We start from the raw sequence: 973,413 nt of genomic DNA on the forward strand, positions 1-973,413 counted from the left end.
CTTGCAGCGTCCCACTCAAGTAACTGTGGGCCCCGCAAACGTGTTTTTATCATGTATTAATGTCATGTGATATGCCTGTATTTTATCTCCTGTCATATTCTCCATGTCACAATGTGATTTTACATGCAAATATCCTTTAGACAGGCCTAGTCAGCGTGCACTACACTCGATTCTCCACAGGATGGAGCAGTGTCAGTGTGTATAAATAGCTTAGCTCAGACCTAAGTGAGGCTGTGCACAGTGCAGTGCAGTCATGTGTCCTGCGCCGTTGTGTGCTGTGCAGAGTTGTTCAGTTCTTAGTTTAGGTGAGTCCAAACCAGTGCAGATGAGCTCAGGTAAATCCAAGTGAGACTTCAGTTGAATGCAGTTCTCTCATGAGCCTTCAAGAAAGCAACAGCGATGTAGCTGAATATCTGGAGGGAGGCCCCTTCCTTGCCTCTCTACTCTGTCCCTGTCGGTTCCATAGCCCAGGGTTAAGGCCTGCAAGTATTCTTCCTAGAGGTGAGCAATCCACTACTATAGATTGCTCTTCCAGGGTGACCAATGTCTGAACTATATACAGCCGAGTATTTGAGAAATTATCACGTTTATGCAAGACAAAGGATTAGCAAGATTACCTGAGGACTTATTAAAGGATAACTGTCACATTTAGACCCTAATTTCAATTTTCATATATGTAGTTACTAACATGATATTCCAGAATCAGTTACTATTAGACTGACTTACCCCATATTTAATAAGATTCAGCCCTTAGCAACCAGTCTGCATAAAACTGCAATCTCACTATTCGGTTAAGATGGCCGCCACTGGCCTCACCCTGAGGCTAATCCTGCCTGCCCTCACTAGCCAGTAACAATAGCCCCCAAAAGTGTCAGTAACCAGAGCCCTTACCCTAAAGCAGGGATGTCAAACTCGTGGCCCTCCAGCTGTTGCAAAACTACAACTCCCATCATGCCTGGGCATACTACAGCTATCAGGGAATGATGGGAGTTGTAGTTTTGCAACATCTGGAGGGCCATGAGTTTGACATCCATGCCCTAAAGGGTTCATCTCCTGCAGCACAAAGGGGTCCTCTTACCACATGTTGCTTTCATTTATGCACTGAGCAGATCTCCCTTCCCTGGTCTGTGCTGCTTCAACTCTACTTCTCCAGCTCTGCTGAGTGAGGGAGCGTCTGCCAAGCGCAGGGACAGGGAGAAGTGCACACAGCCCAGGCACTTATCAGCTGCAGGGGAGGACCTGGTTTAATCATTTACTTACTGTCCCTGGCTGTCAGGATTGTGACCTTGCACACTGCGTGCTTCTGCCTCCTCCGTCCTTCAACACATAGACGGACCCTGCATAGCAACCTGATTTTAAGTAAAGGTAAAAAATAGGCAGTAGATATTAATCGCCACAATCCAATACTCCCAAAAGAAAATATGACAGTTATACTTTAACCACCTCAGCTCCTCTAGCTTAAACCCCCTTAATGACCAGACCATTTTTTACAATTCTGCACTACACTACTTTCACGGTTTATTGCTCGGTCATACAACTTACCACCCAAATGAATTTTACCTTCTTTTGTTCTCACTAATAGAGCTTTCATTTGGTGGTATTTCATTGCTGCTGACATTTTTACTTTTTTTAATATTAATCGAAATTTACCGAAATTTTTGCTTAAAAATTAAATTTTTCACTTTCGGTTGTAAATTTTTTTTAAAAAAAAATAAATTTCTATATAAATTTTTCTCTAAATGTAGTGTTCTACATGACTGATAAAAAAAAAAAGCAATAAGTGTATATTTATTGGTTTGGGCAAAAGTTATAGCGTTTACAAACTATGGTACAAAAATGTGAATTTCCGCAATTTGAAGCATTTTTTGTCACAAGTTAGCGGGAAATTATTTATTTTTTATTTTTCTTACAAAGTCTCATATTCCACTAACTTGTGACAAAAAAATAAAATTTTACATGAACTCAAGATACCCCTCACAGAATACCTTGGGGTGTCTTCTTTCCAAAATGGGGTCACTTGTGGGGTAGTTATACTACCCTGGCATTTTAGGGGCCCTTAAGCGTGAGAAGTAGTTTGGAATCCAAATGAGTAAAAAATGCCCTGTGAAATCGTAAAGATACTCTTTAGAATTTGGGCCCCTTTGTGCACATAGGCTGCAAAAAAGTGTCACACATGTGGTATCGCCGTACTCAGGAGAAGTAGGGCAATGTGTTTTGGGGTGTATTTATACATATACCCATGCTGGGCGAGCTTGTCCCATTTTTTTTTTTATACAAAGTTGTCATTTGACAGAGATATTTCTCTCAGCCAGCATGGGTATATGTAAAAATGCACCACAAAACACATTGCCCTACTTCTCCCGAGTACGGCGATACCACATGTTTGACACTTTTTTGCAGCCTAGGTGGGCAAAGGGGCCCAAATTCCAATGAGTACCTTTTAGGAGGGCATTTTTAGGCATTTGGATTCGAGACTTCTTCTCACGCTTTAGGGCCCCTAAAATGCCAGGGCAGTATAAATACCCCACATGTGACCCCATTTTGGAAAGAAGACATCCCAAGGTATTCCGTGAGGGGCATGGCGACTTCCTAGAATATTTTTTTTTTTGGCACAAGTTAGCGGAAAATATATATATTTTTTTTTCTCTTACAAAATCAATAATTTTCTGCTAACTTGTGGCCAAAAAATATATATTCTAGGAACTCGCCATGCCTTGGGGTGTCTTCTTTCCAAAATTGGGTCACTTGTGGGGTATTTATACTGCCCTGGCATTTTAGGGGCCCTAAAGCATGAGAAGAAATCTGGAATATAAATGTCTAAAAATTTTTACGCATTTGGATTCCGTGAGGGGTATGGTGAGTTCATGTGAAATTTTATTTTTTGTTACAAGTTAGTGGAATATGAGACTTTGTAAGAAAAAACAAAAAATAAAAATCAATTTCCGCTAACTTGTGCCAAAAAAAAAAAATCTTCTATGAACTCGCCATGCCCCTCAAAAGTGATCTTTTTATAGCGCCGCAGCGATTTTACGGTGTTTTTGCAGTGATCAGAAAAAAAAAAATTCTGTCACTGCTGTGGGGCGGACTGAACGCAAGTGTGCGCACAAGATTAGGCCTGATCGGGCGAACACTGCGTTTTTTGTAGAGCCTATAGAACATGTCCTATTCTTGTCTGCAATTGCGGACAAGAAAAGGCATTTTCTATATAGTTCTGGCAATGTGCGGATCCGCAAAATGCGGAAAGCACATTGCCGATGTCCGTGTTTTGCAGATCCATGGTGTCCATGTTTTGCGGATCCGCGAAACACATACGGACATCTGAATGGAGCCTTACAGGGGGGTGATCAATGACGGGGATGATCAGGGAGTCTATATGGGGTGATCACCCCCCTGTCATTGAGCACCCGCCTGTAAGGTTCCATTCAGACGTCCGTATGTGTTTTGCGGATCCGTGGATCCGCAAAACGCATACGAACGTCTGAATGGAGCCTTACAGGGGGGTGATCAATGACAGGGGGGTGATCAGGGAGTCTATATGGGCTTATATAAGTGACAGGGGGGTGTAGTGTAGTTGTGTTTGGTGCTACTTACAGAGCTACCTGTCCCCTCTGGTGGTTGATCCAAGCAAAAGGGACCACCAGAGGACCAGGTAGCCGGTATATCAGACGCTGTTAACAAAACAGCGTCTGAAATACCTTTCAAGGGTATAAAAAAAATATATAAAAAATCGCATCTACAGCCTGCCAGCGAATGATCGCCGCTGGCAGGCTGTAGATGAACTAGTTTACCTCTTGTTCCTGTGAACGCGCGCTCCTGTGTGCGCGCGTTCACAGGAAATCTCGTGTCTCGCGACATGACGCGCCAGCGCGTCAAGGAGGATTGAATCGACCGCCTCTGGACCGCAATCCTGCGTTAGGCAGGCCGGAGGCGGTTAAGCACCTTTGTATTTGGTGTAGGAGATGGCTTGAAGCATCTACATCTCCAGTTTAAATCCTGAGGACAGTCAGGCCAACTGTCATAAATGCATTGGAATAGAAGTTTCAGGATTCAGAAAAGCACCTTTTTATTCAAGGATTAGAATCAGGCCGGAGTTGTTACCAGTGTAGGACTTTCATTATTACCAGCCTAGTCTGAGCAGTAGTTTTCTTATGTGTTACAAGAGCCTGCACTTCATTGAGGACTTGCATTTCCTTTTCCCCATATGCATGGGAGATTGTGCTTAATGCCAGATTGCATCAAGAGACTGTTTAATGCCTATGGATGTATTGTAGTCAAGAGTCTTCTTCAGTAAAGTGCCATTTGGAGTTTCACCCTGCTTGCCTCAGACCCAGTTCATCTATTAACACTATAGTAAATGGTTGAACCTCCAAAATAAAAAGGTACTGGCATCACGATTACCAGGGACATTGCCACTGGCACATTAATACAGACCACCAAGGGCTCCTCAAACCCACATCTGGCCAGTGTCCCTTACACGAGAGTGTTCCCCAGAGAATCCTTGTGCCATTCTGCTTTTCACTTATGCGAGCCTGCTCAGGGACGACATAACCGCGAGTAACCAAAACTGTATTTACCTCGGCCCACCTATTGCTCACACCGTGACCTCACACAATTCCCCTGCAAGGTCTGGCATACCGCACGCTGCAAGCAGCGTTTTGGTGTCTGCCTCCAGAGCGGAATGGAGGCTGAACGGAGGCAAACTGAACGGATCCTTATCCATTCAGAATGCATTGGGGCTAAACTGATCTGTTTTGGGCTGCTTGTGAGAGCCCTGAAATGGATCTCACAAGCGGACCCAGGAACGCCAGTATGAAAGTAGCCTTAGCTGAGCAGCCTATCATTTTCTGCCCTTCATTATATGTTTTCCCCTCTCCAATCAACTTTTTAATCAAGGTACACTGTTCTCAACAATGTCTGGAACCACCCATTTCCTCAGAATTTTAGAGAGAAATGCACTGCAACCAGCATTTACAACATTTGCTGCCTTCCTTCCTTAAATAAGGGCAATAATTGCCACCTGTTTTTCAAAGAATGAATGACCTCACTAATTGAACTCCACACTGCTATTATTTTGAACATGCCCCTTTCAATGAGTGATTCAATTACACATAATCAGCAGCATGCATGTGATGACCATTACTCTACTACACCTGCTAGTAAATTATTTGCCATGTAGAAATACAATTTCTACCAAAAACAATGATTGATCAGGTTAGTTATGTCTGACTGCTGTTATTTTGAACTATATGTCCACTCCAATTCTTAAAGGCCATGAAGAATTAATGTGCATTACTCAACTGTAGTGTTCCATTAGGGTACCTGCACACGATGTGGATCCCCATGTAGAAAAAAAAACATTGCATAATACAGTATCAAAGTGTATGAGAACTGTGGCTTTGTTCTGCACAGAAATTGACCTTCCATGCAGCATTCCATATTTTGGGAGTTTACTGGAAACCCTTGTCTTGATCACAAACCTCAACATCATGACCCGTGTGAGAATTTTACAACTTTGTTTATTGCTAATAAACTAACAATCCTGGCTCATTTGCTGTAAGAGAAAGGAATAATTCACTGTTTGGATTCTCAAGAAAAAACCTGCATTGCAAATTCAAGGCTTTCATAGTTGTGTTTGTTATGTTAAAACAATGATGGACAAACAACCTATTTATGTCAGCTGTAAAGTAGGTTACATTTTTAAAATAATGGCCTAAAAATGTTTTCCAACCTCTAAATATTCTGGTACACTTCATATTTAATAAATGTTTATTGGATTCTTGTGACTGTAGGATGTAATCTGTAAAGAGGGTGTTTTCCTTTATGAACAGCAGGCAATTGTGCATGCTGAATTTTTTTTTTACAGTTACCTGGTCTTCCAGTCCCCGGGTTCATGTGTGCCACTGCAGCCAATGGCTGGCCTCAGCAATGGCGTGCCCTCATATCACTTAAACCAACGAGTACCAAATAATAGCAAATAAAGGGCCTAGTAATATAGCTCAAGAAGACTCCTATGAATATAAACTCCAATCCAGACTGAAATAAACAGAAATATATAAAATATCAAAATATTTTATTGAAACATAATTACACAGAATATAATAAAAGTTGAAAAACAGGAGACAGAATGTAAAAGCGCCCCCCCCCCCCCCCCTGTACCCCTGCAGAGCGGAAACTGCACAGGTTTATAGGCCCCACATAGTTAACATAAAGAGTAATACATATAAGGCTAGTCAGCCACACTACCCTACTTATAGTTAGCTCAGTTATATATAAAGTCTAAATGCCACCTGGCATACCAAGCAGAGCACAAATATATAGCCCCCTTGATATGTAATAATGTTGGAGTATCAGTAGCATCACCACTGAGGCCAATCATTGGAAGCAGCAGCGCATGTGACCTTGTACTCCTGAAAGTTTACTGATCGGGAGCCGGAAGACTATTGAAGGAAACCAGAACGGATCAGTGGTGAGGAGATTAGTACAATTTTTCAATAGATACAACATGCTTTTAAAAAAGTAAAAAAAAAACATTCCCATTAAGGGTAAAAAACCCTTTAACTACCTTAAATGGGTTTCCAGTAATGATTTTTAAGCTCCTGTCCTCAGCCTGCCTCCAAAAATAGAAGATTCATACTTACCTGCACCACGTTGCTCCAGTCCTTCGCACTGCCTCTGCACTTTTACATCCTGTGGTGCTGTCACGGCGGACGTACACCCAGTATCAAAGACAACACACCAACCAGGCTCTGTACGAGACACAGGGGAAGGGTCACCTCCTAGCTTATCCCTGACCTCTTTCCCTGCACTGCTCAGCCCACAGTATACCTTGAAGTTAGGTGTACTAGTGTCCTCCAGCCTGGGCTAACAAAAACCCTGAACTCCCTAAGATGGTGAAGTGGGGAGATAGGAGCAGTCTGCTCGCACAGAACCTGGATGGACAAGAAGACACAAACAACCTAACAAGCAATGACACTTCTCTCAGAGAGCAGGAACAGACAGCCAACCTTCTCTCCAAACTTCCCAGACATAATGAACAGTATAATCCGCTCAGGGCACTGGGCAGTGTGCTATTTAACCTAAAGACCCCACCCAGTGCACCTGAGAGAGGCAGATCCAGCACGGCTCCAAAGCAATCACTAAACTCATGCTGCTCTCCTGGCTGACCTCCACACATGGTCAGAGTGGGGCATGACAGGTGCATGAGCATGGTCACATTGCTCCTCTACAGCCAACTGGCTTTAGCATTGATCTGGCCACAAGCAGCATGTCAGCACTGGAGCCAGTTATAGTCTGCAATGGAACAAATGACCATGTCCATATAAACATTATGGGGACTGGAAGATAGAGACAGGGATAGCAGTGGGGGTAACTGGAGTAACATGCTGCAGATAATAGCAACTGAGGTGTTAGACAGAGGGAGAGGACTCCATCTATCAGCTCACTGGGGTCCTGCATAATGATTGTGAGGAATATATGATTAACTATGGCAACCCAAGGGTCTAACAATGTCCCCCAGGTGTGCAATGAGCATTTTCCTGTTAGGTCATGTCAGAGGCATGGTCATAGTCAGGTCACAAAAAGAGTTAACCTATTGTTATTGAGTGAAATGCTGAGATTTTCCGTTAAAGCATTTATATTTCTATGCACCGTGTTTATGTAAATAGAAACATATGGACAAAATATAAGGTTAACTTTGACAGACTGGTTAGGTTTCCAGGGTGATGGTCCTGGTTAGTTAGTTGAGGAGTCTAGTCTGAGCAAAGCAAGGAAGACCTACATGTGCAAGCTCCTGAGACCTAGGCCCAAGTCCAGAGAGTGTTTCTCTCTGAGGCTGCAGCTGCCAGAGAAATTGTTTTAACCATCTGAGTAAGGACTGATGCACACAAATGTATTTCGATGGGTCTGAAAAATGGAAGTTACTCCGTGTGCATTCCGTTTCCGTATGTCCGTTTTGAAAAAATATTGAACATGTCCCATTATTGTCCACATCACAGACAAGGATAAGACTGTTCTTTTAGTGGCCCGCTGTTCCGTTCCGTTCCGCAAAATACGGAATGCATACAGACGTCATCCGTATTTTTTACGGATCAGTGTTCTGCAAAATACATATGGTCGTGTGCATGAGCCCTAACCCTGAGAGGAAGAGACCATAGATCTTAGAAGATCCAGAACCAACCAGGTCAAGTAAGCTTCAGATAGCAAGGTATTTGCTTGTTTATGGCATTGAGCCTTTGCTTCTATGGAAGGAATATATTGCTTTGACGCCTACCACATTCTGAAATGGACTGACCATCCAGATCTAAATGCTAAACCCCACAGTGAGCAATGCAGAAAGGTTAACAAGAACAGAGTAGCATGCCTGTGGTTGTTTGGAGAGACTACAGTGTCCTTAGAAGGGCAGGGACTACTACTACTACTACCACCATTGTTGTTGCCCATACACAGCTATTGGGAGAAGATACTATTAAATACTTGGGAATAGATAGAGATAGCTGCCCTAGCACACCCAGCCCTGCTACATCTATACACATGACAGCTGACCCAGCTCTGCTACATCTATACACATGACAGCTGCCCCAGCACACTCAGCTCTGCTATATAGCTATCTACTTTATAGTAATACTTAGAGATATATAGATATAGTAGAGCTGAGTGTGCAGTATCATAGTGCCATAGCACACTCAGCTCTACTATATCTCTATATATGACAGCTGCCCCAGCACACCCAGCTCTGCTACATCTATACACATGACAGCTGTTCCTACACACTCAGCTCTACATATCTATCTACTGTATAGCAATACTTAGAGATATATAGATGTAGCAGTGCTGAGTGTGCAGGGGCAGCTGTCATGTGTATAGATGTAGCAGAGCTGGGTGTGCTGGGGCAGCTGTCATATATAGCTATATAGTAGAGCTGTGTGTGCTATGGGACCATGATACTGCACACTCAGCTGTGCTATATCTATATATCTCTAAGTATTACTATACAGTAGATATATATAGCAGAGCTGGGTGTGCTGGGGCAGCTGTCATGCGAGAGGCACTTAATACTGGAACATTGGGGGGTGGCACTATGATACTGGCACATAAGGGGGGCACTGGCACATGATTAAGGGGCATCTATGGGGGCACTCTGGCTACTGGCACATGCTTAAGGGGCATCTATGGGGGCACTCTGGCTACTGGCACATGCTTAAGGGGCATCTATGGGGGCACTCTGGCTACTGGCACATGCTTAACCCCTTCACGTCCGCAATCTGTCTATATACGTGATAACTACACAAGCCCCTACAGTTATCAAGTATATAGACGTTGGGACCTTTAATAAGAGGAAGCGCTGCTTCACTGCTCTATGCAGCGCTTCCCCGCAATGAAATCTGCTTCCGGATTCTGCCCAGAGATAACCGAGCCTTTAGCTTCGGTTTCTGGGCAGAATATTTTCTGTTGACCACCACGATTTTTGTCAAATATCGTCATATGGCTTACATGAACCGGCGCTCCCCTTCAGCTTCAGCCTGGCCCCGACTCCTCCTCCCCCTCTGGACATCAAAAATTAAAAGACATGCCTCGATCTTCTGCCCAGGGATAACCAAGTTTCTGGGCAGAATATATTCTGTTGACCACCACGATTGTCCAATCGTGGTGGTCAAATGTTTACATGACACAGCACTCCTGTCCGTATTTCAGCCCCCCTTCTCAGCGATCCAGTGAAGGAGGACTGAAGACACAGTGTGACACTTCTCTCTGTATCTTTATACATAGTATATAGATCTCCATATTATCTATCATTTGCCCCAACCAGATTAGTCAGGTAGGAAAAAAAAAAAAAGATATTTCTATAAGGGTTTATACAGACACACATACATATACACATACACGTAACATCCAGGTAAATTGAAAAAAAGTGGTGTCCTTTAGTGATGTTTCAGTTCTTTTACTGGAAATAATCCGCTTAGCCCCAGTAAGAGAACTGAAACATCACCACTTGGGTGAATAACAGACACCACTTTTTTTTTTTTTTACTTCATAGGCAGATATGGAAAAAAAAAGTGACAGACAGAGTGACAGCAGTTTAGGTGGGATCAACCATCTGACAGTTAAGTCTCATTCACACATCCGTGTCCGTGTTCAAATCCGTGAAAATGTGGTCAGTGATGCATCCATAAAGGATCAGTCTTAGTTTTTTCGTTCTAATGATCCACGAAACACGGATGGCATCCTGCACACTTGCATGGAACACTGATGTGTGAATGAGGCTTTAGAGAAGAAAAAAAAGCCGCACAATATCCAATTTCAGTGAAAAGAGTAGTGTCCATTATTCACCCATAAAGTTGAATATGCTGCGGCTCATGCACGTGACCGCATGAATTATGCAGTCCGCAAATTTTTTTATATCTGCATGACACCTTTATATCTGCAGCACCCCAAGTTTTGCAACTGTTATGTCCAGACAGCGATATGAAATACTCCTCAAGTTCTTCCATTTCAATGGCAAAAGTCAGTGCCCCTCAAATTCTTCTCCGGATTACGACCGGTTATAAAAAATTAGGCCGCTTCTAGATTATCTGTCAGAAAAATGTTTAACGGTTTATACCCCCTCTGAAAATGTCTCAGTTGATGAGTCACTTGTAAAATTTAAAGGAAGGTTACATTTCAAGCAATTCCTTCCATCCAAGCGGGCCAGATATGGCATCAAACTTTACAAGTTGTGTGAAAGCACAACAGGTTACACTTCTGCATTTCAAGTGTACCAAGGGAGGGACAGCGAATTAAACCCCCAAGGATGCCCAGCTGGTTTAGGAACAAATGGAAAAGTTGTCTGGGAACTAATGGGTCCTCTGTTACAAAAGGGATACAAATTATTTATAGACAATTATTACACAAGCATTCCCCTTTTCCAGAGCCTGGCACATTCAGAAGAAATCGCAGAGGTTTTCCACAATCCCTGCTGGCAAAAAAACTACAAAGAGGACAATCTGATGCCCTTCGTAGTGGCAACCTGCTGGCACTACGCTACAAGGACAGAAAATATGTACTTATGCTAAGTACGATTCACACAGAAGCCACAGTGCCAGTAAGAGAAAGGGGGTCAACCACTGATAAACATAAACCGACTTGCATACTAGAGTACAATAAGTACATGGGGGCACTGACCTGTCTGATCAGGTACTTAAACCATACGAGGTAATGCGCAAGTCCTATGTATGGTATAAAAAGTTATCTATTTGCTACAGATGGCAATGTACAACTCCTATGTGCTGTACAAAAAGTCTGGTGGAACACAAACATTTCTTTGCCATCAAGAAATTGTTATTGAGAAATTAATGTACCCCATTAGAGGCCCCACCCTACCACTGGAAGCAGAAGAAATCAGGAGATTTTACATTTTCTTAATGAAGAAAAAAAAATAATAATAATATATATATAATGCTGTTCTCTTTTGGTATTTTTGGTACATAAAGTACTTATACTAGTATTTATTTATTTTTGTAGTTTGCTAAAATCAGCAGCATAGTGAAAAAATGCAGTTTTGTTACATGTTCCAACAAAAGGTGTACCTCTTGTTGAATACTTTGTATTGTCTTTTTTACCCAGTAGTGTCCTTTTTGGGTGATTTTTTTATGTTTTGGCTGCATAGGGCCACTGCAAAGACAACATGCTGCTATCTGATGGCCTATGGAAAAATTGGAACTTTAAAGCTGAAGGGTATGCCTTTACTTCTGGGCGCCATAAAGTGCCCTGGGAATGGGCGACGTACACAATTAGGGTGTCATTTTGTGCAGGAGAGTTTCCTGCATTGATATTGCGGTGCGTTTTCCTGATAGCTTGCAGCATGTTTGCAGTAATTTGGGCTAAATTAGCAGCAAAGTGAAAAAATGCTATTTATTTTTTGTTCCATTTTCCAACAAAAAGTGGAAAAAAATGGAAAATTGCATTTTTATAATAAACCGCTCGTTGAATACTTTAAGATGTCTATTTTACCCAGTAGTGTCCTTTTTGGGTGATTTTTAATGTTTTGGCTGCATAGGGCCACTGCAAAGACAACATGCTGCTATCTGATGGCCTATGGAAAAAATGGCACTTTAAAGCTGAAAGGTATGCCTTTACTTCTAGGCGCCATAAAGTGCCCTGGGAATGGCCGACGTACACAATTCAGATATTCTATATGTCCTGATCAGTAAGTTAATATATTTTGGTATCAATATTTGCGTTTGTACTACTAATCAAGGGAGTGTAGAGCCAAATTAACAAAAAAAAAAGTTAAAAAAAATGACTTTTCACTATTTCTCTGCTCATAATAATAATAAAAAAACATGTAATTTATTAAATCAGTCAATCAAATATTTACCCTATGTGTCTTGGAAAAAATAAAGTCAAAACAGTTATGATATGCAAAGCACTTGTAAAGATATTATTTAAAACAGTGCATACCAGAACTGTAAATTATGACCTGGACATTGGGGCATCAATGACCCTTGGTCATGAAAGGGTTAAGGGGCATCTATGGGGGCACATCTTACTGGCACATGATTAGGGGGCATCTATGGGGGCACATCTTACTGGCACATCTTACTGGCACATGATTGGGGGGCAGCTATTGAGGCACTTATTACTTGAACATTATTGGGTGGCACTATAGGGGCATCTACTGAGGCTAAAAAGAAGGGGTATTTTATATGGGGGGCTCTGTATAGGGGCATTTTATACTGGGACACATTATGGTGGGTACTATGGGGAAGGGGGAGAGGAGCACTATGGGGTTATCTACGGGGGCACTGAGAAGGGGTATTTTATATTGGCACATTGTAGGAACATTAGCTCAACTGGGGGCATTACAAGGGGGTATGTTTTGCACATAAGGAGAATTATTTCTGCTGGGGGGGGCATTATAATGGGCTTCATTACTCCCCCATGGTATGACCCCCTAGTAGCAGCACCAGCCTCTCCCTGCTATGCTATCCCTCAGCCCCTCCAAATCCTTATTATGAAATCTTTCTCATTAGGATAAAGCACAACATCAGCTCCACAGAGCCCCCGGCCAAAGTGTTGAAGTGGTGTCCAAGATCCCCAAGGGCCAAGCAATAGTAGGTTTTCATGTGGAGTATGTTTGTTACACATATAGCATACACTGTGCAACACAATATACAGTATACCTCTACACTGTGTAGGGGTTATACTGTTTATTGTACAGCATGGCACAGAGGTTATATTGTCCGGCATCATGTAACCTCCATACATTTTATGTACAGTATACAGTAATCCGCCTTGCCATCTATGCTTTGAATCTGGTTTTATGTTACTTGGTTTTTGTACATTTACTTGCGTGTGCTAGTTGAGACCTGCTGTGATTGGGTTTTAGTTAGTTATTAAATGCTAACATGACAGTTTTTGGGTTTTGCACATTATTGATGATTGTATTTCATGACTACTCTTCTAAGGGTATTGCCTTCCTTTATACTGCAGTTCTCCTGTACCACTCTGCCTGCGACTTTTAGCAGTTTAAAAGTCTAACCATATAAATATATGGTTAGACGGTTGCAAGTACTCTTCTGATAAGATTTCATTAATATTTCATCGAGCAGTTTTTGATGGGGGGTTGACACTCGCCCTAAGAGAAATTTTACCTAGAAACTGCACTGGCCCCAAACATCCTCAAAGCCAGCTTCCTGACAGAAGTGTGTTAGGGGAGACCCTTGGACAGAGGTATAGCCATCCCCTCCCATAGAGAACCTGTCTATAGCAGGATTAATGACAATTAAAATCCCTGATCACTAATGAAGGACATTCGGGCCATCGATCCATAAAAGTTAACAAGGAGTTAAGCACATAAAGGGAAAAAGGAGGTAGAATATAAACAGAAGCTAAAATCCATAATTCCCCCACAAGTCTACAGTATAAAAAAAAAAACTAATCTCCCCTGCTCATCAACAGAGGATGCCTCGCAGACTAAATCAAATCACACTATGAATAAAGAATATTACTCCTATAGAATGACTATTAAAAGTGGAATGGTACGCCTGCGCAGCCCATCCTCTGGCGATCCGCAGGGAAGTCTCCGCAGACAAATTGGTTTCCACTAAACAATCGCTGGTAGATGTCTCCGCACAAGATCAAAGACTAACATTTTGTTAAAGAACAAAGCTCCCTACCTATGGACATTTTTAACAAGCCCTTCCTTGTAAACGTTATTTAACCGCAGTAAAAGAGCTTCTCCTTTCTTGAATTTCTTTGGAAAAGTCCTGAAAAAAAAAAGCCAATCTGTACTCTGTATATAGTAGGAGGACACTTTCTTGCCCTTCTTAATAACATATCTCTATCCCGCGAGACTAGTATCTTAACCAGCAGTGTCCGTGGCTGCCTCCCAAGGATTGGTTTACCTCCAGGGACCTGGCGTGCCCTTTCCACTAAAAAGAATGGAGAAAAAGGCTCTCTTCCAAACTTGCAAAAAGATTGAGGAGGATATTTATCCTCAGTGCCCTCGGGTAGGCCCAGTATTCTCACATTGCTTCTTCTTGACCTGTCCTCCAGGTCCACCACTTTTTTCCTAAGGGTGTTAAGATCTATTTTTAAGGTAGAAGAGATCTCAGTTTTTGATATTTTAAATTCATTATGCAGAGCACCCAGGGAGTTCTCCATAATATTTCTCGGATCTTTGATAGGTCATCCCTTATCAGCGTTATACCAGTCTGAATTGATTTCAACCCAGTTAGGATATCCTGTATTAATTCCTCATTTTGTTTTACTGCCAGCAATATTTCTTTTAATGGGGAAGAATCACCAAAATTTTCCTACCTCCGCCTTCTCCGTCCCCTGGGGTTGAGTGAATTCTTTCATTACTTTATCTTCCATATCCGCAGCATTATTATTTCCTTTAGAGGTAATGTCCTGCAGCCCTTTTTGTCCCGCTCTCGTAGTAATCTTTGGCAATTTCAAAAACTGGTCTATTTTTGCCACTTCAGAAGATCTCGGGGCTGATTTTACCCCTGAGAAATCCGTTGATTGCCTATTTTGCTTAGGGCCCTTCCTCTCCTTTCTTTCTTCCCTCCTGAACAAGCTGTGTTTTTATGTATCATTCAATTAACTTGTAGTAAACAGGGGGAAACTCATTATCAAAAATTGAGAGGAGACAAAAACTCAAGGAAAGGCAGCCAGGGAGAGGAAAGGCAAAGAGATAGCTAAAGGAACCCACATAAGCGGGAACCGCAACTAAAAAGCGGTCATATTAAATAGCCTAGTTGTATTTTTAAACTGGTATTTTGTTATTAGTTTATAGAAAGCAGAAGCGGCAGCCGCAAGTAGTAAGCGGACATATTAAATAGGGCACTTGTAAAGTGTTAGTTTGTTATAAGTTCATAAGTAAGAGGAACAGAAAAAAAGAAACTGAGTAAGAGAAAACAGAGTGCGGAGGAGAGAAGCCGGTAGAATAGTGGGCCGCAAGCGGGACCAGGAAGACCGCAATCATAATGCAAACAGCATTCGGCTCAGCCGGGTAGGCATCCTCGGTAACAGGCTTCCAGAGTCAAGCGAAGCGCCGCCACATTGGAGAAAGGATTCGGTGCGGGACCAGGCAACTCAGAGGCTCAGGAGCCGCTCCCAGCGACGGTATCAAGCAGAGCAGGAGACAAGGTGGAGTGAGGCAGGAGGAGAGGGGGAAGGCGTGACGTGGCCAGACTTCAAATCATCACGCCATTCATGAGTGTCGTACCCTCTAATAAAGGTTTTTGACTGAGATGAATGTTTCTGATTCTTTCCATTATTTAGGCATGACTATATCCCCTAAGACTGAGGACTTTGTACAGCTTAAATTGATTCCATTGGTAACTAAATTGAGGTCCAAAATTGGGATATGGCTTCAGCTTCCATTATCCAGAGCTGATATATTATTCCTGGTTAAGATGGAGGTTTTACCCCAATTACTTTATATTCTTTGGAATTCACAGATATGGATAGAGGACAAGTTTTTTAAACTTATGGAGAGAATTATTGGAATATTTGTATAAACCATTGGAACTTGAATCTCCCCTACTTCAAGGGTTATTTTATTGCTGGTCAGTTATGGTGGTATTGTGAAAGGCTATTTCCGGGCTGCAGAGAGCCTTTATAATGGTGTAGAACACTGTCTGCTTTGGTAGTGAAATAATACTGCGAGTCCGTATGACATGCAGATGACAGGCATTGCTCTTAGAATGACTGCACACTTCACTTATTTGGGCAGTCACGAGGCCAAAACGGACAAATAATTCAAGTATGAACTCAGCCTTAAAAGGTCGATGTTAGCTCCAAGAAGAAGCGCACTCCTTTTACACAGTTGTCAGTTGGGATCAACCGATTACCGGAAGTACAGATATTATCGGCCGATATTCAGGATTTTGTACATTATCAGCATCTAACCAATAATACTTATAAAAGCGAATACTAAAAAGCGCTTTCATTAGGTGTCGGGAGCGGGGAAGAAGCCCAGCAAGCGCTTCCGATACTCACCCTCCCAGGTCTTCTTTGATGGGGCCCGCGCTGCACTGTCCTGACCCCGTACAGCGATAGGACGTAGTGCGCGCAGGTGACAGTGCAGCACAGGCCGGAGTACACAGGGGTGCAAGACGCCAAACATGGAGATGAAGAGCCGTGGTGCAGGAAAGGTGAGAAGTTTTTTATTTTATTCATCTGAGGTCTGATAAGGGTTAATAAAGTCAGTGAGGAGGGGGGATGGTGTGGAAATTGGCATTTGGCACTAGTATATTATAAATGTAAATTATAAATTGACTACCAACTAAGGGCTTTATTAATTTATAATTTACATTTATAATATACTAGTGCCAAATGAAAATTTCCACCACTTTCTACCAACTAATATAAAAAAAACTGAGTAAGAGAAAACAGAGAGACATAAAAAAAACAGAAAAAAAAACAGGAGTTGATCCAAAAGAGAGATGACACATGAACTGAATATATGCAAGTATTCTGTGTTTTGTGCCCACTCCTGCTTTTGGCTAACAAATCACAAGCCAATTCTGATGGGACCATACAGGCCTTACAGCTGCTACACAGACAGGATCCATTGTGTGTCTCATTTTACCTTCCTTCTGACAGATCAGAGGAAGGGTGAAATAAATGATGTCAGCCAAACCAAAAAGGCTAAATAGTGGCCCAGCAATGAAGTAAGAAGGGTGGGAACAGCACGAGAAGTCCACAAAGTGGCCCTATGACATTGTGGTGTGGTGAAAGCAGAATTTGTGGTGAATTATTCGGATATTGCGAATTTCCGGGTCCCACAATGGGAAATGAAACGGGTTCTACCCGAAGTATGAAAGATCAAAAAGACGGGGAATAGGACCATCAGAATTAATACATACATCAAAAAAATATATGTATGTACTTATTCAAATTGGACAATGAATCAATAAATAGATGAATCAACAAATAGAGGGTTAATGGTTTTAATTAGGCAATAAATAAAATGAGCACTCACCACCTGGTATACTGTCAATAGTTTATCTCTACAAAATTTTGTTAAAATTATATTAGTAACATATATAACATTAAAACATAATTGCACAAATATTGGTAAATATATCTGATGGATATAACTGATGATTCTAGCTATTAGCTAAAGTTAATCAATCTCGCTGATCTCTTAATGTCTGGAATAACCTGCCTCAGGTATATCTAATACATTATCAAAATATATATAAGAAAAAATGTGTAAGAATGTCAAAAGGTCAAAATATCAGAAGATGATTCAAAAAGTGTCCATAGTGTGGATGAACTAGTTAGATAAGTTCCAAAAATTAGTGTCAAAGTAAAAATACTGAAGCAAAGTGTCAAAGTATTGTTCAATGTGATAAGAATCCTCGTGCGGTAAAAATATCCGGACAAGCAGATTGAAGACTTAGGATAGATCTTTGAATCTCCCAATATCTGTCAGTATTTCCAATATTGGCAGTCAATATAGCATGGAGGTTAAATATTAGTAGTTGGGGTTAGGTATTAGTATATAGGGATTGCGTCTGGGGCGTCCCCCTGATGCTCACCCTCTTACCTTCCCCTGCGTGATGTTCACTGCTTTTGGGTGGTCAGCTTCGGTGCGACTCGCTGTATATCGCCGCTGGATATGCTGAAGACGATGTTTGCTTTCAGCGTTGTTTGTTAGTCTCGTGGCCTTCCTCTGACGTCATCAAACCTCGTCTGGTTTGCGTGTCATTCACCCAGCAACTCTCGTGTTCGCTCCCGATAGATTCAAGACCTCCTTCTGATTGTGGATAAGTGTCTGTGTCGATCCGTATAGGGAACGATTTCCTCAGATACACTTTCTTTAGATTTTCTCCTAGGTCTAGATGGGTAGTTGGTCCTCTCCAAATCAGGCCAGACGCGTTTCGAGGGTTAATCCTCTTCCTCAGTGGCTATAATGTGGGATCCAACTACCTCCTCCTTATATAGTCTATGGCTCCCAACCACCCACCTAAAACCTGGCCCGGATTTATATTACACATATATCCATTTTCATACTATTCGATATTACTCTAAAAACCCCATGTATTTCAGTTCATATATCATGTTCAAAAACTATTCAAAGACTATACAATAAAATCTTTTTAATAAAAGGCTTTATCTATATGTTATGTAATCCATAACTTTCATCCCCTTATTTCATTTCATTCCGTTAAACCATCTCTCCACTTTTTGGTTGTTTCTCAGTGAGATTTTTATTTTTATTCTTTATTATTTATTATTATTTTTATTCAACGGAGAAATGAAATGGTATCTTTCTACTCAGACATCCTAATCAGTATTCTATATGTCTATCTATTCTTATTGTTTTTCATTAACTTCTTTGTAGTAGTATCTTCTTTACCATACACATATCACTTTATAACAGAAAACGCATGCTATTCCCCAAAAAACGCACCTGCGTTTCCTGTGCGTTTTTTCCAGAAATCACCCAGAAATCATTCCTAAGGTCTTTCACTTGGGTGGCACCCTCTCAATATGCTCCCCAATGGATTTGGATATCAACATTTTTCAGTATGTTTTTATTAATTTGTTTTATTTTATTTTGAACTTGTTTTCCATTTTTATAGTTGAGGGCACAGAGATTTTATCCTTTATTAATCCCATAACTCCCCACCTGCTGTTTATTGGGGTACTCATAATATTCTGACTCATTCTACCATTGTATGGTGTATCCCAATGGAATAAATTACAGAAATCCAAACAACTCGAAATCAGAGTTTAGACCATGGGGAAGAAGTGTTTCGAATTCAAAAATCCGTCTGGATTCTTGTCTCGACATCCTGGCGATATGGTCTCCCCCTCTCCAGTTTATATCTACTTTCTCAAAGGCTGCGAAGACCATACCTCCAGGATTTTTGTTGTGATGTTGTTTATAATGTAATGAGAGGGAGTGCTTTTCATACCCATTTTTGATGTTGGTGATATGTTCGCTCAATCTTTTCTTAAGGGACCGTTTCGTTCTCCCCACATATTGCTTCTTGCACTGACACTCAATTATATACAGGATGTTCTTTGAACTACAGGTAAGGAAGTCTTTTATTTTCCATTTAAAGGAATTGACCCTTGATTGGATTTCTATAGTTTTTTTGGGGAATGATGTCAATTTACATATACCACAACTTCCACACCTATAGAAGCCTTGCAAGTTTAACCAATTGTGTATCATTCGATTATCTGTTTTATGTTTAACTGTTGGAGCTACTTTTAAAGATAAGTTCTGGGCCCTTGTATACGTTATCAAGGGACCCTTACTTACCATGGGACCTATAAGTTTGTCACCCAATAGATGGTGCCAGTGTTTCTTCACAATTGCTTCCACTTTCTTGTGTTGTTTATTAAAGGGCAGAATTATTCTCAAATTCTCCTCCTTTTCCTTCTTTACTTCTGCCCTATTTTGTGTGGTATTTTCCCCAAAAAAGGACTCTCTTTGCATGTTTTTTACCTTTGTCAGTGCTTTTTCTAGTATGTTAGTGGGATATTCTTTCTCTAGAAATTGTTCTTTCATGATCCTAGATTCCCTTTCGAACTCTTCCTCCTCTGTGCAATTTCTTTTTATACGCTTGAATTGTCCCGTAGGGACTTCAAGCAGCCACCTAGGTAGATGGCAGCTTGAGAAGATAATATAACTATTACGAGAGACTTCTTTCTGGTATGTACTACAAACCAATTGGTCATTCTTTACTTTAATTTGTAGATCTAAGAATTCAATCTTCTCTGTGCTCACATTCGCTGAGAATTTCAAATTATATATGTTAGTATTAATGTCCTCCAAGAATATGTTAAGATCTTCTCTCGTACTTCTCCAGATGAACAGGATGTCATCAATGAACCTATGCCAGAGTACCAGGCCTGCGCCCAGCATGGGTAAGATCTTCTCACATTCCCATTGTGCCATAAATAAGTTGGCATAGCTGGGCGCAAACCTGGTACCCATGGCGGTTCCTCTGATCTGGAGATAGTAATCAAGATTATATATGAAATAATTGTGGGTTAAGATGAATTTTACCCCTTCTGCTATAAATTCCACTTGGTCTTCAGGGAAACTACTAATGGTTTTAGCCCTTTATGTAGTTAAAATCCATTCAAGAAACAGACTAAAGCGGGAATGAATGGCAGTGTGGAGGAGTCATGTCAGTACTGGTTACCCATTCTTCCGCCCCCTTTCCCTTCGTCCTATTTTTCCTCCTTTCCCCCTTTCTTTACCATTCCCTTCCTCTTTATAACAATAAAATCATGTTGGAAATGATGGTGGAAGAATTAGGTTTGTAATTAACATCATATTGATCATGTAGATAATGGCAAAGGAGATGCGATTGTGAATTAGATTGGTATATTTTTGGGTCTACAGAGTTGATAGCACATGTCTCTTCCATCTGGCTGATAGTATTATGTGGATGTCTGGTTGAAAAATTAATTTTGTTTCTTTTTCATTTAATAGTGACTATATTCCAAAGTTTCGTTCAGACCAAATGGGGCGAGGGTGTTGAACCTATAAATCCAATACATTTCTCTTTTCCAAAGCTGGGAATAGGATTGGGGGGACTGAATCTATGGGAGTCAGTTTTAGGCCCAAAAAGTTGCCCCCATGTACTTCGGAAAAATGCTTTGACACTCCATGTTTCAAATATGCTCGCTGGATGTTGGAACGATGTTGGTTAAGTCTCTCCCTCACTATTTGGGTGGTATGACCAATATAGTGACCCACAGGGGCACTCCAACATATAGACAATGTACCTGGAGTTGCAATTCATGTTATGTTTAAGTGGATTGGATTCACCCGTGTTGGAAACCATCACTGTATCTACATGGTCTGAGATACTAAAACACCACATGCAACGTCTGGAACCACACCGAAATGAGCCCTTAGGTGATGTGCTAGGATCACCATTAGAGGATCCCAGTTTACAGCCAGTAAATTTAGGGCAAGAGGGTGTTAATACATTTTCAAAGTATGGGCCCATCTATAAGTAATGCCAGGTTTGCTGGGTAGTGTTTTACCAGTGACCGGATCTTGAAGGATGGACCAATTTTTCTGAAGAATCAGTTTGATAGCATTATGAAGAGTTGTACCTAGTAAAGAAATTGTACTGTACATCTGGTGGTTCTATTTTAGGGATGGTTGACCGGGGTTTGAGGCAATCATCCTGACTCTTTCAAAATACAAGATCTAGAGTCTCGTATTAGGTCTTTGGGGTACCCCTTATGTCTGAATCTCTTCTGTAGTACTGCTAGTTGTTTAGCTAGGACATTGTTATGCAAGCAGTTCCTCCGGACCCGTTTCATTTGTCCAGTGGGAATGTTCTTTTTCAATTTGTGAAAATGACAGCTACTAAAATCCAAGTAGCTGTTCACATCCATTTCTTTAAAATGCGTGCTTGTTATGATTTTGCCTTGTTGGGCCTGAAGGTGAAGATCCAAGAAGACTATAGAATTTCGGTCTGAATGGGCAGTGAATAATAGGTTACAATCATTTATGGATAAGTGCAGACAGGGTGGAGGGCTCCCCCCTCCAGATGAAGATATCGTCGATAAATGTTTTGTAAAAGATGATAACGTCATGGTCTAAAAGACCCTCCCTACATGCAAAAGCCCCCATAAACAGATTAGCATATGACAGGGAAAACTTAGTACCCATAGCTGTTCCACATTTTTGGAGAGAAAACAACACTTTCTATTGAAAATAGTTATGCATCAATATAAAGTGGATGGAATCTAAGATAAATGTTTTTTTGACTAGGTGGTACAAACATGTCCTCAAAGAAACTTTCAACTGCTCAGATTCCTAGATGGTATTGATTACTATATAGGGCTGATACATCAAGCGTAACCTAAAGCATCCCTGGTTCCCAATTGATATCTCGGAGGAGTGTGATCAGATGACTAGAATCCCTCAAGACAGACAGTAGGTGTTTAAAATATCTCTGTAGGGTCGGATCTACCTAAATTTACTGGCCGTAATCTTGGGTCCTCCAATGGTGATCCTAGCACATCACCTAAGGGCTCATTTCGGTGTGGTTCCGGCCGTTGCATGTGTTGTCTTAGTATCTTGGACCATGTAGATACCAGGTACATTGTCTATATGTTGGAGTGCCCCTGCGGGTTACAATATATTGCAAGTGCACTGCTGAGAAGCAAATATATATTTTACTTTTGCCACTAATACACAACAAAAAGGGCTGCAATTTTCGCACTTCACCACACAATGGCTAATAAACCTTTTTCTCCCCACTATTAAAAGCCCAAAAATGCTTTAGAACATATAACTGCACCGCACTAGGACAAATAAAATGTAGAAATATTTCCTTGTAATAACCCCTGTTAATGGCTATATCAAACAGCACTTTCACCCTAATAAGAACGGTTTGCTGGAATTACAGAGCTGTATAATGGCAGTTTGTATCGCCAGTCAGTGCAGCAAAGTGTAATCTGATTGTTTCTATTAACCAGGCTGTCACCTCCCCCACTGAACCCTGTTCAACATAAATGATGTGGATTGATTCCTCGCTATCCTTTCCCTACACATTGAATAATCTTTCCCTGCACTTGTAAATAGTTTTTGTTTTAGCGTAATTACTATTTTTCTATCACTGTCCCTAGCGCCTGCAGACAAGTCTCTCCCTGCACTAAGTACGCTGGTGAATTGCAGAATCTAAGATAGCTGCTGTATTTATACGGCTGTGACATCACAGGGCTGGCTGGCTGCATGCATGTCAGGATGGGTGATCCTGCCTTCTCAGACTTCCTTTCTCCATGTTCTCACACGTGCAGCTGCCATTTTAGGAAAAAAGTGATTCGTTACTACAAAGCGCGAGGAAATTCGCATTGGGTGCGAATCATTTTTCCTGAAATTCGTAACGAATTCCACTTCGTCAGCTTCGATTTGCTCATCTCTAATAACATTTACCCTACTTGAATCTGGCAAATTGATTAATCGGGAACAGGATTATAGAGAGGCTAAAAATGTACTATCCAAGTACTGGACCACCATTAGATTATGGTTGTGGGTAAAGGGATCACTTCAATGCACCCCTCTTTGGTATAACTCTTATCTGCATGTTTTAGGTGGAATAGCAGGGGATCAGTTTGGGCAAAAGAGTGGTATTTTATATCTTACACAGGTGGTGAAGAATAGAGAGATATTGCCGTTTTTAGATTTAGCACAAAGGGTGGATAACTTGTCATGGTTTAGATATTTTGAGTTGTGATCGTCACTTTCTAGTTTAAAGGATTAATCACTTTTAGAGATAGATACTTCCACCTTCTTAAATGAGTTGTTAGGGAATTTAGAGCTGAATTTGAAGATTTCACATATTTATTAATTATTTCTTAAGGCATGATTTACTAAAATACAATAACCAGGACAAAGGGCCTGGGAAGTTGATTGTCCTAGTATTCAGATAAAGGGATGGGGAAATAGTTTCATTAATTTAAGCTTATCGCCTCACAATTTTAACCACATTTTGGTACAATTTAATACCCTTCGTAGATTATAACTGTGGCGAAACCAACCTCGCCACTGGGTTTTGGAGAGGCCTGTTTGCTAGCCTCTTGCCCCAGGATTATGGGCACTCTCATCAGCCAGGCTTCCTTTGTTCATAAAGGACTTGTACCAACTTGAACCCCTGGTCTAATTCATGCAATTTTGGGATGTTAAATGTCTATGTGTATTGTAAAGGGTGGGACATTGTATACGTTGAGTAGTGAGGTCTGTTCCATTGTCTCTGTGTATTGGCGATGTCCCTTTGTCCTGAGAGATAATTGTGTATTCGCCAGCCTGTGATGATTATGTTAACAATGGTATCATGTACCATGATTATATCACAGGCAGAGGGGAGGATTCTATGTGGGTTGTAGCCTTTGTGTTATTGGTAATTGCATTTTGTTGATTGCGTCTCAGACAATTCTCATTGTATTTTGTTGATTGCATCACAGGCAGAGGGGAGGATTTTGTGTGGGAGTGTCTGAGTGTATTGTACATGGTTATTGTCTGTTTTTACAAAACCCTGTGGGTGGTAACCTTGTTGGAAGATGTGTATAAATCAATGCTGTGTGTTCAAATAAAGAGTTCCTGTTTTACCCTTTACCATGTTGAGGCTGGTGTTTGGGTAACTGATCGACACTGGGGGATTGCTATACGCTGAAAATTTGCTATACTCCCCTGGCATAACTACTAGCTCTTGTAAGAGCTGTTCCTGCTCTCGGGAATTAGGAGAGGTTCACCCACTGGAGCCTTGTCGTAGGTCCAGGATGAGTAGGAGACGGCGAGACCTCAACCAAGCTTCGGCGGTTCGTGGGGTCTGCAGTGCGTACGGTGTCAAGTGGAGTGCTTGGAGTCCTCGTAAAGCACTAGGAGTATCTATCGACGGAGGTACCCGGTCAGGGTGCCAGGAGATCAGTTACAATAACTCATGCCTTTATGGCTTAATAAATGTAGGTTAAAGGAATAGTTCTAGATGTCCCCGTGTGATTTACCAGACGCCGATCACCTACACATGTTTTGGTCCTGCCCAGAATTAAATCACTACTGGAATGGTATTAATAATTTTCTCATTTATAAGTTGAAGCTACAGATTCCCTTTAGGATAGAATGTTTTATATTGAGTGATTTTTCTAAGTTAAGTAGCCATAAATATACAAAGAACTTTTTAGGTAGATTATTTCTGGCCAGACTCCTGATTATTAGGGTCTGGTTTTCACGATATACCCCAGATGTGAACACATGGATAAATTTGGTCAACAAGGTTAAAAACTGAGAATATTCTATCTAAGCAAAGAAATGCTCAAGAGAAATAGACCAAGATATGGGAGGCTTGGACTCTCTAAATTTAATGATATATTTGGTTTGATTGTTTTCTTTTTTCATGTACCTTCCATTTTTCTGCTTTTTATTCTCTCCTGTTTTCTCTCTTTTGAGTGATAGGGAGACGCATCACAAGGGTGGGGGGAATTGGTGGTTTACGGGGAAAGAAAAGTAGAAAAAGGTCCTGCACTTTGTTTGCATCATTTGTAAATTGCATTTTAGGATGTTAGAAGGCTTAGCATTTTAGAAAATGTCCAAAATACACTTTTTAAAAGGACCAGTTCAGTTATGTACAAACCGGATTCCAAAAAAGTTGGGACACTAAACAAATCGTGAATAAAAACTGAATGCAATGATGTGGAGGTGCCAACTTCTAATATTTTACTCAGAATAGAACATAAATCACGGAACAAAAGTTTAAACTGAGAAAATGTACCATTTTAAAGGGAAAAAATATGTTGAATCAGAATATCATAGTGTCAACAAATCCCCAAAAAGTTGGGACAAGGCCATTTTCACCACTGTGTGGCATCTCCCCTTCTTTATACAACACTCAGACGTCTGGGGACCGAGGAGACCAGTTTCTCAAGTTTAGAAATAGGAATGCTCTCCCATTCTTGTCTAATGCAGGCCTCTAACTGTTTAATCGTCTTGGGCCTTCTTTGTTGGACCTTCCTCTTTATGATGCGCCAAATGTTCTCTATAGGTGAAAGATCTGGACTGCAGACTGGCCATTTCAGTACCCAGATGCTTCTCCTACGCAGCCATGATGTTGTGATTGATGCAGAATGTAGTCTGGCATTATCTTGCTGAAAAATGCAGGGTCTTCCCTGAAAGAGATGACATCTGGATGGGAGCATATGTTGTTCTAGAACCTGAATATATTTTTCTGCATTGATGGTGCCTTTCCAGACATGCAAGCTGCCCATGCCACACGCACTCATGCACCCCCATACCATCAGAGATGCAGGCTTCTGAACTGAGCATTGATAACAACTTGGGTTGTCCTTGTCCTCTTTGGTCCGGATGACATGGCGTCCCAGATTTCCAAAAAGAACTTCGAATCGTGACTCGTCTGACCACAGAACAGTCTTCCATTTTGCCACACTCCATTTTAAATGATCCCTGGCCCAGTGAAAACGCCTGAGCTTGTGGATCTTGCTTAGAAATGGCTTCTACTTTGCACTGTAGAGTTTCAGCTGGCAATGGCGGATGGCACGGTGTATTGTGTTCACTGACAATGGTTTCTGGAAGTATTCCTGAGCCCATTCTGTGATTTCCTTTACAGTAGCATTCCTGTTTGTGGTGCAGTGTCGTTTAAGGGCCCGGAGATCACGGGCATCCAGTATGGTTTTACGGCCTTGACCCTTACGCACAGAGATTGTTCTAGATTCTCTGAATCTTCGGATGATGTTATGCACAGTTGATGATGATAGATGCAAAGTCTTTGCAATTTTTCGCTGGGTAACACCTTTCTGATATTGCGCCACTATCTTTCTGCGCAACATTGTGGGAATTGGTGATCCTCTACCCATCTTGGCTTCTGAGAGACACTGCCACTCTGAGAAGCTCTTTTTATACCCAATCATGTTGCCAATTGACCTAATTAGTGTTAATTGGTCTTCCAGCTCTTCATTATGCTCAAATTTACTTTTTCCAGCCTCTTATTGCTACGTGTCCCAACTTTTTGGGGATTTGTTGACACCGTGAAAATTTGAATCAACGTATTTTTCCTTTAAAATGATACATTTACTCAGATTAAACGTTTGATCTGTCATCTACGTTCTATTACAAATAAAATATTGACATTTGCCATCTCCACATCATTGCATTCAGTTTTTATTCACAATTTGTTTAGTGTCCCAACTTTTTTGGAATCCGGTTTGTAGTCACTTTGTTACATAGTAGAAACCACCCACAAATGAGGCTATTTTTCCTTCAGATTTTCTATTTTAATCTATTCAGCATTCACCTGAGGGAGTGGACCATGTGATATTTTTATAGAGCTGGTCATTACTTTATTTAGGAGATTATATATATATATATATATATATATATATATATATATATATATTTTTTTTTTTTTTTTTTTTTTTTTTTCATTTTTATTTTATTTTTTAAAGAGGACCTTTCATGGGTCCAGACATGTAGCCTGGCTTGGATGTTTTTCTTTGTAAGAAAAGGCTTTAGTCTTGCCACTCTACCTCATAGCCCAGACAAATGAAGAATACGGGAGATCGTTGTCACATGTACCACACAGCCAGTACTTGCCAGATATTCCTGCAGGCCTCTTGGTAGCTTCCCAGACCAGTTTTCTTCTCATCTTTTCATCAATTTAGGAGGGACGTCCAGTTCTTGGTATCGTCACTGTTGTGCCATATTTTCTCCACTTGATGATGACTGTGTTCCATGGTGTATCTAATGTCTTGGAAATTCTTTAGTACCCTTTTCCTGACTGATACCTTTTCACAATGAGATCCCTCTGATGCTTTGGGATGTGACTAAGAAAATGTCAGGAAAGACCAACTAGAGTAGCAGAACTTTATTTGGGGTTAATCAGAGGCACTTTAAATGATGGCAGGTGCATGCTGACTCCCATTTAACATGATTTTGAATGCGATTGCTTAATTCTGAACACAGCTACACTTATGCAACCACATTATTTTTGTTTTTTTCCCTCCTCCTAAAAGATTTCAGTTTGTTTTTCAATTGAGTGGTACAGTTTATAGGTCACATTAAAAGGTGGAAAAAGTTCTGAAATGATTTATCTTTGTCTAATTTTTTAACATTGCAGAAACCTGACATTTTAACAGGGATGCCATACCATCTTATGCTCTAAACAAAATGATTGTTCACATTGTAAATAATTAGATCTCCCCAAAAGTACAACCCAAACTTTTTTTTTAGACCTTTGCTTGGAGGATAAACAAAATAACATTTTATATCCAGCACATATAGAAAGCCCACTGCAGGCAATACTATTCTGCATGCCCGTACGATTGACCCAATGTATACTCTTAAAGCAATCCCAGTAGGAGAGAACATAAGGGCCAACCGTAATTGCAGCAAAAACTGTGTATGAAAGAGTTAAAACAGATTAACACTAGATTGTCTAGCAGAGGTTACCCAGGCTGAATATGCTATGGATAAAGGTGCTCTGTCTTTGTGACTGACCCCGTCAATCTTAAGTAGTTATATTCTAAATATAGACAGGCACACTACACTTACAAAAACCTAGAACAAAAAGTTAGTGATATCCTTGTATTCATTTATTGGTCAATAAAATATTAAAAACTAGAAAAATATATAACACATGTGCATGAATATTTAAAACATGGAATGTATAATTGTAGTTCCCTCTCTGTTTGCTATATATGGGGTGGATTTCTAAGATCATCTTCACCTCCCATAAAGCAATCAGTAGGGAAATTCCACATATAATCCCTATCTAATGCATATGTTTCTTGTGATCTAATTGGATCCAATTTTGTAGCCCAGTATTATACTGATGTTGAAATATTGTCTCTGTAGTTTAAAAATAGAACTTACATAATAATAGTGTCTCCTTTCCAGGGTAATAAGAAACTTAACGTCACTGTGTAAACAAATAGTCACTTCCTATAGACACTTTGTATTGCTATGCAAGTATATCGTTAGTATGCAGATTTTTGGATCTCCTTTATGTTAATATCCATGTATATACAATAGTAATCGAGAGTCTTTACTCACTATTTCGGAGTAGTGTGCTGCTATCCACCATGGCATCCCAATGGTAGCTGCAGAGCTCACCTTAGGTTTGGCGTCTCTCACAATAGTGTCTCCAGGACAGGTAGCGATACCCGTTTTGTAACAACTGAATCCTGGCGTCCCACGTGGTAACCAGCGCGCTGTTTCCTGACTTCCCGGACTTCAGTTATACAGGATGTACACATGCTGTCCGTGGAATGCTCCACACTTTATTTGCTCTTATTCCAAAGTCTGGATTTTTCATCAATAGATCAGTGGGTTGTTTTAGTGGGTCTTGGATTTTTTTTCAAGTTATTGCAAATATTAACAGACGCGTTTCGGAGTTATGCTGACTACTTAGTTTTTAGTATTTTATTGACCAATAAATGAATACAAGGATATCACTACACTTAGAACAACGTAGAACAAAAAGTTAGCATCTGCCTATATTTAGAGTATAGGATCTACTATTCAACACCAAAAAAGATGAGGGAAAGCAATTCCTCTTTACCCGTTTTAGTTTTACAATATAGCCCACTGTACAATAAAATTAAAGCATTAACACACAAATCTCCCAATTTTATTTGAGGAGAGTAAACTACAAAATACTGTCCCAGGGGTATAAAATAATCTAACATGAGAAGAAGACAGGAATGAAGTTGCGGCACTCACCGAAGTATGTAACAATCTCTTTATTGTAGCTTCCTCGAAGGGTAGCTGAAGGATCCAGGGGCGGACACAAAGTTGCGAGCGGCGACGGCCGTTTCGCGCGAGACCGCGCTTCCTCAGGCCACTCAGTCGCCGCTCGCAACTTTGTGTCCGCCCCTGGATCCTTCAGCTACCCTTCGAGGAAGCTACAATAAAGAGATTGTTACATACTTCGGTGAGTGACGCAACTTCATTCCTGTCTTCTTCTCATGTTGCAACTTCCTGCTTACAGTATCTTTCTCGCTGAGCACCACATTGAGAAGTATATGTTTTACTGCATCACGGTCTGGTTTATCACGGCATCACCAGTGTACGCAGTGCCGCCTGACTACCATTCTTTCGTCTCCCTGCACCAGTTATAAAATAATCTATATTTTAAAAAAAAGCGCCCAAAGAAAATTGCTCCCAGTGCACTGCAAGATTCATATAAAAGTAAAACCTGGCTACACTGTACTGGCTTTTATTTTATTTTTTTGGCTACGTCAACGCCATTTAAAGTCTGCACATTTGCAAGGCCAACAAAAACCTTTACCAAGCATGATCATTTCAATGCATATAACATCAGTCATTATTTTAACTATGACCATGTTATATATGTTTTTCTATGCACCTTATGTGACAAATTTTTTGTTGGCAGTACAATCAGAAAGCTCAAAGTACGTATATTGGAACACAAATACCCGTAATATGTCTGGTATTTTAAAGCATTTTAGTGAATTTCATGGAAGTAAAAGAGCTTCTCTATAAATTTTTGGCATAAAACCCTCCTTTTGGGCAAGGAATGTGGAAAGAATATTACATGAAAGAGAAGCATACTGGATATTAACGCTCAATAGTGCTTTCCCACAGGACTAAACTTCCGTAGAGATCTTCTAACTTCTAACTAAGTTCATTATTTATCCATTATATTGGATATAGGAAGAAAAAAAAACCGTTTCATAACTTGATAACTGCCTACTATTCAAAATAAATTGCAATGCCACTCCCCATGTCTGCGTGCTACACCTGATGCACTTTCTGTAATTTGTTGCAATTATGGATCACTGATAACAGCTGACAAATTGTCTATATATTCCATGCTTGTATTTTATTCATTTATGTCTAATGAGTGAGACCATTGTTACAGTTCAAATGCATCAGACAATATTATGATGTGAATTTTTTTATGCAAAGTTGTCAATAATTAAATTTTACTTACTGGATCCACCTCCTTCTCTTCCAATGTTATGTACTACCCTGTGTTTTGGTGTGGTAATCATGTATATATGGCTGGTTTGAATATAATCAACCACAATTCCTCCCCCCATCAAAATAAAAAAAATAAAAAAGGATTAAAAACGTGTGGACACAGAAATAAAGGAAAACTGATTTAGGCCAACATTTGTTATCACTCACAAATAACTTTGTGCACAACCCTGTGTGTTGTTCTAGTAATGATATATATATGTTGGTTTAATTAAATTGAACAAAACCCCCAAAAATTTTATTCCAACTGTGTGGATATGGAATAGACAATATAGAATACACAGAAAACAGGAAATTGTGGCCTAATGCTCAAATACACTCACAGGTAAATTTCTGCCCTGGGTTGTGTATTGTTGTAGTAATCAAATACAGTGGGGAAAAGAAGTATTTAATACACTGGCGATTTCGCAAGTTTTCCTACCTACAAAGAATGGAGAAGTCTGTAATTTGTATTGTAGATCACTACAACTGTAAGACAGAAACTAAAAAATAAAAATACAGAAAATCATTGTATGATTTTTTAAGAATTTACATTTTATTGCATGAAATAAGCACTTAATCACCTACCAACTAGCAATAATTCTGGCTCTCACAGACCTGTTTGTTTTTCTTTAAGAAGCCCTCCTACTCTGCACTCATTACCTGTATTTAATTAACCTGTCCGCACACCAAATCAATCACACACCAACCTCTCCACCATGGCCAAAACCCAAGAGCTGTCTAAGGATACCAGGGACAAAATTGTAGACCAGCACAAGACTGGAATGGGCTACAGGACAATAGGCGAGCAGCTTGGTGAGAATGCAACAACTGTTGGCGCAATTATGATAAAATAGAAGAAACACAAGATGACTGTCAATCTTTCTCGGTCTGGGGCTTCATGCAAGATTTCGGTTCGTGGGGCAAGGATGATTCTGAGAAAGGTCAGGAATCAGCCCAGAACTACACAGGAGGACCTGGTCAATCACCTGAAGAGAGCTGGAACTACAGTCTCAAAGATCACCATTAGTAACACTAGGCAGTCATTGATTAAAATCTTGGAGGGCACGCAAGGTCCCCCTGTTCACACCAGCACATGTCAAGGCCCATTTGAAGTTCGCCATAGACCATCTGGATGATCCAGAGGAGGCATGGGAGAAGGTTGTGTGGTCAGACGAGACCAAAATAGAAGAAGCATTTCAAGGTCCTGGAGTGGCCTAGCCAGTCTCCAGACCTGAATCCAATTGAAAATCTTGGGAGGGAGCTGAAACTCAACTGTAGCCCAGCGACAGCCCTGAAACCTGAAAGATCTGGAGAAGATCTGTATGGAGGAGTGGGCCAAAACCCCTGATACAGTGTGTGCAAACTTGGTCAAGAACTACAGGAACAGTCTGGCCTCTGTAACTGCAAACCAAGGTTTCTGTACCAAATACTAATTTCTGTTTTTCTATTGTATCAAATATTTAGTTCTTGCAACAAAATGCAATTTAATTTAAAAACCATACAATGTGATTTTCAGATTTTTTTTTAGATTCTGTCTCACAGTTGAAGTGTACCTACAATAAAAATTACAGACCTCTCGGTTCTTTGTTGGTGGGTAAACTTGCAAAATCGCTAGTGTATCAAATACATATTTTCCCCACTGTATAAATGCTGGTTTATTTAAATTGAACAATCCTGCAAACAATTTCAACTTCGTGGAAATGAACAATTGAGGCCTAATGCTCAAATTCATGTTAACACTAACAGATAGGTTGCTGCACTAACCCGTGTATTGCTGTAGTAATCACGAATATATGCTTGTTTCAATAAATTTAACAAGTTCCCCAAAAATTTAATTATATATAATAATTTCAGCCATGTGGAAACTGAATATACGGAAATGGAGAATTGAGACCTGACCCTTAATATCGTGTTAACACTCACAGGAAAATTGTTACTCTAGTGTATACTGGTGTACTGATCTCCTTGCAAGTACTGTAGCTGCTTTTGAGGTTTTCATCAGCTGCAGTTCTGCTAGGAAGCACAGCAGCCACAGCTCTTCTCACTCTGGCTGACAGCTTCCTTGCCTCCTTATTCTGCACACACAATTCGTTGTCTTCCTTGTAATTTTAACCTTTCCCTTCACTCTCCCTGGCAATAGAATACAAGCTTGATTGATTTCTGACTGTCCCTGACTCCCTAATATTGTTTCTGGCAGACACTGTAAGACCCAACCACCCTCATTCACAGTCCAGCACAGAATTAGGTTCTGCTAGGACACCTCCCTGCCTACTACAGCAATGACTGGCTCATCCAGGCTCAGGAAAGAAGATGGAGGCAGCACGTCCGGTATAAAAACACTTTAATGGGAACCGCCAAGTGAACAAGCGTGCAACAGGTTGTGACGTTTCGGCTGATCCATAGCCTTCATCAAACACAATGTGAAATCTAAGAGTACCTGTTTAAATACATTAAAACACACCCACTCACACAGGAGTGGCCAATAACACAGTGAATAAAGTGCTGATGTCATCAAAGATGCGTCCTCCAGTGCTCCTACATAGTGTCTCAGTATACACCCACCATAGGTATAAGATCCATTGTCCCACATACCTTCAGGGCACACGTGTTCCTCGGCGTTCCTAGACCGCCTGCGCGCATGTCAGGGAAGGAGGAGTTACGTCACTACCCGACTAACCCGAGATCACCTGATCGCGAGCGACTCCGTGGCGATCATCGCGTCATCGCTAACATCCCTATGTCATGTGCGCCGTTGCCAGGGACGCCTATGAGCCGGTCCGCCCACCTCCACGTGATGAGAGCGATCACCTCACATCCCCACGTCATCAGCGGTCGGATCAAGCGGTGCGGTAGTCACAACTGTCCGGAGAGGTGCGGGCAGAGTCTCCCAACCTCCATGTCTCCAGCCGAAACCCGGCCTAGGTGACGTCATGGCCCCGCCTCTCTATCGTCCAACCAGCCCCATGTTGCCAGAGACGCATCCAGGATCCAACACCGCCCACATCAGTGACGTGTAGCGGGAGACACCCACATTCACAGCAGGGGTGCAGGCAGGAGCGAGCCCCATAATCTATCAGTGTGCCATGATCCAGTGTGGTTGGAAACTAGTGTAAATGTGAATTAAAAAAAAACAAAGTACAATTAAAAAACACTATACAGAGAACCAGTTCAAAGGTCACTCGGAGCAATTACACATTTTCACAGAGAAGTCTATATTCATTCCAAATGGCTGGAGTGCTCTCATCTCAAAGATCCATTTAAGCTCTTTTTTACGTAGAATCCGATCCTTGTCCCCCCCACGTCTCAGAGGGCCGACAGAATCAATGATTCTAAACCTGAGTTGGTTGACAGAGTGTCCACGTTCCAGGAAGTGCTTCGCCACCGGCTTGTCAATCTGGGCCCTGCGAATATTGCTCTTATGGGAATTAATATGCTCCCTGGCTTCCATTGTGGTTTCCCCTATGTAAATAAGGCCACACAGGCACGTGATCATGTATATCACGTCCCGTGATCAACATGTAAATACATTTTTAATCTTATAGGGCTTGCCACTAAAGGGATGGGCAAAGGTGTCTCCCTTTAACATGTTGCCGCAGTTGCAACAACCAAGGCAGGGAAAGCATCCCAACTTCCTTGGTGCCAGATACCTTTGCCCATCCCCATGTGGCTCACCAACCTCGGTTCTCACCAATTTATCACGAAGGTTGGCCCCTCTCTTGTATGCCATTATAGGGAAGCCCACAAATTCGTCTATCATGGGTAACCCTTTCTGCAAAATGTGCCATTCTTTGCGTATAATACGCGCTATGTCACCACTGTTGGTTCCATACGTTGAAACAAACTCAGTGCTCCAGACTAAAAAAAATACCTGGTAGCCATTGGCTACTGAACTGAAAAATTTAGGAGCCAAATCAAATTTTTAGTCGCCAAATCGAAACCGAATCAAAATTTTGGTATCGTGACAACGCTACTCCGATCAGATCGGCATAGGGTTGTTTTGATACCAAAATTTTGATTCGCTTTCGTCCCCATAAAGTATTGCGATACTCAATACTGCGCAAAAAAAAAAAAAACAACCACCAAAAAAAGCCGCGTGCATTTTATGAAATGTTCGGCCCATAATAGAACAGTCCTATCCTATTTTTTGGGGTGACAAGGTGACAAAAAAATGGTGAATGCTCACCGCATAGGAGATATTTTTTAATAATTTAATAGTTTGGACAGCGCTATGTAATATGTTTATTTATTCTTTATATATTTTATATGTAAAATTGGGAAAGGGGGGATTTAAACTTAATATTTTAGGGTACTTTCACACTAGTGTTTTTCTTTTCCGGCATAGAGTTCCATCCTAGGGGCTCAATATCGGAAAAGAACTGATCAGGCATATCCCCATGCATTCTGAATGGAGAGTAATCCGTTCAGGATGCATCAGGAGGTCTTCAGTTCAGTCGTTTTGACTGATCAGGCAAAAGAGAAAACTGCAGCATGCTACGGTTATATCTCCGGCGAAAAAACCCTGAAGATTTGCCTGAATGCCGGGTCCAGCATTTTTTCCCATAGGAATGTATTAGTGCCGGATCTGGCATTCAAAATACCGGAATGCACCCGCACTAAATCCGGACCCATTCACTTCTATGGGGCCGTGCACATGAGGGGTGATTTTCACACATAACTTGTGCGTTGCGTGAAAATCGCAGCATGCTCTATGTTGTGCGTTTTTCACGCAACGCAGGCCCCATAGAAGCTAATGGGGCTGCGTGAAAATCGCAAGCAAGTGCGGATGCGGTGCGATTTTCACTCATGGTTGCTAGGATGAAAAGTCTATTCACTGTATTATTTTCCCTTATAACATGGTTCTAAGGGAAAATAATAGCATTCTTTAATACAGAATGCATAGTAAAAGGTCAATATAATAAACATTGGTGGCGCAGTGCCGCCCCCCCAACACCCCAGTTTGATAAACATTGGTGGCGCAGTGTGCCCCCTTAATATAATAAACATTGGTGGCGCAGTGCGCACCCCCCAACACCCCAGTATAATAAACATTGGGGGGCGCAGTATGCCCCCCTCAATATAATAAACATTGGTGGCGCAGTGTGCACCCCCCCCCCCAACACCCCAGTATAATAAACATTGGTGGTGCAGTGTGCCCCCCCTCAATATAATGAACATTGGTGGCGCAGTGGGCAGTGCCAATGAGGGTTAAAAAAATATATATAATTAACTCACCTCCTCCAATTGATCGTCTCCTGTTCTTTCTTCAGGACCTGTGGTGACATCACTGTGCTCATCACATGATACATCACATTATTCATCGCCATGGTAATGGACCATGTGATGAGCTCAGTGACATCACCACAGGTCCTGAAGAAAGAACAGGAGACCGGCAGCTACGCGATCAACTGGAGGAGGCGAGTTAATTTTTTAAAATTATTTTTTAACCCTCATTGGCACTTCCCACCAATGTTTCTTATACTGTGGGGGGGGGGGGGGGGGGGGGTTGGCACACTGTGCCACCAATGTTTCTTATACTGGGGTGTTGGGGGGGCACACTGTGCCACCAATGTTTCTTATACTGGGGTGTTGGGGGGGCACACTGTACAGGGAGTCTAAGAAAGAATCGAATGAGTCGAATAAGTCGGATCTTTAGTTCTTTTCACCTGTGACTCATTCGATTCTTTCTCCCTGTACTTGTCAGTGACTCACAGCTGCTAGTGTTCACCTTGCCTTGCCTCAGCTCTGATTGGTTGGTGGGCGGGGAGGGGCTGGCAGAAGCAGCTTCCACTCTAGGATCAGATTACACTCCTCCCGAGCCCCTCCCCTCCCTGCTGCCAGCGTCTCTGCTGTTGTGTGCTGTGACTCACTGACTGAGAAGAACATCGTCGTCGGCGGGGCAGAGAACTATCAGCTCCTGTGCCCGTCGCTGTTCTACTGCAGAGCTGCCGCGGAGGGTCTAGTCGCAAATGGCGACAAGACTAAAAAGTCTTGTCGCCATTTGTAAATTCTAAGTCGCATTGGCGACCATTTTGGTCGCCATCTGGAGCCCTGAAACTGGATCCGTTTATGGTCCCTCTCCTCCTTTCCCTGGAACGTGGACTCCCAGTCAACCTCCCCCACCTTTTGAGAGATCCTCTCCACCAATCGTCGCTGATATCCCCTCTCTAGGAACGTCCTCCCCATTTCATCCACCCTTGTCCCAAATAGCTCGTCCCCTGATAGCACCCGTCTCACCCTCAGCATCTGACTCCAGGGCAATGACTCCACCATCCGTCGTGGGTGGTTACTCCTAAACTCTAATAAATTGTTTCTGTCTGTCGGTTTGTGGAAGATGTCTGTTTCAATGTTCCCCTCCCTGAGGTGTACCATCACGTCCAAAAATTGTAGAGAGACTGTCGACGCTGTCATGGTGAACCCCAACCCGGCCACCATGCTATTAAGGAACTCAAAGAACTGTTCACCATGAGAGCCTCCCCACACCACAAAAATGTCGTCGATGTAGCGCCACCAGTAACGGGCTCTCCCAAAAAGGGCAGATCTGTAAATGAGTCGGTCCTCCACCTCCGCCATGAACATATTGGCATACGTGGGCGCCACGTTAGAGCCCATGGCCACTCCACATAATTGTTGGTAATAGGTGTCCCCAAAGCGGAAATAATTCTGCCTTAGGATATGATAGGATTCTGATATGCTAATTGTAGGGTCAAAATGCTCATTACGCCTCTTGATAAATTCTGTAAGGTGTGTGGTTTCTAAAATGGGGACACTTCGTTTTTTGTTTTCATTTTTTTTAAATATAACCTGCCCCCTAAAAACCATATGGTGCGCCTTCCTTTCTGAATCCTGCTGTGAGCACATACAGTTTATTATGGCCATAATATATTTTTTTTAAATGGTAGAATCAGGGAAATAAATATTGAGGTTTGTTTTGCTGTTAGCCCTTGCTGTGTTACAGGAAAAAAAAATAAAAAATTGGATTACAATTGAAATTCTGCAAAAAAATTAAACTAATTCACCATCATGTGTTCCTGTGGACCCATTTATATTATGTAAGCACCTCAAAGTCAATCCAGAACTGAATTACTCTTAAAAAAAAGTTTGTTTTGGAAAAAAAATTGAAACTTTAAAGAATTGTTTCTAAAATTCTAAGCCTCATTAATACAGGTCCTTCTAAAAAAATGTTCATATTGTGATAAAGTTCATTATTTTCTGTAATGTACTGATAAACATTAGACTTTCATATATTTTAGATTCATTACACACCAACTGAAGTAGTTCAAGCCTTTTATTGTTTTAATATTGATGATTTTGGCATACAGCTCATGAAAACCCAAATTTACTATCTCAAAAACTTAGCATATTTCATCCTACCAATAAAAGAAAAGTGTTTTTAATACAAAAAAAGTCAACCTTCAAATAATTATGTTCAGTTATGCACTCAATACTTGGTCGGGAATCCTTTTGCAGAAATGACTGCTTCAATGCGGTGTGGCATGAAGGCAATCAGCCTGTGGCACTGCTGAGGTGTTATGGAGGCCCAGATGCTTCGATAGCGGCCTTAAGCTCATCCAGAGTGTTGGGTCTTGCGTCTCTCAACTTTCTCTTCCCAATATCCCACAGATTCTCTATGGGGTTCAGGTCAGGAGAGTTGGCAGGCCAATTGAGCACAGTAATACCATGGTCAGTAAACCATTTACCAGTGGTTTTGGCACTGCGAGCAGGTGCCAGGTCGTGCTGAAAAATGAAATCTTCATCTCCATAAAGTTTTTCAGCAGATGGAAGCATGAAGTGCTCCAAAATCTCCTGATAGCTAGCTGCATTGACCCTGCCCTTGATAAAACACAGTGGACCAACACCAGCAGCTGACATGGCACCCCAGACCATAACTGACTGTGGGTACTTGACACTGGACTTCAGGCATTTTGGCATTTCCCTCTCCCCAGTCTTCCTCCAGACTCTGGCACCTTGATTTCCGAATGACAGGCAACAGTCCAGTGCTGCTTCTCTGTAGCCCAGGTCAGGCGCTTCTGCCGCTGTTTGTGGTTCAAAAGTGGCTTGACCTGGGGAATGCGGCACCTGTAGCCCATTTCCTGCACACGCCTGTACACGGTGGCTCTGGATGTTTCTACTGCAGACTCAGTCCACTGTATCCGCAGGTCCCCCAAGGTCTGGAATCTGTCCTTCTCCACAATCTTCCTCAGGGTCCGGTCACCTCTTCTTGTTGTGCAGCGTTTTCTGACACTTTTTCCTTCCCACAGACTTCCCACTGAGGTGCCTTGATACAGCACTCTGGGAACAGAATTGTTCAGAAATGTCTTTCTGTGTCTTACCCTCTTGCTTGAGGGTGTCAATGATGGCCTTCTGGACAGCAGTCAGGTTGGCAGTCTTACCCATGATTGCCGTTTTGAGTAATGAACCAGGCTGGGAGTTTTTAAAAGCCTCAGGAATCTTTTGCAGGTGTTTAGAGTTAATTAGTTGATTCAGATGATTAGGTTAATAACTCGTTTAGAGAACCTTTTCATGATATGCTAATTTTTTTAGATAGGAATTTTGGGTTTTCATGAGCTGTATGCCAAAATCATCAATATTAAAACAATAAAAGGCTTGAACTACTTCAGTTGGTGTGTAATGAATCTAAAATATATGAAAGTCTAATGTTTATCAGTACATTACAGAAAATAATGAACTTTATCACAATATGAACATTTTTTTTAGAAGGACCTGTATATTAAAAAATGTTGCCAACTTTCAGTCCCCCTAGCTGAAACCCCCTTAATGACCAGGCCACTTTTTACACTTCTGCACTACACTACTTTCACCGTTTATTGCTCGGTCATGCAACTTACCACCCAAATAAATTTTACCTCCTTTTCTTCTCACTAATAGAGCTTTCATTTGGTGGTATTTCATTTCTGCTGACATTATTACTTTTGTTATTAATCGAAATTTAACTAAATTTTTGCCCAAAAATTACATTTTTCACTTTCAGTTGTAATTTTTTTTTTTTAAAACTACATCCATATATACATTTTTCGCTAAATTTATTGTTCTACATGTCTTTGATAAAAAAAAATAAAAAATGTGGGTAAAAGTTATAGCATTTACAAACTATGGTATAAAAATGTGAATTTCCGCTTTTTGAAGCAGCTCTGACTTTCTTAGCACCTGTCATGTTTCCTGAGGTTCTACAATGCCCAGACAGTAGAAAAGTCCCACAAATGCCCCCTAAGGTATTCGCTGATGGGCATAGTGAGTTCATAGAACTTTTTATTTTTGGTCACAAGTTAGCGGAAGATGATTATTTTTATTTTTTCCTTACAAAGTCTCATATTCCACTAAGCAAGATGCCTGAGCGGATCCGTTCAGACTTTCAATGTAAAGTCAATGGGGAACGGATCCGCTTGAAGATTGAGCCATATGGTGTCATCTTCAAGCGGATCCGTTCCCATTGACTTACATTGTAAGTCTGAACGGATCCGCTCGCCTCCGCACGGCCAGGCGGACAGCTGAACGCTGCAAGCAGCGTTCAGCTGTCCGCCTGGAGGTGAGCGGAACGGAGGCTGAACGCCGCCAGACTGATGCAGTCTGAGCGGATCCGCTCCATTCAAACTGCATCAGGGCTGGACGGAGGCGTTCGGGTCCGCTCGTGAGCTCCTTCAAACGGAGCTCACGAGCGGACCGACGAACGCTAGTGTGAAAGGAGCCTAACTTGTGACAAAAAATAAAAACTTCCATGAACTCACTATGCCCATCATGAAATACCTTGGGGTGTCTTCTTTCCAAAATGGGGTCACTTGTGGGGTAGTTATACTGCCCTGGCATTTTAGGGGCCCAAATGCGTGAGAAGTAGTTCGCAATCAAAATCTGCAAAAAATGGCCTGTGAAATCCGAAAGGTGCTCTTTGGAATATGGGCCCCTTTGCCCACCTAGGCGGCAAAAAAGTGTCACACATGTGGTATCGCCGTACTCATGCGGGGTGAGAGAAATATCTCGGTAAAAGACAACTTTTCCAATTTTTTTTATACAAAGTTGGCACTTGACCAAGATATTTATCTCACCCAGCATGGGTATATGTAAAGTGACGCCCCAAAACACATTCCCCAACTTCTCCTGAGTACGGCGATACCACATGTGTGACACTTTTTTTGCAGCCTAGATGCGCCGCAAAGGTGCCTAAATTCCTTTTAGGAGGGCATTTTTAGACATTTGGATCCCAGACTTCTTCTCACGCTTTAGGGCCCCTAAAAAGCCAGGGCAGAATAAATACCCCACATTTTGGAAAGAAGACACCCCAAGGTATTCAATGAGGGACCTGGCGAGTTCATAGAATTTTTATTTATTTTTTTGGCATAAGTTAGCGGAAATCTATTTATTATATTTTTTTTTTTAAAGTCTCACTTTCCGCTAACTTGGGACAAAAATTTCAATCTTTCATGGACTCAATATGCCCCTCAGCGAATACCTTGGGGTGTCTTCTTTCCAAAATGGGGTCATTTGTCGGGTGTTTGTACTGCCCTGGCATTTGAGGGTCTCCGCAATCATTACATGTATGGCCAGCATTAGGAGTTTCTACTATTCTCCTTATATTGAGCATACAGGTAATTAAATATATATTTTTTCCGTTCAGCCTCTGGGCTGAAAGAAAAAACATGAACGGCACAGATTTCTTCATTCACATCGATCAATGTGGATGAAAAAATCTCTGCCCAAAAAAAAAAAAAAAAAAAAAAAACGGGAGGGGAAAGGCGTCTGCCAGGACATAGGAGCTCCGCCCAACATCCTTACCAACTTAGCTCTTATGCCCTGGCAAACCCGATTTCTCCATTCACATCAATCGATGTGGATGAATAAATCATTGCCGGGATTTTTATTTTTTTTATATATACAAAGTGTTTGCCAAAGCATATTAACACCGCCGCCTCCTCAGCTCATATGCCTCGGCAAACGTATCTTTTACTGCAGAGGAGAAAACTCGTCTTGCAGCGCCGCATACACCGACTTTTGTGTAATCTGACAGCAGCGCAATGCTTCTGTCAGAATGCACATCAGTGCTGCAGCTAGTCGATCGCTTGGTCCACCTGGAAGGTAAAAAAAAAGAAAAGAAAAAACCAGGCCGCAACGCAATAAATTTTATTAACCTTTGAACAGAACATATAAACTTTATTTAACTTTTGGAACTGAACGTTAACTTTTTTTGCTTACTGTTTTTTTTTTTTTTTTTTTTTTTACCTTTATAGGACAAACCTCTCCTTCCCCATGGGACAATGTGCAAAGCGCAAGTCGCCCAAAGATGTGGCGAAGTGCATTATGCACTTTGTCCCAGGTGAAAGGAGAGGTTTGCAGCAGCTGTGTGTGAATGGGCCCTAATAGCCCTGTGTACCTGTCCTGTGAGATGTGATCCCTATGCTAAGTGTACCTGTGTGGTACTTCCGGAAACACTCCCCTAAGCATAGGACAGGGTGGTCAGGGCAGTCAGGACAGAAATAGCGGGTGTCACGCCTTATTCCACTCCTGCTACAGACACAACATCTTTTTCGGGGTGACTGTTGGGTTGAGGTACCAGCAACGACATTGGGGAAATGTCGCTCGTGTAGACGGCTAACTACACTGGTGGATGGGGCCACGGAACCTCCTGGATACAGGAGGTTCTCGATGATCTCTTCCTGAAATTTGAGGAAGGATCCTGTTCTCCCATCCTTACTGTAGAGAACAAAACTATTATATGCAGCCAATTGAATCAAATATACAGACACCTTCTTATACCAACGTCTGGTGCATCGGAAAACTAAATACGGAGCCAACATCTGGTCATTGAAGTCCACCCCTCCCATGTGAAGGTTATAGTCGTGGACTGAGAGGGGCTTTTCAATGACACTGGTTGCTCGCTCAATTTGGATCGTCGTGTCTGCGTGAATGGAGGAGAGCATGTAAACGTCACGCTTGTCTCTCCATTTCACCGCGCGCAGTTCTTGGTTACACAAGGCAGCCCTCTCCCCCCTTGCAAGACGGGTGGTAACGAGCCGTTGGGGGAAGCCCGCGGGACTAGTTTGCGCTGTGCCACAGCAGCCAATCTGTTCTAGGAACAAATGCCTGAAGAGGGCCACACTTGTGTAGAAATTGTCCACATAAAGATGGTACCCCTTGCCAAATAAGGGTGACGCCCACTGCTGCCCAGGTAGTCAGGTTAACCGACCGGCTCCAGGGTCTGATCTTTACCCTCATAGATCCGAAATTTGTGGGTATAGCCTGTGGCCCTTTCACAGAGCTTATACAATTTGACCCCATACCGGGCGCGCTTGCTTGGGATGTATTGTTTGAAGCCAAGGCGCCCGGTAAAATGTATTAGGGACTCGTCTACGCAGATGTTTTGCTCAGGGGTATACAAATCTGCAAATTTCCGGTTGAAGTGGTCAATGAGGGGCCAAATTTTGTGGAGCCGGTCAAAAGCTGGGTGGCCTCTGGGATGGGAAGTGGTGTTGTCGCTAAAGTGCAGGAAACGCAGGATGGTCTCAAATCGTGTCCTGGACATAGCAGCAGAGAACATGGGCATGTGATGAATTGGGTTTGTGGACCAATATGACCGCAATTCATGCTTTTTGGTTAGACCCATGTTGAGGAGAAGGCCCAGAAAAATTTTAATTTCGGAAACTTGGACTGGTTTCCACCGGAAAGGCTGGGCATAAAAGCTTCCCGGGTTGGCGGATATAAAATTGAGTGGCATACCGATTTGTTTCTGCCACAACCAAGTCCAAGAGCTCCGCAGTCAAGAACAGCTCAAAAAATCCCAGGGCCGAACCGATCTGAGCTGTCTCAACCCGAACTCCAGACTGGGCGGTGAAAGGGGAAACTACAGGTGCGGCTAAAGTTGGGGACTGCCAATCAGGGTTTGCCAGCACCTCAGGGATGCTAGGGGCTCTACGGGCCTGTCTGTGCTGTGGCTGCGACTGGGTAACTACTGCACGTGCCACCGTACCAGCTTCAACTGCCCTTCTGGTGCTAGCCACTTCACCATGTTGTACGGCAGTGCTGGTACTAGGTCCAGGATGGGCTGCGCTGCTGGTGTATGCCTCACCACGTAATCCGACAGCGCCAGCCCTTGAAGCGGATCCTGCGCAACCTGTGGTCTAGCGACACGGGGCCGGGTACGCCTGGTCCGAACTTTGGGTCAGACTGCCACTGCTTTCTACAGGTTCATATTCTGACCCGCTAGATTAAGATGAGGGTTCCCATTCCTCATCCGACTGGGTCAGAAGCCTGTAGGCCTCTTTAGAAGAATACCCCCTGTTTGACATTTGGACTACTAAATTTAGGGGGTATTCCCCGAGACTACCCAAGAATAAAAGCAAGCCTGTATTACAAATGGGAGGCTAGCGAAGTACCGGAGGCCGCTGTGGTTGATAAAAAAAATATGAAAACTGATTTTTTTATCGCCGCACCGCTTGTAAAGTGATTGTGCAGTGATCAAAAAAATAAAAACATTTTGTCACTGCGGCGGGGCGGGCGTGGGTGAACGCACGTGTGGGCGACCGATCAGGCCTGATCAGGCAAACACTGCGTTTTGGGTGGAGTGCGAACTAAGGTGACACTAATACTATTATAGATCTGACTGTGATCAGTTTTGATCACTTACAGATACTATAAAAGAACAAAAGCTGATTAGCGATACGCTAATAAGCGAATAAGTGACTGCGATGGGCTGGGCACTAAACGATCGCTAAACTACCTAGCCAAGGGGCCTAAACTATCCCTAAAACCTAACAGTCAATACCAGTGGAAAAAAAAAAAAAAAAAGACAGTTTACACTGATCACTTTTTTCCCTTTCACTAGTGATTGACAGGGGCAAGAAGGGGTGATCAAGGGGTTAATTGAGTGCTGGGGGGTGATCTGGGGCTAAGGTGTAGTGTTTGGTGCTACTCACTGTGATGCCTGCTCCTCTGCTGAGACCAACCGACGAAAAGGACCAGCAGAGGAGCAGGGAAGCCATTTAACACATCATATTTACAAATATAATGTGTTAACTGGCTTCTGAATGGAGATTTTAAAAAATCGCCAGCCTGCCAGTAACGATCATTGGCTGGCAGGCTGGTGACGAAATAGTGCTTGAACTTTTGCCGGCCCGCGATGCGCATGCCGGCTCAGACCGAAATCTCGCGTCTCGCGAGATGACGCACGGATGCGTCTAGGAGGAATGAATCGACCGCCTCCAGGACGGAGGTTAAAGACAAATTCAAATTTAGAAAATTAATATAGATTTTTTAAAGTTTTCTGTATTATTATTTTTTAAATGAGAGTAAAACATAACCAAAATTTACCACCAACGTGAGGTACAATGTGTCACGTGAAAAACGTTAAAAGCAACTAGGGATGAGCGAATCGACTTCGGATGAAACATCCAAAGTCGATATGCATAAAACTTTGGTCCAATACTGTACGGAGTGAGCGCTCCATACAGTATTAGAATGTATTGGCTCAGATGAGCTGAAGTTATTACTTCGAAGTTTCGCGTAATAACTTAATAGATTAATTGGAACTGAACCAGAGTTCAGGAAATGTTTTTTTTTTTTTTTTTACAGTTAAAATCAATTTATGAAGTTATTACGCGAAGTCACACGAGACTTCACGAAGTAATAACTTCGGCTCCTCTGAGCCAACACATTCTAATACTGTATGGAGCTCCTACTCTGTACAGCATTGGACCGAAGTTTTATGCGAATCTACTTAGGATATTTCATTCAAAGTAATTTGAAAACTTAGGCTGGATCCTAAAGGTGAAAACTGTCTGGGACATGAAGGGGTTAAAGTAGCAAAATAAAAAATGAAATGAATAGTTAAATATACCATCTTTGGGGGACCATAATAACTTACAGTATATTTTACGGACATCTGAGGACGTCACAGTATGGACACTGCACAAATGACATTATCAGAAGTTTATCTCTAGAACCTGAAAACAATTCAACCATTATCAGTTACGATACAAAGCTTTGCTAGTCACATCCTTTTCTTTTATATCATGTGAACACAACCTGACAGGGGGAAAAAAAAAAAAAAAAAAGTCCAGAAAGAAAGTTTATTGTTCCTAAATTACCCATTTTTAAGCTGGACATTTCCATCGGCTATTTATAGTCAATTTACCAGTATTTTTCTTGTATATCCAATAATAAATACACACAATCTCTGCAAGTCCAGCTTGCCAATTTCACCCTATAAAAATATTTCTGTATTTACAATGTTTAACAAACACAAAATGCTAATCTGAAATGTAATTCAACTTTAAATGCATATACAAAAATGTGACAGCAAAACCAGATAGTAAAGTATTTAGGCTAGTTTCACAATAGCTCTAGTCAGATCCGGCACACTGTTCCGGCAGCGATATTTGTCCGTCTGGATCTCCACAAGTACCCATTATAGTTAATGGGGCTGGATAGAGCTTCCTGCAATGCGGGATACAGAGAGATCCAGCAGGCTGTTCCCAGCGGAACTGATAACGCTACTGTGAACCTAGCCTTAACAGATCAAATTGTCTTGATATGGCAAAGGACGTTACTGGTTGGTGTGAACAATGGTGCCATTCTACATACTAATTTATTGTTTGATACAAATGCTTGCCATGATTACTTATGTAAGGTATGTGCCAATGTACATGCTCACATCAGAACCTAATTTTACAGTTTGATGCATAAATAAAAATAAACATATTGGGGGAGATTTATCAAAACTGGTGTAGAGGAAAACTAGCTTAGTTGCCCATAGCAACCAGATCCTTTCATTTTCCAAAGTAGCTCTGGAAAATGAAAGGCAGAATCAGGTTGTTAAGGGCAGCATAGCAGGTCTTCTTTTACACCAGTTTTGATAAATCTCCTTGAAAGTTTTTTTCTATTTTAAGTGCCGTAAATTGCACTATTACAAACTGATGTTTGATTGCATCATAGCCCTGGAGTTGCAATCAGAATTTAGTTAGTTGCTATTTGAGTACATCAAATTACACATTAACCAGCAATGTATGCAGAGATTTATGCTCAAAAGGCTGAAGTACTGTGAACGCAGCGTTTGACTAGAAATTCTAGAATTCAGGACATGGGAAGATAAGTAAAAAGAAGGTTACACAGTTAGGCTCCCTTCACACGTCCGCAATTCTGTTCCGCATTTTGCGGAACGGCATTGTGGACCCATTAATTTCTATGGGGCCGCACTATGTGCTGCCCGGATTCGGAATTGCAGATCCACACTTCCGGGTCCGCAATTCCGTTCCCGGAAAAAATAGAACATGTCCTATTCTTGTCCGCAATTGCGGACAAGATTAGGCATTTTCTATTAAGTCAGCAAAATGCAGAACGCACATTGCCGGTGTCTGTGTTTCGCGCAAAAACACACCGACGTGTGAAAGGACCCTTAATCACATACATTTGATTCAATTTGGATCAAAATAATTCAATCATAACATTTTCTTCACATGCATGTCCACTGTAGGTATGTTTTTGTAAAGGTACAGTTTGCTGAAATTTTGTCTATAAAATCCTACAAATACACACAGTTACCCAAGGACAGAAGTAATCTATGTACAGGCTGGACCTCTCACTATTAACTTATAACAAACAATAGTGACAATTTATAATAGGCAGTTCTTGCACATTCTTAGAGATGATCCCCAGAATAGGTAATTAATATTAGATTCTTGGGAGTCCAACACCCTGTACACCTGCCTATCTAAGCTGTCCAGGAGTAGCTCTGGCGCCATCCACTATATAAGGGATCATCCAGGCAACCTCTGACACTAACTGTTCAGAAACTACAACTCCCAGAGTGCATTATTCACTTCTATAGGAGTTACAATATCAGCCAAGCATGTGTGCATGCTGGGAGTTGTGGTTTCACAGCAGCTGGAGTGCGAAAGGCTGCTGATCCGTGGACTATACAGTGGACAAACTGTGTGGCTCTGGTGCTGATCCACGGGGATGTGGGGTGTAGGAACTTTGTTGTTCGGCCATTATCTATCAATCCTACGCAGAGGTCATCAGTTGTTAAGTTCCAGAGACCCCTTTAAGGTCTCGCTACTTGTTCATTCTCTCCCATATATATTCTTTGTTTGGTGGAAGAAAAACCTTATTTAAAGAGGAAAACCTGCCACCAATAGATGAATGAAATAATAATAGTAATAAAAATAATAATAATAATAATAATAATCAGCTGTCTTGAGCAGTGAAGGGCTGGCCCCGCTGCTCAAGGGACTCCTTCATCCTCTTGATTGACAAGGCAAGACATCTCACCTGGTCCTGGCAATTTTGCACCTGTGCTGTTGCATCAAGTAGTGGTGCAAGCACTGATGCAGACTTTTCATGCACCGCTATGATTGTTAGTAACAAACAATTTTTTGTGTCACATAAAATATGTCATGACGGACAAATGAGTGTGATCGGTGACACATTTAGAAGGGTCAGTGATCAGGAATGAGTATTTGTATGAACGCTCATCCCTGATAATTGCCCTGATCCTAGGCCCATGTAAAAGGGCCTTTGGTGTAGGGCCTATATTATGTAAAGGGTTTATGACAGGCATGTCCAAACTGCAGCCCTCCAGCTGTTGCTAAACTACAACTCCCAGCATGCCCTAATAGCTGTAAGCTATCCAGGCATGCTGGGAGTTGTAGTTTAGCAGCAGCTGGAGGGCAGCAGTTTGGACATCCCTGGTTTATGGTATCAATACAATCAGTACTATGCTTTGAGATTTCAGTTGCTGCTAATTAAAAATGATTATGCTGTACTTCTCTCCAGCGTACAAAACGTTGATATAGTTTCACTTCACCAATGGTGTCCCTTGTATCACTGTCCTGAGCGTATGTCTGGTGGCCTCAGCTGTCTCTCTCCTTCAGCCAGGAAAATCTGCATCGCTTTAAAAAGTATGTGCACTCCAAGACGCTGTTGGCGTGTGGATGACCAGTTTTGGGCTTGACCATAGTATATCCCTCTCTTTTGATTGGTTAGCATTTTTAAACCTTTAAAAAAAAAAAAATTAAAATTTAATAAAATAACGGGACACAAATCAGAACTACAATGCAAACATGAAGCATATTGAAGTTTTTCACACTGTTTAAAATAGGTAAATGCAAATCTCTCAAATAATTCTGGAGCATATTTTCTTATAACTGTTGTGCCGTTCCTCTATTACTCTTCCTGAAAATACATAAATAAGTATGTATGTATGTATGTATGCATGCATGCATGAGTAAATTGAAAAGTGTGAGTTAGCATTTTTTCCCCCCTCATCAAATCGGCTATGCCCCTACACAGTCAATACAAAATTTGACAATGCTAACATGTGCAGGAACATATTCCCAATAGTTAACACTCGGTTGTCAATCATCGTCCACCGTCAGGCCAGATTTATCCCTCTTATAGAGCTGGTGCACGCTGTGGGCTTTGGCAGGTCAGCTCTCTAATAGAACTGAATGCCATCACAGTAGTGGCAGGAGTTTTAAAGAGTACCATGAAATGCAATGCAATCTGCAAGAAGAATGTTATGGAGGAGAAGTGACTATATGTAACACTTACACAGAGAATGCTATCAATTACATTTAACATGTCCCCTGTGTACAACTAGCAGTGATCGACAGCTATCTATGTATAGACACTTACACAGAGAATGCTATCAATTACATTTAACATGTCCCCTGTGTACAACTAGCAGTGATCGACAGCTATCTATGTATAGACACTTACACAGAGAATGCTATCAATAACTGATAATACCGCCCCTGTGTACAACTATCAGTGACTGACCGCTATCTATGTATACACACTTACACAGAGAATGCTATCAATCACTGATAACAGCTCCCCCGTGTACAACTGAGATCAGAAATTTAGATTTAAAATGAATAAATTCCAGGTTTTACGAAATCTGCACAGCTGCCCCTGCTCTGTATCCTGCAGATCACACTGCAGTTTGGGTGACGAGTTTTCTTTAAGTTTACATTTCCTCGATTCACTCCTTCGATCGAATCCCTCCATCTACTTCCTCAAATTCCTTCATTTACTCCCTTGATAATTTTTCGAGATTTTCTCGATATTTTGGAGTTGTCGAGAATAATCCATCATGTATAAAAGTCTCTCGAGGAATGAGGGTATACGATTGTTTTATATCGAGGACCTTTTATGAGATGACTATGCGATTATTCCCTCATATACCCTACAAGATGTGTGTGTTAGAAGTTATGGACACTGGTATCGCATGCGTTTTCATATGATATGACCTTGAGCAGATATTGTTGCGTGATTGGCGCTATATTCATAGATTCCGAATATATATTTATAATTTTAACAATAGTATAATTTTATTAAGGTAAAGATTTTATGTGGTATTATATATGACAGACGTAGGATTATAGCTATGTCCATATATATTTTATATATAGGCTTTTTTGTTTTGTTTTAAAGTTAGTGAATAGTTACATTTATTTAGGCATTCCACTCCATCCTGGAGTTACAACATTGCTTAGGAAAGTGGAGCATTATAGGAACACCAGCCCCTTTAAAAGAACATGGAAGTGCTCACTCAGTGGGCCACTGAGGAAGAGGTACAGCACCTCGAAACGCGTCTGGCGTAAGGAGAGAGCGTATGTCTCAGCAATTAAGGAGAGACAATATCACTTAAGAAAAATCTAAAGAATTGAAAAATTTGAGAAAGACGGAAAACAACATTGCTTACCGGTAATCTTTTTTCTCTATACCCATGACGGCACCCTGTGCCGTCATGGGTTGTTTTCCCCTCACCGATTACGGCACCCTGTGCGAGATAAACTATAAGTAGAACCTGGGGGGGGGGGGCACAGCCTGAAGAACTTTTTCCCCAAAAAAGGCATCAGAATGGAGCTGCAATCTGTAATGTTTGAGAAAGGTATGGGGGGGGGGGGGGGGGGAGCTCCAGGTAGCCGCCCTGCAAATCTGAGCTAAAGACACATCAGCTCTTTCAGCCCACGAAGTAGACACTGCCCTAGTAGAATGGGCCCGAAACCTGAAGGAGGGGGGGGGGGGGGGGGGGGGGGAGACCCAAGGAAATATAAGCCCTAGCTATGGCCTTCTTCACCCATCTAGCAATAACCCTGCAGGATGCTTTTTTTCCCCCTATTCCCTCCTAAATACTGGACCAGAAGGTTCTAGTCTTTTCTCCAAGGAGCCGTAACATCTAGATAAACCAACAAGCATCTCTTAACATCCAGGCAATGAAACCTTTCTTCCGTGCTATTGGAGGGGTTAGGAAAAAAGGAAGGTAACACAATGTCCTGGCTCCTGTGAAAATCAGAGACAACCTTGGGAAGGAAAGAAGGCAGGGGCCTGATAACTATTTGGTTATCCTGGATGACAGTATAAGGTGGATATGCAGAGAAGGCCTGGATCTCCGAGATCCTCCTAGCAGAGGTAATAGCCAGGAGGAAAGCCATTTTAATAGACAAGATGACAATTGGGATCTCCAATAAGGGCTCAAAGGATTTATCGGTTAGGGCCGTCAATACCTTGTTCAGGTCCCAAGGAGGGGAAAGAGGTCTTACAGAAGGACGGATTCTGGCAGCGGCAGAAAGGAAACGTTTGACCCACGGGTGAATTGCTAATTGGAAGTCAAAAAAGTAGCTCAAAGCCGACACCTGTACTTTTAAGGTGGAGGCCTTAAGTCACTTGTCTAAACCTGCTTGTAAAAAGTCTAAAACCTTGGGGATTTCTGGAGGACTAAACGGATCAGGGCTAGAACCTAGAAAGGAAGAAAAGACATTCCAAACCCTATTATACTTCCTGGCTGTTGTCGTTTTTTTTTACTGCCTAGAAGGGCGGAAACAACTTTGCTAGAAAGTCCTCTCCTCAACCAGATATCCCTGTCAATCTCCATACTGCCAATTGAAGAATCCCCGGATTGTGATGCCATACGGGCCCCTGGGTAAGGAGATCCTCCCTTGGAGGGATCACCCAGGGGGGCTTCTGGCTAGACTTATGAGGGTGGAGTACCAGACTCCCTTGGGCCACTTTGGGGCTACCATGATTATGGTGGCTCCTTCCCTCTGTACTTTCTTCAGTACCTGTGGAATTAGGGAAATAGGTGGGAAGGCATAGCCGAGTTCCTGGCTCTAATCCTGAGCCAGACTGTCTACCGCTGTAGGATTCTCTGTGTAGTTTAGGGAGAAGAATCTCTCTGTCTTCCTGTTTTTTCGAGTGGCAAAGAGGTCTATAGTTGGGGTCCCAAACTTTTTCACAATTTGGGAAAAAAATCTCCTCGTTCAGACTCTGCCTGACTGAGTTCTACTCGGCTTAGAAAGTCGGCCACAGTGTTCTCTTTCCCCTTCAGATGTATTGCGGACAAGACCAGGTTTCTGTCTTCTGCTATTTTGAAAATCTCCTGGCAGAGGAAGATTAGGGATGGTACCTTTGTTCCGCCCTGATGATTTATATAGGCCACTGTTGTTGAATTGTCCGAGTAAAAGACCAACTTTCTGTTCGAGACATCTGGAACTGCCACCTTTAGGACTCTTTCTACTGCTTTGAGCTCCTTGTAATTTGACGTGCAGGCCCGGGTTCTTAAATCCCATCTTCCCTGACAGTATTTTCCATCTGAGCTCCCCAACCCCACGGACTGGCGTCTGTCGTTATCAGTATGGGCTCTATGAAGGACCAAGGCATTCCTGCCGAAAGGTTCTTCTCGGACGTCCACCACAGGAGAGAATACCTTGCTCTGGAGGAGAGATGACATTTTTCCTCTAGTGTTTGTGGGAGACCATTCCAATTCTTTAAGATATCCGACTGCAACGGTCTTGTGTGGATCTGCGCAAATGGTACGGCGGGAATTGTAGCCGTCAGGTGCCCAGTACCAAGGACCGGAAAAGGATCCAAACATGTTCTATTGTTGAAAGCACTTTCTTCTGAGGGAGGAATGTCTTCTGAGCTGTGGAATCTAGCTGCATTCCTAAAAAGGTGCAAATTTGAGAAGGGGTTAGACAAGACTTCTCCCGATTCATCTTCCACCCCAGATCCTTCAACAGAGAGCACACCAGGACAAGCTCTGTCTGTAACTGCTCCCTTGTCTGGGCTACGAACAAAAAATCGTCCAGATAGGGTACTAATACTACCCCAGACAATCAAAGGAATGCCACCATCTCCGACACAACCTTGGTGAAAATTCTCGGGGCTCGAGAGACCCCAAACGGGAGGGCCCTGTATTGCAGGTGCAGAAGTTGGCCCCTTACTTGAAGAGCCGTTCTTAAATACTTTTGGGAAGAAGAGTGAATTGGGATGTGATAATAGGCATCCTCTAGGTCTATACTTGCCATCCAGCAATCTTTGTATAACAGGTCTATAGTTGTCTTTATAGTTTCCATCCGGAACTTCTTGTATCTCAAGAACTTGTTCAGACGCTTCAGGTTCAGAATCTTCCGAAAGGACCCGTTGGTTTTTTTTTTATTAAAAAGAGTGGAGAGTAAAACCCCTTGCCCTCCTCCTTCTTTGGAACTTGGCAAACAACGCCTTTGTCCAATAATAACTGAACCTCTGCCTCTAAGACAGTGGACTTTAGAGGATCTTTCGGAGTTGAAGTGCGGATGAAAAAAACTTGGGGATAGGAGCGGAACTCTAACCTGAATCCCTCTGCTATCCCTCCCAAAACCCACTTGTTTTGGGTGGCGTTCGACCAAGGCGGGAGAAAAGCAGATAGTCTTCCCCCAACCTGGAGATTGGCGTCATTGCTTGTCCTTTGGTTTATTATCCTGGGATTTAAAAAGGAAACCTATCCCTCTCTTTCCCATCGTATGGCTAGCCCCTCTGTCTTCTAAAACCCTGCTGGGGTTTATGAAAAAAGGGATTCTTCTGAGGGACAGGAAATCCTCTTTTCTTGTCGGATGCCTTCTCCAAGATGTCATCTAGAGAGGACCCAAACAACCTATCGCCCTCACACGGAAGGACACAGAGTCTGGCCTTAGACCCGTGGTCACCCTTCCATGATCTAAGCCAAATGGCTCTTCTTGCCGCATTAGTCATGGCTGAGGATTTGGCGGCAAAGCGCATAACATCCGTAGATGCATCAGTTAAAAAATCCACCGCTTTTGCGAAGGTGGGAAGAGAAGCTAAGATTTCTTCTCTAGGATTTTTCTCTAAGTTGTGCCTCTAGCTGTTCAATCCATAGTCTCAGGGACCGGGATACCCAAGTGGCTGCAACTGCGGGTCTAATACAAGTAGCAGAAGTTTCCCACGCCCGTTTTAGATATATGTCTGCTTTTTATAACGGGTCCGAAAGACAACCCAGATCATCAAAGGGGAGGGCAGATCTCTTTGCTATCTTAGCGACTGGAGCATCTATCGTAGGGGTCCTATCCCAGCTGGAGGAGACTTTTTCCTCATAAGGATATTTCCTTTTCACCGAGGAGGGTAAGAAGAATTTCCTGTCAGGATTTTTCCACTCTTAATAATCGCCTGCATGTTTTCATGGATAGGAAAAACCCTATGCTTTTTAGGGCCTAATGCCTGGAAGGCCTGGTCCGCAACTGATCTGGTCTGCTTAATGTCTTCCAACTGCATAGTTGCTCTGACCGCTTTTAGTAACGGCTGCGTATCCTCAGGGGAAAAGAAGGATCTTCCTGAATAATCTTCGTCCGAGGAGTCCGAATTACTAGCAAACAACTGTCCGGATTCTCAGTCATCGTCGGATGAGTCCATCTCTATACTGTCGTACTCTGTGTCTCTCCCTGGTTTATCTAGGGACCTGGCACGACTTTTACTGAATGCCTTGAAGGATGCCTTGATTATAGACTTCATGGATCTAGTAAGGGTCTGGGATTGCTCCTCTACCAGTTTATCTATACACGCTGAGCATAACGATTTCTGATAAGATGCAGATAGGGACGTTTTACATTCCGCACACTCTGTGTTTTGTCTTGGAAGACGACTTTTTAGGTGGCTTAGGGATCTAAAATCAATCATATGAAACACCACATTAGTAAATAAAAGGAAAGCTCTCACCCATAATGAAAGTTTTTCCTTTTCCCCGTCGTCAGGACCAGTACCGGACTTGCAGGCCTCAAGGGTTCCTGGGGTTCAGCGCGTCCATCTGTAGGCTCCGACATGCTTGTGAGCAGGATCACTACACCAGCACATCCAAAAATGTGCCCCCGCTGGCTGCCTGAACTTGCCGCCGCATTTATAGTTTAAAGGACGCGCCCTGGCACTCTACTTCCGGATCCTGCACGTCGGGAGAAGCCCCCCCGATGTCATCTCTGAAAGACGGCCCCGCGCATGCGCATATGCGCACGGACGCCATCTTGGAATTGAGTAGAGCGTGGGGAGCCGTCTGAACACGGCCACAGCGGCTCCCCGCAGGACCGGAGAGAGTGCAGGCGCAGGCAGACTTGTGGGGAGCGGCTTCCGGCACGGCCACAGAACTACCGCTCCCCAGGGATAGGTCTTCCTACAGCTCTAGCCACAGACCTCCCCCAGCTCTGGTGCTTATTTTGAGGTATGTCTTCTGCAGCGAGCAGCGCTGCTTCTCAGGATCTCCCATCCGGAGGACAGGAAACCTGAACTGGTGTTAGGTGGAGGTGTGTCCTTTTTATCTTCTCAGGTTTCCTGTCCTGATGGGAGGTCCTGAGTCGCACAGGGTGCAGTCATGGGTGAGGGGAAAATTTAAAGACATTCGATCTGGAAAATCGTCACTTACCAGTGACGTCATTTTAGCTCCATTCGATCTTTGGAGCAACCAGGTCACGTGGGACGCCGCTGGTGTGCGGCCGCCTGGAACCAGCGCTGCTACAACGCAGTGAAGAAGGGTAAGACCCAGCTCCTATTTAGGAGTGCTGCCGTTTATTTTGTGCACTTGCTGGCACAGCTGCTGTAGCAGCCTCTAAGGTACCAGTGACTGTTTATGCATTTGATTCAAGTATGTACTGGATTGCACCTGGACTTTGAATGTAATGATGATCATTTGACCCCCCCATATCGGCGATCGCAGAAAACCGCAGGTCAATTCAGACCTGCGGTTTTCTGCGTTTCCGGTCCATTCGGGTGTCCTGTGACCCGATGAACTGGAAAAAGACTGCGATCGGTGGCGTAATTATACACCACCAATCGCAGTACGAAGATTTGGAGAGGCGGTGCTGGCCCTGGTGCTGATTGGTGCAGGGGAGAGAGGCGCGAGATTCAAACTTCCTGCGCTCCTCTCTCCCCTCCTCTTCCTGTTCTCCACGAGCACCCGGCAGCATCGTCCAGCACCAGCTCCAGCTCCTGTGTCCCCCTAATCGCCATCCATCACCCTCCTGCACCCATCGCCACCCAGCTAGGTTAGGGTCAGTGAGGGAGAGGCACCGTTAGGCAGGGAAAGAAGGGAAAAGTTTAGGGGAAAAAAAAGAAAGCACTTTTATTCCAAACTTTCTTTGATCCATCTATCAGACCCCCGCCCCTCCCCCTGCCACTTCACCACCAGCCCCCTTACCACCACTTTTTTTTTTTCTGCGTGCACTGACTGGTCGGCACTTTTTAGCATCCGTCCACTGTTAGCGCCCCACCACCCCACCGCTGATCAGCGTAGTACCGCTGATCAGCAAGTTTGAACTTTTTTTTCCCTAACACTTGCCCTTTTTTTCTTGCCTTTTTTAGTACGCGAACACCCGTTGCCCACACACACACGCACATATAATAAAGTTTGTAACACACGCACACACACCCATGGCCCGCCGGGTGTTCTCGGCCAAGGAGGCATATGCCCAGATTGCCTCCGACTCTGAGAGTCCCAGTGAGGATGAGGATGACACCACATTCCTTTCATCATCCGCATCCTCCTCATCATCATCGGATGACGATGAGCCACCAAGGCGGCGGAGCCGCCGCCAGGCGGAGCCAGGAACCCCACATGCTAGGGATCCTGTGGCCCACCCTAGTACGAGCCGCCCTGGGGTTCGTACTGGTTTCCCGGCCCACCAAATAAGTTCACCGGAGCCCCCTGCCGATTAACTTAGCTGGTGTCCCCCAGTGGACTTTGAGCCTGAGATTCCGGATTTTGCTGGGGTTTACTGAAATTGACTATTTTAGTTTTTTTATTTCAGTAACCCACTGGTGAATCTGATGGTGGAGCAGACGAATCTGTACGCCCAACAGTTCGTCGCTCAAAACCCAGGCTCATTTTTGGCTGGACGCCGGTCAGTGCAGCCGAGATGAGGACATTTTGGGGCCTCGTGCTGCACATGGGTCTAGTCCCAAAACCCAGTGTCAGGCAATACTGGAGTGGGGACGTCCTATACCAGACCCCACTGTACAGTATGGTCATGAAACGTCCCCGGTTTGAAGCCAACCGGAAATGTCTGCATTATTCCGATAATGCAGCATGTCCACCCCGAGGTGATCCTGCCTATGACCGGCTGTATAAGATACGGACGGTCATCGATCACTTTGGGGCCAAATTTCAGCAGGCCTACGTACCTGGAAGGGAGGTCGCGGTTGATGAGTCTCTCGTTGCGTTCAAGGGGAGACTTAGTTTCCGCCAATATATTCCCACAAAGCGGGCGAGGTATGGCGTGAAGCTATACAAAATTTGTGAGTGTACCTCAGGGTACACTTACAAATTTCGTGTGCACGAGGGGCGAGATTCGCGTATTCAAGCCCCAGAATGTCCCCCCACTCTGGGTGTTAGCGGGAAACTCGTGTGGGACCTTATGTACCCACTGCTGGATAACGGTTACCACTTGTACGTGGATAACTTTTATACCAGCATTCCCTTGTTCAGGTCCCTTGCCGCCAGATCCACGTTCGCTTGTGGGACCGTGCGGAAAAATCAATGCGGCCTCCCTGCCTACCCCCTCCAGGTACCTATCCCCAGGGGTGAGACCCGTGCACTTACCAGTGGAAACCTGTTGCTGGTCAGGTATAAAGAAAAGAGGGATGTCCTTATGCTGTCCACAATCCACGGTAACAGCACCACCCCAGTCTCTGTGCGAGGTACCACGGCAACGGTCCTCAAGCCCGATTGTATCGTTGACTACAATCGGTATATGGGAGGAGTTGATCTCTCTGATCAAGTCCTCAAGCCATATAACGCCATGCGCAAAACCCGGGCATGGTACAAAAAAGTTGCGGTCTATTTGGTACAGGTTGCCATGTACAACTCTTTTGTACTATCCCGAAGCGCTGGCAGCACAGGGACATTCCTCCAGTTCTACGAGGCAGTCCTCAAGGCCCTGATCTTTTCGGACCGGGAAAGAGCAGGCCGGAGTACCTCGGGAATTGGAGGTGCCCGGATCCTCCCTGGCCAACACTTTCCAGGTGTGGTTCCCCATACTGGAAAGAAGGGACGAACCCCAAAAAAGTGCAGAGTGTGTCGCAGGAGGGGGATACGGAAGGACACCACCACTCAGTGAGACACGTGCCCCGATCATCCGGGCCTCTGAGTTATCGATTGCTTCAGGGAGTATCACACTTCCATGGAGTACTACATTTTTATAATCCCCAACAGTCCACTAGAGAACATAAAAAAACTATGGCTCTCAGCCTTTGGAGACACGAAAACAATTTTTTTTTCCCCCCAAAAATATTAGTTTTAGTGCAGGCATCCTCAAACTGCGGCCCTCCAGATGTTGTAAAACTATAACTCCCAGCATGCCCAGACAACCTACAGCCATTAGCCATTATCAAGTGACGCCGCAGGTAACGCGACTACATCACGCGATCGGACGCCATAGGTCACATGATATCACCACGTGATCGGAGCAAACCGACCCAGAGTTGCAAACAAGCCGCACCCCCCAAACACATGCGTGCCAAAGTGGGGGCAGTTAAGTATATAGTCAGGGGGCGGGCTGTGTCTGTAGCCATCTAGATGCCACAGGCTAGCGAGCCGGGCGTCATGGGTGGCAGTTGGGGCATGTAGTATAACAAAGCCCCTAATAACTAAATTAAAATAATCATGATGCAGAGCTATTAATAGCTGGCTAGGAAGACACCAGCCTCAATCAGAAAACTAGTTGGCTGGAATGCATTATGAGGACCAGATCAACAAAGAAAGGGGGGGGGGGGGGGAGAGAGGAGAAAACTAGCAATACATATGTAGAAAAAAGGAGACTCAAATATAACTAAAATTAAATTGTTCTTTCAAGCCTAATGGAGCATATGTTTTCAAATAGTAAATCCAACGAAGCTTGCGTTGGAGAATGGCACGGTCCCAATCCCCCCCACGTCATGGTGGGAAAACACGATCTATGCCCATTACTGTTATGCAGGCTTTCCCATTATGATAACTGTGAATGTGATTGGCCACAGGTGTATCTTTGGCCTTAGAAATGTCACTTAAATGTACGCTGACTTCTACAGAGCTCATGGTTTTGCCCACATACCCCTTGCCTTATTCGCAAGTCAGGAGATATATCACCCCACGGGTGCGACAATTGATAAAATGATGAATAGAATATTCCTTGCCGGTGACAGTGCTGCGAAACGTCTTCCTGGTACACAAATGAGTGCAGGCAATGCAGCCACTACACCTATAGCAACCCTAGACATTAGATTTTAGACATGTAGGATCAGTCGGGGTGGGCGGAATAAATTCACTGGAGACTAACCTGTCGCGGAGACTCCGCCCACGACAGTAAGTGAGGTGTGGGTATTCTCCCACCACCTCTCTCAAGTCAGGATCCAGTAAAAGAATTCCCCAATTTTTCCGAAAGATCTCGCGAATCTCACCTGCAGCCCTATCAAATGTAGTAATTGGGCGAATTTCCTTAGTTGTCTGCACTTGATTGGATTTAGGAGTAAGGAGAGTCATTCTATTCTCATGAAGTGCCGATCTAAAGGCTCTCCTCAAGACTTTCCTGAGCCGGAGGTACTGTCCCTTAGGGATACCTCGCTTAAGCGGGAGAGGGTGGCTACTCTCCCACCTAAGAAAAGTATTGGTGGATGTAGGTTTTCTATAAATGGACGTTTCGAGCTCACAGTCATCTGTTCTTGAAACAAGGACATCCAGGAACGGCAACCGTTTACAGTCTGCCTCACAGGTGAAATACAAACCAATATTGTTATCATTGAACGAATCCGCGTTACCGTTCTATATGATGATGATGATGATGTCATCAATGTACCGCACCCACTGCCCCACCTGGTCCATAAGTGTAGATTGTTCGTCTCTAAAGACCAAAGTCTCCTCCCACCAGGCCAGGAACAGGTTAGCATACGACGGGGCACAAGAACTCCTCATCGCCGTGCCCCATAGCTGGTGGTAGACCCTGCCGTTAAAAGAAAACATTACAGGTCAGCGTGAATTCTAATAAGGAGAGAACAAAAAGGCTGTGGGCTCGGTATTGACATCCACGGGTACTCAAAAAGTGTTCAACTGCTCTGATGCCCAAGGAATGTGGAATACTGGAGTACAATGCATCAACATGAAAGCTAGCTAACATACTTCCATCATCAATGTGAATCCCTTCTTGCTGTTTTAACAAATGCGTGGTATCTCGAGTATATGAGGGGAGTGCGGCAACAACCCGATGAACGTAAATCCCTTCATTCTGGCAGAGGTTCCCTACTCCAGACACAATGGGACGCCCCTTGAGTGGGTGCGTCCTCTTATGTAGTTTTGGAAGACAGTAGAAGGTTGCTATACGCTGATGGCTGGGTAACAAAAACTTATATTCATCGTCTGTAATAATCCGTGACAGTCTAGCATCATCCAGAATAATCTTAAATTGCATTCTATACTCTTCAGAGGGATCACGAAAGTCTTATGGGGCAAATACTAATGAGCCCTTCCACTGTGGAAGCCCTCATTAGTACCGGAGGACTGGAAAGCGGTGAGGGCTTTGTACTCACCGCTTCCTGGTACTCGTCAGTCGGCTGTGCAGCGGATGCGCCCAGCGTGAGGGAGCTCTGTGACCTCACACTGTGCGCATCAGTTCACAGCACAGCCGACAGCAGGAGGAAGATCGCGGGTGGAGAAGAGCGGCGGCATCCAAGAGCAGGAATGGTAAGTGTTTTTTTTTTATTTTATAAAACTTGACGCTAAACTGAGACCATGGGGGTGAGGAGAGGCATCATGGATGATAATGGGGGCATAGCTCTTATCTGAGGTCTGATTGGGGGGTCATTTACATTGGGGTCTACGCTGACGTCTGATCTGAGGTCTTATGAACATTGGGGGTCTGATTGGTGTATTGAAATTTTTTCTCTTATTGTCCTCCTCTAAAACCTAGGTGCGTCTTACTGGCCGATGCGTTTTATAGGGCAAAAAATATAAATATATAAATTATATTACACACATATACATACATACATACATATACACTCCCCTAAAGAATTATTAGGAACACCTGTTCTATTTCTCATTAATGCGATTATCTAGTCAACCAATCACATGGCAGTTGCGTCAATGCATGTAGGGTCCTGGTCCTGGTCAAGACAATCTTCTGAACACCAAACTGAATGTCAGAATGGGAAAAAAAGGTGATTTAAGCAATTTTGAGGGTGGCATGGTTGTTGATGCCAGACGGGCCGGTCTGAGTATTTCACAATCTGCTCAGTTACTGGGATTTTCTCACACAACCATTTCTACGGTTTACAAAGAATGGTGTGAAAAGGGAAAAACATCCAGTATGCGGCAGTCCTGTGGGTGAAAATGCCTTGTTGATGCTAGAGGTCAGAGGAGAATGAGCTCGTTACAACAGAGGTATGCAGCAAAGCATTTGTGAAGCCACAACACGCACAACCTTGAGGCGGATAGGCTACAACAGCAGAAGACCCCACCGGGTACCACTCATCTCCACTACAAATAGGAAAGAGGCTACAATTTGCACAAGCTCACCAAAATTGGACTGTTGAAGACTGGAAAAATGTTGCCTGGTCTGAGAAGTCTCGATTTCTGTTGAGACCTTCAAATGGTAGAGTCCGAATTTGGCGTAAACAGAATGAGAACATGTATCCATCATGCCTTGTTACCACTGTGCAGGCTGGTGGTGGTGGTGTAATGGTGTGGGGGATGTTTTCTGGAAACACTTTAGGCCCCTTAGTGCCAATTGGCCATCGTTTAAACGCCATGGGCTACCTGAGCATTGATTCTGACCATGTCCATTACTTCATAACTACCATGTACCCATCCTCTGATGGCTACTTCCAGCAGGATAATGCACCATGTCACAAAGCTCGAATCATTTCAAATTGGTTTTTTGTACATGACAATGAGTTCACTGTACTAAAATGGCCCCCACAGTCACCAGATCTCAACCCAATAGAGCATCTTTGGGATGTGGTGGAACGGGAGCTTCGTGCCCTGGATGTGCATCCCTCAAATCTCCATCAACCGCAAGATGCTATCCTATCAATATGGGCCAACGTTTCTAAAGAATGCTAGCACCTTGTTGAATCAATACCACATAGAATTAAGGCAGTTCTGAAGGCAAAAAGAACTGTCTTATTAGTATGGTGTTCCAAATAATTCTTTAGGTGAGTGTATATACAGTACAGACCAAAAGTTTGGACACACCTTCTCATTCAAAGAGTTTTCTTTATTTTCATGACTATGAAAATTGTAGATTCGTGGGGCGTGGCCTGAGCATGCAGCAGTAAGCACGCACGTTACAGAGCTCCCGGACCCTGGGCCCTTATAACAGCGATATTGAGCAACGAATTTGCTGCTACTGGCCTGGAAATCATGGTCAGACGTTCGGGCCGCCGTGGGTCAACTTTTATGTCCTCGGATCCTAACATTGAGAGATATTTTACGGCCACGCCGACTCCCGCGCCAGTTCCCGCCAAGATGGCGCTGATGGAGGAAGGAACAGCGCTACAGTCCTCTCCCTTGTTGCCGGGAGATGGCGGTTCCTTGCTGATACAAGCGGACCCCTCGCCACCGCTCTCACCGTCCTCGGACTGGCCAGCTGTCTCTCCCACGCCCGTGAACCATACATACGGGCCGGGCAGGAAGTCATATGTCCAAGCAGCCTCATGGCCTAAGATGGCGACGGATGATCCAAGAGAGATGGAGGTGCATGTATTGCCGGTAGGCTCACCGGAACTTATCACACAAGCTCCACAGCAGAGGGTCCACTTACCTCCCGCCGCGTCTGGAGACGATCCTTATATGCCGCCTCCTGCACCTGCTCCCGGACTTAAGGACTCTGGCGGGACCTCCGTTCTAACTCCGGTGAGTGCGATATGTCGTGACTTCACGCCTGGGCTGCCAGTGAAGGCCTTACCGGCCCAAAAGTACCCTGTCGGTCACCCAGGAACTCCTGTCCCACAGACGGGGGAACCCACTACCATGCTAGGGGCCCCGTTACATGCTCCTGATTTGCAGGCCCCAAGTGGTGCGCAGACAGTGTTTGGAGGTGGCAGGCATGCCCAGGCTCAATCGCCTGACCCCCCCTCTACTCCGGCTATTTTCCACCCGTCAGCTGCTCCTGATTCATCGGGGGAATCGTCATCTGCCTCATCTTTTCAGGGCAAACCTGCTAAACGTCCTAAACTGAGGGACATTTGGTCATTGCTGAGCGCACTCCCAACTAAGGCAGACCTTGAGGTGATAATACAGAGGGTCGAGGCCAAACATGCTCAGGCTATTGCTGAGGTCAAGGGGGACTTATCATCTATCTCCGCCAAAGTGACTTTGCAAGCTCAGATATCGTCGGAACTACATGCCCGCCTATCTAATGTGGAAAAGATGGTCTCATCACAACAGGTTTTAAACAGACACCTGTTGCTGCAGATGGATGACCATGAAAACAGAGGCAGGCGTAATAATATTAAAATCCGCGGGATCCCGGAGGAGGTCCCGTCTGCTGATTTGAGGAAGGTGGTGTCAGCGGTGTTTAACTCGCTTCTGGACAAACCGGAGGAATCGGTGATTGAACTTGACAGGGTTCATAGGGTTCTGGGCCCTAGACGTTCTGAGAACTCCGCTCCTCGTGACGTCCTGTGCAGAGTTCACTTCTTCAGGGAGAAGGAGGACCTTTTGCAACGGGCCTGGAGACAGGGTCCTATCCCTTTCAGAGGATGCCAGATCCAACTTCTGCCTGACGTGTCAAGGAGAACTTTGTTTATGAGACGTACACTCAAACCCCTTCTGCAGATTGTCATAGATGCAGGGGCCACGTACCGCTGGGGCCACCCCTTTCACCTAATCATCCGCAAGAATGGTGTCTCCTTTGCTCTACACTCCCCAGACAAGGCGGGGGAGCTCAGTCAGTTCCTGGACTGCCCTCTCATCTCCCTACCGGACTGGCTAGATGTTCCAGTTCTTTCAACCCCGGCGGGGGGGGCCTCCCTCGCGTCTGCCTGATGGTCCCAGTCATGCTCGTCCTTCAGTCCCACACTCACCGGGATAGTGGACTTCTTCGGTTCAAATAGCTCTAGTTTGTAGGGGCTGATTATAACCCCTGCTCTTCGATCACAATACCTGCTGTGGTGCCAGTGTGGGGGGCGGGAAGCTGCCTAGACGTTTTTTGCCGTTTGTACCCTGTAATTCTGGGGCGGCGCCCCGCTCCTTGTACCCCCTCCTGTACTCAGTATTGTTGTTGCTTTAATTGCTGGGCCGGGGGAAAGGGCAGCTTACCTGAGTGCTCTTCTTCACCCCCCACTAGGTCCGCGAGTCTTGGTTGGCTCTCTTTTCTGGGCTACCCAAGAGTCGCATAGTGGATTGCTTTCTCCACTTATTGATTTGTTGAGTTTGGATTCTCATCTGAACCGGAATAGCTGGTTCTGATACTTCGCCTTACAGGCGTGTTTGCATTTGTCTGTCTACCCTCTAGTGGTGTTCACCCATCCTTGTGTTTGTCCCTCCCTCTCCCTCCTCTCTCCCTCCCCTACCCCCCCCCACCCCCGCTTTCTGTTTTTTTTTTTTTTTTTTTTTTTTTTTTTTTTTTTACAGACCCGGACCATGTCGGAGATCACTTTTTCATCCATTAACGCCAACGGGATGAACACCCCAGAGAAGCGTTCCTCCATTCTCCGGCTCCTATGGTGCAAAAAGGTACAGATCGCCTTCATTCAGGAGACTCACTTCCGTAGGGATACTATGCCGAAATTTAGCTCCCCCCGCTACCCTGACGCTTATCATAGCTGCTATAGTGATTCTAAATCCAGAGGTGTGAGTATCCTCATTGCTAGATCCACCCCCTGGGAGTTTCTAGACTCTAGCGCTGACGATACTGGTAGGTATTTGTTTGTTAAGGGTAAAATAGGGGGCCAGTTGTATACCCTGGCCAATGTGTATTTGCCCAACACAAAGCAATTGAGAGCCCTTACGGGAATCCTGTCCAAATTGGATAGTTTTGCTGAGGGCACGCTTCTGGTCGGGGGGGGGGATCTTAATGTGGCCCTGGACCCATTGGTGGATGTATCCAAGGGCTCCTCTCACCTACCTTACTCTTACACTCGTCGTATCAGGAGCCTCCTTCATTCTCATCAGTTAGTGGATGTGTGGCGAGTGGTTAACCCCGATGTCAAGGACTTCACATTTTATTCCAATCCTAGGGATGTATACTCCAGATTGGACTATTTCTTGCTTAGACACTCGGCAGTACCCCTCATTGCCGCCTCCTCTCTTGACCCAATCACCTTTTCGGATCACGCCATGCTGCATGTCTCTCTGAAATCCCCTCTGCCTTCGCCCCGATCCTGGAGATGGCGTCTTAATGAGTCCTTACTTCAGGATCTGGAAGTGGCGCAGGGTATTGACTCGGCCCTTTCGCACTACTTTGAGGAAAACTTGGTAGATGATGCCTCCCCCCTCATGGTATGGGCTGCACATAAGTGCGTGATTAGAGGGGAGTTCATCAGACATGGAGCACGGCGTAAACGGGAGAGGGCTTTGGAGATTTCCCAGATTTTGAAGGACATTTCCGATCTGGAGCAGGTCCATAAACGCTCCCATGCACAGGCGGTTCGAGCTGAGCTCACACAGGCGAGGTGCAAGCTTAAAGATAAACTAGATACTCGTACGAGATACCTCCTTTCGCAGGGCAGGAGACACTTTTTTTGAATTTGGCAATAAGTGTGGTAGACTCCTGGCCAGATCCTTGCGCGAACAAAGGGCTAGGAACTAAGTCCCGCGCATTACTCCACCACGGGGACCGGTATTACACAATCCTGACTATCACAGAAGCTTTTTCCCACTTATCAGGACCTGTACAATCTTCCTCAGTCCAATCAAGCGAGTCAGGCCTTGGACTCGGCCATGGGCTCTTATTTGGCCAGGTCGGGCTTACCAAAACTGCCGAGTGAGGCCCTTGAGGGTTTGAACAGTCCGTTTACCACTGATGAGATTGAGGAGGCTCTGAAATCGATGCAACCTAGTAAGGCTCCAGGGCCCGACGGCCTGCCGGCCTCCTATTATAAGAGATTCCTCCCCCTCCTGCGTACTCCCCTTACCAATGCCTTGAATAAATTGAGCTCCGGAGTCCCTCTTCCTAAAGATATGTCGCATGCACACATTACTGTTATCCACAAGGAAGGTAAGGACCCGACCGCTTGTGCCAGTTACCGGCCCATATCTCTACTTAATGTAGACATTAAGCTTTTCGCAAAAAAGTCTTGGCCACCCGCCTGACTCCCTTCCTGGCGGACCTTATACATTTGGATCAGGTTGGCTTCGTTCCCTCAAGGGAGGCGAGAGAGAACACCACAAAAGTTTTGAACTTGGTCCATCTTGCCAAGATTCAACGTTCCAACTTATGTCTCCTTTCCACAGATGCCGAAAAGGCTTTTGACAGGGTGGGATGGCCATGGTTATTTGCAGTATTAAACCATGTGGGTGTGGAGGGTTCTCTATTGACATGGATCCGCTCCTTATATTCTTCTCCCTCGGCAGCCACAAAGGTTAATGGTGTCCTCTCGCCTCTCTTTGAGATTAGGAATGGTACGCGCCAGGGTTGTCCTTTATCTCCTCTAATCTTTATCCTCACTCTTGAACCACTCCTGAGGACTAAGGAAAAACCCTGACATCTCTGGTCTGAAGGTAGGAGAAAAGGAGTTTAAGATAGCGGCCTATGCAGATGACCTGATATTTAGGATTACCAAACCTCGGGTCACCTTCCCTAACTTAATTGAGGAATTCAAAGTATTCCATAACTTGTCCAATTTGAAAATTTATTTACAGAAGTCTGAAGCGCTTAATGTCTCCATTCCATCCACTCTCGAAGCCGGACTGGCGGGGTCCTTGCCTTTCCGCTGGACGACGGGCGCCATTAAATATTTGGGCACGATGATCCCAAAAGACTTGCGTGAGCTATTCCCGAGGAATTTTACCCCCCTCCTGAGTCGGATCAAAGACGGCCTCAAGAGGTGGTCCAAAGGCCTATATACGTGGTTCGGCAGGTGTGCCATCTTTAAGATGAATGTCCTTCCACGCCCATTGTATTTGTTTCAAACCCTCCCCATTCATATTCCGCCCAGTTTTTTCTCTGTTGTGCATCGTGTCCTCTTTAAATTTCTGTGGGCTGGGAAGGGTTCGAGATTGTCTAGATCCTTATTGCATGTGCCTGAAGGATTGGGGAGGGGGCCTAGGGATTCCTGACCTGAGGAAGTATTATGCTGCCTCTATGTTTCAACGCGTGGTAGATTGGTCCCGACATACTCAGTTCAAACAGTGGATTTCCATTGAGCAATGCACATCCCGGACTCCTTTGGCCCTTCTGCCATGGACAGATAGGAAGGTTCCTAGTGACCTCTCCTCTCATAGGCCCTACCCTGGCTCAATTCCGTAAGTACCAACAGATCTCTACAATCTCCCCCACGCCCTCCCCAATGTTCCCTGTCTTGGGACATCCGGACTTCCCGGCAGGTAGCTCAGGGGGTCCATTTGCTCAGTGGAGATCGAGTGGTAAGTGTCGGCGCCATTCTTTAGAACATCTGGTAGGTGGCTTACTTACTCTGAACTATTAGGACTGACGGATCCCTGCCCTCTAGGTCCCTGGCGATCGAGACAGCTTCATCACTTCCTTTCCTCGATCCCTTCCATTCAGGGGTCTGATAGGGCACTCACTCCTTTTGAAAAGACGTGTATTGGCTCCGGCCTTTATCGGCACTCTCTTTCAGAATTATACATGGCATTGGTAACGCCGGGTTCGGACTATCTCCCCTCTTACTCAGCCAAATGGGCCCAGGACTTGCAGAAGGATATCTCCTCCGACCAGTGGCTTAGGATTTTCCGATTTGCCCATAAATCTTCCATTGCCAGTAGATATCAGGAGGCCAGTTACAAAGTGCTGTCGAGATGGTACTATGTCCCAACCCGTCTCCAGAGGATGTTCCCGTCGGCATCTCCTCTATGCTGGCGATGTGACTCCCAACAAGGCTCCCTCCTACATGTCTTCTGGCATTGTGACAAAATCAAACCTTTCTAGGACTCGGTTCACGAGACCCTGGCCTCCATTTTTCCCTTTTCAATTACTAACACACCGGAGTTTTTCTTGCTCTTTCTCTCGGATTTGCCGTTGATCCTGTTTCGGCGGTCCTGTCTACGTCACCTGGTTATAGCAGCTAGGTCTTGTATCCCTGCGAGGTGGAAGTCTGCTTCTCCTCCCTCCATGGGAATGTGGATTCAGAGGGTTGAAGAGATACGGAGAATGGAAGAACTCACAGCATCTTTGCACGGTGGTAACAGAGCTTTTCTTGCTATGTGGTCCCCTTGGTTCACTTTTCAGGACTCTTCGGAGTACCGGAATTTGCTGGCTTGAGACACTCCTGTATACTTCTTTTATCCCCCCCCCCCCCCTCTGCATCCTTAACCCGTTGTCCCTTAATGCCTCCCTTGTGTCCCTGTCACGGTGCTTTAGTGTCACCATAGGCTGCATATCGAACACTGACTTGTGTGCTGTTATTGTTTGTGCATTGTTGGATTATGCTTAAGGATGTCAGTCGGCATAGGCCCGACTACTATTTTCTGATGTATGTGATTCAGCATGCCATGATTTTGTTCCTTTTGCGAAATAGAAATAAAGAATTTCAAAAAAAAAAAAAAAAAAAAAAAAAAAAAAAAGAAAATTGTAGATTCACACTGAAGGCATCATAACTATGAATTAACACACGTGGAATTATATGCATAACAAAAAAGTGTGAAACAACTGAAAATATGGCATTCTAGGTTCTTCAAAGTAGCCACCTTTTGCTTTGATTACTGCTTTGCACACTCTTGGCATTCTCTTGATGAGCTTCAATAGGTAGTCACCTGAAATGGTTTTCACTTCACAGGTGTGCCCTGTCAGGTTTAATAAGTGGGATTTCTTGCCTTATAAATGGGGTTGGGACCATCAGTTGCGTTGTGGAGAAGTCAGGTGGATACATAGCCGATAGTCCTACTGAATAAACAGAATTTGTATTATGGCAAGAAAAAAGCAGCTAAGTAAAGAAAAACGAGTGGCCATCATTACTTTAAGAAATGAAGGTCAGTCAGTCCGAAAAATTGGGAAAACTTTGAAAGTGTCCCCAAGTGCAGTCACAAAAACCATCAAGCGCTACAAAGAAACTGGCCCACATGCGGACCGCCCCAGGAAAGGAAGACCAAGAGTCACCTCTGCTGCGGAGGATAAGTTCATCCGAGTCACCAGCCTCAGAAATCGCAGGTTAACAGCAGCTCAGATTTTAGAGACCAGGTCAATGCCACACAGAGTTCTAGCAGCAGACACATCTCTAGAACAACTGTTAAGAGGAGACTGTGTGAATCAGGCCTTCATGGTAGAATATCTGCTAGGAAACCACTGCTAAGGACAGGCAACAAGCAGAAGAGACTTGTTTGGGCTAAAGAACACAAGGAATGGACATTAGACCAGTGGAAATCTGTGCTTTGGTCTGATGAGTCCAAATTTTAGATCTTTGGTTCCAACCACCGTGTCTTTGTGCGACGCAGAAAAGGTGAACGGATGGACTCTACATGCCTGGTTCCCACTGTGAAGCATGGAGGAGGAGGTGTGGTGGTGCTTTGCTGGTGACACTGTTGGGGATTTATTCAAAAATCAAGGCATACTGAACCAGCATGGCTACCACAGCATCTTGCAGCGGCATGCTATTCCATCCGGTTTGAGTTTAGTTGGACCATCATTTATTTTTCAACAGGACAATGACCCCAAACACACCTCCAGGCTGTGTAAGGGCTATTTGACCATGAAGGAGAGTGATGGGGTGCTGCACCAGATGACCTGGCCTCCACAGTCACCGGACCTGAACCCAATCGAGATGGTTTGGGGTGAGCTGGACCGCAGAGTGAAGGCAAAAGGGCCAACAAGTGCTAATCATCTCTGGGAACTCCTTCAAGACTGTTGGAAGACCATTTCAGGTGACTACCTCTTGAAGCTCATCAAGAGAATGCCAAGAGTGTGCAAAGCAGTAATCAAAGCAATTTGAAGAACCTAGAATATGATATATTTTCAGTTGTTTCACACTTTTTTGTTATGCATATAATTCCACATGTGTTAATTCATAGTTTTGATGCCTTCAGTGTGAATCTACAATTTTCATAGTCATGAAAATAAAGAAAACTCTTTGAATGAGAAGGCGTGTCCAAACTTTTGGTCTGTACTGTATATATATTTTTTTTTTGGGAGGTGACCAAAAGATTAAGAATTGTGTTTTATTTCTTTCCGTTAAGACGTTCACCACAATGTAAAAGTATTTTTATATTTTAATAGTTCAGACATTTCTACTGCTGTGATGCCCATTACGTTTATTTTTTATGGTTAATTTTTTTACATAAAATTGGGAGGGGGGAGATATTTTAATTTTTTATATTAGATTTTTTTTATTTTTGTAATGTTTTGTAAGTGCTTTTACTTTTTACACAAACTTTTAGCCTCCTTAGGGGGATAGAACCTGTGATCTTCTGATCGCTTGTCCCACATAATAGAGAATTACAGTCGTGGCCAAAAGTTTTGAGAATTGCATAAAAATATTGAAAATTGGAAAAGTTGATGCTTAAGTTTTTATAATAGCAATTTGCATATACTCCAGAATGTTATGAAGAGTGATCAGATGAATTGCATAGTCCTTCTTTGCCATGAAAATTAACTTAATCCCCAAAAACTTTTCCACTGCATTTCATTGCTGTCATTAAAGGACCTGCTGAGATCATTTCAGTAATCGTCTTGTTAACTCAGGTGAGAATGTTGACGAGCACAAGGCTGGAGATCATTATGTCAGGCTGATTGGGTTAAAATGGCAGACTTGACCTGTTAAAATGAGGGTGATGCTTGAAATCATTGTTCTTCCATTGTTAACCATGGTGACCTGCAAAGAAACGCCTGCAGCCATCATTGCGTTGCATAAAAATGGCTTCACAGGCAAGGATATTGTGGCTACTAAGATTGCACCTCAATCAACAATTTATAGGATCATCAAGAACTTCAAGGAAAGAGGTTCAATTCTTGTTAAGGCGGCTACAGGGCATCCAAGAAAGTCCAGCAAGCGCCAGGATAGTCTCCTAGAGAGGATTCAGCTGCGGGATCGGAGTGCCACCAGTGCAGAGCTTGCTCAGGAATGGCAGCAGGCAGGTGTTCGCCTCACTGTGCGTGCAGATGCGCTAAGACTTTTGGAAGATGGCCTGGTGTCAAGAAGGGCAGCAAAGAAGCCACTTCTCTCCAAAAAAAAAAACACATCAGGGACAGATTGATCTTCTGCAGAAAATATGGTGAATGGACTGATGAGGACTGGGGCAAAGTCATATTCTCCGATGAAGCCTCTTTCCAATTGTTTGCGGCATCAGGAAAAGGCTTGTCCGGAGAAGAAAAGGTGAGCGCTACCATCAGTCCTGTTTAATGCCAACAGTAAAGCATCCTGAGACCATTTATGTGTGGGGTTGCTTCTCATCAAAGGGAGTGGGCTCACTCACAATTTTGCCCCAAAACACAGCCATGAATAAAAGAATGGTACCAAAACACCCTCCAACAGCAACTTCTTCCAACAATCCAACAACAGTTTGGTGAAGAACAATGCATTTTCCAGCACGATGGAGCACCGTGCCATAAGGCAAAAGTGATAACCAAGTGGCTCGGGGACCAAAACGTTGACATTTTGGGTCCATGGCCTGGAAACTCCCCAGATCTTAATCCCATTGAGAACTTGTGGTCAATCCTCAAGAGGCGGGTGGACAAACAAAAACCCACTAATTCTGACAAACTCCAAGAAGTGATTATGAAAGAATGGGTTGCTATCAGTCAGGAATTGGCCCAGAAGTTGATTGAGAGCATGCCCAGTCGAATTGCAGAGGTCCTGAAAAAGAAGGGCCAACACTGCAAATACTGACTCTTTGCATAAATGTCATGTAATTGTTTATAAAAGCCTTTGAAACGTATGAAGTGCGTGTAATTATATTTCACTACATCACAGAAACAACTGAAAAAAAAAAGATCTAAAAGCTGTTTAGCAGCAAACTTTGTGAAAACTAATATTTGTCTCATTCTCAAAACTTTTGGCCATAACTGTAGTATGGCCTATGGGATTTTGACACTGCCTGCTGAGATGTGCCTCGTGCACAGCTTTTCAGGCAGTTAACCATGATATCCCTGATAGAACCTTCAGAAGGTCCAGGGCTGTTCTTGGAACTCAGATGCGATTTCGCTGCAGGGGCTCCGATCCATGTACAGAGTGGGCTCAGCGCAGTATGCTGCATACAACCCTTACACATAACATACACGATTATGTGTGAAGGGGATAATGTAAAAATGCCAATACATATTTATTAATCAAATATTTTACATATTAAAAAACAGAGGTTGCAATAATGTCTGTACAAGCAATTTTACACTTTGAAAAAAGGCTCAAGCATATTCCCTGGCTTTCCCTGCACCAAATGAGCACACTGTTCGCTTTGTATGGCATGGGCAGTACAGCAATACTGCTGTCTGAAATATCCAATGACAAAGCTCCACACTTGTCGGCTTAGGGTAAACAGCATGTAAGGCGCTTTGTTATTAGAGAGGGAGGCTGACGATTTTTCAGTTTAGGCCAGAAACAGCTCAATGCCGTGAAATTCTGATACCGGTGTGAAGAGGGGACGCTCGCACGTTTGGAAACATCTCAATCTTTAGCACTACCAGACTTCATGAATTTGCTTGTGGTAAGCAGCCTCTTACAGTGCTATTATTAAACAGGAAAAAAGGGCATATAGAAGAATCTATTTTTGGCTATTACTGTAGCCTGAATTCCCCTCCCCCCTTTCTCTTTTTCACATTTTACAAGCGGCACAGGCTGTGGTTTTTATATTGGGCAATGGATATCAATTTTACTGAAGTCCAGTACAAATACAGGTCAAATACATATGTTTAAAAGAACAAAAAATATTAAATTGGATTAAAAACATGGCTAACGAAATCCCCCCCTCTTGAAAAACAACCTAATGATAATAGTTGAAACACGTGGTCGTCACAGGTGTTGAATTCCTCTAAAGCCCAAAACATTAGGCATTCAACGGACAGAAAAGGCCTTTTATACTGCACACCCAGTAGTTCAGGGGTTCCTTGCTTCTCAGAGCGTCCACATCGGCCGTTAACCTAATGTAGTCAGACACCTGTCGGTCTAGCATTCCCTGAGGCTGGATCCGGAGGGCGGCCGTCGATGGGTTGGCTGCAAGAAAGATCTCATATCCGAAGTGACCAACATCTTCAAACCGCCCTCTTCTTGCATGCGCTGTTGGATTGGTACCCGCAACTGTTTCTCTGTGAGTGGAAATTCCTCTGCCAGTGCCCGCAAAAGCAGAATGCAGCATTTCTCGAAGCAAGGCCTGGAAGTGCTGCATTCTGACAGCCCTCTATGATGCTGGTAACATGTCCGCCATTTTGTGTTTGTACCGGGGGTCTAAGTACTCCTTGGGCTGATCTGGGTACTGTGTCAGACTGCTGGGTGGCGACCGTTTATACCTCCTCTTCCTGATCCGATGCCAAGAATGGCTGCGCATCAGTAAGATCTTGGAATGGATGGGAAAATGATTCCTCTGACTCGAGCGGAGGGGATATCGTGGTGGTGTTGTCTTCGGGGGTGCACACAGCAGAGAGTAAAGAGGGTGCAGAAGCAGAAGGCTGAGAGAGCCACTCAACCAAGTCTGGTGCATCCTTTGACGTAATCGCATGCACCTTCTGCAACTTCCCACTTGGGCTCCGGCCTGGTGCACCTGCCAGACCCCTACGGAATGGCCTGCCTCTGCCTGTAATTTTCAAAATGACCCTGTGACAAAAGTCCCTATAGAAGAGCAGTATTTGTGGAAGGCAGCAATCACACCCCTGCTTCAATAAATTTTTTTTGGGGGGGTAGGGGCAACTGGTATATCACACCAGTAGAATTTTTTTGTTCCAATGGCGTTTGTCAATCTGTGTAACTGCAGTATCACAGCAGAACCACACACAACTTCTGCACAATACAAATGCACTATACTATACTTTCTATGTTAGAAAGTAGGGATCGACCGATTATCGGTTTGGCCGATATTAATCGGCCGATATTCATGTTTTTGCAAGTTATCAGTATCGAAATCTAAACTGCCAATACCACCGATAATGCTTACGCCGCCTGCCGCATGTGCCTGCCCGAAGTCTGAGTCCGGCCATGTCTTTCGGCTGCCACTGCCAACTATCACGGGAGTACAGGAGAGACTACGCTTGTGGGCGTGCCTGCCTGCAACGTGCCGAACGGAACTCCATAGCAGACGCTGACATCATTGGAAGCGGTCACAGTGTTGGGCAGAGGCGAGAACCAGAGTGCCTGCGGCTGCCACCATTACAGTCTAGTCTAGACTCTATACAGTTGTGCCATGGTAAAATAAATACGTGCGCCGTCATAGTTTGTTACCTACAATCTGAATCACATTATAATAAATATAAATATATATATATATATATATATATTTATTACACACACACACTCCTCAGGCTCATACTATTATACAGTGTATTATATCATGTATTCTATACCTCGACCGTGCTACATCATACACAGTGCCACATTATATAGTATGTAATTGTATTGTAATGTGTGTCGTATGAGGTATATATAATACATATAACACACTGTATATGTGTTATATGAGGTATATAACAGTATATGATGGTATACTATTATCAGGTATAAGAGGACTCTAAGGAGTGTATGATAATAGTATGAAAGAGGTATATGATATATAACACTGTATATGTGTAATATAATGAGGTTTATATAAGGACTCCTATACCTCATTATATTACACACATACAGTGTAGGGCTGCAGCTAACGATTATTTGAATAATCGATTAGTTGCCGATTAATTTCTACGATTAATCGATTAATCGGAAAAAACGACAAAATTACAAAACAGAGAGGTTTATATGATCTTACTTGAAAAATGATGTTCAAAGGCCATATTAAAACAAATTGTGGACGACACTCATGGGGGATCTGTGGACGACACTCATGGGGGATCTGTGGACGACACTCATGGGGGATCTGTGGACGACACTCATGGGGGATCTGTGGACGACACTCATGGGGGATCTGTGGACGACACTCATGGGGGATCTGTGGACGACACTCATGGGGGATCTGTGGACGACACTCATGGGGGATCTGTGGACGACACTCATGGGGGATCTGTGGACGACACTCATGGGGGATCTGTGGACGACACTCATGGGGGATCTGTGGACGACACTCATGGGGGATCTGTGGACGACACTCATGGGGGATCTGTGGACGACACTCATGGGGGATCTGTGGACGACACTCATGGGGGATCTGTGGACGACACTCATGGGGGATCTGTGGACGACACTCATGGGGGATCTGTGGACGACACTCATGGGGGATCTGTGGACGACACTCATGGGGGATCTGTGGACGACACTCATGGGGGATCTGTGGACGACACTCATGGGGGATCTGTGGACGACACTCATGGGGGATCTGTGGACGACACTCATGGGGGATCTGTGGACGACACTCATGGGGGATCTGTGGACGACACTCATGGGGGATCTGTGGACGACACTATTATGGGGGATCTGTGGACGACACTATTATGGGGGATCTGTGGACGACACTATTATGGGGGATCTGTGGACGACACTATTATGGGGGATCTGTGGACGGCGTAGTTATGGAGAGGGGGGTCTGTGGACGGCGTAGTTATGGAGAGGGGGATCTGTGGACTGTTATGGGCATAACAGTGCACAGATCCCTTTCCTCATAACAGTGCACAGACCCCCCTCCCCATAGCAGTGCCATAGACAGATCCTCCCCCCTCCCCATAGCAGTGCTATACACAGACCCCCCCCTTCCCATAGCAGTGCCATAGACAGATCCCCCCCTCCCCCTTCCCCCTAACAGCCCCGGCCCCGATGCTTGCATCTTTATTTTACCTTTTTACAATGACGCTCCCGCTCCTGTAACAGCCAGGCAGAGCGGACGGCGGCGTAACGTCACTCAATCACGTGACGCGCCTGCTCCGCCCACTTCATGAATGAAGGAGGCGGAGCAGGCGTGTCACGTGAGTGAGTGACGTTACGCCGCCGTCCGCTCTGCCTGGCTGTTACAGGAGCGGGAGCGTCATTGTAAAAAGGTAAAATAAAGATGCAGCGACCGCCCGCCCGAATAGCAACGAATCGGCGATTATTCGATAACTGGATTCGTCGACAACGAATCCAGTTATCGAATATAATCGATTACATCGATTAATCGTTGCAGCCCTAATACAGTGTGTTATATTATATCATATACCTCGCTCATACTACATCATACACTCCTTAGAGTCTTTCTATACCTAATAATAGTATACCTATACATAACATATACTGTTATATATACACACCTCATGCTATTATATATAAATATACAGTGTGTTATATATTATATTATATACCTCATACTACATCATACACACATTACAATTACATACTATAATGTGTGTATGATGTAGTATGAATATGAGGTATATAATACACATGGTATATGTATAATAGTATGACTATATGAGGTATATAACACACATATTATGTATACTATTATCAGGTATATAAGGACTTTAAGGAGCGTATGATGTAGTTATGAGCGAGGTATTATACACTGTATATGTGTAATATGAGGCATGTATAAGGCCTCATGTACACGACCTTGGTGTGTTTTGCGGTCCACAAATTGCGTATCCACAAAACACGGATGGCGTCCGTGCACGTTCCGCAATTTACGGAACGGCACGGACACTCAGCCTTTAATATAACTGCCTATTCTTGTCAGCAAAGCGCAGACAATAGGACAGGTTATATATTTTTTCGCGGGGCCATGGAACGTAGCAACGGATGCGGACAGCACACGGAGTGCTGTCTGCATCTTTTGCGGCCCCATTGAAGTTAATGGGTATGCATCTGAGCTGCCAAATATGCGGCTTGGATGCGGACCAAAACAGCTGTGTGTGCATGCCATGAAGCCTAAGAAGTGTATGATGTAGTATGAGGTTTAACACACTGTATATGTGAGGTATATATTTATAACATACCTTATTATATTATACATATACAGTTACAGTGTGAATATATATATATATATATATATATATATATATATATATATATCTATATATCTATCTATCTATATATATATACATACACACACACACACACACCTCAGCTCATACTACATCATACACTCCACCTCACAAGCTTTTAATAATATATATATATATTTTACTCCCCCCTCAATTCCACATATTTCTTGCACAGTTGCGCACTGTTCCTTAATCTGTACTGTTCCTAAAAGGCTAATAGCACTAGTAGTCATGTTACCCTCTTCTTTCAATGCAGGTGGATGCACAACGAAAAAATAAAGGTATAGTCTGGGACTATTTTAGTCAACCCAATGTGCAACACATGCAAAATCAATGTGAGCATGGGATCGGCAACTGCAAAAACAAAGAATACATCAAATCTTTGGACCCATCTAAGAATTAATCATGTTGAATTATTTAATGACGCAGAAAAAGAAAGACAATCATCTCAAATACCAACTTTACTCCAGCCAAAAAATAAAAGACCTATTTCAGAAACACACAAAGTGGCAAAATTCAGATGAAATATCCCAACTTCTGGACAGAGCAATCACAGAGATGATGGTTACGGATAACCAGCCATTTACAATGGTGTCCGACTCTGGCTTTAAGTGCTTGATGTCCATAGTTGAGCCAAGGTACACACTGAAAAATGAAAAGTTTTACAGAACGGAAATGCTGCCAAAGATTCGTCACAAGGTGGTTCAGAAAGTGAAAACAATGTTACAACCAGAGATCGCTGGCAATTCACTCTCATTCACTACTGACTGCTGGTCTGGATCAACAGAATCACTAATGAGTCTTACGTGTCACTTCATTGATAATGGGTGGACAAAAGGCAGTTGGTGTTGAACACAAAGGTGATGCAAGGATCCCACACTGGCGAGTACATTAAAGAAATGTTTCTAGGCATGCTTGATGACTGGGGAATAACCAAAGATAGAGTGCTGCTTGTGCTTCGAGACAGTGGAGCAAACACGGTGAAAGAAATGAAGCTTGCTGAAGTGTCAGATCTCAGCTGCATGGCACACACCCTGCAACTTGTAGTAAATGATGGTCTGTCAAGCCAGAGAGCTGTGATCTACATAATTGCCATGCTAAAGAAGTGCGCAAGTCATTTCCACCATTCATTCATTGCCAAGCACCGACTGAGGTGCATTCAGTCAGATCTTGGCCTGCCCCAAAACAGCCTGATTCCGGCTGTTCCAACACTGTGGAACTCCACACTCCATATGCTACAAAGAATGCTGGAACAAAAAAGCGAGCTCTTAGCATCTACCCTGGTGAACATGGAGGATATTCTTGCCCCAATGCTGATCAGTGGGAGATTGTAGCAAATCTGATTCAGACCCTCCTCCCAAAAGTGACCCTAGAGGTTAGCCATAACGACACTGTCATCCGTCATTCCATGTGTGAGAATGCTGAAGATGCTTCTTCAAGAGAATGAAGGGCCCACTACATGAGGCATTAAAACGCTTAGGGAGGTCATGAAGGAAAGCCTCAAACGTTTTTTGAAGTATGAAGAGAATATAAACGTAGTGTTGGCATGTCTTTTAGATCCTCGATTCAAACATCATGCTTTCTCTTCTGATAACGTATTGAGCAAGGCAAAATAATGGCTGACAGAAGATATGCAAAAGATCCTGATGTTACTAGTCTGGAAGAGCCTACTACTAGTACTACTAGTCTGGAAGAGCAGGATGATGATGCCACAGAAACATACAAATTCCCAAAAAGGAAACACATGGAAAAAAGGCTTAAACATGGCCAAATTGATGCCAAGTTCAGCGTTTTATTGGGGCCTCATGTAGAGGATTCTCCAACTATACCAAAAGTCTGCCTTGATGATGAGCTTCATCTTTATTTGAAAGAACCAGTGATCAATAGAAAGGACAATCCACTTGAGTGGTGGAAAGAAAATGAGGCACGCTTTAAAACCCTTGCTTCTTATGCCATAAGATACCTTTGCTCTCCACCCTCCTCTGTACCTAGTGAGCGTGTTTTTAGTGAAGTGTCAGCAATCTACAAAAGGAACAGAAGCTTTCTGCACTACAATGTACTCCTTCTGAACTGAAAGTATTGAAGAAATTCTAAATAATCTCTCATTGTGTACCAAGGCGGGCTCTCGGCACATAAAAGTGAAAGGATAAATTCCAGCACTGGATAAATTTACCGTTGCACTTGCATTGTATTTATTTTTAATTTCATATCACAGGTTTCATCTTGTGGACATCACCTCCCACCATAACAGGTTGACATGTTTCGAATGTCCAGGAGGTTACAACTAAGGGTACTTTCACACTTTAGTTTTTCTTTTCCGGCATAGAGTTCCATCACAGGGGCTCTATATCAGAAAAGAACTGATCAGTTTTATCCTAATGCATTCTGAATTGAGAGCAATCCATTCAGGATGCATCAGGATGTCTTGACTCTTCAGTTCAGTCTTTTTGACTGATCAGGACAGAGATAAAACCGCAGCATGCTACGGTTTTATCTCTGGCCCAAAAAACTGGCGACGGAACTGCCTACCGGATTTCTCTGCCGCAAGTGTGAAAGTAGCCTAAGAACGCTACAGTTTGAAACATGTCAACCTGTGGTGGTGGGAGGTGAATCAGGTGAAGTCCACATTTGAACATTGTTGCTCTTTCTTGTTAGTTGTTACCTTTTGACTGATATAAAAAAAAAATATGAAAAAGAAGAAGTGGTACAATTTGTTGTATTTGACTCATATCACCAATGAAAAAGAAAGATTTACAAAAAAATCTAAATGTTGTTAACAATAAACATGTTAAACAGCAGATTTGTGTAGGATTTTTTTTTTCTAAAAACAGAATATCAGTATAAATTATCGGCTATCGTCCTGAAAGTTCACAGATTATCGGTATCGGTCCTAAAAAATTAATATCGGTCGATCCCTATTAGAAAGTATACTATAAGTACTATTACACCCGTCAGTAAATCACACCTATCGATAGCACACCTATACCAGTCCTTAATAGGACTTTTGTGGCCCTATTAGCTAGCATCTAGTGTCCTTGACAGTCTGTCCCTGCTCCACACAGCAACCTCTCCCTACACTGGTAAAAGACTGAATGTAAAATGGCAGCCAGATCAGGTTTTATCATAAGGTAGGGGGTATGTCCTTGTGCTGAAATGATGGGAACATGGAGGTATGCGGCCAAAGGAAGGTCTACGGCCAAAAGGAATTCCCCCCGTTCTAGAGAAGCAATTACAGAACAAAGGGATTCCATCCGAAACCGCTGGAGACAGAGAAACCTGTTCAACAGTTTGCGGTTCAGGATTGGGCGCATGGAGCCCTCCTTTTTGGGCAGCACAAAAAGGTTCGAGAAGAACCCCTTGAACCTCTCTGCTGGGGGAACAGGAGAGATGACTCTGAGGTCCAAAAGTGGCCTGGGAGAAGGCAGCCGCCCGCAGTCCCGTGGAGGACAGGATTGAAAAATAACCTGTCTGGGGGAAGGGACGAGAACGCGATTGCGAGGATACAATCTCGAGTGCCCAAGCGTCGGAGACGTTGGTCCGCCAGACATCTTAGAAGAGGAGACGGCTGCCCGCCACCCTGTTGGGTGGGGGCGCACCTTCAGGCTGAGGATTGCTGAGCCGCAGAGGGTCAAGCGGCCATGAGGCCTGGTACGCCAGGATGGCGGTGTCCGAAAGGACGGCTTTTTATGCAGATCCTGGGCAGTAAACACGGTCCCCCTGCGGAAGAGCTCACAGCAGTGCGGGAACTAGCGATTCGACGAAAGGGCCTACCACGTGAGGAACCTGACCTAGCGCGAGAGGCACGCTTCGCTCTAGGTTGTGGGAGATGGGTGCACTTTGGCATCGGAAATTATTTAGTCCAGCCGGGTACCAAAGAGATAGGCGCCGGCGAAGGAAAGTCCGGTTAGAGAATGCTTGGAAGTCTCATCCGCTGCCCACACCTTCAGCCAGAGCTTGCGGCATAAGGTGACTACAAGCGCTGAAGAGCGCGCAATAAGAGCTCCTGCGTCCAAGGACGCTTCGCAGAGGAACTTCCCCGTCTTGGTGATCAGCTGTGCCAAGGATTGGAGATCCTGAGCAGGGACTTCAGATACCAAGTCCTGGTCCAGCTGGCTGCCCCACTCAGAGATTGCCTTTGCCAGCCACGCGGAGGTGAACACGGGCCTAAGGGCTGACCCTGAAGCTGCAAAGAGGGACTTAGTCAAGCATTCCATCCGACGGTCTCCAGGGGTCTGAAGGGAGGATCTATCGGCTACAGGAATAGCCGTATTTTTGGCTAGCCGTGAGACTGGTGGGTCGACCTTAGGAGGGGATGCCCACGTGGATACACAATCTGCTGGGAATGGATATAGAACATCCAGCTTTTTAGGGGCGTAAAAACGTATGTCTGGATGATCCCAAGCCTTAGAAACCACAGCTGAAAAACCAGTATGGCAAGGAAACACCTTCGAGGCCTGTTTTAGACAGAAAAAGGATACCCCCTGTTGGTGGGGGGGTGGATCATACTGTACCTGGAAGGTGTCCCAGATGGCAGCAGAGAGGCTATCTACGGTGGAGGCCAGCTTGGAAGGCTGCTCCGTATCCATGTCCAAATCAGAATTCTCTATCTCTCCTTCGGACGGCACGTCCCCAGGAGAAGAAAAACCTGAGTGAGATCTTACACAGGGTGGAGAGGGGGATGCGTCAGTGGGACGCTTCTGTGATTTCCTTGGGGGGGGGGGGGGGGGGGGGGGGGACACCCGAGCAAGAAGCCTTGGAGGGTGCATCCGAGGGAGGTGCAGCCTGTGCTGGTGGCGGATTCTCAACCAAGCGACCCACTATAGCTATGGTAGATTTGGAGATGATTTTAGAGAGGTTTTCTACCGCCTGATAGAGGGTTCTGGCCCACTCCGGCAACTCAGATGCCAAAGAGGGAGGCAGCAGCAGTACTGGCTGAAGGGGGGGGGGGGGGGCCTGCCTGGGCGCCAGACAAGCAGTGCAGACAATCTGGTTGCCCGCAAGGGAATTTTGCCTGACATATAGAGCAGGCATAATGGACAGCTATTGGCAGCTTAGGATGAGCACCCGTGGGATCAGACATGATGGTTACCCAGGGAAGGACACACCTGAGGCTGGAGAGGGTACAGTGACCTGAGGAGAGGAGACAAAAGATCCTACCAGAGACCGGAGCAGCGCCGCCGAGGAGGATGTCCTGTGAGGAGAGCTTCCTGAACGCTGTGGCAGGAAGAGAAGGCCCCACCCCCTCAGGTCCCACGAACTCCCGCTCAGCCTCTGCTGCGGCGGTGCGTGCGCCGAATTAACCCCCACAGCACCTGTAGTGATTAGGACGGCGCTCCGCCAGCAGAATGCCGCTCGTCTGAAGCGGGAGAGAAGGAAAGCTATGTGCCACTGGCGGGTGCCGCTTTGTCTCCTAGCGTCCCGGATCGAGCGCCGAGATAGGTCCAGTCCCCTCCCGACCTCTCTGTTCGCCGGGAATCTAGTGTCCCTGAACTTTGCCTGTCATGTCTAATAAAAAGTCACCCCCCCCCCCCGCAGGTCGAGTCACGTAGGAGACTGGCGTGCCTCTTCAGAAAGAGGGGGGGGGGGGGGGGGGTCGAAGGCCAGGAGCAGGCATTACTTATCTGTCCTGCCGCCATCTTTAACCTTCCTCTTCTCCAGCAGGGTCACCCCTTCAGCTATTGGCACCATAGTGGCAGGATGCTGAAAGAGGGACTTGGATGGGTGACCCTTCGGCTGGCGGGATGCAGGAGAGCGAGGCTGTCCTGGTCCACCTTCCCTTCTTATGCAGAGGAGGCAGCGTGGCGGGCCAACGCTGGCATGCTCCCCCGGGAGAACAGGGAGGCTAGGCGACCACTGTTTCCCAGCTGAAAAAGAAGGAAAAACATTAAATAAAAAACCTGCAGAGCTACCCTCTTGCCTCCTATTGACACTAGAAAAAAACTAAAGCTCTCTCTCCAAGCTGGAGGGAGTATAGCTGCCAGGGGAGGAGCTAACAGCTTTCACCTAGTGTCAACGCCTCCTAGAGGACATAGCTATACCCACGGTTCCTGTGTTCCCCAATGAATATGGGCGAGAAAACTCTAGTTTCTTTGTATTTTAGTCCAAGGTCGCAACATTCAAAACGTGAAAAAAAGTGAAAGGGTCAAAAAGTTCAGAATGTACTGTAGTTCATCAATACCACAATCTGTAAAAACCCACTTTACAAAAATGTATGCACAATCCTTATCAAATATACAAGTGTGGATGAGCAGTAATGAAAAAGCTGAATGCAGAAAACTCAAACTCATACATATGCTGACTGTGGTCAGCAGAGTTTGAGCATGTTTCTTAATGTATATCAGGGAATTTGGAGTTTCAGATCAGGAAAATGAAACTCCGACCACTATGAAGATTTCACTGAGAAATTAATCGGAATAGATTGCTAGACCTAAAAATTACATTATGAAGGTGAATATTAGTTTTATAGAGTTCAGAACTGTATATAAATAGAATGTATGTTTATAGCTTAGACAACTGAACAGATAAATGAATAAGTGTTACCAATGGCATCCACCATGCAGGCTTCTCTTGTGTAAGCTTCCACTGGGATGGTGTTCTGGAAACAGTGCAGAGACAGCACACCCTGGCCACTCTTCCAGATATCTACAATGTGCTGAACTTTAGAACAAGGCTGAAAAACAAAAACAAAAAAACAGAATTAACAATTCTTGCTTTCTTGGCAGTTTGTCAAAAATAAAAAAAATCTGTTACGTTTATCCACTATTGTGAATAGCGACATGGAAGGAGTTGAAATCTTTGAATGTAGAAATTCAAACAATCTTGCCTTCCATGGCAAAAAATAAAATGTATCATTGCATTGGTTATCCCCAGGCTATATAAGCATACATATTACACCCTGTACTCCCTTTCATATCCTGTTCTAATGAGATTTGAAAAATCTCATAACAGCTCGACTTCTCCCTGGCTGTGAAGCGGTCTTCAGCGATTGGACAGCATCACAGCCAGGGAGAAGGAGACGCCCACTAAGAAGAGCAGAGGTTTCCTCCTCCCTGTACCGATGCTTGTGATTAACATATTGAAACAAAAAAATACATAAAACTAGGGAGTAATGTGTTTTTTCTTCGGTTCCACCCTATTTGGAATTTTTTTTCCAGCTTCCCACTACATCACATCACATCACATGCAATATAAAAAGTGTGCCATTAGAAAGTACAACTTGTCCTGCATAAAACAAGCCCTCATATAGTTATGTGAACTGAAAAATAAAAACTGGAGCAAAAAATAAATAAAAAATCTCTGCATCAGGAAAGGGTTCATTATAAATGTCGAGCACTAATGAATGATTTTTTGCAATAACAATTAGGTAAATGCTCAAATGCAGCATGATCAATCAATATTTGTTGTTCATTTTGTGCATTTGCTTAATGGGGTATTCCAGTTGTAGCAAGCTACAGTATGTCCTTGGAGTGTGGGGGGAAACCGGAGTACCCAGAGGAAACCCACACTTTTTGGTCAGTTGCTATGGCAGCCTTTGGCCTTCTGAAGGCTCTGAGACCTGTTATAGTGGGGTTTCTATCAGGCCTGGTCTGTGAATGGGGCATATTGTACTCTATGCCAGTGTACCATCAAGTAGTCAGTGCATTTTGAGAAATTAACACTTCAGGGGAAAACATGGCTGCTGAAAGATCAGGAGCTGAAGGAGACATTTGTCTGGGCAGGCTTTTTTTTTTTTCTGTTATACTGCCAAACTGGGAAATGGCCAGGATTCTTATGTAATTTTTTATTTGAGAAACTGTAGGCACAATATTGTTAATTTCTTGCTTTCAGTCAAGGTGCTTTTGGCTACATCTGTAAATATAAAAAAGTTAAAGGGGACAGAATGTGGCGATGCAATGAAAAATGTAAAAATATTATAACACAAGAAAAACTACAGAAATGTCTTATCGCTGTAATCATACTGACCCAGAGAATCAAGGTAACAGAACAGTTTTACCACCTAGGGGACACCATAAACCAGTTTCCCCCCCCCCAATTCCATCCTACTTGAAATTTTTTCCAGCTTCTCGCTACATTGTATGCAATATAAAATGAAGCCAATTAGAAAAAAAAAAGGTCCTTAACCCCTTAGGGACTTAGGGCGTACCGCTATGCCCTCTTTCCTGAGTCCTTAAGGACCCAGGGCGTACCGGTAAGTCCTGTGTAGTTTTGATCACTGCCGGCCGGTTATTAGCGCTTATGCAAGTTTCTGATCCCTGCGGTGCCTATATTTCTATGTTAACCCCCCCTGCAGCCCTCTGTGTCTTTGTGCCTGCATGCGCAGCGGGTGGGGGGGGGAGAATGCGGGAGGCAGGCGTGCGATCTTCCACCCGCCACCTGTTTATTTTCAGGATGGCCGAGCGGTTGAATCACAGTGTCAGCTCATTGCTGACATCTGTGCAAATGTCCGCCGTTTTAACCCCTTCCATGCCGCGGTCCATATGGACCGCTGTATGTAAGAGGTGAAGAGGGAGGGAGCTCCCTCCCTCTCCCATCGGGGGGCTGCTGTGCCTTTGCAGCCTCTGGACAGGATGGGGTCACAGAGGGAGGGAGCCCTCCTCCCTCCCCGTCTTCTCAGTTGTGGCAGACTGGGAAGGTTCCCATGGCAACAGGACGCCTTCTCAGGCATCCTGCTGTCCATGGTGCTGAACAGATCTGTGCTAAAGGCATAGATCTGTTCAGACAAAGTGTGAATGAAATACAGTGCAGTACACTATCGTGTACTGTACTATACAGATATTAGACCCACTGGATCTTCAAGAACCAAGTGGGTCTGGGTAAAAAAAAAGTAAAAAAAAAGTGAGAAAAAGTAAAAAAAATAAAAATAATTGAGATCCCTGATTAAGAATAAAAAAAAAATAAAAAAAAAAAAAATCCCTACACATGTTATATATCGCTGCGTCCGTAACGACCCGATCTATAAAAAAGTCTTGTTACATTTCCCGCACGGTGAACGCCATAAAAAATAAAAACTATGATGAAATTGAATGGCCCCAAAAAAAAAAAAAAAAAAAAAAAAAAAGGCTCTCAGACTATGGAGACACAAATTATTATTTTTTGGTTTAAAAAAGGAGTGTAAAACCTTAATAAAAATTTACACATATTAGGCATTGCCGTGTCCGTAAGAACCTGCTCTATAAAAATATCACATGATCTAACCCCTCAGATGAACAACGTAAAAAATAAAAATGGTGTAAAAAAAGCTATAATTGTCACCTTACTTCCAAAAAAAGGTACTAAAAGTGATCAAAAAAGTCATATGTACACCAAAATAGTACCATTCAAACCGTCATCTCAGCCTGCAAAAAATGAGACCCTAAGATAATCGCCCAAAAAATATGGACACTAAAATGATTTTTTTTTGCTTCAAAAATGATATCGTGTAAAACTTAAATTTATAAAAGTAAACATATTAGGTACCACTGCGTCCGTAACAACCTGATCTATAAAAATAGTACAGGATCTAATCTGTCAGATGAACCCCAATAAAAACGATGCCAAAACAGGCATTTTTGGGCAAATTTTCAATTTTTTAAATATTTTTTCCTGCAACAAAGCAAGGGTTAACAGCCAAACAAAACTCAATATTTATGGCTCTGATTCTGTAGTTTACAGAAACACCCCATATGTGGTTGTAAACTGCTGTACGGGCACACAGCAGGGCGCAGAAGGAAAGGAATGCCATATGGATTTTGGAAGGCAGTTTTTGCTGGACTTGTTTTTTGACACCATGTCCCATTTGGAGTTTCTACTTTAGGGGTGCCCTAGAGTAGAAACTCCAAAAAGTGACCCCATTTAAGAAAACTACACACCTCAAGGTATTCAAAACTGATTTTACAAACTGTGTTAACCCTTTAAGTGTTCCACAAGAGTCAATGGCAAATGGAGATGGAATTTCAGAATTTCTATTTTTTGTTACTTTGCTTCACAAAAAGTGTAATAGAGCAACCAAAAATCATATGTACCCTAAAATAGCACCAAAAAAAAGCTGCCACCTTATCCCGTAGTTTCCAAAATGGGGTCACGTTTTTGGAGTTTCTACTCTAGGTGTGCATCAGGGGGCTTCAAATGGGACATGGTATAAATAAACCACACGGCGTTCCTTTCCCTCTACGCCCTATCCTTTGAATAGATCATCAGCATCTGATCGGTGGGGGTCCAGCTCCTGGGACCCCCGCCGATCAGCTGTTTGAGAAGGCAGCAGATAGCGCACTGGCCTTTTTGCAGTTTACCTCAGGCGAGTGACGTCGCTACTACCATCACTGGCCTGGGCCTGGCTCAGCTCCATTAAAATGAACGGGGCTCAGCCGTGCCCAGGCAAGTGATAGTAGTCGTGAACATCATTGGCATGTGGGGAAACAGCAAGAAGGCCAGGGCGCTACTGCCAGCGCTTCTGCCTTCTCAAACAACTGATTGTCGGGGTCCTGAGTGTCAGACCCCCATCAATCAGATGCTGATAATCTAACCAATCAAAAAGGATAGATCAGAGGAAAAAAAAAAAAAGCTACAGACGCCCCTTTAAGTGGTTAATCATTATGCAAAAATGCATTTAATAATCCTGCTTCCTCCATCAGACCCTCCCTCTCCTTAACCACTACAGGAGCGCCGTACAAAGGATCGCGTCCTGGCGACGGCCCTGTTATTCCTCCAGGACGTGCCGGCGCGTCCTCTCGCGAGACGCGAGATTTCGGGCAGAGGCGGCCCTCGCATGCGCATTGCGGGGCTGCAAAAGTTAAAGGAGTATTTCGTCACCAGCCTGCCAGGCAATGAGCATCTCTGGCAGGCTGGCGATTTTCAAAAAACCGAATCAGAAGCCATTTAACACCTTATATTTATAAATATAAGGTGTTAAATGGCTTCTGTGCTCCTCCTCTGCCGGTCCTTTTTGTCGGTTGGTCCCAGCAGAGAAGCACACCTCACAGTGAGTACACCAAACAGTACACTTAGCCCCCAGCTCACCCCAATAAACCCCTTGGTCGCCCCTGCCAATCACCTAGTGAAAGGGAAAAAAGTGATCAGTGTAAACTGTCACTTTTTTTTTTCACTAGTATTGACAGCTAGGTTTTAGGGTAGTTTAGGCCCCTTTGTTAGGAAGCCCAGCCCACCGCACCGCAGACACTGATTCGCTGATTAGCGTATCGCTAATCAGCATTTGTACTTTTATAGAATCTGTAAGTGATCAGAACTGATCAAAGTCAGATCTATAATAGTATTAGTGTCACCTTAGTTCGCCCTCCACCCAAAACGCAGTGTTTGCCCGATCAGGCCTGATCGGTCGCCCACACGTGTGTTCACCCACGCCCGCCCCAGTGACAATTTTTTTTTTTTATCACTGCACAATCACTTTACAAGCGCTGCGGCGATATAAAAAAAAAAAAAAATTATACGTTTTGATATTTTTTATCGCAGCGGCCTCCGGTACTTCGCTAGCCTCCCATTTGTAAGACAGGCTTGCTTTTTTTCTTGGGTAGTCTCAGGGAATACCCCCTAAATTTAGTTGTCCAAATGTCAAAACAGGGGGTATTCTTCTGAAGAGGCCTACAGGCTTCTGACCCAGTCGGATGAGGAATGGGAACCCTCATCTGACTAATCCAGTGGGTCAGAATACGAACCTGTAGAAACCAGTGGCAGTCTGACCCAAAGTTCAGACGAGGAGGTTGAGGTCACTGATACCACCAGGCGTACCCGGCCCAGTGTTGCTAGACCACAGGTTGCGCAGGATCCGCTTCAAGGTCAGCAGAGTGGGGCTGGCGCTGTCGGATTACGTGGTGAGGCATACACCAGCAGCGCAGCCCATCCTGGACCTAGTACCAGCACTGCCGTACAACATGGTGAAGTTGCGAGCACCAGAAGGGCAGTTGAAGCTGGTACAGTGGCATGTGCATTAGTTCCCCCGTCGCAGCCACAGCACAGACAGGCCCGTAGAGCCCCTAGAGTCACTCAATTTATAGCCACCAACCCGGGAAGCTTTTATGCCCAGTCTTTCCGGTGGAAACACGTCCAAGTTTCCGAAATTAAAACTTTTCTGGGCCTTCTCCTCAACATGGGCCTAACAAAAAAGCATGAATTGCGGTCATATTGGTCCACGAACCCAATTCATCACATGCCCATGTTCCCTGCTGCCATGTCCAGGACACGATTTGAGACCATCCTGCGTTTCCTGCACTTTAGTGACAACAGCACCTCTCGTCCCAGAGGCCACCCAGCTTTTGACCGGCTCCACAGAATTCAGCCCCTCATAGACCACCTTAACCCCTGAGCAAAACATCTGCATAGACTAGTCCCTTATACATTTTACCAGGCGCCTTGGCTTCAAACAATACATCCCAAGCAAGCGCACCTGGTATGGGGTCAAATTGTATAAGCTCTATGAAAGGGCCACAGGCTATACGCACAAATTTCGTGTCTATGAGGGTAAAGATCAGACCCTGGAGCCGGTTAGGTGCCCTGACTACCTGGGGAGCAGTGGGAAGACAGTCTGGGACTTTGTGTCACCCTTATTTGGCGGGGTACCATCTTTATGTGGACAATTTTTACACAAGTGTGCCCCTCTTCAGGCATTTGTTTCTAGAACAGATTGGCTGCTGTGGCACCGCGCGAACTAGTCACCGGGGCTTCCCCAACGGCTCGTTACCATCCGTCTTGCAAGGGGGGAGAGGGCTGCCTTGTGTAACCAAGAACTGCTTGCGGTGAAATGGAGAGACAAGCGTGATGTTTACATGCTCTCCTCCATTCACGCAGACACGACAATCTAAATTGAACGAGAAACCTGTGTCATTGAAAAGCCCCTCTGTGTCCACGACTATAATTCGCTCATGGGAGGGGTGGACTTCAATGACCAGATGTTGGCTCCCTATTTACTTTCCCGCAAAACCAGACGCTGGTATAAGAAGGTGTCTGTATATTTGATCCAATTGGCTCTGTATAATAGTTTTGTTCTCTACAATAAGGCTGAGAGAACAAGATCCTTCCTTAAATTTCAGGAAGAGATCATCGAGAACCTCCTGTATCTAGGAGGTTCCGTGGCCCCAACCACCAGTGTAGCGAGCCGTTTACACGAGCGACATTTCCCCAGTGTCGTTGCTGGTACCTCAAACCAACCGCCACACCGAAAAAAAATGATGTGTCTGTGGCAGGAGTGGAATAAGGCGTGAAGCCCGCTATATCTGTCCTGACCACCCTGCCCTATGCTTAGGGGAGTGTTTCCGGAAGTACCACACACAGGTACACTTAACATAGGGATTGCATCTCACAGGACAGGCACACAGGGCTCTTAGGGCCATTTCACTCACAGCTGCTGAAAACCTCTCCTTTCACCTGGGACAAAGTGCATAATGTACTTCGCCACATCTCTGGGCGATTTGTGCTTTGCACATTGTCCCATGAGGAAGGAGAGGTTTGTCCTATAAAAAAGTAAAAAAAAGCAAAAAAATAAAAATAAAATCACCGGTAACCAAAAAAGTTAATGTTCTGTTCAAATGTTATTATAAAGTTCATGTTAATACATTTATTGCGTTGTGGCCTGTTTTTTGTTTTGTTTTTTACCTTCTAGGTGGACCAACCGATGAACCAGCTGCAGCACTGATGTGCATTCTGACAGATGCATTGCGCTGCTGTCAGATTACACAAAAGTCGGTGTATGCGGCGCTGCAAGACGAGATTTCTCCTCTGCACTAAAAAAAAGATATGTTTGCCGAGGCTTATGAGCTGAGGTGCGGTGGTGTTCATATGCAAACACTTTGTATATATAAAAAAAAAAAAAAAAAAAAAAAAAAAAAAACATGCTGGGTGAGCGAAATATCTCTCTAAGGCTCCTTTCACACCTGCGTTCAGGTGTCCGCTCGTGAGCTCCGTTTGAAGGGGCTCACGAGCGGCCCTGAACGCAGCCGTCTGGCCCTAATGCATTCTCAGTGGAGGCGGATCCACTGAGAATGCATCCGTATGCCAGCGCTCAGCCTCCGCTCCGCTCAGCGAGCGGTTACCTGAACACTGCAAGCAGCGTTCGGGTGTCCGCCTGGCCGTGCGGAGGCGAGCGGATCCGTTCCGACTTACAATGTAAGTCAATGGGGACGGATCCGCTTGAAGATGACACCATATGGCTCAATCTTCAAGCGGATCCGTCCCCCATTGACTTTCAATGTAAAGTCGGAACGGATCCGCTCAGGCTACTTTCAGACTTTCAAAAATTTTCTAAGTTCTAATGCAGACGGATCCGTTCTGAACGGAGCCACCGTCTGCATTAATATGAGCGGATCCGTTCAGAACGGATCCGATCGAACGCAAGTGTGAAAGTAGCCTAAAATGACAACTTTGTATTAAAAAAAAATAAAAAAAAAGGTGAAAAGTTGACTTTTAGAGAGATATTTCTCTCACCCAGCATGGGTTTATGTAAAAAGACACCCCAAAACACATTGCCCAACTTCTCCGGAGTACGGCGACACCACATGTGTGACACTTTTGCAGCCTAGGTGGGCAAAGGGGCACAAATTCTAAAGAGCACCTTTAGGATTTCACAGGGCATTTTTTTTACACATTTGGATTTCAAACTACTTCTCACGCATTAGGGCCCCTAAAATGCCAAGGCAGTATAACTACCCCACAAGTGACCCCATTTTGGAAAGAAGTCACCCTAAGGTATTTGCTGATGGGCATAGTGAGTTCATAGAAGTTTTTATTTTTTGTCACAAGTTAGCGGAAAATGATTTTTTTTTTTTTATTTATTTAATTTTTGTTCTTATAAAGTCTCATATTCCACTAACTTGTGATAAACTTGTGATAAATAAAAACTTCCATGAACTCACTATGTCACAAAATACCTTGGGGTGTCTTCTTTCCAAAATGGGGTCACTTGTGGGGTAGTTATACTGCCCTGGCATTTTAGGGGCCCTAATGCGTGAGAAGTAGTTTGAAATCCAAATGTGTAAAAAATGCCCTGTGAAATCCTAAAGGTGATCTTTAGAATTTGTACCCCTTTGCCCACCTAGGCTGCAAAAAAAGTGTCACACATGTGGTATCACCGTACTCAGAAGTAGTAGGGCAACGTGTTTTGGGGTGTCTTTTTACATATACCCCTGCTGGGTGAGAGAAATATCTCTAAAAGTCAACTTTTCACATTTTATTATACAAAGTTGGCATTTTAGAGAGATATTTCTCTCACCCAGCATGGGTATATGTAAAAAGACACCCCAAAACCCATTGCCCAACTTCTCCTGAGTACAGCGATACCACATGTGTGACACTTTTTTTCAGGCTAGGTGGGCAAAGGGGCACAAATTCTAAAAAGAGCACCTTTAGGATTTCACAGGGCATTTTATACACATTTGGATTTCAAACTAAAAGTTTATTTTTTGTCACAAGTTAGTGGAATATGATACTTTGTAAGAAAAAAACAAAAAAAAAAAAACCCCCATCATTTTCCGCTAACTTGTGACAAAAAATAAAAACTTCTATGAACTCACTATGCCCATCAGCGAATACCTTAGGGTGTCTACTTTCCGAAATGGGGTCATTTGTGGGGTGTTTCTACTGTCTTGGCATTGTAGAACCTCAGGAAACATGACAGGTGCTCAGAAAGTCAGAGCTGCTTCAAAATGCGGAAATTCACATTTTTGTACCCTAGTTTGTAAACGCTATAACTTTTGCGCAAACCAATATACACTTACTGCATTCTTTTTATCAAAGACATGTAGAACAGTAAATTTAGAGAAAAATGTATATAGAAATGTAGTTTTATTTGAAAAAATTTACAACTGAAAGTGAAAGTCATTTTTTTTGCAAAGAAACCTGTAAATGTCAATTAACAAAAAAAGTAAAAATGTCAGCAGCAATGAAATACCACCAAATGAAAGCTCTGTTAGTGAGAAGAAAAGGAGGTAAAATTAATTTGGGTGTTAAGTTGTATGACCAAGCAATAAACCGTGAAAGTAATGTAGTGCAGAATTGTAAAAAGTGGTCTGGTCATTACGGGCGTTTAAGCTAGGGGGGCTGAGGTGGTTAATTGACAAGTCCATGTTCCTGCATAGTCATCTTGTCTGGCCCTGTCAAAGATTGGAGAAGGTCTGACAAAGGAAGCAGGATGAACAAGGGTGCAAGTGACTACTTATTTGTAGTCATTCATTTGTATCAGGCATCCTCAAACTGCGGCCCTCCAGATGTTGTAAAACTACAACTCCCACAATGCCCTGCTGTAGGCTGATACCTGTAGGCTGTTCGGGCATGCTGGGAGTTGTAGTTTTGCAACAGCTGGAGGGCCGCAGTTTGAGGATGCCTGATTTGTATTCCCTTCCAACCCACTTCTGCCTCTGGCTCAAAAAAGTCCAGTAAACTGCTACATAAAGCTGTGTGACACCACCTTAAAATGGTTTGTTCTATACTAAGGCCTCTTTCAAACAAGTGAGTTTTTGGTCCAGATTCGTAGTGTGCAGCAAATGCATAGCATCCGGACTGTATCCTGACCCATTCATTTCAATGAGTTTGTGCACATCATCTTTGTGTTCAGGAAAAATCTCAGCCTGTTCTATATTTTGTGTTTTTCAGGGAAGGCATCAGGATGGCGCTACTCTTAAAGGCTCAGCCACTGCCGTGCCAACAGTACTTTGACATATCCGAGCAGTTTAAACGTGAGCACACCTGGCTCCGACTTCTCCTAAAGCCTCGCAGGAGAGAGGCTCGCAGTACAGTAGAGCAAGCTTCTTTCCTGTATTGCTCCTGATTCTGAAGTGCAGAAAGTAGTGGGAGACTACTTTTCTCAGCAATGCAGGCACATATGAACTTGGGACCAACACAGATGCCTACTGCTGCCAAGCGCACATGCAAGAGGTCAGCCAGTTTCATAGGTACTGTAAGGGGTTACACTCTCAGGTAGGGCGGCGATGACAGATTCTCTTGCAGACCGCAGGGTTAAAGTCCAAATGTTGCTTTATTGCTCACACTCCGGCAATACAGGCAACCCCAGTTATAATTCACTGGGTAAGCTGAAGGTCCAGCACCACAAAACATAGACCAAAACAAACACCTGCTGTTAAGGGAAATATGGCTTTCAGCCAGAACCTCATCCTGATGACCACACAAATATGCCCAATAATTGGACCCAGTGCTATTCACCCGTTCAGTATGGCCAGTAGCATTGTGTCCCTTGTTAGCATATCTAAGGCAGTTGAACAACATCCTCTTGACCAAGAGATGGGGGGAGATATTTGGGTGGTCACAGGGTGGAGTCTATGGTGGGGGGCTGGGACACAGCAAGATATAGGTGAAAGTTGGGAGTGAGGCTGGTTCTCTCTTCCTGCCAGCCACTGGAACAACAGCACTTCAGGAGCAAGCTAAGTTATATGTGTGCGTATGTGGGTATGTATATAAGTATAATATCCCAGTAGACTGTATATGTGTACATATAGATATTTGTAGTCGGCAATTGCATTACCAGTTAGATTATATATGCTGTTTATGCAGGAGTCTCTATATGTACATGTACTAATGGTCAGGTACTGGATGTGAAGAATAGATCCAGTAGACTGTATATTGGTGGACTCTGGATATACTTCATATACATACACATTATTAGCCACGTTTGCTTAGCATCCAGGTTGCGCAGGAACTGAGGTGGCTGTGTGTGGGGGTGTCCTCTATGTATTGTGCCATCTGTATCTCTATGTATAATGTCCATTGCTTTGTCATCTTTATGTTATCAGTAAACTATTTTTATATATAAGTATCTGTGAGGGTTGTGTGTTGCTCTTGGGGTATATGAAGGACTGGAAGAGGTGTAATTATACACAGGATATTCGGGTTGTATGGGAAACAAGTGCAACTTGCTAGGAATAGAATAGAAGGGATGGAAAACGGAGATGTACATAAATCTCCATTTTCCAAGAAGCAAAAATCCCCTCTTCACCTGCCTGTCTGGGCTCTGGCTATTACACTGAAGTTCCTAACTCACCTATTGAGCACAGTTCACACAGAGAACTCTGCTTCTCTAGCCAGCAGGGCAGCCATCTTCCCAGAATTTCTCCAGGCCTCACTCTCCTAGACTGACAAGCCTGTACTATGCTTCATTTCCTCTTGATGATCCCAGCTGGCTTCAGCTAGGGATCCCTCAGGCTAGGGGAAAACCTGTCCCGGAATGGGGTGGACTGGGGAGGTCCCTCTACCAATCCTACCTTCTCCCAGTCCAATAAAATCCAGCCCATAAACTTAACAAAACTCTCAGCAACCTACACATTGCTGAGACCATTTTAACCTTCTGGATTTTATTTACCTCACCCAGTTGAGGAAGCTGGGTGGGATATACACCCCTTCCAGGACTCCACAATACACTTTTCTGTTCACCTTACCACAGTACAAATCTGCTGACAGATGTCCTTTAAAAATTGCACACTGTAAACAACACACATTCAGATCCCTAGACATATACCTGTTTGGAGGTCTGGCCAACATTCTGCTGTTCTCCCAATGTGGATCCCTCACTGATCTAATTGGCATACAATTATTTTATCCCTGTTCTATTTGAATGAATGCATGTCAAATTATTTTCACCCCCATTACCTTCCCTGCTCCGCTCCCAAACCCTTATTTGCATTATATTTTATCTGTATTATGACATTACTGGTGATTTTCCTCCTATGATACATTATACATTAGGTTTGATAGTAGTTTCTACCCTTGCCTCTAGGTCTTATTTTATTTTGTTTAGATTCCCTAGAGTCATTTTATTCTGACCTTGGTTCATAGTACACTAACTTCTTTCCTTTTTGTCCTTCAGTGGCACTGCAGATTAAAAGGTCTGGGTGAACGGAAACATCCAGATATATAAAGCTGCCATCTCGCATATATTTCTACACAGCTTGAACCTATAACAAGACTATGCATCAATAATATACAACATTACAGTCACATATATTATGGTAGATATGATCGACACTATATTCATATGACTCAATAGTGTCGATAAATTCAACAATATACATCACACCAAAAAACTTCAAGTATATGCTGTTATTTGGGAAGAGGGGGTATTATCTTCTAGCACTCTATCCCAATTTGGAAAACTGAATGTCACTGAAAATGTTGTAGGTGTATTCACTGAGAGCGCAACATGTTCATAAAGTGTCCACAGGAATCCTGATAATGTGAAAGGTCTCTTATAGCATATCCTTTTAAAGTCGATATGAGCTTTGAATTGAAGAAAATGTTAAAATCGATATTTGGCTTACCGTCTAGCGTCTGCTGTCTCCCTATTGCTTCAATGGAGCTTTAAATATTTGCCAGCTTATTCAGTCGCTCCATACAGCAAGCTGGTTTAAATTTCGTGGGAGTTCCAAAGATCGCAGGAGTTGCCACAATGTTCCGCAATTTCCTTTGGTGCAGCTTTCGACGATAAGAATAGTTGATCCTTTACTGTAGAAATTTTCTTCTGTATGGCCATACAGTATTATCGGAGGCTTTTCAATGCAGGTACATCACTTGTTTCACCATACGCGTTACGGGTAGATTCACTCTCCCTTCCTTTTCACATTATCAGGATTTATCGACACTATTGAGTCATATGAATATAGTGTCGATCATATCTACCATAATATATGTGACTGTAATGTTGTATATTATTGCTACATTGTTCTTATAAATTTTATTACTTGTATTTTATGGGGATTTAATAAATATTTTCTGCACATGTCAATCTGGTTGCCAAGTGTATGAGTGCTCGCTCATTACTACATTTGCCTTTTAAGAGAGGGTGGGGTGATTCCCTCTATATGAGCTTGCAGCACCATACCTTAACTACTTGCTAGTGAGCCACCACAACCTACCACTATTTTTTGTAAGACTATGTATGCACTGACTTTGGCAATAAAACAAGTTTTTTTCCACATTTGCATCAATTTGGGAGAGTGCCGATTTTCTTTTTACTATTGAATGTCCTTTTTTGTCATTTTTGTAACCTGTAGCATCGTAATTTGTTCCTTGAGCGCTGTGTGTCTAACTGTTGTGTGTGGTTCAGTGGACGTGTCTGGGAAAATGCTTCTCTCCTTGGTAGCCTAACACATTAGGCAAGTGTGAAAATGAGGGTGGAAGCAGAGTTTATTCTTACAGTCACATTCAGGGTCATGGGTGCAGTGAATTTCCCTCATGGCCTGTCCTGTTGCATATGGGCACGATCGTGACACCAAGAAATAGTAATGGCTGATATAAGCATAATATTTTCTGACTGCATATCTTATTTTCTTTTTGTGATTTTAAGGCAGGCATATTGCATGAGCTGCTCCTCAGAAGTTTAAAATATTTGATTTACTGCAGACAGAATGTCACAAAATGACTTACTGAAAATCTAACGGTAGAATGTTACAGTAACATCGATTTGTGTACTCTGCCTCACAATTGTTAAAAAATAAAGGTGTTACCTTAAAGAGGACCTTTCACCTGGATATCTATAATCCAATTATTATACTACCTTATAGTGCGTCCTCCAGTGAGGTCTTGGCAATTTTAATTATAAAAAGAACCCCTCGTTCGTCCGCTGTGGTCGTATCTTTTGGCGCCTTATATGCTAACCGTGCCCAGGAGAACTTCAAGTCCACGCCTAGTATAAACAAGTCACCTCATTAGCATATGAGGCGTCAAAAGATACGTGAACCACAGCAAACGAACAGGGGGTTCTTTAGATTTTTTTTTTTTTTACCAAGACATCACTGGGGGACACACTATAAGGTAGTATAATAATTAGATGATAGAAATGCTGCAAACACTCGTTCCTGACAATCTGCCGAGTCTAAACGTGCACCCTGTCGTTATTGCAGACACACCAATTTCTGGGGAGCAGATCAGACTGGATTGGCGATCAGAATAGCGATCCCTTGATATCATTCTGAGGAGAACACTACATGTAAATGCAGTGGTCTCCTTAACTAAACAAGCAGCCGTCTAAACCTGCCTTTACAATGTAATCCTGCCCTGTAGTTATATGACTTTTGAAAAGTGATCTCAAAAGAAAAAAAACTGCCAGTATTCACTAAACGGAGTCAAAACTGGAGTATTTGAAGATTTTGTTAATGGGGTTATTCCACAATATTAAAAATTTTTTGTTTGTTTTACTTACTTAGGACTCAGAGACACAGTTCTATGGCTGTGGTGCCTGTATTGAGGACCACAAACAGCATAAATTTGACTGAAAACCACATTAGATTTTCACAAAAGTTCTAACAGAAGATAAAGATAACAATATCAAACAAAGGAGCTAAAATGATTAGACTTGGTTGTTTATTTATTGAGGAGGCGGCAAATCATAATGAAGTTGTTATGGGGGACTTCAACTACCCAGATATAAAAAAGGAAACTGAAACCTGTACATCTCAAAGGAAACAGGTTCTTAAGAATAACCAAAGACAATTACCTTTACCAACTGGTTCAGGACCAGACTAGAGGGACAGACATATTAGACTTAATATTAACTAATAGACCTGATAGAACAACAGATGTGCAGGTTGGGGGACACCTGTGAAATAGTGTCCATAAAGTAATAACCTTCCAATTGTCATTCAAAAGAGTGTTTCTTCAGGGAACAACAAAAATGCCAAACTTAGCCAACTAAGAAAGTCCAAAGGCCTAACTAACTGGGACAAAGTCTTCGAAAATAAAAATACAGCCACAAAATGGGATATTTTTAAAATAATCCTGAAATCTAATTGTGAGAAGTACATACCTTATGGGAATAAAAGGTTAAGAAAAAAGAAAAAAAAAAATATGGATAAATACAAACTGTAAAGAAATAAAGCATTTAAAAATCACAAAAAAAAAAAAGGTAAAAAAGTATCAATCTAAATGTGTCGGCCCTCTACAGAGTAATGAGGGGGGAGTTGCAGAGAGCGATGAGAAGAAAGCAAAGCTATTAAATATTTTTTTCTCCACTGTATTTACTGAAGAAAATAAACTGTCAGATGAAATGTAGAATGTAAAAGTAAATTCCCATTAAAAGTGCCCCGTCTGAACCAAGAAGAAGTACAGCAGCGTCTTAAAAAGATTAAAATAGACAAATCGCCAGGACCAGATGGCAGAAACCTCCGTATCCTAAAAGAATTAAGTAATGTCATAGCCAGATCCTTAATTCTGATATTTACAGACTCTATACTGACAGGGAGTGTTCCACAGGATTGGTGCATAGCAAATGTAGTGCCAATATTCAAAAAAGGGTCCAAAAACAGAGATTGGCAAACTACAGACCGGTAAGTTTAACATCTGTCATGGGCAAACTGTTTGAAGATTTTCTAAGAGGTGCTATCTTGGAGTACCTCAAGGAAAATAAGAAAATAACGCCATATCAGCATGGCTTCATGAGGGATCGGTCATGTCAAACCAATTTAATCAGTTTCTATGAGGTGGTAAGTTCTAGACTTGACAGCGGCGAATCAATGGTTGTTGTATATCTGGACTTCTCCAAAGTATTCGACACTGTACCGCATAAAAGGTTAGAATATAAAATGAGAATGCTTGGAATGGGAGAAAATGTCTGTATGTGGGTAAGTAACTGGCTCAGTGCTAGAAAACAGAGGGTGGTTATTAACGGTACACACTCAGATTGGGTCACTGTCATTAGTGGAGCACCTCAGGGGTCAGTATTGGTCCCTATTCTCTTCAATATATTTATTATATTGTAGAAGGCTTGCACAATAAAACTATACATTTTTGCAGCTGACAGTAAACTGTGTAAAGTAATTGACACGGAAGAGGACAGTATACTGATACAGAGAGATCTGGATAGAGTGGAGGCTTGGGCAGTTAAGTGGCAGATTAGGTCTAACTTTGACAAATGGAAGGTTATGCACATGGGAAGGAATAATGCAAGTTACCAGTACATACTATATGGTAAAACACTGGGTAACACTGACATGGAAAAAGACCTAGGAATTTTATTAAAACAGCAAACTTAACTGTAGAAACTAGTGTCCAGGCAGCTGCTGCCAAGGCTAATAAGATAATGGGTTGCATTAACCGCCTCCGGACTGCCTAACGCAGGATTGCGTTGCGGAGGCGGTCAATTCATTCCTCCTCGGCGCTTCATCTCGCGAGATTACGCGCACAGCCGGCCCGCAGGCCTGCAAAAGTTAAAGGAGGAGTTTGTCACCAGCCTGCCAGCCAATGATCATCGCTGGCAGGCTGGTGATTTTCAAAAATAAAATCGAAATCACAAGACAGTTAACACATTATATTTATAAATATAATGTGTTAAATGGCTTCTGTGCTCCTCTGCTGGTCCTTTTCGTCAGTTGGTCCCAGCAGAGGAGCACACATCACAACGAGTACACCAAACACTACACTTAACCCCCAGATCACCCCCTCATCACCCCAATTAATGCCTTGATCACCCCTGTCAATCACTAGTGAAAGGGAAAAAAGTGATCAGTGTAAACTGTCACTTTTTTTTCCACTAGTATTGACGGTTAGGTTTTAGGTTAGTTTAGGCACCTTTGTTAGGTAGTTAGCGTCTGTTAGCGCCCAGCCCACCGCACCGCAGTCACTGATTCGCGTATCGCTAATCAGCATTGGTACTTTTATAGTATCTGTAAGTGATCAGAACTGATCACAGTCAGATCTATAATAGTGTTAGTGTCACCTTAGTTCACCCTCCACTCAAAACGCTGTGTTTGCCCGATCAGGCCCCCCAGTGACAACATTTTTTTTTTTTTTTAATCACTGCACAATCACTTTACAAGCGCTGCGGCGATAAAAAAAAAAATAAATGTGATATTTTTTATCAATCGTAGCGGCTTCCGGTACTTCGCTAGCCTCCCATTTGTAAGACAGGCTTGCTTTTTTTCTTGGGTAGTTTCAGGGAATACCCCCTAAATTTAGTTGATCAAATGGCAAGTAAGGGGTATTCTTCTGAAGAGGCCTACAGGCTTCTGACCCAGTCGGATGAGGAATGGGAACCCTCATCTGACAAATCCAGCGGGTCAGAATACGAACCTGTAGAAAGCAGTGGCAGTCTGACCCAAAGTTCGTACGAGGAGGTTGAGGTCCCTGATACCACAAGGCGTACCCAGCCCCGTGTTGCTAGACCACAGGTTGTGCAGGATCCGCTTCAAGTGCAGCAGAGTGGGGCTGGCGCTGTCGGATTATGTGGTGAGGCATACACCAACAGCGCAGCCCATCCTGGACCTAGTACCAGCACTGCCGTGGAACATGGTGAAGTGGTGAGCACCAGAAGGGCAGTTGAAGCTGGTACGGTGGCACGTGCATTAGTTCCCCCGTCGCAGCCACCGCACAGACAGGCCCGTAGAGCCTCTAGAGTCCCTGAGGTGCTGGCAAACCCTGATTGGCAGCCCCCAACTTCAGCTGCACCAGTAGTTCCCCCTTTCACCGCCCAGTCTGGAGTTCAGGAGACAGCTCAAATCGGCTTCGGATTTTTTTGAGCTGTTCTTGACTGAGCAGCTCTTGGACGCCAACCTGGGAAGCTTTTATGCCAGTCTTTCCGTTGGAAACCCGTCCAAGTTTCCGAATTTAAAACTTTTCTGGGCCTTCTCCTCAATATGGGCCTGACAAAAAAGCATGAATTGCGGCCATATTGGTCCATGAACCCAATTCATCACATGCCCATGTTCTCTGCTGCCATGTCCAGGACACGATTTGAGACCATCCTGCGTTTCCTGCACTTTAGTGACAACAGCACCTCTCGTCCCAGAGGCCACCCAGCTTTTGACCGGCTCCACAAAATTCGGCCCCTCATTGACCACCGTAACCCCTGAGCAAAACATCTGCATAGACGAGTCCCTTATACATTTTACCGGGCGCCTTGGCTTCAAACATTACATCCCAAGCAGGCGCGCCCGGTATGGGGTCAAATTGTATAAGCTCTGTGAAAGGGCCACAGGCTATACGCACAAATTTTGAGTCTATGAGGGTAAAGATCAGACCCTGGAGCCGGTCGGTTGCCTTGACTACCTGGGGAGCAGTGGGAAGACAGTCTGGGACTTGGTGTCACCCTTATTTGGCAAGGGGTACCATCTTTATGTGGACAATTTCTACACAAGTGTGCCCCTCTTCAGGCATTTGTTTCTAGAACAGATTGGCTGCTGTGGCACCGTGCGACCTAGTCGCCGGGGCTTACCCCAACGGCTTGTTACCATCCGTCTTGCAAGGGGGGAGAGGGCTGCCTTGTGTAACGAAGAACTGCTCGCAGAGAAATGGAGAGACAAGCGTGATGTTTACATGCTCTCCTCCATTCACGCAGACACGACAATACAAATTGAACTAGCAACCAGTGTCATTGAAAAGCCCCTCTCGGTCAACGACTATAATTTGCTCATGGGAGGGGTGGACTTCAATGACCAGATGTTGGCTCCTTATTAACTGTCCCACTGCACGAGACGCTGGTATAAGAAGGTGTCTATATATTTAATTCAATTGGCTATGTACAATAGTTTTGTTCTCTACTGTAAGGCTGGGAGAACAGGATCCTTCCTCAAATTTCAGGAAGAGATCATGGAGAACCTCCTGTATCCAGGAGGTTCCGTGGCCCCATCCACCAGTGTAGTGAGCCGTCTACACGAGCGACATTTCCCCAATGACGTTGCTGGTACCTCAACCCAAGCGCCACCCCGAAAAAGATGATGTGTCTGTAGCATGAGTGGAATAAGGCGTGACACCCGCTATTTCTGTCCTGACCATCCTGCCCAGGGAGTGTTTCCGGAAGTACCACAGACAGGTACACTATTAGCATAGGGATTGCGTGACACAGGACAGGCACACAGGGCTCTTAGGGCCCTTTCACTCACAGCTGCTGAAAACCTCTCCTTTCACCTGGGACAAAGTGCATAATGTACTTCGCCACATCTCTGGGCGATTTGCGCTTTGCACATTGTCCCATGGGGAAGGAGAGGTTAAAAAAAAAAAAAAACAAACACAGTAAAGCAAAAAAGTTAAATGTTCTGTTCCAAAAGTTCAATAAAGTTTATAAAAGTTAATGTTTTGTTCAAATGTTATATAAAGTTAATGTTAATAAATTTATTGCGTTGCGGCCTGTTTTTTTTTTTTTTTTTTTTACCTTCTAGGTGGACCAACCGATGAACCAGCTGCAGCACTGATGTGCATTGACAGAAGCATTGCGCTGCTGTCAGATTACACAAAAGTCGGTGTATGCGGCGCTGCAAGACGAGATTTATCCTCTGCAGTAAAAAAGATACGTTTGCCGAGGCTTATGAGCTGAGGGGCGGTGTTCATATGCTTTGGCAAACACTTTGTATATAAAAAAAATTTTTAAAAAAATTTAAAAAAAATCCCGGCAATGATTTATTCATCCACATCGATTGATGTGAATGGAGAAATCGGGTTTGCCAGGGCATACGAGCTGAGTGGGTATGGCTGTTGGGCGGAGCTCCTATGCCCTGGCAGACGCCTTTCCCCTCTTTTTTTGGCAGAGATTTTTTCATCCACATTGATCGATGCGAATGAAGAAATGTGTGCCGTTCATTTTTTTCTTTCAGCCCAGAGGCTGAACGGAAAAAATAATAAATAAATATTTCTCTCTCTCATTATCCGTATGCTGGCCATACATGTAATGATTGTGGAGACCCTCAAATGCCAGGGCAGTACAAACACCCCACAAATGACCCCATTTTGGAAAGAAGACACCCCAAGGTATTCGCTGAGGGGCATATTGAGTCCATGAAAGATTGAACTTTTTGTTTCAAGTTAGCGGAAAGGGAGACTCCGAGAAAAAATAAAAAAAAATAAAAAGAAAATTCCGCTAACTTGTGCCAGAAAATAAATCTAAGAACTCGCCATGGCCCTTATGGAATACCTTGGGGTGTCTTCTTTCCAAAATAGGGTCACATGTGGGGTATTTATACTGCTCTGGCATTTTAGGGGCCCTAAAGCGTGAGAAGAAGTCTGGAATGCAAATGTCTAAAAAAAAAGCCCTCTTAAAAGGAATTTGGGCCCCTTTGCGCACCTAGGCTGCAAAAAAGTGTCACACATGTGGTATTGCCGTACTCAGGAGAAGTTGGGCAATGTGTTTTGGGGTGTCTTTACATATACCCATGCTGGGTGAGAGATCTCTCTAAAATGACATTTGTATTAAAAAAAAAAAAAAAAAAAAAAAAAAATATATGAATACCAATGAAATACCACCAAATGAAAGCTCTATTAGTGAGAAGAAAAGGAGGTAAAATTCATTTGGGTGGTAAGTTGTATGACCGAGCAATAAACCGTGAAAGTGTAGTGCAGAATTGTAAAAAGTGGTCTGGTCATTAAGGGGGTTTAAGCTAGGGGAGCTGTGGTTAAAAGGGGCATAGATGCCTGTGATGAGAACATAGTCCTACCACTTTACAAAATCACTAGTCCGACCACACATTGAGTACTGTGTACAGTTCTGGGCTCCTGTGAACAAGGCAGACATAGCAGACAGAGCTGGATAGGGTACAAAGGAGGGCAACTAAAGTAATAATTGGAATGGGTGGACTACTGTACCCTGAAAGATTATCAACATTTGGGTTATTCACTTTAGAAAAAAAAAAGACGACTGAGGGAAGATCTAATAACTATGTATAAATATATCAGGGGTTAGTACAGAGATCTCTCCCATCATCTATTTATCCCCAGGACTGTGACAAGGTGAAATCCTCTGCATCTGGAGGATAGAAGGTTTGTACACAAACATACAGTAGAAGAGGATTCTTTACGGTAAGAGCAGTGAGACTTTGGAACTCTCTGCCTAAGAAGGTGGTGATGGTTAGATTTCAGGAGTGTAATAATATTACAGGCTATACACGCTAGAGAGGGGTCATTGATCCAGGGAGTTTTTCTAATTGCCTGATTGGAGTCGGGAAGGATTTTTTTTCCCTTAAGTGGGGCAAATTAGCTTCTACCTCTATTTTTTTTTTGCTTTCCTCTGGATAAACTTGCAGGATAACAGACCAAACTAAATGGACAGATGTCTTGTTTTGGCCTTATAAAAACTATGTAAATGATCCAATACCACTTATGTGAATGGCAAAAGTATGTGTACCTTTACAAGGAGATTTCTGAGGACCTCAGAAGAAAAAAAGTTGACACTCAAGTTGGAAAAGGTTACAAAACCATCTCTAAAGAGTGTAGACTCCACCAATCTAACAGATTGTGTAAAAATGGAGGAAATTCAAGACCATTTATTACCCACCCCAGGAGTGGTTGATCAACATTACACCAAGAGCGAGGTGTGTAATCGATCACAAGGTCACAAAGGAACTGTAGATAACCTCTAAACAACTAAAGGCCTTTCTCAGAAAACTTTTTATTCTTGCTTGGTTTAAATGAGAAGTATGATGCTTGAAGAAAAGAAAACACTGCACTCCAGCATACAAAATATAATCTTATATGTAAAACATGGTGGTGGTAGTATCATGGTTTGCTACATCTTTGCCAGAACAAATTGCTGACGTGGATGGAACAATGTATTCTAAATCATAGCAACGAAGGGAAGAAAAATATGTCAGGACATCTGTTTGTGAGCTGAATCCCAAGAAAATGTGGGTCATGGAGCAAGAACACAAGCTTAAGCACACAAGTCATTCTACCAAAGAATGGTTAAAGAAGAATAAGGTTAAAGTTTTGGAATGGTCAAGTCAAAGTCCTGACCTTAATCCAACAGAAATGTTGAGGACGGTCCTCAAGCAAACAGTTCATAGGAGGAAACCCACCAACATAAGAGTTGAAGATGCTGTATGGAGAAATGGGCTGAAATCCCTCCAAACCAAATGTGCAGGACTTAAGTTATTGCTGCACAAGGAAGTCACACCAGATATTGAAAGCAAAGGTTTACATACTTTTGCCACTCACAGAGATGGCATTGCACAATTTACCTCAATAAATAAAAGACCAAGTTTAAAATGTTTGACTCACTTGTTTGGTAATAGTTATCTACCTTTAGGACTTGTGTGAAAATATGATTTAGTTTTAAAGGGGTTGTGTCACCTAAAAAATTGGGAGCATATCGCTTGATCCTAGGTACTGATGGGAGAAACTTTCAGAAGGCCAACCATCAATGCAGCACTCCACACATCTGGGCTTTATGGCCAGAAAGACGCCTCTCCGTAAAATATGAAAGTTTGCAAAAAATAAATAAAGGCTTCCAGTTTGCTCAATTACAGATGCACCCTTTTCAGGCTACTTTTACACTGGCGTTTTGGCTTTCCGTTTGAGATCAGTCATGAACTCTCAGAAGTGGTCCAAAACGCATCAGTTTTGCCCTAATGCATTCAGAATGGAAAAGGATCCGCTCAGAATGCATCATTTTGCTTCCATTCAGTCTCCATTCCGCTCAGGAGGTAGGCACCAAAACGTTTTGGTGTCCGCCCGATGAAGCGGAGCCAAACAGATCCATCCCGACACACAATGGAAGTCAATGGGAACAGATCCGTATGTAATGGCTCCATCTGAGGCGGATCTGTTTCAAATAGTTTTGATCAACTGAGCATGCTCTATAAGAAAGTTCGATCTTTTCTCCTTTCTTTCTGTATCTCTTTCCATCATCTATCTAGCTATCCCACTGGCTAGTGCTGATGGACCTGGGGTGGGGGGAGTGATGGCATGGATTGGGGGCTCATGGCATCTTCCCTAACAAAAAAAACTGTGGTGGTCAAGCCCAAAGCTTATCTTCTCGAAATAGATATTTTATAAATGTGATATCTGTCAATGTTGGTCTAAACATGTTCAGCGTGTTTAAACTACATTGGCTCTTGGATTATGTCTCGTACAGGAGTCCGAAATATCAGAATCCGATACCAGAAGGCGCCGTAGAATTCAAGAAGCAGTAAGTATAACAAGCGACAATTGGATTTTGTAATACAATTAGATTCATTGCATTAATCAGTATGTTTTATATTCTAGTCTTCATCATCAACCAGCTCACAAGCTGGAGCCCGCTCACCTGGGGCCTCAGCGTCAACAGGGGGAGATTGACAAAGCAGGAACCAGGCCTGGCAGGAAGTATATTTATATATATATATATATTCCGTTTAAAAAAAAAAAAAAAAAAAATTTATATATTTATGTTTTAACTTGTATATTTTTTTTTAAAATTGGTTTTAGGCACCTTAAACCTAGAAACGCCAGGCAGAATACCCCAGTCTCCTCCAGAGTTCGCAGGAGAGCCCGTGGCGGTCGGGTACGTGTAAGTATCGAATACATAGTTCTAATTTGCACTTGTTATTTGTACTTTCTATACATTTTCTCTTTCTTCCAGAGTCGCCACAGTCCTTCACATCGACAACGAACTCCTTATCCAACTGGTGAAGGCGCTTCCCGCTTTATGGGACCACACCGACCGCCACCATGCCAACCATCATCTCACCCGGCGGTTCTGGAGGGAGATCAGCGAGTCCTTATTCACTAGCTGGGGGGATCTCACTGTGGTGGCTTAGAAACAATGTGGTAAGTACAGCAATATGTATTTTTAAAACATGTATAATGTTAACCTAACAGAATGCTAATATTTTTATATATATTTTTTTTGTTCACAGTTGACAAGGTTGTCAGTGGCGGTCAATCCAGGACAACAAGGAGGTTCAGGCCCCGAGTGGATCCGGAGCAACCTCAAGGCCGCCATATATGTAGAGTGCTGCCTTGGGGTTCCTACGACAGACGCTGGCATTAAGGATTTATTTTATTTTCTAAAATAAATAGAAAACGCTTTTGCTTTCTTTTCCCTCTGAGTGCACAAGAGGCTGTCTGAGACAGATGAGTGTTTGGCCCCTCTGTCTCGGGCAGCCCCCTACGGTCGGAGGTAGCCATAGCATAGAACCTAGATGCAGTATTTAGATGTCAAATTTTTTATTTTTTTTTAATGCAGAAGTTCCAGCCAGTGCCTGAACCACCTCTTGAGGCGGACCCAGAACCGACCACCACCCCCAGCCCTCCTGTCCGTCATGCACCTGTTCAGGACAGTCCCGGTCCCCAACTGGGTCCCTCTGCTCAACAGAGGCTCTTGAGTTTCAGACCACATTTGAGAGCCCTGTTGAGCAGCCAGAGATCTGGTAGAAGCAGTCACAGAGACTATGTGAACCTTGTAGAGGTCGTGTCTGACACTCTAGAACAGTGATGGCGAACCTATGGTACGGGTGCCAGAGGCGGCACTTAGAGCTCTCTTTGTGGGCACCCGCACCCTGGAAAATGTCTATGGTGTACCAATATACTCTGGACTTTACCATTCATCAGCGCTGGGCACACTATGAATAGCACAGACAGCACATTGAATGTAGGCTGGTCATTATACTTAAATGATAAAGTACATGGAAAATATACTATACTGGACTGTAGTATTCAGGATAAATTGCCGTGTTGGCATTTTGTGATAAATAAGTGGGTTTTGGGCTGCAGTTTGGGCACCCGGTCTCTAACAGGTTCGCCATCACTGCTCTAGAAGGTTTTGCAGAAGAAATAAAGGTAGGAATGGAGGACTTGATATGCCGCTGGGAGGGGGTGGAGTCTGCATGTCAACTCAACCCCAACTACCATTATGCGCTAACATTAGTCCCTGTGATGGACCAAATGTCGCCCGAACAGGTGCATGACTTCAAGGTAATGGTTGAGAACGTGTCGTGGGAAATTTTGCACCACCACCTAGCCCAACATCCCACACCTGCCCCCCATCCCACTTCCAGCAACCTTCTCATTCCCACCCCCCAGGCATGTGTTCCCTTCTGCCTCTTTCTTCTTCTCCTCCACACTATTTTCCTCCCACTTCTTTCCAAACGCCACACATGCTCGGGAACACTCTAGTTCTGACCGTTCCTCACCAGACCCCACAAATCCACCCTGCATCCTTTCCTGAGGCCCGTCATTTTTATTCAGCCTACACGGAGGACGGGGGGCCAACATTGCCAGCCCGAAGAAAGGCCACACTCAGAGAGAGAGATAGATAGATAGAGAGAGAGATAGATAGATAGAGATAGATAGAGAGAGAGATAGAGAGATAGAGATAGATAGAGATAGAGATAGAGAGATAGAGATAGATAGAGAGAGAGATAGATAGAGAGAGAGATAGAGAGAGAGAGATAGAGAGAGATAGATAGAGATAGATAGAGATAGATAGAGAGAGAGATAGAGAGAGATAGAGAGAGATAGAGAGAGATAGAGAGAGATAGAGAGAGATAGAGAGAGATAGAGAGAGATAGATAGATAGAGATAGATAGATAGAGATAGATAGAGAGAGATAGATAGAGAGAGATAGATAGAGAGAGAGATAGATAGATAGAGATAGATAGAGATAGATAGAGATATAGATAGATAGATAGAGATAGATAGAGATATAGATAGATAGATAGAGAGAGAGAGAGAGAGAGATAGAGAGAGAGGAGAGAGATAGAGAGAGATAGAGAGAGAGATAGAGAGAGATAGAGAGAGAGATAGAGAGAGAGATAGAGAGAGATAGAGAGAGAGATATAGAGAGATATAGATAGAGAGATAGAGAGAGATAGAGAGATAGAGAGAGATAGAGAGAGATAGAGAGATAGAGAGAGATAGAGAGAGAGAGAGAGAGAGGGAGAGAGAGGAGGAGAGGAGACGAGATAGAGAGGGAGATGAGAGAGGATAGAGAGAGATAGAGAGAGATAGAGAGAGATAGAGAGAGATAGAGATGAGATAGAGAGAGATAGAGAGAGAGAGAGAGATAGAGATGGAGAGAGACGAGACTAGAGTAGAGAGAGAGAGAGAGAGAGAGAGGGGAGAGAGAGATAGAGAGAGGAGAGAGAGTAGATTAGAGAGAGTGAGAGGAGATACGAGAGAGATTTGAGAGAGATAGAGAGAGATAGAGAGGAGATAGAGAGAGATAGAGAGAGATAGAGGGAGAGAGATAGAGAGAGATAGAGAGAGATAGGAGAGATAGAGAGAAGAGAGAGATAGAGAGAGAGAGAGAGATAGGATGAGGAGAGAGAGATAGAGATAGAGAGAGAGAGGATAGAGAGAGAGAGATAGAGAGAGAGAGAGAGAGAGAGAGAGATAGAGAGAGGAGAGAGGAAGAGAGATAGATAGATAGAGATAGAGAGAGGAGAGAGAGAGAGGAGAGAGATAGAGATAGAGAGGAGGATAGGAGAGAGAGTAGAGAGATAGAGAGAGGGAGATATAGATAGGAGAGGAGCAGAGAATAGCTAGAGAGGAGAGATATATAGAGAGAGAGATAGTAGAGAGAGAGTAGATAGAGAGAGGATAGAGATAGAGAGAGAGAGAGAGAGATATAATAGCGAGAGAGATATAGTAGAGAGAGATAGCGATAGATAGAGAGAGAGAGAGGAGATAGAGAATAGAGATAGGAGAGGAGAGATAGAGTATAGATGACGAGAGATAGAGAGAGGAGATAGATAGAGAGAGAGATAGATAGAGAGAGAGTAGATAGAGAGGAGAGAGAGATAGATAGAGAGAGAGTAGATTAGGATAGGAGGAGAGAGATAGATAATATGAGCTAGATAGAGAGGATCGAGAGAGATGAGAGAGAGAGAGATAGAGAGAGAGATAGATAGAGAGATAGATAGAGAGAGAGAGAGATAGATAGAGAGAGATAGATAGAGAGAGATAGAGAGAGAGATAGAGATATATATATATATATATATATATATATATATATATATATATATATATATATATGTATATATATATACACACACACACACACACACACACACACACACACCCCACCCTATAAGACGCACTGGCCCATAAGATGCACCTAGGATTTAGAGGAGGACAATAAGAAAAAAATATTTTTCATTAGAGCTCAGATCAGATCAGCAATCTGACCCCCAATATTAATCAGACCTCAGCTCACGGCAGGAATCAGACCACAGATCAAAGCCCAATATAAAGACGACCCCCCCAATCAGACTTCAGATGAGACCCCATGCCTCATATCAAACCCCTGCTATATCTCATAACCACCAGCCATATTTCTTTGCCCCAACCATGTTTGATCAGCCCCTAGCCATGTTTCAGCAGCCCCCAGCCTCAGATCACAAAATAAATTAAACCACTTGCCTCTCCTGCTCCTGGACGTTCCTCACTGCCTTCACTCTGTCTTCCGCCTCTGTCGGCTGTGCTATGAACTGGCATGCAAAGCACGAGGTCACAGATCGCCTTTACGCTGTGCGCAGTGGACGACCAGGAAGCGGCGAGTACAGAGCCTTCACAGAGTTCCTGGTCCTCCGGTACTAATGAGCGCTTCCATAATGGAAGCGCTCATTAGTATTCAACCCATTAGATGCAGGGGCGGAGGGGTTGTGTGCGTCTTGTGGGGGGAAAAATACGCTATACAGCTGTACAATAAAAAAATAAAAAAACACACATTAGGACAATCCTTAACTTATTGTCACCATTAGCCACTCTGCAGGAGAAATTGCCCTTCTGTAGCGGGTATCTTGTCTTTCGATGTGTGTCCAAATGCGCTGCAGTAGCTGTTCATAACTCTTGACAGACATGCACATACAATTGAAAACATTTTCGTGATGACCCAAATCCGGCGTCATCTTCTTTCCTGGGCACGTCTTCTCCATCTTCCTTTCAGGATTAGTAACCTCAATCGCAGATGTATGTGGGCAGGCAACGTGGTCCCAAAACACAAAGAGCCTGATTGGAGGTTTCCCTGCTTAAATACTCTGTAAAAGTGGGTGGACACTTTGAGCCACTCCTCCTCCTTGAAAAGAGGATCCACTAAACGGAAGTGAAAATGGAAACAAACATGACAAATGGATCTGCTTTGCAGACTGATGTGTTTGAACCGATCAGTCTTAATGGGTTCAGTTCGCCTCAGTTTTGTCATTTGTGTGACGGATCAGTTTCCAATGGATCCGTGAAACTCGAGTGTGAAATTCTACCATAATCAGGAGTAACAATAATAAATCTGTGGCTAATGAAATTAGATCTTTGTCTACTGTGATAAATATCTTAATAGTTACTTTCAGATGTCCAATGTAAAATAAATAAAACAGACAAATTAAAACATATAAACAAAATTTTAATTCAGTCCACATCTCATCAACTACCCTCCCCCCTTAGACTTGGCATGTTTTATATCAGTCAAAGTAAATGTTGGTCAATTTTTCCACATTTCAACATTTAACTTCCTTACTAAAAAGGCACAGTATGATCCTTACCTTCTTGCAGCTGCCCTTGTAGTAAGTAAGTGCCTCATATAGATGACAGTATGGTCGAGATCGCTTTCCTTTTCCCACGTAAAAAACAGAGCTGACAAAAGTACGAAAGCAATCATGTGGAGATATATCACGACATCGAGATGGCAGATTTCGAGTGACCCTAGGAAGAAATTTCAGACTTGATCAAAAATTCAATTTAACCCTTTTGCTGCCATGGGAGGCTTAGACATTTTGCAACTTTGGTACCCAGGACAATTATGTTTTGCTACCTACAAATAAATCACAATTTATGAATAAAAAAAAAATATCATACTAATGCCTTCATACCTAGTGTGTGTGTGTGTGTGTGAATAGAAATTTATAATATATATTAAATATAGATCTATTAGAGAAATTCCTTTGACACACACACAGGATATGTTAAATGTCAGGTTTCTGTGATGTAAAAAAAATGAAGGATAAATAATTTCAGAACTTTTTCCACTTTTAAGGTGACAAACTGTACCACTCAATTGAAAAACAAAATGAAATATTTTAGGTGGAGGGAAGAAAAAATAAATAAAAATAAAATTTATTACAGCACTCAATCTTTTTGGGTATGAGTCTATCAGCATGGCACATTTAGACTTGGCAAGATTTGCCCACTCTTAGCAAAAACACTCCAAATCTGTCAGATTGTGAGGGCATCTCCTGTGCACAGCCCTCAGATCACAGGTTTTCAAACGGATTCAGGTCTGGACTCTGGCTGGGCCATTCCAAACCTTTAATCTTCTTCTGGTGAAGCCATTCCTTTGTTGATTTGGATGTATGCTTTGGGTCGTTTTCATGCTGAAAGTTGAAGTTCCTCTTCATGTTCAGCTTTCTAGCAGAAGCCTGAAGGTTTTGTGCCACTATTGACTGGTATTTGGAACTGTTCATAATTCCCTCTAGCTAAAAGTATAACTCATTTTTTGGGGGGAGTATTCGATTGTGGTGATTAATATCTCCTTGGTGGCCCCATTTCAACTTTTCACTGAGTATTCAATTACCCCTTAATTCCACAGTTTAGTTCCCTGTACTGCCTGCTTTTACCTGTGCTTAAAATCAGGTTGCTAGGCATGGTCCGTCTATGTGTTGAAGGACAGCAGAAGCATGCAGCGTTCAAGGTCAGATTACAGACAGCCAGGGACTGTAAGTAAATGATTAAAGCCAGGTCCTCCCCAGCAGCTGATAACAGTGCCTGGGCTGTGTGCACTTCTCCCTGTCCCTGCGCTTGGCAGACGCTCCCTCACTTAGCAGAGCTGGAGAAGTAGAGTCGAAGCAGTGCAGAGCAGGGAAGGGAGATCTGCCATCTGCTCAGTGTATAAATGAAAGCAACATGTGGTAAGAGGACACCTTTGTGCTGCAGGAGATTAACCCTTTAGGGGGGCTATTGTTACTGGCTAGTGAGGGCGGGCGGGATTAGCCTCAGGGTGAGGGCAGTGGCGGCCATCTTAACTGAATAGTGAAATTGCAGTTTTATGCAGACTGGTTGGTAAGGGCTGAATCTTATATGGGGTAAGTCAGTCTAATAGTAAATCTGCAACAAAAAAAAGGGGCACGCTGCCATGGCAAAGACCTAGAGGAAAGAAAGACAATGCAGCAGCACTCTGCAAATCAGACAAAGTACAACAATGCTTACAAAAATTATGGTGCTAATACTACGCTTATTTATAAAAGCGAGATGCTTGGACAATGCATTTTGTACAAAACCATCTAAGCCCGTCTGCCGAACGTCAAGGCGATCTCTGTTAGACGGGTCCTAACACTAAATACTACCTGTTATGCGCCATAATGACCGCCATAAAATTCAGGGAGTGTTGGACCCACATGCATGTTGGATCCACTCTGCCTTTTTCCATTTTTTGTGCCAAAATGGCCTCCATTACAAGGGATGCAGGTACCAACATGCATGCTGAGCCCACTCTATACCCTTCCTGGTGCTAGACAGCTTCCAATGAATGTAGTGAGAGCAGGCTACAGCTTTATACTGAAAGTAATTAAAATCAGCCTACAACAGGTTTTTTTTTAATGGTGTTTAACGGACGGGGTCCATCATGTGATATATTTAGAGAGACGGTCGTTACGGACGTGGTGATACATAATGTGTATTTATTTTTTCATTTTTTTTATAGGAAAAGGCAATTCATTTTTTTAATATACATTTTTATTTATTTATTTTTACTTTTATTATTTTCCCTTTTTTTTTTTTTTTTTTAAATCAAGTCCCTCTTGGATCTTGAAGATCCAGTGGGGCTGATGGCTGCACTATACTTTGCAATGTTCTGATAGTATTATACTTTGCAATGCAAGATGTCCTGTAGGTGGCAACACCAGACGCCTTTGCATGCCAAAAACAGCCACGCGCTGGCTTTTTCAGTCAGCTCCATAAAAGTGAATGGAGCAGTGGCCACACTTGTGCAGTGTGCTTTCCATTCATTTCAATGGGACTTCCCAAAAAAATAGCCAAGTGCGCCACTCTGCTAATTTCAGCAGACCCAAAGAAATGAATGGAGGGCGGCTGCGCATGCACAGTGCGCCCTCCATTCATTTCCCCACTCCTTTCTCATTGTCGGTGCGGGTCCCAGAGGGACCTATCAGACATTGGAGGCATATCCTAGTAATATGGCTGCAATGTTTAAGATAGGAATACCCATTTAAAGTACTAAAACAAAAGTATTGACACAGCCCATGTTAGCAAAACCAAATAAAAATAAATTATATATATTCTCTCAATTTAGGAGACCCAAACATATATCAGCTGGACTATGAAGTCAAAGATCTCACCTTGGATCCAACAATAAGTAATTAAAACTAGATTTTAAGACTCCCTCTCTCCATTTTCGCGTTTTATCTGGTTGGTCAAATTCTCGCGAAATCTCTGCCTCATCTTTGCTGCAGTCTGAAATGTTAAATGTGTGTAGGGCTAAAGAGAGTTCTGGGCTATACTTAATGGACAAACCTATAACACAAAAGAAACACAGAAATCAAATTGATAGTAATTATATTTAGCAAATTAAAATTTATGGTTTTAGACAGTATGGTAATAACTAGACTTAATTTCTGCAAATATCTATAGCTTTCACACAATACAAATACTTGAATAAAGAGTTTATAAAAGCCATGGACTCATTTGCTGATTTTTTTCATTGTTCATGCAAAATCAATTACCGTATTTTTCGCCGTATAAGACGCACCGGCGTATAAGACGCACCTAGGTTTTTGGGGAGGAAAATAAGAAAAAAAATATTTTGAACTAATTGTGGTCTGTGGGTGATGCACTGTTATGGGGATCTGTGGATGACGCACTGTTATGGGGGATCTGTGGATGACACTTATAGGGGATCCTCTCTGGATGGCGCTGTTATGAGGATCTGTGTATGACAGTTATGGGGGGGATCTGTGGATGACACATATATAGCATCTTATGCTATGTGTCATCCACAGATCCCCTCCATAAGTGTGGGGGTCGCATTTGCTTTTATAATGGGGGTGGGGGTCGCATCTGCATTTATAATGACAGCGGGGCCCGTGCAGTGACTGTATTCTACTACACGGGCCCCGCTTACTGTACAATCATATCCCTAATACCGTAGTTAATTGTTGTGTGCACTGCATGTAAAAGCATAATGAGCGATGATGAGCGCTATTACTTACAATTAGAAGCGCTTGCCGTTCGGAGCAGGGAGGAGGGAGGAGGCAGGAGGCAGGCCGGGAGGACGGGCGCTGGCAGTGTGAGTCATCCGTCATGCGCCCACGCCGCCTGCTTCATTCATGAAGCAGGCGGCGCAGGCGCGTGACGTATGACTCAGTAAGCGGGGCCCGTGTAGTAGAATACAGTCACTGCACGGGCCCCGCTGTCATTATAAATGCAGATGCCGCCCCCAGCCCCTCCTCCCTCACAGCTGATATACCCGCCGCACGGCATCGCGGCGGGTGTATCATTGAAAACCAAGCAAAATCGGCTACATTCGCCGTATAAGACGCACTGCTATTTCCCCCCCACTTTTGGGGGGGAAAAAGTGCGTCTTATACGGCGAAAAATACGGTAGTTTTCTAACTGGCTTTCATAAAAAAAAAAAAAAAAAAAAAAAAAAAAAAAAAAAAAAAAAAAAAAAAAAACTATTTATTGCTATAAAGCTTTATTTATCTATAAAGATGAAAGCACCTATGGCAGAATCTGCAGTAGAGGGAGAGATCTCGCATATGCAGGAAGCGCCAAAGACTGCAATAGTGGAAAGGAGATCACAAAGGGGCTGAATCAGAAGAGGAAAGAAGTACAATGAGACTATTAGTGTCTTACCCATTGGTCTATTTGAAGTCTGTTCTTTTAAACATTTGTCTAATAATAAGATACACGTCTTCCGATTCTGGCTGGTTACTTGTCCGGGGTCTTCCCCAAATCCCCGCAATCTGCTGGCAATATCATCATTAGATAATCTGTAGAGTTCCACAGCCACTCGATTAGGTGAACTTACAGAAGAGGCCTTGTTTATGGTTATTGTATTAATCTTATAGTTTCTCCAGTCATATACTATAGTATTTTCTGAAGTTTCTGCAGCATCTGTCTTGAAATGGTCTATAGATGGCATATGTTTTTCGATGAGTACATGTCCTTTTTCATTATCCTTATAGACATATTCCACTGGCTCTACTTGGCTTACATTTACAGGGCGTCCACCAGGTGATAATGGCATTTCCTGACTGGCAGAATCATAGAGTGTTCTTAGACAAGACACAGTACTTCCATCAACTCGTGGGATTAAAGAAATTCTACTAAAGCTGTAACGTGGAGGTTTGCAACTATTCACAACTGTGTCTTCTAATAATGTACTATGAAAAAAAGATCTATTCGATAAAGATGCAGGTAACGATTTCTCCTCTGTGGTAGAACAAACGTTCCTCTTTTTATGAGCAGCAACTCCACTAATCTCAGATTCCCCATCTTCTGTTAGCCATGCACTGTCAGAAAACCCACCATCACCACCATGATTGCTATTGGCTTGCTTTAAAGGCAGGCAAGATTTTTCTTCTGTCTCTGAAGAAAGGTCATCTGTAAGAAAGTTGGTGATACTGATGGTAGCTTCTGCTTCAGAAAGGTTTTCTCCATGATACTGTGGAATTTTTTTGGTCAAGGTCAACTCTGGTGAATCTTTTGCATGATCACATGTATCTGCCTGTTTAATCGGATCATATGTCACACTAGGGGAGTATGAACTCGTTCTAGGCAGAAATTCATCTGGTGGAAGATTGTGTGTGGGAGATGCCAGGCCACCTGGACTCCTTACCCGCCTGCCTCGTTTCGGCATTTCCATAGAGTCATCGAAGAGTGAAGAACTATTCTGATGAACTTTGAAAGTGCGGAGTCTGCTTTTAGAACGTGGGGTAAAGAAGGGGCTTTTGTCCTCATTCGCTATGGCTGGTGAAAGAGAGTTCTTAGTTGCAAGCATCATTTTTTTAAGGTCTTGCTGCAGATCAGAATCTCCTGTTTCGTTTACACGTCCTTCATGGTATTCTACAAAACAATTACCTTCAGAGATAGTAGAAGAGGAGGAGTAACTGGCATCTTTCTGGTTTGGTGATCTTGTTTCACCACTTACTGGAATAATAGTGTTAGCACATACTGCTTGTGACCCAGTCTTATGGCAAGCTTTGGTAGACAATAATAAGTCCCTTAAATGAATCTGCAAATCCTGGCCATCATGTTCACTAGTGTTTTCAATAGGCACAGTGGAAGATTGTGAAGTGAACTGCACTTCTGAGGTTCTTATGGTTTTATTTGTACACTCTACTGTATGTGTTCTGTTGCATTGACTATTTACTATTTGTGTGCTAGCACCTGTTAACCTTTCATTTTCCACTGCTTGCAAATCTTCTTTAGCTACAAGTCCCGAACTATGTGCATTCATGGTTTTACAATCATATCTATTAGAAAGTACTGTTGCATCCCCTGAATCGTAGATGCTGTCCATTCCATTCGAGCCCCACCTTCTATGACCACTATCCCACAGGCTTGTGTTACAGTCACTATAATTACTCCTACAACAGGTTTCCTTTGCTGCCAAGATTTTACATTCAGATACATTACTAACCAAAATCAAAGTCTTTTCCATGTTCTCCTTGCTGTGTTCTTTGTTGTAGGTGTAAACATGGTCAGGAGAGGTCACATCTAATGCTTCCAGTTTCTCACAAACCATGTCTACTTCTCTATGACTTTTAAAATGTTGCTGTACTGCTGAATCGATATCCAGAGATACTGAATGACTTACTGTATTTCTAGTATTTTCCCAGTTATAATCAACTAAAGTGTGAGTCTTTTTACTTATAGATGAGTTATCTAAGGTCAAGTCAGATCCCACCTGAGTAGAAAAGTATTCAGTACAGTGACCACTTTGTGATAAACTTCTGCCAGGAACTGCTTCTTTTGCTTCCGCTGGGTTTAACTCACATTCATCACTAATGCTTTTGAAGCTACACCCTAATTCTCGTTTTCTGGATTCATTTTTTGTATGCAAGTATGGCATTTCTGCTTGACTTGATATTACTGCATCATCCATGTGGCTCAGTGGATTTAAAGTTTTAGGAAAAATCAACATAGGAGAGATTTTGGTACTGCTTAGTGGAGAGTTTTCATAGGTCGGCTCAAGAAGTAGAGAGATGCAGCTCATTTCTGTGATATCATCAGGTGCAGTGGAATAATTCTTGTGACTATCTGTGAAGAAAATGAGATTTCACAAAATAAAGTTATAAAAATTATATTTTAACAAAATATCGGCATGGCAGTAATGTGGGCACATTTTCGCATTCATATTATGGCCACAATTCCCACTCCACCCAGTTTTATGACCCAAACTTACAGCATTATACTGTATATGCCTATGACGCTGAAAGTTCAGGTCATGAGAATCAGGTGCAGTATTTCCTATTTTTCTTTTTTCTTTTTTGATCCATAAATGTATCATGTTTAAGTAAAGAATCACAAAGCAAAGCTATTTTGACCACTTGGACAAGCTACCATTAACCTATAACTCATTATGAATTTTAAGACGTTTTAACTATTTTTGTATAATGGAGTAGGGTGTCATTTCACACCATGCGGTTTTTGGATCCGGTATGCTTGACCAGGGGAGGCGCTGTTCCTTATGTGTCAGCAAGTATATATTCCTCTCTCTGTGATATTTGGATGGATTCTGCTGCATGCATGCTTTGGTGAAATGTATTTTCGTATTCAACATTTAAATGTGGGTGAAGTTGGTGAATTTGAATATGACAAGTGGTCTATGGTGTGCAGTCCGGCCTAGGGGGTGTTGTCGTCGCTCCTGCTGGTCCCCCTCATGGCCCTATGTGTCCCCTCATGTGTCCTAAACTGCGCACATAAAATACTTTGTGTGTAAAGTATTTTACTAGTGTGTAAAACAAGCTCTCTCCTATTGATGGATTCAGGAAGCAGGAGCGTTACTAAGTGACGTCAGTCACGCGCCTGCCGGCCAGCTTGCTGCAGTGCATTCATCGTGACAGTGAGTACAGAGGCCGGACCTGTTATCAATAGGAGAGAGCTTGTTTTACACACTAGTAAAATACTTTACACACAAAGCCAGTTATGTGAGCGGGGCCCCTTTATATATAATCGCGGCATTTTCGGGTCGGCCAAATCGAGACTCGAGTATAAGACGAGGGGGCTTTTTTTAGCACAAAAATGTGTGTCAAAAAACTTGTCTTATACTCGAGTATATACGGTACGTCCCCCAATGCCTCATTCGTACGTCAGTTTTGGTCAGTGATATCCATCAGGTGCAGATCTTTCCATTATACCTTATATCTGTGGAGGCTTTAATCCTGGTTTTGGCTCACAATCACTGATGGAAATCACTGAAGTGTGAATGAGGCTTAAGAGGTTATAGCATTCAATTAAGAAAATAACCCAACACACTGCAAATTTCATATAGTAACATCATGTAAAAATAAATGGAAAAATAAAATAAACAACGATAGGTGGAACGTGGGGCAGTAAACGCCAAAATAGAATTTCACCCACCATGGAAAAGATTTCTGACACTAAAAGGGTTAAATGTTCTTATCTGCCACACTATTTGCATTATTCCCTAGAGATGACTGGGCGATTGGCCGATAATAAATAAAATTACCACATATTTCACCTGCGCATCCACCAGGGATCCTTTCTTTGAATTCCTGAAGAGCAACAACACACCTCCTGTTATTCTCCATTAAGGCCAGGTCTAATGCTGTATTCCCATCCTACGACACATAATGGAAAAGGCTATCAACAGAAATGGAAATCAAGACAGAAAAATATACTTTATATTGGTAAAAGAAAGTAACCTGATCCTGAATAGAAGGATCACCCCCTTTCCGCAGTAAGAAGAGAAGAGCCTTACAACATCCCCATGAAGCTGCCACATGTACTGGGGTTAGATCGTCTGTAGATCTTAAAAAAAAAAAAAAAAAAAAGAAGTGAAGTCATTAGAAATATACAAACAATAGCCAACGTTATCTTGGCATAGGTCCATATAAATTGTCTTACAGTTTTTGTCCAACCCTTTACTAGTGATGACCTATCCTCAAAATAGGTCATCTCTATCTGATTGATAGGATTGCGAGATGTCAGGTCTGTGCCAATCAGCTGCTATGCAGTAGCTCCAGATCGGTGGATGGAGATGGTTACTGCAGTGCTGCTCTTCCACTACACCATGGAAGGAGCGGTGTAGTCAAGCCGCAGAAGATACTACAGAGCAGTTAATCAGCGGGGGTACAGTGTGTTGTACCCTTGCACATCAGATAGTGATCGGCTTTCCTGAGAATAGGCCATTGCTTGCAAAGGGTGAGGCAACCCTTTTAAAGTGGTTCTCTGGGTCTGTATGTAAAAGTCTTTCAGCTAAACTGTGGACAGAAGACACTTTAAGGCTACATGCATGCAAACATTTTGTTTCAGTGTCAGTTCCATTTTTTTTACCATTGGGATGTGGACCCATTCATTTCTATGGAGCTGTTAAAAGAAAAAAATATGTGGATAGTCAAATGTTTTCCGTGTCCTTTGTCCGAGGTTCCATTCCTCAAAACAAAAATAAATAAAATAAATAGATCATGTCCTATTCTTGTCCATTTTGCGGACAAGAATAGGCATATACAATAGATATGCAAAAAAATATATAATAAATAAAATAACCGATGCCATACGGACATCATCAGTTAGTTTTTTGGGGGCAGATCCGCAATTTGCGGACCACCAAACACATACCGTCGTGTGCATGTAGCCTAAACCAGAGTTCCTCAACTCCATTCCTCAGGGAACATCTGCCGGTCATGATTTCAGATTATCCCACAGAATGACTACCTGTGTTAAGTCCTCATGAATAGACACTAATTATATCACCTGCCCTATACTACGAAAATTCGGAAAACATGACCGGCTGGTGGTGCCTGAGGACTGGGGTTGAGCAACACTGCCAGTTTAACAAACCCAGCTAGGATGATGTGACCAGCCGACTGGCTGCAGGCCTAATGTTGTGACCTGATGTGCTCCGGCTGCATAATGTCAATGTGGCTGAACAGGGGGGTTACACTTTTTTTTTACTGGCCAAGAGAAGAGAAACTACCTTATTTAATAATCTTCTTTTAGGCTAGATTCACACTAGTGTTAAAAAGAGATCCATCAGACTATTCCAGTAGGGAACAGCCTGCCGGAGCTCTCTGGATCTGGCATTGTAGAATGCTATCCGATTCCTACTGGCCCCATTAACTATGGTGGGAACTGGCAAAGATGTGGCTGTAACCCGGCAAACGTGGAGAGAATCGTCCGGAAATAAAACGCTGCTTGCAGTGGCATTTGTCCAGCCAATTCTCACCAATTTTCCAGGCCGAATCTCCGCTGGTTCACATTATAGTTAACCCCTTAGTGACCACCAATACACTCTTCAAAAGGTGGTCACTAAGGGGCCATCGCCTTTTTATGATGGCCAAGTCTAAAAGCTGCATTGGTCTCCCATGCAGCGGAAACCAGGCTCTCGACTGATATGACAGTCAGGCTCATGCTCGAACAGCCTCGATGGTCAGAAGCACTGACCAGGGCCGTTTTACCCCTTAGGTCTGGAATACTCCCTCTGTCTCCCATCGGCACCCACAAATGAGATCATTGGGGGGCTGATACCTGTGCACCAAAGTTTTTCCCCACTCAATTAATGGGAAAAATTGCAAAAATAAAACCCTCTCCATATACTTGGTATAGCTGCATCCGTAACGACCCACATAACACAATTATCACAATAAGGGATCATTCAGATATTTCTGGGTCTGCATGCCTTCCGCAATTTTGCGGTACAGCTGCAGACCCATTCATTTCAAAAGAGTTCGAAAAAGAAGCGGACAGCACACTGTGTACTGTCCGCATCTGCAGTTCCGTTCCGCAGCCCCGCAAAAAATATAGAGCAGGTCCTATTCTTTTCCAAAATAGCAGATAAGAAATAGCATTTCTAAATGGATACTGGCCGTGTGTGTGTTCTGTGTTTTGTTAGGTGGAAAAAATTACATATTAGGCATCGCCACATCCGTAACAAGCCATTTTTGTCACATTATATCGCAAAAATTGCAACAGCAAGTGATCAAAAAGGCGTATGCCCCCCAAAATAGTACCAATCAGACCATCACCTTATCCCGCAAAAAATGAGACCCTACCTGCTATTATTGTGTAAAACTTAAATAAGAAAAAGTAGACATATTTTTCTACTTGTCAGTTGTTTCCTGTCCCTCAGAAGGTCGGGATCTCGAGCACCAGCATTAGTCAGTCAGTAACCTAGTACACAAAGATAGATGCAACAATTCAAATTTAATGAAGTAAATAATATCAATAACAATATCATTCAACATACAAGCGTAATAGAAATGAAAATGTCAAATATTCAAAATTATCCCCCTTTTTTTTTGGGGGGGGGGGATTCCTCGTGCCGTTGTGGAGGCTAAAGGAAAAGCCAATTACCGGTAAGAGTAATAATTATTTTTTCCTGACGCCTCCACAACGGCACTACGTGGAGGAATAATATAGAAGACATGATCAGGGTGGGACAACTGCCGACAGGACCTTGCGTCCAAAGGACAAGTCTCTATTTGTAGAGATTTCCAATCTGTAATGTTTAAAAAAGGTGCCAGGATTGGACCATGTGGCTGCCCGGCATATTTCTTCTATCGAGGGCGAGGCCCCTTCAGCCCAGGATGTGGCCAATGCCCTGGTGGAGTGGGCTCTCAACAAGGGTGGAGGAGCTAGCCCTTCTGTTTCATAGGCTAGGACAATGTAGGCCTTGATCCATCTTGAGAAGGAAGTCTTGCTAGCTGCCTGTCCACGATGTAGACCCAGATATTGCACAAGTAGCTGGTTTGATTTCCTTAGATCCTATGTGGCCTCCATATATTGTAGGATGCATCTCCTAACTTCTAGGTTATGAAATAATATTTCCATCTCCGAGGACGCCTGGGAACAGAAGGAGGGAAGAGTAACTTCCTGTTGACAGTGGAACTTTGTTACAACTTTAGGCAGAAATTCAGGAGCATGTTTCAATATGATTCTATCCTCTAGAATACTAAGATAAGGAGGTAGGATGGAAAAGGCCTGAATCTCCCCTACTCTTCTTGCTGTGGTGATGGATAACAAAAAAACTGTCTTAAGGGGCAATGTTCTCAAGGGGATTTCAGCTATAGGTTAAAGAGGGTGGATAAATTAATCTGGATAATACCAGATTTAAATCCCAGGGCGGGACTGAAGATCTTAATTTTGGGTGGATTCTACTTGCCCCCTTAAGGAACCTTTTTATAACATTTATGTCTGATATCTTGGTATTTAAAAACGCACTTAAAGCTGCTACCTGGACCTTTAGGGTACTGTTAAAACCACCCTAAATTAGGGTTAATATCCACGCGTGGCTGAGAGACTGAACACTGACACAGAAGTTGGTCAAAGCAATCTTTAACTTTATTACATGGGCTAAGCGTATATGAATCTTCAGAAGAGGGCAGTCCTCTCTGAGGCTAAAACATTGTTTCATTTGTCAAAAAGGAAAAAGTGATAAGAGAAACAGAGATAACACTTCAACATCTGCGCAGTGAGTACCACTTTGGAATGTGAACTAATGTAAACATCTGGTTACCATCGCCATTTTGTAATTGAGTTTATTCTAACAAGAATACTGCGTCATAGGTGACACTTCAAAGAGGTGCTTCTCTATAGGCAGTGAATAATATATACATATCATCAAGCCATATGACACGCATTCCACCACACTCTATTGGACACCTGTAGAAAGATGAGAAATCAGACACTTCCCACAGCACAGCTCTTTGCCCCCCTCTCTCTCCTCTAGTCTTGAAACAAAGAGGGGGGTGGGTGGGCACTTGGAAGTAGAAAAAGTTAACTCATTACAATCCTAGATATACAAAATATAGAATAAAATTCACACATTTTTTTTTTAACTCGCTTTATTGAAAAGTAACAAGCAAGAAATACAATAAAGCATTCACATTTAAGTACAATGAGTTACGCATCATTATTCATAGGAGCATTACAGTAGTAAAGGGTCGCCCTCTTCAGGACCTTGAAAGTCAAGACGTATCAACATTATAATTTAGCAGTAAACATTCAGTCAAAGGAAAATAATGTCCCATGCTTAGTTCTCTACCGTGAACCTTAATTCGAATTACTGTAGCAGTTAATGACCATAATGAAAAAATGAAAATAAAATAAAGTTAGACTATGGAGTGCAGATGAGCTGTCGTGGCAGTCAAAGGAGAATCACACCAGGGTCCCCATATCTTTTGGTGCTTCTGAGGGCATCCTCTACGGGAATACATAATCTTCTCAAAGGGAATTATGTTGTTGACAAGGGTCTTCCATTGACTGACTGTAGGGGGCCTGTCCGCCATCCACCTAAGAGCAATAGCTTTCCTTGCTAAGAATAGGACCTCCCTAATAAAGGTGAGTGTGTAGCGCGGTCTTGAGTCCTCTTCTATTATTCCCAAAACGCATATCTTTGGACAAGCCTCCAAAGTATCCGGGATCAGGGAAGAAATAAGCTCCACCACCCCTCTCCAAAATGATTGGATGTAGCTACAGTCCCACACCAGGTGCCAAAAATCCGCGCCCAACTGAGCACATCTATGGCATCCGGTGTGTGATCTTCTCCCCATTTTATATAGCCTAGTAGGGGTGAGATAACACCTATGCAAAATAAATACTTGTATCAATCTGTTAGTAAGAGATGGGGACACAGTCACTGGGGCTTCAAGGGCCTCGCTCCATTCCCCATCCGTCAACGTGGGTATATTCCCTCTCCATTTACATTCCGCCCCCAATGGAGAAGCTGAGATTTTAAGGTTAAGCAAATGCGTATATAAAGCGGATATCAGTCCCCTCGGTCCTTGTGTCCTAAAGACCCCAATAAGTGGATATAAAGATACCCGTTTCTTAAGAACTCTGATCTGGGCCTGAAAGGCATGTCTCAGCTGTAGGTACCTAAAGAAATGTGGCCGTAAGACTCCCGCTTTGGTTTGTAACTGAGTGAAGGCAAACAGGATGCCGTTCTCATAAAGATCTTTCAAACAGCAGATACCGTACCCTCTCCATATCCTCTCTCCTTCACACTATAACAAATGTGGAAATAATGGATTGTTCCATAGTGGCATATCATCTGGTAGATCACTGTATTGCTGCATCTTTGCAGCCCTCCACACCTGATGCGCCAGCTTGTGAATTGGTAGAAGTGAACCTGATAGAGATGTCAGGCCCTCTAAAACCGGCCATAGAGTGGAGAGGTGCAAATACTCCTGTAAGTAATATTCTGAGCTAGGAAGCACATCCCGGGTCACCCATGGCACCAAGTATCGCAACTGGCCGGCAAGGAAATACAAAAACAGATCCGGCAGGGCCGCACCGCCCTCATCCCAACTCCTCTGTAGGGACCTCACAGCTAATTTTCGTCTATTCTTACCCCATATAAATGCCGCCATAAGGGAATGAAGTTTATCAAAGAATTTACGTGGTATGGGTACGCATGCATGTTCCAATAAATACAAAGCCTTGGGCTGGAGTACCATTTTGATTAGATTTATGCGTCCCATGATGGACAACGGTAAGGTATTCCAAGACTTAAATTTATCTACAAAGTGTGACACCAGGGGACTCGTATTCAGATCGTGTGAGGTGGCTGGATCCTTAGTGATATTTACTCCTAAGTATTTGAATTGATCAACGACCATCAAATTTTGATATACTGGTGGCCACTCTGAGGCCCACAGCGGCATGATGGCCGATTTCGCCCAGTTTATGCATAGACCAGAGAAGACCCCAAACTGTTCAATCAATGTGATTGCTCTGAGCAAAGTAACCTCAGCTGAGTCCATGTACAAAATGAGGTCATCAGCATATAGACCTAGTCTGTCTTCCCTATTCCCCATAGCTATGCCCTTAAAAATGCTATCTTGCCTGATTCGTAATGCTAAATGCTCAATAGCTATCGCAAATAAAAGGGGCGATAAGGGGCATCCCTGCCTGGTTCCTCTGTATAGCTTAAAAGTTGACGATAGAGATCCATTGATCATAATATTTGCGGACGGGGAGTCATAGATGATATTGACCCACCTGATAAACACAGGACCAAAACCAAAACATTTGAGGACATGCTTCAAATAAGGCCATTCTACAGAGTCAAACGCCTTGGCCATGTCCAGCGCGGCCAATGCCCACTGTCTCCGGTCCGCCCAACCCAGCTGAGCAATAACCTGCGCCCTGCGTATATTGCTAGAGGTAGATCTACCAGGGATAAAGCCAGATTGATTTTCATGTATAATGGATGAAATTACTCTGTTCAACCTGTTTGCTAATAATTTAGTGAGGATTTTATAATCTAGATTTAATAACGATATAGGGCGGTACGACCCACACTCTGTCGGATCCTTGTCAGGTTTCAACAAGACTACAATAGAGGCCTCGTACAGCGATTCTGGAAGACCGTCAGTATCCAAGGACGCCTTATACATGCGCAATAGCTGCGGCCCCAGAATGTCCTTATATTTAGAATACACCTCCAATGGGATCCCGTCCGGTCCAGGGGCTTTGCCTAAATTAAGTCCCGAGATCGCCTCCTCTACCTACTCCAGAGTGACTTCCCCGTCCAGCAAATCCCTATCTAAGTCAGACAATTGTGGGTGGGAAACCTCCTGAAGGTAGTCCTCTAGTGCCTGAATGATATACTGAGCATGAGAGCAATACAGGTCCTGGTAGAAATCTTTGAACCGGTCCAGAATACCCGCAGGCTCAGACACCACCTCCCCGTCCCCGTCACTAATGCGTAGTATCGGCGGAGACATGTTATTCCTCCTCACTACCTGTGCCAGCACCTTGCCCACTCTGCTGCCCTGTTCAAAGGTCTGTTGCTTCATGAAAAGCAGTTTGCGGTCACTTTTTTCCTGCAAATGATTCATGTACTGTCTACCCTTCAGCATCCAGTCCCTCCTGTTCACCTCAGTGGGGTCTGAGACATATACGGATTCCGCATTCCTGCACTGCATGCCCAAGTCCTCCTCCTTTCTGCGAGTGAATTTCTTAATGTAAGAGATGGAAGACTTTAGGCAGCCACGCAGGAAGGCTTTCAAAGTCTCCCAAAGCAGAGCCGGACGAGTGTCAACTGAGTTAACAGCAAGAAATGAATGCAACTGGTCAGGTACCCTATCATTTAGGGACATTAACGATAGCCAAAATGGATGTATACGCTGTTTGGGTACTTGGGCAGCGGAATAGGGATCAGTGATGGCGGCCATTATAGGTGCATGGTCAGATTGACCCTGGGACCCGTACCGTACCTCTCGAGTAGCCATGAAGGTGCCAGGGGTGCCCAGGAGGTAGTCAATCCTAGATAATGCTCCTCTAGAGGGAGTGAAGCAAGAAAATTCAATCCTGTCAGGGTACCTTTCCCGCCATATGTCTATCCACCCAAGTTCCTCCAGCAGGCGTGCCAGGGCAGTTTTACCCGAAGTCCGCCTATAGGAGTCACCGGACGGATTGCGAAACCTGTCTTTCAAATCGTCCAGGACCAGGTTGAGATCCCCCATGCCCAATATCCCGGCTGACGGGAATTGTGCTGCAAATCCTGCCGCAGCCTGCAACAAAAAAAGATTGGGGGGGGGGGGGGGGGGGGGGGGTTGTACATATTCAGAATCACAAAAGGCATACCATTAATGTGGGCATATACAAAAACATACTTCCCCTCGGGGTCAACAGTAGTGTGATGGGGCTCCCATCTGACCGCCCGGTGGATCAATAATGACACCCCTTTAGAATACGAGTTACCATATGCACTTTCCACCCATTGAGCCCACGGTTTCCTAACTCTCCCTCCAGTGTCTACGGTGAGGTGCGTCTCCTGCAGTCCCAGAATATGCGGCGCGAAACTGCGAATATGGGCAAACACGGCCATTCGTTTCCTAGGTCCACCCAAACCTCTGACATTCCAGGACATCACTCTTAAACCCGCCATGGTAAATACCAGTAAATGACATAAGGATAATAACCCCTCTCCTGGGGTCCACCATGGCGAGAATAATGTTCACTGTGCATAACTCTCACATCTTGCTTGTTAGACATTGCAGAAATAGCGTAAAACATTGTAAATACACTAAACCACCCCAACAGGGGGTGAACATAATCACATCCATATGAACAAGTGGCCATGTGTTTGGGGGACCTGCACGGTGTATATATATATAAAACCCGATGCAGGTGGAGTAGCCGACTCCCCCCATATGGAGTGAAATTTGCCTGGTTACATGAATACATCGCATGAGGAGCTGCCCGCAATTAACCCTCAATGGTCCGGAGGCTAACTAGCAACATGAGGCATTACATTACCCAGCTCAGACTCGTATCAATGCTGAAGAACAAAGGCATAGGGAAAAGAATAAATCAAAAGTCACGGAAAGAAATAGAGGTTAAACAAAATGCAGTCCTCACGGCAGCTTCTTCATCCCCCTCAGGCATATCCATGCAGAGCTTCAGAAATAAGCCGCTTCACCTGGTAGGGGAACGTCGGTGTCTCCCAGATAACCAGTCCTCCGCTTCAGCAGGATTGGAGAAGAAAAGTGACTTGTCGCCATCTACCACTCTCAGGCGAGCAGGATACGCCATGGAATACTTGAGGTTCATCTCCCGGAGGCGTCTTTTGATAGAGACAAAGGTAGCACGTTTCTTCTGAAGGTCAGCAGAGAAATCCGGATACAAAGAAATGTTCGCAGAGCCTAGTGATATCTTCTGTGCGACCCTGGCTTGCGCCAAAATTAGATCCCTGTCCCGCCAGTTTAACATGCGAGCTAGCAGAGGTCTTGGGGGGGCACCAGGAGGCAGTGGTCTGGCAGGCACCCGGTGTGCCCGTTCCACCGTATATGCAGATGAAAAAGCAGCATTGGGGAATATCTCTTTAAACCATCCCTCCAGGAAAGCTGCTGGGTCTGGGCCCTCGGCTCGCTCAGGCATGCCAATAATGCGCACGTTATTGCGCCGTGCGCGGTTCTCAAGATAATCACATTTTTGGCGGAATAGCTCCACAGATGCCTCCACCGCAGTGATCCTTGCTGGTAAGGGGATGGTTAAATCCTCCAGGTCTGATACCCTGGTTTCAGTCACTCGGACCCGCTCACGCAGCTGCTGCACATCCTGGCGCAGTAGGCCCAAATCCACCCTCACCTCGTCTATCTTCCCCGTCAGGGATACCTGGCACCCAGTAATAGCCGCCATAAGTTGCTGGTGGGAGGTTTGCAGGGTGAATTCAGGTTCAGTCTCCGCCTCAGTAAGCGGCTGTTGCGAAGACTGGCTTCTGGTGCTGGTTGCACGAGTCGGAGAAGGAGCCGCGGCGCCATGTTGGGAGTCCTGCCTGGCGAACTCCTTCAGTCGCTCCGCCGCCATCTGTGCCTTGCTGGGGCTCATGATAAAGATCAAGCGCTTGCTGCTGGTGTAGGTAAGCTGATTGGGGCAAACTTCAGCAAATGTGGGCATCAGGATGGCTCAGGATAGTTGGCGGGAGCCGGAGCTTCGCTCAGATGCGTCCGGCCATTACGGCAGTTGGCCCAAATTCACACATCTTTAACAATACTTACAGATAGTCCCTTATCTAGTCCTGCTTGAAGGAAGTCCAGGATTAGTGCCACCTGAAGAAGTTCTCCGGAAGGGTCATAATTACAGCCACTAAACCTCAGAAAGGCTTCCCAGGCTCTCAGATATATTCTTGATTTAACAGGTTTTCTACTTTGCAAAAGGGTGGAAATTACTGCCTCTGAAAATACTTTCCCTCTTAGTATACTCCTTTCAGCCTCCAGGCTGTTAACTGAAGCTGGGTGACTCTGGGATGAACAACTGGGCCCTGAGACAATAGATCCCCTTCCCCTGCCAGGTTCTTTAGGACTGGGAACCACAATCTTCTGGGCCAGAACAGAGTCATCAGTATCATCTGGGCATTTTCCTCCATGATCTTGCCTAATACCCTTTGTATCAGGGGAAGGCATAGAGTAGTTGCTGGGGCCAAGGTGTTGACAAGGCGTCCAAACTCAAGGGGCAATCTAGGACTGAGAGGGAGAAAAAAAAAATCCCTGACCTGTCTGTTTTTCCTTGTGGTAAACAGGTCGACACTTGGAGTGCCCCATCGGGAACAGATCTGCTTGAAGACCTGTTTGTTCAGAGTCCATTCTCCTGCCCTTAGTCGGGTCTTTGCTGAGGAAGTCCGCCACTTGATTTTCTTTTCCCCTCACATGGGTTGCGGATAGAGACAGTTGTTTTCTGACCATCTTAGGATTTTCCCTTTCACCAAGGAAAGGGAGCGACTCCTTGTTCCCCCCTGCTTGTTCAGGTAGGCTACAGTTGTTGAATTGTCTGATAGGATCTTTAAATTCTTCAGGAGGATAAAAGGGGCAAAGGCTTTTAGGGCTTCCCATACTGCGGTCAGCTCTCTCAAGTTTGACAAGGCTTGTTGTAGGCGAGATTCCCATAGACCCTGCTGCAACTCTTCCCATGTGGGTTCCCCACCCGTGTTGGCTGGCATCCGTAGTGATGACGACTTGATTTATCGGTTTCCAGGCCACGCCTCGGGAAAGATTTGTTTGATTCATCCACCAAGACAAGGATGTTTTTTCAAGAGATGGAATTTTTATTCTTTTTGTTTAAGGAAGTTAGTTTTTTGTCCCAGCTCTCCAAAAGAAAGGACTGGAGCTCTCTTGTATGGTGCTGGGCCCACTTTACCGATGAAATTGTTGAGGTCATAAGACCCAGGATTATCATTTTCCGGAGGGAAATCTACCACGTCTCTGGGAACGAAAGGAACGTCTTTTGTAGAAAAATTTTGATTCAGTGGGAAATCCCTTTTTCCAAGAGGTCATCCAGAACCGTGCCAAAAACTCTGTCTCCCTCACACGGTAGAGAACAAAGCTTATTCTTTGACGCCCTATCACCTGACCAGGTACGCAACCAAATAGCTCAACGTGAAACGTTTGATAGGGCGGCTGTTCTGGACGATCATTTTACTATATCTGCCGAGGCATCAGTGATAAAATTGGCAGCCTGCTTCAGTATAGGGATTGAAGCAAGGAAGTCTTCTCTAGGTGTGCCGGATTCAATATGTTCCTCTAATTGTCCCAACCACAGAGACAGGGTTCTGGCGGTGTAGGTTGCAGAAATACTTGGTCTCAATACCGCGGTGGAGGATTCCCATGTCTTTTTTAGAAGACTCACTTTTTATCCGTGGGATCCTTAAGAAGCCCCAGGTCTTCAAAGGGTAGGGCATATTTTTAGAAATTCTTGCCACGGGGGCATACACCTTAGGCGTTTTATCCCAAGTGACCGAGTCCTCTTCCCTAAATGGAAATTTTCTCTTGAAAATTTTAGAGGCAGATTGTCTCTTTTCAGGGTCTTTCCATTCGTTTTGGATTAAGGACTTAATATTAGTGTGGACAGGAAAAACACGTTTTTTTCTTGTCTCCTAGAGCTGCGAACATCTGATCTTGCACAGATAGTGGCTCTTTTGCTTCTTCCAAATTAATAGTAGATCTGATATTTTCTAACAAGGCTTCTGTCTCTTCTACAGAACACAGGGGTCGACCATAGGTGTCTTCCGAAATATCAGAGTCTGGACCGGATGAAATTTCCCCTTCATCCAGATCAGAATCTTGCTCCATAATGGGGGTGCTAGAGGTAGAAGGTCTGGGCTGTATGGCAGATCGCTTTGCTTCTACCGCTGACCCTACTTCTTCTTTAATGATATTTCTCAGAGTCTCCACCAAGGAAGGGGTTTCTTCTGAGACCACTTTGTCGCAGCATTTTTGGCATAAAGATTTTTTTATGAGAGCCAGACAGCGTTTTCTTTTTTTTTTAACCACCAGCAGAAGAAAACCAGGTGCAAGTACATATAAGTGCTTTGACAAATAAACACCCCTCATTGGAGTAGGGAGGAGGCTTACCGGGCTAGAAGGCCTGGAGGAATCTGTGGGCTTTTTGGGAGAGTCATTTTCAGCTTGCATCGTCGTTCGTGAAGCACTTTGAGCGCTGCAGGACCAAAAAATCTGGGTAGAACGCCGACTGCCCGTACTTCCGCCTTATGTATGAAGCTCCACCCCCTCCCATGCGGCAAGCCGGCCCCTTCTGATGACGCGATCCTCCGCGTCACGGAGGTAAGCGCCGCAGCTATGGGAGGAATATGGGGGCATTCCCAGGCCCAGGAACGCCCCCTCAAGCCTCACAGAGACACCGGTTCCCATGGAACGTGAAGAACAGCCCGGGGTGACTAGCGCAGCTGGCGTTTCACCAAGGGAGGGAAGGACCAAACTGCCGGGTCCTACGATCCTCTCCCCTGCGATGACCTTCCGGCAGCGCCGGGACAACAAACCAAAGGCCGCGCGGAATAATGCTGGTGCTCGAGATTCCGACCTTCTGAGGGACAGGAAACAGGCCCTTTATTGGCTGGGCTCGAAAACAGTTTCCTGTCCCTGAAGGCGGCGGGGCAATCCTCCAGGTAGTGCCGTTGGGGGATGCTTTAGGAAAAACTTAATATAGAGCAATAAAAATAAAAAATCTGATGTACCCCAAAATAGTACCAATAAAACTGGCACCTTATCCCGTAGTTTCCAAAATGTGGTCACTTTTTTGAGTTTCTACTGTAGGGGTGCATCAGGGAGGCTTCAAATGGGACATGGCATCTAAAAACCAGTTCAGCTAAATTTGCCTTCCAAAAACCATACGGCGTTACTTTCCTTCTGCGCCCTGCCTTGTGCCCGTACAGCAGTTTACAATCACACGTGGGGTGTTTCTGTAAAGCGCAATATCAGGGTAATAAATATTGTTTTATTTGGCTGTTAACCTTTGCTTTGCTACTGGAAAAAATGGATTAAAATGTAAAATCTGCCAAAAATGTGAAACTCTGAAATGTCATCTCCATTTTCCATCAATTCTTGTGGAACACTTAAAGGGTTAACAACGTTTGTAAAATCAGTTTTGTATACCTTGAGGGGTGTAGTTTTTTAAATGGGGTAATTTTTGGGTGGTTTCTATTATGTAAGTCTCACAAAGTGACTTCAGACCTGAACTGGTCCTGAAAAAGTGGGTTTTGGAAATTTTCCGAAAAATTTCAAAATTTGCTTCCATACTTCTAAGCCTTCTAACGTCGTCATCGGGGGTGGGCAGGGAGGCTGTGTTGATTTTTCCGCACAGTCCCACAAGCAAACGTGGATCTCACGGCAAGGGACCTGAACAAGGGAATGCTAGTATAAAAAGTTATCCACGTAAAGGTGGTAACCCTTATCTAGCAGTGGGTACATAAGGTCCCACACGAGTTTCCCGCTAACACCCAGAGTGGGGGGACATTCTGGGGGTTGAATACAGGAATCTCGCCACTCGTACACACAACATTTCTAAGTGTACCCTGAGGTACTCTCACAAATTTTGTATAGCTTCACGCCATACCTCGCCCGCTTTGTGGGACTGTATTGGTGGAAACAGAGTCTCCCCTTGAACGCAACGAGAGACTCATCAACCACGCCCTCCCTTCCAGGTACGTAGGCCTGCTCAAATTTGGCCCTGAAGTGATCGATGACCGGCCCCATCTTACACAGACAGTCATGGCCAGGATCACCTCGGGGGGAGGGGGACATGCTGAATTATCGGGCTGCAGCCAAAAGGTAAGGCCAAAGTAGGGAGGGGGTGAGAGTTAGAGATTAGAGATATATCTATCTCTATCTACTTTATATATCAATCAATCTCCCTACGGGCTATACAGACCTATAATATAATTGAACGAGAAAAAAAATACTGTATATCCATAAAAATCCATACAGATCACATATAAAAGGCAGATAAATAGCCTATAATGGATGAATAAACATGTGTTAAGAAAGAGGGGGGGGGATGTGGTAAAAGGACATAAAAAAAAAAAAAAGTAAATACACATTAGACACTAAAATCATTAATACATTGTTCGAAAAATTCAATGAGCAATAAGATAAAACAATATATAAAAAATACAGAAAACAAGGTCCACCTTCGTTCCATCCCATATTTAGATATTTTATTATGTTATTAATTTAGTAATGGCTGTGTTCTAAGGTCTCATTTAAACTGAAAGGAGAAAGGGTGTTGAACCTATAGATCCAGTACATTTCACTTCTGCAGAGATGGGAGTAGGACTGGGACAATATCAATGGGGGTCAGTTTCAAACCCGCAAAAATGCCACCATGCATTTCCGAAAAGTGTTTAGAGCGGTGTTGATTCAATAGTTCTCTAACTGTCTGAATGGTATGGCCAATGTATTGAAAGCCACAAGGGCACTCCAACATTTATATCACGTACCTTGTATTGCAATTCATGAGGTTGAAGCTCAATGGATTTACCTGTGTTGCACATGGTGATTATATTGACAGAATTTGAAATACTGCGACAGCACATGCAACGTTTTGAGCCGCGGAGGAAAGAACCCTTTGGTGGTGTGATAACATTCCAGTTAGAGTAGCAGTGGTTGATAGGTGGTGAATTTGGGACAAGACTGGGCTATCATACTTTTCAGAGTGTGTGCCTGTCTGAAAGTGATATTTGGTTTAGTGGGGAGGACTCTTCCCATGCTCGGGTCCCGGTGGAGGATAGACCAATGCCTCTGGAGAATTGATTTAATTGAACTATGGAGGGAACTATATCTAGTGAAAAAGTTCAGTTGTATAATCGGGCGATTTTGTTTTGGGGGTAGTTATATGGGGCTTTAGGCATTCTGCCTGACTTTCCTTGAGGGTCTTTAATCTAGAATCTTGTATGAGATGTTATGGATAACTCTTGTCTTTGAACCTTTTCTGTAGTATTTCCAATTGACTGGTCAGAATCTTATCTGAGCAGTTCCTACGGACCTGCTTCATTTGCCCGTAGGGGATATTCTTTTTCCATTGATGAAAGTGGCAGCTGGAAAAATCTAAATAGCTATTAGCATCCACTTCTTTGAAGTGGGTGCTCGTCGTAATGCTGCCCTCCTGGATTTGAAGATGAATGTCTAGGAATAGCACAGAATTAGGTTCTCTATGGGCTGTGACTTCGCTGTATTCTGGGGAGCCCACCTCAGTACACGGCTTACAGATAGCCGGATCCCTGCTGCATGCGCCAGCATCAGTGAAATCACCGATGCCGTCGCATTAACCCTTGATGTGCCGCGATAAACACGGATTGTGGCACGTGCGATGTCAGGTGAGGATCCGAGCTGCCATTGGGTACCCGTGCTGCTGTGACCGGGACCCGATGGCATAACCAACAGGGCTGCCTTCCGGGGGAGAGCCTGCGAGATCCAGCCCCCTGGGTCTCACAGGCAGGAGGCTGTATGTGTAATACACACTATTACACATACAGCCAATGCATCCCAATACAAAAGTATTGAAATGCATTGTAAAGGGGATCAGACCCCCAAAAGTTGAAGTCCCAAAGTCAGACATAAAATAAAGCAAAAAAATAAATAAAAATAATAATATATAGGGGGAAAAAAAAGAAAAGTAGACATATTTAGATATAAACCTATCACATGACCTAACCCCCCCAGATTAACACAAAAAATAAAATTAAAAACTGCTAAATAAACCATTTTTTGTCACCTTATATCACAAAGTACAACACCAAGCGATCAAAAAGGTGTATACCCGCCAAAAATAGTACCAATCTAACAGTCACCTCATACCACAAAAAAAATTTGCCCCAAGACAATCGCCCAATAAATAAAAAATAACTAGGGCTCAGAATATAAAGACACTAAAACAATTTGTTTTTTTGTTTTAAAAATACTGTTATTGTGTAAAATTTAAAAGGAACCTGTCTCCGGGATTTTGTGTAAAGAGCTGAGGACATGGGTTGCTAGATGGCCACTAGCACATCCGCAATACCCAGTCCCCATAGCTCTGTGTGCTTTTATTGTGTAGTAAAAAAAAAATATATAAAAAAAAAATATAAAAAAAAAAAAAAGATTTGATACACATACAAATTAACCTGAGATGAGCCAGAGCTTGAAAATATGACTCTTCTCTGGTCACACAAGTAAGATATGACTCTGATGTTAATTTGCATATGTATCAAATCGTTTTTTTGACACAATAAAAGCACACAGAGCTATGGGGACTGGATAATACGGATGTGCTAGCGGCCATCAAGCAACCCCCCGTGTCCTCAGCTCTATACACAAAATCCCGGTGACAGGTTCCCTTTAAGTAAATACGAAGTATAAATATTAGTTATTGCCACGTCCATAAGAAAACTAAAAAAAAAAAAAAAAAGCTGTTTTTTGGTCACCTTACATGACAAAAAGTGTAATAGCAAGAAATCAAGTCATATGCACCCCAAAAAAGTGCCAAACAGTTCTCATCCTGCAAAAATGGTAACCTACCTAGAGATAATCGCCCAAAAACTAAAAAATAAATAAAAATATGGCTCTCAGACTATGGAGAGACAAAAATGAAATCAGTGTAAGACTTACATAAATAAAATAAAGTAGAGATATATGGTATCGTCGCGTCCATAATAACCTTTAATAATATATGACCAAACCCATCTGGTGAATACCGCAAAAAATAAAAACTGTGTGAAACAAATGCTTTACGTTAACTGTCGCTACATTTAAACATGTACACAATAATGGATCACACAATAAGTTGAGACAGACATTGGGTTTGCCACATGCTTGCTTATATAAGGAATTGTATATTTACGCTTGCTAACCGAAATGGACACTTACCCAATTGTGACCTTTAACCCCTTAGGGACACAGCCTTATTTCACCTTAAGGACCAGGCCATTTTTTGCAAATCTGACCAGTGTCACTTTAAGTGCTGATAACTTTGAAACGCTTTGACTTATACAGGCCGTTCTGAGATAAAAAAAAAAATTAAATTTTTTTTTACCAAAGATTTGAAAAAAATTGCTAATTTCCAAGTTTCAATTTCTCTACTTCTATAATACATAGTAATACGTCCAAACATAGTTATTACTTTACATTCCCCATATGTCTACTTCATGTTTGCATCATTTTGGGAATGATATTTTATATTTTGGGGATGTTACAAGGCTTAGAAGTTTGGACGCAAATCTTGAAATTTTTCAGAAATTTTCAAAAACCCAATTTTAGGGACCAGTTCAGGTCTGAAGTCACTTTGTGAGGCTTATACAATAGAAACCACCCAAAAATGACCCCATTCTAGAAACTACACTCAAGGTATTCAAAACCGATTTTACAAACCTTGTTAACCCTTTAGGTGTTCCACAAGAATTAATGGAAAATAGAGATATTTCAAAATTTCACTTTTTTGGCAGATTTTCAATTTTATCAATTTTTTTCCAGTTACAAAGCAAGGGTTAACAGCCAAACCAGACTCAATATTTATGGCCCTGACTCTGTAGTTTACAGAAACACCCCATATGTGGTGGTAAACCGCTGTACGGGCACACGGCAGGGCGCAGAAGGAAAGCAATGCCATACGGTTTCTGGAAGGCAGGTTTTGCTGGACTGGTTTTTTTGACACCATGTCCCATTTGAAGCCCCCCTAGAGTAGAAACTCCATAAAAGTGACCCCATCTAAGAAACGACACCTCTCAAGCTATTCAAAACTGATTTTACAAACTGTGTTAACCCTTTAGGTGTTCCACAATAATTAATGGAAAATAGAGATACAATTTGAAAATTTCACATTTTTGGCAGATTTTCCATTTTAATCATTTTTTTTCCAGTTACAAAGCAAGGTTTAACAGCAAAACAAAAGTCAATATTTATGTCCCTGATTCTGTAGTTTACAGAAACACCCCATATGTGGTCGTAAACTGCTGTACGGGCACACGGCAGGGCGCAGAAGATGGTTGCTCTATATTACACTTTTTGTGAGGCAAGATAACAAGAAATAGCTGTTTTGGCACAGTTTTTATTTTTTGTTATTTACAACATTCATCTGACAGGTTAGATCATGTGGTATTTTTATAGACCAGGTTGTCACGGACACAGCGATACCCAATATGTATACTTTTTTTTAATTTATGCAAGTTTTACACAATGATTTCTTTTTTGAAGCCAAAAAAAAATAATCATGTTTCAGGGTTTCCATAGTCAGAGAGCCATAATTTTTTCAGTTTTTGGGCGATTACCTTGCGTAGAGTACGATTTTTGCGGGATGAGATGACGGTTTTATTGGCACTATTTTGAGGTGCGTGTGACTTTTTGATCGCTTGCTATTACACTTTTTGTGATGTAAGGAGACAAAAAAAAAATGTTTATTTAGCACAGTTTATTTTAAATTTTTTACGGTGTTCATCTGAGGGGTTAGGTCATGTGATATGTTTATAGAGGCGGTCGATACGAACGCAGCGATACCCAATATGTATACTTCACACACCCCCCCCCCTTATTTTTTACCAATTTTCGTTTACTTTATTTGTGGAAAATGAAATTTTTGTTTATTTTTACTTGAAACTTAATTTTTGGGGCGGGGGGAAACTATTTTTTGTCCCACTTTCGGACTTGTACTTTAGGAGTTCTAATCATTTGCAATGCATTCCAATACTTCTGTATCGGAATGCATTGGCTGTATGAGTAATACTGTGTATTACTCATACAGATTCCGGGGCCTATGAGATCCAGGGGGCTGGATCTCACAGGCTCGTCACCGGAAGGCAGCGCTATGCCTTCCTTAGACATCGCGCTGCCTTCCCTGCCATCAAGCTTGAGGAAGGCTCTTGTGAGCCGAAACGTCGCAAGACCTGCCATATTATGGGTGAATAAACCACTGCTATTTTACCACAATTGGAGTGCAGTCCTACTTCTTCGCTTTGTATATATATATAAAAACCGTGTGAAAAAAGCTTTTTTGTCACCTTACATCACAAAATTTGTAATAGCAAGCGATCAAAAAGTCATATGCACCCTATAATAGTACCAATCAAACAGTCAACTGATCCCGAAAAAAAAAAAAAAAAAAAATGAGCCCCTACACAAGACAGTCGCCCAAAAAATAAATAAAAAACTACAGATTTCAGAATGTGGAGACAAAAAAAATCTTTCAAAAATGCTTTGTTATGTAAAAACTGAAAAATAACCATATTTGGTATTGTGACAACCTGCTTTATAAAAAATACCACGATTTAACCTGTCACATTAATGTTGTAAGAAAAAAAAAAAAAAAGCCATAACAGCTATTTCTTGTTACCTTGCCTCACAAAAAGTGTAATATAGAGCAACCAAAAATCATATGTACCCTAAAATAGTACCAACAAAACTGCCACCTTATCCTGTAGTTTTCAAAATGGGGTCATTTTTTCGAGTTTCTACTCTAGGGGTGCTTCAGATGGGACATGGTGTCAAAAAACTAGTCCAGCAAAATCTGCCTTCTAAAAACCGTATGGCGTTCCTTTCCTTCTGCGCAATGCCGTGTGCCCGTACAGCAGTTTATGACCACATATGGAGTGTTTCTGTAAACTACAGAATTACGGCAATAAATATAGATTTTTGTTTGGCTGTTAACCCTTGCTTTGTAACTGGAAAAAAAAAAGGATTAATCTGCCAAAAAAAGTGAAATTTTATCTCTATTTTCCATTAATTCTTGTGGAACACCTAAAAGGGTTAACACAGTTTGTAAAATCAGTTTTGAATACCTTGAGGGGAGTAGTATCTAAAATGGGGTCATTTTTAGGTGGTTTCTATTATGTAAGTCTCAAAGACTTTAGCCCTGAACTGGTCCTGAAAAAGTGGGTTTTAGAAATTCTGAAAAATTTCAAGATTTGCTTCTAAACTTCTAGTCCTAACGTCCCCATAAAATAAAATGGCATTCCCAAAATGATCCAAACATAAAGTAGACAGAAGGGGAATGTACAGTAATAGTAATATCTCCAAAAATAGTTATTATAAAAATAGAGAAATTGAAATTTAGAAATGTGCAAATTTTTCATAAATTTTTTTTATAAAAAAAAATAAAAAATTGGACTCAATTTTACCACTGTAATGAAGTACAATATGTGATGATAAAACAAACTCAGAATGGCCTGGATAAGTAAAAGCGTTTTAAAGTTATCACCACATAAGTGACATGGCAGATTTGCAAAAATGGCAGGGTCCTGAAGGGGGTTAATAACATAATAAAAATATCTGAATATGGGGTAGAATGAAGGTAAACTATTGTCTTATGAAAACGGAAATACATATATCCTGCCTGGTTCTACCCAAATCCACATTAACTTCTGCAGTTTAGGTGGACCTTGTATTCTGTATTTTATTGCTCATTGAATGTCTGACAATTTATTAATAATTTGTGTCTATTAGGTTTAGATAAATGTATGTCCTTTTACCACATCCCCCCCCTCCTGTTTCTTAACACATGTATTTATTCATCCATTATAATCTATTTTTCTGCTTGGCTGCAGCCCGGCTATGAGGCGCTCCACGAATGGAACGCACTCGTAACTTCCGGTATCACGTGACCGGGAGCTACAACTTTGATATTAGATATAATATACCCTTCTATTCAGAGGGCACGCCTACATATCCCCTATTCAGTAATCAAAACAGTTTTGGCGAAACTCTGCTATCAGTGCGTTCCACAAGTGTAACACATGCCCGAAAATGTGACCGAAAGACACTACTCATTACGCCACCCTCATTTTAATGATTTTGCTTTTGGTTTAGGATAATACCCCTTTTATTTACTGTTCATAGTCAACTCCCACCTTTTCTCTTCTCTACATTTAGATTTCTGCCACATATAGCCTGTATTCCATATGCGTTCCAAGATTGAAACGCACTTCCTGTTCTGGAGTCATGTGACCGGAAGTACACGTCTCACCACGTTATCCCTTTAATGTGTGTAGTGTATATATACCCTTGTAAATGCCTGTTACTCCTATGACTTGCTCCTGATGAAGGTGTGACTAATACCCTGAAATGCGTTGAGCTTATCCTAATAAAATAACTACATTTCTTCATATTGAGAGACCACCGGGTCATCCATTTAGAGGACGTCAAGGAGTTTACCATTCTACATGCGACCTCGGCAAAAGAGGATGGGGGGGGGGGGGCTGTCGTTAAGTGTCTTGAGCTTATCTTGCGCCACACTCCGTAGTGAAGTAAGTAACACACAGTGTATGTATATATCCCAATGTGATCCAATCTCAGATACCTTTTGATTTTATGGTTAGTAATTTTATTTTTATTTGCTTTTTTCTTAATTTCTTAAGACAAATTCTCTTGTTTATCTACCCTCTCGGACTACTCTGGTATCCACCCTCTGGAAACACCTTTTATAGTGGGTTTTCAACAACTTGTTAACCCCAAACCTCGGGATTCCATGGTCCCTATCCTGACACTATACAGCTAGTCTCCTGATCTAGCTTTTGTCTTCTTACTTTCCTGTATTTTGTCTTGGCAAACCATCTTCTTTTTTTCCTTCCAAGTCTTGTCCACTTTGGCCTGCTAGTCAGACCGTTGCCTGGTGTGAGCAGCCTCATTACTTTATTCTTTGACTTTTTGACTTTTGTTTTGACATTCTCTGGCCCCCTCCCCACCCAAAAAAACCCAACCAACCTGTCCCCACCCTCCTATCCCTCCCAATCCTTTTTTCTGCCGGTTTTTGTTTCACACTCCCCTTTTTTCTTTATCTTTTGAAATGTCACAGGCAAGTTGGGCTGGCTGACTTCCTGGAATTCAGACCTTTCCTCTATCCATCCTAACATTATCCGACACCTGAAGTGGCACTGGCGCCTTTTTCCTACGCGTGCCTAAAAGATACATTCATGTCAGCAGCCATGTTGAAACTGAAAACCAAAAGTTCTCACTGCAGAGACTGCAAAAACTTGCACTTGACCAAAGCTATCTGGCACAGCCACAGCAACTTCCAGCAGAGAAATTAAGGGAACTGAGATAAGAGTGGAGGAATTGTTAGGATTCAGTGGTAGTGGCTTCAACAAGACTTATGCCCCAATGGGATAGGTCCTCTTACCATTAAGAAAACTTACAAGCAGGTGTAAAGTGGCTAAGTGGCTCTCTTCCACTTAGCAGAAGCTCCCTTAAGAAATCTTGTCCGTCCGGAGGACAGGAAACCAGAACTGATGTGGGAATGAATCTTTCTTTCTCAGGATCCCTGTACTGGGATGTCTCCTTGCAAGGGTGTGGTCATGGGAAAATAGTTATAATTCTAGGTTATGACAACAGTGTTCAGAAGTGAAAATCAGAAGGATTGAGTTCTATTGGTCATATCGAAATGAACCTCTGCCTTCTCAGTTATAAAAATGTGCACAGAAGTGAGTTACAATTATATATCTTTACTAGGGATGAGCGAATAGACTTCAGATGCTTTATCCAAAGTAGATATGCATAAAACTTTGTTTGAATACTGTATGGAGTGAGCGCTCCATACAGTATTAGAAGGTATTGGCTCCAATCACTCGAAGTTAATACTTAGGGTAATAACTTTTGTAAATTAATTTCTACTGGAAAAATGATAATTACACTTACCGGTAATTTGATTTTCAGGAGTCCATGACAGCACCATGAGAGAGTCCGCCTCACAGGAGATTATATAATATATACACACACACACAAAAAAAAAAAAAAAAAACACAAACACACACACAAAAACACACACACACACACACACTTCAGAGACGAGAAGACCCCCATAATCAAAAACCTCCAACTTTTCCAGTTGGAAAAACCCAGGGTGGGACCGCTGCCTGGAGAACCTTACGACCAAAGCACAAGTCAGAAAAAGACGAAAGATCCAACCTTTAGTGCTTAAAGAAGGTCAAAGGAGATGACTAAGTTTCAGCGTTGCAGATGTCTTGGATTGAAGCTTGTGCTCTCTGCCCAAGAGGTTGCCACCGCTCTGTTTGAGTGAGCCAACCATCCCCGGGGAACTGGCTTCTGTAGGGAAACATAAGCTAAAACAGATAGCCTGCCTTATCCACCTAGCTAATTAACTTTTGCTAGATGATTTTCCTCTAGTAGGGCCTGCAAAATGTATAAACAAAGAGGTTGTCTTCCTCCATCCCTTGGTAGCCTCTAAAAAAAGCCAGCACACATCTCCTAAGATCCAAATGATATAGAGCTCAGCTTCCTTAGGGTGATCACAAAAGGAAGGGAGAAATACTTCCTAGCCCTTGTGAAAATCCCAGACTACCTTGGGGAGAAATGCTGGATCGGGGCGAAGAGTAATCCTATCCTCCTGAATGGATATATAAGGAGAGTTGATGGAAAGAGTTAGCATTTCACCTAATCTCCTGGCCAGTGTGATGGCCACTAAAAATACATTTTAAAGGTTAGAATCTTAATGGAGGCTTCAGAGAGGGGTTCAAAAGGGAGCCTTAACCAAAGCCTTAAGGGCCATGCCAAGGTCCCAAGGAGGGACCCTTGCGATCCTAGCCAAGGTGTTCCTAGCAACGGCCTTACAAAATCTAACAATCAGAGGATGAGCAGCTAGACTTGAATCAAACAAAACACTTGGGGCCGAAATCTGAACCTTTAAGATGCTTAAGGCCAATCCTTTATCTAATCCCCTCTGGAGAAATTCTTGTCAGTTTAGCATCCCTAAGATTTTAGAAGTTGAAGGAGATCTCTAAAAACTTCCTTCCTACTCTTTAATGAGGTAGAGACTACAGACCCAGAAAGCCCCTTTTTTATCATGCTCTACGGGGCCAAAAGGAGCCCATCAAGATCACAGCTGTCTTCCCTTATTTTGTTCAACACCCTGGGAATCAATTGTAATGGAGGGAAAGCATACAGAAGACCCCTGCCCCAGGGCTGAAGGAAGGTATCTACTGCTGTGGGAGAATCCCCTGGAGAAAGGGAAAATAACTTTCACCTTCCTGTTGCTTCCTGTAGCAAAGAGGTCTCTGCCTGTCAACCCCCACATGCTTACTATCTTTGCAAATATGACTTGATTCAAGGACCATTCCCTCTGGTCTAGTCTGGTTTTTCGACTTAGGTAGTCTGCTGTCCAGTTGTCTATACCCCTGATATGCAGGACTGATAGTCACAAAACCCTCCCTTTCAACAAAGGGGAACATTTGATTCGGAATTCCCATCAACTCCTTGGATCGGGTTCCCCGATGATTTAAGTAGGCCACCACGGAACCATTGTCGGACAAAACTTTTAAAATGCCGGTTCTGAAGCCAAGGCAGGATCTTCTGCAGAGTCTTCAGAACCGCTGTCAAATCCTTTGCATTGGAAGAAATCTCCCTATCTGCATTCTCCCTGAAAAACTCTGTCCAGAACATGGGCGCCACACCCAGACAGACTGGCGTCTGTAGTGACTACTAAAGAGTTTTCCACTTTCCACAGGATCCCCTGATCTAGATTCTCCCGTATAATCCACCATTCAAGTGACCGACCGATCTTCCTGGAGATTAGACTCTTGCTGTTTAGCTCCTCTGGTCTCCCTGACCATTCCTGGAGAATCTCCCACTGGAGATCCCTGAAAAGGAGTTTGAGCCCACAGAACTGCTGGAATGCAAGATGACAAGGTACCGAGGATTGACATGGCTTTCCTGACTGAAACGTAAAGGAATAGAATCAGATCAGCAACCACTGACCTTACTTTGTTCACTTTATCCAAGGTCAGAAAGGATCTCTGGGAAGTCGAGTTGAGCAAAATTCCCAGGAACCTCTGCGACTGTAGGGGGATCAATCTGGATTTCTCCATGTTCACTATCCAACCCAATGATTCAAGGATCTGAATTACTCGGTCTGCCTGTAAAAGACAACTCTTGGATTGGTCTATTATCCTGTAATCCCAGTTTAGCCTCTTCACTAGAAAGAGATTGGAATAACCTAAACCCTCTTCTCCAGGAGGGCAAGGAATAATAACGCCTTTTCTAAACAACGTGTCCACCTCTGTTTCTAGCACCCCTAGCGAATTCTGACCCATTTCTGAGGGGAAATAAATAATATATTTATATATAAATTAGCATATTCTGATAAAGTTCATTTTTTTCTGTAATGTACTGATAAACATTAGACTTTCATATATTTTAGATTCATTACACACAACTGAAGTAGTTCAAGCCTTTTATTGCTTTAATATTGATGATTTTGGCATACAGCTCATGAAAACCCAAAATTCCCATCTAAAAAAAATTAGCATTTTTCATCCGACCAATAAAAGAAAAGTGTTTTTAATACAAAAAAAGTCAACCTTCAAATAATTATGTTCAGTTATGCACTCAATACTTGGTCGGGAATCCTTTTGCAGAAATGACTGCTTCAATGCGGCGTGGCACGGAGGCAATCAGCCTGTGGCACTGCTGAGGTGTTATGGAGGCTCAGGATGCTTCGATAGCGGCCTTAAGCTCATCCAGAGTGTTGGGTCTTGAGTCTCAACTTTCTCTTCCCAATATCCCACAGATTCTCTATGGGGTTCAGGTGAGGAGAGTTGGCAGGCCAATTGAGCACAGTAATACCATGGTCAGTAAACCATTTACCAGTGGTTTTGGCACTGAGCAGGTGCCAGGTCGTGCTGAAAAATTAAATCTTCATCTGCATAAAGCTTTTCAGCAGATGGAAGCATGAAGTGCTCCAAAATCTCCTGATAGCTAAGCTGCATTGACCCTGCCCTTGATAAAACACAGTGGACCAACACCAGCAGCTGACATGGCACCCCAGACCATCACTGACTGTGGGTACACTGGACTTCAGGCATTTTGGCATTTCCCTCTCCCCAGTCTTCCTCCAGACTCTGGCACCTTGATTTCCAAAATGACATGCAAAATTTGCTTTCATCCGAAAAAAAGTACTTTGGACCACTGAGCAACAGTCCAGTGCTGCTTCTCTGTAGCCCAGGTCAGGAGCTTCTGCCGCTGTTTCTGGTTCAAAAGTGGCTTGACCTGGGGAATGCGGCACCTGTAGCCCATTTCGTGCACACGCCTGTACACGGTGGCTCTGGATGTTTCTACTCCAGACTCAGTCCACTGCTTCCACAGGTCCCCCCAAAGGTCTGGAATCGGTCCTTCTCCACAATCTTCCTCAGGGTCCGGTCACCTCTTCTCGTTGTGCAGCGTTTTCTGCCACACTTTTTTCTTCCCACAGACTTCCCACTGAGGTGCCTTGATACAGCACTCTGGGAACAGCCTATTCGTTCAGAAATTTCTTTCTGTGTCTTACCCTCTTGCTTGAGGGTGTCAATGATGGCCTTCTGGACAGCAGTCAGGTCGGCAGTCTTACCCACGATTGCGGTTTTGAGTAATGAACCAGGCTGGGAGTTTTTAAAAGCCTCAGGAATCTTTTGCAGGTGTTTAGAGTTAATTAGTTAATTCAGATGATTAGGTTAATAGCTCGTTTAGAGAACCTTTTCATGATATCCTAATTTTTTTAGATAGGAATTTTGGGTTTTCATGAGCTGTATGCCAAAATCATCAATATTTAAACAATAAAAGGCTTGAACTACTTCAGTTGTGTGTAATGAATCTAAAATATATGAAAGTCTAATGTTTATCTGTACATTACAGAAAATAATGAACTTTATCACAATATGCTAATATTTTTTAGAAGGACCTGTACATATACATATATTCATATTCTGGCACAGAAAAGCTGAACTCCAACTTGAACGCCTCTTTTAGAGAGGTTAAGATCCAATTGCGGTTTTAAATTCTGGTCCAGGCAGGGAGGACGTGTGACAATCTTCCTCCCACTCCAGTGTCATTGTGTATTATCCTTCTTGAGGGCAGAGCCCTGACCTCTGAACATGAAGCTCTTTGATTTAGAAGAGGAGAATTTCCATCTGTTATCCTTTCTACCTGAGTTCCAATCTTTAATCGGGAAATCTTTTATTCTCACAAAAGGAATTATATTGTCTGCAGAAACCAGAGGGGAAGCCCTTCTTCCCATCACCAGCTTCTTTTTTTATATGTCATCTAAGGTGGAGCCATATATTAAAGATTACACTCACCGGCAATCACTTTTCCATGAGCCCATGACAGCACCCTTGAGAGACTGCCTCCATCCAGGACAAAAAACAGAACAGGTCCTAAAATACACCTTCACACAAAAAAAAATAAAAAAAAATAATTATATATATATATATATATATATATATATATATATATATATATATATATATATATATATATATATATATATATATATATATATATATATATATATATATACACACACACACACATATACACACACACTGCCTGTCCCCAAAAAAATAAAGAGATTCTCAATGGTGTTATTGTGTGAAAATTATGTCTCATGCTCCCTAAACTACTCTTTCACAAAATTGAGCCCGATAAATCCCTGCATTATCTTGGAATATGCCCGTGCCATCAGGGAAGAAACAAATCCATTGATGGAATAATCTGGTCATTCTGTATGTTTAGGTAGTAAGCTGACCTCATTCTTGGAGTGCATACTGTTGCGGAACCTAGACCTGACTAACTGTAGCAACCCCAGATCATAGCACTGCCCCCACAGGCTTGTACAGTAGGCACTAGTGCATCACTTCATCTGCCTTTCTTACCCTGATACGCCCATCACTCTGGAACAGGGTAAATCTTGACTCAGACCACATGACCTCCTTCCATTGCTTCAGAGTCCAATCTTTATGCTCCCTAGCAAATTTAGGCCTTTTTTTCTGGTTTGCCTCAATGATTAGTGGTTTTCTTACGGCTACACAGCTGTTCAGTGCCAATCCCTTGAGTTCCCTTCACATTGTGCAGGTGGAAATGGTCTTACTTTCACTATTAAACATAGCTCTGAGTTCTACTGTTTTTCTTCGATTTGAATTAACCAAACATTTAAGTGATCGCCGATCACTATCATTGAGGATTTTTTCCCCAGCCACATTTCGTCCTCGAATACGATGGGTCCCCACTATCCTTCCAGTTTTTAATAAATGAGTTGGACAGTTCTTAACCCAATTTTTGTAGTTTCTGCACTCTTAGATGTTTTCTCTGCTTGATGCATGCCAATAATTTGACCCTTCTCAAACCAGTTGGGGTTAAATAACTTGTTGCCAGCTGAAAGATAATCGCCCATGCAGTAATTATCCAATAGGAGGATCATAACTATTTGCTTAGTTAAATCCAGGTGGCGGGACAGGCAGTATATAATTTTTTAATTATTTTTTTTTTTAATAGGGCGGGAATATATCCCGGGTGCTGTCATGGGCTAACGGAAAAGTGATTACCGGCGAGTGTAATCTTAAAAAATTTCCCTTATGCCCATGACAGCACCCTTGAGAGACGACTAGAATAGTAATCAGCACGACTACTGCCTGAAGGACCTTTCTACCAAAGACTAGCTGATCTATGGAGCCTAGATCTAATCTGTAACCCTGGGTTCACACCTGAGCGTTCCTCAAACGCGCGTTTTACGCGCGTTTTTTGTAATAGTAAACGCGCGTTTGACGCGCGTTTGTGTCATTGACTGCAGTGTCCTATGGCCACAAACGCGCGTCAAAACGCCCCAAAGAAGCTCAAGTACTTGTTTGAGCGTCGGGCGTTTTACAGCGCGTTCGTACGCGCTGTAAAACGCCAAGGTGTGAACCCTTCCCATAGGGAAGCATTGGTTTTCATGTCTTAAGCGTTTTACAGCGCGTTTGAACGCGCTGTAAAACGCTCAGGTGTGAACCCAGGGTAATGGAGACAAAAAAAATATACACGGAGACTGCCAGGTGGCTGCTCTACAAATCTGGGGAAGCATTAGCTCTCTCTGCCGATGAAGTGGAAACTGATCTGGAGGAATGTGCACCAAATCCCGCAGGAGGAGATTTTCCCACTGAGGAATAGGCCAACTTAATGGCCCCCACAATCCATCTGAATAGTGTTTTAGGAGAGGCTGAGTGACCCTGGTTTCCTCCATTGACTTGTGACTTTTAGGTAATGAGATCTTTTCACATCTAAACAATGAAGTTTCTTCTCCTTCCTTGGACTCTGGCACAGAGATGGAAGGACAATGTCTTGGGTTCTATGGAATATGGATACTACTTATGGAAGAAAAGAGGGATCTGTCTGATAAGCACTCTGTCATGGGCTTAGATGTGTTTTGATCAAAATATATTGACTAAGTGTCTCAGACATTATCATATCAGAGTGAGGACTTAGTCCATATATAGTGCTTGCATCTGCTTTAATAAGTGCATTATTATCTTATTTTTGTGGTTTTCTTCAATAATATGGCCAGGGACATCCGCAAATTTGTATCATATCGTGCAGGATGTTTTTATCTTAGTTTTTTCAGTGATTTTTTTGTTTATGTAGTGTTTGCTTGAGGGAGTGGCACCTTCAAGTGTGAATGCGCACCTAGTATCTTGGGAGTAGCATTCCTCTGCACTTTTGCCCCCCTCCCCTATCCAATGAGCGCCTTAATTAGGTGGTACATATGGCTGTGCTTGCTCCTCCTCCCATTGGTTGCTTGATGCACATGGAGGTTACTAGGAGCAGCACACCATATGTGCGGCGTCTGCGCTCCTGAACATAGAAGCCCAACGGCTTAGGTAGGTTTAGCGTAGGACCCGCCTGACCTGAGACCACCTTGACGTTCGGTAGGCGGGCTTAGATGTGTTTTGATCAAAATATATTGACTAAGTGTCTCAGACATTATAATATCAGAGTGAGGACTTAGTCCATATATAGTGCTTGCATCTGCTTTAATAAGTGCATTATTATCTTATTTTTGTGGTTTTCTTTGATAAGCACTCTGTCATCCAAGATGTTAGTATAAGGCGGAGATGTTGAGAAGGCTAAAATTCCCCCCACACGTCTGGCTGAGGTAATTGCTACCAGGAAGGTAGTTTCAAAAGAGAGAAGTTTCATAGATATGTCCTGTAAGGCTGAGTTCACACGAGCGTGACAGATTTGGTCCGGATGCGTTCAGTTAAACTCGCACCATTTTGCAAGCAAGTTCAGTCAGTTTTGACTGCAATTGCGTTTAGTTGTTCAGTTTTTTCCACGCGGGTGCAATGCGTTTTGATGCTTTTTTCACGCGCGTGATAAAAAACTGAAGGTTTACAAACAACATCTCCTAGCAACCATCAGTGAAAAACGCATTGCATCCGCACTTGCTTGCAGATGCAATGCGTTATTAACGCAGCCCCATTCACTTCTATGGGGCCAGGGCTGCGTGAAAAACGCAGAATATAGAACATGCTGCGATTTTAAAGCATTGCAGAAGTGATGCATGAAAAAAAATGCTCATGTGCACAGCCCCATTGAAATGAATGGGTCAGGATTCAGTGCAGGTGCAATGCGTTCACCTACTGCATTGCACCCGCGCGGAAATCTCACCCGTGTGAACTCAGCCTAAAGGTTCAAAAGGAGGTTCCATCAAACTGGTCAGACCTAGGTTAAGGTCTCAGGGGAAAACCGAGGGTCTAACTACCGGTTTGATTCTACTGACTGCTTTAAAGAATCTCCTAACCCAGGGATGGTTTGCAATCGGAAAGTCAAAAAAAGGCACTGAGGGCAGATACTTGTACCTTGAGAGTGCTAGAACTTAGGTTCTATTCTAGACCACTTTGTAAAAAAAAAAAATCTAGGATGGCGTACAGGAGTTGGTCTGGCCAAAGGAGGGAGAAGGCATCTATCCCTGTTGGTGAGTCTTTTGACTTTAGGGAAAAGAATATAGTTTGCATTTCCTGTTCTTCCTGGATGCAAATTGGTCCAGTTGAGGACGGCCCCAGAGGAGAGAGTTATTTGGTTGAAGCTTTCTTGATTTAGACACCATTCTTCCTGGTCCAAAATATTTCTGCTTAAGTAGTCTGCTAATTTGTTTTCTGTTAGATGCACCGCCTTGATAAATGGAACGAAAGGTATGATCAGGGAAATAATTTCTGCAGTCAAGGACATAATACCCTCTGATCTGGTCCCTCCTTGTCGGTTTATAAGGGATACGACCGTGCCGTTGTCTGAGAAAATTGCTATTAGGGATCGACCGATTATCAGTTTTACCGATATTATCGGCCGATATTCAGGATTTTGACCGCTATCGGCATCTATTTTGCCGATATTCCGATAGCTTATGGGGAACACAGATCGCGCTGCTGACAGCGCTCTGTGTTCCCTCAGCAGCACAGGGGACAAGTAAGCAGTGTCTCCCTCCCCCCTGGGCTGCTGCTGCCGCCAATGAGAGGAGGGAGTACAAGAGAAGGGGAGGGGCTGTGGCCACTGCGCCAATGAAGAAAAATCTCTCATTTATTCTAATTGAACAGGAGGCCGGAGCTGGCTGCAGAATCACATAGCCGGCTCCCGACCTCTATGAGCAATAGCTGCGATCTCTGGTAGTTAACCCCTCAGGTGCCGCGGATCGCAGCTACCGCTCATAGAGGTGGGGAGCCGGCTATGTGATTCTGCAGCCAGCTCCCGCCTCCTGTATATGAATAAATGAGAGATTTCTCTTCATTGGTGGCGCAGAGCGCCCCCCACCCCAGTATTAAAAACATTAATGGCGCAGTGCGCCCCCCAAGCACCCCCAGCAGATTTGTGTAGGAATTTATTTATTTTTTTCAAAAATGAAAATTCCCAGAATATCGGTATAAATTATCGGCTATCGGCCTGAAAGTTCACAAATTATCGGCCCTAAAAAAAAAAAAAAAAAAAAAATCAATATCGGTCGATCCCTAATTGCTATACCTTTCCCCCCAAAATAATGGTAGGAATTCTCTTAGGGCAAAAATAACTGCTCTGAGTTTTCTCATGTTTTGACTCTCCACTGTTCTCCATACCCCCTGTTGAAAATGGACAATAGGCACCCCAGCCGAATGGACTTGCGTCTGTGGTGATGACTACTAACTCCTGCGGATTCCAAGGGAGACCTTGAGACAGATTTAAAGGGTTCAGCCACCAGTGTAAGGATTGAATTACCTGAGGGGTGAGCGGGAATGGTGCGTCCAGCGGGGAAAGAGCACCCTGCCATTCCTTCAAGATCTGCCATTGAAGGGGTCTGGAGAGAAACTGGCTCCAATTGACTGCAGGTATCCTAGAAGTCATTCTGCCCAAAACAGCCATTCCCTGCCCGATAGCAGCAAAAAAACGAACCATCAGGTATTGTACATAACTCTCCTGTTAGTCTGTCTATCATGTTCAGGGGAAGTATACAACGTAATCTTACCGAGTCCAGGATCATCCCTAGAAATACACATTCCTGGGAAGCTATCAGATGCGATTTCCCCCAGTTTATCTGCCATCCGAGCAATTCTAGTATTTGCACTTCTTTGAGATGCACGTCCAGAAGTTAGTTTTTTTAATCTGCTACCACAAAAAAATTGTTTAAATAAATATCGAATCGATAAAATGTCTCTTTCTTATGTGGGCCATTACTTCTGCAGTTATTTTTGTGAAGAGTCTGGGAGCCTGAGAGATTCCGAGCGTAAATGATGTATATTGTAAATGATGAATCTGATTTTCCATTGAAACCGCCACTCTGAGATATTTTATGTGAAATCGCACGCAGGCGCAGTACCACAGACTACCTGTGCGATGGAAATCAGGGAGTTCTAAGCAAAGCTAATTCCTTTGCTTAGAACATGGAAGACTTAGCAATTAAGATTTTTCACAAAGTCACAAAGTTAGACTGGTACTCTTGGTGGGGGGGTAAGGGGGATCTTTTCCCAGTCTTTTCTTTTTAATAGAAAGGTGGGGGGAAAAAAAAGTGCATATATACTTACAGTGCATATATATTTACAGAAAAATGACTATTCAAGACAGTAATTCATGACAGGTAAAATAATCAGGATAACGGATGAAAAGTATACTTAAGTTTCTCTGGTTCAGTCCTTGAAGTCGTTGTACAATATCAGTGGACCCTGATCACTGACATTCAGAATGCAATAATTCCAGGTGGTAAGGCAGGGCCCTAACAATATCCTTCCAGCATCTTTTAGCAGTTCTCAAAACGGGGTGTGCCAGCAATTCTGCAGGGCAGAGGAGGTGTCATCAAGGTTGATGACCCAGCTAGGGCCAGCCCAGAATGTCATTATTCTGGTGGAGCCCACAACTCAGCGGAACCATTAAAACACATATGGAATTCAGGTATTAATGACCATTATGATTTTACAAGTCTAACAAGACCAAACTTGACACTGCTGGGACTTAAGGTTCCCCAGGACAGCTTAAAGCTGGCTTTTTAGCCTTTCAAAGGCACAGGGATGTACTGTTCGGTACCTCCGTGACTGCAATGGTCCACCGGGGCCGAATCCGGCCTTAATCAGTGCAGATTATGCATGCAACCCGAGATATGAAAAATGACAATGTTTGAGTTCCTAAAAGGTCGACGGGAGGTCACTTTCACATCTCTCCCTGGTATCCTGCTGGGACTGTAGTCAGAAGGTCTGACTCGTGATATTGCAGGATCTAATATTTTACAATGAACCTTGGCAGGAGGCTTTTAAAGCTCATGTCCTTATCTTTATGACCAGGAAGTGTCGTTTTCAATTAACTAGGAAGCAGCTCCAGCGAGAGGATATTTCTCTTTTTAAACAAAGGGGACCTCTAGATCTGAGAGCGTGTGTGTTTAAAGAGGGGCTCTACTTGGGATACCATCGTCACAGAAATAACTTATTTTATTGGTCTTCAATGTTCATGGTCGCTCTTATTGCTTTTGAAAGCTGATCCGTATCCGGAATAGGGAACAGGGGTTTACCACACCTGTTCCCTTTAGATGAAGAATCCAAGCCCAGCTCCCTGCTTCTAACAAAAAAAAATAAAAATAATAATCTTCTTATGAACTAGAGATATCGGAAAAAAAACGGAGATTTATCTTGAGACTTATGAGGAACCTTTCTGGATTTATGCGCGTGCCCACTTCCTCTCTAATTAACTTCTTCATGCATTTCATCATGGAAGGAGATTCTTCCGCAATTGTAGACTCAATACAAGGGCGTTGAAGTAGCTTAGTATAAGCAGTAGCTAACTTTGCTTGACACAATCCACATTCTTTTTATTTTGTTTTTGAGGATGCCTTTTTAGGTTTATACTGAAAAACAACAAGACTGCCATAAGCCTGTATTCATAAAGCAGCACATACCACCGTACATACCCTCCATCCATACCACAGGAGGAGGGGTAGACGGCTCCTTCTGGTCACCAGTACTCTTTATGACCTTCCAATAGCCTGGATCCAGACCTTCCCGACAAGGATCCCAGGGTTCTAGCTGGGTCTGAATTTAACTTAGGCTTTTTTCCCTTCACTTCCTGGTGCAGGGACAGAATCTCGTGGGAGTTACTGAAGTCACGCACTCTACGCGCACGTGGCTCATCGGGCTAGTACTCTTTTTAGCCCTGATGTAGACCCGCCCCATTCCCGGGTTTGGGGTGCGCATGGGAGCCTGCTCCGCTGCCACAGCCGGCGGTAATAGAGGGGAACTGCTACCTTCTTGGACTGGCGTCAATAAGGAAGGGACGACATTACAGGGGCAGGAGAAGGAAGGAACGCACAGATGCACAGCGCTCAGTGTTCATGGTTAGTAACCCAGCTGACCGATACACTCAGTATAGCGCTCATGCAGTAACGTTCTCCTCCTTTACATCTTGTGGGGGAGGAAACCACTGAGGAAGAGGGGCGCTCCTCCTTTTTTATACCAGTGGGTTTCCTGTCCTGGGAGGTGGACCTTGTCTCATGGTGCAGTCATGGACGATAGGCAAACAAACCTTTGTACCGAACCCGGGTTCGGTTCCAAGGTACCACATGAAACTGAACCAGAGTTCGGTACAAAGATTTTTTACAGTAGAAATGAATTTACAAAGTTATTACCCGAAGTCTCGCGAGACTTTGCAAAGCAATAACTTTGGCTCACAGTATTGGACCAAAATTTTATGCGAATCGACTTCAGATAAAGTATTAGAAGTAGATTCGCTCATCCTTAATCTTTACCTAAGCATACCTGACATTAGGATTTCCACCATGTTGCAAAATCAGCGTCAAACATCTCAGGGCACACTCACTCTCCTTTCCTGAAGCAAGGTGAATAGCTGCAATACCATTGGGAAGAACTAGATTTGGGTCTGCTCCACATTGCAAGAGATCTTCAACCTCTCTGAGTAAAGACAAAAACGTAACCACAAAGCATGTTAAAGATTAGTTATGAGTGGGAAAGGGTTGGGATTTTTTATACATTTACAAAACAAAATAAAAACTATGGGGTCATTTATTAAACTGGTGTAAAGTAGAACTAGCTTAGATGCCCATAGCAACTGTAGGAAGGCGCAAAGGACCGTCGTTGATGGTAGATATGAGCCACCGAGGTTCCTGGCCTTGGTGGAGTAAGAGCCAGTTTTCAGGTGTCAGCAGCAGTTGCCGTTTAACCTTGCTTTTTAGTATAGCTGCAATAGCTGATCCGAGACGGCTCTTACTAGGAGTAGTCAAAGTGTTGGGTGGGTGACTACTCCCCACGTTCTTGACGGGAGGGTGGGTGTGTATAAATAATAACAATATTATTATTATTAATCACACACAAAAAAAAAAAAAAAAAAGCCAGCATTGTCAGCTGGTGGTAATTACTTTTCTCTCTGACAGAGGAGCTCTGGCAATCGCTGGATTGGGATCCGAGAATTGTGTTAAGCTGGGGGCCCGAGTTTGGGAGGTCTGCTCTGTCCTGAGCAATGCCGATCGGATGTTTATTAACACCTAGGATAACAGGTGACTCTTGCTGTATTAACTGTCTAAGTGTGAACGAACACCAAAACTGCAAATGGACTGTCGTAAAGTTTTGTTGCCATAAGTGTGAATAAAGCACTGAAGTTTCTGAGTTAAACTGGTCTTTGGCTCTATACTGCATCCGCTTGTCCTGTCTACCAGAGCGAATCCCCATAATTGGTGGAGGATGCGGGTAAGGGCTTTTTCACACTTGCGTTCTTTTCTTCCGGCATAGAGTTCTGTCGTCGGGGCTCTATGCCAGAAGAATCCTGATCAGTTTTATCCTAATGCATTCTGAAAGGAGTGTAATCCGTTCAGGATGCATCAGGATGTCTTCAGTTCCGGAACGGAACGTTTTTTGGCCGGAGAAAATACCGCAGCGTGCTGCGCTTTTTGCTCCGGCCAAAAATCCTGAAGACTTGCCGCAAGGCCGGATCCGGAATTAATGCCCATTGAAAGGCATTGATCCGGATGCGGCCTTAAGCTAAACGTCGTTTCGGCACATTGCCGGATCCGACGTTTAGCTTTTTCTGAATGGTTACCACGGCTGCCAAGACGCTAAAGTCCTGGCAGCCATGGTAAAGTGTAGTGGGGAGCAGCATACTTACCATCCGTGCGGCTCCCGGGGCGCTCCAGAGTGACGTCAGGGCGCCCCAAGCGCATGGATCACGTGATCGCATGGCACGTCATCCATGCGCATGGGGCGCTCTGACGTCATTCTGGAGCGCTCCGGGAGCCGCACAGACTAAGTATACCGCTCCCCCGCTCCTACTATGGCAACCAGGACTTTAATAGCGTCCTGGCTGCCATAGTAACACTGAACGCATTTTGAAGACTGATCCGTCTTCAAATGCTTTCAGTACACTTGCGTTTTTCCGGATCCGGCGTGTAATTCCGGCAAGTGGAGTACACGCCGGATCCGGACAACGCAAGTGTGAAAGAGGCCTAAGAGCAGTGACGCTGGGGTGAACGCCAAAATATTTTTTGGTTTGCATTTTTGGGCACGGTTGTATGTCATACATCAAACAAACAGTATTACAACCCGTGTCCCACGACAAAATGGAGGTTGTTGTGAAGGCCCTCATGGAGGCTAATCTGCAGCAGCGATAGACAAACCTGCAAGAGCGGAAGACTAACTAGCAGCAGCAAGATGACTTTGCAGACAGCAGGAGCAATCCTGAAGGTCCACGATGCCCGGAAGGCAGTCCGTGCAGTGATTCCTAAGATGATAACCGCAGACTACATTGAAACCTACCTGGCGATGTTCGAGAAAGTGACCATAAGGGACAAGCTACCCCAAGACCAGTGGGCTGAAGTCGTCGCTCAGTTTCTGGCATTCGATTCCCAGCGGGTATATTTCAACTTGCCGGACGATCAAGTGGCCGACTACCACAAAGTAAAGGGTGAGATTTTGGCAAGACTGGGGGTGAATGTGTCAGTCCAGGCCCAGCAGGTACATCAGTGGGGGTTTAAGCCGGCTGATCCTGCGAGACCCCAGTATTATGACTTACTACTCCACCTTTTGCAAAAGTGGCTACAGCCTGAGGTGCTGAATCCCATGGCTATGCTGGATAGAATATTGGCCGATATGTTCTGGAAGGCTTTGTTGCAGGTATCGAAATTTCCAATCGCAGTCTAGTATCACAAAACCTAAGCGCGCTGCTTTCAGCATGCTTATGTTCCGTCAGAAGCACAGGGAAGAAGGAAGCAGTCTCTCCCTCCCCTGTGCCGCTGCCACCAATGAGGAGAGAGGGGCGGGCGCCGCTCTATGTAGCCTGATAACTTAAGTCCGAACCCACAAAAGGTTGTCTTTAACTTTTAATACAGGAGGCAGGTGCCGGCAGCAGAATCACGTTGCCAACACCCTGCCTCCGACAGGGAGCTACAATCAGCAGCAGTTAACCTCTCAGGTACGGAACCTGAGGGGTTAACTGCTGCCGATTTGCTGCCAGCACCTGCTCCTGTATTAAAAGTTAATTATCATTGGTGGCACAGTGCGCCTGCGCCCTCCCCCCCTCAACCCCCACAGTATTAAAAATCATTGGTAGCAGTGGCCACGGCGTCCCCTAACCTCCGCTCATTTGTGGTGCTGAGGCAGCTTCTGATCGGAGCCCCAGCAGTGTAACCCTGGGGCTCCGATAGGTTACCATGGCAGCCAGGCCGCTACTGAAGCCATGACAACATCCCTGCTGCTGTGTGCACAGAGCACAGGGCAGCAGGGAGAGTGTAAGATCCTATTCACCCTGATAGAGATCTATCAGGGTGAATAGGACAAGGGATGAAAAAAAATCCCAGGTTCTATCCCATAAGGGGGGGGGGGTGGGAAATAGTAAAAAAAAAATAATCTATCCTGTGAACACCGGAACCAAAAAATAAAATAAATGCGTGATTAACCATTTTTTTTTTTTTTTTTATGCAGACTGCACATTGCTTTTTTGGTTTATTTATTTTTTCTGCGTGGTATTGAGTATTGCAATACTTTATGGTATCGAAATCTAAATCAAAAATTTGGTATCGCAACAACTAATTCAAATCTCGTAAATCTCCACCCCAGACCTGGCGACTTGTGCCAACCAAACCAGCCCGGGATGTACCCCCTGGGGATCAGCTACTAGCGGTATCGGGAGCCTGGCCATGTACGAGCCGACTGTCCACATCTGGTGGAAGGAACCCATGGACAAGAATTATGGCTTCCATTAGTCGTTATATGCCAGGAAGCTGTGTGCAGCGGGTACCACAGAAACTCTAAATCACTTGTGCCAGGTGGAAGTGGGAGACACTCCAGCAGAGGCCCTGCTGGACTCAGGGAGTCTGGTGTCCCTAGTAAGGGCTCCCCTGGTATGGTCCGCGGATTATACTGGCCAGGGACTTAAGACTATCCCACAGTCCTGGTGTCTAACCACGGGGGCCGGCAGGTGGACTCAAGAAGTGGCAGTTGCCACAAACTTACACTACGAACTTATAATTGGGAGAGACTTCCCCGGTTTCCTGGCACTGTGGCCTGCTACAAAAGTGACTGATACCCTTGAGAGACAGGGGTAACCCCAGCAGAGTGGCCTTGCTCCAGGGGAAGGCCCAAACCCTGGGAACCCGAGGCCGAAGGTGACCGCCACTTCGGTGGAAGAGGGGGAGACCACCCCACTGAGTGTAATGATGGGAGACGTGGAGGACTTGCCTCTGGGACCTGAGCTGGCCGACCTCAATGTCTCTGGGGATAATTTTGGTACTGCACAACACCTGGACCCAACCCTATCCCAAGTCTGGGAAAATGTATTAACAGTAGATGGTGGACCACAACAAGCTGGGACAGAGTCAATGCTCCCCCGTTTTGTGGTTCATCAGGATATGTTGTATCGGGTAAACCAGCTGCGGGGTGAACAGATTAAACAGTTGGTGGTACCCCAGGCTTATCACAATTATTAGAGTTAGCCCACCAACATGTTCTCGGGGTCATCTGGGAATGCAGAAAACACAGCACCAGATACTACAACGCTTTTACTGACCCAGTGTGTTTAGGGAGGTGGACGAATTCTTTAAGTCTTGCCCGACCTGCCAGGCAATTAGCCCCCAGCACCTTGTCCGCAGTCCCTTGTTACCTCTCCCGATCATAGAGGTACTGTTTGAGTGAATCGCTATGGAAGAAGGCCCAGTACCGAAGTCTGCTAGAGGACACCAACACATCTTGGTCGCCCTAGACTGCGCTACTCGGTAACCGGAGGTGGTGCCACTGCGACATACACCGGCTAAATTTATAGCCAAGGAGCTAATGGAGATGTTCTCCTGAGTGGGGCTACCTAAAGAGGTTCTGACTGACCAGGGAACCCCTTTTATGTCCAAGGTCATGAGGGAACTCTAAGTTGCTGTATATCAAACAGTTACGAACGTCTGTGTACCATCCGCAAACAGGCGGTCTGGTTGAAAGTTTAACACAACACTAAAAAACCAAGTTAAAAGGATTGGTGTCTAAAGATGGGAAGGACTGGGACCTTCTTCTGCCCTCTCTCATGTTCGCTGTGCGAGAGGTATCCCAGGCCTCTACTGGGTTATCGCCCTTCGAATTGCTATATAGAGTAGGAAGTTCTGATCAGGCACAAATCACTGGTAGAGTTGGTCTTTATATTGATAAATCTTCTTTATATGCATAAATACCAAGAATGTATACATAGAACACGTTTCAGGGCTCCAAATGTCCCCTTCATCAGGTCAATAGGTAATAATTTAACAGATAGCAGTCAGATGATATTTATATGGTTAGAAAAAAACTGCCAAAAAACAGCATACCTGGAGACTGCCCACACATAGGAGGGGCTAGTGCCAGGTGTGCTGGTATTACATTAAAAAAAAACACACAATTTTACACAAAGTGAAGGATCTTGTTGCCCCACTAGTTTAATACATTCATCCCTTAGTAGAAACAATTAATATGTGTGTATAATAAGTATTTCTAGATTGTAAGAGGGGTCACATGACCACCTCTCTGTAGACATGTGATAGGGGCGGGCAGGCTCAGAGTGTCCCTGGCGATGGAGCGCTGACTACTCCCCACATTCCAGGGCAGGTCTTGACTGGCCTATATAAAAAAAACAGCCAGCAGTGTCAGCTGATGGTAATTATTACCTCTGACAGAGGAGCTCTGGCAATCGCTGGATTGGGATCTGAGCCGTGTGCTAGGCTGCAGGGCCTGAGTTTGGGAGGTATGCTCTGTCCTGAGCAATGGCGATCGGGTGCAAACACCTAGGATAACAGGTGACTATTTTGCTGTGTGAACAAACACCAAAACTGCAAATGGACTGTCATACTGTTTTGTTGCCATAAGTGTGAATAAAACACTGAACTTTTTGCATTACAAACTGGTCTTTGCCTCTATACTGCGTCCAATTGTCCTGTCTACCACACAACCAGATTCCACCTTTCAATCTTGACAGCTCCTTTGGAAAAAATGAAAAAGGTGGAAAATCTGATTGCAACTAAGCCAGTTCTAACGCATCTATGGTCTATTCAGACCCTAAATTACCTGTAGGGGTCCCTAACTGAAAATAAAAATATTTCTTTATTGGTTATTATTTTAAAATAGATGAACCAAACAACTATAGAAAACTATTAAAATTATCAGTGTCTGATTGAGGGTACAATTGGAGTGTATAAATGTATTTGTCTTTGTCACATGTAGCCACTATGGAGTGCAGTGCCTCCCATTCATTTATATGGGGTATAGCTGCACTTACAAGCCTCTGCTGTTACTTTGTTTGTGCATTCATACAATGTGATGGCAGATTGGGCGCTCCTATTAAGATCCTTTTATCATTCGGCCTTTATATTCAGGCTGGACAACAGTGAAACAATGTTGCTAGGTTTATGTGTACTTTTGAAGCTGCCACTAGTCTGCTCAATTAACTTGTCTCTAGGCTACACTCTACACTTTTGTGCTACTGACTACTCTATTTCATCCATAGAAGTCACTGTTCGCGCTAAACCGCTCATGTGGCATGCTCAATTCCACTCCTCAATGTCTGGTGCTGTCTCTGCAGCGTACTCTTATTACTAGTCCCTAACATTTCAGGCACTGTTTAAAATACAGGACGTCATACCACCCCTCCCGACATGTTTCGCCACACTCGGTGGCTTCGTCAGGGGATGTGGGGTATGTGGCCAGTTCGATAAATCTCCCCCTATCGGTCTAAAATGAGGCAGTCCAGAAAACTTTGTACCAAGATTTTGTCAACTTGTCATTCATAGAAAGGTCTAGGACTGTACTCGCCCATTATAGTCCTACTTAAAAAGGTTACCTGTGTTAAAGGGCATATTTGTACCTATGAGACTGAATGACCTGTTGCCTTTAGCTGACAAGCGCAAATGTATCTGTGTTTGTCCCATGGTATATATGCAAATGAGTTGTCATTACACCTAGAGGCTTTCCTCTCTCTACAACTGTTGCCCCTTCTCCACTTTAAAGGGTCCATTTACACGTCTGCAAATTGCGGATCCGCAAAACACTGACATCGGCTATGTGCGTTCTGCATTTTGCGGACTGCACATGGCTGGCACTATAACGGAAATGCCTTTTCTTGTCCGTATCAGCGGACAAGAATAGGACATGTTTTATTTTTTTGCGGGGCCGTGGAACGGAAGTGCGGATGCGGACAGCACACTGAGTGCTGTCCACATCTTTTGCGGCACCATTGAAAATGAAGGGGTCTGCACACGTTCCGCAAAATTGCGGAACACATGCGGACCCATTTTGCAGATGTGTGAATGGACCCTAACTGACGGGGCCAGGCAGTGAAAACATCAACACACCTGACCCTGTCAAGGTGCAGAGAGCATGGCAGTTGCAGAGAGAGCAGAGCCTCAAGGAGTAACGCCAACACCCCCTTTGCTTCTAGAGGCTTAACTGCATAGATAAAACTTCATTTTTCTACAGGCACATATAAACATGGGCAAAGGGCAGAACCCAACCCCTTCCAAAAATATTGATCAAATGATTCAAAAAACGTAATTAGTCTTACAGGTAATTCCGTTTCCTTGAATCCACCATGACTGCCACAATGAGATTGACCCTTGACCTCTGTAGGGGCAGGAACACAGTTTAAATTCCCCCCCTCCCCTCCAGTGTTTAACAAATTACCATGGTAGGTGGACAGAAAAAATAAAAATAAAAAAAAAATAGGATATTATTTTTTTTTATATCTACACAAATTTTGGGGATGGGGTTAGTATCGGCCGTCATGGCGGATTCACAGAAACGGAATTTCTGGTAAGACTAATTACGGGTTTTCCACCTCATCCACCATGACGGCCACAATGAGAACTAACAAATAACTAACCTGGGTGGGATATCGCCTGTAGAACCTTCCGGCCAAACTGAATTTCTGTAGAATCAGGGAGACTAAGGTGATAGTGTCAAACAAAATTATTTACACTAGACCAAGTTGCGTCCTTACAGATCTGATCTAGGGATACTCCACCTTTTTCTGCCCAAGACGAGGCGGTGGCTCTAGTAGAATAAGCCCTAACCACCCCCGGGCAGGACTTATTTTGGATGGCATAACAGCACTCAATAGTGGATCTAATCTACCTGGCTAAAGAGGATCTAGTAAGATTCTTCCCTGAGAATTGGACCAGCAAGTTATCGTCCTTCCTGAATTCTCTGCTGACTTCTAGATACTGAATAACCGTATCTCTAACGTCTAGGAGTATCATCTTGTCTTCCACCTCCTTCTCATGGTGATTGGAAATGGAAGGCAAGAAAATCTCCTGGTCTCGGTGAAAGAGACCACTTTTGGCAAGAACCCTGGATCTAATCTCAGACGAATATGGTCCTCCAGAATCTGAAGATATGGCTCTCTGCAAAAGAGGGCCTGTAACTCCCTAATACACCTAGCTGAAGTAATAGCTATTAAAAAAGGCCCTCTTTAGGGATGGTCATCACGAGCCAAGAACAAAACTTTTTCCAAACCCTGAGGTAAATGAAAGAAGTAACCTTCTTCCTACTAGCTTTGAGTGTGAGGATCACTTTTTCAGAAAGGCCCCTTCTCCTCAATGTTTTGCTCTCAGGATCCATACAGCTAACCTGAATATCTGGGGATCTGGATGAATTAGAGGGCCCTGGACAAGCATATCCTTCTGGAAAGGAATCTCCCATGGATCCTCCAGTGCTAGTTGTTTTAAAATGGGAAACCAGCTTCTCTTGGCCCATAGAGGGGTTACCAGGATTACCGTAGCAGTCTCTCTTTGGATCTTCTTGATGACCCAGGGTATAAGGGGTATTGGAGGGAACACATATACCAGTCTCCAATTCCAGCTTATTGAAAGGGCGTCTACCGCCCAAGGCTTGTCCCTTGGATCTAGGGAACAAAAGAGATCTACCTGAGCATTTTCTTTTGAGGAAAATAGATCTCTCTCTGGGCGACCCCATTTGGAGAATATGTCCTGGAAGATGTCCCTGTTTAGAGACCATTCTACTGCATCTATTCTTCTTCTGCTTAAGTAGTCTGCCTCTATGTTTTCCGAACCCTTCAAGTGGATTGCAGATAACGATGGAGAATTTTCTTCTGCCCAAGTGAAATGTACACTGAATAAAAAAAAATAAAATATATATTATTATAATAATAATAATAATAATAATAATATAATATGATCTCCGATTTTTGCGCCCCAGCCTGAGGCGCTGGCGTCCGTCATCATCTGAATCTATCGCCGATTTAACCAACTTATTCCCTGAAGGAGGGTTTCTTCTGAGCTTACACCAACCGAGATCGGTCTTCACCCATTGTGGTATCAGGATCTTCCTGTCCAAATCAGTCTGATTTCCATTCCATTCTTTCAGGATCCAACTCTTTGTTATTTTTGAGTGGGCCTGGATCCAAGGAACTGAAATCAAACAGGCAGTTAGATTCCCCAACAGACTCATAGCCTCTCGTATTTGTGAGATCTTTGGAACCCTGAAATCTTCTGTATAAGACACTCCGCTTTGTCCTGCGGTAGGAAGGTCTTTTGAGAGTCCGAATCTAATTGTACTCCTAGGAATCTTATCTTTTTTGATGGATTGAGAGAAGATTTCTTTAGGGTTATAATCCATCCTAACCCTGCAAGGACGTTTAAGAATCTTTGGGTTGCCTCTATATTCTCTTCCTTTGACTTGGCGACAATCAGGAAGCCGTCGAGGTAGGGGATAATGATTAATCCTTCCCTGCGAAAGTAAGCAACCATTTCCACCACTAGCTTTGCGAATATTCTGGGTGCGGAAGAGATGCCGAATGGAAGTGCAATGTACTGGAAGTGGTGTAGGGTACCTATCGGATCTTTTATTGTAAAGCGTATAAATTTCCGTGAGAGTTAGTGGATGGGAATGTGATAATAGGCATTTTTGAGGTCTATGGAGGACATGAATGCCCCTTTTGGTTTAAGCGGGATTGTGGATCTGATGGATTTCATCTTGAATTTTCTGTACAGAATGGATCCATTTAGCGGTTTTAGATTTACAAAATGGTATAAAAAGACTGGCCAGGGTTCTTTACTAGGAATAGGTCTGAGTAGAAACCCTTCCCTTTTTTTTTGAATTTGGGACCCTGTGGATTACACCTGATCTTAAAATTCCCTGAACCCCCTTCCATATCTTGAGTAATTCTGACCTGTTTTGTGACGAGTTTAGGAATCTTTTGGGGGGGAACTGAAGAGAATTTTATCCTGTACCCCTGAGAAAGCCGGAATTAGTACTTACCGGTAATTCATTTTCCATGAGATCACCACGACGGCCATACAAGGAGATTGACCCCTGACCTCTGTAGGGGCAGGAAGCAGAGAAAGGTTTAAATGCTCCCCTCCCACCACCAAACACCAGTGCTTCCAAAATATCAGAGTAAAGGGTGGTGGATACACACGTGAAAGAATAAGCAAACAGGAGAAGATATTACATCATATCAACCCCCGGATAAACAACAGCGAGGGAAATACGGGCCGTCGTGGTGATCTCATGGAAAATGAATTACCGGTAAGTACTAATTCCGGCTTTCCATATCATCACCACGACGGCCATACAAGGAGGTATATCAAATATGAATCTATGGGTGGGACACAGACTGAAGGACTTTTTGTCCGAATGCCATATCAGTCTTTTTAAAGAGGTCCAACCTATAATGTTTGGCAAAGGTATGGATACTGGACCACGTGGCAGCCTTACAGATCTCCTCTAGGGAGACACCCGCTCTTTCTGCCTGAGAAGAAGACATTGCCCTGGTAGAGTGGGCTTTGATATTGCCCGGGCCCGAAAGATTCTGTAAGGAATAACAGGAAGTGATGGTAGCTTTGATCCATCTGGCAATGGAGGACTTGGAAACTTTCTGACCCTTGTTTCTTCCTCCAAACTGGATAAAGAGGTAATCTGATTTCCTAAAGTCTTTAGTGGTCTCTAAATAATCCAGTACTGCCCGTCTGACATCAAGTGAATGAAGGGTAGATTCCCAATCATTAGATGGGTTGTCAAATAGGGAAGGAAGGGTGATTTCCTGGTCCTTATGAAATTTCGAGACTACCTTTGGTAGAAAACACGGGTCTAGTTTTAGGACTATCCTGTCATCCAGGACCTGTAAGTAAGGCTCTCTAATTGAAAGAGCCTGTAATTCACTTATCCTTCTGGCTGAGGTGATGGCAACCAGGAATGCAGTCTTGTAGGATTTGTGCTTCAAGGAGCACTCAGGAGGTTCAAACAGAGGATGAGATAGTCCCCTAAGGACGATGTCCAGATCCCAGGAGGGTACATGAGGTCTTGGGGTCGGACGTAGCCTTGTTGTTGCCTTCATGAAGCGTTTTATCCACCTATGGCCTGCCAGCTCTGTGCCGTAAAAGCAACTAAGAGCTGATATTTGTACTCTGAGTGTGGACGGTCTTAATCCCATGTCGAAACCTCTTTGTAGAAAATCCAGAATCATTTGGATGTTTGGGGCCGAGGTATTTGGTGAAGGCGAACCTGACCATGAGCAGAAACGCTTCCAGATTTTTAGGTAAATTGAAAAGGTCACCTTCTTCTTGGAAGCCTTTAGGGTTGAGATTACTGCATCTGATAAACCCTGACGCTTTAGGATCTGGGTCTCAGGATCCAGGCTGCTAGGTTGAGGAAGTCCAGGTCCGGGTGTAGGATCGGACCTTGGTGCAGTATGTCTAGTCTCTTTGGCAGGATCCAAGGGTCTTCGCTGGCAAGGTTCCACAGGATTGGGAACCAGCTCCTCTTTGGCCAGTAGGGTGTCACCAGTATGACTGAAGTACTGTCTTGTACGATCTTCTGTACCACCTTCGGTATTAAGGGAAGAGGAGGGAAAGCATAAAGGAGACCTCGGTTCCATCTGAAAGAGAAGGCGTCCAGAAACCTCGGGCTGTCTCTGGGGTGTAGGGAACAAAAAACTGGCAACTTTGAGTTTACTCGAGTGGCAAAAAGATCTATTGTAGGACTCCCCCACTTGCCCACTATCATCCGGAAGACGACCTCGTTTAAGGACCATTCCGAGTGATCTATTCTCGCCCGGCTTAGGTAGTCTGCCTCCACATTTAGAGACCCCTTCAGGTGGACTGCAAATACTGACTGGACGCGAATATTTTTGTCGACAATTCCAGTAGGCTGCCCGAACCTGTGCCCCCCTGATGGTTTAAATATCTTATCACTGTCGTATTGTCTGACAGGACTCTTACGTGATGGCCCTGAAGATGAATCTTTGCCTGCTTTAGAGTTTTCCAGACTGCCATCAATTCTCGGAGATTTGATGACTGAAGGCTGAAAGATTTGGACCAGACTCCCTGGTAATAAGCTTCTCCGACCTTTGCTCCCCAACCGTACTGGCTTGCGTCTGTGGTGATCTGGACATAGGGATTCCTTGACCACTGCACCCCCTTGGAGCTTGTCCTTCCACCAAAGAAGGGAGGTCTTTACTCTTTGAGGGATGATCACCTTTTGGTCTAAGGAAGATTCTCTTCTGTCCCAAACCCTGAGGATCCACATCTGTAGGGTTCGAAAGTGGATCTGACACCACTGAACGGACGGAATGCAGGATGTGAGGATCCCCAGTAGACTCATTGAGTCTCTGATGGAATAGAGATTCCTTGAGTTGAAGATGGAGATCTTCCTCTGGATGTCCTGTATCTTGCTCTGAGGTAAGCAGGTTATCTGTTTCTGGGAATCCAGAATAACCCCCAGGAACTGGATCTTTGTTGTCGGATCTAACTGAGATTTTTTTATGTTGATCAACCAACCCAGACCCTCTAGGGTTTGACGGAAGAAACTTAGATCTTTCAGCAGGAGATGAGCGGAGCTGTTTGAAATCAGGAAGTCGTCTAAGTACGGAAAAACCGCCAGACCTTTCTTTCTTAGATAAGCCACTACCTCGATCATTAGCTTTGTAAAAACTCGAGGGGCTGAAGATATGCAGAAGGGGAGAGAGGTAAATTGGTAATGAAGAATCTTGCCCTGATGGTCTCTGACCGCGAACCTTAAGAACCGCTGAGAGCTGGGATGTATTGGTACATGATAGTAGGCGTCTGTCAGATCGACCGAGCACATTACTGAGTTGCTCTGGAGCAAAGGGACTATAGATATTAGGGTCTCCATCCTGAATTTCTGGTAGGTGATGTATCTGTTCAGGCGCTTTAAGTTTATTATGGTGCGGTAGGAACCCTCCTTCACTAGGAAGAGGTTTGAGTAGAAACCCCCTCCACTTTCGGATTGAGGTACTTCCGACACTACCCCTTTTGCGAGTAATTCCCGGATGTCCACGTACATGGGATGATTGGAGTCTGGGATTGCCACCTTGGTGACTAGAAACCTCTTTCGGGGAGGATCCGAGAACTGTATTCTGTAACCCGACCTTACAATCCTCAGAGCCCAGGAATTTGAGGATATTTCCTCCCAGCGGGGAAAAAACATCCTCAATCTCCCCCCCACCCCAATGTCATTGGTTTCCATTTCCTTTTTAGGGGACAGAAGTGGGAGCCCTACCTCTCCCCCCCTTGGGGTAACTGAAACGGCCCGACTTGCCTTTACCAGTGTATTGACTACCCTGGTTGGAAGGGGCACGAAAGGGATACTTCCTTTTATAGATCTTTTCCTCCGGAAAACCCTCCTTTTTATCGGAGGCCCTTTCTAGGATTTTCTCTAGTTCAGGTCCGAAGATATACTCTCCAGAAAAAGGGATACCACATAGTCTGGACTTTGATACTTTGTCCCCCGACCAGCACTTCACCCACAAGGCACGGCGAGCTGCATTGGACAGACCCGCATCCTTTGCTGAAAACCGTACCGACTCCGCGGAGGCGTCTGCCAAAAAAGCTGTAGCGGATTTTAACAGGGGAATGGCGCTCACAAACTCATTTGTTGAGGGATCACTGGAGGCCCTATTCTCTAACTCAGAGAGCCAGATGAACATAGTTCTAGCGACTTATGTGGCTGCTATGTTTGATTTAAGCGTGAACATAGCCGCTTCCCAGGATCTTCTCAGCAGGCCGTCGGCCTTTCTATCCAGAGGTAATAGAAAGAAATCCCAGCAGACGTGTCTTCAATGCTTGTGAAATTTATTTTGCAAGTAGCAATATGTCCATGAATAGGACGCGTTTCGGCTCAATAGCCTTTCTCAACATCTCAACAGACTTGCAAAGTATTTTCTTATAAATTTTCATGGAGTTTCTTAGAGCAGGCATTGCACTTTAGTATCTTTATCTTTGATCTAGAGTCTTTTGTGCCCTGGAATCAAAGTAACAACCAAATATACACCCAGTTAGCTAATAGAGCTGGTACACTTGCATAATATAAAAAAAATATATGTGGTGTCTAGCACACAAACCCCTGCAGGGGACTTACAGAACTGGCACTTGCAGAGGGATTCGGGACCTTCTGACGAGGAGTAGGCGTCTCAGACATCGCGGAATGAACTGCAGGCAAACGCTGAGTGAAGTCCCGCGGTTCATTCAAATTCCGGCGTCTTGAGTCATCAAGCTGCGCCGCAGGCTGTCAGCTTGTTCATGCGCCACACAGCCCCTTAACTCCCGCGCCTCACCTACTCCCCTGCCGGTCACCTGGTCAGTACAAGAGGACGCTGGATTCATGCGCGTACCTCTCAGTGAATCCGGCGCAGCTGACTGCTTCCCCAAGAGGAAGGAGGTCTGCTGTATGTGAAGGACCGTAGGCTCCAGCATAAGCCAGAACGAGGGTCCTTGATGCTCCTGCTGCCCAGCCTTAGCCGCAGGAGGAGAGCTGGAGATCCGGTAACACCATAGTTTCTTCCTTCTTTCCTCCCTCCATAAGGAGGTCTCTCTCCACGTGTTAACCCCATAGGAGCAGGAAACCACTGAGGGGGTGGAGGGGAATTTAAACTCTGTGTGTTCCTGCCCCTACAGAGGTCAAGTGTCAATCTCATTGTGGCAGTCATAAAAAGTACCAAAAATGACATGCATAATCCATACATTAATCACATGTGCAAATAACTGATGCAGGCTTAGGTGCACATTAATGACGTGATACCGGATGTATATTAAAGGGATTCTGTCACCTCCCCTCAGCCAAAAAACGATTTAAAAGCAGCCATGCAGCACAGCTTACCTGGATTAAGCTGTGCTCTTTTATCTTGAAATCCGTCCAGCAGTTAGTGCAAAAAACGACTTTGATCGATATGTAAATGTGTCCTGAAGGTGCCCAGAGGGGCGTTTTTTTCTTCTTAGTGAGCCCAGTACCGCCCCTCTTTCAGTGCCCAGCCCGCCTTCCTTGCACTTTCTAACCGCCGCCCCCAGCCTGCCACAGCCTCCCCTCCCTCTCCTCCCCCTCCCTCACGCCGAACGAAGTCTCGCACAGGCGCAGTACCCACTGAGGGCTGCGCCTGTGCGATCATCAGGAGACTGAGGGCGGCAGCTTCATCTTCGTCACTGGGCATGCGCCGAGCCCAGTGACGTCCGATGTTAGCTCTTTCCCTCAGTCAGCCTGGTAGGAAGCGCAGAGGATTGCCGATCGGCTGCTGCACCCTGCGCTTTCTCCAGTCTGCCTGCCACAGTGAAGACGGCCAGCGATTTCTTTCCCCACCCTCCCTTCAGGAAAGAAATAAGTATTTGTTGGGGCGAATTAGGTATTATATTAAGTAAAAGGCAGGCAGACTGGAGAAAGCGCAGGGTGCAGCAGCCGATCGGCAATCCTCTGCGCTTCCTACCAGGCTGACTGAGGGAAAGAGCTAACATCGGACGTCACTGGGCTCGGCGCATGCCCAGTGACGAAGATGAAGCTGCCGCCCTCAGTCTCCTGATGATCGCACAGGCGCAGCCCTCAGTGGGTACTGCGCCTGTGCGAGACTTCGTTCGGCGTGAGGGAGGGGGAGGAGAGGGAGGGGAGGCTGTGGCAGGCTGGGGGCGGCGGTTAGAAAGTGCAAGGAAGGCGGGCTGGGCACTGAAAGAGGGGCGGTACTGGGCTCACTAAGAAGAAAAAAACGCCCCTCTGGGCACCTTCAGGACACATTTACATATCGATCAAAGTCGTTTTTTGCACTAACTGCTGGACGGATTTCAAGATAAAAGAGCACAGCTTAATCCAGGTAAGCTGTGCTGCATGGCTGCTTTTAAATCGTTTTTTGGCTGAGGGGAGGTGACAGAAACCCTTTAATATGGAGGCTGTGGTAACTAGAATGGATGCCATAGTTTACAGTAGTTGTCCTTGAAATTTGTACAGTCACAAGGATTTCTCCAGGTCGTAATGGAGCGTCAAGTAGTGTAATGAAGGCTGTGGACCTCGAATGGTCCCTCTGTCATAATAGCTGTTCTTATAGGTAATACTTCATACAGGGTGACGATTGGCTATAGCTATATGTATAATAAATGCGTGCGCTGCAGGGTTGTTCACCGGATCGTGGCCGTGTTCTCTTAATCAGGCTGGCATGTTTCTTGGTGTCTGTGGATATTCACTGCACATGCGGCCACTGAAGAAGGAGCCTAGGTGTCTGACACATCTGGCCAGCAGTGCCATACCACAAACTACAGAGGAGGGGCATTGTCCTATAATCTAACTAAGCTGGCTACACGACTTAACGCTCATTATTGTGACCACACCGCCCACTGACCCACTTGTTTCTCTGCCAAAACCTGCATGTGCAGTAAATATCGGCAGACGCCGGGGAACAGGGCATACCAAAGAGGAACACACTGGTTTGTCTAACAAAGGAAACAGGGCCACAATCCGGTGAACAGCGCTGCAGCGCACGCACCTTTTATACATATAGCTATTGCCAATCTCCACCCTGTATGAAGTGTTAACTATAAGGACAGCTATTATCACGGAGGGGCCATTCAAGGTCCATAACCTTCATTACACTACATGCCGCTCCATTAGGCCCCTTGCAGACTAGCGTGAGCGGATCAGGTCCGGATGCGTTCAGTGAAAAATGCACAATTTCGCAAGTAAGTTCATTCAGTTTTGCCTGCGATTGCGTTCAGTTTTTTTAATCGCGTATTGATGCGTTTTTCTTACGCGTGACAAAAAAAAAAAAACGACGGTTTACAAACAACATCTCTTAGCAACCATCTGTACTTGCTTGCAGATGTGATTTTCACACAGCCCCATTCACTTCAATGGGCCTGCTTTGCGTGAAAAACGCAGAAAATAGAACATGCTGCGATTTTCACGCTATGCACAAATGGTACGTGAAAACCAACGCTCATGTACACAGACACATTGAAATAAATGGGTCCGGATTCAGTGCGGGCGCAATGTGTTCGCATCACACATAACAACCATGCGGAATACTTGCCCGTGTGAAAAGGACCTTACTCCTAACAGCCTCGGCCTGAAGAAATCATTGTGACTTATCAAGGACAACTAAACTATCACATCCATTCTAGTTACTTTAACGTCCTCCATGTAATACAAGTATCATTTTCGGCCATCTTTGGTATTATAAACATTGTAATATTTTATACATTTATTTACTCATCACTTGGTTACAGTCAGTTTTAGATCAAAAGTAATTGGTGTAAGAAATAACAAAAGATTAAAGGAAAAAAGACAAAAGGAGACAGGAGGCCGCTCCTCGTGTGTGTAGCTGTATTACAGTCTGGATGCACTTCATACAAGATGCGCTTACCGTGTGATGTTGTGTGGAGCCACAACAACTTTATAAAACTTGTGCCGGTATTCTCCCGTCCAGCATGCGGGTTCCTGTACTGCTGCCAAAGGTTCCTTTTCTCTGCCCCAGTTGTGGCAAGAGAGGTAAATATTCGAGATAAAAAAGGAAATTTTTCTGAACCTTTTTCTGGCGCTGAACACAGGAGGCGTAGATGCTTCTTTTTTTAAAAAGAAAGTTGTTTTTTTTTAATTATATTTTCAACGCGTTTCAAGAGTGTACAGCCCTCTTCATCAGGACAATAAAAAGTGTTGCAGGCCAGTGTTTTTTTTTTTTTTTTGGGGGGGGGGGGGGAATCTGGTAATTATGACGCTACCCGTGATGTCAGGTCGACACACCCCCTATCTATTTGGTTGTCATCGGGAATACAGCGCTGCTTGTTGTGTGATGACTAATTGTTATGCATCTAATTTATCTATTAGCAGGGTTTTATTTACTGGGTATCAGAGAGAATTTTTGTATTATTATCTCCTTTTCGTGTATTTTACTGCTGCCAGCACGGTAAAGCAGTGAGGTTGGGTCAGGCTTTGGTATCACTGAAGGATGCTGCAGATAGTACGCTGCGATTTGATGGCCGCGTTCTAGATATCGATCTTCTTGTTATTTCTTTACAGGTCAGTAAATGGCGGGGGGAGGGGGGTCATCACAGATCACAATGCCGCAAACCTTTGTGATGGTTTGTAGAAGCTGCTGTTTGATTGGAGCAGCGGTTGCGGTGGTTAAATTTTAGTAGGGATTTTTTTATTCTGCTCTGTAATACAGTGTCCGTCCGTACACTTTTTCTTTTGCTAGGTCCTGGCGCTGGGGGTCCCACACCAAATGTCTGGCAATGAACGCCTCTGCTATTCCCCTCATTTTTAAAGGTCCGGTGATGACTAGCAGTCAGGGGAAGCGCAGCGCTGGGTATAGACGTGACGATGTGTAAAAACCCTTCTGTCCAGCAGCAAAATAAGGCAAAACCAAAATAAAACAACACGGCCTTTAGACCACAGGCCAATTACCTGCCGTTCTAAAGCCGAAATGGTGGTGATAGAGTCGTCCCCCTGTGGATCCCTCCGATATTATGTCCTTTAGTGCCGCTGTGACATCGTCACGTCTATACCCAGCGCTGCGCTTCCCCTGACTGCTAGTCATCACCAGACCTTTAAAAATGAGGGGAATAGCAGAGGCGTTCATTGCCAGACATTTGGTGTGGGACCCCCAGCGCCAGGACCTAGCAAAAGAAAAAGTGTACGGACGGACACTGTATTACAGAGCAGAATAAAAAAATCCCTACTAAAATTTAACCACCGCAACCGCTGCTCCAATCAAACAGCAGCTTCTACAAACCATCACAAAGGTTTGCGGCATTGTGACCTGTGATGACCCCCCTCCCCCCGCCATTTACTGACCTGTAAAGAAATAACAAGAAGATCGATATCTAGAACGCGGCCAGCAAATCGCAGCGTACTATCTGCAGCATCCTTCAGTGATACCAAAGCCTGACCCAAGCTCACTGCTTTACCGTGCTGGCAGCAGTAAAATACACGAAAAGGAGATAATACAAAAATTCTCTCTGATACCCAGTAAATAAAACCCTGCTAATAGATAAATTAGATGCATAACAATTAGTCATCACACAACAAGCAGCGCTGTATTCCCGGTGACAACCAAATAGATAGGGGGTGTGTCGACCTGACATCACGGGTAGCGTCATAATTACCAGATTACCCCCTCCCCCCCCCCCCCCAAAAAAAAAAAAAAAAAAAAACACACCACTGGCCTGCGCGCCAAAATACTGTTTAAAAGACGATGTTCTGTTATCTCTCAGCATACACTTTATTGTCCTGATGAAGAGGGTTGTACGCTCTTGAAACGCGTTGACAAATAAAAAAAACTACTTTCTTTTTTAAAAAGAAGCATCTACGCCTTTTGTGTTCAGCGCCAGAAAAAGGTTCAGAAAAATTTCCTTTTTATCTCAAATAACAAAAGATGTCACCTTCCTAGGTCCTCCCCCAAAACCTGCACACACAGTGAACATCCACCTGTTTGCTTTCCTGGCTGCAGCAGTGACGTCTCATGTATCCCAAGTCAGCGCTGCAGCCAACCACTCGCCTCAGCAGTCAATTCCTGTATAATTATAGATCTGAAGTCGATTTGTTGACAAATCGACTTCAGATCTATAATCCGAAGCTCGATTTGCTCAAGCCTACTGACCACTGAAGTCTATGGGTCCGTGTTTTAGTAGAAGATGCTCTGGAAATTCATTTTCTTCTAAGCAGTGTAGGGAATACAGATGACACACTAAGGACAAGGAAGGGACACAAAGACCACACAAGGATTATTTACAGTTAAAGGGGTATTCCCATCTCGCATATCGCTAGGATACACCACCATTGTCTGATAGGTGCGGGTCAAGAACGAAGCGGGGAGAACTGTGGCTGGAGGACCCCAGATTTCCCAGGGTCCATCCACCACCAAGCGCTGCTCCCATAGAAGTGAATGGGAGCGCACCCGCAGTTCTTGCTCCCATTCATTTCTATGGGGCAGACGATAATAGCCAAGCTAATGCTCGGCTATTTTCGACGGCCCCATAGAAATGAATGGAGGGTGGCTGCGCATGCGCCCTCCATTAATTTCTCTGCTCCGTTCTCATTGTAGGTTCTGTTCCCACCTCTGGGACCTGCACCTATCAGACAATGGGGGCATATCCTAGAAATATGCCCCCATTGTTTGAGATGGCAAAACCCCTTAAATCAGAAGCCAACTGATCTGTATGGTGGGTGCCGTGATTCTACAAGTCTATCAATCTGGGGCACAGAATAATTCTGCAAAAAGTTTAAGCCCAATTATTGTGCGTTTCTCAGTGAAAAGCTGCAGGTTTACCAGACATGGACATACCCCATTGCATCAGGACAATGCTCTTGCAGATCTTCTGGCACATTTTAGACCCATCTCCTGTAATCACAGGTCAGATTACCATGGGCAAATCCAAGACATGACCATACCTGGCACTTGGCAGAAGAATCCACAAGTGGACTTCACCTTATGTCCGGGCAGAACAGGCAGCAGGAGGACCTCAGTGGTCACTAGGAGGCATGCCCAGAATATATACTGTATGCGCAGTATCCTCCAAACTTCTGGAGAACGAAAGAACTTTGCTGTGCCCCTCATTTTGGAGGGGGCTGTACCTCCCTATTTGTGTGGTCTGGGGCCCTGGACATTGCTTTTCTTCTGGGTTATTATATACAGCGACACACATACTGTACACGTTACTCACTTGGCGTCTTCATTCTCCACTGCTTCACACAACCTTCCAGCCAAATCCTCCATCCTGCAGGAAGACGCCGGGCGATGACAGAATGGAGGCGACTGGAGAGGTTCAAGGTGCAGGCAGCTCCATAGCACTTCCTGCGGTGACACAGACAGACCAGCGCCGCCGCTTCAAACTTCCCGCCGAGGCTCTCGCCCACCGCTGACCCCGCCCACTCCGGCGGTAGCACCTCCCACCAGCCGTCTCCGTGAGGCGCGGCTGGGGTGCAATGACCTACCTCACGCGTGTATTCCTATGCTTTGTCCGCCTTCCGGAAGTGCTGCCCATAGCGACCTTTTCACACTGCTAGGGTTTCCTAATGTTTGTAGTTCGCAGGGACCTGTAGGCAGCCAGTGAATGCGAATTGAACCTGTTCCTGTGATGTGTGAGTACATCCATACTGTATGCCTGCTGCTCTATAGGTCAGGCTCATACTCACTGCAGGAGGAAGGTGTATCTGGCAGCTTCTACTTCCAGACGAACCATACGAATTCTCCCAAAATTTAGCAGTTTTGTCTGCAATTGCGTTCAGTTTTTTTCCCGCGCGGGTGCAAACAGTTTAGATGCGTTTTTCACGCGTGTGTAAAAAAAAAACGGATGACTTGGAGTGGTTTCAAACTTGCGTTAAAGAATACCAGAAGTTTTATCCTAATACATTCTGACTGGAGAGCATTCCGCTCAGGATGCATCAGTTCAGTCCCTCTTACCGTTTTTTGGCCGGAGAAAATACCGCAGCATGCTGCAGTTTTCTCTCCAGCCAAAAACCCTGAACACTTGCCGCATCCGGCATTCATTTCCATTGAAATTAATTAATGCCGGATCCGGCCCCAAGTGTTATGGCATAACAGATCCATTCTTTCCGTCCGCGCATGCGCTGACCATTAAATCAGTGAAAAATATATATACCGGATCCGTTTTTCTGGGTGACAACCAGGAAGACGGATCCGGATGCATCTAACAAATGCATTGCAATACCGGATCAGTCTTCCTGGTTGTCATCCGAAAAAACGGATCCGGTATATATCTATTTCACAGATTTAATGGTCTGCGCGTGCGCGGACGGAAAGAACAGATCAGTTATGCCATAACAATTGCGTCCGGATCCGGCAGTAATGCATTTCAATGGAAATTAATGCCTCACAAATGCATCCGTTTGCGTCCAGGCTGCTGTTTCCGGTGAAGGAACTGCCTGCCAGAATCTTCTGCTGCAAGTGTGAAAGTACTCTTATGTATTCTGAATGGAGAGTATTCCGTTCAGTATGTATCAGGATGACTTCAGTTCAGTCACTCTTGCGGTATTTTCTCTGTCCACAATTCCGGAACACTTCTCAGAACGCCAGCTCCAGCATTATTTTCCATTGAAATGCATTTCATCTGACACCAAGTGTTCCAGAAAAACGGATCCGGTTTTCCGGTCTGCGCAGACCTTTAAAATGGCAAAAATAAATACCGGATCCGTTTTTTCCGGATGACACTGGAGAGACGGATCTGGTGTTTCAATGCATTTGTTAGACTCATCCGTCTACAAATGCTATCCGTTTGTATACGGATTTCCGGATGTGGCAGGCAGTTCCGGCGATCTTCACAACGCAAGTGTGAAAGTACCCTTACAAACAACATCTCCTAGCAACCATCAGTGAAAAACACATTATTTCCGGATGCAATCTGTTTTTCACTGAAGCCCCTTTCACTTCTTTGGGGCCAGTGCTGCGTGAAAAACGCAGAATAAGGCCTCATGCACACGACCGTTGTGTGCATCCGTGGGCGTTGTGCCGTTTTCCGTTTTTTTTCGCGGACCCATTGACTTTCAATGGGTCCGTGGAAAAATCGGAAAATGCACCGTTTTGCAGCCGAGGCCGTGATACGTGTATCCTGTCCGTCAAAAAAATATGACCTGTCCTATTTTTTTGACGGACAACGGTTCACGGACCCATTCAAGTCAATGGGTCCGTGAAAGAACACGGATGCACACAAGATTGGCATCCGTGTCCGTGATCCGTGGCCGTAGGTTGCTTTCATACAGACGGATCCGAAGATCCGTCTGCATAAAAGCTTTTTCTGATCTAAGTTTTCACTTCGTGAAAACTCATTTCCGACAGTATATTCTAACACAGAAGCGTTCCCATGGTGATGGGGACGCTTCTAGTTAGAATACACTGCAAACTTTGTACAAGACTGCCCCCTGCTCCCTGGCAGCACCCGATCTCTTACAGGGGGATATGATAGCACAATTAACCCCTTCAGGTGCGGCACCTAAAGGGGTTAATTGTACTATCATATTCCCCTGTAAGAGATCAGGGCTGCCCGGCAGCAGGGGGCAGACCCCCGCCCCCTCCCCAGTTTGAATATCGTTGGTGGCACAGTGTGCGCCCACCATCCCCCCCCCCCCTTCCTCCCTCTATAGTTAAAAATCGTTGGTGGCACAGTGTGCGCCCACCATCGCCCCCCCCTTCCTCCCTCTATAGTTAAAAATCGTTGGTGGCACAGTGTGCGCCCACCATCGCCCCCCCCTTCCTCCCTGTATAGTTAAAAATCGTTGGTGGCACAGTGTGCGCCCACAATCGGCCCCCCCTCTCCCTATAGTAGTAACAACCATTGGTGGCAGTGTGCGGCCTCCCATTCCCCCCCCCCCCCCACCACAGTAGAAGATTCATACTTACCTGCTTGCTGCTGCGATGTCTGTGACCGGCCGGGAGCTCCTCCTACTGGTAAGTGACAGTTCTTTAGCAATGCGCCGCACAGACCTTTCACTTACCAGTAGGTGGAGCTCCCGACGGTCACAGACATCGCAGCAGCAAGCAGGTAAGTATGAATCTTCTACAATTGTACTATTGCTAAGTAACCATGGCAACCAGGGATGCAGTAGCTTCCTGGTTGCCATGGTTACCGATCGGAGCCCCAGCGATTAAACTGGGACTCCGATCGGAACTCCGCTGCCACCAATGATGGGGGGGGGGGGGGAATGGGAGGCCGCACACTGCCACCAATGGTTGTTACTACTATAGGGAGAGGGGGGGCCGATTGTGGGCGCACACTGTGCCACCAACGATTTTTAACTATACAGGGAGGAAGGGGGGGCGATGGTGGGTGCACACTGTGCCACCAACGATTTTTAACTATAGAGGGAGGAAGGGGGGGGCGATGGTGGGCGCACACTGTGCCACCAACGATTTGTAACTATAGAGGGAGGAAGGGGGGGGCCCGATGGTGGGCGCACACTGTGCCACCAACGATATTCAAACTGGGGAGGGGGGGGGGGGCTGCCCCCTGCTGCCTGGCAGCCCTGATCTCTTACAGTGCGGCACCTGAGGAGTTAATTGTGCTGATCACGGCCCCCTGTAAGAGATCGGGTGCTGCCAGGCAGCAGGGGGCAGTCATGTACACAGTTTTTCAGTGTATTCTAACCTGAAGCGTCCCCATCACCATGGGAACGCCTCTGTGTTAGAATATACTGTCGGAAATGAGTTTCACGATGTAGCTCATATCCGACAGTATATTCTAACATAGAGGAGTTCCCATGGTGATGGGGACGCTTCAAGTTATGTTCGGGTGTCCGCCTGGCCGTGCGGAGGCCAGCGGATCCGTCCAGACTTATAATGTAAGTCAATGGGGACGGATCCGTTTGAAGATGACACACTGTGGCTCAATCGTTTGCAATTGCACCATATTGTGTCAACGTCAAACGGATCCGTCCCCATTGACTTGCATTGTAATTCAGGACGGATCCGTTTGGCTCCGCACGGCCAGGCGGACGCCAAAACGACTTTTTTTTCATGTCCGTGGATCCTCCAAAAATCAAGGAAGACCCACGGACGAAAAAACGGTCACGGATCACGGACCCACAGACCCCGTTTTTGCGGGCCGTGAAAAAAAACTGTCGTGTGCATGAGGCCTATAGAACATGCTGTGTTTTTTACGCAACGTAAAACTGATGCGTGAAAAAAAACGCTCATGTACACAGACCCATTGAAGTGAATGGGTCAGAATTCAGTGCAGGTGCAATGCGTTCATGTCACGCATTGCACCCGGATGGAAAATTCACTTGTGTGAGAGGGGCCGTGTCACTTCATCAAATGGCTTTTATCATGTAGAGAAAGTTAATGCAAGGCACTTACTAATGTATTGTGATTGTCCATATTGTCTCCTTCGCATGGATTGATTAGTTTTTCCATCACATTATACACTGCTTGTATCCAGGAGTTACGACCACCTTGCAATCCAGCAGAGATGGACACCCACTTCTGACACCCAGGACCTCTGCCAATCAGCTGTTTGAGAAGGCACAGGCACTCCTTGCAGCTCACCCAGCACAGCACCATACATTGTATAGAGGCCGTGCTTGGTATCGCACTTAGTCCCATTCACTTGAATGCCGCTGAGCTGCAGCTATGCAACGTGACAGGTGAATGCGTCATCACTCGGCCTAGGAAAAGCAGAAAGATGGAGGGCTGCTGCCTTCTCAAACAACTGATCGGCGGGGGCCACGGGTGACAGACCTCACTGATCAAATATTGATGACCTATCCAGAGGATAGGTCATCAGTAAGAGAATCTCGGAAAACTTTTAACTTTAACCCTTTTAACTTTCTTTACATAATAAATGTCATTTGCTGATGTGAGACAACCCCTTTAATTCCACACTTATATTCTATCGATTCTTATGGAATCTATCGGAATGTAACTTCTCTATCCTACTGCATAAAACTGGAATCAAGGAGAGGTATAATAAAGGCCTCAGGTACCTCTTATGGCAGAAGAAAAGGTGCACCACATATTACACCAGTGCACATCCTCATCAAGGCTTGCATTGGATCCCATTTACTTTCACATAATCTTTCAGGTTTCTCTCAGACTGCTCAATTATACCTCTTAAACACAACGGAAGCTAGCCGATCAGAAGCCCATTAAAATCAACGGTGATAGTAAAGGACTGTTCCAATTATAACAAGTTATTTCCAGTCTTCAGGATAAGGGATAACTATTAGATTGTGTGATATGCGAGCAGCATATAGAGATGGATGGGGGTCTCACCTCTCAGACCTCCACCAATAAAAACTTTTTATATGCCTCTATGACACATCAAAAGTTTAGTGACCCTTTAATAATCTCCATCCAGCACTAGAAATCCTGGGACTTGTAGTTCCACACATTTGTCACGGACGGTGTACGGGAAACAAGACAATGCAACATGCATATATGACTCACTGGATCCAAAGCTAAGGAACCAAGGGGAGACCCCTGCACAAGACCTAGAACTTTCCCTGGCTGCTCAGCCTATGCAAAGATCCCAGAGGTGGATGGTTGCATATCCACGTACCTCGACTATATAACCCCTGAACACCCTACAATAGTGAGGGGACACGACCACCGGCTCCCTACACCAGACACGGAGGGAGTCAGGGTCACCTGGGATCCAGCAAACAGAAAATAACAGATAAATGTACAGCACTTAACTTTGTAGCAGACAGGAAAACAGGATAAGCATGCACACACACTCCAGGAAGAAGTATAAGCCGCCCAGTAATGCATTATGGGGAGGAATTTAAAGGGAAGCAATCAGTCCAACCACACGACAGCTGAGAGAGAGTAACAAGATGAGGAACTGAACAGCACAACAAAGAAACTCAAGGAGGAGGTTCTGAAAGGCTTCTGTTAGAGCTTCTCAGCTGTCTGGTTGTGACAACATTCCAGTAGTATAAAGATGCATTTGCATCTGTGTGTCTGTCCAATTCCTGGCCGTCTAATCACATTTAACGTCCCTTTGTCATCTGTTTTGCATCTGATTTTAACCCCTTTAACCTCTTCAGGACATAAGGCGTACAGGTACGCCCTTATGTCCTGGTACTAAAGGACACAGGGCGTATATGTACGCCCAGTGTATTTTCGATCACTGCCGTGCGGCTGGCGGTGACCCCAACCCGGTGCCTGCTCAAATCATTGAGCAGGCACCTGGGGAAAATGCGCCCCATGTCAGCGATCGCAGCAAACCGCAGGTCAATTCAGACCTGCAGTTTGCAGCGCTTGTTGCAGTTTCTGATCCCCGCGGGAAACTTTTGTATTCCTAAAATATATATTTATCCCCCCCGCACCCCTGAGTGAGGGGGAGGGTTGCGGGCGGTGCGGGAGGCCTCCCCTTGAATAATCGTTGGTGTGCAGTGGGTGTGGCATCTGTGATACGATGTACGGACCGCGGTATGGAAAAGGTTAACAGTAAGAGGGGGCTCCCTCCCTCTCCCATCGGGGGGCTGCTGTGCCTTTGCAGCCCCCCGATGGGAGAGAGCCCCCAGACAGATACCCTCCTTACCCTTCCCCGTCTGCGAAGTTGTGGCAGACTGGGAAGGTTCCCATGGCAACAGGACGCCTTCCCAGGCATCCTGCTGTCCATGGTGCTTAACAGATCTGTGCTAAAGGCATAGATATTAAAGAAATTAAAGAAAAGGGACCCGCTCACCGATATCTCCTCAGGGTAGGTGCTCTAGCTCAAAAATTGAGTCACCCCTCAAATTGAAAGTTAAATATGTAGAAAATTGAGCTGGCACTCATACATGGAATATAAACATGGTTTATTATAGTAGGGATAAAAACACCTGTCACATATGGATCTTCATTAAAATACAATAAAGTAAAAAATATGAAATAAAAAATGAAAAATAAAAAATAACAACACCGATAAATATATCAATTCAATAGTACAGAAGCCGGCAGCGCCAAATGTCCATGAACCTATAATAGGTCCTTTGTGAAATAATATAGACAATCGTGCTGTCGGTCTCTGCGGCTGCAAATGGTAATTACTTATACATATAATCAAATAGATTCCATAGGTCACCTATATGTTAAAAAATATTCCGAATCAACAAAATAAAATATGCCACATCAACAGAAGACTATGTTCTCTATACGGTGACTTTCAGTAGAGATATGTCTATATCTACTCCGGCTGTTATACTGTTGCAAACAGATGCCTGTAAGTGAATTTCAAATACGTAATTGTTTGCTCTGTCGCCACTTTCAGACCAAGATGATATGTCTATATTTGCAATAATATGCTGATGGTCTTTTATTTGAAATTGTCGGCCAAGTAAGTCCGTGGTAAAAGAATGTCAGTTGAATCATCTATGATCCCCAAAATACCCATAAGAAGTACTTGAATAGAAACCTTTCCATAATAGGAGAAAGAGAGATTAGTTCTGACAATAGATGTCATCTAAAGTTCTAAAATACAGTTATAGTGATGTATGTGATCAGGATATTATAAACATCTGACCCGTATTTTAACTATTTATATTTTTAACAAGTATCCTTTTATATTTATTTATATTTATTTGATATACAGGGAGTGCAGAATTATTAGGCAAGTTGTATTTTTGAGGATTAATTTTATTATTGAACAACAAACATGTTCTCAATGAACCCAAAAAACTCATTAATATCAAAGCTGAATATTTTTGGAAGTAGTTTTTAGTGTGTTTTTAGTTTTAGCTATTTTAGGGGGATATCTGTGTGTGCAGGTGACTATTACTGTACATAATTATTAGGCAACTTAACAAAAAACAAATATATACCCATTTCAATTATTTATTTTTACCAGTGAAACCAATATAACATCTCAACATTCACAAATATACATTTCTGACATTCAAAAACAAAACAAAAACAAATCAGTGACCAATATAGCCACCTTGCTTTGCAAGGACGCTCAAAAGCCTGCCATCCATGGATTCTTTCAGTGTTTTGATCTGTTCACCATCAACATTGCGTGCAGCAGCAACCACAGCCTCCCAGACACTGTTCAGAGAGGTGTACTGTTTTCCCTCCTTGTAAATCTCACATTTGATGATGGACCACAGGTTCTCAATGGGGTTCAGATCAGGTGAACATGGAGGCCATGTCATTAGATTTTCTTCTTTTATACCCTTTCTTGCCAGCCACGTTGTGGAGTACTTGGACGCGTGTGATGGAGCATTGTCCTGCATGAAAATCATGTTTTTCTTACCTTGCAGACTTCTTCCTGTACCACTGCTTGAAGAAGGTGTCTTCCAGAAACTGGCAGTAGGACTGGGAGTTGAGCTTGACTCCATCCTCAACCCGAAAAGGCCCCACAAGCTCATCTTTGATGATACCAGCCCAAACCAGTACTCCACCTTCCACCTTGCTGGCGTCTGAGTCGGACTGGAGCTCTCTGCCCTTTACCAATCCAGCCACGGGCCCATCCATCTGGCCCATCAAGACTCACTCTCATTTCATCAGTCCATAAAACCTTAGAAAAATCAGTCTTGAGATATTTCTTGGCCCAGTCTTGACGTTTCAGCTTGTGTGTCTTGTTCAGTGGTGGTCGTCTTTCAGCCTTTCTTACCTTGGCCATGTCTCTGAGTATTGCACACCTTGTGCTTTTGGGCACTCCAGTGATGTTGCAGCTCTGAAATATGGCCAAACTGGTGGCAAGTGGCATCTTGGCAGCTGCACGCTTGACTTTTCTCAGTTCATGGGCAGTTATTTTGCGCCTTGGTTTTTCCACACGCTTCTTGCTGACCCTGTTGACTATTTTGAATGAAACGCTTGATTGTTCGATGATCACGCTTCAGAAGCTTTGCAATTTTAAGAGTGCTGCATCCCTCTACAAGATATCTCACTATTTTTGACTTTTCTGAGCCTGTCAAGTCCTTCTTTTGACCCATTTTGCCAAAGGAAAGGAAGTTGCCTAATAATTATGCACACCTGATATAGGGTGTTGATGTCATTAGACCACACCCCTTCTCATTACAGAGATGCACATCACCTAATATGCTTAATTGGTAGTAGGCTTTCGAGCCTATACAGCTTGGAGTAAGACAACATGCATAAAGAGGATGATGTGGTCAAAATACTCATTTGCCTAATAATTCTGCACGTAGTGTATATATGTTTCGACACCGGGCAATTTATTCCTTGTCATGTGGAGATTGTTTAATGTTATTTATAATGTATGATGTATTGGCATGGGATTGATTCAAATATAATGAGATGGTAACAATGTATCTTAATTTGCTGTCTTATATATAGCAATATTACGTATGAAACGAAAAATGAATTGCAGTATATATATAATTACAAAGAAACGCATCATAATCGCAAGGGAAAAATATGTATGTTTAGTAATCTGGACCGGTTTTTAGGTATGAGCAGGATCCAGTACGGTCTTTCAAGAGTACCGAGGACGAGTATATAATCAGCAGAGAATGGAGCCGGGGTAATACCACTGAGGAAGGGGACAGCGTCTCCCCGAAACGCGTTTGGTGAGAATCTTGACAGCAATCTTGGACTAGACACCCCGAATCCCATTTGGAATATAAGTGCACTTTGTACCAAGGAAAGGATCCCATTTATATACACCGGAAGAGGATCAGGTGTATTACTCCGTCAGCGCTCGGAAACAAGTGGCCGCCTACCTCACATGAGAACACCACGTGAGGAGTAGCGGCGAAAGACACGAGGGACGCTAACACCGCAGCCGGGACGCCGGCATTCCAAGCGGGGAAAAGACTACTATTACAGTCCCACCGAGCGCAGAGGGAGGTAAGCCCACAGTTGTGGGAAATTGTATAGGAGATCTCCTCTATAAAAAGTAAAACGGACTTGGGCTATTTAAGTTGCAGTCATATAATGAATAAATGGAGCCATTGAATAGCATCCATATGGCAACACATTCTGTGCGCAACTAACCAATTGCGATTCAACTGACATTCTTTTACCACGGACTCACTTGGCCGACAATTTCAAATAAAAGACCATCAGCATATTATTGCAAATATAGACATATTATCTTGCTCTGAAAGTGGCGATAGAGCAAACATTTACGTATTTGAAATTCACTTACAGGCATCTGTTTGCAACAGTATAACAGCCGGAGTAGATATAGACATATCTCTACTGAAAGTTACCGTATAGAGAACATAGTCTTCTGTTGATGTGGCATATTTTATTTTGTTGATTCGGAATATTTTTAACATATAGGTGACCTATGGAATCTATTTGATTATATGTATAAGTAATTACTATTTGCAGCCGCAGAGACCGACAGCACGATTGTCTATATTATTTCACAAAGGACCTATTATAGGTTCATGGACATTTGGCGCTGCCGGCTTCTGTACTATTGAATTGATATATTTATCGGTGTTGTTATTTTTTATTTTTCATTTTTTATTTCATATTTTTTACTTTATTGTATTTTAATGAAGATCCATATGTGACAGGTGTTTTTATCCCTACTATAATAAACCATGTTTATATTCCATGTATGAGTGCCAGCTCAATTTTCTACAAAGGCATAGATATGTTCAAAGTGTAAGTAAAATGCAGTACAGTACACTATATAGTGTACTGTACTGTATTATACAGACATCAGAACCACTGGATCTTCAAGAACTAAGTGGGTCTGGGTAAAAAAAAAATTAAAAATCAAAAAACACATTTATCACTGATTAAAAATGAAAAAAATAAAATTCCCTACACATGTTATATATCAGCTGCGTCCATAACGACCTGATCTATAAAACGGTCATGTTACTTTACCCGAACGGTGAACGCCATAAAAAAAAAGAAAAAAAAAAAACTATGATGAAATTGAAATTTTGCCCACCCTACTTCCCAAAAAAGGTAATAAAAGTGATCAAAAAAGTTGTCTGTATGCAAAAATAGTACCAATCAAACCGTCACCTCATCCCGCAAAAAATGAGACCCTACCTAAGATAATCGCCCAAAAACTGAAAAAACTATGGCTCTCAGAATATGGAGACACTAAAACTAGATTTTTTTGGTTTAAAAAATGAAATAATTGTGTGAAACTTACATAAATAAAAATAAAAGTATACATATTAGGTATTGCCGCGTCCGTAATGACCTGCTCTATAAAAATATCACATGACCTAACCCCTCAGGTGAATACCGTAAAAAAAAAAAGTCATACGCACCTCAAAATAGTGCCAATCAAACCGTCATCTCATCCCGCAAAAGCATACCCTACCCAAGATAATCGACCAAAAACTGAAAAAACTATGGCTCTCAGAATATGGAGACACTAAAACTTGTTTTTTTTTTGTTTCAAAAATGAAATCATTGTGTAAAACTTACATAAATAAATAAAAAAAATTGTATACATATTAGGTATCGCCGCGTCCGTGACAACCTGCTCTATAAAAATATTACATGATCTAACCTGTCAGATGAATGTTGAAAATAACAAAAAATAAAAACGGTGCCAAAACAGCTATTTCTTGTTACCTTGCCTCACAAAAAGTGTAATATAGAGCAACCAAAAATCATATGTACCCTAAACTAGTACCAACAATACTGCCACCCTATCCCGTAGTTTCTAAAATGGGGTCAATTTTTGGGAGTGTCTACTCTAGGGGTGCATCAGGGGGGCTTCACATGGGACATTGTGTAAAAAAAGGTCCAGCAAAATCTGCCTTCCAAAACCGTATGGCATTCCTTTCCTTCTGCACCCTGCCATGTGCCCGTACAGCGGTTTACGACCACATATCGGGTGTTTCTGTAAACGACAGAATCAAAGCCATAAATAATGAGTTTTGTTTCGCCGTTAACCCTTGCTTTGTAACTGGAAAAAAAATATTAAAATGGAAAATCTGCCAAAAAAGTGAAATTTTGAAATTGTATCTCTATTTTCATTAAATCTTGTGGAACACCTAAAGGGTTAACAAAGTTTGTAAAATCAGTTTTGAATACCTTGAGGGGTGTAGTTTCTTAGATGGGGTCACTTTTATGGAGTTTCTATTCTAGGGGTGCATCAGGGGGGCTTCAAATGGGACATAGGTGTCAAAAATAAACAGTCCAGCAAAATCTTCCTTCCAAAACCATACGGCGCACCTTTCTCTCTACGCCCTACTGTGTGCCCGGACAGTAGTTTACAGCCACATCAGTTTTGAATACCTTGAGGGGTGTAGGTTATAGAATGGGGTCATTTTTGGGTGGTTTCTATTATGTAAGCCTCGCAAAGTGACTTCAAACCTGTAGTGGTCCCTAAAAATTGGGTTTTTGTAAATTTCTGAAAAATTTAAAGATTTGCTTCTAAACTTCTAAGCCTTGTAACATCCCCAAAAAATAAAATATCATTACCAAAATAATTCAAACATGAAGTAGACATATGGGGGATGTAAAGTCATCACAATTTTTGGGGGTATTACTATGTATTACAGAAGTAATATTTTTGGTAAATTAGGTATTTTTTTATGCAAAAAAATAAACTTTTTTGACCCAATTTTAGCAGTGTCATGAAGTACAATATGTGATGAAAAAAACAATCTCAGAACGGCCTGGGTAAGTCAAAGCGTTTTAAAGTTATCAGCACTTAAAGTGACACTGGTCAGATTTGCAAAAAATGGCCTGGTCCTAAGGTGAAATAAGGCTGTGTCCTTAAGGGGTTAAGACTCAGCCATTTTTTACTTTAAGGCCTCATGCACACAACCGTTGTGTGCATCCGTGGCCGTTGTGCCGATTTTTTTTCGCGGACCCATTGACTTTCAATGGGTCCGTGGAAAAATCTGAAAATGCACCGTTTTGCAGCCGCATCCGTGATCCGTGTATCCTGTCCGTCAAAAAAATAGGACCTGTCCTATTTTTTTGACGGACAATGGTTCACGGACCCATTCAAGTCAATGGGTCCGTGAAAAAACACGGATGCACACAAGATTGGCATCCGTGTCCGTGATCCGTGGCCGTAGGTTACTTTCATACAGACGGATCCGAAGATCCGTCTGCATAAAAGCTTTTTCAGAGCTGAGTTTTCACTTGTGAAAACTCAGATCCGACAGTATATTCTAACACAGAGGCGTTCCCATAGTGATGGGGACGCTTCTAGTTAGAATATACTACGAACTGTGTACATGACTGCCCCCTGCTGCCTGGCAGCACCTGATCTCTTACAGGGGGCTGTGATCCGTACAATTAACCCCTCAGGTGCCGCACCTGAAGTGGTTAATTGTGCGTATCATAGCCCCCTGTAAGAGATCCGGGGCTGCCAGGCAGCAGGGGGCAGACCCCCCTCCCTCCCCAGTTTCAATTTCATTGGTGGCCCCTCCCTCCCTCTATTGTATTTAACTCATTGGTGGCACAGTGTGTGGCCCCCCTCCCTCCCTCTATTGTATTTAACTCATTGGTGGCACAGTGTGCAGCCCCCCTCCCTCCCTCTATTGTATTTAACTTATTGGTGGCACAGTGTGCGGCCTCCCCCCCCCCCCCCCATCATTGGTGGCAGCGGAGAAGCATCATACTTACCTGCTGGCTGCTGCGATGTCTGTGACCGGCCGAGAGCTCCTCCTACTGGTAAGTGACAGATCATTAAGCAATGCGCCGCACAGACCTGTCACTTACCAGTAGGAGGAGCTCCCGGCCGGTCACAGACATCGCAACAACCAGCAGGTAAGTATGATGCTTCTAATATTGCTAAGTAACCATGGCAACCAGGACTGCAGTAGCGTCCTGGTTGCCATGGTTACCGATCGGAGCCCCAGCGATTAAACTGGGACTCCGATCAGAACTCTCCGATTCCACCAATGATCGGGGGAGGCCGCACACTGTGCTACCAATGAGTTAAATACAATAGAGGGAGGGGGGCCGCACACTGTGTCACCAATGATAGTAATACAATAGAGGGAGGGAGGGGGGGGGCGCACACTGTGCCACTAATGAGTTAAATACAATAGAGGGAGGGGGGGGGGCCGCACTGGCTACCAATGAATTTCAAACTGGGGAGGGAGGGGGGTCTGCCCCCTGCTGCCTGGCAGCCCCTGATCTCTTACAGGGGATATGATACGCACAATTAACCCCTTCAGGTGCGGCACCTGAGGAGTTAATTGTGCGTATCATAGCCCCCTGTAAGAGATCGGGTGCTGCCAGGCAGCAGGGGGCAGACATGTACACAGTTTGTAGTTTATTCTAACTAGAAGCGTCCCCATCACCATGGGAATGCCTCTGTGTTAGAATATACTGTCGGATATGAGTTTTCACGATGTAACTCAAATCGGATGGTATATTCTAACATAGAGGCGTTCCCATGGTGATGGGGACGCTTCAAGTTAAAATATACCATCGGATTGGAGAAAATTCAGATCCAATGGTATAAAAGGGACTCCTGACTTTACATTGAAAGTCAATGGGGACGGATCCATTTGCAATTGCACCATATTGTGTCAACGTCAAACACATCCGTCCCCATTGACTTGCATTGTAATTCAGGACGGATCCGTTTGGCTCCGCACGGCCAGACGGACACCAAAACAACTTTTTTTTCATGTCCGTGGATCCTCCAAAAATCAAGGAAGACCCACGGACGAAAAAACGGTCACGGACCAACGGAACCCCGTTTTGCGGACCGTGAAAAAAATACTGTCGTGTGCATGGGGCCTAAAGGGGTTGTCTGGGCTTCTACTATTGATGACCAGACTGCAGCAGACAGGAAGGGAGACGGCACGGTGCACGCCTTCCCTTCATAAAGCTGATCTGCGGGGGTGCCGGGTCTCGGACCCCATCGATCTGATATTGATGACCTATCCTGAGGACAGGATAGTAAAGGATAGTAAAAAAAAAACAAAAAAAAAAAACGAGAACCTCTTTAATCTACTGATCCTCTAAGGGCTCGTGCACACTACCGTATGTATTTTGTGGTCTGCAAAAAAACGGATCCACAAAAAATACGGATGATGTCCTTAAGCATTTCGTATTTTGCAGAATTTTAAAAGTTATCAAAAATTCATATGCACCCCAAAATGCTAACACCGAAGACTACAGCTCACCCTGAAAAAAATGAGCCCTCACATAGTTCTGTGGATATAAATATAAAAGCGTTATAGGGGTCAGAATATGGAAAAGAAAATATTCCCAAAGTTTTTATTTTTTTAAGTATTAATATTATACAAATGTGGTATGACTAATTGTACTAACCCTAGAGAATGAAGGTCATTGTGGGTGCCATCACTCACCTCATTTGGCTGTCAAGGCAGAAGATTGTGCTATCAGCCACGTAGCAGCCCAGGGCTTAATTAGCTATCCTATCTCCAGATTGGGAAATCAGTGTGCACAGTCAGCCAAGTTCAGGAAAGGAACTGCCAGCCTATCCAGAGGAATTTACAGACCAACAAGAGGAACTAAAATGCTCATCAGAAGTTACTGGGGCTATAACCTAGCAGTAGTAAAGGCTGCCGCCATCTTGGAAATAGGTTTGTGGAATTGCTACATTGATCCTGCACGTCAAGACTCAGAAATTGAATGTCAATGCCCACCATTACCATGCTTCTGCAGTAGCTCTTACTGGACCAGGTAACCCTTATCCTGCCGTTGCCAATAGCAGTGAACCCAGAAAGTACACAGTTGCCTCCAATACCCTGCCACATCCTGCAAGGTGAAGCTGGACAATCTACTTTTTTCCCTATTTCTCAGCCTTGGTTCCTGTTCTGTGTCCATGCTCCTCGGTGGTGTATAGTGAGGTGAGCTCCAACTTGGTGTTTTTACACTTATGCAGTTACCACCATTGACCTGCATACCAAATTTGTGGTTCGCGTATATTTCAGAGCAAAGCCCACTGCAGCACAATTGAGACAAGGCTTACTATTACCCTACGGGTTTCCAGATAAAATTCTCACAGATAAAGGCTCAGCATTTGAATCTCAATGGTTCCAAGATCTTTGTGCCTTTTATAGCTGCCCAAAAATTTGAACAACTGCCCTGAAGGTAATGTCCTATGCAAGAAAATTCAGATCTTGATCACAGTGCTGAAAGCCATACCACCCCACAAGAGAAGTGACTTTGGTATACTAGAGTTGGTATCAATTTACAATAACACCACTTATTGCTCCACCGGGTATACCCCTAACTATCTAATGTTTGGACATCAGGGAAAACTAACTGCTGACATAGCTCTTGATGTAGCCATGCCAGACACTGAAAATTCACTACCTCAGACAGAGAGGGTCAAAGAACATCAATAATGTCTGGAAAATGCAAGAGAAATAGTTAACTCCAGAATGGAAATAGTCCATCAAAAACAGAAACATAATTATAGTCAGTATGATAATGCTCAGCTACTTGAAATAGGAGATCAAGTCTGGCTCATAAACAAGCATCCTACTAGGAAATTAGACATTAAATAGAAAACAGAACCCTACCTCATCACTGTGATCCGTATCCAGATGTCTATGAAATCACAGAGAAGTAAAAGGAAAGTTAACTATTCTTCACAATAGGCTCAAGAAACGCCTACAAGAACCTGTTCCAGACCAACTAAGGGAAGTGGAAAAGTGACCCGGGCTGTCAACCTCAGCAGTTCCAAAGTCGGAAGAAGAACAAGCCTCTGTACCTAAGCAATTACAATGTTTCTGCGGCATCTATAAACCAACCCATCCAAATCTGAGCCGCAAAAGTCAAAAAGTAGTCTTTCCCTTCTGAATCCTGAAGCGTACACAAACAACAATTTATGACCAAATGTATGACATTTCAGTACCCAGTAGAATCTGCCTATCAATTCAAGTAGTGTGATGTGAGTTTCAGATGGCACCAGCTGGGCTCAACTTATTGGGAACTGAAAAGGCATATCTGTGAAATACTTGCAATTTTCACTCTTCACCATCTTCTGTGAATTAATTTTTTCAAAACATCTGTGAGGTCAAAATGCTCACGGCACCCCTTTATATGATGTGATGGGCGTGGTTTCTATAATGCAGTAAGTTATTGGGGGTTTCTTATTTTTTACCTCAGAGCTGTCGTCAGCCAGTGCTGTATAAATCACCAAACTAGGCCTCATCCCTTCTGAGCCCTGCTGTGTTCCCATACAGCACTTTACGCCCACAAACCTCCCTGGCTGTGACACTCAGCGCTGCCATTGGATAACACTACAGCCAGGGAGAAGAGACGCCCAGAGAGAGAGACTGCGTCTCGTCCCCATTGCTCCAATTAGAATACTAAGCACAAAATTTGCAGGGGGCGCTATTAAAAAAAAAAAAAAAACAGGCAGGGTGACAGCAAAGTGGGGGTTACCCTGCAGGTACAGATATTTATTTCACTTACTACAAACCCATGAAAGGTCCTCTTTAACACTTTAACGACCCAGGACGAGAATGCTCGTCCTCAAACGCCGGCACTTAGCGCTCAAGTCCTGCAGTCGTTCCTCCCCCCGCGTGCGGTCCCCACGGTCAGCAGCAGAGATCCGCCGGTTACTGACCACCGGATCCCTGCTGCATCCACCAGCATCGGCAATAACGCCGATGCCGGTGGATTAACCCCCCATATGCTGCAGTCAGCGGCATATGAGGGGTTAATGGAAAATCTGCCCAAAAAGTGAAATTTTGAAATTGTATCTATTTTCCATTAATTCTTGTGGAACACCTAAAGGGTTAACAACGTTTGTAAAATCAGTTTTGACTACCTTGAGGGGTGTAGTTTCTAGAATGGGGTCATTTGTGGTTTCTATCATGTAAGCTTCACAAAGTGTCTTCAGACCTGAACTGGTCCTTAAAAAGTTGGTTTTTGAAAATTTCTGAGAAATTTCAAGATTTACTTCTAAACTTCTAATCCTTGTAACATCCGCAAAAAATAAAATATCATTCCCAAAATGATCCAAACATGAAGTAGACATTTGGGAAATGTAAAGTAATAACTATTTTTGGAGGTATTGCTATGTATTATAGAAGTAGAGAAATTGAAACTTAAAAATTTGCAAATTTTTCAAAATTTGGGGTAAATTTGGTATTCTTAAAAAAATAAAAATGATTTATTTTTTTAACTCCATTTTACCAGTCTCATGAAGTACAGTATGTGACGAAAAAACAATCTCAGAATGGCCTGGATAAGTCAAAGCGTTTTAAAGTTATCGCCTCATAAAGTGACACTGGTCAGATTTGCAAAAAATGGCCTGGTCCTCAAGGTGAAAATGAGCCCGGTCCTTAAGGGGTTAAAAGAGAAGGCAGAACGTTTCCTATCCCTTTTCCCATTGCTGTCTGTACCCACGTTCAAGTGGAGCTTCTCTTCTTCTCTTGGGAGAGACCTGACACTTTTCTCATAGCCTCATCCAAAATCTCCTCCGGATAGCCCCTTGCAAACTCCCTCCCCTCAACTCTAGGGCTTGAGTTGTATAACCTTCTGTATCATTAATTTTCCTGAGTCTCACAAACTATCCATAAGGAACTAACCTCTGTGAGGGATTAGCTCTATGGGGGTTTCGGTCACAGATATCTCGCTTAAACCATGTTGCAGTCCAAACAGTGCATTTATTTTGGCACACCAGCAATACCAGAACAATAATAAACACCTGCCCGGCTGGGCTCTAACTAAATATACGATACAATCCCTGACTCACCTATACAGTGCTGTTCAGATACAGTGTCAGATCCGGCTTCCCCAGCCAAGCGTATACCAGCCCCTAGGCTGTAACAAAGTTAGTCCAGGCTATTTCCCAGCCTCGTGGTTTCTCAGCCATGCCCGGCTGAAACCAAACATCCAGAGCCTCATCTGGCCTCTGGTTGTAACCACACTCCCAACTGACAGTCTGGGATGGGCTTTTACTCCACAGTAATGGTTGTGGAACCTGGTGCTGCCTCAGACCTGCTGATTGAAGGGGAAGAGATGGAAAAACCTGCCATACACCTCCCCTAATAGCCATGAGGCCTGTCACTGCCGCACACCTCTTAACACTATTCGGGTGGAAGCTGTTGTAGTGTAGCAAGGAATTGGTTGCCGTGGGATTCCTATATCCCCTGGTGACCAGTCTCTCACCTACCACCGCAACAATAACATCTGGAAATTCTATAGTAGATCTACCATACTTATATGTGAACCTCATGTTTATCTCGTTCACCTCATTAAGATTAGTTATAAACTCTTGACACTGTGATTCTGTATCTGACCACACTATAAAAATATAATCAATGTATCATAGAAAAATCTGACTGTAGGGTAAAAAGGTATTATTTGCTGAGAAAAAATATTTATCTTCAAACCTCACCAGGTAGATATTTGAGAAAGTTCAAGACGGTGCGTTAGAGTTCAGGAAAATTCGGTAAAGATACTTACCAGATGGTATCGCACACCGGACTTCCTACACAGAATTAACTTGATTCCTTCTAATAAGTGTTGGAGATGTTCTAATGGGGTGGGCAACATCTCTCACATTTGGTGGTTCTGCCCGGCTCTGAGGCACTTCTGGCATAAGGTTGAAACAGCCATTAATAAGGTTTGCCGCTCCCAAATTAAACTCACAGGCCCCCTGATTTTTTTGTGACACCCCGAGAAGGATTTCAGGCTAAATAGAACTTCTCTTGCCACACATATGATCAGCGCTGCAAAAATCCTTATTCCAATTAAAGGGTTCTGTCACCCCACTAAACCGTTTTTTTTTTTTTGGCTTACTTATAATTCCTACACTGCGATTTATGCCTACATAATCTAATTAATCAGTTTGGTCCAGTAGATTTTGTTTAAATCATGCTTTTAAAATATGCAAATTACCTTGCTTCCAGCACGTAGGGCGGCTACTTGCTGGTAGCAGCCGCATCCTCCGATCCTAAAGACGCCCCCTCCGCATATTGAGTGACAGGGCCAGGGAACGGAATCGTTCTCTGCTGGCCCTGCCTGTTTGCATTCAAAATCTGGCGCCTGCGCCGCGGCCGTACCTGTCTTCAATCGGCGCAGGCGCACTGAGAGGCGGCCGCTCCATCCTCAATGCGCCTGCGCCGATGACGTCACATCTACACCTGGTGCAGGTGCATTGAGGATGGAGCGGCCGCCTCTCAGTGCGCCTGCGCCGATTGAAGACAGGTACGGCCGCGGCGCAGGCGCCAGATTTTGAATGCAAGCAGGCTGGGCCAACAGAGAACGATTCTATTCCCTGGCCCTGTCAATCAACATGCGAAGGGGGCGTCTTTAGGATCGGAGGATGCGGCTGCTACCAGCAAGTAGCCGCCCTACTTGCTGGTAGCAAGGTAATTTGCATATTTTAAAAGCATGTTTTAAACAAAATCTACTGGACCAAAATGATTAATTAGATTATGTAGGCATAAATCGCAGTGTAGGGATTATAAGTAAGCAAAAAAAAAAGGTTTAGTGGGGTGACAGAAGCCCTTTAAATGGAGGGAAATGGATCCACCCACTTTGGCCATGTGGTATGAAAAATCAAACTTCCTATGTCAAATGGTGGAATTGGCGGGGTGGGAGAACAACAAAAGGAGTGAGTTTCTAAAAATATGGCAACCTTGGCTCTCACACATGGAAGAGAGGTATGCTTCAGTTAAAGTGTAGACCCATCAGATAGGCCCTTTCCACAACATTGATAACTTAGGCATTATCATCCTTAACAGTTCACATGAACTAGAGGTTTATTTTATGCAAGTAATATGTATCTGCTTAAATGGTTGAGATCCTGACTGACCTGTATTTATGAATCTTAATTTATTTTTGGTTGTTTCGTACCCTGGCAGCAGAGGTGGGCTGGAATAATGAGGCTCTGGTCGCTGCTTTCTCTCATGGTCTCTCGGATGCCTTGAAGGATGAGGTTGCAGCTAAGGACCTACCAGTGGAGCTCGAGTCTCTTATTTCTTTCCTGATTTTGATTGACACCAGACTCAGGGAGAGACCTTCCTTTAAGGAGAGCCTGCGGAGGCCTTCTAACAGATTGGCGCCTACGTTTGCTGTCCCACCCGTGCCTCCCTCTCCTCCCACGCCTCCTGGGGATGACTTGTCTGGGGGTGAACCCATGCAGCTGGGGTTTGCTCGCCTGTCCGAGGGGGAGAGGGTACTCCGGAGACGCGAGGGCCGATGCATGTACTGTGGTCTCGGTGGGCATTTTCGGTTGGCATGTCCGAACCGTCCGGGAAACGCTCGCACCTGAGATCCTGTCGGGGGCAGATCTTGGGTGGAGTCTCCTCGTCCCCGGTTTCCCGTGTTGACAAACCACTGATCACTGTTGTCCTCTCCTGGGTCGGGGGCTCGGTGACGACCCAGGCGTTGGTGGACTCTGGTGCTGGTGGTTTGTTCATTGATAGTGTGTTCGCTGCCGCCAATTCCATTCCTCTGCAGCCTCGAGGTTCCCCACTGGCTCTTGAGGCGATAGACGGCAGACCCCTTCTGCCGCCACACGTGACTCATGAGACCCTTCCAGTGGGGATAGCCATTGGTGCCGTTCACAGAGAGTCGGTCTGTCTCCAGGTGATTTCGTCTCCACACTACTCGGTGGTCTTGGGGTACCCCTGGCTCCAGAAGCATAATCCGACTTTCGATTGGAGATCGGCCGAGATCCTCTCGTGGTCACCGCAGTGTGGGGCTAGTTGCATCCATGGGCCTGTCAAGTTGCTGTGTACTTCCTCGGACTCTCTGTTGCCTCCTGAATACGAAGAGTACCGGGATGTATTCGATAAGGTGCGCGCGGTTGCCCTACCTCCGCACCGCCCATACGATTGTGCCATAGAGTTACAATCTGGTGCCGTTCCTCCTCGTGGCAAAGTCTATCCACTGTCGGTAGCGGAGAATGAGGCCATGGAGGAGTACGTGAGGGAGGCGCTTTCACGCGGACACATTCGCAAATCCTCGTCCCCGGCAGGGGCTAGATTTTTCTTTGTGAAAAAGAAGGGCGGTGAGTTGAGGCCTTGCATCGATTACAGGGGTCTCAATCGCATCACGATCAAGAACGCTTACCCGATACCCTTGATTTCCGAGCTGTTCGATCGCCTCAAAGGGGCCACGGTCTTTACCAAACTCGACCTGAGGGCGGCATATAACCTGGTAAGGATCAAGGCGGGCGATGAGTGGAAGACCGCGTTTAACACCAGGACCGGTCATTATGAATCCTTGGTTATGCCCTTTGGGTTGTGCAATGCGCCCGCAGTCTTCCAGGAATTCATCAACGATGTTTTCCGTGACCTGTTGCAGCAGTGTGTGGTGGTCTATTTGGATGACATCTTGGTATATTCTGAATCCATGGAGGCCCACATTATGGATGTCAGACGAGTGTTGCAACGGTTACGAGAGAACAGGCTGTTCGGTAAGCTTGAGAAATGCGAATTTCACCGATCCCAGGTAACCTTCTTAGGTTACATCATTTCCGCTGAGGGGTTCTCCATGGATCCTGAGAAGGTTTCGGCTGTCTTACAGTGGCCCCAGCCCAGTGGTCTCCGTGCCCTGCAGCGCTTTTTGGGCTTCGCCAATTATTATCGGAAGTTCATCAGGGACTTTTCTATGCTAGCCAAGCCTCTCATGGATCTGACCAGGAAGGGCAGTAATTTCCAGGTCTGGCCGCCCGAGGCCATCCGAGCTTTTGAGGCTCTAAAGTCCGCCTTTGTGTCGGCTCCGATTCTGTCGCATCCCAACCCTGGGTTGCCCTTTGTCCTCGAGGAGGACGCGTCTGAGACGGGAGTAGGCGCCCTTCTGTCTCAGCGTAGAACACCAGAGGGTCCTCTGCTTCCTTGTGGGTTTTACTCCCGGAAACTGTCTTCCGCGGAGTGCAACTATCAGATTGGTGACAGGGAGTTATTGGCCATCGTGCAGGCCCTTAAAGAATGGAGGCACTTGCTCGAGGGTTCGGTGGTTCCGGTTCTCATCCTGACGGACCACAAGAATCTGACCTACCTTTCTGAGGCCAAGAGATTGACACCACGTCAGGCCAGATGGGCTCTGTTCTTGTCACGTTTTAATTACGTGGTCTCCTACCTACCCGGTTCCAAGAACATCAGAGCGGATGCCTTATCACGGCAGTACTCCGAGCTGTCCGGGGAGGAGTCGATTCCGACTTCGGTCATACCTCCGAATCAGATCCTGGCCGCCATTCGCACCAGCCTGACCTCTCCCCTGGGTGAGCAGATTTTGGCGGCTCAATCTGGTGCTCCCTCTGGGAGACCCAACGGCAGATGTTTTGTGCCTGAGGAGTTGCGCACTCGGTTGTTGCGAACCTACCATAACTCCAAGGCCGCGGGGCATCCTGGAAAGAATCAGCTGTCCTGGGCTGTTTCACGTCTGTTCTGGTGGCCTTCTCTACGTTCCGACATCGCCGCATATGTAGCGGCATGCTCCGTTTGTGCCCAGAGTAAGTCCCCTCGGCACCTTCCGTTGGGCCTTTTGCAACCCATAGCCACCGGGGAGCGCCCATGGTCACACCTGGGGATGGATTTCATTGTGGACCTCCCTGCATCCCGAGGCCATACGGTCATTCTCATGAATGTGGATCGGTTTTCCAAAATGTGCCACTGTGTTCCTCTCAAGAAGTTACCCTCTGCACAAGAGTTGGCCACGATTTTCGCCAGGGAGGTCTTCCGGTTGCACGGTTTGCCCAAGTTGATTGTTTCGGATCGTGGGGAGTCAGTTTGTGTCCAGGTTGTGGCGCGCCTTTTGCTCCCAGTTGGGGATTCATCTCTCTTTCTCCTCGGCCTACCACCCTCAGTCCAATGGGGCCGCAGAACGATCCAATCAGGCCTTGGAGCAATTCCTTCGTTGCTATGTCTCCGATCACCAAGACAATTGGGTTGATCTCCTGCCTTGGGCTGAGTTTGCCAGGAACACGGCGGTGAACTCTTCCTCTGGGACGTCTCCCTTCATGGCCAATTATGGGTTCCAACCTGCCGTGTTACCGGAGGTATTCTCTCCCCAGGATATTCCGGCTGTGGAGGATCACCTTTCCGTCCTACGTGCTTCTTGGGTACAGATCCAGAGGTCCCTTGAGGTCTCTGCGCAGCGCCAGAGACTCCAGGCTGATCGCAGACGAGCGCCCGCTCCTTCCTACCAGGTCGGAGACCGTGTATGGTTGTCCACCCGCAACCTCAACCTTCGAGTGCCCACTCCCAAGCTGGCGCCTCGCTTTGTTGGTCCCTTCCGAGTGCTTCGCAGGGTAAACCCGGTAGCCTATGCCCTTGCGCTTCCTCCTGGCATGCGGATCTCCAACGTGTTTCATGTCTCCCTGTTGAAGCCATTGGTGTGTAATCGTTTCTATGAGGTGAGCAATATCCTGGACTCACGCCTGGTCCGCGGTCGGTTGCAGTTTTTGGTCCATTGGCGTGGTTATGGTCCAGAGGAGCGTTCCTGGGTTCCCTCCGCAGATGTCCATGCTCCTGCTTTGCTCCGAGCCTTCCACGCACGCTTCCCTCAGAAACCGTTCCTTACTCCGCGGAGGAGGGGCCCTTGAGGGGGAGGTACTGTCATGGTCTTACCTTCTTGCTGTTCTCCTTCGTTTGACATGTGCTGGCGGCCATCTTGGTTTCTGGGTTTCTTGTAGCCTCCCACCCTGCGGCTTCTCCTTCCCACTGGGAGGAGCTGGATACCTAGCTCATATATATAGGAGGTCTGTGGCTTCAGTTCCTTGCTTGGTCCTCCTGTGTTCACATGCTTCTAAGACTGCTGCTGCTTCTGGTTCCTGATCCTGGCCTCGTCTGACTACCCCGCTGGTTCCTGATCCTGGCTTCGTCTGACTACCCTTCTGGTTCCTGACCTCTGGCTACGCAAGACCCTGCTTCGGTTTAGCCATCCGTTTGGACTTTTGCTTACAGCTTGATTTTCAATAAAGCCTTCTTATTTCCACTTATCTCTTGTTGTACGTCTGGTTCATGGTTCCATGACACTGAGACAGCTTTCTGTATCCTTCCCCTAAACCATGATGGTGAACAATCTTTGTCTTCAGGTCATTTAAGAGTTGTTTTGAGACACCCATGTTGCTACTCTTCAGAAAAAATTTAAAGAGGGGGGAATCGTACAATTGACCCCCTTAAATACTCTTTCTCATAATTGGATTCACCTGTGTATGTAGGTCAGGGGTCACTGAGGTCACTGAGCTTACCAAGCCAATTTGAGTTCCAATAATTAGTTCTAAAGGTTTTGGAATCAATAAAATGACAACAGTGCCCAAATTTATGCACCTGCCTAATTTTGTTTCGGCAATTATAGCACACTTTCTGTAAATCCAATAAACTTCATTTTACTTCTCAAATATCACTGTGTGTGTCTCCTATATGATATATTTAACTGACATTTTTTATCGTAACAACCAACGATTTATACAGGAAAATCATGATGATTAATAAGGTTGCACAAAAACTTTCGCATCCCACTGTATTTGCGAAGCAGGCTTCTCAAATGAGTTTGAATCCTCACCTTAGGGTCTACTGGCAAGGTCTCATATGTATCAATATTCCCTAGCTGACAGAGGGCCTCAACTACAAAATATTATTTTGTCATCAAAACCACATTGCCCCTCTTGTCCGCTTGTTTCACTCTATATCTTTGTGTGGCTGCCTTTAGAGGCATTCCATCATAATAGAAGTCTATGGGCTGCAAAACGGATCCGTCCCATTTCCGTTATACAGGAGAGGACTCCCCTGCAATATATGAAATTCGCTCATCTCTAGCTCTGTCCTCTCCTATACTGATATTACTGTGGGTAACTGGAAAAAACAGTGCCTTCATTTTCGTTTATACTTGATAGTAATCAGTTTCGTTTATACTTGATAGTAAAAAATGTCAATGCTACTCCCAGTGGGCATGGGGGGACAAAAGTGGACCTGATGCGTCCCCTAAACTCTTCCTCCCATATCTCGTCCACCTCACCATCTTCAATGCATATATCTGCTAGAAACTCAATACATGATATTTCTGTCTTATCATACTTAGTGGTTATACTAAAACCCAATGGGCCAATCTTAGTATGTACTTCACCCTCTCTTTTTTCCCTCACTGATTGGGGTGCATTCTTAAATAGCCAGTGTAAGTTCAAGTTGCGTATAGCTTTAAATAAATCAACCTCGAACATAGCCGGGTCGAACTGTTCCACCAGACTGTAGTTGAGTCTCTTATTGAGGACAGAGATACAGTCCGGTGTCAGTTCATAACCCGACAAGTTGAAATTTTTCTCTTTTAAGATAGTCCCAGTACACCTATCTATTGTCTCTACGACACTTGCTCCTTTCTTCGGACAGACTTTCTTTAACAGACTTGATTGATTTTTTTTCTCCAACCCCTTCTGGTAACTGTGCCTAAAGGGGACGTGCTATCATCCAACACCGAGGCTCCAGTAGGGCGAACACTCAAATCATCTGAAGCACTTGAGTTTGAGTCTATTATCCAGTAGTCAGTCTTCGTGCGGCGTGGATGTAGTTTCTTCTGCTGTCTCCTTTTATAGGACATGTTCTATCTTTTTGCAGAACGAAAGTACGAGACAAAACCCCACTGCTTCCGTAGGATTCCGTTTCGTGGTTCCGTTCCGCACCATTCCGCATCTCCAGATTTGCGGACAATCTGCGCAGTCTCTTACAAGCGCTCCCAAGTTGCAGTATCTAACTTCACAACTACTTTGTACACTATCCTTCACACAATATTGCTTGCAAGATGGTCTCTGACCTATCTTTTTTACAGGCCCTGGCTGTTTTTAGGATGCACAGATTAGGTGGCTTTTTACTCCAACGTGGTATTCAGTTTCTTTTGCTCGAGCAACTTCATGAGAGGTGGTAGTCTTCTTTTCTGTAGCAATCATCTCTGCTTGTTCTCACAGACATAACACTAGATCTGTCCACCACCAGCTCACTCTTGGGGTATGATCACATGGCACGTTCGTGTGGTGTTTGGGACGTGAATGCTCTGCGACCAAGAATTGCGTGGCCACACCAGGCTGTAAACTAAACTAATGAGACCACACTGTTTAGCCGCTCTGCATTGTTAATCGCCATGTGGCCACTGCAATACCACACGGCTATTAATGATGCAGACAGGCTAAACAGTGCAGTCTATTTAGTTTCATTAGCGCCCGATGTGGCCTCTGCATCCTGAACGCCACATTACCACACTGGTCATACCCTTGCATGTCCTGTCTAACACTGACTGAGAACATGGCATGCAGTCTCAGTCATGAGTCTTTAATTCAAGCTCTGGAACCTGCCAGGGATCAGCCAGTCCAGATCTTCAGCACTATAATCTTTGCTAATTAGGTCAGCCAATCAGAAGCTATTGCATTATCCCCTGTATTATCAAGCTGTGATAATACAATTGCAATGCTCAATAGATGTGCAGACAATACATGGTAAATCACAGATCACACATCATGGCATATCACATTGGTGCAAGTTCTGGGAGATATATAGCCTACATCAACATAAAATTATAATTAGGGATCAGCGAATCGACTTTGGATGAAACATCCGAAGTTGATTCGCATAAAACTTTGTTCCAATACTGTACGGAGCAGGAGGTCCGTACAGTATTAGAATGTATTGGCTCCGATGAGCCAAAGTTATTGCTTCGTTGGGTAATAACTTCATAAATTAATTTGTACTGTCGAAAAACAATTGCCAAACTCTAGTTCAGTTCCAGGTGGTACCTCCGTACAGTATTGGAACAAAGTTTTATGCAAATCGACTTCAGATGGTTTCTATTTACGACATTCGATGTACAATAAAACTGACCATTAACTTTAATTCTACAGGTCAGTGCGAATTTGGCGATACCTTTTATCTATAGTTTTTCTTACGTTTTAATAGTGATAAAATAATAAAAAAGTTAGAAAAAATCTGTTTTGTTTTGACCCCTATAACTTTTTATTAATTATGTGTACAGACCTGTATGGGGGCTACTTTTTTGCGGGGCGATCTGATCTTTTCATTGATCCCTTTCTGGGGTGTGTATGACTTTTTGATCACTCTTTAATTTTTTGGTAGAAAATGAAGCGACCAAAAATGGCGAAACTGCCATTTTGATGTTTTTTGCAGTTTCGCTGTTTCCCGTATGGGGTAGATAGTTTAATATTTTTATACTGTGGCCATATTCGCACATGACAATACCCATGATGGTTTTTTTTTTATATTGGGGAGATGGGGTGATTAAAATTTTAATGTTTTTTTATTTACTTTATTTTTAAAAACTTTTTTTATAGTTCCCATAGTGGTGGGTGGAAAAATGCCATACTCGCCAGTGTGGGAATTTTTCATCAGGTTCCCGGAGGACATCAGCGTGCCCATTTGTAGAACCTGTGGGCAGAAGGTGAAGCGTGGCCATGTTGCCAATGTTGTGACCACGGCCCTGCATCAACGCATGCAGCGTCACCATAAAGTGGCCTGGGAAAACAATGGCGCTAATGTGGTACAGCCTGAGGCATCTTGTAGTGGCCCGCACCCCTTTTCCAGAAGTCAAGGCTCCACCACCTCAGCAGAAGGGAACTGTGTTTCCTTCCCATCATCTACTGGTACGGATGCTCCTGCTACATCTACTCCTTGTCACTCATTTCATCAGCAATCAATCTCCGAGGCGATTGTAAAAAGTCAACAGTATGCATGCACAGTATCCAACGGTGCAGAAGCTGAATGTGATCCTGGCCAAGTTGCTGGTACTACAATCCCTCCTTTTCCATTTGGTGGACTCTGCACCTTTTACAGAACTGATACTTGTGTCGAGCCAAGGTGGAGAGTCCCAAGCCATCATTACTTCTCCAAAAAGGCTGTAGCTTGAGCCTGTCAGTGTCTGCTAAAGTTCAAGGCAGCGCCGACGCATGGAGCTGTAGCTGCAGTCAAGGACAATATATGTCCTTTATGGCCCACTGGGTAATGTGGTTCTTGCCCAGCCACACCAGCAACTTCGCCAGGTGAAGGCCGCCTCCTCGTTCTCAAGCTGTGAATCGTGCGCCAATGTCCTCCTCTGCCTTCTCATCCTCAACCTTATCCTCGGCCTCCACTTCAGGCACAATTTGGAGTGCTTCTCCAAAATACCACCTATGCAGAGCACAGCGGTGTCATACAGGGGAGAAACTGCTCCACGTCCTTTAACCCCTTAGGCTGGGCCGCCACGTTTTTACGGCGGCCCAGTCTAAGCGCTGCACGGCTCCCCCGTGTAGCGGGGAGCGTGGACCTGGCTCTCACATGAGAGTTGGGGTCCTGCTCTAACAGCCCTGACCGGCAGAAGTGCTGATACGGGCTGTTTAACCCTTTACTTGTCGGGCACAATGGCGCCCGCTGCATGTAAAGTGGTGACAGAGGGAGCGGACTCCCTCTGTCTCCCATCAGCACCCCAAAAATGTGATTGCGGGGTGCTGATGTGTTGTGAAGCTTACCTCGCTTCAGATCAGGGCCCCGAGCCTGTCTTCCGTTCTCTCCAGCAGGCTGTGCCTCTCTGGCGCAGCCTGCTGGTCAATCTTTGAATAGCATTGCTATTGAAATGTAATGCATTATAGAGATAATGCATTACATTTTAAAAGCAATTAAAATACTGTATATTATAGTCCCCTTGTGAGACTTTTAAGTAGTAAAAAAAATTGAAAAAAAATACACTTTTATTAAATAAAAAAATTCCATAAAATAAAAAAATATGCATTTTTTTCCATTGAAAATACGCTTTTCAATGAAAAAAATTGCAAAAAGAAAATATCCCCATATGTTTGGTATTGCCGCGTCCGTAACGACCCGGACTACATAAATATTACATAAATTATCCCCTATGGTGAATGCCGTAAAAATAATTAAAAATACAGAATTTCTCATTTATTCTTAGTTTCCACCGAAAAAAACGTGATAGCAAGCAATCAAAAAGCGGCATTTACTCCAAAATGATACCAATGAAAAATACAAGTTGTCCCTCAAAAATCAAGCCCTCACACAACTCCATAGAAAAAAAAAAAAGTTATGGCTCTTGTGAAGTGGCAATGCAAAATAATTTTTGGGGTTAATAAGGGGTTTTATTGGAAAAAAAAAGTAGTATCACTGTAATCGTACTGACCCAGAGAATAAAGATATTATGTTATTTGTACCGAAAAATGAACGCCGTAAAATTTATAATGTAAAAACGCAGTGGCAGTATTGCTATTTTTCCCCATCTCCCTCCCAGAAAGAGTTAATAAAAGTCAATCAGAAAGTTATGTGTACCCCAAAATGGTGCCATTAAAAACTTGTCCTGTAAAAAAACAAGCCCTCATAAAGCTATATAGACGAAAAAATAAAAAAGTTATAGCTCTTGGAACGAGACCATGAAAAAAGGAAGAAAAACGCTTGGTCATAAAGGCCCAAACAGGCTTGGTCACTAAGGGGTTAAGAGGAAATCGATTCCTGGCTGTTTCCTCACCAACTGAAGATTGGAGCCATGGTCAACAATAACGGGTAGCACATCATGTCGGCAATGCGTCAAGGAGGGCTGACCCATGCGCCTTGCATGGCACACATCGTTAACCTGTTTGTAATGCGGTTCCTAAAGTCTTCCACCCAACTGCAAGACATCCTGAAAATAGCCAGGAAACTGTGAATGCACTTCAGCCACTCTGACCCTGCAAAACACACCCTCCTTGAGCTACAAAGGCAGAATAACGTTCCCCAACATCGCCTGATATGCAAAGTTTTCACCCGTTGGAACACCACCCTCCACATGTTGGCCCTACTATTTGAGCAGAGGAAGGACGTGAGCAATTTCTCGATGATGCATGCAGACAGGAGCACTCCCCTATTTAACTTAAACATTAGCCAGTGGCACATAATGCATGACACCTGCTGTTTGCTCAAACCCTTTGAGGAGACCATTTTGTCAGTCGCCAGAAATACTGGACAAACTACGTAATTCCACTCCTTCACATTGTGGAGCAAATGCTGATAAATCTGGCTGGCGCCTACATCTCATGGCCACCTGAGCAGGCTGAACTGGCGGAGGAGGACATTCACGCACAAGCAATGTATACAGAAATAAGTTGTTTATCTGCACAAGGGACAGGAGAGGAGCTTGAGGGCGATGAGGAAGGCCAGGCAGATAACCCCAACACACTGTGGCAGTATGCAGTGGAGATGGAGGCAGAAAGTTCCTTTGAATCCCTTGCGCAAATGACCAGATGCATTCTGAGTTGCTTGTGAAGTTGTGTAGTAACAGTTGTAGTATCACCATTTGGCAGAGGGATGACTACTGGCACCATGTTCGACCCTCTCCACCAGTCTAAAATGTGAATCTTTTTTCCACCTGCTGAGAGGGAGGATAAACTCAACTACTATTGAGACATCCTATGTAGAAAGTTGGCCGCTGCCTATGTGCGCCATTGGCCACCCTCACGAAGGTCTGACTGGGGAGGTCCCTCTGTGCTCACGCTCACTGACATGACTGCTGGAGGGGTCGGGGGGGACAGGAGCAGCACCAGCTCCATCAGCAGCAACTTAAGTCTGGAGTCTCTAATGAGCTCTTTTCTTCACCCGCCTATTGAAGAAACCACCCACCAGCAGCAGCAGGACATGGAGCAGAACCTGAACCAGTAGATGGTGGCATACTTGGGCTGCATTTTGCCACCCCACATCTAAGATCCCCTGGACTACTGGGCAAGCCAAACTTGATTTGTGGCCACAACTGGCTAAGTTTGTCCTGGACAAGCTTTCCTGCCCAGCCAGTAGTGTGGCATCAGAGTGGTTGTTTAGTGCAGGGGGTGCATAGTTACCCCAAGGAGAACTTACTGTTCCACCAAAAATATTGAGAGACTAACCTTTGTAAAGATGAATCAGGTGTGGATGAGTCAGGACTGGGACACTGTATTGATTCCTCATGTGGTTGCCACCCTCACGACTCTGTGACTGGGCCACTGTGTTGACTCCTCATGCGGTTGCCACCCTCACCATTCTGTGACGGGGCAACTATGTTGACTCCTCATGTGGTTGCTACCTTCCCCACTGTGTGGCGGGGCCACTAGTGTCCCTGTTTGGCCTTGTTGACATCACAATTTATTTTACCCTTCTTCTGATCTGTCTGAAGGATGGAAAAAAGAAAAACAAAACGGGTCCTCTCTTTGAAGCATCCATAAGACTTCTATCACATGGTCCCTATTTTGCATCAGGATATGCTCATGATTCGGAAGCAAAAAGCAGGAGTGGTTACAAAACACAGAAGACATGCAAATATTCCAATCAAATCTCTGTTTTGGATCCACTCCATTTTTTTTTAGCGCCAGTAATTGTTGGTTGTGGATTAAAGAAGACACTAGTATATTGTGATGAGACAGAACTTGGTTTACTTGTGTGGATTAAGTTCCAAACAAATAAGACATTTCAGAAAACTGTAAAAGCATCCATCTTGGTATATATAGAGAGAGAAATAACCAACAAGTTTTTTTTTTTTACAGATATACACTGGTAAACTGGTAACCTTAACATACAGTGCCATCTACTGGTCAAGTGATAATAATACACAATACTGTATATGATACATGCTGTTGCATTCCCAACACCCCTTCTCAACAGCATGTGCATAATTATACAACATTCAGTCTCTTTTGTAGAAAACAATGACGTTCCCTTGGCAAAGGTTTGGTGAGTGCGCCTGCAGTCATCTCCTCTGATGGACAGTACTGGATGTCGATAACTCCTTGTTCTTGCATGTCCCTGAGCAGATGATATTTTACATCAATGTGCTTGATTCTTGGGTTAATCTTCTCAGAGTGTGTAAGTTTTATGCATGTCTGATTGTCTTCAATCAGGGTGTGGGTTGTGACATATTCAGTCCCATGTCTAGTAGAAGTTGACGAATCCAAAAGGCTTCTTGATATGCATTTGCTGCTGCTATGTATTCCACTTCAGTTGAAGAGAGTGCAACAGTCACTTGTTTCTGACTAGACCAGCTTATTGTTCCTTGTCCATACTGGAAGATGTAACCACTTATAGATTTGCAGTCAGTGGTGTCTCCAGCCCAATTGGCGTCCACATATCCAATTAGTTTTGGGTTTGACGATGCTGGAAGTCGCAGCTTCATCCGATTTGTTCCCTTTAGGTACTGCATTATCCTCTCTACTGCATTCTTTAGTCACGTTGACACAGTGTTGCGACTTTCCTGCAAAGTATTCCCACTGCTACAGCGATGTCTGGTCTTGTCACGGTGGCCATGTATAGCAATTTTCCGATTGCCCTGCAGTAATAATCATTGTTAGGTAACAAGTTTTCTGTTCCATTGTTTTTTGGATAATCTGTTTCCATTGGTGTTCTCGCTTCCTTTGCATCTTGCATGTGAAACTGTTGTTATATTTCTGTAATTTTCTGAGGTTGGTTAAGAAGATAGCTTCCATCCTCTTCCCGCTATATTTAAATTCCTAGGTAGTCAGTAATGTTCCCCAACTCTTTAATAAAAAAATATAAATTCAGCTTCTGAACTATTTGGTCATAGTCCCCTTTTTGTTCAAAACACGTCAAGATGTCATCAACGTAAATTAGGATGCATGTCCATTTGATCTCTTGATTCTTTGAATACAGACATGGATCTGCTTTACTTCTTGAGAATCCTTCTTTTGTGAGTATTTCGTTCACTTTTTCATTCCACACTCTTGTCGCTTGCTTGAGCCCATAGATGCTCTTTTGTAGTTTGCATACAAGGTTCTTTTCCTTCTCAAATCCTGGTGGCTGTTCCAAGTATAGATCCTCCTCGATGTCTCCATACAGAAAAGCAGTTTTGACATCTAGGTGCTTCACTTGCTTCCCTTTCCGGCAGCAATGCTAAGGAGTGTTCTTATGGTGGAATGTTTCACAACTGGAGCAAATGTCTCATCATGATCTTCTCCAAATTTCTTGGAGTATCCCTTGGCAACTAATCTTGCTTTGTATCTATAGATGTTTTCGTTTGCATCGTATTTCACTTTAAAATTCCATTTGCTTCCGATTTTTTTTTTCCGACAGTTTTGCGACCAGGAGAGAGTTCTGTTAGTGACCAAGTTTTATTTATATTTATAGGCTTCCCTTCTCTGCAAAGTTTCTATGTCTTCCCAGCATGTTGGCCCCCTGTGTTTGGTGTGTTTTAGCAGCGTATGATAACCTGCGGGGTGGTATCCCTTTTGTCATCCGAGAGGATCTTCTGATTTCTTATTGTTCAGTGGCATCTTCTGGCTCGTTTATTGTAAGTTCTACTTCTTGTTCTGGCTCTTGTCCTAGGTCGCATAGGTCAGCGTTTCTTGCTTATTCAGCGTGCAAATCCTCTCCACATTTTGTCAAGAATTGCATTATCTGGTGGTTCGCTTTCATCAAAATAAACACTGCGGTTTACTGTGACCTTGTTGGTCTTTGAACAAAGGATTCTATATCCCTTACTCTGCTCACTGTAGCCCACCAGAATGCCTTCTATGGCTTTGTTCTCCAACTTAGAGCGTTTCTCACTTGGAATGTAGGCATATGCTTTACAGCCAAACACTCTGATGTGCCCTACATTAGGTTTTGATCCATTCCACATTTCACATGGTGTACTTTCAATAGCTTTTGATGGGAGCCTGTTTTGTAGGTATGTTGCAGTCATTATCGCTTCTCCCCAGTATTTGTTAGGTAATGCAGCGTCTGAAATCATACATCTGGTAATTTCTACAAGAGTGCGATTCTTTCTTTCTGCTACGCCGTTTTGCTCAGGAGTGTATGGTATAATTGGTGTATAATACCTTGTTTCTTTAGGTATGATTCCATCTCTGTACTCATATATTCCCCTCCGTTGTCAGTGCGTATTATTCCAGGTTTCCTTTGAAACTTGTTGCATGTCATAGCTACAAATTCTTGAAGTTTTTCTATAGTCTCACTTTTGTGCTTCATTAGATACGTTATTGTGTACCTAGAATAATAGTCGATGAAAGTCAGTAAATATCTGTTCCCGCCAGGTGTGGTGGTTTTCATTGGTCCGCACACATCACTGTGTATTGGTTCCATGGGTTTAGTAGTTTTTCTCTGACTGGTCTGTGTAAGAGAAGTTCGGGTGACCTTTGCTTTGATGCAACGCGTGCACTTGCTGAATGTGTGGCAAGGCAATATTTTACCTCTCTTTGCAAAGTCCTATTATAGCTTCTCGGTTTCGATGCCCCAATCTTCTATGCCACAGGTGGATGCACTTGTCATGTGGGTTATGAGTTGCCGCTTTAGCCTTCTCACTTTCAGTGCTGAGTTTGTACAGATGTTCATTTAACCTTCCTCTTGCTAGAATTTGCTTTCCATTTAGAATTGTGCATTCATGACCTCTGACCTGGACAGTGAGTCCATTGCTTGCAAGTGTTTTAACTGATAGGAGGTTTCCTTCTAGACTTGGAACATACATAACTTTCTTTACAAGAATGCTCTGCTTGCCCCCTGATGCCGTTTTGCAGTTCAGAAACCCCTGACCATTACCTTCCGCTGTAATACTTTTTCCATTTGCTAGGAAGACTTTGACTTTTACACTAAAATCAATTTCTGTGAAGAATGTCTCGTCGCTTGTCATGTGACTTGTTGCCCCTGAATCAATGTACCATCCGTGCAGGGGCGTAGCTAAAAGCTCATGGGCCCTGGTGCAAGAGTTCAGCTTGGGCCCCCATCCCTCAGTGCTTGTTGGCAAGGGAGCACATAGCCTTCCTGCTGCCTGGGGCAAACATTGAAAGTGAACCCCCTCATGCCAAATTCTTAACCTAACCCCTTCTATCCAGCCAGAGGTGTAAATTGACCAGTATGCACTTTCTATAATGCCAGTGTCTTATGTGGCACAAGGGTCTTTGGGCCCCCTCAGGCTCCTGGGCCCGGTAGCGACTGCTACCTCTGCACCCCCTATAGCTACGCCCCTGCATCCGAGTGAGGTACTATTCTGAGTCACTTTAAAAGTACCACTCCATGATGAACTTTCATTTTCTTTCATGACTTCTTTAGCTCTTTCTCCTGTGGTTAGCTCCCGCTTTCGCTGATCAGCTTTCAAGTTTGAACAGTTCGTTTTCAGATGACCGGCCTTTTTGCAGCGAAAACATACCCTGGTTTCTTTGCTTCGTTGTCTTATGCCTTCATGCACATTCAGACATGTCTCTGATCTCTCGTTCTCTTCACTATGCAGATTTTCCTTTCTTCTGCTGTATTCATCAATTAATTTTCCCTTAACATATTCTAGTGTCAGTTCAGTTTCCGGTCTAGTTTCTAGTTCCCTTTTATAAGGGCACTGTATGATTCTGGAAGCTGCAAAACAGTAATGCTACTAAATGATTGTCTTTCATTTCTTCACCTATTGCTCCCAGCTGGTCCACAATCTCTAGCATAGCCTTTATATGTTCACCCATTTCCTGCCCTTTTTCCAGCCTGATCTTATACAGTTTGCGCAGAAGATAAAGTTTAGTGTTTAGGCTTGCACGTTCATGCAGTTTTTGTAATGCAGTCCACATGGCAGAAAGAGTTGAGGTTTTTATTGGTTCCATTTTTGGGTACATAGGATTTTTTGATCATTCATCATTATTTCACTTTATGTGGCAAGGTGACCAAAAAATTGGTAGTTTTGGAACTGTTTTTATTTATTTATTTTTACAGCGTTCACCTGAGGGGTTAGGTCATGTGAAATTTTTATAGAACAGATTGTTACGGTTGTGGCAATACCTAATATGTATACTTTTTCTTATTTATTTAAGTTTTACACAATAATAGCATTTTTGAAACCAAACAAATGATAATTAAGAGTCTCCATAGTCTGAGAGCCATAGCTTTTTTTATTTTTTGACCAATTGTCTTAGGTAGGGGCTCATTTTTTGCGGGATGAAGTGACGGTTTTATTTGTAATATTTTGGGGGGCATACAACTTTTTTATCGCTTGATTGCAATTTTGTGATGTAAGGTGACAAAAATTGCTTTTTGGCACTGTTTTTATTATTATTATTATTATTTTTTACCGTGTTCACCTGAGGGGTTAGGCCATGTGATATTTTTATAGAGCAGTTTGTACAGACGCGGAGATACCTTATACAACCTCATACTCAATACCACAAAAACAAAGGAGCTAATTCTGGATTTTAGGAAGAAGAAATGAAATGGACACCATCCCATTATCATTAATGGTGTAAACGTGGGGATAGTTCAAAGTTTCAGATTCTTGGGAGTTCATATTAGTCAGGACCTGTCATGGATAAAAAACACAACAGAAATTACCAAAAAAGGCCTTCAGAGGCTTTATTTTCTGAGGAGTCTGAAGAAAGCACAACTCCCAAAACAGCTGCTAGTCAATTTTTACAGGTGCACCATAGAATCTGCTCTTCTGAGGACAAGAAGGCCCTCAAGCGCATCATCAGAATGTCTGGCAGAATCACTGGTACTCAGTTACCATCACTGGATGACATCTTCACTGCTCGCTGCAGCAACAGGGCAAAAAGTATCTGCGGGGATCCAACTCACCCCGGCCACAGCCTTTTCATTCCCCTACCCTCTGGTAGGCGTCTTAGAGCCCTACATGCCTGCACCACTAGGCTGAAGAACAGATTTTACCCCAAAACAATCAGTCTCCTAAATGCTCTGAGATTATTGCCCCTTCCTAGGATAGAAACTACCACAGACTGAAAGTGACTGCTGCATTCATGAACCCATGATGATCTCTTGTCTGCAGTGGTGTCTGAATCAGTGTGTATATATACTCATAAGCCCTTCCTACTTTGCTCTATATATATATGCTGTGAACTGTGAATAGTAATGCTTTCTAGTGCAATGTTTTTTTTGTTTTGTTTTTCTAGTGTAATGCTTTAGTTTAAATGTCAGTTCTTGTTCCTCTGTCCATGGCATCTAGGATTGCTCCAAACAACATTTCATTGTATTGTACATTGTATTACATTGTATTGTACAGTGACAATAAAGGCATCTTATCTTATCTTATATGTATACTTTTTATTTATTTATTTCACTTTAACACAATAATAGCATATTTGAAATAAATAAATTATGTTTTAGTGTCGCCATGTTCTGTGAGCTATACACTCACCTAAAGAATTATTAGGAACACCTGTTCTATTTCTCATTAATGCGATTATCTAGTCAACCAATCACATGGCAGTTGCTTCAATGCATGTAGGGTTGTGGTCCTGGTCAAGACAATCTCATGAACTCCAAACTGAATGTCACAATGGGAAAGAAAGGTGATTTAAGCAATTTTGAGTGTGGCATGGTTGTTGGTGCCAGACGGGCCGCTCTGAGTATTTAACAATCTGCTCAGTTACTGGGATTTTCACGCACAACCATTTCTAGGGTTTACAAAGAATGGTGTGAAAAGGGAAAAACATACAGTATGCGGCAGTCCTGTGGGCAAAAATGCCTTGTTGATGCTAGAGGTCAGAGGAGAATTGTCACGGCGGGCATGCACTCAGACTCACAGATAAACCACCAACCAGGCTCTAGGCGAGAGGCAGGGGAATAGTCACCTCCTAGCTAATCCCTGACCTCTCTCCCTGCACTGCTCAGCCCACATGCAAACCTTGGTGGTAGGTATGATGTGTCCCCGTGCCTGGGCTGGAACACCCTAAATTCCCTGAGATGGTGAAGAGGGGAAATAGGAGCAGCCTGCTCGCACAGAACCTGGATGGGAGAGATGACACAAAACAACCAAGACAGTAAACGACAAAACTAGAAACCACACTTATCTTTCTGAGCTGGAACAGACAACCTTCCTTCCTAGCTTGTAAGAACCAGCACGGCTCCAAAACAAAACACTAAACTCGTGCTGCTATTCTAGCCGACCTCCGCACATAGTCAGAGCGGGGCATGACAATACAACCCCTTTCTACGGATGACCTCCGGACACCCCGGACCAACCTTATCCGGATGGGACCTATGAAAAGCTCTCACCAGTAGGCTGGCGTTGACATCCAGCGCCGGAACCCACATCCTCTCCTCAGGGCCGTATCCCCTCCAGTGCACCAGGTACTGAAGGGAACCCCCGAAGAATTCTAGAGTCGAGAATCCTGGAGATCTCGAACTCCAAGTTTCCCTTGACTAGAACAGGAGGAGGAGGCAATGGCAATGGTTCCACCGGTTTCACGTATTTTTTTAGTAAAGACCTGTGGAACACATCATGGATCATCCAAGTCTGCAGAAGATCCAGCCGAAACGCTACAGGATTGATCACCGCAGAAATTTTATACGGACCAATAAATCTTGGACCCAGTTTCCAGGATGGCACTTTCAATTTGATATTTTTAGTGGACAACCACACCAGATCACCCACACACAGGTCCGGACCAGTAACACGTCTCTTGTCAGCCATTCGTTTATACCTCTCACCCATCTTCTCCAAATTCCCTTGAATCCTCCGCCAGATGGGGGATAAGGCAGAAGAGAATCTCTCCTCCTCTGGCATCCCAGAGGAACCAGTCCCAGAAAAGGTACCAAACTGAGGATGAAAACCGTATGCGTCAAAAAATGGCGACTTACCCGTGGACTCCTGCCTACGGTTATTCAACGCAAATTCTGCTAAGGACAAGAATGATGACCAGTCCTCCTGATTCTCAGCCACAAAGCACCTCAAGTAGGTCTCCAGGTTTTGATTAGTACGCTCCGTCTGACCATTCGACTGCGGATGAAAAGCCGAAGAGAATGAAAGTTGAATGCCAAGCCGAGAGCAGAACGCCCTCCAAAACCTGGAGACAAACTGCGTGCCCCTATCAGAGACCACATCCGAAGGAATACCATGCAATTTCACAATATTATCCACAAAAATCTGCGCAAGCGTCTTAGTGTTAGGCAGACTAGTTAGTGAAATAAAGTGAACCATTTTACTGAAATGGTCAACTACCACCAAAATCACTGTTCTCCCGGAGGAACTCGGTAGATTCGTAATAAAGTCCATAGACAAGTGCATCCAAGGACGAGACGGAATAGACAATAGAAGAAGTGAACCAGCCGGTCGAGTATGAGCAACCTTTGACCGAGCGTAGGTTTCACAAGCTGTCACGTAATTCTCAATGCTCTTATGTAACCCTGGCCACCAGATCACAGGTGGACTTACCACCAGGATGTCCAGCAAGGACAGTATCGTGCAATAAAAAGATAGAGTCTCTGAAAAATACACTAGTCTCCTCAAGCGCTGCAAATCTGAAGACAATGTGGGAAAAGTCTATTACTTGACGAAAATGTATAGAAAAAGACTGCGCTGCAAAAGGAAAATCTTCTCTGTGTATAAAGTTCACTTTTGAAATCTTCAACTAGTAGGATCACTGGGGCGTTGATTGGTAATTGCATACCGCTGTGTTTTAAATAGACAGGGAACCTCCCCTGGATCACATCATAGGCTCTTCCAAAAATACCAGTTAAAACAAATCATACACACAAAGTAAAACTAATACATTAAAAGGACTGGGACCGAACCGGACAGCTAGCGGCGAATATATTAAAATAAACAAGTATTGATGTCACATTCAATATTCAAACCTTGCGGTTGAATGGTGCCCATACGAAACATCCATTCAACCTCTTTTTTGTTAATTGAGGCAACAAAATCCCCCCCTCGAATAGGGGTATGCACTAATTCTAAACCAGTAAAACGGAGACCCTTCGGATTTTTGTCATGGTGAGTCTTAAAATGTAACGAAACACTATGGGTCTCAAGACCTTTTTTAATATTTCGAATGTGTTCCTGCACCCGAGTCTTAAGGCTCCGTGTAGTCCTGCCTACATATTGGAGGCCACAAGGGCACTCCAAAAGATAAATCACTCCAACATTATTACAGGAAAATTGTCCCTTAATTTTAAAAAGGGTCTCTTTTGTCTTTTTGGATATGATATGATCTACACACCTTTCTCGTTGTTTCAGGGTACGGTTTTTGCAAGGTAAGCAAAAGCCGCACCATGTAAACCTACCCTTAATAGTGTTGGTGCGTTTTTTGTTGGTAGCAAGACTAGCACTACGGACCAATTTATTAGAGAGATTATCTGCTCTTTTGAATACTACAGGAGGCCTTAGCGGTAAATCTTTACTAAGTACAGGATCATTCTGAAGAATGTGCCAATTTTTTTGGATCATATTTTTAATACAGCCTATTTTACTATTGTACTGGGTCAGAAAAGTGTACCTAAAATCTTTTTTTTGTTGCCTTTTTATCATTATTAATCTGGGGCTTATTTTCAATACGTTTCTGTTCTATTTCATCTTTACAATGGTCTAAAAAGCCTTTTTCATAGCCTTTTTCTAAAAATCTATGTTTGACCATCTGCCCCTGTTCTCTGTAGTCCTCTAGTTTGGTACAATTTTTTGAGATACGTTGAAATTGGCTTTTGGGTATGTTTTTAAGCCAAGAGGGATGATGACAACTATTAAGCTCTATATACGTGTTCACATCTACTGCTTTGAAGAAAGTCTTGGTTTTGAGTCTATCATCCTCAAAAAAAAATGACCAAATCGAGGAAATCTACAGAGATAGCGCTAATATAATGAGTGAATTTGAGATTAAAACTGTTGACATTAATATCCGCTAAAAAACTTTCTAGACCCTCCCTCTCACCTAACCAGATGAGAAGGCAGTCGTCTATATATCTTCGCCATACAAAAAGCTGCCCCTTTCCTAGATCTTTTCTAAGGATCTGATCAATATTTTCCCTCTCCCACATCGTCATAAAAAGATTGGCGAGGCTTGGGGCGAATTTCTCCCCCATCACCACGCCAGAATGCTGGAGATAAAAGGTGTCCCTATATAAAAAGTAGTTGTGGGTGAGGCAAAAGTCTACACATTCCAAAATAAAATTCTTTTGGTCAGCCCCCATTTCTAAATCATTGTTGAGGGCTTCTCTAACCCCTTTCATCTCCAAATGCTGGGGAATGCAGGTGTATAGAGACGACACATCAACCGTGGCTAACCACAGGGATCCAGGCACTTCGCCAATTTCTTCAATGAGGTCAATCACACTAGAAGAGTTTTTTAGGTAAGAGGGGGCCACAGTCACATACTTCTGTAAAAAGGAATCAATGTATTCGGAGACTCTACTGTTCAGGGAATCAATCCCCGACACAATAGGTCTCCCTGGTGGATTAACAGGATCCTTGTGGATCTTCGGCAAAAAATATATAACCGGGGTAACCGGGCATTTCAAAAGGAGGTAATCATACTCTTTTTTATCTAAAACTTCCTTTTCCAAGCCTCTCTTTAAAATATTCTCCAGCTGCCCTTTAAACAAAATAAGTGGATTGTTTTTTAGAACTAAATAGGTATCTCTGTCCAAAAGCAGTCTATCCATTTCCCTAGAATATTGTTCAACATCCATAATAACAACTCCGCCCCCCCCCCCCCCTTGTCAGCAGGTTTAATCACTATCCTGTCTTTTTTTTCCAACTGCTTTAGTGCCTCTTTCCCCCCCCTAGAAAGATTTTGCTTTCTTGGTTTGGAATCCATTTTTTCTAGTCCATTTAGGAGGCTCCTTTTAAAGGCGTCAATACACTCATTATTTTTGTTTTTGGGGCAAAAATTGGATCTATTACGAAGGTCTGTATGTAAGACCCCCTTAGTGTTCACAGTGTTGACAGGTGGGGATGGAGTGATATTCATATAATATTTCGCTATGTTGAGTTTCCTAATATACCTATGTATGTCGAGGAATAGGTTGAATTTATTAATATCATTACTGGGTGCATATTTCAATCCTTTTTGTAGGACCAATTTTTCTTCTTTGGACAGTGGATATTCGCTCAAGTTAAAGATACCTATTTGTTCCCCTTGCTTTTCTTCCCCCCCGGGATTTGGTTTCCGTCCCCCACCTCTATGACCTCGGTATAACTTCTTTTTTGGGGCGTTCTTATTGTCTCTTTGAATGTCTGTGGGGGGTCCCTCTGTACCCCCCGCATACTCTGATGGGGAAAATTTTGACTCAGATCACTCACAGATATGTCCTTTATATCCAAAACTCTATCTTGATCGGTATCTGTCCTTACATGTTCAATAATCGTCTGCTGTACAATTCTATCTTCCCTAATAGATTTAGGAGGAATGACAGAGTCTGTTTTAATAATGTTTCCTCCACTATTCTTCTTAATGTTTATAGGACTCCTACAATTGTTCAACCTCAATTGATCCCTAGTGGGATATGTGGGGACATACCCAGATCTCGATGGATGGTGCTGTTCTGTATTGTAATATGGACGTTGTCTAAATCTTTTATTATAATTGTTAAAATTATTGCCCTGATCATAATATGGTATACAATTTTCTCTACGTCCATTGGGTATATAATGTTGATTGTCCCTATAATCATAAGGAATATAATGTTGGTCAGGATATTCCTCAAAATTTCTTCGGTCATTGTAAGGGTCCCTATTCTCATAAGGTTGTAGTGGATATCGTGAACTTCTTCCAATATTACCTGTAGACACCTGTTCTCTATTCATTGCCTGTACAACAGATATATCCACACTCTTATCCATCAGTCCCTTGTGATCCATACTAGTTGGTGATTTCCATTTATATACTTTATTTTTCTGATAATCCTCGCAGACCTTTATGAACTTTTTACACTTTTTTGTCTTGACTTCCGCTTCAACTTTCATAATATTAGTTTGGCATAGTTTAGAAAATTCTTTATATTCAGTGGTATCCTTATGTGGTGCTAACAAAGCCTGTAGTTTCTCAATATTGGCATTAATCTTCTTGAGTTTTTGTTTTCTTTTACATATAATGAACGTCATAGCTCTAAAGCTGCATTCATTCATTACACACTCCCACTCCTCTTTGTCCTCCTTGGCCTCAGAGTTTAATGGTAATTGCCACCTCAAACCTTCTGGAATCATTTTTTCTGAAAGAAATTTCTCCAAGGAGACCACATCCCACATGGTTCTGAACTCCCTAGTAAAATCCCTCTCTAAATCCGAAAAAAGGCTCTCCAAGGCAATTTTTTGGTTAATGACACCCTCACTGGGAAAAACTGCATCAATATCACATACTGGTATTTTTGGAAGAGCCTATGATGTGATCCAGGGGAGGTTCCCTGTCTATTTAAAACACAGCGGTATGCAATTACCAATCAACGCCCCAGACGAAGCATCAACGCGAAACCCGGGTCGGGCAATACTCCTGATTTTATATGTTTTTAGTTGTAAATTTTACCTATATTAAATTGTTTTCTATCTGACCTCTGGTGCGCACGACTTCTCTTGTGATTTTTTCTCCTGAGAGTTTTTGGACATCGAGTTTGGTTGTAATCCAGGATCTGAGCGACCTATAGAAGATCTTATATACGCACCTGACAAGTGAAGTCCTGTAAGTATAATCTGTTTGCAGGCAGATCAAGTGTTGTGATATACTACGCTATAGTCCTCTTTTTCAACAGAGTTCTATTTCGACACCATCGATATCTTTACACGCCTTCACTTACAAGGAATCTTGTGAGTATAAACTTGTTCACATGGAGCGTTAGATGCTTGGAACCTGCTACACCATAGTGCGTTTTCTCATTATCCGCAGGTTTGCACACTAATGTTGGATTGCGAGGTGGCAAGTGATCCTACTAGTTGAAGATTTCAAAAGTGAACTTTATACACAGAGAAGATTTTCCTTTTGCAGCGCAGTCTTTTTCTATACATTTTCGTCAAGTAATAGACTTTTCCCACATTGTCTTCAGATTTGCAGCGCTTGAGGAGACTAGTGTATTTTTCAGAGACTCTATCTTTTTATTGCTTGAATTGTTGTTGTGGGTTGTCTCTGTTTTTATACTACATTATGGATATTTTTGACTTCCGTGCTAATTTGGTATGTGATATTGATGCAGTTTTTCCCAGTGAGGGTGTCATTAACCAAAAAATTGCCTTGGAGAGCCTTTTTTCGGATTTAGAGAGGGATTTTACTAGGGAGATCAGAACCATGTGGGATGTGGTCTCCTTGGAGAAATTTCTTTCAGAAAAAATGATTCCAGAAGGTTTGAGGTGGCAATTACCATTAAACTCTGAGGCCAAGGAGGACAAAGAGGAGTGGGAGTGTGTAATGAATGAATGCAGCTTTAGAGCTATGATGTTCATTATATGTAAAAGAAAACAAAAACTCAAGAAGATTAATGCCAATATTGAGAAACTACAGGCTTTGTTAGCACCACATAAGGATACCACTGAATATAAAGAATTTTCTAAACTATGCCAAACTAATATTATGAAAGTTGAAGCGGAAGTCAAGACAAAAAAGTGTAAAAAGTTCATAAAGGTCTGCGAGGATTATCAGAAAAATAAAGTATATAAATGGAAATCACCAACTAGTATGGATCACAAGGGACTGATGGATAAGAGTGTGGATATATCTGTTGTACAGGCAATGAATAGAGAACAGGTGTCTACAGGTAATATTGGAAGAAGTTCACGATATCCACTACAACCTTATGAGAATAGGGACCCTTACAATGACCGAAGAAATTTTGAGGAATATCCTGACCAACATTATATTCCTTATGATTATAGGGACAATCAACATTATATACCCAATGGACGTAGAGAAAATGTTATACCATATTATGATCAGGGCAATAATTTTAACAATTATAAGAATAAAAGATTTAGACAACGTCCATATTACAATACAGAACAGCACCATCCATCGAGATCTGGGTATGTCCCCACATATCCCACTAGGGATCAATTGAGGTTGAACAATTGTAGGAGTCCTATAAACATTAAGAAGAATAGTGGAGGAAACATTATTAAAACATACTCTGTCATTCCTCCTAAATCTATTAGGGAAGATAGAATTGTACAGCAGACGATTATTGAACATGTAACGACAGATACCGATCAAGATAGAGTTTTGGATATAACGGACATATCTGTGAGTGATCTGAGTCAAAATTTTCCCCATCAGAGTATGCGGGGGGTACAGAGGGACCCCCCACAGACATTCAAAGAGACGATAAGAACGCCCCAAAAAAGAAGTTATACTGAGGTCATAGAGGTGGGGGACGGAAACCAAATCCCGGGGGGGGGAAGAAAAGCAAGGGGAACAAATAGGTATCTTTAACTTGAGCGAATATCCACTGTCCAAAGAAGAAAAATTGGGCCTTAAAAAAAGGATTGAAATATGCACCCAGTAATGATATTAATAAATTCAACCTATTCCTCGACATACATAGGTATATTAGGAAACTCAACATAGCGAAATATTATATGAATATCACTCCATCCCCACCTGTCAACACTGTGAACACTAAGGGGGTCTTACATACAGACCTTCGTAATAGATCCAATTTTTGCCCCAAAAACAAAAATAATTAGTGTATTGACGCCTTTAAAAGGAGCCTCCTAAATGGACTAGAAAAAATGGATTCCAAACCAAGAAAGCAAAATCTTTCTAGGGGGGAGAAAGAGGCACTAAAGCAGTTGGAAAAAAATGACAGGATAGTGATTAAACCTGCTGACAAGGGGGGGGGGGGGGGAGTTGTTATTATGGATGTTGAACAATATTCTAGGGAAATGGATAGACTGCTTTTGGACAGAGATACCTATTTAGTTCTAAAAAACAATCCACTTATTTTGTTTAAAGGGCAGCTGGAGAATATTTTAAAGAGAGGCTTGGAAAAGGAAGTTTTTAGATAAAAAAGAGTATGATTACCTCCTTTTGAAATGCCCGGTTACCCCGGTTATATATTTTTTGCCGAAGATCCACAAGGATCCTGTTAATCCACCAGGGAGACCTATTGTGTCGGGGATTGATTCCCTGAACAGTAGAGTCTCCGAATACATTGATTCCTTTTTACAGAAGTATGTGACTGTGGCCCCCTCTTACCTAAAAAACTCCTCTAGTGTGAGTGACCTCATTGAAGAAATTGGCAAAGTGCCTGGATCCCTGTGGTTAGCCACGGTTGATGTGTCGTCTCTATACACCTGCATTCCCCAGCATTTGGGGATGAAAGGGGTTAGAGAAGCCCTCAACAATGATTTAGAAATGGGGGCTGACCAAAATAATTTTATTTTGGAATGTGTAGACTTTTGCCTCACCCACAACTACTTTTTATATAGGGACACCTTTTATCTCCAGCATTCTGGCGTGGCGATGGGGGCAAAATTCGCCCCAAGCCTCGCCAATCTTTTTATGACGATGTGGGAGAGGGAAAATATTGATCAGATCCTTAGAAAAGATCTAGGAAAGGGGCAGCTTTTTGTATGGCGAAGATATATAGACGACTGCCTTCTCATCTGGTTAGGTGAGAGGGAGGGTCTAGAAAGTTTTTTAGCGGATATTAATGTCAACAGTTTTAATCTCAAATTCACTCATTATATTAGCGCTATCTCTGTAGATTTCCTCGATTTGGTCATTTTTTTAGAGGATGATAGACTCAAAACCAAGACTTTCTTCAAAGCAGTAGATGTGAACACGTATATAAAGCTTAATAGTTGTCATCATCCCTCTTGGCTTAAAAACATACCCAAAAGCCAATTTCAACGTATCTCAAAAAATTGTACCAAACTAGAGGACTACAGAGAACAGGGGCAGATGGTCAAACATAGATTTTTAGAAAAAGGCTATGAAAAAGGCGTTTTAGACCATTGTAAAGATGAAATAGAACAGAAACGTATTGAAAATAAGCCCCAGATTAATAATGATAAAAAGGCAACAAAAAAAGATTTTAGGTACACTTTTCTGACCCAGTACAATAGTAAAATAGGCTGTATTACAAATATGATCCAAAAAAATTGGCACATTCTTCAGAATGATCCTGTACTTAGTAAAGATTTACCGCTAAGGCCTCCTGTAGTATTCAAAAGAGCAGATAATCTCTCTAATAAATTGGTCCGTAGTGCTAGTCTTGCTACCAACAAAAAACGCACCAACACTATTAAGGGTAGGTTTACATGGTGCGGCTTTTGCTTACCTTGCAAAAACTGTACCCTGAAACAACGAGAAAGGTGTGTAGATCATATCATATCCAAAAAGACAAAAGAGACCCTTTTTAAAATTAAGGGACAATTTTCCTGTAATAATGTTGGAGTGATTTATCTTTTGGAGTGCCATTGTGGCCTCCAATATGTAGGCAGGACTACACGGAGCCTTAAGACTCGGGTGCAGGAACACATTCGAAATATTAAAAAAGGTCTCCGTTTTACTGGTTTAGAATTAGTGCATACCCCTATTCGAGGGGGGGATTTTGTTGCCTTAATAAACAAAAAAGAGTTTGAATGGATGTTTCGTATGGGCACCATTCAACCGCAAGGTTTGAATATTGAATGTGACATCAATACTTGTTTATTTTAATATATTCGCCGCTAGCTGTCCGGTTCGGTCCCAGTCCTTTTAATGTATTAGTTTTACTTTGTGTGTATGATTTGTTTTAACTGGTATTTTTGGAAGAGCCTATGATGTGATCCAGGGGAGGTTCCCTGTCTATTTAAAACACGGCGGTATGCAATTACCAATCAACGCCCCAGACGAAGCATCAACGCGAAACCCGGGTCGGGCAATACTCCTGATTTTATATGTTTTTAGTTGTAATTTTTACCTATATAAAATTGTTTTCTATCTGACCTCTGGTGCGCACGACTTCTCTTGTGATTTTTTTCTCCTGAGAGTTTTTGGACATCGAGTTTGGTTGTAATCCAGGATCTGAGCGACCTATAGAAGATCTTATATACGCACCTGACAAGTGAAGTCCTGTAAGTATAATCTGTTTGCAGGCAGATCAAGTGTTGTGATATACTACGCTATAGTCCTCTTTTTCAACAGAGTTCTATTTCGACACCATCGATATCTTTACACGCCTTCACTTACAAGGAATCTTGTGAGTATAAACTTGTTCACATGGAGCGTTAGATGCTTGGAACCTGCTACACCATAGTGCGTTTTCTCATTATCCGCAGGTTTGCACACTAATGTTGGATTGCGAGGTGGCAAGTGATCCTACTAGTTGAAGATTTCAAAAGTGAACTTTATACACAGAGAAGATTTTCCTTTTGCAGCGCAGTCTTTTTCTATACATTTTCGTCAAGGACAGTATCGTAATGTTCCTTGAACACCTTGTATCGCAGGCCCTCAGGAACAAACAACCTCCCTGGGGGACAAGAACCAGGAGCCCCCTCCTGGGCTCTCAACACCTCCATCTCCAATTCAGAGTACAAAGCGGAGACCACCACCCCATCCGCTAAAATCGGCGCAGGATCCTCTGAATCACCTCCCCCAGGAAAGCTGCGAGACAAGGCATCTGCCTTGACGTTCTTGACCCCTGGGCGAAAGGTAACCACAAAATTGAACCTGGTAAAAAACAGTGACCATCTGGCCTGCCTTGGGTTCAGACGCTTGGCAGATTGCAGGTAAGCCAAATTCTTATAGTCTGTATATACCGTAATGGGGTGAGACGCCCCCTCCAACCAGTGACGCCATTCCTCAAAGGCCAACTTGATAGCCAACAACTCTCTATCTCCAACATCATAATTCCTCTCGGCGATCAAGAGCTTCTTGGAGAAAAAGGCACACGGGACCCACTTGCCAGGGGATGAACCCTGTGACAGCACCACTCCAACCCCCACCTCTGATGCATCAACTTCCACTACGAATGGCTGAGACACATCCGGCTGCACCAGAATGGGAGCAGACGCAAAACGCTCCTTAATAGCCGAAAAAGGCCTGCAATGCCTCATCCGACCAGACAGAGATGTCGGGACCCTTCTTGGTCATATCAGTAAGAGGTTTTACTAATAGTTCGAAATAAATTTTCTATAATAATGCGTAAACCCCAAGAACCGCATCAAGGCTTTCTGATTCTCTGGTTGGTCCCACTCCAGAACCGCCCGGACCTTTTCGGGGTCCATACGAAAACCAAAATCAGAAAACATGTATCCCAAGAACGGAAGCTCTTGCACCGCAAACAAACATTTCTCCAATTTGGCATATAATTTATTCTCCCAAAGGATCGTCAAAACCTGTCTCACATGATCCTGATGGGTCCTTAGATCAGGAGAATAAATTAAAATGTCATCCAGGTAAACTACTACGAACCTCCCCACCAAATGACGAAAGATGTCATTGATGAATCGCTGAAATACTGCTGGCGCGTTCGTCAACCCAAAAGGCATAACCAGGTTCTCAAAATGACCCTCGTGCGTATTGAAGGCCGTTTTCCACTCATCCCCCTCCTTGATTCTGATCAGATTGTAGGCCCCTCTCAAATCCAACTTGGAGAACACCTTGGCTCGAACAAACTGATTAAAAAGTTTAGAGATCAAAGGCAGGGGATATGGATCCCGGACTGTAATACGGTTCAATTCCCGGAAATCCAAACACGGTCTCAGTGATCCATCCTTTTTCTTCACAAAGAACAAACCTACTGCCACTGGAGACTTAGATGGTCTAATATGACCTTTTGTCAAACTATCGGAGACATACTTTCGCATGGCTTCTCTTTCGGGTTGAGAGAGGTTGTAAAGCTGAGACTTTGGCAATTTAGCCCCCGGAATGAGATTAACTGGACAATCATAGTCTCGATGAGGGGGCAATTCCTGAGCCCCACCCTCCGAAAAGACATCCGCAAAATCTGAGAGATACTGAGGTAAAGCCGTAATGGACACACCATAGATAGATCCGAACAAAACTCACTCCAACCAATGATTTGTCTCGCTTGCCAGTCTATAATTGGGTTATGTTTAGTCAACCATGGCAACCCCAAAACTATAGGAGCTGGCAAATCCTTCATGACAAAACAAGAAATAATTTTAACATGTGAATTACCCACCCTTAAGTGAATACCATGAACAATGTGAGTAAGGCTCCTTTGAGGAAGAGGGGAAGAATCAATTGCAAAAACTACTATCAGAATGGCAAGAAACCTGACCCAACTGCATGAGTTCTTCCGCTACCCCAGAGTTACCTGTAACATCACCCGGGGAGGCAGTAGAGACGAAACCACTCACAGAAGGGATCCCTTGCGTGAAGGGAGCCCTACACCTCTCTCTGATATGTCTATCTAGCCGTACTGCTAAAGACATGGCGTTCTCCAAAGAGTCTGGGTATTCATGAAAAGCAAGGGCATCCTTCAATCTTTCCGATAACCCCTGACAAAACTGACTACGTAACGCGGGATCATTCCACTCTGGTTCAGTAGCCCATCTCCTAAACTCAACACAGTAAGCCTCTGCAGTATGTTCCCCCTGAAACAAATTACGTAATCTCGACTCTGCCATCGAGACCCGATCTGGGTCATCGTAGATTAATCCCAGAGCCTTAAAAAATTCCTCCACCGACCGGAGGGCCCGAGAACCAGGTGGCAGAGAAAAGGCCCAGGATTGCGCGTCCCCTTTAAGCAGAGAAATAATTATACCTATCCTCTGACTCTCATCACCTGATGACGATGGACGCAGCTGAAAGTACAATTTGCAGGACTCTCTAAAACGGATAAAGTCATCCGTACCCCCTGAAAATCGATCAGGAAGAGCCACTTTAGGCTGCACACAAATTTGACCTGCACCAGATGCCAGAGCATTCTGACACTGTGTGACCGAACCACGTAGCTCTGCAACCTCTAGGCATAGCCTCTGCATGCGGTCAACTAACGCTTTAATTGACGTCATCACAAAACCGCTGAGCAATGACAGTCAAAGTTAGGGCGGATTATAATGTCACGGCGGGCGTGCACTCAGACTCACAGATAAACCACCAACCAGGCTCTAGGCGAGAGGCAGGGGAAGGGTCACCTCCCAGCTAATCTCTGACCTCTCTCCCTGCACTGCTCAGCCTACATGCAAACCTTGGTGATAGTTATGATGTGTCCCCGTGCCTGGGCTGGAACACCCTAAATTCCCTGAGATGGTGAAGAGGGGAAATAGGAGCAGCCTGCTCGCAGAGAACCTGGATGGGAGAGATGACACAAAACAACCCAGACAGTAAACAACAAAACTAGAAACCACACTTATCTTTCTGAGCTGGAACAGACAACCTTCCTTCCTAGCTTCTAAGACCAAAGTGATTCCTATAATCTGCTCAGAGCACTGGGATGGAGTGCTATTTAAACTAATGACCCCACCCAGTGCACCTGATGAGAGGCGGATCCAGCACGGCTCCAAAACAAAACACTAAACTTGTGCTGCTATTCTAGCCGACCTCCGCACATAGTCAGAGCGGGGCATGACAAGAATGGGCCGACTGATTCAAGCTGATAGAAGAGCAACGTTGACTGAAATAACCACTCGTTACAACCGAGGTATGCAGCAAAGCATTTGTGAAGCCACAACACGCACAACCTTGAGGCGGATGGGCTACAACAGCAGAAGACCCCACCGGGTACCACTCATCTCCACTAAAAATAGGAAAAAGAGGCTACAATTTGCACAAGCTCACCAAAATTGGACTGTTGAAGACTGGAAAAATGTTGCCTGGTCTGATGAGTCTACATGCAGATCAGAACCTGAAACAGGCACTTTTACACTGCCGCAATCCGATTGATTAGTCTGCACGGACTAACTAATCGGGTCGATCTCAGGCAAAGGACTACTCTGATTGGTCCCTTGCCGGCATTAGTGCACTGTACGCTGTCCATGACAGCAGCAGTCCATGAACAGAAGTTTCAATCCAAGCGTTTTGCAGTGCTTGGATTAAAGTTCTGCCATGACGTCTGTCTATACACGTGCAGCTAGCATGTATATAGCCGTATGCCAGTTGTCAAGGGGTTAACATACAGTGCCATCTACTGGTCAAGTGTTATTAATACACAATACTCTATATGGTACATGCTGTTGCATCCCTAATAGTAATACTGATCGATTACTGACCAAATGCTGACTGTGTGAAGGTGGATGCTCAAAAGACAGAAAACTTTATAAATGTTAACAGTGACGTCAATACAAACTTACTGCTGACACCCTCTCCATTCTGTCATGGCGCAACTACTTGTATCAGCGTACAACAGAACAGGTTCTGTAGAAATCTATGTGGAATCAGCCAATGGTGTAAACAGAGTGTGCTCTTTCACTCTATAGTACAATCTTGGGCCACTGACGCTAACACTGACCTATAAGATTAAGTTCACACTTGAGTTATTTGGTCAGTTTTGGCCCTGTAACTTACCAAATAAGTGAAGTGTGAACTGATTCTAAGAGTGACGCTTGTCAACTGCCTGTCATACGTACAGTCACTACCACAGTGGACTAGCTATGCATGTTTCTGCAATGCACAGTGTTGTACCCCGATATACAGGTTCTCTGCAGCCGGGAAATAGCTGACTTTTAATACGCTTTGTCGCAAATAAATTCAGATCAAATTGTTTTGGAAAATTTGTCGAAGCTTACAAATCGAATTTTTTAAACCTTCACTCATCTCTAGGCATATTATCTTAATTTTATCATTTTATTTTGCATAGTTCAAATTTATGGAGGTATATTTGTGTTAATATTATCCTTTTAATGATTTATTAAAACCTACTCTTAATGATTTATTAAAAACTACATCTACATTTTACATAGGGATAATAATTATTGTGATTTTAATAGACTGTCCTGTGAGTAAGTACATCCAACATACAGTGATTTACTTAATAAATAGCTATGGAAATTAGATGAGACGAGCAATGAGAAATCCTTGCCAATATAATAAGTATAATGAGATTACTTTGATTCTGTTATTTTTGTATGTTACTCTTTGTATCTGGGCAGTCGGTAGTTAAATATTTCTCTTTTGTCTAGGAATTACACAGCAGCCAGAACAGACTCTTATAGGATGTACCTCCCCCCTGCAGTCAGCCCCTAATTTGGAGCTCTAATGGGAATCCTGGGCTGTTTTGGTCCTGATGGTTCACATTGAGCCTGACGTCTGCAGGCACACAGTTGGTTTAAATGTCTCTTTGAAACAGCAGCTAGTTCTCAAAATGTCTGACTCCGTTTTGAACAACTCTTGGCCTTCTTTCTCTAAATTGTGGATGAAGAGATGGTCGTTTAAAAGAGGTAAATGTTAACAAAAAAGTGTATGCGTGTTGGGGGTCTGTCATTGAGCAAAAGTGCAGAAGGATTTGACTAATTGTATGAAACAGGTGGCAATGACAAAAGACATGCACAGATAATCTCAACGGCAGAAAGTAAAATAATATGAGAGAATAAAGTTTATACAAATAATAATATTTAGACATTGTGCATAGCTTAATATTATAAAACAGTGATATTAATGACTTCTGTTCTTGTATTAATGTAATTATTTGCATATTATTTCAGTTATTATTTTATTACCTATTTTTATCTGTTGTGTGTACGGAGTTATTTATTTTTGTGTGGTCAGCATATTCTGCAACTTAACAAAACTTAAGTTGCTGATGGTATGCAACTTTAAGAACCCCCTACATGTACTTAATTTTATTGGGGTGGGGGTCTTTATAGACCAGCATTTTACACCGGTCTTTGATATCCCTGTGTGCTGCTGGAGGATGCGCCTAATTTATGACGATTCATAAATTTATCTAGGTCATAGAAAAAGTAATAATTTATGAGAAGGCTCATCCTCTGGCAGCCTGCGCGCCTAAAGCTCGGAGCTGCCGTAGATTCCAGTCTTCTTTTGCATCAGAAAAGAAGATAAATATGCTGGGCTAGGTGCTCACCCTCACCATGCCCCCTTTCATGAAAGTGGATTTTTGCTAACACAAGGTTTGCAACTTTTTTATGCCAGAAAACTGGCATGGAGGGAAATATAAATTCCCCCCTGTTTTAATGCTACAGTGTGTTGTGTCTAGACTTTCGGAGCTAGAGTATAACTTGTACAGACCTTGTGAAGTGACATTATATGAGCATATTTGTCGCTAACATACGGTTGGCACATGAAAACATTTTCTGCTCTTCTTAAGACATATATAAATCTGAAAGTCATAACTCTTATGCTGCTTATTTTGGACTGCACTGTCCTGTTATTTCCTATGACCTTGGAGAATCAGCTGCCTTTGACAGTCTGTACAGTACATAAGTGTTTCCTCTATTCTGTGAGCAGGCTTCCTCTTACTATGCCTGGACTTGTGGAGCAAAAGCAAAGCAACTATAGTATACCACACTGAGGCTCTATTGCTGTCTGATTTTTCGACTTTAACGTATTTGATATTACACCACATTACATTTTTTTTAATAAAATGAATTTAATACCCCAATCTACTTTAGATTGCAGCACTTACAAGAGGACCAGTCGGCTTTTTTGATATGCTTCTTTTAGTAAATAATTATATCTCCCATGATATAATTCTTAAGCATCTTTTCTTGTAACTGACAACCTGGTGTTACCAATTGAGGAAGTGTCCCAATATGACTGACACTATAAAATCAGTTCTGACAGCATTACAGTGTGTAGGAGCATACCTCCTTGACAAGTAGAAATTGTAACACCTTTTTCATGAATTTCAAAGGAGAAATAAGGGCAGAGTGCAGAAACTATACTACAGAATTGTTAGTTTATGGGGAAGAAAGTTTTACTAAAACAAATGTGTTAGGCCTATTGGCCTATTGAAAAGAAAGTTGATCCCAGTCTATATGTTTTAAAGATTTTTGTTCACCTCCACCCCACCAAACCTGTGGAGGGAGGCATACTTTCTTTTACCCCACCGCTCGGCTCCGGCTACTTTGGTCCACTGCTGCGTTTGCTGTGCTCTGATCCCCGCTTCTCAGAATGTTTGGGATCACATGTTCTGCTGCAGCCAAAAACCGTCTGTAGAGGTGACATGTCCCCTAAGTGGCAAGTCACTGGGTCACATGCCACTTGTATCACTGTAAACAGACTTTGACTGCAGTGGTGTGTCTTATAGTCCGGAAAATATTGTATATATGCAGTAATCCAGACCTGGGGGATCTGCAATTGTTTAATGTTTCATATGCAATGTTATGTAATGTAATGTGATACTATACTATTCTAGCAGAAGTAATGGTTGGCTTGAGCTGGGCTATAGGGGCTCCCCTCTTGATAGGAGTGGGCTGGTCCTGCTTCCTACCAGGAGGGGAGTTTCATTCTAGCTAAAGAAAGGAGAAGAGAGTGGCGTTCTTGTTCGGATATTGGGGGAATGATATATTATCTTCCTGTGGGAACAACTTAATCCTGCAAGACAAGACAGCAGAGTGGAGTGATCAGCAAAATGCAGGTTTACAGACACTGCTTCAAAGGGAGGCAATACAGCTCAGACACTATCACCTACCTTAACTATCCCTAGTCCAGACTAACATTAAAGGGGTTTTCTGAGATTTTCTATACTGATGGACTATCCTCAGGAAAGGTCATTAGTATCTGATTGGTGGGGGACAGACATCTGGGACACCCGGCGATCAGCGGTTTGAGAAGACAGTGGCACTCCTGTAAGTGCCATGGCCTTCTTACACCTTTCCATTGGCCAGTAAAGATACATTCAAGTGAATAGGGCTGAGCTGTGATCCCAAGCACAGCCGCTATGCGATATACGGTGCTGTGCTTGGTAAGCTGCAAGAAGAGAGCGGCGGTCATAGGAGCACTGGTGCCTTCTCAAGACAGCTGATCAGTAGGCATACTGGGTGTCGGACTTCCACCTATCAGATACCGATGACCTATATTGAGGAAAGGTCATCAGTATCAAAATCTCAGAAAACCCTTTTAAACCTATACCACAATGGACACCTTTATCCACATATGCTTGCTAGTACCAGCCTATTGCCATCCAACCTGCTATCATACCTCCTCACCTGGTGCCAGAGAAACTGCAATTTGTATTTATTGCTGCTGGATGTGCCACAAGTTATATTTTGCAATGAGAGATTGTAATACATTCACTACTTGATTCTTTAAACAAAATCTTCATTGCACCGAACCCCAGGGACTGACTGCCTGAGGGAGTGCACTGGGACAATACCCATTCTTTGCAACGGCTCTTCAGGGGCTCACTCTATAAAGGGGGATATGACACCTTATTATCCTCCATGTATAGTGGAGAGTGGTTCCTGCTACATTCACAGTCAGCACCCACTTTAAAGTGCTGTACGGGAATGTACAGTGTGATGTGGGCAGTACCAAGTGGGGGGGGGGCGAGAGAAGGAACTCATCAGCGTAGCGGAGAGTGGCACCCTCTACACTAACCTGCACATTTGGCTGACCTTCTTAATGCTTCTTCAACACCTACATAGAAGGACTTTACAGGGATGATATGAGTGACATCAAGCTGGAGAAGGGGAGGGGCGGTGCTTACCGGCTTCTGTGCACAGCATCTCCTGCTGCATTCACCGCCCACTTCGTAGCGCTGTGCAGGAATGTGTACAGGGTCACGTGGGCGCTAGCAAGCACAAGGTGGTCCATGTTTGGCAGTTCCTGTACTACAAGTGTTGTTGCCCTCTTTTCTATTAAATTAAATGGGGTTATACACAAACAGCTAAGAAGCCTTATGGTAGTTGTAGTCATATTTTAACTACAGCTGTTATAGCCCGCTTTTAGTTGAGGATATTAGGTGGAGTTACAAAGAGAGCCAAGAACTTTTAGGGTATCTGTACTGATTTTAGGACTACAAGTCTTGTAGCATATAATAAAGTATTACAGCTTATAATGGTCCGCAGTTGCCATGTTTGTTCTTAACACTTTCATCACTCAGTCTTACAGTGTAAATAAGCTTTTAATAAAGTGTTACACAATATAATACGCACAAGGTGCCGGGTTTGCACTTTCAGCTCTGTTTATGTTACTCACTGTTAGAGGGTTAATAAACTGTTATAGAATATAATAGTTAGCAGGTGCCATGTTTGCACTTTCTAACACCCTCTACCGATACTGAATTCAATTTCAGTTGGGATTACACATTTTCGATATAAGCAAAACAGGTGAACTGTACGTGGATGTTCTGCTGAGAGTAATAAAGTCTGCAGGTACAATGCCCGTATGTAATTACATAATGTATCTCAGTCGCTCTAATGTGACACTGCCTTTCTGAATCAAACACACAAGCTTTAACATCCACAATCACCATTTCACAAAGTATCAACATCTTTATTTAGCAACATTAAAACTTTGATCCAATAAAATCAGTGGACATCATCAAACATGTAATAGCAAAGGGGACCACCGAGCTGTGAAAGCAGAGAGAATGAGACTATAAAGTGTCAGTTAAAGTGAAGAACGGTTAGATACAAGGCTGCAGCAAGAAAATGAGCAACGAGCTGCAAGACAAGACAAATAAATTTAGAATGAAACTAAATAGCATGAAGCTGCTAGACTTTCACACTAGCGTTTTTCTTTTCCGGCACTGAAAAAGGCTCAATGCCGGAAAAGAAATAGCATAAGGATGTCTTCAGTTCAGTCATTTTGACTGATCAGACAAAAGATAAAACCGCAGCATGCTACAGTTTTATCTCCGGCCCAAAAAACGAAAGACTTGCCTGAATGCCGAATCCGGCATTTTTTCCATAGGAATGTATTAGTGCCAGATTCAGCATTCAAAATACCGGAATGCCGGATCCGGTTAAAAGTTTATATTCCGGATCCATTTTGCCGGATGACACCGGAAAGACGGATCCGGCATTTCAATTAATTTTTCTGACTGATCAGGCATTTTTATGACTGATCAGGATCCTGATCAGTCTTACAAATGCCATCAGTTGCCAGATTCGACAGGCAATTCCGGCGACGGAACTGCTCGCCGGATCACTCTGCCGCAAGTATGAAAGTACCCTTAGGCAGAATGTGCACGTTACCAGAACAAAACTCAACACCAAGGGGTAGCAAAGCTGCAACAAAGGGCTGAAAGAAGGCAAAATGTTTGACAAAGTGAAACAATACAGCAACAAATTTATAGATTTCAAGAAAACCTAATGGAACCTCTGAATTTTGTAATTCTGGAAACTTTCAGACAGAAATGTCCACAAATAAATTTTCTTTACTGAATGTCAAGCAATATTTTCCTGAGCTACTACAAAAGCTAATGACAAATAATCAGCGGTACAGTAAAAACTTTATGGAAAACATATGGGCAATAAATAGCTCTTTTGCATTTATATCAATGGTTCTGATATTGCAACTCCTTCGGGATATAGGCCCTTTCAGAATCCATGGTCAAATATATCATATAATAGATGCAAGAAAATATGCACAGTTGTATATTCTGGGGACAGCACAGGCAACTCATGAGAGACTTTCAATACATGAAAACTGTAGTTGCAACAAGCAACTTTTGAATGAAATAGAAGTTTTATTAAATCAAATAAACGGCTCTTATAGAATTGTTGTATGAAGTAGAACCAGAAGCATGTGAAGAAGCAATCCATAATGGGACTCACATGAGGAAATTTAATGGTGATTAAACATGAATGCTCTCAAGAACAGCAACGATATAGTAATCCAAGGGTCAGTGAGGTTGCTATCATGTTTGAAAGTAATAATGGAGAACCTTCATTTCAGAGGAATATATTAGTTCATTTATGACCCAATCAGGCAAGGCCTGGAGCCATCACGACAAAACAAGTTAATATACTTTACAACATTCTTGATTTTATGGTGTAGCCAATGTTTTTTCCCCATGCACAGACCTGTATCAGCCTAATACAGCTAACTGATAAATGATATCAGATGTAGGAAGGCTCAACGGGACCGTCTTTGAAGGAAGGTATGTGTCACCGAGGTTCCTGGCCTCGGTGAAGTAAGAGCTAGTTTTCAGCAGTTGCAGTTTGACACTTTGCTATTTAGTATAGCTGTAATAGCTGATCCAGGATGGGTCTTACTGGGAGTAGTCAAAGTGCTGGGTGGGTGACTACTCCCCAAGTTCCAGGCAGGTTCTTGACTGGCCTATATAAAAAACAGTGTCAGCTGGTGGTAATTACCTCTCTCTCTGACAGAGGAGCTCTGGAAATTGCTGGATTGGGATCTGAGCCATGTGCTAGGCTGGAGGCCTGAGTTTGGGAGGTCTGCTCTGTCCTGAGCAATTCCAATCGGGTGTGAATTAACACCTAGGATAACCGGTGACTCTTTTGCTGTGTGAACTGTCTAAAGTAGGTGTGAACGAACACAAAAACTGAAAATGGACTGTTGTGAAGTTTTGTTGCCAAAAGTGTGAATAAAACACTGAAGTTTTTGAGTTACAAACTGGTCTTTGCCTCTATACTGCGTCCACTTGTCCTGTCTACCAGAGCGAATCCCCACACAGAATAAATAAAATCTTTAGAGTTGAAAAATATAGCGGTCAAATGGATCATCTACATTCCAAAGCTGCAGAACAAGGCGTAGCGGCTACCCCGGAGCGTAGAGGGGTCTCCACCGCTGGAGGGTATCCTTTTCCCGATCATTGAGGAGTCTGCTCAGCATCTAGTAGTGATCCAAGTGAAGATGCTCTTCCAAGCGCTAGTGTGATGGCTGTATATTTGTTACCCCCAATAAGAGACAAGACTCTAGATTGCGGGTGGAGAAGAACTCACTTTATTGATGGCCACAGCTCAGCCTTTTATGCAGGAACACAAACTACAGCAACCAATCAATATACAGTAAAAGATAACGCACTCACAAACAGGGGCTTGGTCACAAAGCTTACAAGTAGACACTGTGTCTTTACCCAGACAATAGACCAGATTGTTATCTTGTGTATTGTAATTAAGTAGGTCAGTCTTGTGGTTAGAGTAGACTGAATGTCTAGAAGTGTGTCTACACCTATGTCCCTGATACACATAGATGTCTCCATCCATTGTTAAGAGTAGGGGGATCTGTTACACAAGGCATATTGCCAGGAGAAATTGTAATTTTGCCCACTTCATTTGAAGCTGCATTGATATCAAGATGTAATGGCTATCATCACAAAGTTTGGCAAGCCAGATGTATTTACAACAATGGCATGTAATCCAAAATGGAGAGAGATTGTTCAACATTTAGACAAGTGGCAAAAAAATGCATTTGGTACTGTTGTAGCACAAGTGCATGTCATTGAGTTTCAGAAACGTGGCCTACCTCATGCCCACATATAAGTCATACTCAGATCTTTGTCAAAACATAGAACAGATGAAGATATTAATACTATTGTATGTGCTGAAATTTCTGATAAAAAAACCTTCTTATTAGTTCATTAAATTGTCACCAGAAATATGATTCATAATCAGTGTGAGAATGTTTATCCGAATACTCCATGCTTAAAACGGCAGGTGTTCAAGACATTTCCTCACTAATTAACACAAAAAACTATACAAAATGTAGATGGGTGCCGAACCAAAACTTCAGCTGAAATTAATGGCCAAGTGATTGATAATTCTTGGATTGTCCCAAATAATCCTTATTTGCTGCGAAAATACAACTGCCATATAAACGTAGAGGTATGCTGAGGCTTGTTGGAGAATATTAGCATTTGCAATGCATATGCAGTCGCATGCAATAATAAGATTAGCTGTCAGTTTACCAGATGAACAGAGCATATTTTTTTATGCAGAAGACTTGTAAGACCTTGCTCAAAGGGCACAGAGAAAGTCTACCATAAAGGACATCTGTCAGCAGATTTGTACCAACGAAGCTGGCTGACCTGTTGCATGTGCGCTTGGCAGCTGAAGGCATCTGTGGTGGTCCCATGTTCATATGTGCCCGCATTGCTGAGAAAAATGATGTTTTAACTTATGAAAATGAGCCTTTAGGAACAACGAGGGTGTTGTCATTACACCCGCAGCCTCTGCACTTTGATTGACAGGGCCAGGTATGCTGAGATAAGATAATTGGGAGCATGTACTCTGTTAATATTAGAGAACAAGAACAATACTTCTTAAGATTGCTCTGATTACATGTGATGGGAGCCGTCAGTTTTGAGGATCCTAAGACCAGGCTTGGACTGGCACACAGGGGTGTAGGTGAATAACCTGGTGGGCCCCGACCAAGCTGAGCCCCTAGTTCCACACCCCTGCACAGATGGCACATGGCACAGTAGAGTGACTTCACTACATATACAGTAGATAGGCAGCATACAGCATCTCAACCAGCCTATGTCCATATAAAAACTTGATAGATTATTTAACAGTTTATTATTATTAGAGATGAGCGAATCAACTTCGGATGAAACATCCGAAGTCGATTTGCATAAAACTTCGTTCCAATACTGTACGAAGCAGGAGCTCCGTACAGTATTAGAATATATTGGCTCCGATAAGCCAAAGTTTTTGCTTCAGAAATCAATTTGTACTGTAAAAAAACATTTCCCGAACTCTGATTTTGTTCCAAGTGGTACCTTGGAACCGAACCCGAGTTCGGGAAATGTTTTTTTATTCGCAAAGCAATAACTTTGGCTCATCTGAGCCAATACATTCTAATACTGTACAGTATTGGAACAAAGTTTTTTTAATATAAATTCTTAGGTTTTCCATTATTTTATACAGTAATCAAAAATATCATGTATGGGATGCAGCCCAACAATAATACCAGGTATATTGCAAACAAAAAGGCACTGACAAAAAATACCTATTGCTTAATATGTAGGATGAAGTTATTAATCAAATACATGAATATTGGTTGGAGAATATGGAGTCTAACGAGAGGTGGGAAGGGTAGGAAAAAGAGAAAAAAACTAACAAACCCCCAATTATGTTGTCAACAACAGTTTAAATTCTTGAGAGCTTTGAAATGTTATCCAGTGTCGCCAGGTTTTATAGAATTTAGTATCTATACCTCTCAAAGATGCTGTCAGGTCCTCCATTCTCATGACCTCCTGTATTTTGTTAATCCACATTGTTATCGTGGGAGCAGATGTTTGCCTCCACATGCAAGGGATACATGCTCTTGCTGCATTGCCCATATGTTGTATCACCGACCTCCTGTATGTAAAGACTGGAATCTCGCTATGATGGAGCAGGAAGAATGCCGGTGTCTTAGGAAGAGCATAGGAGGTAAATTTACATGATATGATGCACCATAACTCACACCAAAAGCCGGCTAGCACGGGGCACTCCCAAAAATCATGCGACATCGACCCTCTAGTTCTCCCACAGCGCTAACATAGTGGGGAGACTGTAGGGAAAAGGGAATGCAGCTTGGAATGTACCCTGTACCACCTGGAGAGGACCTTAAACCCTGTTTTCTGGATATTGCTGGCTATGGAGGTCTTATGTGTAACTGTGCATATACGTTCTTTCTGTTTCGGTTAAAAAGGTAAGACCCAGGTCTCTTTCCCAATTGAGTATGTAGGTAGGAGAAGGTTGGTTAGATGGTGAGATGAGTAGGCCATATAGTCGAGACAGCGCATGTCTAATTATCCCCCTCACCTCACAGATTTGTTCAAAATTTGTTCTGTCTAGTTTGTACGTAGCGGCTGGAGGTAGCGATGCGAAAAAGTGTTGTAAGTTTTGGGATTTCCAACTCGACAGACCTAATAGGTCTGAGGTGTCAGTGAGTGACTGAGAAGAGGGCCAGGAGTTGGAGGTAATAAAGTGATGTGCTCTAAACCTATTGACCTTCATCAGCCTCCGGAACAAACCTTGCTCTAACCTCGGAGGGAACATGGGGTTACCCAAAATCAGTAACATTGGTGAGGGAGACTGATAGATGTCCGGTAGTTCAAGGATAGATGAAACTGACCGAAATGTCGGTCCTATGGTGGGGTGAGTGCGTGACGCCAATGATATTTGGAATCCCAACCAGGGCGTTGTAGCCAGCGGAGTAGGTAAAAAGGATTGCTCTACTGCTATCCATTGTTTATTTGACTGATCACGGCACCAATCTACAACTCTACAACCAATCTACAACTCTAAGTAGGTGTGTGGCTTGGTAATAGAAAATTAAATCCGGCAAACCTAGGCCTCCACGAAGTTTGGGTCAGAATAGAACAGAACGGGCTACTCGTGGGGTTTTCCCTGTCCATATAAAACATGTAAGGATGGATAATAAAGTATGAAAAAATCATCTGGGAATATGTATGGGCATAGCTTGCAAGAAATATATAATATTCTGGGGGGAATATTCATTTTAAAAATGGAGATCCGTCCGAACCAGGTGAAGATACCTTTGTTCCAGCGGTCTAAGTCTGTTTTTAATGCCTGTATAAGGGAAGGGGGGGGGGGGGTAGTTTGCTGAGTATAGGTCGGATAGGTTTGTGGTTAATTGTATACCTAAGTATTTAAGTTTAGTGCTTTCGATTTTTGGAAGTTTATCTTCAAATTAGATAAATTCGAATAGTGTTTAAATTCTTTCAAAAGATTTGGTAGTGATATGCGGGGGCTAGTAAGGAAAAAAAAGGAGATAATCTGCATATGTTGCTACTTTATGTTAGATTTCCTGAATCTGTTATGTCGTGATTAGCTCTTATGTGACCTAGAAGTTGTCCTAGACAATGAAAAAATATCAAGAGGGCTAGGAGGTACCCACGTTTCTTATCGAGCTAGGCTGAAAACTGGCCATTCACCTTGACTGATGCTGTGGCGTTCGAATATAGGTTGTGAATATGGGCCATCATTGCCTCCCCCAACCCTATATTCCCCAGTGTTTCAAACATGAAGGCCCAACCCAACACTGTCAAATGCTTTGTTGGCATCGGTAGAAAGAAGAAACATAGGAATTTTAGATGTTATCGCATGGTATATTAGATTTATAGCCAGGGGCGTACATAGAAATCACTGGGCCCCATAGCAAGAGTCTGAATTGGGCCCCCTAACCCTGCCCACTAACCACCCCTGGCTCATCCCATCTCCTGTTCTGGCATCTCCCCTGCCACACTTCCATTTGCCAATAAAGAAATGTGTACATACGTTCGTACGTATTCATACTGAGCCAGAGAATGATGGGCACAGGCCAGTTTTGCGGCAAAGAGAATGCTGTAGGAACAAAACCCTGTGGTATCTGAATCTATGGATATTCCATAAAAGTTTTATCTGCAGTCCTATGTAACACTACAAATAACACAGTAATAACTCTCTGAGTACAGATAATGTAGTAGATGTCATCTGTAGTCCTATGTAACACCACAAATAACAAAGTGATGGCTCTATGATTACCGAAAATATTGAAGTTACCTGCAGTCCTATGTAAAAACACAGATAACACTAGTGCTGATCATGTGGTAGTGTTACCTGCAGTCCTATGTAAAACCACAGATAACACTAGTGCTGATCATGTGGTAGTGTTACCTGCAGTCCTATGTAAAACCACAGATAACACTAGTATAAATCATGTGGTAGTGTTACCTACGTTCTAAGTGTGCCTCCCTGTGTCTCTCTCATGGACTCCATGCCGGTGGCGCTGCCTCCTCTTCCCTCTCCTTCTTCTTGCCCCACACAGAATATCCTGATGCAGCTGCGTCAAGACATAGGAACACTGTGGGCATGGTGATGGTGACGCACACATACAGGGACACACATACATACAATAAATATGATCACCAACATATTTCCTCAAATTTTTATTATATATATATGTGTGTTTCTATATGCATGCATGCATATATGTCTAGATTTATCTGTACATGCATGTATGTATAGATGGATATATATATATATATATATATATATATATACGTGTGTGTCTATGTATCTGTATGAATGTATGTTTATATGTGTGTCTATTATATATATATATATACATATGTCTATATATAGCTACAGTATGTATGCCTGTGTGTGTATGAATAAATAAATATATATATATATATATATATATATATATATACAGTACAGACCAAAAGTTTGGACACACCTTCTCATTCAAAGCGTTTTCTTTATTTTCATGACTATGAAAATTGTAGATTCACACTGAAGGCATCAAAACTATGAATTAACACATGTGGAATTATATACATGACAAAAAAGTGTGAAACAACTGAAAATATGTCATATTCTAGGTTCTTCAAAGTAGCCACCTTTTGCTTTGATTACTGCTTTGCACACTCTTGGCATTCTCTTGATGAGCTTCAAGAGGTAGTCACCTAAAAATGGTCTTCCAACAGTCTTGAAGGAGTTCCCAGAGATGCTTAGCACTTGTTGGCCCTTTTTCCTTCACTCTGCGGTCCAGCTCACCCCAAACCATCTCGATTGGTTTCAGGTCCGGTGACTGTGGAGGCCAGGTCATCTGGCAAAGCACCCCATCACTCTCCTTCATGGTCAAATAGCCCTTACACAGCCTGGAGGTGTGTTTTGGGTCATTGTCCTGTTGAAAAATAAATGATGGTCCAACTAAACGCAAACCGGATGGAATAGCATGCCGCTGCAAGATGCTGTGGTAGCCATGCTGGTTCAGTATGCCTTCAATTTTGAATAAATCCCCAACAGTGTCACCAGCAAAGCACCCCCACACCATCACACCTCCTCCTCCATGCTTTACGGTGGGAACCTGGCATGTAGAGTCCATCCGTTCACCTTTTCTGCGTCACACAAAGACACGATGGTTGGAACCAAAGATCTCAAATTTGGACTCATCAGACCAAAGCACAGATTTCCACTGGTCTAATGTCCATTCCTTGTGTTCTTTAGCCCAAACAAGTCTCTTCTGCTTGTTGCCTGTCCTTAGCAGTGGTTTCCTAGCAGATATTCTAACATGAAGGCCTGATTTAACAGTTGTTCTAGAGATGTGTCTGCTGCTAGAACTCTGTGTGGCATTTACCTGGTGTCTAATCTGAGCTACTGTTAACCTGCGCTTTCTGAGGCTGGTGACTCGGATGAACTTATCCTCCGCAACAGAGGTGACTCTTGGTCTTCCTTTCCTGGGGCGGTCCGCATGTGAGCCAGTTTCTTTGTAGCGCTTGATGGTTTTTGTGACTGCACTTGGGGACACTTTCAAAGATGCCCAATTTTTCGGACTGACTGACCTTCATTTCTTAAAGTAATGATTCTTTACTTAGCTGCTTTTTTCTTGCCATAATACAAAATCTAACAGTCTATTCAGTAGGACTATCAGCTGTGTATCCACCTGACTTCTCCACAACGCAACTGATGGTCCCAACCCCATTTATAAGGCAAGAAATCCCACTTATTAAACCTGACAGGGCACACCTGTGAAGTGAAAACCATTTCAGGTGACTACCTCTTGAAGCTCATCAAGAGAATGCCAAGAGTGTGCAAAGCAGTAATCAAAGCAAAAGGTGGCTACTTTGAAGAACCTAGAATATGACATATTTTCAGTTGTTTCACACTTTTTTGTTTTGTATATAATTCCACATGTGTTAATATGTGTTAATTAATAGTTTTGATGCCTTTAGTGTGAATCTACAATTTTCATAGTCATGAAAATAAAGAAAACTCTTTGAATGAGAAGGTGTGTCCAAACTTTTGGTCTGTACTGTATATATATATATATATATATATATATATTTATTTATTCATACACACACAGGCATACATACTGTAGCTATATATAGACATATGTATATATATATATATATATATATATATATATATAATAGACACACATATAAACATACATTCATACAGATACATAGACACACACGTATATATATATATATATATATATATATATATATCCATCTATACATACATGCATGCACAGATAAATATAGACATATATGCATGCATGCATATAGAAACACACATATATATATATATATATATATATATACACACATACACAACCATACATAGATATATAGACACATATATACATGCATACATACAGCCAGGTCCATAAATATTGGGACATCAACACAATTCTAGCATTTTTGGCTTTATACACCACCACAATGGATTTGAAATGAAACGAACAAGATGTGCTTTAACTGCAGACTGTCAGCTTTAATTTGAGGGTATTTACATCCAAATCAGGTGAACGGTGTAGGAATTATAACAGTTTGCATATGTGCCTCCCACTTGTTAAGGGACCAAAAGTAATGGGACAGAATAATAATCATAAATCAAACTTTCACTTTGTAATACTTGGCTGCAAATCCTTTGCAGTCAATTACAGCCTGAAGTCTGGAACGCATAGACATCCCAGGTGATGCTTTGCTAGGCCTCTACTGCAACTGTCTTCAGTTCCTTCTTGTTCTTGGGGCATTTTCCCTTTAGTTTTGTCTTCAGCAAGTGAAATGCATGCTCAATCGGATTCAGGTCAGGTGATTGTCTTGGCCATTGCATAACATGCTACTTCTTTCTCTTAAATAACTCTGGTTGTTTTTGCAGTATGCTTTGGGTCATTGTCCATCTACACTGTGAAGCGCTGTCCAATGAGTTTTGAAGCATTTGGCTGAAAATGAGCAGATAATATTGCCTGAAACACTTCAGAATTCATACTGCTGCTTTTGTCAGCAGTCACATCATCAATAAATACAAGAGAAGCAGTTCCATTGGCAGCCATACATGCCCACGCCATGACACTACCACCACCATTCTTCACTGATGAGTTGGTATGCTTAGGATCATGAGCAGTTCCTTTCCTTCTCCATACTCTTCTCTTCCCTTCACTCTGGTACAAGTTGATCTTGGTCTCATCTGTCCATGGTATGTTGTTCCAGAACTGTGAAGGCTTTTTTAGATGTCGTTTGGCAAACTCTAATCTGGCCTTCCTGTTTTTGAGGCTCACCAATGGTTTACATCTTGTGGTGAACCCTCTGTATTCACTCTGGTGAAGTCTTCTCTTGATTGTTGACTTTGACACATATCCACTTACCTCCTGGAGAGTGTTTTTGATCTGGCCAACTGTTGTAAAGGGTGTTTTCTTCCCCAGAGAAATAATTATTTGGTCATCCACCACAGTTCTGTGGTCTTCCTGGTCTTTTGGTGTTGCTGAGCTCACCACGCGTTCCTTCTTTTAAAGAATGTCCCAAACAGTTGTTTTGGCCACGCCTAATGTTTTTGCTATCTATCTAATGATGGCTAGCTTCACTGATAATGACAGCTCTTTGGATGTCATCTTGAGAGTTGACAGCAACAGATTCCAAATGCAAATAGCACACTTGAAATTAACTCTGGACCTTTTATCTGCTCGTTGTAATTGGGATAAAGAGAAAATAACACACACCTGGCCATGAAACAGCTGAGAAGCCAATTGTCCCATTACTTTTGGTCCCTTAACAAGTGGGAGGCACATATGCAAACTGTTGTAATTCCTACACCATTTGCCTGATTTGGATGTAAATACCCTCAAATTAAAGCTCACGGTCTGCAGATAAAGCACATCTTGTTCGTTTCATTTCAAATCCATTGTGGTGGTGTATAGAGCCAACAATGCTAGAATTGTGTTGATGTCCCAATATTTATGGACCTGACTGTGTGTGTATATATATATATATATATATATATATAAAGAGAGTTGGGCAGCACAGCAATCTCTGTAGTATAGGCGGAGTGCCAGCGGCTGAGGAGGCGATCCCCCTCCAAACAAATAAACTGAAAAAAATCCAAGGCACATCCAAGGCGTAAAAATCAATGTAAAGGCTTTATTCACTAGACACGCAACGTTTTGATCCGCTTCCTGTGATCTTTCTCACTGCTTGATCGAAACGTTGCGTGTCTGGTGAAGAAAGCCTTTACATTGATTTTTACGCCTTGGATGTGCAATGGATTTTCTTCAGTTTATATATATATATATATATATATATATAGTGCTGCCCATAATTATTCATACCCCTGGCAAATTTTGACTTAAAGTTACTTTTATTCCACCAGCAAGTAATTTTTTGATGGAAAAATGACATAGGTGTCTCCCAAAAGATAATAAGACGATGTACAAGAGGTATTATTGTGGAGAAAAAACATTTCTCAGCTTTTATTTACATTTGAGCAAAAAGTCTCCAGTCCAAAATTATTCATACCCTTCTCAATAATCAGAAGAACAGCCTTTATTGGCTATTACAGCAATCAAAAGCTTCCTATAATTGCAGACCAGCTTTTTGCATGTCTCCACAGGTATTTTTGCCCATTCATCTTCAGCAATGAGCTCCAAATCTTTCAGGTTGGAGGGTCTTCTTGCCATCACCCTGATATTTAGCTCCCTCCACAGATTCTCAATTGGATTCAAGTCTGGACTCTGGCTGGGCCACTCCAAAACGTCAATGTTGTTGTCTGCTAACCATTTCTTCACCACTTTTGCTGTGTATTTTGGGTCATTGTCATGCTGAAATGTCCACTTGTGCCCAAGGCCAAGTTTCTCTGCAGACTGCCTGATGTTGTCGTTGAGAATCCTCATGTATTGCTCTTTTTTCATGTTTGACAATGAGGATGATGTTCTTTGGGTTGAAGGCTTCTCCTTTTTTACGCCAAATGAAGGAAATATCATTGTGACCAAACAATTCAATTTTTGTTTCATCTGACCATAACACAGAAGACCAGACGTCTTCTTCTTTGTCCAGATGAGCTTTTGCAAAGGCCAAGTGAGCTTTTGTGTGCCTTATCTGGAGAAGTGGCGTCCTCCTTGGTCTGCATTGTGCAGTGTCCGTTGGATTGTCTGCCTTGAGACATTGCCACTAGCAGAGCCCAGATTCACCAGGATGGCCTTTGTGGTGATCCTTGGATTCTTTTTCACCTCTCTAACTATCCTCTTGGCCAGCACAGGTGTAACTTTTGGCTTCCGACAATGTTCTCTGAGATTTTCAACAGTGCAGAACATCTTGTATTTTATGCTCAAATGTAAATAAAAGCTAAGAAATGTTTTGTTTTTTTCCCACAATAATGACTCTTCTACATCATCTTATTATCTTTTGAAAGACACCTATGTCATTTCCTGTCAAAAAATTACTTGCTGGTTGAATAAAAGTAACTCTAAGTCAAAATTTGCCAGGGGTATAAATAATTATGGGCAGCACTGTATATATACATATATATATATATATATATATATATTCCAAATAAATGTAACGCAGCACTCCTTAGATAAAAAGTGAAAAAATACAAAATATATTCAACACATGTTGATACAGGCAATGTTTCAGCTCTCTCACAGAGCCATTATCAAGCCAAGTGATCGTCATTATCACCTCTCGGATTTAGGGCCTGAAGTAGCGGTGGTAGTGTCCAGTCTGGTATTGGAATCTGTGGGATGTTCAAGAAACGGAAAGCTTCAGGAAGGTCCTCCAGAGTGTGAATAGTCATGAAAAGTCCTTACTTGCTTGCATAGGATAATGTGGAAGGGGTGGCCCCAGCTGTATGAGGCCTCTGCTTATTTTATTGCTTCCAGCAATGGGCAAACTTGCCTACGCAGATAGAGGGTTAGACGGGAGACATCTGGTAGAATGGTGATTGACATGCCCCCATAAAGAATCTCTCCTTTCTCCCAGGCTCCACAGAATATATCCTTTTAACTTGTAGAAGTGTACCTTGCAGATTACATCACAAGGTTTTTCTGAGTCACAGTTCCTTGGGCCCACCATTCTGTGTACTCTGTCTAATTCTATCTCAGTTCCCGACAGTCTGTCCAGTACCTTGTTGAAGATAGTTGCTACTGTGTTATACAATTAGTCATTAGTGACTGATTCTGGAATATTTAGAATTTTACGGCATCCCTTATTTTCCACATCATCAAGGTGGAGAGAAAAATCCTTGAGTTGAGTAGTATGAGTGTCTATGGTGGTAGAAAAAGAGGACATTGTAGAGTATTGCTGTTTCAGTGTGGTAACTCTAACATTCAGGGACTGTACGGTCTCATGTACTGCCTGTAGGGCCTGGGCCTGTTTAGTTTCTATACGTGTCACTTGTGATTCCAGGTCCAATCTGGTGAGCAACACCCTCACCATCTCCCAGAGTTCTGCCAGTGTGCGGTCCAGGGAAGCTGGGGGGAGAGCCTCTATGTATATTATCATGTATCATGTGGCTGTGAGGGTGTAACAAATATGGCTGGTGTGCCCTGGCGGAGTGATGGTGTTTCAGCCACCACCAAGAGGGAGGCTGGTACCTGTGGTGTGGTCTGAGCTACCAACCTGGAATTCCTCTGTTGGTCACTACTGGGTCTAGGCATCCTGGAAGCTAGAGTAAGCCGCCGTCCCCAAGCCTGTCTGGGTGGTCTCCTCCTGATAGAGAGGTAGAGACTGATGGTGGAGGTAGGTGAGTCTCAGCGTTATGCTAGGAGGCTCCATGGCGCCCAAGCACTAGTGTAAAAGGCGCGGTGGGGAGCGCAGTGGTGCTGCTAGGGCCGCCATTACTAAGGCCTCTGAGTAAGCCGGCTCCACCGTTCCGGAGCGCAGGTATCTGCCTATTGATTGTTAAGGAGGGGCTACTGACTGACTCCTGGACCTCCTTCCCTTTGACATGGCCCATCGGATAAGGTGAGATAGAGTTCCCTGGCAGTTTATCTGGTGTTGGTCCCGGAGCCCCAAGTGCGTGCGACTTCACCCCGCCATGCCGAAATCACACCTCCCTGGAACTAAGTTTTATGCAAATAGACTTCGGATTCACTCATTCCTAATTATTATAGATGCATCTGGTGGCTGAAATGACTTCTAGACACCGAGGCTTCTTGAGGTCGGTGCAGGGAGCCATATAGTTAATCACCTTGTAGTGTCTTGCTGCTGTCTGTCGCTGTGTGATGGGTAATATTTGCATGTATCTGTGTAATGAACCCCCAGAGTAAATGTTACTGGTGGCACCCCAGTTCGACATTGATTGTAGTCCTTTCATACCCCCTCCCTGAAATGCCTTCTGATAGCCTATAATAAAGACCTGGCCATGATGGGATTTGAATTTTTCTTGTCCTCAACCTCATTCTTGTAATATCCTCTAAAATCATATAACAGCCTTGACATGCTGGGAGTTGTAGTTCCCTCCTCTTGTACCCCCTCCCTGTAATGTCCTCTGATATCATGTTATATCAGCCTCAACATGCTGGGAGCTGTAGTTCTCTCCTCTATTACCCCCTCCCTTCCTCTGATATCCCATAATAACAACCTGCACCATGCTGATATTTCCTCTGATATCCCATAACAAGTTTGGCATGTTGGGAGTTGTAGTTCTCTCTGCTTATACCTCCCTGTAATCTTTCTTGACGCTGTTATATAGATTATGCTTTCTGTGTGTTGTATTGTCACCCACTGTCCCGGGTATGTGTCCTCCTTTTGAAGGTTACGAAAGTGGTCACCCTAACCTATTATATAATGGACGATCTACATGTAAGGCTGCCACTTTTCCCAGCAGATTATACTAATACTGGCTAGGCCAGTGGTTTACCAGGCGGATGGCAACCCTAGTGGGGACCTTGCACCCCACCGATTAGCTGTTTTCAGGAGCCTAGATTCAAAACAGTGGATGGAGCCAAAAGCAAAAGGCTGAATCCACTCTGCAGTGGCCTTGAATTTGCTACCATACTGCAGCCTGTAATGGGGTGGTGCTGCCCCTTTAAATTATTTCATCCATGCTTTCAGTGTAAGAGCCCTGTCCCTGAGAGTGCAGAGGTAGCCCAGCAGTCATGTATGATGTCTGCTCTCTTTACTTGTCTTCTTGTATCTGATGTGTGAAGGGGCCCAGCACCAATCAGGGATGTGGCTGATGATCAGATGTCTAGGATCAGTCAAGGAGACAGCAAGACAGCAAGAGGCAGTTGAGGAGAAGATGACATATGGGAGGAGAGAAGAGCGTGTCTAATGGCCTCCATAGCGTGGCCCCGACAAGACAGCCCTGATCCACGTGTCCAACCACATCTCATTAGTGTCAGTTGTCAGAAATTACAACAGAGTGCTCTCAGGGTGAGATTTGTAACTATAGGGCCATGTGCCTCAGTGGAAGACTGACACCATCAAGCTGTTTACCTGATAGACTGTTCAGTTGACCATAGCAACTACCAAGCTTATAATAACAATGTAACCATGAAGCTTTGTGCCCAATGGTGACTGTGCCTCCTGCTTGGGTAAAGTCAAGATGCAAGTGTCTGTTTCATGGCTGCGCCATACTTAAGTGCGGTTGCAGGATAGGCTCGAGGGTCACATATAAAACTTACCACACCATGCTGTTAGTCTGTTCATTTACATGGTGCAGTCTGGAAGGGTTTAAGCTAGAGCCAATGGTCCCGGTACTCAGTGTAAGCACCTAGACCAATGGCTGTCAGTAACAGAACAAAAATGCTCCCCCGAAGGATGAAACCCTGCGATCGTCAGGGGACCAAAAATATATGGCAGTCATCTAAACTGGAGTATATTAACAAAGTGCTGTCAGGAAGGGGTTAAGGACCTCTGCAGTAAGGCACATTGACAGTCACTAAAGGGTTAACCCTTCAAAACACTGCCACCAACACTAATCATAGACACCTATAACATAACAAGCACATGTGTCATAAGGGAAGAACCCTTGTAAAAGGCGGGCGAGCAGCCATACTTGGTGCCATACTTGATGGCCTGAGGACCTTGAGCTTGACTACCCCGCCCAACGCACCTTGACGAAATTTGGAGGTTCTAGCAGGAAGCCCATTGCCCCATGGGAGGAAAGGGACATCCGCCTAGCCAACCAGATCAGCCCGACTGCTGCACCTCCCCCCCCTTACTATTTATGTGGTAGCCACATAGTGGCATTACCCTCTAAGCCCAAGGGAAGGGCGGCCCTCCAGCCATGGTTCCCTAGAGGTTTTCTCCACAGGGGTTTTTCCTCTCCTGAGTGCTGGAGGGTGACTCTCTGTGAGTCGGGGGTTTGCCATTTTTAATATTTTAAATGAACAATTTGGCCATTTATTCCACAATTAATGAGTTCTGTGTCTTTATTTTGGGTTCTTTGGTTTCAGGGGTGTATGCATTATTTTCTCAGAGAGGAGGTAAAATATATATTGATAGGATGTGCCATAAATGTCTGATAGGTGCGAGTCCCACCTTTGGGACCTGTTCATATGTCCAGAACAGGGGTCTGAAGTAAAAGGAGAGCACATTGCACATGTGTGGCGCCTTCTCCATTCATTGCTATGGGAGTTCCAAAAATAATGAATGCACTCGCCTGTTTTTGGACATCCCATAGGGGAGAATGGAGAACAAGCAGCACAAGCGCAGCCACCTCTTCATTCACTACTATGGGACTCTGAAAATAGCCAAACCATAGCTCAGCTATTTTCTGAAGTTCTATAGCAGTGAATGAAAGGTATCTGCAAGAAAAAGGGGGTTAGTCAGCACCTCCCAGTTCGCAGGTGCATGCCGCCATGGCAAAGACCTAGAGGAAAAAAAGGAGACAATGCAGCAGCACCCTGCAAATCAGATAAAGTACAATAATGCCAAAAATTATAGTGCTAATGCTACGCTTATTTATAAAGTGAGATGCTTGGCCAATGCATTTTGTACTAAACCATCTGAGCCCGTCTGCCGTATGTCAAGGCGATCTCTGTTAGATGGGTCCTAACACTAAATACTACATTTTATGTGCCATAATGGCCGCCATAAGGTTCAGGGAGTGTTGGCTCCACATGTATGCTGGATCCACTCTGCTTTTTACCATTGTTGGTGCCATAATGGCTTCCATTACAAGGGATGCAGGTACCAACATGCATTCCGAGCCCACTCTATACCTTTCCTTGTGCCAGACAGCTTCCAGTGAATGTAGTGAGAGCAGGCTACAGCTTTATACTGAAATTAAAATCAACCTATGGGGCAGACAGGCTAATCAGGAGTGCACGACTCGCTGGAGTGCCACAGTGACTGAAGGGTAGCCGCACATGCGCGACTTACTGTCTTTACATGCAGGGGGCATTCTATGGATATGTCATAAATGTCCCAAATGTGAATACCCCTTAAAATGAAATTCATTATGAGCATTGGTAGGACTCTTAGCAGTGTTAGGAGTCCGAGCACCATTGCACTGAATGACAACAGTCGCTAGTGACGCCGAAGGTAAACAACTGTTTCGGTGAACGCTGTGGGGTGAATTGATCAGTCTTCTACACCTGTCTTATGGCGTTGTAAAGTTGCAAATTTAGCCACTTGTCTTATTTTGTACCTACATTGGAACAATGCCTGGTCTAAATGTATAAATGTGTATTGTATATGTAATATTAGAGGATTACATACAATAAATAATAACATAAGCACGCCTCCCCTTGAGAAATGGTCCCTCATATATCAAAGCTATCTATCAGGAAGACTGTCTTCATTGCCCATAGCAACCAATCAGAAAACTTTCAACTGCCAACCATAGTTAGTGCCATCCTCACCATTCCTACAGTTTTTACAATTGTGGGCCCCTTGTGTTATCCACAGTGTCCCCATTAGAGATAGATATTGAGCGACAACGCCATATAAGTGCCAACCAGTGCCCCCAAAAGTTTAATCTGCTGTCTCCGTAACTGGAAACCATAGGTCCCAAAGAAATCCCAGCAATACTGACCCCCACAGGGGGTTATGCCCCATAACTGCTAGCCACTGTACCTCCATAATTAAAAGCCACAGTACCCCCAAACTGCCTGCCACTGAGTCTCCATAAGTGAAATCCACACTGCCCCTATGATATTGCTAACATAGGAGCTATCCACACTGATGCCAAAGGTTACTACTAGAGATGAGCGAATCAAAGCTGACGAAGTGGAATTCAATCCGAATTTCAGGAAAAATTTGATTTGCAAAGAATGCGAATTTCCTCGCGCTTCATGGAAACGAATCACGATTTTTCCTAAAATGGCGGCTACACATTTAAGGACATGGGGCAAGGAACTCTGGTAAGGCGGGATGACACATAATGCCATGTATGCAGCCAGCCAGCCCTGTGATGTTACAGCCCTATAAATATGGTGGCCATCTTGGATTCAGACATTTTCCACGTTCGGAGTGCAGGGACAGACATGAGAAAGCGCTAGGGACAGCAGTGGGAAAAACTTCATTGTGACAAAAAAAAAAAAAAGAAAAAACGATTTATAATTGCAGGGAAAGGATAGGGAGGATTAATTTCACAGCATCTTAGTGCAGGGAGAGATGTCAGAAGGCGCTAGGGACAGTGCTAGAAAAGTTACAAGTGCAGGAAAAGATTATTTGGGGATCCAAATAGCCTTTATATAGCTCTGTCATTCCAGCAATTTGTTCTTGGGATGCAAGTGCTATGTTGAAAAACATTTAGTGGCTTATATCTGTGGAAAAAGATAAATATATACGCAGTTCATGTCTGCAGTTATATGTGGTGAAAGCGTTTAGTGGCGTATTTCAGTACAAAGATATAAATATATATGCAGTTCACTTCTGCAGCTATATGTGGTGAAAGCGTTTAGTAGCCTATTTCAGTACAATAAGAAAAATATATTCTCAGTTCACTTCTGCAGCTATATGTGGTGAAAACGTTTAGTGACGTATTGCAGTACAAAAATAAAAATATATACGCAGTTCACTGTTGCAGTTATTTGCGATAAAAGCTTTTAGTGACGTATTTCAGTACAAAAAGAAAAATATATACGCAGTTCACTGTTTGAGGTATTTGTGGTGAAAGCGTTTAGTGGCCTATTTCAGTACAAATATAAAAATATATTCTCAGTTCACTTCTGCAGTTATATGTGTTGAAAGCATTTAGTCGCGTATTTCAGTACAAAAAGAAAAATATATAGAGTTTTTTTTGCCCTATAAGACGCTCCAGCCCATAAGACGCATGTTATGCAAGCGGGTGTGGACCCACTGCGCCACTGACTGGGTATACTCCGGATTGGCGTAACTAAGCAGCTACCTGGTATTCACTAGAGTCCCTGATGGTGGGGATAGGCTTGGGCCGTAGGGTAGCTGCCAGGTGCCACTCCAGAGTAGTCCCCAAGTCAGTGGCAGCTGACCAGGGGGTCAGAGTGCTCAGTGCAAGCATCGAGGGGATGAGCGTGGCCAGGAGGATCCGGGTCAGAACAGGCAGCGATCCAGCAATGTCAGTAAGCGAAGTCCTAGGTCATAGGCAGGCGGAAAACAAAGTCCATAAACGAGATCCGAGGTCAGAGGCAGGCAGCAAACAGGCAAAGTCCAGGAGTTCAATAGGATTCGGTACACAGGAAGGCAGACAAGATAAACACCTTTGCACAGGGACTAGACAAGCTAGACACTGAGGTTGTTCAGGCAACTTCCTGTAGTAGGAAGTGCCTTTAAATATATGCTGAAATCTGGCTATTGGCTGCTGAGACAGAGGGCGTGTATGTGTTGCCACATAGGAAAGAAAGACACACCCACGCAAGCTTCAGCACCAGTGCAAGTTTCCAGCAGCAAGGAAACACTGGCATGGATCACATGTAGCAGAGTTAAGTTAGTTGCTGCCCGTGTTTGTCAGCTGGGCGGCAAGAGGGAAAAGAGGGAGCACGGTGCCCGTGCCTGCTGATAGGGGCAGCGGCACCGACACAGGCCGCTGGGCTAGCATCTCACCTAGGTTTTTGAGGAGGAAAATAAGAAAAGGTGTGCTTTTAGTGGGCTTTGAACTAATGGTAGCCTGTGAATGACACTATTATGGGGGTCTGTTGATGGCACTGTTATGGGGGACTGTGGATAGCACTGTTATTTCGGGTCTGTGACTGACACTGCTATGGGGGCGTCTGTGGTTGACAGATAAATAGCATCTTATGCTATTTGACATCCACAGATCCCCCCCATAACAGTGGCAGCCACTGTGAATGACCCCCAATACAGGGGGTGGGGGCTGGCATCTACACTAGTTTTTAAATGGCAGCGGGGGCCCAGTGCAGTCATTGTATTCCATTGCACCGGGCCCCGCTCACTGTACTTATGCTATCTACTGTAACTGCAGGCAGGCAATGGTTAACTATGGATATGTTCGATCCAGCACTGAGCAGCCTGTACTTACGATCATAGCAGGCTGGAGGCAGGGCAGGCGGGCGGGCACTGGCAGCGTAACATTCTATGTCATGTGCCTATGCCGCCTGCTTCATTCATAAAGTGGGCGGAGCAGGCACGTGACATAGGAAGTTATGCTGCCAGTGCCCGCCTGCCCACCCTGCATTCAGCCAGCTATGATCGTAAGTACAGGCTGCTCAGTGCTGGATCGAACATATCTATAGTTAACCATTGCCTGCCTGCAGTTACAGTAGATAGCATTAGTACAGTGAGCGGACCCGGTGCAAAAGAATACAGTGACTGCACCGGGCCCCTCTGCCATTACAAAACTAAGGGCCCCTCCTCCCTCCTCGCTGATACACACTGACGGCCACGCTGTGCAGCTTGCAGTTGGCGGTGTATCAGTGTAAAAATGGCAGCCTTCGCCCCATAAGACACACTGCCATTTGCTATATGTGGTGAAAGCATTTAGTGATGTATTTCATTACAAAAAGAAAAATATATTCTCATTTTGCTTTTGCAGCTATATGTGGTGAAAGTATTTAGTGGTTTATTTCAGTAGAAAAATAAAAATATATACGCAGTTCACTTCTGCAGCTATATGTGGTGAAAGTGTTTAGTGGCGTATTTCATTACAAAAAGAAAATATATACACAGTTCACTTCTGCAGCTATATGTGGTGAAAGCGTTTAGTGGCAATTTCAGTAACAAAAAGAAAAATATATCCTCAGTTCACTGTTGCAATTATTTGCGGTAGAAAGCGTTTAGTGGCCTATTTCAGTACAAAAATAAAAATATATTCTCAGTACACGTCTGCAGTTATATGGGTTGAAAGCGTTTAGTGGCCTATTTCAGTAAAAAAAGAAAATTATATTCTCAGTTCACTTCTGCAGTTATTTGTGTTGAAAGTGTTTAATGGCCTATTTCAGTACAAAAAGAAAATATATATGCACTCCACTTTTGCAGTTATTTGTGTTGAAAGCAATTATGTCACGGATGGTGTTGCAGAAAACTAGAAGACAACAAATGAAGATCCGACTGACTTGATCCCAAACTAAGGAACATAAGGGTGAGCCCTGTAAAAGTCCTCGCGCTCTCCCTGACTTCTCAGCCCATGCAAAGATCTCTATGATAGATAATTGCATGCCCTCATGCCTCGACTGTATGACACCTGAACACCCTATAATAGTAAGGGGACACGACCACCAGCTCCCTACACTTAATACGGAGGGAGTCAGGGTCACCTAGGATCAAGCCAACAGGAAAACACAAATAAAGGAACAGACTTATCTGTAGAAGCATCAGTTGCAGCAACCAGCATGAGCACACTCCAGGAAGTTGTATAAACCGCAAAGTGATGCAGTATGGGAGGGGATTTAAACGGATGCAATCAGTGCCACTAGATGACAGCTGAGAGAGGGAAACGAGATGACAAAACAAAAGCAAAACAAAAGAACCTCAAGCAGGAGGTTCTGAAGAATGTCTGTCAGAGCTTCTCAGATATCTGGCGTTGACAATTTAGTGGCCTATTTCAGTACAAAAAGAAAAATATATATGCAATTCACTTCTGCAGTTTTATGTGGTTAAAGCGTTTAGTGACATATTTCAGTACAAAAAAAATATATATATACGCAGTTCACAGTTGCAGTTATTTGTGGTAAAAGCATTTAGTGACGTATTTCAGTACCAAAAGAAAAATATATGCGCAGTTCACTGTTGCAGTTATTTGTGGTAAAAGCGTTTAGTGGCCTATTTCAGTACAAAACGAAAAATATATTCTAAGTTCACTTCTGCAGCTATATGTGTTGAAAGCGTTTAGTTGTGTATTTCAGTACAAAAATGAAAAGTATATACGCAGTTCACTTCTGAAGTTATATGTGGTGAAAGCATTAAGTGGCCGATTTCAGTACAAAAAGAAAAATATATATGCATTTTACTGTTGGACTTATTTGTGGTGAAAACGTTTAGTGGCGTATTTCAGTACAAAAATAAAAAATATATTCTCAGTTCACTTCTGCAGTTATATGTGTTGAAAGCATTAAGTGGCGTATTTCAGTCGAATAAGAAAAATATATAAGCGGTTCACTTCTGCAGCTATATGTGGTAAAAGCGTTTAGTGACGTATTTCAGTACTAAAAGAAAAATATATATACGCAGTTCACTGTTGCAGTTATTTGCGGTAAAAGAGTTTAGTGGCCAATTTCAGTACTAAAAGAAAAATATATACGCACTTCACTGTTGCAGTTATTTGTGGGAAAGCATTTAGTGGCGTATTTCAGTACAAAAAGAAAAATATATACTCAGTTTACTTCTGCAGTTATTTGTGGTGAAAGCGTTTAGTGGCCTATTTCAGTACAAAAGCAAATTGTATTTGTCGCTTTTAGGGGTGTTTTAATTTGCTTTTAATTTATTTAATTCAGCTAAAAGTATGTCAGACAGAAAAGTGCCAGGCCATGCACAAAATAGTGGCAGAGTCCTAAATGTTTCTGGTGCAGGCAGAGGTCGCAGCAGAGTAAGGGGGTGTGGCAGCAGAAGTCGCAGCGAGAGGTCTGAGCTCCCAGTGTCATCTAGCGGTCATGTCTTGACCAGCAACCCAGCGGTTCTTGATTGGTTAACTCGGTCATCCACTTCACCCCAAGTAACATCAGACACCCCAGCCAACAGTCGTGGATTCGTCAGACACAATCCTTAGTTGGCATGGCCCTGGAGCAGGCCCTGTGCCCTCACCTGTCCTCAACCTGCCTCTGTCCTTTTCTGTTCCCTCAGCCAGAGAAGTTATGTATGCTGTGGGCTCAGCTCCACTATACAGTGAGGACGAGCTACTAGAGGACAGTCAGCAGCTACTGCCCAGCCAAGATCTGGAGGAGACATCCATCGCTTCCTCTGCTAGGCGGGCAAGTAGTGATGAATAGAGTGCGTGGGAAGTGGTGTTGCGAGCGGTCAGGCTCCTGACCCAGAGACCGTTGAGGAGGACATAGTGACGGGCAAACACTACTTGATGATGATGAAGCTGATGGCACTTGGTAGCCGGGTGCAGAAGGGGCTTTATCATCATCAGGAGAAGAGGGTGGCAGCTTGCCTGTGAGGCAGCGGCTGAGCCAGCAAGGTGGTAGCATGGCTGGGAGTCAGCAGGGCGGTAGCAGTGGCAGGTCGGGAGCCAAACGTGCCTGAGGTAGATCGCCTGCTTCACAGCAGCGTACCTGCCCGGGAAGTAGTGATGCAGGGGTTCATGGAGGCGGTAGCAGTCAATCAGTGCGGACTGTTAGGGGGGAAATCACCTACTTGGCGTTGTGGCAGTTTTTTGTTAAGCCGCCGGAGGAGGTTATCACGGCTATATGTAGAATATGTGGGTAGAAGGTGAAGTGTGGCCAGGGTGCCAATGTTGGCACCATGGCCCTGCGTCAAGATATGCAGCGTCACCATAAAGTTGCCTGGGAGAACCGTGGCTCTGATGTGGTGGTCCAGCCTGCCACAACAACCGCTGCATCACCCAGTGGCACCCGTTTTCAGCTAGTCAAGGCTCCACCAGCTCATCCTAATGGAGCTGTCTGTCATTCCCATCTTCTACTGGTCCAGATGCTCTTCTTCCTCCTACTCCTCGTCAGTCGTTCCATCAGCAATCGATCACCGAAGCGATTGCCAAGAGACAGCAGTACGCGTGCACGCATCCAACGGCGCAGAAGCTGAATGTGATCCTTTCCAAGTTGCTGCAGTCCTTCCCTTTCCAAGTGGTGGACTCTGCACCTTTCAGGGCACTGATGGCTTGAGCCGATTCGAGGTGGAGAGTCCCAAGCCATCATTACTTTGCGAAAAAGGCCCTGCACAAATATGTAGAACAGAAGATGGGCCATTCCTTGAGCCTGTCGGTGTGTACCAAAGTGCCAATGTTTGGAGCTGTAACTACGGTCAGGGACAGTAAATGTCCTTTACGGCCCACTGGGTGAATGTGGTTCATGCACAGCCACACCAGCAACTTGGCCAGGTCACGCCGCTTCCGCCTCCACGTTGTCACGCCATTGGTCCTGAGACAATGTCTGCCTCTGCCTCCTCATCCTCCACCATGTTCTCAGCCTCCACTGCAGGGAAAATTCACAGTGCCCCTGCAGCATACCACATGTGCAGGGCACCGCGGTGCCATGCTGTTCTGCACCTGGTTTGCCTTGGTTAACAGAGTCACACAGGAGAGGAACTGCTCTGTGTGATTCATCAATAAATAGAATCCTGTCTTTCTCCGCGACAACTGAAAATCGGAACCATGGTGACCGACAACAGGAAGAACATAGTGTCTGCGCTGCGTCAAGGAAGGCTGAGCCATGTGCCCTGCATGGCACACGTGTTCAATCGGTTTCTGAAGTCTTCCACCCATCTGCAAGACATCCTAAAAATGGGCAACTTTGCATGCATTTCAGCCTCGTACACCGCAAAGCACACCCTCCTTGAGCTGCAGCGGCAGAACGGCATCCCCCAACATAGGCTGATATACGAAGTTTCCACCTGTTGGAATTCCACCCTCCATATGTTGGACAGACTATACGAACAGAGAAAGGCCATTAACGATTTCTTGATGATGCAAGCGGATAGGAGTACTCCCCTGCGAAACTTAGGTGTCAGCCAGTGACAGCTCATGCGTGACACCTGCCATTTGCTCAGGCCCTTTGAGGACGCCACGTTATTTGTCAGTCGCCAGGACTACGGGATGAACTATGTCATTCCACTGCTTCACTTCATGTCCTGGAACAGATAGTGGCCGGTCAGGGGACTGGAGACGTGGCACCTAGATCTCACGGCCACATGGGCCCTGTGGGGGATGAACTGGAAGAGGAGGAGGAGGGGGAGTAGGAACTTGGAGCACAGGCAATGTGTAACCAAATGGGTGGTTTTTCTACTCAGGTGACAGGAGAGGAGGAGCAGGAGCAGCCAGATGAGCTACAGGGCGATGAAGAAGGTGAGACAGAGGACCCAGACACACTGTGGCAGTATGCAGTGGAGATGGAGGTAGGGAGTCCCTCAGAGTCACTTGCACAAATGGGCCGATGCATGCTCACTTGCTTGCGTAGTTACAGCCGAATTGTCACCATTCGGCAGAGGGATGTCTTCTGGCTCTCCACCTTGTTGGACCCTTGCTACTGGTCCAGAATGGGGGCCTTTCTTACACCCACTAGGAGGGAGGACCCACTGACCGGGGGTGCTCTCTGTGCTCACGTTCCACTGCCATGTCTGCTGGGGAGGAGTGGTGTGGCAGGAACAGTACCAGCTCCATCAGCAGCAGCCAGAGTCTACAGTCGCTGATGAGTAGCTTTCTTCACTCGCATAGTGAAGAAACTACTCACCAGCAGCAGCAGGTAGACCTGGAGCAGGACCTGAACTAGCAGGTGGTGGCATACTTGGACAGCACCCTGCCAACCTACATCGATGATCCACTGAACTACTGGGCAGCCAAACTGGATTTGTGGCCGCAACTAGCAGAGTTTGCCCTGGAAAAGCTGTCCTGCCCGGCCAGTAGTGTGGCATCAGAGAGGGTGTTTAGTGCAGCGGGGGTCATAGTGACCCCAATGAGAACTTGCCTGTCCACTCAAAATGAGAGACTGACCTTTGTCAAAATGAATCCGGCGTGGATCTGCCAGGATTTCCACCCTCCAATGCCTGATGTATCTGATTAGATCATCCATGCTGCCTCACCCAAACTTTGAAAAATGAGACAGTTTCTTCTGGCTACCTGCCTCAGCTACTACTCTGATGCTGCCACCTGCCTGATGCCACACATCTGATGCCAAGTGTTCCTTCTTTTACCAACCTTCGTCAGCGGGTACTGGTATTGCCACCCACCTCCCCACTCTGTCACCGGGTCACTTTGTGGTCTCCTGATGCTGCTGCTGCCATCTCCACACTATGTCACCTTCACACTCTGTGGTCTCCTGATGTTGCTGCTGCCATCTCAACACTATGTCACCTTGCCACTCTGTGGTATCCTGATGCTTCTGCCATCTCCACAGTATGTCACCTTGCCACTCTGTGGAATCCTGATGCTGCTGTCAACTCCACACTAAGTCACTCTGCCACTCTGTCGTATCCTCCTGATGCTGCTGCTGTTGCCACCTCCAGATTCAGTCATTGTGCCACTCAGTGGTCTTCTCCTGATGCTGCCAACTCCAGACTGTGTTATTGTGCCACTCAGTGACCTCCTCATACTGATTCCAACTCCAGACTCTGTCATTGCCACCCGGTGGCCTTCTCCTGATGCTGCTGCTGCCACCAACTCCAGACTGTGTCATTGTGCCACTCGGTGGCCTCCTCATACTGCTGCCAACTCCAGACTCTGTCATTGTGAGACTAGGTGGCCTTCTCCTCATGCTGCCAACTCCAGACTCTGTCATTGTGCCACTCAGTGAACCTCTCTTGATGCTGCTGCTGCCTCCTCAAGACTCTGTTATTGTGCCTCTCGGTGGTCTCCTCATACTACTGCTTTGTGCTACTCGGTGACCTCCTCATACTGCTACCACCTCGTGACGCCGTCATTGTGCCACTCGGTGGCCTTCTCCTGATGCTGCTGCTGCAACCACCTCCAGACTCTGCCATTGTGCCACTCGTGGTCTTCTCCTGATGCTTCTGCTGTCGCCACCTCCAGACTCTGTCATTGTGTCACTCACTGGCCTTCTGATGCTGCTGCCACTTCCAGACTCTGTCATTGTGCCACTCAATGGCCTCCTCATACTGCTGCCAACTCCATACTCTGTTATTTTGCCACTCGTGGCCTTCTCCTGATGCTGCTGCTAAGCCACCTCCAGACTCTGTCATTGTGCCATTCGGTTGTATTTTTCTGATGCTGCTGCTGCCACCTCCAGACTCTGTCATTGTGTTACTCGGTAGCCTTCTCTTGATGCTGCTAACTCCAGACTCTGTCATTGTGCCACTCAGTGGCCTCCTCATACTGCTGCCAACTCCATACTCTGTCATTGTACTACTCAGTGGCCTTCTCCTGATGCTGCCAACTCCAGACTCTGTCATTGTGCCACTCGGTGGCTTTCTGATGCTGCTGCCACCTCCAGACTCTGTCATTGTGCCACTCAGTGGCCTCCTCATACTGCTGCCAACTCCATATTCTGTCATTGTACTACTCATTGGCCTTCTCCTGATGCTGCCAACTCCAGACTCTGTCATTGTTCCACTCGGTGGTCTTCTCCAGATGCTGCTGCTGCCGCCACCTCAAGACTCTGTCATTGTGCCACTCGGTGGCCTCCTCATACTGCTGCCACCTCCAGACTCTGTCATTGTGCCACTCAGTAGCCTCCTCATACTGCTGCCAACTCCATATTCTGTCATTGTACTACTCATTGGCCTTCTCCTGATGCTGCCAACTCCAGACTCTGTCATTGTTCCACTCGGTGGTCTTCTCCTGATGCTGCTGCTGCCGCCACCTCAAGACTCTGTCATTGTGTCACTCACTGGCCTTCTGATGCTGCTGCCACTTCCAGACTCTGTCATTGTGCCACTCAATGGCCTCCTCATACTGCTGCCAACTCCATACTCTGTTATTTTGCCACTCGTGGCCTTCTCCTGATGCTGCTGCTAAGCCACCTCCAGACTCTGTCATTGTGCCATTCGGTTGTATTTTTCTGATGCTGCTGCTGCCACCTCCAGACTCTGTCATTGTGTTACTCGGTAGCCTTCTCTTGATGCTGCTAACTCCAGACTCTGTCATTGTGCCACTCAGTGGCCTCCTCATACTGCTGCCAACTCCATACTCTGTCATTGTACTACTCAGTGGCCTTCTCCTGATGCTGCCAACTCCAGACTCTGTCATTGTTCCACTCGGTGGTCTTCTCCTGATGCTGCTGCTGCCGCCACCTCAAGACTCTGTCATTGTGCCACTCGGTGGCCTCCTCATACTGCTGCCACCTCCAGACTCTGTCATTGTGCCACTCAGTGGCCTCATACTGCTGCCAACTCCATATTCTGTCATTGTACTACTCATTGGCCTTCTCCTGATGCTGCCAACTCCAGACTCTGTCATTGTTCCACTCGGTGGTCTTCTCCTGATGCTGCTGCTGCCGCCACCTCAAGACTCTGTCATTGTGCCACTCGGTGGCCTCCTCATACTGCTGCCACCTCCAGACTCTGTCATTGTGTCACTCAGTGGCCTTCTCTTGATGTTGCCAACTCCAGACTCTGTCATTGTGCCACTCAGTGGCCTTCTCCTGATGCTGCTAATTTCAGACTCTGTCATTCTGCCACTCGGTGGCCTTCTCCTGATGCTGCTGCCGCCACCTCCAGACTCTGTCATTGTGCCACTCGGTGGCCTCCTTATACTGCTGCCCCCTCCTGACTCTGTCATTGTGCCACTCGGTGGCCTTCTCCTGATGCTGCCAACTCCAGACTGTGTCATTGTGCCACTCGATGGCCTTCTCCTGATGCTGCCACCTCCAGACTCTGTCATTGTGCTACTCGGTGCCCTCCTTATACTGCTTCCACTTCCAGACCCTGTCATTGGGCCACTCTTTGATCTCCTCATGCTGCTTCCACCTCACCACTATGTCATAGGTCCACTCTGTGAACTTCTCATGCTGTTCCCACCCTCCCCACTACATAACTGGTCCACTATTTTGGCTTTCGGCCTGGCTGACATCATCATTTGTTTGACCTTTCTACTGATCTGTCAGAAGGAAGGAAAAATGAGACACACAAGACACAGAAGACATGCAAATATTCCATTCACGTGTCATGTCGGTTTTAGATCCACTCCCTTTTTTTTGGCATTAGCAATACTGATGGATTATTGAGCAAATGCTGACCGGCGTATGCTCCACAGACAGGATCTTTTTTTGTGGGTTATTGTACTGATGGATTAGAGGAAGGGCAAATTAATCAGTGACATCAACACAAACTTACTGCTGACACCCTCTCCAATCTGTCAGGGGGGGATCTAGTGGTACAAGCGTTTAATAGAACAGGTTCTGTTGACATCTATGTGGAATCGGCTGACGACGGTATAAAAGGAGTGCGCCTCGCTAACATCAACCTTTAAGGCTGATTTCATATTTTAGTTATTTGGTCAGTTTTGGCCCTGTGACTGCCCAAATAAGTGAAGTATGCAGTGATTTCTTCCGTATGAGGAATGTTCTTGGGCACATTTTTGTATTATGCGTACCTCTTTTTCTGAAAATGTAATATAAAAAGTATTCAAAAAAGAAAAACAATATGGCAAGACAATAACTACAAACAGGTCCCAAAACTTTTTGTTTGACCATGCAACCCATTAAGGTAATTAAAGCAATATTTCTTAATATAAAAGCTAAATACATTGAGGGAGATTTCTCATGAGTCTGCATTGCCATAATTTAGACCAAGTTTATCAAATGTTGCACATGTTGCACATTGTTAAATTTGGTACATCATTAACATCTTGAGATGTAATTAAACTTTCTATACCACCTCTTTAGTATAGAAAGACTGCAACAGTTTTCTAAAAAGCAGTGGATGAATTTGTCAAACTCAGCAGGCTAAACATACCTGTTTAACCTTTTCAAAATTGGAGCGAGTGATGTAAAAAAATAAAAATACAACATTTTTGCCCAAATAAACCCAAAAAGTGACACATTTTGCAACTTTATGAAACCAGAACTGTGGAATAAAGGGATTGAAAATTCACCCATTGTACTAAAAGCTACATAGCATGTTATAGTCATAATTAGAGATAAGTAAATTTCTTGAAATGTGTTTTGAGTCTGATTCTAACAGATTAGTTGGCAGATTCAATTTGGGTATGAAAAGATTTGATCCAAATGGAAAGTGCTCAGTTGCCCTCAAAACTTATGTATGACAATCTGAGGTCTCCTATGACTGTATTAGTAAAAGTGATAGTGACATATATGGCTGTGGGTAAATGCATGGTAGCTGGTGGTAACACACATCTTATTTAAAAACACGCTGCACTTTTAACACTTTTTTAAAATATAAAAATGGTCCAAAAATGATTCCTCCTGGTGGGAATGTCTCCTGGTGTTTATACACATAGTGGTACTGGAAGATACAATGGCTTGTTTAGAACAAAAGGTCTAAAAATTATCTTTTTTTTTTTTTTTGCCACTGCAGCAGACATACTAGGTGCCCGGGACAATCTGCTATGCCACTGTCTTGGTCACTCAAGAGTCCAGTGCTTTTTCTTATATTGTGTAGGCATGAGGTGACCACTTCTGGACTGCAGTGGTGGTCATACCCCTGGAAATGAGCAGTGTATAAAGCAATTGAAAAATGAATCAAGCCAGCAAAGGAGACAATATGGATAATCTCAATATATTAGTAAGTGCCTTGTATTAACTTTCTCTACATGATGATAAATGTTCTTTGCTGAAGTGAGACAGTACCTTTAACGTTATGTTCCTCTGTGGTGTAAATCAGTCATTGGGGATTTGGGTGTGGCAAATCTGCAGCATTGTACAATTTGGTGTGGGCTTAGCCACTGTGGATTTTAGCCAGATCTGTTGAATATCTTCCGCTATGGACATGTGGAAACATGCCCTAAAGGGGTATCTCAGAGAATAATCAGCCTCTTATGCACTCCCAGTGCCACAGCTCTGGTCCTTGTTCGTTGCAGTGTTTGTGTAAAAAGGCAGTGGTAACGTGGAGGTATATGGAACGTGGCCGCTGCACTGGCCTCATCAGCACAGTAGTATACGGCACAAGACTGCTGCTAAGTCCAGTGAATGACTACTTCACATTTATTTGATTTTATAGGTTGTGTTAACTAACATTTGTTTACCTGTATATTTTAGGACTGCGAAAGGGTCCGTCATTGACGGAAGGTACGTGTCACCGAGGTTCCTGGCCTCGGTGAGATAAGAACCGGTAATTTTGTGTGTCAGCGGCAGACACTGTTTTACTCAGTGTGGCTGTAAAGCCAATCCGGGCCGGTTCTTATTGGGAGCAGCCAAAGAGCAGGGTGGGTGGCTGTTCCCCACTTCCAGGCCAGGTTTTGGGCTGGGGTTTAAAAACCCAGACAGCAGCTCAGTTGGGCGTGGTATGATCCTCCAGGTGATAGTGGAGATGTGTAAGCTCTGTGTTTTTGAGAACTGAGGAGATCCGCATGACAGCCGCCTGCTGGGAGTCAGGCGCCCTAACGCCTGTTGTGGTATGCCAGGTGATTTATGTTATTTTGGGAACTCTTGCTATGTGAACACCAGGACCCTGTAAAGCATTGTTTTTCTTTTCTGTGTGAATAAACACTGGACTTTTGTTTTTTCAACCGTGGTCTTGCCTCTGTATTGCGTCCGCTTACCCTGCCTACCAGAGCAAATCCCTACAATATACAGACGTGGACAAAATTGTTGGTACCCTTTGGTCAATGAAAGAAAAAGTCACAATGGTCACAGAAATAACTTTAATCTGACAAAAGTAATAATAAATTAAAATTCTATAAATGTTAACCAATGAAAGTCAGACATTGTTTTTCAACCATGCTTCAACAGAATTATGTAAAAAAATAAACTCATGAAACAGGCATGGACAAAAATGATGGTACCCCTAACTTAATATTTTGTTGCGCAACCTTTTGAGGCAATCACTGCAATCAAACGCTTCCTGTAACTGTCAATGAGACATCTGCACCTCTCAGCAGGTATTTTGGCCCACTCCTCATGAGCAAACTGCTCCAGTTGTGTCCGGTTTGAAGGGTGCCTTTTCCAGACTGCATGTTTCAGCTCCTTCCAAAGATGCTCAATAGGATTGAGGTCAGGGCTCATAGAAGGCCACTTTAGAATAGTCCAATTTTTTCCTCTTAGCCATTCTTGGGTGTTTTTAGCGGTGTGTTTTGGGTCATTGTCCTGTTGCAAGACCCATGACCTGCGACTGAGACCAAGCTTTCTGACACTGGCTAGTACATTTCTCTCTAGAATTCCTTGATAGTCTTGAGATTTCATTGTACCCTGCACAGATTCAAGACACCCTGTGCCAGACGCAGCAAAGCAGCCCCAGAACATAACAGAGCCTCCTCCATGTTTCACAGTAGGGACAGTGTTCTTTTCTTGATATGCTTCATTTTTTCGTCTGTGAACATACAGCTGATGTGCCTTGGCAAAAACTTCGATTTTTGTCTCATCTGTCCACAGGACATTCTCCCAGAAGCTTTGTGGCTTGTCAACATGTAGTTTGGCATATTCCAGTCTTGCTTTTTTATGATTCGTTTTCAACAATGGTGTCCTCCTTGGTCGTCTCCCATGTAGTCCACTTTGGCTCAAACAACGACGGATGGTGCGATCTGACACTGATGTTCCTTGAGCATGAAGTTCACCTTGAATCTCTTTAGAAGTCTTTCTAGGCTCTTTTGTTACCATTCGGATTATCCGTCTCTTAGATTTGTCATCAATTTTCCTCCTGCGGCCACGTCCAGGGAGGTTGGCTACAGTCCCATGGATCTTAAACTTATGAATAATATGTGCAACTGTACTCACAGGAACATCTAGTTGCTTGGAGATGGTCTTATAGCCTTTACCTTTAACATGCTTGTCTATAATTTTCTTTCTGATCTCTTGAGACAGCTCTTTCCTTTGCTTCCTCTGGTCCATGTCGAGTGTGGTACACACCATATCACCAAACAACACAGTGATTACCTGGAGCCATATATATAGGCCCAATGGCTGATTACAAGGTTGTAGACACCTGTGATGCTAATTAGTGGACACACCTTGAATTAACATGTCCCTTTGGTCACATTATGTTCTGTGTTTTCTAGGGGTACCATCATTTTTGTCCATGCCTGTTTCATGAGTTTATTTTTTTACATAATTCTGTTGAAGCATGGTTGAAAAACAATGTCTGACTTTCATTGGTTAACATTTATAGAATTTTAATTTATTATTACTTTTGTCAGATTAAAGTTATTTCTGTGACCATTGTGACTTTTTCTTTCATTGACCAAAGGGTACCAACAATTTTGTCCACGTCTGTATATACATTGGTAGTAATATGGTGTAATATGACCGTCTAAAGCGAATCAGAGGGCTTCAGATTTGTTCCTGTTCCTTTAGAATCGATTTGCTCATCCTTAGGTAGAATAATTTTGATTCCAAAAATATATTTAGCACACTTGTTATATAGACTCCATGTATATTAAGTATAAAATCTATTAAATATACTAAAGCACTGAACATTAATAAATATACACTGTATATGTACATTTATAGTCATATATATTTCTATTCGTAAATGCAGGGCTGTGATATATTTAGCACACTTCATACAGTATGCAGTACGAAGTTTATATTTATATTATAAAGTCTGCAAAATATATCCCAGGTCTACACATTAAATATCTTTATGCATCGTTTTATAGTCATACACATTTCTGTACTAATAGGTGACAGTGTTTTATTGGTATTGCATATTATTTTTTAGCCTATTTTTGTCTTTTGCAAAAAATATCACTCATTTGTCAATACTTTGATTAAAATAATGCCTAAATCTTCCAAGCCCTTACACTCTGTAAGACATCCATAAAGAAATGTTGCAATATCTGGACAACTTAAGTATTACATAAAATGTTCAGCAACCTGACATAGCACTTCATAATAACACATGCTCACTGTTCTGTCCACAAGCTGATGAAAAACAGTACCAGCTCGGCACGAATACAGGCTAGTACATTCTCTGGGGATCAGTGAAGACAGTAGTGAAAGAGATTAGCGTGCTCCATATGACCTCATTCTGCTGTCTTGCAGGATACAGACTCCTCACATTTATGTTTCAACCATTCAAGCAATGTACCAGTATTGTCGTCATAGGATTTAAATTCTAGATTTTATTTAGTGATGCTACTGAAGTCTATCTTCATTAAAATTGAAGGCCCCATAGAAGAACATATCTCTTGAATTTTCCACATGATTTATTTAGTTAGGTTTCCTCCTTTCAGGACCTGACTAAACTGCCATTGCACTAGGGATTTCAGTTGAATGACTTGTCTTTCATGGTTGGTCTGTAAAGGTTATCATCTTGTATGTGTCACGGCCTTTGGTGTGCGCTGTGAAACTTATGCCACACTTGCTGTTGCCTGTGGCAACATGTTGCTGTTTCAGCATGCGGGGGCAGTGTCATGGCCTTTGTGGTGTGTGCCGTGACACGGTTGCCTTGCATGTTGTTGCCTGCGGCAACATGTATCTTTTTATGCTGGTGTGTGCACTTCCCCTTTCTGTTGTTTCCTTCTCTGTCCGGTGCTGGAGGGGTTAACCACCTTGTTGGGCGTGGTCACTAGGTGCTTAATCTTACCTGTGGCTAGAGGCCAGGAGTCAGTGTTACTCCAGCCATGGTGTGTGTTGGAGTTATGCTCCTGGTCTTCATGTTTCCATCTCCCAGAGTGAAGGCCTCCTAGTGGGACATCGAGGTCTCCAGCGATGTCTTCCCTCCCTTACATGTGTTGTATGTTTGGTGTGGGGTTATGATTTGGTGTGTTGTAATGTCTAGCTTGGTGTTCCTTGTCTGGTATGTTTGGTGATATCTTCCAGAAAGGTTGCTTGTCTTCCAAGCCTGTATGCAGTGCCGCCTGGGGCTGCCATGCACCTTGCGGCATGGGGGTCCTGGTAGAGTCTGGTGTGCTGGATACCTGTGTGAGTTGCTGGTACGGTGTCCTGTTTGGTGTTAGGGCTCCGGTACATATTCACGGGTTCCAGTCGTGCGGCAGGTGAGTGTGTTGTCTTATTTTCTTACCTGACGTTTCTCTTGCTGCATATTGTCTTTTCCTTTCCCTGCTTCTAGGCCTTTTGAGACTCCTGTTCTTCCGTGTCCTGGAAGAACAGGGGACGCTCTCCTTTAGTTCCTTTGTGAGGGATTCTCAGGGCGACTCAGGGCCTTAGGTATTCAGGGTATAAGCCGTCCTACCATCCAGGTCCGCTCATACAGTGAGGAGTTAGGGCTAGGTATAGGGATGCATTAGGAGGTGACCTGCTCCCTTATCCTTGTGTTCAGGCCTAGTTGCTTTCCTTATCCCCCAGTCATCGTACGGTGGGGGGTATGGTGCCATAAGTTAAAAATAGAAAAAAAATCACTGCTCAATATTTTACATGATCTGTGGCCAAGTCTAGACTTCTATTGACAGGATGCAAATCTACCAGCCCCTGTGATGTCACAGCCATATAAAAAGTATACTCCTGCCCAGTCTCCACCATTTTACAGTGAAGTTAGTGAAGGGAGAGATGTTACAGGCACTAGGGACAGTGTTTAGGAAATACTTTATTCACAAAAAAATAAATAAAAATGATTTAGCTGTTCAGGGAAAGATTATTAAAAGTGTAGGGAAAGGATAGGAAGGCATTATCCACATTGTAGGGACAGAGCAGAGACCTATAGGAGAGTGTAAAACCTGGGTAATAGGAGCTATTCTATTACACCTTGCTGCACTAATTGGGGTTACTAAAAGTGAAATATTACTACAGATTTTAGGTTGTTTGAATTTTTTAAAACATTATAATTCCAGTAATCCTAGCTTGTGTTATTGGGTTGAAAGTGCTGTTTGATACAGCCAGTTTTGGGGTGTATTTAATTGATTTATAACTACTTCCATTCATCCTTGCTTCTGTATTAAAAGTTTGGTCTGATACTACCAGTTTTGGGGTGTATTTTGTTAATATATAACTACTTCCATTCACCCTTGCTTCTATACTGAATGTTTGCTCTGATGCAACCAGTTTTTGGGTGTATTTATTTTAAATATATAAAATTACTTCCATTTACCCTTTTTTTCGGGGGTGAAATTGCAGTTTGAAACAGCCAGTTTTGGGTGTATTTATTTCATATATATAAGTACTTCCATTCACCCTTGCTTCTGGGGTAAATTTGCGGCCTGATACAGTTTTGGGGTTTATTTATTTCATATATAAAGTACTTCCATTTAACCTTGCTTCTGGGGTGAAATTGCAGTTTGAAACAACCAGTTTTGGTGTGTATTTAGTTGATATATAACTACTTTCGTTCACCCTTGCTTCTGGGCCACTCTATCACTGGGCCACTGTGTTGACTACTCATGCTGTTACCCCCTCGCCAGTCTGTGACTGGGACACTGTGTTGACTCCTCATGCTGTTGCCACCTCACCAGTCTGTGACTGGGTTACTGTGGTGACTCCTCATGCTGTTGCCATCTCACCACTCTGACTTGGCCACTGTGTTGACTGCTCATGCTGTTGACACCTCACCCCTCTGTGACTGGGCCATTGTTTTGATTGCTCATGCTGTTGCCACCATCCCCACTCTGTGACTGGGCCACTGTGTTGACTTCTCATGATGTTGCCACCTTACCAGTCTGTGACTGGGCCACTGTATTGACTCCTCATGCTGTTGCCACCTCACAACTCTGTGACTGGGCCACTGTGTTGACTCCTCATGCTGTTGCTATCCTCCTTCTCTATGACGGGGCCACTAGTGTCCCTGTTTGGCCTTGTTGAGATCACCATTTATTTTACCCTTCTGATCTGTCAGAAGGGTGGAAAAATTAGAAACACGACAGATCCTGTCTTTGAAGCATTCCTAAGGCCTGTAGCAAGATATTGTAGAAGGATATGCTCATGATTTGGAAGCCAAAAGCAGAAGTGGGTACAAAAAACACAGAAGACATGCAAACTTTCTAATCATGTGCCATCTGTTTTGGACCCTCTCTTGTTTTTTTTTATTTCTTCTGGCATTAGCAATGCTGATAGATTATTGAGCAAATGCTGACAATGTGAAGGGGGATGCTCAAAAGACAGGATCTGTTTTTTTGGGTTGTTATTATGACTGATCATAAGAAGAGCAAAATAAACAGTGACGTCAACACAAACTTATTGCTGACACTCTACCCATCTAAAAAGTACATGCGGTTTTTGCAACAATATATCTATGTTTATACGGCATGTTCTTCCGGCATAGAAAAAAACCTGAATGCCATACAGCAAAACTTAATTACTGTACATTAATTATAAAATGTTGTTACATTATTGTAATTCAAGTTTGCATGTACATGCTTTTACTGTGTAATACTTAGAGTGTAACTGTCTTTTTTTCTTTGTAATGTGTAGGGGCAGTGATACTGACCATTTTTGTGATAAACCTTAATTACTGAAATCATACATTTCTATTAGAAAAATATCTGTAAAGTGGCCCATTTTAGCCTTAGCAATGCTCCTCTGTCTTCTGCTTACATGACAGTGGAGACCTGCTCAACACTGACTGTGTAAACAGAAGACAGAGGACCATTAAGGCTTAAAACGGGCCACTTTACAGCAATTTTTTTAATAGAAATTTACAATTTCAGTAATTAAAGTATATTACAAAAATGTTCAGTATCACTGCCCCTATACATTACATAGTAACATAGTAGATAAGGCCGAAAAAAGACATTTGTCCATCCAGTTCGGCCTGTCATCCTGCAAGTTGATCCAGAGGAAGGCAAAAAGAAAAAAAACTGTGAGGTAGAAGCCAATTTTCCCCACTTTAGGGGAATAAAAAATTCCTTCCCGACACCAATCAGGCAATCAGAATAACTCCCTGGATCAACGACCCCTCTCTAGTAGCTATAGTCTGTAATATTATTACGCTCCAGAAATACACCCAGGCCCCTCTTGAATTCCTTTACTGTACTTACCATCACCACCTCCTCAGGCAGAGAGTTCCATAGTCTCACTGCTCTTACCGTAAAGAATCCTTTTCTATGTTTGTGTACAAACCTTCTTTCCTCCAGACGCAGAGGATGTCACCTCGTCACAGTCACAGTCCTGGGGATAAATGGATGATGGGATAGATCTCTGTACTTACCCCTGATATATTTATACATATTAATTAGATCTCCCCTCAGTCGTCTTTTTCTAAACTAAATAACTCTAATTTTGATAATCCTTTAGGGTACTGTAGTTGCCCCATTCCAGTTATTTTAGTTGCCCTCCTCTGGACCTTCTTCAGCTCTGCTATGTCTGTCTTGTTTACAGGAGCCCAGAACTGTACACAGTACTCCGTGTGGTCTGACTAGCGATTTGTAAAGTGGTAGGACTATGTTCTTATCATGGGCATCTATGCCCCTTCTGATGCAACCCATTTTCTTATTGGCCTTGGCAGCAGCTGCCTGACACTGGTTTTTGCAGCTGTTTATTAAAATTCCTAGATCCTTTTCCATGTCAGTGTTACCGAGTGTTTCATCATTTAGTATGTACGGGTGACTTGCATTATTCCTTCCCATGTGCATAACTTTACATTTGTCAGTGTTAAACCTCATCTGCCACTTATCTGCCCAAGCCTCCAATCTATCCAGATCCCTCTGTAGTAGTATACTGTCCTCTTCAGTGTAAATTACTTTACACAGTTTAGTGTCATCTGCGAAAATTGATACTTTACTATGCAAGCTTTTTACAAGATCATTAATAAATATATTGAAGAGAATATGACCCAATACTGACCCCTGAGGTACCCCACTAGTGACAGTGACCCAATCTGAGTGTGTACCATTAATAACCACCCTCTGTTTTCTATCATTGAGCCAGTTACTTACCCACATACAGACGTTTTCTCCCAGTCCGAGCATTCTCATTTTATATACTAACCTTTTATGTGGTACAGTGTCAAATGCTTTGGAGAAGTCCAGATATACGACATCCATTGATTCGCCGTTGTCAAGTCTAGAACTTACCTCCTCATAGAAACTGATTAAATTAGTTTGGCATGACCGATCCCTCACGAAGCCATGCTGATATGGCTTTATTTGCTTATTTCCGATGAGATGCTCTAAGATAGCATCTCTCAGAAAACCTTTAAACAGTTTACCCACATCAGATGTTAAACTTACTGGCCTATAGTTTCCAGGCTCTGTTTTTGGACCCTCTTTGAATATTGGCACCACATTTGCCATGCGCCAATCCTGTGGGACATTCCCTGTCAGTATAGAGTCCGCAAATATCAGAAATAAGGGGCTGGCTATGACATTACTTAATTCCCTTAGGATACGGGGGTGTATGCCATCCGGTCCTGGAGATTTGTCCATTTTAATCTTAAATCTTAATAAGTCGATGATGTACTTCTTCCTGGGTCAGACAGGACACTTTTAATAGGGAATTAATTTTTACATTCTGCATGTCATCTGACAGTTTATTTTCCTCAGTGAATACATTGGAGAAAAAAATATTTAACAGCTTTGCTTTCTCCTCGTCACTCTCTGCGACTCCCCCCTCATTACTCTTTAAAGGGCCGACACCTTCAGATTTATACTTTTTAACATTTATATAATTGAAGAACATTTTAGGGTTAGTTTTACACTCTTGGGCAATTAATCTCTCGGTCTCTAGTTTGGCCGCTTTTATTTGTTTTTTACATGTTCTATTTTTTTCCTTTATAGTTTTTCAGTGCTTCCGTGCTACCCTCCTGTTTTAGTGTTTTATACGCTTTCTTTTTGTCATTTATTGCTTTCTTTACAGTTCTGTTTATCCACATTGGTTTCTTTTTGTTCCTTAACTTTTTATTCCTATACAGTATGTACCTCTCACAATGAGATATTAGGATGCTTTTAAAGATATCCCATTTTGTGGCTGTATTTTTATTTTTTTGAGGACTTTGTCCCAGTTAGTTAAGCCTAAATTTAGCTTTTTTGAAGTTTGGTATTTTTGTTCCTCCCTGTAGAAACGCTCTTTTGAATGATAATTGGAAGGTTATTACTTTATGGTCACTATTTGCCAGGTGTCCCCCAACCTGCACGTCTGTTGTTCTCTCAGGCCTATTGGTTTATACTAAGTCCAGTATGGCCGTCCCTCTAGTCGGGTCCTGAACCAGTTGGGAGAGGTAATTGTCTTTGGTTATTGCCAAGAACCTGTTTCCTTTTATGAGATATACAAGTTTCAGTTTCCCAGTCTATATCTGAGTAGTTGAAGTCCCCCATAATAACCACCTCATTATGATTTGCCGCCTTGTCTATCTCATTTAGTAGTAGATTTTCTGTGGACTCTGGTATATTAGGTGGTTTATAGTAAACTCCTATTAGTAATGTATTATTGTTTTTAGTTCCATGTATCTCTACCCACAGTGACTCCACATGTTCATTTTCCTCACTTATATCTTCACGGAGTGTGGGCTTTAGACAGGACTTTACATAAAGGCAGACCCCTCCCCCTCTCCGGTTTTGACGATCCTTTCTAAACAGACTGTAACCTTAATCAAATTTCTTTTTATTGTAAGAAAAGCACACAGTCATGTGAAAAGTCATACATCTTATGTACCAGACGCAGCTGGAGACATGCTTAATCAGCAGGCACAACATATCAAGAAGGTTGCTACACAACTTAAAGAGCACAATTACACGTCCATACAAATTAACGGAGGGCGAGGGGGACGAGACACGGGTGGGAGGGGGAACAAGATGTCAGTCGCATAGGTTAGACAGGTCTAGAATCCGCGATATTGCTTCCAGGGGGACCGTGTCTTGACAAACAACGCTCTGGAGTGCGTTTCCCAATGAGCAAGCTCTTCGAACCTGTATATTTGATCGGCTTTCTACATCCACATTAATAGGGATGGGGGTGAATCATTCCTCCACAGCAGAGGTATCAGCAGGCGAGCTGCCGTAATAAGCATGGTCGGGAGGTTCGGCTTTGAGGGAGCAAGCGTGCTGTTAGGGCACCAAAGTAACAGAAGTTTTGCGTCTAATGTAATACGGGTGTTACAGGCCTTGTTTATAGCTGCTACCACATCTACCCAGAAAGGCTGAATTTTCTCACAACTCCACCAAATATGGGAGAGAGAGCCGGGACCTCCTCCGCACCTCCAGCAACTATCTGGGATATCAGGGTTGAGCTTATGGAGATCTTCTGAGGGTCTAGGAATATTACTAAGAAGCGCTAGGTCCTTTTTAAAAGCCATAACCGCCAGGAAAGAGGCCGCCTGTACCCTCGGAAGTGCGAAAATGTTGCTCCAGTCTAAGGCACCTGAAACAGACACAATGTCCTGTAGCTTGAGGCTGGACAACATGGCCCAGATCCCAGTTGCCTCAGTAGTGGTAGGATGAATGTAGGACTGAAGCAGATGTAAGGGAAGACTCGGGCTAGGAAACTGAAGGACCGAGGCCCGGTATAATTTGGACCATTCCAGTAGTAAGCCCTTCCATAAAGGCGAGGTATACTTGTTATTAGCAGTGCATTTGCGTAAGCCCCATAGAGCCAGCTTGTCCCCATAGGGGAGCATATCACACTCCAGTTGGGAGACAAGGTTGAGAGGGCGCCAGCAGAGGAGGCACAAAGCTCTGTTTAGCATAGAGGCCTTATAGTAAAGGTATATGTCGGGTAGGCCGAAGCCTCCCAACCTTCTCTCCCGAGTAAGGGTGGTATATGCTATTCTGGGGGACCCACCAGACCATACAAAAACTGAGAAGATTCTGCGGACCTCCACAAAGAAGGAATGGGGTAGCCAAATGGGGAGTGTTTGGATGAGGTAAAGTAGTCTGGGGACAATAAAAGCTTTGATATAATTCTTCCTTCCAATCCACGATATGAACGGGAGTTTTAGGGAGTGTAAATGTGATCTAATGGACCTAAGTAGGGGGGCTTGATTAAGCTCAAAAAGTTCCTCTGGCTTCGCTGAGATATGAGTGGAATGGGATTGGTTTGGGGGCCCATGAAAAAGCGGTGGAACTTTTGAGCATATCGATGGTAGAAGATGGACAAGAAATATTCAGGGCTTGTGACTTAGTGTAATTAATCTTAACATTAGAGACCAATCCATATTCCTCAAAAAGGGCTTGAAGTCTGAGAAATGAGGTCAGGGGGTTGGACGTGATGACCAGGAGGTTGTCTGCAAAAGAAGCTGTCAAATGGGTATGTGACCCTAGAGTGATCCCCTGTATGTCCGGATCATGCCGAATTTTGGCCAGCAGGGTCTCCATGACAATAACAAAAAGGGCATGCGACAAAGGACAACCTTGCCTTGTCCCATTAGTAATGGGAAAGGCTGGAGAGAGCGTGCCGTTGAGAAGATGGATTGGATGAACTGGTCTGGAAGGCCAAATTTTGACAGTGCCCGAGACATAAATTGCCAACTGTGAAAAAGTGAGGAACCGCACTCTATTGAGGCACTCAGTCTGGAAGTTATGCAAATTAAGTGTATTTTATTTTTTCATTTTTCTGTACCATCCATTGGCCCGTTTTATATTAAAGAATGACAGATTATTATCTGACCAGACATTTCGGTCACGGTGGACCTTCATCAGTGGTCAGAAATACAGGGGCATGGTCGGACAGGGTGATATTCCCTATAAAGGATTGAGTGGCCCTATTAGCGTGGGTTTTAGACAGAAATAGATAATCAAGCCTATGGTAGGAAGATTTAGCTGCTGAGTAGAAGGTGTAATCCTTACTAGAGGGGTTTGTGGTGCGCCAAATATCTATTACACCAAGCCTATGTAAGGCGAGTTTGAGGCGTCGTAACTTCCTATGTGTGACCGCTGATTTCCCATTAGAGGAATCTATGGAAGGTTCCAGTGTTACATTAAAGTCGCCACCTAAAATCACCATTCCTTCCTTAAAGGAAGATAATAAGCCAAGGGTCTGAACGAGCCAAGCAACCTGCCCACTGTTAGGAGCATAGATGTTCGCTAGGGTAACAGGTGTGTCAGCATTAGCGCCTTTAACAAACAGATAGCGACCCTCAGGGTCCGACGAGACAGCAGAATGCTTGAAGGGCAACTGCTTGTGGACCATTGGGAAAACCTTTTAGGGGGCAGTTTGGGGATCTTACCCTCTCGGAAATGCGTCTCCTGAAAAAATGTTATAGACACCTTATCTCTCTGTAGGAGAGCAAGGACTTGGGACCGCTTGCATGGCTCGTTCATTCCCCGGGCGTTCAAGGAGGATATCACAATAGACGACATACTTAGAAACATAGAAACATAGAATGTGTCGGCAGATAAGAACCATTTGGCCCATCTAGTCTGCCCAATATATCTGAATCCTATGAATAGTCCCTGGCCCTATCTTATATGAAGGATAGCCTTATGCCTATTCCATGCATGCTTAAACTCCTTCACTGTATTTGCAGCTACCACTTCTGCAGGAAGGCTATTCCATGCATCCACTACTCTCTCAGTAAAGTAATACTTCCTTATATTACTTTTAAACCTTTGCCCCTCTAATTTAAAACTGTGTCCTCTTGTGGTAGTTTTTCTTCTTTTAAATATGCTCTCCTCCTTTACCGAGTTGATTCCCTTTATGTATTTAAAAGTTTCTATCATATCCCCTCTGTCTCTTCTTTCTTCCAAGCTATACATATTAAGGTCTTTTAACCTTTCCTGGTAAGTTTTATCCTGCAATCCATGTACTAGTTTAGTAGCTCTTCTCTGAACTCTCTCTAGAGTATCTATATTCTTCTGGAGATATGGCCTCCAGTACTGCGCACAATACTCCAAGTGAGGTCTCACCAGTGTTCTGTACAGCGGCATAAGCACTTCACTCTTTCTACTGCTTATACCTCTCCCTATACATCCAAGCATTCTGCTGGCATTTCGTGCTGCTTTATTACATTGTCTTCCCACCTTTAAGTCTTCTGAAATAATTACTCCTAAATCCCTTTCCTCAGATACTGAGGTCAGGACTGTGTCAAATATTCTATATTCTGCCCTTGGGTTTTTACGCCCCAGGTGCATTATCTTGCACTTATCCACATTAAATTTCAGTTGCCAGAGTTCTGACCATTCTTCTAGTTTTCCTAAATCCTTTTCCATTTGGCGTTTCCCTCCAGGAACATCAACCCTGTTACATATCTTTGTGTCATCAGCAAAAAGACAAACCTTACCATCGAGGCCTTTTGCAATATCACTTATGAAGATATTAAACAAAATTGGTCCCAGTACAGATCCCTGTGGAATCCCACTGGTAACATGACCTTGTTTTGAATGTTCTCCATTGACTACAACCCTCTGTTGTCTGTCACTCAGCCACTGCCTAATCCACTCAACAATATGGGAGTCCATGCTCAATGACTGCAGTTTATTGATAAGTCTTCTATGTGGGACAGTGTCAAAAGCCTTACTAAAATCTAGATATGCGATGTCTACTGCACCTCCACCGTCTATTATTTTAGTCACCCAGTCAAAAAAATCGATAAGATTTGTTTGACATGATCTCCCTGAAGTAAACCCATGTTGTTTTTCATCTTGCAATCCATGGGATTTTAGATGTTCCACAATCCTATCCTTTAGTAGGGTTTCCATTAATTTGCCTACTATTGATGTCAGACTCACTGGTCTATAGTTGCTCGATTCCTCCCTACTACCTTTCTTGTGAATGGGCACGACATTTGCCAATTTCCAATCTTCCGGGACGACTCCTGTTACTAATGATTGGTTAAATAAATCTGTTAACGGTTTTGCCAGCTCACCACTAAGCTCTTTTAATAATTTTGGGTGTATCTCATCAGGCCCCTGTGACTTATTTGTCTTCACTTTAGACAGCAAACTTAGAACATCTTCCTCTGTAAAGACACATGCATCAAACGATTTAATAGTCATACTTTCTAGTGGAGGTCCTTCTCCTTTTTCTTTTGTAAAAACTGAACAGAAGTATTCATTAAGGCAGTCGGCTAGCCCTTTATTCTCTTCTACATACCTTCCGTCCTTTGTTTTTAATTTAGTTATTCCTTGTTTTAATTTCCTTTTTTCATTTATATATCTGAAGAATGTCTTATCCCCTTTTTTCATAGACTGAGCTAGTTTTTCTTCTGCCTGAGCTTTAGAAGTTCTTATAACTTGCTTGGCCTCTTTCTGCCTAATCTTGTAGATTTCCTTATCTTCATTGCTCTGGTTTTTTTTATAATTACAAAATGCTAGCTTTTTATTTTTAATGATTTGGGCCACTTCTGCTGAGTACCACAGTGGTCTCTTCCTTTTTTTGCTTTTACTGACAAGTCTAATGCAATTTTCTGTTGCCTTCAATAATGCACCTTTTAAGTAGTCCCATTTCTCCTGGACTCCATGTAATCCGTTCCAGTCTGATAAGGACTCATTTATGACTAATTTCATTTTTGAAAAGTCTGTTTTTCTAAAATCTAAAACTTTTGTTTTTGTGTGGTGGGTCTCTTTCACAGTTCTTATATTAAACCACACTGACTGGTGATCACTAGATCCCAAGGTTTCGCCTACAATGACATCATATACCGAATCCCCATTTGTGAATATCAAATCCAAAATGGCCTCCCTCCGGGTTGGCTCCTCAACGATTTGTTGTAGGGATAACCCCAGTAGGGAATTTAGAATATCTGTACTCCTGGTAGAACTTGCTATTTTGGTTTTCCAGTTTATATCTGGAAGATTGAAATCTCCCATAATGATAACTTCTCCTTTCATTGTCATTTTAGCTATTTCTTCAACTAGTAGATCATCTAGTTCTTTAACTTGATCAGGTGGTCTATATATCACACATACTGTAAATGAAAGAAGATACTCAGTGACTAAATACATACTATACAACATCTGTTGGGAGAGGAGTGGATGAGAGACAAGAGGGAAGGAGGGGAGACAAACAGGTGGGGAACATAACAACAGTGCAAACAAAGCTTGCAATAGAAGCTCTACTGAGCACCTGACTGTAGGGCGACCCTTTCTCATCACGGCTACCAGCCGGGGTCTGTCAGGTGGGGGGTCTCGCAGAGGTAGAGATGGCCAGTGACTAGCCATCAAGAGGGAAAAAAGGGTAACCTTCGGGTAAAGCTGGGTTAACCCCTGCAAACTAGGGTGAAGGCAGAGAGTGGGAAAGGTTAATACCTTAGAAAGACTCATAGAAGCCTGGAAATGAGGGGGGACCAGACTAAACATTAAACAGCTACTTCATAACTGATGGGAGCAGCCTAGAGTCAGACATAGTACCCGGTGGGTACACAAGGCTTCGGGCCTTCCCGCCAAAAGGCACTCAGTCCCGGATAATCAGAATGAAGCAGGAACAAAATGCAAAAACATTACTGATGATCCTGTACTCAGGTTGGAGCATAAGTAGATTTTTCAGCCCTGGTTCTGGGCCCTTTTCGCACGGGAACGGGGTGCCAGTCGGCCGTCTGAGGAGGCGGTATAGGTGGATCCTCTAGGTCTGCTGGCATCCATGAAGAGATCTCTAGAGAGGACATCCCCAGCTGGGACCAACTTGCTTGGAGGTCTGCTGGCGAGCCAATAGTGATCTGGCGACCATTCTTTAGGATCGCTATGCCAAACGGGTAAAGCCAGCGGAATGGAGTGGCTGTCTCTTTAAGAGCATCCAGGAGCGGCCGAAGGATGCGCCTTTTAGCCAAGGGGGACGGTGCTAGGTCATGAAAGAACAGAACAGGCGTACCTTCATGCTGGATGTGTTCCGCTTCTCTGCTGGCTCTCATAATTGCGGCCGTATCAACAAAGCTGAGAAGGCCGCAAACCACATCACGAGGTGGGTCTGTGGCTTTAGGCTTCGGCCTTAGTGCGCGGTGTATGCACTCAATTACGATCTGCTGCGATCTTTCAGGCCCAAGAAGACCCGCAAATATTTAGTGCGCCACCTTATTAAGTGCTTCATTCGCGATCGATTCCGGCAGACCCCCTATGCCAAGAAGCGCGACGTTCAATAAATCGAAATGGGAGCGAATCGCATTGTACGATTTTTCTTCTCTCTTAATGGCCGCCTCATGCAAATTTTCCAGGTCCGATGCCCGATACTGCGGAGGTCCTCCTTTATATTGGAGAGGTCCTTTTTTATAGGAGCCAGTGCCGAGTTAAGCACTTCAAGAAGCGCAGCTTTAGTAAAGGTTCTCCCTTGTTTGTGGGACTTACACGTCGAGGTGTCAGAGGCGCTGCCGGCATCCGAATCTTCCTCTGCATCAGATAGCTGAGCTGGGGCCGCCGCCATCTTAGAGGTTTCAGCTGCTCTAAGCTTCGTCTGCTTTTTCAGGTACTGGTCCATCTCAGGCTGTCTGGACCGAGCAGGAGTGTGGTCAGCTTGATCCTTGGTTCTATCCTTTCCCACTTTGCCCATCTGTGCAACTTTTTAAGCTGATTTTAGGGGCTAAATCACCGGCAAGGTAGATGAGCCCTGCAACTAACAGCCATTCAGCTACACAGCCAGGCTCCGCCCCCTAAACAGACTGTAACCTTGTACATTAACTGCCCAGTCATAGCTATCATCCAACCATGTCTCAGTTATTCCCACTATGTCATAGTTCTCCTCACACATCACTAATTACAGCTCCCCAGTTCCTTCTGAACTGTTCTAGTCCCTCCTTCCATTCCTCCCCCAGTCCCACTACCTTGCCCCCGGTCTCTATCTGCACTATCTTCCCCTCCTATAGTGTAATCCCCCCCCCCCAGTCCCTGGTTTAAACACTCCTCCAACCTTCTAGCCATCTTTCTCCCCAGCACAGCTGCCCTTTCCCCATTGAGGTGCAGCCCGTCCCTAAGATAGAGCCTGTAGCCGATAGAGAAGTCGGCCCAGTTCTCCAGGAACCCAAACCCCTCCTTCCTACACCAGTTCTTGAGCCACTTGTTAATCTCCATAATCTCCCACTGCCTTTCTTGTGTGGCTCGTGATACAGGCAGTATTTCGGAAAATACTACCTTTGAGGTCCTTGCCCTAAGCTTTTGACCTAAATCCCTGAAATCATTTTTAAGGACTTTCCACCTACCTCTAACTTTGTCATTGGTTCCGATATGGACCATGACTGCTGGATCTTCTCCAGCCCCTCCCAGTAATCTGTCAACCCTATCCACGATGTGTCGAACTCTAGCGCCAGGAAGACAGCACACTGTTCGGCAATCATGGTCTTTGTGACAGATTTCCCTATCTGTTCCCCTAATAATGGAGCCTCCCACTACCAGCACCTGTCTGGCCTGCCCTGCTCTCCTGGTTCCCTGCTTACTGGAGCTGACATTCCCCTGACTGGCAGAGGAAGTGTCCGGCTGCAGCAGTGCCGTCCCTGGACTGACATCCCCCTCATCTGCCAAACGTGCAAACTTGTTGGGGTGTGTTAGATCAGGGCTAGCCTCCCTGGCACTCTTCCCTCTACCCCGCTTTCTAACTGTTACCCAGCTAGCTACCTCACTTTCCTCAGCCTCCTCTCTGCCACCCTCCCCCTCATCTACCCCAAAGAGTGCTTGCTCGGTGAGAAGCAAACTTTTTTGCAACTTGTCAATGCCTCTCAGTTTAGAGACTCGATTTGCGATTCCAAACGGGTAATTTGCTCACATCTTGAACAAAGATATACACCCTGGAACGGCAGTTCCAGGACTGCATACATCTTGCAAGATGTGCACTGGACTGCGTTGTCAATTATGCAACACATACTAAATGGGGATTACAACAGTAAAAAAGTTAAACAGTAAATATGATTTAGAATTAGACCCTGTCTGCTGTAGTTGAAGGACTACCTAGAATTAAGCCAACCACACACAAGTAAATTATATCCAAACTTAGTTTCTTAAACTCCTTTTTTAACTCCACTTAATAAGAAGCCCGCTTAGTAGAGCAAGCCTCAGGAAGAGCAAGCTCTAGAGAGTCTAGTGGTTCAATTTATAGCACCTGGTTGCCCAGGCCACTCCCCTTAATCAAGCACAGAAAAAAAATGGGTTTAATTAAATGGCAACACCCAGCAGAGGAAAAAAAAAAGTTTTAAATGGCAGTACTAAAATGCAAAAACGTAACTTTCAAGGATCTCTGCTTCAAACCACACTCAGCCACCTGCAATCACTCCCACAAAATCACACTCAGCACTAGAACTGCTTTTTTTTTTTACTCCACTTAATAAGAAGCCCACTTAATAGAGCAAGCCTCAGGAAGAGCAAGCTCTAGAGAGTCTAGTGGTTCAATTTATAGCACCTGGTTGCCCGGGCCACTCCCCTTAATCAAGCAGAGAAATAAAAAATGGGTTTAAATGGCAACACCCTGCAGAGGAAAAAAAAAAAGTTTTAAATGGCAGTACTAAAATGCAAAAACTTAACTTTCATTACAAAAAATAAAAAAAGAAAGTTACACTTTAAAAATAAAAAAAGGAATATTAGGTATTGCTGTGTCCTTAACAACCTTCTCTATAAAAATGTCACATGATATACCCCCGTGAATTCTGTAAAAAAATAAATACTGTGCCAAAAATAAAAACTGGTCACCTTGCCTCACAAAAAGTGTAATACTAAGCGATCAAAAAGTCTTATGTACCCCAAAATGGTACCAATCAAACCAATAAAAATATCACATTATCCACCCCTTTAGGTGAATGCCATAAAAAAAAAAACTCAATAAAAACTGTGCCAGAACATTTTATGGTCACCTTGCCTCACAATAAGTGTAACACTAAGTAATCAAAAAGTCATATGTAGCCCAAAATGCTATAAATCAAACCGTCATCTCATTCCACAAAGAATAAGAAAAACCTAAAAGAATTGCCCTAAAAATGTAAAAATAAAAATGGATCTCAGAAAAGGAACGCTGTAAAAATACATTAATAGAAACAGTGTCAGAACAGTCAGTTTTTTGGTCACCTCACCTTACAAAATGCGTAATATCGAGTGATCAGAATGTCATATGTACCCCAGAATGTGTGATTTTGTATCACGTAAGCCCCTTAAAATCACTTTTTAACTGAACTGGCATTTAAAAATGTATTTGGGAATTTTCTTGAAATATTTTAAAATTGCTTCTAAAATTCTAAGACTTTTAACATCCTAAAAATGTCCTTTACAAAATGATCCCAAATGTTTGATACATTTTGGATTTTGTTTTATAAATAAAGGTAAAATATTTTGACTGAAATTTACCACTGTCATGAAGTACAATCTCAGAATGGCTTGGATAAGTAAGTGTCCCAAAGTTATTACCACATACAGTGAAACATGTCAGCTGTTGGTGGGCGATTCCATCATAAGAGGTGTGAAGTTTGAGGAGAATGGTGTTGTGAGATGTCTCCCTGGTGCTGCCGCTAGCAGGGATAGACGACGGATCCTTAATATTGTTAGGCAAGCAAAGCAGGAAAGGGAAGTGGATGTTATTCTCCATCTTGGGACAAACAATCTGGCTTGCAATGAGGTTTCAAAGGTGAAAGAAGCTTTTGACACACTTGGAAAGGATATACAGGAGGTTGCATTAACTGTTTCATTCTCTGCAGTTTTGCCTGTGCATAACCTTCAGCGTGACAGGAAAATGTGCATTAAGGAATTCAATGTATGGCTTGGTGAATGGTGTCTGAACCAAGGGTTTGGCTTTGTGTCTCATGTTAGCTCTTGTTGGAATGGAAAAGAACTGTACAAGAAAGATGGTTTGCATCTTTCTCTCAAGGGAACGAATGTCCTTGGTGAACAGTTCCAAGTATTTGCTAAGAAGCATTTAAACTAGGAAAGGGGAGCAAAAGAGTGATAATCCAGCAGTCAAACTGCCCCCCCCCCCCCCGGAACAATGCCAGAAGAGGCCAGTAGCACAAAGGTTAAGAAATTACAATCTCAGAGTCTTGTCTACAAATGCTCGCAGTCTAGGGAATAAGATCAATAAACTTGAGGCTATAATGGCATCTAAGAATATAGATGTAGTGGCTGTTACTGAGACGTGGTTCAAGGAGAGTAATGACTAGAATATATCAATACCAGGGTTCTCTCTATACAGAAAAGACAGAGAAGGCAAGAAGGGGGGAGGGGTGGCCCTGTATGTAAAAGATAGCATAAAATCGAATTTGATACAAGTTAGCGAGAACAATTTAGAGTCAGTTTGGGTTACCTTGCAGCTTGATAATCATAAGGTAACTCGTGTAGGTGTGATATATACACCACCTAGCCAAGTCAAAGAATTAGATGATCTACTAGTTGAGGAAATAGCTAAAATGACATTGAAGGGGGAAGTTATCATTATGGGAGACTTCAATCTTCCAGATGTAAACTGGAAAACCAAAATAGCTAGTTCTGCCAGGAGTACAGATATTCTAAATTCCCTACTGGGATTATCTCTACAGCAAGTAGTGGAGCCAACCCGGAAGGAGGCCATTTTAGATTTAGTATTCACAAATGGGAATTTGGTATCTGATATTACTGTAGGGGAAAGCTTGGGATCTAGTGATCACCAGTCAGTGTGGTTTACTATAAGTACAGTGACTGAGTCACACCACACAAAAACAAAAGTTTTAGATTTTAGAAAAACTGACTTTTCTAAAATTAAATTAGTGGTATACGAGTCCCTATCAGACTGGAACAGTTTCATTGGAGTCCACGAGAAATGGGACTACTTAAAAGTGGCACTATTGAAGGCAACGAAGGCAACAGAAAATTGCATTAGGCTTGTCAGTAAAGGCAAAAAAAGGAAGAGACCACTGTGGTACTCAGCAGAAGTGGCCAAAATCATTAAAAACAAAAAGATAGCATTTAGGAATTATAAAAAAAAAAAAAAACGAGGATGACAGACAAATGTATAAGATTAGGCAGAGAGAGGCCAAACCCGTTATAAGAGCTTCTAAAGCACAAGCAGAAGAGAAATTAGCTCAGTTAGGATAAAAAGGCGATAAGGCATTCTTCAGATACATAAATGAAAAAAGGAAACTAAAACAAGGAATTACCAAATTAAAAACAAAAGAAGGAAGGTATATGGAAGAAGATAAAGAACTAGCTGACTGCCTCAATGAATACTTCTGTTCAGTTTTTACAAAGGAAAATGAAGGAGAAGGACCTCAGTTAGGAAAGAAGACTAATGAATCTTTTGATGCATGTGTCTTTACAGAGGAAGAGGTTCTAAGTCAACTGTCTAAAATTAATACAAATAAGTCACAGGGGCCTGATGGGATACACCCAAAGCTATTAAAAGAGCTCAGCGGTGAACTAGCAAAACCATTAACAGATTTATTTAACCAATCACTGGCAACAGGAGTCGTCCCAGAAGATTGGAAATTAGCAAATGTTGTGCCCATTCACAAGAAAGGTAGTAGGGAGTAATCGGGCAACTATAGGCCAGTAAGCCTGACATCAATAGTGGGGAAATTAATGGAAACCATACTTAAGGAGAGGATTGTTGAACATCTAAAATCCCATGGATTGAAAGATGAAAAACAGCATGGGTTTACTTCAGGGAGATCATGTCAAACTAATCTTATTGATTTTTTTGATTGGGTGACTAAAATAATAGATAGAGGAGGTGCAGTAGACATCGCTTATCTAGACTTTAGTAAGGCTTTTGATACTGTCCCACATAGAAGGCTTATCAATAAAGTGCAGTCTTTGGGCTTGGATTTCCATATTGTTGAATGGATTAGGCAGTGGCTGAGGGACAGGCAACAGAGGGTTGTAGTCAATGGAGTATATTCAGACCAAGGTCTTGTTACCAGTGGGGTACCCCAGGGATCTGTTCTGGGACCCATATTGTTTAATATCTTTATACGCAAAATTGCAGAAGGCCTCAATGGTAAGGTGTGTCTTTTTGCTGATGACACAAAGATTTGTAACAGTGTTGATGTTCCTGGAGGGATACACCAAATGGAAAAGGACTTAGGAAAACTAGAGGAATGGTCAAAAATCTGGCAACTAAAATTTAATGTTGATAAGTGCAAGATAATGCACCTGGGACGTAAAAACCCAAGAGCAGAATATAAAATCAGTGATACAGTCCTAACCTCAGTATCTGAGGAAAGGGATTTAGGAATCATTATTTCAGAAGACTTAAAGGTAGGCAGACAATGTCATAGAGCAGCAGGAAATGCTAGCAGAATGCTTGGGTGTTTAGGGAGAGGAATTACCAGTAGAAAGAGGGAGGTGCTCATGCCGCTCTACAGAGCACTAGTGAGACCTCATTTGAAGTATTGTGCTCAGTACTGTAGACCATATCTCCAGAAGGATATTGATACTTTGGAGAGAGTTCAGAGAAGAGCTACTAAACTGGTACATGGATTGCAGGATAAAACTTACCAGGAAAGATTAAAGGACCTTAACATGTATAGCTTGGAAGGAAGACGAGACAGAGGAGATATGATAGAAACTTTTAAATACATAAAGGGAATCAACAAGGTAAAAGAGGAGAGAATATTTAAAAGAAAAACTGCTACAAGAGGACATCGTTTTAAATTAGAGGGGCAAAGGTTTAAAAGTAATATCAGGAAGTATTACTTTACTGAGAGAGTAGTGGATGCATGGAACAGCCTTCCTGCAGAAGTGGTAGCTGCAAATACAGTGGAGGAGTTTAAGCATGCATGGGATAGGCATAAGGCCATCCTTCACATAAAATAGGGCCAGGGGCTATCCATAGTATTTAGTATATTGGGCAGACTAGATGGGCCAAATGGTTCTTATCTACCGACACATTCTATGTTTCTATGTCAGATTTGCAAAAAATGGCCCGGGCAGGAAGTTAAAAATAAACGGCCTGGGGTAGAAGGGGTTAAAAACACTGTGCAGGTGTATGTGTTCTACTTTTTCATATTCCAAAGCTTTCAAAAAATTTCCCTCATCAGGGGCAGATGATGTTTAAACACACAGGGTGTTATGGGATATAAAAAATAAAAAAGTGGCTTGGGGGACCAAGTGTCCAAAAATTATGCCTTGACAAAGTCGTAATGCCTGACCGTATGACACACACCAGTGTTGATTGTCAGAAGAAAAAGTGGCTTATTGTGAATAAGCGTAAAACATTTTCCCTTCTAGTTTGGAGCAGCAGCAGTGCAGTGTGGATGTGGAAAAGTTAGGGTACAGATATAGTGGCATGCAGCTGCAATAGTGGCATGGAACATACAAGGCTGTCGATGGGTAGTAGTACTAGTAGTTATAGTGGCGGCAGATGCTTTGCGTTAATGATGGTGGTAGTAGGGGATTAACAGCGAGGAGCAGCAGCCAAACGGTACATGTTGGCAGGCAGCAACAGCCTTACGGAAGATGATGGTCAGCAGGTTGCTCAATTTCACCTTAATACACGCAGGTAGATTGCTGCCACACCTTGGATATTGCTGCAGTAATCACATATATATGCAGCTTAATTAAACTAAAACCCACAAAAAAAATAGATTTCTGTGAAACTGGGGGGGGCGGGGGGGGGGGGAATATGTAAGTATTTGCTTGCTGGTAGCTGCTTTTGAGGTCTGCAGTGCAGCACCTGCCCTTCTGAAAGCAGGCACAGCCAGCCACAGCTCCTATCTTCTCTTTCCCTGTTTGTCAGCTGCTCTGCTTGTACCTATTCTACATAACACACACAATTCTTCTTTGGAATCCTAGCCTTTCTCTTCACTCTCCTTGGCAATAAGCTTGATTGATTTCTGACTGTCCCTGATTGATTTCCAACTCTCCCTGAATCCCTAAGATAATTTTCCTAGCAGATACTGTAACACCCAACCACTATGATTCACAGCTCAGCACCGAATGGCGTTCTGCTCATCCTGCTAGGCCCCTGCTACAGCACTGATTGGCTCATTCAGGCTGTCTGTCAGCCTAGGAGCCAATGCGGGCAAGCCCTTCGCCCCACTTCCTCTCAGGGTTATGTGAGAACCCTTCTTCTTCCTCTCTAGTGCGTTTTTTTCCTGCCGGCATGTGCACTAAAGTGGCGCTACCTGCCGTTTTAGTGGATTCATCCAAAATGAACCTGAAAATATTTGAGTTCATCTGTCGTCCGAAAAATAGCAAAGTTCCAACCGAACTTGGTTTGGTACAAACTGGTTCGTTTACAGCATAACCGTGCTGCATTAGGTTTTTTTTATTAAAATTTTTCCTGCCTCATTTTTTTAACACAGATTTTGGTGCGGCTTTGGCAAGCCGCACCATAATGGGAATTCTGGATTAGGAATTTGCATCAAGAATGAACAGGACAAGCAGAAAAAAAAAGCATTTTTGAATTAACATGCGCATACCATTTGAAATCAGTGGGGAAGATCTACATACTTTTCGGTGCCAAAAATCTGTTGTGTGAACATACCCTTTAGGCCTCCTGCACACGAACGTGTGCTGTCCATTGCCGTATTGCGAACCGCATTTGCGAGTCCGAAATACACGGGGCGCCGTTCCGTGGGCATTTCGCATCACTGATGCGGACCCATTCAATTCAATGGGCCTGCACGGATATGTGGAATGGTGTGGAATGGAGTGCTTCCGTAGGGTTTCGTCCCGTACTTCCATTCCAAAAAGGATAGAACATGTCCAATCTTTTTGTTGAACGAGCGGATCGCAGACCCATTAAAGTGAATAGGTCCGCAATCCGCTGCGGCTGCCCCGCGGTCAGTGTTCGTGCATTGCGGCCCAGCACGGCCACGGGGTGCACACATTCGTGTGCAGGAGGCCTAAGCCTCATTCATACGTCATTGTTTTGGTCAGTGATTGTGAGCCAAAACCAGGATTGAAGCCTCCACAGACATAAGGTATAAAGGAAAAAGGGGGTATTCAAGACGGATCCGTCTTGACTAGGTTAAAGATATTACAAACTGATCCGTTCTGAACAGATGCAGATGTTTGTATTATCTGAACAGATCCGTCTGTGCAGATCCATGACTGAGTCTCACCAAATGCGAGTGTGAAAGTAGCCTAACTTTGCCCAAAACATAACTAAACACCTAATACCACCCAGTCCCCTAAATGCCCCCACATAATTATTCCCCCTTTATGCCACTACACAGTAGTTATGCCCAGATATGTGCCCCCTCACAGTACTGATGCCCAGCTATGTGCCCCCTCACAGTAATATGGCCAGCTATGTGCCCCCTCACAGTAATATGGCCAGCTATGTGCCCCCTCACAGTAATATGGCCAGCTATGTGCCCCCTCACAGTAATATGGCCAGCTATGTGCCCCCTCACAGTAATATGGCCAGCTATGTGCCCCCTCACAGTAATATGGCCAGCTATGTGCCCCCTCACAGTAATATGGCCAGCTATGTGCCCCCTCACAGTAAAATGGCCAGCTATGTGCCCCCTCACAGTAATATGGCCAGCTATGTGCCCCCTCACAGTGATATGCCCAGCTGTGCCCCCTCACAGTAATATGCCCAGCTGTGCGCCCCCTCACAGAAATATGCCCAGTTATGTGCCCCCTCACAGAAATATGCCCAGTTATGTGCCCCCTCACAGAAATATGCCCAGTTATGTGCCCCCTCACAGTAATGTAATATCCCCAGCGATAACCCCTTTAATAAATATATCTAAGCAAAAGCCATAGTGTGAGTGGGATTATCACTACTCATTTCACACCAGCGAACACCTGTGCAGAATGAATAGTATAGCGGGAGCTATGCTAGATAGCGATCACAATAAGAAAAAATAGGATAATTCTGCAGCAAAGCTTTACCACCGTATGCATTCAGCAATAGCACTGTCAATCAATACACTGAGTGCGCATCCAGCAGAGCAGCTAACAATCACATGAAAGAAAGAATCCACTCTTAATCCAGATTCAGCAACTGTGATGTGATTTGTATATCTGTGTTATTTTTCAGGTTTGTATGTAAATGAAATTAGTTATCATTATACTGTTATCTCTGCGATGGGGTGGTTTGCCACGAATATGCCCTGTGAAGATAATGGACAAACCTCATAAAGCATGAAGGTAATTGGACCCGAGGAAGGGGCCAATGCAGCTCTAAAGCATGCAGTCTGTTTTTCATGTTGTTTTAAAAAAAAAAAAAATATTATATATGTTTTAATGTAATAAGCATTTACAATAAAATAAAATCTACTGCACCCTCCAGGTTGTGTTCATTATGACCACAGCACTATAGGGTTACTGAAACCAGTTCTTTCACAGCATCCTTAGTGGGCACCATTTTGCAGGTTTAACCTGGTACAAGCATGATACATAGTAAGACACTATCTTCTGGCACCTTTCCTGAGAAATCTTAACTAGGGATGAGCGAACCCGAGCTGTATAGGTCGGGTTCGTACCGAATTTTGGGGTGTCCATGACACGGACCCGAACATTTTCGTAAAAGTTCGGGTTCGGTGTTCGTCACTTTCTTGGCGCTTTTTGAAAGGCTGCAAAGCAGCCAATCAACAAGCGTCATACTACTTGCCCCAAGAGGCCGTCACAGCCATGCCTACTATTGGCATGGCTGTGATTGGCCAGTGCAGCATGTGACCCAGCCTCTATTTAAGCTGGAGTCACGTAGCGCCGCACGTCACTCTGCTCTGATCAGTGTAGGGAGAGGTTGCAGCTGCGACGTTAGGGCGAGATTAGGCAGTGATTTAACTCCTCCAAAATACTTAATTCAGTGATTGATCTACAGCTGTGGATCATTGAACTGCTGCTATTCAATTGCTCACTGTTTTTAGGCTGCCCAGAGCGTTTTTCAGTCACTTTTTTCTGGGGTGATCGGCGGCCTTTTTGTGTCTTGTGGTGCGCCAGCACAATCTGCGATTTAACCATCAATAGTGTGGTTATTTTTTGGCTATATCCTACATCAGGGGCAAGCTGTCACCAAGTGCATTTAACTATCAATAGTGTGGTTATTTTTTGGCTATATCCTACATCAGGGGCTTGGCTGTGCTTGCTATTTTATTGAGGGGTGAAATACAATTGCCAAAATAGCAGTACCCTAAATCTGGTGTTTCAGCTGTGGCCAGCCAATTGTAATACTGTCTGCTGTCTGGCAAAGGATATATTTTTGTTCAGGGTTGAAATACAATTCCCAATTTAGCAATTTCCTAAATTAGTGGTTTCTGCTGTTTCTGCTGCAATTCCAAGTCTAATTCTGTCTGTAAACGTATACCTGTCACCCAGCGCCTAAATAATAGGCCTCAAATTTATATTCATCTAAATCAGTGGTTATTGCTGTGGCTGGTCAAGTTATTTAGTGTCCGTCAAAGCACAGTTTTTGTTCTGGGTTGAAATACAATTCCCAATTTAGCAATTCTCTAAATTAGTGGTTTCTGCTGTATCAGGCCTACTTTAAATCTATCCCGACAAGGGTATATTAGATTCAAGGTGCAGATAGGGTCATTCTCAATAACTTCACACACACGCTACTGTGCAATTCCAAGTCTAATTCTGTGTGTAAACGTATACCTGTCACCCAGCGCCTAAATACTAGGCCTCAAATTTATATTCAGCTAAATCTGTCGTTACTGCTGTGCCTTTATTAGTGTAATACGGTACCTAAATAGATAGCCAGATAGTGTTAGGTGTCTGTAAAAAAAAAAGGCCTGAATTTGAATTCAATACATTGGGCCAAATAATATTTTTCTTATTGTGGTGATCGGTAACAATGAGGAAAACATCTAGTAAGGGACGGGAACGCGGACATGGTCGTGGTGGTGTTAGTGGACCCTCTGGTGCTGGGAGAGGACGTGGCCGTTCTGCCACAGCCACACATCCTAGTGTACCAACTACCTCAGGTCCCAGTAGCCGCCATAATTTACAGCGATATTTGGTGGGGGCCCAATGCCGTTCTAAGGATGGTAAGGCCTGAGCAGGTACAGGCATTAGTCAATTGGGTGGCCGACAGTGGATCCAGCACGTTCACATTATCTCCCACCCAGTCTTCTGCAGAAAGCGCACAGATGGCGCCTGAAAACCAAGCCCATCAGTCTGTCACATCACCCCCATGCATACCAGGGAAACTGTCTGAGCCGCAAGTTATGCAGCAGTCTCTTATGCTGTCCAGCGGTGGAAGACATAGAATGCACTGACGCACAACCACTTATGTTTCCTGATGATGAGGACATGGGAATACCACCTCAGCACGTCTCTGATGATGACGAAACACAGGTGCCAACTGCTGCGTCTTTCTGCAGTGTGCAGACTGAACAGGAGGTCAGGGATCAAGACTGGGTGGAAGACGATGCAGGGGACGATGAGGTCCTAGACCCCACATGGAATAAAGGTCGTGCCACTGACTTTCACAGTTCGGAGGAAGAGGCAGTGGTGAGACCGAGCCAACAGCGTAGCAAAAGAGGGAGCAGTGGGCAAAAGCAAAACACCCGCCGCCAAGAGACTCTGCCTGCTACTGACCGCCGCCATCTGGGACCGAGCACCCCAAAGGCAGCTTCAAGGAGTTCTCTGGCATGGCACTTCTTCAAACAATGTGCCGACGACAAGACCCGAGTGGTTTGCATGCTGTGCCATCAGAGCCTGAAGCGAGGCATTAACGTTCTGAACCTTAGCACAACCTGCATGACCAGGCACCTGCATGCAAAGCATGAACTGCAGTGGAGTAAACACCTTAAAAACAAGGAAGTCACTCAGGCTCCCCCTGCTACCTCTCCTGCTGCTGCCGCCTCGGCCTCTTCTGCTGCTGCCACCTCGGCCTCTTCCTCTGCCTCTGGAGGAACGTTGGCACCTGCCGCCCAGCAAACAGGGGATGTACCACCAACACCACCACCTCCGTCACCAAGCATCTCAACCATGTCACACGGCAGCGTTCAGCTCTCCATCTCACAAACATTTGAGAGAAAGCGTAAATTCCCACCTAGCCACCCTCGATCCCTGGCCCTGAATGCCAGCATTTCTAAACTACTGGCCTATGAAATGCTGTCATTTAGGCTGGTGGACACAGACAGCTTCAAACAGCTCATGTCGCTTGCTGTCCCACAGTATGTTGTTCCCAGCCGGCACTACTTCTCCAAGAGAGCCGTGCCTTCCCTGCACAACCAAGTATCCACAGATACGTGGACCAGTAAGCACGGCCAGGGACGCTATATCTCCCTAACTGCACACTGGGTAAATGTAGTGGCGGCTGGGCCCCAGGAGGAGAGCTGTTTGACGCACGTCCTTCCGCCGCCAAGGAACGCAGGGCAACATTCTTTGCCTCCTGTTGCCTCCTCCTCCTACTCGGCTTCCTCCTCCTCTTCTTCCACCTGCTCATCCAGTCAGCCACACACCTTCACCACCAACTTAAGCACAGCCCGGGGTAAATGTCAGCAGGCCATTCTGAAACTCATATGTTTGGGGGACAGGCCCCACACCGCACAGGAGTTATGGCGGGGTATAGAACAACAGACCGACGAGTGGTTGCTGCCGGTGAGCCTCAAGCCCGGCCTGGTGGTGTGCGATAATGGGCGAAATCTCGTTGCAGCTCTGGGACTAGCCGGTTTGACGCACATCCCTTGCCTGGCGCATGTGCTGAATTTGGTGGTGCAGAAGTTCATTCACAACTACCCCGACATGTCAGAGCTGCTGCATAAAGTGCGGGCCGTCTGTTCACGCTTCCGGCGTTCACATCCTGCCGCTGCTCGCCTGTCGGCGCTACAGCGTAACTTCGGCCTTCCCGCTCACCGCCTCATATGCGACGTGCCCACCAGGTGGAACTCCACCTTGCACATGCTGGACAGACTGTGCGAGCAGCAGCAGGCCATAGTGAAGTTTCAGCTGCAGCACGCACGGGTCAGTCGCAATGCGGAACAGCACCACTTCACCACCAATGACTGGGCCTCCATGCGAGACCTGTGTGCCCTGTTGCGCTGTTTCGAGTACTTCACCAACATGGCCAGTGGCGATGACGCCGTTATCAGCGTTACAATACCACTTCTATGTCTCCTTGAGAAAACACTTAGGGCGATGATGGAAGAGGAGGTGGCCCAGGAGGAGGAGGAGGAGGAAGAGGGGTAATTTTTAGCACTTTCAGGTCAGTCTCTTCGAAGTGACTCCGAGGGAGGTTTTTTGCAACAGCAGAGGCCAGGTACAAATGTGGCCAGCCAGGGCCCACTACTGGAGGACGAGGAGGACGAGGAGGACGAGGAGGAGGTGGAGGAGGGTGAGGATGAAGCATGGTCACAGCGGGGTGGCACCCAATGCAGCTCGGGCCCATCACTGGTGCGTGGCTGTGGGGAAACACAGGACGATGACGATACGCCTCCCACAGAGGACAGCTAGTCCTTACCTCTGGGCAGCCTGGCACACATGAGCGACTACATGCTGCAGTGCCTGCGCAACGACAGCAGAGTTGCCCACATTTTAACGTGTGCGGACTACTGGGTTGCCACCCTGCTGGATCCACGGTACAAAGACAATGTGCCCACCTTACTTCCTGCACTGGAGCGTGATAGGAAGATGCGCGAGTACAAGCGCACGTTGGTGGACGCGCTACTGAGAGCATTCCCAAATGTCACAGGGGAACAAGTGGAAGCCCAAGGCCAAGGCAGAGGAGGAGCAAGAGGTCGCCAAGGCAGCTGTGTCACGGCCAGCTCCTCTGAGGGCAGGGTTAGCATGGCAGAGATGTGGAAAAGTTTTGTCAACACGCCACAGCTAACTGCACCACCACCTGATACGCAACGTGTTAGCAGGAGGCAACATTTCACTAACATGGTGGAACAGTACATGTGCACACCCCTCCACGTACTGACTGATGGTTCGGCCCCATTCAACTTCTGGGTCTCTAAATTGTCCACGTGGCCAGAGCTAGCCTTTTATGCCTTGGAGGTGCTGGCCTGCCCGGCGGCCAGCGTTTTGTCTGAACGTGTATTCAGCACGGCAGGGGGCGTCATTACCGACAAACGCAGCCGCCTGTCTACAGCCAATGTGGACAAGCTGACGTTCATAAAAATGAACCAGGCATGGATCCCACAGGACCTGTCCATCCCTTGTGCAGATTAGACATTAAATACCTCCCCTTAACCATATATTATTGTACTCCAGGGCACTTCCTCATTCAATCCTATTTTTATTTTCATTTTACCATTATATTGCGGGGCAACCCAAAGTTGAATGAACCTCTCCTCTGTCTGGGTGCCAGGGCCTAAATATATGACAATGGACTGTTCCAGTGTTGGGTGACGTAAAGCATGATTCTCTGCTATGACATGAAGCCAGATTCTCTGCTATGGGACCTCTCTCCTCTGCCTGGGTGCCTGGGCCTAAATATCTGACAATGGACTGTTCCAGTGTTGGGTGACGTAAAGCATGATTCTCTGCTATGACATGAAGACTGATTCTCTGCTGACATGAAGCCAGATTCTCTGTTACGGGACCTCTCTCCTCTGTCTGGGTGCCTGGGTCTAAATATCTGACAATGGACTGTTCCAGTGTTGGGTGACGTGAAGCCTGATTCTCTGCTATGACATGAAGCCTGAATCTCTGTTACAGGACCTCTCTCCTCTGCCTGGGCCTAAATATCTGACAATGGACTGTTCCAGTGTTTGGTGACGTGAAGCATGATTCTCTGCTATGACATGAAGACTGATTCTCTGCTGACATGAAGCCATATTCTCTGTTATGGGACCTCTCTCCTCTGTCTGGGTGCCTGGGCCTAAATATATGACAATGGACTGTGCCAGTGTTGGGTGACGTAAAGCATGATTCTCTGCTATGACATGAAGACTGATTCTCTGCTGACATGAAGCCAGATTCTCTGTTATGGGACCTCTCTCCTCTGCCTGGGCCTAAATATCTGACAATGGACTGTTCCAGTGTTGGGTGACGTGAAGCCAGATTCTCTGCTATGGGACCTCTCTCCAATTGATATTGGTTAATTTTTATTTATTTTATTTTAATTTTAATTCATTTCCCTATCCACATTTGTTTGCAGGGGATTTACCTACATGTTGCTGCCTTATGCAGCCCTCTAGCCTTTTCCTGGGCTGTTTTACAGCCTTTTTAGTGCCTAAAAGTTCGGGTCCCCATTGCCTTCAATGGAGTTCGGGTTCGGGACGAAGTTCGGGTCGGGTTCGGATCCCGAACCCGAACATTTCCGGGAAGTTCGGCCGAACTTCTCGAACCCGAACATCCAGGTGTTCGCTTAACTCTAATCTTAACCCATTCCTTATGGGTAATGGCCTGTAGTTCACTAATACTGTTGGGATTGCGTGCTGGAACTGCTTTCTTTAAATCGCACCAAAATCTTCTATGGGGTTTAATTCACTGTTTAAGTTACTGTGACTGTCAGTCCAGAATCTTCCTGGACATCTTCTGAAACCAAGCCTTGGTGGGCTTTGATGTGTGCTTGGGATCATTGGCCTGTTGGAAGTTCCAATGATGCCCAAACTTAAGCTTCCTTACAGAAGGCATACAAATTTCTCCTAGTATTTTTTTGATACTGATTGAATCCATCTTGCCCTCCACACACTGCAGGTTTCCAGTGCTAGAGGAAGCAAAGCAGCCCCAGAGGCGAGCCACCGTCATGCTTCACTGAAGACATGATGTTCTTTTCAGCATATGCTTTATTCTTCCTCCTCCAGACATACCACTTTTCCATAGACCTGAAAAGTTCCACATCCAAGCTACCAAATCTTCCTCCTAAGTATCAACCACTATGTCATTGAATCAACACAACAACTGTATCGTGAATATAGAACTAAAGTTCAATACATATGTCATTCAAACAATGAATAAGCATGATGAATACATAGGCTAGAGATAAAATAATTCTTATGAAGACTGCATCAAAAACTTGTATATCTACTGAATGCATTGTATTTTGCCAAAGATATATGTATCTTATGAACAAACTATGCTCCTGCAGATATAAACACTCATAGGCACAGAGCATGAATTAAGAGGGGCTCTTTTGGCAAACTATGAAAGCGTCTTCCATGAAGAGACCTGGTTCATATTCCCTGTATATATATTGCATTATAAACAGAAGTGGTCTAGCAAAGAAGCAGGTGGATAAGAATCCCATAGATTTTGCAAGGCAGGATATAACAATTGCGGGCCGCAGCACGACCATGGAGTGCACACGTTCATGTGCAGGAGGCCTAGGTGTTTTATATCAGAATTCCACATGTTCATTGTTTACATGGCTCTGAACTATGGGGCCCTGCGCTTGTAGTGGATCTGCTGAAGTTATGAAGAGGCACAGACAGGGGTGTAGCTATAGGGGGTGCAGAGGTAGCGCTATGGTGGTGCTGGCATAATAGTATACCAGTGCAACCATAGCCCTCCTTACCTTATGAACTGTCAGAACCTCCTAATGCATACCTCAGCTGCTGCAGAACATAAAAAGCTTCGTTCACATCTGTGTTGGGGCCTCATTCGTGGATCAAGTCATAAATGCTAGACACAATTTTATAGCCTGGAAGATGGAAACCTGACAGATCTCATCATAGTCAGCGGGATCCGTCGGGTGTTGTCGTCCATGAAGCGCCAGATCCGGAACTGCAGTGATTTTCATTGATTTGCTCCTATGACGGCAGAACAGCGAACGTCACCAGCACAGATGTGAACAAAGCCTAATACTCACCTCAGCTGCTGCAGAACATTATAATAGTGACAAGGGAACTACAAGTCTCATCATCACCAGATTATTATTGGAAATTAGGGAGCAACACAGGGAGAGGTGAAATTGGAGAGAACTACAATTTCCAGCATGTCCAGGCTGTTAAGATCAGATACAAGCAGACATTACACAGAGTATTAGGCCGGGTTCATATCACCATTTAGTTTTCAGTTCTTCTGATCCGTCAGATGAACAGAAAAATAAAGAAAAAAAATGATCCTGTATTTCAAGCATCAGTTCTGCACATTTGGCATCCGTTTATGCCATTTCTGTTGGAGATCCGTTATTTTAGACAGAAAAAAGTCCTGCATGCAAAACGGAAAACTAAACTGTGATGAGAATCCAGCCTAAGAAAAGAGAACTACAACTCTCAACATGTCCAGATTATAGGACATCATCTAGTTGTACCAGGTAAGAGCTTTAAAAAGAAATAACTATAACCCCCAGTATGGCCAGACTTATTATGGGGCATCAGTATACATTTAAAAGAGGGGGTATAGGAGGAGAGAACTACAACTCCCAGCATTACCAGCCTGTACTAGGGCATACGTTTAAATTACATTGAGAAACATATAATATGACAAAACTACAACTCCCAGCTTTTCTAGGATGTTATGGGTTATCCCAGAACACCACTAACCTCTCCTCCAGGCACCACACAGAAGCTCCGCCCCCTCACAGTGATATGCCACAGGTCTTTCACCAGTCCTCTGCACTGGTCACATGATGATGACATCACCAAAGGTCCTTTAGACTTCTGCTGCTCTACTATTTATTGGCTTTCTGCACTGGTCACATGGTTGATGACATCACCATAGGTCCTTTAGATTTCTGCTGCTCTGCTATTCATTGGCTTCCTGCACTGGTCACATGGTTGATGACATCACCAAAGGTCCTTCTCCACCTCTTACTTTCTCAGGTAGCCATACAAGTGTAATTAGTGGGCGGGGCCTATCCTCCACTGCGGGCCCCCTTCCCCCAGGGGCCCCATAGCAGCTGCGTGGTCTGCCTCTATTGGAGGTACGCCACTGCTCCTGGGCACAGGCCTCTTCATAACTTTAGACGATCCACCGCTGCTTCTAAATGTAAGACAGCTTCTTAACAGTCTGGAGCGAGACATATTGTGAATACAATGAGGGGAGCCATGATATCATGACACCTGTCATTGTATATTTAATATTCAGTAAATTTATATACACTTACCTGTTATAAAGGATGAGGTGGTACGCTCCAGGGAACTGTAGTAATTGGCAGGTGGTAATTCAAAGCATCTGGATTGGTGGAAAATATTTAACGGCTTTTCTGATCCTATAAAAGAAGAGGTCCAACGGTTTATGCGCATTCACGTAAGTATATTGATCAAATTACCCTCCCTCCCTCCCTTAAAAAATATATAAAAAATTGTCGCTTTGCTTATTGATGAGGGGTTAAGTCACTCCGTTGAGTGGACTTTGTGATTACTTGGTTATATTTACAAGATTGAATTATTATATGGATTTGAGATTTAATAAAATGTATTATTAGTTTATCATAATAAGCATTGCGGCCTAAAATTCCCAACAAAGTTAATGTTCAAGTTATTCAATAAAATGAATTTGATTTACAAATTATGATGTTTGTTGTTATTAATTTAAGTGTATCGTGGTGTATATGATATCATTACATTTACAATTTTCTACGCCTAAATCCGCAAAGCATCCATGAATGAGATCCCTTGCGCCTCCATTTCTCAGTTATTAATATGATAGCGTTCTAAGCTGTTGGCTTTGTCTCTGCAGAATTTTGCTCAATGTAATGAGTATGCATAGCAGTGATCTGATAGTGGGATGATACAGTATTTGTGCAGTGACATACATGTGCAATTCATTGCTGTGTCAAATGTGTGTACAATATACATTTCTCACAAAAAGTTAGGTATATTTGGCTTTCAGGTGAAATTTATGTAAAAAAATATTATAATATCACTGTAGCGTGAATGTATTATCTTGAAAGTAGGGCTTTTAAAGGGGTTCTGCACTTTGTTTTAACTGATGATCTATCCTCTGGATAGATCATCAGCTTCTGATCGGCGGCGCAGCCTTCTCACTGTTTACTGTCGACCCAGTGACGTCACGACTAGTATCAACTAGCGTGGGTGGGGCTAAGCTCCATTCAAGTGAACAGAGCTTAGCCCCGCCTACGCTAGTTGATACTAGACGTGACGTCACTGGGCCAGTGGTAACAGTGAGAAGGCCATGGCGCTCCTGGAGTGCTGCTGCCTTCTCAAACAGCTGATCGATGGGGGTCCCGGGGGTCGGACCCCCGCCGTTCAGATGCTGATGATCTATCCAGAGGATAGTCCAAAGAAAGAAGATGGAGGCAGCATGACCGGTAAAACATCCCTTTATTAGGGGAACCGCCAAGTGAACAGCGTGCAGGGGTTGTGACGTTTCGGCTGCTTCACAGCCTTTATCAAACACAAAATGCCATTAACAAGTGCCTGTTTAAATATCTTAAAACACACCCACTCATAAGAGAGTGGCCAATGATAGTGTGACTAAAGTGCTGAGGTCATCACAGATGCGTCCTCAGGTGCTCCTACTACATGTGTCAAACAATCATACATATTAGATCCTTATCGCCCACATACCTGACAGGCACACATGTGCCTCGGCGTTCACAAGCGCCAGGCGCGCATGACAGGAAAGAGAGGGTCACGTCACTGCCTGTTTCCTTAGGATCAGCTGCTCGCAGTGCGACTCCGCCCACCCGATCTCACGTCATCCTATCTCCCCCGTCGTGCGCGCCGTTGTCAGGGACGCCTCCGGGCTGGTCCGCCCCTACCCCACAAGACGGGTGCGATAACTCCACCCCACCGCATCCGCAGTATCCACGATCCAAACCTAGATCGGATTAGGCTGCAATGCTGTTCTGCATTCCCTTCACAGCTTAAGGCAACGATGGGGGACGTCCACAAAGGAGGCGGTGTCATCACGTCATCAGCCGAAACCCGGCCCTGATGACATCACAGTCCCGCCTCTCCAGTGTCCGATCCACCCCGCATTGCCGAAGCTGCAACCTCGGTCTAGCCCCATCCTTTGCTGCGGTGCGTGAAGGGAGAAATCCACACTCATCTAGGGGTCACGGATTGGACCCAAGCCTTAGTTCTATGGCATGCCGTACTCCATGTGGGCTAGGAAAAAGTGAGAAACGTGCCTTAATAAAAAACAAACTACAGTTAAAAACATTACACAGAGAACCAGTTCAAAGGTCACTCAGGCTCATTACACATTCGTTATCGGAAAATCTATGTTCATCCCATAAGGTTGGAGGGCTCTCATTTCAAAAATCCACCTAAGTTCTTTCTTCTGTAGAATCCGATCCTTGTCCCCCCCACGTCTCAGAGGGCCAACCGAATCAATGATTCTGAATCGGAGTTGGTTGACCGAGTGCCCACGCTCCAGGAAATGTTTTGCCACCGGCTTGTCAATCTGGGCCCTACGGATGTTACTCTTGTGGGAATTGATGCGTTCCCTGGCTTCCATAGTGGTCTCCCCAATGTAGATGAGGCCACATGGGCACGTGATCATGTATATCACGTCCCGTGACCTGCATGTGAAAAAGTTTTTGATCTTATAAGGCTTGCCGCTATAGGGATGGGCAAAGGTATCACCCTTCAGCATATTGCCACAGTTGCAACACCCAAGGCAGGGAAAACATCCCAACTTCCTTGGTGCCAGATACCTTTGCCCATCCCCATGCGGCTCCCCAACCTCGGTCTTCACCAATCTGTCACGCAGGTTGGTCCCTCTCTTGTATGCCATCATGGGGAAACCCACAAATTCCTCTACCATGGGCAAACCTTTTTGTAAAATGTGCCATTCTTTGCGTATAATACGCGCTATATCACCACTTTTGGATCCATATGTCGAGACAAACGGAATCCGTTTAGAATCCCTCTCCTTCTTCTTTCCCTGGAACGTGGACTCCCGGTCAACCTCCCCCACTTTTTGTGAGATCTTCTCTACCAACCGTCGTGGGTACCCCCTCTCAAGGAATTTCTTCCCCATCTCCTCCACCCTTATCCCAAATTGCTCTTCCCCCGATACCACCCGTCTCACCCTCAACATCTGACTCCACGGTAACGACTCAACCATCCGTCGTGGATGACTGCTCCTAAAATCTAACAAATTATTCCTATCTGTAGGTTTGTGGAAAATGTCAGTCTCGATACCCCCATCCCTGACATATACCATCACATCGAGAAATTGCAAAGATACTGTGGACATTGTCATGGTGAACCCGAGCCCGAGCCCGATATTTAAACAGGCACTTGTTAATGGCATTTTGTGTTTGATAAAGGCTGTGAAGCAGCCGAAACGTCACAACCCCTGCACGCTGTTCACTTGGCGGTTCCCCTAATAAAGGGATGTTTTACCGGTCATGCTGCCTCCATCTTCTTTCTTTGGACTGTTCATGAAGGAGCCCTGATGAATCTTGGACTCCAGGTAGGCTGCTGCATACCGGATGACCTCAAGCTCTGGTGAGTGCGATTCCAATACTAATTTTTCTGTTACTGTTTGGATTCCGGGAGTCAGCACCGAGGTGTTATCCTCCAAAATGGAAGGAACCCCAGGATCTAACAAGGTCAGTGAAACCGCCAATGTGAACACGTGCTTATACACAGATGAACAAATACATAGACTCATTCATGGGGATAGTGGGGATGTGGCTTTTTTAAGCACCCCCTCTATGGACCTGCTCAAACGCAAATATGAGCAAGAGTCGAAAAAATTGGTCACACTGGATTTACACCTGAATACGCTTAGAGAGTATTACCGCACACAACGGATACCTCGGGGTTTAAGATCCCATCTCAGATCGACCCTTCTCCCCAACAATGAGGAGTTTTGTAAAAAATTTGAGTTGATTAACAACAAACATGCGTTTGAACTGATGCTGCTAAACATTGACTTTCTCGGCCAAGAGATCGAGGGGGTGAAAGTGTCCATGACAGCCTTAGAGTCACAGATCCAGAATTTACTGAGTAGTGACGAGGCCATAACGTTCTTTGAAAAAATCAAGAGCTACACGCTTCGACATAAAACAGAAGTTGAGAAAATCAAAAGGGACAAATGGCATCGTGATCTGGATGATTACCAGACGGGCCAGGTGTATAATTGGCAGCAACAGACGCAGAGCAAACCACGCAGAAAGAAGGGGAGAAGGTTTGAGCAGAGTCGATTCGGCTTCACGACGGGCGAGTCTGACTCTTCGGATGACACAGGCAAATTGGCTTTTTTAGGCCCCCCACCACACGGCCAAAACGGAGGTGCCGTAGGGGGGGAAGAAACCATCACAGATCCCAGAAAAACCTTACCTCCACCGTTTCAAAAACACAAGAATGCACGGGGACGGACGACGAGACGCAACCAGATTTAACATCAAAACTGGTTGTCAACATTTCTACAAAACCACTATCCACTGAACAACATCGTGTTTTGGGACGTGGACTGTCCTTTTGCCCTGGATATGACAGGGACTGGTTTGAGTTGGAACTTGACATCCATCGCTTTTACCGTACATAGAGATTGAAGGCTTTCTTTGTTCATCCCATAAGGTTGGAGGGCTCTCATTTCAAAAATCCACCTAAGTTCTTTCTTCTGTAGAATCCGATCCTTGTCCCCCCCACGTCTCAGAGGGCCAACCGAATCAATGATTCTGAATCGGAGTTGGTTGACCGAGTGCCCACGCTCCAGGAAATGTTTTGCCACCGGCTTGTCAATCTGGGCCCTACGGATGTTACTCTTGTGGGAATTGATGCGTTCCCTGGCTTCCATAGTGGTCTCCCCAATGTAGATGAGGCCACATGGGCACGTGATCATGTATATCACGTCCCGTGACCTGCATGTGAAAAAGTTTTTGATCTTATAAGGCTTGCCGCTATAGGGATGGGCAAAGGTATCACCCTTCAGCATATTGCCACAGTTGCAACACCCAAGGCAGGGAAAACATCCCAACTTCCTTGGTGCCAGATACCTTTGCCCATCCCCATGCGGCTCCCCAACCTCGGTCTTCACCAATCTGTCACGCAGGTTGGTCCCTCTCTTGTATGCCATCATGGGGAAACCCACAAATTCCTCTACCATGGGCAAACCTTTTTGTAAAATGTGCCATTCTTTGCGTATAATACGCGCTATATCACCACTTTTGGATCCATATGTCGAGACAAACGGAATCCGTTTAGAATCCCTCTCCTTCTTCTTTCCCTGGAACGTGGACTCCCGGTCAACCTCCCCCACTTTTTGTGAGATCTTCTCTACCAACCGTCGTGGGTACCCCCTCTCAAGGAATTTCTTCCCCATCTCCTCCACCCTTATCCCAAATTGCTCTTCCCCCGATACCACCCGTCTCACCCTCAACATCTGACTCCACGGTAACGACTCAACCATCCGTCGTGGATGACTGCTCCTAAAATCTAACAAATTATTCCTATCTGTAGGTTTGTGGAAAATGTCAGTCTCGATACCCCCATCCCTGACATATACCATCACATCGAGAAATTGCAAAGATACTGTGGACATTGTCATGGTGAACCCGAGCCCGGGCACCATACCATTGAGATACCCAAAAAAGTGCTCTAATTCACCTTGAGAGCCTCCCCACACCACGAAAATGTCGTCGATGTAGCGCCACCAGCACCGGGCTTTCCCGAACAGAGCCGCTTGGTAAATGAGTCTGTCCTCCACCTCCGCCATAAACATGTTGGCATACATGGGCGCCACGTTCGAACCCATGGCCACTCCGCGCAATTGTTGATAATAGGTGCTCCCGAAACGGAAGTAGTTCCGCCTCAGGACCACCTCTAGGAGATGGAGGACAAAGTCACGGCCGCCCAGGGAGAGCCCGGTGCTGGCCAGGGCCACACCGACGACATTCAACCCGTAAGTGTGCTCTATGGAGGTATATAGAGAGACTACATCGAAACTGACAAGGATGGGATCGGCAGGTAAACTCAGTTCTCTGAGTTTCAACAAAAAATGACTCGTATCCCTGATATAGGAAGGGGCGCTGGTGGCATGGATTCGCAAAACCCTGTCAAGGAATATGGCTATATTGCTAAAAATCGAATCCCTGCCCGACACAATCGGCCGACCAGGGGGGTCGACCAAGCTTTTATGTATCTTGGGAAGTACATAGAACAGGGGAGTGACCGGGTGTGTGACCAGGAGAAAGTCCCTGACATCCTTATCGATGATACCCTCCACCAGGGCTTCACCGATAATTGTTTCTAAGTCACGTTTGATGTCCCATTTGGGATCATTCTGAAGCTCAATATATACCTCCCGGTCACCCAGCTGTCTATGTACCTCCCGTTCGTAGCTTGTTGTGTCCATCACCACCACCGCCCCTCCCTTATCAGCAGATTTAATCGTCAGGGATTTGTCACCTGTCAGTTGTCTAAGTGCCTCTTTCTCCCCCCTTGTCAGGTTCGATGTAGCCCTCCTCTCCTTATGTTCTCTCAATGTCTCAATCTGTTTAGAAACAATATCAATATATGCCTCCACAACGTGGTTATTACGCGGTGGAGAAAAAACACTTTTGTTTCTCAAATCAAATGTCTTCAAAATAAAATCAGCATTCCCAGCTCCCTCAGAAGCTGATACTGCCTTCCTTTCCTCCTTAACAAGAAAGAAGGCCTTCAATCTCAATGTACGGTAAAAGCGATGGAGGTCAAGTTCCAACTCAAACCAGTCCCTGTCATATCCAGGGCAAAAGGACAGTCCACGTCCCAAAACACGATGTTGTTCAGTGGATAGTGGTTTTGTAGAAATGTTGACAACCAGTTTTGATGTTAAATCTGGTTGCGTCTCGTCGTCCGTCCCCGTGCATTCTTGTGTTTTTGAAACGGTGGAGGTAAGGTTTTTCTGGGATCTGTGATGGTTTCTTCCCCCCCTACGGCACCTCCGTTTTGGCCGTGTGGTGGGGGGCCTAAAAAAGCCAATTTGCCTGTGTCATCCGAAGAGTCAGACTCGCCCGTCGTGAAGCCGAATCGACTCTGCTCAAACCTTCTCCCCTTCTTTCTGCGTGGTTTGCTCTGCGTCTGTTGCTGCCAATTATACACCTGGCCCGTCTGGTAATCATCCAGATCACGATGCCATTTGTCCCTTTTGATTTTCTCAACTTCTGTTTTATGTCGAAGCGTGTAGCTCTTGATTTTTTCAAAGAACGTTATGGCCTCGTCACTACTCAGTAAATTCTGGATCTGTGACTCTAAGGCTGTCATGGACACTTTCACCCCCTCGATCTCTTGGCCGAGAAAGTCAATGTTTAGCAGCATCAGTTCAAACGCATGTTTGTTGTTAATCAACTCAAATTTTTTACAAAACTCCTCATTGTTGGGGAGAAGGGTCGGTCTGAGATGGGATCTTAAACCCCGAGGTATCCGTTGTGTGCGGTAATACTCTCTAAGCGTATTCAGGTGTAAGTCCAGTGTGACCAATTTTTTCGACTCTTGCTCATATTTGCGTTTGAGCAGGTCCATAGAGGGGGTGCTTAAAAAAGCCACATCCCCACTATCCCCATGAATGAGTCTATGTATTTGTTCATCTGTGTATAAGCACGTGTTCACATTGGCGGTTTCACTGACCTTGTTAGATCCTGGGGTTCCTTCCATTTTGGAGGATAACACCCCGGTGCTGACTCCCGGAATCCAAACAGTAACAGAAAAATTAGTATTGGAATCGCACTCACCAGAGCTTGAGGTCATCCGGTATGCAGCAGCCTACCTGGAGTCCAAGATTCATCAGGGCTCCTTCATGAACAGTCCAAAGAAAGAAGATGGAGGCAGCATGACCGGTAAAACATCCCTTTATTAGGGGAACCGCCAAGTGAACAGCGTGCAGGGGTTGTGACGTTTCGGCTGCTTCACAGCCTTTATCAAACACAAAATGCCATTAACAAGTGCCTGTTTAAATATCTTAAAACACACCCACTCATAAGAGAGTGGCCAATGATAGTGTGACTAAAGTGCTGAGGTCATCACAGATGCGTCCTCAGGTGCTCCTACTACATGTGTCAAACAATCATACATATTAGATCCTTATCGCCCACATACCTGACAGGCACACATGTGCCTCGGCGTTCACAAGCGCCAGGCGCGCATGACAGGAAAGAGAGGGTCACGTCACTGCCTGTTTCCTTAGGATCAGCTGCTCGCAGTGCGACTCCGCCCACCCGATCTCACGTCATCCTATCTCCCCCGTCGTGCGCGCCGTTGTCAGGGACGCCTCCGGGCTGGTCCGCCCCTACCCCACAAGACGGGTGCGATAACTCCACCCCACCGCATCCGCAGTATCCACGATCCAAACCTAGATCGGATTAGGCTGCAATGCTGTTCTGCATTCCCTTCACAGCTTAAGGCAACGATGGGGGACGTCCACAAAGGAGGCGGTGTCATCACGTCATCAGCCGAAACCCGGCCCTGATGACATCACAGTCCCGCCTCTCCAGTGTCCGATCCACCCTGCATTGCCGAAGCTGCAACCTCGGTCTAGCCCCATCCTTTGCTGCGGTGCGTGAAGGGAGAAATCCACACTCATCTAGGGGTCACGGATTGGACCCAAGCCTTAGTTCTATGGCATGCCGTACTCCATGTGGGCTAGGAAAAAGTGAGAAACGTGCCTTAATAAAAAACAAACTACAGTTAAAAACATTACACAGAGAACCAGTTCAAAGGTCACTCAGGCTCATTACACATTCGTTATCGGAAAATCTATGTTCATCCCATAAGGTTGGAGGGCTCTCATTTCAAAAATCCACCTAAGTTCTTTCTTCTGTAGAATCCGATCCTTGTCCCCCCCACGTCTCAGAGGGCCAACCGAATCAATGATTCTGAATCGGAGTTGGTTGACCGAGTGCCCACGCTCCAGGAAATGTTTTGCCACCGGCTTGTCAATCTGGGCCCTACGGATGTTACTCTTGTGGGAATTGATGCGTTCCCTGGCTTCCATAGTGGTCTCCCCAATGTAGATGAGGCCACATGGGCACGTGATCATGTATATCACGTCCCGTGACCTGCATGTGAAAAAGTTTTTGATCTTATAAGGCTTGCCGCTATAGGGATGGGCAAAGGTATCACCCTTCAGCATATTGCCACAGTTGCAACACCCAAGGCAGGGAAAACATCCCAACTTCCTTGGTGCCAGATACCTTTGCCCATCCCCATGCGGCTCCCCAACCTCGGTCTTCACCAATCTGTCACGCAGGTTGGTCCCTCTCTTGTATGCCATCATGGGGAAACCCACAAATTCCTCTACCATGGGCAAACCTTTTTGTAAAATGTGCCATTCTTTGCGTATAATACGCGCTATATCACCACTTTTGGATCCATATGTCGAGACAAACGGAATCCGTTTAGAATCCCTCTCCTTCTTCTTTCCCTGGAACGTGGACTCCCGGTCAACCTCCCCCACTTTTTGTGAGATCTTCTCTACCAACCGTCGTGGGTACCCCCTCTCAAGGAATTTCTTCCCCATCTCCTCCACCCTTATCCCAAATTGCTCTTCCCCCGATACCACCCGTCTCACCCTCAACATCTGACTCCACGGTAACGACTCAACCATCCGTCGTGGATGACTGCTCCTAAAATCTAACAAATTATTCCTATCTGTAGGTTTGTGGAAAATGTCAGTCTCGATACCCCCATCCCTGACATATACCATCACATCGAGAAATTGCAAAGATACTGTGGACATTGTCATGGTGAACCCGAGCCCGAGCCCGATATTTAAACAGGCACTTGTTAATGGCATTTTGTGTTTGATAAAGGCTGTGAAGCAGCCGAAACGTCACAACCCCTGCACGCTGTTCACTTGGCGGTTCCCCTAATAAAGGGATGTTTTACCGGTCATGCTGCCTCCATCTTCTTTCTTTGGACTGTTCACGAAGGAGCCCTGATGAATCTTGGACTCCAGGTAGGCTGCTGCATACCGGATGACCTCAAGCTCTGGTGAGTGCGATTCCAATACTAATTTTTCTGTTACTGTTTGGATTCCGGGAGTCAGCACCGGGGTGTTATCCTCCAAAATGGAAGGAACCCCAGGATCTAACAAGGTCAGTGAAACCGCCAATGTGAACACGTGCTTATACACAGATGAACAAATACATAGACTCATTCATGGGGATAGTGGGGATGTGGCTTTTTTAAGCACCCCCTCTATGGACCTGCTCAAACGCAAATATGAGCAAGAGTCGAAAAAATTGGTCACACTGGATTTACACCTGAATACGCTTAGAGAGTATTACCGCACACAACGGATACCTCGGGGTTTAAGATCCCATCTCAGATCGACCCTTCTCCCCAACAATGAGGAGTTTTGTAAAAAATTTGAGTTGATTAACAACAAACATGCGTTTGAACTGATGCTGCTAAACATTGACTTTCTCGGCCAAGAGATCGAGGGGGTGAAAGTGTCCATGACAGCCTTAGAGTCACAGATCCAGAATTTACTGAGTAGTGACGAGGCCATAACGTTCTTTGAAAAAATCAAGAGCTACACGCTTCGACATAAAACAGAAGTTGAGAAAATCAAAAGGGACAAATGGCATTGTGATCTGGATGATTACCAGACGGGCCAGGTGTATAATTGGCAGCAACAGACGCAGAGCAAACCACGCAGAAAGAAGGGGAGAAGGTTTGAGCAGAGTCGATTCGGCTTCACGACGGGCGAGTCTGACTCTTCGGATGACACAGGCAAATTGGCTTTTTTAGGCCCCCCACCACACGGCCAAAACGGAGGTGCCGTAGGGGGGGAAGAAACCATCACAGATCCCAGAAAAACCTTACCTCCACCGTTTCAAAAACACAAGAATGCACGGGGACGGACGACGAGACGCAACCAGATTTAACATCAAAACTGGTTGTCAACATTTCTACAAAACCACTATCCACTGAACAACATCGTGTTTTGGGACGTGGACTGTCCTTTTGCCCTGGATATGACAGGGACTGGTTTGAGTTGGAACTTGACATCCATCGCTTTTACCGTACATAGAGATTGAAGGCTTTCTTTGTTCATCCCATAAGGTTGGAGGGCTCTCATTTCAAAAATCCACCTAAGTTCTTTCTTCTGTAGAATCCGATCCTTGTCCCCCCCACGTCTCAGAGGGCCAACCGAATCAATGATTCTGAATCGGAGTTGGTTGACCGAGTGCCCACGCTCCAGGAAATGTTTTGCCACCGGCTTGTCAATCTGGGCCCTACGGATGTTACTCTTGTGGGAATTGATGCGTTCCCTGGCTTCCATAGTGGTCTCCCCAATGTAGATGAGGCCACATGGGCACGTGATCATGTATATCACGTCCCGTGACCTGCATGTGAAAAAGTTTTTGATCTTATAAGGCTTGCCGCTATAGGGATGGGCAAAGGTATCACCCTTCAGCATATTGCCACAGTTGCAACACCCAAGGCAGGGAAAACATCCCAACTTCCTTGGTGCCAGATACCTTTGCCCATCCCCATGCGGCTCCCCAACCTCGGTCTTCACCAATCTGTCACGCAGGTTGGTCCCTCTCTTGTATGCCATCATGGGGAAACCCACAAATTCCTCTACCATGGGCAAACCTTTTTGTAAAATGTGCCATTCTTTGCGTATAATACGCGCTATATCACCACTTTTGGATCCATATGTCGAGACAAACGGAATCCGTTTAGAATCCCTCTCCTTCTTCTTTCCCTGGAACGTGGACTCCCGGTCAACCTCCCCCACTTTTTGTGAGATCTTCTCTACCAACCGTCGTGGGTACCCCCTCTCAAGGAATTTCTTCCCCATCTCCTCCACCCTTATCCCAAATTGCTCTTCCCCCGATACCACCCGTCTCACCCTCAACATCTGACTCCACGGTAACGACTCAACCATCCGTCGTGGATGACTGCTCCTAAAATCTAACAAATTATTCCTATCTGTAGGTTTGTGGAAAATGTCAGTCTCGATACCCCCATCCCTGACATATACCATCACATCGAGAAATTGCAAAGATACTGTGGACATTGTCATGGTGAACCCGAGCCCGGGCACCATACCATTGAGATACCCAAAAAAGTGCTCTAATTCACCTTGAGAGCCTCCCCACACCACGAAAATGTCGTCGATGTAGCGCCACCAGCACCGGGCTTTCCCGAACAGAGCCGCTTGGTAAATGAGTCTGTCCTCCACCTCCGCCATAAACATGTTGGCATACATGGGCGCCACGTTCGAACCCATGGCCACTCCGCGCAATTGTTGATAATAGGTGCTCCCGAAACGGAAGTAGTTCCGCCTCAGGACCACCTCTAGGAGATGGAGGACAAAGTCACGGCCGCCCAGGGAGAGCCCGGTGCTGGCCAGGGCCACACCGACGACATTCAACCCGTAAGTGTGCTCTATGGAGGTATATAGAGAGACTACATCGAAACTGACAAGGATGGGATCGGCAGGTAAACTCAGTTCTCTGAGTTTCAACAAAAAATGACTCGTATCCCTGATATAGGAAGGGGCGCTGGTGGCATGGATTCGCAAAACCCTGTCAAGGAATATGGCTATATTGCTAAAAATCGAATCCCTGCCCGACACAATCGGCCGACCAGGGGGGTCGACCAAGCTTTTATGTATCTTGGGAAGTACATAGAACAGGGGAGTGACCGGGTGTGTGACCAGGAGAAAGTCCCTGACATCCTTATCGATGATACCCTCCACCAGGGCTTCACCGATAATTGTTTCTAAGTCACGTTTGATGTCCCATTTGGGATCATTCTGAAGCTCAATATATACCTCCCGGTCACCCAGCTGTCTATGTACCTCCCGTTCGTAGCTTGTTGTGTCCATCACCACCACCGCCCCTCCCTTATCAGCAGATTTAATCGTCAGGGATTTGTCACCTGTCAGTTGTCTAAGTGCCTCTTTCTCCCCCCTTGTCAGGTTCGATGTAGCCCTCCTCTCCTTATGTTCTCTCAATGTCTCAATCTGTTTAGAAACAATATCAATATATGCCTCCACAACGTGGTTATTACGCGGTGGAGAAAAAACACTTTTGTTTCTCAAATCAAATGTCTTCAAAATAAAGTCTGCATTCCCAGCTCCCTCAGAAGCTGATACTGCCTTCCTTTCCTCCTTAACAAGAAAGAAAGCCTTCAATCTCTATGTACGGTAAAAGCGATGGATGTCAAGTTCCAACTCAAACCAGTCCCTGTCATATCCAGGGCAAAAGGACAGTCCACGTCCCAAAACACGATGTTGTTCAGTGGATAGTGGTTTTGTAGAAATGTTGACAACCAGTTTTGATGTTAAATCTGGTTGCGTCTCGTCGTCCGTCCCCGTGCATTCTTGTGTTTTTGAAACGGTGGAGGTAAGGTTTTTCTGGGATCTGTGATGGTTTCTTCCCCCCCTACGGCACCTCCGTTTTGGCCGTGTGGTGGGGGGCCTAAAAAAGCCAATTTGCCTGTGTCATCCGAAGAGTCAGACTCGCCCGTCGTGAAGCCGAATCGACTCTGCTCAAACCTTCTCCCCTTCTTTCTGCGTGGTTTGCTCTGCGTCTGTTGCTGCCAATTATACACCTGGCCCGTCTGGTAATCATCCAGATCACGATGCCATTTGTCCCTTTTGATTTTCTCAACTTCTGTTTTATGTCGAAGCGTGTAGCTCTTGATTTTTTCAAAGAACGTTATGGCCTCGTCACTACTCAGTAAATTCTGGATCTGTGACTCTAAGGCTGTCATGGACACTTTCACCCCCTCGATCTCTTGGCCGAGAAAGTCAATGTTTAGCAGCATCAGTTCAAACGCATGTTTGTTGTTAATCAACTCAAATTTTTTACAAAACTCCTCATTGTTGGGGAGAAGGGTCGGTCTGAGATGGGATCTTAAACCCCGAGGTATCCGTTGTGTGCGGTAATACTCTCTAAGCGTATTCAGGTGTAAGTCCAGTGTGACCAATTTTTTCGACTCTTGCTCATATTTGCGTTTGAGCAGGTCCATAGAGGGGGTGCTTAAAAAAGCCACATCCCCACTATCCCCATGAATGAGTCTATGTATTTGTTCATCTGTGTATAAGCACGTGTTCACATTGGCGGTTTCACTGACCTTGTTAGATCCTGGGGTTCCTTCCATTTTGGAGGATAACACCCCGGTGCTGACTCCCGGAATCCAAACAGTAACAGAAAAATTAGTATTGGAATCGCACTCACCAGAGCTTGAGGTCATCCGGTATGCAGCAGCCTACCTGGAGTCCAAGATTCATCAGGGCTCCTTCATGAACAGTCCAAAGAAAGAAGATGGAGGCAGCATGACCGGTAAAACATCCCTTTATTAGGGGAACCGCCAAGTGAACAGCGTGCAGGGGTTGTGACGTTTCGGCTGCTTCACAGCCTTTATCAAACACAAAATGCCATTAACAAGTGCCTGTTTAAATATCGGGCTCGGGCTCGGGTTCACCATGACAATGTCCACAGTATCTTTGCAATTTCTCGATGTGATGGTATATGTCAGGGATGGGGGTATCGAGACTGACATTTTCCACAAACCTACAGATAGGAATAATTTGTTAGATTTTAGGAGCAGTCATCCACGACGGATGGTTGAGTCGTTACCGTGGAGTCAGATGTTGAGGGTGAGACGGGTGGTATCGGGGGAAGAGCAATTTGGGATAAGGGTGGAGGAGATGGGGAAGAAATTCCTTGAGAGGGGGTACCCACGACGGTTGGTAGAGAAGATCTCACAAAAAGTGGGGGAGGTTGACCGGGAGTCCACGTTCCAGGGAAAGAAGAAGGAGAGGGATTCTAAACGGATTCCGTTTGTCTCGACATATGGATCCAAAAGTGGTGATATAGCGCGTATTATACGCAAAGAATGGCACATTTTACAAAAAGGTTTGCCCATGGTAGAGGAATTTGTGGGTTTCCCCATGATGGCATACAAGAGAGGGACCAACCTGCGTGACAGATTGGTGAAGACCGAGGTTGGGGAGCCGCATGGGGATGGGCAAAGGTATCTGGCACCAAGGAAGTTGGGATGTTTTCCCTGCCTTGGGTGTTGCAACTGTGGCAATATGCTGAAGGGTGATACCTTTGCCCATCCCTATAGCGGCAAGCCTTATAAGATCAAAAACTTTTTCACATGCAGGTCACGGGACGTGATATACATGATCACGTGCCCATGTGGCCTCATCTACATTGGGGAGACCACTATGGAAGCCAGGGAACGCATCAATTCCCACAAGAGTAACATCCGTAGGGCCCAGATTGACAAGCCGGTGGCAAAACATTTCCTGGAGCGTGGGCACTCGGTCAACCAACTCCGATTCAGAATCATTGATTCGGTTGGCCCTCTGAGACGTGGGGGGGACAAGGATCGGATTCTACAGAAGAAAGAACTTAGGTGGATTTTTGAAATGAGAGCCCTCCAACCTTATGGGATGAACATAGATTTTCCGATAACGAATGTGTAATGAGCCTGAGTGACCTTTGAACTGGTTCTCTGTGTAATGTTTTTAACTGTAGTTTGTTTTTTATTAAGGCACGTTTCTCACTTTTTCCTAGCCCACATGGAGTACGGCATGCCATAGAACTAAGGCTTGGGTCCAATCCGTGACCCCTAGATGAGTGTGGATTTCTCCCTTCACGCACCGCAGCAAAGGATGGGGCTAGACCGAGGTTGCAGCTTCGGCAATGCGGGGTGGATCGGACACTGGAGAGGCGGGACTGTGATGTCATCAGGGCCGGGTTTCGGCTGATGACGTGATGACACCGCCTCCTTTGTGGACGTCCCCCATCGTTGCCTTAAGCTGTGAAGGGAATGCAGAACAGCATTGCAGCCTAATCCGATCTAGGTTTGGATCGTGAATACTGCGGATGCGGTGGGGTGGAGTTATCGCACCCGTCTTGTGGGGTAGGGGCGGACCAGCCCGGAGGCGTCCCTGACAACGGCGCGCACGACGGGGGAGATAGGATGACGTGAGATCGGGTGGGCGGAGCCGCACTGCGAGCAGCTGATCCTAAGGAAACAGGCAGTGACGTGACCCTCTCTTTCCTGTCATGCGCGCCTGGCGCTTGTGAACGCCGAGGCACATGTGTGCCTGTCAGGTATGTGGGCGATAAGGATCTAATATGTATGATTGTTTGACACATGTAGTAGGAGCACCTGAGGACGCATCTGTGATGACCTCAGCACTTAGTCACACTATCATTGGCCACTCTCTTATGAGTGGGTGTGTTTTAAGATATTTAAACAGGCACTTGTTAATGGCATTTTGTGTTTGATAAAGGCTGTGAAGCAGCCGAAACGTCACAACCCCTGCACGCTGTTCACTTGGCGGTTCCCCTAATAAAGGGATGTTTTACCGGTCATGCTGCCTCCATCTTCTTTCTTTGGACTGTTCATGAAGGAGCCCTGATGAATCTTGGACTCCAGGTAGGCTGCTGCATACCGGATGACCTCAAGCTCTGGTGAGTGCGATTCCAATACTAATTTTTCTGTTACTGTTTGGATTCCGGGAGTCAGCACCGGGGTGTTATCCTCCAAAATGGAAGGAACCCCAGGATCTAACAAGGTCAGTGAAACCGCCAATGTGAACACGTGCTTATACACAGATGAACAAATACATAGACTCATTCATGGGGATAGTGGGGATGTGGCTTTTTTAAGCACCCCCTCTATGGACCTGCTCAAACGCAAATATGAGCAAGAGTCGAAAAAATTGGTCACACTGGACTTACACCTGAATACGCTTAGAGAGTATTACCGCACACAACGGATACCTCGGGGTTTAAGATCCCATCTCAGACCGACCCTTCTCCCCAACAATGAGGAGTTTTGTAAAAAATTTGAGTTGATTAACAACAAACATGCGTTTGAACTGATGCTGCTAAACATTGACTTTCTCGGCCAAGAGATCGAGGGGGTGAAAGTGTCCATGACAGCCTTAGAGTCACAGATCCAGAATTTACTGAGTAGTGACGAGGCCATAACGTTCTTTGAAAAAATCAAGAACTACACGCTTCGACATAAAACAGAAGTTGAGAAAATCAAAAGGGACAAATGGCATCGTGATCTGGATGATTACCAGACGGGCCAGGTGTATAATTGGCAGCAACAGACGCAGAGCAAACCACGCAGAAAGAAGGGGAGAAGGTTTGAGCAGAGTCGATTCGGCTTCACGACGGGCGAGTCTGACTCTTCGGATGACACAGGCAAATTGGCTTTTTTAGGCCCCCCACCACACGGCCAAAACGGAGGTGCCGTAGGGGGGGAAGAAACCATCACAGATCCCAGAAAAACCTTACCTCCACCGTTTCAAAAACACAAGAATGCACGGGGACGGACGACGAGACGCAACCAGATTTAACATCAAAACTGGTTGTCAACATTTCTACAAAACCACTATCCACTGAACAACATCGTGTTTTGGGACGTGGACTGTCCTTTTGCCCTGGATATGACAGGGACTGGTTTGAGTTGGAACTTGACCTCCATCGCTTTTACCGTACATTGAGATTGAAGGCCTTCTTTCTTGATAAGGAGGAAAGGAAGGCAGTATCAGCTTCTGAGGGAGCTGGGAATGCTGACTTTATTTTGAAGACATTTGATTTGAGAAACAAAAGTGTTTTTTCTCCACCGCGTAATAACCACGTTGTGGAGGCATATATTGATATTGTTTCTAAACAGATTGAGACATTGAGAGAACATAAGGAGAGGAGGGCTACATCGAACCTGACAAGGGGGGAGAAAGAGGCACTTAGACAACTGACAGGTGACAAATCCCTGACGATTAAATCTGCTGATAAGGGAGGGGCGGTGGTGGTGATGGACACAACAAGCTACGAACGGGAGGTACATAGACAGCTGGGTGACCGGGAGGTATATATTGAGCTTCAGAATGATCCCAAATGGGACATCAAACGTGACTTAGAAACAATTATCGGTGAAGCCCTGGTGGAGGGTATCATCGATAAGGATGTCAGGGACTTTCTCCTGGTCACACACCCGGTCACTCCCCTGTTCTATGTACTTCCCAAGATACATAAAAGCTTGGTCGACCCCCCTGGTCGGCCGATTGTGTCGGGCAGGGATTCGATTTTTAGCAATATAGCCATATTCCTTGACAGGGTTTTGCGAATCCATGCCACCAGCGCCCCTTCCTATATCAGGGATACGAGTCATTTTTTGTTGAAACTCAGAGAACTGAGTTTACCTGCCGATCCCATCCTTGTCAGTTTCGATGTAGTCTCTCTATATACCTCCATAGAGCACACTTACGGGTTGAATGTCGTCGATGTGGCCCTGGCCAGCACCGGGCTCTCCCTGGGCGGCCGTGACTTTGTCCTCCATCTCCTAGAGGTGGTCCTGAGGCGGAACTACTTCCGTTTCGGGAGCACCTATTATCAACAATTGCGCGGAGTGGCCATGGGTTCGAACGTGGCGCCCATGTATGCCAACATGTTTATGGCGGAGGTGGAGGACAGACTCATTTACCAAGCGGCTCTGTTCGGGAAAGCCCGGTGCTGGTGGCGCTACATCGACGACATTTTCGTGGTGTGGGGAGGCTCTCAAGGTGAATTAGAGCACTTTTTTGGGTATCTCAATGGTATGGTGCCCGGGCTCGGGTTCACCATGACAATGTCCACAGTATCTTTGCAATTTCTCGATGTGATGGTATATGTCAGGGATGGGGGTATCGAGACTGACATTTTCCACAAACCTACAGATAGGAATAATTTGTTAGATTTTAGGAGCAGTCATCCACGACGGATGGTTGAGTCGTTACCGTGGAGTCAGATGTTGAGGGTGAGACGGGTGGTATCGGGGGAAGAGCAATTTGGGATAAGGGTGGAGGAGATGGGGAAGAAATTCCTTGAGAGGGGGTACCCACGACGGTTGGTAGAGAAGATCTCACAAAAAGTGGGGGAGGTTGACCGGGAGTCCACGTTCCAGGGAAAGAAGAAGGAGAGGGATTCTAAACGGATTCCGTTTGTCTCGACATATGGATCCAAAAGTGGTGATATAGCGCGTATTATACGCAAAGAATGGCACATTTTACAAAAAGGTTTGCCCATGGTAGAGGAATTTGTGGGTTTCCCCATGATGGCATACAAGAGAGGGACCAACCTGCGTGACAGATTGGTGAAGACCGAGGTTGGGGAGCCGCATGGGGATGGGCAAAGGTATCTGGCACCAAGGAAGTTGGGATGTTTTCCCTGCCTTGGGTGTTGCAACTGTGGCAATATGCTGAAGGGTGATACCTTTGCCCATCCCTATAGCGGCAAGCCTTATAAGATCAAAAACTTTTTCACATGCAGGTCACGGGACGTGATATACATGATCACGTGCCCATGTGGCCTCATCTACATTGGGGAGACCACTATGGAAGCCAGGGAACGCATCAATTCCCACAAGAGTAACATCCGTAGGGCCCAGATTGACAAGCCGGTGGCAAAACATTTCCTGGAGCGTGGGCACTCGGTCAACCAACTCCGATTCAGAATCATTGATTCGGTTGGCCCTCTGAGACGTGGGGGGGACAAGGATCGGATTCTACAGAAGAAAGAACTTAGGTGGATTTTTGAAATGAGAGCCCTCCAACCTTATGGGATGAACATAGATTTTCCGATAACGAATGTGTAATGAGCCTGAGTGACCTTTGAACTGGTTCTCTGTGTAATGTTTTTAACTGTAGTTTGTTTTTTATTAAGGCACGTTTCTCACTTTTTCCTAGCCCACATGGAGTACGGCATGCCATAGAACTAAGGCTTGGGTCCAATCCGTGACCCCTAGATGAGTGTGGATTTCTCCCTTCACGCACCGCAGCAAAGGATGGGGCTAGACCGAGGTTGCAGCTTCGGCAATGCGGGGTGGATCGGACACTGGAGAGGCGGGACTGTGATGTCATCAGGGCCGGGTTTCGGCTGATGACGTGATGACACCGCCTCCTTTGTGGACGTCCCCCATCGTTGCCTTAAGCTGTGAAGGGAATGCAGAACAGCATTGCAGCCTAATCCGATCTAGGTTTGGATCGTGGATACTGCGGATGCGGTGGGGTGGAGTTATCGCACCCGTCTTGTGGGGTAGGGGCGGACCAGCCCGGAGGCGTCCCTGACAACGGCGCGCACGACGGGGGAGATAGGATGACGTGAGATCGGGTGGGCGGAGTCGCACTGCGAGCAGCTGATCCTAAGGAAACAGGCAGTGACGTGACCCTCTCTTTCCTGTCATGCGCGCCTGGCGCTTGTGAACGCCGAGGCACATGTGTGCCTGTCAGGTATGTGGGCGATAAGGATCTAATATGTATGATTGTTTGACACATGTAGTAGGAGCACCTGAGGACGCATCTGTGATGACCTCAGCACTTTAGTCACACTATCATTGGCCACTCTCTTATGAGTGGGTGTGTTTTAAGATATTTAAACAGGCACTTGTTAATGGCATTTTGTGTTTGATAAAGGCTGTGAAGCAGCCGAAACGTCACAACCCCTGCACGCTGTTCACTTGGCGGTTCCCCTAATAAAGGGATGTTTTACCGGTCATGCTGCCTCCATCTTCTTTCTTTGGACTGTTCATGAAGGAGCCCTGATGAATCTTGGACTCCAGGTAGGCTGCTGCATACCGGATGACCTCAAGCTCTGGTGAGTGCGATTCCAATACTAATTTTTCTGTTACTATCCAGAGGATAGATCATCAGTTAAAACGAAGTGCAGAACCCCTTTAAGTAGAAGCATGCAATGGTGATTTCCTGCAACCTGCTGATAACACACTCGAAGCTCAGTGGCCACTTCTGTCTGAGGACATCCTGCTTGAAGCCTCGCAATGGCGAGGTGCTGTTGAGCAATTGTTAGGTGTCCTCTCTTGATGTCAAAATGTGATCAACATGATGTGGAGGACTGTTTAAATATCAATTTTAATTGAACCAGGAAATGTATTGGGCAAATCATGGATCACACACCAATAATGCAGTTAAGCTCCTTGTTACAGAATAGCACTAATCTGATGTGTGTGCTGTGTTTGGCATGTGTGCTCATGTCTAATATGTATACAATATGTATTGTTGTATAGAGTGTGTCACCTGTCAGCAGTTTTGACCTTGCAAAACAGATGAAAGTGCTAGGTAGGGGGTGGGGAGAATAGTACAATCATGCTTTATTATCAGGAGTAGTGTGAATATGCTTTTAAGGTCTCATGCACACGACAGTTGTTTTTCTCGTTCCGCAAAATGGGGTTCCGTTGTTCCGTGATCAGTGTTTTTTTTTTGTTTTTTTTTTGAGGATCTCCAGACATGAAGGAAAGTAAAAAAAAAAATTTAAGTCAAGTTTGCCATGCAAATGATAGGAAAAAAACGGATGCGGACGACAATCTTGTGTGCCTCCGCGTTTTTTAACGGATCCATTGACTTGAATGGGTCCGCAAACAGTTTTCCGTGAAAAAAATAGGACAGGTCATATTTTTTTCACGGACTGGAAACACAGATCACGGACCCGGATGACAAACGGTGCATTAGCCGAGTTTTCCACGGACCCATTGAATCACAGAAAACTGAACAACGGACATGGGACAAAACAACGGTCGTGTGCATGAGGCCTTACCCTAATGCATTCTGAATGGAAAATGATACGCTCAGAATGCATCAGTTTGCCTCTGTTCAGTCACCATTCCGCTCTGGAGGCTGACACGAAAACGCTGCCTGCAGCGTTTTGCTGTCCGCCTGACAAAGCGTAGCTAAACGGATCAGTCCTGGCACACAATGTAAGTAAATGGGGATGGATCTATTTGCTCTGACAGAATCTGGCACAATAAAAAATGTATCTGTCCCCCATTGAGTTTCAGTGGTGTTTAAGACGGATCCGTCATGGCTATAGAAGACATAATACAACCGGATCCGTCCATGATGGATGCATGCGGTTGTTATATTGTAACAGAAGCATTTTTGCAGATCCATGACGGATCTGCAAAAAACGCTAGTGTGAAAGTAGCCTAATTCTGACATGCTCTGCTCCTGCAAGTATCATGAAGGAGGTACTTAACTGTGAAGTGCTCTCTACATTGAGCTGCTTCCCAACCTCTCACTCTCTGTGAATAACAGTTGTAGCAATCTCACCAGGACGGCTATCATTCAGAGCAGAGAGGGCTGTGAAGTACAGTAGCTCAATGCAGAGCACTTCACACTGGGATACAGGCAGTCAGTGGTATAAAATAAGCATTACCTATCTGTTTAATTGCTTACTGCTTTAGTTCCACCATTCTCATCCTCCTCGCCAGTTTTTGTTTACAGTGCTGCAGCACTTACATCAAGTAAACAACACACAGCCGCTGCAGCCATTCGTTGGCCTTAACCGTATAAAGCCGCTTTCACACAAGGTCCTTTTACATGGGAAGACACAGCAGCAGATTGTGTGAAAGAAACAGTTTCTTCCCGACAATCGCTTGATCATTAGCAGAGGAAACCGCTGCATTTGAATGCAGTGATCTCCTCCACAGTATAGTCGGGAGTAGTCGCTAATGCCTTCGCTCTTTCCAACACATACTCATTGTTTGCCGGCAGCATATCGTGTTTACACTGCACGATCTGCTGTCAGTAAATGATAATTTTTTGTGTCCACACAAACAATTCAATTACCGGATGAACAAGTGGTTTGCTTGTTCATTGAGTAATCTGTGGTACATTTACACCACCAGATGCGGTGCGATTCTCACGCATAGTTGCTAGGAGACGATCGGGATGGAGACCCGATCATTATTATTAATAATAGCATTCTTAATACAGAATGCTTAGTAAAATAGGGATGGAGGGGTTAAAAATAAAATAAAAAATAATAATTTAACTCACCTCATCCACTTGTTCGCGCAGCCGGACTTCTCTGTCTTCTTCTTTGATGCCCAGGAGGAAAAGGACCTGTGGTGACATCACTGCGCTCATCACATGACCTGTCACATGATCCATCACCATGGTGATGGATCATGTGATGAGCGCAGTGACGTCACCACAGGTCCTTTACCCAGGTCCTGAAGAAAGAAGAGGAGATCCGCTATGCGACCAAGTGCATGGGGTGAGTTACATTTGTTTATTATTTTTAACCCCTCAATGGACATTTTACTTAGAATTCTGTATTAAGAATGCTATTATTTTCCCTTATAACCATGTAAAATCTACACTACACCTAACCCAAACCTAAACTTCTGTGAAGAAGTCCGGTTTCAGGTCTGAGTACCAAACATGCCATTTTTCTCACGGGCGTGCAAAACGCATTATAACACTTTGCACTCTTGATGAGCTTCAAGAGGTAGTCACCTGAAATGGTTTTCACTTCACAGATGTGCCCTGTCAGGTTTAATAAGTGGGATTTCTTGCCTTATAAATGGGGTTGGGACCATCAGTTGCGTTGTGGAGAAGTCAGGTGGATACACAGCTGATAGTCCTACTGAATAGACTGTTAGAATTTGTATTATGGCAAGAAAAAAGCAGCTAAGTAAAGAAAAACTAGTGGCCATCATTACTTTAAGAAATGAAGGTCAGTCAGTCCAAAAAATTGGGAAAACTTTGAAACTGTCCCCAAGTGCAGTCACAAAAACCATCAAGCGCTAGAAAGAAACTGGCTCACATGCGGACCGCCCCAGGAAAAGAGCTAGAACAACTGTTAAGAGGAGACTGTGTGAATCAGGTCTTCATGGTAGAATATCTGCTAGGAAACCACTGCTAAGGACAGGCAACAAGCAGAAGAGACTTGTTTGGGCTAAAGAACACAAGGAATGAACATTAGACCAGTGGAAATCTGTGCTTTGGTCTGATGAGTCCAAATTTGAGATCTTTGGTTCCAACCACCGTGTCTTTGTGCGACGCAGAAAAGGTGAACGGATGGACTCTACATGCCTGGTTCCCACTGTGAAGCATGGAGGAGGAGGTGTGATGGTGTGGGGGTGCTTTGCTGGTGACACTGTTAGGGATTTATTCAAAATTGAAGGCATACTGAACCAGCAGGGCTACCACAGCATCTTGCAGCGGCATGCTATTCCATCCGGTTTGCGTTTAGTTGGACCATCATTTATTTTTCAACAGGACAATGACCCCAAACACACCTCCAGGCTGTGTAAGGGCTATTTGACAGTGAAGGAGAGTGATGGGGTGCTGCGCCAGATGACCTGGCCTCCACAGTCACCGGACCTGAACCCAATCGAGATGGTTTGGGGTGAGCTGGACCGCAGAGTGAAGGCATAAGGGCCAACAAGTGATAAGCATCTCTGGGAACTACTTGAAGACTTTTGGAAGACCATTTCAGGTGAATACCTCTTGAAGCTCATCAAGAGAATGCCAAGAGTGTGCAAAGCAGTAATCAAAGCAAAAGGTGGCTACTTTGAAGAACCTAGAATATGACATATTTTCAGTTGTTTCACACTTTTTTGTTATGAATATAATTCCACATGTGTTAATTCATAGTTGTGATGCCTTCAGTGTGAATCTACAATTTTCCTAGTCATGAAAATAAAGAAAACTCTTTGAATGAGAAGGTGTGTCCAAACTTTTGGTCTCTACTGTATATATATATCTATCTATAATGTAGATAAGTGACAAGGCAGCACTCCGGAAAGTGAATCCCTTTATTACACCAAATGCAACGTTTCAGCTTTCTCAATGGAGCCTTTGTCAAGCAGTGATAACAGTACTCAATGTGAATTTAAATAGGCGGTCCCCTTCAGATGTAGACAAGATGAGCTTTGGCTTAGAGTCTCTTGCTCACTTTGGCGCTATATCTCGAGCGCATTATATGCATCGTTTATGGGTTTGTTTACCGTGTTGCCATGACTACTCGCGGGGCGGACGGGATTCCGCTTCAACATGCGCAGTGGACATTTTGAATGTGGCAAACTTTACCATTCTCTGCACAGGGACACAACGTTGACAGTATATAAAACCCCACAGAATTAGTATACACTTAAGGTGAAGGTGAGTTACATCAGCCTCTGCAACAATGTTGGCTAAGCGTCTAAATCAAAATCATATCTCACACATACGTTGTTTTGTACTAAGAATGTTCTTTGTTGCCTATAGCAAACAATCAGAGCTCATATTAATGACCTGTAGCAAAATAGAAGCTTAGCTGTGATTGGTTGCTATATGCAACCTGATGAATATCCAGGCTAACTGCCACAACAGACAATGGCTCCTGTAGTTTGGCGGTTAGGTAACTAAGCGTATTTTTATTGTAAAGTGCGGGGTGAAAATTTCCACTCAAAACATAGTTTGTAAATGCGACGATGCAGATTCCTTTAGCGGACATACATACATACAGTCAGCTTTACATACATACATACATACAGTCAGTTTGTGTGTGTCTATATTGGCACTACTGTAGGCACTACAGATGGAAGAGCATTGTATATACTACTACCATTACAGGGGGAATTAAACTGAAGGGACACTACAGGGGGTGAGTATTATATACTATCACTATAGGGGGCATTATACTACAGTGGGACTATACTGGCACTACATGGGGGAGGGGGCATAATACAGGCTGAAGCACTACTGGGGGCATTGTAATACAGGCAGGAGCACTACAGAGGGTATTCTAGTACAGCCCACAGCACTAAAGGGGTTATAAAACAGGAAACATTATAATACAGGCAGGAGCACTACAGGGGGCATTATACAGACGGGCACTACAGGAGGTGCATTATACATGCTGGCACTGCAGGGGGATTAAATTACAGAGGACATTACAGCAGGGATATATAGATTTGTCATGTCAGTAACATAGTACATAAGGCCGAAAAAAGACATTTGTCCATCCAGTTCAGCCTGTCATCCTGCAAGTTGATCCAGAGGAAGACCAAAAAAAAAAAAAACTGTGAGGTAGAAGCCAATTTTCCCCACTTTAGGGAAATAAAAAATTCCTTCCTGACAACTTTATCTCACTGTGATTTCATAGTAAAGAGGTTACAGAGAGCATGTTAATGCTCCGTGCCTCTGCATCGGGTTTTGGCTGTCATTCACGGAGCGGATGTCACGCACGGCATCCGCTCGTGTGAAACAGCCCTAACTCCCTGGATCAACGACCCCTCTCTAGTAGCTATAGCCTGTAATATTATTTCACTCCAGAAATACATCCAGGCCCCTCTTGAATTCCTTTATTGTACTCACCATCACCACCTCCTCAGGCAGAGAGTTCCATAGTCTCACTGCTCTTACCGTAAAGAATCCTCTTCTACAAACCGGATTCCAAAAAAGTTGGGACACTATACAAATCGTGAATAAAAAATGATGTGGAGATGGCAAATGTCCATTTTTTATTTGTAATAGAACGTAGATGACAGATCAAACGTTTAGTCCGAGTAAATGTATCATTTTAAAAGAAAAATACGTTGATTCAAAATTTCATTGTGTCAACAAATCCCCAAAAAGTTGGGACAAGTAGCAATAAGAGGCTGGAAAAAGTAAATTTGAGCATAACGAAGAGCTGGAAGACCAATTAACACTAATTAGGTCAATTGGCAACATGATTGGGTATAAAAAGAGCTTCTCAGAGTGGCAGTGTCTTCCCGCAATATTGTGGGAATTGGATCACCAATTCCCACAATGTTGCACAGAAAGATAGTGGAGAAATATCAGAAAGGTGTTACCCAGCGAAAAATTGCAAAGACTTTGATCTTGTAGAAGGCTTGCATAGTAAAGTATCAATTTTCGCAGATGACACTAAACTGTGTAAAGTAATTTACACTGATGAGGACAGTATACTACTACAGAGGGATCTGGATAGATTGGAGGCTTGGGCAGATAAGTGGCAGATGAGGTTTAACACTGATAAATGTAAAGTTATGCACATGGGAAGGAAAAATGCAAGTCACCCGTACATACTAAATGGTAAAACACTCGGTAACACTGACATGGAAAAGGACCTAGGAATTTTAATAAACAGCAAACTAAGCTGCAAAAACCAGTGTCAGGCAGCTGCTGCCAAGGCCAACAAGATAATGGGTTGCATCAGAAGGGGCATAGATTCCCGTGATAAGAACATAGTCCTACCACTTTACAAATCGCTAGTCAGACCACACATGGAGTACTGTGTACAGTTCTGGGCTCCTGTAAACAAGGCAGACATAGCAGAGCTAGAGAAGGTCCAGAGGAGGGCAACTAAAGTAATAACTGGAATGGGGCAACTACAGTACCCTGAAAGATTATCAAAATTAGGGTTATTCACTTTAGAAAAAAGACGACTGAGGGGAGATCTAATTAATATGTATAAATATATCAGGGGTCAGTACAGAAATCTATCCCATCATCTATTCATTCCCAGGACGGTGACTGTGACGAGGGGACATCCTCTGCGTCTGGAGGAAAGAAGGTTTGTACACAAACATAGAAAAGGATTCTTTACGGTAAGAGCAGTGAGACTATGGAACTCTCTGCCTGAGGAGGTGGTGATGGTGAGTACAATAAAGGAATTCAAGAGGGGCCTTGACGTATTTCTGGAGCTTAATAATATTACAGGCTATAGCTACTAGAGAGGGGTCGTTGATCCAGGGAGTTATTCTGATTGCCTGATTGGAGTCGGGAAGGAAGTTTATATTCCCCTAAAGTGGAGAAAATTGGCTTCTACCTCACAGTTTTTTTTTTTTTTTTTGCCTTCCTCTGGATCAACTTGCAGGATAACAGGCCGAACTGGATGGACAAATGTCTTTTTTCGGCCTTATGTACTATGTTACTATGTTACTTTGCATCTATCATCATCAACTGTGCATAACATCATCCGAAGATTCAGAGAATCTGGAACAATCTCTGTGCGTAAGGGTCAAGGCCGTAAAACCATACTGGATGCCTGTGATCTCCGGGCCCTTAAACGAAAATCACAGAATGGGCTCAGGAATACTTCCAGAAACCATTGTCAGTGAACACAATCCATCGTGCCATCCGCCGTTGCCAGTGGAAAACTCTACAGTGCAAAGAAGAAGCCATTTCTAAGCAAGATCCACAAGCTCAGGCGTTTTCACTGGGCCAGGGATCATTTAAAATGGAGTGTGGCAAAATGGAAGACTGTTCTGTGGTCAGACGAGTCACGATTCGAAGTTCTCTTTGGAAATCTGGGACGCCATGTCATCTGGACCAAAGAGGACAAGGACAACCCAAGTTGTTATCAACGCTCAGTTCAGAAGCCTGCATCTATGATGGTATGGGGTTGCATGAGTGCGTGTGGCATGGGCAGCTTGCATGTCTGGAAAGGCACCATCAATGCAGAAAAATATATTCAGGTTCTAGAACAACATATGCTCCCATCCAGACGTCATCTCTTTCAGGGAAGACCCTGCATTTTTCAACAAGATAATGCCAGACCACATTTTGCATCAATCACAACATCATGGCTGCGTAGGAGAAGGATCTAGGTACTGAAATGGCCAGTCTGCAGTCCAGATCTTTCACCTATAGAGAACATTTGGCGCATCATAAAGAGGAAGGTGCAACAAAGAAGGCCCAAGAGGATTGAACAGTTAGAGGCCTGTATTAGACAAGAATAGGAGAGCATTCCTATTTCTAAACTTGAGAAACTGGTCTCCTCGGTCCCCAGACGTCTGTTGAGTGTTGTAAGAAGAAGGGGAGATGCCACACAGTGGTGGAAATGGCCTTGTCCCAACTTTTTGGGGATTTGTTGACACCGTGAAATTCTGATTCAACATATTTTTCCCTTAAAATGGTAGATTTTCTCAGTTTAAACTTTTGTTCCGTGATTTATGTTCTATTCTGAATAAAATATTAGAAGTTGGCACCTCCACATCATTGCATTCAGTATTTATTCACGATTTGTATAGTGTCCCAACTTTTTTGGAATCCGGTTAGTATGTTTGTGTACAAACCTTCTTTCCTCCAGACGCAGAGGATGTCCCCTCGTCACAGTCACAGTCCTGGGGATAAATAAATGATGGGATAGATCTCTGTACTGACCCCTGATATATTTATACATAGTAATTAGATCTCCCCTCAGTCGTCTTTTTTCTAAAGTGAATAACCCTAATTTTGATAATCTTTCAGGGTACTGTAGTTGCTCTCCAGTTATTACTTTAGTTGCCCTCCTCTGGACCCTCTCCAGCTCTGCTATGTCTGCCTTGTTTACAGGAGCCCAGAACTGTACACAGTACTCCATGTGTGGTCTGACTAGTGATTTGTAAAGTGGTAGGACTATGTTCTTATCACGGGCATCTATGCCCCTTCTGATGCAACCCATTATCTTATTGGCCGTGGCAGCAGCTGCCTGACACTGGTTTTTGCAGCTTAGTTTGCTGTTTATTAAAATTCCTAGATCCTTTTCCATGTCAGTGTTACCGAGTGTTTTATCATTTAGTATGTACGGGTGACTTGCATTATTCCTTCCCATGTGCATTACTTTACATTTGTCAGTGTTAAACCTCATCTGCCACTTATCTGCCCAAGCCTCCAATCTATCCAGGTCCCTCTGTAGTAGTATACTGTCCTCTTCAGTGTAAATTACTTTACACAGTTTAGTGTCATCTGCGAAAATTGATACTTTACTATGCAAGCCTTCTACAAGATCATTAATAAATATATTGAAGAGAATAGGGCCCAATACTGACCCCCGAGGTACTCCACTAGTGACAGTGACCCAATCTGAGTGTGTACCACTAATAACCACCCTCTGTTTTCTGTCCCTCAGCCAGTCACTTACCCACATACAGACGTATTCTCCTTTTAAATACTAACCTTTTATGTGGAACAGTGTCAAATGCTTTGGAGAAGTCCAGATATATGACATCCATTGATTCGCCGTTGTCAAGTGTAGAACTTACTTCCTCATAGAAACTGATTAAATTAGTTTGGCATGACCGATCCCTCATGAAACCATGCTGATATGACGTTATTTGCTTATTTCCGTTGAGATGCTCTAACATAGCATCTCTCAGAAAACCTTCAAACAGTTTACCCACAACAGATGTTAAACTTACCGGCCTATAGTTTCCAGGCTCTGTTTTTGGACACTTTTTGAATATTGGCACCACATTTGCTATGCGCCAATCCTGTGGGACATTCCCTGTCAGTATAGAGTCTGCAAACATTCGAAATAATGGTCTAGCTATGACATTATTTAATTCCCTTAGCATACGGGGGTGTATGCCATCCGGTCCTGGCGATTTGTCTATTTTAATCTTTTTAAGTCGCTGTTGTACTTCTTCCTGGGTCAGACAGGACACTTTTAATGGGGAATTTATTTTTACATTCAGCATTTCATCTGACAGTTTATTTTCCTCAGTGAATACATTGGAGGAAAAACTATTTAACAGCTTTGCTTTCTCCTCGTCGCTCTCTGCGACTCCCCCCTCATTACTCTTTAAAGGGCCGACACCTTCAGATTTATGCTTTTTAACATTTATATAATTGAAGAACATTTTAGGGTTAGTTTTACTCTCTTTGGCAATTAATCTCTCGGTCTCTAGTTTTGCCGCTTTTATTTGTTTTTTACACGTTGTATTTTTTTTCCTTATAGTTTTTCAGTGCTTCCGTGCTACCCTCCTATTTAAGTGTTTTATATGCTTTCTTTTTGTCATTTATTGCTTTCTTTACAGTTCTGTTTATCCACATTGGTTTCTTTTTGTTCCTTAACTTTTTATTCCTATACAGTATGTACCTCTCACAATGAGATATTAGGATGCTTTTAAAGATATCCCATTTTGTGGCTGTATTTTATTTTTTTGAGGACTTTGTCCCAGTTAGTTAAGCCTAAATTTAGCTTTTGTGAAGTTTGGGATTTTTGTTCCTCCCTGTAGAAACGCTCTTTTGAATGATAATTGGAAGGTTATTACTTTATGGTCACTATTTCCCAGGTGTCCCCCAACCTGCACGTCTGTTGTTCTCTCAGGCCTATTGGTTTATACTAAGTCCAGTATGGCCGTCCCTCTAGTCGGGTCCTGAACCAGTTGGGAGAGGTAATTGTCTTTGGTTATTGCCAAGAACCTGTTTCCTTTTATGAGATATACAAGTTTCAGTTTCCCAGTCTATATCTGGGTAGTTGAAGTCCCCAATAATAACCACCTCATTATGATTTGCCGCCTTGTCTATCTCATTTAGTAGTAGATTTTCTGTGGACTCTGGTATATTTGGTGGTTTATAGTAAACTCCTATTAGTAATTTATTGTTGTTTTTAGCTCCATGTATCTCTACCCACAGTGACTCCACATGTTCATTTCCCTCACTTATATCTTCACGGAGTGTGGGCTTTAGACAGGACTTTACATAAAGGCAGACCCCTCCCCCTCTGCGGTTTTGACGATCCGTTCTAAACAGACTGTAACCTTGTACATTAACTGCCCAGTCATAGCTATCATCCAGCCATGTCTCAGTTATTCCCACTATGTCATAATCCTCCTCACACAATCCTAATTCCAGTTCCCCATTTTTATTTGTCAGTCTTCTGGCATTAGTATACATACATTTGAGAGGTTTATGTATATTTTTTTACCCTACACCTTTCCTTCTGAACTGTTCTAGTCCCTCCTTCCATTCATCCCCCAGTCCCACTACCTTGCCCCCGGTCTCTATCTGCACTATCTTCCCCTCCTATAATGTAATTTCCCCCCCCCCCCAGTCCCTAGTTTAAACACTTCTCCAACCTTCTAGCCATCTTCTTCCCCAACACAGCTTCCCTTTCCCCATTAAGGTGCAGCCTGTCCCTACGATAGAGCGTGTAGCCGATAGAGAAGTCGGCCCAGTTCTCCAGGAACCCAAACCCCTCCTTCCTACACCAGTTCTTGAGCCACTTGTTAATCTCCCTAATCTCCTTCTGCCTTTCTTGTGTGGCCCGTGGTACAGGTAGTATTTCGGAAAATACTACCTTTGAGGTCCTTGCCCTAAGCTTTTGACCTAAATCCCTGAAATCATTTTTAATGACTCTCCACCTACCCCTAACTTTGTCATTGGTTCCGATATGGACCATGACCGCTGGATCTTCTCCAGCCCCTCCCAGTAATCTGTAAGCCCTATCCGCGATGTGTCGAATTCTAGCGCCAGTAAGACAGCACAGTGTTCTGCGATCACAGTCTTTGTGACAGATTTCCCTATCTGTTCCCCTAATAATGGGGTCTTCCAGAGACTCCCAGTAGAGCAGATATGAACAAGCACAGTGAGACCCTGGACTGTAACCCACCCACTCTGCTTACCTTCTTGCAGTACAAGTCCTAGATGGCTAGACTACAACTTGTTGACGGTCCCTATGCTACTTAAAGAGCACCTTTCATGGGTCTATAGTAATGGAGATAAATATCTGTACCTGCTGATGCTGCCACCCTGCCTAGTTTTTTAAAATAGCTCCCCTGAGCCCCGTTATGGCCCCCTGCAAATTTTTCACTCAGTATGCTAATACTGGGCATCGGAGCAATTGGGAGGAGACAGTCTTTCTCTGTGGGCGTCTCCTTCTCCCCTGGCTGTAGCACGTCACAGCCAGGGAGAAAAAACCTGCCTCCTTGACTTGGCTAGTGATGTGGCCTCGTCACCAGGGGGTATGCTTCTATCCCGACATGGCCAATGAGTGAGTTAACTTCATTGGTGGCAGTGGCCACAGCCCCTCCCCTCCTCTTCCCCTCTGTGTTCTCATCGGTGGCAGCGGTAGCAATAGCACAGGGGGGAGGGGGGGGACTGCATCCTTCTCCCCTGTGCTGCTGATATTTCAATATCTGCTACATCCCTAGTACAGGAATAGCTGGCCCGCTCCCCTGCGAGCCGCATATGTAGAGGAGAGCTCGATTCTCTGTGAGCCGCAAATGAAGGTGTGAGGAGCCGCATGCGGCTCACAAGCTGTGGGTTGGCCACCCCTGACAGACACTGTGGCTACTACAGAAGGCATTTAAAATACATGAAGCTACTACAGGGGCATTATTACTACCGGGGACATCAAAAGTGCTAGATTACTACTATAGATACATAGAATGTGTCGGCAGATAAGAACTATTTGGCCCATCTAGTCTGCCCAATATACTAAATACTATGGATAGCCCCTGGCCCTATCTTATATGAAGGATGGCCTTATGCCTATCCCATGCATGCTTAAATTCCTCCACTGTATTTGCAGCTACCACTTCTGCGGGAAGGCTACTATGGGCTCTATAAGAGTGCCATATACTACTTGGGACTCTAAAGGCATGTCTTATAGAGGGACCTTGTTTCTAATGTGGGGTCTATGCGGGCATTATTAATATTGGCGTTACTGTGGGAGCATTATCATTATTGGTCACAATCTGGAGCGAATTACTACTAATGGGGCCACTCTTTGGGAGCATTCTTGCTCTGTAGGGAGAACTATTACTATTAATGTCTGTCTCAGAGAGATGTTACTATGGAGTAACTATTTATATGGCACTGTTATTTCACAATGTGCACAATATTGCAGATTGCAGAAGAATAACAATGTTGGGGCACCAGAAGATAGGAGGATAATGGAAAAGTATGGAATTTAAGATGTCTGTTTAGCAAAGTCTGAAGAGAGCAGACGCAGCTAAACAAAGTCATCAAGGTGGTCTGATGCCCGAAAGGAGATAAGGAAAGAAAACGTCTACATCTGGATGTAAAAGCTTACTATGGCTGTGGACATACTGTGCCAACCAACTGGAGTGGTTAGCTGCTGACCCAAGGGGATCAGGGACACCAGAGAAAAGCACCAAGGGATCGAGTTATACACATAGTCAGGAAACAGGCTGATGTCATGGCAGGTGGCTCAAGATCAGCATGATGAACAGACACAGGTCAAGTCAGGTGGCAGAAAATTAAAGTTCCGGAAACAAGCAGCAGTCAGTACACAGGAAGACAAAGAGATTATAGCTCTTTAGCAAGGTCTGGCAGAACCTAATAAAACCTATTAATCATGCAAGGAACCAAGAGCCTAGTATATAAAGGAGGCCAATAAGCTTATTAGTTGTGCAGGTTCAATAAATTCAAGTCCTAATACACACAAGGTACCAATGCCCTGGCCAGCTTCCAGAGTGCTGGAGTTAGATTAGAGTAGCACTATTTTTAGGGGTACACCATGTGGCCAGCACTGTTATGAAGCAATATTACTTAAAGGGGTTTCTCATTAACATTTATTACCTATCTACAGGGACCCCCAGCAACCATGAGAACAGGGGTCCATGAGTCCCCTGTGTGAATGAAGCAGTGGTGTGCATTTGCGAGCACTGCTCCATTCACTGTCTGTGTGACTGACGAATACAGTGCTTGGCTAGCTTCAGCAGTCCTACTAAAGTGAAAGGAGTGGTGGTCACGCATGTCAACCAGTACTCCATTCACACAGTGAACCCCCGTTCTTGTCACCACTGGGGATACCAGCGTTGGATCCCCAGCAATCTTTTATCACTGACTAGCAGAATTACCCAGCTTTGTCTGTTTCTATTCTGTTCTACACGGAATGCTGTCCGCATCTTTTGCGGCCCCATTGAAGTGAATGGGTCCGCACCCGAGCCGCAAAAACTGCGGCTCGGATGCGCACCAGAACCATGGTCGTGTGCATCTGGCCTAAAATTGTGTGGGGCTAAGAAAGAAGGAGCTGAGATCTTCTATTGACAAATAAGGCCAATCATTTTTCAATTGCTTTATACAGTGCTGTGGATGTTATTGTTATGAGGGCGCTGTGGTGGCCAGATCCGTGGGAGCACACAAAGGCATGCATAAGTAGCAGCTCCCGTCCCGGCAACAGTGGCCTTAATCCCTGGGTATGATCAGTGTGTAATGTGATGGAAAAATGTATCCAGCCAGTAAAGGAAGCAATATGGACAATCACAATACATTAGTAAGTGCCTTGTATTAACTTTCTCTACATGATAAATGCCATTTGCTGAAATGAGACAACACCTTTGTGTTATGCCTAGTGCTGTCCATGACTGGTATTTTCTGCTCTGAATGCCTATTTCACGTTTCATCCCTTCAGATCTTCCATTATGTAAAACACAGTGTATCCATTTTTAGCTAGATCACTCCTTTAACCCCTTAAGGACCAGAATTTTTGCAAATCTGACATGTGTCACTTTATGTGGTGATAACTTTAAAACGCTTTTACTTATCCAAGCCATTCTTATGTTTTCTCGTCACATATTGTACTTCATGACAGTGGTAAATTTGAATCAAAATATTTCATTTAACAAAAATTTTGAAAAATTTGCAACGTTCCAAATTTCAATTTCTCTGCTTTTAAAACAGATAGTGATACCTGATATAATAGTTATTACTTTACATTTCCCATATGTATACTTCATGTTTGGATTATTTTGTGAATGCCATTTTATTTTTGGGGGACGTTAGAAGGCTTATAAGTTTAGAAGCGAATCTTGAAATTTTTCTGAAAATTTCCAAAACCCACTTTTTAAGAACCAATTCAGGTCTGAAGGCCCTTTTAATAGAAACCACCCAAAAATTACCCAATTTTAGAAACAACACCCCTCAAGGTATTAAAAACTGATTTTTTACAAACGTTGTTAACCCTTTAGGTGTTCCACAAGAATTACTGGAAAATGGAGATGAGATTTCAGAATTTAACTTTTTTGGAAGATTTTCCATTTAAATCATTTTTTTTCAAGCAAAGCAAAGGTTAACAGCCAAGCAAAACTTAATATTTATTACCCTGAATCTGTAGTTTACAGAAACACCCCATATGTGGTCGTAAACTGCTGTATGGCCACACGGCAGGGAGCAGAAGGAAAGGAATGCCATATTGTTTTTGAAAGGCAGATTTTGATGGACTGGTTTTTTGACACCATGTCCCATTTGATGCCCCCCTGATGCACCCTTAGAGTAGAAACTCCCAAAAAGTGACCCTATTTTAGAAACTACACCCCTCAAGGTATTCAAAAATGATTTTACAAACTTTGTTAACCCTTAAGGTATTCCACAAGAATTAGTTGAAAATGGATATGAAATGTCAGAATTTTACTTTTTTGGGCAGATTTTCCATTTTAATCATTTTTTTCCACTAACAAAACCAGTATTAACAGCCAAACTAAACTCAATATTTATTTCCCTGATTCTGTAGTTTATGGAAACACCCCATATGTGGTCGTAAACTGCTGTACGGGCACACCGCAGGGCGCAGAAAGAAAGGAACTTCATATGGTTTTTGAAGAGCAGATTTCACTAGGATAATTTTAACTTGCCATGTCACATTTGAAGACCCCCTGATGCACCCCTAGAGTAGAAACTACAAAAAAAAGTGACCCCATTTTGGAAACTACGGGATAAGGTGAAAGTTTTGTTGCTACTTTGACATCATTATTTATTTAATTTTTTTATAGAGAAGGTTGTTACAGACGTGGCGATACCTAATATTTATCCTTTTTTTATTTATTTGAGTTTTATACACTAATATCATTTTTGAAATACTATTAAAAAAAAATCGTTTTAGTGTCACCATAGTCTGAGAGCCATATTTTTTTTTAAATTGTTTGGCGATGCTCTTAGGTACGGTATCATTTTTGCGGAATGAGATGACGGTTTGATTGGTACAATTTTGGGGTGCATATGACTTTTTGATCGCTTGCTATTACACTTTTTGTGTTCACCTGAGGGGTTAGGTCATGTGGTATTTTTATAGAGCAAGTTGTTACGGACGCGGCAATACCTAATATGTATACTTTTTTTGTAATTTTTATTACATTTCACACAATGAAAGCATTTTTGAAACAAAAAAATCATGTTTTAGTGTCTCCATAGTCAGAGCCATAGTTTTTTTTATTTATTTTTTGGGGCAATTGGCCTATGTAGGGGCTCATTTTTTGTGGGATGTGGTGACAGATTGGTACTATTTTTGGGGGCATACGCCTTTTTGATCGCTTTTAGTGAAGTAAGGTGACAAAAATTGGCTTTTCTTTTCGACGGGGTGGATCATGTGATATATTTATAGAGCCGGTCGTTACGGATGTGGTGATACTGTCACGGACGGTGTACAGGAAACAAGACAAAGCAACATGCATATATGAGTCACTGGATCCAAAGCTAAGGAACCAAAAGGGAGACCCCTGCACAAGACCTGAGACTTTCCCTGGCTGCTCAGCCTATGCAAAGATCCCAGAGGTGGATGGTTGCATATCCACGTACCTCGACTATATAACCCCTGAACACCCTACAATAGTGAGGTGACACGACCACCGGCTCCCTACACCAGACACGGAGGGAGTCAGAGGCTAACGAGATGAGGAACTGAACATCACAACAAAGAAACTCAAGGAGGAGGTTCCGAAAGGCTTTTGTCAGAGCTTCTCAGCTGTCTGGTTGTGACAGATACCTAATATCTGCGTTTTTTTTTCTTTAATTTTTTATTATAAAATCAGGGGAAAGGGGCGTTTTTTTTCTTTCTTTTTTTTTACTTGAAACTTTATTTAATTTATTCAAAACACAAATAGTTGAAGCCCCGTGGGACAAAACTTTATTTAATTTATTCAAAAAAAAAATCGTTTTAGTGTCACCATAGTCTGAGAGCCATATTTTTTTTTTAATTGTTTGGCGATTCTCTTAGGTACCACGGGGCTTCAACTTTTGGGGTCTGATCACCTCTGCAATGCATTACAATACTTCTGTATTGTAATGCATTGCCTGTTAGTGTATGACACTGAGTCATACACTAACAGGTTGCTGGATCTCCTCGGCACCCGTAGAAGGCAGGTTTTTATGCCGTGCAATGCATTGGGCAGCCTCTGCATGGCATCGGGCTGCCTTCTGACGCATCGAGTCCCTGCCACAGCAGTGCGGGGACTTTATGCACTCCCTCACCCGCCGGAAACAACTTCTTTGTTCGGGTCAGCGCAGACCGTGGCATAGAAGGGGTTAATCCGCCGGCATCGCTGTAAACAATAATGTCGGCGGATACAGCAGGGGCCCAGCTACCAGGGACTGCCAGACCCTTGCAGTGATCAGGCGCGCACCGCTCCGGTGCCTACCTGATCAGCCCGCCGTGCATGTACGACGGAATGCATTATGGCAATGCATCCCCTGCCATACATGCACGGTGTTTTGCATTACGGGGTTAAAGGGGCATTTCCTATGAGTGCCAAACATGGGAGCAGGTGTATAACTCATTCATATAAAACATTCTTCCATTTAGTGAGTGTTATACTTCTGGGACTCCCACCTATCAGATATTTATGACATATACTTTTGATATACCATAGGCTGCAGGCTTGAAAATGTGGCCAAATGAGCAAAGCAGCCAAATTTTTCTAGGGCAATTGCCAGTTCCCCAGTATGCTAATAGGGATGAGCAAACTTGTGTTTTCAAGTTCGGCGTACAGGTTCGGGTTATCTAAGAATTCTGTAATGGACTACGGACCATAACGAAATTCAATCACTGAATGCACCACGGAAGTCTAAAAGAGACCTTCTATATTGCATTCCATTATATGCTGACCAAAGACTTGTATTATGATGGAATGCAGTACGGAATGCCTCTTATAAGCTTCCGTGGTGCATGCCGTCATAGAATTCCATTATGGTCCGTGGTAGTGGAATCCATAACAGGATTCTTAGATATCCCGGACCTGTACGCCGAACTTGAAAACACAAGTTTACTCATCCCTATTTGCTACTATCTAGTTTCTTGCCCTGTAAACATTTATTCATTGTCTAGCTAAAAGACAGGTTTTTTTTTTAGTCTTAAAGAGAGCAATTAGATGTAAGAATACATGTCATGTAGGAGCATTGTGCACAAGGGGAGTTCTTTCACCTCTGGTGGTTTCTGCATATTAGGCCTCGTAGACACGACCACTTCCACATTGCTGTCCACAAATTGCAGATCCGCAAAGTACAGATACTGTCTGTGTTCCGTCCACATTTTTTAAGGACCCGTTGACTTCAATGGATGTGTGGTCCACATTTTGCAGATTAGAATAGGATATTGTCTACAATGTCTGGAATGGACATTTGTAGTACCCCAGACATGGGAGTACTACAAATTATTTAATATGTATTATGGATTTTACTGTTTGCTTCTGGGCATAGTTCTGTCACGGTCCCTCCCATGACAGAGGTGAGAAGATCGGAGAGACTGATTACACGTGAGGGTATCTGACAGTCTCTGTTTTCTCCTTGCAGTGTTGTTGTTCGGTAATGACCATACTTGTTAGAAGGTGCAGCTTGTAGTCATTACTGAGGCTCTATTTAGTCCTGAATCACACTGCTTACCATGTGGTTGATATTTCCTGCTGGAGTTGGTTGAACTGGTTTGTTATTCCTTTGGATCTCCTGCTCCTCCGTTCTGCTTTAAGCTAAGTGCATTTTGTCTTTCATTTTGTTGTTTGATATTGTGTATTGTTGATGAGTATTTCCACCTTTAGGCAAGAGTCAGGGAGAGGTCTAGGGATTCCTAGGAGGTCACCATCCCTCTACCTTAGCTTTGAGCCCTAGACTCTGGTCTATTCCCTTTGTGTGTCATTTGGTGTTATCCCCTCCCAATTACTTGTGACAAGTTCCCAGCAAGGAATGGATGGCAAAGGTTGGCAAGGAACAGGGCTGATCACACTTTTCCTCCCCTCTTGGTAAGAGTAAGATACTCCTGTACCTGCTAAGAGGGAAAGGGGGAGGGGTTCCTGTCTAGAGACAGAGGGCAGAGTAAGCAACCTACAGAGCCCCTGCTTCTGTTACCAATTTCTCCAGAGGGAACTACCTCAATTGTCCTCAAGTGAAGCCTTTATGGCAAAAACGGGAAACGCACTCATAGGGTAGTACGTACTTAAAAAGATAAGTTAGAAAGTACAAATGGTTATGCTCACCTTTCAGTGTTGTGCGTACACAGGCACAACACTCGTGAGGGCAAGTGGTTGGTGCTGCCGATATCTTTCAGTCCTCATTAGTGGAGTTGCCAGTTGTCCAGAGGAGTGATATGGTATGGAATACAATAAAGAGATGTGTACAATAAAAGTAAACAAAATTCAATACCTCCTGGCGCAAAAACACAACCTCAGTGAATAGAAGATGAATCCTTTTTGTTGAATTGTAGGTGACAACCCGTTTCGGAGTAGGTACAATCCTTTCTCAAGTCTAAAACATGATAATCAAAGTTCACATGATCAATAAAATCAAAACGTAAAAACCTAAGATACAATTTAGTGATCCACATGATTCATGTATAATACATAATTCATAGTACATATTAAATAAATAGAATCTTATATTAAAATGGTAGAAATTCATGGGTTTAAGGTTGACAGATTTAATATTATGAAAAAATAATAAAATTATAGATAGATAAATAAATAATAAAGTTGAACACAGTGAATTGTCAGGAATAAGGACTGCCTTATCCTTAGTTATTAATTATAATGTTTGAAGTGATATTATTATATGTGTTATGGTTATATGTCATAGTGTAACATATTCCAGTGTGATTTACATATATATATATATATATATATGTGTGTATTTATGTATTTGTATTTTCTGTATTACAAGGCCATCAGCCATGTTGGGGGAAATTAATTTATGAATTGGTTTAAGGCTGCATAGAGAGAGTCGAGCTGTCTGCCTCGTACCTGGGAAACAGCCAAACTGCTCCCCGGAGATAGTTAGCACAGACATGCTAACGAGGATGGGCCGTTTGCTGATCACACTTCAGGACAGGGGACTGCAGACTCTCTGGCCCCTTTTGTCAGCAGGGGATTCCTAACCAGAGAATGAACAATTGTAATTTGTAGTCCTTCATAACTTGTTCAGGAGTGGGCGGATGTCTCCAGAATCTAGCTCATCTTCCTAAAAGAAGGATTTCACCTTCCGAGGGTCCTGGACGTGTCTCGTTTGATATGCTAGGACTCAGAACGATGAGATATAAATTATGAAGAAGGGCTGGGGCCTGTATCTTCACTAGGGCAACTGGGAAAATATTGTTTGGATATTTTCACACCTGTTCCCTAGATTGCCAGGGGGCAGGCTGCATGTGTAATGAAGCGCAGCCCAGAGGGGCTGAGTCAGAGGTGTGAGGGAGAATGCCCCCTCAGGCCTGCCCCTTTGAGGAAAGACATAAAAATGTAATTCCTGGGATATTTGGGTGTCACAAAGTGGGAGATCCAATCGAATTGGTTTGTGCACCATTGCTCTGCCCAAATCTCCTGGGAGGAACGGACTTTTACCACGGAACTGCTAAGTTTCAAAACTTTCTATGTTTTCTCCTTTTTATTTTACAATTGTTTGCCATTTATGTATGTCTCTTGTTAATTATTTTTTGTAACCAAGTGCTGTCCATTTTTTATACATTAAACCTAAAAGTTTGATGGTTTGTCTTGTAAACTTAAGAACCTGTTAGCTCCACGAAGAGTGTGTGTGCATTCTAAGGCTGTATGTTGTTTTTCCGTGAGGCTAACTTTGGAAATTTTCTTAAAAATATTAAAAATTGCTTCGAAAATTCTAAACCTTCTAATTTCCTAAAAAAAAAAAAATATAAAAAAAAAAATTACATTACCAAAATGATGCCCACATAAAGTAGATATATGGGGAATGTTAATTAATGAATATTTTATGTTGCATAACTATCTGTCTAAATTTAGACAACAGTGAATTTTTTCAAATTTTCGTTAACTTTAGGATCTTTTTTTATAAATATTGACTCAAATTTACTATTAACATAAAGTACAGTGTGTCACGAGAAAACACTCCCAGAATGGCTTGGATAAGTAAAAGCGTTCCAAAGTTATTACCACATAAAGTGACAAAATTAGGCCTGGTCAGGAAGGGGGTAAATGGCTCGGTCTGGAAGTGATTAATATTATGAAAAAAAATATAATAATAAATAAATAAATAAATAATAAAGTTGAACAAGGTGGATGATTAGGAATACTAGATAAATAAAGGAAAAGAGGATTCAGGTGACCAATGTGTATTGTGATGATGATTTATCATCACATTATTCTTTCAAATTACTTTATTCATCCTACCGTTTCACATCCGCAGTCCTCTCCCATCTACTTTTGCAATATCATCCAGTCACCCCCTTTCCCCTTGTACCCCTGTTCCACATCTGAATAAATCATCGACCAGTTTCTGAATCCCATTATTATCATCATTATCACAATACACATTGGTCGCCTGAATCCTCTTTTCCTTTATTTATCTAGTATTCCTAATCATCCACTTTGTTCAACTTCATAAATTCTTTATTTATCAATTATTTTATTATCTTTTCATAATATTAACCACTTCCAGACCGAGCCATTTACCCCCTTCCTGACCAGGCCTAATTTTGTTACTTTATGTGGTAATAACTTTGGAACGCTTTTACTTATCCAAGCCATTCTGAGAGTGTTTTCTCGTGACACACTGTACTTCATGTTAATAGTAAATTTTAGTCAATATGGTTTACCTTTAAAAGTTAAAGAAAATTTGAAAAAAAATCACTGTTTTCAAAATTTAGACAGATAGTTTTGCCTCATAAAATATTCATTAATTAACATTCCCCATATATCTACTTTATGTAGGCATCATTTTGGCAATGTAATTTTTTTTTTTTTTTTTTAGGACATTAGAAGGTTTAGAATTTTTTAAGCAATTTCTTTTATTTTTAAGAACATTTCCAAAGTCAACTTTTTTAAGGACCATTTCATTTCTGAAGTCACTTTGTGGGGCTTAAATAGTGGAAACCCCCCATAGATGACACTATTGTAAAAACTACACCCCTCAAGTTACTCAAAACTGATTTTTACAAACTTTGTTAAACCTTTAGGTGTTGCACAAGAATTAAAGGAAAATGGAGATTAAATTTCAAAATTTCACTTTTTGGGCAGATTTTCCATTTTTTAATCCATTTTTTTTCTTTAGCACAGCCAAACAAAACTTAATATTTATTACCCTGATTCTGCAGTTTTCATGAACACCCCACATGTGGTCGTAAACTGGTGTAAGGGCACACGGCGGGCGCAGAATAAAAGGAGCGCCATGTGGTTTTTGGAAGGCAGATTTTGCTGAACTGGTTTTTAGATGCCATGTCCCATTTGAAGCCACCCTGATGCACCCTTACAGTAGAAACTCCCCAAAAGTTTTGGGAAACTAGGGGATAAGGTGCCAGTTTTATTGGTACTATTTTGGGTTACATCTGATTTTTAATTGTTCTATATTACGTTTTTTGTGATGCAAGGTAACAAAAAAATGGCTGTTTTGGCACTGTTTTTTTATTTTTAATTGTTTACAACATTCATGACAGGGTAGATCATGTGATATTTTTATAGAGTAGGTTGTTACGGATGCAATGATATCAAATATGTCTACTTTCTTTGTTTGTTTCAGTTTTACATAGTAAACCATTTTCTGAACGCCATATTTTTTTTATTTTTCAGCCGATCGTCTTGTGCGGGGGCTTGTTTTTTGAAGGAAGAGTTGACATTTTTATTGGCACCATTTTTAGGTGCATATGATTTTTTTTATCACTTATTATTACACTTTATGGGGCAATGTGACCCAAAAATTAGTTGTTTTAGCACAGTTTTTATTTATTTATTTTTACACCGTTCACCTGAGGGGCTAGATCATGTGACATTGTTATAGAGCAGATCATTATGGACACGGCAATATCTTATATGTATACTTTTTCTTATTTATTAAAGTTTTACACAATAATAGCATTTTTTTAAAGCCAAAAAATTATGTTTTAGTGTCTCCACAGTCTGAGATCTGCAAAGAAAAGGGGGTTAGTCAGCACTTCTTAATGTGCAGGTGCACGCTGCCATGGCTGAAAACATAGAGAAAAAAAGACAATGCAACAGCACCCTGCAAACCAGATAAAGTACAGCGAGTCGTGCACTCCTGATTAGCCTGTCTGCCCCATAGGCTGATTTTAATTAGTTTCAGTGTAAAGCTGTGGCCTGCTTTCACTACATTTATTGGAAGCTGTCTGGCACAAGGAAAGGTATCGAGTGGGCTCGGTATGCATGTTGATACCTGCATTCCTTGTAAGTAATGGAGGCCATTTTGGCACCAAAAATGGTAAAAGGCAGAGCGGACCGAGCATCCATGTGGATCCAACACTTCCTGAACTTTATGGCGGTCATTATGGCGCAAACAGGAATTATTTAGTGTTAGGACCCGTCTTATAGAGATCACCTTGACGTTCGGCAGACGGGCTCAAATGGTTTAGTAGAAAATGCATTTGCCAAGCATCTCACTTTATAAAAAGGTGTAGCATTAGCACTATAATATTTTTTTGGACTATGGCATTATTGTACTTTATCTGGTTTGCAGGGTGCTGTTGCATTGTCTTTTTTTCTCCAGCCTGAGAGCCATAGCTTTTTTTATTTTTTGACTGATTGTCTTAGTTGAGGTCTAATTATTTTGTGGGATGAGGTGATGATTTTATTGGTACCATTTTGTGGGACATACGTCTTTTTGATCACTAAGTGTTGTACTTTTTGTGATGTAAGGTGACAAAAATGGCTTTTTTGACACCGTTTTATATTTTAATTTTTTATGGTGTTTATCGGACAGGGTGGATCATGTGATATTTATAGAGCTGGCAATCACGGACACGGCAATACCAAATCTGTCTATTTTATTTATATTTTTTACTATTTTAAAAAAATTAATTACTTAATTGGAGATTTTTTTTTTGTTTACATGTGAAACCTTAATTTTTTTTTATAAAACCCTTTTTTTTTTACAGCCTCAGTGTCTGTGGAAGACCCGACAGCTCCTGCACTCTCCCGGCCCTGGCGGTCACATGACCACCAGGCTGGGACAGGAAGCGGCATACAACATCATACCTGATCGTATACACACACTGGATGTTAGGATTGTTAGGTGATTTATGCCCTTTATGGATTAAAACTCTGCGTCAACTATGTAATTTTCCATGGGAGTTTTGCCATGGATCCCCCTCCGGCATGCCACAGTCCAGGTGTTAGTCCCCTTGAAACAACTTTTCCATCACTACTGTGGCTAGAAAGAGTCCCTGTGGGTTTTAAAATTCGCCTGCCTACTGGAGTCAATGGCGGTTCGCCCGGTTCGCCCGTTCGCGAACATTTGCAGAAATTTGCGTTCGCCGATCGCGAACAGAAAATTTTATGTTCGACATCTCTATACAGGATATATTGTAATACATTGCAGAGGGGATCAGACCACAGAAAGTGAAGTCCCATGGTGGGACAAAAAAAAAATTTTCAAGTAAAAAAAAAAATTTTCAAGTAAAAAAATTAATAAATATGTAAGTTCCCAAAATAAAACACAGAAAACTGTAAAAAAAAAAAATTTAAAAAAAAGGAAACCAGGCATATTGGGTATTGCCACGTCCATAACGACTGGCTTTATATAAATATCACATGATCCACCTCCTCATCTTAATGCTGTAGTAAAAATAAACTAAAAACTGTGCTGAAACAATACATTTTTGTCACCTTACATTACAAAAAGTGCAACACCAAGCGATCAAAAAGATGTTTGCCCCCAAAAATAGTACCAATCAAACAGTCACCTCATCCCACAAAAAAATAGCCCCTACATAAAACAAATCGAGCAAAAATTTTTAAAAAACTATGGCTCTTAGAATATGGAGACTAGAGTTCAATTTTCAGGGAAAAATTTGGTTGGATCCGAATATATTCGCGGCGAATCACGTTACAAAACGGCCATTTCCTCGCTGCTGAGAGCCTATATAGTGGTGTAGAACACTGTGCCTTGTTGTAACAGGCATAGGGAGTCTGTTGTGGTAGTGAAATAATACTGTGAGTCATTAGAATCACTGCACACTTCACTTAGTAGGGCAGTCACGGGGCCAAAACTGACCAAATAACTAAAGTATGAAATCAGCCTTACAGGTCGATGTTAGCGTCAAGAAGAAGTGCACTCCTTTTACACAGTCGCCAGCTAGATGTCTACAGAATGTGGGATTTTGCTCTGGTAGACAGGCTAGCGGATACAGTATACAGTACAGAGGCAATCACAAAGTCTTTAACTTAAATTGTTCGGTGTTTATTCACACATAAGGAAAAACTAAAATGACCGTTCACATTCCTTGGTGTCTGTTCACACCATGCAATGTTCATAGAACAAAATCTTAACCTGGTAAGCAGTTTTCCACCCACAGTCCAAAGCAGACTTTAGGGGCCTGTTTCCCGGCATGTGGTTCTCAGCCCTTTAGTATGGCACAAATTCACAGTTCCCAAAATACAGAGACTCCCCAGCTTCTCTGTCAGATGGAGGATAAACCACACCCAGCTGAGACTGCTGGCTGGGTTTTATATAGGCCAAAAAAGACCCGGCTTGGAGCGTGGGGGAGAAGCCACCCACCCACCCAGCCGGCCCGGATTGGCTATACAGCCATACTAGCAACAAACAGTGCCAGTCAGCACTAGCTGCCGCTGACACTTAAAACTACCAGCTCTTACCTCACAGAGGCCAGATATCTCGGTCACACATACCTTCCTTTAATGACAGCCCCTTGCACCTTCCTACAAGAACCTGTTCTATTAAATGCTTATACAAGTAGAGCCCCCCCGGACAGAGTGGAGAGGGTGTCAGCAGTAAGTTTGTGTTGACGTCACTGATTAATTTTCCCTTCCTCTGATCTGTCAGAACAATAACCCACAAAAAACGGATCCTGTCTGTGGAGCATACGGACCTATGACATATTGATGAGGTGGAAGCAGCATCAGGATACCACAGAGTGGCAATGTGACAGTGTGGATATGGCAGCAGCATCAGGAGACCACAGAGTGGCAAGGTGACATAGTGTGGAGATGGCAGCAGCAGCAGAAGGATACCACCGAGTGGTAAGGTGACATAGTGTGAAGATGGCAGCAGAAGCAGGATACCACAGAGTGGCAAGGTGACATAATTTGGAGATGGCGGCAGCATCAGGAGACCACAAAGTGACCCGGTGACAGAGTGGGCCGGTGGGTGGCAATACCAGATCCGCTGATGAAGGTGGCTGAAAGAAGTGTGGCATCAGGCGGGTGGCAGCAAAAGAGTAGTAGCTTAGGCAGGTAGTCAGAAGAAACAGGTCTCTATGAACTATGAAAGTGTTGGTGTGGCACAATGGATGATCTAGTCTGATTCATCAGGTATTGGTGGGTGGAAATCCTGGCTGATCCACGCCTGATTCATTTTGACAAAGGTCAGTCTCTCCACATTTTGGGTGGACAGGCGAGTTCTTCTTGGGGTAATTATGGTCCCCGCCGCACTAAACACCTGCTCTGATGCCAAACTACCGGCCAGACAGGACACCTTTTCCAGGGAAAACTCTGCTAGTTGAGGCCACAAATACAGTTTGGCTGCCCAGTAGTCCAGAGGATCTTCAATGTGGGTTGGCGGGGTGCTGTCCAAGTATGCCACCACCTGCTGGTTCAGGTCCTGCTCCAGGTCTGCCTACTGCTGGTGAGTAGTTTCTTCCCTATGCGGGTGAAGAAAGCTACTCATCAGTGACTGTAGACTCAGGCTGCTGCTGATGGAGCTGGTACTGCTCCTGCCACCCCACCCCTCCCCAGCAGCCATGGCAGTGGAATGTGAGCGCAGAGACATTGTCGCAGGACCAACAGCGTGACAACATGGTGGCGGAAGCGCCATGACCTGGCCAAGTTGCTGGTGTGGCTGTGCAGGAACCACATTCCCCCAGTGGGCCGTAAAGGACATGTACTGTCCCTGACTGTAGTTACAGCTCCACATGTTGGCGCTGCCTTGCACTTTGGCAGACACTGACAGGCTCAAGGACTGGCCCACCTTCTGTTCTACATATTTGTGCAGGGCTGGTACTGCCTTTTTCGCAAAGTAATGATGGCTTGGGACTTTCCACCTCTGCTCGGCACAAGTCATCAGTTCTCTGAAAGGTGCAGAGTCCACTACTTGGAAAGGAAGGGACTGCAGCACCAGTAACTTTGACAGGAGCACGTTCAGCTTCTGCACCGTTGGATGCGTACACGCATACTGCTGTCTCTTGGCAATCGCTTTGGTGATCGATTGCTGACGGAATGACTGATGAGGAATAGGAGCAGGAGCATCTGGAGCAGCAGAAGATGGAAATGACAGACAGCTCCCTTCTGGCGATGCTGCATATGTTGACGCAGGGCCGTAGTGCCAACATTGGCACACTGGCCACGCTTAACCTTCTGCCCACATATTCTACATATGGCCACGTTTACCTTCTCTGGGAGCTTAAAAAAAACTGCCACACCACTGAGTAGGTGATTTTCCCCCCAACACTCCGCACTGACTGACTGTTACCGCCGCTGCCTCCGTGAACCCCTGCACCACTACTTCCCGGGCAGGTATGCTGCTGCTAAGCTGGAGGTCTACCACGGGTACGTTTGGCTCCCGCCCTCTCACTGCTGCCACCCTGCTGACTCCCAGCCATGCTACCACCTTGCATGCTCAGCCGCTGCCTCACGGGCAAGCTGCCACCCTCTTCTCCTGATGATGATAAAGCCCCTTCTGCACCCGTCTACCAAGTGCGATCGGCTTCATCATCATCAAGTAGTGTCTGCACTTCACGTCACTTGCCCTCCTCAACAGTCTCTGGGTCAGGAGCCTGACCGTTCGCAACACCACCTCCCACGCCACTCTCCTCATCACTACTTGCCCACCTAGCGGAGGAAGCGGCGGATGTCTCCTCCAGATCTTGGCTGGGCAGTAGCTGCTAACTGTCCTCTAGTAGCTCTTCCTCGCTGAGACCACAGCATACCTAACTTCTCTGGCTAAGGGAACAGAAAAGGACAGAGGCAGGTTGAGGACAGGTGAGGGCACAGGGCCTGCTCCCGGGCTATGCCAACTAAGGGTTGTCTGATGAACCTACCGACTGTTGGCTGGGGGTGTCTGATGTCACTTTGGATGAAGTGGATGACCGAGTTAACCAATCAAGAACTGCTGGGTTGCTGATCAAGGCATGCCCGCTAGATGACACCGGGAGTTCAGGCCTCTTGCTGCGACTCCTGCTGCCATGCTCCCTTACGATGCTGCGACCTTTGCCTGCACCAGAAACATTTAGGTCTCTTCCCCTCCTCTGTGCATGGCCTGGCACCTCTCTGTCTGACATACTTTTAGCAGAACTAAATGCATTAAAAGCAAATTAAAACACCCATAAAATCGACTAATATTTTTTTCTTTCTGTATTGAAATAGGCCACTGAATGCTTTCGTCACAAATAACTGCAACAGTGAAGTGCGTGTATATTTTTCTTTCTGTACTAAAATAGGCCACTAAATGCTTTTGCCACAAATAAGTGCACCAGTGAAGTTTGTATATGTTTTTTTTTTTCTATACTGAAATAGGCCAGTAAATGCTTTCAACAGATATAACTGCAAAAGTGAACTGAGAATATATTTTTCTTTTTGTACTGAAATAGGCCACTAAATGCTTTTAGCAGAAATAAATGCACCAGTGAAGTGCGTATATATTTTTCTTTCTGTACTGACAGAGGCCAGTTAAAACTTTCAACACATATAACTGCAGAAGTGAACTGAGAATATATTTTTCTTTTTGTACTGAAATAGGCCAGTAAACTCTTTTATGAGGACAAAATAGCTACAAGGTTGTTGAAGAACAAAATAATAAAGTTTTATTTCATATTTATAATGCTCATAAGACGTACATAAGAGGTGTGTGACCTAAAAACATATAGTGAGCACAGGAGTATACATCACATGAGGCAGACATGGACGTGGTGACAAAGGTGGCATGGGAGTTTTTTTTAGGCAATACTCCCCCCTGTCACCCAGTACATGCTCAGATATTTTTTTTTACCTCGGCTCAGTCGAGTTCTGGTTCCCCATGTGGATATTTGATTATAATCTAACTAATTATATACAGTCATTAACTACTAAAAAGTACCTTAGATGTATTTACTTACTGGTTTGACAGATGGTTACCTCATAATATACACACAAAGAGGCCGCATGCCTCGTGCTAATGGGCTGATTTGAGTCCAGCGTGATTTCATGGAGTCCAGCATATATTCAGAGCTATAGCCACTCCCCTGCCCACCTGCTGCTGAGTCATATGGAAAATAGCTGTAATTCAGCAGCAGGTGGGCGGAGAGAGTCAGGAGCTCATGAATATTCAGGAGTCATCATTATCAGCTGGAGGTTTTCAATGCAAGATGTTGGCAGATTGACTGGGTCAATTAAAGAAAGTGACCTAGCATTTTGCTAAGAGAATCAGTCACTTATTTATGTTGCCCTTAGTTAGGACACCATAAAACTGGTGACAAGTTCCCTTTTAAAGCCTTTTCTAGTATTAAAGAGAGTTTTTCTTCCGCTCCCATTTTGGTACAACCTGATGTCTCTCTACCTTTTATTGTTGAGGTGGATGCTTCTGAAGTGGGTGTCGGTGCGGTCTTATGTCAGGGTCCCTCTCCTGCCAAATGGCGACCGTGTGCCTTTTTATCAAGGAAACTATTCTCTGCAGAGAGAAATTACGATGTGGGAGATAGGGAGTTGTTGGCCATCAAATTAGCTTTTAAGGAATGGTGCCATTGGTTAGAGGGAGCTAGACACCCTATTACCGTGTTTACCGACCATAAGAATCTGGCCTACTTGGAATCGGCCAAACATTTGAACCCGAGACAGGCCAGATGGTCTTTGTTCTTTTCTAAAATGTGAAGGCGGATGCCCTGTCACGTTGTTTTCCGGGAGGGGGGGAACTTTGAAGACCCAGATCCCATTTTGGCTGGTCGTCTCTGCTCTTTATCCTGATTTGGAGGCAGAGGTTCAGGCAGCCCAGGCAGAGGCGCCTGATCTTCGTCCTCCTGGGAGGTTTTTTGTGCCTCTAGCTTTACGACACAAGGTTTTTAAGGAGCACTACGATACTGTCCTTGCTGAGCACCTGGGGAGTAGAGCCACAGTGGATCTCATTGCTAGGAGATTCTGGTCGCCGGCTCTTCGCAAGACGGTTGAGGGTTTTGTGGCAGCCTGCGAGACCTGCGCTCGTGCCAAGGTCCCTCATTCACGGCCATCGGGTTCTCTCCTCCCGTTACCCATTCCTTCCCGTCCTTGGATGCATCTGTCCATGGACTTCATTACGGACCTGCCTCGTTCCTCGGGGAAGACTGTGATTCTGGTGGTAGTGGACCGTTTTAGCAAAATAGCACATTTCATTCCCTTTCCTGGATAACCTAATGCTAAGACGCTGGCGCAAGTGTTTGTTGATCATATTGTAAAATTTCATGGCATTCCTTCCGACATAGTTTCTGATAGGGGCACGCAATTTGTTTCCAGATTCTGGAAGGCCTTCTGTTCTAGCTTGGGGGTTCAGTTGTCGTTCTCTTCTGCTTTTCACCCCCAGTCGAATGGTCAGACCGAACGCGTCAATCAGAATCTGGAGACATATCTGCGCTGTTTTTTGGCAGAGAATCAGTGGGATTGGTATTCTTTTTTGTCCCTTGCTGAGTTTGCTTTAAATAACCGTCGTCAGGAGTCCTCTGATAAGTCACCGTTTTTTGGTGCATATGGGTTTCATCCGCAGTTTGGGACATTGTCTGGAGAGGGGTCTTCTGGTTTACCTGATGAGGAGAGATTTTCCTCGACTTTGTAATTTATTTGGCAAAAGATTCAGGGTAATCTGAAAAGGATGAGTGAGAGATTGTCACAACCAGACAGCTGAGAAGCTCTGACAGAGGCCTTTCAGAACCTCCTCCTTGAGTTCTCTTTGTTGTGCTGTTCAGTTCCTCATCTCGTTAGCCTCTCTCAGCTGTCATGGAGTTGGACTGATTGCATCCCTTTAAATTCCGCCCCATAATGCATTACTGGGCGGCTTATACTACTTCCTGGAGTGTGTGTGCATGCTGATCTTGTTTTCCAGTCTGCTAAAAAGTTAAGTGCTGAACATTTATCTGTTATTTTCTGTTTGCTGGATCCCAGGTGACCCTGACTCCCTCCGTGTCTGGTGTAGGGAGCCGGTGGTCGTGTACCCTCACTATTGTAGGGTGTTCAGGGGTTATATAGTCGAGGTACGTGGATATGCAACCTTCCACCTTTCGGATCTTTGCATAGGCTGAGCAGCCAGGGAAAGTCTCAGGTCTTGTGCAGGGGTCTCCCTTTTGGTTCCTTAGCTTTGGATCCACTCAGTCATATATGCATGTTGCTTTGTCTTGTTTCCTGTACACCGTCCGTGACAGAGATATAAACGTGTGGCGGATAAGAGACGTGTGCCTGGTTCGGACCTGAATGTTGGTGATCTGGTGTGGTTGTCTACAAAGAATATCAAACTGAAGGTTCCCTCCTGGAAGTTGGGTCCTAAGTTTATTGGGCCTTACAAGATCTTGTCCATCATCAATCCCGTTGCCTTCCGTCTTGATCTTCCTCAGACTTGGAAGATCCATAATGTTTTTCACAAATCCCTATTAAAACCTTATGTCCAACCCACTGTACCCTCCTCTTTGCCTCCTCCTCCGATTATTGTTGATGGTAATCTTGGATTTCAGGTCTGTAGGATTGTGGATTCTCGCATTATCCGCGGTTCTCTTTAGTACCTCATTCATTGGGAGGGTTATGGTCTTTGGTCTTTGGATCCACTCAGTCATATATGCATGTTGCTTTGTCTTGTTTCCTGTACACCGTCCGTGACATTATAAGCTGCCAAAAACCGTCTCAAGCATGGATCCGGTTTCACTTTTGGCTGAACGCTTCCAGGGTCTTTCATTGGAGGTAGCTGATCTTCGTAAGACTTTTTCTCAGCTTCAAGTGACCGGTTCAGCTTGCGTTCATGGAGTTTGTTCTGAGCCTAAGATCTCGCTCCCGGATACGTTCTCCGGGGTTAGTGAGAATTTTGTGCGTTTTAGAGAGGCTTGCAAACTCCATTTTCTCCCCTCTTCCCCATTCCTCTGGTGATGAGGAACGGAGGGTGGGGATCATTATATCGCTGCTCAGGGGTAACGCTCAGTCCTGGGCCTTTTCGCTGCCGGAGGGGGCACGGCCTCTCCGTTCAGTGGATGAATTATTTTTAGCCCTGGGTCAGATATATGATGATCCGGATCGTATTGCTCTGGCTGAGTCTAGACTACGTCTATTATGCCAGGGTAAACAATCCGCAGAAATATACTGCTCAGAATTTCGGAGATGGGCAGTTGATACTGGTTGGAATGATGCTGCACTCCGAAGTCAATTTTGCCATGGTCTTTCAGAGGGATTGAAAGATGCATTTGCCTTTCATGAGAGGCCTATTTCTTTGGACTCTGCTATGTCTCAGGCCGTTCGTATTGACAGGCGTCTTAGAGAGAGAGGAGAGATGTCCCCTTCCTGTCATACTCAGTCCCAGGACAGTGCAGCGGTCCCATTCTGTCCGCAGGGGTCTCAGTTGCTGTCAGCCCCTTCTGAGCAGGAGCCCATGCAGCTGGGGTTGATTGCTTCTGACAATAGAAGATTCAGCTCGAATGGGAGGGTTTGTTTTTGTTGTGGAGGTATAAATCATTTGGCAAATATTTGTCCCTCTAGGAGATTCAGGCAGTTTTCTGGGAGTAATAAAGAAACAAACAGGAAAAAATCTTTTAAAAATGTTCCGTCTGTTACTATTGGCAGGGTTGAGGCGGAAATTGAAGGTTTTCCGTTTGCTTGTAGTTCCCGTTTTGTCCTGCCAGCTAGGGTGGCGCTAGAGAGCAAGAAATTTTTTTGTGCGATTTTTGTGGATAGTGGAGCAGCGGTCAATCTCATTGATAATCAATTTGCGATAACTCATGGTTTCCAGGTGCGCACTTTGGGAAAGGATATTCCGGTTTTTGCTATTGATTCCGCTCCACTTTCTCAGAAATCCATTAAAGGGCATAGTTCACAATATCCGTTTAATTGTGAGTGATGCTCATGTTGAGGATGTGTCATGTTTCGTCCTTAGCGGTTTGCCTACTCCTCTAGTGTTGGGGCTACCCTGGCTCACTAAACATAACCCCACCATGGTTGGAGTGACTTTTGCAGAGAGAATTGCCTCACGACATCTGTTTCTGAGGTTGCTACTAAGACTGTACCATCTTTTCTCTCTGAATTTTCGGATGTCTTCTCTGAGAGTGGAGTTCAGGATTTGCCCCCGCACAGGGAGTACGATTGCCCTATTAATCTCATCCCAGGCGCCAAACTGCCTAAATCTCGTTTATACAATCTTTCCCAACCTGAGAGGATCGCTATGCGTGCTTATATCTCTGAGAGTCTGAGAAAAGGACACATACGTGTCATGGTCTTACCTTCTTGCTGCTCTCCTTCGTTTGACATGTGCTGGCGGCCATCTTGGTTTCTGGGTTTCTTGTAGCCTTCCACCCTGCGGCTCTCCCTCCCACTGGGAGGAGCTGGATGCCTAGCTCATATATATAGGAGGTCTGTGACTTCAGTTCCTTGCTTGGTCCTCCTGTGTTCACATGCTTCTAAGACTGCTGCTGCTTCTGGTTCCTGATCCTGGCTTCGTCTGACTACCCTGCTGGTTCCTGATCCAGGCTTCGTCTGACTACCCTGCTGGTTCCTGATCCAGGCTTCGTCTGACTACCCTTCTGGTTCCTGACCTCTGGCTTCGCAAGACCCTGCTTCGGTTTAGCCATCCGTTTGGACTTTTGCCTTACAGCTTGATTTTCAATAAAGCCTTCTTATTTCCACTTATCTCTTGTTGTACGTCTGGTTCATGGTTCCATGACAATACGACCCTCGAAGTCACCTGTTGCCGCTGGTTTTTTCTTTGTTAAGAAAAAAGATGGTTCTTTAAGACCTTGTCTGGATTTCAGGGAGCTGAACAGTATCACTATTCGTGACCCTTATCCGCTTCCTCTGATCCCGGACCTGTTTAACCAGGTTGTTGGGGCTAAAGTCTTTTCCAAATTAGATCTAAGAGGGGCATACAACCTGGTCAGGGTCAGAGAAGGAGACGAATGGAAGACGCCTTCAATACCCCTGAGGGCAATTTTGAGAATTTGTTTATGTCTTTTGGTTTGATGAATGCCCCGGCCGTTTTTCAGCATTTGGTGAACAGCATTTTTTATCATTTGATGGGAAAATTTGTATTAGTGTATTTGGATGACATTTTGATTTTTTCTCCTGATTTCAAAACTCATAAGGAACATTTACGTCAAGTCTTGCTCATCCTGCGGGAGAATAAATTACATGCGAAACTGGAAAAATGTGTGTTTGCGGTTCCAGAAATGCAATTTCTGGGGTTCCTTCTCTCCGCTTCTGGTTTTCGCATGGACCCCGAGAAGGTCCGCGCTGTGCTTGAGTGGGAGCTTCCTCAGAATCAGAAGGCTCTGATGCGGTTTTTGGGCTTTGCCAATTATTACAGGAAGTTTATTTTGAATTATTCCTCTATTGTTAAACCACTCACTGATATGACCAGAAAGGGGGTAGATTTTTCTTCTTGGTCAGTAGAGGCGCGTAAGGCTTTTTCTAATATCAAGGAGAGTTTTGCTTCCGCTCCCATCTTGGTGCAACCTGATATTTCTTTACCCTTCATAGTTGAGGTTGATGCTTCTGAGGTGGGTGTGGGGGCGGTCTTGTCTCAGGGTTCCTCTCCTGCCAAATGGCGACCGTGTGCCTTTTTCTCAAAAAAAAAACTCTCCTCCGCAGAGAGAAATTACGATGTGGGAGATAGGGAATTGTTGGCCATCAAGTTGGCTTTTGAGGAATGGCGCCATTGGCTAGAGGGAGCCAGACACCCTATTACCGTATTTACTGACCATAAAAATCTGGCCTACTTGGAGTCAGCCAAGCGTCTGAACCCGAGACAGGCCAGATGGTTTTTGTTCTTTTCTAGGTTTAATTTTGTGGTCACGTTCCGCCCTGGAGTTAAGAATGTGAAGGCAGATGCCCTGTCACGTTGTTTTCTGGGAGGCGGGAATTTTGAAGACCCGGGTCCCATTTTGGCTGAAGGTGTGGTGGTCTCTGCTCTTTTTTCTGAATTGGAGGCAGAGGTGCAGGCAGCCCAGTCAGAGGCTCCTGATCTTTGTCCTCCTGGGAGGTTGTTTGTGCCTCTCGCTTTAAGACACAAGATTTTTAAGGAACACCACGATACGGTCATTGCTGGGCACCCGGGGGCAAGAGCCACACTGGATCTCATCGCTCGGAGATTCTGGTGGCCTGCGCTTCGTAAGTCGGTTGAGGGTTTTGTGGCAGCCTGCGAGACTTGCGCTCGTGCCAAAACAGCGCAAATATGTCTCCAGATTCTGATTGAGGCACTCAGTCTGACCATTCGACTGCGGGTGAAAAGCAGAAGAGAAGGACAGCCGAACCCCCAGGCGAGAACAGAAAGCCTTCCAGAACCTGGACACAAACTGCGTGCCTCTATCGGAAACAATCTCAGAGGGAATGCCGTGCAATTTAACAATATGATCGACAAAAGCTTGCGCCAACGTTTTAGCATTGGGTAAACCAGGGAAAGGAATGAAATGAGCCATCTTGCTAAAACGGTCCACGACCACCAGGATCACCGACTTCCCCGAGGAACGAGGAAGATCGGTGATAAAGTCCATGGACAGGTGTGTCCAAGGACGGGAAGGTATGGGTAACGGGAGAAGGGAACCTGAAGGTCGTGAACGAGGGACCTTAGCGCGAGCGCACGTCTCACAAGCCGCCACAAAACCCTCCACAGGCTTACGAAGAGCCGGCCACCAAAATCTCCGAGCAATGAGATCTACCGTGGCTCTACTCCCGGGGTGACCAGCAAGAACTGTATCATGATGTTCCTTAAAGAGTTTGTGACGTAGCTCAGGAGGCACGAACAACTTCCCGGAGGGACAACGGGCAGGTGCCTCAGACTGGGCAGCCTGGACCTCGGCCTCCAAATCGGAATATAGAGCAGAAACAACTACCCCCTCCGCCAAAATGGGACCCGGGTCCTCGGAGTTTCCTCCTCCCGGAAAACAGCGAGAGAGAGCATCAGCCTTCACATTCTTGATCCCAGGGCGGAAAGTAACAACAAAATTGAATCTGGAGAAGAACAGAGACCATCTGGCCTGTCTCGGATTCATACGCCTGGCCGACTCCAAGTACGCCAGATTCTTATGGTCGGTAAAAACGGTGATAGGGTGCCTGGCCCCCTCCAACCAATGGCGCCATTCCTCGAAAGCCAACTTGATGGCCAACAACTCCCTATCTCCCACATCATAGTTTCTCTCTGCCGGGGAGAGTTTTCTAGAGAAAAAGGCACAAGGTCGCCATTTGGCAGGAGAGGGGCCCTGGGACAAAACTGCACCCACACCCACCTCGGAAGCATCCACCTCAACAATAAAAGGTAAGGAAACATCGGGATGCACCAAGATGGGAGCAGACGCAAAACTCTCTTTAATCTTAGAAAAGGCTGCAAGCGCCTCCTCCGACCAAGAGGAAAAATCCGTCCCCTTTTTTGTCATGTCAGTAAGGGGTTTGACAATAGAGGAATAATTCAAAATGAACTTTCTGTAGTAGTTAGCAAAACCCAGAAAGCGCATCAAAGCCTTCTGATTTTCAGGAAGCTCCCACTCCAGCACAGCACGGACCTTCTCCGGATCCATGCGAAAACCAGAAGCAGAGAGGAGAAAACCCAGAAATTGAATCTCTGATACCATAAAAAGACATTTCTCCAGCTTGGCATACAGTTTATTTTCCCGCAGTATCTGCAGGACCTTAAAAAGATGATCCTGATGAGTCTGAACATCAGGGGAAAAAATCAAAATATCATCAAGATACACCAATACAAATTTCCCCATTAAATGATAGAAAATACTATTAACAAAATGCTGAAAGACGGCCGGAGCATTCATCAGGCCGAAAGGCATAACGAGATTCTCGAAATGCCCGTTAGGGGTATTAAAGGCCGTTTTCCATTCATCCCCCTCTCTGACCCTGACCAGGTTGTACGCGCCTCTCAGATCCAATTTGGAAAACACCTTGGCCCCAACAATTTGGTTGAAGAGGTCCGGGATCAGAGGAAGGGGATAGGGATCGCGAATCGTGATACGGTTCAGCTCCCTAAAATCTAAGCAAGGTCTCAGAGAGCCATCTTTTTTTTTAACAAAAAAAAAACCCGCGGCAACAGGCGACTTTGAGGGACGAATATGCCCCTTCTCGAGACTCTCGGAGATATAGGTTCGCATTGCGAGTCTTTCCGGTTGTGAGAGATTGTAGAGGCGTGCCTTTGGCAGCTTGGCGCCGGGAATGAGGTTAATGGGACAGTCAAACTCCCAGTGAGGAGGTAGCTCCTGAACACCGCTCTCGGAAAACACATCCGAGAAATCAGAGAGAAATGATGGCAGAGTTTTAGTAGACACCTCTGCAAGAGTGGCTGTGAGACAATTCTCTCTACAAAAGTCACTCCACTCATTTATTTGCCTTCCTTGCCAATCAATAGTGGGGTTATGTCTAGTGAGCCAGGGTAGCCCCAAAACTAGAGGAGAAGGCAATCCGTTAAGGACAAAACAAGATATCTCCTCCACATGAGTGTCACCTACAGCTAGCCGGATATTGTGAACAATGCCTTTCAGAGATCTCTGCGAGAGTGGGGCAGAGTCAATAGCAAAAACAGGTATATCCTTTTCTAATGTACAAACCTGAAAACCATGCAAGGCTACAAATTGAGTGTCAATAAGATTGACGGCCGCTCCACTATCGACAAAAATCTCACAAGGAATGACTTTGCTCTCTAGCGCCACCCTGGCAGACAGGAGAAAACGGGAACTGCAGGTCAGAGGAAAAGCATCAATTCCCACATCAACTTTGCCCAAAGTAGCAGATGAAGCAGAACTTGATGATCTACCTCTTGAGGTTTTTCTCTTATTATCGCTCTTAGTACAGTTCAGGAATCTCCTAGACGGACAAACATTTGCCAAATGACCTATGCCCCCACAACAAAAACACACCATATTCTGAGGACTAAATCCTCTTTTATCAGGGGCAAGTCGGCCTAGCTGCATGGGCTCCTCCTCAGAGGGGAGCGAGACAGGATGAGACCCCTGCATACTGAATGAGTCCGCACCATTGCCCCTAGACTGACAATGGCTGGACGGAGAGGTCTTGTTTCTTTCCCTTAGACGCCTGTCAAGGCGTACCGCCAATGACATGGCAGACTCTAAGGATGTTGGTCTCTCATGGAAAGCAAAGGCATCTTTCAAATCCTCTGAGAGACCATGACAGAACTGACTTCGGAGTGCAGCATCATTCCAGCCTGAATCAGCTGCCCATCTCCGAAATTCAGAACAATAAAGCTCCGCAGACAGTTTGTTCTGGCATAGAACACGTAAGTTCGATTCTGCCAGAGCAACACGATCCGGGTCATCATATATCTGCCCCAGGGCCACAAAAAACCTTTCCACGGATCGCAGGGAAGGATCCCCTGATGGCAGCGAAAAAGCCCAAGTCTGAGCATTATCTCTGAGCAGGGAGATGACAATCCTCACCCTCTGTTCCTCATTACCAGAGGAGTGGGGACACAAACAAAAATGGAGTTTACATGCCTCTCTGAAGCGAACAAAATTCTCACTGCCCCCGGAGAACGTTTCCGGAAGTGAGACCTTTGGCTCGCAACAGACTCCATGAGCCGGAGCAGAGCTCAATGCTTGTAGCTGAGTCAGAGATTGACGGAGATCTGCTACTTCCAAAGAAAGACCCTGCATGCGGTCAACCAGGTCAGAAAGCGGATCCATGTCAACAAGGACGATTTTGGTGGATTATAATGTCACGGCTGTTTAAGGGTAACAAGAGCATACACAGTAAAAAGAGCTACTGACCGGACCCCAAACTAGGGAAGAGAAAGGGTGACCCCTGTCAGACCCTCAACACTCTCCCTATGCTGCTAAAGCACATGCCCGGATCCAAATGGTGGAACGAGGCATGCCCGCGTACCTTAGACTGATGAGCCCTGTAATCCCTACAATAGTGGAAGGGGCACGGCCACCGATGCCCTGCTCAGAATATGGAGGGAACCGGGGCCACCTCAGATCCAGTCAGGAAATCACCAGGTACACAACAAAGTCTGCACACTTAGCTGATGGAGCTGCAGCCGCAGAGAAGACGGATCCTAGTGCCGCTGGCAATATCCGGAGTGCTTGCAGCAGCAGAACACAGGTCCAGAGAACTAGTAGCTAAAGAAGTAAAGATACTCAAGGCAGAGCTACAACTGAAAAGAGAAATATAATCCACGCCCTGCAATAGGAGGAGGGGTGATTTAAAGGCAGAGAAATCAAACGCAGGAGAGACAGCTGGGAGTAAAGACCTCATCACAGGGGCGGAGAAACAGAACAGTGAGAACACCTCCAACCCTAAGTGACATCATCACAGGGGTGGAGACACAGAGCTGTGAGAACGTCTCAAAGCTCTGGTAGTGACAGCCGGTGATCGTGTTCCCTCACTATTATAGGGTTTTCAGGTGTCACACAGTCTTAGGTACGTGGGAATGCAATCATCTACCATACAGACCCTTGCATGTGCATAGCAGTCAGGGAGAGCTCTTAGGGTTTTATAGGGCTCACCTATAAGCTCCTTAGTTTGGGATCAAGCTGGTCGCTAGTTTATTTATATGTTCCAGCTATCTGCTAAATTCATCCGTGACATTATGGCCTCTACTTTCGCGGGTTCAGGGCGCTGTTTCCCAGACCCTACTCTATGCCCCAGGTATTGGACCTCTGCCATGCCCACATGGCATTTCTCGGTTTTCAGGGTGAGACCGGCTTCTAGTAACCTCCCAAATATCGTCGCCAAGTGCATTCCCTCCAGAAGTCGGTCCGCCATTCATTTAAATGTACCTGGGGCATTCTTCATCCCAAAAGGCATAACTCGAAATTGGTATAGCCCGAAAGGGGTGAAGAATGCCGACTTAGGTATGGCATGGAATTTGCCAATACCCTTTGCACAGGTCCAGGGTAGTTAGGGAGTGCCCACTGGCCATGCGATCTAGCAATTTGTCGATTTGTGGCATGGGGTATGCATCAGTGATCGTCTGGTCGTTCAGTTTCCGGTAATCAATACAGAAACGACTCGTACCGTCTCGCTTCGGTACTGGAACCACCGGGGACGCCCAGGGACTTTGGGAAGCCTCAATAACCCCTAACTCCAACATTTCTTGGATTTATTTCCACATGCTGGTCCGTACGGCTGCCGGGATACGGCACGGTTGTTGCCATAATGGGGTCTCCCCCTGTGCCTCCACCCGGTGTACTGTGGCGGAGCTGTACCCGGGTAGGACCGACAACAACCCACCGTACTCCCTCCAGCAGTTGTTTTGCGTCTGCCTGCTGTGTGGGATCTAATTTCTCCCCCAACCAGACCTGCTCTAGGGTACCTTGGTTAGCTGCCAGTAGGTCGGGTAAGGGGAGTCCCTCACTATCATCAGTGGATGGGGCACAGATAGCGGCCACGTTCTTGGAGCGCTCGAAGTACGGTTTCAACATGTTCACATGAAAGGCTCGTCTGATCCTTTCATTCGAACATTTGGCCACAATATAGGTGGTGTTGCTAATTCGTTCCACCACTTTAAATTGCCCCTGCCATGCTGCCTGTAGCTTGTCCTTTTTGGATGGTCTGAGGGCTAATACCTTTTTCCCTACTTCCAGGTTCCTATCTCGTGCTCCCCGGTCATACTATTGTTTCTGTTGTTTCTGGGCCGCCGGCAGGTTCTCCCGAACTGATTCGGTCAGTGCCCGCAGGAGGTCCCGGAACTCCAGCACGTATGGCAACATGGGGATACCTTCCTCTCCTATGCTGCCCTCCCAGTGCTCCCATATGAGGTCCAGGGGTCCCCGGACTGTTCTCCCGTATAGGAGTTCGAAGGGGGAGAACCCGGTCGACGCCTGGGGCACTTCCCAGTAGGCAAACAGGAGATGGGGTAGAAATTTCTCCCATTGACCGTAGGACTCTGTGAACGCTGTGAGTATCTGCTTAAGCATGCTGTTGAATCGTTCACTGGGGCTGTTGGTCTGGGGGTGGTAGGGGGAGCTAAATAACGGTTTACCCGGCAGCTCTGCCATAACTGTTGAGTGACAGTTGCCGTGAACTGTGTTCCCTGATCGGAGAGTATTTCCCGGGGGAATCCTACTCGGGAAATGATCCTGACTAGAGCCTCTGCTACCGTCTCCGCCTCAATGTTGGAGAGCGCCACAGCCTCAGGGTACCTGGGTTTGTTGAGGGGCCCTATCAGGTCTGCTGCCACTCTGTAGAATGGTTCCTCTATTATAGGTAGGGACCGTAACTTGGCCTTGGGGTGGTCCCCCCGTTTCCCTATCCTTTGACATGTGTCACATGTCCTGCAGTACGTCTGCAAGCCTTTTGATATCCCTGGCCAGAAGAACGTCTGGGTAAGGCGGTCCTTAGTTTTCTTGATACCCAGATGTCCGGCTAGCAGGATATCATGGCTGAGCTTTAGAAGCTCTGCACTGTATTTGCGGGGTACAACTAGCTGCCTTTTTACAACTTGGGCTGCCCCACTTCCCACTCCCCCTGTGACCCTATATAGCAGTCCCTTGTCCCAGTGGAAGTTCTCTTGGGCATTACCTTCCTTAGGGGTACCTACAGCCTTCCTGTAACCTGCTAAGGTGGGGTCTGACTGCTGGGCTTGGCCAAAGTCTTGGGGAGTGCCCAAGAAGGGAATAGGGTTAGGGCATACTACGGGGAGTTCGGTTCCTACCTGTGGTTCCTCAGAGTGTGTCTGTCCAGCTCGGCGGGCTTGCGCCCTGGTAGTCACAGGGCAGGTACCAGCGGGATCTGGGGTAACCAGCTGTGAAGTTAGGCACTGCCTGGTGGTAGTTGGGATGCCCTTGTTTTTTTTTTGGTGTGGGTGCTAGGCAAAAGATGTTGGTGCTGTGGCCAGCAAATGCTGTTTGCAGTCATTAACCAAGCCAGATGCAGGCACCTGTAGAACCTACCATTCCCTGCCTGTACATGGACGAGTGGTTCCAAGAGTAGGAGAAGTAGACAGACACTTATTGCTTTAATCCAGTGCTGTTGCTGAGCACCTCCCCTGCTCTATAGGGAAGCGCTTATTGGTTAAACAACATGCCAGTCACACAGGCAGCTGCTCTAGCCAATCAGAGGCTTTAGTGCAGGGGAACTGCCTGGGGCCCACTTTCTGCTCTGCATGTCTATCCACTTCTCTGGACTAAAGACACATGAACTCTGTCTTCTCAGGGGTCTGGGTTTATGGATGGCAAGTGTGTGCAGTGTATTCCCCGCACCAGTCGTCCTCCTTTTAATAAGGCATACCTCCCAACCATCCTGCATCCGGTGGGACAGTCCCAGATTTCAGTGGCTGTCCCGGAGTCCAGGAATGCCTGTCACACTGTCAGCTATCTCTGTTAGGCTAGTTTCACACTAGCGTTCGGCTGTCCGCTCGTGAGCTCCGTTTGAAGGGGCTCACAAGCGGACCCGAACGCTTCCGTCCAGCCCTGATGCAGTCTGAATGGATGCGTATCTGCTCAGACTGCATCAGTCTGGCGGCGTTCAGCCTCCGCTCCGCTCAGCAGGCGGACACCTGAACGCTGCTTGCAGCGTTCGGGTGTCCGCCTGGCCGTGCGGAGGAGTGCGGATCCGTCCAGACTTACAATGTAAGTCAATGGGGACGGATCCGTTTGAAGATGCCACAATATGGCTCAATCTTCAAACGGATCCGTCCCCCATTGACTTTCAATGTAAAAGTCTGGACGGATCCGCTCAGGCTAATTTCACACTTAGCCATTTTTTGCCAATATAATGCAGACGGATCCGTACTGAACGGAGCCTCCGTCTGCATTAATATGAGCGGATCCGTTCAGAACGGATCCGATCGAATGCTAGTGTGAAAGTAGCCTTAGCCATCTGCTCCCCACTTCACCATTCAGCTGCCAGCGCTCTCCAGCAGCAGCACAATGCCCTTACACATCACGCTGCAGGTCTGTGTAGGAGCAGCAAGCAGCGCAATGTGTGACAGTATCCTGCTGGGTAGCATCGGCCACTGAGCTGTTAAGAGGGCACAGTGTGAGCATTACTAATGTGTGCTGGCACAAAGGGGTAATAGTTGCTATGTGGGGGCATTAAGGGGACTGGGTCTATATAGCTATTTTCTGGGCAGAGTTAGAGGTGCAGTGGCCGGGTTGGGGGTGGCCCCAACGCTATGCTGTACACCGTCGAGGTGTTACAATGTTGCTTTTTTGTGGTGCACCCCAATGGGAAACAAGACTCGTGCCAAAACACATCACATTTAATTTTATCTATATGACAAAAAAATAAATGTTTTACTATCAAGTGAGTGCCGATCCTTCTCTCAAAGATGTTCTAAGGATAGGTCATTAACCCTTAGAGGACCTTGCAATTTTCCATTTTTACGTTTTTGTTTTTTCACTCCTCACCTTCCCAGAGTCATAACTTTTTTCCATTCACATATCCTTATGAGGGCTTGTTTTTTGAAGTTGTATTTTCTAATTGCACCATTTACGGTTGCATACAATGTATTGGGGTGGAATTGGAAACAAAACACAATTCTGTCACAATTCAGTTTGAAAGTTTTTATTTTTACGGCGTTCACGATGCGGCAAAATTGACCTGTTCTCCAGGTCAGTACGATTACAACAAGCATGTCAAACTCAAAGGCTAACATGGGCCAAAAAATTCAAAATTTTAGTTTATGTGGGCCGCATCAAAAAAAATAAAAAATTTTTTTACAATATAATGCAGACGGATCCGTTCTGAACGGATCCACCGTCTGCATTATATGAGCGGATCCGTCTCAGACGGATCCGCTCTGAACGTAAGTGTGAAAGTAGCCTTAGGGGCGAGAACCTGGGATCTTTCATCCCTTGTCCTATTCAGCTCTATCAGGGTGAATAGGACTTCACACTGTCCCTGCTGCTCTGTGCCTTGTGCACACAGCATCAGGGATGTTACCATGGCAACCAGGGCTTCTGTAGCGTCCTGGCTGCCATGGTAACTGATCGGAGCCCCAGGCTTACACAGCTGGGGCTCCGATCAGAAGCTGCCACTGCACCACCAATGAGGGGGAGGGGAGAGGTCCCTGTGGCCACTGCCACCAATGATTTTAATACTGGGGGGGTTGAGAGGGGCTGGCGCACTGTGCCACCAATGATTTTAATGGGATGGGGGGTTGAGGGGGGGGGGGCACACTGCACCACCAATGATAAATGACCCCTTTATACAGGAGGTTGGTACTGGCAGATCAGCAGTTAACCCCTCAGGTGCGGCACCTAAGGGGTTAACTGCCTCTGATCGCAGCTCCCTGCAGCGGCAGGGTGCCGGCAATGCGATTCTACTGCCGGCACCCGCCTCCTGTATTGTGTTAAAGACTGACTTTCACTATCAGGCCACACAGAGCGGCGCCCAGCAATGTCTCAGCACTCACCATTAGTCCTGGGCGCCGCTCCGTTCGCCTGCAGTGCTCCATTACGGTCTCCTCTCCTGCTCCACATGCTGCTGATTACTATCGGAGCGATGGGAGGAGACATCAGCTTCACTAGTGGGCGTTCCTTCTTCCTGGCTGTAGCGCTGTCCAATCGCAGCGCAGGGAGAAGGAACGCCCACTAGTGAAGCTGATGTCTCCTCCCATCGCTCCGATAGTAATCAGCAGCATGTGGAGCAGGAGAGGAGACAGTAATGGGGCACTGCGGCGCCCAGGACTAATGGTGAGTGCTGAGACATTGCTGGGCGCCGCTCTTTGTGGGAAATGGGAATAGTCCCATCATTGGTGCCTCAGTGCGCCCGCCCCTCCTCCGCCCCTCTCTCCTCATTGGTGGCGCAGTGCGCCCGCCCCTCCTCCCCCCCTCTCTTCTCACTGGCGGCAGCGGCAGCAGCACAGGGGGAGGGAGGACAGCTTCCTTCTCCCTGTGCTGCTGAGAGAACATGAGTGCGCCGATAGCAGCGCGCTCATGTTCAGAGATACTAGACTGCCGGGCCGCAAAGATATTCATTGCGGGCCGCATGTTTGACACCCATGGATTACAACAATACCACACTTGTATAGTTTTTCTTGCGTTTTAATACTGAAAAAAAGCCCTTTTTTCCATCACTATATTCTGACCCCTATAACCTTTTTGTAGCTATATATATAGAGCTGTATGAGGGCTCATTTTTTGTGAGGCGATCTGTACTTTTCAGTGATACCATTTTAAAGTGTGTGACTTTTTGATCACTTTTTATAAAAAAATAATAATTGGGGAGTTGACGTGACAAAAAATCCGGAATTGCTTTTATTTATTCTTTGTTACGCCATTTACAGTATGGTATAAATATTGTTATATTTTAATAGAACAAGCGTTTTCGCACATGGCAATGCCCATGATGTGTGTTTTTTTTATTTTATTTATTGGTTATGCACTTTTATTTTGGGGAAAAGAGGGTGATTTGAACTTTTATATATTTTTATTTTATTGTATTTTTAACATTTTTTTTTAAGTCATCCTGACTATAACTAGCCATCATTGTATTGCCCATTGTGTTCTGTGACAGCTATATAGCCATCATTGAACACTTCATTTCAATATACCAATACAGTGCTGCCACGTGGTGGCCTGTATTGGTTTATTTTAGTAATAGCTGTCGAACCCTGATTGAGACTTCTGGCTATTACTATAATGTAACAGCTTCCCCAATCCCAGCCAGAGAATGCTGTTACAGAAGTGGGACTGTGCCGCTTCCGGACCGCTATCGGAGCGATGGGAGGAGACATCAGCTTCACTAGTGGGCGTTCCTTCTTCCTGGCTGTAGCGCTGTCCAATCGCAGCGCAGGGAGAAGGAACGCCCACTAGTGAAGCTGATGTCTCCTCCCATCGCTCCGATAGTAATCAGCAGCATGTGGAGCAGGAGAGGAGACAGTAATGGGGCACTGCGGGCGAACGGAGCGGCGCCCAGGACTAATGGTGAGTGCTGAGACATTGCTGGGCGCCGCTCTTTGTGGGAAATGGGAATAGTCCCATCATTGGTGCCTCAGTGCACCCGCCCCTCCTCCGCCCCTCTCTCCTCATTGGTGGCGCAGTGCGCCCGCCCCTCCTCCCCCCCTCTCTTCTCACTGGTGGCAGCGGCAGCAGCACAGGGGGAGGGAGGACAGCTTCCTTCTCCCTGTGCTGCTGAGAGAACATGAGTGCGCCGATAGCAGCGCGCTCATGTTCAGAGATACTAGACTGCCGGGCCGCAAAGATATTCATTGCGGGCCGCATGTTTGACACCCATGGATTACAACAATACCACACTTGTATAGTTTTTCTTGCGTTTTAATACTGAAAAAAAGCCCTTTTTTCCATCACTATATTCTGACCCCTATAACCTTTTTGTAGCTATATATATAGAGCTGTATGAGGGCTCATTTTTTGTGAGGCGATCTGTACTTTTCAGTGATACCATTTTAAAGTGTGTGTGACTTTTTGATCACTTTTTATAAAAAAATAATAATTGGGGAGTTGACGTGACAAAAAATCCGGAATTGCTTTTATTTATTCTTTGTTACGCCATTTACAGTATGGTATAAATATTGTTATATTTTAATAGAACAAGCGTTTTCGCACATGGCAATGCCCATGATGTGTGTTTTTTTTATTTTATTTATTGGTTATGCACTTTTATTTTGGGGAAAAGAGGGTGATTTGAACTTTTATATATTTTTATTTTATTGTATTTTTAACATTTTTTTTAAGTCATCCTGACTATAACTAGCCATCATTGTATTGCCCATTGTGTTCTGTGACAGCTATATAGCCATCATTGAACACTTCATTTCAATATACCAATACAGTGCTGCCACGTGGTGGCCTGTATTGGTTTATTTTAGTAATAGCTGTCGAACCCTGATTGAGACTTCTGGCTATTACTATAATGTAACAGCTTCCCCAATCCCAGCCAGAGAATGCTGTTACAGAAGTGGGACTGTGCCGCTTCCGGACCGCTCAGATGTTGTTAAAGGGATTGTCCAGGTCAATATCAGATTGGGAGGGGTCGGACACCCCTGCCAATCTGCTGTACGAGGAGATGGCACGCGCAGTGCGCACGTGCCGTCTCCCGTCTCTCTTCCTGCTCACCTCTGCTGTCTGTGGCAAAGCAGCAGAAGAGCAGGAAGAGAAAAAGGAGATGGCATGTCCACACTACGTGTGCTGTCCCCCCATAAAGCTGATCGGCGGGGGTGCCGCATGTTGGACTCCCACCGATCTGATATTTATGACCTATCCTGAGGTCATCAATATTTAAAAAAAGCCCCAACAACACCTTTAAATGTATGCAATCATCCTTATGGCTGATTGCATACAATTAAACTACTGCAAGTTAGTAATAGTGAGATAATCTAGTTGGATAGCGTATCAGGTTTGACTTTAACCCCTTAAGGACACGGCCATATTTCACCTTAAGGGCCAGGCCATTTTTTGCAATTCTGACCAGTGTCATTTTATGTGTGAATAACTTTAAAATGCTTTTACTTATCCAGGCCATTCTGAGATTGTTTTTTCATCACGTATTGTAGTTTATGACACTGGTAAAATGGAGTCAAAAACATTTTTTATTAAAACATACCAAATTTACCAAAAATTTAGAAAAATTAGCAAATTTCAATTTCTCAACTTTTATAATAGATAGCAATACCTAAAAAAAGGTATTTTACATTCCCCATATGTCTACTTCATGTTTGGATTATTTCGGGAATGCCATTTTACAAGGCTTAGAAGTTTAGAAGAAAATCTAAAACCTACTTTTTCAGACCCAGTTCAGGTCTGAAGTCACTTTGTGAGGCTCACATAATAGAAACCACCAAAACTTACCCCATTTTACAAGTTACACCCCTCAAGGTATTCAAAACTGATTTTTCTAACTTTGTTTACCCTTTAGGTATTCCACAAGAATTAATGCAAAATAGAGAACATTTTAAAATTTCACTTTTTTGGCAGATTTTCCATTTGAATCCATTTTTTCAGTTAAAAATCAAGGGTTAACAGCCAAACAAAACTCAATATTTATGGCCCTGATTCTATAGTTTACAGAAACACCCCATATGTGGTCGTGAACTGCTGTACAGGCACACGGCAGGGCGCAGAAGGAAAGGAATGCTATACGGTTTTTGGAAGGCAGATTTTGCTGGACTGTTTTTTTGACACCATGTCCCATTTGAAGCCCCTGATGCATCCCACAAAAAGTGTGTCTCCATATTCTGAGCCATTTTTATTTTTATTTTTTGGGGCGATTGGCTTAGGTAGGGGCTAATTTTTTGCTTATGAGGTGACCGTTAGATTGATACTATTTTGGGGGGAATATGCCATTTTGATCATTTTGATGGTGTTGCACTTTTTGTGATGTAAGGGGACAAAAATTGCATTTTTTTTTTACACCGTTTTTTTTATGGTATTTATCGGACAGGGTGGATCATGTCATTACGGACGCGTCGATATCTAATATGTGTGGGTTATTGTTTTTTCAGTTTTTTTATTATAAATTAAGGGGAAAGGGGAGTTTTTTTTTTATTCTTTTTTTTACTTTACTAATTTTATTAACTTTTTTTTTCTTTACTTTATTTCTGATGTTCACTTTTGAGGGTCTGATCCCCTCTGCAATGCATTACAATACATCTGTATTGTAATGCATTGCCTGTTCGTGTACTACAGTGAGTAGTACTCAAACAGGTTGCCTAGGAGACCCAGCCTGAGGCTGGATCTCCTCGGCTCCCGTAGAAGGCAGTTCCCGATGCAATGCAAGGCATTGGGCAGCCTCTGCACGGCATTGGGCAGCCTCTGCACGGCATTGAGCTGCCTTCTGAGACATCGAGTCCCCACCACAGCAGCGCGGGGACTTAATGGGCTCCCTCAAACACAAATCCCTTCTATGCCGCGGTAGCATCTCTTACTGTGTGTGTATTAGAGTTTATTCATTGAACTTCACCATGCAGTACTGCAAGGGTTAAAATGGATTTTTATATTGATGACCTATCCTCATGATCAGTCATTAGTATCTGATTAGTGGGAGTCTAACACTCGGGACCCCCATCAATCAGCTCTTTTGAGAGGGCACCAGCACTCCTGTGGGCGCTACTGCCTACTCAAAGTATACCAAGCATAACACCGTACATTGTATAGAGGGCGTACTTGGTATCGCGCTTAGCCCCATTCACTTAAATGTGGCTGAGCTGCTCCTAGGCCACGAGAGGTGTTGTCACTCCACCTCGTAAAAGCAGAGAGAAGGCCATGTCGCTCACAGGAGTGCTGCTGCCTTCTCAAACAGCTGATCAGCGGGGTCCTGGGTGTCGGACCCCCACTGATCACATATTTATGACATATCCAGAGGTTAGGTCATCAGTATGAAAATCTCTTAAAACCCCTTTAATTCCCCATTTTGCTCTGTGTGCAGCTGCTTGACTAATGAGCTAATCAGCTCCCCAATGTATGCTGGGCTGTTTGTTCCACCCCTTGCCTAAGCAATCCCTTAGGTTTCTCTGGCTTACTATACCCCTCAATAGAGCTATTATCCATCTGCCTGTGTACCGACTTCTGCCTGATTCCTGCATTCTGACTCTCTACTGTCTGACCTGAACCATGCCTGTTTTCTGGTCTGAACCTGTACTGCCTTTACTCGCTGATCCGATGGTGCTTTTCACTGGTGTCTCTGACCCTGTGAGACTGCAGCCAACCAGACCGGATCAATTAAAAGAGGTAGCAGCCTGGTGGCTTCCCTACAGAGAAAGCCAGATCCCTGTAAAGTGGTTAAAGGGTAAAAACCAGGGAAAAACAAGGACATCACCCTCAGGACTAGTCAAAAGTCAAACTGGTTAAAATTGGCACAGCTTTATTTTTTAGAATGACAAGTGGCATTAATATTCAGCTGTTGCAAAGCTCATTCTTACAGTACCAATTAATAGTGCTTACAAGATCCATCCCTGGAGCCAAGTGTTAAAGTGTTGGTGCCCCCTCCATGGGTGTTAATAGAAAGTTGTAGGCTCCATGCCAAAATTTTAAAAAGGAACCGTAATACCTTGACATTACTGCTCAACCCTCTGGAAAATTTGGATACTATCACTGCTCCAGCTATCATTGACTCATTTTACCTCAATACAGCTGGGACTGCCAAGGCACCAATACTGCTTTACAGAACAATTTTCTGCCTTACGGCTCCACCTGTCGCTGTTACCTCTACCTCATTTCTCCACCAACCCTCCAGAAAATATGATAATAAAGAGCCCCTGCTCTGACAGCACAGGATCTCAGTGACACTTAACTTCTGTTACATAGCACAACACGTTCAGCTGACTGCAGGGGATTGATGCTCCCTTGTTGCATTAGAGACACACACTATATCTTGCCTGCTGTGTTACCTGCATGAGACAACTGTTGACCATGCCAGCCACAATGAGAATGATCTGAATTGACAGTGAGTGAGTACATACATTATCACATGCAGTGCTTACAAATTGTTGACACTGGCTGGGGTCAGGACCTTGTGTGCTGGGTTCTGAAGGACCTGGTATTGCAAAGGGTACTGTGAACTTCCTGGGCTATGGAACTCAGACACAACTGTGACCCATATAGTTATGCCTCTGATGTGTTCTGCCATTTAATTCCCTGAATATAGGAACTCCATGTACAATGATTTTGTGCATGTGAGCCCAACTGAAAATGAAGAAAAAAAAATGTTTTACTAAAGCAATAGTAACACATTTTGGGATGGAACCCATCTTATGATGCTTAGGAAGCTAGGTGCCGGAGAGATATAACATGTCACTGTGCAATGGGATGTATATACAGGATTAGGTCAGCAAACAACCCTGTGTGAGCAACAGTCTCACTTTGAGAAGGGGAGGTTGCCAGTTTACCTATAACCTCTCTCAGCAGACAGGCTAGAGTCACATAACTATGTTTCTGAAGACTACAAGGTGAAGAGCTTAGGCTTTCCTGAGTGAGTACCCCAGCTGGAGAATGAGTAGTAGAGCGAAGCATAAAGGCCAAAACATGACCTTAGATTTGACAGAATTGCCTCACTATGAGCTTCTCTTTGCTGCCTTTGCTCCTCAAGGATTGCAGCTGTCCTAGTTATGGTGTAGTGTGGCCAGTATTTCCATGAAATATTGCTGGTTCAGGGGGAGAAGTTTCCTCGGAGTATACAATAATGGGATCACACATTCCTGTGCTGCTTAGCATCAGGACCTTGTATGCACTGTGGCACACAACATCCTGACACTGGCCAGCATCAGGTCCGTGAGCCCTGTGCCCTGAAAGCCTTAATGTGGCAATGTGTCCTGAGGAACCCCTGGACATACCTCTCATAAGTGCCCACTAATAGCCTTTCAGTTGTAAGTTAAAACAGTCTCAGAATCTCTTTTATGTTTAGTGGTTTTATGAATTATGGGCTAGCACCATTTATGCAAAGCATTACATGCTGTAGTAAACTGGTCCCACTCAATGAGCAAGTCCTGTGTTTCATTTTGAAATCAGATGTTCATTTTATTATGTATCAAAACATTATGTTACCTTTAAATAAGACGCAGCGGGCATTCCAGTATAACAAGATCACAATAAAAACAATTTTTATTCATTTGGCCAAAGTCATTTTCTTTTATATCCTCTTTTTCATGCGGTTTTTGCTTGCAACTAAATCACTCCATAAATGGTGTTTGCACTGGATATACAAACCATTCCCTATTACAGAGAATCAGGTAAATTTCCAAAGAGTTTGCATGGATAGACTTCTTGCAAATCATAATATGTCACTGCATGAGGAAGTGGTCAACTACAGTGAAACTCACATTATACTCCAAAAGAAACTCTAGCTATATATTTTTACAAACTTGACATTTACTCAGTTTGCAGAAAACACAACAAATGTAATGACAATTTAATGTCAAGATTTTTTGAACATTAGATTTTTATTGTCAGATAAGGGAAAAAAATCCAACATTTTACAATATAGTTCTGACACACAGGTCAGGTAAATAGCATAAAGAAAAACATACGGTCTTGGTACATCTTAATGCCAGTTAGCAAATAATATCTCACAAGCATAGCCCATATCGTTACACTAGTTGTTTAGCTCTATGTGCAGGAAGACATAACAGAACAATGATAGAATAGTGTAGAGATGTACATTCATATCAATTGCCATTCCGAGCAGAGGTGCCAGGTCTCTGTAGCTCGACCAGGGAAGCCACCTTTCAGACAAACCAGCCCAGTGTTTGGCAGATTTTGCCATAATGCACTCATATGTCCTGTGCAGGTCCACCCTAATTTTAACTTCACCTAGTGTAGGGGGTTCAGGGGATTTTCACTTTGTAGCTATACACATTCTAGCGGCCATAAGTATCTGCGCTAATGACCATCTAACATGGTGGGGAAGATCAAATAGTCCTATATGTAGCAGACCCAACGCTGGGTCTAGAGTTAGTTGGCTATGAGATGTGTGAGAGGGTAATTGAAAAACTTCCCTCCAGAAAGGGAGAATACTGGGGCACATCCACCAAGCATGAAGTAAGGTTCCAATACCTGAGCAATTTTTCCAACATGTGTTTGAGTAGCCGGCTATACAATGGGCTAACCTATCTGGGGTGAGGTACCAAAGCAACTACACCTTCTTAATTTGCTCTATATGATTCACACAGAGAGAGGTGCAGACGGACCACTTACAGGCCTGTCTCCATTGCTCTAGTGTAAAGGTAGCTTGGAGGTCTTGCTCCCATTTTAACATAAATAGGAATTTCTCATCCTCATGTGGTGGGTTCATAAAGCGATACAACAAAGAGAGGCCTTGGTAAGCACGATCCAACATAAAAAAGGCTTTATATAGTGTCTGACCTGAGGTAGCCAAACGTTTAACAGAGTTGGTAGTCAGAAAGTGCCTAACCTGCAAATTTATAGAGGGCAGCCCTGCCTTGTGCCATTATTTATTCAAAAGGGGAGGACAAAAACCCCGGAGGCAAGTACTCTAGCTGAGGGATTGGAGTATAAAGCCAAAATAGACTGTAATATAGGGCCTATAAAATTAAATTTGTTAAGCACAGCCTCCAGAAACCCCCAGTGTACCCTATAAAAAGCTTTTTCAGCATCTAGAGGGGTCCTGGAGATCTGCATAACCTGTAAGAGATTCAAAATCCATCTTGTGCCATCCCTAGTCTGCCTGCCAGCTACAAAGCCCACTTGGTCTGCATTCACAACTTGTCAGTTACAATTTGTTGAAGACGAGAGGCTAGCAACTTGGCGTATATCTTGGTCACAATTTAACAAGGCTATAGGTCTAAAAAATTTTGGGCTTAGTGGCAGGTTTAGCAGGTTTTGTGGCAAGGTAATTATTGTCGCGGAGAGGTGGTTTGAGTCAATAGTACCAGCCATCTGCCATGCCTGAAACAAACGTAACAGATATAGGGTTAGCTGAGAGGAGAACAGTGTATAATAATCACTAGGGGGGCTTTAAGCGGAGGGGATGTTCTGACTAATTTCTTGGCTAGTGAATGGGGCATTTAACGCAGATAGTTTCTCCTCTGACAGTTTGGGAAGTGTGAGGGGTTAGCTTTTCTCCGGGGGTCATTCACACCGATACGACTTCAGGACACCAGGTTTCAGGTCCAAACAGTGCATTTATTGTGATACACCAGCACAAGCAAAATGACAAAAATAATAAACACTCGCCCGTCCAGGCTCTAACTAAACATAATATTCCTGACTCGCCTAAGTCCCTGTTCACACTGTAATGACCGGCAACACGCACAGGGAGGAAAACAGGGAAAGCCCTGCCCAAGGGAGAGGGAAAGGTGGTGACCCCTAACTCACCTTGCAGCTGGCACCTGACTGCCCTGACGTCCCTAGACGGGTTCCTCACCCGTGCGGCGATCACGTGCCTAAACCCTGGCTTTCCCTGAAATGAGCCCTAGATAATGAACGGGCCGGTGGGATCGCTAGTCCTCACCACTGCACTAAGAGGGAAACACCAGGGAGAGGACAGACAAACACAGACAAACACAAACACCCAGGTGGACGGCAACAATTGTCCACAAAGGTCCAACAGGGATCCGGAGGGTAGCGTTCTAAGGCAACACTCAGAGAACGCAGCAACACAGCTCCAGTGGGTCAGAATAGATGTCCAGGCAGGAAGCTCTATATCTGGCAACCAGAGAAGTGTGAGAGGGGAATATAAGGAGGATTGGGAGTGCTGGACAAGGAACAGCTGAGAGAAGGAGCTACGGATCCCTGAGTGAGCCAAAAGGGTTTGTAAAGCAAACCCAGAAAGCTACAATAAGGAAACTTCCCTATCTGACATAGAGCGTGCAGCCAACCGCTGCGACCTCCTGACCCCGGGTACAACGGAGTCAGGCGTGGCTCTTGACACCCTCGTGACAGTACCCCCCTCTCTACGAGGGGCCTCCGGACACTCAGGACCAGGTCTCTCAGGATGAGAGGCATGAAAAATCTGAACTAGCCTGTCGGCGTTTACCTCAGACGCAGGAACCCACATTCTTTCCTCGGGACCGTAACCTCTCCAGTGCACCAGATATTGGAGAGAGCGGCGGACCCGACGAGAATCAATAATTTTGGATATCTGAAATTCCAAACTACCATCCACGGCAACAGGAGGGGGTGGCAGCGGTGACGGTTCTAGAGGTGGAACATATTTTTTGAGTAACGACTTATGAAAGACATTATGGATTTTAAAAGTCTGAGGTAACTCCAGGCGAAAAGCCACGGGGTTGATGATGGCTACAATCTTGTAAGGACCAATAAACCTAGGACCCAGTTTCCAAGAGGGAACCTTCAACTTGATATTCCTAGTAGACAACCACACATAGTCATTCACTCCTAGGTCCGGACCTGGCGACCGTCTCTTATCAGCCATGCATTTGTATTTACCTCCCATATTTTTCAAGTTAGCTTGCACCTTCTGCCATACTGATGAAAGAGATGACGAAAACCGTTCCTCTTCGGGAACCCCAGAAGACCCCCCCTCTTTGAAAGTACAGAATTGGGGATGAAAACCATATGCACCAAGAAATGGTGACTTGCCAGTGGATTCCTGACGGCGATTATTTATGGCAAACTCAGCTAACGGTAAATATGACGACCACAACTCTTGGTTTTCAGACACAAAACATCTTAGATATGTCTCCAGGTTTTGGTTGGTACGCTCAGTCTGTCCATTCGACTGAGGATGGAAAGCTGAGGAAAAGGACAAGTGAACCCCCAAACGGGAACAAAAAGCTTTCCAAAATTTAGAAATAAACTGGGTTCCCCGATCCGAAACAACATCGGAGGGGACCCCGTGAAGCTTGACGATCTCACTGACGAATACCTGAGCAAGAGTTTTAGCATTAGGTAGTGCGGGTAACGCAATAAAGTGTGCCATTTTGCTAAACCTGTCCACTACTACCAAAATCACTGTTTTACCCGCAGACAAAGGTAAGTCAGTGATAAAATCCATAGACAGATGTGTCCATGGTCTATTGGGAATGACGAGTGGTAATAGAGACCCTGCAGGACGTGTATGTGAAACTTTTGCGCGCGCACAGGTAGAACAAGAAGACACAAAATCCAATACATCCTGACGCAACCTTGGCCATCAAAAACGACGAGACAATAGCTCTAAGGTTGCTTTACTACCCGGGTGCCCAGCAAGTGCCGAATTATGATGTTCCTTTAATAATTCGAGACGTAGGTTCAACGGTACAAACAATTTCTCTGAGGGGCAAGAGACCGGGGCGTCCCCCTGGGCCTCTAACACCTTCCCCTCCAAAGCAGAGTGTACCGCAGAGACAACCACTCCTCTTTGTAGAATGGGTACCGGATCACTCACATTACCCCCTCCAGGGAAACAACGAGATAGTGCATCAGCCTTGGTGTTCTTTGCCCCCGGACGATAGGTAATCACAAAGTTAAACCTGGTAAAAAATAGCGACCACCTAGCCTGTCTAGGGGTGAGACGCTTAGCTGATTCGAGGTACAGCAGATTTTTGTGGTCCGTAAACACAGTGACGGGGTGGACTGCCCCCTCTAAAAAGTGATGCCACTCCTCAAACGCAAGTTTAATAGCTAACAGTTCCCTATTGCCAATATCGTAGTTCTGTTCTGCTGCAGATAGTTTTTTAGAAAAGAAAGCACAAGGACGCCATTTGCCAGGAGACGGACCCTGAGACAGTACAGCCCCCACTCCCACCTCTGATGCATCGACTTCAACAATAAAAGGCTGAGAGACATCAGGTTGGACTAGTACAGGTGCTGAGGTAAACCTCTCTTTTAGAGAGGAAAAAGCAACTTTAGCGGCGTCAGACCATTTAGAAAAATCAGTCCCCTTCCTAGTCATGTCAGTAAGGGGTTTTACGATCACCGAATAATTTTTAATGAATTTCCTATAGAAATTTGCGAAGCCCAAGAACCGTTGTAGTGCTCTGAGGTTCTCAGGAAGATCCCAATCCAAAATTGCCTGGACCTTCCTAGGATCCATACGGAAACCTGACGCAGATAAATAATAACCTAGGAATTGTATCTCCTGAACGGCAAAAACACATTTTTCAATTTTAGCATATAATTCATTCGTCCGTAGGACCTGTAGTAATTGTCTGACATGCTCCTCATGTGTTCTCAGATCAGACGAATAAATTAAGATATCATCTAGGTATATTACCACAAACCTGCCGATTAGATGACTAAAAATGTCATTAACGAAATGTTGAAAGACGGCAGGAGCATTGGTCAGGCCGAAAGGCATAACTAGATTTTCATAATGCCCCTCAGGGGTGTTAAAAGCTGTTTTCCACTCATCCCCCTCTTTAATACGAATCAGATTGTAGGCCCCCCTAAGATCGAGTTTGGAGAACCACCTAGCACCCGCAATCTGGTTAAACAGGTCAGGAATGAGAGGAAGAGGGTATGGGTCTCGGATGGTTATCCGATTTAATTCACGAAAATCTAGGCAAGGACGCAGGCCCCCATCTTTCTTTTTAACAAAGAAAAACCCTGCAGCCACGGGTGAAGAAGAGGGTCTGATGTGTCCCTTATCCAAACTCTCGGAGATATAATCCTTCATGGCTTGTCTCTCTGGACCTGAAAGATTATATAACCTGGTCTTGGGTAATTTTGCGCCGGGAATAAGGTTAACCGGGCAATCATAAGGACGATGAGGTGGTAACTTCTGACAACCCTTTTCAGAAAAAACGTCCTCAAAGTCCGAAACAAATGTAGGTAGGGTAGTTATGGAGGCGACTAAGCAATTGCTATTTAAGCAATTTTCTCTGCACGGCTCACTCCACTCCAATATCTCCCTGGCCTGCCAATCCACCACTGGATTGTGCGCTACCAACCAGGGAAGACCCAGCACTACCGGAGCGGGAAGCCCCTCCAGAACAAAACATGAGAGCATCTCGTTATGGTGTTCCCCTACCCGAAGGTGTAAATTATGAACGATGTGGGTGAGGTTTCTCTGAGACAGAGGAGCAGAATCTATAGCAAATATGGGAATAGGTCTCTGTAGTGTACAGAGAGACAAACCCATAGTGCGGGCAAAATGGGCATCTATCAAATTTACCCCTGCTCCACTGTCTAGAAAGAAAGAAATAGTCTCTGTCTTATCACCAAAAACAATAACCGCTGGCAACACAAATTGCGATGTACGTATGGAGGAAACGTATACCCCCCGGCTGACATCCTCCACACAGCCTGGGGTTAGTAGTTTTCCGACGGTTTTTTTGTTTCTGAGGAAAGAAGGACAGACATTAATGAAATGACCCCTCTCCCCACAAAAAAAACAACCCCCACGCCTACGGCGAACCTCAGGAGGACGGACCTGACGATTAGTTCCTCCTAGCTGCATAGGCTCGTCCAAGTCCGTACAGACTAACTGCTGCTTGGGAGGGGTTACCAATGGCTCCGGTTTTTTCAACCTGTCCCTAAGGCGTCTATCTATACGGATAGAAAGGGACATAACTGCATCAAGGGAAAAGGGGGTCTCATACAATGCAAGCGCATCCTTAACCCTTTCGGATAACCCAGAGCAGAACTGACTCCTGAGAGCCGGGTCGTTCCATTGGGTATCCGTAGCCCACCTACGGAAGTCAGAGCAATACTCCTCTACCGGCCGCTCTCCTTGTAGGAGTCTCCGTAATTTTGATTCAGCCAGTGCTACTCGGTCAGGGTCGTCATATATGAGACCCAAGGCCCCGAAAAACTCATCCACTGACCGAAGAGCCTGGGAATCAGTAGGTAAAGAGAACGCCCAGGACTGCGGGTCCCCCTGCAGCAGGGAAATAACAACACCCACCCGCTGTTCTTCATTACCAGAGGAGTAAGGACGCAGTTTAAAGTATAGTTTACAGGCCTCACGAAAAGTCAAAAACTTGTCCCTTCCCCCAGAAAATCTGTCAGGGAGAGGGACCTTGGGTTCCGCAACAACCTGGTTACCAGTAGCAACCGCTGGGCTTGCGGTCTGTTGTAATTGCTGCTGTTGCTGGAGGACCGACGCCTTCAATCCTGCCACCTCCAAAGACAGGCCATGAAATTGTTCTGACAGAGCAGCAATTGGATCCATACTGGATTCTAAGTAGATAAAAAAAAAATAATTTTTTTTTTTTTTTTACCTACACAAAAATAAGGGCCAGATATAATGTAATGACCGGCAACACGCACAGGGAGGAAAACAGGGAAAGCCCTGCCCAAGGGAGAGGGAAAGGTGGTGACCCCTAACTCACCTTGCAGCTGGCACCTGACTGCCCTGACGTCCCTAGACGGGTTCCTCACCCGTGCAGCGATCACGTGCCTAAACCCTGGCTTTCCCTGAAATGAGCCCTAGATAATGAACGGGCCGGTGGGATCGCTAGTCCTCACCACTGCACTAAGAGGGAAACACCAGGGAGAGGACAGACAAACACAGACAAACACAAACACCCAGGTGGACGGCAACAATTGTTCACAAAGGTCCAACAGGGATCCGGAGGGTAGCGTTCTAAGGCAACACTCAGAGAACGCAGCAACACAGCTCCAGTGGGTCAGAATAGATGTCCAGGCAGGAAGCTCTATATCTGGCAACCAGAGAAGTGTGAGAGGGGAATATAAGGAGGATTGGGAGTGCTGGACAAGGAACAGCTGAGAGAAGGAGCTACGGATCCCTGAGTGAGCCAAAAGGGTTTGTAAAGCAAACCCAGAAAGCTACAATAAGGAAACTTCCCTATCTGACATAGAGCGTGCAGCCAACCGCTGCGACCTCCTGACCCCGGGTACAACGGAGTCAGGCGTGGCTCTTGACACCCTCGTGACACACACCCTGTGAACACATGCGCCTTTCTCAGCCCATGTCCCACAGCCTCCTGGCTGTACAGAGCACAGTACACCCACTGTCTCCAGTCCAGTGTCTCTTGGGGAATAGTGGTCTCTCAGCCCTCCTGGCTTGGACCACACAGAGCCTCCAGGCCTCTTTCCACAGGCAATACACTCCATCAAAGTTCAGGCTATCACCTAGCCTTGTGGCCCCTCAGCCCACCCAGCTGAGACCACTCACACAGAGCCTCACGAGGACTCTGCTTCACCAAACACTCTAGAGTGAGCCACACCCAAGATACAGTAGCAGAATTAAATTGGATCCCTGGACATGAGCATGCCATAAGTCCCGGACTGAAGCATGGGGAACAGGCACCCACCCAACACATTGCCTGTTCCCAATAAAAGACCGCCCTGAAATAGCTAAACCAGCTACACTATCTATATGGTGTCCCCCAACTACTTTAGTGGACACCTGAACTAGGGATTTTACTCGACTAAGGTCGGGCCCCTTGGTGACACACTCCCGGTGCACACAACACCCCTTTTATCCTGCTTCCCCGTGACTTTACTGCACACCTCAATGTTCGCATTGCCACAGAAGGTGTATTTCAGCCAAAAAGGAAGCAATAGAATCCCTTGTGGATTGAATCACCGTGGTATCATCCATTAAGTTATATAATTTAGAATAATATGCCGCAAATGCCACAGCAATATCCCTAGGATCTGAGATCCCCTCACCCGAGTTTCTTTCTAAATATGCAATTTTTGTCTTGGCCACCATTTGACTCTACAGGACAACAACGTGCTAGCTCTATCACCCATAGCATAATATTTAGCCCTACAACGGGTTAGGTCATCCTCATAATTATAGAGTAAAAGAGTGCGGAGTTGATTTCTTGCCAGAAGGAGTTGGAATGAGATCATATTAGTTGGGTGTGTTTTGTTTGCGGTCTCCAAGTCTCTGATGCGATTCATTGCCTCCTTAATCTTTCTCTCTTTTACGCTTAGCTACAGAAGCAGCTTGAAGAAACAGACCTCTAACAAACACCTTGTGTGCGTCCCATAGGGTGACATCTGAGACCTCTAAATTGTCATTAATTGAAAAATACCACTGCAAAGCATCAGAAATCTTATCAACCACTTCTTGAGATTTCCACAGGAAAGGGCTGAGGCGCCAGGGTGAGAGCGGAGCACAGGGATTCCGATCATCTAGCACAAGAGTGACCGGGGTATGATCTGACCATGTTATGAGGCCGATGGAGGATTGTTTACAAGAAGGGAGACTAAGACTATCAGCTAAGAAGTAATCAATGTGAGAGTAAGAATGGAATCTAGGAGAGAAATATGAGAAATCTTTCTCATTTGCATGCTGATATCTCCAAATATCATGGAGATCCTCCTCTAGTAATAGTGTATGTAGGTCATCCCTTTGTACAGCAGCCTCTGAAGAGCAGTCTAGATGTTTGGAGACAGGAGTATTAAAGTCCCCGCACACCAACACCCCCCCTTTGCCATCAGCGCCTCCCTCCGCAGTACAGAGCGGACAAACGCGCATGGTGAGCGATTTGGTGCATAAATGTTAACCGAAGTAAACAAAAAAATCATTAACAGTGCAAACTAAAATATTAAATCTCCCTCCTGGATGTACCTGCTCAGAAATAACTGAAAGACCCAATGAGTTTTTGATGAGGATGCAAACTCCGGCTTTCTTAGTTACAGCCGTAGCATGCTTCATGTATGGGAAGTCTCTGTGATAATCGTGAACAGTCCATTGGGAGCAAGTGGGTTTCCTGGATACAAGCAATATCACACAGAGACTTAACCAGCTCTCTCCAGAGCATGGAACTTTTATATGGAGGAGTTCAAGCCCCTAACATTACGGACACAATCTTCACTACCATTGTAAAGCATATAAGGCAATAGAGAGACATAGTTCAATAGGAGGGCATAGATACTGATCCAATGAAATTAAGATATGACCATAAAAGTACCAAGAACTGGAGTACAATGACAAAAAGAAAAACTAGGGTTAAACAACAAAAAATAAGGCCAGTGAACTCACTAGCGATATCTGGGGGAATGTGCGCAGCGGAAAACACTGCGAGCATTGGAAGAACTTGGACAATCGTCCTAGTGGAGCAACATGAGGAACCTGGAAAGCCGACCGGAGTCAGGCCACAGACCAATCTTTTAGAATCTTCTCCGGCGGTCGATTGCAGAGGATCTGGGACCTCAGACAAAAGACGCCATTTCTGCAGCAAGGCTTCTGCTTGGGTAGGAGTAATGCATGTCAAAGTGGATCCATCCTTAGTAATAACAAGCTTCATCGGGAATCCCCATTTGTAAGGGATAGCCTGGTTTCTCAGGACTTGGGTGACAGATGCAAACTCCCTCCTCTTTGCCAGGATAGCTGCCGACAGATCCATGTATACCGCTACCTCCTTGTATGCGTCTGACATAGCCAGTTTGTGACATAGCTGAGAAAGAAAGGCCTCCTTGGTTCTGTAGAAATGAAGCCTAGCTAACGTGTCACGCAGTAATGCAGGATTGAGCTGCTTGGGCTTTGGCACAAGGTGGATTCTTTCTATTAGGAAGTCCATTTCTGGGACATCAGGCAAAACATCCTTGAGAAAACCCATAAAACAGTACATTATTTCTCCTAGACCTGTCCTCGAGGTCATATAGCTTGGTTTTCATACAGGCGACATCTTCCTCTAGCTCATAATGAGCATCTATAAAGGCATTATGAGAGGTGGCATACTCCGCCATCTTGGATTCAATGTGCACAGTGCGCTCACCCAAGTCTGATATTTCCCGCTTCAGGTCGTTTAACATGGAGTTAAAGTCCCCCAAAGAGATGTGCGGAGGGCGTTTAGCATAGATTGCATACTCTGCCTAGTAAGCGCGCACTCTGATATCTCACCCTCCGGAGTCTCAGAGAGGTGTTCTGCGTGGTCTCCACGCGAGGAGGGAGGGGAGGATGCTTGCTCATGCAGTGATCAGCTTCCCGAGTCTTTAGCCCCTTTCCAGTCCAGGTTGTCGCTTTGAGACGCTTAGTTAGCATTCCTCAGACGGAGCTCCCTCTTCACACAGCCGGTGCCATCGCCCCAATTTAATGTCAAGATTTAACACCTTCAGTACCAAGCCACTTTTCACCTTAAATCCCAGGCAAATCTGTTATGTGTCACTTTATGTGGTAACTTTGGAACGTTTTTTCTTATCCAAGCTATTCTGAGAATGTTTTCTCAAGACACATTGTACTTCATGTTAGTGATAATTTTGAGTCAATATGTTTTACCTTTATTTATAAAAAAAAATCAAAAAATTTGAGATTTTTTTTTAAAAATCACTATTTTCTAAATATGAATTTCTCTGCTTTTATGGCAGATCGTTATACCTCACAAAATAGTTATTACTTTACATTTTCCATATGTCTTGTTTATGTTGGCATCATTTTGTAAATGTCCTTTAATTTTTTTAGGACATTAGAAGGCTTAGAGTTTTAGAATCAATTTTCAAAATTTTAAACTAAAATTCCCAAACTATTTTTTTAAGCACCAATTCAGTTATAAAGTGTTTTTGAGGGGCTTATGTAATGGAAACCACTGATAAATGACCCCATTTTAGAAACTACACCTCTCAAATTATTGAAAACTTGATGTTACAAACTTTGTTAACCCTTAAAGTGTTCCACAAGAACTAAAGGAAAATGGGGGCGAAATTTCAAAATGTCATTTTTTTAATATTTTTTGTTAATCAAATTTTCTTGCAACACAGCAAGGGTTAACAGCAAAATAAACCTCAATATACATTACTCTGATTCTGAAGTTTACAGAAATACCCCATATATGGTAGTAAACTGCTGTCAGAGCACATGGCAGTGGTCAGAAGGATAGTAGTTCCGTATGGTTTTTGGAGGCAGATTTTGCTAGAATGGTTTTTGGGCACCATTTTGTATTTGAAGAGACCCTGACGTACCCCTACAGTGGAAACCCTCAAAATCTTGTTTTTCTGTTGCCATGTTCTGAGAGCCATATTCTTTTTTATTTTTCTGGCGATTTGTCTTTTTTGCAGGATGAGATCATGGTTTGATTGGTAACTATTGGGTACATACGACTTTTTGATCACTTTGTGAGGCAAGGTGACAAAAAATGGCACAGTTTCTTTTCTTGTTTTTTTTTTTTTACAGCGTTCACTTGACAGGGTATATCATGTAATATTTTTATAGAGCAGGTTGTTACAGACAAGGCAATACCTAATATTTTTATTATTTTTGTTAAGTTTTACACAGTAAAAGCATTTTTGAACAGAATAAAATCTTGTTTTTTTCTGAGAGCCATATTGTTTTATTTTCAGGGGTGTAGAATTCCTATCGCCCGACGCCCGGGACATGCAGTTCCGGGCGCCGGGCAGGTAGTTTGTGCAGGCAGCTTAGCCCTGCGGGAAAGTAGAAGGGCTAGGGTTGCGCCGTGTTTTCCTCTAATACACAGCCCGGTGCAGCAAGTCCGGGCTGCTTACCGCAGTGTTTACAGACAATGCAGACAGAGACGCTCACCTCATGCTGGCAGCAGGGAGCCTGAGGGAGGGACGGGGAGGAGTGTAATATGATCTTAGAGTAGAAGCTGGCTTCTGCCAGCCCCACCCCCCCCCGCCCACCAACCAATCAGCGACCAGAGCTGAGGGGGCAAGGCAAGCACAGCACACAGCACCCTCACACAAGTGCAGGGAGTCTAAGGATAGAAATGAATCGAATGAGTCGCAAGTTAAAAGAATCTAAAGATCTGACTTAGTTTGTGACTCATTCCATTCATTGAGTTAAAAGAGCCGTGAGTCAGGCTGTAGAACACTGAGGCTGAGGCTGATGCTTTTGTTGCAGCAGTGATAAGATTAAGGGACAGGAGCAGAGAGATAAGAGAAGGGACAGATGACACAGAGTTTAGATTACAGGTTGAATTAAATTAACCCTTTAGAATCAAATTGGCTTCTCAGGAGATATATATGTTAAAGGCATCTCATTCAGTAGCTATATAACCAAGGGTGGGTTCACATCACCTTTATGGATTCCGTTATGGCTTTCCATTATAAAAGGGTTATAACAGAAAATAACGTAATCCATAAAATGGAATGCAAAACGGAAACCTTTAAGAGGCATTCCGTTTTGCTTTCCGTCATCGTAAAAGTCTATGGAAATCATAACGGATCCGTCTGGGTCCTGTCGTGTCGACATGACTTAGTTTTCTGTCTTGCATAACGGGACCCAGACGGATCCATTTTGATTTGCATAGACTTCTATTAGGATGGAAAGCAAATGGAACGCCTTTTAAAGCCTTCCATTTTGCTTTACGCCATAATACAAGTCTATTGTCCTCCTGTCCGGCGTCAGCCTCAGCTTCCCTTTACTATAATAAATCACTCTTCCTGACTCACTCAATACTAATCAGAGTTCAGAGAGCTGAAGAGCCGACTGCACTGAGTCAGCAGCAGCAAGTGAATCGAATGTGTATAGCATCTGCGCATGCACACCGTCACCTAGAGTCTTCGGTTCACTTGCGAGTCAGCTCAGCAGTCTGACTCACCAAGTGAACCGAAGATCCGATTCACGAATCGGTTCATTTGAATGAGCTGATTCAAATGAACCGATTCACCTAAAAGATCCGAACTTCCCATCACTAGTTATCAGCGCTCCTGTGCAGGCCGGAAGTCGGGCGCCACGGGCCGGAAGTCAGCTCCCAGCGGAGGCACACGTTAGTCAGCGGCTGTAGTAGGAGCTCCTGACATGGTGGCAGCCCGTGCCGTGATAGATAGCCCAGCAGGTAGTGTGTGTGGTGACTGCTCTGGGTCAGCTATGCTCTGCTGTCAGGCTGCCGCTCTGCTTCTTCTCCCTGGCATTGAAGTGTCAATAGGAGTGCTGCCAGGTTCCAACTTCCAGCCACTCACCCTCCATGAATAGGGGGGGGGGGGGGACTTCCCCATACTGGCATGTACATCAAGGGGATTCACTGCCCCAGTATGGCATGTACATTAAAGTGATTCACTTAAATATGGTTTTGATTTAAAATTACTTTTTGTATCAGGACAAGTAGATTGTCATGAGGGACAAGTAGATTGAGACCCTGCTTTAGTCCTTCAAGTAGTTTTTTTTTAAATTTCCACACCCCTGATTTTTCGGGCGATTGTCTTACGGACGCGCGATACCTAATGTCTACTTTTCTTTTTTCCTGTTTTTTTTCCAATTTTTTATAACTTCATTTTGGGAAAAGGACCTTTTTTTTTTTTACACGAAACTTAAATTTTATTATGTAAAACAATTTTTAGCTTTTTTTATACTTTATTTTTTTGCCCCACTCTGGGACTTCAACTTTTGGGGGTCTGATCCCCTGCACAATGCATTACAATACATCTGTATTGTAATACATTGGCTGTATTTCGCAGTGTAATGCACTTATACATGTGGCCTGCTTGCCTGTGAGATCCAGGGGGCTGGGTCTCATAAGCTTACATGGAAGGCAACTACGATGCCTAAGGAAGGCATCGGGCTGCCTTCCCAACCATTGGATTCCCGTCACCGCAGTGCGAGGACCCGATGGGCATCTACAAACATCAGAACTGACCGCGGCACAGCCAGTGTTAATGCTGCGGCATTGGTGTGTTCACCGATGCTGGAGCATACAGCAGGGACACAGCTAACGGGAACAGCCTGCCCCTGCCAGACCAGCACGCCATAGCTGAATGGCTCTGGAATTTAAGGCACTGTCCGCAGTGCCGTACAGCTACGGCCCTGGTATCCTATGGGTTGAAGAGGTTGTCTCACTTCAGCAAATGGCATTTATTATGTAGACAAAGTTAAAATAAGGCACTTACTAATGTACTGTGATATTGCCGCCCCCTTGCTGGCTTGATTCATTTGTTCATCGCATTATACGAAGTCGGCTTTGGTACTTACTGGTACCTCGGTACCGAAGCCGACTTCGGATTCCTGTTTTAAAATGTTTTTAAAATTGTAGAATCGAAGCCCGAAATCATTCACTGAAGTCTCGTGCGACTTTGGATTTAACGAATATTGTCTCACCGCAGCACATATATTTTAATGCTGTACGACAGGTCTCTGTACAGCATTAAAATTAAGTTTAGGAACAAATAGACTGGAAAAAAATGCAAAAATAAAATCCTGGTATTCCCTGGTATCACTCCTGAAAAATAATATTCCAGCTTCCTTAAAGAGGTTATCCAATTCAAAAAATGCTCCCCACAATTCCTGGGCCCCTACTATAGATCATACTTACTCCGCTACTCGGCACCCGTGTCACTCCGGATCCCTACACGGCCACCATTGCATCTTCCGGTCGTACAAATCCAAACATCCGGTAACGGAGGTGGGGGGGGGGGGTGCAGCCAATAGCAGGCCGCGATGGTGACCAGCCTCCCTAGCATCAAGGGTGATGTCATTCGTGATGCAAGGGGTCTGGTAGCCATCTGTCTGCTTTATAGCTAATAGGTTTTGTACTGTAATAGCTTTGGTCTAACACCACCCCACTCAAAAAAAGCTTAGTAGGAACATTGACCAACACCCTTTATATGTGTGAAGATATTGATTAGAAAAGTTATATTACTCTTCCTTGTTTGATTCATATGTACAGTGCCATGAAATAAAATCGCACTACAATGATAAATAATAGCAACAGCTTTGATTTAATAATAACAGGGTCACTACATTTACAAATTGTCTACAATGAAATGTATACAGCAAATAATCTTAAAAAAAATTTTCACAGCAAAGTTTTCCTAATACTTAAAGGGAACCTGTCACCTCCTAAAAACATCCCAAGCTGGCAGCAGAACCTGAGAGTAGCCAGCAGCGTGTTTGTAACGATCATTTTCTTCCTGCAGGTAGTTAAGCAGAAGCTGTAAAAACTATCTTTAATCCCCTGCCCGCCGCGCTTCTCTAGTCAAGCTTGAAGTCACGGAGGCAGCGGTAACCACGCCCGCTTGCCTGCCCCTTCGCTGTGACTGCCAGCCGCAGTTTGGCAAAGCCAGCCGAACTGTATTGCATAAGCGCTGTCAATCACAGCGAAGGGGCAGGGAAGGGGGCAAGGTTACCGTGACTTGAAGCAAGGAGGTCTCTGCCTCCATGACTTCAAGCCTGACTAGAAAAGCTCGCCGGCAGGGGATTAAAGAACGTTTTTACAGCTTCTGCTTAACTACCTGCAGGAAGAAAAGGATTGTTACAAACATGCTGCTGGCTACTCTAAGGTACTGCTGCCAGCTTGGGATGTTTTAACAGGTGACAGGTTCCCTTTAACACTGTTTCTTATTACGGTTTCTGAGTACAGTTGTTGGGCTAGATTTTCACCCTAACTATTCATATGGCCTTCCTCCTCCCCAAGCTTAAAGAGTACCAGGTTAGCATGCAATGGAAACATCTCATATCAACATTAAATTCATGTGTACCTTGTCCCGAAAGGAAAGTATGTGAGCTTCAGACACATCCATCCTGGTGCAGCAATACAAAATGTATCACCCTCTAGATATTTATCGCAGGAAATACTTAACTTCTTCATGAAGAAGTGTCTTCTATATTTCTATATATACAGTTGCTTTGTGAATAATCTTGCTCCAGATAAATATAGAGTAGTCTGTGTTATGCGAGTTTCTCTCCTGCATCTGACATGCAACCAGATTTTTTTTTTAAAGGATAAGTAAAAAACGGCACTCTACATCTAGCAGTGATACTAAAGGAGCAATGTACACAGGTATGGTAATAAAAATGCGTATTTATTTTTATGAGAATACGATAAAAATGAGGGATAAAGGGTAAAGAATATTTAAAAAAAATGAAAATTGTAATTTGCGGTGGTGCGGATGCACAATGGAAAAAAGTGTGCAAAGGTGGATGCAGGGGTGGGACAGTACAATGGTTGTCCGGTAGTGGTTTTCACCTTCAGTAGGTTCGATAGTTCAGTAATTCATTGTGTCCATTTATGTACAGTTCATAAAAAAATATATATATAAAAATATATAGAGTCTTGTGTAATATCGAATATATAGAGGTATATAAGGGGTATATTGCAGAGGAGAAGATACGGTGTTGCCCTGTTTGGGGCTAGCTGGCCGGACACTGATGTTGGTCACAGTAGGAAAAAATTCAGTGATAACAGGATAAAAAGATATGGGTAATGTGTCAGTCGGATACTGCACCTGGTGTGGCGTCCCACACACTAGGGAGGGCTGTATCCTGACTGATTACCTTCTTTGTGAAGTGTAGGTGTCCCGGCTGTTGGAGCGTCCTAGCTGCGCTCTGAGATGGCTGTTTCCCGGTCTTTTGCGTTCCACGTGGGTGTGACGTCACTTATCTGGTGTCTCACGTGTCTTTGCCGATCTTAGTTTTCCAACATTTGCGGTCTTTTTACGAACCAGAAAATTCGGATGTAATCGATTATTTGGAAGCACTTCCAGGATATAATTTTTTGCAGGTTTAGAGGGGAGTCACCAGACGCGTTTCGAAGGTCTGAGCTGCCTTCTTCATCAGTGGACCACTTCCGAGGACAAATGGTCACCCGAAAGTTAAATACACAACTATAGATATGGTGGAAACTTATAGAGTGCTTTGGATGAAATTTATAGGACCCCTATCTGTTATGGGGGAACTGTGACTGGCATTTGTAGTAAGGAGTGGCTGGCTCTTGTGGAGGAACAAAGAAACTATGGCAAGCAGTTATAGAAGCAGTGGATGAAATGTTTTGGGGCATTGACTGGCACTAATATGGCACTGTCAATAGCTGTCTCTTATGGTAGCACTGTGGTTGCTGTTAGATGGGCATAGTGGCTAGCACATATAAGGGCACTGTAGATGGCATTTGTAGGGGAACCATGGCAACAGTGTGGATAGCTCCTATGTTAGCAATATTGCTGGGAGTGGTAGGGGCAGTGTGCATTTCAGTGGCAGGCAGTTTGGGGGTAATGTGTCTTTTAATTATGGAGGTACAGTGGCAGGCAATTATGGGGGCATATGGGTTAGCAGTTATGGGCACACTGGGGCTATCACCCATGGCATAACTGTGGATAACACCTGTGGGGGTCAGTATTGCTGGTTTTTCTTAAGGAACTATGGTTTCCAGTTACGAAGACAGCAGATGAAATATGGGGCATTGGTTGGCATTTATATGGCGTTGTTGCTTACTATCTCTAATAGGGACACTGTGGATAACACAAGGGGCCCACAATTGTAAGATCTGTAGGAATGATGTGGCTGGAACTATGAGGGCAATCCAAGACACTTGACTAAATGTATGAGGGCTCAGTCTGGCACTTATGGTAATGAGGGCACTGGCACTGCTGTACTGTGATGATACTGACATGAGAAAAATCTGTTCCAATGTACATCTTAGGCCTCATTTACCAAGGACTGTCTTTGTTGCCCCTAGCGACCAATCTGAGCTCTGCTTCGATTTCTTTAACTGCTCTGGAAAAATAAAATCTGCTTTCTGATTGGGTGCTATGAGCAATGAAGACAGTCTTACTGCTAGATAGCTTTGATATAGGAGTACCCATTCCTCAAGGGGAGGTGCACCTATGTTATTTATTGTATGTAATCCCCTAATATACAGTACAGACCAAAAGTTTGGACACACCTTCTCATTCAAAGAGTTTTCTTTATTTTCATGACTATGAAAATTGTAGATTCACACTGAAGGCATCAAAACTATGAATTAACACATGTGCAATTATATACATAACAAAAAAGTGTGAAACAACTGAAAATATGTCATATTCTAGGTTCTTCAAAGTAGCCACCTTTTGCTTTGATTACTGCTTTGCACACTCTTGGCATTCTCTTGATGAGCTTCAAGAGGTAGTCACCTGAAATGGTCTTCCAACAGTCTTAAATGAGTTCCCAGAGATGCTTAGCACTTGTTGTCCCTTTTGCCTTCACTCAGCGGTCCAGCTTACCCCAAACCATCTCGATTGGGTTCAGGTCCGGTGACTGTGGAGGCCAGGTCATCTGGCGCAGCACCCCATCACTCTCCTTCATGGTCAAATAGCCCTTACACAGCTTGGAGGTGTGTTTGGGGTCATTGTCCTGTTGAAAAATAAATTATGGTCCAACTAAACGCAAACCAGATGGAATAGCATGCCGCTGCAAGATGCTGTGGTAGCCATGCTGGTTCAGTATGCCTTCAATTTTGAATAAATCCCCAACAGTGTCACCAGCAAAGCACTCTTGGTCTTCCTTTCCTGGGGCGGTCCGCATGTGAGCCAGTTTCTTTGTAGCGCTTGATGATTTTTGTGACTGCACTTGGGGACACTTTCAAAGTTTTCCCAATTTTTCGGACTGACTGACCTTCATTTCTTAAAGTAATGATGGCCACTCATTTTTCTTTACTTAGCTGCTTTTTTCTTGCCATAATACAAATTCTAACAGTTTATTCAGTAGGACTATCAGCTGTGTATCCACCTGACTTCTCCATAATGCAACTGATGGTCCCAACCCCATTTATAAGGCAAGAAATCCCACTTATTAAACCTGACAGGGCACACCTGTGAAGTGAAAACCATTTCAGGTGACTACCTCTTGAAGCTCATCAAGAGAATGCCAAGAGTGTGCAAAGCAGTAATCAAAGCAAAAAGGTGACTACTTTGAAGAACCTAGAATATGACAATATTTTCAGTTTCATACTTTTTTGTTATGTATATAATTTCACATGTGTTAATTCATAGTTTTGATGCCTTCAGTGTGAATCTACAATTTTGATAGTCATGAAAATAAAGAAAACTCTTTGAATGAGAAGGTGTGTCCCAACTTTTGGTCTGTACTGTACATATATAATACACATTTATACATTTAGGCCAGGCATTGTTTCAATGTAGGTACAAAATGGGACATGTTGCTAAATTTGCAACTTTCTAACTCCGCAAGACTGATCCATTCATCCACAGCGTTCACCTGAACAGTCATTAGCCCTCTGTGTCACCAGCGACTGTTCTCATTCGGTTCAATGGTGCTGGGACTCCTAACACTGCTAAGAGTCCTAGCAATGGTCTGCTAACTTGGTATTTCCATTTATGACATATCCATAGGAGATTGTGCAGACAGCAAGTCAAGCATGTGCAGCCACCCTTCATTTACTGCTATGGAACTTCAGAAAATAGCTAAGCTCTGGTTTGGCTATTTTCAGGAGTCCCATAGTAGTGAATGGAGAGGTGGCTGTGCTTGTGCTGCTTGTTCTCCATTCGCCCATATGGGATTTCCAAAATCAGGCGAGTGCGTTCACTATTTTTGGAACTCCCATAGCAATGAATGGAGAGGACGCCACGCATGTGCAATGTGCTCTCCTTTTACTTCAGACACCTGTTCTGGACATATGAACAAGTCCCAAAGGTGGAACTTGCACTTATCAGACATTTATGGCACATCCTTAACTATCTATATACCATATATGTCCCAGATGGGAATACCCCTTTAAAGGGCTTCTGTCACCCCACAAAAGTCATTTTTTTTTTTTTTTGGGCTAGTTACATTCCTTATAGCGCGATATATGAGAATATAATGTTGTCACTTACTTTCATGCGGCCGTTTCTTGAGAAAACGAAGTTTTATAATATGCAAATCCGGTCTCTACCAGCAAGTAGGGAGTCTACTTGCTGGTAGCCGCCGCAGAAAACCGCCCCCTAGTCGTGTTGATTGACAGGGCCAGCCGTGATCTCCTCCTCTGGCCGGCCCTGTCAGTATTTCAAAAATCGCGCGCCTCTGTTCATTCGGCGCAGGTGCTCTGAGATAAGGAGACTCGTCTCCTCAGAACTCCCTCAGTGCGCCTGCGCCGATGACATCACCGAAAGAGAAGACGTCATCGGCGCAGGCGCACTGAGGGAGTTCTGAGGAGACGAGCCTCCTCATCTCAGAGCGCCTGCGCCGAATGAACAGAGGCGCGCGATTTTTGAAATAGACCGGATTTGCATATTATAAAACTTCGTTTTCTCAAGAAACGGCCGCATGAAAGTAAGTGACAACATTATATTCTCATATATCGCGCTATAAGGAATGTAACTAGCCCAAAAAAAAAAAAAAAGACTTTTGTGGGGTGACAGAAGCCCTTTAACCTCCTCCCTGACAAAATCATGCATACACCCCTGAAACCAAAGAACACAAAATAAAGTCACAGAACACATTAATTGGGGAATAAATGGCCAAATTGTTTATTTAAAATGTTAAAAATGGCACACCCCCGACTCGCAGAAAGTCACCCTCCAGCACTCAAGTGAGGAAAAACTCCTGTGGAGGAAACCTCTATAGAACCATGGCCGGAGGGCTGCCCTTCCCTTAGGCTTAGAGGGTAATGCCACTATGTGGCTGCCACATAAATAGTAAGGGGGTAGGTGCAACAGCCGGGCTGATCTGGTTGTCTAGGCAGATGTTCCTTTCTTCCCATTAGGCATTGGGCTTCCTGCTAGAACCTCCAAATTTCGTCAAGGTGCGGTGGGCGGGGGTAGTCAAGCTCAAGTTCCTCAGGCCATTAAGTAAGTCATCAAATATGGCTGCTCGCCCGCTTTTTCCAGGGGTTCTTCCCTTATGACATGTGCTTGTGATGTCACAGGTGTCTATGATTAATGTTGGTGGCAGTGTTTTGAAGGGTTAACCCTTTAGTGACTGTTAATCTGCCTTACTGCAGAGGTCCTTAACCCCTTCCTATCAGCCCTTTGTCAATATACTCCAGTCGTGATAACTGCCATATATTTATGGTCCCCTGACGATCGCAGGGTTTCATCCTTTGGAGGGAGCATGTTCTATTACAGACAGCCACTGGTCAAGGTGCTGACACCGAGTACCTAGACCATTGGCTCTTGCTTAACTTCTTCCAGACTGCACCATGTAAGTGAACAGGCTAACCGCATTGTGTGGTCAGTTTTATATGTGACTCTCGATCCTATCCTGGGACCACACTTAAGTATGGCGCAGCCATGAAACAGATACTTGTATTTTTACTTTACCCAAGCAGGAGGCACAGTGACCATAGGGCACAAAGTTTAATGGTTACATTGTTATTATAAGCTTGGCGGTTGCTATGGGCAACTGAACAGTCTATCAAGTAAACAGCTTGATGGTGTCAGTCTTTCACTGAGGCACATGGCCCTATGGTTACAAATCTCGCCCTGAGAGCACTCTGTTGCAGTTTCTGACAACTCACACTAGCAAGATGTGGGACACGTGGATCAGTGCTGTCTTGTCAGGGCCACGCTATGGAGGCCATTAGACACTCTCTATCCTCCTCCCAACTGTGATCTTCTCCTCAACTGCCTCTTGCTGTCTTGCTCTCTCCTTGACTGAGCCTAGACATCTGATCATCAGCCACATCCCTGATTGAAGCTGGGCCTCTTCACACATCAGACACAAGAAGAACACTAAAGCAGGCAGACATCATACATGACTGCTGGGCTACCTCTGCACTCTCAGGGACACCAGCTCTTACACGGAAAGCATGGATGAAATAATTTAAAGCGGCAGCACCACCCTTTTACAAGCTGCAGTATGGTCGCAACTTCAAGGCCACAGCACAGTGGATTGAGCCTTTTGCTTTTGGCTCCCTGCACTGTTCAGCACTCCAGGCTGCTGAAAACAGCGAATCTCTGGGGTCTCCTCTAGGGTTTCCACCTGCCTGGTAAACCACTAGCCTAGGCGGTATTACCAGTAATCTGCTGTGAAAAGTGGCAACCCTATATGTTGTTCATCCATTATATAATAGGTTAGGGTGACCACTTTCATAACCCTCAAAAGGTGGACACAATACCCGGGACAGGGGGATGACAATACAACTTATCTTACCCTATAAGACGCACCGGCCCATAAGACGCACCTAGGTTTTTGGTTTTTGGGGAGGAAAATAAGAAAAAAAATATTTTTAACCAAAAGGTGTGCTGTGTGTTTGGTGGGTTTGGAACTAATGGTGGTCTGTGGATGGCACTATTACTGGGGATCTGTGGATGGCTGACACTGTTATGTGGGGGATCTGTGGATGACGGACACTGTTATGTGGGGGATCTGTGGATGACGGACACTGTTATGTGGGGGATCTGTGGATGACGGACACTGTTATGTGGGGGATCTGTGGATGACGGACACTGTTATGTGGGGGATCTGTGGATGGCGGACACTGTTATGTGGGGGATCTGTGGATGACGGACACTGTTATTGGGGGGATATGTGGATGACGGACACTGTTATTGGGGGGATATGTGGATGACGGACACTGTTATGGGGGGGATCTGTGGATGACGGACACTGTTATGGGGGGGGATCTGTGGATGACGAACACTGTTATGGGGGGGATCTGTGGATGACGGACACTGTTATGGGGGGGATCTGTGGATGACGGACACTGTTATGGGGGGGGGGATCTTTGGCTTGCACTGTTACAGGGGGATCTGTGGATGGCACTGTTACAGGGGGGGATCTGTGGATGGCACTGTTACAGGGGGGGATCTGTGGATGGCACTGTTACAGGGGGATCTGTGGATGGCACTGTTACAGGGGGATCTGTGGATGGCACTGTTACAGGGGGATCTGTGGATGGCACTGTTACAGGGGGATCTGTGGATGGCACTGTTACAGGGGGGGGAATCTGTGGATGGCACTGTTATGGGCTGGGGGGGATCTGTGGGTGGCACTGTTATATATGTGCCATCCACAGACCCCCCTAGCCCATAACTGTGCCATCCACAGATCGCCGCCGCCAGTATACTAAAATAAGATGTCATATTCAAGTAATACTTATTAAACATGCCCCCTCAGTCCTATTACTACCTTACATCCTAATCGCTTGTGTAGAATTCAGGCAGGCAGGCCGGGCGGCCGGCGCGTCTCTAACTGACGTCACTTGCCTGCGCCGCCTGCTTCATTCATAAAGTAGGCGGCGCAGGCACGTGACAAGAGTTACGCTGCCGCCCGCCCGCCTGGCCTGAATTCTACAGCAGCGATTAGGATGTAAGGTAGTAAAAGGGCTGAGGGGGCATGTTTAATAAGTATTACTTGGATATGACATCTTATTTTAGTATACCGGAACTGGCGGGGCGGGGATACTACACTGACTGCACCGCCCCGCCGCTATTGCCAGCCCCCAGATCCTCCTCCCAGTCCCTCCCCGAGTCCCCGCTCACTCCTACATCGCAGCTTGCGATGTAAAATGGCAAGCATTCCGCCCCATAAGACGCAGGGGCATTTCTCCCCCATTTTGGGGGAAGAAAAAGTGCGTCTTATGGGGCGAAAAATACGGTAATTTACATAACATCATCAAGAAAGATTACAGGGAGGTTATTAAGAGAAATATGGCTTTCAGCCAGAACCTCATCCTGATGACCACACAAATATGCCTAATAATTGGACCCAGAGGTATTATGGCCAGTAGCATTGTGTCCCTTGTTACCATATCTAAGGCAGGAAGACGCATTGTAAAAGCAGTTGAACAATATTCTCCGGTCCAAGAGATGGGGGAAGATAATTAGGGGGTCACAGGATGGAGTCTATGGGGGGGGGGAGGGGGCTGGGACACAGGAACATATCGGTGAAATTTGGGAGTTGGGCTCTCTCTTCTCTTCCTGGACACCCATGGATGAACAGCACTTCAGGAGCAAGCTAAGTTATATGTGTGCTTGTGTGGGTATGTATATAGGTATAAAATCCCAGTAGACTTTATATGTGTACATATGGATATTTGTAGTCATGAGTCTCTATGTACATGTACTAATGGTCAGGTACTGGATGTGAGTTGGTTAAAAGAGTAGATCCAGTAGACTGTAAATTGGTGGACTCTGGATATACTGTATATACATACACATTATAAGCCACATTTGCTTAGCATCCAGGGTGGGCAGGAACAGAGGTGGCTGCGTGTGGTGGTGTCCTCTATGTATTGTGTTATCTTTATTTTTATGTATAATGTCCATTGCTTTGTCATCTCTGTTATCAGTAAACTATTTTTATATATAAGTATCTGCGACGGTTGTGTGTTGCTCCTGCGGTGTATGAAGGACTGGAAGAGGTGTAATAATACACAGAATAATCGGGTTATATGGGAAACAAGGGCAACATGCTAGGAGGAAAAAGGAGATATGCATAAATCTCCAATTTCCAGTAAACAAAATTCCCCTCATCAGAGGTATAAGAGGAGAGGGCAACAACTCTCAGCATGCCCAGGTCGTTATTACGGGATATCAGAGGAAGGAGGGGTATAAGAGGAGAGAACTACAGTTCCCAGGATGTTAAGGCTGATATAATGTGATATCAGAGGACATTACAGAGAGGGGGTACAAGAGGAGATTACTACAACTCCAAGCATGTCCAGGCTGTTATATGATATCAGAGGATATTACAAGAATGAGGTTGAGGAGAAGAGAACTACATATCCCATCATGTCCATGTCAACGAGAGGTATAAGAGGAGAGGATTACAACTCCCATCTTGTCCCTCCCAAAAATAGGATAGGACTGTTCGATTATGTGCTGGACGTTCCATACAATGCAGAATGCACGCAGCTTTTTTGGTGTTTTATTTTTTTTGCATGGTATCGAATGGTATCGAGTATCGCAATACTTTTTTATGGTATCAAAACCAAATCCAAATTTTGGTATCTCAACAGCCCTACTTTGTAGTAGTAATGCCCTCCTCTCTGTGCCCCCTTTGTAGTAGTAACGCCCTCTCTGGGTAAAAAACAAACAAACAAAGTAAACACAGTAACTACTCACCTTGTCCTGTTCCTGAAGCTAACAGTCCTCTCTCCCCTGGAGACACAGATCTGTGCCTGCAGGCTGAATGGTGGAGCAGGGAGAAGTCTCCTTGCTTCACCATTCTGTGCGCGGCCAGCCTGAACGAGGAAAGGAGCACGGGGAGCTTAGTGGTCAGTGAGTAACAGGACCGCAGCTGCCGGCGTTCCAGCAATGAGCGCTTCCATCTGTATTGATGGAAGCACTCATTGCTTCTGACACCTCCTTGACAGCGGGCACTCGGTGCAGACCGCACCCGCCCTCCCTTCTTAGCACGTCACACTAGTCTATATAAATTTTCCTGACCACATGACAACATCTGATCTTTGTAAATTATTCTGTGCTGTATTCAAATATCAGGTTTATTCTGGTCAGGTCCAGTTCTCCCACAAGTTGCTGATACTATTTTTGATAACTGGACAGTTCATCATCCATCAATTTAGCATGTATAAAGTATCAGCATAAATGACATAATATATACATATGTATTTGTATACAGTATACATTATACAAATGAGCTGAAATCTAAAGGCTGAATCACACAGATAACTATGCATGGTCCTTTTAAGAGCTGTTACTAATAAATAATATTAAACTCTTTCATGAGTCCATCAGATCAAAGTAGGAGGTAATACATCGATCCTAGTGCAGTATGATTACTTCATTAGGTAATTAATCATGTGAAAGAAGTTAAGAGGCAAGTCTTCAAATAAACCAGACAATATAAATAGGTCCACCAGGTAGAAGCCTGTACATACAAGTCATAGTCTGCACCACTATAGACCACTGAAGAAAAAGTCAGAATACTAACAGACTTCGAAACACGTCTGGGAGGAACTTTGGCTTCACAACATTTATACCTAGCATATGTTGGATAGAAAAAGGATATTAAGCCACTATACAATCAGCTGTTTACTTGTTGGAATGGACATTTACTTGTTGGAATGGACATTTAACATTTGAAATCCCCGCTTAACCAGCAAGCAGGGTAAGAGAGCCTTTCAACTGGCTGATCTTTACCACGTGATCTATTGGAGGAGGGGTCTGTAACATGAGGGACGCCGAACTTCGACTGAACACAAGATCGCTCACACAAAAACAGAGGTAATATATAACAAAACTAGGTTGGAAGCGGAGGTAAAAAATGTGGAAACATTATCGAATATATACCACGCGAAGACCGACCTAACAGTGAGTACCTCTGTAACACAAAAGTAAAGTCGTGTGGTATCAATCAACAGCAGTCATGCATATGCTATAGACGTATAACGGCTGTCACTATATCTCATTTTTACCTCATCGGAAATAACATATATACTAAAGAGCTAAATGTGATTTACCTATAAAAGAAAAAACTAAAAAACAAAAAGGATTGATACAACTATACAAGGTACATAAAGCAGAACTCCCATTTACAACAACGCATATATGCCCTATTATTGGATTGACTATAGAAACACTGAAAAATGTAGGATCTTCGTATAATAACCGATTTAGCAAGGTTTATTTCAGGGAACATTAACTTTTGATTATCCTTTGCATTGTATAAAATATTTTTACTATTCTCTATTGATTTTAAGGGTGTATTATTTATTTATATATTTTGCACTTTAGGATTTTTGGACCCTGGACCCGAACATTTCTGTAAAAGTTCGGTGTTCGGCGCTTTCTTGCTGTTTTTTGAAAGGCTGTGCCAATCAACAAGCATTTCACTGTGTGACCTTAGAAGCCATCACAGCCATGCCTACTAATGGCATGGCTGTGATTGGCCAGTGCAGCATGTGACCCAGCCTCTATATAAGCTGGAGTCACGTAGCGCTGCACGTCACTCTGCTGTGCTTAGTGTAGGGAGAGGACGCTGCTGCTGTGAGGGAGAAAATAGGACAGAATCTGTGCACAATCTTTTTACCCTGCCCTGAGACCAGTGACAGAGAAAAATACATTTTATCCATCTGTTAGTTAGGTGGGAGGCGGCGGCCATTTTATGCAAACTCAGTGCACCATCTATGCTTTTGTGACATTCAAATCTAAGCTTGAAATACTGCAATAATAATCTGGCTTTGAAAAAACACCAAATGATTGGCAATATCCAACATCTGGTACCTTTGCAGGATTAGTCAGTGTGTAATTTAAGCATAAATGCATATTCTGTTAGTAAAAAAACCACCCATTTTTTGCAAAATACTTAATATTGCAGCCCTTGCTGCATCTGTGATTGTTAAAAACAAGTTTTAAAAACTTCAATAATTTTCTGGCTTTGAAAAAACACCAATTTTTTGCAATATCCAACATCTAGTGCCTTTGCATGATTAGTCAGTGTGCAATTTAAGCTAGAAATACAGCTACAGTTTAAAAAAACACCCCTTTTGGGCAAAATACACTATTTTACAGCCCTTGCTGCATATGTCATTGTGAGATACACACTTTAGATACTGTAGTTCTATTCTGTTATTTGAAAAACAACCATTTTGGGCAAAAAAACGTTAATTGCGGCCTAGTCTGGATCTGTACGTGTGAGATATACACTTTAGATACTGTGGTTATATTCTGCTATTAATAAGACCCCCTTTTTGGGCAAAATACACAATTTTACAGCCTTTTCTGCATCAGCACGTGTGTAATTCAAGGGTTATATACTGCTGTCACATTCTGTCACATTCTTTTATTAAACAAACACCCATTTTGGGCAAAAAACTTGAATTGCGGGCTAGTCTACATCTGTACGAGTGAGATACACCCTTTACATACTGTGGTTCTATTCTGTTATTTGAAAAACACCCATTTAGGGCAAGACTCTAAATTTGAGAAATAAGGGACATGGCCCAGGTCGTGGTGCTGCTGGTGGAGCTCCTGTTGCAGGGAGAGGATGTGGTCGATCTGTGCCAGCTACTCACACAAGTGAAACCCCTTCCTCAGTTGCAAATAGGCGACAGAACCTGCAGCGGTATTTGGTAGGGCCGAATGCGGCTCTACGAATGGTGAAGCCAGAACAAGTACAGGCGATAGTAGATTGGGTTGCTGACAGTGCCTCCAGTTCCTTCACATTGTCTCCCACCCAGTCTCCTACTGAAAGATCAGAGTTGGCACCTGCAACCGATGTCCATCAGTCTGTCACCTCACCCCCTTGCAAATCAGCCCAGAAGTCTGAGCCCCAAGTCATGCAGCAGTCTCTTCTGCTTTTTGATGACTGTTAGCAGGGTTTCCCAGGGCCATCCACCTAGCCCTGCCCAGAAGTGGAAGAGATTGTGTACCGATGCCCAACCACTTATGTTTCAAGATGATTACATGGGAGGACCATTGCAGCACGTCTCGGATGATGACGAAACACAGGTGCCAACTTCTGGGGCTTTCGAAAGTGTGCAGACTGACAAGGAGGGCAGGGGTGAAGACTGGGTGGAAGATGATGTGGAGGACGATGAGGTCCTCGAACCCAACATGGAATCAAGGTCATGCGAGTAACCTGTGTAGTTCGGAGGAAGAGCCACCAGCACAGCAAAAGAGGGAGTAGGGTGCAAAAGCGGAGTGACCGTCCCCTAGACAGTATGCCTGCTACTGCCCACCGCAGCAAGGGACCGAGCACACCAAAGCCAGCCTCAAGGAGTTCCCTGGGGTGGCAGTTCTTCAGACAGACAATTTGCTGATGGCAAGACACGAGTGGTTTGCACGCTGTGCAATCAGAGCCTGAAGCGAGACAAACGTTCTCAACCTGAACACAACCTGCATGACCAGGTCTCTGGCTCCTCTTGTTTCCTCTTCTGTTGCAGTCTCGGCCTCTTCATCAACCTCTGGAGTGACACTGGCACCTGCCACCCCGCAAACAGAGGATCTGCCAGCAACACCACAATCTGGGTCACCAAGCATCTCCACAATGTCCCACGGAAGCGTTCAGCTCTCCATCTCCCAAACACTGGAGCGGAAGAGGAAGTACCCCCCATACCCTTTCTGCGATCCCTGGCTCTGAATGCCAGCATGTCAAAATTACTGGCCTTTGAAATTCTGTCATTCCATCTGGTGGAGACAGAGAGTTTTAAAAGCCTTATGGCAGTGGCTGTCCGACAGTACTTCGTGCCCAGCCGCCACTATTTTTCCAGGTGTGCCATCCCTTCCCTGCACAACTAAGTGGCGGAAAAAATAAGGTGTGCACTGCGCAATGCCATCTGTGGCAAGGTGCACCTCACTATGGATACGTGGACCAGTAAGCACGGTCAGGGCCGTTATATCTCCATAACAGCACACTGGGTAAATGCTGTGGCGGCTGGGCCTGAGGCGGATAGCAGTTTGGCGCATGTCCTTCCACCACCGAGGATTGCAGGGCGCTTCAGTTTGTCTCCTGTTGTTTCCTCCTCCTATTCCGCTTCTTCATCCTCTACCGGCCAGCTTAACACCTTCACCAGCAACTTCAGCACAGCCAGGGGTAAACGACAGCAGGCAGTTTTAAAACGTATTTGTTTGAAGGGGCAAACCCCACACCATGCAGGAGCTGTGGTCGGGCCTTGAACAACAGACTGATGAGTGGTTGGTGCCAGTGAGCCTCAAGCCCGGCCTGGTGGTGTGAGATAATGGGCGAAATCTCGGAGCAGCTCTGGGACTAGCCGGTTTGACAGGCTGTCTGTGCGCGCTTTCAGCGTTCTCACCCTGTTGCTGCTTGCCCTGTCAGCGCTGCAGAGTAACTTCTTCCCGCTCACCGCCTTATATGCGATGTGCCCACAAGGTGGAACTCCACCTTGCACATGCTGGCCAGACTGTGTGAGCAGCAGCAGGCGATAGAGTTTCACGCACTGGTGAGTCGCTCTGCGGAACAGCACCACTTCACCACCAATGACTGGGCCTCCATGCGAGACCTGTGTTCCTTGTTGAGCTGTTTCGAGTACTCCATGAACATGGCCAGTGCCTATAACGCCGTTCTCAGCGTTACTATCCCACTTCTATGCCTCCTTGAAAAAACGCTGCTGGCGATGATGGAAGGGGATGTGGCAAAGAAGGAGGAGGAAGAGGGATCATTTCATAGGGTTTCTGGCCAGTCATTCACAAGTGGCTCAGAGGGTGGGTTCCTTCACCCACAAACGCCAGGTACACAATTGTCCAGCCAGTGCACAGTTCTAGAGGATGACAAGGTGGAGGATAAAGAGGAGGTGGAGATGAAGGAGGAAGAACCTTGTTCACAACAGGGTGGCACCCAGACCAGCTCATGCCCATCACTGGTGCGTGGCTGGGGGGATACAGAGGACACAGACGATACACCTCCCACAGAGAACCGCTTTTCATTGCCTCTGGGCAGCCTGGCTCACATGAGCGATTACATGCTGCAGTGTCTCCACAACGACAGCCGAGTTGTCCCCATTCTAACTTGTGCTGATTACTGGGTGGACACGTTGCTGGATCCCCGTTACAAGGATAACGTACCGTCCTTAATTCCCTCACTGGAGCGTGATCGTAAGATGTGTGAGTACAAGCACGCGCTGGTAGATGCGCTGCTGGTGGCATTCCCACCTGACACCGGGGGCACAGTGAAAGCACAAGGCAAAAGCAGAAGTGGAGAAAGAGGTCGCCAACACCAGCACCTAAGAAGGCAGGGTTAGCATTGCCGAAATGTGGAAAAGCTTTGTCAGCACGCCACAACAACCAGCACTACCAGCTGATATGGAACGTCTTAGCAGGAGGCAGCATTTCACCAACATAGTGGAGCAGTATTTGTGCACATGCCTACACGTACTGAATGACTGGTCTGCCCCCTTCAACTTCTAGGTCTCCAAATTGGGCACATGGCCTGAGCTTGCCCTTTACGCCTTGGAGGTGCTGGCCTGCCCTGCAGCCAGTGTATTATCTGAACGTGTATTTAGCACGGCAGGGGGCACTATCACAGACAAGCGCAGCCGCCTGTCCACAGCCAATGTGGACAAGCTCACGTTCATTAAAATAAACCAGGCATGGATCCCACAGGACTTATCTGTACCTTGGGCAGAATAGACATGTATACTGGCCTTAACTAGCCATTTTTATACTGCAGCGCAATTGCTCATTCCTGTATTTTGGATATTTCACACTCTTTTGGAGTGTACCTTAATAAAAAATAAAAAATATTTAAAACCAAAAACCAGTGTTGGCTACCTCATTCTCCTCCAACGCTGCTTCCACCTACATCACTACGTCCACCGCCTCCTCAAACTCCTACTCCATATGGAACTCCACCTCATAAATCAAATATATATTTTTTGATTTGTACGTATTTTATTTTATGTAATTTCACTACTTTGTCTGTTACATTTTTCGGGTGAGATTTACCAATTTTTTTGTGTGATGTACCACTGCTATACGTACGTAGTAGACAGGTTAAAAAAATTCACTAAATTTGTGTGTTACATTTTCAGGTGAAATTCACAAATTTTTGGGTGTAATATACCCCTCCTCTACCTAGTTGACAGCTTAATAAATGTAACTAATTTTTCTTTTACATTTTTGGGTGACATTAAACAATTTTTTTCTGTCATAAACCCCTGCTCTACCAAGTAGACAGGTTAATACATTTAACTAATTTTTCTGTTACATTCATGGGTTGACATTTTAAAATTTTGGACCTGAATAATCCCTTGCTCTGCATAGGTGACAGGGAATACAATTTCTGAAATTCTTCTTTAATTGATGCGCGCCACCTCCTTTCATTCAATGCTTAAACTTAACAATTTGTCCCACATTTGCGCTTTAATAATTTGTCCCACATTTGTGCTTCAATAACTTTTCCCATATTTCCGCTCTATCAAAATAAAATTTAATTCATTTATCTCCCTTGGATGTGGTCTGTCTCACGCTCCCTCTCCGGCATGGAGCCCTGATTCGCCGATAACGGTAATCAACATGGTAGGCTCAGAAAAGAACATCGAAAGTTGATAGAGAAGATATCCAAATAGATGGTGGACGTCACGGGGGCACCTCTGCATAGGTGACAGGAACATAAATTTCAAAAAATCCTGCATTGTTATTTATTGTCCCTACCTCCCTGAGTCGGGAGTGGGTAATTGCCGCGCGCCCCCTCCTTTCCTTCAATTCTTCCATTTTAATAGCTTCTCCCACATTTCCGCTCGATCACAATAACATTTCACGCATTGATCTCCCTTGGATGTGGTCTCTTTCTCACGCTCTCTCTCCGGGGTGGAACCCTGAGTCGCTGATAACCGTGATCAACATGGTAGGTGCAGAAAAGAACATCGAAAGTTGATAGAGCAGATATCCAATTGGATCGTGAACATCACGGGCACGTGCGACATGGTGGGGCAGTATGTTTTGCACACGCCTACATGAACTGACTGATGGTTCTGCCCCCTGCAACTTCTGGGTCTCTAAATTAGGCACATGGCCTGAGCTTGCCCTTTACGTCTTGGAGGTGCTGGACTGCCCTGCATCCAGTGTATTGTCTGAACGTGTATTTAGCACGACTGTCGGGGGTTATCACAGGTTATATTTCCCAATATTTTGGGGTGTACCCCAATTTAAAAAAATGTAAAAGCAAAAAGCAGTGTAGGCTACCTCCTCCTCCATCGCCACTTCCACCTACACCGCCACATCCATCGCTTCCTCAACCTCCTACTCCTTATGGACCTCATCCTCCTAGATCAAGATTATTTTTAATTTTTACGTATTTTATGTTATTTGAAGTCATTTCCCTATCCACATTTGTTTGCAGAGCAATTGCCATGCTCTTAACCACATTTTGCTGGCATTTGCAGCCCTCTAGCCCTTTCCGTGACATTTTTAGAGCCATTTTAGTGCTCAAAAGTTCGGGTCCCCATTGACTTCAATGGGGTTTGGGTTCGGGGTCAAGTTCGGGTCCCGAACGCAAACTTTTTTGTGAAGTTCGGCTGAACCCATCGAACCCGAACATCCAGGTGTCCGCTCAACTTTACTGACGAGCTCACCCAATACAAAGTTTGGACCCAAAAACTGTTTCCTAATAGCTTGTTTACATTGGCTGCCTTGAGCTTTTTTCAGGTTCTTGTGAGCCGGAACCCAAACTATGCACAGATTGTCAATCACAGCATCCATTGTAGTGTGGCTAAACTTAAAAGCTGCCAGTTAGGGGACTTTTTGTGAGAGAGGGTGGTGGTGATGGAAGGAGAGTTTGTGGAGAGGGGCAACCAGCTGTCTTTATTGGAGCAGAAGGCATACAACTTCCATGTTGTAGAAATGGCCTGCACAAAACAATAGTTTCAGCATCAGAAATACTATGAGAAGATGGAAAGGACGGGCCATCTGTTGTCCCTTTATTTTTAGGGCCCAATTTGGTTCTACATCTATTAGTTTCCTGAAGGATGTAGATGGGATGGAGATCTTTGATACGCAATTAATCTTACCCATATTCCTCTCCTTCTACTCTGAGCTGTATCGGTCACGTCTCACACATACCCAGAAGAATATTTCTTCTTATTTACAAGAGGTATTATTGCCAGTATTGGCAGATGCAGATAGAGTGTATCTGAATAGCTCATTCCAATTGATAAAGATTGAGGAGGCAGTGTCTTCTAGGGCAAATAATACATCGTCATGGACCAATGGGATACAGGTGGAGATTTATAAGGAGGCTTTGGAATGCAGAAAGCTAGTATTGTTGTTCTTCCCAAACCGGGGAAGGACCCACTCCTCTCGTACTGGCCCATTTCCCTGCTTCCCATGCATATTAAGATCTTGGCCAAGTTGCTAGCCATACGACTCTACAGAGTTATCAGCCCCTTTATACACACTGACCAGTCCAGATTCATGCCGGCCAAATAAACGGTGGCTAAAATGAGATGACTTTATCTCAATATGCAGCTTCCAGTAGATAGCCCTGGATAGGGTCATTTTTTCCTTGGAAGTTGCCAAGTCTTTTGACAGTGAGTGGGAGTTTCTCTGGAAAGTCTTGGGGAAGTTTGGGTGGGATCGCAGGAAAAAAATAGTGTTGTACGCAGACAATGCTTTATTGTTTTTGGTCAATGCTAGAGATTCCTTACCTATTGTCATGGATGTGATCAGTACTTTTGGGCAATACTCCTGTTTACTTATTAATTGGACTCGATCAGTTCTTCTATCTTTAGATATAGTGGATGACTCTGGGGACCATGCCTAGGCAGGACTTCAAGTGGTTAGTGAGTTTAAGTATTCGGGGGTGGTTGTATCACATCGACTCACGAACTATGAAAATCTAAATCTGTCCCCTCTCATTGGTAGATTCAAACAGAATCTGCATGTATGATCTAAGCTACCACTGTCCAAGGTGGGAAGGATCAATCTTATTAAGATTATCAGTTGCTTTATGTTCTGCATAATTCCCCCTGTGGATATCCCCCAGGTATTTCCACTCAATAAATAGGATCTTTAGAGAGTTCATATGGCAGGGAGGCTCGGCGCTTCTGAGGCTGGAGACCCTTCAGAAGGGTAAGACAGATGGGGGACTAGCCCTTCCAAAGCCCTGGGTATACTTCTTATCAGCACAGCTTCAGCATGTTCAGGGCTGGGAGGAGGAGGGGGGGATCCCCAAAGTTATTTGCTACGTAGCTTCCTGAAAGCGGCCATTTTGTATTATAAAAAGTTTGGTGTTAAGTGAGCGAATTGCAAGGTGTAAAAGGGTTCACACAGTATACCCCAATATGGGATACTTCTTGGTTACCGTATTTGTGCTCTCTGCAGGGTATGGGGGGTTGGTGACGAAGCGAGTCTTACTAGAGTCCATCAGCTTCTTGATAGCACAGTACTGAAACCCTTTGAGCAGCTTCAGATAGATTATGGTTTGTCTACTTGTGATTTTTATAGGTATCTGCAGCTGTGCAAGCTGACCACAATGGTGGCATTCCTCATCTGGGGTTATTACCCTACTTAATTGGTCTACATGGGATCAGGTACTGAAAGACTAGACAGTGCGAAGTAGGGGAGTGGTGGGAGGCAGAGGTGGGGCCCCTAGAGGAGAATCAATGGCAGGAGATATTTGAGAGCACACTCAGTTCCTATTTGACATAGGACTCTCTTGGATTCTAGATGTCCCTGGGGTGAGAGGGAGGGGGCATCATATACTTCCATTCTGAACTCCTCCTCCTCCTCTTTCTCATCAAGGTTGGAGGTTCTGGGGACACCGGGATCTTCACCAGACTCATCATCTTCTGGCAATTTCTCTGGAGACTCACCCAGGACACTGTTCTCCTTTTGGGGAGGAGTCAGGAGAGCTAGCCCATCGTAATAGCCAGGGTAAAAAAACTGATTGTTCCCCTCCTTGTACTTCTTCCCCAGCAGGCTGCTGGCTATTTGGAAGCCTTGTAGGCAGAGGGGACGTCTTCCAGGCCCAGGCTACACTCTACCACGGGTCTGTGGTCTTCGGCATCCACATCAGCCCCATAAACTGGTTCAGCAGAAGCATCTTCCATCTTCTCTGCCTCAGCCAGCACCGCAGTACCACCATCTCCAGACTCATTCTTAATAGGCTCTAACTTAAACTTCTCCAACTCAGACGTTCTTCCCGACGTCATCCTTTGAGCTCAGAAGATCCTCTATCTCTGCTCTGAGTTGCTTGTTCAGCCTCTCACATTCAGCCTGCTCCTCAAGCGCTTCTTTAAGGGCTCTAGCCAAGGAGAGGGCCTTGGTCTCCTTCTCCGAAGCATCAGTCTCCGCTCGGTCACGTTTTTCGTCATATCGAGCCGAAATGTATTTCTCTTCAGCCAGGAGCCAAACTTCTTCCGTTTCTTCTCTAGGTTAGACCTAATTTACCGTAAACACTGGAACTCTTGAGAGCCGCACCGCTCTCCATCTCACTCTCTTCCCGTCGGCACACCTCTTGGCCTCGAGGTCACTGTCCAGTTCCTCAACACAACTGTTACCGTGGGAAACGCCTTAAGATAGGACTTCTCTTTGTCTGTCCAATGCTACTGTTGCCACTTTACTTGCTCTTATTTAGCCTCCTCCCTGAGCTTTTCATGCTCCAGATTGGCTTGCACCAGCTGCTCGTGCGATCCTCTATCCACCCCATAGCAACAGACTTTCTCAGCAAATAAGTCCACTTTAATTTGAGACCACAGTCTCCAGGTGTGTCTCTTTTACTGGGCCTCTGGCTCTTTAAATCTCCACACAGCAACTTCTTGCAAACACAGTAGAAGTGTCCAGATTAGCAGCACCTGCTGTCTTGTCGTTGCACCTAGCAATCGGCTGTTGCTGCCTTTTTTCCTGGACAACTTGCCCGCATCCAACACCATATGTAAGGGATCGTATTTTTATTCGGGGGTCATTCTCACAGACTTCTTCCAGACAAAGGCTTTAGTGTCCAAACAGTGCATTTATTTTGCAGTCTTAATGCACAACCAGCAACCAAAACATAAATTAAAACAAATACTCGGCCGTCTGGAGACTGACTAAGCAGTATAGTTCCTTTCTAGCAGGATCCGGGTCTACCACCCAGCTTACACCACAGTGCTTACCCCACACAGGGTCCCAGCTCCCACAGGCTTTAACACAGCCTACTCCTTCCTCAGACTGAGAGCCCCACCCAAGTCCAGAAACAGGATTAAATAGCATCCCTGGACCTGGGCATATTCTTAAATCCCAGAGTGGAGCATTGGGAACAGTCACCCACCCAACACATTGCCTGTTACCAGTAAAAGCCCGCCCTGGACTAGCTTAGTGGTCACCTATATCTAGGGACTTTACTCCACCAAGGCCGGGCCCCTTGGTGACACACTCCTGGTGCAAACACCCCCTTTCCATGCTTTGCCAGGACTTTTCTGTTCTCACCCATGCTCCTCTGGGTGAGATACACCCTTTCAATGGCTGTCATATAGCCCTCTGGCAACTCCACTGCCACAATAGTCACATACACTAGATTTGGCGACCGGACATTTCGGCCTATTAAGGCCTTCCTCAGTGGTCTATTATCTTAGTGTGACTTCTTGTATTTGATGGAGCTGTTATTGAGGTGGCAATCTTTATTTAAACCAATGATGTGATTGCATCAAGATTGGTGTTTGGCAGTTCTCTAATAGGCTCTCTATTGATAGTTTGCCTATTAGGGAGATGCACTGGGCCGTGTTCTTAATCCACGGAGGTTACAAATGTGAACATGGATTGTAATTTTATTGTATCTGAAGAGGGGTGGGTGGGAGACAGACATGCAAAAATTATTGCTGTATGTAGTGATGATATTACTATACTGAACTGAGGCAGAGGGAGAGCATCATTTGGACACTGTCAGGGGGGTGGGAAGGGTTATGTGGGGGGGTTTCTTTGTTATGCTACTATGTCAAAAGGTTAATAAAAAGAATGAAGATAGCATCCACTGCAGGATTCACATTCACAAAGACAGAAGAAAAATGTAGATTAAAGCCATAATTTTAAAAAAGTGAGATACCACTAGAGGAGCTGACATGGTTGTTAATTGCGAACTCCGCTAGAGGCAAAAACCTTTTCCACCCATTATGGCAGTCAGAAACAATACACCGTAAAAACTGCTCCAAGGCCTGGTTGAATCTTTCAGTTTGTCCATTTGTCTCAGGATAAGACGCAAATGAGAAGGAGAATTTAATCCCCAGATGTTTCTAAACTCTTTCCAGAATCTTGAGACAAATTGGACACGTCTATCTGAGATAATGGACTCAGTTATGCCATGCATTCTCAGGATGTTGTCCACAAACAAATCAGCCAATTCTTTTGCGTTAGGAAGTTTCTTTACTGGCACCAGATGACACATTTTGGAGAACCTATCTTTGACCACACAGACAAATGACCTACCCCAGGAGGGCAAAAGGTCCTTAATGAAGTCCATAGAAATGTGGGTGCAAGGTCTCTGTGGAATGGTAAAGGGACAAAGTAAACCTGCAGGATGTCTCCTGTGTACCTTGGCCCTTACTAGGAGCGGCAACAACAATACCAGGGGACAGAATGTTACCAGGTTCAGTATCATTGGACTCCCCAATACCAAAACTACTTGATAAGGCATCAGCCTTCACATTACCATACCCAGGCTGATAAGTGACAACAAAGTTAAACCAGGTAAAGAACAAGGCCTATCATGCTTGCCCAAGATTTAAACGTTTAGCAGTATCTAAATAAATCAGGTTTTTGTATCCGTAAACATTGTGATCTGGTGTTGAGCCCCTTCTAAGAAGTTGATGGTTGCCGATATAATTCCTCTCGTACCTCAGAGGCATCCAATGTAACAACAAAAGGTTTGGTTACATCTGGCTGAATGAGTCTAAGTGCCTGAACAAAACTTCCTTTCAAAGTATGAAATGCGGACAAGGCCTCAGGAGAATAGAGAAGATTTGCCCATTTCTGGTTATGTCTGTCAAAGGTTTGGCAATGAAAGAAAAACTTTAAATGAATTTCCTATAATAATTCTCTTCAGAATAACAGTAGCAGTGATGAACTGAATAGGTCTGGGCAGGGGTTGTCCATTTACAATAGTTACCACCAGAGGCTTCACCAGACGAGTGGTGGATAACTGGCACTTGGTCACCAGGGATTGATTAACAAAATTTCCGGCTGCGCCAGAATCCAGGAAGGCAGGTACAGATATACTGGTTTTCCCAGAGGACAAGACAACAGGAACAAGAAGTTTGGGAGAATTGTCTATTTCACCTAGGTTCACTTCTCCCATAGAGCCTAGGCGCAGAAGTTTTTCCGCCTTCTGGGGACAGGTACGAACAACGTGACCCTTTCTGCCACAGTAGAGGCACAAGTCTTCTGCTAATCGCCGCTGACGCTCCTGGTCAGAGAGCTTCAGCAACCTTATTTGAACTTTATCCTGTTGTCTGCACAAGAATCTGTCATTGCCGTCCTGCTTGAGAGAGCAACCCCTGACAATAGTCATAGCCATCTGTCAATCTAAAAACAAATGCAGATAATATGCAGCAATAGTAATCTGTAAAGCCAAATGCACATGAGCTAAGTTATGCATTAGGTTTTAAAGAAATTTGGTACTGTTCCCTGAGTTTCTATTAGTGGTGTGAACTTCAGGCACATCACTTTGTATACAGTTATACTAGTGGCAGAGACTGCATCACTGTACTAGTACAGTCAAGCAGAGATTTGTTAAATGGAGCATCATTCATGAAAGAACAGTGGAGCGGAAATGAGTGGGCTGATTGAGTTTCACTCTGAAGTGATAGCTGACAGAGTGTGGTAATAAACTCTAGGACCTTTATTGAATAATAGCAGAAGGACCCGGCTTCCCATGGGTATATTTCATCTATTTAATTTTATGTTTCTGTGTGTCGTAAAAAGAAATCAACAGTTTCCACCATAACAGTGACCTCTACAGTACCCGCTCCTTTAACAATGACCTCCACAGTGCCCGCCCTTTAGCAATGACCTTCACAGTGCCTGCCCCTTTAACAGTGCCTGCCCCTTTAACAGTGTCCTCCACAGTGCCCGGCACTTTAACAGTGACCGCCCCTTTAGCATTGACCACTCCTTTAACGGTGACCTTCATAGTGGCCGCCCCTTTAACATTGACTTTCACAGTGACCGCCCCTTTAACAGTGGCCGCCCCTTTAACTGTGACTTTCACAGTGGCAACCCCTTTAACCGTGACTTTCACAGTGACTGCCCCTTTAACAGGGACCTTCATAGAGCCCTCCCCTTTAATAACAGTGACCTCCACTGTGCCCACCCCTTTAAAAATAGTGACCTCCATATTGCCCGCCCCTTTAAGCAGTAAAGAAAAATGGCTGGGTTGTTATGAAAACCTGGAGTAAAACTGTGTTTATAGCAGTTGGGATTTGAAGACAAAGACTTGCAGGCTTGTATTGGGGGGCTCATTTTTTGGGAATATCTCAGGAACGGTACATCCTAGAGAACTGAGACCTGGTCTAAAACCTTCCCGGACATCTGATGTACCTGTGTGCCAAATTTGGTGAAGGCCGGTGCAGTCGTTTGGTCGCGCATAAAGAACATCCAGACGTCTAGACAGACAGACTCATATATATATATATATATATATATATATATATATATATATATATGAGATTTCACATGGATCAGTGGGACAGATTTACTAAGGGTACTTTCACACTAGTGTTTTTCTTTTCCAGCATAGAGTTCCGTCACAGGGGCTCTATACCGGAAAAGAACTGATCAGTTTTATCCCCATGCATTCTGAATGGAGAGAAATCCGTTCAGTTTGCATCAGGATGTCTTCAGTTCAGTCGTTTTGACTGATCAGGCAAAAGAGAAAACCGTAGCATGCTACGGTTTTCTCTCCGGCGAAAAAAACTGAAGACATGCCTGAATGCCGGATCCGGCATTTTTTCCCATAGGAATGTATTAGCGCCGGATCCGGCATTCAGAATACCGGAATGCCGGATCAGTCGTTCCGGTATGCGCATGCGCTGATCGGTAAAAATGAGAAAAATGTACAAGACGGATCCTTCGGTCCTCATGACAAGCGGAGAGACGGATCCGTCCTTGCAATGCATTTATGAGACGGATCCGCATCCGGATCCGTCTCACAAATGCTTTCAGTCAGCAGCAGATCGGCGGATACGGCGGCCAGTTCCGACGACGGAACTGCCCGCCGGATCGCACTGCCGCAAGTGTGAAAGTAGCCTAAGACTGGAGTTTCATATGCAGTCTTTGTAAACAGTCTGCTGGAGTAAGGTGCACCAAAGTTATTAAGAGGCACAGTCTATTTAATAAATTTGGCAGATCTTCTGACTGTCCTTTCGCTGGCATAAATTTCAGCTAAAGTTTATGCAAATTGCTAGAATAAATTTATAGCAAGTCTGTTGGGCTGTAGTAGGCCATGCCATACTCCAATTTTGTGGCGTGAAACCATTAGTAAATATGGCTAAATGTTCTATCGAGCTTTTAATGCACATGATTTTTAATTCCACTTTTGTGGTGTGAAACCATTATTAAAGCTAGCCAAGTGTTCTATTGGGTTTTTAATTCACATTCTTTTACTATATACCAAGAAAAGTTATGCATTATAATAAGCACAACTGAAAGTTAGTAATGTGGAAATTTTTATCTATTTTTATCTATTAACCACTTCAGCCCCCCTAGCTTAAACCCCCTTAAAGAGGACCTTTCACCTATTATGACACTGTGAACTAACTATACAGACATGGAGAGCGGTGCCCAGGGATCTCACTGCACTTACTATTATCCCTGGGCTCCGCTCCGTTCTCCCGCTATGCCCTCCGGTATCTTCGCTCACTAAGTTATAGTAGGCAGAGATTTCAGTCACTAAGTTATGGTAGGCGAAGTCTGCCCTTGTTCTGCTGTAGCGCTGGCCAATCGCATTGCAGAGCTCACAGCCTGGGAGAAAATAACCTCCCAGGCTGTGAGCTCTGCGCTGCGATTGGTCAGCGCTACAGCAAAACAAGGGCAGACTCCGCCTACCATAACTTTGTGACCGAAGATACCGGAGGGCATAGCGGGAGAACGGAGCGGCGCGCAGGGATAATAGTAAGTGCAGTGAGATCCCCGGGTGCCGCTCTCAATGTCTGTATAGTTAGTTCACATTGTCATAATTGGTGAAAGGTCCTCTTTAATGACCAGACCACTTTTTACAATTCTGCACTACATTACTTTCACGGTTTATTGCTCGGTCATACAACTTACCACCCAAATTAATTTTACCTCCTTTTCTTCTCACTAATAGAGCTTTCATTTGGTGGTATTTCATTGCTGCTTACATTTTAACTTTTTTTGATATTAATCAAAATTGACTGCAATTTTGGCAAGAAAAACAAAATTTTTCACTTTCTGTTGTAAAATTTTTCTATTAAAACTACATTTCTATATAAATTTTTCTCTAAATTTATTGTTCTACATATCTTTGAAAAAAAAAATGCAATAAGTGTATATTTATTGGTTTGGGTAAGTTATAGCGTTTACAAACTATGGTGCAAAAATGTGAATTTCCGCACTTTGACTTTCGGAGCACCTGTGATGTTTCCTGAGGTTCTACAATGCCCAGACAGTAGAAACACCCCACAAATGACCCCATTTCAGAAAGTAGATACCCTAAGGTATTCGCTGATGGGCATAGTGAGTTCATGGAAGTTTTTATTTTTTGTCACAAGTTAGCGGAAAATGATATATATATTTTTTTTCCTTACAAAATCTCATTTTCCATTAACTTGTGACAAAAAATACAATTTTACATGAACTCACCATACCCCTCACGGAATACCTTGGGGTGTCTTCTTTCCAAAATGGGGTCACTTGTGAGGTATTTATACTGCCCTGGCATTTTAGGGGACCTAAAGCGTGAGAAGTAGTTTGGAATCCAGTTGTGAAATCCTAAAAGGTGCTCTTTAGAATTTGGGCCCCTCTGCGCACCTAGGCTGCAAAAAAGTGTCACACATGTGGTATGGCCGTACTCAGAAGAAGTAGGGCAATGTGTTTTGAGGTGTATTTTTACATATACCCATGCTGGGTGAGAGAAATATCTCTTTAAAATGACAACTTTTCAATTTTTTTTATACAAAGTTGTCATTTTACTGAGATATTTATCTCACCCAGCATGGGTATATGTAAAAATACACCCAAAACACATTGCCCTACTTCTCCTGAGTACAGCGATACCACATGTATGACACTTTTTTGCAGCCTAGGTGCGCAAAAGTGCCCAAATTCCAATGAGTATCTTTTAGGTCGTCATTTTTAGGCATTTGGATTCCAGACTTCTTCTCACGCTTTAGGGCCCCTAAAATGCCAGGGCAGTATAAATACCCCACATGTGACCCCATTTTGGAAAGAAGACTCCCCAAGGTATTCCGTGAGGGGCATGGCGAGTTCCTAGAATAATTTTTTTTGGCACAAGTTAGCGGAAAATGATTTTGTAAGAGAAAAAAAAAAACATTTTCCGCTAACTTGTGCCCAAAAAAAAAAAAAAGTTCTAGGAACTCACCAAGCCCCTCATGGAATACCTTGTGTTGGCTGCTTTCCAAAATGGGGTCACTTATGCGGTATTTATACTGCCCTGGCATTTTAGGGGCCCTAAAGCGTGAGAAGAAGTCTGGAATATAAATGTCTAAAAAAATTTACGCATTTGGATTCCGTGAGGGGTATAGTGAGTTCATGTGAGATTTTATTTATTGTCACAAGTTAGTGGAATGAGACTTTGTAAGAAAAAAAATATAATAATTTCCGCTAACTTGTGCCAAAAATAAAATATCTTCTATGAACTCGCCATGCCCCTCAAAAGTGCTCTATATAGCGCCGCAGCGATTTTACTGTGTCACTGCGGTGGGGCTGACTGAACGCAAGTGTGCGCACAAGATCAGGCCTGATGGGGCGAACACTGCGTTTCTTGTAGAGCCTATAGAACATGTCCTATTCTTGTCCGCAATTGCGGACAATAAAAGGCATTTTCTATATAGTTCTGGCAATGTGCGGATACGCAAAATGCGGAAAGCACATTGCCGGTGTCCGTGTTTTGTAGATCCGCGGATCCGCAAAACACATACGGACGTCTGAATGGAGCCTTACGGGGGGTGATTAATGACAGGGGGGTGATCAATGACAGGGGGGTGATCAGGGGTTAATAAAGGGTTAATAAGTGACGGGGGGGTGTAGTGTAGTGCTTGGTGCTACTTATTACGGAGCTGCCTGTGTCCTCTGGTAGTCGATCCAAGCAAAAGGGACCACCAGAGGACCAGGTAGCCGGTATATCAGACGCTGTTAACAAAACAGCGTCTGATATACCTTTCAAGGGTAAAAAAAAATAGGCATCTACAGCCTGCCTGCAAATGATCGCCGCTGGCAGGCTGTAGATGAACTTGTTTACCTCCGGCTCTTGTGTGTGCGCTTTCATAGAAAATCTCACCTCTCGCGAAATGATGCGCCGGCGCGTCTAGGAGGAACAACAGGGCCGCCGCCCTGCGTTCGGCGGTCCTGAGGTGGTTAATAAACTGGTTGAATATAACCTGGGCACATGTTTAAATATTCACACAATCTGCTTAGTATTAGTCAGGGAGAGCTGGAGAGCAGAAGGGAGAGATAGTGTAGGCATTGAAATAGCAATATTTTAGTTTTTATACTTGTTATAGACCCAAAAGTCCTTTTAAGGACTATAGTTGTATCTGGCAGCAATATATATTTATAGCGCAACCTGCGCTAAATAGCTTGCAATTGTTTGGCTGCTGCAGACAGCGACATTATTTGCACTACATCTGTCTAACATGTGCGCTGCCTAAAAATATCTGACATCCAGTGTACTTTTTCCGTAGACTGTGTCCGCTGCGGACAGTTACATTACCTGCGCTACATCTCCTGTATAACGTTTGCGTATCCGAAATATCACTGATATTCAGTCTAATTTTTTTGCTGCTGGTGGCAGCGACATTACCTGCGCTACATCTCCAGTATAACATTAGCACATCTGAAATATCAGTGACATTCAGTGTCATTTTTTTCGCCACTGGTGACAGAGACATTATCTGCGCTACATCTCCTGTGTAACGTGTGCATAGCCTAAAAATATCTGTAACATCTGTGTACTTTTTCCGTAGACAGTGTCTGCTGCGGACAATTACATTACCTGTCACAGGTTAAGGGGAAGGGAAAAACACCAAATACACACCACAACGAATAGACAACAATCTAGGCCTCAAAAGCTAAGGAAGAGGGATGGTGACCTCAGAGTGATCCCTATGCCTTTCCCTAAGTCCTGCCAGTATGAGCAGATCCTGATGGTGGAAATACTCATACACCGGATACCTAAAGCCCTGCTAAAACTGACGAGCCCTAGGATAGGTAGCAGGTGATGAGACAGCTGGTTCCTTCCAGAATGAAGGAACCTGCATCTCCCTGAGGTCTAGAAACAACACACTCCAGATAATAAGAAACAGTGAAGGCAACAAGTACTTAGCTTAGAGATATATGGAGAAGCAGGAGATCCAAGACAAACTAGCACTAGCAATTCCATGCACAAACTATCAACCGCATGGTCAGCAGTGTGAGGCGGATCTAAATAGAGCCTCATGACTGATAACGAGAGGCACCCGAGGAGAGGTGAGATCCTGCCAAACAACAACATACATAGAAGAAAACAGAGACACCTGTCAGATAGCCTCACGTGCAGCAAGTCTATACGATCTTCTCACCTCTCTTACAGGAGGGACCGTGACAGTACCCCCCCTTCTATGGGTGGCCTCTGGATGCGCCCGGTGAAAGACCCTCACACATTCTTGTGGTACAAACAGCAAAATAAATAGCCTTTACATTTCTGGCTAAAACTGCAAAACAAAAACCTGCTTGTCTGAGCACTAACTGAGGGTACTTTCACACTTGCAGCAGAGTCGCCGGAACTGCCTGCCGGAGCCATCAAAAAGTAAGCCAACTGATGGCATTTGTAGGATCCTGATCCATCTTACAAATGCATTGAAATACCAGATCCGTTTTCCGGTGCCATTTATTTTTCTCACCTTTTATTTGGTCTGCGTATTCCAGTATTTTGATATATTCCTTTAAAAAAAAATGCATTCAGGCAAGTATTCCGTTTTTTGGGCCACCGGAGATAAAATCGTAGCATGCTGCAGTTTTATCTCTGCCCTGAGAACTGAAGACATCCTGATGCATCCAGAACGGATTGCTCTCCATTCAGAATGCATGGGGATAAAACTGATCAGTTATTTTCCGGTATAGAGCCCCTAGGACGGAACTCTATGCCGGTAAAGAAAAACACTAGTGTGAAAGTACCCTAATACAGGTCAGTATCTGGCTCACCTATTAAACACAGGTCACACTGAGCATCAGGCTTTTCTTAGTCAGGATGGCAGCCAGCCTCCTGGACTTGTATCCAGACATCAGTCCCCAGACTGACACTCCCTGGGACGTGTTTTATTTCCCCTTAACAATACTAGATGACTATAGCTGGAGATCCCCCAGGCTAGGGGAAAACATGCCCTGGAATGGGTTGGACTGGGGAGGTCCCACTACCAAGCCTATCTTCCCCAGTCCAATAAAATTCAGCCCATGAATTACTAAAGAAAATGAATACAATAGGGCTTGACCACTGGCTGGTAAATTCCTCAATGACCCCCAGAGGATACCGCTTTTTTGCATGCTTCTGGTATCCTGCAGGGCTTCAGATTCACCTTACTGTGGGGCTCAGTTCTTACGTAATGTTTTATTGGGTGGGTACGGCCAGGTAGGTCAGAAAACCTCCTTCTATTTTTCTGAAGGAACTCTTTTACTTCCTGTTTCTGGTGCACTAACAGTGCCTCACTGTGGTGCGACACCTCCTAGATCATGGTCTTTGTGGCCACCAATGTTTCCTAATCTTTCCAACGCTTGATCAGATTTACATGGTAAATCTGGAAAGGTTTTATCCTTCATGGTTGGTGCACCTTATAATTCACCTTACCTACTTTTCTCGTAGGGACCCTGCTACTTTGCCAGAAATTAACTTTCTACAGTGAGAACTAAAATCAAGACCCTGTCCGCGGAATTAAAGCCCCTTACTCTGGCTGGCCTGTTATAGATTTTGCTTTAGGCTGTCTGAGTTTTTTGCAGATGTTCTTTAACTGGGCATCACTGTCTCTATCCGATCTTGCATTTTAGCCACATGTTCGATGACGCTTTTATAGTGAGTAACTTCTGCGTACCGCGTGGCATAGTCCAACACAACCAAGATATATTGGTGTCCCCTAGCCGACTTAACAATGGGACCCACCAAATCCATGGCAATTCTTTGAAAAGGTACCTGAATGATGGGAAGAGGCACCAAGGGACTACGAAAATTTGAGGTCGGGGCACTTATCTGTACACTCAATGCCAGTAAAAACTTTGTAGCACCCTCTCCTGTGTTTAGCTGCTACCCAAATGACCCCCAAGTAAGTGGTTACGTGTGAGGTCTAGTAACATACGTCGATAGGATTTAGGCACCAGAAGCTGATCCACAATTTCATTGTTGCATTTGGTAACTCGATACAGTAGGTTTCCATTCATGGTGAAATGCGAAAATTTGTGGTACAGTACACCATCTACCATGGTAACATTTCCATGAGCACTCATGAGAGTGGGGTCTCTCAATTGCTCCTTAAAGTCACACTACTAGGTCCAAGAAATTTTCCCCAGATGGGGAAGCTTCTTCTTCCCCAGCTAACACCTGCAACGGAAAAGTGTCATCATCAGGCACGTCACATAACCCCACATTTTCAATATGCATTTTATCGAGCTTGACATGTTAACTTTGTTTCATATCAGTACAATGGTTTCCAAGGACACTTTACTTATACCAGGGAGTTCAAAATGCACCTCACTGGCTGCAGAAGACTTTTTTTCTCCCATAACTTCCAAAACAATGGTAAGTCCCGGCCCAATATCACATCATGCATGAGGTTTTTTACTACCCTGGCTTCAGAGGTTACAGTCCCAGCTGGAGTCACCAGCTTAACTCAAGCCACCGGATAAGATTTTGCATCCCCATGGACGCACAGCAGTTATGTTTTTGTCTGGCACATAATTCCCAGCCACAAAGCTGGCATACACTAAAGGTGACCAGACTACCGGAGTCCAACAGAGCCTTGACGGAGCAGTCATTTATCACCAGGGCACACATCTGCGGCTCAGTCTCTAGTCCCGGTGAGGCCGCACACACGCACCACATACAGTGACTGTCTCCGGCTAACTGCACACTCCACGGGCTCTAAGGTAAGATGGCAATGGGCAGAAATGTGTCCCCACTCACGGCTCTTCCAGCGCTGGAGTATCCCAGGTCTCCTCGGTGGGAAGACCTCTCCGGGACCATACTACCAGTGGGACTCAGTCTTAGGTCCACGCCCAAACTCCAGAGCCTTGTTCCCTCTTGCGCCCTTTCAAACACACCCCACAGCTAGAATTCTCTTATGCACAGATGACATGGATCAGGTACTCCGGGGAGGCGTTGGTGCTGCAGGGACATCACGGAGGTAGTCGTCAGGAAACTTTCCACCAGGTTGACAAGCTAATCCGCTGATTTGGGGTCTCCATGTCCGACCCACCGTTGTAGCTCCGCAGGGAGGGCTCTGAAGTAATAATCCACCACTTCCTTCTCCACAATCTGGGCCGGCATAGAAGACTCAGGTTCCAGCCAGTTCCGTACGAGATGGGGGAGGTCAAACATCTGAGATAGGGCAGGCTTGTCCATGGTGTAGCGCCACATGTGGACCCTCTGGACACGAATGGCCAGCGTAACGCCCAGGCGAGCAAGGACCTCCAGTTTCAATTTGGCTTATTCCTGGATATCCTGCTCCCTTAGATCATAGTAGTTTTTTTGTGGTTCACCGGACAAAAAGGGCGCAAGGACCTCTGCCCATTCGGCTACTGGCAGTCTCTTTTACTCCACCACTTGCTCAAACACAGTCAGGTAGGCCTCGATGTCGTCATCGGGCATCAGTTTTTTTACAAGGTCCGTTGCACAGCCCTCCTCACATTAAAAGTCTCTGGGGGGCTTACCTCCACTCGCTGGGCTGGTGCTACAACAGTCTCTCTCAATACAGCAACCTGCTCCAACAGTAAGCTGTTGGTTTCCTGCTGCTGGGCCATGGCCTGTTCATGCCTCAGTTGTTGCTGTGCATTAATCTGCAAAAACATCTTCATCATTTTCTCCATGGTATCCGATGAACTTTGCACAGCTGCAGCAGCTTTCACCCAGGACATTAAAGCACCAACTGCCATGCCGTTGCCCTTAGCAACTTGCTCTCGCCCGCATCCTCCACCAATTGTCAGAGGTTGCTCTCTCAAGCAGGGCCGCCATGACAGATTCTTGTGCAGGCAACAGGATAAAGTTAAAATAAGGTTCCACTTTTTTGTGGTACAAACAGCAAAATAAATAGCCGTTATATATTTGGCAAAAACTGAAAAACTAAATCCTGCTCATCTGTGCACTAACTAATACAGGTCAGTATCTGGCTCACCTATTAAACACAGGTCACACTGGGCATCAGGCTTTTCTTAGTCAGGATGGCAGCCAGCCTCCTGGACTTGTCTCCAGACATCACTCCGCAGATGGACAGCCTTGGACGTATTTTATTTCCCCTTAACGATCCCAGATGACTACAGCTGGAGATCCCCCCAGGCTAGGGGAAAACACGCCCTGGAATGGGTTGGACTGGGGAGGTCCCACTACCAAACCTACCTTCCCCAGTCCAATAAAATCCAGCCCATGAATTACTAAAGAAAATAGCTTCAGCAACTATGTTTGCTGAAGCCAGCACCATCCTGCATCTTACTTACCTCACCCAGTTGAGGAACCGGGGTGAGATATACACCCCTTCCAGGACTTTACCATATATTCTTCTGTTCACATTACCACACTATATAAAAATAACTGTAGATATTACCACTCTCTGCAGATATGGGTCTGCTTGTAACAATGACCAATATACTGTATCTGTAAGATTTTAATAATGTCAATGCAGTGTGTATCATTAGTACCAATGATACACCAGTACAGTACATCTTGTAAATTTTCAGTAACTTCAGGTTTGGTCTTTAAAAAGTCTTACATTTAGACGCCCTGGATCTGGTATAAGCTCTATGTAAGATATTCTCTTGCTTGAAATTTTCTGCATAATAGGAAAGTTGAATCATCAGAACATTTTCTTTTTGCCCTCAAGTAGTGACCCACTGGGATTCCTCTTTTGAGAGTAGAGGGATGCCAGTTTTCCGAGTGAAGAAAACTATTAGTGGACATAGTTTTATATAGGATATCTGTGAAGACATGGCCACCAGGTCCTAAAAAGATTTTCAACAGCTGCACGAGTGTACTATTGCAATCAAACAGAGATTTGTTATATGGTACATCATTAGCTAGCAAATGGTGTTCAATCATGTTTTTATTTGATTGCTTCTTTTATTTCACTAATGAAAGTTAGGTATTATGATTTATCACAATTAAAAGTAAAGGCAAAGTGGATATTGGGCTAAAGTTTTGGTCTATTGACAAACTTAAATTCTAATAATTATGGTCATTGTCTAGTTTAGAGAGGAACAAACTTTAAGAAATTCGTTTCATGTCCAATTCATCTAATAAAAATAAAAAAAATTGATTTGTGTCTGAATCTATTCTACATGAAACAAATATGATTCAATTGGCCCAAAAAAAAAGGTATATGTCATGCTGACATCCTAACGATTATTTTTTATTTTTTTTTACTGGGCAAATGCATGGCTGATGGTGTTCACAAACAGCATGTTTATAAACACTGTGCCATCAAATTTTTTATGCTTTTTCATATTAGCGTCCTTCTAAAAATTTTACAAAAAAAAAAAAAAAAGTGGCTTGTTGGGACCAGATCCCTGTCCCTTTTTATACACATCTGCATGTTAATGTTAAAAGGAAGAGTTCTCTACAAGCCTCCATATATTATGCCTTAATGCTTGAGATGTCTGTCCCTGCAGCAGCAGTACAGTGTGGATGTAGAAATTAAGGTCTATGGTGTGTAAGGGTAATAGTGGAATGTGGCAGCAATAATACCAGCAGCAGTAGCAGCAAGGCATGGAACAGACAAGGCAGTAGATGTGTGTGCAGCTGTGTTGGGGTAGTAGAGTAGTTGTGGCTTTGTAGGGGTGATGGTAATGGCAGCAGGGGTAATGGAAGTGGCAGTAGGAGGATTAGCAGCAGGGAGTAGCAGGTGCGGTGTTCACTCTCCTGGCAATCTGAAACTCAAGATTACCATCCACCATGACAGGAGGTGGTGGCAGGGAGGACGGTTCAGCAGATTCAACATATCTTTTCAGCAATGACTTGTGAAACACATTATGAATCTTCAAAGCCTGCTTCAAAGCTCAAGACGGAAAGCAACCGGATTAATAATGGCAGAGATAATGTATAATAAACCTTGGCCCCAACTTCCAAGAGGGTACTTTCAACTGTAGACAGCCACACGGAATCACCCACTCAGGTCCGGACAACTCACACATCTCGTCAGCCATACGTTTTGCCCATTTTATTTAAATTGTGTTGAATCTTCCACCAAATAGATGACAACGAAGATGAGAATTTTTCCTCTTCAGGTATACCAGACGTCTCAGTATCAGAAAATGTGCCAAACTGCGGATGGAACCCATGTGCACCAAAAAACGGCTACTTATCAGTGGACTCCTGTCTACGGTTATTTATAGCAAACTCGGCAAACAAAAAAATGAAGACTAAACATCTTGAATAAGTCTCCAGATTCTGGTTAGTGCACTCAGTCTGCCCTTTCGACTGAGGATGAAAGGCTGAAGAGAAGGACAATTGGACCCCCAGATGAGTACAGAACGCCTTCCAAAATCTGGAAACAAATTGAGTCCCTCTATCAGACACCACATCAGAGGGAATGCCATGTAGTTTCACGATGTTATCGACAAACAGAGTTTGGCATTAGGCAAACCTGATAATGGTATAAAGTGCGCCATCTTGCTGAAGCGGTCAACAACCACCGGAATCACAGTTTTCCCAGAATAATTAGACAAATCTGTGATAAAGATCATGGACAAATGAGTCCAGGGTCGGAATGGGATAGACAAGGGAAGTAGAGATCCTGAAGGCCGAGTATGAGCCACCTTAGCACGTGCACAAATCTCACAAGCTGCCACATAGCCCTCAACACATTTACATAACCCTGGCCACCAGAATCTTCGAGGAATTAGATCCACAGTGGATCTGCTCCCAGGGTGTCTCATAAGAACAGTATCATGATGTTCCTTAAACGCCGTGTGTCTTAGTTACGGAGGGACAAACAACTTCCCTGGAGGACAGGAATCGGGTGTGTCTCTAACACCTCTGCTTCAAGTTCAGGATAAAGGGCAGGTACAACCACCCCATGAGCCAATATCGGATCAGGATCCTCCGAATGACCCCCACCCCACCCCGGGAAAGCTACGCGACAAGGCATTCACCTTGAAATTTTTTATCCCAGGATGATAAGTGACAATAAAATTTAAATCTAGTAAAAAACAACGACCATCTGGCCTGCCTTTGGTTCAGACGTTTAGCCGAGTGCAGGTAGGCCAGATTTTTGTGATCAGTAATTACCGTAACGGGATGAATCGCTCCTTCCAAATCAATGACGCCACTCTTTAAAAGCCAATTTAATGGCCAATAACTCTCTATTACCTACATCATCATTTCTTTAGGCAGAAGAGAGTTTTTTAGAGATAAATGCACAAGGGCGCCATTTGCTAGAAGACAAACCCTATGACAAGACTACTCCAACCCCTACCTCTGATGCGTCAACTTCCACAATAAATGGTTGTGACACATCCGGTTGCACCAGAATAGAAGCAGAAGCAAAACATTCCTTTATTGCTGAAAAAGCAGGCAATGCTTCTTCAGACCAGACTGAGAAATCCGCGTCTTTCTTAGTCATATCAGTTAATAGTTTAACAACAGTTGAGTAATTCAAGATATATTTATGGTAGCAGTTGGTGAACCCCAAAAATCGCATGAGTGCCTTCAGATCTTCGGGTCGATCCCAGTCCAACACAGCACAGACTTTTTCCGGATCCATACGAAAACTTGAAGATGAGAGTAGGTACCCCAGGAATTGTACTTCAGTGAGTTCAAATATACACTTCTCCATTTTTGCATACAATTTATTCTCTCTTAGGATCTGTAAGACCTGTCTCACGTGATCCTCATGCGTCTCCATATCAGGGGAATTAAAATATCACCCAGATGAACCACCACAAACATGCCCACCAGATGATGAAAGATGTCTTGATGAAGTGTTGAAAAACCGCAGGAGCACTGGACAAACCAAAAGGCATGACCAGATTCTCAAAATGACCCTCAGGAGTATTAAAGGCCGTTTTCCATTTGTCCGCTTCCTTTACTCTTATCAGATTATATGTCCCCCTCAAATCCTACTTAGAGAACATCTTAGCGCCGACAATCTGATTGAATAAATCTGGGATCAAAGGAAGGGGATAGGGGTCACGGATAGTGATGCGATTAAGCTCACGGAAGTCCAAACATGGCCTAAGAGTTCTATCTTTTTTTTTTTAACAAAGAAGAACCCCACTGCCATTGGTGATTTGGATGGTCTAACGTGACCTTTAGCCAAACTCTTGGTGGTATACTCTCGCTTGGCTACTCTTTTGGGTTCAGAAAGATTATACAACTGAGACTTTGGCAATCTAGCTCCGGGAATAAGGTTGACGGGGCAATCATACTCCCGATGAGGAGGCAACTCCTGGTTTCCATCCTTAGAGAATACATCAGAAAGGAAAGGAGGTAACATTTTAGTAGTTACAACAGAAAGCGACGTGCTAAGACAGTTGTCAAGGCAGAAATCACTCCAATCGAGAATCTTTCTCTCTTGCCAATCGATAGTAGGGTTATGTTTGGTTAACTATGGTAAACCTAACACCAGAGGAGCAGGCAAACCCTCCAGCACAAAACATGAAAGGGATTCAATATGAGATTCTTTCACCTTTAGGCGAATGTCCTGCACCATTTAATACGGATAAACTGGCCCTCCACTAAGTTAACCCCTGCCCCACTGTCAGTAAATACTTCAATTTTTGGAATCTAGCGCCACCTTAGCAGGCAGGAGCAATCGGGTACTCCCGGTAAAAGACAAAAGTACATTCTCAACTTCCCCATCCAGACTACCAAGAGTGAGAAGAGGACTAGACACATTAGGACTTTTTTTTCCCCTTTTCACCTTGATGTTTAACATAAGGACATACGTTAACAAAATGTCCTCCTTGACCACAGGAAAAGCAAAGTCTTTTCTTAACCCTAAAGGTCTTATCACATGGTCCAGGTTTGACCTGGCCCTATTGCATTGGCTCATCACCAGACACGAGCTCAAGTGTCTCTTTACCCAGAGTGTCGGAAGAGACCGCTTCCCTGTATGATAATATGTCCCGAGCAAGAGGAACTTTAGATCTCTCCCTCAGGCGTCTATCAATTCGCACCGCCAGAAACATGGCCGCCTCCAATGACTCTGGATTTGCGTGAAATGCCAAGGCGTCCTTCAGGTTCTCAGACAGTCCTTGACAAAATTGACTACGGAGAGATGAGTCATTCCACTCCGTATCAGTTGCCCACCTCCTAAATTCAGAGAAATAGGACTCTCCCTGCCGTCAAGCAACGCAACTTAGATTCGGCCAGGGAAACCCTATCTGGGTCATTGTAGATAAGTCCCAGAGCTCTGAAAAATGTATCTACTGACCAGAGGGATTGTGAACCAGTAGGCAAAGAGAAAGCCCATGACTGAACATCACCTTTCATCAGCAAAATAATAATCCACACTCTCCGACTCTAGTCCCCAGAAGAGCTAGGACACAGTCTGAAATATAATTTGCACGATTCCCTGAACCAATCAAAGTTGTCACTTCCCCCGGAAAACCTATCCGGGAGAGCAACCTTCGGTTCAGGGCAGGACTTGTTCCCACTGCCGGAACCCACTGCCTGTGGTCTCTGAAACTGTGCAATGGCCGTGCGGAGGTCAGCCACCTCCAAGACAGCCCCTGCATACGATTGACCAGTGCAGAAACAGTATCCATAGCTGCACTGATAAAACAAAGGATAACGGTTTTGGGCAGTTTATAATGTCACAGGTTAAGGGGAAGGGAAAGGGGAAAAACACCAAATACACACCACAACGAATAGACAACAATATAGGCCTCAAAAGCTAAGGAATAGGGATGGTGACCTCCTAGTAATCCCTAGGCCTTTCCCTAACTCCTGCCAGTATGAGCAGATCCTGATGGTGGAAATACTCATACACCGGATACCTAAAGCCCTGCTAAAACTGACGAGCCCTAGGATAGGTAGCAGGTGATGAGACAGCTGGTTCCTTCCAGAATGAAGGAACCTGTGTCTCCCTGAGGCCTAGAAACAATACACTCCAGATAATTAGAAACAGCAAAGGCAACAAGTACTTAGCTTAGAGATGTATGGAGAAGCAGGAGATCCAAGACAAACCAGCACTAGCAACTCCAAGCAGAAATTATCAACCGCATGGTCAGCAGTGTGAGGCGGATCTAAATAGAGCCTCATCACTGATAACGAGCGGCACCTGAGGAGAAGTGAGATCCTGCCAAACAACAACATACATAGAGGAAAATGGAGAGACCTGTCAGATAGCCTCACGTGCAGCAAGTCTATTCGATCTTCTCATCTCTCTCACAGGAGGGACTGTGACATTACCTGCGCTACATCTCCAGCATAACGTTAGCGTTTCCAAAATATTTTTTCGCTGCTGATGACAGCGACATTAACTGTGCTACATCTCCTGTGTAATGTGTGCTCAGCCTAAAAATATCTGACATTAATTCAGTGTAATTTTTTATTAGCCACTGATGACAGTGACATTACTTGTGCTATACCTCCTGTTTAACTAGTGTGCATCCTAAATATCAATGACATTGATTTAATGTAATTTTTTATTATGCGGTGGTGACAGCGACATTACTTGCTCTATACCTCCTTTTTAACGTGTGCGCATCCTAAAAATATCTGACATTCTGTGTACTTTTTCCGTAGACGGTGTCTGCTGCGGACATACACTTACAAAACCTGCGCTACTGTACGTGTGACATACTTGCAAGCATATATACCATTTATTTTTGTGCAAAGTGAGCAGTAAGGAACAAGGAAGTGGCCGTACTGCTGATCGTGCACGCAGGGGCCGTGGCCCAGGGCGCGGTGCCTGATACCAGAGCACAAGAAACACACTCATCCACGATACCTAGCTTAATGTCCCAGTTTGCAGGGCGGCGCAGGACACCATTCTCTAAATCAGACCAGTGCAACCAGGTGGTCGGTTGGTTTGCAGCAGATAATGCTTCCAGCCGGTTAAACACCACCCTGTCTTCCACAAAGTCCAGTCTCAGTAGCCAAGAGTCTGGTCAACAGAATCCTCACCTTGATACTCCTTCCACCCACCATTGAGAGTCTTGGCAAACAAGTGATCCGACACTCGGATATTCCAAGGAGCTTTTTTCATCTCCATTGCTTAATTTGGGCCTCTTGCCAAGCCCCTTGAAGAGGGACATGAGGAGATCTTGTGCCCTGATTCTCAAACTCTGGAGCATCCACAGTCAGAAGATGATGATGGTGGGGAACGGCAATTAGTGTTTTACGAGGTGGATGATGATGATGATGATGATGATGATGATGATGATGAGACACAGTTGCCAATAAGTCAACCGCAATTAGGGTCTCGAGGTTCATGATGAGGATGAGACACAGTTGTCAATAACTGAGGTCAAGTTAGGTGTTTGCCAATAACTCTTGTGCAACACCTAAAGGGTCAACGAAGTTTGTAAAATCAGTTTTGAATACCTTGAGGGGTGTAGTTTATAGAATGGGGTCATTTTTGGGCAGTTTCTATTATGTAAGCCTCGCAAAGTAACTTCAGAGCTGTAGTGGTCCCTAAAAATTGGGTTTTTGTAAATTTCAGAAAAATTTCAAGATTTGTTTCTAAACTTCTAAGCCTTGTAACATCCCCAAAAAATAAAATATCATTCCCAAAATAATTCAAACATGAAGTAGACATATGGGAAATGTGAAGTCATCACAATTTTTGGGGGTATTACTATGTATTACAGAAGTAGAGAAACTGAAACTTGCTAATTTTTCCAAATTTTGGGTAAATTAGGTATTTTATTATGCAAAAAAAATATTTTTTTTGACTTTATTTTACCAGTGTCATGAAGTACAATATGTGACGAAAAAACAATCTCAGAATGGCCTGGATAAGTCAAAGTGTTTTAAAGTTATCAGCACTTAAAGTGACACTGGTCAGATTTGCAAAAAATGGCCTGGTCCTTAAGGTGAAAATGAGCCTGGTCCTTAAGGGGTTAAGGGGTTAAATCACCCCCCTTTCCATATAATTAAAAAATAAATACCTAAATAACAATAAATATAAACATCATGGGTATCACCATGACCAAAAACGCCCATACTATTACAATAAAAAAAAAGTTATCCAATACGGTAAATTGCGTAACGGTAAAAAGGGTCAAAATGGCCAATTTGCAATGTTTTTTACCCCCCAAAATTAAATGTGATCAAAAAGTCACGCACACTCGTCACGCAATTAGCCCCTAAATAGCACAGTAGACATAAGTATAAAAAAGTTATAGGGGTCAGAATATGATGATGTAAAATAAAAAAAATATATATCAAAGTTAAAATACATTTTTACCCTATTTCCTTTTCAAATTATTTTTATTAATTTTCAAGAAAAAAGGGTGTGGGTGTTACAAATCATAATAGCAGATCAAAGTTACAGTTTAAAGGAATATTGTTCCTCCTGCCTCTGTTATCTTGATCTTCTATGTAGTCATGAAGATGATTGATGTGCTGTTGGTACTTTGAGAAAACATCAGATGCTTGTTTAGTATTGTAACGGAACTCCTGGCACCCCGACCGGGTACCTCTGTCGATAGATGCTCCTAGTGCTTTCTGCAGACCCCACGAACCGCCGAAGCGTGGTTGAGGTCTCACCGTCTCCTACCCACCCTGGACCTACAACAAGGCTCCAGGCTCCAGTGGGTGAACCTCTCCTAAATCCCGAGAGCAGGAACAGCTCTTACAAGAGCTAGTAGTTATGCCAGGGGAGTATAGCAAATCTCCAGCATATAGCAATCCCCCAGTGTCGATCAGTTATCCAAACACCAGCCTCAACATGATGAAGGGTAAAACAGGAACTCTTTATTGAGGGCTACCCGCCCGTATTTATGCAGGTCCCCATCTGGTGGAAACGCCCCTAGGGGACCAGAAGGAAGACTGTGACACAGGACAGATATGCAGCAATTCAGAATACACAGACACAATACATCTCCACAATGCATCATGGCTTCCTCCTATCTGCCCTGGAGACAACCGAGGAGCAATTCAATTATCTCTCAGGACAAAGGGAAATCGCCAATACACATGTGGAGACAACAGGATAGAAATCGCCATTTAAACATACAATGTCACAACCCTTACAGTAAACGCAGACATTTAACATATCCCCAGATAGCTCAAGTCTGAGTGCATATTATTAGGTGAATGGCACTCAGACTACACGAATACACTAAAATTAGCTATCTGGGTACCCTCACATAACATACAATACAATTCCAAAGACAGAAAAATACATGAACTTATATAACTATGCCGCTATTGCATAAAACCGGTGCATACAACATGGGACCGTAATCACATTGTAAGAGGCTGGCAAGTAGTCATCTCCAAGCACTCGTGGCAACCTCAAAAGAGGGGAGGTGTCACAAGTATAATTAGTAATGGCTGTTTGGGTGGTTTCAAGAGTTTCAACTCTGCTGCCGATCTGTCTCATTTCTCTTTTAATCTACGACAGTTCCTCCAATACAGGATTCATTGCGTCTGATAAGGCTCTGGAAATGAAGGATCTGAATAATGTTAGTTCCGCCATAGCTTCTGTGACATCGTCATTGTCGCTTTGTCCCTCTTGTGGACATGTTGTTTTCGGTACAGCTCCTTTAGGAGTAGAGACTTACTCACCTGTGGAAGCATATGATTTCTTCATAATGAATTTATCCAGACCTGTTTGAGACAGATGACGAGGTTTTGTGGGGTTATTGTATTCTTGGCTGATGCCTCTGTATCTTCCTACTTTTACCATAAGTGTTCTGTGTCTGAAACCACTTTGTAAAGTTTTGTCACCTGTGTAACATGTAGTGGGTAACGGTTTAGTGCATAGTTGAACCTTCACTGGTTAGCGGATTTTAAAGTCAGTGGGTAACTGGAATGTACCCTCTAGGTCGTATCTTATCCACTTATGGGTGTAATGGTGTTGAAGAGCTTAGTAGATAGCTGTTTTAACTTACAAGAGTTGTAATTTGCGTTGCTGTCTACATATAAAAATTGGGTCGCTGGCCCTTTAAAAGCAGTTATGAGATTGATCTTCGTTTGAAAATCCCAAAAATTGTAGATGACCTACAATGGAGGTCTAAAGTTAAGGATTGTGCGTGAATGGGGTAGCATGGACAGGAATGTAGGAGGGGGCAAAGGATAGTGAAAAATATTCTTGTAAAGTCTGGATGATGAACTTACAACTTGTGCAGATTCACTCAGATTTCTTTGAGGTGAAGCGCTTAGGGAGAAATATGGAAGTGTGTTTGCTCTGACCACTGCCGTGTCGCATCTATCTCTGGGCTCGGGCTGTGTTGCGATTAATTGGCAGTAAGTGCTTGCCTCACCCGTTTGGTTGAGGTCGGGCGATAATCAGGGCTATCGGGTGTTGCCCGGTCCCCAGCTGGGATAGTAACAGTTTCAGCCCTGAGGTTTTCTGGCTAGCCGATTGCAAGCTTGATGTAGGATGAATATCTCTAGGGCTAGCTGGACAAGGAGAGGGCAAGTCTCCCTTACCGGTATACCGTTCTCCTCTGTTTTCGGCGTGTACCTCGTTGCAGTTGGCCTTGATGTAAGTTTAGTGCCGGCGTTGACTGCAATTGAGCTTGAGAATCCACACTCTGTTTAGGCCGCAGATGGAATAACGGTCGTCTGTACCGCAGAGGACCAAGAAAGGACTTAAAATGATCCAGTAGTGGTAGTCTAGCAAGGCAGGTTGTGGTGTCCTATAACCTTTGCAAATGTCAGGATGATTTGCGATAGACCTTAGATCGCAGGAGCTCTGTGTAGATGCTTCCTCCCTGTTTGGCTGTTGGCCTGTCCCCCCTATTTTTACACTATTTAGACATAAAGAACCTATACATATGGGGTATCGTTGTAATCGTACTGACCCAGAGAATGAAGGGCATGGGTCAGTTTTGCCATAAACAAAAACCTGTAAAACGGTGGAGAAATTGCATATTTTTATTCCAATTCCACCCCATTTGGATTTGTTTTACCGCTTCCCACTACATTGTATGCCATAATTAATGGTGGCATTAGAAAGTACAACCTGTGCTGCAAAATTGAAGTCCTCATACAGCTATGTGACCGGAAATATAAAAAAAGTTATGGCTCAAGGAAAATAGGGAAGAAAAATGAAAACGCAAAAACTAAAAAACCTCCGGTATCCTAAGGGTTAAAAAGAGGAGACACACCTCCAAACTATTCTTCCTACTACTACATTCAATGCTGGTAACACCTGATTATTAACCCCTTGTGATCCCGGATTCTGTCTGGTGTATTCTAGTATACATTTAATAAAAATACTATATGTCAGTATCTAAATTAAATCAATTAGGTGACCAGGTGTCTAATTTAAGTATCCAGTGGAATTCTCTCACCTGGACTTTATATGTCCAGTTTCCACCCCTCCTCAGTTTAGCCACCCGTTCACAAGTCTCCATTATGTTGATCCCTAAAGTGGCGTGAAATTACTGTGGCGTGACATATTCCTAGTTCTTGTCCCTAATGCGCCATTAATATGTTCTGAAATACTTTTTGAAACTGTCCACTGTTCCTGCTGTGACCACGTCCTGAGGAAGTTCTATTCTACAGATTCACAGTTCTTACAGTAAAGAAGCTTTGACGCTTCTGGAGACTGAACTTTTTCTTCTTCAGTCGGAGGCAATGCCCCCTTGTCTTTTGAGCACATTTTACATGGAACAGCTTTTCGCTGTATTTTTTGTATGGCCCATTTATATACTTGTATAGGTTAATCATGTCCCCCCTTAGACGTCTCTTCTCAAGACTAAATAAATTCAATAATTTTTATCTTTCTTCATAACTAAGACCCTCCATGCCCCTTATTATTTTAGTCGCTCTGCTCTGTACTTTTCCAGCTGCAGTGCATCCTTTCTTTATACTGGTGCTCAGAACTGGACTGCATATTCCAGATGAGTCCTGCCCCGCGAGTCCATGCCTCATTTACTGCATGACAATATCCTGGTGGCCTTAGAAGCAGCTGATTGATATTGCATGCTGTAATTTACTCTACCATCCACAAGGACACCCAACTCCTTCTCTATAAGTGACTCTCCCAGTGCTACATCACCTAGGACATATGAAGCACAGAGATTATTACTACCAAGATGCATAACCTCACATTTGTCCACATTAAACCTCATTTGCCAAGTTGATGCCCAATCACTCAGAGTGTTCAAGTCAGCTTGTAGTTTGTGGACATCTTCCATAGACCGTACAGTTCTACACAGCTTAGTGTCATCTGCAAAAATAGATATGGTGCTATTAATCCCAATATCATTAATAAATAAAATAATAAAGGGCTCAGCACTTAACATTGGTGTACACCACTTATAACACGGGACCATTCTGAATAGGAATAATTTACCACAACTCTCTGAACACGGTCCTTCAGCCAGTTTTCAATCCAATTACAAACTATACTTTCCAAGCCTATAGACCTTACTTTACTTATTAAGCGTCTGAGGGACAGTATCGAAAGCCTTTGCAAAATCCAGAAATGCTACATCCACAGCCACCTCTGTCCAGGTTACTACTCACCTCCTCATAAAAACAAATCGGGTTAGTATGACAACTTCTGTCCTTGGTAAACCTATGCTGGTTATCACTTATAATATATTTCATAGTCACATACTCCTGTATATAGTCCCTTAAGATTCCTTCAAACATTTTTCCCACAACAGAAGTTAAACTAACTGGTCTGTAATTACCTGTGGAGGACCTTGATCCTTTTTTGAATATGGACACCACGTTTCCCTTGCACCAATCACTTGGCACTTTACCAGTCCCTAGAGAATCCTTGAAAATTATAAACAGGGGCACAGCAATGACTAAACAGAGCTCTTTAAGCACTCTTGGGTGTAATCCATCTGCACCCGGAGTTTTGTTCACATTTACCCTATTTAACTTCTGTCGGACCATATCTACAGTTAGCCAATTGAGTATATCACTGGATGTACTAACAGCCCCGGCGCCACATATATAAGCTCCTTTCTCGTCTTTTGTATATACAGAGCTAAAAAAAGATTTAGGAACTCTGCCTTTTCTTTATCTTCAGTGACTACCCCCCTTTACCATTATTTAAGGGGCCTACCTGCTCAGACCTTGGTTTTTTAGCATTTATATATTTAAAAAACTTTTGGGGATTTGTTTTGCTTTCTTTTGCTACCTGCTGTTCGCTTTTTATCTTTGCTAAATTAATCTTATTTTTGCAGATTTTATTAAACCCTTTGTAATCTTCAAATGCTACAGCTGACCCTCAGATTTTTATTTTTTAAATGCACTCTTTTTGTCTTTTTGTCACGGTCACGTACACATACACACGCAGTACTGTAAAGAGTTCTGAACCTTCCTGACATCAATAACCTTAGAGATGACAAATTCGTCTTGGCCTTCTACTTCCACAGGAGAAGGAGGTCCTTGTGAAGGAACCACGGGTGAAATGTATCTCTTGTGATTTGTGAAATACACTGTGGATGCGAAGGGAGTCAGGTAGTTTCAATCTAAAAGACACGGGATTAATAATATCAATAATCTCATAGGGTCTAATGAAACGCAGCACAAACTTTCTGGAAACCCCTTTCAAGGAAATATTCTTGGTGGACAGCCACACCTTGTCACTGACATCAAAATTAACTCCTTTGGAGCATCTCATATCAGCTTGCTCCCTCTAACTCTCCTGGGCCTTTTCCAGGTTTGTTAGAACCTGGGCCCAGACTGTGCACAGTTCTGAAATAAAACTATCTGCCTCCGGGTTGGGTGAAGACACTGAAGGACTGGAACTAAAACTAGGATGGAAGCCCAGGTTACAGAAAAATGGAGACACCCCCATGGATGAGTTCACCCGATTGTTGATGGCAAACTCCACGAACGGAAAGTATCTCACCCACTGATGCTGATTATCAGACACATAACATCTCATGGTCAGTAAGAACCGTGACAGTGTTTAGCCCCTTCTAAAAATGTCTCCATTCCTCAAACACCCATTGTCACGTCTGTAAGTGAGCAACACACAGTGAATAGCGACTGACCGGACCCAAACTAGGGAGGATAAAGGGTGACCCCTGTCAGACCCTAAAAGCTCTCCCTAAGCTGCTATGCACATGTCCGGATCCATATGGTGGATCGAGACATGCCCGCGTACCTTAGGCTGATGACCACTGAAACCCCTACAATAGTGGAAGGGGCACGGCCACTGATGCCCTGCTCAGTATATGGACGGAACCGGGGTCGCCTCGGATCCAGTCAGCAAAGAAACAAAAACACACAATGTCTGAACATTTAACTGAAAGAGTTGCGGCTGCAGTGAAAACAGATCCGAAGTCAGCAGACAATATCCGAAGTACTTGCTTCAGCAGAACACAGATCCAATGAAAAGTATAATCCGCACCTCTACAAAGGAGGAGGGGTGATTTAAAGGCAGCGAAATCAAACACAGGAGAGACAGCTGGGAGGAAGGAAACAGAAAATAAAGACCTCATCACAGGGGCGGAGAAACAGGGCAGAGGGAACTCCTCCAAGCTCTAGTAGTGACATCATCACAGGGGTGGAGAAACAGAGCTGTGAGAACGTCTCAAAGCTCTGGTAGTGACACCCATTTGATGGCCAGAAGTTTGTGGTTCCCAACATCATAATTCCTCTCCGTGGGAGAGAATTTACGTGAAAAGAATGTGCACGGTCTTAAATTAGTGAGGTTGGAAGATCCCTGAGAAAGAATAGCCCCCACCCCATCCTCAGATACGTCCACCTCTACTACAAAGGGTTCCTCTGGATACGGCTTAATCAAGACTGGGGCATTCTTCAGGTGGCCAGTTAAGAAGATCCGCCCCCTTTCACCCACTCATGCATGGATCCTTCTGAAAATCATACATCGTCTCTACTATACACCAGCATTACTCCATATTATTTATAAAGATAGGAAACAGAACTGCTACAAATGTGGTAAAGATGGAGGAGATTATAAACATCTGCTGTGGGAATGCCCAGGGATAAATGAATACTGGATCCGAATATTTCGGAAACTGCAGGATAGCTCATCTATGGAGGTACCAAGCTTGCATCGACTTTGCTATCCTGGGTGCATTCCCAGAGACAGATAAAAATAAAACTGAGCAGAGACTTTGGCTTCGGGGCACCGCACTGGCCAAAATAATAATCGTTAAACACTGGGGCACCATAAAACACCCCAATTTTCAGGAGTGGATGGAACGGATGAATAGGGTTAGGCAGTATGAATATATTTTAGCCCAAACCGCTGGAAAAAAGGCAGCCTGGCTGCGGATTTGGGGCAACTGGAAACAATGATAGCTGGTGTAGATACAGTGACTCTGCGGAAAGAAACGGGGGGTGGAGGGAGGGATAGGGGGGGGGGGGGATTTAAGTATAAAATGAGATGATTCTATTATTGTATTTATATTCTGTTGTCGGGTGATATTGAAATGGAAGATTGTTGATACTTATTTATCTTTTTGAAAATAAAACACATTTATATATATATATAAAAAAAAAATTTGAAGATCCGCCCCCTTCTTGGTTAGGTCAGTCAAAGGTTTTGATAAACTTACGATAGAGAATCCTAAAAAGTGTTGTAATGCTTTTAGGGAGGATGGTCTCACCCAGTCTTGAATTGCCTGAACTTCCTTAGGATCAATTTTAAATGAGTGTGGAGTAAGGATATACCCTAGATATAAAATCTCCTATACTCCAAACACGCATTTTTCTAATTTGACCAACAATTGATTTTCCTGGAGGATTCCAAGCACAAGTCTGAGATGAGAGACATGAGACTACCAGTCCGAATAAAAAAAATCTAAATGTCGTCCAGATATACGATCATAAATCTGCCGGTAAACTCCCTGAAGATGTCATTCATAAAATTCAGAAAAACTGCTGGAACATTACTGAGTCCAAATGGCATGACTAAATACTCAAAGTGCCCCTCTGGGGTGTTGAAGGCAGTTTTCCACTCATCCCCTTCTTTAATATGTATCAGGTTATAAGCCCCTCTCCAATCAAGTTTGGAAATACCAGGATGCTCCTGAAACCTGGTTGAACAAGTCAGGAATCAACGGGATAGAATATTAATTCCCAATGGTAATCTTGTTCAACCTTCTATAGTCGATACAGGGTCTGAGACCACAGTCCTTTAAAAAAAAAAAAAAAAAAAAAAAAAAAAAAAAAAAAAAAGAACCCTGCACCCATGGGGGAGGTGGAGGGCCGAATATGTCCCTTTTTAAGGCTCTCCCTAATATACAAATACAGGACTCACATTCTCTCTGGTGTGGGCTGTTGACGCGTTTCGAAAATTCTTATTCGTAACAGTGGTGTGCGTCTGATGTTTGCAGGTATAAGTAGGAGACTGGGTGTATGAAATTAACGTTAAAGTCACTCCCACTTCCCAATTGTGGGGAGTGGGGGAAGGGAATGGAGAAAATGGGTTGTGTCCATTCCTTTGCACAGCATTAGTCTCTAATACCTATCACCTGCAATACCAGATTCCTTTCCAATCGAGTATCTAGCTTCCAGAGATTTTTACATAATGTTAACTTAAAATCATGTAATTTTATACATACATGTATATTTCTAACATGGTAAAAACTTATGTATAGCATACAGATAAAACAAAAGGAACAAAAAATCATGAAAACTCTGCTTTTTGGTTTACTACATATGATAGGTACCTGTTCACATTTGTGATGCGTTTATTTCAAATCTGACATATACTATTGAGTAGCAATATGCTCTATTATATTAGGTTTGGTTATAAGCTATACATACCGATACACTTGTATCTACAGGCATCGGGATGTATATGCTGAAATACATAATGACCCTAATAAAAGTGCATGATTTCCTTTCTCATGTTTAGACCATTGGGATGTCTAGTTTCTAATTTAAATATCCAAAAGGCCTCTCTTAGATTAACTTGATGTTTAATATCTCCTCCTCTAACAGGAGTTTTTACATGTTCAATGGCATATGTTTTGAAATACTTGGGGCTACGATTATGTTTTTCGATAAAATGTCTGGCCACATTTGATATGTTAGTATAAGAAGGATTGTCTATGTAATTTAGATGTTCCAGAATTCTGTTTTTGAATTTTCTTATAGTGCATCCTATATACATTTTATCGCATTGTTCACATCTGATCACATAGACTACTGCTCTTGTATTGCAGTTAATATAGGACTTAATATTATAAGTTTGTGTGTGATCTGTATTTGTAAACGTCTTGGTGTTTTGCACATAGTTGCATGTACGGCATCGCTGACTACCGCAGCGTGTGAACCCTTTGTAGGTCAACCAAGTATCAGTTTGCAAGCTGTTTTCTCGTACAAACATGGAAGGAGACAGGGAATTGCCTATTGGAGGTCTTTTTGAGACTATCCTGCAGCCTTCCTTCAATACCGTATTTAGTATGTTATCTTCATATAGTACCGGAAGGTATTTTTTAATTATGCCTTGAATTGTATTGTATTGTCGGCTGTAGGTCAGTACCAAAGTTGGTTGTATTGCTTTAGTTTTATTTTTATTGTCCTTCATAGTGACCTGTTTTATACTTTTTTGTTGTTGTTCTTTATTTTTATTTGTAATAGCATAATTAGGATATTTATTTGTCTTTACATTTTCTAAGTTATGTCTTTTGTTATTATTGAACAGCAGGGATTCTCTAGTTCTATTTTTTGCTATTCGTAGGCCTCTTAGAATCATCCATTCTGGGTATTTTCTTTTCAGGAGGCGCTCCCCTATTGTGCAACACTCTTTCTTGAATGCTTCAGTAGTATTACAGTTTCTTCTGGCCCTTATAAATTCCCCCACTGGAATGGATTTAATAGTGTGGTATGAATGATGGCTATCTGCCCGTAGGATGGTATTACCCGCAATCTCTTTTCTGTATGTTTCCGTTTGGATAATTTTATCTGGAATACCTGTGAGTTTTAAATCCAGAAAATTTATCTCAGTAGAGTTCTGGCTATAGGTAAATTTGAGATTGTAAGGGTTATTTTGTAGATACTGTATGAACTGTTGTACGGCAGGCACATCGTCGCTCCAAATTATGAGCAAATCGTCGATGTACCTGCCGTACCAGCTCAGGCTATGGGCAAAATGATTGTCAACGCTATATATGTATTTTTGCTCCCAATAGATCATAGTTAAATTAGCTAGGGCTGGGGAATATTTCGCCCCCATTGAGACTCCCTATATTATCAAATGAAAAGTAATTATGTGACATGAGGAAACGGGTTACATCAAGGACATAGTCTATAAAATCATCCCCATATCCACTGTGCTTATGGAGATGATACTCCAAAGCTTCTAGTGCAATGGAATGTGGGATTGAGGGATATAACGCTACTACATCCACCGTAAGCCATCTATATTGGGATTCCCATTTTTTGTTGTAAAATGACCTGAGGATTTCTGTTGTGTCCCTGATGTAACCCGGTGTCCTCTTGTCAGAGATAATTGCTCCTGAAATTCCATGCCTACAAATTGGTTGTGCATGGCTGGAGTATCTGACACATTAGGAGGATCTTCAGGGGGAGAAAGAACAAGTATCAACACATTCAACCGTACAAAATTTTAAAACATCTAACCCCTATTTCTATCCACTCATGTCTCACACTCCAAACATGGATGTGTTTCAGGATCTGGTTGAAAAGGAACTAAAACAGGTGCATGATACTCTCAAGGACGCCAGCATATCCCACAATATCTCCAAAAAACAGAAAGAAGCTCTCAAAGAACTATCAGATAACAAAAAAATAATTATAAAAATGGCAGATAAAGGGGGATCTGTTGTCGTCCTTGATAGAGAAATATATCAAGACCAAGTGATGAATATTTTGGGAGATCCAAATACTTATATTAAACTACCAGGTAATCCCATTGCAAAATATCAAGTAAAATACAGACATATTTTAACAATGGGTTTAAATCATGCGTTTATAACACAAAAACAATATGACTACATGAATGTAGATTATCCAATTACCCCGATCATGCATGCAGTCCCCAAAACTCACAAAAATCTTAACCCACCACCTCTACGCCCAATCGTCAGTGGCATAGGGTCCCTAACGGAAAGACTCGGCAATTGGCTTGATTGTATCATTCAACCTATGGTCAAGAGGACACCGGGTTACATCAGGGACACAACAGAAATCCTCAGGTCATTTTACAACAAAAAATGGGAATCCCAATATAGATGGCTTACGGTGGATGTAGTAGCGTTATATCCCTCAATCCCACATTCCATTGCACTAGAAGCTTTGGAGTATCATCTCCATAAGCACAGTGGATATGGGGATGATTTTATAGACTATGTCCTTGATGTAACCCGTTTCCTCATGTCACATAATTACTTTTCATTTGATAATATGTTTTTTCTTCAAATACAGGGAGTCTCAATGGGGACGAAATATTCCCCAGCCCTAGCTAATTTAACTATGATCTATTGGGAGCAAAAATACATATATAGCGTTGACAATCCTTTTGCCCATAGCCTGAGCTGGTACGGCAGGTACATCGACGATTTGCTCATAATTTGGAGCGACGATGTGCCTGCCGTACAACAGTTCATACAGTATCTACAAAATAACCCTTACAATCTCAAATTTACCTATAGCCAGAACTCTACTGAGATAAATTTTCTGGATTTAAAACTCACACGTATTCCAGATAAAATTATCCAAACGGAAACATACAGAAAAGAGATTGCGGGTAATACCATCTTACGGGCAGATAGCCATCATTCATACCACACTATTAAATCCATTCCAGTGGGGGAATTTATAAGGGCCAGAAGAAACTGTAATACTACTGAAGCATTCAAGAAAGAGTGTTGCACAATAGGGGAGCGCCTCCTGAAAAGAAAATACCCAGAATGGATGATTCTAAGAGGCCTACGAATAGCAAAAAATAGAACTAGAGAATCCCTGCTGTTCAATAATAACAAAAGACATAACTTAGAAAATGTAAAGACAAATAAATATCCTAATTATGCTATTACAAATAAAAATAAAGAACAACAACAACAAAAAAGTATAAAACAGGTCACTATGAAGGACAATAAATATAAAACTAAAGCAATACAACCAACTTTGGTACTGACCTACAGCCGACAATACAATACAATTCAAGGCATAATTAAAAAATACCTTCCGGTACTATATGAAGATAACATACTAAATACGGTATTGAAGGAAGGCTGCAGGATAGTCTCAAAAAGACCTCCAACAATAGGCAATTCCCTGTCTCCTTCCATGTTTGTACGAGAAAACAGCTTGCAAACTGATACTTGGTTGACCTACAAAGGGTTCACACGCTGCGGTAGTCAGCGATGCCGTACATGCAATTATGTGCAAAACACCAAGACGTTTACAAATACAGATCACACACAAACTTATAATATTAAGTCCTATATTAACTGCAATACAAGAGCAGTAGTCTATGTGATCAGATGTGAACAATGCGATAAAATGTATATAGGATGCACTATAAGAAAATTCAAAAACAGAATTCTGGAACATCTAAATTACATAGACAATCCTTCTTATACTAACATATCAAATGTGGCCAGACATTTTATCGAAAAACATAATCGTAGCCCCAAGTATTTCAAAACATATGCCATTGAACATGTAAAAACTCCTGTTAGAGGAGGAGATATTAAACATCAAGTTAATCTAAGAGAGGCCTTTTGGATATTTAAATTAGAAACTAGACATCCCAATGGTCTAAACATGAGAAAGGAAATCATGCACTTTTATTAGGGTCATTATGTATTTCAGCATATACATCCCGATGCCTGTAGATACAAGTGTATCGGTATGTATAGCTTATAACCAAACCTAATATAATATACTATTGAGTAGCAATATGCTCTATGTCAGATTTGAAATAAACGCATCACAAATGTGAACAGGTACCTATCATATGTAGTAAACCAAAAAGCAGAGTTTTCATGATTTTTTGTTCCTTTTGTTTTATCTGTATGCTATACATAAGTTTTTACCATGTTAGAAATATACATGTATGTATAAAATTACATGATTTTAAGTTAACATTATGTAAAAATCTCTGGAAGCTAGATACTCGATTGGAAAGGAATCTGGTATTGCAGGTGATAGGTATTAGAGACTAATGCTGTGCAAAGGAATGGACACAACCCATTTTCTCCATTCCCTTCCCCCACTCCCCACAATTGGGAAGTGGGAGTGACTTTAACGTTAAATTTCATACACCCAGTCTCCTACTTATACCTGCAAACATCAGACGCACACCACTGTTACGAATAAGAATTTTCGAAACGCGTCAACAGCCCACACCAGAGAGAATGTGAGTCCTGTATTTGTCTATGCACAATTGTTCAATAAAGATGGAGAACTTGACACTTCAACAAGTGAGTGCTGGAGCCTGAAATTCTTTAAAGTTAATGATATACCTGAACAAGGAGGTTGAAAAAAACCAAGGCACCGAGCACGCGGATACATCTTCACCACAGAAATAGTGAGCCGGTATTTTTACTTTATATCTCCCTAATATACTCTATAATAGCGCTGTGCTCTGGACCACATAGGTTGTAAATACATCCCTTAGTAAATTTAGACCCTGGCACTAAATCTATAGCGCAGTCATAGGGTCTATGGGGAGGAAGAGTCTCAAACTCAAATGTAGAAAAAACATCTAGGAACATTTAAATATACGGATGGACCGCCATGGAATTGGAGGAAACCCCTGCCTTGACAAAGGTCAAACAGGAGTTACAATTGGTTCCCCATTTTTCTAACTCACCCATGGTCCAGTTAATGAACGGGTTGTGTAGCTGAAGCCAAGGCATCCCCAAGACCACTTCTACGGGCAGATTTTCGAGAATAAAAAACAAACACCTCTCTGAGTGACACACCCCTACTGACAAAGTTATTTCAGGAGTACAGAGCTTGACAGTTCCTTCCAGCAGGGGAGTGGAGTCAATGGCGACAATATAGAAAGGAGTCGACAGATTCAACACGGGAATTCCCACCTGTACTGCAAACGTGGCCTGGACGTGGGGAACAGCCACCCACCCTGCTCTTTGGCTGCTCCCAATAAGAACCAGCCCACATTGCCTTTACAGCCACACTAAGTAACCCAGTGTCAGCGAGCACTAGCTGCCGCTGACACAGAAAATTACTGGTTCTTATTTCACCTAGGCCAGGAACCTCAGTGACACGTACCTTCCCCTTATTCTGCCAGACCCACTCCAGCAGATCTTGGTTTATCACCAAAACCAACATCTTGCCTAACAGAAACTGCCTAACGACCTCATGTGCCCATCTCATGGTTAGATAATCTTTTTCTACTCTTTCCCGAGTGATAATGATGCACTGTCGTATATTTTGATCTCTCTCTCTTTTTAGATCCTCTGGCTCCTGTACATGCGCCTCATGTCCTTTCTTGGACTGCTGCAACTCTTGACTGAACTGTTCCCAGTCATGGTCATGTCCCGGCACTTTCTCCTTTGCTGTGAAGGGCTCCTTCAGCAGAGCATGCTTGCCCCAGCTTGTTTCTTTTACGTGCATCTGGGTCACTTCTTCCTTCTTTCCAGCAGTAGTTATGCCAGCTACGGTGGCAGTTTCAGAGACCTCTGCTTCTTTAGTGGCTTTTTCCACTTCGGCCGCGGCTCCCTTTGGCTTAACTTTGGTCTCTGTAGCACCTGGGGACTTCACGTAAACCAACACATCAGCCTTAACTTTTTCAGCCTTTGTCTTCTCAAAGTCTCCAGTCTCTTTGACCGCCTTCTCATCCTTCTTGGACATGGTACTATACACTTTCTCTGTTAACCCCTCCCCCTCTTTCTCATTGAGGCAGGAGGCACCAGGGTCTTCAGCAGACTCCTCGTCTTCTGTCAGTTTCTCCAGAGGCTCACCCAGGACACTGTTCTCCTTTTGTGGAGGAGTCAGGAGATACAGCCCATCGTAATAGCCCCGATCCAAAAACTGATCGTTAACCTCCTCATACTTTTCCCCCAGAAGGCTGCTGGCTATTTGGAAGGCCTTGTATGCAGAGGGGACTTCTTCCAGGCCTGGGCTACATGCTACCACAGGTCTGTGGTCTTCGGCATCCACATCAGCCCCATCAACTGGTTCAGCAGAAGCATCTTCCATCTTCTCTGCCACAGCCAGCACCACAGTGCCACCATCTCCAGTCCCATTTTTAACAGGCTCTGGCTTCTTGACGCCTTCCAGAGAACTCTCCTCTTCAGGTTTCTCACCTTCCACTCGAGAGCACACTTAGATTTATCCAACTTATCTTTTAAGCTCATGATATTTTCCATCTCTGTTCTGGGTTGCTTGTTCAGCCTCTTCAATTCAGCACGCTCCTCAAGCGCTTCTTCAAGTGGTCTAGCCAAGCAACAGTCTCTGCTTGGTCACGTTTTTCATCATATCGAGCCGAGATGTATTTCTCTTCAGTTAGGAGCCAGTCAAACTTCTCCTGTTTCTTCGCTAGATTAGACATAATTTGCTTCTGGTGGTCCAGGTCCACCATCAGATCATCCATTTCTCGCTGAAGTTTGTTCTTGGGTTTTCTCCACCTTTTTGTATGTCACACCCTGTTTCTCCAGGCGCTTAACCACCTACTCCATGTTTTTCAGCAGTTTATTTTCAGCTTTTTGCACAAGCTTGTGGGAAGTGCCCCGCTTTTGGGCCTCCGGTTCCAACTACTCCTTGCTTGGCTCTGCTGCAGCAGATGTAGGAGTATCACCATTCTCTTTCTGGCTCTCCTTCTTTGCCCTTTATGAAACCTTCTTCAGTTGCTCTGTGAAGACAGCTAGTCCCGTCTCTAACGTTTCTAGGGAGCGTGAGGGGAGAGAGATCATCCTCCTGTTTGTAGCTGTACTGTCGTGTGAGGTCATCTACAACTGTCTGGATTTGGGCTTCAGACCCTAGGCTGACATCACCCGACTTAATTCTCATCTCGTCGGATATAGCTGTCTGGTCACTACTAGTAACCATCTTTATTTCGCAGGACCTTGACATGGTAGCTTCACTCTCTGGGTTGCTATCGGTCACAGCACATACGTCACCTATACCGCTTGTGTCATTATTAATTCTGACCTCTAGGGGCACCGATGAGCTAATCTCCACCTGGGACACTTCCTTAGTAACCAACCAACATTGTGGAGACTGCATTTCCACCTCTGGTACGTGTGGTACACCCCATCATATTTTCCTGCACCTTCAAACACTGAGCTGGAGCTGGGCTTTGCACCAAACTACTTATATGCATGTCTTCAAACCTTTTGATTAAGTCATATAGCGCTTCATGAAGCATAGCAGATGCAGAAAATAAAGTTTCATCATCATTTACATTTTTACCACCAGGGGGCGCTTCTCCCCTGACCACAACCTGCAACAGAAAAGATATAACACTGTCACCACATATTTGATATGACATCACATTTTTCTTATGCATTTCCGCTCTTTTGTCACCATCACTTTGCACTTGACCAGCACCATTGTTTCCAATGGTCAATATTCTTTCCTCATGCAGGTCAAAGTGCAGCTTCTTTAGATCCTTAAAGGGACAGGTACAGGTTCTGCAGGAGTTTTGTCACTATCTGCAGAAGTGTCTACCTTACCCCACAGCAACAAACCGATATCACAGCCCAATACTCCCTCATGCATGAGCGTATCTGTAACATCAAATTCATAAATCCATGTTCTCATTGGAGTCTCACGCTCAGTGAAAATCAGCGGATAGTCCGTATCCGCACGACTGTCCAGCACCTTTATTATTTTTCCAGTCTCAGGTTTCAATATTGTGCTACCTCTTACCCAGGCTAGCATGGGATCCCGGATCCTTGTCTTCCCAAAACTAGCTTTGGTCATTGTCAACTGAGGTAACACAGAAACCTTCTCCTCTGTAGATTTCTGCGAGGGAGCAATCCCAACAGGCTTATCTGCCTTTTCAGACAGTTTTTTTTTCTGGGTGGCTTATTACCTACCAGCCCAGCGGGTATCAACTGCCGCCGGGTCACTGTCACTAGGTCTGCCACATAGTTAATAACAGGAACAGTCTTACCCTTCGTTGTCATGGGTACAGCAGTCTCGAGACAAGGACATCCCATGGACATCTCTACCAAGACCATCCTCCAAAATCCAGCCTCTGGAGACCTGCCCTTGATTCCTGGTACCATGATCACGTGCAGACTCCAGCACTTTTACTTATCAGCAGGGACACCTGCCCACATCCGACACCAATTGTGGGGGGTTAGCTCTTCTCCGGGGGTCATTCTCACAGGTACGACTTTAGGACACCAAGTTTCAGGTCCAAACAGTGCATTAATTTTACACACTCCAACCAATACAGGTCATCATGAAGTCGCAGCTTCACCTAACACATGTGACATCCACATTAAATAATAAACACTTGCCCGGCTAGGCTCTAACTAACACAGAGCTTTTCTGACTCACCTAGGTCACAGTTCACACCCTGTGAACTTGTGCGGCTTTGTCAGCCAATGTCCCACAGCCTCCTGGCTGTACAGAGCACAGTACGCCCACTGTCTCTAGTTCACTGTTTCTTGTGGGGGATTGGGGTTCAGTAGTCTGCCTGACTATGGCCCTGCGACCCTCCCAGGCATCGTTGCATCCCCCAACTCCAGGCTATCTACCAGCCTTGTGGTCCCTCAGCCTTGCCCAGCTAAGACCACACAGACAGAGTCTCCAGGCCTCTGTCTTCTACAGGTAACACACTTCCCCCCTTCTGACACCCTGGGAGGTGCTTTATGCCAGCCTGACTACATCCAGCTTGTCTCACCTGTGGTGGAACAGGGGTGTGGACCGCACTATCCACCCCTTCCTTGCCACTGTCTCACACCCTCTATAGCAGGGATGGCCAACCCATGTTTTTTTCCTCTAAAACTGCACCAGAAAACCTGAATGTGGAAATCCAGCCTCAGAGTCCTTGTACATGGAGCAATGCAATTATTGAGAATGAACCTTATGTTCATTTACATGCAACATTCATCCCCTCTGTAGGGAGATGAATAACTGCTTCTGAGATGACACATCCCAATGGATTCAAAAAGACATTTGTCCATCCAGTTTAGCCTGTTATCCTGCAAGTTGATCCAGAGGAAGGCTAAAATACCCCTGTGAGGTTGAAACCAATTTTCTCCACTGAAAGGGTTTCTGTCAACTGAAAAATGGGTATTAAACTGGCTGACATTAGCGATGTGCTAATGTCAGCAGAACATAACTATATTAGTCCCATGTCATTATGTGCCGCCCATTATTCAGAGAAACAAACTTTTATAATATGCTAATTAGCCTCTAGGAGCAGGGGGGCATTGCACCTGTTCCTAGAGGCTCCGTTTGCCCACCTCTTATCACGCCCTTCTTCTCTTGATTGGCAGGGCCTGTGCAACACGGCTCTCCTCCCACCGGCTGTGTCTACTAAGAAAATCTTGCGCCGTTCAGTGAGAGAAGGACGCTCGACGGCTGCTGGCTTCCTCACTGCGCCTGTGCCGAATACTGAATGGTGCGAGATTTACATTGCAGACACGGCTGCTGGGAGGAGAGCTGCGCTGCCCTGGCCCTGTCAATCAAGAGAAGAAAGGCGTGAAAAGAGGTGGACAAACAGAGCCTGTAGAAGCAGCTGCAATGCCCCCCCCCCCTCCCCCCTGCTCCTAGAGGCTAATTAGCATAGTATATAAGTTCATTTTTCTCAATAAAGGCTTTAGGCAGTGAGATGGCCACCAATGAGTTAACTACAGGGGGGAGGGGGGGTGGCCGCACTGGCCACTAATGAGTTAAAAACAGGGGAGGGGTCTGCCCCCTGCTGCCTGGCAGCACCTGGGGGCAGTCATGTACACAGTTCTTTTAGTATATTCTAACCTGAAGCGTCCCCATCACCATGGGAACTCCTCTGTGTTAGAATATACTGTCGGATCTGAGTTTTCACGAAGTGAAAACTCAGCTCTGAAAAAGCTTTTATGCAGACGGATCTGCGGATCCGTCTGTATAAAAGTAGCCTACGGCCACGGGCCACGGACCACGGACGCGGATGCCAATCTTGTGTGCATCCGTGTTCTTTCACGGACCCATTGACTTGAATGGGTCCGTGAACCGTTGTCCGTCAAAAAAATAGGACAGGTCATATTTTTTTGACGGACAGGATACACGGATCACGGTCTCGGCTGCAAAATGGTGCATTTTCCGATTTTTCCACGGACCCATTGAGAGTCAATGGGTCCGCGAAAAAAAATGGAAAACGGCACAACGGCCACGGATGCACACAACGGTCGTGTGCATGAGGCCTAAGGCTACTTTCACACTTGCGTTCGGAGCGGATCCGTCTGGTATCTGCACAGACGGATCCGCACCTATAATGCAAACGCTTAGATCCGTTTAGAACGGATCCGTTTGCATTACCATGAAAAAATTAATAAATAAAATATATATATATTTTTTTTTGGTTCATGATAATGCAAACGGATCTGTTTTGACTTTACATTGAAAGTCAAGGGGGACGGATCCGTTTGAAAAAAGCCATATTGTGTCAACTAAACTTCAAACGGATCCGTCCCCATTGACTTACATTGTAAGTCTGGACGGATCCGTTTGCCTCCGCACAGCCAGGCAGACACCCAAACACTGCAAGCAGCGTTCGGGTGTCTGCCTGCTGAGCGGAGCGGAGGACAAACGGTGCCAGACTGATGCATTCTGGGCAGATCCGCATCCACTCAGAATGCATTAGGGCTGGACGGATCCGTTCGGGGCCGCTTGTGAGAACCTTCAAACGGAACTCACAAGCGGAGCCCCGAACGCAAGTGTGAAAGTAGCCTAATCCTGGGGCTCTGATCGGTTACCATGGCAGCCAGGATGCTACTGAAGCCCTGGATGCCATGGTCAGCTCCCTGCTGCTGTGTGTACTATGCACAGGGCAGCAGGGAGAGTGTGAAGTCCTATTCACCCTAATAGAGATCAATTAGGGTGAATAGGACAAGGGATCAAAATATCCCAGGTTCTAGCCCCTAAGGGGAGAAATAGTTATTAAGTAAACTGTAAAAATAAATAAAATGTTAACCCCTTAACGACCCAGAACGAGAATGCTCGTCCTCAATCGCCGGCACTAAGTGCTCGAGGACGAGTGTTCTCGCCCTGCAGTTTTTCGCGCCCCCCCCCCCGCGTGCCGGTCCCCCCGATCAAGAGCAGAGATACGGCGGTTACTGACAGCCGGATCCCTGCTGCATCCACCAGAATTGTCGATAACGCTGATGCCGGTGGATTAACCCCTCATATGCCGCAGCCACCTCATGCATCGGGTCCCCGCGTTGCTGTGGCATGGACTCGATGGTTGCCATGGCAGGCCCATGCCATTCCAAGGCTTGGGGCCTGTCATGTACGGAAGCCTAAGAGGCCCAGCCCCCAGACACTAACAGTTAAATACAGAACAGTACAGATGTATTGTGCTGTATTGAAACAAGGATCAGACCCTGTCCCATAGTGGGACAAAAAATAAAGTGAAAAAAAAGTTTATAAAATTAAAGTTTTACTTTTTTTTTTGTTTCAAGTAAAAAAAAAGCATCCTTTTCCAAAAATAAAGTTTAAAAAAATGCGACAAAGTGGTCTCAGAAGAAACCCCTTCCTTAGTGGAGACTCTGAGAAACATGATTAAAGAAGAAGTAGGGGCAGTGGTAGAAGTAAAGCTATCTTCCATACTGCCCAGACCTTCCACTTCTAGCACCCCATTATGGATCAAGATTCTGACCTGGATGAAGGCGTTTCATCCGGTTCAGACTCTGATATTTCGGAAGACGCCAATGGTCGACCCCTGTGTTCAGTCGAAGAGACGGAATCCTTGTTAAAAAATATCAGAGCTACCATTAATATGGAAGAAGCGAAAGAGCCACTATCTTTGCAAGATCAGATGTTCGCAGCTCTAGGAGACAAGAAAAAACTTGTTTTTCCTGTCCATGCTAATATTAAGTCCTTAATTCAAAATTGGAAAGAGCCTGAAAAGAGACAATCCGCTGCTAAGGTATTCAAGAGAAAATATCCGTTTGGAGAAGAAGACTCAGCCACTTGGAATAAGACGCCTAAAGTGGATGCCCCCGTTGCAAGAATTTCAAACAAATCTGCCTGAGACTTCTTAAGGATCCCATGGAAAAGAAATGTGAAAAGTCTCCTAAAAAAGACATGGGAATCATCCACCGGTATATTGAGACCAGGTATCTCGGCAACCTACACCGCCAGAACCCTGTCTCTGTGGTTGGGACAGCTAGAGGAGCATATAGAGTCGGCATGCCTAGAGAAGACTTCCTTGCTTCAATCCCTATATTGAAGCAAGCTGCCAATTTTATGGATGATGCTTCTGCAGATATAGTAAGACTATCTGCCAGAACAGCCGCCCTCTCAAACGCTTCACGAAGCCTGGAAGCTGACAAATCAGGTCGTCATCACTACGGATGCCAGCCAACACGGGTGGGGAGCCCACATGGAAAAACGGTGGCAGCAGGGTCTATGGAAATCGCACCTACAACAAGCCTCGTCAAACTTGAGAGAAGTGACTGCAATATGGGAAGCCCTGAAAGCCTTTGCCCCTTTCATCCTCCTGAAGAATGTAAAAATCCTATCAGACAATTCAACGACTGTGGCCTACCTGAACAAGCAGGGAGGAACAAGGAGTCGCTCCCTTTCCTTGGTGACAGGGAAAATTCTAAGATGGTCAGAGAAAAATCTACTGTCTCTGTCCGCAACCCATGTGAGGGGAAAAGAAAATCAAGTGGCGGACTTCCTCAGCAGAGACCGACTAAGGGCAGGAGAATGGACTCTGAACCAACAGGTCTTCAAATGAATTTGTTCCAAATGGGGCACTCCAAGTGTCGACCTGTTTGCCACAAGAAAAAACACACAGGTCAGTTTTTTCTCCCTCTCAGCCCTAGATTGTCCCCTTAGTGTGGATGCCTTGTCAACACCTTGACCCCAGCAGCTGCTCCCTTTCCCCTGATACAAGATCATAGAGGAGAATGCCCAGGTCATTCTGATAACTCTGTTCTGTCCAAAAGATCATGGTTCCCAGTCCTAAAAAACCTTGCAGGGAAAGACTTTTGGATCCTCCCTCCCCGACTGGATCTATTGTTTCAGGGCCCAGTTGTTCATCCAAGAGTCACCCAGCTTCACTTAACAGCCTGTAGGCTGAAAGGAGTATACTAAGAGGGAAAAGTTTTTCAGAGGCAGTTATATGCAAAGTAGAAAACCTGTTACATCAAGAATATATCTCAGAGCCTGGGAATCCTTTCTGTGATTTAGCGGCAGCAAATATGATCCTTCCAGAGAACTTCAGGTGGCGCTAATCCTGGACTTCCTTCAGGCGGGTGTCATGGAACCATGAACCAGACGTACAACAAGAGATAAGTGGAAATAAGAAGGCTTTATTGAAAATCAAGCTGTAAGCAAAAGTCCAAACGGATGGCTAAACCGAAGCAGGGTCTTGCGTAGCCAGAGGTCAGGAACCAGAAAGGTAGTCAGACGAAGCCTGGATCAGGAACCAGCAGGGTAGTCAGACGAAGCCAGGATCAGGAACCAGCGGGGTAGTCAGACGAGGCCAGGATCAGGAACCAGAAGCAGCAGCAGTCTTAGAAGCATGTGAACACAGGAGGACCAAGCAAGGAACTGAAGCCACAGACCTCCTATATATATGAGCTAGGCATCCAGCTCCTCCCAGTGGGAAGGAGAAGCCGCAGGGTGGGAGGCTACAAGAAACCCAGAAACCAAGATGGCCGCCAGCACATGTCAAACGAAGGAGAACAGCAAGAAGGTAAGACCATGACAGTACCTCCCCCTCAAGGGCCCCTCCTCCGCGGAGTAAGGAACGGTTTCTGAGGGAAGCGTGCGTGGAAGGCTCGGAGCAAAGCAGGAGCATGGACATCTGCGGAGGGAACCCAGGAACGCTCCTCTGGACCATAACCACGCCAATGGACCAAAAACTGCAACCGACCGCGGACCAGGCGTGAGTCCAGGATATTGCTCACCTCATATTCCTCACGATTGCCCACTTGGACCGGACGGGGCCGAGGAACCGAGGAAGTGAAACGATTACACACCAATGGCTTCAACAGGGAGACATGAAACACGTTGGAGATCCGCATGCCAGGAGGAAGCGCAAGGGCATAGGCTACCGGGTTTACCCTGCGAAGCACTCGGAAGGGACCAACAAAGCGAGGCGCCAGCTTGGGAGTGGGCACTCGAAGGTTGAGGTTGCGGGTGGACAACCATACACGGTCTCCGACCTGGTAGGAAGGAGCGGGCGCTCGTCTGCGATCAGCCTGGAGTCTCTGGCGCTGCGCAGAGACCTCAAGGGACCTCTGGATCTGTACCCAAGAAGCACGTAGGACTGGAAAGGTGATCCTCCACAGCCGGAATATCCTGGGGAGAGAATACCTCCGGTAACACGGCAGGTTGGAACCCATAATTGGCCATGAAGGGAGACGTCCCAGAGGAAGAGTTCACCGCCGTGTTCCTGGCAAACTCAGCCCAAGGCAGGAGGTCAACCCAATTGTCTTGGTGATCGGAGACATAGCAACGAAGGAATTGCTCCAAGGCCTGATTGGATCGTTCTGCTGGCCCCATTGGACTGAGGGTGGTAGGCCGAGGAGAAAGAGAGATGAATCCCCAACTGGGAGCAAAAGGCGCGCCAGAACCTGGACACAAACTGACTCCCCCGATCCGACACAATCTCCTTGGGCAAACCGTGCAACCGGAAGACCTCCCTGGCGAAAATCGTGGCCAACTCTTGTGCAGAGGGTAACTTCTTGAGAGGAACACAGTGGCACATTTTGGAAAACCGATCCACAATCATGAGAATGACCGTATGGCCTCGGGATGCAGGGAGGTCCACAATGAAATCCATCCCCAGGTGTGACCATGGGCGCTCCCCGGTGGCTATGGGTTGCAAAAGGCCCAACGGAAGGTGCCGAGGGGACTTACTCTGGGCACAAACGGAGCATGCCGCTACATATGCGGCGATGTCGGAACGTAGAGAAGGCCACCAGAACAGACGTGAAACAGCCCAGGACAGCTGATTCTTTCCAGGATGCCCCGCGGCCTTGGAGTTATGGTAGGTTCGCAACAACCGAGTGCGCAACTCCTCAGGCACAAAACATCTGCCGTTGGGTCTCCCAGAGGGAGCACCAGATTGAGCCGCCAAAATCTGCTCACCCAGGGGAGAGGTCAGGCTGGTGCGAATGGCGGCCAGGATCTGATTCGGAGGTATGACCGAAGTCGGAATCGACTCCTCCCCGGACAGCTCGGAGTACTGCCGTGATAAGGCATCCGCTCTGATGTTCTTGGAACCAGGGTAGGTAGGAGACCACGTAATTAAAACGTGACAAGAACAGAGCCCATCTGGCCTGACGTGGTGTCAATCTCTTGGCCTCAGAAAGGTAGGTCAGATTCTTGTGGTCCGTCAGGATGAGAACCGGAACCACCGAACCCTCGAGCAAGTGCCTCCTATTCTTTAAGGGCCTGCACGATGGCCAATAACTCCCTGTCACCAATCTGATAGTTGCACTCCGCGGAAGACAGTTTCCGGGAGTAAAACCCACAAGGAAGCAGAGGACCCTCTGGTGTTCTACGCTGAGACAGAAGGGCGCCTACTCCCATCTCAGACGCGTCCACCTCGAGGACAAAGGGCAACCCAGGGTTGGGATGCGACAGAATCGGAGCCGACACAAAGGCGGACTTTAGAGCCTCAAAAGCTCGGATGGCCTCGAGCGGCCAGACCTGGAAATTACTGCCCTTCCTGGTCAGATCCGTGAGAGGCTTGGCTAGCATAGAAAAGTCCCTGATGAACTTCCGATAATAATTGGCGAAGCCCAAAAAGCGCTGCAGGGCACGGAGACCACTGGGCTGGGGCCACTGTAAGACAGCCGAAACCTTCTCAGGATCCATGGAGAACCCCTCAGCGGAAATGATGTAACCTAAGAAGGTTACCTGGGATCGGTGAAATTCGCATTTCTCAAGCTTACCGAACAGCCTGTTCTCTCGTAACCGTTGCAACACTCGTCTGACATCCATAATGTGGGCCTCCATGGATTCAGAATATACCAAGATGTCATCCAAATAGACCACCACACACTGCTGCAACAGGTCACGGAAAACATCGTTGATGAATTCCTGGAAGACTGCGGGCGCATTGCACAACCCAAAGGGCATAACCAAGGATTCATAATGACCGGTCCTGGTGTTAAACGCGGTCTTCCACTCATCGCCCGCCTTGATCCTTACCAGGTTATATGCCGCCCTCAGGTCGAGTTTGGTAAAGACCGTGGCCCCTTTGAGGCGATCGAACAGCTCGGAAATCAAGGGTATCGGGTAAGCGTTCTTGATCGTGATGCGATTGAGACCCCTGTAATCGATGCAAGGCCTCAACTCACCGCCCTTCTTTTTCACAAAGAAAAATCCAGCCCCTGCCGGGGACGAGGATTTGCGAATGTGTCCGCGTGAAAGCGCCTCCCTCACGTACTCCTCCATGGCCTCATTCTCCGCTACCGACAGTGGATAGACTTTGCCACGAGGAGGAACGGCACCAGATTGTAACTCTATGGCACAATCGTATGGGCGGTGCAGGAGGTAGGGCAACCGCGCGCACCTTATCGAATACATCCCGGTACTCTTCGTATTCAGGAGGCAACAGAGAGTCCGAGGAAGTACACAGCAACTTGACAGGCCCATGGATGCAACTAGCCCCACACTGCGGTGACCACGAGAGGATCTCGGCCGATCTCCAATCGAAAGTCGGATTATGCTTCTGGAGCCAGGGGTACCCCAAGACCACCGAGTAGTGTGGAGACGAAATCACCTGGAGACAGACCGACTCTCTGTGAACGGCACCAATGGCTATCCCCACTGGAAGGGTCTCATGAGTCACGTGTGGCGGCAGAAGGGGTCTGCCGTCTATCGCCTCAAGAGCCAGTGGGGAACCTCGAGGCTGCAGAGGAATGGAATTGGCGGCAGCGAACACACTATCAATGAACAAACCACCAGCACCAGAGTCCACCAACGCCTGGGTCGTCACCGAGCCCCCGACCCAGGAGAGGACAACAGTAATCAGTGGTTTGTCAACACGGGAAACCGGGGACGAGGAGACTCCACCCAAGATCTGCCCCCGACAGGATCTCAGGTGCGAGCGTTTCCCGGACGGTTCGGACATGCCAACCGAAAATGCCCACCGAGACCACAGTACATGCATCGGCCCTCGCGTCTCCGGAGTACCCTCTCCCCCTCGGACAGGCGAGCAAACCCCAGCTGCATGGGTTCACCCCCAGACCAGTCATCCCCAGGAGGCGTGGGAGGAGAGGGAGGCACGGGTGGGACAGCAAACGTAGGCGCCAATCTGTTAGAAGACCTCCGCAGGCTCTCCTTAAAGGAAGGTCTCTCCCTGAGTCTGGTGTCAATCAAAATCAGGAAAGAAATAAGAGACTCGAGCTCCACTGGTAGGTCCTTAGCTGCAACCTCATCCTTCAAGGCATCCGAGAGACCATGAGAGAAAGCAGCGACCAGAGCCTCATTATTCCAGCCCACCTCTGCTGCCAGGGTACGAAACTCAATGGCGTATTCAGCTACGGATCGTGAACCCTGTCTGATGGACATAAGGAGCTTCGCAGCAGAGGCAGCACGAGCCGGCACATCGAATACCTTCCGAAGAGAAGCAACAAAACCGGAAAACTCACCGGATTGTTGTTCTCCCATAAAGGGCTGGCCCAGGCCAAGGCCTTGTCCGAGAGCAGCGAGATCAAGAAGCCCACCTTTGATCTCTCAGTAGGAAAGGCATGTGGCAGCAACTCGAAATAAATGCCCACCTGGTTAAGGAAACCTCGGCACTGAGTTGGCTCTCCCCCAAAGCGCTGTGGAAGGGGGGCAGAACCGGTCATACCCCGAGACACCGCAGGCGCAGCAACAGGTGTCGGGGTAGACTCTGGCGCAACAACCGGAGCGGCAGTAGGAGCGGGCCCAGGAGCGACAACCGACCCATCGGCAACGGAAGCGAAATGAGCCGTGCGTTCAAGCAGGGTTTGCAACGCCACAGCGAACAGACCCAACAGGTGATCCTGCTGATCAAGTCTGGCAACCAGCGTAGGTAGCGAGGATGGCCCTGTACCGTCAGAATTCATGGCTTGGTCGTAATGTCATGGAACCATGAACCAGACGTACAACAAGAGATAAGTGGAAATAAGAAGGCTTTATTGAAAATCAAGCTGTAAGCAAAAGTCCAAACGGATGGCTAAACCGAAGCAGGGTCTTGCGTAGCCAGAGGTCAGGAACCAGAAGGGTAGTCAGACGAAGCCTGGATCAGGAACCAGCAGGGTAGTCAGACGAAGCCAGGATCAGGAACCAGCGGGGTAGTCAGACGAGGCCAGGATCAGGAACCAGAAGCAGCAGCAGTCTTAGAAGCATGTGAACACAGGAGGACCAAGCAAGGAACTGAAGCCACAGACCTCCTATATATATGAGCTAGGCATCCAGCTCCTCCCAGTGGGAAGGAGAAGCCGCAGGGTGGGAGGCTACAAGAAACCCAGAAACCAAGATGGCCGCCAGCACATGTCAAACGAAGGAGAACAGCAAGAAGGTAAGACCATGACAGCGGGACTAGATAAAGGACTATCTGTGAGTACCTTAAAAGTCCAGGTAGCAGCTTTAAGTGCATTTTTAAACAGCAAGCTATCGGACATAAATGTTATCAAAAGGTTCCTTAGGGGGGCAAGTAGAATCTGCCCAAAATTAAGATCTTCAGTTCCGCCCTGGGATTTAAATCTGGTGCTATCCAGATTAATGTATCCGCCCTTTGAACCTATAGCAGAAATCCCCTTAAGAACATTGACCCTCAAGTTTTTTTGTTAGCCATCACTACAGCAAGAAGACTAGGGGAGATTCAGGCCTTTTCCATCCTTTTCTGGAGGATAGAATCATATTGAAACATGCTCCTGAATTTCTTCCTAAAGTTGTAACAAAGTTTCACTGTCAACAGGAAGTTACTCTTCCCTCCTTCTGTTCCCAGGCGACCTCGGAGATGGAAAAACTATTTCATAACCTAGACGTTAGGACAGGCAGCTAGCAAGACTTCCATCTCTAGATGGATCAAGGCCTGCATTGTCCTAGCCTAGGAAACGGAAGGGATTGCTCCTCCACCTTTGTTGAGAGACCACTCTACCAGTGCACTGGCCACATCCTGGGCTGAAGGGGCCCCTGCCTCAATAGAAGAAATATGTCGGGCAGCCACATGGTCCAATCCTGGCACCTTTTTTAAATATTACAAATTTGACGTCTCTACAAATAGAGACTTATCCTTTGGACACAAAGTCCTGTCGGCAGTTGTCCCACCCTGATCATGTCTCCTATGTTATTCCTCCACGTAGTGCCGTTGTGGAGGCATCAGGAAAAAATTAAAATTGCTGCTCTTACCGGTAATTGGATTTTTCTTTAGCCTCCACAACGGCATGAGGAAAAAAGTGAAATTTTGAAATTGTATCTCTATTTTCCATTAATTCTTGTGGAACACCTAAAGGGTTAACAACGTTTGTAAAATCAGTTTTGAATACCTTGAGGGTGTAGTTTCTAGAATGGGGTTATTTTTGGGTGGTTTCTATCATGTAAGCTTCACAAAGTGACTTGAGACCTGAACTAGTCCTTAAATAGTTGGTTTTTGAAAAGTTCTGAGAAATTTCAAGATATACTTCTAAACTTCTAAGCCTTGTAACGTCCCCCAAAAATAAAATGTCATTCCCAAAATCCTCCAGAAGTAGAGAAATTGAAACTTGAAAATTTGCACATTTTTCAAAATTTTTGGCAAATTTGGTATTTTTTTTATAAATAAAAATGAATTTTTTGACTCCATTTTACCAGTGTCATGAAGTACAATATGTGACAAAAAAAACTATCTCAGAATGGCCTGGATAAGTCAAAGCGTTTTAAAGTTATCACCACATAAAGTGACACTGGTCAGATTTGCAAAAGATAGCCTGGTCCTAAAGTTGAAAATGAGCCCAGTCCTTAAGGGGTTAAAAGCAAACACACCAAGTATAAATCACCCCCTTTCCCAATTTTACATATAAAATATATAAACAATAAATAAATAAACATATCACATATCGCCTATTACCAAAAAGTCCAAACTATTAAAATATTTGAAAAAATCTATGCGGTGAACGCCGGGACAGAAAAATAATAAATAAAAACTGTGCGATTCGCCATTTTTTAAAATGCGGAATGCACGTGGCTTTTTTGTTTGCGCGGTATCAAATGGTATCGAGTATCATAATACTTTTTTATGGTATCGAAATTGAATCAAAAATCTGGTATCGCAACAACTCTAGATTAGATCTCGTCTTTATTCTAATGTTGATAATCTTTCAGGGTACTGTAGTCCCCCCATTCTAGTTATTACTTTAGTTGCCCTCCGTTGTACCCTCTCCTGCTCTGCTATGTCTGTCTTGTTCACAGGAGCCTAGAACTGTACACATTACTCCACGTGTGTAAGGCCTCATGCAGACGACCGTTGTGTGCATCCGTGGCCGTTGTGCCGTTTTCCGTTTTTTTTCGTGGGCCCATTGACAGCCGAGGCCGTGATCCGTGTATCCTGTCCGTCAAAAAAATATGACCTGTCCTATTTTTTTGACGGACAACGGTTCACGGACTCATTCAAGTCAATGGGTCCGTGAAAGAACACGGATGCACACAAGATTGGCATCCGTGTCCGTGATCCGTGGCCGTAGGTTGCTTTCATACAGACGGATCCGAAGATCCATCTGCATAAAAGCTTTTTCAGATCTAAGTTTTCACTTCGTGAAAACTCATATCCGACAGTATATTCTAACACAGAGGCGTTCCCATGGTGATGGGGACGCTTCTAGTTAGAATACACTACAAACTGTGTACAAGACTGCCCCCTGCTGCCTGGCAGCACCCGATCTCTTACAGGGGGCCGTGATCAGCACAATTAAGGGGTTAATTGTACTATCATATCCCCCTGTAAGAGATCAGGGCTGCCAGGCAGCAGGGGGCAGACCCCCCCCCCCTCCCCAGTTTGAATATCATTGGTGGCCAGTGCAGCCCCCCCTCCCTCTATTGTAATAATAGCTTGGTGGCCAGTGTGCGCCCCCCATCGGGCCCCCCCCTTCCTCCCTCTATTGTAATAAATCGTTGGTGGCACAGTGTGCGCCCCCCATCGGCCCCCCCTCCCTTTATAGCAGTAACAACATTGGTGGCCAGTGTGCGGCCTCCCATCTCCCCTCCCCCCATCATTGGTGGCAGCGTAGTTCCGATCGGAGTCCCAGTTTCATCGCTGGGGCTCCGATCGGTAACCATGGCAACCAGGACGCTACTGCAGTCCTGGTTGCCATGGTTACTTAGCAATAGTACAATAGTAGAAGATTCATAGTTACCTGCTTGCTGCTGCGATGTTCGTGTCCGGCCGGGAGCTCCACCTACTGGTAAGTGACAGGTCTGTGCGGCGCATTGCTAAATGAACTGTCACTTACCAGTAGGAGGAGCTCCCGGCCGGTCACAGACATCGCAGCAGCAAGCAGGTAAGTATGAATCTTCTACTATTGTACTATTGCTAAGTAACCATGGCAACCAGGGCTGCAGTAGCTTCCTGGTTGCCATGGTTACCGATCGGAGCCCCAGCGATTAAACTGGGACTCCGATCGGAACTGCGCTGCCACCAATGATCGGGGGGGGGGGAGATGGGAGGCCGCACACTGGCCACCAATGTTGTTACTGCTATAGAGAGAGGGGGGGCCGATGGGGGGCGCACACTGTGCCACCAATGATTTATTACAATAGAGGGAGGGAGGGGGGGCGCACACTGTGCCACCAACGATTTATTACAATAGAGGGAGGGGGGGCGATGGGGGGCGCACACTGTGCCACCAACGATTTATTACAATAGAGGGAGGGAGGGGGGGCGATGGGGGGCGCACACTGTGCCACCAACGATTTATTACAATAGAGGGAGGGAGGGGGGGCCGCACTGGCCACCAATGATATTCAAACTGGGGAGGGGGGGGGGGTCTGCCCCCTGCTGCCTGGCAGCCCTGATCTCTTACAGGGGGATATAATAGTACAATTAACCCCTTCAGGTGCGGCACCTGAGGAGTTAATTGTGCTGATCACGGCCCCCTGTAAGAGATCGGGTGCTGCCAGGCAGCAGGGGGCAGTCATGTACACAGTTTGTAGTATATTCTAACCTGAAGCGTCCCCATCACCATGGGAACGCCTCTGTGTTAGAATATACTGTCGGATCTGAGTTTCACGATGTAGCTCATATCCGACAGTATATTCTAACATAGAGGCGTTCCCATGGTGATGGGGACGCTTCAAGTTAAAATATACCATCGGATTGGTGAAAACTCCAATCCGATGGTATAAAAGAACTCCAGACTTTACATTGAAAGTCAATGGGGACGGATCCGTTTGAAATGGCACCATATTGTGTCAACGTCAAACGGATCCGTCCCCATTGACTTGCATTGTAATTCAGGACGGATCCGTTTGGCTCCGCACGGCCAGGCGGACACCAAAATGACTTTTTTTTCATGTCCGTGGATCCTCCAAAAATCAAGGAAGACCCACGGACGAAAAAACGGTCACGGATCACGGAACTACGGACCCCGTTTTTGCGGACCGTGAAAATAAACTGTCGTGTGCATGAGGCCTAAAGTTGTAGGACTATGTTCTCATCACGGGCATCTATGCCCCTTTTTTCGCAACCCATTATCGCAGGACACAGGACAATTACAACATATGCCGTGTGTAGCCCCAGTATATTTGTGTTGAGGTCTGCGAGTGGTATAATATGGCCTAGTGTAGTGTTCTTGTGTCACAGTGGTCCTACCTCAGGCCGTCGCTCCCTGGGGATTGTTTGCTACAATAATTGAGTTGAAGTAGACAAAGAACTCCAGATTTGGAAATTTTGAATATTGTTTACAGAATGAACTTGGTAATACAAAAATGTTTCTTTACTTGGTTGAAATTCACTCCATTTGGTACCAGCAGGGTGCAAGGTGACAGCAGTTGGTTTAAATGCTTCTCTTGGTTCCTATCTGGCTTAAGTCTGTTATCTGTTCAATGATCAGAGTGTATCTTCGATTTTCCCTGAAATGGCTATAAAATTTTAAAAAAATTATACTTATCTCATCCATTTGAGTGCAAAGAGGCAACTATGAAATCTCATGCATAATGGCATAATGACGTATGACGTCACCACAGCAGTTGTCCTGATGATGTCATCATATACCACGCAAGATTTGTGCTGGATCTTCAAGCAAGATGGCCACGGTGGCCTCTTCGCATTTAAATGGATGAGTTAAGTATGATTTTATTTTATTTTTTTGTTGATCAACCCCTGAAAGGCATTAATATTATCTCAGATGCTGCGATCAGTGATTGATGGATTCAATGACTGGTGCCGATGCAATAGTTTTAATTATCATGGATAAACATATCTATGAACACTGATTCCCAAAAATTATCGTCTAAAGGTGCCATTGATTACCCAATGAATAAGCTGACATGTTTATTGGGTAAACATTTCCTTCATGCTAAACAAGCAGGAGGACCAAATCAGCAGTGCAGAGAACAGCTCTGGAGATAGAGGTAAGTATAGTATTATTTTATTATTTATTTTCATACAATCAGTATCATGAGGGTGTCACGATCTATCGCTGACTCTATTGTGCCTGGCGTCACAAGGTTGCAGCGGGTGGCTACTCATTCTGTTTCAAGATATCGCTCCATAAGCTAGTGGTGGGAATGGATTCCGGACCATGTTTTCCTGCTTAGGTTTGAAATCCTTTTTGTTCGATTTGTTGCCAGATATAGACATTCTATTCTGACCTGGAGTTGGAGTTGCTTTGGAGGTATTGGAACTGGAGCTGTTGGATCTCCGGTTCACTCCTGTTGTTGTCTCCTGTTTGTTTTCTCCCTTTGGGGATTGTTTGTGGTGTTTGTATCGTTTGTCCTTTTCATGTTGTTACCCTAGGTGTCAGTGATGAAGACTAGTGCTCCCACCGCTCTATTCACTACCTAGGGCTTATTTCAGGGTAAGCCAGGGACGAGGCACACGATCTGCGTATGGGTTAGCAGCCTGTCTAGGGACGTCAGGGCAGCCAGGTGCCTGTGCTAGGTGAGTTAGGGGTCACCACTCCTCCCTCTCCTTAGTGAAAAGGATACTCCTCTTCCCTCCCCTCTGCGCTGCACGTCTGTTACCTGCTATATCAGATGTGATAATCAGGGGTTTGTCCAAGATTTTCAATTATCTTGGACAACCCAAGATAACGGCAGGCCCCAAGCCCCTCACTGGAAATGTGATATGTATCTTGGTAATATTGGTTATTATTATTATAGCTAAAGTCATTGCACACATACTTCAAAAGACTGGATATTTCTCTATGGAAATTTTGGAAATGTTTATGATGGCATTCCCATAGAAGTGAATGGAGCAGTGGTCACACATGCACTCCATTCTCATTGAGCAGTCCAGTGCCTCCATTCTTGTGATTGCTTGAGATTCCAGCAGCAGGGCCCTAAGCAGACAATTATTCCCTATCCTGTGGATAAGGGATAAATCATTTTATTGGTAAAACCCTTTGAGATTCCAAGAGAATACCTTTAAGTAAGGGAAATATCTTATTGAGCTCTCTCCAGGGGTTATTTAAGAAGAAAATGTGGCATAATCTGAATATATTGGTAGGCTACTTTCAGAAATGAAAATAAAGGCAATGTTGGGTACAAATATAGAACACAGCATTTTTTCTGAAGTGTCTGTGGGCAGTGCCTTACTATCTACTGACTGCTACATTATATTATAGGATAAAAATAAAAAAAAAGGTCAGGGTTAGCTACAAGCACAGGATACGGTACAGTTTTTAAAGTGACCGTTTTTAAAGTGTCTGTGGATAGTACTTATTTAGAAATGTCTTTGACCTTGAATGAGGAAGTTGTGAACTAGCAGGAAATCAATTACATAAACGACACCAACAGCTCAACATTTATTATTTATTACTTGGGAGTAAAAAAAACAAACACCAAAAACATAACTACAGCTACTAAGTAACAACCTTGTGTAAATTCTCATGTCTGTGAGCAGCTTGTCCTATAAAAGCACATGTCAGTTTGTGGAGCACACAAAACAAAAAGAATGTCCCCATTTCTGCAAAAGAGCAAGGAATGCAAAAAAGATATATTATTAATACTGAGAGGAGGACACTTCCCCATGACACATGACTATGCTTTCCAGTATTGCAATAAGCACATTGAAAATGTATTTTTTTTTTCCTGTATTTTGACTTTCAGCATCAGAATGTAAACCGTGCCCTGAATTTGCTGCTATACCAGACTCACGAAGTGTAACCCCAGATGCTGAACCAAGTCCCCCCACTGCGGACACAGGGGAAATGTTCTTCTTGCCAGAAGAAAAGGTAAATAATTGTTCACTTTTAACGTTGCATCCACTGAATGTAAGTGATGTGAGGATAAAACGGGAAAAAAAAGGTCACCATTTACTCATTTTGATTGCATAAATTTCTTACTTTTGGAGAATAACATTATTTTTATTCCTTGTGATCTACACTCACATTTGAAGTTTTTTCCCACCAAATACATTTATCCACTAAGTACTGGTTTAAAGTTTTCATGGTAGGACCCCCATGAGCACTAGAATTGTGATTCGAAATCCTCAGTTCCTTAACTTACCGTCATGACTGGGCTAAGAATGAGTTTGAATGGAGCAGCAGATGAGTTAGAGCTGTCACTCCATTCAAACTCTAAAGGAATGACAAGAGAAAAATACTGCATTATTGTGGATTGGGCGAGAGAATTTTGAAATTGAGGGAAACAATGTTCTAAGCTGTAACATATTAAATAACTATCCAGAGTGATATGCTCAGTGGATAAATACATATGCAGGATTGTTAATATAGATGCCATAGTAATAAACACTCATTTTTATTTAAATTGCTGTGGTATTGCCAATGCAGTTATTACAGGTGAAACAAATGATTAAACTTGTGTCACCAGTAAATCGAAAATGCAATCATGGTTAAAAAAAAAAGCTGGTGTTTTACAATGTGCTTTTGTTGCGATTGAAAAAACAGGGCGTACATAAAAATGTAAAGTTCTGAACATTTCATTTATATAATCATCATAATGGTAAGTTATTGATATACCTCTAAGGCCCATTTCACACGAGCGAATTTTCCACGCGGGCGCAATGCGTGATGCGAACACATTGCGTCTGCACTGAATCCGGACCCATTCATTTTAATGTGTCTGTGTACATGAGCGTTCTTTTTCACGCATCACTTGTGCGTTGCGTGAGAATCGCAGCATGTTCTATATTCTGCATCTTTCACGCAGCCCTGGCCCCATAGAAGTGAATGGGGCTGCATGAAAAACGCATCGCATCAGCAAGCAAGTGCGGATGCGATGCGTTTTTCACTGATGGTTGCTAAGAGTTGTTGTTTGTAAACCTTTGTTTTTTATCACATGAGTGAAAAACGCATCAAAACGCATTGCACCCACAAAAAAAAAAAACGGAACCACTGAACGCAATCGCAGCCAAAATGACTGAACTTGCTTTCGAAATGGTACAAGTTTCACTGAACTTAATCCGCTTTGTTCGTGTGCAAGAAGCCTAATCTAGATCCATCTGTATCAGTGTATTGTCATCTTTTGTCTTAAAAAGGTTGTCTGGATTTTTTATATTGATGATCTATCCTCAGGATAGGTCATCAATATCAGATCAGTGGGGGTCCGACACCCCCATCAATGAGCCGTCTCTCTTCCTGTTCACCGCTGCTGTCACCTTTAATTACTTTTTACAGTTTAGTGTCATCTGCAAAATTTGATTATTTTAGTGTGCAAGCCTTCTACAAGATCATTAATACATACATTGAGAATAGGGGACAATACTGACCCCTGAGGTACCCCACTAGTGACAGTGACCCAATCTGAGTGTGTACTGTTAATAACCACCCTCTGTTTTTTTTTATCACTGAGCCAGTTACTTACCTGCATAGACATATGTCCAAGCATTCTCATTTTGTGCACCAACCTTTGACCCACCCTGGTCCAGTCTACAACTTAGCGGGATCTGACAGGGATCTGATCTGAAGCTGAGACCTATTGGAGGTCTGATCTGAGACTGGGGGGTCTGATAGTGGTTTGATCTGAGGCTGGTGGGGCTATTGGGGGTCTGATCTGAGGCTGGGGGTTTGATGGGGTCTGATCTGAGGCTGGGGGGTGTGATGAGGGTCTAATCTGCGGATGGGGAGGGTCTGATGGGGCTCTGATCTGAGGTGGGGAGGTCTGATGGGGGTGTGATCTGAGGCTGGGGGTCTGATGGGGCCTGATCTAAGGCTGGGGAGGGTCTGATGAGGGTCTGATCTGAGGCTGATGTAGGATGGGGGGTCTTATAGGAGGCTGATTTGAGGCTGATGGAGGTGGGGGGCAGCTCTGAGACTGAGAAAGGGACAAAGGCAGGGACAGTTGCAAAGAAAGAAGTAGGGACAGTGGCAGATAGAGTGAAAGCTGAGTGAACCCCTCTCTGGACCCCTCTGGGTTTAGCTTGGCTGCCATTAATGCCAAATAAAGAACTAAATATATAACATTCTCAACTTAAAAATTAGACTGCTATATGTGGTCAAAATATGTGTACTATTTGTAATATATAGTGCAGGCGCCATTTTGTGCTGCAAAAATACAGTGCTCTGATATTTGAGTGATGCCCAACCCATCTCTTTACCTTTTTTACATAAAATGATGTTATTGTGTAAAACATAAATAAATAAAAAAGTATACATATTAGGTATTGCCACGTCCGTAAGAACCTGCTGTATAAAAATATCACATGACCTAAACTCTCAAGTGAACACAATAAAAAAGAATCACAAAAAGTGTAATACCAAGCGATCAAAAAGTCATATGCGCCCTAAAATAGTACCAATTAGTCATCTCATACCAAAACAAAAAAGAGCCCCTACATAAGACAGTCGCTCCCCAAAAAAAGAAAAAAAAAATCTGGCTTTCAGAATATAGAGACACTAAATTTTTTTTTTCAAAAAAAGCTTTATTATGTAAAACTGAAACAAACAACCAAAAAAAGTAGTTATGTTAGCTATTGTTGTGTCCGTAACAACCTGCTCTATAATAATACCACATGATCTAACCTGTCAGATGAACATTGTAAATAGCCAAAAAATAAAAACTGAGTCAAAACAGCTATTTTTTGTTACCTTGCCTCACAAAAAAAACTAAAATCATATGTACCCTAAAATAGTACCAACAAAACTGCCTCCTTATCCCGTAGTTTCCAAAATGGGGTCTTTTTTGGGAGTTTCTACTCTAGAGGTGCATCAGGGGGTCTTCAAATGTGACAAGGCAGTTTAAAATTATCCCAGTGAAATCTGCCTTCCAAAAACCATATGGAGTTCCTTTCCTTCTGTCGTGTGCCCATACAGCAGTTTATGACCACATATAGGGTGATTGTGTAAACTACAGAATCAGGGCAATAAATATTGAGTTTTGTTTGGCTCTTAACCTACGCTTTGTTACTGGAAAAAGTGGAAAATCTGCCCAAAAAGTGAAATTCTGAAATTTCATCTCCATTTTCCATTAATTCTTGTGGAACACTTAAAGGGTTAACAAAGTTTGTAAAATCAGTTTTGAATATCTTGAGGGGTGTAGTTTCTAAAATGAGGTCATTTTTGGGTGGTTTCTGTTATGTAAGCCTCACAAAGTGACTTCAGACCTTAACTAGTCCTTAAAAAGTGGGTTTTTGAAATTTTCTGAAGAATTTCAAGATTTGCTTCTAAACTTCTAAGCCTTCTAACGTCCCCAAAAAATAAAATAGCATTAGCAAAATTATACAAACATAAACTAGACATATGGAGAATGTAAAGTAATAACTACTTTTGGAGGTATTACTGTCTATTATAAAAGTAGAGAAACTGAAATTTGGAAATTTTTCCACATTTTTGGCAAATTTGTTATTATTTTATAAATAAAAATGACATTTTTTTACTCAATTTTCCACTATCATGAAGTACAATATGTGACGAGAAAACAATCTCAGAATAGCCTGGATAGGTAAAAGCGTTTTAAAGTTATTTCCACATAAAGTGACACATGTCAGATTGGCTGTCATGGATGGTGTTACAGAAAACTAGAAGACACAAATGAAGATCCGACTGACTTGATCCAAAACTAAGGAACAGGAGGGTAAGCCCTGTAAGAGCCCTAGCTCTCTCCCTTACTGCTCAGCCTATGCAAAAATCTCAATGGTAGAAAATTGCATATCCTCGTTCCTCGACTGTATGCACCTGAACACCCTATAATAGTGAGGGGACACGACCACCGGCTCCCTACACTTAATACGGAGGGAGTCAGGGTCACCTGGGATCAAGCCTACAGGCAAACAGAAATAAAGAAAACAGACTTATCTTGTGGATGCAGTAACAGCTTCTAGCATCAGCACACTCCAGGAAGTTGTATAAACCGCAAAGTGATGCAGTATGGGAAGGGATTTAAAGGGATGCAATCAGTGCAACTACATGACAGCTGAGAGAGGCTAACGAGATGAGAAAACGAAAACAAAACAAAAGGAACCTCAAGCAGGAGGTTCTGAAGAACATCTGTCAGAGCTTCTCAGATGTCTGGTGGTGACATTGGCCTGGTCCTTAAGAAATAAAATAGCAGGGCCCTTAACCTCTTCAGGACACATGACGTACCGGTACGGCATGTTGTCCCGGTACTTAAGGACACATGACGTACCGGTACGTCATGTGTATTTCCGATCACTGCTGCCCGGCAGGCGGTGATCGGAACAAGGTGCCTGCTCACATCATTGAGCAGGCACCTTGGCTCAATGCCTAGGGGGGTCCTGCGACCCCCCCGTGTCTGCGATCGCCGTAAACCGCAGGTCTGAATTGCGGCTTTTTATGTTGCAGCTTCGGCGGGCTGCGGTGCCATCTGGTCCCCGTGGGGCTGTATGGGGGACCAAATGGCATGGATGCTAGAGTGACGAGCCTGTGAGATCCAGCCCCCTGAATCTCACAGGCCGGAATCTGTATGAGTAATATTCACTGTATTACTCATACAGCCAATGCATTCCAATACAGAAATATTGGAATGCATTGTAAAGGATTAGACCCCCCAAAAGTTGAAGTCCCAAAGTGGGACAAAAGATAAAGTGAAAAAAAGTTTACAAAAATAGTTTTCCCCCAAATTTTTTAGTGTCAAGTAAAAATAAACAACAACATTTTCCCCAAATAAAGTTAAAGAAAATTGGTAAAAAATATAGACATATTAGGTATTGCCCCGTCCATATCAACCAGCTCTATAAATATATCACATGACCTAACCCTTCAGATGAAGACCGTAAAAAATAAAAACTGTGCTAAATAAAACATTTTTTGTCACCTTACATCACAAAAAGTACAACAGCAAGAGATCAAAAAGGCATCTGCAAACCCAAATAGTACCAATCTAACCGTCACCTCATCCCGCCAAAAATGAGCCCCTAACTGAGACAATCGCCAAAACAATTAAAAAACTATGACTCCGAATATGGAGACACTAAAACATATTTTTTTTGTTTTAAAAAAGCTGTTATTGTGTAAAACTTACATAAATAAATAAAAAGTATACATATTGGGTATCGCCCCGTCCGTATCGAACGGCTCTATAAAAATATCACATGACCTAACCCCTCAGGTGAATACCGTAAAAAAATAAAAACAGTGTAAAAAAAGCCATTTTTTTTTCATATTACATCACAAAAAGTGTAATAGCAAGTGATCAAAAAGTCACACGCACCCCAAAATATTGCCAATCAAACCATCATCGCATCCCCGCAAAAATCATACCCTACCCAAGATAACCACCCAAAAACTTTAAAAACTATGGCTCTCAGACTATGGAAACACTAAAACATGATTTTTTTTGTTTAAAAAAATGAAATCATTGTGTAAAACTTACCTTATATGTATACTTTTTTTTATTTATGTATCGCCGCGTCCGTGACAACCTGGTCTATAAAAATACTACATGATCTAACCTGTCAGATGAATGTTGTAAATAATAATAAAAAAAAAATAGTACCAACAAAACTGCCACCCTATCCTGTAGTTTCTAAAATGGGGTCACTTTTTTGGAGTTTCTACTCTAAGGGGGCATCAGGGGGCTTCAAATGGGACATGGTGTCAAAAAAACAGTCCAGCAAACTCTGCCTTCCAAAAACCATATGGCATTCCTTTCCTTCTGCGCCCTGCCGTGTGCCCATACAGCGGTTTACAACCATATTTGGAGTGCTTCTGTAAACTACAGAATCAGAGCCATAAATATTGAGTTTACTTTGGCTGTTATCCCTTGCTTTGTAACTGGAAAAAAAAATAAAATGGAAAATCTGCCAAAAAAGTGAAATTTTGAAATTGTATCTCTATTTTCCATTAATTCTTGTGGAACACCTAAAGGGTTAACAAGGTTTGTAAAATCAGTTTTGAATGCCTTGAGGGGCGTAGTCTCTAAAATTGGGTCATTTTTGGGTGGTTTCTATTGTGTAAGCCTCACAATTTGACTTCAGACTTGAACTGGTCCTTGAAAAGTGGGTTTTTGAAAATTTCGGAAAAATTTTAAGATTTGCTTCTAAGCATTGTAACATCCCCAAAAAATAAAATGTCATTCCCAAAATGATCCAAACATATGGGGAATGTAAAGTAATAACTATTTTTGTAGGTATTACTATGTATTATAGAAGTAGAGAAATTGAGACTTGGAAATTTGCAAATTTTTCCAAATGTTTGGCAAATTTGGTATTTTTTTTTATAAATAAACATGATTATTTTTTTTACTCCATTTTACCAGTCTCATGAAGTACAATATGTGATGAAAAAACTATCTCAGAATGGCCTGGATAAGTCAAAGCATTTTAAAGTTATCACCACTTAAATTGACACTGGTCAGATTTGCAAAAAAATGGCCTGGTCCTTAAGGTGAAATATGGCTGTGTCCTTAAGGAGTTAAGGGGTTAAAGTGCATTTGCAAACAAGCAGGCTTTTTGTTTTACAGTGACTCTGTCACAGAACAGCTCTGACATCTCCATGTGTAGCCCTTAGTTCTGAACTCTTGCCAGCTCATGAACACACACTATAGCTAAACTCTTAACAGTTTGATAATTGTACTTGTTCTCTGTGTTTAGGATGACCAGTCGCTTGATCTGGAAAACTGCTGCAGTGATACAGTGAGCAGCAATGAAGATTTACATTCTCTAGACTCTGCACTTCATGGGACTGAATATTACAAGGATCTTATAATGATGGAGGATAAGAATGTTGATCAAGAAACCACCAAACCTGCAACTGCTGCATTTTGTGTTGCTAGTGGGCCCAATATTAGCTTTGACAATGGAGAAGTTGTAATCACATACACTAAGCCTTTCCTCTGTCCAATGACTTTAGAAACTGGAACCACCTCAGTGTCTCCAGCAAATAAGGAGGATGGGTCTCAGGAAGAACTGGTAAGGGCACAGGAAGCTATCCCTATTTTAGTGAGGTCACTTTCAACATCTAGGCGCCATAGCTGGGATGATGCAGTTTCACCCACAGATACTATTCGCAGGTAAGAGACAGAATGAGACGTTATTTACCAAACTAACAGCTCTATAATCTCAGATTTACATTTGTGTCTTAGTTTTTTCTAATATTGCATGATTCTGTTTTTCAGGAGCACAGTATTAACCTGTTAATCTGTATTTATTTATTTCCATTGCATATATTTATAGGGCAAACATATTCCAAGAAATGTATAGCGATTTTCATTATTCACAACAGTCCATGTCCATGCAGGGGCCCACAATCCAATTTTTCTATCTTTAACACACCTATGGTCAATTTAGTGGGAAGCCATTTACCCCATCAGTACAGTTTTTGGGTGCAATAGGAAAATTAAGTACCCAGATAAGAACCATGCAAACATAGTGAAAATAAACAAACTCCATGCAGATGGTTTCCTTGGTTGAATCCAAACCCTGGACAAGTGCTGCAAAGTAGCAATGCTAACCACTGAGACACCATGATGCCCCAAGGTTCAAGACTATATTAACCTTCACCTCCGCAGACAGTTATGGCCATAAAGAGCACCTTTCACCCCATGTCTGTTTTAATAGCTTCATGCATTCCCCATGTAATAGCAATTCTGGAACATCTATTCTTATGGCTCTGTTTTGCTATTCCTTTATTATTTCTACTGGAAGTTATGAATGAATTGCTAGCAGTCTGCAGTAAGGGTACAGAGGGGAGGTAACCAGTTGGGGTTGTGTACCTGCACAGTCTGAAAATGGTAGCACTGATTGATAGAGTGAGTCTGTGCAGGTACACGCCCCCAACTGGTTGCCAACTTGCTACCCCTCTGTACGCTTACTGCAGATTGCCAGCAATGTATTCAAAACTTCTAGTAGAAATAATAAAGAAATAGCACAACATAGATCCATAAGAATAGATGCTTCAGAATTATTGTATTACAATTCTCTTCAATATATGGGCCCTTTTCTCTTCATTATATTTATTAGTGATCTTGGAGAAGTTGCACAGTAAAATATACATTTTTGTAGATGACACTAAATTGTGTAAAGTAATTAACACGAAAGAGGACAGTATACTACTACAGAGGGATCTGGATAGACTGGAGGCTTGGGCAGATAAGTGGCAGATGAGATTTAATACTGACAAATGTAAGGTTATGCACATGGGAAGGAATAATGCAAGTCACCTGTACATACTAAATGGTAAATCACTGGGTAAGACTGACATGGAAAAGGACCTAGGGATTTTAGTGAACAGCAAACTAAGCTGTAGAAACCAGTGTCAGGCAGCTGCTGCCAAGGCCAATATGATAATGGGTTGCATCAAAAGGGCATATATGCCAGTGATGAGAACCTAGTCCTGACACTTTACAAATCACTAGTCAGACCACACATGGAGTACTGTGTACAGTTCTGGGCTCCTGTAAACAAGACAGATATAGCAGAGCTGGAGAGGGTTCAGAGGAGGGCAAATAAAGTAATAACTGGGATGGGGGGACTACAGTATTCAGAAAGATTATCAAAATTAGGGTTATTCAATTTAGAAAAAAGACGACTGAGGGGAGATCTAATAACTATGTATAAATATATCAGGGGTCAGTGCAGAGATCTCTCCCATCATCTATTTATCCCCAGGACTGTGACCAGGGCCGGCTCCAGGATCATGTGGGCCATTGGGTGATAAAGTCTCAGTGGGCCCCCTTACACAGTGATAACTCTCTGAGTACAGATAATACAGTAGATATCACCTGCAGTCCTATGTAACAGCATAGATAACACAGTCATGGCTATCTGAGTACAGAAAATGTAGTAGTGTTACCTGCAGTCCTATGTAAAACCACAGATAACACTAGTGTAGATCATGTAGTAGTGTTACCTGCGTCCTTAGTGTGCCTCTACCACGGACTCCATGCTGGTGGTGCTGCCTCCTCTTCCATCTTCATCTTGCCCCGCACAGAATGTCCTGATGCAGCTGCGTCAAGACAAAGGGAACACTCTAGGCATGGTGATGGTGACACAAACATGGGGACAGACACACACACAGGGACAGACACACGGGGACAGACACACACAAACACACGGGGACAGACACCTGTGCGATCATCAACCAACTTCTATCTAATGTGTGGCCACCTTTAGGGGACATTAAAAGGGAATTCCACCTTTAGTTATGCTCCAACCTTTTGTTACCTTCTAATATGATTCCCACTGATTCCCAGTACTAAGGAGACATGGACTGAGGTTTAAAAGGGAATTATCAACATGTACCAGAAGGTGGTCTAAACCATAACCCATTAGGCACTGGCTAGACTGTGGGATGGAGTCTAAGCAATGCCTCAGGCCTTATGCACACTGCCGTTATGCGTCCGTTCCGTGCATTGGGGACCACAATTTGTGGTCCCCAATGCACTGGCAACGTCCGTGCGGCGGCCGGGACAGATTGAGACCCATTCAACCTGAATGGGTTCATGATCCGTCCGCACAAAAAAATAGAACATGTTCTATTTTTTTGCGGTGCGGAGGCATGGACGGAAACACCATGGAAGCACTACAGAGTGCTTCCCATTGAGCGATTGCGGACCCCTTCAAGTGAATAGGTCCGCATCCGTGATGCACACGGCCGGTGTGCATGAGGCCATAGACACAGAAAGGGGCACACACACAGGGACAGACGGACTGGCGCACACACACACAGGGACAGAAGGACTGGCGCACACACACACAGGGACAGAAGGACTGGCGCACACACACACAGGGACAGACGGACTGGCGCACACACACACAGGGACAGACGGACTGGCGCACACACACACAGGGACAGACGGACTGGCGCACACACACACAGGGACAGACGGACTGGCGCACACACACACGGGGACAGACGGACTGGCGCACACACACACGGGGACAGACGGACTGGCGCACACACACAAGGGAACAGACGGACTGGCGCACACACACACAGGGACAGACGGACTGACGCGCACACAAACAGGGACAGACGGACTGACGTACATACACAGGGACAGACGGACTGACGCACACACACAGGGACAGACGGACTGGCGCGCACACACACAGGGACAGACAGACTGGCGCACACACACAGGGACAGACGGACTGGCACACACACACACAGGGACAGACGGACTGGTGCACACACACACAGGGACAGATGGACTGGCGTGCACACACACACAGGGACAGACGGACTGGCGTGCACACACACACAGGGACAGACGGACTGGCGCGCACACACACACAGGGACAGACGGACTGGCGCACACACAGGGACAGACAGACTGGGGCACACACACACAGGGACAGACAGACTGGGGCACACACACACACAGGGACAGACAGACTGGGGCACACACACACAGGGACAGAAAGACTGGCACACACACAGGGACAGACAGACTGGCACACACACAGGGACAGACAGACTGACACACACACACACACACAGGGACAGACAGACACACATCATGGCCCTCAGAATACACCTGGATCTGTATGATATCCTCCCTTAATTGCACCAGATTCCACTCCACTTGAAACCCACTGCCCCTGAGTGCTCCACCTGCCCCCTCATATATGAGCTCCATATGCTTCCCCTCACAAGTTCTATGTTCTCCAGCAGCACATCCTACCTCACTCTACAGCATCTTGCAGGCACACAGCCCCTCCTCCTTCCACAAGCTGCTGCTGCCGTCAGGGTCTGTCATGTGACCATGAAGGAGCATGTGACCAGTGATGTCACAGACCTCCTTCTAGCAACTACATTCTAGCATAGGATCGATCATCTACCGAAACAACTCCATCTACCCTGTTCTGAGTCCTGGGGCCGCTTACCCCAGCAGTGCACATGGCGAAAATTGTCTGCATTGCTGGGGTAAGCAGCCCTAGAATTCAAAACAGGCAGGACACAGCTGCAGGAGTGAGCGGGCACAGTGGGCCCCCCCAGGAGCAGGGACAGACAGACACTTGCCGGCCCTGACTGTGACTGTGATGAGGGGACATCCTCTGCGTCTGGAGGAAATAAGGTTTGTACACAAACATAGAAGAGGATTCTTTACGGTAAGAGCAGTGAGACTATGGAACTCTCTGCCTGAGGAGATGGTCATGGTGAATTTACTAAAAGAATTACAGGCTATAGTTACTAGAGATGGTTTGTTGATCCAGGGAGTTATTCTGATTGCCTGATTGGAGTAGGGAAGGAATTATTTCCCCCTTAAGTGGGGAAAATTGGTTTCTACCTCAGTGTTTTTCTTGCCTTCCTCTGGATCAACTGGCAGGATAACAGGCTGAACTGGATGGACAGATGTCTTTTTTCGTCCTTATAAACTATGTTACTATGTTATTGCACAGGGAATGCATGAAGCTATTAAAACAAGCATGTCAGGAGTGGTGAAAGGTCCTCTTTAACCACTTCAGCCCCCCTAGCTGAAACACCCTTAATGACCAGACCACTTTTTACAATTCTGCACGGCACTACTTTCACCGTTTATTGCTCGGTCATGCAACTTACCACCCAAATGAATTTTACCTCCTTTTCTTCTCACTAATTTCTCACCAGCTTTCATTTGGTGGTATTTCATTGCTGCTGACATTTTTACTTTTTTTGTTATTAATCGAAGTTTAACGAAATTTTTGCCAAAAAATGACATTTTTCACTTTCAGTTGTTAAATTTTTCAAAAAAAACGACATCTATATATGAATTTCCGCTTTTTGAAGCAGCTCTGACTTTCTGAGCACCTGTCATGTTTCCTGAAGTTCTACAATGCCCAGACAGTAGAAACACCCCACAAATAACCCCATTTCGGAAATTAGACACCCTAAGGTATTCGCTGATGGGCATAGTGAGTTCACTTTTTGTCACAAGTTAGCGGAAAATGACCAAGAAATATCTTGGTCAAATGCCAACTTTGTATAAAAAATTGGAAAAGTTGTCTTTTGCCGAGATATTTCTCTCACCCAGCATGGGTATATGTAAAATGACACCCGAAAACATATTCCCCAACTTCTCCTGAGTACGGCGATACCACATGTGTGACACTTTTTTGCAGCCTAGGTGGGCAAAGGGGCCCACATTCCAAAGAGCACCTTTCGGATTTCACCGGCCATTTTTTACAGATTTTGATTTCAAACTACTTTGCACGCATTTGGGCCCCTAAAATGCCAGGGCAGTATAACTACCCCACAAGTGACCCCATTTTGGAAAGAAGACACCCCAAGGTATTTCGTGATGGGCATAGTAAGTTCATGGAAGTTTTTATTTTTTGTCACAAGTTAGTGGAATATGAGACTTTGTAAGAAAAAAAGAAAAAAGAAAAAATCTGCATTTTCTGCTAACTTGTGACACTACCATATGTGTGACACTTTTTTGCAGCCTAGATGCGCAAAGGGGCCCAAATTCCTTTTAGGAGGGCATTTTTAGACATTTGGATCCCAGACTTCTTCTCACGCTTTAGGGCCCCTAAAATGCCAGGGCAGTATAAATACCCCACATGTGACCCTATTTTGGAAAGAAGACACCCCAAGGTATTCAATGAGGGGCATGGCCAGTTCATAGAATTTATATTTTTTTTGGCACAAGTTAGCGGAAATTGATTTTTTTTTAGTTTTTTCTCACAAAGTCTCCCTTTCCGCTAACTTGGGACAAAAATTTAAATCTTTCATGGACTCAATATGCCCCTCACGCAATACCTTTATTTTTTTACACAAGTTAGTGGAATATGAGACTTTGTAAGAAAAAAAAAAATACGCTAACTTGTGCCAAAAAAATGTCTGAATGGAGCCTTACAGGGGGATGATCAATGACAGGGGGTTGATCAGGGAGTGTATATGGGGTGATCACCCCCCTATAAGGCTCCATTCAGACGTCCGTATGTGTTTTGCGGATCCGATCCATAGATGCGTGGATCCGTAAAACACATACGGATGTCTGAATGGAGCCTTACAGGGGGGTGATCATCCCATATAGACTCCCTGATCACCCCCCTGTAAGGCTCCATTAAGACGTCCGTATGTGTTTTACGGATCCACGCATCTATGGATCGGATCCGCAAAACACATACGGACGTCTGAATTGAGCCTTACAGGGGGGTGATCAATGACAGGGGGGTGATCAGGGAGTGTATATGGGATGATCACCCCCCTTTAAGGCTCCATTCAGACGTCCGTATGTGTTTTGCGGATCCGATCCATGGATGCGTGGATCCGCAAAACACATACGGGCCTCTGAATTGAGCCTTACAGGGGGGTGATCAATGACAGGGAAGTGATCAGGGAGTCTATATGGGCTGATCACCCCCCTGTCACTGATCACCCCCCTGTAAGGCTCCATTCAGACGTCCGTATGTGTTTTGCGGATCCGATCCATAGATGCGTGGATACGTAAAACACATACGGACGTCTGAAAGGAGCCTTACAGGGGGGTGATCCTCCCATATAGACTCCCTGATCACCCCCCTGTAAGGCTCCATTCAGACGTCCGTATGTATTTTGTGGATCCGATCCATGGATGCGTGGATCCGTAAAACACATACGGGCATCTGAATGGAGCCTTACAGGGGGGTGATCAATGACAGGGGGGTGATAAATGACAGGGGGTGATCAGGGAGTCTATATGGGGTGATCAGGGGTTTATAAGGGGTTAATAAGTGACGGGGGGAGGTGTAGTGTAGTGTAGTGGTGGTTGGTGCTACTTTACAGAGCTACCTGTGTCCTCTGGTGGTCGATCCAAGCAAAAGGGACCACCAGAGGACCAGGTAGCAGGTATATTAGACGCTGTTATCAAAACAGCGTCTAATATACCTGTTAGGGGTTAAAAAAATCACATCTACAGCCTGCCAGCGAACGATCGCCGCTGGCAGGCTGTAGATCCAGTCTCTTACCTTCCGATCCTGTGAACGTGCGCGCCTGTGTGCGTGCGTTCACAGGAAATCTCGCCTCTCGCGAGATGATGCACAGATGCGTCCAGGAGGAATAAATCGACTGCCTCCAGGACGCATCCGTGCGTTAGGCGGTCCTGGAGCGGTTAATGACCAAGCCCTATTTTTCAAATCTGACATGTCTCACTTTATGTGGTAATAACTTTAGAATGCTTTTTACTTATCCATGCATTTCTCAGATTGTTTTCTTGTGACACATAGCACTTCATGTTAGTAGTGAATTTGAGTTGATAGAAATCGTTTTTCAAAAATTGATTCGGACAATTTACCGAATTTTCCAAAAAGATTTGATTCAATCCGAATTTATTTGTGATGAATCGAGAAAAAAACTGTTATTTCCCAGCTGCCGAGAGCCTTTATATTGGTGAAGAACACTGTGCATCACAGAAACATGCATAGGTAGTCCGCTGTGGTAGTCAAACAGTTACTTTGTAACAGGCAGTTGAGAAGCGTCACTCTTAGAATCGCTTCATACTTTACTTATTTATTCAGTTACGGGGCCAAATCTCACTGACTAACTCAAGTGTGAATATAACCTTATAAGTCAATGTTAGCGTCAGGTATAAAGATATAAAAGATAGAAAATGGTCCAAGATTGTACTATAGAGTGAAAGAGCACATTCCTTTTACACTGTTGTCAGCTGATTCCACATAGATTTCTACAGAACCTGTTCTGTTACACACTGAAACAAGTAGTTGCCCCATGACAGAATGGAGAGGGTTTCAGCAATAAGTTTGTGTTGACGTCACTGTTTCTTTTGTTGTTCTTCTCATCCGTCATAAGAGCAACCGAAAAAAATGGATCCTATCTTTGGAGCATCCACCTTCACATGCTCAGCATTTGGTCAGTAATCCATCAGTATTGCTAAGGCCAAAAAAAACAGGAATGGATCCAAAACAGAGATGACACATGACTGGAAAGTTTGCATGTATTCTGTGTTTTGAACTTACTCCTGCTTTTGGCTTCCAAATCATGAGTGTATCCTGATGCAAAATAGGGACCGTGTGATACATGGACAGGATCCGTTGTGTTTCTAATTTTTACATCCTTCTGACCGATCAGAAAAATTGGTAAAATAAATAGTGATGTTAACATGGTCAAACAGGGACAGTAGTGGCCCCGTCATAGAGTGTGGAGGGTGGCAACCGCACGAGGAGTCAACACAGTGGTCGAGTTACATTATGGGGAGGGTGGAAACCATATGAGTAGTCAACACAATGGCCCAGTCACAGAGTGGTGAGACAGCAATCGCATGAGGAGTCAACATAGTGGTCAGTCACAGAGTGGTGAGGGTGGCAAACGCATAAGGAGTCAACACAGTGACCCAGTCACAGAGTGGTGAGGTGGCAATTGCATGAGGAGTCAACATAGTGGTCAGTCACAGAATGGTGACGGTGGCAAGTGCATGAGGAGTTAACACAGTGGGCCAGTCACAGGGTGGGGGACAACAGCAGTGGCAGTAGCAGCACAAAATGGTGGGTGGCAGTAGGAGAACATGTCAGCAGATGAAGCAGGTTTGTGGCATCAGGCAGGTGGCAGCATCAGAATAGTGGGTAAAGCAGGTGGCCAGAGGAAATGGGTCCCTTTTCACAAAGTTTGAGTGCGGCACCCAGAATGATCTAGTCTGATGCATCAGGCACTGGCATGTGGAACCCTGGCTGATCAACTCCTGATTCATCTTCACAACGGTTGGTCTCTCCACATTTTGAGTGGAAAGGCGTGTTCTCCTTGGGGTAACTATGCTTCCAGCCGCACCAAACACCCACTCTGATGCCACAGTACTGGCCGGGCAGGAAAGCTTGTCCAGGGAAAACTCTGCCTGTTGCTGCCACAAATCAAGTTTGGCTGCCCAGTATTCCAAGGGATCTTGGATGTGGGGTGGCAGGGGGCAGTCCAAGTATGCCACCACCTGCTGGTTCAGGTTCTTCTCCATGTCTTACTGCTGCTGGTGGGTTGTTTCTTCAGTAGGTGGGTGAAGAAAAGTGCTCATTAGAGACTCCAGACTTAAGTTGCTGCTGATGAAGTTGGTGCCTCTCCTGCCCCCCCCCCCCCACCTCCAGCAGCCATGGCAGTGAAATGTGAGTGCAGAGCGCACCACCGCTCAGATCTTCATGAGGATAGGCAATGGTGCACATAGGCAGCGACCAACTCACTGCATAGGAGTGCTCGATAGTAGTTAAGTTTATCCTCCCTTTCAGCGAGAGGAAAAAAGGCCCCGATTTTGGAGTGATAGCAAGGGTCTAACATGGTGGAGAGACAGTAGTCATCGCTCTGCCGAATGGTGATAATACAGCTGTCACTACGCAAGCAACTTGGAATGCATCTGGCCATTTGCGTAAGGGACTCGGATGGACTCCCTTCTTCCATCTTCACTGCATACTGCCACTGTGTGTCAGGTTAATCTGCCTGGTCTTCCTCGTTGCCCTGTTGCTCCTCCTGCTTCTCTCCTTTCACTTGTGCAGAAAACACACCCATTTCTGTATACATTGCTTGTGCGGGAATTTCCTCCTCCTCCTTCTCCTCCAGTTCAGCCCCCACAGGGCTCAGGTGGCCATGAAATTTAAGCGCCACGTCTCCTGTCCCCTGTCCAGACAGATTTATCAGCATCTTCTCCACGACATGAACTAGTGGAATAACGTTGATCATCACGTAGTCTTGGCAAATGACTAATAAAGTAGCCTCCTCAAACGGCCTGAGCGAATGGCAGGTGTTACGCATGAGCTGCCACTGGCTAACGTGGAAGTTACACAGGGGAGTCCTACTGTCTGCCTGCATCATCAAGAAATTGTTAACGGCCTTTCTTTGCTCATATAGTCGGTACAGCATCAAAAAACACAATGGATTGCAACGGGCTCTGTCAAAGGTTATTCTAAGCTGAATGTACCTGCACTCGTCAGATTGCAGAAGATAAGCAGCTTAAGACTGGGCAAGTACCAGCTTGTAGACTGGTTGGGAATCCCTGGTTAGGTTGACTTTTTTTCTTACTATTATTTTTCATCAAAAAAGCACAATTGATTGCAAAGGGCTCAGTCAACGGTTATTTTAAGCTTAATGTTTCTGCACTCATCAGATTGCAAAAAAGTAAGCAGCTTAAGGCTGGGTAAGTACCAGCTTGGGAGACTAGTTTGGAATGCCTGGTTCTGTTGACTTTTTTTCTTACTATTATTTTTCATCTAAAAAGTACAGTTGATTGCAAGGTCTTCTGTTAATGGTTATTCTAAGCTGAATGTTCCTGCACTTGTCAGATCGCATAAGATAAGCAGCTTAAGGCTGGGCTAGTACCAGCTTAGGAGACTGGTTGGGAATGCCTGGTTCCGTTGACTTTTTTTCTTACTATTATTTTTCATCAAAAAAGCACAATTGATTGCAAAGGGCTCAGTCAACGGTTATTTTAAGCTGAATGTTTCTGCACTCATCAGATTGCAAAAAAGTAAGCAGCTTAAGGCTGGGTAAGTACCAGCTTGGGAGACTGGTTTGGAATGCCTGGTTCCGTTGACTTTTTTTCTTACTATTATTTTTCAACTAAAATGCACAGTGGATTGCAAGGTTTTCTGATAACTGTTGTTCTAAGCTGAATGTACCTGCACTTGTCAGATCGCAGACAATAAGCATCTTAAGGCTTGGCAAGTACCAGCTTAGGAGACTGGTTGAGAATCCCTGGTTCGGTTGACTTTTTTTCTTATTATTATTTATCATTAAAAAAGCACAATGGATTGCAAAGGGCTCTATCAACGGTTATTCTAAGATTTATGTACCTGCACTCGTCAGATCACAGAAAGTAAGCAGCTTAAGGCTGGGTAAGTACCTGGTTGGGAATACCTGGTTCCGTTCACCTTTTTGGTTATTGTAAGCTGAATGTACCTGCACTTGTCAGATCGCAGAAAGTAAGCAGCTTAAGGCTGGGCAATTACCAGCTTGGGAGACTGGTTGGGAATCCCTGGTTCCGTAAACTTTTTTTCTTACTATTATTTTTCAACTAAAAGCACAGTGGCTTGCAAGGTTTTCTGTTAACGGTTGTTCTAAGCTGAATGTACCTGCACTTGCCAGATCACATAAGATAAGTAGCTTAAAGGGGTTCTGCACTTTCATTTAACTGATGATCTATCCTCTGGATTTTTTCGGTCTACTAGGTATAGGAGTGGTACATCACACCCAAAATTGTTGAATTTCACCAGAATATATAACTAACAATTATATATTTTTTGTTTACCGTAACCTGTTTGCTAGGTATAGCAGTGGTACTATACACCCCAAAATTGGTAAATTTCACCCTAAAATGTAAATGACAATTATTATTTTTTAACCTGTCTACTAGGTATAGCAGTGGTACTATACACCCAAAAATTGGTGAATTTCACCCGAAAATGTAACTGACAATTTTTATTTTTTTATTTTACCGGTCTACTAGGTATAGCAGTGGTACTATACACCCCAAAATTGGTGAATTTCACCCGAAAATCAAAATGACAAAGTAGTGAAATGATATAAAATATAATACGTACAAATAAAAAAATTTTTTTATGAGATGGAGTTCCATATGGAGTAGGAGTTTGAGGAGGCGGTGGACGTAGCGGTGTAGGTGGAAGCGGCGGTGGAGGAGGACGAGGTAGCCAACACAGGTTTTTGGTTTTAATTTTATTGTTTAAAATTAGGATACACTCTAAAAGAGTGTGAAATATCCAAAATACAAGAATGAGCAATTGCACTGCAGTATAACAATGGCTGGTTAGTGCCGGTATACAGGTCTATTCTGCACAAAGTACGGACAAGTCCTGAGGGATTCATGCCTGGTTCTTTTTAATGAACGTGAGCTTGTCCACATTGGCTGTGGACAGGCAGCTGCGCTTGTCTGTGATGACGCCCCCTGCCGTGCTAAACACACTTTCAGATAATACACTGGCTGCAGGGCAGGCCAGCACCTCCAAGGCGTTAAGGGCAAGCTTAGGCCATGTGCCCAATTTGGAGACCCAGAAGTTGAAGGGGGCAGACCCATCATTCAGTACGTGTAGGCGTGTGCACACATAGTGCTTCACCATGTTGGTGAAATGCTGCCTCCTGCTAAGACGTTCCATATCAGCTGATGGTGCTGGTTGTTGTGGCGTGTTGACAAAGCTTTTCCACATTTCGGCCATGCTAACCCTGCCTTCTGAGGTGCTGGCGGTGCCCCAGGTGCGTTGGCGACCTCTTCCTCTGCCTGCCTTCGCCTTGTGCTTCCACTGTGCCCCCCGTTGTCAGGTGGGAATTCAACCAGCAGCACGTCTACCAGCGTGCGCTTGTACTCGCTCATCTTACGATTGCGCTCCAGTGACCGAATTAAGGACGGTACATTGTCCTTGTAACGGGGATCTAGCAGCGTGGCCACCCAGTAATCAGTACAAGTTAGAATGTGGGCAACTCGGCAGTCGTTTCGGAGACACTGCAGCAGGTAATCGCTCATGTGTGCCAGGCTGCCCAGAGGCAACGAAAAGCTGTCCTCTGTTGGAGGTATATCGTCTGTGTCCTATGTATTCCCCCATCCACGCACCAGTGATGGACATGAGCGGGGTCTGGGTGCCACCCTGCTGTGAACATGGTTCCTCCTCCTCCATCTCCTCCTCCTCATCCTCCACCTTGTCATCCTCCAGAACTGTGCCCTGGCTGGACAATTGTGTAGCTTGGGTTTGTGGGTGCAGGTACCCACCCTCGGAGCCACTTGGGAATGACTGGCCGGAAACCCTACAAAATGATCCCTCTTCCTCCTCCTGTGCCACATCCTCTTCCATCATCACCAGGAGCATTTTTTCAAGGAAGCATAGAAGGGGGATAGTAACGCTGAGAACGGCGTTATCAGCACTGGCCATTTTGGTGGAGTACTCGAAACAGCGCAACAAGGAACACAGGTCTCGCATGGAGGCACAGTCATTGGTGGTGAAGTGGTGCTGTTCTGCCGAGCGACTCACCCGTGCGTGCTGCAGCTGAAACTCCACTATCGCCTGCTGCTGCTCACACAGTCTGGCCAGCATGTGCTCCATCGAGTTCCACCTTGTGCTCACGTTGCATATGAGGCGGTGAGCAGGAAGGCCGAAGTTACGCTGCAGCGTTGACAGGCGAGCAGCAGCAGGTTGAGAACGCCGAAAGCGCGCACAGACGACCCGCACTTTATGCAGCAGCTCTGACATATCAGGGTAATTTTTAAGGAATCTCTGCACCACCAAATTCAGCACATGCGCCAGGCAAGGGATGTGCGTCAAACCTGCTAGTCCCAGAGTTGCTACGAGATTACGCCCATTATCTCACACCACCAGGCCGGGCTTGAGGCTGACTGGCACAAACCACTCATCGGTCTGTTGTTCAAGGCCCGTCCACAGCTCCTGCGCGGTGTAGGGTTTGTCCCCCAAACAGATAAGTTTTAAAACTGCCTGCTGTCATTTACCCCTGGCTGTGCTGAAGTTGGTGGTGAAGGTGTTACGCTGACCAGATGAGGAGCTGGTAGAGGATGAGGAAGCAGAGTAGAAGGAGGAAGCAACAGGAGGCAAACTGAAGCGCCCTGCAATCCTCGGTGGTGGAAGGACATGCACCAAACTGCTATCCGCCTCAGGCCCAGCCGCCACTGCATTTACCCAGTGTGCTGTTATGGAGATATAACGGCCCTGACCGTGCTTACTGGTCCACGTATCCGTAGTCAGGTGCACCTTGCCACAGATGGCGTTGCGCAGTGCACACCTAATTTTGTCCCTTACTTGGTTGTGCAGGGAAGGGATGGCTTGCCTTGAAAAGTAGTGGCGGCTGGGCACGACATACTGTGGGACAGCCACCGCCATAATGCCTTTAAAACTATCCGTTTCCACCAGACGGAATGCCAGCATTTCAAAGGCCAGTAATTTAGAAATGCTGGCATTCAGGGTAGGCCTGAATTAAAGATTTCTTTGCCAAAAATGGCTGTATTTCAAATGGCTGTATTTCCAATGCCTGAATCAAACCCCTGTATGTAGAGGGTGTATCTCACACGGCCTGAACCAATGTAGGCCTGAATTCAATATTGGTGGACCAAATGGCGGTATTTCAAATGCCTGAATCAAACCCCTGTATGAAGAGGGTGTATCTCAAACGGCCTGAACCAGTGTAGGCCTGAATTAAAGATTTCTTTGCCCAAAATGGCTGTATTTCAAATGCCTGAATCAAACCCCTGTATGTAGAGGGTGTATCTCACACAGCCTGAATCAGTGTAGGCCTGAATTAAAGATTTCTTTGCCCAAAATGGCTGTATTTCAAATGCCTGAATCAACCCCCTGTATGTAGAGGGTGTTTCTCACACGGCCTCAATCAGTGTAGGCCTGAATTAAAGATTTCTTTGCCCAAAATGGCTGTATTTCAAATGTCTGAATCAAACCCCTGTATGTAGAGGGTGTATCTCACACTGCCTGAATCAGTGTAGGCCTGAATTAAACATTTATTTGCCCAAAATGGCTGTATTTCAAATGCCTGAATAAAACCCTTGTATGTAGAGGGCGTATCTCACACAGCCTAAACCAGTGTAGGCCTGAATTCAAGATTTCTTTGCCCAAAATGTCTGTATTTCAAATGGCTGTATTTTAAATGCCTGAATCAAACCCCTGTATGTAGAGGGTGTATCTCACACGGCCTGAATCAGTGTAGGCCTGAAATAAATATTTCTTTGCGCAAAATCGCTGTATTTCTAATGGTGGTATTTCAAATGTCTGAATTAAACCCCTGTATGTATAGGGTGTATCTCACACAGCCTGAATCAGTGAAGGCCCGAATTAAAGATTTCTTTGCCCAAAATGGCTGTATTTCAAATGGCTGTATTTCAAATGCCTGAATCAAACCCCTGTATGTAGAGGGTGTATCTCAAACGGCCTGAATCAGTGTAGGCCTGAATTAAAGATTTATTTGCCAAAAATGGCTGTATTTCAAATGCCTGAATAAAACCCCAGTATGTAGAGGGTGTATATCACACAGCCTAAATTCAATATTGGTGCACCAAATGGCGGTATTTCAAATGCCTGCAACACCCTCTAGATACAGGGGTTTGATTCAGGCATTTGAAATACCGCCATTTGGTGCACTAATATTGAATTCAGGCTGTGTGAGCTACACCCTCTACATACAGGGGTTTGATTGAGGCATTTGAAATACAGCCATTTGGTGCACCATTATTGAATTCAGGCAGTGTGAGATAAACCCTCTAGATACAGGGGTTTGAATCTCACACAGCCTGAACCAGTGTAGGCCTGAATTCAATATTGGTGCACCAAATGGTTGTATTTCAAATGCCTGAATCAAACCCCTGTATGTAGAGGGTGTATCTCATACGGCCTGAATCAGTGTAGGCCTGAATTAAAGATTTATTTTCCCAAAATGGCTGTATTTCAAATGGCTGTATTTCTAATGCCTGAATCAAACCTAAAGGAACAGCCTGTCAGATCCCCTTACCGCATATGTTAAACTAGCCTTAGTAACATAGTATATACCGTAAGGCCTAAAGTGCATGCACAGTTTCCTAGTGATTTTCAGAATGTCTTGCAATTGGTTGGAATACTTTAGGAACCGCCTTACAACCAGATTAAACACATGCGCCATGTAGGGTGCATGGGTCAGCCCCCCTTGCTGCAGCGTATGTTCTTCCCGTTGTCTTTGATCATAGTTACAATTTTAAGTTGGTGAGCAGACAGTCAGGGTTCGATTTCCTCTTGAAGGATGTGTAGCAGTTGCTCTGAAAAGGTGGTATGCTGAAGTAGCACACTGAATTGTTCTGCAGTGGAGGCTGTGGACAAGGTGGAGGATGAGTAGGCAGAGGAGGAAAACTCTCACACTGCCGAGTAGGACGTTTCCCCCACCACCACTCCGTGCTGACTGCCTGCTGCTGCCTCCGCACCCATGCACCAATAGATCTTTCGGGAAAGGTAGGCTTCTGCGTAGCAGGTGCTCTACCCCGGGTACATATGGCTCCAGACCTCACACTGCTGCCACCCTGCTGACTCACTGCCATGCTACCAACCTGCTGCCTCAGTCGCAAGCTTACACCCTCTTCTCAATCATTGGTTAAGTTGTGACATAATAGGTTTATATATATCTTTACTTAAAGGGGTTGTCCGGGTTCAGAGTTAAACCTGGACATACCTCCATTTTCACCCCTTCAGCCCCCTGACATGAGCATCGGGGCAGTTCATGCTCCAATGCTCTCTTTTGCCCTGCGCTAAATTGCGCAGGGCAAAGGCATTTTTTTCAGGTCCGGTGACGTGCCGGGGCTCTCCATGGGGCTACCAGGAATCCTGGTGATGTCACCGGCACTGATGGGCAGGATTTAGCGCTGCCCTAGCCAGTAAAACGGCTAGGCAGCGCTAAAGCCCGTCCATCAGAGCCGGTGATATCACCGAACACACTGCCGGGCGGAAGCTTCCGCTCGGCCATGTGTTATTGAAAACAAAAGAGCCCGTGCCCTGCACGATGTAGCGCAGGGCAAGGGAACGCATCGGAGCATGAGATGCTCTGATGCTAGCCTCAAGGGGGCTGCCTGGGTGACAAAAAGGGTATGCCCGGGTTCAGCTCTGAACCCGCACAACCCTTTTAATGGATTCAGTAAAGAAGCAATAGAATTCAACCTTGTGAATTAGTAACTATTCAGAAGATCTTATCAATTATATGTTAAATGTCACACATTTTCTAATGGAGAATAATGTTTTTTGTTTTGATGATATTTATTATACGCTCCATCTTTAGCAAATTTAGCAATTTAGCCATGGCATTCTGGAAAATAAAGTTTATTTATGGTGTTGACAATCCCTATAATGAGAACATCAGATGGTATAGCAGATACATCAATGACCTGCTGTTTATATGGCAGGGAGATGTGTCTGCTATACCATCCATGGTCTCCTATTTTAATGACAATGGTTTTGGTTTGAAGTTCACCCATTCAATGCATGTGGAGGAGATGGGAGTTGATAATCAGACAATAATTACTAAAACATATAGGAAGCCTACCTCAGAAAATGCCATCTTGCAAGCTAGTTATCTTGCATCCTAGTTATTGCTTTAGCCCCAACTTTTTCATTTTCACAAAGGGTAACAAGAGAAATGCACCACACAATTTGTTATGCATTTTTTTTATATATGACAACACCTTCATATGTGGTTGTAAACGACTGTTTGGGGACGTGGCAGCTTTCAGGGAAGGAGCGGCACCTTGATTTTGTAATATGAAATTTGCTTTAATTATATTCAGGGCCATAACTTTTTGTTATTTTGACTGAGCTGTGTGGCGGCTTGTTTTTTGCTGGACAAGATGTAATTTTTATTAGTACCATTGTGAGTACATATGACTTTTTGATAGCTTTTTTCTCAATTTTCTTGGGAGCTGAGGTGTGCAAAAAATTGCAATTCTCTCAGTGTTTTTTTTTTTTATGGGGTTCTCCATGTGGTATATATGATAGGATAACTTTATTCTGTGGGTCAATACAATTATGGCAATACCAAATTTATATATTTTTTTATGTTTTACTACTTTTGGATCATGAAATAATTTTTTTATTAAATCTAAATTATATTTTACATGGACATAGTCCAAGCTGCGTCTTTGCTTCCTGACAACGATACACAGGTAAGCGCTGCATCATTGGATTTGTAATTACATTTGACATATACTAACCGTATCTGTAACTATTTTATTTTTCTGCCAATGTAACTGTCCGATGGCTTTTTTTAACGTTTGTATTAGCACTATTTTTGGGGTACATATTATTTTATATTTTTTTTTATACAATTTTTTTTAGAGATGAGGTGACAAAACAGCAATTCCGTCAATGTTTAATTTTTTTTTTTGCAGCCGTTATGGATGCTGCGATATCAATTATGTGTAGTTTGTTTCATTTTTTATCCTATTATAAATGAAGGGATATGTGATTTATTTATTTTATAATTACCGTATTTTTCGCTTTATAAGACGCACCCCAGATTTTAGAGTAGAAAAATAAGAAAAAATATTTTTCATCAGACCTCATATTAGCCCACTCAGAGCCTTATAAGACCTCAGTATAGCCCATCAGTACCCCCAATCAGACCTCAGAATAGCCCATCAGTACTCCTAGACCTCAGATTAGCCCATCAGTATCCCAGACCTCAGATTAGCCCATCAGTACCCCCAGACCTCAGAATAGCCCATCAGTACCCCCAGAACTCAGAATAGCCCATCAGACCTCAGATCAGACTAAAATAAAAAATCATCTTACCTGTCCTGCTCCGCGGCTCCTCTTCAGCTGTCGCGCTCCCATCTGAACATGAAGTCACATGACTGCGTGCAGCGTCAGGTTATAGTGTGCGCACTACGTCCTGACGCTGTACGGGGTCAGGACAGTGCAGCGCAGGCCAGAAAGATGGGAGCGCGACAGCTGAAGAGGAGCCGTGGCGCAGACCAGGGAGGGTAAATATTACCTGCGCTTGCGGCGCTTTGTTCCACGTTCCTAATACATACTAGTGAGCGCTTCCATAATGGAAGCACTCACTAGTATTCGTTTTATAAGACGCAGACATTTTCCCCCGACTTTTGGGGGGGGAAAGTGCCTCTTATAAAGCGAAAAAAAATTTTTTTGGACCAAGTCTCCCTAGGTTTTTTAACATTCAGAAGGTCTGATTTCTGTACTGCAATACACTGTTTTGTTCATTTTACACTGACTTAGATGCATGGTAAGACTGGCAGACTTCGATGCATGGTAAGCCTGGAGGCTTTTGTAAGGCCTCTAGACACAAATTAAGTTTCTGTGTGATACCAGGAATAAATGAGCAGCAGTCCCAAAAAGTCAGAGTGAGTCCCTTCTCCAATAAAATCCAAAAGAGTACTTACATATGGGTCCGCACTAAACTTGAATGGGGAGTGTTTCACAAACAGGAAGTCTTCACTGAGGTTTCGCAGCTTCACAGATGCATCCCCGGTATACGGTCTTGATACCAACCAGCAAAGCGACTTTAATAAAACACGCATAAAGCATGTAAAGCCTTCGTCTGGGGCGTCACAATCAAATCCACCCAAACTCTGATCTCATGAGCTTAGAGTACTATGTCATTTCCATTTTCCAGAATAAAAGTTAGTACAAAATCTCATAATGTTCTCATATATATTCAAACACTTACAGCGATAAATGCAGAAATCACTCTGTCACTAGCACAAAACACACTGGCATCGCGTGGCATATACACATGCCCTAAGGCGACAGCATGATTGTAGATCCGCCAGTTGGTGCCCTGTACCTAGAGTGCATACCAATCTTCAGGTTCGGGCGGTGGGCAGTACAATGACTTGCCCTGTGTGAATATTAAAATATATATATGAAGGAAATGGAAATCTAAAACCCCTACAGCTACCTAAAAGCACCTAATATATCCCCATTACCTTATACCATCTATTATCCCACCCTCTACCATTCAAGGAAGAAGCCTATGAGTACTATACTGGTAATCTAATAGAATGTTGTTACATTAATCCATACTGACAGCTTTCATGTCCCATTCAATATGAAGGTCTTTGGGATATAGCGTATTTAATTCATAAATCTACTGTGCTTCCCTCTTATTTATTTGTTTCACCACATCCCCACCTCTCCAGTTCTTGTGTTACATGTTCAACCCCCACAAATCTCGGTCCTGCAGGATTTTTTTAGGTAAACTTTTTTTAAATGTGCAGATACACTATGGGTTTCAAGACCTCTTCTTATGTTTCCAATATGTTTACTAATTCTAATTTTAAGTTTCCTTAGGGTTCTACCCACATATTGTAACCTGCAGGGGCACTCTAGCACATAAATTACCCCTGCAGACTCACAAGATAGATGTCCTCTCACTTTCATTTGTTTTTGGCTGGAACACGAAAATAATACATTTTGTGTCCTGCATTTCTTATCTGCCATCGATCTATTTTTGCAGCCGGAACAAAAACTTCACCACACAAAATTATTCTTGGTGGTAGCCTTAGTCTCTTTCTTCAAACTCCCCTGTACTATTTTAGTGCGTACTGTAGGGGGCCCTTCTGAATATAAACGGTGGTTTCTCCGGAATCATTGTGCCAATGACCGCATCATTTTTCAGGACGAAGCAAAGGCGAAACCCGGGTCGGGCAAGTTTACACGCTATATGCAAGTTGTTTTATTGAAGTCGCTTTGCTGGTTGGTATCGAGACCATATATCGGTGATGCATCTGTGAAGCTGCTAAATCTCTGTGAAGACTTCCTGTTTGTGAAACACTCCCCATTCAAGTTTAGCGCGGACCCATATGTATGTACTCTTTTGTAAGGCCTCTGGCTGCCATGGCAACCATCGGGACGCTGTGATCACAGCATGATAGCATGGTGGCCCTATGGGGGAGAGAGGTAGCTCTGTCACTCTGTTAACTCCATGGATCCCGCGGTGGCTACTCACCGTGACCTTTAAGGGCCTAACCGGCTGGGATCAGTGCCAGCACTAATCTCTGCCTTTGCAGCAGAGTGGCAGTTGTAACAGCTGCCATCTCGATCATTGGGGGCAGCAAGGCACCCCCAAAAGGGACCACAATGAAGGCACAGAAAAGGCACAGAGGGGGCAGGCATTACCTTTATTTAGGCTCTGATCTCCACTGTCACAAAAGCTGGAGATCGGAGCCTGAAATATATATTTTAATAGTTCAGGCATTTTTTTTATTGTTATTTTTATTTTGGGGATAGGAGTTGATTTGAATTTTAATATTTGTATATATTCCATAGTCTCACTGCTCTTACTGTATGGAATACTCTTCTATGTTTGTGTACAAACCTTCTTTCCTCCATACACAGAGGATGTCCCCTTGTCACAATCACATTCCCGGGGATAAATAGATGATGGGAGAGATCTCTGTACTGACTCTTGATATACAGGTGAAACTCGAAAGATTAGAATATCATGCAAAAGTCCATTTATTTCAGTAATGCAAATTAAAAGTAATTGCATTAATGCAGCTTAAAATTCGAATTTTGTGAAAAGTTTCAATATTCTAGGCTCAAAGTGTCACACTCTAGTCAGTTAATTAATCCATACCCCCTGAGCAAAGGGTACCTCAAAATTGAGAATTTGGGGTTTCATAAGCTGTAAACCGTAATCATCCAAATTATAACAAATAAAGGCTTGAAATATCTCACTTTGCATGTACTGAGTCTATCTCAGTGATGGCTAACCTTGGCACTCCAGCTGTGGTGAAACTAAGACTCCCAGCATGCTCCATTTATTTCTATAGAGTTCTGGGAGCAGCCAAGCAAGGAGGGCATCTTGGGAGTTTTTACCACAGCTGGAGTGCCAAGGTTAGCCATCACTGGTCTATCTCATATGTTAGTTTCACCTTTTAAGTTGCATTACTGAAATAAATGAACTTTGCACGTTATTCAAATTTTTCGAGTTTCACCTGTATCTATACATAGCTATTAGATCTTTAGTCTTTTTTCTAAACTGAATAACCTTAATATTTCTGGGTACTGTAGTCCACCCAGTTACTACTTTAATTGTCCTCCTCTGAACCCTCTCCAGCTCTGCTAGGCCTGTCTTGTGCACACGAGACCAGAACTGTACACAGTACTCCATGTGTGGTCTGACTAGTGATATGTAAAGTGGTAGAACTATGTTCTCATCGCGTTCATCTATGCCCCTTTTGGTGCTACCCGTTATCTTATTGGCCTTGGCAGCAGCTGCCTGACACTGGTTTCTACAGTTAAGTTTGCTGTACACTAAAATTCCTAAGTCCTTTTCCATGTCAGTGTTACCCAGTGTTTTAGCATTTAGTATGTAGGGTAACTTGCATTATTTCTTCCAGTGTACATAACCTTAAATTTTTTAGTGTTAAACCTCAATACTGACCACTGTGGTACCCCACTAGTGACAGTGACCCAATTTGAGTATGTATCATTAATAACCAACCTCTGTTTTCTAGCACTGAGCCAGTTATTTCTGTACATAAACACATTTTCCCCAGTCCAAGCATTCTTATTTTTGGTATTAACCTTCTGTGTGGCACAGTATCAAGATATATGACATCTATTGACTCACCATGGTCAAGTCTAGAACATCCCTCCTCATTGAAATTGAATAAATTAGTTTTACAGGAACTATCCCTCATGAAGCCGTGCTGATACTGTTTTACTCACTTATTTTCATTGAGATATTCCAGAATAATATCTCAAACAGTTTACCTATAACAGTTTCCTATAGTTTTTGACCCCTTATTAAATACTGGCACCACATTTGCTAATCACCAATCCTGTGGAATACTGCTTGTCAATATAGAGTCCTTAAATATCAGAAATATGGTCTGTCTCTTACACTACTTAATTATCTTAGTATACGGGGGTGTATATGCCATCTGGACCTGGTGATTTGTGTATTTAAATCATTTTAAGATGCTGCTGCACTTCCTCCTGGTTCAGACAGGCCACTTTTAATGGAGAGTTTATTCTGACACTCTGGATTTTATCTTTATTTTAGTTCATATTCCTCACTGAATACAGTGGATAAAATGTATTATAACAGCTACGCTATCTCCTCATCGCTCTCTACAACTCCTTTCTCATCACTCCTTAAGGGACCAACACTTTCAGGTTTAAACTCTTTACCCTTTATATAAATGAAGAACATTTTAGCATTAGGTTTACTCTCTTTGGCAATTGGTCTCTCTGTCTCCAGCTTGACTGCTTTTATCTGTCTTTTACAAATTTTATTTTTTTCTTATAGTTTTTCAATGCTTCCTCACTACCTTCCCGTTTTATCGATTTAAATGCTTTTGTGTTTTTGTGCCTCTTTTGAATGACAATAGGAACGTTATTATTTTATAGTCACTATTTCCCAGGTGTCCCCCAACCTGCACATGTTGCCCTGTCAGATTTATTGGTTAGTAATAAGTCCAGTATGGATGTCCCTCTAGTTGGATCCTGAACCATCTGGGAAAGGTGATTTGGTTATTGCCAAGAACCTCTTTCCTTTATGAGATCTACAAGTTTAATTTGTCCAGTCTACATCTGTCCAGTTGAAGCTCCCCATAATAAAGACCTCATTATGATTTGCCACCTCATCTATTTCCCTTAGTAGTAGAATTTCTGTGGACTCTGGTATATTAGGTGGCTTATATTTTATTATTGTTTTTGCCTCTATTTATTTCTATCCATGGTAACTCCATATGTTCATTTACCTCACTTATAGATTCCCAGAGTGTGGGCTTTAGACAGGAATTTACATATAGTCAAACCCCTCCCCCTCTCCGGCTTTTACGATCCTTTCTAAACAGAATGTAACCCTTACGTTAATCGGCCAGTCATAGCTATCATCCAGTCATGTCTCAGTTATTCCCACTATGTCATAGTCCTCCTCACACATCACTAATTCCAGTTCCCCAGTTTTATTAGTCAGGCTTCTGGCATTAGTATACATACAATTGAGAGGTTTATGTATATTTTTTTCACCCTACACCTTTCCTTATGAACTGTTCTAGTTCATCCCTTCAATCCACCCCCATTACCTCGACCCAGGTTACTATCCACACTATCTTACTGTCACAACTATGGTATTGGTCGTGACTCTTTGGGTCGCATGCAGTTGTCAGCGGTCTGCTTGTTGTCTTCCGCAGGTGAGGGCAGTTAGTATGTTGTCTCACGTGTGGTTGCCGCTGGCAACATGATGTTGCTGGCAGTGTAGCAGCCTGAACTGGTTGCCAGGCGGCTCGCTGTCAAAGCATGCGGTTTGCATCTAGCAACGTGTGTTGGTATGTGTTCACTTTCTATGTTTGGTTTGCATGGGATTTAGTTGTGTGTGCATTTCCCCTTTAAGTGACACTTACCTTGTCTGGTGTTGGAAGGGTTAACTCCTTTCCTAGTATGTGTGTGTGGGTGTGGCTGCTTGGGCTATTTAGCTTCTGCTGGATGTCAGTAGCTGAGGAGTACTCCAGCCATGCTTTATGCTGGAGTCATCCTCCTGGTCTCATATGGCATCTATCCAGTGAGGGCCACCCTTGTGGTCATAAAAATATATGTATGATGTTAAGAAGATGTTTTTATGCTCTTTATATTTATTGCAGCTATGGGTGTCCTGGGTACCTGTGTGATTTGTGGTGTGTGCTGTGTCCTTAGTGTTTGTGTGGACATCAGTACTTGTGCACGGGTTCCAGTCAGCGTGTCTGTGGCAGGTAGGTGTAGTACTGGTTTAACTCACCTGCCATATCCATATGCTGTATATGTTTCCCCTCTCCTTGCCCAGTGGAGACTCCTGTTCGTCCGTGTCTAGGAGGAACAGGTCGTCTTACCCTGCTCCTAGTCCAGGGATTTCCTGAGGGCTAGTAGGGACCCTAGGTTACGAAGTATGAGCCCTCCTACCATCTGGGTTGGCTCATACGGTTAGGAGCCAGGGTCAGAATTTGGGACGCGCTAGGAGGTGTCCTGCTCCCTGATCCTGTCGTCCTGGCCTAGCAGCTACCCTTATCCTATTGACATTGCACGGTTGAGGGTTTCCCCCATTCTCAGCCGTGACACTTACTCTCCTATAATATGATTACCCCCCCCCCCAGTTCCTAGTTTAAACAATCCTCCAACATTCCCGCCATCCTCTCCCCCAACACGGCTTCCCCATTGAGGTGCAGCCAACCCCAAAATAGAGCCTGTAGCCGACAGAGAAGTCATCCTAGTACTCCATAAACCCCAAACCCTCCTTCCTACACCAGTTCTTGAGCCACTGGTTAACCTCCTAAATCGCTTGCTGTCTTTCTGGCGTGGCTCATGGTACTGGTAATGTTTCAGGTGCTGGGGTGTCAGGCATTCTAGACTATAAAATTATCACTGAAAAACAAACTTGAAGCCCCCATGAATAAAATGTTAATATAAAATATCTATTATCACTTTATTTCTTATGGACCTAATGACTAATTTTCCTTGCACAATCTTTTTCTTCTTAATTAGTCCAGATTACATTGTATTTTTAGGCAGGACAGGTGCCAACCTTTGACAGGACCACCCAGCTTGAGACAGATCATCAAAATTGTCCTAGTGAGCATTTGCTTATATTGTAACATTCATTGGGGTGATGAATAAATGTCCATTACATGATTTTTAACATGTTTAATTTAAAAACAAAAACAAGACAGATGTTACTACTTCTGGCTCAAGTGTATCTTCTTTGTTCTTGTTTATGCCATTTCCTTCCACTCATTTTCTTCCACAATAAAAGTATAATAATATTATTATGTTACAGTATAATTAGTTTCTGTCTATGTGTGGATGTGATCCCAGCCTGCTCATACCCAAGGAATGTATCCCAGTAGTTAGATTTCTATCAGTATATATTTGACACAACTCTGTATTGATCTGGGCTATTTTTATCAGCCCCCTCCTTTTAAGGTGTGCTCTGGTTCTCTCCACAGTCAGCCTTGTCACATTCAGGCCCCTGAACTGCAACAGAGGCTGTAAAAAAATCAGAAATAAGCCAGGCCTCGACAAAGGGGGATGTTTGGGTAGAGGAGAGCAAGAAGGAACACAGAGTGAAGTCTTAAGGGAATCCCTGGCAGACATTTAAAGATGTGACAGTGACAGCATTAAAGTGTCAGTAACTTAAAAACAACTCTGCTAATGAAAGTGACATGTTTATACAGTTGGTCCCACCTAGAAATGACACATAACATGTACTAAACAGAGGGAGCATTCATTCCCTGAGTATAGAGAGATGTAAATGTTATATATCACCTCTAACCATAAAAAAATAAACAGTTAAATTACAATGTTCTATTGTCCCACAATTAAAGATTACATTTATCTGTTAGATTTAAAAAAAACAAGTTCAATCATTTAACCCTTTCCCACACTTCTGCATTATAGTATGATGTGGGAAGAGGATAGTTAAAATAAGCCATACTGTTAAAACAAGGGAGTGGCAGCGGGTCAGGATTGGATGGTATTGGACCTACCTGTAGTAAGACAAAGACAGGCAATAACACACTGCAATGCAGAAGTATTGCTATGTATTATTCTAAACGATCAAAGGGTAGGAGGGCATAGGAGAAAAAAAATAATAGATATGTAAAACTAAGTCCAAATAAAAAATATTAAAATTCCTAAATAAGTACTTTTTCCATAGATAATGAACAGAATCATTATACACTATGATGCTGTGTACTATCGTGCACACGATCAATACCACTACAGGACATATGGCCCGCTCACGGACTGTATATCTCTGGGGGCATACAGTCGTGTGCAAGAGGCCTTAAAGGGTTTTTCTCATCTTAGACAATGGGGGCATACCACTAGGATATACCCACATTGTCTTATAGGTGCGGGTCCCACCGCTGGTACCCTCACATATATTGAGAACGGAGCCAAGAAAGTGGATGAGGGCGCACTGTGCCGCCGCCCTCCATTAATTTCTATGGGAGAGGCGGGGATTAGCGCTTGGTGGTGGACGTACCATGGGAAATTTGTTGTCCTCCAGCAACAGTGCTTCCCGCTCCGTTCTCGATATAGGTGCGGGTCCTACCAATGTTACCCACACCTATCAGACAATGGGGGCATATTCAAGTGAAATCCCCCCATTGTCTATGTGAATACCCCTTTAACCACTTCAACCCCGCTAGCTGAAACCCCTTAATGACCAGGCCACTTTTTACACTTCTGCACTACACTACTTTCACCGTTTATTGCTCGGTCATGCAACTTACCACCCAAATGAATTTTACCTCCTTTTCTTCTCACTAATAGAGCTTGCATTTGGTGGTATTTCATTGCTGCTGACATTTTTACTTTTTTTGTTATTAATCGAAATTTTATGATTTTTTGCAAACAAATGACATTTTTCACTTTCAGTTGTAAAATTTTGCAAAAAAAACGACATCCATATATAAATTTTTCGCTAAATTTATTGTTCTACATGTCTTTGATAAAAAAAAATGTTTGGGTAAAAAAAAATGGTTTGGGTAAAAGTTATAGCGTTTACAAACTATGGTACAAAAATGTGAATTTCTGCTTTTTGAAGCAGCTCTGACTTTCTGAGCACCTATCATGTTTCCTGAGGTTCTACAATGCCCAGACAGTACAAACACCCCACAAATGACCCCATTTCGGAAAGTAGACACCCTAAGGTATTCACTGATGGGCATAGTGAGTTCATAGAACTTTTTTTTTGTCACAAGTTAGCAGAAAATGATGATTTTTTTTTTTTCCTTACAAAGTCTCATATTCCACTAACTTGTGACAAAAAATAAAAACTTCCATGAACTCAATATGCCCATCACAAAATACCTTGGGGTGTCTTCTTTCCAAAATGGGGTCACTTGTGGGGTAGTTATACTGCCCTGGCATTCTAGGGGCCCTAATGTGTAGTAAGTAGTTTGAAATCAAAATGTGTAAAAAATGACCTGTAAAATCCTAAAGGTGCTCTTTGGAATGTGTGCCTCTTTGCCCACCTAGGCGGCAAAAAAGTGTCACACATGTGGTATCGCCGTACTCATCAGAAGTTGGGGAATGTGTTTTGGGGTGTCATTTTACATATACCCATGCTGGGTGAGAGAAATATCTTGGCAAAAGACGACTTTTCCCATTTTTTTATACAAAGTTGGCATTTGACCAAGATATTTATCTCACCCAGCATGGGTATATGTAAAATGACACCCCAAAACACATTCCCCAACTTCTCCTGAGTACGGCGATACCACATGTGTGACACTTTTTTGCAGCCTAGATGCGCAAAGGGGCCCAAATTCCTTTTAGGGGGGCATTTTTAGACATTTGGATCCCAGACTTCTTCTCACGCTTTAGGGCCCCTAAAAAGCCAGGGCAGTATAAATACCCCACATGTGACCCCATTTTGGATAGAAGACACCCCAAGGTATTCAATGAGGGGCATGGTGAGTTCATAGAATCTTTTTTTTTGGGGCACAAGTTAGCAGAAATAGATTTTTTTTTTTTTATTTTTTTGTTTTTTTGTCACAAGTCTCCCGTTCTGCTAACTTGGGACAAAAATTTAAATCTTTCATGGACTCAATATTCCCCTCACGGAATACCTTGGGGTGTCTTCTTTCCGAAATGGGGTCACATGTGGGGTATTTATACTGCCCTGGCATTTTAGGGGCCCTAAAGCGTGAGAAGAAGTCTGGAATATAAATGTCTAAAAAAATGTTACGCATTTGGATTCCGTGAGGGGTATGGTGAGTTCATGTGAGATTTTATTTTTTGACACAAGTTAGTGGAATATGAGACTTTGTAAGAAAAAAAAAAAAAAAAAAACAATTTCCGCTAACTTGGACCAAAAAAATGTCTGAATGGAGCCTTACAGGGGGGTGATCACCCATATAGACTCCCTGATCACCCCCTTGTCATTGATCACCCCCCTGTAAGGCTCCATTCAGATGTCCGTATTATTTTTACGGATCCACGAATACATGGATCGGATCCGCAAAACACATACGGACGTCTGAATGGAGCCTTACAGGGGGGTGATCAATGAAAGAGGGGTGATCACCCATATAGACTCCCTGATCACCCCCGTCATTGATCACCCCCCTGTAAGGCTCCATTCAGACGTCCGTATGTGTTTTGCGGATCCGATCCATGTATCAGTGGATCCGTAAAAATCAATGACAGGGGGGTGATCAGGAAGTCTATATGCATGATCACCCCCTTGTCATTGATCACTCCCCGATCTCACTCCCCGCTGGCAGGCTGGAGATCCACTCGCTTACCTTCCGTTCCTGTGAGCGCGCGCGCCTGTGTTCACAGGAAATCTCGGCTATCGCGAGATGAGGCACGGATGCGTCCAGGAGGAGTAAATCAACCACCTCCCGGACGCATCCGTGCGTTAGGCGGTCGGGAGGTGGTTAAAAACTGTATGTCCCTTGCGGTAATCACATCAGATATATTAGCGTCATCGGGAAATCATTAAACGTTAAAATCACAATTTATTAATGAATTCCTGATGATGCTGATGGACCGTGACTCCCACAAGGGCACATATGAAAGGGCACAAGATTGAACAATGTGCCAATCATAGGGTCTACGATCAATAAGGAGCCAAAAGATAGCTCATTATTGATGGTCATGTTTTAATGGATCTTACAACATTGGCACTAATGCTGTTTTGAAATAAAAACTACCAAGGGTGTTACAAGAAATGCACAGTAGTGAGACAAGGGTAGTTTTAATTTCAACGCAGCTGTAGTGGCCAAGGTTACCCTGTACAGGACAATAAAAACACAGACATAGTGAAGTAAACTATAATTTATTTTTATTTTTTCTAACCCCTTAGGGCCTTATTTCACCTTAAAGGGTTTCTATCACCTCGTTTTGACATAATTAGCTATCAGACACTAGCGATCCGCTAGTGTCTGCTCTACCAAACAATGCTATTATAATACCTTTGTGTGCAGCCGTTTGCCTAAAAAACGATTGATATGCTAATGAGCCTCTAGGTGCTATGGGGCGTCTTTTCAGCACCTAGAGGCTCGGTCTACTCACACAAAATGCCGCCCAGCGCTATGGGGGCGTCTTTTCAGCACCAAGAGGCTCGGTCTACTCACACAAAATGCCGCCCAGCGCGTCCCTCCAGCCCGCCCATCTCCTCTGGAATGCGATCCTCCCTCTGAGCCAGCGGACGAATTCTCGCGCCTGCGCCGTGCGTGTCTGTATTCAGTGCAGGCGCAGTGACTGTCTGAACGCTCCCTGCGCCGGCACCTCCACTGCGCCTGCGCCATCTGTTCCTTGGAGCACTCTGACGTAATCGGCGCAGGCGCAGTGGAGATGTCTGTGCAGGGACATTCACTGCCGAATACAGACGCGCACGGCGCAGGCGCGAGAATTCGTCCACTGGCTCAGAGGGAGGATCGCATTCCAGAGGAGATGGGCGGGCTGGAGGGACGCGCTGGGCGGCATTTTGTGTGAGTAGACTGAGCCTCTAGGTGCTGAAAAGACGCCCCCATAGCACCTAGAGGCTCATTAGCATATCAATAAAAGTTTGTTTTTTAGGCAAACGGCTGCACACAAAGGTATTATAATAGCATTGTTTGGTAGATCAGACACTAGCGGATCGCTAGTGTCTGATAGCTAACTATGTCAAAACGAGGTGATAGAAACCCTTTAACCCCTTAAGGACTCAGCCCTATTTCACCTTAAGGACTTGGCCATTTTTTGCAAATCTGACCAGTGTCACTTTAAGTGCTCATAACTTTAAAACGCTTTGACTTACCCAGGCAGTTCTGAGATTGTTTTTTCGTCACATATTGTACTTCATGACACTGCTAAAATTGGGTCCAAAAAGTTAATTTTTTGCATAAAAAATACCATATTTACCAGAAATTTTGAAAAATTTGCAAATTTTAAAGTTTGTTTCTCTACTTCTGTAATACATAGTAATGCCCCCCAAAATTGTAATGACTTTACATTGCCCATATGTCTACTTCATGTTTGTAGCATTTTGGGAATGATATTTAATTTTTTGGGGATGTTACAGGGCTTAGAAGTTTAGAAGCAAATCTTGAAATTTTTCTGAAATCTTCAAAATCCCACTTTTTATGGACCAGTTCAGGTTTGAAGTCATAGGCTTAGATAATAGAAACCTCCCAAAAATGACCCCATTCTAGAAACTACACCCCTCAAGGTATTCAAAACTGTTGTTTTTCAAACTTTATTAACCCTTTAGGTCTTCCACAAGAGTTAATGGCAGATTGAGAAACAATTTCGAAATTTCTATTTTTTTGGAAAATTTTCCAATATAATCAAATTTTTCCAGGAATAAAACAAGGGTTAACTGCCAAACAAAACTCAAAATGGGTTGCCCTGATTCTGTAGTTTGCAGAAACACCCCATATGTGGTCGTAAACTACTGTTTGGCCGAACGGGAGGACATAGAAGGAGGGGAACACCATATGGGTTTTTGGAAGGCAGATTTTGCAGGACTGGTTTTGTTTATACCATGTCCCATTTGAAGACCCCCTGTTGCACCCCTAGAATAGAAATTTCAAAAAAGTGACTCCATCTAAGAAAATACACCCCTCAAGGTATTCAAAACTGGGATTACAAACTTTGTTAACCCTTTAGGTGTTCCACAAGAGTTAATGGCAGATAGAGAAACAATTTAGAAATTTCTATTTTTTTGGAAATTTTCCAATATAATAAAAAAAATTCCAGGAGTAAAACAAGGGTTTTGTCACGAGGGTGGCAAGAACCACGCCTGACTCCGTTATACCCGGGGTCAGGAAGTTGCAGCGGTTGGCTGCTCGCTCTATGTAGAAAGATAGGGCTGTTTCTTTATGGTAGCTTTCTGGGTTTGCTTTGACAAAGCAGCAATTGGATCCATACTGGATTCTGAGTAGGTAAAAAAAAAGTTTTTTTCTTTTTTACCTACACAAAATAAGGGCCAGATATAATGTAATGACCGGCCTCACGCAAAGGGAGGGAAAAGGGAAGGCCCTGCCCAAGGGAAAGGGAAAGGTGGTGACCCCTGACTCACCTTGCGGCTGGCACCTGACTGCCCTGACGTCCCTAGACGGGTTCCTCACCCATACGCCGATCACGTGCCTAAACCCTGGCTTTCCCTAAGATGAGCCCTAGATAGTGAACGGGGCGGTGGGATCACTAGTCCGCACCACTGACCCTAAGAGGAAAACACCAAGGAGAGGACAGACAAACATATAATCCCAGGTGGGCGACGACAGCAGACCACAAATGCCCAACAGGGATCCGAAGGGTAACGTTCTGGAACAACAACCAGGGAACGCAGCAACACAGCTCCAGTGGGTCAGTATAGAAGTCCAGGCAGGAAGCTCTATATCTGGCAACCAGAGAAGTGGGAGAGGGGAATATAAGGAGGTTGGGAGTGCTGGACAAGGAACAGCTGAGGAGAAGAAGCTACGGATCCCTGATTGAGCCAAAAAGGGTTGCAAAGCAAACCCAGAAAGCTACCATAAAGAAACAGCCCTATCTTTCTACATAGAGCGTGCAGCCAACCGCTGCGACTTCCTGACCCCGGGTATAACGGAGTCAGGCGTGGTTCTTGACACCCTCGTGACAGGTTAACTGCCTAACAAAACTCAATATGGGTTGCCCTGATTCTGTAGTTTGCAAAAACACCCCATATGTGGTTGTAAACTACTGTTTGGCCAAACGGGAGGACATAGGAGGGGAACATCATATGGGTTTTGGAAGGCAGATTTTGCAGGACTGGTTTTGTTTATACCATGTCCCATTTGAAGCCCCCTGTTGCACCCCTAGAATAGAAATTTCAAAAAAGTGACTCCATCTAAGAAAGTACACCCCTCAAGGTATTCAAAACTGGGTTTACAAACTTTGTTAACCCTTTAGGTGTTCCACAAGAGTTAATGGCAGATGGAGAAACAATTTTGGAATTTCAATTTTTGGGAAAATTTTCCATTTTAACCCTTACTTTATTACTGGAAAAAATGGGTTAACAGCCAAACAACAATCAAAATGGGTTGCCCTGATTCTGTAGTTTGCAGAAACACCCCATATGTGGTCGTAAACTACTATTTGGCTAAACGGCAGGACATAGAAGAAGGGGAACGTCATATGGTTTTTGGAAGGCAGATTTTGCTGGACTGGTTTATTTACACCATGTACCCTTTCAAGCCCCCTGATGCACCCCTAGAGTAGAAACTCCATAAAAGTGACCCCATCTAGGAAACTACAGGATAAGGTGGTTGTTGTTTTGGGACTATTTTAGGGGTAAATATGATTTTTGGTTGCTCTGTATTACTCTTTTTTGAGGCAATGTAACAAAAAAATTTAATTCTAAAATTGTTTCTACATTCGCTATTTAGTTTTGTGGAACACCTAAAGGGTTAACATAGTTTGTAAAGTAACTTTTGAATACCTTGAGGGGTGTAGTTTCTTATATGGGGTCACTTTTTTGGAGTTTCTAGTCTAGGCTACATCAGGGGGGGCTTCTAATGGGACATGGTGTGAAAAAAAAAACTGTCCATCAAAATCTGCCTTCCAGAAACCGTATGGAGTTCCCTTCGTTCGATGCCCTGCCGTGCGGCTATATAGCCATTTACGACCACATATGGGGTGTTTCTGCAAATTACAGAATCGGGGCAATAAATATTTAGTTTTGTTTGGCTGTTAACCCTTGCTTTATTACTGGAAAAAAGGATTCAAATGGAAATTTTGTCCAAAAATGGGTGTTTTGGCACCGTTTTTATTTTATATTTTTAACACCGTTCATCCAAGGCGTTTGGTCAAAAATTATTTTTATAGCGACAACTTTTATGCACGCGACAATGCCCAATATGTATGGTTCTCAGACTTTGGAGACACTAAGCAGGCATCCTAAAACTGCGGCCCTCCAGATGTTGTAAAACTACAATTCCCACCATGCCCTGCTGATGGCTGTAGGTTGTCTGGGCATGCTGGGAGTTATAGTTTTACAACATCTGGAGGGCCGCAGTTTGAGGATGCCTGCACTAAAACTAATATTTTTTTGGGGAAAAAAAATTGTTTCTGTGTCTCCAAAGTCTGAGAGCCATAGTTTTTTATGTTCTCTAGTGGACTGTTGGGGATTCTAAAAATTTAGTACTCCATGGAAGTGTGATACTCCCTGAAGCAATCGATAACGCAGAGGCCCGGATGATCGGGGCACGTGTCGCACTGAATGGTGGTGTCCTTCCGTATCCCCCTCCTGCGACACACTCTGCACTTTTTTGGGGTTCGTCCCTTCTTTCCAGTATGGGGGACCATACCTGGAAAGTGTTGGCCAGGCGCCTCCAGTTCCCGAGGTACTCCGGCCTGCTCTTTCCCGGTCCGAAAAGATCAGGGCCTCGAGGACTGTCTCATAGAATTGGAGGAATGTCCCTGTGCTGCCAGCGCTTCGGGATAGTACAAAAGAGTTGTACATGGCAACCTGCACCAAGTAGACCCAACTTTTTTGTACCATGCCCGGGTTTTGCGCATGGCGTTATATGGCTTGAGGACTTGATCAGAGAGATCAACTCCTCCCATATACCGATTGTAGTCGACAGTACAATCGGGCTTGAGGACCGTTGCCCGGTACCTCGCACAGAGATGGGGGTGGTGCTGTTACCGTGGATTGTGGACAGCATAAGGACATCCCTCTTGTCCTTATACCTGACCAGCAACAGGTTTCCACTGGTAAGTGCACGGGTCTCACCCCTGGGGATAGGTACCTGGAGGGGGTAGGCAGGGAGGCCGCGTTGATTTTTCCGCACGGTCCCACAAGCGAACGTGGATCTGGCGGCAAGGGACCTGAACAAGGGAATGCTGGTATAAAAGTTATCCACGTACAAGTGGTAACCGTTATCCAGCAGTGGGTACATAAGGTCCCACACGAGTTTCCCGTTAACACCCAGAGTGGGGGGACATTCTGGGAGTTGAATGCGGGAATCTCGCCCCTCGTACACACAAAATTTGTAAGTGTACCCTAAGTTAATCTCACAAATTTTGTATAGCTTCACGCCATACCTCGCCCGCTTTGTGGGAATATATTGGCGGAAACTGAGTCTCCCCTTGAACGCAACGAGAGACTCATCAACCGCGACCTCCCTTCCAGGTATGTAGGCCTCCATGAATTTGGCCCCAAAGTGATCGATGACCGGCCGTATCTTATACAGACGGTCATAGGCAGGATCACCTCGGGGGGGACATGCTGCATTATCGGAATAATGCAGACATTTCTGGATGGCCTCAAACTGGGGACGTGTCATGACCATACTGTACTGTGAGGCAGGGGATCTGAGAGAAAGATTTAGATAAAAGTTATTATTATTTTTTTTCCTAACTAACTTTTTCTCTTCTTTTCCTGCCTAACGGTGCCTCTCCCTCACTGACCCTAACCTACCTGGATGGCGATGGGTGCAGGAGGGTGATGGATGCCGATTTTAGGGGGACGCAGGAGCTGGTGCTGGACGATGCTGCACGGTGAGGGTGCTGGACAGGAAGAGGAGGGGAGAGAGGAGCGCAGGAAGTTTGAATCTCGCGCATCTCTCCCCTGCACCAATCAGCACCCTGGACAGCAGTGTTCAGCACCAAGGCCAGCACCGCCTCTCCAAATCTTCGTACTAAGATTGGTGGTGTGTAATCACGCCACCGATCGCAGTCTTTTTCCGGTTCATCGGGTCACAGGACACCCGAATGGACTGGAAACGCAGAAAACCTGAAATGACCTGCGGTTTTCTGCGATCGCCGATACGGGGGGGGGGGGGGGCAAATGACCCCCCCGCGTTGTTACGGGATGCCGGCTGAATGATTTCAGCCAGCATCCTGTTCCGATTAACCCCCGTGGCGGGCGCCGTAATCCCGATTTAAAGTTAGGATGTACCGGTACGCCCTGAGTCCTTAAGGGGTTAAGAAGCAGGCAATTTTTTGCAAATCTGACCAGTGTCACTTTAAGTGGTGATAACTTTAAAACGCTTTGACTTATCCAGGCCATTCTGAGATCGTTTTTTTCGTCACATGTTGTACTTCATGAGAATGGTAAAATGAAGTCCCCCCAAAAAATTTTTGGGCATAAAAAAATACCTCATTTACCAAAAATTTTAAAAAATTTGCAAATTTCAAAGTTTCAGTTTCTCTACTTCTGTAATACATAGTAATACCCCCAAAAGTTGTTATGACTTTACATTCTCCATATGTCTATTTGATGTTTGAATTATTTTAGGAATTATATTTTATTTTTTGGGGATGTTACAAGGCTTAGAAGTTTAGAAGCAAATCTTGAAATGTTTCAGAAATTTACAAAAACCCAATTTTTAGGGACCACTACAGGTCTGAAGTCACTTTGCAAGGCTTACATAATAGAAACCACCCAAAAATGACCCCATTCTAGAAACTACACCCCTTAAGGTATTTAAAACTGATTTTACAAACTTTGTTAACCGTTTAGGTGTTGCGCAAGAGCTATTGGCAAATGGGAATGAAATTTGAGAATTTAATTTTTTTGCCTAATTTTCAATTTTAACCCATTTTTTCCACTAACAAAGCAAGGGTTAACAGCCAAACAAGACTGTATCTTTATTGCCCTGACTCTGCCGTTTACAGAAACACTCCATATGTGGCCGAAAACTACTGTACAGCCACACAGCGGGGCGTAGAGTGAAAGGTGCGCCGTTTGGTTTTTGGAAGGCAGATTTTGCTGGACTGGTTTATTTACACCATGTCCCATTTGAAGCCCCCCTGATGCACCCCTAGAGTAGAAACTCCATATAAGTGACCCCATCTAAGAAACTACACCCCTCAAGGTATTCAAAACTGATTTTTACAAACTTTGTTAACCCTTTAGGTGTTGCACAAGATTTAATGGAAAATAGAGATACAATTTCAAAATGTCACTTTTTTGGCAGATTTTCCATTTCAATATTTTTTTTTCCAGTTACAAAGCAAGGGTTAACAGCCAAACAAAACTCAATATTTATGGCCCTGATTCTGTCGTTTACAGAAACACCCCATATGTGGTCGTAAACTGCTGTACGGGCACACGGCAGGGCGCAGAAGGAAAGGAATGCCATATGGTTTTTGGAAGGCAGATTTTGCTGGACTGGTTTTTTTGACACCATGTCCCATTTGAAGCCCCCCTGATGCACCCCTAGAGTAGAAACTCCAAAAAAGTGACCCCATTTTAGAAACTACGGGATAGGGTGGCAGTTTTGTTGGTACTAGTTTAGGGTACATATGATTTTTGGTTGCTCTATATTATACTTTTTGTGCCACAAGGTAACAAGAAATAGCTTTTTTGGCACCGTTTTTTTTGTTATTTACAAGATTCATCTGACAGGTTAGATCATGTGGTAATTTTATAGAGAAGGTTGTCACAGACGCGGTGACACCTAATATGTATACAATTTTTTTTATTTATGTAAGTTTTACACAATGATTTCATTTTTAAAACAAAAAAAATCAGGTTTTAGTGTCTCCATAGTCTAAGAGCCATAGTTTTTTCAGTTTTTGGGCGATTATCTTAAGTAGGGTCTAATTTTTTGCGGGATTAGATGAAAGTTTGATAGGCATTATTTTGGGTGCATATGACTTTTTGATCGCTTGCTATTACACTTTTTGTGACATAAGATGACAAAAAATGGCTTTCTTTACACCGTTTTTATTTTTATTTTTTTACGGTGGTCACCTGAGGGGTTAGGTCATGCGATATTTTTATATAGCCGGTCGATACAGATGCGGCGATACCTAATTTTGGCGTACATGCGACTTTTTTGATCACTTTTATTACCTTTTCTGGGAAGTAAGGTGGGTAAAATTTCAATTTCATCATAGTTTTTTATTTTTATGGTGTTCACCATTCGGGTAAAGTAACATGACCGTTTTATAGATCAGGTCGTTACGGATGCGGCGATACCAAACATGTGTAGGGAATTTTTTTTTTTTTTTCATTTTTAATCAGTGATAAATGTGGTTTTCTGATTTTTACTTTTTTTTCACTTTTTTTTTTTTAACCCAGACCCACTTGGTTCTTGAAGATCCAGTGGGTCTGATGTCTGTATAATACAGTACAGTACAGTACACTACAGGGAGTGCAGAATTATTAGGCAAGTTGTATTTTTGAGGATTAATTTTATTATTGAACAACAACCATGTTCTCAATGAACCCAAAAAACTCATTAATATCAAAGCTGAATATTTTTGGAAGTAGTTTTTAGTTTGTTTTTAGTTTTAGCTATTTTAGGGGGATATCTGTGTGTGCAGGTGACTATTACTGTGCATAATTATTAGGCAACTTAACAAAAAACAAATATATACCCATTTCAATTATTTATTTTTACCAGTGAACCAATATAACATCTCAACATTCACAAATATACATTTCTGACATTCAAAAACAAAACAAAAACAAATCAGTGACCAATATAGCCATCTCAATTCATTGTCCTTGGAGGAGACAGGGTTTGTTCATGATAACCTGTGTCCACATTTCTCCATTCCAGGAAAAAAATAATTAATTTGTGTGTTCCACTGAGACAGATTCTAAACATGACAGAGGAGTTTATACCTCATTTCTAATCTTACAATTGAATATATCTATGAGGACTATACTCTTATATATATACTATATATTCAGCATACCTATTAAAATTGATTATATAAAATCAATCTACTCCTATATTGATTAATATAAAAACCACAAAGAAAGATTAGAGTCTTTCTATTCACTAAAATCATCAAAACTCAAATACATTGTTTTATCTAGGCCATCACATTTCATTAGACCTTGGGATATCTCCTTCTCACAAAACAGACTTAGGTAAACACTTTGGTATATATCGTAAACCTTAGGTTAGCAATTTCAGAGTAAAAAAAAAATCCTGAATTCACTCTGCCTTAAAATAAGACAAAATGGTTGTCCCTTAGGCTCATGTCCATACACTTATATAGGCCTTATAATTATGGACTTTATTCATACTCAATAGTTCTGACAAATCCCCCCCCTTCTTCCCATGTTAGTCAAGGATCCCCTTAAGACCTAACTGGGAGAAGGTCGGAAGAATTTTCATGTTCATCAATATTGTATCTGAGTCTTTTATTGCATCATAACGTCAATCCTGGAAAAGTATATTATCACAGAGATTCTGTGTCCAATGGTTTTAGCATGTGAGAAAAATGCAAAACTTGGCACCAATCATGCCATTATTGCTGTGACTTTGTTCTCATGCATAATGTACCAATTTGGTTCCTTTCCCAAGCTAAAATGGTGATATCCGGTATCTTCATCCAATGAATGTCCTTGGATCCAGTTTCGCAAAGATTCTTGAAATATAATCTTCTTAGCCATCATTCACAATCCTGGGACATCTGAAACACGACTGTAGATTCGGGTTGATGATTAGTTCCGTCTTTAATTGGACCTCTTGAATCAACACCATCTGCACGATATCTGTATCTTTGTTGTCATCATCATCGCCAGGAATCACGTCTGGTTCCACCCGTCCTTTTTCTATAAAGGAAAATGAAAGTATGAATACAGTATATATATATATATTTATTTATTTTTTCTTTTGAGATATACAGTTTCCCTATCGTTGCTATGTAAAATGCTTTATATGGAAACCCCAGAATTGGAACATCTGTGAACTGAGAGAAATCAGATTAACGCATCCTTATTCATTCTCTTATTCAGCGTCATCTTCTATGATTCTCAGTTCTGATCTTGGATGACATACTCGCAATTGATTTACATGGACCCATTTCTCGATGAAACCATCTTTGGTATTAATTTTCACCTTATAAACTACAGGTGATATTTTATCAATTACATCATACGGACCTTTCCATGATGGTAGAAATTTTCTTTCTTTTACCCGATCCCGGGCAAAGTTATAGAGATACACTCTATCTCCTACCTCATATTCCTTTTTGGTAGTTTTCAAATCATAATAAGTTTTGTTACTTACGGCGGCTTTCTCAAGATTCTTCTGCGCGAAAGCAAACGCCTGTTGAAGATACTTACGAAGGTCTTCCACATACTGATGTGTCGTGGCTGCATTGATCAGGTTATGAACTGATGTGCGATACAACAGATGTTGAGGAAGTACCATTCTTCTTCCTGTCATCAGCTCAAAAGGTGACATCTGGGTAGCCGTACTTGGAGTAGCTCTAATGGCCATGAGTACTAATGGTAACCTTATATCCCAGTCTTTACCCGACTCCTTAACATATTTCTTAAGGATGTTGACAATAGACTGGTTATAGCGCTCAACGGATCCGCTAGATGTTGGACGATAAGCAATGTGTAATTTTCTCTTCACACCCAACATCTTCCACATCTTCGCCATTACCTCACTTACAAAGTGTGATCCACGATCTGAATCAATCCTTAATGGTAACCCAAATCTGGAAAATACATGGTTAATCAACAAAAATGCACAGGTCTCGGCTGTGTTATTGCGGGCCGGTAGACACTCTACCCATTTTGTAAACACACAAGTGACGGTTAACATGTATTTATTTCCTCGGGATGACCGGGTAACAGGACCAATAAAATCGATTTGGATGTCAGACCATGGTAATGAAAAACCTTTCTTCTGAAGTGGAGCCCGATGTTTAGGACCTTGCGGTTGAAATTGCGCACATACCAAACAACCTTGACAATAACTCTGGACATCCTTTAACATATGAGGCCAGTAGGCATAATCACGTAGTGACTCATATGTAATCTTTTCTCCACGATGACCAGCTGTAGGTGCATCATGGGCATGCTGTAACATTAAACCTCTAAATGTAGTAGGAACTACCCACTGCTGAATACCATTTTTAGAGGTTCTCATTAATAACCCATCCTGAATACTAAATTGGGATTTGGATTTCATAAGTAATCGGAGGTCTTCTTTTTGGGTAAAATTATCCTCCGATATGGGATTATTATTAGGATCCTCAATATATTTATAGAAGATTCCCAATATAACATCTTCCTTCTGGCTTTTGATCAGATCCTCACTAGAAGATTCTTGGCTCCATTGAACTATACTATTTTCAGTTTGGGCCTTAGCTTGTTGTCTAGTGATAGCGTCAATGGGAATCATCTCTAGTAGATGATCTATATTCACATGATCACCATTTATGGCTCCTTGTTTGGCTAGTCTGTCAGCTAGGTCATTACCCTCTTTATCTTTATTTTGGGTTTTGGAATGACCTTTAGTCTTTTTCCAATAAATGGTTAGATCATTATGTCGGACTAGCTCATCTATGGCACAAAACAACTTGGCGTGTTTCACTGGTTTGTTATTGGACCGTAACATATGACTCCTCTTCCATGTGGGCATATATTCTACAAAGCTGTTCCGCACATAATTTGAATCAGTAACAATGACGAATTCCTTTATATTGTGCTCTATAGCAATTTTAACGGTTTGGTAGACAGCTGCTAATTCGGCTACCTGGCTACTCTTAGCACCAATACTATAACCTATTGAAATACTCGGGCACCCATCTATCCATGTGATACCAATTCCTGCCACTAGTTTTCTTTCGTCCCCTACAATGGTGTGGTAAGCACAACCATCTATGTACGCACAAGGGAGTAGAGAGCAATAGTCGTCTTCATACGCTTTGTAAGGGGAAGATTTTTGTTCCTCTAGAAAATCATCTATCAGTTCTTCCGTTTGAGAATTAGCAGCGCAATTATGCAGTTCAGCAAGTCCTTGGGCTACTGGACACTTTTTATTTTGCTTATACTGAACTTCCAACGGCCATCCTTGCAAAGACAAGGTCCAAGCAGTGATCCTGCTGTTAGACAAGTTACCATCCCTAATTTTATCACTCTGTAGATATTGTAGGGGTTGATGGGCCGTTTCAACAATGATTTTCTCACCCTGCACAAAACTTCTAAAGTTTTGAAGCGCCCAGACTGTGGCTAGTAAAGCTTTTTCACAGTTGCTAAACTTTATTTCTACTGGGGACAGTGATTTACTTGCATAAGCTATAACTTTATGCAATTTATCTTGTTTTTGGCATAGGACAGCACTAATACTAAGATTTGTAAAACCAGTTTCCAGATAAAAGGGTTTACCCCCCTCGGGATAAGCTAGACATGGGGCTTGGGTGAGTCTCCTTTTAAGCTCAGACATAGCTTGTTCCTGATCCTCCCCCCATGTCCAGGGTACACCTTTCTTTAACAATGTCAGCAATGGTTTACTAATCTCAGCATAGTTATCAATGAATTTACGGGAATAATTCATCATACCCAGAAATGATCTTAATTCACTAATGTTGGTAGGCGTTTTAGATTTCATAACAGCCTCTACCTTTTTCTTCTGGGGATTCAGGCCTTCACAGGTAACCTCATGTCCAAGGAAATTTACCTTAGTTCGACACCACTTGATGATGTAAAGAAATTTTCACACCTGCCTCTTTCAACTGATTCAGTACATGCCTAATTTCTTGAATATGCTGGTCAAATGAAGTACTTTTCATCAAAATGTCATCTACATAAGTTAAATTTCCTCTTTCTGTGGCATCAGGCATAGCCTTATGTAAAAATACAGCAAATTCATGACCTGAATTTATGTACCCAAACGGTAGTCTAGTCCAGGCAAACTGTTCTTTACCAAAAGTAAAGGCTAATTTGTATTGATCTTCAGGGCTTACTTTGATGGTCCAATATCCCTGAGCGCAATCTAAGGTGGTAAAGATCCTAGCGCCTTGCATTTGTACCAAGCATTGGTCTATATACGGCACGGGCCAGCCGGACATATATACACGTTTATTTAGCTGACGAAGATCAGCACATAAACGCCATTGACCATTCGGTTTAAGAATTCCAAGAATAGGATTGTTATAAGAACTGTGCACTGGTCTTATAATACCTCTCTCCTTGAGATTTTGGATTATTTCCGCTAGCGAGTCGTAACAAGCTAGTGGAAGACGATATTGCTTGATATAAACGGGAGGTGCCTCAGGATCAGTCTGGATCCTGGCAATGTGTATGTCAGTCAGACCACAATCAAAGGAATCTTTAGCAAAGATATCCTTGAATTCTAAGAGAACTTCCTTTAGTTGTTGTCGCTCTGGGTCATTGGAGCATCCATTAGCTAATGAGATTTGTTGCTGGACCATTTCCATAAATCCTGGAAAAACTTCTGGTTGACCTATTTCATAGGTTTCCTCCAATCTGTCAGTGAGGTCATGATTTGACTTACCTGCTTTTTCAGCAAACTCATGATATTCCTGGGCTTCCTGCTCATTGATTGTATGATCAAAGGTAAGAGAGGATTCCTCTACCTTACAGGTACCCTCTTCAAGATTAAAAGGATATACTGAACTAATGGTGAACAATCCTTCAGGAGAAGAATAAAATGTTTGTTCAACCAATTGTTCTTCTGTTAGATACGATTCAGGTATTAGGCCAATAATTATATTCTGAAACCCAAAAGTATAATAATCTGAATCTAATGCCATACCAATGATAGTGTCTTTAGACAAATGAACTTCATTTGGCATTCCATTGTTCACAATTATTTGGGTTTTAAAGGTTTGTAAATTCACCATAGGGGTATGATTTACTGAAATACCTAATTGTTGCATTCTGTTTGATAGGCATATCAATGCATCACCATTCTTTAATTTTTGGCCTTTTGATACCTGAATGGGTAACAGGAAATTATTAGTACCTGGAGGGATGATTATATCTCGTGGCACTAATACACTGACTGCATAAGGCAGTATCTGGGATGACTTGAGTGCTTCATGTTCATCCATAAAACCTTCAGGATTCCCTTTTAATCTTGTCCACAATGTGGAATTCACTATATCCACATGGATAGCAAAACGATGTAAAATATCGTTGCCAATGTACATAGGATATCTGGGTTCATCAAGCACCAGGAATAAATGAGTAGACGATTTTCCTGCAATAGAAATGGTTAATATACATTTTGCAATTATATTATGATCATCAGAATCATTATCTAAGTCATGTATCCAATTATCTTGTGGATTTGGATATCGAATCACTTTAGAATTGGCCACTTGATTTAGTATATCCCTACTAATATAACTGTTTTCATGGCGCAAATCCAATTTAGCCCTCTTAGTTCTTCCTAAGTCATTCACCTGTACTGGGAAGAACATCTCATCATCCACCTTTTCCATTCCCACTAGGAATTGTTCGTGACCATTAAACCTAATAGGGTCAGTAGTTTCTGGGTGTAGGTGGATTGTAAGAACATCCCCTTCCAAACATACATCTTTTACTCGTTCAGGAGACACACATATGGTGTTATCTTCCTGTTCACCTATAGTGGAATTTGGAGTGATTTGCAGGAAAGAGACATCAGGGACTTGGCTATTTCGGAAATGTACCTCAATGGAATCCGGCCTTTCCTCTATCACATGGCAGTTACGCCTATTGTGATAGGATTGTGATTGTTCATAATTAATGGGCATCCTCACTTGAGACCATATCACCTTATTAACAAAATCAATAACTGGACTTAATCTTTTCAGGAAATCGATGCCAATAATTAATCTATCAATGGGCATATCCACGATCAATGTAGGATGGCTAATTATTTTGTTTCCTACTTTAAAATCCAGCCAAGCTTTACCTAAAACCTTGAGGGCATTGCCTGAGACACTTACCAGGTTAGCATTAAAACTTTTTAACTTATACCTGTTAGAAGATACATCCTGCAATTGTTGGAAGTATTTTACAGATAATAAAGTTGCTTGGCTACCTGTATCTATCAAGGCTATTATTGGCGAGAAATTATCAAATAATTCAACTTTCATATAATATCTATTATCTATTTCCTGTATGGAACAAAGATATTTGGAATGATTATTGAAATGGTTTTCCTGCTCAGCATTTAGACTTGTCCTCAACTCCTCCTCCTTCCTTTTATGAGCAGGATCGCATGTCTTCTTCTGTGCAGCTGAAGACTTTGTGTGCTGTAAGACAGAACAAACAGTTTTCCCCTCCCCCTTGCCATGTGGCTTTGTAAGGGTTAAATTCTTTTTAAAGGGAAAGACAATTATATTAGATTGCTCCACTTTACATACATTTAAGTCATCAACCTCTGCAACATTTGACATACTTACCTGCTTCTCCCCCTTTATATTTGGGGAGGATTCTCTACAGGAGGGGTTACCCCTAAAAAAGGATTTTTAGGGTTAGCAGTGATTGTTTTAGACAATTCCTCCATCCGTTGCATTAACATACCAAACTGATCTTGGATTTGATCCATTCGATCATATAGGTTACTTCTCTTTCTCCCATAATCTTTGGGAGATTGATTTTGGTACCGATATGATCGTGATCTCCCAGAACCATCTGACTCAGAACCACTTTGAGCCCTTTCTGGCCTACGTTGATATCCCCTATAATAATTATTCTGATATCTTTGAAAAGGAGGGAACCGTCTATTTCTATACTCCTTCTGGTGGTTTGGGTTCTTTTCAGCAACATTTGGACCCTTATTCCCATCTGGCCTAGGCTGAATTTTATTTGGCTCGGAAGGTCTAGGAGTTTTTAACACATCAGCATAACTTCTTTTAGGGCTTTCAAATTTTCCCTGATCTCTTTTTATGTGAGTTTCTGCTATTTCCTCACTCGCTCTTTTAAATTTTCTGTCAGGAGACTCATCACAATTTTGTATTGCAGCGTACAGAGTTGTACTCTCAGTGAGTAACCAATCCAGAGTCTTTCTGGGATGGTAATCCCTGGCCAAAATAAATTTTATTTTATTGGGCAAAGAGTCATAAAATAACTGGATAAATTCACTACCTTCAAAATTGGGATCTTTTTCAGATAAACTATAGGCATTTTTGAGGACTGACAAAAATTCCCTGGGACTTTGATTATGTCTACATTTCAGGGTAAATAAGGCCCTCCTTGCAGCAGTAGCGGACTTATAGGGACCAAATTCAGTTTTTATTTCTGCAACCACATCTGACCAAGAATCCCTACCCATATCTCTAAGGGAATTAAAGAAATACCGGTGTTTTGGTTCGAATACCCAGGTAATAAATTCAAGTTTCTGTATGTCCTTTTCTAAATGTAAAGTTTTCATGGCCTCCTCATATATTTCCAAATGACTTATTATGGAGGGTGAACCCTTTTTTGCAAATTGACCCACAGTTTCCTTGAGAAATTTGATCACTTTAGTAGTGTCTATCATGGGTTGATAAGATCTCTGTACTGAACTTTTAGAGGACCTAGGAGGTGAAATCGGTCTTAATTTAGGAAGAGAATGTTCTCTCAGAGCCATTAATTCTTCTCCATTAAAGGGGTTGTCATATTTACTTTCTGCATCTGATTCCCCCCTGGAATATTTTACCTGCACTCTATTAGAATCCTTAGGCTGTCTGAATTGAAGAGGGTCAAGATCCCGGTTATCTAACTCTGTTTGTAAATTTCTATTGTCCTTATACAACTTTTTACATTCCTCATCTAGATCCACCATAGACAATTGACATTTAGACAATTCATTAGTAGCCTGACTTAATTTCCATTCCAGAGTCCTAATAACTTCTTGCTGTTGACTGTCTCTGTCATTATATTCTGATAATTTAGCAGACCATTGTGCCAATTCACCAGAAACCATGGCCGCCTTATTTTCCATTTCAGATAAATCTTTTTGAAATTTATCAATTTCATATGCCTGTTCAACATTTTTATATTTTGCTTTTTCTAATTGCTTTGCTATTTCAATAACTAAATATACAAATTCAGGCCAAGATTGAAGGATTAATGAATCCTTATCTTTCTTATGTTTAGCTTGGGAAATGTGACAGAGATAATCAGCAAACCGGGATTTATCAGACCAGACATCATCTGCATATTCTACAGCTCTCTTTTCCAATTCAAACCTCCAATCCTTTAACTCTCTCTTAATATCCAACCTGTCATGCATATGACCCAACACAATATATTCAATTAATTCTTGAGTCTTTCTATCATGCATATCAGTCTTTACCACTGCAGCAGCAGCCTGCATGCCTTGGCTAGCCTCGCCATTGTTATCAGACATTTTTTTACTTGTTGCACTACAAGTACCACAATAACTTTATCAAATATATATTTTGCACCCCAAAATTTTGTTTCTATTACAAGCAGATCTCGGTGGGACCTCCAATTTAATGTCGGAATATTTATGCTGTCTCCGATTGACAGTCTATATGATTTATGTGAATAAATTAAAATCGGTAATAAAGGAGATTCTAACTTATTATCATAAATATCAAGCTAAAACAAGCTCGTGATCTGCGTTGAATTGAAGACAAAACCCAGTTATAGACAAAATATATATGTAATTTATTAATACAATTTATAGTGCAAAATAATATATATAACAAAATTGGTGGTAATAAAATTCAATCAATGATATGCAAAATAGTGGTAAAGACAAAAATAATTGAGAACATATATCTATATATACACAATTATGCCTTCTTATAATAATACCCCTCACTTATATTAAAAGTCAATTTAATACTTGATTTCTCTCAGCCGACTAATGTCCGATTAAACCCAAATCTGGTTTATCTTTTATCTATATAAATATATATATATTATCAACCATACTGGTCTAGAACTGAATTCAGTTCCTTGGAGATAATACCGTGTTTTCACTAGTATATTTTTAATCTCCCTGTATTGGATTGATTTTCAGGATGATGCTGCAGGTACACCCCAATCTTATTCCAAAACAGATACTATACACAAAGTATGGTTAATTCAATATATCTATAGATATGTATTATATTAATTTATTATCCTATAAAATATAGGTAAGGTTATACTATACCAAAATGTCAGCTAGCAGAAATCAGTTTCAATGGTTCTAAGATGGCTGCCTCCAATGACTGGCAAGATGGTCAAGATGATGTTCAGAGAGAGAGTCAGATCCACCTTTTTATCCTATCTTAGAAAGGGCTTGGCCAAGTTTTATCATTAACTAGTGACCTCACTTTATAATTAATAGAACCTCCCTCTAGGGAAAAAATATACCCTAGATCTTTGTTACCCTAACACTAGATGGCACTAGTATTCCATACAAAATCGAAGCATTCATTTATTTCTCTTATGCATATACTAGCAATAAAATGTAATCTAAGGTTTCAGACGAAACCTTGAGAAGATCTTGAAGAGACAATGAGTTTTATACTTGGTCAACTAACTTGTGTATCCTTAAGTCTTTTGACCAGACTTGATTAAATCAAGATAAATATGGCTATCTCAATTCATTGTCCTTGGAGGAGACAGGGTTTGTTCATGATAACCTGTGTCCACATTTCTCCATTCCAGGAAAAAAATAATTAATTTGTGTGTTCCACTGAGACAGATTCTAAACATGACAGAGGAGTTTATACCTCATTTCTAATCTTACAATTGAATATATCTATGAGGACTATACTCTTATATATATACTATATATTCAGCATACCTATTAAAATTGATTATATAAAATCAATCTACTCCTATATTGATTAATATAAAAACCACAAAGAAAGATTAGAGTCTTTCTATTCACTAAAATCATCAAAACTCAAATACATTGTTTTATCTAGGCCATCACATTTCATTAGACCTTGGGATATCTCCTTCTCACAAAACAGACTTAGGTAAACACTTTGGTATATATCGTAAACCTTAGGTTAGCAATTTCAGAGTAAAAAAAAAATCCTGAATTCACTCTGCCTTAAAATAAGACAAAATGGTTGTCCCTTAGGCTCATGTCCATACACTTATATAGGCCTTATAATTATGGACTTTATTCATACTCAATAGTTCTGACACACTCTCATTTCATCAGTCCATAAAACCTTAGAAAAATCAGTCTTGAGATATTTCTTGGCCCAGTCTTGACGTTTCAGCTTGTGTGTGTTGTTCAGTGGTGGTCGTCTTTCAGCCTTTCTTACCTTGGCCATGTCTCTGAGTATTGCACACCTTGTGCTTTTGGGCACTCCAGTGATGTTGCAGCTCTGAAATATGGCCAAACTGGTGGCAAGTGGCATCTTGGCAGCTGCACGCTTGACTTTTCTCAGTTCATGGGCAGTTATTTTGCGCCTTGGTTTTTCCACACGCTTCTTGCGACCCTGTTGACTATTTTGAATGAAACGCTTGATTGTTCGATGATCACGCTTCAGAAGCTTTGCAATTTTAAGAGTGCTGCATCCCTCTGCAAGATATCTCACTATTTTTGACTTTTCGGAGCCTGTCAAGTCCTTCTTTTGACCCATTTTGCCAAAGGAAAGGAAGTTGCCTAATAATTATGCACACCTGATATAGGGTGTTGATGTCATTAGACCACACCCCTTCTCATTACAGAGATGCACATCACCTAATATGCTTAATTGGTAGTAGGCTTTCGAGCCTATACAGCTTGGAGTAAGACAACATGCATAAAGAGGATGATGTGGTCAAAATACATTTGCCTAATAATTCTGCACTCCCTGTATATAGTGTTTTGTACTGTATTTTATTTACACTTTGTCTGAACAAATGCATGATTTCCCATGACCCGTTCTCTAGCATGATCTTAAACTCATGCAACTGCTCGGGCGTCATTGAGTCCATCAAACTGATTATATTTAGCCCATAATGGTAGTTTGGGCTGCGTTGAATCCCTGACTCCGCCCCCTCCCAGCGGTGAATCAAGTCAGCACTAAACTTCTTCTGATGTTAGGCAAAATCTTCTAGAGCATCGGAAAAGACCTCTACAAGGTTCACATAATCATTTCGATTTGGCCTACCTGATCTCTGCCCGCTCACCAGGGCTCTCAAATTTTGCCAAAAACCGAAGAGCCTCTGTTGAGGGGGACACGGATTGTCCTGAGCCGATGCATGAGGGACAGGAGGGCTGGCGCTGGTTCCGCCTCAGGAGGTTGTTCAGGCTCCCGAGTGCTGCAGGCACTTCTGTAGGAAAAAAAAAGAAGGAAAGTAATGACTTGTCCTTTAAATAAAACATCCATGTATGTTCTATGCTATGTCTACCGTATACCATAGGGTGCTTGCCAAAACAGGGGAGCAAAACGCTCCACTGTCTCAGACAGCCCCTTACACTCAAAAGGAGAGAACTGTTGTCCCTCTGACTGTAGGGGGCTGGCCAAAACAGGGGAGCCAAACGCTACCCTGTCTCAGACAGCCCCTTTCCATTTTTTTTTTTACAGTTGTTAAAAATATTTACCTTCTTGGTGCCATTGCCTTTCGTAGGAACCCCAGGGCCGCCGTATGGATGTATGTGGTCCCTGAGGTTCCTCCAGAGCCACTCGGGGCCTGAACCTCCTTGTTAAAATCCCTCCTGAAGCGGTCCCAGATAGATCGCCAACGCGTTGTAACCAGTTTGACTATAGAAAAAAAACCCATAAAAAATACAATTAGCATGATGTAAAGAAAAGAACAATATTAATGTATTAAAATACATATTGTTTTACATACCATATTTCTCCTGAGCCGCTGCATTTAGATCCCCCCAGGTCTCATAAATTTCTGCACAGATGTCCCTCCAGAGCCGCTGGGTCAGATGATGATCAGCGTGGTGGCAGTCGGCGTGGTCCCATAATGATGGACGCACCTTCACCAGTTGGATGAGGAGCAGGTTATCTATGGTAGGGACCCCGAACTCCTCATCTTCCCTGGTGGAGCCTCTGGAGCCCTGAAAAAAGGAAATACTAAATTAAATGTAAATCCTAATACAAAATGCTAATTAAAACTACTTAATTCAAGACTTACATGTCTACGACTGCCACACTCATTCCCGCGGACTCTGGAGGTGACTGGGGGATCCTCGCTGGCGGCTCTAGGTGCAGATTGCTGAAACAATTTTTTATTTATTTTTTAAAGAATGTATTTAAATAAAAAAATAAATTAGATATCTATATATACAGTACTGACCAAAAGTTTGGACACACCTTCTCATTCAAAGAGTTTTCTTTATTTTCATAACTATGAAAATTGTAGATTCACACTAAAGGCATCAAAACGATTAATTAACACATGTGGAATGATATACATAACAAAAAAGTGAAACAACTGGAAATATGTCATATTCTAGGTTCTTTAAAGTAGCCACCTTTTGCTTTGATTACTGCTTTGCACACTCTTAGCATTCTCTTGATGAGCTTCAAGAGGTAGTCACCTGAAATGGTCTTTCAACAGTCTTGAAGGAGTTCCAAGGAGATGCTTAGCACTTGTTGGCCCTTTTGCCTTCACTCTGCGGTCCAGCTCACCCCAAACCATCTCGATTGGGGGCAGGTCCGGTGACTGTGGAGGCCAAATCATCTGGCGCAGCACCCCATCACTCTCCTTCATGGTCAAATAGCCCTTACACAGCCTGGAGGTGTGTTTGGGGTCATTGTCCCGTTGAAAAATAAATGATGGTCCAACTAAACGCAAACCGGATGGAATAGCATGCCGCTGCAAGATGCTGTGGTAGCCATGCTGGTTCAGTATGCCTTCAATTTTGAATAAATCCCCAACAGTGTCACCAGCAAAGCACCCCCACACCATCACACCTCCTCCTCCATGCATCACGGTGGGAACCAGACATGTAGAGTCGGTCTGTTCACCTTTTCTGCGTCGCACAAAGACACGGTGGTTGGAACCAAAGATCTCAAATTTGGATTCATCAGACCAAAGCACAGATTTCCACTGGTCTAATGTCCATTCCTTGTATTCTTTAGCCCAAACAAGTCTCTTCTGCTTGTTGCCTGTCCTTAGCAGTAGTTTCCTAGCAGATATTCTACCATGAAGGCCTGATTCACACAGTCTCCTCTTAACAGTTGTTCTAGAGATGTGTCTGCTGCTAGAACTCTGTGTGGCATTGACCTGGTCTCTAATCTGAGCTGCTGTTAACCTGCGATTTCTGAGGCTGGTGACTCGGATGAACTTATCCTCCGCAGCAGAGGTGACTCTTGGTCTTCCTTTCCTGGGGCGGTCCGCATGTGAGACAGTTTCTTTGTAGCGCTTGATGGTTTGTGTGACTGCATTTGGGGACACTTTCAAAGTTTTCCCAATTTTTCGGGCTGACTGACCTTCATTTCTTAAAGTAATGATGACCACTCGTTTTTCTTTACTTAGCTGCTTTTTTCTTGCCATAATACAAATTCTAACAGTCTATTCAGTAGGACTATCAGCTGTGTATCCACCTGACTTCTCCACAACGCAACTGATGGTCCCAACCCCATTTATAAGGCAAAAAATCCTACTTAAAGGGGTTGTCCAGGTTCAGAGCTGAACCTGGACATCCCTCCATTTTCACCCCGGCAGCCCCCCTGACATGAGCATCGGAGCAGTTCATGCTCCGATGCTCTCCTTTGCCCTGCGCTAAATCGCGCAGGGCAAAGGCATTTTTCTGAGTTCCGGTGACATACCGGGCTCTCTATGGGGCTGACAGGCAGCCCGGTGACGTCACCGGCACTGATGGGCGGGATTTGGCTCTGCCCTAGCCAGTAAAACGGCTAGGGCAGAGCTAAAGCCCGCCCCTCAGAGCCGGTGACGTCACCGAACACACTGCTGGGCGGAAGTTACCGCCCGGCAGTGTGTTATTGAAAACACAAGAGCCTGTGCCCTGCGCGATCTAGCTCAGGGCACGGGAGCGCATCGGAGCATGAGATGCTCCGATGCCAGGCTCAGGAGGGCTGCCGAGGTGAAAATAAGGGTATGTCCGGGTTCAGCTCTGAACCCGGACAACCCCTTTAATAAACCTGACAGGGCACACCTGTGAAGTGAAAACCATTTCAGGTGACTACCTCTTGAAGCTTATCAAGAGAATGCCAGGAGTGTGCAAAGCAGTAATCAAAGCAAAAGGTGGCTACTTTGAAGAACCTAGAATATGATATATTTTCAGTTATTTCACACTTTTTTGTTATGTATATAATTCCACATGTGTTAATTCATAGTTTTGATGCCTTCAGTGTGAATCTAAAATTTTCATAGTCATGAAAATAAAGAAAACTCTTTAAATGAGAAGGTGTGTCCAAACTTTTGGTCTGTACTGTATATACTTACTTCTTGACAGCCCCGGTCCGGGCTTGGTCCACCTCCACTGGATGCTGGCGATTCCAGCACTGGTGAGCGAGCCCCGGCAGAGCCGACAACATCCGGAGAGCCCGCCGATGATGATGAAGAAATCTATAATAAGAGCACATACTGATTAATGCAACGAATCAAACAGTACAAACTCCAAGTGTTGATTTTATACTTACCGGCCACTGAATATGCCTGCACCTTCTGGGTAGGTTTTTCCAATCAATCGATGTCTTCTTTGATGACATCTGTATGCAACATAATACCAGACAAAATGCAGATAACGTTAAAGGAACTTGTTTAGAGCACTATTTCCACATATAGCAACAATTTATTTTATTTTATTTTTTTAATACTTACTTTTTAAAATATAGATTGGTGTCATGGTCTTACCTCCTTGCTGTTCTCCTTCGTTTGACATGTGCTGGCGGCCATCTTGGTTTCTGGGTTTCTTGTAGCCTCCCACCCTGCGGCTCCTCCTTCCCACTGGGAGGAGCTGGATGCCTAGCTCATATATATAGGAGGTCTGTGGCTTCAGTTCCCTGCTTGGTCCTCCTGTGCTCACATGCTTCTAAGACTGCTGCTGCTTCTGGTTCCTGATCCTGGCTTCGTCTGACTACCCTGCTGATTCCTGATCCTGGCTTCGTCTGACTACCCTGTTGGTTCCTGATCCTGGCTTCATCTGACTACCGTTCTGGTTCCTGATCTCTGGTTTCGCAAGACCCTGCTTCGGTTTAGCCATCCGTTTGGACTTTTGCCTTACAGCTTTATTTTCAATAAAGCCTTCTTATTTCCACTCATCTCTTGTTGTACGTCTGGTTCATGGTTCCATGACATTAGGACCAAGCCATGAATTCTGACGGTACAGGGCCATCCTCGCTACCTACGCTGGTTGCCAGACTTGATCAGCAGGATCACCTGTTGGGTCGGTTCGCTGTGGCGTTGCAAACCCTGCTTGAACGCACGGCTCATTTAGCTTCCGTTGCCGATGGGTCGGTTGTCGCTCCTGGGCCCGCTCCTACTGCCGCTCCGGTTGTTGCGCCAGAGTCTACCCCGACACCTGTTGCTGCGCCTGCGGTATTTCGGGGTATGATCGGTTCTGCCCCCCTTCCACAGCGCTTTGGGGGAGAGCCAACTCAGTGCCGAGGTTTCCTTAACCAGGTGGGCATTTACTTTGAGTTGCTGCCACATGCCTTTCCTACTGAGAGATCAAAGGTGGGCTTCTTGATCTCGCTGCTCTCGGACAAGGCCTTGGCCTGGGCCAGCCCTTTATGGGAGAACAACAATCCGGTGGTTGCCGAGTTTTCCGGTTTTGTTGCTTCTCTTCGGAAGGTATTCGATGTGCCGGCTCGTGCTGCCTCTGCTGCGAAGCTCCTTATGTCCATCAGACAGGGTTCACGATCCGTAGCTGAATACGCCATTGAGTTTCGTACCCTGGCAGCAGAGGTGGGCTGGAATAATGAGGCTCTGGTCGCTGCTTTCTCTCATGGTCTCTCGGATGCCTTGAAGGATGAGGTTGCAGCTAAGGACCTACCTGTGGAGCTCGAGTCTCTTATTTCTTTCCTGATTTTGATTGACACCAGACTCAGGGAGAGACCTTCCTTTCAGGAGAGCCTGCGGAGGCCTTCTAACAGATTGGCGCCTACGTTTGCTGTCCCACCCGTGCCTCCCTCTCCTCCCACGCCTCCTGGGGATGACTTGTCTGGGGGTGAACCCATGCAGCTGGGGTTTGCTCGCCTGTCCGAGGGGGAGAGGGTACTCCGGAGACGCGAGGGCCGATGCATGTACTGTGGTCTCAGTGGGCATTTTCGGTTGGCATGCCCGAACCGTCCGGGAAACGCTCGCACCTGAGATCCTGTCGGGGGCAGATCTTGGGTGGAGTCTCCTCGTCCCCGGTTTCCCGTGTTGACAAACCACTGATTACTGTTGTCCTCTCCTGGGTCGGGGGCTCGGTGACGACCCAGGCGTTGGTGGACTCTGGTGCTGGTGGTTTGTTCATTGATAGTGTGTTCGCTGCCGCCAATTCCATTCCTCTGCAGCCTCGAGGTTCCCCACTGGCTCTTGAGGCGATAGACGGCAGACCCCTTCTGCCGCCACACGTGACTCATGAGACCCTTCCAGTGGGGATGGCCATTGGTGCCGTTCACAGAGAGTCGGTCTGTCTCCAGGTTATTTCGTCTCCACACTACTCGGTGGTCTTGGGGTACCCCTGGCTCCAGAAGCATAATCCGACTTTCGATTGGAAATCGGCCGAGATCCTCTCGTGGTCACCGCAGTGTGGGGCTAGTTGCATCCATGGGCCTGTCAAGTTGCTGTGTACTTCCTCGGACTCTCTGTTGCCTCCTGAATACGAGGAGTACCGGGATGTATTCGATAAGGTGCGTGCGGTTGCCCTACCTCCGCACCGCCCATACGATTGTGCCATAGAGTTACAATCTGGTGCCGTTCCTCCTCGTGGCAAAGTCTATCCACTGTCGGTAGCGGAGAATGAGGCCATGGAGGAGTACGTGAGGGAGGCGCTTTCACGCGGACACATTCGCAAATCCTCGTCCCCGGCAGGGGCTGGATTTTTCTTTGTGAAAAAGAAGGGCGGTGAGTTGAGGCCTTGCATCGATTACAGGGGTCTCAATCGCATCACGATCAAGAACGCTTACCCGATACCCTTGATTTCCGAGCTGTTCGATCGCCTCAAAGGGGCCACGGTCTTTACCAAACTCGACCTGAGGGCGGCATATAACCTGGTAAGGATCAAGGCGGGCGATGAGTGGAAGACCGCGTTTAACACCAGGACCGGTCATTATGAATCCTTGGTTATGCCCTTTGGGTTGTGCAATGCGCCCGCAGTCTTCCAGGAATTCATCAACGATGTTTTCCGTGACCTGTTGCAGCAGTGTGTGGTGGTCTATTTGGATGACATCTTGGTATATTCTGAATCCATGGAGGCCCACATTCTGGATGTCAGACGAGTGTTGCAACGGTTACGAGAGAACAAGCTGTTCGGTAAGCTTGAGAAATGCGAATTTCACCGATCCCAGGTAACCTTCTTAGGTTACATCATTTCCGCTGAGGGGTTCTCCATGGATCCTGAGAAGGTTTCGGCTGTCTTACAGTGGCCCCAGCCCAGTGGTCTTCGTGCCCTGCAGCGCTTTTTGGGCTTCGCCAATTATTATCGGAAGTTCATCAGGGACTTTTCCATGCTAGCCAAGCCTCTCACGGATCTGACCAGGAAGGGCAGTAATCCCCAGGTCTGGCCGCCCGAGGCCATCCGAGCTTTTGAGGCTCTAAAGTCCGCCTTTGTGTCGGCTCCGATTCTGTCGCATCCCAACCCTGGGTTGCCGTTTGTCCTCGAGGTGGACGCGTCTGAGACGGGAGTAGGCGCCCTCCTGTCTCAGCGTAGAACACCAGAGGGTCCTCTGCTTCCTTGTGGGTTTTACTCCCGGAAACTGTCTTCCGCGGAGTGCAACTATCAGATTGGTGACAGGGAGTTATTGGCCATCGTGCAGGCCCTTAAAGAATGGAGGCACTTGCTCGAGGGCTCGGTGGTTCCGGTTCTCATCCTGACGGACCACAAGAATCTGACCTACCTCTCTGAGGCCAAGAGATTGACACCACGTCAGGCCAGATGGGCTCTGTTCTTGTCACGTTTTAATTACGTGGTCTCCTACCTACCCGGTTCCAAGAACATCAGAGCGGATGCCTTATCACGGCAGTACTCCGAGCTGTCCGGGGAGGAGTCGATTCCGACTTCGGTCATACCTCCGAATCAGATCCTGGCCGCCATTCGCACCAGCCTGACCTCTCCCCTGGGTGAGCAGATTTTGGCGGCTCAATCTGGTGCTCCCTCTGGGAGACCCAACGGCAGGTGTTTTGTGCCTGAGGAGTTGCGCACTCGGTTGTTGCGAACCTACCATAACTCCAAGGCCGCGGGGCATCCTGGAAAGAATCAGCTGTCCTGGGCTGTTTCACGTCTGTTCTGGTGGCCTTCTCTACGTTCCGACATCGCCGCATATGTAGCGGCATGCTCCGTTTGTGCCCAGAGTAAGTCCCCTCGGCACCTTCCGTTGGGCCTTTTGCAACCCATAGCCACCGGGGAGCGTCCATGGTCACACCTGGGGATGGATTTCATTGTGGACCTCCCTGCATCCCGAGGCCATACGGTCATTCTCATGATAGTGGATCGGTTTTCCAAGATGTGCCACTGTGTACCTCTCAAGAAGTTACCCTCTGCACAAGAGTTGGCCTCGATTTTTGCCAGGGAGGTCTTCCGGTTGCACGGTTTGCCCAAGGAGATTGTGTCGGATCGGGGGAGTCAGTTTGTGTCCAGGTTCTGGCGCGCCTTTTGCTCCCAGTTGGGGATTCATCTCTCTTTCTCATCGGCCTACCACCCTCAGTCCAATGGGGCCGCAGAACGATCCAATCAGGCCTTGGAGCAATTCCTTCGTTGCTATGTCTCCGATCACCAAGACAATTGGGTTGACCTCCTGCCTTGGGCTGAGTTTGCCAGGAACACGGCGGTGAACTCTTCCTCTGGGACGTCTCCCTTCATGGCCAATTATGGGTTCCAACCTGCCGTGTTACCGGAGGTATTCTCTCCCCAGGATATTCCGGCTGTGGAGGATCACCTTTCCGTCCTACGTGCTTCTTGGGTACAGATCCAGAGGTCCCTTGAGGTCTCTGCGCAGCGCCAGAGACTCCAGGCTGATCGCAGACGAGCGCCCGCTCCTTCCTACCAGGTCGGAGACTGCGTATGGTTGTCCACCCGCAACCTCAACCTTCGAGTGCCCACTCCCAAGCTGGCGCCTCGCTTTGTTGGTCCCTTCCGAGTGCTTCGCAGGGTAAACCCGGTAGCCTATGCCCTTGCGCTTCCTCCTGGCATGCGGATCTCCAACGTGTTTCATGTCTCCCTCTTGAAGCCACTGGTGTGTAATAGTTTCACTTCCTCGATTCCTCGGCCTCGTCCGGGCCAAGTGGGCAATCGTGAGGAGTATGAGGTGAGCAATATCCTGGACTCACGCCTGGTCCGCGGCCGGGTGCAGTTTTTGGTCCATTGGCGTGGTTATGGTCCAGAGGAGCGTTCCTGGGTTCCCTCCGCAGATGTCCATGCTCCTGCCTTGCTCCGAGCCTTCCACGCACGCTTCCCTCAGAAACCGTTCCTTACTCCGCGGAGGAGGGGCCCTTGAGGGGGAGGTACTGTCATGGTCTTACCTCCTTGCTGTTCTCCTTCGTTTGACATGTGCTGGCGGCCATCTTGGTTTCTGGGTTTCTTGTAGCCTCCCACCCTGCGGCTCCTCCTTCCCACTGGGAGGAGCTGGATGCCTAGCTCATATATATAGGAGGTCTGTGGCTTCAGTTCCCTGCTTGGTCCTCCTGTGCTCACATGCTTCTAAGACTGCTGCTGCTTCTGGTTCCTGATCCTGGCTTCGTCTGACTACCCTGCTGATTCCTGATCCTGGCTTCGTCTGACTACCCTGTTGGTTCCTGATCCTGGCTTCATCTGACTACCGTTCTGGTTCCTGATCTCTGGTTTCGCAAGACCCTGCTTCGGTTTAGCCATCCGTTTGGACTTTTGCCTTACAGCTTTATTTTCAATAAAGCCTTCTTATTTCCACTCATCTCTTGTTGTACGTCTGGTTCATGGTTCCATGACAATTGGTGCTTGCCCACCTCAGAACTTTCTAGAAAATGCTAATAATAAAATGATTAAAAAAATGTATCCGACAGGAGCCATAATCCCCCCAAGTGCCATAATCACCCCCAGAGACAGCAGCCCTGCATAGTGCCTGCAGCCCCCCATAGTGCCAGCAGCCCCCACAGTGACCTCAGCCGCACAGTTCCAAATAACCTTTCCACAGTGCCCTCAGCCCCCCCAATGCCAGCAGCCCCCACAGTTCCAGCTAAACCCCCCCTCGCAGTGCCAGCAGACCCCAAAGTTCCAGCCACAAAAAACCCTGCAGTGTCAGAAGCACCGCACAGTTCCAGCCACAAAACCCCCTGCAGTGCCAGAAGCACCCCACAGTTCCAGCCACAAAAACTCCTGCAGTGCCAGAAGCACCGCACAGTTCCAGCCACAAAAACCCCTGCAGTGCCAGAAGCACCGCACAGTTCCAGCCACAAAATGTCACCACCAGACATCTGAGAAGCTCTGTCAGACGTTCTTCAAAACCTCCTGCTTGAGGTTCCTTTTGTTTTGCTTTCATTTTCTCATCTCGTTAGCCTCTCTCAGCTGTCATGTAGTTGCACTGATTGCATCCCTTTCAATCCCTTCACATACTGCATCACTTTGCGGTTTATACAACTTCCTGGAGTGTGTGCATGCTGGATGCTACTACTGAGTCTTCTACAGATACATTTTATTCATTCATTTGTGTTTTCCTGTTTGCTGGATCCCAGGTGACCCTGACTCCCTCTGTATCAATTGTAGGGAGCCGGTGGTCGTGTCCCCTCACTATGATAGGGTGTTCAGGTGTTATACAGTCGAGGAACGAGGATATGCGATCATCTACCATTGAGAGTTTTGCATAGGCTGAGCAGTTAGGGAGAGAGCCAGGTCTGTTGCAGGACTTTCCCTTTTGGTTCCTTAGTTTTGGATCCAGTCAGTCAGATCTTCATTTTGTGTCTTCTAGTTTTCTGTACACCTTCCGTGACATTATAAACCGCCAAAACCGTCTTAAGCATGAATCCGGTTTCAACCTTGATTTACCGCATGCAGGGTCTTTCACTGGAGGTAGCAGATCTCCGGAAAACTGTCTCTCAATTTGAGGTGACCGTTTCTGCTTGCGTTCATGGAATTTGTTCTGAGCCTAAAATCTCGCCTCCGGATACGTTCTCCGGGGGTAGTGAGAATTTTGTTCGTTTTAGAGAGGCTTGCAAACTCCATTTTCGCCTACTTCCCCATTCCTCTGGTGATGAGAAGCGGAGGGTGGGGATCATCATCTCACTGCTCAGGGATAACGCTCAGTCCTGGGCCCCTCTGTTCAGTGGATGATTTTTTTTTAGCCCTGGGTAAGATATATGATGATTCGGATCGTATTGCTCTGGCTGAGTCTAGACTACGTCTTTTATGCCAGGGTAAGTCCGCAGAGATATACTGTTCAGAATTTCGGAGATGGGCAGCTGATACTGGTTGGAATGATGCTGCACTCCGAAGTCAATTTTGCAATGGTCTTTCAGAGGGATTGAAAGATGCATTTGCCTTTCATGAGAGACCTACCTCCTTGGACTCTGCCATGTCTCAGGCCGTTCGTATTGACAGGTGTCTTACAGAGAGAGGAGAGATCACTCCTTCCTGTCATACTCAGTCCAAGGACAGTGCGGCGGTCTCATTCAGTGCACAGGGGTCTCAGTCGCTCTCAGTCCCTTCTAAGCAGGAGCCCATGCAGATGGGTTTGCTTGCCTCTGACAATAGAAGATTCAGCTCTCATAGGGTTTGTTTCTGTTGTGGAGGTATAAATCATTTGGCAAATGTTTGTCCCTCTAGGAGATTCAGGCAGTTTTTTGAGAGTAATAAAGAAACAAAAATAAAAAAATCCTCTAAAAACATTCCATCTGTTACTATTGGCAAGGTTGATGCGGAAATTGAAGGTTTTCCGTTTGCTTGTAGTTCCCATTTTGTCCTACCTGCCAGGGTGGCGCTAGAGAGCAAGAACATTTTTTTTGTGAGATTTTTGTAGATAGTGGAGCAGCTGTCAATCTCATTGGGAAAGGATGGTTTCCAGGTATGCATTTTGGGAAAGGATATACCTGTTTTTGCTATTGATTTCATTCCACTTTCTCAGAAATCGTTAAAGGGCATAGTTCACAATATCCGTTTGATTGTGAGGGATACTCATGTTGAGGATGTGTCATGTTTCGACCTTAGCGGGTTGCCTACTGCTCTAGTGTTGGGGCTACCCTGGCTCACTAAACATAACACCACCATTGATTGGCAAGCGAGGGAAATAAATGGTTGGAGTGACTTTTGCAGAGAGAATTGCCTCAGGACATCTGTTTCTGAGGTTTCTACTAGGACTGTACCATCTTTTCTCTCTGAATTTTCGGATGTGTTTTCTGAGAGTGGTGTTCAGGAATTGCCCCCTCACAGGGAGTACGTGTCACGGCCATGGTTATGGTCGTGACTCCTTAACCGCAGGCTGTTGGTTGTTCAACCACAGGTGAGGGCTGCTAGTGTGTTGCCTCACTTGTGGTTGCCGCAGGCAACAAGTGGTTGGAGATTGTCGCAGATAGCAGCTTGAGCTGGTGCTAGGCAGCTTGCGGCATCTTCATGCGGTTACACCTAGCTACCTCTTTGTTAGGTGTGTGTGTATGTGTGCACTAGGTTTTATGTTATTGTGTGCACTTCCCCTTTTAGTGGTGTTTTCCCTTCCCTGGTGATGGAAGGGTTAACTCCCTTTCTGTGTGTGTGAGACACTGGGTGTGTCTTTGTGGGTGTGGCCACTTAGGCCTATAAAGCCTCTGTGTTTGGCATGGCTCAGTGGGTTGCTTCAGCCATGTTTAGCTGGAGCAGCCTCCTGTGAATACCATCTTCCAGTAAGGGCCACCCTTCCGGTCATACTGTCACGGCTGAGGATGGGGAAAACCCTCAGCCGTGCGATTCTCAGAAATGTCCAGTCGCTCCTTAGTTCAGGGCCATCCTGAGGGCTTGCAGGGACTATTAGGTTCCAGAGTATGAGCCCTCCTACCACCAGGGTCGGCTCATACGGACAGGAGACAAGGTCAGCGTTAGGGACGCAATAGGAGGTGACCTGCTCCCTAATTCTGTTGCCCTGACCGAGTAGCGACTGGACATTTCTGAGCATCGCACAGCTGAGGGTTTTCCCCATCCTCAGCCGTGACAGTACGATTGCCCTATTAATCTCACCCCAGGCGCCAAGCTGCCTAAATCTCGTTTATACAATCTCTCCCAACCTGAAAGGGTCGCTATGAGTGCTTATATCTCTGAGAGTCTGAGAAAGGGACACATACGACCCTCGAAGTCACCTGTTGCCGCTGGTTTTTTCTTTGTTAAGAAAAAAGATGGTTCTTTAAGACCATGTCTGGATTTCAGGGAGCTGAACAGTATCACAATTCGTGACCCTTATCTGCTTCCTCTGATCCCGGACCTGTTTAACCAGATTGTTGGGGCTAAAGTTTTTTCCAAGTTGGATCTAAGAGGGGCATACAACCTGGTCAGGGTCAGAGAAGGAGACGAATGGAAGACGGCCTTCAATACCCCTGAGGGCCATTTTGAGAATTTGGTTATGCCTTTTGGTTTGATGAATGCTCCAGCCGTCTTTCAGCATTTTGTAAACAGCATTTTTTATCATTTAATGGGGAAATTTGTATTAGTGTATCTAGATGACATTTAGATTTTTTCTCCTGATTTCAAAACTCATAAGGAACACTTACGTCAGGTCTTGCTCATCCTGCGGGAGAATAAATTGTACGCTAAACTGGAAAAATGTGTGTTTGCGGTTACAGAAATTCAATTTCTTGGGTTTCTTCTCTCCGCTTCTGGTTTTCGCATGGACCCCGAGAAGGTCCGCGCTGTGCTTGAGTGGGAGCTTCCTGAGAATCAGAAGGCGCTGATGCGTTTTTTGGGTTTTGCCAATTATTACAGGAAGTTTATTTTGAATTATTCCTCTGTTGTTAAACCACTCACTGATAAGACTAGAAAGGGGGTAGATTTTTCCTCCTGGTCGGTAGAGGTGCGTTAGGCCTTTTCTAGTATCAAGGAGAGTTTTGCTTCCGCTCCCATCTTGGTACAACCTGATATTTCTCTGTCCTTCATAGTTGAGGTGGACGCTACTGAGGTGGGTGTGGGTGCGGTCTTGTCTCAGGGTCCCTCTCCTGCCAAATGGCGACCGTGTGCCTTTTTCTCAAAGAAACTCTGCTCCGCAGAGAGAAATTATGATGTGGGAGATAGGGAGTTGTTGGCCATCAAGTTAGCTTTTGAGGAATGGCGCCATTGGCTAGAGGGAGCCAGACACCCTATTACCGTGTTTACTGACCATAAGAATCTGGCCTACTTGGAGTCAGCCAAGCGTCTGAACCCGAGACAGGCCAGATGGTCTTTGTTCCTTTCAAGGTTTAATTTTGTTGTTACGTTCCGCCCTGGGGTTAAGAATGTGAAGGCGGATGCCCTGTCACGTTGTTTTCCGGGAGGTGGGAATTTTGAAGACCCGGGTCCCATTTTGGCTGAAGGGGTGGTGGTCTCTGCTCTTTATCCTGAATTGGAGGCAGAGGTTCAGGTAGCCCAGTCAGAGGCTCCTGATCTTTGTCCTCCTGGGAGGTTGTTTGTGCCTCTCGCTTTAAGACACAAGATTTTAAAGGAGCACCACGATACTGTCCTTGCTGGGCACCTGGGGGCAAGAGCCACAGTGGATCTCATCGCTCGGAGATTCTAGTGGCCGACGCTTCTTAAGTCAGTTGAGGGTTTTGTGGCAGCCTGCGAGACCTGCGCTCATGCCAAGGTCCCTCATTCACGGCCATCCGGTCCTCTCCTTCCGTTACCCATTCCTTCCCGTCCTTGGACACATCTGTCCATGGACTTCATTACGGACCTGCCTCGTTCCTCGGGGAAGACTGTGATTCTGGTGGTGGTGGACCGTTTTAGCAAAATGGTGCATTTCATTCCTTTTCCTGGCTTGCCCAATGCTAAGACGCTGGCGCAGGCATTTATTGATCACATTGTCAAATTGCATGGTATTCCTTCAGACATAGTCTCTGATAGGGGCACGCAGTTTGTTTCCAGATTCTGGAAGGCTTTCTGTTCTCGCTTGGGGGTTCGGTTGTCATTCTCTTCTGCTTTCCACCCGCAGTCGAATGGCCAGACAGAGCGCGTAAATCAGAATCTGGAGACATATCTGCGCTGTTTTGTGGCGGAGAATCAGGAGGATTGGTTTTCTTTTTTGTCCCTTGCTGAGTTTGCTTTAAATAACTGTCGTCAGGAGTCCTCTGATAAGTCACCATTTTTTGGTGCATATGGGTTTCATCCGCAGTTTGGGACATTCTCTGTAGAGGGGTCTTCTGGTTTACCTGATGAGGACAGATTCTCCTCGTCTTTGTCATCTATTTGGCAAAAGATTCAGGATAATCTAAAGAGCATGAGTGAGAGATATAAGTGTGTGGCGGAAAAGAGATGTGTGCCTGGTCCGGACCTGAATGTTGGTGATCTGGTGTGGTTGTCTACTAAGAATATCAAATTGAAGGTTCCCTCCTGGAAGTTGGGTCCTAAGTTTATTGGGCCTTACAAAATCTTGTCCGTCATCAATCCTGTTGCCTACCGTCTTGATCTTCCTCAGACTTGGAAGATCCATAATGTTTTTCATAAGTCCTTATTAAAACCTTATGTCCAACCCATTGTACCCTCGTCTTTGCCTCCTCCTCCGATTGTGGTTGATGGTAATCTTGAATTTCAGGTCTCTAGGATTGTGGATTCTCGTGTTGTCCGCAGTTCTCTCCAGTACCTCGTTCATTGGGAGGGTTATAGTCCTGAGGAGAGGATGTGGGTCCCAGTGACGGACATTAAGGCCACTTGTCTCATCAGGGCTTTCCATAGGTCCCATACTGAGAAGGTGGGCTCTGAGTGTCCGGAGTCCACTCGTAGAAGGAGGGGTACTGTCACCACCAGACATCTGAGAAGCTCTGTCAGATGTTCTTTAGAACCTCCTGCTTGAGGTTCCTTTTGTTTTGCTTTCGTTTTCTCATCTCGTTAGCCTCTCTCAGCTGTCATGTAGTTGCACTGATTGCATCCCTTTAAATCCCTTCCCATACTGCATCACTTTGCGGTTTATACAACTTTCTGGAGTGTGTGCATGCTGGATGCTACTACTGAGTCTTCTACAGATAAGTTTTGTTCATTCATTTGTGTTTTACAGTTTGCTGGATCCCAGGTGACCTTGACTCCCTCCGTATCAAGTGTAGGGAGCCGGTGGTCGTGTCCCCTCACTATGATAGGGTGTTCAGGTGTTATACAGTCGAGGAACGTGGATATGCGATCTACCATTGAGATTTTTGCATAGGCTGAGCAGTTAGGGAGAGAGCCAGGTCTGTTGCAGGGCTTTCCCTTTGGTTCCTTAGTTTTGGATCCAGTCAGTCGGATCTTCATTTTGTGTCTTCTAGTTTTCTGTACACCTTCCGTGACACAAAAACCCCTGCAGTGACAGAAGCACCGCACAGTTCCAGCCACAAACACCCCCGCAGTGCCAGCAGACCCCCCCAATTCCAGCCACACACATCCCCGCAGTGCCTGCAGCACCCACAGTTCCAGCCACCCCCACCAGTGCCAGCAGCCCCCGCACCCCAGTGCCAGCAGCCACCCCCAGAGCCAATAGCCCCCCCATAAAGGCAGCCCCCACCACCAGTGCCAGCAGCCCCCACTGTTCCAGACACACACACCCCTTCCCAAGTGCCAGCAGACCCCCCCAGAGATAGATAGATAAATAGATAGAAAAAAAAAAGAAAGATAGACAAACAGACAAAACTTCATATACTTACCAGTCTTCATAAAGTCGATAATCCAAAATGGCCGACGATGAGGGGAGGGACAGGAAGTTACTGGGCATGCGCAGAGACGTGAACGTGAACGGATCCGTGTCAAAGCGGAGCCAGGACAAATGGATCTGTCCCCATTGACTTCAATTGTGAGTCCGGACGGATCCGTTTGGCTCCGCATCATCAGGTGGACACCAAAACGCTGCAAGCAGCGTTTTGGTGTCCGCCTCAAAAGCGGAACGGAGACCATATGCAGCCGAACTGTATCACGTGACCACACTGCGGGAGTGAAGTGCTTGCTATTACTCCCTTTCCGTGGTCTCCCTATGGCCCGCAATGCGCTCCAAATACTCACCTTCTTGGAATTACAAGGAAGTGGGCGGGTTATTGGTGGCTGTATGCCGCTGTTTGGGTGCGGCTTGTGAAAGAGTGATAAGTCATGGGCGGGTCACTGTGGAATGGGAACATGCGTGTTGTGGCCGGGCCTCCTTGAAAGTGATAGACTGTGGAGAGGGCCAATCAGAGTCACCTCTGCGAGAAATGGGCGGGATCATGAGGCGGATTGACAGTGACAGATCGCACCGATGGAGGTGACCAGGGCAGTGAAAGCCGGGTCTGGCTCCAGAAGTACCAGCAAAGGGAGCGAAAATGAAGGGGAGTCGCCAGCCTGAGCCCCGGGTGCCTGGTACTGACTGGATGTGGTAACAGCTCCCCTCCCTGCCCGGAGGGCCAGCAGCAGTACAATTTGGATGACTTTGAAACTGTGGCTACTGTGGGTGAGTTGTCAAGATGTGTCCTAGTGAGGTAGAATTGTCGGGGGTCCCCTCAGGTTTCTAGTTCATTTATCTTTTATATATGAAGGTGGAATCCTGTGAAATCTAGGACCATTCTCACTGCAATGGAGATGGGGACCATTGAAGTCAGTGGAACTGACTGGTGCTGAGATTAGTGGCATATAAGTTACATTGCGGGAGGCATTGCAATGCACCAGGCTGTGCGCCGGACAGGGGTTTGGGCTAATATGTAGCTAAGGGATCAGCTGTCATGTCCAAGGATGGCGGTATAGCAGTGCTGGAGTGGAAGTGAATGGGTCGCACGGCCCTAAAATCTGGAGTTTCTGGTGTCGTGGTTGCACTGCGACCCCATTCATTTCTGTGCTAGCACTGCAAGAGATGATGGCACAAGGGGGGAGAGACAAGGGGGAGTGGAGCTGATGGCACCGGGGTGGGGAGAGCTGAAGGCACCGGGGTGGGGGAGAGCTGATGGCACTGGGGTGGGGGAGAGCTGAAGGCACTGGGGGAACAGAGCTGATGATGGCACGGGGGGAAGCTGATGGCACTGGGGGAACGGAGCTGATGGCATTCGGGGGAACTGATGCACTTGGGCTGATAGCACAGGGGGGAACGACGGGTGTTGGGGACTGATGGCAGGGGGTCTGAGTTTTTATAAAGGAAAACAGTCTATTAATTCATTTTCTTCTTATTAGAGTGCTCGATTAATCGTAAAAATAATTGGTAGAATACTCTATTGCTAAAATAATCGCTTACTGCATGCCCTAACGGCAGCCTCTTTGCACTCAAATGGATGAGGTAAGTATGTATTATTTTTTTTTATGCCATTTCAGGGAAATTTACTTTTTTTACCATGAACCACGAGGAAATTGCAGCAAATTAAATCTTAGTCCACTTTGGATACTTTGATTTGCTCAACCTTATCCCCCAAAGTCAGTATAGTCCTCCCTCCCAGTTATAAATAATGCCCCCTCCCCATAGTGGCCCAACTGCATGCTGCAAATGAACAATAATAAACACAAATACCTTCACATGGTTGTCAGAATACGGTGTAGGAGACAGGCCTCTTCCGGTCTGTGCCCTGAGCTATATGCAGTCCAGCTCGGGCAGCACAATGATGATGACGAAATTGCACTGCCTGTGCCGGCTTTTGATATTTTGCAGGCACTAGGCCTAAAGCCAGCACTAGGCCTAAAGCCAATTATAGAGAATGTCAGGGTAGTAAAACATTGCTTCTGTGCCCTGCTGCAACATTAAACTGTATCACCATCCTGAGGACGCTGATACAGTTAAATATGGAGAGAAGAGCGCTTCCACAATGGAAGTGCTCAGTTGCTCATGGCACTACCGCTGCCCTCACTTGTCGTCACCTTGACTAATTGGATGCCTTAGTGACCCCCTTTTGTAAACTACACCCCTCAAGGAACTTATTGAGGGGGTGTACTGACTGCTTTAACCCCACAGACATTTCATTGAATTTGGAAAAACTTGGCTGTGAAAAGGAAAAATGTCATTTCCTCCAATAAAATATCCACAATTGTTCAATTTCCAATTTCAACCGAATATGGCAACACCCCACATGTGGTCATAAACTGCTGTATGTGTATGCCACAGGACTTAGAAGAGAAGGAGCGCCATATGGCTGTTGGAGACCAGATTTTGCTAGAATGGGTTTCGGGAGCCATTTCACATTGGAAGAGGTGCGCCTACCGTGGAAACTTCTAAAAAGGACCCAATTTTGGAAACTATGCCTGCTCCCCCCCCCCCCGAGGAATTTTTCATGGGGTATAGTGAGCACTTTAACATTACATAGAATTTTAGAAACACTTGGCTGTGAAAATAAAAACTTACATTTTTTACATGAAAATTGTGCTTTAAGCCTAACTTTTTCATTTTCACAAGGGGTAACAGGATAAAAAGGATCCTGCAATTTGTTACCCATTCCTTCCTGAATATGGCAATATATGTTGTAAACTGGTGTGTTTAGGCACACTGCAGGATTCAGAAGGGAAAGACCACCACATGCATTTTTAAGCCACAGATATTTTGTAGAAATGAATGTCCCGGGGGCCGTGCAAACTGAAAAGGAAAGTTTTCAACAGATATGGCACTTCAGTGCCCAATATGCCATGCCCAGCTGAAACTCACATCATACTACCTGAATTGATAGGCAGATACTTCTAGGTACTAAAATGCAATAAATGGACATAAGTTGCTTTATGGGCACATGGTAGGGCTCTGAAGGGAAGTACCGTCATTAGGCTTTTGGAGCATAGATTTTGCTGCAATGGGTTTCAGGTGCTACAACACATTTGCAGATCCCCTGAGGTACCTGTACTTTGGAAACTCCACATAAGTGACTCCTGAAGTTATTTATTATGGAGGAGAGTAATCATTTTGACATCACAGGTGTTTTGCAGAAATTAATGAGCAGGGGAAGTTTTCCAGAGATATGGCATTTTACTGCCCAGTATGCTCTGTCCAGCTGGTGCCATTCAAGAAACCCCACAACCTTTACATTGTTAGGTGGGTTGTGCTGGATACTGAAATGCTATAAATGTAGACGTAAACTGCAGATTTTTTACACTGCAGGTTTCACAAAGGAAAGACCACCTTTTGGCTTTTGCAGCACAAATTGAGATGGATTGGTTTATGGGCGCCATATTACTTTTGCCCAGCCTCTGGGGTACCAGTAAAGACATTTTCTGACAACTATACCTTCTTTTAAGTTTTTTTCCCCATGGAGCTGTGTGAGGACTTATATTTTGAGGGATGAGTTGCCACCATCGGTTCCATGTTTGGGTACTTTTTGATCATTTTTTCATTTAGCTTTTTGGGAAGCAGGATAAAGAAAAGGCAGCAAACAGTTCTTCCATTGCTTTTTGAGTTTTGTTTCTACACAGTACACTGTGCAGGAAATTTGCCATGTTATCTTTATTGTACTGGTCAGTACTATTACAGAGATACAAATTTATATTTTGCCGGACGAGGTGACATTTTCATGGGTACCATTTGGGGGTACATAGTACTTTTTGATATTGATATTACACTTTTTGTGAGACAAGGTGACCAAAATATGGCTATTTCGTCATAGTTTTTTTTTTGTTCCGGTGGTCACATGAGGGGGTAGATCATGTGATATTTTTAGAGACGGTCATTATGCCCCCTTACAATGGCTGGATCTTAACAAGGTTCCAAGTAGAGCTTCACCATGCAACAAGAAGAAATGGGAGTGAGACAAAACATTTTTTGAGCATTCAATTTCATGAAAACAATGAATAAACTGAAATAGGCTGTTTTTCAGCTGATCAAAAGTTTAAGACCACAACTCTAAAAAAAAAACTAAATTCCCCCAAAACAGAAATCCAACTTCCAAACATGAACTCAGTAATGAGTAGCTCCGCCGTTATTGTTTATCACTTCCAAAATTTGTTTCGGCATGCTTGATGCAAGCGTTTCCATGAGGGGAGTGGGAACATTTCTCCAAGTGGTGAAGACGGCCGCACGAAGGCCATCTACTGTCTGGAACTGTTGTCCATTTTTGTAAATTTCCCTTGCCATCCATCCCCAAAGGTTCTCAATTGGCTTTAGATCAGGGGAGCTCCCAGGATGGGCCAAAAGAGTGATGTTATTCTCCTGGAAGAAGTCCCTTGTCCTGCAGATATTGTGTACTGTAGCGTTGTCCTGTTGAAAAACCCAGTTGTTACCACACAGACGAGGGCCCTCAGTCATGAGGAATGCTCTCTGCAACATCTAGACACAGCCAACGGCCATTTGACGCCCCTGCACTTCCTGAAGCTCCATTGTTCCACTGAAGGAAAAAGCACCCCAGACCATTAATGTGCCCTCTCCACTGTGGCGCGTAGAAAACATCTCAGGTGGGATCTGCTTGTCATGCCAGTAACGATGGAAACCATCAGGACCATCAAGGTAAAAAAAAAAAATCTCAGCAGAGAATAAAACTTTCTTCCACCTTGAATGTCCCATGTTTGGTGCTCTCTTGCAAAGTCCAAACGAGCAGTTCTGTGGCGTTCAAGGAGACAAGGTTTTTTAAGACGTTTTTTGTTTTTGAAGCTCTTCAGTCTCAGATGCCATCTGATGGTTATGGGGCTGCAGTCAGCACCAGTAAGGGCCTTAATTTGGGTCGAGGATCGTCCAGTGTCTTGACGGACAGCCAATTGGATCCTCCGGCTCAGTGCTGATTAAATTTATTTGGGTCTTCCACTTGACTTTTTTGTTCCATAACCCTCAGGATCATTTAAGATGGCGATGGCGCACTGTGAGAGACCCTGCTTATGCAGTTCAACAACCCGACCATGTTAAAAAAGGGAGAGTTTTTTTGCCTTTGCCATCACAACGTGTGACTACCTGACAGAAAGTGACAATGAATCCACATCTTTGCACAGATTTAGCCTTTTAAAGGCATGTGGTCCTAAAATTTTGATCAGCTGAAAAACAGCCTGTTTCAGTTTAATCGTTATTTTCAATTAATTGAATGCTCAAAAAATTTTTGGTCTCACTCTCATTTCTTCTTGTTGCATATTGAAGCTCTATTTGGAACCTTGATAAGATCCAACAATGTAAAATATTATTTTTTTGCCATTTTTCAAGTGGTCTTAAACTTTTGATCAGGACTGTATGTGGGAAGTACTACTAGAAAATTCAAAACCAGGATATTGGAACATTTTAATTATATAGAAAATCCTTCATTACTTTTTTAACATTTCCAATGCAGCCAGACACTTCATTTAGATTCATGCACGTGTCTGGCTGTGCGTTTTTTTTCACTGCATATGCTATTGAGAGAATCAGGATTCCACCCGGGAAGGAAGTGTTAAACACTTAGGCCCCTTTCACACGGGCAAGTATTCCGCGCGGATGCGATGTGTGAGTTGAACGCATTGCACCCGCACTGAATACCGACCCATTCATTTCTATGGGGCTGTTCACATCAGCAGTGATTTTCACGCATCACTTGTGCGTTGCGTGAAAATCGCAGCATGCTCTATATTCTCCGTGTTTTTCACGTAACGCAGGCCCCATAGAAATGAATGCGGTTGCGTGAAAATCGCAAGCATCCGCAAGCATGTGCGGATGCGGTGCGATTTTCACGCACGGTTTCTAGGAGACGATCGGGATGGAGACCCGATCATTATTATTTTCCTTTATAACATGGTTATAAGGGAAAATAATAGCATTCTGAATACAGAATGCATAGTAAAATAGCGCTGGAGGGGTAAAAAATAATAATAAATAATTTACCTCACCTTAGTCCACTTGCTCGCGCAGCCCAGCATCTCCTTCTGTCTTCATCTTAGCTCTCTGTAGCAACAAGGACCTTTGGTTATGTCACAGTCATCACATGATCCATCACATGATCTTTTACCATGGTGATGGATCATGTGATGACTGTGACGTCACCACAGGTCCTTGTTGCTACACAAAGCTAAGATGAAGACAGAAGGAGATGCCGGCTACGCGAGCAAGTGGACTAAGGTGAGTTAAAAAAAAATTAAAAAATTTTTTAACCCCTCCAGCGATATTTAACTATGCATTCTGTATTCAGGATGCTATTATTTTCCCTTATAACCATGTTATAAGGGAAAATAATACAATCAACAGAACACCGATCCCAAGCCTGAACTTCTGTGAAGAAGTTCAGATTTGGGTACCAAACATGCGCGATTTTTCTCACGCGAGTTCCAAACGCATGACAATTTGCACAGTTTTGCACTTGCGCGGAAAAATCGCAGGTGTTCCCGCAACGCACCCGCACATTTTCCGCAACGGCCGTGTGAAAGAGGCCTTAGTGCTGAAAAAGGAGGCTTTTTGGATTTTTCGTCTTAACACTAGGTATCCTGATGGCTTAAATCTCCGGAAAGAGCTCATGTATCAATATTATTAATAATGTTTAATTTCAGTTATAGTTGCTATTGTGATGTACATTGTAAAAGGGCATATAAGAATGTAAGCTATTCATGTTATTTATTATTTGGCCTATTTACATGATGCACATTCGTTGATCATTGCTTTTAAATTATTTATGCAAGGTTTTAACCCCTTAAGGATCTTGCCATTTTTCACCTTATGGACCAGGCCATTTTTTGCAAATCTGACATGTGTCACTTTATGTGGTGATAACGTTAAAACGCTTTTACTAATTCAAGTTAGGCCGAATGCACACAGCCGTTGTTCACGGCCGTGAGCGGTCCGTGGAACCACGGCCTGGATTCCTGCTGAGTGCAGGAGCGCACGGCGTCATGGGTTGCTATGACGCCATGCGCTCCCTGCTGCCGCCACAGTACAGTAATACACTGGTATGATCTATACCAGTGCATTACTGCATTGCGGCGGCAGCAGGGAGCGCACGGCGTCATAGCAACCCATGACGCCGTGCGCTCCTGCACTCAGCAGGAATCCAGGCCGCAGTTCCACGGACCGCTCACGGCCGTGAACAACGACCGTGTGCATTCGGCCTTATTCTGAGACAGTTTTCTCGTTACATATTGTACTTCATGACAGTGGTAAATTTGAGTCAAAATATATCATTTTTATTTATAAAAAATACCAAAGTAAAAAAAAATTATAATAATTTGCAATTTTTCCAATTTCAATTTCTCTGCTTTTAAAACAGATAGTGATACCTCCTAAAATAGTTATTACTTTACATTTCCCAAACGTCTACTTCATGTTTGGATCATTTTGTAAATTACATTTTCTTTTTTGGGGGACATTAGAAGGCTTAGAAGTTTGGACCCAAATCTTGAAATTTTTCAGAAAATTTCCAAAACCCACTTTTTAAGAACCAGTTCAGGTCTGAAGTCACTTTGTACAGCTTACATAATAGAATCCACCCATAAATGGCCCCATTTTAGAAACTACACCCCTCATGGTATTCAAAACTGATTTTACAAACTTTGTTAGGCCCCTTTCACATGAGCAAGTTTTCTGCGCGGGTTCAATGCGTGCGTGAATCCAGACCCATTCATATCTATGGGGCTGTGCACACGAGCTGTGATTTTCACGCATCACTTGTGCGTTGCGTGAAAATTGCAGCATGTTATATATTCAGCGTTTTTCACGCGATGCAGGCCCCATAGAGGTGCATGGGGCTGCGTGAAAATCGCATAGCATCCGCAAGCAAGTGCGGATGCGGTGCGATTTTCACGCACGGTTGCTAGGAGACGATCGGGATGTGGACCCGATCATTATTATTTTCCCTTATAACATGGTTATAAGGGAAAATAATAACATTCTTAATACAGAATGCATAGTACAATAGGGTTGGAGGGGTTAAAAATAAATAAAAAATAATATAACTCACCTTAATCCACTTGATCGTGCAGCCCGGCTTCTCTTCTGTCTTCTTCTTTGCTGTGCACAGGAAAAGGACCTTTGATGACGTCACTGCGCTCATCACATGGTCCGTCACATGATCCATCACCATGGTAAAAGATCATGTGATGGACCATGTGGTGAGCGCAGTGACGTCATCAAAGGTCCTATTCCTCAAAGAAGAAGACAGAAGAGAAGCCGGGCTGCGCGATCAAGTCGATTAAGGTGAGTTAAATAATTTTTAATTTTTTTTTAACCCCTTCAGCCCTATTGTACTATGCATTCTGTATTAAGAATGCTATTATTTTCCCTTATAACCATGTTATAAGGGAAAACAATAAAATCTACACAACACCTAACCCAAACCCGAACTTCTGTGAAGAAGTCCGGGTTCGGGTCTGGGTACCAAACATGCCAAACAACGCATTACAATGTTTTGCGCCCGCGCGGAAAAAACGCAAATATGGAACGCAATCGCAGTGAAAACTGACTTGTTTTAGTGTCAAAATCGCACACTTTTCCCTGAAGGCATCCGGCCCCAATCCGCAACGCCCGTGTGAAAGGGGTCTTAACCCTTTAGGTGTTCCACAAGAATTAAAGGAAATGGCAGATTTTCCATTTTAATCAATTTTTTTCCAGTAACCAAGCAAGGGTTAACAGCCAAACAAAACTCAATATTTGATACCCTGATTCTTTAGTTTACAGAAACACCCCACATGTGGTGGTAAACCGCTGCACGGGCACACATCAGGGCGGAGAAGGAAAGAAATGCCATTTGGTTTTTGGAAGGCAGATTTCACTGGGATCATTTTAAGTTGCCATGTCACATTTGAAGACCCCCTGATGTACCCCTAGAGTAGAAACTCCAAAAAAACAACCCCATTATGGAAACTACAGGATAAGGGCTCATTCACACGAACGTGTGCTGCCCGTTGACGTATTTCGGACTGTATTTGCGGATCCGCAATACATGGGCACCGTTACGTGTGCATTCTGCATCACGGATGCGGACCCATTCACTTCAATGGGTCCGCAAATCCAGAGATGTGGAACGGAAGCACAGAACGGAACACTACGGAGTGCTTTCTGGGGTTCCATTCCGTGCCTCTGCACTGCAAAAAGATAGAGCAAGTTCTATCTTTTTGCGGAATGGACGGATCGCGGACCCAAGTGAATGGGTCTGCGATCCCCATGCGGCTGCCCCATGGACGGTGCCCGTGCATTGCAGACCGCAATTTGCCCTAAGGTGGCTATTTTATTGGTACTATTTTAGGGTATATATGATTTTTTGGTTGCTCTATATTACACTTTTTGTGAGGCAAGATAACAAAAAAAATTGCTGTTTTGGCACCGTTTTTATTTTTGTTATTTACAATGATTATCTAAAAGGTTAGATTATGTGGTATTTTTATAGAGCAGGTTGTTACAGATGAGACAATACCAAATATGACTTTTTTTGGTTGTTTGTTTCAGTTTTACATAAAGTATTTTTGAATTTTTTTTATTTATTTTTTGTGTCTCAATATTCTGAGAGCCATAGTGTTTTTATTTTTTTAGTGACTGTCTTATGTAGGGTCTCATTTTTTTTTCGGTATGAGATGACGGTTTGATTGGTACTATTTTAGGGTGCATATGACTTTTTGATCACTTGGCATTACACTTTTTGTGATGTAAGGTGACAAAAAATAGCTTTTTTTACACACCTTTTATTTTTTTATTTTTTACGGTGTTCACCTAAGGGCTTAGGTTATGTGGTATTTTTATATAGCAGGGTGTTACAGATGCGACAATACCAAATATGATTTGGTTGTTTGTTTTAGCTTTACATAATAAAGCATTTAAAAAAAAACAACATTTTTTTGTGTCTCCATATTCTGAGAGCCATATTTTTTTTTGGGGGGGGCGATTGTCTTAGGTAGAGTCTTATTTTTTGCGGGATGAGATGACAGTTTGATTGGTATGATTTTGGGGTGCATATGACTTTTTGATCGCTTGGTATTACACTTTTTGTGTTGTAAGGTGACAAAAAATGGCTTTTTTTTAGCACAGTTTTTATTCATTTTCTTTTACGGTGTTGACCAGATGGGGTGGATCATGTTTTTTATGTATTTTTTTATTTATTTTTTAATTTTATATGTCTCTCTTTATGGGAAAGTTTTTTTTTTTTTATTGAAACGTAATTTTTTTTATTGTTAAAGACACATTTTTTCCCACTTTTATTATTTTTAATTTTTGTCCCACTATTGGATTTCAACATTACAGGATCTGATCCCTGTTTCAATGCAGCACAATACATCTGTATTGTACTGCATTGACTATCAGTGTATTACTCATAGGCCTCCGTACATGCCGGGCCCCAAGGCCTTTGAATGGCTTGGGCTGCCATGGCAACCATCAGGTCCCCCTCCACCGCAGTGCTGGCCGCGGCATATGAGGGGTTAATCCACTGGCATCAGGCGCTATTACCGATGCCGGTGTATGCAGCCGGATCTCTGCCGCTGATCGCGGCACCACACGTGGAGATGAGGAAGGACCGCAGGATGAGAATACTCGTTCTGGGGCGCAAAGTACTGTCTTGTCCTGAGTCTTTAAGGCCTCTTTCACACTTGCGTTGTTAGGATCCGGCGTGCACTTCCGTTGCCGGAAGTGCCCGCCGGATCCGTAACACCGCAAGTGAACTGAAAGCATTTGAAGACTGATCAGTCTTTAAAATGCGTTCAGTGTTACTATGGCAGCCAGGACGCTATTAAAGTCCTGGTTGCCATAGTAGTAGTGGGGAGCGGGGGAGCAGTATACTTACCCCCCGTGCGGCTCCCAGGGCGCTCCAGAATGACGTCAGAGCGCCCCATGCGCATGGATGATGTGATCCATGCGATCACGTCATCCATGCGCGTGGGGCGTCCTGACGTCACTCTGAAGCGCCCCGGGAGCCGCACGGGGGGTAAGTACACTGCTCCCCACTACACTTTACCATGGCAAACAAGACTTTAGCGTCCTGGCAGCCATGGTAACCATTCAGAAAAAGCTAAACGTTGTATCCGGTAATGCGCCGAAACGACGTTTAGCTTAAGGCCGGATCCAGATTAATGCCTTTCAATGGGCATTAATTCCGGATCCGGTCTTGCGGCAAGTGTTCAGGATTTTTGGCCGGAGCAAAAAGCGCAGCATACTGCGGTATTTTCTCCAGCCAAAAAACGTTCCGGTCCTGAACTGAAGACATCCTGATGCATCCTGAACGGATTTCTCTCCATTCAGAATGCATTGGGATAATGACGGAACTCTATGCCAGAAAAGAAATACGCAAGTGTGAAAGAGCCCTAAGGCGTTAAATCACTCGGTGCGATGTGTACTGAAATATTCAGGTGTAGCTGTTTTTTTTAAACAACCCTGGTTAACCACCTCCCAATTCAGTGGAAGGTGTGGCATGTTAGTCTATCACATTTAGGCCTCTTTCACACTACCGTTTTTTTTTTCCGTTTTGCGGTCCGTTTTTTGCGTTCCGTATACGGTCCGTATACGGAACCATTCATTTCAATGGTTCCGCAAAAAAAACTGAATGTGTTCCGTATGCATTCCGTTTCCGTATTTCCGTTTTTCCGTTCCGTTGAAAGATAGAACATGTCCTATATTTGTCCGCAAATCACGGTCCGTGGCTCCATTCAAGTCAATGGGTCCGCAAAAAAAACGGAACACATACGGAAATGCATCCGTATGTCTTCCGTATCCGTTCAGTTTTTTGCGGAACCATCTATTGAAAATTTTATGCCCAGCCCAATTTTTTCTATGTAATTACTGTATACTGTATATGCCATACGGAAAAACGGAACGGAACAACGGAACCACAACGGAAGCAAAAAACGGAACAACGGATCCGTGAAAAACGGACCTCAAAACACTGAAATGGACATACTGTAGTGTGAAAGAGGCCTTATATTGAGTTCACATCTTACTATTCTCTGGTTATGACTAAGGCCCCTTTCACACAGGCGTTCCGGATTTGCTGCAGATGCGTCGCGTGTACATTGCAGAAAACCGCGCGAGTAGGCACGCAATTGCAGTCAGTCCACTCAAGTGCAATACAATTTGCACGCGCTTGAGAAAAAACTGAATGTGGTACCCAGACCTGAACCTGGACTTCTTCACTGAAGTTCAGGTTTGGGTTAGGTGTTCTATTCATTTTATTATTTTCCCTTATAACATGGTTGATTTTACATTTGTTGTAATTTTTATTGGTGTCATTTTTGGGCACATCATTTTAGAGCTTGTCTGTTGAGGTGGGGAATCGTATACATAAAAATGTAATTCTATTCTATGGTTCATTACAATTGTGGCAGTACCAAACATGTATTTCTATTTAATGGTGAATATTTTTTTTTTTATAGATGTTTAACCCTTCGGCATTGAGGCCTATTTTCATTTTTGCATTTTGGATTTTTCCTCCCCACGTTCCAATAACCTAACTTTTTTATTTTTTATGTTCACATAGCTATATGAGGGCTTATTTTTTGCGGGGCAAGATGCATTTTTTTGTGCCACCATTAAATTTACCATATCTCGTATTGGAAAACTGGAAAAAATTATTTGTGTTTGTCACTGTGCGCTAAAAAGACCTCCTTATTCGTCAGGTCAATACAAATGTGGCCATACCAAACTTTTATATTTTTTTGTTTTTGTTTTACTACTTTGAAAAAATAAATAAAAAATCTTTCCATTTCCATAATCTACAGAGCTGTTTGAGGGCTTCTTTTTTGCATAACGAACTGTAATTTTTATTCGTACCATTTTTGTGGTATGTATGTCTTTTTTATCATTGTTATTAACAAGATGACAAAAAATGGTGAATTGCATGGTTTTTCTTTTTTCCTGATATGGCGTTCACCATACAAGAATTTTTTTCATATATTTTAATAGTTCAGACACTTTTGGACGTGGCGATACCTAATATGTTTTTTTTATATATATATATATATACAGTCATGTGAAAAAATTAGGACACCCTTTGAAAGCATGTGGTTTTTTGTAACATTTTTAATAAACGGTTATTTCATCTCCGTTTCAACAATACAGAGAGATTAAAGTAATCCAACTAAACAAAGAAAACTGAAGAAAAGTCTTTTCAAGATCTTCTGTAAATGTCATTCTACAAAAATGCCTATTCTAACTGAGGAAAAAGGTAGGACACCCTTGCCCCTAATAGCGAGTGTTACCTCCTTTGGCTGAAATAACTGCAGTGAGACGGTTCTTGTAGCCATCTACCAGTCTTCGACATCGGTCTGAGGAAATTTTACCCCACTCCTCAATGCAGAACTTTTTCAGCTGTGAGATGTTTGAGGGGTTTCTTGCACGTACAGCCCTTTTCAAGTCACCCCACAGCATCTCAATGGGATTCAAATCTGGACTTTGACTTGGCCATTCCAGGACTCTCCATTTCTTCTTTTTCAGCCAATCTTTGGTTGATTTACTAGTATGTTTTGGGTCATTGTCATGTTGCATGGTCCAGTTCCGCTTCAGCTTTAATTTTCTAACTGATGGTCTCACATGTTCTTCAAGCACCTTCTGATACACAGTAGAATTCATCGTGGATTCTATGATGGTGAGCTGACCAGGTCCTGCTGCAGCAAAGCAGCCCCAAACCATGACACTTCCACCTCCATGCTTCACAGTTGGTATGAGGTTCTTTTCTTGGAATGCTGTGTTTGGTTTACGCCAAACATGTCCTCTGCTGTTGTGTCCAAATAATTCAATTTTGGACTCATCTGTCCAAAGAACATTATTCCAGAAGTCCTGGTCTTTGTCAACTTTATCTCTGGCAAATGTCAGTCTGGCCTCGATGTTTCTCTTGGAAAGCAAAGGTTTCCTCCTTGCACACCTCCCATGCAAGTTAAACTTGTACAGTCTCTTTCTGATTGTAGAGGCATGTACTTCTACATCAACAGTAGCCAGAGCCTGCTGTAGTTCTCGAGATGACACTTTAGGGTTTTTGGAGACCTCTTTTAGCATCTTGCGGTCTGCTCTTGGGGTGAACTTGCTGGGGCGACCAGTCCTGGGCATGTTGGCAGTTGTTTTGAAAGCCCTCCACTTGTAGACTATCTTCCGGACAGTGGAATGGCTGATTTCAAAATCTTTTGAGATCTTTTTAAATCCCTTCCCAGACTCATAGGCTGCTACAATCTTTTTTCTGAAGTCCTCTGACAGCTCTTTTGCTCTCACCATGGTGCTCACTCTCACTTCAACAGTCAGGAGCACACCAAACTAAATGTCTGAGGTTTAAATAGGGCAAGCCTCATTCAACATGCAGAGTAACGATCTACTAATTATGTGCACCTGTTGTGATATACCTGTGTGAGATCTGAGCCAATTTAAGAGGGAATACATGTGAGGGTGTCCTATCTTTTTCCTCAGTTAGAATAGGCATTTTTGTAGAATGACATTTACAGAAGATCTTGAAAATACTTTTCTTCAGTTTTCTTTGTTTAGTTGGATTACTTTAATCTCTCTGTATTGTTGAAACGGAGATGAAATAACCTTTTATTAAAAATGTTACAAAAAACCACATGCTTTCAAAGGGTGTCCTAATTTTTTCACATGACTGTATATATATATATATAGTGGGAAAGGGGGATGATTTAGGGTACTTTCACACTTGCGGCAGGACGGATCCGGCAGGCTGTTCACCCTGTCGGATCTGTTATTCCGCTGTTTCGCCGTGCCGCCGGACCGCCGCCAGTATGGCAGTTCGCGGTCAGAGGCCACTGGACTAAAAAGTCGGACATGCAGGACTTTTAGTCCGGCGGCCTTTCGCCGTGCACTGCTGTACTGCGCCGGAGCGCCCCCCTCGTCCCCATTATAGTTAATGGGGATGGAGCGGCGGTCCGGCGGCATGGCGAAACAGCGGAAGGACGGATCCGACAGAGTGAACAGCCTGCCGGACCCGTCCTGCCGCAAGTGTGAAAGTACCCTTAAACTTTTAAAATCTTGGTGTTTTTTTTTTATCACTTTTATTTTTAAAACAATTAGCCCCCTTAGGCCCCTTTCACACGGGCGAGTTTTCCGTGCGGGTGCGATCCGTGCGGCGAACGTATAGCACCCGCACTAAGTCCTGACCCATTCATTTCTATGGGGCTGTGCACATGAGCGTTGTTTTTCACGCATCACTTGTGCGTTCAGTGAAAATCGCAGCATGCTATATATTGGCCGATTTTGACGTGACGCAGGCCCCATAGAAGTGAATGGGGTGCGTGAAAATCGCATTGCATCCGCAAGCAAGTACGGATGCGGTGCGATTTTCACGCACGGTTGCTAGGAGACGATCGGGATGGAGACCCGATCATTATTATTTTCCCTTATAACATGGTTATAAGGGAAAATAATAGCATTCTGAATACAGAATGCATAGTAAAACAGCGCTAGAGGGGTTAAAATAAAATAAAAAATAATTTAACTCACCTTAGTCCACTTGATCACGAAGCCCCGCATCTCCTTGTGTCTCCTCTGCGCTAAACAGGACCTGGGGTGAGCTGCTCCATGAAATACCGGTTAAGGACTTTCGATGACGTCACTCCGGTCATCACATGGTCTTTTACCATGGTGAATCACCATGGTAAAAGATCATGTGACGTACCATGTGATGACCGGAGTGACGTCATCGCAGGTCCTTAACCGGTATTTAATGGAGCAGCTCACCCCAGGTCCTGTTCAGCGCAGAGGAGACACAAGGAGATGCCGGGCTTCGTGATCAAGTGGACTAAGGTGAGTTAAATTATTTTTTATTTTTTATTTTTATTTTTTTTTAACCCCTCTAGCGCTGTTTTACTATGCATTCTGTATTCAGAATGCTATTATTTTCCCTTATAACCATGTTATAAGGGAAAATAATACAATCTTCAGAACATCAATCCCAAGCCCGAACTTCTGTGAAGAAGTTCGGGTTTGGGTACCAAACATGCGCGATTTTTCTCACGCGAGTGCAGCGCATGACAATGTTTTGCACTCGCGCGGGAAAATCGTGCATTTTCCCGCAACGCACCCGGCTCTTATCCGGGCAAAAAAACTGACGCCCGTGTGAAAGAGGCCTTAGGGGCCTGGTACATGGGATCTTTTGATGCCCTCTCCTATTCACCCTACAAGATCTCTATTAGGGTGAATAGGATTTTTACAGTCTCCATACTGAACTATGCCTCGTGCATAGCTCAGTATGGAGAAAGTCATGGCAGACCTGGAGCGCTTCCAACCGATCGGAGTCATGCAATTTCACTGTTGGGGTTCCGATGGGAAGGCAGAGGGAGCTGCATCCTCTGCCTTCATTCAGAGGTGCCGTGATCAACACTGAGGGGTTAAATGACAGGGGCGGCGCGATCGTCACTTCCTGTCAGTGCAGGCAAGTTTCGGCTGTATGATACAGCTGGCACCTGCTATGTATGGAGCGGGCCCGTTGCAGAGGCCCGCTCCATACATCCCCTGTTGGCATTATGACATAACTGTATGTCATAATGTTCTAAGGGGTTAAAAAAGTCTTGGCCTTTCTAGGCCACCTGCACAGGTCCGCATGAATTTCTGTGCTGATTTATGTGTGTTTCTGCAGCATATCTGCACTTAAATCTGCAATGTCCAATTACAGAATTTACATGCTGTTTATTTTGAAATCTGCGAGGCAGGTCAATTTCCGCACAGAAAAACAAAAAACAAAGTGTACATGAGATTTGTGTAATCTCATATAGTTTGGTGGCAGTGTAATACACTGCGTTTTTTCTGCATGGGAATCTGCAAGGAAAAGCTGAAAAAAGTAAAAACCAGAGGACTTCCGGGATAACGCCCTTAGAACTAGCCCAAGTCCAAATCTCTTGCTTGACAGAGTGGTTCACCACTTACTGGCATATCAGTAATAATATGGGAACGACTAAATAGCCACACCATGATCTTACTTCCATGTAACATCTGCAAGTGTACATTATGCCAAAGAGGCGTGAATGTGAGTTAACCCTTTATCTTCAACCATGTTCTAGTAGTAGCCCAGACTCTCAAAAGTAGTTTTATAGTCTCTCTATAACCCCGCTCTTGGCTACTCAATAACCCGGATTCTAAAAGGGTAAATATATTATTATGTACATAACTCCCTACTAAGCTCCCTAGAAGTGCACTATTTTTTGATTCATAACACATCAGTAGCTGGGCAGCAATAAAATACCCTTTAAGATAGGGGAGATTTAGACCCCCACACTCCAATGGTTTATATAGATGTTCCAATTTTATCCGAACTCGTTTTCTTCCCCACACTAAATCATTAATTATTCTTTCCATGAGTTTAAAGTATTTATCTTCTATCCAGATAGGTATATTCCTAAGCACGTAAAGAAATTGTGGTAGTATCACCATTTTGACCAGTGAAACTCGGTCAGCTCTGGATAGGGGAAGTCTCAACCAAATCCCTATTTTTGCTCTGGCTTTCGCTATTAGGGGGGTTAAGATTAAGTTGGACAAAATTTTCAACCCTGGGTAATATAATCAAGCCAAAGTATTGGAAAGTATCAACGATGTCTAGCTGAGTCACAAGAGCCTCCTTCTGTGGTAACGGGTCTATTGGCATCAAACTGGTCTTAGACCAGTTTATAAGAAGACCAGACACCTCACTAAATGCCTTAACCATTTGTATAGTTCTGGGGAGAGTTGTTTCCGTATGGTCTATAAAAAAAAAAAACATCGTCCGCATATAACGAAATACGGTCTTGCCCTCCTAGTGTTCCAAATCCTTTAACCTGCTCATCCTGCCTAATAGCCAAAGCCAGGGGCTCAATGTAAATATCAAATAACAATGGGGACAATGGGCAGCCCTGCCGCGTGCCTCTATTTAAATCAAAATTAGTGGTCAAGATACCATTAAGGTTCAATTTTGCCGTGGGGGATTTATACAATAATTTAAGGATATTTATAAATTTTTCCCCAAAGCCCATCCTTGTCAGAACCATCCAGAGGAAGCGCCACTCCACCCACCCAGGGTCTTTGATAATACCTGGTTATGGCATACCAAAATGCATGCACTGGCATATAGGAATATGCCAGTTCATTATAACTAAATTACAAAATATGAATCTCCCTAATGTGTTAAAAGTTGAAACAACAAATTCTTTTTAGAAAAAAGGTTACAAAAAAAATACAGTGAAAACTCTACCACCTCTATGAGGAGACCATCATATTATTCAGACCAGATATCCTGTGACAGACTTTCAGGTCCACCATTTACTGTATGATGCATATTGGTTATCTTCCTTGAGAAGACTACATCCCTAGAAGACCAATCTAGGGTGGCTGTGTGAAAGTCTGACTATATTATTAACAGCTTCCTAATGGACTTCTCCCACTTAGTACTTTCCTTATACTATATACTCCATAAACCTTTTGAGGACTACACATTTCCAGTATAGCTTTTAAAACCTTAAAGTCAACTCTTATAAATTTGTATATATTCCAATATTCTTGTGGCCTAGATACTAGGACCTTTCAGTGGTGGAAATCGACCTGTATTTTCAAGTTGCACCATTGATGGTTTTAGGAAAAAATCTTTCTAATGCCACAGGAGATGTTTCATATTGACACAGAATTTAGAGGGGATATGATTTTTCTGCATATATATTTCCTCAAAAAAATTATAGATGTGTCACACTCAACCACACTTATCCAATGACTAATGTAAAAAATAAAAATCAGACATCATATAGTACACGGCAAGCTCTTTCTAACAAAGCTAGAACCAGCCATGTACCTCACATGGATCTAGAGATCTCCCCAATCATTGCTCTGCTAGATTTATATCAAGCTGACAGCTCAAGGGGAGTGTCTTTTCTGCTGCAGATAAGGGGGCGTGTCTCAGCTCTCCCTATCACAACTCAGGAGGCAGTTGGAGGATGAAACTGAGCATATGCGGACTTCTCAGTGAGCAGGACAAAGAAATAAGAAAAAAACAAACAGTAGGTGGCGCTACACAGATACATTTTATTGGATGACTCATTGACTATACTACATTTTTTATTACATGCAATTACAAAAAGTATTCAGATCCAGGTTCTGGTTTCAAAATTATAGCATATTTTTCCATTCATTTGTTTTTAAAGATTTAGTCTTGATGCTTCAGAAATGGAAAGTGATCTAGAGAGGGAACTTGAAGCAACCAACAGTGTCACAACTCAAGAGATTAGTCCATTATCTCGATCATGGACCACAAAAGCTAACCTAAGAATAGAGGCCGACATTGGAGCACTTGATCTTACAACTGTGGAAACAGAAAACAAGGTACAAACATAATATTTTTAAGCTTTCTGAAAATGAAATAAATTATAATGTATTCAAATTTTTGAGTGAACTGTTATGAAGTCATTCAACCAAAAGATAGATAGCAGAAGATAATATTGGTGGTTTCCCGACCTGTGTAGTTTATACAGAGACTAAAGACCCCTTTACACTAACAGATATGGCTACCGAGCAAATTTTGGCTAACGAGTGTTTGTACAAATGCTTGTTAGCGATAATCTGCCCAAACATCGGGCAAAGGGGCCTGCAATCTCTTTAGCTCCATTTACATTGAAACTGGTGGTGCTTTCTTTAAAATGTTGTATCAGGGATCTCTGAGCATTGAAACCTCTGAGCAGTGCCAAAGGCGTTTGGAGTTTGCGCATTCTATAAAGTGGCAACTGGTGGTGGTTCAAGTACTCTACCAATCTGATCTTGTCACTTCAAAAAGGCTGATCTATAACAGGTCAGGGGATAGTTTTGGCTAAATTCCAACTTCTTTGCCCCCCCCCCCCATACTATTTGATGATGTCTAATTCCTAACTTTGGAAGGGTGAAGACAACTCTGGCAAGAGATTGCGTTCAAAATCTATGCCTTCCACACTTGATAAGATCTCAACTCCAAGGATTTCTCACAGTCTGGAATCATCATGTCCTGTCATTGAAGGTAAATGCGGAAAAAACGGTATAACTTAACTGTAAATCAAACTGTGACATTAATCTATGCTATACACATAATAAAATATTTTGAATTTAGATTTTTTATGGAAACACCCACATTCAGCCACATTTAGATAGTTCTGCTACATAATATCACTAAAAAATGACACTCTCTCAATATGTGCAAGGTCAAATTATAGTAAAGACAAATTCAGATATTGTCTGTCCCATTCATCTAAATTGGGCTTGCAGAAATCCATATGCTTGCCTCCAAATAATACCATTCAGATGAATGGAACTTATTTTCAGTGACAGACATTTATGCAACATATGTACAACTGTGTTTGGCACAATAGTGGCTTGCAACCACACATGCTTTTGGCCAGGAGCTTCCACCATCTGGTCCTATGAAAGAGTTCTTGTGATATTAGAGGTATTTTGCAGTCAGATGCTAAGTTTAAGCTGTCAGGATCTCCGCAATAGTGAACTTATGCTTATCCATGCAACCAAATGGATGCATTTAAAATTAGTCATTAGACAATAGTACACTGGTATGGTGGTTCTGTGGCAATGAGAAGGCAAATGGAGATGTTTAGTCATATGAAGGCTCCTACACGCTATTATGTACAGTGGTATTCCTAGAGAGTGATTTCTGGACAGTTCGCATACCTAAATTTCAAAGATTCATATTAACACCTGGAAAGTCCTGAAAATTTTAAGTGTATTATGGACCAGGGCTTAATTACTTTCAGTAATATAGAATTACCTAACCGTTTGTTTTCAAGCTTAGGTGATGCAGTAACCTGTAGAATATACCAATAAAGTACAAGCTTGTTTCCAGTTATGTTTGTGCATTAGTTTACACATTTGTTCTAGATGCAATTATTGTTTGTCAGATATTATGCCCTTCCTTATCTGAATTCCTTTTGTATTTATGCCTACATCCCTCTATGTTCTTTACTTCTCCATCCCTCTTTCAAAGAGGTACACATTCTTATTCAATCATTCGCTTTTCAGAAATTAACAGTTTGTCTATAAACTGTTTTCCTGCACAACAAAAATTGGTGGTAGTGTGCTTAGGATACCTTAAAAACATGATAGACCCCGGCAGCTTCGGAACAACAAGGTCCTCCCTAGTGTTAGGGATTCTGTTATGGCTTTCTGTTATAACGGAAAATAACAGAACGCCCAGACAGAATGCAAAACGGAAGCCTTTAAAAGGTATTCCGTTTGCTTTCCGTCCTAATAAAAGTCTATGGGAAAGCATAACAGATCCGTTTGGGTCCCATTATGCAAGACGGAAAACAAAGTTCTGCTCTGCTCCTCTTTTTTTCTATAACATGCTACATGCTGCCCACAGTTAGGACTGCATGTATAATGTGACGGGTTCCCTTAACACAAACCATTTAATTCTAAAATAATAAATAATTGTAAATAAATGTATAATTCTTTGAAAGAGAGATGGAGAAATGGATACCTAGAGAAGAATATAGAAAAATACATACCTTCTGTTTTTGATTCATGGACTACAAATGTGCCATTTTTTAGCCCTGTAAGATTTCAAATCCTACACTATGTCACATAACATACTTTGTTGTATAAAGGTGATCGCCCTCTGACATTTTCTGATATAAAGCAGTGCCATCTGGCTGTTACAAACATAAATGAAACAAAAATAAATCCAGGGCTTAACAAACTGAGCAAATGTCTGATACACAAACCTGCAGTGGTAATATATTACTTCTTCAGTACCAATTATCCTGCAACATAAAAACAGGAGACACATCTACTGATGTACAGACCACAGTATATAATGTTAGTTTCCCATCATGCACAAAAATTATATTTCTAAATGCGTAAAAACAGTTAAAAGCTTGAACCTTCTCTACCACAATTCAATTCTTGCAGGATAGACTTAAAGGGGTTTAGTCACTTCAGCAAATGGCATTTATTATGTAGAGAAAAATTAATACAAGGCACTTACTAATGTATTGTGATTGTCCATATTGCTTCCTTTGCTGGCTAGATTCATTTTTCCATCACATTATACAATGTTCATTTCCATGGTTACGACCACTCTAATCCAGCAGCTGTGGTCGTGCTTGCACACTGTAGGAAAAAGTGCAGGCCTCTCTGGTGGCCAGGACCGTGGGAGCTCACATAGGCTGGTGCTTTTTCCTATAGAGTGCAAGCATGGCCACCACTGCTGGATTGCGGGGTGGTCGTAACCATGAAAATTAGCAGAGTATAATGTGATGGAAAAATGAATCCAGCCAGCAAAGGAAGCAATATAGGCAATAACAAATATATTAGTAAGACCCCTTTCACACGAGCAAGTTTTCCGCACGGGCGCAATTCGTGATGTGAACGCATTGCGTCCGCACTGAATCCTGACCCATTTATTTCAATGGGTCTGTGTACATGAGCGTTGTTTTTCACGCATCACTTGTGTGTTGTATAAAAATCGGAGCATGTTCTATACTCTGGCATAGAAGTGAATGGGGCTGCATGAAAAATGCATCATGGTTTGTTTGTAAACATTCAGTTTTCTATCACACGCGTGAAATACGCATCAATGTGCATTTCACCCGCGTGATAAAAACTGAACGCAATCGCAGACAGAACTGACTGAACTTGCTTGCGAAATAGTGTGCGTTTTCCTGAACGCACCCTGAATGCATCTGGACCTAATCCGTATTGTTCATGTGCAAGAGGCCCAAGTGACTTATATTAACTTTACCTACATAATAAATGCTATTTGTAGAAGTGACAAAACCCCTTTAAGCACAGAGTGTGAAGAACCCCCTTGTCTCCACCAGTACCCACTACAAGGATTATAAGGCTACACAATAGTCAGGTCCAGGACATCACAATCACTTGTGATCAATATACAGTGGATATAAAAAGTCTACACACCCCTGTTAAAATGTCAGGTTTCTGTGCTGTAAAAAAATGAGACAATGGCTACATGCATATTAACGTTATTTGTTTCCGTTCAGTTTTTTTTTTGTTTTTTTTTTTGCTGATAGGATTCCTTTCAATGGGTCCGCAAAAAAACAAACGGATGCCATATGGAGCATCATCCCTTTTTTTTTGTTGACCGCAAAACACATACGGTCGTGTGCATGTAGCCAAAGATAAATCATTTCATAACTTTTTCAACCTTTAATGCGACCTATGAACTGTACCACTCAATTGAAAAACAAACTGAAATATTTTAGGTGGAGGGAAGAAAACAAAAAAAAACTAAAATAATGTTGTGGATGTAGCTGTTTCAATCACATTCAAAATCATGTTAAATAGAAGTCAGCATACACCTGCCATCATTTAAAGTGCCTCTGATTAACCCCAAATAAAGTTCAGCTGCTCTAGTTGGTCTTTCCTGAAATTTTCTTAGGGTACTTTCACACTTGCGGCAGGACGGATCCGACAGGCTGTTCACCCTGTCGGATCAGTCCTTCCGCTATTTCGCTGTGCCGCCGGACCGCCGCTCTGTCCCCATTGACTGGGCGGAGCTCCGGTGCAGTACGGCAGTTCGCGGTGAGAGGCCGCCGGACTAAAGTCGGACATACAGGACTTTTAGTCCGGCGGCCTTTCGCCGTGCTGGGCCGGAGCTCCGCCCCCATCCCCATTATAGTCAATGGGGACGGAGTGGCGGTCAGGCGGCACGGCAAAATAGCGGAAGGATGGATCCGACAGGGTGAACAACCTGTCGGATCTGTCTTGCTGCAGGTGTGAAAGTACCCTTAGTCGCATCCCACAGCAAAAGCCATGGTCCACAGAGAGCTTCCAAAGCATCAGAGGGATCTCATTGTTAAAAGGTATCAGTCAGGAGAAGGGTACCAAAGAATTTCCAAGGCATTAGATATACCATGAAACACAGTGAAGACAGTCATCATCAAGTGGAGAAAATATGGCACAAGTGACATTACCAAGAACTCCAAAATTGATGAAAAGACGAGAAGAAAACTGGTCTGGGAGGCTACCAAGAGGCCTACAGCAACATTAAAGGTGCTGCAGGAATATCTGGCAAATACTGGCTTGTGTGATACATGTGATAACAATCTCCCGTATTCTTCATATGTCTGGGCTATGGGGTAGAGTGGCAAGACGAAAGCTTTTTCTAACGAAGAAAAACATCCAAGCCAGGCTACATTTGGCAAAAACACTTCTGAAGTCTCCCAAAAGCATGTGGGAAAAGGTGTTTGGTCTGATGAAACCAAGGTTGAACTTTTTGGCCATAATTCCAAAAGATATATTTGGCGCAAAAACAACACTGCACATCACCAAAAGAACACCATACCCACAGTAAAGCATGGTAGTGGCAGCATCATGCTTTGGGGCTGTTTTTCTTCAGCTGGAACTGGAAATATGGATGGCCAGTCATAATGTGAAAAAAAGAAGAAACAACTTACCTGGTCTGGTTGTTCTGGTTTCTCCGGCATAGCTCCCGTCCCGACTACTTCTGATTCCCACCTTGCCAGATTACTCATGTGCCATTTACATGCCTTTTAGTGCTGTTGGCCAAGACCAGTTGTTTTTTTATTTATTTTTTAGACCATACCTGGCCATCCCCATTTCTTTCAAGTCGTGGACAATCCCTGATACCCTGCAGATTTGTCATTTTGGATTTCTGTGCAGCCGTTCTGCAGTGTTGTACAGCAACAGTGCAGTAAATGAGTTTTTAGAGAATCTCATCCATAGGCCTTATGCACAAGACCGTGCTGTTTTTTGCGGTCACCGCCCGTGTGCCTTCCGCAATTTGCGGAACGAAATGGGCGGCCCATTGGAGAAAATGCCTTTTCTTGTCCGCAAAAAGAATAGGACATGCTATATTTTATTTTTTTTGCGGAGCCACGGAACGGAGCAACGGATGCAGACAGCTGTCCGCATCTTTTGCGGCCCCATTGAAGTGAATGGGTCTGCATCCGAGCCGCCAAAACTGCGGCTCGGATGCGGACCAAAACAACGGCCATGTGCATGAGGCCATATGCTGTGAAAAACATCTGCTGCGGAAATTGATCTTTTAAATCTGCAGCATGTCAATTTAAACTGCAGAATTTCATTGTGGATATCACCCTTTGTAATGGAAAGCGTCATTTTTGCAACACAATCTGCAACAAAAACAGCACCATTTGGTGTGAACTTTTTTTTTCTTCTGCAGATATCCAGCCACTTGTGGACGTACCCTTGAAAGATTGTAGCAATCTGAGACATTTAGGCCATAGCAGTTACTTTACCACTAAAATGGAATGCTGAATCCAGATGGGATTACCTTTGAGGGAACTATCTGGGTATGGGCTCATGCACAGGACTGGGTCTGCATCTGATTCCCTTTTTTTGCAGATTGCATGAAGCCCCATTAAATTCTATGGGGCCACAAAAAGTATGAGCAGCACACGGATTTCATCCATGTGCTGTCTGTGTCCATGTGGTAATTCTGCAGAATATTTTTTAAATATATATATTTTTAAAGGGCAGTGATGTAGTAACATCACGTCCAACCTATCATCCTACTTTGTTTATCCAAATGAAGGCAAAATATGCCTATAAGGGCTCATGCACATAACCGCTCTAGCTGCGGACCGCAAATAGCGGCTTGCAATGCACAGGCACCGGCCGCGTACACTCCGTATTGCGTTGCGGACCTAATGACTTGAATGGGTCCACTATTCACAAGATACAACCAAAGCTACAACATGTTTTATCTTTTTGCGGTGCGGAGGCGCGGACCTGAAAGCCCATCTTCGTCCTATCTTCGGTCGTATCTTGCGGACTGCGGACCCATTCAAGTCAATTGGTCCGCATCCACAGCAGTGCACACGGCCCATTCCTGTGTATTCTGGACCGGCCATTTACAGTCCACAATATGGGAACTGAGCCCTTATGCTCATTTGCAGTTAACACATTTTGTACCTGATATGAAGGATAAAAAAACCTTCTTCTCTACTTAAAGAGGACCTTTCACCGATCCTGACATTGTCAACTAAGTATACAGACATGGAGAGCGGAGCCCGGGGATCTCACCGCACTTACTATTATCCCTGGGTGCCGCTCCGTTCTCCCGCTATGCCCTCCGGTATCTCCGGTCACTAAGTTATAGTAGGCGGAGTCTTCCCTTGTTCTGCTGTAGCGCTGGCCAATCGCAGTGCAGAGCTCACAGCCTGGGAGGTTATTTTCTCCCAGGCTGTGAGCTCTGCGATGCGATTGACCAGCGCTACAGCAGAACAAGGGCAGACTCTGCCTACTATAACTTAGTGACCAGAGATACCGGAGGGCATAGCGGGAGAACGGAGCGGCACCCAGAAATAATAGTAAGTGCAGTGAGATCCCCGGGCGCCGCTCTCCATGTCTGTATACTTAGTTCACAATGTCAGGATCGGTGAAAGGTCCTCTTTAATATGTCAGTTAGAATAAATCCCTTGACGAATAAACCTTCTCAGCAATCTACTACCCATAACCTTAGACATACTGAATGCAGTAATTGGTTACCATACTGTACACAAAGGCTCAGTACATGCGATATACACATACGTAATGCATTGTATTTGCAGATTTATTCCTCTCCCAATATAGATATCTAAACTATAAAATGAGCTACAATAAAAAGTATGTACAAAGCATTCATAAGCATGAAAATGCAGCACACACAAGAACTACTATAGAAAAAGAAGAGGAGCCTAAAAGCAAACCTCTGTACTGTATTTTGTAACGCTGTATATTTATCATCTAGTAATCCAACCACCTCTGATGGAAGTCATTGAGAAGGACCATGTGGAACCAACTCACGTGTATGTAATAAAATAACCTTTTCTCATTTTGTGTCACTAATTACCGATAGATGCTTAAAATGGTACTTAAAGGGGTTGTTCGGGTTCAGAGCTGAACTCGGACATATCCCCATTTCTTACCCTGGCAGCCCCCCTGACTTGAGCATCGAAGCAGTTCATGCTCCGATGCTCTCCTTTGTCCTGCACTAAATCGCGCAGGGCAAAGGCATTTTTAGGCGTTCCGGTGACGAACCGGGCTCTCCATGGGGCTGCCAGGAAGCCCGGTCACATTACCGGCACTGATGGGCGGGCTTTAGCGCTGCCCTAGCCAGTAAAACAGCTAGGGCAGCGCTAAAGCCCGCCCATCAGAGCTGGTGACGTCACCGAACACACTGCCAAGCGGAAGCTTCTGCCCGGCAGTGTGTTATGATAAACAAAAGAGCCCTTGCCCTGCGTGATTTAGCGCAGGGCAAGGCAGCGCGTCAGGCATGAGATGCTCCGATGCTAGCCTCAGGGGGGGCTGCCTGGGTGAAAATAAGGGTATGTCCAGGTTCAGCTCTGAACCTGGACAACCCCTTTAAGTGAAATAAGGGCCAGGAAACATGTAAGGGGCATTCATTATTTGACTCCAGTCCTTCAAAAGCATGTTTCCAGGCTCTCTATACACTATAGCTCTGTAACACCAGAGGAATTAACAAAATAATTATGTACATGCTATTGGGCTGTTTAGAAGGTGACAAAACAACCTCCCTTAAAGGGATTGTACAGTCACTTCTCAGACTGGCGGAACCCATGTTTTGATCATACTTGCCTGATCCCTGGCGCTGGTTCCCAGCTCAGTTGCTCCCCAGCTTCTGCTGTTTGTCTCGGGTCCCTCTAGATAACCTTTAATGATTTGTTCCCCGTTTGTCATGTGACCAGTTGACATGATGCAAGGGGAGCACCATCCAGTAATTTGCTGCAGCAGCGTCAAACAGAAAGTTTATGTGGAGGGACTCGAGACAAGCTGGGGAGCGAACAAGCCAGGACCCAGCACCTGAGAACAGGTAAGTATGATCACCAACATAGGTCCCAGCAATGAAAGGTCTGGTGCACAAAACCTTTAAGCTATTGCCAAAGCTTCACCACAAAGACTTTTTGATCTGACACTATGAAATGAAGCTTTAGCATATATTCACAAATTCCGGTTGAGGTGCAACTAAAACACCTTCTCAGGCGGGAATACTTTCCCTGATCTCAGTGAGTAAAAGGCCAGAGCCTATACAAGGCTTCTAAACATATTACTAGTTTCCAATACAGTATTCCAATACAGTCCTGTAGGTGGCAGCACTACACTAGAATATACTGAATTTTGTATTCAGTAATAGAAAAAATTCCATTACTGAATAGAAATGTCAATCTAATGACTGCCTGTTGAGGTTCCCTTGGGGGTCTGAAAAAAAAAAGGTAAAAACAAACAAAAAAATAATAATTAAAAATAGATAAATCACCCCAAAATTAAAATAAATTCTCAAAAAAATAAACATTTTAAATCACCATGTACCAAAATGCTCTTACTATTACTATATAAAAATATTTATCCCATATGACGAATGGCGTAACGGAAAAAAAAAAATCTAAATGCTTACTTTCCATTTTTTCATTGCTTCACCTCCCCAATAAAATTGATTAAAAGATGATCAAAAAGGTATCAGTAAAAAGTACAGATTGGCTTGAAAAAAAAAAAGAGCACTCACACAGCTCCGTAGTCTTTATATATTTTTTTCAGTATTAAAAGGGATTGTCTCACTTCAGCAAATGGCATTTATCATGTACAGAAAGTTAATACAAGGCACTTACTAATGTATTGCTTCCTTTGTTGGCTTGATTCAGTTTTCCATCACATTATACACTACTAGTATCCTTGGTAACGACCACCCTGTAATCCAGCAGTGGTGGTCGTGATAGTAGAAGTAGACTATAGAAAAAAATGCCTCTCCAGTGGCCAGGACAATGGGAGAGCACATAGGCCAGTGCTTTTTCCTATAGTGTGCATTGGCAGCCACCACTCCTGGATTGCAGGGTGGTTTTAACCATGCAAATGAGCAGTGTATAATGTGATGGGAAAATAAATCAAGCTAGCATAGAAGGCAATTTGGGCAATCACAATACATTAGTAAGTGTCTTGTATTAACTTTCTTTACATGATAAGTGCCATTTGCTGAGGTGACACAACCCCTTTAAAGCACAAGAAAAACTACATAAATGTGGTATTGTTGTAATCATACTGATTGATAGAATGAAAGGCATGGGTCAGTTATACTGCATAGGGAACACTGTACTAAACCCATAAAACTGTGGTGTAATTGCAGTTATTTTCCCCAAATTCCACTATGAACAGCTGATCGTCAGGGGTCCAGGGTGTCGGACCCCACCGATCAGATACTAATCACCTATCCTCAGTATTGGTGATCAGTATTAAAATCTCGGAAAACCCCTTTAACTTTAATTTTTTATTTCATTGGGGTGTTATCAGTGACTGGCAGGTACCTCTGCACACACCAGGGGTCTCAAACTCGCCCAGATGAATGGTCCACATATAGAAAACATTTCCAGTTGAGGGGCTGTGTTCATTTCAAATACGATACAATACAAGGTTTCTGGGAAATTTTACTATACGTATTTTACCAATCTACCCTGTCAATGCACACTGAGAAAATTGTGTGCATTGCCATGGTGGGTGCACTAGTGGCCCCAGAACTTGGAACAGGTACATGTTATGTGCTGGGGAAAACTGGGCATTTCTGGAAGCCCAAGCAAAGTTATGTCAAGGGACCCTAATCAAAGACATTTTGTATAGTAAAATATTTTATCTTCTTACTGCAGTCATAATTGAACCATTCTGGTTTTGGTTTCAACAAAAACTTTGATTATGTCTTCCATTGATCGCAATATACAAAAGATATATAATTTATTTACCAGCTGTACATACAATGCATTTAGAATTTTTTTTGTAATGTTGCAGTCTTGTTTTAAAATAACGTTTTTCCCCCATCAGTCTGCACTCGATAGCTCATAATGAGAAAGTGAAAACAGAATTTTAGACATTTTTGCTAATTTATTAAGAAGGAAAAACTAAAATTTTGCATGGACATACAGTATGTATTCAGACCTTTGCTATGACACTTGAAATTTAGCTCTGGGGATCTCCCATTTCTCTTGATCATCTTTAAGATGTTTCTGCACTTTGGCTGGAGTCCACCTGTGGTAAATTCAGTTGATGGGACACCATTTGGAAAAACGCAATCCTTTATATAAGGTCTCACAGCTGACAATGCATATCAAAGCAAAAGCCAAGCCATGAGGAGGAACGAACTGCCTGTAGTGCTAAGAGATAGGATTGTATGGAGGCAAAGATCTGGAGAAGGGTACAAAATGTCTTCTGCACTGAAAGTTCCCAAGAGCCTCCATAATTCTTAAATGAAAGACGTTTGAAACAACCAGGACTGTTGCTAGAACTGGATGCCCCAGCACACAAGGTAATAGGGGGAGAAGGGCCTTGGTAAGAGAAGTAACTAAGAACCCAATGGTCGCTTTGGCTGTTCTCCAAAGATCTTGTGTGCACCATCCAAAGGTCAACCATCACTGCAGCACTCCACCACTCTGGGCACATGAAAGCCTGTCTGGAGTTTGCAAACAAGATTCTCTTGTCTATTAAAACCAACTTGTTGGCCTCAATTTCAAGTGTCATGTCTGCAAGAAACCAAGCACTACTTATCACCTGCTTAATACCAATCCTATAGTGAAGCATGGTGGTGGCAGTATCTTGCTGTGGAACTGTTTGTCAGCAGCTGGGAATTGGTGGACTGCTCAGGGTTAATGGAAAACTGAATGGAGCAAAGCAAAGAGATATTCGTAATGAAAACCTGATCCCGAGTGCTGTGGAACTCAGACTGGACCGAAACTCAACTTCAAACAAGACAATGATCCTAACCACACAGCCAAGCCAACACATGAATGGCTTAGGGACAACTCTGGGAATGTCCTTGAGTGGCCCCGCCACAGCCCTGTAATTGAACATCTCTGGAGAGACCTGGAAATGACTGTCCGCCTATGATCTAACCTGACAGAGCCTGAGAGGATCTGCAGTGAAGAAGGCAGAAAATCCCCAAATCCAAGTGTGCAATCCTTGTGGCATCATAACCAAGAAGACTGGAGGCTGTAATCGCTGCCAAAGGTACTTCAACTATGTCCCGAGTAAAGAGTCTGAAAACTTATGTCAATGCAATATTTTTGTTTTCCTTTTCAATAAATTAGCAAAGATTTCTAACATTCTGTTTTTAGTTTGCCATTCTGGGGTACTGAGTGCAGAATGATGGGGAAAAACTAGATTTTTTTGTTTTAGCACAAGGCTGCAACATAACAAAATGTGAAAAAAGCAATAAGCTCTGAAGACTTCCCAAATGTATTGAACATAATTATATACAGGAGATGCCCAGGCTATACCAGCATTGTCCATATCACTATACACAATAAGATGTATAACTTATACCAGCTATACTGAGATAATCACATACAGGAGATGCCCAGGCTATACCAGCATGGTCCATGTCACTATATACAGGAAGATATATAACTTATACCAGCAGTTCATCCCCATCTCCAAGGCTCCGGCGGATTTTGCAAGCCTGCTGTGCTGTGGACATGACACAGTGATGTTATGACTAGTGTTGAGTGAATTGAAGTGAAATTCAATCCGAATTTCAGGAAAAATTGTGTTACAAAGTGAAAGAATCCCAGTAACGTGATATGACCCATAATGCTGTGCAGCCAGCCAATCGGCAGACAGACATCCCCTATGATATCACAGCCCTATAAAACCCTCATCCTGCATGGTCTTCACCATTTCACTGTGAACTGCGCATAGAAAGAGAGATGGCAAGCGGTAGGGATAGTGTGTTAAAAAGCATTTAATTGTAGAATATTGGATAGGGACAGTGCAGGGAGATCGTAGGGAGAATTTTTAGACACTATAGGGAGACTGCAGGAACAGTGCAGGCTTTGTGTAATTACCCTGTGCATCTTGTTCACATGCTGGGCCATTCATAGACTTACTGTGCATCAGACTCATTGTTAACAGCTGGTTTAATATATAGGCATGTTTATCTAGTTCATCTGCTGCGCCATTCATATTTAATCTGTTCTGTTATACATAGACTTACTGTGCATCAGACTTGGCATCAACAGGCGGTATAATATATAGATGTGTTGATCTAGTTCATCTGCTGCGACATTCACACTTAATCTGTTCTGTTATAGATAGGCACATTGATTAATAGATCAGCAATTGTATTAGGCCCTGATTCACAAATTGGGGCGATACGCCTGTCTCGTTCTACTGTTTGTGGCGTGTCCACTGTAGGAAGGCGCAAGGGGCCGTCATTGATGGAAGGTATGTTTCACCAAGGTTCCTGGCCTCAGTGAGGTAAGAGTCGGTAGTTTTAAGTGTCAATGGCAGCTAGTGCTGATTGACACTGTTTGTTGTTAGTATGGCTGTAAAACCGATCTGGGCCGGCTCTTACTTGGAGTAGCCAAAGTGCTGGGTTAGAGGCTTCTCCCCACGCTCCAGGCCGGGTCTTTATGGCCTATATAAAAACCCAGCCAGCAGTCTCAGCTGGGTGTGGATGATCCTCCATCTGACAGGGAAATTGTGGAGACTCTGTTTTGGGATCTGAGAATTGGTGTCGTGCTAAAAGCTTGAAAGCTGCATGTTGGAAAACAGGCATCTGAAGCCTGCTGTGGATGTGGACGGCTGGGGGAAAACTGTTAAACAGGTGAAGATTTTGTTCTATGGACTGTGAATGATGATTGTGTGTTTCCTTATGTGTGAATAAACACCAAACTGTTTAAGTTAAAGACTTTGTGATTGCATCTATACTGCGACCGCTAGCCTGTCTACCAGAGCAAAACCCCACAATTGGTGTCAGATGCAGGCAAACGCAGTGAGGCAGACCTGAAGGCCGAAAAGTTTTTTTGTCTTTCCCGAGTGCATGTCCAATATTAAGCCAGCAAGGTTACGACCCATGTCCCCCGACAAAATGGAGGCGGTCGTGAAAGCCCTCGTGGAGGCTAGCATGAAGCAGCGGGAGGCTAACAAGCAGCAGCAGGAAACTAACCAGCTGCTATTACAACATGTAATGGCGTTGAAAGCGGCAGGAGCATCCCAGAACGTCTGGAGATGTTCAAAAAGGTGGCTGTGAGGGAGAAGTTACCCCGAGACCAGTGGGCTGAGGTCGACAGTAAAAGGTGAGATCCTGGCGAGACTCGGGGTGAATGTATTGGTCGGGGCTCAGCGGGTGCACCAGTGGGAATTTAACTCGGCTGAACCCGCCAGACCACACTGGTTGCAGAAATGGCTGCAGCCTGACATATTGACTGCTATCCTGGACCGTTTATTGGCGGATTGGTTTTGGAGGGCTTTGCCGTACCCTTTCCAGCACTGGATCGGCCAGGTTTCTCCTGGTAATGCCTTAGAGATGGTCGACCTGGTGGAGGGCTACGAGGCCATCAGAAATATGCAAGGGAGTTCTTTTGGGAGGGGCCCAGTCAAATCCCCAGAAATCTCTACCCCAGACCCGGCGGCCAGTGCCAGCCAAACCCACCCTGGACGTATCCCCTGCAGACCTGGGCCCGGTGGTTTGCTGGCGGTGTCCTGAGCCGGGACACATAAGGGCCGACTGTCCCTATCGGGGTGAACCAATGGATACCAACTATGGCTAACGCCACTCATTGTTTGCCAGGAAGCTGTGTGCCACAGGTACCTCAGAGACTGTAGACAATAGCCACCTGTGTCAGGTGGAATTGGGGGACACTCTGGCGCTAGCACTGCTGGTTTCAGGGAGCCTGGTGTCCCTGGTAAGAGCTTCCCTGGTTCGGCCCGTTGAGTATACTGGCTGAAAGGTCGGCGTTGTGTGCATTTATGGGGACTTAAAAGACTATCCCACCGCCCTGGTCTCTGTATCAACAGTGGCCGGCAGGCCGGCTCATAAAGTGGCCGTTGCCACAAAATTACCGTATGAATTAATAATTGGGAGAGACTTCCCCGGTTTCCCGGCACTATGGCCGGATACGAAAGTTACCGATACCCGTGAGACAGATGTAACCCTAGCAGAGTGGCCCGGCTCAAGGGGGAGACCAGAACCCTGGGAACCTGAGCCCGAAGGGCCAGCGGTAGGGGTGACCACCACTTCGGTGGAAGAGGGGGAGACAACCCCGCTAAGTGTGATGGTGGGAGACAGGGAGGACTTGCCGCCAGGTCCGGAGCTAGCCGACCTCAATGTCTCCGGGGATAATTTTGGTACTGCACAACACCGGGATCCAACCCTATCCCGAGCCTAGGAAAATGTATTAATAATAGATGGGGAACCACAACAACCAGGGGCTGAGTTGGTGTTTACCTGTTTTGTGGTTCATCAAGAGATGTTGTATTGAGTAAACCAGCTGTGAGGTGAACCAATTGAATAGTTGGTGGTAACCCAGGTTTATCGCAAACTCGTGTTAGAGTTAGCCCACCAACATGCTCTTGGGGGTCATCTGGGAATGTAAAAAAACACAGGACCGGATTCTACAGCGGTTTTACTGGCCCAGTGTGTTCAGAGAGGTAGAAGAATATTGTAAGTCTTGCCCAACCTGCCAGATAACGAGCCACCAGCCACATTTCTGTAGTCCCCTGGTACTCTGTGGCAGGCGCAGCACTATCAAGTGCCTTTTGCGCTGTGTAATTAGAAGAATTTTGATATCTATAACTTTTAGGCCCCATGCACACGGCCGTGTTTCACGGCCGTGTGCGGGCCGTGGAACCGCGGCCTGGATCCCTCCTGAGAGCAGGAGCGCACAGCGTCACTGGTTGCTATGACGCCGTGCGCTCCCTGCTGCCGGCACAGTACAGTAATACACTGGTATAGATCATACCAGTGTATTACTGTATTGCGGCGGCAGCAGGGAGCGCACGGCGTCATAGCAACCAGTGACGCCATGCGCTCCTGCTCTCAGGAGGGATCCAGGCCGCGGTTCCACGGCCCGAACACGGCCGTGTGCATGGGGCCTTAGTCTAACCAGACTGTCTGTTACTCTGTAATTCATCTAGTGCTGTTCTATGGAAACAGTAGGTTTAAAGAGCACACCAAATGCTTGAAAATAACTTCTTTAATAACTTCTAATTTTCTTCATATATAACACTGCCGCCTCCACAGCAGATAGTCCATGTACAAAACACGTGTTGAAAAGATATCACAAAATGGCGGTATGCAGTTAGCAGTAACTATTTGCAGATTGGTTGAGTATGATCTGGTATAGTTGCATGCAATTTGGATTGCAATATGTTTGTATGGTATTTGTAGTAGTTCACAGTTTCCAACTGTAGCTTGCAATTTTCAATTTGTATATGTAAACACACATATAACTGGTTCAATATACAGTTCCAATTACAATACTAACAACAGGAATATTATATAGCTTAAATACCTATTTTGGCCTCTCCTGCTTCCATAAAAAGGGGATTTCCAGACAGACTGTGTGTGAGGCTGGCAGTGATTGGTGAAAACTCTTGCTGTGTGAGAAGCTGGCTGTGATTGGTCTAGACTTCTGCCCAGCAATAACAGATTAACACTATGCTTTCTGTTGTTTCTGCTGTGTCACTGAGCTTACCTTACATTATAAATTAATCTTAAATGCATATTATCTTTTCTGTTTCTATGAACATAAAATATAACAGTTATATGACATCAAAACATGATGTCACAGTAAATAACTCTGCTTTTGTCTTTAACTCATAAACATAGGAACTGTATTTAGGCTATTGGCAGGTCTGGCTATATACACATATAAGGTATATTATCAATCTAGGACATGTCTTAGCTGGCCAGCTACACTCCCAACACAATTACCTATAATTACCTATGTTCTTAGTGGTAGGACTTGAACATGAATTTGTGGAATTTTCCATCAGGTTCTCAACTTCCAAGTGTCTTATCACTCTCAAGTAGAACAACTAACTTCTGTACAGGACGTTCCAACTTGAGTGGAGTAGTGAGACGTTTTCTTTATTTGTCAAGTTTTGACTCTCCTATTTGTAACCACACTCTTCTTACTAGTTTGTCTTCATCCTTTTGAACTTCTAGAACTTTGGCTAATTTCCATTGACTTTTAGGTAAATCTTCTTTCACTAACACTATGCCACCAACTTGGACATTTCTTCTGGGTGTTTGCCATTTACTGTACTTAAGATTGGCTAAGTACTCTTTCCTCCATCTATTCCAAAAATGTTCTGATAGATATTGAACTCTTTGCCATCTTCTTTTAGCATATAAATCCTCTTTGGTGAACTTGCCAGGCGGTGGCTGTTTGTAATCCAACTTAAGGTTAGGTAGATGGTTGGGAGTTAAAGGGTCCAAACTTGTTGGATCGTTGATGTTATTAACTGTAAGTGGACGACTGTTAACAATAGACATTCCTCATAGAATAGGGTCCTAAGTGAGGCATCATCTATTCTTCCAGCGTTATTTTTCAACACTGAACTTAACACAGTTCTGATTTGTCTTTTCCAAACTCCTCCTGTATGGCTTGCATGTGGAGCATTCATATGAAAATCACACTGTTTCTCTAACAAATACTCCGTTACTTTTTCTTTATTGATCTCTTTTAGAGCTTTCTTCAATTCATTCTTTGCTCCGACAAAATTAGATCCTTGGTCGATCTAAGCTCTCTGACGGTACCTCTAATGGCTATGAAACATCTTAAAGGGAACCTGTCACCGGGATTTTGTGTATAGAGCTGAGGACATGGGCAGCTAGATCGCCGCTAGCACATCCGCAGTACCCAGTCTCAGCTGGGTGTGGATTATCCTCCATTTCACAGTGAATATCTGTGGAGTCTCTGTGGTCTGGGATCTGCATGATGTGTGCCGTACTAAAGGGCTGAGAGCCGCATCGCTGGGAAGCAGGCGCTAAAGCCTGTTGGGGACTGCTACTGCCAAAACCGCTGACAAGGTGAATGCTTTTTGTTCTGTGGACTTGCCATGGTGTGAATTAAAACCATGACGACAGACTGTAATTTTTTGTTTATGTGGGAATAAACAGTGCACTTTTTAAGTCAAAGACTTTGTTTTTTCCTCTGTACTGCGTCCGCTAATCTGTTCACCATAGCGAATCCCCCAAGTGCCTTTCTGCAGACTACACATTTATTTATATACTTTGCTATAACTTTGCTTCCGCCCTCCAAGTCCGGACTTTTCGATGAGGCAAGAGACTTGGAGGGCGGGCAAAGGCAGAAGCTGGGGAGGAGTTAAGTAAAAAGAAGGCAGAGCAGCCTGGGCACCTACACACAGAACACCGTCCCTGGGCACTTGCATTTGCTCATTTGCATATGAATTAAACTTCGTTTTTCCTGCTGGTACAAGTCTAAAGACAAAGACAAAGGTACCGTTACAATCCTGTATAGGTGTGCTACAGAGCCATGTAAGCACTGTATATGGCCATATGGAGGTGACAGACTCCCTTTAACAATCCAGTAACCACCTTCTCTCAAACAGCTTTGGGTAAAGCTTCTTCCTTGATGCAAGGATATGTTGTGGTAGTGATCAATAATCAATCTTGTGAAGGTAGAGTTTTTGGGTAGAATTGCTGGATGCTTCACTCTGCTAGGTAACAATGCATTTTCCAGTCTCCCTCCCACCTTCAGTATACCATCCTGCAGAACAAGAATAAGCTTGTACAATGGGTGGCTGTTTGAAGCCTTTTAGGTTGTTGTCTAAGTCTCTTCAACTCTTCACTGTAGAATCTCTGTTGAATGAGTCTTAAAACTGTTTCTTCAGCTTTCATTCTTTCTTCTACATTCAACCATTCCTTCTTTCTGATTCCCTTTGCCAAACGTTGAATTCGAGCTACTACATTTATGACAGTATTCCATTTTGAACATCTGGCTAGTCTTTCAAGTATGTCATCTAGACACTTGGCAGCAGTGCTCAATGTTTGTGTAGCTTTTACTTCTGGATCACCCATAGACAATTCTGTGTAACCTTTACTGGGCATGATTTCCTTTTCTCAAAGGAACTCTGGACCAGTGAACTAGTTAGAATTTTTCAATTCTGTTACATTCAGGCCTCTTGAAGCAGGATCTGCTGGGTTATGCTTTGTGTCAATGTGATGCCAATGTTCCGGATTTGTTATTTTCCGAATTTTCTCAACTCTGTTGGTGACAAAGATATGGAATCTTTGAGCGTCGTTGTTTATGTATTCTAGGACAACTTGTGAGTCTGTCCAAAAATATTCTTCATCTATTTTTAATTCCAATTCTTCTGTCAGAAACTTGCTTACTGATGCTGAAACAGCTGCTGTCAGTTCAAGTCTTGGTATTGTCTGAATACTGGTAGGTGCAACTCTGGCCTTCCCCATAACCAGGGAACAGTGTATATGTTTTTCTCCTATTACTCTGATGTAGGAGCACTGACCATAACCATAACTACTGGCATCTAAAAAGTGATAAAGTTCTATTTTCTTGTACTTTCCGAAATCATGAGGTACAAAACATCTGGGTATTCAAACTTCTCTCAAGTTTTGCAAGTCTCTTCCTTGGCCTCAAATTTTCAGGTATGGGCTCATCCCATCCCAACTTCTGTCTGCATAATTCTTGCAGTATTTCTTTTGCCCTGAGGATTACTTGGCCCAAGAATACCAATGGACCAAATATAGAAAGCCATTGCGGAAAGAATGGCTCGTCTAGTTGCAACTTTCTCTTCAATAGATACTTCAAAGAAGATCTTGTCGTTCTCAACATTCTATCCCAACCCAAGTATGTTCTGAACTGGAAGATGATCATAATTGAGATCTACATTCTTCAATGTTGCTGCATGTTCAGAGTCACTGATGGATTTCAGTACCTCTCTGTTTGAGATGAATTTGTGAAGGCGCAGGTTTCCTCTTGCGCATAATTCTTTGCTTTCTTTCTCTAGTTTGATTGCAGATTCTGTAGACTAGACTTATGAGACCATCATCTACATAAAAGATTTTCTTCAGAAAATTTGCTGCTGATGGGCAATACTTTTCATTCTGATTAGCCAGGTACTTCATACCATAATTGGCGCAACCTGGAGATGATGCTGCTCCAAACAAGTGTACTTTCACTCTGTATTCTGCTGGCTCTGTATCTGTATCTCCATCCTCTCACCATAGAAACCTCAGGAAGTCTCTATCTTTGTTCTTCACATAAAACTGGTGGAACATATTTTCAACGTCACACATGACCGCTACGGGTTACTTTCTGAATCTACAGAGTACTCCAGGCAGAGTGTTTGTAAGATCTGGTCCTTTTAGTAGATGATCGTTCAATACAACACCATTGTACTTTTCTGAGCAATCAAATACTACTCTAATCTTATCTGGTTTCTTTGAGTGGTAAACACCTTGATGTGGGATGTACTACACCTCTCCTTCTTTAGGTTGGTTATTAACTTTCTCTGCATGTCCTTCTTCGAGGATGCCTTCCATTAATTAATTTCAAATAATCCTGTTTGAATTTGGGATCGCTTCCCATCTTTTTCTTCAAACATTTCAATCTTGCTAGGGCAAGATTTATGTTATTTGGCAGACTAGATCGTTCTCTAAAAGGTAAGGGCATTTCAAGATGACCTTGTTGATTCTGCTGAATATTTTCTTCTAGAGTGTGTACGAACTTTATGTCTTCTTGGGATAAACTCTTTTCTTTAGAACTTATATCTGCAAAGTCGGATTCAGGGATCTTGATTACTTTTGCTGGACTTACAGTTGGTAACTCTTGGACAGATATCCGATGACACAATCCTGTCACCTGTCTTGAGTTTGCGATCTGCTGTTTTCCTCCAACAACACCCCATCCTAGATCAGTTTGAACAGCATAGGGTTCACCCTTTTGTGGTACTAAGGGTTCGGGCAATCGTAGCCTATCAACAGTCCAACAGTCCAACATCAAACTCCTTCAGCGGGGACATTTCATGAGACATGACAGATAGGTTCTCCCATTCATTGGCTGTTTCACAGGTAGGCATGCGATCTCAATCTAGAGGTATATCGTATTTTGTATAAGCTGGAGGTAGCTCTAATGTGCAGTTTGAATGAAGTCCTCTAACTCTCAGTCCTTTGACCCTTTGACTGTTCACTAATGTGTCTCTCCCCCTCATTGTGGTGAGTTTGAGCTTCACTGCTTCTGTAGCCACTTGTAATTTCTTGCTGATTTCTTGATCAATGAAGGTGACATCTCTCTGGGCATCCAGTAGCGCATAGGCGTATACCTTCTTATTCCTCCTTTTAGGTTTTGAAATGAACACTGGTACAACCATTGATGTGCCATTGCTTTCTCCTTCCCTCACTCTGCAAGAGAATACTGATACTTTCTTTCCTTCCTCGGTATCTTTAGGTATTGAGGATTTAACTTTCTTTGAACGTTCTTCATGTAGTAGTGTAGGATGGCGTCCTTTGCAAACGGTGTATGTGGCCTTTTTCTTACACTCCTTAATAACATGGCCTTTTCTTAGACATTCGAAACACAGTTGGCTATCCAGCACAAATGTTTTCTTTTCTTCTGGGGACTTCGCCTTCAATTGTTGCCACTTTTGTATGGAGTGGTTCTCTCCACAGAACATACACTTGAAGGTAGTCTGAAGATTTGTTGGTTCTGTCTCTCTATTGATCCCATTAGTGACTTTGAACTTGCTCTCGTAGTAATCTAGACCTTTAGCTGCTGTGTTGGTTGCAAAGCGAGTTGCTCTTGCACGTCTTATCTCTCTTGCAGGCCTTTCTTCTAAGGATTTTAAGACGTAAGATGATGTTACTGGATTACATGCTATCCATGCTTCCTCATTGACGAACTCAGAGAACTATTTAAAACTTAGGATCTAACTGTTTAGTCACATAGTGATTCCATCTAGAAGCTACTTCTTCAGGTAGCTTGGCTAGCATCCTGTGGTTTTCTAGATAGTCGTTCAGTACGTCTAGACCTTGAACATGTGGGATGGCATTGCTGCATGCTTGCATGAAGTTACCATACTTTTGGAGTCTGAAGTGTTCTTTAGGACCTATTTGTAATGACCGGCAACACGCACAGGGAGGAAAACAGGAAAAGCCCTGCCCAAGGGAGAGGGAAAGGTGGTGACCCCTAACTCACCTTGCAGCTGGCACCTGACTGCCCTGACGTCCCTAGACGGGTTCCTCACCCGTGCGGCGATCACGTGCCTAAACCCTGGCTTTCCCTGAAATGAGCCCTAGATAATGAACGGGCCGGTGGGATCGCTAGTCCTCACCACTGCACTAAGAGGGAAACACCAGGGAGAGGACAGACAAACACAGACAAACACAAACACCCAGGTGGACGGCAACAATTGTTCACAAAGGTCCAACAGGGATCCGGAGGGTAGCGTTCTAAGGCAACACTCAGAGAACGCAGCAACACAGCTCCAGTGGGTCAGAATAGATGTCCAGGCAGGAAGCTCTATATCTGGCAACCAGAGAAGTGTGAGAGGGGAATATAAGGAGGATTGGGAGTGCTGGACAAGGAACAGCTGAGAGAAGGAGCTACGGATCCCTGAGTGAGCCAAAAGGGTTTGTAAAGCAAACCCAGAAAGCTACAATAAGGAAACTTCCCTATCTGACATAGAGCGTGCAGCCAACCGCTGCGACCTCCTGACCCCGGGTACAACGGAGTCAGGCGTGGCTCTTGACACCCTCGTGACACTATTTTAGGCCAGTTATTCAGTTTCTCTCTAAAGACTCTTTGTACCAAGAAAGGATGACCATATCTTGCATTCAATTTTTCCCAAGCTTGTTTGTAGGCTTCTTCGTCTTTTCTATAGAAGTTACCTTCAAGAACTTCCTTGGCTTCTCCATCAACATATCTCTGAAGGTAGAATAACTTGTCAACTGGACTGAAGCAATGATGCTCAATGATCATTTCAAAACTTGCCTTCCACTCTATGAACTTCAGTACGTCCCCTGAAAATACAGTAGGTTCCGGAACGGGAAGTCTAGCTAGGATTGTTCTCTGTGGTCTTGCTTGGACAATGGTTGTAACATTCTCCTGAGCATTGCTGTGGCATCTAGGAATAGAATCATCCGGTTCTATTTTCTCACTTAGTTCTGAATTAGGTGAGTCCTTTTTTCTATCTTTTCCAGTAGAGATAGAGGGTAAATTCACACACCTTTTTCCTAACACTGGACTAGGCCTCTCTTTGTTTTTATGAACAGGGATTGAAGGATAATAACTTATTTCTTTACTACATGCTGGGGATTTCCTTCAATTCTCCTGGGCATATGAAGGAAAGTACGAGTCTTTTTCTTCACTTAGTACAGATTTGAACCTATGACTACTCTGACTCATATCCTCCTCGTGTACTCTGAGTCTGGCTTCTATGATCTTAACTTCTTTCTGCCTTTCCAGACTTTTCAAATCAGCTTTCATTTGATAGCGCTGTGCCTCTATTTCAGCTTCCATTTGATGGCGCTGTGCCTCCATTTCAGCTTCCATCTGCTGGCGTTGTGCATCCATTTCAGCTTCCATCTGATGGCGTTGTGCATCCTTTTCAGCTTGCTTTCCAGCCATCTGTTGACGCTGCGCCTCAATGGCAGCTTCCATCTCAATTTCTGCTTTCTTGACAGCAAGTTGTTCAGCTAATTCCTTTCTTTTGGCTGAAGTATTTGAGAACTCTGAAATGTGGGTAGCACTTCTGCTAGCAAAGGCTGCCACACTTAAAATTGTGGTCCCCCCTAAGGACCTAGCATAGTCTCTCATAAAAAGCTCATTCATTCTACTTCTTGCTTTAACTTCATCATATTTTGCTGCAGATGATAGCTCTCTCATGAGCTTTACTAAATCTTTAGTGACCGCAGTACATGTGTCCATGTTCCTTACAATATCCTGGGAAGGTGTTGTAAGTGACCTCAGGTTGACATATGCTGCCATAAGCTCTGATTCAGATTCTTCTACCATCTCCCAGGGATAATAGTAAGTGCAGGGATAATAGTAAGTGCAGTGAGATCCCTGGGCACCGCTGTATATATCATGATACTTAGTTCGCAATGTTTGGACCTATGAAAGGTCCTCTTTAAATGCAATACTGACAATCCGTACAAACTGGCCTTTAAAGTCTTTATCTGAACACAAAATGAACACAAAAAATGTCTCTTTATGCCAAAGCCTATATGCAATGATAAAGGAAAGCTCTGATCTTATTCTGAAGAGCAGGATACTGCGATCTGAAGGTTGCTGGAACAAATATCTGTCTTAAAGGAGACTTGTCTTTTCTTGATGTGATGTGCGCTGACTTGCGATGCTCTGTGCAGACTTGCGATGCTCTGCGCTGAGTTGTGATGCTCTGTGCAGACTTGCGATGCTTTGTGATGACTTGCGATAATCTGTGATGACTTGCAATGCGCTGGCTTGGATACGCTGCTGCAGTCTTTGGGCCTAGTGGCAGGAACCTAGCTGGCTGCAGTACGTGGTTTCTCTGTGGTGCAGGCATTCTAGCTCTGGACTTTGGCCTCCCACCATGCGTCTCTTTCTCTCTCTAGGGATCGCAGGAGGGTTGGCACTCTTTCTCTGACTATTTTGCCTTTGCCGGTCTGCCACTTTAAGAGTCGGCTGCAGATGGACTAATGTACATGTTCTATGGTCTTTATGGTAGCTCCGCTGAGATGTCTTTGTATTCTAACTCAGGGAACAGTTGCTGTGCGGCAGTATATGCTGGCTCTCTGCTGGTCTAATGCGCTCTTTACTGTGCAAGTTGAAGAGCACTATCACTTCACCCTCTGAGGGCAATAGTTCCACTGTGGCAGGCGCAGCACTATCAAGTGCCTTTTGCGCTGTGGCATTAGAATTTTGATATCTCGGACTTTTAGTCTAACCAGACTGTCTGTTACTCTGTAATTCCTCTAGCGCAGTTCTATGGAAACAGTAGGTTTAAAGAGCACCCCAAATGCTTGAAAATAACTTCTTTATTAACTTTTCTTCGCAGCAGATAGTCCATGTACAAAACACGTGTTGAAAAAATATCACAAAATGGCGGTATGCAGTTAGCAGTAACTATTTGCAGATTGGTTGAGTGTGATCTGGTATAGTTGTATGCAATTTGGATTGCAATATGTTTTTATGGTATTTGTAGTAGTTCACGGTTTGCAACTGTAGCTTGCAATTTGTATTTGTAGTTTGCAATTAGTGGAACTGTAAGTAAACACACATATAACTGGTTCACTATACAGTTCCACTCACAATACTAACAACAGGAACATTATATAGGTTAAATACCTATTTTGGCCTCTCCTGCTTCCATAAAAACACAGCTCTCAGTGAAGTGAATGTCTCTTCAACTCCTGTCTCTAGTGAATAATGATTCTAGCAGTTCCTGCTAGGGGAATTCCCAAAAAGAATGTGTGTGAGGCTGACTGTGATTGGTGAAAACTTTTGCTGTGTGAGAAGCTGGCTGTGATTGGTCTAGACTTCAGCAACAACAGATTAACACTATGCTTTCTGTTGTTTCTGCTGTGTCACTGAGCTTACATTACTATAAATTAATCTTAAAGGCATATTATCTTTTCTGCTTCGGTGAACACAAAATATAACAGTTACATGACATCCAAAACATGATGTCACAGTAAATAACTCTGCTTTTGTCTTTAACACATAAACATAGGTACTGTATTTAGGTTATTGGCAGGTCTGGCTATATACAAATATAAGCTATATTAGCAACCTAAGACAGGTTTTAGCTGGCCAGCTACATACCCCTCCTGATTATCGAGGTCCCGTTTGAGCGAATCGCTATGGATCTCGTAGGTCTGGTACTTAAGTCTTGTACTCGACTGTGCCACTCGGTACCCGGCACACATCAGCCAAACTCTGCCTTAGGAGGTTCTGACTGACCAAGGGACCCCGTTTATGTCCAGGGTCATGAGGGAACTCTGTAAGTTGCTCCACATAAAACAGCTATTGACATCCGTGTATCATCCGCAAACGGATGGCCTGGTAGAGAGGTTTAATCAAACATTAAAAAATATGCTAAAAAGAGTGGTCTCTAAGGATGGGAGGGACTGGGACCTTCTTCTGCCCTATCTCATGTTCATAATGCGAGTGGTGCCCGAGGCATCTACTGGGTTCTCGCCCTTTGAACTGCTATACGGCAGACACCCTCACGGTCTGTTGGACATGGTCAAATAGGTGTGGGGACAACAACCCACATCGCACAGAAGTGTTGTTGAGTATGTCACCCAGATGCAAGGATGGATGGAAAAAGTTTTACCTCTGGTTAGGGAGCATATGGAGGCAGCGCAGCGAGCCCAGAGTAGGATCTATAATTGGCAGGCTCGGGTCCGGACCTTTAACCCGGGTAACGGGTATTGGTTCTCCTGCCAACTGTAGACAGTAAGTTGCTAGGTGGCTGGGGCCCTACAAGGTGTTTGAAAAAATGGGAGAGGTAGATTACAAGGTACACCAGCCAGGGAGGCAAAAGCCAGAGTAGGTGTTCCATGTGAATCTGCTCTAACCTTGGAAAGATAGGAAAACCTGTACGGAAGACAGCCAATGACCAGGGTTCCTAGGAGACGCGGTTTCAGCCCCTCTGTCTGAAGCAAGGGAAGCGGCTGCCACAGTGAAAATTGCTGACAGCCTCTCCTCTAAACAGGCTCAGGAAGCCAGGGAGTTCATTAGTCGGAACACAGATGTGTTCTCGGACCTTTCTGGACGCACTTCCATAGTCTGACATGACATTATCACTGAGCCTCAGGCAAAAGTCCGGTTAAAACCATACCAGGTACCCGAAGCTCGGCGACAAGCTATCGCAGAGGAAGTGCAGCTAATGCTCAAGCTAGGTGTCATCGAGGAGTTAAAAAGTGAATGGGCCAGTCCAGTAGTCCTAATCCCCAAGCCGGACAGGACATTGCGGTTCTGTAATGATTTACGCAAACTGAATGAAGTGTCCAAGTTTGATGCATATCCTATGCCCCGAGTGGATGAGCTTGTTGAGAAGTTGGGCCAAGCCCAGTATTTTTCTGTCTTGGACCTCACTAAAGGGTACTGGCAGGTACCTGTTAAGGGAAATATTAATTATTGAAATTTAGGATAATCCCAATAATTAATATTCATAAATTGGCGTGAGTTGTCTACATATTTGTTATCTACAAGCCTGTGCTAACAAATCGGACCACAGCATTTCTGCTGACTTGTGTGTGTTGGGGAGGATGGGCTTAAATGTGCAGTGTTTAGCTAGGGGGTGTAGTGTGGATAAGTCCATAACTTACGTTTTGATGAGAGGCCATCTTCCTTGGTGCTGTCCTTTGTTGTCCTTGGTTGCTGCGTGGAGGAGGTCCTTTAATATCCGCAACGCCTTCTCCCTTTCAGCCGGACTTCTCTGTTCAGCTCCAACGGTGATGGTCCTCTCATCAGTGACATATGCGACGACTTCTCTCCAGTGTTTAGTGGGTGTGCAAGGCAATCAGAAAATCGTTACTACACAAAAATCAGAAAAGATTTTAGATTCTCTGCTGTAGAGATTGCTCTGTGCTTGGTTCTGATTAAACAAAACGCTTTACCTGTCCAAACTATCAGGCTATATACACTCAGAATCCACTAACCTCATCCCTCAAGCCTGACTAGTTCACAGCGTAAGCAATTTTTTTCACCAAAATCAAACACAGAAAACAAATTCCTAGCAGTGGGCCTGGCTCGCCATTGTTAAGGCAAATATTAATTATTGAAATTTAGGATAATACCAATAATTTATATTCATAAATAGCCGTGAGTTGTCTAGTGATGACTCTAGTGATTATTAGATACAATACAAACCTAAGTACACTACATAATGCACAATTCCCATTCCACCCCACACTATCTATACATTACACTCAATAACACATATAAATACCAGCAACCCACCCGCCTGGCTACTCACTGTCCCTACGGGGTACAAGGGGTAAAACACAAATGGTGGCACTGCAAGGGTTAATACTTGTAGGCTAGGGACAGCAAGGGTTAACCCAAGATTGGTGGGTTAACACAGGGTTCTGGGCAGGACAGCCAACTGCAGCAGGGAATCGGGCAGCGAAGGGGTTAACACAGGGACTGCTGCAGAGGTCTGCCAGGGTACAGGAGCTCAGCAGGGGTTAATGCTGAGGCAGGGCAGCATATCAGGGGTTAATGCTACAGCAGTGGTTAATGGAGGACTGGTGGCAGTGGGAATGCAGGGCAATGCAGGGGTTAATGGAGGCAGGGGCTGGTGGCAGTGGGAATGCAGGGCACAGGGAAGTGCAGGGGTAATGAAGGCAGGGACTGGTGGAAGTGGGAATACAGGGCACAGGGCAATGCAGGGGTTATACTCAGCCAAAAATGCTCTGTAGGGCTGAACTTCCTCCTGCTTGTCCCTCTGGCTGCTCAGGGCTCAACTCCTCTGGTCTGGGAGCCTGAGCCCTGGCTGCACTCTCGTTCTTCAAAGCGCAGAGCAGCTCATTGCTGCCTGCGCCCTCTTCCTTGCTGGAGGTACCGGGGTTCTATGGTGGAAGGTAGGGGTTCTGTGTTTGAGCGCCAGATGCGCTCTCTTTCGGGGGGGGGGGGGGGTGCTGGGGGTCCTCTATCTCCTAGCGCAGCGCAGCCCGGCACATGGCTGCCTGCGCTCTCTTCTATGGGGGGGGGGGGGGAATATATATTCATAGATGCTTGGGGCACATACATAAATATATATATATATATATATACATATAGACAAAACTGGGGGTCTGAATGGGCAGCAAAAAGTCCACCTACACATATATATTGTATACATAGAGATATATGCTGACAAGGGTGCACACATACATCTCTATGCATACACATACTTGGGCCCATACTGACCACACAGGGCCAATATATACATATATTTTAAAAGGCATATATTATCAGATTAATCCTTCCCTCTACAGTACCCTTGACGGAGGCTGCCAAGGAAAAAAGGCTTTTATCACGCCAGGGTTGCTGTATTAGTACAAGGTATTACCCTTTGGTCCACTTGGCGCTCCCGCCACGTTTCAAAGGCTAATGGACATTGTACTCCATTTACATCATCGGTACGCTTCGGCGTACCTGGACGATATCGTTATCCACAGCACCGACTGGAAAAGTCACCTACCTAAAGTTCAGGCTGTAGTGGATTTCCTTAGGAAGGCTGGCTTAACTGCTAACCCCCAAAAAGTGCGTAATAGGGTTAGAAGAGACCATGTACCTGGGGTATGTAATTGGGTGCTGAATTATCAAACCTCAGGTGAACAAAATTTAGGCAACTTGGCCCCGACCTGTCACTATTCGGCAAGTAAAGTCATTCCTGGGTATGATGGGGTACTATATGAGGTTTGTCCCCAATTTTGCTACAGTCGCTGCACCATTGATGGGCCTTTTGAAGGGACGCAAGTCAGTGAATTTTCAGTGGAATCAGGGCCGGCGTTTCCATTAAGGCAAGGGGGGCAATTGCCCCCAGGCCCCCAAGTCCTTAGGGGCCCCCGCCGGCCCGCAACTAAATATATTTTCGTGGGCCCCGTGGCGGCAAGTGGGGGCAGCGGCGGCAGGACAGCCACACAGGGAGATAAGCGCTTCCATTGTGGAAGCACCCATCTCCATAGTCATCTGTATCGCCGTCCTCAGAACAGCGATACAAATGGCTGTGCTGTGGGGCAGGAGAGGGAGAGGTGTGTCCCTTCCCTGTTCCTCTGATAGGCTGCTGGCACTAGGCCGGCAGCCTATCAGAGGCCGGTGCAGGTGTGAGATGTACAGCGCGGGACACAGGCCGGAAGAGGCCTGCATCGCATCGCTGACATGGAGGTAAGTATAAGTGTTTTTTTTATAGGTGTACAATACTGGCAGCTACTGATATGAGGGGCGCTCTGACTACTGGCACATGATAGGGGGGGGGCTCTGGCTACTGGCAAATGATATGAGGGGGGCTCTGGCTACTGGCTCATGATATGGAGGGCTCTGGCTACTGGGACATGATATGGGGGGCTCTGGCTACTGGCACTTGATATGGGGGGGCTCTGGCTACTGGCACATGATACGGGGGTGGTTCTGGCTACTGGCACATGATATGGGGGGGGCTCTGGCTACTGGCATATGATATGGGGGGGCTCTGGCTACTGGCACATGATATGGAGGGCTTTGGCTACTGGGCACATGATGGGGAGGGTCTGGCTACTGGGACATGATGGGGACCTCTGGCTACTGGCACATGGGGCTCTGGCTACTGGCACATGATATGGGGGGGGCTCTGGCTACTGGCACATGATGGTAGGGCTCTGGCTACTGGTACATGATGGGGGGGCCTCTGACTACTGGCACATGATATGGGGGGCTCTGGCTACTGGCACATAATATGGGGGGCTGTGGCTACTGGCACATGATGGGGGGCCTCTGGCTACTGGCACTTGATGGTAGGGCTCTGACTACTGGCACATGGGGCTCTGGCTACTGGCACATGATATGGGGGGCTATGGCTACTGGCACATGATAGGGGGCTCTGGCTACTGGCACATGATGGGGGCGCTCTTGTTACTGGCACAAGATGGTGGGGGCTCTGGCTACTGGTACATGATTGGGGGGCATCTATGGGGGCACATTTTACTGGCACATTATTGGGTGGCACTATGGGGGCATCTACTTAGGTCACAAAGAACAGGTATTTTATATGGGAGGCTCTGTACAGTAGCATTTTATACTGTGACACATTATGGTGGGTACTATGGGGAAGGGGGAGAGGAGTACTATGACTAGGGTAATCTACGGGGGGCACTAAGAAGGGGTATTTTATACTTACAAATTATGGGGGACACTGAGGGCATCTACTATGGCACTATATATGGGGCATTTTATACTGGTACATTATGGGGGGCACTAGGAGCTAGAGGGAGAGGAGCACTATAGGGGTATTTTATACTGGCACATTATGAGGGCACAATTTGGAAGTCTGGGGGCATTATAAGGGGGTATTTTTTGCACTGTCACATTATAAGGAGAATTATTTATACTGGAGGGGACATTATGGTGGGCTTTATTACTCCCCTATGGTTTGAGCCCCCTAGTAGCAGCACCAGCCTCTCCCTGCTCTGCTATCCCTCTGCCCCTTCTCCAAATCCTTATTATGAAATCTTTCTCATTAGGATAAACACAACATCAGCTCCGCCAAGCCCCCGGCCAAAGTGTTTAAGTGGTGTCCGAGATCCCCAAGGGCCAAGCCAAGTAACTGTAAGTTTTCATGTGAAATTGTGAAATATGTTTGTTATACACATATAGCATACATTGTGCCACACAATATACAGTTTTTTCTGTATGAACGTCCACAAATTAAATCTCCAGAGTCAATACAGGACGTTAAAGTCCCCAGGGCCCCATTTCACCTAGAACCGGCCCTGAATGGAATGAGCAGGCGGAAAAAGTTTTCTCCGCTTTGAAGTCTGCCGTGTGTGCGTCCCTGTTGTTGGTGACACCGGACTTCAAGAGGGAGTTTGTGGTACAGACTCAGAACATTAATGGGGAGGAACATCCTGTTGTTTTCCTGAGCCGAAAGCTTACCCCAGCCGAGACTAGGTACAGTATAGTGGAGAGAGAGTGCCTGGCCATCAAATGGGCACTCGAGTCTCTCCGCTATTATCTGTTGGGGAGAAAATTCTGTTTGGTGCCCGACCACTCCTCTCTCAGTGGATGAGCCAGGCCGAAGAGAGGAGTGCTCAGGTCACCAGGTGGCTCTTGTCATTACAAAACTTAAAATTTTCAGTGGAGCCTGCTGTGGACAGCTGGGGGAAAACTGCTAAACAGGTGAAGATTTTGTTCTATGGACATTGCACGGTGTGAACAAACACCAAGACTGTGAACGGTCATTTTGTGTTTCCTTATGTGTGAATAAACACCGAACTGTTTAAGTTAAAGACTTTGTGATTGCCTCTATACTGTGTCCGCTAGCCTGTCTACCAGAGAAAAACCCCACACCACACCACAATGATTCTTTGCACAGCAGAGTTGGCCACGAGTTGATCGTCGTGTTTTATCAGAAAAATTATTCTTTTATCTAATTATTCTTTTAGCAAAAACAATAGTTTTGTAGCGAGAAAAAATCTTTTAGTGAATAAATTAGTCTTATACCAAATAAATTTGTTGTTTACCTAATAAATTAGTCTGCTCCAGTATTACAATCCCTGATCCCCCAATCCCTATGACGAACAGTATTAAGCGGGTAACCCGCACCTGTTGGCAAAGGGTAGACACATGGCGATCCCTTCAGTGCAGAGCCTGTGCAGCCCTGGACATGTAAGGGCATCACAGAACAGTTAGTGCTGAACGCCACTTGGCCCTCTAGGAAGTTGGACGGGTCAAACATGGCAGCTGGATTATTGTCATACAGGACGAGTGTCGTGGTTATTGGAATCAACCACACAAATCACTCCACCAACTGGACCCAAATTCATTGTAGCTAATATGTCAGTGTTTGGTCAATGTTTTGCATCAGTATTTGATCAGAATTAATAAGCCAAAAGCAGGAGTCGGTCCAAAACACAGATATAATGAAAATAATTCCATTACATTTTATCTCTGTTTTTGACCCACTCCTGTTTTTGGCTTACAATTACTGATCAAATACTGATGTACAATACAGGCAAAATAATGACTTATCAGAAGAACAGAAACAGAAACAGTGATGTTAATACAACCTTGGGTCCACTACTGCCTCTGCTGCTGCCACAGTCCCCACTCTGTAATGGGGCCACTACATGAATCTTGGGGCACTGTACGGCTAAGTCCACGGTGATAAATTAGACCTGACGCTTTTATTGACCTGTAATACTGGTGGGTGCGCTAGAATGTAATGCACCACAGTCGGTTCCCTGACTGTTCACAACTGTATCTGCATCCTTAGGTTGGCAATTTTGCAGAACGGGTGTGGACCCATTCATTTCAATGGGGCCACAAAAGATGCGGACAGCACATGGTGCACTTCCGTTCTGCTGCCCCGCAAAAAAGATAGAGCATGTCCTATTCTTGTCCGCAGTCACGGACTTTCTATCGAAGTGCCGACCATGTGAGGTCCGCAAAATGCGGAGAGCACATGGCCGGTGTCCGTGTTTTTCGGATTCGCAATTTGCGGACCGCAAAACTCATGCGGACGTGTGAATGGACCCTAAGTTGTGTCAGGTAAGCTCATGAATAAGCTGAATACTTCTCTGTCATATCCTACAGGAATTATTCAGTAAGTGCTGCACAACCTTTGAACATTAGCAGTTAAGCAACAGTGTTTTAAAGGCTTTTTTTAATGCTCTTTTTATAGTGTCATCTCATACATCTGCTTCTCATTGCGTTCAAGTTCTACTTAGAAGCCTATGGAGAAAAATGCCAGAAAAAAAAATGCAAAACCTAGAGCATTCTGTTTTAATAACCCCAACAGCGCTACAAAAAGTGCCCAAAACTAATGCACCTTGCATGTAGCGTTTATAATAAATTACTATACACTTAACATCTGTCCTCAGCATTGTTGAAAAAAAAATGCCCAGAAAACCCAGCAAAAACATAGGCAAACTGTAAAACCAATCTCAATACCGGAAAAAAAAACGCTTCCGTTTTGTTCCCATTCATTGTCAATGGGGACAAAACATAACTGAACAGAACGGAATGCTCCAAAAAGTTTCCATGTCAGAGAGCAAACCGCAGCAAGCTGCGGTTTTCTTTCCATCATGGGATGCAGAGCAAAACGGATCCGGCATGACCCACAATGTAACTCAATGGGGAAGGATCAGTTTTCTCCGACACAATAGAAAAAGGATCACTCCCCCATTGACTTACAATGGAGTTCATGACAGATCCGTCATTGGTATGTTAGAGATAATACAACCGCATCCGTTCATATTATCAGTAATGGAATTGTTTTTGCTGAGCCCTGCCAGATCCAGCAAAAACGCTAGTGTGAAAGTAGCCTAAACTATATTGTTAAATTATAAGAAAATGCTGTTTTGAACACAATTTCTTCTTTGCAGACTATTTGTGCAACAAGTACTCCAAGAACTGAAGCAGTATCATGGGTAAGTGTACACACATCTAACATAATAATATTATGATCCCAATTCCCTGCAGCTGCTCTCTTGGTGCTGTCAGCACAATACAGCAAACTGTATTCTGTGAATGGAGAGTGAAGCTGTTGTACCATGACAGTCCTTTCCATTCTAAAAATACAGGGCGCCAAAGACAGTGATGGAGAAATTCAACTTTATTGCGCCTGCCTCTAAACATTGGGGGTCATTTACTAAGACTGGATTTTTAAACCGAACTTAGATCCCCCCCTTATGCTGCTGTAAGATTTTACTAATTTAGGACGAGGTCATAATTTAGGTTAATCTACAGCAGTCCGCGCACCTGGTGTAAAAACTACTCCAGTCCCCGGCTGCAGTTTTTTGCCAACTTATATGCATTATGTTAGTAAATTTTCTGGGACTGCCGTCCTGATCCTAGCACAGCACCCGCTACGCCCCCATCCCACCCAACTGCCACACACGGTGCAAAACCAGCAGGAAATTATTGTCGCATAGCTAGTCAAAAAAGGGACTTGAGATTATTTTTATGACTAAAATTGTCACAAGCCCCTTAATAAATGACCTCCATTGTTTCCTAGCAGTCGGTCTTCTTGGTGCTGTCTTAGACCTTATGCATGACAGTCTATTTGACGTATGCATGGTTTTCAGAAGATGTATCCAGAAAAACAAAAACAGCATGCACTAGGAACATTATATGGCACCGGGTATTGACCTTGTTACTAATTTCTGTAAGGCTGCATTCACATCTCTGCCAGAACAGCCTGATGGCATGGCCACTTTCAACAGATCATCACAGGATCCCTATTAACAATAATGGAATCTGGGGGTGATCCGGATGCTTTCTGCAAAAAAATGCCATGTTTCTGCAGAACAAATACTGCTGCATGCAGCAGTTTTTGTCTGGCCGACAGCCGGCATTTATGCTAGATCAAGCTTCCGGATCATCTCTAATGGAAATGTGAACGCAGTCTTAGTAATATGCATATTGGAAATTTTTACCGTTTTAATTTATGAAATTTTTACCGTTTTAATTTATGTGACTTTAATACTTTACCTATTTAGGACCAATAATAAGCAAGAAGCAAGCAGTGAGCCAAAGCAAAATTTGACCTGGTTCGAGTTCCTGTCAAACGAGTGGGTAATTTAATTTGGGGAAATCTAAGACTTTCATAATAAGCTATTACCTGTACTAGTATACCCGGAGGTACACAGGCTAATATATTAAGGAATTGTACCAGTAGCAGTTCCCTGATATATTCTCACTAACAGAATGGCTCCTGCTGCTTGCTATTGGATAGAAGTATAGGTTTCTTTTGGATCTTATCAAGAAACTTAGGCCTTATGCACACAACTGTTGTTGTTATTGCGATCCTGCCTATTTTTGTCCACAAAATACACAAGAATAGGACATGTTCTCTTTTTTTGAGGAACAGACATATAGAACTGACTGGCCCCATTGACACAACCGTATTTTAATTCTTTTCAATGGATCTGCAAAAAAAATGTGCTGTTCACATCCGTATGTCTGTTCCATGGCACTGCAAAAAAATAAAAAATAGAACATGTCCTATTCTAATCTGCTTTAGGGACAAAGATAGGACAGTTCTACAGAGGGCAGGACGCTCCGTTCCGCAAAATGTGGAACGCACATGGCAGGTATCCACGATTAGCATATTGCAAAAACACCAACCGTCGTGTGCATGAGTCCTCAATCTGTTGTGAAAGAGTCTGTAGACTGTTGATAGTTCACATGGAAAATGTGGTGGTGCTGCTGCCGTGCATCATTCCTGCTTGCAGTGAGAATATATTAGGAAACTGCATGTAATGCAATGCCCTGATATATTAGCCTGTGTATCCCTAAACCCGAGCTCCATTTTTCTGGCTCAGCCATACCTCTTTTTATGTACTTTACTTTAGTGCATTTTGTTTTTATCAAAGTAGCTGAGACCTAAAAAAGATGTAAACATAACAAAACCTAACCCATAGAAAATGTGAATACTTCCATAGATGTTTCTAAGATCGACTTGACGTTGCACATAACTTACATGTTTCCTTACTTTTCGCCTATATAAAGGACAGAGGATACAGGGAAACCTGAGAAAGTGGAAAGAGGGACAAAAGTAAAAAGAAGGCTTAGCTCCCTGAAGAACAGAGTTACTGGATCCTGGCAGAAGGATAAGGTACCAAAATTGGTATACGTCAGTCAAATAATAACTGGGCTCTAGGGGCATAACTAAAAATGACTGTGCCCATAGCAAGTTTTTGATCAACCAACACCCACCCCACCCCAACTACTTCCCCACAATCCCTTCCTCCAGTGAAATACCAACTCCTGCAGCTAGGCAAACTTACCAAATGCATTCATATTTACATGGATGAAGGGGATGCAGAACTCACAGGAGCGCCATATTCCCTTTAGTGTGATGATCAGCGAGGCAGAAAGGTACGATCTGTTAACTGTTTATATTACCTACAGGGATTTGATAACAGTTTAATATTTGTAAAGTAGGTGACAGACTTCCTTTAAACCCCTGTTAAGCTCTCTCTTTCTGTTATCTGGACAGCGCTATGTTTTCTATGAACAACTCTGATTACACTGTCACTGTCCAAAAATATTATACTCTGTTCAATACACCAGTCTTATTTTCAGGATAGGGTGACCACTGTCACACTCAAACAGGGATAGTGCAGCCCTAAACTTCCCGGACTCACTGTTCTTATCTACTTGCATGGTCAACCTAGGCAATGACCCCACTGGGCGGCAGTCCCTATGCTGAAATACGTGTGAGGGTGACACACAAACAGGGAACAACAAACAGACAAACACAGAGTAGTCTTAAGGTAAGCGGTCAAATGTCAGACAATGAAGTACAAAAAAGCCAAAGGCAAACAAGAAAACCATTATGCCAGAAAGTTAAAAAAACAGCAGATCAATACAATACCAAATCGCCAGAAGCCAAAAATATTGTCACAATACCAGTCCAGAAAATCCAAGCCAGCGGAGTCTTTAATAACAGTGAGGAAACAGAAGGGGGAGTCAGAGGACAAGAAAATCACCGGCCCTTACACATGCAAGTCCTGACTTTTTATACTAAACAGGGAACAGCTCATGCCGGCGTCCCTGCATGCCAGGTAGAGCTGCTAGCTGAGCGTCATTGGCCTGGGGCTCCGACTTCAGCGTGGGGCACCTAGCTGTTTTGTTTTCACCGGCAACTGGACGCCGCTGCTGCGCAGAGGCCGCTGCCGCACAGATGCAGTGGCTTTGGAAACCGTAACAGTACTCCCCACCAGACCCTCAATAGGAGCAGGTTTGTGAGGGTGTAACTCATGAAGCATCTTAATCAACCGATCCGCATGTACCTCCTCAGCCAACACCCACGACCTCTACTCAGAACCATAACCTTTCCAGTGAATCAAATATACCAAGTTATTACAGACCCTTCTAGAATCCAGAATTCTTCTTGTTTCACCTGCCACCAGGAGGTTTCTGAGAAACCAGAGAAGTTAGGTTTTTAAGACGTGTGAAAAATATTGTGAATTTTAGAAGAATCAGGCAATTTCAGACGAAAGGATAAATGATAACCTCTATAATTTCATATGGACTTATGGAAATATGGTGCAAATATTTTGGATGGTACTGTTAGACTAATATTTTTGGTAAATAACCCTACTTTGTCGCCCAGCGCCAAATTAGCCCCTTGAGATCTCCTTCTGTTAGTGGTTCTTTTTTGAACCTCCTGGGAATTCATCAGGTTCATATGAACCTGGGCCCAGACTGTGCACAGTTTGTCAGATGCAACTTCCACTTCTGGATCATCATAAACCGATGACCTAAACGAGCAAATGCAAGGGTGTAAGCCATAACTACAGAAGAATGTAGAAGTATTGGTAGAACTGGTAGATGATTATTAATGGACAGTTTGGCCAATGACAGATATGATACCCAATCACTTTCATTGTCAGCAACATAATATCTCAGATATTGTTCTAAAACCTGATTCAGCCTTTCAGTCTGCCTGTTAGTTTCCGGGTTAAAGGCTGATGACAATGAGAGAGTGACACCCAAACTGCTACATAAAGATCTACAAAATTGCAATTCAAATTGAACTCTGTACAACATATTATTTTCAGGAATAACATGAAGTTTAACACTATGATCCAAGAATATAGAAGATAAGTCCTTTGCAGAAGGAAGCTTGCTCAATGGAACGAAATGGGAAATTTTAGAAAATCTTTTCACAACCACCCAGATCACTGTCTTAAAATCCATAGAGATGTGTGACCAAGGCCTCTAGAGAACAGGAAAAGGACACAGCTTTCCAGCAGGAGAGTTCTGGGAGTCTTGGACCTTGCAGAAGTTTCACACACCGTAACATATATCTGAATATCTTTAGACATAGTTAGCCTCCAATTATGCCTAGACACCAACCTACTAGTGCCCTCAATACCCGGATGTCCGCTCAACTCTGAGTCATGTAACTCAGACAGTAAAGGGGTATGAAACCCCTCAGGGATAAGGAATTTACCTGCAGAAGTACTATCAGGTACCTGAATCTGATTAGTGGAGATCTCTGAGGCCAGATCAGGAGAAATAGAAATCTCTGCAGGTAAAATCGGAATAGACACAGACTTTGGGGCTTGAGTGGCACAAAAGCTTCTGGGCAAGGCATCAACATTGATGTTTTTGGAACCCAGCCTATAGGTAACCACAAAGTTAAAACATGTAAAAAACAAAGCCCAGCAAACCTGTCTGTGGTTAAGTCTTTAAACAAACTCCTGAAACATCAGATTCTTATGGTCCATAAGGACTGCTACAGCCAATTTCACTCTTCAGTTACTTGGTCAGTTATTGTGAGCTAAAACCAGGTGCGAGTCAATAGCATGGAACAAATGCAGATATTTAAATTACACTTTATCTATGTGTAGGCTTCACTGCTGGTTTTGGCTCACAGTAACTGATGGAAATAACTGACCAAATAACTAAAGTGTGAACTTAGCCTACCTGGTGTCTAGCCCCCTCCAGGAAATGATGCCATTCTTCAAAAACCCACTTAATAGCCAATACATGGTCTTAGACTGCCATCCTTTTTTTTTTTTTTTACAATAAAGTATCACACCTCTCCATAGGTCAAAAGTGTCATGGTCTTACCTTCTCACTGTTCTCCTTCGTTTGACATGTGCTGGCGGCCATCTTGGTTTCTGGGTTTCTTGTAGCCTCCCACCCTGCGGCTCCTCCTTCCCACTGGGAGGAGCTGGATGCCTAGCTCATATATATAGAAGGTCTGTGGCTTCAGTTCCTTGCTTGGTCCTCCTGTGTGCACATGCTTCAAAGACTGCTGCTGCTTCTGGTTCCTGATCCTGGCCTCGTCTGACTACCCCGTTGGTTCCTGATCCTGGCTTCGTCTGACTACCCCGTTGGTTCCTGATCCAGGCTTCGTCTGACTACCCCGTTGGTTCCTGATCCTGGCTTCGTCTGACTACCCTCCTGGTTCCTGACCTCCGTCTACGCAAGACCCTGCTTCGGTTTAGCCATCCGTTTGGACTTTAGCTACGGCTTGATTTTCAATAAAGCCTTCTTATTTCCACCCATCTCTTGTTGTACGTCTGGTTCATGGTTCCATGACATTAGGACCAAGCCATGAATTCTGACGGTACAGGGCCATCCTCGCTACCTACGCTGGTTGCCAGACTTGATCAGCAGGATCACCTGTTGGGTCGGTTCGCTGTGGCGTTACAAACTCTGCTTGAACGCACGGCTCATTTAGCTTCCGTTGCCGATGGGTCGGTTGTCGCTCCTGGGCCCGCTCCTACTGCCGCTCCGGTTGTTGCGCCAGAGTCTACCCCGACACCTGTTGCTGCGCCTGCGGTGTTTCGGGGTATGACCGGTTCTGCCCCCCTTCCACAGCGCTTTGGGGGAGAGCCAACTCAGTGCCGAGGTTTCCTTAACCAGGTGGCCATTTATTTCGAGTTGCTGCCACATGCCTTTCCTACTGAGAGATCAAAGGTGGGCTTCTTGATCTCGCTGCTCTCGGACAAGGCCTTGGCCTGGGCCAGCCCTTTATGGGAGAACAACAATCCGGTGGTTGCCGAGTTTTCCGGTTTTGTTGCTTCTCTTCGGAAGGTATTCGATGTGCCGGCTCGTGCTGCCTCTGCTGCGAAGCTCCTTATGTCCATCAGACAGGGTTCACGATCCGTAGCTGAATACGCCATTGAGTTTCGTACCCTGGCAGCGGAGGTGGGCTGGAATAATGAGGCTCTGGTCGCTGCTTTCTCTCATGGTCTCTCGGATGCCTTGAAGGATGAGGTTGCAGCCAAGGACCTACCAGTGGAGCTCGAGTCCCTTATTTCTTTCCTGATTTTGATTGACACCAGACTCAGGGAGAGACCTTCCTTTAAGGAGAGCCTGCGGAGGCCTTCTAACAGATTGGCGCCTACGTTTGCTGTCCCACCCGTGCCTCCCTCTCCTCCCACGCCTCCTGGGGATGACTGGTCTGGGGGTGAACCCATGCAGCTGGGGTTTGCTCGCCTGTCCGAGGGGGAGAGGGTACTCCGGAGACGCGAGGGCCGATGCATGTACTGTGGTCTCGGTGGGCATTTTCGGTTGGCATGCCCGAACCGTCCGGGAAACGCTCGCACCTGAGATCCTGTCGGGGGCAGATCTTGGGTGGAGTCTCCTCGTCCCCGGTTTCCCGTGTTGACAAACCACTGATTACTGTTGTCCTCTCCTGGGTCGGGGGCTCGGTGACGACCCAGGCGTTGGTGGACTCTGGTGCTGGTGGTTTGTTCATTGATAGTGTGTTCGCTGCCGCCAATTCCATTCCTCTGCAGCCTCGAGGTTCCCCACTGGCTCTTGAGGCGATAGACGGCAGACCCCTTCTGCCGCCACACGTGACTCAGGAGACCCTTCCAGTGGGGATGGCCATTGGTGCCGTTCACAGAGAGTCGGTCTGTCTCCAGGTTATTTCATCTCCACACTACTCGGTGGTCTTGGGGTACCCCTGGCTCCAGAAGCATAATCCGACTTTCGATTGGAGATCGGCCGAGATCCTCTCGTGGTCACCGCAGTGTGGGGCTAGTTGCATCCATGGGCCTGTCAAGTTGCTGTGTACTTCCTCGGACTCTCTGTTGCCTCCTGAATACGAGGAGTACCGGGATGTATTCGATAAGGTGCGTGCGGTTGCCCTACCTCCGCACCGCCCATACGATTGTGCCATAGAGTTACAATCTGGTGCCGTTCCTCCTCGTGGCAAAGTCTATCCACTGTCGGTAGCGGAGAATGAGGCCATGGAGGAGTACGTGAGGGAGGCGCTTTCACGCGGACACATTCGCAAATCCTCGTCCCCGGCAGGGGCTGGATTTTTCTTTGTGAAAAAGAAGGGCGGTGAGTTGAGGCCTTGCATCGACTACAGGGGTCTCAATCGCATCACGATCAAGAACGCTTACCCGATACCCTTGATTTCCGAGCTGTTCGATCGCCTCAAAGGGGCCACGGTCTTTACCAAACTCGACCTGAGGGCGGCATATAACCTGGTAAGGATCAAGGCGGGCGATGAGTGGAAGACCGCGTTTAACACCAGGACCGGTCATTATGAATCCTTGGTTATGCCCTTTGGGTTGTGCAATGCGCCCGCAGTCTTCCAGGAATTCATCAACGATGTTTTCCGTGACCTGTTGCAGCAGTGTGTGGTGGTCTATTTGGATGACATCTTGGTATATTCTGCATCCATGGAGGCCCACATTCTGGATGTCAGACGAGTGTTGCAACGCTTACGAGAGAACAAGCTGTTCGGTAAGCTTGAGAAATGTGAATTTCACCGATCCCAGGTAACCTTCTTAGGTTACATCATTTCCGCTATGGGGTTCTCCATGGATCCTGAGAAGGTTTCGGCTGTCTTACAGTGGCCCCAGCCCAGTGGGCTTCGTGCCCTGCAGCGCTTTTTGGGCTTCGCCAATTATTATCGGAAGTTCATCAGGGACTTTTCCATGCTAGCCAAGCCTCTCACGGATCTGACCAGGAAGGGCAGTAATCCTCAGGTCTGGCCGCTCGAGGCCATCCGAGCTTTTGAGGCTCTAAAGTCCGCCTTTGTGTCGGCTCCGATTCTGTCGCATCCCAACCCTGGGTTGCCTTTTGTCCTCGAGGTGGACGCGTCTGAGACGGGAGTAGGCGCCCTCCTGTCTCAGCGTAGAACACCAGAGGGTCCTCTGCTTCCTTGTGGGTTTTACTCCCGGAAACTGTCTTCCGCGGAGTGCAACTATCAGATTGGTGACAGGGAGTTATTGGCCATCGTGCAGGCCCTTAAAGAATGGAGGCACTTGCTCGAGGGCTCGGTGGTTCCGGTTCTCATCCTGACGGACCACAAGAATCTGACCTACCTCTCTGAGGCCAAGAGATTGACACCACGTCAGGCCAGATGGGCTCTGTTCTTGTCACGTTTTAATTACGTGGTCTCCTACCTACCCGGCTCCAAGAACATCAGAGCGGATGCCTTATCACGGCAGTACTCCGAGCTGTCCGGGGAGGAGTCGATTCCGACTACGGTCATACCGCCGAATCAGATCCTGGCCGCTATTCGCACCAGCCTGACCTCTCCTCTGGGTGAGCAGATTTTGGCGGCTCAATCTGGTGCTCCCTCTGGGAGACCCAACGGCAGATGTTTTGTGCCTGAGGAGTTGCGCACTCGGTTGTTGCGAACCTACCATAACTCCAAGGCCGCGGGGCACCCTGGAAAGAATCAGCTGTCCTGGGCGGTTTCACGTCTGTTCTGGTGGCCTTCTCTACGTTCCGACATCGCCGCATATGTAGCGGCATGCTCCGTTTGTGCCCAGAGTAAGTCCCCTCGGCACCTTCCGTTGGGCCTTTTGCAACCCATAGCCACCGGGGAGCGCCCATGGTCACACCTGGGGATGGATTTCATTGTGGACCTCCCTGCATCCCGAGGCCATACGGTCATTCTCATGATTGTGGATCGGTTTTCCAAAATGTGCCACTGTGTTCCTCTCAAGAAGTTACCCTCTGCACAAGAGTTGGCCTCGATTTTTGCCAGGGAGGTCTTCCGGTTGCACGGTTTGCCCAAGGAGATTGTGTCGGATCGGGGGAGTCAGTTTGTGTCCAGGTTCTGGCGCGCCTTTTGCTCCCAGTTGGGGATTCATCTCTCTTTCTCCTCGGCCTACCACCCTCAGTCCAATGGGGCCGCAGAACGATCCAATCAGGCCTTGGAGCAATTCCTTCGTTGCTATGTCTCCGATCACCAAGACAATTGGGTTGACCTCCTGCCTTGGGCTGAGTTTGCCAGGAACACGGCGGTGAACTCTTCCTCTGGGACGTCTCCCTTCATGGCCAATTATGGGTTCCAACCTGCCGTGTTACCGGAGGTATTCTCTCCCCAGGATACTCCGGCTGTGGAGGATCACCTTTCCGTCCTACGTACTTCTTGGGTACAGATCCAGAGGTCCCTTGAGGTCTCTGCGCAACGCCAGAGACTCCAGGCTAATCGCAGACGAGCGCCCGCTCCTTCCTACCAGGTCGGAGACCGTGTATGGTTGTCCACCCGCAACCTCAACCTTCGAGTGCCCACTCCCAAGCTGGCGCCTCGCTTTGTTGGTCCCTTCCGAGTGCTTCACAGGGTAAACCCGGTAGCCTATGCCCTTGCGCTTCCTCCTGGCATGCGGATCTCCAACGTGTTTCATGTCTCCCTGTTGAAGCCATTGGTGTGTAATCGTTTCACTTCCTCGGTTCCTCGGCCCCGTCCGGTCCAAGTGGGCAATCGTGAGGAATATGAGGTGAGCAATATCCTGGACTCACGCCTGGTCCGCGGTCGGTTGCAGTTTTTGGTCCATTGGCGTGGTTATGGTCCAGAGGAGCGTTCCTGGGTTCCCTCCGCAGATGTCCATGCTCCTGCGTTGCTCCGAGCCTTCCACGCACGCTTCCCTCTGAAACCGTTCCTTACTCCGCGGAGGAGGGGCCCTTGAGGGGGAGGTACTGTCATGGTCTTACCTTCTCACTGTTCTCCTTCGTTTGACATGTGCTGGCGGCCATCTTGGTTTCTGGGTTTCTTGTAGCCTCCCACCCTGCGGCTCCTCCTTCCCACTGGGAGGAGCTGGATGCCTAGCTCATATATATAGAAGGTCTGTGGCTTCAGTTCCTTGCTTGGTCCTCCTGTGTGCACATGCTTCAAAGACTGCTGCTGCTTCTGGTTCCTGATCCTGGCCTCGTCTGACTACCCCGTTGGTTCCTGATCCTGGCTTCGTCTGACTACCCCGTTGGTTCCTGATCCAGGCTTCGTCTGACTACCCCGTTGGTTCCTGATCCTGGCTTCGTCTGACTACCCTCCTGGTTCCTGACCTCCGTCTACGCAAGACCCTGCTTCGGTTTAGCCATCCGTTTGGACTTTAGCTACGGCTTGATTTTCAATAAAGCCTTCTTATTTCCACCCATCTCTTGTTGTACGTCTGGTTCATGGTTCCATGACAAAAAGACAGTCAGAGATGACCCTTTATTAGACTTTTTTTTTAAATGTAGTCTTCTATGGCCTGATGTTCTAGACCCGACAAATTAAAAATGCACCCTTTCGGAAACTTGGAGTCCGAAATCAATTCAATGGCACAGTCATAAATTCTGTGGAAAGGGAGAGAATTAGAGCTAGGTTCAACAAACAAATCCCGAAACTCATTAATGTGTTTAGCCAATTGCAGAGGAATTACTTGCAATGAAGCCATGTATATAGTAGAGAGATGATTCGTCTGTACCACTCTGTACCCCAACTCTCTAATTCCCCTGTTTCCCAATAAATTACAGGATCGGGAACCTATAACCAAGGTATTTATAGCTAGGCATCAACAGGTAGTTCTCTCATAACCAGAAATGAACAAACTTGAGAGTAAAGGATCCCCATTGACATACTGATCTCAGGAGTACAGAATTTAATACCATCCTTCACCAAAATGGTAGAATCAATTACCGTCACCTGAATAGGAGAAAGCAATGAAGGTAAAGAACTAGGGATAACACAAATTTCTCACTAATCAAATTCACCATGACCCCACAGTCTATAAAAGCGTGTCTGTTTTTTATTCCCAAACTGAATGCAAGTAGGTAACATAATCCTCTTAGAGATATTACTAAATACCTTTTTCCTGGAGTACCTTTTCCCAACCTCTGTCGGCTCCATCTCCATATCCCACGAACGGCATTTGGGACATGACGACCCATTGATCATAAAACAATGATCGGTAGCAGCACAATAGAAACATGTACTAAACGTGTTCTTTTTTCCACAGAGAGAGAGGGACTTGGTGCAACAACTGGTACAGAGGGAGTGGGAACTGGATGTAGAGGATACCTGGGAACCTGCAAAACCAGGCAATCCCAAACATACTACAAGCATCATAGTCTCGTCTAAAGTGTCGGGGGTAGGATACCTGACCTGTAAATCCTGTAATGCCAGAAAGACCCCCCGCAAAACTGAGACCTTAATGAGTGGTAATTCCATCCCAAAGGAATACACCACTTACTAAACTCTGCACAAAACAGGTCGACTACCTTGTTTCAAAATAACCAGTTTATTTTCAGCATATGCTGCTTTGTCCAGTTCATTATACAACAGACCCAGAGCTGAAAATTTTTAAGAGGCCAAAACAGATGAAGCAGAGGCAAGAGGGAATGCCGACTCCTGGGAGTCTCTCTGTAACAAAGAAATGACAATTCCTACTTATTGCTGCTCAGAACCAGAAAAAAAAATGATTGAGTCTGAAGTTTACAGCCTTCCTTAAAAGCAAAAAAATATAATTTTCTGTCACCCACAAACTGCTCAGGAAGCTGAGGTACTGCCCTGCAACCCCTGAATAGTCACTTGATTATGGACCCTCTGGGCTAAATCCTGGACTGTCAGGAATAGAGACTGAATTTGTTTCACTAAATCACGGACTGGATTCATGATGTGAAACAACAGGCAGAGTTAGGTTAGGCTGGTGAATATGTCAGGATAAGGCAACTAATGCCACAATCAAACAGGGATAGTGCAGTCCTAAACTTCCAGACCCTCTATCCCTACCTACTTGCACAATCACCATAGGCAGTGACCCCACAAATGGGTGGCAATCCCTACGCTGAAATATGTGTGAGGGTGACAGGGAACAACAAACAGACAAACACAGAGTAGTCAAAAAACCAAAGGCAAACCAGAAAACCATCAAGCCAGAAGGTCAAAAACCATGTACAGTACCAAATCACCAGATCCCAAAAATGTAGTCATAATACCAGTCCAGCAAATTTAAGCCAGAGGAGCTGGGAACAGGAGAGAGAGGCAATAACAGCGAGGGAACAGCTGGGGGAGGTAGAGGACAATAAATTCACTGGCACCTGCCGGGGTTTTATACTAAACAGGGAACAGCTCACTCCAACGCCCCTTGAAGCAGGATGGAGCTGCTAGCTAAGTGTCCTAACACTCTGGAGCCCCAGTGCGCCACATCATTGGCTCAGTGCTCCAACATCAGTGCAGGCCGCCCAGCTGATCTGGTTTCCTCGGCAACTGAACACTGCTACAGCACGGAGGCACCGTAACACTTGTACAAATAAATGCCCATGTGAAAACATACACAGGCAAGTGCCAAAGGTAAGACTCTGCAGGGCACTAGTAGTATCCCTACAGAGCAAAAATAGCCGCATGGCTCGCCCACCACTCCGGACGCGTTTCACCAATGGCTTCACCCCGAGTCTGTATGTCAGGAGTGGTGGGTGAGCTGTGCTGCTATTTTTGCTATGTAGCGATCCTACTAGTGGATCTAGTGCATCCTACTAGTGCTTAGTGGTGACCTAGTGTTACCTTTGACACTTGCCGGTACTATTAATGATGAGATTTTATGCATATCTGTCCTTTATAAGCTAGCACAACCTCTTTATCCTGTATCTGTATCTTATATGGCTCTATTACATATTTGAATATGAATTTAAAAAAAACTTGGTAGTTTTACCATGGTATCTTGGGTCTAGTACATTTTGTTTGGTGATATTGTGTTACAGTTATAGGCTATAATGCAAATGCATTTGTATAAGAGGTATATTACTGCATTATAAAAACAATTAAAGGATCACATCCTGCAAAAAACAAGCCTTCATATGGCTACATCAACGGAAAAATATATATATGTTATGACTCTCAGAATAAGACAACCAATTTTTGTGCAAAAGTATAAAATAAAATAAATCTACATATTTTGTATTGCCGAAAGAATATTCCACAGTGCTCAAAACTGCCTCAAGGATGTCAGTGCTTTATTAAAGGGGTTGTCCGGCTCCGATGCCCAACTTAGAGGGGCTGGAGGTCTGAAAAATGGGTTATGTCCGGGTTCAGCTCTGAACCTAGACAACCCTTTTAATACAAACATGTCAATATGATCCAGAACATTTCACTCATATCGTGAAATGTTTTAGGCAGGTGTGCAAAAATGGAAGTGTTACTAGTTTATTAATTACACGTAATAAAATGCAAAGTGAAAGGACAATATTTGCTGTGATTACCCTTTTAAAACAACATCCATTGTTCTAAGTACACTTGCACACAGTTTTTGAAAGAACTTGGCTGGGAGGCTCTTCCGAACATCTTGGAGAACTAAACACGGATCTTCTGTGGATGTAAGCTGCCTCAATACTTCTGTGTCTTCATGTAATCCAAGACACAGACTCGGTGATGTTCTGTGGGGGCCCATGTACAACCCCAATTCCAAAAAAGGGATGCTGTGTAACATGTAAATAAAAACAGAATGCAATGATTTGCAAATCTCATAGATACATTTTATTCACAATGGAACATAGAAGTGAGACATTTCAACATTTCCTGAGAAAAATGAACTCATTTAGAACTTAATGGCGGCAATGCATTTGTCCATGGGCAATAAAAGACTCAAAAAGTAAGTAGCACTCAAAAAGTTAGTAGCACAAGGCCTGCATCTTTGATGATATGGGGTTACATTAGTACCTATTGTGTGGACACATCTGGAAAGGCACTATCAATGCTGAATAGCATATAGTGGTTTTATAAAAACATATGCTCCCAACCGGACAATGTCTCTTTCAGGTAAGGCCCTGCCTATTTCAGTAAGACAATGCTAAACCACATACTGCATCCATCACAACACTTTAGCTTTGCAGAAGAAGAGTCTGGGTGCTGATGGTGTTTTCTATTGTGAATAAAATATGGTCACATGATATTTGCAAAACACTGCATTCTGTTTTAATTAACATTTACACAGCGTCCTGTTCTTTGGAATTGTATAAAGGACTGCATTTCAGAGCTATCAATAATCAGAACAACTTTATTAAAGGGGTTTTCCAGGATTTTTATAATAATAGCCTATCCTCAGTACAATGTTCAGTTTAGGACATGGTCAGATATCATAGTCACATATCAGAATAATGTCAGTGTGAGGCAAAATACTCACCCTAATACCTGACCCTGACAGCTTCTGGCTATGTGTTTGAAATGCTGTAAGCTAATACATTACAGTGTTATGTGAGTGCATAATTCAGTGGTTAGGTTACTGGTTTGTACACTGCAGTTTTGGGGTTTGGCTTTCTGGGAGGGAGATGGGGAAAACAGCAATACTGCCACTGCGTTTTTACATTGTAAATTTTATGGCATTCATTTTTCGGTATAAATAACATAATATCTTTATTCTCTGGGTCCGTACGATTACAGTGATACCAAATACATATATATTTCTTTTTTCACATTTTACAACTTTTTTGCAATAAAACCCCTTTTTTAAAAGCAAAAAAAGGTTTTTGGATTGCCACTTCCCAAGAACCATAACTTTTTTTATTTTTTTTATTATGGAGTTGTGTGAGAGCTTGATTTTTGCGGGATGACTTGTAATTTTCATTGGTATCATTTCGGAGTTCATGGCACTTTTTGATAGCGTTTTTGTGGTGGCAACTAAGAATAAATTAGCAATTCATTCTTTTTTTACCCCAAAAAATTACGGCGTTCACCGTAGGGCATAATTTACACAATATTTATGTAGTCCGGGTCGTTACGGACGCGGCAATACCAAACATATGGAGAAGATTTTTTTTTGCTAATTTTTTGAAAAGCGTATTTTCAATGGGGAAAAAAACATGATTTTTTTAATGGGATTTTTAATTGATTTTTTTTTCTTTTTTTTTTACCACTTAATAGTCCCACAAGAGGACTATAACAAACAGCTTTTTGATTGCTTTTAAATGCAATGTATTATCCCTATAGTGCATTGCATTTTAATGGCAATTCTATTCTAACATTGACCAGCGCAGCCTGCTGGAAATTACTGAAGGCTGGTCTGGGGCCTACATCAGACCCACGATCGCATTTGCGGGGTGTTGATGGGAGACAGAGGGAGTCCGCTTCCTCTGTCAGCATTTTACATGCGGCGGGCGCCATTGCGCGCGACATCGGCACTCCTGCCGGTTGAGGCTGTTAGAGCAGGGCTGCAGCTCTTATGTGAGAGCCGGGTCCCCGCTCCCTCCCTGCTGCACGGGGGACCCATGCAGTGCTTAGACTGGCCTACCATAAAAAAGCATCGGCTCAGCCTAAGACCCCTTAGTGACCGCCGTAAAAACGCATATGGGTGGTCACTAAAGGGTTAAACATTGGATAACAAATTCAAGTGATGTGTGATGCTGATGTCTGACTTTCCTAACTAGGTTTTCTGACTTTTTGGTTTACTGTATTTTTGTATGATAAATAACATAGATGAGGAAAATACTAAACTGATATTAGGCAAGCCTATAGCTCAGTGGTAAGGCAGTTGCTTCATATACAGTGTTCCTGGGCTCTAAACCCCTTTCAGCTTTTTATTATGCCCTAGATAAGAGACAAATTCAAGTGATGTGTGATGTAAGTAGCCCTTTTTTATTTTGAGAGTGCATGGGCAGCACTGCAGTAAAGGGGGGCACTCATTTACTGTATCTAAATCTATTTCCATGTGTGACTGAGGGCTATTTTGTTTTCTGTTGTCTTGAAAGAGTCACTGTACAATGCAATAAAGTATTCTTGTTTCTTAGGAAAGGGTCTAATTATCAGATCTGTATATCACTTTATTGAAATTATTTGTTGACATCCACCCAAACATAAGCTGCAAAGATATGATAACTAGGGGTCTCACTAGTCCACTGTGGTTAGGCATGGTCCAGCTCTCCCCGGCAAATACAGGCAGGAGGAAGTGTGGGAGTGTTCTGGTGTAGCTGATGGTGCAGAAGGCTTGCAGGATTCACTGCCTCTTCACAGATCTGCAATTTGAGCATGTAGACATCCCTGGTTCAAGTCCCCAGAGAGATCTGTTTTCTTTCTATTATTTTTTTTCTTTAATTAAAACCATATTAATAGGATATACTGTAATAAATAATACATAATTTATAATTATAAGGTCTTACTATATTGAGTGTATATACAGTACAGACCAAAAGTTTGGACACACCTTCTCATTCAAAGAGTTTTCTTTATTTTCATGACTTTGAAAATTGTAGATTTACACTGAAGGCATCAAAATTATGAATTAACACATGTGGAATTATATACATAACAAAAAAGTGTGAAACAACTAAAAATATGTCATATTCTAGGTTCTTCAAAGTAGCCACCTTTTGCTTTGATTACTGCTTTGCAAACGCTTGGCATTCTCTTGATGAGCTTCAAGAGGTAGTCACCTTAAATGGACTTCCAACAGTCTTGAAGGAGTTCCCAGAGATGCTTAGCACTTGTTGGCCCTTTTGCCTTCACTTTGCGGTCCAGCTCACCCCAAACCATCTCGATTGGGTTCAGGTCCGGTGACTGTGGAGGCCAGGTCATCTGGCGCAGCACCCCATCACTCTCCTTCATGGTCAAATAGCCCTTACACAGCCTGGAGGTGTGTTTGGAGTCATTGTCCTGTTGAAAAATAAATGATGATCCAACTAAACGCAAACCGGATGGAATAGCATGCCGCTGCAAGATGCTGTGGTAGCCATGCTGGTTCAGTATGCCTTAAATTTTGAATAAATCCCCAACAGTGTCACCAGCAAAGCACTCCCACACCATCACACCTCCTCCTCCATGCTTCACGGAGGGAATCAGGCATGTAGAGTCCATCCGTTCACCTTTTCTGCGTCGCACAAAGACACGATGGTTGGAACCAAAGATCTCAAATTTGGACTCATCAGACCAAAGCACAGATTTCCACTGGTCTAATGTCCATTCCTTGTGTTCTTTAGCCCAAACAAGTCTCTTCTGCTTGTTGCCTGTCCTTAGCAGTGGTTTCCTAGCAGATATTCTACCATGAAGGCCTGATTCACACAGTCTCTGTCACGGCCATGGTCGTGGTCGTGACTCCTGAACCGCAAGCTGTTGCCTGCGGTTTGGTTTGGTTGTTCAACCACAGGTGAGGGCCGCTAGTGTGTTGCCTCACTTGTGGTTGCCGCAGGCAACAAGTTGTTTTGTATTGTCGCAGTATTGCAGCCTGAACTGGTGCTAGGCAGCTTGCTGCAAAGTGCATGCGGTTGCACCTGGCAACCTGTCTGTTAGATGTGTCCTTTGTCTGGTGTGCACAGGGTTTTGTATTGTGTGCACTTTCCCCTTTAACTGGTTTCACTTCCCTGGTTGGTGTTGGAAGGGTTAATTCCCTCTCCTGTGTGTGTCTGTGTGGGTGTGGCCACTTTGGGCTATAAAGCCTCTTTGGAGATCTGAAGCTGAGGGGTTCTTTAGCCATGCTTTGCTGGAGACATCCTCCTGGTAATTCCATCTGCCAGTGGGGGCCACCCTTGTTGTCATAAGTTTATGTGTTGTTCAGTTGATGTTTTCCTTTTGTTATTTGGTGCAGCTATGGATCTGGGTTCCTGTGTGTGGATGTCTATGTGCTGTGTTCATTTTGTATTGTGTGGACATCAGCTTGCCAGCACAGGGATCCAGTCAGCAAGGCTGTGGCAGGTGGCTGGAACTAGTGCAGTTCACCTGACACATCCATAGGTCTGTTTGTGTTCCCCTCTTCCTTGCAGCTTGGCCAGTGCGACTCCTGTTCCTCCGTATCCAGAAGGAACAGGTCGTCTTACCCTGCTCCTAGTTCAGGGATCGGCGGAGGGTGAGTAAGGATCCGAGGTTCCTGAGCATGGGCCCTCCTACCTTCAAGGTTGGCTCATGCAGCTAGGAGTTAGGGTCAGATTAGGGAAGCAATAGGAGGTGACCTGCTCCCTAATTCTGTCTTCCTGGCCGAGTCGTGACTACCATCTTCTGTCATCGCACGGCTGAGGGTTTTCCCCATCCTCAGCCGTGACAGTATGACCACAATGGTGTCACGGCTGAGGATGGGGAAAACCCTCAGCTGTGCGATGCCAGAAGATGTTAGGCTGCTCGGCCAGGACGGCAGGATTAGGGAGCAGGTCACCTCCTAAAGCGTCCCTAACCTGACCCTAACTCCTAGCTGCATGGGCCGACCTTGAAGGTAGGAGGGCCCATACTCAGGAACCTCGGATCCCTAACTCACTCTCCGACCGGTCCCTGAACTAAGAGTCAAGGTAAGACGGCCTGTTCCTTCTGGACATGGAGGAACAGGGGTCTCACTGGCCAAGCTACAAGGAATGGGGAAACACATACAACATACAGATATGACAGGTAAACTACTAGTTCCACACGTACCTGTCACAGCCACACTGACTGGAACCCATGCATGCACTACTAATGTCCACAGAACAACTAGAGGACACAGCACACATAACACACAGGAGACCAGGACATCCGTAGTTGCAAATAAACAGAGACAAAGGAAAACATCAATTGAACATCAAGACATAAACTTCACAGATAAACCTATGACCACAAGGGTGGCCCCCACTGGCAGATGATACACACAGGAGGCTGCTCCAGCTAAGCATGGCTGAAGCAACCCACTGAAACATGCCAAACACTGAGGCTTTATAGGCCTAAGAGGCCACACCCACACAGGCACACCCAGTGTCTCACACACACAGAAAGAGAGTTAACCCTTCCAACACCAGGGAAGGGAAAACACCACTTAAAGGGGAAGTGTCCAAAGCAAGATCACACTGTGGCTGTTGCCGCGGGCAACGACATGGGTGGCAACCATGTCCTGGGAGTCAGCCCGAAGGCCGGGACACTGCCACCACATGTACACATCCAACCAAACGTTGCCACGGGCAGCCACAGTGAAGGGAAGAGTCCTAGTGCACACACAACACAAAACGCAGTGCACATCAGACAAACAAACACAACACCCAACATGAAGGTTGTTAGGTGCAACCGCATGCCATGCATGCGGTTGAGGAGTCACGACCATAACCGTGGCAAATGGCTCCTCACATGGCATTCCCTCGAAAGAGGGTGAAGCATGCATCGCTATATGCTGATGGGGTGCATGCGCAATCTATGGAGGAAGAGCGTTGTGGGGGTTTCGCCACTGACGGCGCGGTGAGTGGATTTTCCCCGCCATCCCTTCACCGCGTTCTGTTTTAGCGTCCCCTTATTTTTATTCCCTCACCATTGTGTTGTATGGTGTGTGGTTGCACGCCTTCGAAAGAGGGTGCAGCATGCAGCGCCATCTGCTTTCGGCCTGCATGCGCGTTCTCCGGAGGGAGAGCGTTTTGGGGATCACCGTTAGCAGCACGGTTGGTGGCTTATTCCCCGCCACCTTACCTTCCGTGTCCGTGTTGGTGATCCCTCGTCCCTCTCTATGTTCCTATCTCTGGTCGTCTGCTGGCAGCATTCCGTTAGTGTTCTGGCTGTGTGCTGGGTAGGAGTGTCTGTTGGCAGCGACTGGAGTGGGGACGTTTATACAGTGGACGCAGTGTCAGTGCGGTCTCCTCGGACTGTTTCTTTGCTGGTCTCTGGTTCCTGTGTGTTGTTCCAGAGGCTGGCAGTCGGATCCTGGTTCCTGTGTGTTGTTCCAGGGTCCGGCAGCAGTCCTAGGGAGACTCGCAGGTACTGACACTGATTCCCCTTCTCCTATCCCCTTGTCGGGTCCCACACCAGTTTCTTTTTTTGGTGGGGGGGCTTTGAGGGGTGGGAGTGTCACGGCCATGGTCATAACTCCTGAACCGCAAGCTGTTGCCTGCGGTTTGGTTTGGTTGTTCAACCACAGGTGAGGGCCGCTAGTGTGTTGCCTCACTTGTGGTTGCCGCAGGCAACAAGTTGTTTTGTATTGTCGCAGTATTGCAGCCTGAGCTGGTGCTAGGCAGCTTGCTGCAATGTGCATGCGGTTGCACCTGGCAACCTGTCTGTTAGGTGTGTCTTTTGTATGTCTGGTGTGCACAGGGTTTTGTATTGTGTGCACTTTCCCCTTTAACTGGTTTCACTTCCCTGGTTGGTGTTGGAAGGGTTAATTCCCTCTCCTGTGTGTGTCTGTGTGGGTGTGGCCACTTTGGGCTATAAAGCCTCTTTGGAGATCTGAAGCTGAGGGGTTCTTTAGCCATGCTTTGCTGGAGACATCCTCCTGGTAATTTCATCTGCCAGTGGGGGCCACCCTTGTAGTCATAAGTTTATGTGTTGTTCAGTTGATGTTTTCCTTTTGTTATTTGGTGCAGCTATGAATCTGGGTTCCTGTGTGTGGATGTGTGTGTGCTGTGTTCATTTTGTATTGTGTGGACATCAGCTTGCCAGCACAGGGATCCAGTCAGCAAGGCTGTGGCAGGTGGCTGGAACTAGTGCAGTTCACCTGCCATATCCATAGGTCTGTTTGTGTTCGCCTCTTCCTTGCAGCTTGGCCAGTGAGACTCCTATTCCTCCGTATCCAGAAGGAACAGGTCGTCTTATCCTGCTCCTAGTTCAGGGATCGGCGGAGGGTGAGTAGGGATCCGAGGTTCCTGAGCATGGGCCCTCCTACCTTCAAGGTCGGCTCATGCAGCTAGGAGTTAGGGTCAGATTAGGGAAGCAATAAGAGGTGACCTGCTCCCTAATTCTGTCTTCCTGGCCGAGTCGTGACTACCATCTTCTGTCATCGCACGGCTGAGGGTTTTCCCCATCCTCAGCCGTGACAGTCTCCTCTTAACAGTTGTTCTAGAGATGTGTCTGCTGCTAGAAATCTGTGTGGCATTGACCTGGGCTCTAATCTGAGCTGCTGTTAACCTGCGATTTCTGAGGCTGGTGACTCGGATGAACTTATCCTCCGCAGCAGAGGTGACTCTTGGTCTTCCTTTCCTGGGGCGGTCCGCATGTGAGCCAGTTTCTTTGTAGCGCTTGATGGTTTTTGTGACTGCACTTGGGGACACTTTCAAAGTTTTCCCAATTTTTCGGACTGACTGACCTTCATTTCTTAAAGTAATGATGGCCACTCGTTTTTCTTTACTTAGCTGCTTTTTTCTTGCCATAATACAAATTCTAACAGTCTATTCAGTAGGACTATCGGCTGTGTATCCACCTGACTTCTCCACAACGCAAAATGACAGGGCACACCTGTGAAGTGAAAACCATTTCAGGTGACTACCTCTTAAAGCTCATCAAGAGAATGCCAAGAGTGTGCAAATCAGTAAACAAAGCAAAAGGTGGCTACTTTGAAGAACCTAGAATATGACATATTTTCTGTTGTTTCACACTTTTTTTGTTATGTATATAATTCCACATGTGTTAATTCATAGTTTTGATTCCTTCAGCGTGAATCTACAATTTCCATAGTCATGAAAATAAAGAAAACTCTTTAAATGAGAAAGTGTGTCCAAAATTTTGGTCTGTACTGTATATTTTTTTCTTTTTTACTTAAAACCATATTAATAGGATAAACTATAATAAATAATACATAATGATAATAAGGCCTTACTATATTGAGCTTATAAGCTATCACACATTAGTGGTGTCTGCATAATCATATATTGTGCCTGTGAATAAAGCAGTAATATGTATATTAGCTTTCTGAGCAGATCTCAGTGTGGTGAAGGTATAGCACACTGTGTGTATAATACACATACATACAGTAGATATGTATAAAGCCAGGACACAACGTTGCATATGGTGACTACTCAACTTTTTCAGGAGTCCCATAAAAATAGTGATTATTGCTAATAACTGCATACACACTAGAAATATCTTGGCAAAAGACAACTTTTCCAATTTTTTTTATACAAAGTTGGCATTTGACCAAGATATTTTTCTCACCCAGCATGGGTATATGTAAAATGACACCCCAAAACACATTCCCCAACTTCTCCTGAGTACGGCGATACCACATGTGTGACACTTTTTTGCTGCCAAGGTGGGCAAAGGGGCACATATTCCAAAGTGCACCTTTCGGATTTCACAGGCCATTTTTTACAGATTTTGATTGCAAAGTACTTCTCACACATATGGGCCCCTAAATTGCCAGGGCAGTATAACTACGCCACAAGTGACCCCATTTTGGAAAGAAGACACCCCAAGGTATTCCGTGAGGGGCATGGCGAGTTCCTAGAATTTTTTATTTTTTGTCGCAAGTTAGTGGAATATGAGACTTTGTAAGGAAAAAAGGAAAAAAAAGAAAAATCATCATTTTCCGCTAACTTGTGACAAAAAAAAAATATTCTAGGAATTCGCCGTGCCCCTCACGGAATACCTTGGGGTGTCTTCTTTCCAAAATGGGGTCACTTGTGGCGTAGTTATACTGCCCTGGCAATTTAGGGGCCCATATGTGTGAGAAGTACTTTGCAATCAAAATCTGTAAAAAATGGCCTGTGAAATCCGAAAGGTGCACTTTGGAATATGTGCCCCTTTGCCCACCTTGGCAGCAAAAAAGTGTCACACATGTGGTATCGCCGTACTCAGGAGAAGTTGGGGAATGTGTTTTGGGGTGTCATTTTACATATACCCATGCTGGGTGAGAGAAATATCTTGGCAAAAGACAACTTTTCCCATTTTTTTTATACAAAGTTGGCATTTGACCAAGATATTTTTCTCACCCAGCATGGGTATATGTAAAATGACACCCCAAAACACATTCCCCAACTTCTCCTGAGTACGGCGATACCAGATGTGTGACACTTTTTTGCAGCCTAGATGCGCAAAGGTGCCCAAATTCCTTTTAGGAGGGCATTTTTAGACATTTGGATCCCAGACTTCTTCTCACACTTTCGGGCCCCTAAAAAGCCAGGGCAGTATAAATACCCCACATGTGACCCCACTTTGGAAAGAAGACACCCCGAGGTATTCAATGAGGGGCCTGGCGAGTTCATAGAATTTTTTTTTTTTTTGCATAAGTTAGCGGAAATTGATTTTTTTTTTTTTTTTTTCTCACAAAGTCTCACTTTCCGCTAACTTAGGACAAAAATTTCAATCTTTCATGGACTCAATATGCCCCTCACGGAATACCTTGGGGTGTCTTCTTTCCGAAATGGGGTCACATGTGGGGTATTTATACTGCCCTGGCTTTTTAGGGGCCCAAAAGTGTGAGAAGAAGTCTGGAATATAAATGTCTAAAAATGTTTACGCATTTGGATTCCGTGAGGGGTATGGTGAGTTCATGTGAGATTTTATTTTTTGACACAAGTTAGTGGAATATGAGACTTTGTAAGAAAAAACAAACAAAAAAATATATATATTTCCGCTAACTTGGGCCAAAAAAATGTCTGAATGGAGCCTTACAGGGGGGTTGATCAATGACTGTCACGGCCACGGTTATGGTTGTGACTCCTTGGGAGCCGCATACAGTTGCCCGCGGTTGTGGTTGTTGTTTCAACCGCAGCTGAGGCATATTGTAGTTGGCCTCAGTGCAGTTGCCGCGGACAACAGCTATGTGTGCGGTTCCCGGGGAGTTGTGTGCGTGTGTGGATGCACTTTGTTTGTATGTCTGGTGTGCACTTGTTGTTGTTTGGTGCGCACGGACATCGTCCTTTCACTGTGGCTGCCCGTGGCAACGTTTGGTATTATGTACATGTGGTGGCAGTGTCTCGGTCTTCGGGCTGTCTCCCAGGACGGCTGCCACCCATGTCGTTGCCAGCGGCAACAGCCACAGGGTGATCAGGTTGGTCACTTCCCCTGTATGTGTATTTTCCCTTCTGTGTGCTGGAAGGGTTAACTTCCTTCCCAGTGTCTGTGTTGTGTCACTGGGTGTGGTTGACCGGTGGGTGTGGCCACTTTGCCCTATAAAGCCTGTGTCTGGAGCACAGCTCAGTAGGTTGCTTTCAGTCATGCTTGGCTGAGGCAGCCTCCTGTGGATTCCATCCTTCTTGTAAGGGCCACCCTTCCGGTCATAAGTTTATTTCCTTTGATGTGTTGTTGATGTCCCATCTTTCCTTGTGTTTTAGTGCAGCTATGGATCTGGGTCCCTGTGTGTGGATGCGTGGTGATCTTCAGCATGCCAGCACAGGGATCCAGTCAGCTAGGCTGAGACAGGTAGGTGTGGAACTGTGTGGGTTCACCTGTCTTATCCATAGACCTGTTTATGTTCCCTTTCTTCATGCTGCTTGGCCAGTGAGACTCCTGCTCCTCCGTGTCTAGGAGGAGTGGGTTGTCTTACTCTGTCTCTAGTTCAGGGCCGACTTGAGGGCTTGTAGGGACTATAAGGTTCCAGCGTATGAGCCCTCCTACCATCAAGGTCGGCTCATGCAGACAGGAGACAGGGTCAGCGTTAGGGACGCATTAGGAGGTGACCAGCTCCCTAATTCTGTGGTCCTGGCCTAGTAGCGACCGGACATCTTACATCATCGCACGGCTGAGGATTTCCCCCATCCTCAGCCGTGACAATGACAGGGGGGTGATCACCCATATAGACTCCCTGATCACCCCCCTGTCATTGATCACCCCCCTGGTAAGGCTCCATTCAGACGTCCGTATGATTTTTACGGATCCATGGATACATGGATCAGATCCGCAAAACACATGCGGACGTCTGAATGGAGCCTTACAGGGGAGTGATCAATGACAGGGCGTGATCAGGGAGTGTATATGGGTGATCACCCCCTGTCATTGATCACCCCCCTGGTAAGGCTCCATTCAGACATCCGTATGATTTTTACGGATCCATGGATAGGATCCGCAAAACACATGCGGACGTCTGAATGGAGCCTTACAGGGGGGGTGATCAATGACAGGGGGTGATCAGGGAGTGTATATGGGTGATCACCCCCCTGTCATTGATCACCCCCCTGGTAAGGCTCCATTCAGACGTCCGTATGATTTTTACGGATCCATGGATACATGGATCGGATCCGCAAAACACATGCGGACGTCTGAATGGAGCCTTACAGGGGGGTGATCAATGACAGGGGGTGATCAGGGAGTGTATATGGGATGATCACCCCCCTGTAAGGCTCCATTCAGACGTCCGCATGTGTTTTGCGGATCCGATCCATGGATCCGTAAAAATCATACGGACGTCTGAATGGAGCCTTACAGGGGGGTGATCAATGACAGGGGGTGATCAGGGAATCTATATGGGTGATCACCCGCCTGTCATTGATCACCCCCCTGTAAGGCTCCATTCAGACGTCCGCATGTGTTTTGCGGATCCGATCCATGGATCCGTAAAAATCATACGGACGTCTTAATGGAGCCTTACAGGGGGGTGATCAATGACAGGGGGGTGATCAATGACAGGGGGTGATCAGGGAATCTATATGGGTGATCACCTGCCTGTCATTGATCACCCCCCTGTAAGGCTCCATTCAGACGTCCGTATGTGTTTTGCGGATCCGATCCATGTATCTGTGGATCCGTAAAAATCATACGGACGTCTGAACGGAGCCTGACAGGGGGGTGATCAATGACAGGGGGTGATCAGGGAATCTATATGGGTGATCACCAGCCTGTCATTGATCACCCCCCTGTAAGGCTCCATTCAGACGTCCGCATGTGTTTTGCGGATCCGATCCATGTATCCATGGATCCGTAAAAATCATACGGATGTCTGAATGGAGCCTTACAGGGGGGTGATCAATGACAGGGGGGGGTGATCAGGGAGTTTATATGGGGTGATCAGGGAGTTTATAAGGGGTTAATAAGTGACGGGGGGGTGTAGTGTAGTGTGGTGTTTGGTGCGACTTTACTGACCTACCTGTGTCCTCTGGTGGTCGATCCTAACAAAAGGGACCACCAGAGGACCAGGTAGTAGGTATATTAGACACTGTTATCAAAACAGCGTCTAATATACCTGTTAGGGGTTAAAAAAAAAATCACATCTCCAGCCTGCCAGCGAGCGATCACCGCTGGCAGGCTGGAGATCCACTCGCTTACCTTCTGTTCCTGTGAGCGCGCGTTCACAGGAAATCTCGGGTATCGCGGGATGACGCGCCGATGCGTCCAGGAGGAACAAATCAACCACCTCCCGGACGCATCGGCGCGTTAGGCGGTCGGGAGGTGGTTAAAGTACGATCAATAAAGAAAGAACTGGAGATGCTGCCGTCGCCTTTTGTTGATTACTGATCTGATGACTGCTGAGGATCTGCGGTTTTGACTTGGCTGATGCATTTCGGTGTGGTCGATGAGGTCTGTGAGTGCTGCTCTGCAATTTATGTTTGTACAGTGAAGAAAGTCGGATATCAGCGTCACACATCACTTGAATTTGTCTCTTATCTAGGGCTAAGCCATAAATGTATGTTATTCTTAAAGCTGAAAGGGGTTTTGAACCCAGAAACACTGTATATGAGGCAACTGCCTTACCACTGAGCTATAGGCTTTCCTTGCTTGGGATTTTCTTCCTCTGATGTGATTTATCATAAAAAAATACAGTAAAGTCATTGTGACGCTGACTAGTCAGGAAAGTCAGACATCAGTGTAACACATCACTTGAATGTGTCTTTTATCTAATGTTTAAAAACATTAACTTGTTGTTTTAAGGTTGCTGATGGGTTTTTAACCCACAAACTCCAGTGTACAGACCAGTAACCTATCCACTGAGCTATGCACTCACATAACACTGTAACATGTTAGCTTACAGCATTTCAGACATGGAGCCAGAAGCTCAGCTATAAACTTTCTTTGGTTGTGTGATTTAGCATATAAATACATAGTATACAGGTCAGACCAAAAGTTTGGACACACCTTCTCATTCAAAGAGTTTTCTTTATTTTCATGACTATGAAAATTGTAGATTCACGCTGAAGGCATCAAAACTATGAATTAACATAACAGAAAAGTGTGAAACAACTGTAAATATGTCATATTCTAGGTTCTTCAAAGTAGCCACCTTTTTGCTTTGATTACTGCTTTGCACACTCTTGGCATTCTCGTGATGAGCTTCAAGAGGTTTTCACTTCACAGGTGTGCCCTGTCAGGTTTAATAAGTGGGATTTCTTGCCTTTATAAATGGGGTTGGGACCATCAGTTGCGTTGTGGAGAAGTCAGGTGGATACACAGCTGATAGTCCTACTGAATAGACTGTTAAAATTTGTATTACTCCTGCCCAGTCTCTGCCATTGCCCGCTTTCCAAGTCTCCTGCCTCATTGATAGGTCCGGACTTGGAGGACGGGCAAAGGCAGAGGCTGGGGGAGGAGTAAAGTGAAAAGAAGGCAGAGCAGCCTGGGCACTTACACACAGAACTCCTCCCCTGGGCACTTGCGAGTGCTCATTTGCATATCAATTAAACTTCGTTTTTCCTGCTGGTGCAAGTCTAAAGACAAAGACAAAGGTACCGTTACAATCCTGTATATATGTGCTACAGAGCCATGTAAGCACTGTATATGGCCATATGGAGGTGACAGACTCCCTTTAATCACCTCCCGTCCGCCCATAGGATATAAACGTCTGGGAGGTGGATCTCTATTTCTGAATGGACGTTTTAAAACGTCCGTTCAGAAACTGCAGTTGCACGCTAATCGTGCAGCTGCTGATCGGGTTGCTCGCTGTCAGTGACAGCAGGGCAACCCTAAGAGAAGGCAGGGACAGTGCCCAGGTGTCCCTGCCTTCTAGATCGCTGCATACACAGCGCTCGCCGAGCTATGCGCTTCCTGTTCCAGCCCGGCGGTCATGTGACCGCCGGGACCGGAGAGTGCAGGAGCTGTGTGAGGTCTTTCACAGACCTCGATCAGCCCTGCACTGAGGCTGTACAGCGCTGTATTGCGCTGTACAGCCTCTCTGGGGGGTGTATTTTTCCTGTAACTGGGGCTACTATGTCAGCCCCAGTTACAGGAGAAATCAACAGTGAAAATAAAAAAAGAAAAAGTGAAGTAAATGTCCCCCAGAGGTCTTGTATGACCTTATGGGGGACAAAAAGTGTAAAATAAAAAAATAAAAAAATAAAGTGTTGAAAAAATAAAATAAAAAAAAAGGTTTCACATGTAAAAAAAAAAAAATTCTCCAAGTAAAGAATTAAAAAAAATGTTAAAAATAGAAAAAATTAAATAAAATAGACATATTTGGTATTTCCGCGTCCGTAAAAACCAGCTTTATAAAAAATATCACATGACCTAACCCCTCGGGTGAACACCGTAAAAAAAAATAAAAAAAGGGTCAAAACAACCAATTTTTGTCACCTTACATCACAAAAAGTGCAACACCAAGTGATCAAAAACGCATATGTCCCACAAAATGGACAGCTCTGTAGTATACACTTGAATAGAAAGGCTTTTTGCTAGGAACATGAAGGGGTGTACCTACCAGTTATGGCTTGTGTATGCCATTGTATACCAGACACCCTATTCCTTGCAAGGACTAAGGGGCTATTACCAACATTCGCCTAGCCGTCATAAAAACCATCTGGTATGTGATATGCCGCAGGGGCTCCTCTTTTTGATCCTGCTGCGTTATCCTAATTGCATTTGAAAATTGTCCTCAACACACTGTACCCCATACCATCTTATACCCCTTATCCCGATCATTGTTATACCTTGTTGCTGCTTTATATAGAGTCGCCGTTTGTATCATCTCTATTCTTAGCATATGAATGTTGTGACATTCATCTGAGCTCGTCTTTACAGAGGGGGCGGGTTAATGGGGGCGGGATGGATGATGCGGCGGTGCCGCGCCTCCTGTTTCCTCATTGGCCGCCCTAGAGGCGTGACTCAGAGATAGGGGAGGAGGACTCTCCTTATATATCGTGCGTTCGAGCGGCCGCGTACGGCCACTCCGTGCTGACAGCTGCAGCCTCTGTTATGGAGGTTTAGCAGCTTATTCTGTTTGTCCCATACCCACACACTTAAGCTCCTGACGAGCCACATAGTGGCGAAACGCGTCGAGCGTTGTGGTGACGAACGTATGTTTGCCATATGTGATTTGTATTGCGCCCACACTGCAGTTGAGGTCTGTGGGATCGCAGCCCTCTGCAGCTGATGAGCAATTGCAATTAAGCCTGTCTGTTCCATCCAGCTTAGACCAGTGTCCCTTGATTCGTGCCTGCAGGGCCGACACTCATACATCTGATTCAACCTGAACGGGTGGTTTTTAATGAGGTCGGCTTCTGTGGGCAGATGTCTATCAACGGATTAGCCTATTAACTTTAGTCTAGGGCACTATCAGCTGGTAATGGTACAGAGCACGTTGTCCACAACACGGTGCATACTTCAGGTTGATTGGATCCAATACGACCGCATGGTCTAACGACTCAGCCTTCAGTAACGCACTAGTAGCGGACCTTCTAGTGACCCCATCCACTTTGGAATGTTACCGCTTCATACGGCTTTATGCGTCATCATACACTGATTCAATGGTGGTTAGGTTGTGTCCTAGAATTTTATATAGATGAAATCCCCTTCCCCTTTCCCCTTCTATGTGAATGAATAAAGTATTAGTTTTAGCAGTAAATATAGCGTTCCGAACAACAGTGATATAATGAATAGAAAGGAACCGTCCCACTGAAGTGAATAAGACAGCTTGTAGTTACACATGCTCACCGCTGTGATGTTGACTGTGAGCAAGTAACCAATGAAAGCTGAGCTGGCATGGAGCGCGGCCTTCTCTTCAACCGGCTGAGGTGCCAGGTGTCGGACCCCCGCCAATCTGAAATTGATGACCTACCCTGAGGATAAGTCATCAATATTAGAATCCCGGAAAACCCTTTTAACCCCTTAAGGACCCAGGACGAGAATGCTCATCCTAAATTCCTAAATGGCCGGTACTTTGTGCCCCAGGACGAGCACTCTCGTCCTGTGGTCTTTCCCCCCCCCCACATGTGCGGTGCCACGATCAGCAGCAGGGATCCGGCTGTTACTGACAGACAGATCCCTGCTGCATCCACCAGCATCGATGATAACGCTGATGCCGATGCGCTCCCTCTCCTCATTCATGACAGGGAACCGATGGTTGCCATGGCAGTCCCAAGCCATTAAAAGGCCTTGGGGCCCGGCATGTACGGAGGCCTATGAGGCCCAGCCCCCAGCCTGGGCTCATAGGCAAACAATCAATGTATTACACTGTGTAATACACTGATAGTCAATGAAGTACAATACAGATGTATTGTGCTGCATTGAAACAGGGATCAGACCCTGTAATGTTGAAGTCCCATAGTGGGACAAAAATAAAAAAAATGAAAAAAGTTTTTCAACAATACAAAAATTTAAGTTTCAATAAAAAAAGTCCCTTTCCCATAAAAATAGAAAAAAACATAGACATATTAGGTATTACCGTGTGCGTAACCACCTGCTCTATAAAAATATCACATGATCCACCCCGTCTGGTCAACACTGTAAAAGATAATAAAAAATTGTGCTAAAAAAAGCCATTTTTTTGTCACCTTACATCACAAAAAGTGTAATACCAAGTGACCAAAAAGTCATATGTACCCAAAAATAATACCAATCAAACAGTCATCTCATCCCGCAAAAAATGAGACTCTAACTAAGACAATCGCCCAAAAAATAAAAAAAATTGGCTTTCAGAATATAAGGACACTAAAACATAATTTTTTTGTTTCAAAAATGCTTTTATTGTTTAAAACCAAAATTTATTTCAAAAACACATACTAGGTATTGCCGCATCCGTAACAACCTGCTTTATAACAAATATCACATGAGCTAACCCGTTTGGTGAACACCTTGTAAAAATTAAAAACCGTGCCAAAAAAGTGTAATACCAAATGATCAAAAAGTAGTATGTACCCTAAAATAGTACCAATCAAACCGTCATCTCACCCTGCAAAAAATTAGATTCTACCTAAGAAAACTGCCAAAAAAATAAAAAAGATATGGCTTGCATAAAATGGAGACATAAAAACATTATTGTTTTTCTTTCAAAAATGCATTGTGTAAAACCAAAGTAAATATTAGAAATAGACAAATTAGGTATCGCCGCGTCCGTAACAACCTGATCTATAAAAATATCACATGATTTACCCTGTCAGGTAAAAACCGTAAATAAAATAAAAACTGTGCAAAAAAATCAATTTATTGTCACCATACATCACAAAAAGTGTAATACCAAACGATCAAAAAGTAGTATGTACTCCAAAATAGAACCAATCAAACATCACCTCATGCTGCAAAAACTGAGCCCCTACATAAGATAATCGCCCAAAAAATTCAAATAATATGGCTTTCAGAAAAAGGAAACACAAAAACATGATTTATTTTAAAAATGTTTTATTATGTAAAACTAAAACAAAATAAAAATAAAAGTAGACATATTTGGTATTATCATGTCCATACCAACCTGCTCTATAAAAATAGCAATAGTAATATAGAGCAATCAGATGTCATATATACCACAAAATAATACCAATAAAAGTGTCACCTTATCCTAAAATTTCAAAAATGTTGTAACGTTTTTGGAGTTTCTACTTTAGAGGTGCATCAGGGGCTATTTAAATGTCATATGGCAACTTAAAATTATCCCAGTGAAATCTGCCCTCCAAAATCCTGCCTTCCATATGGCACTTTCAGTCTGCGCCCTGCCGTGTGCCCGTACAGCATTTTACGGCCACATGTGGCGTGTTTCAGTAAACTGCAGAATCAGGGTAATAAATATTGAGTTTTATTTTGCTGTTAAGCCTTGATATGTTACAGGAAAAAAAATTATGAAAATCTGCCAAAAAAGTGAAATTTAAAAATGTAATCTCCTTTTTCCTTTAATTCTTGTGGAACACCTAAAATGTTAACAAAGTTTGTAAAATCAGTTTTAAATAAATTGAGGGTGTACAATGGGGTCATTTATGGGTGGTTTCCACTATGTAAGCCCCACAAAGTGACTTTAGAATTGTGGTGGTCCTTAAAAAAGTGGGTTTTGGAAATTTTCTTAAATTTTTTCTTCTGAAATTCTAAACCTAAAGCAGATAAATTCATTTTTCACTATCATGAAGTACAATGTGTCGCGAGAAAACATTCTCAGAATGGCTTAGATAAGTGAAAGCATTTCGAAGTTATTACCACATAAAGTGACGAATGTCAAGTTTTCAAAAAAACGGCCTGGTACTTAAGGTGAAAAAAGGCAAGGTCCTTAAAGGGGTTGTCCGGGTTCAGAGCTGAACCTGGACATACCCTTATTTTCCCCCAGGCAGTCGTTTGATGTTGGCATCGGAGCATCTAATGCTCTGATGTGCTCCCTTGCCCTGTGCTAGATCGCACAGGGCAAGGTCTCTTTTGTTTTCAATAACACACTGCAGGGCGGAAACTTCCGCCCGGCAGTGTGTTCAGTGACGTCACCAGCTCTGATGGGCCCTACTGGCTAGGGCACAGCTTAATCCCGCCCATCAGTGCTGGTGACGTCACCGGGCTTCCTGGCAGCCCCATGGAGAGCCCTTGTACGTCACCGGATCTCCAAAAAAAAGCCTTTGCCCTGCGCGATTTAGCGCAGGGCAAAGGAGAGCATCGGAGCATGACCTGCTCCGATGCTCAAGTCAGGGGGGCTGCCGGGGTGAAAATGGAGGTATGTCCGGGTTCAGCTCTGAACCCGGACAACCACCTTAAGAGGTTAAATATGAAAAAAGATAAACACTAAGGATTAAAAACAAAAAAACACAAACAAGTAAGAGGAATAAGCCAATATAGAGGAACATGTCCTTAAACTGTAATAGGACAACACACCTAATATATAAAATGGCCTAACTGATTAGCTTCTATGAGCACAATCTTGGCAAATACAAACAAATATACAATACAGTACAGATCATGCCATTAAGGGGAAAAAAGCAGGCAACCCCAAAGATGCAATATAACCAAATGTCTGAAAATAAGTAAGGGTACCAGTGAACAATGTGGTGAGGAAGATCAACATATCGTTGTGACTTATGGCTTCACCTGATAACCGTGCTTTAATATTATCACTCCTTTGTCTTCTAGGGTAAGATGAAAGAGCAGCTGAAAGAGAAGGGCACAGATATGAAGGACAAATGGATATATACCAATGGGCATGAGCTGGTGCCAGGCTACTTCTCAAGTCACGCCAAATGCACTTTATGCACCAGATCACTTGTAAATAGGCGTGGACTACAGTGCATGCGTGAGTAGGCACTGCTTGTTTGCTAGAAGGGTGGGCACTGCCACATTACATTTCCTTCTTAAATCTCTCTTTGAAGCATTCTAAGCAGAACATTGTCATTGTTTGCAGCACATTAACATAACCTTCCAATGGAATGGAATTGTCTGTGAGAACAATGGGGGTAATTTACTAACGATAAAAAAAAAAAGGCACAAGGTCAGTTTTTGTGACTTTTTAAACACTGGGGAGTGGTAGGGGCTGGGCTAAAGGCCCCGGCAAATTCACTAACATGTACACCTGGAAACAGATTTCACTACAAATGCATAGACTGCCGCAAGATTCTCCTAATTTACGATAATGCCTGTCCCTCATCAGAAATTAGGCGCATCCTCTGGCAGCGCAGGGGGTATCCCCTGATCTTTGACAAATGACCCCCAATGTTTATTCAGTATGTCCGTTCTGTAGCCTCACAAAAAAAATTGAACGTGTCCTATGCTTGTCCGTTTTGCGGACAAGGATAGGCATTGTTACAATGGATCCGCAAAAAAAACGGATGGCATACGGACTGCAAAACACATACAGTCGTGTGCATGTAGCCTAAATTTATCATAGTGCTGTCCTAATCCTTTCTAAGGAAAAATGGTGCACATCGACTAGGCCTGTGATGGCTAACCTCTGGCACTCCAGCTGTGGTAAAACTACAACTCCCAAGATGCTAACTTGCTTGGCTGTTCTCAGAACATAGAAATGAATGGAGCACGCTGGGAGTTGTAGTTTCACCACAGCTGGAGTGCCGGAGGTTAGCCATCACTAGCTAGGCTGTCACTGTTTCCTGCTGTTTATACTTTGCTGGTACTGTACTACGCTGCGATTTTTCCACATGGGAATCTGCGCAGAAAAAAACATGTATTCCAAAATGTCTGCAGGTGGCCTTATGGTCAGTTTTCTTCCAGTTAAGAGAGAGTTACACTAATCGCTTTATTACTGGAGTATAGTTGTAGCAATGGGCCTATCTAACGGCATATAACTAATCCTACATGTATTTGATATTGTTCACAGGACACAGACCTTTCTTTTATGCCATTAGATGCCATTCTTATCATTTTTTTCCCAAAGGCCTCATGCCAACGAACATACGGGCACTGTGCCTGTACTGTGGACGGCAAATGGAGGTCCCATTGACTTGAATAGGTCCGCAATCCACAAGATATGGCCAAAGATACATATGTTGTATCTTTTGCAGAGTGGAGGCACGGATGGGAAGCCCACAGAAACACTATGAAGCGCTTCTGTGGGATTTTAGGTCTGTGCCTCCACACTGCAAAAGATAAGATATCTTTTGCCATATGTTGCGGGTCATGGACCCATTCAAGTTAATGGGTTCGCACCACAACAGGGGATTCACATGGCTGTTGCCCAACATGGGTACGGAGCCCTTACGTTCGCGGGCATGAGCCCTAACTGTTACAAAAGATTTCAAGACAAAACATTTCTAAAACCTTCACCATATGTTTGTACCGTCAAAATAGATGCTATTTGTGCCATTTATCTACTAGTTGGGACCACAAGACTTCAAAGGACTGGAGCACATTTTGGCAGCTTATTTTTCTATTGCTACTCCTATGGCACCGTACTGCCAGTACAGATGTTGTACAGCACCAAAACATTACAAGTTCCTTCAAAGTGACTATTTTTATGTTGTCCCCCTAAGGTACTGATTTTGGGGAAATTTTGACATTTTAAGCGTTTTCCTTTTTTAACTTTTTCTTTTATAAATGAAAAAATATGCATGCTTTTGTATATTTAAAAAGCTAAAAAATCCAGCTATACTAAATATTGCTAAAACAAATACCTCCATATTTTTTTTAAAGAAAACAAAAAGGAAAAAAAAATGTGTATGTTTGTATATTTTACACTAACGCTATACTATCGCCAAAACTAATATATATTTTTTATGAACAAATAAGGGGGGATGTGTGTATGTGTGTGTAATGTAGTCTGCTATACTATTGCTAAAACTAGTAACTATAGCTATAACGTTAGAATTATTTATTTTCCTTATTTCACATTTTTTTATTAATGATTTTATTTATTTTTTACTTTTAATTTTTTTTATATATCAAAAAAGGGAATTAACCCCTTTCTGCCCTGACTGTGAATATTATTAATTCACAGACTGCAGACTCGCAGTTCATTTTACAGCCAGCAGGGGGCATGCTGAAATCACAAAGAGCGCTCCCCTGCAGTCTTTTATACTTTATACTGCTTTAAATCGTTGCAGCAGGGTGCTAAAAAGGATGCCACTCAGCGACACCGCCTCTGCTGGTCTTGGCACCCCTTTTTGTGACCGCAGCAGTTTAACCGCCTCCGGACCGCCTAACGCAGATTCGCGGTCCGGAGGCGGCAGCTGTAGGCAGAGTGACGCATTGGCGCGTCATCTCGCGAGACGCGAGATGACGCGCTCAGCCGGCCCGCACATGCGCATCGCGGGCCGGCATTTCTTCCAGGGGGGTCGCGTCATCATCTTGCCAGCCAATGATCGTGGCTGGCAAGCTGATGATTTTTAAAAAATCCAATCAAAAGCCAGTTAACACATCATATTAGTAAATATGATGTGTTAAATAACTTCCCTGCTCCTCTGCTGGTCCTTTTTGTCGGTTGGTCTCAGCAGAGGAGCAGGCTTCAGAGTGAGTACACCAAACACCACACACTTTAGCCCCAGATCACCCCCCTGCACCCCAATTAACACTTTGATCACCCCTTGATCGCCCCTGTCAATCACCTAGTTAAAGGAAAGCGTATCGCTAATCAGCATTTGTACTTTTATAGTATCTGTAAGTGATCAAAACTGATCACAGTCAGATCTATAATAGTATTAGTGTCACCTTAGTTCGCCCTCCACCCAAAACTCAGTGTTTGCCCGATCAGGCCTGATCGGTCGCCCACACGTGTGTTCACCCACGCCCGCCCCGCTGCAGTGACAAAAAATATATATTTTTTGATCACTGCACATTTACTTTACACGCGCTGCGGCGATAAAAAAATCAGTTTTGATATTTTTTATCAACCGCAGCGGCCTCCGGTACTTCGCTAGTGCTCCATTTGTAAGACAGGCTTTCTTTTTTTCTTAGGTAGTCTCAGGGAATACCCCTAAGTTTAGTTGCCCAAATGTCAAACAGGGGGTATTCTTCTGAAGAGGCCTACAGGCTTCTGACTCAGTCGGATGAGGAATGGGAACCCTTATCTGACGAATCCAGCAGGTCAGAATATGAACCTGTAGAAAGCAGTGGCAGTCTGACCCAAAGTTCGGATGAGGAGGTTGAGGTCCCTGATAGCACCAGGCGTACCCGGCCCCGTGTCGCTAGACCACAGGTTGCGCAGGATCCGCTTCAAGGGCAGCAGAGTGGGGCTGGCGCTGTTGGATTACGTGGTGAGGCATACACCAGCAGCGCAGCCCTCCCTGGACCTAGTACCAGCACTGCCGTACAACATGGTGAAGTGGCGAGCACCAGAAGGGCAGTTGAAGCTGGTACGGTGGCACGTGCAGTAGTTACCCCGTCGCAGCCACCTCACAGACAGGCCCGTAGACCCCCTAGAATCCCTGAGGTGCTGGCAAATCCTGATTGGCAGTCCCCAACTTCAGCCGCACCTGTAGTTCCCCCTTTCACCGCCCAGTCTGGAGTTCGGGTTGAGACAGCTCAGATCGGTTCGGCCCTGGGATTTTTTGAGCTGTTCTTGACTGCGGAGCTCTTGGACATAGTCGTGGCAGAAACAAACCGGTATGCCACACAATTTATAACCGCCAACCCGGGAAGCTATTATGCCCAGCCTTTCCGGTGGAAACCAGTCCAAGTTTCCGAAATTAAAACTTTTCTGGGCCTTCTCCTCAACATGGGTCTAACCAAAAAGCATGAATTGCGGTCATATTGGTCCACGAACCCAATTCATCACATGCCCATGTTCTCTGCTGCCATGTCTAGGGCACGATTTGAGGCCACCCTGCGTTTCCTGCACTTTAGCGACAACACCACCTCCCGTCCCAGAGGCCACCCAGCTTTTGACCGGCTCCACAAAATTCGGCCCCTCATAGACCACTTCAACCTGAAATTTGCAGATTTGTATACGCCAGAGCAAAACATCTGCGTTGACGAGTCCCTAATACATTTTACCGGGCGCCTTGGCTTCAAACATTACATCCCAAGCAAGCGCGCCCGGTATGGGGTCAAATTGTATAAGCTCTGTGAAAGGGCCACAGGCTATACCCACAAATTTCGGATCTATGAGGGAAAAGATCAGACCCTGGAGCCGGTCGGTTGCCTTGACTACCTGGGGAGCAGTGGGAAGACAGTCTGGGACTTGGTGTCACCCTTATTCGGCAAGGGGTACCATCTTTATGTGGACAATTTCTACACAAGTGTGGCCCTCTTCAGGCATTTGTTTCTAGAACAGATTGGCTGCTGTGGCACCGCGCGAACTAGTCGCACGGGCTTCCCCCAACGGCTCGTTACCACCTGTCTTGCAAGGGGGGAGAGGGCTGCCTTGTGTAACGAAGAACTGCTCTCGGTGAAATGGAGAGACAAGCGTGACGTTTACATGCTCTCCTCCATTCACGCAGACACGACAATCCAAATTGAGCGAGCAACCCGTGTCATTGAAAAGCCCCTCTCAGTCCACGACTATAACCTTCACATGGGAGGGGTGGACTTCAATGACCAGATGTTGTCTCCGTATTTAGTTTCCTGCAGAACCAGACGCTGGTATAAGAAGGTGTCTGTATATTTGATTCAATTGGCTCTGTATAATAGTTTTGTTCTCTACAGTAAGGCTGGGAGAACAGGATCCTTCCTCAAATTTCAGGAAGAGATCATCGAGAACCTCCTGTACCCAGGAGGTTCTGTGGCCCCATCCACCAGTGTAGTTAGCCGTCTACACGAGCGACATTTCCCCAATGTAGTTGCCGGTACCTCAACCCAACCATCACCCCGAAAAAGATGTTGTGTCTGTAGCAGGAGTGGAATAAGGCGTGACACCCGCTATTTCTGTCCTGACTGCCCTGACCTATGCTTAGGGGAGTGTTTCCGGAAGTACCACACACAGGTACACCTAGCATAGGGATCACATCTCACCAGGACAGGCACACAGGGCTATTAGGGCCCATTCACACAGAGCTGCTGCAAACCTCTCCTTTCACCTGGGACAAAGTGCATAACGCACTTCGCCACATCTTTGGGTGATTTGCGCTTTGCACATTGTCCCATGGGGAAGGAGAGGTTTGTCCTATAAAGGTAAAAAAAAATACAAAATCACCAGTAAGCAAAAAGGTTAATGTTCAGTTCAAAAAGTTAAAGTTTTTATGTTCTGTTCAAAAGTTAATAAAATTATTGCGTTGCGGCCTGGTTTTTTCTTTTTCTTTTTTTTTTTTTTTACCTTCCAGGTGGACCAACCGATCGACTAGCTGCAGCACTGATGTGCATTCTGACAGAAGCATTGCGCTGCTGTCAGATTACACACAAGTCGGTGTATGCGACGCTGCAAGACGAGATTTCTCCTCTGCAGTAAAAGATACGTTTGCCGAGGCATATGAGCTGAGGAGGAGGTGGTGTTCCTATGCTTTGGCAAACACTTTGTATATAAAAAAAAATTAAAAAAAATCCCGGCAATGATTTTTTCATCCGCATTGATGTGAATGGAGAAATCTGGTTTGCCAGGGCATATGAGCTAAGTGGGTATGGATGTTGGGCGGAGCTCCTATGTCCTGGCAGACGCCTTTCCCCTCCTTTTTTTTTTTTTGGCAGAGATTTTTTTCATCCACATTGATTGATGCGAATGAAGAAATCTGTGCCGTTCTTTTTTTTTTTTCAGCCCAGAGGCTGAACGGAAAAAAAAAGTCTCATTACCTGTATGCTCAATATAAGGAGAATAGCATAAACTCCTAATGCTGGCCATACATGTAATCATTGCGGAGACCCTCAAATGCCAGGGCAGTACAAACACACCACAAATGACCCCATTTTGGAAAGAAGACACCCCAAGGTATTCGCTGAGGGGCATATTGAGTCCATAAAAGATTGACATTTTGGTCCTAAGTTAGCGGAAAGTGAGACTTTGTGAGAAAAAAAAAAAAAAAATCAATTTCCGCTAACTTATGCCAAAAAAAAAATAATTCTATGAACTCGCCAGGCCCCTCATTGAATACCTTGGGGTGTCTTCTTTCCAAAGTGGGGTCACATGTGGGGTATTTATACTGCCCTGGCTTTTTAGGGGCCCTAAAGCGTGAGAAGAAGTCTGGGATCCAAATGTCTAAAAATGCCCTCCTAAAAGGAATTTGGGCACCTTTGCGCATCTAGGCTGCAAAAAAAGTGTCACACATCTGGTATCGCCGTACTCAGGAGAAGTTGGGGAATGTGTTTTTGGGTGTGATTTTACATATACCCATGCTGGGTGAGATAAATATCTTGGTCAAATGCCAACTTTGTATAAAAAAAATGGGAAAAGTTGTCTTTTGCCAAGATATTTCTCTCACCCAGCATGGTTATATGTAAAATGACACCCCAAAACACATTCTCCAACTTCTCCTGAGTACGGCGATACCAGATGTGTGACACTTTATTGCAGCCTAGGTGGGCAAAGGGGCACACATTCCAAAGAGCACCTTTCGGATTTCACAGGCCATTTTTTACACATTTTGATTGCAAACTACTTCTCACGCATATGGGCCCCTAAAATGCCAGGGCAGTATAACTACCCCACAAGTGACCCCATTTTGGAAAGAAGACACCCCAAGGTATTCCATGAGGGGCATGGCGAGTTCCTAGAATTTTTTATTTTTTGTCGCAAGTTAGTGGAATATGAGACTTTGTAAGAAAAAAAAAAAATCATAATTTTCCGCTAACTTGTGACAAAAAATAAAATATTCTAGGAACTCGCCATGCCCCTCACGGAATACCTTGGGGTGTCTTCTTTCCAAAATGGGGTCACTTGTGGGGTAGTTATACTGCCCTGGCATTTTAGGGGCCCATATGCGTGAGAAGTAGTTTGCAATCAAAATGTGTAAAAAATGGCCTGTGAAATCCGAAAGGTGCACTTTGGAACGTGTGCCCCTTTGTCCACCTTGGCTGCAAAAAAGTGTCACACATGTGGTATTGCCGTACTCAGGAGAAGTTGGGGAATGTGTTTTGGGGTGTCATTTTACATATACCCATGCTGGGTGAGATAAATATCTTGGTCAAATGCCAACTTTGTATAAAAAAATGAGAAAAGTTGTCTTTTGCCAAGATCTTTCTCTCACCCAGCATGGGTATTTGTAAAATGACACCCCAAAACACATTCCCCAACTTCTCCTGAGTATGGCGATACCAGATGTGTGACACTTTTTTGCAGCCTAGGTGGGCAAAGGGACCCACATTCCAAAGTGCACCTTTCGGATTTCACCGGTCATTTTTTACAGATTTTGATTGCAAACTTCTTCTCACGCATCTGGGCCCCTAAAATGCCAGGGCAGTATAACTACCCCACAAGTGACCCCATTTTGGAAAGAAGACACCCCAAGGTATTTTTGGATGGGCATAGTGAGTTCATGGAAGTTTTTATTTTTTGTCACAAGTTAGTGGAATATGAGACTTCGTAAGGAAAAAAATATATAAAAATCATCATTTTCCGCTAACTTGTGACAAAAAATAAAAAGTTCTATGAACTCACTATGCCCATCAGCGAATACCTTAGGGTGTCTACTTTCCGAAATGGGGTCATTTGTGGGGTTTTTCTACTGTCTGGGCATTGTAGAACCTCAGAAAACATGACGGGTGCTCAGAAAGTCAGAGCTGCTTCAAAAAGCAGAAATTCACATTTTTGTACCATAGTTTGTAAACGCTATAACTTTTACCCAAACCATTTTTTTTTGCCCAAACATTTTTTTTTAATCAAAGACATGTAGAACAATAAATTTAGCGAAAAATTTATATATGGATGTCGTTTTTTTTGCAGAATTTTACAACTGAAAGTGAAAAATGTGATTTTGCAAAAAAATCGTTAAATTTCGATTAATAACAAACAAAAGTAAAAATGTCAGCAGCAATGAAATACCACCAAATGAAAGCTCTATTAGTGAGAAGAAAAGGAGGTAAAATTCATTTGGGTGGTAAGTTGCATGACCGAGCAATAAACAGTGAAAGTAGTGTAGTGCAGAAGTGTAAAAAGTGGCCTGGTCATTAAGGGGGTTTCAGCTAGGGGGGTTGAAGTGGTTAATGACACGGGTTGCCGGCAGATCACAATGTAACCCGACACTTTTAAACATAGGGTTGCAGTTAAGACCCTACCGCCACAATGTATAAAGTCTGTGGCGGTAGGCAAGGGGTTAAGGTAATTTAAGTCTGCTGTGTGTCTTTCCTTTACTGGAAGAAAACGCACCATAAATAGGGGTATGTTGTTGCCGCACCTAAAACTAAGCACAGCTGCGATGCGTGGCAGCACCCTTAGGCCTCTTTCACACGAGCGAGTTTTCTGCGTGGGTGCAATGCGTGATGTGAGTCCTGACCCATTAATTTCAATGGGTCTGAGTACATGAGCGTTTTTTCCACACATCAATTCTGCGTTGCGTGAAAAACATAGCATGTTCTATATTCTGCGTTTTTCACGCAGCCCTGTCCCCATAGAAGTGAATGGGGCTGCGTGAAAAACGCATTGCATCCGCAAGCAGGTGCAGATACAGCGCATTTTACACTGATGGTTGCTAAGAGATGTTGTTTTTAAACCTTTTTTTATCACGCATGTGAAAAACGCCATAAAACGCATTGCACCTGCGATGAAAAAACTGAACAACTGAACGCAATCGCAGACAAAACTGACTGAACTTGCTTGCAAAATGGTGCAAGTTTCACTGAACACATCCGGAGACAATCCAGCACTCTCGTTTAAACAAACGTATTGGTTCCATTCCATGCATTGGGGACCGCAACGTCTGTGCGTCGGCCGGGACTGATCCAGACCCATTCAACTTGAATGGGTCCGTGATCCTTCTGTTTCGCAAAAAGATTGAACTCTGTAGTGCTTCTGTGGGGTTCCTTTCCGTGCTTCCGTTACACACTGCACCGCCTCTCCAGATTTGTTCCCATTAGCCGGACCCCACAGTATGTGCCAGCATCGGTGATAACACCGATGCCGATGCATTAACCCTCAGCATGCCGCGGTCAGCGCTGACCGCGGCATGTGCGGGGTGTGTGGAGGGAAGGAGCTCCCTTCCCTGTCCCCATCAGGTCCCCTGTCTTCCTTAAGCATCGTGCTGCCTTCCCTGTTAGCCTGTGAGATCCAGCCCCCTGGATCTCACAGGCAGGAAGGCAGTTACAGCCAATGCATGACAATATCACAAAAAACACATGATCCACCATGTCAGGTGAACACAGACATTTTTTGGTCACCTTGCCTCACAAAAAGTGCAATACCAAGCAATCAAAAAGGCGTATGTACCCCAAAATGGTACCAATCAAACCAACATCTCAACCCGCTACCTAAGACAATCTCCAGAAAAAAAATATGGCTCTCAGAAAATGGCAACTCTAAAACAAGATTTTATTCTCTTCAAAAATTCATTTACTGTGTAAAACTTAACAAAAATAAAAATAATAGACACATTGGCCATTGCAGCGAACGTAACAACCTGCTCTATAAAAATATCACATTATATGCCACCTCAGGTAAATATTGTAAAAAAAAGTAAATAAAATAAAAGCTATGCCAAAACTGTTTTTTTTTTTCACTTGCCTCACAAAAAGTGTAATACCAAGCGATCAAAAAGTCTTATGTACCCTAAAATGGTACCAATGAAAATGTCACCTTGTCCCACAAAAAATGAGCCCCCACATAAGACAATCACTCTAAAAATAAAAACCAATAGTGCCCATAATGCCATATGGCACTCCTTCCATTCTGAATCCTGCCATGTGCTCCCATAGCAGTTTACCACCACATATGGGGTGTTGCCGTACTCAGGAGAAAATGGGTAGCAAATTATGGGGTGCTTTTTCTCCTGGTAACCCTTATGAAAATGAAAAATTTGGGGCTAAAGCAACATTTTATTGGAAGAAATTAAACTTTTTATTTTCGCAGCCAAGTGTTTCCAAATTCCGTAAAATGCTTAGCGAGTCAAAGTACTCAGCGTCCCCTTAATATATTCTTTGAAGGTTGTAGTTTCCAAAATAGGGTCACTTTTTGAGGGTTTCCACTGTAGGGGTACATCAGGGTCTCTTCAAATACAAAATGGTGCCCAAAAACCATTAGAGCAAAATCTGCTTCCAAAATCCATATGGTGCTCCTTTTCTTCTGACTACTGCCAGGGGCGTAGTTATAGGGAGTGCAGAGGTAGCAGTCGCTACCGGGCCCAGGAGCCTGAGGGGTCCAAAGACCCTTGTGCCACATAAGACAATAGGCATTATAAAAAGTGCATGCTGGTCAATTTACACCTCTGGCTGGAGGGAAGGGGTTAGGTCAAGAATTTGGCATGAGGGGGTGCCCTTTCAATGTTTGCCTCTGGCAGCAGGAAGGCTACGTGCTCCCCTGCCCCTTTCCAACAAGCACTAAGGGAAGGGGGGCCCAAGCTGAACTCTTGCACTAAGGCCCATGAGCTTTTAGCTACGTCCCTGACTACTACCACGTGCCCATAGAGCAGTTTACCACCACATATGGGGTATTTATGTAAACTGCAGAATCAGAGTAATGCATATTGACGTTGCTGTTAACCCTTGCTGTTTTGCAAGAAAATATTGATTAACATGAAAAATCTGCATAAAAAATGAAATTTTTAAATTTCGCCTCCATTTTCCTTTAATTCTTGTGGAGCACCTAAAGGGTTAACAAAGTTAATAGCATCAGTTTTGAATAATCTGAGGGGTGTAGTTTCTAAAATTGGGTCATTTTTGGGTGGTGTCGATTATGTAAGTCCCTTATAATCACATTATATCTGAATTCGTGCTTAAAAAAAGTTTGGGAAATTTTGTTGAAAATTTGAAAAATGTCTGTATATTTCTAAGCCTTCTAACATTTAATTAAATTACATTTACAAAATGATGCCAACATAAAGCAGACATATGAGAAATAATGACTTATAACTATTTTATGAGGCATTATTATCTGTCTTAGGCCGAATGCACACGGCCTTAAAACGTTGAGAAATTCAAATTTTGCAAATTGTGAATTTTTCCAAATTTTTGGTCAATTTGGGATTTTTTATAAATAAAGGTATAATATATTGACTTGAATTTACCACTGTCATGAAGTACAATGTGTCACGAGAAAACAATCTTAGAATGGCTTGGTTAAATAAGAGGGTTCCAAAGTTATTACCACATAAAGTGACATGTCATATTTGCAAAAAATGGCCTGGTCAGGAAGGTGAAAACTGGCACGAGGTAGAAAGGGTTAAATACGGACGCTTTTTCCACATACATAATATTGACACGGAAATGTGAAAGAGGTCTCAGTGTGTGCACAGTGGATAATAGCAAACGCTGATAGCACCCATTCCCCTCTGTGGACAATAAAACTAGTAATAGGAGATTTACATATATAAATTACCATGCTCAGTCCAGGTAACATGGTCCGTGTGTCAGCTGCAATACCCGGACTGACCGCGGCTTCCCTGACTAAAACTGATTGCATCATAGTGTTTTATAATACACTCAGTTCCTATCTGATCTTGGGTCTGTTGTACTTTTCCACATCATCATGTAATTACAGTACAATAGCCCTGCGATCTAATAGGAACTGGCTGTAATATAAAACATTATGATAAAAACAATTCGGGTTGAGGAAACCGCAGTCCGGGAATTGCAGATGACACACAGACCATGTTTCCTGTACAGAGCATTGTCGTATGAATTGACCCTTACTAAATCTTTTCCCATAAAAATATATACATCAATCTGCTCAGCTACTTCTGCTCTATAGCGTGGTGCTTTCAGATTACCTGCTGAATTTCGTGGTGACAGGTTCCCTTTAACAGGGTTGTCTCAGAGGTTTGAAAACAATAAAGCTTTACTCATCTGCTACAGATCCCTCAGATCCAGTACTGCTGGTCCGGTCCCCATTGGATAGGAAGTGATGATGTCTATTGCTTACGTGACTGCTCAGCCAATCAATAGCCTTAGCAGCCACATGCCTTTCAAGGGTGGGTAGATACGTTGTGATCATCACCTACTGTGAATGGTGGATCCAGTGTCATTGTAATCCTGTCCATGAGATTACAGGGGCTTTCTGAGATTTTAGCATTGATGACCTATCCTCAGTATAGGTCATCAACATCAGATTGACGGGGGTCTGACAGCTTGTTGAAGGCTGCATGCCGTGCCAGCGCGGCCTTCCCTTCATTGTTTACCTACTCGCTGTCGACATAACAGCAGTGAGCAGGTGTAATTACAAGCCGTCCCGTTCACTTCAGTGGGACGACTCCTTCCTATACACTTGTAAAAGTGGAGTGAAAACTTATCCGACATCGCAGGGGGGGAAGAACAAAGTCCGGCGTAAAATTATGCTCTTTGTAATTGACCCCCCACACACACACACACACACAATGTCACAGCCGTCATGGCTGCACATGGAGTGGGCTCAGTCAGCTCCTGAGCCTGCTCTACACATCCCTTTTGGTATTATGACATGTTTGTCATTTCTTGGGAAGGGGTTAAACATACAGGCCTATTTAGTAATTAGCTTACACTGAGCCCCCAAAAGTTACAATTTGCACAAGAATTTCACTTTTTACTGTTCAGGGTGCTGCCATACGTCTCAGCTGCGCTGCATTTTTGGTGCAGCAAAAAAGTATGTAGTTTTTGCAACAACATACCTGCATTTATGTAAATAAGTAATAGTGGGGCACTCTCTATAGTATTGAGAACAGTAGGATTTATTAATATGAAATTGATAAATATCCAATAAATCTATAGTACAATTAATGTAGTAAAATCAGAAACAGCAATAATAAGCAGAATGATTAGACGTATAATAGATCTCATAACGCAGTGTTCCTAAAATAGCCCATCAATAAATGACCTCCAATAATTTCTAATAACTTGGATGTGATGCTCGTCATCCAGACCCACAGTAATATTAAATCGTCCACAATGTTAAGAGATATATCAATGTGCTTAAAATACAGCCAGATGTCCTCTAAAAATCCAAGTCAATGTACCAGGTAATCTCTGGTCTATAGCGCAATCAAGCGCTGACAGTATTCAGAGCGGTGTCCCGCTCACTTGTCTGAGACAGCGGCGTCCCGCTGTATCATTTGGATAATGCGATCGCTGACTCTCTTTAAATATTCCACATGAAACTAACACTATCTTACCGGGAGGACTTCAGTGGATTTTCTTGCCCTCAACGCGGTGTGCTTGTTATGTAATTGGGCGCGCCGATCTCAAGGGCTGTTTCTTGTCAGGTAATATCGTGCCGACGATAGTAGTGCACATGGACCCGCAATGGATAGTGGTTTTCTCCGTGCAGCATGCGTTGTTCGCGCGAATAGATGTTGTAGAACGGCAACTTCCACTCCTCCTCAGGTAGATATTCGTGTGGTCATTCTTCTAAACCCTGAAACGCATATGGTACCATCCCCCTGCATTGGAACACATACACACGAATATCTACCTGAGGAGGAGTGGAAGTTGCCGTTCTACAACATCTATTCGCGCGAACAACGCATGCTGCACGGAGAAAACCACTATCCATTGCGGGTCCATGTGCACTACTATCGTCGGCACGATATTACCTGACAAGAAACAGCCCTTGAGATCGGCGCGCCCAATTACATAACAAGCACACCGCGTTGAGGGCAAGAAAATCCACTGAAGTCCTCCCGGTAAGATAGTGTTAGTTTCATGTGGAATATTTAAAGAGAGTCAGCGATCGCATTATCCAAATGATACAGCGGGACGCCGCTGTGTCAGACTAGTGAGCGGGACGCCGCTCTGAATACTGTCAAATATCAACTGGATATTTATCAATTTTATATGAATAAATCCTACTGTTCTCAATACTATAGAGAGTGCCCCACTATAACTTATTTATATTTAGATTTTTGTCAGATTGGGTGTTATCTGTCAGTGGGTGCACCTCAAATTAATTACTGTTCACCCTTGTGCGACATATCTCTAGTTTTATTATACCTGCATTTATGGTGCATTTTCTTATAGCAAAGGGAAACACAAAGCAAAGCTGAATTACATTAGTTACATAATAGAGTTACATTAAGATCATTTAAACGAGTTGTCCCACTGAAGTGAATAGGTAATTACTAGTGTTGTGCGAGCATGCTCGGTCAAATACCTGTTCGGCTCGAGCATTGCTATGCTCGGCACATGGCAGTACTCGGCCGAGTACCGCATGTGCTCAAGCACCATGCTCGAGTCTCCACCCTGCACGTTTCGCGGTTGCTAAGCAGCCAATAAACGTGCAGGTAAGTACTGCCATCACTGTAATGCCAGTAGCCATGTTGGCTATTGGCATTACAGTGATTGGCTGGCCAGAACGTGTCATTGGGTGCTATATAGCACCCAATGACGCGGGTTCGGCTCATTGCGAGTCAGGGAGAGCTGCTCTGAGGAAGGGATAGACAGTGTAGGGAGTTTGTGATTGCTATTTATTCAATTTTAAAACGTTTCCAAAACCCCAAAGTCCTTTGAAGGACTCTTTTGTGTGTGGTGGTAGCAATTTAATCTTGCAAAGTAGTCTTCGATTTTTTTCCCCCATATTTAGCAATTTTTTTTCTATAGAGGGTGTCTGCAGTGACTTGTGACATCTCTTCAGCAATGTGTGTCAGGGGCAGAGATAGGAAGAATATTATTAAAAACAATTATATTTTTTCCATAATTTATCAACATTTTTCCTATAAACGGTCCCTGCAGTGAATTATCACATCTGTGCTGCAATAGCGTGTGTGTGTCAGGTCCAGATATTGGAAAAAATATTAGTGACAACAATTATATTTTTTCCATAATTTATCCACATTTTTCCTATAAAAAGTCCCTGCAGTGAATTGTCACATCTGTGCTACAATAGCGTGTGTGTGTGTGTGTCAGGCCCAGATATTGGGAAAAATATTTGCGAAAACAATATTTTTTTCTCCCATTATTTATCCACATTTTTCCTATAAACAGTCCTTGCAGTGAATTGTCACATCTGTGCTGCAATAGAGTCTGTGTGTTCGGCCCAGATATTGGGAAAAATATTAATGACAACGAATATATATTTTCCATAATTTTCCTATAAACGGTCCGTGCAGTGAATTGTCACATCTGTGCTGCAGTAGTGTCTGTGTGTCAGGCCCAGATATTGGGAAAAATATTAGTGACAACAAATATATTTTTTCCATAATTTATCCACACTTTGCCTTTAAACGATGTCTGCAGTAAATTGTCACACCTGCGCTGCAACAGCGTGTGTGTGTCAGGACAAGAGATATTAAAAATATACAGTGTTTTCCTTTTTCCATACTTTTACGTACTTTTTCCATATACTGTGCTTGCTGTGAACTGTGACATCCGTGCCACATCTTGTGTGTCAAGCGTGCATATAACATTTAATATGAAGAAGGCGAGCATTAAAGGATGGGGAAGTGGCCGTGATGCTGATGGTGCACGCAGAGGCCGGGGCCCTGGGCACAAGAAAAACAATCATTTAAGATACCTAGCTTCATGTCCCAGTTTGCAGGGCGGCACAGGACACCACTCTTGAAGTAAGCCCAGTGCGAGCAGGTGGTTGGTTGTATTGCAGCAGATAGTGCTTCCAGTCGGTTAAGCACCACCCTGTCTTTCATCAAGTCCAGTCTCAGTAGCCAGGAGTCTGGTCCACACAACCCTCACCCTGATCCTCCTTCCTCCCACCATTTACAGTCTGGCCAAACAAGTGATCCCACACTCGGATATTCCGAGGACCTCTTTTCATCGCCATTAATTGATTTGGCCCTCTCGCCAAGCATGCTTGAAGAGGGACCTGAGATTCTGTGCCCCGATGCCCAACCTCTTGAGCATCCAGAGTCACAAGAGCATGACGCAAGAGGTTGAGGAAGAGGATGACACACAGTTGTCAATTACTGAGGTTGTGGTTAGGTCAACAAATCAGGAGGCTGATCAGAGTGAGTAAGTGGAAGAGGAGGTGCTGGAACACGAGGTCACTGACCCAACCTGGAAAGGTGGTAACAAGCCGAGCGAGGAGAGCAGTACAGAGAGGGAGGGATCAGCAGCACTGCAACAGGCTGGAAGAGGCGGTAAGGTGGCAAAAGGTAGAAGGCGGGCACCACCGAACAGGCCCGCAACTGTTCCACGGAGCACCCTCTTGGGTAAATCTCCCCTGCCAAGGGGTAGGTGTTCGGTAATCTGTGCCACACCAAAATGAGCCGGGGCGTGAACACTAGCAAGCTCCCCACCACCAGCATGATCCGCCACATGGCATCAAAGCACCCTAATAGGTGGGCGAACGCCTGGGTCCACAATCTGTGTCTGCGGGTAACATCACTGCCTCCTCTCGCCCTGCACCTGGACCTTCGCAAGCACCATCAGCGACCAAATCAACTTCCCTTTCTTAGCGCAGCATCCAAATGTCATTACCCCAGGCATTTGAACGCAAGCGCAAATACCCAGCCACCCACCCACAGGCCATAGTACTAAATGCGCAGCTTTCCAAATTACTGGCCCTGGAAATGTTGCCATTTAGGCTTGTGGACACTGAGGCCTTCCGCAGCCTGATGTCCCCAGCCGCCACTATTTTTCAAGGTGTGCTGTGCCAGCCTTACACCAACATATGTCCCTTAACATCACACGTGCCCTGACGAACTCAGTTACTGGGAAGGTCCACTTAACCAAGGAGACATGGACAAGTGCTTTCAGCCAGGGACGCTACATTTCCCTGACAGCAAAATGGGTAAATGTTGTGGAAGCCGGGAACGACTCGTACCCTGGGATGGCACAGGTGCTACCGACGCCAAGGATTGCGGGCACCAGTCAGTCATCAGTCGGTAGCTGGAAGCAGTGTAGCACTGCAGTGGGGAAGCAGCAACAGGCCGTGCTGAAGCTGATCTGCCTAGGTGACAAACAGCACACCGCCTCAGAGCTGTGGCAGGGGATAAGAGACCAGACTTAGGTGTGGCTCTTGCCACCCAACCTAGAACCAGGCATGGTTGTCTGATAATGGCCAGAACTTGGTGGCGGCTTTGGAGCTGGGCAACCTTAGACACATCCCATGCCTTGCCCATGTATTCAACCTTGTGGTTCAGCGGTTTTCTAAAAACATACCCCAATTTGCCAGAGCTACTGGTGAAGGTGCGCCGCGTGTGTGCACATTTCCGCAAGTCACTGACAACTTCATCTGGTCTGTCAAAGCTGCAGCAGCTCTTGAAACTGCCAGCTCACCGGCTGTTGTGCGACGTGAGCACGTGCTGAAACTCCACGTTCCACATGTTGGCCAGGCTTTGTGAGCAGCAGAGGGCAGTTGTGGAATAACAGCTGCAAAATGGTCATCGCCTTTCCAGTCAGCTTCTGCTATTCACAAGCGAGGAGTGGGCATGGATGTCTGACCTCTGTGAGGTTTTACGCAACTTTGAGTGATCAACATAGATGGTGAGCGGCGATAATGCTATTATCAGCGTCACCATCCCACTTCTGTCTTCTCAAATGCTCGCGGCTCACAATTAAGGACGACGCTTTGTGGAAGAGGTGGAAATGGAAGAAGACATTACACAGGTTGATGATAGCCAGACTACCCTCAGTTCGTCTTCTCAGAGCAAATTGGAGACTGAAGAGGAGGAGGAGGAGCAGGAGACGGTTGCCTCAGCTAGAGAGGGTAGTACCCATGGAAGTTTAATTCCATCTGTTCTGCGTGGGTGGAAAGAAGAGGAGGAAGAGGATGAGGAGATTGGGAGTGATCCTTCTGATGATGACAGCGAAGTCTCGCCTGTTGGTACTCTGGCACACATGACTGACTTCATGTTAGGCTGCCTTTCCCGCAAACCGTGCGTTATACGCATTTTAAACGACATGAAGATCCTTGTTGAAAAATTGCTCCAAAATTTTCCATCTGACAACGCTGGTGGCAGAGTCCGTACCTCTTTGGCCAACCCAGGAGGGGAGACAAGGGGAACACACAGCAGTTCCAACAGAGGCAGGGCAACACTCTCCAAAGCCTGGGACAGTTTCATGACACCCCGCCAGCCCCCTCACCCTCATGTGTGGCAGTAGACCACAAGGAGAGAAACATTTTGGAAGATGGTGAAGGAGTACATGGCAGACCGTGTCAGCATCCTCAATGATCCCTCAGTGCCTTACAACTATTGGGTGTCCAAGCTGGACACGTGGCACGAACTGGCGCTCTACGCTTTGAAGGAGCTGGCCTGCCCTGCCGCCAGCGTTTTGTCTGAGCGTGTATTTAGTGCTGCTGGTGGCATTATAACAGATAAACGTATCTGCCTGTCAACTGAAAATGCTGACAGGTTGACTCATATAAAAATGAACAAGGCCTGGATTGACCATGACTTCTCGACTCCACCAGAGGAATGCTGATGAACATAAAAGCACTTTACATGTGTTGTTTTTAATGTAATTAATAGACTGTATACCCATGCACCCCTTCCACCACAAACAAGTGTATATGGTTGAATCTTCCTTTTCTCATCGTCCTCCTCTTCCGTCATATCAACATGCATTGCTTATTCATCACATATAATGCCCTCGCATATATGGCCTTCGAATATAATTTTTTAGAGGGTCCACTCACCAGCATGTCCTCACATCAAATTTTTTACAGGGTCTGCTCACCAGCAGGCCCTCACATATATTTTTTACAGGGTCTGCTCACCAGCAGGCCCACACATATAATTTTTTAGAGGATCCGCTTACCAGCAGGCCCTCACATATAATTTTTTACAGGGTCGGCTCACCTGTAGGCCCGCAACTCAAATTTTTTACAGGGTCAGCTCATTTTTGGCAGCACTTGCACTTTATATACAAGTAAATATACAGGAAAGAATGTTTTTAATAAATTTTTCCTATAAAATCGATTTTTTTTGTTTGGTTTTGTGCGTAAAACCTTAATTAGATTGTGGGCCTGGTGATCAGTTTAAGGCCTTTTAAGCAGCAGCAGCATGGTGATAAAATGAGTGGCAAGGTGACATACTGTGGAGATAGCAGCATGAGGAGGACACATAGTGGCACAATGACTGAGTCTGGATAAAAGACTAAGGCCACAGATTGTTTAGAAAGATGCAGATGGAAACAAATCTGTGGAGCTGTATGACGGTCACCTGCAGATTAATGCAGACCAGGGGCATAGCTATAGAGGAAGCAGGGTAAGCTGCAGGTTTGGGGCCCTGACCCAGAAGGGGCTCATCCAGGAGGAGGAGGACTAAAGCATTTGGGCAGGGCCCCCTGAACAGTATTACACAATGAAATTATATACAGTGACAGTATAAACAGTGTATAAAACGGATGGAACAGCTGCTGACCCTGGTTTGAAAGAGTGATGTTTACTAGCCACAGGAACGCCACTGATGCAGCCCACAAAAGCAAGCTGAACCCGGACATACCCTTATTTTAACCCAGGCAGCCCCCCTGAGGCTAGCATCGGAGCATAAATCCCGCCCATCAGTGCCGGTGACGTCACCGGGCTTCATGGCAGCCCCATAGATAGCCCCAGTACATCACCGGATCTCCAAAAAATGCCTTTGCCCTGCGCAATTTAGCGCAGGGCAAAGGAGAGCATTGGAGCATTAACTGCTCCGATGCTGAAGTCAGGGGGGCTGCCTGGGTGAAAATGGGGATATGTCCGGGTTCAGCTCTGATATGTCCCCTATAAGTAAATTGTGGGCCTGGTGATCAGTTTAAGGCATTTTAAGCAGCATCAGCTGCAGCATGGTGATAAAAATGAGTGGCAAGGTGACATGGTTTGGAGATGGCAGTATGAGGAGTATGGATAAAAGGCCACAGACTTGTTGAGAAAGATGCAGATGGAAACAAATCTGTAGAGCTGTAAGACGGTCACCCTCAGATTAATGCAGCCATCAAAATCAAGTTGGGTTTGTCGGTTCCACCTCAGCTCACCAGCAGGCCCTCAGCTAATTATACCTAATAGGTAATTTGTGTGCATGCTGCCTTCCTTGGATGTGGTAGACGTTTCTCAGGCTCCCTCTCCGGAATCAAACACTGATTCCCCGTTACCCATAGTTACAATGGTTTTGAGCTGACTGTTACATCGAAAGTTGATAGGGAAGATATCCAAATGGATGGTGGACATCACGGGGACATGTGATCAGGCAGAAGTTATCTAGAGTCAACAAAGCGGCAGCAGGGCCTCTCCTGTATAACGTTTCCTCATCTGAAATACTGCAGTGACATTCCCTGTAATTTTCATTACTCGTTTCAATAACAGGGCATCTTAAGAGTCCTGTATTGTTATTTATCGTCACTACCTCCAAGAGTCGGGAGTGTGTGATTTGCGCGCCACCCGCTTGCCCTCCTTGGATGTGGTAGCCGTTTCTCAGGCTCCCTCTCCGGAATCAAACACTGATTCCCTGTTACCCGCAGTTTACAATGGTTATGAGCTGACAATTACATTGATAGTTGATAGGCCAGACATCCGAATGGATTGTCGCCGTCACGGGGACGTGCCATCGGACCCAGGTTAACTAGAGTCACTAAAGCGGCAGCAGGCCACCGCCCATAATGTTTTAGACGGTCAGTTCAGCAGGCCCTTGCTCCTAATGTTTTTAAGGGTCACCAGCAGGCCATCAATCATAATTTTTCAAGGCTGTGTATGATGTCCTGCTTTATGAGTAACTAAGGGTGTATCAGAGTGCCTCTTCCTTGTAATTTTTGGCAGCACTTGCACATTATATACAAGTAAATATTCAGGAAAGAATGCTTTCTATCAATTTTTCCTCTAAAATCGTTCCCCCCCCCCCCCCTTGGTTTTGTGCGTATTATTGTCATTATGTAAAAGTGGCGTACTATTCAGACAACATAGTTCCCAGCAGCAACTAGTGAGTCCAAGATGCATCCATGCATCCTCCCCATGCTGTTACAGAACCATTTAGGTGATGTTACCAACAATTTCTGACCTTTTTTTTATAAACCAGTAACCCTTTCCTCTTGAGAGCAGGAGGTACCTGGTTTAATGATTGGGTTCTCCCATTGACTTCCATTATACTCGGGTGCTCAGTCGAGCACCCGAATATCACGATGTGTTCGGCCTGAGCCCCCGTGCACCCGAGCACTATGGTGCACGATCAACACTAGTAATTACAGCTGCTCGCCAAGGCGATGTCGACGGCAAGCAGGTAAACAATGAAGGGAAGGCTGCCCTGGCACAATGTGCGGCCTTCTTTTCAACCAGCTGATCAGTAAAGGTGTCGGGCCCCTGCTGATCTGATACTGATAACCTGTCTTGAGGATAAGTCATCATTATTAAAATCCTGGTGTGGCGAAAGCCACTTCGCCACTGTGTTTTGGAGGGGGCTGTTTGCTGCCTCCTGCCCCTGGATTACGGGCCCTCTCATCAGCCAGGCCTCCTTTGTTCACAAAGGACTTGTATTAACTTGAACCCCTGGTCTAATTTATGCCATTTTGGGATGTTAAATGTCTATGTGTATTGTAAAGGGTGGGACATTGTATGCGTTGAGTAGTAAGGTCTGTTCCATTGTCTCTCTGTGTGTATTGGCGATGTCCCTTTGTCCTGAGAGATAATTGAATTACGTCTCAGTTGTCTCCAGGACAGAAGACTATTGTGTATTCTCCTGCCTGTGATGATTACATCAACCCAGTGTAAGGTAATTGTATCACAGGCAGAGGGGAGGATTTTGTGTGGGAGTGTCTGAGTGTATTGTACGTGGTTATTGGCTGTTTTTACAAAACCCTGTGGGTGGTAACCTTGTTGGAAAATGTGTATAAATCAATGCTTGTGTGTCCAAATAAAGCGTTCCTGTTTTTACCCTTTACCGTGTTGAGGCTGGTGTTTGGGTAACTGATCGACACTGGGGGATTGCTATACGCTGGAGATTTGCTATACTCCCCTGGCATAACTGCTAGCTCTTGTAAGAGCTGTTCCTGCTCTCTGGATGTAGGAGAGGTTCACCCACTGGAGCCTAGTCGTAGTTCCAGGGTGGGTAGGAGACGGTGAGACCTTAACCAAGCTTTGGCGGTTTGTGGGGTCTGCAGTGCATACGGTGTCAAGTGGAGTGCTTGGAGTCCTCGGGAAGCACTAGGAGCATCTATCGACGGAGGTACCCGGTCGGGGTGCCAGGAGATCCGTTACATTGGTGGCAAGCAGTGGGATGGCGTCCTAGTGAGAGGAGAAGCAGCTCTGAGACACCACTCGTGGATTTACAAAATTGAGGGCAACGCTAGTATCCGTACAGCTCCCCTGGATACAGCAAGATAAAATCAACTAGTCTTCAGACAGCGTTCCATGACGAGGAGGAGGAGGCAGCCGCGGACTACAGGGATGAAGACAGAAAGGAAGTCTGGTATGATGCCCTGGAAAATGCCCAGCAGCGGCGAGGTGAGAGTCTCCCCAGTGAGGAGCAGCAGTTGCGGATGCGAGTGGCCCTGCGAATGCCCCTTCTGGGAGAGAAGCGCCTAGATGAGTGGGTGACAGAACTGGAGAGCCTGGTATGGAAGGAGCGTTGGCTAGACAATGCCTACCAGGCACTCTGGTGGGATGTGATTCGGCACTCCCCCTGGATGGCTGAGCACGACAGACCCGAGGGTGAGGATTATGATGGCCCTGGCCTGTTGTTTGAGGCCTTCGCAGAACCGAAGTTCGGAGATGCTGGAGAGTCCCAGTTCTAGGATATCTATGACTACAGGGAGGCTATGCATGATTGGGCTACAGCGAGAGAGGTGAGATGAGACCTGGCATCTCTAGTGTCAAAGGAGTGGGAGCTGGAGCAGGATTACAAATACCTCTTCAGCTCAATTCGGTCCCAATATACACTGCCAGAGAGCTGGGTGGCAGTCCCAGACCTACAACCCTACAGCTGGGAAGACCCGACTTAAGTATCCCTTGCTTCAGTAACAGCTACAGAGGTAGGGGACCTCATAGACTGGTCCTGGGGGGAAACCCATATGGCAGGTGGAGATGGGACCGAGATCTCTCCACCGGCCCTACAGGGATGCTGGGCAGTCGGCCCAGATCCACAACGGCAGCCGGAGTTTCAGGGAGTAGGGACAGTTGGTCCTGCTCCCCAACAGCAGTATGTTTTGCAGGGAGAGGAGACAACCGGTCTCTCTCCCCAACCACAGGGGGACAGCACCCCTAACTCCAATGATGCAGATGGGACCGCAGTCTCTGCACCAGGCCTACCGGGAGGCTGGACAGCCGGTACAGAGTCCCCACCAACCCCGCAGGAATGCCAGGAGGAGGAGGTAAGCGATCCCTCCTCTCCACAGCTGATACGCAACAAGGTCTTGGTGACAGGATTCCCTGAGCCCACCCCAGCGGAAGAGCTGGCATCTAGGCAGAGCGCAGTTGGCCTCTGCCCTCCCCTATCCTCTTCTCCAGAGCCGGACTTCCCACAGGCTACCCCAGCGGAAGAGCTCGCATCTGGGCAGAGTGCAGTTGGCCTCTGCACTAACTTTCCCTTTGTCACTGGGCAGGACTATACCCCGGTTGCTCCAGCGGAAGAGCTGGCAACGGGGCAGAGCACAGTTGGCCTCTGCCCTCCTTTGTCCCCTTGTCCCAGGCTTGTCTATCTGCAGGTCCCCCCAGCTGAAGCGCTGGCACCAGGGCAGAGTACCGCCGGTCTCTGCTCACTCAGCGACCCACAAAGCCAAGAGACCGGTGCCCATCACAGCCATGGTGAAGCCATGGGACCGAAACAAGCTACAAAATTGCCCGGGTGCAGTAACCAAGTGTTGGAGGAGGACTGCACTGCGGATTGTATATTATTGTGGGGGGGCTGCCTTGTTGATTGTAATTTACTGTGGGTGGGTGAATCGACTAACTCAGGCACTGACCGACAGAAGGTCAGCTACCTGGTTAGTCTACCCCCGAATGGGAAGATATGTGTCGAAAGCCACTTCGCCACAGTGTTTTGGAGGGGCTGTTTGCCCGCCTCCTGCCCCTGGATTACGGGCCCTCTCATCAGCCAGGCCTCCTTTGTTCACAAAGGACTTGTACTAACTTGAACCCCTGGTCTAATTCATGCCATTTTGGGATGTTAAATGTCTGTGTATTGTAAAGGGTGGGACATTGTATACGTTGAGTAGTGAGGTCTGTTCCATTGTCTCTCTGTGTGTATTGGCGATGTCCCTTTGTCCTCTGAGAGATAATTGAATTACGTCTCGGTTGTCTCCAGGACAGAAGACTATTGTGTATTCTCCTGCCTGTGATGATTACATCAACCCAGTGTGAGGTAATTGTATCACAGGCAGAGGGGAGGATTTTGTGTGGGAGTGTCTGAGTGTATTGTACGTGGTTATTGGCTGTTTTTACAAAACCCTGTGGGTGGTAACCTTGTTGGAAAATGTGTATAAATCAATGCTTGTGTGTCCAAATAAAGCGTTCCTGTTTTTACCCTTTACCATGTTGAGGCTGGTGTTTGGGTAACTGATCGACACTGGGGGATTGCTATACGCTGAAGATTTTCTATACTTCCCTGGCATAACTACTAGCTCTTGTAAGAGCTGTTCCTGCTCTCTGGATGTAGGAGAGGTTCACCCACTGGAGCCTGGAGCCTTGTCGTAGGTCCAGGGTGGGTAGGAGACGGTGAGACCTCAACCAAGCTTCGGCGGTTCGTGGGGTCTGCAGTGCGTACAGTGTCAAGTGGAGTGCTTGGAGTCCTCGGGAAGCACTAGGAGCATCTATCGATGGGGCCGGCCTTAGGTGTTCAGGCGCCCTGTGCGAGCTAACCTTGTGGCGCCCCCCCTTACACCTGGTCGCATAAACACACACAAAGAGGAAAAAAATCTTTGTAACAAATATACTACAGATAAAACAGTGATAACTCTCTGAGTACAGTCTACAGATAATGTAGTACATGTCACCTGCAGTCCTATGTAACACCACAAATAACACTTAGCTCTCTGAATACAGATAACACAGACAGTGATGGCTCTCTGATTTCTGAAAATGTAGCCGTGTTACCTGCAATCCTATGTAAAACCACAGATAACACTAGTGTAGATCATGTGGCAGTGTTACCTGCAGTCCTATGTAAAACCACAGATAACACTAGTGCTGATAATGTGGTAGTGTTACCTGCAGTCCTATGTAAAAACACAGATAACACTAGTGTAGATCATGTGGTAGTGTTACCTGCAGTCCTATGTAAAACCGCAGATAACACTAGTGTAGATCATGTGGTAGTGTTACCTGCAGTCCTATGTAAAAACACAGATAACACTAGTGTAGATCATGTGGTAGTGTTACCTTAGTTCTTAGTGTGCCTTCCTGTGTCTATCGCACGGACTCCCTGCTGGCGGTGCTGCCTCCTCTTCCTTCTTCTTCCTCCGCACAGAACGTCCTGATGCAGCTGCGTCAAGACATAGGAACAGTGGGCATGGTGATGGTGACAGACAGGAAGAGACACACACAGGGACGGACACACACACACACACATACATATGATAAATATGATCACATCACAGTTCCTGCCTGTCTGCTTTGGTAAAGCTGGGCATAGCTGGGCTATGCCAGGCTTTAGCAGAGTGGTCACAGGACAGTGGACACAGGGCACAATATGTATGCAAGCACAGCTGAGCGAGTGCAGGGCAAGGGCCCGCATCCGCATACACATTACTCCTCCTGCCTGTCATACACCCCCCCCCCCCCACACACCGGGCATTTTGGGGGGCATTAGGGGTTGGATGATGCAGATTGTGCACATAGCCACCAATCATATCCCCCCCCCCTCCTGATGTGCTGGGGGAGAGGAATATGATTGGTGGCTATGTGCACAATCAACATCAGCAGAAAGGAGTTAAAGTCCAACCCTTAATGGCCCCCAAAATCCCTGGGGTTAATGTAGTAGCAAGAAAGCACACTGTCCCCCTGTCCTCTATGAGCCCCCCCTGAGTCCTCTCTGAGACCCCCCCTCACCCATTGCACACTTTTCCCACTTGCAACGGGGCAATGATTGGTACATTTCTCTCTGTCCCCTCCAGATGGGCAGCATCAGCACATCTCTGTCCCGTCCCCCCCATCCCCCATGGCACACTGTTGGCACATTTCTCCCTGTCCCCTCCAGATGCTGCATCTCTGTCCCGTCCCCCCATCCCCCATGGCACTGTTGGCACATCCATTTCTCCCTGTCCCCTCCAGATGTCCCCCAGGCTGGCCCCCTATGAAGGATTTGCTGCCATGCCAGTCCCCTGTGTATTACCACTGTGCCACGCTGCCAGGTGCCCCTCTGTGAGTTATGAAGCCAGCAGTGTCCCGTCCCCCCATCCCCCATGGCACTGCTGGCACATCCATTTCTCCCTGTCCCCTCCAGATGCTGCATCTCTGTCCCGTCCCCCCATCCCCCATGGCACTGTTGGCACACACATTTCTCATTTTCCAAATAAATACATACTTGTTCTTGTAGATAGACCATAGACGACTAGCTCTAGCCTCCTCTAGCTGTAGTGCTGCTGCCTGCCGCTTGGGCCTTGCTGTGTCTGCTGGGCGCACTCCGTCTTCTCTCTGGGGGCGGAGCTCAGTGGCACTGGCAACGTCAAAAGGAAAGACGTGCCTGTGCAGTGCGGGCCGCGGCAGCTACGCTCGGTCTCCAGCAGCCACTGGTTTGCCGTCTGCTCTATTAAAGAGACAGGCAGGCCAGCCAGGCAGCAGAGAGAGCGGAGCTCAGAGCGGCCGCGTGCCCCGCCCCCTCCTCACTCCTTCAGTCCGGACCGGAGCGCTACCTGTGTCACACTGTGACTGTGTAAGTCCGCCGCCCGCCCGCAGGCCCTGCAGAATAAAGATTCGCGTCACGGCGGGCTGTCGGCCGCCCAGCGCCCCTGTTGCTATGGCGCCCTGTGCGGCTGCACAGCCCGCACACCCCAAAGGCCGGCCCTGGATGAAGGTAACCGGTCGGGGTGCCAGGAGATCCGTTACACCTGGATAACCCCTTTAAGATGAATCTACAGAACTGAAACTGTAATTGGTTTAGTGACCAGTGTGAAAACTGCAGGAATTCAGATATTTCTAATATAAATACTGATATAATTGCATGAAAAATTTAAAAAGAAACTAAAATAAAAAAAAGTTGTTTAATTAACCCCTTTCTGCTGAACACAAGTTGTTAAAGGCTATGGACACCTTTGTGCACTAAAAATCAATAAACCCATATCTTACAGTAATGCAGCACATAATAAAATTGCACTTGTTTGTGGGTATCAGCTAGGGATGTCCCGATACCGATACCAGTATCGGACCGATACCGGACATTTGCACGAGTACTTGTACTCGTGCAAATGTCCCCGATACCACTGCCGATACCTGTGCGCCGCTTCTAAGAGGGCCCCCCCTTGCAAGTCCTAATGATCGCGGTCTCCGCAGCCCCGCACGCAAGTGCTCTCCCAGTTAATTACATTGCACCCCGGCCCCGCCTCTGGCCCTGCCTCCACCAATCCAGCGCTGCTTTCTTGGTGTTATCTTGTCGGATCACTCAGGCCCGCAGCGCACGCCGGATGACTGGAGTGGAGCAGTCTCCTTAGAGAAGGTGTGTAAATGTGCACACACTGCTGGCTTCATAACTCACAGAGGGGCACCTGGCAGCGTGGCACAGTGGTAATACACAGGGGACTGGCATGGCAGCAAATCCTTCATAGGGGGCCAGCCTGGGGGACAAAATAATGACATATATAGGGGCAAAGTGAAAAAAAAAATATATATGCAGAGCGGGAAAAAAATGTAATATATACACAGGGGACAAATGTAATATATACAGAGGGGGGCAAAATGGATTTATAAAAAGACAGGGGCGTAACCATTGCAGTCATAGAGGGTGTATGTATATATATATATATATATATATATATATATATACACATTTTGCCCCCTCTGTATATATTACATTTGTCTCCTGTGTATATATTACATTTTTTGCCCGCTCTGTATATATTTCATGATTTTGCCCCCGAGGCTGGGCCTCTATGAACGATTTGCTGCCATGCCAGTCCCCTGTGTATGACTGGGGAGGTCGGGCCCGGTGGGGGGGGGGGGGGGGGCCCAATTCAAAGTTCTCCCCGGGGCCCATAGAACTCTAGTTACGCCTGGAGGTTGTCTGGAAAGAGACTTTTCCTGCGGCTGCCCTGTTCACACTTTCCGCAGCGGCCGCCACCGTCCCCGGCTCCTCCCCCCACAGACATCTGATCTCAGAATCGGAGCACAAGAGCAAGCCAGCCGAGGGAAAAGCCTCTCCAGAGTCCAGACACCCTCCGGCTGACAGTAGTTTTAAAAGTTATAGGAACCGACCCTAGTAAGTGTATAAAGCTTAGTTAGAAGATTATTGTGTCTGTCTTCTATGGCCCCGGTCCTTCCCTTCCTGCCTGCAAGCTGCACATTGATCTCTAAAAGCAGGCATTAGGGCAAGAAGAAATATACATTACTGTATGATGGCCACAAGACTATTATACTGAGGAGGGAGGGGCTTCAAAAATTGTTGTCCTGACTCCTTACAGTATGTCTCCTTGTGGCCCCCATACAGTATAATGTCTCCTTGTGGCCCCCATACAGTCTCTTTGTGGCTGCCCCCATACAGTATAACGTCTCCTTGTGGCTGCCCCCACACAGTATAACGTCTCCTTGTGGCTGCCCCCACACAGTATAACGTCTCCTTGTGGCTGCCCCCACACAGTATAACGCCTCCTTGTGGCTGCCCCATACAGTATAACGCCTCCTTGTGGCTGGCCCACATACAGTGTAACGTCTCCTTGTGGCTGGCCCCCATACAGTATAACGTCTCCTTGTGGCTGGCCCCCATACAGTATAATGTCTCCTTGTGGCCCCCATACAGTCTCTTTGTGGCTGCCCCCATACAGTATAACGTCTCCTTGTGGCTGCCCCCATACAGTATAACGTCTCCTTGTGGCTGCCCCCACACAGTATAACGTCTCCTTGTGGCTGCCCCCACACAGTATAACGTCTCCTTGTGGCTTCCCCCATACAGTATAACGCCTCCTTGTGGCTGCCCCATACAGTATAACGCCTCCTTGTGGCTGGCCCACATACAGTGTAACGTCTCCTTGTGGCTGGCCCCCATACAGTATAACGTCTCCTTGTGGCTGGCCCCCATACAGTATAATGTCTCCTTGTGACCCCCATACAGTATAACGTCTCCTTGTGGCTGCCCCCATACAGTATAACGTCTCCTTGTGGCTGCCCCCATACAGTATAACGTCTCCTTGTGGCTGCCCCCATACAGTATAACGCCTACTTGTGGCTGCCCCATACAGTGTAACGTCTCCTTGTGGCTGCCCCCATACAGTATAACATCTCCTTGTGGCTGCCCCCACACAGTATGACGTCTCCTTGCGGCTGCCCCCATACAGTATAACGTCTCCTTGTGGCTGCCCCCACACAGTATAACATCTCCTTGTGGCTGCCCCCAGTGTAATGTCTCCTAACTCTCCTTGGAACCTCAAGTGTTTTTTTTTATTCATGTTGCCCATGACTTTGCCCACAGACATCTGATCTCCGAATCGGAGCACAGGAGCAAGCCAGCCAGGGGAAAAGCCTCTCCAGAGTCCAGACACCCTCCTCACACAGAGTTTGCCTGCCAGGAGTTTCCAAAGGTAGAGGAATTGACCCTAGTAAATAGTAATAAAGCTTAGGAGAAATTCAGTAAAAAGAGAATATAAAATAAGGTGGAGGGGGAGGAAATGGGCATATAACAGAGTTTCCCAACCAGTGTGCCTCCATTAGTTTCAAAACTACACCTCCCAGCATGCAAAGGCTGTCCAGGCATTCTGGGAGATGTAGTTTTGCAACTGCTGGAGGCACATTGGTTGTGAAACATGGTTATATGCCCATTTATTAATTTATTAACCCTTGTACAAAGGAAAAGTAAACATTGCTATCAGCAACTGCGCCGCTTAAAAAAAAAACAACTTCCACTTATATTACATAAATAGTTGATACACTGCCTCTTGTACTTAAACAATGTTATAGTTCTGTTTTTGGGCCTTTTGGTTGTTCAGTGGTCACAAAATACATGTGTGTGTATTTTATTGTTAAAATTGGTATCGGTAATTGGTATCAGTGAGTACTTAAATAAAAGTATCGGTACTCGTACTCAGTCTTAAAAAAATGGTATCGGGACATCCCTAGTATCAGCTTTGCTTCACACGCCCTCAGAAATGCTCTTCTATGAATTTTGCTCAGTGCTGTAATCTCCAGTGACGCTCTGTGGGCGTTCCTGTGGATTTCACATGCACCAGCACAAGCTCTGCTGCCCCGCCCCCACATCCTGTTACACAGCACATCTCTCAGCCACTTACATATAGGCTGCTGGAACTTGTAAGATTTAATTCCAATCCACAACATGGTGAGTCTTATAGTATGCTACAGCCTGTAATCAGCAGATCTATTTCTCACTTCCCCTTCTGTAGAAAGTCTATTATTTGTAGACACAACAGATATTTCTGCTGATAACATTAGTGCAGCGGTCTACAGTCAGAACCATGGCGTTATAAGCAAATATAGATCTCATTACTGACGCTCTCACTACATGCTCTTCTGAACAGTATTGTGTGCAGTCCGCACAGTGAGCGGACACTTTTTCCGCACAGATTAGTACAGTGTGACGACACACAATGCTATGCACACATAAAAGTACACAGGGGGAGAGATTTATCAAAACTGTTGTAAAGTAGAACTGGCTTTGTTGCCCATAGCAACCAATCAGATTCCTCCTTTAATTTTCCAATGAAGCTGTGAAAAATGAGAGGTGGAATCTGATTGGTTGCTATGGGCAACTAAGCCAGTTTTACTTTACACCAGTATGATAAATGATATATATAAGAAAAAAATGTCCGCACTTTCAAACACTTTATTCACCCATGTGGTCGCAAAGTTTTCAGCTCATTCAGAGTCTCTTTTCAAGCTATGAGCTAAAACGTTGCGACTAGTGTTGAGTGAACTTGTTTCATGTCCGGCGTACAAGGTTCAGGTTATCTAAGAATTCTGTTATGGATTCCGCTACCATGGACCATAAGGGTCCATTCAAACGTCTGCCACTGTTTTGCGGTCCGCAAATTGCGTATCCGCAAAACACGGGCACCGGCCATATATGTTCCGCATTCTGCGGACCGCACATGGTCGGCACTATGATAGAAGTACCTGGCTGCGGACAAGAATAGGACATGCTCTATTTTTATTGCAGGACCGCGGAACAGACCTGCGGATGCGGACACCACATGGTGGTGCTGTCCGCATCTTTTGCGGCCCCATTGAAAATTAATGGGTCTGCACCCTTTCCGCAAAATTGCGAAATGGATGCGGACCCATTATGTGGACATGTGACTGGACCCTTAGTTATGGTCCGTGGTAGCAGAATCCATAACGGAATTCTTACATAACCCGAACCGTGTACGCCAAACTTGAAACACAAGTTCTCTCATCCCTAGTTGCGACCACAGGGGTGAATAATGTGTTTTCTTTTCACTCTCTTTGGCCTCATGCACACGACCGTTGTGTGCAACTGTGTCCGTTCCGTCATTTTTCACAGTTTAGCGGAGGTCCCATTCATTTCTATGGAGCTGTGAAAAAAAAACTGATAGTCCTCCGTTTTTTCTCCGCGTCCGTGATTCCAGTCCATCAAAAAAATATAACCTGTCCTATTCTTGTCAGTGGAAAACGGAGAACGGACCCATTCAAGTCAATGGATTTACACAATAAAAGCATTTTTGAAAAAAATCATGTTTTTGTGTTTTTGTTTTCTGAAAGCCATATTTTTTTCATTTTTTGGGCGATTGTCTTAGGCCTCTTTCACACGGGCGTCAGTTTTTTTGCCCGGATAAGAGCCGGGTGCGTTGCGGGAAAATGCGCAATTTTTTCTGCGCAAGTGCAAAACATTGTCATGCGTTGCACTCGCGTGAGAAAAATCGCGCATGTTTGGTACCCAAACCCGAACTTCTTCATAGAAGTTCGGGCTTGGGATTGATGTTCTGAAGATTGTATTATTTTCCCTTATAACATGGTTATAAGGGAAAATAATAGCATTCTGAATACAGAATGCATAGTAAAACAGCGCTAGAGGGGTTAAAAAAAATAAAAAATAATTTAACTCACCTTAGTCCACTTGCTCGCGAAGCTAGCATCTCCTTGTGTCTCCTCTGCGCTGAAGTTGAACAGGACCTGGGGTGAGCTGCTCCATTAAATATCGGTTAAGGACCTTTGATGACGTCACTCCGGTCATCACATGGTACGTCACATGATCTTTTACCATGGTGATTCACCATGGTAAAAGACCATGTGATGACCGGAGTGACGTCATCGAAGGTCCTTAACCGATATTTAATGGAGCAGCTCACCCCAGGTCCTGTTCAACTTCAGCGCAGAGGAGACAGAAGGAGATGCCGGGCTTCGCGATCAAGTGGACTAAGGTGAGTTAAAAAAAAATTTAAACCCACTAGCGCTGGTTTACTATGCATTCTGTATTCAGAATGCTATTATTTTCCCTTATAACCATGTTATAAGGGAAAATAATAATGATCGGGTCTCCATCCCGATCGTCTCCTAGCAACCGTGCGTGCAAATCGCACGGCATCCGTACTTGCTTGCGGATGCCATCCGATTTTCACACACCCCATTCATTTCTATGGGGCCTGCGTCACGTTGAAATCGGACAATATAGAGCATGCTGCGATTTCAACTGAACGCACAAGTGATGCGTTAAAAACAACGCTCATGTGCACAGCCCCATAGAAATGAATGGGTCAGGATTTAGTGCGGGTGCCATACGTTCGCCGCACGGATCGCACCCGCACGGAAAACTCGCCCGTGTGAAATGGGCCTTAGTCTCACTTTTTGCGGGATGAGATGGTTTGATTGGTACCATTTTGGGGCACATATGACTTTTTGATCGCTTGGTATTACACTTTTTGTGATGTAAGATGATAAAAAAAAAAAAAAAGGCTTTTGTGGCACTTTTTTTTATTTTTATTTTTTTACGGTTCACCAGATGGGTTAGTGCAGCTGATATTTTTATAGAGCAGGTTGTTACGGAAGCGGCGATACCTAATATGTATTTATTTTTTTTATATATATTTTCTATATTTTGGTTTTACACATTAAGAGCATTTTTGAAACAAAAAAATAATGTTTTTCTGTCTCCCTTTTCTAAAAGCCATATTTTTTTTATTTTTTGGGCAATTGTCTTAGGTAGGGGCTCATTTTTTGTGGGATAAGATAATTGTTTGAGTGGTACCATTTTGGGGTACATATGACTCTTTTGATCACTTTTTATACCATTTTGTGGGAAGCGAGGTGGGCAAAATTGCAATTTCATCCTAGTTTTTTTTTGTGTTCACTGTGCGGTTAAAGTACATAATAATTTTATAGATCAGATCGTTACAGACGCGGCGATACCAAACATGTTTATTTTTTTACATTCACAAGAAGTTGAAGATCCAGTGGGTCTGATGCCTCTACAATACACTGCAGTACAATGTATAGTGTACTGCAGTGTATTGTAATTCACATTAAGGTTACTTTCACACTCCTTTTTGGTGCAGATCTGTCATGGATCTGCACAGACGGATCTGTTCAGATAATACAACAGTCTGCATCCGTTCAGAACGGATCCGTTTGTATTATCTTTAACATAGCCAAGACGGATCCATCTTGAACAATATTGAAAGTCAATGGAGGACGGATCCGTTTTCTATTGTGCCAGATTGTGTCATAGAAAACTTACACTGTGTGTCAGAACGGACCCATTTGGCTCAGTTTCGTCAGATGGACAAAGCAGAATGGAGACGGAACGGAGGCAAACTGATGCATTCTGAGCTGATCCTTTTCCGTTCAGAATGCATTAGGGCAAAACTGATCCGTTTTGGACTGTTTGTGAGAGCCCTGAACCCATCTCACAAACGGAAAGCCAAAACGCCAGTGTGAAAGTAGCCTTAGCCTGATCATACTATGGCAATCTGGATGCTTGTGAAGGCGCCCGGTTGCCATGGTAACCATAGGGACGCTGCCACAGCAGCCCGATGGGGGAGGGAGCTCCCTCCCTCAGTTTACCCTTCAAGCATCAGGACGCTGCCACAGCAGAGCAGCGTCCTGAGGGTTATTGTCCCTAAGGACCGCAGCATGGAAGGCACCGATGTTGGCCTTTTCAAGCAGAGTGTCAGCTGTATGTTGCAGCTAACACTCTGCCCAACTGCCACTCTACATACCTTGACTTGGGGGGGACGGCGAGGGGGCTTGTTGCCGTGCTGACCATCCTGAAGAGGAGGGGGTTATGGCCCTTATGGAGGTGAGGACGGCCATCCTGCATGGCGGGGGAAGGGAGGGAGTGGGATGGCAGAGCAGCGGTCCGATGGTTAGCCCCTTCCATACAGCGGTCCCTAAGGACCATGTCATTGAAGGGGTTATGTCTGCAGTTTGAAGTAGACTACAGAACAAAAACAAAAAATAAAAATAAATAGAACCAATTGGAGAAATTATTTTCTCCACAAAATAAATTAGTGTCAATTATTATTTTTTTTTTTACAAAGGTGTCCATATCCTTTAAAGGGATTTTCTCAAGACGCAGGTTTATACTTACCTGCTCCCGGCGCGCCTTCCACTTTCTGGTTTCGGCAGGGGGCGGGCTCCATCTTCATTGATGTCTTCTCCCGGCCGGGCCGCGCACTGTACTGAACGCGCACGCCGAGTCTGCGCATGCGCCCTGGTGACTTCTTCCTGGCCAGTATAGTATACTTGCCAGAAAGAAGTCACCAAGGTGCATGCGCGGACTTGGTGTGCGCGTTCAGTACAGCGCGCGGCCGGCCGGGAGAAGAAAAGAAGACGTCTGCGCACGCGCGGCCACCGCGATTCCTGAGAAGAGCCTCTAGGGGCGGGGGTCGTTGTTCCTGCTCCTAGAGGCTCCGTTCTCCCACCTTTGTTTCCTCCCTCCAAGTCCTGATTGACAGGGCCAGGCAGCGCTCGCATCTGTCTGCCAGCCCTGTGCTCTGGTGAAATCTCACGCGGTTCAGTATTCGGCGCAGGCGCGGTGAGGAAGCTGGCAACCTGCGAGTGTCTCTCACCGTGCCTGCGCTGAATGTTGAGCGGCGGGCACAGGGCTGGCAGACAGATGCGAGCGCTGCCTGGCCCTGTCAATCAGGACTTGGGGGGAGGCGACAAAGGTGGGAGAACGGAGCCTCTAGAAGCAGGAACAACGCCCCCCCCCCCCTCGAGGCTAATTCACATGTTATAAAAGTTAGGCCTCTTTCACACAGGGGTCGTGTGTGAGGGCTGGATAGGAAGCGGGTGCATCGCGGGAAAATGCGTTATTCTTCCGAGCGAGTGCAAAGCGTTTTAATGCGTTTTGCACGTGCGTACGAAAAATCGTCATGTTTGGTACCCAGACCCGAACCCGGACTTCTTCACAGAAGTTCGGGTTTAGGTTAGGTGTTGTGTAGATTTTATTATTTTCCTTTATAACATCGAAAAACTGTGTAATAGATAGACCGCGCTGACTGTCCAGTGTATAATCGTAACTAGTAATCAAAGTCCTGATACGTAACACAAGAGGTGCTATCCGCTGCTGTGTACACCTTGACTGATTAAACTAATATCCAAAATTGCTGCCAGTAGGTTATCCCAATAGATCATCAATATCTATAGATAAAGAAGGAGTACCGATATATGCATATATAGTCACTTGCCTGTATTGCACTGGCTTTCGGATTCCTTTCTAAATCTTTCTGGTGCGTTTCGAAATGGTAATTTCGAAACGCGTTGGAAGTGTTTTTGGTCCGAGAGAGCATCCATCTTCAGTGTGACGTCACACGAAAGCAGCGTCCTCGTGGATCACCAGCCTGAGTTTCCCTCACGAGCACGAGTCACCGGCCTGGACCGTGCGCGTTTGTAAGAGGAAACCCGAAGATCTAACAGCCGTCACAACTATCCTCCAACACAAGCACCAGGAAGATTAGAAAGGAATCCGAAAGCCAGTGCAATACAGGCAAGTGACTATATATATACATATATCGGTACTCCTTCTTTATCTATAGATATTGATGATCTATTGGGATAACCTACTGGCAGCAATTTTGGATATTAGTTTAATCAGTCAAGGTGTACACAGCAGCGGATAGCACCTCTTGTGTTACGTATCAGGATTTTGATTACTAGTTACGATTATACACTGGACAGTCAGCGCGGTCTATCTATTACACTGTTTTTCGATTTGATTCACTCTCCTTAGGGTTTAGGCAATTTATTCTCTATTTTAGACCTGCAGCGGCACACTCTGAGTGTCATTCAGTGTATCTTACGAGTGTCGTTTCAGCTTAGTAAGGCAGCGCGGGTTTCCTCCGATTGTTCTTCCTTTATAACATGTTGATGGAGCATGTGATGAGTGCAGTGACGTCGCCAAAGGTCCTTTTCATCCAGGTCATCAAAGAAGAAGACAGAAGAGAAGCCAGGCTGCACGAACAAGTGGATGAGGTGAGTTTAGTTATTTATTTATTTTTAACCCCTCCAGCCCTATTTTACTTAGCATTCTGTATTCAGAATGCTATTATTTTCCCTTATAACCAGGTTATAAGGGAAAATAATAATGATCTTGTTCCCATCTCCTAGCAACCATGCGTGAAAATCACACAGCATCCGCACTTGCTTGCGATTTTCACGCAGCCCTATTCACTTCTATGGGGTCTGCGTTGCGTAAAAAAAAGTACAATATAGAGCATGCTGCGATTTTCACGCAACGCACAAGTGATGCGTGAAAATCACTGCTTATGTGCACAGCCCCATAGAAATGAATGGGTCCGGATTCAGTGCGGGTGCAATGCGTTCACCTCACGCATTGCACCTGTGCGGAAAACTAGCCCGGGTGAAAGAGGCCTTAGATTTTTGGCGTAACGGGGGCATAGATAAAAGTACGAATAGACTAGTTAGGTTTAGCTGACATTAGCACATTGCTAATGCCAGCTAGCTTAATAGGGTTAAGTCTGGTGACAGAAACCCTTTAACTTTGTCTGCATGATAAATGACATATGCTAAAGTCAAACCCCTTTAAGCTTTCTGCTACTTATATTTCTTTTCATTCGTATGCTGAAAGGATGAAGGCGTGGACTCAGGAGCTGTGTCCATGCCGGTCAGGCAGCGTGTTTCCCAGGCTAGAAAGCAGCGCCATCTAGCGGTCAGGACGCAATGGTCCCAGCATCTACCTGGAGCGCAGTTAGTCCTCTCAGCGGTGCACCCGTTTTCCCCTGGAGACCTATAAGTGACCTTATTGGACATGTCACTTACATTGCCCCCTCTTACACAAGTACCTAGACGTCAGGTACTTCCCCGGCCTCTATGCATGCTGTTATTATAGTGGAATATAGAGCCTCTCCTCCCACCTCCCTCTCCAGGACCGGAAATGCCCCTCCCCCACACTTCCGCTTCCCGGTGATGCCGTCAGGTGGAGCCCAGTGTCCTCGGAGACAGGTATGGCTAGGGTGTGTTTGTCGGGGTGTAATGCCCAGTGTACGGGGATACAGCCTTGGGTACACACCTGTATGGCGTGGTAGCCGTGGAAATCGGCACGTCTCCCCTTCCAGTGCCGCTGTACCTGTGCCTTATATGCGGGTAATGCCCTGTACTGGGGATAGGCTGTATTGAGGCGACAGGTGCTGGGACCTGCGGTCTAAAGGAAGTGGCTGTAACCATGACAACGTCTTTCTGCTTCTTCTTGGACTAGAGCAGGCACTTTATTGCTGTCTTCTCCGCGGTCTGATGGTACATACACGCGCTGTCTTCTCCGCGGTCTGATGGTACATACACGCGCTGTCTTCTCCGCGGTCTGATGGTACATACACGCGCTGTCTTCTCCGCGGTCTGATGGTACGTACGCGCTGTCTTCTCCGCGGTCTGATGGTACGTACGCGCTGTCTTCTCCGCGGTCGGATGGGACGTACGCGCTGTCTTCTCCGCGGTCTGATGGTACGTACGCGCTGTCTTCTCCGCGGTCTGATGGTACGTACGCGCTGTCTTCTCCGCGGTCTGATGGTACGTACGCGCTGTCTTCTCCGCGGTCTGATGGTACGTACACGCTAGAGAAGATACAGTCGGCACTCCGTGTATCAGTGATACGGTTCATGTTTGAGAAAGGCTCATAGTAGCCGAAATGTGTCACTTGCCTCCTGTATGTGACCATTAAAATATTCTAGAATTACTACTATAGCGAGTGCCTGTCCTCTCTGTGCAGGTACGTACGCGCTGTCTTCTCCGCAGTCTGATGGTACGTACGCGCTTGTCTTCTCTGCGGTCTGATGCACACTGTGTGAGGATGGCCCTTGTTGGATGGCATTGACAGTTCTGCTGGTGCTTAGTAAGATTTGTTGGTTTTTAACCCTATGAGGAACCCTGCAGAGATGGCTAATGAGAGTAATCTATAGTGCTGTTCCACCACATGAACTGTAATTGGGGGCACAGCAGGGGGACTAATGTAGTCTCTAATGTAGTGCAGTCTTCTAGCCTCGATGATTGTGTTTATGAAGTTCTGTCTGTAGGAAGACATCCTTGTCCTTCCTTGCGTTCTCGTGTGCATGTGGAGCTTCATACTATCACCAGGATCATTCACTGTGCATCATGTAGGACCCATCTCCTAAATTTCATCTACAAATACTTAAAAGGGTTTTCGAAGTGTGTGTGTGTGTGTGTGTGTGTGTGTGTGTGTTTTTTTTTTTTTTTTTTTTTTTTTTTTTTTTTTTTAAATTAATTTTTTACTGATGACCTATCTAAACAGCTGATTGGTGCGGATTCTCGGTGTCGAGAATGTCAGTCTGGGAAAAAATCCAGTGTCATCTTGTCCTCAGGGACTTCATGTTTTCAGTGTCTGCTTCGTTACCTGGAAGCTGCTGCTCTGGTGATTAATGACATGCCTGAGATACTTAGGAAATATTAGCATTTTGTCATCCTGTACGTAATGAAGTCATAGGCGGTATTATATCCCAGACAGGTTTGTTCTATCATCACATCACGTGTCTTAGTTATTGCCTGTCAACGTGGATACAGGTTGGAATTTCTTAGAAAAAGCAGTACAACTCATTTCTATTCCTATGTTGTCCCAAACTACTACTGCCATCGTGACCTGAAAGCCACAGGCTGCCAGGGTATGGTGGGAAATGGAATTTTACGCCAACTGGAGAGTAATGGGTTGAGGAACGCTGAAGCTTTTTGAAGCAATGTAGCCATTGTGGCTAGCATTTTCAGCTGGTTTTCTGGTCTTTAATTTTTAATGTTTTTGTAGTAATATATTGAAACATGGGATGTAGCGTATGAACATGGAACCAACACAGATGCCTTCAGCTGCCAAGTCCACATGCAACAGGTCAGTCAGTCTCATAGGTACAAATCTGCTGACAGATGCCCTTTAAATTTTATGGCCTGGAGGAAAGGGACGACATTTTCAGAAGCAGGATATATGCACATGACAGTGTAGTTTATATTGATTTCTTTGCAGTTTTTACTGCGTATCTGCACCAAAATTTGTATTGTTACTTGTGGATTTTGTCACAGATTTGCTCCAGATCTCACCCTTTGCGTTGTATTGAAAATCTGCAAAGCAGGTCAAGTTTTGCACAGCTGGGGGTTGCGGGGGTGTTTAACCTTTACTGATCAGCTAGTGATGGCTTATCCTGAGGATAGGCAATCGCTAAGTAAAGGGTGGCCAACCTTTTTTTAGGGCTTCTGCACAGACCTTGTTTTTTATATAGACACTTTAAAAATTTTTTTTAATGTCAATATGATTCTGCGACAGAAAGGTCAGGCAGAGGCACGCCACAGTATCCATCATGAGAATGCCATGCGCTTCCTAAATCCAGAACGCACCATCCCTCTCTCACACGGAGCGCGAATACTACAAGGGACACGCTCCTGTGAAAGAGCCCTTAGGCTTCCTTCAGACAGAAATTAGCTGCGTGACACTTTTACCACAGAAACGGTTTGTTTTTTTCCATGCTACATGTTTTTTTATTCTGCTTTTTTAGTATCATATTTGTGGATGGCTTTTTATTTATTTTCCCTATAGAGAAAGGAAACACTGTTACTTCAACATAGTGCGTTTTTAATAAGAGCCAGATACGCACAAATTCCAGTAGCAAAAGGGAAATGCTCGTGTGTCCTGTATTTATTAATTCTCATAGACTTTCAGCTGACGGCAAAAAAGTAAACGCACCAAAAAAACTGCAAAATGTAGCTGATATTTGGCCTGGTATATGGGAAAAATGGCTATGCTTTTAGGTATTCACACCTTTCATACATCTGATTGGAGGTGGTGTCAGGAAAACCTCTAACCTCCCACCAACATCATGAAGATGTGGTTTTGGCCACATACCACTGCTGCCGCGTGACAGCCCAGTCAGTGGTCACAGTATGCAACCGTTAGGGAAACATTTACATAAATCGTATACATCACCAGCGTGCTGTGGTTAAAGCCTAACACTACATGTACACTTTAGGCTGGGTTCACATCACATGCAGAATCCAGCAAAAAAACAAAACTATACCTTAACGCATACTTTATTTTTGTTTGTTTTTTACAAAGAAACTCTATGGTGATGGATGCCACTGTATGGCATCCATTTAACGTATATGTTTTTTTTTTTTTTTGTATACATTAAACTTAATAGAAAAATGTGATGTGAACCCAGCCTTAGATAGCCATCAGCTACTGACCCCCCCATCTACAACTCCTGTCAGGAGAGGGGAATAAGCCTTGGCTGGCACCTCCAACATGGGCACCCTTTCTTTCACTCAACATAAGCTGTCAGGGTAGATTTGGGAAGTCTTCATACACATTAGATCAGCAACCTGCTCTACAGCTGTTGCAAAACTACAACTCCCATCATGTCCTGATAGCCACAAGCCACCAGTTAGGGTACTTTTAAGTAGATTATTGACCGTCACACCAAAATCTGTGTCTTTGGCTGACCTTCATCTGATATATTGCCAGTGTAAGTCTGTATATATATATATATATATGAGGTCATTTATTAAACCAGTATAAAGCAGAACTGGCTTAATTGCCTAAAGTAACCAATCAGATTCCACCTTTCATGTTTGACAGTTCCTTTGGAAAATGAAAGGATGAATCTAATTGGCTGCTATGGACAACTTAGCCAGGCCTGCTTTACACCGGTTTGCTAAGTGACCCCAGTAGTGTTGTGTAAGGGCTTCTCTTTTGGAGGTTGGTATGTGATGTTTGTGTAGAAACAAGCACCGCATCTCACTTCAACTGCTGCCCTCGATATTTAAAGGTTACAGTTTACAAAACAGTTGACATTTCAACTAGAAAGTTGTTTGAAATAACAGGAAATTGTAGTTTAGAGTTGAAATTAGGGGTGCACCGAAATTTCGGCGGCCGAAAATGCACCTAATCTGTTTCTGCCGATAGTTGTACATATCGGCCGGAAATAGCGGGGAGGGACTGGGAGGAGGAGCTGGGGGCCGGTGCGTTCACTGTGCTCTGGCCCCCAGCTCCAGTAGTTATAAAAAGTGTGCAATTAATAAGCATTCTATTCATGAGGCCCCCTCTGCAGTAGAACAGCCACATCCTACTCACAGGGCTGTGCTGGCCGGCCGGGCAGACGAGCGGCAGCGTCACGACTGACGTCACATGCCTGCGCCGCCTCCTTCATTCAGAAAGTAGGCCGGGCACATGACGTCAGTCGTGACGCTGCCGCTCGTCTGCCCGGCCGGCCAGCACAGCCCTGTGAGTAGGATGTGGCTGTATTGAATGTTCTACTGCAGAGGGGGCCTCATGAATAGAATCCTTATTAATTGCACACATTTTATAACTACTGGAGCTGGGGGCCGGAGAACGGTGAACGCACCGGCCCCCAGCTCCTCCTCCCAGTCCCTCCCCGCTATTTTCTATTAATTGTACACATTTTATAATAACTAGTCTGTACTGGAGCGGCAATGGGGGGGGGGGGGGGGGGTTCTGTGGATGGCACTGTTATGGGGTGGGTGGGGGTCTGTGGATGGCACTGTTATGGGGTGGGTGGGGGTCTGTGGATGGCACTGTTATGGGCTGAGTGGGGGTCTGTGGATGGCACTGTTATGGGGTGGGTGGGTAATATGATTTATTAAATTCATGAAAAAGAATTATTAATAAAATCATTAAAAAAAAAGTATTTTAAAAGTATTTGGGCAAAAAGGCAGTTTCGGTTTCGGTCAAGGGGTATCCTGAATTTTCGGTTTCGGACCAGAATTTTCATTTCGGTGCACTCCTAGTTGAAATTAAATTTTTTAATTTTACACACTTCTTTTTCGAGCTACAATGTGCAGCTGGTACTCACCTGCAGTTTCCCTGCTCCTAAAGGAGTGACACATGTTTAATGGACGAAATGAAAATCAGACATGATGTAGTACATGACAACCTCTTCTCAACTAAGGCTACTTTCACACTGGCGTTTTTACTGGATTCGACAGGGTTCAGCAAAAACGCTTCCATTACTGATAATACAACCATCTGCATCTGTTATGAACTGATCCGGTTGTATTATCTTTAACATTGCCAAGACGGATCCGTCATGAACTCCATTGAAAGTCAATGGAGGACGGATCCGTTTTCTATTGTGGCAAGCGAAAACGCATCCGTCCCCATTGACTTGCATTGGGGGTCATGTCGGATCTGTCTTGCTCTGCATCCCAGGGTGGAAAGCAAACTACAACGTGTTGCGGTTCGCTCTCCGGTCTGAGAACGCAATTAAACGGATTGGAATGCATTTTGAAGCATTCCGTTTTGTTCAGTTTTGTCCACATTGATAATGAATGGGGACAAAACTGAAGCAGTTTTCTTTCCGGTATTGAGCCCCTATGTCGCATCTCAATACTGGAAAACTAAAAGTAGCCTAAGCTAGGATCTGCCCTGTATCTCGCATGGATCCAGAGATCTCCCCAGTCCATTTGCTGTGCTAGATTCCCTTCAGTCAGGCATGTTGGGGGGGGGGGGGGGGGGTGTCCTTTCTGCTGCGGCTTTCTCCATGTAACTGTCTGGATCTGTCAGATCTGGCTGGTGCAAGGTGAAGAATAGCCCTTTGGGTCCATTCACACGTCCGTAGTGCATTGCGGATCCACAATACACCCCGCCGGCACACCCATAGAAATGCCTATTCTTGTCTGTAATTTCATACAAGAATAGGACATGTTCTATGTTTTTCCGGAGCCGCTGACTGGAAGATCGGCGTTGTTCTCCGGAAATGCGGATGCGGAGAGCACATAGTGTGCTCTCTGCATCCTTTGTATCCCCGTAGAGAATGAGTGGGTCTGCACCCGGTCCGCAATTTGCGGACCCGTTATTACTAACGTGTGAATGGAGCCTTAGTATGCCTGTCCACTTCAGTATAAAGAGCCGGTGGTGCCATACAGATACATTTGGTTGGATAACTCAGTGCAGAACTGTGCTAATTTTTCTTCTTGTTCCTTTCAGAAAGCCATCTCTTTTTACATTATTCATTTACATATGGGTGCTAATTTTTTGTGGGACAAGTTGTTGTATTTTTAATTGCACTATTTATTTTACCAAGGTCTTTTGGGTTTTCATATTATGTTGCTAACTATACGCTACCAATGACATTGCATCGTTATTCTGCAGGTCAGCACAATTGCAGCAATACCACATTTTCTGTAGTTGTTATTGTGTTTTGCTTCTTTTTTTAATACCCATAACTTTTTTTTTTTACTCGTGTGAGCTAAGGGTGGGTTCACACTAGTGTGACGCTGGGTTCACACCTGAGCGTTCTGAAAGGAGCGCTCTGTATGCGTGATTGTACGGGCGTTTGCAATCGCGCATACAGAGACAAGCGAACGCCCATTGTCGCGCGTTCCCGAAATTCTATGTACGGGAACGCACGACAAGGCGCCCCAAAGAAGCTCATGTACTTCTTGGGGCATCGGGCGTTTTACAGCGGTGATCGTACTCGCTGTAAAACGCCCAGGTGAGAACCATTCCCATAGGGAAGCATTGGTTTCTCCTTGTTGAGCGTTTTACAGTGCGTAGGAACGTGCTGTAAAACGCTCAGGTATGAACCCAGCCTTAGGGATTCTGTTGTGGCTTTCCGTTATAGCATGGTTATAACGGAGAATAACGGAATACCCAGACAGAATGCAAAACGGAAGCTTTTAACAGGCATTCCGTTTGCTTTCCGTCCTAATAGAAGCCTATGAGAAAGCATAACTGATCTGTCTGGGTCCCATTATGCAAGACTAAAAGCAAACGGAATGCCTTTTAAAGGCTTCTGTTTTGCATTCCGTCGTAATACAAGTCTATGGGCAGCGTAACGGATCCGTCCTTCCGTCTTATGGATTCCGTTATTTTCTGTTATATCCATTTTATAACGGAAAGCCATAACGAACTCCCTAATGCTAGTGTGAACCCACCCTTACCATTACACATCCACTAAAAGCTCTGCTTTAAACATCCCTTGAGGTTTTTCAACCAGTAGTTACATGAGATCACATAGTGTAATTATGAAAGATGCTGCTATCTCTGGACACAAGACTCTAGTACCAAGGGCCGCCTTGTCAGCTAGTAGGAGAGGTATACCAGGATGATGGAACCCTCACGGGGCAATCTCTATCATCCTGGTATACCTCTCCTACTAGCTGACTTATCACGTCCAGCTTATGTTTAGGGATCAATCATTTATTGAAGAGATTGATCCCCGGTATTTTTCCAATCTCCCCTGATGAACAGCTTTTTTGTCCTGGCGGTGAAACATGCGTGTAGGGAGTGTTTTGTAGATCTTTAGGGACATATAGTATCTTAGATTTCAGGGACAGGTTCCGGACGGGGTCGTCCTAGTTAGGACGAGTGCCCTGTGGTGAGGCTGCTACCCATATTTAGTATCGAGGTTATTTTGCTAGCCAGCCATAGGGCCTGCACAGCGGTGTATCACTGCCAGAAACGACTTGTCCATTGTACATCATCTGTGGAGAAGTATTGTAGGAATACAGCTGGTGGTGAACGATCTGGTGTCCGTCCCATGGTACCGGTAGGACCTACTGGTTACTAGTGCCGCTGTGCACTATATATTCATTATGTATATGTTTTTTCATTTGGGATAATTACCTTTGTGTAAAGTGGGGGCTCAGTACCCTCTATCCCAAGGTTTGTCTTTGCACACTATATTTAATTAGGACTCTCTCCTATTTTATCTGCAAAATTATTAAACGTTATATTTTAGGATTACCCCTTTCCGAATTACACCCCTGCTCTATACCAACTAGAGTTTGGCTTACTTTGAGACAGAATTTCACCCCAGAATAAACTTGCATCTCGGCCTATGCCATGTTTCTCATGACCCCACACACCTTTTTCAGACAAGCCAGACATTTTCCTGTACCTTATAAGTGCTAAATTGTTCCACGTTTTGATGCAATTGATGCAAAATCTAGGTGCCCTCACAATAGTAAATGTGGGCCAGTGTATATTTTTGTGGCCTCTATTTCTTGTGTAGTTTTACATAATTTTTTAAAATGCAGCATGCACTAGTTGTGGCAAAAAAAAAAAAAAAAAAAAAAAAAAAAAAAATTATTTCCTTTCAGGCATTTTCTATAGACATCTTGATTTAAAAAAAGTCAAAAATGTTTGAACAAAAAAAATAGAAAAGCACTTGTAATGTTTTTCAGAAGCCCCAAAAAGTGGTGATTGCTGCCCTCTACCATGGTAATGACTCCACTAAGCCCAGTTTATCTTCTGGCATGGGTCTGAGCTATCAGAAAGCAGTGCAGCAGTCATATTCACATGACAGCGCTGTGTGCTCACTGCCCTGCGGAAGCTGTCTGGGATCTCCTCTGTAGGGACATGGGGACTAGCCCGCACAGTTTAGGACCAAATGAATCCTTGGCAGGAGGCAAAATCGGTCACAGGGAATGATTTTCTTGGTGAGTGGATTTTGTCCAGCCCTGATTTATGATATTTTGTAAGTGTTCAGTTTTATGATGTCTTACTTGTTTCATGTCTCATCAAAGGATAACTGTCGGATATATATTTTTGGGGAGTATTGGATTGTAGTGATTAATATCTCCTTGGTGGCCCTATTTCAACTTTTCACTGTGCATTCAATTACCCCTTAATTCCACATTTTTTCCCCCTGTACTGCCTATTTTTACCTGTGCTTAAAATAGGGTTGCTAGGCATGGTCCGTCTATCTAATGAAGGACGGAGCACGCAGCGTGCAGGCTCACATTACTGACAGCCAGGGACAGTAAGTAAATGATTAAAGCCAGGTCCTCCCCTGCAGCTAACAACAGTGCCTGGGCTGTGTGCACTTCTCCCTGTCCCTGCGCTTGGCAGACACTCCCTCACTCAGCAGAGCTGGAGAAGTAGAGTTGAAGCAGCGCAGACCAGGGAAGGGAGATCTGCCATCTGCTCAGTGTATAAATGAAAGCAACATGTGGTAAGAGGACCCCTTTTTGTTGCAGGAGATTAACTTTGTTACTGGCTAGTGAGGGCAGGCGGGATTAGCCTCAGGGTGAGGGCAGTGGTGGCTAGGGGTGGGCGATCCCCCTCCCCTAAATGGTGCCATCCACAGATCCCCCTCCCCTAAATGGTGCCATCCACAGATCCCTCTCCCCTAAATGGTGCCATCCACAGATCCCTCTCCCCTAAATGGTGCCATCCACAGATCCCCCTCCCCTAAATGGTGCCATCCACAGATCCCCCTCCCCTAAATGGTGCCATCCACAGATCCCCCTCCCCTAAATGGTGCCATCCACAGATCCCCCTCCCCTAAATGGTGCCATCCACAGATCCCCCTCCCCTAAATGGTGCCATCCACAGATCCCCCTCCCCTAAATGGTGCCATCCACAGATCCCCCTCCCCTAAATGGTGCCATCCACAGATCCCCCTCCCCTAAATGGTGCCATCCACAGATCCCCCTCCCCTAAATGGTGCCATCCACAGATCCCCCTCCCCTAAATGGTGCCATCCACAGATCCCCCTCCCCTAAATGGTGCCATCCACAGATCCCCCTCCCCTAAATGGTGCCATCCACAGATCCCCCTCCCCTAAATGGTGCCATCCACAGATCCCCCTCCCCTAAATGGTGCCATCCACAGATCCCCCTCCTCCCCTAAATGGTGCCATCCACAGATCCCCCCCCCCTCCCCTAAATGGTGCCATCCACAGATCCCCCCCCCCCTCCCCTAAATGGTGCCATCCACAGATCCCCCCCCCCTCCCCTAAATGGTGCCATCCACAGATCCCCCCCCCCTCCCCTAAATGGTGCCATCCACAGATCCCCCCCCCTCCCCTAAATGGTGCCATCCACAGATCCCCCCCCCCCTCCCCTAAATGGTGCCATCCACAGATCCCCCCCCCCCCCCTCCCCTAAATGGTGCCATCCACAGATCCCCCCCCCCCCCTAAATGGTGCCATCCACAGATCCCCCCCCCTCCCTGACGCTCACAGGAGCACATTTATAAACTAAACAGTAACTTTAACTTTAATCAGCGACTCTTTACTTGTATACCTTACTCTGTCTTAGCTCCGGTAACAGCAGGCAGTGCGGGCGTGGCCCTGTATAGTGGGGAGGGAGGAACTCGTGGTGCGCGCATAGAGCGTGATCATATCGCAGTCCGGTGATATGCTCAAAATCCATATATCGTGGCACAAATCTATATCGCATATCGCCTATATCGCCCACCCCTAGTGGTGGCCATCTAAACTGAATAGTGAAATTGTAGTTTTATGCAGACTGGTTGCTAAGGGCTGAATCTTATTAAATAAGGGGTAAGTCAGTCTAATTGGAACTGATTCTGGAATATCATGTTATTAGTAACTACATATCTGAAAATTGAAATTGGGGTCTAAATGTGACAGTTATCCTTTAAAGCATTTTTTCAGAATTTTAGCGATTCTGTGACAAAACTGTACGCAAAGAGCTTTCACTGTGGCGCATGGAGTACTTACCACGTTAACGGCGGTTTCTGTGCGGAAATCAACCCAAGAAGGATACACGTTCGGTATGGTGCGGATCCGCCATGGATCTGCACAGACTCATCCGTTCAGATAATACAATCGCATGCATCAGTTCAGAACGGATCCGTTTGTATTATCTGTAACATAGCCAAAACGGATCTGTCTTAAACACCATTCAAAGTCAATGGGGGACGGATCAGTTTTCTATTGTGCCATATTGTGTCAGTGAAAACAGATCCGTCCCCATTGACTTACATTGTGTGCAAGCAGCATATTAGTGTCCGCCTCCAAAGCGGAATGGAGGCGGAACGGAGGCAAACTGATGCATTCTGAGTGGATCCTTTTACATTCAGAATGCATTAGAGCAAAACTGATCCGTTTTGGACCGCTTGTGAGAGCCCTGAACAGATCTCCGAAACGGAAAGCCAAAACGCCATTGTGAAAGTAGCCTTAGGCAGAGTTCACATCACCATTTAGCTTTCCGTTCTTCTGATCCATCAGAATAGGGATTGAAAAAACGGATACGTTATTTTAAGCCTCAGTTGTGTTCAGTTTGTGTCAGTTCTGTCAGAGATCAGTTAGTCCTCATTCACATCTGCATTTGTGGCGGCTGTGTCAGTACTGAGCAGTCTGCCCGATCCCCCAGTTCCGGAGTTGCCGCATCCTCTACTTCACCACTGGAACCCCTTTGACTGCAATGGGGTCCAGTGGTGATTTGGCCAATTTCCGGCAAAAAACATTATACAGTTAATGGGGATCCAGTGGTGAAGTGAAGGATCAGGCAGGCTGCTCTGTGTTGGAAGATAGAGATGTGAACATAGATTTGAATGAGGCCTCCTCTTTGAACGGAAAAACAGAAATGTAGAAACGAAAGGCATACGGAGTACCTTCGGTTTTTTTTTTTTTTGCGGATCCATTGAAATGACTGGTTCCGTATATGGAACGCAAAAAAACGAAACAGAAAGAAAAAATTAGTGTGGAAGAGGCCTTAAAGGGAGTCTGTCACCTACTCGGAGCGCTTTAGACCGCTCAGATCGCGTTATAGAACGTTTGCCCCCCAATAAAATAGTACCTCTCGTGTGCCTGTCCCACATAGAGATCCTGAAAAAAAGTACTCCTTTCCTACTTCGTCCTCCTCCTCTGCGCACTGCTCTGCCCACTATGCGCAGAGGCCGTAACTTCACCCCTGGGCACTTTAGACAGCTAATTTGCATACCTTTTTCAGGATCTCTACGTAGGACAGACTAACGAGAGGTACTATTTTACTCCGGGGCAAATGTTCTATAACGTGATCTGAGCGGTCTAAAACTCAGAGGAGGTGACAGACTTCCTGTAAGGCCTCTAGCACACAATGTTTTTTTTCTTTCCATTTCAATGGATCCGCAAAAAAAAAAGGAAGCTACTCCGTATGCCTTCCGTTTCCTTATTTCAGTTTTTCCCTTCCGTTCAAAAATATAACATGTCCTATTATTGTCCTGCGTAACAGACAAGGATAGTACTATTCTATCAGGGGCCAGCTGTTCTGTTCCGCAAAAAACGGAATGCACACGGACGTCATCTGTATTTTATGCGGATCCGTTTTTTGCTGACTGCAAAATACTGAAAAAGCCATACGATCATGTGCAAGAGGCCTTAGAAACATAATTAGACTGAAGCAAGGCCGATGCTTTTTCTGTTGCACTTTGCTCTTGAAGTATCAGCACCTAAGCCAGAAGTAATCCATCCTACTTTGTGCCTGGTGTTTATATTTCAGCATATTATCTCTGTGCGGTATTGGTGTGGGATGTACTTTACACAGCTATGCAAGCTTATGACTTTCCACTCACTCTCTGCAGAGCATTTACCTAATTATTGCATGCTTGGCATTCCTGTGCCCTGCCCAGTTTTGGTTTCTGTTTCTTCACCCTGAAGACTTAAATGCACATTGAATAAAGACGGGCATCACTATCATTAAACTAAGAGTGCTACTGTCACGGCTGAGGATGGGGAAAACCCTCAGCCGTGCGATGACAGAAGATGGTAGTCACGACTCGGCCAGGAAGACAGAATTAGGCCTCATGCACACGACCGTTTTTTTTTTAAGGTCCGCAAAAACGGGGCCGTAGGTCCGTGATCCGTGACCGTTTTTTCGTCCGTGGGTCTTCTTTGATTTTTGGAGGATCCACGGACGTGAAAAATGAAAAAAAATATCGAAGTCAAGTTTGCCATTGAATTGATAGGAAAAAACGAACACGGATCACGGACGCGGATGACAATCTTGTGTGCATCTGTGATTTTTCACGGACCCATTGACTTGAATGAGTCCGTGAACCGTTGGCTGTGAAAAAATAGGACAGGTCCTATTTTTTTCACGGCCAGGAAACGCGGATCACGGATGCGGTTGCCAAACGGTGCATTTTCCGATTTTTCCACGGTCCCATTGAAAGTCAATGGGTCCGCGGAAAAAAAACGGAAAATGGCCCAACGGCCACGGATGCACACAACGGCCATGTGCATGAGGCCTTAGGGAGCAGGTCACCTCCTATTGCTTCCCTAATCTGACCCCAACTCCTAGCTGCATGAGCCGACCTTAAAGGTAGGAGGACTCATGCTCTGGAACCTCGGGTCCCTACTAACCCTCCGCAGGTCCCTAAGCTAGGAGCTGGGTAGACTACCTGTTCCTCCTGGACATGGAGAAATAGGAGTCTAAAAATGGCCAAACTATAAAGAAAGGGGAACGGGAACAGTCATATGGCAATGGCAGGTAAGTGCAACTAGTACCAACACCTTCCTGCCACACAGACAGAGCCTGGGACCCAAGTATAAGTGCTGCTGTCCACAACAACACAATAGACAGAGCATACACACCACACAGGACGCCAGGAAACCATACACTGCAATAAATAGACATGACACACAAACACATCCTCATAACATCGTGTATAACAATATATAACAATTTATGACCACAAGGGTGGCCCCCACTGGCAGATGGAATTACCAGGAGGGTGTCTCCAGCAAAGCATGGCTGAAGAACCCCTCAGCTTCAGATCTCCAAAGAGGCTTTATAGCCCAAAGTGGCCACACCCACACAGACACACACAGGAGAGGGAATTAACCCTTCCAACACTAACCAGGGAAGTGAAACCACTTAAAGGGGAAGTGTCCAAATGAACATCACACTGCAGCTATTACCGCAGGCAACGACATGGGTGGCAACCATGTCCTGGGAGTCAGCCAGAAGGCAGAGACACTGCCACCACATGTACACCATACCAAACGTTGCTACGGGCAGCCACAGTGAAGGGAAGTGTCAGTGCACATCAGACATACAAAGTGCATACATACACACACCCCTAACGGAGAGGTTGCCAGGTGCAACCGCATGCACATTGCAGCAAGCTGCCTAGCACCAGCTCAGGCTGCTATACTGCGACAAAACAAAATAACTTGTTGCCCGCGGCAACCACAAGTGAGGCAACACACTAGCGGCCCTCACCATGACCCTGGCCGTGACAGCTACTAGCATGTAAAAAACCACAGGAAACCAATAAAGCAGGATAGACGCCAAAACAAAGGGGTTGGCACCATGAAAAATTTCTAAAAAACAGTAAAGGCTTTATTGGACATACAGGAGGTCATTTACTCCTCTTTTTGGCATAAAACTGTCACACTATCCCAACTTTGCGACTTTCTAAACGCCAATGTGACCATATTTGTTGCATGGTCGTTTTTACACTACATTTGACACAAAGAAGTGGTGGAGGCTGCGTCATGACCTCAGCCCTGGCAAGCTGACTAATTTCACACCAGAAGAAAAGCGCTTCGTAAAAGTTGCTACCAAAGATGTGCCTAATTTATGATGACATACACACCCCATCATAAATTAGGCGCATCTTTTGGCAACAATGGCGACATAAAAGAAACTAAAAAGACCCGTCAAAAAATGGTCTTAATAAATTACCCCCACAGAGCTAAAAACCAATATGAGATTTTCAGAGCATTCTGTAAATTGCAGTTTATACAAAAAAAAAAAAAACACCTGTAGATACAAAATAAATAACCACTTGAGTTATGAAAACTGTGACATCACATAAGATACAGTTGCAAGAAAAAGTATGTGAACCGTTTGGAATGATATGGATTTCTGCACAAATTGGTCATAAAATGTGATCTGATCTTCATCTAAGTCACAACAATAGACAATCACAGTCTGCTTAAACTAATAACACACACACAGAATTAAATGTTACCGTGTTTTTATTGAACACACCATGTAAACATTCACAGTGCAGGTGGAAAAAGTATGTGAACCCTTGGATTTAATAACTGGTTGAACCTTCCTTGGCAGCAATAACTTCAACCAAACGTTTCCTGTAGTTGCAGATCAGACGTGCACAGCGGTCAGGGGTAATTCTCGACCATTCCTCTTTACAGAACTGTTTCAGTTCAGCAATATTCTTGGGATGTCTGGTGTGAATCGCTTTCTTGAGGTCATGCCACAGCATCTCAATCGGGTTGAGGTCAGGACTCTGACTGGGCCACTCCAGAAGGTGTATTTTCTTCTGTTTAAGCCATTGTGTTGTTCTGTTGAGCTTCAGCTGGTGGACAGATGGCCTTAAGTTCTCCTGCAAAATGTTTTGATAAACTTTGGAATTCATTTTTCCTTCGATGACAGCAATCCGTCCAGGCCTTGATGCAACAAAGCAGCCCCAAACCATGATTCCCCCACCACCATACTTCACAGTTGGGATGAGGTTTTGATGTTGGTGTGCCTCTTTTTCTCAACACATAGTGACGTGTGTTTCTTCCAAACAACTCAACTTTGGTTTTATCTGTCCACAGAATATTTTGCCAGTACTGCTGTGGAACATCCAGGTGCTCTTCTACAAACTGTAAACGTGCAGCAATGTTGTTTTTTGAACAGCGGTGGCTTCCTCTGCGGTATCCTCCCATGAAATACATTCTTGTTTATTGTTTTACATATTGTAGATTCTCTAACAGGGATGTTAGCATATGCCAGAGACTTTTGTAAGTCTTTAGCTGACACTCTAGTATTCTTCTTCACCTCATTGAGCAGTCTGCGCTGTGCTCTTGCAGTCATCTTTACAGGACGGCCACTCACTAAGGAGAGTAGCAGCAGTGCTGAACTTTCTCCATTTATAGACAATTTGTCTTACCGTGGACTGATGAACAGCAAGGTTTTTGGAGATACTTTTATAACCCTTTCCAGGCAAACCCAGAACTGGTGTGTGTGTGTGTTTTGCAGGGCAGCTGTAACCAACACCTCCAATCTCATCTCATTGATTGGACTCCATTTGGCTGACAACTCACTCCAATTAGCTCTTGGAGATGTCATTAGTCTAGGGGTTCACATACTTTTTCCACCTGCACTGTGAATGTTTACATGGTGTGTTTAATAAAAACATGGTAACATTTAATTATTTGTGTGTTATTAGTTTAAGCAGACTGTGATTGTCTATTGTTGTGAATTAGATGAAGATCAGATCACATTTTATGACCAAAGGGTTCACATACTTTTTCTTGCAACTGTAAAGTGCTAACATAAGTGAATAAATATACAGTACATGCATACAACCTGCAGGGATTTAAGACCATCAAAGCGCTATGGGATAGAACCCCACTCATATTGCTCCCTCACATGCAGCCTCCTTAGGGTATATGCATGCATATTTATATGTTTATTCATCTTTTTATATTAGAACACTAAGTACTTTATCTTATGTGATATCACATTTCTGGTATTTTATTTTATATCTCAAGTGGTTATTTGTTTAGTATCTACATATGTGTTATATTGATATATCTTATTTAATAACTACCTTATGTTGCCTTTGTTGGTTTTCTGGGGCACATGCAGAGGTCACAGTAACGCCTGTACAAGCGTCATTGACGCCTGTTCAGGCCATTTACTCCCTGGAAAAAGTCTATGGGTGTGACGAACAAAATAGAACATGCATCCGTGGTAAAAAAAAACAGACCCATGGACCGTGCTGAAACGCTGATCTGTGAATACACACGTTAAAATGAATAGGGACGTGTGTTGTCCTCGGAGAACACGTACAGCACACGTCCGTGAAACACTGATGTCTGCATCTGTGCGTTTTTTTTTGTTTTTTTTTTGTGAATAGGATGCGGACCCATTCATTTCAATGAGTCCGTAAAAAACGTGTGCTGTCTGCATCAGTATGTCCGGTCCGTTGCCCCGCCCAAAAAATAGTGCATGGATAGGCATTATTACAGTGTACAAGAATAGGCATTATTACAATGGATCCACAAAAAAAAAAAACACACAATGCCGTACGGAACGTTATCCGTGTTTTTTTTTCGCGGACCGCAAAATACATACGTCGTGTGCATGTAGCCTTAGGGCTTCACACAAACGTATTTTGCGTTCCGTATATGGGCCGTTTTCTGCGTTCCGCGTACGGTCTGTATACAGAACCATTCATTTCAATGGGTCTGGAAAAGATGTGGACAGCACTCTGTTTGCTGTCCACATCCGTTGCGCTGTTCCGTGGCCCCGCAAAAATTGAGTCCTGTCCTATTCTTGTCTGTTTTGCGGACAAGAATAGGCATTTCTATAATGGGCCTCCTGTTCCGTTCCGCAAATTGCAGCACGGGCAGCATCCGTTTTTTGCGGACTGCAGAAAAAAAAGCCATGGTCGTTGAACAAGCCCTTATACATTACGGTCGGTCTGGAAAATGTGGCCGTCACATGGACTGCAGTTCGCGCACCTCGTGTGGCCATGTCAATGCAGTACCACATTCAAAACACCATCAACAGCTTCCCATTGATTTTAAATGGAAATAAACTTAACCGTGTGCATACCACCATGTGCTTTTTGCAGATGATTTGAAAAACACTTGAGAAGCAGATTTCTATAGATGTCAATGAGGAAGTCGAGAAACTTTATTCAGAAACGATGTGCTAAACACTATAAAAAAAAGTTTCTGCTGCAGATATAGATGTGTGAACACAGCCCAATGACCATGGTTGCGGCCACATTTGATAACATCAGTTGTGTGGTGAACATTGCAACGTTCTGTCATGTTTTCTCACTGCAGTGAATACGCTCACAGCTAATTATAGTCTGGATTATTAATTGTATGAGTCACTTTACATTGTAGAGGTCCTGCTATTCAGAGCAGCTATATAGCTTTGCCATAAATCAGGAACTTTTCACATTTAGGGCTCATGCACACGGCCGTGTGCAAACCGTATCATGGATGCGGACCTATTCACTTGAATGGGTCCGTAATCCGGAAGGAGCGCTGCGAAACGTAGGCACAGAACTTCATGGAAGCACTGCAGAGTTTCTCTCTATGCCTCCAAACCACAAAATAGAACTTGTTCTACGGATGTCACATGGACGTCAAACTTATGTCCTTTATACTTTCTCTTTTATGATCCACCCCTGATTTTGGGCTTCCAAAACTGCATGCGGAAACCTGACCATGTACTTTAAGGGTGCTGCATTTTGGGTGCAGTAACATTTCACATTAAAAAACGCATGTGGTTTTTGCAACAACCTACGTTTATGGTGGATTTCTTCAAACAAAGGGAAAACACATAGCAGACCTAAAGGGGGTTTTCTGAGATTTTTATAGATAAATATCAGATCAGCACCACCGCCGATCAGCCGGTTGAAGAGAAGATCGCACACTGTCCTAGCGCAGCCTTCCCTTCATTGTTTACCTGCTTGCCGTCGACATTGCCTTGGTGAGGAGGTGGAATTACCCATTCACTTCAGTGGGACAACTCATTTAAATGACCTTAATGTAATTCAGCTTTGCTTTGTGTTTCCCTTTGCTATAAGAAAAAGCACCATAAATGCAGGTATGTTGTTGCAAAAACCACATACTTATTTGCTGCACCAAAAATGCAGCGCAGCTGAGACGTATGGCAGCACCCTGAACAGTAAAAAGTGAAATTCTTGTGCAAATTGTAACTTTTGGGGGCTCAGTGTAAGCTAATTACTAAATAGGCCTGTATGTTTAACCCCTTCCCAAGAAATGACAAACATGTCATAATACCAAAAGGGATGCGTAGAGCAGGATCAGGAGCTGACTGAGCCCACTCCATGTGCAGCCATGACGGCTGTGACATTGTGTGTGTGTGTGTGTGTGGGGGGGGGGGTCAATTACTTGGAGACATGTCACTGTAAGGGCTGTTGTCGGCTGCAGCCTTGCCGCTGAAGCCAGGGGGCAGGAGCGGAGTGGCAGGGACAAGGTAAGTTTGAGGGGCCATTCACACGTCCGTTTTTTCTTTCCTGATCTGTTCCGTTTTTTGCTGAACAGATCAGGACCCATTCATTTTCAATGAGTCCTGGAAAAAATCGGACAGAACAATGTGTGCTGTCCGTTTCCGTTGTTCCGTTCCGCATGTCCGTTTAAATATAAAACATGTCCTATTATGTTCCTGAAAAATTGGATCCTGGTACAATGCAAAGTCAATGGTTCCGCAAAAAACGGAAGACATTCGGATGTCATTCCGTATGTCTTCCGTTTTTTGCGGAATCCGTTCCTGGAAACACATAGCAAATTTTTTTTTATTTTTATTTTTCAAAGAAATCCAAACAACTTTTATTTGATTATTGAAATGTATACAGGTTTCCGTTTTTTGCGGATCCGCAAAAAACTGATGACATACGGAAACATTTTCAGGAACAACGGATCCCCAAAAAACGGACCGAAATTCGGATTATAGAAAAATACTGACGTGTGAATGTAGCCTAATTGTGTTGTAACTGGTCCCTGGGAGTTGTTGGGTTTACATAATCCTTATTTCCAGCTCCACAAACGGTTGTTATATAAGGCGTTTTGCTAAAGGTAAATTTACAGGCTGGGGAAAGGTTTCATTCTGTCACTGGTAAAACCGTCCTTGAGTAGGCGGGAGTTTTCAGGCTGGAAATGTGGACTTTGTTTTGAGATAATTAGGTCTTCTGTAAGTGGTGGATGAAAGTACAGGTCAGGCAGCATGGTTCAATTCTGCTCGGATCAATATGTCTTCACCGTGTTAGTTTGTGATCAATGCCCGCACAGTGGGGACTGCGGGGAACATTAATAACCTGACAAGCTGTGCCAGAAGCTAGCACAGACATTTGTATTTTGCCAGCAACCATTTCAAACCCACCGGGTCCTAGCATGTGAAGCCAGGATTGAACATTGCAGATGTGATACATTTTTTGTCACGTCTATTCAGCCGTGGCGCGGTTTCCGCCTCAGTTATCCGGCTGCAGCACAGTTTAATCATACATTTTTAAAAGGAACAACCAAAGAATGGGGCAAGACTGAGAAGAAGGGAAGAATTATTTTTTCGAGAACAAAAGGTTTCACTAAAACGGAGATGATGGACCTGTCACTTCTCCTGACATGTCTTTTTTAGTAACTACTTGCATTTGCCATGTATTTCTGGAGCCTCTGTTCATAAAGGGAGTCTTTCACCTAAACTGACCATTATAGAACACTAACACCATGATCTGTTTTAAAGTCCCCATATTGGAATGCTACTTACCGTATAGCTGTCCGTCGCTTATTTTTGCTAAAAAACACTTTTATGCAATATGTTAATTAGGTTCTGAAGGTGCCCAGGGGCGGCGTTTAAGCGGCTGGTGCCCAGGCCCCTCGTCACTCTTTTTATATGAAACTCCTCCCCTTTCACCCCTCTGGCCCGCCCTAGATTCTTCAGAAATCCAGCGCCATTCACAAGATTCGCCACGCCTGCGCACTTCATTCCCCATTATGGGCAGAGGCACAAGAGTGTTTAATGCGCATGTGCGAAAATGAAGAGGGGCCTATGCACCGACTGATTGAACGCCGCCTCTAGGCACCTTCTGAACTTAATTAATATATTGCATAAAATTGTTTTTTTAACCAAAATAAGCGACGGACAGCTATACGGTAAGTAGCATTCTTATATAGGGACTATAATGCAGATCATGGTGTTGGTGTTCCATAATGGTCAGTTTAGGTGAAAGACTCCCTTTAAGACTCTATATTAGAGCTCATGCACACGACCATATGTATTTTGCGGTTCCATTTTTTTGCGTCCATGTGCATTCTGTATTTTGCAGCACGGAACAGCTTGCCCCTAATAAAACAGTCCTATACTTGTCCGTGATGCGGACAATAATAGGCATGTTCTATTTTTTTTGCAGAACGGAAATACGGAAACAGAATGCACACTAACTTTACAGCAACTTCAGTTTTTTTTGCAGATCCATTGAAATGAATGGTTCCGCATACAGTCCACAACCCCCCCCCCCCCCCAAAAAAAAAACGGAACGGACATGTAAAGAAAATAAGTTTGTATACATGAGCCCTTATGCTGTTTTTCTCTTATTCTCTAGAAGTTTATGGATTGAACCGGTAAAACGGGCCCTTAATACAGAGAATACTTACCTGGTCCCTGATGCCTGTGTCCTCCTGGATCTTTCCACGGCCGACGCTGCATCTTTCCGTCTTGCAGATCACAACATCCGATGATGCAGCCAATAGCATACTGTGTCAGTGACCTGCTCTCCTTGGGTGACATCAGCTGGGGGCAGGTCGCGACCTGCTATTGGTTGCGCCTCCCATGCCTGCCCCTGCCCCTGGTTGTTATCTACACAGGGAGATGCAGCGATGGCCATGGAGGGATCCGGAAGGACACAGGTGTGGGGACCAGGTAAGTATTCTCTGTATCAGACCCCAGACATTGTTGGGGGGACACAGGGTTTACCGGTTTGGTTGGTAACAGTTGAAGTTTACCACTGGCAGCATTGATTGGACAATGCCAGACTGTGTAGGGACACTGCCCGACTGGTAACTCCTATCTGTGCCTCTATCCATAAACCTCTTGCAAGGTTGGCAAAACATAGTCGTAAGAATAAATGCTCGAGAATTTTAATTTCACGTGGAAAACAATTAGTTATCATGGAAAGGTGACAGGTCCTTCTTTAAAACTCAATATACAGAGTAAACAGTTTTTTTAATAGTATTTTAGCTGTCTTTAATTTTCACTTTTATTAGTACTGTACCATTGAAAATACAATTATTAGGGGTCATTTTTTAAGGGACTTGCGACTGTTAGTCATAAAATTGTCTCAAGTTCCTTTTTTAACAGGCTATGCGACAATATTTAGTCACGTGACCAGCTTAACGCCAGTGAGGCCATGCTGGATATACAGCCACGACAGATGTACTAATATTTAGGTATAAATGTTGGCCAAAAACTACTCTAGCCAGGGGCTGGAGTGGTATTCCTCTCCAGGTGCACGGACTGCATTAGATTTGCTTAATTTATGATTAAGTGCATGCCTTGTCATAAATTAGCTGATTCTTACTGCAGCACAGAGGGAAATATAAAACCACAGTAAAAGGCCAGTCTAGGTAATCAGTTAACTCATTGGCACTTTACTGCTGCTGTAAGGGGAAAATGTTATCTGCAAGTATAATAGTAGGTGTAGAATTAGAAAAATAGTATGATGGCTCTATTGTTCTTTTTATAAGCCCAAATAAAGATGCCCTCATTTTAATGTGTGACGCTCTAAATGAGTCACTTTTACCACCTCTCTCTCTCGTTGGAGTGAATTGCCTCACTGAGTCCAGTGCTAAGAGTAGGACGTTAATGAGCCAGGGCAGGAAGTACAATACATGGAGTGTCTTCAAAATGATACCCAGAGGACCAATAGAATTACATAAAATATTCACATATAGGCTTACAGGGGTTCTCCAGGCTTTCTCGAAAATTTTGCTATGTGCTAACCTGTGGAGGGAAGAAAGTCTTCTCAGTACTTACCTCTCCGTTGCACCAACACCTTTGCTTCGCACATGCTGGCTGGGGGCTCTTCCAATCAGGTCCTGTCCAGTTATACTGTATCTGTAGCTGAGCAGCAAGACTCGGGAACCAATCTTCCTTCCACAGGTCAGCACACAGTGGGATTTTAATGAAAGCTCAGAGAAGTGCTTTAAAGAGGACCTTTCACCGATTATGTCATTGTGAACTAAGAATACAGACATGGAGAGCGGCGCCCGGGGATTTCACTGCACTTACTATTATCCCTGGGCGCCGCTCCGTTCTCCCGCTATGCCCTCCGGTATCTCTGGCCACTAAGTTATAGTAGGCGGAGTCTGCCTTTGTTCTTCTGTAGCGCTGGCCAATCGCATTGCAGTGCTCACAGCCTGGGAGAAAATAACCTCCCAGGCTTTGAGCTCTGTGCTGCGATTGGCCAGCACTACAGCAGAACAAGGGCAGACTCCGCCTACCATAATATAGTGACTGAGATCTCCGCCTACTATAACTTAGTGAGCAGAGATACTGGAGGGCATAGCAGGAGAACGGAGCGGCGCCCAGGGATAATAGGAAGTGCAGTGAGATCCCCGGGTGCCGCTCTCCATGTCTGTATTCTTAGTTCACAATGTCATAATCGGTGAAAAGTCCTCTTTAAGCCTGCGTAGAAATCCAGCATGCATAACTTTTTGTCTGGCCAAAATCAGCTGGATCCCTGAGTAGTTGATGGGGATCCGGCGATTCCAGATACAGTGAACTCCAGCAGTCTGTTCCTCGGCCAGAACAGCCTACCAGATTTTGTAACGCTACTGTGAACAAAGCCTTATATGTGAAAATATGACTGTAGTAATGTGGACGTTGGCCAGACGTGCTTCTGTGTGTTTTTCTGACTTGGCTGATATTTTTCACATGACATTCAAGGCAAGCTGGTTTCATATCTGACCTTATTTCTCTTGCTGCACTTTGTAAAGAGTTGCAGTTCTATAAAACCATTATTTTACTTCCTCAAGCTCTTGTCACCTACCTGCACAATGAGTCATATTCTCACAAAAGACTTGTAGGAGGGGGGGATCAGTTTGGAACTGAGAACTGTTTCTAGTGGATTTTAGGTTTTGGTTTTTGGTACTAATGGACCTTTTATATCTTTTTGATACCCGAGTATTTTTTCTTTGTCTTCTGTTTGTCCTCAGTGTTTGCTTGTTTGGCTACTAACACATGCTAGCTTTCTTCTCTCGCCCACTTGCTGAATCCTAATGCATGCTTGCTTTTTCACCGGGCTTGCTAACTGGCTACTTACACATGCTAGCTTGCTTAACTTTTTGTACGCTCTCATCTTTTATATTCTCCAAATCATGCAGTTGTCATTCCCATGTTATGAATGTTATTTTTTTTTTTTTACAGATTGTGCTGTAAATGTCCATAAAAACTGTAAGGCTTTATTACCTGAATGCACCAGCAGCAAAACAAAGGTATTTTCTTTGGTATTCTTTAGACCTCTATTTTTTTAAAAGGGTTTTCCAATCTGTAGCTATTGGTGACCTTATCAGAATAGGTCATTAATATCAGATCAGTGGGCTTCCAACAACCTGCACACCCAGTGATATACAGCAGATGTCAGAAATAAAACATTGGGGTCGCTTAACGTCTGTTCTTGGCGACTTTTTCTTTGCCCATGCAGCAATATTTCGTCGCAGAGGCATTTTGCACCTTGCTCGCTATAGCTTGCCTAGATTTACTATCTGGAAACGGGCGTGAGAGCAGAGTGAAAACTACTAGTAAGGTGCTGGAGTAGTACACCTAATTTATGCAGCATGCCTAATTAGGGCAGTACACCTAATTTATGATGAAGCCAGAGCCTAGTCATAGATTAGGCTCTTTCTCCGCCAGCAAAGAGGGACCTGTAAATGAACCCAACAGGTGCAGCCAGATGCACCACTCCATTCATTTTGTAGAGACCATGCTCGATTTAAAGCAGCTCGTCCCCCATTGAGCCAAACAGTTGATAAGTAGGGTGCTGTGTCTCGACCACTGCTGATCTGATATTAGGACCTTTCATCAGTATGTACAGCCCAGACAACCCCTTCAATTCTGGCAGAGAGTTACACATGCGGGACATGTTATGGCATATTTGCTGTGCACATATTACGTGCTTCTCGTCCCATGAAATCTAATTTTGTCTGAAAGATCTGAGTCTTGTCATATGGGAAAGAACTTCAGTGAGAAACCAGTGTAGCATGTAGCTTAATATGTCAAGCTTTGCTGCCCAGTGAATGGATGGGAGAGCACAGACAGCAGTGTTGGTTTCAGCTCCACACGGTGCCAGGTAATGTCCCTCCTACTGACCCGTTTCTTTTACATTTGTATGTGTAATCCCAAAAAATGAAAAAGGTTGTCCCTGAGGGGAGAAGGTGCAGAAGCAACCTCCCAGGGTGTACTGCTCTGTAACGAGAGATATGTGAAAAATAATGGGCAGTAAAGTGTTAAAACCTAGAGTTAATTAGGACAATTAAGATCCCAAAATTGGGAAGAGAAAGCCCCTACCAGACAAACTGTACAAACATCGACAAGGGACCTACGTTGATAGGTCACCTGACGGTCACATCCACTACTACCCTTGAATATGGGGCGGAGGTGGAGCTGACCAACAAATAGACACTGTATAAAGACTATGGCGGTGTACCTATATGCCAATAGGCGATGGAAAAAGGGGAGATCTTACCAGTAGTAAACGTCAGGACCCTGTAGTCCAATCCATGGGGGGGGGGGGGGGGGGAGGCGTCCTTCAATCGGTTGTACCTTGGTGCCAAAGGGCCACAGGGAAAGTCTGTCCCTGTTAATGCCCTACTTGGCCTATTAATCCCTAAGGTAACCTCCTAACACGGGGTCCTCTCCCCGCAAGGGGTGGCCCCGTCAAGAACCTGACCCTAATTAATGAAGGGTAATGGTGGTCAAATGGGAGCCTTTCCCTTATCCTCACCCTATACTATATAGCCCTGCCTATAGCCGCCCAATAGGGGCGATCCCGTATTCAGGAACCTCCTAATAGCCTTTGGATGGCCCTAAAGATGGATTATAGAGGCAGACCAAGATAAGGTGCCATAGAATGGCCCTATTCAATGACCTACTCTAAATACACAAAATAATGAAGGCTGAGTACATCAAAATAATAAATCAGTGCTGCTGAGTACATCAAAATGAATAGTTGCTGAATACAAAACAATGAATGAATAGATGCCCAATGTAATTTCTGCAATATCGGATCCAATTTCCAAAGATAGTCACATACAGAGTATAGGTCCCTTCATTCCAACACGTTTCGCCCAGTACATGGAATGGGCTCATCAGAGAATTTTCGACCTAATGTTCAGCAATTTTGTCAATACCGATTGGTCATTCGGCAAAAAATAAACAATAATACGTTTGGGCTAGTGAGCAAACGCAACCCCCCAAACTTAGTGGCGGAAAAAGAATATATATGTATGTTGATATACAGGTCCTTCTCAAAAAATTAGCATATTGTGATAAAGTTCATTATTTTCTGTAATGTACTGATAAACATTAGACTTTCATATATTTTAGATTCATTACACACCAACTGAAGTAGTTCAAGCCTTTTATTGTTTTAATATTGATGATTTTGGCATACAGCTCATGAAAACCCAAATTTCCTATCTCAAAAAATTAGCATATTTCATCCGACCAATAAAAGAAAAGTGTTTTTAATACAAAAAAAGTCAACCGTCAAATAATTATGTTCAGTTATGCACTCAATACTTGGTCGGGAATCCTTTTGCAGAAATGACTGCTTCAATGCGGCGTGGCATGGAGGCAATCAGCCTGTGGCACTGCTGAGGTGTTATGGAGGCCTAGGATGCTTCGATAGCGGCCTTAAGCTCATCCAGAGTGTTGGGTCTTGCGTCTCTCAACTTTCTCTTCCCAAGATTCCACATATTCTCTATGGAGTTCAGGTCAGGAGAGTTGGCAGGCCAATTGAGCACAGTAATACCATGGTCAGTAAACCATTTACCAGTGGTTTTGGTACTGTGAGCAGGTGCCAGGTCGTGCTGAAAAATGAAATCTTCATCTCCATAAAGCTTTTCAGCAGATGGAAGCATGAAGTGCTCCAAAATCTCCTGATAGCTAGCTGCATCGACCCTGCCCTTGATAAAACACAGTGGACCAACACCAGCAGCTGACATGGCACCCCAGACCATCACTGACTGTGGGTGCTTGACACTGGACTTCAGGCATTTTGGCATTTCCCTCTCCCCAGTCTTCCTCCAGACTCTGGCACCTTGATTTCCGAATGACATGCAACAGTCCAGTGCTGCTTCTCTGTAGCCCAGGTCAGATGTTTCTGCCGCTGTTTCTGGTTCAAAAGTGGCTTGACCTGGGGAATGCGGCACCTGTAGCCCATTTCCTGCACACGCCTGTACACGGTGTCTCTGGATGTTTCTACTCCAGACTCAGTCCACTGCTACCGCAGGTCCCCCAAGGTCTGGAATCGGTCCTTCTCCACAATCTTCCTCAGGGTCCGGTCACCTCTTCTCGTTGTGCAGCGTTTTCTGCCACACTTTTTCCTTCCCACAGACTTCCCACTGAGGTGCCTTGATACAGCACTCTGGGAACAGCCTATTCGTTCAGAAATTTCTTTCTGTGTCTTACCCTCTTGCTTGAGGGTGTCAATGATGGCCTTCTGGACAGCAGTCAGGTCGGCAGTCTTACCCATGATTGCGGTTTTGAGTAATGAACCAGGCTGGGAGTTTTTAAAAGCCTCAGGAATCTTTTGCAGGTGTTTAGAGTTAATTAGTTGATTCAGATGATTAGGTTAATAGCTCGTTTAGAGAACCTTTTTATGATATGCTAATTTTTTGAGATAGGGATTTTGGGTTTTCATGAGCTGTATGCCAAAATCATCAATATTAAAACAATAAAAGGCTTGAACTACTTCAGTTGGTGTGTAATGAATCTAAAATATATGAAAGTCTAATGTTTATCAGTACATTACAGAAAATAATGAACTTTATCACAATATGCTAATTTTTTTAGAAGGGCCTGTAGGATACAAATTGGATATTACTCAACCAATAATTGTCAAAAGGTACTTGCGTGCCCCATATGTTTAGCCCAAAGTGTTAGAGAGGGTAGCCAGCCAGTGTGGTTGCTGCTCGGTGGCATAAGCGAGCCGCTTTGACATATTGTCTGTGTCACATTGTCAGTCTGTATGGTGGAGTGGCCACCCTCTCTAACACTTTGGGTTAAACATATGGGGCACATCTGTGGGCTTTCTTGTGCATCATCTTTAGAAGAGGCTTCCTTCTGGGACGAGAGCCATGTAGACCAATTTGATGCAGTGTGCGGCGTATGGTCTGAGCACCGACAGGCTGACCCCCACCACTTTAACCTCTGCAGCAATGCTGGCAGCACTCATATGTCTATTTTGAAAAGACAGCCTCTGGATATGACGCTCAGCGCGTGCTCTCATCTTCTTTGGTCGACCATGGTGAGGCCTGTTCAGAGTGGAACCTGTCTTGTTAAACCGCTGTATGGTCTTGGCCACCGTGCTGCACCTCCGTTTCATGGTGTTGGCAATATTCTTATTACCTAGGCCATCTTTATGTAGAGCGACGATTCTTTTTTTATTATCCTCAGAGTTCTTCGCCATGATGTGCGATAACATCAAATTTAACGCACTTGCTCCCCATTCAACAATGTTATTTTTTATTTTAATATTTCATATGTAAAATTGGAAAAGGGGAGTGATTTAAACTTTTAATATTTTTATTTTTTATTTACTTTATTTATTTTGTATCAACTATTAGTCCCCTTAGGGGCTAGAACCCTGGTCTATTAGGGCGAATAGGACTTTACACTGTCCCTGCTGCCTTGTGCTTTGTGCACACAGCAGCAGGGACCTTACCATGGCAGCCATGGATGGATTTAATAGCGTCTTGGCTGCCATGGTAACTGATCGGAGGAGGGGATCCTGTGGCCACTGCACACCAATTAATATAATACTGGGAGGAGGGGGTGCACTGCACCACCAATGATTATAGTACTGGGGAGGTGGTCTCACTGTGCCACCAATGAATATTATTAACCCATTAATACAAATGTGGGCATCAGTTGTTGGCCATATCATACAGCCAGCACCTGTCCTCAATGACAGGGATCCCGCTGAACTGCGTTAATTAAACCCTCAGGTGCCTCTCATTGGTGGCCAGCTGCAGCAACGTCACAGTGGAGAGGAAGGGACTCCTTCTCCTTTGTGCTGCTGAGAAGAACATGGTGCGCGCTGAAAGCGGAGCGTGCCATGCCCCCTAACTGATATTAGGCTGTGAATTAGCACAGCCTAGTATCATAAAATAGCAAATCACGGTATCTGATCGATCCGGTACAAAAGTATCGTTTTGGGTATCAAAAGTTTGTTTGTAAAATGGGGTCACTTTTTAGGGATTTCCACCTAAAGGGTGTTTTACGTAGTTTGGTAAATCAGTTTTGAATACTTTGAAGTGCTATAGATTACTGTAAAGGGGTTATCCAGGTTGCACTGCAATCCCGTGTCACGACCTCGCGCGGTATACATTGGGCACATGATCCTAGCCTGGAGTTAGAACCCGAAGTACATGCATGGCTTTGAATCTCTTGCTACAGCGCTAGTGAGAGATTCACACTCACACATGTGCTGTAGGATCTAACGCCAGGGTAGGATTATGTGCCCAATGTACTGCACAATCTGGATAACCCCTTTAATGGCTGTTGTGTACGAATGATACTGTGATTTGAATGACAGATGGGTTACCTAATGCGAAAATCTAACATTACAACCTCTTTTTTTCTTCTACAGAAGGACAGTTCCCACAAGCCAGTAACGCCTAGTCAAATATCACTTGTGTCATATCAGCAAGGTACTGTGTTTTTTTTTTTTTTTTTTTTTCCATTTGGTCATTTTGATATTTCAAAAGGGTCTTAAACCTTAGTCTCTGCAAGCAGCCAGTCTGATTTTCATTCTTTTCAATGACCCATAGTATTGCAATTTTCTTGCAATGAATAGTTTTGTTTTAAGCAAAATGGTTGGCCTACCTTTTACAGTTAAGATTTGCAGCATAATACTTCATACTGTTCGATATCGACTCCTCTACAGCAAATTGAGACACGGGCAGATTTGCTAATAGTGTCGTACTTTACGACTGCCCCTCATCAGTGCAGTGCAGAGCAGAGAGCACTGGCTTAACTAGGTGGGAAACTTGGGTCAGGATTTGGGGCGTACTTCTTCATTCCTTAATCGGCATGAGGAGACTTATAGGCCATATATGCTCCTCTGGAATTCTGTGAAGAAGGGATGCAAATGACCCACCCCAATGAAGGAGCTGGTGGCATTACAAGTGGAGCTTGTTAAGGGCTCATTTGCATCCCTTCTGCCCAAAACTCTGGAAACATGGAAAACTCTGTAGGAGGATAGGGAATCGCATGCCCTTCAGCATCATTGGCTGACTGTATAAGGCCTCATGCACACCACAGTTGTTTTTTGCGTCTGCTAAAAAAAAATCTTTTTGGGAGGATCCTTTTTTTCCCCCCACAGATCCCTTGTAATAAATGCCTATCCTTGTCCGCAAATGTGAAAAAAGTAGGGCATGCACAATTTTTTTTTGCTGAAGGGAAACACGGACAACCGACGCGGAACACAAACTGATGAACTATCAGCATAGTTTTGGGTCCCCATCCTATCCGCAAATAAACGGAACGGAGACCGAGAAAAACAACGTGTGCATGAGGCCTAGGTGAGATGAGATCCCTCATAGGCTGTAGAAGGAGTAATCGGTACAGGAATAAAGCTGTGCTGATACCTTAGAGCTAGTAGATCCAGCATGTATTGCTGATACATAGCCACATGAGATATTGGAAACTAGGAGCAGGTTGCAAACTACATTATCAAGAGGGTTTGAAAAAAAATGAATGAAGGAATGACTATTGCAGACTGGTAACTGCTAATATACATATAGTTGCAAGAAAAAGTATGTGAACCCTTTGGAATGATATGGATTTCTGCACAAATTGGTCATAAAATGTGATCTGATCTTCAGTAAAGAGGAATGGTCAAGAATTACCCCTGACCGTTGTGCACGTCTGATCTGCAACTACAGGAAACGTTTGGTTGAAGTTATTTCTGCCAAAGGAGGTTCAACCAGTTATTAAATCCAAGGGTTCACATACTTTTTCCACCTGCACTGTGAATGTTGACATGTTGTGTTCAATACAAACATGGTAACATTTAATTCTTTGTGTGTTATTAGTTTTAAGCAGACTGTGATTGTCTATTGTTGTGACTTAGATGAAGATCAGATCAAATTGTATTGCCAATTTGTGCAGAAATCCATATCATTCCAAACGATTCACATACTTTTTCTTGAAACTGTGTATATGGGTATGTATATGTGTGTGTGTGTGTGTGTGTGTATATATATATATATATATATATATATATATATATATATATATATATATATTTTAGCAAGTTTGCTTTTTCAAAGGTGTCCTTTACGGTTAGGAAAAGTGTAATTCTAGAAAGGGCACAATGTTTTCTTCCAGCATGCAACGATGTGATTGATTTCTATAGGCAAGTAGGCAACAATGACAATTTCCTAAATCTCGCCAACTGATTGAGAATGGTCAGAATGATTCAAAAGCTATATACACGAAGCTCATCAAGAGAATGCCAAGTGTGTGCATTCTCTTGATGATCAAAGCAAAAGGTGGCTATTTTGAAGAACCTAGAATATGACATATTTTCAGTTGTTTCACACTTTTTTGTTATGTATATAATTCCACTTGTGTTAATTCATAGTTTTGATGCCTTCAGTGTGAATCTACAGTTTTCATAGTCATGAAAATAAAGAAAACTCTTTGCATGAGAAGGTGTCCAAACTTTTGGTCTGTACTGTATATGTGTGTTATAAGTTTGGACACACCTCCTCATTCAAAGAGTTTTCTTTATTTCCATGACTATGAAAATTGTAGATTCACACTCAAGGCATCAAAACTATGAATTAACACATGTGGAATTATATACATAACAAAAAAGTGTGAAACAACTGAAAATATGTCATATTCTAGGTTCTTCAAAGTAGCCACCTTTTGCTTTGATTACTGCTTTGCACACTCTTGGCATTCTCTTGATGAGCTTCAAGGGGTAGTCACCTGAAATGGTCTTCCAACAGTCTTGAAGGAGTTCCCAGAGATGCTTAGCACTTGTTGGCCCTTTTGCCTTCACTCTGCGGTCCAGCTCACCCCAAACCATCTCGATTGGGTTCAGGTCCGGTGAGTGTGGAGGCCAGGTCATCTGGCGCAGCACCCCATCACTCTCCTTCATGGTCAAATAGCCCTTACACAGCTTGGAGGTGTGTTTGGGGTCATTGTCCTGTTGAAAAATAAATGATGGTCCAACTAAATGCAAACCGGATGGAATAGCATGCCGCTGCAAGATGCTGTGGTAGCCATGCTGGTTCAGTATGCCTTCAATTTTGAATAGATCCCCAACAGTGTCACCAGCAAAGCACCCCCACACCATCACACCTCCTCCTCCATGCTTCACGGTGGGAACCAGGCATGTAAAGTCCATCCGTTCACCTTTTCTGCGTCGCACAAAGACACGATGGTTGGAACCAAAGATCTCAAATTTGCACTCATCAGACCAAAGCACAGATTTCCACGGGTCTAATGTCCATTCCTTGTGTTCTTTAGCCCAAACAAGTCTCTTCTGCTTGTTGCCTGTCCTTAGCAGTGGTTTCCTAGCAGATATTCTACCATGAAGGCCTGATTCACACAGTCTCCTCTTAACAGTTGTTCTAGAGATGTGTCTGCTGCTAGAACTCTGTGTGGCATTGACCTGGTCTCTAATCTGATCTGCTGTTAACCTGCGATTTCTGAGGCTGGTGACTCGGATGAACTTATCCTCCGCAGCAGAGATGACTCTTGGTCTTCCTTTCCTGGGGCGGACCGCATGTGAGCCAGTTTCTTTGTAGCGCTTGATGGTTTTTGTGACTGCACTTGGGGACACTTTCAAAGTTTTCCCAATTTTTTGGACTGACTGACCTTCATTTCTTAAAGTAATGATGGCCACTCGTTTTTCTTTACTTAGCTGCTTTTTTCTTGCCATAATACAAATTCTAACAGTCTATTTAGTAGGACTATCAGCTGTGTATCCACCTGACTTCTCCACAACGCAACTGATGGTCCCAACCCCATTTATAAGGCAAGAAATCCCACTTAGGCTACTTTCACACTAGCGTTCGGCTGTCCGCTCGTGAGCTCCGTTTGAAGGAGCTCACGAGCGGACCCGAACGCTTCCGTCCAGCCCTGATGCAGTCTGAATGGATGCGGATCCGCTCAGACTGCATCAGTCTGGCGGCGTTCAGCCTCCGCTCCGCTCGCCTCCACACGGACAGGCGGACAGCTGAACGCTGCTTGCAGCGTTCGGGTGTCCACCTGGCCGTGCGGAGGCGTGCGGATCCGTCCAGACTTACAATGTAAGTCAATGGGGACGGATCCGTTTGAAGATGCCACAATATGGCTCAATCTTCAAGCGGATCCGTCCCCCATTGACTTTACATTGAAAGTCTGGATGGATCCGTCGAAGGCTATTTTCACACTTAGCTTTTATATGCCAATATAATGCAGACGGATCCGTTCTGAACGGAGCCTCCGTCTGCATTATTATGATCGGATCCGTTCAGAACGGATCCGATCGAACGCTAGTGTGAAAGTAGCCTTATTGAACCTGACAGGGCACACCTGTGAAGTGAAAACCATTTTAGGTGACTACCTCTTGAAGCTCATCAAGAGAATGCCAAGAGTGTGCAAAGCAGTAATCAAAGCAAAAGGTGGCTACTTTGAAGAACCTAGAATATGACATATTTTCAGTTGTTTCACACTTTTTTGTTATGCATATAATTCCACATGTGTTAATTCATAGTTTTGATGCCTTCAGTGTGAATCTACAATTTTCATAGTCATGAAAGTAAAGAAAACTCTTTGAATGAGAAGGTGTGTCCAAACTTTTGGTCTGTACTGTGTGTGTGTGTGTGTGTGTGTGTATATGTATGTTTATGTATGTGTATGTATGTGTGTGTGTGTATATATATATATATATATATATATAATATTTACACTCACCTAAAGAATTATTAGGAACACCTGTTGAATTTCTCATTAATGCGATTATCTAGTCAACCAATCACATGGCAGTTGCTTCAATGCATGTAGGGTTGTGGTCCTGGTCAAGGTAATCTCCTGAACTCCAAACTGAATGTCGGAATGGGAAAGAAGGGTGATTTAAGCAATTCTGAGCGTGGCATGAATGTTGGTGCCAGATGGGTCGGTCTGAGTATTTCACAATCTGCTCAGTTACTGGGATTTTCACGCACAACCATTTCTAGGGTTTACAAAGAATGGTGTGAAAAGGGAAAAACATCCAGTATGCGGCAGTCCTGTGGGCGAAAATGCCTTGTTGATGCTAGAGGTCAGAGGAGAATGGGCCGACTGATTCAAGCTGATAGAAGAGCAACGTTGACTGAAATAACCACTCGTTACAACCGAGGTATGCAGCAAAGCATTTGTGAAGCCACAACACAACCTTGAGGCGGATGGGCTACAACAGCAGAAGACCCCACTGGGTACCACTCATCTCCACTACAAATAGGAAAAAGAGGCTACAATTTGCACAAGCTCACCAAAATTGGACTGTTGAAGACTGAAAAAATGTTGCCTGGTCTGATGAGTCTCGAATTCTGTTGAGACATTTAAATGGTAGAGTTCGAATTTGGCGTAAACAGAATGAGAACATGTATCCATCATGCCTTGTTACCACTGTGCAGGCTGGTGGTGGTGGTGTAATGGTGTGAGGGATGTTTTCTGGGCACACTTTAGGCCCCTTAGTGCCAATTGGCCATCGTTTAAATGCCACAGGCTACCTGAGCATTGTTTCTGACCACCATGTACCCATCCTCTGATGGCCACTTCCAGCAGGATAATGCACCATGTCACAAAGCTCGAATCATTTCAAATTGGTTTCTTGAACATGACAATGAGTTCACTGTACTAAAATGGCCCCCACAGTCACCAGATCTCAACCCAATAGAGCATCTTTGGGATGTGTTGGAATGGGATGGCCCTGGATGTGCATCCCTCAAATCTCCATCAACTGCAAGATGCTATCCTATCAATATGGGCCAACATTTCTAAAGAATGCTATCAGCACCTTGTTGAATCAATGCCACGTAGAATTAAGGCAGTTCTGAAGGCAAAAGGGCGTCGAACACCGTATTAGTATGGTGTTCCTAATAATGCTTTAGATGTGTGTGTAATAAAAAAATAAAAATAAAATATATATTCATATTGAGAGTTGAAAATAGAGAGTTGAAACTAAAAACATACTCATCCTCACTCACTGTATAGTATATATTTATTTAAACTTTTATTACATCTGACAACTTTTACATAAGAGATCCATAAAGGAGGTTGTGGTAATGAACAGCTGCTTTACACGTGTTCCATTTTCAGTTAAGGTTGTCAGTTCACACTTGCCTTAGAGGAGAGCTGAAGTAATTTATCTCATAGATACAACAGGCTGTCAAACATCACCAGGCGAAATTACCAGCCTTGCAAGCTGGGTCAATAACAGTTAGTTAGACATCAGGAGGGGTTTCTAGAATTATCAATAGAAATCCTGAGACTGCAGAGCATTTAGAGGTGACCAGAGACAGGGAGCAGAATGGGCAATGCCAGCCTCAAAAGAGACAAGGGAACTGGCTGTCAGACATTTCCCTCTAGAATTTCATTTTACAGCTCTTATCCAAGAAAATGGGGACGAAACTTTATCTTGGAAAATGAGCTCTTGACATTTCGTATTTTCTCTGCTTTGCGCCAAAAGGCAGAGAGTGGCTTGCAGCACAATGGCAGCTACTCCTATTCCAACTCAGTCTTGGCCTCTGTTGCAGCTTCTTTCAAGGATCATCCTCGCATTGCTATTGTGGGGCTTGATGGGACTCATGTACAGGCTCGGGGGCTCGGAATGACTGTCACTAATAGAGGAAATTCAAGAGTGGAAATACAAGCAACATCAGGTAGCCGAAATAGGTAAGGTCTTTGTCATCTCTTTTTATTTTTTTTGTACAGTCTTTTGGTGAGATGATTAGGTTCCTTCAGACTTCACTGAGTGTAGTATAAGAAAAGGAATGTAATGTTAGAACAGCACAGTGGCTTTGGGGTGATTTTGGAAGTTACTTGAGGTTTCTTTATGCTAGGAAATATATACAATAATTATATAATAACCTTTTGTATGAAGGGTCATAAATTAGTTGCTTCTCTGTCCATGCTTTATCTTTTTGGAAAACTGTTTTGGGAAAATGGTCCTTCATCCAGTATTAATCTGTTTTGTAATGTGCTGCTGATATTAAAGGGAACCTGTCATCAACTTTATGCTGCCTATTCTAACAGTAGAATAAAGTAGAGACAAGCGAGTCAATTTCAGCGGTCTGTCATTTATAAGTTAAAAGTAAGTGGTTGCCGAGAACCAACATCACAATCATTGCAGACTGGGCCTGGAAAAGAGTCACGGCCACCTGAGAAGAGTCATGGTTATTCATACATTTCTGCTCTCCCTGCCCACCTGTTGATGACTGACAGTCTTCTACCAAGTTTTCTCTCTAGTAGAGAACTGCCAATCATCAGCAGATGGGTGACAGATTATGAATAACCATGACTCTTCTCAAGTAGATTTGACTCTTTTCAAGGCCTGTGCTGCAATGGTTATAATGCTGGTTCTCGGCAACCACTTACTTTTAGCTCATGAGTGACACATTGCTGAAATCAGCGTTTCTGTCACAAATTTATGCTGCCCTAAGTGAGGTCATCATAAAGTTTATGACAGGTTCCCTTTAAGCATACTGCAGAAAATCTGGTGAAAAGGTACTTTTCTATCCAGTAGTAATCTGTTTCTATGAGTAGGTTCCTTTTATGTAGAGGCTCAGTGCTGAGCCTCTTATTATAAGTTGTGTTCTTCTTAATTCTTTGACAGCTCAACAGCAGCAGAAATGGATGAATTTGACTCAAATTTTACAAAGATGAGGATCTTCACAGAGGACAATGTATCACTGGCCCCATCTACCACAGAGTCTGTATTTGTGGAAGGTAAGTGTTAGAGATATAGGTTGCTCATAACACACAGTGTGGATTTAGTTATGGGAGGAGCAGCATAATATCACCTCCATATTAGAAGACCTTTGTCTCAGATGTTGCAGTTCCATCGCCATACTTCAGAGTTGCTCATGCTGGTAAACTCTGCTGTTAGTGAGCACTGTTCTACTTCTAAAACAGCAATTGGACCTGCACCTGCTCTGCCTTGATCACAATTGCCTATGTCATCAGCAGTAGATCATTAAACACAATGTGGCTCATCTCCTGACAAGTCTGTCCTAGTAAATCTTTGCATTCTTCATAAAAGAACAATTCATCTTTCACAGTTTGTCAAACCTCTTTGACAAAGGGAGTGGTGAACATTCAATTTATTCATAAGTGTTCAGGGGGAACAACAGAGGAACAGCATAAAACTGAATTATGAGAAAAGATGCTCCAGAACTGTTATTTTATGGGGAATACAAGTATTTACCAACGTAGACTTGTCTGGAGAGGTGGCAGGTCTTCTTTAATACTGCTCGCTTTGGTGAAAGTCTTATCCAAGGCAGTTTTGCAGTTTGTTGCTGTCTGTAATGCTGCTCATGTAATAGTGTACTAAAAATTGTAAAATAGTTTGTATCTATAAGACTTTATCAATTTTACCGTCTGTCATAGAATTCTAGAATTTACAAGCTTTCTTAATTAGTATCTTGACTTTATTGAGCAACGCCGGCTCTTGTTGTCTCCTTATTTCAGATGCTTTTTATTCCTCTGTGAGGGCTGAATTGGAAAGTGATGCTGTTGAATTTGAGTTTGAGACTTGGAGTAGTTCCGTAGAGCCGCCATATGCCAAAAAGCAGAAGAAAGAGGTCATCAAGAGACAGGATGTCATCTATGGTGAGGAAACAAGTGCCATCTGTTCTTAAGGATTAACTATGAGACAAATGGCTTATACAGCAGCTTTCCTTTTCATGTTTTCAGAACTTATGCAGACAGAAATGCACCATGTACGAACACTGAAAATCATGTTGAAAGTGTACTCTCAAGCACTGAGAGAAGAACTGCATGGGAATAAAGAAGTCCACCAGCTCTTCCCATGTCTGGATGAACTTTTGGAGCTACATGAGCAGTTTCTTGTCCGATTTAAAGAGCGACGTAAAGAGTCTTTAGAAGAAGGCAGTGATCGGAATTATATCATACAGAAGGTTGGGGATATCCTTGTACAGCAGGTGAGTTTCTCTTTTTATGTTCGTCCTTGTTAAATATCATACAAAGCATAGTATAGACTTTAGGTTTGCTGCTTTTTTCACGCATTTTCAAAACTGCAATATCTTTGTGCTAAATCAGTGTATATGATTGCAGTTCTACATATGTGGTTGTGGTGCAGCCTGCACCATATAATTTTGTGCGATTAGGGCCCTAAAAATTGCGATTACGATATGCGATGCAATATTTTAAGAGAATTGTGCTAGAGGTGTATTTGCTTGGATTTTCAAGCAAAAGCACACAGAAATTACTGATGATGCTGAAATGTAGTTATGCTTAACTCAAGAACTGAAATGCACAGTGTTTTTCAAAATAAAACATCTTTTACTAAATTAAATAACCTAATTTGGAGTATATTCAGACCATGGTCTTGTAATCAGTGGGGTACCTCAGGGATCTGTTCTGGGACCCATATTGTTTAATATCTTTTATCAGCGAAATTGTAGAAGGCCTCGATGGTAAGGTGTGTCTTTTTGCTGATGACACAAATATTTGTAACAGGGTTGATGTTCCTGGAGGGATACACCAAATGGAAAAGGACTTAGGAAAACTAGAGGAATGGTCAAAAATCTGGCAACTAAAATTTAATGTTGATAAGTGCAAGATAATGCACCTGGGGCGTAAAAACCCAAGAGCAGAATATAAAATCAGTGATACAGTCCTAACCTCAGTATCTGAGGAAAGGGATTTAGGGGTCATTATTTCAGAAGACTTAAAGGTAGGCAGACAATGTCATAGAGCAGCAGGAAATGCTAGCAGAATGCTTGGGTGTTTAGGGAGAGGCATTACCAGTAGAAAGAGGGAGGTGCTCATGCCGCTCTACAAAGCACTAGTGAGACCTCATTTGGAGTATTGTGCTCAGTACTGGAGACCATATCTCCAGAAGGATATTGAAACTTTGGAGAGAGTTCAGAGAAGAGCTACTAAACTGGTACATGGATTGCAGGATAAAACTTACCAGGAAAGATTAAAGGACCTTAACATGTATAGCTTGGAAGAAAGACGAGACAGAGGGGATATGATAGAAACTTTTAAATACATAAAGGGAATCAAGAAGGTAAGAGGAGAGAATATTTAAAAGCAGAAAAACTGCTACAAGAGGACATAGTTTTAAACTAGAGGGGCAAAGGTTTAAAAGTAATATCAGGAAGTATTACTGTACTGAGAGAGTAGTGGATGCATGGAATAGCCTTCCTGCAGAAGTGGTAGCTGCAAATACAGTGGAAAAGTTTAAGCATGCATGGGATAGGCATAAGGCCATCCTTCATATAAGATAGGGCCAGGGGCTATCCATAGTACTTAGTATATTGGGCAGACTAGATGGGCCAAATGGTTCTTATCTGCCGACACGTTCTATTTGCATTACTGCAAAAGTACAAAATACAAAACTTGCCATTTTCTTAATGGCACAGAACAGATAAATATAATAAATAGAAGAACATTTTATCATTAAAATAACGACTTGCCTCCAGCCCCTCCTCCCTCCCCGCACTGTAAGTGATGAATCGCCGCACTGTAACTGGTGCAACATAGCGGCCGGTGATACATCTGTGTCAGCCACGTTAAGAGTCAACCATCGCTTTATAAGACTCACTGCCATTCCCCCCCCACTTTTGGAGGAAAAAAAGTTTGTCTTATAAAGTGAAAAATATAGTAATACTATTGCAGCATTTTTGGGTCTGCCAATTGGCGATTGCGTTATGGCGATTTATTGCGATTGCTTTGGCGATATATTGTGCAGGCCTAATTATATATATTCTGATATAGAACACTTTATTTATTTTCTGTGTTTAAATAACTGGTTTTGCATGTGCGGAGACTATTCTTTCACTTCTATGAGGGTTCCGAAAATAGCCCAGCGGGCATGTTTGGCTGTTTTCAGCAGTCTCGTACAAATCAATGGAGGGTGCCAGTGCATGCACGGTTTGCTCTCATTCACGTTGTTGGCCCTGTTCTAGAGAGAGATGCAACCCCCTTAAAATGTAATCTATATTAATATTCCTAAACATATGATCTTCTTTGCTGACCCGCTGTCACGCTTTTTTTTTTTTTTTTTTTTTTTCTTCTTCTATGAAGCCTATTCACGCGACCTCAATTTTCTGTCCATTTCTCAACTTTGCAGATCCAATCGGTGCACATCCTGTGCTGTCCATCTGCGTCCCCGAAAAGAAGATGCCCTATTCTTTTCTGTTTTTGCGCACAAGGATAGGCATTTCTGTCATGGGGAAGGACATTCCGATCCCCAAAATGCGGAAAGCACACTGCGGTATCTGTGTGTTGCGGTGCGCAAAAACTAATATATCGTCTTGTGAATGGACCCTAAATATGATACATTTTATCTGTGAAATGCAGAAAAAATGAATACAAAGCAATGGAAGGAACCTTCAGATAGCAGGCTATTGTCCACATGGGTTGTTAATTATTTAGCCTATTCACAGCAAAGCAAGACCTGTCAACCTGATATATTGATGTATGCGGAGCTGCTATCTCTGTGTTCCAGGAGACAATCCACTAAGTTTAATATTTTAGCATAAAGAGAACATGCCATATCTTATGTTGTATGGTTTAGCATATGCAGTGAAAGCTCTTTAAAACTACTATCCAGTATTGTGATGTTGATGAGGTAAAGCATGGTTTCTCAACTCCGGTCCTCGGGACCCATCTACTGGTCATGATTTGAGAATATCCCACAGAATGAATACCCATGGTAAGTCCTGATGCATGGACACAAATTATATCACCTGCTCAATACTAAGGAAATCCTGAAACCATGACTGGTAGCTGGGTCCCGAGGACCGGAGTTGAGAAACCCTGATGTAAAGCAGGGCTCGACAAATCCCAGGTCGCCATGGCGACCAGGAATTTAGTCCTGGCGCTTGGGTATTTGTCAGCCCGCAAAGGTGCCCGGGCGATGGGTGCGGAGCGCCGTTCTGTCCGGAGGCAGCACCGTTTGAAACAGCTCCGTCACAGCACACAATAGCAGAGCCGCTGGCAGCAGGGAGGGGAGGGACTCGGGAGGAGTGTAATCTGATCCTAGAGTGGAAGCTGCTTCTGCCAGCCCCTCCCCTCCCCGTCCATCAACCAATCAGAGCTGAGGCAAGGCAAGCACTAGCAGCTCTGAGTCACTGACACAAGTACAGGGAGTCTAAGAAAGAATCGAATGAGTCACAGGTTAAAGATCCGACTTAGAGACTCATTCAATTCTTTGCATTAGAAGAACCGTGAGTCAGACTCTAGAACAGTTTACACTGAGGCTGTCAGCTGATTTTGTTGCAGCAGTGATAAGATTCAGGGACAGGGGCAGAGAGATAAGAGAAGTGACAGGACAGAGTTTAGCTTACAGTTTGAATTAACCCTTTAAGATCAAATTGGCTTCTCAAGGAGATATATATGTTAAAGGGAACCTGTCATGTGGATATTTGATTATAATCTAACTAATTATATACAATCATTAACTACTAAAAAGTACCTTAGATATATTCACTTACTGGTGTGAGATATGGTTACCTCATAATATACACACAAAGATGCTGCATGCTAATGAGCTGATTTGAGTCCAGCGTTATGTCATTGAGTCCACCGTATATTTAATTCAGAGCTATAGCCACTCCCCCGCCCAACTGCTGCTGATTCATATGGAAAATAACTGTCATTCAGCAGCAGGTGGGCGGGGAGAGTCAGGAGCTCATGAATATTCATGACTCATCATTATCAGCTGGAGCTTTTCAATATAAGATGTTGGCAGATTGACTGGGTCAATTAAAGAAAGTGACACAGCATTTTGCTAAGCGAATCAGTCACTTATTTATGTTGCCTTTAGTTAGGACACCATAAAACTGGTGACAGGTTCCCTTTAACGGCATCCCTTCTTCTGTCTCATTCAGTAGCTATATAACTAAGGGTACTTTCACACTTGCGGCAGGACGGATCCGGCAGGCTGTTCACCCTGTCGGATCCGTCCTTCCGCTGTTTCGCCGGACCACCGCTCCGTCCCCATTGACTATAATAGGGGCGGAGCTCAGGCGCAGCTCGGTAGTGCATGGTGAAAGGCCGCCGGACTAAAAGTACGGCATGTCCAACTTTTTAGTTCGGCGGCCTCTCACCGCGAACTGCCGTGCTGCGCCGGAGCTCCGCCCGTCCCCATCATAGTCAATAGGGTATACAGCATTATTGGGGGGGCTCTATGGAAAAGTGTGGGGGGGGGCACTATGGGGGAACCTACTAGGGGCTTTATGACGCGGCTCCGCCTGGCTCCTAACTTTTTTAGATGGCTCCTAGATTCCAAGGAAAATTGTCAAGCCCTGATGTAAAGGAACTAAAAATCTATCACAGAAGAATCTGGACTGTTCTTTACAAAAGTGTTAAGCAGATCGTACACTTTCAGTAACTATCGGTCCAACAGTCATCATTCACTCGTGACTCCCCCATATACATACATGTTCAGTTTGGTGGAAACCAGGGGCAATCGACGAGAAAACCACTGACAAACACTGACAGAACAAAAGGATCGGGCAAAAATATTCAATCACCCATGATATCACCTTTTTTGGAAGAGTCAGGAGCTCTCCATACACATTAGAACTGTTGGCGTAATCGATGTTGTCGGTTGGGGCTCTTTCACACTTGCGTTCTTTTCTCCCGGCATAGAGTTCCGTCGTCGGGGCTCTATGCCGGAAGAATCCTGATCACTTTTATCCTAATGCATTCTGAATGGAGTGAAATCCGTTCAGGATGCATCAGGATGTCTTCAGTTCCGGAACGGAACGTTTTTTGGCCGGAGAAAATACTGCAGCATGCTGCGCTATTTGCTCCGGCCAAAAATCTTAAAGACTTGCCGCAAGGCCGGATCCGGAATTAATGCCCTTTGAAAGGCATTGATCCGGATCCGGCCTTAAGCTAAATGTCGTTTCGGCGCATTGCCGGATCCGACGTTTAGCTTTTTCTGAATGGTTACCATGGCTGCCGGGACGCTAAAGTCCTGGCAGCCATGGTAAAGTGTAGTGGGGAGTGGGGGAGCGGTATACTTACAGTCCGTGCGGCTCCCGGGGCGCTCCAGAGTGACGTCAGGGCGCCCTACGCACATGGATGACGTGATTGCATGGCATGTCATCCATGCGCATGGGGCGCTCTGACATCATTCTGGAGCGCCCCGGGAGCCGCACAGACTGTAAGTATACCGCTCCCCCGCTCCTACTATGGCAACCAGGACTTTAATAGCGTCCTGGCTGCCATAGTAACACTGAACGCATTTTGAAGACTGATCCATCTTCAAATGCTTTCAGTACACTTGCGTTTTTCCGGATCCGGCGTGTAATTCCGGCAAGTGGAGTACACGCCGGATCCGGACAACACAAGTGTGAAAGAGGCCTTGGTTTGGTGGACATTACACTAATATGTATTGGACCTTTAGACTTTTGGCTAAACGAAAACATTATGGAGGAGATTTATCAAGACTAAGGCTACATTCACACAAACGTATTTAGTTTCCATGTCTATTCAGTTTTTTTTACGGATTGGATGAGGACCTGTTCATTTCATCGGGTCCGCAAAAAATGCGGACAGCACTCTGCATCCATATGTCCATTCCATAGACCTGCCAAAAATATAGAGCATGTCATATTCTTGTCCGTTTTGCGGATAAGGATAGGCATGGTTACAATGGATCCTCAAAAAAATTGATGCAGCCCGTCAGCTGTACTTTTTGCAGACCACAAAATACATATGGTCGTGTGCATGTAGACTAATGAAAAGGCCTAAGGCTTTCATTAGGCTTAGTTTGCCATGGCAACCAATGAGATTCCACCTTTAATTTTTCACAGCTCCTTTGGAAAATGAAAGGTGGGTTCTGATTGGCTGCTGTGGGCAACTAAGCCAGTTCTACTTTACACCAGTTTTGATTAAATCTCCCTCCTATGTGCGGGTTTTGCTGCACTTTTGTTGCAGATTTCCTCTGCATATTCGGTACATCTGGCTGGCATAATACTAACTATATAGTAAACAGGGACACTTGGCATGGCCATTAGAATGAATCTGTCTAGTCTATAATTTGTATTTGAATATTTAATCTAATAATTTCGCCTTGTGTGCTCAGTTCTCAGCTGACACTGGTGAGCGAATGAAGAATAAGTATGGAGTCTTCTGCAGCCAACACAACAAAGCAGTTGGTCACTACAAGTTTCTTATGCGAGAGAATAAAAAATTTCAGAATCTGATGAAAGTAAGTAACGAGTTCATAAACCAAACACATTCTTATGATTAGTATAAAAGGTGTAATAGATATGTAGAAAAATGTAAGACTTGACATATAGGTCACGTGCCCCTCTGAAAACTGATAAAATGATTACAAGTATTTAAAAAGCTGAAACTTTGTGAAAAAGGTCCACATATTGTGCTGTGCAATATATACAGTATCAGGGAAATGAACAATGTACTAGGGTTCTGTATTCTACTTAAAGGACAACTTAGAATTCAACCACAGTACCAGCCTAATGTAATACCTCTGTTGTATTGCTCCTCATCTGTCTCATATCACAATTACCGTACAAAGCTAATGCAAATACGGCGGCACCAACGGGCACAGTTCAAGGCAGTTTTGTGTAAAACGCAACCACATTGTTTGCGTATGCCAGAAACAGTATATATTTACCTTTATACTCATGCAATACTAAATATGCCACGATAAATACCCCTCCTCACTCTAAAAGGGGTTGTCTCATCTCAGACAATGTGTGCATATTACTAGGATATGCCCCCACTGTCTTATAGATGCATGCCACACTGCTGGGACCCACACCTATCTCCTAAACGGATCCTCGCAAAGTGGTGGCTGGAGGACTCTTGTCTGGCCACCAAGAGCTCTCCCCATAGATATGAAAGGGAGTGCACCGCATATGACTGGCCAACCCTCCCATTTACTTCTACGGGGCGGCCGACGGAAGCCAGCTGAGCCAGTGCTCGGCTGTTTTTACAGGCCCCATAGAAAATAAATGGAGGGTGGCTGTGCATGCGCAGTGCACTCCACCATTTTCTGGGCTCTGTTCTTGATATAGGTGCGGGTCCTAGTGGTGGGACACGCACCTGTCAGACAGTGGGGACATAGCCTAGCAATATGCCCTCATTGTCTGAGATGAGACAACCCCTTTAAATAGCGCCATAGCTAGGCTGATTTGCCTTTCAGGCTCCTAGGAAAGCTGGGTAGCTTTGGCGCTGTGATGGCGACTGCTGAATACTATAATTACCTAGATAAATCTACTTCTTCAATACCAGACTGTGCCATGACCACCCTGATTTGCCTTTCAGAAACTTGGAAAAGCTGGATGGCATTTTCTTTTCTCAAATTACAGAAAAGAAAATGTATAATTTTCTACGCCCCTTTTAGGCATAGAAAATTATCTAAATCTACGCAAGCAAGGTTGCTGGAGCAGGTTTAGATAAGTGTAAAGTCCGCCGAAGTTATGTAGAAGCCAGCACCTCTACAGAACTGAGGTGGATGAACAGCCAGCTTATGAGGGACAAAGACCGGCGTCTAAATCGCCAGTCTTCATAAATATCCCCTATAGCTGTTTTTGTTTTCCCAAAACAGAACCACACCTGTCCATTGGTTGTGTCCAGCATTGCAACTCCGCTCATTAGAAGTGAATGGGCCGGAGCCCCAATACCGGACCCTTGGGCAGGTGTGGCATTGCTTTAGATAAAATTAGCATTTCTTCACATCCTGCTCTGTTGTCCATATCCACTAATGCGTTTTTATAAATTGAAGAGTAGCGAAAGGGGAGTGACAACAGTTGTCCTTATGTCTCCGAAGAACCTGTTTGTTCATTTCAGAATTAAACTCTGTATACTAAGAACAGCAAAGCATGATAGGAAAAACTTGGAACACATCAAGATAACTGACCAGCAAGAGCTCAGTTCCCCTAAAGCAGCGATGGCCAACCTGCAGCTCTCCAGATGTTACAAAACTACAGCTTCCACCATGCCCTGCTGTAGGATGACAGTCTGGGCATGCTGGAAGCTGTAGTTTTGTAACAGCTGGAGAGCCTCAGGTTGGCCATCCTTGCCCTAAAGCACCGCCACAGGAAAGCAAAGTTCTGTTTTAAAACAATCAAGTTGATGAATGAGCTGCAAATAACTGTATTATATGCAGCCTGGAGCGCCCTCTTGTGGCCTAGAGATTTGCTTCTGATTCCAAGTGATTTGTATCTGTTATAGAAAGCAAATGACTCAAGTGCTTATGTTCATTATAGAGTCACAGTATTGGGCTACTTTCACATCTGCGTTTTTGCTGGATCTGTCGGGGGAATCAGTAAAAATGAATATGGTATATAATACAACTGTCTGCATCTGTTCAGAACACATCTGGTTGTATTATCTTCCAAATGAACAAGACTGATCTGGCACTAAATCCATTGCAAGTCAATGGGCACCAGATCTGTGCTATTCTGAAAAAAACGGATCCGGCAACCTTAACTTAAATAGTTTCATCCGTCTTGCTCCATTACCCATGACGCACTCAAAAACGCTGCTTGCAGCCTTTTTGTGAGAATCATGGGAACGCATTGGATTGGAATGCAGAATGCAAAAACTGAAGCTTTCACATCCGCTATTGAGATCCGTCTTAGGAACTCAACACGGGAGGAAAAGTAGCCTTAAAGGGAACCTGTCACCCAAAAATCGCCTATTAAGCTGTTTACAGTACCTTATAGTGCTGTATACTCGGTTCTTGATGCACTTTTTGTTTGTTTTCCCGCATGTCTGCTCATTCAGAAATCGTAGTTATATTCAGCTGCTGCCCCGTGCTGCAAGTCAGGCTTGAAGTCACGGGGGCAGCGGCCTCGGCGTCTTACATGGCCCTCTCCCCGCCCCCTGCCTCTGTTACTGACAGCCGAACTCCGAATCCGGGACCGCGCTCAACGGCCGCATGCGCAGTAAAGGGCGGCAGGAGCGCGGTCTTACTTTCGCCGCACTGCGCATGCGCCTGACATCCTGTATCAAACGCGCCCGCGCCCGGCATCTGGGCGCGGGCGCGTTTGATACAGGATGTCGGGCGCATGCGCAGTGCGGCGAAAGTAAGACGGCGCGTAGTACGCGCGGCAGCCGGGACCGCGCTCCTGCCGCCCTTTACTGCGCATGCGGCCGTTGAGCGCGGTCCCGGATTCGGAGTTCGACTGTCAGTAACAGGGGCAGGGGGCGGGGAGAGGGCCATGTAAGACGCCGAGGCCGCTGCCCCCGTGACTTCAAGCCTGACTTGCAGCACGGGGCAGCAGCTGAATATAACTACGATTTCTGAATGAGCAGACATGCGGGAAAACAAACAAAAAGTGCATCAAGAACCGAGTATACAGCACTATAAGGTACTGTAAACAGCTTAATAGGCGATTTTTGGGTGACAGGTTCCCTTTAATTGTAATAAGGCTTGTGTTTGATATTGTTATTGATAAGATGAAAAAAGGGCCTTATTGTTGGTTTCTATCAGAAAATAGGTAATTCTACTATTGTGAGAAGACTGGGGGTGCTGGAGTGTCTCTTACTGGTTACTCAGAGGATTACCAAGTATCCAGTTTTGGTGGAAAGGATTATTCAGAACACTGAAGGTATGAAACCAGCCTTTTATATTTTCTATACTGTGTCACAAAGGTTATGTGTTGACAGTTTGCAGCTTGTGAGTGTTCTTTTAACATTAAAGGGGTTTTGCCACTAATATAAATGTGTCCAACACAATAAATATCACCTTTTGTGGGCAGCGTTAGGTGTGCAAAAGGAAGTGGCAGGTAGTGTCTGCTTGCCTCTGCCGCTCAGTAATGCACTGACCCACAACGCTGCTCCCTGATAAGCCGGATGACTGATGAAACGCGTTGGAGCCATTAGGGGTTAGTCTATGTTTGGGTGGATTACTTAGATTTGAGGTTCCAGAGCCTGGGTGTTGCTTTTTTCAGGGCGGGTGCTCTGATTGCAGCCATTTAGTTATTCCCCATCAACAGACTAGGGTCTATGAGGGATAGTGTACCTAGGCACTTTGCTATATTGCTGCAATGTGGAGTTCACACCACAACTGAGACTTGTGAGCTTCATTTGACCCCTTTAGCCTCACCAACCGGTACCTGATCTGAGCCTCCATTATATATTATACTTTTTTTGAGCACCTTTTATATCTTATCTGTAAAACGAAGTAAAAGCTACGTTTTATATTTCCTAAAAGAGTTCCCAGCTTACCAGTATTAGTATGAACCAGGGTGGATTTGATTTAAGCCACTAGTCAGTAAGGCTTGATTTAAATTATAGTTTTCTACATAGACTAATTCTTGCTGGTATAACTTATAATATGCAAGTAGATGAAGAGTTATAGAATAACAACTTTTTTATATTAGGCTACTTTCACACTGGTGTTTTTTGGTCCGCTTGTGAGATACATTTCAGGGCTCTCGCAAGCCACCCAAAACGGATCAGTTTAGCCCCAATGCATTCTAAATGGATAAGGATCCGTTCAGAATGCATCAGTTTGCCTCCTTTCAGCCTCCATTCCGCTCTGGAGCCGGACACCAAAACGCTGCTTGCATCGTTTTGATGTCTGCCTGACAATTCGGAGCCAAACGGATCCGTCCTGACTTACAATGTAAGTCAATGGGGACGGATCCGTTTTCACTGATGCATTATGGTGCAATTGAAAACTGATCCGTTTTGACTTGCACTGAAAGTCAATGGGAGGCGGATCCGTTTTCAGTTGCACCATATTGTGTCAGTGAAAACTGATCCGTCCCCATTGACTTACATTGTAAGTCAGGACGGATCCGTTTGGCTTTGCATCGTCAAACGGACATCAAAAGGCTGCAAGCAGCGTTTTGGTGTCTGCCTCCAGAGCGGAATAGAGGCTGAACGGAGGCAAACTGATGCATTCTGAACGGATCCTTATCCATTCGGAATGCATTGGGGCTGAACTGATCAGTTTTGGGCCGCTTGTGAGAGCCTTGAAACAGAGCTCACAAGTGGACCCAGAAACGCCAGTGTGAAAGTAGCCTTAGTTTGATTAGGTTGATTCTTAATTAATAGGTAATAGGTTTGTAGAAGTTAGGGCTGTTTCACACGAGCGGATGTCGTGAGTGACATCTGCTCCGTGAATGACAGCCAAGACCCGATGTAGACTGCAGAGGCACGGAGCATTAACATGATTGATAATGCTCCGTGCCTCTCTGTGACCTCTTTACTACGAAATCACAGTGAGATAAAGTTGTCATTGTGATTTCGTAGTAAAGAGATTACAGAGAGGCACGGAGCATTATCAGTCCTGTTAATGCTCCGTGCTTCTGCTGTCCGCATCGGGTCTTGGCTCTCATTCACGGAGTTGATGTCACGCACGGCATCCGCTTGTGTGAAACAGCCCTTAGGATTAAGGTCTTTTTCTCAACTCTGTTCATGTTATAACATTTTTGCTGTGAAGAAGAGGCATGTGATCTCTGCTGAGTCAAATTCAGTTTTGAGAACTGCAAAAGTAAACCAAGCATCTGTGATAATATCTTGTAGGCAGAGAAACTGCCCAATAATTTTACAAAAACCTCTGGAAGAGCATGACCTTGTGAATTGATTAATGGCATTTTTTTGCCCCCAAATAATTAAACATTTACAGCCTTGTTCTACATAATTAAAAAAACTAATCTTTATTTCATGATGGAATAACCTCTGAATGGTAATATATTTTCCTCCAAAAAGCATTTTATATATTAAAAAAACAAAAAATCTGATTTTAATTAAAAAAAAATCTGGTTAAACCAGTGATGCCAAACCTGCGGAGCTGTTCTAAAACTGCCCAGCATCCCTGGACAGCTTACAGCTATAAGCCTATAGCAGGGCATGGTGGGAGTTGTAGTTTTACAACAGCTGAAGGGCCACAGGTTGGGCATCACTGATATAAACTATCCTATTGAAGGTCCATATTCCCCCTGAATAAGTTCATTCTGCTTGATAAACATGACCTAGTTCTAAGTGCTTGTAAAGGTCACTGTGAGTCCAAGATTTTCCTGTATAGCACCTATCCAGTGTATAGATGATGACTAGGGATGAGTGAATCGACTTCGGATGAAACATCTGAAGTAGATTTGCATAAAACTTTGTTCCAATACTGTACGGAGCAGGAGGTCCGTACAGTATTAGAATGTATTGGCTCAGATGAGCCGAAGTTATTGCTTAGCGAAGCAATAACTTAAATTAATTAATTTGTACTGTAAAAAAATTTTTTCCTGAACTTGGGTTCGGTTCCAAGGTACCAATTGGAACCGAACCAGAGTTCAGGAAATGTTTTTATTACCTAAAGTCTCGAGAGACTTCGCAAAGTAATAACTTCAGCTCATCGGAGCCAATACATTCTAATACTATATGGAGCTCCTGCTCCGTACAGTATTGGATTGATGTTTTATGCAAATCTACTTTGGATGTTTCATCCGAAGTCTATTTGCGCATCCCTAGTGATGACTTGTTCACTGGCCAACCCCTTTAATCAGTTATTGTTAAGACCTCTTTTTTTACTTTACGCCAAACTTAACCATAAACTTTAAAGGGGTTGTCTGGGCTTTTAATATTGATGACCTGTCCTCAGGATAGGTCATCAATATCAGATCTTGGGGGTCCGACATCAGGCACCCCTGCTGATCAACTTAGGAGGAGTCGACGCGTGCAGTGTCTCTCTTCCTGTTTGCTGCTGCTTTGTCATAGACAAGGATAGTATGTGTGGACATACCTCTTATTCCAGTATTATTCCAGTGTAGTGGACCACCCTTGAAATGGCAGCCAGTGGATGTGATATGCTGTGATACAATTGCAAAATTTGAAATTTTTCCATCGAATATACAGAATGTAGTGTAAGAACTAATTCTAAACCAAACTTTCCAAATGATTTATGTTCATTACTGGTTTGTGTTGAGAATGCATAGTTTAATTCACAGCTTATTATTTTTCAGCTATGATCTGTGTATATTCACATTAAATACACTCTTTTAAAGCTGTTCTCCTGTTCTCCTCCTTTTTTTATTTTATTATTACAGTATTAAAGGGTTTGTCCAAGTTCTTTTTTTCTTTTTCTTTTTTATTGTAGCAAAGTGCTGAGGAGCCTGTTAAAATAATTAAAAATGTACCTTACCTGCCCGAGCCCAATTTAATCCAACATTACCGATCCATTCTCTTCCCCAGGCTGCTGCTGTAATGTATTATTTTGGCTGCAGCGGTGACATCGCTTTATACTGCTGCATCTGTGGACTCAGTTGTGCATGGCTGCAGCGGTATATAGGATATCACCACTGATACCAAACAAAACATTAGAGGATCCAGTGTTGTGAATCACCGGATCCCATCAGTTTGCTGGGCTGCTGGCAATACTAGACATTTGTGAGTAGTGCCTCACATTTTTCTACTTGGGGAATAGGGTCATGGCCGCAGCGCCGAATTTGAGGGGGTCTGGGTAAGATAAGAACTTTTATTATTTTAAACATGGTTCTCTGGCACTTTGCTATAATAAAGAACTCAGAATGCAACTTCAAGAATGTAAACCATAAGGCCAAATTACCGATAGTTAACCTTTTTGCTGCAGAAGTTGCTTACTTGTATTTGAATTACAGTTAAAAGAATTATTTTTACTTTTGCACTTTCTTAGCTACTACACACATTTTATAAACATAGGGGCAGGTTCATTTCATGAACCAGTCTAAAAAAAAATAAGATTGTTGCCGTGAATTGTTTTAAATCTTTAGAGCTTCAGGAATGCAAATAAAATGTATTCTAAGCTCTGGAAATTGCAGTGTGTAAATGCAATTGCCAGATGCTCTGTAAGTTTAACCTACAATATAGACTTGGGTGGTTTGACTTACATTTTTATATTTATTTTTTATACACACTTATTTAACACTCACATATTGCCTAGCACTTTACAGACATTAACCTAACACTGTCTTTGAAGGGCTCACAATCTAAGTTCCCTATCAGTATGTCTTTGGAGTGTTGGAGGAAACCTGAGAACCCGGAGGAAACCCACACAAACGTGGGGAGAACATACAGACCCCATGCATGTGTTGTCCTTCGTTGGATTCAAACCTAGGACCCCAGCGCTGCAAGGCATGAGGTCTAACCACTGAGCCACTGTGCTGCCCACTAATGTTTTATTGAAATTCTAACAATCTGTATGTAATACCAAAAAAACGGAAGAACAAGGGAGAACAAATTAGGTGCTAGAGCAAACAGGAAAGAGGGTACATATATGAGGTGGCCATGTTTGCACGCACGGCCACCACTGCTGGATTGTAGGGTGGTCATAAGCCCCTAGTAACAAGCAGTGTAAATGGGATGAAAAAATGAATCCAGCCAGCAAAGGATGCAATATGGACTATCACAATACATTAGTAAGAGTCTTGTATTAACATTCTCTACATGAAGAGCCTTGCGCAAATTGTTGACTTATGTTTTTTTTTTTTCAGAGGGAACTGAAGACTTTGTGGCTTTGACCCAGGCTCTCACACTAATAAAGGAAGTCATCACAGATGTAGATTGTCGTGTTCACAAGAGTGAAAAAGGACAGCGTCTGGACGATATTATAGGCAAGATGGAGCCAAAGTCTTATGGTAAACTGAAGAATGGTGTGACGTTTAGGAAGCACGACATGGAACATAAGCAGCTTATTCACGATGGCATGCTTTACTGGAAGACTGCTTCAGGACGTTTGAAAGGTAGTGGATCACTATCAAGACAAGCTCAGCAGTGTTTTGGCTTTTTTGTAGCAATGTGAGACCTGATTATACTTTTAAGGTCTATTGGACTGCATACACATCCTCTGTTGTGACACTTCCTCCATATTAACCAAACTTATTATATTTTTTTTTTTATAGATATCTTGGCAGTTTTACTAACAGATGTCTTACTTTTACTTCAAGAAAAGGATCAAAAATACATATTTTCTTCTGTGGTAAGTAGCTTAGAACATTTACTAGAGAATCCCATTAAGATTTTGAAGTTTTGCAAATAATAAGTCAACAAATAAAATGGATGCACAATCCTTACAATGTGTTTAATTGCAGCAGCCTCCAGATGAAAGTAATATGTAAAAAATATACATTTTATTCAATATGCAATAGTGTTACGTATATTACTTTCACACTTCTGATATTGAGATCCAACAGAGGATCTCTATACCGGAATGAAACTTAAATGGAACGTTTTGGTTTTGCACATCAGGATTCTATTAGGATGCGGTTGTGTGAAATTAAAACGGGGAAACAACTGATCTGTCACTAAATACATTGTAAGTCAATGTTTACTAACATTGTTCAGTGCCGGATCCGTTTTTTTTAAAATTTTTATGACCGGACACAAAACTGAATGCTGCTGGAACGGAAGACATTCCCATGCTTCTTGAATCTCTTTCCATTCAGAATGCATGAGGACTAAACAGAACCCTTTTTTTCCGGTATTGAGATCCTCTGCCGGATCTCAGTATCGGAAAATAGCAAGTAGCCTTAACTAGATATGGTAATGTTTCTCTCTAATAAGAATACCAGTTAGATCCTTAAGCTTGACGCTGCAATCTTCCAGGAGCCATGACTTTTATTTTTACATTCGCATAGCCATATGAGGGCTGTATTTTTATTTTATTTTTTTGCAGGACGTGTTGTACTTTCTAATGGGACCATTTAATATTGCATGCAATTTTTGCAATGCATCTTTCTCATTCACGTCAATGGGATGTAGTCAGACTCCCACCGATCTGATATTAATGGCCTATCCTGAGGATAGGTCATCAATATTGGAAACCGGACAACCCCTATAATCATGTATGCAAGTTTCATCTTGTGTCATGCAAGTATACCAGATGTGGAGAGGACACTTAAATAGAAAAAAATCCAGTTCTTTTTGTGACCTAAAAGAAATATTCTATAATTTTATAGCTTTTTCAATGTTATCCACTGTGACCAGTTAGTTGCCCTTTTACACCATGAAACCTCGGCACTCAAACTCAATATGGTCTGCTAACCTTCCTCCTACTGGCAGCCAAGCAAACCATTGTTTCATGAAAAGGTCTCCCTACAAGGGATGAAGAAAGAATAGGGTTTTCATTAACTAAAATTAATTTTGCTAGATAAACATGAACATTTCCCAACCTCACCCCTCCCCCTCTAATACCCTCCTGTCCTAGCACATTAACGTCATATGTCTCTTTGGTTTTGATAACCTGCACAGGATTCTTCCCTTTTAAGCCACTTTTTTATTTTTCTTCTTTACTTTTTTGCCTTTTTATTTCTGTAGTTAGTAACAAATTGTATGGGTTTTTATTTTGTTAATACCATTAACCTTTTTACTTGTAGGATGCGAAGCCTCCTGTAATTTCTCTGCAAAAGCTGATTGTCCGAGAGGTGGCAAATGAAGAAAAGGCTATGTTCCTCATAAGTGCTTCATTAAATGGGCCAGAGATGTATGAAATTCACACTACCTCAAAAGAAGAGAGGAACTCCTGGATGACGTTCATTCGAGGGGCTGTGGAGAGGTAGTTATTTAGCCATTTAATAAGTAGCCTCCTGGGGACTTGCAAGACATGAACATCAGACCCTGAATGTTTTCTTTCAAGGCACTGCAGCTCCTTGTATCTGTATGAGACCGCTGGACATAGCCAAGCGCTGTTTTTGGTTTCTCTTCAGAAGCTCATACTTTGTGGCTTAAGAACCTCCATTCTCTTCACTGATGGGGGTCTCAGCAGTCTTACGCCCACTAATAAGATACTTATCACTTTTCCTATGAATATGGAGGAGCAATTCCATTAATCAGGATAACTGCATGTTATTTTGGATAAAAAAATTCCCCAAGCTTATGTCGCAGGAAGTTGTAATTTACTAGATTCTCCCATCTTTTTGATAGTCAATGTCTTTACCCACGTGAAAGTTCAGCATCCATGCTGTAGACATTGGAGAAATGAAAGGACTTGAGTGATGAAATGACTTTATTGAAATGAATTTAAACATAATTAACTGACTTTATATGATCTTTCACAGTTCATGTGATCTGTTGTCACATACCAACTCAGTGTTTTATATAGTTAGATAGTTTTGTTCTCATGTAGATTAAAAGTTTTATATATTTCATACAGTTGTCCAGATGAAGGGACAGAATTTCTGAGGGAAGCAGATGAAGAGCGGAAGCAAGCATCTGAGCGTGCTGCTAGGATAAAGGACCTTCAAGGTAATATAAAAATGGAGTATTCCCACCTTTAGACTTTTATGGTGTATCCACAAGATTTGCCATAATTGTCTGATAGATGCAGATCCAACCTCTAGGACCCATCCTGCCTGGTGGGGCTGCTGCATCCACCCAGATTATGAATGGAAACATGGCTACACATATGCATGGCACTGTCACGACCCCTGGTCATGGTCGTGACTCCTTGGGAGCCGCATGCGGTTATCCGCGGTCTGGTGTTGTCGCAACCGCAGCTGGGGGCACTTAGTGGTTTGCCTCAGGTGCGGTTGCCGCAAATAACAGGCATGCGTGCGGTTGCCCTTGGCAACGTGTTTTATGTGCACTCCCTTTGTCGTTTTGTGGTGCACGAGGTTATGTGTTGTATGCACGTAGACACCTCCCTTCACCTGTGGTTGTCCGCGGCAACGTCTGTTGTTGTATGCATGTGGTGGCAGGGTTTCGGCCTGCGGGCTGTTCCCCAGAACATGGTGGCCACGCATGCCGTTGCTGGCGGTAACAGGTGAGTGGGTTGGTGTGGGTTATGTATTATGTGCACTTCCCCTTATATGTGTGTTTTCCCTTCTGTGTGCTGGAAGGGTTAACTTCCTTCCCAGTGTGTGTGATGTCACTGGGTGTGGTTGACTGGTGGGTGGGGCCTTTTGGCCTATAAAGCCTCAGTTCCTGGCTTGGTTCAGTAGGTTGCTCTCAGCCATGCTGGCTGGAGCAGCCTCCTGTCTCCTCCATCTGCCTGGTGAGGACCATCCTTCTGGTCATAAAACCTTTGTCAGTAAATCTTCGTTAGTTATATTCATGTTTGGTGTTCTGAAGATGTTTGTGTGGTCTCTTTGTTGGTGCAGCATATGGTTTCCTGAGTTCCCGTGTTATGTCTGGTGTGTGCTGTGTCCTTTATGTTGCTGTGGACATCAGCACTTGTTCATGGGTTCCAGGGTTGTGTGTCTGTGGCAGGTAAGTGCAGGACTAGTCTCACTTACCTGTCATTTCCATATGTCTGTTGATGTTCCCCCTGTGTTGCTTGGCCGTTGAGACTCCTGCTCCTCCGTGCCTAGGAGGAGTAGGGCGTCTGACTCTGTCCCCTAGTTCAGGGCCGACTTGAGGGCTCGTAGGGACTTTTAGGTTCCGGCGTATGAGCCCTCCTACCACCAAGGTCGGCTCATACTGACAGGAGACAGGGTCAGCGTTAGGGACGCAATAGGAGGTGACCTGCTCCCTAACTCTGTGGTCCCGGCCAAGGGGTAACCCTATCATCTCCTGGCACCGCACGGCTGGGGGTTTCCCCCACCGCCAGCCGTGACGGGCACTCTCAGTTCACTTTTGCACCACTGAGGTCACTGTTGCTCTGAGGGGGTCGCCACCACTGAGGTCTTAAAGGGTTTGTCCTAAGATCGATATTTATCACCTGTCGTTAAAGAGGACCCCTCCCCCCCCCCCCTCCCCCCCGTAATAACAGTCCTGGAGCATCTATGACCTTATGTTGCACAATTCCTCTGTTATTCCTGTTATTAGTTATTAATGTCTTGCTGGCAGTTTGCAGTGAAGGTCCAGATGGGGGTGTCCCTGCACAGCCTGATATTATTTAATCAGTGCTGTCAACTGGTAACATCTGGCTGGATCTTTGTTGCAGACTACTAGCAATTTGTTCAAAAATTCTAGTAGGAATAATAGAGGAATAGTACAATATAGAGTCACAAGAATTGACTCCCCAGAATTGTTATTACATGGGAAATGCAAGTCGTTACTAAAACGGACATGTCCCCTTCAAGTACATGATCGCTGGTGGTCCCACCTTGGTTACCATGTTCTAGTGTTTTCTGAGTCAAGTATGGATAGGTAAATAGGACAATCCCTTTAATTTTTGCTGCTGTTTCTGTGCCGCTACTCAATGGGGTATACCATCCATCACGTGGCCATTGCTGCCCACCAAAGTTACGTGCTTGTAGATGAGCTCTCAGGTGGGTATGTCGGTGCCACCGGGGCTGTTGGTAGACTCTGAAGAGACCTTAGGCACTGGCGGAGCAGGACACAGGCACAATGGATGGTGGTACATGCTGGTGCTGAGGGCACAAGCAAAAGACCCGGTCACATACATTCGCACTGCCACAGTCACATGTGGATCTGGATGATGTCATCACGCAGTGATAACCACTGATCTAGGGTGCAGCAACCTTTGGCACTCTAGCGCTGCTGTGAAACTACAACTCCCAGCGTGCACACTTGCTCAGCTGTTCTTGTAACTCCCAAAGAAGTGAAAGGAGGATACTGGGAGTTGTAGTTTCAGAACAGCTGGAGTGCCGGAGGTTGCTGATCCCTGATATAGAGGCTATGATTTTGTGTTATGCTTGATCTTGCAATAAAAGGGAGTTTGTCTTCCATGACCCATTGCCCTATCTCATGCCACAAAATTGCCACCACCGCTGTGGTTATTGAATTATACAGTCTTACAGCGAAGACTTCATGTGCTTGGCAGAGGGACTGTATGTCCTGGAGGCCGTAAATGCAGTTCTCGTAGCACCATGTGCCGCCATACAGCACCGCATTATAGAAGATATCCTTATAGCAAACAATATGTCTAGTTCAGCGTCTGATGGAACATGCTGCAATTAATTATCCTTGATGGATTCAAAGCTGACAGGTGACATAGGTAGAGGTCTACAGATGACAGGTCTGTACCTTTTATGGAGGTTGTATGGAGCTGTGACCCGCCTTTGTCCATGAAGCCTCGCTGACTTCTATAAGCAGGAGTCTGAAGCGCTCAGCTAATTTTCTTCACTGCTGAGCACGGTAGTGAAGACAGTCCCCTAGACCTTCTATTGAGGCTGTCTTCACTACCGCAATCAGCAGGGAGGAGAGACAGCGCTTGGCTGAGCGCTTCAGACTCATCACTATAGGGTAAAAACAAGGCACTCAGATCCCCACTAAGTTTCACAGATCCCCACTTGCCTTGCCAGTGAGGATCGCCCGCCTCCTTCCTCACTTCAGAGCGGTGTGTCATAGGCTCCGGCAGCCTGCTCAAACTGACCAATAACAAAGCTCCTCACTGTAAGGAGCCTTGTTATTGGTTGTTTCAGGCAGCAGCAGCATCGCTGTGCTGCCTGTGCCGCTCACAACGCTCACTGCGCTGATGAAGGGCAGGGAAAAGTCTAAGGCTTATCGGTACGCCTTAGACTTTTTCCAGGGAGTGAAATGGCCTGAACAGGCGTTTAAGACGCTTGTACAGGTGTTATTGCGACCTCTGGAGTGTGACGCACATACCATCTTCTCCACTTATTCTGTACCGGGGTTTGGGGGACTCCATTCTGTCTATATGCCATTAATGGCTCAAAGGGGATTGTACAGACCATATATATTGATGACCTATCCTCAGGATACGTCATCAATATCTGATCAGTGGGGGTCTGACACCCCTGCCGTTTATCTGTTTGAAAAGGAGGCAGTGGTCCATGTGAGTACTGCTTCCTGTTCATTACCCTATGTGTCATTTTCTCTGGAACGGTGACGTAGTGTAATTACGAGTGAACATAGACAGACTGGCCATAGACTCTACGGGGAAATTTCCCAGAGGGCCGCCCAAATCCTCCTAGTGGCCGCCAGCAGGGTATATAATGATCTGATGCTTTCAGCATTACTTAATGTAGGAACTTCAGACACTTATGCTTCTGGCCAGCAGCCACAAGTGTCCTCCTGAATTCAATTGTATTGCAGTCCTCAGGATGATGATTTAGTTTCATACTGTGGCGCAGACGGCAGTATTCTGTGCTGCACCGTAGTATTTGATTTTTCAGAGGCAGTATTTTGTGCTGCACTATGGTACTTGGTTCTACTGAGGCAGTGTATTGTTCTGCACTATGGTACTTGGTTCTACTGAGGCAGTGTATTGTTCTGCACTATGGTACTTGGTTCTACTGAGGCAGTGTATTGTTCTGCATTCTGGTGTCTGGTTCTGCACTACAGTATTGCTGGCCCCAGGTTCTGTCAATTTGCACCCTACAACGTGGGACCAAGCCAATACTTGTCATTACACTACACTGCCAAAACTTCCGAGACAACGGGCAGTGTAATAAACAGGAAGCGGCGCTAACATGGAGTGCCACCTCCTCTTCAAACAGTTGATCGGCAAAGGTACCAGGTGTTGGACCCCCGCTGATCAGATATTGATTACCTATCCTGACAATCTGTCATCACTATATATGGCTTGCATAACCTCTTTAAGAACAAGTTGTCTCTGACATGCATTCTAATATAATCAATTTTATGATAAATACTTGCTTACTTTGCATTGCTTGTACAGACCGTCTTAACAAGAAGGATACATTAATCTCACAAGTGCTCAACGAAAAACTGCAAATTTGTATGGATATGGCTGAGTTGTATGGTTTTGACGAATCGTCGCAAGGGTCCCGGGTCCGAGTTCTTGCTGGATCTGATAATGGAGAGAATTCAAAGGGAGAATACCTGCTTCTGTCTGCTATAGCTGAAGGTAAGGGGTGAAAGTATGAGAGAAGTAATGCAATTGTAGGTAAACTATCCATGGGTTTGTGAAAAACAGTATGAGGTTTTCCACAGCAACCAATCAGATCTCAGAAAAAAGGTTCTGATTGGTTACAATGGGCAACTTTCCAATTACTTTGTTAGAGTTTTGATAAATCTCTACCAGGCTAGAATATGGCCAATAAAAAGTGAGAACGCCATGATTTTAAAGCTGGATCTCAGAAAGTCTTCCAGTTCCTCGTAATATTATATTAACAAAGGCTCTCTAGTGTCATACTGACCCTGTTCCTTATCTGGGCCTGCTGTTGTGCCTGGTTTTCTTATGCTAATTTCACACTGGCGTTTTGTGCGGATCCGTCTTGTATCTGCACAGACGGATCCGCACGAATAATGCAAATGCTTGTATCCGTTAATAACTGATCCATTAGTATTATTCATAAAAAAATAAAATAAGTCTAAGTCAAAACTGATCCGTCTTGACTTACATTGAAAGTCAATGGGGGACGGATCTGTTTTCAATTGCCCTATTTGTGTCAGTAAAAAAAACGGATCCGTCCCCATTGACTTTGTAAGTCAAGACGGATCCGTTTGGCTCCGCATAGTCAGACGGTCACCCAAACGCTGCAAGCTGCGTTTTAGTGACAGTCTAAAAAACGCAACGAAGACCAAACGCAGCCAAATTGATGCATTCTGAACGGATCCTTATCCCGTCTAAAAAACGCGGCGGAGCCCTGAAACTGATCTCACAAGTGGACCCAGAAACGCCAGTGTGAAAGTAGCTTTATCTGTCTGCCTGGTTTTTTGTCTCTACATGGTTGTCTGTGTGTGTCTCTGCCTAGTTTGGTGGTCTGCCTCTGTTTTTTTTTTTTCTGCCTGGTTGGCCATCTACTTCTGCCTATCTACCTTTGTTTGGCAGCCTCTATGCCTACTTGGCTGGTTGCTTTTTGCACCTATGCTCTCTTAGCTGACTGCTTGTGCATTTAGTATCTTTATTAATGGTTATCCTCAGTCAAGATAATTACCTTTCAGGAGATGTACTTTTTACTTCAGAGAACATGGATTTTAAAATGGAACCTTCTGGCGATAACATTGATTGCAGACATTTAAAGGCTATGGACAACTTTGGAGCAATGTTTTTTAAGATTAGATTTTACTTATTTTGGGCCACATATGTGGGGTTTCTGTAAACTGCAGAATCAGAGTAATAAATACTGAGTTTTGTTTGGCTGTGTTAAAGGAAAAATTGATAAAAATAGAAAATCTGCCAAAAAAGCAATATTTTGAAATGTCCTCTCCATTTTCCTTTAACAAAATTTGTAAAATTATATTTGAATTACTTGAAGGGTGTAGTTTCTAAAATGGGTCATTTATGGGTAATTTCTACTAAAATACTAAACCTTCTAATGGCCTAAAAAAATAAATTACATTTACAAAATGATGCAAACATAAAGTAGACATATGGGGAATGTAAAGTAATAACTATTTTATGAAGTGTCGCTATCTGCTTTGAAAGCAGAGAAATTAGAATTTTTCTGTAAATTTAGAATTCTTTTATGAATACAGGTGAATAATATCGACTCAAATTTACCACCATCATGAAGTACAATCTCTGAATAGCTTAGATAAGTAAAATTGCTCCAAAGTTAATACCACATAAAGTGTCAAATTTCCAAAAAAGGACTGGTCCTAAAGGTGAAGAATGGCAAGGTCCTTAAGAGGGGGAGAAAAAACAAAACAAAACAAAAATAAAAAACATCATACCCATTGCGGTGTCCCAAAATTGTGCAGCTGCTGATCCGATTGCCCGAGGTCAGTGACAGTAGGGCAACCCTTTAGAGAAGGCAGGGACAGTTCCCAGGTGTCCCTGCCTTCTAGATCGCTGTATACACAGATCTCATCGAGTAAGGATAAAATCCCCAAGTAAGGAATAAAAAATAAAAATAAATTAAAAATAGAATAAAATCATAATAAAATAGACACATTTGGTATTGCTGCGTCCGTGACTGTCGGCTCTAAGTATATCACATGATCCACCCAGTCCGATGAACACCATAAAAAATTAAAACTGTGTAAAAAAAAATTTTTTTTTTTTTGTCACCTTACATCACAAAAAGTCCAACACAAAGTGATCAAAAAGTGTATGTCTCACAAAATGGTATATATCGATATTAGACATCTCCCCATCCGTAACAACCAGCTCTAATAAAAAAAATCACATGACCTAACCGATTGGGTGAACACCGTAAAAAAAATAGAAAATCTTTAAAAAAAAATATAGCTCTGAGAACATTGACACATTAAAACATAATTTTTTGGTTTCAAAAATACTATTATTGTGTAAACTTAAAAAAGAAAATAAGAAAAAGTATACATATTAGGTATCGCCCAATATGTAACGATCTGCTCTATAAAAATGTCACTTGACCAAACCCCTCAGGTGAACGCTGTTAAAATAAATAACTGCTAAAACAACCAATTTTTTGGGTCACCTGGCCCCATAAATTGTGATAATGAATGATCAAAAAATCATATGTACCAAAAAATAGTGCCAATAAAATTGACACCTTATCCCCTAGTTTCCAAAATAGGGTTACTTTTTTGAGAGTTTCTACTGTAACGGTGCATCAGGAGGGCTTCAAATGAGACATGGCATCTAAAAACCATGTGTTGCTCCTTTTCTTCTGCGCTCTGCCGTGTGCCCATACAGCAGTTTATGACCAAATGTGGGGTGTTTCTGTAAACCACAGAATCTTGGTAAGGCCCCCTGCACACGGCCGTGTTTCACAGCCGTGTGCGGGCCGTGGAACCGCGGCCTGGATCCCTCCTGAGAGCAGGAGCGCACGGCGTCACTGGTTGCTATGACGCCGTGCGCTCCCTGCTGCCGCCACAGTACAGTAATACACTGGTATAGATCATACCAGTGTATTACTGTACTGTGCCGGCAGCAGGGAGCGCACGGCGTCATAGCAACCAGTGACGCCGTGCGCTCCTGCTCTCAGGAGGGATCCAGGCCGCGGTTCCACGGCCCGCACACGGCCATGAAATACGGCCGTGTGCATGGGGCCTAATAAATGATGAGTTTTGTTTGGCTGTTAACACAAAAAAATTGGATTAAAATGGAAAATCTGCCCAAAAAGTGAAATATAAAAAAAATTTGATCTCCATTTTTCTCTAATTCTTGTGGAATGCCTAAAAAGTTAGCAAAGTTAGTAAAATCAGTTTTAAGTAACTTGAGGGGTGTAGTTTCTACAATGGGGTCATTTATGTTGGCATCCTCTATGTAGGCCCCACAAAGTGAATTCAGACCGGAACTGGTCCTTAAGAAAATTGCCAAAACCCAATTTTAATTTTGAAAATTGCCAATTTTTCAAAATTTTGGGTCAATTTGGGATTTTTTTCATACATAAAGGTGAAATATATTGACTCAAATTTAGGAGTATCATGAAGTACAATTTGTCACGAGAAAACAATCTCTGAATGGCTTGGATAAGTAAAAGCGTTCCTAAGTTATTACCACATAAAGTGAGATATGTCAGATTTGAAAAATTAGGCCTGGTCAGGAAGGGGGCAAATGGCCCAAATGTTAAGTGGTTAAATCACATTTTTATGTTTAATAGGATTTTAAAAATTTTGGTGGTTATTTTTTATTTTCCATGTCAGTATCTATATTTAAGCAAAGACCATAAAATCCTGCAGTTTTCATACTGGCCAATAAGCCTCATTATGGGCTCCACTTCTTGGTCTGTACAGGTTACGTTAGGCCTCTTTCACACTTGCGTTCTCCGGATCCGGCGTGTACTCCACTTGCCGGAATTACACGCCGGATCCGGAAAAACGCAAGTGTACTGAAAGCATTTGAAGACGGATCCGTCTTCAAAATGCTTTCAGTGTTACTATGGTACCCAGGACGCTATTAAAGTTCTGGTTGCCATAGTAGGAGCGGGGAGCGGGGGAGCGGTATACTCCCGGGGAGCTCCAGAATGACGTCAGAGCGCCCCATGCGATCACGTGATCCATGCGCTTGGGGCGCCCTGACGTCACTCTGGAGCGCCCCGGGAGCCGCACGTACGGCAAGTATGCTGCTCCCCCGCTCCCCGCTACACTTTACCATGGCTGCCAGGACTTTAGCGTCCCGGCAGCCATGGTAACCATTCAGAAAAAGCTAAACGTCGGATCTGGCGATGCGCCGAAACAACGTTTAGCTTAAGTCCGGATCAATGCCTTTCAATGGGCATTAATTCCGGATCCGGCCTTGCGGCAAGTCTTCAGGATTTTTGGCCGGAGCAAAAAACGTTGCGTTCCGGAACTGAAGACATCCTGATGCATCCTGAACGGATTTCACTCCATTCAGAATGCATTAGGATAAAACTGATCAGTATTCTTCTGGCATAGAGCCCCGACGACGGAACTCTATGCCGGAAGAAAAGAATGCAGATGTGAAAGAGCCCTTACTGCAGTTACCGGCTTATCTATACAGAGGTGACATCATTATAGGCAGTATTAGAATAACAGATAAGACAGGATCCACCATTCACAATAGGCGATTGTCAGAGCTCATCTATTCTTTGCTTGTACATTTTCTTCAGCACAGGTCACAGAGCATGTCTAGAAAACTCTCCCATTTAATTCAATGAGGTCCCCTCCTGACCAATTGTGTCTATGGAACATGTGGCTGCCATAAAGCAATTTTCTTAATGCTTTCTAAATGCTGTTAAAGGGAACCTGTCACCTGGATTTGGGGTATAGAGCTGAGGACAGGGTTGCTAGATGGCTGCTAGCACATCCGCAATAACCAGTCCCCATAGCTTTGTGTGCTTTTATTGTGTAAAAAAAAAAAAAAACAGACTTGATACATATGCAAATTAACCTGAGAGGAGTCGGAGCTTGAAAATATGACTCTTCTCTGGTCACACAAGTAAGATATTACTTGTTTATGTTAATTTGCATAAAAGGCGGGAAGTACAAAAATGCATAATACTTATTGAATTTGTCTGCAAATTAAAAGTGTGATTTATATATCTAGGTTAACACAAAGAACATTTAGAAACGTTCAGTGAGGGTAGCATAGTAGAGGTGACAGGTTCCCTTTAAGGACAGTTCAGGCAAGATGGCCGCCCCCATAATCATGTTCAGGGAATAGAAAAAATAAACATCTACAATCAGAAAATAAAGAGATTAGAAAAAAGGGTGTGTTACTTTAAGATTTTAGCAGAAAATACATTTTGGAGACAAATTTCCTTCAAATAAACGTGGTGTTGCTGTAATCGTACTGACCTGGAGACTGAAGGTAACAGGTCAGTTTTACTACATAAGGAATGCTGTAAAAACAAACCTATAAAAAGGTGGCAGACTAATGTAATTTTTTTTTCTTCCCAATTGCACCCCATTTTTATTTTTATTTTAAATTCCCTCATATCGTTGGACACAGGAGACCATAGGTATAGCTGCTGCTGCCACTAGGAGGCGACAGTAGGCAAAAAAAAGTGCTAGCTCCTCCTCTCGGCTATATCCCTCCTGCATACACTGAGCTAATCTGTTTTAGCTTAGTGTCTGTAGGAGGCAGAGTCCCCAGCTTTGCAGCCTACTAGGCCGCAACTTCTATCCTGCAGTTTGGTGGGCGGGGACTGTCCCCCAGGCGAGAAATATTCGCGCCTAGATTTCACCCTTCTCCAGGAGCCTGCTGAGCTCCACCCCCGACCTCTCTGTCCGGAGGAAAAAAAAACAACTTGCCTGCCACCTTACTGAGGCTGGCTGCAATAGGCATGGCTGTGTGGTTTAAAATGAACAGCTTCTTGCCTCCAGTTGGGGCTAGGAGTGTCGGTTTTCGAAATAAATAATAAGTTATCCAGGCACTATCAAGTGATGAGTGTGGTGATGAGTGTTGCAGAATTAACTCCCTCTAAGGTGGTGCATGTGCGCTGCCCCTCATGCGGTTACTGCCGCACTTCCCTGCAACAAGTCCACTGGATGTTTTTCATGCAACCCCCCTTCCACAGACACGCACTGGCGCTGTACATCCGTACATCCATACAGGGAGTGCAGAATTATTAGGCAAATGAGTATTTTGACCACATCATCCTCTTTATGCATGTTGTCTTACTCCAAGCTGTATAGGCTCGAAAACCTACTACCAATTAAGCATATTAGGTGATGTGCATCTCTGTAATGAGAAGGGGTGTGGTCTAATGACATCAACACCCTATATCAGGTGTGCATAATTATTAGGCAACTTCCTTTCCTTTGGCAAAATGGGTCAAAAGAAGGACTTGACAGGCTCAGAAAAGTCAAAAATAGTGAGATATCTTGCAGAGGGATGCAGCACTCTTAAAATTGCAAAGCTTCTGAAGTGTAATCATCGAACAATCAAGCGTTTCATTCAAAATAGTCAACAGGGTCGCAAGAAGCGTGTGGAAAAACCAAGGCGCAAAATAACTGCCCATGAACTGAGAAAAGTCAAGCGTGCAGCTGCCAAGATGCCACTTGCCACCAGTTTGGCCATATTTCAGAGCTGCAACATCACTGGAGTGCCCAAAAGCACAAGGTGTGCAATACTCAGAGACATGGCCAAGGTAAGAAAGGCTGAAAGACGACCACCACTGAACAAGACACACAAGCTGAAACGTCAAGACTGGGCCAAGAAATATCTCAAGACTGATTTTTCTAAGGTTTTATGGACTGATGAAATGAGAGTGAGTCTTGATGGGCCAGATGGATGGGCCCGTGGCTGGATTCGTAAAGGGCAGAGAGCTCCAGTCCTACTCAGACGCCAGCAAGGTGGAGGTGGAGTACTGGTTTGGGCTGGTATCATCAAAGATGAGCTTGTGGGGCCTTTTCGGGTTGAGGATGGAGTCAAGCTCAACTCCCAGTAGGGCTGCAGCTAACGATTATTTGAATAATCGATTAGTTGCCAATTAATTTCTACGATTAATCGGGAAAAACGACAAAATTACAAAACAGAGAGGTTTATATGATCTTACTTGAAAAATTATGTTCAAAGGCCATATTAAAACAAATTGTGGACGACACTATTATGGGGGATCTGTGGACGACACTATTATGGGGGATCTGTGGACGACACTATTATGGGGGATCTGTGGACGACACTATTATGGGGGATCTGTGGACGACACTATTATGGGGGATCTGTGGACGACACTATTATGGGGGATCTGTGGACGACACTATTATGGGGGATCTGTGGACGACACTATTATGGGGGATCTGTGGACGACACTATTATGGGGGATCTGTGGACGACACTATTATGGGGGATCTGTGGACGACACTATTATGGGGGATCTGTGGACGACACTATTATGGGGGATCTGTGGACGACACTATTATGGGGGATCTGTGGACGACACTATTATGGGGGATCTGTGGACGACACTATTATGGGGGATCTGTGGACGACACTATTATGGGGGATCTGTGGACGACACTATTATGGGGGATCTGTGGCGACACTATGGGGATCTGTGGGCGGCGCAGTTATGGAGAGGGGGATCTGTGGGCGGCGCAGTTATGGAGAGGGGGATCTGTGGGCGGCGCAGTTATGGAGAGGGGGATCTGTGGGCGGCGCAGTTATGGAGAGGGGGATCTGTGGGCGGCGCAGTTATGGAGAGGGGGATCTGTGGGCGGCGCAGTTATGGAGAGGGGGATCTGTGGGCGGCGCAGTTATGGAGAGGGGGATCTGTGGGCGGCGCAGTTATGGAGAGGGGGATCTGTGGGCGGCGCAGTTATGGAGAGGGGGATCTGTGGGCGGCGCAGTTATGGAGAGGGGGATCTGTGGGCGGCGCAGTTATGGAGAGGGGGATATGTGCACTGTTATGGGCATAACAGTGCACAGATCCCCCTTTCCTCATAACAGTGCACAGATCCCCCTTCCCATAGCAGTGCTATACACAGACCCCCCTCCCCATAGCAGTGCCATAGACAGATCCTCCCCCCTCCCCATAGCAGTGCCATAGACAGATCCTCCCCCCTCCCCATAGCAGTGCTATACACAGACCCCCCTCCCCATAGCAGTGCCATAGACAGATCCTCCCCCCTCCCCATAGCAGTGCTATACACACACAGACCCCCCTCCCCATAGCAGTGCCATAGACAGATCCTCCCCCCCCCCCCTCCCCATAACAGCCCCGGCCCCGATGCTTGCATCTTTATTTTACCTTTTTACAATGACGCTCCTGTAACAGCCAGGCAGAGCGGACGGCGGCGTAACGTCACTCAATCACGTGACGCACCTGCTCCGCCCCCTTCATGAATGAAGGAGGCGGAGCAGGCGTGTCACGTGAGTGAGTGACGTTACGCCGCCGTCCGCTCTGCCTGGCTGTTACAGGAGCGTCATTGTAAAAAGGTAAAATAAAGATGCAGCGACCGCCCGAATAGCAACGAATCGGCGATTATTCGATAACTGGATTCGTCGACAACGAATCCAGTTATCGAATATAATCGATTACATCGATTAATCGTTGCAGCCCTAACTCCCAGTCCTACTGCCAGTTTCTGGAAGACACCTTCTTCAAGCAGTGGTACAGGAAGAAGTCTGCATCCTTCAAGAAAAACATGATTTTCATGCAGGACAATGCTCCATCACACGCGTCCAAGTACTCCACAGCGTGGCTGGCAAGAAAGGGTATAAAAGAAGAAAATCTAATGACATGGCCTCCTTGTTCACCTGATCTGAACCCCATTGAGAACCTGTGGTCCATCATCAAATGTGAGATTTACAAGGAGGGAAAACAGTACACCTCTCTGAACAGTGTCTAGGAGGCTGTGGTTGCTGCTGCACGCAATGTTGATGGTGAACAGATCAAAACACTGACAGAATCCATGGATGGCAGGCTTTTGAGTGTCCTTGCAAAGAAAGGTGGCTATATTGGTTACTGATTTGTTTTTGTTTTGTTTTTGAATGTCAGAAATGTATATTTGTGAATGTTGAGATGTTATATTGGTTTTACTGGTAAAAATAAATAATTGAAATGGGTATATATTTGTTTTTTGTTAAGTTGCCTAATAATTATGCACAGTAATAGTCACCTGCACACACAGATATCCCCCTAAAATAGCTAAAACTAAAAACAAACTAAAAACTACTTCCAAAAATATTCAGCTTTGATATTAATGAGTTTTTTGGGTTCATTGAGAACATGGTTGTTGTTCAATAATAAAATTAATCCTCAAAAATACAACTTGCCTAATAATTCTGCACTCCCTGTATTCCCCTCCTCCCATAGATGGAGTAATGGCACTACCAATGTATATTGTGCATCCTGTCATATGTCCTTCCATCCATAGACAGACTAATTGTACTACCCAAGTATACCATGCATCCTGTCATGTTACTCACTGCTCGGGTGGAGTAATTGCCACTGGATGCCTCACCCTCTGTAGCATTGCCCCCTCTCTCTTAGGTGGGGTAAATGCACTACCACTGCATACTGTACAGCCTGTCACATTACCCCCCTCCATAGGCGGTGTAATTTCACGACCACTGGATATTGTACAGCCTGTCGCATTACCGCCCTCCATAGGGGGTTTAATTGCACGACCACTGGATATTGTACAGCCTGTCGCATTACCGCCCTCCATAGGCGGTGTAATTGCACGACCACTGGATACTGTACAGCCTGTCGCATTACCGCCCTCTATAGGCGGCGTAATTGCACGACCACTGGATACTGTACAGCCCTTCGCATTACCGCCCTTCATAGGTGGCATAATTGCATTACCACTGCATATTGTACAGCCGGTCGCATTACCCCCTCCATAGGTGGTGTAATCGCACTACCACTGCATACTGTACAACCTGTCACATTACCTCCCTTCTTAGATGGCGTAATTGCACGACCACTGGATATGGCACAGCCGGTCGCATTACCCCCTTGCATAGGTGTAGTAATTGCTCTATCACTGGATAGTATATCCAGCGTTACCTACTCCCACAAGTTCAGTATTCACATGAACGGGTGAAGTAATTGCACCACCATTAGATACTATGTCTACTAGGCCACAGCACCAGGTACTATATTAGCGCTCCATTCTATGGGTACTACTGTAGGTCCTCCTTCCCAGGTGGCGTGTCTACCTTGACTTTGGCTTTTGTGGCTACTATGGTATTGCCTCCTTCTCAATTGGAGTATTTGCGCTAAATATCCTAGCTACTACTGTATGGCCTTCTCAGGTATTGCGCTAGCCCTTGTTTCGGTGGTTATGATCTATATGGGCTTCTTCTCGGGGGAATGATTTGTGTTAGCACTCCATGCCATGGCTCCTACTGAACAGTCTCCCCCCTTAGATGGAGTATTTGCGTACTACATACCATGGCTTCTTCTGTATGGTCTTCTCATCAGGTGGAGTATGGTGCCATCACCGTATACTATGGCTTCTATGGTATGACCTCCTCCTCAGGTGGAGTATTGCACCAGCACTAGTTCCTGTGACTACTCCTGTCTGACCACATTCTCAGGTGGAGAATTTGCCTTAGCCCTAAGTACCTTGTCTACCACTGTGGGGTTCCCTTCTCAGGTTTGGTGCTTACGTATCCCCTGCAAGCCATGGTGGCACCTGCGTTGCTTTCCTCCTCACTCCTTGCATTTGCATTGGATATGGTTCTGTGTTTTCTACCACATTGCCTTCTGTTCCGTTCCATGTTTCGGCACTGGCGCTTCTCTCCTTCTATAGGTGAAACCCTCACACTAGTCCTAGGTGCGGTGGTTGTGTCTACTTTCTCAGGTGGATCTCCGGCTCATTTTACAACCAATGGATGTTGTTGCACCAATAGGTGGGGTCTTTATGCTAGCGCTTGCAGTTTTAGTTGATTCGTCCACTCATTCATCAGGAATGAGTGGACGAATGGTTAACTGCAGTACTTCCGTTCTCTGACCAGGTATTTGCATTAGTATGCATGCTATAGATAATGAGTAGTTCACTTCTGGTGCACACTATTGCAGGGTTCTCCCTGGTTGGCATAACCCTCTAGTTTCTGACATTGGTCTACAACATGTTTCTCATTTCAAGTGGGACATGGGCGCTAACTGTTGATGCTGTGACGCAATCAACACTGCCCCTTTTAAGAGATGACTAATAGCTTTGGCATGTCCTTATGTATGGGACACACCTATTCAGGGCACATACTTTGCATCAACTGCTTTTCCCCCCCCTCATAGTCCCCGGATGGAACTATGGTGCTGTGGCATGTTGTCAATGCTAATAGATGTTTAGTTGCTGGAACGCAACACCCTTTCAACGTTATGCCCCTCCACAGAAATCCAGTCTGTATCTGGTGTGGCCACCATTTGCCTCACGCAGTGCAAACATCTCCATTGCATATAGTTGATCAGGTTGTTGATTGTGGCCTGTGGAATGTTGGTCCACTCCTCTTCAATAGCTGTGCGAAGCTGCAGAATATCGTCAGGAACTGGAATACACTGTCGTATACGCCGATCCAGAGCACCCTAAACATGCTGGGTGACATGTCCGGTGAGGTGATGGTCGTGGATGAGTGGCACAACAATGGGCCTCAGGATCTTGTCATGGTATATTTGTGCATTCAAAATGCCATCAATAAAATACACCTGTGTTGGTTGGCCATAACATACACCTGACTATACCATACCGCCACCATGGGCCACTTGATCCACAACATTGACGTCAGCAAACCGCTCACCCACACGACGCCACACACGCTGTCTGCCATTTGCCCTGAACAGTGAAAACCGGCACTCATTCGTGAACAGAACGCCTCTTCAATGTGCCAGACTCATTGAATGTGAGCATTTGCCCACTCAAGTCGATTACGAACTGCAGTCAGGTCCAGACTGCGATGAGGATGACTAGCATGCAGATGAGCTTCCCTGAGATGGTTTCTGACAGTTTGTGAGGAAATTATTTGGTTATGCAAACCGATTGTTGCTGCAGCTGTCATGGTGGCTGGTCTTGGACGATCTTGGAGGTGAACATGCTGGATGTGGAGGTCCTGGGCTGGTGTGTTTACACATGGTCTGCGGTTGTGAGGCCGGTTGGATGTACATTTCAGAGTGTCCTTTTATTGTGGGCAGTCTAAGTCTAATTTTCATGCTGTCTAATCACTTGATATGCCACACCTGTGCGGTGGGATGGATTATCTTGGCAAAGGAGAAGTGCTCACTAACCCACATTTTAGACAGATTTGTGAACAATGAGTCTTTTGTGTATGTAGAAAATGTTTCAGATCTTTGAGTTCAGCTCATGCAAAATGGGAGAAAAAACGAGTGTTGCGTTTTTATATTTTTGTTCAGTGTAGTACTCGCAACCAAGAAGGGGATACGGAGGTAAGATGCACCTGTGCCGTGTACCTCATGGGAATGTGGTATGGCACAGTCGACGCCTGACTCCGCTCAACAGTGAGTAATAAACAGATACATCGTGCAACAGTGTGGTATACTAGTATGGAGGTTTGATCATTTACTTTACCTATACCAACATATAGAAAGAACCAGATCTAATTACCAGTGATATATGAACTAACAAAAAGACTTGCATAAATGTGCACATGAAATATGCAAATCAAATGAATTGACACCGTTCAGACTTACTATCCCGGGATACATTCAGATATATTGGGACCCAGCTTACTACGCTGTTCAATACTGTTATCAAGATTGAAGAATACATAATATACATTCCTGCTAATCCCTTCAGGACAATATATTAGGTTTATAATATGTATACTGTGGAATATTGCATCTGAATATATTGAATCACTCTACTGTGATACATCTGACAGGTTTTTGTCACCATGGATTTGTGTGGTACATGATGTAATGACACACTCCATAGACATGACATCACCCTAACCAGCGAATTAATTTTATTTTTATTTTGTAACCAGCGATTTTTATTTTATTTTATTTATTTATTTTCACCACTGAGTGCTATTCCTAATTTTAAGAGTCGTATTTTAATTTTTTGTGCTTTTATATTATATTTTATTAATATATATAAAAGATGAGGTTTTATAAATTGTGTTCAGAGTGACTCCAGATGTTGAGTGCCTTTCACTTTAAGTAAATATTTTTTAACACAAGGTGATTGGGTGAGTCATAACGATAAGCGCTCCAATTCCATATTAGCGAACGGGAGAGCTTTGATATCTGTACAAGCAAACAAGGTCTCGTTCGCCAGGTCTCGTGCATACCCAGATCCTACAGGTTTATTTCTATTGAGTAAACACCCCTCGGTTCTTCATGGTGCTTATTGCCATGCAAGACATTTTGGATTTCCTGTCCAGGTCCCCACAGCAATTCTGTGGTCCTCATTATCCAGAAGTGCCTTCCGCACATCATCTTAATTCGTCGGACATGTTATCCTCCTTGTGGGTATTATGTGCTGCAATCCACATGTTCCGAAGCCTCATTTCTGTGCGGGATCCCATAGCAAGCCTTAGATTTGTTCTGGTCTTTTATTTCCTCCCCATGGTACTGCTTTGGAAGGTCCCATGGTCCCCTGTGTCCCCCAATGATACGAGCGAGAAAATAGGATTTTTTATGCTTACCTGTAAAATCCTTTTCTCAATGAGTTTATTGGGTGACACAGCACCCACCCAGTACATTGCTGGTTCTTTTTGGTGGGTCCCACCTGTTCTTGGTTCTGACCCATCTCCAGCTCTCTTTCATATAATTGGTTTCTGTTGGCTTCTCCTGACTGCTCCTACTGCTTTTGTACAAACTGATTAGCTCAATGTATGCAGGAGGGATATAGCTGAGAGGAGGAGCTAACACTTTTTTTGCCTAGTGTCGCCTATTAGTGGCAGCAGCAGCTATACCCGTGGTCTCCTATGTCCCCCAATGAACTCAGCGAGAAAAGTATTTTACAGGTAAGCACAAAAAAATCCTATTTTTTCAACTACCCACTACATCATATACAACATTAAATGGTACAACTTGTCCCACAAAAAATACACCCTCATACAGCTATGTGAACGAAAAAATAAAATAAAATGGACAGGGACACCAGTGTTTGGCGCTGTGATTGGCTGGTATGTTATACGAGCCGAGGGAACAGGAAGAATCCCTCTGCACGCAGCCACTCTAGTTGGTGACTGCATGCAGTGCTCTGTGTTAACCCGGCTGATCACGGTCATGCGCAAGAGCCCATGTGTAATATTTGTGAAAAATACACTATGGATTATTTGTTAAAGGGGTTCTGCAGTTTGTTTAAACTGATGCTCTATCCTCTAGATCAGGGATGGCCAACCTGTGGCTCTCCAGCTGTTGCAAAACTATAACTCCCAGCATGCCCACTCTGCCTACAGCAGGGCATGTTGGGAGTTGTAGATTTACAATATCTGGAGAGCTGCAGGTTGGCAAGCCCTGCTCTAGATAGAGAATTAGCATCTGATTTCCAGGAGCGCCACGGCCTTCGCACTGTTTACCGCAGGCCCAGTGACGTCATGACTATTATAAACTGGCCTGGACGCAGCTGAGCTCTATTCAAGTGAACAGAGCTTAGCCGCGCTCAGTTGATACTAGTCGTGACGTCACTGGGCCTGCGGTAAACAGTGCGAAGGACGCGGCGCTCTGAGTTATGTTTTTTTTTATCCACGTTTGTTCCAATTTTTGTTAACGGGTTAACCTTTATTGGCTTTTTTCGTCATGTTACTAAAATACAGATGATAAAATAATGGCAGTTGCATACAAATATGCGTATAGGAAAAAATAGCACGTGTAATAGGCATGTGTTAACCAGCCAGTTTCAGGAAAATAAATTTGTCAGAAAGTGTATTTATCAACCTTGTCATTTGTTCTGATATTTTACAATTTACTGCACTGGTGTTTTTTATTTTTATTTATTTATATATTTTTTTCCAGTTGAAACAATTGAAACGATGCTGCTATCATTATTCTCCACTGCACCTGATGACCCCAGCTCTGGTGTTACTGCTCTGCCCAGAAGATCTGAGACTTTTGGAGGTTATGACAGTAATTGCGGACATTCAAACAGAAGTAAGATTATTTGTTCATGATTTATATTGAATCAAGGATAGATTTGCGCAGTTTGTAAAGCAGTGTTATATTATTTTTAAGATGTGACCATTCAGGTGAAATTCTCCATTAGAATCTTTTTCCATGAATTAAGTTTTTAAATCCTTATCATGCCATCATGTGTGTGTGGGATCTGACAATTTATATTGGATCTATGGTGTAACGGATCTCCTGGCACCCCGACCGGGTACCTCCGTCGATAGATGCTTCTAGTGCTTTCCGAGGACTCCAAGCACTCCACTTGACACCGTACGCACTGCAGACCCCACGAACCGCTGAAGGTTGGTTGAGGCCTCACCGTCTCCTACCCACCCTGGACCTACGACAAGGCTCCAGGCTCCAGTGGGTGAACCTCTCCTACAGCTGGAGAGCATGAACAGCTCTTACAAGAGCTAGTAGTTATGCCAGGGGCGTATAGCAATCCCCCAGTGTCGATCAGTTATCCAAACACCAGCCTCAACACGATGAAGGATAAAACAGGCACACTTTATTGAGGGCTACCCGCACGTATTTATGCAGGTCCCCATCTGCTGGACACGCCCCTACGGGACCAGAAGGAAGACTGTGACACAGGACAGATATGCAGCAATTCAGGATACCCAGACACCATACATCCCCACAATGCATCATGGTTTCCTCCTCTCTGCCCTGGAGACACCCGAGGAGCAATTCAATTATCTCTCAGGACAAAGGGAAATCGCCAATACACATGTGGGGACAATAGGACAGAAATCACCATTTAAACATACAATGTCACAACCCTTACAGTAAACACAGACATTTAACATATCCCCAGATAGCTCAAGTCTGAGTGCATATTATTAGGTGAATGGCACTCAGACTACACAAATACAATAAAATTAGCAATCTGGGTACCCTCACATAACATAAAATACAATTCCAAAGACAGATTTAAGCTGTGCGGTCGGTCTGTCTTCTCCTTTAAAGTTAGTATGGGCCATAATCCTGAGGCAAGAGGCTGGTAGCCAGGCCCCTCCGAAACCCAGTGGCGAGGTTGGTTTCGCCACATATGGTATCAGTCTTTGCAACGGAGGACGCTTAAAGTGGTCTTTGTGATATAGAACTGTTGCTAAACAATCCGCTAACAATCACTGTATTTAATCAAGGCCACTTCTCTGATTAAAATTGCTGTATTAGTTGCTAGTTAGCAGCTGTTCCTGACTGTTTTATCTGTACTAGTGATCTGCTTATTTTTCTTAAATCTTCATTTTCTCTTATCTTGGATGACATTTGGAGGCTTTGAAACCGATTACTCAAGTTACAATGGTTTCAGCATACAATGGTCCTCCTGGAATCAATTAATATTGTATCTTGAGGGACCACTGTATAGCCTTTGTTGAAATTCTGAACCATGTTCTACATTTCATAAGGTATGCTCCCTTGTTTACAAAGTATTTTGTGCTGTCCACACAGAGGTCCTGTCCATAAGATGGCTGCTGATGGAAGGTTATGTGACCAGGAATCGCCTTCATGTAATGTCTCCTCCATTCAAATACACTGCACCTGCCGTCTGTACTTGTTCTGTTAGGAGTTTAGTGCAGGTGCAATGTATTTGGACAGAGAAGGTGTCACATGAAGGTGATTTTCCTGATCACATGACCCTCCGTCAGCGGCCATCTGGTAGACAGGACCTCTGTGTGGACAACACAAGACTTTGTAAACAAGGGGGCATACCTTTATAAAATATAGAAAATGGAGCAGAATTTCCACAAAGGCTACATTTAATGAGTGTGATTTTAATTTTGTCACAAACACATTGGTCAACAGTAACCAGAAAGTGGCCAACCTCTTTGTTTTCATTAAATAGTAAAATGTCTGACATTCACCATCTGATATGTGTTCTTTTGTGAATAAAATATGGGTCTGTGAGATTTGCAGATCTTTACACTCTGTTTTTATTTACATTTTATACAGCGTTTTAACTTTTTAGGAATTAGGCTTGTACACCCTTGACATTAGTATTTGACAACCTCTGTAGATTTAAGTTAAACCCCATCATTAATTTTGTAAAATTGATCCTGAAAATGTGTTGCTATGTATTTTACTAATTTCATATAGTTTTTTCGATCCATTTAATACATCATTACCATATTACCCACATAAGAAAAACCCTCAAAACTAAGAAAATTCTTATCACATCCCCAGATGAATATCTAGAAAGGTGTCATTTAACAATTGGTCATACAAAAGTTGGAATAACTGTAGCACCTCAAAGAGAACTAACAGTTCTAGGGTAGAGTGTTCACTGTTCTTTTTGTCTGGAGTTTTTATAGTTGGGCCACAGCTAGAATAGTACCGGATGGAATGTCTGTTTCACCCTGGTTGCAAACCTCGATGAGAGGTATGAATACAGGACAAACTGTTTGACTCAATGAATCCTTTTTGCTGAGGCTTCTGATAAGTTTGTTTTTTGGACCTGTATGTTATGGAATGGTGATTAGGTTGGTAGTGGGACCTGCCATTCTTCTTACATCCTTTGTGTGATTTCCACTTTTCCCTCAGTCACTTCACAAACTTGAAGAACATCTGTCAGCAGATTTATAACTATGAAACTGGCTGACCTGATCCATGTGAGCTTGGCAGCAGAAGTAATCTCTGTTGGTCCTATATTCATATATGAAAATGACCCTCTAGGAGCAATGGGGGCATTGCCATTACTTCTAGATGCACCACTTTCTCTGAAACTGCCGCTCCTTCTCCACCTTGATTGACAGGGCCAGGTGTGATGTTTAAAGTGCCTGGTCCAGTCAATCAAAGTGCAGAGGTTGCAGCAGTTGCTGAGAGAGCAGAGTCTCTGGGTGTAACAGCAACGCTCCCATTGCTTCTAGAGGCTCATTTGTATATATTAAAACATCATTTTTCCCAGAAATGCGGGCACATATGAACATGGGACCAACACAGATGCCTTCAGCTGCCAAGCGCACATGTAACAGGTCAGCCAGTTTCAAGGGAACAAATCTACTGACCAATGCAAATGAGCCTGTAGGAGCAACAGGGGTGTCACCATTACTCTTAGTGGCTCAGTTTTCTCTGCAACTGCCGCACCCTCTGCACTTTGGTCGACAGTGCCAGTCAATGTAAGTGTGTTCAAGCCTGGCCCTGACTTCTCCTGAACTCTTGTGTTATGCCCTGCATTTTTGTATATGGCACAAGCACAGTACAAGAAAGAGCCTCACTGGCAGTTCTCTTCTGTACCCTGAGCCTTTTTCCTTAATGCTAGTGTGATGTAAAAACTGCATAGATCGCTGTGCTACACTGTTCCCTTAACTCACTTAAATTCACCTCTATAGGAATTAAGGAAACTGCATTGCACAGTAAGCCTGACAACTAGCGTGTGAAGAAAAACTGAAGAATAACCATCAACATTTCTTAACTATCAGTGAAAAACGCATTGCTCCCAGATGCTTTCCATTTTTCACGCAAGCCCAATTCTTTCTATGGAGCTAAGGCTGTATGAAAATGCACAATATAGAACATGCTATGATTTTTTGCCAGAACGCAAAGATATGTGAAATACTATGCTCATGTGCACAGACCCATTGAAATGAATGGGACAGAATTCAGTCAGGATGATATGCAATTGGTACATGCATCGCATATGGACAGAAAACTTACTCGTGTGAAAGAGCCCTTATCGAAGCCATTCTGTTTACCCAGTTTCACATACTCCCTCTCAGCAGACTATTGGGCTCTGTGGAATTGGTCTCCGAAGCCCCTTAACCGCTCTGTCCTACTTTCAAGCGTACACATCTCTTACCTGGTGGATCTCCTTTCCCACCTTTTGGCTCGGAAAATGATTTCTTCCGATTAAATGGACACTCATCATGATTGATGCCATTTCAATGTACTTGGTTGCCGAAGGAGTCCAGCCTTTCTCCTCTTATAGACGACCTTTGCCCTCTAGGAACAGATTTTCACCAGCATTTAGAGTTGATAGATTTAACAATGTAGCGGTCGAGTCCCCATTATCAATAATTCTTGGGGATTTTCTTGTGTTTTTTCTTTTTATCAGGTGGTGAGGACCATGCTGAAGGCGAGGAGACCTCCTTCTGCAGATATTTTATTTATTTTAGTATCTGAAAGTCATTATTTTTCAGGTGTGATGAAAGTCTCCTTTGATTTTGCTCTCTAGGATCTTCTTTTTGCAACAGGGTCTGGATCTGGGCCTCGGGGCCCTGGGTTCTGAATTCTCCCTCTGGCCTTAAACCCTTAAGGACACAGCCTTATTACACCTTAGGACCAGGCCATTTTTTGCAAATCTGACCAGTGTCTCTTTAAGTGCTGATAACTTTAAAACGCTTTGACTTATCCAGGCCGTTCTGAGATTGTTTTTTCGTCACATATTGTACTTCATAACACTGGTAAAATGAAGTAAAAAAAATAAAAAAATTTGCACCAAAAAATACCTAATTTAACAAAAATTGGGAAAAATTTGCAAATTTCTAAGTTTGTTTCTCAACTTCTGTAATACATAGTAATACCCCTAAAAATTGTGATGACTTTACATTCCCCATATGTCTACTTCATGTTTGAATTATTTTGGGAATGATATTTTATTTTTTGGGGATGTTACAAGGCTTAGACGTTTAGAAGCAAATCTTGAAATTTTTCAGAAATTTGCAAAAACCCAATTTTTAGGGACCACTACAGCTCTGAAGTCACTTTTGCGAGGCTTATATAATAGAAACCACCCAAAAATGACCCCATTCTATAAACTACACCCCTCAAGGTATTCAAAACTGATTTTACAAACTTCGTTAACCCTTTAGGTGTTGCACAAGAGTTATTGGCAAATGGGGATGAAATTTGAGAATTTCATTTTTTTGCCTTATTTTCCATTTTAACCCATTTTTTCCACTAACAAAGCAAGGGTTAACAGCCAAACAAGACTGTATCTTTATTGCCCTGACTCTGCCGTTTACAGAAACACCCCATATGTGGCCATAACTACTGAACGGCCACACAGCGGGGCGTAGAGTGAAAGGTGCGCCATATGGTTTTTGGAAGGCAGATTTTGCTGGACTGGTTTTTTGACACCATGTCCCATTTGAAGCCCCCCCTGATGCAACCCTAGAGTAGAAACTCCATAAAAGTGACCCCATCTAAGAAACTACTCCCCTCAAGGTATTCAAAACTGATTTTACATACGTTTTTAACCCTTTAGATGTTGCACAAGATTTAATGGAAAATAGAGATACAATTTCCAAATTTCACTTTTTGGGCAGATTTTCCATTTTAATTTTTTTTTTTTCCAGTTACAAAGCAAGGGTTAACAGCCGAACAAAACTCATTATTTATGGCCCTAATTCTGTAGTTTACAGAAACACCACATATGTGGTTGTAAACTGCTGTACGGGCACACGGCAGGGCGCAGAGGGAAAGGAATGCTATACGGTTTTTGGAAGGCAGATTTTGCTGGACTGGTTTTTTTACACCATGTCCCATTTGAAGCCCCCCTGATGCACCCCTAGAGTAGAAACTCTAAAAAAGTGACCCCATTTTAGAAACTACAGGATAGGGTGGCAGTGTTGTTGGTACTAGTTTAGGGTACATATGATTTTTGGTTGCTCTATATTACACTTTTTGTGCGGCAAGGTGACAAGAAATACCTTTTTGGCACCGTTTTTTTTTTGTTATTTACAACATTCATCTGACAGGTTAGATCATTTGGTAATTTTATAGAGCAGGTTGTCACGGACGCGGCGATACCTAATATGTATACAATTTTCTTTATTTATGCAAGTTTTACACAATGATTTCATTTTTAAAACAAAAAAAGTTTTAGTTTCTCCATAGTCTAAGAGCCATAGTTTTTTCAGTTTTTGGGCGATTATCTTAAGTAGGGTCTCATTTTTTGTGGGATGAGATGACTGTTTGGCACTATTTTGGGGTGCATATGATTTTTTGATCGCTTGCTATTACACTTTTTGTGACGTAAGATGACAAAAAATTGCTTTTTTTTACACCGTTTTTTATTTTTATTTTTTTACGGTGGTCACCTGAGGGGGGTTAGGTCATGTGATATTTTTATAGAGCCTGTCTATACGGACGCGGCAATACCTAATATGTATACTTTTTTTTAATTTATGTAAGTTTTACACAATGATTTTATTTTTTAAACAAAAAAAATGTTTCAGTGTTTCCATAGTCTAAGAGCCATAGTTTTTTCAGTTTTTGGGCGATTATCTTAAGTAGGGTCTCATTTTTTGCGGGATGAGATGACTGTTTGATTGTTACAATTTTGGCGTACATGCGACTTTTTTGATCACTTTTATTACCTTTTTTTGGGAAGTAAGGTGGGCAAAATTTCAATTTCATCATAGTTTTTATTTTTATGGCGTTCACCGTTCGGGTAAAGTAACATGACCGTTTTATAGATCAGGTCGTTACGGACGCGGCGATACCAAACATGTGTAGGGAATTTTTATTTTTTTTCATTTTTTATCAGTGATAAATGTTTTTTATTTTACTTTTTTTTTCACTTTTTTTTTTTACCCAGACCCACTTGGTTCTTGAAGATCCAGTGGGTCTGATGGTCTGTATAATACAGTACGATATCTAGTACTGTACTGTATTTTACTTACACTGAACAGATTTATGTCTTTAGCCTAGATCTGTTCAGCACCATGGACAGCAGGACGCCTGAGCAGGCGTCCTGTTGCCATGGGAACCTGCGAAGTTGTGGCAGACGGGGGAAGGGTGAGGACGGGGCTTCGGGGGGCTGTCTGGGGGCGCTCTCCCTCTCCTATCGGGTGGCTGCAAAGGCACAGCAGCCCCCCGGTCGGAGAGGGAGGGAGCTCCCTGTGCTGTTTACCTTTTCCATACAGCGGACCGTACGGACCGCTGTATGGAAAGGGTTAAACGGCTGACATCGTATCAACAATGTCAGCCGTTTGTACCAGGGTGCCAGCAATGTGCTGGCACCCTGGTATACCCACTACACGCCAACTATTATTCAAGGGGAGGCGGGCGGGGGATCGCGATCCCGCCTGCCGCACCACCCGCAACCCTCCCCCTGCACCACCTGCCCACATAATATCATTCAGGGGTGCAGGGGGAGGAAAAACCATATATATTTTGGGCATTATAAAGTTTCTGATCCCCGCGGTCAGGGACCGCGGGCATCAGAAACGGCAAAAAGCGCATCAAACCGCAGGTCTGAATTGACCTGCGGTTTGTTGCGATCGCCGACGTGGGGTGGTCACGGGACCCCCCCCCCCCTCCCACCCTGTGCCTCCTTTCCTGGAAAGTAGCATTCATGGTGGCAGTCACCTCCATCAGTTGCATGTCTGAGTTGGTGGCACTTTCTTACAAACCTCCTTTTCTGGTTCTTCACCAGCATAAGGTAGTACTCTGTCCAGTGCCGCCTTACCTTTGCAAGGCAGTCTCCTCTTTTCATTTGACTTATGACATAGTTATTTTCTCTTTCTGCCCCCCTCTGTCACATCTCAGGGAATCCTGTCATCTGGACTCAATTGTGCTTTGCTCTGCCTGCCAGCTTTCATAGTTCAGATGCATTGTTCATTGTCCCAGACGGCCTGCACAAGTGTTTGGCAGCTTCTAAGAATACACTTGCCTTATTTGACTGGCCACCAATGATGCCTATGGCACTGAGGGCAGAAAACCCCCAGTTAAAGTCACTGTTCATTCTGCCAGGGCAGTGGGTACCTCTTGGGTGGTTCGTCATTGGGATTTTGCTCTTCAGGTGTGTAAGGCTGCTATGTGATCTTTTCTCCACACGAGGGTGAATACTTTTGCGTCCTCAGACGCTCCTGTGGGTCACAAGAGGTGCAGGACACAGCAGTGTGATCCTGTTTCCTCAGGTTTTTTCCTTTCCCACACTGGACTTCTTTTGAAAGTCCTGTGTAACCCAGTTACACGAGCGAGGAAAGAACATTTTGTGTTAACATTTCTTTGTCGCTGAGTTCATTGGGAGATATCACCCACGTAGTTCTTTGTGTTCTGTTTCTTATTTAGGTGGTTTGTTTCTATGATAGTTTTTTTGGTTCCAACCCGTCTCATGTTAGCTCAGTTGTTGATTTCTCCTGGATTTTCCTACTGCTTGTGTACAAACTGATTAGCTCCGTGCCTGCAGAAGGTAGAATAGCTGCTAGGAGGAGCCAACACTTCTTGGCTTAGTGTTTGCCTCCTAGTGGCAGCAATCATTTGTCCCCCAACAAACTGAGAGAGTTTTTACAGGTTTATCTCTGAATAAAAAGGAATCTAAAGTGTTATGCACCCCAAAATGGTACCTATGAAAACTAATGTTGCACCTCAAACACAGCTCCTTCAAAAAATAAAAATTATAGGTCTTGGGATGTGGCACTGCAAAAACTTTTCTTTTTGTTTTAAGGTATTTTATTGTACAAAAATAGAAAACTTAATAAAAACTATATGAAGTTTATCGCTGTAATCGTACTGACCCAGAGATTCATGTTTTTATGCTGCACAGTGAACTCTGCAAAAATGTAAAACTTAGAGGCTCTGTCAGCATGATCAACCCTATTAAACCAGGTATACTACCAGGTAGGGCTCATCCTGATTAAAACAATACCTTTCTTTTCGTTGTATTCTAAATAGCTGCAGAGTTTTTATTCATATGTGAATGAGCAAGTTGGAGTACCCGGGGGCAGGGCTGAATCCTTGGAGCACTGATTTTTTCTTCTGCACACTCCCCCCTCCCCTTGATTGACAGGGCTAGACATCAACTTGATGAGGGCAGAGCTGTGTCTTAGCATTTATGCATCATATACACCACTCACCTTACCACATTGAGAAGAGTGTATTTTTATGCTTAGAAAGCTATTATACATATTACTGGTTTATTCCCAGGCACAATTTATGATTATAAAGAAACCAGTACTATGTTTTAGCTTTAGTATGGGAAAAAAACATCCTTTATGTGGTAATGCTATAGCTTTGCGGTAAGTGATCAGCCTTGAATGTCAAGATCCTAGGTTCAAGTCCCAGGAGAGCCTTTTTTTTTTTTTTTTTTTTTTTTTTTTTTTTTATATATATATATAATAGAAACCTAAAACATATTACTGGTTTATTCCCAGGCACAACATATGAATATAAAGAAACCAGCAATATGTATTGGCTATATAAATAGAAAAAATGTATTCTCACATATGGTAAGGCTGTAGACTTATGGGTTAAATGAGGAAGAAAATAAAAACGTAAAGTCTCTCCTAAGATTTAAACATGGGATTTATATATGCAAGGCAGACCACTTTCTTCCAGGCTACAGCCTTATCATATTGAGAGTTGAGTTTTTTCTATACTAAGAAAGCTAATATAGATCACTGGTTTCATTATAATTATATATTGTGTGTATGAATAAACCAGTAATATGTACATTAGCTTTGTAATCATAGAAATACACTGTATATGGTAAGTGGTGTATATGATATGTACATACTAGGACACAGCTGCTGATGTTTAGCTATGTGAATCAAGTGGAGCGTGTAGAGCAGAGTGTTTAAAAAAAGCAGTGCTCCAAGCATTCATCCTGCTTCAACTTGCTCATTTGCACATGAATAAAAACACAGATTTCTCTGCAGCTGCTTAGCATACAGCATGATGAGCCCTACCAGGCAGTATGGTTTAATATATACACAGCAGGAAGAGAGAAGGGAGACTGCATTGTGCACGCCTTCTTTTCATCCAGCTGATCGACGTGGGTGCTGGGGGTATGGACCCCCACCAATCTGATATTGATGACCTATCCTATGGAGAGGTCATCAGTATTAAAGCCTGGAAAAGCCCTTTAACTTTCAGCAGCCTTACTGATACAGCAAACTGATGTTTGGAGATGGCTCATTGACTTCTATGGGAGAGTTTAGTTTAAATATGTGCCGGGAGGAGATGAACTGTGTCCATCATCTATAGTGAACAATAGACCTTGTGTTATTTTCCTCCAGGTTTGTATATTGTAGGTGATACATTTCACTGTAATCCTACTTGAGATGATAGTGATTACTACTAAAAAGTAATTTATACAGCAATGTGGAAACTAAAAGATTTTAGAAATTTCTGAAATATATATGAAAACAATTAAAATATATTGAAACAATACGGTCATTTTCTGATGACCCATTTCTTTTAAAAGAATGTTCTCAACTTGTTTTACTTTTGGATATCGTGCCATCTGAATATGTTGTATCTTGGTTTGCAGCTGGCAGTTTTAATCAGAGAGTCAAGGACCGACGTTCAGAAACTGAAACTCAAGACCTTGTGCATAGTGAGGTAAAACCCTTTTCTATGCACATTTGTTATTAACTCCATCAAACTTTTTATTTTATTTTTTATTTTAAAGGCTATGTACACCTTTTGGGGAATTTTTTATTATTATTGCATTGTACTAATTTTAGCTAAATACATTTTTTCAGTTGATCTTTATTTTATTTTTTTATTATTTGCCATTTTCTATGTACAGCCTTGAGATTCTCTAGTAGCAAGCTCTGTATTTCTACTGAAAGTACAATTCTCACAGCCCTTTATGACAGAACAGTTGAATATTTTTAATAAAGACCAATTGATTTTATTTTGGCCAAAAATGAGTAAAATACAATCGTAAAAAATAGTTGCCTCCAAAGGTCTACATAGCCTTTAAATGTGTTTAAAACTTCAAGTCACATTGTTTCTTTGCTGTATATTTGCAATGTTGTGAGCAGTTACATGCTCCAGTGAACATAACATCTTCAAAAATTAACATAACATTTTTCTTCTTTTTTTTACAGCCTGATATGCCCATGTTAGAAAATCAGAACCCCTCAGAGACTGAGGTAATACGTTTGTTCATACCAATAATGCATACAACACTTGGATGGACTTCCGATTTATAAACTAACTGGAAGAAACACTGTGACTGGAAAATAGATTGAAAAGTAGTGATGAAGAATTAATACCTAAAGGTGCCAATACACATTGGGTAACAGAATACATAAACTATCTAATGTGTATTGGGGTGTCTCAATTCTCCCCTGAGATTGGAGGAGAGAAGGATTTGGCATGTTGAATTTCAGCATGCATCCTTGGAAGATAAGCAAATGCCAGAGGCTTATTCCCCTCTTCCCATTAGCCTAGCTTTCAAACAGTAGGATTTGGGGGATGCTATATCTCCGCTAGCTACCTTACATCTGGTGGCATTAGAGGCAGAGCTTGCTAAGAGCGCATTTGCGTACCCTCTTCCAAGCAGCATGATACATTACAAGTGCGTCTCGCCTCATTTTTTGCAATGTTTCTGGGGTGTATAATGCTGTGTGATCACTGGATGGACTGCTATACAGCTATGTGCTAAAGACCTTTGGAAGAGAGGAGAACACTGGTTTCATTCATTGACTATTGGAGCACAAAGTGTAGACTCCGATGTTTGTGCAGTCATATTGTTTATCAGGTACATCTTTCTAGGTGAAACGAATGTGTCAGAGATGCAAATTGTTTGATTTATGATAACTATGTATAGAAGGTAACTTCTGCTTTCTTAATCTGATGAGCAGTATTATTTTGTTTGCAGATAATTGTGAAGGTGCAGACACTGATAAAAATGCTGTATAGCCTGCAGGTGAGTTACGTTTCATTGAAAGGAAGTCTGTCAGCACAATTCGCACTACTAAACCGCTAAGGGTACTTTCACACTAGCGTTTTTCTTTTCCGGCGCTGAGTTCCGTCCTAGGGGCTCAAATCCGGAAAAGAACTGATCAGTTTTATCCCCATGCGTTCTGAATGGAGAGTAATCCGTTCAGGATGTCTTCAGTTCAATCTTTTTGACTGATCAGGCTTTTCAGAAAACCGTAGCGTGCTGTATTTTTACCTCCGGCCAAAAATCCCGAACACTTTGACTGAACGCCGGATCAGGCTTTTTTCCCATTGACTTGCATTAACGCTGGATCCGGCGCCGTGTGTTCAGTCAAACCGGATCTGGCTTTTGCATTTTAAACCCGAAAAATTTGAAAAAAAAAGGTTAAAGTCCATAAATGCCGGATCCGTTTTTTCAATGCATTTTTTCATTGTGATCAAAATCCTGATCAGGATTCAAATGTAATCAGTTTTCACACTTTTTTTCCGGATCCGGCGGGAAGTTCCGGTGTCTGAATTGAACGCCGGATTTAAACAACGCTAGTGTGAAAGTAGCCTAACGCTGTTGGATAGGTTATATCAAAATCAAGGCAAGAATACATATAGTGGTGTTCATAGCAGCAGCATAACCGTGCAAGCAAGTTTCTGCATTGCCAAGCCAGAGAAGTGCCCTGGCTTTGTGTCAGTAATTTCTGGACACCCCCTCCCCTTTTGAATTGACTGATGGGTGGTGGTCCTATATGGCATATCCAGTGTCTTTAGTGGTTTAGTCGTGATAAATGTGCCCACAGACTTAATTTTTTTTTTTTTATGAAGTAGGAATGTTTTTTGAATTTTTAGGTTGATGTTAAAGTTTATAGTCACGTTACCTTACATATACTGTATTTGGGAATCATTTTACAACTATTCTCTAATAAACCATTTTCAAATCACTCCCTTTACAAGCAGCTTCTATTATCTTTAACTTCAAGTGTGCCTCCAATTTCATAATGATATCAAACAAATGGTCACACTATAATGTGTATATCAGGACAATAAGCGTATGCTTCTATCTTTCTAGATGGTAACAGCTGATTACCAATTCATTTTTTCTGTTCTTTAGCTACTTGCTCTAAATCTTCCACAGAACCATAGCCAGGGGCACTTATTCAAAAAGCTGCCTGGGGACAGTTCCCTTGCTTCCCATGGTGCCCACGATTCTCTTAGGCCTCATGCACGCGACCGCACCGTGTGGTCCACAAATTGTGGATCCCACCGTGTGCGTTCTGCAATTTGTCTTATTAGCTTTAGACTACACAACACTGTTTTGCCAGGGATAGAAAGAGCATGCTGCTATAGCTGTGTCCAGCCATCAGGAGTGCACAGAAAATTTGCTGCTTGATGGTGAGAGGAAGGTTTAAGGGAGGGTTTGAGATACTTAAGGTAAATGGGAATGTTTTCCGGCCTGAGAAGAGCAATTAAATAGGTCAAATTCACACTTCAATCATTTGGTCAGTGATTTACATCAGTGATTCAAAACCAATAGTGAAGCCTCCACAGAGATGAGGTGTAAGGGAAAGAGCTGCACCTGTTCCGTGGTTTTGACTCGCATCAGGTTTTGGCTCCCAATTAAGGATGAGCGAAATTCTGTTTTTAAGTTTGGGTTATCTAAGAATTCAGTTATGGATTCTGTTGCCACGGATCATAAGTTGTGGTCTATGGTAGCGGAGTCCATAACAGAATTCTTAGATAATCCGAGCTTCAAAACAGAAGTTCGCTCAACACTACTCGCAATAACTGATGGAAATAACTGACCAAATAACTGAAGTGTGAAATTGGTCTCAGTTTATTTTACTGATGAGCTATCCTTTGGCTAGGTCATCCAGTATCTGATTGGTGGGGGTCAGACTCCTAGGATCCCCAACGATCAGCCATTTGAGAAGGCATCGGCGCTCACAGTAGCACCACTGCCTTTTCTCTGCTCATCAAGTACAGAACTGCACATTGTATAGCGGCTGTGCTTGGTATCACAGCTCAGCCCCATTCACTTCAGTGGGGCTGAGTTTTGCCTAAGCTATGTGACCGATGAATGTGACATCACATGGCCTAGACAAAGCTGGAGAAGGCCATGGCTCCACTGTGAGAGCTGGTGCCTTTTCAAACAGCTGATCGATAGTGGCCACGGATGTCGTACCCCCACTGATCATATATTGATTACCCTTCCAGAGGATAGGTCATCAGTAAAAAAAACTTGGAACACCCCTTTAAATAATTATAATTGAAGATACAATTTAACTTGTGATCTGCATATTATAAATAAAGATATACAAACAAGCAACAATTCTCTGTGCTGTTCTAATTTTTAGGCCTTGATAGCGCAGCAGGACAGCTTCATAGAGGTGCAGCGAGAACGGGAAAAACAATTCCGACAGCAGTCCAGGGGAAATTGGTTGCTTGAGCAGGAGAAGCAACGAAACTTTGAAAAACAGAGGGAGGAGTTCGCTAATGTGCAGAAACTACAAGACCAGCTGAAACAGGAAAGACAACGTTGGGAGCGTGAAAAGAATAGACATCAAAAAGGCATGGAAGCTACTGAGATGATGCTAAGGCAAAGAGAGGAGACCTCGCGCATTGAAATGGAAAAGTTGAAGCAGGAACGGATAGAACTAGAAGCACAGAGAGAAGCCTATCAGCATGATTTGGAGAGGTTGCGTGAAGCTCAAAAAGCAGTGGGGAAGGATAGAGAGCGTTTGGAGCAGTTGAAGAAAATAAAGAAGCCAGTCACTGCAGGATCATTTACTCCCGACCTGGTGCAGGTTACACTAGTACGTATTTCCTTACAAAATTAATGAGCTAAGTATACATTTTTCAATGGCATCATTTTCAGATCCAAACTCATTTCGGTGAACTGTTGAATTGCAGCTCTATAGTTCTCCACTTCACCATAGTTTTGTGTTAGGGTGCTTGTCCTGCACCTTGTCATATACAGGTCCTTCTCAAAAAATTAGCATATTGTGATAAAGTTCATTATTTTCTGTAATGTACTGATAAACATTAGACTTTCATATATGTTAGATTCATTACACACCAACTGAAGTAGTTCAAGCCTTTTATTGTTTTAATATTGATGATTTTGGCATACAGCTCATGAAAACTCAAATTTCCTATCTCAAAAAATTAGCATATTTCATCCGACCAATTAAAGAAAAGTGTTTTTAATACAAAAAAAGTCAACCTTCAAATAATGATGTTCAGTTATGCACTCAATACTTGGTCGGGAATCCTTTAGCAGAAATGACTGCTTCAATGCGGCGTGGCATGGAGGCAATCAGCCTGTGGCACTGCTGAGGTGTTATGGAGGCCCAGGATGCTTCGATAGCGGCCTTAAGCTCATCCAGAGTGTTGGGTCTTGCATCTCTCAACTTTCTCTTCCCAATATCCCACAGATTCTCTATGGGGTTCAGGTCAGGAGAGTTGGCAGGCCAATTGAGCACAGTAATACCATGGTCCATAAACCATTTACCAGTGGTTTTGGCACTGTGAGCAGGTGCCAGGTCGTGCTGAAAAAGGAAATCTTCATCTCCAAAATCTCCTGATAGCTAGCTGCATTGACCCTGCCCTTGATAAAACACAGTGGACCAACACCAGCAGCTGACATGGCACCCCAGACCATCACTGACTGTGGGTACTTGACACTGGACTTCAGGCATTTTGGCATTTCCCTCTCCCCAGTCTTCCTCCAGACTCTGGCACCTTGATTTCCGAATGACATGCAAAATTTGCTTTCATCCGAAAAAAGTACTTTGGACCACTGAGCAACAGTCCAGCGCTGCTTCTCTGTAGCCCAGGTCAGGCGCTTCTGCCGCTGTTTCTGGTTCAAAAGTGGCTTGACCTGGGGAATGTGGCACCTGTAGCCCATTTCCTGCACACGCCTGTACACGGTGGCTCTGGATGTTTCTACTCCAGACTCAGTCCACTGCTTCCGCAGGTCCCCCAAGGTCTGGAATCGGTCCTTCTCCACAATCTTCCTCAGGGTCCGGTCACCTCTTCTCGTTGTGCAGCGTTTTCTGCCACACTTTTTCCTTCCCACAGACTTCCCACTGAGGTGCCTTGATACAGCACTCTGGGAACAGCCTATTCGTTCAGAAATTTCTTTCTGTGTCTTACCCTCTTGCTTGAGGGTGTCAATGATGGCCTTCTGGACAGCAGTCAGGTCGGCAGTCTTACCCATGATTGCGGTTTTGAGTAATGAACCAGGCTGGGAGTTTTTAAAAGCCTCAGGAATCTTTTGCAGGTGTTTAGAGTTAATTAGTTGATTCAGATGATTAGGTTAAGGCCTCTTTCACACTACAGTATGTTGAATTCAGTGTTTTGCGTTCCGTTTTTCACGGATCCGTTGTTCCGTTTTTTGCTTCCGTTGTGGTTCCGTTTCCGTTCCGTTGTTCCGTTCCGTTTTTCCGTATGGCATATACAGTATACAGTAATTTCATATTAAAAATTGGGCTGGGCATAACATTTTCAATAGATGGTTCCGCAAAAAACGGAACGGAAACGGAAGACATACGGATGCATTTCCGTATGTGTTCCATTTTTTTTGCGGACCCATTGACTTGAATGGAGCCACGGACTGTGATTTGCGGCCAAATATAGGACATGTTCTATCTTTTCAACGGAACGGAAAAACGGAAATACGGAAACGGAATGCATACGGAACACATTCCGTTTTTTTGCGGAACCATTGAAATTAATGGTTCCGTATACGGACCGTATACGGAACGCAAAAAACGGACCGTATACGGAACGCAAAAAACTGTAGTGTGAAAGAGGCCTTAATAGCGCGTTTAGAGAACCTTTTCATGATATGCTAATTTTTAGAGATAGGAATTTTGGGTTTTCATGAGCTGTATGCCAAAATCATCAATATTAAAACAATAAAAGGCTTGAACTACTTCAGTTGGTGTGTAATGAATCTAACATATATGAAAGTCTAATGTTTATCAGTACATTACAGAAAATAATGAACTTTATCACAATATGCTAATTTTTTGAGAAGGACCTGTATATAGTAACAGTGTTGTGGTCATGCAGCACTTTTTTTTGTGTGTCTTTTATAGCAACTCGTATCCCTGTTTAGGGTTGGCAGACATGGTGGCAACCAACATTACATTGTGTAACGAAAGCACTATACACGCCGAAAGCACAGCAAAATGGGAAATTGCCATTTCCTTTGTGTGCACTTTGGGGTGATTTATGATAAATAAGCCACTTTTTGGCATACTTTTATTACAGATTTGGTTGCAAAGGGGATTTGCAGCCAAATCGGCCACTTTTTCCCGCTCATGCCACTTTTCCGAGGTGGCGGAAAGAAGGTGGTGGGCCGTCCTGTCTCATTTATCATTTTTGACAACTATTTTTGGCAAGGGAGCTGGCATAGATTTAAAGTGTAACTGTCATTCTATTTTTCTTTATGCAATGTATAGGGGCAGTGACACTTGCGTACTTTAAAGGGGTTCTGCACTTTCAATTAACTGATGATCTATCCTCTGGATAGATCATCAGCTTCTGATCGGCGGGGGTCTGACACCCGGCACCCCCGCCGATCAGCTGTTTGAGAAGGCAGCGGCGCTCCAGCAGCGCCGCGGCCTTCTCACTGTTTACCGCCGGGCCGCCCGCCCACTGACGTCACGACTTGTATCAACTAGAGTGGGCGCGGCTAAGCTCCGTTCAAGTGAACAGAGCTCAGCCGCGCCCACTGTAGTTGATACAAGTCGTGACGTCAGTGGGCGGGCGGCCCGGCGGTAAACAGTGAGAAGGCCGCGGCGCTTCTGGAGCGCCGCTGCCTTCTCAAACAGCTGATCGGCGGGGGTCCCAGGTGTCGGACCCCGGCCGATCAGAAGCTGATGATCTATCCAGAGGATAGATCATCAGTTAATTGAAAGTGCAGAACCCCTTTAAGTATGGAAATCATACATTTCTATTAGAGAAATAGCGATAAAATGGCCCATTTTGAGGCTTAGTAACGCTCCTCTGTCTTCTGTTTACATAACACAGTCAGTGTTAGCAGGTCTCCACTGTTATGTAAACAGAACAAATAGGAGCTTTACGAAGGCACAAAATGGGCTACTTTTCAGTAATTAAAGTATATTACAAAATTGGTCAGTATCACTCCTCCGACAAATTACAAAAATAAAAATAGAATGGCAGTTACACTTTAAGCAAGTCGCACAGCCAGCGCCTAAGTTATGTGGAGGCCGGCACCTAAACAAAACTTAGGCACATCAAGTGCCAGCGCAGGGTTATTATGGTCTAAAACACCTGTCTTAATAAATGACCCCATATGTGAATATCAAAACGGCAGGAGCATACGCTATACAGCACCATGTAGTGCCATGACACCTCAGTTACAATGCACCCTGCACAAACTAGGTCACAATATTTCTACTTGATGGCTATAATATGATCCTAAAACATGCCAGTGCTTTCATGATTTTTTTTTTAGGGTTTAGCCCATTCTGCAAGTTTTAATGGAGAAGGAATGCAGAACTTAGAAGGAGCTGGTCATCTGGGTATGAAACCTTCAGCCAAAACCAGTGCATCTGTGTCAGCTGCTGACTACCTGGAGAGGCCTGAGGTCACGCGTCGGGACAGTAACTCCATGGAATCAAGACCAGCATTGAAAAATGATGTGCCTATTCATTTGTTAAGTGCCACTAATCAGATCCAGAAGCCCTCATTACTCACAAAGCAGCAGATACCTACAAAGCTGGCGACACTGACAAAAAGTGGGAGGGACAAGTCTGGTAGAGGAAAAGCTTCTCATCGGACTGAGAGTTCAGGTCAGTGGGAAACAGACTGCCACTATTCTTCTGTTCCATAGGCACAGTACTTTTTTGGCTTTCTAGATTAATAGAACTCGGAAGGGGAGATATGATCAATCCACTTGATCAAACCCAGGTAGTTCTTAGATCTTTTCATATGATATCTATATTTCATCACAACTTTTGTTATGATTTTTCAATTTTAGTTTTGAAATTTCCATCACTGCATTCAGTATAAATGTTATTGTCTACATCAGCATCCATAGGTCACAGGCCCCTTATTCCATCCAGAACTTCTGAGAAGGATGACAGTACTGCGAAGGCTCGAAGAGCAGCTAGTCCGGGTCTGGTTGGCAGTCAAGTAGCATTCTTTCAGCAAGGTAAGCTGTGTGGGACTGTGGATAGGTCCTCAATATCAAATGGGGTGGGGGTCTGACACCTGCCACCCCCAGTGACCAACTGCTTGTCACTGGAAACATAATAGAGGACAGAGCCAGAAGCTGAAGGTCAATTGCCATGCCGGCATACTGCAGTTCAGCATCTAGTTACAACGCCTGCTGCAAAAAACTGATAAGTGACAAGGTTCTTGATGCTTTTACATTAATAAATGTGTCAGGCTTGTTACTGGTCACAATTCTCTGTAAACCCCACTGAGGCTGAGTGCCTCTAACAGACTTAACAGACTCATACCTTCTTTCCTTCTTTTTTACTGACCATAAACCAAGCAAAAAAAAAAATAATAATAATAATTAATATATATATATATATATATATATATATATATATATATATATATATATATATATATATATATATACACATACACATACACATACACATACACATACACACACACACACACACATTACACCAACCCTGCTACACCAATAACTGATTAGAAGGGTTTGCCACTTTCTAGTTAAATTTTCTTCCATAAACTGCATACTGGCATAGGAAATGCTGGTACACTTTATTATTTACTGAAGCTCCTTGCTGCCTATTGTGTAGATGCACGAAATGTTATCACTGGAAAATGCGTAAATGGTGGTTGTATAAAGAATTATATGTCACAGAAGTCAACCACCTAAGGACAGATAGGGCAGGCACGGGGACAGAGTGCTCTCACCATCTGGGTGCATCTCTGGGCTGAGCATAAGTAAGGGATACCCTAGGGTTATACTAGGGACCCTTCTGGCCTGCCCTGCTCGCTGCCACACCATCTTCTCTACTGTCCTGAGTTAGCCCTATGTTGCTTGTTTGTTTGTTTGTTTGTTTGTCTTTTTCTATTGTCCACACGTGAGGGATTTATGGTAATTTTTAATATACTCTATTAAAAGCTATATTTTAGGTGGTTGACTTATGTGACATATATTGTGTAGATGCAACAGATTTCCTGTATCTACGCATGCGCTGAATGATTTTAATGGCCTCCACAGAAGAGGACGCAGCCTGCAAGGTGGTCATGTGAGTAAATGTAGAAGCAATGACCACCACATCCAGTGTTTACTTATGTAACCTTGGGCAGTAGAAACTTTGGTAAGCAGTAAGGAGTTTTAGTGTTTCCTATGCCAGTACACATTGGCCGCTTTCTGAAATTTCATATACTAATCACTTTAGGCTTTGCTATGCATTTAACTGACCTGAAGACATTCCCTTAAACGGGTTGTCCGGGTTCAGAGCTGAACCTGAACATAAATCCTTCTTCCCTCATTCAGCATTTCATGCTCTGATGCTCCCCCTTGCTCTGTGCTGAATCGCACAGGGCAAGGGCTTTTTCTTTAGATCTGGTGATGTACTGGGTCTCACTATGGGTATGCTAGGCTTAACTTCTGCCTAGCGGTGATCCTGGTGATGTCACCAGCACTAATGGGTGGTCTTTAGCACTGCCTCAGCCTGTAAAAACAGGCTTAGGCAGCGCTACAGACCACCCGTTAGTGCTGGAGAAGTCACCGGGATCACTGCTAGGTGGATAAGTAGTGAGAATGTTAAAAAAAAAAAAAAAAAAAAAAAAAACAGCCTTTGCCCTGTGCGATTCAGTGCAGGGCAAGGGGCAGCATGAAATGCTCCAATACTCCACTTATTGGTGCTGAACAAGGGAAGAAGGGTTTATGTTGAGGTTCAGCTCTGAAGTCGGACAACCCCTTTTAAAAAGAACCTGTATCCTCTCCTGTCATGTCTGTTTTGGCAGTTACTTGCATCCCCCTTGTAATAAGAATTCTGGAGCAATGTGCCATTCCTTTATTATTCTTGATTATTCTAGATCTGTATTACCAGTTGGGAGTTTGTCCCTGCACAGTCTGACATTATCCATTGAGGGCTGCCAGTGTCGGCCTGTGCAGGGACACACACCCAGGTTGTAACAGACAGCTGCACCTTCATTTCAAACTGCCGGCAATTCTTTCTGCCACAGCTTTCACTTTTAGTGTATCTGCAGTCTATTCCTTACCCGTTTTCTCAGAGAGCAGCTCTGACAGCTTGATCTGTAGCCATGATCTCTGAACTCCTTACAGCTCATAGACACTGTAAACTGTAATTAGTGTTTACTATGGGAGGTAAAACCTGCCAAAATTAAATTTAAAAATCTAAAATTATAATTAAAATAACGTTTTAACATTTTAATTTTATCTAGGGTCTGCAAAATGCATGCCAAAATGTATTTTCCAACTTCAGTGTGGGTCTTAAGTGTCAAAATTAAATGCAAAAATAAATAACTTTTTTCATTTTAAATTTCCACTTTGTCAATTAATTTTCCTCATCCTATAGTGCAGGCACGCTCTACCTGCGGCCCTCCAGCTGTTGTAAAACTACAACTCCCACAACGCCCTGCTGTAGGCCGATAGCTGTAGGCTGTTCGGGCATGCTGGGAGTTGTAGTTTTGCAACACCTGGAGGGCTGCAGGTTGAGAATGCCTTTTCATGTCAAAATCATAAATCAAATGAAAACACCATGAAAATGGTAGACTGAGATTTCAATTTCATCTCTTGCAGGCATTTTCTCTGCCAAAACTCAAATAAAAAAGAGCCCATTAGAATTTTCATTTTAATGTTGTACTAACATTCAGATTCATTTAGAATGAACAACAGTGGGCATGGGGCAGCATGCAAAATGTTTTTTAATTCCTGACTGAACAGACAGTGACGCTATGTCCACTAGAGCGCGCTGTGCTTCTCCACATTTCCAACAGCTAACACAGGATAAAGTTTATCATTCCAACAGATGGCGCTGTGACAGTGAAATCTTAGTAGTGTGCCGAATGCATAGGATAAGATTATGAGTCTAATAGATGGTGCCCTCTTTTTGAGGAGTTAATTATAATAGGATTATGATTATATCATCAACTATGCTGCCCTGTTAACCCCCTAGATGCCGTGGTGCCTAATCACCTGCAGCATCTATGGGGTTAATCCGCTTTGCCATACTTGAGTGAGGACGTGGTGGACGTTGCTCCAGAATAGTGCCAAGAAGCTTAAATAGTCGCAAATTATGGTACACATGTCATGCGCCATAATCGGTGACTTTTTTTACATCAGTAAATTTTACATTAGTAAATGTCCTCCATTGTGTCTGTGTGACCAAAAATCTGGGTGCATGACTTGCAGAAATGCGGAGCATCCTTGGCATCACTGTGCTGATTGCTGGGAGAGTTCAGACCCCCATGATCATTATTTATGGCCTACAATAGCGCTCGGCAACCTTCAGCCAGGGGTATAACTATAGGAGGTGTAGAGGTAGTAGTCGCTACAGGGCCCAGGAGCCTGAGGGAGTCCAAAGACTCCTGTGCCGCTTAAGAAGACACTGGTATTATACAAAGTACATGCTGGTTAAGTCCCTCCTCTGGTTGAAGAGAAGGGGCTAGGTCAAAAATTCGGCATGGGGGGTAGGTGTTGCCGTTTAGATTTTTGCCTCTGGCACCGCAAAAGCTATGTGCTTCCCTGCTACAAAACACTGAGGTAAGGGAGGGGGCCCAAGCTGAACTCTTGCATCGGGGCCCATGAGCCTTTAGCTATGCCACTGCCTTTGGCACTCCTCCAGCTGCTGTGAAACTACAACTCCCAGCATGCACATTTACTCAGATGGTCTTGTAAGGACTCATGCACACGTCCATATGTATTTTGTGGTCCGCAAAAAATACGGATGACAAAACGGAACAGCTGGCCCCTAATAGAACAGCATTATCCTTGTCTGTAATGCGGAGAATAATAGGACATGTTCTATTCTTTTTGCGGAACGGAGATATGGACATGGAATGCACACAGAGTACTTCAGTTTTTTTTTTTTTTTTGCGGACACATCGATATGAATGGTTCCGCATACGGTCCGCAAAAAAACCCGGAACCGACACGGAAAGAAAATACGTTCGTATGCATGAGCCCTAACTCCCATAGATGTAAAAGGAGGATTCTGAGATTTGTAGTTTCAGTGAAGTTCTGACAAAGTACCAGGTGAGGGTCCGTCGTTTTGCAAATCTGCCGCAGTAAAATACACAGCAAATCATGCCACTGAATTAAAATCCGCACTGCAGTCCAATTTGTGCAGTGAATATTGTTTGTAACATGTGATTGAGACCCCTTAAAATCATATCCACTTTGCTGGCACGTAAACGCTGTGGACCTGCCACCATATACTTGTGTGCAGCGAGTCTACAGCGTTTATTTCCAGTGTGACATGATGTACCCTAATATTTCCATGTAGCTATAGGATGGGCCCCAGAATAAGTTCTTCTGGTGGGCCCTAGGCAACAATGACCCCAGGCACCAGGTGAATTCACCTGGCTTCTGGAGCTCCTGCACTAAATTCTATCTGCGTCCACTGGACGCAAATACAATTGAAAATCTGGCAGCTCCAGCGGAAGAAGGGAACTATTGGTTCCCTGTCCCTCCATTCTGGGCGCTTCTCTGTGACGTCGATCATGTCATCGCACCACCTGTGACGTTTACTGATCCAAACTGTAATGTTGACCCCTTACCCTAAGGCCTCATGCACACGACCGTTGTGTACACCCGTGGCTGTTGTTCCATTTTCCGTGATTTTCTGCGGACCCATTGACTTTCAATGGGTCCGTTGAAAACTCGGAAAATGCACCGTTTGTCATCCGCCTCCGTGATCCGTGTATCCTGACCGTCAAAAAAATAAGACCTGTCCTATTTTTTTGACGGACAACGGTTCACGGACCCATTGAAGTCAATGGGTCAGTGAAAGAACACGGATGCACACAAGATTGGCATCCGCGTCCATGATCCGTGGCCGTAGGTTGCTTTCATACAGACTGATCCGAAGACCCGTCTGCATAAAAGCTTTTTCAGAGCTGAGTTTTCACTTCGTGAAAACTCAGATCCAACAGTATATTCTAACACAGAGGCGTTCCCATGGTGATGGGGACGCTTCTAGTTAGTATATACTACGAACTGTGTACATGACTGGCAGCACCCGATCTCTTAGCACCTGAAGGGGTTATTTGTACGTATCATAGCCCCCTGTAAGAGATCGGGTGCTCCCTGGGGGCAGACCCCCCTCCCTCCCCAGTTTTAATGTCATTGGCCAGTGCGGCCGCCGATTTCCCCCTCTATTGTATTAATATCATTGGTGGCACAGTGTGCGCCCCCCCCCCCTCTATTGTATTATCATTGGTGGCACAGTGTGCGCCCCCCCCCCCCCCCCTCTATTGTATTATCATTGGTGGCCAGTGTGCGGCCCCCCCTTCCTCCCTCTATTGTATTAATATCATTGGTGGCACAGTGTGCGGCCCCCCTCCCTCTATTGTATTAATATCATTGGTGGCACAGTGTGCGGTCCCCCCCTCCCTCTATTGTATTACTATCATTGGTGGCCAGTGTGCGGCCTCTCCCTGCCCCGATCATTGGTGGCAGCGGTGAGTTCCGATCGGAGTCCTAGTTTCCTGTGCGGCACATTGCTTAATGATCTGTCACTTACCAGTAGGAGGAGCTCCCGGCCGGTCACAGACAGCGCAGCAGGTAAGTATGATGCTTCTAACATTGCTAAGTTACCATGGCAACCAGGACTTCAGTAGCGTCCTGGTTGCCATGGTTACCGATCGGAGCCCCAGCGATTAAACTGGGACTCCGATCGGAACTCGCCGCTGCCACCAATGATCGGGGGGGGGGGGGGGGGGGTTGGGCGCACACTGGCCACCAATGATAGTAATGCAATAGAGGGAGGGAGGGGGGGGCGCACACTGCCACCAATGATATTAATGCAATAGAGGGAGGGAGGGGGGGCCGCACACTGTGCCACCAATGATAATACAATAGAGGGGGGCCGCACACTGTGCCACCAATGATAGTAATACAATAGAGGGAGGGAGGGGGGGGGCCGCACACTGTGCCACCAATGATAATACAATAGAGGGAGGGAGGGAGGGCAGGTTAAATGATATTCAAACTGGGGAGGGAGGGGGGATCTGCCCCCTGCTGCCTGGCAGCCCCTTTTCTCTTACAGGGGGCTATGGTACGCACAATTAACCCCTTTAGGTGCCGCACCTGAGGGGTTAATTGTGCTGATCACAGACCCCTGTAAGAGATCGGGGGCTGCCAGGCAGCAAGGGGCAGTCATGTACACACTTGTTAGTATATTCTAACTTGAAGCGTCCCCATCACCATGGGAACGCCTCTGTGTTAGAATATACTGTCGGATCTGAGTTTCACGATCTAACTCATATCCGACAGTATATTCTAACATAGAGGCGTTCCCATGGTGATGAGAAAACTCCGATCCGATGGTATAATAGGGACTCCTGACTTTTACATTAAAGGGAACCTGTCACCCAAAAATCGCCTATTAAGCTGTTTACAGTACCTTATAGTGCTGTATACTCGGTTCTTGATGCACTTTTTGTTTGTTTTCCCGCATGTCTGCTCATTCAGAAATCGTAGTTATATTCAGCTGCTGCCCCGTGCTGCAAGTCAGGCTTGAAGTCACGGGGGCAGCGGCCTCGGCGTCTTACATGGCCCTCTCCCCGCCCCCTGCCTCTGTTACTGACAGCCGAACTCCGAATCCGGGACCGCGCTCAACGGCCGCATGCGCAGTAAAGGGCGGCAGGAGCGCGGTCCCGGCTGCCGCGCGTACTACGCGCCGTCTTACTTTCGCCGCACTGCGCATGCGCCCGACATCCTGTATCAAACGCGCCCGCGCCCAGATGCCGGGCGCGGGCGCGTTTGATACAGGATGTCGGGCGCATGCGCAGTGCGGCGAAAGTAAGACGGCGCGTAGTACGCGCGGCAGCCGGGACCGCGCTCCTGCCGCCCTTTACTGCGCATGCGGCCGTTGAGCGCGGTCCCGGATTCGGAGTTCGGCTGTCAGTAACAGAGGCAGGGGGCGGGGAGAGGGCCATGTAAGACGCCGAGGCCGCTGCCCCCGTGACTTCAAGCCTGACTTGCAGCACGGGGCAGCAGCTGAATATAACTACGATTTCTGAATGAGCAGACATGCGGGAAAACAAACAAAAAGTGCATCAAGAACCGAGTATACAGCACTATAAGGTACTGTAAACAGCTTAATAGGCGATTTTTGGGTGACAGGTTCCCTTTAAAAGTCAATGGGGGACGGATCAGTTTGCAATTGCACCATATTGTGTCAACGTCAAACGGATCCGTCCCTATTGACTTGCATTGTAAGTCAGGACGGATCCGTTTGGGTCCACACGGCCAGGCGGACACCAAAACGATTTTTTTCTTCATGTCCGTGGATCCTCCAAAAATCAAGGAAGACCCACGGAAGAAAAAACCGACACGGATCACGGACCTACGGACCTCGTTTTTGCGGACCTTAAAAAAATAAAAACGGTCGTGTGCATGAGGCCTAATACTTACCCTAACTGTAATCCTAATACAGAGCCTAACTTTTAATACTAATCCGGACTCCTAACTGTAATACCAACCCTAATAATAATGGTAACTGTAATATTATTATTAATCGTAACTCTAAGGGCTCATGCACATGAACATATGTATTTTGCGGTCCGCAAAAAATACGGATGTCGTCCGTGTGCATGCTGAACGGAACAGCTGGCCCTAATAGAACAGTCCTATCCTTGTCCGTAATAGGGACATACAGAAACAGAATGCACACGGAGTAACTTAATTTTTTTATTTTTATTTTTTTATAGGATCCATTGAAATGAATGGTTCCACATGCGGTCCGCAAAAAAACAGAATGGACATGGAAAGAAAATGTTTAGTGTGCATGAGCCCTAAAACTGACCTGAACCTTAATAGCGACTAAACTCTGACACTTAGGGGTCATGCACACAAACATATGTTCTTTCCGTGTTCATTCAATGGGTCCACAAAAAAAATAATGAAGTTACTCCATGTGCATTCCGTTTCCGTATGTTCTACAAAAATATAGAACATGTCCTATTATTGTACATATTATGGACAAGAATAGGACTGTTCTATTAGAGGCCTGCTGTTCTGTTCCACAAAATACGGAATGCACGCAGACGTCATAGGTATTTTTTGCGGATCCGGTTTTTGCAGACCACAAAATACATAGTCATGTGCATAAGCCCTTAACCTAAGGACTCATGCACACAAATGTATGTATTTTATGGTCCGCAAAACACAGATCCACAAAAAATACGGATGATGTCTGTGTGACAACTGTATTGCATCCTTCCTTTTTTTTTGGGGGGGGGGGGGGGATTCTTTGTAACAATGCCTGTCCTTGTCCTCAACATGGACAAAAATAGGACATAGCTAGGCTAAAGCTGTGTAGCTGAGCGCTATTGTAGGCCATCAATACTGATCATGGGGGTCTGAACTCTCCCAGCAATCAGCACAGTGATGCCAAGGATGCTCCGCATTTCTGCAAGTCATGCACCCAGATTTTTGGTCACACAGACACAATGGAGGACATTTACTAATGTAAAATTTACTGATGTAAAAAAATATCACCGATTATGGCGCATGACATGTGTACCATAATTTGCGACTATTTAAGCTTCTTGGCACTATTCTGGAGCAACGTCCACCATGTCCTCAAGTATGGCAAAGCGGATTAACCCCATAGATGCTGCAGGTGATTAGGCACCACGGCATCTAGGGGGTTAACAGGGCAGCATAGTTGATGATATAATCATAATCCTTTTATAATTAACTCCTCAAAAAGAGGGCACCATCTATTAGACTCATAATCTTATCCTATGCATTCGGCACACTACTAAGATTTCACTGTCACAGCGCCATCTGTTGGAATGATAAACTTTATCCTGTGTTAGCTGTTGGAAATGTGGAGAAGCACAGCGCGCTCTAGTGGACATAGCGTCACTGTCTGTTCAGTACAACGTTAAAATGAAAATTCTAATGGGCTTTCTTTTTTATTTGACTTTTGGCAGGGAAAATGCCTGCAAGAGATGAAATTAAAATCTCAATCTACCATTTTCAGCTTCTACTTGGCGTTTTCATTTGATTTATGATTTTGACATGAAAAAAACCCTATAGGAAGAGGAGAATTGACAATGTGGAAATTTAAAATGAAAAAGGCTATTTATTTTTACATTTATTTTCGACACTTATAACCCACAATGGAGACGAAAAAGAAAATTCTAATGGAGAAATTGATTTTTCTTTAATTTCGGCATGCTATTTGCAGACCCTAGATGAAATTAAAATGTTATGTTATTTTGATTATAATTTTAGGTTTTTTAATTTTGGCAGGTTTTACTTCCTATAGCTAACAAGCTGTAAGTAAAATACAGGTAAAGGCTACAGGTCAAGCTGTCAGAGCTGCCATCTGACCAATCCACAGTGAAGCAGATAGTGACAGTCAGAGCCACTGAAAGGGAAAGCCATAGAGAAAAACTGTTGAACATTTTTAACAAAGACCAATCAAATAAATGATTTCAGTCCAAAATGAGTACAATGCCCCCATAGCCTTTAAAGAAAGAGGGTCGGGCAAGCGTCTTTGATGACAGTAATTTAGGTTTGGGATTGATTGAACTAATTTCAAATAACAGTATGACAGATAATACTGTATAAAGCATGCATCTGGCCATAGTGCTGCTAGACTTTAATTGTTTGCTATGGAAAAATATGATCCATCCAGTCCAGGCTATCGTATAATCCTACTATGTTAATTCACAGAAAGAAAAAAAAAAAAAAAAACAAGCAGTATTTGCCAGTTTCCCCACGTTGGAGATAGAAATCCTTCCCAGCTCCAAATCTATTAGAATAACTCCCTGGATCAACGATCCATCTCCACAACTCTAGTGACTAACTTGTGATATTGTAACTTTGAAGAAATGTATCCATGCCCTCCTAAACGTGTTTTATGATTTAACCATCATCTTGCGGTAGAGAGTTCCATATTCTCATTGCTTTTAGAGTAAAGAATCCCACTTCTTTTTTTTCTAGATGTAGAGGCTGACCTCTTGTCATGGTTATAGAGGCCTAGCTATACAAAGATCATTCAAAAGATCTCTGGACTGTCCATTCATATATTTGTACACTGTAATTTGATCACTATTGTAATTGTTCACTATTTGCTCATTTACTTAGAGCTTTCAGGACAGGATTCTACCAGTGAAATACCAACATATCCGTCAAACCTTTACCGACAAAGCAGTGGCCACCTCCTGGCACCTTCCATTCCTCCTCCAGCACCTCCCGCTGATGAAGACCCAAACAAGGAAGATGTCATCTTTTTCTAGGCTCCCTAGAAAAAAAAAAAGCATAGAGATTTTGCTGCAGTTCGTCTGGCATTGAAGATAACTTTTTGTATTTATACGTTTACCACTAAGGCCTTCTCAAGGTGTCTTGAAATAGTGAAACCGTCAAGCAGATTTTACATTGTGAAGTTTGTGACAGTCCAAAGAGTAGTAGAAATGCATTCACTAGTTGAATTGCACAATGCAATATTACTTCCTATTAGTTTGCGGACTGCTGAAGAGATGTTACTGATTCTGAATGGTGAATGTTTTTGTCACAGTGATGTCAGAGTGATGATGCAGCGGCTGCATCTATGTGTTTTAATGGAGCATCACCTGCTGGACAGGACTGCTGAACATTTCGCTGAGAAATGATGCCCTATTTTTATGTTTTCTTTTAAACCTACTTCGGCGACCACCTCTGGCATAACCAGTAACCCGTCCATAGTTGGGAAAACATGCTTGCCAATTAAATGAAGAATTGTGCTTACCCTTGTTGTGTATTTTATGCCTACAAAGGAGATACGTTTCTAGAATCATTTTTGTGATTCCAGTAAGCAGAAGTTAGATCTATTTATTTCTGATAATCTAAAGGATCAGCACCCAAGCCAGACAAGGTGACAATATAATTAGGAGCAGATTTTCCACTGGACCAGATAGTCCAGGTCTGTAATGTATGGGATAACAGGACAGTGAAATCTCAAGTGTACATAAATTTAATTAATTTTATGCCTTTGTTCCATCATTTGTAGTCTCACCACTGCCAGGTATCACCTGAATGCTAGCTCTGCGTAATGTGAACACATTGATTAGTGCCATATTTTATGAGCAGTGTTTTTTATTATGTTTTTATATTTTTAACTCTACTGGTCTACTAGCACTTTTGACAATTGCATAGCACAGATTGTATCACTATAGAGATCAGTAGGCCGTTCTATTTTTTATGACCAAGTACACAAATCCTTATAAGATGCAGGATAGGTGCATTTATTATATTTTCATACTGTTTTATCAGTGTTTCTATATCAGTTTAATTTAAAGGGAAAATACCAGTAACATTTGAGAACATTTTACACGTTTCTTGTTTTCTTTCTTCTCTGTTGTCATTGCATCACTACATGTTGCAATGTTTGTATGGTTAAAGGGAACCTGTTACCGGGATTTTGTGTATAGGGCTGAGGGCATGTGTTGCTAGATGGCCGCTAGCACATCCGCAATACCCAGTCCCCATAGCTCTGTGTGCTTTTATTGTGTAAAAAAAAAAAAATGAATACATATGCAAATTAACATGAGATGAGTCCTGTATGTGAGATGAGTCAGGAACAGGACTTATCTCAGGTTAATTTGCATATGTATCAAATCGTTTTTTTTTTACACAATAAAAGCACACAGAGCTATAGGACTGGGTATTGCAGATGTGCTAGCGGCCATCTAGCAACCCATGTTCTCAGTTCTTTACACAAAATCCTGGTGACAGGTTCCCTTTAAGGGAACCTGTCACCATAAAATGCAGTGCAATCTGCAGGCACCATGTTGAAGAACAGGAGGAGCTGAGCAGATTGATATATCGTTTTCAGGGAAAAGATTCAGTGTAAATTCTGCTCATGTCCGTATAGAGCTAGCTGTCAATCACGGATAGGACCGCCTCCTTTACTTCTGAGCCCAGAATGAGCAGGAATTTAAATGAATGAAAGAAGTTTTTCTGAATATTTTCCGACAAAACTATATATCAATCCTCTAAGTTCCTCCTGCTCTATAATATGCTGCCTATAGCTCAGGCACTGTGTTCAACATGACGGGTACCCTTTAACACAAGTGAGCAATGTTCTTATTACGTATATTAGACTTGGCCCCCTCTGCCAGGTTCTAATAAATATGCAAAAGGTTGTACTTTCCACTTCCCATGTCATCTGAGAGGCTGGCCCTCCATATTTCATTTTTTCCAGTGCCCATAAATATATGGACTATAGAACACTACCTAGTCTCTACTGTCTTCTGTTCACTTGATGCACTTTTAGCACAACATGTAGCTTTAAAGATAAAATGCAACTTTCTGCATTCATCTGTCCTTAGTAAAGTTGCATGATATAAATGGCCTCTCCTCAGGATAGGTCATCGGTGTCGGACCCCCACAGATCTGATATTAATGACCTATTATGCCACTGCACAACCCATTTAGGCCTCATGCACACGGCCGTGGCCATATTGCGGCCCGCAAACATGGGTCCGCAATCCAGAGCTGCGGTGCTTCCGTAGTGTTTCTGTCCGTGCCTCTGCACTGCAAAAATAATATAACCTGTTCTATTCTTTTACAGTGTGAACGGATCATGGACCCATTCAAGTTGAATAGGTCTCGAACCATCTCAGCCGCCACACGGACGTTTCCCGTGCATTGGGGACCGCAAATTGCGGTCACCAGTGCATGGAACGGCCGCACAACAGCCGTGTGCATGAGGCCTTAAATATATTTCACCTGGTGGCTATAAGACTTATGAATGGGTGCTCATGTGTTTTATATTAATATGTCCAAACCAGTTCTTCCTGCTACTTTTTTATATTTTTCTGAAAGGAGAAACACAACAGTTAGTGGGAATTTTATCTACCAGTCTTTTGAAAAGCATTGTCTGATATTTGTTCATAGGCTGTGTCTGGCATTGCAGCTCAGCCCCAATCACGTGAATGTAATTCAAGTTATAATTAATATAGTTTAGTGTAAAAAATGAGGATATCCAGTTACTTTTCCTGGATAAAAATAAAAGGAGTTTTCCAAGAGATTTAAGGATAGGTCATCAATATCAGATTGGCAGGGGGTCCAACACCCGGCATCCCTGCTGATCAGCTGGTTGAAGAGAAGTCCGCACATTGTGCCAGCGCAGCCTTCCCTAATTGTTTACCTGCTCATCGTTGACATCGCACCGGTGAGCAGGTGTAATTACAAGAAGACGTCCCGTTCACTTCATGTATACTACAGAGACATCCCATAGAAGTGGGGTGGCTTGTAATTACACAAAATTAAACTGAAGGCTGCGCTGGACCTACGCCAACCTGATATTGATGACCTATCCTGAGTATAGGTCATCAATAAAAATATCATTATATATTACACATTACAAATTTACTTTAGCACGATTTGGATTTAGCTTAGAAATAAGCTACGCTTTTTGAAGAACACTCTACGTAGAGATATTATGTAGATAAAAGAGCAGAATGTAGTATTATCGGTTATTGAAGTAGTTAAGCATTGACTATCTAGGTAAGTATGATTGGCATAATTTTTTTATTTTTTATTATTATTAGATTTTACGCCATATTTCTCAACTCCCTGGATCTTATGTACTCTATGGCCCTTTCATTTACTTTATAGTCACTAGGACCATGATGGAAAATAAAGCACTGAGGGTGCTGCAAAATGTATCTGGTTTAAATGTTTAAAACTGAGATAAAAAAATAAATACAAAATCTGCGGAATATGGATGTAAATGGTGTAAATATGTATATGCATTATATATTTTTTTATTTTTGAAAATATTGATGTAATGCACGCATGTTTAATTTGTGTTTCCAGTGAACAAATACCCCGCAGTATATAGCTAGGTTTCTGTGAGTGAATAGATGGATGTGGGAAAGGCACAGACACTGCAAACTATTAAATAATTCGTAATTATGTCTTATTCCTTGACAGATGAATAAACTTGATTGCTATGGGCTTATACTTTTCATTTCAACAATTAAAGAAGAAAAAAAAAACGAGCACTGAAAGTCTGTCTTATTTGGTTATAATAAATCTCTACTATGTAATAGTGTTCGTTATGAAATCTGTGATAAGATGGTCAGTGATTCATCTGTTTGGTCTGCATATCCGTTTTCATGGTCGACAGACTCTGCACAGCTGAAAATTAATTTTGAGACCATCTCCTCTTAAAGGGGTTATCCCATGATTAATGTAAAAAATGGAAATCAGACATCCTATAATACATGACAAGCTCTTTCTAACAAAGCTAGAACCAGCACTGATACCTCACATGGATCTAGAGATCTCCCCATTCATTGCTCTGCTAGATTTATATCAAGCTGACAGCTCAAGGGGAGTGTGTTTTCTGCTGCAGATAAGGGGGCGTGTCTCAGCTCTCCCTATCACAGCTCAGGAGGAGTGTCTTTTGTGCTGCAGCTAAGGGTGTGTGTCCATGCTCTCCCTATCCCGGCTCAGGAGGCAGTTGAAGAATAAAACTGAGCATGTGCGGCCTTCTCAGTGAGCAGGACAAAAAAAGAAAACAGCAGGTGGCGCTATACAGATACATTTTATTGAATAAATCTGTGGCTATCTAAAATTTTCAAATACATGCAATTACAAAAGTTTTCAGAGCCGGGTGCCGATTTGAAAACTAGAATATTTTTCGTGGGACAACCCCCTTCAACTATTTGTGAAACGTGTTGCGTCCGTGTTTTTCACTGACCTGTAGATTATAATGGATGTGATGAATCCGTAAAGACTGACAAAATAGGGCATGCTTCCTTTTTTAAACCACGGACCATTCTAAAACACTGATGTGTGAAAACACATTAAGGCCTCATGCACACGACCGTGCTTTTTTTTTTTTTTTGCGGTCCGCAAAGCCGCCCTTGTGCCTTCCGCAATTTACGGAACGGACGTCCCATTGTAGACATGCCTATTCTTGTCCACAAAATGGACAAGAATAGGATATGCTGTGTGTATATATATATATATATATATATATATATATATATATATATATATATATATATATATATATATATATATATATATATATAATTTTTTTTTTTTTTTTTTTTTTTTTTTTTTTTTGCAGGGGCTCGGAAAGGAGCAATGGATGCAGACAGCACACTGAGCACTGTCCGCATCTTTTGCTGCCCCATTGAAGTGAATGGGTCCGCACCTGAGCCACAAAAAAATGCGGTTCGGATGCGGACCACAAAAACAGTTGTGTGCATAAGGCCTAAGATGAATGGGTATATGTGCTGTCCATGGAGAACACAGCACAAATCCGTGAATCACTGACGTGAAAAAGTACACATTTTTTGCAGCACAAAAAAAATTATATCAAAATGGTGGTGGTGGTGACTTTTTCTTTAACCCATGATAACGTTATTGCATCTGTCTCTTCATAGGTTGGGCATTCTGCTGTGCTGACATGTTTTCAGGCCTGCAGTTTAATGGTGAATGAGGTTGCCCAGTTGTATAGCAGTAAGACATAATGTATGTACAGCATAGGCTCAACTGTTTACAATGAGCAAGCATGCTTCCCATTTTTCACATACTGAACAAGCAGGTCCCCAATGCCCAGGCAACGTCCGTGTAGCGGCTGGGAGGGATCAAGACCCATTGAACTTGAATGGATCCGTGATATGTCCGCACCGCAAATAAATAGAACATGTTCTACTTTTTGGCAGTGTGTAGGCACGGACAGAAACACCATAGAAGCACTCCGTAGTGCCTCAGTGCCTTCGTTCGGCAGCAGGGAGCACATTGCCAGTGCCCGCATATTGTGGACCCGCTGTTTGCAGGCCGCAATACAGCCGGGCAACGGCTGTGTGCATGAGGCCTAAGGAAGCATCTGAGAGGATATGTAAATGCAGTACATACCTTTTTTTATATGCAATATAAGCTGCCAATACTAGACCTTCAGATTGGCCCCTTGAGACCATTTTATTAAGACCATGGCAGTTATCAACCTAAGGCAAAAGGTGGTGAAAAATTCTGTTTGCCATAATTGCCTCAGACAGCAACCAACACAGACTGGCCATGAAATGCCAATTTGGAGGTTTCTATGATGTGACAATCCCCTTAAGGCCACACTGGTATACATCACAAGACCACTGAGGCCAGTGATTGGCTGCAGAAAGTAAACAAAGCCTGGCAGGAAAAACCATAAAATTGGGGGTTGGGGGGGATCGCCAGAATATCTTTAATTGCAAGCATTCTCTGTGTAAGTGTGTATACAGAGATGTCAGTCACTAATAGTTGTACACAGGGGAGGTGTTATCAGTGATAGCATTCCCCTGTGTAAGTTTGTATACATAGATAGTTGTCAGTCACTGATAACACCTGCGAAAAATTAAAATGTATTACATGTTTTACTGAATCTTTTCTCACAAAACTATCTAACAATCTGCTCAGCTCCTCCTGTTCTAGAACATGATGCCCGCAGATTGCATTACATTTCATGGTGACAAGTCCTTTTTAACCCTTCATATCTCAGGCTGTGCAGCAGATACAGCTCTAGGCCTGGTCTGTAAAACAAGACTAGGAAGCATTAGCCGCTACAGTTAGGGAGATATAGCCCTTACAAATTGGGTGAGGAGGGAAATAAGCTCATGCCTGCTTTGAACTGCTATAACTCCTGACCAGAATTCAAAAAGTTATATCTCCCAATGTAGAGATATGAAGGGTTAAAGAAACCCTCTCCCCTTCACACTGCTGCCCAAGTTTTATTTGGGCTGGAGTGTTAGGTCCTTTTCCCAAAGCCCAAGCGGAGCTTGGCAAAATTCTTAAGGAGTTAGGCTGCTAGAAAAATAAAGTGGAATGTTTTTCTTGTTTGCCAGATTGTTAGGCAACTGCGGTGTGAATTCTGTCAGGCAGTTTCGGCAGAGAACAGCCTGCTAGAATTCACTGCATCAGGCACTGTTCGGTGCAGACAGAATATCTGCTGGCAGGAGAATCGGCTGGACCCAAACCGCTGCATGCTGCAATTTGTGCCCAGCCAATTCCCACACCTGCCGGAATTCACACAGTTTTTTTTTTTTTTAGACAAAGATTCACAAGTCAATATTTCTACAGATTTAAAAACTAAAAATGTTTTAAAATAGTAATATGACTACAGATCATAAAACTTTCCTTGTGCAATGTGCTTGTTATTCAAATTTGTGCTTGAGACTAGCTGATAACATCTGCCCATACAGAGAACATGAATAAACAGAGTTTCTTGCTTCCTACGGATAGGGCTGCATGGTCACATTTGACAAGTGAAGTGATAAGAATGATTATCTTGTGAGAAAGGCTTATCCAGGCCATTCTGAGATTGTTTTCTCGTCACGTATTGTACTTTATGTGGTAAAATCGAGTAAAAAAAAAAAAAAAAAAAAAAAAAAAAAAATTTTTTTTTCTTCAAATTTACCCAAAATATGGAAAAATTTGCAAATTTCAATTTCTCCACTTTTAGAATAGTAATACCTCCAAAAATAGTTATTACTTTACATTCCCCATGTGTCTACTTCATGTTTGGATAATTTTGTGAATGCCATTTTATTTTTTGAGGACGTTAACATGCTTAGAAGTTTAGAAGCACGGGCACACGGCATTGCGCAGAAGGAAAGGAACGCCATATGGTTTTTGGAAAGCAGATTTCACTGGGATAATTATAAGCTGATGTACCCCTAGAGTAGAAACTCCAAAAAAGTGACCCCATTTTAGAAACTACAACCCTCAAGGTATACAAAATATCATTTACATAAGAAAACACGCCCACTTTTAGAAAACTGGCGAGCATAGTGCAGAGCAGAAAAAAGTCGCAAATTTGTGCGCAGTTTTAGCGTTTGGGACTTTTTGGGGGACTTTTTCACTCCATTATTCTGACCTGAGCTAATGATAAATCTGGCCCAATATTTATGACCCTGATTCTGTAGTTTACAGAAACACCCCATATGTGGTTGTAAACTGCTGTACGGGCACACGGCATTGCGCAGGAGGAAAGGAACGCCATACGGTTTTTGGAAGGCAGATTTTGCTGGACTAGTTTTTTGACACCATGTCCCATTTGAAGCCCCCCTGATGCACCCCTAGAGTAGAAACTCCAAAAAGAGACCCCATTTTGGAAACTACGGGATAAGGTGCAGTTTTGTTGGTACTATTTTAGGGTACATATGTTTTTTGCTTGCTCTATATTACACTTTTTGTGAGGCAAGGTAACAAGAAATAGCTGTTTTGGCACAGTTTTTTTTTTTTTTTGTTATTTACAATATTCATCTGACCGGTTAGATCATGTGGTATTTTTATAGAGCAGGTTGTTATGAACGTGACAATACCAAATTGTTTGTTTCAGTTTTAGATAGAGCATTTAAAAAAAAATGTGTCTCCACATTCTGAAAGCCGTAGTTTTATTTATTTTTTGGGCGACTGTCTTGTGTAGGGGCTAATTTTTTTCGATTGCTTGCTATTACACTTTTTGTGATGCAAGGTGGGAAAAAATGGCTTTTCTTACACAGTTTTTATTTAATTTTTTTTACGGTGTTCACCTGAGGGGTTAGGTCATGCAATATTTTTATAGAAAAGGTCCTTACAGACACAGCAATACCTAAGTGTTTTAGTGTCTCCATATTCTTAACCGTAGTTTTTTTTTCTTTTTTGTGTGAATGTCTTAGGTAGTGGCTCATTTTTTGCGGTATGAGGAGACTGTTAGATTGGTACTATTTTGTACTTTTTGTGATGTAAGGTTACAAAAAATAGTTTATTTAGCCCAGTTTTTATTTTATTTTGGTGACTGTGTTCGTCTGAGGGGTTAGGTCACGTAATATGTTTATAGGCTAGTTTTACACCAGCGTTCATGAGATCTGGCAGGCTGCACACAGCGGTATTTGTTCGGCCAGTTCTCCACTGATCCCTGTGTTAGTTAATAGGGCCGGACGGCATTCACGTAGCTTCCTGCAATGCTGGATACAGAGAGATTCACTGACTAGTCCCTGCCAGAACAGCCTGCTGGATCTCACGAATGCTAGTGTGAAACTAGCCAAAAGCACTGATAGCTGTACACAGGAGTTGTCATCAGTGATAGCATTCTCTGTTTAAGTGTGTAATGAGACGGCTATGTGAATTGATACATCAACTTCTACAGCGTATCAAGACGAGTAGAGTGCATGTGATAATATATGTCTGTGAAGGTTCTCATTTATCCAGGTCATGGTATATCTGTAAAGAATAAATCAAGGCAACTGGACGTCCAGTTGCCTTGATTTATTCTTTACAGATGTTTGATAATATAGTCCTACTGCAGTGTTCACCGCTTTGTATACTCTCGCCTCCATAGTATATTGCTGCTGATAGTAACAATAGGCTACTTTCACACTAGCCTTTTGGTTTCAGTTTGCGAGATCTGTTTCAGGGCTTTCACAAGCGGTCCAAAACAGATCACACACATTTTTATTTTCTATGTTATATGTTTTAAATAGTATACAGTCACCTTCCCCACGCTAATCTAGGCTTTATCCTGGACAATCCGACAAGCTCTGCTACATCCTCAGACTTTGTCAGTGTGCCCCCATAGTTCGGGTTCGTACCGAATTTTGGGGTGTCCGTGACACGGACCCGAACCCGGACATTTTCGTAAAAGTCCGGGTTCGGTGTTCGTCGCTTTCTTGGCGCTTTTTGAAAGGCTGCAAAGCAGCCAATCAACAAGCGTCATACTACTTGCCCCAAGAGGCCGTCACAGCCATGCCTTCTATTGGCATGGCTGTGATTGGCCAGTGCAGCATGTGACCCAGCCTCTATTTAAGCTGGAGTCACATAGCGCCGCCCGTCACTCTGCTCTGATCAGCATAGGGAGAGGTTGCAGCTGCGACGTTAGGGCGAGATTAGGCAGTGATTAACTCCTCCAAAAAACTTAATTCAGAGATCGATCTGCAGCTGTGGATGATTGAACTGCTGCTATTGAATTGCTCACTGTTTTTAGGCTGCCCAGAGCGTTTTTCAGTCACTTTTTTCTGGGGTGATCGGTGGCCATTTTGTGTCTTATGGTGCGCCAGCACAAGCTGCCACCAAGTGCATTTAACCCTCAATGGTGTGGTTGCTTTTTTGGCTAAATCCTACATCAGGGTCAAGCTGTCACACCAAGTGCATTTAACCATCAATAAAATAGAAATATGGGCTGGCTCACAGTATTTTTGCATGACTCATGCAAAAATACTGTGAGCCAGCCCATATTTCTATTTCATTTATTCCTATTTTTCAGCTGGTAACTGAAGGGCCGAGCTCCAGTAGTTTGCTGGTAGAGCCTTTCTAAATATTTGTTTAGTAGTATATTTTTTAACCAGCAATAGTCTGGTTATTTTTTGGCCATATACTACATCAGGGGCAAGCTGAGCCTGTCACCAAGTGCATTTAACCCTCAATAGTGTGGTTGGTCAAGCTGTCACACCAAGTGCATTTAACCATCAATAGTGTGGTTATTTTTTTGGCCATATCCCAGTCTAATTCTGTCAGTAAACGTATACCTGTCACCCAGCGCCTAAATACTAGGCCTCAAATTTATATCCAGCTAAATCTGTCGTTACTGCTGTGGCTGGTATTTAGTGTCCGTCAAAGCACAGTTTTTGTTCTGGGTTGAAATACAATTCCCAATTTAGCAATTTCCTAATTTAGTGGTTTCTGCTGTATCAGAGCTATTTTAAATCTATCCCTAAAAGGGTATATAAGATTCAAGGTGCACATAGGGTCATTCTGAATAACTTCACACACACGCTACTGTGCATTTCCAAGTCTAATTCTGTCAGTAAACGTATACCCATCACCCAGCGCCTAAATAATAGGCCTCAAATTTATATCCAGCTAAATCTGTCGTTACTGCTGTGCCTGTATTAGTGTAATACGGTACCTAAATAGATAGCCAGATAGTGTTAGGTGTCTGTAAAAAAAATGGCCTGAATTTGAATTCAATACATTGGGCCAAATAATATTTTTCTTATTGTGGTGAACGGTAACAATGAGGAAAACATCTAGTAAGGGACGCGGACGCGGTCGTGTTGGTGTTAGTGGACCCTCTGGTGCTGGGAGAGGACGTGGCTGTTCTGCCACAGCCACATGTCCTAGTGTACCAACTACCTCAGGTCCCAGTAGCCGCCATAATTTACAGCGATATTTGGTGGGGCCCAATGCCGTTCTAAGGATGGTAAGGCCTGAGCAGGTACAGGCATTAGTCAATTGGGTGGCCGACAGTGGATCCAGCACGTTCACATTATCTCCCACCCAGTCTTCTGCAGAAAGCGCACAGATGGCGCCTGAAAACCAAGCCTATCAGTCTGTCACATCACCCCCATGCATACCAGGGAAACTGTCTGAGCCGCAAGTTATGCAGCAGTCTCTTATGCTGTTTGAAGACTCCGCTGGCAGGGTTTCCCAAGGGCATCCACCTAGCCCTTCCCCAGCGGTGGAAGACATAGAATGCACTGACGCACAACCACTTATGTTTCCTGATGATGAGGACATGGGAATACCACCTCAGCATGTCTCTGATGATGACGAAACACAGGTGCCAACTGCTGCGTCTTTCTGCAGTGTGCAGACTGAACAGGAGGTCAGGGATCAAGACTGGGTGGAAGACGATGCAGGGGACGATGAGGTCCTAGACCCCACATGGAATGAAGGTCGTGCCACTGACTTTCACAGTTCGGAGGAAGAGGCAGTGGTGAGACCGAGCCAACAGCGTAGCAAAAGAGGGAGCAGTGGGCAAAAGCAGAACACCCGCCGCCAAGAGACTCCGCCTGCTACTGACCGCCGCCATCTGGGACCGAGCACCCCAAAGGCAGCTTCAAGGAGTTCCCTGGCATGGCACTTTTTTTTTTTTTTTTTTTTTTTTTTTTTTTTAAATATTTTATTGTTTTAATGCAAAATTAATAACCATATACATATCTAATATTTTATAATCCATAAGTCCGTCTAATCTAATCTATGGACATAATTAACAATAGTTGGATACAAATGTCCATATTTATGTGGAAAAATCAAATGGAGGACTCTATACTCGTGTACTCCAGTATAGCTTCACATTCTTCCCCGATACAATACATATAAACAAACCGGACAAATGGAATTTCCCCCTATCTAACCCCAACCACCCACCCTCCCACCTTGCAGGAAAACAAAAAACAAAACAAAAAAAAAAAGTATATGCGGTAGCGAAGAGAAGTAGAATCCTAATTAATTATCTATGTCCCAATCTTTCCATAAATTATTCCACTTTAAGTGAGCTCCTCTTTGTTTGTAGAGTATCTTCTCGTAGCTTTTCACTTTCTCAACCAAGCTCAACCAGTTTTTGCAATCTGGGGCGGCAGAGGAAAACCAGGCTCTGGAAATGAGGAGTCTAGCCAAGAATATCACCTTAATCAACAGATGGCATTTTATGGGCTGATAATTAACCTCCGATAAGTCTCCCAGGACCCATATCCTGGGGGACAAAGGAACAACAATTTTAAGTTTACACGCCAGGTTCTTTTGGACCAAGCTCCAGTACCTACTCACCATTGGGCAATCCCAGAACATATGTAAATGATCTGCCTCAGAATCACCACAACGTGGGCAGTTAGAGGAGGCCCTGAGTCCTCTTCTATATAACCATATGGGTGTCACATAAATTTTGTGCAGAATATTGAATTGTACAACAGTGTGATTGAAATTGTGTGAAACCAGCTTTAAGCTTTCCCCTATATTCTCCCAGTTTGGATGGCCCACCTCTGCAAGAAGAGAAGACCAAGCTCTCTGTCCTGGAGAGAGAACATCCAGAAAAAAATTATCCATTAAGTGTCTATAACAGTGTGATAGTTTAATTCTTGTGACAATTTTCTTACAAATTAAATCATGTAAAAATGCAGGAGTATCTATAATGAAGGAGTGACTATTTGGAGTGCTGGAAAGTGCAGACCTCAATTGGAAATATGCGTACTAAGGCACCTCACCTAACTTTGCCCTTAGTTCCGTGAGGGGCAAAATTTGTCCCCCACTGACTACTTGATGTAGATGCTGAACATTTTTAGTCCTCCAATACTGGCGGCAGCTTAAGTCGTTTAAGTTAGAAAGTTTTGGGTTATGCCATAATGGGGTGCAGGTGAGTGATGCCTTAACTCCACACCAACTCCTTATGACCAACCAGGTCTTTCTGGCCATTCTGCAGAAGAATGAGTACCCACTCGGGATATTTGACAAATAATCAGATTCGACTACAGTAAAAAAATCCGAAAAGCCTGAATCTTTCATTACTCTACTGCAAAAAGGGCTATTTTCCCAGTCGTTAAAAAGACAGAGTTGGGAAGCCACAAAATAGCCCTTAAAATGGGGGAGGTTAAGACCTCCCCGATTGTAGGGCATGGAAAAGTAGAGTGCCTTCAGTCTAACACGCTTCCTCCCCCATAGTAAATCATTGAGCATACGTTCTATCAATCTAAAGTGCTTGTCTGGAATCCATATAGGCGAATTGCGCAGGACATAAAGAACCTGGGGCAACACTACCATTTTTATTAATGAAATCCTATCCGCTCTTGCTGGCAGGATTTTTTGCCATATCTTAATTTTAGCTCTCAACTTCATCAACAAGGGAATCAGGTTAAGTTGTAGATATTCCTGAGGTTTGGCAGAAACTGTTATACCCAGATACTTTATTGAATCAGAAATCGTTAACTGGTTATTCCCTTCGCCTCGCAACTCGTCTATAGGGAGGAGAACGGTCTTATCCCAGTTGATCTCAAGTCCAGACGGGTCAGAAAAAAGACCAACCAGGTCCATTATACGAGGGAGAGTAGTGTCTGTTTGATGGATAAAGACCAAAATGTCATCTGCGTAGAGGGATACTCGGTCATGCTTCCCCATTATGCCAAAACCGGCCACCTTCGAGTCCTGTCTTATCATGGCCGCTAGCAGTTCAATGTAAATATTAAATAGATAGGGGGAAAGGGGGCAACCCTGACGGGTGCCCCTTCCCAAAGTGAAACTTTCTGTCGTCAAATCATTGATCCTAATCCTGGCAGTGGGAGAGTTATACAGTAGCGGAACCATCCCCATAAATCCTGGACCAAAGCCCATTTTTTTCATCACCTCCCAGAGAAAGGTCCACTCCACCCTGTCGAAGGCTTTGGTAGCATCCAGCAACAGGATGGAGCGGGCACCATGCCCCGGGGACTGAATATTCATAAATAGCCTATGTAGGTTGTTGTGGGTACCCCTTTTTGGCATGAAGCCATTTTGATCTGGGTGGATAATGGTGGGCATAACCCGCGAGAGCCTCCTAGCCAAGATTTTTGATAATAACTTAGCATCGGTGTTTAATAAGGATATTGGTCTATATGAGCTCAGTTCTACCTGGTCTTTATCCTTTTTTAGAATTAGAACAATAAGGGCCTCCATCATAGAGTATGGTAGTCGCCCTCCCTGTGTTGCTTGGGAAAAGACATGCAATACCTGGGGGAGAATCACATCACTGTACTTGCGATAGACCTCGTATGGAAGGCCATCCAGTCCTGGCGATGAGTTCCCCGAGATAGACCCGAGGGCCTCCTGCAGCTCCATAATAGACAGCTCCTCCTCCAGATATTCTTTTTGAGCTTCATTTAAAGTAGGAAGTGGAATTCTCTCTAGGAACCGCATCGCCAGTTCGGATGACAAACCTGAGGAGGATCTATATGTCTGAGCAAAGTATTGTAGAAAGGTATTCCCAATTCCCTCTGCATCTGTTATTGTTTCCCCCTCTGCGTTGCGGATCGAAATAATTTTATTTTATTTTTTTCTTGTTGTGAAATTATTCTAGCTAAGAGCTTACCCGGGCGTCCAGACTCAATAAAATAATTGAGCCCCTTAAAAAATACCCTATGGTTTGCCTTCTCTATTACATATTTCGCCAGAGCACAACTAGCCTTCTGCATCTCTTCCCTATTGTACTCAGTAGGATGGCTAGCATATCGCTCTGTTGTAAGTGCAGCAATCTTATCCAATTCCTGCTCTTTCTTCCTATATGTTCTCTTTGCTGCAGTGATCTCACTTATAAAGACCCCTCTCAAATATGCTTTAAAGGCATCCCATACTATGTTGATGTTAGCAGAGGGAAGATTCACCTCCCAAAAGGAGGACATCAGTAGTTTGATCGACTGAGGGTTGTCCATAATAGTGAGCCAATATGGATTCAGCTTAAATCCTAGCCCCCTAATATCCTTATTCTCCACACTGCCAACCTCAACCAGAACGGGTGTATGGTCCGAGACTGTTCTTACTCCATATCGCATCTTCCCGATATTACTCAGGTTGCTCTTATTGGTAAATGCTAAGTCGATCCTAGACATTGCTCTGCTGCCCCTGCTGACACAGGAATATACTCTCTTTCCTCTGCAGAAATGTTCCCATATGTCCACTAGACCCACCTCTAAACAAAATTGGGGCAATGGAGAATTAAGAAAACTCCTCCCCCTTTCCGCATCTAATGTGAATCTATCTTTATTGGGGTCCATAACCGCGTTAAAATCCCCCATCAAGATTAAGCGACATTCTGATCTCCTTTCAAAAAAAAGCATTAGCTGAAGCAGTGGATACATTGAGAATGGCGGAGGTATGTAGAAAAAAGCAAGAATATAACTATGGCCATGCAGCTTACCATGCAAGAAGATAAATCTACCCTGATCATCTATGTGTGATTTTATAAGGGTGAAATCTATGGAGTTATGAATAAGAACCGAGACACCCCTAGAGGAGCCACTAAAAGTGGAATGATATGAATGAGACTGCCATCCCGTTGTCAGACGGGACAGGGTTTCTTTAGTTAGATGAGTTTCAACTATACAAATGATTGCTGGAAGATATCTTTTTAATGCGTCCATGATCGCTTGCCTTTTAACCCTTTCTCCAAGCCCTCTGACATTCCAAGCTACAATCCTAGTGGACATCAATCACAGCAAAGGAAAAAAAAGGACATAAAAAAAGAAAAAACCCATTCCTGCAAGGTGGGACCCCTTCCCTCCCTCCTGCCCCCCCCCCCCCCTTCTCTTTTGATCTGCCCGAACTAATCAGCGAACCTCTAACCTCCGGCCGTTCTCCCCCAGCCTAGCCCTCCCTCCCTTCCATCCCCTCAATCATGATACTGCATAATTTCAGATGCCTATTCGATCCATCCATTCTAGCGCTTGCTGTGGTGTCTCGAAATAAAGGGAAGTCCCATTATGAACTACTCTTAATTTCGCTGGATACTGTAGGGAATATTTGATCTCCTTAGCCGCCAAGCGTTTCTTTATCTCTATAAAGTTTCTTCTTTTTTCCTGAGTCTGTCGCGCATAATCAGGAAAGAAGAGCAATTTTGTGCCCTGATATTCAATGGGTGTGCATTCTCTTGCTCTTTTTAGAATCATGTCTCTATCGGCGGACAGTAACAATTTAATTAAAATTGCACGCAGCGGTCTCTCTGGTATAGGCTTCCCTCCTGGAATTCGATGGGCTCTTTCTATTTGAAACATAGCAGAGAAGTTATCGCTGCCGAGACTATGCAAGACCAGGTCTTTAAGTTGTTCCTCTAGATGTCGGCCTTCAGCTCCTTCTGGAAAGCCAATTATGCGGACGTTATTTCGCCTTGACCTATTTTCTAGGTCCTCTAACTTGTTTTGGAGTGCTTGATTTTCTGAGGCCAGAAGTAGCGTTTTAGCTTTTAACATGAGTGGACATACCTTGCACTAAAGTGCCGTTATTTTCCACCGCGCAAAGGATTTTATCCAAGACAAATGGGTCATATTCAGTTCGTATTTGTGCGGGGGGGCATTCCTCGCCTACCTCCTTGTCTGGGTCCTCTAATCCATCCTCAGAGAGTTCATCATTTTGGAAAGTCTTAACAGATTTTTTCGATTTAGCGGGAGGTTTGATTTTAGCTGGGTTTTTTTCATTTAGAAAGGGCGATTTCAGAAACTTGTCGATTTTATTCTCTGGAGTCTTAGCTCCAGGCTTAATAACAGAGGCGTCAACTGAGCGTCGTTTTGGGGCCATTCTCCACACTTTTTTTTTTTTTTTTTTTTTCCCCTTTCTCTTTCCTCCTCTTCCTTTCTTTCTTCTTTTATTTTTAACCCTTCGCCCCCCCTCTTCTCCCCAACCTCTCCTTTGCCTTTTCCCCCTTATTGCTTCCAATGTCCCCCTCACAATAAACACCCAAAAAAAATAAAAAATAAGGAGGGAAAAAAGGGCAATGAGCAACCCAAAAAAAGAATTTTGTTTAAGCGCGGGCTATCCCCTCATTGCACCAGTGAAACAACAGGATTAGCAGTATGGTGAGTATAGAATAAATTAGAACTCAGTTCTCACGTGACCAGAGCCTTGGTCCCGGTGTCCGCCGCAGTTGTCACAGTAGATCGAAGCCGAGAGGTAGGGGGGGACGGTAATATGGATGTAAAGTGGAAGCGAAGAATCCAACCAGGGTAGCGGAAGTCCAGTGGCAAACAATGCGGCAGGATGAAAAATCCGGAGGAGCGGAGGATCCAGCGGCAGGCAGAGCGGCGAGACAGCAGGCGGACCTGATAGTGAGGACGCTGTCAAGCCAGCAGAAAGGAGCCGCCGAGAAAGCAGCAACCAGCAAGGAGAGGGAGCGGAGCAGCGAGGCAACCGGATCCGGGGGCGCAGCCGGAGAGTGGGACATCCAAAGCCAGGCCAGGCGCTCCCCGACAGCGTGCAGGAGCGAGACCAGGTGCGCAGCTCAGAGCATCAGCTGATCGGCATCAGCTGTTCAGCGGGAGCCGGGAGCTTGGAGGGAGGAGGGAGGAGGCCAGCACGAAGGGGAGAGCGAGACGCAACGCACTCACGTCATCTCGCCGTCCCTGGCATGGCACTTCTTTAAACAATGTGCCGACGATTTTGATGCTGACTGATGGCACAGCGTGCAAACCACTCGGGTCTTGTCGTCAGCACATTGTTTGAAGAAGTGCCCTGGCACTTCTTCAAACAATGCGCTGACGACAAGACCCGAGTGGTTTGCACGCTGTGCCATCAGAGCCTGAAGCGAGGCATTAACGTTCTGAACCTTAGCACAACCTGCATGACCAGGCACCTGCATGCAAAGCATGAACTGCAGTGGAGTAAACACCTTAAAAACAAGGAAGTCACTCAGGCTCCCCCTGCTACCTCTTCTGCTGCTGCCGCCTCGGCCTCTTCTGCTGCTGCCGCCTCGGCCTCTTCCTCCGCCTCTGGAGGAACGTTGGCACCTGCCGCCCAGCAAACAGGGGATGTACCACCAACACCACCACCTCCGTCACCAAGCATCTCAACCATGTCACACGGCAGCGTTCAGCTCTCCATCTCACAAACATTTGAGAGAAAGTGTAAATTCCCACCTAGCCACCCTCGATCCCTGGCCCTGAATGCCAGCATTTCTAAACTAGTGGCCTATGAAATGCTGTCATTTAGGCTGGTGGACACAGACAGCTTCAAACAGCTCATGTCGCTTGCTGTCCCACAGTATGTTGTTCCTAGCCGGCACTACTTCTCCAAGAGAGCCGTGCCTTCCCTGCACAACCAAGTATCCGATAAAATCAAGTGTGCACTGCGCAATGCCATCTGTGGCAAGGTCCACCTAACCACAGATACGTGGACCAGTAAGCACAGCCAGGGACGCTATATCTCCCTAACTGCACACTGGGTAAATGTAGTGGCAGCTGGGCCCCAGGCGGAGAGCTGTTTGGCGCACGTCCTTCCGCCGCCAAGGATCGCAGGGCAAGATTCTTTGCCTCCTGTTGCCACCTCCTCCTACTCAGCTTCCTCCTCCTCTTCTTCCACCTGCTCATCCAGTCAGCCACACACCTTCACCACCAACTTCAGCACAGCCCGGGGTAAACGTCAGCAGGCCATTCTGAAACTCATATGTTTGGGGGACAGGCCCCACACCGCACAGGAGTTGTGGCGGGGTATAGAACAACAGACCGACGAGTGGTTGCTGCCGGTGAGCCTCAAGCCCGGCCTGGTGGTGTGCGATAATGGGCGAAATCTCGTTGCAGCTCTGGGACTAGCCAGTTTGACGCACATCCCTTGCTTGGCGCATGTGCTGAAGTTGGTGGTGCAGAAGTTCATTCACAACTACCCCGACATGTCAGAGCTGCTGCATAAAGTGCGGGCCGTCTGTTCGCGCTTCCAGCATTCACATCCTGCCGCTGCTCGCCTGTCTGCGCTACAGCGTAACTTCGGCCTTCCCGCTCACCGCCTCATATGCAACGTTCCCACCAGGTGGAACTCCACCTTGCACATGCTGGACAGACTGTGCGAGCAGCAGCAGGCCATAGTGGAGTTTCAGCTGCAGCACGCACGGGTCAGTCGCACTACGGAACAGCACCACTTCACCACCAATGACTGGGCCTCCATGCGAGACCTGTGTGCCCTGTTGCGCTGTTTCGAGTACTCCACCAACATGGCCAGTGGCGATGATGCCGTTATCAGCGTTACAATACCACTTCTATGTCTCCTTGAGAAAACACTTAGGGCGATGATGGAAGAGGAGGTGGCCCAGGAGGAGGAGGAGGAGGAAGAGGGGTCATTTTTAGCACTTTGAGGCCAGTCTCTTCGAAGTGACTCAGAGGGAGGTTTTTTGCAACAGCAGAGGCCAGGTACAAATGTGGCCAGCCAGGGCCCACTACTGGAGGACGAGGAGGATGAGGATGAAGCATGGTCACAGCGGGGTGGCACCCAACACAGCTTGGGCCCATCACTGGTGCGTGGCTGGGGGGAAAGGCAGGACGATGACGATACGCCTCCCACAGAGGACAGCTTGTCCTTACCCCTGAGCGCCAACATGCTGCAGTGCCTGCGCAACGACAGCAGAGTTGCCCACATTTTAACGTGTGCGGACTACTGGGTTGCCACCCTGCTGGATCCACGCTACAAAGACAATGTGCCCACCTTACTTCCTGCACTGGAGCGTGATAGGAAGATGCGCGAGTACAAGTGCACGTTGGTAGACGCGCTACTGAGAGCATTCCCAAATGTCACAGGGGAACAAGTGGAAGGCCAAGGCAGAGGAGGAGCAAGAGGTCGCCAAGGCAGCTGTGTCACGGCCAGCTCCTCTGAGGGCAGGGTTAGCATGGCAGAGATGTGGAAAAGTTTTGTCAACACGCCACAGCTAACTGCACCACCACCTGATACGCAACGTGTTAGCAGGAGGCAACATTTCACTAACATGGTGGAACAGTACGTGTGCACACCCCTCCACGTACTGACTGATGGTTCGGCCCCATTCAACTTCTGGGTCTCTAAATTGTCCACGTGGCCAGAGCTAGCTTTTTATGCCTTGGAGGTGCTGGCCTGCCCGGCGGCCAGCGTTTTGTCTGAACGTGTATTCAGCACGGCAGGGGGCGTCATTACAGACAAACGCAGCCGCCTGTCTACAGCCAATGTGGACAAGCTGACGTTCATAAAAATGAACCAGGCATGGATCCCACAGGACCTGTCCATCCCTTGTGCAGATTAGACATTAACTACCTCCCCTTAACCATATATTATTGTACTCCAGGGCACTTCCTCATTCAATCCTATTTTTATTTTCATTTTACCATTATATTGCGAGGCTACCCAAAGTTGAATGAAACTCTCCTCTGTCTGAGTGCCGGGGCCTAAATATATGCCAATGGACTGTTGCAGTGGTGGCTGACGTGAAGCCTGATTCTCTGCTATGACATGCAGACTAATTCTCTGCTGATATGAAGCCAGATTCTCTGTTACGGGACCTCTCTCCTCTGGCTGGGTACCTGGGCCTAAATATATGCCAATGGACTGTTGCAGTGGTGGCTGACGTGAAGCCTGATTCTCTGCTATGGGACCTCTCTCCAATTGATATTGGTTAATTTTTACTTATTTTCTTTTTATTTTTATTCATTTCCCTATCCACATTTGTTTGCAGGGGATTTACCTACATGTTGCTGCCTTTTTCAGCCTTCTAGCTCTTTCCTGGGCTGTTTTACGGCCTTTTTAGTGCCGAAAAGTTTGGGTCCCCATTGACTTCAATGGGGTTCGGGGCGAAGTTCGGATTCCGAACCCGAACATTTCCGGGAAGTTCGGCCGAACTTCTCGAACTCGAACATCCAGGTGTCCGCTCAACTCTAATTCCTACCCCTGGTCCTTCCCTTCTTCCTTCTACCTCTCCGCTCCTGATTCATTGTACCCCAATACTCCCAGGATACAGGTTTGAAGAGGCGCTTCATCTCCTCCCCCGCGTCTTCCCCTGTTTGTTTAATCTAAATGTTCCTCCCTCCCCTGCTCTGTGTATACCCTCCTAGCTGTGTGCTCCTGGATCAAAGATCTGTATTACTGGTTGTCTCTGTGATCATATAGCTGGACTGGTGATTGCTGCATTTTGGATAAACCTTTTTTTTTTCTTGGATGAACTGTTTCCTTTGAGCTCTATTCCCTCTGCTGGTGGCTAGTATAAACAAGATAAGGGAGACGAGAAAAAGGGACAGAGAAAGGGGACAAAGACAAAAGGGAAAAAAGGGTAGTGGAAAGCAGGGAAAAAAAGGGTGAGAAAAAAAATGGCCCCTAAACAAAATTGGTATTCTGCCGAACATACATCGGTCAAAACAGGGCACAAAACGGCAATCACCTAAAAATCATTATTTGAAGTCCCCAAAGATTGCTACTATAAGAGCGGGACATAAAGGGTTGCAAGATGTGGTTGTAGTACCAAAAAAAAAAAAAAAAGTGGACCTAATATGGAAAAAGCATATGATTATTTCAATCCGGAGGTGGGGGCAGAGAAAGCTAATTCTACTGTTCTGTCCAAGGGTGAATCCTCGCCATTGAATGAATTTCTAAGTGCAGTAAAAAAAATGGAGAGTTAATTAAAGACATCTCCACTCAACTTGGGGTAATTCAGACCGATGTGGCCCTGACAAGAGATAAGGTTTCTAAAATACGGGACAAAGTATCCATCAAAAAATCTCTGGAGGTTCTGGAGAAGGAAGGTAAAATGTTTAAAATGGAGATACCTATGTTGAGATCTGAGGGTAATACCCTTAAAAAAAAAAATTGTATATCTCGAAGATGGGTCTAGGCAAAGCAATGTGAAAATAATGGACCTACCAGAAGGCATAGAAGGGCACAATCCTGGTGATATGATTCAGAATTTAATTCTGGAAAAGTTTAGAAAAGAGCATTTTTCCTAGTGGAAATGGCCCAGGGGGTAAACCAATTCCTGAAAGGCAACCTCGGATGTTTCTTGCGAAGATACTCATCATACAAGATAGGGACATGATCCTTAGAAGGTCAAAGGAGTTTCCCCCTTTTCAACGATGGAAGTAGACTGTCTTTTTTCCAGATTTTTCTAAGGATATTCAAGATAAAAGACGCAGCTACATCGAGGTTAAGAGACGACTTTGCGAAAAGAACATTTGTCTACCTAGCTAAATTGCGGATTATTTTTAGTGTCTGACCTTATGGCGGACTGGCTTGATCAGAATAATATTTGAATTTTTTTTCATGGTGGGAGGTGAAAATGAGGAGAGGTGGTCTTAGTGGAGAGATCTGTCCAGGATGGTGTCTGATCAAGAGTTTGGGGGGGGGGGGGTTGTGATGAGTCTCCTAGGTTGGGGGGAGGTAGGATTTTTTTTTTTTTTTTTTTTTCTTTTTTCGTTGACGGATGTCAGAATCTTAACCTGGAATGTTTGGGGGCTTGGTAATCAATTTAAAAGGCAGTATGCGAACGGATTCGGAGACACCTTCTGGCAATTGTTAGTTTAGTAGAGACCTATTTTACCGAGGGGGAGATCCCTCAACTCGGTGGGGAATGGGCCGCGCAGACTTACTGGGGGGGGGGGGGGGGTACTCATCACAGATGTCTACTATCCCCATTATTATTTGATATTTATATTGAGACCCTTGCTGTTAGAGTTAGGCAAGACCCTATGATTGAAGGTTTTGGGACATTGGGCATAGAAGATCGTATCTCCCAATATGCTGATGATGTTTTATTCTATATACAGCATACTAATTCCACACTTTTGAGGGTTATTTAAGTTGTTAATTCTTTCGGTGAAGTTTCGGGTTTCGATATCAATTGGTCTAAAACTATTCTTAAGCCCTTGGATATATTACAACCCTTTACTGGGGAGTTGTTTAGTAATTTGCGGCTCTCCGATTCATTTAAATATCTGGGTATCACCATTCCCGCTAAGATTCAACATTTCCTACAGTTGAATTCGGTCTCATTAATAACCAAATTGAGATCTACAATAAAGATTTGGCTCTGACTTCCGTTATCTAGAGCCGATAGAATATCTTTGGTGAAGATGATGATCTTTTCCCCAATTATTGTATATGCTCAGGAACTCTCCAGTATGGATTGAAGATACGTTTTTTAAACTGACTGAGAGAATCATCAATGATTTACTCTGAGGGAGAAAGTGAGTAAGGCTAAATCCTCCCCATTTTAAAGGCTACTTTATGGCATTACAGGTATCATTGTACCACGAATGGTAGAAAAGTTCACTTTTTAGAACTTTGGTGAAGAGGTTGCCATATGATAATAATTAACTGACCAGATTCCAGTAAAGAAAAAAATAACACCCCCCAACAGGATTAGGCTACTTTCACACTGGTGTTTTGTCTTCCGTTTGTGAGATCCGTTTCAGAGCTCTCACAAGCGGTCCAAAACGGATCAGTTTTGCCCTAATTGCATTCTGAATGGGTAAGGACCTGCTCAGAATGCATCAGTTTTCCTCCGTTCCGCTCTGGAGGCTGACAAGCAGCGTTTTGGTGTCCGCCTGACGATGCGGAGGCAAACTGATCCATCCTGACACACAATTGAGGTCAATGGGGACGGCTTCGTCTGTGGCAGATCCATTTCCATTCATTTTCCTCATCTTAGCATCCTCTATAAATGTCCCCTTCCCCTGCAAACACAGCAGCCATCTTGGGAGAACAGGTATGTATAGAAAGTTCTCTCTATTTTTCTTTCTCTCTTTCTGTATCTCTTCCTATCATCTATCTATCTATCCTGGCTGTCATGGGGGCATGTTATGGCACTGGGATAGGGGTGCTTGGGCAGATGTCACCAAAATGGTGTGGGGGGGGGGGGGTGGACAAGGCACTTTGTTTGGGTCATTGAGCAGGGGCCAGATTATTGCAGGGGGGGCAAAGATGGCACTGAGTGGGGGCAGATTAACGAGAGGTGTGGCTGATCGCAGGGGGGTGGAAGAGGCACTGTTGGCGCTGAAGTCATGTCGGCAGATTATGGCAGGGGGGTGTCATAACAGAGAGAGGGGGAAACTCCCCCCCCCCCCCCCGTACGATATTAGGTATGCAGGGAAGCAGCAAGGCCAGGATGCTGGGATCAGGGAGCCGGTCACCTAATGCGTCCCTAAACCTCGCCCTAACTCCTCACCGTATGAGCGGATCTGGATGGTAGGACGGCTCATACCCAGGATACCTAGGACCCTGAGTCACCCTGATAATCCCTCACCTAGAAGCAGGGGAGAGACGATCTGTTCTTCCAAGACACGGAAGAGCAGGAGTCTCTGCAGGCTTAACAGCAACGAAAGGAAGCCAATGGGAACGGCAGGTAAGTATCCAGTGGTGGGGATTACCACTGAACCAAGAACCCAGGAGGCATGGTAACGTACCTGCCGCAGCTGCTGGACGGCACAACAGAAGACCACACCAAGGTAAACTGGAACTCATACAAATGTACTGCAATCAAAACGGATGCAGTACGTACTTACAGACAGGAACCAGCTCTCCAGCAAGAGCTCCCAGACTTGATTTTTGGTTCACCCCTCCAGGAAACCATGGAGCCTCCCTTCCGGAGGCACAACAAACAGGGTACAACTTGCATACATGCCAGACATAAAACAACAACAAGACAAGACACTACACCCTAAACATAAACCCACACAGGTAAGGAAAGGGAACATGGAGGATAGAATGGGAAGACAATTTATGTCCAACAAGGTGGCTCTCAAGGACTGGGCAGGTTCACCCAGGAAAGGAGCAGAGCTCCATCACCAAAAAAGGCTGAAGTACAACTGACTCCAGCCTGGAAGCCACAGGTAATATAAACCTTGTGGCCACACCCAGGACACACCTAAATCCCCACCAGCTAGATAATTAACCCATCCGGCACCAGACAGGGAAGGCCCAAGGAAAAAGGAGGAGGCAGCTACATGCTGTAACCACAACAGGTTACTGTGTCACAGCGCACACCAAACACACAGGGGGTTCAGTTGATGGTAATGGAGGAGGCACATGGCAATGCAAGGCTGCAGATGGCACTGAGGGGGGGGGGGGGGTATCAAAAACAAGTTCATGTGAATAATATCTTTTTTTTCTTTTTTTTTTTTAGCATCTACAATCAAAACCAAATTTGTTTTGGAAGCTCACAAAATAGTACCCTAAAGTAAGTTATTAAAATAAATATGTGATATCTATGTCAATTTTGGTGCGTAGCATGTTTAAATATACTTTTGTATTATGTCTCAACAGATGTCTGAACCCTCAGAACATGTTCCTCGAAGGCCTCCCAGAAGGCACCGTCGCATCCAACAACTGGTAAGTACAAGCGGCAATAGTTTTTTATAATCCAATTAGAATCCTTGCATTAATCATTATTTATCTTTTTTCTAGTCTTCATCATCGACCAGCTCTGCCACCACAGCAGCACCCTCACCTGCTGGGGCCGGCTCATTGCGGGCATCAGCGTCACTGAGGGGAGGTGGACATAGCACAGACCAGGACCGGTGAATGCTATACCTTGGCAGAATGCTATACCCTCGTACTGAAACCGGCCGCGCATGCGCACTCAGGGGTAGGGAGATTTTCCAACAAATCTACCTACTGCTGAGTGCGCACACGCAAACACACCTCTCCTACCCAGCCGTAGCTCCGGGCGAAGGCGCAGTGTGTCCTGGCCGGTTTTGCACATGCGCATTAAGTGGGCGCTTCTCCCACAGTGGTGCTATAATTTCTACTTACCCGTGGATCTGCGCTTGCACAGCGCCACACACACCCCTTCCTCCAGCTGATTCTCCTCACTTCGTATGTACAGTGCGGGCTTGGGGTTCTTACGATGGCCGCTGGCGCTTAGAAGGTAATTTATTTCTTTTTTTCTACAAATAAATATACAATGATTTAGCTTTCCTCTTCCTCTGCATGCATTGGGCTGTCTGAGACAGAGGATCGTTTGACACCTCTGTTTCATGTAGCCCCCTACAGTCGGAGGGACAATTGTTCTCAACTTCTGACACCTCTGTTTCTGGAACCCCACCTATGGTCAGAGGGACAATTGTTCTCAACTTCTGTCAGCAAGGGGCTGTCTGAGACAGAGGATCGTTTGACACCTCTGTTTCAGGCAGCTTCCTACGGTTGGAGGGACAATAGTTCTCAACTTCTGTCAGCAAGGGGCTGTCTAAGACAGAGGATCGTTTGACACCTCTGTTTCACGCAGCCCCCTATGGTCGGAGGGACAATAGTTCTCAACTTCTGTCAGCAAGGGTCTGTCTGAGACAGGGGATCGTTTGACACCTCTGTTTCTGGCAGCCCCCTATGGTAGGAGGGACAATTGTTCTCAACTTCTGACAGCAAGGGGCTGTCTGAGACAGAATCGGTTGACACCTCTGTTTCTGGCAGCCCCCTACATTAAGAGGTAGGCATAGCATATAACCTGGATGTAGTAATACAAGGCCTTATTTTTTTTCTCTCCACAGAACTGCCAGCAGCACTTGGGTGCCTGAACCAGCTCTTGAAGCAGACCCGGAACTGGCCACCACCCCCAGCCCTCCTGTCCCTCATACACTGGTTCAGGTCAATCCTGGTCCTCTACTGGGTCCCTCTTTTTAGCATACGCTCTCACATTGGAGACAAAATGTGAGAGCTATGTTGAATAGTAGGAGATTCGGTAGGAGCTGTCAGAAGGACTATGGGAACCTTGTAGAGATAATTTTCCCCAGTGCCTCCACAACGGCACTCACAGGAGGGTGTCCCCGCCCCAGGACAGAAAAAAACGTAGAAGGGGAAGATTTAAATTGCCTCCTCCCCCTTGCCTAATCAGTCGTTGTTCCCTGTCATCGGGAATACGCGTGGAAGCTTCTCCTGGAGTGCCGGGAATTTTTTTTGCTGAGATTGCCCAGCCTTGCCTCCTTCCGGGGGGTCCTTCCCCACATTCATTTGGGAGGGCTGGAGCAGGGATCGGGTTCCCCGGGGACGCTTGGCCTCCTTACCCGTTCCTAGGAGTAAGCCCTGCTTGCAGGCTTCCCCGGGCAGTTTCTCTGGAGGAACTATTGCGGGATCCAGCGTGTGATGTCATCAGGCGAGATTCTCCTTGGGCAAGAGAATCTCGCAAGTGGACGGAGCTTCCGGCGGAGCAGCATTCAAATTCATTGGAGATATATTCAGATGTCCTCCTCGCTCTGCGCTGACAGCATGCTGGCCCCGGGACACATGGAGACTGCCAAGAAGCCTGTGGATCCCCCTTCCTTAGCCCAGTAAGCCTCCTCCCTGAGGAGAGATATGGTCACTGCCTGCATTTTTTTCCTTTTGCTCCACTAACAGGGTGCTTTAATATTTTACTTATCTACCACCGGTGATGGGTCTTGGCCTTCTTAAAGGTGCTGGCCCTATTGAGTGTAACCCTTCTTGATTTTAGGCCAGAGAGACCTCGATCCCAAAGCCGACCCATGGAGGCTTAACGCGCAAAAAATTTGCCATATGCAGGAAGGCCCTCTCCTCTAAGTAAAAAAAAACGCTGTGCCCCAAATGCACAGAGAAGATTGTTACTGATGAATCCCCATCCTTCCTCGAGACTATGAGGTCCATGATAAAAGAGGAAGTTAGTGCTGCTGTAGATTCAAGAATGCCTCTATCTCCAAGGCCATCTACCTCGCAGAGATCCCTGGCCTCTGATAAGGCCTTTGACTGAGACGAAGGGGAATTATTCTCCGAATCCGACTCCTACTCCTCCTCTGATGGCTCGTGAAACCTCTATTTCTGCCAGAGGAGACGGACGGGCTCTTAAAAATTATTAGAGCAACCATAAATATTGAAGAAGTGAAGGAACCACATTTTATACAGGATCAGATGTTCCAGGGGTTAGGAGAACGAAAGAAGAGAACCTTTCCGATTCACAACAACATCAAAACGCTTATTTCAGGAGAATGGAAGGACCCTAAAAAAGATCGGCCATCACCAGCTTCTTTAAGCGTAAATACCCCTTCTCAGAGTCTTATTCAAGCTTGTGGGATAAGACCCCTAAGTTGGATGCTCCCGTGGCCCGAATCTCAAAGAGAACCTAGCTGCCCTTTGAGGATATTGGTCTCCTTAGAGATCCTATGGATAAGAAATGTGAAAGCCTGTTGAAAAAATCGTGGGAAATGAGTACAGCTATGTTGTGTCCAGGTATAGCATCTACCTACATAGCAAGAGAGCTTTCAGTTTGGCTGAGACAACTGGAGGACCATCTGGCGATGGGTACGCCACGAGAAGAAATCATTGCTTCCTTGCCAACTCTGAAGAAAGCATCCAATTTCTTGGCTGATGCCTCGTCGGATTTGGTCATACTCTCCGCTAGATCGCCAGCCCTGTCTAATGCCACCAGAAGGGCAATCTGGCTCCGAACATGGTCAGGAGGCGCGAGCTCAAAAAATCGTTTATGCTCTATGCCATGTGAAGGTAACAAACGATTTGGCTCCACCCTGGACAATATCTTGGATAAGGCTGCAGATAAGAAGAAAGGGTTTCCAACGGAAAATCGCTACTTCCAGCAAAGACGTTCCTTTCAGAACCAAAAAAGATCCAAGATGGACCCTAAGAAAAAGTAAGGTTCAAAGAGGTGGCAGCCTTCTAAAGGTAGGGGTAGAGGATTTCTTTTCAACCCCGATAACTCCTCAACCTCAAAGCAATGACACCAGATGCCAGGTAGGGGGAAGACTGAGGCATTTCGCTACCATCTGGGAAGATTTAGGAGCCTCCCCGTGGGTGGTAGACACCTTAAGACAAGGCCTAAGGTTGGAATTTAGTTCCTTCCCTCCGGACCACTTCCTAGTCAACAAGAAGCTACCTCAAAAAGAAAAACAATCCTGTCTGGAATTAGAGATTTTATCTCTAGTTCAGAAGAACATGATTCATCCGGGCCAGAAGGAAGAGCAAGGCAAAGGCTTCTATTCTCCTGTCTTCTTAATCCAAAAGCCAAACGAGTCATACCGTCTAATAATAAATTTAAAGGGTCTAAACAGATTCATTACATACAAACGCTTCAAGATGGAATCAATAAAGTCCACAATAAACATTCTACCACAAGATTTCTTCATGGCGACCATAGATCTGCAGTACGCCTATAATCACATTCCAATTTCCATCAGCCATCAGAAGTTCTTCAGAATTGCCGTCTTCCTAAAAGATCAACTCTTTCACTTTCAGTTTGCAGCCCTCCCATTCAGGCTCTCTTCAGCCCCAAGGGTATTCTTGAAAATAATGGCAGAAGTCACCAAATTCCTCCACCTAAAAGGCATACAAATCGTACCATATCTCTACGATTTCCTGATAGCCTCACCATCTGTGGAAATCCTTCAGTCCCACCTGGGATTATACATTTTAAAAAATCGGACTTGATTCCGGAACAAACGAAGACCTTCCCGGGAGTCCTCCTAGACTCCCATCTCAAATTTTACAATTTCTTCAGGCAGGACTTGATAAGGGCCTAAGACCGTCAACACTCAAGGTGAGAGATAAAAGGGAAAAAAAAATCACCAAGTGGTGCCTATCTGCTAATACAATATAGTAGATGCTAGAGTAAAATGTATCCCAAAAAAAGAGTTTGGAGATAGATGAATATATATATATATATATATATATATATATATATTACCGCAGATGGTGCAGCAGCACAGTCAGACATTGTGCACTGGGTGCAATATTCCTCAGAGAGGCTGGCTTATCCTCCAACATATATATTCACCGAATGAAGAGGCAGCACTTCCAGTTATTGGTGATAGGGTGACGACCCCAAACTTTATTCCCAGCAACGTTTCGGCCTTCTCACTGAGGCCTTTGTCAAGCTACAACAGTGCTAAAATGTGGGCTCTATATACCCACAATTCATTACAAAATCAGTGCAATTAGTGAAATCAAATGTAAGCAATTAAGTCACATGACCATCCAACATCATGCTGTCACATGACTATACAGGTGCATATCTTATTTATATCTCATAATAAAACCATCATAAAACATCATGTTGCATAAATACACAGTGTGGATCTTACATCATAAGTGTCACATATCATATATACGATGTACAGATATCGGTATTCCAAAATATTACATCCAGCATCCACTATAACCTAAGTGATCAAAAAGTGTACTAACCATAAAGAGTTAAAAACAACAATTCATTGTACAGCTGTATCATATTCTTAAAAACTGATGAGACCAACCGTCATGGAGTAGCCAAGTGTGCCTGCTTCAGCGTCTCCTCGTCTGCCCGGCGCATGCGCCGCGACGTGCGTCATCCGTCGCCCTCCCCACAAGGCCGCGTCATCACGCACGCTCCCTGGAACGCAACGTCGCCCAGTGGAACGCATCGCAAACAGAGCGGCCCCGGGGGGCAGGGCAAAGGAAGACACACGCCCGGATCGCCTCACCAGGCGTCTAGGGGGCGTGTTAGTAACCATGGTGACGGCATAGATTGCTATCCCAGAGGGGGACAGGACAGTGACAATCCGCACAATCAGCTGACCGACCTAAATCAAAATGTGGCGATGTGTTCAATGGGGGCCACCACCAAACTATCGGTAAATATAACCGAAGCGGTGCATTCCCCTAAGTCCACATCAATAATGCCAACGTTAGCTAGTATGCAGATACAGTGGGGGGAATCCTTCCCATCTCCCTGCATTAATACTTTGGTATAGACAGAGACGCCATCTGGCATACAGATTCCAAGCCAGGATTCGCTTCTCATATCGTCACAGAAAATATCGATGTCGGTCGGATTTTCTTGACGTGCGGTGTGTGACTTGTCGTTGTTACCCCTCCTAAACACCAGCCAATGGTCACCATCAAGCTTGCACACTGGGGTAGTCCATATACGGTCAGGTCCAATTATAAGACAAAGGATCACCTCTTTTTCTCAAGTGTCTATCTATGAATATAGAGAGAAGAAGATATAAGTAAATTCCTACAACATTCTATAAAACTAGCACTGTTGTATATCCTCCCTACTTAGCTAGATAAACAGTATCACCCCCACGCCTGGTGAGCAAGTAGCACATTACCTATCCACATAGTTCCCATCTGCACTCAGCATTAAGACCTTCGGGCCTAAGAGTACATAACTTATGTATCCACATAATCTCACGCTGTTTCAACTTTTTCTCCCTATCGCCTCCCCTTTTAAGTGGGGGGATATGATCAATCACCCTAAACTTAAGGTCCTTTTCCCTGTGTCCAGCCTCAACAAAATGTTTAGGCACCGGGAGGTCCCTTCGTTTTTGGCGAATGGAGTACCTGTGATAGTTCATTCTCGTCTTGACATCACAAGTAGTCTCCCCAACGTACAGGAGACTACAGGGGCATGACAACAAATAGATGACGAACGAACTATCACAGGTCAGATAATGCCTGATTTCAAATACCTTGTGAGTGGCTGGGTGCTTAAACGTGTCCCCCTTTAGCATATAACTGCAGTTTACACAGTTCAGACATGGATAGCTTCCGTATTTCTTACGGCCTATATATGTCTGGACTGTGGTTTTGTCACCTGCCACCTCTGCTTTAACCAATTTGTCTCGTAGACTCTCAGTTCTCCTATAGGACATTAATGGGGGCACAGTAAATTCATTAACATGACCAAAATTACTGTATGATATAGGCCAATGCTTCTTAATGGCCTTGGCCACCAGGTCACTGCCCTCTGTGTAGGTAGAGATAAATGGTATTCTAGCTTGCTCAATCACTTTCTTGGGTTTCCTGGAGTCTAAATCGTCCAAGTGTTTCTGGACTAATTTTTTTGGGTATCCTCTATTTAAGAACTTATCGGCCATCTCTGTTAGTCTTTTGTTTTTCAATGCTGGATCCTTCACTATACGTTGGATACGAAGAAACTGACTCCGTGGTAAGGACCTTACCATGGGCCGTGGATGGCAGCTTTCAAATTTTAGAAGCTTATTGCAATCCGTCGGCTTAATGAAAAGGTCTGTCACCAACCTGGTGTCCTGCTTCATCACCATAGTGTCCAAGAATTGAACCTGCTCGGTGGAATACGTCAGAGTAAACTGGATTTCTGGATCCATATTATTCAGGAATATGTAAAATTGGGCCAATTCATCTTCAGTGCCCCCCCAGATGACGAACACGTCATCTATGTATCTCCACCACCCCAGCACATGGCTGAAGTGGTGGGACACATAGACGTGCTCAGTCTCCAGGCCAGCCATGAAGATATTGGCGTACGTGGGCGCCATATTAGACCCCATTGCGGTTCCACGCAGTTGAAGGTAGTAGCCATTTTGGAAAGCAAAGTAGTTGTGTCTGAGCACCACACCGAGCAGGTCAACTATGAACTCCTTACATACATCTGTATATTGTGTTGCAACCAGACACTTTCTGACAGCCTCCACACCCCTCTCATGATTGATAGAGGTGTAGAGGCTGACCACATCAAATGACGCCAATATGGTCATAGGCGTTATAACTACATCGGCAATTTTATCGAGAAAGTGACCAGTGTCCCGAATGTAGGACTCAGCTGAACTGGCAAACTGTCGAAGGATTTTATCCCAAAAAAATCGCCAAATTAGAGAATACAGACTCCCTCCCGGAGACTATAGGTCTCCCCGGGGGGTTACACATGCTCTTATGGATTTTTGGTAACACGTACATCAATGGTGTCATAGGATGTGAGATCAATAAAAAGTTGTATAGAGACTCATCAATCAGACCCCCTGTTTTAGCTTCATCCAATACCCTGGTGATGATTTTAATCACCTCAAATTTTGGGTCATGATTAAGACGTCTATATACAAGGGTATCCCCCAATTGTCTCTGTATCTCTGAGACATACCAGGCAGTGTCCATTACAACAACGGCTCCCCCCTTATCAGCGGGTTTCACAGTGAGGGAGCCGTTGTTGCTTAGTTCATCCAAAGCCTGTATCTCAGCAGATGTAATATTAGGGTGCTTCAGACAACCACTTTGTAAGGTGTTCTTCAGCCCCTCGATCTCAACCCTTACTGCACTGATGTACGTGTCAATAGCTGGACATTTAATCTGCGGCGTGAAGTCGCTCTTCATGTGTAAACCAACACAGTGAAGAGAGAGTTCACAACCCTTTGCTTCATTCATATTGATCAACTGTCTATCAGCAAACCACACCTTCAACTTAATATTCCTAAAAAAATTTTGTAGATCAACCTCAAGCTGGAACCAGTCTATACCCACTGAAGGGCAATACGATAAACCTTTAGATAAAAGTTCAGTCTCTGCAACTGTCAAGACATGAGAAGATATGTTTACCACCACTGATTTCTCTTCCTCGTGGGCCGGTTCTTTACTATGCATTGTTCTTTTTCTCCATCTGTATTGCCTTTGTCCCCCACGTCTGGTCCTTTTGGATCTGGAGTGGGGCCTAAAAAACGATCGTCATGTCGTTGTTCTATCTGTGTGGATCCCATTTCTGTGGTAGATGTCATCCTCTGGTTAGGGTAGTTACTGCTTTTCTTACTGTTGGAGGCGTTGCCATGAGGTGGTGGTCGTCTCTGGTTTCTCTGTTCTTGCCATGTATACACATTACCCCGTTTATAGTCCTCCTCATCTCGTAATGTGTATACATGGCAAGAACAGAGAAACCAGAGACGACCACCACCTCATGGCAACGCCTCCAACAGTAAGAAAAGCAGAAACTACCCTAACCAGAGGATGACATCTACCACAGAAATGGGATCCACACAGATAGAACAACGACATGACGATCGTTTTTTAGGCCCCACTCCAGATCCAAAAGGACCAGACGTGGGGGACAAAGGCAATACAGATGGAGAAAAAGAACAATGCATAGTAAAGAACCGGCCCACGAGGAAGAGAAATCAGTGGTGGTAAATATATCTTCTCATGTCTTGACAGTTGCAGAGACTGAACTTTTATCTAAAGGTTTATCGTATTGCCCTTCAGTGGGTATAGACTGGTTCCAGCTTGAGGTTGATCTACAAATTTTTTTTAGGAATATTAAGTTGAAGGTGTGGTTTGCTGATAGACAATTGATCAATATGAATGAAGCAAAGGGTTGTGAACTCTCTCTTCACGGTGTTGGTTTACACATGAAGAGCGACTTCACGCCGCAGATTAAATGTCCAGCTATTGACACGTACATCAGTGCAGTAAGGGTTGAGATCAAGGGGCTGAAGAACACCTTACAAAGTGGTTGTCTGAAGCACCCTAAGATGACATCTGCTGAGATACAGGCTTTGGATGAACTAAGCAACAACGGCTCCCTCACTGTGAAACCCGCTGATAAGGGGGGAGCCGTTGTTGTAATGGACACTGCCTGGTATGTCTCAGAGATACAGAGACAATTGGGGGATACCCTTGTATATAGACGTCTTAATCATGACCCAAAATTTGAGGTGATTAAAATCATCACCAGGGTATTGGATGAAGCTAAAACAGGGGGTCTGATTGATGAGTCTCTATACAACTTTTTATTGATCTCACATCCTAAGACACCATTGATGTACGTGTTACCAAAAATCCATAAGAGCATGTGTAACCCCCCGGGGAGACCTATAGTCTCCGGGAGGGAGTCTGTATTCTCTAATTTGGCGATTTTTTGGGATAAAATCCTTCGACAGTTTGCCAGTTCAGCTGAGTCCTACATTCGGGACACTGGTCACTTTCTCGATAAAATTGCCAATGTAGTTATAACGCCTATGACCATATTGGCGTCATTTGATGTGGTCCGCCTCTACACCTCTATCAATCATGAGAGGGGTGTGGAGGCTGTCAGAAAGTGTCTGGTTGCAACACATCATACAGATGTATGTAAGGAGTTCATAGTTGACCTGCTCGGTGTGGTGCTCAGACACAACTACTTTGCTTTCCAAAATGGCTACTACCTTCAACTGCGTGGAACCGCAATGGGGTCTAATATGGCGCCCACGTACGCCAATATCTTCATGGCTGGCCTGGAGACTGAGCACGTCTATGTGTCCCACCACTTCAGCCATGTGCTGGGGTGGTGGAGATACATAGATGACGTGTTCGTCATCTGGGGGGGCACTGAAGATGAATTGGCCCAATTTCACATATTCCTGAATAATATGGATCCAGAAATCCAGTTTACTCTGACGTATTCCACCGAGCAGGTTCAATTCTTGGACACTATGGTGACGAAGCAGGACACCAGGTTGGTGACAGACCTTTTCATTAAGCCGACGGATTGCAATAAGCTTCTAAAATTTGAAAGCTGCCATCCACGGCCCATGGTAAGGTCCTTACCACGGAGTCAGTTTCTTCGTATCCAACGTATAGTGAAGGATCCAGCATTGAAAAACAAAAGACTAACAGAGATGGCCGATAAGTTCTTAAATAGAGGATACCCAAAAAAATTAGTCCAGAAACACTTGGACGATTTAGACTCCAGGAAACCCAAGAAAGTGATTGAGCAAGCTAGAATACCATTTATCTCTACCTACACAGAGGGCAGTGACCTGGTGGCCAAGGCCATTAAGAAGCATTAGCCTATATTATACAGTAATTTTGGTCATGTTAATGAATTTACTGTGCCCCCATTAATGTCCTATAGGAGAACTGAGAGTCTACGAGACAAATTGGTTAAAGCAGAGGTGGCAGGTGACAAAACCACAGTCCAGACATATATAGGCCGTAAGAAATACGGAAGCTATCCATGTCTGAACTGTGTAAACTGCAGTTATATGCTAAAGGGAGACATGTTTAAGCACCCAGCCACTCACAAGGTATTTGAAATCAGGCATTATCTGACCTGTGATAGTTCGTTCGTCATCTATTTGTTGTCATGCCCCTCTAGTCTCCTGTACGTTGGGGAGACTACTTGTGATGTCAAGACGAGAATGAACTATCACAGGTACTCCATTCGCCAAAAACGAAGGGACCTCCCGGTGCCTAAACATTTTGTTGAGGCTGGACACAGGGAAAAGGACCTTAAATTTAGGGTGATTGATCATATCCCCCCACTTAAAAGGGGAGGCGATAGGGAGAAAAAGTTGAAACAGCGTGAGATTATGTGGATACATAAGTTATGTACTCTTAGGCCCGAAGGTCTTAATGCTGAGTGCAGATGGGAACTATGTGGATAGGTAATGTGCTACTTGCTCACCAGGCGTGGGGGTGATACTGTTTATCTAGCTAAGTGGGGAGGATATACAACAGTGCTAGTTTTATAGAATGTTGTAGGAATTTACTTATATCTTCTTCTCTCTATATTCATAGATAGACACTTGAGAAAAAGAGATGATCCTTTGTCTTATAATTGGACCTGACCGTATATGGACTACCCCAGTGTGCAAGCTTGATGGTGACCATTGGCTGGTGTTTAGGAGGGGTAACAACGACAAGTCACACACCGCACGTCAAGAAAATCCGACCGACATAGATTTTTTCTGTGACGATATGAGAAGCAAATCCTGGCTTCGAATCTGTATGCCAGATGGCGTCTCTGTCTATACCAAAGTATTAATGCAGGGAGATGGGAAGGATTCCCCCCACTGTATCTGCATACTAGCTAACGTTGGCATTATTGATGTGGACTTAGGGGAACGCACCGCTTCGGTTATATTTACCGATAGTTTGGTGGTGGCCCCCATTGAACACATCGCCACATTTTGATTTAGGTCGGTCAGCTGATTGTGCGGATTGTCACTGTCCTGTCCCCCTCTGGGATAGCCATCCATGCCGTCACCATGGTTACTAACACGCCCCCTAGACGCCTGGTGAGGCGATCCGGGCGTGTGTCTTCCTTTGCCCTGCCCCCCGGGGCCGCTCTGTTTGCAATGCGTTCCACTGGGCGACGTTGTGTTCCAGGGAGCGTGCGTGATGACGCGGCCTTGTGGGGAGGGCGACGGATGACGCACGTCGCGGCGCATGCGCCGGGCAGACGAGGAGACGCTGAAGCAGGCACACTTGGCTACTCCATGACGGTTGGTCTCATCAGTTTTTAAGAATATGATACAGCTGTACAATGAATTGTTGTTTTTAACTCTTTATGGTTAGTACACTTTTTGATCACTTAGATTATAGTGGATGCTGGATGTAATATTTTGGAATACCGATATCTGTACATCGCATATATGTGACACTTATGATGTAAGAGCCACACTGTGTATTTATGCAACATGATGTTTTATGATGGTTTTATTATGAGATATAAATAAGATATGCACCTGTATAGTCATGTGACAGCATGATGTTGGATGGTCATGTGACTTAATTGCTTACATTTGATTTCACTAATTGCACTGATTTTGTAATGAATTGTGGGTATATAGAGCCCACATTTTAGCACTGTTGTAGCTTGACAAAGGCCTCAGTGAGAAGGCCGAAACGTTGCTGGGAATAAAGTTTGGGGTCGTCACCCTATCACCAATAACTGGAAGTGCTGTCTCTTCATTCGGTGAATATATATATATATACACATGTAAAATGTATAAAAACTGGTGTCTATAATCAGTATGAGCCCCTTTTTTGAATATAGGGGCGGAATGCAACAATGCTACGTCTAGTAAAATATAGACTAGCTGCTCCTGCGGCTCTATTAAGTAAAGTACATAAAAACAAAAAAACATCTAATAAAAAGTAAAAGGTGAAACAACACCGAAACTCACTTCACCAGGGAGGGGTGTAAAGGGATAAAGCTCAAGACACCCAATACAACCACCTCCCTCGCCTGGTTCGTTTGTAGAATGGTTGGAAAATACGGTAGTCCACACCAGGGGTCTTCTGGTATAATCCCTTTAAGAGGTAAATAAATCAGGTAGGCTCAACGCATTTCGGGGATATATAAACCCCTTCCTCAGGAGCAGAGTAAGTGACAGGCTTATACAAAGAGTTAAAACAAACAGACATCTATAAATAGCGGAGTCAGAGTAGAATAAGGGGCGTGTTTGGCGCCAAAAAAGTCGTGGGTGTCACTTCCAGAAGTGACCTCACTAGTAACAAATGCAAAACATAGAAATAATACAAATATTAAAGAAATAGAACAACATATATATTATATACTGTTTATACGTCTCTGGCAGTCCCACTGATGCCTGGTACGAGTATTCTAAGGGCCACAGGATGGTGTCGGAGTGAATGCGAACTTCCGCTTAGTATATTCTTAGTATATTATGTTTCGCCCCGATTTGTTCTTATCAGCTTTCCCCCTATTCCTTAGGTCCCCATATATACCCTACCACCTGTTAAACATTCCGTTTTACTGTAATTTTCAGCCCTTGCCTGCCTCTTGAGACGGGCCCTTGGAACGCACTTCTGGTTGTTGCGTTCCATACACCGGAAGTCCCTTCTGCTGGGTCCGCATTCACTCCGACACTGTCACGGATGGTGTAACAGAAAACAAGAAGTTACAAATAAGGATCCGACTGGCTTGATCCGAAACTAAGGAACAAAAGGGTGATCCCTATTTAAGCCCTGAAACTCTCCCTGTCTTCTCAGCCCATGCAAAGATCTCTATGATAGAAAATTGCATGCCCTCGTGCCTCGACTGTATGACACCTGAACACCCTATAATAGTGAGGGGACACGACCACCGGCTCCCTACACTTAATACGGAGGGAGTCAGGGTCACCTAGGATCAAGCAAACAGGAAAACACAAATCAATGAACAGACTTATCTGTAGAAGGATCAGTTGTAGCATCCAGCATGTACACACTCCAGGAAGTTGTATAAACCGCAAAGTGATGCAGTATGGGAAGGGATTTAAAGGGATGGAATCAGTGCAACTACATGACAGCTGAGAGAGGCTAATGAGATGACAAAACAAAAGCAAAACAAAATAACCTCAAGCAGGAGGTTCTGAAGAACGTCTGTCAGAGCTTCTCTGGTGGTGACAGACACCTTCCTGTGGCCCTTAGAATACTCGTACCAGGCATCAGTGGGACTGCCAGAGACTTATAAACAGTATATAATATATATGTTGTTCTATTTCTTTAATATTTGTATTATTTCTATGTTTTGCATTTGTTACTAGTGAGGTCACTTCCGGAAGTGACACCCACAAGTTTTTTTTGCGCCAAATATGCCCCTTATTCTACTCTGACTCCGCTATTTATAGATGTCCGTTTGTTTTAACTCTTTGTATAAGCCTGTCACTTACTCTGCTCCTGAGGAAGGGGTTTATATATCCCCGAAACGCTTTGAGCCCACCTTACCTATTAAAGGGATTATACCAGAAGACGCCTGGTGTGGACTACCGTATTTTCCAACCATTCTACAAACGAACCAGACGAGGGAGGTGGTTGTATTGGGTGTCTTGAGCTTTATCCCTTTACACCCCTCCCTGGTGAAGTAAGTTTCGGTGTTGTTTCACCTTTTACTTTTTATTAGATGTTTTTTGTTTTTATGTACTTTACTTAATATAGACTAGCTGCTCCTGCGGCTCTATTTTACTAGACGTAGCATTGTTGCATTCCGCAACTATATTCAAAAAAGGGGCTCATACTGATTATATACACCAGTTTTTATACATTTTACATATGTTTATATATATATATATATATATATATATATATATATATATTCATCTATCTCCAAACTCTTTTTTTGGGATACATTTTACTCTAGCATCTACCATATTGTATTAGCGGATAGGCGCCACTTGGTGATTTTTTCCCTTTTATCTCTCCCCTGCTTTACTATATTGCTTTCCTGCATATAGTTTATCACCTAGGCTGCCCTGCTGGTTGGTTCTTTAACCTCCCTGTTAAGCACTATCTGGACTTGACTACATATCTTTTCCACTCCACTGTGTCCTCTACCTCTGACACCCTGTGTGTTCATCCCATATCTCCTACCTTAGGAGTACAGGATTAACCCTCTCTTTTTTCTCCCTACCTCAACACTCAAGGTACAGGTTTCAGCCTTAAGTGCATTCTTGGACATTAAATGATCAGAATCCCCATTGGTCAGGCGCTTTCTAAAAGGTGCTATGAGAAGTGTCCCCATATCTCGTCCTACTGTTGCGCCCTGGGATCTCAACCTGGTTCTTTCGGTTCTAATGTATCCTCCATTTGAACCAGTTGACAAAATCCCTCTGAGACTACTCATGCTCAAGACGGTGTTTCTTACAGCAATAACAACTGCCAGAAGAATTGGGGAAATCCAGTCTTTTTTCCTGCAGGTCTCCATATTTAGTAATATTGGATGATCATATAATCCTAAAACACTGTCCTGCCTTCCTTCCCAAGGTTGTTTCCAGATTCCATTGCGAGCAGGAAATCTCGCTACCTTCCTTCTGCCCTTCACCATCCTCTGACTAAGAAGAAAGGTATAACCTGGATGTGAGAAGAACCGTTCTGTGCTACCTTAATAACACTATCACCTTCAGACGTTCTGACCATTTGTTTGTCCAGTTCCAATGCCCCAACAAAGGTCACGCGGCGAGTATGCCAACTATAGCCAGATGGATTAAAAGTATGATCAGATCGGCCTATTCACAGAAGAATCTTCAACCTCCCGAGGGTAGCTCATTCCACCAGAGCAGTATCCTCCTCATGGGCCGAAGCCGCATCAGTCTCGTTGGATCAGATTTTCAGAGCAGCCACATGGGCCAGCCCTATGACTTTCTTTAACCATTACAGGTTAAACTTTTATAGAAACCAGGACTTGTCCTTTGGTCTCAGAGTACTTTCAGCTGCAGTCCCTCCCTGAGCATATTTACTCTGTCAATCCTCCTGTGAGTGCCGTTGTGGAGGCGCCAGGGGAAAAGAGATAATTACTCTTACCGGTAATAGTTTTTTTCAATAGCCTCCACAACGGCACTGGGATTTTCCCACCATGTTATATTTTTTCATTGATTATTACTATAATGATGTAATTATCCTTAGTTATTAATATATGTTGTTTCTTGCATCATTTCCGTGTCCTCTCTTATTGACTGATTAGGTAAGGGGGGAGAAGGCCATTTAAATCTTCCACTTCTACGTTGTTTCTTGTCCTGGGGGTGGGGACACCCTCCTGTGAGTGCCGTTGTGGAGGCTATTGGAAAAACCAATTACCGGTAAGAGTAATTATCTCTTTCTGATGCTCTAGAAGGTTTTTCAGATGACTGGAGGTGGTGCAGGCGCTGCATCAACTTACACCTCACCAACATTACGTGCAAACCTTAATCCCTCGAATGGACCAAATGACTCCCGAGCAGGTGCATGAGCTTAAAAATTTGATGGAGAACGGATCATGGGAAATTTTGCACCGCCCCCGTACCACACCTACCCCCCATCCACCCTCTACCCACCATCCCACTCTTTTCACCAAGCCCCTTTCCGACAACCTTCCCATTCCTTTACAGGAAAGTAGGCCACAGCACTCTTTTCATAGAATGGCGAGGGTGGGTGCATGTCCGGGTTGTGTTCTAAAGCTCCACCTCCAGAACTTGTAAGTGTCACAAATATTTAGACAGCACTCCTTTATTGGTGATAATTAATGATTTTATTTCATGTTATTTCAGCCTGAATAGGTGGTATGTCAGTTGCAACGTTTCAGGCTTAATAATCGCCCTTCATCAGGCTGACAAGACAATGTACAGAAAGAAAAATTCATATGGTGGCCATCAAGATCAATAATACATGATAATATAAACAGGTGCACAAATACATGATTATACAGCTAAAAATATATATAAAATGAAAAAGAGGGCTATCTGGAGGTTTCATATGGTAATGTTGAAGCCATGGCACCAGGAGTGAGAGTTTGTTGACTCTCACTGCAATCCTTGGTAGCCGTTTGGCGCCGGTGGTGTTGTGGAGTGGGCCTGCTGTGTAACCTGCACTCCCTGAAGTTTATGGTAGCCGTCATGGCACCTAACAGGTAGTATTCAATGCAGGAACGTGGAACCTACACTCCCTGAAGTGTATGGTGGCCGTCATGGCACCTAACAGGTAGAATTTAGCATAGGAACCATCTAACAGAGATCGCCTTGACGCTCGGCAGATGGGCTCAAATAATTTTGTACAAACCGATTTGCCAAGTATCTCGCACTTATAGTGTAGCACTTGTTATTATTATGCAATTTTGTACTCTATATTGCAGTTTATTGTCGCATTGCATGTTTCTGTCTTTTAATGTTGTTCCCTGCCATAGCAATGTGCTACTGCGGTTTGGTATGTGCTGACTGACCCCCTTTTTGGCTTTTCTTAGTCACATATACAATACATATTCCAAAGAGCTCAATTCTGCCCCCCACTCACCTACTACAGGCTACCAGGGGATACTTAAAGATGGCGCGTCCCACATGCAACCAAGCGCCGGCTGTACACAAAGTGTGGTCCTCAGAGTGGTGAGTTATCTACCTATGTTTAAATGTACTGCAGTTTACCTTGCTATCCTATATAGGTCCTCGTATTCCCCTTATCTCAGAAGCCTCTTCTGCATCTCAATATTCTGTCCTCAGATGGTTAATTATGCACTCCAAGGAGTTTTATCCCTATTTCTTCTTCATACACTGTCTCATGTTGTCTCAGTCTGGTTGGATGGTGTGGTACTTGGGACTAACCAGTGGCAGCTCTCTGCCGCAGGTGTGCCCTGACTACCCCGCCAGCCAATACTAGCATTTATATGTATTTATATGGCTTGCAGCCATAGCAGAAAGTAAATGACTTATTGCCACAATAGATGTCTCTGTGTGCTAGTATACTCTGGGGCCATCCCTTCCTCTTTGGCCGCAGTTTACACCGTGCACAGCGCTAGCACTTATGTACCGAGCACAGTTGCTCCCAGTGCTACTGTATAGAATTGAGCTCTTTGGAATATGTATTGTATATGTGACTGTAACATTACCATATGAAACCTCCAGATAGCCCTCTTTTTCATGTTATATATATTTTAGCTGTATAATCATGTATTTGTGCACCTATTTATATTATAATGTATTATTGATCTTGATGGCCACCATATGAATTTTTCTTTCTGTACATTATGTCTTGTCAGCCTGATGAAGGGCGATTATTTAGCCTGAAACGTTGCAACTGACATACCACCTATTCCGGCTGAAATAACATGAAATAAAATCATTAATTATCACCAATAAAGGAGTGCTGTCTAAATATTTGTGACACTTACAAGTTCTGGAGGTGGAGCTTTAGAACACAACCCGGACGTGCACCCACCCTCGCCATTCTATGAAAAGAGTGCTGTGGCCTACTTTACCGTAAACATTTGAAATACTCCACCACGGTCCCACGTGCACCATTCTTAGCATATTCTAGATGTCGTTCCTGAATGTAAACACACAACACGATACCAGTGGAGTGTTTTCGTTCTCTGAGGAGGACGCGAGAAGAATCACTTCTTCAATCACAGCTTCAAATGAGTTTCTATCAAACTCTAACCCAAGGGCTTCTGTGAACGCACTTGAGAAAACATACCGCAAAACCATATCACTGGAGTTACACATGGTGACCCTGGCAGAATACTATAAAAAGAAAATCATCCCACGGGGTCTCCGTTGCAACCTCCGACCTACCCTGTTCTCAGAAGATCCTGAATTCTGTGTGCAATTCGAGAGAATTTTAAATAAAGCGTAATTCGACATTATCCTTTTAACCCTTGAGAGTGCAAACAAAGAAATCAAGAAAACCAAGGAGGAGATCACTACGTTGGAACAGAACCTTTTCCGAGAAACACCAACGGATGAAGCAGCATCCATCCGTACTAATCTGACCCAGAAAAACTATCATTTCAGACGTACCCTAGAGGAACGTAAGAAGTCCAAGTTCCAGAGAGACGTCAAGGGCTACTCTACAAACCAGGTATACCGCACAGTATCACGAGATTTCCCAACTACAGATACCGTACCCCCCTTTACTTAGGGATCCTCAAGTGCGAGTGAGGCCGATTTTTTTGACAGAGCTACTGGCTGAAACAGAGGCAAAGGCCGACAAGGAGGGCGGGGAAGAAACACAGGAAGAGGAAGACAGAATTTCCGTTCCCAGTCCCGGGACCCGATTCAAACCAGGTCCACGTACAGGAACTAGACAAAGATCCCTGTAACTCAGAGGAAAATAAATCAACCATGAAAAAGGTGAGATTCAACCTATCTAGGGGCCAAAAAGGCGCATTAAAAGAACTTGCCAAAGATAGGAACATAATTATCAAACCAGCCGATAAAGGCTCGGGGATAGTTATTATGGACCGTCTAAAATACAAAAACGAAATCCTAGGGCAATTGAGAGAACATGGTACCTACCAACCATTGGATCAGGACCCCACTAGGAGGTTCCTAACAGAACTGTCTGAAATTGTGGGACATGCCCACGCCAATGGGCTCCTGACGAATAAAATGGTTGAGTACCTGGTCCCCCAATATCCTCGGATTCCAGTAATTTATACACTCCCCAAGGTCCATAAAGACAAGGAGAATCCCCCCGGGAGACCTATCGTCTCGGGATGTGATTCCGTGTTTCAGGTGGCAGCCAAATTATTGGACAACCTATTGCGACCCTATGCCTTGAGTGGCAGGTCGTACATCCAGGATACCACAGATTTTTTAAACAAAATCCACATGGTCCAACTTGGGGACAATAATCCATACTTGGCAACCATGGACGTAACAAGTCTGTATACCAACATCCCCACAGACGCAGGAATCGAATGCGTCAGGGCTGCCCTATCTAAAGAGGCAGAATTTTCTCCAGCCGAACAGGAATTCATTCTGTTCCTACTGACATTTGTCCTCAAGCGTAATTATTTTCTTTTGCAGACATCCGGGACAGCGATGGGGTGTTATGTAGCACCTACGTTCGCTGTCATCTACATGAATTCCTTTGAAGAAAAGGTTGTATACCCCCATCAATGTTTAAAGATCACGCACACTGCTGGGTTAGATATATTGACGATATCTTATGTATTTGGCAGGGTACAGAGGAAGATCTCCAGACCTTTCATCGGGACATTAACACCAGCGTTTCCACCATCTCTCTCTCTCTGAGCTTGTTGGTCTGAAATCTCTTTTCTGGATGTCTGTCTGAAGGTAAGAGACAAAACCATCACCACTGACTTGTACACCAAACCCACTGATAGAAACTGTTTACTGAGGTACAATAGCTTCCACCCCCCAGGCTTAATTCGATCCCTACCTCGATCCCAGTTGATGAGGGTCAAACGGATTGTATCCGACCCATCCATATTGGATCACAGACTCAACGAGATGTCGTCTAAGTTTATGGCAAGGGGCTTCCCATCCCACATCCTAAACTCACATACTCAAAAAGTAGCTGAGACCCCAAGAAACAACCTCCTGACATCTAAGGCGTGTTCGGAACCATCCAGCCAGAAACGTATCCCATGTGTAACCACGTTTTCACACCAAAGCATTGAGATCAAAAGAATCATTAAAAAACACTGGCACATCCTTGCCAGTAATTTGCCCAATGTCTTTAGAGACATGCCACTTATGTCCTATAAAACAGCAAAAAACATTAGGGATTTACTAGTTAAATCTGACAGTGGGAGTAGCAAGGGCTCCGGAATCCAGACCACCATCACAGGTTCTCCCATCAATGGCACCTACCCGTGCCTTTCATGTGCCCAGTGCAATAGCGTCACCAAAGGTCCTACCTTCACCCACCCCACATCAGGTAAAACGTTCAATATCCAAGGCCACTTCTCATGCCAGACGAGTTTCGTCATATATCATATCAAGTATCCCTGCGGCCTCGGCTATGTTGGTTGGACCATACAGAAAATCAAAGAACGTATCTGCCAACATAAATCGAACATCCGTACCAAAAAAACTGACGCCCCTCTGGTTGAACACTTTTTGGAACACAAACACGCCATCAGCCAATTATGCTTCCAGATAATTGACTGGATTCCTCCTCTTAGACGAGGGGGGGACCGTCAGGCGGTGCTACGGGAGAGAGAGATGTCCTGGATCCGTCGGTTATGTACCCTACAACCGGTCGGGTTGAATAAGGATTACCTTTAGGCTAATTATGTAAATAGTCCATTACAATGTGATTTATATCTGTTCCATGTATTTCTCTTATAGGACCAGAATTGTTCAGTAGCGGATGGTGACTTCCGCAAAGCACACTTTACGGTCCCAAGATACCTCACGCTGAGCATCCAAAGGGTGTAGTCAAGACAACCGGGTCCTCTACCTACCATCTCGTGGTGTAGTCAAGACAACCGGGTCCTCTACCTACCATCTCGTGGTATTATTCTTACCTGTCTTCTGAACACCGTGCTAGTATCCGGTTTAGTGATCTCGCTCCGCTCTTATCTTATGTGGACGCCTAGGTGATTACCTCGTCCAGCCCAGTCTACCTAGCTCCATGGCCATCCTCCTCTGATGCCCTTGGAACTATGTAGCCTGGTTTAACTGTTAATTGGGGTTATACTTTTGACAGTTCTGACGTAATTGTCATCCTGTTGCTTATTATGTCATGTTTTCTATTTGAATGGATACATATATACTTTTGACTCAGATAGCTGCTCACAATCTGATGCTTTGTATTTCAATGGAGAAATATTTACTTTTGACTCAGATAGCTGCTCATGATCTGATGCGCAAGCATTCCATAGGGACACTGCCCTGCTTTTGCGCCCCAGCATCGCCCCCTAACTAGCGCATTGCCGTATTAGTAACTCCGCCTCTCGTAATTCCATTAGGGATAGTGCGATCATGTGACCAGATCACATGTCACTCCTCCGTGACATGCACGCCACTTCCGGTTACGAGTCCGATAACCGGAAGTGACGTATCGGCACACTTGCTAGTGTTAAACAGACGCTCTAGGTCCCAGACCTCGCTCTAGTGACTGGGCCCACCCACCACCTGTACCACATGACCCCCACTCACCTACCACAGGCCACCAGGGGATACTTAAAGATGGCGCGTCCCAAATGCAACCAAGCGCCGGCTGTACACAAAGTGTGGTCCTCAGAGTGGTGAGTTATCTACCTATGTTTAAATGTACTGCAGTTTACCTTGCTATCCTATATAGGTCCTTGTATTCCCCTTACCTCAGAAGCCTCTTCTGCATCTCGATATTCTGTCCTCAGATGGTTAATTATGCACTCCTAGGAGTTTTATCCCCATTTCTTTTTCATACACTGTCTCATGTTGTCTCAGTCTGGTTGGATGGTGTGGTACTTGGGACTAACCAGTGGCAGCTCTCTGCCGCAGGTGTGCCCTGACTACCCCACCAGCCAATACTAGCATTTATATGTATTTATATGGCTTGCAGCCATAACAGAAAGTAAATGACTTATTGCCACAATAGATGTCTCTGCGTGCTAGTATACTCTGGGGCCATCCCTTGCTCTTTGGCCGCAGTTTACACCGTGCACAGCGCTAGCACTTTTATGTACCGAGCACAGTTGCTCCCAGTGCTACTGTATAGAATTGAGCTCTTTGGAATATGTATTGTATATGTGACTGTAACATTACCATATGAAACCTCCAGATATCCCTCTTTTTCATGTTATATATATTTTTAGCTGTATAATCATGTATTTGTGCACCTATTTATACAAACCGGATTCCCAAAAAGTTGGGACACTAAACAAATTGTGAATAAAAACTGAATGCAATGATGTGGAGATGGCAAATGTCAATATTTTATTTGTAATAGAACGTAGATGACAGATCATTTTAAAGGAAAAATACGATGATTCAAATTTTCACGGTGTCAACAAATCCCAAAAAAGTTGGGACAAGTAGCAATAAGAGGCTGGAAAAAGTAAATTTTAGCATAATGAAGAGCTGGAAGACCAATTAACACTAATTAGGTCAATTGGCAACATGATTGGGTATAAAAAGAGCTTCTCAGAGTGGCAGTGTCTCTCAGAAGCCAAGATGGGTAGAGGATCACCAATTCCCACAATGTTGCGCAGAAAGATAGTGGAGCAATATCAGAAAGGTGTTATCCAGCGAAAAATTGCAAAGACTTTGCATCTATCATCATCAACTGTGCATAACATCATCCGAAGATTCAGAGAATCTGGAACAATCTCTGTGCGTAAGGGTCAAGGCCGTAAAACCATACTGGATGCCCAGTATCTCCGGGCCCTTAAACGACACTGCACCACAAACAGGAATGCTACTGTAAAGGAAATCACAGAATGGGCTCAGGAATACTTCCAGAAACCATTGTCAGTGAACACAATCCACCGTGCCATCCACCGTTGCCAGCTGAAACTCTACAGTGCAAAGAAAAAGCCATTTCTAAGCAAGATCCACAAGCTCAGGCGTTTTCACTGGGCCAGGGATCATTTAAAATGGAGTGTGGCAAAATGGAAGACTGTTCTGTGGTCAGACGAGTCACGATTCGAAGTTCTTTTTGGAAATCTGGGACGCCATGTCATCCGGACCAAAGAGGACAAGGACAACCCAAGTTGTTATCAACGCTCAGTTCAGAAGCCTGCATCTCTGATGGTATGGGGTTGCATGAGTGCGTGTGGCATGAGCAGCTTGCATGTCTGGAAAGGCACCATCAATGCAGAAAAATATATTCAGGTTCTAGAACAACATATGCTCCAATCCAGACGTCATCTCTTTCAGGGAAGACCCTGCATTTTTCAACAAAATAATGCCAGACCACATTCTGCATCAATCACAACATCATGGCTGCGTAGGAGAAGGATCCGGGTACTGAATTGGCCAGTCTGCAGTCCAGATCTTTCAAAGAAGGCCCAAGACGATTGAACAGTTAGAGGCCTGTATTAGACAAGAATGGGAGAGCATTCCTATTTCTAAACTTGAGAAACTGGTCTTCTCAGTCCCCAGACGTCTGTTGAGTGTTGTAAGAAGAAGGGGAGATAGATGCCACACAGTGGTGAAAATGGCCTTGTCCCAACTTTTTGGGGATTTGTTGACACCATGAAATTCTGATTCAACATATTTTTCCCTTAAAATGGTACATTTTCTCAGTTTAAACTTTTGTTCCGTGATTTATGTTCTATTCTGAATAAAATATTAGAAGTTGGCATCTCCACATCATTGTATTCAGTTTTTATTCACGATTTGTATAGTGTCCCAACTTTTTGGGAATCCGGTTTGTATTATCATGTATTATTGATCTTGATGGCCACCATATGAATTTTTCTTTCTGTACATTATGTCTTGTCAGCCTGATGAAGGGCGATTATTAAGCCTGAAACGTTGCAACTGACATACCACCTATTCCGGCTGAAATAAAATCATTCATTATCACCAATAAAGGAGTGCTGTTTAAATATTTGTGAACCTTCCCATTCCTGCCATCCGTCCCTTTCCCACCTCCCAAGCATGTGTACAATCTTGCATCTTTTTCTTCTACACCTTCTCCTCCTTGCTCCATCTTCTTTTCAAACTCCTTCTTATTCACATGCTTGGGAACATTCCAGTTCCGACCCTTCGAATCTTCACAACCCTCAAATCCCTCCTGCATCTTTTCCTGCGACCCGTCGTTTTAATCCCTCCACAGAAGACAGGGGGGATACTGCTGCCGGTTCAAGAATGTCCACCCCGCAACACTCCACCTCCCCTCGTCGTTTTCATAATTTATAGTTTTTTACATTTATTTAATATTTTTATTTATTGTTTATATATATAAAAAAATCTGAAAATTATTGTTAAATAAAAATACTTTACTGTGTGTGCTTTTTTTATTTCATGATCCTCAACTGTGGCCACTACAGCTGTGGGTAAAGTACAACTCCCAGCAACAAACAAAATTGAGTTTATTAAATAAAAAATAGTTTTCTATGAGTTTTATTTTCCCCACGCCTGTAGTGCCAAAGGTAGCAGAATATTTGATGTAGCATGATCAAAAACAGGCTTTCTTAAAGCTCTTTATTGATCATATTCTGGCTGTTCATCAGCCAATCTGGTGCAAATCCACATGAACCCTTGTGGGGGTCACGGTACATGTGAATCAGCATCATCAACAATTAATTTATTAGAGAGCAAAAATGTATATATTGCTCTTTAGCAAAGATGAAGCCGTCACATAAAGTAGCGTCATCACCACAAGGGACAGGAAAGGAACATAATGCTGTTTAAGTTTTTGTCCAGGTTCCGAATACGAGAGAGACGAATACGGACCTGCACCCATCCAAAGAACTCAGCAGTTCAAGCTAGAATGCTCTCCCTTGCCATGCGTAGGATCACACAGAGAAAGGGCTGACAATAACACTGCTAAGAGGAGGATTCCGCCAGTGTGTTGTTTGTTTCACAGTCTGTAATGGCCAGGCTTTAGCAATGTCATAGCAGTTTGACAGGCTATGGTAGGGCTACTGCTGGCCCAATAGTGCAGGTGATGCCACGGGACTCAACGATGGACGAAGGCCTACGCCTGTCAGCACTATGGAGAACACAGTTCATATAAGTTTCTCCATAAAATGCCAATACCATGAAATATTCAGTGTTGAAATTGGGTTCAAAATATTGATATGTCGGTGTTCAGCAGGGCAGATTATGAGTTGTCGTAAAATACAAAATATCACTAGTTTAGCATAACCATTCTTGTTGGTTGATTATAAAAACTTGAAGACAGGTGTAATAAAAAACACATTTGTATTTAGTATAAGAGAAAACATTAAAAACAATTACAAAACATTATCCTACCAACTCACTCTACCCGCATCAGAAACAAAGTAATTGGCAAAACGGTCCCTCATTCTGGCGACGACAAGGGTTGACAAATTTTGCAGACTGGTGAGTGTACAATCAATGTAGAACTACACAAGCCTTAACTACATTGTCTGTGGTTTCCACTTTAGGATTAATGGCTTTGATGAGAATACGCCATTTGGCAACTAAAATGCCAAAGGCGCACTCCACCAGTCGTCTAGCTCGTGTTAGTCTGTAGTTATACACGCGCTTTGTAGAGTTCAAGTCACGGCTGGAGTATGGCTTTATGAGGTTCTCACACATTTGAAACGCCTAACCCGCTACTATGACAAATGGCATTGGAGGTCCATTAGTACGGCATACATATTAGGACATCCTCAGACATCATCCACAACTCCATCCTCCGTCAGACAAAACTCAATCAGCCCTCAGACATCAGACATCAGACAAAACTCCGTCCTCCGTCAGGCAAAACTCCATCAGACATCAGACAAAACTCCGTCCTCCGTCACCCAAAACTCCATCAGACCTCAGACATCACACAAAACTCTGTCCACCATCAGGCAAAACTCCATCAGACCTCAGACATCAGACAAAACTCCGTCCTCCGTCAGGCAAAACTCCATCAGACCTCAGACATCAGACAAAACTCCATCAGACCTCAGACATCAGCCAAAACTCCGTCCTCCGTCACCCAAAACTCCATCAGACCTCAGACATCAGACAAAACTCCGTCCTCCATCACCCAAAACTCCATCAGACCTCAGACATCAGACAAAACTCTGTCCTCCCTCAGACATCAGCCAAAACTCCGTCCTCCCTAACTCAAAATACGCCCTACTACACACACTCTTCACCTGACGGAGCTGCTAGCTGCTGGAGAGGCAAAGGACCTGTGATGACGTCATGACCATGTGACGAGTCACGTGTGTGGGAGGGGTCAGATGTGCACAGCAGCTGGTAGAGTGTACAGAACAGTAGCCATCAAATAGAGCTCTGTGCTAGAGATGTGTGTGTAACCTGCATGTAGCAGAGCTGTGTACTGTGTTACAGAAATGTATGTGTAACCTGCATGTAGCAGAGCTGTGTACTGTGTTACAGAGATGTATGTGTAACCTGCAGGTAGCAGATCTGTATGTGTAACCTGCATGTAGCAGAGCTGTGTACTGTGTTACAGAGATGTATGTGTAACCTGCAGGTAGCAGAGCTGTGTACTGTGTAGCAGATCTGTATGTGTAACCTGCATGTAGCAGAGCTGTGTACTGTGTAGCAGAGCTGTATGTGTAACCTGTATGTAGCAGAGCTGTGTACTGTGTAGCAGTGCTGTATGTGTAACCTGCATGTAGCAGAGCTGTGTACTGTGTAGCAGAGCTGTATGTGTAACCTGCATGTAGCAGAGCTGTGTACTGTGTTACAGAGATGTATGTGTAACCTGCAGGTAGCAGAGCTGTGTACTGTGTAGCAGATCTGTATGTGTAACCTGCATGTAGCAGAGCTGTGTACTGTGTAGCAGAGCTGTATGTGTAACCTGCATGTAGCAGAGCTGTGTACTGTGTAGCAGTGCTGTATGTGTAACCTGCATGTAGCAGAGCTGTGTACTGTGTAGCAGAGCTGTATGTTTAACCTGAATGTAGCAGTGCTGTGTACTGTGTAGCAGAGCTGTATTTGTAACCTGAATGTAGCAGAGCTGTGTACTGTGTAGCAAAGCTGTATGTTTAATCTGCATGTATCAGAGCTGTGTGCTGTGTAGCGGATCTGTATGTGTAACCTGCATGTAGCAGGCTGTGTACTGTGTTACAGGGATGTATGTGCAACCTGCATGTAGCAGTGCTGTGTACTGTGTTACAGAGATGTGTGTGTAACCGCATGTAGCAGAGCTTTTTACTGTGTAACAGAGATGTGTGTGTAACCTGGGAACTATAAAAAAGTGTAAAATAAAACATAAAAATTCAGATCACCCCCCTTTTCCCAAAATGAAAATAAAAGAACTAAAAAAATACACATCATGGGTGTCGCAATGTGTAAAAACACCCATTGTATAAAAATATATTCCCCATACGGCAAACGGCAAAACAGAAGAAAAAAAAGAGTCCAAATGTCCGATTCGCCGTTTTTGGTCGCTTCATTTGCTACAAAAATGTAAATAAAAAGTGATCAAAAAGTCTTAAACACCCCAGAATGGTATCAGTAAAAAGTTTAGATTGCCCCGCAAAAAATGAGCCCCCATCCAGCTCTGTACACATAATTCCCAAAAAGTTATAGAGCTCAAAATATGCCGACAAAAAAAAAAAATCTGATTCTGTAAATCTCCTGTCACTCTGAGTTACTCAGAATTGGTAGCCTAATTAATAAATACATGCAACATGAATGCATATATGCCGCTTCACACAGATCACAAGTGTTAGGCCTCTTGCACATGAACGTTGTTGGTCCATTCCGTGCATTGGGGACAGCAATTTGCAGTCCCCAATGCACGGGCAACGTGCGTGCAGCTGCCGGGACAGATCCAGACCCATTCAACTTGAATGGGTCCGTGAATATGTTCTACTTTTTTGCTGTGCGGAGGGATGGCCAGAAACACCACGGAAGCACTCTGTAATGCTTCTGTGGGGATCCGATCCGTGTTTCTGTTCCGTTCAAGTGAATGGGTCGACATCACGGATGAGGGATGCACACTGCTGGTGCCCTGTGTATTGCGGAACCGCAGTATGTGGTCCACAATACGACCACAGTCACACAGCGGCCATGTGCAAGAGGCCTTACAAAGATGGGATTTAAGGTGCACATCCTCTTGTGCTTCCCATATTCCACAGATTTATATCACACAGCTACTTACAGTTGTGCTGATAAGTTTACATACCCTTGCAGAATTTATGATTTCTTAAAGGGGTATTCTCATCTTCCCTTTTTCATACTTGCCTTCCTTGAGCGTGACGTTCACTTCCTGTATTCTTCTCCCGGCCGGGCCGCGCTTGCGCAGAAGACTGAAGATTCTCTCCCGGCCGGGCCGCGCAATGTCCTGAACGCGCACAGCGCCGCGCATGTGCCATGGTGACTTATTCCTGGCCTGTATAGTACAGAGTCGGCGTGCGCATTCGCGGCTCTGTACTATACTGGCCAGGAAGAAGTCATCATGGCGCATGTGCGGCTGCATGCGCGTTCAGGACATTGCGCGGCCCAGCCGGGAGAGAATTTTCCGTCTTCTGCGCAAGCGTGGCCTGGCTGGATTCGACAGGAGAGGTGGCCGTGACCAGGGGAGACCAAAGACAACATCAGGTAAGAGGGGACTTATTTTCTAAAAAAGGATGGGAATTGGGTAATAAAATGTATTTAGAAAAATTATCACTGTCAAATCATTAACAGATGTAACAGTGATCATTAAGATGAGGATACCCCTTTAACCATTGTTCAGAGAATATGATTGATAACACGGACACTTTTCTCTCGCTCATGGTTAGTTGTCGGCTGAAGCCATTTATGGTGTTTACTCTTTATAAATCATAATCACAACACAAACTCCCCAAATGACCCTGGTCAGAAGTTTACACACCCCAGTTATTAATACCATGTATTGCCTCCTTTAACATCAATGACAGCTTGAAGTCTTTTGTGGTAGTTGTGGATGAGGCTCTTTATTTTCTCAGATGGTAAAACTGCCCATTCTTCCTGTTGAAAAAAAAAAAGCAATTCCACCACAGTTTTACGTGATTTTTATTTACGACATTCGATGTGCGATAAAACTGACTGGTTACTTTTATTCTACAGGTCAGATCGAATCCGGCAATACCTTATATGTATAGTTTTTCTTGCGTTTTAATAGTGATAAAAAATTTAAAATATCCGATTTTTTTTGTCGCCATATTTTGAGCCCCATAACTTTTTTGTAATTATGTGTACGGAGCTGGGTCGGGGCAATCTAAACTTTTTACTGATACCATTCTGGGGTGTTTAAGACTTTTTGATCACTTTTTATTTACATTTTTGTAGCAAATGAAGTGACCAAAAACGGCGAATCGGACATTTGGACTCTTTTTTTTTTCTGTTTTGCTGTTTGCCGTGTGGGGAATATATTTTTATACAATGGGCGTTTTTACACATTGCGAAACCCATGATGTGTCTTTTATTTTAATTTTGGGAAAAGGGGGGTGATCTGAATATTTATGGGGTTTTTTTACACTTTTTTATAGTTCCCAGGTTACACACACATCTCTGTAACACAGTACACAGCTCTACTACCTGCAGGTTGCACATACATCCCTGTAACACAGTACACAGCTCTGCTACATGCAGGTTACACATACAGCTCTGCTACACAGTACACAGCACTTCTTCATGCAGGTTACACACACATCTCTGTAACACAGTACACAGCTCTGCTACATGCTGTTACACACACTGCTCTATATACACAGTACACAGCTCTGCTACATGCAGGTTACACACACATCTCTGCTACACAGTACACATCTCTGCTACACAGTACACAGCACTGCTACCTGCAGGTTGCACATACATCCCTGTAACACAGTACACAGCTCTGCTACATGCAGGTTACACATACAGCTCTGCTACACAGTACACAGCACTGCTACATGCAGGTTACACGTACAGCTCTGCTACACAGTACACAGCACTGCTACCTGCAGGTTGCACATACATTCCTGTAACACAGTACACAGCTCTGCTACATGCAGGTTACACATACAGCTCTGCTACACAGTTCACAGCTCTGCTACATGCAGGTTACACATACAGCTCTGCTACACAGTTCACAGCTCTGCTACATGCAGGTTACACATACAGCTCTGCTACACAGTACACAGCTCTGCTACATGCAGGTTACACATACAGATCTGCTACACAGTACACAGCTCTGCTACCTACAGGTTACACGTACATCTCTGTAACACAGTACACAGCTCTGCTACCTGCAGGTTACACATACAGATCTGCTACACAGTACACAGCTCTGCTACCTGCAGGTTACACATACAGATCTGCTACCTGCAGGTTACACATACATCTCTGTAACACAGTACACAGCTCTGCTACATGCAGGTTACACATACATTTCTGTAACACAGTACACAGCTCTGCTACATGCAGGTTACACACACATCTCTAGTGCAGAGCTCTATTTGATGGCTACTGTTCTGTACACTCTACCAGCTGCTGTGCACATCTGACCCCTCCCACACACGTGACTCGTCACATGGTCATGACATCATCACAAGTCCTTTGCTTCTCCAGCAGCTAGCAGCTCTGTCAGGTGAAGAGTGTGTGTAGTAGGGCGTATTTTGAGTTAGGGAGGACGGAGTTTTGGCTGATGTCTGAGGGAGGACAGAGTTTTGTCTGATGTCTGAGGTCTGATGGAGTTTTGGGTGACGGAGGACGGAGTTTTGTCTGATGTCTGAGGTCTGATGGAGTTTTGCCTGATGGAGGACGGAGTTTTGTCTGATGTCTGAGGTCTGATGGAGTTTTGGGTGACGGAGGACGGAGTTTTGTCTGATGTCTGAGGTCTGATGGAGTTTTGCCTGACGGAGGACGGAGTTTTGTCTGATGTCTGAGGTCTGATGGAGTTTTGGGTGACGGAGGACGGAGTATTGTCTGATGTCTGAGGTCTGATGGAGTTTTGCCTGACGGAGGACGGAGTTTTGTCTGATGTCTGAGGTCTGATGGAGTTTTGGGTGACGGAGGACGGAGTTTTGTCTGATGTTTGAGGTCTGATGGAGTTTTGGGTGACGGAGGACGGAGTTTTGGCTGATGTCTGAGGTCTGATGGTGTTTTGGGTGACGGAGGACGGAGTTTTGGCTGATGTCTGAGGTCTGATGGAGTTTTGGGTGACGGAGGACGGAGTTTTGTCTGATGTCTGAGGTCTGATGGAGTTTTGGGTGACGGAGGACGGAGTTTTGTCTGATGTCTGAGGTCTGATGGAGTTTTGCCTGATGGAGGACGGAGTTTTGTCTGATGTCTGAGGTCTGATGGAGTTTTGGGTGACGGAGGACGGAGTTTTGTCTGATGTCTGAGGGCTGATGGAGTTTTGTCTGACGGAGGACGAAGTTTTGTCTGATGTCTGATGGAGTTTTGCCTGACGGAGGACAGAGTTTTGTCTGATGTCTGAGGGCTGATGGAGTTTTGCCTGACGGAGGATGGAGTTGTGGATGATGTCTGACGATGTCCTAATATGTATGCCGTACATTAGTACTTGGCAAAGGTCTTGGAGGTGGCAATCCAAATTGCTTTGAATATAAGAGAAGTTTTTGAAAGCCATTGAGTCATTTGTCCGTCCATACTCTCCAATGTCAACTGCGACAAATCGATAAACAGCATCTGCAATTGCCATTAAGATAATTGAGGAATATTTTTTGTAGTACAAAAATTCAGATCCACTTCCAGAAGGTTTTACAATCCTTATATGTTTGCCATCCACAGCTCCTACACAATTAGGGAATTGGCTTGTTTCCATGAACTTGTCTGCTATTTGAAACCACCGTTCTGTTGTTGGATGTGAGATGAAATCCTCATGCAATACCTCCCAAAATGCTCGACAAGTAGCTTTGACTACTCCGGAGATCTTAGAAATTCCCATGCAATATTGGTAATGTAAAGATAACCGACTTTATCCAGTAGCAAGAAACCTTTAAAAAAAAGAATACAAATAAAGAAAATAAAATTCTATATAATATATATACAGCAATCCAAAAAAGACAAATCTTTTACCTTATTTTCACCATTAGCACCTCTGCAGGAGAAATGGCCCTTCTGTAGCGGGTATCCTGTCTTTCAATGCATGATGAAATGCGCTGCAGCAACTGGTCATAACTATCAATAGAGATGTCCCGAACTATTTGCCGGTGAACAGTTCCCGGCGAACATCACTTGTTCGTGTTTGCCGCGGCGAACACGAACATATGTGATGTTCGGTCCGCCCCCTATTTGTCATCATTGAGCAAACTTTGACCCTGTACCTCACAGTCAGCAGACACATTCCAGACAATCAGCAGCATACCCAGACCCTCCCACCTCCTAGCAAAAAGCAAAGACAGCATCCATCTTAGATTCATTCGGAAGCTGCAGTGTTAGTGAAAGCAGGGACAGTGCAGCTGCTGCTGATTTATTAGGGAAATCGATAGCTAGGCCAGTGTATTCAGTGTCCACTCCAGTCCTCAAAGACTCATCTGATCTGCTGTAAGGACAGTGTCCTTAAAAGCCCTTTTTAGGGCTAGTACATCAGTCTGCTTTTTTTCTCTCTCTGTAATCTAATTGCAGTTGCCTGCCAGTGTGTGTGTCAGGTCTACAGTGTATACTGTGCCCACTACTGCCAGTGCCACGATTCATATCTGGTCTCACAGTAGCTTGCATTTAAAAAACAACAACACTTTTTTCACTGTAATATAATTGCAGTTGCCTGCAAGCGTGTGTGTCAGGCCTACAGCGTGTACTCTGCCCACTACTGCCAGTGTCACCACTCATATCTGGTGTCACAGTACCTTGCATTTAAAAAACAACAACACTTTTTTCACTGTAATATAAATGCAGTTGCCTGCAAGCGTGTGTGTCAGGCCTACAGTGTGTACTGTGCCCACTACTGCCAATGCCCAGTTGCACCACTCATCTCTGGTGTCACAGTAGCTTGGATTTAAAAAAACAACAAAATTTTTTCACTGTAATATAATTGCAGTTGCCTGCAAGCGTGTGTGTCAGGCCTACAGCGTGTACTGTGCCCACTACTGCCAGTGCCCAGTTGCACCACTCAAATCTGGTGTCACAGTAGCTTGCATTTAAAAAAAAAACTTTTTCACTGTAATATAATTGCAGTTGCCTGCAAGCGTGTGTGTCAGGCCTACAGCATTTACTGTGCCCACTACTGCCAGTGCCCAGTTGCACCACTCACATCTGGTGTCACAGTAGCTTGCATTAAAAAAAAATATATAATAATAATTCACTGTAATATAATTGCAGTTGCCTGCAAGCACGTGTGTCAGGCCTACAGCATGTACTGTGCCTACTACTGCCAGTGCCACCACTCATATCTGGTGTCACAGTAGATTACATTTTAAAAAAACAACCATTTTTTTACTGTAATATAATTGCAGTTGCCTGCAAGCGTTTGTGAGGTCTACAGCGTGTACTGTGCCCACTATTGCCAGTGCCCAGTGCCACCACTCATATATGTTGTCACAGTAAATTACATGTAAAAAACAACACTTTTTTTACTGTAATATAATTGCAGTTGCCTGCAAGCGTGTGTGTCAGGCCTACAGTGTGTACTGTGCCCACTACTGCCAGTGCCCAGTTGCACCACTCATATCTGGTGTCACAGTAGATTACATAAAATAAAATATACAATTTTTTCACTGTAATATAATTGCAGTTGCCTGCAAGCGTGTGTGTCAGGCCAACAGCGTGTACTGTGCCCACTACTGCCAGTGCCCCGTGCCACCACTCATATCTGTTGTCACAGTAGATTACATTTAAAAAATCAACAACACTTTTTTCACTGTAATATAATTGCAGTTGCCTGCAAGCGTATGTGTCAGGCCTACAGCGTGTACTGTGCCTACTACTGCCAGTGGCCAGTGCCACCACTCATATCTGGTGTCACAGTAGATTACATAAAATAAACTATTTTTTCACTGTAATATAATTGCAGTTGCCTGCAAGCGTGTGTGTCAGGCCTACAGCGTGTACTGTGCCCACTACTGTGGCCAGTGCCCAGTTGCACCATTCACATCTGGTGTCACAGTAGCTTGCATTTAAAAAAATGAAATAAAAATGTCACTGTAATATAATTGCAGTTGCCTGCAAGCATGTGTGTCAGGCCTACAGCGTGTACTGTGCCTTCTACTGCCAGTGCCCAGTGCCACCACTCATATCTGGTGTCACAGTAGATTACATAAAAATAAATAAAAATTACTTTATTCACTGTAATATAATTGCAGTTGCCTGCAAGCGAGTGTGTCAGGCCGACAGCTTGTACTGTGCCCACTACTGCCAGTGCCCAGTGCCACCACTCATATCTGTTGTCACAGTAGATTACATTTAAAAAATAAAATAAAAAATTCACTGTAATATAATTGCAGTTGCCTGCAAGCGTGTGTGTCAAGCCTACAGCATGTATTGTGCCTACTACTGCCAGTGCCACCATTAATATCTGGTGTCACAGTAGCTTGCATTTAAAAAAAAACCAACACTTTTTACTGTAATATAATTGCAGTTGCCTGCAAGCGTGTGTGTTAGGCCTACAGCGTGTACTGTGCCCACTAATGCTAGTGCCACCATTTATATCTGGTGTCACAGTAGATTACATAAAAGAAGAAAAAACTATTTTTTCACTGTAATATAATTGCAGTTGCCTGCAAGCGTGTGTGTCAGGCCTACAGCGTGCACTGTGCCCACTACTGCTAGTGCCCAGCGCCACCACTCATATCTGGTGTCACAGTAGATTACATAAAATAAATTAAACTATTTTTTCATTGTAATATAATTGTAGTTGCCTGCAAGCGTGTGTGTCAGGCCAACAGCGTGTACTGTGCCTTCTACTGCCAGTGCCCAGTGCCACCACTCATATCTGGTGTCACAGTAGCTTGCAATAAAAAAATCAACAACACTTTTTTCACTGTAATAGAATTGCAGTTGCCTGCAAGCGTGTGTGTCAGGCCTACAGCGTGTACTGTGCCCACTACTGCCAGTGCCCAGTTGCACCACTCATATCTGGTGTAACAGTAGATTACATAGAAATAAATAAAAAACACTTTTTTCACTGTAATATAATTGCAGTTGCCTGCAAGCGAGTGCGTCAGGCCTACAGCTTGTACTGTGCCCACTACTGCCAGTGCCCAGTGCCACCACTCATATCTGTTGTCACAGTAGATTACATTTAAAAAAATAAAATAAAAAATTCACTGTAATATAATTGCAGTTGACTGCAAGCGTGTGTGTCAAGCCTACAGCATGTACTGTGGCTACTACTGTCAGTGCCACCATTAATATCTGGTGTCACAGTAGCTTGCATTAAAAAAACAACATTTTTTTCATTGTAATATAATTGCAGTTGCCTGCAAGCGTTTGTGAGGCACTGTGCCCACTACTGCCAGTGCCCAGTGCCACCTGTCGTGCCTTTTCATAGGTATATACATTGATATCCAATTCATTTTTAGTCAAGATGGATGTTCATTACCTTTAAGAGCCATGCTCCACTATAGTTACAATTTTGTATGTCTTGAGAAGGCCTAGATAAGACAATGTATTCGAGTTCTGATGATTTTAGTGAATAGAAAGACTCTAATCTTTCTTTGTGGTTTTTATATTAATCAATATAGGAGTAGATTGATTTTATATTAGCAATTTTAATAGGTGTGCTGAATATATAGTATATATATAAGAGTATAGTCCTCATAGATATATTCAGTTTTAAGATTAGAAACGAGGTATAAACTCCTCTGTCATGTTTAAAATCTGTCTCAGTGTAACACACAAATTAATTATTTTTTCCTTGAATGGAGAAATGTGAACACAGGTGATCTCCTTTAAGAACAATGAATTGAGATAGCCCTATTTATCTTGATTTAATCAATTCTGGTCAAAAGACTTAAGGATACACAAGGTAGTTGACCAAGTATAAAACTCATTGTCTCTTCAAGATCTTCTCAAGGTTTTGTCTGAAACCTTAGATAACATTTATTGCTAGTATATTAGATAAGAGAAAGAAGTGAGTGATTAAATTTTTGTATGGAATACTAGTGCCATCTAGTGTTAGGGTAAAATACTAGAGGGAGGTTATATTGATTATAAAGTGAGGTCACTAGTTAATGATAAAACTTGGCCAAGCCCTTTCTAAGATAGGATAAAAAGATGGTATGAGCTAACAGAGGAAAAAGACATGAGAAAGAACAGAGACACACACAAGAGAGAGAGGAAATAGAAGTAAAGCTGTCTAGAGGGGTCTATCAAGATGGAAGCCATGGTGAGATGTGCTATGATGGACCACCCAGCTTTCCTAGGAGCAGAAGTGAGATTCCTACTAGAACTTGGTAAGAGACACAGAAAATGATATTTCATTTTATTAAGACTAATTTGATAGTGTGGGTGAAATTATACCATCTAGATTGGCGAATAAATACATAATTAAATTAATTGATCATCTCCATATTGAGATGTAGTTTTAGGATATTGTGAGACTTCATTCTACCTGCAGAAGAATCAAGACTCATAATCTAGCAGAGCATTAAATAATTGCTTATATATATATATATATATATATATATATATATTGATAGAACATTCTTCGCCAAGCTAAGTGATGGTTTCCCACAGGAAAGACTTATTTCAAGTCCTTTCCAATTAAGATATGGTCTAGCAAAGATCATATATCCCTGTCATTTGTCTTAATAGTCTTACCAAAGTCATATGTGTGAAAATAGTCCAGGATGGGGCGGAAGGATATAGTTATCTCTTCTAAGCTATATCCTTGAATGGATTTGCCCATGCCTGAAGTCATGTGACGTGTAGTTGGTTAGAGGGGGGCGGAATGTATTTAGCATTCTATATTGATGTCTAGGATTAGACATGCCCATCCTGATATCATGAGGTTTCCTCCGAACAGAGAAGTGAGTGATGTATAAAAATGATGTTCCTATTTGATATCCTAACCTAATAATAGCTTGGTTATAATGTGACAAGTTATTTCCGCTCACATGTATTGTTAAGCTTGTAATGTTTTATATTAACGCTATATATATTCATTTGCATGTATCATTGTGTTTATCTACTTATATATGTTTATAATCTTATAACCAATAAATCTGCATATTTTTATAAACCTGTGTATTATTGTATAATGCAGAACTACATGTTTTATCATTAACGTCATCTCACGTCAAAAAGAACTTATTTATCTGAGGAAATTGTCGGACTCAGATGTGAATTGTATCGATTTGGTTGTCTACAATTCACCAGGTCATGATTTTAAGAATTTATGAAAATTTTTATAAATTTAATTTTTTTTATGATTAATAATTTTTATGACCATAATTAATAATTCTTAATTGAATTATTACAACCCGACACACCACTCATATCTGGTGTCACAGTAGCTTGCATAAAAAAAAAAAAAAAGGTAAACTTTTTTCACTGTAATATAATTGTAGTTGCCTGCAAGCGTGTGTGTCAGGCCTACAGCGTATACTGTGCCTACTACTGCCACTGCCAAGTGCCACCACTCATATATGTTGTCACAGTAGATTACATTAAAAAAACAACAACAATTTTTTCACTGTAATGTAATTGCAGTTGCCTGCAAGCGTGTGTGTCAGGCCTACAGCGTGCACTGTGCCCACTACTGCTAGTACCCAGTGCCACCACTCATATCTGGTGTCACAGTAGCTTGCATTTTAAAAATGGCTAGGCAGCTTGCTGTCAAGTGCATGCGGTTGCACCTGCAACGTGTGTTTATATGTGTGCACTTTCCGTTATGGTGTGCACGGGGTTTATTGTGTGTGTATTCCCCTTTAAGTTGCTGTTTTCCCATGCCTAGTGTAAGAAGGGTTAAATCCCTTCTGTGTGTGTGTGTGAACACTGGGTGTGTCTGTGTGGGTGTGGCTACTTGGGCCTATATAGCTTCGGTTGTGATTCAGAAGCTGAGGGGTACTCCAGCCTTGTAGTAAGCTGGAGGCACCCTCCTGGTCTCTAATACCATCTGCCAGTGAGGGTCACCCTTGTGGTCATAAATGTTGTTATGTGATGTTAAGTTTATGTCTATGTGGTGTCTGTTATTATTGCAGCTATGGTTCTGGGTTCCTGTGTGTTTATGTGTGCTGTGTCCTTTTATGTCTGTGTGTGGACTTCAGCACTTGTGTCCAGGGATCCAGTCAGTGTGTCTGTGGCAGGTAGAGGTGGAAGTCTTTCACTCTCCTGCCATATCCATAGTCTGTTTATATTTATATCCCATTGCAGCTCGGCCAGTTTAGACTCCTGTTTCTCCGCATCCAGGAGGAACAGGTGGTCTACCCAGCTCCTAGTTCAGGGATTGGCGGAGGGTGAGTAGGGATCTGAGGTTCCTGAGCATGAGCCCTTCTACCTTCAAGGTCGGCTCATGCAGCTAGGAGTCAGGGTCAGATTAGGGATGCGTTAGGAGGTGACCTGCTCCCTTATTCTGTTGTCCTGGCCGAGCAGCGACTAACTCATGGCATCACACGGCTGAGGGTTTTCCCCATCCTCAGCTGTGACAAATATAATATAATTGCAGTTGCCTGCAAGCGTGTGTGTCAGGCCTACAGCATGTACTGTGCCCACTACTGCCAGTGCCCAGTGCCACCACTCATATCTGGTGTCACAGTAGCTTGCCATGTACCCTGAACTCGAAAAGTTCTGAGGACATAGTTGACTGGCTAACACAGGACACCCAATCTTCTACAGCTTCCGCTCGGAACCTTGACGCACCATCCTCCTCCAGCTCAGCTTCGGTCACCTCTCAAGTTACCACTCGCCCGCCTGCCCCCACCACCAACACTAGCACCACAGCCGCTTCACTTGATCTGTCAGAGGAGTTATTTACACATCAGTTGGAAGAAATGAGTGATGCGCAACCATTATTGCAAGAGGATGTAGATAACAGGGATATGTCTCAGTCAGGCAGCATTACACAGATGGACGTACGGTGTGATGATGATGTTGTACCCACTGCTGCTTCCTTTGCTGAGTTGTCAGATACAAGTGAAGCGGTTGATGATGACGATATGTCCGTGGATGTCACGTTGGTGCCAGCTCGAAGAGAAGAACAGGGGGAAAGTTCAGATGGGGAGACAAAGAGGAGGAGACGAGTTGGAAGCAGGGGGAGGTCGTTGCAATGAGCTAGTGGCACAGTCAGACAGCATGTATCGGCACCCGTGGTCAGCCAGACAGCGGGCCAATCAACGCATGCTGTTGCCACCACCAGAATGCCGCAATTGCAAAGCTCAGCAGTGTGGCATTTTTTTTGTGTGTCTGCCTCTGATAACAGCAATGTCATTTGCATCCTGTGCGAAAAGAAACTGAGTCGTGGGAAGTCCAACACCCACCTAGGTACAACTGCTTTGCGAAGGCACATTATCTCAAATCACAAACACCTATGGGATCAACACATGATGACGAGTACAAGCAGCACACAAACTCAAAGCCACCATCCTCCTCCTGGTCCAGCATCTTCAGCCACGTCAACCACTGCTGTCCTCCTTGCCCCCTCTCAACCACTCGCCACTCCGCCTCTCGCCTTGAGCAGTTCCTGCTCATCTGCCCACAGTCAGGTGTCTGTCAAGGAAATGTTTGAGCGTAATAAGCCAATGTCACAGAGTCACCCCCTTGCCTGGCGTCTGATAGCTGGCTTGTCGGAACTCTTAGCCCGCCAGCTTTTACCATACAAGCTGGTGGAGTCTGAGGCCTTAAAAAAATTTGTAGCTATTGGGACACCGCAGTGGAAGGTACCCGGACAAAATTTATTTTCACAAAAGGCAATCCCCAACCTGTCCTCAATTGTGGAAAAGGAAGTCATGGCATGTCTGGCACGCAGTGTTGGGGCAAGGGTCCATCTGACCACTGATACCTGGTCTGCAAAGAACGGTCAGGGCAGGTATATCATGTACACTGTGCATTGGGTAAAACTTGCAGGCAGACCTGCTGCCACCTCCTCTACTCCATCCTCTTCGCTAACCTCCTCGGCTGAGTCCTCTTCTGCTGCTGTGTCTTTCTCCACATCAACTGCATCCACCCAGCTCCCCAGGGGCTATTCCACATCCCGGATACGACAGTGTCACGCTGTCTTGAGGTTGACTTGCCTGAAAGCAGAGAGTCACACCAGACCAGCACTTCTGTCCGCCCTGAACGCACAGGTGGATCAGTAGCTGACTCCGCACCAACTTGAGATCGGCAAAGTGGTGTGTGACAACGGAAGCAATTTGTTGGCGGCATTGAATTTGGGCAAGTTGACACATGTGCCGTGCATGGCACATGTGTGTAATCTGATCGTACAACGCTTTGTGCATAAGTACCCAGGCTTACAGGATGTCCTCAAGCAGGACAGGAAGGTGTGTGGCCATTTCAGGCGTTCCTACACGGCCATGGCGCACTTTTCAGATATTCAGCGGCGAAACAACATGCCAGTGATGCGCTTGAATTGCGACAGCCCGACACGTTGGAATTCAACACTCCTAATGTTTGACCGCCTGCTCCAACAAGAAAAAGTCACCGAGTATTTGTATGACCGGGGTGCTAGGACAGCCTCTGCGGAGCTGGGAATTTTTTTGCCACTTTCCTGGATGCTCATGCGCAATGCCTGTAGGCTCATGCGTCCTTTTGAGGAGATGATAAACCTAGTCAGTCGCACAGAAGGCACCATCAGCAACATCATCCCATTTGTTTTCTTCCTGGAGCGTGTCCTGCGAAGAGTGCTGGATCAGGCGATAGATGAGCGTGAAGAGGAAGAGTTGTGGTCACCATCACCACCAGAAACAGCCTTATCAGCATCGCTTGCTTGACCTGCGGCAACTCTGGAAGAGGAGTCTGAGAAAGAGGAGTCAGAGGAGGAATGTGGCTTTGAGGAGGAGGAAGACCAACCACAGCAGGCATCCCAGGGTGCTCGTTGTCACCTATCTGGTACCCGTGGTGTTGTACGTGGCTGGGGAGAAGAACAGACCTTCAGTGAGATCAGTGAGGACGAGGAACGGGACATGAGCATCCAACCTTGTGCAAATGGGGTCTTTCATGCTGTCATGCCTGTTGAGGGACCCTTGTATAAAAAGGCTAAAGGAGAACGACCTGTACTCGGTGGCCACGCTACTAGACCCCCGGTATAAGCAGAAAGTTGCTGAAATGTTACCGAATTACCGGAAGTCGGAAAGGATGCAGCAGTTCCAAAACAAGTTAAAAAGTATGCTTTACACAGTGTATAAGGGTGATGTCACAGCACAATGGGAATCTAACAGGGGAAGAGGTGAAAGTAATACTCCTCCTACCATGACCACGCCGGCAAGGACAGGACGCTTTACAGACGTGTTGTTGATGGAGGACATGCAGAGCTTTTTAAGTCCCACGCATCGCTACATCCCTTCGGGTTCCACCCTCAGAGAACGACTCGACCGACAGGTAGCAGACTACCTCGCCTTAACTGCAAATATCGACACTCTGAGGAGCGATGAACCCCTTGACTACTGGGTGTGCAGGCTTGACCTGTGGCCTGAGCTATCCCAATTTGCGATAGAACTTCTGGTCTGCCCCGCTTCAAGTGTCCTGTCAGAAAGGACCTTCAGTGCAGCGGAGGTATTGTCACTGAGAAGAAGTCTCACCTTCATTAAGATGAATGAGGCATGGATCCCAAAGGGACTGACAGTGGGCGATACATTTGACTAAAAAAGGCCTGATGAGATGAGATGCCTTGGGCTAAAAATGGTCCACACGCTGCTGTATTTTATCTCTGCATGCCGGATGACTTGCGTGACTTATCCGCCACCAACTAGGGTTCAAGCCGCAATGTTTTAGGGCACTTTCTGCCTGGGAAACAAACATCAATTTTTCAGGCATGTGTACATGCCTAATTTTTCTGGCCTCTGGTGCTGCACTGTAGCTGCAAAAACAAAACAAAAAAAGAGTCACATACATGTGTCAATTCTCCTTTGTGATCGTTACCTTGTTGTGGTGAAGGGGCTTGCGTATCACAATGAAGCGATCACCTCTATGAGTGTGTTGGCAATGGCAATGTTGGCACACCCCAGATGATAAGGTCGTTGTTTCATTGTGAACAGACCAAAAGCGATCGGCTGGATAATTTTGCATAGAAAAAACATTAATTTTCTTTGTGATCATCTAAGGTGATCATTAAAGCCTACTAGGCCAACAATGGGCCCACACTGCAGAATCCTTGTTTTCTGGGTCACTTAACTATCACTTAACTACCTCAGCACGACCATAGGCTTTGAAAAACCGCCATTGCCTGCAATCTCCCAAATGTGCGCATGAGCACAGTCATCACTACACCAAGATTGACGCATAGAGGAATAAAATTTATGTAATGAGTGTGTCAACTATTGACAACTCTTTGCGGTTGTCTAAACTCTATTCCATACACGTCCCCTGATAGGGGACGTAACAGGGATTAAACTGATAGGAATAGTACTACTTAACATACCACTCATATTGGGATTGCACAGTACATTGCACAGCGCACGTGCAGTGCCCCAAATTGGAAGTAAGAGGACCGACCAAGCATGTTTTTCCATCTCCCGGGTCCTAAAATCTATTCCATACACCGGCCCCTGATAGGGGACAAAACAGAGATTAAACTGGTAAGAAAAGATTTTTTTCATAAAAAAAAAAAAGAGGACAGCCTCTGCGGAGCTGGGTATTTTTTGGCCGCGTCACTGAATGCTCATGCACAATGGATGTAGGCTCATGCATCCTTTTGCGGAGGTGACAAACCTGGTCAGTCAAACCCAAGGCAACATCATCGACCTCATCCCATATGTGTTTTTTCTGGCGCGTGCCCTGCGAAGAGTGCTGGATCAGGCAGTAGATGAGCATGAAGAGAAAGAGTTGTGGTCACCATCACCACCAGAAGCAGCCTTGTCGTCGTCGATTGCTGGACCTGCGGCAACGCAGAGAGAGGAGTCTGAAGAAGAGGAGTCAGAGGAGGAAGGTGGCTTAGCTGTCCCAGGGGGCTTGTTGTCACCTTTCGGGGACCCTTGGTGTTGTACGTGGCTGGGTGGAGGAATAGACCTTTAATGATGTCGGTGAGGACAAGGAACGAGACATGGCTAGCTTGGTATCCAACCTTGTGCAAATGGGGAGTTTGCGTTAGTGAACATTTGAAGAAATTCGCGTTCACGGACGGAAAATTTTATGTTCGCGACATCTCTAACTATCAACAGTCATGTGCATATAATTGAAAAAAAAAATCAGTATTTGCACGAAGCTCTAAATACAGGACTGAAAAAACGTCTCTGCTCATCCGTTTGGAAGTTATACGGTGTATCCAATACCGAAGTCTTCTTCTTTCCTGGTCTCATCTTCTCCACCTTGCTTTCAGGATTAGAAACCTCAATTGCAGACGCAAGTGTGCAGGCAACATGGTTCCAGAATACAATGAGCCTGAATGGAGGTTTACCTGCTTAAATACACTGTCAAAGTGGCTGGACTCTTTGAGACACACCTTCTTCTTTAAAAACAGATCCGCTAAACGGAAGCCAAAACAGAAGCAAACGTAAAGAACGGATCCGATTTACAGGCAGATACGTTTGAATGGATCCGTTAAAAAGTCTCCCGTTTGCATCCATTTAGCAATTTTTGAGACGGATCTGTGAAACGCAAGTGTGAAAATAGCCTTACAAAGTTGCTACGAAGCTACTTGTTAGGTCATGGAGTACTATCAGAGATTGGTTGGGGATAAAAGGATCTCTTGGGGATAAAGGGATCTCTTTGCTGTATGCCCCTCTGGCATAATTATTATTTACTAGATGAACTAGTTGGAGATCAGTATTGGCGGAAAAATAATGTTTGCCATCTTGCACATAGAAATGGTTAAATTTTTTCCTCAGATAAAATATTTCTAACTTATCTTGGTTTCTTTATTTTCAGTTATGTTTGGCACTTTCTAATATAAAAGAAAAATCGCTCTTTGATATTGATACTTCCACATTTTTGCATGATTTGATAGTAAAGCCGACACAGAGGGTTAACATTTATCAACGTTATAAAGGTTTACTTAAAGCACGATTAATTAAATTACAGTCCCCTGGTCAAAAAGCTTGGAGAAAGGATCGCCTAATGATTTAACTGGATGATTGGGATAACATATTGGGGGATGGGGCATTAGTTTCTCATAATTTTAATCACATATTGGTTCAATTTAGTATTTTACACAGATATATCACACCTTTTCAGCTTAATAAATGGGGTTTGAGAAACACTTCCAACTGTCCAAGGTGTGATACAGTTGAGGCCGATCATTTACATATGTTCTGGACCTATACAGAATTAGAAGGATTTTGGAGGGTAATACATAATTATACTACCCAAAAAGTGAAAGTGGCGATACCATTTACGGTAGAGTCCTGGATTTTGAGTGATCTGTTCAAGGTTGGGTGCCATAAACATAAAGTGATTCTTTTGCTAAAGATAATGTTTTTGGCAAGACTCTTGATTGTACTGGCTTGGTTTTCATCTAATGCTCCTAGTATATAAGAAGAAATCTTATATAAACAAAGAAATGCTGGGGATAAATGGATTAAGATATGGGTAGAATGGAAATCTTGAAGAGTCCTGCCTCAACCTTCTCATTATCCCCGTTCCACTTTGTTTGTCGAAGGAAATATTTCCTTAATAAAAAGAAATTAAATAAATAAAAATGTCACTTATACTTTTGGCCCCAGTGGACAGCAAATATGATTTCAGAGTGACAGAGGGTGCTTTTGAAAACAAAAGTGCTTCTCATTCTGAGGGGATAAATGGATTAAGATATGGGTAGAATGGAAATCTTGAAGAGTCCTGCCTCAACCTTCTCATTATCCCCGTTCCACTTTGTTTGTCGAAGGAAATATTTCCTTAATAAAAAGAAATTAAATTAAAAAAAAATGTCACTTATACTTTTGGCCCCAGTGGACAGCAAATATGATTTCAGAGTGACAGAGGGTGCTTTTGAAAACAAAAGTGCTTCTCATTCTGAGGAATTTTGGGTGAAGATTATATGAAAGAATCATAAATCTTTCACTAGCTCCATATTACCCAGGCACCCAAGATACATGTTTGTAGGAGATGAGGCATTTGCTGTGTCATATGTACACAGTCAAGTCACATTGTTAGGACTGATTTCAATATTGACAGTATGTTGCTCATGAAGGAAGTCACATGTGAGGAGCTGACTTGATGGGTATATAAGATGTGCGATAGGCTCTCTGCACATAGATCTCTCGATGCTGTCATGGGTAAAAGGGGTGATTTGCAAAAAGGAATGATTATTGACTTTCAGGCCAAGGTCAGCAGTATTTCTGAAACAAAGTTTGTAAAATGTTCACATGCTGCTGTGGTAAAAATGTATTGTGAGTGGACAAATGGCATAATTACGAATAAGCGATGTGGAAACTGCAGAATGTGCCACTGATGTGAGAAGTGAACCCTGGCTAAAAAAGAAAGCTAGGATGAACAGACATGCTACAGTGGAGCATCTCACCGCAAAAGTGAACCAGAGGCTACCAAACGTGTGTCTAAAAGAACAGTTTAGCAAGCCCTACTACAAATGGGGCTCCAAAGCAGATGAATGGTCACTGCACCTCTGATAACTAAGTTACATCGGCCAAAAAAGCATCATTTTTCTCTGCAGTATAGGAATAAGACCTTTGCTGATTGCCAAAGGATTGCCGTCTTTGATTAGTCACATTTTCTGCTTCATTAAATGGATGGACATTGGCTTGTTAGGTGAGAAACATGAGAGAATAAACAACCTGCAACCATTGCCTGAAGAACACAAGCTGGTGGTGGCAGTGATATGGTTTGGGAAATGTTTTTCTGGCATCATCTGGGTCCACTCATCCATGTGGAAGGCACTTTCAACTGATTTGGGTGTGAATCCATCTTTGCAGATCACATACAATGCTCATTTCACAAACCTATTTAATGTCCCCACATGTCAATTATAGTCCCTTTCTTTTTGATAATATACAATTTTATTTTTTTACGAAGGAGTGGTCTTTGTATTTGAGCTTGTGTTCAAGTTTTCAGGATTTTAATTCAGGATTTACAGATGGCTGCTTTGATGGGTTCTAGAGATGAGCGAATTTCATATAAAAAAATGTGTTCACACTTCGTTTACTAGTGTAAGCTGATGTCACTACCAGAGCTTTGAGATATTCTCACAGCTCTGTTTCTCCACCCCTGTGATGATGTCACTACTAGAGCTTGGAGGAGTTCCCTCTGCCCTGTTTCTCCGCCCCTGTGATGAGGTTTTTATTTTCTGTTTCCTTCCTCCCAGCTGTCTCTCCTGTGTTTGATTTCGCTGCCTTTAAATCACCCCTCCTCCTTTGTAGAGGTGCGGATTATACTTTTCATTTGAGCTGTATCTCTCGCTTGAGTAACTTCACCTGTGTGATAGCTTTTCACTGGATCTGTGTTCTGCTGAAGCAAGTACTTCTGATATTGTCTGCTGACTTCGGATCTGTTTTCACTGCAGCCGCAACTCCTTCAGTTAAGTGTTCAGACATTGTGTGTTTTTGTTTCTTTGCTGACTGGATCCGAGGCGACCCCGGTTCCGTCCATATACTGAGCAGGGCACCGGTGGCCGTGCCCCTTCCACTATTGTAGGGGTTTCAGTGGTCATCAGCCTAAGGTACGCGGGCATGTCTCGATCCACCATATGGATCCGGACATGTGCATAGCAGCTTAGGGAGAGCTTTTAGGGTCTGACAGGGTTCACCCTTTATCCTCCCTAGTTTGGGTCCGGTCAGTCGCTATTCACTGTGTGTTGCTTACTTACAGCCGTGACAGCTGAATTGCGTTATGGTTACCACTGAACATAACGCAATTCTATGATGGAATGCATAACAGAATGCCTTTAGAGGCATTCCGCCATTCATTCCGTCATAATAGAAGTCTATGGGCTGCAAAACTGATCCGTCCCATTTCCGTTATGCAGGGGAGTCCTCTACTGCATAACAGAAACAGGACAGATCTGTTTTGCAGCCTATAGACTTCTATTATGACGGAATTAATAATGGAATGCCTATAAAGGCATTGCGTTATGCATTCCATCATAGAATTGTGTTATGGTCCATGGTAACGGAATCCATAACGCAATTCACCTTTTACCAGTAAACAAAGCGTGAATGAATTTCATAACCTGAAATTCGCTCATCTTTAATGGGTACCTTCGCAGAGTCTGCACTGGTTCTTAGAACTTCAAGGATCTTTACCAACTATTCCTCACCTGCTTCGGAGTCAGGTTCTTGGCATGTTCCTCCACATCATAATGGCTCACCAGGACTTCGGTTGTCTTGCATTGCAGATCTCAGCTTTTAATAAACTCTAAAGGTGGATTTAGACAAACCAATAATCGTCCAGATTATCAAGAATGATCATTCCTGTGAACGATCGTACTCGATAATCTGGTTATCTAATTGTGCTGCAGATCATCCGATAAACAAGCAAAACGTTCGTTCATTGGGTGATGCAGGCACACCAATCATTTTTCCTGGAAGCAGATCCTTCTGTCTAAACAGCTATCTGCTACCAAGAAAAAAATTATTCTGTAAGGGAACGATCGATCGCAATAGCAATCCCTCATCCTCATACTGTGAAGAAGATCGCTGCCGGATCTGGTCCCTTTATCAGACCAAGAGTAAAATGAGAGGGGAAAAGACAGGAAGCAAGAGGGGCAGGAAGGAAGTGTTACAGGGAGAGTTGAACAAATACATTATATAAAATCAAACACAGTTAAACAAATACAGTTTACACGTTAAGATGTAAGTGAAAACATTATTAAATTGATGGAAATTGAATTAAGATACCCTTCATGGTTAGTCAAACTAAAAGAGAAAACCAATTCAAATGGTATATATCTGTAAAGAATAAATCAAGGCAACTGGACGTACTGTAGATTTCTTGAAAACGTTTCACTCGTTCTTCCAAAGAGCTTTCTCAATTCTGAGTGATTGTACAAAAATTCTGGGAATAAATATGTAACTGAATCCACATCTGGTAATTATACCCAGCATTGGGTCAAAGGTGTTGATTCCATTATCCTAATTGGAGTCAGTAGGTGATAAAGACTTCCCAGAAAAAGGTGTCAAGACAGCATTATACGTGGCAGACAATAGATGTCTAACCCCCCCGCCTCTATTCAAGCTTGGCATTTTTACGTAGATGGCCTCCTTCACGCCTCGTTTGTACCAATCGGCCTCCTTATCTAAAACACGTACTTGACTGTCTTCAAAGGTTTGACCTGTTCCTTTTAGATGTAAGTACACGGCTGAATCTTGACCAGAGGTTTTGGCTCTTCTATGCTGGGCCATACGCTGATGTAGTTGTTGTTTTGTTTCGCCGATATACAGTTCTGAGCATTCCTCATTGCACTGGACTGCGTACACAATGTTGTCCATCTTGTGTTTAGGCGTTGGGTCTTTGGGGTGAACCAGTTGTTGCCTCAGTGTGTTGCTGGGTTTAAAGCAAACAGGAATGTGATGTTTATTAAAAATCCTTTTGAGTTTCTCAGACACCCCAGCTACATATGGGATAACCATATTCTTGCGTCTGTCATGCTTCTCGCCCTCACTGGTAGTCTTGGTGGTCTTTCTTCGCCTTCCTTCTGTTTTGACAAAGGCCCAAACTGGATACCCACAAGTTTTAAGTGCCCCTCTGAGGTGTTTGAGTTCCTTCGCCTTGGCCTCTGTGCTGGTGGGGATTTTCTCTGCCCGGTGGTGTAGAGTCTGGATGACTTTGATTTATTCTTTACAGATATATACCATGGATAAATGAGAACCTTCACAGACCAATTCAAATGGGTTACTCACTGCTGGCTGTTCACTAACTAGGATGGCCAATAGAGGGCACCAAAGTCCTGCACAGAAAGCAATAGACAGAATTAAAAACATAAAACAAATGAAGTCACCTGTATAATAGGTATGACATGTAGATTTTATTATAATGATACGGTATGTCTACCCGTGCTATATAATTGCTTCGGCTAACTCATTTAGGCCATTTGGACTAAAACTATGTGCCTCAAATACATTTTTGTGTACCAAGGTACAATGTCTAGACAGCCCTTGTTTTAGAAAACCTTTTGTTTTATATTGTAGTGATGCTTGTTAATCTGGTTGTATAATTATTGTGTGGTGTGGCTCACATTATTGTGTGGTGTGGCACACACTAAATGAGGTAGATTACATAATCAGTTTTGCAGCTAAAATGATATTTGATCTGAAAAGTACCATACCATATGTGGTGAATGAGAAGGAATCTGTACCATGTGTGCACTATATGCAAAGACATCTCGCAGCCCCACATTGAGAGCTACCCAAAGATGGCATTCTAGTAGGTATAGTACTGTCACTAGATTTGTGTCATTAGATGACAGATTATATATATATATATATATATATATATGATTTTAGATCACGATTTGAAGCTATTGCAAACAAGTATTCGATGGATGTTATGTTATTAAACATTGAATTTTCACAAAAAGAAATGGCTGCATTGAAATGCAAACTACAGGAGACCGAACACCAGCTTAAATCTATTTTGACTACCAATGATGCTGAAGCGTTTCTGATAAAACAACAGGCGTTTTTGGATAAGATGCGAAAAGACCTTGAGGAGATCAAGAGGTCTAAGTGGCACAGAGACCAGAGTGATTACGAGTCTGGCCATGTTTATACTTGGGAACAACCCTGGCAGGCCGACAGGAACATAATTCCAAGAAAGATACCCAGACGGAATAAGGATATGAAGAAATGGGTGAGCAATAGAGATATAATAAATGAGGACAGCAATGTTACTCCTTCTGGGACTTTTTTAGGAGCACATTACAATATGGGAGACGCCCCACAAGAAGGGGAGGTCGAAGACGCAGAAGATCTGGGAAAAACGAGAGCTCAAAGATTGATGAGGACCAACAATTTAAGACAGATGAATGCCAAGAAGAAATAGAGAAGAATGTAGTGGTAAACATTTCTTCACATATATTGACTGAACATGAATTGAGAGTTTTGAACAAAGGACTGTCCTTCTGTCCACAGGCTAAGCCTGTTTGGTTTCAGTTGGACCTGGACTTGAACTGCCTCTTCAGGAATCTTAGACTGAGGGCGTGGTTCGACTCTGGTTCCACTGATACTTTGATTGCAGATGAGGCTGTCTCATCAGAGATGGGTTTAACATTGAGACAATCTGGTTTACACTTAAAAAGTGATTTTTTTTTCCCATTGTGAACTCACATGCCTTGGAATGTTTTATTGAGGCAGTGAAAAGAGATATTGCCTTATTAAGGCGAAAAACTAAATCTGATGCATTTGTAAAACCAAACATCACTGTGCAAGAAATGTCTGCCCTAGAGAGTTGGTCCATGAACCCCGATCTCACCATAAAACCCGCTGATAAAGGGGATGGGATCGTGGTCATGGACACCTCTCAATATGTAAAGGAGATACACAGACAATTAGCAGAACCTGGTGTGTACAAACCATTGGGTAAGGACCCCAGGTTTGAGATTGTCAGAAAAATTGAGGCTCAGTTGAGTTTGGCAGAGGAAAAGGGCATTATTGACAAACAACTTAAGGAGTTTTTGGTGGTGAAGTCTCCCGTTACCCCAACTATATATGTATTACCCCAAAGAGGCTAAAAGACCCTCCGGGACGGCTGATAATTTCTGTCAGGAACTCGATTTTCTCAAATATTAATGTCTTTCTTGACAAAATATTAAGAGAATATGCTATGGGTGCTAAATCGTATATCAGGGATACTGGAGACTTCATCACCAAATTAAGAGGGATACGGATCCCGAAGGGGGCCATATTAGCGTCTTTTGACATTGTATCACTGTACACCTCGATCAATCATGAAAAGGGCTTACTGGCAGTTGCGGAGATGCTGCATGATTCGCAGTATCCAGCTCACACTCGTCAGTTTATTTTGACACTGTTGGAGCTGTCGCTGCGGAACAATTATTTTGTCTTCCAAGGACAGTTCTATTTGCAGATGGTGGGCGCGGCGATGGGGTCCAACGCCGCGCCCACCTATGCAAATATATTTGTGCGGTCATTTGAGGAACGTCTTGTCTATGTATCTCCCCACTTCAACCAAGTTTTGACGTGGTGGAGATATTTTCCTTATTTGGACCGGGACCATGAACGCACTGATGGACTTTCATGTACACTTGAACTCCTTGGATAAGGAGATCCAGTTTACATTAACGGCATCGGTGGACCAGGTGCAGTATCTTGATACCCAGGTTTATGTAGAGAATGAACAAATACACATGGATTTGAATATAAAACCCACTCATAAGAACACATTGTTGCATTTTGCAAGTGGACATCCAAGAAGAATGATAAATTCGCTACCATTTAGTCAAATGCTCAGAGTAAGGCGAATAGTTGATAAGGATGATAATATGGATCAGGCATTAAGGAGCATGGAGCAATCTTTTGTGAATAGGGGATATCCCAGAAATCTGGTGAAAAGACACGCTGATAAAGTGAGAGGCATGTCCAGGGAAGAGTTGTTAGCTACTAAACCAAAACAGGCTAGTAAGAGGTTACCGTTTGTGTCATCTTATAATGAATTAAGTCCAAATATAGAGCGCATAATGAGGCGCCATTGGGGATTATTGAGTAGTGGTCATCCCACCATAGCGGCTTTTAAGGAACCGCCTATGATGGCATACAAAAGAGCAAGGAATATCAGGGACAAAGTGGTGCACTCCAAAGTTCCGGAGAAAAACCAATTAAGGCAAACTTTTTTAAAGACGAAACGTACAGGATGTTTCCCCTGTTTGGGGTGTGTGAATTGCAGGCTCATGCATAAGGGATCTGCATTCACACATCCCGAAACGGGAGAGATATTCAACATTAAACATTATCTTACATGTGATTCATCGTGGGTAATTTACGTGTTATGGTGCCCCTGCAAAAAGCTTTATGTGGGTGAAACCACATGTGATCTGAAAACGAGGTTGAATAACCATAGACAATCTATTAGAAATAAAAGAAAAGATCTACCTGTGTCAAAACATTTCGTAGAGAAGAATCATAAAGAAAGTGATTTAAGATTTATGATCTTGGATCATGTTAAACCATTAGAAAGAGGAGGGGATAGGCTAACTATTTTAAAGAAAAATGAGCTCAGATGGATCTTCTGTTTGGACACTTTGAAACCGAGAGGACTAAATGTCGAATTTAGGGTAACAGGGGGGATGGTGGGTTAACACCCCGTCACTGTTGTCCATTCTTCTTGTATGTCCAGAATGCTGTATTGGGTGAACCCTGTGGAAAAATTATACTGGCTAATTATACTACAATACGATCGATTATGTTACTTGTTTAACTGTATAGCAGCATTGTTATCTTATCTTGCTGGGATGGTAATTAGGGTTATAGAAAGCAATGGCGATGGGTAGGATGGTACATAGAGGTATTGCCCAAAAGATTGCCCTGCTGTAAAATGGCAGAGATGATAAGTGAAGTGACGCTGGCTGATGCGTCTACCAACGCGCGGGCACGTGATGCACGGGTCGTGAGTGACGCAGCACGCCAGACGCCGCGGCGCTTTGGCTCCGCCTGTTGGTGACGCATATAGTTTGTGTGCGGCCGAACAGCTGGTGAGTGATTGGCACAGGCGCAGTGGCGAGGACGAGACGCGCAGAGGCACCGCGTACCTACACGAGACAAGATGCCAGCAATCTATTCAGCTTATTGTATATACCCCCAGCAAGGTATAGAAATTAGGAATTTGAATGCACTGTGCACTTTATTATTGTCACTTTAAACATACACCATGATTATATAATATGGTTATAGCACTATGACATATGTAGAATGGGCTTGTTAGTCTGTTCACATGGATATGGGTCACAAGCGAGTGAATTGTTATATGTCCACAAAAGGGGAGTGTACCATTTTTGTATTGGTTGATGAATTGATTGGTAACAACCTTACTATGTACTTATATTGGCACTATTGCACTTTATGTTTCCCCTGACTTGAGAAAGGTTCTGTGAGAGAACCGAAACGTTGTCATTTGATATGTGTGAATAGAAGAGCACATTTTATCTTTCAAGTGCTGCGAACCTTTTTTTGCTGTTTGCCGTCCTGAGTCGAGGGACTATCGCGGGCACCCTACATTTTACACAAGTTCTCAACGGGAGTGCTGCCACAGTTTTACCATGTGTATATATATATATATATTTATAATAATTAAAAATACTAACCAAGGAAAAACTGAAAATTATTTAAGAAATTATATTTTTCTTTTCTCATCAATTTTTTGGGGTTACAAAAGGTTTCAAGACAAAACATTTCTAAAACCATTACTGCACATTTGTACTCTGAAAATGGATGCTATTTGTGTATCTTATCCAGGGTCATCTTTAATATTGATTGGACCCTGGGCAAGAATTTACTTGGGCCCCTTAGATCCCGCCTTCCCACATCCTAGCATGCAATCACGCCCTCCACCGCAACACACACACAAAAAAATCCACACACACCTTGTAGAGTAGTAAACTTTCATAATGATGAGTGCCCACTAGAGGTGTTCCTTGGCAGTAATGTAAATGCTGCCTTTTTTCTGAAAAGCTTGCAGAGACATGCTATAGACACCAGAACTACTATGTTTAGCTGTTGTGGTTCTGGTGACTATAGTGTCCCTTAATATAGAGGGGGCAGGGGGGAAAGAATCAGCATAAAAGTATAAAATAAAATGGCTGTATCATTATTCTAAAAATTTAAAAAAGCACAACTTCTGAAACAAAAATATAGTATAGATTACTTTTTTTTTTACAATGTGCAGATAGTACGGTACTACTAACCCCTACATCCACCCCTACATACAGGGTAATACAGTGCCACATACCTCTTACATCCAGTGACATCTCTTTGATGTAGATGTTCTCTTTCCTCATCGTCTTTCAGACCTTCAGACCAGACCACCATTTTTCAGCCATTTCTCGTCTCTGCAGTTTGACAAACAAAATCTTAGTTTACTACTTTTCCATCATCCTCCCATCTTCTGGACAAATCATCCTACCACCCCCAATACTGTGCCACTATGCTCCCCAATACTATACTGCAGAAACAGATAAACCCCCTGATAATAGTAGAACCATGCAAACAGTGACCTTCAATAATTATTGGCACACAGTGCCCTAAAATATCTGCACCCAGAAAATAGTGCTCCTGACACTAATAGTGTAAACATAACGTCCCCCAAAAATAATTGTTGTAAGCTGATACTGTGCCAAGGTGCCCCCACAGTAATAGTGCTCCCAAAAGTCCCACCAATAGGAATAATCCTCTGCTAGAGCACACATGGTAGTAATAGTGCTCCTACAGTGCCCACAACATGTCCCCACTGTGCCCCAGAAGTAATAATGCTCCCATAGTGCCCATACTAGTAATCATGTTTCCCATAGACCCCCAGTAGTAATAAAGCCCATCATAATGCCCCAGTAGTAATAATTTTCCTTATAATGTGCCAGTGCAAAAACAACCACTTTTAATGCCCCCAGTTGAGCTAATGTCCCCATAGTGCCCCCATAATGTGCCAGTATAAAATACCCCTATATAGTGCCTCCAGTAAATGCCCCATAGCGCTCCTCTCCCCCTTCTTCCTAGTGCCCCCATAATGTACCAGTATAAAATGCCCCATATATAGTGCCCCAGTAGATACCCTCAGTGTCCCTCATAATTAGCAAGTATAAAATACCCCCCATAGATGAGTCCATATTACTCCTCTCTCCCCTTCACTATAGTACCCACCATAATGTGCCCCAGTATAAAATACCCCTATACAAAGCCCCCATATAAAATACCCCTTTTTTGTGGCCTCGGTAGAAGCCCCCACAGTGCCCCTAATAGTGTGCCAGTAAGAAATGCCCCCATAGATGCCCTAATAGTGCCACTTAATAATGTGCCAGTAAAAAGTGCCACCAATAATGTGCCAGTAAGAAGTGCCCCCATAGATGCCCTAATAGTGCCACTTAATAATGTGCCAGTAAAAAGTGCCACCAATAATGTGCCAGTAAGATGTGCCCCATAGATGCCACCAATAATGTGCCAGTAACAAGTGCCCCCATAGATGCCCTCCAATCATGTGCCAGTAACAAATACCCCCATAGATTTCCACCAATCATGTGCCAGTAACAAGTGCCTCCATAGATGCCCCTCAATCATGTCCCAGTAAAAGGGGCCCCATAGATGTCCCCCAATTATGTGCCAATAACAAGTGCCCCCATAGATGCCCCCCAATCATATGCCCGTAACAAGTGCCCCCATAGATGCCCCCCAATTATGTGCCAGTAACAAGTGCTCCATAGATCCCCCCAATCATGTGCCAGTAACAGGTGCCCCCATAGATGCCCCCCCAATCATGTGCCAGTAACAGGTGCCCCCATAGATGCTCACCCAATCATGTGCCAGTAGCAGTACCATATAAAAAAACACTTCTATTTACCTTCATCAGGCTGGCAGCGATGCGATACAGGCCTTGTCCGGCCTGTGTCCCGCTCTGTATGCGCGACCTGCACTGGCCTCTGATAGGATGCAGGCCTAGGAGACGCCTCTCCCTCCCCTTCCCTGCCGCAGCACTTTCCTGAGGACGGCGATACAGATGACTATGGAGATGAGTGCTTCCACAATGGAAGAGCTCATCTCCCTGTGCCCTGCCGCCGCCTCCACGTCACCAGTGGCCAGCGGGCCTCAAGAGGCAGCTGCCTTGGACCCCCCAGGAGCAACTGGGCCCGGGACAGCTGCCCATTTTGCACCACGTTAAACATGGCCCTGATCTTATCTACTGGCTGGGCTTGCGACAAGACTTCAAAAGACTGGAGCACCTTTTGGATGTTAGTGGCCTATATTTCTATTGCTGGTTCTATGGCGCCGTACTGCCAAAAAGTGACTTTTTTATGTTGCCCCTCTAAGGTATTCATCTTTGGGCCTTTAAAGTGTATCTTAATCGGAGATATCTAAAAATAGTGCTCTCTGGCAAGCAAAATAGGAATCGAAATATTCCAAGCAGAGTCCAACACCTAGCAAATTCCCAGCAAAACTGCAAACCTAAGCCCAAGATGCTTTAAAAAATACTTTGTACGTGTACCTTACTGCCTGCTGTATCAGGGACACATGGTAACATTGATTAAAGGAGGGAATAACCTTTCTTACTGCATGGTGATAATGAGACACCCCTCAGGTGAAGTACAGCACCACATATTTGCGACTTGGAATGTGAGTCCAGGGTGTAGTTCCTCCAACAGCTGGTCACACGTGGTAATGGACATGCGGTAGTAAGAAAATCATTTCTGGGGATAGCATAAGGCTACTTTCACACTAGCGTTCGGGGCTCCGCTTGTGAGTTCCGTTCAAAGGCTCTCACAAGCGGCCCCGAACGCTTCCATCCAGCCCTAATGCATTCTGAGTGGACGCAGATCCGCTCAGAATGCATCAGTCTGGCAGCGTTCAGCCTCCGCTCCGCTCAGCAGGCAGACACCTGAACGCTGCTTGCAGCGTTCGGGTGTCCGCCTGGCCGTGCGGAGGCAGACGGATCCGTCCAGACTTACAATGTAAGTCAATAGGGACGGATCCATTTGAATATGACACACTATGGCTCAATTTTCAAACGGATCCGTCCCCCATTGACTTTCAATGTAAAGTCTGGACGGATCCGTCTGAGGCTACTTTGACACTTAGAATTTTTTTTACAATATAATGCAGACGGATCCGTTCTGAACGGATCCACCGTCTGCATTATATGAGCGGATCCGTCTCAGACGGATCCGCTCTGAACGCAAGTGTGAAAGTAGCCTCAGTCTAACGATCCACTCCAAAAGAATGTGACACAAGCCAGTGCAATAACGTATAGGCTGTGGTAGACAATTGAAAAACAAGGGAAAAGCAACCATCCTTGTGGTCGCACCCAAATGGTAGCACAAGTTGCGTTGACCATTCCAGCAATAGTTGAGGTCCCCATCACAAATTCGAAATGTAGAGACGATAAATTCTTAGTAGCAAGAAATCTGTAAAACACTGAACAGATAATTTAGTCATTTGTGACACACACATTTCCACACTGCCCCTGTGTTTTAAACAATCATGATTGATGGCCAGGGACATAGCTAAAGGCTTATGGGCCCTGGTGCAAGAGTTCAGCTTGGGCTCCGCTTCCCTTAGTGCTGTGTGGCCTGGGGCAGGAAAGCACATTGCCTTTGTGCTGCCTGAGGCAGCCTCATCCCCACAAAATTTTTGACCTAACCCCTTCCATCCAGCCAGAGGTGTCTTCTTATGTGACACAAGGGTCTTTGGGCCCGGTAGAGACTCTGCACCCCCCTATAGCTACATCCCCGTTTATGGCAAAGTAAACGTGTGTACCTTACTACCTGCTGTTTCAGGGACACATGGTAACATTGATTAAAGAAGGGAATAACCTTTCTTACCACAAGGTGATAATGACACCCCTCGGGTAAAGTACAGCACCACATACTTGTGTACTGGAATGTTAGTCCAGGTTGTAGTTCCTTCAACAGCAGATCAAACGTGGTAATGGACATGCGGTAGTAGGAAAAGAGTTTCTGGGGGTAGTATAAGTCTAACGACGCACTCCAAAAGAACGCGACCCAAGCCAGTGCAATAACACATAGTCTGTGGTAGACAATAGAAAAATGGACATCTTGCAAGGAAAAAGCAACCAACAAACTCCACATACAATGCTCTTTATGCAAATGGCCACTGAAAATTGAGATTTCCCAATCATGTGAGCATGCTGGGGATAGTTGGATGTGGTAGGAAAGAACATGAGCTCTTGAAGATTGATGCATTTTTTTGTTCATGTGCGTGGAGAAAAAAAATGATTGAAATGGAGTGCAAAACCATATGTTTTTTCCTGAGCACACCCTGACTCATTCAGTATCGCTTATGTGAAAGAGGCCTTAAGCATTATCTTCCCCTCCCTGGTTTGTATACCAATAATTCCTAATGAGATCAGATTTGTTACAAATTTCACAAAAATTTGTCTGCCAAACAAATCTAAATTTGCGTCAAATAGTTGGTCCTGATTGATAGCCTGATAAACTAATAAGGGGGCAGTATGCCATTCTGTTCTCTGCTGTGGATGTGATAGGATTTATTGTGTCATTGTCTTCCCAAAAAACTATTGTAGACACAAATCACTAATGTAGTGTGATAGAAGCATAGGGATAGGATAGGATAGCATAGGGGAAAAAAAAGATATAATTGAGTAGTGTTTATGGAATTTTATCACAGAAACTTTAAGTAAAGTTTTGAGTGAGGGGCTGTAACCCAGTTATGTGTTTAAAACAGCTGCACTATCATTATAAAATCCCCTTCCCCAAAAAAATATAATTAAATGTATTATGTAGATCAGGGATGCTCAACCTGCTGCCCTCCAGCTGTTGTAAAACTACAACTCCCACCATGCCCTTCTGTAGGCTGATAGCTGTAGGCTGTCCGGGAATTATGGGAGCTGTAGTTTTCCAACAGCTGGTGGGCCGCAGGTTGAGCATGCCTGATGTAAATTAACAAGAGAAGAAAAAAAGAGGTGGTCCCTAAGGGGAGATAATGCGCAGGCACTCTCCCAGGATATACTGCTCAGTGACAGGAAATGTGAAAAAATAAGGGGCAGTAACGTATTAAAACCTAAAGTTTATTAGGACTATTAAAATCCCTAATGGGGAAGGAAAGCCTCTACCAGACAAACTAGACAACAATCAACAATATGGGACCCACGTGGGTGAGTCACCAACCGTCAAGTCCACTAACAACCGTACAGGGAAGCAGAAATGACCCACAAATAAACACTAAATTGAGTCTTTGGCAAGGTGCCATAGACCTAAGGGAATGCCACCTGGCGGAAAAAAGGGTAGATCTTACCAGTGGTGCCAATCAGGACCTTGTAGTCCAATACACAGGAGGTGGAGGAGCTTCTCGAATCTGAAAAAACGTCCTCTGTTCAGTTGTACCTGGTGCCAAGGGGCTACAGGGAAAAACTGTCCCTGTTGATGCCCTACTTGGCCTATGAATCCCTAGGTAACCTCCTAACACGGGGTCCTTTCCCCGCAAGGGGTGGCCCCGTCCGGAACCTGGCCCTAATAAATGAACCCTAAATAGCCCTATAGGGACAAGGGGATAGTTGCTACCAGGGTGAAGGGGAACTAGTATGGTGGATATATTCAAGGTCCCTACGCGTTTCGTTCTTTGGGAATATATCAAACTATAAAGGATACCTCCACTTCACAAAAAGGGGGGACCCCCTAACTCTTCAGGGGACAGGGGTCGTAAGTGGAGGAAAATATCTCCACTCCTAACACAATATGATAATTATCTCGGTTAGGGGGAGGAATGGAAAGGAACAAGCCATAAAGGTTGCGCAGACCTGACTAGACCGGTGTGGTCGAAGTCAGCCCAGATACTGTTCAGATCATGGAACGCGTGGGGCCTATACCATGAGAAGCGGCAGTGCAGTTTGGCTGTGTCGGCGTCTGTCCAAGCTTAAAACGAAAATGTATTTACCTGAAATATGAATTTCCTGTAGTCCGGAGGTAGCATAGTCACTAATGGTTTAAAGACTCCTAGGTAAAGCTAGACAGAGACAGGTTAGTAAGCACTAATGATTAATTAATCAATTAACTAATCACCATGGACCCTATAAAGCTGAGCAGGATGAAGGAGCTAGTCTATTTTTATAAAGCAACATTACATTTATTAAAGGGGGGGCAGGAATACAGGATCACTGGACCTCCTACGGCACAGTCATGAATGGGATCTACAAACCACTGTTCAAATGGGTGGGACACAAGACTTCATTCAAATATTGCATGGAAAAAGTAAAGGCCTATGCAGTAAGTCTAGCCTGAAATTCTTTTTTAAAGGTGAAGATGCTGACCATGTGGCATTATTGCAAATATGTTCCAGTGGAATATGCCCAACTTCAATCCAGGAGAGGGCAGTGGAGCAGGTAGAGTGTGCTCTTACATGAAGAGGTGACTGGTGAAATTTCTTAGCAGTTCTCAGTAGATCCCTTGATCCACCGAGCTAGCAACATTACTTGCTTTCTGGCTCTGGCCCTGATGCTTAAGAAACAAGGACTCAGATTTCCTGAAGGTATCTGATCTTTGTATATATGTTAAGACAGTACTTCTGACATCAAGGTAGTACAATTCCACCTGCTCCTGACCAAGTGGATTCTAGGTCTCTAAGATGTATGACAAATCCCTGTAGTTTATATACAGGGAGTGCAAAATTATTAGGCAAGTTGTATTTTTGAGGATTAATTTTATTATTGAACAACAACCATGTTATCAATGAACCCAAAAAACTCATTAATATCAAAGCTGAATATTTTTGGAAGTAGTTTTTAGTTTGTTTTTAGTTTTAGCTATTTTAGGGGGATATCTGTGTGTGCAGGTGACTATTACTGTGCATAATTATTAGGCAACTTAACAAAAAACAAATATATACCCATTTCAATTATTTATTTTTACCAGTGAAACCAATATAACATCTCAACATTCACAAATATACATTTCTGACATTCAAAAACAAAACAAAAACAAATCAGTGACCAATATAGCCACCTTTCTTTGCAAGGACACTCAAAAGCCTGCCATCCATGGATTCTGTCAGTGTTTTGATCTGTTCACCATCAACATTGCGTGCAGCAGCAACCACAGCCTCCCAGACACTGTTCAGAGAGGTGTACTGTTTTCCCTCCTTGTAAATCTCACATTTGATGATGGACCACAGGTTCTCAATGGGGTTCAGATCAGGTGAACAAGGAGGCCATGTCATTAGATTTTCTTCTTTTATACCCTTCCTTGCCAGCCACGCTGTGGAGTACTTGGACGCGTGTGAGGGAGCATTGTCCTGCATGAAAATCATGTTTTTCTTGAAGGATGCAGACTTCTTCCTGTACCACTGCTTGAAGAAGGTGTCTTCCAGAAACTGGCAGTAGGACTGGGACTGGGAGTTGAGCTTGACTCCATCCTCAACCCAAAAAGGCCCCACAAGCTCATCTTTGTTGATACCAGCCCAAACCAGTACTCCACCTCCACCTTGCTGGCGTCTGAGTCGGACTGGAGCTCTCTGCCCTTTACCAATCCAGCCATCTGGCCCATCAAGACTCACTCTCATTTCATCAGTCCATAAAACCTTAGAAAAATCAGTCTTGAGATATTTCTTGGCCCAGTCTTGACGTTTCAGCTTGTGTGTCTTGTTCAGTGGTGGTCGTCTTTCAGCCTTTCTTACCTTGGCCAGGTCTCTGAGTATTGCACACCTTGTGCTTTTGGGCACTCCAGTGATGTTGCAGCTCTGAAATATGGCCAAACTGGTGGCAAGTGGCATCTTGGCAGCTGCACGCTTGACTTTTCTCAGTTCATGGGAAGTTATTTTGCGCCTTGGTTTTTCCACACGCTTCTTGCGACCCTGTTGACTATTTTGAATGAAACGCTTGATTGTTCGATGATCACGCTTCAGAAGCTTTGCAATTTTAAGAGTGCTGCATCCCTCTGCAAGATATCTCACTATTTTTGACTTTTCTGAGCCTGTCAAGTCCTTCTTTTGACCCATTTTGCCAAAGGAAAGGAAGTTGCCTGATAATTATGCACACCTGATATAGGGTGTTGATGTCATTAGACCACACCCCTTCTCATTACAGAGATGCACATCACCTAATATGCTTAATTGGTAGTAGGCTTTCGAGCCTATACAGCTTGGAGTAAGACAACATGCATAAAGAGGATGATGTGGTCAAAATACTCATTTGCCTAATAATTCTGCACTGCCTGTACACCTTGCAAGGGTGATGTGATCTTCAAAATGAGGAATCTGAGAAGAATTGTTTAGTCAGTGCAGGTAGCACTGTAACAACCACAAGGAGGTGCAGACATTTTAATGCTGGGCTGAGATTCTTTAAGTCTCTGAAGAAAAAAACCCAACATGGTGGTGGTTAGAAACCTTGCAGTGCATTGATGGTAGTGAATGGCACCATGTTTTTTTAAAACACATTATATAAATATGTCATAGGTCTTGAGGCAGTGAACACAGAGTTCACACTGTAATATGTAACTTGTGTGGATAAAGAAGACAACACCAATTCTAGAAGAGAAAGTCCGGAATGCCTGGCAAACTCCAGTCACTATCTGTAAATAATAAATCAAGGCAACTGGACGTACTGTAGATTTCTTGAAAACGTTTTACTCGTTCTTCCAACGAGCTTTCTCAATTCTGAGTGATTGTACAAAAATTCTGGGAATAAATATGTAACTGAATCCACATCTGGTAATTATACCCAGCATTGGGTCAAAGGTGTTGATTCCATTATCCTAATTGGAGTCAGTAGGTGATAAAGACTTCCCAGAAAAAGGTGTCAAGACAGCATTATACGTGGCAGACAATAGATGTCTAACCCCCGCACCTCTATTCAAAACTGTATATCGGCGAAACAAAACAACAACTACATCAGCGTATGGCCCAGCATAGAAGAGCCAAAACCTCTGGTCAAGATTCAGCCGTGTACTTACATCTAAAAGGAACAGGTCACACCTTTGAAGACAGTCAAGTACGTGTTTTGGATAAGGAGGCCGATTGGTACAAACGTGGCGTGAAGGAGGCCATCTACGTAAAAATGGAGAAGCCAAGCTTGACTAGAGGTGGGGGGTTAGACATCTATTGTCTGCCACGTATAATGCTGTCTTGACACCTTTTTCTGGGAAGTCTTTATCACCTACTGACTCCAATTAGGATAATGGAATCAACACCTTTGACCCAATTCTGGGTATAATTACCAGATGTGGATTCAGTTACATATTTATTCCCAGAATTTTTGTACAATCACTCAGAATTGAGAAAGCTCGTTGGAAGAACGAGTGAAATGTTTTCAAGAAATCTACAGTACGCCCAGTTGCCTTGATTTATTCTTTACAGATATATACCATGACCTGGATAAATGAGAACCTTCACAGACAACTCCAGTCACTGTCTTTCTAGAGTGACCACAGAAACAGGAACCAGGCCATGCAAGGTCATCATGGGCGAATAACTATGACTTCTGTCTGTTTTTCCAAACTCTTTCTGAACACTCTCTGCACTAATGGAGCACAGTTTAATATCTTATTTTTATCTCTATCGCCAGATGATCCAGAGTTGGTTTTATCCTTCTTCACTGTCCGCGAGAAGATTTTAGAGTTGAGGCTCCAGTCCTCTGGATAAAGCTCCTCATAGCCTGTTTACTGATATAAACTGTTTAGAAAATTATCTTGACTGAACAAGCATTTTGTGGCTGCGCTGGAAAAGTTGGAAGTGAGCTACGGCCAATGTGACAGCCCTGAGAACTCTCAGTTTGGATAACACCCCCTTCCAGTTTATGGGACCACAATCTGTCTACATATGCACATAAGATACAGGCAAAGTCATCCTTAGTGAGGACTTTTCTGGGGCTGGTGAATCAGAAATTGCCACATCAGATGCTGGGGTTTTAGCAATCACTTCAGCTCTTTGCGAGTGGATGGATATATCCAAAAGTCCCTTAACTAGACTGTTGTAACATCTGTTCCAAGGAATGTATATAGTCTTGAAAGAGGTGTCCATGGTCCATAGCATAAAATTGATTATGAAGTTAGGAGATCCAATTCATGTTTCTTCTTTCGAACGACAAATTTATTGTTAGCTTATGAGAGATTATGATGAAACCAGATACTTTAGCTCCTGAGCTAATATATCAATGAGCCATCATCTTGTAACAGCTGTATGGTTGTGTGCAGATCCATCAGGAGCTGTTGTTTAGAGGATGCCTTCCCCATCCAATTGTTGCGGTATGTTGAGAGAAGATAAAATGCTGAGGGCCAGCAAGTGAATTGACAATGAAGAATGTTTGAGATTCTGCACACCTATATGTCCGGTGACAAAGATCTGAAGAGTTCTTTTTAGGCCTGAAGTTTGTTTTTTTGCCCCTTAAATGATCTAATAGTGTGCACTTTTTAACTTTACCATTGTCCAGAGAAATTTTCTACTTGGTGTCAAAGCAAAAAACCCAGAAGAAACAGGTTACAGAATTGGGTCTTGGATGGTACTTTACACAGGTAGGTGTCATGACGAGGTGTGGGAGGGAACACCACACCAAACACAAGCGCGGGGGGATATCTGGCCTAGAAGCTAGGGAGAGGAAAAGGTCACCACCTAATGAATCCTAACCCTAGATCTGACTGCTAACCAAATGAACGGACCCCAGTGGTAGGACCGTTCATTCACTGGAACCTAAAGCTTGACTTACCCTGTAATGCCCTGAGGTAATGATAGGGCCCAAAGACGAAGGAACAGGGGTCTTGACTCAGACCAGATACCAGAAGGCAGTGGAAGCAACACAAAGCCAATAGAAAGGAATGAGACACTTAACTCCTGAAGTAGAAGCAAGAGTAGGAACACCAGAGGAGACAACACACACCAGCTCTTCCACTTGCAAATTAAGCCATACACCGCAAAGAGTAAAGGGAGTAGCCAGACTTAAATAGTAATGACCACTATGCTGCACCTGACTAGAGGTGTGGTCATTACCATCAACAATAAAGTGAAATTAAAAGAGGCTGTCAGATGACATCACATGCAGACAGCCTCTCTGACCTTCTAACACCTAGCCTGGGAGTGATCGTGACAGCAGGCCCCTGTCTGACCCCAATAGCCCTTTCCAAGAATGCAGAGGAATTGTTTTCAACTATCATAGGAGCATCACAGAGGGACATAGATGCAGAGTTCAGTAAGGGGAATTCTGTGGCTCCCCAGACACCCCTCAAACACATCTTAAAACAATTGGACAATCCTTGTCCTAGAAATAGATGTCAGGGCCATTATATGGCCTGCCGAAGGTACGGATGTAGAAGGATTAACAAACACATGCTATATAAGACATGTTATCTAAACTAAATGCAACTAAATGTGTTAAGCAATTGCTTTTTAATGGCTTTTGTTTCACGATAACATCTGTAAGTTATAAGATTATTATTTTTTTAATAATAAATCCACTTTCCTATTCCTTCAGGCGTGATGTCTCTTCTGAGGAAAACACTGCCACTGTCTAAGTCCTGCCTTTGCTAAATCAGCTTTTGGGACACCATGCCATGTGTAGACACTCTCCGCTTATGCACCACCCATCCAGCCTCCCTCAGATAGGAAGTGCATGCACAAGAGTGCTGCTACATACACAACCCCAAGGGAGGAGCAGCCAAACATGACAGGAGACAAAACCAAAGCTAAACTTTCTCCTTGCAAACAAGTGGGGCATTTGTTAGACCACTTAAATGGGAAGGCATCTTCTTGACTTAACTTCAGGCAGAGGGTCTGAGACACAGCCCAGTATGCAGCCTGGGCACCAGTGAGTAAGGGCCCATTCATATGGCCGCATGGTATTTGCAGTCCGCAAAAATGTGGGTATCTTGTTTTCCGTTCCGTAACTCAGCTAAAAAAAAATGGAATGATGTTTCTGTATGCTGTCTGAAGAACTGGGTAGGACAGGGAGGCAATGGGTTCATCCTATTGTCTTCCCAGCGGCTACAGAATGGCCACTTTCACAGATTATACATCGACTTGCGTCAGCACTAGGGATGAGCAAATCGAATTTGGATTGAAAAAACCAAAGTCGATTCGCATAAAACTTTGTTTCAATACTGTACGGAGCGAGCACTCCGTACAGTATTATAATGTAAAAAACATTTCCCAAACTCGTATTCGGTTCCAAGTGGTACCCAAGTGGTATGTATAAAACAATAAATAAAAATGTACAATATGGTAGAACTTCAAAAATGTTTTATAATTCCAAAAATATTACAACTCAAACAGCTCCCGTGTATAAGAGAATGGGCCCACTGAAGAGGTTGAGGCTTTAGAGTATTTCCAATTGGGTGTGGGGCTTTTAAAAAAAAAAAAAAATCAACCCTCCTGGTGAAGAGGCATAGGGGAAACTGGTGCCCTTACTTAATGATGACATTTGTGTATACGAAGTCTGACATCATTAAGAAAATGATGGACACGAAGGGGAATAGTTTAGAGTTGAGATACACATGTGTTGAACAAATGGGATTAGTCCTAGAATCATAGTGTCCTATGGTCAAATAGGGTCAAATACTCGAGAACATAACTATCTATCATGTTTTGTGTACTTGTTCCTGAAACAGTGGAGGGCGCGTCTTCATTTGGGTGGCCAGCGGGTGACCTCAGGAGTTAGGGGCGTAGCTATAGGGGGAGCAGAGGTAGCAGTCACTACCAGGCCCAGGAGCCTGAGGGGCCCAAAGACCCTTGTGCCACATAAGACACTGGCATTATAGAAAGTGCATGCTGGTCAATTTACACCTCTGGCTGGAGGGAAGGGGTTGGGTCAAGAATTTGGCATGAGGGGGTGCCCTTTCAACGTTTGCCTCAGGCAGCAGGAAGGCTACGTTCTCCCCTGCCCCTTTCCAACAAGCACTGAGGGAAGGGGGGCCCCAAGCTGAACTCTTGCACTAGGGCCCATGAGCTTTTAGCTATGCCCCTGTCAGGAGTTGTTTGAACTTCTGACCATGGAGTTGCTGCTGTAGAGTGGTGGTAGGAGATGTGGGTGCTTGTGGAGACATTACCAGACTCGAATCCTCAAATTATCTTTGTGATTCTGGGGCCTCCTCTTGCAGACTGACAACTGTTCTAGAACTTTGAAAAACTTGAAAACAAATTATTTTTAAATTGTATACATTCATTTAATAAAAAAGTAAAAATACAATTAAATTTTTAACATATAGAATTAAAAATATTTATTAAAATTTTTTTTTTTTTTAGGATAGGTCAATAATAGCAGATTGACTAGAAATCTGAGAGCCTGCACCCTCGCCAATCAGCTGTATGAAGAGAAGTCACATGCCATGTGCACATGCCGTCTCTTTTCCTGCTTACTGCTGCTATGTCTATGACAAACATTAAGAGAGACTGCATGTGCATATGGCAAGTCCCTTCTCTTCTTACAGCTGATCAGCATAGGTGTCGGGTGTCCAGAGAATAGCTAATCAATATTAAAAGCCCAGAGAACCCCTTTAAATATGTTTATTTCTTAAATAGAAATGTTAGGTTTAGGGATAAATTAATTTAAAAAAACTATTTCTGAAATCAAATTTTTTATTTGGAATATTTTCTATATATATATATAATATTATTTTTTTGTCTTTTTATGAAAAGAAAAGAAAAAATATTTTACATTTTAGAACCCATTTTCACATGGGTTTGCTCTATTTTGAATTTATAATAGTTGATTTAGAATTATATTGTCTCACACTATTCAAATACACTGGTGAACGTTCTTAAATACTTATATTATCACAGCCTGATGAACGTCTTAAAAGAAAAAAAGAAAAACTTTATTGTAGTCTGTTTAAAAAGAGGGCAAAAACCTATATGTCACAATCTGTGACCATCAGGCAACCAGACTTAAAGAGTGCAGAAAGGGATTGAGTAATAACCCTCTGCACAGTTACAAGTCTGGACTAAATTCCTGGCTTGCTAGCAAGGTGCTGCTAATAGACTGCAAGCAGGACAACAGGACACGGTCCAATCTATTTATGGACACAGGTGTGCCGCGAGTGAACCTCTGAGATTGTTGCTGACCAATGCAGCTGTGTCAGCTGATTGCTGGCTGGATGGGGCTGTGTTATATCAGCCACAATGACTGTACTGGGCAATAAATGTCTGGTCTATGATTACAACCAGTGCTCCACACTAAAGACTGTGCTAGAGTCGTCCTGCTATCAATAGACGGCACTCACACACACCACACGGCTATGTCTGGAACGGTTTGATTGTAGCATCACTAATCCAGGATACAATACACCGTGTGATTCACGTTCAATGTATGTGGAAACATGCATATCCTCATACACGTCAGTGTTAAGGCCAACCTTTCAACCAGCCACTATCTTGCGGTCAGTTTCTTCTAGCTAGGAGGTATACTCTCACAGCTCATGCACACTATGCCTAGGAAACCGTGTCCTGAAACATGACATCGGCTCTACGCGTTTCCATGTGACTAAATATTTGCCACGTATCTTCAGGAGCTAATTGAGAAGTGCCTGTTGTGTGCTAGGGCTCCGGCGCTATGATGGCCGTACGAGGCCGAAGATACGATGAATCCATATAGCAGAAGTCCGGCTCCCGGGGGAGGTGTGCCAGTATCCGCACCAATCAGACCTAGGGACGTGTTCCAAATCACGCCCTCTGACCAGCAAGTACAATGATGAACCATAACATACCCGGGAGCTCGCACATGCGCACAAAATTTCTGGGGGAATCCAAGTCGCGACTCATATCCATCAGCTGACTCCGAGTAATTCTGTTGGTAAGGACCCACCAGGGGTATTATCTCGAGGGCAAATTGCGGTGCATCAATCTTCATCTAGATATAAATGACTGATGGAGAGGGGCATCACTATTGAACACAGACGTTAAAGTATTAATGAAAATCACAGATATACAAGGATCGGGATGTACTATATACATATATATATATATATATATATATATACACATATATATATATATATATATATATATATAAATAAATGTATAATACCAATATTCAGTAAACCCCTTGAAAAAAGAAAAAAGAAAGGAGGGAGCCACATACACATAGAAACAGGAGATCAACTAGCACATAATGTATAAGATAACCAGCTGTGCTATGTGGGATCAAAGACCAGCAGATACATTAAATAAAGCTGGCATACGAAATAGCCTCATTTAACCCTTTGGGTTGAATTATCTGCAACTTGAAGGTCCACATCGCTTCCTTGCGGAGTAGGGGTATATCCATGTCGCCCCCACGGATCAATATCTTGACTTGTTCAATCCCCTGCACTCTCAACACATCAGGGTTACTGTCATGCATGTCACATACATGCCGTGCCACAGATGTGTCCCGCTGATTGCGAATATCAGACTGATGTTCACCAAATCTTCTCCTCAATTCATGTTTCATTTTGCCGACATATTGAAACCCACATCGGCAACTGATAAGGTACACAATACCTATAGATGTACATCTAATGAACGAGCGTATACTATATCTCTTCCCTGTTATATGGCTAGTAAAAAATGCTCCTTTCATTATATTTTTACAAATGATGCACGAGCCACAGGGAAAAGTGCCCTTTAAGGTATTCTTTAGCCAGGTTTCAGACTTCGGGTGTGTGTACAAACTGTGTACCAAGTGATCACGTAAATTTGAACTACGTCGATACGTGATTGAGGGGCGGTCTGATATCAATTCGCCAATATCTGGATTTGATTGCAGGATAGACCAGTGACTTTGTAAGATGTCACAAACATGTTGATGGGCCTTGTCAAAGGTAGCAATAATTCTAGGTGTAGAGTCCTCATTACTGCTAGTTTTGGGGACCGGGAGTTTTGTATGATCGGTACTCAGAGTGGTGAAAGGCCCTTGTCAGGGTATACTGAGGGTACCCACGGTTCATAAATCGACCTCTCAGATCAGATGCAACCACTCTGAAGTCACCCAGTTCAGAGCAGTTCCTCCTGTCCCTGAGGTATTGTCCCTTAGGGATCCCTCTTTTTAGGGCCAGTGGATGACCACTCTCCCAGTGTAGAAGGCTATTGGTGGAGGTTTGCTTTCTGAACAGATTATTGGTGATCCTTCCGTCAGTACCAATTGTGATCAACGGGTCAAGGAACGCAACGTGTTGTTCCTGTATCTCTGATGTAAAAAATAAACCCATCTGGTTTACATTTAATGCTGTCACAAATTCCATGAAGCTATCGCGTGTCCCTTTCCATAGTATTAACACATCGTCGATATATCTTATCCACCGTTGTATATTTGATGCGTACTGTTACATAGTGTCACCAAACACAATCTCCAGGTATAGATTGGTGAACATCGAGGCACACGGACTGCCCATGGCGATGCCCCTGAGCTGGTGGTAGATGTCGCCGGCACAACATCTTCCTGATGCAGTTGCTTAACTTTGTCCTCACCCACAATGTCTTTCTCTTTGATCAGCACACTTGTCCTGATACAGGCACTTCTTAATTAGCTCCTGAAGATACGTGGCAAATATATGTCACGTGGAAACGAGTAGAGCCGATGTCATGTTTCAGGACACGGTTCTCTAGGCAGAGTGTGCATGAGCTGTGAGAGTATACTCCCTAGCTAGAAGAAACTGACCGCAAGATAGTGGCTGGTTGAGAGATTGGCCTTAACACTGACGTGTATGAGGATATGCATGTTTCCACATACATTAAACGTGAATCACACGGTGTATTGTATCCTGGATTAGTGATGCTACAATCAAACCGTTCCAGACATAGCCGTGTGGTGTGTGTGAGTGCCGTCTATTGATAGCAGGACGACTCTAGCACAGTTTTTAGTGTGGAGCACTGGTTGCAATCATAGACCAGACATTTATTGCCCAGTACAGTCAGTGTGGCTGATATAACACAGCCCCATCCAGCCAGCAATCAGCTGACACAGCTGCATTGGTCAGCAACAATCTCAGAGGTTCACTCACTGCATACCTGTGTCCATTGTTCACTCGCTGGACCGTGTCCTGTTGTCCTGCTTGCAGTCTATTAGCAGCACCTTGCTAGCAAGCCAGGAATTTAGTCCAGACTTGTAACTGTGCAGAGGGGTATTACTCAATCCCTTTCTGCACTCTTCAAGTCTGGTTGCCTGAAGGTCACAGATTGTGACAAGTGTTGAGGATTTTTACCACAGCTCTCCCAGGTTATACTGCGAGCGCTCGGCAGAAGTCCCGGACTGGAGGTACGTCACGAACCACGTGGGACGCAGTACACTGCGATACAGACGGCCGAGCCAGTAACACGCAAAAGACCGCACCACTCCAGCGTCTATCACAGCACGCCATAGACCACATCGCTCCGGCGCTTAATACAATACGTCATATACCGTATCGGTCCAGTGCTTACCCCAAACGCGGGATCATCTGCACACGTGAGTGACTGTTTGCTTCTTACTCCAGCCGGTTCAAGGTAAGAATCGATCCAATTTTCTTGCCTTGGAACATTATATCTCAGTGACTGCTTTTCATCGCTATCTAGGAGCCGATACATTTGTGCTGAACTTTTTATACAAGTTATATAATTATTGGATCCCATATCTGCATGTGATTGTCTTTTGCACTATATAGTGTGATCGGAAGGACAACTACTCGATTTAAACTATTCTGCTTATTACAAGACACCAACCACATTATATGAACTAACAAAGTTATCAATACATGCTAGTGCTGCTATCTACCAATTTTTAGTATATATATGCTTTTATTATATTGTGTGTTCTATTGTGTTATACTATGTTTATGAATTAAACGGTGATCACTTATATTTTATTATACCATTTATTATATTCATTCCATATCACCACACATACAGAGTGCCAGTCCAATTCGATTTATCTATTTTTCTAATCTTATCTGTAAGGGTGATACAGTTTTTCTGGCCTAGAGCACCTGGTCCTGCTTTGCATAAGAGTGAGCTATTCCTTTAACGCTTTCCTCAAGTGTGACATATAGGTGTTTGCCCTCTTTTTAAACAGACTACAATAAAGTTTTTGTTTTTTTCTTTTAAGAAGTTCATCAGGCTGTGATAATAGAATTATATTTTAGACAAAAAAGTACAAAGAAATATAACTTTTTAGAAGGACAAAAAAAAAATAAATTATGGCCAAAGTTCAAAAATAGACTTTAAAAATTGGAGCTTTCTTGTGTATAAGTAGGGTGATTAAGCATTCAGTATGGGGGGCTGTACACTTTAATATAGCGCTGATAAGCAAGTCAGATCAAAGCATAGCATTGTGGATATGCGATACAGTTCTGTTTCTCTCCCCCTGGAATATTAATGGTCTATTTTTTTCTTTACTGGTATCAGCACTCCTCCCATTCGGCACAGGTGGTTTTAATCACACAGGTCTGCATATAGTGGTCATTGACCTGTAGCTCCTGATAGCAATGGACATGTTGTGTTAGGCAACTGTTCACATGGTGCAGTACTGCGTGGTGGCCTTTGTTTTTGTGGTGCTGTTCTGGTGGGTTGGTGGGACCCAGTGCCATGGCTGGCATTGTCAGACAGCAAGGTTGCTGTTTTGACTCCTGGGTCCCACCGCCTACCAGGGCAGTGCCGCTTTGTCACCGCACTGCGCTGCGCCTTTTTGTCAGAGTAGGTCCCACTCAAAGAGGCGACCTTGGCGTGGTGAGTGGGCTTATGCCTTTTGATCAAAATGTACACTAATGCCTCTTGTACAGCATGCAGTATGGGGGGCTGTACACTTTAATATAGCGCTGATAAGCAAGTCAGATCAAAGTATAGCATCGTGGATGTGCGATCCAGTTCTGTTTCTCTCCCCCTGGTATATTAATGGTCTATTTTTTTCTTTACTGGTATCAGCACTCCTCCCATTTGGCACAGGTGGTTTTAATCACACAGGTCTTCATATAGTGGTCATTGACCTGTAGCTCCTGATAGCAATGGACATGTTGTGTTAGACAACTGTTCACATGGTGCAGTACTGCGTGGTGGCCTTTGTTTTTGTGGTGCTGTTATGGTGGGTTGGTGGGATCTAGTGCCACGGGTGGCATTGTCAGACAGCAAGGTTGCTGTTTTGACTCCTGGGTCCCGCCGCCTACCAGGGCAGTGCCGCTTTGTCACCGCACTGCGCTGCGCCTTTTTGTCAGAGTAGGTCCCACTCAAAGAGGCGACCTTGGCGTGGTGAGTAGGCTTTTGCCTTTTGATCAAAATGTACACTAATGCCTCTTGTACAGCATGCAGTATGGGGGGCTGTACACTTTAATATAGCGCTGATAAGCAAGTCAGATCAAAGTATAGCATCGTGGATGTGCGATCCAGTTCTGTTTCTCTCCCCCTGGTATATTAATGGTCTATTTTTTTCTTTACTGGTATCAGCACTCCTCCCATTTGGCACAGGTGGTTTTAATCACACAGGTCTTCATATAGTGGTCATTGACCTGTAGCTCCTGATAGCAATGGACATGTTGTGTTAGACAACTGTTCACATGGTGCAGTACTGTGTGGTGGCCTTTGTTTTTGTGGTGCTGTTATGGTGGGTTGGTGGGATCCAGTGCCACGGGTGGCATTGTCAGACAGCAAGGTTGCTGTTTTGACTCCTGGGTCCCGCCGCCTACCAGGGCAGTGACGCTTTGTCACCGCACTGCGCGGTGCCTTTTTGTCAGAGTAGGTCCCACTAAAAGAGGCGACCTTGGCGTGGTGAGTAGGCTTTTGCCTTTTGATCAAAATGTACACTAATGCCTCTTGTACAGCATGCAGTATGGGGGGCTGTACACTTTAATATAGCGCTGATAAGCAAGTCAGATCAAAGCATAGCATTGTGGATGTGCGATCCAGTTCTGTTTCTCTCCCCCGGTACATCATTATTAGTGTACAATGTTATTAGTGTACCTAATCCAAAGCCTGGTGTTGACTTTTAATTCAAAGTGTCTTGCTTTGTTATATTGTTAATTAGTACATTGATTCCACAAAAGCTCATTGTATATATCTATTCTTTTTTAAAGGATTTAGCAAATAGAAAAATAACCATAAAAAAGAAGAAAAAATTATAGGAAAAAAAATAATAATTTCAGAATAGGAACAGAACTTCTGTGTGCAATACAGAAGTCTACTGGTGGATATTTATTTGACTAGATTCGCAATAATAGCTGACTATCATTCATAGAAATATCTACTTTCTATCCACATAGTCCAACTACAATGCAGATCTGTTATTTTGTTATGTTAGAATTTTTTCTAAGTACCTGTAGCAAAATTAATTCACTTCGTTGATATGGGGAGCTATTTTGGTTTTCCAGTATCTCGTAATCACGAGTTTGGTTGCCATTATAAGATGTGCTACTGGGCTTCCATGGTGGGTGGGGAAGTTCTCTAAACCTATGAGTAGCAGGGCTAATGCAGGCTCTAATGGAGCATTGCTCTTGGTTATCACATGGATTATTCTCGGAGTTGTTGACCAGACGGGTACAATAGTCACGCAGTCTCAAAGTATATGTTTCAGTGAACCTATATGGCCACATTGTCGCCAAGTTTTGGGACATGCACGGTACATAATGTTCAATCTCAATGGTGTCTAGTACCATCACAAGTGAGACTTTATTATTGCTTCTCTATAGGAAACACAGCTAAATATTTTGTATATTAATTTATATCATGATTGCCATTGGCTTAATGGTATCAAAATGTCTAAATCTTGCTCCCATTCCTCTATGGCTTTAGTATGTATTATATGTATTATCTGTGATTTTCCCACCGAGAATGATGTAAAATCTAGAGATTCCCCTGGGTCCCAGGAACAGTCTACCAATATTAATCAGATCTGATGGCTTGGTAGGTGGGCTGTGATTCTGAATGAACTCCCTGATCTGGAGGAACTTATAGAATTCATTATTTGAGATACTTTTGGTCATATGGATATAGTGGAAATGGGGATCACCTTTATCATCATAAAGTTGGTCCATATGAGTTATGTTGGCTTTCCTCCAGATTTCCAAATCCAGATCAGGGATATTCTTAGAGAGGTTCCTAGAGAAGTTCATGGGAATCTCTTTCTAGGGACACACAATTAGGCCCTTATTATCCCTCAACAATTGTTTCCACATGGAGTCAGAAATATTTATTGCAGAGTAGATTGCTGGTGTGAGTGGTATGTTCCACAAGGCTGCAATCAGTCTACCTTTTAAAGATAGCTTACTGAATAAGTATTGTTCCATATGGGTCCACAGTTTGTATTGATGGTTTCTCCACCAGTGTAACAACTGGTCTAATACTGTCACAGCTGTTTAAGGGTAACAAGAGCATACACAGTAAAAGGAGCTACTGACCGGACCCAAACTAGGGAAGAGAAAGGGTGACCCCTGTCAGACCCTCAACACTCTCCCTATGCTGCTAAAGCACATGCCCGGATCCATGTGGTGGAACGAGGCATGCCCGCGTGCCTAAGACTGATGAGCCCTGTAACCCCTACGCTAGTGGAAGGGGCACGGCCACCGATGCCCTGCTCAGAATATGGAGGGAACCGTGGCCACCTCAGATCCAGTCAGAAAATCACCAGGAACACAACAATGTCTGCACACTTAGCTGATGGAGCTGCAGCTGCAGAGAAGATGGATCCAAGGGCCGCTGGCAATATCCGGGGTGCTTGCAGCAACAGAACACAGGTCCAGAGAAGTAATAGCTTAACAAGTGAAGATACTCAAGGCAGAGATACAACTGAAAAGAGAAATATAATCCACGCCCTGCAATAGGAGGAGAGGTGATTTAAAGGCAGGGAAATCAAACGCAGGAGGAACAGCTGGGAGTAAAGACCTCATCACAGGGGCGGAGAAACAGAACAGTGAGAACACCTCCAAACTCTAAGTGACATCATCACAGGGGTGGAGACACAGAGCTGTGAGAACGTCTCAAAGCTCTGGTAGTGACAGTACCCCCCCCCCCCTCTACGGGTGGACTCCGGACACCCAGGACCCACCTTCCCAGGATGAGCCCTATGAAATGCCCTGATAAGGCGAGTGGCTTTAATGTCCGACATCGGAACCCACATCCTCTCCTCAGGACCATAACCCTTCCAATGAACGAGGTACTAAAGAGAACCGCGGGCAATGCGAGAGTCCACAATTCTGGAAACCTCAAACTCCAGATTGCCATCAACCAAAATCGGAGGAGGAGGCACAGAGGAGGGTACCGTGGGCTGGACATATGGTTTTAAGAGAGATCTGTGAAATACATTATGTATCTTCCAAACCCGTGGAAGATCAAGGCGGAAGGCAACAGGATTGATGACTGACAAAATTTTATAAGGCCCAATAAACTTGGGACCCAATTTCCAGGAGGGAACCTTCAGTTTAATATTTCTTGTAGACAACCACACCAGATCACCCACATTCAGGTCCGGACCAGGCACACGTCTCTTATCAGCCATACGCTTATACTTGTCACTCATCTTTCTGAGATTACTCTGAATCTTTTGCCAAATGGTAGACAAAGACGAGGAAAATCTCTCCTCCTCAGGTAAACCAGACAGAGCCCCTCCCGAGAATGTCCCAAACTGCGGATGGAACCCATATGCACCAAAAAATGGTGACTTATCAGAAGATTCCTGACGACGGTTGTTCAAAGCAAACTCAGCAAGAGAGAGAAATGAACACCAATCCTCCTGGTTCTCTGCCACAAAACAGCGCAAATATGTCTCCAGATTCTGATTGAGGCGCTCAGTCTGACCATTCGACTGCGGGTGAAAAGCAGAAGAGAAGGACAGCCGAACCCCCAGGCGAGAACAGAAAGCCTTCCAGAACCTGGACACAAACTGCGTGCCTCTATCGGAAACAATATCAGAGGGAATGCCGTGCAATTTAACAATATGGTCGACAAAAGCTTGTGCCAACGTTTTAGCATTGGGTAAACCAGGGAAAGGAACAAAATGAGCCATCTTGCTAAAACGGTCCACGACCACCAGGATCACCGACTTCCCCGAGGAACGAGGAAGATCCGTGATAAAGTCCATGGACAGGTGTGTCCAAGGACGGGAAGGTATGGGTAACGGGAGAAGGGAACCTGAAGGTCGTGAACGAAGGACCTTAGCGCGAGCGCACGTCTCACAAGCCGCCACAAAACCCTCCACAGACTTACGAAGAGCCGGCCACCAAAATCTCCGAGCAATGAGATCTATCGTGGCTCTACTCCCGGGGTGACCAGCAAGAACCGTATCATGATGTTCCTTAAAGAGTTTGTGACGTAGCTCAGGAGGCACGAACAACTTTCCAGAGGGACAACGGGCAGGTGCCTCAGTCTGGGCAGCCTGGACCTTGGCCTCCAAATCGGAATATAGAGCAGAAACAACTACCCCCTCCGCCAAAATGGGACCTGGGTCCTCGGAGTTTCCTCCTCCCGGAAAACAGCGAGAGAGAGCATCAGCCTTCACATTCTTGATCCCAGGGCGGAAAGTAACAACAAAATTTAATCTGGAGAAGAACAGAGACCATCTGGCCTGTCTCGGATTCATACGCCTGGCCAACTCCAAGTACGCCAGATTCTTATGGTCGGTAAAAACGGTGTTAGGGTGCCTGGCCCCCTCCAACCAATGGCGCCATTCCTCGAAAGCCAACTTGATGGCCAACAACTCCCTATCTCCCACATCATAGTTTCTCTCTGCCGGGGAGAGTTTTCTAGAGAAAAAGGCACAAGGTCGCCATTTGGCAGGAGAAGGGCCCTGGGACAAAACTGCACCCACACCCACCTCGGAAGCATCCACCTCAACAATAAAAGGTAAGGAAACATCGGGATGCACCAAGATGGGAGCAGACGCAAAACTCTCTTTAATCTTAGAAAAGGCTGCAAGCGCCTCCTCCGACCAAGAGGAAAAATCCGTCCCCTTTTTTGTCATGTCAGTAAGGGGTTTGACAATAGAGGAATAATTCAAAATGAACTTTCTGTAGTAGTTAGCAAAACCCAGAAAGCGCATCAATGCCTTCTGATTTTCAGGAAGCTCCCACTCCAGCACAGCACGGACCTTCTCCGGATCCATGCGAAAACCAGAAGCAGAGAGGAGAAAACCCAGAAATTGAATCTCCGATACCATAAAAAGACATTTCTCCAGCTTGGCATACAGTTTATTTTCCCGAAGTATCTGCAGGACCTGAAAAAGATGATCCTGATGGGTCTGAACATCAGGGGAAAAAATCAAAATATCATCAAGATACACCAATACAAATTTCCCCATTAAATGATAGAAAATACTATTAACAAAATGCTGAAAGACGGCCGGAGCATTCATCAGGCCGAAAGGCATAACGAGATTCTCGAAATGCCCGTTAGGGGTATTAAAGGCCGTTTTCCATTCATCCCCCTCTCTGACCCTGACCAGGTTGTACGCGCCTCTCAGATCCAATTTGGAAAACACCTTGGCCCCAACAATTTGGTTGAAGAGGTCCGGGATCAGAGGAAGGGGATAGGGATCGCGAATCGTGATACGGTTCAGCTCCCTAAAATCTAAGCAAGGTCTCAGAGAGCCATCTTTTTTTTTAACAAAAAAAAAAAACCTGCGGCAACAGGTGACTTTGAGGGACGAATATGCCCCTTCTCAAGACTCTCGGAGATATAGGTTCGCATTGCGAGTCTTTCCGGTTGTGAGAGATTGTAGAGGCGTGCTTTTGGCAGCTTGGCGTCGGGAATGAGGTTAATGGGACAGTCAAAATCCCGGTGAGGAGGTAGCTCCTGAACACCGCTCTCGGAAAACACATCCGAGAAATCAGAGAGAAATGATGGCAGAGTTTTAGTAGACACCTCTGCAAAAGTCGCTGTGAGACAATTCTCTCTACAAAAGTCACTCCACTCATTTATTTGCCTTCCTTGCCAATCAATAGTGGGGTTATGTCTAGTGAGCCAGGGTAGCCCCAAAACTAGAGGAGAAGGCAATCCGTTAAGGACAAAACAAGATATCTCCTCCACATGAGTGTCACCTACAGCTAGCCGGATATTGTGAACAATGCCTTTCAGAGATCTCTGCGAGAGTGGGGCAGAGTCAATAGCAAAAACAGGTATATCCTTTTCTAATGTACAAACCTGAAAACCATGCAAGGCTACAAATGGAGTGTCAATAAGATTGACGGCCGCTCCACTATCGACAAAAATCTCACAAGGAATGACTTTGCTCTCTAGCGCCACCCTGGCAGACAGGAGAAAACGGGAACTGCAGGTCAGAGGAATAGCATCAATTCCCACATCAACTTTGCCCAAAGTAGCAGATGAAGCAGAACTTGATGATCTACCTCTTGAGGTTTTTCTCTTATTATCGCTCTTAGTACAGTTCAGGAATCTCCTAGACGGACAAACATTTGCCAAATGACCTATGCCCCCACAACAAAAACACACCATATTCTGAGGACTAAATCCTCTTTTATCAGGGGCAAGTCGGCCTAGCTGTATGGGCTCCTCCTCAGAGGGGAGCGAGACAGGATGAGACCCCTGCATACTGAATGAGTCCGCACCATTGCCCCTAGACTGACAATGGCTGGACAGAGAGGTCTCGTTTCTTTCTCTTAGACGCCTGTCAAGGCGTACCGCCAATGACATGGCAGACTCTAAGGACGTTGGTCTCTCATGGAAAGCAAAGGCATCTTTAAAACCCTCTGAGAGACCATGACAGAACTGACTTCGGAGTGCAGCATCATTCCAGCCTGAATCAGCTGCCCATCTTCGAAATTCAGAACAATAAAGCTCCGCAGACAGTTTGTTCTGGCATAAAACACGTAAGTTCGATTCTGCCAGAGCAACACGATCCGGGTCATCATATATCTTCCCCAGGGCCACAAAAAATCTTTCCACGGATCGAAGGGAAGGATCCCCTGATGGCAGCGAAAAAGCCCAAGTCTGAGCATTACCCCTGAGCAGGGAGATGACAATCCTCACCCTCTGTTCCTCATTACCAGAGGAGTGGGGACACAAACAAAAATGGAGTTTACATGCCTCTCTGAAGCAAACAAAATTCTCACTGCCCCCGGAGAACGTTTCCGGAAGTGAGACCTTTGGCTCGCAACAGACTCCATGAGCCGGAGCAGAGCCCAATGCTTGTAGCTGAGTCACAGATTGACGGAGATCCGCTACTTCCAAAGAAAGACCCTGCACGCGGTCAACCAAGCCAGAAAGCGGATCCATGTCAACAAGGACGGTTTTGGTGGATTATAATGTCACGGCTGTTTAAGGGTAACAAGAGCATACACAGTAAAAGGAGCTACTGACCGGACCCAAACTAGGGAAGAGAAAGGGTGACCCCTGTCAGACCCTCAACACTCTCCCTATGCTGCTAAAGCACATGCCCGGATCCATGTGGTGGAACGAGGCATGCCCGCGTGCCTAAGACTGATGAGCCCTGTAACCCCTACGCTAGTGGAAGGGGCACGGCCACCGATGCCCTGCTCAGAATATGGAGGGAACCGTGGCCACCTCAGATCCAGTCAGAAAATCACCAGGAACACAACAATGTCTGCACACTTAGCTGATGGAGCTGCAGCCGCAGAGAAGACGGATCCAAGGGCCGCTGGCAATATCCGGGGTGCTTGCAGCAACAGAACACAGGTCCAGAGAAGTAATAGCTTAACAAGTGAAGATACTCAAGGCAGAGCTAAGACTGAAAAGAGAAATATAATCCACGCCCTGCAATAGGAGGAGAGGTGATTTAAAGGCAGGGAAATCAAACGCAGGAGGAACAGCTGGGAGTAAAGACCTCATCACAGGGGCGGAGAAACAGAACAGTGAGAACACCTCCAAACTTTAAGTGACATCATCACAGGGGTGGAGACACAGAGCTGTGAGAACGTCTCACAGCTCTGGTAGTGACAAATACTGCTGCACGGTAGTAGTCTTTTAAGTTTGGGAGAGTTAATCTGCCCACTTTCTTCTTCTCGTTTGTATGTGAAAGGCAGTTCTTGATTTCCTGTCCATCCATACAAAGCTTTGTAGCCTTTTGTAAATTTTTTTAAAGAAGGACCCGGGTGGATTTATTAGGATTAGTGATGAGCGAGCACCAAACTGTTCGGATGTTCGGTCCGAACACATCGTGATACTCGTGCGCTCGGCCGAGCACCCGAGTATAATGGAAGTCAATAGGAGGCGACCAGGCACCCCCTGCTTGGATGAGGGGAGGGAGTCTGGTTCATAGGAAAAGGTCTGAAAGTGATGGGAACACCTCTGAAATCGATCAGGAACAGCAGGGGGACCATGTCTGGATGCATCTTGGACACCAATGACGCTGCTGGGAACCATGTTGTCCGAGTTGTACGCCACTTTTACAGACTGACAAAAAAATGCCCAAAACTCCACCCCCACAAAAAAAAATCATTTTTAGAGGAAAAATTGTTAGAAAACATTCTTTCCTGTAGATTCAATTGTATATACAGTGTACGTGCTGCCAAAAATTACAAGGAAAAAGAGATACAACCTCTATATCACATAAAGGAGGGCCTCATTCACATGGTGCTACATTTGTTCAGGTAGTGGGACTCCTACACTCATACAGCCTATGCACTAAGTAAAAGGCCTGCCAAAAATTATAAGAAACATACACTCCAATACACCTTTTATTACACATAAATGAGGGCATCATATACACCCTTTAAAAATTATTAATAATAGCCTGCTGCTGACCCTCAGAAAACATTAGGAGCAAGGGCCTTCTGGTTACCCTCTAAAACATTACTGGTGAGGGCCTGCTGCTCAGCTGACCCTCTTAAACATTATGGTTGAGGGCCTGCTGTTGATCTGACCCTGGAAAACATTGGAGGTGAGGGCCTGAAGGTGAGCGAACCCAATAAAACATTGTAGTGAGGGCCTACAGGTAAGCAGACCGTATGAAACATTGGAGGTGAGGGCCTACAGGTGAGCAGATTGTTTGAAACATTGGAGTGAGGGCCTAGAGGTGAGCAAACCCCATAAAACATTGTAGTGAGGGCCTTATGGTGAGCAAACCCAATAAAACATTGTAGTGAGGGCCTACAGCTAAGCAGACTGTATGAAACATTGGAGGTGTTGGCCTAATAGTGAGCGAATCCCATAAAACATTGTAGTGAGGGCCTACAGCTAAGCAAACTGTATGAAACATTGAAGGTGAGGGCCTGATGGTGAGCGAACCCCATAAAACATTGTAGTGAGGGCCTACAGCTGAGCAGACCGTATGAAACATTGGAGGTGACGGCCTACAGGTGAGCAAACCCCATAAAACATTTTAGTGAGGGCCTACAGCTGAGAAGACCATATGAAACATTGGAGGTGAGGGCCTACAGCTGAGCAGACCGTATAAAACATTGTAGTGAGGGCCTACAGCTGAGCAGACCATATGAAACATTGGAGGTGAGGGCCTACAGGTGAGCAGACCGTATGAAACATTGTACTGAGGGCATATATACGGTATGGAACATGGAACAGGAGGAGTAGGAGTAAACAAGATTCAAACATATACCCTTTTTTGGAGGTGAAAAGGGTGGATTGAGTACATTGTAAAGCGTTCCTCTGGTGGAGTGGAGTAGTCAGGGGCAATCCAGGCCTTGTTCATTTTTATCTGAGTCAACCTTTCAGCATTGCCAGTGGACAAGCGGATACGCTTATCTGTTATGATGCCACCAGCACCACTAAATACACGCTCAGACAAAATGCTGGCTGCAGGGCAGGCCAACACCTCCAAGGCGTAGAGCGCAAGTTCGTGCCACGTGTCCACCTTGGACATCCAGTAGTTGCAAGGCACTGAGGGATCATTTGGACGCTCACACTGTCTGCCATGTATTCCTTCACCATTTACCAAAACTTTTCCCTTCTTGTACCACTAGGTTGAGGTTGCTGGCGGGGTGTCATGAAAGTGTCCCATGCCTTGGAGAGTGTTGCCCTGCCTTTGTTGGAACTGCTGTGTGTTCCCATTGTCTCCCTTCCCAGTTGCCTAAGGAAGTACGAACTCTGCCGCCAGCGTTGTCAGATGGAAAATTCTGGAGCAATCCCTCAACAAGTATCTTCTGATATTGCACCATTTTACTTGTGCTCTCCACCACAGAAATGAGAAGTTTTCTTTGTAGCGGGGGCCGAGAAAGGTGAACACCCAGTAATCCGTGTTAGCTAAAATGCGTATAACGCGAGGGTCGCGGGTAAGGCAGCCTAACATGAATTCAGCCATGTGTGCCAGAGTACCAACAGGCAAGATGTCGACATCAGGATGACTCTCCATCTCCTCTTCCTCCTCCTCCTCTTCAGCCCATCCACGCTGAACAGATGGAATTAAAGTTCCATGGGTACTAGCCTCAGTAGCAGAGGCAACAGTCTCCATCTCCTCCTCCTCCTCTTCACGGTCCAATTCGTGCTGAAAAGATGAACTGTGGGTGGTCTGGGTATCACCCTGTAAGATGTCCTCTCCCAGTTCCTAGTCTGCCACATTCATAGCGTCGTCCTTAATTGTGAGCAGCGATCGTTTGAGTAGACACAGCAGTGGGATGGTTACGCTGATGATAGCGTTATCGCCACTAACCATCTGTGTGAAATCTTCAAAGTTTTTTAAAACCTCACACAGGTCTGACATCAATGCCTACCCCTCGCTTGTGAATAGTGGCAGGTGACTTGAAAGGCGACGACCATGTTGCATCTGGTATTCCACAACTGCCCTCTGCTGCTCACAAAGCCTGGCCAACATATAGAACGTAGAGGTCCAGCACATGCTCACGTCGCACAACAGTCGGTGAGCTGGAAGTCGCAAGCGCTGTGGCAGCGTTGCCAGGCTGGCTGAAACTGTGGACGACTTGTGGAAAATTGGGGTATGTTTTGCTAGTAGCTCTGGCAAATTGGGGAATGTTTTGATAAACTGCTGGACCACTAAGTTTAAGACGTGGGCTAGGCATGGGATGTCAGGTTGCCGAGCTCCAAAGCCGCCACTAAGTTATGGCCATTGTCAGACACAACCATGCCTGGTTGTAGGTTGAGTGGGAGAGCCCCAGCTCAGTCTGGTCCCTTATACCCTGCTAAAGCTCTGCGGCAGTGTGCTGTTAGTCCTTTAGGCAGATCAGCTTCAGCACGGCCTGTTGACGTTTCCCCACAGCAGTGCTACACTGCTTCCAGCTAGCGACTGATGGCTGACTGCTTCTGGAGGTGGAAGTGGAGGAGGATGAGGCAGAAGAGGAGAAGTGAGGGTTGGAGCCAGCAACATAGCTGCTTGTGGAGACCTTGATGGACGTACATTAGGGCCCACAATCCTGGGCGTGGGTAGCACCTGTGCCATCCTAGGGTACGACTCAATCCCGGCCTCCACCACATTCACTCAGTGTGCAGTCAGGGAAATGTAGCGTCCCTGGCCACCAGCACTTGTCCATGTGTCCGTGGTTAAGTGGGCCTTCCTAGTAACTGCGTTGGACAGGGCACGGGTGATGTTCTGGGATACATGCTGGTGTAAGGCGGGCACGGCACACCGTGAAAAATAGTGGCGGCTGGGGACTGCGTACTGAGGCTAGTGTCCACTAGCCTATATGGCAACATTTCAAGGGCCAGTAAATTTGAAAGTTGGCAATTAAGTGCTATGGCCTGTGGGTGGGTGGGCCTCTGTGTTGCCATTTGCGCTTATGTTTAAATGACTGTGGTATGGACATTTGGATGCTGCACTGGGACAGGGAAGTGGATATTGTTGCTGCTGGTTCATTCAAAGGTCCAGGTGCAGGGGGAGAGGCATCCGTGCCTGCATCTTGGACAGGGGATTGGACAGCACGTAACACAGGGGAAGAGGAGGCAGTGGTGTGACCCGCAGACCCAGATTGTTGACCGAGGCGTTCGGCCCACTTAGTAGGGTGCTTGGATGCCATGTGGCGGATATTGCTGGTGGTGGTGAGGTTGCTAGTGTTCATGCCTCGGCTCATTTTGGTACTGCACCGGTTGCAAACTATTACTCTTTTGTCCTCTGCACTTTCCTCAAAAAAGCGCCATACTGTGGAACACCTACCCCTTGCTAAGGTTGATTTACGCATGGGGGTGATCGGTGTAATAGATGCGGGCCTGTTTGGTGTGGGCCGACTTCTCCCTTTTGCAACCCCACTGCCTCTTCCAGCCTGTTGCGGTGCTGCGGATCCCTCCCCCTCTGTATTTCTGTCCTCGCTCAGCTATTCACCTTCCCATGTTGGGTCAATGACCTCATCCTCCAACACCTCCTCTTCCACTGCCTCACTCTGATCATCCTCCTGTCTTGACCTAACCACAACCTCAGTGATTGACAACTGTGTCTCATCATCATCCACCTCTTGAACTAATGATTCAAGTTCACCACCGTCATCTTCTTTCGACTGTGAAGGCTCAGGAGGTTGGGAATCAGGGCACAATATCTCAGGTCCCTCTTCAAACATGCTGGCCGCGAGGGTCAAATCTAATAGTGGAGCTGAAAAGAACTCCTAGGAATATCCGAATGTGGGATCACTCCTTTGTCAGGCCTCTCCATGGTGGGAGGAGAGCGAGGAGTTGGCTAACCAGACTCTTGGCTACAGAGACTGGACTTTGTGGAAGAGAGGGTGGTGCTTAGCCGACTGGAAGCATTATTATCAGCAAGCCAACCGACCAACTGTTCGCACTGGTCTGACTTGTGTTGTCTTGCGCCGCCTAGCTAAGTTGGACATGAAGCTGGGTACGGTTTTATAACTTTTTTTTTTTTTGGTGCACTGGCAGCAGGCACAGTTTCATTGCACCCAGTGCCATGACCTCTGCCTGAACCATCAGCATAACGCCCACTTCCCCATCCCTTAATGCTGGCCTACTTCATATTTATGGATTTGTTTTTTTTTTACTGTCCACAAAAGACAGTTTTCAGATACAGGGCAGTATATGACACAGAACAGCACAGATTCTGGACAGTATTTTAGCCACAGATTATTGTAATCTGAAGTACAGACACTGTTTTATGATGTTGTTTATGACTATATTATTCCCAATATATGGGCCTGAAGCGCACAGACGGTACAGAAATGCAATGCACTGCGATTAACATTTTAAACCGCAGACAAGAAAACTGGGTGCTGAATTAGTGAAATGTGTATATATACTGAATTTCAATTTCTCCAAATATATGGGCCTGAAGCAATCAGACGGTATAGAAATGCAATGCGCTGCGATAAACAGTTTCTAGCGCAGACAAGAAAACTGTGTGCAGATTCAGTGAAATTTGTATATATATATATTGCTTTTCACTTTTTCCCAATGTATGGGATTGAAGCACTCAGACAGTATAGAACTGCAATGCGCTGCGATAAACAGTTTCTAGCGCAGACAAAAAAACTGTGTGCAGATTCAGTGAAATTTGTATATACTGTATATTGATTTTCACTTTTTGCCAATATAAGGGATGGAACACTCAGATGGCATAGAAATGCAATGCACTGCGATAAACGGTTTCTACTGCACACAAAAGTGTATGCAGATTCAGTGAAATTTGTATATATATATATTGATTTTCACTTTCTCCCAATATATGGGACACCTTCTATTAAGATAGCCAATGAAGCAATTTTTTTTGTAAATTAAAAAAAAAAAAAAAAAAGGTGCAAATCTGCACTTTAAATTGCTGCCAACACACACAGTAGTCCTTAAAAGGACGTTTGGGTCTTCGAAACGTCTTTAAAATTAGTAATTTACGATCAAATTCTCTCTACACTCTCTGTCCCTTCCTAACAGCAGCTCTCCCTGACTCGCAATGAGCTGAAACCGCGTGAACGGGTGCTATATAGCACCCGATGGCGTGTTCCGGTCAGCCAATCACTGTAATGCCAGTAGAAAATATGGCTAATGGCAAAGTCGAAAGTGATCGCGTGGTACGGCAGGGAAAACACGTTGTAAGGTACACCAGCAACGTTCTTTTCTCCCCACCCTCCATTGCTCTTTTTTATTTATTTAATGTCATAATTCTCGTGCGCAGTATCATTTATATTGTATTTCAGTTAGTTATATAAGCAGTCGTGTTGCGGTTCTGCTGCGATACCTCAGCCCAATATAGTGAGGCACATAGAAAAGCACTATTGAAGCAAGTGATTACGTTACTACTTAACTCCAATTCTATCAAAAGCCTTCTCGACATCTATTGTCAGGAATAAAGGGGAGGGGAGTCTAATAGATTCACAATGTTGTAACAGAGTTATGACTCTTCTTTTATTATCTGGGGCCTGTCTGTTCTCCATAAATCTGACCTGATCATTTTTATTTAGATGGGGTAGTACATTTTTTAGTCTAGTCACAAGTATTTTAGTATATGTTTTCATATTTGTATTTAACAGGTGTCTATAGTTTTTTATGTTTTCGGGGTTCTTCCCAGCTTTAGAAATGGCAACTATGCTTGAAGTATCTCAGATAGGAAGAAGATTGACTTTCTGGAAATAGGGAGAAAGAATGTTTTGGAAACTTCTATAATATGGGTTAGTTAAACCATCTGGTCCATGGGATTTATGTAGTGGGGCTGTTAATGTTGGTGTTTGTATTTCTGTAAAGGCTATCGGGTTATTAAGGTTGCAAGTTGGTCCTGAGATAGAGTGGGGGGCTGTATTTTATCTAAGAAGGCATCCATTTGTCTTTTTGTAGGCTGAGTGGTGAGGCTGTTTTGTTCTAGATTATATTAGTCTATATAATAATCTTTGAAGGCATTTGCTATTTCTCTGGGTGCATGTTTAGGTTTATCTGTAATATGGTGCTTGATTTGCGCAATTCTAGATTTATTACTCAGTTTCTTGAGTTTTTTGGCTAATTTGGTAACAACTTAATGTCATGTGTATAATGTAATAGTTTTGTTTTCTTCAAGGTGTGTTATTGCATATGTAGAAGGAGGTTGCTAAGGTGTGAACGCAGTTTATTCAGTTCTTTGTTAGTACTAAATGAAATTGCTTCTTTGTTTTGGATATCTAGTTCTTTGATTTTATTCATAGTAGAGTGTATTTCCCTATTTAATTTTTTTTTTAGCATTGTTACCAGTTTAATAAACGTTCCCCTTTTAGTTGCCTTATGGGCGCTCCATAGGGCCTCTTTGTCGTTGAGAGAAATATTGTTTTAGGTCGTCTTCCATTTTGGACTGGTATTCTTTGTGATTGATTAAGTGAGAGTTGGCTTTCCAGATATAATCATTAAAAGTGTGAAGTTGTCACGTAATATAAGTAAAATGGGCGCATGGTCGGGCCAGGTTATTTTTCCTATTTCTGAGAAAGATACATTTTCTATTAAGGATTTGTCTATTAAGAAATAGTCTATTCTAGAGTAAGCTCTATGTCTAGCGGAAAAGTATGTATTGTCGGGTGGTAATAATTCAATTAAGAATTATTAATTATGGTCATAAAAATAATTAATCATAAAAAAATTAAATTTATAAAATTTGTCATAAATTCTTAAAATCATGACCTGGTGAATTGTAGACAACCTAATTGATATAATTCACATCTGATGCCGACTATTTCCTCAGATAAATAAGTTCTTTTTGACGTGAGATGACGTTAATGATAAAACATGTAGTTCTGCATTATACAATAATACACAGGTTTATAAAAATATGCAGATTTATTTGTTACAAGATTATAAACATATATAAGTAAATAAACACAATGATACATGCAAATGAATATATATAGCGTTGATATAAAGCATTACAAGCTTAACAATACATGTGAGTGGAAATAACTTGTCACATTATAACCAAGCTATTATTAGGTTAGGATATCAAAAATATGAACATAATTTATATACATTACTTCTGTTCAGAGAAAATCTCATGATATCAGGATGGGCATGTCTAATCCTAGACATCAATATGGAATGCTAAATACATTCCACCCCCCCTCTAACCAACTACACATCACATGACTTCAGGCATGGGCAAATCCAATCAAGGATATAACTTAGAAGAGATAACTGTATCCTTCCGCCCCATCCTGGACTATTTTCACACATATAACTTTGGTAAGACTATTAAGACAAATGACAGGGATATAGGATCTTTGCTAGACCATATCTTAAATGGGAAGGACTTGAAATAAGTATTTCCTGTGGGAATCCATCACTTCGCTTGGCGAAGAATGTTCTATCAATATATATATATATATATATATATATATTTTTTTTTATATATATATATATATATATATAAGCAATTATTTAATGCTTTGCTAGATTATGAGTCTTGATTCTTCTGCAGGTAGAATGAAGCCTCACAATATCCTAAAACTACATCTCAATATGGAGATGATCAATTAATTAATGTATTTATTCGCCAATCTAGATGGTATAATTTCACCCACACTATCAAATTAGTCTTAATAAAATGAAATCTCATTTTCTGTGTCTCTTACCAAGTTCTAGTAGGAATCTCACTTCTGCTCCTAGGAAAGCTGGGTGGTCCATCATAGCACATCTCACCATGGCTTTCATCTTGATAGACCCCTCTAAAGAGCTTAACTTCTCTTTTCTCTCTTTCTTGTGTGTCTTTTCTGTCCTTTTTCTCTGTTCCTTTTCTCCCCCCTGTGTATGGTTTATGAACACAAACTTATCAGTTAGACACACCTTCCTAGTTTGGAAGTTTCCAATCATAATCGGATGGGCGTGACTATTGATAAGAAATGACATCATAACCTTACCCAGAATGTACTTTTGCTACTATTGTAATGTCACCTACTGATACCTAGGTGGCACTGCTGTGTAAGCTATTTGCATCATAGTATAAAGGGTTAACTTCTGTAAGTCTGAATAAAGGTATAATATACAATTGACCTTAAAAGCTTTAATTCAAGGCTATAGGGATTAGATTTGACACTTGTAGCAATTAGAGACAGACCTCTAGGCATCTCTCTGAATGTTTCTCACATTGTTTATTTGTACATCGTAAATAACTTCACTGGCTGTTTTCTCAGAGATATCAGTACCTCCTCTCATACCAAAGAGGTGAATAATTGTTACAAAACACACATCTTCACAGACACTCTTTTAGAAACAAAGATTCTCCTAATGAGAAATATATATAATATACTGGATACATGTTGTCTTCATAACATATAACAGTATAATATATATTATATGTCCTACTGATTGTCTTATGCTAAGGACTAAGGCTCATTAAATGAATACATGAATACTATATATTTGCTTCATTGATAAATGCCTAATTGTATAGGTAATTATCACCAGCTGCATAGAGCTTATCTTTAACTCACGTCATAAATTTATAAGTAGACAAAGAAGATTCTTCTCAGACTGGTACACTCATGAGAAGAATAACACTAAAGGTCAGAAACCTTTGTATGACCTTAATTTGGCCTACTCAATACATACAAAATTGTAACTATAGTCGAGCATGGCTCTTAAAGGTAATGAACATTCATCTTGACTAAAATAAATTGGATATCAATGCATTTACCTATGAAAAGGCACGACAGTATGGTCACGTTGGGTAGCATTTTGTAGCCTCCATAGGTCATACAGGTAAACTGAAATAACTAATCTATTAAATGAATGGTCTCTGTTCCTTAATTGGATTGACAAATCCAGTTGTGGGTTGACAGTTGAAGTCGCCTCAAACAATTAAATGTCCTTTTTTTTTTAGTTTATTTACTTTATTGAAAAGTTTTCAAAAAAAAGAAAAAAAAGCTACTTTGGCATTTGGGCAATATGCTTATAGTTTATTGATGTTTTTTGTATTTTTATTTCACTTTACCCCCCCCCCCCATAACACATTTTATGTATGGGGCCGCAGCGCAGTGAGTACGGGCAGGAGCGCATATTGCTGCTTCTGCCCATGGCCCCCGGAGGTTTACTAAATCCTGCCATAACACATGAGTACCCTGTAACCCTGTGTTATGCCAGGATTAGCAGAGCAGAATGGGCTCCTGCCTGTGCCTGCTTTGCTAAGCTAAAACTCCTGCATGTCAGCTCTTAGCCTAGCAAAGCAGGCAGGAACTGCTCCGCTTAGCTAATCCTGGCACAGCATAGTGTTTAAGGGTACCAATGTGCAATGCCAGGATTTAGTAAACCTGTAAACCTCCGCGGGGCACGGCAGGAGCAGCAATATCTTAGTTAAAGTCAAGCATTAATGCATCAGACCGTGTAGTTCAAAGACATTTTACTTAAAAAATTGCAGTTATACCTATGTTAGCGAACGCATATCTCAAAAGACATTTTATCACAAACATTATTTGCATTGTTATGCCCGTGTTGGTGAAAGTGAAAGAGTTACTAAATCAGGCCAAGTAGTTCATGACTACTTTTTACTTCAAAAATTGCATTTTTACTAAAGTAAATTGTCAATGCCATTGTGCAGTGTGTTTATAGAAGGAGAAGGACATTAAATTGCACCTTTCTTTAAATTACCAAAAGAAAAGACTTGCGATTTTGCTAGCACAATTTAAAAATCTGTCTACAAAACCTGTGGCTTTTCATTTATAGGCCTCATTAAAAAAAGTAAAAATAAAAACGAAAAGTGCAAATGAAAAACATAGGCCTGCATCTTTATTCTTGACGACAAAGAGGATGAGATTGTGAACTGGATGGCTCAACTGCTCCTCTTAGTCACAGCAGGATGATGTGGATGTCACTTATGAGTCTGACACCGTGCCTTGGAGCCAGGGGCTTTCCTCCTGCTCCTCCTCCTTACATCCCCAGAAAAGACTTTCAGTTGCAACCTCTCTGTTTTCACTGTCTCCACCTAGTGGGCACCTTTTTTTTTTTTCCTAAGAAGAAGCAACAAATCCCCATGTGCTATGGAAGATACTCAAGATAGTCTCCCTGTTGATGACTTGTTTAAGCACAGTCAGAGTTTGGACTTTCCATGAGAAGGAGGTTCAGGCAGAGGTGGGGGACCTCATGCATAGCTGTGTTGGTTGTGGGGGCCACAGCGGTGGCATTAGAAGTAGAGACAGTGGCACTCAGGGCAAATACAGAGCAGAAAATTGGAAAGGGAGTCAAGGAGCCCAGGTCGACAGAGTTTCAGAAATGTGTCAGGGAGGGTGGGGACTCTGATTGTGTGTTAGACAGGACCTGGTAGTCAGATCTGGTGCTGAGGAGCAGGTAACAACAGAGGAGGGTGATGGTGGTTGCGGTGGAGGCAATAAAGAGCATAGGCAATGTATGGGCAGAACCACCCAAAAAACTGCCAGAGCCAGCTCTGCTTCTATTATGGCCAGCTCAAGAACTGCTGATTCCGCTAATGCCAACTCCAATGGGCAAGATGGTCAACAAATATTTTATTGACATGGTGGCTCAGTGGTTAGCACTGCTGCCTTGTAGCCCTGGGGTCTTAGCTTCATATCTGACCAAGGGCATCTCCATGGAGTTTGTATATTCTCTGTGTGTTTGCGTGCGTTTCCTCTGGGTACTACGGTTTCCTCCAACTTTCCAAAGACATACTGATAGGGAGCTTAGATTGAGAGCCCCATTGGCGACAGCAAGTGATTATAATGTCTGTGAAGCGCTGCGGATTAAGTTAGTGAGTAACATAAATAAATAAATACACATTTTGGCTACGCTGAACATAGGGGAAAATACATGCTCCTTGCATGGCACATGTTATAAACCTAGTCATTTAACTTCACCTTCTACCTTAAACATGCTAGAACATGTGTACAAGCAGTGTAAAGCCATAAATAACTTTCTCATGCACCAGACCATCTCAGCAGGGTGCATGTATACTTTTGAGGTTAGGCAATGGCAGCTCATAAGAGATACCTGTTGCGTGCTGAAGTCCTTCAAAGATGCCACAAAATTTGTCAGTAGGGCCAACTGTGGCTACCGTGGTATCATCTTTATGATATTTATCTTAGAACAGATGCTCACACATGCACCAAGGGACGATGATGGAAGAAGAACAGCTTACGCATCTTGCTGTCCATGCTCTAGCTGTTGGAAACCCATAAGGAGAAAGTCCAGAAGAGAGGAGGATAAAGATGAGGAGCTACCACTGTAGGGGGAGGACTTGTATAGAACGGACCGGCACTTGCTCTGGTTATAATTTTCAAGTAGTTTTAATGGTCACATACATGTGGTAAGTGACGCGTTTTGGCTACTATGAGCCTTTGTCAGACATAAGTGCAGGTAACAGACAAATTTAAATAGCCCGCGATGGAGCCGGAAGTGACGTCGGTAACCATAGCAACGTCCTAAACAAAGGGCACAACAATGCAGAGATAACAATTAACAAGTGAATGTCATTAGTTAACAGGGCACCATGCTTTACAGTGCTATATTCTGCTGAACATTGTAATAATAGAATATACTGCTCAATGCTAGTATTCAGCCAGTGTGGTAGTGTGCAGCTCCCAAGCTGTCTGTTTCCTTGCTTCTTTCTCCCACTCGCGTCCCTTGTACTCAGCAGATGGTACCTTCAGAAAATCCGCATTCGCGGTGATGCCGGACACTATTTCTCTGAGGGTGAACATGATAGTATCTGACACTGACATGAGAACAATACGAGAGGAAGAAATGCTAGGCAAGTTCCGCAACAGAGGTTACCCAAATGACCTATTAAATTCACAACGGGCAAAACAACCTAGTGAAACCATCACCACTAGAGATAAACAACCACGAGTTCCCTTTGTGGTGAAATATCACCCTTGGGTAAATAAATGTAGGACCATCCTCAGTAAACATTGGAACATCATCAGCAGAGCCTATCCTAATGTTGCAGAATTCCAGTCCCCTCCCATTTTGTGCTATAAAAGATCCAAAAATATTCATGACATCCTGATTAGAGCTGATGTAGGCAGTGACAGAGTAAATCTTCGTCAGGCCACCCTCTCCACACCTAAAAATGGGACATATCCATGACTTCAATGCATACATTGCTCTAGTGCCATCAAAGGAGAATGTTTCACTCACCCATACACAGGGGAAAAATTCAAAATAAATGGCTTCTTTACCTGCAACAGTAACTTCGTGGTTTATCTCTTGAAGTGTCCCTGTGGACTTGTGTATGTCGGTGAGACCTCCATGAGGATGAAAGATCATTTCTGTAAGCACAAATCTACAATTAGAAAGAAAAATGTACTACTTCCCATCCCATATCATTTCGAGAAACACCGGCATGCCATCTCCCAGTTACGCTTCCAGATAATAGAGCACGTATCACTACCCAGGAGAGGAGGAGACGGGTTTCAAATGCTCAAAAAACGAGAAGCCTACTGGATTCATCGCTTGCAAACCCTAGAACTGAAGGGGTTAAATCGTGATTATGATTTGAATAGTTTCCTTTAAGGTATAGTCTGTAGTGACCCTTTCAACATGTTCCCTCTCTCTTTCTTCCACAGAGAACTTGATGCATTCAAAACCTATGTTATTTAGTGCCAAATCAGGGCGTAAGTTCACCACGTAACACAAGCATTTTGCATTTAGTATTTTGTATCATTATAATAATGCCAAGCATAATGTAGCACTGTAAAGCATGGTGCACTGTGAATTAATGAAGTTTTTTCTTATACAAGTTTGTTACAGTGTGTAGCATCTAGCATTGAGCAGTATATTCTATTATTACAATGTTCAGCAGAATATAGCACTGTAAAGCATGGTGCCCTGTTAACTAATGACATTCACTTGTTAATTGTTATCTCTGCATTGTTGTGCCCTTTGTTTGCGACGTTGCTATGGTTACCGACGTCACTTCCGGCTCCATCGCGGGCTATTTAAATTTGTCTGTTACCTGCACTTATTATGTCTGACAAAGGCTCATAGTAGCCGAAACGCGTCACTTACCACATGTATGTGACCATTAAAACTACTTGAAAATTATAACCAGAGCGAGTGCCGGTCCTTTCTATACAAGTATCTGCGGACCTTCCCTGGACACGCGCACCGCATCACTGACAGCGGAGTGCCGTCTGTATCTTCCTTGGAACTGTAGGGGGAGGAGTCAGAGGAGCAGTATGATGATGATGATTATGATAACAAAACTAGCCACAATGGCCAATGATCTCAGTGGGGGTGAAGCCAGAAAGAACTGGCTTCTCGGGCATGCTGGCCAGAATGGCAAGCTGTATGCTTGCTTCCTTCCTTATGTAATTACATGTGTATAATTCACATGAGGCAATCTAATGATTACTGGATAGCCATGCTTTTAGACCTTCGCTATTAAAGCAAAATGGGGGAATGTTTTCCTCTTGCCCAAAGGAAGCGCAAATTACTTTATTACTTTTATTAGCAAGCAGAAGCCTGCCACCCACGTGTATGAGGCCCCTCTTCGCCCCATGCACAGTTACCCGCCTCTTGTCATCTCTGCTGCCACAGCAGCCAGTCTAGTATTATCAACATGATAGAGCAATTTTTCATGTGCCACACCAAGTAGAGGCAAATGAGCAAATGAAGACATCCCACCTCAATGCCGAAGTTGTGTCCTACCTGGACTCTGGCCTTTCCCTGGTGCATACTGTTCCCTGACTCCATGAACTTCTAGGCAGGCAGACTAGAAGAGTGTTTCAAACTGGCCAGTATGCTCTCTCTGTTCTCTCTTGCCTTACCGCCAGTGTCATCTCAGTTTTAAACGCAGCAAGCGGCATTGTGCCACCCAAATGGACAAAGTTGTCCTCCACCAGTGTACAAAACATGACTTCTGTCAAAATGAACAAGGCATAGATCCGTAAGGATCTTCACGCTCCTCAAGCTAAGGCCAATGAATAGATCTGCCCTTGCTGATAGTGCCTGCTCATGCCACTGCTGCTGTCTAGCTGCCTACCACCATGTTCTGTACTGTATGGATGCTGCTGCCACCATCATGCCACTGTATTCCTGCCTACCATCATGTTCTGTACTGCATGACTCCCCATTATTCCACTGGCACTGTCTGCCTGCCTGCCATTATGTTCAGTACTGCTTCTGCTGCAGCTTCTACACCCTGCTGCCAATTCCTTTCCCCCTAATTCAATTACCCCCACTGCCACTACCATTACCACTACTACTACCCCTAAAAAGCCACACACACACACATCTACTGCCTTGTCTGTATCATGCTGTGCTGCTACTGCTGCTGCTACTATTGCCGCCACATGCCACTATTACCCAATCTTTTGTACATCCACACTGTTGTGCTGCTGCTCCCAATTTTTCCAGACTCATTCAGAATAAGCCACTCTCTCTTCTGACAATTAACACTTGTGTGTTTAGAAACACAGGCAGGTATTCTGCCCTAGTTAACCCCTTAACTCCTTAAGGACACAGCCTTATTTCACCTTAAGGACCAGGCCATTTTTTGCAAATCTGTCACTTTAAGTGCTGATAACTTTAAAACGCTTTGACTTATCCAGGCCATTCTGAGATTATTTTTTCGTCACATATTGTACTTCAGGACACTGGTAAAATGTAAAAAAAACAACATTTTTATTTATAAAAAAAATACCAAATTTGCAGTTTTCTAAGTTTCAATTTCTCTACTTCTATAATACATAGTAATACCTACAAAAATAGTTATTACATTACATATCCCCATATGTCTACTTCATGTTAGGATCATTTTGGGAATGATATTTTCTTTTTGGGGGACGTTACAAGGCTTAGAAGTTTAGAAGCAAATCCAACTTTTTAAGGACCTGTTCAGGTCTGAAGTCACTTTGCGAGGCTTACACAATAGAAACCACACAAAAATGACTCTATTCTAGAGACTACACCCTCAAGGTATTCAAAACTGATTTTACAAACGTTGTTAACCCTTTAGGTCTTCCGCAAGAATTAATGGAAAATGGAGATATAATTTCTAAATTTCACTTTTTTGGCAGATTTCCCATTTTAATATTTTTTTTTTTCCAGTTGCAAAGCAAGGGTTAACAGCCAAACAAAACTCAATATTTATGGCCTTGATTCTGTAGTTTACATAAACACCCCATATGTGGTTGTAAACTGCGGTACGGGCACACGGCAGGGCGCAGAAGGAAAGGAATGCCATACAGTTTTTGGAAGGCAGATTTTGCTGGACTGGTTTTTTTGACACCATGTCCCATTTGAAGCCCCCCTGATGCACCCCTAGAGTAGAAACTCCATAAAAGTGACCCCATCTGAGAAACTACACCCCTCAAGGTATTCAAAACTGATTTTTACAAACATTGTTAACCCTTTAGGTGTTCCACAAGAATTAATGGAAAATGGAGATATAATTTCAAAATTTCACTTTTTTGGCAGATTTTTTATTTTAATATTTTTTTTTCCAGTTACGAAGCAAGGGTTAACAGTCAAACAAAACTCAATATTTATGGCCCTGATTCTGTAGTTTACAGAAACACTTCATATGTGGTTGTAAACTGGGCACACGGCAGGGCGCAGAAGGAAAGGAATGCCATACGTTTTTAGGGAGGCAGATTTTGCTGGACTGGTTTTTTGACACCATGTCCCATTTGAAGCCCCCCTGATGCACCCCTAGAGTAGAAACTCCCAAAAAGTAACCCCATTTTAAAAACTACGGGATAAGGTGGCAGTTTTGTTGGTACTAGTTTAGGGTACATATGATTTTTGGTTGCTCTATATTACACTTTCTGTGAGGCAAGGTAACAAGAAATAGCTGTTTTGGCACAATTTTTTTTTTGGGTTATTTACAACATTCATCTGACAGGTTGGATCATGTGGTATTTTTATAGAGCAGGTTGTCATGGACGTGGCGACGTCGAATATGTATACTTTTTTTTATTTATGCAAGTTTTACACAATGATTTCATTTTTTAAACAAAAAAAATCATGTTTTTGTGTCTCCATAGTCAGAGAGCCATAGTTTTTTCATTTTTTTCCAGTTTTGGGGTGATTATCTTAGGTAGGGTCTAGGTTTTGCGGGATGAGATGACTGTTTGATTGGCCCTATTTTGGGGCGTGTGTACCTTTTTGATCGCTTGCTATTATACTTTTTGTGATGCAAGATGACAAAAAATAGCTTTTTTTACACCTATTTTTTTTTTTTTACGGTGTTCATCTGAGGGGTTAGGTCATGTGATATTTTTATAGAGTAAACTATTATGGATGCGGCGATACCTAATATGTATACTTGAGTTTTACACAATGATTTAATCTTTGATGATTGATCGCTTGCTGTTGTACTTTTTGTGATGTAAGATAACAAAAAAAATGGTTTATTTAGCATAGTTTTTATTTTTTATGGTGTTTAGCTGAGGGGTTAGGTCATGTGATATGTTTATAGAGCCGGTCGATACGCATGCGGCGAAACCTAATATGTCTATTTTTTCTCCCCCCTATTTTTTATCAATTTTTTAAAACTTTATTTGGGGAAAATTACGTTTTTGTTTATTTTTACTTGAAACTTTTAATTTTTTTGGGGGGAAAACATTTTTTTTGTCCCACTTTGGGACTTCAACTTTTGGGGGTCTAATCCTTTACAATGCATTCCAATACTTCTGTATTGGAATGCATTGGCTGTATGAGTAATACTGTGTGTATTACTCATACAGCTTCCGGCCTGCGAGATCCAGGGGGCTGGATCTCACAGGCACGTCACAAGAAGTTACAAAAAGGTGCACAAGGTCTAGCTTGGAGCCTTGACCAAAATAATCCCAAAATTTAAATAGCAAATGGACTGACCCCTCAATGGGGACCAAAGGGAATAAAACTTAACATTTAATGGTAACTGCTTTAGAATAAGTGGCACAAAAAAGGATACAAAAATAGACAAGCCCGGATGGGCCAAAAGACAAGAGCACGAAGACAAACCAGTGTAAAGAAAGGAACAATCTCACGCGGAAAGTTGATGGATCGATGGTCTATGTAGACGAAGCCAGGTTAGAGATGCACCAGGGGAGATGTCCAGTTCTTAGGAGATGGTGATCACTGGAAGACGTGCGTTAAGGATGGTAGTACTGGAGATTGCTTGATAGTAGGCAAGGTCGGGAACAAAGTCCCTAGTGTGTCCCTGGAAAGAGGGAAGGGGCTAGTAGATCCTGCCTACCTATACAGAGTGCTTGCTCCGCAAGGAGCGACCCCGTCCGGATACCTAACCCTAGTGCGATCCCCTTTTGTTAGGATCGACCACCAGAGGACACAGGCAGCTCAGTAAAGTCGCACCAAACACCACACTATACTACACCCCCCCCCGTCACTTATTAACCCCTTATGAACCCCTGATCACCCATGATCACCCCATATAAACTCCCTGATCACCCCCCTGTCATTGATCACCCCCCTGTCAAGCTCCGTTCAGACGTCCGTATGATTTTTATGGATCGGATCCGCAAAACACATGCGGACGTCTGAATGGAGCCTTACAGGGGGGTGATCAATGACAGGGGGGTGATCAATGACAGGCGGGTGATCACCCATATAGATTCCCTGATCACCCCCTGTCATTGATCACCCCCCTGTCATTGATCACCCCCCTGTAAGGCTCCATTCAGACGTCCGTATGATTTTTACGGATCCATGGATACAAGGATCGGATCCGCAAAACACATGCGGACGTCTGAATGGAGCCTTACAGGGGGGTGATCAATGACAGAGGGGTGATCACCCATATACACTCCCTGATCACCCCCTGTCATTGATCACCCCCTGTCATTGATCACCCCCCTGTAAGGCTCCATTCAGACGTCCGCATGTGTTTTGCGGATCCGATCCATGTATCCATGGATCCGTAAAAATCATTCGGATGTCTGAATTGAGCCTTACAGGGGGGTGATCAATGACAGGGGCGTGATCACCCATATACACTCCCTGATCTCCCGCTGTCATTGATCACCCCCCTGTAAGGCTCCATTTAGACGTCCGTATGATTTTTACGGATACATGGATAGGATCCGCAAAACGCATGCGGACGTCTGAATGGAGCCTTACAGGGGGGTGATCAATGACAGGGAGGTGATCACCCATATAGATTCCCTGATCACCCCCCTGTCATTGATCACCCCCTGTAAGGCTCCATTCAGACGTCCGCATGTGTTTTGCGGATCCTATCCATGTATCCATGGATCCGTAAAAATCATACGGACGTCTGAATGGAGCCTTACAGGGGGGTGATCAATGACAGGGGGGTGATCACCCATATACACTCCCTGATCACCCCCTGTCATTGATCACCCCCCTGTAAGGCTCCATTCAGACGTCCGCATGTGTTTTGCGGATCCGATCCATGTATCCATGGATCCGTAAAAATCATACGGACGTCTGAATGGAGCCTTACAGGGGGGTGATCAATGACAGGGGGGTGATCACCCATATACACTCCCTGATCACCCCTCTGTCATTGATCACCCCCCTGTAAGGCTCCATTCAGACGTCCCATGTGTTTTGCGGATCCGATCCATGTATCCATGGATCCGTAAAAATCATACGGACGTCTGAATGGAGCCTTACAGGGGGGTGATCAATGACAGGGGGGTGATCACCCATATACACTCCCTGATCACCCCCTGTCATTGATCACCCCCCTGTAAGGCTCCATTCAGACGTCCGCATGTGTTTTGCGGATCCGATCCATGTATCCATGGATCCAATCCATGGATCCGTAAAAATCATATGGACGTCTGAATGGAGCCTTACCAGGGGGGTGATCAATGGCAGGGGGGTGATCAGGGAGTCTATATGGGTGATCACCCCCCTGTCATTGATCACCCCCCCTGTAAGGCTCCATTCAGACATTTTTTTGGCCCAAGTTAGCGGAAATATATATATTTTTTTGTTTGTTTTTTCTTACTAAGTCTCATATTCCACTAACTTGTGTCAAAAAATAAAATCTCACATGAACTCACCATACCCCTCACGGAATCCAAATGCGTAAACATTTTTAGACATTTATATTCCAGACTTCTTCTCACGTTTTAGGGCCCCTAAAAAGCCAGGGCAGTATAAATACCCCACATGTGACCCCATTTCGGAAAGAAGACACCCCAAGGTATTCCGTGAGGGGCATATTGAGTTCATGAAAGATTGAAATTTTTGTCCTAAGTTAGCGGAAAGTGAGACTTTGTGAGAAAAAAAAAACAAAAACAATTTCCGCTAACTTATGCAAAAAAAAAAAATTCTATGAACTCGCCAGGCCCCTCATTGAATACCTTGGGGTGTCTTCTTTCCAAAGTGGGGTCACATGTGGGGTATTTATACTGCTCTGGCTTTTTAGGGGCCCGAAAGTGTGAGAAGAAGTCTGGGATCCAAATGTCTAAAAATGCCCTCCTAAAAGGAATTTGGGCACCTTTGCGCATCTAGGCTGCAAAAAAGTGTCACACATCTGGTATCGCCGTACTCAGGAGAAGTTGGGGAATGTGTTTTGGGGTGTCATTTTACATATACCCATGCTGGGTGAGAAAAATATCTTGGTCAAATGCCATCTTTGTATAAAAAAAATTGGAAAAGTTGTCTTTTGCCAAGATATTTCTCTCACCCAGCATGGGTATATGTAAAATGACACCCCAAAACACATTCCCCAACTTCTCCTGAGTACGGCGATACCAGATGTGTGACACTTTTTTGCAGCCAAGGTGGGCAAAGGGGCACATATTCCAAAGTACACCTTTCAGATTTCGCAGGCCATTTTTTACCATAGTTTGTAAACGCTATAACTTTTACCCAAACCATTTTTTTTTTTGACCAAACATTTTTTTTTATCAAAGACATGTAGAACAATAAATTTAGCGAAAAATTTATATATGGATGTCATTTTTTTTGCAAAATTTTACAGCTGAAAGTGAAAAATCAAATTTTTTTGCAAAAAAATCGTTACATTTCGATTAATAACAAAAAAAGTAAAAATGGCAGCAGCAATAAAATACCACCAAATGAAAGCTCTATTAGTGAGAAGAAAAGGAGGTAAAATTCATTTGGGTGGTAAGTTGCATGACCGAGCGATAAACGGTGAAAGTAGTGTAGTGCAGAAGTGTAAAAAGTGGCCTGGTCATGAAGGGGGTTTTAGCTAGCGGGGTTGAAGTGGTTAACACATTGGAGCGCTATAAAGTGCAATATGGTCACTGCCGGCAACTGCTTGTCACGGCTGAGGATGGGGAAAACCCTCAGCCGTGCGATGCCAGAAGATGTTAGGCTGCTCGGCCAGGACGACAGGATTAGGGAGCAGGTCACCTCCTAAAGCGTCCCTAACCTGACCCTAACTCCTAGCTGCATGGGCCGACCTTGAAGGTAGGAGGGCCCATGCTCAGGAACCTCGGATCCCTAACTCACCCTCCGACCGGTCCCTGAACTAGGAGTCAAGGTAAGACGGCCTGTTCCTTCTGAACACAGAGGAACAGGGGTCTCACTGGCCAAGCTACAAGGAATGGGGAAACACATACAACATACAGATATGACAGGGTAACTACTAGTTCCACACGTACCTGTCACAGCCACGCTGACTGGAACCCATGCATGCACTACTAATGTCCACAGAACAACTAGAGGACACAGCACACATAACACACAGGTAACCAGGACATCCGTAGTTGCAAATAAACAGAGACAAAGGAAAACATCAACTGAACATCAAGACATAAACTTCACAGATAAACCTATGACCACAAGGGTGGCCCCCACTGGCAGATGATATACACAGGAGGCTGCTCCAGCTAAGCATGGCTGAAGCAACCCCCTGACACATGCCAAACACTGAGGCTTTATAGGCCTAAGAGGCCACACCCACACAGACACACCCAGTGTCTCACACACACAGAAAGGGAGTTAACCCTTCCAACACCAGGGAAGGGAAAACATCACTTAAAGGGGAAGTGTCCAAACCAAGATCACACTGTGGCTGTTGCCGCAGGCAACGACATGGGTGGCAACCATGTCCTGGGAGTCAGCCCGAAGGCCGGGACACTGCCACCACATGTACACACCAACCAAACATTGCCACGGGCAGCCACAGTGAAGGGAAGAGTCCTAGTGCACACACAACACAAAACGCAGTGCACACCAGACAAACAAACACAACACCCAACATGAAGGTTGTTGGGTGCAACCGCATGCAATGCAGCAAGCTGCCCAGCGCCGCTCAGGCTGCTCTGCTGAAACCAACAGCATACAACTAGTTGCCCGTGGCAACCACAAGTGAGGCCACACACCAGCGGCCCTCACCTGTGATTGAACACCAAAACCAAACCGCAGGCAACCGCATGCGGTTGAGGAGTCACGACCATAACCGTGACACTGCTTATCTAGAAAGCGCCGCTTTTGTAGGGAAGAACACAGCGCGCTCAAAGCCATGGCACACCCTCCGGTGTCACGTGAGACCGGAAAGGCTTGATCACGTGATCGACTGACCTGCGTGCCGTGGAACGCAGCGTACGGCGGTGTATGCGCTCCAGGGGCCGCCACAGGAGCCGCACAGATGGAGGTATGTACAGCACCAGGGGCGGAGACACATGGACCGCAACGCCAGCCGCCGCCGGAGTGACACGCAGGAGAGGAGGAGGGACAACGAGTGCTACAACCTGGGGGCAGGCTGGCTGCCTAGCAACGGGACGCCGTGTTGGATCTCACGGAGCATGAACCGCTGCAGAAGAGACCAGCCTGTCAGCGGTCTCAAGTATGGAGCAATTATTAAGAATTGCTAAGCTCGCAGAGCTACTTATGGACCTGGAAACGCACACAAATTGGGCCAGTTACAATGACAACAGGCTGATGGTGGGGCCAGAAAACCAGATGAACAAAGATTATAACAATTATATTAAAGATTATATTAAATCCAGGGGCCATGATTTAAAGAGAGGCAAGGTTGTGATCAGATGATCACAGAAAACAGCTAAAATTAAGCTGTTCGTTAAGCCCCAAAGGTGTCATGGATTTAAGATAATAGATCCAGCGGAGTTCCCGCTGAAGGATCGCCCGATCCCAGTCACCCCCACGACATGGAGGGAGGACACGGTCAATGCCCATGATGGACACATGTGCAGTGCCGTTATGATGAATCCGGATGTGGTTGGCTACTGGTGTGTCCTTGCACTTGGATATATCATTAAGGTGCTAGCCCACCCGCCTGCGAAACTCACGGTCAGTTTTACCAACATATTCTTTACCGCATTCGCAGGCGAGGAGGTAGATCACGCCACGGGTCCTACAGTTAATGAAATGGTTAATGGATGGTATAGACCTTCCCAGTGTTATTACTGCGGAAGGTCCTACCAGTTTGCAAATGGTTGCAAGCAATGCAACCACTGCGTCTGTAGCAGCCTTTGATATTAGACTGTAACCATGCAGAACCCGAGGATGCAGGCGGTATGAATTCACTTGAGACCAACTTATCACGGAGGTTACGGCCTCTGCGATAAGTAATATTGGGGTATGGTCCCAGGACCTCTCTGAGATCTGGATCCATCAGGAGGACACCCCAGTTATTACGTATGATGTTGCGAACCTCAGGTGCTGCACGATCGAAAGTGCTAACCAGGCGGATAAGATTCCCTGTCTGTGCCTGGTGGGGCTTAGGGATTAAAAGATCTGTAGGATCTGCCTGCAGTGCTGCTCTAAAGGCTTGTTGCAACACCTTGTCAGGGTATCCTCGCTGGGTGAATCTCAGTCGCAAGTTAGCAGCCTGTTTAATGAACTCCTTTTTAGAGGAGCAATTTCTCCTAAGACGGAGGTACTGACCTTTTGGAATGCCTTTCTTAAGTGGGAGCGGGTGACTACTCTCCCACCTAAACAAGTTATTGGTCGAACTAGGTTTCCTGTAAACCGTTGTGATCAGCTCGCCCTCCTCTGTTTTGGAGATAAGGACATCCAAAAACGGCAAGTGGGCAATGTTTTTTTCACTAGTGAAACGGAGGCCTATATCGTTAACGTTGAGGGCCTTCAATAGGGAGCAGAACGAGACATCATCACCATTCCAGATGATGAAGATGTCGTCAATGTATCGCGCCCACAGTCCCACGGGATCCAAGAGAGTGGATCCAGCGTCCGTGAATACCAGGGTCTCTTCCCACTAGCCCAGGAACAGATTAGCGTACGACGGGGCACAGGGACTCCCTATCGCGGTGCCCCTGAGCTGGTGGTAGATCCTGCCACTGAAGGAGAACACATTATGAGTAAGCGTAAACTCCAACAGACGGAGGATAAAGAGACTGTGGGCGCGATACTGGCGACCTCGGCTGCTCAGGAAATGTTCAACAGCCTTGAGACCCAATGAGTGGGGAATACTAGAGTAAAGTGCCTCCACATCTATACTGGCAAGTAGACTGTTTGCCTCAGTATAGATGCCCTCTAGTCACTTCAAGAGGTCTGTCGTGTCGCGAGTATAAGAGGGAAGGGTAGTCACAAAAGGAGCCAGAATCTTGTCCACATATACGCCCGCATTTTGGCAGAGATTGCCCACCCCTGAAACTATAGGTCGTCCCTTGAGTGGGTTAGTGCCCTTGTGGAGTTTAGGGAGGCAATAAAATGTTGCCATGCGGGGGCACGGGGGAAACAAGAACTTGAATTCTTCATCAGAGATGATGTGTGCCAGTTTGGCCTCCTCTAAGATGGTTTTGAGTTCTGATCTAAATTCATTAGATGGATCTCGAGGTAGCACCTCATAGGTGGAGGGGTCGTTCAATAGGGACTCACACATTGCTCTATATTGGCTCTGATCCATAAACACTGTGTTACCCCCTTTGTCTGAGGGTTTAATTACGATGGAGCGGTCATTCTCAAGATCGGAGATCACACTGGCCTGGGCGCGGCCAACATTAGAACAGTGTGAAGGTCTAAGTTCCTCGAACTGGTGTGAAACCAGGTCTAGAAACACATCAATATAAGATGGGTCAGCAGATACTGGTGGCATTTTATTACTTTTAAGTTTAAGATTGGTAAAAGGACCCAGCCCGTCGTGTTGTGCTGGCCCCTTATCAAGATCAAAAAGCAGGCGTACGTCTGACAAAATCTCAGTGGGGATACCCAGTTCGCGGCATTATTTCCTTTCCTGCAACTTCGTCTACATAGACCATCGATCCATCAACTTTCCGGGTGAGAACGTTCCTTTCTTTACACTGGTTTGTCTTCGTGCTCTTGTCTTTTGGCCCATCTGGGCTTGTCTATTTTTGTATCCTTATTCTAAAGCAGTTACCATTAAATGTTAAGTTTTATTCCCTTTGGTCCCCATTGAGGGGTCAGTCCATTTCCACATCACAGGAAGGCAGCGGCGATGCCTCAGGAAGGCATCGCGCTGCCTTCCACGCCATCGGGTCCCCCCTACAGCCCCATGGCGACCCGATGGCACCGCCGCCCGCACCATAAAAAGCCGCAAACCGCAGGTCTGAATTGACCTGCGGTTTGCAGCGATAGCCGACATAGGGGGATCAGAAATACACAGGGCGTACAGGTACGCCCTGTGTCCTTAAGTACCAGGACATCAGGGCATACCTGTACGCCCTGTGTCCTAATGAGGTTAAGAACCCTGCCATATTTCACCTTAATTATCAGGCCATTTTTTGCAAATCTGATGTGTCACTTTATGTGGTGATAACTTAAAAATGCTTTTACTTATTCAGGCCATTCTGAGATTTTTTTGTCTCGTCACATATTGTACTGAAATGGAGATGAAATTTCAGAATTTCACTTTTTTGGCAGATTTTCCATTTTAATCCATTTTTTTCTGCTAACAAAGCAAGGGTTAACAGCCAAACAAAACTCAATAGTTAATACCCTGATTCTGTAGTTTACAGAAACACCCCATTTGTGGTCATAAACTGCTGTACGGGCACACGGCAGAGCACGGAAGGAAAGGAACGCCATATCGTTTTTGGATGGCAGATTTTGCTGGACTGGCTTTTTGACACCATGTCCCATATGAAGCCTCCCTGATGCACCCCTAGAGTAGAAACTCCAAAAAATGACTCTATTTTGAAAACTATGGGATAATGTGGAATTTTTGTTGGTTGTATTTTATTTCCAAATTTTTTATTGAGAACTGAACAGCATAGTTTATCACAATGTCATAGATCGCAGTTGTACATTGAGGTGGCAATAGAACAGCCCAAAGGGCATATATAATATGACATGTAATATAATAGATTATACAGATGTATAAAATGAAAACAACACAAAAAAAGAGAAATAAAAGCAAAAACAATAAAACAACAAATTAGTGCTACACCAGATTCAGAGGAAAAGCACAATATCAAATCCTATCTTGACTCTTATTATAGTTGTGGCAATACAGCCTACCCATGAGAGAGGGTAGTGAGTATACGCTGAAACATCTTGTTTAAGCTGGGGGGTAAGGGAGGCATAATTATAGCCTGTAATTTGCTAAGGGGGAATGTTAAAGTAATTCCCAGGTAGGAAATACTTTCCATGGCCAACTTAAATGGAAATTGCAATGATATTGCTTGCTTGAGTTCTTCTGGTAAGTGTATATACCCAGCATAAGTAATTTGTGAGAGTTGATCTTATAATAGCTGACTTTTCCGAATTGATCAATTATCTCATTCACTGATCCCAAAGAATCTACAGGGTCAGTAATTGAAATAATGACATCATCAGCAAAAAGGCCTATTTTATGTTCCGTGTTCCCTACTAAGATACCTTTTATTGATGAAGACATGCAAATATGTTGAGCAAGCATTTCCATTAACAAGGCAAATAAAAGGGGTGATAAAGGGAATCCTTGACGGGTGCCATTTGTAATGTTAAAGGGAGATCCCGAGGAGAAAACCTGTGCTGAGGGACAAGTATATAAGGCTAAGATAGAGAATATGAGTCTTGGAGGAAGCCCAAACTTACTCAGAATTGTCTTAAGATAGACCCAGTGTATCCAGTTGGACGACTTCTCGGCATCCAAAGACAGGAGCAGAGAAGGCGCTCGACCTTCAGTCACCGCTGACATAATATTGAGAAAGCGACGTGTGCCATGTACTGTTTGGCATTGTTTCACAAACCCCACTTGGTCTGCATTTATCAATGTTGGAAGAATATTAGATAATCGTGTCGCAATAATCTTTGCATAGAGTTTTAAATTAACGTTTAATAGCGAGATTGATCTAAAATTGGGTGGAGCATCCTTGGGAAAGGTCCCAGATGAAGCTGCTGCATTGAAAACTCAGGTCAGATATGGGGCTAAGAGCTCATTATGAGCGTTATAGAATTAATTGGTAAGACCATCTGGGCCTGGGGACTTAACAAGTTTCAGGGTTTTAATCGCTAAGATGACCTCATGTCGTGAGAATGCCGAGGACGCCAAAGTCCCTGTGCCTCCGTCAGAGTGGGCAAATTGAGATGGTGTAGAAAATTTTGTATACCAGGTAAGGAAGATTCAGGGGTAGATGTATCAGATGACAAATTGTAAAATGTGGCATAATAGTTGGCAAACTCGTCAGCTATGCCCTGCAGATCCAGCACACGTGAGCCATCTGAGCGCAGCAAAAAAGGGATTTTTGACTTTGCTGTGTGTAACTTCAGTTGCTTAGCTAGTAAAGCTCCACTCTTGTTGCCCTGCCAGTAATTGTTAAGCTTAAGTCTCCGTAACATTAAATCGTATTGAAAAGTGTTAAGTTTGTGCAGGCAAGATTGGATTATTGTGATCTCCACTGCTCTGCTATGGATGGAGCGATGGAGCAACCAAGTTTTTTTGTCATAAGAAGCTTGTTTAATGAAATGGCCCCTTACAGTTGCTTTCATGGCGCATCAGAGAGTACTATCCGAAGTTTGACCATTATCATTGTCTTGATTCTCAAGACATTGTATAATTTAGGAAGAGTATCGCAGACTTTGTAAGATATAATTGTTGAGTCTCCAGGCGGAGTAGGGTGATGAAGTGTATTGTTCCGTCACAGACATAGAAATAGGTGCGTGGTCAGACCACGTAATAGTTTGAATGGCCGTGGAGTCTACGCGTGGAAGCAACTGCTTGTCCACGAAAAAGTAATCCATACGAGTATAAATCTTGTGGGCACATGAAAAAAAAACATAAAATCATGCTCAGTAGAGTGCTGAATCCTCCAGGCAGCGTACAAATCATGGATATGCACAATCCGAGACACCTCTGTTGGTTCCCTGGTTTTAGTTAATGGAATACATACAGGGCCACATGACAGCATTGAAATCCCCCACTACAATGAGGTGTCCCTTACACATACTGGCAACTTTTGACAGGAGAGAGTGGAAAAAGGCAGAGGGAGGTTTGTTGGGGGCATATAATGATACTAATGAATAATAAACATAGGATAACATATCTACCGCCATCGTCCACTTCCATCCTATCTTGTGCAAAAGCTAAGGAGTCCCAAATCGCAATGGACACACCTCTTTTTTTTTCCTTCCGATTGCAGGCGAGGAGTATATATACAGATAATTTTTGTGTTTTAGCCTAGGGACATCCTGGGATAGCAGATGTGTTTCTTGCATGCAGATTATGTCTGCTTTGGAACAGAGTCTCTCCACAACAATGATAGTTTGTAAGGGGAGTTAAGCCCCTTTGTTTCTCTGAACACTATCTTAAACACCATAGTAGTAGATAGAGGATTGTGGCAGACCGTACCTGGATCCTACCGTGCTATTCCTGCACAGAGGGTGCAGATATAGGATTACTGGGAACTTGTAAAATATCAATATAGGATAAATGATGGTGTAGCATACATAAAAAAACATTCATAATAACTAGACTGAGAAAGATAGAGGTAGAGTAAGTTACCCCTCTGTAAACAAAAGAACACATGAAATACAGCATAAATAAATACTGAGACATAACCGTGATCTAGGGTCAGCCTAGAAGGCGGAAATGGCTCCCTGCTAAGAAAAGGTTAGAAGCAACTTGTAAGTCCCTGATGGAGACGGGTGCATGTAAAACTTCTCACCCATCTGAGTTAAACAGTCTTTTGCTTGCGATGAACAACCGTCGTTCATTCTTCATCTACATGTCGAGGGGAGGCTGATGTTGATTAAGCATTATGTAGATCCTGAGGGGTTATGTTCCAGTCTTGACACAGCTTTAAAGCTGAGGCAGGTGTAGAGGCCACATATTGAGTTCCATTGTAGGAGATGAGTAGCTTGACAGGGAAGCCCCACTTGTAGGAGATTCCTTTCCTACGCAGTATTGTTGTCTTGCCAAAGTAGCTGCTGATAGGTCAGCGTATATGGATAGTTCCTTGAAACGGTCAGGCAGAGAAGGGGAGCTTCTAGAGGCCCTCAGAATTTGCTCCTTAATATGGAAAAAATGTATGTGGGCAATAGTATCTCTTGGAGCTGAAGCAGGCAATAGTTTAGGCTTAGGAAGCCAGTGCGCTCTGTCAATGAGAAGGTCTCCTGTGCTTGCTTCTGGTAGGAGACGAGCAAAAAAGTCCTGTAGGAAGGTCATCAGGTCTTCCCCCATGGATGGATTCCGGGATTCCGCGAAAACGTAGGTTGTTCCTACGGGAGCGATCCTCCGTATCAGCAATGTTTAATTTCAGTGCTGCTATTTCCTCTTCATGGGAATTGGTAATGTCTACAATGTAATTAAGGGCAGATGTTAGCTCTGCCATTTTAGATTCCACATAGGAAGTTCTGGAGCCTATAGAGGAGATTTCTTGCTGAAGATGGTGGAACACAATTTTCAGATCTTTTTGCAAGGATATCAGGATAATCATTGTGGCTTCTGTGATAGGGCATCCCCCAAGGTGTCCCCAGGAGGAAGGGAGCTATTGTTAGATTCATAGTACTTCCCTCCTTGAGATGCAATGTTAGCATGGTTGCTATACCTTTTCCCTGAGTTGCTGATGCTGCTGTGCTGGTTAGGGAGAGGTGAAGGCACCAACAGTTGTGAGGTAGGTGATGAAGAGGGGGTACCCCTACAGTGGAGGGAGGTTGGATATGAAGTATCTGGAGCTGCTAGTGATGGTGTCGCAGATTCTGTATCCGGAGCACAGGAGGTGCCATCTTGGGTCGCGCCTGCTGCAGGGAAGAAGCTGGTCAGCTTCATGGGGCTGCGGCATCTCCTACATTTTGACATATTTGCCGGTGTTTGCGTCGCCAGTGTATCCCGTACACCTCTCAGGGGATGTTAAAACTGGGCACTTAGCGGCGTTAGAGCCGGGGTGAGGCTGAAACCTCAGGAGGGCAAGGTTCACATGTCTGCCTTCATGCGCCGCTAGCCACGCCCCCCTTGTTGGTACTATTTTAGGGTACATATGATTTTTGGTTGCTCTATATTACACTTTTTGTGAGGCAAGGTAACCAAAAATAGCTGTTTTGGCACCGTTTTTATTTTTTTGTTATTTACAACATTCATCTGACAGGTTAGATCATGTGCTATTTTTATAGAGCGGGCTGTTACGAACGCGACAATACCAAATATTTTGGATATTTCTTTCAGTTTTACATAAAGCATTTTGAAAAAGCCGTATTTTTTTTTTCCTTTGGGTGACTGTCTTATGTAGGGGTTCATTTTTTTCGGTATGAGATGACGGTTTGATTGGTCTTATATTACGGCGCATATGACTTTTTGATTGCTTGGTTTTACACTATTTGTGATGTAAGGTGACAAAAAATTGCCTTTTTGACACACTTCATTATTTTTTTTTACGGTGTTCACCTGAATGGTTAGGTCATGTAATATTTTTATACAGAAAGTTCTTACGGAAGCATCAATACCTAATATGTCAACTTTTTTTATTTATTTAGCAATAATATAATTTTTGAAACAAAAAAAAAATATTTTAGTGTCTCTATAGTCTAAGAGCCATATATATTTTTTTTCTGGGCGATTGTCTTAGGTAGGGTCTCATTTTTGAGGGATGAGATGATGGTTTGATTGGTACTAATTTGGGGTGCATATGACTTTTTGATCACTTGCTATTACACTTTTTGTGATGTAAGGTGACAAAAAAATAGCTTTTTTAATACCGTTTTTATTTTATTTCTTTTACGGTGTTCAGCTGAGGGGTTAAGTCATGTGGTATTTTATATATAGCAGGTTGTTATGAGCGGGCGATACCTAATATGTATACTTTTTTTATTTACTTAAGCTTTACACAATAACAACATTTTTTAAACAAAAAAAATGTTTTTAGTGTCTCCATATTCTGAGAGCCATAGTTTCTTTTATTTTTTGGGCGATTGTCTTAAATAGGGGCTAATTTATTACGGGATGAGGTGACAGTTAGATTGGTACTAATTTGGGGGCATACGCCTTTTTGATCACTTGGTGTTGCGCTTTTAGTGATACAATGTGACAAAAATGTTTTCTTTAGCACCGTTTTTATTAAAAAATTTTACAGTGTTCATCTGAGGGGTTAGGTCATATGATATTTTTATAGAGCCGGTCAATACGGACGTGGCGATTCCTCATTTTCTTTATTTCCCTTTTTTTTTCTTTTTTTTTTACAAATTTTAGTTTATTTTGGGAATTTTTTTTTTTTACTTCAAACCTTTTTTTGTAAAACTTTGTTTTTTAACTTAATTTTTTGTCCCACTCTGGGACTTCAACTTTTGCATTGGGCAGCCTTCTCTGCACAGACATTGCACATGCCACAGTCAGCACTGACCGCAGCACATCAAGGGTTAATGCGCCGGCATCAGTGGTGGCGCATGCAGGTGGCGCATGCAGGTGGCGCAAAGGTGGCGCATGCAGCAGAGGTCCAGCTATCAGTGACTGCCGAACCCCTTCCACTGATCGAGCGGGCGCATCTCCTGCACTCCTTAGGCCCCTTTCACACGGGCGAGTTTTCCGTGCGGGTGCGATGCGTGCGGTGAACGCATTGCACCCGCACTGAATCCTGACCCATTCATTTCTATGGGGCTGTGCACACGAGCAGTGATTTTCACGCATCACTTATGCGTTGCGTGAAAATCGCAGCATGCTCCTCTTTGTGCGTTTTTCACGTAACGCAGGCCCTATAGAAATGAATGGGGTTGCGTGAAAATCACATGCATCCGCAAGCAAGTGCGGATGCGGTGCGATTTTCACGCATGGGTTCTAGGTGACAGTCTATTCACTGTATTATTTTCCCTTATAACATGGTTATAAGGGAAAATAATAGCATTCTGACTACAGAATGCATAGTATAATAGTGCTGGAAGGGTTAAAAATAATAAAAAAAGTTAACTCACCTTCTCCTCTTGTTCGCGTAGAGGCCGGTCTGTTCTTTAGCTGTGGCTGAAGGACCTTTGATGACGTCAGATCACATGCTCCATCACCATGGTGATGGACCATGTGATTGGAGCATGTGATCTGACATCACCTCAGGTCATTCAGTCCACAGCTAAAGAACAGACCGGGATCTACGCTAACAAGAGGAGAAGGTGAGTTAACTTTTTTATTATTTTTAACCCTTCCAGCACTATTATACTATGCATTCTGTAGTCAGAATGCTATTATTTTCCCTTATAACCATGTTATAAGGGAAAATAATACAATCTTCAGAACATCAATCCCAAGCCCGAACTTCTGTGAAGAAGTTCGGGTCTGGGTACCAAACATGCGTGATTTTTCTCACGCGAGTGCAAAACGCATGACAATGTTTTGCACTCGCGCGGAAAAATCGCGCATTTTCCCGCAACGCACCCGCCTCTTATCCGGGCAAAAAACATGACGCCCGTGTGAAAGAGGCCTCAGGCTGAGTTCACACGAGCGTGACAGATTTGGTCCGGATGCGTTCAGGGTGCGTTCAGTTAAACTCGCACCATTTTGCATGCAAGTTCAGTCAGTTTTGGCTGCAATGCGTTTAGTTGTTCAGTTTTTTCCGCGCGGGTGCAATGCGTTTTGATGCGTTTTTCACGCGCGTGATAAAAAACTGAAGGTTTACAAACAACATCTCCTAGCAACCATCAGTGAAAAATGCATTGCATCCGCACTTGCTTGCAGATGCAATGCGTTATTAACGCAGCCCCATTCACTTCTATGGAGCCAGGGCTGCGTGAAAAACGCAGAATATAGAACATGCTGCGATTTTAAAGCATTGCAGAAGTGATGCATAAAAAAAATGCTCATGTGCACAGCCCCATTGAAATGAATGGGTCAGGATTCAGTGCAGGTGCAATGCGTTCACCTACTGCATTGCACCCGCGCGGAAATCTCGCCCGTGTGAACTCAGCCTTAGGCCTCATGCACACGACCGTTTTTTTTTAAGGTCCGCAAAAACTGGGTCCGTAGGTCCGTGATCCGTGACCGTTTTTTCGTCCGTGGGTCTTTCTTGTTTTTTGGAGGATCCACGGACATGAAAAATGAAAAAAAAATCTAAGTCAAGTTTGCCATTGAAATGATAGGAAAAAACGGACACGGATCACGGACACGGATGACAATCTTGTGTGCATCCGTACAGGTACGCCCTTGTGCCCTGGTACTTAAGGACACAGGGCCTACATGTACGCCCTGTGTATTTTCGATCACTGCCGTGCGGGAGGCTGGCGGTGCGGCAGGCGGGATCGCGATCCACCGCCCGCCTCCCCTTGAATAATCGTTGGCGTCTAGTAGGTATACCAGGGTGCCAACACATTGCTGGCACCCTGGTATAAACGGCTGACATCTGTGCTGCGATGTCAGCCGTTTAACCCTTTCCATACCGCGGTCCGTACGGACCGCGGTATGGAAAAGGTTAACAGCGCAGGGAGCTCCCTTCCTCTCCCATCGGGGGGCTGCTGTGCCTTTGCAGCCCCCCGAATGGAGAGGGAGAGAGCTCCCAGGCAGCCCCCCGAAGCCCCGTCCTTACCCTTCTCCGTCTGCGCAGTTCTGACCACTACTGAGCAGGCGTCCTGCTGTCCATGGTGCTGAACAGATCTGTGCTAAAAGGCATAGATCTGTTCAGACAAAGTGTAAAATACAGTACAGTACAATATATATTGTATTGTACTGTATTATACAGACATCAGACCCACTGGATCTTCAAGAACCAAGTGGGTCTGGGTCAAATAAAGTAAAAATCAAAAAACACATTTATCACTGATTAAAAATGAAAAAAATAAAATTCCCTACACATGTTTGGTATCGCCGCGTCCGTAACGACCTGATCTATAAAACGGTCATGTTACTTTACCCAAATGGTGAACGCCATAAAAATAAAAAATAAAAAACTATGATGAAATTGAAATTTTGCCCACCTTACTTCCCAAAAAAGGTAATAAAAGTGATCAAAAAAGTTGTATGTGCGCCAAAATTGTAACAATCAAACCGTCATCTCATCCCGCAAAAATCATACCCTACCCAAGATAATCGCCCCAAAACTGAAAAAACTATGGCTCTTAGACTATGGAAACACTAAAACATGATTTTTTTGTTTAAAAAATGAAATCATTGTGTAAAACTTACATAAATAAAAAAAAAGTATACATATTAGGTATCGCCGCGTCCGTATCGACTGGCTCTATAAAAATATCACATGACCTAACCCCTCAGGTGACCACGGTGTAAAAAAAGCAATTTTTTTGTCATCTTATGTAACAAAAAGTGTAATAGCAAGCGATCAAAAATTCATATGCACCCCAAAATAGTGCCAATAAAACCGTAATCTCATCCCGCAAAAAATGAGACCCTACTTAAGATAATCTCCCAAAAACTGAGAAAACTATGGCTCTTAGACTATGGAGACACTAAAACTTTTTTTTGTTTTAAAAATTAATTGTGTAAAACTTACATAAATAAAAAAAATTGTATACATATTAGGTATCGCCGCGTCCATGACAACCTGCTCTATAAAATCACCACATGATCTAACCTGTCAGATGAATGTTGTAAATAACAAAAAAAGAAACGGTGCCAAAAAAGCTATTTCTTGTTACCTTGCTGCACAAAAAGTGTAATATAGAGCAACCAAAAATCATATGTACCCTAAACTAGTACAAACAAAACTGCCACCCTATCCCGTAGTTTCTAAAATGGGGTCACTTTTTTGGAGTTTCTACTCTAGGGGCGCATCAGGGGGGCTTCAAATGGGACATGGTGTAAAAAAAGACAGTCCAGCAAAATCTGCCTTCCAAAAACCGTATGGCATTCCTTTCCTTCTGTGCCCTGCCGTGTGCCCGTACAGCAGTTCACGACCACATATGGGGTGTTTCTGTAAACTACAGAATCAGGGCCATAAATAATGAGTTTTGTTTGGCTGTTAACCCTTGCTTTGTAACTGGAAAAAAAATATTAAAATGGAAAATCTACCAAAAAAGTGAAATTTTGAAATTGTATCGCTATTTTCCATTAAATATTGTGCAACACCTAAAGGGTTAGCAAACTTTGTAAAATCAGTTTTGAATACCTTGAGGGGTGTAGTTTCTTAGATGGGGTCACTTTTATGGAGTTTCTACTCTAGGGTTGCATCAGGGGGGCTTCAAATGGGACATGGTGTCAAAAATCTAGTCCAGCAAAACCTGCCTTCCAAAAACCATATGGCGCACCTTTCACTCTACGCCCCGCTGTTAACGAAGTTTGTAAAATCAGTTTTGAATACCTTGAGGGGTGCAGTTTGTAGAATGGGGTCATTTTTGGGTGGTTTCTATTATGTAAGCCTCGCAAAGTGACTTCAGAGCTGTAGTGGTCCCTAAAAATTGAGTTTTTGTAAATTTCTGAAAAATTTCAAGATTTGCTTCTAAACTTCTAAGCCTTGTAACATCCCCAAAAAATAAAATATCATTCCCCAAATAATTCAAACATGAAGTAGACATATGGGGAATGTAAAGTCATCACAATTTTTAGGGGTATTACTATGTATTACAGAAGTAGAGAAAATTTTTTGGACTTCATTTTACCAGTGTCATGAAGTACAATATGTGACGAAAAAACAATCTCAGAACGGCCTGGATAAGTCAAAGCGTTTTATAGTTATCAGCACTTAAAGTGACACTGGTCAGATTTGCAAAAAATGGCCTGGTCCTAAGGTGTAATAAGGCTGTGTCCTTAAGGGGTTAAAGGCTATATACACCTTTAGTGGCAATTTTTTAATGATTGCATTTTATTCATGTTGGACTAAAAAAAAAATTTTTTATTGGTCTTTAGCAAAAAAATATTAAGCCGTTCTGTCACAAAGGGTTAACTGTCTAGCTGTGAGAATCGTACTTTTACTTTCACTTTGTGCTGGTCATCTAATAACCCTTCTCTCTAAATTACTCAAATGTAATAAACACTTATTTAAGCCACATTCTTATCAGTAAGATAAAAATTGAGCTATAATTAGTTTTTAGGAGGTCATAGATGAGAGATAACGAGCCATTAACTAAGTTGCCTGATGGAACAGAGTGAAAATTCAGAGCCTGCTACTAGAGAAACTGCACATAGATAGAGGTCCAACATTTTTAATAAAGACCAGTTGAAAAAAAGATTTTTAGATCTAAATAAATACAATGAAAAAATGAAAAAATTTTTTACCCAAAGGTGTACTTTATAATTTTTGGATGCTTGTGCAGAACAAGCTACTCTTTCTTCTAAAATTAATGGGTGTACGTAAACAGTTGACCCCATTGAGGTATAATTTTTGGACATTTGGTCACAACGAGCTACTTTTTGTTTTTATACCATAAAACTGTGTTTAAATGTCATGTGCTCTCAATAAGGGATAATTTTGGAGACTTTCTAATATAAAAACCATTACACATGCTACAGCACAGTTTGTTTTTAAACATGCTGTTTGTTAACACTGTCATTTACCCATAGCTATATATGTCCATGTCACTCTTACATTATTTGCCATTGCTGTCTTTGCATTCAACAGCTTAAAGAGGGGGGATAACAACATTTACAAATAAAGAAAATATATTTTCATAATAATCTGAGTCCTAAGAGAATAGAGGGTAATCAAAGGAACTTCAATTCACAACTAATCAATTTGGGTCCAAACCAAACTTTTTCCACACAAAGTGAATCTCCAGAGGTCTTCAAGAGATCATTGATCTCTAATTTATATATATACTCTAGCAAATACCGCAGCAGCACAGTTAGATTATGTGAACTGGGTGCAAATCCTTCAGGAAGGTCGGCTTCTCCTCCACTGTATATATATCCCAAAAAGAGAGGCAGCACTCCAGATAAATGTGAAAGGGTGAAGAACCCAAATTTTACTGCCCCAGCAACGTTTTGGCCTTCTCAATGAGGCCTTGACAAAGACCTCATTGAGAAGGCTGAAACGTTTCTGGGGAATTAAGATTTGGGTCTTCACCCTTTCACATTTATCTGTCTTGCTTTTTGGGAGATATATATATATATATATATATATATTATATCACTGGTAAGGGAATCGGTTCTACTGGTGTGGAATAGAAAACAACAATGAGAGAACCTAGTATGCTGCTCTGGGTTTCTTGGGAATATGTATTGTTTGAGGGGGTACTCTTTCTTATTATGGAGAGCACATAATAAGTGTAGTCCATGTGCGGAGTACTGTGGACCAGGAAAGGCTCCTATAGATTTCTGGGAAAGATATTTAAATAAGATTTCCTAAGCCTATCTAATGCAAGCAGATGTAAGATGCTAAACTTCATATATTTTTCCTAGAAACCCTGAGTAAGGTTAACTAGCTTACGATACTACTGATGCATACTCAGCCCCCTCCATGAAAAGAAATAGTACCCCGAACAAGGCCTTTCAGAATAACCAACTAAAGTTTTGTATTTGCTCAGCTCTGTTAAAGGGTAGTTCACCAGAAGGAGTTGGGCTCCTGGTATGAGAAAGGAGACAAGCTTGCATCTCTCTTTGCTAGAGAATCATTATGTGGGGATACAAGCACAGTAATAGATACAAGATCTTTGTGAGGCCTAGGCATTCTGCAATTACCCGCTGTCTCACCTGTCATATTCCCAGCATCTCCTGCCTTGCTGCCCACTGCTGTCTCCACCAGATGGGGCAGGTGCGTGCCTGCCAGATGTGTCCTCCGGCCACTATGCCTTCTTGTTCCATCCCATGTTGGCGGCTGTACCAGCATGGCCCCATGGTGTGGTTACAAGTTTAAATAGCAAATTCCTCTCCTGAAAAGCTGCACACAAAAAAGTAATAGCAAAGGTTTTCTGATCTCCTGTGTTTCACCTAGCCTGTTTGACCATTCTGTTTTTCTGCCGCATGCATCAACTACTGGACCTGTCTGACCCCAAGCCTTTCTGATCCTCTTCTGACCTCTGACGTCTGACCTCTGGCTTCTCTCTGACCACGCTTCAGCTTCCACCTCTGATAATCATCATCTTCTTCATCATCATTATCTGCTGCCTTTACTCCATTCCTATCTGCAACACCACTTCTCACCTCTGAATCTGCTATTTGACTAATTTCACACTAACTGCGGTTAGATGCAACTTGAGCTATTGGAGCGTTACCTGTTGTTTGACAGTGAGTCAGCTGTCAGCCATATAAACTAACCCTGTAGGTCAGGCATCCTCAAACTGCGGCCCTCCAGCTGTTGTAAAACTACAACTCCCACCATGCCCTGCTGTAGGCTGATAGCTGTAGTATGTTTGGGCATGCTGGGAGTTGTAGTTTTGCAACAGCTGGAGGGCCACAGTTTGAGGATGCCTGCTGTAGGTAGTGGTTTAGCTTCATTCTTGCCGCATTCTGTCCTGTCTCCTGTGAAACAGCTGAATAACACCCTAGGGCAGTGATGGCTAACCTCCAGCACTCCAGCTGTGGTGAAATTACGATTCCCAGCATGCTCCATTCGTTTATGTAGAGTTCTGAGACCAGTCAAGCAAGGGAGCATCTTGGGAGTTGTAGTTTTACTACAGCTGGAATGCTGGAGGTTAGCCATCACAGCCCTAGGGGTTGGCGGCCCTTGGTTGACACAGAGAATTCACACTATCTCTGGTTTTACCAGTGGGTCCCACCCACTGGTCATAACAATCTTATTGTGAAAAGGCACGGATTGGAAAGTTTGAGGCTACTACAAAGAACCTAGTGGAAAAAAGTTTAAATTGATCTATGAAACACAAGGAGGTGTGTATCAATATAGATACAAAAATGGGGAAATCAATTTTATCACTTTGGAATTCACTATGATATAATTATCATTTTCCCCAAAAAATGTATTTTAAGAACCCAAATATTTTACAAACTTAATTCTGTGTTAGAGAAGCTCAACTAGCATATGCTGGAGTTTAGCCCACCAACTACCTATTGGTGATTGTGACAAAACACAAGTACTATATGTGCCGGCATACATACATAATTCCTCTGGGTCGCCATCTTATATGCTTCTGGCCTATGTAAAAAACTGTGAACTCTCATCTTCATGAAGCCTGGGTCGCCTATGATATAGATGGACACTTTTATTACCACTACTCTTTGAGGCCAGCAATAAAAGGTCATAAAAGCTACACCAGGCCCAGCTCATCCTGTCCAAGATCAGCTCGCTGTCAAGCCTGGCTGGAGCGTGACGTCATTAATTTCCAGGTCTGGTTTGAGGAGAGCTAATAGCCCTTAATTAGCTCTGGGCATAAAACCAGTCCACTTTCATATTTCATTTATGAATCAACTTATGCCCTTTCTGACACCAGATCCAGGCTCTACAGACTATTGTGGTTAATTGGGTATCAAATATGACTAGAGGATGTGATTCCTTAGCTGACCTATGGGTGGTAGAAGAACTACAGGTCCCAGCATTACCGTGTGTGGTCTCATTCTGTATGTAAATAAATAAGGATCGCAAATATGTATTCTGTATAACAATATGCCGATGTATCAAGGAGATACGGGCTTAAGTATAATCCTCATTGTAGGAACTGAACTTTGATGGGGTCATAAAACACTTGGGGGCAATCCCTAGGATTCACAGTCACTCTGCTGCCATTGGCTGACAGGAGTAAGTCTCCTGCCCATGGCAGAGTTCATAAAAATCCATGCACAAGGACAGAGGAGAGAGACCCATGGAACATCACCAGACACTTAATTGGACATTGACGGCATATCCCTGTATCAGAAGAACTTTGAGGGTCTCCCCTGATACATACTGAAAAGGGGTTTGCAAGGATTCAAAAAGGACATATGAACGACCATCTGAAACCCTCCAGAGAAACTAAGTATTCTTTCATCTTTTTCCCTTTCATTTGAACTGTCGTGATTATTTATATTGTTATTATTATTCTGTAGTTTTATAGTCATTTTCATTAGATTTGTCTGCACTGCTTTTTACCGCTTATTAAAGATTATAAAATCTAAATAGCCAAGTCTTCCATATTCTAAGCTGCTGAACAACGTACCTTGCCTTTGAAGAGACGTTACCAGGTAGTTAGTTAAATTGCATTTAGGAATTGTAGCTGGGGGTGATTGACTGCGGTTGGTCAGTAAGTGATATCCGGTTCATCCACTGATCTGTGTGATAGTGAATGACCCGGATAGTCGGCTCGTGGACCGGGAACCCACGTGGTGGCAGTTACCGAAGTGTAGTGGGGGGTGTTAGCCGAGTGGTAATACCCCGGTCACGTGAGGTCTCTGTGTGTGCGCAGACTCCGTCACAGACCACTACGTCAGAGCTGTGGGATCCGGAGCGGTCGGATCCATAGTTCGTGACATTTTTATGGTGGCAGCAGTGGGATTCTGCATGCTTAGAATATTAGTGCATGAAGTTATGTCCATAACTCTGTACTAAAGGATTGAAAAATTCTGGAAGACGAAGCACAGTGCATTAGTTTTGATAGAATAATAATTCACGACAGTACCCTCCCCTCTCTCTTGTTTTCTGTCCTATCTTTTATTTGGCAATAATGTCCGAAATCCGTGAATTATGACGTCCTGAGCGTGGCTGATATCACAGCTCTGTGTGAGCACAAAGGCATCCAAGTATATGGGAAAAATAAGACTGTCCTTATCCAGGAGTTATGTGCACGGAGGAGTCAAGAGTCATCCCTGCAGGATTCAGAGAATGGAGGAGACTCTGGGGCCCCTGAGCCAGGTGACCCCTTCCAGAATGAGGATGATGAACTGGGAGGAGGACAGCCTGCTGGGGCTTGCAGTCCTCTAGCTGGACATAACTCTGTCTCTATGTCATCCCAAAATGGTCTGGACCAACTAATGCTCAGTAACCCGGACTTATATTTTCGGCTGCTGGAGGCACGTCGTGCAGAGCGCAAGGCTGAGCTCGAGGCTGCAGAGCGCAAGGCTGAGCTCGAGGCTGCAGAGCGCAAGGCTGAGCTCGAGGCTGCAGAGCGCAAGGCTGAGCGCGAGGCTGCAGAACGAGAACGGGAAGCTGTCCGCAGGCATGAACTGGACATGGCCCGAGTACAGCTTCAGGGGTCCGACCGGCATGCCACATCCACAGGCCCATCCCTGATGGTCAAGCCAAAACTGCCTGTGATGGAGTCTGAGAACTGTGACATTGATCTTTTCCTGCATGCTTTTGAAACCTCATGCCAGCAGTACCAGGTACCAGAGCCACAGTGGGCGGGACATCTAATGTCCGCACTGAAGGGCAAAGCTATGGAGGCCCTGGTCGGACTACCATTAGCAGAGCGTACCAGTTACGCGGTCATCAAAAAGGCTATTCTGGTCAAGTACCAGCTGACTCCAGAGACTTACCGTTTACGGTTCCGGTCCCTGCGGAGATGGCCCGGAGATACTTTTATGGACCATCTGGGCAAGTTGCAGACCACCTTCCAACAGTGGTCTGATCCCCTCACAGAGGACACCAAGCAGTCCCTGGCGGATCTGATGGTCCGAGAACAGTTTGTCTCCAATTGCCCCACAGATGTGCAAAAATATGTATGTGAGCACAAGCCGAAGAGTGCGCGAGAGGCGGCCGAGCTAGCCGATGAATACGTCGCCATGCCCAGCACTCGGGCATTCAAAGACACTCTGTCCCGTCTGGGAGGAACATCTTCATCTGCTTCTTCCTCCCGGCCAGCTTTGTCGGTTCCTGTCCAGCGACCCTTTCACAGGCCTGCACAAAGACCGGAAGGAGTCAAGCCAGCACCGACAGACGCGCGCAAGTGCGATGCGTGCGGCAAGCCAGGACACCTCAGCCACTCGTGCCCGGAGAAGAAGACAGCACCCCCTGGCAAGCTTGCCCGCAACCCATCATCTGTGCTGTTAGTGAATGGAGCTGCAAGACACACCGCAGACAACCTACAGTCGGTTACTGTGGGCAACCGATGCACCACAGGCTTCCGCGATACAGGAGCCGAAGTCACACTAGTTCGGCCTGAACTAGTGGATGACGCAGACCTTATTCCCGGCAAAAGCCTCACCATCACGGGAGTTGGGGGGGTGAGCCCTAATGTTCCCCTAGCTCGTGTTTTCCTTGATTGGGGGGCTGGGAGTGGAGTAAGGGAGGTGGGAGTCTCTGCGGAGATCCCCACAAATGTTTTATTAGGCACTGACCTAGGACGATTGGTCTCGTGCTACGTGCCCCCTGGAAGCACACAGGACTCACCCGTCCCTATGGAGGTCCCTGGACATCCCGAGGTACTGTGCAAGGATGTTTGCGTAACATCAGATAACCTTGGGGATGGACCGCGGGAGGTGGGAGGTGGGGTGTGTGGGAGCAGTTCTCCTATGACAGGAGATGTAGAGGGGATGGCGGGTGTATGTACACAGGTAGCAAACATGTGTTTAACTGATTCAAGTTGTGCAAATGTTAAATGTGATGACATTATTGTGCCTGTGTTGCCCGTCACTCGCAGGGCTGCAAAAGCCGCAGCGGAACGCTCCATTGGGGAAGAGCAAGTGGAAGTGTCCCCTTCCACCGGCTCGGACCCCGTGGACTTAACCGCGTCAGAGCCTCAGCCACTGTCCCTGTTCGCCACAGGACAGCTGGCTGGGACTTGTAGTGCCGCCTTTGAGCAGGCCCTGCGAGATGACCTTACCTTGGAGCAGCTAAGAGGGTTAGCTGCCAGCCCTCCCACTGAGGGAGACAAATACCGAGTGTGTTGGGACAATGGGAAACTGTATAAGGAGGACATCTCCCACAGTGACAGTAGGGTGGGGCCACTCAAGAGGCAGCTCATTGTACCTGTGCAGTTCAGGGAACAATTACTGCAAGTGGCTCATGAGATCCCCTTAGCTGGTCACCTGGGAATAACCAAAACAAAGTCCCGGGTGATGCAGAATTTTTTCTGGCCTGGCCTCGGGGCAGATGTCGCCAAGTACTGCAGGTCCTGCGACACCTGTCAGCGAGTTGGCAAAGCAGGAGACCGTCACCGAGCTCCATTGAATCCCTTACCAATAATTGATGAACCCTTCAGGAGGGTGGCCGTGGACAATATTGGTCCCCTGGCCATCCCCAGCAGTTCGGGTAAACGGTTCATATTAACCCTGGTGGATTACGCGACGCGCTACCCGGAAGCAGTGGCGTTATCCTCCATTAGGGCGGACAAGGTTGCAGACGCCCTGCTGGGGATCTTCACGAGAGTGGGGTTCCCAGCTGAGCTTCTCAGCGACCAAGGACCTCAGTTCATGTCTGAACTAATGCAGGGGCTCTGTAGGAAAATACAGGTGAACCATATCGTAGCCAGCCCTTACCACCCACAAACAAACGGCCTCTGTGAGCGCTTCAACGGGACGTTGAAGCAGATGCTGAAGACGTTTGTGGAGGCGCAAGGGAAGGACTGGGAACGATATCTACCTCACCTGCTATTTGCCTACAGAGAGGTTCCCCAGGAGTCAACCGGGTTTTCGCCCTTCGAACTCCTGTATGGTCGACGAGTAAGAGGTCCCCTAGACCTAATCAGAGAGTCTTGGGAAGGCAGGGTTGCCGGAACAGAAGTCTCTGTAGTAGACTATGTCCTCAGGTTCCGAGACAAAATGGAGTCGCTGGTAGGTCTGGTACAGGAGAATATGGTGCAGGCCCAAAGCAAACAGAAGCAGTGGTATAACCGCACTGCCCGAGAGAGAATCTACCAGGAGGGGCAGAAGGTCTATGTCCTGCTGCCAATGCGGCAAAACAAACTGCAAGCTGCATGGGAAGGGCCGTACCCCATTGTCAAATGTCTGAGTAAGGTAAATTATGTGGTGGGCCTTGGAGAGGGAGGTAGGAGACAGAAGACGTTTCACGTCAACATGCTCAAGGAGCATCACGAGAGAACGCCACATGTTATGCCGGTTTGCAGCCTGCCCGAAAGGGAGGAGGCCGACCCCCTACTAGATCTGCTAGCTGACACTCGAGAGTTGGAGGTGGACTTAACCCTCAACCCTCAACTCTCGTCCCAGCAGAGATCTCAGCTCTTAGAAGTGTTGACGGCTCACCGTGACACTTTTACAGGGAAACCCGGGAGAACTCACCTTGCAGTCCATCATGTGGACACAGGTACACATGCTCCCACAAAGCAGTCCGCCTACCGTGTCTCACTGGAGGTCCAGGCAGACCTCAGGAGAGAGATCGAGGAGATGAAGCAGCTCGGGGTCATTCGGAAATCCCACAGCGCTTGGGCCTCACCGGTGGTTCTGGTCCCGAAGAAAGATCAGACAACCAGGTTCTGTGTGGACTATCGGAAACTGAATGCCATCACAACCTCGGATGCTTACCCCATGCCCAGGATTGATGAACTGTTAGATAAGTTGGCAGGAGCCAGCTACCTGACAATCATGGACCTGAGCAGGGGGTATTGGCAGATTCCCCTGACCTCGGAGGCTCAGGAGAAGTCGGCCTTCATCACCCCTTTCGGCTTATACGAATTTACTGTAATGCCGTTTGGGATGAAGAATGCGCCAGCCACCTTTCAAAGGCTTGTGAATGACTTACTGGAAGGACTAGAAGAATGTGCTGTCGCCTATTTAGACGACATTGCCGTGTATAGCCCCACGTGGAAGGAGCATCTGGTGCACCTGTCGCAAGTACTGGACAAACTTGCTGCGGCTGGACTAACTGTTAAGCCTAGCAAGTGCCAGCTGGGCATGAATGAGGTCACTTACTTAGGCCACAGAGTAGGAGGAGGCACACTGAGGCCTGAAATAGAGAAGGTGAAAGCCATTACGAGATGGCCAACACCTCTCACCAAGAAGCAGGTCATGTCTTTCTTGGGAACGGCCGGGTACTATAGGAAGTTCATCCCGAACTATAGCGCCCTGGCCAAGCCTCTGACAGACTTGACCAAGAAGAAGCTGCCCAGGACGGTGTCATGGACGCCGGAATGCGAGCAAGGCTTCCAGACCCTGAAGGATGCACTAGCCAGTGCTCCTGTGCTTCAGGCCCCAGATTTCACTCGGAAGTTTGTGGTCCACACGGATGCTTCCGCCTTTGGTCTGGGTGCAGTCCTGAGTCAGGTGAACCAGGCCGGGGAGGAGCATCCTGTACTATACCTGAGCCGTAAGTTACTGGCCAGGGAGACCAGCTACTCCACAATAGAGAAGGAGTGTTTAGCTATTGTGTGGTCCCTGCAAAAGCTACAACACTACCTGTATGGACGCAATTTCACAGTGATCACTGATCACAATCCCCTCAGCTGGTTGGCACGTCTCGCAGGAGACAATGCGAAACTGCTGAGATGGAGCCTGATTTTGCAGCAGTACAACTTCACCGTGCAGCACAGAAAAGGTAGTTTACATGGAAATGCCGACGGGTTGTCGCGGCAGGGAGAATCGACCGGAGATGGCTGGGTTGCTGTGGAATAGGCTTGTGGCCATTTCCCCAGGCAACCTTTTAAAAGAGGGAGGTGTGCCGGCATACATACATAATTCCTCTGGGTAGCCATCTTATATGCTTCTGGCCTATGTAAAAAACTGTGAACTCTCATCTTCATGAAGCCTGGGTCGCCTATGATATAGATGGACACTTTTATTACCACTACTCTTTGAGGCCAGCAATAAAAGGTCATAAAAGCTACACCAGGCCCAGCTCATCCTGTCCAAGATCAGCTCGCTGTCAAGCCTGGCTGGAGCGTGACGTCATTAATTTCCAGGTCTGGTTTGAGGAGAGCTAATAGCCCTTAATTAGCTCTGGGCATAAAACCAGTCCACTTTCATATTTCATTTATGAATCAACTTATGCCCTTTCTGACACCAGATCCAGGCTCTACAGACTATTGTGGTTAATTGGGTATCAAATATGACTAGAGGATGTGATTCCTTAGCTGACCTATGGGTGGTAGAAGAACTACAGGTCCCAGCATTACCGTGTGTGGTCTCATTCTGTATGTAAATAAATAAGGATCGCAAATATGTATTCTGTATAACAATATGCCGATGTATCAAGGAGATACGGGCTTAAGTATAATCCTCATTGTAGGAACTGAACTTTGATGGGGTCATAAAACACTTGGGGGCAATCCCTAGGATTCACAGTCACTCTGCTGCCATTGGCTGACAGGAGTAAGTCTCCTGCCCATGGCAGAGTTCATAAAAATCCATGCACAAGGACAGAGGAGAGAGACCCATGGAACATCACCAGACACTTAATTGGACATTGACGGCATATCCCTGTATCAGAAGAACTTTGAGGGTCTCCCCTGATACATACTGAAAAGGGGTTTGCAAGGATTCAAAAAGGACATATGAACGACCATCTGAAACCCTCCAGAGAAACTAAGTATTCTTTCATCTTTTTCCCTTTCATTTGAACTGTCGTGATTATTTATATTGTTATTATTATTCTGTAGTTTTATAGTCATTTTCATTAGATTTGTCTGCACTGCTTTTTACCGCTTATTAAAGATTATAAAATCTAAATAGCCAAGTCTTCCATATTCTAAGCTGCTGAACAACGTACCTTGCCTTTGAAGAGACGTTACCAGGTAGTTAGTTAAATTGCATTTAGGAATTGTAGCTGGGGGTGATTGACTGCGGTTGGTCAGTAAGTGATATCCGGTTCATCCACTGATCTGTGTGATAGTGAATGACCCGGATAGTCGGCTCGTGGACCGGGAACCCACGTGGTGGCAGTTACCGAAGTGTAGTGGGGGGTGTTAGCCGAGTGGTAATACCCCGGTCACGTGAGGTCTCTGTGTGTGCGCAGACTCCGTCACAGACCACTACGTCAGAGCTGTGGGATCCGGAGCGGTCGGATCCATAGTTCGTGACACTATATATAAAATTTATGGCTAGCTCACAGTAAATTTGTATGTAACGTCTTTACTCAAAACAATGTATCAATAAAAACAACATTCAATACAGATTAAAATAAATATACTCGGTCCCTTAATATGTTGTTGTACATGCGGAGCTCACGCATAAAAATGTAAAAAAAATGATAAATGGTACGGCATTGTCATTCCATAGTTAATGGAAGTTGCTTTAGTAAGGTCTAGATGGAATCCAAGTGCTGGGACTTATGGTGCAATTCAAGTGTTATTTGGTTTGTTCCATTATTTCATATAAGGGTCACTATTAGTGATGAGCGAGCACCAAAGTATTCGGGTGTTCTGCCCGAACACATTGCTATATTCGTGTGCTCGGCCAAGCACCTGATTATATTGGAAGTCAAGCGGAGACAACCAGAATAGGGTGTCTGGTTCATAATAAAAGGTTAGAAATTGATGGAAACCCCATCAAAATGGTTTGGAAACAGCATTACAAGGATAGCTGGATGCATCTTAGACTCCTATTATGTACGAAACACAATAGACAACCACACAAAGGCTATATGCGAAAAGCCAGGTATGTTCCCAATATTCTAATCGCAAATTTTCCGCTTGTCATAAGAATCAGTCTAATATTCTTGTCAGAAGACTGAAACCAATAGAGGGTGCTATTGAGTTATGAACAGCGCCCTCTATTGGTTTCATAGTCTTCTGACAAGAATATTAGACTTGTCATAAGACTGTAAAACCAATAGAGGGCGCTGTTCATAACTCCATAGCGCCATCTATTGGTTTTCATAGTCTTATGACAGCTGAAAAACAAGGCAGATTCTGCTCCTTTGTATGCCTTTCCCATAAGCCCATGTTTATGCAAATTAGTTTTAACATGACAAAACTGTATAGAAAGGTTATTGAATATTATGTTAGGACAATCGGAAAACATTTTGTTGCCCTAATGATATTGATCTAGGTGTGCAGGTCCACCCAAGCTATCCAACAGATACAAAATAATTTTGAGATGTACTGGTTCTCAGTCAGATAACAGCTGGTTTGGAATATTTCATAGTGCACAAGGCTGCCATTGTAAGGTATGCTGACTGTTATCAGGCTCATGGATAGAGGGATGGCTTATACATACCTGCCTTTTGGTATATAATCTTTGTGTGGTTGTCTTGTAATAGGAGTCTAAGACACATCGGCCTATGCTGTTGTCAAACCATTTTGAAGGGGTTATCCATCAATTTCTAACCTTTTATTATGAACCAGACACCCTCTTGTCTTCCGAGTAGTGGGTGCCTGATTGACTTCCATTGTATTTGAGCACCTGAATTATTCGGCTGAGCATAGCGATGCTCAAGCCGAACAGGTATTCAGCCGAGCATGCTCGCTTATCACTAGTCACAATTGATTTATATGAAATAATTAAACAATCCAAATAACACTTGAATTGCACCACAAGACCCAGCATAAGCGCAATAGCACTAACAAATTGGATTCCATCTAGACCTTACTAAAGCAACTGCATTTAACTATGGAATGACAAAGCTGTACCTTTTATCATTTTTTTAAAAAAAATATGCGTGAGCTTCACATGTACATCAACATATTAAGGGGCCGAGTATATTTATTTTAACCAAATATTTTACAATTCATTTCAGACAGTTCATATTTGTGTCTAAAGGATTAGAAAAAAGATGTATGTTGAAACTACAGCATAGCCTTCTAATCATAGCTTAGCCTTTTACACAAGCTTAACTAATATAATAGCTCTTACAGGACAAAAAAGAAAGAGCCCCTTATCAGAGCAAAGCACATAAAATCAGCTTTTGAAACGGAGAGGCCTTAGGAGGACCCTTGGCTGGGTACTACTTATTTTATTATGACGATTTAGCATATGTGTTGACTATTGCTAGACAATGCTCCTTTTGAATATGCGCAAATAAGTATGTCTAAAATCAGTTGCTACCTGAAAGATTTACTTTATCTTTGCATAGCTTTGGGTTTTTGGGAAAAATATTCTAATTAGCTTTTCCAACAAAAAGTATAAGAAAGCTAATTCTTTACTGATGCCAGCTGATGTTAGACATGCTAATTTGCATATTTGTTCCCAGAAAGCAGGAGGAGTTGTCTAGCCCACACTAGTCATCACATATATTAACTGGTCTCCATGACAGAAATGGTACCCACCCATAGGTCACCCAAGGCCTCTCAACCAGGAAACTGGAATTTTATTTGTGGTCCTCTGTTAAAGGGGTATGTGAGGCTGGTCTAGCTATTTCTCTAGTCTTGTTATACAATTTTGTTTAAAAGGCTAATGACTGAAAAAAATATGCTGTAGTCAGGGCTATTGCTGCACTGTAGCAGGACATGTAGGGCATACATGGCAGATATCCCTGCACTTAGTATTCTTTCTGGGTCTGCTGTGGCCCCAGTTACATTCTCCTGCACTGTATGCTAAGTAACAGCATCAGCACACCAGGGAGGAAACATAAGCTTTTCTCTGTGGGGGTTCCTTCTCTTTGGCTGTGGCACTGTTCAATTGCAGCGCAGAACATCACAGCCAGGGATTAAAAAAAACAAAAAAAACTCACCTTCTCTCTGGCTGTGACGTTCTGCGCTGCGATTGGACAGGGAGAAAAGCTGATGTCTCCAGAGCGGCGCCCAGAAATAATAGTAAGTGCAGGGACATCCCCCATATATGCCCTACAAAGACACTCAGCTTTTTTAATCTTCTCAGAAAGAAAGTTGATTAGCATGTTTTTTTTAAGAGTGGGTATCTCTTTATCTGCCTGAAATTAATTGGAAAATGTTTGGGTTTGTTATAATTAAGGATGAGCATATCCATTCTACCATTCACCCAAGATTTCCAAAATAATTCAGATGGGATTTGTTTCAGACAATCAGAGAATAAGAACATGCCACTCTCTATAAAGAGAACCAAGAATTTCTCAATACAAATTTGCCTTACTTAGCTGACTAGCTTTGTTTGGAGGGTACTTATCGCGATGCTCTTTGTCATTTGGGAGCCCCAAAAAATGCACATGTTCTTGTTCTTTTGTCCTTCTGGAAGGAAAGTTAGATTGTATGCCTCATTCAAAGAAGTGTGTTGGATGGAGAATTGTATTGAACATCTCCCTTTTAGTTGAATTGTATGTGTGTTGACATGTATAGTTTGTAATTGGATTGAAAACTGACTAAAGGACCGTGTCCAGAGTTGTGGTCAATGATTACTATTCAGATTGGTCGCTGGTTATAAGTGGTGTACCCCAAGGTTCAGTGCTGGGTCCTCTATTATTTAATTTATTTATTAATGATATTGAGGATGGGATTAATAGCACCATTTGTATTTTTGGAGATTACACCAAGCTATGTAGTACTGTGCAGTCTATGGCAGATGTCCACAAACTATAATCTGACTTGAACACAGTGATTGGGCATCAACTTGGCAAATGAGGTTCAAGGTGGATAAATGTAAAGTTATGCATCTTGGTAGTAATAATCTCTGTGCTTCATATGTCCTAGGGGATGTAACACTGGAAGAGTCACTTATAGAGAAGGATTTGGGTGTCCTTGTAGATGGTAGATTAAATAACAGCATACAATATCAATCAGCTGCTTCTTAGGCTACCAGGATATTGTCATGCATTAAACGAGGCATGGACTCGTGGGGCAGAGATGTAATACTACCACTTTACAAAGTGTTGGTGTGGCCTCATCTGGAATATGCAGTTCAGTTCTGGGCACCAGTCCATAGAAAGGACGCTCTGCAGCTGGAAAAAGTACAGAGCAACTAAATTGATAAGGGGCATGGAGAGTCTTAGTTATGAAGAAAGATTAAAATAATTCAATTTATTTAGTCTTGAGAATAGACATCTAAAGGGGGACATTATTAACCTATAGTAATATATAAATGGACCATACAAAAAATATGGTGAAAAACTGTTTCATGTAAAATGTCCTCAAAAGACAAGGGGGCACTGACTGGAGAAGAAAAAGTTCAGCCTCCAGAAGCGTCAAAGCTTCTTTACTGTAAGAACTGTGAAGCTGTGGAATAGACTTCCTCAGGATGTGGTCACAGCAGGAACAGTGGACAGTTTTAAAAAGGGTTTAGATGAATTCTTGAAAGAAAATGACATTAATGCTGAAAATGTGTAGAAATCTGAGTCTCACTTCCTTCTGGGATTCGCGTCCCCACCTGTGGCTTGGTTGAAATTGATTGGCTTATGTCTTTTTTCAACCGTATTAACTATGTAACTATGTTTATTTAGTGAGTTTTTTTATATATTTTTTTTTTTACAAAAATGAGTTTTATGATTTTAAAAGGTGTTATACACCAATATTTAGGTAAATTGTTGCATATTTAATTTGTCCAGAATTCAACATTTCAAAAATCAGAACCAAAAATGCAAACCAGATTTCTTGATGATTTCCAAATTGATCTCTAGTATGTACAGTCGTGGCCAAAAGTTTTGAGAATGACACAAATATTAGTTTTCACAAAGTTTGCTGCTAAACTGCTTTTAGATCTTTGTTTCAGTTGCTTCTGTGATGTAGTGAAATATAATTACATACACTTCATACGTTTTAAAGGCTTTTATCAACAATTACATGACATTTATGCAAAGAGTCAGTATTTGCAGTGTTGGCCTTTCTTTTTCAGGACCTCTGCAATTCGACTGGGCATGCTCTCAATCAACTTCTGGGCCAATCCCTGACTGATGGCAACCCATTCTTTCATATTCACTTCTTGGAGTTTGTCAGAATTAGTGGGTTTTTGTTTGTCCACCCGCCACAAGTGCTCAATGGGATTAAGATCTGGGGAGTTTCCAGGCCATGGACACAAAATGTCAACGTTTATCACTTTTGCCTTATGGCACGGTGCTCCATCGTGCTGGAAAATGCATTGTTCTTCACCAAACTGTTGTTGGATTGTTGGAAGAAGTTGCTGTTGGAGGGTGTTTTGGTACCATTCTTTATTCATGGCTGTGTTTTGGGGCACAATTGTGAGTGAGCCCACTCCCTTGGATGAGAAGCAACCCCACACATGAATGGTCTCAGGATGCTTTACTGTTGGCATGACACAGAACTGATGGTAGTGCTCACCTTTTCTTCTCCGGACAAGCCTTTTTCCTGATGCCCCAAACAATCGGAAAGAGGCTTCATCAGAGAATATGACTTTGCCCCAGTCCTCAGCAGTCCATTCACCATATTTTCTGCAGAAGATCAATCTGTCCCTGATGTTTTTTTTGGAGAGAAGTGGCTTCTTTGCTGCCCTTCTTGACACCAGGCCATCTTCCAAAAGTCTTTGCCTCACTGTGCGTGCAAATGCGCTCACACCTGCCTGCTGCCATTCCTGAGCAAGCTCTGCACAGGTGGCACTCTGATCCCGCAGCTGAATCCTCTTTAGGAGACGATCCTGGCGCTTGCTGGACTTTCTTGGACGCCCTGAAGCCTTCTTAACAAGAATTGAACCTCTTTCCTTGAAGTTCTTGATGATCCTATAAATTGTTGATTGAGGTGCAATCTTAGTAGCCACAATATCCTTGCCTGTGAAGCCATTTCTATGCAACGCAATGATGGCTGCATGCGTTTCTTTGCAGGTCACCATGGTTAACAATGGAAGAACAATGATTTCAAGCATCACCCTCCTTTTAAAAGGTCAAGTCTGCCATTTTAACCCAATCAGCCTGACATAATTATCTCCAGCCTTGTGCTCGTCAACATTCTCACCTGAGTTAACAAGACAATTACTGAAATGATCTCAGCAGGTCCTTTAATGACAGAAATGAAATGCAGTGGAAAGTTTTTGGGGGGATTAAGTTAATTTTCATGGCAAAGAAGGACTATGCAGGGGGGCGTGGCCTGACCGAGCTCGATGGCGGCAGCTTGAGACCAGAGCTCCTGCCACTAGATCCTATCTTAGCACTAGTCTGAGCACCACCCGACCCGCGGAATGAAGATTCAATCCAAAGAATCGGTCAGAACCATAGCGGAACAAAGGAAGGACCCTTCACAGCAGTCCGACATGGATAAGTTCTTACAAAAGACGGCACCTCAGTCAAGCTCCCGGCCGGGCAAGATGGCGCCGAAACGAGGAGAGGAGGAAGAAGGAGCTGATGACGCCGGCGGTGCTGCGATGTGTGAAGCACTGACAGAGGTGAGCAAGAAGCATGCAGGGGAAGACCCGACTGCTCTTACCAGGGACTTTTTAGAATGTGCTCTGCAAAGGGCATTAGCTCCGATAGCGGCCGATTTATCCACTATAAAAGCAGAGGTCCGCCATATTGGGGACAGAGTGGAAGCGCTGGAGCAAACACAGGAAGCTATGATAACTTTCAATACTGCGGTTAAAAGCTCGTTAGGCTCGCATACCAGAGCCATGAATAGCTTACTGCTTCAAATGGAAGATCAAGAAAATAGAAATAGAAGACGCAATATAAGAGTCAGAGGGTTCCCTGAAGCGGAGAGCAGTGAAGATCTGCTTGCAGTGATGGATTCACTTTTTACATACCTGCTAGGCCCAGATAGAGCTCAGGGCATCACAGTAGAAAGGGTGCACAGGGCACTTAGACCCAAACCAGGGTCATCTGAAAACCCCAGAGACATTATATGCGGATTGTTAAGTTACAGAGACACAGAAGACATCCTACAAAAGGCAAGAGAAAAGAAGGAGATTTCGGCGCAAGGCAAGAGTGTGCAAATTGATCAAGACCTAGCAGCCTCCACACTTCAAAAGAGGAGGTTATTGAAACCGCTGACTGACACACTGCGCTCTGCAAAGATTCCCTATAGGTGGCTGTTTCCATTTGGCCTCCTGGTCTCAGCAGGAAATCGTCGCTTCACAATACGCACCCCAGATGATTTGAAACCGTTCTGGGAAATGGCAGATATAACCCCTGTTGAAATTTCATCATGGATGCCGGCCATTGAAGAAGAACTGCCGCCGCTGCCAAAAGTCTCTCCTTGGACTCAAACAAAACAGAAGATAGGACGAAATAGGAAGACGGTGAATAGAGCAATAGACACTTGAATACCCATTTCACCGGAGAAAGGTGTTGTCTGATAGAATACTATGCCAATTTTTCCGTATGCCTAAAAGTAGTCTGATATGTTATTGTTATTCCATGTTGCTTATAACTTCTGTTTGAAGCAAACATTTTACCTGGTGATAGGTTAGAGTTCCTCGTAGGTTTTTAAGAAGAGGTTCTTAAGCAACCCAGTATTTTACTGGATTACTGAAACATAAACGGGTGCTTAGTTGCTATTGGTAGCCACTCTAGTGGGCTGAGAGGGATCTAGGCCGATCAGGGTGTACTGTTGATAATTGATTACACCCCCCCCCCCCTCAAATCGACCAGAGGGAATTCAAACTGATAATGCAGTTATCAGTCAGTTTATATGGTTCCTATTTGGTTAAATGTTGGATTACACTCCATTTAGTATTATTGTTAAATCTCCTTGTCTGGTCACCTTGGTCTTGCGGCACACGTGCTGCTCTTAACATGACACAAAGATGGCGCCGCTGACACTCAAAGTAGCAACTTTTAATGTCCATGGTTGTATTGGCCCTGTTAAAAGAAGCCGTATATTCAGTATCGTCAAGAAAGCAGCTATAGATATAATAATGCTGCAGGAAACTCACTTTACTGCTCGAAATGTGCCCAACTTGGGAAGTACCTCATTTCACAACTGGTTTCATGCCTGTTCAGACAGATCAGCATCTAAAGGGGTTAGTATAGGGCTGAAAAGAGGGATACCTTTCACTCTACACTCCCAATTAATTGACCCAGAAGGCAGGTTTTTACTGATAAATTGTGAGATAGGTCACACAAAACTCACTTTGTGTAACTTATACGCCCCAAATGTTAAGACAGTGAGTTGGCTGATGGACACTTTAGACAAGATATCCGCTTTCTCCTCTGGATGGTTATTGATGGGCGGCGATTTTAATTTAACGTTAAACCCTTTATTAGATTCCTCATCCCGGAGATCAGCCATCTTTTTCAAAGCGCTTAAATCCCTGAACACGCGTTTGAGAGACCTTCACGTAATTGATGTATGGAGATCAATTCATGGGGACAGAAGGGATTATACCTTCTATTCCAACCCACACAAGTCTTACCAGAGGCTAGACTACCTCCTGGTCTCAGAACAATATTTAACGTTAGTCAGGTCAGCTGACATAGATAGCATAACGACTTCAGATCACGCAATGGTGTATAGTACCATTACGATTCCAGAGGTATTAGGGAAGGAGTGGTCATGGAGACTAAATCACACGCTTTTGGACTCACAAAGGCATGTTGAGGGTATCACTAAGAAACTAAAAGATTATTTTGATATAAACACGTCCTCCGATACATCACCAACTATTGTATGGGAAGCGCACAAGGCGGTAATAAGAGGAGAATTTATTGCCTTAGGATCATATATCAAAAGGGAGCGCACAAAAAAGTTGGCAGAATTGCTGGAGAAAATTTCTCAAATGGAGAGGATACACAAAAGATCTCTAGCTGTAAAAGATTTTGAATCACTGGTCACTCTTAGGCAAGAGCTGAAAGCGCTCCTTAACGTTAAGTCTGCAAAAGCGTATCTACGGGTTAAACAAAAACATTATATACATGGGAACAGAGGGAGTAAAATCTTATCTGCAATGATTAAAAAGAGAACGGAACAGGCATTTATAAAACAAATGAGAAAAACAGATGGTTCACTGACTACAAAAAATGAAGATATTTCAGAGGTGTTTGTAACATATTACCATGAACTATATAACATAAGGAAAAACGAACCCACAGAGGAATGCCAGGCAAGAAGGGATAGGATAAAGGTTTACTTAAAAAATCTCAACCTTCCGGAACTCTCAGGAGGTGATACTGAATCACTGACAGCCCCGGTAACTATAGGTGAGATAGAGAAAGTCTTAAAAAGTGTTCCTAAACGGCTTAACAGTTGCTTACTATAGGAAATTTTTACCTACACTAGGCCCTCATTTAGTATCTCTTTTTAATGCCCTATTACGTGGAGTACCTTTGCCCAAACAGTCACTTGAAGCCCATATTACAGTGCTGCCCAAACCGGGTAAAGACCCGGCGGTACCGGCCAGCTATAGGCCAATATCACTGCTAAATGCAGATATCAAAATATGGGCCAAAATATTAGCCCACAGGGTCGCTCCCTGGCTCCAAAATCTAATCTCGCCTGAGCAGTCGGGTTTTGTAGGAGGGAGGGAGTGCAGAGACAGCACGTTTCGGGTGATTCAGGCTCAACAGTATGCTATGTCGAGAGGAGAAGGGCTCACGTTCCTGAGTACTGATGCCGAAAAGGCTTTTGATAGGGTGGACTGGGAGTTTATGGAGGCCACCTTGCTGAGGTTTGGCTTTCCTGCTCAGTTTGTGACCGCTGTGCTGTCTCTGTACTCCACACCCACGGCTAGGATAAGGGTAAATGGTAACCTTACTTCCCACTTTGAAATTAAGAACGGAACCCGTCAAGGCTGCCCTTTATCACCAACCCTGTTTATTTTATGTTTAGAGACCCTCATGCAGGCCATTAGACAGGATGATGGAATTCAGGGACTCAAGATAGGCCCACAGATTCACAAAGTAGCAGCATTCGCGGACGATATGATCTTTCTGCTCACCAAACCTTTAGAAGCGTTCCCAGCTTTACTAAGACAGCTAGATGAATTTGGAGATTTGTCCAATTTTAAAATCAACTTATCTAAGTGTGTTGCATTGGGGATCAACACTACCCGAACAACTATAGTCCACCTTAAAAACAAATACCCTTTCCAATGGCAAGAAGATAATATAAGTTACTTAGGAGTCTGTATAACTAAAGATCCTGATCAGCTATTTTTACAAAACTATCCTAAGCTACTAAAAGATATTAAAACTCAGTTAAGTGAGCTGAAAATCCCCTTCTTGACATGGTTGGGAAGGAAAAACGTGCTGAAAACGTACATACTTCCTAAATTTGTATACCTGATGCAGACGGTGCCAGTGCCTTTGCCAATGTGCTATCTGAATCAGGTAAAAAAGACCTTTTCCAATTTTGTGTGGAATCAGACTAAGCCCAGATTAGCATATAAGAGACTAACTCTGCCAAAACACAAAGGAGGGTTTGGGTTACCTGATCTTAGGGGATATTATGGAGCAATTCAATTGAGATTACATTCAGAATTGGCAAATACCAGAGTTACTAAACTAGGATGCCAAATTGCTAGGAAGATATTGGGGCAGAGGAATTTAGCCCTATTATGGGACATGAGTAAAAAGCCTTCCAGTAGAGATAAAATACCCAGTTCTCTAAGAGGAGTTTATGATACCTGGTATAAGCTATCGGGACATATACATCCCTCTAAGAAATTATCACCTTTCACGCCTATCAGTTATCTCCCCTATCTGTTGCAGGCAAATTTTCAGGACGATATGGGTATATGGGCAGCTATGGGAGATGTAGCGGTTGGTGACGTTTTAGAAAACAGAAAGGTCCCATCTATTCACAGTCTAAAAGACAGGTTCAAGCGCATTCCATGGGCCTCGACACAATACTTACAATTTAACAAAATATGCTCTCAGTATTTGGTGTGCACTACGAGCAATTATGTCCCTTCCTGGTATGATACGTTATGCAATCAATTGACAGGTGTGAAGGGTACTGTCTCACGTATATATGATAAAATACTGGAGATAGGAGCAGATCTCAGACCTCCGTTTGTTTATAATTGGGAAACCGAGATCGGGCAATCAATGGACGAGGGCACAGTTAGGAGAGTATTGGCACACTCACATGGTTACTCCAGGTGCATTAAGATCCAGGAAAATGCCTTTAAGATAATAACGAGGTGGTACAAAACGCCAGATAAGTTACACTCTATTTCACCCGAAGTACCAGCTGATTGTTGGAGATGTGGAGGGGCTGAAGGCACCATGCACCATATATGGTGGACATGCCCACAAATCTCTAGATATTGGAACTTGATATCAAAGGAAATCCAGAAAATATGTAGGATAACAACACCTCTTACACCACAGGTAGTACTACTCAACTTGCCAGATAGTCATTACAAGCTGACCAATAACTCATTGCCGGCGCTATTGATAGCTGCAGCAAAGCTTCTGGTACCGAAATATTGGCTATCCAAACAGATCCCGAGCCTGAAGGAGTGGGTGTTTAAAGTACAAGAGATTTATCAGCTGGAAGAGCTCACGAGCTGGGAGACATTGTCCCATGATCGATTTTTACTAGCTTGGGACAAATGGTCTGAATGGTATACGGAGTTCACCACAAGACCGAGTGTTTAATAAGTTTGGCTAGTAATAAGGAGAGATGGCCAATATGTACCCATTAAGGTTCATATCACACTTAGTTAGGAGAGTTCTCAGTCCAGTATCTAGAGACATAGAATTTTTGGTTGAGGCTCGAAAGACAGGCTAGCTACCGCTATTAAAGAAGGGACATTGTGGGTTGCTAAAGAAGATCGCGTTATAAAACCACTGATTGTGTCAGTCTTTTTGCTAGAGAATGAACGTAACAGCACATGTAAGAATTAATACTTGACCAAGTGTGTAAATTCAAGAGATGGAGTATTGATATTATTATTTTTATGTTCACTTTATTGTTGTTTGTATCCTCTACAAATGTCATGACATTGATATGTCTGAGCATTGAAAAAATCTAAATAAAGATTTGACAAAAAAAAAAAAGAAGGACTATGCAATTCATCTAAACACTCTTCATAACATTCTGGAGTATATGCAAATCGCTATTATAAAAACTTAAGCAGCAACTTTTCCAATTTCCAATATTTATGTAATTCTCAAAACTTTTGGCCACGACTGTACAATATATATATATGTAGAAAACGGGACAGCACTCCAAGACTTGAAAAGGATAGAAATCTTTATTCACCCATGTGAAAAATAATTGCAACGTTTCAGCTCACCACTGAGCCTTTCTCAAGCAAAGAAACACAAGCCTGTGCGTGTCTTATACAGCATTCTCAAAAATCAAGTAACCAATGAATTTTGCAGATCAAAAACATGTGACTATTCGTCATGTGAAAATAATTAACCTCATTAGGTCATGTCAACAATTACATATGCAAAGTATCCTACTACTGAATAAATGGAGCTGTGTCCATTAGTATTGCATCCAAACTTTTAACATTTGAATAGTGCATTTAACAAAGTGCATATGTGCATGAATAAAGTGCATAAAAGTACAAAAGAGAAAAATCATATATTAATGTTTAAAATCATACACCACGGAGACTGAGGAAAACAGAGAAAGTTTGACCATGTCTGACAAAATCGCATGTCCATGTGAATACTGGCCAAGAACAGCACTGTTAACTAATACTGCCAATACCACAAAATGTCAAAGACAGACCTCTGCCTCCACTATGCGCCCGCAACTCAGCTCCATTACATCATCAGCAACCAGATTTCATAATGTTACTGTGTAGGGGCTGTTGCACGCGCATAATGTGGCATTATTTCAAGGAATCGTCTCAGTTTGGAACCAGGCACTTATCACTGTGTCAACCTCACTGTCTGGGCCAATCGGAAAGGGATCCAACCTCCCGGGTGGATCAACCCCTCCAAAATTATGGTCAGGTAAGGGGGACACCACACGTGAGTGTAGTGTACCCCGAACCGTCTCACTGTTTCGGTCCATAGACAGTGTAATGGGGATCTCCCATATAGACCACTTAATAGTAGAGATTAATTTTGACACAGCGTGGATACAGTAGCAGAGGAAAATCTATCCAGTTAATTTTATACACATAGAACATCGCGAGCTGTCACATGTGTCCAAACTTCCATGTTCACTGTTTCCGCATCAGTCTGCATGGTGTCTAAAAAACAAAACAAAAAGAGAAAATTACTCATATGCTTGTGAATCTTATCTAAATACCACCTTCACAACAGGGATCATGCCAGAGAACATAAGTTATGGGGTATCAGGCAAACAGTCATCAAAATACATCCAGGATTATATTCCACATTTAACCCTTTAGGTTTTAGGCTATCAAGAGTGTATATCCACCACATTTCTTTATTTTTCAATATTTTTAATCGATTACCCCCTCTCCTGGGGGGAGGTACATGGTCTACAATCCAGCATATTAATTCACGTTCTGTATGTTTCTGCTCAGAAAAATGCTTCGGTACTGATAGATCACGCCGTTTCTGACGTATTGAGAATCTATGATTATTCAGCCTGGTTTTCAAATCAGTTGAGGTTTCTCCCACATATATGATATTACATGGGCAAGTTAACACATAAATTACAAAATTTGAATTGCATGTCAAATGAAAGTTGATAGGGTAAGTTCTGCCAGTGGCAGGATGTGTGAAGCTGAGTCCCTTGCCAATGTATCTGCAATTTACGCAGCTTAAACACGGAAAACTGTCCAATCCATATTTTGTCAATTTCATTTGACGTGTTCGCTGCTTTGTACCACAATCCGCTCTTACCAATTGATCCTTCAGACTGCTAGCTCTCCGGTATGAAAACAGGGGAGGCAGTCTGAATTTTTGAATATCACTGAAAGTATTTCCCAGTATACTCCAATGCTTTTTAATAATCTTACTGATAGCTGCACTTTCCTCCGTGTGCATGGAAATAAATGGAATCCGACGTTGGGGATTTTCCTTGTCTTTCCTCACTAAAGTCAACCCTCTATCCATCTCCAAGGCCTTCTGCTTATGTGTGTGTAGCAACATTGGCGGATAGCCCCTATCTTCAAACTTCCTTGACATTTCTTCAAGGGCCTCCGTCAAATTGCTATCCTCTGACGTTATCCTCCTTACCCGCAGAAATTGCGAGTACGGTAAATGCCTGACCATATTTTTCGGATGATTACTGTCATGTCTTAATATGGTGTTCTTGTCAGTGGGCTTAGTGTATAATTTAGTGAGGAATTTTTCCCCAGACCAAACGACCGTGGTGTCAAGGAACTGTACCTCCGTATGTGAAAAAATCAGCCGTATGGCTATCAAAAACTCAAGCTGACGCGGAGGAAATCAAGCGATCTAAATGGAATAGAGATCTAGACGACTATAAGAAAGGGAACATTTATACCTGGCAGACCGATACCAGAAATCCAAATGTGAATTACAATGATAATAAAAGAAAGAAAAGAATGTCACAGGTGCCCACATCGTCTCGCGCCCCTTTTTTAGGGAAGGAACCAGAACTTGTAAACGGAACCGGACTCGAAGAGGCGGACGTAGATACAGACGCCAAAAGAACCCGGAACAGCAAGCTACGATCACAGAGCAAACCGCAGCAAAGGAAGAAATGACTGTCATTAATTTATCATCCAAGCTACTCACACTGCTTCAAGTGAGTGTACTTTCTAAGGGATTATCATATTGTCCAAATGCACATGTCAATTGGTTTAATCTTGAGACGGACTTATATGCTTTTTTTAGATCTATAAAACTGAAAATATGGTTTCACAATAAAGTGCAGACTGACTCCCCTCCGGCGAGCGAGTTTTGCATGAGGAGACTCAGTCTGCCGGGGAAAAGTACCTTCACACCAGTGGTTAATAACCCTGCGTTGGAGGCATTTATGAATGTGGTTAAAAAGGATTTATCTGTTCTCAAATCATCTGTCACTGGTAGATTTACACGTCCTAATATGATGAAGTTTGAAATAGCCGCATTAGATCAACTAAGGAATGATCCCCTTTTGGTAATTAAACCTGCCGATAAGGGTGGGGGGGTGGTCATCCTGGATAAACACAAGTATATTGCGGAAATAGAGCGGCAGCTCAGTGACATAAATGTGTATTTGCCGATTAACTATGACCCTAAATTTGATATTGCTAGGATTATTGGACAGTGCCTTACCGATGCATTGGCGGCGGGGGTGATTGACCAGGATCTCTGTGAGTACCTTGTGGTGACACATCCAGTCACACCTGTGATGTATGTGCTCCCCAAGGTCCACAAATCTCTGGTTGATCCCCCGGGCCGGCCGATAGTGTCTGGTTCTGAGTCAATATTCAGCAATATCACCATATTTTTGGATAAGATACTTCGCAATTTTGCGACAGGGGCAGTCTCATATATTCAAGACACGACCGATTTTTTATGCAAACTTAATGCAATTGAGGTGGATAGAGAGCAGACATATATTCTTGAATCCTTTGATGTAGTCTCTCTCTACACCTCAATTGATCACACACTGGGCATAGCGGCTGTGGAATATATGTTAGAACTCTCCTCTATGACTGAACCTGCCAGGCATTTCATTCTATCCCTCTTGCGTATTGTTCTACATTGGAATTATTTTCTGTTTCAAGATTCCTTTCATAAGCAATTAAGGGGAGTAGCGATGGGGTCGAATGTGGCCCCAACGTTCGCGAATATTTTTATGCGAAAATTTGAGGAAGACGTCATCTATGTTTCACACCACTTCAGACATGTGCTGCGGTGGTGGCGTTATATCGATGACGTCTTCCTCATTTGGACCGGCACGGAGAAGGAACTGGTTGACTTTCATATGTATTTAAACAGTAAAAATAGTGATCTTCAATTCACATTGATTTTTTCACATACGGAGGTACAGTTCCTTGACACCACGGTCGTTTGGTCTGGGGAAAAATTCCTCACTAAATTATACACTAAGCCCACTGACAAGAACACCATATTAAGATATGACAGTAATCATCCGAAAAATATGGTCAGGCATTTACCGTACTCGCAATTTCTGCGGGTACGGAGGATAACGTCAGAGGATAGCAATTTGACGGAGGCTCTTGAAGAAATGTCAAGGAAGTTTGAAGATAGGGGCTATCCGCCAATGTTGCTACGCACACATAAGCAGAAGGCCTCAGAGATGGATAGAGGGTTGACTTTAGTGAGGAAAGACAAGGAAAATCCCCAACGTCGGATTCCATTTATTTCCATGCACACGGAGGAAAGTGCAGCTATCAGTGCAGCTTTCAGTGATATTCAAGAATTCAGACTGCCTCTCCTGTTTTCATACCGGAGAGCTAGCAGTCTGAAGGATCAATTGGTAAGAGCGGATTGTGGTACAAAGCAGCGAACACGTCAAATGAAATTGACAAAATATGGATTGGGCAGTTTTCCGTGTTTAAGCTGCGTAAATTGCAAATACATTGGCAAGGGACTCAGCTTCACACATCCTGCCACTGGCACAACTTACCCTATCAACTTTCATTTGACGTGCAATTCAAATTTTGTAATTTATGTGTTAACCTGCCCATGTAATATCATATATGTGGGAGAAACCTCAACTGATTTGAAAACCAGGCTGAATAATCATAGATTCTCAATACGTCAAAAACGGCGTGATCTACCAGTACCGAAGCATTTTTCTGAGCAGAAACATACAGAACGTGAATTAACCTGCTCAGGACCGCCGTACGCAGGACTGCGTCTTTTCGGCGGTCCTGTTTCTCTGGGCGGACGCGCCGGTGCGTCCTCTCGCGAGACGTGAGATTTCGGGGAAAGCTGGCCCGCGCATGCACATCGCGGGCCGGCAAAATTTCAAAGACAAGTTCGTCATCAACCTGCCAGCCAATGATCGTGACTGGCAGGTTGTTGATTTTCAAAAAAACGAATCAGCAGCCACCTAACAAATCATATTTAGCAAATATGATGTGTTAAATGGCTGCTGTGCTCCTCTGCTCCTTCTTTTGGTCGGTTGGTTCCAGCAGAGGAGCAGAGGAGCACACATCACTGTGAGTACCCACCAACACCACAATTAGCCCCCAGATCACCTCCCAGCACCCCAATTAACCCCTTGATCACCCCTTCTTGCCCCTGTCAATCACTAGTGAAAAGGAAAAAAGTGATCAGTGTAAACTGTCACTTTTTTTTCCCACTGGTATTGACTGATAGGTTTTAGTATAGTTTAGGTCACTTGGTTAGGTAGTTTAGCGATCGGTTAGCGCCCAGCCCACCGCACCGCAGTCCCTTATTCGCTGATTAGCGTATTGCTAATCAGCATTTGTACTTTTATAGTATCTGTAAGTGATCAAAACTGATCACGGTCAGATCTATAATAGTATTAGTATCACTTTAGTTCGCCCTCCACCCAAAACGCAGTGTTTTCCCGATCAGGCCTGATCAGTCGCCCACACGTGCGTTCACCCACGCCCGCCCCACCGCAGTGACAAAAATATATATATTTTTTTTATCACTGCATATTCACTTTACACGCGCTGCGGCGATAAAAAAAATCAGTTTTGATATTTTTTATCAATCGCAGCGGCCTCCGGTACTTCACTAGCCTCCCATTTGTAAGACAGGCTTGCTTTTTTTCTTGGGTAGTCTCAGGGAATACCCCTAAATTTAGTTGCCCAAATGTCAAACAGGGGGTATTCTTCTGAAGAGGCCTACAGGCTTCTGACCCAGTCGGATGAGGAATGGGAACCCTTATCTGATGAATCTAGTGGGTCAGAATACGAACCTGTAGAAAGCAGTCGCTCTCTGACCCAAAGTTCGGACGAGGAGGCTGAGGTCCCTGATAGCACCAGGCGTACCCGGCCCCGTGTCGCTAGACCACAGGTTGCGCAGGATCCGCTTCAAGAGCAGCAGAGTGGGGCTGGTGCTGTCGGATTACGTGGTGAGGCATACACCAGCAGCGCAGCCCTTCCTGGACCTAGTACCAGCACTGCCGTACAACCTGGTGTAGTGGCGAGCACCAGAAGGGCAGTTGAAGCTGGTACGGTGGCACGAGCAGTAGTGACCCCGTTGCAGCCACCGCAAAGACGTGCCCGTAGAGCCCCTAGAATCCCTGAGGTGCTGGCAAACCCGATTGGCAGTCCCCAACTTCAGCCGCACCTGTAGTTCCCCCTTTCACCGCCCAGTCTGGAGTTCGGGTTGAGACAGCTCAGATCGGTTCGGCCCTGGGATTTTTTGAGCTGTTCTTGACTGTGGAGCTCTTGGACTTAGTCGTGGCCGAAACAAATCGGTATGCCACACAATTTATATCCGCAACCCGGGAAGCTCTTATGCCCAGTCTTTCCGGTGGAAACCAGTCCAAGTTTCCGAATTTAAAATTTTTCTGGGCCTTCTCCTCAACATGGGTCTAACTAAAAAGCATGAATTGCGATCATATTGGTCCATGAACCCAATTCATCACATGCCCATGTTCTTTGCTGCTATGTCCAGGACACGATTTGAGACCATCCTGCGCTTCCTCCACTTTAGCGACAACACCACCTCCCGTCCCAGAGGCCACCCAGCTTTTGACCGGCTCCACAAAATTCGGCCCCTCATAGACCATTTCAACCAGAAATTTGCAGATTTGTATACCCCAGAGCAAAACATCTGCATAGACGAGTCCCTAATACATTTTACCGGGCGCCTTGGCTTCAAACAATACATCCCAAGCAGGCGCGCCCGGTATGGGGTCAAATTGTATAAGCTCTGTGAAAGGGCCACAGGCTATACCCACAAATTTTGTGTCTATGAGGGAAAATATCAGACCCTGGAGCCGGTCGGTTGCCCTGACTACCTGGGGAGCAGTGGGAAGACAGTCTGGGACTTGGTGTCACCCTTATTCGGCAAGGGGTACCATCTTTATGTGGACAATTTCTACACAAGTGTGGCCCTCTTTAGGCATTTGTTTCTAGAACAGATTGGCGCCTGTGGCACCGTGCGAACTAGTCGCGCAGGCTTCCCCCAACGGCTCGTTACCACCCGTCTTGCAAGGGGGCAGAGGGCTGCATTGTGTAATGAAGAACTGCTCGCGGTGAAATGGAGAGACAAGCGTGACGTTTACATGCTCTCCTCCATTCACGCAGACACGACAATACAAATTGAGCGAGCAACCCGTGTCATTGAAAAGCCCCTCTCAGTCCACGACTATAACCTTCACATGGGAGGGGTGGACTTCAATGACCAGATGTTGTCTCCGTATTTAGTTTACCGCAGAACCAGACGCTGGTATAAGAAGGTGTTTGTATATTTGATTCAATTGGCTCTGTATAATAGTTTTGTTCTCTACAGTAAGGCTGGGAGAACTGGATCCTTCCATAAATTTCAGGAAGAGATCATCGAGAACCTCCTGTACCCAGGAGGTTCCGTGGCCCCATCCACCAGTGTAGTGAGCCGTCTACACGAGCGACATTTCCCCAATGTCGTTTCCGGTACCTCAACCCAACCGTCACCCCGAAAAAGATGTGTCTGTAGCAGGAGTGGAATAAGGCGTGACACCCGCTATTTCTGTCCTGACTGTCCTGACCACCCTGCCCTATGCTTAGGGGAGTGTTTCCGGAAGTACCACACACAGGTACACCTAGCATAGGGATCACATCTCTCACCAGGACAGGCACACAGGGCTATTAGGGCCCATTCACATACAGCTGCTGCAAACCTCTCCTTTCACCTGGGACAAAGTGCATAACGCACTTCGCCACATCTTTGGGCGCTTTGCGCTTTGCACATTGTCCCATTGGGAAAGAGAGGTTTGTTCTATAAAGGTAAAAAAAAAAAAAAAAAACACCAGTAAGCAAAAAGGTTAATGTTTAGTTAAAAAAATTAAAGTTTATATGTTCTGTTCCAACGTTAATATAAATGATTGCGTTGCGGCCTGTTTTTTTTTTTTTTTGTTTTTTTTTTTGTTACCTTCCAGGTGGACCAACCGATCGACCAGCTGCAGCACTGATGTGCATTCTGACAGAAGCATTGTGCTGCTGTCAGATTACACGCAAGTCGGTGTATGCGGCGCTGCAAGACGAGATTTCTACAGGGAGTGCAGAATTATTAGGCAAATGAGTATTTTGACCACATCATCCTCTTTATGCATGTTGTCTTACTCCAAGCTGTATAGGCTCGAAAGCCTACTACCAATTAAGCATATTAGGTGATGTGCATCTCTGTAATGAGAAGGGGTGTGGTCTAATGACATCAACACCCTATATCAGGTGTACATAATTATTAGGCAACTTCCTTTCCTTTGGCAAAATGGGTCAAAAGAAGGACTTGACAGGCTCCGAAAAGTCAGAAATAGTGAGATATCTTGCAGAGGGATGCATCACTCTTAACATTGCAAAACTTCTGAAGCGTGATCATCGAACAATCAAGCGTTTCATTCAAAATAGTCAACAGGGTCGCAAGAAGCGTGTAGAAAAACCAAGGCGCAAAATAACTGCCCATGAACTGAGAAAAGTCAAGCGTGCAGCTGCCAAGATGCCACTTGCCACCAGTTTGGCCATATTTCAGAGCTGCAACATCACTGGAGTGCCCAAAAGCACAAGGTGTGCAATACTCAGAGACATGGCCAAGGTAAGAAAGGCTGAAAGACGACCACCACTGAACAAGACACACAAGCTGAAACGTCAAGACTGGGCCAAGAAATATCTCAAGACTGATTTTTCTAAGGTTTTATGGACTGATGAAATGAGAGTGAGTCTTGATGGGCCAGATGGATGGGCCCGTGGCTGGATTGGTAAAGGGCAGAGAGCTCCAGTCCAAATCAGACGCCAGCAAGGTGGAGGTGGAGTACTGGTTTGGGCTGGTATCATCAAAGATGAGCTTGTGGGGCCTTTTTGGGTTGAGGATGGAGTCAAGCTCAACTCCCAGTCCTACTGCCAGTTTCTGGAAGACACCTTCTTCAAGCAGTGGTACAGGAAGAAGTCTGCATCCTTCAAGAAAAACATGATTTTTCGTGCTCCATCACAGACGTCCAAGTACTCCACAGCGTGGCTGGCAAGAAAGGGTATAAAAGAAGAAAATTTTTTTTTTTTTTTTTTTTTTTACTTCTATTTTTTAAAGAAGGTTTGTACACAAACATAGAAGAGGATTCTTTATGGTAAGAGCAGTGAGACTATGGAACTCTCTGCCTGAGGAGGTGGTGATGGTAAGTACAATAAAGGAATTCAAGAGGGGCCTGGATGTATTTCTGGAGTGTAATAATATTACAGGCTATAGCTACTAGAGAGCAGTGTTCCCTGTAAGCTGCGCGGGCGCGCGGCCGCGCAGCTTCCTTTATGCCTCCGCTCAGGACCTCTGCTGGTCCGCTCACCACTGCTGCCTGGAATTTATGTAAGGGGCTCGGGGCCTCTCTGTGCAATTTATTTTTATAACGCCCACAGTGCGATTGGCCGGCTGTGCTAAAGTCCCAGTGCGCACATTAAGTAACCCATACCCACCTACCCATACCCTCTCGGATGCTGCACCACCAGCTGTGACAGCGCGAGACCCGGCACTGACGTCACAGGTCTCGCAGGATCACGCTGGATGACTGAATGGCGCGGCGCCGGAGAGGGCATGACGGGATTGTTCTGACAGATAAGCAGAGAAGAGTAGGTATATTTATTTATGTATGCACACACCCCGGCTTCATGGGGGGGAGGCACACCGCACTTGAATTCAGAAAAGGGAGCCTACGCCGGTCATATGAGGGCAGGCCCACTGGCAGCAAATCCTTCATTATTATAAAATATATACAGAGATGGAGAGATCAGCAAAATAATGAAATATATACAGAGAGGTGCAGTGTAGGGACACTGTGTAGGGGTTATACTGTCTATTGTACAGCACGGCACAGGGGTTATATTGTCCGGCATGGTGTAACCTCCATACATTTTCTGTACAGTATACTGTACATTATAAAAAAGAAAATCTAATGACATGGCCTCCTTGTTCACCTGATCTGAACCCCATTGAGAACCTGTGGTCCATCATCAAATGTGAGATTTACAAGGAGGGAAAACAGTACACCTCTCTGAACAGTGTCTGGGAGGCTGTGGTTGCTGCTGCACGCAATGTTGATGGTGAACAGATCAAAACACTGACAGAATCCATGGATGGCAGGCTTTTGAGTGTCCTTGCAAAGAAAGGTGGCTATATTGGTCACTGATTTGTTTTTGTTTTGTTTTTGAATGTCAGAAATGCATATTTGTGAATGTTGAGATGTTATATTGGTTTCACTGGTAAAAATAAATAATTGAAATGGGTATATATTTGTTTTTTGTTAAGTTGCCTAATAATTATGCACAGTAATAGTCACCTGCACACACAGATATCCCCCTAAAATAGCTAAAACTAAAAACAAACTAAAAACTACTTCCAAAAATATTCAGCGTTGATATTAATGAGTTTTTTGGGTTCATTGAGAACATGGTTGTTGTTCAATAATAAAATTAATCCTCAAAAATACAACTTGCCTAATAATTCTGCACTCCCTGTACTCTGCAGTTAAAGATACGTTTGCCAAGGCATACGAGCTGAGGAGGAGGCGGCATTCCTATGCTTTGGCAAACACTTTGTATATAGAAAAATATAAAAAAAAATCCCGGCAATGATTTATTCATCCACATCGATTGATGTGAATGGAGAAATCTGGTTTGCCAGGGCATACGAGCTAAGTGGGTATGGCTGTTGGGAGGAGCTCCTATGTCCTGGCAGACGCCTTTCCCCTCCTTTTTTTGGGGGGGCAGAGATTTTTTCATCCACATTGATCGATGCGAATGAAGAAATCTGTGCCGTTCATTTTTTTCTTTCAGCCCAGAGGCTGAACGGAAAACAAAATTCTCATTACCTGTATGCTCAATATAAGGAGAATAGCAGAAACTCCTAATGCTGCCCATACATGTAATGATTGCGGAGACCCTCAAATGCCAGGGCAGTACAAACACCCCACAAATGACCCCATTTTGGAAAGAAGACACCCCAAGGTATTCGCTGAGGGGCATATTGAGTCCATGAAAGATTTAAATTTTTGTCCCAAGTTAGCGGAAAGTGAGACTTTGTGAGAAAAAGCACAAAAAAAAATCAATTTCCGCTAACTTATGCCAAAAAAAAAAAATTCTATGAACTCGCCAGGCCCCTCATTGAATACCTTGGGGTGTCTTCTTTCCAAAGTGGGGTCACATGTGGGGTATTTATACTGCCCTGGCTTTTTAGCGTGAGCGTGAGAAGAAGTCTGGGATCCAAATGTCTAAAAATGCCCTCCTAAAAGGATTTTCGGCACCTTTGCGCATCTAGACTGCAAAAAAGTGTCACACATTTGGTATCGCCGTACTCAGGAGAAGTTGGGGAATGTGTTTTGGGGTGTCATTTTACATATACCCAAGCTGGGTGAGATAAATATCTTGGTCAAATGCCAACTTTGTATAAAAAAATTGGAAAAGTTTTCTTTTGCCAAGATATTTCTCTCACCCAGCATGGGTATATGTAAAATGACACCCCATAACACATTCCCCAACTTCTCCTGAGTACGGTGATACCAGATGTGTGCCACTTTATTGCAGCCTGGGAGGGTAAAGGGGCACACATTCCAAAGAGCACCTTTCGGATTTCGCAGGCCATTTTTTACACATTTTGATTGCAAAGTACTTCTCGCACATTAGGGCCCCTAGAATGCCAGGGCAGTATAACTACGCCACAAGTGACCCCATTTTGGAAAGAAGACACCCCAAGATATTCCGTGAGGGGCATGGTGAGTTCCTAGAATTTTTTATTTTTTGTCGCAAGTTAGTGGAATATGAGACTTTGTAAGGAAAAAAAATAAATCATCATTTTCCGCTAACTTGTGACAAAAAATAAAAAATTCTAGGAACTCGCCATGCCCCTCACAGAATACCTTGGGGTGTCTTCTTTCCAAAATGGGGTCACTTGTGGCGTAGTTATACTGCCCTGGCAATTTAGGGGCCCAAATGTGTGAGAAGTACTTTGCAATCAAAATGTGTAAAAAATGGCCTGCGAAATCCGAAAGGTGCTCTTTGGAATATGTGCCCCTTTGCCCACCTTGGCTGCAAAAAAGTGTCACACATGTGGTATCGCCGTACTCAGGAGAAGTTGGGGAATGTGTTTTAGGGTGTCATTTTACATATACCCATGCTGGGTGAGATAAATATCTTGGTCAAATGCCAACTTTGTATAAAAAAAATGGGAAAAGTTGTCTTTTGCCAAGATATTTCTCTCACCCAGCATGGGTATATGTAAAATGACACCCCAAAACACATTCCCCAACTTCTCCTGAGTACGGCGATACCAGATGTGTGACACTTTTTTGCAGCCTAGGTGGGCAAAGGGACCCACATTCCAAAGTGCACCTTTCGGATTTCACCGGTCATTTTTTACAGATTTTGATTGCAAACTTCTTCTCACACATTTGGGCCCCTAGAATGCCAGGGCAGTATAATTACGCCACAAGTGACCCCATTTTGGAAAGAAGACACCCCAAGGTATTTTGTGATGGGCATAGTGAGTTCATGGAAGTTTTTATTTTTTGTCGCAAGTTAGTGGAATATGAGACTTTGTAAGAAAAAATAAAATAAAAATTAAAATCATCATTTTCCGCTAACTTGTGACAAAAAATAAAAAGTTCTATGAACTCACTATGCCCATCAGCGAATTCCTTAGGGTGTCTACTTTCCTAAATGGGATCATTTGTGGGGCTTTTCTACTGTCTGGGCATTGTAGAACCTCAGGAAAAATGACAGGTGCTCAGAAAGTCAGAGCTGCTTCAAAAAGCGGAAATTCACATTTTTGTACCATAGTTTGTAAACGCTATAACTTTTACCCAAACCATTTTTTTTTTGCCCAAACATTTTTTTTTATCAAAGACATGTAGAACAATAAATTTAGCGAAAAATTTATATATGGATGCCGTTTTTTTTGCAAAATATTACAGCTGAAAGTGAAAAATTTAATATTTTTGCAAAAAAATCATTACATTTTGATTAATAACAAAAAAAAGTAAAAATGTCAGCAGCAATGAAATACCACCAAATGAAAGATCTATTAGTGAGAAGAAAAGGAGGTAAAATTCATTTGGGTGGTAAGTTGCATGACCGAGCAATAAACGGTGAAAGTAGTGTAGTGCAGAAGTGTAAAAAGTGGCCTGGTCATTAAGGGGGTTTCAGCTAGCGGGGTTGAAGTGGTTAATATGCTGGATTGTAGACCATGTACCTCCCCCCAGGAGAGGGGGTAATCGATTAAAAATATTGAAAAATAAAGAAATGTGGTGGATATACACTCTTGATAGCCTAAAACCTAAAGGGTTAAATGTGGAATATAATCCTGGATGTATTTTGATGACTGTTTGCCTGATACCCCATAACTTATGTTCTCTGGCATGATCCCTGTTGTGAAGGTGGTATTTAGATAAGATTCACAAGCATATGAGTAATTTTCTCTTTTTGTTTTGTTTTTTAGACACCATGCAGACTGATGCGGAAACAGTGAACATGGAAGTTTGGACACATGTGACAGCTCGCGATGTTCTATGTGTATAAAATTAACTGGATAGATTTTCCTCTGCTACTGTATCCACGCTGTGTCAAAATTAATCTCTACTATTAAGTGGTCTATATGGGAGATCCCCATTACACTGTCTATGGACCGAAACAGTGAGACGGTTCGGGGTACACTACACTCACGTGTGGTGTCCCCCTTACCTGACCATAATTTTGGAGGGGTTGATCCACCCGGGAGGTTGGATCCCTTTCCGATTGGCCCAGACAGTGAGGTTGACACAGTGATAAGTGCCTGGTTCAAAACTGAGACGATTCCTTGAAATAATGCCACATTATGCGCGTGCAATAGCCCCTACACAGTAACATTATGAAATCTGGTTGCTGATGATGTAATGGAGCTGAGTTGCGGGCGCATAGTGGAGGCAGAGGTCTGTCTTTGACATTTTGTGGTATTGGCAGTATTAGTTAACAGTGCTGTTCTTGGCCAGCATTCACATGGACATGCGATTTTGTCAGACATGGTCAAACTTTCTCTGTTTTCCTCAGTCTCCGTGGTGTATGATTTTTAACATTAATATATGATTTTTCTCTTTTGTACTTTTATGCACTTTATTCATGCACATATGCACTTTGTTAAATGCACTATTCAAATGTTAAAAGTTTGGATGCAATACTAATGGACACAGCTCCATGTATTCAGTAGTAGGATACTTTGCATATGTAATTGTTCACATGACCTAATGAGGTTAATTATTTTCACATGACGAATAGTCACATGTTTTTGATCTGCAAAATTCATTGGTTACTTGATTTTTGAGAATGCTGTATAAGACACGCAAAGGCTTGTGTTTCTTTGCTTGAGAAAGGCTCAGTGGTGAGCTGAAACGTTGCAATTATTTTTCACATGGGTGAATAAAGATTTCTATCCTTTTCAAGTCTTGGAGTGCTGTCCCGTTTTCTACATATATAAGAAGGTTGAAGCTCATTCCTTTGGACATAGCACCTGAGCCAGCAGACTGGTGCCGCCGAATTCTTTTTCTGTTTTATATATATATATATATATATATATATAAATAAATACCTTCTTGTGTATTATACATCAATTTTCCCCAAATATGTTTCCATAAGTTTTTGGTGGTAACCTCAAACTGTCGAATCAATGCTTTTTCACCCCAAAAAAAAAGATATATGCAAACTAGTCTCCTTTCCAAAAATAAAGAATTTTGATCATCTCATACCAGGAACCCAGCCCATTTTTGGTAATGACTCTTAAGCTGAGCAAAGAAAGCTTGCTTGGCTGCCTGAGAGGCCTTGGTTGAGGTAGTATTTCTCCTTGGAGGGTGTCAAGTAAGCATGAGGAGTATTATTGAAAGCGAGGCAATGCACCTGGGCAAAACATATGAAAACTAGCATATCTTACTTCTGCTCGCTTGAGATGCGCTTATGAAAGCTAATTTAAATATCTTTCCATTAAAACCCAGAGGACATAGGCGCTTTCCATAATAAGAAAACTACCCCTCAAACAACGAATATATATATATATATATATATATATATATATATATATAGCCCAGAAACCCAAAGTAGCATACTTGGCGCACTCTCTACTTTGGCAAATTGGCCTTAAAACTAATTTCAACAATTTTTCTCATATCTACTATAAATTTTCATGAGCTGTTTTTTCTTATTTCTAAAAGCAGTTCAATAATGGGGTATTTCTGCCACTGTGTACTAGTAGAGCCATAGAGCAGTCTCTTCTGAGAACCAAACAGGAGCCAGAGTAGCGAAGCTTCACATCTAACACATCCACCAAAAGGAGCAGAATTGATTGACTGATAGGCATTTTTATTAATTCAATTAAAGGTTCCATCTGTCCTACTAGTACACAGGAGCAGAAATACCCTATTATTGTGCTGCTGGTTAGGCTGTAAGGGAAATACAGAAGTCCATTTATTTTTTCACAAAGTTTTTGGAGTGCTGCCTCTTTTTTCTTTACTACATTATGGATCTTAGTCTGTAATTCTCGGAGTATAGTTCACACTCTATTTCTGTTTTTAAGAGACTGCTGCTTAGTGTTTTATAATTACACTATATATCTTCATAAATTAATGTAATGGGGTTGTCCGGGCTTTTACTATTGATGACCACTGTCGATTAGCTGTACGAGGAGATCACGCACGCAGTGCACACATGTTGTCTCCCTTCTCTCTTTCTGTCCACTGCTGCTGTCTATGTGTGCACCGTCACCTAGTACAACGGATGGCCAGGGGTGTCAATCTGATATCGATGACCTATCCTGAGTAGTGATGAGCGGCAGGGGCAATATTCAGATTTACGATATTTCGCTAATATTTGGTAGAATATTCGTCATATATAGGGATGAGCGAACTCGAACTGTATAGTTCGGGTTCGTACCGAATTTTGGGGTGTCCGTGACACGGACCCGAACCCGGACATTTTCGTAAAAGTTCGGGTTCGGTGTTCGTCGCTTTCTTGGCGCTTTTGTGACGCTTTCTTGGCGCTTTTTGAAAGGCTGCAAAGCAGCCAATCAACAAGCGTCATACTACTTGCCCCAAGAGGCCATCACAGCCATGCCTACTATTGGCATGGCTGTGATTGGCCAGAGCACCATGTGACCCAGCCTCTATTTAAGCTGGAGTCACATAGCGCCGCCCGTCACTCTGCTCTGATTAGCGTAGGGAGAGGTTGCGGCTGCGACAGTAGGGCGAGATTAGGCAGATTAACTCCTCCAAAGGACTTGATTATTGATCGATCTGCAGCTGTGGGTCATTGAGCTGCTGATACTCAATTGCTCACTGTTTTTAGGCTGCCCAAACCGTTTGTCAGTCACTTTTTTCTGGGGTGATCGGCGGCCATTTTGTGTCTTGTGGTGCGACAGCACAAGCTGCAACCAAGTGCATTTGACCCTCAATGGTGTGGCTGTTTTTTGGCTAAAGCCTACATCAGGGTGAAGCTGTCACACCAAGTGCATTTAACCAGCAATAGTCTGTTTATTTTTTGGCCATATACTACATCAGGGGCAAGCTGCGCCTGTCACCAAGTGCATTTAACCCTCAATGGTGTGGTTGTTTTTTGGCTAAAGCCTACATCAGGGTGAAGCTGTCACACCAAGTGCATTTAACCAGCAACAGTCTGTTTATTTTTTGGCCATATACTACATCAGGGGCAAGCTGCGCCTGTCACCAAGTGCATTTAACCCTCAGTAGTGTGGTTGGTCAAGCTGTCACACCAAGTGCATTTAACCAGCAATAGTGTGGTTATTTTTTAGCCATATCCCAGTCTAATTCTATCAGTAAATCTATACCTGTCACCCAGCGCCTAAATACTAGGCCTCAAATTTATATCCCGCTAAATCTGTCGTTACTGCTGTACTGTTCTGGCTGGGCAAGTTATTTAGTGTCCGTCAAAGCACATTTTATTGTTCTGGGTTGAAATACAATTCCCAATTTAGCAATTTCCTAATTTAGTGGTTTCTGCTGTATCAGAGCTATTTGAAATCTATCCCTAAAAGGGTATATAATATTCAAGGTGCACATAGGGTCATTCAGAATAACTTCACACACACGCTACTGTGCATTTCCAAGTCTAATTCCGTCAGTAAATCTATACCTGTCACCCAGCGCCTAAATACTAGGCCTCAAATTTATATCCCGCTAAATCTGTCGTTACTGCTGTACTGTTCTGGCTGGGCAAGTTATTTAGTGTCCGTCAAAGCACATTTTTTGTTCTGGGTTGAAATACAATTCCCAATTTAGCAATTTCCTAATTTAGTGGTTTCTGCTGTATCAGAGCTATTTTAAATCTATCCCTAAAAGGGTATATAATATTCAAGGTGCACATAGGGTCATTCAGAATAACTTCACACACACGCTAATGTGCATTTCCAAGTCTAATTCCGTCAGTAAATCTATACCTGTCACCCAGCGCCTAAATACTAGGCCTCAAATTTATATCCCGCTAAATCTGTCGTTACTGCTGTACTGTTCTGGCTGGGCAAGTTATTTAGTGTCCGTCAAAGCACATTTTTTGTTCTGGGTTGAAATACAATTCCCAATTTAGCAATTTCCTAATTTAGTGGTTTCTGCTGTATCAGAACTATTTTAAATCTATCCCTAAAAGGGTATATAATATTCAAGGTGCACATAGGGTCATTCAGAATAACTTCACACACACGCTACTGTGCATTTCCAAGTCTAATTCCGTCAGTAAATCTATACCTGTCACCCAGCGCCTAAATACTAGGCCTCAAATTTATATCCCGCTAAATCTGTCGTTACTGGTGTACTGTTCTGGCTGGGCAAGTTATTTAGTGTCCGTCAAAGCACATTTTTTGTTCTGGGTTGAAATACAATTCCCAATTTAGCAATTTCCTAATTTAGTGGTTTCTGCTGTATCAGGCCTACTTTAAATACATCCCTAAAAGGGTATATAATATTCAAGGTGCACATAGGGTCATTCAGAATAACTTCACACACACGCTACTGTGCATTTCCAAGTCTAATTCTGTCAGTAAATCTATACCTGTCACCCAGCGCCTAAATACTAGGCCTCAAATTTATATTCAGCTGAATTTGAATACAATACATTGGGCCAAATAATATTTTTGTTGTTGTGGTGAACGATAACAATGAGGAAAACATCTAGTAAGGGACGCGGATGTGGACATGGTCGTGGTGGTGTTAGTGGACCCTCTGGTGCTGGGAGAGGACGTGGCCGTTCTGCCACATCCACACGTCCTAGTGTATCAACTACCTCAGGTCCCAGTAGCCGCCAGAATTTACAGCGATATATGGTGGGGCCCAATGCCGTTCTAAGGATGGTAAGGCCTGAGCAGGTACAGGCATTAGTCAATTGGGTGGCCGACAGTGGATCCAGCACGTTCACATTATCTCCCACCCAGTCTTCTGCAGAAAGCACACAGATGGCGCCTGAAAACCAACCCCATCAGTCTGTCACATCACCCCCATGCATATCAGGGAAACTGTCTGAGCCTCAAGTTATGCAGCAGTCTCTTATGCTGTTTGAAGACTCTGCTGGCAGGGTTTCCCAAGGGCATCCACCTAGCCCTTCCCCAGCGGTGGAAGACATAGACTGCACTGACGCACAACCACTTATGTTTCCTGATGATGAGGACATGGGAATACCACCTCAGCATGTCTCTGATGATGACGAAACACAGGTGCCAACTGCTGCGTCTTTCTGCAGTGTGCAGACTGAACAGGAGGTCAGGGATCAAGACTGGGTGGAAGACGATGCAGGGGACGATGAGGTCCTAGACCCCACATGGAATGAAGGTCGTGCCACTGACTTTCACAGTTCGGAGGAAGAGGCAGTGGTGAGACTGAGCCAACAGCGTAGCAAAAGAGGGAGCAGTGGGCAAAAGCAGAACACCCACCGCCAAGAGACTCCGCCTGCTACTGACCGCCGCCATCTTGGACCGAGCACCCCAAAGGCAGCTTCAAGGAGTTCCCTGGCATGGCACTTCTTCAAACGACAAGACCCGAGTGGTTTGCACGCTGTGCCATCAGAGCCTGAAGCGAGGCATTAACGTTCTGAACCTTAGCACAACCTGCAAAGCATGAACTGCAGTGGAGTAAACACCTTAAAAACAAGGAAGTCGCTCAGGCTCCCCCTGCTAGCTATTCTGCTGCTGCCGCCTCGGCCTCTTCTGCTGCTGCCGCCTCGGCCTCTTCTGCTGCTGCCACCTCGGCCTCTTCCTCCGCCTCTGGAGGAATGTTGGCACCTGCCGCCCAGCAAACAGGGGATGTACCACCAACACCACCACCACCTCCGTCACCAAGCGTCTCAACCATGTCACACGGCAGCGTTCAGCTCTCCATCTCACAAACATTTGAGAGAAAGCGTAAATTCCCACCTAGCCACCCTCGATCCCTGGCCCTGAATGCCAGCATTTCTAAACTACTGGCCTATGAAATGCTGTCATTTAGGCTGGTGGACACAGACAGCTTCAAACAGCTCATGTCGCTTGCTGTCCCACAGTATGTTGTTCCCAGCCGCCACTACTTCTCCAAGAGAGCCGTGCCTTCCCTGCACAACCAAGTATCCGATAAAATCAAGTGTGCACTGCGCAACGCCATCTGTAGCAAGGTCCACCTAACCACAGATACGTGGACCAGTAAGCACGGCCAGGGACGCTATATCTCCCTAACTGCACACTGGGTAAATGTAGTGGCAGCTGGGCCCCAGGCGGAGAGCTGTTTGGCGCACGTCCTTCCGCCGCCAAGGATCGGAGGGCAACATTCTTTGCCTCCTGTTGCCACCTCCTCCTTCTCGGCTTCCTCCTCCTCTTCTTCCACCTGCTCATCCAGTCAGCCACACACCTTCACCACCAACTTCAGCACAGCCCTGGGTAAACGTCAGCAGGCCATTCTGAAACTCATATGTTTGGGGGACAGGCCCCACACCGCACAGGAGTTGTGGCGGGGTATAGAACAACAGACCGACGAGTGGTTGCTGCTGGTGAGCCTCAAGCCCGGCCTGGTGGTGTGCGATAATGGGCGAAATCTCGTTGCAGCTCTGGGTCTAGCCGGTTTGACGCACATCCCTTGCCTGGCGCATGTGCTGAATTTAATGGTGCAGAAGTTCATTCACAACTACCCCGACATGTCAGAGCTGCTGCATAAAGTGCGGGCCGTCTGTTCGCGCTTCCGGCGTTCACATCCTGCCGCTGCTCACCTGTCTGCGCTACAGCGTAACTTCAGCCTTCCCGCTCACCGCCTCATATGCGACGTGCCCACCAGGTGGAACTCCACCTTGCACATGCTGGACAGACTGTGCAAGCAGCAGCAGGCAATAGTGGAGTTTCAGCTGCAGCACGCACGGGTCAGTCGCACTGCGGAACAGCACCACTTCACCACCAATGACTGGGCCTCCATGCGAGACCTGTGTGCCCTGTTGCGCTGTTTCGAGTACTCCACCAACATGGCCAGTGGCGATGACGCCGTTATCAACGTTACAATACCACTTCTAAGTCTCCTTGAGACACTTAGGGCGATGATGGAAGAGGAGGTGGCCCAGGAGGAGGAGGAAGAGGGGTCATTTTTAGCACTTTGAGGCCAGTCTCTTCGAAGTGACTCAGAGGGAGGTTTTTTGCAACAGCAGAGGCCAGGTACAAATGTGGCCAGCCAGGGCCCACTACTGGAGGACGAGGAGGATGAGGATGAAGCATGGTCACAGCGGGGTGGCACCCAACACAGCTCGGGCCCATCACTGGTGCGTGGCTGGGGGGAAAGGCAGGACGATGACGATACGCCTCCCACAGAGGACAGCTTATCCTTACCCCTGGGCAGCCTGGCACACATGAGCGACTACATGCTGCAGTGCCTGCGCAACGACAGCAGAGTTGCCCACATTTTAACGTGTGCGGACTACTGGTTGCTACCCTGCTGGATCCACGCTACAAAGACAATGTGCCCACCTTACTTCCTGCACTGGAGCGTGATAGGAAGATGCGCGAGTACAAGCGCACGTTGGTAGACGCGCTACTTAGAGCATTCCCAAATGTCACAGGGGAACAAGTGGAAGCCCAAGGCCAAGGCAGAGGAGGAGCAAGAGGTCGCCAAGGCAGCTGTGTCACGGCCAGCTCCTCTGAGGGCAGGGTTAGCATGGCAGAGATGTGGAAAAGTTTTGTCAACACGCCACAGCTAACTGCACCACCACCTGATACGCAACGTGTTAGCAGGAGGCAACATTTCACTAACATGGTGGAACAGTACGTGTGCACACCCCTCCACGTACTGACTGATGGTTCGGCCCCATTCAACTTCTGGGTCTCTAAATTGTCCACGTGGCCAGAGCTAGCCTTTTATGCCTTGGAGGTGCTGGCCTGCCCGGCGGCCAGCGTTTTGTCTGAACGTGTATTCAGCACGGCAGGGGGCGTCATTACAGACAAACGCAGCCGCCTGTCTACAGCCAATGTGGACAAGCTGACGTTCATAAAAATGAACCAGGCCTGGATCCCACAGGACCTGTCCGTCCCTTGTCCAGATTAGACATTAACTACCTCCCCTTAACCAAATATTATTGTACTCCAGGGCACTTCCTCATTCAATCCTATTTTTATTTTCATTTTACCATTATATTGCGAGGCTACCCAAAGTTGAATGAACCTCTCCTCTCTCTGGGTGCCGGGGCCTAAATATATGCCAATGGACTGTTCCAATGTTGGGTGACGTGAAGCCTGAGTTTCTGCTATGACATGCAGACTAATTCTCTGCTGACATGAAGCCAGATCCTCTGTTACGGGACCTCTCTCCTCTGCCTGGGTGCTGGGCCTAAATATCTGACAATGGACTGTTGCAGTGGTGACTGACGTGAAGCCTGATTTTCTGCTATGACATGCAGACTAATTCTCTGCTGACATGAAGCCAGATCCTCTATTACGGGACCTCTCTCCTCTGCCTGGGTGCTGGGCCTAAATATCTGACAATGGACTGTTGCATTGGTGGCTGACGAGAAGCCTGATTCTCTGCTATGATATGAAGACTGGTTCTCTGCTGACATGAAGCCAGATTGTCTGTTATGGGACCTCTCTCCTCTGCCTGGGTGCTGGGCCTAAATTAATGAAAATGGACTGTTGCAGTGGTGGGTGACGTGAAGCCTGATTCTCTGCTATGACATGAAGACTGATTCTCTGCGGACATGAAGCCAGATTCTCTGTTACGGGACCTCTCTCCTCTGCCTGGGTGCTGGGCCTAAATATCTGACAATGGACTGTTGCATTGGTGGCTGACGTGAAGCCTGATTCTCTGCTATGACATGAAGACTGATTCTCTGCTGACATGAAGCCAGATTCTCTGTTACGGGACCTCTCTCCTCTGCCTGGGTGCCGGGGCCTAAATATCTGAGAATGGACTGTTCCAGTGGTGGGTGACGTGAAGCCAGATTCTCTGCTATCGGACCTCTCTCCAATTGATTTTGGTTAATTTTTATTTATTTAATTTTTATTTTAATTCATTTCCCTATCCACATTTGTTTGCAGGGGATTTACCTACATGTTGCTGCCTTTTGCAGCCCTCTAGCCCTTTCTTGGGCTGTTTTACAGCCTTTTTAGTGCCGAAAAGTTCGGGTCCCCATTGACTTCGGATCCCGAACCCGAACATTTTTGGGAAGTTCGGCCGAAATTCTCGAACCCGAACATCCAGGTGTCCGCTCAACTCTAGTCATATATTCACAAATTCAAGATAATTTTCTTGATCGCGAAAAATCAGCAATGTAATATTTGCGTAATGCGAGTGAAATACAGGCATTGGTCACTATAGCTACATTTTTCAAGCTGCTAGAAGTTTCCCGAGACTAGAGAAAAAATGGTTGGCATGGCAGAACATTACAATAGCTTTATATGCAGATAGAGTGCTTCAATATATTTGCGATTTCAAAATCGGCACTAATGATGCAATATGTGCAACTTCACATTTTAAAAGGTCTGACTACTTATTAGTGATTGGTGCACTAAGTACTGTTGTGAACTTGCGACATCACAGCACTATGTATGTATGTATGTAGCATGCATGCATACATATATACATACATACAGCACTATGTATGTAGCATGTATGCATGAACAGCAGAACTATATCACTATCTAACCTACACTGACTATCTCCCACTATTCGCAATTAATATTTGCTATTCAAATATTCGCGCCCAACCCTAATCTTGAGGATAGGTCATCAATAGTAAAAGCCCAGACAACCCCTTTAACAGTAATTCATTTTAAAATGTATTTGACTGTATGATATAGTTAATGGAAATGACCACAATGCATCTTGTATTATGAGTAGACTGGAAATATTGCATAATTTGTAGCACTTGCTTTAACACATTGTAACAATCATTGCATTATGCTAATTGCTTGAAAGTGAGACTGCAAATTACTAATTCATGCACATTCATGAATACTGTGTCAGTGGTCAGATTTTTTTATTATGCTAATTGTATCCCTTGCCCTTTCTATATTTTTTTCATTTTTCTATGTATGTGCTGGAAAAATAAGTCCATGGAAACCACACTTCTCAACTTACAGTGCAGTGGCCAGGTTTCGAGTGGCTAAAACACTATGCTTGGTCCCCCGGACATTGTTGAGGTGTAACCACGTGATGCTGCTCTCCGAAAGGCATGGTAAACCCAGAGTGTCAGGGTCTGAAGTAAACTAGTGTGCTTCTTTACTGGAGGAACTCAAGTGCAAAACAATACAGACAAGGAACTAAGCTGGCTTCTCCAGTCTCCTCCCTGGCAGAAGAAGGTTTAGTGCTGAGGAAGTTGCTGAGTTAGCTTTCTCTTCCTCTCTCTTCCTCTCTCTTTCTCTCTCTCTCTCTCGCTCTCTCTCGCTCTCTCTCTCTATCTCTCATATAAGGCTGGTACCCTGACCAAAGGGTCTGTGGCTCAGTTGTCTTGCTGGCTCCCTGCTGAAAGGGCTGGTGACACAGGGTCTGTGACAAAGTATCTCCTTCTCAGGATCTTCTTCTAGTTAATGGTATTTAGTCTGGCATAGTCTCACCTACTTTATACCGGTCCTTATCTGCAGACCCAGACTCTCTGGATTTATTTTCCTTTGGAATACACCACGTCTTACCATCCTTTCCGGAGAGCAGCAACACATGTTGACACCTCTGTGGTGTCCGGGGACATAGCATAGTGGTGGGGCCATCCCAAACCTGACCACTGCAATTTGGCATCACAAACAGGATATATTATAATAAACAGGCAAAATGAAGATTAACAATATAAATCAGTATAAGTACAATAAGTACATACAACAACATTAATCACAGTGCAAGTTAACCCTTTAAAGTGTACACATTTTAGTCAATATGGTTAATGCACCTGACTATTTAAGTATAACTCCAACAGCTCATGTCTGATCTAGATCCCACTTGCCTCAGATCATCAAAGCCAAAAACAAATAGGTACATTTCAGCAGTCATCAAAAACAACCACAGTAATGGCAGGCAAAAAATGTCTGTCGAGAATATGTATCTAAAGTTAGGATCTTGAAACTTTAAACACCACATATGACATCTTCGAGTATTGCCTTATTGTAAAATAGGCTTTTTTTATCCTAACTTTTTCTAGGTGTTATTTTTTCATTTTACGATGGTTTTTTATCCTATGAAACACAATGCCACCGTCTTTTTTTCTCTATTGATAATGTTCATTTTGAGATCAAAGTTGGTAACAAAAATAAAACATGAGTAATAAAAAAAAATGCTACTTGCAAAAAGCACATTTCTTTGAGCGACATTCTTTTTGGCAATATGTTTCTGATGCAGTCTCTTAATTATTCAATGTTAGGACATGACTCAGAAATAGATTGCATTTGGTCTGCGATCAATCCTTAGTATTTGACCGTTTGCTTATCCAAAAGCTTTCGACTTGAAAACATAAGATATGACAGACCTCAGCTGCTAAAGAGCGTACTTTTCAAAACACAATTTTAACAGTTAAATATCAAAGCTCTTAAACTTATTCATAGATGTTTTTCACAAGTATTTTTCTTTCTGTTGCAGCACTTTGTGGTATTAGTAACCACATTCAAAGAAAACGTGCATGGTTTGTTATGGAAATTACAAAAAACTGTATGACACTCCTGCTGTACTTTTCAGATTGTTTCTAGCAGCGTATTACTGAGATCACCGTCATACACATTCTACTGTTTAGTTCACTAAATATTTCCTAAAATCTGCAATTACAAAGGGAGTTGAAAGTTCTGTAAAATAAAGTAAATTAAATGCAAATAACTTTGTGTTCTTATGTAGTTATAATATACGTATTTTCTGATTAGTCCATTACCATCATGTACACAGTGGTGGATCCACAGCCTGTTCTTGGGAGGGGCACTTTCCCGGGCAATAGGAGATTATGGGGCCCCTGTGTCCCCGCCCACCCTCAAGCCACACCCACACACAGCCCCACCCATATATCGTGCCCATACCTCTTACATCCAGTGTCTTCTTCATTGATGTAGATGTTCTCTTTCTTCATCTTCTCCATTCAGACCAGACCATCATGATGATTTCTTTCAGCCATCTCTCATCTCTGCAGAGTTTGACAGACAGACATCTTAGTTTTATACTTCTCCTCCCAACTTCTCAACATCCCATTATGCACCCCCAATAATGAGATGCTGTGCCCCCCAAAACTATACTGTAGAAACAGATAAAGCACCTGAAAATACTAGTTACGCACAGATAGCGCCCCCTTCAATAATTATTGGCACACAATGCCCTAAAAAATAACTGCACCCAGCAAATAGTGCCCCTGACACTAATAGTGTAACGATAATGTCCCCCAAAAATAACTGTTCTAAGCTGATATTGTGACAGGGCGCCCCCACAGTAATAGTGCTCCCCAAAATCCCAACAATAGCAATAATTCTGTGCCAGAGTGCACTAAGTAGTAATAGTGCTCCTACAGTGCCCCAACAGTAATTGTGTCCCAGAAGTAATAATGCTCCCATAGTCCCCCAGTTGTAATAAAGCCCCCTTATAATGTGAACCAGTACAAAAAATGCTCCGTTGTGTGGCAGTAAAAAAAATAAAACTCCTCTTAGTGCCCCCAGTAGAGTCAATGTCTTCAGAGTGCCCCCATGTGATCCAATGACCCGTACTGTGTGCCACTACAAAAAACACTTAGTGCCCCCAGTTGAGCTAAGGTGCCCATAGTGCCCCTATAATTTGCACCAGTATACTGAATTGGTAGAAATATACTCCTATATAGTGCCCCTAGAAGATGCCCCCATAGTGCTCCTCCCCATCCTATATAGTGCCCCCAGAAGATGCCCCCATAGTCCTCCTCTCCCTTCTATATAGTGCCCCCAGATGATGCCCAATAGTGATCCTCCCCATCCCCATAGTGCCCTTCATAATGTGGCAGTATAAAATGCCCCTATAGACTGCCCCACATAGATCCCCCTATAATGCTTCTCTCCCCCCTTCCCCATAGTGGCACCAAAATGGGTGCCAGTATTAAATGCCCCTATATAATGCCCCATAGTGCTCTTTTCCCCCTTCTCCATAGTGCCCCCCATAATTTGCCAGTATATAGGGCCCCCATTAGATGCCCCATAGTGCTCTTTCCCCCCTCTCATAGTGCTCCTTCCCACCTCTCCCCTGCTCCTCCGCAACATTCATCTGTATCCCTGTCCTGAGGACGGCGATACAGATGAATATGGAGATGATAGATTCCACAATGGAAGCGCTCATCTCTCTCTGCTGCTGCCACCACCGTGGGGCCCGGAATGTTCAGTCCGCCCCTGCCTCTCACTACATTCTTGGGCGGGGCAATTGCCCCGTTCCCCCCTCCCCGATCCGCCAATGCATGTGCAGTACATCAATATAAAATCATTGAGTGGTTAGTCATACCAAGATCAGAGAAAATTAAGATTTAAGAAAAATTAGCAGATAACTAAAGGGCCCTTTACACAGGCCAAAACTCTGCTAACGAGCGTTAATTGGAAGTGCAGGTGCTTGCCAGGATGCAACAGTTCCTATGTGACAAACACGTGAAAGTCGTGCGCTTCCGCTCCGGGAACAGTGTATCAATACAGGCCACTAGGTGGCAGCACTGTATTGTTATATTGCAAATGAAGTGTTCAAACACAATGGGCAATCTAATGATTGCAAGTTGTTGTCACCCAAGGTGACTTAAGAAAAAGCAAAAAACTAGTTTTTACAAAATATAAAAAAAATAATCTAAAACTTCAAATTACCCCCTTTTTCTTAAAAAAAAATACTTAGCCAAAAAAATATATAAACATCATGGGCATCGCCGTGTGCGAAAATATTAAAATATTAATGGCATAATGGCACTAAAAACAGCCAATTTACCATTTTTTGTCACTTCAACTACCTGATAATCATTTGAAGTGATCAAAAAGTCGCACACACTTCAAATTGGTATCACTGAAAAGAACAGATTATCCCACAAAAAATGAGCCCTCTCCAGTGGCGTGCCCGGGAGGGGCGGAGTCGGTCCACCCCAGGTGCCAGTAGGCCCAGAAGCATTGAGCGATTCCATCAATACAGATGGAATAGCTCATTACTGAAGCGCTGACACCCACATACTGCGGCGGGGCAGTGAACAGAGCTCATAGTTCCCTGTCCCGCCACCGATCACCGTCATAGGCTCCAGGCCTAGTAGGCCTGAAGCCTATGCAGTAGTGAAATCCCAGCGCAGGCGTGCATGATGGGACTCCGCAGTATTTAGATTTTATTTATTTATTTTATGTACTAACTTTTGGGGACATGAGGGGGCCGGGATGCACACAGGAGGATGTGTGGGAGGGAAATATGGTGGGATACTGTGTGGGGGGGAAATTTTTTTATTTTATGTGCCAACTTTGGGGAACATGAGGGGGGTGCACACAGGAGGACGTGTGGGGGGAATATGGTGGGATACTGTGTGGGGGCAAATTATTATGGGAGGGATTACTATGTGGGGGGAAAATTACTATATGGGCAGTGTGGGGGACACTTGTGTGGGGGGCAGTGTGGGGGAAACTTGTGTAGGGGGCAGCGTGGGAGACACTACTGTGTAGGGGGAAGCGTGGGGGACACTACTGTGTAGGGGGCAGCATGGGGGACACTACTGTGTAGGGGGCAGTGTGAGGGACACTACTGTGTAGGGGGCAGCGTGGGGGACACTACTGTGTAGGGGGCAGCGTGGGGGACACTACTGTGTAGGGGGCAGCGTGGGGGACACTACAGTGTGGGGGGCAGCGTGGGGGACACTACTGTATGGGGGGCAGCGTGGGGGGCACTACTGTGTGGGGGGCAGCGTGGGGGACACTACTGTGTGGGGAGCAGTGTGGGGGACACTATTGTGTGGGGAGCAGTGTGGGGGACACTATTGTGTGGGGGGCAGTGTGGGGGACACTACTGTGTGGGGGGCAGTGTGGGGGACACTACTGTGGGGGGACACTACTGTGTGGGGGGCAGTGTGGGGGACACTACTGTGGGGGGACACTACTGTGTGGGGGCAGTGTGGGGGACACTACTATGTGTGGGGGGGACACTATTGTGCGTGGGGGCAGTGTGGGGGACACTACTGTGTGGGGGCAGTGTAGGGATAATTACTTTGTGGGGGGCAGCATGGGGGATGTTGCTATTGAGGGAGGCACTGCAGGGGCGATTTTATTATTTCTGGGGACACTATGCAGGGATTATTACCTGGAGCACAATATAGGGTGTTATTATTACTGGGGGCACTCTAGGGGACATTGTAGCTGCTGTAGACACTATAGGGACATTTGGGGTAATTTATCAAACTGGTGTAAATTAGAACTGGCTTAGTTGCCCATAGCAGCCAATCAGATCCCACCTTTCTTATTTGACAGCTCTTTTGGAAATCCGTTTTACTTTGCACCAGTTTGATAAATGACCCCAATTATGTCTATTAGGGTCATTATTTTTTCAGCAGTATAGTACCTGGGACATTGGAAGCACAGTGGACACAGTATTGGGAGTGGCAGTAGGATGACACTGTCAGGACACCAGGATGGGGAGCTTGATGGAAAATTTAGAAAGCTAACGTGTCTGTGTTACAAACTCTGTAGAGACGAGATGCGGCTGAAATGATTTCTCATGGCGGTTTAACGGAGGAGAGAGAAGGTCTACATGACAAGAGATGTCCCTGGATGTAAGAGGTATGTGGTCAAGTACTGAGGGGGTGCCAGAGAAATGACCTGCCCCAGGTGCTAAACACCCTGGGCACGCCACTGGCCCTCACACAGCCCCGTACACATAACTATAAAAAAGTTATAGGGGTCAGAATATGGTCATAAAACCTTTTTTTTTCTCAAAGGTTTAAAAAAAAAAAGTATTAAAACGCAAGGAAAATTATACAAGTGGTATCGTTGTAACCGTACTGACCTGGAGAATGAATATAATAGGTAAATTTTACCACATAGTGTACAGTGTAAAAAAATAAAAAAATAACCTTTATCAGAATTGAGTTTTTTCTTAATACCCCATTTGGATTTGTTTTCCGCTTCCTACTACATGGTATGCAACCGTAAATGGTGCCATTAGAAAGTACAACTTGTCTCGCAAAACATAAGCCCTCATATGGCTATGTGAATGGAAAAATAAAGTTAGGACTATGGGAGGGCGGGGAGTTAAAAACGAAAATGCAAAAATGGAAAATCTCAGGGTCCTGAAGGGGTTAAAGCAGATAAAGATAGTCCTCATAAATCACAATCAGGAATAGCTGCTGGAAGCTCTAAACTACTTTCTATAGCAGGGGTGTCAAACTCGTGGCCCTCCAGCTGTTGCAAAACTACAACTACATCATGCCTGGGCATACTACAGCTATCAGGGAATGATGGGAGTTGTAGTTTTGAAACATCTGGAGGGCCATGAGTTTGACATCCATGTTCTATAGGCATTAAACAGCCCCAGAAGTTTTTTTTTGTATTTTTCACTCCTTGCCTTTCCGCATAACTTATTTCTCCATAGCTGTATGAGGGCTTGTTTTTTGCAGGACAAGTTGTACTTTAAAATTCCACCATGTGTTACGACGTTCCCTATGTGGTAAAACTGACCTGTTATTTTTATTCTCTGTGTCAGTACGATTACGGCGATACCATATATGTCGAGTTTTTCTTGCGTTTTAATGCTGAAAAAAATAACCTTGAAAAAAATGTTTTTTTCTTTTTGTTGACATATTCTGACCCCCATAACTTTTTTTTAGTTATGTGAACAGAGCTGTGTGGGGCTCATTTTTTGCAGGGCAATCTGCACTTTTCATTCATACCATTTAGATCCCTTTTGTTCAATTTATTGTGGGAAGTGAAGCAACCAAAAAAACTGCTAATCTGCCATTTTGATTTTTTTTATCTGTTTTGCTGTTTGTCATATGGGATAAATATTTTTGTTTTTTATTATTTATTTATTATTTAATTTTTATATTTTTTTAAACTTTTTAAAATATTTTTAAAAACATTTATTTTTTTAAATTTTTTATATTAAGTAATCATCAAATTGTATTGGAGTCTATTAGGATTACACTGTGTTCCTATGGACTTCTGCCATGGGCAGCCTCATATCACTCAGGAGTACAGATCCTGCTGCACCTACCATCTGGTCCCCTGATCCTCGCTAGGGGGAGTCGGTCACACCTGGAAGCGTGCAGATGCTGTGGTCACATTTGACCATGGCATCAGAGGGGTTAAAAGTCAGCTAAAAATTTGTGATCTGCATTAACACCGGTCGCGGACATTAGGTGTCTGCTGTGTTAAACAGCACGTACCTGGTTGCTATAGTACCCACTCCACTCTGGATTGGGGAGCGATCTTTAAAGACCTAGAGGCCTAGAGTTGACATGGCAGCCATCGGCCCCCTGATACAGCAGCGCTTGGGGCCGATGGAGAGGCAGAGTTGATTGTGGCATATAAGAGGTTAATCCACCGGTATCGGCATTTACAGAGATGCCAACGGATACAGCAGGGGATTGATCAGATGCGCACAGCTTCTGTACCCGCCCAATCATGACGTACTAGTACGTCAAAGGTCGTCAAGTCACTCACTGCCATGATGTACTAGTATGTCAAGGGTCCTTAAGGTCCACATGCGGTCACCGGGAGCAGGCAGTTCTGAGAAAAGCCTTCATCGGGCTGTTCTCGGAACTGCCTGCTCCCGGTGACCGCATGTGTTTCAGATCGGCTTGTGGCGCAGGCACAGGTAAGGACTTACCTCTGCATCGCTGGGCTTGGGAATAAAGATGGAAGATCTCATGTGTTCGTTGGCGAACACTGTGAACTGGCCATGACTAAGAGACAACACAAATAAAAGAGAAAAATGCTCTGAAGTGGAGACTGGAGACTAAGGTAGTTCTCAGTAAATAAATTACGGTAGTCTATGCTGCCAATCAGAAATTGGAAAACAAATTGACCTTGAGGATAGGTCCTGACTAGAGATGAGCAAAGTTTTCAAAAATTCAATTCGGATAATTCGCTGAAGTTCTTTAAGAAATTAGATTTATTCTGAATTAATTTGTCACAAATCGCAATAAATCTGGTACCCAGGCCACCCAGACTAATCATATGCAACTCACTGTGAAGGCTTCCTGCAAACACAGTGCAGGAAGAGTGTAGGGAGAGGGTATCGCAGTGTACATTACATTCTAGTGCACCCACATTCATAGTTTATCCGTTCTCTAGGTACTGTGCCATCGGTATTACATGCAGTTGTAATTTAGCACCAAGATTCATAGCTAATCACTTCTGTTATCTGTGGAATTTCAGTGCGTCAGTATTATAGGTCAATAAAAGCATTAGGTCAAATGTATCACCGTGGACTTAACTGTGTAGTGCCTCAAGATTTAAGTAGTGTCCCCATGACAGAGTGGGGACGGTTGAGGCAGCAGCAACAGTGGCAGTAACCATGACAGTGGCTGCATGACAGAGTGGGTACGATGACGGCAGCAGTAGCTGTGGCAGTAACCGTGACAAAAGTGGCCCCAGAACACAGTGGGGAGAGGAGGCAGATGCAGTAAGGCTTGTTGACAACACTGAACCATCAGAAGAACATAAAACAAAAAAAAACAATACTGTATTTTGAGAATCCATGAAGCCTTTTTTGGTCAGTATTTTGTCAGTGTTTTGCATCAGTATTTGATCAGTAATTGTAAACCAAACACAGGAGTAGGTCCAAACCAGACATAACATGTAATGAAATTATTTGCATCTTATCTGTGTTTTGGACCCATTCCTGCTTTTGGCTCACAAATTCTCATTAAATACTGATGCAAACTCTGACCAAACACTGACTAAAAGAATGTATTAGCTACAATAAATTTGAGTCGAGTTGGTGGAGTGATTTATGTGGTTACTTCCAATAACCAAGGACTCTCCTCCTGTATGACAATAATCCAGCTGCCATGTTAGATCCATCCAGCAAGTTTGGTCCATCTGGATTTAACCAAAATACATGTTGGTGTGCATACCCAACAAATTAGCGCATGAGTCCAACAACGTAGCAAAATGTAATTTATTAGATATGTAAATACAATCACAGTCAACAAGTTACAAAGTTAATCAAACAAGATAGTGATCTAATTCCCAGTGTCACCTCACCTGCCCAACGTGTTTCGCCAAACAGGCTTCGTCAGGGAGCCTGTTTGGCAAAAAGGGTTGGGCAGGTGAGGTGACACTGGGAAGGGGATCACTATCTTGCTTGATTAACTTTGTAACTTGTTGACTGTGATTGTATTTACATTCTGTAAACCATGTGCAGTACTGCTGTTACACTTGCAGGCTGTGTACTTGCTTGATCCCTGCACATTTTCCTCATACCGGTGGTGTGCAGTGGACCAGGCACGTTCCAGCCTCCATTCAGTATTACCACATATGACTCTCTGCACTTGTATATGATTATTACTATCCCCTTCCCATGTGCTCTAGGTAGAGTACAGTATGAAATATAGAAAATTTTTGTACCAAGAGGTAGGGAAATATGTCTGGGTTCATAGCTACGTTAAAGGATATATGTCACACTTGGACCCTAATTTCAATTTTCATATATGTAGTTACTAATAACATGATATTCCAGAATCAGTTACTATTAGACTGACTTACCCCATATTTAACCGCCTCCGGACCGCCTAACGCAGGATCGCGGTCCGGAGGCGGCTGTCTGAGGCAGAGTCACGCGTTGGTGTGTCATCTACGCATACGCATCGCGGGCCGGCAAACGTTAGAGGGGTATTACATCATCAGCCTGCCAGCCAATGATCGTGGCTGGCAGGCTGATGACTTTATAAAAAACAAATCACAAGCCATTTAACACCTTATATTTATAAATATAAGGTGTTAAATGGCTTCTCTGCTCCTCTGCTGGTTCTTTTGGTCGGTTGGTTCCAGCAGAGGAGCAAACATCACATTGAGTACACCAAACAGCACACTTAGCCCCCAGATCACCCCCTATCTCACCAATTAACCCCTTGATTGCCCCTGTTAATCACCTAGTGAAAGGGAAAAAAGTGATCAGCGTAAACTGTCACTTTTTTTGTATTGACTGTTAGGTTTTAGGATAGTTTAGGCCCCTTGGTTAGGTAGTTAGCGATCGTTTAGCGCCCAGCCACACCGCACCGCAGTCACTGATTCGCTGATTAGCGTATTGCTAATCAGCATTTGTACTTTTATAGTATCTGTAAGTGATCAAAACTGATCACAGATCTATAACAGTATTAGTGTCACCTTAGTTCGCCCTCCACCCAAAACGCAGTGTTTGCCCGATCAGGCCTGATCGGTCGCCCACACGTGCGTTCACCCACGCCCACCCCGCCTCAGTGACAAAATGTTTTATTTCTTTTTTATCACTGCACAATCACTTTACAAGCGCTGCAGCGATAAAAAAAATCAGCTTTGATATTTTTCATCATACGCAGCGGCCTCCGGTACTTCGCTAGCCTCCCATTTGTAAGACAGGTTGCGCAGGATCCGCTTCAAGGGCAGCAGAGTGGGGCTGGCGCTGTCGGATTACGTGGTGAGGCATACACCAGCAGCGCAGCCCACCCTGGACCTAGTACCAGCACTGCCGTACAACATGGTGAAGTGGCGAGCACCAGAAGGGCAGTTGAAGCTGGTACGGTGGCACGTGCAATAGTTACCCCGTCGCAGCCACCGCACAGACAGGCCCGTAGAGCCCCTAGAGTCCCTGAGGTGCTGGCAAACCCTGATTGGCAGTCCCCAACTTCAGCCGCACCATTAGTTCCCCCTTTCACCGCCCAATCTGGAGTTCGGGTTGAGACAGCTCAGATCGGTTCGGCACTGGGAATTTTTTAGCTGTTCTTGACTGCGGAGCTCTTGGACATAGTCGTGGCAGAAACAAATCGGTATGCCACTCAATTTATAGTCGCCAACCCGGGAAGCTGTTATGCCCAGCCATTCCAGTGGAAACCCGTCCAAGTTTCCGAATTAACATTTTTTCTGGGCCTTCTCCTCAACATGGGTCCAACCAAAAAGCATGAATTGCGGTCATATTGGTCCACAAACCCAATTCATCACATGCTCTTGTTCTTTGCTGCCATGTCGAGGGCACGATTTGAGGCCATCCTGCGTTTCCTGCACTTTAGCGACAACAGCACCTCCCGTCCCAGAGGCCACCCAGCTTTTGACCGGCTCCACAAAATTCGGCCCCTCATAGACCACTTCAACAACAAATTTGCAGATTTGTATACCCCTGAGCAAAACATCTGCGTAGACGAGTCCCTTCGGGGTCAAATTGTATAAGCTCTGCGAAAGAGCCACAGGCTATACCCACAAATTTCGGATCTATGAGGGCAAAGATCAGACCCTGGAGCCGGTCAGTTGCCCTGACTACCTGGGGAGCAGTGGAAAGACAGTCTGGGACTTGGTGTCACCCTTATTTGGCAAGGGGTACCATCTTTATGTGGACAATTTCTACACAAGTGTGCCCCTCTTCAGGCATTTGTTCCTAGAACAGATTGGCTGCTGTGGCACCGCGCGACCTAGTCGCCGGGGCTTCCCCCAACGGCTCATTACCACCCGTGTTGCAAGGGGGGAGAGGGCTGCCTTGTGTAATGAAGAACTGCTCGAGGTGAAATGGAGAGACAAGCATGACGTTTACATGCTCTCCTCCATTTACGCAGACACGACAAATTGAACGAGCAACCAGTGTCATTGAAAAGGCCCTCTGTGTCCACGACTATAATTCGCTCATGGGAGGGGTGGACTTCAATGACCAGATGTTGGCTCCTTATTTAGTTTCCCGACGCACCAGATGCTGGTATAAGAAGGTGTCTGTATATTTAATTCAATTGGCTGTATATAATAGTTTTGTTCTCTACAGTAAGGCTGGGAGAACAGGATCCTTCCTCAAATTTCAGGAAGAGATCATCGAGAACCTTTGGGCCCATCTAGGCTACAAAAAAGTGTCACACATGTGGTATCGCCGTACTCAGGAGAAGTTGGGGAATGTGTTTTGGGGTGTCTTTTTACATATACCCATGCTGGGTGAGATAGATATCTTGGTCAAATGCCAACTTACAGGTAAATGGTTTTCCCAAGAGTCCGACATGACAGCACCCACTGGAGGATGTCCTATTGGACCTCTGTAGGGACAGGAAGCGAGAGAGGTTAAAAGGCCCCTCCCCACCCCTCTTCTTACCAGTGTTTTTCCAAATTACTACACCAGATAGGATCCAAACTGTTTATTTGAACTTCCATGTTATCTTCACATTGGAATATATATATATATATATATATATATATATAAATATATATATATATATATATACACACATATGGATCCAAGAAATAATAGCAAGAAAAAAAGGGGGGGTATTAACGGGTGCTGTCATGTCGGACTCCTGGAAAACCATTTACCGGTAAGACTAAATCTTAGTTTCCAGGACGTCCCTCCATGACAGCACTCACTGGAGAACTACCAGCTTAATACTTAGGGGGAAACCACTGCCTGAATGACCTTACGGCCAAACCCTAGGTCCTGGTTGGTAAGAGAGTCCAGTCTATAGTGTCTGACAAAGGTAGAGAAACTGGACCAAGTAGCGGCCCTGCAAATCTGTTCAATTGAAGTCTCCGCTCTTTCTGCCCAAGAAGTCGTCACGGCTCTGGTGGAATGGGCTTTTACGGATAACGGGCATGGTAGTCCTTTCAGCACATAAGACTGTCAAACTGTTTCCCTAATCCAACGAGCTAAGGTCTGTTTTGAGGCTTTATTGCCTCTGTTCTTTCCTCCGAACAAGATGAAAAGGTTTGATGATTTTCTCCACAAAGCTGTTCTTTGTAGGTAGGCTAACACAGATCTCCTTACATCCAGACAATGAAACTTTACTTTCTGCACATTTTTGGGAGAGGTACAAAAGGAAGGAAGAATTATTTCTTGATTTCTATGGAATGTAGAGACAACTTTTGGTAGAAAGGATGGATCCAACTTTAGAATAACCCGATCGTCCCAAATTTTTAGATATGGTTCCCTGATAGAAAGGGCCTGAATTTCACCTATTCTGCATGCTGTAGTAATCGCTAGAAGAAAGATGGTTTTAAGAGAAAGCAATCTGTCAGATAACTGCTCAATTGGTTCAAATGGGGGATTACATAGGCCTTCTAAGACTATATTTAGGTCCCAAGGTGGTACTGTCTGTCTAATAGTAGGTCTCATTCTGGAAATAGATTTAATAAACCTTTTAATCCATCTGTGATCTGCTAAGGAGGTGTCCAGAAAACAACTCAAGGCTGAAATCTGGACCTTAAGGGTACTGGGTTTTAAGCCCAAATCAAACCCCATCTGCAGGAAATCCAGAATACAACCTATAGATGGGTCAGAGACCCCAGGATGTGTTTGTGACAACCATGAGGTAAATTTTTTCCATATTTTTAAATATATAGCTGAGGTTATGGGCTTGCGGCTCTGCTGTAGGGTAGATATTACCTTATCTGACAAACCCCTTTTCCTTAGGATCTGCCTTTCAGGATCCAGGCTGTTAACTGCAGTCTGTCAAGGTTCGAATGTTCCAGGGGTCCCTGCAGGAGAAGGTCCCTCCTTCTCGGAAGGGTTAACGGATCTCCTATCACCATCTCCTTCAGCAAAGGAAACCAGGCCCTCTTTTACCAGGCCGGAGCTATGAGAATGAGGGTCATCGAGCACGTCCTCAGCTTCTTTAGGACCGCTGGAATCAGGGGGAATGGAGGAAATGCGTACCCCAGATCCATGTCCCAATCCTGGGACAGGGCGTCCACCCCCAGAGGGTTGTCTCTTGGATTCAGAGACAAAAAACTGCTCAACTTGGTGTTTTCTCTCCCCACTGATGGCAGATCTGCAGAAACACTTCCTTATTTAAAGACCATTCGCCCGGGTTGAGCCTGTATCTGCTTAGGAAGTCGGCGGTGGAGTTTTCTACTCCTCTTAGGTGGTCTGCTGAAACTGAGAGCACCTTTTTCTCCGCCCAACAAAAAATTTGGTCTGATAATCCTTGAAGATGAGGGTTCCTGGTTCCCCCTTGACGTTTCAGGTAGCATACCGTCGTCATGTTGTCTGATAGGATCTTGATGTGGAGGTTGGAGAGAATCTGTTCTGCCCTCCTCAGGGTCTCCCATACTGCTTTCAGCTCTCTGAAGTTTGAGGATCTGCGACTGTCGAGACTGGACCATCTCCCCTGAAAGAATTGATCTTTTAGATGGGCTCCCCAGCCCAACTGGCTTGCGTCTGTAGTAATTACTATGGACGGAGAAAGATTCCAGGCGACCCCCTTCCTTAGGTTTTTTGGGTTGGTCCACCAGGATAGAGAATCTAGACTTTGTCTTGATAGAATTATCTTTGAGTTCAAGGACTGATGGTTTTTGTCCTATGCACTCAGAATTGAGTTCTGTAGGATTCTGGAATGGTACTGAGCCCACGGAATGACTGATATACAAGATGTCATTAACCCCAAGAACCTGCATAGATTCTCTTAGGGTATGGTCCCTTCTCTTTTGAAAGGTTTTTATCTTCTCCCTTATCTTTTCCTGTTTTAGTAGTGGAAGAAAGGAATGTTGTTTCTCTGAGTCTAAGATGACTCCCAAGAACTGTTTCCTAGTACTCGGAACTAGGTCCGACTTGGCATCATTTATTATCCATCCCAGATCCTTGAAAAGGGCAAGGGTCTGTTGGACACTGCTTTATAGACTCTGTCTTGTCTCTGCAATCAGAAGGAAATCGTCTAGGTACGGGATGATCTTTATCTGTTGTTGTCTTAAGTATGCCACTACTTCTGTAATCACTTTTGTGATTATGCACGGTGCCGAGGATATTCCAAAGAGTAGGCACTGGAACTGGTAATGGAGAATTGTACCCTCCTGGTTGATTGCAAACCTGAGATACTGCAAGTAGAGTGGATGTATTGGGATGTGATAGTAGGCATCCTTTAAGTCCATGGTACATAAAAGATCCCTACCGATATTAGTGGGATTGATGACTTTATAGACTCCATCTTGAACTTGTGGTATACTAAGGACTTGTTCAGGGACTTCAGGTTGATAATCGTCCTGAAGGACCCGTCTGGTTTTCTTATCTGGAAAAGTATTGAATAATGACCCAAGCCCTTCTGTTCCTCTGGAACCTGTATTATAGCATTTAGATCTAACAGTTTCCTTAGGTCGAGACATCGTTGATTTTTTTTGCTCTGCTGACTGAAATTCTGTTATCAAGAATCCCCGCGGGGGTGGACCGCGAAACTCTATCTTCACTCCCTCAAGGATTTTACTGAGAATCCACTGATTCTGAGTGACCCGAGTCCAGGACTCCCAGAATAAACGGAGTCTGCCCCCAACTGGCCTGATGTCATTGCTTGTCTGTGCTGGTAGATGGGTTGAACAGGAAACCCCTTCCTCTACCTCCTTTGGGGTAGTGTCACAACCAGACAGCTGAGAAGCTCTGACAGAAGCCTTTCAGAACCTCCTCCTTGAGTTTTCTTTGTATTGAATTTCAGTTCCTCATCTCGTTAGCCTCTCTCAGCTGTCATGTAGTTGGACTGATTGCATCCCTTTAAATTCCTCCCCATAAAGCATTAGTGTGTGGTTTATACAACTTCCTGGAGTGTGTGTGCATGCTGATCCTATTTTCCAGTCCTCTACAAGATAAGTGCTGTACATTTATTTGTGATTTTCTGTTTGCTGGATCCCAGGTGACCCTGACTCCCTCCGTGTATAGTGTAGGGAGCCGGTGGTCGTGTCCCCTCACTATTGTAGGGTGTTCAGGTGGTATATAGTCGAGGTACGAGGATATGCAATCATCCACCATTGGGATTTTCGCATAGGCTGAGCAGTCAGGGAGAGTGCCAGGTCTTATGCAGGGGTCTCCCTTTTGTTCCTTAGTTTTGGATCCAGTGAGTCATATATTCATTTTGCATTGTCTTGTTTCCTGTACACCTTCCGTGACATTATAAGCCGCCAAAACCGTCTCAAGCATGGATCCTGTTTCACTTTTGACTGAACGCTTCCAGGGTCTTTCATTGGAGGTTTCTGATCTCCGTAAGACTCTTTCTCAGTTTCTAGTGACCGGTTCAGCATGCGTTCATGGAGTTTGTTCTGAGCCTAAGATCTCGCTCCCGGATACGTTCTCCGGGGGTAGTGAGAATTTTGTGCTTTTCAGAGAGGCTTGCAAACTCCATTTTCGCCTTCTTCCCCATTCCTCTGGTGATGAGGAACGGCGGGTGGGGATCATTATATCGCTGCTCAGGGGTAACGCTCAGTCGTGGGCCTTTTTGCTGCCGGTGGGGGCACGGCCCCTCCGTTCAGTGGATGATTTCTTTTTAGCCCTGGGTCAGATATATGATGATCCGGATCGTGTTGCTTTGGCTGAGTCTAGACTACGTCTGTTATGCCAGGGTAAACAATCCGCAGAGATATACTGCTCAGAATTTCGGAGATGGGCAGCTGATACTGGTTGGAATGATGCTGCACTCCGAAGTCAATTTTGCCATGGTCTTTCAGAGGGATTGAAAGATGCATTTGCCTTTCATGAGAGGCCTATCTCCTTGGACTGTGCTATGTCTCAGGCCGTTCGTATTGACAGGCGTCTTAGAGAGAGAGGAGAGATCTCTCCTTCCTGTCATACTCAGTCCCAGGACAGTGCAGCGGTCTCATTCTATGTGCAGGGGTCTCAGGCGCTGTCAGCCCCTTCTGAGCAGGAGCCCATGCAGCTGGGAGTGATTGCCTCTGACAATAGAAGATTCAGCCCGCATGGGAAGGTTTGTTTTTGTTGTAGAGGTATAAATCATTTGGCAAATGTTTGTCCCTCTAGGAGATTCAGGCAGTTTTCTGGGAGTAATAAAGAAACAAAAAGGAAAAAATCTTTTAAAAATGTTCCATCTGTTACTATTGGCAGGGTTGAGGCGGAAATTGAAGGTTTTCCGTTTGCTTGTAGTTCCCGTTTTGTCCTGTCTGCCAGGGTGGCGCTAGAGAGCAAGAACATTTTTTGTGAGATTTTTGTAGATAGTGGAGCAGCTGTCAATCTCATTGATAATCATTTTGCGATAACTCATGGTTTCCAGGTGTGCACTTTGGGAAAGGATATTCCTGTTTTTACTATTGATTCCGCTCCACTTTCTCAGAAATCATTAAAGGGCATAGTTCACAATATTTGTTTAATTGTGAGTGATGCTCATGTTGAGGATATGTCATGTTTCGTCCTTAGCGGATTACCTACTCCTCTTGTGTTGGGGCTACCCTGGCTCACTAAACATAACCCCACCATTGATTGGCAAGCGAGGCAAATAAATGGTTGGAGTGACTTTTGCAGAGAGAATTGGCTCACAAAATCTGTTTCTGAGGTTTCTACTAAGACTGCACCACCTTTTCTCTCTGAATTTTCGGATGTCTTCTCTGAGAGTGGAGTTCAGGATTTGCCCCCGCACAGGGAGTACGATTGCCCTATTAATCTCATCCCAGGCGCCAAGCTCCCTAAATCTCGTTTATACAATCTTTCCCAACCTGAAAGGGTCGCTATGCGTGCTTATATCTCGGAGAGTCTGAGAAAAGGACACATACGACCCTCGAAGTCACCTGTTGCCGCTGTTTTTTTCTTTGTTAAGAAAAAAGATGGTTCTTTAAGACCTTGTCTGGATTTCAGGGAGCTGAACAGTATCACTATTCGTGACCCTTATCCGCTTCCTCTGATCCCGGACCTGTTTAACCAGATTGTTGGGGCTAAAGTCTTTTCCAAATTAGATCTAAGAGGGGCATACAACCTGGTCAGGGTCAGAGAAGGAGATGAATTGAAGACGGCCTTCAATACCCCTGAGGGCCATTTTGAGAATTTGGTTATGCCTTTTGGTTTGATGAATGCCCCAGCCGTTTTTCAGCATTTTGTGAACAGCATTTTTTATCATTTAATGGGAAAATTTGTATTAGTGTATTTGGATGACATTTTGATTTTTTCTCCTGATTTCAAAACTTATAAGGAACACTTACGTCAGATCTTGCTCATCCTGCGGGAGAATAAATTATACGCGAAACTGGAAAAATGTGTGTTTGCGGTTCCAGAAATTCAATTTCTGGGGTTTCTTCTCTCCGCTTCTGGTTTTCGCATGGACCCCGAGAAGGTCCGCGCTGTGCTTGAGTGGGAGCTTCCTGAGAATCAGAAGGCGCTGATGCATTTTTTGGGCTTTGCCAATTATTACAGGAAGTTTATTTTGAATTATTCCTCTATTGTTAAACCACTCACTGATATGACCAGAAAGGGGGTAGATTTTTTTTCCTGGTCGGTAGAGGCGCGTAAGGCCTTTTCTAATATCAAGGAGAGTTTTGCTTCCGCTCCCATCTTGGTACAACCTGATATTTCTCTACCTTTCATAGTTGAGGTTGATGATTCTGAGGTGGGTGTGGGTGCGGTCCTGTCTCAGGGTTCCTCTCCTGCCAAATGGCGACCGTGTGCCTTTTTCTCGAAGAAACTCTCCTCCGCAGAGAGAAATTACGATGTGGGAGATAGGGAATTGTTGGCCATCAAGTTGGCTTTTGAGGAATGGCGCCATTGGCTAGAGGGAGCCAGACACCCTATTACCGTGTTTACTGACCATAAAAATCTGGCCTACTTGGAGTCAGCCAAGCGTCTGAACCCGAGACAGGCCAGATAGTCTTTGTTCTTTTCAAGGTTTAATTTTGTTGTCACGTTCCGCCCTGGGGTTAAGAATGTGAAGGCAGATGCCCTGTCACGTTGTTTTCCGGGAGGTGGGAATTTTGATGACCCGGGTCCCATTTTGGCTGAAGGTGTGGTGGTCTCTGCTCTTTTTCCTGAATTGGAGGCAGAGGTGCAGGCAGCCCAGTCAGAGGCTCCTGATCTTTGTCCTCCTGGGAGGTTGTTTGTGCCTCTCGCTTTAAGACACAAGATTTTTAAGGAACACCACGATACGGTCCTTGCTGGGCACCCGGGGGCAAGAGCCACAGTGGATCTCATCGCTCGGAGATTCTGGTGGCCTGCGCTTCGTAAGTCGGTTGAGGGTTTTGTGGCAGCCTGCGAGAGTCCCTCATTCACGGCCATCAGGTCCTCTCCTTCCCTTACCCATTCCTTCCCGTCCTTGGACACATCTGTCCATGGACTTCATAACGGACCTGCCTCGTTCCTCAGGGAAGACTGATTCTGGTGGTGGTGGACCGTTTTAGCAAAATGGTGCATTTCATCACTTTTCCTGGTTTGCCCAATGCTAAGGCGCTGGCGCAGGCATTTATTGATCACATTGTCAAATTGCATGGTATTCCTTCAGACATAGTCTCTGATAGGGGCACGCAGTTTGTTTCCAGATTCTGGAAGGCTTTCTGTTCTCGCTTGGTGGTTCGGTTGTCATTCTCTTCTGCTTTCCACCCGCAGTCGAATGACCAGACAGAGCGCGTCAATCAGAATCTGGAGACATATCTGCGCTGTTTTGTGGCGGAGAATCAGGAGGATTGGTGTTCTTTTTTGTCCCTTGCTGAGTTTGCTTTAAATAACCGTCGTCAGGAGTCCTCTGATAAGTCACCATCTTTTGGTGCATATGGGTTTCATCCGCAGTTTGGGACTTTCTCGGGAGAGGGGTCTTCTGGTTTACCTGTTGAGGACAGATTCTCCTCGTCTTTGTCTTCTATTTGGCAAAAGATTCAGGATAATCTAAAGAGCATGAGTGAAAGATATAAGCGTGTGGCAGATAAGAGACGTGTGCCTGGTCCGGACCTGAATGTTGGTGATCTGGTGTGGTTGTCTACCAAGAATATCAAATTGAAGGTTCCCTCCTGGAAGTTGGGTCCTAGGTTTATTGGGCCTTACAAAATCCTGTCTGTCATCCATCCTGTTGCCTACCGTCTTGATCTTCCTCAGACTTGGAAGATCCATAATGTTTTTCATAAGTCCTTATTGAAACCTTATGTTCAACCCATTGTACCCTCGCCTTTGCCTTCTCCTCCGATTATGGTTGATGGGAATCTTGAATTTCAGGTCTCTAGGATTGTGGATTCTCGTCTTGTCCACGGTTCTCTCCAGTACCTCGTTCATTGGGAGGGTTATGGTCCTGAGGAGAGGATGTGGGTCCCAGTGACAGACATTAAGGCCACTCGTCTCATCAGGGCTTTCCATAGGTCCCATCCTGAGAAGGTGGGGTCTGAGTGTCTGGAGTCCACTCGTAGAGGAAGGGGTACTGTCACAACCAGACAGCTGAGAAGCTCTGACAGAAGCCTTTCAGAACCTCCTCCTTGAGTTTTCTTTGTTTTGAATTTCAGTTCCTCATCTCGTTAGCCTCTCTCAGCTGTCATGTAGTTGGACTGATTGCATCCCTTTAAATTCCTCCCCATAATGCATTAGTGTGCGGCTTATACAACTTCCTGGAGTGTGTGTGCATGCTGATTCTATTTTCCAGTCCTCTACAAGATAAGTGCTGTACATTTATTTGTGATTTTCTGTTTGCTGGATCCCAGGTGACCCTGACTCCCTCCGTGTATAGTGTAGGGAGCCGGTGGTCGTGTCCCCTCACTATTGTAGGGTGTTCAGGTGGTATATAGTCGAGGTACGAGGATATGCAATCATCCACCATTGGGATTTTCGCATAGGCTGAGCAGTCAGGGAGAGTGCCAGGTCTTATGCAGAGGTCTCCCTTTTGTTCCTTAGTTTTGGATCCAGTGAGTCATATATTCATTTTGCATTGTCTTGTTTCCTGTACACCTTCCATGACAGGTAGCTCCACTTCCCTGTCTTACCTTTTCCCCTCTGTGAGATTGGAAATTGTTTAGAGGGTTTACGAAAGGGCTGGGGCTTCTTTACCTTTTCCTCTGGGAAGCCTTTCTTTTTGTCAGCCGCACTTTCTAGGATGGAGTCAAGGACCTGACCAAAAAGATAAGCCCTAGTAAAGGGGATTGCACAAAGCTTATTTTTTTAAGCTATGTCCCCTGTCCAAGATTTGAGCCAGAGGGCTCGTCTTGCCGTGTTTGTGAGCGCATCATTTCTTGCCGCGAACCTAATCGATTCTGCAGAGGCATCCGCCATGAAAGAAGCCGCCATCTTCAACAACGGTAAGGACTCTAGAATTTCTTCTCTGGATGTTTTCATCCTAAGATGATTTTCTGGCTGATCCAGCCATAAACACATGGCCCGGGACACTGAGGTAGCAGCAATATTTGTATTTATAGAGGCCGCTGATGATTCCCATGCTTTCTTTAAAAGCCCATCCATCTTGCGATCCATGGGATCCTTTAACTGTGAGGAATCCTCAAAGGGTATGGAAGTTTTCTTCACCACCTTGGCCACTTGAATATCCACCTTTGGTATTTCGTCCCAAAGTTTTGTTTCCTCTGGGTTAAAGATCAGCCTGTTCTTGAACTCCCGAGGCACATAAAGCTTCTTGTCACCCTCTTCCCATTCATCTTTAATTAGATCGCTCAGTTAAGCATTGACGGGAAAGAGTATATTTTTCTTAGCTCTCAGACCGCCAAACATTTCGTCCTGTATGGTGCGTGTCTGTTCCTCTTCCTCTACCGCCAACGTCTGTCTAACCGCTGTCAGAAGCGGATCCAGATCCTCAGCTGAAAACCGGAATCTCCTAGGCTTCTCCGCTAAGGAGGGGTTATGATCTTCCTCCAACTCGTCAGAATAATACGCTGGTTCCTCATCTGAGTCAGAGTCCAACTGTACTCTTGAACGTTTAGCCGGTGGGGAAGAGGGGACTGGCAGGGAATAGGGGACCAGAAGGGACTGGGGCTGACTCACTCCTGCCACCTGTACTTCTTCCCTCATTATTGCTCTTAATTCTGCCAGAAAGGATGGTTGTTCTTCCTTTAAAATTTTTGCCAGACAATCGGTGCATAGGGCCTTTTTGTATGACTCTGACAGCTTCCTGGTGCAGGTCCCGCATTTTTTTGCTCTTTTCTTGGAGACACCATGAGGTTTGTGACCAGCCTCTCTGTCCACCTTAAAATACAAGGGGGAGAGGAAGATATAGAAACAGGGCCTGCCAGTGTAACCCTAAATATGTAGGACCTCACTTACATTTCCCTGGACGAGGGGGTCTGCAGTAGCGTCTTGCTTCACAGATACCTGGGCCTCTATGATGTGTGCTGCATGCAGATTGCATCACCATTTTTAAATGGACTTACCATCCTGGCCCTGCCCTCGATACCGCTCGGCTCCGCCTCCTCTTCTGGGGGACTCATTCTAAGAAGAGTCGACCCCACATGCGAGGCCTCCAGCATGGATGCTCGCCGCCATTAGCTTCCGGTCTTCTCCGCGTCACTTCCGGTCACATGGGACGTGACGCGATCACCTCATCAGAGGAGCGCCCGCCGGAGAAGCGGCTACAGCGTCCCAATACCGCGGCCTCCAGAAATAGGCACTGGGACTGCTAGGGGACCCCTTCCCCGAGAGGTGCTAGCTTTAGGCCCCATATGAGGCTGAAGAGGAGAGGCATAAGCCCCCCGACCAGCCTCGGCCCATATTAC

At 44.2% G+C, this 973,413-nt stretch overlaps 2 protein-coding genes across 3 annotated transcripts; one reads left to right on the plus strand and one right to left on the minus strand.

Annotated features, from left to right (window-relative positions):
- Positions 1-48,743: 48,743 nt before the first annotated feature.
- ANKLE1 (ankyrin repeat and LEM domain containing 1) lies at positions 48,744-176,772 on the minus strand. Its single transcript, XM_044278567.1, has 9 exons — positions 176,662-176,772; positions 156,017-156,169; positions 120,963-121,068; positions 120,779-120,878; positions 116,926-119,334; positions 115,410-115,584; positions 112,605-112,764; positions 84,004-84,133; positions 48,744-48,969 (listed from the first exon to the last, which is right to left on the minus strand). The coding sequence occupies exons 1-9, from the start codon at positions 176,712-176,714 to the stop codon at positions 48,797-48,799; spliced, it is 3,459 nt and encodes a 1,152-aa protein (XP_044134502.1). The 5' UTR covers positions 176,715-176,772; the 3' UTR covers positions 48,744-48,796.
- Positions 176,773-230,089: 53,317 nt separating this feature from the next.
- On the plus strand, positions 230,090-764,450 carry ARHGEF18 (Rho/Rac guanine nucleotide exchange factor 18). 2 transcript variants are annotated; one of them, XM_044305773.1, is made up of 31 exons: positions 230,090-230,243; positions 463,820-463,944; positions 470,721-471,139; positions 555,215-555,392; positions 555,942-556,056; positions 562,783-562,840; positions 588,850-588,894; positions 589,966-590,037; positions 590,978-591,083; positions 622,026-622,185; positions 683,416-683,483; positions 688,862-688,922; positions 695,010-695,148; positions 696,089-696,201; positions 696,943-697,083; positions 697,168-697,415; positions 703,544-703,669; positions 706,925-707,042; positions 711,903-712,151; positions 712,311-712,387; positions 713,784-713,962; positions 714,560-714,651; positions 718,955-719,143; positions 734,007-734,141; positions 744,379-744,449; positions 744,944-744,988; positions 745,720-745,767; positions 748,127-748,585; positions 752,260-752,596; positions 752,836-752,958; positions 763,093-764,450. In XM_044305773.1, the coding sequence occupies exons 1-31, from the start codon at positions 230,090-230,092 to the stop codon at positions 763,242-763,244; spliced, it is 4,602 nt and encodes a 1,533-aa protein (XP_044161708.1). In that variant the 3' UTR covers positions 763,245-764,450. The 2 variants fall into 2 exon arrangements, with proteins under 2 accessions (XP_044161708.1, XP_044161715.1); XM_044305780.1 differs by lacking the exon at positions 589,966-590,037.
- Positions 764,451-973,413: the final 208,963 nt, after the last annotated feature.

This window comes from Bufo gargarizans, chromosome 1, assembly GCF_014858855.1.
Source record: "Bufo gargarizans isolate SCDJY-AF-19 chromosome 1, ASM1485885v1, whole genome shotgun sequence".
Lineage (NCBI taxonomy): Eukaryota > Metazoa > Chordata > Amphibia > Anura > Bufonidae > Bufo > Bufo gargarizans.

Coding starts and splice junctions, on each gene's coding strand:
- ANKLE1 (XM_044278567.1), bottom strand. CDS start 176,714: ATGGAGGATTTGGCTGGAAGGTTGTGTGAAGCAGTGGAGAATGAAGAC. Junction 120,879..120,962: donor ATCCTTCTATTCAGGATCAG/GTTACTTTCTTT, acceptor TATGTGTCGTAG/GATGGGAATACAGCATTAGA. Junction 48,970..84,003: donor CTGCATGGTGGATGCCATTG/GTAACACTTATT, acceptor TTTTTTTTAAAG/GTTTAAAAATGCTAACCAAT.
- ARHGEF18 (XM_044305773.1), top strand. CDS start 230,090: ATGGTTCACATTGAGCCTGACGTCTGCAGGCACACAGTTGGTTTAAAT. Junction 622,186..683,415: donor GCGTGGACTACAGTGCATGC/GTGAGTAGGCAC, acceptor TTTTTTTTACAG/ATTGTGCTGTAAATGTCCAT. Junction 696,202..696,942: donor AGAGTCTGTATTTGTGGAAG/GTAAGTGTTAGA, acceptor TCCTTATTTCAG/ATGCTTTTTATTCCTCTGTG.